We start from the raw sequence: 1,153,433 nt of genomic DNA, 5'->3' as shown, positions 1-1,153,433 counted from the left end.
AGGACATAAGGGCTACACTGGCAGAGATTGAGCTCCCAAGACTGATGGAGGCCCAAAGTGAGCTACTGGATGCGGAAATCACTCCAGAAGAAGTGACAGAGGCGATTAGATCGCTAGCCACCTGCAAGACCCCCGGGAGTGATGGGCTTCCACCAGAATTCTATGAAGCGTATGAAGTGACCCTCACCCCGATACTACACAAGGTGTATATGGAGGCATACGAAAACGGAATCCTACCCAACTCCATGAAAGAAAGAATTATCATCCCTATACTTAAACCCAACAAACCTGTCGACAACTGTGAATCATACCGCCCAATCGCCATGCTAAACTATGACTGCAAGATCCTGACCACAATACTGGCTAAGAGGCTGGCGAGGGTGGTAGGAACCCTGATTCACGAGGACCAGAATGGTTTCGTTCCAGGACGCAATACTACCGCAAACCTGAGGAGGCTCCAGCACATCATGGCAGAGACCTATGATCGGGACGAGGACCTAGCGGTGCTATCGCTAGACGCCATAAAAGCCTTCGATTCCATCTACTGGGAGTGGCTGATCAAAGTACTAAGGGAATTAGGCTTTGGTGAGGGCTTTGTAAAATGGGTCGAGGTACTGTATATTTCACTGGCAGCGAGAGTGAAGACTGGAGGGACAGTGTCCAAAGCCTGGGCGATACAGCAGGGCACGAGGCAAGGATGCCTGCTGTCCCCGATGTTATACATACTGGGCCTGGAGCCAGTAGCCGCCTATTTCAGAAAACAACACTTTGACGCGGGCATTGAGCTGGGCAGTGACCATTCCATAATATCCATGTACACGGATGACGTCCTCCTGTATTTAAATAACCCTCAGCTCAATGCACAAGTTGCGTTGGAAATCCTAGACAACTATGCCCGATACTCTGGGATAACATTTAGCAAGCTAAAGTCGTGTGCGTTTCCACTGGCCAGACTCAGGGGTCTGGATAAGTCCGATCTACCAGATGTCGGGATACAATGGCAATTAGAGAAGTTTAAGTACCTAGGAGTCGATGTGTGTCATACCCCTGCACTCACGCATGAACACAATACTGAAAAAGCAGTGGGTGCCCTCCGCAAATCCATGAACTTTTGGTCGAAGCTACCACGGGCAGTGATGGGCAGAGCGGCAATAGTCAAGATGATAGTTCTCCGCCGTTTTTTATATCACTTCACGAACGTCTGCTTCTACATCAGACCTCCCTTCTTCAGAAAACTGGACTCTCTAATCAAGGACTTCATATGGGGGTCATCCAGACACAAGCTCTCTTTACCTACACTTACGCTCCCGTACAAGGAAGGAGGGATACAACTACCCGATCTGCAAAGGTACTATCTAGCTGCACAGCTCTGCCACGTGACGAAATGGCTCTCCGATGACCCGTCAGCTGAAGTGGGGCTCCTGCGACATGCGACCTCCAAGCTATTCCCCAAAGAAATGCTTTGGAACCCGACGAAACAAACTTCTGAAGTTCCCATGATTGTCACCCTGGGCAGGCAGATATGGGCCAGAACTGGCTTCCTTCAACAATTAAAACATCCCTACAATCCCAACACCCCCATTCTGGTGGATGTATGCAAAACTCAGGCGGACCTAGCGACAGCCAGGAAATGGGAGAGACCCGGAATGTACACATGTGGAGACCTATTTGAAGACGCCATGTTCAGAGAACTTGAATCGCTACAAGCTAATGAAGGCATCTCGAACACCCAATTCCTGTGGTACCACCGCCTCAAGAGGATAGCTAGGGCACAATGGCCTGTCTGGCCAGAGGAACCCCCACCGGACCCCCTCCTCCAGGAAATGTACGACCTAGCAGATGGTTGGAAGCCGGTCTCCCGCTTATACATCAAACTGAACGATAGATCCAATCCAAAAAGCGCATCCCTGAGACAAAAATGGGAAATCGAATTGGGGATCACACTATCTGACAGTGAATGGCAGCGAATATTACTATACCCCAAAGAGGTGTCGAGGAGATTCAAACAAGTTCAACTGAATGTGCTATACAGAACATACATGACCCCATAAGAGTTGCTACCTTTAACAAACAAGCATCTCCGAACTGCCCCTGGTGCGGAAATGATAATGCGGACATGATCCACATGTTCTGGACCTGCACCAAAACGGCGAAATTCTGGTCCATGGTAGAAAGCACCTGCACCAAAGCGGGACTCACAAGATATGAATGGAACCCAAAAGAATGCTTACTGAGAGCCCATCCCAGACTGAGCAAATACAAACACCTGGTCAAACTAATGGACCTAGCCTGCATCCTCGCAAAAATGCTTTGGCATGGGAATAACCAGGGGGCCCGAGACATGGAAGTTGGCTTAAGGACCTGGAAAAGTGGACAGAGGCAGAGACCAGAGCCTGGCAAGATGGAATCAACTCAAGCGATGATAACTCCAATGACACCCTAGAATCATGGAGGGCCCTGGTGCGCGACATCCAATACGCTTCGGATCACAAACCCCCCTGAGTTCTCATCCCTACCAGAGACTTGCCTGGGGTTTACCCCCAAGAATGGACAACCCGGAAACTCAACCCCTGTGACCTTGGGTACACCGACCACCAGCCCCCCTCCCCCTCACCACAACTAAGAACAATACGTTGAGCTATGAAGACTGTGGTAGTTAATTGGTTGTTGTTCGTTTGTTATGTTACCGTTTGATGGTTATTATGTACTTATATAAATGCCAATAAAATACTTTAAAAAAAAATAGCAAACATGGCGCCTGTCCCTAACTGTCCGTCCCACTTGTGTCGCACTTTGAATTACTTTGAGGACCCAAACACTGTCCGTAGGACACTTGGGCAAATGTGCACATTTGATGCTTTGCATTTGCTGTCCAGGGGACTTTCAGTACTGGTGCGGATGTGTTGGGGACGTCATCAGGTGACCGCACCCACGCTGAGCGTGGGGGCTAATTTGCACGGTTGGCGTGCTTCCGCAACAGTACAAAAGAACTTGTAGACACAAGGGAAAGTATTGCAGAGTGTAAACATGTAATTTCACATATCCCAGACAATAGCCGACCTTGGGATTTGCTGTGTAAAATATTTGTACCGCTTTGCAGGGATGAAGACGGTCACGAGGCACACCCCTCCGCCCCTACAAATGGCCACACCAACAAGCGCATCTTCATTGTCCTTCTAGCTGTAGCAGATTGAGGTGTACTGCCTTTACTGCTGTAGTGACCAAAAGGACAGTAATCGGTATGGCTTCCATGGCTGCTGTTGGGTCATTAGCCTCTGCACCACCCTCAAACCCCCCACCACCACCATCTCACCAAGGGCCTTCAGAGAGATATGTGGGAGAGTATGTAGAGAACGAGGAAGAAGAGGAGGTAGAGAATGAAGTGGAGGAACTTCGCACTAGGAGCACTCGGCGGGAGTCGTGGGTGTGGCGGTTGTTTTCCGTGTATGGGAACGTACCAAAAGCACGTGCAAACCTGGTGAAGTGTAACCAGTGCAAGGTGGTGCTGAGCCGCGGGAGATTTTGTGCGTATAGTTTTGGTACGACAACCATGAAGCGACACCTCACTTCGTTCCACAGTGCGTACATTCGCAAGGTGGTGCCATGTGAAGAGCGTAGTCGATTGAGTTCCTCCACAGCATCCTCCGTGTCCGATCCTCCCACCACAAGAAACACTCCTGTGGGGGAGCGCCTCCCTCCAGCTGCCTCACAAGCCATTCGCAAATGCTGTTTACCCTTACCTTTCAAAGGTGACAGTAGTGTGCACGTATTGTGATACAGTACTCTGCAGAGGGGAGAGTTTTCGAAGTACTTTTGAGGCTGCAGTCACAGAGCACCAGAAGATCTCTCCTTACCTAAATAAAGCTCACCCTAAATATTTCTCTGTTCACTTGCCCTTTCTTATCCCCGTGGCTGGTGTCCCTTCCTTACCCTCCTTTGCCTTCTTCCCTTAGTGTGCCGTGTGCTGTTAAGCAATAAACGTAAAAACAACAAAAATTACAGAAAAGGCTCTTTTCAGAGCCGCCTTTCTCAGTATAACAATAGAAATATTAAGTGACGGTCTTAGACCCCCGCGGAGTGCTGAAAAAGTTTGCGGACAGTCGTAGGGGAAAAAGGGAGGGTGTAAGCAGAGCAAACACAATGAAGTGTACGCTGGGAGTAAGTGGCGGCTCTGAAAAGAGCCTTTTGGTGGTGTGCTGAGTGGGTCAAAAAGTGTGGATAGGTGAAAACAGATTGTCACGTAGGTCAGTTTGATTGCAAAAGAGGTGCAATGCATTTTGTACATTGCGAAGAAAAATCTGATTGCCAGCATATGTGAGGTGGACTCCATCTCTGCAGAAAATGGAAGTGCTGTGAAACAAAATGTTATCATTGTGGAAAGAGGACATGCCAACATCTCTTAAAAATGCACACACAGCCTTATTCACATTGCGTCTCGCTTTCTCCATTTGTGGACCAAACGCAGAAGAACGCAGCCATATTTGTCTTTGTGCAATACGGGAGAAAAGTATGTGACAATTTGGAAACATGTCCATGAGCTTTGCGAGTCCTTCCTTCATTGCAAATTGCAAAGAAATTCCAGGTACATGGCCTAAACTGTTTCCTCCACAATGAATGATCAGTATATCTGGAGGACGCTCTGTCAGTAAAGTAACACAGAGAGGTACCAAGCCCAGCCATCTCATGCCACGCACGCCATGCCAGTGCACTTCCGCATGAGGAAATCCGAGATTTGGAGATAAACTGCAGCTTTCTGCATGCACTTTCAACCAATGTATCCATGAGTCTCCCAAAATCCAGATAATCTGTTTTCGGGCATGGAAAGCCTTGGCTCTGTGGTCTCCTGTGAGGGAGAAGACGGTCTTACTAAAGTACGTCGGTCAGAACACACCTACTGAACTTTATGGACCAATCCCTAGCTCTGCTCATTCTCATTTACATGCGTTTCCACCCCTGAATCCCTGTTGGTGATATGTGCTGGCTGCAAACTACCGCCATGTTCACGGACATGTACAGGATCAGAGCGTGACGACGGTAGATTAAATTACTATTCCCCTTTTTCCCCTTTAAGGTAGGCTCTGAAAAGAGCCGTTTTTTTTATTTTTAGCCAGATACCGTACAGACATCTGGTATTTTATGTATTTTTTTGTATATTTTGTCCTTGCTTTACTCTTGCAAACATTACAGAACCTTCTCTAAAGCAAGCCTTACGTTCCAAAAGAACATCGCATTTCCCAACACCATCTCCTTCAAAATAATTGGCATTGCTTGGAGCAATGTTTTTCGTGGCTGCAAAAAACATACCAGCTCGTAGCATGAATGCACGCATGCCCCAATTGATGATACACCTCCCGATGCTTTGATCCGGACAGAAAACAGAAGTGTTGTTCCATTGTACTCTAGGGAGTAAAGCAGAAAAAATTACTTTGGTTGTTGGGAAGATGGTCATGAGTGCTTCAACCAACTGTGCCAAATCTGCCAGCAAAGTACATGAAGTCACGTATACCAAATGGCATGCACCGTAGTGCAAAATTACCAGATGAGGAGTTGTCATTGTACGCATGTCTCTACAAACTTGCAGAATTGCCGCAGCATTGGCATCAGTGTCAGTGCTCAACACCACCTCCACTCCTCGCACATCGAAATGGTGTGCCACATGCCTACTCTCGGCATAGTGTTGTAAGCCATGCACAAAAATGTCTCCAAGCATCAAAACCCTGACCATCTCCACCTCTGCCATCTTCAGGGTGCACACCGTTTTTCGACACAAAAGAGTAATGTGAACATCTGATTGGCTGATGCCTAAGGTCGCCTTCGCATGCAGGATTTGCTGTACACACCCGTATGTGACACATCCTACCAGCGGATAAGCATTGCCTACGTGCGGAACGTAACTCTTACCCAGTCCTTCCACCCTTTCTACAGCGGTACCAAAGCGAGTTCCTCATTGGACACAACCAAGCAGTCGCACAATCATCCACCAATCACAATGAACATCGCTAATTTTAACTCCATCATCAACATTGCGCACTTCAAAATTACTGGCGATGATTGAGAATGGAAGTCGCATAGCATTGCAAAGCACCTACTTCACAAGCTACAGTGCAAGTATTGCGAATTTCTACGTACAGCTCCATGCATGAGTATAGAGTACAGGTATGTATATTTTAATCAGAGAACATGTGGAACCCTTATGATTTAATGTAGACAAAATAATGCCGCTAAATGTCCATAGGGAATACATAACAACGCTCCCCCTTTATATTGCAAGATGTCCGATTAGTCAATCACGAATCGCACGACTGCTTACTGTCTTCCGCATAACCTGTACATACGTTGGAAGCATGGCTATTTAGGGCAGAATTGAATTTTGTATGTGAAAATGTTGGAGTTTTGTACTCTGTACGGCCTATAGTAATGCTACTTGCAATGTGATCGTATGAGAATAGTAAGCGTTCCCGATTGCTAGGGTGACATTTCCTTCTCAGGGTTTCCCAATTTTTCATCATCGTGCATTTAATTTACAAGTAGAAAATGTTTCCCCATCTAGTACTATACCCTATCGCTTACAAACCTCCCTCCTATGCACAGTACACTTTGTAAACAGCAAGTCATTTCCTTACCCTTAAAAGTTTGAGCTATTTTGATGGACTTTCAAGTACCATATTGCAAGTACCATGCAAAGACTGCACAGAGTGAAATGAAATGTACACGTGCACTGGGTTGAAATATAAAAGCTGAATGCTCTGACGAAAGAAGGACAATCAATGTGTGCAGTGTCATCACTGCTGCAAACACACAAAGTAATTGATTTTATTTTTAGAATCGCAGTGAAGACTACTCTCCTGAGAATCAACAGCATCTACACTGCAGATGACATATCCGAAGAAAACTGGTCATCTTGCACAAAAAAGTAAGTACAGTACAACCTTTATATGGTAACTACTCCTCAAAGAGGCTGCGTGGGTTATTGGGTTAGTTTGGGCACCAAAGCAAGCATTGATTTGTAAACCATTCTACCTACAAATATCCATTTATTGAACAAAGAATAACAGGCAGAATAGCTGACAAATCCCTGTGCGTTTGGTACCCAAATAACATACTTAATGCTTAGAAAGTTAGATTGTGCAATGAAGTTGTTGTAGTAATATTTTGGCATTTCGGTTACTAATAATGGTTCTCGTCACAAGTAGGGCACTTTGTACTCTTATCTGAAGTACATTGTAGTAGTATACAAACAGTAAAGTAGCCATACCAAATCATTGCAAGAATTCAATGCACGTTGACACACCATGACAAAGAGCTTCCCCATCTGACTCATGCACACATGCACACTGCACACATACATTGGAAAACAGACCAAAGTTTATATTTATTCTCAACAGAGACCAAAGAATGCCTACCAAAAAGCAGCTCTGTAAAAAGGAACGCAGAAGTAGAGCAAGAAAAAATAATGGTGCCCAATGTAAGCATTCATCTGTTGTAGAGTTAGTAGAGAATGTTGGTATAAACCAGCTAATGCAGTTGGGTAACAAAATAAAGGAAGTCTCAACTAAGGAAACTGTACCTCCTCCATCAAAAAGTGTCACCAAACACAAAAATGTTGTCAAAAAAACGCCTACCAGTACAGCTAACAATGTTCCTAATAATCCTGATAGTGTAAGAAGAACCCATAGTAAAAAAAGTATTTTAGCAAAAATGTTTCATCACAGAGTCCTTCAGAATCTAGTAAGAAAAGGACCGAAATCATCCTTACCCCATAAAACCTACCATAGAAAGTTAATCCTACAAGCTCTCCTGGACAGTGCAATCCTTCTCAAAAGAAAGTAGTTCATATTAGTGTTAAATAAGATGAAAGAAAAACTAAGTACCAAACTACAAAAGAAACTCAGCAATAAACGGATAGTGAACAAAAATAATTTCTTAAATGTTTGTGGTGGTGAATGGAGTCACACAACAACCACAGAGCCATATTTTAATGAAGAAGCATACAAACAAAATCAAACAATCACAATTGCCATCCATAGTAGTGGACAAGGGTATGAGAAAATCAATACTACCATCATGCAACAAGAAACACTGCTTACAAAAGTATCCACTGAAAACTCACAATTACCTCTCGATGCAGCAGAAACACACCGTCCAGTGTACAAATGGCCGTGCACATCAATGTGTGCTATTCCAAGCAAAGCTTTCAAATCTTTACGTCAGTTCCTCAATCAATATGTAAAAGGTAAAGACAAAAGTAAAATGAAAGTGCTGCAAAATATGGATATTTGTCCAGTGCGGAAAGACACAGGACTAAAAGGACATTCTTTAGCCTGCATTTCTGGGCCTATTTGCAAAAGTACCTTCCATGATATCAAAAGAATATCAATGCATCATTCCAATGTAATTAATTTAGCGTATAAAATATACTATGCAAAAAGTCCAACTTCAGAATTAGGCAACTTAAATACCACTCTTCTGCATGGTACACCCAAATACTTACAAGAAGAAATTGACCGTATTCAGAAAAAGTATTTTGGAAGTGAGAGCCACTTACAAAATGCAATAGTTTTAGAACATGGTAGCAACAATTCTGCACATAGCAACCTTCTATTACACAGATACAGAAAAGAAATAGTAAACTTTTAAAGGGTCATCGGCTGAAGTACCAAACCATGTGTGTGTGTGTGTTGCTGCAGAACGTTTTAGAAACGGAACACAATTTGGACATATCAAACAAAATAGAAGACAATGAAGACTCTAAATGGTTTGAATTAGCTCTGTACCTTTTAGCTGAAAACAAATATGAACTAACTGAACGCCTCATATGTTGCAGTTACTGTACTGCAAAATTAGACAACAACCACACTCCTTCACGTGCTATTACAAATAATTTGGAATTGTTTCCATTACCAAAAATCCTGCACCAGCTCAATTTGTATGAGAGCATAATAATTCGAACAGTTCACCAATTTCAAGCAATTATACGCCTTCATCCAAAAACAGCAAAATGACCTTCCTCTGAATTGGTGAAAGGCATTCGTGGCAAAGTAGTTTATTTGCCATTAGATCTAACGGAAAATGTACACACTCTAGGAGTGGAACGTTCAATAGAGCATTCTTTAATAGTCTTGGTAAATGGAGTACCAACAAAGGACAAAAAAATTTGGCAACAATTAGTGGACTTACACAAAGTTAGACAAGCATTGCAATATCTAAAAGACAATAATGAGTACTACAAGTAAATAAATATTGATGAAAGCTTAAGGGAAACAACCGAAATAATTCAAGAGCCATCAGAAACTGGACAATCCGAACTTCTGGATCCAGCTACGGTATCCACTCTGTTGGACCATTACACAATTCATCCATTGCATTCCAATGCGAGCATAGATGATGCACTAGAAACTTAACCAAATGCGACAAACCAAAGGATCACCAATGAGTATTTGGGAAAAAAGTATAGAAGCACGTGCTTTTCCACTGCTATTTCCTACTGGCAAAGGTGGAAGATACGATTATAGACCTACTCAGATTGGGGCATCAGAATACCGCTTATTACGAATGTATTCGAAAGGTCCCAGATTTAGACAAAATGTGGAATACATATTCCAGCTACTCTATGAAAGTGAATTAGCAACACTATGTATGGAGTTGTACACATTCTTAAATCTGGAACCCACTTTCAAAATATGTCAGCTACGCAGTTAATACAAAAAGTACAGGAAAAAGATGAGGTTTTACAATCAAGTATAACAAATTTGTTTGCAAACATGCGTGGTACAAAGGAATACTGGTTCAGACGGGACGGAGACCGCCGACTTGGTTTGCTGCGCTAAGTTGTGCAGAATATGCATGGGAAGATTTACATGGGTTCCTACGCATAGCAAACAGCAACAAAAACAACATAGATATATTAGCACCTGGAGAACTTTGCTCTCTAGATCCAGTTAATGTGTCAATATATTTCCATCGTCGTTTCATTGCCAAGCTACACTTTATTTCTAATAAAACTGTTCCTCCCCCTGGAGAAGTGCAGCACTTCTTTTGGAGAAAAGAATATCAAGCGAGAGGAGCACCACATATTCACATGCTGTTATGGATTAACAGGGTAATTCATAAAAATTCGCACAAAAGTGGCGCACGCGACTGGCGCACCCGTGCGAATGTCTGCAAATCGCGTGCGCTAAAATCGATTTCCGCGCACAGCGTATTCATGGATTTTCGCATCCAAAACCAGCCGTGGCGCAGCGTGGCGCAGCGACCCTGCAGCAACGCTAGTTACACCCCCAAGAACACCCTCGCGCAAGGAAAAGCCTTCAAAATCCCCAAATAATCGCAAAGGGATGCGCTAACCCTGGACCAGTTCACAGGGCTGGCAAACAGCAAATGACAAGCAGGGAACGTGTATTTCAGTGGTTCGTGGGAAGTTCCACACGCGAATGTCCTGTGTACGTGTGCATCAGGGGTGCGTGGGAAGTATCACACACAAAATCAGCAGGGTACGTGTATTTCAGGGGTGCGCGGGAAGTATCACACGCTATTCCAGCAGGGTACATGGATTACAGGGGTGCGCGGGAAGTCCCACACGCGATTTCAGCAGGGTACGTGTATTTCAGGGGTGCGCGGGAAGTCCCACACACGATTGGCCCCGTGCGAGCAGGGTACGTGCATTTCAGGGGTGCACAGGAAGTTCCACACGTGATTGGCCCTGTGCGAGCAGGGTACCTGTATTCCAGGGGTGCGCGGGAAGTTCCACACGCGATTTCAGCAGGGTACGTGTATTTCAGGGGTGCGCGGGAAGTTCCACACGCGATTGGCCCTCTGCGAGCAGGGTACGTGCATTTCAGGGGTGCGCGGGGAGTTCCACACGCGATTGGCCCCGTGCAAGCAGGATACGTGTATTCCAGGGGTGCGCGAGAAGTTCCACACGCAATTTCAGCAGGGTACGTGTATTTCAGGGGTGCGCGGGAAGTTCCACACGCGATTTCAGCAGGGTACATGTATTTCAGGGGTGCGCGGGAAGTTCCACACGCGATTTCAGCAGGGTATGTGTATTTCAGGGGTTCTGGGGAGTACTACACGTGAATTGGCTGTGTGGGTCCTCCCAGGTGTTCGCTATACAACCTCCACGGCCCCTGCATGCAGCCCACACCATGGGGGACTACCCTGCACCCCTGCTCATGTCCCAGAGGCAGCCCATCCACCATGGGCATGCCCCCCAGCCAACCCACATGTCACCTTGCACTACTGATCAACAATGCATGTCTCCCAGCACCCCCACCCCCCAGCAGTCAGGGGCAGCCTCCACCACCCCCACCCCCCAGCAATGCAGGGGCAGCCTCCACCAGGCCCCCACTCATGTCCGCTATTACCACCAGCCCCCAGCAGTGCAGGGGCAGCCTCCACCAGGCCCCCACTCATGTCTCCCACCACCCCCACCCCCATCAGTGCAGGAGCAGCCTCCACCAGGCCCCCACCCATGTCTCCCATCACCCCCACCCCCAAGCCACCAGGGGCAGCCTCCACCAGGCCCCCACTCATGTCTCCCACCACCCCCACCCCCCAGCAGTGCAGGGGCAGCCTTCACCAGGCCCCCACTCATGTCTCCCACCACCCCCACCTCCCAGCAGTGCAGGGGCAGCCTCCACCAGGCCCCCACTCATGTCCAACTCATGTCTCCCACCACCCCCACCCCCCAGCCACCAGGGGCAGCATCCACCAGGCACCCACTCATGACGCCCACCACCCCCACCCCCCAGCAGTTCAGGGGCAGCCACCTCCAGGCCCCCACTCATGTCTTCCACCACCCCCACCCCCCAGCAGTGCAGGGGCAGCCTCCACCAGGCCCCCACCCATGTCTCCCATCACCCCCCACGCCCCAGCCACCAGGGGCAGCCTCCACCAGGCCCCCACTCATGTCTCCCACCACCCCCCAGCCACCAGGGGCATCCTCCACTAGGCCCCCACTCATGTCTCCCACCACCCCCACCCCCCAGCCACCAGGGGCAGCCTCCACCAGGCCCCCACTCATGTCTCCCACCACCCCCACCCCCCAGCAGTGCAGGGGCAGCCTCCACCAGGCCCCCACTCATGTCCCCTATTACCCCCACCCCCAGCAGTGCAGGGGCAGCCTCCACCAGGCCCCCACTCATGTCCAACTCATGTCTCCCACCACCCCCACCCCCCAGCCACCAGGGGCAGCATCCACCAGGCACCCACTCATGTCTCCCACCACCCCCACCCCCCAGCAGTGCAGGGGCAGCCTCCACCAGGCCCCCACTCATGTCTCCCACCACTCCCACCCCCCAGCAGTGCAGCGGCAGCCTCCACCAGGCCCCCACTCATGTCCAACTCATGTCTCCCACCACCCCCACCCCCCAGCCACCAGGGGCAGTCTCCACCAGGCCCCCACCCATGTCCCCTATCACCCCCACCCCCCAGCAGTGCAGGGGCAGCCTCCACCAGGCCCCCACCCATGTCTCCCATCACCCCCACCCCCCAGCCACCGGGGGCAGCCTCCACCAGGCCCTCCCTCATGTCTCCCACCACCCCACCCCCCAGCAGTGCAGGGGCAGCCTCCATCAGGCCCCCACTCATTTCTCCCACCACCCCCACCCCCCAGCAGTGAAGGAGCAGCCTCCACCAGGCCCCCACTCATGTCCAACTCATGTCTCCCACCACCCCCATTCCCCAGCCACCAGGGGCAGCCTCCACCAGGCCCCCACTCATGTCGCCCACCACCCCCACCCCCCAGCAGTGCAGGGGCAGCCTCCACCAGGCCCCCACTCATGTCTCCCACCACCCCCACCCCCCAGCAGTGCAGGGGCAGCCTCCACCAGGCCCCCACCCATGTCTCCCATCACCCCCACCCCCCACCCACCAGGGGCAGCCTCCACCAGGCCCCCACTCATGTCTCCCACCACCCCCACCCCCCAGCCACCAGGGGCAGCCTCCACCAGGCCCCGACTCATGTCTCCCACCACCCCCACCCCCAGCCACCAGGGGCAGCCTCCACCAGGCCCCCACTCATGTCTCCCACCACCCCCACCCCCCCAGCAGTGCAGGGGCAGCCTCCAATAGGCCCCCACTCATGTCCCCTATTACCCCCACGCCCCATCAGTGCAGGGGCAGCCTCCACCAGGCCCCCACTCATGTCTCCCACCACCCCCACCCCCCAGCAGTGTAGGGGCAGCCTCCACCAGGCCCCCACTCATGTCCAACTCATGTCTCCCACCATCTCCACCCCCCAGCCACCAGGGGCAGCCTCCACCAGGCCCCCACCCATGTCCCCTATCACCCCCACCACCCAGCAGTGCAGGGGCAGGCCCCACCAGGCCCCCACTCATGTTCCCTATTACCCCCACCCCCCAGCAATGCAGGGGCAGCCCCCACCAGGCCCCCACTCATGTCCCCTATTACCCCCACCCCCCAGCAGTGCAGGGGCAGCCTCCACCAGGCCCCCACCCATGTCTACCACCACCCCCACCCCCCAGCTGTGCAGGGGCAGCCTCCACCAGGCCCCCACCCATGTCTCCCATCACCCCCACCCCTCAGCCACCAGGGGCAGCCTCCACCAGGCCCACACTCATGTCTCCCACCACCAACATCCCCCGGCCACCAGGGGCAGCCTCCACCAGGCCCCCATTCATGTCTCCCACCACCCCCACCCCCGGCAGTGCAGGGGCAGCCTCCACCAGGCCCCCACTCATGTCTCCCACCACCCCAACCCCCCAGCAGTGCAGGGGCAGCCTCCACCAGGCCCCCACTCATGTCTCCCACCACCCCCACCCCCCAGCAGTGCAGGGGCAGCCTCTACCAGGCCCCCACTCATGTCCAACTCATGTCTCCCACCACCCCCACCCCCCAGCCACCAGGGTCAGCCTCCACCAGGCCCCCACACATGTCCCCTATAACCCCCACCCCCCCAGCAGTGCAGGGGCAGCCTCCACCAGGCCCCCACTCATGTCTCCCACCACCCCACCCTCCAGCAGTGTAGGGGCAGCCTCCACCAGGCCCCCACTCATGTCCAACTCATGTCTCCCACCACCCGCACCCCCCAGCCACCAGGGGCAGCCTCCACCAGGCCCCCACCCATGTCCCCTATCACCCCCACCCCCCAGCAGTGCAGGGGCAGGCCCCACCAGGCCCCCACTCATGTCCCCTATTACCCCCACCCCCCAGCAGTGCAGGGGCAGCCCCCACCATGCCCCCACCATGCCCCCACTCATGTCCCCTATTACCCCCACCCCCCAGCAGTGCAGGGGCAGCCTCCACCAGGCCCCCACCCATGTCTACCACCACCCCCACCCCCCAGCAGTGCAGGGGCAGCCTCCACCAGGCCCCCACCCATGTCTCCCATCACCCCCACCCCCCAGCCACCGGGGGCAGCCTCCACCAGGCCCCCACTCATGTCTCCCACCACCCCCACCCCCCAGCAGTGCAGGGGCAGCCTCCACCAGGCCCCCACTCATGTCTCCCACCACCCCCACCCCCCAGCAGTGCAGGGACAGCCTCCACCAGGCCCCCACTCATGTCCCCTATTACCCCCACCCCCAGCAGTGCAGGGGCAGCCTCCACCAGGCCCCCACTCATGTCTCCCACCACCCCTACCCCCAGCAGTGCAGGGGCAGCCTCCACCAGGCCCCCACTCATGTCCAACTCATGTCTCCCACCACCCCCACCCCCCAGCCACCAGGGGCAGCCTCCACCAGGCCCCCACCCATGTCCCCTATCACCCCCACACCCCAGCAGTGCAGGGGCAGCCTCCACCAGGACCCCACCCATGTCTCCCATCACCCCCACTCCCCAGCCACCAGGGGCAGCCTCCACCAGGCCCCCACTCATGTCTCCCACCACCCCCACCCCCCAGCAGTGCAGGGGCAGCCCCCACCAGGCCCCCACTCATGTCCCCTATTACCCCCACCCCCTAGCAGTGCAGGGGCAGCCTCCACCAGGCTCCCACCCATGTCTACCACCACCCCCACCCCCCAGCAGTGCAGGGGCAGCCTCCACCAGGCCCCCATCCCCCAGACACCAGGGGCAGCCTCCACCAGGCCCCCACTCATGTCTCCCACCACCCCCACCCCCCAGCAGTGCAGGGGCAGCCTCCACCAGGTTCCCACTCATGTCTCCCACCACCCCCACCCCCCAGCAGTGCAGAGGCAGCCTCCACCAGGCCCCCACTCATGTCTCCCACCACCCCCACCCCCCAGCAGTGCAGAGGCAGCCTCCACCAGGCCCCCACCCATGTCCCCTATCAGCCCCACCCCCAGCAGTGCAGGGGCAGCCTCCACCAGGACCCCACCCATGTCTCCCATCACCCCCACCCCCCAGACACCAGGGCAGCCTCCACTAGGCCCCCACTCATGTCCCCTATTACCCCCACCCCCCTGCAGTGCAGGGGCAGCCTCCACCAGGCCCCCACTCATGTCTCCCACCACCCCCACCCCCCACCAGTGCAGGGGCAGCCTCCACCAGACCCCCACTCATGTCCAACTCATGTCTCCCACCACCCCCACCCCCCAGCCACCAGGGGCAGCCTCCACCATGCCCCCACCCATGTCCCCTATCACCCCCACCCCCCAGCAGTGCAGGGGCAGCCTCCACCAGGATCCCACCCATGTCTCCCATCACCCCCACTCCCCAGCCACCAGGGGCAGCCTCCACCAGGCCCCCACTCATGTCTCCCACCACCCCCACCCCCCAGCAGTGCAGGGGCAGCCCCCACCAGGCCCCCACTCATGTCCCCTATTACCCCCACCCCCCAGCAGTGCAGGGCAGCCTCCACCAGGCCCCCACCCATGTCTACCACCACCCCCACCCCCCAGCAGTGCAGGGGCAGCCTCCACCAGGCCCCCACCCATGTCTCCCATCACCCCCACCCCCCAGCCACCAGGGGCAGCCTCCACCAGGCCCCCACTCATGTCTCCCACCACCCCCACCCCCCAGCAGTGCAGGGGCAGCCTCCACCAGGCCCCCACTCATGTCCAACTCATGTCTCCCACCACCCCCACCCCCCAGCCACCAGGGGCAGCCTCCACCAGGCCCCCACCCATGTCCCCTATCACCCCCACCCCCCAGCAGTGCAGGGGCAGCCTCCACCAGGACCCCACCCATGTCTCCCATCACCCCCACTCCACAGCCACCAGGGGCAGCCTCCACCAGGCCCCCACTCATGTCTCCCACCACCCCCACCCCCCAGCAGTGCAGGGGCAGCCCCCACAAGGCCCCCACTCATGTCCCCTATTACCCCCACCCCCCAGCAGTGCAGGGGCAGCCTCCACCAGGCCCCCACCCATGTCTACCACCACCCCCACCCCCCAGCAGTGCAGGGGCAGCCTCCACCAGGCCCTCACCCATGTCTCCCATCACCCCCACCCCCCAGCCACCAGGGGCAGCCTCCACCAGGCCCCCACTCATGTCTCCCACCACCCCCACCCCCCAGCAGTGCAGGGGCAGCCTCCACCAGGCCCCCACGCATGTCCAACTCATGTCTCCCACCACCCCCACCCCTCAGCCACCAGGGGCAGCCTCCACCAGGCCCCCGCCCATGTCCCCTATCAGCCCCACCCCCCAGCAGTGCAGGGGCAGCCTCCACCAGGACCCCACCCATGTCTCCCATCACCCCCACCCCCCAGCCACCAGGGGCAGCCTCCACCAGGCCCCCACTCATGTCCCCTATTACCCCCACCCCCCAACAGTGCAGGGGCAGCCTCCACCAGGCCCCCACTCATGTCTCCCACCACCCCCACCCCCCAGCAGTGCAGGAGCAGCCTCCACCAGGCCCCCACTCATGTCCAACTCATGTCTCCCACCACCCCCACCCCCCAGCCACCAGGGGCAGCCTCCACCAGGCCCCCACTCATGTCGCCCACCACCCCCACCCCCCAGCAGTGCAGGGGCAGCCTCCACCAGGCCCCCACTCATGTCTCCCACCGCCCCCACCCCCCAGCAGTGCAGGGGCAGCCTCCACCAGGCCCCCACCCATGTCTCCCATCGCCCCCACCCCCCAGCCACCAGGGGCAGCCTTCACCAGGCCCCCACTCATGTCTCCCACCACCCCACCCCCCAGCCACCAGGGGCATCCTCCACCAGGCCCCCACTCATGTCTCCCACCACCCCCACCCCCCAGCCACCAGGGGCAGCCTCCACCAGGCCCCCACTCATGTCTCCCACCACCCCACCCCCCACCAGTGCAGGGGCATCCTCCACCAGGCCCCCACTCATGTCCCCTATTGCCCCCACCCCCCAGCAGTGCAGGGGCAGCCTCCACCAGGCCCCACCCATGTCCCCTATCACCCCCACCCCCCAGCAGTGCAGGGGCAGCCTCCACCAGGCCCCCACCCATGTCCAACTCATGTCTCCCACCACCCCCACCCCCCAGCCACCAGGGGCAGCCTCCACCAGGCCCGCACCCATGTCCCCTATCACCCCCACCCCCCAGCAGTGCAGGGGCAGGCCCCACCAGGCCGCCACTCATGTCCCCTATTACTCCCACCCCCCAGCAGTGCAGGGGCAGCCCCCACCAGGCCCCCACTCATGTCCCCTATTACCCCCACCCCCAGCAGTGCAGGGGCAGCCTCCATCAGGCCCCCACCCATGTCTACCACCACCCCCACCCCCCAGCAGCGCAGGGACAGCCTCCACCAGGCCCCCACCCATGTCTCCCATCACCCCCACCCCCCAGCCACCAGGGGCAGCCTCCACCAGGCCCCCACTCATGTCTCCCACCACCCCCACCCCCAGCCACCAGGGGCAGCCTCCACCAGGCCCCCACTCATGTCTCCCACCACCCCCACCCCCCAGCAGTGCAGGGGCAGCCTCCACCAGGCCCCCACTCATGTCTCCCACCACCCCCACCCCCCAGCAGTGCAGGGGCAGCCTCCACCAGGCCCCCACTCATGTCCCCTATTACCCCCACCCCCCAGCAGTGCAGGGGCAGCCTCCACCAGGCCCCCACTCATGTCTCCCACCACCCCCACCCCCCAGCAGTGCAGGGGCAGCCTCCACCAGGCCCCCATTCATGTCCAACTCATGTCTCCCACCACCCCCACCCCCACCCCCCAGCCACCAGGGGCAGCCTCCACCAGGCCCCCACCCATCCACCCATGTCCCCTATCACCCCCACCCCCCAGCAGTTCAGGGGCAGCCTCCACCAGGCCCCCACCCATGTCCAACTCATATCTCCCACCACCCCCACCCCCCAGCCACCAGGGGCAGCCTCCAGCAGGCCCCCACTCATGTCCCCTATCACCCCCAACCCCAGCCACCAGGGGCAGCCTCCACCAGGCCCCCACTCATGTCCCCTATTACCCCCACCCCCCTGCAGTGCAGGGGCAGCCTCCACCAGGCCCCCACTCATGTCCAACTCATGTCCAACTCATGTTCCCCTGCACCCCCACCCCCCAGCACTGTGGGGCACCTGCCAGGAGGCCCCCACTCATGTCCAACTCATGTTCCCCTGCACCCCCACCCCCCAGCACTGTGGGGCACCTGCGAGCAGGCCCCCACTCATGTCCTACTCATGTTCCCCTGCACCCCCACCCCCCAGAACTGTGGGGCACCTGCCAGCAGGCCCCCACTCATGTCCAACTCATGTTCCCCTGCACCCCCACCCCCCAGCACTGCGGGGCACCTGCCAGCAGGCCCCCACTCATGTCCAACTCATGTTCCCCAGCCAACATGTCATCACAATCTAGATCCCTGGTCCCTATGGTCAGCCTCCAAATGCAAAACACCTACCCGAGTATTGCATCCACCCACTCAGAAATGGCAATAACATGATAGAACAGCAATTGCAAGTTTGGAAACGAACACATGTCCCTCACATACACCCAATGGGTGTCAGTGAATCTCAAAACCCATATTATGACATGCATGAAACCAATGAGATGATACTACACATTGAAGTCTGATAAAAAAAATATGTATTAAAGGAAACATGAATTGAATCAAAAATAAACTAACAGAAATGGGAATGTAAAAAAAGTAAAAAGAAGCATGTCCGTGAAAAAATGCAAAACCAAAAATCAGAATCCAAAGGAATGGTGTCCTAAGTCACAGTCCACAAAAGAAAATCCAATGGGAAATTATAATTGAAAGCCATTGCTCCATGGGTACATTGTAAAAAGAAAAGAAAATCCAACAGTGAACTATGTACAGGTGAACAAGCCAGGGTCCATGATCCCAACAAAAGAAATGAAACCTATCTAACAACACTACCTAGTAAAAAATAACTGTATACAAAAATGTGGCCCATTGTCCAAAAGGTCCAAAGAAAATGCAAAAACAAAGGAAACCTAACACTAACTACATAACTATTTACATGGGCAGCGGGCTAGTCCAACGGCTCACTGGATGTTGTCATGGGCCAGGGCATCATCGAACTCCTGTTCAATGGCTTGGAGGCGGGCATGTTCCCTGGCCCCGAGGTTTCACACGGATATAGCAGTGGCCAGCTCCAAATCCCTATGAAGACCATCGAGGCACTCAGCCCGCCTCAGCGCCCTCCGCATGGAGTTCTCCGCCCTGACCATTGTGAGCCGTTCCTCCTCTGCCCGCTGCCGCTCCGCACCTATCTGCTGGCCCAACCGCTCCCACACGGAAGCCACTCCCATTCCAGGGTTCTCCTGCCCTCCGGCCGATGCCTGCACCCCTGATGTTGATGGCCCCGAGCCATGATGCCTCCCACGTCGAGCCTGCCGCTGCCTCTGACGCAACTGCCTGTGCCAGCACGACGGCATCCAGGCTGATGGAATCCACCGACGCCGTCGTGCACGTGCCCTGCCCGATGATGCCGTCACATCCTCCATCTGCTGGGGTCCAGTTGCTGGTGTGTCCACCCCTGCTGGACCTCCGACTCCCGACTGTGGCAGGGATGGGATCCCCACCGAGCCGGCTGCATTGGTCGGGGCAGGTCCACAGGGGGCCCTGGTGGCATCTGGGCCGGAAGACGGCATGGAGAACGACTGGTGTATAGTCTCCACAGAGGAGGAGAGGGTCGCCAGATTGGCCGACACATGTAGGAAACCCCCGACCATGGCCGATCCCAACTGGGCCACGTCGGCACGGTGCTCTCCGTGATGCCGTGCATGCTCCTCCCGGGAAGCACGCACCTCATCACGAATTGCACCTGTGCGCAACGCGGCACCAATCAGGACCTTCTCCATACGGCCAGGGGTCCCCTCGTCCGCAGGTGGAGGTGAGTCAGATGACATGGACATCCCCCCTACCTGCGGACGGGCCTGGGATGTGGCATCCCTGCTGGTGCATGGTGGTACAGTCACAGTGTCAGGGACAGTGACATGCACAGGCCCCTCCACGGCGACCTGTGCTGCCTCCTGCCCCTGCCCCTGGATTGCAACACTTGCACCAGCAGGGATGCCCCCACCAGGCCTCATGTGCGCCTCAGTAGCGGCCTCCTCCTCCTCTGTGAAAACCACCACCTGGATGGCTCAACTCCGTCTTCCGCCGTTGCAAGCCCCTGTGGGGGCTCACCCACCCCTTCTGCTGCAGCCGTGGGGGCAGCCCCGCCGCTTTGCTCCACAGAGCCGTCTCCGCCCTCTTCTTCACGTGGCGCTGTGTAGAGGGAGGACATAGAATACAAGCCACAGGGTACTGTACAATGGTCCCCTAGACAGGAAGCAATAGCAGATGAGTGGCAGTGTCAAAGATCACTTCCATTATGTCCCTCCACAACACATGGCTCAGTGCAGGTAAAACACATGCGGTAACAGGCATGGTGCATGCTATGGACATTAGCATACATGTCCAAGTGATTCTTGAAACATACACTGTTGTTTTGGAACTCACATGCATCATGGGCCATGCCTATCACATGCACACACTTCACCCTAGTTTCATCCATCTGGCCTCGTACACCACAGACACAGTGGATACAAGGATGACTAGGCTGCATCAGTGAACCTGAACATTGCGACAGACATGTGTCATGCATCCCTGCCATTCACAAGTCACAGACACGCATGTCAGACACACAGACATGGACAGCATACATGTACATGGCATCAGCACCCATCCCTCACCCCCACCCATGTCCAGGAACAGAGACTGGCATGCTTTCATGTGGCCATACCGCATAGGGCAACCCATGTTGCATTTGAACACATGCACCAACCGTGTGGTTCACACATTACTGGTCTCACATGCATAACGTCCCTGCACACACATGCATACATGGCCTATGTCACACATACAGGCAAGTATCAGACAACCAGCACACTGCAACATGCCCTGTCTCACACAGCAATGCTTGGCCACTTACCGCTCAACTCCAGACGGGTCTGCCTCTCAAGGATCTGGGCGTGGAGCGCTGAGCCTACGCGTTCCAGGACCCTCATCTGGATGGTACTCATGCGGCCCCGGCCCCCCTCCACGAGGCGCCGGGCCTTCAAGAGGGTCCTGGATCTGCAGTCATCCCAGCGCTTCTTGACATGTTGGTAGTCGCGGACAGCCACCCCCTCCGCGTTGATGGCAGTCACGATGTCCGTCCAGATCCGAGTCCGTCCTTCCTTGTTGGCACGCTTACTTCCGAAGAGGGCATCATACTGCCCCAGGACTTGCTCCACCAGGACACTAACTTCGGTGGCAGTGAAGCTGGTGCCCCTCTGCCTCTCTGGCCAGGGGTTGCCAGTGGTGCCAGATGTTACAGTGCCCGACATGGCAACCCCAGAGGCAGGAGTGGGTGGGCAACTGGGTCCTGGGGCTGGGCTGTGGAGCGATGGTATCCCAGTCGGGAGTCTTCTGTTCCAGCAGGGGTGGACACAGCAAATGGACCCCTGCAGATGGCTGATGTGCAGGCACCAAATGGCAGGGCAAAGTGGCAGCAAGCAGGCAGGCAGGCAGGCAGGCAGCAGCAGATGGCTCGTGGGAGGCTGCTCGGGGCTCTAGGGGGCAGTAATTCGGCCTTTTGGGCAGGCGCGTGGTCTTCCGTGTGCTTACGCGTGGCCAGCTTGATACAGAGTGATTTGGCACGTGAAAATCCTGCACGTCTGCATGTAAATAGAGGAAAGGCCCTTAGCGCGTATGCACGTTAGCACGCATATGCGATTTAATTGGACCAAAGGCCCTTAGCGCGTGAGCGCATCTGTGACGTGACGCGCACGGGTGTTTCCCTCATGACACGTGACTACAGAGCAAACGTGGATTTCCAACAATCGCGTGTGAAACTTCCCACGCACCCCGAAACACACATACCCAGGCTAATCGCGTGTGGAACTTCCCGTGCACCCAGAAACACACGTACCCAGGCTAATCGCGTGTGGAACTTCCCGCGCACCCCGTGTTGGTGATCAGTAGTGCAAGGTGACATGTGGGTTGGCTGGGGGGCATGGCCATGGTGGATGGGTTGCCTGTGGGACATTAGCAGGGGTGCAGGGTAGTCCCCTGTGGTGTGGGCTGTCTGCAGGGGCCGTGGAGGGTGTAGAGGGAACACCTGGGAGGACCCACACGGCCTAGTCACGTGTAGCATTCCGCACCCCGAAGTACACGTACCCAGGCCAATCGCGTGTGGAACTTCCCGCGCACCCTGAAACACACGTACCCAGGCTAATCGTGTGTGGAACTTCCCGCGCACCCCGTAGTACACGTACCCAGGCTAATCGCGTGTGGGACTTCCCGCACACCCTGAAGTACACGTACCCAGGCCAATCGTGTGTGGAACTTCCCGCGCACCCCGAAGTACACGTGCCCAGGCTAATCGCGTGTGGAACTTCCCGTGCACCCCGAAACACACGTACCCAGGCTAATCACGTGTGGGACTTCCCACGCACCCCGAAGTACACGTACCCAATCGCGTGTGGAAATTCCCGCGCACCCCGTAGTACACGTACCCAGGCTAATCGCGTGTGGGACTTCCCGCGCACCCCGAAGTACACATACCTAGGCCAATCGCGTGTGGAACTTCCCGCGCACCCCGAAGTACACATACCCAGGCCAATCGCGTGTGGGACTTCCCGTGCACCCAGGTACACACGCACACACTATTTTTCACACAGCGGGTGTCCGTGTTTGTCGGTACCCCTTTGCACCTCATTTGTCCTAGAGGGCCACTGTATGGACCATTCATCATGGCTGTATATGGGTGCTTTTTGTTATCGCACATTTTGGCGCACATTTTTTTCAGGCGCAGGGACGCTACCGCCTGCTTTCTTGTGGCGTACTTGTTTGGTCCTGTGCGCGTCTTTGACCGTGCGCTGGTGTGCCCTATTCAATTCCATGAATACGGGTTGTAGGCGAGCGTGTGGGCGTTCCGCGCACTTGCCCCCTGTACTTCACCCGTGACGCCCATATTTTCACGCGTTGTTCCCCATTCCGAGTGTTACGCCCCGTGTTCCGCCTACTTTTGTGATGTGCGCCGCGCTATTTGCGATTTCGCAGTGGCCGTAGCGCACGCTGTTGGATGACCTGTGCGCCTGCGTGCGTGGCCATTTTCAGCGCACATCCAATGTTTTTCTCGCGCACGGACTTACATGAATCGATGTGCGCTGGTTTCCCTGCGATTTTCGCACTTGCACTGCGATTTTCGCACTTGCACTGCGATTCACACATTTTGGCACCTCTGCGCGGGAATTTTCGGCGCACATTTATTCCATGAATCGATGTGTAAAGGTGCACCGAAATTTGGGCACGACACTGATAGCACGGTTTTGCAGTTTATCCAAAAATATGTCACATGTGAAATCCCTTCACAAGAGACACATAGTGAGCTGCATGGCAGATTTTACAATTTCAAAGACACAAATGTGGCAAATATTGTCGTTGCAAATACAAAAACAAAGGTAAATACTACACCAAATGACGCTTTCGTTTCCCTAGACCAGTTACAGAAACAGGTGAAGTAAACAACTTCATGTCTTCAGTTCAACATAGTGTTAAAGGTGAATCACCTAAAAACACGTATTACATAAAAAGAAGGGAAGAATCAAAATATATCAATGATTACAATGCAATTGTTGCCCTCTTATGGAATGCAAACATAGAGGTGCAGTACATTGCAGACAATTCAACTGCTGTTGCACGATATGTTACTGCCTACTTAACAAAAGCAGAAAAAACAGAGCTTCAAGACCTCTGGGATGACCTAACATCAGACAGAACATTATCACAGAAATTGTACAGCCTAGGCATAAAAATGCTCTCTCATAGAGAATGTGGGGCCTATGAAGCAGCAGATCGTTTAACCAGCAGTGCTTTGTATGGAAAATCAGACAACATAGTATGGCTCAGTCTTGGTCCTGCAAAATCTAGAAAAAGAGTGCTAAAATCATATGAGGACATAGAAACAATTGCCAAAAATGATCCCAACAGCCAAGACATTCTAAAAAACTATTTACTGGAAACATACTATCCAAACAGGGGTACCACTCTGGAAAGCATGTGTCTATACCACATAGCTCAAAACTTTGCATACAAAAATAATGTGAAACCCGATGAAAGCAAAGGTAGATATAGAGTGACCGATTGTGAAGGGAGCTTAGTGAAACTTACCAAACGAAGCTTAATTAATCATGTAAAATTATCATTAAAAACTCCTCAACAGAAAGAACTATATTACATGTCTCTGTTACAACTTTTCAAACCATGGAGAAAAGAGGAAGACATACTAGATATTTATGACTGCTATGAAGATGCTTTCAGAGCAAATGAAAGCACTATCACTGATGTGAACTTTACGCAGTACAAAACAATGTTACACAATGAGCAGCAACAGGAAGAACTTCAGGCCCAACTAGATAAGGACTCTTCCGATAGTAGTCAACCTTCTGTAACAGGAAGTCAAGAACCACTAGGACAACCACTAATAGCAAATGAGGCTGAAGTAGCTATGGCAGAAGTAGAAAACACAATTTATCAATATCAAGAAGATACAGAAGACTTAACTGTACAACAAGCAAAACTTAACAACGATCAGCGCACCATTTTTGAAGACGTAACAAAACAAATTGTACATGGTGTACAACACGAAAATAAAGAATGTACCTGCCAAAATGACAAACCTATACTGCTGTACGTCATTGGTAAAGCGGGATCAGGGAAAACATTCTTAATCGAAATCATCAGCAAATTCCTTCAACAATTGACAAACAACAAACTGTCAGCTGTTGTAACGGCCCCCACAGGTTTAGCTGCCTACAACATAGGCGGTGTGACTTTACACTGATTACTACTGCTTCCAGTAGAGCATCAAAATAAATTAGACTACTACAAACTTTCTGCAGAAGCTGCCATGGAATTACATAGAGTATTGAAACAAATGAAAATGCTACTAATAGATGAAGTGAGCATGGTCTCCAACCTAATGTTGGCTTTGATTCATCTCAGATTGCAAGAAGTACTTAAAAATAATAATGAAGAACTCTTTGCAGGGAAACACATTATCGTTTTCGGCGATCTTCTACAATTGACACCAGTGAAAGGTGAACCGATTTTTAAAACCTTAGGCCACAAACTCTGCCGGAAAACTGTTGGTAGCATAGGTAATGTTAACCTTTGGCAACATTTCCAATACAGAGAATTAACTGAGAACATTCGGCAATCTGCAGGTCTCACTTATGCCAACATCTTAAAAAGTATTAGAGTTGGTGTATTATCGCAAGAAGCACAAGTTGTATTGAAAAACCGGCATATACATGCACTTTATGGCGATAATACATGTGTAACTGATGTTATGGAACAAATAGCGCACAAAAATGTCAGTTGTATGGCCTTAATGCCAACTCTTGCAAGCCGTTTCATATTCAATGAAAAAGAAAGAAATGCAACCAATAATAGAAATTAGGGCCACAGACAAAGTGGACGTACATGGTATGACAGTACCCATGTGTGAGCAAGCCACAACAAGACTAAATAGTTTAGAAAATTCAATTTCCAACACAGCTTGGTTGGAAAAAATATTGAAATTATCCTTAAATTGTAGAGTAATGCTTAAACGTAACCTTGATGTAGAGCAAGGGCTAGTTAATGGAGCACTGGGCACAGTTGTTGGCTTTCAATCATACCCACGTGATAGCAACATTCATTTTGCAAATATTCACTTTGATAAAGTTTCAGAAGTGAAAAGGAAAGGGGCTCAATTGCTCGATTCTTTCTCTTCAAAGACATGTATCTACGTAGAGAACAATTTTCTCTAACTCTTGCATATGCAGTTACCATTCATAAATCCCATGGTCTTACCCTAGACAAAGCATTGATAGATATAGGAAACACAGTGTTTAAGGAAGGCATGAGCTACGTAGCATTATCACGCTTAAGTACACTTGACGGTCTATTGCTAATAAACTTTGATTCAAGTAAAGTCAAAGCTGATATTCCTTGCATTCTAGAATACAATAGATTGCGTTCACTGTACACCCCTCATCTGAAACAATACCCTGTTCCAGATAAAGTGCAATGTGGTAAAAGAAAAGTAAATGAAACAGAAATGCAACAGAATTCAACAGCAAATTCCCCAAAGCAAAGAAAAGAAGCTAAAGTTTCATCAATTGCTGCAAACATAGAACAACCTGTTAGGGAATGTAAACCAGGGACGTCGGCAAAGATGCAACAGAAAAACCGAAAAATGCACTCAGATGCAGAACTTGCTGGGCCATTCAAATTTGCAAATGAAAGTGGGGTAAGTTGCTATGCAAATGTAGCAATGAATATTCTATTTCAATTGCCACCAATTGTTAACAATATTTACCTTCACAGTACAGACCAATTGTGTTTGCAAATGTTAGTGCTGCATAGAAATGCAACAAGCAATCCTGACAACACACACAGTGTTTATGGAGTAAGGCAACAATTGCACGACTGTGCTGGAATGCTGAGATTCACTATGAACTCACAAGAAGATCCACAAGAATTTCTAATGTACATACTATTAGTAGTGGAAATCAAAAGTATACCTGTAAATGAAATCTTCCAAATTTCGTACATGTGGAAACATACATGCACTCTCTGTAGCAAAGTGATACAGGAAGAAATCCCAAATGAGCGATTTGTGTATGTTTCCATACCAAATTGTGAGAGCATTCCATTTCAGCAACTTGTACAAAATGCAAACAATGGCAGATTATGTAGTATTTGCAATTCAGACAATCGCTCCACCTTACTGATACAATCACATAGTGCTTACATAATACTTATGCTTCTATGTTATAATGCAGATGGCACCAAAAACAACTGCAAACTGACTGGATTCACACACAGTCAGGTGTCACTTGGAAAGAAAACCTTTACAACAGTAGGAATAATCTACCATGCAGGAGTTACAACCAATGCAGGTCACTACACTGCATACATTAAAAAGAATTCTGGATGGTTCGAATGTAATGATAGCACCATTACTCTAAAGCAGAGATTGCCAGCTAACCTAACAAATGCATATTTAATGTTCTTAAAGCCAACATTTTCCAAATAATGTGCACTTCAAGATTGTCAACAAATTATGTGAAAGACAACAAACAGTTAGAATACGCCCTCAGGTATCTAACTACCCAACAGGATGGAAGAATGACACAAATAAATGATTATCACAGATCGTTGGAAACAAATGCACAGGTACAATACGCCTACAGGTATGTAACTGTTGTTAAAAATCGGCAGGAAGGCTACAAACAGAACAGTAATGGGAAAGATGAAGGAAACGGGATATAACAACGCCACAAATGAGTGAGTATCACAAATCTGTAAGAACAAATGCACAGTTAGAATACGCCTACAGGTATCTAACTGTAGTTAAAAATGGGCAGAAAGGCAACAAACATAACATTGATCAGAAAGATGAAGGAAACACTCAAAGGAAACAAGGAAGTAGTTAGTACCATAGGAAAAGACGTTTTTTTTAATTCGACAAGGATTTTCTTTCCCCAGACCCAAGGATTAGAGAAGCAAACACAGAAACTGAGCGCAATGCACAGTACACTGGTTTGTAAACTAAATATGAGGGTAAAAAAAAGGTTAACTGTCTATTATGCAATGTAGTAAATTTACAAAAAATGCAAACACTAACACACCTTTTTCTTTCATCACAGAAATGGAAAAAGTGATACTTCCGCCAAGTAAGATAGCGACTTCAAAAAAGTATGTGGATTCTGAACAAAGTAAGGAGTAAGCATATAGGCAGTCATTTTGTACACATGGGAATGTACATGTCTAATCTATGGTATTAACATGCTGCAGTGACAGTAGGCTGGGCCTTGCGGCTTCGGTGAGTAACCTACCACCTACGCCTTACGACCAAGGTACAAGGAGTATAGTTCCTATTACAACCATCACTGCATATCAAAACCATGGTCCTTGTAAATAAGGTACTTATAAATTTACTTTTCGGACCATCGTCTGCAGCCATGAAGGTAAGACAGTAGGGCGTGAACACAACTAGCGCATTACACCACACCCATATCGACTTGTCACTCCACTGTTTATTACTTCAGTTTTGGGTGCAGGGGCTTTTGCCATGCACCCAAGAGTGCAGGGTCTCCCCATAAGCACCTCAGTGATGTGTCGTAGTGGGGCTTTTTCTGTAGGTGTGGTATCCTTCAGTACCTCTGGCCAGAGGCTTCCCTCCTAGCTGTATGTCCATATATATTACATGGGATGGGTGTGCAGTGGCTTCCTCGTCTAGCACTTACAACTTTGTTGTTGGGTGCATGACTGCATACACTCCTCACAACTTGGCAATCGATACGCAATACTACGGGTGTATCCATGGGTGTGACATGCTGCGGTGGTTGTAGCCAGGGCCTACAGTCTTGGAAGTAAGGCCTTCGGCCTTTGGCCGACGGCCATGCATCCAAGACTGTAGGCCCTGGCCACAACCACTATAGCATACCACACCCATGGCGCCGCACTAATTAATGTAAAAATATCCATATAAAAAACTAATGTAATTACGGCATGTTGTCAATGTCAATGTTCGCTACCACTGCGCATGTCCTTACAACAGTTAGAAGTATCCTGTGCACTGCATACACTGAAATGCTATCGTTATTACAGCCCTCATTTTCTGTGCGTACAAGGTGGCCATAGAAAATACATCATGAAGACGGACCCCCAGAAGAAATGGATTGATCACCCATGTCTTACTGTCTGCACTTTTCCCAACGCTCTAGCACACAGGAAAAGAGTTTTACATATAGAGCATGTGTACGCTGGTTGTTGCTCCGCTTTCAGCGGATCCAAGATGTCGGGCGCATCCAAACAATCTGACGCAGAACACGTCTCGCAGCAGCCAATTGGCAGAGACGTTCCGTGTCCGCGGTCATGACGGCAGCCCCTTAGCCAATCGGTATGTTGTCTGCGGAGCGAACAGGGAAGTGTGATCGCAGAGCGGACATAGATATCACTAATTTCTTTACACCTACTTTTTGGTCATTTTAAAGAAAAGTACTGCAGGGAAGGTCACCTTACAAAAGCACGCTTTCAGGACCAAGGCCCTGCCCCTACCGCAAATTTTGTGAAAATCCGTCCAGCGGTCTGGCCTGTAGCCGTGCACAAAGTTTTTCCCCCATTCAGTCTATGGGAAAAAAAGACGTTTTGGGACCCCCCTATAACTTTTCCCCCACATCACCAAACATCACCAAACTTTGCAAAAAAATTTAGAGTGGGCCACATACTTTTTTTTGCAAAGTTTGGTGAGGATTCGTCCAGGGGGAGCAAAGTTATAAGCCGCCCAAAAAGTGCTCTTCCTATGGAAACAGCAACTTAACCATAACTACATGGCCACGACCGTGGCCATGTAATATATATATATATATATATATATATATATATATATATATATATATATATTCAGAAAGTAGAACACACTGGGCTGCATGATCCATGTGTGAACTGCAACGTGCGGCTACCTACTGAAAAAGGGGGCTGAGGAGCGACCGACAGCTGGCCATGCTGTAAAAAGATTACATGGGAGGAGGCACCCCTCTGATCTGTGTGGGCGACACAGGTTAGGTGGTGGTACCTAGGGGAAACACATGTACAGGAAGATGCATGGTATATTTCCCATTCAAAGATGCCCACTAGTTTTGGCTTGTTTCCAGAGAGCTTCCTTAGAGGCAGCCATCCAAGATGGCTGCCTCCATGGAAGAGCTCAAAGAGTTCTGAGATGGGCAGCAATGGGTGGGATTAGCCATAGGGATTAGCATGGCTAGTGACAGGAACTAGGAGGGGATACATAACAAAACAACACCAAATACACTGTGTATCCCTCCTCAAATGTCATCTCCATTGAAAAGCATTACAGACCCTAATTCAAACCTTATGTTAAAGCTCTTATTTTAATGACAATAGTTGCGGCTTAAAGGTAGCGATTTCAGCACCACCTAATAGCCCAAACTAAAAAGGAGGTAGGAGCTCCCCAAATGCACACAGACCCATCTCATTATTAAATACATCTTTTAAGATATTTGGCAAGTGTTTATTAACCACTTTAGAAACCTGGGTAACTAATAATAACATTATTTCTTCTATCCAGTTAGGATTTCGACCCTACTTAGAGCAGGGCTTGAATCTCTATCTATTGATGGCTCATTCAATATATATATAAAAAAAAAAAGTTTATTTAGCCTTCGTGGACTTGAACAAAGCCTTCGATAAAGTAAATAGGGACCTACTATGGGCTCTGCTCAGATCCATGAAATGCCCCCCAAATATACTGGAAATATTAATACATCTGCATGAAAACAATGAGGCATGTCTAAGCAGCGTGTGGTAGTGGTCACTGCACTCCATGGTTCCCAATAAAATCGGGGATACGCCAGGCATGGCTCGCTTGCTCTTCTCCATTTATATGAATGCATTGAATGATGTTCTGTTAGACTGCAAAGCTGATGTCCCAAAGGTTGGTGAAAATGTAACATTTGTGTTATCTTATGCGACGACACTGTGCCGATCGCTAGGATGCCAAAGTTCTTACAGGCAATGATAAACAGGTGCAATGAGTTTATGAATACTCTAGACATTCAAGTCAACATGAATAAATCACCTTTATTGGTTTGCTCTATAGGGAGGTGGAGGCAGAAAGTTCCAATAATGACCAGCAATGGCTGTTCCATACCTCGAATAAACAAATTTGATTATTTGGGCTTACGTTTCTCAAGCTCCCTATCCACAAAATTACATTGGGGGAAACAAGTGTCCCACATGAGGCAATCAATAGGAGGGATAGATTGCTTCGAAAAAAGTTTACAATATAACCCATTGATCTTATCCTGAAGATTGACTCAATGAAGATAATGTCAATGGTCAAGTGCGGGGTGGCACTCTAGGGCATTGCATGAGCGCAGGAGACCCAAATAGTCAAAAACTTCTTTTTGAACAGATTTTGGGTTTAGCAAAATCAGCCCCAAATTTCACTGTATACAACAATTGGTTCTAAATTATTTACAAGATGTACTGCTGCTGGAAACGGGGCTCTTGTGGATGTTTATATGGGCAAAACCTTGAGCTCTGTTAACTCAACATTATATTAGTAATTTGTTGCGTAAAACAGGGGCCGAGTATGTACCATTTTTTAAACACATCAAACACCTTTTACACAACAGTAACTTTGATGTTATGTTATGTATTGTTATGTTATGTTAGTTGGCATTTATATAGCGCTCTATATATCATTGGTATGACCTCAAAGCGCTGGTAGGTTGAACGCCCTCGGGAACCGTAGTTCTGGTCAGTCGAGAGAAATAATGTCGTAGGGTGCGTGGGTGCACCAGATATGTGTACAGCTGATGTAATTGCCGGGTGGTAGCTGCATCCTAGCGTTAGGTGTGGTGCTGGAGATATCAGTTGGATGTGTGCAGTCTGGTGGGTGGACATCCAGACTGGGCTCTGGCTGTGTTAGGCCTGAAGGACGGATATGTGAGCAACCAGACCGGAATGTGCTCGGCTAGCTGCGTTTTATTAGGGTGATGAGATGTTCAAGGGGTAGTATTCGTATGTGAACAGCTAGGCCGAATAAATCACGGGTATAGCTGTGTTCTAGTTGAATGATGGTGTATAGTGGAGAGTAAGCGTAATAATGTCCTATATTGCATCCCGTCTATGCCGAAATGCAATCTCTTGGGCCTGTACTTTAGGTACATATTGTGGAACACCTCCAAATCTCCTGTGTGACAGAATTCTGTGAGTCCCTTCAGATCTCTTGATAGAGTTTTATGAAACACGATCTTCTCAAGAGCTTTGGGTGGAGTTGAAGATGGAATCAAGCACTTCTTCTTGCGTTCCTGCTCCGTCGACAAAGGTCAATATGCACATTGGTAGAAATGTTGGTTTTCTGTCCAACAGTGAACGTTGAAACAGTGGTGCATTAGTGACCGCCATTTTTCTAGTAGAATTTCCACAGACCCACCACAAGTTTTGGAGCTCCACCAAATATGGTTGCTGAAAAACTGGGACCACTGTTAAATATTTTCAGAACCTTTTTTTCCAGCAGCTGATATTTTTTTATTGATTGATTTAGCAACGTGCCATACATCAAACTGATGGCGAATATTTGGAAACTGCTCTCTCATGGTCTTGGCTATTGAAACATGTCTGTCCATGGCTATGAGGTCAATTTACATTCCCCTCGATTGGAGATCTTCCAGGGATTTGATGAAGCCATGTTTTTCTATGGCCACTGAGGATTTACATTCGGACACCTGCACGACCACCGAACTCACAATTTTTTTAGTTTCCATGTCCTGAAAGTGGTATGTGCAGTACTTTGCTGAAAATCCAGGGCTGTCACACTGTTCATCGCCAGCTAGCCTGAACCGTTTGTCAGAGAATGTCCTTTCAATTGACATTTGTTCAATTTTCCATGCTTCACTAATAGCAGGGAATAAATATTCACGTTGATATTTGTAGTACTGCGTTTTAGAAAGGAACTGGAGTCCCACAAATTGACAGAAACTGGACAACTTATTAAAAGTAGAGCAACTGAAAAGTAAAGCTGCTGCACACAGTAGATTTCCAGCTGGCACTTTGCCCACCATCGGTTGAGGTTTCCATAAAAATTTTGCATGGAGGAGATCACAGGTGGCTTGTATTTTCAAGTTAGTGCCTTGTGATACACGAGTCACATTCACCAAGGGCTTCCTACATACTTCCCTCCTCAATGGATGGACACATTTCAGCATCAGTATAATCTACATCAGGCAGCTGTTGAATACAATGTATTTGGGCTCCTGTATTAGACTCTCGTCCTGCATGATGTGGTTTGTGACTCAACTGTGGTGGACATATTGGCCGAACAAGACGCACTGTAGTTGAGATCTTTGGCAAGTTCCGCTGTCAATTGTGTTGAGGCTTCAGTCTCTGTTATTTCAGCTTGTGTTATTTGACCACGAATCGGAGAAAACATCAATGTCGATTGCTTGTTGGGTGGCCTTTTTTTTTTTGCTGGTGCCAATTGTTTCAAGTGGTTTGCGAGTAATTCAAAAGCATCATCATTATATTCAGTTTCGTCTTCATCTTGTGGAGTTCTCGCATTGGAGCAGTGGTCCAACAACACTTTGCTGGCTTCGCCGGTCGCATTCAATTCATTGTCTGGCCATTGGGCATAAGCATCTCGAGTCTGCTTATTGATTTGAACACGCTGCGCCTAAAATAATAGTTGCTCCATGGTGAAATCAGTTTGGCAAGCAGCATCTCTGGTTTTTGTAGCTGTCTGTGTCATTAAAGTTCGTTTACATCTGGGCCTCTAGGAGATGAGTTGTGAAAATATGTTCAATGTAAAACCAACATACAGTATTTAGCACTTTAGATTTTTAAAAAAGCATGTTATGAAGACACCAGCCCAAAACACTTTTTGTAATCGCAATTGTTTGCTAGTTACCCTTGCTTTCTTGATTTTTTTTGAAACCGTGTTCTTCACTGTAACAACTGCACCAGCAAGTTGGCTCGCCACCTCGGATCCACGTGTCTCCTCTTCTATTTCTCGATCTTGTATACATGCCTAGAATAGAATATTGATTAAAAAAAAGTCAATCGTATTTGAAATCAAATTATTTCCTTGCACACACGGTTTACATAGATACCCTTGTACACTGTGTACGTCATTTAGTCAAAATATACATTTTGAATTGCACCTGATTGATGGCTAGTGTACTCGATCAGAGATCACTGTGCGAAACTCACTGATTGTAACTCAAGCGTTTTGTAAAAGATGCTCGTTTATAATAATGTCACTGTCTAATAGTATCAGATGTACGATATACTTGCTTTCATTCAAGGGAACTGTCATTACGCATACCTCAGGCTCTGGATCAGCTTGAAAGGATGATGTAATTGTAATTGCAGTTGAAGTACCAGCATCACCCTGTAACACAGTACTTGTTTCAGTATGGATGAAAAAAGTGAAATTGAACACACACAATGGGATGCAGACAAAGGTACATATCAATAAAAACCCATAAATGAAACATTATGTAAACAAACGACAGGATACGTAAGCTTTATCATATTGTCTCTAACTAGATGCATAATACATTTCCGGAACTGAATAGCGAAAAACAACTACCTGATACGCGCTCAAAATTGTTGTTGACTCAGGGAAAGACATGGATGCAGAATCTTGCTCCTTCATATTCAGTGCATTGTCATGGAGTTGTAAAGGGAAAATTAGATTTAAATTAGAAATGCTAACCTAAAGAAATTAACATGTAAAGCAACCGATTACGAAAAGATTATGCTTATTTCCAAGGGCACTATGCTATAGTTTTCTGTGCCCATACATTATTTTCTATGATGCTCCTAAAACCAAGGACAGATGTATTGCAAAATGGGGTTTAGTTACAAAGCAATACAATCTTGTAAATATGAAAAGTATTATAAGGGACATTTACACCCAAAACACCAATCCATCCACGTAGTTACCTGTTCAGTACCCCAGGGCCTACAGCTAAATTATGAACCGTGACTCACCTGAGGCAGCGTGTGCATGAATAGAGTTGGAATTGCATTTGGAAGCAATTTACGAGATGTTCTAAGTTGATGCTTCTTTGTGTACTGCGATTGGTCGTACATATTTGTGGTAAAGTGCAGGCTGCAGATGTGGAATCGATCACCCCTCAAGTCCCCCAAGACATCCTGGGCTATACTTTCAAGCTCGTCTGGCGCAAATCCGCAATATCCGACCCATTCTCTTATTAGATCTATATTCCTCGGGAATATCTGTATTATTGTGCCTTTAGGTTTATTATTGGTCTTAGAACGGCAACCGCCAACCATACAGGCAGGCATTCTTGAAAATTCTGTAAAAAAAAGGTCCACATCATTAAAAAATATATTTTGCATAAAAGTGTCAGAAAGATGGAATTATATCATACATTTTTCTATGCAATTTATGTTTTGGTCACCGAAGCAAAACCTGTGTAGCGTAGCCGACTCTATTCTAGGATAACTTTCATACACAATTGATTGATGTGACACAAATTGTAACATTTTACTCGTCCCTTGAATGTACTATCATGCATCAAAAGGAAACATGCTTATAGACACAGTCTGCAAAGGATGCAATTAGATCCCAATTGACACTGAAGATAATTGCTATGTATCGAGAACAGAACAAATTAAACTCAAGTCAATGGTAATGGCAATGAGATGAATGAACATTACACTACTGGGTATGTTCGCTCGAAATAGATAGAAATTTAAAGATCAAGGAGATATGATCAGGTTACCTGCCCTTACCTTGATCAACAAACAGTTAGATTCAGCAAGCAGGGTAGTTAGTAGCAGGAGAACAGGGAGATGTTCACAGGTAGCACAATGACGAGCTGACTTTCAGTGGTCACAGAAGTTCTCAGGTAGCACGTTCACAAGTTGATTTGCAGTGTTCACAGATGTTCTCATGATAAATATCAAGGGGTTTATAAAGAATTAGAAAAGTGGATGTGTTTGTGAATGAGTGACGTGTATATGGCGTGGTCTTATGTGGATAGCAGGAGCGCGGCCTGCTTCAGGGGAGCCCGCCTGGAGACACGGGGTCCGCCTAGGCCATGTGTACAATGGCCCCTGTGCGTAAGATACCTTTGAAGTGTACATGGTGTTTGGCACCTTGGCCGTTTCCACCCTGCCAGCACCCTTGGGAGGGCATGGCCACAGGTGCGAACTGCCATTGATACTGGAGGGTGGATGGAGGGGCAAGAGGCATGCAGAAAAATCCAGGAACACTGCTGAATGGAGACACACTTATGTGGATAGCAGGGGCGTGGTCTGCTTCAGGGGAGCCTGCCTGGAGACACTGGGTCTGGGGAGGCCATGTGTACAATGGCCACTGCGCGTAAGATACCTTTGAAGTGTACATGGTGTTTGGCCCCTTGACTGTGCCCACCCCTGCCAGCCCCCCTTGGGAGGGCACGGCCACAGGTGCTAACAGTCATTGATTCTGGAGGGGTGGATGGAGGGGCATGAGGCATGCAGGAAAGGGCCGGAACACTGCTGAATGGAGACACACTTATGTGGATTGTAGGGGCACGGCCTGCTTCAGGGAAGCCTGCCTGGAGACACTAAGTCTGAGGAGGGCATGTGAACAATGGCCCCTGCGCGTAAAATACCTTTGAAGTGTACATGGTGTGTGGCACCTTGGCCATTCCCACCCTGCCAGCCACCTTGGGAGGGCACAGCCACAGGTGTTAACAGTCATTGATAGGGTAGAGGGGACGGACGGCCAAGAGCCATGCAGGAAAGGGCCGGAACACTGCTGAATGGAGACACACTTATGTGGATTGCAGGGGCACATAAGATACATTTGAAGTCTACATGGTGTGGGGCACCTTGGCCGTTCCCACCCCCGCCAGCCCGCTTTGGCAGCGCACATCCACTGGTGCTGACAGTTTTTGATTCTGGAGTGGCATGAGGCATGCAGAAAAGGGCCGGAACACTGCTGAATGGCGACACACTTGATTCACTAAAAAATGGAAACAACTATTCATAAAAGTTCAGTTGTATTTTATTTTGTTGCTGATTTTCATGGCACAAATGTACTACACATAATAAACTTTGGGTTGCAGCACAGTGTGGGAAAATCCCCTGTACTGACTGCTGTCACTGGGGAATGTGTCTCTAATGGAACCAACGACACAGGCGGGTATTACTCGTCGAACACAGTGTCCAAGCCTCCCATGAAGCCACCATGTAAACGAACGATAGGCCACCAGCCGGTACCACCAGTGAAAGAGAAAGATACAAACTGTTTTTAAATGAACACGATAAGTGTATTAAACCTTAGTTGAAAATGCAATCTTGAATCCAATGGCATTGTTGCCAGTACAAATGTTACTTCATGGATCAATCCACTTGGGCTTTACAGTGTAGACACGTTACAATATTGAATGACTATGCATTCCATTACATTTGGGACACAAAGAAATATTGCTTCATGGTTGTACATGAAATAAACATAAGAAGACCACTATGATTTCCCCAAATTGCGAGTGATGTATAGAACTGCAAGACTACATTCATTTGCCAGTGATAGATCAAAGTTACAACAATATAGGAGACAACCATGAAATGATAGTGGCCTAAGTGACATCACAACTAGAGTACACTTACTTGTTACCTGGATTGCGAGGGCGAACTGTTGCGCAAAGTTCGTGCATAAGCACCATCATAATCCTCAACACGGACTGTGTGAGGCAGGCTGCCCTGAAGTCATGCAGCTCGGTAACGCATTGCGGCCATTTCTCGCCTTCCGATATGTAGGACAAGCATCCAGAGTTTTCTTGGCAGCAGCAGTTCTCCTCCTTGGTTGCCATTAGCGCACACCGATTGCAGGTACACCAGGTGGAAACGTCGTCCATGCGACTAGGCTCAAGCTATTGATCTGTTGATTCGTCCTCCCAACTGTCGTCCGAAGCCCCATCGTTTCCGCATCTTTCTCTTTCGAGTAATTCCGCCTCGGAATACTCCGGCTCGTACTGGTAGGGCTGTATTGTTGCCATTATGGGACAAAATAAAAATAGATAGTAATGGTAGTATCTGTTCTCACGGAATACGAGCAACGAAGGCAGCTGACCAGAGCACAGAAACGAGGCACAGAATACTAAAAAAAAATAGTGAAACGATTGGAAAAGCAAATCTGATGTTGTCTGATGAGAAGCGGTCTGTTTATACTTATTGAGGAAAGAGGCGTCCTGCCATTTCCATGGAGACACGTCATTAGCTGAAGCACAGAAAATGTTGACACAAGACGTGCATTGTTTTTTTTTTTTTTAATCTGTTTTTATTGTTTACATTGTGCCAATAACATAGTTACACACCAAACAAAGTGCAGTTACAACCGCCCCACCCTCCCTCCCCCCAATCCCAACTGTCCGGACCCAAACGTGATACACCACAAGTTCAGCTTTGTGATTGTTGTGAGTCAATTGTGTCGTTGCCAGAGGAGCTTTCTGCATTGGGGTTGAACAATGTAACAGTTAGCTCCACCCATTGTAGGAGGTCATCTGAGGTGTCCTGTCTTTGTTGGCGCTGGGCCATCTCCCAAGCCGCAGTTTCGGCATTCGTCCATTTGCGAAGGTCTTCCCACCATGTTAGCAGGCAGGGGGCCTGCGGGCGCTTCCAGTTCATGGCAATGCGTCTCTTTGCCAGCATGTACATTAGGTCCTTTAGTTTATTGAGTGGTCTGTTCTTCTTACTTTTGGGGTATCTACCAAGGATACATGCTTGTGGCGTGTGGACCTCCAGGGTGATGTTCGCCTCGGCCACCTTAGTTTTGACCTGGGCCCAGAAGGACTGTATGGTGGGGCATCCCCAGAACATGTGTGTCATCACTGCGTGGGATTCGTTGCATTTAGGGCATCCCGTACTCACGGCTCCACTAAATCTGGAAATGATGTCTGGCGTGAGATACGCTCTGTTCGTAATTTAAAATTGGATGAGTTGGAACCTGGCGTTCCTGGATACCTTCTTGTGGTATACCATTATGGCCTCCCATTCTTTGTCTTCAAACTGGGATCCAAGTTCTTGTTCCCACGTTTCCTTGCACTTAAGGCTTTGCTGGGTGACGCTGTCTAGCAATGTGTCATATATTCTGGAGGTCTCGTGACCTCCCTCCGCCGCCCCGAGCAGGCTCTCTATGTTTTCGTGTCCGGTGTTCAAGTTCTCCATCGTGGGCCAGCGTGCTGTTAGTCTCTTGACCACTGCATTGTGTAGTAAGAACTGTCCGGTGTGGATTCCAGTGACTTTGTGTAGCTCTGTGAAATTTAAGATTCCTTGGTCGTCCACCAGGTCGCCCAGGGTGGCAATGCCGCAAGGTTCCCAAGTGTCTCTTATTATCCTTTGGCATCCCGGTCTGTTAGTCATGATGGCAGTTATTGGGATCTGTGGAGAGTAGGGGTCCGGGAGCAATGCGGCCCTGCAGGCCCTTCTCCACATCTGGATACCCAGGAGGATCAGGTACGAGTGAGGTTGTTTGGTTCCGGGTTCAGACCATAGTAGATCTCTGAGGAGCAGTTGCGTGACTCCTGGTTGCAGCAGGCGAGTGTCTGTAGTGGCCTCATCGGCCATCCATTGTATCACATGCTTCAATTGTCCAGAAAGGTAATATAGTTCGAAGTTGGGTACCCTGAGGCCCCCCCTGTCATACGGTCTCTGCATCGTTTCCAGGGCGACTCTGCGCCTTCCATCTTGCCACAAAAACATCCTGCACAGCCTATGTATTCGGTGAAGAATTGTCGTGGTATGTTATATGGTACGTTGGTGAAGAAGTATAGGAGTCTGGGTAACGCCACCATTTTTAGTAGGCCCACTCTGCCCGCCACCGACAGTGGTAGCTTGCTCCAGAATTCCATTGTTCTTGCCAGACCTTCCTTTGCCCTTACTGTATTCAGCACGTGCTCTGTCTTGGGGTCTCTGTGCACCACAATGCCCAGGTACTTAAAGGAGGAGGGTTCCCATTTCAGGGCTAGTTTGGGAAGCTTATCGGTCGCTACTCCGCTCAAGGCGGCTAGGGGGAATAGGCAGGATTTATCATGATTGATCTGGATCCCCGTATATCTGTGGAACCTGTCTAAGGTTTCTAGTATGTAGGGCAGCATGTGTGTAGGGTTGGTTAGGTAGAGGAGCATATCGTCGGCTTACATGGAAATCACATGGTTCACCCCGTCTACCATTATGCCCCCATCTCCATATTCTTGTCTCAGGTATGCTGCCACTGGTTCTATAGCCATGATATACAGCATGGGTGATAGGGGGCAACCTTGCCTGGTTCCTCGAGAAAGTTCCCATTTGTGTGAGAAGGTGTTGTTGGTACGTACTCTGGCCTCCGGGTTGGTGTAGAGGAGTGTGACCCACTTAATGTAGCTAGGCCCTAACCCCAGCTTGGACATGGTAGCCAGGAGCCATTTCCAGCGCACTGAGTCGAACGCTTTGGAGGCGTCCAAGGACGCCACTGCGCATTGCGTCCGTCTGCCTTCGGTGCTATGGATGACATGGTGCAGTCTGCGTAGGTTTTCTGTGATGGTTCTGCCGGGCACATATGCCGTCTGGTCTTGGTGGATCAGTGTCGGGATGACTCTACGTAACCTCATGGCCAGGATTGCCGCGAGAACCTTACTATCTGTGTTTAATAAGGACAGGGGCCTATATGAGCCGCACTCTGCGCCGTCTTTGTCGGGTTTTAAGAGTGGTATAATGGTCGCCTCCCTCATGGTGCTGGGTAGTTGACCTGTATCGTATGCCTCATTGAAGACTTGGGAGAGCAGCGGGGCCAGTTCGTCTTCGTAGGCCTTGTAGAAATCGCCTGGGAGTCCATCCGGGCCCGGTGCCTTCCCAGAGGGAAGCGTTCTAATGACCACTGCAACCTCATCAGGGGTTATTGGCCCTTCCAGGGACTCAGCCACATGTTCCTCAAGGTGTGGTAATCTAATGATGTCCAGTGCATCCTCTATTTCAGTGTCTGTGGGCGGTGGGGAGTCGGTGTAGAGGGCCTGGTAAAACCCGCGAATGTATGGTTTATAGCGGCTTGTGTGTGCGCGTCTATGCCGTTATCGTCGCGTATGCGGCAGATGGGTATTCTGGGGGTTTCCCGCTTGCAAAGCCATGCTAGTAATTTGCCCGGTTTATCACCAAGGGCATGGTTCCTTTCGATGTAGTTGGTGTAGCTGAGTCTCCCGAGGGCCTCCCAGTGTTGTAGGCAGGCCTTCTTCAGCTCGATTATTTTGTGTACGTGGGCAGGGTCAGAGGAGGCTATAGATTCTAGGTGCTTCAGCTCATCTTCGGCGCCAGCCAACTTAGCTGTGATAGATTTTTGGACTCCCCCTGTGATGGCTATCATCTCCCCTCTGATCACTACTTTGTAAGCTTCCCATGCCGTGCGGACGTGCTGGACGCTGTCCATGTTCGTCTGCCAATAGTTTGCCGTGCACTGTCTGATCTGTTCCTGAAATGCCTTATCTAGCAGTGCTTCGCCTCTGAGTCTCCATGTGGGTATGGTGGGTCGGGGTGCCATTATTGTCCAAGAGGTTACTATGGGGGAGTGATCCGACAGTACTCTGGCAAGGTATTGCGTATCTTCAAATGTGTCTAAGTGTTCTTCGCTCACCAGTAAACTGTCAATTCTGGTGTGTACCGCATGTGGGGTGAGTAGAAGGAGTAGACTCTGCCTTCCGGGTGCCGAGTCCTCCAGAGGTCTAGTAAGGCGTATTGATGTAAAAGGGCTTTCAGTATTTTAGCGGGAGGGGAAGGGCGGGTATGTTTGCTGTCTGATCTGTCCATGCGTGGATCAAGGGTGCAATTGTGATCCCCACCTCATATGAACGTGCCGTCTCTGTCCGGACTGAGCCGGGTGTATAACGAACGGAAGAAGACCGTCGCATCGTGGTTAGGGGCATAAGTGTTCACTAGGCAGAATTCTCTGCCTTCAATGGTGCCTCTGAGCAAGGCCATCCTCCCTTCGTTATCGATATTAGTGTATGTTAGGTTGATGGGAATGGAGGGGGCAATCCATATCAGAACTCCCCGTGCATAGTTGGAGTACGTGGTGCCTATCAGGGTTCCTCTCCAACTCTTAGCCAGTGCAGCTAGCTTCTGTGCATTCAGGTGGGTCTCCTGTAATAGGGCAATTCCTATCCTGTGGCGTTTAAGGAAGGTATGGACCCTGTGCTGTTTAATGTAGCTGTTCAGGCCCCTCACGTTCCATGACATGACTTTGACTGTGTTATTCATGGATGTGGTGTATAAGTGGGTATGTGGGTGGGCTGCATTGTGGCGACGCCCTCTGGCCTATCTGTATGCGGTTCAGTGGCTTGTTCTGGCAGGAGCTCCTGCTGTGTCTAGGTCGGAGTGGTGCTGTGTGGTGATCAAGGTGGTCCTGGACTTCCCCTTCAACTAACTGGGACGGGATTCCAACAGGCGGGCTCCCGTCCTTAAGAACAGTGAACTCGGCGATAGCCGTTAACAGAACTAGTCTAGCGGGGTTCCCCCCGTTCTGACATCCCCGTTTCCGCTCCATTAGACCTACGGTCTCTTGGTGCCCTACGGGCGGGTTAGTCACCCAAAGAGATTCGGGGGTGCGGGCCAATCCCTTGGTAGTGTCCGACACCACGCGGTGCCATTCGGTCAGCTCCTAGACACTCATTAGTGCCACAATCTGCAAGGTAATGATGCTGCGCATGCTTCCCAATAAGGAGGTTTCGTTAGGCTTCCCTGGGGGTGCCGATTTCTCGTGTTTTCCGTTGCCTTCCATCTATGTCAGGGATCTGCTCCCTGTCCATCCATTCGTTAATTTCTGCCGGCGATTCGAAGAGGTGCGTCCTATTGTTGTGGATGATCTTTAGTCTGGCCGGGTACAGTAGCATGTATCGCAAGCCTGCATTTTTCAGTCTGGCCTTAATGTGGGCGTATTGAGCTCTACTTCTCTGAACCTGGAGGGTATAGTCCGGGAAGATTGCAATTTTGGCAGTGCCAAATTCTATGCGGCCCCCGTTCCGTGAGTGAGCCAGGATAGTCTCTCTGTCTTTATAATTGAGGACTTTAGCGATTATCGGCCTTGGCGGATTCCCCGGTGGTGGGCGTTTAGTGAGGGATCTGTGCGCCCTCTCGATGGTGAACCCCTGAGACAGTTTGCCAGCTCCGACCCCTTGTAGCAGCAGATTTTCGATGAAGTTCGTAGGGTCATTACCTTCTGTTCCCTCCGGCAGGCCAATGATCCTGATGTTATTGCGGCACGCCCGTCCTTCCGCCTCGTCCGCCCTGTCTTCGAGGTTCTTAACTTTTTGGGCCAGGGCATCTACCTCACTCAAGAGGCGGGTTTTTGCTTCGGTGTTTTCCTTTACCTGGGACTCCAACGCTTCAGTTCTGCCTGCAATGGAGCGCACATCCTGTCTAAGTAGATTTAAGTCGATGGCCACGGCATCTATTTTGCCCTCCATGGTTTTTTGGAGCGCCATGATGGCTTCCAGTAATTGCGAGTTCGTGGGTTCGGGGGGCTCTTCCTCCGAGGCCGCCGGGGCCGCGGCGGCGGCGCCTGGTTTGGGGGTGCCTGTGGCTGCGAATGCCTCCATCGTTGTCTGCTTGTGCTTGTTCCTGGCGCCTTTTGCGGACATCTCTTGTGCAGGCGGGCCTGGGGGTGGAAGTCGAGGCCCGGAGTGTGTACTGTGGCGCCACCCCAGAGCGCGCGGTCTTGCGGTTCAATTCAGTGCGAGTGTGTGCTCCGCGGCCTAAGAAGGGGGACCGGCGGTTGGGTGCAGCCCGTCTCCGGGGTGATGCAGTGGGCTCGATCAGTTGAGCCGAGTGTCCCCCGCAGCCCCACCTCAACTCCGTACCTCGCAGTGTGGTGTCGCCTGCGGGCAGCCGATCCTCGGGTTCCAGGCGTTTCGATGTATGCTCCACGCGCCAGGGAGGCGCACGGAGGCGGGTGCAGTCCCCGGTCAACAGACGGCAGGGTCAGCAGTCCCCGGGCCGCCGGAGCCTGGGGCAATCCTCCTCCCCCGCACTGTTCCTCGGCGCGGTGCGGCGCTCGTATCTTCCGTCGTCAGCAGGCAGCCGCCATTTTAGGCCATGCACTCTCCACCTTCACCACGGCGTATCTCCTCGTTGGAGTTGTGCCCAGGTCTCGGGCCAACGTCGGAAGGACAGCAGGCTGTACTGAGGCGAACTCCGGGTAGCAGGTATAGTTTAATTCAAGTTAGATGCAGATTGTGGGCAGAATGATGGGCGCATCGGCGGAGCTGCAACGAAGCGTGTTATGAAATGGGCGCTACGCGTCTAGTGATCTCAGCCTCAGGGGATATGATTTATTGCTGCCAGGGCAGTTCACCTTAGGGATATGCGGCAAGGGATAAGATTAGCAAAAGATGGCACGCCCTGCTGCCTGATTTCCCATGTGTAAAAATGAGGAAAACTACAGTAAGGTGCATAGGAAATAGTTGTACGATCGATCAACGTATGCTTAAAAACACATGCCAGAACCCTCGGGACAATAATATTTTTGAGCGCACTGTTGCGATAAGTTTACTCACCTTAACTGAACTTCAGCTAAGGTTTTTCCTTGAATACATATATGGCTATAGTAGTTCTCTGTGGGGAGGATCTCACAGGTGCCATTGGCTCTCTGAGGTTAAACTTATACACACCCTTAGCAGTCTGATACCTCAGAACCAAGCACTTCTTGGGACCCCTGTCACCTGATAGCCCTCTTGTCCCATACTCGTGCATTACTTTCTAGTAGTCCCTGCCTATTATTACCTCTAAAAGGGTCTCCCATGCACTCAAGCTCCTGCCAGTGTGTCTCTGCTCCCCTGGCCTCACAGCCCACAAGACTCCACATAAGGGAGTATGAGATTGCAGTCCTTTGAGCGCCAGCTGCAGAGTTATGCATGTAATCTGCAGATCAGAGGCAATAAATGTGTCAATTAGTGATAGCACTGTTATGATATGGTATATTTGAAGTGGCCACTTGTCTGTGGGATGTACCCATGTTTTTTAAGACGTTGCATTTATTTAAGCAAACAATTGTTCTGCTTGTTTTGGGTGTTGTGAATCGCCAGGATAGGCATATCCGTACATATCAACAGACACCTAGTTGCACTTGGAGTTTGTCAGTGGGCATAGATACAGGTGAATTAAAGCTAAATGGAGTGCCCACACTTTCACTCCAAAACTGCCTGCCTTGATCCTCATTTTCTCAACCAAGTTGGCACTGCACTGCCCTTACATAGTCTGGATTACGAAAGTCCTTCTTTTGTTTCCAGAGTGACCATTCCACGCCGTTTAAGAAAGCGACTTTATGCCCCAGTTGCCTGTATTAATGAAATCATATTTGGAATATAATGAAAGTAAATAAAGCTTCTCCAAACATAAATGCAGAGCCGCTACCCTAGAAATTGCATCTAGTGGAACACCTTCAAACAAATGAGAAATACTTGTGAGTAAAGATAGAAAGTGAGATTGGGGCGGAACTGTGGCACCAGCATCTTGAATTTGTCTTGAAGTGACAATGCTAACATATACTGTGGGTATCGGCACCATTGGATTCTTTCATGGATTTACATGCTCATGAATATTTCCTGTCGTCAGGCTGGGAATCCTCAGTATTAAAGCAGTTTAGCTTCAAAGCTTAAAACTGTGTGTTACTTATATAGCCTATTGTTGTCAATATGGGTCATACTTCCCCAGCCAAGCACATTAATCCTCCTTAGCTCCACCCCTAGTGGCCATATTTTGATTTGGAAGCGACTCACCTCATGCAAATAGGTTGCAGAGCACTGCCTGGCCGACACGGGACACCTCCCTGGAATCCCTGTCAACGAAGTAGAATCTTGTGAAAGTGTGAACACACCTCCACGTAGCAAGCCTGCAATAACGAGCAGGGGAACACCACACAGGAACACCGTAGTAGAAGTTATGGCTGTCTGGCATGTGCCCTTGTCCTTCCTGGCAGGGGCCTGTTTGCAAGTCAGTGGCAATGTGAGATACAGCCCGGCAGCCACCTGGAAATGAAAGATTTTGCCTCTGCCAACAGGTCCGAATACAGTTACGATGTCTTTCTGAACTCTTTTGTTCATGCAATATAAAACTTTAAAGCACGCGCAACATCCAGTGAGTGTAAGGCTCTCTCTGCTGGAGAAGTGGGAGCACCAAAGAAAACTGGTCAAATCAAAGGTTCATTCAAGTGGAAAGCTGAGAGAACTTTCGGCATGAAGGAAAGATTTGTGCAGAGCACCACGTTTGATTGGTGAAAAGCCATGTACGGTGGTTTACAGGAGAGGGCTTACAGTTCTCCCACATGCCTGGCAGACATCAAGGTGACCAAGAAAGCAGTCTTCCATGATAGAAACTTCAACAGAGGTCGGTGAAGAGGTTCAAATAGAGGGCCCATACATTTTGAAAGAACAACTTTTAGTTCCCATGCTCAAGCTTTAACAGGAGGAAAAGCCCTGAAGAGTGACTTGAGGAATTCTTTAACCAGCCTGTGGGACCATAGACGGGTCAGCCTGCAGTGCAAGTGTAGCGAGAAATAGCAGCCAAATGTATTTTAATTGATGCTTGTGCTAGTCCTGCTTTTGCCAGTGTCAGGAGATACGGCTAGACTTGCGCATCTTTGATTCAAAGAGGGTTCAGATGTTGTGAGGGACACCAAATGGTAAAACGTTTCCATGTGTGCCTGTAGCACGATAACGTAGAAGGTGCCCTAGCCTGTCCAAGAATATTTCTACACTCTAAAGGTAATGCGAAGTGTCTGAATTCTTGGGATGTAGGAGCCAAGCCCTCAAAGTTAGTGGTGCTGGATCGTGATGCGGTACTGACCCTCCGTCTCTGGTGAGGTCGTCTGACAGGGGCGACAGCTTGATGCAAGGATCGATCAACAGGTGAAGTTGGTCGGAGTACCAAATTTGGCGCAGCCATGCTCGGCGATTAAAATCATCTTGCATTGGCTCCATTTGACTATGTTTAGTACTTGCACTAGAAGAGGATGCAGAGGGAATGTATAGAGGAACTGACCTTCCCATGGGATGGAGAAGGCGCCCCCATACTCCCTTCTTAAGGATACCGGCTGGCAAACGAAGGTCACTTGGAGTTCATAGTGCTTGAGCTTCCTTGGACAGTACTGGAGAGCGGGTACCACCCTGCTTCCAGATATAAAACATGACGGTCATGTTGTGGATGAAGACGTGAACCACCTTGTTCTGAAGTTGCGGTTTAAAGGATTTCAAGGCCCAAAACATTGCTCTGAGTTTCAAGACATTTAATGTGTAGGGCTTTTTCTTCGGGTTGTCACAAGCCTCTGGTGTGGTGTTGGCACATTTGGGCTCCCCATTCCTCCAGAAAAGCATTGTTGGTGACTGTGGCCTGATGAACTGGGAGGCAAAAAGGGATGCCTTGCGTGAGGTGCTCACGATGACGCCAGCACTGGAGAGTTTTGCAGAAAGATGGCATGAGGACAATCTTGTTGTTCCAAGAACGGGACACTTGCTGCCATCGAGCATCGAGGAACTCTTGGCGAGGCCTCATGTGAAGCCTGCAGTGTGGAACTAATGGGATGCAAGAGGACATCATCCCTAGCAGAGGTTTGATGGAGCAGACTGTTGCCACCTGCAATGTGGATAGTTGGTGAATCTTGTGGAGTATGGCTTTGACCCTCTCCTCCGAAGGGGTAGAAAGACATGTCAGGGTGGGTATAGCACCGTGAACCCAGAAACAGAGTGCTCTGCGATGGCGATACACATGACTTCAGAAAGTTGGAGAATCCCTGAGAAGTCAGGCACTGGATGGTTTCCTTGGTGTGCTGAAAGACTAGTGGCAGGGATGGGGCGCATATTAGCCAGTCGTACAAGTATGGATTGACGTAAATGACTGCTTGGCAGAGATGGGCTGCCATTGAGGCTAGGCATTTTGTGAAGTCTCTTGGAGTTGATTTGAGGCCGAAAGGCAGAGCCTTGAGTTGATAATGCTTACATTGTACCACAAATCGAAGGAAAGGCCTGTGCCTGCAATGTATGGGGATGTGAAAGTTTGCATTCTCTAAGTCCATAGAGGAGAGGAAGTCCCCTTGTTCTAGTTGATCGAGAACGTTCTGAAGCATGACCATGCAAAAACTTCTGTGATTTCCGGCAGTTGTTCAGCTGCCTGTGGTCCAGCATGGGTCTCCACCCACTGAACCTTTTTCTCACCAGGAAGTTTCTGGAGGTGCAAAGGCAAGGCTTTTATAGCTCCCTTCTTTAGAAGGGTCTTCACCTCTTGTCTGAGAAGTGGTAGATTTAGTTAACTTTTTTTTATGGGAGGGGCATTTTTCCAGAAACTCGGGGGTGTGTCCCTGCTGAAGGATGTTGAACACCCATTTGTCGGTGGAAATGTTGTGCCATTGATCGACACATTATGACAACCGTCCTCCCACTGGGGTGCTGAAGTGGGGGCGCGGGACCTGCCGCTGCTCAGGCCTGCTTGGGAGTTTGTGTTCTTGAGGACGTTTTGTGTCATTGCTGCGTACCTCTGTATGTTTGTAACCTCCCCCTGTACGCTTCTTGCAAGCTCATGCGGGGCAGCTGGCAATAGGAGGACCTGTGGTCTCTGGAGGTCCTGACGAAATGACCCCTGCCGGAAAGAAAGGACTGCCTTCGCTGCAGCAGAGTGCCTAGGGAAGGTGCACTATCAGTGTCTGCCCTGATGGCCTGGAGTGTCTTGTCCACATTCTTTCCAAAGAGGTCCACTCCATCAAACGGCATATCCACCACATTGGACTGCACCTACGGATGAAAATTGGTGGCCTTCAGCCATACTTGTTTTCTCAGGACTGCTCAGTTACTCATGTGTCGGCGATGTCCAGGGCAACAGTAATGGTGTGATCTGAAGCAGTCTACCCTTCTTGCAACAGAGCCTCATGCCCCTTTATAGGGAGAAAGTCTAAGATGGGACCCATCTTGTACCACAACTCTGTCGTACTGTGAGAGGATTGCCAATGAATTGGCTGCCTTTATGGTTGTGGCAGCGGTGCTAATAACCTGCTTACTCTCCTTGTCCATGCATGGGGAAGAAGGATTGGCTGATCTTTTCTACGCAGCTGCTAACATCACAGATTCAGGGCTAGGCTGGGTGCGAAGAGACATAGGAGCTGGATACAGCACCTTGTATTTCTTCACGAGGCAATCTTTTTTGGGAGGAGCTGAGAAAGGATTCATCACTAATAGAGCATCTTCCCAGATGTCATCCAGCATAAGGATTGCAACGACAGATTTTCTGGAGGCATCCTACCTTTGAAACAGGAAACCTTCTTTCCTCTGTTCTTCAGAAACCAGATCGAATAGCTTTAGGGCATGTGTTAAGAGTGCATGGAAGGAGCATATCTTGTATGGTGGCGAATTCCGGGAGGATAGGTCTGGGGTTTCCCTGTCAGCTGGCACTAGGTCATCATACTCATCCATTGTATGCCTGTCTGGGGACATTTCTGTGTGAGGGCCAGTATCAGTGTATGTAAGGGTAGCCACCAGGATAGACAATTAAGGCGTTTGCTGAGGTGGACGGGCAGAACTAAATCCCCTCATGAAGGCAAAGCTGGAGGACTCCTACTAGTGGAACCTTGAGGGGCCGGAGGAGGGAGACAATTCTGTAATTCCATGACTAAGTTCTGCAATGTAGACAGGATATCTAGAGCAGGTCTCTGGGTGCCGGTGGTGTTCCTAGGGGAACTGTAGGCACTGTAATGGATGGAACTGTAGGCACAGCAGTGGGTGCTGGATGAAGTGGCTGAGGAGGTATCACAAGAATTGGGTCCGTGTGAAGATTCCTATGTGATTCCCCCAGTAATGATCTCCTCCCATGTGGCCAGGGGACGGCAGCCTCTACCTGGTCCTGACCCTGAGGGTGGTACTGTGAGGGAGGATCACATGGGAGGAGGCATCTGTCGAGGGAAGGTGGTGACCCCATCCAGATAGACGCAACATTCTTCCCTTTCTACTGAAGACGTCGTAATTCCTACGTTTTTGATGGCTTGTTGTCACCATAAAAATCTCTCCTGTTGTAAAACCCAGAAATCCCTTCCTGCAAATCACTCTAGTCAAAATATCATCCATACAGCACACATACATAACACACACCTAACATCTCCTCTTTGTAATGTTTTTCTAAATAAAAGTCCTAAACAACATAATTTCAGAAATCCTATGGACTTGAACTCCCATAAAGCCTCAAGTACTGAGATGAGGAGGAAGAAGTAGTTGATGCAGATTGAAAGAAACACAAAGTTGAATACATGGACTGGTTGTTTTTGTGGATCACGAGTGCACAGGACATTTAAAAATGGTATCCGAGATGCAGGCAGAGCCAGAGAGGGAAGCAGTACAGGGAAGGACCGTGCTGGAGGAGAACGAGAGACCAGGCACTTCCAGACAGCAGCTTGCAACCGCGAGAGTCACATACCTGCATGGCGCGAGGCCAGGAGACATGCAGCGGGGGCCTTTGAAGACCATCGGAGCACCGGGAGCAGCAGCACAGCTACCAGAGATAGGGTTGTGCCAAAAGCAGCAGTCTTCGGTCCCAGTCAGGAGCCAGCAGGTGAGCGCAGAGCTGCAAAGAGCGCTAGAGGAAGGACTGCAGTGCAAAGGAGACCATCCCAGAGAGGAAGCTTCCTCGCAGAGACGTGCCATGGGTCGGGAGCGCTGCAAGATACCGGTGAGTCTGCCCAGAGCCATTGGGTACCCCGGGGCATACCGACAGGCATGTAAGCAGGTAAATGAAATAAGAATATTTAACTGCCGACCAAATAAAGAGGCAAACGCAGAACTTGAACAAGCCCCCATGTATGAGATGTCAATGTGGGGAAAGTTGGAACAAGTCATATCTCAAGCAAATAAAGTAGAAAAACAGTGAAGTGATACAACTGTGGTGTACTAAAGGGCAGTGAAACTGAGAAGAAGTCCTGGTGAAAGGAGCACATCAGCCAATGCACATTTGGGGGTAGATACCTGGGAGAGACATATACCAGGAGATCTGCAAGACACCAGAAAGGGATTCCTGGCCTGGCAGGGGACTATACCAGGCAATCCACCCAAAGTATATGGAAATTCGAGACATTGCGGTGAGATACTTGACAGGGGAGTATACCAGGGGATCACAAACACAAGCCCTCGCAGAACAAGGCCATGGTGTTGATCAACGCAGGTGTTTGGTGGCGATGGGGTAGTGGCGCAGATTGTGAGTGCGGATGGCATCACCCTCCTTTCTGCGGCCTCAAGGTAAGAAGTTGTGGGGAATGTTAGTACTGCTACACTCCATGCACCCCTCCTGACCTTGTGCCCCTCTCCCTCTGAACATGCATTTCCCCCTGCAACCAGTCCTTGCCCACCACGCGCTCGCCTCTCCCTGCCTACGTGTGCTCCCTCACAACTTTGGCTGCGTGCGCCCCCTCGCAACTTAGGCTGCGTGCGCTCCCTCGCAACTTGGGCCGCGTGCGCTCTCTGCTACTCAGGCCACATGCGCTCTCTGCCACTCAGGCCATATGTGCTCTCTGCCACTCAGGCCACGTGCACTCCCTCGCATCAGGCCATGCCACAACCTAGGCCGTGTGCGCTCCAATGCTACTCAGGCTGTGTGGGCTGCCTCGCATCAGGCAGTGCCACATCTTAGGCTGCGTGCGCTCCCTCGCCACCTGTCTACGCTTCCCCTCCCAGCGTTTTTCCCTACCTTCCTCTTGCATTTTTCGCCCCTTCGTTCTCTGACCTATTGTATTGTCACCCCCTTGTGCTGTGTTTCCCTGGTCATTCCATGTTTTGTTTTCTCTACTGTACCTTTGCATTGCCTACATTCCTCTACTTCTAGGTTCAGTAGTTGTGTGATGTGTCTTTGTTGGGCTTGGTTTCTGTACTGTGCCTTTGTTGGGTTGATTTTCTGTACTGTACTTTGACACAGCCGCTGTTTTTTCTCTACTGTATTGACATTGTGTTGTACTCTACTGTATTGGCATTCCATTGCATTGCCTGCATTCTTTACTTCTAGGTTTCCTTGCTTGTGTATTGCGTTTTTTGTTTGGGTTCTGAATTACATCTGATTTCGTGGGTCCAGTGTTTCTTGTTCTGTGCTGCACTCCCCTCTCTGTTGTGTGTCCCCCCTTGTGCTTTCCTCCTTTCTTCCACCAGCATTACCTCCCTCCCTGCTTGGGCTTCCCTCTCCCTCCCTCTCTCTTTCTGCCTGCACACTCTATGGTGCTCTCTGTCTCCCCTATCTTCTCTAACTGCTATTCTATTGACTATCATATCCCTCTCACTCAGTCTGGCAGGAAGAAGCTCAAAAGGGACATTCTGGTCTCCAACCCAGGCCTCCATATTGCTGATACCTATACCAATGCTTCCTCCAGACAGACCCTTACCGACATCCTCTTTGTCGTTCCCTCTCCAGGCCTATGGACCCCCCATATGGTCTCTGTTCTCTCTCCCTTTTCCTCATCTCCCATGAATGGCGGCACCCGGTGGGAGACCCTCATGGCCCCCTTCTACTCCTCTAAGACCATCATTAATGTCTACTTAAATGGATGTGCTTCCAGTCAGATGTAATGTTGGAACATGTTGGCAAAGCATCCCTTGGCACAGGAGTAGAGACACCCTTGGCTTGAAATCCTCCTTATGGCTTCTTTGGGGTCCCTAGAAGCACACTTATAGATGTACGAGGCTCCAATTGTCTTGAAATGGGTTTAGAAGAGGGGGCACTCGAGAGCCTGAGCAAGATGGCAGCTGCCTAACAAGACTTTTGAGGGTGTGAAGCATACGCGCTGTTTTCAGACCATTAGGGCTCTACAAAGAAGCATGAAACTTTAGTCGATCGCGTACGCTGGTTTTAGCACTGGATGATGTGCAGTGATCCTGCACTGCACTTCAAGGGGAGCGAGTTAAACAATGTAAACTGCTATATGTGGTGTCAGGACCATGGTGACTGAAGAGAACGTTCTGTCGGAGAGTGGCCCAGACCGGCTGGGGACCATTGGGTGGGGCATTGCCAGCCTGCTATGGCCTTCTCGACCACAGGGCCTGAATGCCACAATATCTGGAGTACCATCTGATAGAGCGCCCCAAAAACATGCTGTGATCTGGCAATGCCAGGGGAGATTCTGTTGAAGGACCGCTGGCTGCTCGCCATGTTTTCACTGCAGAATGTTAAAGGGAAGAGACAAATACATCCCTGTGATGGAGAAAGGTTTCCTCCACACAAACTCAATGCCACAGAAAGCTTAGTACAGGATTAAGGACTTGCAAAACAATTAACCATTTGTCAAGGCTCAAGTTGTGTGTTCTTGAGTTCTTTATTGTTGGCCCTTTGTGATTAGACGTGTTTCGGCACGTTCATGTGCCTTTTTCAAATCATATCCTTTTCTTCCGTAAATTAGTCTCACTCCGTGTTTCCTTGTCGGTTCTGTGGCGCATTGAGTTTGTGTGGAGGAAAGCTTTCCTTATCTTCACACAGAGTTGAGGGACTCTGTGTCTCCGTTTGCTTTTCCACACACATGCAACACCTGGTTTGAATTGTAAACAAGTTGATATCTCTAAAAGGTTCCTCAGCCAAAGACACATTCCTGTGATGTTTTGTGAGGCGGCCGTGGCATAAGCAGAGCCCACCAGTGATTGGGCAAGGTGACTCTCGCCCCCAAACTGTATAATGTGACTGTTGCTAACAGGGATGTAATGCACATACTACCTTCAGTGCAGTGATCTTAGGTACCCTGCTGGGATACAATCACTCTGCCGCAAATGTTGTATAGCAATTCTTATGACCCTGAATATGCACAGCTTTGCCCCCAGTTATGCCCGTTAACTTCGGGCTCAGACACAATGGATGTGACACAGAGTGAAGATCGTCATACAAGATGGCTGAACCCCAGCAGGTTGGACAGATGCTCAACTAAGATTGATACCTCAACGCAGCCAGGCGATATCGTCGGAAATGAAGACCATCAATCAGCGTGCACACAGGAGACAAACATTACTGTGCAAGATATAATGAAAGATGAGAGATATCAATAATCACATCAATGTGCACGTGTAACTCACATCGTAAAATTAACTTATAAGTACCGCAGGGGACAATCAGGAGGCTTTGTCGATATAGCAGTACTCTGCGATTATGAAAATACAACAGCTAGGTGCGCGGATCGATGACCAGGAAAATCGCTGCAGATGGAATAATATACAGCTAGTCAGAGTCCCCAAAAATATGGAGGGTGCAGATTTGGAAGGCTTCTTACATTCAATGTGGCAGGAATACCTGTGCATCAGTAACCCATGCAATTACATGATCAAAAGCCCAACAAAGGGAAATGGCCGAAGATAATAACAGTAAGTTTTTTGATTTTCAAACATAACTTGACAATTATAAAGGCCTACCGGACAAAGGGATTGGGCCTAAAAGAGGGTTCCCAGATAAGCATTGATGGCTTTTCTATGAAAGTATCCAAACGGGCGTAGTCTTCGAGGCCCTTAAGGGATCGGATCACTGGCATTTGAAATTTACTTCAACATGGTGCTTCTTACACCAACAACAATGGGACATGTTCGAATCCCCTGATGCGGCTTGCCAAATCCTACGGCAATCTGATTTGGTGGCAGCAGATCAGATCCTGGATATAGGGGACCAACCCTCCAGAGTAGGCACACACACAAAAGCGAGAAATTGATTACCCCTCTCTATGCCGATAGCATCGAGATTGGTGGTGCTTTTACACACTAATCATATTGACATACGTACATATATGATCAATTCACTTAATAAAGACCTGAACGAGATCAAGCATAACATCATAGAACCACACAGATATCTCATACACGACTATTTTATTAATTGTTCACAATGGGTAAAAAATTAGAGAACAATACAACATCATTTCATTTTTTTGTCATAGTTAACAATTGCTAAAAAACCTTTTCATCAAAAAGACGACTCAGGTTGTACAGGGGTAGGTATCACTATATATAGTTCAGTACGAACAAATTATTTGTATCACAAAAAGACTCCTGTTATTCGTGGTCTTGTCAGATCGTCGACATGTTTCGACCTCAGCTTACATTGGACGCTATCTCTAGTGTCCTTTCTAACATAGATATAAGGGCCTTCTTTAGGACAAAATATTTCTTCAACTTAGTAGTTTACTCTTGCATAACCCATTAGTTGGTGTTCGAAAAACGTACTCTATAAATAACGACATAAAAACACAATTACATACTATAGTGGTCCATGAGTGCTTAATTCATATTACTGGGTCTTAACAGCCTGCATAAATAGTGAAGCCAATCTTATAACTATCCTTCTACATACTACACAGTATAATCATTGCACATAAATAATAAAATCAAAACAGCACCAATCTCTTACTTACAACTGCTATCTGCATGAGAACATCTACTACCGGCATGAGAACATCTACTACCGGCCATCTTTGACCGGCAAGGCGCATTTCTTTAAGCGGGATGCCCATATATGTTAGCGATAATTATTTGGTTCCTTCAGTGTAGTCAGAGGTTGCCCTTTTTTTTCTACAAGGCAAGGAATAATCATTATACTTCAAAGTATGTATACTTCTCCTTATATCACTCTTAGCAACAACCTTCTGTCATGATTCTGTCCTTAAACTTAAAATTTAAAAGAATGTTTTTTTTAAACCACGGCTAAAAGTGTGCACATAACTCAAGCTGGGTCTACAGGGTTTTTTTATAGGAAAAAGAAGACACCGGTGCAATTGGGCTAGGTCGTATGTCACCTCAATTGTAAATGAAATGGACCATATTATTGAGCATAGAATGATCAATAAGAAGACATATATTAATATGGCCCTTGGATTTGGGGACACATTCACAATTGAGGGAGCAGCGTAGCTATCAAAGCTCTAACGTGATGCCGCTATGTCCGAGCACAGTACTACTCACTGGCGGGGTATGACAGGGATTACCATCTCATGAAGTTCCATGTAGATTGCTCTGGGGATGGGGAAATTGATGGGAGATTTGTACAGTTATTGAATAGTGATACTATGACCGCAACTAGTACGCTGAAAACGCAGGGAGAACCCACACTCTGGGCTAGGGTATTACCACAACAATGTACACTGAAAGAATATCCAGAGGACTAAATGTAATAAATCAGTATCAAAAATATTTATTTGACTTGATACAAAAATGTATGAATGACAATTAATCATGTATGAATCATCACTGAGGATAACAATTAAAGGTAAAATCACATTTAAAACAATGTAGATGACATTACTCATTTCTACAATACACAATTGAATCATCCATTCAACAGACATCCTCACACAAACATACACATAAAAGTGTTTTCACATAGATTTTGGATGCTATTCAAATGAAAACATGAAAGAGTACATGATATTCAACAGATTTTAAATATGTCATCATACTTTGGAATTTGTATACTACATAAAAATATACATAATGTACATTACTAACAACCAAAAATAAAAAGTAAAATACTGAAAAAAATACAAACAACTAAGACTATTCATGCACATGAACAAATGAAAAATCAATTAAAGATCTCACATGCCAGGATACACCTATGGCATTAATGCAGTACCCCAAATGTCTAAGTGTCTACAGGTTAGTGAAATCAGAAAGAAAGCCGTGCCCTGTGATAGTGGAACACTAACACGGGGTTGGCCGACGCAACATTGCACCAAAATGTACGTGAACGCATATGTGTTTATGTTTGTATGGCTGGGGGCGTTTTGCTTCACCAGCCTTGCATAGCTCATTGGAAATGCTGGCTCAGGCACTGCATGTCTGCATGTGCGATACGGAGAGAGCAACCTGGAGCATTTCAGCACCCACACACAGGCCCCTGAAGAAGGTGTGGGGGGAGGGGGGTGTGTGTGTGTGTGAGAGAGAGAGAGAGAGAGAGAGAGAGATAGAGAGAGAGAGAGATAGAGAGAGAGAGAGAGAGAGAGAGAGAGAGAGAGAGAGAGAGAGAGAGAGAGAGAGAGAGAGAGAGAGAGAGATGGTATTATCTATCATAGATGTCCAGTCAAAAATACCATGCTTTCCCCCTTGCCCCTCCACCCCCAGTGCCAATTGTTTGGCTTTTTACCCATTTTTCTTTTTAAGTATGCTCTAAAATGCAACATTTTAACCCAAAATTTAAAAGAATTCACATGCCATTTGTTGGGAAACATTTATGCCCCTCCACTTAAAAAATGCAACAGCTCCCACTGGCCCTCGGACTGTGTTGGGACGGGGTGGGGGGGAGCCAAGGGACTTTGGTGGGAGCAGGATGGGCAGGAGCACTGGGATAGTGGTGGGAGCAGGATGGGGAGAGCCCAGGGTCGGTGATGGAGTGGGGTGTGCCCAAGGTGCTGTGTAGGAATGGGATGAGGAAGCCCAGTGTCTGTGATGGGAGCAGGTGGGGGAGACCTGAGACTATACTGGGAGTAGGGTGCAGTGACGGCGCACAATAGTTCATACCCATTTGTACATACTGTCCATTTGCATTTTGGGGGGGGCGCCCGGCCTGCCCATATTTTGCTCTAGACACTGTGATAGACCCAGGGGGCAGTTATCTTGTGGTTAAGGGTACACTTTTCGGACAGGGGCTCACCTTGATAAACATATATGGGCCTACGAAGGACAACCCTGGGTTCTTTACATATGTGCTAATGAGAAGGGCCAATTGACATTTGTGGGCGGGATCTCAATCTTACGCTCTCACCGACACGCGATAACCACTCTGTAGTGACTACTCCCCAATATATGCTGTAGAAAACTATAACCCTGCTGACTCTGATGATGAACCTTCAGTTGACAGATTCGTGGAAGGCATTTCACCCGCTTCCTCAGGACTTCACCTTTTTATTCCACCATCGGAGCTATACCCGATTAGATTATTGGATTCCCTCAAATACCATGTTACGTATGGTTGATCAATGCGATATCCTCCCATGGATGTTATCGGACCATGTCCCAGTGATTTTAAAGGTTGACGTTCTGTCGGAACTCCAACAAGCTCCACCCTGGCGACTCAACCTAGCCACATTAAACATTTACTATAACAGACAGACATTTTTTGGGCAGTAAATCTGACAGATACATTTAATTTGCTGCAATGCCTACAAAGCCTGTCGATGGGGGCAATGCATATTACAGTGGGTGTTTAAACTAAAATATTGAAAAGCACAAGAATCAAGCCTAATAGCTGAATTGCATGAGACAGAGCAGGTACTTAAAAAGTCTACAGACTCCTCTCCTACCGAAATTTGGCAAATTAAGGTCTGATATTAGATAGGTTACCACTGCACGTGCGCACAAATATTTTTCTAAATGGGCCCAAGTCTTCTATGAGGGTTTCTGGGGTGTTAAGCCTCTTAGATCTCTAGCCCCATCGCTGAAATGCCGGCAGCAAGCTCTGCTGTTCCAACAGATTAGTCATAAATCTGGTGAAATGTTGACCACAAATAATCGTTTTGCAGAATACTTTCTTGAGCTATACGCACCCCCAACCAATACTTCAGACGACTCAATACGTACCTTTTCATAATATGATCCCTAAAGGTTACTGCCGTGGAGCGGATACCACTATGCTCCAATCACAGAGGCAGACTAATCAGGGCCATATCTGGACTGGCTGCCGGGAAGGCATCGGGCCAGATGGTCTATAACAGACATACTTCTGTCCCATTTCTGCTCTATACAGGGACACACCGGGGATGTCCATTATCCCCACTCTTGTACGCACTGGCTATTGGCCATCCGATTTAGGAATGAGGTGACAATTAAGGGCATTGTCCGTGCCGGGACAGAGCACCGCATATCCTTATACGCGGACAATGTCCTACTATTTATCAGCATTTGGCCAGCAAATCTCATACGTATAACTGACGTATAAGATGAGTTTGACCTGACAGCAAGATATAAAATCAATTGCGACAAATTGGAGGTGCTACCACTGAGGACAGATATACCATGGGTTCCGGACTGAGTCACACTGTTCAAGATCCACATAACAGATGATTAAGTACTTGGGGGTACATGTAAGCATAACCTTGAGGATCTGGATCCAAATAATTATTCCCCCCTCCATATTGGCTAAAATTAAGAGGGATTTTATCAGACTCAATAGTAATATGTTACAGGCAATCAAGAAAGGCAGAGGGCTGGCTCTCCCCTCTTGGAAAGCCTACTTCTTATCAGCGCAAGCACGTTGGGTTAAAAGATGGTTCAATTATGACACATTTCATTGTCATGTAACGGAAATTGCTCAATTGCAATCCTACTTGTAACATTCTGCGATGTGCAGAACTAGAATATAGAACGTGGAATAGAGAATGGGCACAGGAGAGAATGTTGAAAGGTCGGTTGAAAGTCAGCAGAGAGTGCTGCAAGAAGGAGCCAGTGGGGCGCTTCAGAATTACTTAATAAAGAGACGTTTTTATAACGTACCTGTAACTTATTTCTCCAGCATTGGTATCTTTCATAGATTCACATGCTTGAATATTCCCCATCATCAGACTGGGAATCCTCTGTAATTTAAAATAATTATATATAAATGTTTTCCTCATAGGAAAAAAGCAATTCAAATTGCCATTATGCCTGAAAAGGCACTCACTTGTGTAGTCCCTCCACCTCCTTTAGTCCTTTGTGACCGTAACAAATGTGGTGACAGGGCTTAAGCTCTACCCCAGACAGCCATCTTCATATTATGAGCCATAGAGACTGCAATACCATGATTGACAGGCTTAGGAGCAGCCTCCCAGGGGATGTGGGCGGGGCATGTGAATCTATGAAAGATATAAATGCTGGAGAAATACCGTTACAGGTAAGTAACAAAGACTTCTCCAGCATTGGACCTTTCATCGATGCACATGCTTGAATACAATACCAACCAGTGAAGCATGCCGTGCCCTTGTAAAACACAGTTGAGGTTTTTAGCCTCATCATTAAGCAGAGCACTTTAACTCTTAAGCATGCTACATAACCATGGAAGGGAAGGAGGGTAGAAATAGAATGCTCCTACCTTATGAAAACAGGTGGCGGAGGACTGGCTGTCCAACCTCTAACTCTCTTTTGGTGTCTTCTGCTTAGCGGAAATGCTTGGCAAACGTACCAGGTAGCTGCTCTACATAAATCCTTTATGGCAACTTGCACTTGAAACGCTGCCTTTTTTCTGGTGAAGTGGGCATTTGGTGGGCCAGGGAGTGGTTCGCCTCCGGATTGGTGGTAGTGGTTGATGCAATTTGCCATCCGGCGTGAAAGGCCTTGCTTTTATAGGCACTGTCCTTTAGTGTGGCCTGAGAATGCCACAAAGAGTCTGGGAGATGCACGAAAATCTTTTGTTCGTTGAAGGTACAACTTCAGCGCCTGTGAGAGATCCAAGGAGTGAAGGGTGCACTCAGCTGCTGACATGTGGTTGCTGAAAAAAATAGGGTGCACTCCGCTGCTGAAGTGTGGTTGCTGAAAAACATAGGGTGCACTCCGCTGCTGACGTGTGGTTGCTGAAAAACATAGGGAGTACTATTCATCTCAGAGACCACTTTAAGGATGAATTTGGGATGCAGTCTGAGAATTACGCGATCCTTTTGAAAGATTGTGAAAGGCAGATCTGTAGAGATGGCCTGAAACTCAGCAATTCGCCTCGCTGACATTATGGCTACTAAGAAAGCGACCTTCGAGGATAAGAAACCTAAATCATATCTATGAATGGGTTCATACGTTGCTGTGATTAATCTGGACAACGCTGTATTCCGACTCCGAGAGGGTACCGGGTTATGCAACGTAGGAAAAGTACATACCAAAAATCTTGATAGCTGGGTCAGAAACTAGCACATTCTGATGTGGTTTTGTGGTGTAAGCTGATATGTATGGTGGAGAGATATACTCTGATGGATGATTGAGATAATCTGCTCTTGGTCAGGTGTACTATGTAGGGTAACACTTGGTTTATAGATACTGTTAGTGGTTCCAGCTATGATGTTGCACACCATGCAGTGAAACATGCCCACTTTTTGGTGCAAGTGGATTGCGCTCTGGAAGCTCTGATAACCTCCCAGCATTCTGCAGGCAGTGTCAAGTTGTAAAATTGCAAAACCAGCCTTGATATGGAGTGGACCAGGCGAGTAATAGGAGATTCTAGAAGTTAGTAGAGATCTAATCCTGTAGGTGCTGCCTACCCGTGTGTTTAGCAGCTCCCAGGGCTGTCGAGAGCTTGAAACAGAACACAAAGAAAAATTCCAAACACTGTTTGATAGGCACTCCACAATGAGTCTTTTATTTGTTGTATTTTTTTTAAATAAATTTAGCTCTTGTGCTTATCCAAAGAGAAAAATACAATAGTTATTGCCCTCTACACGTGTTTCCCCACTTATATTCAGTGGTTCATCAGGAGGTGATTGTAAATGTTTGGCTGTTGTGAACAGGAAAAAGAGGAAAAAAAGAAAAAGAAGAGAGAGAGGATTCAAATTCAATGTTATAAAAAAAGAAGAAGTATTGCATCTTCTCAGTTGATATCTTTGCAGTTACAAAGGTACTTTAGGATACTGCTCATTAAGATAACTTGACCGAGTGAGCATTTAAACAGTTTAAATAAATCCCATATTGCATATTTTTCAACAATGTATACTGTTCTTAAAATTGGGTTTATGATGCTCTTCAATCAAAGAGTAATTAAGAAATGCAGACTCTAAGTGTTTAGACAGTGTTATTTTAGAGGGAAGAATTCTTACTTTCTCAGCAATGAATTAAGTACTTCTTGGTTGTCAATGGGATGAACATTTTCCGTGTTGTTGTTTATATAGATGTATCTTATAGTAAGCTGGAGTGTTCCTTCATAACTTGTCATTGGCAGTCCCTTAAAGTTTTTTTAAAAGAAAAAGACTGATTTAGAATGATTGGGAATTGTCCATCATTAGTTTCACAAAAATATTACTATTGTGAAAGAGCTAGAGCTTCTGTAAGCAAACCGTGCCTGAAAAGTCCTACCTGGATTTCTCCTTGAGCTCGATTACACTGGATTCTATTCTGGAACTGGAACTGCTCGTTTTTAGTAATCTAATATGGCCGCTATTTAAATGCGGAGAATGACATTGTGATGTTATACGTGAGGTCACGTGATCGTGTAATGAACGTGATCTCGTTAGCCACTCCATATTGGAATGGTTTTTCGGGCCGTATCTGAATTAGCAAATGCTAATTATTTGGCGGTGATGTCTTAAAATGCATAAATGTCCCGTGATCACGTTTGGCACTCCATAGAAGAAATGGTTTAAGGAGCCGTTATTGACCACCTCTCGGGCGAAATATTTCATTAACCAATGTCACGTGATTGCGTGATTTGCGCAATCTTGTTTACCCCTCCTTATTGGAATGGAGTCATTGCCATGACATGTGCAGCTTACAATGGGTGAGAGCTACGATTGAAAAGGTGTCTAATATTTAATGATGGAAGTGAACCAAAAAACGGGACAGGTTAAAGTTATTAATTCCTTATTGCATAAAATGTTGGACTTTAAATTTAAAACGGCCGGCTAATTCTAAATTTGGAATACCATATCACTGTGAAGTCTGCCTGTGGGTGTAATTCATTAAGTCATGTGATGATCGTTATCCCTGAAGTGAAGAAGAGGTGTGTCATACCTTACATTAAGGAGAGCATAAAAAGGATAAAACCTTTATATTGATAATAAATAATAATGCACATTTCTGTAATTTCAAAAATGATGGTTAAACATTCACTGTACAGTCAGGATAAACATAATTGGATATGTATGGATATCTGAAAGAGAAAATGATTATACAACATAAACTATAAAAAATGGCAAAGTTCATGGTCTGCATTCAGACCAGTATTGGTGCTGTCCATACAAAAAATCCAGTGTGCTTCCCTTTTGCGTAATTGTTTTTCCCTGTCGCCTCCTCTGTTTGAGAGGGTTACTTGTTCTATACCAAAACATCTGATCATGGAGATGTCTTCAGGTCTATGTTTCTCAAGGAAATGTTTGCTCAAGGGATACCTTATGTCACGTAATTTTATTGTCCGAATATGTTCATAAATTCTTGTCTTGAGAGGTCTGATGGTACTTCCAATGTAAGTTTTAGCACATGTACACTTGATGGCATACACTATGAATTTGGAGTTGCAATTGAGGAAATCTTTTATTTTGAAGGTTGACCCGTCTGCTTTTAAACATTCCTTGAGTCCATTTGTTGCACATGTTGCATGTTCCGCATTTGTAGAAGCTTTGTAAGCTTGCTGTTGACCATAGCTGGTGTTTCCCTTTAGTTTTCTGATGCTCAACAAAATGGGATGGACATAAAATGTTTTTCAGATTTGGTGCCTTTCTGTAGGGGAAGCATGGAGATGTGGGTAGATATGGTCTCAAATCCTGATCTGTGGTCAGTATGTTCCAATGTTTGTTGAGAATTTTCCTCAGAGAGGTTGCCTCTGTATTATAGGTTGTGATGAATCTTAAGGTTGGTTTGCTCGCATTGCCTGTTGTATTTTGTTGTCGAGATTTGTAGTTCAAAAGATGCATTCTATTGCGTGCTTGACTTTTATTCATTGCCATCATTAACAGATCCCTTTTGTAGCCTCTTTTCAGAAATTTGTTTTGGGCAGCTTTCTGATGTTTTAACATTTCATGATTTTCTGTACAGTTCCGTTTAATTCTTAGGAACTCCCCATAAGGGATATTGTTTTTGACATGAGGAGGATGATGATGACTTGCTGCGTGCAGGATGCTATTTCCTGCAGTTGGTTTTGTGTATAGAGTTGAGTTTATCTTGTTATTGCAGATATATAATTCTAAATCCAGGAAATGGATTTTGGTGACACTTTTTTCCATCGTTAGTTGTAAATTGTACTGATAGTTGTTTAGGAAGTGGTGGTATTCACTAAGTGATTGTTTGTCGCCTTTCCATATAACTAAAATGTCGTCTATGAATCTTCTCCAATAGACAATCTGATTTAATTCACAGAAAGATTGATGCTGCCATGCATGATGTAATTCAAATGCACCCATATATAAGTTTGCATTAGGGGTGCAAATTTGGCCCCTATTGCTGTTCCTCTTTTTTGCTTATAAATATCTCCATTGAATAGAAAGATGTTGTTGATGAGGGTAAAATTTAACATTTCTAGAATAATTTCATTTTGGTTTTTGTATGATATAGATATTGTATCTAAAAACTCTTTGGTTGTTTCCATTCCTTTTTGGTGGAGAATGCTGGTGTATAGACTGGTCACGTCAAAGGTTACCAATCTCAAATTTTGTTCCCATTCTATAAGTTCCAACTGGTTGATGACGTCAGTTGTGTCTTTGATGAAGGAGGCGAGGTTGGCTGCCAAAGCTTGCAAGTGTTTGTCAATATATGAAGAGATTTATGCAATGCAATAAGGAATTAATAACTTTAACATGTCCCGTTTTTTGGTTCACTTGGTTCACTTCCATCATTAAATATTAGACACCTTTTCACTCGTAACTCTCACCCATTATAAGCTGCGCATGTCATGGCAATGACTCCATTCCAATAAGGAGGGGCAAACAAGATTGCGCAAATCACGCGTTCATGTGACATTGGTTAATGAAATATTTCATCCGAGAGGTGGTCAATAATGGCCCCTTAAACCATTTTTTCTATGCAGTGCCAAACGTGATCACGGGACATTTATGCATTTTAAGACATCACCGCCAAATAATTAGCATTTGCTAATTCAGATACGGCCCGAAAAACCATTCCAATATGGAGTGGTTAACGAGATCACGTTCATTACGTGATCACGTGACCTCACGTATGACGTCACAATGTCATTCTCCGCATTTAAATAGCCATATTAGATTACTAAAAATGAACAGTTCCAGTTCCAGAATAGAATCCAGTGTAATCGAGCTCAAGGAGAAATCCAGGTAGGACTTTTCAGGCACGGTTTGCTTACAGAAGCTCTAGCTCTTTCACAATAGTAATATTTTTGTGAAACTAAAGATGGACAATTCCCAATCATTCTAAATCAGTCTTTTTCTCTTAAAAAAACTTTAAGGGACTGCCAATGACAAGTTATGAAGGAACACTCCAGCTTACTATACGATACATCTATATAAACAACAACACGGAAAATGGTCATCCCATTGACAACCAAGAAGTACTTAATTAATTGCTGAGAAAGTAAGAATTCTTCCCTCTAAAATATCACTGTCTAAACACTTAGAGTCTGCATTTCTTAATTACTCTTTGATTGAGGAGCATCATAAACTCAATTTTAAGAATAGTATACATTGTTGACAAATATGCAGTATGGGATTTATTTAAACTGTTTAAATGCTCACTGGGTCAAGTTATCTTAATGAGCAGTATCCTAAAGTACCTTTGTAACTGCAAAGATATCAACTGAGAAGATGCAATACTTCTTCTTTTTTATAACACTTAATCCTCTCTCTCTCTTCTTTTTCTTTTTTTTCTTCTTTTTCCTGTTCACAACAGCCAAACATTTACAATCACCTCCTGATGAACCACTGAATATAAGTGGGGAAACACGTGTAGTGGACAACAACTATTGTTTTTTTTCTCTTTGGATAAGCACAAGAGCTACATTTATTTTTTTTTAAATACAACAAATAAAAGACTCATTGTGGAGCACCTATCAAACAGTTTTTGGAATTTTTCTTTGGGCAGTGTCAAGTTGGCCCGTTTTCGCTGTTCAGGAACCAGTCCTTGTAGGACAGGCTGGTTGGATCGTGATGGAGAATCCTGCTGTTCTGTTGAGTCAACATGCGCTGGGGCGGCCTGAGGTGAATGGGCACCTACTGAGACCTTCACAGGAGTGTTGAATACCAAACTTGTCAGACACAATCCAGCGCTATGAGGATCATTTGGCACGGTTGCTGCTTCATCATCAGAAGAATTTGCGCTATCAATGGCGTTGGGGGGAACACATAGAGGAACCTCCCTGTTGAATTCAGGGAAAAGGCGTCCCCCAGGGATTGGTTTTCTGGGTACCTGTAGGCAAAGCAAGGTGTTGCTGTTGGTTGCAAATAAATCGATTCATTGCTTGCCCCATTTGCCGAAGAGTCTATCCAACTCCTTGTTGTCCGAGTCCCATTTGTGGGACGGTGAATAATGTCTGCTGAGTTTGTCTGCTAGGACATTGTCCTTCCCTGGCAAATGTTCTGCCCTAACTTGAACTCTGAGTTTGAGTGCCCAACTCCACAGTTTCTGCACTTCTGCCGACAGAATTGCCAACCTTGTGCCTCAGTGTTTGTTGGTGTAGTCACTAGAGGCTGTATTGTCTGTCTGGACTGTGGCCACTTGACCCATCAGCACCGGCTGGAAAGATTTCATGAATTGTCGAGAAACAGCCCTAACATTGCAGTTATCCTTTCAGATGATGGGCGCACTCTCGAGATGCAAGTATTCAACTCCCCTCTGAAGAAGAGGGTGGTTTGAGCCAGTACCGGCAATGATTTAGGTGTGTTGGTACAAAACCCTAGAAATTCCAGCATTGATGTTGTCTGTGCAACTGCTGCAACCCTCCCCCCCTTGTGAATTTGCCTTTATTAGCCAGTCGTCTAATTATGGGAACACTTCTGTCCCTGATCACCTAAGGTGTACCTTGCGGCCGATTTAAGGCAGAAAGGGAGCACACAGAACTGAAAATGTGCTTACCCCACAGAGAACCTGAGATACCATCTGTGCGCTGAGTGGACCCGAATGTGGAAGTAAGCATATTCCAGATCTAGGGTCGTCAGGAGGTCATTCTTGTTTAACCATGGGAGCACCTGTTGAAGAGACGTCATCTTGAATTTTAAGCGTCTGATGAATTTAAGCCCCATTTGATATTGGGCGCCATTGTCCGTTTTTCTTATTGATGAGAAAGAACTGAGAACAGAACCATTTTCCTCTCTGGTTTTGTTGGAAAAGTTATATGGCCACCTTCTGTAGATGTTTGTCCACTTCTACTTTTAGATGCTTCAGCAGATGGACCCTTTGAAGTTGCAGAGGTAGAGAAGGTGGACACCCCAAAAATTTGAATGTGGGTCCTGTTTGCACCACCTGTAACACCCACCTGTCAGATGTTATTTTTTGCGAATGGTCTAAGTTTGGGTTTATTCGCCATGCCACATGGATGCAATGTGGGTGGCGGGGAGATCGCTTGTCAATTGTTCTTAGCCTGGGCCCTTGCTTGGCCCAACCCCCGGCTGTCTCTATGAGTGTGGTATCAAGTTGTCGACTGTTGGTACCTGTTGCCAGTTTGGGACGCGGTCACGGATCGTTAGGTGTTGAAATATCTGTTATACCTTCTGTAGCTCGTAGTGGCGCCACAAAAGGGACGGCAGTCTTTGTCTTCATCTCTCAGCAATCATAATCAGACCTGGCGAGATTGACACCTCCGCCTGCAGGAGTTGTGATCACCCGGTATGGAAACAACGGTGGCAGTGGGTTTACCGGCACCATTGTTTCCATACCGGGTGAGTTGTAATGAGGCCCAGTATCCGGCGTTGAAGTACCCTCATGGGAGTCATGTTTTCCTTGTTTCTCAATAATGTAGGTGTCCCAGTCATCGGTACCTTGATCCAGTGTATCCCTGGGAAGTTAGCCGGCAAAATGGCTCAGCAGGTTAAACTCTCGTTGATGTGATCTGTGTTTGATCTGCAAGTTGCAGGTTCAAACCCGGCATGGTTGACTCAGGCTTTTATCCTTCCGATGTCGATAAAGTGAGTAACATTTTCCATTGGGTAATAATATATGTAAATATGCACTATATTAAAATCGAAATATTATAAGTTCCCCTTCCTCTGGCTCATCATCTGGCGTATCTGTATTGCAGAAGTCCCTATATGGGTCATCCCTAGGGTCTGTGTCATTCGGATCCTCTTTCCAGTCAGTGAAAGGGGCTGCAGTGTCCCGGATCCTTTGGAACTGTGATGACCTTGGCGATGCACATTCTAACGACCGGTCTTAGTAGCCTGCCCGTGGTGTAGGAAAACACTTCCGCTTTTGAGGCTTACTAGCAGTGGTGACCTGTCTCAAGGTGCTGGTGGTGATCTGCTCTGAGATGATCAGTGCTTTTGCAGCTTACTCAGCAGTGGTGATCAGTCTCGAGGTGCTGATGGTGATCTGCTCCAAGATGATCGGTGTGGAGAGGTATAATGCATGTGTCGAGGAGATGTGCCTCGCCGTGATGACTCTGCACCCACTGTTGCAGGGGATCTACTCCTGTGTTTCCTTGCCTCTCTTCTTGGTGGTGGTGAGATGTTTCCTTGTCTTGAAGTTGATGGTGCTCTAGGTCGAGCGCTCTGCCGTGGAATTCTTCTATGATCCTGTGTATGGACTGCATGGTGCAGGGTGCAGGGTCAAAGTAATCTAAGTGTGCTCTGTGCTGAGTTGCCAAGGTGGGCTTTGTGCTTTTATTGAATGTATGGGTGGTGCAACCCCTTCCGCAGTATCGGAAAACTCTTCCTGGAGGATGTATGGGAGTTTGCCTATTGCCCTGATCAGAGTCAGTCTTCCGGCTGTTCCCAGGATGCCTAATATTGCTGTGTTTTTCTCCTGTCTCTGTCTACCTGCCATGGACAGAGAAGATCTTCCGTCATTGACTATGGACGGTTTACACTGTAATGTAGACTTTCTGCTATAGACAGTGATTTTCCAGTTGACGGGCAGTTCGTGGATGATCTCAATGTATTGGTTTTCATGGAGAGAACATCCGTCGAGAGTGTTCCGTTGGACGGTTCCATTGGGTACGACTTTGTGGATGAAAAGTCTGTCACGGAGATCTGCTGACTACAGTACTCAAGATGGAGGATTGTGCTCAAACCCAGGCCAAAATGGTAGCCTACCTCAGCAGTGATCTAAAATAAAATGTTGAGGGCAAGTTGGAAGTTCTCACTATTCTAAACTGCCTCATCAATAAATCTAATGAAGACTGGATGTGTATACTTGATATCCTCCTCAGAGGCCTTTTCCTTGAAAAGGACAAGAAACCTTTGAAGACGATATCCCCGGGAAGAATCTGCTGCAGGACTCTATTTACTTGTGGGAGCGCATCGCTTAGGAGAGCATTCAGATCTAATGAGTTTACGAAGTTCAAATGTTAAAAGTTGAAAGCAAGCGTCCCCAAAAGGCAGTACCCTCGCCACAATGAGAGGAAATGAAGGACACACCCCAGGAGGGAATGAGACAAAAGACCAAGTGCGGTTGATATAAAGGGTTTTTTATCTAATCAATATAGGGCATGCAAAGGACTCTCCAAGCTCAGAGAGCGCTCTGTCTGACAATAGCAAAGACAGTCATATTTATTACAAAACCATGTCACATAAACCTACACACTATAGGGGGCACAAAGTCTCAGGGATTGGGTGGTGTCGACTAACTATAGGTGAGGCAGTGATGAGCTGCTCCAGGATTGGTGGACATCCGCGTGGTGCCAACTTGGGGTGGATGGGTCAGCTGGGCTCATCGGGGTGGAGCTGCCAGGCCAGGCGCGGTCAGTGTTGATGATTGATGGCTGCATTACCCTTCGCCCTTGTGGCCACACACACACATACACTCATCCTTTAGACAATTCCGGTTGTCCTGTAAATCCTACAATATGTTACTCTGAGAAATAATAAGACACCGGAGAAACAACATGCAATCTGAAGCTTCACCAATACATCAGTGCACTGTTACTTTTGACTTGTTGACCGGGTGTCATAAACTTGGATGTCTGGTCTGAGGGCACAAGGTGAGCTGCCTTGTCACTCCGTTCTGTTAGATGTAGTGAAGAATTGCTTTATGATATGTTAGTACATGGTTGAATACCTATCTCCAAGGCCCATTAACTTAGGGTGAACTGGGGTACTACTGGATCAATGAGGGTGCACCTCTGGCCCTTCGAGGCGGTGGGGTTTAGGACCAGGTTGTAAATACTTCATTTGGCTGACCATGGCAGCCTCGGGCATGGGGGAGGTGAATACTTGAAGCGGTCCAGCAGAATGAGGGGAGGTGAAGCCGTGCTGCTCGCGCACCAGCGAGCTCTGGCGGGCCTTGGCGGGAGGAGGGGGAAGATGGCCTTGCGGTTCTGCACAATTATCTGCCTGCGCTTCACAATATACCATGCGAGGGGATAATTAGTAAAGTTAGTAACATTAGAATGATTAGACATTTCTATTGTTTATACATTCATATACTTCTTCAACATACCTGAGAGTCTGGCAGTGTCACATATACTGCATAACATTGGTTAAACACTTATTGGTAATTCATAAAATGACAGATGAATAACATATGGATAACACGTGAGGTAGCATCAGGTTGGGTTTTGTACTCGGGAGCATGGAAGCAATACGTTCATATATGATTGTGCATGCACATTCTTGTACGCAACACTTAAACCTGTTCAACTGTACAACACTCAAGTATTTTTGGTAATGCTTTTTCGCCTCCCGTGTACATTAGCAGCAATCGCTAGTTAGCACTAGGTGAGCTCTATCAGGCCCTTTCATTGAGTTTTCAAGGCACATTGTGTTTTACAACGGGCTCGGGTCGTCCTTGCTTTACCAGCACTATGAGCTTCATCCCTTTTCCCCATACCCATGTTATAGTTTTTGCAAAACAACTCTGTGTATTATTAGGCTTTGATATGCAGTTAATACTTCAGGTGGGGGGACACGGGCAGGGGTTCATACAAGGAGGTCATCGACACCATATTTTAAATGTTAAGGGTTAACTGCCAGGCCGGGGTGTGTTCAATTGGGATGATCTTTGTTATTTTCCAGACTTGAGCCATGAGTCGGGTCACTTCAGGGACAGTGATGTACTGCGGAAGGTAAATGATACAGTGTTTGTTCTGATACTCGTTCGTGTCTGGTTGCTCGTGAGAACGGGCCTTCAGCGGATCTGCCCTGAGGTGGAGGCGCAGGGGAAGTGCCTGGCTCCCTGTGCGCAGTGAGCGGGGGCAAAGCTGCAGCTTTCGCAGACAGGCAGTTTCATTAGGGCTTTGGTCATTTCTATCTAAGATGGAGTCCCTATGCTTTCAAAATGGTGTTCATAGTATGTTACAGTACACACCGATTGGCCCTGTGTGTCACTCAGCAGCCACCCTGCCGCCTGAGCACAGGTGCATGGGGGGCTACTGACAAGCCACGAACTTCACGGGGGTGGGGCATGTCAGGGAGGGGGTCCCATAGACCTGTCCTCCCATACATTTCCCCCCTTTCATTACTTAAGTAACGAATACTGTAACTCGCCCAACCTCTGGCACTCTTTCTCGTTTGCAACACCCTTATCCCATGCTGGTGTGCCTTTTATTGCCATCCAGGCTCTACACCCCCCCCCGAAGGCTCTCCCCCTCCTAGCTTATTCATCTGGTGTACAGGTCATATATATACATCCCCCATCTCCTTCCAAATCCACCCATACCTCTGTATACCATTCCCGTTCGTGGGGCTCCTTTATTGTAGTATGATATAACCTATCTACTATGTCCCCATCATAGTATAAGGGCACCATTCTATACTTTGGCTCTGGGTCCTCACCTGTTTGTACTTGGGCTTCTTGTCTTATCTGTGCCATTCCTCTAGAGTTGCCCATTGTCACCATCATCATTGCGCCATTTGGCACTGCATTTGCACAGCATCAAAGACCCAACTGGCACACACAATAAATCAGGAGTAAAAACACCACGATGGGCATCAGCATTTTGACCGTTCGTCCCAGCCAGGATGGTACCCACGAAAAAAGGTTGTCGAACCACGTGCTGTCAGTCGTTCCGCCTTCGCTCTTCATTCGTTCCCCCAGGTTGTGTACTGCTGTGATAACGTGTGATAACGTTCCATTGTCTGCGTCTTCAGAAGGCACGAATGTGCAACACGCTCTCCCGATTATTCAGAAAACACCTCCATCGCCGTTAACAGGTCCAGGACATACCTGTTTCTGCATGGTCATTAGCCATAGGGCTCTTAGCTCCACCTTGATCACATTGAACCCTTCTTCAGTGTCGTTAGTCAGTTGGATCAACTCCCAGCGCGTGATCTGGAGCCATTTTGCATTGGCTCGCACCTGGATACTAGGGACGAGGGAAGCGAAGAACGTTTCTGTAGAATTGAACAGCGAGTACTTGTCTGGGATCTGTGCCAACAGCTCTGAGGAGGCTTTGGATATGTAGTTGGATGATCTCTGTTGCCTTGATAGCACATCTTGCACATTGTCTGGGGACAGGGCATACAATTGTGGCTCTTCTGTTGGCTGTGTTTTTTGATCACGATGGGCCACTGGCACTCCCTTTCTTCCTGTGATGTGGCTCTCAGGAATTACCACCAATGCTGAGTGCAGCGTTGCCAAAGAACATGTGCCCCTCTAGGATTGTGGGAGGTTCAAGTATGCCTGTTTACCGCAGACCCAGTAAGTGTCCATAAGTGCTGCTGTTCCTTTCTTCATGTCTGGGATAATGAGTGTTCGGTTGCAGTTCTTATTTGCACCCATGTTAGTTTTTCCTTCGCCATGGAAGCATAGTTCATATGAAATTTCTCTTTGCAGTTCAAATGGTTTTTCTATGGCAGTCACCCAGGTTAGTTTTGTGATGTGTTCCTTCCAGACTGGTGTGCAGGTTTTCTCAATCCACTGCAGCTTTTCTGCCGTCAATCCTCGCAGTGCTTCAGCCTTGCACGATATTACTTCATCTTTCCATTTATTGTCCAAAAATAATATCCCTTTGATCACGAAAAAAGGTTCTTTCAAACATATAACTCCTTTTGCTCTTGAGTAGCAGGTTTTCTCGTTTTGCAACATTTCAAAAGATACTTCGTGTGCCTGGTAGGTGTTCTTAATTCTGCACAGTGAGATGGAGGACACACTTTGCATCTGTAAGAGGCAGCTCTTTAGGCAGCAGGACCTTAGGTGTACCTGAGGGTTACCAGTCAATTGGTCGAAAACATTTGGTCGACAGGACAACTGGTCGACACCATTTGGTCGAATGCCAAATGGTCGAATTTTTTTTTTTTTTTTTTTTTACCCTTTTTTTGGTTTTTTTTGGGGGGGTCCCCCCCCCCAACCCCCTTTTTTTCTTTTTTTTTCCCCACACGAAAACCCACAAAACACATATATAAAAAAAAAAAAAAAAATTCGACCATTTGGCATTCCACCAAATGGTGTCGACCAAATTGCAGTCGACCAGTTTGCTGTCGACCAATTGACTGGGCACCGTACCTGAGGCGTGGGGAATCATGGAACAGACATAACAACTCTCGTTGGTTGACTGCTTTGCAGTGGAGCTCATGTCTGCGTACAATTTATTTGACTGGTGTGGGTGCCTAGGGTCCTCAATTGTGTCTAGGCCCAGGCCAGAATATTTATCATATTTTTTCCTTCCCACCTCCCTCCTTCTCCTACTGCTTTTAAGGTAACCCCTTGCTTCTTGTGCCATCGTCCCCATTGTCCCTGCGCCCCCCTTTTCCCATTCCTCATATAGTGCCGAAAACCTCTCTGCCATTTCTTCATTCTCTTCCTTCCTACGCACAGGTGTTCTAGTTTCTGCGGTCGGGGCCACTTCTAGTGTGGGCATTGTGTCATACAACCACGATATGACAGAAGGGTTACGATCATTTAGGCCATACACATTATATTCTGAGGCATTCGAGTTTGCAGCTGGGCTTGTGGTCGAGCCGTTGGTGGTGTCATTTGGATGCTGTACGTGTATAGGGTCAGTATCATAGCCCCATATGAGCTGGAATCCATCCCATATTAAATAGGCCCCCTCCTTAATCATTCTGGTACCAATTCCCCTGTCAGTTCCATTCTTTCCCCCCTCATTCATCTCGATAGAGATGAATGTTAGGAACCAGTAGGTGACAAGGCCAAATATCATGGCAAAAAATAAAACAGCACATACAAACAGGCCACATTCATACTAATATCTCCGTAAATCAAATACATTGTTTTCATGTCTAACTGCCCTAATGTTATTCGTTGTGGGCTGACCGTTCGTTGCCATGGTTATTCCTATATGTTAAAACATAAAAGTGCATTAAGCACACTCAACAGTTAAAATCATCATTTTACTATATACTGAAGATGGGGTAGAAGGAGAGGAAGACAAGGAGGGAGAGAGAGGCAGTGAGAAAGACATTCCATATTTACAGTTCAATCTTATTTACATTTTCTCTTTGGTACAGACATAATTATGCATTAATGTACTTTTCTTGTTGTCATTTGTTACCCTGTACCCATGTATAACATAGCGGTTTAGTTTTTTATTTTTTATTAATGTGAGACGTCTGCTGTTGTTTGTACTTCTTCCTCTTGTTCCTCTCTTACACTGTCATAGGCTTTTCGTAGGTCTGTCAAATGTATCCAATTTCTCAGGCCCTTCACTTTTACTGCTGAGGTGTGCAGTATATCACCTCATATGGGCCATGGAATCTTGGGGCATTCCACCTACGTACAAAACTCCTAACATATAACATGTCGCCTGGCATTAATTGACCTTGTGGGTTTTCTTCTACAAACTGAACTGTCTCATTTCCTTCTTCTCATGTGAATGGTGGTGCAAGCTGTCTTGATATCATGCGGGCTGCTCTAGTGAGATTTGTCAAATAGTCATTAAATTCTTCACCTAGTATTGTGGCGCTTTTATGGGCATCTGAATGTCTGCGGAGTGGAGAGTGTGCTGTGTGCATACCTCTTCCAGTCACAATCTCGTGCGGTGACAATTGGTGGTCCTTGCTGGGCTGATTTCTCAGCTCGAACAAAGCCAGAGGCAGACAATGCACCCAGTTCTTTTTAAGGGAAAAACATAGTTTTGACAATCTCCCTTTTAGGAGGCCGTTGATTTTCTCGACCATCCCGTTGCTTTAAATCGAGCACAGTTTATGCTTAATTCCCAGTAGAGCTGTTACTTCTTTGAAAAGTTAATTGACAAAATGTGTGCCATTATCCAAGCGAATTACATCGCAAATTATATATTAATACTTCCCTCACTAAGAATTTTGCAGCACATTTGGCATCTGGGCGTGCACAGGGCACTGCCTCAACCCATCTGGAGAATGGACAAACTACCACTATCATGTACCGTGCCCCATTGCACCTCTCTCCCATATCTGCATAGTCTATATGCAGCTCTCAGAAGGGCCCTACAGGTTTGGGTATTGTTCCTCGCAGTGCCCTTAAGGTCATTCCTGAGTTGTATATTTGACATGTTGTACATTCCATTGCCAACTTTGATATGTGTTCTTGGAGGCCTGGCACAAACCAGTCCTCCTGTATCTCTGCTGCAATATGCTGCTTTGCATTGTGCGCTGGGAAATGCAGTTGTTGGAAGGCTATTTCTAAGAGTTTGAGTGGCATTACCACTTTCCCTGTGTTGTTCTGATGCCACAAGAGATCTGTCTGGCTACATCCTCTCTTTTCCCACAGCCCTTTCTCTTCCTCACCTGCTCCTTCTTGCAATTCTAGTATCTGTGACACAGGCATAATGTTGTAGCCATCTGGGAGATCTTCCCCTACTCGTTGGTGAATTAGGTACTCACCTGCTCGTTCTTTCACTAAATAAGAGGCTTCCTTGGCTGCAGCCTCTGCTGCTGCGTTTCCCAAAGAGATGACATCTGTGTTGGATATATGGGCCTGGCACTTCACTACAGCTACCATGGTGGGCTCCTTCAAGGCCTTAATGATTTCCTTTAGGAGTTCGGCATGTTGTACTGGTGACCCATCTGCTCTGTGGAACCCTCTCTGTCCCCATCTTGCCAGCCCCCCGTGTACTGTAGTGGTCATGTAAGCTGAGTCTGTGTAAATGGTGACTGCACACCCTTTTGCTGCATGTAATGCTTTAATGAGTGCTATGAGTTCTGCGGCCTGGGCCGAGTAATGGGATGGCAGGCGATGCTGCACTATCACTTCGTACTCACCTTCTTCCATCCTTACAACAGCTACCCCCACGTGCTTCTCACCGGTGTCTGGGTTTATTGATGCAGACCCATCTATGAAGAAAACCTCTCCTTCGTTTAGAGCGTTTTCACTCACAACAGTGCTTTCTCCTTCTTCTCCCTTATAAGTACTACAGTCGTGTGCCTGCATGTCTTCCATTGTGCATGGTTCTGTAATTAATCTTGCTGGCTTTACTGTTTTACATCGAACTACGTGGATGTTTGCACTGGACAATATTATCTCATAGGCGGTTGCTCTTTGTGTTGTCAGTGTGCTTTTTGATCTTTCCAATATGGCAAACAGTGAATGTTCCACAAATAGTGTCACAGAGCATCCCATCACTATTGTTGCACTTTTTTCAATGGCGAATGCTGCAGCTGCGAGAGATTGTTCGCAAGCGAAGTGTCCCTGCATTACTGCGTCTAGTGTGCCACTGTAGTAGGCTAGGGGCTTGTGTCCTAAGGACGTTTTTTGTGCCAGTACTGCAGTCATGAGGATCTCTTTGCAGAGGGAGAACAGGTAAAACTCCCATTCATAATCTGGGTTTGTGAGCACGGGTGCGCTCGAGGTGAGTTCCTTGAGCGATGTAAATGCGTCACTTGACTCTGCGGACCATTGTAATGCTGTGTTTTCTCATTATGCCTCCTTGAGTGCCTGAGGTAATGGTCTCGTGTATGCTGCATAATCTAGTATCCATGCTCGGCAGTAATTGCACATGCCAAGAAATGTTTGCATTTCTTTCACTGTGTTTGGCCTTCTTACATCTGTGATGGCAGCTACTCTGTCCAGTTTTATTTTCTTGCCATCCTGCGAGATTAGTTGTCCCAAATACAACACTTCCAGCTGGCAGTACTGCAGTTGTCCCCTGTCGACCTTGTAGCCTTTGTGGGCCAGCAATGTCAAGAGGGCAATAGAGTCTTTTCTGCATTCTTCCTCATTCTTTGGGCAGATGAGTAGATCATCTACGTATTGAATAATCGTGCTCTCTGCTGTCATGTTCCCTAGATCTTCATGTAGGATGCGGTTAAATATGCTAGGGCTTTCGCAGTAGCCCTCGGGTAGCCTGCAATGTTCGTATCTCTTTCCCCCCAATGTGAATGCCGTTAGGTATCTGCACTCTTCTGCCAGTGGGCTGGAGAAGAAAGCATTTTTCAAATCCACTACTGTGAAATGCGATGCATTCTTTGGGATGCTGCACAGTATGGATGTTGGGTTAGGGACCAGAGGGAATTCTTTTTGGATGACATCATTGAGAGGGCGTAGGTCTTGGATCATCCTCCACGCCCCACCTTTTGCTTTTTTGATCCGGTAAATGCAAGAATTACATGGTGAATTCGAGGGCACTATTATTCCTTGGGCTATTAATGCACTTATTGTTTCTTTTATTCCCTCCTCTGCTTCTTGGGACAGGGGGTATTGCTTCACCCTTGGTAAGATAGCTCCAGGTTTGAGTTTTATTTTAACTGGTGTAACGTGATGCAACAATCCCACATCATGGGGGCCTGTGGTCGACAAATTAGTGGGCACTGCTTTCATGTCATCATCAAAAAAGGAAGGAGGTGCTCCTACCACTGCCATTAGTTGTACTGGCACTTGTCTTTCTTGTATCATGATGTCACATGGTATGGCTATTTCCATTATTATCTCACCATCACTTTCTGAGTCTGAAAAAAGGTCTTCCTCTGACAGATCGTGCAATGCAATGTCAGCATTGATGCACAGTACCGTGCGCCACTCACAGCCATGTATGTCCATTGCAATGACGGCTATTCTTTTGGCTGAGACCTGAACTGCATGCAAATCTAAGGACATCACTGTCCCAGGCACAATCTCTGGACGCTCCATTGGTCGTAAGATAAACTCTGCGGGAACTCGCCACTCTAGATTTTTCAACTCTGGGACCACCCGTGCCAATGTTTCTAGCCCTTGGATAAATTCATCAGGATCTACCGGAATGCCTCATACTTCTGGTGCTGTCGCTCGTGCATGCACCACCAGCATTATGAGCATGGGGCAGATCCCTGGAGTTGAGGAAACTATCCCTCTCTCCTTGAAGGAGATAGTCATATTAAGCTTACTGGGGAGGTCCCTACCCAGCAAGTTAATTGGAGACTGTTCATAGTACAGTAGCAGTGCCCTCACTGTCTTACCCCCCACGGTGACATCTAAATCCTCTGTATAAGGAACTTCGACAACAGCCCCAGAGAACCCCTGCGTCTCCAATTTATGATTAGATAACGGGAACCGGCCTTCACGTAAACATGATTTTTCAGCTCCTGAGTCCACCATAAATATGAACTGTTTATTCCCTATCTCCGCCCCTATCAATGGTTCCTCTGCTACATTGTAGGTCGTAGATAGTACAGGACATGCAAGTGCTCTCTGTGGGCTGTCCTTTGCCGGATGTCTCGTGTACCCTCCGGGGCTGAAGACATTACCCGATACCACTGCCACTCCACCGTACGGTGCAGGTGTGCCGTTAGCCGTTGTGGCGAAAGGGTTGTTCTGTGTGTATCGCATGTGTTTGCGGCTCTGTGGGTGCTGTTGTGCATCACGCGGCTGTTCTCTTCGTTGCTCCACAAACCCCTGCTCTTGTTGCCCTTGTGCCCCTCCCATGGGTAGTCCGTAGGGGCTTCCTTGGTGTGGGTGCCCATAAGGTTGATCCTCCGGGTATATGTTATTTGGTTGGCTCCTGCATTCCCGTGAGAAGTGTCCCCACCTACCACAATTCCAACAGTTCCCTTGTCCCCCTCTAGGACACTGCCCTCCATAGCCGCTATTCCCCCCCATATCCTTGACCACCCCCTTTGCGCCCTCTGTACCCACCTCGTCCTCAGCGGGGGGCCCACACTTGCCACTGCGGTCCTCCATACTGCTCCTGTCCATTCCACTGTGCCTGCCCGTTGCCGGCCCAATTTGCTGCCATCCTCCCCTGTACCGCTACCAGTCCCTCCTGCTCCTCCCCCTCCCTGTCCCTGTCTTGGGGGAGTGCTGCTACAGCAGCCGCGACCTTCACTAGCTTCGTTTGTACTAACTTCGCTTAGTCTGCCAACCTTTTTTGTGAAATTTCTTTCTCTCTTTCCTTTATTCTTTTGCAGTGGTGCACTATTATGCTTTGAATCTCTGGCCACCCTTTCACTTCAATCCCTGCTATTTTTCAAGTGCTTTCTGTACCTCTTTTGGGAGCCCTCTCTTAATTATAAAGTAAAATAGGGATGTTGACTGGTCCCAGGGCGTACCCGTCTCAGCTCTCCACATCTCCTGCACCCGAAAAATGAAATTCATGGCATCTTCCCCATCATTCATGGTGCATTGCATCACTGACTGTAAGGGCCTCATTACGACCCAGGCGGTAAGTTACCGCCTGGGTCGTACCTTTACCACCATGGCGTAAACTATGTTTACGCCATGGTGGTTGGCGGACTTACCGCCCCATTCCGAGGTGAGTGGGGCGGTAAGTCCCCATTAACCCATTTACCCTTCCCCATTCCCATTTTTGCCCCATAGGGCATAATGGGAGTGGGGAAGGCGTTAATTACGCCACCGTAAATTACGGTGGCGTAATTAACAACAAGGTCCCTAAGCGCCATGGATTTTAACACCTGCTAAAAGCAGGTGTTAAAACCTCCATGGCGCTAAGGGACCTCGGGATCAGGCGATAAGGGTCGGCGCTGTTTACGCCGCCGTAAACCCCTTACCGCCTGGGTCCTAATGAGGCCCTAAGTCTGGTGTATCCGGAAATGTTTCCCTCAATACACCCCATACTCTTGCACGCACTGTATTAAAAGATGCTCCGTCATGGTGATCACAATCTAATGTTATTCCTGGGAAACCAGCTTTTGCCCACACCCTGTCTGCCTGGTCACCCACTGCCGATTCCAGCAAGCTTTTAACATCACCAACTGCTAATGGCACTCCCGCGGTATGCTTCTCAAATGCATATATCCACTTACTTGCTCCTCCTGATAGCGGGGGTAAGGACTTCAACAGATTGGCTTTGTCCATTTGGGCCCATGGTATGTAATTTGTCCTCCCACCTCCCCTGTGTATCAATGGGAGTTGTAGTTTGCTCTTTATCATTTTGCCTGTACTCACCTTCACTCCTTTTCTCCCTAACTTGGCCATTCTTCCCATTCTATTCCTTAATCTTCTTGTCCATTCCTCTTCCATGCTTCTCCCCGGGGGTGTCTCGCCTCCTCTCCCTGATCTACCCCCTTTCGCCACCCTCAACCTTCCACTTTCCTGTTCCTCATCCTCCATATCACACCACAGTTCTTCCTTAACTCCGGCAGCCATTCCCTCTTCACCTGTGTTTTCTTCCTCTTCCTGTGGCCCCAATTCTATTATTCGTGTTGGTTCCTCCTGAATTCTGAATAGTATTTCCCCTTTTTTCCACCCTTCTTCAGATGACCTGTCGAGTGTTGGTGCCCTAGGTGTTTGTTCTGTTCTTGCGACAATTGTTCGACTCTCCTCGCATATATCTCTTATTCTAGATAACTCATCTCTAGCTATTGAGAGCCTGGAGTCTAGGTCATCTGTTAACTTTTCGATATCTACTGCTGGGGTGCTTACCTGTCCACGCTGTCTGGGGCACTCATAAGGTGGGGGGGCAGTTGGTCGAGGGGTGGCTGTGGGGGCTGCGGTAGGCACGTATGTGGGATCACTATATCCTTCTGCTGGCACTGGTTTGTTTAGGAGGGGGTACAGTCGGGTTACTTCTATTGACCCTTCCTTTTCTGTGCTCCCGCTGTCATTCTCATGTGCCGCTAAGGGAGTGTTAGTGGTGGTGGGCTGATCGGGTGCTGTGTCTTTCTTTTTGAGTAGAGGCACCTTTTCGTACAGCCCTCATAAATCTAGTATCTCCCTCCTATTATGAAATTGCTTCCCCTTGTATTTTATGAATATGCATTTGGCTACCATATCCAAAACACTCTTGTCAAATGACCCCCCTTTGTGACCACACCTGGGGTAACCCTTCTCTTTTTAATTCCGTGACCCACTGGTCATGGTATTTGTTTATACGCTCTGCATAACCAGGCAGATTTTTGCAAATGTGGGCCAGGGGTGTTTCCGCCCCCATGCTCGTTGTTCACCTTCCTGTGTTCATTGTGGATCTCGCTGAAGTTCATGTGCATTTATCTCTTATCTCCAACAACTTTGTTTGGTCCTCTTTCTCTCTTTTTTTTCCGCAAAGTTGCTATTCTAGGAACTCAACGGGTCACACTTACAATGACCATATCACATAACTGCTGAAAACACTAACTTAACACCACTTCTTGTACAATGCAATTCTTTAAAACATAACGCGCTTAGCATATGCAACATGGATCCGACATTAAACAGACTTTTTAACATACAACACATAACAATTACCCTCCTCCCCTGTTTCCTTGCCGTGTAATATTTCCCCGACAAGATCTCCTAGCCCACTACTTGTCCCTACACCTTTACGAGTTAAGACACCTTCCCTAGTTTTGAGGTACCCAGAATAGAATGAAAAAGAAAGGAAAGCAGTTTCTAATGTATACACCGTGTTTCCCTATTCTCAGGCACCTTTATTTTATTCTCCACTGTTCAGCTATTTCCCAGCACTAGTCGAGATAGCACTACGCGGCGCCGTCTTCTACCCCCTTACAGAGCTAGGTTCCCGTCTTTATCTTCCCGTACTTCACCTTATTGTCCTAATGGCCATATGCAGAGAAAGAAAATAGCATTAATAGAAAAGTACCCGTTAACTGACCTCGTACAATCTGGATCCCTCCCCTCCACCTTTTATAATCACTCGCACTTAATACTCACGTGCCCGTCTTGATTCGAGATTCTCCAGACTGGGTCCGTCCAGGTGGCGCTGCCACACTCTCAATGGCCGCCCCCCGGCTTCGGCGATCAGCACTAAAGTTTTTTTTTGGAGCGGGACCAGTACCCTTTGGCCTACTGCGTGCGCACGTCTACGCATAGCAATTGCTGTAGGCAGGCAGCTCACTTGAGCGGGCGCACCGTGCGTCTCCACTGCCGCCCAGAATTTCTCGTGTCAGAGGGGACGATGAAAGAATCAATCACGCCTTCGGGGTCACCACTGAAAGCAAGCGTCCCCAAAAGGCAGTACCCTCCCCACAATTAGAGGCAATGAAGGACACACCCTAGGAGGGAATGAGACCAAAGACCAAGTGCGGGTGATGTAAAGGGTTTTTTATCTAATCAATATAGGGCATGCAAAGGACTCTGCAAGCTCAGAGAGCGCTCTGTCTGATAATAGCAAAGAGTCATATTTATTGCAAAACCACATCAAAAAATCCTACACGCTATAGGGGGCACAAAGTCTCAGGGATTGGGTGGTGTCGGCTAACTATAGGTGAGGCAGTGATGAGCCGCTCCAGGATTGGTGGAAATCCGCGTGGTGCCAACGTAGGGTGGATGGGTCAGCTGGGCTCATCGGGGTGGAGCTGCCAGGCCAGGTGCGGTCAGTGTTGATGAATGATGGCTGCATTAGCCTTCGCCCTTGTGGCCACACACACACATACACTCATCCTTTAGACGATTCCGGTTGTCCTGTAAATCCTACAATATGTTACTCTAAGAAATAATAGGAGACCGGAGAAACAACATGTAATCTGAAGCTTCACCAATACATCAGTGCACTGTTAATTTGGACTTGTTGACCCGGTGTCATAAACCTGGGTGTCTGGTCTGAGGGCACAAGGTGAGCTGCCTTGTCACTCTGTTCTGTTAGATGTAGTGAAGAATTGCTTTATGATATGTTAGTACAGGGTTGAATACCTATCTCCAAGGCCCATTAACTTGGGGGTGAACTGGGGTACTACTGGATCAATGAGGGTGCACCTCTGGCCCTTCGAGGCAGTGGGGTTTAGGACCAGGTTGTAAATACTTAATTTGGCCGACCATGGCGGCCTCGGGCATGGGGGAGGTGAATACTTGAAGTGGGTCCAGCAGAATGAGGGGAGGTGAAGCCGTGCTGCCCGCGCACCAGCGAGCCCTGGCGGGCCTTGGCGGGAGGAGGGGGAAGATGGCCTTGTGGTTCTGCACAATTCTCTGTGCCTGCGCTGCACAATATACCATGCCAGGGGATAATTAGTAAAGTTAGTAACGTTAGAATGATTATTTGTTTGTACATTCATATACTTCTTCAACATAGCTATGAGAGTCTGGCAGTGTCACATATATTGCATAACATTAGTTAAACACTTATTGGTAATTCATAAAATGACAGATGAATAACATATGGATAACACGTGAGGTAGCATCAGGTTGGGTTTTGTACTCGGGAGCATGGAAGCATATATGATTGTGCATGCACATTCTTGTTCGCAACACTTAAACCTGTTCAACTGTACAACACTCAAGTATTTTTGGTAATGCTTTTTCGCCTCCCGTGTACATTAGCAGCAATCGCTAGTTAGCACTAGGTGAGCTCTATCAGGCCCTTTCATCGAGTTTTCAAGGCACATTGGGCCTCATTACGAGTTATGCCGGTAAGGGAAAAATGATGCCGGTATGTAAATACCGGCATCATTTAACGTTCCGTAGCATTCTGACCCACAAACCCGGTATTAATGGCACCGTTATTTACGGTGCCGCTAATAGCGGCATAGGCACGTACGCGCGCCTCCTCAGGTGGTAAATACCAGCATGCCGGTAATAGGGGGGATCACAACCCACGCAAACATGCAAATACCGGCATCGCGAACACGGTAATAACGGGCTGCATGGTCACAGGTGGAGTCAAAGGAGGCTGTGCCAGTATGAACTGAGCACACCCACACCCCACAACCCCCCCCACAGGTGTAGGCAATGCAGAGTGGCCCAGTACAAAAGGAGCACACCTACACACCACACCCCTTCCTACACCAAAATGCTACCACTAGCATTTGCAATCATGGCGCAGGAGGACATGCCTATACTGCTACAACTACAGCAACAACAGCAACAACAACAACAACTACAGCAGCAAGAACAGGCAGCACAGAGGAGACGCAGGAGGAGAAGGAGGGTGAGACAGGCACAGCAATTACCACCAGCGCAACCACCAGCGCCTCGTAGGCAGCCACCAATCCCTCACACCAGACCCAGCCCATTCAACCTAACCCCTGAGCAGATCCACACCCTGTAGCGGTTGGACCGTGACACCATCACCACCATAGTGGACATGATACACAACGACATTGCCAGCCACATACAAAGACGCACTGCCATCCCCCCACTACTGAAGGTGGTATCTGTGCTACACTTCCTGGCCAGAGGCACCTACCAACACACAGTGGGCCAGCTACATGGCATTTCACAACCACTATTCTCACGCATGCTGAACCAAGTGCTGGATGCCCTCCTGAAGCACGCAAGCACCCACATATCCCTACCACGGACTGGCCAGGAGATAGCCGAAACCAAAGTAGGCTTCCATGCACTGGCCGGCATGCCCAATTGTGTTGGTGCCATCGACTGCACCCATGTGGAATTGGTAGTCCCCCATGCCATAGAGGCGGTGTACCACAATCACAAGCAATACCACTCCATCAATGTGCAAATGGTATGTGACTCCAGCAAAATCATCACCCATTGCTGCGCCAGATTTCCTGGATCCACACATGATGCCATGGTACTGCACAACTCCACGCTACCCCGTCACATGGAGCGACATGCTGGACCACTTGCCTGGCTGCTCGGTGAGTTGCACAACAGGCCCATGGCCATGCTGTGGGGTACTCATGTGTGCGGATGCAGAAGGGGGGGGATAGTACACCTGGGTGGGAAAGGGGAGGGATAGTTTACCAGGGTGGAAAATGGGGGGGGTAGTTTACCAGGGTGGGAAAGGGGGGGTTAAAAGTACACCTCGGTGGCAATAGCCAGTGAGTGGAGAATGAATGCAGAGCTAAACACTCCTCACCTGATACAGCCAAACGGAAAATGACACATCACTGGGCCACATATCACAAATAATGCAAATGGATGACAACAAGTAAGAGGCACAACCGGGGCACCATGGTGATGGCAAGCAATGCATGACTGAATAGGATGGCAACTGTGCCAATGTGGCCAGTGTGACCATGCAAAGTAAAGAGTACACAGTATGAATTGGAGGCTAAACATTGTTGCACTGCCACAGCACATCTGCCTCAGCATGCATGATTACACCCTGCATCATCTATTCAACCCCATCCAGTGTTCCACACCTCTTTCCAGTATACATCCCATATAGGTGACTATTTGGTACATGTACAGGGACATGTGCATGCTCACACCTAATAGCTGCTGCCATGACCGTGCTCCCTGAAGGTGTCAGTTCAGAGTGACACACACCTATTTGTATCTGCTTGCAGGTGATGGAGGATATCCCTTGAGGCCGTGGCTACTTACCCCTGTGTGGAACCCGCAGAACAGCCATGAAGAGGAGTACAATCGTGTGCACACTCGTACCCGTGTCGTGATTGAGCAGACCTTTGGCCTGTTGAAGGTGCGGTTCCGCTGCCTAAGCAGGTCTGGTGGGGCACTCCCATATAGGCCTGAGAAGGTGGCAAAGATCACCATGGCCTGTGTCATGCTACACAACATGTGCGTCCGAAGGAATGTACCACTGCCACCTGACATTGACATGCATGGCCCCGGTGTGGATGAAGGGGATGGAGACGGAGGCGAAGGAGCCCCCCTGCCAGTACGTGATGCACGGGACGGCCATGCTGTAAGCCAAGCACTAATTGACGAATACTTTTAAGACACAGGGACCATGAATGACTTTTGTCAGTCAGACACTGGGCCAATGTGAAAATGTGAAAATGCACAAGGGGAATGTTGTACCTGAACACCGTAACACATTAAATGGATGCACACCAAAAATGACAATGTCCAGCCATGGATTGTTCTCCAGAAAACTTGTGTATTATATGAAAGTGCAAAACTGTGCCCACTCCCCCCTCCCACGATCCCCCAAAAAATTCCCTCACCCACCCCACAGACCCCAGTGAACAGCCCAGCAAACTCCCTCACCCACCCCACAGACCCCAGTGAACAGCCTAACAAACTCCCTCACCCACCCCACAGATCCCAGATGTCCCCATGTGTGCAACAAACAGTGTTGCCTTCAACAATCCTACTCCTCACATTTCTTCCATTTTTCAAAAAGTCACTTTTTGGCGACTTTCAGGTCTGGTGGTGCCATGGCCATGCACCGTGGACTCCTGCGCGTTAAGCGCACGGGGCTTGATTGGACAGAGGTGGAAGGTGTTGACGTGGTCGAGGTGTCAATTGTCAATCCTCTGTCAGACCCATGGTGTGGCTGCTGCACATGCCTGATGTTGGCTAGTAGGGCCTCGGTCAGTACCCCATGCACTGCCTGAATGCAGACGTGGACACCTCCACGGCTGCTGTATTTGCGGCAATGGCCGTGGCTATGGCCTTCATGGCCTCATTACCGGCAACGACCTGTTGCCGCATTATCTGCAGCATCTCGTCTTGACGGGCCTCCACCCTTGCCAGACGGACCTCAAAGGGGGTTTCTGTCGCAGGTGTACCGGTGGAGGGCTGGGTGGTGGAGGGCTGGGTGGCGGAGGGCTGGTTGGTGGCAGGCACCTGCGTGGGGCCCTCGTCCTGGGCACTGTCGTCCTCAAATATGCCGATGTCCGAGTTCCCTAGGTCGGAGTCATGGAGACATGGGTCATCCAGGTTCTCTGTCTCCGCAGGGGGGGAGGGTGGGGCCAATGGGTGTTGGGCTGGGCGATCCCGAAAAATCTTCGGCCTCTTCAACCACCTCTGTGGACAGGACATCCGTGGTGGCCGGCGGTACAGCTGGCACTGTCGCAGCAGGTGCCCCCTGCAGAGATGATGCCTTGCGTGGCACACTGGGAGTGGTCACAGGAAATTTTTTGGAGGAGGGGGTTGCGGTGTCCCTGGTCCCCTTGCTTGCACTGGATGTGCCTGACCCCCTGTCCTAGGTTCCACCTTCCTCATCGGTGCCTGGAGGATAGAAGAGATGCAGGTCATCAGTGAGATTGCCAAATGACAGCTGTGATTTGTGGCAGTGTTATATCTTGATACATTCAGGCATGATTTAATTTCTGTTGTGTGGCATTTGGTGTACTGAGGGGACATGTTGGCAATGATTGCATGGCTGGTGGCAATGGATTGTCTAGGTGTGGGGGGGGACATGGGCATGGATGGGTTTACAGATTTCACGCAGCATGCGTGTGGTGCAGGGGGTGGCAATCAATATTCTGTTGGTGAGTTGATGTTGCTTTGGGTATGGGAATTGCCTTGCCTATTCTGACTCCCACCTCACTTGTGTCACATCATGTTTTGTTATAGGTGGATGTGATGGTTCACTCAACTTCCTCTGTTGTAGTAGCTGCCCCGTACTCCTGCTCTCCAATTGTCATGATCATTGCTTCCAAGGAGTCAGGAACAGCCCAACGTCCTTGGAAGCAGGCCCCTAACCAATATCTTAGGCACCAGCCGGTCCCCACTGGGACCTTTTGGACCTTGTCCTGGCGCCGGTGGCACCAGGCTCATCAAAGCCATCGGTCCCGGCACTGGAAGCGCCGGGTTCATAATATGTATGAAAATGCTTGGGTGGACTTACCTGCAGCAGACCATGCTGCTTACTTACCAGCCACATAGGAATCCTCTGTGAACAGGAACTACTTTCTTACCTGGGTGGGGCAAGCTCCACTCCCTGGATACAACACGGGAACTCTTCTGGAACTGGAACTCTTTTCTTACCTAGGAGGGGCCGTGGAGGAAGACGCCTCATCACTCCAAGGCTATTTAAACCACACCCGATTGAACAAACGTGCTTCGTGTTATTCTGCATCTGCAGCAGAACGCTCACCGAGTCTGTTCCAGCCTTTCTTCCTTCCGATCCTGAACCTGCAAGAACAATACTTACCACTCCTGTATCCAGTATTCAGCAGCACCTGCAAAGACAAGAAACAACAGGTTAGCACGGCAACCTTTACACGCAGCGCTTTCCTCACCTGATCCATCGGCAGCGAACATTTCTTCACGCTGCACCTCCGCCTGTGAAGACAAAAGCATTGTTATTACTTACCGGCACTCCGCGAATTCCGGTTTTCTTCAACGCTGCAACCCAGCATCTGAAAGACAAAAGAAGAGACATTAGACAGGTATTTACTCACGTCCATCGCGCTCGCCACAATAGAACGCCTGCAAATACTCTGGCGTTTTCCAGCATCTCTTCAGCACGAACTCACAGCTGCAAGGGAAAAGAGACAGTTAGAGCGCTTGCATTTACTTACGCATTTCCAAGCGCGTCATTCCAAGGCTCTGGCTCCAACTTAGGCTCTCTTCACACCATCTCCTATCTCAAGAGCCCTGCAAGATAAATAGGAAAAAGCATTATACAGAGTCCTGTTCTATATTAACGTGCCCACGCACCTAAAGACTATAAGGACTAAAAAGGTGTCCGGAAACTCACCGCTCGTGCAGTTAACGACGGCAGCGATCCTCTGATGTCAAGAGGCCTATGTTTCACCAGTGAAGGAACTGGCAACGGCACCCTGCACCAGACGCAGATGGAGAGTCCAGCATTCACCTATCTAAGGTGAGCACGTTGACCTGGGGGGCTCTACGGAGAAGCTAGGAAGAGAGAGAGAGAGAGAGGGACATTCAACAACCCAGATCATTAACCCCCATATTCTTTCACCTGCAGAAATCTCACTTTTCGAGTTCGACACACAGTGCGAAGAGGTTCGGCCCCAGAAGCAAATCGAGTCCTGCACATCACTTTTCGGGTCACAGACACCTTCCTGCCAAGACCAGCGCCTCCGTGGGAATCAGGTGAGCGTTACAGAACGCGAAGCCCACCGCAAAACTCCTACCCAGGCGCAATGGAAACCTCAGACACTGATCAATTAGCCCAGTTGCTTGGGGAACTAAGAGCAGAAGTACATGCAGCTCGTCAGGAAACAAACTCTCTAAGAAGAGAGCTGATAATTTCCAAGGAGCGAACAGAGGACCTCGCTAGGCAATTGCTACAAACGCAGGCAGGACAGACACCTTTGCCCGCTCCAGGAGGAAGTTATCCTTCTGCATCATCCTTAAATCCAGTGCAAATCAATCTACCCGGCAATGTGCCCTTGGCTCCGCCCGAACGCTTTTCTGGTGACCCAAAGAAATTTGCAGTGTTCATTAACCAGTGCCGCCTACACTTCTTATGTCGACCAGCTGCCTTCCCAACAGATCAGACCAAGGTGGCTTTCGTGCTTTCTTATCTCAGTGGCAGCGCCGCAGATTGGTCGATCCCTTTAGTCATTCAGGATGATCCGGTTCTGCATGTTTTCCAGGCCTTCCAGTCCAGCATGGAGAAACTGTTCGCAAGACATGCACAAGGGCAGGCCTTGGACAATGAACTTCTTTCGTTACGACAGGGTAATCAAGACCTCTTGACTTATATAGCCTCATTCAACAGACTTATAGTGGAAACTCAATGGCCTGAGGATAAGAGAGTAACGCTCTTCTACAGAGGCCTGCGTGGAGAGCTCAAGGATGTGTTAGCTCAAGTTGTGAATCCTCCACAAGAATGCTCAGACTATATTGACTTAGTTGTCCAATTGGACCACAGATTACAGAACAGGAAGGCTGATCGTTCCAAATTTGATACCCGAATGTTTTCTAAACCACAGACCTCTACTATGGGAGCTGACACAGTGGAACCCATGCAAATAGGGGGCATGAAAGGACCTTTAACCCAAAAGTAGCGGGAAAGAAGAAGACAGCTGCAATTATGCCTCTATTGCGGAAACTCGGGGCACTTTCTTCAAGACTGTCCAGTGAAACCAGCTAAGAAGGCTGTAGGAGCCGCAGATACCTGTACCGCAAATTCTGAGCAGGGAAACGACCTAGCCCGACAAGTGTAGAGGTCCTCTTGCCGAGCGTTAAAATCTGTCCCGTGACCTCGCATTTCGTGGTGCCTATGGTCCTCATTAGTCCTGAACGTCCGGATCGTTTGCATGCGATTGAAGCTTACATCGACAGCGGAGCAATCGGTAATTATGTGGACCGTGAAATGGTATCAAGGATGAATCTACCTCTTGTCCCTAAGGCAGTAAAAGACGTCATTACTACAGTGGATGGCACGGAGATAGCCTCCGGACCAGTGACGCACGCCACCCAAGAAGTGACGTTAGTGAGCCAAGATGGGCACCGGGAGAAAATGGTGTTCGATGTGATCAAGGCCCCTCAGTTCCAGATCATTCTGGGAATCCCTTGGTTAGAGAAGCACAATCCTCAGATCGATTGGCGAGCAAAGACGGTTCAGTTTCCAGAATGTTTTACCACTTGTTATCCTCGGCCTGATGTTTCACTGGCGGCAATCTCTTCTGAGGTTCCCAAATTACCTCCCGAATACCAGGAATTCCAAGACGTCTTTCGGAAGGACCAAGCTAACACCCTGCCTCCTCAAAGCTCTTACGACTGTCAAATAGATCTGATACCCGGAACAACTCCTCCTTGCAGTAGGATTTATGCCCTCACCGAGCCAGAGAATCTTCACCTCAGACAATATCTGGACCAATACCTAGCTAACGGGTTTATCCGTCCATCAAAATCTCCAGCTTCCTCGGCTTTGTTCTTCGTTCCGAAAAAGGAAGGAGACCTTAGGACTTGTATAGATTACCGCGCCCTGAATCAAATCACCGTTAAAAACAGATACTTGTTACCTTTGATCCCTGAACTCCTGGACCAAGTCAAAGACGCATGTATATATACAAAGTTGGATCTCAGAGGAGCCTACCATTTGGTACGAATAAAAGAGGGCGGTGAATGGAAGACGGCCTTCCGCACCTAGTATGCGCTGTTTGAATATCAAGTTATGCCCTTTGGACTTTGCAACGCTCCTGCCGCCTTCCAGTATTTTATGAATGATGTCCTTAGAGAACTCATTGATTTGTGTGTTGTTGTCTACATTGATGACATCCTCGTCTATTCATCATCTGAAGAAGAACATCGGAAACACGTTAGAGAGGTCCTCGAGAGATTACGTCAACATAACCTTTTTGCTAAGTTCGAAAAATGCGTTTTCAACGTAACTGAAGTTGAGTTCCTGGGATTCATATTGTCACCTAACGGAGTCCATATGGATTCAAAGAAAGTCGATGCAATCATCAAGTGGCCTTCACCAACCTCTGTAAAAGGAGTTCAAAGCATGTTAGGCTTCGATAACTTTTACCGCAGATTCATCCCTGAATTCTCTCGAATAGTCCAGCCCATCACCGCTCTGTTAAAGAAAAACAAACGTTTTGAGTGGTCTACCAAGGCAGAACAAGCTTTTCAGGACTTAAAGACTAAATTCATTTCTGCACCTGTTCTAAAACATCCTCGCCCAGAACTCCCCTACATCGTAGAAACAGATGCTTCTAGTCTTGGTATGGGGGCAGTTTTATCACAAAGGGATCCGGTCACACACCAATTACATCCTGTAGCCTTTTGGTCCCGCAAATTCTCGGCTCCCGAGATCAACTATTCAATTACAGACAAGGAACTTTTAGCTATCAGATCGGCCTTTAAAGCCTGGCGGCATTATCTTTTGGGAGCCAGACACACAGTCACTGTAATGACTGATCACCGCAATTTACAGTATCTGAAGACAGCCAAAGCTCAGTCTTCCAGGCAGCTTCGCTGGGCTCTGTTTTTGGCTGAGTTTGACTTTATAATTACTTATCGACCAGGCAGTAAAAATGGAAAAGCAGATGCCCTCTCCCGGATGGGAATAGATGAACATTTGACCAATCCAGAACCAATACCCATAATCCCAGAACAAAGGATTTTGGGCTTGGTCAGCGCTCAATCCTTTGAAGACATTAAGACTACAGTCAAATCACTTTTAACTCCGGCCGACTTACAGGACTGGCAATTAAAGGGAAAAGAATTCTCAGTGGATCGAGACCTACCATATTTCCGAGGACGATTGTACTTGCCCAGTGAGAAAATACAAAAACAGGTAATCTCCTGTTATCACGATTCACTAATGGAGGGTCACCCTGGCATAACCAAAACCATGGAAAAGGTCAAAAGACATTTCTGGTGGCCATCATGGAAGAAGGATATTAGAGACTTTGTAATCTCCTGCGGTGTGTGTGCCCAGAATAAGAGTCAGAAGGAGAAACCAGCCGGTCTCTTACACCCACTAGACATCCCTCCCTGTCCATGGCATACCCTGTCCATGGATTTCATCACGGACTTACCTCCATGCTCAGGGCATAATACCATTTTAGTAGTCGTGGATCTATTCTCCAAGATGGCTCACTTCATTCCCCTGAAGGGCCTACCTTCAGCTTCAGTATTGGCCCGAGAATTCTTAGAAAACATCGTTCGGTTACAGGGTTTCCCCTCGGTTTTGGTCTCCGATAGGGGAAGTCAATTCATCTCCCACTTTTGGCGAAGTTGCTGTCGTTTAGCCCAAATTGATGTGAGACTTTCTACCAGTCACCATCCCCAAACTGACGGACAAACCGAGAGGACAAATCAAACTCTAGAGCAATATCTACGTTGCATGCTCCAACAAACTGAAAACCCTTGGAAGGACATTCTTTGGATCGCTGAATACGCCTATAACAATTCGACTCATTCTGGAACCGGGAAGACTCCCTTCTTCCTATTATACGGACACCATCCTAGAACCTCTAACCCGGATCCTCCCCAAGAATTCGAAACACCTGCTGTGGATCACTTGCACTGGGAGATCACTCGTGCTTTTAAGGAAGCCACTGCCCATCTGCAAAGAGCTAAAGCTCAATTTAAGAAAGGAGCAGATCAGCACCGTAAAGAGGCCCCTCACTACGCAGTGGGAGATCAGGTCTGGTTATCCACTAAGCACCTACCTCTAAAAGGACCCCGCACTTTCATCCCGAGATACCTTGGACCCTATCCTATCTCTGCCATAATTAATCCGGTGGCTGTTAAATTGGAATTGCCTTCGCATATGAAAATACATCCAGTATTCCATGTCTCCTTACTAAAACCAGTGCAACCAGGAACCCGATTGACCGAACTCCCGGAACCTGTTTTAGTAGATGGAGAACTTGAGTTCGAAGTAAAGAACATCCTAGACTCCAAAATCTCCAAATCTAAATTATATTACCTGGTTGATTGGAAAGGATACGGCCCCCAGGAAAGGTCTTGGGAACCCTCAGAGCATGTCCACGCACCTCGTCTGGTCAAGAAATTCCATTTGAATCACCCCGACAAGCCAAAACCCCCGGAGAAGACACGCTTGGGAGGGGCCTTGAGGGAGGGGTGCTGTCATGATCACTGCTTCCAAGGAGTCAGGAACAGCCCAACGTCCTTGGAAGCAGGCCCCTAACCGTTATCTTAGGCACCAGCCGGTCCCCACTGGGACCTTTTGGACCTTGTCCTGGCGCCGGTGGCACCAGGCTCATCAAAGCCATCGGTCCCGGCACTGGAAGCGCCGGGCACATAATATGTATGAAGATGCTTGGGTGGACTTACCTGCAGCAGACCATGCTGCTTACTTACCAGCTACATAGGAATCCTCTGTGAACAGGAACTACTTTCTTACCTGGGTGGGGCAAGCTCCACTCCCTGGATACAACACGGGAACTCTTCTGGAACTGGAACTCTTTTCTTACCTAGGCGGGGCCGTGGAGGAAGACGCCTCATCACTCCAAGGCTATTTAAACCACACCCGATTGAACAAACGTGCTTCGCGTTATTCTGCATCTGCAGCAGAACGCTCACCGAGTCTGTTCCAGCCTTTCTTCCTTCCGATCCTGAACCTGCAAGAACAATACTTACCACTCCTGTATCCAGTATTCAGCAGCACCTGCAAAGACAAGAAACAACAGGTTAGCACGGCAACCTTTACACGCAGCGCTTTCCTCACCTGATCCATCGGCAGCGAACATTTCTTCACGCTGCACCTCCGCCTGTGAAGACAAAAGCATTGTTATTACTTACCGGCACTCCGCGAATTCCGGATTTCTTCAACGCTGCAACCCAGCATCTGAAAGACAAAAGAAGAGACATTAGACAGGTATTTACTCACGTCCATCGCGCTCGCCACAATAGAACGCCTGCAAATACGCTGGCGTTTTCCAGCATCTCTTCAGCACGAACTCACAGATGCAAGGGAAAAGAGACAGTTAGAGCGCTTGCATTTACTTACGCATTTCCAAGCGCTTCATTCCAAGGCTCTGGCTCCAACTTCGGCTCTCTTCACACCATCTCCTATCTCAAGAGCCCTGCAAGATAAATAGGAAAAAGCATTATACAGAGTCCTGTTCTATATTAACGTGCCCACGCACCTAAAGACTATAAGGACTAAAAAAGTGTCCGGAAACTCACCGCTCGTGCAGTTAACGACGGCAGCGATCCTCTGATGTCAAGAGGCCTATGTTTCACCAGTGAAGGAACTGGCAACGGCACCCTGCACCAGACGCAAATGGAGAGTCCAGCATTCACCTATCTAAGGTGAGCCCGTTGACCTGAGGGCTCTACGGAGAAGCTAGGAAGAGAGAGAGAGAGAGGGACATTCAACAACCCAGATCATTAACCCCCATATTCTTTCACCTGCAGAAATCTCACTCTTCGAGTTCGACACACAGTGCGAAGAGGTTCGGCCCCAGAAGCAAATCGAGTCCTGCACATCACTTTTCGGGTCACAGACACCTTCCTGCCAAGACCAGCGCCTCCGTGGGAATCAGGTGAGCGTTACACCAATCCCCTTGATGGATTCTGGATCGATGAATCCACTTGCAATCTCCTCCCATGTGGTGAGCTTAACAGGGGAGTGTGTGCCACCGCCTGTCGCCATTGCGGCCCTCCGGTTCTCCGCAAGGATCTTCCGCACACGGAGGCGGAGGTCGTCCCAGCGCTTTCTGCAATCCCGGACACTCCTTGGGGTAACCCCCACTGCTGTTACCCTCTGCACAACCTCCTGCCACACCTGTTTTTTATGCGTTTGGGCCGCATGCTTCAGGTCCGTGCTTCGGATAATGTCAGCATGCTGTTGTAGGGTGTCCGCTAGCATTGTCAATTCTGCATCTGAGAAGCGCTGCTTCCTCTTCCTTTGTTTGCTTTGTTTGCTTTTTCTGGTGGCCTTTGACATCCTGGTTCTGTTTTGGCACTCAACAACACGGGTTTAGTGGTAGTAATGAGGATGGCAATGGATTGTGTTTTTAAAGATGGCCGCCGGCCCATTTCCCGTTCCTGCGCGATGACGTAATTTCCGGGTCTGTTTTTTGCGAACACGGTAATACCATGGTGGTATTACCGTGCCGGTATTTACGGGTTAGTGCGAGGCGGTAGCGCAATGGGCGGGCACCGCGATGCAGGTATAGGGGGCTTGGAGGCCCTTTACCGGCATGGCGGTGTTGCCACTACCGGCATGGGGGAACGCGCATGCTCGCGCACTCGTAATGGCCCGCTATTAGCGGGTTCATACGTGCACGGACCCGCTCATTCCGGCATGCCGGTAATGAACACGGTTTTACCGGCATACTCGAAATGAGGCCCATTGTGTTTTACAACGGGGTGGGGTCATCGTTGCTTTACCAGCACTATGAACTTCATCCCTTTTCCCCATACCCATGTTATAGTTTTTGCAAAACAACTCTGTGTATTATTAGGCTTTGATATGCAGTATGCAGTTAATACTTCAGGTGGGGGGAAACGGGCAGGGGTTCATACAAGGACGTCATTGACACCATATTTTAAATGTTAATGGTTACCTGCCAGGCCGGGGTCTGTTCAATTGGGATGATCTCTGTTATTTTCCAGACTTGAGCCATGAGTCGGGTCACTTCGGGGACAGTGATGTACTGCGGAAGGTAAATGATACAGTGTTTGTTCTGATACTCGTTGTGTCTGGTTACTCGTGGGAACGGGCCTTCAGCGGATCTGCCATGAGGTGGAGGCGCAGGGGGAAGTGCCTGGCTCTCTGCGCGCAGTGAGCAGGGGCAAAGCTGCAGCTTTTGCAGACAGGCTGTTTCATTAGGGCTTTGGTCATTTCTATCTAAGATGGAGTCCCTATGCTTTCAAAATGGCGTTCATAATATGTTACAGTACACACCAATTGGCCCTGTGTGTCGCTCAGCAGCCACCCTGACGCATGAGCACAGGTGCATGGGGGCTTCTGACGAGCCACAAACTTCACAGGGGTGGGGCATGTCGGGGAGGGGGTCCCATAGACCTGTCCTCCCATACAAAGTTCTTAGAGTTTCATTTTAAGCCTCTTTTAGTAAAGAAACAGTCTAATTAATTGTGTAAAGGTCATAATAAGGTTCAACTGTTATAATTGGAACTGTTTGCCCAGCTGCCGCTGCACATATAAAATCAAGTTATTCACCTGAGAGCTTTGCGCTTGCCGCGCAACGTTCAGAGTCACAGATGTGACTTAAGGGCATCTGTCATTAAGCAGGGTGCGTGTGTGGACTTATATTTAAGTGCAAATCGGAACTGCTAGTGTAGCTGCAGCTCCGCTAGTAAAAGTGAGAGAAGTTCAATTAAATGTAATACTTCTTGCCGCGCAGAGTTCAGGGTTGCAGAAGTGACCGAAAAAAGCCTCAATCAATTACCTGGTAGTAGTGGAGAGTTTCTCCGGTTAGGGGTAATCTGCAAACTTCAGGTGTGCAATATTAGAAGACGGTTTCCTCTGAGGCCGTGATGTGTGCAGAGAAGTGCCGTCAGCCATTTTCTTTACCGATCCTGGTAGTTGTAGTTTAGTGATGCGCATAAAATGGTGGTTCAGAGTTGGAAAAAGCCTAAAGGAAAGTAATTTGACTAGTGGATGGCAAAATACTGAAGTAGGTTTAAGTTAGTTACCTGTAACTATTGTTCTCCAGCATGGGTCTGGCATGGATTCACATGCTCATGAATATTACCCGTCATCAGGCTGAGAATCCTCAGTAAAAGATAAACCAGTTTCACTTTCATTTTAAAACTGTATTTCTCCTCTAAACCAACCACTGTTCTCTGGTTCATACTGCCCCCATCCAATGACAGTCCTCTTCCTAAGCTCCATTCCTGGTGGCCATCTTCAGATTTGGTAAGCACATAAAGTGGCAGTATGAACCAAGAAGAGTCACAGAGGGGAAGGCAGGAGGTTTCCATGCTAGACCCATGCTTGAAAACAATAGTTACAGGTAAGTAACTTAAACCTTCTGCAGCATTGGGTCTGGCATGTATTCACATGCTCATGAATAACGATTACACAGCAGTACACATACACAACCACGGGAGGTGGCAAGGCTCAACAGAAGCAATAAACACTCACCTCTGGATTCACCTCAAACAAACAGGTTGTGTAGCACTGCTTGGCCGACTCTGCACTCCTCCCTGGAATCCCTGTTGATGCAGTAGAACCTCACGAACGTGTGTGTGGACCTACACATCGCAGCCCTGCAGATGTCGAGCAGGGGCACACCAGAGAGAAACTCTGTCAACTCTGTCATTCTGCAGGGCACACTCTTGATGCCCTGATCTCCTCTGACCTTCCCCTCTCTGTCCCTCTCTCCACTCCTCTCTCCTGGAGTGATCACTTTCTCCTCTCCTCCCACCTCGCCCTCCCTACCCCACAGGCAAAGCCACCCCCATCACTGCCACCTTCCTTCTCGGTCATCCGACCCATGAAGCGCGTGTCAGTTGAGGCTTTCGCTGCCACCTTCTTGCCCCCTCCTCCTCCTTCGGCTGACTCCCACCCTGACACAGTCCTCTCCACTCTCCACTCTGCTATATCTGATACTCTTGATATCCTTGCCCCTGTTATGAGAATCCACCTGAAGCCCAAAGCCAAATGTAACTCCTGGTATGACTGGGATCTCGTCACCCTTAAACCCAAGTGCAGGGTGGCAGAGAGGAAATGGCGTGCTTCATGTTCATCCTCTGACAAACTGGCCTGTCGCCTGCTCCAAAGGCAATACCGGCTCTCCGTTCTCACCAAGAAGAGAGCCCTTATCCAAGCCCGCATCTCTGCGGCATCTAACAATTCGGCCGAACTCTTTAAAATCTGCAAGGAGCTGGCCAACCCTGCTGCAGTCTCTACCTCTCCTGTCCCCTCCCAGGCCCTCTGCACGGCACTGGCCTCTCACTTCATTTCAAAAACTCAGGACATCCTGTCCTCACTCTCCTCCTATAACCTCCCCCCCTCTATTCCCTGCCCTTCCTCTGGCTCTTCTGCAGCCACCCCTCCTCTCTCCTTCTCTTCCTTTCCCCTTTTTTCTGCTGACGAGGTTTCAAGACAAGTCCGAACTATGAAAGTCTCGTCAAAACAGGTCCACCCCTGTTCCTCCAAAACTATCAAGGACCACATTGACTCCTTGGCTCCTGCCCTTGCTGACTTCTGCAATCACTCCTTCGCCTCTGGAGTCTTCCCATCCCCTCTCAAGCACTCCCTTGTGCACCCCCTTCTTAAGAAACCCTCTTCCGACCCTTCCTGCCCAGCTAACTATCGCCCAATCTCTATCACTCCCTTCCTGGGCAAGCTCCTAGAGAACTGGCCATCTCCCAGCTTAATCTCCATGCTGAATGTGTTGGTAGTCTTCATGACCATCAGTCTGGCTTCAGAGCTGCCAGAAGCACGGAAACTGCTCTCCTGAACATCCGTGAGGACCTGCTCTCGAACCTTGACTCTAACATTCCATGTGTTCTCATTTTGCTTGATCTCTCTTCTGCCTTTGATACTGTCAACCATACCATCCTGCTCAACCGTCTCTGTGATAACCTCGGTATCACTGGTCAGGCTCTGACGTGGGTGACCTCTTTCCTCTCAAATCGACCCTCCCAGGTCCAACTGGGGTCTTTCCTCTCTGACATCTTCTTCTCTACCTGTGGTGTCCCCCAGGGATCTAACCTCTCTCCCTGGCTATTCAACCAGTATCTGGCACTTCTTGCCCACCACATCGCCGCTCTCTGCCCCTACTTTCAGTGCTATGCGGATGATACCCAACTCATTTTCAGGCTATCCTCGGCCTCCTCTTCTCCTTCCCTCATCTCTGACTGTCTTTCTGCTATCCAGGAATGGTGTGCCGCCAAAGACCTCTGCCTTAATGCCAGTAAGACTGAGATTCTACTCATCGGCACTCCCACTCCCTCCTTCCCTGCTGCTCTCTGGCCGGCCTCTGTGGGCCCTCTTCCTGCTCCTACCTGCAAGGCAAAAAACCTTGGGGTCATCTTCGACTCCACACTCTCCTTCTCTCCTCACATATCCGACGTATCTAAGAAGTCACACTACCAGCTACACCTCCTCAGAGGTATCCTTCCTTTCCTCTCCTTCCCCCAGAAGCTCACTGTCTCTAGAGCCCTGGTTCTCTCTAAGCTGGACTACTGTAACAGCCTCTATCTTAATCTGCCCGCCTCTACTCTCCGCCCTTTGCAACTCATCCAGAACAGGACTGCAAGACTTGTCCTTGGCCTCAAGCCCAGGGACCATATCTCTCCAGGACTGAAATCACTACACTGGCTCCCAGTGACTGCGAGGATCAAGTTCAAAACCCTCTGCATTGTCCACAAGGCCGTCTGGGGCCTGGGGCCAAAATACCTTCAACTCTCTCTTCCTAAATATCTTCCTTCTCGAGCTCTTCGCTCGTCCGCCTCCAACTCCCTCAGGGTCAGCCGCTTCTCCAAACAATGAGTTGGGGGCAGATCTCTTTCCACTGCAGGGGCCTCCCTCTGGAACAGCCTTCCTACCTCCCTGAAACTTGAGGAGAACCACCTCCGGTTCCGGAAGCACCTCAAAACCTTCCTCTTTGCCTCCGCTTTCTCTCCCCCTCTCCCCTGCTAATACTACTGAAACTGCACTGAATCTGCAACTGGGCCATTCACCGTTCTCGGCCCAGCCACTCTCCCCTGCACTGCCTCCACGGCAACCCCTGCACTACGGGACTGTGTCTGTATCCATACATCCCCCCTTCCCAGCACTTGTCTGCACTTACCTCGCACTTGCCACCAGCTGGCCCTTGTTATTTATCCTGTATGCTGTATGCTAATAACCCTGTACTGCACTTTCCCTCTCCCTTTCCCCCATGCACTTTTCCCTTCCCCTCTACCCTTGCACTTGCACGATCTGAATGACACCAGGCTTAGTAAGATCGTTGTCTGTCTCCCCTTGATCCCCCCCCTGCCTCGTCGCGCCTTGAAACACTTGTGTATAGGCGCGTTACAAATGCCTTATCATATCATATCATATCATTGCCGCAATGGCTCTGGTGGAGTGGGTTCTCGGCCGGCCTGGCAGCAGCCGCTAGCTAGTTTATAACAGTGCATGATGCAGCCGGAGAGCCACTTGCAGATAGATGGAAGCCTTCGACAAGGCCTTTCCTTGATTACAGGTCCAAAGTTGACCAACAACTGAGAAGTCTTCTGAAAATTCTTTGTACGTGCCACGTAGAACTTCAAGGCACGAGCAACGCCCAGCGAATCCAAGGCTTGTTACGGCTGCAACAGTGGATTTGGTAAGAAGACTGGTAACAACAAAGGTTCATTGAGGTGGAATTCCGACAGCACCTTTGGCATAAAGGTTGGGTGTGTACTCAGTACCGCCTTTGAAGCGTGGAAAGACAAGTAAGACTGCCTGCAAAACAGAGCCTGAATCTCCCTGACCCGCCGGCCGAGGTGATAGCCACAAGGAAAGCCATTTTCCACGAGAGAAACTTGAGTGGGGCCTAATGCATAGGTTCGAAGGGCGCTCCCATGAGTTTAGTCAGCACAACATTAAGTTCACAAGCCGGGGCAGGGGCCTTCACTGGGGGGAAAGTCCTGAAGAGACCATTGAGGAACTCCTTGACGAGCCTGTGAGACCACACAGAAGGTCTACCTGGGAACCTGGTGTACATGGGTATGGCAGCGACATGCACCTTGATAGAGGCGTGAGCCAGTCCCGCTTTGGCCAAAGAAAGCAAGTGTGGTAGAGGTTGTAGAGCCGTGACAAGCAGATGGGTAATGTTCTAAATCCGGCACCACACGAAGAAGCGTTTCCATTTATGGCCATAGCACTTCAACGTTGATGAGGCCCTGGCACTGATGCCCTTGAATTCTGCAGGTAAAGCAGAACCTCCAAACTCTGGGGCTGCAGGAGACATGGCCTCAGGTTCAGGGACTCTCGGTCGTGATGCAGAATCACCCCCGCCCCCTTCTCTTGCGATCTGGGCACATCGGCAGCTGGGATGGATGGGGCCATTGACAGATGTAGATGGTCCTGATACCAGATGTGCCTCGGCCACACTGGGGCGACGAGTATCATCCTGCAGTGGCACTGTCTGAGTGTGTTGATCACATGTAAGAGGAGTGCGAACAGCAGGAAGCTGTAAAAGAACCGTCCCTCCCACGGGAACAAATGATGCATGCTCCTCAGTTGAGGGAACCAGATGGCAAACGTCTGGCACTTCGTTGTTCACCGCTGTCACAAAGAAGTCGATCTGGGGCTGGCCCCATTTGCCAAACAGAAAATTCATCTTGTCCTGGCAAAGTTCACACTCATGACAAGAACGCAGTACCCTGCTGAGGGAGTCAGCAATGGTGTTCTTGACTCCCGCTAGGGGGAAACGGAACAAGGAACATGTCTTGAAATTGGCCCAGCGCCCCAGGTCCTGGGCCTCCTTGGAAAGCGCTGGTAAGCAGGTCCGCCCCTTGTTTCCGAATCTAGAACATGGTGGTGGTGTTTTCTGCGAGGATCCTCACAACCTTATGGGAGAAAAGAATACGGCCCAATGTTCCAGGACATTGTTGTGTAGGTCCCTCTCCTCCGGTTGCCAGAGGCCTCTGGCGTGCAACTGTCCAGTGTGGGCTCCCCATCCCTCGTCCGTGGTGACTGTCTCCAAGGTGGAACCTGAAACGGAGCTCCCTGAACAAGATGTGGCCGTATGCCCCACCACTGAACCACCCAACGGAACCCCTTGTTGAACGAGATTATGTCCGCAAAATTCCCTGACACCTGCATCCACCTCGCATCCAGGAACTCCTGAAGAGGTCTCATGTGAAGTCTGTACAGGCGAACGAGGCTGATGCAAGAGGACATCATGGCCAACAGCAACTTGATGGACTGAACTGTCACTGTATGCACCAACGACAAGTGCTGTACCCTTGCCCTTTATGGCTCTCACCCTCTCCTCCAAGGGTGACGCAAAGCACGTCACTGTGTTGAGTTGGGCCCCTAGAAACAGCACGTCCTAAAATGGAGTCAGGCAATACTTTGGATAGTTTATGGAGAACCCCAACTCCATCTGCAGATGTACTGTCTTCGATTTGTGTTCGCCCACCAAAGCTCCGGAACGCACCAGTCAGTCGTCCAGGTAGAGGTATAATTGTAAATTTGTAAAGCGCTTATACACAAGTGAGGTGCTTCAAAGTACTTCAAGGCGGGAAGGCAACAAGGCAATACAGTTGTCATTCTTATGCCTTGAAGATTATAAATGATCTAAGAAAAATAACTAGCATATTAGGCCAGAGGCATTTCTACTAGTGCAAATGCATGACAGGAAGGAATGAGAGAAGGGGGGGGGGGAGAGGATAAGAGCATACAATCAATTAACTACTGTACTAGGCCTGGCAACATTTCAGATTGATTGGTGGTTGGTCATCACGAATGCGCCTATGCACGAGTATTTCAGGCACAACCAAGCTACGAAGGGGAGACAGAGGGAGGACAGGACAAACAAACTTGCTAGGCCTAGTACATTCAAGGTCGTGCAAGTGCGCAATAAGGATGGGCGAGGGAGGGGGAGGGGGACAAGTGTGCCCAGTCCAGCAGGGGACTGGGGTAACTACAGAGTGGTTGCCCCTCTCATGGAATGTATTCCGAGGGCAGTATTGCCAAGCAGAGTGCCGCGGCCCAGAGGCAAGTGCAGGACTGGCGGGGGAGCCTGGGAACTGTGATGCTCTGGAGGTGCACCAGCTGACCAGTCAACGAACTGAGCAAGCTGGGGAAGAGAAAGAAGGAGGGAAGAAGGAAAGAAAAAGAAGAAGAGAAGAGGAAGGTCTTGAGGAGTTTCCAGAACTTAAGGAGGTCCGGCTCACAATGGTTAGATGCAGGGAGGCTGTTCAAGAGGATAAGGATCTACACTCAAATCTCTCTTTCGAAAAACGGCTCACCCGCACAGAGTTGGAGGAGGCCGATCGGAGGGCTCTAGAAGTAGAGTATTTAGGAACAAAGCATTGTATATAGTAAGGGCCCCAGGGCCAGGAAGACGTGTGGTCTATGCAGAGGGACTTGAACTTGATCCTGGCAGCCACGGGGAGCCAGTGGAGGGATTTCAGCACCAGAGAGATGCAGTCCCTGGGCTTGAGGCCAAGTATAACTCTTGTGGTTCTGTTCTGGATAAGTTGAAGAGGTCGGAGAGTAGAAGTAGGAAGATTGATAAAGAGACTGTTGCAGTAGTCCAGTCTGGAGAGAACCAGGGCTCTGGAGACGGTGAACCTATGGGGGAAGGTGAGAAAAGGTAGAATACCTCTGAGGAGGTGCAGCGGATAGTGGGACATTTTGGAGATGTCCGAGATGTGAGAAGGGAAGGAGAGAGTAGAGTCGAAGATGACCCCCAGATTTTTTGCCTCACTGGTGGGTGAGTGCGCAGGACCAAGAGAGGCCGGCCAGAGTGAAAGTGGTAAAGCGGCAGCAGGGGTCCCAATGAGGACGATCTCTGTCTTACTGGCATTAAGGCGGAGATCATTAGCAGCACACCAGGACTGAATTGCGGTCAGACAGTCAGGAATGAGCGAGTGAGAGCGAAGTGCCACCACCAGGGCCAGGCATTTTGTAAACATCCTCATGGCAGAATTCAGGCTGAAAGGCAGAGACCTGAACTGGTAATGCTGACCTTGAACTACGAACCATAGGAACTTGCAGTGTTTCTTGTGAATGGCGATGTGGAAGTATGCTTCCTTCACATCAACAATGTCAGAAAATCTCCTTGCTCCAGATGGCCGAGAAAGTATTGCAACGTGACCATCTATAACCTTTGGGACTTCAAGCACTTGTTGAGACGACTAAGATCTAGGATCGACCTCCACCCCTCTGTGTTCTTTCGAACCAGAATGTATCTGGAGTAAACTCTGGAGCCCCGGAGACGCTTGGGGATGGGTTCTATTGCCCCTTTCTGTAACATGGCCCGCACCTCCTGCAGAAGTTGTGGTCTGTGTTGTTCTTGTTGCTGAATCAGCGGGATACGAGGACATCTGCATTGGAACACCAAGGTGTGCCCCTGTCTGAGAGCGTCCAGCACCCATCTGTCCATGGTGATCTTCTCCCACATGCCGATAAACTTCGCCAGCCGGTCTCCCACCGGGGTGCCTAGGTGGGGGCCCGATGCCACAGCCGGTTCAGGCCTGCTTGGGGGTCAGAGCTCTGCGCTGCGGGCTACGTCGCTGCTGTCCTCTGCTGCCTTGAGAGCGACTCCTGTACGCTTAAGAGGAGGAGCGTGGGGGCTGTCGGTACAGTGCATTATATCCTTTTGAGGATCTTCCTGGTTTTTCTTCCACATGTCGGCCAGGAAGGGAACAGACATGATTGTCTTTCTTATTGACTTGCGCCGTTGGTATAAGAAGCCTCCTGTCTTGGTCCCCTAAGGGGTTAACTGAAACAGTTCTCAGGACCTTGATATGAGGGAGGCCCTATGGGGCTCGTCCGCATGCAGTCTCCCAGTCGGTCGCAATGATGTAGTCGTCCTCGTCGGTGCCCGTGTCAGCAGTGTCTGTGTCCATGTGCGGATCCAGGCCTCTGAGTGGGGTCTTTTCACAACGAGGTGGTGGTGGTGATGGTGACGACCAGTGCCCCTTTGGCTTTTCTCTTTCATAGGGCAAGCTTAGACTTGGGGTATGCAGGGTCGTTAGAATATCCAGCAACACGTCCCTAGGTCTAGGGGTGAATGGAACCAGCGGAGTAGGGTCTGGGCTGCCGCGCCTCGTCTTACAAGCAGAAGACCCCTTGTGATCCATGTAGCAGTTCTCCTGCAGGTCATTGTCCTTCGTCTGCACTCAAACAGATCTGCTCCTGTCTGTCTGGGACATCCCCCTGGCCTGCGTACCGGGGGAGCTCCACCGGAGGGACCGTCTCTCTCTCTCCTTCTCAGGAGGCTGCTTGGTCTGTGCAGTTGCTGGGTCCTTCCCTGACCCCGGAGTGGCGCTGCCTTCATCGCTGCTTCCGCAGCAGTATCTCGCCTAGGGGGTAAGGATGCTCGTGGAGGGGCCACTACCACCTTAACATACCCACTTTCCTTTAGCGCTATTGCAGTGTTCATCATTGACTTTGTCAATGATGAGCTGGTTGCCGCTTTTGTCGATGGTGCAGTCGTTAACTCTGTTGACCTGGCATGCTGAGAAGGTCTTTACCAGCTTCGACGAGTCCTCAGCAGACTTGTCCTTCATTGGCTTATCCTTGGACTCACTGGGCCTCATTACGGATGTTTCGGTAAGGCAGCAACGGCACCGGTAGTGCTACCGGCACCGTTGTTACCTCGCCGCATCATTCTGAGTAGGCTCGCGGGTGCCGCTCTGGAACGCCTGGTCTGACCAGGTGTGCAGAGTGGCACCTGCGAGCAGTACCGGATGGCAGCAACGGCCCCGTTATTAACAGGGCCGTTGTTGCCATCCTCCCCATTCCCATTGAGCCCTATGCCGGGTCCGGTGAAAGGGAATTACCGGGCCCTCCAAGGTCAGAATGGCCCGGTAAATCCCCTTTTGTGGGACCCGGACCCAGGTTTGGGGGTAGCCATGCCCTCCAAACTCGTAATGAGGCCCACTGAGTTTTGCCAGGTTTGGGGGCTTCCTTTCTGAAGAGGACCCTTTATATGGTAGGCTCACCATAGACGCTGATGGTGATGACGATTGCCTTTTGCCCTACTCGAGACCTGCATTAGCGGTGAACCTAGTGTCGCGGAGTTTGGCCTTCTCTTGGACCCCCGCGAGCGGGATATCCTCAAAGGATCTCGACCTTATCCCGGAGGGAGTTCACTCCTCAGACCGGCCGGTACTAGATGAGGCTTGACTCTGCCCCACGGCAGAGTTAGTGGCCTTGCTTGACTTGAGCCTGCCTAACAGACTGCTGTAGCAGTCTTTTTTTTCTTCAAGAAACCACGGCACACCTCGCATCCCTCCTCACTGTGGTCCGGATGCAGCCAATATAAGCATTTAAGATGCCGATCTTCCACAAAGACGTTCCTTAGTCCACACTTCCCACAGAGTTTTTAGAGGCTGCAACTTTCCTTCTTCTCTTCACTCATGGTTGAAAGGTACAAAATAGGCCAGAGGTCGGGGCTTCTTGAAACTTCGATAACAATCCAACGGTGGATGAAGATCCTCGCTGGTAGCAAATCCCAGCTGCCGGCCTCTGTCCTTCGTTGAAGATAATTAAGCAAAAATCGGTCAAAATTCGAACTATTTTGGATAAAAATCCCAAAAAACACGAAATTAGCTCAGAGAGCAACTTGAGGACTCCCAACGCTGACGCATGTGGTAAAAATCTGAAGATGGCTTCCAAAGGAGGGCCTTAGGGAGAGGACTGTCGTTGGCTAGGGGCAGTATGACCCAGAGGACAGTGATTGGTTTAGAGGAGTAATACAGTTTGTAAAGTGAAAGTGAAACAGGGAATATTCATGAGCATGTGAATCCATGCCAGATCCCATGCTGTAGAAATCAAAATTTCTTTTCAAGCTTCTTATGAACGAGCACTGCATAGGATCTTAATCCTTTGGGCTATGGACAGAAGGTCCACAGGTAAATTCCGAGTAAGGAAAAGGGATTCTGATTTTTAGGTTGTTATTGAATGTTATGTAATAACACATTTAATTCCTGTGCAGGGTGCTAAGGCAAGAAGTCGGAAGAGCTCCTGTCTCGGTTGTTATTTTTTCCAATTCCCCTTATCCCAGGACGATCTGTACCGCACTGTGAATGCGGTCAGTGGGCACAGAGCAGTCAGAGAGGGACTGTGGGGTTCAGCAGCTCCCACAGAAGCCGTGAAATTTGGACCATGACAGTAAAATCTGAAGATCGTTACCTGGGATGGAGCTTAAGGCCTGCCACCTGATTGGTTCGGTTCATAAAGGACCAAAGGAGGTGGAGGGACTACACAAACGAGTGCCTATTCAAGTATGATTGCAATCTGAATTGCTTTTTTCCTATGAGGATAAAATGTATATATATTTATTTTAATCAGCGAGGATTGCAAGTCTGATGGGAATATTCAAGCCAATGAAAGATCCAATGCTGAAGAAGTCCACTTACCATTGAAGCCAGCCACATTATTTCGCTTCTCTCCACAAGAATTTATTGCCCTACTGCCTGCTAAAATTTTGAGACGCATAAAAGCAAATCTCATCATACAGTTTACAATACTACACTAGAATCGCATGCATAAACTCACTAGGAGTGATATAAACTGTGTTCCACCCTGGTGTATGCCAAGAGTTCTCCTGAAAACTCGTACAGAGCTGAGGATGAAATTTCACTGGGAAGATTGGCAGAACGCACTAATCATGGATTTATATGTGGGGCACACAAACCTATACCATTCTAGAAGCCGGGAGAGTGCTGGACTTGCCTTGACTGATTGACTGGTCCATAGGGCACAGATATCCCTGATTGATTTGATCACAGAAGACACACAAACACGAGAACAATTGTTATGCAAGCCTGAAATTGCTCAAGACGTCACCAGTTACTTACGATTAATCCACAACTATCTAGTGATTAACTCAGTTTTAACAACACAATGGTCAGAAGATCTGGCGACTCAGATAGTGGGGATATCCATTTGTTCTTTTCACTGATTGATATTTCCTGCAACCTAAGTGATAGGGAAAATCAAGTCAAATTGATTCAACGATTTTACTACACTCCAACCAGGCTCTATGCGGTGGAACTAGGAGAAGCATGGTGCTGGAGGGGATGTGGGCAGAGGGAGACCATGGGTAATCTGATTTGGTTTTACCCTAAAATCAACAATTCTTGGAGGATGTATTTAAATTTTTTTCAAGGTGTCACGCGTCCAGGCCTCCACGCCAGTTCTCGCACCGATGCCCATGCTCTTTGGGGTGGAGGTAGAAGAGTGGCATGACGAGGTTCTGTGTAGGAAACTATTGAACATTATGCTGGTCACAGCCGTAAGGCTATGCTGGTCACAGCCGTACGGCTATCCTGGTCAAATGGAAACCAGTAGACCAACTGAATCGAGAAATGTGGGAGGGACTACGGACACGGATGCGCTCCTTTGAACTACAGGCCTAAAGGAACCGCCACGGTTCGCCAAGATCTGACCGGCTATGGGAATTGTTTTAACACAAATAGACCTGCCACTATAAACCCTGATGCAGATACCTGGCACTACCACTCGTGTAGGTAGGTCTAAGGAGGGAAGGGGAACTGCTGCATAAAGCGGTCATGTTGGGGTAGGGATCTGCCGATTGTTCAGTCCTAGGTAAAGAATTTGGTGGTGTACGACCTACATTCAGAACCCAAAAGAGAGGGGCTTATGAAGCAATGATTGCACTCAAATGGCAATAAGCCATGATACTCATTGCCTAAATGACCCATGACATAACATCCTGGACATTGGTTTGATTTTATTGTGATATTTTCTTTTTTGTTTCTTCCTTGGATGCTCGGATGTGGGGGAAGGATCTTGATGCAGGCATACTGGCTGTATCGAAGAAATACCATGTGTAAACGCAATGCCCTGACTGTATCCCATGCATACGTTTGTTTCAATTTTAAAAAATGTATATCAAAATCAAGATGGGTTTAACATTGCTTCTCCAGAAATCATGCATCTATTTGTGCCACTTTTGTTGGCGATCGAGACCCTGTATGTCAAACCATGGCAAGCCAGGGCATTAGTACAAAGTGCCCATCAGTTGAATGGCAATCTGAGCTAGCACACATGTTAAGATTGGGATACTAATAAAGATGGATTTTTATTTTTTAGTTCCAGGGTCGAGTTGGGCCTCTTTCTACATCTGGTTTGGTCCAGCAACCCCCCCTTTTGCCCTTACAGCATTTTGGTTTTTGTACTTCCTGGCCGCCCCCTTCCCTGCCCACCCAGCACAGCTCCCGCCCACCTCCCATCTGATTGGCTGCCCAAAACTCCCAATATTCAAGAAGCGCTGTAGAGGAGGGCAAAGTGCTAGGCATCCATTTTGAGTAGAGAGGCTATCCCAAGAGTAATATAATAAGGGCGTTCAAAAGAGCATTGAATAAAAACCGCAATGCGTTATTGGAATACCGTCAGAAAGATGAGAAAAATGACTGCATCGTGTTTGGGAGCACATTTAATGCAATGTCCAACCAGGTCAAAAGAATAGTCATTAAAAATGGGCAAATTCTGTCAAAAGGAACTAAGCCGATTGATGCACCATTCTGTGCATTTAAAAGGAACCAAAATGTAAAAGAGTTAATATCTACGAATGACATATGAATTTAGCAGCAGATAGCTGACCCTAACGGAAACATGGGGTTTGAATAGAAAAATGGACCACAGTGCCTGCGGAAACTGTAAATGTTATAATTCCACAGCCAGAACCACAGTAGTTGACATTGGTCTAGATACCCCATGGCAACAACGTCATTTCACTAACTGTAATACCCTGAGGGTTATTTATGTGATCTGGTGTCCCTGTGGCAAGATGTATATTGGTAAAACTGAACGGCCAATCAAAATTAATATTGGCGAAGACAAGAGTTGCATTAGAAATAGAATATTGACAGCCCCCATGGTAGGGCATTTCTTGATGGTTGGGCACATGTGTGACGATTTGAAGGGGTCTGTACGGATTAAACTTTACCAAATTCACAATAAACAACATGATAAACGTAGACTAACCAAAGAGGAAATGTGTATGATATTTCGAACGAATAGCCTTGTGATTGGGATGAACAAAAATATTGATTGGCATAACTTGCAATAAGCTTGTCACACAAAATTGTGATACGGTGCATTAGGTCAATCTTTCTCAATAGTTACTGCTCCAAAAAGCCCCCTTTATACACTGTTGATATGTGTATAATATTTGTAAGAGGTTTATTCTGAGGATTGTATACAAGATTAGTAAGAACTATACTAACAAACCACCAGATAAATGAGTGGCGAATACCATATATAAACTGTCAAACAACAGTGCCGTTTTGTTCTCTAAACATGGCCGCCATTGGTAACGTTTGAATCCATGGAGACGCGCTTTAGTTGTTGGTTGTATGCGTCTAGTACAACTGAGACGACGCACGAGACCGTTGGTGCTAACAAGCAGAACCGAGGAAAGTGCTGTGGGTGTCTCGTCCAGATACTGATGATGTGAGTACTAATGTATTTCACTGCATATCGTGCGTGAATAGGCTGCGATTAAGCCGTGTTGTGGCATACATACTATCCGCTCTTCTATTAAGCCGTTAATAATGCATCTCCTGAATCGTTTGTCTTTTGCTCCTGCCCCATGTTTATAATCCCAATTGATGAACAGTGTTAAAGAAAACCACTGCCGCAACTCTGCAATTGTATGCTAGGTTAAATGATCGTCCTCGCCGATCGTGCGAGTGAATGAACATGCGCACAACACGTTAAAAAGTAAGAATATCTATTGTGTATTCTCGTGTTTACAATGCAATACATTTTACACTCCGTTAGAAAGTTGCTACGTTTACAGTATGAATCATGAGACTAAATAATGTGATGTTAATCTAATCTTGGTACACATTACCCGATGAGCACTGCAATTTTAAATTGTGTTGCAGGTCGCGTGTTATGTACACGAGTCAAAGTGATTGCATAGGACATCAAGATGCCTGCCCTTGAGCACCCACCGTCCCCTATGGCTAGTATCCTGCTCCGGACTCTGCTTACAAGTAAGTAAGGGGTGCAGGGTTAGCAACCTTAAAGGATGGTTATTGATTGCCGACTTTCAGTTACTAACGCCTGGCCCATATCCTTATGTCTCCACAGGGAGGAAGCTTTGAGGACGATTTAGATGCTCAAATCCATACCTATTGCAATAAAATACAATGGGTGAGTGAGTTTTTGTAGTATGTTACGTCAGAGGAAGACTGGGATGTGACGCACTACCTCGATTAATTAAAGATGGATCAATAACAACGATTAATAAGTTGCTCTTGTTTATGTTCACGCTACAGGACATCACAAATTAATAAAGAGTGAGACACTTCATTTCTAGATATTCGTGACAGAAATCAATATGAAAATCCCCTGAAGAATTTCCTACATTTTGCACATAAAAGTTGTATTGGAGTGAAACATGTTGGGATACTATGAGCATTATTGAGCATGCTTTATGAATTCGAGCACTTTAGCTGCTGTGTAATTGATTAAAGTTTTTAACAATTTAACTGCTTTTTGAGTATTGTTAAGTGTATGGTTTTGTAGTTTTGTTTACCATGTCATTGAATGTGTAGATATGTGTCACAAGGATGTTAAGTACCAATAGGGAATTTATTTACCAGTGCTTTATTCATGTTTTTAACACTGCATTGAAATAAAATATTTTTGTATTTTTATACGAATATGGGTAAATAGAATTTTTTCCCTTATAATTATTTCTGATGTGATCTCTTGTAAGTAAGTGAATTATAGTATCTGGTCCTTTTTTGCGTTCGATAAGGTTGTAACCAGGGTTGACCGGACTGCTACTATCCCTGGAGTTCCCCCTTTTGTAATCAAATTGCGCTGTAATCTCCAGCACAGCCTCCCAACTCGACCATTTTAGTTCCAAGACAGAGTTGGGCATCTTCGGCATAAAAGCAGGGTGCGTCCGTAGCACCACCCTCGATTTGTGGAAAGTCAGGTATGGCTGTTTGCAGGACAGGGCCTGGATCTCACCTACCCTCCTGGCTGACGTGATGGCCACAAGTAAAGCCTGTTTCCAAGAGAGGAACGAGAGGGGCCTGATGCATAGGCTCACAAGAGGCCCCCATGAGCCTCGTCAGCACCACGTTGAGTTCCCACGCCGGTGCAGGAGCCTTCAATGGTGGGAAATATTGAAAAAGTCCTTTGAGGAACTCGTTGACGAGCCAATGAGACCAAAGTGACGATCTTCCTGGAGACCTGGTATAGCAGGAGATAGCCGCCAGTTGAACCTTGATAGAAGCGTGTGCCAGATCGGCCTTGGCCAAGGAGAGAACCTGCAGGGCCGTGAGCCTCAACGGGGTAATCCTCTGCGACTGGCACCATGTAGCAAAGTGCTTCCACTTGTGACAGTAGCACTTCAAATTCGACGATGCCCTGGCCTTGGTGAGGATCTTTCTGAAGTCCGCAGTCAACTCGTATCCACCAAACTCTAGGGCTTCAGGAGCCAAGCCTTCAGGTTCAACGACCCAGGGTCATGATGCAGGATAGTGCCTCCTTCTCTGGTGAGCAGATCTGTAACTACCGGCAGCTTGACCATAGGTGACGAAGAGAGACTGAGAAGGTCTGGATACCAAATCTGCTCCGGCCATGATGGGCTGATGAGTATAATCCTGTATCAGCACTGTTTGAGTGTATGGATGACTTGTAGCAGGAGAGGCAACGGGGGAAACTTGTACAGAAACATGCCTCTCCACAGGAAGGAGAACGCATCCCTCATGCTCCTTGGTTGGTGTAATCTGCTGGCAAACGCCTGGCATTTGGAGTATGCCACCAGTCTATCTGGGGCCTGCCCCACTTGACAAAGATGCGGTCCACCTGGTCCTGCCGGAGTTGGCACTCATGGCAGGAGCACAACTCCCTGCTGAGGGAGTACACAATGGCGTTCTTGACTCCCGCTAGGTGAAGAGGAACAAGAAACATCTCTGACCGACGGCCCAGCGCCACAAGTCCTGTGCTTCCTTGGAGAGCGCTGGGGATTGAGTGCCCCCCTGTTTCCTAGTGTAGATCATTGTGGTGGTGTTGTCCAAGAAGATCCTCACCACCTTGGCCTTCAGAGAAGGACGGAACGACTTGAGGACCCAGAACACTGCTCGTAGCTCCGGGACATTAAAATAGAGGTTCTTCTCCTCCTGTAGCCACAGGCTTCTGGCATGTAGACGTCAGGTGTGGGCTCCCCAGCCCTCCAGAGAAGAGTCTCTGGTGACTGTCTCCTGGTATGGAGGGGTTTGAAACCCTGTGCCCTGGGCATTGTTGGAGCGGAAGCCCTACAACCTTATCGCCCGAGGGAACTCCTCGTTGAGCAGAATCTTATCCGCAAAGCTTCCGTACAACTGTATCCAGCGAGCATCCATGAACTCCTGAAGAAGTCGCATCTGCAACCTGCAGAGCCGCTGAGGTAGATGCAGGGCGACATCATGCTGAGCAATGACTTGATGGTTTGCACCGTGGCGGTCTTCATCGACACCAGCCGCTGCACCTTCCCATGAATGACCGATATCCTCTCCTCCGAGGGCAACACCAAGCAGGACACCATATTGAGTCTGGCTCCTAGGAACAGCACGTTCTGTTGATGGAGAAACCCAGATCGTCAGCAGCTGGACGGTCACCTCTGTGTCTCCAACTGGCAAATCCTGCGTGTGGGCCCAGATGAGCCAGTCATTGAGGTACGGGTTACATGTATCCCCCATAGACGCAGATGGGCCCCCACCAGTGCCAGGCATTTCATGAACACTCTGGGGGCTGACTTCAAGTTGAAGTGTAGGGCCTTGAACGGATAGTGCGGTCCCTGTACAACGAAGTGTAGACACTTTCGGTGTTTCCTGTGAATGGGGACGTGGAAGTAGGCCTTCTCCAGGTCCACCGACGTCAAGAAATCCGTTTTTTCCAGTTGGCTGAGCACGTGCTGCAACGTGACCATCCTGAATTTCTGAGAGTGGGCCTCCAGCCACCCGTCTTTTTTCTGACCAAAAAGTATCTGGAATCGACTCCAGAGCCTTGCAGTCGTTGGGGGGACTAGCTCTGTCAACCCTTTTTGCAGGATGGCCCGTACCTCCTCCAAGAGCTGAGGGATGTGCTGCTCCTAATGGGCCATGGGAGGGATCTGCATACACTTGCACTGAAACTCTAGGGTATGTCCTTGGGCGAGAGCGTCCAGCACCCATCTGTCGGTGGTGATCTTTCCCCACTCGCTGACGAACCTCGTCAGCCGGCCTCCCACCAGCGTGCAGGTGCAGGGGCCCGACGTCCTGGTCAGTTCAGGCTTGCTTCAGCGCCGGCGTCCTGCCTTGCGGGTGACGGTGGCACTGTCCTCCTCCACCGTAGGCCTGGGAACAGGCTCTGTAGGTTGCCTGAGTCCAAGATCTGCAAGGCTGGCGGTATGATGAGGAGAAAACTTTGGACAACTTGCTTGACTTTCCTCTGGAGGAGCGAAAAAAAGAGCAGTGCTGCTGGAGTGTGCCCAGTGAACGGGGCGTGTCCGTATCTGCTTTGACTACCTTCCCAAAAAGGTTATCCTCATCTAAAAGGCATGTCCAGCACCTTCATCTGGACCTCCTGGCAGAAATGTGTGGCCTTCATTCAGCCGTGGCGATGAAGGCAGACACTGTTCCCTATCTGTTGGAACCCAGTGTCTGCAACGTCCAGCACCACACTGATGGCGTGATCTAACGCCACCTCCTCCTCCTGGAAGTGAGCGATTGCCTCCATCCTCTTGTCATAGGGGAGGAACTCCAAAATCTGATCCAGCTTGGAGCACAGCTCCCTGTCGTACCTGGCTAGGATCGCCAGTGCGTTGGCCGCCTTGATGGTGGACGCCACAGTGTAAATCACCTTCCTTACCATGGCATCCATTTTGGGACTGCAGACAACAAGGATGGGATAAACTACCGTTTCTTCGCGGCCGCCAAAACCACTGAATCCAGCAATGGTTGTGACCTCAGGCACTTGGGTGCGGATTCCGGAACCCAGTACTTCTTCTCCAGCCTATCCTGTTTGGCTGGAGCCGTGCAAGGGTTCTTCAAGAGGGCGAGAAGGGATCTTTAAGAGGGCGAGGCCCTCCTCCCACATGTCGTCCGGAAGGGCCATCACCATGATTGTCTTCTTCTTTGCCTCACGCCCCTGGTACAAGAAACCCTCCTTGGTTTCTTCGGGCATAAGCTGGAACAGCTTGGAGGCTCTGTCGATCATGGAATGAAATGACCCCACCTCATCCGGTGGGGACGCACTAGGCTGTGGAGACACGCCACCCACTGCGACGATGCCGTTGTCCATCGTCGCCATGGCCATATCCGTCCCAGTTTGCTGGGGGAGAGACGGCCCAACGCGGATCAGGATGCTGAAATGGGGGGCGTCAGATCATGCCTCCTCCTCGCTAGTGGCTGATCGGGGTCTGGGACCATTGGGATTGGGCCTTGTGGCATCCTCTTCTGAATCTCCGACACCAAGGTGTGGAGGGTTGACAATGTCCAGAGAAACATCCCTCTATTGAGCTGGCGTGATCGGAACACTAGGCCCTGCGCCTTCACCGTCCTCCTCTTCAACGTCCTTGTGGACCATGTGCAACAATAGATCGGGCTCATTGAACAATTCCAGCCTCAGCTCAGATGATGACGCTAGAATACGCCTACGCCAGGCAGTGCGTTTTAACACCACTGGGACACACCCGAGCAACCAAGGACCAGGCCCTAATAACAACCTTTTTTTAGGTCCACTAGGAAACCAGCGCAGCAGACCGAGATGGCAAACCTTCTCGCCACGAATCACCCGCAGCCGAGGACAGGGCTTCCAACAGCCAACGTTTCCTTGGTCATGAACCTATCTACCCACGCTCTAACAACAGCAGAAATGCGAATCCTTCATAAGGGCCTTTCCTTCGTACCTACAGCTTGATACAATCCCTTCCAAACCCGGATCGAAATCACCCAACTACTAAGAAAAATAAGACTAAAACAGTTCTTCCAAGAGAAAACTGAGCAAGAAAATTTACAATTTACAGATCTACGTCCCGCATCGCAATTTTTTCCACCTTCTGAGAGCAATACAGCAGAATGCATAACATTCGAACAGGCCCTCATGAAAAAACTGGAAAAATTAGAAACGAATCCTCACTCCGTACACAACAACTGCAGCAAGGAACAACTGGAGGCATTGAGAGCACTATCAAAAAATGACAGTATAACGATCAAACCCGCAAACAAGGGGGGTGCCATAGTGATCATGAACACCCCGGATTACCAGCACATGGTCCACTCCCTTGTGGATGATGCAAAAAGCTACAGACCACTACCAGCTGACCCTACCCCACTGTTGAAATCATTGATTGCACCCATTGTGGAAGAAGCATTAATTGAAGGACACATCAATAACAAAGAGGCAGCTTTCTTCACACTAAGTCACCCTAGACTCCCGGCATTCTATGCACTACCAAAAGTGCATAAGGGGACAACACCCCTCGCCAGGATGACCAATAGTATCTGGTATAAATTCGATACTTGATCCCTTGTCCTAATACATTGACCGCTTCCTCAAGGAAGAAATACCCAAGATGACATCCTACGTGAAAGACTCTACAGCCATCTTGAATCTACTAACCACACTACCCTTTGACTTGACACTATGGATATATAGGCACTTTATACTAATATCCCACAAGCAGAAACGGTTGAAATGGTCAGACGACGACTCATCAATGACCAACGACTCTCACAAGCCCATGCCGGTTTCATCACACATTTGGCTGAAATTGCTTTGACCCGCAATTACTTTCTATACGAAGAAACCTTTTTTCAACAAATATCTGGTACAGCTATGGGGGCCACCTTTGCCCTGAGTCTGACAAACTTGTATGTTGAATACTTCGAAACTGAACATATCCATGCCAGAACCAACCCTCATTTGGCCCAGATCATCATGTCGAAGAGATACATTGATGACGTGTTTCTCATCTTCCAAGGCACAGCAGAAGAACTAACTACATTCCATCAATGGCTTAACACCTGCAATATCTACTTAAAATTCAGTATGGATACCAGCAAAACAGAAACACACGTCTTAGATCTCCACATTACGGCACAAGATGGAATACTGTTTTGCAAAATATACAAAAAAGACACGGACAGGAACTCATTACTACAATACAACAGCTACCATCCAAAGGCACTCAGGGACAATGTGTCCTTTGACCAGTTCCTGAGATATCGCAGGACATGTACATTGACGAAGGATTACAGTATGCAAGCAGGAGCCCTGAAAAGACAGCTAAAAAACAGGGGCTACCCTAAACAAATCATCAATGACGCCTATAAACTAGCCAAAAATATACCTAGGGAAATTACCTTCCAACAGCATCCAAAGAAATCGAAAAGAGAAGGAATAACAGCAGTTCTGGGCTACTCACCACTTTTCAATTCATTGAAGAAAGAAATTAAAAGACTGTGGCCAATTCTCAATACAGGAACCAGCTCCTTGACCATGCCCTCTTTTGTAATTAAAAGGCAAAAAAACATAAAGACTGCTTGGTACACACCCTAAAAGAAACCAATACGACAGCCGGGGATGCGACCATCTGGGGCACAAACAAACCCATGGGCCACACTCTGTGTGGAGGATGTACCATGTGCGCCCAAACCACCCGAAGTACAAGCATTGAAATAGGATAAAAAAAAAACATGGGAACAGAGGAACCTCACTAATTGCAAAAGCAAAGGGGTCATATACATCATCAACTGCCCCTGCGAGCTACGATACGTGGGCATTACAGTGAGAGAAGTGAGAAAAAGACTCATTGAACATAAATCCTGTATCCGAAAAAGCAGACTCACAGCCCCCCTGGTGAGCCATTTCCAAATGCATGGACATACCCAGAATGAGTTCAAATGGACGATTCTGAAGAAGGTGAGACCACCACGAAGAGGAGGAAACTTTGCTGAAATTTTGCTAAGGCGGGAACAGCTTTGGATTTTCCGCCTTAACACAGTCCAAAATGGCCTAAATGAAGAGATTCAGTGGCTTGAGCTTGCACTGATGAAATAATACATCAAAGGGGAAGCAACCGTATACATTCCAACCATTCTATCCACCCGCATCAGAATAGAGGATGAAGTTACCAATGGCGCTTATATGTGAGCTTGGAATCATCAAAATTACGCTCAAAAGACTACATTTACCACCCCAATGTATAAAAACTGCTGGTACAGCGTAACATCATATATAGATGTCATGTTTTATGTGCCATGTTTTTTCATAAGTACACACAACCATGATTAGCTCTGCTAATAATTGTGAAAATAGCTGTAACACATAAGAAATGCCTCAAAAACAAATACGTTAGAGCTACCTTCAGGTAGCACTTAATTCGCCTGCGAGCATTCCAGCTCCTCTCCAAGATGGCCAGCAAAAAACGTATGACATAGAAACAGAAGATGGCCCTTTAAAAGCCATCATTAGGTTGCCTAGCAACTGTTTTTGTTGTGCCGGCACAGGAGCGCGAGTGAGCCGGCGTCCCTTGGATTTTAAGGCTGGGATCTCCCGCATTAATGGTAAGAAGTTTGCATCCGCAATATCTTGTACCTTACCTAGGTCCAGTGTACGGCAGCATAGAAGTATGCCTATACAATGAAACATAGATAAGTACAGCAGTGCGCGTAATATAAGTATTTTTGTATGATCGACTTTGAACGAAAAGGGCTGCCCTCAATGAATGTGTAAGCAGCATTCATAGAACTCAAGCATATGAACAAAACTATGCTTCGTGCTCGTTTTGCTATTAATGCGCCCGACCCAGAATATGCTGAGGTTCAAACGCGGAGCGCAGAACGGGCTTGTATACTACACACAGAGACCGAAGAGTGCGATAAACTCACCTGAAACCATTAAGTGATAAGCCCTACTGTGGGCATATTCTTAATTAAATACCACTGCAGATGACAACCATACCCATCGAGCATGTACTATATGGCAGTAAATACAAGCGAAGATGCCGTTTTTTCTGCACAACCCCATGACCGAGATATGGTGTTCTGATTAATGCCGGAATGCCAGCCATTTGGTTTCTCAATAGCTGACAACTAAGAATGATGTTCTGTTTGTACTAATAGCTAGTCGTCTGGCATGTGAATCGAATAATCACAGACATTACCACACCATGAATAAATACTGGGGGAAACCATCAACACAATGGTGACCCAAAATGATGACACAATACCCGAATCATGGGACCTTAGGGGAAACAATGACTAATACTTAACTTTCCACCTCTAGGGAACCCATGATTGAAACCAAATCTCCTGGATCTCTTGCAACAACCAGAGACTGGGACCCAACAACACCACCCAGACATAAGGCAGAGAAGTCTGGGTCCAAGGTAACCGTACAGCATCCTTATACTTATTTACAGTTGGGATTGAAGTAGTTGTACCATATACCTTTTGACAAAGCGTCTAAATAGGGTTGAGGTGCTCAAGGCTGCAGATAGAGCCTAAAATAAGAATGAAAAGGTTGTTACGGTATTGTGAAAGTAATATAAACTCATGCAATCTAGCATATACAAGAAATTGAATACCTACCGGACCTAGACCAAAACCACTTTAAATAATTTTCCCTAGGTGGATGTGGTGATCACCGCCACATCAATTGGATAAGACGCTCTGATCCAGACGATGTGAATTACTGGTCCTGAGGATGACACACGCTGGAAAGTCGAAACCGGTCGACCACCTGGGTGGACGATATCCCTGAACTCATATGGGATACGGGACAAAATCAGTGTCACTGTAGTGGAGAACAGATTTTCTCCGACCTCCACTAACTAACAAATTTATTTAAAGAATCAGGATCCATTAGTGGTGTATAGAGGATACATATATCTTTTAATATATCCTATATTTTTTAAGATTTTGTTTTTTAAAACGGTTTTTGGGCTTTCCATAACCGAGCAACTGATCTACAATATATTGCTAACACACTTCCTGGAAGGTCAATAAAATAATACAAGGCCCAGTGGCCTATCAAAAAAGTTCCTCCTAGAAATGTTAACACTACTAAAGTAGATACTATTCTGCTTATTAAATCAAGAACTATACTTAGTGAAGAAACATTGCAGACTTGGGGACAGCTCTCCTTATCTTTCCCTATTAGATAGGCGGTTCACCACCTCCTACCTAGGGACAGAAACTCGACACAGGGAAAGGGTGTTCTATCTAGGGACTGATAAGATAACACATTTAGTGAAAAAAGAATTATGCTCATAAAAAGTTCTCTCCTTAAAGTGTTCCTGTTTGATATATTAAAGTTCCAGCGGTCAGCACAAATGTTAAATTGTGTTAAAAGGGGTGGCCTGAGAATCGATATGGTGACACATGGGGAAGGTGACATCTTGCTATAGTACTTAACCGTTTGGTCCAATTGCATTTCACTAACATGTGTAACACTATATGACATACACTAGCCAAATGGCATTTCTGGGAAAACGTTGAGAAAGAGAACATGCCAAATTGCAAGTGCTTCAATGATTTCTGAATGTTGTGCTTTATGGTATAAAACAGCACATTCAAATGTCAGCTAATTTTAATCAGACTTATTCCACTGTTAGGTTTGATTTGTGCTTGCCCGGCTGTAATAAACAGTGTTGCTTCTTGCCCTGTGTGTGCTCCTTTTGGAGTACATGTTTATGGTGTAATCAGAGGACCCCGAGTACAAGGCAATGGGCAGCTCCAACCCATGCTCGTCTGGGACAACAGACACCAAATACCTACAGCAGCTGTGTGGTGTGGGTGGGGAGTAGCCATTATTGTACTCCAGTAAAACCCTGCCACTCTCACTACCTACCATACACCTATATGCACCTAACCTAATTACATAAATGATACTCATCAAACTCCCAAAACAATGTTTTCTTAGGTGTTTGTTCGTAAATGTGCCAAAGTTAAACCCATATGTTTTCCATTGCTGTGCCAAAGTTAAATCTAGGTGTGCTCCATTGCAGTGCTGAAGTTTATTCTGGGTGGTTTCCACTGCTGTGCCAAAGTTAAATCTAGGTGTTCTCCACTGCTCTAGCAAAATTAAGCCTAGGTGGTTGTTAGGGAGAATTCTCTGTTAAGGCTAATTTCCCAAACCCAGTGAGTCCCCCAGCAGCTTTGCTGGATTTATGGGGTTTATTTTTTTCTCCTGCTAAGAGTGAGACTCTTTTTCTCCCACTCTTAGGCATGATTTGAGAGTGTCCTTTGACTATGTAATGTGTTGTATGGGCTATGGGCTATGTATGCTCGCTGGATACAGTTGTACGGAAGCTTTGCGGATAAGATTCTGCTCAACGAGGAGTTCCCTCGGACGATAAGGTTGTAGGGCTTCCGCTCCAACAATGCCCAGGGCACAGGGTTTCAAACCGCTCCATACCAGGAGACAGTTACCAGAGACTCTTCTCTGGAGGGCTGGGGAGCCCACACCTGACATCTACATGCCAGAAGCCTATGGCTACAGGAGGAGAAGAACCTCCATTTTAATGTCCCAGAGCTACGAGCAGTGTTCTGGGTCCTCAAGTCGTTCCGTCCGTCTCTGAAGGCCAAGGTGGTGAGGATCTTCTCGGACAACACCACCACAATGTTTACTCCATAGGGCTTAATGTGTTTTTGGTAAGTATGTTACACAGCACCCTCAGTGCAGTAACACAGGGGTGTCATAGTGACCCCCAAACATAGACTCCATACCCTGGGACTGACTACTGTCTCCCAGGGCATGTAAAGTCACCATTGGCTTTACTAGTCTTAAATTGTGAACAGAACCAGAACAAACCATCATATTGTGGAAGTACTGGAAGGGGTAATTTGATTGCCCCTGGGTCGCTTTTCCAAGGGGGCACGGTGCAGTCCCCCCTTGTCGAGTTTCTGGCTGGTGGCAGTGGATACCACACAAAATATTCTACCGGAATATTTCTTATGGGATTTTCCCATTCATTTTAAACGCACCACTTTTTGGTGCAATGTTAAAGCTACCGCCGCTTTATTTATTTAATATTTAATTCACGGTTGGGTCTTTTTGCCAGAACTTGGTTTTAAAATGGCATTTGTGTTCACCTCTGAAGCTCTAACCCAAGTCGAGCCCTTTGTTCCACTTTTTGGCGGGCTTCTACACAGAAGCCCTCCAAAAGGTGCCACTCTGTCTGGGGTCTACAGGATGTGTGGGAGGGGGAATAGGCACCCTGGACTGAGTTGCCTTGGCAACTCAAGTCGCACTCTTGTGTGATTGGCCCAGTGGTGAGCCGCCCGGCTCACCACTTAGCAGGTTTGAGTGAGGGGGTTTTGCTGCATAAAAGCAGGGCTTTGGGGACTGGAACTTCAGAAGTTGCCACAGGACCTAAAGAATTCCATAGAGGGGAAAAGCTGAGCCATCTACAACGATGACACCACCGGTGGAGCCCTGCTGTACGAACTCACCACTTCCCACACAGAGGAGATCTTCTTCCAGGAGAGTCTTCTTCCCTTTGAGCTGGTAGGACCATCCAGTTCGCCTTTTTTTCGCCTTCCTGCATTGTCTCGTGGTCGAATCGCCCGTGCCAAGCACCCCGGCGGCCGGCTAGCCACGCTTCACCACTACCGCGAATAAAAGGATCGTACCTTTTAATCGGGAACTCCGCAGCTGGTTTCTTCCCTGGCAGTGCAACGACTTCCAGCCTTCCTCCACGTCGAGATCATCTCTTCCCCTGGACGAAGCCACTACTTGCACCCGCTGCCAGGAACAATTGCCACGGCTGGAGTTTTCTCGCCATTTAAGGTACTGTGTCCGCCTGGCCTCCCTTTAAACGGTTAGCACAAGGTGTCCGTAAATCCTTGCCTTTCCAACTGGGTTGGCCTCCAGACCTTCTAACTAACTTTTCTGAACTGGTCCAACCTCTTTTGAACTTGTCCTGCAAAGACGTTTTAAGTGCATTCCCACTGTGAGATCTTGGGCACATTCCGCCTTAGTCTCTCCAAGAGTAGGCCTTGCCTATGAACTTTTAGCTCTACAGTACACCCTGCCTTTTCTGACTTCTTGTGGGCTCTTAAAAGTGTTGGTACTGTGATAGTTTCCTGCTCTGCCTTTTCTCTCCCTTTTTAACAAATTATTCGAGTGCCATCTACGGTTACACGCTCACCTCTGTTTTGCTAAATAAGTGGTGTCTTAACCTAGACTTGTCGAATATTTAATTAGGGAGGTGTATATACTTATAGTGACTGTGTTTGCACTTGCTTGATATATTAGTGCCAGTGTATTTTCATAAAGTGTGTTTTAAATAAATAACTCTATACTTTTAATACCAAAGCTCTGGTCAGTGTTTGCTTGTGCTACTGTATTTTCTGCCCTATTGTGTATACTCTATATACTGCCTAACTCTTCTTGAGAGAAGTCTGACTGCTCAGCCACAGCTACCAGGTAAATCTGGGTGGTGCAGACTGCTACCAATTGGGTTTACTGCTTACTCCTGTAGTCTTAAACTTTTTGCAGTGGCCCCTAAAGAAACTGCACAGGTGTCTGCCTAACAGTGGTTTTCAACTGCTTCGCCCAAGTTGAATCAGAGTGTCTTGCCATTACTGTGCTAAAGTAAAATCTAGGTATGCTCCATTGCTGTGCCAAAGCGTATTCTAGGCGGTTTCCCATCACAACGCCTAAGTCACATCTAGGTGTTTTCCTGAGTTAAACTTAGGTGTGCTATTTTCCAGGGCCAACGTTACATCTAGGTGTTTTCACATTGCTCTACCAAAGTTGATTCTAGGCGATTTTCCATTGCTATGCCAAAGTTGATTCTGTGTAATTTTCCATTGCTGTACCAAGTTTATTCTAGTTTTCACTCCTCGCCCTGCCATGCCAGCCCTGGATTTACCACAACCTACCCCCCACTTCCCAACACCTCTCAATGTTCTCCCCTCTCTCTCTGCACCCACCCCCCTGACCCTCATGCAGCCAACATTTCACCATTAAAGAGACCGGCAACTCACTGGGATGCCACTCTCCAGAACCCCTTCAGTATTCACCAGCCCCCTCCTCACACAACTCAAGTCAAACTTCACTCAGACCCCTCCCGCCCACAACCCCACAGTACTAAGGCAGCTTGCTGGCGTGTGACCCTCCCAAACCCCATCTTTGCACCCCAGTGTACATCTCACTATAAACCAGCCACCCCTGCCAGTGGCAATGGTGCATCACCCCATAGCTTCCACCTCTGCCCTCCCGCACACAATTCACACTTTCCCTCCCTCACCACAGCAGCACAAGCCGCCTGGACTACACAGCAGTCGACATACCTTCATACTCTAGCACACTCGCGTGTCCCTCAAGAGCCCCACAAATCGCACAGTCATTACTCATTGTAGATGGACACATTGCTCGCCCCTTACTATTCTACACCAACTTCCCCACCCACCCCAACCCTGTCCTTGCCTTTTTCACCTCCCTTCCAAAACAACATCCCTAAACTTTCCTACAGAACTTCCCACCTTGCACCCACACATCCCTGAACCCTCTCCCACCCAACCCTCTGCCCCTCCCAAAGACGATCATACATCAGAATACTTACACTTTCCTGCATTCTTATCAACACCAGATTGGTCGCCAAAAACACAGTTCAACCTCAGCCACTGAAAACCCAGACATTCCATTATCACTGAAACCTGGTTCACTGATTTCAACCCCCATCGCACACAAGGTCTTCCCACCCAGCTACTCCCTGCTAGTACATAACAGGCACAGCAGAGCAGGGGGAATAGCAATCCTCCACAAACGACTTTCAGCAATATGTTATGTTATAGTATTTGTATTTATTTATTTGTATTGCGCGCCTGGCCAGGGGGCAGGGCTGGACTGGGAACTAAAAGAGGCCCTGGAAATAATTACTGGGGACCAAAAGAGGCCCTGGAAATAAAGTTCAAAGTGGCCCCATATGACACATTTTCAGCACGCCCAATGCTTTTCCTATGAGAAAATGTGGAAATGCCACAGAAAAGAGGCCCAGGGTGCAGAGGCCCACCGGGAAATCTCCAGAGTTCCCTATAGGCCAGTCCACCCCTGCCAGGGGGCATCTGGGCGCATTCTTTTTAAGGAAGTACATCAGTTACATCAGTTACATAGGAAAGTACATAAGTTAACAAGTAAAGCAGAATAGACAAGTGCAAGAGTTACCAGAGAATGCAGCACTTGCAATGGTACAGTATGCGCCTGGCCAGGAGGCCGCTGGGCACAATTTCTTAAAAAGGTGCAAACATTTACTGGAAGGTACATATATTACAAGTCTTACAGCAGTTACAGGTAAATGGCAAATTACGAGGATGTATATAACAACAGTTTGGGTGGAATAGGTACCTGCTAGCGAGGGTACATGATTTTTGCAGAGTGTACACGAGCTAGAGGTATAGTCAAGGCCAGGTACTGACCATATAGTGATGCACTAGATAAGATGCGGGAGATAGGAGGTACTGGTGTTGAGTAGAGGAAAAGGTGTGTAGAAGAGGAAGCATTTGCATTTGTATAGCACCTTATGTACCATTGGCTGTGGGTTGAACACGCCCTCAGGGACTCTGGTCCATATCAGTTGAGAGATTGGTGTAGTAAATAGTGCTTGTGTGCAATTCGTATTTGAGCAGCCATAGTGGTTTGCGCAGGTTGGCTGCAATCTAAGATAAGTGTAGTGTGGTGGATGTCAGGGATCAGTGTAGTGTGTGCAGCAAGGAGGGTGGTTTCTGAGTCTGCATTCTGGCTGCCGTGGGGCATGTGTAAGAGATTTGTGCAGCTATGCAGAATTGGTCGAGGGGTGTAGCTGGGTTCTATTGTTTGTTGATGTAAAGTGGAGAGTTAGCATATCGGTAGGAATGAGTGCTTGCGGTTATCAGTGGGTGGCGCCCTTGCTTGTGATGTTTTCAGAGCTCAGTGCTCTGGCCGTGTCTGCACTGGTGGTAGTGGATTTCAGTGAGAGGTAAAATGATCGGAGGGTATGTTGTGTTATCTGGGTCCAACCGTCCTATACCAGATACTTTGTACAAACTTGGAGGGCCCATTTTCCGGGTCCCTGGAGGGATATTAAGCTGGGATACTGGGTGCTTCTTGGTTTATTATATGATTTTCCAGAGGGTTGTAGCCAAGCTTAGTTGCTTTTGTGCCACCGGGGCTGGGTTATAGGTTATTCATTGGTAGCCAGGGTACACCTTTCATATACCACCAACTATGCTTTGGTGGTTTAGGTAAATAGTGCAGCTTGCAACTAGATAGGCCAGAAATCCTTGGTCTATAGGCAGATTTCCGTGCCCCGATTTACTGCTATTCCATCCGGGCTGAGGCAATTAATGAATTGGTCAGCCGTCTTCCGTGGCTCTCCTGTTATGTTTCAGGTTATCGCTGATTTTCATGTGACTTAGGTCATTGGGGGATTGTTTTATGGCCTTGGATGTACTCACGGATTTGGAAGAGCCATGTTTTCACCGCTTTACAGAAGGCCATGTAGTCCTGGTTGTTTCGAATACAGTGGGGTAGAAAATTCCATAGAGTTGGTGCCAAGGTCGAGTAGGCTGACCATTGACATAGTAGAAGTCAATCTGTTGGGGAAGGAGAGGTAATGGAAGATGAGTCTCAACTGTCTGAGTTGGTAGTGACAGGATTTGGATACATTATTATCTGGTAGGACAAGGTTAGGCACGAGTCCAATGTGCAGCTGTCAGGTCCCTGGGAAGTTACCAAGGTTACCAGTTTCATTTCTTTGTGAGATGATATTAATTATTATTTTTAGGATCAGTGAAGTTTCTTGGAAGTGTTTGGGCCTTAACTGTAGTTTTCTTCAGAATGCTGGTGGGAGCCCAAGCCAAGATGGAGGAAGGGATCAGGAATCCTGATTGGTGGATGGGTAAACAAAGTACTTAAGCAAAGATTCTAAACTGCCTTTCATTTGAGTATCCATGCATGTTGGTCTTGTTTTTTGTTGCTCCCAAGTTTAGGCCTAGGTTCTCAAGAAGAATCATTTGGACTTAAATAAACAAAAAATACTTGAACTGCGTTCTGGAGAGGAAGGTTTCCAAGAGAGAAAGAAGGTTCTACATTAATCCTGAGAAGAGTCATAACAAGCTAAGTACTTGAGTGTGAAACATGATTGAATTCTGCTCTGCTTCAATGATAAACTGTGTTTAGGTAACTTCTGAGGAAGGTTCCTGTTTCCTGAGCAGTTGCATTTCTGACTTTTGAGCACGTGTGGGCGCGTGTCATTTCTGAAAAGAGAGTCGCTTGAATGCTCTTTTACGTTGTTTTGCTTTCCTTGTTAGGCGCCCTCTAGCGGTTGCTACAGTGGCGTGGAGGTCCACAGCGGCAGCATGTATTGTTTTGAACTTTTCAGAAGCGGAACACCCAGACCGCGAGTTTCCTGCAGCGGTGAGTCGCCAGAGGTGAGACAAGAGATCTTGGCTGTCTCGATCACCAATAAGGTAAGCGTTTTTTCATCTTCCTGCTTGCACTGGTATTTGGATTTCATTAATTTAATTTCGGGTAGCGCGGCGACAGAGCAGAGAAACTGACTATGTTGCATTCAAAATTAATCAGCTGAAAATTAGCACGGAGCGCAGCAACTCTGGGAAGCTGTTGTCAGAGGCAGCAGCTAACTTGGTGTCAGGTTGCCTTTATTCAGGTTTCCTTTATTTTCCTTTAATTATTCCCCTTTATTTGAGGATTGTAGATTATTTCTTTGTGGATTAGAAGTTTTCTACTGTGGTTGGTTTGGCCTTGACTTTTCAATACAGATTCCTGGTTCTGGCCCAAGGTAAGCCCAATAGAAGATTTGATTGGCTAGTGAGGACTGCAGGACAACAATGAACATTCTAAACTGTCACTCTCTGCCTTTCATCGTCGTAACCCCAGCTGAGAGGACGTGTTAGTAGCTGCTCCTGCTGAAGTCTTGGGCCTAGTGGATTTGAATTTACAAATCCTGGCAGTCGAGCGGCTACTTATTCAGGGTTTTTCAGGAGATGTATCCAGGTTTACAGGAGAGTTTCGAAAGTTCTTTGGAAAACCATTCTAAAGCTAAGTGACTTTATTTGGATATGTAAATCTGTTGCTCAGATTCATTAGTGACATTTTGAGAAAGTAAAAGTAAATTCAAGAGTAGAACTGTGATGTCATACTGCTAAACAGTCAGCACCTAATCCTTAAACGCGTGTGAGCAACGAAAGACTGTTACGTGAATCATTTTAGCGCGTGTTTTCTAAGCGCGTGCGTGCGACAAGAGACTGCTACGTGAAATCATTAGCGCGTGTGTTTTTAGCATGTGTGCGCGAGCGACGAAAAACTGTTACGTGAATTCTTTAGCACATGTGTTCATAGCGCGTGTGCGCGAGCGACGAAAGACTGCTACGTGAATTCTTCAGCGCGTGTGTTCATAGTGCGTGTGCGCAAGCAACGAAAGACTGCTACGTGTGTTCTTAGCGCGTGTTCGCGAGCGACGAAAGACAGCTATGTGTGTTCTTCTGCGCGTGTGTTCTTCAGTGCGTGTGAATGTTTGTGCGTGTGCGCGAAAAGGTTTCTACGGATTTTTGGTCAAGTGTGCGCGTTCTTCAAGAGACAATGTACTTTATTTTCGCGTGTGCTGGTTTTAAATTCAATTTAAAAGAAAGAAGAACAGGATTCATTTAAGCCAATCATAACTGGAACATTATACAGTTTAAAAGGCAAAAGTTAAGGTTCTTAAGGTTGCTTAACACAAAGGAGTTGCTGTTATTTTCAAGACTTTCAGGTAGAAAGATATTATCAGCAATTTCTCCAATCTTCTCTAAGATTCTTAAAGAGAAGAACCATGTATGATTCTTTATATTTTAGTTAAGGATATAGAGTTTTCAAAACCCAAAGTTTAAATAAGTAATTTGAGGATTTGTGTTTGTTTATGTATTCACTGCAGGTTCTGCATCAGCTAGTCTAGATGTCGCCAGCCTGGTGTTTCTTATGTTATCCATTTCCCCCTTTCCCTTTGGGGTGTAGTTAACAGAGCCGAGTATAATCTGGTTCTGAGGATTACATTTCAGGGGGATTGTCTGGGGTTCAGCAGCTTCCGCGGATACAGGATTTCTCTCAGCCTGACACTTGGACACTTCTAATATCATATCATTTTTTGTGGACGCAAGGTGCGCGAAATTACATGAGCAGAAGAAGTTTCCTTTTCAAAATATTCATTTCCTGATGCTGAATTCACGCTCTGACGTGAGAACTTAATTTCAGCAACTCTTTCCTCACAGAGTTTCTGATTGGAGCAACACTTACTGAAACTGTGAGACAATTGAGAAACTGAACATTCCTGCCACTATCAATTGAGCACTTGTCTGTGTCCGGGGAATTTAAAAGTTGTTTGAAAGGTTTTAATTCTGTGTCAGCAAAGGTGCTCATCTTTATGAGTTTGAATCCGATTTTCTTGAACTCCATTCTCTAATGCATTTCGGATTAGGTGCACCTTACTTCCCTCCTGGAGGAGATTCAATTCAGTGCTGGAACTATACCAGAAAATGTTTTCAGCCTACAAACATTAAGGGGTGCATGTAGATGTCCAAGGTGTTAGACTGACTAGTAATAAGTTTCTATTCACGTTACACAAGTTAGCTGGGAATTTAAGGTGTAAAAATAAAGTCAAAGTAAACCAAGCTCACAATCCTCTAGGCATTAGCAAAGGGGGTTGCCAGGTAAGTTTTCACAGTGTAATTTAGTATGAAGTTGAAGTAAAAGTTGTGAAGGTGAATTTAAGGGTATGATTAACCTTGAATGATACTCTCATCCATGCAGATGCCGGAAGGAAGTCGAAGATCCTGTGTCTGAGTTTGTTATTTTCTCCACTTTCCCTTTCCCCCCGGGGTGTCACAAGCTCAACCGAATTTTTGGTTAGTTGAGTGAGCCACGCCAACGTGGGTCTGTGGGACTCTGCAGCTCCTACGTTGACAAGAAGCAAAGGTAATGACAGAATGAAAGGCCCAAGTAGATAACTTCACCTAAGCTGCTGAGACCCTCACCGAATGGCCACTATAGAAGACTTGGGAAATTTGATTAAGGAGTTGAGGGAGGAGATGAGAGCGGCTGTAAATGAGAACGCTCTCTTAAATAAGAAGGTAGAAGAAATGAGTTTAAAGGTAACTCACTTACAAGAGATTACGGAGAAAAGATTATCAGGACGAGAGTGGATCTAATTCAGGAACCCCCAGTTTTAGAGAAGGAAGGGTCAGAGGAGAGAGTTGAGTTTGTGCCGGGAGCTGTAGGTGGGTTGAGACCTTTTATTATGCCAGTGCATCTAGCTCCTCCAGAACGTTTTGCAGGGGAGCTGTCAGAACTCTGTAGGATTCCTGATTGGAGTTCTGTTCCAGCAGTTGAACCCGTTGTGTAGCCGACGAGTTCTTTCTGCCTTTGTACCCCTCAGGGATGTAGAAACAATTGCCTGAGGAGTTAATTGACCTAAAGATGGATGGACACCACAGGATACAATTGACCTGCAAAGGAAGGTCAGGATTAGTACCAAGGTAAACACATAAACAACTAACCATAGGAAATCAAAGGATAAATACCTTGGTTAGCAAACAAGATTCCAATATAAGGTCAATGTTCCAGAGCTGAGTAACAGGTGTATCCTATGAAATGGATAACGGTAGGTGGATTGAGTAAACCAAGAAAATCAGCAGTATGGCACAATAAGACAAACAAACCACAATTCTTACCATAGGACCAAGGAAGGTACTGCAGGATGAATGAAGCCGGGATGGGAAGTTGGAGAGAACGACCTACCCTCAGATGTACAGTCAGGGTACTGATGAGATGATGAAAAGTTCCCAGGAAGAGTCAGAGTTCCAGCGAAGCAATGATCCACCTGGCACCCGCCGGCACGAGGACGCCTAGCAATGTTCCCAGGAATAGTCCAAGTCCAACGAAGCAATGATCCACCTGACACCCGCCGGCACTAGGACACCTAACAAGTACCTGAATGGAGTCTGGACACTGGCGGTAGGAGAGTCACCAGGTAAGTTTGTGCGGTTGAAGAAAGAGCCGTGCGCTGGACGAGTAGAATGGTCAAGGGTTCCGTGTCGGTTTCCTTGGAGACAGCAGAAGTACAAAATCAGCAGGAATAGCGGGTCGTATTTGGTCCGATGTCGGCAACTGGGTTTCTGAAAGCAAACAGACAAGGCCAAGGCAAGAGAGTTCCGTGGAGTGTAGCCGGGTCAGTAAATCAAGAGAGTAGTTGAAACAAGGTAGCAATGGCCGTAGAACACAAATTCAGAAGCAAGGAACAAATGAAAAGGCGGGGCATAAGTAGGAGACGTACATCACGTGATACAGTGAACAAGGCTTAACGTGTGAATACACGTGACTGCAAGAACATGGAAGGAGCGCATCTCCAAGGTAACTTCCAACGATGTATTTTTACTACACGGCGACTTTTCGTAGAGACAGAAGTACTTGGGCGTAACACATGGTGAGTGTAAACGAGATCGGAGACCATGGATAGGAGACTTAGTCCGTAACCGGGTCTCACTCTTACGTGGCTTTCGGTAACTGGACCGTTTCCTGACAGGAGCCTAGAAGGTTTCAAAAATGTTTCACTCAGTGTGAATTACACTTTTTAAGCAGGCCAGAGATGTTTACCTCAGATACATCTAAAATACCTTTTATGTTATCTTATCTTTCAGGGGAGGCTGCAAGTTGGGCTGGGTTGTTGGTGAAGCAGAAGGACCTGGCATTGCATGATTTCAGGAGTTTTAAGGAAGATTTTAGTAAATAATTTGATAAATGACAGGTAAGTAAATCATTTGATAAATGACAGTTATCTTTGCCGGCAGATGGCGAGTTGCTTGAACTAAGACAGGGAAACCGGGATCTTGTGAGCTCTATTACACAGTTTAAGACTTTAGTGGTGGAGCGTCAAAGGCCTGAAAAAAAGAGAGCATCTTTATTTTATCGAGGATTGAGGGAGGAATTAAAGGATGCTTTATCAGTGGTAGTTAATAGACCTACATCCTGTGAGGCGTTAATGGACTTGGTGTTGCAATTGGAATATCGTCAAAATGAAAGGAGGCTGGAGCGCAGGAGAGAGTTAGGCAATGGTAAATCTAATTCTAGAATAGATAGACCTCGGCTGGAGTTTGTTAAAGATTTTAGGACTAAGGTATCTGAGGTTTCAGGAAGTTCTGGAAGGCTAAGAGGGCCTCTTTCAAAGGAGGAAAAGGAAAAAAGACGTGCCAACAATCTGTTTATATTGTAGGAGGAGTGGACATTTCTTTGGAAATTGCCCTTATACCCCGAAAAGATTTCAATCATCTGAGAACAAGACACATCAAGTGGCCAACACTCTTCAGGCAGCAGTCCCACATATAACTATAAATGTATCCTTATTCTACGAAAAGAAACTAGTGGGTAGTGGTCCTGTGGTTATTGATTCTGAAGCCACTTGGAATTTTATGGATTGGGGGGTGATAAGAGGTTTAGGTATTCCTTTGGTTAAGAAGGGTTTGGTTGAGCAGGTTAGTTCTGTGGATGGCTCAGAGTTAACGTCCGGACCCATTACTCATGAGACTTCACCTCTGGTAATGGTTATGGCAGGGGATCATGGGGAGGAGCCGGTTTTCAAAATCATAGATGGACCACAGTTAAGGATCATCCTGGGAATGCCCAGGCTCACCTTTCACAATCCATTGACAGATGGGGATGGCGAGTGATTGAGCAAAGCTCAGAATTTTGTAAGGAACACTGTGCTAAGTCTCAACCTCTGGACTGTTCTCAGTTTCAAGAAGATTCAGTTGTTAAAAGGTTGGAGCCCTTTTGCAGTCACACACAATTGGGGCCGTAGTGGGGGAGTTGCCCAAGTGCTATAAGGAATTTAGTGATGTTTTTGATGAAGTGGTGGCAGGGAGTCTTTCTCCGCATAGACCCTTCGATTGTAAGATTGAGTTGGAACCTGGTGCCAATTTACCCTGTAGTAGAGTTTATGCTTTTACTGAAAAGGAGAATGATTATCTTAAAGAGTATTTGTCTGAAAATGTGGTTACGGGATTTATTAGGAATTCACAGTCCCCGGTCGCATCCCCTTTATTTTTCATCCAGAAGAAGGAGGGTTCACTTAGGACCTCTATTGACTGCCGCGCTCTTAATAAAGTGACCATCAAGAATCGGTACCCACTCCCATTGATTTCGGTAATGCTGGACCAAATTCAGGGGACAGAGATCTTCTCCAAATTGGACCTTCGGGGAGCTTATCATCTTGTTCGAGTGAGGGAAGGTGACGAATGGAAGACTGCTTTCAAGACTCGGCACGGATTGTTTGATTACCTGGTGATGCCCTTCGGTCTTTGTAACGCCCCAGCAGCATTTCAATACTTCATAAATGAAGTTCTTTGTGAATTCTTGGACATTTTTGTTGTCGTCTACATCAATGTCATTCTGATTTACTTGCAGAACTTGGAACAATATCAGAATCATGTGAAGCTAGTACTTGAGAAGTTGAGGGAGAACCATTTGTTTGATAAATTGGAAAAGAGCCAGTTTCATACTAAGTCAGTGGAATTTCTTGGATTTGTGATTTCTCCAAGGGGTCTGGAAACGGATTTGAGGAAGATTCAGGCTGTAAAGGATTGGCCATCTCCAACAAGAGTGAAGGAGGTACAGAGTTTCCTTGGATTTGCCAATTTCTATTGAAGATTTATTGATGGCTTCTTGCGGATCATAACTCCGATTACTAAACTTCTCAGGAAGGGAGAAAGATTCAATTGCAGTACTGAGGCTGAAGCGTTCCAATCTTTTAAGGATCGTTTCACTTCTGGTCCAATTTTGCTTCACCAAAACCCTTCCAAGCCATTTTTGGTAGAGGCTGATGCCTCAAATCTAGCCATGGAGCTGTGCTATCACAAAGATATGGGATCACTGGGCAATTGCATCCGGCAGCATTTTTCTCTCAAACATTTTCTTCGTCTGAGGTTAATTACACTATCATGGATCGGGAACTCTTGGCTATTAAATCTGCTTTTGAAGAATGGTGTCATTACCTTAAGGGAGCAGACACACAGTGACCGTTCTGACTGACCATCGCAATTTACTATTTTTGAAGTCGGCAAAGACATTAACACCTAGACAGTTGAGATGGTCTTTGTTCTTTGCCGATTATGATTTTGTGGTAACTTTCAAACCTGGCAGATAAAACGGGAAGGCTGACGCCTTGTCTCACCAATTCCCTGGGAGTGAACAAGAAAGGGAGTTTGTTCAACAGCCGTTGATCCCATCAGAACGTTTAATCGTAGCTGGAACTTTTGATGAAGGTACTCCTTCAGAGGAAATACAAGCTTGCATGACTCCAGAACAGATGGAAAGGTGGGTGTGAAAGGATCCGGTCAGAAAGATCAAGAATGGGTTGCCCTTTTTTGATTACAGACTTTATTTACCCTCTGAAAAACTTTGTGAAAGAGTCTTAATAGACTGTCATGAATCTTTGTTGTCTGGGCATCCGGGGTTTAGGATGACTAGAATTAATTAGGAGGAATTTCTGGTGGCATACTATGAGAGTGGATACTTTGAACTTCGTTAAGACATGTGAGGTCTGTGCACGAGCTAAGTCCCAAGTGGGTAAACTGTTAGGTCTATTGGAGCCTCTCCCTATTCCACCACATCCCTAGCATAAGATTTCCATGGACTTTATTGTAGATCTCCCAAGAGACTAGGGTTATTCTGCTATTCTAGTGGTTGTTGATTTACTTACTAAGGAGGGACATTTCATTCCCATTAAAGGGGGGGGGGTTTCTGCAGAAAAACTGGCACAAAGTTTCTCTCAGGGGATAGTCCGGTTACATGGATTACAGAGACAGGTGATTTCCGATAGAGGCTCCAAGTTAGTGTCTAGGTTCTGGAGGGCTTTCTGCAAGAGTTTGGGGGTGGAGATAAAGTTAACATCTGGGTATCATCCTGAGAGCAATGGACAAGTAGAACAAGTTAAGAGTTGGAAAAATATTAAAGGTGCTATCAAAACCAGGCTATTTGTCTGACTCCGAAAGAGCCTGTACCTGTTACCCGACTGTTTAGCCTGAATTTTAAGCATGATGCAACACCGGGGACAGGATTTGCCTGAGTTTGTCCTGTTTCTAAATGTCTAACTAATTATTATTTGTTGTAACTAAGAAACTCTGTGTTGGGCTGCTCTCCCTGTAACCCTTAATCAAGCCTTCTTCCATTCACCTGTAACAGCGCCTCGATGCCTCTGGGCTGTAATGCACGCTACAAATCAAAATTAATAAAATAAATAAATGTACAGGCTGGAGACAGTTGGGTGGATCTCATTTGGGTTGCTGAGTTTGCCTATAACAATTCAATAAAATATTCTACTTCCATGTCTCCATTCTTTTATAGTCAAGGTTTTCATCCCAGTTTTTTAAAGGAACAGGTTGGGGAAGAAGTTGACAGTCCAGCGGTTGAGATTAGACTACAGGCTATGAAAGAAAATTTGCAAAGGGCTGTTAAGGCTCTTCAAGTGAATAAGGCAAATTACAAGCGTTTTGCTGATTTAAAGTGTAAAGCTGGTCCCGTTTTTCAAGTAGGGGATAAAGTCTGGTTGTCCACTAAATACTTGAGAATTAAAGGTAAGAACAAGTTCAGTCCATGTTTTATTGGACCTTTTGTTGTAGAAGCTGTGATAAACCCGGTAGCTGTTAGACTAAGGTTAACCATTAACCTTAAGGTACACCCTACTTTTCATGTAAGTCTGTTAAAACCTTTCCTAGCTGGGACTAGATTAGGTACTCCTCCCAGACCAGTAATTGTTGATGATCAGTCTGTGGAGTTTGAGGTTAAAGCGATCCTAGACTCTAGGAGAAGTAGAGGGCGATTACAGTACTTAATCGATTGGAAGGGGTTTGGACCAGAAGAACGTTTCTGGGAGTTGGCTAGTGATGTTCATGCTCCAATTTTGGTCTCGAGGTTTCACAAGAAAAATCCTTTCAAGGCACCCCCGTGTCAAACTGGATATTAAATTATGCCTCCTATTGTAACGATTGTATGTATATTGTCCTACGCCAAGTTGCTTAAAACTGTACGCGAATAACTCTCTACGGTGAGGTCTTGAACTTAGAAATTGATGTAGGCCGCCATCTTGAATCAAACCGCCATTTTAGGTTCTCTTGCTGTGTTAAAGTCACCCTGTACATCAAAATGGTGGACAATGCCATTCCGAATAGAATCTAGATCGATATGACCTCCTTACACCTAATGTATAACTTGCCTACAGGCCACTTGTTAGGGTCGTGAACTGAGACCTTGTCCTACTGTTGACCTGCATGTAAATGGATTACCTGTATCAACGGAACTGATCTATGCGTATACTGATGTATGTATTAGAAGATTGACCTGGCAGAGACCCTAGACCAGTAATACATTCATGGAATGGTTAACCCGCGAAGGGGTTGGACAACAGGCTGAAGAAATGTATAAAAGCCTGAATGTCCCAATGTACAGTCTCTCACTGAATACATCGAACCCTGTTGAAGTTCGTTGTGTTGTACTGAGGGCCGATAGCTATCTGATCTGTCATTTGACTTTGTCATTGCTTGACCTTAAAATAAAGTACTTTGTATGTTCCTTTGTAACCGGTGTTTGGTGTGTTTCCTTTGGGTTTCCCGGCCTCATATTATTTTCCTCTTTTCACAGTTGGCGGCCGAATAGGGACCCTCAAGATTGATGCCGGACCATTGAAGGTTGACGCATGCTATCGGACCAGGATCGGTGTGATACTATGGGCCCGACTGAATGAGACGCGACACCTCTATAGTGCTGCACGATCCGATCCTTGGACGATAGCCGTGCGGTCTGAGACGGCATCTTGACGAGGGTCCACTTTTTGAGGCAGGCAGATTTGCCGAAATCACCAAACACAAGGTAAAATTTGTTAGGTAAGTTCTTTGATAAACCGTACGGTCCTCCTTAGGTTTGGTCAGGTGAGTCGTGACCCGACTCTTAATTTAACCCTGACTATTTGAATTTGGCGTATTGTATCTGCAGACACAATTATTGACCAGGTAACACCAAGTTTTTGAGAAATGTCTGGTAAATTGTCTAGCTGCTTTAGGGCATTATTCCGCAGCGATCGACAATCTTTGGAATTTAGCTGCCCGGCGCCACAGGAGGGGTCGCCGGCCTTTACTATGTATGGTAAACATGGCATTGGAAGTGTAGTATTTAATGATATTTGGCACAGACAAACCAGACATGCCTCCGAACTTCAGTGGCCAATCAATGGTAGGTTTGAGATCCCTCGTATTGAATACTTAGAGTCGGTCTTGCTAAAGAAAAAGGCCAGACCCGCAGCATTTGATGTTCTACAGCATTGGAAAAAAGAAGCGTTGCAGCAGCTTAATAGTAGGGAAAAACATGCGCGCCGTCATAAAACGAACGCTGAAAAGGCGTTGTTATGTGATCAGGACAAACAGTCTGAGTCAGTTAGGAATATGGATAGGGCTTTCTCACTCGGTATTCAGAAAATCTATCCTTCTAAAGACCTTCATGTTTCTGACGAGTTTCTCGACAAACTGTTAAACGAGCGGAGGCCTGGTGCCTCTGCACCACCTCCGTATGATCCTCTTCCTGTTGCTTTGCCTCTTCCTGCTGTTATTCCTGCTCTCCCTGCTCAACCTGTTGCTCCTATTCTTACGGCTGTTGTTCCTCCGCCTGCTCTACTACCTCTTCCCATTGCACCAGTAATAACACCTCCATTGAATCTGCCTGCACCTCCACTCCCGAGTGGTTCTGTACCGACTATAGTTGATCGGGGTGCGGGGTCGAAGGTTGTTACTCGTAATACTGTCCCTACAGATAAAAAGCGGGATTTGTTTGCATGGGCTAAGCATTGTATGGAGAGAGATGATCGAGCTAAAGTTTTTGCCACACTGTCTAATATGGATAATTTTCCTGAGAAAAATGTTTTTATTGAAGGTTTAGGGATTCATTTATGCGTAATGTGGAGTAAATTAAATAATGTGGATCCCCCACAGGGGCTGAGGGATCTGAATACTTTAGCACTATCAAGAGATACTGTGGAGAATGTACATGAGCATGTCGAGAGGTTGTTTGAGTATAGTTATTGTTATTGTTATTTTGCATTTGTATAGCGCCTTATATACCATTGGTATGGTCTGAAGGCGCTGGTAGGTTGAACGCCCTTGGGAACCGAAGTTCGGGTCAGTGGAGAGATTAGAGAGAGTCCAAAAGTGCGTGTGCGCACCAGGTATGTGTGCAGCTGGTGCGGAATTCCTGTGGTAGCTGCATCTTAGCGGTAGGTGTGGTGGTTGAGGGATCAGGAGTATGTGTTCAGTCTGGCCGGAATTATCCAGACCGAGTGTGGCGGCGTTAGGCCTGAGGAGAACGCCTGGCTGGGGGTGTGAAACCAGCGATGTTTACTTAGAGTGATGGGGGGAGAGCGGCAGATGTTGATATGAGAACAGTTATACCGAATGGTGTCATAGTATCTCTGTGTTCTAGTTGAATGGTGGTGTAAGGAGAGAGTAAGCGTGGGGTGTGATATGAAGTATGTTCTTTCAAAGGTTCCTTGCATTCCATAGCAAAATAAGCATGTCACGCAATTCTGAGATGTCTCTCATCTGCTCTATGCACTATTCATCCACTCAGCGTACTCATCCGTACAGCATACTCATACGCTCTATATATCCACCCAGCCCATACACTCATTTGTTCCATGCGCTCATCCGCTCCACAGTCTCATCTGCCACTCATCAGCTACGCACTCAACCGCTCCACAGGCTCGACAGGCTCATCAGCCACTCATCATTTCCTCAATCATCCGTTCCCCACACTCGTCCGCGTACACTCGTCCGCTCTATGTACTCGTTCACCCTCCACACACCCGTTCGCTCTCCACACACCCGTTCGCTCTCCACACACCCGTTCGCTCTCCACACACCCGTTCGCTCTCCAAACACTCGTTCGCTCTCCACACACTCGTGCGCTCTCCACACACTCGTGCGCTCTCCACACACGCGTGCGCTCTCCACACACTCGTTCGCTCTCCACACACTCGTTCGCCCTCCACACACTTGTTCGCTCTCCACACACTCGTTCGCGCTCTCCCCACTCGTTCGCTCTCCCCACTCGTTCGCTCTCCCCACTCGTTCGCTCTCCACACTCGTTCGCTCTCCACACTCGTTCACTCTCCACACTTAGCCGCTCTCCACACTCAGCCGCTCTCCACACTCAGCCGCTCTCCACACTCAGCCGCTCTCCACACTCAGCCACTCACATCACTCAGCCACTCTCCTCACTCAGCCACTCCCCTCACTCAGCCGCTCCCCTCACTCAGCCACTCCCCTCTCTCCTCCGCTCTCCAAACTCCTCCGTGCGTCACGCTCCTCCGCTCTCCATGATCCTCTGATCTGCACGCTCTTCCGCTCTCCACGCTCCTCCCCTCTCTGCACTCAACCGTTCTCTACACTCATGTGCTCTCCACATTCATCCGTCTTCTACGTTTAAATGCTCTTCATATTCGTACGCTCTTTACACTCAACCGACCTCCACACCCATCCGCTCTCGACACTCATCCGCTCTCGACACTCATCTGCCCTTCATACTCATACGCTCTACACTCATCCGCTCTCTACATTCATCCGCTGTCTACACTCATCCGCTCTCCAGACTCATCTGCTCTCGACTCACCCACTCTCCACATTCGTCCTCTCTCCACATTCATCTACTCTCCACATTCAGACGCTCTCACATGTCTCCGCTCTCCACGCGCCTCTGTTCTCCACGCTTCTCCGCTCTCAGCGCTCTTCCACTCTCCACGTTCCTCCGCTCTTTACACACAGCCGCTCTCCATACTCAACCGCTCTCTACATTCAGCTGCTCTTCACACTCATCCGTCCTCCACATTCATTTGCTCTTATTATTCAACCGCTCTCCACACTCAACCGTCCTCCAGACTCATCCGCCAAACAGCATTCATCCTCCACACATCTACACTCATCAATACTCATCCACACTCATCCTTACTCATTCGCTCTTCCCACTCATCCGGTCATGGTCTCCACACTCATCCGCTCTCCACATTCATCCGCTCTCCACGCTCATCCGCTTTTCACGCTCATCCGCTCTCCACACTCTCTACATTCCTATTATCTAGTGATTTATTCCTATTGTCCACTTCACTGTTTAGATCTACATTACTCGTTTTAGTTCTGTTTGTCATTGTAGGTTACAATCTGGTTAGTTTAGTTGTAAATTTATTTATTTATACTTTTTTTTCTTTTTTCTTCTTTAGGTGGTTTGCTGGGTCGGTGTTATTGTGATGATGCTAGTTTGGAACCGGTTGGTTTTAGGGAAAGAGACAGGTTTTCAGTAGTTTGCGGAAGGCCGTTAAGTCCTCAGTTAGGCGGATGTGGGGCGGGAGCGAGTTCCACAGGGTTGGGGCAAGGGCTGAGAATGATGCTCCGCCTAACCTGACTGAGTTTGTCTTAGGAATTACTAAGAGGCTGGCTGAGCTTGATCTAAGGGTGCGAGTGGGGTCATAAGGTATTAGCTTTTCTTGAAGATATTGCGGTCCAGTTTTATGTAGTGCTCGATGGGTGAGGCATAAGGTTTTGAAAGCCACCCTACGGGCTACTGGAAGCCAGTGCAGTGTCTTGAGGGCTGGGGATACGTGGTCTCTTGGACCGAGCGCAAGTAGCACTTTGGACGCCGCGTTTGGTGCTCTTTGTAGTTTATTCAGTTGGTAGGCATGAATTCCGAGGTATAGGGGGTTACCGTAGTCCAGTCGTGATATGACGATTGATTGGACCGCGGAGACTCTGTTGGGAAATGAGAGATATGGAAAGATGCGCCTAAGGTTTTTGAGGTGGTAGTGGCAGGACTTTGAGACGTTGTTGACTTGGCGCGAGAGTGTTAGGTCAGAGTCTAGGGTGCATCCAAGATTTTTCACTGTGTTGGAGGGTGTCGGACAGTTTCCCATGGCGGGTGGCCAGGGTAGTGGGTGTGGAAGAAGATCTGAGTTGCCGCAAACCATGATTTCTGTTTTGGAGGGGTTTAACAAGAGGTGGCTTTGAGTCATCCAGCGTTCTATGTTAAGGAGGCTGGATGCCAGGTCAGGTCGGGAGTTGGGTTTCGCGTTCAAGAATTTTAGAATTAGTTGAGTGTCGTCAGCGTAATTGTAACACAGGATGTTGTGTGCACAAATTATTGGTGGGAGGGTGATCAGGTAGAGATTGAACAGGAGGGCGGATAGACATGCCCCTTGTGGGACTCCTGTGTCGACTGGTCGGGCTTGGGAGGAAAAGTTGGAGAGTGTCGTTATTTGGTGCCTGTCTTTGAGGAATGAAGCTATCCATTTAAGGGCGGTTCCACGTATTCCTAGGGAGTGGAGGCGGTCAAGGAGTATTGAGTGATTGATTGTGTCAAAGGCGGCCGACAGGTCGAGAAGGATTAGTGCGGCGCATCCTGCGGAGTCAGCAGTCATTTTAAGGTTATCCCAGATCGAGGTTAGGGTGGTTTCAGTTCCATGACAAGTTCTGAATCCTGATTGGGCGGGGTCTAGGAGATTGTTGGCTTCAACAAAGGCATTTAGTTGGGAGTAGGCGGTTCGGTCAATGAGTTTGGCAAGGAACCTAGTGTTTGAGAAGGGGTGGTATTTTTTGGGCTCGAGAGGGTCGAGCGAAGGTTTTTAATTAGAGGTTTGACGTGCACCAATTTGAATGCGTCTGGAAAGATACCGGAAGAAAGGGAGGAATTTATGATAGATCTTGCGTGTTCTCCTGCGCAGGTGGAGGCAAAGATTTCTTTAAGGGTTGTGGCTGGGCAAGGGTCCAATGGTGATCCCGATGGTTTGTGGGCAGATAGGAGTTTGAGAAATTGTTCTGGTGATATTGGACTGAAGGATTCGAATGTTGGTTGCGTAGAGGGCGCAGCTGATGGGCTGGCCGGTACGGGCTGAGGATTGCCTGGTGGCTGTAGGAGAGCCAGATTGGTGGTTAGAGTTTTTGTACTTTCAATAGCCGTAGAGTAAAAGTGGAGGGAGAGTGAGTCACACAGTGATTGCGACGCGGTCGGGATGGTTGTGTTACAAGCCAGATTGGTGAATTCGGAGATAATTTTGTGAAGTTCTTTGCTTGGGTTTTTGCACTTTATGATCCGGGAGTTGTAGTGGGCTTTTTTTGCTTTCCGGTTTTCGGCTTTGTACCGATACAGGTGTCGGGCCAAGGTGGTCCTGCTCTCATGGGTTTTCACTTTATTCCATTTGCGTCCTAGGTATTTGTATTGTCGTTTAGTGGTCTTCAACTCGGGAGTGAACCATCTGGGGAAAAGGCCACAGCGGGTTGATGGTTTGCACGAGGGGGTGAGCCGCATCAGAGATGTGTTGAGCCATGAATCAAAGGCCTCAGGGGTTAGTTGGTGGTTGAGACGGCAGGTAGGTGGTGGAGACTGGAGGAGTGCCTCGGCTAGGTCCGGGGTGATTATTAGTTTCTTCCAGCATTTGGGTATATTCGGAGGTTCCGATACGAGTACGGGAAGGGGTTCAGGCGAGTGGATGGTGAACAAGAGAATGAAGTGATCGGACCAGATGATAGGGGTGGGCGGCATTAGATGAATCAGGGTGTTGGAGCTAAAGATGGCATCAAGAGTGTGTCCTTTATAGTGAGTCGGGCCGTTTATGTGGGGTTGGAGATTAATTGCATCTAAACCGTCAACCAGGGAGTATGTCATAGAGTTGGTGGGGATGTCGAGCCATATGTTGAAGTCTCCGAGAAGGGTGAGGTTGGGATGGTTTAGTTGGAGGGTGGCAATAGAATCGCAAAGGTTGTTTGCGAAGTGTCTATCGTAGCCAGGGGGCCTGTAGATTATTAGGAAGCTGTGTGAGAGCAACGGGGATAGAGATAGTTTAACGAGGAGAGATTCGCAGGATGGAATGGAGGGTTGGTTGTCGATGAATGAGGCGCGGAAGAGAGATTTGAAGACGAGTGCTACCCCTCCTCCCCTGGACGGACGGCTCAGTGGGATGAGGGAGTAGTCAGGGGGAAAGGCTTCATTAGCGATTGGGCCGAAGTCGTCAGAGAACCAGGTTTCAGTGATGAAAACTAGGTCTGGTTTGGTAGAGGCGAGGAGGTCAAAGATGGAATGTCTGTTTTTTGCTACAGATCGGGCGTTAAATAGGATGCAGTTCACTTCGGCAGCCAAGGATGGTCTCGGTGCTGGAGCGGGACGGGGCAGTGGTGGAGAGAGTTGAGGGAGGGGGTAGGGTGGGTGATGATAGAAGGGAATAGTGGGCGAGCAGAGAGATTGGTAGGCTTCGGGTGGGGTTGGGAGGCTGCGTGTGATAGGATGATCGATTTTGGGTTGGGGGATTTGAAGGTGGGGTGTTGGCGGTTAGGAGTTTCAGTTGCAGTTGATGAGAAATCGAGGGAGAGGGGTTTCAGGCACGGAAAAACCACAGGGGAAGGAGGGGATTGCGGGATAGAGGTGGTGGGTCGAGACAGGGGAGGCGAGGAGTGCTGAGAGATTGAGGATGACCAGGAATGTTTCCTCTTTAGTTTCTTTGCTGCGACTGGTGTGTGAGAGAGAGTAGGGGGGTCGGAGGGTGAGAGGGAGGTAGCTTCGGTTCTTGCTAGGGCTAGGCGTGCAGTTTTTAGGGAGGGGAAAGGGTGTGGTTGGGGGGGAGGGTGGCATGGGTATGAGGGGAGGGCGGGAGGGGAGTGATTGCAGGGTGGGGTGTGCCAGGTATGATAGTGAGGGGAGCGGGTATGGGTAATGCTGGTGGGTCGGGGGTGGGGTTCAGGGGACGAGTGGTCTTAGGGTGAGTGGCTCGCCATCGTGCCCCCCTGGCTTGGTGTTTGGAGAGGAGAGTGGCAGGGAGTGCGAAGGAGGGTGGGGAGGTTTGGGAGGAGGGGGACGGGAGGGAAGGCAGATCGGGGAGTGGGAGTGGTCCACAGGGGTCATTTCTGACTGACTCTGGTGGAGTGGGTGCACTCATGATTAGTGCGAGCTTTTAGGTTGATTTAGGAGGGCTTTCTGATTATAGTTCTAAGATCGGTGGTGACACGCATTTAGGCACACTTCAAGGTCCAACTGCTCAAAGATGATACTAGATTATTGGTGTTTTCCTAGTTAGAATTGTAGACAGAGATGATTTTAGTTTATTGGGTACACTTCTAAGTTCACCTGTACACAGGGAAGATATTCGGTCAGCCTCTAGATTCAATTTGCTTAGAGGGGGTATTAGAATCATTAGTCACGGTTTTAGATTCTATGTTACACAGCTATACTGTTAGTTATACTAGTAGGATTGAATAGGGCACGGTAGTGGTGGACTTCTTTCAATTCATCTTTTTTCAGGGAGGGTGTTAGGGCACGGTAGTGGTGGATTCTTTCAATTCACCTTTATATAGGGGGGTGTTAGGCAATCAACTTTGTAGATTATTAGTCACCGTTTTAGGTTCTACATTACACAGCCATACTGTTAGTTATTTCTAAATCTGAGTTTCACAGAGAGGCTGTTGAGCGCACTTCTAAATTCACAATTAGCCTATTGGGTACATTTCTAATTTTAACTTTTCACAGAGAGTCTATTGGGCACATTTCTGAATGCAACTTCTAAATGCACTTCTTAATTCAATTTTCCACAGGGAGACTATTGGGCATACTTCTAATGCAACTTCTAAATGTACTTCTTAATTCAACTTTCCACAGGTAGGCTATTGGGTGCAGTTCTAGATGCAACTTTTAAATGAGCTTCTTAATTCAACATTTCACAGGGAATCTATTGGGCACACTTCTAATGCAACTTCTAGGTGCACTTCTTGATTCAGCTTTTCACAGGGAGACTATTGGGCACACTTCTAATGCAACTTCTAGATGTACTTCTTAATTCAACTTTCCACAGAGAGGCTATTGGGCACAGTTCTAGATTCGGCGAGGCTATTGGGCACACTTCAATGCAATTTCTAAATGCACTTCTTAATTCAACTTTTTTCAGAGAGGCTATTGTGCACTTTTCCAAAAGCAGCTTCTAAAAGAACTTCTTAATTCAACTTTCACAGAGAGGCTATTGGGCGCACTTCTAATGTATTTCTAAATTCGACATTCACAGAGAGGCTATTGGGCATACTTCTAAATGCGCTTCTAAATTTGACTTTTTACTGATAGGCACTTGGGCACACTTCTATATTCACAGAGAGGCTATTGGGCACACTTCTAGATTCAACTTTCACACGGAGGCAATTAGGCACACTTCTAAATTCATAAAGAGCCTATTGGTACACTTCTAAATTTAACTTTTCACAGAGAGTCTATTGGGCACACTTCTAAATGCAGCTTCTAAATGTACTTCTTAATTCAACTTTTCACAGGGAGGCTATTGGGCGCGCTTCTAGTGCAGCTTCTAAATGGCTTCTTAATTCAACTTTCCACTGAGAGGCTAATGGGCACACTTCTAAGTTCACAGAGGGGCTATTGGGCACACTTTCTAAATGCAATTCTAAATTGAACTTTTCTGAGAGGTTATTGGGCACACTTCTAAATGCACTTCTAAATTCAACTTTTCTGAGAGGCTATTGGGCGCACTTCTAAATGCACTTCTAGATTCAACTTAAAACAGAGAGGCAATTGGGCACACTTCTAAATTCACAGAGGGGCTATTGGGTCCACTTTCTAAATGCAGCTTCTAAATGCACTTCTGAATTCAACTTTCAACAGAGAAGCTATTGGGCACACTTCTAAATGCAGCTTCAAATGCAGTTCTAAAAATCACAGAGAGGCAATTGGGCACACTTCTAAATGCAGCTTCAAATGCAGTTCTAAAAATCACAGAGAGGCAACTGGGCACACTTCTAGAGTCACAGAGAGGCAATTGGGCACACTTCTAAATGCAGCTTCTAAATACACTTCTAAATTCAACTTTACTGAGAGGCTATTGGGCACACTTCTAAATGCAGCTTCAAACGTAGTTCTAAAATCACAGAGAGGCAATTGGGCACACTTTTAAATGCAGCTTCTAAATGCACTTCTAAATTCAACTTTTCACAGAGAGGCAATTGGGCACACTTCTAGAGTCACAGAGAGGCAATTGGGCACACTTCTAAAAGCAGCTTCAAATGCACTTCTAAATTCAACTTTTCACAGGGAGGCAATTGGGCACACTTCTAGAGTCACAGAGAGGCAATAGGGCACACTTCTAGAGTCACAGAGGCAATTTGGGCACACTTCTAAATGCAGCTTCAAATGCAGTTCTAAAATCACAGAGAGGCAGTTGAGCACATTTCTAAATGCAGCTTTTAAATTCAACTTTCTACAAGAGGCTATTGGGCACATTTCTAGATGCACTTCTGAATTCAACTTTCTACAGAGAGGCTATTGGGCACACTTCTAAATGCAGCTTCAAATGTAGTTCTAAAATCACAGAGAGGCAATTGGGCACACTTCTAAATGCAGCTTCTAAATGCACTTATGAATTTAACTTTTCACAGAGAGGCAATTGGGCACACTTCTAGAGTCACAGAGAGGCAATTGGGCACACTTCTAAAAGCAGCTTCAAATGCACTTCTAAATTCAACTTTCTACAGAGAGGCTATTGGGCACACTTCTAATGCACTTCAAATTCAATTTTTCACAGAGGGGCTATTGGGCACACTTCTAAATGCAATTGGCCGTAATTTCCACATGTAAAGGACTGAGTTTCTGAATGCAATTATAGTGAGTTTACAGTGGTGATGCTTTGCTTAGATGAGTGGTAGGGTAGTATGGCCTGAAGTAGTTGCTTCTGGCCCCGCCCTTGCCCCACTTACTTGTTGTTGGTTTCTTGCTTCTCCTGCGGATACCTGCAGATACGACCTGGGGTCGTCACTGTGGGAGCCGTCCTTTGCCTCAGGGTCCTTAGCCGATGGGGCTGCCGGGCAGGGGGCTGCCCCGGGGGGTTGGCTATGAATGGAGGTCCTCTTGACTGGACCAATGGGAGCGGGTGGGTGGGAACGGGAGGCGGGAGAGAGTTGGAGAAGTTACGGAATGAGGATGACGAAGAGGAGAGTATGTATGTACAGAAACGATTTCTTCCGTGTCGTAAATGGGCATCTGAGGAAGCACAAATTTGTACAAAAGATGCGATTAGATGGATTTCAGATTTATCGATAACTCTGGTTGAGGTATATGACACATATAGTCAATATACGCTACAAATGCAGAGGAAGGTGATTCAGGTAATGGTAGAGTACCTGCAGGATGAATGTGTGAGGAAGAAGTTTAGTTGTCCCACAGAGTTACTGGGTATTTATAAGAGACCTTTTTCACTCGACACTTCTACGACTGCTTTAGCACTCGACTTAGCTCTGTTGCTTAGTAAGCGTTCGGAGTTGCCTACATCTCAGTTGCCTATGAGAGAGGTACCTCCGACATTTGTCCCAAAAATTGCGATTGCCGCTAGTGCTGCAGCAGGTGTAGCTGCTGTGGACATTCCTGCACATTATATATCGCAGTTTGTTCACGTCCCGTTTTCCCGACAGGAAGTGAACACTATTAGGCAATCTATTCCCGATATTAGGAAAAATCCGACAGGATTCTATAAAGAGATAGAGTCCGTCTTGCAGTCCTCAGTGTTCACCCTAGGCGATATTGACTTGTTATTCCCTGTACTCCTGCCCGTAGATTTGTGGAAGCAGGTTAGAACAATAGATGATGCAACTGGGTTGGGAGATACGTGGGCTAATATAACTAGGCTTGATGGGGAAAGGCCAGCTGGTGAGAGACCGCCTCAGGTGATACTCACTTTGCCTGACAGAATCATTGCGAAATTAAAAACTATAATTCCCGAAAAAAGAATTATTTGGGACAAGCTTACGGCCTGTGTCCAAGGAAAGTCTGAGGGTGCCACTGAGTTCTTTAATCGGTTCGAACAAGTATTCTCGGCCTTTAGTGGACAGCATTTAGGTACAGAATCTGGGAAAAGGTTATTTGTAGACAAATTTGTGCGTCGATTGCTGCCTGACATACAGTCACAGATTATGTCTTCCGAGAGCGCTTGGCAGGCGAAATCCCAATCAGAAGTACTGCACATGGCTCAGTACTACGAGAACCATGTCAATAATGAAAAAGAGAGTAGAAAAGAGAAAAGGAGACTTAAAGACTAAAGTATTGTTACAACAAATTGTTAGAGGCCCCAGAGGGGGTAGTTTGCAGATTAGAGGTCAGTATGTTCCACAAGGGAATGTGCCCTTGGGTCCTGTGAACATTAACCAGTGTGCCTATTGTCGCCAGGAGGGTCATTGGTGTGCACAATGCCCCGTCCTTCGACAGAGGTCGAATAACACATTTGGGAGTATGGGTAGACGACCCAGAGGTCGCCCCGGGGTGGGGGGCCCTGGTAGAGGTCAGTTCTCACAGGATCCTCAGCAATCTTTTTCACAGGACAATCAGACCTTGAGTGTGGATACTAGAAACATATTCGATCACCCTTCTGCTGCTTACCTTTCTGAGGAGCTTCCTTCTGATGATATTCTGTTTCGTTAGGATTGCCCGGAGCAGGGTTTGGAACCTACACCTATTCCCGTTAGTCAGAAAGGTCCCTACGTTGAAATGGTAGTGGGAAATAGAAAACATCAGTTCTTGATAGACACTGGAGTACAGAAGTGCTCCATTGATCATTCTCGGGTTCCAAACATTCCACTGTCAGGGCAAACCAATGTCTCCGTAGGGTTTTCTGGCACACCAGTCATTTGTCCGGTTTCTTCGCCGGTACCTATTTCTTTGGGTCCCTTTACGGACCATTGTCCATTTCTTTTGACTTCAAATTGTGGAGAGAATTTGTTGGGGTTGAATCTGTTGAAGGAATTAAATGCGGTAATTAATTGTTCATCTGATGGAGTGCGTTTGACGATTTCACCACAGCGGTTTTCTGTTTCACAATTTTTGACTAGACCTTTGCCACCAGAATTCAGTAATGTCCCGGAGTGGTTGTGGGCGGCTGACGACAATGATGTCGGTGTTCTACAGATTGAGCCTGTTAGAATAGTCTTGAAACATGGTATTAAGCTGCCACGTATTCCGCAGTATAAGATCTCGGTTGAAGGTGAGCGAGCTTTGAAGAGCATTGTTTCCGATTTTGTGCATCGTGGCGTGATTGAGGAGATTACAGGAAGTTTGTGCAATAGTCCAATCCTACCCATGTACAAAAAAGGCGATAATGCTATTCCGTTTCGTTTTATAATTGATTTGTGTGCCATCAATAGAGTTGTCGCTCCACAATTTCCAATTGTGCCTGATGTGATGACGATATTAACTATGATTCCAGCTACGGCTACTTACTTTAGTGTTGTGGACCTGAAGAATGCTTTCTTCAGTATTCCTATACACAAGGACAGTAGATATTTTTTCACGTTCACCTTAGGGGGACGCTCGTTCACATTTACTCGTGCACCTCAAGGTTACACTGAGACCTAGCATTTATAGTAGGGCCTTGAAAGAACAGCTTGATACTCTTGAATTACCCCCTACTTGTATGCTGCTTCAGTACGTTGACGACTTACTTTTAGCAGCAGATTCTGAGAGCTCATTGTCCAAGTTGGTCACCCCCTTATTTACAAGTCCAATACGGGCAGTAGCAGTGGCAGGCATCGTAGTCTTCGGATGGAAACCCCAATGTTCGTTGCTGGCGACCCCCCGGTCGCGCGGCTTCTTAGTCCTTCCCCAACCCTAGCCGACAGACCCCTCTTTCTCAAAATTTGGGCAAAAGCAAGCCCTTGATGATCCTTTCCTTCTTTTGAAAGCACAGTTGAACCGTGCCGTAGGTCTATCTTCTCCGCCGAAGATTATATCTGGTGGTTCCCGGTTCTGAGAGCTCTTGTAAAGAGGGCACTGTATTTTTGCTCATCCATCTAGCTAAGCATGGTCACAAAGCTTCACTTAAAAAGTTTAAATATTGTTGCCAGGAGGTTGCCTATTTAGGCTACCTCCTGTCAAAGTAGGGAAGAAGATTGACACCTGAAAGAATAAAACACATTTCTGGCATGTCTGTCCCAAGTACACAGAAGGAAGTCAGAGCCTTAATAGGTATGGCCTCTTACTGTAGGTTATGGATCCCAAACTTTTCACTAGTGATAAAGCCGATGTTGGCTTTGACAAAGAAGGGCATTTCTTCGCCATTGCCATGGAAATTGGAACATCAACAATCATTTGAGCTTCTCAAGACTGCATTATGCTCTGCACCGGTTTTGGGTACACCAAATTACAACAAAGCCTTTGTGTTGTTTGTGCATGAATGTGCTTTGGCTGTATTAACGCAGGAACATGGAGGGAAGAATAGGCCGTGCGGTTACTACTCTTCCGCCCTTGATCCTGTCGCATGCGCTTTGCCAAGATGTTTGCGAGCTGTCGCTGCTGCTGCCGCGTCTGTAAAACAGAGTGAAGGAATGGTCCTAGGCCATGATCTAACCCTGATGGTGCCTCACTCTGTAGATGTTCTATTGAACAAAACTCAAACGCAACACCTCACTTCCGCACGATTGACGAGATATGAATTAATTTTGTTTGCTCCCCATATACAAATTAGGAGGTGTTGTGTTCTTAATCCGGCTGAACTTCTACCTTTCCCGCAAAATACTGTTTGCGGTGATGACGAGTCACATGACTACCTATATGCTACTGAACAAGAAACGAAGGGCAGAATTGATCTTAAGGACACTCCTTTGGATAATGTGGAAGGGGAGCTATTTTGTGATGGCTCCTGTTTCAAACTTCCGGATGGTACATCCACAGCTGCATATGCAATCACTACATTAAGCACCGTTGTAGAGACCAAGCGAATTACACATAACTCCGTGTAGGCCGCAGAGATTATAGCCTTAACCCGAGCTTGTGAGCTTTCCGAAGGGCTAACGGTGAATATATATATACTGACAGTCAGTATGCTTTTGGGGTGGCTCACAACTCTGGGAGACTTTGGTCAGAGAGAGGGTTTCTAACTTCACATGGGACCAAGATTCAGCATGGCCCCCTGATTGTACAATTGCTCTCGGCGCTCGCGCTCCCTAGTCAGTTAGCGATCATGAAATGCGCAGCCCATTGAAAGATCACAGACGATGTAGGAAAAGGGAATGCTTGCGCTGATCAGATAGCCAGACAAACTGCCACAGATCTTTGCACAGAAATGTATGCTCTAAGAGAAACTAGGGATGTCTATGTAATGGACGAGGATATTGGGTCTGTGCGGGATATCCAAGCTGATGCCACAATGGAAGAATCTAATAAATGGGCTGAAGGCTTGGGGAAATTAGATGATGACAGGTGTTGGGTGGACGCAGTGGAAGGGAAATGGTTACTTCCTAATGCCTACATAGTCATGATGGTCACTATGGCACACGGTCCCACACATGTGTGTGCTCAACAGATTACGAAACTGTTAGAGAAAGTCTGGGTAAATGATAAGATTTCGAAAAATTGCTCAGCGTTATGTCCAGAATTGCATGATTTGCCTACAGCACAATGTGGGGAAGGGCACGGTAACTCCAAGGGGTAGCTTTGGGCCTCCTTCTGTCCCGTTTGAAGTGATTCATTTTGATGTTATTGAGATGGAGCGGTGCAATAGTTTAAAATATGTCCTTTTGGTCATTTGTGCCTTCAGTAAATGGGTTGAGGCTTTCCCTGTCAAAGATGCTACAGCCATGACCACTGCAAAAGTTATGATAAAGGAGTACTTCCCGTGGTTTGGGTTGCCAAGAGTCATTTGGTCGGACAATGGTCCACATTTTGTTGCTGCTGTAATTTTACAGATATGTACGGCACTACATATTGATAAGCGATTTCATTCGGCTAGACATCCTCAAAGTGCCGGGTTGGTAGAGAGACATAACGGTATCCTAAAGAACAAACTCGCCAAGACGTGTGCCTTTACCAAACTAAAATGGCCGGACACCTTACCGATCGTATTATTAGCCATGCGCACTACCCCTCAAACTAAGACTGGGCTTTCTCCATTTGAGGTGGTGATGGGGAGGCCTGCCAATATTTGGGGTCTTCCGAAACCTAAAGCACTGAGAAATGTTGAGAATGTATTGCTTTCAGACTACTGTAACCAGTTGACTAAAAATCTGTATTTCATTTATCATCAGGTACGATCAGCTTTACCTGTACGTTATGAGGGCCCAGGACACAACATCCGGCCTGGAAGCTGGGTCCTGGTGAGAGCATACGAGCGGTCTTCTTGCCTCGTGCATCGCTGGCGGGGACCATTCCAGGTCTTGTTGGTCACCCAAACGGCAGTGCGGGTGGCTGGAAAGAAGAACTGATACATGCAACCCATGTCAAGAAACTTCCTCACCCGACGCTGCATGTTACAGAAGAAACAGAACCCCTCGCTAACGCTGCAATCGATGATCCTGAAGCAGCAAATAGCACTGTGAGTGAGTCGGAGAATCTCTCTGAGCCCGTGGGGCTTGGGGAACCATCCATTTTGTCTCCACACTCTTTGGAAAAGTCATTTCTGGAAACCATTGCTTCGAATTCTGCAACTTCCATTGCCTCTGATACGTTGCTTCCCTCAGGGAGTGACGTTACCTTATTTCCGGATCAAACAGTACCGGGAACCACCAGATATAATCTTCGGCGGAGAAGATAGACCTACGGCACGGTTCGACTGTGCTTTCAAAAGAAGGAAAGGATCATCAAGGGCTTGCTTTTGCCCAAATTTTGAGAAAGAGGGGTCTGTCGGCTAGGGTTGGGGAAGGACTAAGAAGCCGCGCGACCGGGGGGTCGCCAGCAACGAACATTGGGGTTTCCATCCGAAGACTACGATGCCTGCCACTGCTACTGCCCGTATTGGACTTGTAAATAAGGGGGTGACCAACTTGGACAATGAACAATGTGCCTGGGCCCACGAAAACGTATTGCTGTATTTTGATGATAATAATTGGGATGTTTATAGTAACTGCTTTAGGATTCTGGTATGTCGAGGAGATTTATCCTCTAGAGCCTCTTTTGCCAACTGAAATTGTACCTACTGTTTTTACTCCTTTTGTACATTTGCATACTCTGTCACCCAGGGACTCTCAGCATAGACAGAAGTATCACAATAATACTATGATGTTGATTATGAATTCGACACATGCCATTTTTAACAAAACCAATTGTTGGGTCTCTTCACATTTACCGCAACATGGGGATAAGGGGCTAGGTTGGTATATCCATCCCTTACCTTTGACGACTGCTTGTTATGCCTCTCTTAGAGCACTGTTCTTTGGCCGTTGGAATGATAGCATCTCAGGGAACTTTGATGGAACTAATTTGAATAATTTTGAAAAACGTGTTCTGAATCCCCTGGGATGCTCGCTTTTCACAAATAGGAGCAAACTCAACGTTGCTTCAATTAGGCCTTCTGATAGACTATCCCGTCCTTTCCAATCTTTAGTTTCCTTTAAAATGGCTCCGATAGGCAATAAGGATGCCGTGCCTCCTTCTTACACTGTTAACCATAGCCCTGATTCAGTTTCTTTCTGCATACAGAGGAATGGTACCCGGACAATGGGAGATTTTAAAGGCTGTGCCAATGTTGCAAATTTGACTGGGGAAAACAGACCCTTGTATGTAGGCGAACCTGTCTATTTGCGCTTGCGGTAATGTAGCATTTCCATGGTTGCCCAGGGATTGGCAGGAAACCTGTTATTTAGGGATCCGGTTACCTGGGGTATTCATAGCAAGCACTTTGGAAGTTTCAAAGGCTCGTCCACGGCGGGACGAGAATGGTGATACCCCCGCACAAGTGATGGGAGATATAGCGAAATCAGTTGTGCCATTTTGGGGGCAGATAGCAAATTCTGAAGACATCAGGAGACTAGCAAGATTACTGGAGAGAACCATCAACCGGACCACAGATATACTCTATAACATGACATTAGAACAGAAAGCGATAAGATTAGTAGCACTCCAGAACCGGATGGCATTAGATGTCATTCTGGCTGAACGTGGTGGAGTATGTAAATTAGTGGGGTCCGCTTGCTGTGTTTTCGTGCCACACTCCTCCCCAACCATTTTCAAAGCAATTCAGAATCTGCACGTCCTTAGCTCAGAAGTACATGTTCCCGAGGGTCACTGGAATCTTAGTGCTTGGTTTTGGGATCTCTTGCGATCTTGGGGTTGGAAGGAACTTTCAGTTTTGTTGATCATTTTGGGAGTTCTGCTATTCCTTTGTTGTTGTAGCCAATGCCTGCCTAGTATATGTTCGATGCTAGGGGGATGTTGTGCTCAGGCGATAGGTACGATAGGACAAAAGGTATATGCCCCGGATAAAACTTCCAAAGAGTGTGTTAAGAGAGATCTTAGTGAACGACCTGATGGCCATAGATATCTCTGATGGCGATTCAGGGTGTATGGACGATGACGTATGGAGTTACTTGCAAGGAGATCAGAAGTAGTCTTTGCACTTGGCATAGGCCAAAAGGAGGGTTTGTCAAACTGGATATTAAATTATGCTTCCTATTGTAACGATTGTATGTATATTGGCCTATGCCAAGTTGCTTAAAACTGTATGCGAATAACTCTCTACGGCAAGGTCTTGACCTTAGAAATTGATGTAGGCGCCATCTTGAATCAAAACGCCATTTTAGGTTCTCTTGCTGTGTAAAAGTCACCCTGTACATCAAAATGGTGGACATGCCATTCCGAATAGAATCTAGATCGACATGACCTCCGTACAGCTAATGTATAACTTGCCTACAGGCCACTTGTTAGGGTCGTGAACTGAGACCTTGTCCTACTGTTGACCTGCATGTAAATGGATTACCTGTATCAACGGAACTGATCTATGCGCATACTGATGTATGTTTTAGAAGATTGACCTGGCAGAGACCCTAGACCAGTAATACATTCATGGAATGGTTAACCCGCGAAGGGGTTGGACAACAGGCTGGAGAAATGTATAAAAGCCTGAATGTCCCAATGTACAGTCTCTCACTGAATACATCGAACCCGTTGAAGTTCGTTGTGTTGTACTGAGGGCCGATAGCTATCTGATCTGTCATTTGACTTTGTCATTGCTTGACCTTAAAATAAAGTACTTTGTATGTTCCTTTGTAACCGGTGTTTGGTGTGTTTCCTTTGGGTTTCCCGGCCTCATATTATTTTCCTCTTTTCACACCCGGGGGGAGGTCTTGAAGAGGGGGTACTGTCAGGTCCCGGGGGAAGTTACCAAGGTTACCAGTTTAATTTCTTTGTGAGATATTATTTTTAGGATCAGTAAAGTTTCTTAGAAGTGTTTGGGCCTTTAGTTTTCTTCAGAATGCTGTGTGAGCCCAAGCCAAAATGGAGACAGGGATCAGGAATCCTGATTGGTGAATGGGTAAACAGGACTTAAGCAAAGATTCGAAACGGCCTTTCATTTGAGTATCCATGCATGTTGGTCTTGTTTTTTGTTGCTCCCAGGTTTAGGCCTATGTTCTCAAGAAGAATCATTTGAACTTAAAGAAACAAATATTACTTGAACTGTGTTCTGGAGAGGAAGGTTTCCAAGAGAGAAAGAAGGTTCTACATTAATCCTGAGAAGAGTCATAACAAGCTAAATACTTGAGTGTGAAACATGATTGAATTCTGCTCTGCTTCAAAGATAGACTGTGTTTAGGTCACTTCTGAGGAAAGTCCCTGTTTCCCGAGGAGTTGCATTTCTGACTTTCGAGCGCGTGTGGGTGTGTGTCATTTCTGAAAAGATCGCTTGAATGCTCTTGCGTTGTTTTGTTTTCCTTGTTAACACCCTCTGTCGGTTGCTGCAGTCGTGTGGAAGTCTGCAGCGGTGGCGCGTATTGTTTAGAACTTTTCGGAAGCGGAACACCCAAACCGCGAGTTTCCTGCAGCGGTGAGTTGCCAGAGGTGAGACAAGAGATCTTGGCAGTCACAATCGCCAATAAGGTAAGCGTTTTTTCGTCTTCCTGCTTGCGCTGGTATTTGGATTTGATTCATTTAATTTCTGGTAGCGTGGCGACAGAGCAGAGAAACTGGCTATGTCGCATTCGAAATTAATCAGCTGAACATTAGCGCAAAGACTGTGGGAAGCTGTTGTCAGAGGCAGCAGCTAACTTGGCAACTTCCAATATATAATTTTTGGTGGACGCAAGGGGCGCGAAATTACATGAGCAGAAGAAGTTTCCTTTTCAAGATATTCATTTGCTGATGCTAAATTCACTCTCTGACGTGAGAATTTAATTTCGGGAACTCTTTCCTCACTGAGTTTGATTGGAGCAACACCTACTGAAACTGTGAGACAATTGCGAAACTGAACATTCCTGCCACTATCAATTGAGCACTTGTCTGTGTCTGGGGAATTTAAAAGTTATTTGAAAGGTTTTAATTCTGTGTCGGCAAAGGTGCTCATTTTATGAGTTTGAATACGATTTTCTTGAACTCCATTCTCTAATGCATTTCGGATTAGGAGCTCCTGGAGGAGATTCAATTCTGTGCTGGAACTATTTCAGAACATTTTTTTCAGTCTACAAATATTAGGGGCGCTAGACTGACTAGTAGTAAGTTTCTATTCACGTTACACAAGTGAGCTTGGAATTTAAGGTGTAAAAAGAAAGTCAAAGTAAACAAAGCTCACAATCCTCTAGGCAGTAGCAGAAGCGTTTCCAGGTACATTTTCACAGTGTAATTTAGTATGATGGTGAAGTAAAAGTTGGGAATGTGAATTTAAGGGTAAGATTAACCTTGAATGATACTCTCATCCATGCAGAAAGGATTCGAAGATCCTGAGTCTGAGTTTGTTATTTTCTCCACTTCCCCTTTCCCCCCAGGGTGCCACAAGCTCAACTGGATTTTTGGTTAGTTGAGTGCGCCACGCCAAGGTGGGTCTGTGGTAATCAGCAGCTCCTGCATTGACAAGAAGCAAAGGTCATGACAGCAGCCAAGGTTTCTGACTGCGATGGAGGTGGGGCTGGGGGTGGGGGGGTGAGTGCCAAGGGAGGTAGGCCATGGGAGTGGTTGCAGGAATAGAGCTGTGTTGCCGCATACCATGATCTTCATTTTCCCTGGGTTGAGAAGGTGGGTTTGTAGTCATCCATCGGTCTATCGCAGAGGCAAGATACCATGTTCAAGTCGTGATTGGAGCCCACCTTTGGGATTCTGTCTTGAAAAGGGGAAAATCTTCCTCGGGACCAGCCCTTGAGAGCAAAAATTACCCAATTCAGCCCAAAATACAGGTTCTATCGTGCTGAGCAGTGAACGCATGCTAGTGACAAATGACACCTTCAAAATGTTTACCATTTATTAGACAAAAGCATAAACAGTAAAATTTAGCAGCACTTTGGGATTCAAGTTAGAGAAGATTACAAAACACAAAACTTAGAGAAATACAAAATATAGAGAAACATAGAACTTAGAGAAACAGAGAAACACAGTCTTACGCCCCTTCAATCAGCGCTGGCAGACCCTGGCCCTCATAAGCTAGCTTTTGCCAGCCCCGCTCAGATGACAGCGCTGCAGGGTGCCGACAGAGCATCAGGTTCCGGACACTCAATCTTGCTTGAACCAAGTCCACGGATAGATCTCCCACCTGATCCATGTGGGCATGCATTTTTGTAATCTCGTGCTGTCAGTCACCATGACGCACAGTTCCAGAACTTTCCCTGTGCAAAATATAGGCTTGCTCATGGAAAAACCCAACTCTGTGAATTTCCACTGTGCTCCTTTCTGTGCCCCTCCCTGCTTGCAGCCCATCTGCGCGAAAGCTCAGGAATGTCTTATCAGTGCCTTCCCAGAGAAAGAGGATTTGTTTACATAGCCATGCAGAGCAACAGAAAGGCAGAATATTCTAACAGAAGCCAAGATGAATTAACCCCATGTAAGCAAGCTATACCAGGCCTGCACTCATAGTTTAGTGTCCATAGCACTTAGGATTGGCTATCTAAACACTATATAGGTGCCATAATGCTCCAAACACTCCAATAATGTCTCTATTAGCTACAGAACTAGGGCCTTCGCCCTGACTGTCTATCTACAATGCATAAGGTGACCTGCCACCCCTACTAGGCCTGCATATTCCTTGTAGCTCACTACTGCGTAATGGAGGTGCTACAACAGATTACTGTCAGCATTACTTTCAGCATTTAGCACATACTTTGAATAAACTATTGGCTTTCAGCGGCTAATGCTGTCATCTAAAGCCCTGATTGGCAATTTGGCACTTTGTATATCACGACATTCCACCCCTTTTCAAAGTGTGGGCGACAATGCTGGCTAATACCCATCAACATAGTATGTAGTGCAGTGATAAATGAGGTGGTTAAAGACCTTGGGGCTTTGCAAGAGGTTTAAGCAAACTATCTTCTAGCGGTTAGTCAGCGTGGCATACAAGGTTAATAAAAACACTACCTAAACAAAAATGTACACAAAGTGAATAGGGACATTTACCCTAGCCAAAACCTGGCCTACACAAAAATACCTAAAAAATTATCATATAACTGATTGCCGGTTAAAAAGCAGCATGCAGTTAGAATATCAAAGCAATCCGGGGTAGTCTAATCTACAATGCACTATTGCATTTATGTATGGTTACCAATTCTGAACCTGGCATCCTTCCACTCTAAGGGCCTACCCCTTCCCCCTGATCCCAGGGGATTCAAACATGACTATGGGCGGTGTGATTAGACACTTCCCCCATGTTAGTAGAACCCAACCAAAAACCATCTAATTTCATGAGCAAGGTGAACCCATGGGCACCAGGTTATCTAAATAAAAACAATTCTACTATTTTGCATTAAAGCAAGGCATGTGTTACTCATGTAATCAAAAGCAATCGGTTTAATCCATATGTTTGCTGGTAACTGTAGCTCTGTGTGCCAGTGGGTTGAGGATGGTCGCCTCCACTCGGAGTGAAAAGCCAACACCTGCTGATTTAACAATATTTGCCATAAAATGCATCGTGTGTATTTAGCAGTCTTGTTGACCTGCCCTATGGCAGAAAAATGTCTTCATAGCTAAAGTTTTTGCCATTTCCATTGGTTGCCAATACTTGTAGCAGGGTTGTGCAGGGTAGGGCTTATCAATGGGCCCCACTAGGCCAGAGGTTTTGTAGCAGAGCTGGCATCAGAACCCATAGTGGCTAGCTTATTGTGCACAGTTTCTATGTCAAAATCGTTTAAAGCTCCTGTTACCCCCCCCCCCGTGATAAATCTATGTCTAAGTGTATCACTGTAATGATAGAGGTGTGCATTACCAGCCTACAATTTAAATGTAGTCTAACTACTGGAAAATCTAGCATTTTCACAGTTTCTACCTTGTGTGACTTCATATACAATATCAGTTTTTAGATACAAACACCATACTACCATCCGGCAGTGGCTGTTTCATTGTACAATTGTGTGAAATGCATTTAGTCAAGTTATAGTCCATAAAATCTTGGCGAGAACACTCGCTGCAATTCTTTGGTCAGAAAAAACATGAAACATCAAACAAATTGTTGGATCCATTCACTGAAACATTTGGGCCTAGGATTTCATAAGCACCAGTCATATGAGTCCGTGACAAAAGATGCCCGACAATGTGCCAGGCCAGTACGTTAGCAATTCCATGTGGATACTCATTCGTAGTGCTTTTCTAATGAATTACTCTAAATGTCTACAATGAAAATGTGACTCCTTGCATCAGTGTGCTGGAGACAGCCGTCCCCATAAAAACATGAAACGTGTGCACACAATGTGTCATAAAATCAAATATCAAGTCAGTCTTGGTTTCATTTACCCGCCTTAAGGCTGGCTGTAAAAGTATCCAGTGTTTCAAAGGTTACCATCTCAATTTAGAGCTCATATACTTGGCAGCATTACTACAAATTAGGAACCTTAACCTACGCATAGCTAACTTTGGTGTGCGCACTCATTTTATCTCAAAAATATTACGGTCCTGCTTGCATAATCCTGCTGCCTTAACAATTCATAAATCATTTTCCTGCCTACGTGCAATGTAGTAGTTTAAAAAAAAAAGCAAAGCATCTCTGGTTAAAGCAATTCAGTTGGAAGAGCAAAACATTTCGCTTTTTCAGATTCATCTCAAAAATGCATTTAAAAACCATTTTTCAATGTGTTAGCAGTCAAGTGCTGCGTCACACAGCTGTTTGTGGTGCATGAGGTCACAGTCCACAACCCATTGTCCACAGTCCTTTAAACAAGGAAGGCAAAACATATCAAATGGGTTATTTCCAGCAACTGAATCATTTGAATGTGAAGCATCAACTGTTTGATAACTAGCCAAGTCTGCACCGTGCCAGTTCAGCAAAGGTTATTACTCTGTTGGACACTTCTCGCAGGTTGGAGAACTAATGTCCTCACGCGTCACGCACGTTAGCAGCATTGAGTGCAGTGCAGGACAGGTTCAAAGTTGACTCGCAGTGATTCGCTTTCTCTGAGAATGCGGCTGCTTGACTGATCAGTGTCACCCTCAAATTGCACACATCTACCCCAATCATGGCACGCAACTGTCTTGCTTTATTTTGCCTTGGCAAAATACAAACAGAAATGTTAGCATTTCATCAAAAGTACAATATCATTGCTATCCACCCCTTCCCTTAACACCACCCACACTTTCAGAAGTCTCATCAGGTAACTACACACTATCATTGCTACCACAATTATTGGTCACCCTTCTTTGTGTTACTGGGGATTATTTACACTCAACCATACGGGGTGTAGTTGCCTAATCACAAACTCATTTGTGCAATGCGATCATTGTTGGTCCATGGTACTTCAGACTGATCTGTGATTGTACAAAAGCCATATAATAAGTACCCAGGTCGCACTTCTCAATGGATCAATGTTTTTCTTTGTCAACAAAGCGATCACGAATGCCAGGCGCCAACTTGCTTCCAGTGTTTCATGATCTTGATTTAGGTTGCCCCCTGGCATCACTCCATATTTCATAGGTAAAGTCCTTCAGTCCAATACCACCTGCAGTTGCACAAGCAGCTTTGTTTATTTTTCTCCATACAGCTAGCGTCTTTCAAGCCTCTGGTTTTCCACTTGTCATTTTCCCAAAGGGTGTCTGCTGATTTCTTGGGCCACCCCTTTGAGCGCGAAAGTCTAAGTCAGTTACTTTAGTTGCTTCAACAAATCATTCATTCTTGCACTAAGCCGTGAGGCTTCTGCATCATGGCTAATGTGCAGTGTTCATGCTATACTCCAAAGCCCCGCTCTGCATGTTGTCTCTTGCAAAACGGCTACCTTTGTCAGTTTTGCTTCCATCTGGAACGCCATAATGTCTTTGTCAGTTACTCCAGCCCTGGCAATGTAGCTTGCATTTTTGCCAGTTGTGTATTTTCACTTCTCAAAGCGCCTAGAGGTTTCTTCTCCAGTGCACAGCGCTTTACTTCAGTTCACATCACATGGAGCACTGGGATGCAGCTTGCACGGCAATGTCTCTTCACTTCACATCACATGGGGCACGGGGATGCAGCTTGCACGGCAATGTCTCTTGAAATGGGCAGCTGTCTTTTCTTAGCCCATTCACAGATGCAGTTTCCCCAAATGTTCAGATGTGCGATGCGCCCAGCCTGCCATCTGCATGCAGCATTTCTTTTCCTTCCAGTGTTGATACTGGGCAAATTCTTTACTTCTGATCAGCTCTGTTATTGCATGCCAGTGGCAGAAAGCGCCTAGAGGTTTCTTCTCCAGTGCACAGCGCTTTACTTCAGTTCACATCACATGGAGCACTGGGATGCAGCTTGCACGGCAATGTCTCTTCACTTCACATCACATCACATGGGGCACGGGGGTGCAGCTTGCACGGCAATGTCTCTTGAAATGGGCAGCTGTCTTTTCTTAGCCCATTCACAGATGCAGTTTCCCCAAATGTTCAGATGCGCGATGCGCCCAGCCTGCCATCTGCATGCAGCATTTCTTTTCCTTCCAGTGTTGATACTGGGCAAATTCTTTACTTCTGATCAGCTCTGTTATTGCATGCCAGTGTCAGAAAGCATGCGTACATCAGCATGTGTAAGGTAGATTGCGCTCTTTTTCATCTCCTCACTCACAGCAATTATTGCCTTCAGTTCAGTTTCAGCATTCTTCAATTCCACCCCCTCCTCTTTCTTTGCTGACACTGACGGTGTCTCTCACAGGGGATGGAATGCAGGAATGTCATTGTTTATCCTTCCTGTGCAGATGGCAGCGTCATACACACGCGGCAAGCTTGTCTCTTTGCCTATAACTCATAAACTGGGGCGGCTTCAATGGAAGGCACTCGTTTCAGACAGTTCTTCCAGATTAACTGTTTTCTGCACTGCTTCAGCAACTCAAAAAAGCTCCTATATCTGCCAGCTTCTGTAAACACCATTTTACGGAACAGGGGCGCAGCATTCTTTGCTTTTCTCACTTCTTCCTCCCATAGCCATTTTACGCGACCAGCCCATGACAGGAATTTCTGTGCAATTCATATCTTCAAGGCACAAGCTCTGCACAGCAACATCATTGTAGATAACAATTTCCAGTTCAAAATTATCAGTTTTCATCATGGGGCCCAGTGTGATGTAATTCGGCAAAGCTGCAAAGCGTCTTTTAGCCTGTTTAAAGGCAGGCTGTTGCTCTAGGTCCCATGTAAAATCATGTTCCTTTCTGGTGACTTTGTAGTTTGGCTTCACAAACTCACTCCAATGCAATGTGCGATCTTTCAAAAGAGCCCGCAACCCACTGAATCTTTTTATTGTCTTATCACACACAGATTTTTCATTCTGTTGTACAATTGCCAGAATGTAACCACTTATTTCAGTGCATTTAAAACATGTCATGTGTAGTGCAGCTCCCTGCACGTTTTCTGCAAGAGCAACCCACACTCTATCTTGCTTGTGGGCTGTTAATGTGTCAACATTTTTCACCATGTATCACAATCAGCTTGTCCTTGTCTTGTGTAAAACATACATCCCTTCATAGCAACAGTACTTTTGCCATTGGCAACAATCCCATGGCATAGTGTGGGAACAGTCAAAAATACTCTAGGGGCAATTTAGAAAATATAAATTGTCTTTTCCCCCAAACCATTGCAAACTGATTCTGCAATTCCAAATCAATACACAAAAATCGAAAATCCAAATACCATTCTTTTTTTAAGTGAGTCTCTCACCCATTGTAAGCATGGCACAGCTAAAATGCAATGTAGCCATTTTAGTGTGTTTCCTTAAACAGAATGCACCACCAGTACATGGAATTTACAGTTGCCAAAAAACAAACCGTTTAGGCTCTCAACACAGATGTTACTCTTTCTCCTAAACTCCGCTCATTCCCACGTTATCTTCAGGAATGTCAACACTTCAAAAACATACATTTAAAAAGCGAACCTTCGCCTCCTTACATTACAGCCCCCACTCGCTAGCACACTGGGGCTGGATCTCAATGTTTAAATCACTATTCACAATTTGCATGTCAAATACTTGCAACTATTTTCCTGCCCTCATGACAAAATAGAGTGAGAACTCTGTCTCACTTTGCAATCCAAATTACAACTTTAAACGGGGAAACCGCATGAAAAAATTATTTCCTAATTAAACATAAATCTTTCTTCACCATTCATCGGAGAGCTTTAAACATAGCCATTTCTCGCTTGTTTATCGCCTTGTGCTCCCTAGCTCCGTTCCCAAGCAGTAAGTCAGCCACGACTGATTTACTGAAGGGGAAAGACTTAACCACACATGCTATCGGCCGCGGCAAGCCGACACAAAAGTGCTGTCTATTTGACGTCTCAGAGCTGCAGTGAGACCACCAAGGAAATGCGACAGCCTGCTCCTCAATCTGCACTGTGTTCTCTCACACAATTTGTCATTTCACAGCAAGGCACTGCTCTGCACAAATCCCAAGCTGCCACCAAATGTCATGAAAAGGGGAAAATCTTCCTCGGGACCAGCCCTTGAGAGCAAAAATTACCCAATTCAGCCCAAAATACAGGTTCTATCGTGCTGAGCAGTGAACTCATGCTAGTGACAAATGACACCTTCAAAATGTTTACCATTTATTAGACAAAAGCATAAACAGTAATATTTAGCAGCACTTTGGGATTCAAGTTAGAGAAGATTACAAAACACAAAACTTAGAGAAATACAAAATATAGAGAAACATAGAACTTAGAGAAACAGAGAAACACAGTCTTACGCCCCTTCAATCAGCGCTGGGAGACCCTGGCCCTCATAAGCTAGCTGTTGCCAGCCCCGCTCAGATATCAACGCTGCAGGGTGCCGACAGAGCATCAGGTTCCGGACACTCGATCTTGCTCGAACCAAGTCCACGGATCGATCTCCCACCTGATCCATGTGGGCATGCATTTTTGTAATCTCATGCTGTCAGTCACCATGACGCACAGTTCCAGAACTTTCCCTGTGCAAAATATAGGCTTGCTCATGGAAAAACCCAACTCTGTGAATTTCCACTGTGCTCCTTTCTGTGCCCCTCCCTGCTTGGAGCCCATCTGCGCGAAAGCTCAGGAATGTCTTATCAGTGCCTTCCCAGAGAAAGAGGATTTGTTTACATAGCCATGCAGAGCTACAGAAAGGCAGAATATTCTAACAGAAGCCAAGATGAATTAACCCCATGTAAGCAAGCTATACCAGGCCTGCACTCATAGTTTAGTATCATAGCGCTTAAGATTGGCTATCTAAGCGCTATATAGGTGCCATAATGCTCCAAACACTCCAATAATGTCTCTATTAGCTACAGAACTAGGACCTTCGCCCTGCCTATCTACAATGCATTATGTGACCTGCCACCCCTACTAGGCCTGCATATTCCTTGTAGCTCACTACTGCGTAATGGAGGTGCTACAACAGATTACTGTCAGCATTACTTTCAGCATTTAGCACATACTTAGAATAAACTATTGGCTTTCAGCGGCTAATGCTGTCATCTAAAGCCCTGATTGGCACTTTGTATATCACAACAGATTCTTAGGATAATTTGGGTTCAGCATAATTGTAGCAGGTGAGGTTGGGTGAGCGGATGATCCCTGGCAGCGGGGTCAGGTACAGGTTGAAGAGGAGCAAGGAGAGGCAAGTGCCCTGGGATACTCCTATGTTTACTGGGTGAGCTGATGAGTTAAAGCAGCATTAAGGGTGGCAGTCCTGTCCTGACTGTTCTGTAGAAGTAATGGGAGAGGGGAGTTGCAGAGCACTTGCATGTGCCTGGTAGGGCCAGTGGTGCAAGAGGGATTTACAAATTCTGAGGTGATCCCGTGGAGCTCTTTACTACTGCTGTGGCAGTTTAGGATTCTTTTATCATAGTAGGTTTTTTTTGCCTTTCAGATCTCGGATTTGCAGATATGGTGATGGTGGGCCAACAGGGATTTGCTTAAGGTCGGTTTTGTTTTTCCCATGCCATGCAACTGTAACCAAGCAAGCTCACCAACAGCGCCGCAATGCCACCCAGCCGTTGTGTGCTTTATAAATTCAAATAATTGTGGTTTTTGTTGCTCACCATTTGCATTCGAGGGAACGGTTATGGGTTTTTGCGTGAACCATTTGGAGATTGGTCCTTTGCAGGCCAGGGCAGGGCAAGAGGTGGAGGGAGGAGTGAGTTGAGCCAAGAGTCAAAGGATTCAACCGGTAGAGGTCTATCTGTGGTTGAGAGCGATTGTAGCAAGGCTTCAGCCAGGTCAGGTATTACTTTGAACATGTTCTAGCATTTGTGTTCATTAGTTGAGACCGGGTGGACAATGGCTGGTGGGGTTGGTTTGTTGATAGAGAAGGGTAGAGCAGAGTGTTCTGTCCAGATGAGGGGTTTGGGGCTGGACAGTGAGAAAAGGTCAGAGGAGCTGAAGATAGCATCATGGGTGTAGCCTCCAGTGTGGGTGAGACCGGTGGTATGGCCAGAGGTTCGGTGCCTTTAGGCTGTCGACCATAGGTTGGGTCATGGAGTTGTTGGGTATATCAAGCCAGATGTTGAAGTCTCCCAGTAGGGAGAGTGAAGGATGGTTGATCAGAATGGTAGCTAGTGAGTCAGAGATTGTTGGCAAAATGTCTGTCATATCCTGGTGGCCTGTAGATGAGTAGGAATCTGAGAATGCAGGCAGCAGGAAGAGTCTAATCAGAAGGGATTTGCGGTTAGCTGTGCATGGCTGGGTTTCAGTGACACACGGATATGTAGGGTTTGTGGAGGATGGCTATTCCTCCACCTCTGGTGGCTCTGTTGTGGGGGATGTGGGTGCAACTAGTTTAAAATCATCTCTGAACCATGTTTCAGTGAAGCTGAGATCAGGGTTGTCAGTTGATAGGTCAAAGATGCTGTGACAGTTTCTGGCTACGGAGCGGGCATTGAATAAGAGGCAGGTGACTTGGTTGGTGGGGGTGGTTCTAATGGTATTCAGATGGGGTGGTTGTGCAGGCAGTGGTTGCGTCTGCTGAGGACACACCAGGTATTTGTGGGATGTGTGGAAATGGTGAGGTGAGGCATGTTTGTGATGGTGGGTGTGTCTTTACAGGGTTAAGGAGTTAGTGGGGGGGCGCGTAGTACTGTGGGATATTTTGATCCACTCAGCTGTGCTATACTACATCACTTGGCTGCATTGGTGCAAGAAACAGCAAAATGGCCGTGCTGACTCCTGTACGCGCCAAGATCTCTAAACTGTGTTTTTGCAACAACCAGAAAATGGCTGCATCACCCTGCCACACACATTTCAGGTGGGGTGGAACAGAGTACTCACTGCAGGAATGTGCCAGTGTGCTCTACAACATGTAACGTCGAGAGAAAGAGGCAGCACTACTGTGCTGAAAATCCAAAACGCCTCTTTATAATGACATCTTTTCAACTTCAAAGTTCTGTTTAGCGCTGGGAACTGGGCCTCATTTGAATGATAGCTCCTGTCCAAAGTATCTTTGTAGAATCAACCAGGGACTGTGTTTTCATTTTACACGGGAAACGCGGCTAAAACTTTGCAAGTGTATATAAAGAATCAGCCGTAAGAGAAAGGCTCTAAATAGATGCATGTTAAATGTATCCATGTTGCAAATAACTCCAGCACTCAAGAAAAGAGCTATAGCTGCAGAAAGTGTATATTTGCTGGAGATGAAAACCAAATTTAAAGAAATAGTGAAATGTGCTTTTTGCTGAATGAAGAGGGAACATCGCCTATTTAAAAGTACATTGTTGTGTAAAGGCATGCTTATTTAGAAATGTAAAAGGATTTGTTGCTGGGAAAAGTACTCATATAAACTGTTTTGATTCCATAGGTTTAGGTTAAGATGTAAAATGAGAAAATCAAAGCTAAAACCCAGGCTAAGTTGACAAACTATATTTAAAAAAACCTGCTCTGCCAGTGCTAGCCCTGAGAAAGGGTGACACCTCAAACTTCTGGCACAGGAAACCTCCAATTGCTAGCTTGGAGGCCTTTGAATACCAGGACAAAGGGGACTTCCCAGTCGCATCAGACATTCGTCTTTGCTCCAGGCTGGGCCAATAACAGGCTGAGACTATCAGTCAAAAGAGAGGCCCCTCATCCTGCTTCAAAGGAATTGACATTTGCTTGCAGATGAAAGAAAAAAAAAGATTAAGTGACATTTGGTTTGAAAAGCCTATTTTGGAACTGAACTTTAAATACATTTAACTTTGCAGCAAGAATCAGAAAAAATATGAAAAGTGCGTAATTCTAAATCTTACTGTATGCTCTTCCTTTGAAAACTTGGTAGAAAATAAGGAACAGAAGTTATAAAGAATGACCAATTGCACGGAAAGTATGCATGTTGCGAACATAACCTTTTGTACACATCCCAGGGGTAAATGCGCATCTATGTACAGTGGGACATTTTAGGCCAAATCTTTCATGGTTAAAATTGCCAAAATGTAGCAGAAAAGTAAACAAGGTCCCATAGACTTAGGTTTTGGATTGAAATATGACGCACAAAATATGTAACGTGTATCTGATTTTCTCAGGTCATAACTGCATAAATATGTATTTGTGGTCAAATTTGATTTTGGTTCTAGGAGCTAGGGGAGGTTTCTAGTAACCCCATAAACATGACATCCTTTTCTATGATCCAATCAGCGAAGAGCAAGGCAGAAATTATGCTCTTGCCCAATCCTAGCATTATGGGTGTGGGTAGTAAGCCTGCCCCTGCCATATATTGTAGTGTTATCATTTGGCATGATAAATAAGGGAACCCGACAACACACACTGATTCCTGACTTTCTTCCCGATTTCCGGCGTGGCGTCTTGTTCCAGATTTCTTCATCCTGCTTGATCCTGATTCCAGATTGCTTTGCAAAGCCAAGGCCTATGCATTCCTGAACCCCTTTTCAGCTAGGCCTCAAAATCTAAATAAATCCCAAAAACCCAAGGGAAGCATCCTGATCCAGCCTGGCGTGCTACTACTAGATGCATGCCTGCTCCAAACTCACCATCCCACTGATCTCCAGTATCCAGTAACCAGAAGGGCCAGTCCGGTGACCAGAACGGCCCAGCTGATCCTGTTCCGCCAGATTTGTCCAGCTGTCCTTAAACCCGATCCGTGTGATGACCAGAACCCTGGACGGTTCAAAATCCTAAATTAAAGTGGACTGTAAGTATTAATAGGAATCATAGAAAAGCATACCTTGCCCTATCCCAATCTCTAAACCATACTATCCTTACCTTAATAACTTGTAACATTGTCAGAATCCTTATTGCAATCCAGTTCTTGATTTATCTTGCTAAGCGCCATTTCTTTAGTCATTTTTATCTTGTGTAAATTCCAAACCATCAATCCTATTTAGAATGATCCGACTGGTTCCGCTGGAGCAGGCGCTGGGGAATTTGGTGTTGAAGTCATGAATCAACTCCAGAGCTTACTGTGCCTCCCCGGTATTTTAGCTGGAATGCTCTAATCTTGAATAAAATTATAGTAAATATGGTCTTGTCCAAACTGTTTTCACTACCCGATTTTTCTAAAAACGCCTATTCAACATTGCATATCTCAATAGCTAGAGACTTCATTTCAACCCTGGATTATACCCAAGACCTATAGCTACACCCCAACCCAAAAACCGCACGATTTCAGTGTATTTCACCAGTTTTTCTTAAAAACCGTTTGGTTAATTTTAGCCAGAAATCACCCTTTGCAAAGTTTTACATGTGTGATTTTTATTCTGAATTATTTTCAACCTTCCATTCAAATTTTTGCTCAAACTACAGCTCATGATTGTTAGTATCTTTCCAATGTTGCTCCCATAGAAATGTGTACCGATTTAAGGATTTTTGCACACATTCATTGTTTTACATAGCCATTTCTGAATGTCATTTTAAACCGTGTAAGATTTTAAATCCGTTTTCTCTCTTGGTTGGGGAGGAAAAGTTGGATTCAAATTCTGTTCCCTGTTCCTTATTCCCCGATTGCCTGCTGCTTATTCAGAATTGCTCATTTGTGGGTTAGGAATATTGCAGGGGGAAATCCGTGCTCTCTTTCTAAACAAGCCAAAAGTGTTCTCTTCTCAGTTTAGGATTTTGTGTTGCTAAAGAGTGAATTGAAGTGCCTTACATACCTTATCTGTTATGGTCACCACATTGGTGATTGCTGCTCCCTATTAAAAATGGTTTGATTTGAATTTTAAATAAATATTAACTTTACCAACCAGCCTGATTCCTGGTCCATCGTCACCTGAGGTATTTTGAGAAGGGGTCAGAAATGAGTGGTAAATCACTCAGAATATTGAACCTATTTACAATAAAATAAGCCGTTCGGTTTGCGCTGCGTACTAGGCTGAGACCAGGGTTTATCGCCTGATTGAAATACTTAACAGTACTCTCCCTGAAAGAGATTGATAAGATTTGAGGGGAGGGATTGAGGGGTTCCAGCAGTGGAGGGAAGTGGGCGCGGATAGTGATTTACAAGGTGGAGGGTTCTATGGGGAAGTTGCGATAGGAGTGGTAAGGGGGTTGTGTAAGGAGCGCCAACATGCTCCTCTGGCTTGGGAGTTGGATCTAGAGCAGTGTGGGATACTTGGTGTTGAAAGCAGCAGGTCTGGAGTTTTGGGGGGTGGCAGGTCAAATTTGTCCAGGTAATTTGGAGGTTGCGATTGGAGCGCTTTTCCCATGCACTTACGCGTTCTCAATGTCACTGGGCCTAGTAAATCTGTTGTGTTCTCCCTGTTCCCCTCCCTTGCCTCGTTACGCTCTGAAACACTTGTGTATGAGCGCAATACAAATAAACCTTATTTATAGATCACTTTCTCTTTACATAGTTTTTATTACGTTTAGATCCATTATTTGCAATCTTTCAGTGAAGTTTCCTAAAGGTTGGTATGGGCCTCAACTTAGGTGTTCAGAATGCGGGTGGTTTCCGAGGCCAAGATGGAGGAAAGGAACAGGAGTCATGATTCGTGGATGGGAGAACAAAGGACGAGGCAAAAAAATTCTAAACTGCCTTTCCTTTTAGTTTCCATGTATGCAGGCCATGTTTTTGTTTGCTCCAGTTTTTGGGCCTAGGTTCTCCAGAGAAATCACCAGTACCTTGAAGAAGCAAGTCCAGTTTCAACATACGATACAACTGCATAGAAGAGAAAGATTGGATTGTCATTCTTTCTTATATACAAAACTTTACTTTGGATGAAACAAACAGTAAGGCATTGTGGGTCTTTGGGGGTCAAAGGGGTTGACTAGACGCTGCGCGTGTTGGCTGAGCTGAGAGAATCTACCAGAAACACGTTTTTTGACTTAGCTTGCTAGACGGCTTCCTTTTTTCATCGCATCTGTGAAATGAGAGAAGTCCACTGCTGCGTCGCGTTCGTCTGAGACAATGAAGGTGAGGATTCCCATCTGCGTAATCGACAACTGCTTCAATTCCTGGGGTGAGGAAATCCATTCCAGGTTTCCATTCTATTTAAAGTAAGCGTTGCGCTTTTTTCCAGCGGTTTTAAATTCCTTTCATGCTATGCTTTCGGAGTGCGCAGGGACGAGGACGTAAAATTGACTGCTACTATTCATGTTTTTTCATATTTTAAAGCACTGTGTGTGCGCGCCGACAGTGGGGTACTGCAGTCAATTGCAGTTCAATGAATTAACTTTTCTAAAAGCACAGTGTGCAAGGCAACGAGAGGATGTTCTGAATAGCATGCAGCAGTGTGGACACTATTTTCCCAGAGCAAACAAACTAATGTGTGCCTTATAAGAACCCTTTTGTTCAGTGACCCTAAAGTAGTTAAGTGCTGATCAGAATACAGCTTTTATTTTTTTCTGTTTAAAGTTATGGTATGCAGGAGTCATATCTTCTCTTTCCTAAAAAGGACCTTTTAACATACACCTGAACTACTTGCCTTCTGGGAATAAAAGGTAAACACTTCAATTCAGAGTAAAGATAATGTTGAAGTTTTGAGTTGATCTCTAGGTCCAATTTAAGAAAAACTGGGAACCTATGGTTTCATGAGTTAAGATGAACAAGAATATTAATGCACTAAGCTGTTGTAGAGTTGGTAACTGAACGTTTATTTGGGGGAAATATTAAGAGGGGAATTGAAGAGTAAAGCTAACATTGTATGAATCTCATCAATGCAGATACCAGGAGGAGGTTGGAGATCCAGTGTCTGAGGTTATTTTATCCACTTCCCCCCTGGGGTGTCACGAGCTCAGCTGGTATATAAGTTAGTTGAGTGCGGTACACCTTGGCGGGTCTGTGGGGCTCAGCAACTCTTGCGATGTTCCAAAGGAAAGACTTGACAGTGTGAAAGACTTGTCAGTGGGAAATCACTTAGGATATATGTTAGATGGGAATGTGGAGTATAGCTGGGGACGGCTAAATTTGAGACTCAATTTGTGGGCAGAGTAGTGAATGGGGGCTCAGTAGCGAGCACCACAAGACCTTAATTTTTGGTTAAGAGTAGGGGGATGCTGCAACACCTAGATAAGAGACATTAAGAGTGGAGGCGGCGACCTAGACATGAGACATCTGGAGGGGGAACAGAAGGTGTTACAGCACCTGAATTTTGGACAACTAAGAAGGGGCACAGTAGTGGATGCAGCTACACCTAGATTTCAGATAGTGAAACACCTAAAACGTGGTCACAGTAGTGAATTCAACAGCTAAATCCGATACCTGTATAGCGAGAGAACACCTAAAATGGGGGCACATTTCACCGTCTGGTTTGATGTTTCTGCCAACCACATGACCCCGCTATCTGACCAAGAATCTGGAAGCTCTCCCACCCCGACCCAAATTGCAGGACACATCCTCAATGCACATCATGCCTAGTCGCCCCACTACCATCTGGCCTCCGCCCCATCACTAAAAGCGGTGCCTCAAGGAGCCTCCTCTTCAACATCTACCCAAACCCACTTATAACTTTACCTGCTACGATTACAGACACCCAGATCATTTTCAAAATTCCTAAGACTCCAGCATCCCCACTTCCAGACCTTGCCCCTCGGATAGCTGCCCTTGGAGGACTACCACAACCACTGAATCCTCAATCTGGGCAAATAAAATCCTAATATGCAGCAAAACTGCTCCAATTCACAAACCTTTAACATGGCCAAAAGACCTGGGAGCCCCACCTGCATTACAAAATATTGGATGCACCATGGACACAGACCTCTCCAAACAACTCTAACCAGAGCCTGCCACTTTCACATTTGCATGCCTAAAACAAGTCTTTCCCCATCTTCAATGTCTCCCGCAATACTGCCCATCATCTCTTACCCAGACTATGCATCGCGGCATCCCAACACACCAGCTCAGGCAACTTCAACAAATCCAAAACTCAGCAGAAAGACTACTGCCCAGAGAACATATCACCCCAGCCATCAGAGTACTACACTGGCTCCCTATTAGCCTAAAAACGCCCTTCAAAGTAATTCACACCAAGCCCTCTAGGATACAGGACCAGCGTTACTACAGAATAAAATCATCCACTACCCCCTTCCCCACCCAATTGGGCTCCGCTCATGGCTATTCCCCTTTAACAGTCCGCCAGAGTGGGCCAATTCCCAATCCGAGCACAGAACAGCACCAGGAAGCGATGGCCTTTTTTGCAGCGTCCCAGGCCGTGTAGCACCTGGCAGCAGCCATTAGGCAGCCCGGCCCACTTTGCACAGGAAAATTGTAATGGAGGCATTGTCATGGCTCGCGCCAGACGACCAGGTGGTTTATTTACGTGCATTATTCTGGGAAGGCTGCAAGATCTCACTGGCAGGGCTTCAGGGATAGGCAAGTATTGCGCATAGTTGAACCCTTAAGGATGGGTCGTCCATGGTAAAGGCTCCAAGACTGGCCATGCTATTCACCTAGAAGGAGCGTGCAAGTATAACCCGTGCTCCTCTAGTTAATTAGTTGAAGCAGCAGCAAGAATTGACAAGCAAATAATTGATTGGGTGCATAAATCACCACAGAATCTGCTCGGTACGTTTAACACCACTCTGGTGGACACTGGCCGCAGGCATGGCTATACACACATCAGAATACAGCAAGAAATAACAAAATGTGGCCGTGCTGGTCACAATTCTCTGCCTAGTTACACCAGACTACGCCTCAACACCTGACATCAGTATGCAGGGAAGACCTATGACAAATTCAGGGATGCTGAACATCTAGCGAGGCTAGCACTCACACCATCTTCCAACCTCTTGAGTTGCTCTCCAACGGAGCCTGGGCAACCCCACTAAGCCTTATCAGGCCAAACGCAGACACATCTTACTCTGTGACCTCCCAACACACTTCAGCCCTGAAGGCGTTCCCACCAGCGCATTGAGACTAATATGGTAAACAGCGCTATATCGATGACAATACAACCAATAGCCTGCCAGTGCATACTCAATACAAAGTAGGTGCTTCATGAGTATTAATGAATCAATGCAGCAAAGGTTAGGCTGGGACTGTCAGTGATGATTATGTACTGTTAACAAAAGGCAGGCGAGAATTGCATCCAAGCAGTGCTGCATGCATATGGACATCATGGATCCAATTTTTTGGTATAAGGTTGGAGAGGAACCCTTTTCAACTAATTCCCAACGACTTGCAACAAAACCATGAACCAAAATTTTATTCCAACAATCTGCACATTCAACAATTCTAGAATGTATACTTTCTTCTTAACAGAATGTTCAAATCTATCAACACGGTATTAGCATAATTCTTTCCTTGACATGAGTGGGGGGAAAAGGAGCCGGAACAAAAGTCTCCTGCCCCCGAAAGTCTGCAACCCAAGGAACAGAGGGCGGATAGGAGAAATAAAGAACCCAAAAAGGCCCATTTTATGGAAGAGGTTAGTGGCCCCCAATTTGAAGGGGAATGATCCTTAGAGGATTCTGGGAAAAATATCTTCTTCAGGGACGGGGGAACTCCTCCCAAAGAAAAATGGGTCCCAAGGGATCCTAATGAAGACTGGGGGGATGTGGGGACGGAGTCAGAATTGCCCATTATTGAACTCCAGAATGATAATCTAGGAAACCACACTGTCCTAATCTATCCTGGTGACTGCCTCCAAAAGGGGGGGCGGCCCAGAATCAGAAAAGGGGAGCCCAAAACTCCCTAAATATCCAACTGCCACATTTTTCTTGCAGATCCCCAAGCTCCCACAGAGAATCATGCCAAAATGACCCCTGTGTCAGGGTCAAGAAATTGACCAACCAACTTGCCAAACATGCACATTATCTTTGCCCCCTTGAGGAGAAGGGGGAAGATTTTATGCCCCGGTCCAAGTACAAGGGCAGTGTACAGTGTCGGCACTGGTGGACACTGGATCCCAAGCAACTCTTCTGTCAAAGTGGGCCTTTGCTCAGCTGAATTCAGGAAGGGGGAGAGATACCAGATTCCTTTCACCCCTTTTCCTGGACAACTTCAGAACTTCGATGGGAATTAAATTCCTGTCGAGGGGACTGCGGATCTGGTCATTAAAATTGGGCTACACAAGGTGAAACAGCTGGTCAGTCGTGACCCCGGAGGGCACACCCTTACTACTGGGGAATGACAACCTGCGAAGGTTGTCCTCCCCTACCCCCCCTGTGTAAACAGGGTCCTCTGGACCCAGACTATCTGGCCAATAAAATTAAAACAGTGACAACCATGTTAGTTTAAATGGCACATGCCACATGCTTGAACAAAAACATGATCATATTGACTTCCATTTTCAAAACCACCAAATCCCTGACGTGACGGTAATTGCTGTAGGACAACAAACTGGTGATAGGAACCACTCTCCATTTCTGAAAATCAACCTTCCTTCCAGTTTCAAGTGGCATTCCACACTGGAAGGAAATACTCTGAAATTCTATACCAATTCACAATCGGAAAATCCCAACTCCATAGTCAAGAGTGATAAGAAACCAGCTCGAAGTTTACCGGACATAGAGAACAGTTATTCATCCCTATTCAGTTAAATGAGGGGAAGGAATCTGTTCTCGCCCGAGTGTGCGTGAACAACGGTAAGAGCTTCATCAGCGAAGCCATGTTCCGAAAACTCTCAAAAGATCCAGCCATTCCCACATTTAAATTGATAACTGGGAAATGGACCCAGAAACTCCCAATTCTAAACATCTCCTGCCTAGCAGGTGTATGCTAAAAATTTCTATAGGCAACAAAAGCATAGTACATAATTGTTGGTTCTGCGGCATTCTATTTAGGCAGTGACATTCTCAATCGCTTTGCCATTAATTTAGACCTGATAAATTACAAATCCTGGTCCCCATTAGGGGATAATCCCATGGACTTTGATGATTCAGAAAAAGCATTTCGGTCAGCCCAATTGCTGCCGTATGCAGTTGAAGTTCAAGTTGGAGAGGAAATCACCATCCCAACACGGACACGACTATTCCCACATGAATTAAAAATTAAAAGGACACTGCAAAATCCTGATGCATATGTTCACCTCATCGCCCATCTCCAACAGCAAGGGTTGTGGGTTAAACCCAACACCATTAGTCAATGTAGAACACAACACCATTCCAATATTGATGGATAACAGCGATCTTAGGAGTATCACTCTGGGCGCAGGCACCATTATTGGAATGGCGGTTGATGACTGACATTTTTCCACAGATTTAGGTAATGAACTGGCAGGACCTCGACCAATACCTGAAGGGATGTCTTGTGTGTGCACAATTTCAGCCATCACTCACACATTGAGCTCCCCTCCAGAAGAGGGGGATGACACTGCCCTAGTCAGATTTACAAATAGATTCCATCGGGCCGTGATTCACCCCTCTAGGGGGAAGTCAATGTCAACTGTAACATGCTTGTTTACTAAATGGGTGGAATGTCTCCCGGCCCCAATTCGCAAGGCAGAAACAGCAGCTGCCCTGATGATCAATCACATCTTCTCGCGTTCTGGACTACCCCCAAAGGATTGAGTCAGACTGAGGTAGTCACTTCAACAGCAAAGTGATGACAAAGATGTGGGCGATACTTGGGGTAAAAAGGAAACTACACATTGCATACCACCCGTCCTCTAGTGTTGTAATAAAACCATTGTGAGCATACTAAAAAGTTTGTGGCAGACTATGGGCCAAGTTTGGATCTGAGATTACCACTGGTCCTGATGGTCCTCCTCAGATCTACCCCTTCTTCTGTAACTAAGATGTCTCCATTTGAGCTGATGACTGAACGAAGGATGGTGCTACCCAGCATCTGTTCTATAGAAGACGAGAGCAGACATTAATAAATGCCTCCACAACAGTATGTTGAAAATCTGAGAAAACACCTTCAACATGCTTTTGCGTATGCTCAGCGAAATTTAGAAAGTTCTGCAGACAGCATGAAGACCCACTAGGATCTAAAAACAACCAAATAGGAATACCAAGTAGAAGAGAGGGTCTACTTGTACAATTTCCAAAGGAATCAGACCAAAGAGCGAAAATGTTTGCCTAGCTGGCAGGGACTTTTGAAATTGTGGACAAAATGTCACCAGTCGCCTACAGAATCCGCATCCCCAAGGGTGATTTGACAGAAGAGAAGTGGGTCCACATCAATCAGCTAAAGAGTTGCCACCCCAGGCACACTTTGCAGCCAATAGAGGAGTCTACAGAAAACCCAGTGGGGAATACTTCTGAAGCATAGGAATATTCAAGGTTTACTGACTGCATGTATATCCCACTGCTGAAATCCCGATTGGAGGACAGTAAGTGGGGAAAATTGTCGTAACTGGTTTGTGTTCTCTTTTATAGTTCCGTACTGGTTGTACTGTCCTTACCAGGGAGGACCTCCTTGAGGACCCGGAAAGGAGAAACCCAAGGAAACCCAGGGTGTCGCTCCACACCAGAAAAGAAAAGCTGAGAAGGCTGGGGGTATTGTTCCACATTCCAACCAGAGGCAGTGAGGAGAGGGTGTCACATCGTTCACTGATGGAAGGGCTCATACCTGACTGAATCTGCTTTTTCAAGAAAATAAAATCCCACATGCCCGACTGGAATCCCAGACGAAGTCGGGGGGAGGGGAGGACATCTGTGGGATATTTTGACCCACTCAACTGTGCTACACATCAAGAAACAGCAAAATGGGCGTGCTGACTCCTGTGGGCACCAAGATCTCTAAACAGCGTTTTTGCAACAACCAGAAAATGGCTGCACCACCCTGCCACACACATTTCAGGTGGGGTGGAACAGTACTCACTGCAGGAATGTGCCAGTGTGCTCTGCAACATGTAACATGAGTGGAGTGAAAGAGGCAGCATTACTGTGCTGAAAATCCCAAAAGCCTCTTTAAAATGACATCTTTTCAACTTCAAAGTTCTGTTTGCCGCTAAATCCATCCATTTCTCATGAACCATTGCGATGAAAAAGGCCCTGCAATGCCCAGGATCATCCATTGTGTCTCAGAAGAACCGGGCCTCATTTGAATGACAGCTCCTGTCAAAAGTATCTTTGTAGAATCAACCAGGGATTGTTTTCATTTTACACGGGGAAACGCGGCTAAAACTTTGCAAGTGTATCTAAAGAATCAGATGTAAGAGAGACTCTAAATAGATGCACGTCAAATGTATCCATGCTGCAAATAACTCCAGCACTCAAGAAAAGAGCTATAGCTGCAGAAAGTGTGTATTTGCTGGCTATGAAAACCGAATTTAAAGAAATAGTGAAATGTGCTTTTTCGTGAAGAGGGGAAATCGCCCATTTAAAAGTACATTGTTGTGTAAAGGCATGCTTATTAAGAAATGTAAAAGGATTTGTTGCTGGGAAAAGTACTCCTATAAACGTTTTTGATTGCATAGGTTTAAGTTAAGATGTAAAATGAGAACATCAAAGCTAAAACCCAGGCTAAGTTGACAAACTGTATTTAAAAAAACCTGCTCTGCCAGTGCTAGCCCTGAGAAAGGGTGACACCTCAAACTTCTGGCACAGGAAACCTCCAATTGCTAGCTTGGAGGCCTTTGAATACCAGGACAAGGGGGACTTCCCAGTCGCAGACATTCGTCTTTGCTCCAGGCTGGGCCAATAGCAGGCTGAGACTGTCAAAAGAGAGGCCCCTCATCCTGCTTCAAAGGAATTGACATTTGCTTGCAGTTGAAAGAAAAAAAAAAGATTAAGTGACATTTGATTTGAAAAGCCTATTTTGGAACTGAACTTTAAATACATTTAACTTTGCAGCAAGAATCAGAAAAAATATGAAAAGTGCGTAATTCTAAATCTAACTGTATGCTCTTCCTTTGAAAACTTGGAAGAAAATAAGGAACAGAAGTTATAAAGAATGACCGATTGCACGGAAAGTATGCATGTTGCAAACATAACCTTTTGTACACATCCCAGGGGTAAATGCGCATTTATGTACAGTGGGACATTTTAGGCCAAATCTTTCATGGTTAAAATTGCCAAAATGTAGCAGAAATGTAAAACAAGGTCCCATAGACTTAGGTTTTGGATTGAAATATGACGCACAAAATATGTAACATATGTATCTGATTTACTCAGGTCATAACTGCATAAATATGTATTTGTGGTAAAATTTGATTTTGGTTCTAGGAGCTAGTGGAGGTTTGTAGTAACCCCATAAACATGACATCCTTTTCTATGATCCAATCAGCGAAGAGCAAGGCGGAAATTATGCTCTTGCCCAATCCTAGCATTATGGGTGAGGGTAGTAAACCTGCCCCTGCCATGTATTGTGGTGATGTCATTTGGTATGATCAATAAGGGAACCCGACAACACACACGGATTCCTGACTTTCTTCCCGATTTCCTGCGTGGCGTCTTGTTCGATTTCTTCATCCTGCTTGATCCTGATTCCAGATTGCTTTGCAAAGCCAAGGCCTATGCATTGCTGAACCCCTTTTCAGCTAGGCCTCAATCTAAAAAAATCCCTAAAACTCAAGGGAAGCATCCTGATCCAACCTGGCTTGCTACTACTAGATGCATGTCTGCTCCAAACTCACCATCCCACTGATCTCCAGCATCCAGTAACCAGAAGGGCCAGTCCAGTGACCAGAACGGCTCAGCTGATCCTGTTCCGCCAGATTTGTCCAGCTGTCCTTCGACCCGATCCGTGCGATGACCAGAACCCTGGACTGTCCAAAATCCTAAATTAAAGTGGACTGTAAGTATTAATAGGAATCGTAGAAAAGCATACCTTGCCCTATCCCAATCTCTAAACCATCATATCCTTACCTTAAAAACTTGTAGCATTTGTCAGAATCCTTATTGCAGCCCAGTTCTTGATTTATCTTGCTAAGCACCATTTCTTTAGTCATGTTTATCTTGTGTAAATTCCAAACTATCAATCCTATTTAGAGTGATCCGACTGGTTCCGCCGGAGCAGGCGCTGGGGAATTTGGTGTTGAAGTCATGAATCAACTTCAGAGCTTACTGTGCCTCTCTGCTATTCTAGCCGGAATGCTCCAATCTTGAGTAAAATTATAGTAAATATGGTCTTGTCCAAACATTGCATATCTCAATAGCTAGAGACTTCATTTCAACCCTGGATTATACCCAAGACCTATAGCTACACCCCAACCCAAAAACTGCACGAAATCAGTGTATTTCACCAGTTTTTCTTAAAAACTGTCTGGTTAATTTTAGGCAGAAATCACCCTTTTGCAAAGTTTTACATGTGTGATTTTTATTCTGAATTATTTCAACCTTCCATTCAAATTTTTGCTCAAACTACAACTCATGATTGTTAGTATCTTTCCAATGTTGCTCCCATAGAAATGTGTACTGATTTAAGGATTTTTGCACACATTCATTGTTTTACACAGCCATTTCCGAATGTCATTTTAAACAGTGTAACAATTTCAAATCCGTTTTTTCTCTTGTTTGGGGAGGGAAAGTTGGATTCAAATTCTGTTCCCTGTTCCTTATTCCCCGATTGCCTGCTGCTTATTCAGAATTGCTCATTTGTGGATTGAGGAATATTGCAGGGGGAAATCCGTGCTCTCTTTCTAAACAAGCCAACTCTTCTCAGTTTTGGATTTTGTGTTGCTAAAGAGGGAAGTGCCTTACATACCTTATCTGTTATGGTCACCAAATTGGTGATTGCTGCTCCCTATTAAAAATTGTTTGATTTGAATTTTAAATAAATATCAACTTTACCAATCAGCCTGATTCCTGGTCCATCATGACCCGAGGTATTTTGAGAAGGGGCGAGAAATGAGTGGTAAATCACTCCGAATATTGAACCTATAATAAAATAAGCTGTTCGGTTGTGCGCTGCGTACTAGGCTGAGACCAGGGTTTATCGCCTAACAGTACCCCCCCTGAAAGAGATTGATAAGATTTGAGGGGAGGGAATTGAGGGGTTCCAGCAGTGGAGGGAAGTGGGCGTGGATAGTGATGGTGGAGGGTTCTATGGGGAAGTTGCAATAGGAGTGGTAAGGGGGTTGTGTAAGGAGCACCAACATGCTCCTCTGGCTTGGGAGTTGGATCTAGAGCAGTGTGGGATACTTGGGTGTTGAAAGCAGCAGGTCTGGAGTTTTTGGGGTGGCAGGTCATATTTGTCCAGGTAATTTGGATGTTGCGATTGGAGCGCTTTTCCCATGCACTTACGCGTTCTCAATGTCACTGGCCCTAGTAAATCTGTTGTGTTCTCCCTGTTCCCCTCCCTTGCCTCGTTACTCTGACACACTTGTGTATGAGCGCAATACAAATAAACCTTATTGATAGATCACTTTCTCTTTACATAGTTTATTACTTTTGGATCCATTGTTTGCAATCTTTCAGTGAAGTTTCCTAAAGGTTGGTATGGGCCTCAATTTAGGTGTTCTAAACTGCCTTTCCTTTTAGTTTCCATGTATGCAGGCCATGTTTTTGTTTGCTCCAGAGAAATCACCAGTACCTTGAAGAAGCTAGTCCAGTTTCAACATACAATACAATTGCATAGAAGAGAAAGATTGGATTGTCATTCCCTTATATACAAAACTTTACTTTGGAAGAAACAAACAGTAAGGCATTGTGGGTCAAAGGGGTTGACTAGACGCTGCGCGTGTTGGCTGAGCTGAATCTCCCAGAAACACGTTTTTTACTTAGCTTGCTAGACGGCTTCCTTTTTTTCGTCGCATCTGTGAAATGAGAGAAGTCCGCTGCTGCATCGCGCTCGTGAGACAATGGAGGTGAGGATTCCCATCTGCTTAATCGACAACTGCTTCATTTCCTGGGGTGAGGAAATCCATTCCGGGTTTCCATTCTATTTAAAGTAAGCGTTGCACTTTTTTCCAGCGGTTTTAAATTCCTTTCATGCTATGCTTTCGGAGTGTGCAGGGACAAGGACGTAAAATTGACTGCTACTATTCATGTTTTTTCATATTTTAAAGCACGGTGTGTGCGCGCAGACAGTGGGGTACTGCAGTCTTGCAGTTCAATGAATTAACTTTTCTAAAAGCAGTGTGCAAGGCAACGAGAGGATGTTCTGAATAGCATGCAGCAGTGTGGACACCATTTTCCCAGAGCAAAAAAACTAGTGTGTGCCTTATAAGAACCCTTTTGTTCAGTGACCCTAAAGTAGTTCAGTGCTGATCAGAATCCAGCTTTTATTTTTTTCTGTTTAAAGTTATGGTATGCAGGAGTCGTATCTTCTCTTTCCTAAAAAGGATCTTTTAACATACACCTGAACTACTTGCCTTCTTGGAATAAAAGGTAAACACTTCAATTCAGAGTAAAGATAATTTTGAAGTTTTGAGTTGATCTCTAGGTCCAATTTAAGAAAAACTGGGAACCTATGGTTTCATGAGTTAAGATGAAGAATATTAATGCACAAACCTGTTGTAGAGTTGGTAACTGAACGTTTATTTGGGGGAAATATTAAAATGGGAATTGAAGAGTAAAGCTAACATTGTATGAATCTCATCAATGCAGATACCAGGAGGAGGTTGGAGATCCAGTGTCTGAGGTTATTTTATCCACTTCCCCCCTGGGGTGTCACAAGCTCAGCTGGTATATACTAAGAAGGGGCACAGTAGTGGATGCCGCTACATCTAGATTTCAGATAGTGAAACACCTAAAACGTGGTCACAGTAGTGAATTCAACAGCTAAATCCGATACCTGTATAGCGAGAGAACACCTAAAATGGGGGGCACATTTCACTGTCTGGTTTGATGTTTCTGCCAACCACATGACCCCGCTATCTGACCAAGAATCTGGAAGCCCTCCCACCCCGACCCAAATTGCAAGGCACATCCTCAATGCACATCATGCCTAGTCGCCCCACTACTATCTGGCCTCCGCCCCATCATAAAAAAACGGTGCCTCAAGGAGCCTCCTCTTCAACATCTACCCAAACCCACTCATAACTTTACCTGCTACGATTAGACACCCAGATCATTTTCAAAATTCCTAAGACTCCAGCATCCCCACTTCCAGACTTGCCCCTCGGATAGCTGCTCTTGGATGACTACCACAACCACTGAATCCTCAATCTGGGCAAATAAAATCCTAATATGCAGCAAAACTGCATCCAATTCCCAAACCTTTAAACATGGCCAAAAGACCTGGGAGCCCCACCTGCATTACAAAATATTGGATGCACCATGGACACAGACCTCTCCAAACTAACCAGAGCCTGCCACTTTCACTTTGCCTAAAACAAGTCTTTCCCCATCTTCAATATCTCCAGCAATACTGCCCATCATCTCTTGCCCAGACTATGCATCACGGCATCCCAACACACCAGCTCAGGCAACTTCAACAAATCCAAAACTCAGCAGAAAGACTACTGCCCAGAGAACATATCACCCCAGCCATCAGAGTACTACACTGGCTCCCTATTAGCCTAAAAACGCCCTTCAAAGTAATGTGCTTCACACCAAGCCCTCTAGGATACAGGACCAGCGTTACTACAGAAGAAAATCATCTACTACCCCCTTCCCCACCCAATTGGGCTCCGCTCATGGCTATTCCCCTTCAACAGTCCGCCAGAATGGGCCAATTCCCAATCCAGGCACAGAACAGCACCAGGAAGCGATGGACCTTTTTTGCGGCGTCCCAGGCCGTGTAGCACCTGGCAGCAGCCATTAGGCAGCCCGGCCCACTTTGCACAGGAAAATTGTAATGAGGCATTGTCATGGCTCGCGCCAGATGACCAGGTGGTTTATTTACGTGCATTATTCTGGGAAGGCTGCAAGATCTCACTGGAAGGGCTTCAGGGATAGGCAAGTATTGCGCATAGTTGAACCCTAAAGGATGGGTCTTCCATGGTAAAGGCTCCAAGACTGGCCATGCTATTCATCACCTAGAAAGAGCATGCAAGTATAACCCGTGCCCCTCTAGTTAATTAGTTGAAGCAGCAGCAAATAATTGATTGGGCGCACAAATCACCACAGCATCTGCTCGGTACGTTTAACACCACTCTGATGGACACTGGGCGCAGGCATGGCTATACACACATCAGAATACAGCAAGAAATAAAATGTGGTCGTGCTGGTCACAATTCTCTGCCTACTTACACCAGACTATGCCTCAACACCTGACATCAGTATGCAGGGAAGACTACGACAAATTCAGGGACGCTGAACACCTAGCGAGGCTAGCACTCATGCCATATTCCAACCTCTTGGGTTGCTCTCCAACGGAGCCTGGGCAACCCTGCTAAGCCTTATCAGGCCAAACGCAGACACATCTTACTCTGTGACCTCCCAACACACTTCAGCCCTGAAGGCGTTCCCACCAGCGCATTGAGACTAATATGGTAAACAGCGCTATATCTATGACAATACAACCAATAGCCTGCCAGTGCGTACTCAATACAAAGTAGGTGCTTCATGAGTATGAGTATGAAGGTTAGGCTGGGACTGTCGGTGATGATTATGTACTGTTAACAAAAGGCAGGCGAGAATTGCATGGTATAAGGTTGGAGAGGAACCCTTTTCAACTGATTCCCAACGACTCTTGCAACAAAACCATGAACCAAAATTTTATTCCAACAATCTGCACATTCAACAATTCTAGAATGTATACTTTTTTTCTTAACAGTATGTTCAAATCTATCAACACGGTATTAGCATAATTCTTTCCTTGACATGAGTGGGGGGAAAAAAGGAGCACAAACTTACTAATTGCCTTTATACAAGACAAAGTATCCTGAATCGCAGACTATTCACATATTACCAAGGTATATGCAGGCGGTGCAAGAAAAGAAAAGTTTAAAAAAAAATACAAGCAAGAAATTGTTATCAAAAGACATTTAATACATACTGCTTAGAGGACAACATCTAAAACAGCGAGGCATACCTGCAATTCCCATCTTCCCCTCCCACCCGCCTTCAAGACATGCTTGCCACTGCGCAAGTTAAAAAAAAGAAAATCAGTTCAATTTCCACTGTCAACAGATCTTGACCTAGATCTCTGGTTATCAACAGAAGCAGGGGACCGAGATCTAGATCGTTGGTGATCTTCAGATGCTGGCGATTTTGATCTCGATTTTGATCTACTTAAAGACCGTTTTTGTATGTTTTCTGGTGCAGGTGATCCACTTGCAGAGCGGGATTTGCTACGATTGCTCCTTTTGCTGTGGGTGCTCCTATTGCTGCGGCTACGACTCCTGCTACGGGACCTTGTGTAAGATTTACGGCTCCTGGAGCGAGAACGGCTACGAGACCTAGAAGAGCTCCTGCTGCGAGAACGGGACCGGCTTCTTGACCTGCACAGAAAATGAAGTTACAAAAAAAATATATAACTTGCTATGGAAATCCTGCATGACACCCTCTAGTACAGAACTAATGCTCCATCCAAGCGATCTACTTGGACAAGAATTTTTTTTTTTTTTTTTTTTAAAAGAAAATTAATCGTGCATATTAGGGAAAATATAAGATTTCACCATTGTGATGGTTTGTGAACAAGATGCTTCTCAAAATCCCCCATCTAATGGTGGCCTGACCAGACAATACTTGTTATTTAGCTCTCCAAAGAGCATCCGTCATAGATTTACATGCACATTTAGGTCCCAATTGCTACACAATTCTCAGTCGACAACACTCCTAATTTACATTCAGATGTGTGGTATGAAAACAACCAGAATTAAGATTTACACAAGTCTCTGAAAGCAAACTCCCAAGCAGAACCAGATTAAGTGGTGGCCAAGCTGTATAACCTGTCACCACCTAATAAAATTGCTTGTGGGTCCCTACAGAGCGGTGCGTTAACAAACAGAAGCACTGAACCCGATACTAACTGTCCAAGGGGACATTTGCAGTTGAAACTAGCCGCCATGTTCAGTGAATTTTAGAAGCTACACAGACATGGGTGTCAACGTGTAGCAGAGTTGGGATGTGTGTCTAGTTCTTATTGTTAAGTCACGGGGGGTGTATATATATGGTTTATATTGACATTTCGAATGCCTCCCCCCAGCCTCCCCCCCGAAACAGCCTTTTATTTTATTTACATGTTTTTAATACTAACTAAACCGAGAAAAATATTTTAAAAAACACATTCTGAATTTTTTCGCCCCGGCAAATTTTCGGAGAAAAAGGCATTCAAAAATGTGCATTCAACAATTTAACTGGATATATATAGATTGCATTTAGATTGGGCCAACAGGAATTGTACATGTATCAAGGTGACACCCCCGTGTATTATTTTCCACTTCTTAGCTCAATTATATACAATATGTATGAGGAATATTATTTGATAAGTATAAATTTGAAATAGATCAAAAGTATATACATCTGTTCCTAAGGTTATATGGTAGGACCTATTGTCCTACGTACATTTTTTAACTTATTTGTGTGCCTTTCCATGGATTTGTTCATTTAAATAATGGCTACACCCAAGTACGTACGGGCCGTGCCTTTGACAAATATAAAAACATTAAAGTGGTACATTTACAGGACTCCCCATTTTGAGTTGAATACAGCACACTGGGCCACGCCTACATGCCGTGTCAGAACTTGACAGATGGCCAAGAAAATTTGGAAATAAGTGAATATATTCCTGACCAATTCATCCATAGCGCAGCACCCTGGTTGCAGGTACCACACATCAAAATGGAACAATTTTGTACTTTGGTCTGGATGATACCCGCTTGCTTGTGTATGCGTCACCACAATAATCATGCAACCCCCAAACCCTTTATGTGCAACCCCTCGAGGTGGGAGCACAGAATGATAGCAACCCTTAAGTGAAGCAAGATTGGTCTACCACGATGAGCTGGGAATTTTGGAAAAGGTATGCAGCTTTCAAGTCTCATCACCTCTTTAAAATTAGGTGGGGGTGGGGGAGAGAGATCCTGTAATGTGGTCATTTTAAACTTGTTTGCTGTAAACGCTTGTTCACAGGGAGTTCGGGCCAACACTGGCCTCATTGTTACCTTGTTTGGGCACAAGTAAATGCACTCAGCAGAAATTAGTTAGCACAAGTAAATGCACTCACCCGATCTCTGGGAACTAATCAAATTGCCCTTTGCAACAAAATGGATGCACCGGCAACCTGATGGTGTGGCAGTAGATTGCAGTTTCCCCAAAGAGATTGATGCCCACACTGCCCCCTCCCCCTTAGGCCAGCCTTGGTTGCACCTTAAGACTGTTTGGATGTTGAGAATTGTTTTGTTCAGCGGTCGCTCAGAATCAATCTTTTTTTAAATGGGAGTGGACATGTAAAGGAGCATGGGCTACATAACTGAACACATGGGCCATTTACAGGTACACACCCAAGTTGACGCCCTTTCAAATACAAACACACAAGATGTAACACTATACACCAACCACTGAGGAAAATAATCTATCGTATGAGCTTGCGTGGACACTTTTACAAATGCTGCATACGTCAATTTCACTACTTGGCTATCCAGACCAAAATATATATATAAAGAAATACATCTATATGGATTATCCAACAGGGCTCATTAAAGGCATGCTTGTGAGGTCTTTTACCACATTGTTGAGGAAAATTAACATTGCATAGGGACAGCACATTTTGGAAATATTTCCCTTTAGCATTTCCATGCGACAGTCATTCCGAGGTGCTTTTGTTTTGCTCAAATCTATGCGCACCTTCCTTTACCCAGTTTAAGGATAATCGGTCATGCAGATCAAACAAATTCCATCATACGAACAAATCAAACTCTGAATTGTGCATTACGTGCAATTTACCCGATGTAGGATTTTGTTAAGGGAGCTGGTTAGAAACCAGGCCAGCAACTATACACAAACAGCTTCCAGATAAATGACTTGGTGACTGAGCATCAGAAATCTAGACATCAAGTTTGCTCTATAGTGAGGAACAAAAGCCGACCCTTGCACTACTGTCCCATCTCTTACCCGCAGATTGCTAGTGAAAGTTTTTACAACTTCGTTCAAGAGGTGATTTGAGGCCCATGCCAGGCTGTCTTTGCCACATTCAGACATCTTCACCTTTGACTGCAGCCTGAATCCCACTTAATGCTTTCCTCAATAGTAAGCACAAAATGAGCTACTGGGTGCTTCAAAACTGCAAAGCCAAGTAAAAATCAGTACAAGCAAATGTAAAACAATGACAATACCTGCTGCTCTTTTTGTTGCCTTCTATTAGCTTGATTTTTCTCCCATTAATTTCTTTTCCAGAGAGTTTCTCAATAGCATTTTTTAAGTCACTGTACGATGCAAATTCAACCACCCTAGAGGGAAAAATAAATAAATACGTTCAGTACATTTATGGACTTTGTAAACTGAAAAAGAAAGTGTGCAACGCAGGAACTTTATAACACCACTGACAATTCCAAAATGTAAACTGGCAGTTACCATAACAGATCAAAGAAAAAATACCCAGTTTGCCAGGTACCATGCTAGATTGTCCTGTCTGGATGTCTTACCACCATGCTGTTGGAAGGCTATTGTGGTGGAAATATAAATCAATAATTCTACAATCATATGGATGCTGGAAAGCACCAGGTCTATAAAAAGTAGTTTTTTTAAAGCCAGGCCTCAGTTTGCACAAACCAAATGGACAATGGACTCTAGGTGCAAATGGTGTGCTGTGTATCTGGAGAACAGAGTCTACCTCTGTATTTGAGGCCCTAAAAATAGGAATGGGAGGGTGCAGTGCCCCCCGACCCCTTCCAATGTAGCTTCAAGGCCTAGAGCAGCCACACACCTTGCAAAGGCCCTGTGTGCATGTGTGTACTTTTGGCAGGTGGCATCAGTGTATGCCAACAGGTTCAATTGAGAGCAATGCTGTTCAACTTGCCAAAATAAACCCCAGTAACAGAAGCAAGCGTCTTAGTCTACTTCTATGACCAAATGCACCCTTTTGACAATGGCAAGGCGGATGTGGAGAGCAGCGATGAAACCCACGAGGAGCAGCAGGGCGATGAGCCGGAGGACGCCACACCACTGCCACCACTCCCGTTGCAACCACCACAGCAACCGCCGCCACCACCAGTGGACATGACAGCAGACATCCTACAGGCACCGCACACCTTGTGCTCGCAACCGCCGCCACCACCACCAGTGGACATGACAGCAGACATCCTACAGGCACTGCACACCTTGTGCTCAGATCCGGACAAGGATGCCCATGTCGCCGGCGGGAGATCACGAGGCACCGGGACCGTCAGGGGAGGGCCCCCCCGTCAAGAGGAGGAGTTAACCCTCCACCTCCTTGCCATCATTCGCCGCCATCCCCTCCTCCGAGGGACGATACGGAACCAGAAACAGCAACGACCGAGTGGACCTCCCGTCTCCAGTGCCCCACCGCCCGACGAGTTCGGCTCCCTCTAAAGCCTCAGAAATGTTCCAACTGGCTCCTGAGGAAAAGGAAGGCTTCCTGAACCAGAGCCGGGAGGAAGACCGTGCTTTCGATACCTCTAATGGACGGCATTTGGGACTGTCCCTTATGAATAACCAGTCTTGGCCCCGCAAAGCGGGACCGGTATGAGAAGTACAGAGTGCCGGACTCTGCACCCAAGTGTCTCAGATCCCAGCCTTCCCCGGACACGGTGGCGGCGAGGAAGAAATCTTTGAGATCTTCCTGGTAGACGCCCCCCCCCCCCGGATGGCGAGGGAAAGAAGCTGTGACAACCAAGGCAGCCAATGTCCTAGCCATCGTGGCCAGTTATGACAAGGAGCCATGGTTCAAGATCTCCCCCCTCCTGGACTTTCTCCCAATAAGAGAGCGGAAGCGCTGGAGATCCTGCAGGAAGGTGAGGTGGCATCGGACCATGCCATCACGGTGGCCACGGACATCGCCAACACAGGATTCCACCAGATGGGCAACAGCGTTTGCCTTTGTCGGCAGGGTTGGTTGAGGGCCACTAGCTTCCGCCAGGATGTACAGTCAAGGGTGTGGGACATGCCCTTTGACGGGGACAATTCGGCAAGACTGCGAGTCTCTTCAGGCCATCAAGGCGGACAAATAGATGGCTCCAGCAGTGACGGCCGTCCTTTCGGGCCTCCAAAGTACGTACCAGGGTTCCTCCAAAGGTTTCGGGGGTGGCTCATCCTGTCGTAAACCGGCCCGCTCTTCGGACCAGGAAGCCTACAGGGGCCGCAGCAAGTCTGGAGGTGGTCATGGGAACCCGAGACCGGTTGGTGGATTCTGCGGGCAAATTTCTGGCATTTGGAGTTCACCACTGCTGCAAACGGATCGATCTGGGGCCTGGCCCACTTAAGGAAGATGAGGTCCACACGGTCCTGAAGTTCCCACTCGTTGCATGAGCACGACTCAGAGGGAGTCTGCGCAGTGGTTCTTGACTCCCGCCGGTTAAGTGGATGAGTAACCTTGACGGCCCAGTGCCACAGGGCCTTGAAACACTTGTATAGGCGCGTTAAATATATCACAAATCTTTGGAGCGCGCCAGGGATTGAGTGCCCCCCCCCCCCCCTTTCCTGATGTACAACATTGTGGTGGTGTTGTCCACAAAGATGCTCACCACATTTGCCCTCCAGGGATAAAAGGAATGACTAGGGGGCCCAGAACACTGCCCCCAGCTCCAGGATATTGATGTGAAGCTCCTTCTCCGCCTGCCACAGTCCTCTGGACACCTGAACCCAGCGAGCGTCCAGGACCTCCTGAAGAGGTCGCATCAGGTAGGTGCAAGACAACATTATGCCAAGCATTAACTTCATGGTCTGCAGCACGGTGGCGGTCTTTAGTGACAAAAGTCACTGCACCCCCCCCCCAGAATGGCCGCTACCCTCTCCAAGGGAAACGCTAGGCAGGAGACTATGGAGTCCGACTCCTAGGACAGCACGTTCTGCGATGGTGTCAAGCAGGACTTCGGATAATTGATGGAGGACCCCATCCGATGGACGGTCGTGTCCGTGTGTCCCATGGCAAACTCTGAAAAACTGGCCCGGTTGAGCCAGTTGGCGAGGTATGGGTAAATGTGCATCCCCATAGATGCAGATTGGACCGTGAAGATGGTGAACCGCCTCCGTCCTTCATGTCATTGAGCAGCGAGTTGGCAGCCTTGATGGTAGACGCTTCAGTGTAAATAACCTTACTCCCCATGGCGTCCTATTTCTTCCCCTCGCTGTCCGGAGGAACGGAGGATGACTAGGAAGGGTTTGGCAATTTCTTCCCGACGGTGATGGTTACAACTGCTGACACCTGGGAGCGGACTACGGGACCGGTACTTTTCTCCAGCCTATCGCGCTTGGCCGGGACCATGCAAGGATTCTCCAGAAGGGCCAGGCCTTCCTCCCACACATCATGCAGGAGGGGGGCCCGCCATGATGATCTTCCTCTTGGCATCACGCCCCAGTAAAGGAAGCCCTCCGTCCTAGCTTCGGCAGGTGGAAGCGGAAACGTTTGGAGGCATTGGAGACGATGGAATGAAACGACCCCACCCCATCTGGAGGGGACGCTACTGGTTGCAGAGATCTGCCTGCGTGACGATATTCTGTCGATGGGCACCTGGTGCTGGGGTGTTGGAGGATGCTTCCTCTTTTTAGCCGGCGGCTGATCTGGGGCCGCCGGGAGAGGGGCCTGCAGCATCCTTTACAGGATTTCTGACACTGTAGGACCGAAAGATGTCCAGGGATAGCTCTCGGCTGAGATGGTATTGTCAGAACCAAGGCCCACCCACAGTCGTCCTCGTGGACTGTGTGCAGGTACTCTGTTCGTCTGATGACCAAACTTCCATGGCCTGGAATACAGCCTGTGGCTGGCCCAGACAGCATTCTCCTCGGTATGCCAACAGGATTTGCCACCGCCCCAGTTCAGGCCTCGGTGACATCATGTGCGCAGTAGAGGCTACCTTCACAGGGTCAGTCCCTTGGGCCTTCCAAGAGAGCAGCCGTCATCAGCTCAATGCGAATATTTCTCCTGCGCCGCATGGGCCTTCTTAAGTCGGCTGCCTTTTCCTCTGCCCTGGGCTGCTCTAGTTTCTCCCGGAGGTTAGCCAGGTTGGACGATTTCCTCTTTGAAGAGCTCGATCGCTGGCTGGCGATGGAGGCAGTCGGTGACGTTGATCGCGCCCGGGCCATCGTGGGACACGCTTTCACAGCTACCGATGGAACTGGACAGTGTTTGGCCTTGTCTTGGGCACCCACGGAAAGCATTGTCGTTAAACCACGCCACCATTCTACTGCGTCGATCCTTCAGCGTTTTTTTGGGAGAAGCCAAGGCAAATCTCGCATTCTTTGTGGTAATAGAAGGCGTCTTCCACAAACACGTTCCGTACCTAGTCTGAATCTTGTTTCTCCTCAGTCATGGTCGGAGGGGCAGAGTAGGCCCAATGGCGTCCTGGAAACTGACGATCCTTGCCTTGAGGGCAAACTGTAGAAGTAGCTCACAGAGCAAACTCAAGGACTCCAACACTTGAAACGTGCGGTAAAAATCTGATGGCTGCCAGAGGAGGGGCTTAGAGAGAGGACTGTCATTGGCTGGGGCAGTTTGACCCACAGTACAGTGATTGGTTTAGAGGAGAAATACAGTAAGTGAAACTTCTTTTACAGAGAATTCCCAACCTGACAGGGAATGTTCATGAGCATGTGAATGCACGCAAGACCCCCATGCTGGATAAACTCTCTAAACGCCCTTAATTTCCACAACATAAAGGCTATATGAAAACTTGGGTCAATTTGACCAGGGTACCGCTTGCTTTGGGGGACCAACACCAACCCAGTTACAGTGCGCTTGATAACAAGGTTCAAAATGCTTTTGCTCTTTTGGCTTTTAATGTCTTCAGATACTTTCCGAGTATTTTTTTCATTAGACCAATGACGATGCATAGGGCGTGCTTTTGTTTTTTTCCTTCTCTTGCTTCCCTCAATTTTCTGTTTCCATTGTTTCTTTTATTACATAATTTTTATCCATGTTTGGTACCACTTCAAAAAGTGTTTTTTTTCTTACCTCGTTCGTACAATATTGTCCGATTGTCATTATTTGCGAAACAAATTTGTGACATGATAATTTTATTAGACAGTAACTAAGTGGTATTGTAACAAGTCTTGCCTTGAAAAAGACCAAATGTGGTCGAAACGTGTTGGCAAAGATTGGCAAAAATTAAACAACTGTGATCAAAACTATTTGCATCTCAAACCTAACAGATTTGACAGCGCATCTTTGGAACAAGAAGTTTGTTTTGTATACTTGATATCAACACAGGAATCCGTTTAGGGTGGCTGGAGGTACTAGCTTGAATCTGATACAGGGTAGCCATGCATGACCCATCGCTGCAACATGGCTATCTCCCCGTTACCATCCTGACAGATGGATGCTATTTGGCCCGATAGAGCAATTGATGGCGCTTTAATGGCTACAGCATGTCCTCAACTGGCTCCAATGAGCCGGTCCTGTCTCAACAGCAGGCTTCTTGTGTTTGCTGCAAGTAGGGTGTAGGCCCTGTCTGAGTCGATAAGTCCAATCCTTTGTGCTCTTATTTGCAAGAACCTTACAGTTGGCGATAGGTCACGGTCACTAAGGCATTGAGATTACTCTTGAGCACATTTGCATGGCCCTCTCAAACTGGTTTGCAGTGCCAGTTGACAATTGGTCATGCAATGTGGGAGCTCGTCCCATATTGAAGATGTAGTCCAGGTAGGCATGTGCTACTGCACGGGGACAAGTTCAGTGTCCGGTTCATACTGATGCCGGAGACTTGTTTTTGATGGAGTGCAACGTCCCAAACACTGACGGCAGTTAAACCCAAAAAGAGGGGTGGGAGAAGACTGATACACATAGTAAACAGTGTCATGTTACTTTGGACAACTGGTAACATGCACCAACCACTCTAGTTAAAGCAAGTTCTTTCAACAAAAAAAAAAAATGCACTAGTGCTACATACATCTCTCAAGGTTGGTTTATTACAAAATAAAGTGTCCAAGGGAGAGGCAGAGATATCCCAGAGGCTACCACCAATAAAACCTACACCTTCCTCTAGCTCAAAACTTTAGTGAGATCGAGCAGCCATAAAGTACAAAACAGGTTAATGTGCAGCATACAAAAAGGCTTACCCTTCATTTAACGTTGGTCTGTGCGCGTCTGCAAAAGTAACTTCACCGGCTTGCCTCATGAAATCCTTCAGATCCTAATAATTGTATCAAGCACAAGAAACTTTGATTAGGCACATGAAGTAAAACTATACATGACTTAAAAATTAAGCGGGGTGGGGGGTCGTCTAGTTTCTGAAGACTAGTGGATGTCATTGTAATAGAATTGGGGCGGATAACTACAACAGGGCACGAAATAAGAGAAAAAATATATTTGTGAAATGTGAATATTTATGGCGTTACAAAATATCTACGTTTAACTCTTTACCAACAATTAAAAAGGGCTATGTTTTACAGTAATTATTTTGTGCCCCATGTTAAAAATAGGATTTACTTTACCTTTATTATATCGCCCTAGACTATTCAAGCAGCAATAAAGCACTTGGAGATAGTTGCAATACATGCCCGACTGGCTCTTCGCCACCCAAGTGTCGAACACTACCCAAAGATGGCCTTTAATCGCACGACCTGCCCATTTGGAAGACTAACGATGATGGCCATTTTCTACTTGAGAAGTTACCAGGGACCACTTTACTGCGATCAGGATTCCAACGACCACCCAATTTCGTATCTTTCGACAGGATCGCTTATTCGGAATCTTTACAGAAGGAACAGCTTTCAACTTAAGATTCAGACCTCTTTATCAACTCTCAGGGGGCCGCTGCAACCTGGCACTTCACAAGTGCTCCGATATTGTCAAGACCATCAACGATCTAGGAGTGGCCAAATGACACGGTAGGAGCTGACTGGCAAATTCAACCCGGCCAACCAATAGTGATCAAGACAGAGCGATTAGGATAACCCACAGGCAGTCCTCGTCACGAGGCCAACGACACACAGAAAGGCTGGCAAATAAAGGGTTTAATATTTGGTTAAAATTGATAATAAACAATGAGAAAAAACCCTTACCCAAACATTTCATGCAATTTTTATTTAACTACAACACATCAATGTTCACAAATCTAATTTATGTGACTAAAATGGTATAATAAAATACAAATTCTAAAGTTAACTACAATTACTGTAGACGATAATTACATTATTAAAAACAGAAAAAAGGAAAAACTAAATTTTGAACAAACCTGCCAGCTAACTCTGGAAGACAAGTTTTCTACAATAAGGCGATTTTCAGTCCTTACAGGTGGAGCATTTCTGAAAGAGAAACCCATGGTTTGCATTCTTATGTGGACTAAGGACTACTAAGCTATCAGCAATGTTTCTTAAGTGCACTTCACTGGTTAGGACACACAATGGCCTCCAGTTGTCTAGATTTTACCTCAGGAATACATTTATAAAATTGTATGTGCACATACCCGCCTTGTATTGTTAAGCAATTTAATTAGGTTTAAGTCTAACCATTGATCGAATATCCAGGCTGTCTAGTGACAAGAAATGGGAACTTTATACAGCTGGATCCAGCATCCCTGGAACTACATAACTATTTCCAAGTACCCATACAGGAACAGAGACTGCTCATTTCATTCTGTAGAAAGAAAGAAAGCATGCTCCAGCACAATAAAACGTGGTTGTGTATTAATTGATTGTGGTTTGTCATGCCAGCACTTACCTCCTATCACCCCTTGGGCGGCCACTGCTTCTACTAAAACGATCACCATATCTTCCACCTCCGCCGCCGCCTCCTCCTCCTCCTCCTCTTCCACCTCTCATTCCACCTCCACCACCCCTGGAGCGAGCTCTAGCATGTTCAATTGTAACCCTAGAATTAAAATAGCAGCGTTAAAATAGCAGCCCATTATCTACATCATTTCGATTCCACCTTGCATTGCTTACCTATTAACTGTTCATGCATCAATCACCCTTAGAAAGGACCTCAGTCTTGGGTGGAAGGACCACCACCATTCTCTCAAAAAGGTTAATCACCAAAAGGCAACAGGTTATGTTACTTGGCATTTATATAGTGCTCTATATCATTAGTATGACCTCAAAACACTGGTAGGTTGAACGCCCTTGGGAACTGTAGTTCTGATCAGGAGAGGTGTAGAGTTGTAGGGTGCGTGGGTGCACAGCTGATGTAATTGTCTGACAGTAGCTGCATCCTAGCCTTAGGTGTGATCAGTTGAATGTGTGCAGCCTGGTGTGCGGGCACCCAGACTGGGCTCTGGCTGCGTACAGCCAGAAAGACGCGTATGAGCAACAGGCCGGAATGTGCTCGGCTAGCTGTGTTTTATTAGGGTAATGAGGTGTTCATGGAGTCATTCATATGTGAACAGCTAGGCCGAATTAGTATGGGGTATAACTGTGTTCTAGTTGTATGATGGTGTATAGTAGAGTGTAAGCATAGTGATGTAATAAAATGGTTATTTTGAAATGAGAGCAAGCAGGTGGACAAGGTGGCGGGAATGCAGCGACACAAGGATATATAGGGACAGGGTGTAGCAGGAAAGCAGGGTGGCATGTTAACGTTTACATTCGCTTGCTATTTAGATGTGATTCAGGATAATCGCAACTCCTCCCAAGTGTGGGCATGCTAACATTTGTAGTTCTATCTAGAATCGACTTGGACCAATGTTCACGACTTCATCTAAGCATGGCACAAGCCACCATTTACATGCTCATCTAAGTGTGGCACATGCCATCATTCACAGTTCCATCTACGTGTGGGAGACGTTATTTACAATTCTATCCAAGTGAGGATATGCTACCGTAATTCAATCTAAGTGTAGCACATTCTACCATTAACAATGCTATCTAAGTGTGGTGCACGTTCTCATTCATAATTCCATATAATTGTTTACATGTGCTGTCATTTACAGTTCTATGCAAGTGCTGGATAAGTTAGCAATCATAATTCTATCTAGATAAGGCACATGCTAGCATTCACAACATGCAAATGACTTGTAGTATGGACCTCCGATAGAGGGTCTACGTACATGGGTATTAAATGTTACAGTGCATTATGCAACACCATCTTGGGAAAGAGGAGTGCTGCAATTTAGATCGCAGATATGGGAAGTTATACTGGGGCTGGCAGAACAAGGCAGGTGGTGGTTATTTGTAGGTTTTTGAGGCCAAAACATGAATTCTCTCCAGCATTGGCATATTTTCTCACTGGGACAGACCTTTGCAGCAAAACCAAAGCTTGCATAGGCTTCGTTTCCCCAATAGGTGGGCTGGCCCAATTACTTTCCAAGCCAAAACAGTCCAGACACCCTTTGTTACCAGACCCCCAACTTTTAAGATAATCAGTACCCACTTCATGGATCTGCCCCGGGCAACCATGCAAGAGGCAAAGGGCAGCACCCCAGAGTTTGTCCCCGACGACGGATGATGCACCCTACAGCTACAACTAAGGTGAGATGCGTGGTGAAGGCAGCCATTACGGTTCTCAGTTAAAACCCTGCAGTAACATCACCATACTATAACACTGTAGATTACATGCTTAACGCCCTAGATATCCAGAGGGAGCCATCCGTGGCTGTATCTAGGGGTAGAAACCTATTGCACACTCGATTGGCGGAGGTATGAAATGTGTGAGCTTGTATGGGGTCCACAATAATCGCACACATCAAAGCAGTCAAGGAACACACTTTGACAAACGGTACAGCGACCAATGGGTAATACCACACAATATAAAAAGATATATACAACTATTGGAGTAGGGCAAAATACATATCAAACCCCTGAAAAGAAGGTACAAATTAGTACTAGCACTACAGATAGTATTAGCACTTCAAATACACAGAGAATCACCCCTATCTTCAGAAGGCCAGCCCCAAGTTGTCTGGGGCCTTAAAGTTCAGTTAAGTTTCCACATTGAGACTTGCAGGTCAGTTGAAGGTCTGAGGTAGCTTTTCCTGCAGTCAGCCTCAGCCCTTGAGCCCCAGGGGTTGCAGGTTTGAGCAGATCTTTGGTCATTGTCCAATGCTGGTGGCAAGGACTCAGTGGAGGAATGCAGCTTAACTATGCAGAGCCCTTGCAGGCCAGAAATGGACACAGGTAAGCATGGCAACACAAAGCAGACTTTCCATCCTATTTCAGGCCCACTTGATGCTAGGACCGAGAAATGTTGCAGAGTTAAGTCCCATAGGACAAGCTGAAGGTCCCCAACAACTCTGAATAGTGTCTGCAGCACGGTAGCCCAAACTTAGAGCTGGCCAGCCACAGAGGGTCCCATGTTTCCACCACTCCAAGTCACCAAGCCTTCAGCCGACAGGTCCACGATCTCCTTGCAAGTCTTGGCTCAGTGTCCTCCAGGATCTCTGTAGCGTGTGTGCAAGGGTCACACACAAACACCAGCAGTGGTCGTCCAATCAGGACCACTGGTAACAAAACAGACAGTCCAGCCCACACAAATAGCCCTCGAGTAGCCTGCCAAAAGCCCCCGTATTTTTCTGGCCCGTGGCAAGATGACCAAAGTAAAAGCAAAAAAATCTAGTAGCATGGCAAGTTTTAACACTAGCCACAGTTAACCAAAAGAGGCTAAAATGGTAAGGCTTAAACAAAATGCACCAAAAAATGGTAACCAGCCATTGCTGCTTCCAGCTTGTCCATTTTGCACACCGAGAGTTAGCAAAATCCTGTTTTTGTCTAGGCCAAAACAAGAAGGTGTCCCGCATCGTACAAGGATATAAAGTTACTACAAGTGATAAGTTACTAAAAGTAGAAACAAAGCAACTAAACCAATCACGATCCAAATGCACCTTTGCCACTCCGGTGGTGATGTGTGCGCGGTACAAATATCTTTTAACAAGTCACCTCCCCTCGGACTGATTTCAGCTAACAGGGTGGTCACGAAGTGACTGGCGCCAGTGGCGGCCCACCTGTGTCTACATGTGTGCCCATATCTCGACGACTGGCTCATCCGCGGCAAGTGCAAGAAGTGGCCATCCAACACACAGGACTGTCTGCTGACGCGCTATTCCTGGGGGCCAGGCACAACACGGGTCTCCTGTCTGGCAGACCCCTCAGAAGATATGGCCATGGCTGTTGGCACTGAAGAATGCAGTCGCAGCTCAGCATGATGTTGCTGTGCATTTACCTGATCCGACACTGGAAGTTCAGCAGCTTCGCAGACAAGATTTCCGTTGAGCGATAAGTTGGCGGGCGTGGATTTTCAGAGCTGCCCAAGAGACCATCACCACAGACGCTGCACTGGAGGGCTGGGGAGCACACTGGACGTCTACACGCCAGAGGCCTCTGGCTACTGGGGGAAGGGATCTCCACATCAATGTCCCTCAAAGGCAAGGTGGTGAGGGTCTTCGCAGACAATAAAACCATGAGGAACCAGGTGAGAAACCAGATGCCCAGCGCTCTCCAGAGAGGCGCAGGACTTGCGGTACTAGGCATGTTCATCATTTCTTTCCACCTGCCAGGGGTCAAGAATAGCATTGCCGACTTCCTCGGCAGGGAGCTGCCTCTTGCCACGAGTGGGAGCTTCGACAGGAACAAGTGGACTGCCTCTTCCGCATTATGGGGCAGGCCCGAGATCGCAATGAATACCAAATGCCAGAAATGCCCCAGCAGGTTCTACCAGCTGAGGAGCATGGGGGATGGGTTTTCCTTCCCGTGGGGGGGGGGGGGGGGGGGGGAATGTTCCTGTACGAGTTTCCTGTTGCCTCTCCTGCTGCAAATCATTCACATTGCAGACGCAGGATGGTCCTCGTCACCCCAGTGTGGCCAAGGCAGATTTGGTACCCAAGCCTTCTCAGCCTGTCAACGTCACCTCCAGTCAAGCTGCCAGTGGTTTTGGACCTCACCAGATAAGGAGGTGCAATCCTGCATCACGATCCAGTATCACTGAACCCCGAAGGCTTGGGTCCTACAGCTGTAGACTTCTGAGGGTACGAGTTGCCCGCGGACTGCAGGGAGGTCCTTGCCAGGGCGTCGTTGACTTGCTACAGACACTAGTCGAAGCATTTTGCTACATGGTGTCGGTTGCAGAAGATCAACCCTCTGAGGGTCACGGCCATGCAGATTCTTCCGTACTTGTCGTCCTTTGCCAAGGAGTGGGATGGCGCACGCCTCTATCAGGGTGCATCTTGCGGCTATCTCCTGCTACACCAGGTGTCCAGGACGGCGTTCTTTCTGGTCCCACTGTCTCGTCAAGGAGTTCCTCAAGGGGATTGTTCCAGCTGGTAAAGGCTCCTGCCCTGGCGTGGGCACCCAATGTGGCGCTGGCGAGGCTCTTGGGGTCTCCCTTCGAGCCCATGCATCAGGCCCCTCAAGTCGTGGAAGGCGGCTTTTCTCGTGACCATGACCTCTGCCAGGAGGGTAGGTGAGATCGAGGCCCTTCCAGCAAACAGCTGTATCTGACTCCACGACACAAGGGTTGTGGTGCGGGCTCACCCCTCCCTTCATGCCAAAGGTTGTCGAAATTCCACCCCAACAAGCCTTTTTACCAAAACATGTCGCCGGCTGAAAGGATTGCACTCGCTGATGTGGCTCGTGTGCTGAAGTACTATGCGGCATGCGCGACAACCCTAGTTCTGCAACCTGCTAGTTGCATTCAGCTATGCAGCTGGTGCCCAACCCATTCTATCCCTTTTGCTTATACCAAGAGAGCCGCAAACTAAAATATTCCACCTAGCCCAGTTCTTTTGCCTGCTACGCCATCTATTCTGCCTAAGCTATCCCTTTCCTCTAAATAGACAAGCCCCCTTGATGTCCAGTGACAGTTAACCCAGTCTGTACATCTACTGCACTATCATAACACTGTAGTTCTTGGATTACAATTGTATATTCAGTGGGAGAGTTGGCGAAACTGTTTTCAGTGTGTCCCTTCATGCACATTTTACTCACACTCTTATGGCTCGCAAAGTCTATTCAGCCACTAAGTGGAGTACTTTCTACAAAGGACATATACAATTTGCTGGGGATTTTTGAAACTTGCATCGAACATTTACTTTGTTTGCAGTAAAAGTTACTGTGCATGGCTGGCAGCAGTCTGCCAAACAAACAGTGCTCGTGTTGACATGCACCATTTTACAGAAAGCGCATTTACATTTGTCATCCGTTGAATGCATTTCTTGGTGCACGAAGGTAAACTAGGCCAAGTAGAAACTTTGCAGGTCCTGGGCTGACCCATGTCTTACTTCAGTAGCGCCCAAAAAATGCTCCATTATTTAAGTCTTCATTACAAATTACTTTTGGTGGCATTACGATATTAGTACATCGCCAGTCAAATGTGTTTTGAAGCCCTCCAGATGCATATAACCGCCTAATTCAGAATAATTGATTGCGAGTGATCACAGTCCTAAACCAAAACTTCAACAGTGCCCCAAGTTACATTGGGTGAGGTAGCAAAAGTAAACCCAACATTCATTTTTATTTACCTTTCACTACAGAGCTCTTTTCCATCCAGTTCATAGACTGCATCATCTGCATCTCTTGGGTCATCAAATTCCTAGCAAATCACAAAGATATTGGTTAGGTCCCACCAAATAGTGTCTCCACTGCATTCACTGTACAGACACAAAGCAATTATTTGGAACCATCATCTCAGATTTCAAGCCAGGTGAGTCAGCCGAGATGCTATGTAATTAGCACACAAATATATGCAGAATGTTGGGAGGGAAACTGGCTCAGCACAGAGTTTCTAAAGGTTGCACTAGGGGGAATTGTACACATAAAAAAAGCACAGCACCAACGCAGGTATCTTGGATACGCTTTGAATACCCCACTAGTCAGGCTGTTTAACGCAGCAGGTCAAAACGTACAGCCTATTGTCAGGGCATTGGTCCTGCAGCCAATGTGGCTTGTAACCCACAATGTATACAAAATAAGCCAATAAAAAGTCATTAAAAATACAAATACCAGTTTAGGTATAGTAGCTACAGCTCATTTAACTCCCTCTAGCATCGAATCTCTCAGATCCAAAGGCGTTAGCACTACCCAGACGTCATTTTCATGGCTGGGCATGAGAACTCTAGATTTCGAGCCATTTCGCCCTACCCGCAGTTTCTCATGTCACGGGGCAAAACAGGTCGAGAAAAAAAGAAAAAAAAAAACACAGGGGCTGCTACACGGTGCAAAAAACCAACCTGGCCCGAAACCTTTTTTCTCAAACAGCGAGAATGCTCGGATTACTTACCGGTAATCTTCATTACTGAGTCCTACTCTTCCTCGTCACAGTACTTACTTCGTGAGGCCCCTTGCCTCTGACACCTCTGACACAGGACCTTCTATTTCTTGGAATTCCTATAACTCCTCCCCCACATCCACGTCACTCAGTTTCATATTGCCAAGCCAGAGCATGGGACCTTCAACGCAGGGAGGGTGAGGAGGGTCGGCAGTACTGTGACGAGGAAGAGTAGGACTAGGAGTAATGAAGACCAGTAAGTAATCGGAGCATTACCTCCACGTCCACTCTTCCTCGTCCCAGTACTTACTTCATGAGGTATACCAAAGCAGCAACGGGGAAAATGCCCCAATGAGAGACAGAGCTAAAGTGCAGCAAACACACCCACAATAACTCAATTCACATCCCACAGACAAAACTCCAACCACGAAGGACCCAACTTCCCCACCATCCAAGTGACCATCAGAGTCCCCCAAAATCAATTTCATGGAGGCCAACTGAGAGCGAAGCCTGGGGGAAAACAGGCCCCAGTCAAAAGCCCTTCTGGAAGAATCAAAGGATAGCACGCAGGGGAGGGTTCCCAGACCGCCCATACCAGTCTCGGAAATGGCCCCAATGCCTGCCGAACACCTTCAGAGTGGAGGGTCCAAGAGCATCCATTATGTACTCAACTACAGGATCTGAGAACCCCTGAGATATCAACCAAGACTGAGCAATAGCCACACTGCCCATTACATCCAGTGGAATTCCAACCGCAGATCCCCTTGAAGGGGACACGGCCACCTCAGAACCAGCCAAGGTTCCTAGGACCGAAGCTCCAACAGAGAGGGGAGCCAACTCCGGCGGGACCAGAAATGAGCCAACAACACAGTCACCCGGGACACTGATGCGCCAAACCACCCGGGGCAGAAGGGGTAGACGGAAAGGCATAAAGGAAAACCCCAAGGCCACTGTACAGTGAGGGCGTCCATCCCCCAACCCCCCCGGCCTGAAACCGAGAGCAGAAGAGGGGAACTTCTGCTGAGGCCGGGGATGCAAACAGGTCTAGAACAGGGGACCCTAATCTGACACATTTCACCGCAAAGACCTGGGCCAACAGGACCAGTTCCGCCGAGGAGTGAAAACCGGCGTCTGAGAAGATCCGCTCGAACATTGGTGGCCTCACGTATCAGAAGGGTGGACAGAGACACCAGATGAGATTTCTCCCAGGTGCCTATCAGCGCTGCCAGAGCATTCAAGGAGCGGCCGGGACCCCGTTTGCAGTTGACATATGCCAAGGCCGTCGTATTATCCGATCGGATCAAAACTGCTGACCGTCCAGCAACTCCTTGTAGTACACCAGAGCTTGGACAATGGCACAACTCTTGCCAATTGGATGATCGCCGGCTCTCCCCAGGTCTCACAACCCTTGAGCTGAGAGGACCCCCGATGTAGACCCCTACTGCTGGCATCGGTAGTAAGAGAGGCCACAGGAGGATGGACCATGCACCTCAGCTTGTAGACCTGAAACCCCCCCGCCACCACAGCAGGGAGACTCACAGCGCTGGGGACACTGAAAACACAACTACGAAAGCCGAGACATCGGAAGCCAGTGGGAGAGAGTATAAGACACCAGGGGACGTAGCCGAAGACGGGCTCAAGGAACCGGAAAACATGCAAGACACCACGTGCCCATGTAACTACATCAACAGGCGAGCCGAAACACACTGCCTTCTGAGAACCCAGACCAGCCAGCAAGCGCCACCCCCCCCTGCACAACATCCAGAGTATGCTCTCCCCAGACGTCCGACCAAGTAGTGCAGGGTCTTGAGACCCATAAGCAGTTGACACATCCTAGAAGGCATAGGGAACAGGAACACCCGCAAGTAGAAAACTTGACCCTGAACAGGGAGAGGAACGGGCAAGACGGTAACCCACAACAATCGTTCGGAGAGAACGGATCCCATGGCCAACTACTTGGACCGTGAGCTGGGTACCAAAGTCCTAACCATGCAAACCTGGACAGGAAGAGACAAGAACTGCAACTGATACCCCCCTCCGGAAGGAGCCCATTACCCAGGAAGCCGAACTCCACAGGTGCCCTACACCTCCGGAGAAGATAGAGACGGGGAGCCCGGGGAAACCGCCAGTCAGTGCACTTGCACCAGAGGAAAAACACAGGGCGTTGAAGCATGCCTGCGCCACAATATAACAGCATGCTGGTCAGCCCACAATCAAAAGGAAGATACAGGACACAGACCATGGCCCCCGCAGCCGACAGGAGCAACCAGGCTGGCGTCAAAAGGGCAGAGTACTATCACAAAGCGGGGCAAAACAATCCATCCCGGATAGCAGACATGAAAGGTAACCCCCCACACCCGGGGTATTCCTACACTGGAAAAACCCACTGAAGTGACATCCCCCTCCACAGCACCAGGGGCTCAGAGAACCCCTCTAATCACAGACATGTGCCACCATGCGCCATATCACTTCCCACAAGTCTGAGAGGAGGCGTGAAAGCAACACGTCGGCACCGGAGGACCTAGGCCCTAAAAGAAGAGACACTGGGAAACCTCTGAATGGCCATTACTTCCATGATGCGTTTTCTATAATTCTATGCCGGACAATCATCTCCTTTGACCTTCCCTCATGCAGTTCAGGGGAAGAGGACAGGACAAGGAGTCTGCGTTCATAGCTAGCACAGACCCAAACACACCACTAACTCGCCACATTACTGAGAGGTGGCTTGAGCACTGTATCCAGTAGCTGGTAGTCCCAAGCTCCAAATCGTTCCTATGCGCCGGTCTAGGAAGGATGAAGGGCCGAGTCAGCACCGCAGAGACTTGAACCCGAAGTGTAGACTATGCCAGGCCGGTACCCTTCCGGCAGCTTGCAGACGTGTCCAAATCTGCACCATTTTCACAGGCTGCACGCAAAAAATGCTGCCAACATCCAGTGCACCCTGGGCTCCGTGCATGCTGGCCTACATTTGAAAATCAAAATCCTGAGATGTATGCCCCGCCCACAGCCACACAAGACTCCGCCCATTTGCACACGGCTCCGCTCACACGCCCCGACCACCTGTCAAAAAGGTAAACTCAGTTGGTGTAGCCTTCAGTTTGCTTACGATAGCATTGAAAATAATTAATTCAATGCTATAGTAAGCACAATGAATGCGGCGCTGCGGTCGAAATAGTGCTTTCAATCCATGTCATTGGATGGAAAGCACTAGTATTGCTGCGGCGGCGCCCTCAGTGTGCTTACTATAGCATTGAATGAATGATTTTCAGTGCTATGTAAGCAAAATGAAAGCGGCGCTACGCCGAAATAATGCTTTCAATCCTTGTCATTGCATTGAAAGCAGTATTATTTCGGCAGCGTCGCCTTCATTTTGCTTGCTATAGCATTGAATTAATTAAAAAGTGGCACCGCCGCCGTAATAGTGCTTTCAATCCAATTACATGGATTGAAAGCACTATTATAGTGGTGCAGGCAGTGGGCACGAACATTTCGCGCCGTTTCCGGTCCCGTCATATTCGGGACCGGCAGCCAATCAGGTGGAGAATATGACAGGACCCGGAAGAATCTCAAAATTCAAGGAACTTTTCCGGAGACCCGGAGAAATGCTTGAAACTCTGGAGTCTCCGGAAAATTCCGGAGGTTGGGCAGGTATGGCTCTGTGCGAGGAGCGGGTGGTATGTGACATGCCTGTGACAGAACAGTGCCCCCGCACTTTCAAAGACTCTCTGCCACTGTCGCCCCACAAGCAGAGAGGCCTCAAAACAAAAAGGGAAGGCTAGCCCATACTGCCAAGTGCTTGCCATCATTTCCAATAAAGATGTGTACACAGAGCATGAGGAAAAAGTCTGTCGAATCAAGGTGGCCAAAACAGGAGGAGGGGGAAAAACATCAAGCCCAGTCCATCCCCTCTCCTTACCTTCCCCGGGCCATGCAGGACCTGAGACACAATGCTCACGCTGCGGTCCTGGGCCCAGCAAAGAACCGAGCGAGGCAATCCCGCTGAACTGTGACACCAATCCCTGCAGGTGGCCCAGGAGCAGTGCTGCACCTGAGGGAGCCGAGGGCCGCGCCACACAGCCCCCCCCCACCCCAGTGCCCAACACCGGGAAGAAAAAGTCCAACCAAAATTAAACTGAGTGACGTGGCGGAGGAGTTATAGGAATTAAAACAGAAGGTCCTTCGTTGGAGGCAGGGGCCCCATTAAGTACTGTGACGAGCAAGAGTGGACGTGTAGGTAATGGACTCCCGACAAGCAAGAAATGTGCCGAATACATGAGCATTGACAGCATAAACTGACAGACCTTGGAGGGAGGCGGTACGTATTTTAAAGATACTAGCGTCATTTAGATGCTACGGCTACAGTAAAATATATGTAGGAGTGGCACCAGAGGTCAGGGACTCAACAGCAAGTAGCACTGTCTGACACTTAAGGCCCCATTCCCAAAGGGGGTGGGTGCAGTATGCTTACGTGCGTTCATTGTATGCATCAACCGGCATGTATTACTTACCACAAAGCCAAAGCCTCTTTTCAAATCAATGTCCCGTATTCGCCCATAGCCTTTGAAAAAACGCTCGACGTCCTTTTCCCTCGCAGCTGGATTCAAGCGACCAATAAACACTCTGCACCCACTCATGGCGCTGGAGAGAAAGGAGGAAAACAGGACAACATTCGATCAAAAAACCTCCATGAAATCTAGTTCCGCGGTGCATGCATAACGCTCAGAACACATGCATGCATAACGCTCAGAACACATGGTCACACTGGATGGGCGGGCTTACACCTTTTTGCGTCGACGTTTGCATTTATGGCAACATTCGGCGCCATAATCTCACGCACCCGTGGCAATAAAAAAAAAAAAAAAAACAGGCACACGCTAGGATGGTTAAATCCCCCTAAAATACATTCTCACACGGACGATCAGCCATACATTCTCAAAGGGTGGTTCCCATTTTGACTAGGTCAAATTAGACCGTGTGCGTTGAGTGTAAACAAGACTATCGCGAAAAAAGTTAAGTAGAAACAGCTTTGTATTTTTAACCAAGGAAATGAAATATACCTCTTGCAATTGGAAATTTAAGATGGCCACCAAAGTGAGGGTAAAAAAATTACAAACAGTTATAACTGCATAGAACTTAATTCTAGCCTGAGATCGCAACAATCCCACCTAGAATTTAAGGCGACATTCCCACCTCCAATCGACTGCCCTTTGCGGTTTCAACGTAGGCCTGTGTGTGTGAACGGGGACAACTGCTGACAAAATGGCGGCCGATGCCACTCGAGTGAACAAAAAACGGCGTTCGCCGCATGGCGAGCAAACACGGTGACCCACCCCATCCTTCCGATCACTCGCACTCGGTGCACAGTCGGTCCCAGGGGGACTCTCACGTCCGAAGACCGCCGTAGGAGCCACTAATCAAAGCACAGTACTTCCGAACCTAATAGACCACTCTCTTTACAGAGCGAGCCCCCCTAAATCCCCTGTAGAGGCGAGAGAACCTCCACTGACTCAGTTCTCGTACGATTGCAACCCCTTCAGCGCCTGAAACACCATTTGTTCTATAGGCGCCTTGGTCAATAAATAAAATAACCCACCGATCCTGCATTACGAGTTCCTACACCCGTTTACGAACAGCGTGCAAATTGATATTTTACAAACGCTCCATATGAGCCCACCTGCTTATACATGCTTCAATACCAAAACGGCTACAGTAAATGTACAAAACCGGAATTTCGATTCCAACCCGTGCAGTTTTTTTTTGTAAATATATATAGACACATACCAACGGCTTAGCGTACAAGGGATCTCTGGCTATAGATGCACGCTCGCATTTTGAGGTACCAAACAATGTGTTTATTTACCTGTGTTGTAGAAATTCCAATGTTTTCTCTTCGGAGACCAACGTCAGTTACCTCCCAAACGACTGGCAGCAGTTAATGACGCAGTGGAAATTCAACAGCCGCAGAAAATGGAAGCCTCAGTTGTGATGTAACTTCCGGTTTGCAACTGCAAGCTCGCGAGACGTGACAGCAAGCAACGTCTCACGTTTTTGGGAAGCAGATGTGAATGTCGGATAAAGTCGCCATCTTAGAGCGAATGGCTACCAATGTGCTTACCTGTAGGTTTTTGTGAAGTAGATGCGGGATTAAGTGGGGTTCGGTAAAAGAAACTGTCGCCAATTTTAGAGCGATTGGCTGGCAATGTTCGTACCCGTAGGTTGGCAGAAAATATCAATGCGGACCTCTTTAAAAGACTTTATTTTAGGTTAGATTGTGTGTTTTTTTCTTTTAGGAGAATGTTTATTCAGGGCCATTGTTCCCATACGTGCATGCAGTGTTTTGGGTTAATTAGGTTAAAAAATCTCGTGGGGGCAGTGACCTCTCAAAAATAGCCAAGGAACTGAAAGGTGGCTGCATATTTAAAGAAGTGGCTTGAGGGACCTAGTCGAGTTGTTGCACTCGACGCGGAATGGAGCAACAGCTACTTAGCCGAGTTCACTCTGATTACACTAACCCTGCTGCTTTCTTAGACCCATTGTGTCTACGGGCCTGCAATGCGCTCTGCTGTGAAGCTAGTCCTTTTGTGTAGGGTATGTCCTTTGGTTTGGGTTTCCCAGAATAGCTCCTGCCGAAGGACTGTCTTGCAAGAGATGTTAGCTCTGCTTACAAAAGAGCAAACGAAAGGAAACTCACTGGCTCAGCTGTTCGGCTGGTTGCATCCAAGACAGCCAATCTAGGGAGAATGCACGCGGCCTGTGCTGGGATCACAGGGCTGACATATGTAAGATACTAGTCCTGCATATACTTTAACATAAAGGTGATGCCCCTATCAGACACAACTTCTTTAGGGAAGCAAACCCTAGTAAATAAGCCAAGTAATATTTACTAGCAACTGACTTGGTAGTCACAGTCTTCAATGGGATGGCCTCAGGATACCTGGTGGGATGGTCGACCAGCACCAGGATAAACCTATTGCCTGAGGATGTTTGGGGGTCAAGGGGACTAACAATGTCAATCCCTACTCTCTCAAATGGTACCCCCACAACTGGGAGTGGTACCAATGGAGCTTGGATTGTTTAGCCACTATTACCAGATAACCGGCAGGTGGCACAACTCCTGCAGTGACTTTCTACTTGCACCCCCGTCTTTGCCCAGTAGAAATGCATTGATAACCTTTGCTTGGTTCTCTTGATACCAAGGTGAACAACAAGGGGCACTTCATGTGCCAGCTTTAGAAGGAAGGGTCTTACAGCAAGGGGAACCACCAACCTATGATCTACTTCTGTAGGCTCACTGTAGTGGAGCCCACCTTCCCAATAAATCCTATGCTTCCCAGGAGGTTCACCCTCAAGCTGGGAGCAGGCCTGTCTCCTTAGGCCTTCCAGAGATGGGCACTCACGTTGGCCCTTACTGAATTCCTCCCCGTCAGGGCCACCTTCTACTTACAAGTCTTTTAGTTCAGGATGGTCACTTGAATCAAATACTTCAGATTACACCTCTACCTCGTCAGGTCCTGGTGTTTGACCAACTACCTCCACTTCAGTGGTAGGTGAGTTAGAGGAAATATTCTCTTTCCCTCTTTTGTCTTTTTTGACTCCTTTAGCCTTGGGTTTCCCCTTTCACTTGGGCACTGCAGTGGTCTTGGCCTGTGCTGCCCTTGTTTGAGACCTTGTGCGGGGTCTTTCTGCTGTATCTCCCACAAGCCCTAAGGCTCTGAGATCATTTCCCAGCAAGACCTTTCCTGGGACATCTCTCTGAATGCTCACTGGGATCCTGACTACTGTACCATTTAAAGTAAGATTTACAGGTATCACTGGGAACTCGAGAGGTGGACCATGAGCCAACTTAGTGGGCATCAGAGGAGCTTTGGCAACTTCCTCTGGGTCTACCAAGGTAGAATCCACTACAGTTCGACTGCACCCACTATCCCTAAGAGCAGGAGTATCTACTTCATTGATCAGCACACTGTCTTTAAAGTAGTGCTTGGTATTGTCTAGAATCCTAGCATAAGCCTCTGAGACTTTGGGCTCCCAGGAACCCAGGGAAACTAAAACTACCTCAGAATCTATCCCACTGGGGAAGGAATCTGAGGAGAAGGATGCCCCTGTAATCTCTTCTTCCTCATAGGAGGAGAAAACCAGATTAGCAGAGTGGAACCCCAAGGTTTTGACCTTACATCTGGGGTCCCCCTTCACATGGTCACTTGCTCCACAAGCCACACAAGATCCACTGGGTCTGTTGACATAGGGAGGCTTACTGTAACGAGAGTTCTGTTTTGGAGGATAAGCCCCACTACCCTGTGTGTTCTCTTGTGACTTACCCTTATTTTTCTTTTTGTGGCCCTTCTGGGGGGAAGTTTTGCCAGGTCCCCCACCCTCCTTATCTTTGGGCCTTTTCCCCTCCTCCTGCTTACCAGGATGAGTCTTGTCCTTATGGGACACTCTATGTGACACCCACAAATCTGCTGCAATGGCCAGCATCTTAGGATCTAACTACTCTGAATCTGCCAAATGCTGCTTAAGATCAGGGGAACAAGATGCAAAAATGTGTTCAAGCATGACAAGACATATCATAGCCTCAAAGGTGGAGAAATCGTTCGTCGGAAGCGGCTGCCTTTGAATGGCAGTGCGGCTTGATGACGGTGTATGTGTGAGTGTGCGTTCGGAAGGTTCTTTCCTCTAACGCCTCCAGTGGATCAGCGTTGCTGCCGACAGAGAAAGGGGCCAAGGCTTCACGTAGGCGGTTAACGTGGGAGACGCCGGCAGACGCTGGCAGACAATTCCACGGGCTCGGCACCTCTACAACACGCCAGTTGTGGAAGGGATTTGTGGCTGGCTCACTGGTGTGCGAGGGCCTCCAGGACCGGCTTTCAGGAGCGGAGGTGAAGTAGAGTGGGGCAGCGGCTTGGTGTTTCCTCCCTCCCCTGCATTACCTGCATTTTGGTGTTTCCTCCCTTCCCTGTATTACCTGCATTACCTGCTTTTTGCCAAATATAAGTACTGGCGTACTGGTGCATTGGCAGTGACGGAATTGAGACTAGGTGTCCCATTTCCTTATTTTCCCCTATAGACCTGCTGGGCACCTAGCTGCCACGGCCCCTGGCTGTGACTGCGGGCATATTTGCCTTTGAGCAACCAGGGTGTGGCATACTCCTGTATTTGTATTTATCCCTACAGGCTTACTGGTCTCCTGTTCGCCCTGAAACCTGGTTGTAACTGTGGGATTACTAACCTTGGAGCAATCAGGTCTTGCACTTGGTAAATGGTGTGATTCCTCTGACTCTTGGGAACTCAGTTGTGAGGGTCGGTGAGTGAAGTCATTCACCAGTAGGCGCCTCACTTAAGTGTGTGGAAGCGCAATACCTGTAACAAGTGGGGCTACTAGCCTTAATAGGTGGTCCGTACTTGGACTACGGCTGGTGCTTTGCTGATAGCACGGTTTGCAAAGGTGCCAGCAGGGCCCAGTTGGGGGTGTGCTATTACCCTTATACTTGGGAGTGCACTGGGGTGTGGCTGTGAGCGCACTCTAACGCAATAAACTGATTCAGAATGCCGTCAGGGAAAAAAACCTGCATAAAGTAATTATAATCTGCGTAAGACAAGGAAGCAACTAGAGGCAGATGTCCTGCAGAATAAGGAGACAGGCGTCCTTAAGGATAACAAGAAGAAGTATGGCAAGAAGACTGCCCTCCCTGGACAAGGAGCAATTACTGGCTTCTTTCCCCCGATTCCCATACCGGAAATTAATTCCACGATCATCGAGGAATCGGTACCGCCGGATGTTGGTGGAGGAGACCCTATGAGTTCCTCAAACTACGACAATATCGACAACAATTTGTTGTTAAAACTATGCCTGAGCATACAGAGAGGGATGACTCCACAGATTCCCAGGCTGTCTGGAGACATCGGCTTGACACAGGCTGGAAAATAATCCATTGGCCTCACCTGTTAGCGCTCAGGTTCATTCATTTCCTACAAGTAGATTGTCTGCCTCCCCTAATATGGTAATGGTCTCTATAGAAGATGCGCCGGACACTGAGGAAGAAGATTTCACCTCTTCGTTCCCGGGGGCAAATGAAATAGCAGAGATCCAATCTTCAGTGGCTTCCCTACAATTTGCCCTAAAGATATTGCTCCAAATGACAGAGCGCATTTTAGCAAACACTAACTCACTGACTACGGTCCGAGTACACGCAAATGCTGAGGAAGTTGAAGCAGAAGTTGATCTCTCTGAAGCCATTGTTATTGCAGAGGAGATTAATAATATTCAAGATATAGCAGAGGAGTTCAATAACATTCAAAACAATGAAGCCTCTGTAATTATGGACCAGAGTAAGGTGGTCTTTTACTCCCGAAAACAGCGTAAAATGGCGAGGAAGGCCCATAAGACCATGAAAACCATCACGCCGGTCGGGATAGAGGGAGTACCAGCGTTAGTTGGCAATCACTCAAAGAAAGCCAACAAAAAGGGCGGCAAGAGTCAAGAAAAAGAATAGCTCTGGAGAGGGTTGTTTGACCAGCTGGCTGATCACCGATCAAGATAAGAAGAAAGAGCGGCCCGAAGAGGTGGATCGACTAGGGAGAAATGAACAGAGGGTAGAGGAAGGACGGATACCCACCACAGAAGAAATGGAAGAACAGGTAGCAGAGTGGGAGCAATTTGAGAGAGAAGTTCCAATTGAAGAAGAAAGACAAGCTTTGAGCCCAGAGAAATCTTCCCTTCCACTGCATACCACTAACAGTGTCAGTAATCCACCAATGAAATTGGGAAAGGTTGGGACTGATTTCTCAGACACTAGGATTTGTCAGATTAAGAACCTTTATAAAGACGGTAAACGTAGATGGCTGTCCCCCTCTGAGTTCCTGATCAGATTGCACTCTGTACCTGAATTACGTGTTTTCACGTCCGATGACTTCCAGTTTGTGGAGCCATTGAAAGGTCCGAATCCCTGTGTCTCCGCTCTCCATTGTAAATTTATATCGACTGCCCAGGTGATCAGGACATTTCGGGATGAATTGTGGGCAGTGGATGTTGAAATCGACGCAGATTTGGAGGAAACTGACCCCAGTTTTGAATATGAGGATGTAAACGGTCCAGCAAAAGCAGTGGACTCTCCCATTGTTCCCAAGGGAAAGAAGGTTGAAGTGGCAGATGTCCAACTTGTGTTAAAATGGCTGGTGGAATCCCTACCGGAAGTGCTAACTAAGCATTGAAATTGATCATTACTATCCTGGAACTGCAGAGGGTTTGCATACCTTTTGTCCTCTGAGGGTTCATTAGATTTTGTTAGAAAACACAGTCTCATTTGTCTTCAAGAGACTTGGACAATGGACACCCTGTTGCTAGATGGCTATGTGAACTATCAATCATTTGCTAAACGGGGTGATAAAGGGAGACCATTTGGAGGGCTGTTGATAGGGGTGGCTAGCTTTTTGACTTCAAGACGGATTTTTTGTAATCTAGAGAGTAATCTGATGGCAGTAGAGGTTATATATGGTCCCAAGGGAAAAGGGGAAACATTATTGCTGGTAAATCTATATAATCCTCCCCAAACATTGCAAAGTGAGGTACTGCAAGAAGCTCTCCATGATCTATTAGCCTCTTGGTCAATTAGTTATGGAAACACCTCAGTAGTTGATGTGGGTGATTTTAACTGCCACATGGCTGGTGAGGGAGGGAGTTATCCACAGAATCCAAAGTTAAGGGAGAAACGCTTACTGACTCATACCAAAATTGATAAGGTGGGGCCGGGATGGCTACACATGTTTGAAGAATGGGATTTAGAAATGTTGAAAGGCTATACTTTGAGTGATCATCCTGGTAGGCATACGTGGTCCAATGGGTCTTCGTTTAGTACACTAGATTATATATTCATGTGTCCAGAAATGCTACTGGGTGTTGAGGATATGATAGTCACTCCAAATAATTGGAGTGACCATTCAGCACTCTAGTGTGTGTTTAGAGTTCCACAGGGAGTCCCTGAGAAAAGTAATTTGGGCACAGTATGTGTTGACAAAGCAGGAACAAGTATAAGGTGGTCCGCCAAGAATATAAATCAAGCGCTGACGCTCTTGCGATTGAGAAATGGCTGTATCTATCAGATTTTAAAAGCATGTCTATTAATCTTATAGAAAATTGTGTTCTTTTTATTGTGTTTGTCTTGTGTTGTGTGTTTGTGTTTATTTATTTATTTATTTTTTCTCTCTTGTTGTCCTCTGATTTTTTGCTAGGTATTTCAAATTAGGTTTGTTGCGATTAGTAGAGATAATTGATAGGTTTTTCTTATTTATTTATTCTGTACTATTTGTATCAATTTGTATAAGGCTTTTTTCGTTTTATTTGTCATTTTCTTGTTATCATAATTGTTGTTTTGGAATGATATGTATTTCTTTTGATAAATCTTTAAATAAAGTTGTCAAAAAAAATCTTATAGAAAATTGGATTACTGTGTTTTCTAGCATGCATGCAACTGCCCCTACACGGCAGATGATTAGACCTGAAGGCGAGATACTCCCTTTTAATAAAAAGATCAGAGACTCTAAGAGAGATCTTAGAAGGGACCTCCGAGTCTGTAAGAAGAAGTTGGGCCGCGTAGAGGAGCTAGGGGTGGCCGTTAGGAAAATCAAAAATAAATATAGATCGTATATTAAGAACATACGATTTGTGGGAAGAATACAGGCCCATCAGAAATTAGTACAAACCTTCTGCGCTAAAAATACTCGCAGCATTTGGTCTCTGCTAGGTGAAGCTAGGGTGACTCTTAAGGGTCAACTGGTTAATCCTATAAATGCAGTAGAATGGGAAATATTCTTGGGGAATCGAAATGCCATTACATTGACTGAGGAGAGTTATCCTCCAATAGCTATAATACCGACTACACCTTTTGATATATCTTACACGGGCATAATCAGTAAAATAAATACTCTAAAATCCTCTAGGTCTCTGGGACCCAATGGTCTGGCTAACATAGTAATCAAAAGTCAGCCCGAATTCTGGGCCGGTCTACTGGCCATACTGTTTGAAAAAATCATGGCGCAGGGGAAGATCCCTAGTTCTTGGCAGACTGCCATGTTGATCCCTGTCTTTCAAAAAGGAAATCGGCTCGACCCGAATAATTATAGATTACTGTCTATGTTAGATACGACAGGTAAATTATTTGCGTCCCTGCTACTTAATGAGATACAGATATGGTGTAGTGAAAAAGGAGAACCCGCACCCCCCCTGGGACCAGCCCTTAGTGCAAATAAATCACTCCTAATCACCTTCCCACACAAGTAAGTTTATGCAAAAAGCACGATGAACTCAGTCTGGAAGAAAGCCAATCACACAGAATATATGATGCTTGCATTTATTATCTACAGTGTCTAATGAGAACTAAGCAGCATTTTACAATAATATGGGAATGAACGTGCAAGCTGTATAATGCCAATTGTCAGTCACAGATGAATATGCAATTATTTTGTCTTACGCTCCTATAAAATGTAGATGAAGGTACAATCAGATCACACCCGGGACCCTCGCCGCTACAGGTGCCCGGCATTCCTCGAGAGAGGAGGGGAGGACTGGCCAAGCCCTCACAGTCCTACACCAGAGCGGGGGCGTGATGCTAGGAGTCTCGGCCCAGATAGTGCACAGCTGGTCCTCCAGGCACTGTTCCTCTTCGTGCTCGCGTCTCACCAACAGCCCAGGATGAGTCCCTGCCTCATTGGCCCAGGTATAGTTCTCTTATTAGGGGCTGCACGTCAGTCATTATGACGTACCAGCTCTTCGAGAAGCTTCTAGACTCACCCTTCCGGGCAGTAAACATGTTTTCACCTGGAAAGTTACAAGATTGGAAACAGCCAGTCTTGGCTCCCAGGCTTCGTGCACGTTGTTTTGGGAAGGCCTGACATTCCTGCCTTATCAATGCACCTGACTCGCAGAGCGAAGACGAGCAAAGCTGTGCCCGGCTCCCAAGGGCTGTGCAGAGCCTCTAACAAATGCTAGATGTTTATATCTTCAGGAAGGGCCTTCGCAGTTAACCCCTTACAAGCATGCGGGCTCACCCAGTTTGAGAGGCCTGGTTGATTTCAGCATTTTCCTCCACGCTTTGAATAAGCTCTAATACACACAAGATAGCTCAGTAGGTTAGTGCAAGTGCAGGTTACTGCAAGCGCCTAGAAGCTTATCATGACATATGGGTAGACAAGTCTAACATTTTGCCTAAATTTCAATGCGGCTTCAGAAGAGGCTATTCAACTTCCCATAAACTTATGGTCATGAATTTACTGAGATTTAAGGCCCGTAGAAGGGAGGAACTGCCATTGCATGCTCTATACATTGATTTTAAAGCGGCCTTTGACTCCGTCCCTAGAGAAAGATTATGGTCTAAATAACCACCCTGGGTTGTCACCCTGGGTTGTTCTGTGGGCCTTTTGTAGGCCGTTTGTATTACCTTAGACTGCTCCACTTTAACACCTCAGTTAGGTTGAAATTAGCTGAAGAGGGGCACCTGACTAGAAAAGTGCAGCAGAACAGGGGGGTTAAACAGGGTTGCGTTACCGCCCCTCTGGTGTATAACCTATATGTACATAACATTCCTGTGGCTATAGATGCTGCTAACAATTGTCCTCCAAAAATTGGGGAGGCGGCATGTTCTGTCTTGGCATATGCAGATGATTTGGTCATTTTTGATCATACCATCAGCGGACTGCGTAGATCTGCCATTGCTCTTTGGGAATATGCCTCTTGTAATGGTCTTACCATTAACTTGGATAAAACCAAGGTGCTGAGATTTACCAGTAAAAGAGTCTCTCGGGTCTATCTCATGGTGGGCAATGTCAAGATCTCTTACGCGCCATTATATCGCTATTTGGGAATAGATTTTGAGCCCAGTGGTGAATATGTGGCGTGTAAACAAGCCCGCGCAGCGCAATTAACAGCTTTAATTGTCAGTTTCACAAACAAGCAGGGGTGCTTCATGTTATGGGCACGGCCCAACTTTATATGCAAGTATTCAACCCGATGATGACCTATGGCCTAGATGCACTTTTTGACATAGATCTTGGATGCCTACAGGTCATCGAGGGGAAATTTTGGCGACGTGTCCTCGGTTTAGCACCGGAAGTCCCTCTGGCCATTATACGCCTGGAATTGGGAGTGCCCTCGCTGTATGCTACTATCATGAAAAAGAGACTAGGGTTTTTCCTGAAGATGTGTAGTGGAACAGATAACCCTCTACTAACAACAGTATATCAGGAATTATGTAAGAAACAGAACCCCTGCTCTCCGCTTCCAAAAATGTCAAAACATCTAGCTGATATTGGCTGGGCCTGGCGTGGAGGGGTGTACTCAACTCTGGTACAGAATGCACTGAATAAGCGTGTTGATATGTGCGATTGGTTAGAAAACTTTGCCCACCTCAACACACTGAAAAGTTACCCGTTTGTACAGTGTAGGCCATATTCCTTCATGAAACCACAGGCTTATCTCAATCTTTGCCCCTCTAATAGGTTGCAACACTTTATACTGCTACTCAGGATTGACCAGCTTCCAACTTTAATGGTCACGGGCAGAAGAGAGCACATCCCAAGGGACCAACGGATTTGTAGGGTATGTAAAGCTGATAACGAACTAGAAACAGCTAGACATTTACTAACCCAATGTGGTGGCTTGACAGATATAATCCATCAGCATATTGGGTTGTATACCCATGACTTGTCAATCAATGACGTAACCTTTTGGCACCACTGCATCAATTCCGAGAGCATACAGACGTTAACGGCCTTTTATAACATCTGGCTAAGGATTGAAGAGACTTTGGGTATCAAGATTTGAATAGCATCCGGAAAACAATGTGTGACGTAGTATCCTATAGCCTCGTGCTTATGCCATATGTAGTGATAAATTATGGTTTTAACTGCCAATTGTATTGAGGTTGAATATATTTCTGCCCGTACTCACATGGATTTATCTTCAGCAGATCAATTGGTGATGCTCAGTGTCCTGATGTGCTGTTGATCAGCATTGTTAATCATTGCTTTTTATGTTTATTCTCTGTGCTCATTTATCTGCATGCCCATTTGTACAAACACGATGGAATAATAATTTGGGTGTGTTTGTTGATTACTCATCTTCATGACTACTATTCTTCATTTTATATGCCCATATTTTTACTTCTCTTCTTTTCTCGGTATCTGATTTTTCCATTATTATAAATGTTATATTGGAATGTGATATGTATCTCTTAGGTTTGCTGATATTTTAGGTTTGCTGATTAACTTAATTTTTAAAAAAACATTTTAGGATCTACTTTTAAGATCTTGTGTATGTTGTTTTAAGCTATTTGTTTTTAGGTACGTTCTACCATATGTACATGTTTAAATTTAGATTATGTGTAAAGTGTATTAATGTAAACTGTATCACATTAAATAAATTATTATTATTAAAGGTGGAGACCGTATAGCCTTCAACCCAGCCAGTCAAGTTTTTTAAAGAATCAGTCACATATGACACCCAAGTACTTCCTTTCTTTTTATACTCTCTGAACCTTTTCAGGTATTGGGCAGGAGTCTCCCCAAACTTCAAAATGAGAGTTTGCTTTAACATTGCAAAATCAGCTCTTTCAGCTTTTGACATCTCCATAATAGCACTGCAGCCAGAATGTGGTAGTCTGCTGAGCAGCCATGCAATCTTATCAGCATGTACAACCTCCTGAACTTCACATGCATACTCAAATGCATTCAACCAGTCCATAATGTAATTCTTCTCATCATACACACTGAGCAGACCTTTAGGAAATCTTGGATGAGAGGAGGACCCAGACCCATGTCCAGATCCCTTGGATCCATTTGAAGCTTGAAGCTTGGCCAATTCCAACTGGTGATCCCTGTCTTTCTGTTTTTCTGCCTCGTCTACTTTTAGCTTAGCCATGTGAAATTCAAGCTCCTCCTGCCTAAACAGCAGCTCATGTTTCTTGAATTCCAGCATGGCCTCAGCATCAGAGCTTGCAGAGGAAACATTAGACAATATATCATCCATATCCTCATGGGCACCATGAACAAGGGCAACGACAGAACTGTCAGTTCTGCCAGTGGGAGCAGCCCCACCTTCTTCTGCACTTTCATCAGAAGCTATGGCACCGAGTTGCAACTCTTGCCAGTCCATGATTCTTTGGATCAAACCATGCTCTTTAATTAATCCCAGTTAGGATTCCTCGACCACTGCTGTCTTGATGTCTCCATTGCAGACCTGTCCCGTCTCCTGTCTTGTCTTTTTATTGTTTGTCCTCGTCTTCACGTATGCGCCCAATGCTTGCGAGCAGTCGGTGCAATATGAATAAATAAATAAAGAAATAAATAATTTCCAATTTTGTTCCTTGAGCAGGTAAACCTCTCTCAGTACACATCTCCCTCAATGTTTCTGATATAGAAGCATTTAAGGTTATAAAGGTACTTGTTTCCATTATATTGGATAGGTCTATGGCCTTTTACAGTTATCACTACAAAGTCACTGTGTGTCCTGGATAGGAATAACTTGAAATGCCTTCACTAATGTGCAACACTTGATACCTTCAGTCCTATCCCACCGCTGTACACCAATTTGTTAAGATGGATTTCGGAACTCTGACCTGGTGGGCAGAGGTTCAGAAGGCCAGCCTAGTTTCCTGGAACAGGGTAACCTTCTGGACAAACCAGACCAATCAAGGTAGCTTGGTGGCGTTCAAGACCAGGTCACAGGAGGGGTGAGGGTGACTGAAAGACCTCAATGAGCATGCAGAGTAAAGGACACTTACAAATCACTCCCAATCAGGTGTAGATATATTAAAAATACATATACACTTATTTCAAGGCCTTTGAGTTTCAAACACACAAATCAAATCATAGTAATACTTATTAGACCAACATAATCCTATCTAACTACATATACAAGGCCAATGGTGTCTAAAAGGTTAATGCACGAAATGGGTCCACAACCTAAAAGGGAAGGAAACAGACAGTGCAAATAGTCTTTAGTCCCTTCTCCATCCAACACACTCCTAACTAAGAGGCAGTCCAATCCCTAAGAAGAGGGGAGCCTAATGCTCAAATGTACATGCAATGTAAGCACATGTGGTAGTTCAAATGGGCAAAACGGGGTCTCTTCAAGGGTCTGTAGCAACTCAGGAAGGTGGCTGAGGCGATGAAGAATGGGTTCCCACTATTCGAGGAGGGTCTCCACTTGAGGGCTGAGTCGATTCCAAGAGTTGGGAATAGTTTGCTAGTTTGCACTAACAGTGGAAAAGAGAGGGGCCCCCAGGGGCCACTTGTGCGTAAAAATGGATGGAGGCGCTAGGGACCACCGGCTAGGGTTGCGATTACTCACTGACCCCCGGCACACTCCGGACCAAACTTCGGCAGTCGAGTCCACTTCGGTTGCAAGTTCAAGTGCGGCAATTTGGCGGCTCTGCGGCTTTCAGCGACAAAGACACAGCGATGATTCCCAAACGGGACAGTGGAGATTTATCCACTCCTGGTGGATGGACCAGGCCAGTTTCACTGCAGCAGGCTTCAGGGGCAAGAGAAGCACAAATACAGCGCACCTGCAAAGGTCGCCACCATGGCTGGGCGACACGGTAACCGCGTATGCTCCGGTTCTGGCGCACTCGTCTCACTTCAGACCTGGGAACGCCAAGTGTACGAAATTCGGTGTGAGGGTGCCGTGAACACAGAGCTAGCTATATACTAAATTTCGAGGGCCTCCTCGAAACGGCGGCGGAGACAGAGCAAAGGTCCTGCGTACGCTGGTCAGCCCACTGCTGGGCCCAGGGACACTTCCGAGAAGGCTTACTTGCAGGTTTTGATGAAGGTGCCGAAAATAGTTGGTCCCACTATCCCAATGGATCGAAGCGTCTTCGCAGACTTTCTAGGGCGACCAGATGCAGAGGTGTCCCACGGGACGACAGCAAGCTCAGGGTGCCAAACCTTCCAGCGGGTCACCAGCGGTTCCTCGACTCAGCTCCTTAGCTCCAAGATATTTGGATCCTATCCTTCGTTCAGTGAGAACTCCAGAGATCGACATGGTATGGGTGTTAAGGGGCTTCTCTTATCCAGAATCTCCTTCGTGGCAAAACGAAGAGGACCGAATGGGAGATATGCTCACATACAGGCATACCATACATGGACCAATCACGGACCACGGTGGTCACAGGCTTTCACAGCACTCCAGACTCTCTGGCACCCAGGATGTGTATTGGGTACAGATACCCCAGCCCACATCCTGGAGGCAAACACACAAGGCATGCAGAAGCCTGCGAAAGCTTGGCGTTTTGTTGCAGGAAAAATGCATGCCCAAATAAGGACTGACCCAGGTCGGCTCGACCTGGGGAAGGCGAAGGGGCAAGATGGCCAAAAGACAGGACAAAGAACCTTGTGGCATTACCATTTTGGAGCCAGGCCACCTATTCGTGTCAAACAAGGTAATCGCGGTTTGCCTGGTAGGAAAGGGTTAAAATTACATGAAAAGATAAGCTGCTACCAGCCCTGTCTGACACATCTGCACATCTCCTAAAAAATCCTTCAAGAGTATCTAGGGCCTTTGGAAATGACTAAGAGACCCAAGTGTACTGTACTGGATGGTACATTGTACACTTGTTACATGTTGCAGAAAAGTTGCAACATTGGAATGGACTAAAGAAAACAAAGTCTCTCAGTACTGACTGTCTTAAGGGCATGTCAGTTTCTCCATGAAAAGTGAGCAAAAGCCCAGAGGAGTGCAGCAGAAGGCTGGGCTGTCACGACCCGTGACCCAGAACCCCACTGGCATGGTCACATGCCAGATAGGGTCAGGACTCAGGGTTCATTTGGGACCCCAAGAGCCTTGCATTATCATCATAGACTCTCCTGGAGTCAGTCCTGGCGCCTTTGGCGCCAGGCTCATGTTCAGATTGGGACTTTACTTTGAAGGGACTTGAAGGGACTACTTTTCCTGTGAAGGCCTGCAGCCAACATGGAGGCACCCATACAGTCTAGTTCCTAGGAACCAGAGTGCGGTGCAGTGTTTTAGGGTGTGGTAGCCTGGACTACTTTACCTGGACTACTTTACAGAAGGCTATATAAACCGCACCCAAGCTACAGAACATACTTCACGTTATTCTGCAGCCAGCAGCGTGACGCTCATCGTGTTCAGAGACCAGCACCCAGCGATCCTTGAATAGCGGACCTGCAGAGAAGACAAAAGAACATCATTAGCAGTCTCTGCTTACCTGCAACTTTCCATCCGTCGATTCCTGCTGCTCGCGGTCTTCCATTCAGTTGACAGAATCATCAGGACACCACGCTCGCACCGGAACGAAGCACCCGGAGGGAGAGAGAAAGAAGGACAACGTTAAACAGGTTACTCACGGCATTCACGGCAGTAATCACAAAATCCTCACCTGGCTGGGCATTTCTTGGCTGGTTTCGCTCCGGAAATCTTCACACGCCCAGAAAGACCATCGCGACCTGATAAGGATTAAAGAATAAAGGTTAGCAAGAGAAGACATTACCGCGCTGCACCTCGCGCTTAAACCTACCATCCATCATATGCTCCTGCGTCCATCATCCTGGCAGGAGCCTGATCCAAGTAGCGCACCCATCGAACCTCCGTGCACCTAAGGGGAAAACACATTATTAGCAAGAAAGGAAAGCAAGGACATTTAAAGACTGCTATAACCAGACTTACCTCCTTAAAGACACTTGAAGGGATTAGCACCAATGAAGTTAACACGGTCGCTTCAACCCGCAGAAGACTACGCGCCCCTGCACAGATGGCAGGATGGAGAGCACGCCAGACATCATAACAAGGTCGAGTCCGGGGGGCTGGTGGGAGGAAAGGAAGTATGTTCCTAAATCCAGTCCTCCTGTGTTTTCAGGCCCGACCGCCACTGAAGGCATTGTCCAGAATTGGGAACGTCCAGGGTGAATCCAGCAACAAGGGCATAAGGGTGTCCCCATGGATACCAGGTGAGCGTAACAGCTGTGCTCCCCTGGTAAAGTCAGACTATGGTGTTAAACAGCAGCAAAAGAGTTGGGGGGTACACAACTGGAGGGAAAATTACACATAAATGGAAATCTTTCCTAACATTGGGATCAAATTATATCATGGCATTTGTTTGCAATTAGGAAAACTGCTCAGGCCTCAACAAGATTTTCCCTGCTCAAACTCCTTCATGGACGAGAACCCTGGGATGTCCTGGATATGGTTAGAAACATAGGAAGAGAGAGAAGAAGCTTTGTTTCCACTCTCCTAGACTGCAAATAGGCTAAAAGAACACATGACGGCTGTTAGATCTTTAATACAGACTCACATGGTTAAAGCACGGGAAAAACAAAAGACCTTCTATGATAAAAAGGTGTCTCTAAGATCCTTTGTCCATAGGGCAAAAGGTGCTGGTATTATCACTGTAGGGGAGGCATGGTATCACAAGTATGACACTGACACAATGCATACAATTTGTAAAACCTTTATTGAAATGGTTGGGACTGGAAAAACTCCTACTTTGCCCTTTACTAAAATGGGAGTAGTCTCGACCATCAAATAATAAATAACGCAGTCCTAGTGGAGTCCGTCAAATCAAAATGGCCTATGCTAACAAAACCTTTCTCCTGTACAAAAAGTGTATAAAGGAGAAATGTATGCAAAGGAAAAATCAGTGTTCAAAAGAATAAATGTGGTTGAACTAGCTCTCCTCCCCATGTTAGACCTCACACAGTAAGGCTGTCCCTGTAGGCAGGATGACACACTCGGGCTCGGCTTTCAACACAATAAACAGTTCGAAACCGTGGATCGAGGCCCGCCTGGCCTTCCACGCTAAAGTCTCTTTTCCTGACTTCCAAGTAATGTTGCAACAATAAGTTCACGTAGGTCCCCCTCTGTCGGGCTTAGTCCCTTCACAACAAAGTTTACGTCAGTCCCCCTCTGTCAGGCTCAGACCTTTCATGACAACGTTCAACAAAACTTGCAAGGGGTCTTCCTCTGTCAGGCTCGGACCACTTTCCGATGTCAAAGACTTTTGAATGTGTGAGAAGGATGTGCTGGTGGTTTACTGCAGAGAAGGGACTCACTGCAGGAACCACGTACCGAAAAAGCCAATACGGTGGCAATGGTGCGCTTGTCCGGGTGCACACCGAGCTAATTCAGCAGAGCCAATGAAGAAGAAGCAACGCTGAAGGCAACCGTTAAGCCAAGAGAAAGTCAAAGGGTTACTGAGTTGCTAGCGTACTGATACCATTACTTAGAGGTGAATCGAAAGGAAAGTAACGAGAACCAAGGGAATCCTGTAGCTATTCAAGAATGCAATGTAAATAAATGGGAAGGGCGATGGTTGAGAAAGGTATACCGCTTCATGAAAACAAAGCAAGAAAGCAATTGGGAATCCATTAAACAGATGGAAGTATTTGTCAAGCAAATTGTAAATGAAGCAATAAGGTTACACCTTAAGAAACAGGTAGTTGTGTAGTAAAGTACTGGCAGGGGAGTATACCAGGTGATGATAAGTTAAATTGTTTCATATGCAAAGTCCTGGCAGGGGAGTTACCAGGTGAAGAAAAAAGTTTAATATGCAAAGTCCTGGCAGAGGAGTATACCAGGTGAAGCAAAGGTGTATGAAATAGTGTATACATTGTTAAAAGAAAACGCAATATATGAACTGTGAAGTGATGAGAGAAGGAGTTAAAGAAAAGCAATAACATTTTGAAGTGTAAACTGTGAACACAGTGCTGAAAAAGACGGCCCTGAGAAGAAAGGTGTTTTTGACACTGGGAGTAAAGAGAAACCTTGGGAAGGGAGCAAGTCCCACAAGCTACATGAACGCTCTGTGGGGTGAGAAAAGTCCTCTTGGAAACTTGGTGGTTCCTTTTGAAATTGCATGTTTAATGCAAAGAGCTCAGCAAAGGTGGATATTTCTAGAACTGTGAACTTTGTCCATGAAGAAAACCTTTTGTGTGATTTTGAACTTTTGTTTTCAACTTTGAGCTCTTTCAAATACTCAAAGACAAGGAATATTACCATTTGCCCCTTATAGTTGTTTTAGAGTGTGAGGGCCAGAATAGGATTACGGACACAGGACTTACTTTATTTGGACATCTTGACAGTGATGGACTCATTAGCTTTTGGTTGAGGCAGGGAAATTCCTCATAGATTAGGGACAGTGAGGTATTTTCCAACCCTTTTTCATTTAAATAAAAGTTTGTAGCCAATAACATGTCTCCTCTGTGTCTGTGTCTCATTCCTGGCTCCTCACAAAGGGCAGAGATAAATATAAGATAGACAGGAATTAACTGATACTAAACATTGGGCCTCATTACGAGTCCGGCGGTAGCCGTGCCGGCAAAACCGGCAGGCTGCCGCCAGACCGGTAATAACATGCCGCCTCTGTGATTGCCGGAATCACCGGGGCATTACAATCCCGGTGACCCGGTAATTCCGGGGGGGAATTCTCTAAATCCCCATTCCCATGGAGTCCCATAGGACTCCATGGGGATGGGGACCATCGAAACACCGGTTCCGTCTATGACAGAGACGGTGTTTCCATGTCTGCCTGCAGGCGGGTGGTGTTGCTTCCACCAGGTCAGACCTGGCGGGAGTGACACCTCCCGCCTGCAGGACTCGGAATCAGCTGGTCTGGAAACAACAGTGGCAGCGCATTTACTGCCACTGTTGTTTCCGGACCGGCTGACTCATAATGAGGCCCATTGTGTATTGTTTGTTCAACAGGTCAGAGAAGCAGAAGCAAGGTGAACTTGTGTTGTTTGTTATTTTATCCACTTTCCCCTCTACCTTTGGGTTGTCCTGTACCCAGTAGTTACTAAACCTCCTGGTGTGGAGCACTACTAGGGGAACAGTGGGGTTCAGCAGCTCCCACAGAGAGGAAAAGGTACAGACCTGAGTGATTGAAAGACACAAGATAGATTCCCGCCTTAGATGCTATGGACCCTACTGGATTGTCCTTGTATGCTTTCCCAAACTGACGCGGGCCCCGCACCTGTCATCCTTCCCCCCACCACCCAGAAGCCAGGTCCTAAACCTGGCATCCTGCCTCCCCTCCACCAGAACCCAGGCCCCATACCTGGAATTCTGCCTCTGTACCACCAGAACCCAGGCCCCATACCTGGCATCCTGCCTTGTTACAGCCAGAGCTCAGACCCCTTTCCTGGCATCCTTCTACCCACACAATGCAGAACCCAGGCCCCCGGCATCCTGCCTCCCCTGAGACCAGACCCCATACCTGGCATCCTTTCATCCCCACCACCCAGAGCCCAGGCCCCATACCTGGCATTCTGCATCTCAACCACCAGAGCCCAGGCCCCATACCTGGTATCCTGGCTCCCTGCCACCAGAGCCCAGGCCTCATGCCTCCTCAACAACCAGAGGCCAGAATGCAAGCCCCATACCTGGCATCTTGCCTCTTCAACACCAGAGCCCAAGTTCCATACCTGGCATCCTTCCCTCCAACACTTAGAACCCAGGCACCATACCTTGCATCCCACCTCCCCTCCACCAGAGCGCAAGCCCCATACCTGGCATCCTTCCCACCCCCCACCACCAGAGTGCAAACCTCATAACTGGCATCCCACTCCCATCTCCCACCACCACAGCCCAAGCCCCATACATGGCTCCTCATACCTGCCCCCTCAACAGCCTCCCCTGAGCCCAGACCCCATACCTGGCATCCTTTCATCCCCACCACCCAGAGCCCAGGCCCCATACCTGCCATTCTGCATCTCAACCACCAGAGCCCAGGCTCTATACCTGGCATCCTGCCATCCCACCAGCATTGTGTGGGCGGAGCAAGCACGCCTCGTACACACGAGCGAGTGGTTTGCACTTGCGGGCACGGCAAGGGAGCGGCCCCCACCTTGTGAAGGCGGGGCTGCCTTCAGCCGTATAAGCAAATCAAAGAGCTCAGTGCTCTCCTCTAGGAGCCCCCACCCTCGGGGGGCATGGCCTAAGTAAGAAAGCTCAAGGTAGCAGATAAATTACAAAGACAGGACAGCGGAGATCTCTCAAAACGTTTGTCTTTCCTGATCCCCATGACAATGGTCACAGGCACGCAACCAGAGCCCCTTGCAGCATGTGAGGTAACAAGACTCTCGCCATGTGCGGTACCGGCGGCACTAATGAGTCATCCAACCGGGCCGGGCTGTGCAAACAAGATGTTGCATCTCTCATGTGTTATCATGTAGAGGTGGGAGTGGCAGTAGTGTGTGCAGCCCTTACTGTAACTAGCAGTTGCTTGTGGCGTGGCTGGAGTAGGGCATGGAACTCTCCTCCTTCCTGCTGAAATAGGGGATAAAGAGTGGCGGGTGCTATGTGCACATATTAACAAGTTACTGGCATCGGACCAATTACACAAGGTATGCCTGCCTCCTCCCTGTTTCATCTATGAATGTTTACTGACTTATTTATCAACCTATATGTATTGTCAGCATTCCCTGCTCTCCCCTCTTCACACCAGTACAACTTATCTGCTCTATGAATATAGCAACATAACCTGACATCTGGGCTGTTTGTAGGAATCTGCCGTGGTTATGCTGCGTAGTACAGCAGGGCTCAAATGTGAAAAAAAGGCAAAGTAATGTGGGGACAGTTTGGGTCTCCTATTCACCTCCTGATTGGCCTGCCAGTGAACCAACATTGGTACCCTCTGAAAACCGGCAAGCACCCAGTTTGAAGATGCCCTCAGCTCTGGCTCCAGAGTGGCAAATAGCTGTGTCACTCAGCTGGTCCTAATGATCTATGAGACTCGGTATAGTGTAGTTGTGCTGTATTCTGCTTCTCTCATGTGTGCATAGCTCCCCGGATGCCCTTCTGGAATCTGCTATTGCGGTGCACATGGTTCCAGACGGCCTGAGGGCAGGTTAGTTCAAAGTATGAATGTCCGGTAAAATTGATTCATGACATGCTCTGAGTGGTTTTGGAGGCCACACCATATTGTCAGCTTTATCTGCATTGATAGACAATTAAGTATGCGGACTGCAGCTGATACTTTAAAATCAATGGCTTCATCACGAGATCTTACAACTATGCGGCCTGCACTCTTCATGGAAATAAATGTTCCATTAGAATATACAATGGATGTGAAAAGTAAGTAAGGGATTCCAATGAGTCTGTTGTCTGATGGCTGAGATATGGGTCCATCCTCAACGTAGCAGTGTCCATGACTACTGCAGAATGCTAAATAATTTTGTGCTCGACTTGCTGCCTGCACTTTAGATGAAAAAGCATTACATGAATATGTGTCTACAAGCCCCAGCATGCACCATACTGTTGGCTAGAAAATCTGAATTGGCTTGAACATCCAGACATGCATGGAGTAATTAGCAGCCAGGCTTAGTGGGTCATGCATGCAAGATAGCTCACCAACTAGGCACCAAAGTCAACTGGGTGAGAGGCTTCAATAATGGTATGGACAGCTTGACATCAGCACAGACTGTCGAATGGTGATTAGTATTCCTTCATTTAATTCGGGAGCGCCCTGTGGCAGGATGTTTTGCTTTATTGCCTGGCGGATTGAATCAAAGGACTTGTCCCGTTGAGAAATACCAGGTCAACCAACCTGGCTTCTTCTATATCCCTCACTGTGATAGATGTGACGTCTTATATATGTTATTCAAGTCCCATTAAATGGGGGTAGAGGGTATATGTGGATATTCTTAACAAGGCCACTCAAACTATAAAGTGGAATGCTCATGATAGTTTGATGGGATCTAATACAGGCCCCAAAATGCATTGAACCTGCCCTGTAAACCTGAAGACCAGACCACCCGTAGTAACACAGGTCACAATGAATGGATCGTCACATTATGTCAACTGGTGCAGAAAAGCCAGGCAGATAACATGCTGCCCCGCTTTCTTAATTTGAACATTCTTAGTACTTTGGGTCTGGGATTTATCTAACTGTGGAATGCACCGAGTTAAGAAACTGGTCAACATTTTTCTAGACGCCAATTCACACAGGCCTTTTGGTTTCTTCTGGGATTGCTTGATTGTTCTTAAGGGCTGGTCTGGAGCTGACCCATGCATGCTAGACTGGAAATGATTTGATTATGGGAATCAGTCATTGTATGGAACAACATGCTTTTGACAGACATTCCAAATAAACCTTTCATTCATTCTTTAAATTCAGTATACGCATTCTCTGATCAACAATTCACTGTTTAATTCGGGCACCATTATATCTGGGCAGTTGTTTGCCTTCCCTTTTTTGATTAGTTTGCCATGTGGTGGTCGACTCTAGACTGGTCCACTTTTGATAAGATATATACATGTTTGTTAGGAGAACAATGCACTGTATATTTTATCCAATTGCCTTCCTCGCAATGGTTATTGAATTTGTGTTATACTGTCTAATATATGATGAGTGGTTGTATGGGGGGGTTCTCTCTGTTTCTGTGAGAGCTAGCAACAAATGATTTGAGAATATGGTGGTATTTTGGTTGTTTACAATTGGCAGATTGTTTGTGGGGCCTTTTACGGTTTGGTCTTGCAAGATATATTGGTTGAGATTAATTTCTATAGTTGGTAATCTGTTGCAGACTGCCTGACCTTGGGTTAGTTGAGTTATTAGGTTGGATAGGGTATTTGTGTTGTTAAGGAATATAATGTTTGGGTTGGGCACCATAATGGAATGGAGTGCTAGCTGGAGCCATTATATGTGATATTTAATGTGGCTTGATAGGGGTTTTTGTAGGGTTATTGCTTTTTATGACATGCCTTGAATTAGTTGTTTCCGTGTTAGTGAATGCTATGTGCCATGGGGATGTGATTTTTGGGATTATACTGAGGAATTGGATGGGGCGAAAGATGTCTAATTGATGTGTCTAAGGATGGATGTGTTATCGTGTGGTGGATTGTTATAGAATGATAGTTTCTTGGATTGGGCTTAGTTGGTGGGGAAGGGTTGGGGAGGTATGGGTTGGATGAGATCTTGATAAAGTAGGCCAATTCTACAGTACTTTGGTATAGTGGGTGTGTAGTCTATGAGTGTGTTATATGTAGGTTAGATGTGGTGGTGCTGGATGATAAAGGGATATCAGATTTTGAATTTATTAGTATGACTTAAGGGTTTTTATGGTATTACAATTTTGGGGTGAAGGAATTGGGAATTTGTTTGTTGATCAAGATTCAATGAGTTGTTAGGTGATTGGTCTTATATATTATGGTGGTAGGTTCTGCGGCTTTAGTTATAATTACATTTGAGTTTACTTGGGTTGTTATGGCTTAAAGTAGGGTAGGAGATTTGTTCATAGGTTGTATAAATTGGCCTAGGATGTCTGGTAAGTATAGTTCTGAATAGATGTTGGTATGTATATCATTTTACTTATTATAAGCCTGATGGTGGTTGGGCTTCTGGTACTGGTAGATATGTGTGTTTTGTGTGTCTTGTGTTGTCTTTCGTGAGTTTTTGGGTGGGGTTTTCTTTCTTTATCACAAATCTTTCTTTTTCTTTTTTTACTTTTCATGTTCTTAGGTTGGAAATTTTCATTTCTCATCCACAAATGTATTTTGTAAAACATATCTGTGTCAATAGATGGGATTGTAATTGTGTAAAATGCAGGTGATTCTAGTGGTGAGTTATTGACCATTTAAACTTTGTTTCGTGGAATGTCAGAGGTATTCGGATGTGTGTTTAAAAGAAGGAAGGTTTTGGCACGATATGGAGGAGTAAAGGGGATATTGTGTTTCTTCAGGAGACTCATTTGAATGAGCAAATTGGTGATTATTTGTCTACTCATAAATACCCGCAGGTGGTATCGAATTATTATGATACCAAATCTAGGGGGGTTAGTGTATTGTTCAGGAGGGGTCTGTCTGTCAAAATTGAGAAAACAGTAAAGGATCAAGAAGGTCATATTCTTCTCATTGATATATTACATAATGGAAATAAACTTACTGTGGGGACAGTGTATGCTCCATGTGCTCCAGATATGGGCTTTTTCAGGAAATTAGATGATCTTATGGAGGGAGAGACGGTTATCTTAGGTGGAGATTTTATGATGGATGGATAGTGAACTAGACAGAAAGTCAGATTGTAGGTATAATAATGGGAGATTAGGTGAAGAGTTAAAACATTTTGCTTTTAAATATGATCTTGTTGATATTTGGAGGGTCCATCATCTAAGAGATAGGGAATATTCATTTTATTCGCCGGTTCATAATTCGTATTCTCAGATTGTTTTATTTTTTATTAGTGATAAAATAGTTGATCAGACGGTTAGTTCTAGTATTGGGGAGAGATGTATTTCTGATCATGCGCTAATAGATCTGAAAGTCAATTTACAGGATATTCATAAAAAGAATAGGAGCTGGAGAATGCAAGCCAATTCCCTTAATGACCTGCTAATTAATGAGGGATTAGATGACTTTATTCAGAAATATTTTGAAGAAAATAATGGATCGGCTGATGTTAAGTTTGTGTGGGACTGCTTTAAAGCTGTTTTACGGGGTGAATTGATTTGTAGAACTTCCCATGCTAAAAAGAGAAACAAAGTAAAGATTGAAAGGTTAGAGAAGGAGATTGTGGATTTACAAAGGAGTTGTGCGCAAGTAGGAAAGAATTGCATGAAACATAAATCGAACAAATTGGAAGAGAAGTTAAAGATGCTTTTGCAGTCACAAGCGGGGAAGAGTTTGTTTTATACAAAACAGTGCTTTTGGGAATTTGGAGACACAAATGGTAGACTTTTGGCAAATAAGCTTAATGGTCTGGTGGCAGACAAGTGTATTTCATCTATTGAAAATGATGAAGGTGAAGTATTTCATAGGAGTGAAGATATTTGTGAAGAGTTTAGACTATTTTATAAAGAGTTGTATAAGGAGCAATTACATCCTACTGAAACGGATTTACAGTCTTTTTTTGATAAAGTTCACCTTTTAGGACTTCGGGATGACAAAAAATTGATTCTTGATTCTATGATAGATGTGGCTGAGGTTACTAATGCAATATTGCAATTGAAAGATGGAAAATCGCCAGGGCAGGATGGGATTGTTTCGGAATTTTATTTAAAAAAATGGAGCAAATGTCACCTATTTTATGTGTTCCCTTTAATGAATTTTTAGAGTCGGGAACAGTATGTAAATCAATGACGGATGTGATGATTATTGTCATTCCTAAGCCTGATAAAGATCACAGAAAGTGCAGTAATTATAGACCTATTTCACTGTTGAATGTGGATTTCAAGATTTTTACAAAAATATGGGCAAATAGGATTATGGTTAATATGAGAGATCTAGTGGATGAGTCTCAAGTGGGTTTTATCCCAGGTAGATATGGATATGATAATATCAGGACTGTTTTAAATGTCATTGGAATGCATCATAATAAAAAATCAAAGGGGGTGATTGGGTTTTTTGATGCACATTATTAAAAATGGGATTTGGACCAACCTTTATGAAAATGATTAAGTGTATTCATTATGAGGTTAAAGCAAGGGTGACTGTGAATGGTTTAATGTCGGAGTCTTTTTCTTTGTCCAGGGGCACGAGACAAGGGTGCCCCATGTCGCCTTTTTTGTTTGATTTAGCACTTGAACCGTTGGCAGCTTATATTAGGAAATGTGGAGAAATCAAAGGTTTATGTGTTGGAGGTGTGGAAGTTAAAGTTTTGTCTTATGCGGATGATATGTTGGTCCTGCTATCTAACCCTGAACAATGTGGATTGGTCCTGAAACAGATGTTTGAGGAAGTGGGTGAAATTTCTGGTCATAAGATAAACTGGATTTGACTGAGATATTCCCACTCTCTAAAGAGTGTATTAGGGATATTCTGAAGATATGGAAATGCAAATGGTCCCCTGAGTATGTTAAATATCTTGGTATATATCTCATTGGTGATTTGAAGAAAATTATGCAATATAATATTGATAAACTCATGGATAAAATTGTGTATCCAATAAGAAGATGGGAGAGACTTCATTTATTATTATGGGCATAGATAAATGCGATAAAGATGATTTTATTACCAAAAGTGTTATATGTAATTCAGTCGATTCCATTATTAATTTCCAAAAAGCAGATTTTGCAAATTGATAACATTTTTCAATGTTTCTTGTGGGGGTTGGGTAAAAGACCGCGGATTCCAAGATTTATGTTGATGCAAAGTGTGGAAGAAGGAGGTTTTGGATATCCTGACTTATATAAGTACTATAAGGCGTTTCAGCTCAAGAAGGGAACTTATTATTATACGAATGATGACTTCATAGGTGCTATCTGGCTGCGCATGGAGAGAGGGGTTTGCAATCCGTATCGTTTAAATAGCCTTTATACCATGGGCAATATGTCAGTCAGTAGATTAAAGTTAAAGTCTATAGTGGCAACCAGGCAGACCTTGCGGGGGTGGTTTGGAGAGAATAGTCAGCTATATGGCTTTAGCGAAGATGCTTCTCTTTGGCATAATGAGGTATTACAATTAAACAATAGATGTTTTATTTGGCAGAATTGGGTTCGGAAGGGGGTTTTGACACAGGGTGATATATTAGATGGTGATCATCTTTTGTCATTTGGGGACATACAGAGGAAATTTGGGTTGCATCAAAGAGAAAGACAAAAATATGAAGAACTGAACTCCCTGATTCATCTCAGGAAAGGTATGATTGGTAATTCGTTAGGAACCAATCCCGCATTGTGTCAATTGCTTACGGGACAGGAATATTCTGTGCGTACATACATGAATTTTATGCAATTGGAAAATAAACATGTTGTGGCATGGGATAAATCGAGAACGGTGTGGTCGGATGATCTAAATATGAATTTTACAGACAGGGAATGGAAGGATATTCTTAGAGTAAGTGCCAATGTGGGTACGGATTTGAACTTGCGTCTGATTAGACAGAAAGTAGTGGGCAAGGTGTACTGGACACCAGTTAGAATGTATAAACTGGGGTTACAAACTGATACTTTATGTTGGGGATGTGGAAAGGATATTGGTACCCTTATGCACCTTCTCTGGGATTGCTCAAGAGTTTGGAATTTTTGGACTTATGTGATTGATAGGATTGATCTAATTTTGGATGTAGTTTTACAGAGATCAGGTGGGAACATTATCTTATTTCTACATCGAGGTAGGTGTAGGCGTTCTTTGAAATATAGTAATTGGATAAATAAGGCTTAATTGGTGGCCATGAGACTGATCCTTCGAGTTTGGAAAATTAGGAAGAAGCCTACGGTTGAAGACTGGTTAGTTGATTTACGCACCTTATCGAATTTTTGAAAAGCTCTCATTTAGAGTGAAAGACAAAGAAGAGGTGTACAATCTATTTTGGGGTCCATTCAATGCCTTGTATGATTGACTGTATAGGCTGGGGATTAGTGTGAGGAGTGGGTAGAAATAATAATTTTATTTATTTATTTATTTCTTTTCTCTCTCTCTCTTCTTATCTTCTATGTAATTCACTGTTATACTTTTTGGGGGGTTGGGTCTGGTGTCTGTGTGTTGTTGGTGATTGTGTGTGCATCATAAGTTGGATGTTTTTATTGACTGTTGTATTTTGCTCTTTTATTGTTTGCATAAATTAAAAAAGTTTCTTAGTATGTCAGCGGGATTACTGATTATGCTGTTTGTTTATTGACATGTAATTTAGTTGAATGATTTTAACTTGTGTTGTCTTGTTTACTATTCCTTTCTGTATTTGATTATTCTGTGATTTTATTTGTTGACATACTAATAAAAAGATTTATAAAAAAATAAAATAAAAAAAGAGAGACACAGACTCAAAAGTAACAGTTTCAAAATCCTTTTTAATAAAGTTCCGGGGTTGGTGTAATACCTAACTGGCCCTAACTCTAAAGGGATTGTTCCCTCAACGGATGTTTCTAAGGGCCGTTGATGTCTGAAAGTCCAAAACCAAAATCTATCTGTGTCTAAACCTATGCTTGCCCTCACTCTTTGACAAAATGTAATACAAAGTCTTCTTAAAGGAAAAATAGTGGTTCAAAAAGAAATATACACCAAGGCTGGTTTCAGGTAGTCTTACCAATAGGTGTAGTTCTGTCAGTTCAAAAATAATTAAACTCAAAAGGGTTGCCCTCGGTACCTTCCACGTAGGGCTCCTGCAGCAAGTCGATACAGTTCACAATGTCTCTGGGTCTCTTGAGGTTCCCTTCCCCAAGCTAAGACTCCTCTGGTTCCAAACCAAAATACACAGTTCTTGTCAGGCCTTCAGTGTTCCCTTCCCCAAGTCTAGGCCTCTCTTTACAAAGTTCAATAATGTCTCTTATACAGTTCTTGTTAGGCCTCTCAGGGTTTCCTTCCCAAAGCCTAAACCTATCTTTACAAAGTTCTCCTTGTGAAGATGTACCTTTCACTGTACAGTTTTTACATGGGGGTAGTATTAAATACTTTCAAAAACGCTAGATTCGTTGCTCCTCTCAGGCGCGACCACTCTGACCTCTAACCCATCTCCTTATTCTCTGTACCTTTCCTCTGGTACCTTTTCCCTTCTGTGCCTCTTTCACTCTGTTCTTTTCCACTTCACCGTACCTCCAGCACACCTTCCTTTCTATTGTGCACGCTTGCACCTTCTTTTCATCTTTCTGTGCCTTTTGCACCCTGCTCTTGTCTTTATCATGCTCCTGGCACACTCTGTTCCTTTAGTTGTGCACTCATGCACCTTCCTTTCTCTTTGTCATGACTCTTGCACTTTCCCTTTTCAACCCTCTTTTCCTGCTTTCGGTTCACTTGCACCCTCCCTTTGCTTGGTTGCTCACACCCTCTTTCCTGTTTCGGGTCGCTTGCACCCTCTCTTTTTCCTTATATTCACTTTTTTCTTATCTCTCTTTACTTCTGTTCCACGAGCAGATCTTTCTTTATGCTTGCCCTCTTGCTTTTCGCTCTCTTTACTTTCTCTCTTGCCTTCTGCTTTCTTCGAGGCGATGTACTCTCCCTGGTTTCCCGCAGAAAACATTGGGGAATGCCATAGTAAGGTTGTTCATATCTTCTTGTTTCTGTCTAGATAGTTCTTGGGGAGTAATCTTAGAGTTGTCTATCTCCTCCGGTACCAAACAAGACAATATCGAGGAGGCGGAAGGGAAGCGGAAGCATTTTCTTTCCACTCTTTTAGGAGATTTACGTGGTAAAGGTAGGTGTTTTTCTTTCTATCAGGTTGGGCTATTTTATAGGTACAGGTTCCTGTTTGCTCTAGCACCTCATATGGCCCATGCCACTTTGAGACATGTTTATTTTCAGAGGTAGGTAAGAGGACTAATACCTTCTAATGGAGGTAACGGTGAGAGCATTAAGGAAAACTGGATGCCCGCGCTGATCTTGCTCATAGAAGCTTTTTGTGTCCTGCTGCCATTAACTGGGTTCCTGTGGGATAATGCTCAAGGTGTCCAGTATTGTGAAGTAACGAGGATAGGAAGAACCGTGTTTGTTGTGGCGCTGATCTTGAATATTGTCACCAGTTAAGATAGTACGTCAGGCACGAATAAATGATGAGTCTTGCTACTTCAGTTTGAATGAAGTGTTATTTTATTGGCATCAGGTTGCCAAATCTTAGAGCACTTCTAGTGCGAAATCACATGAAAAAGTGCAGACACGATTTTCGGCCATAGGGTCTTTGTCAAGGCTGTGTTATAATAGCGTGGTGAGTTGGACACTTTAGTGGTGTGGTGAGTGGCAAAAGCCATGAGTAGTAACATGTGTCGTGGCCGTGTGTATTGCCAGGTGACATAGTTGCATAAGTGGAATAATTAACCAATGGAGTAATTTAAGGTACAAGTGATAGTGACAGGATAATACATGATATAGTTGAAACAATATGCAAGTACATTTGAAATAGCGAAAATGCCCCTTGTCATGAACATGGAGATGGTAACGGAGGATGCACCAAGGGGTGGGGGAGGGAGAAAAAGACAGGAAAGAGTTGTCATTAGATGTGGTTAGCCTGATGGGCAATGTCGTATTAAAGGGATAAGGGCATGTTCTTACCAGGTGATGGGTTTTGCTGCTATAGATTACCAAAATGAATGGATGCTGGATAGCAACTGTAGAAAGGGGAAAGAAAAGTAATGTTGTTGGGGGTGCGAAGGTCTCGCCTTGCGCATTGTTGCTAGCGCATGAATTAAACGGGTTGGCGGTGAGTCCATAAGTGCAGGGCTGCCCTTTAGATAGGAGTTTCATGGTAGGGGGTGGGGCGTCCTGCATGCATGATGTAGCTTCTCCAACTATGTTGGGGTGGCATGTCCGAGTGGCATGGTTGTGAGCCGGCTCATGGAGCTTGTGATGCAGCTTTCTGGATAGAAAGAGGGAATGGTGCCTGTTTGCAGGGTCAGCTGTGCATAATGCCAAGAATAGGGTGCGCAAGAGAGTCGATGAGGCATGTGTGGGCTAGGTGTGTCCTAGTTGTGTGCAATAAGTTAGGTCAGCTTGTTTAGTTGGTAATGCCAGAAGTGGCCATAAATGCTGGGTATAATAGGGCAGAGTAGGCAGTCATTCCGCCTTTTGATGTTATGTTATGTTATGTTATGTTAAAAGGTACTTATATAGCGCACCGTCACCAACAGAATTGGTCCCCAGGTGCTCTGGCGGATCTGTAAACAGGAAGGACGGGTAGGGTTAGTCGGGAGGAGGGGAGCAGGAGAGTTGGAGAAGTGATGTGCTGCTGGCAGCTTCAGCTCGGTATACACCGAGTGCTGGGCTTTGGTGCTAGTATCGGATCAGGCGAGACCTCGAGTGCTGTAGGTGATGTTTATGTGTTGTTGATGCAGTGTGGTAAAGTGCAAGCGGATTTCTGGGAGAGAGATGGTTGTGTGGCTTTGTGTGGTTTAAGTATGCAGAAGATTGAGGGTTGGGTTAGTGGGGTCTGTGTCATGATTCAGGTACTTCTGATTCCGTTAGAGTTGTATCCCTGTGGGTTGGGTTGATGCTGGTTCCTCATGGGCCGACTCGCTTTGTTGGTGCTGCGCTGACCCCACTGTATCATAGTGAGTATTGTTTGGATTGATAGGTGCGTCTGAACCTTTCTTCGGGTGTGGGACTGGGTTGGTAATATCTCTATTCTCTTGTTATCTATTGTGACAATGGTCATTTGAGGTTTTGAATGGTTCAGAGTCGGAGTGGTGTTGATGTGGCGTTCTAGTGCTTCCGTCATGGTGAGCCTGTGTATTCAGTCATTAGTTTCCTCCTGTCATGACTGCCTTTCCGTTGGTTCTTTGGTTTCTGTGGGGTGAACATCCTTGGGGATGTTGTTAAGTGGTAGTTTTTTGTGTGATGGGGCATTATGCTTCCCGCTGTGTATTAGGTGGACAGTGTGTAATGATGAAACATTCTGTTTCTCACCCACTGGATTGGGGCTCGTGGTGTAGCGCTTCCTTCCCCTCTCTGTCTGTTGTCCTTAGGTCTGTTGGGAATAGCTATGGTTTAAGGTCATGGTCCTCTTGATGATTCGTCCTAGTGTTTCTGTCTTTGTCTTGCTATGTATACGGTCTTTGGTCGTATTGCAGCTGTCTCCCGGTTAGTCGTTTAGTATGTCGTGGGATATTTTTCTGAGGGTTTTTCTCATTGATTGCTTGGTATGGATCCGGGTCTCTCTCTACGTTCATAGATGTTTTAGTTGTGTGCGTGCCCCTGTGGCTGGTCTTTCTAGTTGCGACATGAAAAGCCAGGTTTTGAGTAGTTTCCTGAATAGTAGGTGGTTTCTTGTGTTACGTATGTACTTTGGAAGGTTGTTCCACATTTTCGGGGCTTGGTGAGAGAAGGAGGATCCTCCAAGTTTTCTTTTGTTGTAGGGTTTCGGTTCCAGGCAGATGTCAATGCTTGATCTGAGCGTTCTTGTTGGTTGATGTAGACGCGGTTTGTCTCTCAGGAACTGAGCGCCTTCGTTGTGTACCACTCTGTGCGTGATGCACATTGTTTTGAATTTTATTAGTTATTTTATTGGTAGCCAATGTAGTGTTTTCAGCGCTGGTGTGGTGTGTTCTATTCGGGGTAGTTTCAGAAGCAGTCTGGCTGCCGCGTTTTGAATGCGTTGTAGTTTTTTTTAAAGTCGTTCCGGCATGCCTAAGTATAGGCTGTTGGCGTAGTCTACTCGGGACAAAACTAGGGCGATGATGGTGGTTGTTTTTTTGGCGAACGATAGGAATCGTAGGATCCTCTTTGCCGCTGCCAGGAGGAAGAAGCTTTTCTTGAGAAGGGCGTTTACTTGTGGCTCTAGCATGAGATTAGTGTCCATCAGGACCCCCAGGTTGTTTACAATCGGCGAGGGTGCTGGGGTTGTTCCGAGTTCCCTTGGCCAAGGGATGAAGTGGTTTTCTCCTCCATTTTTTGTGACGATCATTATTTCTGTTTTGCCTGGGTTGATTTTGAGGCAGTTGGAGTTCATCCAGAGGAATACATCGCGGAGGCAGTTTTCTAGCGCTGAGTTTATTTCCGGGTTGTCTTGTATTTTGAAGATTATTTGTGTATCATTGGCGTAGTTGTAGCAGGTGAAGCTGTGGCTTTTGATGATTCTGATAAGTAGACACAGGTAGATGTTGAATAGTAGCGGGGAGAAGGAGGATCCTTGTGGTACTCCACAAGTGGAATCTCTCAGGCTAGATTTGAAGGGTTTCATCCATATGGTTTCCGTTCTGTTTGTTAGGAAAGATTTGATCCATAGTAAGGCGGTGTCTGTTATTCCCAGTCCTTCTAATCTCATTATGAGGGTGTCGTGGTTAACTGTGTCGAATGCTGCTGATAGGTCTAGGAGTACCAAGGCAGTGCTGTTGTCCGAGCCTGCGTTCATTTTTAGATCGTCCCATATTGAGAGTAGAGCTGATTCTGTTCCTCTCATTGGTCTGAAGCCAACTTGTGCTTGGTCTAGTAGGCCGTGCTCTTCTATGAAGTCTTGGGTCATTATGTGTATGTAAGTTTCGAGCAGTTTGGCTGTGTACGGGATGCTGGAGATGGGTCTGTAGTTGGACAGGTCCTCTACGTTTCCCGCTGTATCTTTGAGTAGTGGCCTGATGTATGCAGTTTTGAAGGCTTGTGGCACTTTCCCAGTTGCGATGGAAAGGTTGAGGGCGTTCCTGTGATATTCCAGGGGCGTTCCCTGTTTAAAAATCGATTTGTATATATCTGGTGGGCATGGGTCTTCAGGAGACCCCGAGTTATTGCTTTCATTCACCAGTTTGACGAATGTCTCCACTGATATTTCTGGAAAGCCTTGTAGTTTGTTTGGGTGTTCCTCCTGGGTGTTGGTGGGGCTCCTGGTCAGATCAGGCAGTCTGCTTTGTATGGTTTGATGGATTGCTGGTGATTTTGTTTTTGAAGTGGTCAGCAAGGTCATTGCATAGTTTCATGGACGAAGTTGGTGTGTTGTTACATCCCTGAGGGTTTTTGATTTCATTTATGATTTTGAAGAGTTCTTTTTGGGTGTTTGGTGCTTCGAAGATTCGGTTGTCGTAGTGTTTCCTCTTTGATTTTTGTATTTCCTTTTTGTATGCAAGGTTGTGTTGTAGGAATTTCAGTTTTTTCGCATCGTCGTATTGTTTTCTCCAATCAAGTTCTAGTCTTTGGTTTTTCCTTTTCATGGTGCTAAGTAGTGGGGTGGACCATTTTGCCATTGCCCGTTTATGAGAAGGAGTGAAGGGTTTTTCTTTGGCGATGTTGTCTATAGTAGTTATAATCCAGGAATGCAGCAGGGCTACTTTTTTGTCCAGGTCATCTTCTTCCATCAGTGTTTGGTGTGGTTTGTTAAACTCCAGGAGCTCAATTAAGTTGGAGTTTTTGATGGTTCTCCAATTTCTTTTCATGGTGTTCGGTGCGGTTAATTGGTCATTTTGATTACGAAGGCGATGATGAGATGGTCGCTCTAGGGTATTTGCTGTGGTGAAGAGTAGTTTGTTTATGAAGATTGCATCAAATGTGTGCCCTGCCGAGTGGGTTGCTCCTCTGACTAGTTGTTGCAGATTCATTGCTGCTAGTTGGCTGGTTAGCAATTTTTGTATGGTCGTCTTCAAACCAGATGTTGAAATCTCCGAGGACTATCAGGTGATTGTGTTTGATGGCTAGGACGGTGATTGCTTCTGTGAAGGCGTCTACAAAGGTTGCATCGTAGGTTGGTGGTCTATATATTATGAATTTCAGATTTGTTTTGGGGCTTACTCTTAGACGTATGATTAGGGATTAGCATTTATCAATGTTTAGTGGGTCTTCCAATTTAATATCCAGGTGTTCCTTGTGAATGATTGCCAGCCCCATCGCTTTTGGTTTTTCTGTTTGCTTGGACGCATTTGAAGTATTCAGGTAGGCAGTTGTTGAGGGTGATCTTGTAGTTGTCGTCTAGCCATGTTTCTGTTACAAACAGGATGTCGATCCCTCTGTCGCAGAGCAGATCGTATATTTAGGTGGCATGTTTGGACATTGACCTTGCATTGATGAGGTTGCAGTGGATCTTTTTGGTGTGGTTTTGCTTGTTAGTTATTCCTTGTTTTGGGTTGTGGTTGTTTGGTTGCAGTGCATCGTTATTGGCGTTGATTGGGGGTGGATGAGGATCAGCGAAGGCTGCATCTTCATTGTAGGGTGGCGGATGAGGATCAGCAAAGGCTGCATCTTCATTGACGCGGTCTGCTAGATTGAAAGCTTGGCTGTTCAATGGCGGTGCTTCTCTATTTATGCCGGTTAGGCGAAGGTCGGTGAAGGCTTCTTCTTCGTTGAATTGGTCAGTTAGGTTGATGTTTGGGTTGTTGGATCTTCATTGTTTTGTCTGGTGTGGCGTGGGTGTTGAGGGTGTCCTTCTGTTCTTGTGATGTATGGGGTGATGCGGTCAGAGTTTATCCACACTTTTCTTGGGTGCTCCCGACTTTTTCCTGGTTGTATCGGGCTGTTCTTTGTGTGTCTTGATGTTTCTGTGTCGTTGGGGTATCCTAGTTCAGGGGTTAGATGATAGAAAGGACCCAAGTTGGACCTGGGAGGGTCGATCAGAGAGGGAAGAGGCCAGAGCCTGATCAGTGATACCCAGGTTTTCACGGAGACGGTTGAGCAGAATGGTATGGTTGACCGTGTCAAAGGCAGAAGAGAGATCGAGGAGGATGAGGACAGAGGGAATGAAGGTTGGAGAGCAGTTTCTGTGCTTCTGGCAGCTCTGAAGCCAGACTGGTGGTCATGGAGACAGCCAACAGTATTGGAATGAAGGTTAAGCTGAGAGATGGACAACTTTTCCAGGAGTTTGCCCAGAAAGGGAGTAATGGAAATTGGGCGATAGTTAGCTGGACAAGAAGGATCAGTTGTGGGTTTATTGAGAAGAGGATGCGCAAGGGAGTGCTTCAGAGGGCAGGGGAAGGATCCTGAGGCAAAGGAGTGGTTGCAAAAATCAGCAAGGGCCAGAGCGAGGGTGTCAATGTGTTCCTTGATGGTTTTAGAGGAACAGGGATGAACCTGTTTTGACGATGCTTTCATAGATCAGACTTGTCTAGCGACCTCGTCAGGGGAGAAAAGAGGAAAGGACGAGAAGGATGGTGGGGGGGTGGCTAAAGGAGGGTCAGCAAGCACAGATGGAGAGGGGAGAGGAGGGGTGGGGGTGGAGAGGGTGGACAGTATGTCCTGGGTTTTTTAAATGAAGTGAGAGGCAAGGGCATTGCAAAGAGCCTGGGAGGCAACAGGAGGGGTAGAGACTGCAGCAGGGTTGGCCAGCTCCTTGCAGATTTTAAAGAGTTTGGTCGAGTTGTTAGATGCCGCAGAGACACAATGTCTTGAATGTCTACTCTCTTTTTGGTTTAGTTGGAGGGCGAGTTTAGTTGGGTCTGCTGGGGTGGGTGGAGTAAAAAAATAATTTTTAACGCAGAGGTTTCTAAATTATAGTTTATATATGTGAATTTGCATATGCCAGTTTTTTGTTAAATATTGCTGCCCTCTCACTTGTGTCGTGTTTTATCCCAGCCAACGCCCTGGGCTGCATTTGGGCAGCATTTGGTTGTTGTGGGCTTTGTTTGAGGGCCTGGTAGGGATGCACAGCCCTGCTGCCTATGCGCTGTGGGAAAGGCAGTGTTTGAAAGGGCCCCCAGGGTGGTCACGGAGCTGTGCGGGCTGCGGTTGCAGCAGGAGCCAGCATGTCTTTCCCGGGGGCTGGGCTGGAGCGTGGTGCGCCACCAGGGGGCAGTGTGATGCGCGACTGCACGGCGTGTACTGGGAAAGACCCAAAAAGACCAAGAAAAACAAACAAATGAGAGAGGTGACCGAATTTTGGCAGAACGAAATTACGTACGTACAATCCTTACAGACTCGAAAGCCAGCACTCCTCCGCCATTCCTCCCTACAGCACACCAAAGCCATCACTGTTATACCATTCCCTCCGACAGCACACCAAAGTCAGCACTCTTACACCATTCCTGACAGCTCTCCAAAGTGAGTGATCCTACACATTTCCCTACATCTGAAAGCCAGTGCACTCCTAAAGCTGTGAGCTTGCCCATTCGCTTCAGGTCTGCAAAGCCAGGTCTCCAGCACCACGTTCTACTGGTGCAGTACAGCCTGCATCCCTACACTGTCCTCTACAGCGCTCCTGAGCCATTACCCATAGCTCCACCACAGCCAACACTCCTTCACCATCGTAAACAGTGCCCAGGTCTTCACAGTCAGAGAATATACGCAATAATCAACAGCTCACAGTGCTCCTTAAACATTTTCTGCAGCCCTCTAGCATAAGGGGGGAGCTGGGGGTTACGCGCAAGCATTTCCCCCAGGGCTATTTTGGGCTCTGCACAAGCAGGCATGCGCATAGCGCGCCCCTTTCCTGTATATAAATGGGGTCTGGGAATGTTCGGGAGCAAGCAACGATTGGCGGAATAGCGTTTGTCAGTCACTGCTCCCTGTTGTATCCGCTCTGCGTTCCGCTACGCGGTGACGCAGGGCGTCTCAATAAAAGCCCCGTCCCCGCGGATGGTAGGTAGTTCCAGGACAAAGCATCAGCAATGTGTGGGTGTGTTTTTATTCAGCTCCTGCTGGAGCTACGCCACAGCGGCCTACTCAAGCGGCCTCCAACGTTCTGACCCCGGCCGCCACAACGCTGGGCCAGAACGTAACACTGGCGACGAGGATGGGATAAAACCCAGGGCACGTGCGCAACGCATCGTCAGCTGTGTGCCGTAGCAGCGACGCACACAATTTTTGGACACCCGGTGGGGGGGGCACACAAAACCCCCCCGCCCAAAAAAATAAAAAATAAAAATAATTTTCTCTCTTCTCATCACACTCCCGTTTTGCTGAACGGAGATCCTATTTCCACAAAATCGACCACTGACATCTAGGGGTCAGCTGCAACACACTGCATGTTGCTGGAAAGCACCAGACAAGCGGCAAGTACGTGTGACCACAGCAACCAGCCCTTTTAAGCATCTGGGACAAGGCAACAGACCCATTCAAGGCCAGCCCGTCAATTCACCAGCAGAAGGGACTGCAGTTTTTCCTGCATCTACGCACCAAGGTGAGGAGAAAATCCCTGTTAGGGGGAGAGGGAGGCCCTACCATGGCAACCGGCACGTCCACCCCCAGGCCCGGCACGCCATCTAGAATTGCTGCAAATTTGTCGGTGTCAACACCACAAGCCCGCCCACAAGGTGGCGCATCCATAATGATACAGCCATTTGACCTATACACGGATCCATCGTCAGTTGGCCCCCGATGGCAACTATGGATTTAAAAATTTGAAATGGCAATGTATTGTATTGTATTGTATTGTATTGTATTTTGTTTTTGTATAGCGCCGGTAGCCCGAGGGCATCAGGGCGCTTGTACATAAAACACCGGTACTACAAGACGAACAAAACATATGAGACAGACGATGGGAACAGTACTAACCAAGATCTCATGTAAAAAGGTGTGTCTTCAACATCTTCCTAAAAGCAAAGTGATTAACTTCGGACCTAAGGATTTCGGGGACGCTGTTCCACAGTTTAGGAGCTAGCACAAGAAAGGATCTGCCCAGCCCTGTTTTTAGCTTGAACCTGGGCACATGCAGGAGGCATTTGCCGCCCGAGCGTAGGTTTCTGCTGGGGTTGTAGGGCACTATGTGTGTCTTCAAGTAAGCAGGCGCTGTGCCATAAAGGCACTTGTGTACCAGGCAGAGAGTTTTGAACTTGATACGTTCTTCTACTCTAAGCCAGTGCAGAGCACGCCTCTCTTCGGTAACATGGTCTTTTCTTTTCAAATTTTTTACTAATCTAACCGCATTGTTCTGGATCACCTGACAACTGGATAGATCCCTAGTTGCGGCCCCCAGCAACAGGACGTTACCATAGTCGAGCCGTGAAAGGATGATGGCTCTGGCTATCGTTGCCCTGTTTACATCATTGAGTAGTGGTGTGATTGCTTTCATAAGCCTGAGATAGTAAGCTGAGTTTTTTTGGAGAAAGTTAGTCTGGGCGTGAGAGTCAACAACTGAATCGACCATCATACCCAGAGTCTTCACCTTAGGAACCACCTGGATAATGGCGTTTTTTATTTGAAAAGAGCTGTACTCTGCCCCTAGATTTTCCAACTGACGACTGGAGCCAAACAACATCAATTCGGTTTTCGAGTCGTTCAGGCACATCCAATTTGCCTGCATCCAGTCGTCTATTAACTTGTAAGCCTTGGAGAGCACTTCACTATCCGTGGCATGATCCCTACCCCCCAACTCCAATATGAGTTGGGTGTCATCTGCATAATTGGTAAATGACACTCCGGCTTTCACCAGAAGGCTCACAAAGTGCGCATGTAAATATTGAAAAGCATTGGGGATAAGCTGGCCCCTTGAGGCACTCCAAACATGATGTCACATGGGACGGAGAAACTGCTACCCCAATGTACTCTTGCTTGACGGTTGGAGAGAAAGGATAGGAGCCAGTCGATGGCTCTCTCCGAGCAGCCAACATTCTCCCCTAGCGCCTTGATGAGAAGGTGGTGATCCACCAAGTCAAACGCTGCGCTAAGGTCTAAGAGCATAAGCATCCCCAATTTGTTATCGTCCAGCATAGTCAGCATCTGATTCTGCAAGCCTAGCATAGCGGTTTCAGTGCTGTGGGATGCTCTAAAGCCGGATTGTTGCTGGTGCAGAAGCCCCTGGTTCTCAACAAAGTGTTGGAGTTGCTGTGTGGCTACCTTGTCCAACAATTTGAGAACAAAATTCGAGTTAGTTATGGGACGAAGGTTAGCGGGATCCTTGGGATCTAGTCCCGCTTTTTTAACAAGTGGGGTGATGGTGACTCTCTTCAGGTCTTTAGGCACCAAGCCCTCGTGAAATGAGGCGTTAACTATTCTCCGGAGGATGGGGGCAAATATATCCTTGTGTTTAAGAATGATGCTAGGGGGCAGAATATTTTCTGCGCAAGTAGAGGGTTTCATATTGTTCATCACCTCAAGCATATCTGCTTCGGAAATAGGGTCAAATTTAAAGAGTTGTTCTCTGACAGGTGTGTTTCCTTCGGAGAGGCAGATCTTCTGATTAGAAGAAGTTCTGGCCTTAATAATATTTTGTCTCGCCTTTTCCGTTTTGGCTTGGAATGCGTTAAGCACCATATTACAGTCCTCCTCAGATGGCGTAAACGGGGGAGTTAGAGATGTGGGTTTTTCTATACTCTTCAAGATATTGAAGAGTTTGCTTGTATTGTTATCGGCATGCTCAATTTCCTTGTTGAAGAAATTGGCCTTGGCTGACTTAATTTTCTCTTTATATACCCTATCCTTCCTTTTCCAACTCTCTTTACTATCCGCCGATTTATCTGTGATCCATTTTCTTTCCAGATTCCGTTTTTCCTTCTTCAATAGAAGAAGCTCTGATGTGAACCATTTTTGGTTGTTACTAATCCTTCTAGTTAGTTTGGTGGTGAGCGGCGCCACGGTTTCAACTAACTCGTGTAAGTGTCTGTTGTATTTGTCAAGCAATTCGGCACATGAATCCTGATCCTGAAAGGAGCACAGAATGTAAAGACATAACTACTGCCAGGAAAATGAGATCGCACCTGTTGTTAAATGTGGGGGATGAAGTGCTGCGTATTTTCAACTCGCTAACCATTGATGATGGCCAGGACATTTACCAGCAAGCAAAGGATACCCTGACGGCCCATTTTCTCCCACAACTCATTCCTGATTATGAAACTTTTATATTTTGTACCACAATCCAAGCGGAAGAGGAGACCCTAGATGCATACCATACCCGACTCAGAAAGTTGGCTATCTCCTGCGAGTTTACGGACACTGAGAAAGAAATTAGGAGACAGCTAATTAATGGCATCCAATCGGAGAAACTGAGAAGGATGGTGCTGAGTGAAAGAGGCATTTCGTTAACACGCATTCTTCAACTCGGTCGGCAGAGAGAGCTAGCAGGCGCCAGGGCAGCCCACATGGGCACGCCACTTCAAAAACTACAGCCTGCCCTCACCACGGCTATGGTAGCCCAGTCACCAATCGACAATCGACAAGAGATGAGGGTGGTGGAAACTACGCGTATGCCAGATGGCAGCCACGAATCCCAGGGCCCATGGAGTGTGGATGGTGTGGTGGTTTTCAACATGGACGGCAAAACTGCCCGGCACAAGGGACTACATGCGGCGCATGTGGCAGGAAGGACCACTATGCCAAAGTGTGCCGTTCTTCAGGAGCCCCACTGCCAACAACACGAAATGCCCATGAGAAAGGTGGGAGCAAGAAAAAGAAACAAGCTACTGCCCGGCGAGTGGAGACAACAAATTCCTCGACTGAGGAAGAAGGGGATGACACGACCGGGGCCCAACAGGAGCCTGTCAAGGAACAGTGGAAAAAGGGGAGAAAAATCTACCTGGTGCCAGCCCTTAATAATACACATGCCACGCCAAGGAAAGGCCTCAGGAGGCGCAAGTGCCAAGTCACTATCCAAAATCAGCAAATTTGGATGACTATCGACACGGGGGCATCCGTAAATGTAATGCCCATGAGCACATTCCAGGCGTTGCAACCACAACCAAACCTCAAAGACACGGACACGTTGTTGTTCGCATATGGATGCAAGAAATCCGCACCACTATCAGCCACGGCAAAAACAGGCTACCATCCAAGATCTACGTGGTCAATGCGGGCATCAAATGCCTCCTGAGTGGTGATGCGGCAGAAGATTTGGGGCTGGTGAGCTTCATCTGCGAAGTAAAGGACCCACAACAAGTTGAGAAGCTCCTAGGAAAATACCCCAACCTGTTGAGAGGAATAGGATGCCTAAAAGGAAATTCGATCAGACTCCACATAGAAGAGTCGGTCCAGCCAAAAGCCGTAAGACACAGGAGGACCCCATTCCACATGCACGAACAAGTGGAAAAAGAACTGAGAGCGTTGGAGAAGGCTGGCATAATAGAAGAAGTAACAGGACCAACTCCATGGGTCTCCCCGATGGTCGTCACAAAAAAACCAAAACAGCCGGGGAAGGTCCGAATCTGTATAGACATGCGGCTACCTAACGCCGCCATCAAGCGGGAACGCCACATTACGCCAACACTGGATGAAATTGTGGCTGACCTCAAAGGGTCAAAAATATTCTCCAAAGTGGACCTAAAAGCAGGTTATCATCAGCTGAAACTACATAGGGAATCCCGATACATAACAATTTTCTCAACACACATTGGGCTGCGAAGATACAAGCGCCTGAGCTTTGGGATTTCCTCAGCTGCCAAAGTTTTTCAACAGACTATTCAAGAGGTCATATGGGACATACCAGGCGTCCTAAATGTGAGCGTCGACATTTTAATCCATGCCGTTGACAGAGAGGAACACATGAAGAGGCTGCACATGCTCCTTGGCAGCCTAGAAGGAGCAGGATTAACCATCCACAAAGAGAAATGTGAATTCCTCAAAACAGAGATATCGTTTTTTGGCTACATGTTCAGCAACACCGGCATCTCACCGGACCCCCAGAAGGTCGCAGACATCCAGGCCGCAAGCCCCCCACCACGCCAACGGAAGTGCGCAGCTTCTTGGGGATGGCCACGTACTGTGGGAGGTTCATCCGGAATCTGGCCACACTGTCAGAACCCTTGAGAGAGCTCACCAAGGCCATTGCAAAATGGGAATGGGGGCCGGTGTGTCAGGAAGCTTTTGAAAACATCAAGGAGTCACTGTCAACGGACACCAAAATGGCATACTACGACACAATGCTCCCCACGGAACTATATGTGGATGCCAACCCAGTGGGCCTAGGGGCCATCCTCACACATGTGACGAAAGAGGGGGTGCAAAGGCCTATCGCATACCCATCACGGGCCCTCCCGATGACAGAGCAACAATATTCTCACATTGAGATGGAGGCGATAGCCGTATTGTGGGGGTGTCGCCACTTCCATCTCTACCTGTATGGCAGAAGGTTCACAACATATACAGATCACAAACCGTTACTGCCCATATTCATGGGCACCTCCTCCCACCCACCTGCCAGAATTGCCAAATGGCTATTACACCTCCAACAATACAATTTTGAACTGGCTTATCGACTAGGAAGCGGAAATCCGCAGATTTCCTCTCAAGACATCCTCGAGAGGTGACTACACAGGAGGTCCAAGTAGCAGAAGAGACAGAGGAACATATCTGCCAGGTAGTGTGTGCCATGAGACCAAAGGCCGTCAGCATTGACGAAATAGCAGAAGAAACACGCAAAGACCTGTGTTGCAACCTGGTGAAGAACACCATTATGTCAGGAGAATGGAAGTCATTCATGAAGAACACCCACAACAAAACAACGGAAGCAAAGGCGTTCCTAACGGGAATGTTCACCATACGGCAAGATCTATCCCTCACGGAACCGGGGTTAATACTCAGAGGCGATCGAATCATCATCCCATTGAGCCTCCAGGAAAGAATAGTGGCGTTAGCCCACGAAGGCCATCAAGGTATAGCACAGACAAAAGCTTGCATCCGGTATAGAGTGTGGTTCCCACAGATAGATGAGAAGGTCGAGAGACTCATCAACGCCTGTCTACCATCCCAGATCACCGGAGCACCACCAGACCCAGAGCCGATTCAGTCAGCAGCGCGAGGACTTGGCAGATGGGACGCAATAAGCATCGATTTTTGCAAACTGCAAGAAGGCCTCTACCTCCTAGTGGCCATTGACGACCACTCCCGATACCCCGAAATCGAGATTGTAGACTCCACGGCAGCGGAAGTGGTCATTCCTGCGATTGAGAAAATGTTTGCGACGCATGGATTGCCCACAAGAATCAAGAGTGATAATGGCCCCCATTCCAAGGGGAGGAGTTCAAACAATACCTGCAAGAACTAACCATACGTTACCACATCATGCCAAGATGGCCACAGGCGAATGGGGATATAGAACGTTTTATGAGAACACTAAATAAAGTCCTGAGGGTATCAAGAGCAAATGCGAGTCCGTGGAAAATTGACCTATACCGTTTTCTGCGAAACTATAGGGTCACACCTCACAGCACGACTGGCGTACCACCAGCAGACCTAATGTTTGGCACTGTCATAAAGTCTTCCATACCACACCATCCCAGCAGAAACCAGGACAGGATTGATAATGAACGAACTGAAAGATGGAGAACGGGAGCCAATGCGCACATGAGCACCGAGAGAAGGTCAAAACCATCATATCATCAGGTGGGTGACCAAGTGGTCATGCTGCGAAACCCTACGAAATCCAGGCTGGACTCTTGCTATGGGACCACCCCATGGACCATTAGTGAGAGACAAGGAACCATGATAACTGCCCGAAGAGGACACCGACAAGTGACGCGAAATACGTTGTGGTTCAAAGCTGTGCCACGAAACCTATGGACTGACGGGGAATGCCCCCAAGAAGATGACAACCATCTCCCGGACGACGGAGAACCCGAGCACCTGCACGGAGAAGAAGTAGATGACAGAACGTGGGAGCTGTGGATTGAACCTGAAATGGGTGAGCCGGACACTGAAGGTGAGACACCAATGAGACAGTGGGGCCCAGCTCCAGGGGTGGGAGGTATGGTCTGAGAAGCACCACCCAGCCGCCAGCTCGGCTCAAAGACTATGGCCCTCATTACGACCCTTGCGGAAATCGACCGACCGGACCGCCATAGCGTAAATAGCGTTTCCGCCATTGCACGACGGAGCAAAGTGCGGCTCATTCCGACCCATCGGGCACGAGCACCACGCCATGGCGGAAGTGCAAAGTCCGCGATGGCGGAAATGTCCCCAAAACGCCCCTCACCGCCGTCGTACGGCGACCTAGGTGCAATACCGCCACCGGACATAGCGGTCACCGCAAAGAGCGGCAATCGGAAAATACGGTGACCGTAAATATACGGAAACGGAAGCAAAAACATGGTCCCGGAACGGGAAACAGCACGCCGTACACCTATAAAAGCAGAACATTCACACAACCATTAAAAATACTACCCTGAGAGACATCCCAACCCGACATCCACCCTAGTGAAACCAAAACAATGGGAAAAGTAGCGAAAAAAGCGTGCGACCGCAAGCGGCAGGTCCACTTCTCACGTGAGGAACTCACGGTGCTCACAGAGACCCTCCAGGAGAATGCTGCCGTCGTCTTCTCGACGCAAATGACCAGGACGGCACTTGCGAACAAGAAGGCCATATGGGCCCTGGTGGCACAGCGGGTAAGTGCGGTGGGGACCGCACCCCGCAACCCACAGCAATGCAGAAAGCGATGGGACGACCTGCGGATCCGCGTCCGTAGCATACTTTCTGCCAACCGAAACATTGCCACAGCTACCGGGGGAGGATCGGAATCACCCATCAAGCTGACCCCCTGGGAAGAAATCTGTGCCTCCACCATTGGAATGGAGACCATAGAGGGAGTCGGAGGGATGGAGAAAGGAGTGCAGACATCCGAAGAATCAGGTAGGTGGCCCAAATAAAACTATGCTAAAACCACAATGTCCAATCATGTGAAGTACCATGTGTCCACATAGTGCAACAGAAACACATGTCCAGGAGAACGTCCACTTACATTGGCCTGATAGCGGACATTAAAAGTCAAATTAAATAAATAAATAATTAAAATTCCTAAAAACACCCTCTACACGTGCAGCAGGCACCCCCTAACTGCAGGCTGCAATACAACTGCACCCTCAATCCACACAAAAATGAAACTACCTCCAAGGCCCTGACCCAAATCACCCTCAGGTACCACCCCAATGCATGTGATACATTGCCATTCCAATTTCCACAGACCCATTAATAACGCTCGCCCTCCTTTACTCCACCACAGGGTCCGATTCAAACGACGAGCTCCAGGACACCCCTACCAGCACACCTGCAAAGAGGGCCAAGACCAACGGCCAAAGACCCTCCACCTCAGCTGCACGCATCAAGACACGGCTGCAGCACAAATCAAGTGGCAGCACACAGGAGGGGACTCCAACAGGCACCCCAGCAGCCAGCATGGCCACAACACCACCACCACCACAGGCCCCCCCAATGGATGCCACAGAAGGCACTGCTTCTGGTGGCAGCAGCACCATAGGTGACACTGCATTAATGGCAGCATGCTCCGACACAGAAAACGGTGATGTCGATGTACGATCCATCCATGACCTGTCTCAATCCCCCTGTTTGTTTCATCCCGTACAACATGAGGATACCACGCAGGGGCACTCACAAGACGACGACTGGCCATCCCCCACAAGCCCTGTGTCAAGGCAACATGAGGTGATCAGCCCCTCTGTGACACCACCGCAAATGGCCATGGCCCAGCAGAGGCAACAGTCCCTCGACCAGGTGATCGAGCAACAGCAGCAACAGGCCACGCTCCTCAAGGAGCATGCTGATGAATGTGGGGGTACCAAGGCAGCCATAGAAACATGTACAGAGACACTAAGGGCAGAAATGGAGAGAAGCACCGAGAGCCTGAGAGAACAAATGGAGAGAAGCACCGAGAGCCTGAGAGTACAAATGGAGAGAAGCACCGAGAGCCTGAGGGGGGAACTGCATGCGACGTCCAAAGACGTATGTGCTGAACTTGCCGCTGTGCGCCGTGTGCTCACTGAGCTCTCACAAACCCTTAGGGACATGCATGGACGTGAGCAGGCAGAGACATCATCCGTTGCAAGTTCCGTCCAGGGCAGCCCCCAACGTAGATCTGGGAGGAACCTGCGCTCCACAGGCAGGGGTGCCCCTGATACCCGGAGAGGGGGCTTGCAATAGCGACTGCCCACTGACAATGAGCATCTTTGGACACTGGTGTTCGGGGGGGAGGTAGGAGGGTGGAGGGGGTGTGTTGGGCTTACTTGGGTGGCGGGTCGATGGGGTGTGTAACACAATTTCACATATGCTATAAACATTTCACAATCATCCAATGAGATGTGTGGACATTGATCTTTGTGTACGAGGCCATCATAGGCGTACAGTCCATATTGTGCATGTTCCAGACACACACAGTGCCACAACTCCCGTGTCCATGTATCAACCACCAGGCGTGAGTGCTAGAAGCATGAATCTATGATAATCTGACGAATGTCACGGCCCTCCTGTGCCTCGCGGACTCCTTCAGGTTCTGCCACATCCCCACCCACATCATGACCATATTCTGGTGCTTGCAGTTCTGCGTCAGGGGGCATCGGCACATTTCTACGTATGCACATGTTGTGTAGCATGACACATGCCATGACCATTTTAGCAACCTTCTCATGGCGGTACAGGAGTGCCCCGCCAGACCTGCTGAGGCAGCGGAAACGACCCTTCAGTAGGCCGAATGCCTGTTCTATGACTGCACGGGTACCTGAGTGGGCATGGTTGTAGTCCTCCTCATGCTGGTCCTGTGGGTTCCGGAGTGGTGTAAGGAGCCATCTCTTCAGTGGATACCCGGCATCACCTGTATGTGGACAATAAAGGATGTTTGAGGAATGACATTGCTACGTAAGCACCCCCCCCCCTTCCTGGCAGGTCATTGCCGCATCACATACCCCACATTATCATGCATGAAATGAGACTCACCGAGTAGCCAGGATCTGTTCCCTGCATGTCGCTCCATGTAGCGTGGTATTGTAGAGTTCCGTAAGACCATGGAATCATGGGTTGATCCAGGAAATCGGGCACAACAATGTGTTATGATCCCGTTTTAGTCACACACCATTTGTACATTAAGAGAATGATATTGTTTTCGGTTGCGGTACTGGGCCTCCATGGCATGTGGGACAACCAATTCCACATGGGTGCAGTCGATGGCACCAATGCAACCCGGTATGCCGGCAAGTGCATGGAATCCCACTTTTGTGTTGGTAATTTCCTGCTCCGAGCGTGGTAGAGAGATGTAGTCGTCTGCGTGCTTCAGGAGGGCATCGAGCACTTGCAATAGTGTCCGTGAGAACAGTGGCTGTGATATGCCATGCAACTGTCCGACTGTGTGCTGGTAGGTGCCTGTGGCCAGGAAGTGGAGTACAGACACCACCTTCAGTAGGGGTGGGATGGCGGTTGGGCTATCTATCATGCTGACAAGGTCAGCGTGTGTCATGTCCACAATGGCGGTTATGGTGTCCCGGTCCAAACGGTAGAGGGTGTGGATCTGCTCATCAGTGAGGTTGAACGGATGTGCTCGGAGGCGTGGGATTGCGGCCTGCCTGCTTGGTGGTAGTGGCTGTGCTGGTGGGCCTTGCTGGCCCTGCCTTGCCCTCCTCCTCCTCCTGCGTCTCCTCTGTGCGGCCGGTTGTTGTAGTAGTTGGTGTTCGTCTTCTTCTTGAAGTTGGAGTACTTGCAGTGCTATCAGGTCCCCCAGGGCCAACATCGCAAGTCCTGCCGGCAGCATTTTGGAGTGGGTGTGGTTGTGGGAGGGGGTTGGGTGTGCAATTTATGTGTTTCCAAGCTGTATAGCCTCCACCTGTGGTGATTCATTCCACCTGTGCAAGCTGCAATCCCCTTTGGGCGAGCACGTCCCGCACACAACGCTGCAAATCGACGCATGGCATCTTGCTATTACAATCATGTATTTCATCCCGATGGCAGTGAGATATCGCTTCATATGTTAATTCTGCTATGCTCCCATTGTTTCACATACTATATTCGCTGTCGGGAACAAACTTGTGAAGGGTCAGTGGAATGTAGTACTCGATTAACGGTGGACCCTCATGCAGCTCTGTACCGCGGTTCACCGACGGGCGGGGCGTCCCATTTGTGAGTGTAGCCAGTTGCCATTTTCACACACAGCCGCACTAGATGGATTAATTTGTGATTTCAAGCGGCCACAGATGCCTTTTCGACGTGATGTTGCAAATGAGGAATTCGAAGGACGGCGCTTTCGCTTTTCAGCTAGCGGCGAGGAGATGCCCACAGGTCTGACTGCGAATATAACGTTCTATAGTTCAATGTCCTTGGGACAGGGGCCATGGCGAGGATGCAATGATTGATATGAATAGTATGGGATGCGCAATAGCGAAGTGGGCGATAAGGCCGGACAATCCCAATTACATGTTGCTTCACAACACTGGAATTACGGGCTGGGGCACAGTGGATTTTGCAGGCTGCATTACGCACAGACTCAATGGAAGTTTCACATGTCATGTGAGTATGGAAGCAGGCGTTTGTGATAGTGTTTTCACCTCGATATAGATAGTTATGATTCGCTAGTGGTTTTTGGTTGGTGATGATCCTTTGGAGTGGGCTAGCATGCATATGGCTGTGGATTTGGTGTGATCATTGAAGTGAGTAATTCAAATGTAGTTCTGATGGCCATACTATTCTTTTTCATTTCGTTTGGGTGACAGGTATCTCCTCCCCTTTTGCCACTGCCATCTGTATGCCACTCCTGCAGATGGATTTTACTCCCGACACCTGCTGCTTCGTGTTAATCAGTGGAGCAGCATTACGATTTTATGGGACGATCGCCAATGGGCCACATGCCCTTACGCAGTACTAGTGGCTAGGAGCAACATTTCGGCCTTTCAGCTGGACTAGTGCCTCCCTATTGGGACGGCCCTGCGGGTCGAGGCGCTTCCATGTTGCCTTTTCGTACGAGAATGTAGCCCCTGTGTGCCATGAGGGTACAGGGCGTCACACAAGAAGTAGCTGGTCATTTATTGCGGATGCAGCCCACAATGGTGAAATGTATTTTGGAGTTCATGGCCTGATGGCTGTATGGGCTTGGTGAATTTGTTGTGCATTTATTTCTATTCTGATATGAACCGTGTAGCGTTCTTCTTTGCAGGTGATGTGTCATATTCCTATTTGGGGAGCGATGTATTGTGAGGAGATCTGCATTGGGTTCCAGCTTCGGAGTATAGTTGCGTGGTACTGTGCTGGGCGCGTTTGCCTACGAAGCCCAGTGAGGTCAGGGATGAGGGCTGCCAATGTGACTGTTTTGGTGATGTGATGCTCAGGGGCGGGGGAATGGCTTTTGTGTAACAGATGCCGGTCAGCCAGTTGGATTGGTGGTATGATGTGATTATCAGAATATGGCTGGTCACAGGTGCCTGTGTCTGCGTGCGTTTCTTGGAGGGAGACTGAGGTCATGTCCATTTGTGTGGCTTCTGTATTCGTGCCATCTGTGCCCTGCAGCTTCCATTGGCCCCTCTTGAGATTCATTTGTTCGTTGGCAGGCATGGATGACTTGTACATTTCACTGGTTGCATTGTGTGGCTTCATTGCACCTACGGGGAGTTGTACAATGTGGCCAGGGAGCGGTGTACAGGCACTCAGTAGGGCCGTTTACGGTTGGTTCGCGATGCCGTACTTCTCACCATGGCGGAATGGTACTTTCCGCCGTGCTTGATGGCGTTAGGTGCATGTCCGCTGGGGTCAGAATTCGCGTACCGTTGCGCCATGGTGGTAATTGCGGTTTGGCATGGCGCGCGCGCGCGTACTTGGTGCAGTTAGCGTTGGCGTTCACTGCGGTGTCGCTAATGGCATCGTACTTTGCGGTGACGGGTCATAATCGCACCGAGCGCTATTCGATGGCGGTATTGCATTTCCGCCATCGTTTTTCGATTTCCGCCAGGGTCGTAATGAGGGCCTATGTGTGGTAGTCAGCCCCTGAGGACTAGAGTAAAGGGAGGTACCCTGTGTGTAATTTTGAAGTATTTGCAAATACGCATGACATGTTTTGACAATGTTTGTTTATTTAAAATAAAGGAGGAATGTTGTATCCGCCCTGCGTCTCGCTACGCGGTGACGCAGGGCGTCTCAGTAAAAGCCCCGCCCCCGCAGATGGGAGGCAGTTCCGGGGCAAAGCATCAGCAACGTGTAGGTGTGTTTTTATTCAGCTCCTGCTGGAGCTACGCCACAGCGGCCGACTCACACGGCCTCCAACTTTCTGTCCCCGGCCTCCACAACGCTGGGCCAGAACGTAACACTCCTGTTCCTTCCCTGTCTGTGTGGGGCCTTTCAGTGTTAGGGCAGTGAGGGTGCCACGTGGGGGTGAGTTTAGTTGGAGGGCGAGTTAGTTGGGTCTGCTGTGCTGGGTAGAGTAAAAAAAAAAATGTAAATGCAGAGGTTTCAAAATTATAGTTTATATATGTGAATTTGCATATGGCGGTTTTTTGTTAAATATTGCTGCCCTCTCACTTGTGTCGTGTTTTATCCAAGCCAACACCCTGGGCTGCATTTGGGACGCATTTGGTTGTTGTGGGTTTCGTTTGAGGGCCCGGGTTTGAGGGCCCGGTAGGGATGCGCAGCCCTGCTGCCTATGCGCTGTGGCAAGGGCAGTGTTTGAAAGGGCCCCCAGGGTGGTCACGGTTGCAGCAGGAGCCAGCATGTCACACAAGGTGTGCCGCCCACTGGTAAGTAAGGTGGTGGGTGGGCCAGGGGATAGTCTGAAATGTTCGGGTGAGAGAAAACCGAAAGCTATTTTTGGTAAAATAACTTTCAGTCTTTTTTCCTTCGAACATTTCAGCTTTGGTTTAATCACAGTAAATCGTGTATTGCAGGCTCTGTGTTTGGAGAGCTGCAGGAGCCATAGCTGGAATCGGGTGCACAATAAGGAATTAACGTTATTATCTAAACGTTGAAATAGGAGATAATCTTCTTATGAGCATTCCAGTGAGTTAATAGGGCAGCCATCTGAGGGAAAGGTGGTTTGGCTTTGTGTGGGGCTCCTGTTTCTCAGGGTGCCAGGACACCTTTGGGGAATGTAGGGAGTTGTTTATAGGGGCCTGTTTTTCCACCTGGTCGTGGGTTTTTCTACACAGTTTTGTTGGGGGATTGGTGATTGTTCAACATCTTTCCAGATTAAGTACTTCATGCACTGATCTGCATTACGTTAGTGCATTTACATTGTGTTAGCACTGCCTTATGAGCAAGTACCCTATGTCCTGATTTGCATTTACTGCTGTTGCCTATTGCACGCCTGATCTATCAAACTGTGGGTGTTTACTATCCATTAAGATTATTTACTCTGATTTACATTACTCTAGTGCACTCACATTGTGTTAACAGTGCTTTATGATCAAGTACTTTTTATTCAGATCCGCATTACTCTAGTGCATTTATATTGTGTCTGTTTTGCTATCATCACTTACCTTTGCGTACTGGGACACTGCTATCAACCTACGCTCTCCCTAGACCATCATCTCACAATGCACTGGCTCCACCAAATGTACCTTTCACATCTCCTAGTCATCACCTCCACATTAACCAGACAGTTCACTACCTCTATCACATGTCTCAGCATTAGGCACACATTTGCGGTACACTCAATTCAGACACCCTCTCACCCGCTACGAGCTCCTCAGCCTCAGCACTGCATTATTCTACCTTCTCACACAGCATATACCCACGCCACTAAACTCGGTCTCACTTTGCCTTGTATTAACCCTTATCTAAACGACCCAGCCTTGTGGCTCAAACACTTTGCAACTAAACCCACCCCCAACCAACCATGCACATTCTCTATGAGGAACGCAAGATTGGGCTCTAGATCATGCCACACAACTTCACACACACACTTTCCTCCTAAGACCAAACCACCTCCGCTCCAAGATACTGACTTGCCAGAACCCAACGGTGATACAGGCACCACGCCCTCCGCCACCTGAGCAACTAGCTACCCCACCACTGCAGTCTCACAGATTAAAGGCGCTCTGATTAATGCCAGGTCTATTTCAGCACACACCCTGGACATAGCCGACTTTATCATAAAGGAAGACCTGGACATCCTAGCTATTACGGAAACCTGGTTACACGCAACTGCAGGTCCCACACTGTCACTGGCAATACCTGACAATTATGATATTATCAGATGCGATCGAGACGCTAACCATTCCAAGGGTGGAGGCATTGCGTTTATCTTTAAAAAATCCATTGAACTTAGAGCAACCCCCAATTCACAGATCCCCTCTGCTGAGTTACTCTCAGTCAAACTGCCACTATCACCTAACGAAACTGCCACAGTGCACCTTATTGACAGACCACCAGGACCTATCTGTACATTTATAGAGGACATATCATCTCTCCTAGCTGCCAATACTAAGCCCAAGTCTCAAATTATATTACTTGGAGACTTTAATCTAGGCTACCTTGGCCCTAATGACCACAACGCCTCTGACTTGGCTAACTCCTTAACGGACCTAGGCTTCACCCACCATATCCAAGAACCCACACACAACAAAGGGAGAACCCTTGACTGGCTTACTGATCTGAACTGTGCCATTGGTAAAGTAACTGTGGCACCTTGTATCTGGTATGACCACTACAAGATTACCTTTGCTATCCAAGCCAACTCCTCTATCCAGAAACCTAACATCGGAGCAGCTATACATACCCGCAACAAGAAGGACATAACGAAGGAAAAATTGCTCCCTCACATCCTCCCCCTTCTCAACAACACCACAGCTTTCTGCTCTGACCCCACAGTCCTAGTAGACATTTACAACCAATCTATACTAAAAGCACTGGACGCCATCGCCGCACTCAAATTACACAAATCTAAGCCCCATGCGCACCTCAACTCATGGTTTACACCTCACCTACGTAATTTACGGAAAACTAAAAGAAATGCTGAGGCACACTGGAAAGGGCTTCCAACTGAAGCCAACAAAAACACCCTGATCATTGCTTCATCCAATTACAAAGAAGCAATTCTCTTAGCAAAAAGAGAGATCTATAACAAACGCATCTTGCAAGCTCAATCCACCACCAAAGAGCTTTTCTGAATTCTAAAAGAGCTCGAATCGCTCATTACCCCAACTAACAAGTGCAACACCGATGCCTTATGGTCTAACAATATCCAAAAAGCACTCCCTGATAAAATCTCTACCTTACAAACCAAAATCAAAAACAAAAAAAGTAGTCTGCTACCAGACCTACCAGCTAATTCCTTTGCTAATAAACCACCAGCACCTAATCATCCCTTCAAACCTTTCTGTGTCTCTCCTTTAAATATCCAGGAAGTAGAAAACATCATTAACAAGATTAAACCCTCCAACTGTCAAGGCGACTCCTGCCCTGCCCCTATCAACAAGGAGGCAGCCCATGACCTTGCCCCTTTCATCACCACATTTATTAACTCCTCATTCAAATCCAGTATTGTCCCAGACAATCTGAAAGACGCGTGGGTCATCCCTTTAATCATAAACCAAACCTCGATCCGAGTAACCCCTCAATCTACAGACCCATCACCACAGTGCCATTTCTCGTGAAAATTCTTGACTGCGCTGCCTATCTACAAATTCAGGCCTATCTTGAAGATAACAAACTCCTGGGTCTTCGTCAATCAGGCTTCCGACCAAGACACGGGACGGAAACTGCTTTGATCGACTTAAAAATGCAAATTGAGGACCTAAAAGACAAGGGCAAACTGGCACACCTTCTTCTGCTTGACCTCTCAGCAGCTTTTGATTTGGTCAACCACCAAATTCATTGCCATCACCTCAAAATTGCTTCCCACTTCTCAGAAGATGCCACCTCATGGATTAGATCCTTCCTGGCGAACAGAATGATGAGGGTCTTCTCACCATCTGCTACCGCAGAGCCCTCTCCACAAGGGTCATGTGTTTCTCCCACATTATACAATGTATTTACAAAGCCGCTCTTTGATATTCTGGACTCAGATACTGACCCAGTTACTGATCCCTATCACTAGTGACCATGCAACCGACTCAAAAGCGCTTAATGATGTCTATACCATCATTGAAACCTGGATGGCGCATCATGGGCTCTGCTTGAACAATGATAAGACTGAGTTACTTATCCTAGGTTCACAAACTAGATTAAATAACCTCGACACACTATTCCAATCGTTCATCATTGATGGGAACACCATTGAGGTGTCCAATGTTACCAAAACCCTCGGTATCTATCTAAACTCCATCGACAAACTAACGCAGTGGCTTCTGCAGCAGCTTACACATGCAAGCTGATAACAAGCTGATAAGCCCTTTCTTACAACTAATAACTGTATCATCCTGGCCAGAACACTCATCTTGTCAAAGATCAACTATTGTAATGCGCTTTACCTTGGGACAAGCCAAAGAAACATTAACAAACTTCAGGTTGCCCAGAACAATACCATTAGGGCTGCTCTGAACTTCCCTAGGATATTACATATCTCAGACACTAGACAGAGCCTTCATTGGCTATCGGTCGCCCACAGAATTTCAAACACTAATGATCACCCACAAGTGTCAAGCTAACCTTGACCCCAATACCTGACCAACCGCTTCACCATACACACTGCCCTTCGACCATTGAGATCCACTTCTACTCGCTGTCCATTCCAAGATTTAAGCTACAAAACAGCAGGAGGAACCAGTTTCCGTGTCCTTGCGGCCAAACTCTGGAACACCCTCCCCATCCAACTAAGACAGGAGCCTTCCTTCCCTGCCTTCAAAAGCAAAACAAAAAAATGGCTCTCTGAGCAGGACACAGCAGCATCCCGCTAATAATGCTCATCTGTCTATGACCTGTATCTTTGCCCAATGTATTCTTGAGTACCTGCACTTTTGCTGTAACAAATGTACCAGCTAATATTTGTAACATTTGTAACATGTAAGAAATAAGTTGTATTGTAACCTTTACCTTGTAAGAAATGCGTCCAGATGCCTCCGGGCCAGGTGCGCAATATAAATAAATAAACTAAACTAATGTAATATGGCTCATGTATAACAAGGATTGGTTTGACTGATACAAATATGTAAAGGAAAGCGGTTCTCGCTTGTTACAAGAAACCAGACTGTGTCTGTTTATTTAACTAGGGACACTGGTGTAGCTGTCTCCCATATGGGTGGACCTTCCCTTGGTCCTTACCAGGGTCCATCCACCTTTCCCCCTGGGTAGTCCTGGCATGCACATATGTGCAGTGAGATGTCAGACTCCATTGCTCAGGTCTCCTACAGGTTGCTGTACACTCATACATTTATAGAAATCAAACAAACAGGGGAGAGGCACCTTACACTTTTGGAGGCACTGCTGAGATCCTAGGGGGTATCACACCATTAGGCACTTGGTTTAAAATATTAAGTGACATTTACACATAGTCAAAATGGCACATGAATATGTGTTACACTGGATACAAACTGAAGGACTCAGCCCCGAGGTCTGTTTCATCCTAGGCGAGGTCCAGGTGCACATTACAACAGATGAGGTATTAGCTATGACTGGTCCTTTAGAATCCATCACTGGCAAAGTAAAGAGTGTGGGCACATACTTGGGCAAGATGCCAAATGTTATATGCTACGTTATGGTGGAGTTTCTATAACAGGCAAGACCTTGCCCACAGAAATCCAAGGTGGGGATCCTGTGGTTACCAGCCCTGTGTGGCAGTTAGACACCTGGCCTGGCATACCCCTCTGTGCAGAAGCTACTACACCCACCAAGGATGTCATTGTCATTGCTGCTGCGGTGGCTGAAGCTGTTAGAGTAACTATGGAGCGACAATCACAGTCTCTCTTGGTTGGTGAACATGGAGCATACACCCGGCTGCAGCCCTTTTCAGGTGAAAAACCTATGCCCAAAGGGGAAGAGGGGTACGAAGTATGGGCCGACCTCGCTCAACTTATGCTACATGACTGGAAAGTGTCAGATCAGGAAAAGAGGAGGCGAGTGATAGAGGCTTTGTGAGGACCAACCCTACATATGGTACAGTCCCTGCGCACACTGAATCCTGATCCAACGTCCCTACAAGTGATGGGCACACTGGAAGGAGCATTTGGCACTACTGAACCCGGGGAAGATTTCATGATGAGGTTCCAGGCCACCTCTCTGAAGCTGGGGGAGAAATTATCTGAGTTCCTGGTGAGGATTGAACACATTTTGCGCTTGGCACACCATAGAGGAGGAGTAGAGACTTCCCAATTGAACAGGTGTCATTTGAAGCAGATACTTAGAATAAGGATGCTGACATACCCATCCTCCAAATGTGACTGGTGAGAAACTAGACACCTCTCCATCCTATGAAGATCTTCTTATGTCAATACGAGCTCTGGAAGAAGAAACCAGCGATGTTAATGTTCAGAGTCATCCTGTGCAAAGGAAAATCCCATCTCCCAACTCTGCCATTGCTCAACAGAAACAGATTGAGGAGTTGCAACAACTGGTAAGAAAACTGCAGACACAGCTGCTACCCAGGGACAACCTGAATGCATATCAGCAGCGAGGTACAGACGTCTTTCCCTCAGCACGTGAAAGAGAACACCAGGCATTTAGGCGAGCTCAAGAGCCTCAAGACTATTTTATCCAATCATCTGCACCCTTGCCACCAAGGAGATTTACCATCGATGTGGGGGTGACAGCCATTCAACTCGTCTGTGTGACCAAGACTATGCCAGGGTGGCTGCCTGATTTTCTGCACTAAAGCCCACTTCAGCTCGAGCCTTGTCGGGAAATGCACAGGAGGTTGTAGCAGAGGAGCAGCTAGAACTTCAAACCCAGGAGTAAGCTCCACTGTGCATAACTCCTGCATATCCATGAGGACACAAAATCCCGACTTACTAACTCCCAAGCACCAACTTAAGGCCCAGGAAGGTCCCACAGCTGACCACCTCTGTCTCGTCCATGAGATCTGCAACTCAAAACCGATGTCATCAGCGGCTTGCAACAGACTACGAACTCATGCTCATTCTCCAAACGGCATTCCTGCAGCCTAATTGGACCCCCCCATGACAATCCCAGTTGAAGGGTGAAGGACTACCACACTACTGGACAGTGGCTCACAGGTCACCATTGTCTATGAACCATACTATCGCCAACATATGGCACATCTGCCCTTAGAACCCCTGGAGGGGCTAAATCTGATGGGGGTTGGAGATGCGGCCTGCCGATATCTGGGTTGCATCTGTGTGAAGATCCACCTAGATCAAGAGGTGGACGGAGTAAGCACCACTTTGACCGCCCTGGCACTAGTGTGTACCACCAATATCCAGAGGTACCCCTGGTCATGGGCACCAACTCTGCCCTGTTTGGTACACTAGCCAAGATGTGTAGGGAGATGGCAGGTCCGCAGTTTGCACATTCTTTGATGATGCACCCAGCATGCCAACAGGTCTACCTTAAGAAAAGGATGGAGAAGGCGGCGCAACCCGATGGGCCCGTGGGAGGCGTGACCACCACTAATGACAGTCAACTTGACATACTACCCGGTCAGATAGTCATGGTGCCTCGTCATGTACATCTCCAGGATCAAAACTGTGGTCGGAGATTGGTGATGGAGGCTCCTGAAGGCAAAGAACTGCCTGGATGCCTGATGTCCAACGCACGGTTTTCAGTGATACCCGCCCAGGCGTGATCCACATTAGAGTCCCTATCACTAATGTCATGGATAAAACTGTGCATTTACCCGGAGGCCTGTTGCAGTCAACACTCCTCGAATGCTCCTTAACTGTGGTTCCGTCCCGTTAAGTCGCGCTACTGTTCTTTGTCTCTTACGCTTCTTGGTACTCTGATTTCTGGACTGCTTTACGGACTCCCTTCTGCGCTCCTCCTCTGCTTTCTGATGCCTGGCTCCTCCCCTGGATGGTCTTCCCGGTTGCTGAACTTGGCATCGTCCCCGACACTGTATCTGTGAATACCTTTGTGTGAACTGCTGTTTCGTTCACTCTCCTGGTCTGCTCTGCGTTCTGACACTGTGATTGGTGCGCCTGAATACTCACTTGGCCATCACTGCGAGCAGTTTCTCCCTGCTCCGTCTGTCTCTGTCACACGCTGCTGAATCGCACTCACACCCTGGACCCTTGTCTGCATGCACTATTTCCGTGTTCCTTAGTTCCTCTCCCACTTCCTGGTTCCGCTTGGACGCTTTGCAGCTGGATATTCACATGCACCATTCTACCCTTATACTGGTGACAACCGGACGCTCTGCTGATCAACTTTGTTGTCACCCTCCATATTCCACAGGTGGATTCATTTGGTTGGACGCTCTGCTGCTCACATTGGATTGTTTTAGACACTTTTTAGTTGCGCCCTCGTGCCATTCGGGTTAGGTTTGTTGGGACTGTTTCTTCACTGGATACACAACACTTTGGAACTACCTACCCCCTCAGACCACAACGCCCTCACAATCAAGTAGGTTCTCCGCTATGTCACCTTGCACTGCAGGTAAGAGTTGGGTTGCAGCATAGGGGGTTGCGGTTGTCTTCTTTTGTTTGGTACTCTGGTTTTGACCCTGTGACCTTGCCTTTTTCCCTTAGCTCTGTTGCTGCTCCTGACTTTTCACTCAAGCCCCTGGCCTGTCAGCTGTATTACCTGTCCTGCAGGCTGCGATCTTGGGGGGAAGGTTTTATCTGTCTTCGATCCACGTGCTACGATCGAACCAACTAAGGGTAGAGAAACTGAGCAGGCTCACTTCTTTATCGCTCCAGTGGTTCATGACAGATTAAGGAGCCTAAATAGCTATCAGTATGGATCCTGGGGCAGACCCAATGGCCGCATTACTGCAAGCCTTTTCTGCCCTACGTACTGATATGGCGTCTGCCCATGCAACGCTTCACCAGCGCATGGATGTATTACAGAGCTTTGTGCAGCCCCTCCCTCCTGATGAGGAATTTGGGGATGCTGTGGCTGCCGCCGCATCCCCTCCCGTTCCACAACCACAACCACCTGCTCCAACGCCTGTTGTTCTCCCTGGCCCTTTTCCATTAGCCCCGCCGGAACGTTTTCTAGGCGGTCCTAAAAACTACCAGACACTCGCAAACCAGTGTCGTTTGCATTTCCTTTGCTGACCTCTGGCCTTCCCTGATGCCACCACGAAAGCGGCATTTGTGTTGTCACACTTGGGCGGCCCAGCAGCCGCTTGGGCCAACCCTCTTCTGGAGGCTAATGACCCTGCTTTATACGACTTCGACACCCTTATACGGGCAATGAATGCCGTATTTGATGCTCGATATGAGGCACAAGCATCTGACCTGGAGTTCCTTGCTATTACTCGGGACACAAGATCTCTTGCAGTACCTTGCTCGATTCAATCAATTGGCAGCCAAAACCACATGGCCCAAAAAAAGAAGGCTGCAGTATTCTATAAAGCGCTTTCAGAAGAACTAAAGGATGCCTTATCGGTGGTGCCTTCTATTCCATCCGGGTTTCCGGAATTGATGGATCTGGTCCTACAGGTGGACGCTCGACTTAGGCAACAACGGGGTGAACGGAGAACCCTCGACATGCGCCCCTCAAAGAATGAATCTCCTTCTGCGACCCCATCAGGAGATACAGAACCCATGCAAATCGGGGCTATCAGGGGCCCGTTAACCAAGGCTGAGAGAGAGAAAGGTGTATGGCAAACAACCTATGCCTATATCGTGGTCAGTCAGGCCATTTCATATGTGTATGTCCGAAAAGGCCACTGAAGGCGGCGGGAAATGCCAAGACTCGTCCTTGAACCGGACCGGAAGGATGAGTCCATTTACGGATGTTTCGGAGGGTTCTTGCCTGTCTTCTCACATCTATCTGCCTATGTGTTTCTCCACCACAACCGAGGTAGCTTTCTCTTGCACGGTCATGATAGATTCTGATGCCAGTGGCAATTACATGGACATCCAGTTGGCCAAACAACACGGGTTACCCATATTCCCTAAGCCCCGACCTGAAGAGGTACAGGTTGTGGATGGCTCCTGTTTGGTTTCTGGATATGTCACTGAAAGCGCATATCTCATCAAGATGTCCACTTCAGAGGGACACTCTGAATGGATCTCATTTGACCTCATATCAGCTCCACAATTCTGGGTTATTCTTGGGCTGTCTTGATTAAAAACACATAACCCCACTATCGATTGGGTTCAACAAACGGCCCGCTTTTCTTCTGACTACTGTGCTAATCAGTGCCTTCAGGACCGTATTGTGGCTGTGTTTTTACCCTGTCTAGCTATGGTAACAAACGTCCCATCAATAAACGTCACGTTACAATCACCTGCTTCTGAGTTGCCCCCTGAATACTTGAGTTATGCGGACGTGTTTCACAAAGGTCTCTCTGAAAAATTACCTCCTCATTGGAGTTACGATTGTCCCATCGATCTGGTGCCTGGAGCTGTCGTCCCTCATGGCCGTATTTATTCCCTCACTCAAAAAGAGGAGGTACATTGTGGGAATATGTGGAGAAAGCGTTGCAATTGGGCCATATCCGTCCTTCTCGTTCCCCTGCAGCCTCTCCAATATTTTTCGTACCAAAGAAAGAGGGGGATCTGCGTCCTTGTGTGGATTGTAGGGCTCTTAATAAAATAACCATAAAGAACCAATATCCACTGCCTCTTATTAGGGAGCTTTTGGACAAGCTATCCTCCTCCACAGTGTTTACTAAGCTCGATTTGAGGGGGGCATACAATCTTGTGAGAGTCTGAAAAGGCGACAAATGGAAGACCCCGTTCAAAACCAAATTCGGTCTATTTGAATACTGCGTCGTGCCTTTCGGGCTATGCAGTGCCCCGGCCACTTTTCAACATTTTGTCAATGACATATTTCATGACATGTTGGATTGTTACCTAATGATATATCTGGATGATATCCTGATATTTTCTGAGAACCTCCAGAAACATGTGCAACATGTCAGCTCGGTTCTACAGCGTGTTCGCGACCACTCCCTGTTCGCCAAACTGGAGAAGTGTGTTTTCCACACTTCTTCAGTCGAATTCCTGGGGTTTCACCTTTCTGCCAGAGGGGTGCACATGTGTTCCTCTAAGGTGCAAGCGGTGTTGGATTGGCCTGTCCCAACTTCGGTAAAAGCCTTGCAATCGTTTCTGGGCTTCACAAACGTTTACCGTCGCTTCATAGCCTCCTTCTCTGAAATCGTCGCCCCTCTCAGCTGTCTCACTAGCCCATCTGTTCTGTTTTGTTGGGACCAAACCACACAGGTGGCTTTTCAGATGCTGAATGAGGCGTTCACCACCGCTCCAGACCTGCAGCACCCAACCCTGCTCTTCCTTTCATTGTGGAAGCCGATGCCTCCGCTGTAGCGCTTGGGACTATCTTATCTCAGGTGTGCCTTTCTACGTGTTGATTGCACCCGGTGGCCTATTACTCTTGGTCCCTCACCAAAGCAGAACGTAACTACACTATCACGGAAAGGGAGCTGCATGCAATTCGGGCTGTGTTTAAGGAATGGAGACATCATCTCCTATGAGCACGGCACCCCGATGCTGTCTATTCGGACCATCCTAACTTACAGACGCTGTCGCATGTCAAGTGTAGCAATGCGAGACAGATCCGTTGGCATCTGTTCTTTACGTTATTCGATTTCACGGTCGCATAGCGTCCTGGCCCATTGAATGGCAAGGCCGATGCGTTATCTCGCCTTGGCACGGATCTAGACACTCCCAAACCACAACCGGCTATACTACGCTCTGGTTCAGTGATTTGTGTTTATTCTGTGTCTTCTTCTCTTCTGAATCGCCTGCGACAATGGGTAAAGGACCAACCCTATCTCCTGGACGATTTAGGTGTCAACCTTGTTTCGGGTCTCCCGTACGTACAAGGGAAATTGTACTTACCTGATAACCACTCCAGAACTATTGCTTTGGAATGGTTTCATGATCCCCCACTAGCTGCGCATCCCGTGCGGGCTAAAACCTATGACCTCTTACAGTGTTGGTGTTGGTGGCCTGGTATGAAGGAAGAAGCTAACCAATATGTGTCTTGATGTGCTACCTGCATACAATGCAAAAGTCATCCAGGGAAACTGGTAGGTCTCTTAATGACAATTCCCTTGCCTCCTCGACCCTGGCACACTGTGTCCCTTGACTTTGTGACAGAACTAGCTCTGGTCAGGAATATGTCAGCCATCCTTGTGGTAGTAAATGTCTTCACCAAGATGGCACGCTTCATACCATGTTGTGGCATACCCACCGCCACTCAGTTGGCAGCTTTGTTCTTTGATCACATTGTCCAATACTTCGGACTTCCTACAATAATGAATGATCTCTGACCGCGGTCCACAATTTACATCACGCTGTTGGCATGCGTTGACCGACTCCTTGGGTATTGACGCGCGTCTTTCATCAGCATACCACCCACAGACCGACGGTCAAATGGAACGCACCAATGCCACTATGGAACAGTTCCTACGTTGCCTGTGTTTACAGCACCAGTCTAATTGGTAATCAGTCCTGGGTGCTGCTGAATTTGTTTATAACAACTTTAGGCATTCCTTGATAGGTTGCTCACCGTTCTATGCTATGTATGGACAAAACCCTAGAACCCTTCCGCTTGTCCTGCCATCCCTGGAACAGGTACCCACAGCCAAGCTGCTACGGGTTTCCCTGGTATCGATCCGTTTGTCGGTCGTTAACCATCTGCACACAGCCCAATCCTGGGCCAAAGCACAGGCCGACAAGCATCATTCTCCGGCCCCTCTCTATCAACCTGGTGACCGTGTTTGGCTTTCTACGAAACAGTTGCCCATCCGAGGCAAGCGTAAATTACTGCCCCTTTACGTAGGACTGTATAGGGTTTTGAAAGCATTAATCCTGTTGCTGACCGATTGGACATCTCGCCACAATGGCGGATTCCTCAGTCTTCCATACCTCATTGCTCCGCCCCTGTGTACCTAGTACCCGGCTTCCTTCTACTCCTGCCCCGATCAGGGTCCAGGGCGAGGATGAGTACGAGGTCCAGACTATTCTCGATACCCGGCTTTGCAGGGGTGTACGGTATTACCTGGTGGACTGGAAGGGCTGCGGTCCGGAAGAGAGTTCCTGGGAACCTGCCTCTAACTTGCACACTCCCCGTCTCTTGCGTTTGTTTTGGTCTAAATGCCTCTGTGGTGTCCGGCGTGGAGTTCCTTTGCGGGGGGGGGGGGTACTGTCATGACCCGGACTGCCATCCCAGTATCCCAATGCCCTGCTAGCAGTACCTGGAGATTGCCTTGGCGTCTCTTACAACGCTGACACCAGAGGCACTACCATTCCTAGCGTCCTAGGAGCGGGCACAGTCACGTGATTCAAACACAACGTGATTCCCGTTGCTTGCATCGGAAGGCTATATGAAGTTGCAGACAACATTCCTCGAGTGCTCCTTAACTGTGGTTCCGTCCCGTTAAGTCGCACTACTGTTCTTTGTCTCTTATGATTCTTGGTACTCTGATTTTTTAACTGCTTTACGGACTCCCTTCTGCGCTCCTCCTCTGCTTTCCGACGCCCGGCTCCTCCCCTGCATGGTCTTCCCGGTTACTGAACTTGGCATCGTCCCCGTCACTGTCTGTGTGAATACCTTTGTGTGAACTGCTGTTTCGTTCACTCTCCTGGTCTTCTCCACGTTCTGACACTGATTGGTGTGCCTGAATACTTACTTGGCCATCACTGCGAGCAGTTTCTCCCTGCTCTGTCTGTCTCTGGCACACGCTGCTGAATCATACTCACACCCTGGACCCTTGTCTGCATACACTATTTCTGTGTTCCTTAGTTCCTCTCCCACTTCCTGGTGCCGCTTGGATGCTTTGCAGCTGGATATTCAGGTGCACCATTCTTCCCTTACACTGGTGAAAACCGGACACTCTGCTGATCAACTCTGTTGTCACCCTCCATATTCCACAGGTGGATTCATTTGGTTGGACGCTCTGCTGCTCACAGTGGATTGTTTTGGACACTTTTTAGTTGCGCCCTCGTGCCATTCGGGTTAGGTTTGTTGGGACTGTTTCTTCACTGGTTACAAAACACTTTGGAACTACCTACCCCCTCAGACCACAACGCCCTCACAATCAAGTAAGTTCTCCGCTATGTCACCTTGCACTGCAGGTAAGAGTTGGGTTGCATAGGGCGTTGCGGTTGTCTTCCGTTGTTTGGTACTCTGGTTTTGACCTTGTGACCATGCTTTTTTCCCTTAGCTCTGTTGCGGCTCCTGACTTTTCACCCAAGCCCCTGGCCTGTCACGTGTATTACCTGTCCTAAGGCTGCGCTCTTGGGGGGAAGGTTTTTTCTGTCTTCGATCCACGTGCTACGATCGAACCAACTAAGGGGTCGATTCATGGAATTAATGTGCGCCGAAAATTCCCGCGCAGAGGTGCCAAAACGTGCGAATCGCATGAAAAGTGCGAAAATCGCTGTGCAAGTGCGAAAATCGCAGGAAAACCAGCGCACAGCGATTCATGGAAGTCCGTGCGCAAGAAAAACATTGGATGTGCGCTAAAAATGTGCGCCGCGCACACCGGCGCACAGGTCATCCAACAGCGTGCGCCACGGCCACTGCGAAATCGCACATAGCGCGGCGCACATCACAAAAGTAGGCGGAACACGGGGCGTAACACTCGGAATGGGGAACAACGCGTGAAAAAATGGGCGTCACGGGGGAAGTACAGGAGGCAAGTGCGCGGAACGCCCACACGCTCACCTACAACCCGTATTCATGGAATCGAATAGGGCAAACCAGCGCACGGTCAAAGACGCGCACAGGGCCAAACAAGTACGCCACAAGAAAGCAGGCGGTAGCGCCCCTGCGACTGAAAAAAATGTGCGCCAAAATGTGCGCTAACAAAAAGCACCCATATACAGCCATGATGAATGGCCCATACAGTGGCCCTCTAAGACAAATGAGGTGCAAAGGGGCCCTGACAAACACGGACACCCGCTGTGTGAAAAATAGCGTGTGCACGTGTTCCTGGGTGCGCGGCAAGTTCCACACGCGATTAGCCTGGGTACGTGTACTTCGGGGTGCGCGGGAAGTTCCACACGCGATTGGCCTGGGTAGGTGGGGGTGCATGGGAAGTTCCACATGTGATTGGCCTGGGTACGTGTACTACGGGGTGCGTGGGAAGTTCCACACGCGATTGGCCTGGCTAGGTGGGGGTGCGCGGGAAGTTCCACACGCAATTGGCCATGGTACGTGTATTCCGATGTGCGCGGAAGATTCACACGCGATTTCTGCAGGGTACGTGTATTTCGGTGGTGCCGGGGAATGCTACACGTGATTTGACCATGTGGGTCCCCCCAGGTGTTCCCTCTACACCCTCCACCCATCACCAACACATGTCTCCCACCACCTCCACCCCCCAGCCACCAGGGGCAGCCTCCACCAGGCCCCCACTCATGTCCCCTATTACCCCCACCCACCAGCACCCAGGGGCAGCCTCCACCAGGCCCCCACTCATGTCTCCCACCACCCCCACCCCACAGCCACCAGGGGCAGCCTCCACCAGGCCCCCACTCATGTCTCCCACCACCCCCACCCCCCAGCAGTGCAGGGGCAGCCTCCACCAGGCCCCCACTCATGTCTCCCACCACCCCCACCCCCCAGCCACCAGGGGCAGCCTCCACCAGGCCCCCACTCATGTCTCTCACAACCCCCACCCCCCAGCCACCAGGGGCAGCCTCCACCAGGCCCCCACTCATGTCTCCCACCACCCCCACACCCCAGCAGTGCAGGGGCAGCCTCCACCAGGCCCCCACTCATGTCTCCCACCACCCCCACCCCCCAGCCACCAGGGGCAGCCTCCACCAGGCCCCCACTCATGTCTCCCACCACCCCCACCCCCCAGCCACCAGGGGCAGCCTCCACCAGGCCCCCACTCATGTCTCCCACCACCCCCACCCCCCAGCAGTGCAGGGGCAGCCTCCACCAGCCCCCCACTCATTTCTCGCACCACCCCCACCCCGCAGCCACCAGGGGCAGCCTCCACCAGGCCCCCACTCATGTCCCCTATTACCCCCACCCCCCGCAGTACAGGGGCAGCCTCCACCAGGCCCCCACTCATGTCTACCACCACCCCCGCCCCCCAGCCACCAGGGGCAGCCTCCACCAGGCCCCCACTCATGTCTCCCACCACCCCCACCCCCCAGCCACCAGGGGCAGACTCCACCAGGCCCCCACTCATGTCTCCCACCACCCCCACCCCCCCAGCCACCAGGGGCAGCCTCCACCAGGCCCCCACTCATGTCCAACTCATGTCTCCCACCACCCTCACCCCCCAGCCACCAGGGGGAGCCTCCACCAGGCCCCACTCATGTCTCCCACCACCCCCACCCCCCAGCCACCAGGGGCAGCCTCCACCAGGCCCCCACTCATGTCTCCCACCACCCCTACCCCCCAGCCACCAGGGGCAGCCTCCACCAGGCCCCCACTCATGTCTCCCACCACTCCCCAGCCACTAGGGGCAGCCTCCACCAGGCCCCCACTCATGTCTCCCACCACCCCCACCCCCCAGCAGTGCAGGGGCAGCCTCCACCAGGCCCCCACTCATGTCTCCCACCACCCCCATCCCCGAGCCACCAGGGGCAGCCTCCACCAGGCCCCCACCCATGTCTCCCACCACCCCCACCCCCCAGCCACCAGGGGCAGCCTCCACCAGGCCCCCACACATGTCTCCCACCACCCCCACCCCCCAGCAGTGCAGGGGCAGCCTCCACCAGGCCCCCACTCATGTCTCCCACCACCCCCACCCCCCAGCCACCAGGGGCAGCCTCCATCAGGCCCCCACTCATGTCTCCCACCACCCCAACCCCCCAACCACCAGGGGCAGCCTCCACCAGGCCCCCACTCATGTCCCCCACCACCCCCACCCCCCAGCCGTGCAATTTGCCTGGGTATGTGTACTTCGGGGTGCGCGGGAAGTTCCACATGCGATTAGCCTGGGTACGTGTACTACGGGGTGCGCGGGAAGTTCCACACGTTATTGTACGTGTACTTCGGGGTGCGTGGGAAGTCCCACACGCGATTGGCCTGTGTACGTGTACTTCGGGGTGCGCGTGAACTTCCACACGCGATTGGGCCTGTGAGAGTGGGTTACATGTATTCCAGGGGTGCACTCACCGGACAATGCCTCGTAATCTGCCACTTCTCCCACGCCTTGGATCTGATCCTCCGTGACGTAGGTCCCAGCAACCTGCTCATGTGGAGTGAGTTCTATGTCGTCTGCTGGAGACCCACCTCCAGTCACTAGAGTTGCGGCATGACTTGAGGCCAGATTACTGTTTGCCCTGCTCTTCAGGTCATTCCAGCGCTTGTAGCATTCATTAGCTGTGCGCCTCACGATTCCAAGGGCACTTATGATGTCTGCAATGGTCTGCCAGTGTGCCTGACGTTGTGCAGGTGTGGTCTTGGATCCTGCAACAATCACCATTTCGCGGTCATGTGCGGACACATACTCTACAAGTGCATTCAGTTCGGCCTCATTGAAGCTGGGCTTCCTTGACGGGCCGGACTGTGTAGCCGTGTCTGGGGCATCAGCCTCTACTGGACGAGCACTCTTCCTCTTCCGCTTGGAAGGTGGTGGGGATCCAGAGTGTCCTGCGCCGCTCTGGATACTAGGGGCAGGAGCGTGGGATTGCACACTCAGCATGGGAGTTGGTGCAGGCATTATCTCAAGTGTGATGGTGTCAGGGGGAATGTCAGCATGATGGACTTGGACCGACACTGTCCTGGATGGGTGTGTGAGAGGTGGGGTGGATGGAGCCGCAGCTGCCCCTGCAGCCTCCCCAGCCTGCCTACGCGGGGCAGCAGATGACCTAGCTGCCCCTGATCCACGTGGCCTGATGACACCAACGTTCACCGGCGCACGTGGCCTAGACCTGCTGACCTGGAAGTCAGCCATGGAGTCACCCTGTGCCAGGCCTGGTTCCACAGTGGGCTGGTCCAACAAGGGCTGAGCATGGATGGTGTCAGCCACGGTAACCTCAACCAGGGAGTGGGGGGCATGGGTGTCCCTGACTGCTCCTCCACACATGGGGGGCTAGGGGCACCCTGCAAGTCACGGCCACGACCCCTACCGGATCCACCATGGCCACCACTTGGGGCTCGGCCACCTTTGCCACCCTTACGGCTTGTTCGCCTCCCAGCCATGGCACTGATGTTATTGTGCGTATGGGAGTCGATGTGAACTATTGTCCTGGGCAATTGTGGGTCAAAGGGGTTGGGTACCAGATGGTAATTGTACCCTAGTGCTCTAGCAAGGCTGTATGTCACCCCTGGGGAAAGATGACGGGTCACGCAACGCACAGGCACCCCAAAAAAGCGAAGTAAGGTGCACGCAACCCGTCCTAGACCACGTGCGTGGAAAAATAAACCTGCACTACGCTGTGGCACCCAGGAACACAAGAATGAATGTATGCGTGTCACACGCAGCCTAGAATGACCTCTGAAGGGGTACGCGACACACGGAGCAAGCACAGACGTTAGATACGTGCGCGACTCACCGTCCGCCAGGAACAAAAGCGTGAAAAATATGCGCGTGTGCGCGTTGGCAACACCCCCGCCAAAAGAAGAATTGTACGCTGTCTGAGGAGACAGGACAACAGTAGTAGGGAAGCTGTTTGAGGAAACAGGCCCAGGAAAAAGAGGAAAAGAGAAAAAGCTGTCAGAGGTAACAGGGAGTACGAACTGGAAACGCCGTGAAGTAAATCGCGTGTGAACCGACAAGAAGTACAGATTTCACCCACTCGCTCTCTACGAAAAGCACGCACAAGCAAATGGTGTTCTACACGTACCTTTTATACACACGTCACAGACGCGCATACGCAATGAGGCCATTTCCACCAATTATGCGCTTTGACACTCGGACGTGTATCTCTTCATTTTTACACACGCCATTCTCTACGGCCATGCGCGTGACGTCACAGCTGCACATGGTGGCCTTTGGGCCAATGAAATCGCATATTCGAGCACACGTGGTAAAACTGCACGTCCGAGTGTCATCCCGTGTAATCGGAGGGAAGTGAGCGTACACGCGATTGGCCTGGGTACGTGTATTTCTGGGGTGCGCAGGAAGTTACACACGCGATTGGTGGAAATCCACATGTGCTCTGTCATCACGTGTAATGAGGGAAACACCCGCGCGCCTCACGTCACAGACGCGCTCACGCGCTAAGGGCCTTTGGTCCAATGAAACCGGATATGCGTGCTGACGTGCATACGCGCTAAGGGCCTTTCCTCGATTTACACGCAGACGTGCAGGATTTTCACGTGCCAAATCACTCCGTATCAATCTGGCCACGCGTAAGCACACGGAAGACCATGCTCCTGCCCAGAAGGCCGAACTACTGCCCCCCAGAGCCCCGAGCACGCTCCCACCTGCCATCTGCTGCTGCCTGACTGCCTGCTGCCCACGTGCCCTGCCATTTGCTGCCTGCACATCAGCCAGGGGTGCTGTTGCTGTGACCACCCCTGCTGGAACCGAAGACTCCCGACTGGGATTTCATCGCTCCACAACCCAGCCCCAGGACCCAGTTGCCCACCCACTCCTGCCTCTGGGGTTGTCATGTCGGGGCAAACACTATCTGAGACCACTGACAACCCCCGGCCAGAGAGGCAGAGGGGCACCAGCTTCAGTGCCACCGAAGTTGGTGTCCTGGTGGAGCAAGTCCTGGGGCAGTATGATGCCCTCTTCGGAAGTTCCCGCGCCGACAAGGAAGGATGGACTCGGATCTGGACTGACATCGTGACTGCCATCAACGCGGAGGGGGTGCTAGTCCACGACTTTCAACATGTCAAGAAGCGATGGGAGGACTTCAGGTCCAGGACCCTGAACAAGGCCCGGCGCCTCTTGAAGGCAGCGGGTGCCAAGGGGCGCCGGGGCCACTTGTCGGAAGAACAGTTGAGGGTCCTGGAACGCATATCCCCAGCGCTCCACGTCCAGGTCCTTGAGAGGCAGACCCGTCTGGAGTCGAGCGGTAAGTGTACATGCATCCTGATTGTGAGCTGTGCGTGTGGTGATTTTTCAGTAGTGTGCAGGTTGCACATCTGTTTGTATGGGGTCGAGTATGGGTGGGGGTGTACAGGGCCATGGGGCTAACACATGCGAGGGCTGGAATGTGTGAGACATGGATGGTGCTTGTGTGTGTAGGCTTGCATGCCAAATGCAGTTGTGTGGGCACACATGTTTGGATGAATGTGTATGTAAGTAGACATGTCCGTGATGTCACGCATGTATGTTGTTTTCAGCTGCATGTATCAGCACTGTGTACATGTGCATGTGTGTGTATTTGACAAGGGTGCAACAGTGATGCAACATGGATGCATGTGACAGTGGTATGTGGAAGCCTGATGGGCAGATGTGACATGGATGCCCATCTGAACACTGCGACACTTGGCAGAGGTGTACACATGCATGCAAGTGTGGTGGTGTGTGTACATGTGTGGTGCACTTCCTGTGTTGCATGTGATGTCTGGCTCACCTTTGCCTGCTCATGCTGTTGTATGTGTATGGATGGTGCTGGCAGTTGCGATATGGCTGTGGTATGGCTCATGTGTGCGAGTTGAAATGACATGTGTGTTGGGGATTGTGATGACATGTCTGAGGTTTGCCAATGCCACTCATGTACAACTGTCATGTGTGTATGTGTCCATTGTACAGTGCCCTGATGCCTGTGTTTTATTTCTCCCTGTCTGCAGCGTCAACTGATGAAGAGGGCGGAGAAGGTGCTGTGGAGCACAGCGGCGGGGATCCCACCGCCAGCCGGAGACGCAAGGCCTGGGTCCCCTCCCATGTTGTCATCTCGTCGGGGAGTGAGGAGTCCGGTGCCGCGACCCAGGCCGCAGCTGCCGGGGGGAGGCCCAAGAGGCGGAGGTTGGAGTTGGACTCCTCGGCAGCAGAAGGGGCAGCTGGGACCCCACAGGGCCCAACGGGGGAAGATGGCACGGAGTCATCCAGGTTGGTGGGGGGTTTGGTGGAGGAGGAGGCCTTGCAAGCAACAGAGACGGGGTCTGGAGGTGGGGATCCCGCTGTCATGATCCCTGCTTCCAAGGGGTCAGGACTTGCCTCACATCCTTGGAAGCAGGCCCATAACCTTGATCCTGGGTACCAGCCAGTCCCTATCGGGACCTTTTGGACCTTGTCCTGGCGCCAGTGGCACCAGGCTCATAAAGATGACCGGTCCCGGCGCTGGAAGCGGCGGGCTCATAATGCTTAAGAGTGCTTGGGTGGACCTACCTGCAGCAGACCATGCTGCTTACTTACCAGCTCGATGGTCTTCTGATCCTTCTCTGCCTGGAACTACTTTTCCTGTCTGGGTGGGGCAGGAGCCACTCCCTGGAATCAGAACACAGGAACTCTTTTCTTACCTGGGCGAGGCTGTGGAAGAAGACGCCTAAGCACTACAGAAGGCTATTTAAACCACACCCGATTAATGAAACGTGCTTCGCGTTATTCTGCATCTGCAGCAGGACGCTCACCGTGTCAGCTCCAGTCTTCCTGAGATTCTTCAGCTCCAGTTCCTGTGAAAACGAATTCCTTACCTGCTAGAGATCCGATCCTCAGCGGCACCTGCCAAGACAAAACAACAGGTTAGCAGAATTCAATTCGAGAGCAGCGCTCTTACTTACCAAATACGGCGGCATCTTCCAAAGCCTTCCGCCGCTTTCTTCGGCTCCCCATCGACATCTGCAAAGAAAAGGACTTGATTAAGCATTGCATTCTTGAATTGCTTACCTGCGCTCCGCACGTTCTGAACTTCAAGAAGCGCTGCATGCCGGCATCTGCAAAACAAAGGGAGACATTTTAAGGCGCATTCTAAACCAGCCATAAACTTTCTACTTACGCGCTCGCACGTTCGCCGGCATCCATCTAGCAGCGCTCTCTGCATCCACGATCTGCAAGGACAAGAGAGACATTAAGGCATGCTTTTGAAACAAACAGCAGTCATTTTACTTACGTGCACCGCGCTTCATCTTCTTCGTACATACGCGCTTGCACGATCCTGGGCACTTATTCATCAGCGTCCATTGCACCTAAACCTGCAGGACAAAGAGAGACATTAGAAAGGGTGACAGCAACCGGTCTTCTTTCCTACTCACCTGCTCACCGCATCATTCCTCTACAATTTCAATCTTGACACCCTGAGACTGAGCAAGGGACTAAATTAAGGGTGCTCCAATAGCTATCAAGAAACCGCTCGTGCGGTAAACGGCGGTATCTTCCAACATCAACCTCTGCAATCAAGAGGATTGTCAGTGAACCAGTGAAGTAACTGGTACTTGCGCCCCTGCAAAGACGCAGGATGGAGAGCCCGGCCTTAATATATCTAAGGTGAGCAAGCCACGCCCTTGGTTCGAATAAGAGGACTGAGGAAGGAGAAGTTCAGTCAATCCAGTTCCTAAATCCTTGTTCTTCCGTCTGCAGACACCTCACTCTACACGTCCGGTACATCGTGAGAAGGGGACCAGCCCTAGGAGAAGGCCGAGATCTACGAGTCACACTAGAAGACACGGCGACAGCTCAGTCCAGCCCAGCGCCTCCGTGGAAATCAGGTGAGCGTTACAGAACGCGAAGCCCACCACAAATCCTCCACCCAGGCGCAATGGAAACCTCAGATACTGACCAACTAGCCCAGTTGCTAGGGGAATTAAGAGCAGAAGTACTAGCAGCGCGCCAGGAAACTAACGCCCTAAGGAGGGAGCTAATTGTGTCCAAAGAGCGCACAGATGATCTTGCTAGACAGTTGTTACAAACGCAGGCGGGGCAAACACCGCTGCCGACCCCAGGGGGGGGTAATATCCCAGCGACCTCCACTAATCCTGTACAAATTAATCTACCTGGAAATGTGCCTTTGGCTCCACCCGAACGCTTCTCAGGCGATCCCAAAAGGTTTGCAGTGTTCATCAATCAATGTCGTCTGCACTTCCTGTGTAGGCCAGCTGCATTTCCCACTGATCAGGCCAAAGTGGCCTTCGTACTTTCATATCTAAGTGGCAGTGCTGCAGACTGGTCAATTCCCCTGGTAACCCAGGATGACCCGATTCTTCGTAATTTTCAGGCCTTCCAGTCCAGTATGGAAAGACTATTTGCCAGACACTCTCAGGGACAGGCCTTAGATAACGAACTCCTCTCTTTACGACAAGGTAATCAGGATCTTCTGGCATATATTGCATCATTTAACAGACTGGTAGTTGAAGCCAGATGGCCCGAGGATAAAAGGATTACGCTGTTTTATAGGGGGTTGCGTGGAGAACTCAAAGATGTCCTGGCCCAAGTAGTAAATCCTCCGCAAGATTGTTCTGAATATATTGACCTGGTGGTTCAACTGGATCACAGGTTACAGAATAGGAAGGCTGATCGCTCCAGATTCGAAGCTCGGGTTTTTTCAAGACCACAGAGTTCCGCCAAAGGAGTCGATACCGTAGAACCCATGCAAATAGGAGTCGTGAAAGGGCCATTAACACAAAAGGAACGAGAAAGAAGAAGACAGCTGCAATTGTGCCTCTATTGTGGGAATTCAGGACATTTTCTTCGTGAATGCCCGGTGAAACCTGCTAAGAAGACCGTGGGAGCTTCCGACAAAAGCATCGAAAAGCCAGAATCGGGAAACGACCTCGCCCGACAAGTGTAGAGGTCCGCTTGCCGAGCGTTAAAACCAGTTCTTTGACCTCGCATTTCATCGTGACCATGGTCCTAATAAGCCCCGAGAAGCCAGATCGTTTGCATGCCATCAAGGCATACATTGACAGTGGAGCAATCAGCAATTATGTGGATCGCGAGATGGCATCCAGGATGAATCTACCTCTCTGTCCTAAAATGGTTAAAGACGTTATTACCACAGTGGATGGTACGGAAATAGCTTCCGGACCAGTTACCCATACCAGCGAGGGAGTGACGTTAGTAAGCCAAAATGGACATCGTGAGGAGATCGTGTTTGATGTGATCAAGGCCCCTCAGTTTCAAATTATCCTGGGGATCCCTTGGTTAGAAAAACACAATCCTCAAATTGATTGGCGAGCAAAGACGATTCAGTTTCCGGAATGTGCCTCCACTTGTTATCTGAAGTCCGACATTAAGCTGGCAGCAATTACATCCGAGGGTCCCCAACTGCCTCCTGAATATCTAGAGTTCCAAGATGTCTTCCAGAAAGAACAAGCCAACTCCCTACCCCCGCACAGGTCATACGACTGTCAGATAGACCTGGTACCTGGGTCCACTCCTCCATGTAGTAGGATCTATGCTCTCACCGAACCAGAAAATCTCCACCTTAGGCAGTATTTGGACCAATACCTGGCCAATGGATTTATTCGTCCTTCTAAGTCTCCAGCCTCTTCAGCTCTGTTCTTCGTTCCGAAAAAGGAAGGGGATCTCAGAACATGTATCGATTATCGCGCCCTGATTCAGATTACAGTCAAGAACAGATATCTTTTGCCATTGATCCCTGAACTTCTAGACCAAGTCAAGAATGCTCGCATTTATACGAAGTTGGATCTCAGAGGAGCTTACCACTTGGTCCGAATAAAAGAGGGCGACGAATGGAAGACGGCCTTCCGCACCAAGTATGGATTATTTGAGTATCAAGTAATGCCCTTTGGACTATGTAACGCCCCGGCCGCCTTCCAGTACTTCATGAATTACGTCCTCAGAGAACTAATTGACGTGTGTACAGTTGTCTACATCGACGATATCCTTATATATTCGTCCTCTGAGGCCGATCACCGGAAACACGTCAGGGCAGTTCTTGAGAGGCTTCGCCAACATAAACTCTTTGCCAAGCTTGAGAAGTGCGTTTTCCATGTCACGAGGTCGAATTTCTGGGATTCATTCTGTCACCAAATGGAGTCCACATGGATTCAAGAAAGGTAGACGCTATCATTAAGTGGCCATCACCAACGTCGGTGAAAGGAGTCCAAAGCATGTTGGGTTTCGCCAATTTCTACCGTAGATTCATTCCAGAATTCTCCCGAATAGTCCAGCCCATTACTGCCCTTCTAAGGAAAAACAAACGCTTTGTGTGGTCTACCGAGGCGGAGCAAGCCTTCCAAGAGTTAAAAGCCAAGTTTATCTCTGCTCCTGTTTTGAGACATCCCCGCCCAGAGCTTCCTTACATCGTAGAAACCGACGCCTCCAGTCTTGCGATGGGTGCAGTCCTATCGCAAAGAGATCCAGAAACAAACCAGTTACACCCCGTGGCATTTTGGTCCCGCAAATTCTCGGCTCCTGAAATCAACTACACCATTACCGATAAGGAACTTCTGGCTATTAAGTCCACCTTCAAGGCCTGGCGACACTATTTTCTGGGTGCCAGACACACAGTCACAGTGATTACAGACCACCGCAACTTAGAATACCTAAAGACAGCTAAAGCTCAATCCTCCAGACAACTCCGCTGGGCACTATTTTTTGCAGAGTTTGACTTCGTCATTACCTACCGACCAGGCAACAAGCACGGTAAAGCTGATGCTCTTTCCCGGATGGGAGTGGAAGAGCACATGGTCAATCCTGAACCCGTACCTATTATTCCCGAACAAAGAAACCTAGGTCTAATCGGCACACAATCCATCGAAGAAGTTGAAGCCAAAGTTAAACAACTTGTAACTCCAGCAGACATACAGAATTGGCATCTTCAGGCAAAAGACTTCACGGTGAAGAACGACCTATTGTACTTCCAAGAACGGTTATATCTACCCTGTGCTAGTTTACAGAATCAAGTCATCTCTTGTTATCACGACTCCCTAATGGAGGGGCACCCCGGTATGGCCAAGACCTTGGAAAAGATCAAGCGTCACTTCTGGTGGCCGTCTTGGAGAAAGGATATCAGAGACTTTGTAATGTCCTGTGGAGTGTGCGCTCAAAATAAAAGTCAAAAGGAGAAACCAGCAGGCCTCTTACGCCCACTTGACATCCCACCTCGTCCCTGGCATACTCTCTCCATGGATTTCATCACCGACTTACCTTCATGTTCCGGATATAATACGATCTTAGTAATCGTGGACCTATTCTCCAAGATGGCGCACTTCATCCCACTGAAAGTCTACCTTCAGCAGCAATCCTGGCCCGGGAGTTTCTCGAAAACATCGTTCGGTTGCACGGCTTTCCTTCAGTTTTAATCTCGGATAGAGGAAGTCAATTTGTCTCCCACTTTTGGCAGAGTTGCTGTCGGTTGGCTCAAATTGATGTAAGGCTTTCAACCAGTCACCACCCCCAAACCGACGGACAGACCGAGAGGACCAATCAAACTTTGGAACAGTACTTACGCTGCATGCTGCAACAAACAGAAAGAACTTGGAAGGACATCCTTTCGATAGCCGAGTACGCTTACAATAATTCAGTCCACTCTGGAACCGGAAAAACCCCGTTTTTTCTTTTATATGGTAGTCATCCTCGAACCTCTAATCTGGATCCACCTCAGGATCTAGGGACACCAGCAGTAGACCACCTGCATTCTGCAATCACCCAAGCTTTTAAGGAAGCCACTTCTCATCTGCAAAGGGCTAAGGAACAATACAAGAAAGGAGCAGACCAACATCGGAAGGAGGCCCCTCAATATCAAGTAGGAGATCAAGTCTGGTTATCCACCAAACATTTACCCCTAAAAGGACCGCGCACCTTCAACCCAAGATACCTGGGACCCTACTCAATCACTACCATAATAAACCCAGTGGCAGTCAAGTTGGACTTGCCCCCTCATATGAAAATGCACCCAGTCTTCCATGTCTCGCTACTAAAACCTGTGCAGCCAGAGACCCGATTGACTAAATCTCCAGAATCTATCCTAGTTGATGGAGAACTCGAGTTTGAAATCAAAAACATCTTAGATTCCAAAATCTCCAAATCAAGGCTATACTACCTGATTGACTGGAAAGGTTATGGCCCCCAGGAAAGGTCTTGGGAACCTGCAGAACATGTCCACGCACCTCGTTTAGTCAAGAAATTTCATCGAACATTTCCTAACAAACCAAGACCCCCGGAGAAGTCAAGCTTGGGAGGGGCCTTCAGGGGGGGTGCTGTCATGATCCCTGCTTCCAAGGGGTCAGGACTTGCCTCACATCCTTGGAAGCAGGCCCATAACCTTGATCCTGGGTACCAGCCAGTCCCTATCGGGACCTTTTGGACCTTGTCCTGGCGCCAGTGGCACCAGGCTCATAAAGATGACCGGTCCCGGCGCTGGAAGCGCCGGGCTCATAATGCTTAAGAGTGCTTGGGTGGACCTACCTGCAGCAGACCATGCTGCTTACTTACCAGCTCGATGGTCTTCTGATCCTTCTCTGCCTGGAACTACTTTTCCTGTCTGGGTGGGGCAGGAGCCACTCCCTGGAATCAGAACACAGGAACTCTTTTCTTACCTGGGCGAGGCTGTGGAAGAAGACGCCTAAGCACTACAGAAGGCTATTTAAACCACAACCGATTAATGAAACGTGCTTCGCGTTATTCTGCATCTGCAGCAGGACGCTCACCGTGTCAGCTCCAGTCTTCCTGAGATTCTTCAGCTCCAGTTCCTGTGAAAACGAATTCCTTACCTGCTAGAGATCCGATCCTCAGCTGCACCTGCCAAGACAAAACAACAGGTTAGCAGAATTCAATTCGAGAGCAGCGCTCTTACTTACCAAATACGGCAGCATCTTCCAAAGCCTTCCGCCGCTTTCTTCGGCTCCCCATCGACATCTGCAAAGAAAAGGACTTGATTAAGCATTGCATTCTTGAATTGCTTACCTGCGCTCCGCACGTTCTGAACTTCAAGAAGCGCTGCATGCCGGCATCGGCAAAACAAAGGGAGACATTTTAAGGCGCATTCTAAACCAACCATAAACTTTCTACTTACGCACTCGCACGTTCGCCGGCATCCATCTAGCAACGCTCTCTGCATCCACGATCTGCAAGGACAAAAGAGACATTAAGGCGTGCTTTTGAAACAAACAGCAGTCATTTTACTTACGTGCACCGCGCTTCATCTTCTTCGTACATACGCGCTTGCACGATCCTGGGCACTTATTCATCAGCGTCCATTGCACCTAAACCTGCAGGACAAAGAGAGACATTAGAAAGGGTGACAGCAACCGGTCATCTTTCCTACTCACCTGCTAGCTGCATCATTCCTCTACAATTTCAATCTTGACACCCTGAGACTGAGCAAGGGACTAAATTAAGGGTGCTCCAATAACTATCAAGAAACCGCTCGTGCGGTAAACGGCGGTATCTTCCAACATCAACCTCTGCAATCAAGAGGATTGTCAGTGAACCAGTGAAGTAACTGGTACTTGCGCCCCTGCAAAGACGCAGGATGGAGAGCCCGGCCTTTATATATCTAAGGTGAGCAAGCCACGCCCTTGGTTCGAATAAGAGGACTGAGGAAAGAGAAGTTCAGTCAATCCAGTTCCTAAATCCTTGTTCTTCCGTCTGCAGACACCTCACTCTACACGTCCGGTACATCGTGAGAAGGGGACCAGCCCTAGGAGAAGGCCGAGATCTACGAGTCACACTAGAAGACACGGCGACAGCTCAGTCCAGCCCAGCGCCTCCGTGGAAATCAGGTGAGCGTTACACCCACTGGTGCTAGTGGTGCAGTGCAGGACCAGGGACAGGAGGCAGCACAGGCTGCCGCGGAGGTGCCTGTGTGCAATCCTGTCCCTGATCCTGTCCCTGCATCATCTTGCACCAGCAGGGATGCCTACGTCCAGACCCGTTTTCAGGCAGGGGATGAGCTCACGACAACTGGCCTTCCTCTGCCTGCGGACGTGGCTATCCGGGTCCGGGTTGAGCCTGTTCTGAGTGGTGTGGCGTTGCGTCAACGGGCCATGCGAGGTGACCTGCAGTCTTTTCATGAGGCGACTGCATGTCATCTCGAATGGCTCGTTGACCACGTCAGCCTGCTGGGACAGGTCACCCAGGCCGGATTCCTCCGTATGATGGGGCTTGCTACGACCCCCTCCTCAACTGAACCCCCTACACGCCAGTTGTCCTCCGTGCCATCTTCCCACCCATCAGTCACCTGGGTGCCCTGTGGAGCTGCCTCTGACGGTGCGGCCAGGCTGGTGGAGGAGGCATCCCTGCCACAGTCGGGAGTCGGACGTCCAGCAGGGGTGGCCACATCAACGACTGCACCCGAGCCGGCGGAGGATGTGCAGGCAGCAGGAGGCAGTGCACGGGCAGAGGCACAGCAGCAGCAGCAACGTGGTGGGAGCCATGAAGGCTCGGGGCCTTCAACTTCGGAGGGGCAGGCATCGGCCGGAGGGCAGGAGGACCCAGGACAGAGAGTGTCTTCCGTGTGGCAGCGGTTGGGCCACGCCATAGATGCGGAGCGGCAGCGGGCGGAAGAGGCACGGCTCACAATGGTCAGGGCGGAGAACTCCATGCGGAGGGCCCTGAGGCGGGCCGAGTGCCTCGAGGCAATCCGCAGGGGTTTGGAGGTAGACACGTCGACGGCCCTGCGGACCCTCGGGGCCATGGAGGAGGACCGCCTCCGGGACATTGAGCAGGAGTTCGATGATGCCCTGGCCCGGGACATCCACAAGTGAGCCGTCAAACTAGCCTGCTGCCCTTGTACATAGTTATGTAGGTAGTGTTAGGTTTCTTTTTTTTAGGATTTATTTTGGACCTTTCGGACATTGGCCACATTTTTGTATATAGTTTATTTTATTAGTCAGTGTAGTTAGATAGGTTTCCTTTCTTTTGTTGGGATAATGGACCCTGGCTTGTTCGTATGTACATAGTTCACTGTTGGATTGTATTTTTCTTTCACATTTTAACCATGGAGCAATGGCTTTCTATTTTATTTCCCATTGGATTTTGTTTTCTGGACAGTGAGTTTGGACACCATTACTTTGGATTTTGATATTTGGTTTTGCTTTTTTTCACGGACATGCTTCTTTTCATTTTTGTACATTCCCATTTCTGTTTCTTTATTTTTGATTCTATTTATGTTTCCTTCAATACATATTTTTTTTATCAAACTTCAATGTGTAGTATCATCTCATTGGTTTAATGCATATCATGATATGGCTTTTGAGATTCACTGACACCCATTGGGTGTATGTGAGGGAAATGTGTTTGTTTCGGAACTTGCAATTGGTGTTCTGTCATGTAATTGCCAATTATGAGTGGGTGGATGCAATACTCGGGTGGGTGTTTTGCATTTGGAGGCTGACCTTAGGGACCAGGGATCTAGATTGTGATGACATGTTGGCTGGGGAACATGAGTTGGACATGGGGGGGGGCCTGCTGGCAGGTGCCCCACAGTGCTGGGGGTGGGGGTGCAGGGGGACATGAGTTGGACATGAGTGGGGGCCTGCTGGCAGGTGCCACACAGTGCTGGGGGGTGGGGGTGCAGGGGTACATGAGTTGGACATGAGTGGGGGCCTGCTGGCAGGTGCCCCACAGTGCTGGGGGGTGGGGGTGGTGGGAGACATGGGTGGGGGCCTGGTGGAGGCTGCCCCTGCATTGCTGGAGGGTGGGGGTGGTGGTAGACATGAGTGGGGGGCCTGGTGGAGGCTGCCCCTGGTGGCTGGGGGGTGGGGGTGGTGGTAGACATGGGTGGGGGCCTGGTGGAGGGTGCCCCTGACTGCTGGGGGATAGGGGGTGGTGGGAGACATGGGTGGGGGCCTGGTGGAGGCTGCCCCTGCACTGCTGGGGGGTGGGGGTGGTGGTAGACATGGGTGGGGGCCTGGTGGAGGGTGCCCCTGAATGCTGGGGGGTAGGGGGTGGTGGGAGACATGGGTGGGGGCCTGGTGGAGGCTGCCCCTGCACTGCTGGGGGGTGGGGGTGCAGGGGGACATGAGTGGGGGCCTGGTGGAGGCTGCCCCTGCACTGCTGGGGGTTGGGAGTGCATGGGGACATGAGTGGGGGCCTGGTGGAGGCTGCCCTGCACTGCTGGGGGGTGGGGGTGGTGGGAGACATGAGTGGGGGCCTGGTGGAGGCTGCCCCTGGTGGCTGGGGGGTGGGGGTGGTGGTAGACATGGGTGGGGGCCTGGTGGAGGGTGCCCCTGACTGCTGGGGGGTAGGGGGTGGTGGGAGACATGGGTGGGGGCCTTTTGGAGGCTGCCCCTGCACTGCTGGGGGGTGGGGGTGCAGGGGGACATGAGTGGGGGCCTGTTGGAGGTTGCCCCTGGTGGCTGGGGGGCAGGGGTGGTGGTAGACATGAGTGGGGGCCTGGTGAAGGCTGCCCCTGCACTGCTGGGGGGTGGGGGTGCAGGGGGACATGAGTGGGGGCCTGGTGGAGGCTGCCCCTGCACTGCTGGGGGGTTGGGGTGCAGGGGGACATGAGTGGGGGCCTGGTGGAGGCTGCCCCTGCACTGCTGGGGGGTGGGGGCGGTGGGAGACATGGGTGGGGGCCTGGTGGAGGCTGCCCCTGGTGGCTGGGGGGTGGGGGTGGTGGTAGACATGGGTGGGGGTCTGGTGGAGGGTGCCCCTGACTGCTGGGGGGTAGGGGGTGGTGGGAGACATGGGTGGGGGCCTGGTGGAGGCTGGGCCTGCACTGCTGGGGGGTGCAGGGGTACATGAGTTGGACATGAGTGGGGGCCTGCTGGCAGGTGCCCCACAGTGCTGGTGGGGGGGGGGTGGTGGTGGTAGACATGGGTGGGGGCCTGGTGGAGGCTGCCCCTGCACTGCTGGGGGGTGGTGGTGCAGGGGGACATGAGTGGGGGCCTGGTGGAGGCTACCCCTGCACTGCCGGGGGGGGGGTGGTGGAAGACATGAGTGGGGGCCTGGTGGAGGCTGCCCCTGGTGGCTGGGGGGTGGGGGTGGTGGTAGACATGGGTGGGGGCCTGGTGGAGGCTGCCCCTGCACTGCTGGGGGGTGGGGGTGGTGGGAGACATGAGTGGGGGCCTGGTGGAGGCTGCCCCTGGTGGCTGGGGGGTGGGGGTGGTAGTAGACATGAGTGGGGGCCTGGTGGAGGCTGCCCCTGCACTGCTGGGGGGTGGGGGTGATGGGAGACATGAGTGGGGGCCTGGTGGAGGCTGCCCCTGGTGGCTGGGGGTGGGGGTGGTGGTAGACATGGGTGGGGGCCTGGTGGAGGCTGCCCCTGCACTGCTGGGGGGTGGTGGTGCAGGGGGACATGAGTGGGGGCCTGGTGGAGGCTACCCCTGCACTGCTGGGGGGTGGGGGTGGTGGAAGACATGAGTGGGGGCCTGGTGGAGGCTGCCCCTGGTGGCTGGGGGGTGGGGGTGGTGGTAGACATGGGTGGGGGCCTGGTGGAGGCTGCCCCTGCACTGCTGGGGGGTGGGGGTGGTGGGAGACATGAGTGGGGGCCTGGTGGAGGCTGCCCCTGGTGGCTGGGGGGTGGGGGTGGTAGTAGACATGAGTGGGGGCCTGGTGGAGGCTGCCCCTCCACTGCTGGGGGGTGGGGGTGGTGGGAGACATGCATTGTTGATCAGTAGTGCAAGGTGACATGTGGGTTGGCTGGGGGGCATGCCCATGGTGGATGGGCTGCCTGCGGGACATGAGCAGGGGTGCAGGGTAGTCCCCTGTGGTGTGAGCTGCCTGCAGGGGCCGTGGAGGTTGTAGAGCGAACACCTGGGAGGACCCACACGGCCAATTCACGTGTAGTACTCCCCAGAACCCCTGAAATACACGTACCCTGCTGAAATCACGTGTGGATCTTCCCGCGCACCCCTGCAATACACGTACCCTGCTGAAATTGCGTGTGGAACTTCCCGCGCACCCCTGGAATACACGTACCCTGCTCGCACGGGGCCAATCACGTGTGGAACTTCCCGCGCACCCCTGAAATACACGTACCCTGATGGAATCGCGTGTGGAACTTCCCACGCACCCCTGAACTACACGTACCCTGCTGAAATCGCGTGTGGAACTTCCCGCGCACCCCTGAAATACACGTACACTCCTGATATCGCGTGTGGAACTTCCCGCGCACCCCTGCAATACACGTACCCTGCTGAAATCGCGTCTGGAACTTCCCGCGCACCCCTAGAATACACGTACCCTGCTCGCATGGGGCCAATCGCGTGTGGAACTTCCCGCGCACCCCTGAAATACACGTACCCTGCTCGCACGGGGCCAATCGCGTGTGGAACTTCCCGCGAACCCCTGAAATACACGTACCCTGCTGAAATCGCGTGTGGAACTTCCCGCGCACCCCTGGAATACACGTACCCTGCTCGCACGGGGCCAATCGCGTGTGGAACTTTCTGCGCACCCCTGAAATACACGTACCCTGATGGAATCGCGTGTGGAACTTCCCGCGCACCCCTGGAATACACGTACCCTGCTCGCACGGGGCCAATCGCGTGTGGAACTTCCCGCCCACCCCTGAAATACACGTACCCTGATGGAATCGCGTGTGGAACTTCCCGCGCACCCCTGAACTACACATACCCTGCTGAAATCGCGTGTGGAACTTCCCGCGCACCCCTGAAATACACGTACCCTGATGGAATCGCGTGTGGAACTTCCCGCGCACCCTTGCAATACACGTACCCTGCTGAAACCGCATGTGGAACTTCCCGCGCACCCCTGAAATACATGTACCCTGATGGAATCGCGTGTGGAACTTCCCGCGCACCCCTGAACTACACGTACCCTGCTGAAATCGCGTGTGGAACTTCCTGCGCACCCCTGAAATACACGTACCCTGCTCGCACAGGGCCAATCGCGTGTGGAACTTCCCGCGCACCCCTGAAATACACGTACCCTGATGGAATCACGTGTGGAACTTCCCGCGCACACCTGAAATACACGTACCCTGCTGAAATCGCATGTGGAACTTCCCGCGCACCCCTGAAATACATGTACCCTGCTGATTTTGCGTGTGGAACTTCCCGCGCACCCCTGATGCACACGTACACAGAACAATCACGTGTGGAACTTCCCGCGAACCACTGAAATACACGTTCCCCGCTTGGCGTTTGCTGTTTGCCAGCCCTGTGAACTGGTCCAGGGTTAGCGCAGCCCTTTGCGATTATTTGGGGATTTTGAAGGCTTTTCCTTGCGCGAGGGCGTTCTTGGGGGCGTAACTGGCGCTGCTGCAGGGTCGCTGAGCCACGCTGCGCCACGGCTGGTTTTGGATGCGAAAATCCATGAATACGCTGTGCGCGGAAATCGATTTTAGCGCACGCGGCTGGCGCAGACATCCGCACGGGCATGCTGTGCGCCAGCCGCGTGCGCCACTTTTGTGCAAATTTCTATGAATTACCCTGTAAGGGTAGAGAAACTGAGCAGGCTTACTTCTGTATCGCTCCAGTGGTTCACAACACAGACGACTGGAACCAGAAGCTTACATCCTCCCTTGGATGTGGGTAAGATAAACTTTGGGGAATCCCCCTTATCGCAACGCGAGAAGAATCCCCTACGGGACCAACTTGCACTGATGGCAGATGTATTTTCAACCAGTGACTGGGATTTGGGTGAAGCCAAGGGAGTGCAGCACTGCATCCGCCTGAACGATACCACCCCTTTTAGAGAAAGATTGTGAAGGTCGGCACCTGCGGATGTGGAGGATGTCCAGCATCATCTTGAAGAATTGCTGCATGCAGGCATAATCCAGGAGTCAAGAAGCCCTTATGCCTCCCCCATAGTGGTGGCGCGAAAGAAGAATCAGGATGTGTGGCTGTGCATCGACTACAGGCGGCTGCACAGCAGAACTGTGCCAGACCAATATTCCACTCATCGAGTGGATGAGGCTCTCGAATGCCTGGCCGGGAGTCAGTGGTTTTCTGTATTAGATCACCGAAGTGGGTACTACTAGATCCCCATGTTACCCGAGGATCAGGAGCAGATGGCTTTCATCTGCTCATTAGGATTCTACCAGTTCTACATTTCAACGTTTGATGGAACGAACCATGGGGGATATGAACCTACTTGAGGTGATGGTCTACCTAGACGATGTGATCGTGTTTGGACGGACCCTGGAAGAACATCACCAGAGGTTACTGAAACTTCTAGATCGTCTCCAGCAGCAGGGGTTGAAAGTATCTCTAGAAAAATGCCAGTTTTTCCGCACCAGTGTGAAGTATATTGGCCATGTAGTGTCAGCGGAAGGAATGAGAGTGGATCCCGCCAAGATGGAAGCCCTTGAGACTTGGCCACGGCTGCAGAACCTGCGAGAGTTGAGAAGTTTCCTTGGGTTCTGCATTTATTACAGACGGTTTGTGCCAGGTTTCGCCAGAAAAGCTCGACCGCTCACAGACTTGGCCAAGAGTTGTCCAGCACCACAGAAGACGGCGACTGGCAAGGGAAAGCAGTCTACACCCCGGTATCAACCCAAAGAAAACATTGGTCTGCGATGGAGTGAGAAGTGTGAACAAGCCTTTACCCAGTAAAAAAAACGCTTATGGAAGCACCGGTACTGGCATATTCTGATCCCCATCTGCCCGACATTCTACACGTGTGTGCCAACTCTGATGGGTTGGGTGTCGTACTCTTATCAAGAGCAACAGGGAACTGTTCGTCCCTTGGCGTTTGCCAGCCGGCGGCTTAACCCCTCTGAATTAAACTACCCCACCCACAAGCTGGAGTTTTTGGCCCTGAAATGGGCAGTTTCAGAAAAACTGCATGACTATCTGTATGGAGCTACGTTCACCGTCAGGACAGATAACAATCCACTAACATACATCTTCAAGTCTGCCAAATTGACGCCACTGGCCATCGATGGTTGGCAGCGTTGTCCATGTACAATTTCCAGTTGGAATATCGTCCTGTAATCAACAACACAGATGCCGATGCCCTGTCCCGAAGACCCCACACTGATGATCGCTCCAAGCCCCTCCCTATTGAGATGGTTTTGGTGTCAGCAATCAAAGCCATTTTTCAAAAAAGGAACTTGTCAGACCATGGAACCAGCATGTTGTATCGACTGTCTAGGAGGGACTGAGAAAGGGGTCCCCGTGAGCTATTGTGACGTGACCAGTCTAATGGCTCCTGAACTGCCGCACCTGAATCAGGTGGACCTGAGACAAAAGCAGCTGCAAGACCTGGAGCTACGGGAAGTACTGCAAAGAACACAGTGCCAGAGGGCCACCGGAAAAGAGAAACCTGCCCAATCTCCAGATATATCGCAAAGAATGGAAATCGTTAGTGACGAAAGGAGGAGTACTGCACAAGGAGAGTCAAATCCAAGGGCGTACGATACACCACCTTGTGTTGCCCCACTCCTTACGTCCGCTGGCCCTCCGTGCTCTGCATGACCAGCATGGGCATCTAGGGAGTGAACGGACATTGGTGTTGGTACGAACTTGGTTATACTGGCCTCGCCTAGGCCAAGAAGTGGAAGAGTATTGCCACACCTGTGCCCGATGCACTGCCTGAAAGACCCTCAGTCATCTGGCAGCAGCACTCCAGCATCTGCAGAGCTATGGACCAAAGTTTGTTTGGATTTCCTGAGCCTTGAAACTGACAACGGAGGGATTTAGAATATCTTGGTAGTGACAGATCATTTCACTCGATATGCCCAAGCATATCCCACCAGAGATCAGAAGGCGATTATCATAGCAAAAGTACTCTGGGACAAGTTCTTTGTGCATTATGGCTGGCCTGCTTGTCTACATTCCGATCAGGGAAGAGACTTTGAATCCAAACTCATCAAAGAACTCATGCAGTTAATTGGGGTAAAGAAAACCAGAACCTCTCCTTACCAACCACAAGGGGATGTCCAAGCCAAACGCTTCAATTGTACACTGTTGGGTATGCTGGAGACACTGAGTGCCAAAGAAAAGCTGAAGTGGAGCCAACATGTGTCCACCCTGGTCCATGCTTACAACTGTACTAGAAATGACAGCACAGGATTCACCCCGTATCAGCTAATGTTCGGACGGGATGCCCGGTTACCCATAGACTTGAGCTTCGTTGTCTCCTCTGATGGGACAGGGGTAGAAAACTACTGCAAGTACTGCAAGTATGTGAGGGACCTTCAATATCAATTGTGCAAAGCTTTTCAATTAGCGCAAGCCACTGCAGAACTTAATGTACAACTGAACAAGAAGAGGTATGATGAGAAGGTCCGGTTCCACAACCTGCAACCTGGGGATCGGGTGCTCATTAGGAGTTTAGGAAAGAAAGGGCGAAACAAGCTGGCAGACTGATGGGAATCGCAGCCCTATTTGATTGAGCGACAGCTGACAGGGTTGCCTGTGTTCAGACTGAGAAGGGTGCCTGTGTTCAGACTGAGAAGGGAGGGCCCCCCCAAGGGATGTGAAGACCCTCCACCCCCCCCCCCCCCCAGGGATGTGAAGACCCTCCACAGGAATCATTTCCTGCCCATAGGAGATAGTGTGGAAATGGATCAAGTGGTTGCTGAAGTTCCTTTTTCCCCCACTAAGAGGAGCACCAGAAGTTTTCCACCGGAGTCCTTCCAAGGGGAAATTTCACCACCTGCAGGCCCATGTACTGTACTGTCTGTAGCCTCCAAGTCAAGAGAGCCGAGAAATAAAGAGGAACAAGAGTTTCCAACTACTGAAGTAGCCCAAAGGCCCTCAGACATTTTGGTCAACCCAGACGAAGAGGAAGGGGATGAAAGTACTGAAGGTCTAGCCATAGGCTGCTTGCATAGCACTGAAAACTCAACTCCTGGTCCAGCCGAACAGTCTGAGACCCAAAGGGAAGAATCTGGGTCTCGGAACTCCGGCATGTGCTCCCCAGCACAAGAGGAAAACATGCCAAGGTCAGAGGCTGTGACTAGGGATAGACCGTCTGCATCAATAGACTTTCAAAGAACAGCGTCTGAGGATCCTTCGGAGGTCATTAATGAGCTCTGGGGATCTCAACGAGAGATCAGTCCGGTCAGAATATTGAGCTACGATGCACCTGGAGACCAAATTGAAACTATCAGAAGGGGACTACCTGTTCACACTATGGCATATACAGAATTGTATAATAATGAACCATTGGGTTGTTTTGAACAATGGTGGATTGTGCCATTGTTATGGAGTGAAAAATGTCATATTGTATGCACTTCGGGAGCAGAGAACGACGGGGGAGGGGTTGAGTGTAAACCCGCATTTCCTGTGCGATTTCTGTGAGCATGGGATATGTATCACGTTGTTATGGCTGTCATGTTTGTTTACACTCTCGTATCATTGTACGTTCATACAAAGGTTTTTTTGGGCGCGCAGAGAGTGTGTAGAACGTTGATGGTAGGCTTTACCAGCAGGTGGAGCGGGGTTGTCTGTGAGGTGATTTCATCTCAGAACTGTTGCGGGCCACCCTGCTGGCGGATACAGTTGGATAGTCCCCGTGGAGGATAAGTGGCCGGAGGGGATCGGTAGAGGCAGAGCAGGGGAGAGGCGAATGAAGACTGGAGTTTGAGTCTGCCACTTAGGGCATCCCGGCCCTCTGGTGTCCAGTGACTGTCCCTCCCATTAGGCTGTCCGCCTGGCGGAAGCTAGTGTCTCACCCCCACCCAGGGTCGAGGGAGTGTGCCCGGGCGCCGTAATTAAGGGCGCACTTGGCAGGTGTTTCAACCGGCATGCCACCGCTACCCAGAGAGAGAGAGCGGGGCGGTGTGAGCTCTGAGAATCTTGAGTCAGGTAGGAAAGGCAAACACTAACAACGGGCTCCCGAGCCCTGCGTCAGCCGCCTGCCAGCTAGCATGTGGGCCGTGGAGTGCCTGGACAGATGATAATGTTCTCCCCTCCTGTTCCAGAGGGATGCTGAGAGGCATGTACGTTAACCTGCACTCCGAAGAAAGTGGTTTCCCCCAACTTTCGGATATGCTGTGAAGAAGGTGCTGTGGTACACCGAGTGGGTTGGTCCACCCTGATACTTGAAGGATCCCTCTCATTTGCTCATGTGGCCAGTCGTAGACCCAAGCTGGTGTAGTGGGGGTTGATCCGGGTTTCTGATGACATATTAGCCATGAGGGGTGCAGTGATTTGACACGCCCGTAGTTTGTACACTTCACCCTCTCTGGGGGCAGAACTTGACAATTCCCTCTGGGATGGTTTTTCCGAGGGGGCCTTCCCGAACGCTGTGCTGAGGAGGGGTTACGGCCCGGTAGCTTGGCTGGGGAGCTTGACGTAATGTGGTGTGAGTGTGGTACCTCCCAGTGGTAGTATGCAGCTACCTGTGTGAAAGGGGGAGTTGGTCCAATCAAGTCGAAGATTTATTCAACACATATGAATGTGCACGATCTCATGTGACCTACATGATATATTTGAATATTTATTTACTAAAGGTGAATGCTCACTTTCCTATGTGACTTACAGGATATATTTGAATATTTATTTACCAAAGGGTAATGCACACTTTCCCAGGTGACCACTCTGGTGTATACAAAGATGTATTCAACCAATGTGAAGGCATACGTTCTCATGTGACCTACATGATATATTTGAATATTTATTTACTAAAGGTGAATGCACACTTTCCCATGTGACTTACAGGATATATTTGAATATTTATTTACCAAAGGTTAATGCGCACTTTCCCATGTGAGTTACAGGATATATTTGAATATTTATTTACCAAATGTTAATGCGCACTTTCCCCATGTGACTTACAGGATATATTTGAATATTTATTTACCAAAGGTTAATGCACACTTTCCCATGTGACTTACATGATATACTTGAATATTTATTTCCGAAAGGTGAATGCTCACTTTCCCATGTGACTTACAGGATATATCTGAATATTTATTTACCAAAGGTTAATGCACAATTTCCTAGGTGATCATTCTGGTGTATACGAAGATTTATTCAACCAATGTGAAGGCACACATTCTCATGTGACCTACATGATATATTTGAATATTTATTTACTAAAGGTGAATGCTCACTTTCCTATGTGACTTACAGGATATATTTGAATATTTATTTACCAAAGGTTAATGCACACTTTCCCAGGTGACCACTCTGGTGTATACAAAGATTTATTCAACCAATGTGAAGGCATACGTTCTCATGTGACCTACATGAGAAATTTGAATATTTATTTACTAAAGGCGAATGCAGACTTTCCCATGTGACTTACAGGATATATTTGAATATTTATTTACCAAAGGTTAATGCGCACTTTCCCATGTGAGTTACAGGATATATTTTTAATATTTATTTACCAAAGGTTAATGCGCACTTTCCCCATGTGACTTACAGGATATATTTGAATATTTATTTACCAAAGGTTAATGCACACTTTCCCATGTGACTTACATGATATATTTGAATATTTATTTCCGAAAGGTGAATGCTCACTTTCCCATGTGACTTACAGGATATATCTGAATATTTATTTACCAAAGGTTAATGCACAATTTCCTAGGTGATCATTCTGGTGTATACGAAGATTTATTCAACCAATCTGAAGGCACACATTCTCATGTGACCTACATGATATATTTGAATATTTATTTACTAAAGGTGAATGTGCACTTTCCCATGTGACTTACAGGATATATTTGAATATTTATTTACCAAAGGTTAATGCGCACTTTCCCATGAGACTTACATGATATATTTGAACATTTATTTACTAAAGGTGAATGCTCACTTTCCCATGTGACTTACGTGATAAATTTGAATATTTATTTACTAAAGGTGAATGCTCATTTTCTCATGTGACCACTCTGGTGTATACAAAGCTTTATTCAACCAATGTGAATGCGCACGTTCCCATGTGACTTACATGATATATTTGAATATTTATTTATCAAAGGTGAATGTGCACTTTTTCTCAGGTGACTTCAGTGTTACATATGTGTATATTTAGTTAACAAGGTGATTGCGCACGTTCTCAGGGGACCTCTGTGAGGTACATGAAAATTAATTGAAAAAAGGTGTATGCACAAATTCACAGGTGCAAGCACTTAAATATATGAAGTTATTCAACAAATGGGAATGAATTGTGTCCCAAGGGCCCCACAGGACCCACTGAGAAAAACCTAAGGCAGAAAATGTGTAATTAATGATAACGAAAGTGATGAAATGAAAACTGTTGAACATTGTTACTTTCCTCTATTGTCTGAGAGAGCCTCAGTTAGGAGCTCAGTAATGTAATATGGCTCATTTGTAACAAGGATTGGTTTGACTGATACAAATGGTTATAGGTGAAAGTATCGAAAACAAAAGGATTGAATGCCTTTTTTTCGACACCAAAAGTGCCGAAAAAAAAGTTTCGAAGGCTTTTTTATTTTATTTTATTTTTTATGGGGGGGTTCCCCCCAACCCCCTGTTTTCCTTTATAAAAAACACTTTTTTACGGACACTAAACCAAAAAACATATAAATAAATATTAAAGCATTCGATTCTTTTTTTTCAACCCTTTTGGATTCGAATAAAAGGGCATTTGATCCTTTTTTTTCGATCTTTTGACTGGACACGGATACAAATATATAAAGGAAAGCGGTTCTCGCTTGTTACAAGAAACCGGACTGTGTCTGTTTATTTAACTAGGGACACTGGTGTAGCTGTCTCCCATATGGGCAGACCTTCCCTTGGTCCTTAACAGGGTCCATCCACCTTTCCCCCCTGGGTACTCTTGGCATGCACATGTGTGCATTGAGGTGTCAGACTCCGTTGTTCAGGTATCCTACATGTTGCTGTCCACTCATACATATATAGAAATTAAATAAACGGGAGAGGCACCTTACACAAATATTGGCAGTCAAGAGGGGTCTGAGCCAGGCCGAGGGAGATCCAGGGGTGAAGCTATCATCCAAACTTTAAGTGAGAAAAGAACTGAAATATAATTGTGAAATATGATACATGAGGGGTCAGCGCCCGGAAGAGAGGGACCCAGGGGTGAAGCCATCATCCCACGTGAACTGTGGTAAACAATTGAGAGGGGTCAGCGCCCAGAAGAGGGGGACCCTGGGGTGAACCCCTCACCCAGCGAACATTGGAAACTGAACTTCATTCGGTTGTTAAAGGAACTTTTGTTTTTATTAGTTGAAGACCTCAGGTCCTCGGAGGCAAGAGACTTTCAAAGGACTTGGCCATCGACGGTCCTGAGAACAGCCATTGGAACTGTCGTCTCGTGCTGGAGGAGCCTGAGACTGTACTGTGCTCCAAGCTCTCATCCTACCCCGTGCTCAAAATGTGGGGAAGGGAGACCCAAGCTACCACATCCTGACATATTATTTGAGAACACTTCTTTCTTTTCTTGAAAACTATCCCACACCCTTTTTTGTATTAGTTGTAAGGTTTGGGAATAGGTTTCTTAGTATATGCCTTTTTATTTGACACAATGCCACTAGGACGGCCTTAATTTTCATTTGATGGTCAACGCTTGCTTCCATCTTAGTTTTAAGTTTAGAACAGGCGTTTCTCCAACCTGCATACAGAATTCATTGTTCAATAAACACACTTGAACTGTGATCACTTGTGTCTGTCTTACCTGTTAACCACCATGAGTTTCTCACAGCGGGTAATGCTTTGACATAGTCACGTGTTAACTTAGAGAGGGAGGACAGAGCGGCTAGTACTCCTTTCAAGCGTACATCCTCCCAGTGGGTGGGTGGTGCTGTGGGATAGTCCTGAGTGGGCTCTGGGTGCTGCATCATTTTGAGAAGCATTGTGTTAATTGGGGGAAATGTGTCGGCATTGGAGAACATATGTCCGACTTCTCGATAGCACAAGGTTTAGATTATTGAGGAGATTGAAATAGTAGTCTGATGGTGGCTTTCGTGCGCAGCACGGTCCTAGGGCAGTTGTGAGGGCTAAACAATATTGCAGGGGGAGGACCAGGCTTACCTGTATGGCCAGGGAGGCCTCTGGAACGTAGATGTGCTGTTGCAGTGATCTTTTGACCTCGGCCGCCATTTTGAATTGTATTAAATAGATATCTAATTGCTGATTGGATGTCAGTCTGTTGAGTCCTGTGCTCTGATTGGTGGCCGGGCTGGCCATTGAGTTTCAAGTAAATGCAGAACCGGGTGTGTGGAGTGCTGATTAACTTGTTAAAATTATGGGGTGAAAAGCACATATTTACAGTAACTGTCACGCCCCCATCCACATCTACAAGCCCTCCTATTGCATCCCGGCAGAATCATTGTACACAACAAGGCATCACACGCACCATTGCACATTCTCGCCTTCAGGTTTGCCGACAGGGGGCTGGCCGAACTCTGCGACGCTGGGGTATGCATCGCTCTCCATTCCAGCATTGGCGGTTGCCGTGGAGACGCGCCATAAGCATTCCGCGTCTCCGCTGCCGACGCTTGGACGTTCTTCCTCCACGCGTCCAATCGCGTGTACGCCAATCACGGGTGTGAGTCACGTGATCACTGGAGCGAGCATTCAAAAGTGACGCGCGAACTTCCATCCACGCTTCACAGTTGTTCTTGGTTGGACTACGGACGCTGCTCTTGTATCTCGCATGGATCTGCTTCTTCCTGGTTTTGACCTCAGATATTCCCACGGACTGCCTCTTGGATTTCCCTTGTTTGGTACCTTGTCTTGAACTGCTCCCCCTGGACCCGACCTTGGCTTTTCTCCTGGACTGCAATTGGATTATCCTTTGGTTTGAACTCTTTGCATCACGTGATTCGTTTGCCTCACAGTACCAGGTTCCGCATCAAGTGTTGATTCCGTCCATCAAACGTTTGCCAGGCTTCAACCTTGTCGTCAACCCTGTCGGCCCCTCAGACAGACACCTACATCACATTCCAGACCACCACTCAGGGTAAGCTCCTTATAGGTAAACATTTAGGATTGTGCACAGGGTGTAATGGTTATCTAACCCACGTGTTTGCCTTACAGTGGTCAGGGGAAACATCTTCCGGCATTTCCTGCTTCTGGTTGACGACATTCAACACCTGTGGTCTCAAGGGCTGCTCGGACAGTATAATTACTGTTTGTTCGAGTGGAACTTGGGGACAGAGGTATCATCGCCTACACGACCATCAAGTCTTGACAGACTGTGAAGCCACTTCTGGTCGTTCAGGCGATGGAATCCGCTGCCGGGGATCCCGTGGCTGCTCTAATGCAAGCGGTTGCAACTCTTAGAACGGAAGTGGCGGCTGCCACAACCGCTATTCATCATCGCTTAGACACCATCCAGAGCAACCGCAACCCATTACCGCCAGATGCCGAATTTGGGGATCCAGCACCACCTACCCCGGGGCCCTCTGCACCACCCACACCACCTACTCCTGTGGTATTGCCCTCTCAGTTTCCTTTGGCACCCCCTGAGAAGTTCCAGGGGGACCCCAGAAAATACCGTACCTTTATCAATCAATGTAAGCTTCATTTCCTTTGTCGGCCTTTAGTCTTCCATGATTCCACCACGAAAGCCGCCTTTCTGCTCTCCCATTTGTCCGGGGTTGCCGCTACTTGGGCTAATCCTTTCCTTGAAAACAATCACCCAGCCCTTTATGATTTCGACCTCCTGGTGAGTGAGTTGGCAAAAATATTTGACACCAGGTATAAAACCCAGTCCCGGGACCTGGAGCTGCTAGAGCTATCCCAAGGCAGACAGTCTTTGATAGAATACATCACACATTTCAACCAGTTGTCAGCTGAAACCTCATGGCCAGAAAACAAGAAAGCCGTGGTGTTCTACAAAGGCTTATGTAACGCTATGAAGGACGCTCTTTCTGTTGTACCTTCCCTCCCTGACATCTATTCCGATCTGGTAGACCTAGCCCTACAAGTAGACGCTCGGAAGTCTGAACGCCGGATGGAGTCGGGCCTTTCTGTGAAATCCTTGTCCTCTACCCCAGAAGGTGCTGGGGAGCCCATGCAAATAGGGGGTCTCTGAAGTCCTATTACCCAAAACGAAAGAGAGCGTCGAAGAACCGACAATGCATGCTTCTATTGTGGTCTCAGTGGCCATTTTGTCAAGGAGTGCCCTCGACGTCCAAAGAACAAGGCTTCGGGTTTTCAGAAAGCTCGCCCTTGAGTACGGGGGACAAGGCGAGCTCGGTTGTTAACCCCGGGGTTCCTTCATTCGGTCCAATAAGACCAGTAATCGTTCAAGCGGTTCTTCAACCGGCTAAAGAGCGTTCACATGAAGTCCACATTGTCATAGATTCAGGAGCTACTGGTTGCTTCATCGACATATCATTGGCCAAGTCACTGAACCTTCCTTTAGTGACCAAGATACATGCCGAACCGGTCCAGACAGTGGATGGGTCCTCCCTCGTATCCGGTCCGATCAAGCAACAAACCACCCTAATGGACGTGACCATCCAGGGCAACCATAAGGAACAACTGTCCTTTGATCTGATATCCACACCTCAGTTCGGGATAATCTTGGGTCTTCCCTGGTTGAAAAAACGTAACCCTCTAATCGATTGGGGTACTGGTCAGGTTTTTTTTGAATCTGAGGTATGCCAACACTTTTGTCTACTTGACGACGGGGTTTTCATCAGTCCCGCAAGGGCACTCGGGGGGCTACGCATAGAGGTTGAGAATCCTCCTGAAGGGGCACACACAGTGGGAGCCACTATGTCAGGGATACCCCCGGAATACCATGATTTTCATTCGGTTTTTCGACAAAGCCTCTGCCGAAGCACTACCGCCCCACAGACCTTATGATTGTCCCATTGATCTGATCGATGGGGCAACGCTTCCCAAGGGGCGCATATATTCGCTGTCACCATCAGAAGAAATAGCCCTGAAGGAATACATAGATCATGCTCTGCAATTAGGTCATATCAGGCCTTCTTCATCCCCTGTAGCCAGTCCCATATTCTTCGTTCCGAAGAAGGAGGGGGACCTCCGTCCATGTATAGATTAGAGACGTCTGAATGCGGTCACTATAAAATACCGCTACCCTCTCCCACTCATATCGACCTTGCTAGACAAGTTGACCAATGCTACTGTATATACCAAGTTGGATCTACGGGGAGCATACAATCTGGTCCGTATGCGTTCTGGTGACGAGTGGAAAACGGCATTCTGCTCCCGTCAGGGGTTGTATGAGTATATGGTGATGCCTTTTGGCCTTTGCAATGCCCCTGCCACTTTTCAACGGTTCGTAAACGACATATTCAATGATGTTCTGGACATATATGTGGTAGTATATCTAGATGACATACTAATCTTTTCCCAGACTATGGCCGAGCATGTCCTTCATGTTAGGGAAGTACTCACACGACTTAGGCAACATTCCTTATATGCCAACCCTGAGAAATGCCTATTTCACACAGCTGAAGTCGAATTCCTGGGGTTTCATGTATCCCCTGGAGGGCTGACTATGAACCAATCCAAGGTCCAAGCTATCATAGACTGGCCGATCCCTGTCACTGTGAAACAACTGCAGTCTTTTTTGGGGTTTGCTAACTTTTATCGGAGATTCATTGCGAATTTCTCTTCCATTGTGGCACCCCTAACCGCATTGACAAGTCCCGCGGTGTTGTTTGACTGGACCTCTAAACATCAGGTAGCCTTTGATACCCTCAAAACCTCGTTCACCACGGCTCCTGTCCTGCAACACCCGGACCCAGAACTCCCGTATGTTGTGGAAGCAGATGCCTCCTCGTTTGCTTTGGGGGGCATTCTGTCCCAATCATGTCCTTCCACCGGAGCACTACACCCGGTGGCCTACCATTCCAGGAAATTCACACCGACCGAGACACACTATACGGTCACCGAAAAAGAGCTCCTAGCTATCAGGGATGCTTTGCTGGTATGGAGACATCATCTCCTGGGAGCAAAGCACCAAACTACTGTCTACACTGACCACAAAAATCTACAGGACCTAGCGTCAATGAAATGTGTTAACAGTAGACAAGTTTGTTGGCACCTTTTCTTTTCTGCCTATGATTTCGTTGTCAAGCATAGACCTGGGACGATCCATGGAAAAGCCGACGCCTTGTCTCGTTCACCAGGGGGGGTGCCCCTTCCTTCTTATCCTGAAATGCTTCTAGGCGAAGGCCATGTAGTGTGTGCTTGCACACCACCCCCACCTATGTTGACTGCTATTCGGCAATGGGTTGCACAACGTCCCCAGATACTAGCCGACTGGGATCCTGACATACAAGACGGCTTGCCTTTTGTTCAAGGGAAGCTATTCCTACCCACCACTGATACACGTAACCAGGCTTTGGAGTGGTCCCATAATGCTCTCATCAATGGTCACCCAGGTCAACGACGAACCCTGGAATTGCTGAAACGCTGGTGCTGGTGGCCATCGATGCGATGAGATGTGGAGTCTTATGTCAACACTTGCTCTATATGCGCACAGTGCAAAACACAGAGAGGCCATCCATTGGGATTACTACAGCCCCTGCCTATACCCCCAAAACCTTGGCATACGGTGTCCATGGATTTGATAACTGATTTACCACGTATTCGAGGTTTTGACACAGTTTGGGTAGTAGTGGACTCATATACCAAAATGGCCCGCTTTATACCATCTAAAGGTATCCCCACCGCTCCTTCTTTGGCTCAAATGTTCTTCAGGTCTGTTTTCTGTATGTTCGGTCTGCCATGTGTCATTGTGTCAGACCGTGGAACACAGTTCACGTCACGTTTCTGGGTGGCCCTTACCAAACTGCTGGGTATTGACGCACGTTTCTCGTCGGCTTACCATCCCGAAAGCGATGGTCAGACCGAAAGAGTAAACCAGGCCCTGGAACAGTACCTACGTTGTTTAGCCTTGCAATTTCAACACACCTGGCTTGATTCTCTACATTATGCAGAATTTGCCTACAACAACACCATGCATTCATCCACGGGGTTCTCTCCTTTTTACTCACTCTATGGCCAACATCCACGTACTTTCCCTTTTTCTGATTCTGACTTTTCCCTACAGACCGGGAATCCAGCGGCAAATGACTGTGCCCGGGATCTCGCTTCTGTACATGCTCATACCCTTGTCCATCTCCGAGAAGCACAAGAGTTGATGCGGACAGCCGCTAACAAAAGGAGAAAGGAGGCCCCTTCATACTCACCGGGCGATCGGGTGTGGTTGTCTACACTCACCTGCGCATACCGGGTTCGCGTAAACTACTACCCCGTTTCGTCGGCCCATATAGGGTCTCCAAGGTCCTGAATCCGGTTGCTTACCGTCTTGCTGTCCCCACTTCGTGGAGGCTGCACCCTGTTTTTCACACGTCCCTTCTCAAGCCCTGCCCTGATGCCACTCGCATATCATCCACTCCCGGTCCTGTTCCGTTGGCCTCCCAGGAGGAATATGAGGTTAGCGCTGTTTTGGGATCCCGGGTTGTCAGGGGGCAGTTGCAGTACCTGGTTGATTGGTTAGGCTATGGTCCGGAGGAAAGGTCCTGGGTTCCGTCTCCTGACGTCCATGCTCCATTGTTGGTGGCTCGGTTCCACAGGGAGAACCCTTCATGCCCACGGGGTTGTGGGCCTTTGAGGGGGGGCTCTGTCACGCCCCCATCCACATCCACAAGCCCTCCTATTGCATCCCGGCAGAATCATTGTACACAACAAGGCATCACACGCACCATTGCACATTCTCGCCTTCATGTTTGCCGACAGGGGGCTGGCCGAACTCTGCGACGCTGGGGTATGCATCGCTCGCCATTCCTGCATTGGCGGTTGCCGTGGAGACGCGCCATAAGCATTCCGCGTCTCCGCTGCCGACGCTTGGACGTTCTTCCTCCACGCGTCCAATCGCGTGTACGCCAATCACGGGTGTGAGTCACGTGATCACTGGAGCGAGCATTCAAAAGTGACGCGCGAACTTCCATCCACGCTTCACAGCTGTTCTTGGTTGGACTACGGACGCTGCTCTTGTATCTCGCATGGATCTGCTTCTTCCTGGTTTTGACCTCGGATATTCCCACGGACTGCCTCTTGGATTTCCCTTGTTTGGTACCTTGTCTTGAACTGCTTCCCCTGGACCCGACCTTGGCTTTTCTCCTGGACTGCAATTGGATTATCCTTTGGTTTGAACTCTTTGCATCACGTGATTCGTTTGCCTCACAGTACCAGGTTCCGCATCAAGTGTTGATTCCGTCCATCAAACGTTTGCCAGGCTTCAACCTTGTCGTCAACCCTGTCGGCCCCTCAGACAGACACCTACATCACATTCCAGACCACCACTCAGGGTAAGCTCCTTATAGGTAAACACTTAGGATTGTGCACAGGGTGTAATGGTTATCTAACCCACGTGTTTGCCTTACAGTGGTCAGGGGAAACATCTTCCGGCATTTCCTGCTTCTGGTTGACGACATTCAACACCTGTGGTCTCAAGGGCTGCTCGGACAGTATAATTACTGTTTGTTCGAGTGGAACTTGGGGACAGAGGTATCATCGCCTACACGACCATCAAGTCTTGACAGTAACAGGAGTGTTCTATCATTGCGGTGGGTCCAGAGAGTGGGGGTTTAGGGGCAACATGTACACTGTTGAGCCAATTGAGGTGTGCAATGGGATGCAGGGGTAAATTCGAGCGTGTCTGCCCTACCCCTATGGGGCATCATGTTGATGTGGGTTTGTAAGTGCAAACTAAGGGGCGGGATTGAAGCAGTTTAATAGCCTGTGTTGCTAGTGTAAGTAAGGCACCATGTTTACTCCAGTTGCGACGTAGTTGAAAGTGTTGGGCACTTCGTGGAGGCCTCTTCAGGGATTGAAGTCATTTGTGTGCCTGTGGCGCTCGACACTGTGCATTTGGACATTCAAACCTGTGTACTCCGCCAAGGATGTAGTTAATTAAGGTTGCAAATTAACAAGGGGGGTCCTGGGAGTCTCTCTGCCAGACATTAGACCTGGTTACGAGAGACCTACCCAGAGTCATAAGCTCACTATCTTTCACAGAGAAGAAATATCCCAAACATATCAGTCTTTGTCCTGCCCTGGGGCAGTCCAGCACCGAAATGCTAAGCAATTCTCCTCTGAACAAGAGTACCAACAGAAACCCCCAGACACGTGTTTCGGTCTGGTTGGACCTCATCAGTAGGGTGGATCTGTGCCTCTCTAAGAATAGTGAGCAAGGGGTCCACGTCTGGATTCCCCTAGTAACTAAGGGTGAGACCCAAAGTTACTCAAATATGCAAATCAACAAGGGGGGTCCTGGGAGTCCCTCTGCCAGACATTAGTCCTGGTTACGAGAGACTTACCCAGAGTCTTTAGCTCACTGTCTTTCACAGAGAAGAAATATCCCAAACATATCAGTCTTTGTCCTGCCCTGGGGCAGTCCAGCACCGAAATGCTAAGCAATTCTCCTCTGAACAAGAGTACCAACAGAAACCCCAGACACGTGTTTCGGTCTGGTTGGACCTCATCAGTAGGGTGGATCTGTGCCTCTCTAAGAATAGTGAGCAAGGGGTCCACGTCTGGATTCCCCTAGTAACTAAGGGTGAGACCCAAAGTTACTTAAATATGCAAATCAACAAGGGGGGTCCTGGGAGTCCCTCTGCCAGACATTAGTCCTGGTTACGAGAGACTTACCCAGAGTCTTTAGCTCACTATCTTTCACAGAGAAGAAATATCCCAAACATATCAGTCTTTGTCCTGCCCTGGGGCAGTCCAGCACCGAAATGCTAAGCAATTCTCCTCTGAACAAGAGTACCAACAGAAACCCCAGACACGTGTTTCGGTCTGGTTGGACCTCATCAGTAGGGCGGATCTGTGCCTCTCTAAGAATAGTGAGCAAGGGGTCCACGTCTGGATTCCCCTAGTAACTAAGGGTGAGACCCAAAGTTACTTAAATATGCAAATTAACAAGGGGGGTCCTGGGAGTCCCTCTGCCAGACATTAGTCCTGGTTACGAGAGACTTACCCAGAGTCTTTAGCTCACTATCTTTCACAGAGAAGAAATATCCCAAACATATCAGTCTTTGTCCTGCCCTGGGCAGTCCAGCACCGAAATGCTAAGCAATTCTCCTCTGAACAAGAGTACCAACAGAAACCCCAGACACGTGTTTCGGTCTGGTTGGACCTCATCAGTAGGGTGGATCTGTGCCTCTCTAAGAATAGTGCATCTGTGCCTCTCTAAGAATAGTGAGCAAGCGGTCCACGTCTGGATTCCCCTAGTAACTAAGGGTGAGACCCAAAGTTACTTAAATATGCAAATTAACAAGGGGGGTCCTGGGAGTCCCTCTGCCAGACATTAGTCCTGGTTACGAGAGACTTACCCAGAGTCTTTAGCTCACTATCTTTCACAGAGAAGAAATTTGTTAATTAAGGTTGGGCAATTCATGGTAAGGCAGGGCCAATGAAGATCAGCCCGTGGAAGGGAGTTGTGAGGACTGCTAAAAAGCTGTAGTTAGGACCGTGACGGGAGGGTGAAATGCCATGTGTGCAGTACATATATGCGTTTTAGCGGGGGGACAAAAATTGTGAGGGTGTTCTGGCTAGAAGGCATATGTCAGGCACAGTGCAGGGAGAAAGGGGGGCAAGGCAAGTAAGGTAAACTAGTGTGTGACATTTGTATGTCTGGTCATGGGGTTGACGACGAATACTGTTCACAAATTCAGAGAAACAATTCAGAGAAAAACATTTAGTTTGTGATAAGAGTTGAGGCCTTTGCTAACACTTCTCTATTTCCAGATGAGCTTTGCCTCGTGTTGACGGAGTCTGAGCTCCTTGTCTCCTCCTCTGGAATCACATTTGATAAGTTCCAGTCCCACAAATCTGATGTCCTCTTTCTTTTCAAATTGATGATTTTCCTGCCGGTGTAATGCCAATGGATATCTGGCGTCCTGTGAGTTTAGGAGGCTCAGGTGTTTTCTGATCCTGGTTCTTAGTTCTCTGATAGTGCTTCCGATATATACTTCAAATTACAGGTGCAAATGATCACATATATGATATATTTAGACTTGCAATTGATAAATTGAGTGATTCTGTGACATTGAGTTTCGCTAAAGTAGATAGACTTAGCATTCAAAGCATGTGGACACATGGTGCATGTTCCACATTTGTGGAAGCCAGCAGATTTTGTAGAAGTGAGCCTTATTTAAGTTATTTGCTTCACGGGGTGCCATGTAAAATGGGCCTTACTGTTGGCGCTTTGGTGTATGAGAGTTGGAGCCTGGCGGGTATCCATTTTTGGATATCAGTATCAATGTTTAATAGGTGCCAGTGCCTGTTGAGGATTCTCTGCACCTGGTGACTATCTTGGTGATACCTTGTAACATATCTAATGGCATCTTCCTTTTGTTCGGTCTTGGCTTTGGGAGTGAGTAGTGTCTTCCTGGCCCTATTGGTGGCCATTTCGATTGCTGATTCAATAGACGTCTATGTGTATACGCTGTCGGTAAATCTGTATTGCAATAAATTTCCTTCAGCTTTCAATGCCTGATTTGTGCTGCAATTTCTCTTGGCTCTAATGAATTCCCCCTTGGGAATATTTTCTATCACCGATTTGCGGTGGCAGCTTGTTGCGAACAAGACTGAGTTGACTTCAGTGGTAGTGTGTAGTCCAGTGTCATTCACCGTGATTTTAATGTCCAGAAAATCAATGGTGCAATCACTATGTGTCCCCGTCAGTTTGATCCCAAATTTGTTATTGTTAAGGTATTCCTTATAGGTCTCAAATTGTTCTGATGTATCTGTCCAGATCATCAAAACATCTGTGGTGTATCTGTGTGATTTATGTATCAAGTTGTTAAAGTAGGGATTGGAAAAAGGCATGGACCTGTTCGTAATGGTTCATGAATAGGCTTGCCATGGCTGTGGCATATGTCGCACTCATCGCAATGCCCTATGTCTGTCTGTACTATGCCTCATTGAAGATAAACACATTATTCATTAGGGAGAACTCCAATTGCTCTTTGGTCATTTCTAAGTGGGAATTGAGAGATGCAGAGGCTTTGGCATATGTGTGATCTATGGCTTCAAGAGTCAAAGGATGGTCAATGGCAGTGTAGAGTGCTTTAACGTCCAGGGCCACCAACAAATATTCAGGTTTCAGATCACATCCTGTAGGATAAGTAATGTGTGCATGGTGTCCCTGAGGTAAGTCAGTATTTTGGGGACTTCAGTGACAATTACATTGTTAATATATTTAGCAATTGGTCCCATTACCCAACCAATGACGCTTACAATGGGTCTTCCTTCTGGTACTGTTTCAAATGTCTTGTGTATTTTAGGGAGAAAATAGATAGTTGGCATTCTTGGATGGTCGATCTTGAGAAATTTGTATTCATCATCCGTTAGTAGTCCATGTTTATACCATTTGATGATAAATTCTTTGGCTTGTCTCACAAAGGTGTTGCTCGGGTTGGTTATTAGAGCTTCATAGCATCCTGGAGTTGCCACGTGTGTTGTTACCATCGTGATGTAGTCTGGTCTTTATAGTATTACTATATTTCCACCTTTGTCACTTCTTTGATGATTATTGTTGTGTTGAGCCTTAGTTTCTTCAATGCTCGTGATTCCTCTGTTGTGAGGTTACAGTGTCTTCTTCCTTGTTTATGTCTCATGTTGTCCTCTAGGGTGTGTACGTCTAGGGTGACAGCTTGGTGGAAAATGTCAATCGCATTGTCCCCTTGTATGTTTGGAGTTAACCTGGTTATTTTCTTTAGTTCAAATATGTTCAGGTTATGCTCTTCAATGTCCAGGTCTTTTAGAATGCCCTTTTTTGAGTGTATCATGTAATCTTCCTCATTTTCCAAATTGATGAGCAGGTTTGTAAGCTCTAAATTCTCCATTCTGATATGGCTGATTGTTGCATTCACCTTTCTCCCTGCATTCCATATAACTTTCTTTTCAAATCATTTCTTGAGTTTCAGTTTCCTCTTGTACTTAAAGAGCTCAATGTGGGCGTCTATGCGGTCGGCTGATGCACTGGGTGCAAACGATAGTCTGTTGTTGAGCATGCTAATTTCTGTAGGGGTGAGGTGGTAGCTAGAAAGATTGAGAACCTGATTTAGCGCTTCTGTTCGCTTTGTTGCAATTGCGTTTGGGATCTTGTAAATCTTAGTGCGCCTTTGGATTCTGATGTTGTTCTTCTGGCATCCACCTCTCTTGCCTCTCTTGTGTCTCTTCTTGCTACTATGATTTAGACTAATGGGTCCTGGAAACGTACAGGAAGTTGGGCATCTTGTACCTTTTTTGTACCTCTTGATTTGATGTAAAAAATGGTATTCTTTAGTTCAGTTAATATTCGTCTCCACTGTGAATTCTTCAGATGGTCTTGTTGCTCTTGGCGTTGTCTCAATTTCTGTAGGATCTGTTTCACTGTCAAAAGTAGAGCTAGCTGGCGAGCTGTTCAGTGTGCTTTCTCGAGATGTGTTCTTGTAGTGGTCATCACATTATAACTGGAAGGTGAACACTCTATTATCTCTGGAATTTATTTTGCATTTCCTTAGTTTAACCTCGTGTTGATGTCTCTTGAGTATCTCATACATTGTTTCATTTTTTATTTTTTATTTTCCTATTTTATTTAATTTTATTTGTGTATCAGTCAGAATTTGACTTTTCACAAAATACAAATATATCCAATACAGTACAAACAAAATAAAGACATAAAATTAAAAAAAACAAATTACACATAAATAAAAAACCTATAAATTAAATGAAGAGCACTAAAAAGAAAAAAACATAAAACTAAATTTCAATCATACATAAGACAAAACTTCTCGATGTCTTAAAATTCGACCACATTAATTTACATATCACCATTTAACAGATATAATAGCCCATACCTGTACCTAATTTATTTTAAATTGACAGCTATAACCATTCAGCATACTATACATAATTCAATTTCCTTTAAGAACCTCAACACCTCCAATGTCAGACATGTCACATTGTTTTATAGTTTCTGTCCTTAGTACTCGTTGGTGCGTTGCTTTCTTCAATTTCCTGTTTGATGCTGTCTATTTCTATTACCAGTCTCTTGTGCTCTCTGTCAGCATGTTCTATAAGGAGCTCAAGCATGACCTTGGAGCCTGTTATAAGATGTTCTTCCCATTTTGCAGCAAGATCCGCATCTTCTGGTTTATTGGAATCTGAAAAGATGATTATCTTTAGTCCACAACGTATTGTATCCTGCTATAGGTATGTTTGGAGAGTAAATCTCTCCCAAAATGTGTTAATTTCCTTGGTGCAGTATCGTTCCAATTTTACACATTTTTGACGGAGATTCTCCGATGCATTGGGTCTTGGTGGGAAGGCATGTATAGTCGAGCCTCTGGGCGTGAAAAGACATTTAATGTCGTCCTTTCCTGAAAGTAGGTAGTCAGCCATGTTGGGCAGTAGTGATCTTGAGCGGCAGCGATTCTATTCTGGGGTTTATAATGGAGGTAATGGTGAGAGCATTAAGGAAAAATGGATCCCTGTGCTGATCTTCCTCATAGAAGCTGTTTGTGTCCTGCTGCCATTAACTGGGTTCCTGTGGGACAATGCTCAAGGTGTCCCGTATTGTGAAGTAAAGAGGATAGGAAGAACCTTGTTTGTTGTGGCGCTGAACTTGAATATTGTCACCAGTTAAGATAGTATGTCAGGCACGAATAAATGATGAGTCTTGCTACTTTAGTTTGTATGAAGTGTTACTTTATTGGCATCAGGTTGCCAAAATCTTAGAGCACTTCTAGTGCCAAATCACATGAAAAGTGTAGACATGTGTTACAATTGCGTGATCAGTTTGACATTTTAGTGGTCTGGTGAGTGGCAAAAGCCGCGAGTAGTGTCATGACAGTGTGCATTGCCAGGTGACATAGTTGCATAAGTGGAAAAATGTACCAATGGAGTAATGTACGGCACAAGCGATATTGACAGGATAATACATGGAATAGTTGAAACAATAAGCAAGCACATTTGACATAGTGAAAAAGGCCCATGTTACGGACACAGAGATGGTAACGGAAGATGCAGCAAGGGGTGAGGGAGGGAGAAAAAGACAGGAAAGAGTTGTCGTTAGATGTGGTTAGGATGATGGGCATTGTCGTATTGAAAGAATAAGGGCATGTTCTTAGCAGGTGATGGTTTTTCTGGTATAGATTACCAAAATGAATGGATGTTGGATAGCAAATGTAGAACGGAGAAAGAAAAGTCATGTTGTTGGGGGTGCTAAGATCTCGCCTTGTGCACTGTTGCTAGTGTATGAATTAAACTGGTTGGCAGTGAATCTGTAAGTGCAGGGGGCCCTTTAGATAGCAGTTGCATGGTAGGGGGGTGGGGCATCCTGCATGCATGATGCAGCTTCCCTAACTATGTTGGGGTGGCGTGTCCGAGGGGCATGGATGTGAGCCGGTTCATGGAGCTTGTGATGCAGCTTTCTGGATAGAATGAGGGAATGGTGCATAGTTTCAGGGTCGGCTGTGAATAATGCAAAGAATAGGGTGCGCAAGAGAGCCGATAAGGCATGTGTGGGCTAGGTGTGTCCTAGTTGTGTGCAATAAGCTAGGTCAGTCTGTTTAGTTGGTAATGCCAGGAGGGGCCATAAATGCTGGGTGTAATAGGGCAGAGTATGCAGTAATTGCATGCATATGATGTGCAGTATTTGCATGAATTGCACGTGTTAACTTAGTGAGGGAGGACAGCATGGGTGGTACTCCTTTCAAACATACATTCTCCCAGTGGGCGGTTACTGCTGTGAGATAGTCCTGTGTTAACTTAGTGAGGGAGGACAGTGCGGCTAGTACTCCTTTCAACTGTAAATTCTCCCAGTAGTTGGGTGGTGCTGTGGGATAGTCCCAAGTTGGGGTTGGGCACGGCATCACGTTGAGAAGCATTGTGTTAGTGGGGGGAATGTGCCAGCATTGGAGAACCTATGTTCGGATTCTCGATAGTGTGATGTTAAGATTATTGAGGAGATTGAAATATTGGCCTAGGTGTGGATGCTGGTCGCGGCAGCTTTCATGCACGGTGTGGTCCCTGGGCATTTGTGAGGGCTAAACAACATTGCAGGGGGAGGACAAGGCTTACCTTTATGGCCAGCGATGCCTCTGGAACGTAGATGTACGGTTGCTGTGATCTTTCAATCCCGGCTGCCATCTTGGATTGTATTAAATAGATATCTAATTGCTGATTGGACGTCAGTCTGTTGAGTCATGTGCTCTGATTGGAGGCTGGGCTGGCCATTGAGTTTGAAGTAAATGCAGTGTGTGGAGTGCTGATTAATTTGTTACAATTACGGGGTGAAAAGCACCTATTTACAATAACGCAAGTGTTCTATCTTTGGCTCTAATATTTTAGCAAGACTCATCATTTATTTGTTGCTAGCATACTACTTTAACTGGTGACAATATTCAAGTTCAGCGCCACAATAACAAGGTTCTTCCTATCCCCTTGACTAATACCTTTTGTCCAACTGAAAAAGATCTTAAATTCACCTTCTTATCATAGGTGAACTTCTGTTGGGCTTGAGCTTTCTCCATGTGAGTGTAGACTAGACTTCGGACGGGTTTCATGTGCTCTCGCAATCGGGTAGCTGTTATTGAGAGGGGAATAGGTGCCTCTTGTCTCTCTTCCCAGGTCTCCCAGATCATGTCTAAGACATCTCTTGGTTCTCTACCATAAAGTAATTCAAAAGGAGGATGTCTGAGAGCTCTTTCTTACTTCACATAGGGCTCATGGGATCATGCAACCCATTCCTTCCCATCCTCATCTACCAATTTTCTCAAAATAATTTTAAGGGTTTTGTTAAATATCTCTACCAATCCGTCTGTTTGGAGGTGGTAAACTGAGGTTCTTAAGGTGGTAATATGTAGTAATTCCTTGACTTCCCCCATGAGTTTATTCATGAAATTGGATCCCTGATCCATTAGGATTGCCTTGGGGAAACCAACCCTAGAAAAGAATGGTAGTAGGTGTTTTAAAATTTGCTAGGTTGGGTTGTTCCGCATGGGGAAAGCCTCGGGGTAGCGGGTAGCGCAATCAACGATTACGAGAACATATTTGTTACCCAGTCTGTAGGTTTCCAACGGTTCAATGATATCCATCCCAATTTGGCAGAAAGGGACTTCTATTATTGGTAAGGGGCTTAGAGGGGCAGGTAAGGGAATATGTGCGCTGGCTATCTGGCATATTTCACGTCTAAATGAAACTCATTATGTCAGCATGGCTACCTGGCCAGTAGAATTACCCATTGATGTGAGCTTGGGTTTTAGATTGTCCTTAATGAACCCCCTGTCAAATGAGAATGTGCAATTTCTAGCACGATCTTGTGATGGGTTTTGGTTATTACTAACTGAGTTTTACTTAGGCCTTCTCCGAAGGTTTCCTTTCTATATAATAATTCCTGTTTTAGGAAGAAAAAGGGGCTGCCCTTTTCTGGTCCTTGTCCCTCAGGAATCACTTGTAAGAAAGCCTCTGCGAGTGCTGGATGATTTTGTCGGGCGAAGGCTAGATCGGGAAGGCTATAGGTTCTGCTTCCCTCTTTGCCTCAGTTATGGGTGTTTCAGCAGCCTCTCCAAACATTAGCTCCCCCTCTCAGTTTCCTCTGGTTCACTTTGTTCTTTAAAACAGGGAAATAGAGCCTTCCCAAGAACTCCCTGTGCAATTGTGTCCCCACAGTGTATTTCAAATGGAGTTTTGCCATGGTCCTGTAGGGGAATCTTTATGTCTCCTCCCGAAAGTCTGAATCTATGATGCCTGCCAGGATATCTAGACCAAACTTTCATGCCAGGGCAGATTTTGGGGCCAATCTTGTATAACAACCTGCAGGGGCTATTAGGACTAAGTCCACAGAAATCATCCCTCTTTTCCCAGGAGGGATAGTGGCTTCTCTGCTGCTACAAATATTAAAGCCTATGGATTTTTTTGTGGCGGTCGAGGGGTCTGAGGCTCTGTGACTACATTTTTTTAATTTTAGGGTCCCCCAATTTGTCTCAATTGAGTCAGATCCCACTCTTGACAGCATATGTAGGGAAGGCATGGTATCACAAGTATTTACACTGACACAATGGATACAATTTGTAAAACCTTTATTAAAAATGTTGGGGTTGGAGAAACTCCTATTTTGCACTATAACTAAGATGGGAGTAGTCTCGACCATCAAACGATTAACAAAACAGTCCTAGTGAAGTCCGTCAAATCAAAATGGCCAATGCTAACAAAACATAATGCCTGCCCTATCTTTTGTATGAAAAGTGTAAAAAGGAGAAATGTATGCAAAAGGAAAAATCAGTGTTCAAATGATAATGTGGCTGAACCAGCTCTCCTCCCCACGTTAGGACTCACAGAGTAAGGCAATCCTTCTAGGCATCATGACACAATCTGGCTTGGTTTCTAACACAATACACAGTTCAAAACCATGGATCGAGGCCCGCCTGGCCTTTCACGTTAAAGTCTCTTTCTCTGACTTCCAAAATAATGTTTTATACAAAATGTTCACAAAGATCCCACACTGCCAGGCTCAGACCTTTCTCTGCACAGTTCTCGTAGGTCCCCCTCTGTCGGGCTCAGACCTCTCACAATAAAGTTCAACACAAAGTTGCAAGGGGGCTCCCTTCCCCAAGCTTATTCTACTTCGGGTCTCCCTCAATCGGGTTTGGACCACTTTCGGATGTTGAAGTCTTTGGAATGTGTGTGGTTTTCTTTACAGACCACTGCAGGACCACTTCGACTCAACGTTCACTGTTCTACTTTCACTCTTCCCTTATCTAGGAATCAATTTTCTTTATTTAACCTTTGCTGTTTGTTCGCCTTTTAGCTTCAAACAATGTACCATTCTCAGAGACTTTCGAATGGGCCACTTTCTTTCACCAGACCACTCTGTTACTTAGTATCTCTGATCTCACAGCTGCATTTTACTTAAGGTAATTCACAGGTCTGCCTTTCTTCGTGTCTCATTCACACACGTGCAGCCTTCACTTGTGATATAATGTTGCTACTTCATTCACTTTTACACACACTGGCTTCTCAGGTCACTTGCTAACTCGCCGGCTGTGTGTGCTTCTTTCTTGTTTTGCAATTTAAATTTTTTAGAGTGAAGGTAGTACCGCAGGCTTGGCTTCACCTCCCCAACTCTGCCGTTCAGCCGGGAGGGTCACTGGCGTCCTTGAAACACAATGCAATCTTCATTTGTGGGATCTAGCCTTCACCACATGTCTTTCGCAGTCTGTCAGAGGCAACAACTTCCAATAAGGAAGCCTTGGGGTTTCGGCGCGCTGCTCTTGTCCCTTGGTCCGTTGCTCTGCTCCAGTAGGCGTGCCTTCATCCCAGAAGTTCTGCTCGTACTCGTGTTCCGCCTTGCTCAGAGTGTGTCTTTAGGTGTTGCCTTTTATTTGTGTGAGGAGAGCTAACTGGTATCAGGTGTATGCACTTAGTGTAAAGTGCCTGACTTTTCCTGACCTGATTAACAGGATATGTCCAGTACAATGTGAGAGATTTAGTCTGGTTAATCTCAGTCACCCTCTTCCTCAGCCAAGTGTTTGTGCAAAAGGGGTGATGGGATTTGGGATTTCCGAAAACCCTAAAAAAAAAGATGGGATAGATTAACAAAAAAGTGGGGAAATTCGCATCTCACCATTGGCTGTCTCACCCCCACTCCCCGATGACCCCTAACACAGGTGATCCTCCCCCAATGGTCCACCCCCAGGGTCTGTATCCAAAGCCGATGGCCGTACCCTGGCCACCTTATAGAGAGAGATCCCTGGGGACTACCGGGTGAGACACCCTCTGGTTTCTCACATAGGGAACACCCTTGATCTCATTTTGGCCCATTCTCTGCTAGTTCCTACTTTCCCATGTCTATATATAATCTGGTCTGACCATATGGTTGTCCGCTTTTCTATTAATATGTCCCCTATCAGACAGCAAGGCTCGAGAGCTCCGTGATGATCCTGAAAGAAGATTGATAAAGCTGGCTAGATTTGCTGCACAACACGGCTAAAAGGCAACGAGCAGGTGGCAGAGTGTCCGGGGAATGGCTGTGGAACCTCCCATTGTGAACCGGAGGACACAACGGGCAAAACAGGAACGAAGAAGTTCCTCACCGCCAAATACAAGATGGCGAGCGCATGCTGCGCGGCATACCGAGGAGAACCCTCGCAGTGAAGAAGCCGACAGCAGCCCGGCTGGGATAAGAGGCATATGGCACACAGCTAGCTAGACACCCGCATCACTAGCGGTGTCTGGAGAACATGCCTGGAATGGAGGACCAACAATGGGACCTGGGTGGCCCGAGAGGTACCCAGACCGCCCAGTGGGTGCAAAACAGCGCAGAGCGCCTGAGAACTGCTGGCCAAGGTGCAGAGCATCGGACGCCTGGAGGGAGACCTAGCACTGGGGGAGCAGCTCGGAAGCGGCCCATGGGAACTGGAGGAGAGGGCAAATGCTCACCAGCGTGGATAACGCCTTGGGCGGTCCTGGGGCCGGAGGCGCAGCGGAGGAGACCAGGAGAGTTGAGGTCCCTCCCCCACAACCATGTGGGGAGCAACAGCAGCCCGAAGTAACTCCTACGGCAACTGACACCAGCCCCCCTGGGGGAGGGAGCGGAACATCGTCCGCCTGGCCAGCAATGCAAATGGGTGACACTGCACCCACTTGCTAACACGCAGTGGGGGCAGACATGACGGGAAGCCGCCAGGAGCTGCGACAAGACCAGGGGGGAGCCTGCACCCGCCTGCCCATACCACAACAGTGACAACGCCCGCAGCCCCGCACGGGGGCAGACTGCAAGCCCACTCCCGCGGGCCAACACAGTGACTGGAGGGTGGGCGAAGGAGCTGAGGGGACCCGCAGAAGCAGACCAGGCCCACAAGAAGGTGAGTGGTGCAGTAACAGATGGATGCAGGTGGACAACGCGGGCTACAGGCCCACCACGAAGAGCACACAACACCCTAAGGATCCCAGGTACACCTGGCTACAGGGGGGGGGGCATAATCCGCCGCATCATTACACTGGCACAGACGCTGCCCAAAAGCTAATCAGGATCCACTGGATTGGGCCGAGAGCAGACCGCTAGAGTAGTGCTGGGCTCTCTGGCCCATTCAGGAAGGGCAGAAGATACAATACCAGGGCACCTGTTAAATCCACCGGCCGGGGAGCGCGTACTTTGCACAGAGCGCCCAGAGGTTCGTGCGAGCACTCCGGACATAGGGTGGACCCCCTCTCCACACCACCGGAGCAGACAGAGGAGACAATCCCGCCCAGAGGGGGGGCACACATCAACACAGCCCACTACACGGACGGGGCGCTCGAAATAAAGGCTGCAGGGGGAGCTAGCCGAGGGAAAGCGAGGAATCTCACCTCCGAACAACAGACAGAATAAGCACATGCAACAAGTTTTAAAAATAAGAAGCTTTGTACGTGGAAGGGTGCAATCCATTGTCCCCCCCGGTGGTTGTGCATACAACCCTGCACAACACGGACCGCAAAGCGGTTGAGGCATGCGACGCAGGGCCACTAGATGACCGCACCAAGACAAAGGGAAGATAGTTGCCTACGGACACTAGTTGAGGTAAGCAACAACAACAAGTGCACATATAAAAGTTCATACGTGGGAGAGCACAATCTCGGTGTCCGCTCGAGCCAACTGACCTGCACCTGCACAGCTGGGCCTGACGGATACAGGACAACAGCACCCAGCGGGCATGTACCCCTTGTGAGGAGGCAGTAACTAGCCAAACAAGCACGAGAGAGGGGGGAACCCCCTTGTCCCGGGTGGCGCAGCTACGACGGGGGACACTCAGATACATATAGCAAACAAGACACGAAGCAAACCCCAAGGAGACCCCAAAGAAGGGCAGACAGACCGTACGAGGGCATAAGACCCGGACCTCCTGGGTTCACGAGGAAGTAAAGAGGGAGAATAAATCCCAGTCTGGGCCGGCAGCAGTAAACCCACGCCACGAACTTCCGCAGGAGACCACATAACAGTGAAGGGGTACCTTCAGACTCCTACGTGATAGCACCACCTGGGGAGGCGGGCCTCGCTCCAGGTGCCAAGGAGGTGACAGGGGCTCCTATTACACCAAGGGGAGAAGAATGCCAGACAAATCAAAGGGCGGAAGAGGCAAACAGACCAGCATGGAATCTTTTGCCAAGAAGCATGACAAAAGCCAACCCACCTCGTCGGACACAAGCATGGCCGCGACTAGTTCTGAACATCAGGAAGGAGGTTGAGGGGAAGGCCCCATACTAGAAGCTATAGCGGCCCTGAAGGCATCCCTGGAAAACAAACTGAACGGGTTATGGTCAATATAGGCCTCCTGCAGCAGGATGTACGGACCCTGGCGGACCGAGTGAGTACGCCGGAACAGCAGGTATAGACCAATACCACCGACATTGTCACTACCCAATCCCAAATGTTAGATGTATTACAACAGATAAAGATCCTCGAGCACAGGGTGGAAGATGCAGAGGGGAGGGCTCGAAGAAATAATGTCTGGATCGTTAGACTACTGGAGGGGGAGGAAGGAGGAGACCCCATGAACTATGTGGAAAACCTGTTTCTGCAAGAGATCGGGGCAGGGATGCTGTCCCAGGGCTTTGCGGTGGAGAGAGCCCATAGGGCCTTGACCAGGAAACCTCAACCGGGAGCACCCCCACGACCAATGATCGCTAAGATCATGAACTTTAAAGACCAGGAGAAAATACTGACATTCTCAAGGGAAGGGGGGGGGTGATAACTAGGAACTCTGCAGGATTGCAATTTACCTGGATTATACAGCCCTGGTCTAGAGACAACGGGCCTGCTTTGGACCAACTAAAGAACCACTCAGAGCAGCGAATGTACGCTACATGCTGCTATACCCTGCCAAACTGAAGATGACACGAGAAGGCAGATCGCTACGTCTTCGAAATGATGGAGGAGGGCCATGCATGGATGGACCAACAGGGCATCCCTCAACAGAGAGACAGAAATGGAAACAACAAAGGGAACCTACCAAAGTGACAATGTCCGCAGACTCACCACCGGAAAAGAACATCAAGGCATCATCGATATGATGCAAGCCAGATGCAACATAAATAAAGGTGCGACAAGCTTTGGTCCTGCCGCAGAAGACGACGGGACACGAAACCCCACAGAGTTCTACCCGTTCAGATACCAGTTATAAGGCATCACGCTGCGGCGGGACTGCCCAACCTAGGGAGGGCAGTGCAAGAGAAGAAGCAGTGCCTGAGTGGGGGGAAGGAGGCTGGGTGTTTGTTTACAGTTTATGTTTATCGTTTGGGACAAGGCACAAGAAGGGGAGAGCACTTTACATTGACAAGATGTCACAGAAGCGCAAAAAACAATATGTGTGAAAGGGTGAGAAGATGGAGGCCGTGCATTACACCGCCCAGAACTGGACATTTTGTAGGAGCGACATGGCATGAGGAGGGCAAAGACACCTGGGGAATGACCACGGAAGCAAGAGCGATGCAGGAGAGCCAAAATAGGCCCACGGGAACGGAAGGGCCCAGACAAGACACAGTGATATGGGCTTGGAAGAAATCATAATAGCTACCTGGATAGTCCGTGGGCTGAATGCCTATGTTAAGAGGTTGAGGGTGCACACCTGGCTCAACAAATCAAGAGTTAAAATAGCGATGCCGCAAGAAACCCTCTTAACGAGACTCAAACAGTCCTAGATAGCGACCAAGTGGGGCGGACAAATGTTCAGCTCAACCTATTCCACCTATGCCAGAGGAGCGTTAACGTGGATTGCCCCGGGGGTCCCATTCCAGCTGTTAACACAAGAACAGGACAGAGAGGGCAGGTGGGTGTTGGTGCACGGGATGCTGGAAAATAAGGAGGTGTGCCTGGTTAACACATACGCCCCAAACCAGGATGCAAAAACGTTCTTTCAGAAACTGGCATAACAGCTGGCCCCATACAGAGAGGCAGCATTAATTAAGGCATGAGATTTCAATTGTGCATTTGGACCCGCTCCTAGATCAATCGGACGATAAATATAAGAACCCAGCCGCGCTGGCGAAAGAGCTGCACATTTTTTTTGGAGCAGCTACAACTGGAGGCCGTCTGGCGGAAGCTGCATGCAGATAAGAGGAGATACTCCTACTATAGCGCCCCACACGGTACATTCTCACGTATAGATTACCGCTTTACTAGCTGCGAGACACTAGAGGAATTCACTAGTGCGCATCTCAGAGCAAGAACACTTTCAGACCATAGCCCAGTGACAGCAACATGGGCGTACACGTATAGGAAGGCCACAATACCAACCTGGAGATTAAGAAGAGAGAGACTGCTAAAGGGGGAGGTCCAAGGGCACCTCCAAGATACAACAGATGATTACTTTGAACACAACACAGGGAGCATAGACAGATCGGCAACAGAGTGGGACACCTTTAAGGTAGTAGTCAGGGGTGCAGCAATTGGGAAGATAGTGGGACTTAAAGGGAGGGTACTGACAGAACTTAGAGGGATTGAACGGAAGATAGAGAGGATGGAATCGCAGGTGAGCACACTGGGGGAGGAACCACTGGAACTTGTATACCTTAGTATACAGAGCAAAGCAACCTGGGAGAAACTGGGGAACCTAAATTATGCAAAATACACTCAAAGACTACATGCTGAAGGGGATAAACCAGGGAGGCTCTTCGCTTAGCTAACCAAACCAGAGGTTAGGAAACTCCCGATCAAGGCGATCAAAAATAATGCTGGGAGGAGGTGAGGACTCAGGAGGGGATAAACCAAGTATTTTTACAACTCTACGAGGCCCTATACTCGAGCACGTGGGAAGCGCATAGCTCAGATATTGCGGATGCCCTAGACCAGATTGATCTCCCAAGGTTAGATGCAGAACAGGCACAGATGCTTGAGGCCCCCTTAACGGCAGAAGAACTGGAAGCAGTAATAGACAGCCTCCCAACATCTAAGACCCCAGGACCCGACGGGCTACCCGGATAATTTTATAAAGCGTACAAGACCACTTTAGCCCCCAAATTACGTGAGGTGTATCAGGAAGCATTTGAAATGGGCCAGTTACCAGACAGCATGTGAGAAACCTTAATCATACCCATCCTAAAACTGGGTAAAACCCCCATAAAATACGGCTCTTATAGGCCTGTCTCATTGATAAATCAGGACTGTAAAATCCTAACAACGGCCCTAGCCAATAGACTCAAAAGAATTATACACACGCTCGTGCACCCAGACCAGACGGGCTATGTCCCGGGGCGCAACACCATGTGGAACCTGAGGAGGCTACACAACGTGCTGGATCAAACCAAGGATAAACTGGGCGAATGTGAAATAGCCTCGTTAGACGCGGTTAAGGCCTTCGATTCCGTGAATTGGAATTGCGTGTTCAGGGTGCTGGCCCACTTTGAGGTGGGTGAGGACTTTCGTAGATGGATCAGGTTACTGTATAAAGACCCTGAGACCAGAGTTAAGATGGGGAGGCATATCTCGGAAGCATGGACGATACATAGGGGCACGAAACAGAGCTGACTGCCATCCCCAATGCTCTATATATCGGCTTTGGAACCCTTAGCGGTCTTCCTGCGAGCAGAATATGCAAACACAGGGATATGCATAGACAATGTCACACACCTAGTGTCACTATACGCCAATGATATGCTTTTGTTCATCACTGACCCTCGCGAGAACCTTCAAGACCTGCTGGAGGCAATAGACGCATAAACCAGACTATCAGGCATCTCCATAAATAGAGAGAAATCCATCATATACCCCCTTGCGGAACTCAGATAGGTTCCCATAGAGCAGTTGCCAGGCCTAGACCTCACGTGGGCACCACGCACCTTCCGATATCTGGCTATACACATACATCACAAGCCTATAGACACACACACTACCAACACGCAGGCGGCCCTAGAATAAACAATGAAGTCCATGGAGTTCTGGAGGACATTGCCATTGGGGATGATAGGGAGGGCAGCCCTGCTGAAAATGACGGTCCTGCCCCGTCTGTTATATTACTTTACAAATATACCCCAAAATATACCTGTGACATTTTTCCAGAAATTGAACACGATAGCACAGGAATTCCTGTGAGGTGGTGGGTGGAACAGACTGGCTCTACACGCCCTACAAAGGGACTACCTGTCCAGGGGAATCAAGATGCCGGACTATGAGAGATACTATCTGTCAGGGCAGCTGCAATTTGTGGTCCGATGGTTGGGGGACGAACAGTCCATAGACTCACTACTATTCCAACCAGCAATGCAGAACTGCTACTTACGAGAACTCATCTGGATGGGAAACCCCTGGACCAAGGGCCTGTCTACCCTGCCCAGACTGGGGCTAACGCTATGCAAGAGGGCGTGGAAGATTCAGGGAACCCAAGACCCATGCTCCTTGCAGATTCCCCTGGTGGGACTCGCGGGCACCAGACAGAAGCTCTGGCTGCATATTGGACACACTGGGAAGCTAAAGGAGTGGCACAGGTGGGAGACATGTGGAAGGAGGGAAAATAGGTGGACTTCAACACCCTTACAGAAGAAAACGGAATACACAAAGGACAGTTAATGCTGCACAATAGCATGCTCCAAACTATCAAGAAGAGGTGGCCGGACCTCACCGGAGAGGAGGAACTACAGGTAGACCTAGATAAGTGGTATGAAATCTCAGAAGGAGGACACACGACATCAAAGCTTTATGAACAGCTTATGACGACCAATAACACCAAGGAACTGAAGGTGCGAGGCCAATGGGAGTCGGAACTTCAGAGGCCCTTTACGGATCAAGAATGTTTAAGGGTCCCGAGATATACGAAAATGGTCTGAGAAATGCAAGATTCCAGCCGACATAGCTCTATGGTACCCACAGAGTTTATCTCACTCCAAAAAGATTATCCAAGATGGGGAACAAAGACACTCGAACCTGCGCCAGATGTGCCGCAGAAAAGGCAGACATGCTCCACATGTTCTCGGCATGCCCAGTAATACAGACATTTTGGGAAGGCATCAAGGCATTGGCGGTTGCACATGCCACAATGGACACCAGAAAACGACTTGTCAGGTGTATTCCCAAGGGGTGGCAAACAAAGGATACATATTGCCAAGATGAAAGACTTGATGTGTGTCTTGGCGAAACGCTGGATCGCTATGGCATGGAAGACCGATACAGGGCCCAGAATAGAAGCGTGGTGGGCCAACATGAATCCCTGGGCATGGGAAGAGACATCAGTATGGACCAGCACAGTACAGAGAAGGTCAAGAGAAAGTAGTGACAAGTTACTGGATTGGAACACACTCCTACAGGACATGCTGGGATCCAGAGCAGACAGGGACACTGAGGATCCTGATGGGTCGGATAGTGTGGTGGGGAACCCGATGGACCGAGAGGAAAGCCCAATGTAAGCGTCTAACTAGCCGTGGGTGTCATCAGAACATCAGTTCACAGGACTGGGCGAACAGACATGCAGCTGGAAAATGGACACCCGGGAATGCATTACTCGGCCCAAGCAGCGGAGCTCATAGTGCTCATTAAAGCGATGTGGGCATCGCAGGGGTGCCACATCACCATCTATTCCGACTCGGCATACGTCATGACAACAGTGCATGCCAGTCTGTCGTGGTGGAAAAGGAGGGGTTTCTAAAGAGCGGACGGTTCCCCAGTTCAACATGCTGCATTGCTAGACATATTAATCTCTGCGTTGTCCCAACCATCTGTAGTGGCGGTCATTAAGTGCACCGCCCATACCAATAACACAGACAAAATTTCACTGGAAAAATGTGCTGCATCAGCTTATCTCCCGGTACCCACACTGGCGCAATACATTGTGACCATGCCTCCAAATAATCAGCAGAGCACCCCATATGCAGCCGTGCCTATTGCACAGCTTATTGAATTGCAAGGAAAAGCACCAAATGAAGAGAACGATTTATGGATACAAAGAGGGTGCAAACAATCTCCAACTGATTTGTTGTGGAGACAGGAGTGCACTGGTAAAGCAATCATGCCTCAGGAGCTGTTAATAATAGCTTTAAATCAACTTCACCACCCCTACCACAGCTCAAAGCAACATATTGCAGCTGACATACAGGAGTATTGGTTTGTGCCCATATTCGGGAGCACCTCATGAACATGATCATACACTGCAACACTTGTCAATGTTTCAGCACATGCATGACACTCCGAACCTTACGGGGCACTCCGTGAGCTACACATAGGCTGGGGGAGAGATGTAATGGGTCCCGATACTTGATTGTTGTGGTCTGACCTTTTTCACAGTGAGACGTAGCAGGACTTGTGCACACCCAGATGCCAAATGGGCAGCCACATTTCTTGTGTATGAGGTCTTCCCTGATGGGGTATGTGCAATGTGTTATGGTCCGATGACAGCACACATTTCTTTAATGAGCTCTTTAAAGAGATCACAGCACTACTTGGCATTAAGCACCGGATGTCTTTAGTTTATCACCCCGAGGCCAATGGCGTTGTAGAGAGGATCAATGGCCTCCTCAAGAGCAAACAATCTAAGCTTTGCACCATGTTGAAAAAGAACTGGGTGCATTGCTTACCCTTGGCCCGCTTCATTTTATGCACACAACCCAGCAAGGTCCATTATTTATCACCCCATGAGGTGGTTACTGGTCGGCGCATGAGTACGCCCATACCCCCTGTCAGGAGGGCATCAGATGCCCATACGGTGTCAGCAGTTTTAGGTAAAGAATTTAAGGAGTGTTTGACAACCCTAACAGGTGCAATTAAATGTGTCTGCCGACAGATTGCACCGCCCCGAACAGAGGACATATTGGACCATGCTAACACAACAGCAACAGGCTCTGTGCCCGCCCAACTGCTGCTGCCTGCAGAACTCATCTACGTAAGGAGTTTTGTTCAGAAATGTAATAACCTAAGATTTCATGGCCCCTACGAAGTGGTGTTTTCGACTCAGCTCGCTGTAAAAGTGAAATGGCTTCGATATTGGATAAACCTTCCTGATGTCTGTAGGGCGTCCCCAAACATTACGCAATCACCTTTAAGCAGTGGCCTTCAAACCTATTAGGCTTGTGTGCCCCAGAGCAAAATGTGGGCAGGCCGGGCCCCCCAAAATGCCAAATGGACAGTAGGTCCAAATGGCTATGAACTATCACATGCCGTCACCGCACCTTACTCAAAGTATAGTTCCTGGGCTCCCCCACCTGCTCCCATCACTGTCTCTGGGCCCTTTCATCCCACTCCTACCCAGTCCCTGGGCTCTCCCCACCCCACCATAGACCCTGAGACCTCCCCAACATGCTCCCACCACTATCCCATGGTTACCGCCTATCCTGCTCTCATCACAGTCCCGGGGCTCCCACACCCGGCTCCCAGCACAGGCCCAGGGCCAGTGGTGGCTGGTGAATTTTTTAAGTGAAAGGGCATAAATATTTCCCCCAGAAATGCCCTAGCGATCAAGCGTAGCAAGGGTGCCTGAATCAATCAAGGGTGTTCCGGGGGTGTTCCCCCTGGGATTTCTTTTTTTAAATGGGTTAGAATGTTGCATTTGACAGCACACTTAAAAAAAAAATGGGTTAAAAGCCAAACAGTTTGCAATTGGCGCTGGGGGGTGGGAGGCAAGGGGGAGGGATTCAAGGGGCAAGCATTATATTTTTTACTGCCCATCTATGATAGATGTCCAGTAAAAAGCTACCATCCCTGTCCCCTGGGCCCCACAGTGCCTAACACAATCAACATGATTAGGTGTGTATGCACGGCACTGGGGAGACCAGGGGGAAAGCATGGTATTTTTGACTCGACATCTATGATAGATGTCCAGTAACAAAAATACCATCCCTCTCCCATGGGCTCTATAACGCCTCAGAAGGAGATTTTGGTAGGTGGGTAGGGGGATTGTGCAACACAGGCATTTTTAAAATGCCTTTGCTGTACAACCCTCGCCCCCCACTTGCCAAAAAGCCAACACACACACGCACCCATCACCATACACTCACTCATAACACAAGCATACACCCATCCATACACATATGTACACAGAGATAAATTAACATAAACTTACCTTCTGCCCCGGTCCTGAAGATTCCTCCCCAGCGCTCCAGCTCCTGCATCCTGAACAGCAATCGGGAAGCAAGAACTTCCTGGGATGCAAGGGCTAGGGGTGGGTACTGAAACGCCTCGCTCCAGACTGTTCTGTTCTTATGTGCAAGGAGGCGCAGGAGCTTCCCCTTGCACATACAGACATAAAGTTCCCCAGCCAGCATTTCTATTGAGCTATGGAAGGTTGGGGAAGCAAAATGGCACCAGCCTTGCATGGCTCAGTCAGCATGTGTGGCTGGGGAACTGAACTGTCAAAGGGAAACTTGCATCTCTGTATCAAACCAATCGGTCTGCTGAGACGGTACAAATAAAAGGCCTTTCAATATTCTGGAGACCTGGGCCGGAGAAAGTTCTATTTTGGCCAGGTTGAATATTGGCGTAATCTAGGAGTCGTTTATTGCTGGAAGGACCTCTGTGTCTTATTCATCTCCTCCCTGTTCCGTATTGTTATGTCCATGGTGGAGGCCCCCAGTTGTCTCCACTGAATACTCCTCTTCCTAAAAAAGGGAGTGACGGAGTTAGGTAATTCCTAAATGTGGGTTGTTGGTTACACCTAGTGAAAGTGACCCACCTTCTTCTTCCAGAGGGTCTCTGTTGTGTCGATGAAGGTCCTTGTCTGTTCAGGGTTTCCAAGTAGTTGTCCACTGTGTAGGCATATATGTGCTCTAATTTGGATTCACAAATATCCTTTGCCAGTTTTTTGTCTTTTTAGATATAGTTGCAGATATAAAATCATCAAAGAATTTGTCAATATCTCGCAGTTGGCTGCGTGTTGGTTAATAATGTATTTGAGAGGATTTTTTCTTCCTCTAAGCCTAGATCTCTCTGTATCCCTACACTCACTGTTTGGCCCGTAGTAATTGTTAGGACCATCAATTTGCGACTACACCTTGTAGCTATGTGACTGACATTTTTGGTATATTTTTTGTCAGCTAGGAACAAACAAGGTTTGTTTCTAATTATTAGGCCTGCTGGTATAATATTGGCCTTTAGGTATTCATGTAAAACGTGCCTGTGGAGTTCTGTCCTGAAGTTTTTCTTTTTCAATTTAAAAATTCATCGCTCATACTAGAACTGGAAATCATTTGGTTAGTGCTGGAGGGGTCAAACAATGAGGGCACCCTGATCACCTCTGAGATTTGCAGTTCAATAGTACTCCGAGTTGCATTTCCTGCCATACTGCCTTGAGCACCCCCTCCCTATTTTAGGGTAAGTCCAGCAGGGTGACCAAATGGCTTCTTAACATTATAGGATTGTTTCTGATATGATACTAAAATGCGCATTCATGTGTTTACAGGGTCGTTGAACATGCCCTGAGGAAGGCAATCTGATCACCACTTTCAACTGCTGAAACGTGTAACACTTGGGGATTTCCCCTTACACCACTGTGATGTCACACACACGTTGGCAGACCCTACATAGAGAACACAATTCCAGAAACTAAAAACAGAGTATTTAAGACATCCTAGGTGATGAATAGACAATTGAGTGATTAGGTAGGACAATAATTTTTTATTGCAAATAATAATGGTTACATGTGATGATAACAAAAGAAAAACCAAATAATTGGATCATTTGGTCATATTTCTCTGGACGGAATTGTTGAGAAATAAGTAAACAAGTACGTTTGTACCTTATCATTCACGATTGAGTTGTTTTTCCATTCTTTGGGTGGTAGCGGTGCGCGGTACAAATCAACATAACATGACATAACGTATCATTCCTCGCCTCTCCTTATCTATTTTTGCACCATTTCGGCATGAAGGGATTCTTACTGAGACTAAGGCTATTCCACCTTTTGGGTGTTGTATTTTCTTGAGCCTATCTGTCCAAGGTACTATTCATTGGTACAATGTCATTTAATGATTGATCTATGTTGTATGATTATATATTTGTCTTAAATAGATTGTTTACATAAATATGGCTTCTAGTTCAACTTTTCAATAACTATCCTAAACATGTGTGTTTTTTGCTTTGTTTGTGCCTAGGATTGTCATACCAGAAAAGCATTGAGCGGGATATCAGATACAGATACCTGATTTTACTGAATTAGATAGTAAATAAGTAAAATAAGAATGTCCAATGGTGGAACCTTTTTTGTTATATAGATATATTACCCCAGCCACCATTGTTAGTAGGGGTTTAACTAGTCAGTTTGTTTTAAACTTTGCATTCTGTGTAAAGTTTTACCCTACCTTCCCAGCCCTCTTCATCCTATGGTAGTATCTTCCCTTACATGTGGTTCTTTAGATAGCTTTAATGCGCCTTTCTTGGGGCAACCAGTTTTTTTGCTCCAGCACTTAAAAATCCTGCAAAATACGGCAACCAGGCTGACAACTGGTGCCGGCCGGTTCTCCTCGGCATCTACCATCTTGCATTTGCTACATTGGCTGCCTGTGGCTAAGTAGATAAAGTTTAAGTCCCTCTGCCTTGTCCACCGTGCAGTCTATAAAACAGGGCCTCAACATCTGCAGGCAACATTTTGACAGTATGTTTCTGTGAAGAATGCTGCAGATCCCTCACCAAAACCCTGCCTAAAGTCTCCTCCCAGGTGGCGAGGAGAGGGCACACGCTTCCTGATCCCAATCCTGGGGGTGGTCCCAATCCTGGGGGTGTTGTACTGTGGGAGGATCACCTGTGTGGAGACAGGGACCAGGGTAGGGAGGAAAATCTGTGGGATGAGACACCGTATTTTTCCCCTGAAAGGGATTCTCTTACCATCATGCCAGAAGAGGTTGTGGCTTATTCTCATTCTAATATCTTTCAGCCTCCTGTTAAAACTAAAATGGTAAAGTCTAAGGCTATGACATCTAAACCTATTACATCAAAAGAACAAATACTTTTTATCCCTAAAATCAAATAATATCAAATGTGCATTAATAGGAATAATGGAAATGTTGCCTTACCTACATCTTCTGCCTCTAATAAGGTGAAAACCGCAATCCCTCTTTTGAAAATACTAAGGGAATTAAATCTTCCCATAATTCTGTACAAGAAGTTAAAAAAAGCTAATTTCACTAAAATGAACTGCATGTCCCAGAAACCCACAGGGACTGACACAAAGAAGAGAGCTGCAGAGGCATGTAGAAGTAAAGGACACACAAGCAGACCTAACAGTCTTTGCCAGGGTCAAGCAGTTAGCCATAAGTGCCTGCTCCTGACAAATGAATTGCCCCACCTAAGGAGCAGAAAAGGCTGCAGCAGGAGGGGGAAGACAGATGGAGCTGGAGCAGGAACCGGAAGGCTGATAGTAGTAGCAGAAGGAGAAGAGCATGATGTAGAGAAGGAGCCATGTACCCCCACCTCAACCACTTCTCCCATATTGCCTACATGTTGGGAACCGGAGTGTGAGACACGTGCGGTACCAGTGAAAATACTGATACCGAGGAGAATCCTGGAGGCAAGGTTCCCATTGAGAAAGCCATACCTGCATACACGACAGTATGATGGCCATTTGAATGAAATCCCAGAAGAAGCAGGACCAATTAATGAAAGAGCAGATTGGTGACGTCACATGAAGCAGGCTGACGTACATAGACATACATAGAAGAGATGCAGAGACAAGAGAACAAAGATATTCTATAAGACATCAAGAAAGTATCAAAGATAAGTGACATCTTGGGATCAAGATGAAGAAACGTATGCTACAGAAACGATGAAGATATCAAGTTATTTTACACGTGTACAGATGCAAAAGAAATGCAAGCAGACAAAGTATTCTTGAAGAATGGATGTTTCCACTACGTATTATAGCAGAGCTGGACTACAAAAGGAATGCCTCTTTTCCAGTGTGTCACAGTTGAACAAGCAATTGAATTACATAAGATTCTCAGAGAGGCATTGCTGGACGACCCCCAAGAAGCCAAGGTCTTATCAGGCTGGGGTGAGCAGCATTGGATACAAATTGTGTGAAAGAACGAAACTCCTGTTCAGAAGACATGGACAAAAACAAGGAAGACGTCAGAGGTCTATTAGAAAATAGTATTTTAAATACACTAGAGCTCGATTTTGTGGTCTTCAGTCACGTGGAAGGATGAAGTTGGATGAACATGGCGACCACACCTACGCATGAGGGCAGAGCGTGCCTTCACTCCACTGAATTTTCCCGAGCAAAAGAACACTCCCAAGGACAAGTTCAAAGCATTAAATGACGTCAGACCACTGAGGTGATGATAGATGAATATGCTAATTGGTGGGAAGCTATGGTTAAAACAAGCTCACCAGCACCTGGAAGACCAGCCTGTGTGCTGCTAACGTAGGTGGAAAAGTACTGACAGAGGTTAGAGTGTCAACCAATGGGACGTCGTGTATTTAGTGAAGTTCATAGTGACCTGTTTAAGGGGATGGCTTAGTTTCCCCAACTGATGTTAAGAAACCTAACACTTTTCTTTTCACTCTCCAGACTAGTATGGATCGTATGCTTAGATGTTCCTTAAGAACCTATCACAATAGCCACTAGGTTTTTGAAGTTTGCCACGTAGAATGATGTTAGGAAATACGTAGGTTGACATCATCAATGATGATTTTTTGCTATAAACGAATGCATTGAGAGACCTTACATTGAGATGTCCATAGATGTCCGTTGTACTCCCTGTTTTAGATAATTGATATTAAAAGTTACCTTATTCCAACTACCTGAGTCGTTTCGATTATTGATGTTTGAGTAACTTCTGCATCCCCATCCATCTCAAGGGTATTGCTACCTCGTCTTAAAGGGCTGGGGTCCACCAGTTCAATGAGGTTGGCAGTTCATGAGGAAGTGCGTTCAATTAAGGGAAGCCGGGGCAGGAGTAAAGCAGATTTCACCTGAAAGTCCTGCGAGAGTCCTGTGTTCGCAAACCCTCCTTTGTCGTGGCTGCACTGAGAGTGACGTGTCGAGGTTGAAAGTCTTCCTAGGTGCGCCTAGTGACTGTGAATGCAGAGGCACAACCGTGCTGCAACCCGAGGCTCATTTACTGAAGCAAGACGAGGGACAGAGGAGTGAAGTAGACTCCCAGTGGTTAAGACCAGACCGAAGTCGCCTGTGCTGCCAAGGGGTGTGTGTCCCAAGAGCACCTAAAGTAGTAGCAGAGCCCGAAGAGGTCGGAAAGTGGAAGCAGCCCGCAAGCACAGTGTTCCTGGAGCCGGTGAGTGAAGCGTTGTATGCAGGTTCACTTTGGAAACCTTGTCAGTAACTGTTACCAGCTTAATAATATCTTGCGTAAGCGTGGGAGCGAGTAGAAGTTGTTCATCACTGTGAGTAGGCCGGCTAACAATGAGAATGTATTACATGAACTAATGCAATTGAGAGTGCTCGCCTATAAAATAAGTCTTTCATTTTCCATTTTTGAACAGTTGAAACGTTGCTGGAGTGGTCGCGTCTCTAATTACGATGGGGAACGCTTTCCAGATCACTCAGAAACCTAAAGCTGACTTTCACAATTTGCTACAAGGTATATTCCATCAAAGAGCGGTCCAGTGTGGACAATTGTGATTCTTTAAAGTTAAAAATCCTACTCGAAAAGTGGTCACATGTACCTTAATCTGTTTCTATGTTGAAGATCCTTGTAACATTCAGAACAAGTATTTTAAGAGTATAGAAGTTGTTAAAGTGAAGAGAAGAGCAAGCAGTGCCCCAGCCAGTAGGCAAAACGGTTCCATGTAATAATGTCCCCTCAGAAATATCGGCATGCAAAAATATCGCAGAAAAATGGCCGTTTTTTGTGGGGACATTATTGCATGGAACATGCGGGGGACACCCCCGCAACCCCCAACCCTTTTTTTGTTTTGGCTGCCCCTGTCCCTATATATATGGTCACCCATATAATATCGCCACAACCTTTTCCCGGCGATATTATATATGGCGACCATATATATGGGGGTAAGATTACCTGATACCGGCAAAACCTTCCTATAGTGAAACCAGCCCTGTTAAGAATTATTCACCTGCATTCTGAGAGTTTTGAATGTGTTAAAAGTCCAGGGTCCTCTGATAAGAGTGTGACATTGTTATCCCAAGCTGGCAGTGTGGTAATACAGCATTCATAGCTACTGGAACCATGAAGGTCTGAATGAAGCTGGAGAAGGGAGCCAAGTGCTTTTAAGAAGATTAATTCAACAATCTATAATGCTGAGACTGTTAAAGTTCAAAGAAGAGCAGGCTGGAAGCAGAGGCAGATTACATTGGTGGTAATAAGACAGCCAGAAGAGGCATAGAGGCTGCCCTTTCATAGCCGAGGAAATAAGAGGGCCATACCTACCTGTGGAGGTTGAAGAGTATTGTCTTTAAACACTGTATGATTCTAAAGTATCAAGTTGGAGTAGACCTAACTGAACTGTGGTTGTATATTACGGTCAGTGGGGGTCATTACGAGGTTGGAGGTAAGAGATTACCGGCACTGGTAAGGGTGCCGATGCCGGTAATCCCTTACCTCCATATTCCGAGTTCCCTTTGCGGGTCCTTCCTTACCTCCTGCTTTTAGCAGGAGTTAAGTACGGAACCCGCAAAGGTACCTCGGAGGTAATTACGGTACCGTAATTTACGGTGCCATAATTACCTCCTTCCCCATTCCCATTGAGCCCTATGGGGCAGAAATGGGAAAGGGGAAGGGCAAAAGTGAATGGGGAATTACCGGTCCCTCCAACCCTGGAATGGACCGGTAATTACTCCATTCACCATGCCGGATTTGGGACGGTTTCGGATGCAACCATGGAGCTAATTACTCCATGGTTAGCTCCAAACCCGGAATGAGGCCCGGTGCGTTTTACCCTAAAGCTGATCGAAGTTAGTGGTATCTGTAGCAAAGGGGTCTTCTCCCATAGTAATAGTTGTAGAAGGGGGTTGTTCAGAGAAAAGCAACGCCCTAGGAAGAAGCATCCCGACAAGTATACTAAAGACACTGCAAAGTCAAGAATACCAAGGAAGCTGTTGAAGCAGATGTTGTTTCCTTGTTTTGTGTACTGTTGCAAACCAATCCTGGAAGAAGGATATCCAGGATTAACACTGGTGCTGTTATTTTAGCTGAAATTGGAAGGGGAACCTTTCAACAGAAGGCTAAAGAACTGTTACCAGTGGAATTTTATTTCGGTGTACTTTTATTTTTGTTTTGAAACTTACAAGAACTGGTTCAAGACTTGACTTTCCTTTTGAACATTTTGAAGAAATTGACTTTGGCCAATCCCGGGCAAGAGATCTGCCCAGGACAGGTGAAGGTCATCCAAATCACTGGTTGTTGGTTATTCTGTTATGTATATTGTTTATGTTTTATCTTGAAAGTTCTGCTGTTTGATGTGAGGGCCAGTTTTCTTGATGCTACGAGTCACTGCCTTAGACCTTAAATTAGGTAGGCAACTCCCTGATACAGTAGATTTAGTGAGGTTTAATTTGCATGTTTTACTTTTAATAAAATGTTTATTTTGAATAAAAACACAAGCAGTTGTCTGCTTCACATTACTGACCCCCTAGCAGTTCCCTCTCGCTTTTTGCGCTCTTCTACTGCTCTGCGGATTCTTGTCCCTCGTTCAGACTTTCACATGTGGGAGGGCGCTCATTCTCCGTGGTAGTGGCTCAATTATGGAACTCCTGCCTACTTACACTTTGGGAGATTGTCGATCACATGGCTTTTCAACGTGCCCTTAAGACCTTTCTTTTCTCGGTTTGAGTTCTCTTCTCTTTTTTGGCCTGCACTGTCCTACCCCTTTTAGCACCATGATGGATTAGCTGGCGAAGGTTAAGCTCTACAAATGGAGATAACTTAACCTAACGTGTCGTTTTCCTAAACATCAAATGAAATAGAAATAAATACAAGTCCCATCATACACAGGGTGGGGGGGAAAGAACTGGATGGCTTTCTCATGCCTGGCCACTGGAAACTTGATAGTTCTGATAGTTTACTTGCAAAATATACATAACTCAAATTAAAGTAACCTTACAATATGTAAATCCTTAGTGAAACATGTTCAGCCAAAAGAACATTATTGGACATATATTAGAAGTTGCAGAATGCAAAAGAATGCAAGCCTGATAAAAGCCTTCCTTTTACACAAAACGACTTTGCTGCCTTTAAGAATCACTCAGAAAATTGTAGTAAATTCAATAGGATAATGATTAAATGTGTCACAAACCTCCAGCTTGTTGTGCAACCTTTTAAGAATATTTAACTATCCTTATGAAGCAATCCAATTTGTCCATGTTAAAGTAGTAGACTTAATTACTAACTTTGAAAAAGTAAGCTTTCTTGTGTTTGTTTGTTTGTTTGTTTGTTTATTTGGTAATGCGCGCCAAACCCTTAGGTAGCTGGGCTCACAGGTACAAGGATACTTAAGGCTTAGTTACACAATGGAGTAAACACAGTAAAGGCAACAAGGACAACGCAGTTGAGTACAGTGATATGGTACAGTAGGTTACATACAAAGGCACGTACATAGGTATATATGCAGAGTCTCCAGGGATCAAATGTCATTAGCTGGCAGCCAGCTTAGAGTATTGCGCCTAAAGCTGAGGTAAGACTGCTCGGTTCTGAGGGCTAAGGGTAGTGCGTTCCAGGATTGCGCGGCTTTCACCGGGAAGCTACTACCTCCATCTTTTGTTAACTTAAATCTAGGTATCTCTAGGCAGTGGGAGTTGGAATATCTTGCAAGTGTACTCTCACGTACTAGGTAAGCCAGCAGTTAGGTGCCTTTCAGATATAATACAGAACCCATCAGATAAGACTGGTAGGGATGCAGCAGACCTGTCAACAAGCTTTGATCAGCTGCCAGATGTAATGCTAGGGAACGCGCTGAGCAAAGTGAGACCTGGGTGGTCGCTGCCTTAGCCGCGGTGCACAACAGGCCACTAGAGGACCCTGCCCCCAAGTAGTTGGGGACAGCAGAGGGACATAGGGGGGCGTCAGGTAACAGGAAGGGGAAGGAGTGAGGGGACTCGCAGTGGGAAAGGATAGAAAATGGGTAAGAGGGTAAGGAATGGGGCTGGCCCAACCCACACAAGAGGTTTATAAGCGCAGCACTCTCGGGAAGCACCCTCTTTGTCAGGACTTATAGCAGAGGACAACAGATGTTTTATTTTCAAAGTGCGGCCAGGAGGTAAGTGTTGGGGGGGGGGGCAGGGAACGGGTCTGTTCCTTGTAGTGTTGGCTCTTAAAGCCCTTTGTTTAACGCCCTCCCCCCTCTTACCTTGCGTTTGGGCGTTTCGGTTTGTGTCTTTCTCTGGGATAGAGACAGTCCTGCGTGTGAAATTAAACACACAAAAAAACAGGCCGTAAATCCTTCCATATAGTAAAATGTCCATGATGTGTGGGTCGCTGTGGCAGAAAGTGAGTAAATAAATACATGATGTGGTTTAGTCCGTTGTGTCCCTGGAATGCTTTCCGTGCCGCGCAGGGGTCTGTGTATGTGGTAATTAATTATGTGTCCCTCTGCTTGTAGCAGAACACGGGTATCAGGTGTGAGGTTGAGACAAAGTAAAGTAAGTCGGCTCTTGCAGGGAGCTGGGGTTCTCCTGTCCATTAGCTTTGACCTGGACAGCTTCGAGGTGTTGGCACTTGTGTATTGGTGTTTTGTGGATCCGTTCACATGTGCATCGGTCCTCTCTCGTGGGAAGTTTACAAGTGTTGCCATTGCTTAGAAGTTCCAGTGAGGCAGTCCCTTTAAAAGTGTAGAGCGTCTGCGATAAAGAGAGCATGTCAAAATGAATTTCTCCCCCAGTGCTGGGTTTGCTGATGTGTCGAGTGGCCTAGTTTGTGCTGTTGCAGCTATGGGCTTTGCTGCAAAATCAACAAGCCCACTTTAAGCAGACTTGGCAACACTCCCATGGCAGGTCTTCGCCTGTCCCTGGGGAGGCCCAATATTTTGCAGGGGAGGCCAGTGCCCCTCCCCACTCCCTGGCCCTACCCTAGCGACGTCACTGAGTATCGGTTCAGGAGTGGCCTGTTTGACACCCCCATGACAGAGCGTCCCCCGTGCCATGCAGCCCCCCAGCCTACAAGCGATAATGAAGTTGACCAACGTGAAAAACTGATGCCATCGTGCCTGGCCAGCGATGGTGCATTTCACAGAGGCTAGTGTCTGTAAGTTCTGGTGGTCGAAACCCAAGACCACTTGATGTTTGGCCCCATGCAGGCGGTGTTTCCATTTCTGGAAGCCCATGGCACAGCCCCGTAGGGGCTAGCAGCGCTAAGGCATAACAGGGCGGAGGGGGTGAGCACCCCTCACCACCTCAAAAGCAAGGCAGAGGCAGGAAATAGGAAGTGGGGCCATAAACATGGCCCCTATAACTAGAGCCCATGCAGGGGAACAGTCTATTTTCACACCTGCTCCGCCAGCAGCAGGTCACCGTTATTGTTCTATGGCAGCGTTGGCCACAGCTTCTTGGTGGCGATATAACAAAATTCCCTGAATCAATCAGTTTGTCGCACCCCCAAAAGTGAACTCACCAGCAGAGCGCGGATGCTCGTCGTGCTCCAAAGGAAGAAGCTCACGGCGAGGACCAGCTGTGCAACCGGCAGGTCGGGCATCCCGCTGGGAGCAGCAAAGTGGCTAGCAAGCAAGGATCAGGGGCAGGAACGCTGGTGCAGCCCTGCAGTGTGCGATGGAGCTGAGGTGAAGCGACTCGGGTCACCTGCGGCATGCTGGAGCTCTGAGCAGCACCGCCACAGAAGCAGGTGGTCAGGCGAGGTGTGGTAAGTTTGGACCCAACCCCGCCCACTGCGCCGATAGTCCCGCAAAGACCATGGAAACTGAAGCGGGCAGATAAGCATTTGCGCAGCGAGTAGCCACCGCGAACGGTGAGCAGACACGTGGGTGCAATTAGAGGAAAGCACCAAAAGTCCAAAAGTGTGGTGGCCATTTTGGGATTGGCTGCTAAACTGGCCCAGGATACATGGGAAGCGGAAAGCATAGAAGGACAATAAAGCGGGTGGCCTTCTTGGAAGGGGCTGGAGAGCTGGCCCAGCATACATGGGAATCTGAAAGAAAGGAAGCAACTGGCCGCAGGGGGTTTGAGTGGTGGCCATTTTGGGATGCGAAGAAAAAAAACCAAATCCTTTTGCAATCAGGGAGTGCAAAAAAACTTTTCACGAGGACTTGGATCGCTGGAAGGGAAAAGCAACCACAAAGGCTGGGGTTTCCTTTCATCCTCACCACCGATGTTCCTCATCACAGTACTTTAAAAAACAAAAGTGGGGGAAAGTTAGGGAGAATTCTCATTTACGGCTAATTTCCCTTACCTAGTGAGTCCCTCAGCAGCTTTGCTGGATTTCTGGGGTTTATTTATTCCACCTGGTAAAGAGTGTGAACCTTTTTCCCACTCTTACATGTGTTTTGCCATGTGTATTTCAACTGTTTGTGTGATCTTGGGCTCTGGAGCCACACCACTCCATGAGCCCCACTTTTTGTGTGTGTTACACAGCACCTTCGGTGCAGTGACACAGGGTTGTCTCTAAGACTTCCCCCTGACTCCATTTTTCTGGGGCTGACTACTGTCCCCCAGAAATAGGTAAAGTTGCCATTTACTTTATGTAGTCATTTAAACTGCAGACCCAGTACACCCCATCTTACATGGAGTACTGGAAAGGGTTAATTCCTACTCCTTTTTGCCTGCGCCTCTTGGAGATTTGTTTCGCTCCCTTAAACTAAGACTCGGCTGGTGGCAGTGGTACCTAACCTATCTTTTCTACTGCGATTATATTATATAAACGTGGTACTGTTTTAGGCTATTGTATTAGCCTCAAACTTAAACCCGCATGACCAAATACTTTTTAATTTGGCTCTGGTCGGGTTTTATCGCCATTTCTTTTTGTTAAAATCCTTCTTGTGTTTTACTTTGCGCGGCAAACCAGGTTTGCCTTCTTTGTTCGCCGACCTTTGGCGGGCTTCTGTCCAGAAGCCCTCCTTTGGCGTCTGGGTGTCTAGGTGGGCTGAATGTGAGGGAGGGGTGTAGTCACCCCCTGCACAGGGTCTTCTTGGAGATCCAATTCGCACTTTGTCTTGATTGGCTGAGGTGGTTGTCCGGGCCGGACAACCCCCCTGCTGAGTGATTGACATCCAGGCTGTGTGAATGGGGAATTTTGGCATAAAAGGCAGGACTCTTGGGCTGGAAGTCAGAGTCACCACTGGAACTGCAAGGAACTGAAGAGAAGCAGAGAAGAAGATGGCTGCTGCAACTCCTGAGTCCCGGTGAAACCCTGCTGCAGTCCTGAGCTATCTACCCTTCAACGACAAGAGAAGATCCAGTCTGAAGTCTTCTTCCCTTGAGCCTTCTGGGATCAACCAGCTCACCTTCTTCAGCCAGAGGATCCTCTTCTTGGTCGAAATCGCTGCACTCAGCTGTAGTGGTCCGGATAGCCATCTGAAGAGCCTCTCCTGTTTTAAAGGAGCGCACTTTTTATTCACCGTTGCTTTGCTGCTGCTGGCCTCATCCCTGGGTAGTGTCGTAAATCTCACCCCGTCTCACCTGTGATCGGGATCTCCCTTGTTCGGCCGCAGGACTCTTCCTGTGGATGGTTCGGGTCTTGAATAGGCTCGCCCGAGCCTCGTCAGGTTGCGGGACGCGTTCAGAGTTCCGGGAAGTTCGTGGTTCCAGGGTATCCAGGATAGCGATGAACGAGTAAGTAGGGGGGGAAATCCAGGAACAGGATAAAGGGCAAGGAAGGAAGTAAGAGGATCAAAGGAAACCAATGTAGAGTGTAAACACACGTCGGGTGACTACCGAAGATAGCGTTGAGACGCGCGGACCCGCAGGGGCGTGACCAATTTATAGTATGTGCCACGACGTGAAAGCTAGTGCGTAGCACGAAGCTTGGTACGGCCATGTTGGGAGGAACAAGGAGTACAAGCCCTTCGTGACAATGGCCATGAGGTCCAGAAGGGGCAATTTCGCCGGGTCATGACAGGTAGTGCAGATCGATCCAGATGTCCTCCTTCTTGTCCCCATGACTGAAGCTCCAGGAACCGTGAGTCTGCAGGAACTACCAGGAACAACTGCCGTGGCACCAGCTTTTCTTCGAACGAATAAGGTACTGTGTCCGACTTCGAGGAACTAGGGTGAACCCTTTTCTCCTCACCAAAGGCTTGTCCTTATCTTCCTTCCCTCTTATAACTTTTGCCTCCCTTTTGACAATATCTAAGTACTCCTGGCAATCTCAAATCGTGAACTGTTCCAACCTTGTGATCCTCGACAACAGGACCCCTGTCCCATTGAAACTGGCACAGGCCTATTGACTTTTATCTACCTTTCAGAAAGTATCCTCTGATTCTATCTGCCTTGACAAAAGTATTGCCTATGATTTTTATCCCCTATTTTCTTGTGTTAATTCATGTGCTAAGGGTGTTTGACTTCTGTAACATTTCTTCTTGCGGTTATGCCTTTCTTTAGTAAGACCGAACTGTCATTACTGTCAAAAAGTGATTGCGTATTAACCCACGATAACGTCTTTGTTTCACAACACCGGTCCATCAAATCCAATGTACTTACCTTGAATTGAACTGCACAGGGGGAATTGGTTGTGTGTAGTATATTTGAAATATGGTTTTAATTTAATAGAAGTGAAGTGTTTTATGATCAGATGGTTTAAAAATAAATGTACTTATATTTTTTAACCAGAAACCTTGAGTCAGTGTTTGCTTGAGTCACAGTAATTGTAGAGTCAATTTATGATGCCTGCTCTCCTGAGCTTACACAGCACTTGGCTGATTCAAAGGGGATAGATCCTAAGAAATTAGCTAAGGCTGCTGACCTGTGGGTTGCCAACAGGGCTACTCCCAAGGATTCTGGGGCAACTCAGAAAAAGGATGAGGGAAAGCAGCCAAAGAAAGATAACAAGGACAATTCCAATAATTCCATTCCAAAAGAGGGCCCCAAACAGAACCAGGGTAAGCCACAAGGGAAACTGAATCAGGCTAGTGTACCATCTGTTGCTAAACCAGGTGGAGGTCAGAGTAAGCCTCCTTTCAATAGGACATTTGGTAAATGTTTTGTTTGTGAAGCTACTGCCCATGTGAAAGGGGATCCCAGATGTAAGGGTAAACCTTCAGGGTTCCACACTGTCTCCTTAACCTTCTCCCAGGTGGAAGAAGTACCTATGACAAGTGGGAACTTTCAATTACTGGCTGATGAACCCATGAGAGTCTCAGCTAGTGTTTCTTTAGTGTCCTTGGGTCTTTGGGAACAACATAACTTAGATGTCTATAACTCAATCCCAGATAATACTAAAGAGTATTATAAAGATAGTGTTCTTGTGAATGGTCAGGAGACCCCTGCCATCAGAGACACTGGAGCCAGCATAACTGTGGTTGATGAATGTTTTTTCAAGGTAGAGGATGTTGCTAAGGCACCCAAACACCCAACCAAGTTAGCTGGAGGCCCTGTGCAAATGGTTCCCCAGTTACTAGCTCTGCAATGACATGACTGTCAGAATATCTGTTAGTGTGCAGAGTGACGCACCTGGGAGAGTCCTATTGGGTAATGACCTGAAAACTCTTGGAGTTGTGTCTAGTACCCCCAGGCCTCCCAGTAAAAGGAAGCAGGAGCTCACAAGGTCTGCTAGGGAGAGAACCTTGAGAGGCTCTCCTGGGGACTTGATAGAAGAAGCTATCACCCCAAGTCCACAGGACTTACTTACTGCTATTGCAAGACAAAAAGAGACAAAGAGGAAACCCAAGTCTACCAGCAAGAAAATTGCAAGCACCCCTGTGCCCACCAGGACACCACCAAGACTGTCCAAAGTCACACCTGTGACTCCTCCACCAGCTGAGGCTGAGTGTGAGGTTCAACCCTGTATGGTTCAACCAGATACTGAGGACTCAGATCTGGGAGAAGATCTTACTCTGGTTGGAGATCTTGACCCTGTTGAACATCCTGGGCTGCAGTCTTTACTGGTAGAACGTGGACCCAACAGGGCAGACTTCAGCAGAGGACAAAGAGAGTGTCCTACTCTTGAAGGTCTTCGCCTACAGGCAGCTTCTCAGCTCGATGGGGAAGAGCCTGGGAAGTATAGGTTGCACTGGGAAGATGGCCTCTTCTACAGTGAACCGACTGAGTCAACCCCTGGGGACTGCAAAAGACTTGTAGTGCCTCTAGTGAACCGACTCCAGTTCCTACACTTAGCCCACGAGATACCTTTGCCTGGTCACTTAAGTTTTAAGAAGACCAAGGAAAGGCTCTCTCTTTACTTCTATTGGCCTAAGATGGGTTCAGAAGTAGACAAGTTCTGTAGGAGCTGTCACGCTTGCCAAACCTCTGGCAAGAGTGGAGCCAAGAATGTGGCACCCTTGGTGCCTCTCCCAGTGGTGGGAGTCCCTTTTGAGAGGGTCAGGATTGACATTGTTGGTCCTCTTGATCCTCCCACATCTTCAGGTAACAGGTTTATCCTGGTTGTAGTAGACCATGCTACTAGGTATCCTGAAGCAATACCTATGAGAACTGTTACGGCTCCGGCTGTGGCTAAGTCCCTACTTGGTATTTTTACCAGAGTAGGTTTTCCTAAGGAAGTGATATCTGACAGGGGATCAAATTATATGTCCCACTAAATGCAAGCCATGTGGAAAACCTGTGGAGTCACTTACAAGTTCTCTACTGCCTACCACCCACAAACCAATGGATGGTGGAGAGGGTTAACAGAACTATGAAGAGCATGAAAGGTGCTTTAGAAGAACCCCTTAAAAGAAAGTGGGACCTTCTACTGCCATGCCTTCTCTTTGCATATAGAGAAGTCCATCAGGAGGGAGTAGGTTACAGTCCCTTCGAACTTCTCTATGGCCATCCAGTCAGAGGTCCATTGGCCCTGGTTAAGGAGGGGTTGGAGAGTGCTCCTTCCCCAAGCCAGTCAGAGTGACTGACTATGTGATAGGTCTCCAGAGGAGAATTTCACACATGATGGCAGAGGCAAGTGACAACTTGAGGGCTGGTCAAGCTCTGGTCAAACATTGGCATGACCAGAAGGCTAACATGGTTGAGTTTACTCAAGACCAGCTTGTTCTTGTTGTGGTACCCACAAGGCAGAGGGCCTTGCAAGACAAATGGATATGACCCTTCAAAGTTGTGGGCTTACCTTGAGATGAGAAAGTGGAAGGAGTTAATCTCTCTTTCAGTCTAGCATCTGACCAGCAGGATGAGTGCAAATTACTGTTAAATCTTTTTGCCTCCCTGTTCTCACTTTCACCAGGCTTGACCCCTTTGGGCCAGCATGATATCCTCACTGGTGACTGTTTGCTTGTGAAAAGCAGGGGGTACAGAATGTCAGACAATGTCAGAACCCACATAAGGAATGAGGTCAACAAGATGCTTGATCTCGGGGTTATAGAACCCTCTACTAGTCCATGGTCTAGCCCAGTTGTGCTTGTACCAAAGGCAGGATCCAAGGAGTTGAGATTCTGTGTGGACTATAGAGCTCTAAATGCAGTCACGACTGATGCCCATCCTTTACCTAGGAAAGATAAGCTTGTGGATAAACTTGGTGCAGCCATGTACCTCAGCACATATGACCTAACCTCAGGCTATTGGCAAATAGCCCTGACAGACCATGCCAAGGAGAAAACTGCATTCTCCACCCCAGCTGGCCTCTACCAATTTAAGGTAATGCATTTTGGACTAAAGAATGCACCTGCTACAATTCAGAGGATGGTCAATCAAGTTCTGAATGGGATGGAGGACTTCAGCATGGCATACTTGGATGACATTGCAGTGTTCAGCCCTACATGGAAAGAACATATTTATCACCTAGGATATGTTTTGCAGGCTCTTGAGCAGGCCCATCTGACCATAAAGGCAAGTAAATGTCAAATTGGTCAGAGCAAAGTGGTCTACCTTGGACATGAGGTAGGAGGAGGTGAAATAAGGCCATTGCCTAGCAAAGTACACGCTGTACAAAACTGGGCCACCCCTACTACTCAAACCCAAGTGAGAGCCTTCCTAGGTCTCACTGGGTACTACAGGAACTTCATAGAGAACTATGGGACCATAGCTTCTCCCTTGAATGTTATCTCCTCTCCCAAATTCCCTAAACAGTTCAAGTGGAATGAAGAGTGCACTCAAGCCTTTGAAGGCCTGAAGAAAGCCCTTTGTCAAGTTCCAGTCCTAAGAGCTCCTGGCTACCACCAACCCTTCATTGTACAAACTGATGCTTCAAATGCAGGTATAGGTGCAGTCCTTAGTCAACTGGATGAGAAAGGTAGGGAACATCCCATTTGTTTCATCAGCAGGAAGTTAAAGGATCCCGAGACAAGGTGGGCAACAATAGAACGTGAATGTTTTGCTATTGTGTGGGCACTGAAGAAGTTTAGACCATACTTGTATGGATTTACTTTCATTATTCAGACTGACCACCAACCCTTGAGATGGCAGATGCAAATGAAAGGGGAAAACCCTAAACTACTAAGATGGTCAATCTGCCTGCAAGGGTTTGATTTTACCATTGAGCACAGAGCAGGAAGTCACCACCAAAATGCTGATGGTCTCTCTAGGATGTTTATAACTGACTAGAGGTATGAGATCCATCCAGGAGTGGATTCAATCCTCCTGTCCCTTAGTCTGCGGGGGGGGGGCGAGTGTTAGGGAGAATTTTCATTTATGGCTAATTTCCCTTACCTAGTGAGTCCCTCAGCAGCTTTGCTGGATTTCTGGGGTTTATTTTTTCCACCTGGTAAAGAGTGTGAACTTTTTTCCCACTCTTACATGTGTTTTGCCATGTGTATTTCAACTGTTTGTGTGATCTTGGGCTCTGGAGCCACACCACTCCATGAGCCCCACTTTTTGTGTGTGTTACACAGCACCTTCGGTGCAGTGACACTGGGTTGTCTCTAAGACTTCACCCTGACTACATTTTTCTGGGGCTGACTACTGTCCCCCAGAAAATGGTAAAGTTGCCATTTACTTTATGTAGTCATTTAAACTGCAGACCCAGTACATCCGCTCTTACATGGAGTACTGGAAAGGGTTAATTCCTACTCCTTTTTGTCTGCACCTCTTGGAGCTTTGTTTCGCTCCCTTAACACTAACACTTGGCTGGTGGCAGTGGTACCTACCCTGTCTTTTCTACCGCCATTATATTATATAAACGTGGTACTGTTTTAGGCTATTGTATTAGACTTGAACTTAAACCTGCATGACCAAATACTTTTTAATTTGGCTCTGGTCGGGTTTTATCGCCATTTCTTTTTGTTAAAATCCTTCTTGTGTTTTCCTTTGCACGGCAAACCAGGTTTGCCTTCTTTGTTCGCCGACCTTTGGCGGGCTTCTGTCCAGAAGCCCTCCTTTGGTGTCTGGGTGTCTAGATGGGCTGAATGTGAGGGAGGGGTGTAGTCACCCCCTGCAAAGGGTCTCCTTGGAGAACCAAGTCGCACTTTGTCTTGATTGGCTGAGGTGGTTGCCCGGGCCGGACAACCACCTTCCCTTGAGCCTGGTGGGATCAGCCAGCTCACCTTCTTCAGCCAGAGGATCCTCTTCTTGGTCGAAATCGCTGCACACAGCTGTAGTGGTCCGGATAGCCATCTGAAGAGCCTCTCCTGTTTTAAATGAGTGCACCTTTTATTCACTGTTGCTTTGCTGCTGCTGGCCTCATCCCTGGGTAGTGCAGATCGCTCCAGACGTCATACTTCTTGTCCCCACGACTGAAGCTCCACGAACCGTGAGTCTGCAGGAACTACAAGGAACAACTGCCGTGGCACCAGCTTTTCTTCGAACGAATAAGGTACTGTGTCCGACTTCGAGGAACTAGGCTGAACCCTTTTCTCCTCACCAAAGGCTTGTCCTTATCTTCCTTCCCTCTTATTACTTTTGCCTCACTTTTAACTAAGTACTCCGGGCAATCTCGAATCGTGAACTGTTCTAACCTTGTGATCCTCGTGAACAGGTCCCCTGTCCCATTGACACTGGAGCAGGCCTATTGACTTTTATCTACGTTTTAGAAAGTATCCTCTGATTCTACCTGCCTTGACAAAAGTATTGCCTATGATTTTTATCCCCTATTATCTTGTGTTAATTCATGTGCTAAGGGTGTTTGACCTCGGTAACATTTCTTCTCGCGGGTACGCCTTTCTTTAGTAAGACCGAACTGTCATTACTGTCAAAAAGTGATCGCGTATTAATCTACGATAACGTCTTTGTTTCACAACACCGGTCCGTCAAATCCAATGAACTTACCTTGAATTGAACAGCAAAAGGGGAATTGGTTGTGTGTAGTATATTTGAAATATGGTTTTAATTTAATATAAGTGAAGTGTTTTATGAACAGATGGTTTAAAAATAAAAGTACTTATATTTTTTAACCAGAAACCTTGAGTCAGTGTTTGCTTGAGTCACAGTAATTGTAGTCCTTTGTGTAATCTCTACTACTGCTCATTTCCTCTTGAGATAAGTCTGGCTGCTCCGCTACTGCTACCACTCTAAGTGTGTAATACAGGCTTGTACCAAAGGTGAAATTGTACTACCACCTGTAGTCTTAATCATGTGTAGTGGTCCCTAAGGGCACTGCCCAGGATTCTGCCTAACAGGGACAGGGAAAGAATAAGCAACAGTGGGGAACGATACACACAATTGCCTCTTCACCCACTGTAAGGAGCTCATGGTGCCAACAGTAAAGACAAACACAGATTATCACAGTTCAAGGGTGTTTATTAAACTGCATAAATGGGTTGGAAAAATGCCTAATCTAAACCTAAATCTAAAATGGGAGCAAGCTACGACCATGAAATAATAATAAGGCAGCCCTAGTGGCAAATAAAAAAGGGCCTATACTTAAAGAAAAAACTATTGCCAATCCTTACAACTAAGTTACAAAATAGCGTTGGATAATGTTCTCAAGAAAAGAAAGAAGTGTTCACCAAATGATAAGTCAGGATGGTATGGCTGGGTCTCCCTTCCCCACGTTTTTAGTACAGGATAAGGCAGGACCTTTGAGCACAGCACACTCCTGGGCCTCGCCAACATGAGGTTACAGTTTGGTTCCAAAATATCAGGGCCTACTGTGGCCAAGTGTCTTTCACACAAAGTATCTTGCTTCCGAGGACCTGATGTGCCATAAACAATAAACAAAACTTTCCTTCAATAACTCTTCATGGGGCGATTACTCTTCGCCTCATGATCCCCCTCTGCCGGATGTTCACTGTGGACTTCCCATAATCAGGTACACTCATGTCGGCACAGCGCTCACTGGTGTATTCCTATTCACTTTGATTCGCAGGCATCCCTCAGCCAGGTTCACGTTTGCCAAATACACAGTTCACTTTGCCTTATCAATATGTGGGAATCACTCTCCTTAGCTTTCTCCTTCGCATCCCTCCGTCGGGTTCACATAGCCATTCTAACACAATTCATGATTGGCTCATTCTCATCAGAAAGTGGGGGTTCCCTTCCCATAGCTTTCTTTAGGTACCCCTATGTCGGGTTCACACTTGCCTCAGTTCACAAAACAGTCCCTTCAGACCACTTAGGTTCCCTTCTTAGCCAAGTTCAGGTCTCAGCCCCCAGTCAGGCTTTCCTTAAAGCCTCAGCCAGGCCACATACAATTCTGTTAATGCACTTCACTTTGCTTTCCTTCTTGTCAATGTGTCAGAGACTTTCGATTGTATGAGGGGTTTGACTCAACCCTTGTATGACCCCTCTGACTCATCACACCGGCCTCTCCTAGGACCTCATGGTCCTTGTTATTTCAACCAAAGGTGACCAGCCAGAGTCCTTCGAATGAGCGCCCACGTGGCGCATGACCACTCTGCAGCTGGTCCTTTAGCGGACCATCTTTCAAAACACACACAAGTCCTTTGTTCACAAGTTCATACAATGTTACCGTTTGCAAACTTGGGCTCAACACAGTGCGGTTTGCTATCCGCTCTCTCTGACTCACCGGCTGTTCTGAACCCGTTGGCTTGTCTTGCCTCTGGAGTCAAGGACGGCACCACAGTAGCAAGCGTTCCTCCCCGCCTGGGTTATCAATGCAGGAGGCCCCTTTGCACCGTTGACATCTGTTCCACCACATGCCAGCTGTAAATACCGGTTTTATGATTCTTTCCACAGAGGCTGCACTTCCCTCCTTGTCGTCTTCTCCGATCTCACTGCCTTTCTTCTCCGTTTGAGCTGCCGGTCCAGAATAGCTGCTCCCTCGTGCGTTTGGCCTTGCTCCAAGTGTGCTTTTGTGCTCTGCCTTTTATCCCTGTGGGGAAAGGAAAGGGCTGTCAGGTGTGTGTAGTTTTTGTCAATTGCCTGACTCTGCCTGTCCTTGTGTTGGGACATGTCAGGTAAACGGCTCGGGTGTTAGCTCGTTATTTGTCACTATGTAGAAAAGTGTTTGTATAGGAAAAGTGGGCGGGGGGTAGAACTTCTGCATATCCTACGGGGTAGGATGAGAAAAAGGCATTATAGGGAAGGGGGTACCGTGTCTCACCCATTGGCCTCCTACCTCCACTCCCCGAGGACCCCCATCCAGGTGATCCTACTGCACTGGTCCACCCCAGGAACTGGATCCAATAGCGATGGCCGTGTCCTGGCCACCTGGATGACAGATTCCCGGGGACTAGTAAGTGAGACACCTTCAGGTTTCTCACACCACCTTCCTCGACATAGCAAGGAAAAGGAAGAATGGAAAGTCCAGAGGAATTAGCCGACCAGCAGAGGAGAATTCGAGCAGCCGCAAGAGACAGAGGCATGGACTGGCACATAGCGCAGGCTACAGCAAAGGAAGAGAAAGGGCAGGAGGCAGTGATAGTGCTGGAGGATACCGAGGGGGAGAACTACGTGCCGGACACCCCACCGGAGAGTGGGCGGCCAGAGCATAAGGAGAAGGAGAGTGAGACATTGGGTAAATACTCTGAAGCGTCAGAGAGAATGGACGCCGCTCTAAAAAGGAAAGGCATGGAAGTGGAAAAACGGCCCACCAGCAGCCAAGACACTGTAAAGAGCCAAGAAGGCCTTGTGGAAGGCTGCAAAAGCTAATGGCGAGATGCAATCTCTTAAGCAGAAGCAGCAGGCAAATGACAGGTCTAACAAGCCACTAGGGGCCTTGACGGCGGCGGCAGACCAGGACACATTGGGAGAGAGGATCGCAAAGATGGTAGAGATGTATGTAGAAAGAGCGCTAAAAAGTTTGAATGACAGCAGGTGGGTCAAGAATGGGAATGCTTGCAGGGATAAATATGGGTTGCAGGCTGGAGCAAATGTGGAAGGGTGCACGAGCGCAGCGCTGGGGGAGAGAATAGGCCGAAATAGGGGAAAATGATGTAGCCATTGCGTATGGGGGAGTGCAGGCGAGGTGCGTGGCAGCACCCAGTCAGACACCGCAAGACAGGGGCGCAGTTCCCAACTAAGCGGGTGAGATCAATCAGGAAAGGAGGTAGCCGGTCCCCCACCAGAGGGCTTTCCTAGAGAAGCATGGAGGCTTTAAAAGAGGGCCATCCAATGGGCAGAAAGAATAGTAGACATGCACGCAGGAGGGGCTCACGGTGCACACCCATGACCACAAGTGCTGCAGGCTTAGTATAGCACATGCCCTTGGAAATCAAGGAGAAAATGTGGAGCAAGTTGTTCATCGACATATTTACTTTGCTCGGGCTAGAGCAGTTTGGGCTGGACATAGTAAAGGAGGCCAAGAAGGAGGAAGACAGGAGGGATAGCAGGAAGAGAGTGAGGAAGGAAAGGAACATCATGAATTGGCTCTATGCCTTCAGGAGGTACACCTCCATCATGGTAGAGAAGTTCCCGAGGGACACTGCTGCGCTCCTCACATATGAGCAGTGCATCCACGAAGCCCATGAGGAGTATGGGGGTGACGCCTGGCTCGAGTACGATGAGGGATTCAGGTTGAAAATACAGATGTTTCCAAGCATGAACTGGGGTGATGAGGATGTGTCAGGGTACATCCATAAGGTGATAGCTAGTAACGGGTGCAAGGTCTTGCCAGTGTGGGAGCAGTAGCAACCGGGTGAGAGGAAATACCAGAGCTGGTGGGGCAGGTCCTACCAGGGTAATGATAGAGGAAGGCGGCCCTTTCAGGTGGGGGTGGTGCCTGGTCCAGGGACAGCGGATCGGGAAGGGACACCAGCTGCTGGAAGTTGGAGATGGGGAACTGCACTTGGGGGGAAAACTGCAAGTTCAGGCAAGCATGCAGCAAATGTGGCAGAGAGCACACGCCCACCCAGTGTGGAAATGAAGAGCAGTAGGTCCCCAAGCAGAAGGAGCACACAAAGCAGAAGGGAGGGGGTACCTAGCATGGAAGTAATAGCCCTAACCCCCATTAAACTTGAGACACTGTGGCTGCTGCTGAATTCCAATCTTGACAAGGTAGCAGCCGCTATGCTTTTAAGGGGTTTATCAAAGGGTTTAAGGATACCTAGTATCAACGTGCACAGCGGAGTGGTCCCAAGAAACCCAAAGTCAGCAACTGTCAATCCAGAGATAGTGGAGTTGAAACTCAATAAGGAGGTAAAGCTAGGGAGAACAGAGGGGCCATTCACGAGCCCCCATTCAAAGAATGTGTGTGTCCGCCTTAGGCGGTGGTCCCCAAGAAAGAAGAGGGGCAATTCAGGGTGATACAACATCTCTCCTACCTAAAGGGAGCATCTGTGAAGAGTGGGCTAGATTCGGACCAGTGTTTGGTGGGATATGTACCTCCTTTGACGAGGTACTAGACCTGGCGAAGGAGGCAGGCAGAGGGGCTCTGCTGGCAAAGGCGGACATTGAGTCAGCATTCCGGCTGTTGCCAGTCCACCCTGAAAGCTTTAGATTGCTGGGGCTCCAGTTCCAGGACAAGGTCTACTTTGACAAGTGCATGCCTATGGGCTGCGCTATATCCTGTCACTATTTCGAGCTGGGCAGCACTTTTCTTGAGTGGGCAGTTAGAAGTAGGCGCGCTGGGGCGAGAGTGGCACATTACCTGGAAGTTTTCATATTTGTAGGAAGGAGCGGCGAGGAAGGTTGTGGTGTTGTGCTATGGGCTTTCGAGCAACTGACCGAGCAGTTGGGTGTCCTGCTAGCCGGGGAGAAAACTGTTAGGCCAACCACAAACCTGACTTTCCTGGGTATCGAGATTGACATCATCGAGGGACTCTGCAGGTTACCAGCATTGAAAATAGAGCAGTTCAGGGAGGTTGTCCAAAATTTGGGAAGAAAAGAGAAAGCAACCCTAGTGGAGTTGTAGAAGCTGGTGGGGCAGCTCAACTTTGCAGGCAGGGTGATCTCAGCGGGCAGGGTTTTAGCAAGAGGATGGCCCTAAAGACAGCAGGGCTGGTGCAGGATCACCACTACGTGCATCTGGGCACAGGGGTGAAGAGAGACCTCCAAGTGTGGGACAGCTTCCTCCAGGAGAGGTTGGTTGATATGAAGATCACATTGTGGTGCGACAACCAGGCAGTCGTGCAGGTAGAGAATAGTGGCACAGCTAGCTGCCCGTTAGTGCTTGCCCTGCTAAGGTTTTTAACACTGACATGGCTGAGACTGAACACAGCGGTGTGGGCGAGGCATATCCCAGGCGTGAATAACAGCATAGCTGACGGTTTGTCTTGTTTACAGTGGCAGAGATTCAGGCAGCTCGCTCCAGGTGCAGAAGAGGAGTTGTCAGTGGCACCGCAGTGGCTCTGGGGTATAGTGTGGAGGTTCTAAGGACACTTGTGGGCAATTCTCTGGCCCCAGGTACATTGCAACGGTACAAGGGGCATTGGATGAGCTTTCCGGTGATAGCAAAGCCCAATAGGTCAATTGGGGAGCGGGATGTGTTGAAGTTCATAACAGGGGCCTGCATGGCCAGCAGAAACAGGGCATGGGCGCCACCACCTTAGCTGCAGTGGTATTCTTCACCAGGACCAGACGGGAGGCCAACACCACTAAGAGCGAGGTCACAAAGGCAGCTATGAAGGGCTGGGGGAGGATGGAAGGGAGTTGGATCACAGGCGACACATCACCATCCTAGATCTGACAGGCATAATGAGCGAGGTCGCGGTTGTATGCAAAGAAGGTTATGAGACCAGCCTCTTCAGAGCAGCTTTCTATTTGGCATTCTTTGGGGCTTTTAGGGCTAGCGAGCTGGCAGCGGCAAGCAAAGCAGGTGATAGCCTGGGCGGCATCAGGGAGGCTGATGTGGATCTGCGGAAGAAATAAGTGCCATTTTGCTGAGCAGGTAAAAGACAGACCAGGCTGGGAAGGGCAAATGGGTCTGGCTGCGCTTCATAAGAGAGGGCAGCTGCTGCCCAGTATGTCTGCTAAGACTTTTCCTGGCGGCAAGGCCCAGGAGCGCAACAAATATGTTCGTACACACGGATGGCCTGCCGCTGACAATCTTTCAGCTCAGGGCAGTGTTGGGCATGGTATTAAAGAGAGTGGGCAGGGACTGGAAGGCAGTACGGCACCCACTCTTTCAGAATGGGAGCAGCCGCCACGGCAGTGGGAGCAGCCGCCACGGCAGTGGGAGCAGGGGCCAGCATTCTGGGGATTAAGGAGATCAGGCGTTGGAAATCAGGGGCTTGTAAAAAATACATCAGAACTGACAGAATGTAGAGCTAGCCACTGATGGTCTGTAAATATTTCTCGTACCCCATGCTAGGGGATGGCACGCAAGACAGAAAGGTAGCATGGGTGATTGGCCACTCATTCATAGCAAGAGTGGTGGAGTGGTCGAACATCAGGAGGAATCGAAGAGACAGGCCCTTGAGCAATAAGGACATTCTCTGGTTTGGTAAGAAAGGAATGAGATGGGAGGGGCTGGAGGAGACAGTGGCAGCATTATTGGAGGAGAGGGACCCCCCGACATATTGATTATGCACCTAGGAGGGAATGGCCTGGCCCAATTGGAGAGAGGTGTCCTGGTGCACGAATCCATGTCATTGGATTGAAAGCAGCATTATTTCGCCGCTGCTTACAATAGCATTGAATTCATAATTTTCAGTGCTATAGTAAGCAAAATGAAGGCGGTACCGCCGCCGCCGTAATAATCTTCCTTGTCTCTTCATATTCTCTTCATGCCTGGTGTATAACATTGTACATATTGTTCACCATTATTAGTGGTCTAGGCAAAATGCCTCTAACGTGGACTAAAAGTATAATACTAGCAATACACAACAGGGAGATCACAAGATGTCGGGTTACTGTATATTATTAGCCATGCTAGATGCATCAGCTAAAGTATTTGACAGAATTGTTGGCTGAAATTTGACAGGTGGGTTGGGCGTGTGGGCGGAGCCATGTGCAAATGGGCGGAGTCTTGTGTGGGCGGGGCATACATCTCAGGAATTTTGATTTTCAAATGTAGGCAGGTATGTGTGCAGAGTGTTATGTGTGAGGCAATATAGGGGTGATGCAAAACCAGAGCAGTGGTAAAAGCAGTCCTCGGTCTTTCAAATGCTTCTTGCGCCTTTGAAGACCAACAGAGAGGGAATGCAGGGGCCCAGAAACACCAGAAGACACACGGAGCTGCATGGCTCGCACAGGCAGTTTGAGACACGCTGCTCAGAAGCATCCATACAGGAGCGTTAAGAAGCGGAGAACGGATGCGTTTTACTTCTGCGTCTCGCTGGACATATGATCGTTCAGAGGTTGTGCTTTCTGTCTCCCACTGCGACCACTGAGCCACCAGGGTAAGGCGACCAGATTACATTTAAAAAAAAAAAAACAGGATAGGGCAACTAACACAAAAATAGGACTAACTTTCGACAGTTGCTGTCTGGGCGCGCTACACTTTGTAGCGGTTGAGGCGAACTGGAGAAGGGGGTTTAAGTGTTACTGTTTGAATAAGCACATATTATAATTAATTTATCAGAAACTACCACTATCTTATGTTGCAAAATTGAGCATTTCTTCTGTGCGATTCCTGCCTGACGGGCTATGAAGACCTACTACCAAAAACGAGGACAACTGCAGTTTCCAATGCGAACATAATCTTGAGAAAGGGGGACAGAGCACCCAATTCCGGGACAGTCCTGGCAAAACTAGGAGGTCTGGTCACCCTGCACCAGGATAGCTCATCCTGCACCAGGATAGACACCAGTAGAGTCTCCAGATCTGTGATTCCGTGCGGTGTGTAACACCCACTCCAGCTCCAAACTGAAACATAAACTCTGCAATTTGCATACATTCCATTTTCTGTGACATGCAAGACAACATTATCCATTCCGTTCTCGAGAAGCTAGTCCAGTAGTGGTTTAAATTTGCATCCTGGGACTTGTAGTCCTGGGTTCATTACGCATAGCTCCAGGACTACAAATCCCTGAATGGCAAGTTAAAACCAGCACTGGACTAGCATCTCCAAATGGAATGGCTGATGTTGGCATGTATGCTGTGGCAGCGTGCGCTTCTTTTGGCAGGTGTAATAGCCGAGAAGTCGCAGACTGAGCCCTCCTCGGTGCTCCAGACCGTCCTTTCGTGGGCCTGCAGCACAGGATCAGTGTCTCAAGTTACCTTGTGATGCCACCCACTGAAGGCCCTACCTACCCCGCAGGAGACCGTCGCAACACATACACTGAGCCAGGCCCCAGATAGCCATAAGACTATATGAATTATAACCCATCACAGAGACAGGAAGACCTCCAGAGTAGCATGCTGATCTGGAGCTCGTGTGCCAGATCTTTAAAACTAGTCAAAAACTAAGAAAACTTCAGCAGTCAGCACTTTGCGAAGGGTGGTCCATCCTCTTTGAAAGCAGCAGGTGTACATGCTGTGGAAAGTGACCAGATCCACTCTCTGTGAAGGTGCGTTCCTTCCATCGCACCTTTACCTGTGCCCTTGAAGTAAAAGCCAAGAGCTTCAGTGAAGGACACCATGATAAGTTGAACACATTAGATTGCCTTGAGTTTCTGCGCCTTTTCCTTTTTTGCTTCCCCTGGGATTTTCCGGCAATCATCCCCGCCACCAGTCAAGATCCGGGTTCTTCGGATAATGGGTTCACCCCTTACAGAAAAACATGCTTTTAGATTCAGCCACAGAAGAGACCATGAGATGAAGACATTTTGTAACACTGTGTGTGCTGTCGTGTTCCCCAAGGGTCCATCTTGTTCCCAATATAATGTAATCTCGGTATGGTGGAGATTACCCAGAATTTTGTCAAATCTTCTTCATCCTTAGGGTCCACAATAACTGAGGATATTCGCCAAAAAAAGTCAGCAATGGCTACAATTGTCGACCCTAATCTAAGGAGCTTTGTTTTGGATCCAAGAAACATTTTCATCACAAATGTGGACAAACCCCAGGGAATTTGAATCCAGGGAGGCAATGAAGAATAAAATCTTGTCGTGGTTCAATCAAAAGGTGGGACCCAATCGGGTCAGAACTCAAGACCTGAAAGTCCTTTGGAGAATACAACTTAATAATTGGAGCGCCTCTGAAAATTCTGACTGTATCATTGTTGGGTGCAGTCTAAGCAGCCTACCCATGTTTCTGAACAGAATCTCAATCCTGCATGTAAATGTTTCTGCCACTGAGCTTAGAATCGTCCTGAACTGATTTGTCTATCTCCCCGGAAGTTGGCTGTATAGTGTATTTTTATCTTACTTGTATTCCTTCCTTTTTAGTTTCAATGTTATTCATTATTGATTGTGTGCTAAGTTTCTCAGCTATTTATTGTTTTGTAATTGTTTGTATGTCGGCGCCCTTAAGCCTTAGGGTCAGTTTAGCGTGGTATAAATACAATTCCATTCAATGGTACTACTCTGGGATTTGGTGGTGGCGTGCCATTGCATCGCCATTCATCAGTTTTCTGACGACAGAAAATGTAATAATCCAAAAACAGAGTTCCATGCAGTTGGGGATAATGTACCATCATTAAATGTCTCTGCTAAAACATTAGGATTTATTATGAATAGTCTATTCCTTCAAATTATCTTGTGCTTATCACGTGTTGGGCGGTATCCCAGCAGTAATTCAGCCATTACCGTTACCGCCAAGGTATGTGGCAGGATTAGCGCAGTATCACAACGTGTCCTGAACACGCATACCCCTACGACGGTAACAGTAATTCTGCCTGGGGCAATCAGCGCTGAAACAGGTCACCCCTGCTGTAAATCCGCAGACACCCGGTGGAATTACTCTTACCGCCGGCCGATCGGCACTATTAGTGCCAGCGCAATTAGCGCTGGTGGAAATAGCGTCATCACCAAAACAGGAAGCTTTTTTTTATTTTTTATTTTTTATTAATTGTTTGGTTAATAAATCAACCTTTCAATATCACACATAATCAACAACAAATAGAAAAAAACATGTTATAAATATTACATCAGACATTTCATCGTTTCAATACATCAAATTACACAAAAGAAAGCAACTTTTAAATTTTTACAATTTAGAGTCTAAAACGTCTTAGAAGTCATAACAATTCAAACATAATTCATATATATACCGGTCCTATGCAATTTCTGTCTCTAAATTCTTACAAAGTTTCCGCACTCGCAAGATCCACAATTTGGAACGTATGCGGGAGAACAAGTAAGCTCGGAATTTTTATCATGGAACAAATTATTGGATCGATTTAGATCACGTTAGTCTGTGGGTTCAGTTGTCTATAGATTTAATTCTAAGAGAAATTGCACAGTAGCTATACGGACAGCTTGCAGAGGAGAAGAAAATATTCTATGCCAGAGTACATCTATAGTTCACAGATTATAATTCTCATATACTCTTTTAAAGTATTTACAGCGTAGCTCCTTCAATGAGGAGCAAGCAACTATTAGATGTTTTAGATTTTCCTCACAATCTGGCAGTTGACAAAACCGGCAAATATTCTGCTGTTTCTTTAGTTGTCCTCTTCTACATAAAATGTCTTTAGTGGGACATAGGTTGAGTCTAAACCTGAGGTAATAATTTCTAAAGTGAGATGAAGGAAATTTAAGTAAGTAAGATGCTATAGTTCTCATTTTTTCAATCCAAAACGTTGGCTGCTATAGTCTTTGTAATGTGAGCAGTGATCTAAGGTACAAATCCAATCGTGCTGATATAATTTCTTCTGAGCACGATCAGGATTTGTTATTAGCAAGTCGATTGTTATATCAGCATCTACTAACAAATTAGTAACAACATTTCTCCACTTGGTTGGAAAAGGATGGGTAGATTTCAACATATAAATGGCCAATATGTGAGATAAATCAATACAATTTATGAACAACAAAAAATTCCTCATTAGCGAACATAATTTCCAAGCATAAAACACAAACATAGAAAATGCTCCTAAATCATAACGTATCAAGGGCCCAGGAGTTGAATTTGGTAGCTTGAACACTAGACGCCAAAATTTGCCCTCTAATCGATCCCAAAACACCCGTTCCCTTGGATGTTTTGTTTCAGAACCATACGTGAGAATTGGTAAAACTTTTTGTGCATAATATAAGAGGACCGGGGAGCATGTGAATTTGCCATATTTGTATAAGAGGACTTTAGCTTGGCAAGTTAGCGTTTGCAATTTTTGTTTTATGTCCAGAACATAAGGAATGTCAAGCCTCAAATTGTTAATAATCACTCCTAAGTACTTATATTGTGGGGTGATACAAATGAGCTCTTCCTGAAAGGTCCAGATGGACGATTTCAGCGGGCGACATTTTCTATTACCACATTGCATAATATGAGTTTTGGTTAAGTTAATTGACATGTGATTTTCTTGAACGTAATGCGAAAGTCCTTTTATTAACCGTTGTAGACCAGATGGAGTTTTGGAAATTAAAATGAGATCATCATATAAAATCCATGCAATTTGATGTGGCCCTAATTTCGGAGCATCTGAATTGATGTCGATAAAGTTCTTGCCCATGTCTAAGATAAACAAGTTAAAAATAGGGCCGCCAGAAACAGCCTTGTTTGAGACCCCGTGCTGTCAGTATTTTCGAGGTTAATTGCACAGCTAAAGAGATTCTGATCTGGATTGCAGTGTCTGAATGTAAAAGTGCAATCAATTTAATTAGTGAGCTAGGGCAGCCCATTTTAATCAGTTTGTTAATTAAAAGTTGTCTATCAATTGAGTGAAAAGCCTCTCTAAAATCAACGAATGCTAAAAACAGGGGTTGATTTTGATATTCACACAAGGCTTTTATGGAATTGATTGCAGTAATGTTTATAGCTGTTCCTTTGCCTGCAACAAAGCCAGTTTGAAAAACATCGGCATTACCAGAAGTTTCAATCCAAGCCCGCAAGTCTCGCAGGATTAGATGAGCAAAAATCTTGCCCGGTGTATCAAGGAGGGCAATTGGTCTATAATTTGAGGGGTTTTGTCTATTACCCTTCTTGAACACCGGGATAATAATAGAGAGAGACCAGGATGTGGGTAATTTCTGTGTGTGTATAATTAAGGTGTAAAGTTGATATAAAATCTTTGCCCATACTTCCGGGGCTTGCTTCATCATGTGATTGGAGATTCCGCCAGGGCCAGGGGCACGGGAACGACTAGATTTATTAATATAATATAAAATGTCTGTTACTGGAAAATTTAAACTAAAAACTCCTTGATAAGACTGGCTATACAGAGGACTTGAATCATCTGAGCAAGCATATCATTTTTTGTAATGCTCGATCCATTGGGCCTCTGATACATCGTTAATTTGTAAAGAAATCTGAGATTTAGCATTAGTCTTTTTGATTAGGGCCCATATTTGAGCCGAATTTTTGGTTCCCATTTTTTGGAGCATACATTCACCGTCCCTTTGATAGAGACTAGCTCGGTGGGCCTTCATCCAATTTTTATGTCTTGTTTTCAGTGACTTAAGAGCTTGCCATTTCTCTTGACTAGAAAGAGCCAAGACAACCTTCTTTTCACGTCTGAACCAGGACTTTTGTCTCTGTACTTCAGGATCAAAAGTATGTAATGGAGAGTGAATTACCTTCACTTTGTTTGAAGTACCAAATGTATGTAATAGTTCACTATACTCAAGTATATTATTGTTGCCTGAATTCATCTCATACACAGTTGACCTTTCAAAGACTCTGGCAAATGTCACTAGATTCTCTTCAGTCCGATGTAATCTATTCATTCCATTGTTTATAGACAAGGGCTGAAAAGTATTGTATGTCTCAATTTTTTCCGATTCGGCCATGATTTGCCATTTCAAATTCAAAATGTTATGGTCACTATCCTTGGAAGGGATCACACAGAACAGTTTAACATCCAAGAATAGTTCCTGATTCACATAAATGAAATCAATAATGGCACCAAGGCGGCCTCTTTTCCAAGTGTTCTGCGGTGATATATCACCTGGACAAGAGCCATTTAACATAATCAAATTTTTTGAGTCAATGAAAGAGTTCCAAGAGGTCAGTCTGCTATCAATACTTTTAGAAAGAGAGTCCAAGCAGTGCAAATTTATATCTCCCGCCAGTATAACGTGAAGGTAGATGGGGAGTTTAATAATCTCTGTCCATATATCTTCCAAATCCTTCAGAAATGCGTTAGTGGTCATTGGAACTGGATTCCAATATAAATGTATTATCGCACCAAACAGGAAGCTTGCTGTGGCCATCTTGAAAAACACAATCCACCCAGAATACCCCACTTCCTGTAGCCATCCAGGCCCACAAGTGACAGGAAACATGTCTCAAGAGAGGACCAGATGGAAGTCACCCAAACACCGGCTTTGGAATCCAAAATTAAGTGATGGCGAGTTCCAAGTCCTCACTGATCAGTGGTAGGCCATTGCAAGGAATTGTATGGGTCCCACCAGATGAAAACATATGGGCAGCGGAAGACTGGAATCTGGCTATCAATTAACTAGAAGGTGACAGCCGTCGGCATGTTACCCCAGGATTTGGAGGACTAATGTAAATGGTAGAATGACCTCTGGGTCAGAGTGAAGGCCTCCTCTCCCAACACAGGCAGGAGGCTATGGCCACAGGAGGTGCAGCCTGGAACCCCTTGCCCTCACCCCATGGGAGGAGAAGGTGAGCACCATCCTCGACATGGAGGGGATTGAGGGAGTTGGCGGAGGGGAGTCGGATGCCACCAGCCAAGAGGCAAGAGGTGAGTCATCCCCTCCATGTGCAGTGCAAAAGGCCAACCTAACACCAACTGGCACCAGGGACAGGGACAAAGGCCAGCACCATGCCTGGGTGGTCAGGGTGACAGGCTGGGGTGCCACATTAGCGGCACGCCAGCCTGGGGTGAGACCTCGAAGTGCACCCCTTAGCTGGTGTGGAGTACGAAGGTGTGGCATGCGCCCTATCAAAGTTTAATGCAGCCCACTCCCCTGATGGTGCTGACCGTGCCAGCAGGATTGTGGGGTGCAAATAAGCACAAAACAGCGCAGCTGTTAAACAAGCATGTGCCGGGCCATGTAAGTCTGACTCATGCTTGTATGGCAGTTGAGCCGCATGGCAGTGTAGGACTCCCTGCGCCTGCATGGGAGCAGTGAGTCAATCACCAAACCAAATTGAGCCCCACTGCTGGCTCTCCACCAGCATCCCATAGAGCCTTGGCAGTGGCCTGGACGATGCAACAAAAATCAGCTACCCCAGATGTGTTGTGCCAGGGGAGTGGGTGGGGGGGCAAGATCACATACAATCACCCCAAGTGCTGCCAAAGTTAAGGCCGGGCCTGGATGCCAAAACATGTCCATAAGAGTATGCCACAAAATGCATGTCCATGCAGAGCCACTTGCAGGCATGGTCGACCCTGCCAGCTGCATCTGAATGGACAGCACGCCTTGACAGCACAAGGGCCAAAGAGCACCTGGCCATAGGTCAGACACACTCAGCTACGAACATACCCACCCTGTGGTCACATGCAATGGCCCATGTACAACCATACCCTTCTGGCCACATGGGTGGGATGTCAATCCGATGAATAGCATGTGTGACTTGCAAGCCAACCCACGGGAATGCACAATGCCTGACAGCATGTAATTTGTCCCCCCACAGGCTCACAGCCAGCTCAGGGTGAGGCAGAGGATAATGAGGATGAAGGCCCATTGATGACCGGGGCCTCCAGGGCATCAACATCTACCACAACCCCTAAAGGGACATCTGACGGGACAGGCAGGTGCAAGGGAAAACCTGTCTCACCAGGTCCCACCAAAACCAGACCTACTGGTGCCAGCGCAGGTCCTGCATCCACCCCACATGTCTTGGGAATTGCAACAGCAAATGCACCGCAACAGCCAGCCACAGTGCCTGTGATGGGTGACACACAACCTACCTGACAGCCACAGGGCTCCCAAACATCACCTGGCCATGGCAGCATGCAACCTGGCCAGCAGGCCCAGTCAGCAGAGGGAGACTCGGACAATCCCTCCTATGGGTCGCCCTGTTTCAGCCCAAGCTCACTCCATAGCCCACAACCCATTCCCCAGCCCACATAGAACCACAACATCATGCTACGACTGGAAGCTATGGAAAGGCACCAGGTTGAAATGGTGGCAATCGTGAATACTCACTCCCTGTAACTCCACACAATCCGGGACTGCCTCTAGGGTGCCACAGGCCAGATTGTGCAGAGCATGGCGCAAAGCCGGGCATAGACAGCTGTTCAAACTGCTGCCCTAACAGTCTACAGGCAGTGCATAAGGGAGCTGACGGAAGGCATCTCTGCCTTTGCCGAGGCCATTCAACAAAGCATGGAACTAACTATGCAATACATCCGGAGGCCAGGGTCAGTTCCATCAAGTTCAGCAACACCAAATTAGGGTTCCTTGCTGAGCACCCCAAGGTGCCGTTCAGGGCACATTCTGGTCACACAGCCGCTGGGGGAAGCCCAGAAGGGGAAATGGGGGAAGCCCAGAAGGGGAAGAGGCCATGTAAGTGACTCTGTCCTTGTTGTTAGGCACAGTGGGTGTGTTGGGGTGGTGTTCAAGATAGTGTGCTGGGATGGTGTTATGGGGTGTGGGAGGGGGATAGTGTGTTGGGGTGGTGTTGTGGGATGGGATGGAGGATAGTGTGTTGGGGTGGTGTTGTGAGGTGGGGCAGGGGGGACAGTGTGTGCACTACCACATTAAACGTTTGTTCATCTGATTCAATGCCAGTACTTTCCTCATTGTGTTCATGTATCTTTGGATTGTGTGAGTATATGCAGTCGTGCATGTCATGTGAATAGTTTGTTCATCAGAAGAAATTGTCCATCAGTTCATGGTGGATCACTTGTCCTGCTCTGACGTCATATTGACAAATGCGCACAGACACACCTGCCACATGAAATTTCTCTTCATCCTCAGGGGACGGCATGTCCGCATCAGGAAGAAGGGCATTCCTCTGGAGGCAGACATTGTGGAGCATGGCACACACCAGCACCATTTTCCCAACCTTCCCAGGGCTATACATGAGTGCCCCTTCGGTACGGTCCATGCAGCGGAAACAGGCTTTCAGGAGGCCAAAGGTCCACACAATTCAGACCCTGGTCCTGCTATGTGCGTAATTGTAGGCCAACTCCTGTGGTGTCTGTGGATCCCGCACAGGTGTCATGAGCCATGGCAGCTGGGGTATCCGGAGTCTCCTGCAAGCAGAAAGGTCAGAGGCGTCAGTCACAGTGTATTGTGTGGGTGTTGCCATTCACTGCATCATGGCGACGGGCATCATGTGCATGCATATGGGCCTTCAATGCAAGGCATGTTTTGATTTGACTTCATGTGCATGTTGTAACTAGTGGTTTATGCATTGTAATGTTCCCACTTGCACCCTGTTCTCTGACACCAGATTTAATTTCCAGGGTGTATAGTTGTCGTGGCAAGATCACGTGGTGGCTGTTTTGTGCCTGTGTGTTGTTCTTGTGCATGTGCCCTGATGGATGGCTACTTGGGCCTCCGTTGGTTTCTGGTGGCAGTGGATCTTCATTGATGGCGGTGTATACCTAGGTACGTGACTGTGGAAGTGGCATGGTCACTGGTGTAGGTTGTCATGTGGCACGTTATGAAACATTGATTATGGATCTGTCATGTTGCTTTGTGGTACATGTATTCATGTGTGTGTGTTGGTAGTCTTTGCTGTTGATGTGCATCTGCGTATTTATACAGGTACGTCCGGCATGTACTCTTCTGTGGGGTGTATGATGTAATAAGTGCGGGAAGAGGGCATGTCCGCATGTACATTGCCTTGTCAGGACATGCATTCTGCTGTTGTGCCCATGCAATCCCCCAACCCCCAAATATGATTGGCTGCATTGCAACACCTTCACGCATTGTGTGATGTCACTTTTACTCACCCACTATCCACGTCTGTTGTCTTCTGTGCCTCCCCATGTATCCAGGCAGTGTACCTTTGCGTAGGACCATGACATTGTGGGTGGAACCAGGGTAGCGGGACAACAGTGTGTAATGTACAGGTCGGGATCGCAGGTCACCTAAATGTTCAGTGAGTGGTAGTGCTTCCTGTTGCGGTACACTGCTTTGTGTGTCTGGGGGGCCACCAACGCCACATGGGTGCAGTCCAGGGCTGTGATGACATTTTGCATGTGTGCCTTCATGTGTGCACCTGTGCTGGGGTGGTGGGCAGTGAGATGTACTGTGAAACACGGTGCAGAAGGGCTTCCAACACCTGGACTAGCACAGCACTAAATGTTGGCTGTGCCATGCCGTGTAGCATGGCCACGGAGTGCTGGAAGGTGCCAGTTCCTAGAAATTGCAGGACGGACGCTAGCTTTAGCAGCGAGGGCACAGCAGTTCTGATGTTTATCCTGCTTTCTATGTCACCCTGGGTTGTGGTGAGCAGCTCACTTAAGTTCTCCCTGTTGAGGTGGTACAGGGTTGCCAGCTGACTGTCTTTGAGGGTTCAGGGAGAAGACCTGACCCTGGGTATGGCCGCTCGCCTTAATTGGTGTCTCCTCCTCCTCCTCTCTGCATCCTATGCCCTCGGCTGGTTTTCCTACCTATGCAGTTCCAGACGCAGCATGAGCAGCTGCATGTCCAATCTTACAATGGCTAGTGGCAGCATGGTGTTGGGAACTGTGTTTGGGGAAGGCGTGCGCCTTATGTAGCCCTCTTGAGTGGATTGGGTTCACCTGTGCCTTCATTTGTGCCACCTGTATGCATTTACCTACATCTGGAGGCTGGAAGTAACTGCGCTGTGTTTCCGGTGGTATTAGCGCCGCATTTGGCGCTAATTCCGCCATCTCAGGACTTGTGATGTGACAGTAATATGGCTTTGCTGTATCAGCGCTAATTCCGCCGGCACAATTCCGCTGGCTGTAACTGCACCGGCTGTAATTCTGCCGGCTGTATTACAGTCAGCGGAATTTGCACCGACTCATGATTCGGCAGAGCTGCAATTGCGTTGGTAAATCCGTTACAGCCAGTTACTGCCAGGGTCGTGATGAGGCCCCTTGTCTCCACAAAATGCAACTAGTGAATTATTGAATATCTCTTCTTCGTAAGATCAAGCCTTTTGTGCCTCCTGACTGCTTTCATTCTATGGTTACAACCGTTGGTGCTAACTCTGGTGAACGGTGGAAGTGCCTTATTGGCAGTGTACCATCTTAAGCCCTCTCAAAGGGGCATTTCACTTGGCTGAAAAACTAATCGTCCAAGCCAGAAAATGTGACACTATCCAAAACCAATTCTCTTAAAACTCTGTTGTTTGACGTTTAATGCTGTTCGTTTAGGTAGGCCTGCTCATCTTGATTCACATGTGATAGGAAGAGATACAAATTCCTGAAATCAGGAAAAATGTGTCCTGAAAATTAGGAAAGTATAGAAAGGCCAGGCAAAAAAAAAAAAAAGCTTTTTTGCTGCTTGGCTGTTGCTTCTAGAACAGTCCTTCTTCTTCGTTATGTTCAACCCATTCCTTAATTGTGTTTCGAAAAAAATGACGAAGAAGACACATCTTTTTGCAACATGAATAGATTTTCCTGCAGGGACGAAATAAGTTTAGGCTTTTATAAGTTTTGCGTCCTAATAATTTATGTTTTAGGATGTGTGTGTTTTTGTATGCACTGTATTTGTGTTGTGTGTTATTACTCTTATCGTTATAAAGCAGGCTGTCAATCCTCTGTGATCAGGTTCGCGTTACATTTATTTATTTATTTTACATTTGTACAGAGCTTAAACAAAACAAAAGACATCAATGATAGACAGTTGACCCCAGTGGTATGTGCTCAGAAGAGTTTATGTGAAGAGCCAGGTTTTCAGGGCTTTGCATAATGCCCAGTGGGATTTTCTAAACATACATTTAGAAAATGTAATAAATACCATGGAGACATCCCTCGTCATCTGTGTGGTTTCATGGTGCCTATGTGTTGTTCAGAGTAACTTCTTTTGTGCATGGATAACATTTTAGCACCCTGGTTGGGGGCGCAAGCCAATCAGGGACCTCGAAACGCGGGCTGAATTTTTTGTTATAAGCCCGCATTCCGAACTCCCCCACGGCTGTCTGCCCCTCGGCCTGCACTTCCCTCGGGCCCTTAACTTGGGCGGAGGGTCGTTACCGAGAGGGTCGGCCCACCACCTCGGGGCATATTGCCTCAATATACAATTTACTCTCCCACCCTTGGTAAATCCAGGCAGCAGACACAAATATTTCAAGCTATCTACTCCTACATTGAGGCCCTATAAGCTCAGAACTCAAAGTCTCGCAGCTGTCAGAAATAACAGGAGCAGATTTGAGGGGGAAATTGCCATCTACTACGCCATGGTCCTGAGCGCCTTACAAAAGTCTGCCTTTATCCTAATGGGCACTATGCTTATGCATGTTAGTGCGAGGCATGTGCCTGCTCTGTGCTGCCTCTTGCATTCCACAGAAAGAGAAATGTGCAGGCCTGTGTTTTTCAAATCTTTCAGAGACCTTTGAGAGGGTGCAGGAGGAGCAGACTGACACACAGGTTGCACAGTGATGTGTACAGATGTTTATTCAAGGTCAAAATAAAGAGAATAACTACCTCCCCTATATCTGAGGGGTTTTGCGGCCTCAACTAAAGGGCTAATGAGTCTGTAAGGATGTCTTAGTAACTTAAAGAGTCCACTGTCCTGTGTCAAAAGGTCTCCATCTCTGTCCCTTCCACTTATAACTAAACTAAACTGTTGTACCAAAGTTCTTGGTCCAGGAGAATGACTTCCTGCTCCTGGTCTAGGTGGCACAGTTCTGGTTGAAAGTTCTCCACCAGCAGGGAATGATTCCCTTGTTCTAGTTTTATTACTTCACAAACAAACAAAAGGGTTGCAAGTCCTCTAACACTCTGGTCAGAAGGTTCATTACTTTGTATCCCAGGGGCAATGACTCCCTTCCCCTGGATCACTGGTTTGATACTAGCAATTGCAAGCAGAATGACCCCTGCTCCTGACCTTCTTTAGCTTTGTTTTCCCAGTTCACAACACCAGAGGGAATGACTCCCTTACCCCAGCCTTTCTCAGCACAGTTCATAACACAAAGCATAAAGCAAAGAACCGATTGCGATGAGGGTCCCATACCCAGGTTTCTCTTCTTTGCCAAGTACTACGTTGCAGGGAATGGTTTGCAATCTCCTTTTCTTGTGGGTGCAGGTCCCAGACCTGTACTTTATTGTGACCTGTGTCTGGCAGATCTGCTCCATTCTCCTGCCACGAGAAAACGGACTTGCACGTTCTCCTCCCGTCCGCTGTTAACGAGCAACCACTGTGCCAAGGAGAATGACTCCTGAGGCACTCCCTATAATGGTTATCTTCAGTAGTGGTATTCAACCAACCACTGTACCGAAATAGATGACTCATGAGGCACTCTCTATTATGGTCATCTTCAGTAGTGGTATGCAACCAACCACTGTGGCCAGGAAGATGACTCCTGAGGCACTCTCTATTATGGTTCTCTCCAGTAGTGGTATGCGACCAACCACTTTGCAGAGGAAGATGACTCCTGAGGCACTCTCTTGCTTCTTTCACTATTGTTTTCACACCCGGATTCCACCCGGATTTTCTCATTCTCCTGTTACCTCTTTCTCAGGAGCTCTTTGCCGGTTCTTTATGGGTCTGCAGGCCTTGATTTGCGCTGTCTTTTTCCGTTCGGTGCGCTCAAGCGTGTATCTGCTGCAGGATGTGGCTGGCAGTCACAGCGTTCTTCTCTGACCATTCGTTCCACCCGCTTTGGGATCCGCCTCCGCCTTCCAGTACCCAGCTCTGCTCTGTAGTTGTTCCATGCCACCAGACCAAAGATTCCCTCCCCCTTCCAGCCTCCAGACTTGAGGAGTGGGTTGCTCGCAACGTCCTTGGCATCCTTTCCTTGAACCTCCTGGGCTGGACTGCCTTTCCTGCTGGTTTTCTGCCTCTCTTAATGTAGTCCCTTGTCTATGTTTATACTGGCTGGTTGCCAAAGGTTGGCATTCTTTTTAAGTCCCTTTTCAATGTCTTTGGCCCTTCAATCTTTATTCCTCTACACCAGCGGTGCACAACTGATTTTGACAGAGGGCCGAAAGTACCTTACATGATGGCTATAGTGGGCCGAAAAAGTTAATGTGGGTGGGGCGGCAGGCGCGGCGTGGTATGGCAGGAGGATTTTTCAACCCCCAATTTTTATTAAACACATCGAAAAAGAATACGTTTTTGAGGTGTAACGATTTTTATTTGTATTTCAAACTTACATTTTGTACTACACATTTTCCATTGTTATAATTTATTTCTATTTAGTTATTGCATATTGTCTGTTTAATTAAATAATATATATTTTATATTGGACATTCCGTTATTTTGGACTGCTATACTTTGCTGTTTGGGTTGCCAAAGAGGAGTATGGCCTTCGTTGAGTCAGGTTTCCACAGAAAGCAAAGGATGTACATCTCCTAACTGTGCCTGTTTTAGCTTTATTATTGGGTTCTCTCTTGGATTGCGACACTATGCCCCATGGCCCTCACCCCCCAACCAAACACTATGCCCCATGGCCCCCAACCAAACACTATGCCCCATGGCCCCCACCCCTCAACCAAACACTATGCCCCATGGCTCCCACCCCTCAACCAAACACTATGCCCCATGGCCTCCACTCCCCAACCAAACACTATGCCCCATGGCCCCCACTCCCCAACCAAACACCATGCCCCATGACACCCACACCTCAAGCAAACACTATGTGTCACACTCCACCCCTTGTCTCACCTGTTTGTCCTTTGTTGTCTTCTTTTTTTGAGGTCTTTCTTTGTTCCTGGACGTTCGGGACTTGTACAGGTAAGGGCGGGTATCCTCCGCCTCCAGTGTGAAGACCGAACACCAGTCCCGGAGACATGGTAGGCGTTCAGAATTCCAGGAAGGTAAGAGAAGCAGCGGTCAATGTCCGGGATGGATCTAGGAACTAGGAAGGAGTCGCAATGCTCGCAGAGAGCAGGGGACTGAGAGTGAGCACGGGAGGATTGGACAAGGGCCCGGGAAGGGAGAGGTACGAGCGGCCCTCAGACGGGAGCGCAAGGGCAACACAATAGCACACCAGGAAGGAATTTGGAGCCGATGAATATCGGAGAAGTAGCATGGAAAAAAGGGAGGTAGTTAGGAACACACTTGCTGAGTACTAGGAAGGGTAGCGTTGAGCTGCACAGAGCCGCTGGGGCGTGTCTGTCTTCTAGGAAGCAACAAGTCTTGCGTAAACACTAGACTGCAGTGTTTCTGTGGTGTCGGCCATGCTGGTAGGATAGCAGATACAACGTTGCGGTGCACAATGGACCATGAAGTCCAAAAGGGGCGGAAACGGCGATTCATGACACCATGCCCCATGGTCTCCACCCCTCAACCAAACACTATGCCCCATGGCCCTCACCCCAAGCAACCATACAGTCACGAACCCCTCACCCAACCCCCACCTCAGCACACAAACTCACAAGCATACACCAATACACTATGCACCCATACAGACCCGAACCCCCCCCCCAACTCAGGACACAAACTCAAAAGCATACACCATGCACCCATACAAACCCAAACCCCCACCACCTAACTCAGCACACAAACTCACAAGCATACACCAATACACTATGCACCCATACAGACCCGAACCCTTCACCCCAGCACACAAACTCACAAGCATACACCAATACACTATGCATCCATACAGACCTGAACCCCCCCACCCCCACATCTCAACATACACTGCACATACACACAAAAACAACACACTGATAGACCGACACCCCCCAACCCACATCTCAACATACACTGCAAAGACATACAAATACAAACACCCATTCAGACTCGACACCCCCATCTCAACATAAACTGCACAGACATACAAACACCCATACAGACCCGACACACACCCCACCTCCGCATCTTAACATACACTGCACAGACATACAAATACAAACACCCATACAGACCCGACACACCCCCCACCTCCCATTGCAACATTCACTGCACAGACATACAAATACAAACACCCATACAGACTCGACACCCCCCACCCCCATCGCAACATTCACTGCACAGACAAACAAATACAAACACCCATACAGACTCGACACCCCCCGCCCCCATCGCAACATTCACTACACAGACAAACAAATACAAACACCCATACAGACTCGACACCCCAATCCCCCATCGCAACATTCACTGCACAGACAAACAAATACAAACAGCCATACAGACTCGACACCCCCCACCCCCCCATCGCAACATTCACTGCACAGACAAACAAATACAAACACCCATACAGACCCGACACCCCCCAGCCCTCCATCTCAACATACACTGCACAGACATACAAATACAAACACCCATACAGACCCGACACCCCCCCCAATCGCAACATTCACTGCATAGACATACAAATACAAACACACATACAGACCCGACACACACCCCACCCCCCCATCTTAACATCCACTGCACAAACATACAAATACAAACACCCATACAGACCAGACACACACCCCAGCCCCCCGCATCTCAACATACATACAAAAACAAAAAACACAGTCAGGACAGACCTGAGACACACAGACAAACATACAGCCCCCCTCCCCACCCCACCCCATCCCACCCCATGTACTTACCAGACGTGCTGGAACGCTGGCGAGGCTTCTGGCACTATGGCTGGCGTAGGTGTGGCAAGGCTGAAATGCCTTCCGGCATCAATCCTTACTGGCCACGCCAGCCGTATTGCTGGCACTCCATTGGTGCAGCACACACGCACTACGTGGCTCGTATAAGTGACTTGGTGGGTGTGCACTGAACCAATGAGGCCAGTGTTTTGTCCGACCCGGAAGACAACAAAGACTTTCCTAATGGAGGGCAGCCGATGCTGCTTGCGGGCCGCCCTCCATTAGGAAAGTCTTTGTTCCTCGCGGACTGGACAAAATGGCATGGCGGGCTGCAACTGGCCTGCGGGCCGTAAGTTGTGCACCTGTGCTCTACGCCTTCTCCTCGTCCCAGTACTTCTATCATTACTCTCCCCTGGGTAGTCCATGTTCTTCCTCATCTTAGTGGAAGCCAAGTCTATGGACCTACATAGGTACATGGGTTGGTTAGGTATATGACTGGGGTTTGCAAAGTGGGGAGGTGTATAGGGTGTTGGGTGAGGGGTATTAAACTGTGTCTTCCTTAGATGTTCGTCCTTGTCCCTAGAGGGGGAGTATCCTCCCGCTGAGTACCACCCCCTGGGGTACTATCTAGTAGTGGTCTCATCTTCCTGATCTCAAGGAAAGGGGCTCCCCCTCAGGGAGAAGTGACAACATCCAAAGATTTTTCACATACCCTTACCCTTATGGTGGTGGCTTCCCCCATCTGAGTTTTCCTGCCATAGCCAAACTAGGTTGTTACTGCGGAAGCCCCCTTCCTCTCAGGTATCTATGGGTGAATAGGCACTGGTGTTATTAATATCCAAAATTAGATTTCCAAAGCCTGGAAAGTCTGTGTCTATTATAGTTTCTTCAGGTACAGCTGAATTCATAGTTTCTCTTCTTCCTCTTATGTGGATAGCGACTGGGGGTCTGGGGTAGACTTCTTGATCCCCATAGACACACCTAATTCTAACAGGTCTACACGGTTGGAGTTTGGTCAGTATAAACTAGGTCGGCTCTTACCCCTGCCTGTTTACTTCCTGAATCTATTACGGCAGAAACTGGCGTTCCGTTAACCCTAATAGATTCATGGGTCTGAAAAGGAGCGGATGGACTACTTAGTCTCACAGAGGCCATTATATTAAGCTGAATGTAGCCTTATCTTTCTAATAATAAAAAGCCAGATGCATGTTTGTCTGATGCAGTCATACGCAGTAGAGACTGCGCGAACGCACAGAATGCGCCGCTACAGTGGTCCAATTTGCATAGCTTCGCCAGTTGTCACCGCTAGAGGGAGCTGTTGCTTTGGGATTTAGAGTAGTCCTACTGTGTTAATGGACACCTTCACTTTTCCCAGTGTGCCCGGGCGGTTTCTCTAGTTTAAAAAACAATATTTAACCAAAGTGACATCAGGCCTTGGGGGTGTACAGTTCTAAATTGAAACATGTTTGTTTATTTTCAATTGGATTGCAATTTGTATTCCACAATCTTTGGTTGTAGACATTCTGGCAAGAAATCATTTGGAGGCCAACCTTCGATAGTTAGAAATATACCTTTCAATTTGTAGACTGCTAGCACATTTGCAGCAGTTTTTCCAAGATTTACACTACTTACTAAAAACATTAACTGGAACGGCTTTTAAAAATGTAGCCCCATTGCTGCTAAGATGCTGCTGGCATGCCTATTACTGATGCCCAGCAGCAAATGTACATGGGGTGTCTTATGTATGGATGTTTTTAAATTCAAGTATACACTCAATGGCAGGCCCATCTGTATACAACCCGACCAACACAAGTTTGTAAACACAGAGCTTTCTCTGAATGTGAGACTGTTTAGCCGATCTGACTGTTCATTATTCTTTTTTTAATTTATTTTAACATTTGTATAGCACGCCAAGTCCTTGGGCATTAAAGGTGCTGCTTGTTAAAAACCAGGTACACATAGCAGAACCAGAATATATACAAAAAAAAAAAATTCACAACCACTGCAAAGCCCTCCCTAACCAAAAGACTAACCCTCTCACACGAGCTAAGCGTAGCGATCCCCATCACGCCCAATTCGTCTTTAGAGACACTACCGAATCCGAGGTCCTTGATTTCATCAAACACCTCAAACCATCACTCTGCAAAGGAGACATATGCCCCCCCAGAATTATTAAGGAATGTGCTAACGACCTCGCCCCTCTGGTTACTGCCTTCATTAATACTTCATTCAGAATAGGCTCTGTACCTAACAGTCTCAAAGAAGCATGGGTACGCCCCCTTCTAAAAAAGACCACATTAGACCCAGCTCAGCCCAACAACTACAGGCCTTTAACGACAGTGCCGTTCCTTCTGAAATCTTGGATAAGGCAGCTCACAACCAGATCCAACTATACATAGAATCCAATTCCATACTGGGTAAAAGACAATCTGGTTTCCGTGTAGGGCATGGAACAGAATCCGCCCTACTAGACCTAGAAAATCAAATCTCCCAGATTATGGACAAAGGTAAACCTGCCCTGCTCCTCCTTCTCAATCTATCGGCAGCATTTGATCTGGTTGATCATAAAACCCTAACAACCCATCTCACTCAGGTAGCCTATTTCTCTAAACAAGCAGCATCTTGGATTACGTCCTTCTTGGAAGGCAGAGCCATGAAGGGTTTTCTCCAATCTAGCAAACGCCGACCCTACAATCATAAACTGCAGAGTACCCCAAGGCTCATGTTCAGCCCCCACCCTCTATAACCTCTTCACTAAATCCCTCTTTGACCTACTTGACTCAATGGGTATAGCATATACCAATTATGCTGACGATACCCAAGTACTCCTACCACTATCTGGCTCCTATCACCAAGACGCCACTGCCTTACACGATATCTATGCTACAATCCAAGCATGGATGGCTGTCAACAGCCTATGTCTTAACGGAGATAATACTGAAATCCTGATCCTCGGGCAGAAAACCATAATAACAAAGCTAAGTCCCCAATACGCCAACTTTAACACAGATAATTCCACCATCACTGTATCCTCCTCTGTCAAGACTCTAGCTGTCCACATCAATGCGAACCTATCTATGAACAAACAAGTTAGCGCCATAGCTTCCGCGTCAGCTTATAGCACCAGACTTATAAATGCCATTATACCCTACCTATCCGCACCCAAATGCCTTGCAATAGCCCGAGCAACAATAGGCGCCAAACTCGATTATTGCAATGCTCTTTTGGCTGGCACCTCCTCCAAAAACATACACAGATTACAAACCACACAAAACAATGCACTACGAGCCGCTATGAGCATCCCCAGAAGAGACCATATATCTCAAGCCAGAAAAGCAGTGCGGTGGCTCCAGGTCAAAGACTGTCAAAGACTGCATTATACTCACTATCACGCACAGATGCATCAACAGCACAGCTCTGACATATCTAGCAGAAGCTATGTCAAGAACCGCCTCGACACGCCCTACCAGAACTCAGTTTATTTTCTTAATTAATATAGTGTGTTATAGTTTACAAAAGAAACTTTTCACACTAACATAATTAAAATGAAGTTCTAAAAAGTTCATATTTTTAAAAATACAATTCATAAACAAAGAGAGCATAAAACAGGAAATCTTAGATAATTTCCTTCTTCATAGTAAACTTGTAAACATGATTCCAAATTATTCCAACTGAAAAAAAATCTATTAATGAAAGTACAGTCAAAGGAAAAAGATTATAACGAATTATAAAATGCTATTACTACTCAAGATTAAAAGAAAGAAATTCTCATTCTACACCATTTTCATGGCACTTCATTTTCAACATAAATTGTTCTTTGATTTTGAATAAAAGTCTAGCCAATGCACACATGAAAGCAATATAAGGATTATTCATACATTTATACCATAGCATTTCACGCGACAGAGTTGAGTTCCCAACATTTTTGTCTCCCAGACATGCAATTTTTTCTTTGTCAAAGTGTTTACAGAAAATGACCAGATGTTTAATATTTTCACTTTGAGAAGCTATCTCGCAAAAGCGACGTATATCCGAATCAAAATGAATCCATTGACTGATGCGCTCTTTTGAATGTAGTTGGTTCATACGAAAACGCATGTAAATTTCTCAGACTTTGATGTCAGGGAAACATTCCATATACATCAGCTTAGGAGCCCTTTTATGCGAATGTAAGGCAAACTCTTTATACAACTTGTATGTACCAATTTTGTCATGTGCATCAACCCAGTCCATTTGATACCTACCAGAACTCAGTACACTAACCAGTTACACATCTCACGCATCCGGAGAACTACAGCCGGAGGGCTAGGCTTCTCATACATTGCACCTAAACTATGGAACACACTCCCTGCCCCCCTCAGAGCTGAATCAGCCATCTCTGCTTTCCGTAAAAATCTCAAGACCACTCTCATGAACCAACGCTGTTAGCACATCCACTGTTCCCAATATGCATAGTGTAATATAAATGTAATATAAATAGAATGTAATCTATGTACATATATGTTATCTTATCTCTACATTCACATGACAAATGTACAAGTATTTTATACAAATATGCTCACGCTATGTAACAAATGTCACGTGATATTTTCTGTAACTAAGCATGTTTCTGTAACAAGTGCCACGATGCCTCTGGGCTGCTGTGCGCTATATAAATACGAATAAAGCAAACAGTGATACATTGACATACATGAGAACGAGTTGCAGCAGTGATCGATACTGTCAGAACCTTCCCCTAGAATCCACCAGGTTAATACGTCTCGTCTTGTCGCCGAGGAATTCTTCCTACAAATGTATCGGTCTAGCTTGGTCAATATAACACAAGCAGAACAACAAATTAGTGGAAAGACAGAATGCAGATGGAGACACGGGAACCACCAACCAGGAACACTGGATTTGGAACACCGTTGTTTTGACTGCAAGAAAAGCAGGTTATTAATATACAGTATTGACAAAGCTAATTAGTATCCTTGGTATGAGTAACACACTGACCTGATACAAGATCGGAATAACAAGGTACAACAGTAGAATTGGAAGCAGGTCAGTGATTCGTCTGCAGAAAAAGATGATTGGAAATATAAGTACAGAATGACCACGAATCAGATAGAATACAGGCACAAGGGAGAGAGAGTCTTATCATGCCATTCTCCTGTCGAGGTGTAGGATGAGTTTGTGATGAGTGCTGATGAACATGAAACCGGGTCCAAGGCTAGCCCGACGGCACGAGGACGCCTACTGTTCCACCTACCCCGACGGCACACGGACGCCTCAGGAAATCAGAAAGTAGTCCGAAATCGAAGCCGAGGTCCAAAGGGTGCGGGCAGGGCTGATACAAAAGTCTTCAAACACAGTTCCAAAAGCAGTCGGAGTCAATAACAGGATACTCCAAGAGAATAGAGAAGGAAGGTAAAGAGGGAAGTGGGGAACAGGAATAAGGAACAAGGAATCAAGCAAGAGTCCAAGAACGAAGCAAAACTCCACCAAACAAATTCAGAAGCACCGGCACTGTAGAGGGGAGGGGCTTATATGGCATGGAAGCGTGTTGATGTTCTGCGCTGCCCCGTGTGGGTCACATGATGTCATAGAGGTCACCAGCGTTGCCAAGCCAATCTCTAGGTACCTGGCTGCAGTGGTGTCGCTAGAGGGGGGACTGGGCGGGCCAGGGCCCCCCCTTGTGAAACCCTGTCCCCCCCCTTGTGCCCCCCTACCTAAGACGAGCAGTGACCATGTTCTCCCCCTACTTTTGACTGTGGCCCCCCTACCTTTGTCTTTGGCCCCCTCTGTGCCCCTCCTAAATTTTATTCCTGGTGACGCCACTGCCTGGCTGTGATTGTATTGTCGAACGTAGGAGTCTCTGTTTATTCACCACAGGCGCACCATGAGAAAGGTACACAACACGAGACAAACACTTTCTTCCTTTCTTGACCCGCAGGCGGGACCTGACAGATACAGGAGAATGGTGGTAAAAGTGAGTTGCTCTTCATTGCTTGTTACTCTGCCTCAGGGGGTGGGGCACAGTAGGAGGCAGGGCTAGGTGAATGGTATAGTTTTTTATGATTTCCTGAAGGACCAGTAGGACTGTTCGGCCCTGAGGGTGGGAGGGAGTAGGTTCCATTGTTTGGCTGCAAATGTTGGGAAGCTGGATCCTCCAGCTTTTTGCCGTTTGAATTTAGGTTGGGTAATGCGGTGGATGTAGGCTGCTCTAATTGGTCTCAAAGAATTTGCTTTGGTGATGGTTTGGGATAAGTAAGGAGGGCAGCTTTAGATATGCATCTGTGCATGATAGAGAGGGTTTTGAAGATGATCCGTTCACGAATCAGGAGCCAGTGGCAAGTTTTCTTGCTGCAGTGATGTGGTCAGCTCTAGGGATGTTTAGCGCAGCTCTAAAAGCATTTTTCTGAATGTTGGAGTCTGTGGTACCTGCAAAAAAGGCATTGCAGTAGTCAAGTCTGGGCCCTATGGTGGCATGGGCTATAGTCATGCAGCTGTCTGAGGAGAGGAAAGGTCTAGCAGCATTGAGTAGTTTGGTCGTGTAGGCAGCGCTGGAGGCGATGGCACCCACTTGTCGTATTAGTGATAGTGACACATTCCGATATACACAGAGTTTTTTAACTACCGGGGAGACCGGGATTGTTACTTTGTCGATGTTAAATGAGGAGTATTGGGGGCTTAGCTTTTTGATTACTGAGGGTGGGGCCTACTATGAGAAGCGCAGTCTTCTCATCATTAAGGCATAGTCAGTGCGTGGCCATCCAAGATTGGATTGTCAGGTATACGGAGTTGAGAGAGGCACAATCTTCTTGGTTATTTCCAGAGAGGAGGAGTAAGAACTGCATTTCATCAGCAGAGTCCAGGAGAGTGAATAGGGGCTTTGTGAATATGTTATATAAGGTGGGTGATGCACAGGATCCTTGTGGGACTCGGCGCTCCACTTTCTTGTCCGAATCCATTTACAGGAGCGCCAAAAATCTGTGAGATTCCCCTTAGCAAATGGAAACCAATGACAGGCGATGCAAAGGCTTTGTATACGGTAGCCCCTGAACAGTGCAGTAATCTCAGAGGTCAAAGACCCCAGCCATCAGATTAAACTCCGGAGGCCGAACATAAGCCACACTCGGCAGCACGGTCAGAATGGGGGAATACAATTCGGTCTAGTAACATTTAAAAAGTGTCACACAGCTGAAAAATGACAATTCATTCCATTTGAGACAGGCTGAGTAGTACCCAAAGGGGGCTATTTTGATAAAATATGTTACAAATTTTAAATAGTATGTATGTGTTCAGTATAAATGGTCAAAACTACTAGCAGCGCTGTTATGTAATGCATTATAGTTCCCCACTTTAGCCAATAAATGTGGCCCACATTACCATGTTGGGGTTGAGCTTTAGGCATTGCCCTATTTCAGGGTTCGGCACCCTTTGACTCGCCAGATGTTTTGCACTACAAATCCTATTATCCCTGCCCATTGACTATGCTTTTATGGGACGATGGGAGTAATGGCCCAAAACATCTGGAGAGCCAAACGTTGCAGTTTGGGCTTTTGAGATTTGTTTACTACAATTCCCATTGTCCCATGTGTGTCAAATCTGGACAATTCGTCCCTTCTCCCCAGAGGGGAGCTACCTCTTTGAGGATAGAGAAGAGGGCCAGGTTTGGGATCAGGGGGGCCCAATTACCATTTTGTGTGGGTGTATGAGTACCCTAAAAAAAAGTGCTGGCATTAATCCAGATTTCCCAGATCCGTGATCCGGACAAAAATACCTTTGCATCGCTCTATTAAAAAACAGTACAGAGCAAAAGAGAAACATGGAGAATAGTGTTGCAACATCAATCTACCTACCTTCCTTTGCCATCTGTTTTCCCCTTTCTATTATATCCACTTCTCCAGTTCTCCTTCACCTTTCATCCCCCAGTCACCTTCCATCAGCTCCCTCTGACCACCATTCCCATTGACCTCTGCTCCCACCTTCCCCAAAAACACCCACCATGTCTTTCTTGGCCTGGCTCAGGAGAATCAAGGGTGATGCTTCCTTCGCCTCTGCAAGGACTGAGCAGCCAGGTCCCAAGTCTTTGTTCCATCTCAGACGGTGTGCGCTCAACAATGCCACCCTGAACACTGTGGCTACTCCCAGCAGGCCCCGAAAGAGGTAATTGTGGTCCCGCCATCCTGTAAAAGACAGCCCCCCCTCCACGATACTGTAGGAAGGAATAGGACATCTTGTTTCTTACAAAATGACATTTGAAAGTATAACATTTTATTTTTCTGTTGCATTTTCTGAAGAACATTTTAATTGAGTTGAGTGCACAAGGGAGTGCTAATATGAAGGAGAGAGAGCAAGGGTTGAGGGTGGGGGGAAGTGGGATCACGAGGCAGACAGTGCAGGTTGAGGAGTTTCCAGCTTCCTGGTATTGCTCCTGGTGGGTATGCAGTGATAAAATCGCGGCAAACATGTCACCTATACAAAAAATAGTGGCAAAAATGCTGTGGTTTGACCGAGTAAAGGTGAACCCCGTTATACCATTTAAGGGGAGTGGGATTGCGGGGGTGTCCCCTGCTCCCCTTAAATTGTATAATGGGTCCGAGGGTTGCGGGGGTGTCCCCCGCATCTTTACATGGATTGCGGCGGCAAAACCACTGCATTTTTGCCGCAATATTTTGTAACCACAGCAATTTTTGCTGCGATTTTAACACATGGAACCTCCTGGTGGGGCTTGGCAGGGAGGAGATATACTCGCTCCCCTGTCATGCCTTTGTATATCATTGTCTGGTACATACTGTTTACATACTGGTTATAAAATATGCAACTGTCCATGATGGCTTTTTGTTTGATGTGTTTACTTTGATTTCCTATCGAATTTCACAATTTTGTTCCATACATGTGGCCTGATATTTTCAAAGAAAGGCGTGTGTGTGTTCTTGGCAGGTCCTTGCACATGCGCTGCACATTTATTAAACCGCGGGTGAGACTTTTTTGAAATAGCTTATACTGTGAACTGAATGACTTCTAGAGGCACCTAATTGTGACAGGTAAGGGACAGTGATATTAAATGATTTGCCCAGTATCACAAGCGGTAAAGCGGTAAAGCCAAAATTTGAGACTAGCTTGAAATTTAGATACTTGACCACGTATCCTCCAAGCTAAAGTTGGTACAAATATGTGTTTAGAAGTTTGGTTTTGACTACCTAAAATAATACTAAATTTTATATAATTACTTTAGAAAGTCACATGATAAACCAACATTACAATTTCATCATTGTAGAAAAGTGTTGATGAAAAAGAGTAAGGGAGTCATTTTAGTTTTAAATCCCAAATTGCACCACTCCTGTTTGCAGTTTTTATGCAAAAGGGGCCCGCCATGCAATTGTAATTGTTCCCATCAAGCACTGGTAAAGTAAAACATGAAACACTGGTAAATATTGCCTTTGATCCTCACTTTTTCACTATGTGTCTGGAAAAGTGTACATCCCTCCCACAATTAACAATTGTGGGAGCCATCCACAATGGTTTCTTTTGGAATCTGCCTGCTTTTAACAGCAAATCATTTCCATTTCTGTCACTACCTAAACAACCAGCACCCAGGATGTACATCATACTTTCCGAACAAGACCCACAAAACACATGATGTATTCTCTTTGCATGCAAACTTTGTTAAGTTATTCAAATAGCATGAGGTTATCAATTCAGTACTTACCAGTTTGAATCATGAAAGGTTCTGGCAGCGTAGACTAGGCTTTCACACAAACAATTCTATTGAGGTCTGAAGCCCACTGGTAAGTACGCGTGAGAATAAGATCAGAAACAAGTCCATACTTGCCATCCTAGCCTTGTCATTTTCATGTAGGGCCTTGTTGGAGCAGGCCAGTGAGGTGCAGCTGTATTCCCTAGGCATAGCAATCAAGGCACCCACATCTGGGCATATGCACTTTCACTTATGGAAACAAACTGAAATCAACATGCATTGGCAACGCCAACAGCTTCAGATTTCGATTAGGCATGGATAGTGTAAGGAAGACAGTAAGACAGACACAAGTGACCACAGTTCAAGGGTGTTTATTGAACTTCAATTGGGTTCGAAAAACTCCTATCTAATCCTAAATCTAAAGATGGGAGCAATGTATGACCATCAAATAATAACGCAATCCTGGTGGCGTCTTGTCAAAATACAAGGGCCTATACTAATAAACCTATTGCCAATCCTTACCTCTAAATACAAGGTTGGTGCTAGTCATGGCGCTATTAGCGCCATGACTAGACCCAATACCGGTACCGTGTCCGCCATGGTTCGATGGGGACTTACCGGTCTAGTCCGACCTTTACGGCACCGGTAAGTCCCCATTAAATATGTCAATCCCCATTCCCATGAGCCCCCATAGGGCTCAATGGGAATGGGGAGGGTGCTAATAATGGTACCGTAAATTACGGTACCGTTATTAGCTCTGAAGTCCCTTTGCGGTTCCCATCCATAACGCCTGGTTAAAGCAGGCATTAAGGACGGGGCCGCAAAGGGACCTCGGAATAGGGCACAAAGGGATTACCGGCACCGGTCTCCTTACTGGTACCGGTAATCACTCTGCGCCCAGTGTGGGAAAACAATGTTATGCAAAAGAAAAGTGCTCAAGAAATTATATGTCAGGATATTCAAGAGGTTGGCTTCCCTTCCCCACGTTTTCAGCATGGGACAAGGAGGTACACTCGAGCTTAGCACAGTTTCTGGCTTCTCTGGCACGAGGGTGCAGTTCCAAACTTCAACATCATGGCCTTCTATGCCAAAGTCTCTTTGCCATTCAAAGTCTCTTCCTCCAGAGGGCCCAATGAAAAATAAACAATAAAGTTCCTTTCCTTTTTATATTTCACATAAACACACTTTTCTTAGGTGATTTACTATTCACCTCGGATTCCCCTCAGATCCACTTTAACACAATGTTCTCAGGATTTTCAAGTATCCAATTTCTTGGGTGATTCACTGTTCACCCTGGATCTCTCTCTGCCAGGCTCACATCTGCTTTGACACAAAACCTTTAACCGGTCTCCCTCTGCCAGGCTTGGACCAATTTTTCTACTGTAACAAAAATCTTGCTTTAACCCACAGCTTGCAATTGATCTCCCTCTGCCGGGCTCGGATCATCTTTATCTGCTTTGTCATAAATATTCATTACTAAATCAATATCGATGACGTTCGATTGTGTGCAGGATTGTGAACTGTCGCAGGACCACTTCGATTCACAATACTTTGCCACCGCTTTCACTTTTGTCAACTCTCAGCTGGATACCTTACAGAGACCTTCGATTGAGCACACACGCGGTGCCGGACCACTCTGTCAAAGGTATTGTATCTTGGTTTCAAAGTTTAATCACTCATGTGCAGTTCAACTTTACTCACGTTGGTTATCACACGTGTTTCCTACAATTTTCATTCTAGCGCACACCATACAATGTTGCCGATTGCAACCTTGGCTTCAACACAGAGCGGTCTTGTATCGGTCTCCCCAACTCACCGGCTGTGTTCATCTCACTGATGCTGCTTTGTTGTTGGAGCCAAGGACAGTACCACGGCAGATGGCGATTCTCCCCACCTTGATTAATGACGCGAGAGGGCCCCGGGTACCTCCAAGACACAATGCAGGATTCCTCAGCCGGGTTTCCGGGTCTTATGCTTTCTATTCTCGAGACTTCATGAAAGTAATAGTTCCTTGTCGGAAAGGTCAAGGGAACATCCCTCCTTGCAATCCTCTTCTATTTCGGCGTCTTTCTCTTCTTGTTAAACTGCCCCATTAGAACGTCTGTTTCCTCATGTGCTTTGTCTCGCTCAAAGTGTGCTCTCGTGCTTCGCCTTTTATCTATGTAGGAAGTGTAATGGAAGTAAGGTGGGTGTGATGGTCGGCAATTGCCTGACCATGCCTGACCACTGTATTGGGACACCTGAGATTTACGGCTCAGGTGTTAGTCCGTTTTCTCTCATAGCGGGCTGTCTGTGAGAAAGTGTTTGCGTTGTAAAGGGAGGGGATTTGAGTCCTAAATATCTTACCTGGTAGGATAGGGTAAGGATTTTACAGGTAAGGGGATACCGCATCTCACCATCTGGTGTCCCACTGCCCGAAGTCCCCTCAACCAGGTGATCCTCCCGCACTGGTCCACCGCCAGGAACTGGATCCTAAATCGATGGCCATGTCCTGGCCACCGGGAAGATAGATCCCTGGGGACTAGTGGGTGAGACACCTTCTGGTTTCTCACAATAGGTATTTGCCAGGCACTGCCATAAGGGTACCAGCTGGCCATAAGATGGGAACAGCTGGGAAACTGTCAGAGTACCTTGGCATATGATGGGCTGCTGTGCGCTGTATAAATGTTAATAAATAAATAAATAAATAAATGTCATTGCCTAGCAAATGTCTGTCTAATACCTATACACAAGCCAACACTCCTGGCTTTGCGATTGCTTGTTGTACACAGGACTCCAGTCCAAAGAATAGAGGCATTGACAGAGCTATTGCTTATAAAATCAACTTTTTCTCTCACACCAGGAGTTCATTTACAGAGGCAATTAAGTAATTAAACACTCAAAAGAATTCTTAGATATAAAACTGGCAGGTCCTATTCAACACAAAGATTGATGTTATTTTGTAATAGAGCTTGCTCAAAGAGTTCCCAAAGGGTACGTTTTGGCAGTGAGGGGCAGGTCTTTGGTAGTAATGCCGTAGGCATTCACATAGCCATGGCTAGTCTTTGGGTGGGTAAATGACCAAGCACGCCCATAGGATGTGTGTTTCTCCTCACATCCTGTCACAGGCTATATGTGTTCTGCTGCAAGAGTTCTGGCTTACACGTAGTTGGCAAAACTAAAAAAGGATCGATGTAAGCCTCAGAATCAATCATATCCACCAGCATTGCTCTGGGCAGCCTTCCATAACATTGTCTGCAAATCAGCCTTGGCCCTGCCACTAATGTGAGCAACCCATCCCAAACTATTAGACTGCTAGACCACACGGCCTAAAAATGGCTGTGGTGGCTTGTGTCCCATTGCAGAAGGTACCAGTGCCTAGCAATTAAGACTGAACTGCACCTTTTGGTGGCAGAACCAAGAGTCATTTGCTAATGGCTTGTCCCCCTCTGTAATGGCACAGACATACTAAAGAATTATGGCATAGAATGTTCTGCAGAGCAATGATAGTTGTAATGTTTAATTGAAATCCTTGTATCTATCACTTTTTGATTGTACCCCCTCACCCACCTCCAGAATAACATTTTTGTTACTACCAACCTTATTTTTTCACTTATACTTAAATTGTTAATGCAGCAGGATATATATTTTCAATGTAATATGTAAGGGCCCCCAGTCGATTGATACACCCTCTGCAGAGATTTGTGTGCAAGCGACATCATGTGTCATGTATTGTTTGATATAGCATTTTATTAAAGGAATGGTGCGGTCAGAAATATTATTGTCCCTATGGTTCGGCCATGTGTTTTTAACCATAAGCCGATCAATCGTACAAACATTTCCTATGCACCTTACTGCAGTTTTCGTCTTTTGAACACAAGCGAAATCAAGCAGCAGGGTGCGGCCATCTTGTGATAATCTTATCACTTGCCGCATCGCCCTGGGTGACCTGCCTTTGTGGCACTAAATCATATCCCCCGCTCCTGAGCCTGACATCACCAAATCATTGATAATCCCCGCCTCTCTCCGTGACGTTACTGAGCAGCATAGCCAAACGCGCCCAGTCGTCACCTACGCGACTTGATGCAGAATCTGGAAAACAACACACATCGTCTCACAGCACAGCGCGTCACAATTAGGAATATGAATCTGTACTTTAAAAGGAAAGAGCAAGACTGTACAATTGGTAAATTACACATACAGTATCGTACAATTTACATTAAAAAAAAGCATATAATGAAGGCCTCAGCACAAAACAATTGCTAAAAATATAAAGTTTTTATGACTAACCTCATTTTTCTTTCTTTTCATTGAAACCTTCTTTACTCTAACATCACCATCAGCAAGCTGGTGCACCGACTTGGATCTGCATGCCTCCCGTTCAATATACCGATCTTGTATACATCCCTAGAAAAGAGTATGCATTTAAAATAAGTCATTTGCATTACACATAAAATTAGACCGACTTTCTTTCATTAGAGGGTACTGTCAGTACGCATACCTCTGGCTCTGGATCAACTACAAAGTCTGGCTCCAGATCGACTACAAGGATGATGTGATTGTAGAGGACGCTCCAGCAACTTACATGTTGCATTAGTATGGATTAAAATACTTACTACTTGCATTAGTATGGATTAAAATATTGAAAACTGAACACACACTTTGGAAAGACGACAAAGGTACATATCAATAGCAAACCACGAATGAAACATTGTGTAAACAAATGACACGATACGTAAATATGATCAGATTATCTCATTCGATGTAACTGTCAGTACGCATACATCTGGCTCTGGATCAACTACAAGGGATGATGTAATTGTAGTGGACGCTTTAGCATCTCCCTGAAACACAGTACTTTCATTAATAAGGATGAAAATATTGGAAATTGAAAACACACTTTGAAAAGACGACAAAGGTACATATCAATAGCAAACTACGAATGAAACATTTCATAATAGAATTACACGATACGTAAATATGATTCCATTATCTCAAATTCCATGCATAAAACAAGTCTGGAATGGAATAGCTAAGTAAGATTACCTGATACGCGCTCGAAGTGGTTGATGACGACAGGCAAGACATGGATGTTAAATCTTGTTGCTTCATATTCGGTGGATAGTCATGGAGTAGTAAAGGGAAAGTATTATTTGATTTAGAAATGCTAATATTAAAAAATGGCATGTAAGGAGACTGAATACGAGAAAATTATGCTTATGTAAATGCATAATATAGCATAGTTATCTGTGCCCATAAATCAATTTTCAATGAGGGTTCTAAAAACAAGGACTGATGTTTAGAAAAATGGTCATTATTTAAAAAGCTATATAATCTTATAAATATCGAAAGTATTATAAGTGACATTTACACCTAAAATACCAATCAATCCATTTGGTTACCTGCACACTACCGCAAGGCCTAAAGCTAAATCTGGAAGCTTGACTCACCTGTGGCGGCATGTGAACGAATAAAGTCGGAATAGCGTTTGGGAGCAATTTTCGAGTCGTTCTCAGTTGATTCTTCTTTGTGTGCAAGGATGTGTCGTACATATTTGGGGTAAAGTGTAGGCTGCAGATGCAGTATCGATCACCCCGCTTGTCCTCCAAGACTTTTTTGACTCTACTTTCAAGCTCTGCCGGTGGATATCCGCAATATCTGACCCATTCTCTTATTCGATCTACAATCTTAGGGAATACATGCATTGTAGTGCCTTCAGATTTGTCATGGGTCTTCGAAGGGCAACCGAAAATCGAACATGCAGGCATTGTTGTAAATTCTGCAAAATAAAGGTCAACATTATTCGAAATTTATTTTGCATAAAAATGTGAGAAAGAAGGAATTAGACCATACATTGTTCAATTGGGCACCACAGCAAAACCAGTGCAGCGTGGGCGGCTGTATTATAGGATAACTTTCACAAACAATTCATTGATGTGATGAAAATCAGAACATGTTACTCGTCCCTTGAATGTACTATCGTGCATGAAAAGGAAACATGCTTATATTATAGACACGGTCCTCGAAGGATGCAATTCGATGCCAATTGACACTGATGAAAATTGATATATCGATAACATAACAAATGAAACGCAAGTCAATAGCAATGAGACCAATGAACATAGCACTACTGAGTACATTACTTCGAAATAGATAGAAATTTACAAATGAAGGAGATATGATTAGGATACATGCCCTTACCTTGACCAACAAACAGATTCAGCAAGCGGAGTAGTTAGTGGCAGGAGAACAGGGAGATGTTCACAGGTAGCACACTGACGAGTTGACTCGAAGCGGTTGCATAAGTTCACAGATAGCACGACGACAAGCAGATTAGCATCGGTCACCGGGGTTCTCAGGTAGCACGTTCACGAGTTGACTTGCAGTGCTCAAAGATGTTCTCATGATAAATATCAAGTGGTTTATAAAGAATTACAAAAAGGGGTGTGTTTGTGAATGAATGATGTATATATGTCGTGTTATTATGTGGATTGCAGGGGCACGGCCTGCTTCAAGGGGAGCCTGCCTGGAGACACGGGGTCTGAGGAGGCCTTGTGAACAATGACCCCTGCGCGAAAGATAGCTTTGAAGTGTACATGGTCTTTGGCACCTTGGCCGTTCGCGCCCCTGACAGCACCCCTTGGCAGCGCACACCCACTGGTGCGAACTGCCTTTGATAGTGGAGGGGGGATGGATGGGCCTGGGGCCTGCAGACAAGGCACCGGAACACTGCTGAATGGAGACACACTTGAGTCACTTAAAAACTGAAACAACCATTGATAAAAAATATGTTGTGTTTTATTTTGTTTCTTATTTTGATGGCACAAAACTACTACACATTGTAAAGGTCTGGTTGCAGCAAAGCGAGGGAAAATCCCCTGTACTGACCGCTGTCACTGGGGAAAGTTTCTCTAATGGCACCAACGACACAGGCGGGTATTACTCGTTGAACGCGGTGCCCAAGCCTCCCATGAAGCCACCATGTAAAAGAACGATAGGCCACCAGCCGGTACCACCTGTGAAAGAGAAAGATACAAACTGTTTTTAAATGACCAAGATAAGTGTATTAAACCTTAGTTGTCAATGACAATTCTTGTATCCAATGGCATTTTTGCCAGAACAAATGCACAATATTGATCGACTTTTATACGACTATTACTAGAGAATTGCAAGACTAAATTTATATGACAATGATATATTGAAGTTACGAGAATATAGGAGACAACCATGAAATAGTAGTGGCCTAACTGACATCACAACCAGAGTATACTTACTCGTTACTTGGATTACGAGGGCGAACTGTTGCGTGAAGTTTGTGCATAAGCACCATCAAAATCCTCAACACTGACCGTGTGAGGCAGGCTGCCCTGAAGTCTGGCAGCTCGGTAACGCATTGCGGCCGTGTCCCGCCTTCCGATATGTAGGACAAGCATCCAGAGTTTTCTGGGCAGCAGCAGTTCTCCTCCTCGGTTGGCATTAGCGCGCAACGATTGCAGGTACACCAGGTGGAAACACCGTCCATGCGACTAGGCCCAGGCTCTTCATCTGTTGAATCGTCCTCCCAACTGTCGTCCGAAGCCCCATCGTTTCTGCATCTTTCTCTTTCCAGTAATTCCTCCTCGTCGGAATACTCAGGCTCGTTCTGGTAGGGCATTATTGTTGCCATTGTGTGGTAAGCAAACGAAAATAATTTATAGCGTTGGTACTGGTATCTGTTCACACAGGCTACAAGCAACAAAGGTAGCTGACCAAAGCACAGAAACGAGTCACAGAATACTCAAAGAAATACAGTGAGAGGAATGGAATAGAAAATCTGCTGTTTTGTGTAGTGAAACAGTCTGTTTATACTTATTGAGGAAAGAGGCATTAGCTGAAGCGCAGAGAATGTTGATACGAGACGTGCTTTGGCATTGTGAAATGGGCGGTACGCGTCTAGAGTTGTCAGGCTCAGGGGCGGGGGATATGATTTAGTGCCGCAAAGGCAGGTCACCCAGGGCGATGCAACAAGTGATAAGATTATCATAAGATGGCCGCGCCCTGCTGCCTGATTTCGCTTGTGTTCAAGAGACGAAAACTCCGGTAAGGTGCATAGGAAATGTTTGTACGATCGATCGACTTATGGTTAAAAACACATGGCCGAACCATAGGGACAATAATATTTCTGACCGCACCATTCCTTTAAGCATGATGTGAAAAATGCTTTATTCACACAAAAAAGAATCATACTTTAAATTACAGAAACCAAATTTGTGATTTTAGGATTGAGAAAATAGTTGTAGGAAGTGTGTACTACCTCACTTAAAGGTGTGAATGACCCTTCATCTCCCTGGTCGTTTCTGCTTTCATGGCTGTCAGGCATAGATCATTGTCCAGGGCAAGCAAACAAATCCTGGTCGGGCTCCTGCAGTGTAGCCTCTCAGAATGCTAATCTCTCAGAGGTTCCTGCTGCACGTTTAGAGTGAAATGCCCCCACCCCCACTCTCATGCCCTCACGACAGCATCCTGGAGGGGCAGGGTTGCGCCAAGGCACGGAGCCAGCAGTGGCATGGGAAAAGTGACACATGCTAGCTGGAGGCTGAAGGCAGGCGTTCTGACAGAGCAGGGGGCTCTGGTCAGTAGAGGGATGGAGACAGAAAGTCAACCATCTTCAGTGGTGGCGTGATGACTGGAGAACAGTGGTGGACCTAGTGACCAGCACCTGACATGAAGACCAGAGGAAGGAAAGGAGCCTGGGTCCCCTAGCTCCACAAAGGAAGTGCCTTTGCCGGCAAGACGAGTCCCAACAGGGAAGCAGATGCCTCCAAAGTGTGGGCACCAATGAGGGCCATGAACTTTGGTTTCCAAGATTGCCGAAACCGAAAAAGGCACGAGAACAGGCACATGACCTATGTAGAAAGGAGTGAAAGAGATATGAACATTATATATCATGGCTAGTGAAGCTGCCAATAGTACTAGAGCCAGAGAGAACCAAACAGGCACACACCCTATGTACAAAGGAGTGAAAGGGATACATGTGCTTTATGCCAAAGCTGGGAAAGTCAACAAAGATACAAGGAACTGATAAAGTCGGACGGGCATACGTCCTACGTGACACGGATTGAAAGGAGTATTAACCTGAAATACCTGAGCGGACAGACATCCTATGTTTATTCATTTCAATAAGAAACAATACAACAACCAAAGCGCCCAGAAATGTGGGCAGTTCCAGTGCCACAAAGGTGGGATACAGAGAAGTGTGGTTAAAGTGACCCTGGAGGGATTTGAACACTTGGAATCTGAGAAAAGTAAAATAAGAGGATAATGAGGGGGAAGAGAAAACAATGCAAAGGATATTTGTATTTTTAACCAACAAACTCTATAAGAAGATTGTGAAACAGGTGTCATTATATTCTAAAGGAACTTTGAGACTGAGTCAACTATCAGTTAGCCCATGCAGAATCCCACACAGAGGCTATTGTGCAAGCCTCCTGTTTTCCTTTATTTGGCCCATGCAGAATCCCACACAGAGGCTATTGTGCAAGCCTCCCGTTTTCCTTTATTTGGCCCATGCAGAATCCCACACAGAGGCTATTGTGCAAGCCTCCCGTTTTCCTTTATTTGGCCCATGCAGAATCCCACACAGAGGCTATTGTGCAAGCCTCCCGTTTTCCTTTATTTGGCCCATGCAGAATCCCACACCGAGGCTATTGTGCAAGCCTCCCGTTTTCCTTTATTTGGCCCATGCAGAATCCCACACAGAGGCTATTGTGCAAGCCTCCCGTTTTCCTTTATTTGGCCCATGCAGAATCCCACACAGAGGCTATTGTGCAAGCCTCCCGTTTTCCTTTATTTGGCCCATGCAGAATCTCACACAGAGGCTATTGTGCAAGCCTCCCGTTTTCCTTTATTTGGCCCATGCAGAATCTCACACCGAGGCTATTGTGCAAGCCTCCCGTTTTCCTTTATTTGGCCCATGCAGAATCTCACACCGAGGCTATTGTGCAAGCCTCCCGTTTTCCTTTATTTGGCCCATGCAGAATCCCACACAGAGGCTATTGTGCAAGCCTCCCGTTTTCCTTTATTTGGCCCATGCAGAATCCCACACAGAGGCTATTGTGCAAGCCTCCCGTTCAGGGGAGTTGCTAGGTCTGGAAAAGACCTGGGGCTAAGCTGATGTCAGAACTGTTGGGACTGGGGGCTAGCTAGTCTTTTGGCTGTAGCTCCTGAGATTCTATCCGGGGCTTCAGCCAAAAGATCAGGGGCTATAGCCCCCTTAGCCCCCCCCTAGCAACGCCCCTGCTCCCGTTTTCCTTTATTTGGCCCATGCAGAATCCCACACAGAGGCTATTGTGCAAGCCTACCGTTTTCCTTTATTTGGCCCATGCAGAATCCCAAACAGAGGCTATTGTGCAAGCCTACCGTTTTCCTTTATTTGGCCCATGCAGAATCCTACACCGAGGCTATTGTGGAAGCCTCCCGTTTTCCTTTATTTGGCCGATGCAGAATCCCACACCGAGGCTATTGTGCAAGCCTCCCGTTTTCCTTTATTTGGCCCATGCAGAATCTCACACCGAGGCTATTGTGCAAGCCTCCCGTTTTCCTTTATTTGGCCCATGCAGAATCCCACACAGAGGCTATTGTGCAAGCCTCCCGTTTTCCTTTATTTGGCCCATGCAGAATCCCACACAGAGGCTATTGTGCAAGCCTCCCGTTCAGGGGAGTTGCTAGGTCTGGAAAAGACCTGGGGCTAAGCTGATGTCAGAACTGTTGGGACTGGGGGCTAGCTAGTCTTTTGGCTGTAGCTCCTGAGATTCTATCCGGGGCTTCAGCCAAAAGATCAGGGGCTATAGCCCCCTTAGCCCCCCCTAGCAACGCCCCTGCTCCCGTTTTCCTTTATTTGGCCCATGCAGAATCCCACACAGAGGCTATTGTGCAAGCCTCCCATTTTCCTTTATTTGGCCCATGCAGAATCCCACACAGAGGCTATTGTGCAAGCCTACCGTTTTCCTTTATTTGGCCCATGCAGAATCCCACACAGAGGCTATTGTGCAAGCCTACCGTTTTCCTTTATTTGGCCCATGCAGAATCCCACACCGAGGCTATTGTGCAAGCCTGCCGTATTTCTCTAAGGATTTTTAGATGTGTCTGAGTGGTGTACCCTCCCTCCCCATCCTTGTCCTTCCCCTGGCCCCTCCCCCGCACTTCTTGATACTGCACTTGCACGAGCCGAATTTCACAAGGCCTAGTTGCACTGTTACTGTTGTTTTTTCTCCTCTGTCACCCCTCACCCTCCACCCCCTTTTTTGTCTTGTGGTGCCTGGAAACACTTTCCACTGTATAGGCACCATACCAATGCTCAATAAATAAAAAATTAAATACCTTATTATGATGTGTGTACATTTCAGGTCAGAGCTATGAAATGACGTATCGTTGAATGCCAAACATCGGGATGAGGAGGAGAAAGAAGGAGAGGGCGGGCGGCTCTTGATAATTTGCCAGGTCCAGGGATGTGGGAATAAAGATTGCTGGCCTGGAGACGGGAGAGGTTGTTTTCCCTGGTTCCGGCACTGCACTGATTTTGTTACCATTGGAACACTTGACTTTCCCGGTAATTTGGTCTGTTTTGATCACACCATAAGACAATCCTGCAGTAAAGGAACTTTACTCTGTAGGCCTCAAATCCAAACCCGGGCATTAATTCCTTCTTTAGGCATGCAACTCCACTAAGATATATGTATGAAATCTAAGTGTGTGCTCCTGGGCACATCATTTTATCTCACTATGCCTCAGCTGCCAAAATTAGGGGTTCCTAGAAGTGATTCGGTTCACACTGTCCGCTACTCCAAAAAGGCCTCACTCCTGATACTGCCCCAAATATAATAATAGTGATGGCTCATTTATTGGACATCACAAAGGGGTCATATTCGATTCCCAGCGCCTTATTTTCCTGATTTAGCCTGCAGAGAGCAAAAGGGGAGGGTAAAAAGGCGGCATGTACGCTGCCCTTCTGCACTCCGCTGTGGAAAGGAAATAAACGCTGCCTGCCATGTTCGCATGGCAGGCAGCGTTTACAACGGATGCCTATGGAGTCTGCCGGCGGACGCCATAGGAATACCCAGCATTTGCGTCGGCATGAAAATCCTGGCGCACCGGAAACGTAACGTTCCATCTCTCCTCTCTGCCCTACAAACCAATGGAAAGGGGGCGTGATGCGAATGGAAGGCATAAGAGCCGTACGCAAGGCTTTTATGCCTCCCTCTCGCGTGTCTTACGCCTGCAAGCTTCTTTTAGTGTAACTTCCCAAGACTGCCTAAAGCATCAAAAACTGATTCGGTGGTGATGTCAGCACATATGCAAATGAAGTGGTCCCCATCAATATTTTGCCACCCATAGCCCCGCAAATCCAAGGGCCGCCGCGCCGACAGCACATTATAGAACTTACAGACAAGCGCCTGCACCCAAACTGGCAACGTGGTGGATGCCCCCTCAGCCCAGCGCCGCTGATCACGAGTGGAAAGCGCAAACTCAGCGTGCACCTTTACCAGGTATTTTTTGGAAAGTTTAGCACTGTATTTTCTAGAACCGGCTTTAAGGGGGGCATAGACGTGTTGGGACAATCTCGTGCCTTTAGAGGAGCTTTATTGCAGGGCGTCGCGTTGCAGTTTACCTCTAAAAGAAGAAACGCCATCTGATCGCCATTGTCATGAAAAATGCTTCAGTGTTCCAAGGCAGATCTTACTTATTGGTTATCATATACCGCCATCGTGTGGTCATTTTAATTTTCCTTCCCTTTTATTTTCTTCAAAATAATATAATCGTTTAGTGCTCTCTGCCTTGATCTTCTTATTCCGGTCTTCTCTACCGAGATAGCGATGAAGTGGCATCAAATAGCATTGTTCCTAAGTACACTAAATTACTCTGAATCCAAGCAGACGTCCAAGGCCAAATGATAATATGTTATTGTATAGCACTTACGCTTAAGCTCTTTTTATAGAGCAAATATGCATGCAATATCACCCAACCTGTGTTGGTACTCATTTATCGACCTAAGAAAAATGAAAGGCTTTTTGAAAAAAAGAAATGTGGAAAAAAAGATATTTTTTTTCATTTCTTTTCCTGCAAACTAGCCCAGGCATGGCCAGAAACCGGCCCCCACTCCCCAGAGACGATTTCGGCCTGGCCACGGCCGGAAAGGCTGAGGGGCCAATCCAACCCTGTTCAGGTCCTCCAGCATCTTGTGGCATGGAAGTGAACATTTTGCAGCAGAAAAAAGCACTTTTGTGGCATAAAAGCACATTTTGCAGCATAAAATTGTATTTGTTGAAGCATTTTTGCGGCACACTTTTCATTGGCTGGAGCGTGTAAGATTGGCAGGTTGTAAAAAAGAGACAGTTGGCCTCCTTACACGTTTGGTGGTATCTCAGCGGTAAATCCGCTGCGACACCACTACATGGAATTACTGTTACCACGACTTGGTCAGGCGGTATCATCACCGATTACTAGTGGTGATGGTGTTAGTCCCCATTAATTGGAGTCCATAGGAATCCATGGGGGATTTCGGTGGAATTACTGTTGGCGGTAATTCTGCTGAAATTGCTGTTTTTTTGGCAGAAAGGTGGCAGATTTACCTCCAGCTATTAGCTGTGGGTGAATCCTCCACTTCTCTGCCAAACTCGTAGTTGGGCGGGGCGGTAAAGCAGCGGTAACGGTATTACAGTCTCTTTTTTACTGCACTGCCCAGTGTGTGAGGCTACAAGAGAGCCGGTTGTCTTTATTTGCATATTTTGTATCAATTTAACATGAAGAGTCCCCCATGTCCCTAGTTTGACAGAACAGTTTTTGTTCAGCTCACATTTCTTTTAGTTTCATGTGCGTGCCTATTTAATATGAATCACTTTATGGATCAATATCTGGTGTAATGGTGAAAATATTTCCTTCTATGTTCTCCAATCTCCCAAGCACCCACACACCCCCCTCTCCAAAACCCCTCACACTCACCAATTCCTGATCGCAATTTACACTTCCAAACCACTCACACTGCCAGTCATGCACACAGTAAAGTGCTCTGTCACACTGCCAGCTCACAACCTAGCTCCCCAGTCCCTGCCACACCCCAAATCATGTTCCAATATCACACCATATGCTCCCCGGTTCCTCCAGTCTTTCACTCTTTCTCGCTCCTTTTGCATCTCGCATCCTTTCTCCCATTGGTTCGCACTCTTCCCCCATCCGATCTCCCACTCTGCAGTTTGCTGCCGCTTTCTGGCAAACCGCTCCCTCTCTGCTTTCTGGCCTGCTCATCCACCTCTGGCCCACCGCTCCCCTCTGCTCTCTTGTACATCCATTCTCACTTAGACCCACTGCTCTTTGTCTCTGCTTTCGTGCCCATCAATCCCCATCCAGTCCATCACCCCCTCTCCTTTCGCCCTCATATCTTGACAATCTTTTTTTTAAAATGTACAGTTTGAGCCAGTTCGTCAACAAATGGGCCATCTAAAAACAGAGCACAGGATGTGCTGTTTTTATAGGCCCCTTGTTTGGAAATGAGCAGGTCACCTTATTCTCAAAGGTGACCTGCGCTTTTGCAGGGAGCTGAGCTGTAGCGCGAAGGATGCGCTGGCCAATCGCCTTGAATACATTAGTGTCGGGAGCCCTCTCCCCTGAATAATGTTGTACATGCTCTCAGTGCATGCCACCGTGATGGACCCTTTTTTGCACCGAGAGCCTGCCAGGGTATTGCGTTGCGCAGAGGGGTGCGTATTGCAAGAAACTGTCAAGCACAACACCCCCCCGCCCCCCATGTGCTTATTCCAAGCAGGCACATGCAGTATTGCGGTTGGGTTAGGTTTCTGCTTATTTAAAATCACCTCCTGTTTGTGAATTCGGGATATGCTTTTAAATGCACAGAAATATCCCCTGATTTGTGCAAATGCGCAAAGAGGTGAAAAAGGCCATCTGAATGTGCGCCTATCAGATGCGCACATTCAGATGTCATTTATGGATTGGGCTGTTCCTTTTTTGGCACAAGTGATGAGATGTACTAGCGCGTTTCATTAGTTGAAACAAATGTTTTCAGAACCCAGCCCTTTGTGTCTTTTTTTTTAAATAAAAAGGCAATTTATGCCAAAATGGCCGTTTTCGTAGGTGTTTTTAAAAAACAGACATAAAATAAAAAAAGCAATTTGTCGCGGTATCGCACATAGCTGAAGGGTGTAGTTAGTTCATAGAATCAAAGAGCAGCCACAACTGAACCAGGAGTTTTTAATATCTGATTATCACAAAAATAACAGGAGGATAATTGTTAACAAATTATTCCTATAGCTAGGTCCCTAGCGATAATCTTGTTAGCCCTGTGTTTCTGAACCTCTTATGGAGTCGGTGCCAGCCCTAGTTTTTGCTGATGTGCCGACTGCAAATGGTATGTGGAGGTCCTGGCCCTTTCCTCTCTCACTACTTTCCTAATCTTTAAAAGTGAGTGCACACTCCTTGGGGGTCGGTATATATATTCAATGTTGCCGCCTCCATTCTGTGTGTCTTAGAATAAAAAACAAATATTTTAAGAAAACCATAAATCAAAGAACATGGTTAAAGCAAGCTAGTTCTCTCTTTGCCTAATAGGGGGGGGGTTAGAGGTAAGTAGCAGTGATAATCTTTTCTTGTATGCGAGCCCCTTCATATATATATGTGGGGTATCGGGGTCTGGCTTATCAGGCCAGTACTACTTAAATGATAGTCAACCAGTTTCAGCTGGATCCTTTAATGGCCGCTTTCTTCAGGACGAATACTTCTAATTTGGGTATTCTCTATGTGGTCTTCAAATCTTTGCAGATTATGAGGATATTTTCAGGTATCCAGAGGGCTTGTGGGTACAATCCCTGAAACCTAAGAGGTAAAAACAAGAAAGACAAAGTGGAACAGGCATCAGTCTTTCATGTACTTCTGTAATGGGCAGTCTCTCTATGGAATCCAGAAATATTCTGAATTACCTGTGTTTTGTGCGGAACTGTCTGATCTTTCTCTTTTTCCACTTAAAATACTTAAGAAGATTCAGCCGGAGATCTCTCTTGCAGGAATCTACAAATAAATAATTAAATGAATAGTGGATACTAGTGTCCAGTTCTTGTACTTAATTACATTCAGGACCTATCAGGCAACACTGACAGATTCTTCACCCGTTTGTTCTGCATCGTTTCTTTAAATAGAAGGACAGGATCAGGTTCGCTGTCATGTGTTCATGATTCCCTGGAGTTAGTTCCTGTGGATTAAACAATGAGGTCAATCCGGTGTTTCTCGAAAGCCTCCACCATTATCAACAATATTGCCCTGAAAAGCACCATTGCCATCATTTAATCACCAAAATCTGATCTTCCTTTAATCATCAAGATCTGTGCATCCTCGTGTGTTACTGGCAGGGTTCGAGATGTTTAGCCTAATATTCGCACCATTTAAAAAAAAAAAAAAAATGGTTCAGGTATTGGAATGCTTCAGGCCTTTCACTGAATGAACATCCCGGGTCGCAGTATGCCCATTATTTTCTTTTTTCTCTACCCACCTTCGTTCATTTAGCCTTTTATTTGCACCATTTTTAAAATAAATAAATGGTTCAGGCATTAAGATGCATCAGGCATTTGACTGAATAAAACATCCCAGGTCGCAGTGTGCCCGTTATTTTCTTTTTTCTCTACCCACCTTCATTTGTTTAGAAAGGGAGTCCCCGCATTAGCAAGATGTTGGGGGTTGTTACTAGAACGGCAACTGTGCCGTATGTTCTAAATATCCCTGATCTCTTACTGACACTCTTCCGCAAAGTATGTACAGATCGCAGGGTGCGGAACACTCGTTTGCATGTAAGAGACCGAACTTCGCATCTCGCGCTCACCTTAAATGTGTGTCCGGTCCGTCTTCGCTTACGTCCGATGGTTGCTGAAGGTGCCATCTTGGAAGGCTGCCTCTAAATACAAAGTCACAGTGCTCAATTGATCGCTAGCGTTGTAGTCATCACGCGATTGTCTGTATTGCTTTGTGAACCTCTTAAAATGAGCGTTTCAAATACTAAAAAAGAATCCATGTTTGTGCACACTTTTCTTTTTTGTGTTACTATTTTAGTTTTTGGTTTTAATTTTAGTTGTACTCGGCACGTTCCTCACGGAGTTGTGGGAATTGAAGTCCCATATATACAACGTTCTTTTTTATATATATATGAAATGGCGAAGATGGAACAATTCCCACCTTAGGTTGTTGTGTACCGTAAACTGTGTCAATTCTTCCAAAACAAGGCACCATGGTGAACGAAGTGTCCATGGGGCAGATTCTGCATATATATCTCGAGCCACATGAAATATTGGGCGTAAAGGCAACGCTATACGGCAATCTGTTGTTTTATATATCCATTTACAGAGCACGTGGTGTCCCAGGTACATTCTAGATTTTAGAATCTCTGTACTTGACTGATTCTTAAGTAGTGCGGCCCAATTTTCTTATATTGTTCTGGTGCTGTTTTACTGGACTGCCAAGGATTGCCAGCACATCTCTTCGTTGAGTCCAAGTATGTGACTACGTAGTCTAAAGATCCATTGTTGTTCTTTCTTAGCAGGAGAGCTGGAATAATTCCCCCTCTTTTAGATATTCTGACTTTCTCCAGTATTGTCCACCTACGGTCGTTCTCTGTGTGGTTTTTGTCGATATAATGTTCCCCCAAAGGAGCAGTTCTTTTTTTGGTTCTAATATTGGACCTGTGTTCCCCGATCTGTATTTTGATCGCTCTCGTTGTCATTCCGATGTATTTTTTGTTACAAGGACATTGTATAATATAGACCACACTGGTGGTGTTGCAATTCGTAAAACTCCTCTGTTCCCAGGGGTATTGCCAGCCTATGTCTACAGATGTAGTTCTTTGGGTAAATTTACAGACTATGCAATTACCACAGGGTGTGTGTTCCTGCGGTCTTGGTGCATTCAATAGTGTGGTTGTCTCACTTGGATTTGTCACATCTTTATATGTGTGTAATAAAGAATCCCTTAGATTTTTTCTCCTTCTTATTGCAAATAAGGGGGCTGGTAAGTTATTGCCTTCTATATTTAATAGATGCCAGGCATTTCGGATTTCTTTCTTCAGGCGGTTAGTCACTGGCGAATGACTGAACACTGCTGTGATCATGTTTTCATCTCTCTTTCTCTTGCCATGTTGGTTGAGAGTTATTTCCCACGGTATGTTCCTTGCCCTCTTTTTCGCTTGCTTTATTATTCTGTTGGGATAGTTTCTTTCCTTCAAGTTGTTTGTCAATCTTTCTGCTTGTGTATCATATTCCATTCTTGAGGTGCAGTTCCTCCTGAACAGGAGAAACTGCCCGAAAGGTAGATTTTCTTTTAACGATCTTTGGTGGAAACTCGTGTAATCCGGAAGGGAATTTCTATCTGTGGGTTTCTGGAATACTGTGGTTTCGAAAGTCTGTCCTGACCTGGTGATTTTCAGATCAAGGAAGGTAGCTTCCGTTTTGCTGGCCTCATGTGTACATTTTAGGAAAGGGTTGAGAGAATTAATCCATTCAATGAATACATTCAAAGTGGTTCTGTCCCCATCAAACAATAATAGTATGTCATCGATGTAACGACGATAACTCAGAATGTTATTGGTGTAAGGATTGGTGGCAGGGTATATATGCTGCTCCTCAAAATCTGCAACATATAGATTGGCCAAATGAGGGGCAAAGGTCGCGCCCATTGCTGTTCCGGCTATTTGTTCATAATAGCAGTCTTCATTCAAGAAATAATTTTTAGTTAGGGCTATTTCTGCTAGTTGCATTATTAATGAGATTGGAGTATCCAGAGTTTTTGTTTGCAATGTTTTCTCGATTACTTTGAGAGTTTCTCTCTGGGGGATCTTAGAATATAAAGACTCAATATCCATGGTCACAATGTAGACATCTAGGTTTTCTAGTATGAGCCTATCCAGATGGACCAGGACTGCCGTGATGTCTTTTGTGTGCGACCGCATTTTGCTGACCTCTTCTTTCAAAAAGAAGTCAGCAAATTGTGACAGTGGCTCTAATATAGAGCCAATTCCCGATACTATTGGGTGTCCAGGTGTTGGGGAAGTCCCTTTATGAATTTTAGGGAGGGCATAAAAAGCAGGTCGCCTTGGATGTTGTGGACTCAAAAAGGCCGCTTCTTTGGCGCTGATATGGCCTTCCGCTTCTGCTTCCTCAATTATAGGATTAATCATATTCCTTAGTGTCTCTGTGGGGTCACTTCCAAGTTTCTGATAGGTGGCCCGATCTTCTATCAGGGTGTTAACCATCTTGTCATAGTCTCCTTTATTCATGATGACGATAGCTCCCCCCTTATCTGGCGGTTTTATGATTATGTCCCCATTGGTCTATAGTTCTTTTAGGGCTGTATTTTCAAGTTTTGTCATATTATAAAAACTATTGAGTTTTTCTTCTGGTTCAATTTCCTCTAGTTTTTTTAGAATCATTTTTTCAAAGGTTTGAGACTCCACTGTTATAGCATGTGGGGGCGGATAATAGGAAGATTTATTATGTAGCCCCGTTACATCAGATGTTCCTTCATAGGTATTCTGGGAGAAATATTGTTTCAGCCGGATCTTTCTCATTAATTGAGTAATCTCAATCCTGGTCTGGAAAGCATCATGTGGAGAAGTAGGGATGAAAGAGAGGCCTTTCTGTAACACTCTTAAATGGTTTGTCGATAATGCAAAAGTTGAGAGATTAACAACCAAACAACCAAAGACTCTTTCTCTGGTTTTTCGGGATCTGTTCTCATTCTTGGGGGGGCGTACTGTGGGTATGCATTCTGTTGGTACCACCCTCTCACTCTGTTCCTGGTGACTCTGGGTGATTGTTTTTGCCACCAGCCTCTGGCTCTGCCGCGTCCTCTTGGAGCCTGAATACCCACAGTTTTTCCGCCTCTATTTTGTTGTTGGTCTTCAAACTGGACATTGTTGTTAGTTCTGCCTGTGTCTTCATCCGAACTCCCACTCGAGAAATTCCAGTTCCCTGGTCTTGGTCTATTCCTTTGCTGGTATTGTCTACCTCTCATGGGTCCTGTATTAGGCATATTGGCACTTTTTTCTTGCTCCTCATAGTAGGAATCCGTGGTATACGGATATTTCTTTTCGTGGGAGTATGCAGCAATGTCCTTTTGAGTTTGATCACTTTTTTGTTGAGGTTCAGATCTTTAAACTCTTTGATTGTTGCGTCCAGAGTTGCCATGCTTTTCAGGTATTCTCCTACAATCATTCTGGTTGTTATGGCATCTTGTTTAGTAATTATTTCGTTCATTAATCTCTCAGATACTGTTTTTGCCGTATTAATGATCAGTATGATCCAATCCCTTGTACATTTGTTTGAAATAAAGCTCCAGTCTTTTCTGAATTTTAATTCTTCCAAGAAAATTCTGGGTTCTATTCGTATAATCAGTCCATTTGGGGCTATATGTGCCCGAAGGTACTCGGTCATAATCGCACCATGACGTTCTGTTCTAATTAACTTCTTTCGTAACGCCTCTAGTTCATTCCAGTCATCACCTTTTGTTGCTATAGCGGCTTGTTGCTCTATACCTAATATAGAGGGATTAGCTAGAATCCCCTCTATCAGCTCCTCAGCAAAGGCCAAATAAGTGGTCTCAGCCATTGTTCCTGTGTGTGTTGTCTCTTATTCCTGTTTGTTCAGAAGTACTCACCTCTATTGTCCACGTCTCTTCTTGTTCATTATATTTTGTTTTAAAGTGTCCCACTGGTACACTGACTCACAGGTTTTGACGCCGCCAGAAGATCAAGTAACTACAAAAGGAGTCGATAGGTGGTCGCCTCCTGTTCTTTACCAAAATCGTATTATCACAAAAATAACAGGAGGATGATTGTTAACAAATTATTCCTATAGCTAGGTCCCTAGCGATAATCTTGTTAGCCCTGTGTTTCTGAACCTCTTATGGAGTCGGTGCCAGCCCTAGTTTTTGCTGATGTGCCGACTGCAAATGATATGTGGAGGTCCTGGCCCTTTCCTCTCTCACTACTTTCCTAATCTTTAAAAGTGAGTGCACACTCCTTGGGGGTCGGTATATATAATTAAGGTTGCCGCCTCCATTCTGTATGTCTTATAACAAAAAACAAATATTTTAAGAAAACCATAAATCAAAGAACATGGTTAAAGCAAGCTAGTTCTCTCTTCGCCTAATAGGGGGGGGGGGGTTAGAGGTAAGTAGCAGTGATAATCTTTTCTTGTATGCGAGCCCCTTCATATATATATGTGGGGTATCGGGGTCTGGCTTATCAGGGCAGTACTACTTAAATGATAGTCAACCAGTTTCAGCAGGATCCTTTAATGGCCGCTTTCTTCAGGACGAATACTTCTAATTTGGGCAAGCTAATTTTCTCTTCGCCTAATAGGAGGATAGAGGTAAGTAGCAGTGATAATCTTTTCTTGTATGCGAGCCCCTTCATATATAGTCCCCAGGAAAAGAGGGAGAGGGTGGTACCAACAGAATGCATACCCACAGTACGCCCCCCAAGAATGAGAACAGATCCCGAAAAACCAGAGAAAGAGTCTTTGGTTGTTAATCTCTCAACTTTTGCATTATCGACAACCCATTTAAGAGTGTTACAGAAAGGCCTCTCTTTCGTCCCTACTTCTCCACATGATCCTTTCCAGACCAGGATTGAGATTACTCAATTAATGAGAAAGATCCGGCTGAAACAATATTTCTCCCAGAATACCTATGAAGGAACATCTGATGTAACGGGGCTACATAATAAATCTACCTATTATCCACCCCCACATGCTATAACAGTGGAGTCTCAAACTTTTGAAAAAATGATTCTAAAAAAACTAGAGGAAATTGAAGCAGAAGAAAAACTCAATAGTTTTCATAATATGACAAAACTTGAAAATACAGCCCTAAAAGAACTACAGCCCAATGGGGACATAATAATAAAACCGCCAGATAAGGGGGGAGCTATCGTCATCATGAATAAAGGTGACTATGACAAGATGGTTAACACCCTGCTAGAAGATCGGCTACCTATCAGAAACTTGGAAGTGACCCCACACAGAGACTAACGAATATGATTAATCCTATAATTGAGGAAGCAGAAGCGGAAGTCCATATCAGCGCCAAAGAAGCGGCCTTTTTGAGTCCACAACATCCAAGGCGACCTGCTTTTTATGCTCTCCCTAAAATTCATAAAGGGACTTCCCCAACACCTGGACGCCCAATAGTATCGGGAATTGGCTCTATATTAGAGCCACTGTCACAATTTGCTGACTTCTTTTTGAAAGAAGAGGTCAGCAAAATGCGGTCGTACACAAAAGACACCACGGCAGTCCTGGTCCATCTGGATAGCCTCATACTAGAAAACCTAGACGTCTACATTGAGACCATGGATATTGAGTCTTTATATTCTAAGATCCCCCAGAGAGAAACTCTCAACGTAATCGAGAAAATATTGCAAACAAAAACTCTGGATACTCCAATCTCATTAATAATGCAACTAGCAGAAATAGCCCTAAATAAAAATTATTTCTTGAATGAAGACTGCTATTATGAACAAATAGCCAGAACAGCAATGGGCGCGATCTTTGCACCCCATTTGGCCAATCTATATGTTGCAGATTTTGAGGAGTAGCATATATACCCTGCCACCAATCCTTACACCAATAACATTCTGAGTTATCGTTGTTACATCGATGACATACTATTATTGTTTGATGGGGACAGAACCACTTTGAATGGATTCATTGAATGGATTAATTCTCTCAACCCTTTCCTAAAATGTACACATGAGGCCAGCAAAACGGAAGCTACCTTCCTTGATCTGAAAATCACCAGGTCAGGCCAGACATTCGAAACCACAGTATTCCAGAAACCCACGGAGAGAAATTCCCTTCTGGATTACACGAGTTTCCACTAAAGAGCGTTAAAAGAAAATCTACCTTTTGGGCAGTTTCTCCAGTTCAGGAGGAACTGCACCTCAAGAATGGAATATGATATACAAGCAGAAAGATTGACAAACAACTTAAAGGAAAGAAACTATCCCAACAGAATAATAAAGCAAGCGAAAAAGAGGGAAAGGAACATACCACAGGAAATAACTCTCAACCAACATGGCAAGAGAAAGAGAGATGAAAACATGATCACAGCAGTGTTCAGTCATTTGCCAGTGACTAACCACCTGAAAAAAGAAATCCGAAAAGCCTGGCATCTATTAAATATAGAAGGCAATAACTTACCGGCCCCCTTATTTGCAATAAGAAGGAGAAAAAATCGAAGGGATTCTTTGATACACACATATAAAGATGTGACAAATCCAAGTGAGACAACCACACTATGGAATGCACCAAGACCGGAGGGACACACACCCTGTGGTAATTGCGTAGTCTGTAAATTTACCCAAAGAACTACATCTGTAGACATAGGCTGGCAATACCCCTGGGAACAGAGGAGTTTTACGAATTGCAACACCACCAATGTGGTCTATATGATACAATGTCCTTGTAACAAAAAATACATCGGAATGACAACGAGAGCGATCAAAATACTGATTGGTGAACACAGGTCCAATATTAGAACCAAAAAAAGAACTGCCCCTTTGGTGGAACATTATATCAACAAAAACCACACAGAGAACGACCTTAGGTGGACAATACTGGAGAAAGTCAGAATATCTAAAAGAGGGGGAAATATTTCAGCTCTCCTGCTAAGAAGAGAACAACAATGGATCTTTAGACTACGTAGTCACATACTTGGACTCAACGAAGAGATGTGCTGGCAATCCTTGGCAGTCCAGTAAAACAGCGCCAGAACAATATAAGAAAATTGGGCCGCACTACTTAAGAATCAGTCAAGTACAGAGATTTTAAAATCTAGAATGTACCTGGGACACCATGTGCTCTGTAAATGTATATATAAAACAACAGATTGCCATATAGCGTTGCCTTTACGCCCAATATTCCATGTGGCTCGAGGTATATATGCAGAATCTGCACCATGGACACTTCGTTCACCATGGTGCCTTGTTTTGGAAGAATTGACACAGTTTATTGTTCCATCTTCGCCATTTCATATATATATAAAAAAGAACGTTGTATATATGGGACTTCAATTCCCACAACTCCGCGAGGAACGTGCCGAGTACAACTAAAATGAAAACCCAAAACTAAAATAGTAACACAAAAAAGAAACGTGTGCACAAACATGGATGCTTATTTAGTATTTGAAACGCTCATTTTAAGAAGTTCACGAAGCAATACAGACAATCGCGTGATGACTACAATGCTAGCGATCACGTGAGCACTGTGACGTTGTATTTAGAGGCAGCCTTCCAAGATGGCGCCTTCAGCAACCATCGGACGTAAGCTAAGACGGACCGGACACACATTTAAGGTGAGCGCGAGATGCGAAGTTCGGTCTCTTACATACAAACGAGTGTTACGCACCCTGCGATCTGTACATACTTTGCGGAAGAGTGTCAGTAAGAGATCAGGGATATTTAGAACATAAGGCACAGTTGCCGTTCTAGTAACAACCCCCAACATCTTGCTAATGTGGAGACTCCCTTTCTAAACAAACAAAGGTGGGTAGAGAAAAAACAAAACAATGGGCGCACTGCGACCTGGGATGTTTTATTCAGTCAAATGCCTGATGCATCTTAATGCCTGAACCATTTATTAATTTTAAAAATGGTGCGAACAAAAGGCTAAATGAACGAAGGCGGGTAGAGAAAAAAGAAAATAACGGGCATACTGCGACCCGGGATGTTCATTCAGTGAAAGGCCTGATGCATTCCAATGCCTGACCATTTATTTATTTTTAAAAAATGGTGCGAATATTAGGCTAAACATCTCGAACCCTGCCAGTAACACACGAGGATGTACAGATCTTGGTGATTAAAGGAATCACAGATTTTGGTGATTAAATGATGGCAATGGTCCTTTTCAGGGCAATATTGGTGATAATGGTGGAGGCTTTCGAGAAACACCGGATTGACCTCATTGTTTAATCCACAGGAACTAACTCCAGGGAATCATGAGCACATGACAGCGAACCTGATCCTGTCCTTCTATTTAAAGAAACGATGCAGAACAAACGGGTGAAGAATCTGTCAGTGTTGCCTGATAGGTCCTGAATGTAATTAAGTACAAGAACTGGACACTAGTATTCACTATTCATTTAATTATTAATTTGTAGATTCCTGCAAGAGAGATCTCCGGCTGAATCTTCTTAAGTATTTTTAAGTGGAAAAAGAGAAAGATCAGACGGTTGTGCACAAAACACAGGTAATTCAGAATATTTCTGGATTCCATAGAGAGACTGTCCATTACATAAGTACATGAAAGACTGATGCCTGTTCCACTTTGTCTTTCTTGTTTTTACCTCTTAGGTTTCAGGGATTTTACCCACAAGCCCTCTGGATACCTGAAAATATCCTCATGATCTGCAAAGATTTGAAGACCACATAGAGAATACCCAAATTAGAAGTATTCGTCCTGAAGAAAGCGGCCATTAAAGGATCCTGCTGAAACCGGTTGACTATCATTTAAGTAGTACTGGCCTGATAAGCCAGACCCTGATACCCCACATATATATATAAAGGGGCTCGCATACAAGAAAAGATTATCAATGCTACTTACCTCTATCCCCCTATTAGGCGAAGAGAGAACTAGCTTGCTTTAACCATATTCTTTGATTTTGTTTTTTGTTATAAGACACACAGAATGGAGGCGGCAACATTAAATATATATACCGACCCCCAAGGAGTGTGCACTCACTTTTAAAGATTAGGAAAGTAGTGAGAGAGGAAAGGGCCAGGACCTCCACATACCATTTGCAGTCGGCACATCAGCAAAAACTAGGGCTGGCACCGACTCCATAAGAGGTTCAGAAACACAGGGCTAACAAGATTATCGCTAGGGACCTAGCTATAGGAATAATTTGTTAACAATCATCTTCCTGTTATTTTTGTGATAATACGATTTTGGTAAAGAACAGGAGGCGACCACCTATCGACTCCTTTTGTAGTTTTTGATAACTGTTCTGAACTACTTTTGAAGAGCACCAGGTATGTTCTGTGAGGGCAGGGGACTTCAGCTCACCCCTTGTTCTTAATTTCTCCGCATAGTACCAACGGCACCAAGTGATAAAGGCATTAACCAAACAGCTGTGCCCAGGGTAGGTAATTGGCCGAAAGAAAGCAGAGCAGAGCTCTGGCAAAGTATGTCTTGCTGGAGGTCCTGAGGCCTAGGGCTACCCCAGGAAACTGCCTGCGCTGTTCCCAAGCTGAGCTTTCAGCAACGGGCAGCCAGCACTTCAGAAGACTAGGCGTGGGAGACTTAAAGTGTGCACAATATTAAAAGCGCCAAAGCCTCACATTTCACTCAGAAGCTGCCCTAATATGTCTTGCAATTTACAAACAGATTTTTGTTAGGGTGAGTTTTGTGACAATGAAAAGCGTAGAGCCCGACTTCAATTACTCACTCAAAGGGTTCCTTGCTAAATCACAAGCAGCAACATATTTCAGACATAAAATGATGGCCATGCATTTGCTCACAAAATGCCCTTTGCTTTTATGCAAATCTCCATTCTCCGGTTCCATGAGGTCATAGGAGTTTCTTGACCTGGCCTGGGCTACGCCCCTAGGCCAAGCTCTCTTCCCCCTGTAAAAGCAAAAGGAAATATCGAGGCTAAGTACCCAAAAAGGAAATACACCAAACACGGGCTTATAAAGATTCACAGATCTTTATTCTAAAAACTGTACAGTTTACAAAGAAACAAAGTATCAGATAGCTATCTGGCCCTCAGTACATCACAGCAAATACCAGCCCTTTTGGTGTGAGAAGTGAGTGATACTGGACATCTTAGCAGTTGCACATTTTTTACATTTCCAATCATAATGTCCAGCCCCTCTACAGGTTAATGATACTCGGTCTAGGGTTCGTGTCGAGTTCACTTTTGACTTAACCAACTATATGCATGTGGATCATCTTCAGTTTGCATATGAACAAGTTACAATGGCAGCAGTGTATTCTCGGATTTAACAATAAGCCTTAACACATGTCCTATACAATGTAGTTCAGCTAGTGTCCATTTTCAGTATTTAGACACAATTGTAGTTGATGTATGTCCGCGGATCGGACTTGTTGGCGCAGATAATCCTCTGTCTACAAGTCAGGCATGGGACAAGGTCTCTTTACTTAACCCAAACATTCGGCCAACGGACAGTTTATACATTAACTCACGTACAAAGTTCAGGACAGCTCAGTTACAAGCGGGAAACACTGTCCACCATTTTAGAACACAGAATCACTTTAGAATAGAAATCAAAATGGCGGATTGGACCTAAAATGGCGGCGAAATCGATCTAAGATTGGAACTTTGCAACGCGGTTTTCTTCGCAGAGCGACTGGGCTTATGCCAATATATACAATAAAGGAGGCACAATATGATATCCTGTTTAACAAACCCTCCTTTTGGCCTAAGCCAAGCGCTAAACTACTTCTAGTCACTTTAGTAACTCCACGTCTCAATGTCCATACATCCTGCACCACTATCGGAGATATCAATTGCCATGAGGTCAGATATTGAGATTTCCTTAAACATGAATTCATCAAATATCTTCTCTGGGGCGTATACCTTGTTTCCTAATGTATCCATCGCTTGTGCACAACATCCTCCTAGCATCGAACATACACTATGAAGACACTGTATACAACAACAGAAAAACACCAGAATAGCTAAAATAATCAGCAAGACCGAAAGTAGCTTCCATCCCCAAGATCGCAAGAAGTCCCAGAACCAAGCGCTAAGATCCCAGTTTCCCTCGGGAACATGCACTTCTGAACTGAGAACATGCAGATTTTGTATTGCCCTAAAGATAGTTAGGGAGGAATCTGGCAGGAAAACACAGCAAGCGGACCCCACTAATTTACATACCCCACCACGCTCAGCCAGGATGACATCTAATGCCATCCGGTTCTGAAGTGCCACTAACCTTATTGCTTTCTGTTCTAAAATCATATTATAGAGTATGTCAGTGGTCCGGTTGATGGTCCTCTCCAGTACTCTCACTAGTCTTCTGATATCTTCAGTATTTGCCCCCAAAATGGCACAAAGGATTTAGCTACATCGCCCAGAACTTGTGCTGAAGTATTGCCATTCTCACCCCGCCGTGGACGAGTCTTTGAAATTTCTACAGTGCTAGCAATGAATACCCCAGGTAACAGAATCCCTAAATAACAGGTTCCCTACCAATCCGTGGGTAACCATGGAAATGCTACATTACCGCAAACAAAGTAGACAGATTCACCTACATGCAAAGGTCTGTCCTCACTAGTCAAATTCGCAATGGTGGCGCAACCCTTGAAATCACCCATTGATTGAGTACCATTCCTCTGTATGCAGAAAGAAACTGAATCGGGGCTGTGGTTAACAGTGTAAGAAGGGGGAGTGGCATCCTTATTGCCTAAAGGAGCCATCTTGAAAGAGATCAAAGATTGAAAAGGACAGGACAGTCTATCAGAAGACCTTATAGAAGCAACATTAGGCTTGCTCCTATTCGCAAAGAGTGAGCATCCCAGGGGCGTTAGAACACGTTTCTCAAAATCATTCAAGTTAGTTCCATCAAAGTTCCCCGAGATGCTATCGTTCCATCGGCCAAAGAACAGTGCCCTTAGAGAAGCATAGCAGGCAGTTGTCAAAGGTAAAGGATGAATATACCAACCTAGCCCCTTATCACTGTGTTGCGGTAAATGTGAGCAGACCGAACAATTGGACTTATTAAAAATGGCATGTGTAGCATTCATAATGAGTAATAAAGTATTATTATGGTAATTCTGTCTGTGCTGAGAGTCTCTAGGAGATAGAGTGTGGAGATGCACAAAAGGCGTAGAAACAGTGGGTACATTTTCAGTGGGTAACAAAATTTCAAGCGGATGTACTTCTTCCAAATACCAGAATCCTAAAGCAATGACTATTGTAAAACCAGTTAACATCATCACAAGACAACAATATGTTTGCGGGGCCCACGCATTCGATTGTTCATTTTCACGACCGGTCACATAGTCTCTTATCTGTTCCGTACGAGTGGGATCGGTTGCAGGCATTGTTTCTTCAAATGAATTCACCAAAGTTAGTTTGCTGGTGATCTCCAGATCGAGCGTCATCTTAGTCCTTTCACAAACCCTAGCCAACAGAATCCCCTTATGTACAAAAGATCGGGCCAAAGAGACAAGCCCTTCGATGACTTTCCTTGATGGCACAGCCGAACCGTGCAGTAAGTCTACTTCCTCGGACACAGATCGTACCTTGCGATCCCTGGTTCTCAGTGATCTGTGAACAACGTGTCGTTACTTCCTGATGGAAGCGGTGAGTTCAAAGCAGGATTTGACACAAGATTCAGAACAAATTTTGAAAACGGAACTGTTGGAGAGTGTGGAGATGAAGTGGCTGTTCCCCAGGCCCCACGTGCTCAGGGAGAGTCTCTGATGTACTCTTGATGCTGTTTGATGCTTCGTGATCGCTGATTACGATATTGGTGAGGGGTTCTGTGTCTTCTGTAGCGTGTGGCAAAGGGAAAGGAATGCTCTTGATGTGAGACACGTGGATCCAGTTCTTCCTGCCCTCCACTCGCACTGCTGTCTGTGTGACCAGGAGAACTTGGTGGGGGCTCCGCCAACGAGGTGCGAGGCAAGAAGATCGTTCAAACGACTTGGTGAGGACCCAGTCCCCCGGCCGTATGCTGTGACCTGGGCCCTCATAATTAACAGATAAAGCCTCTCTCACCTGGTGATAAATCAAATACAGATTTTTAGTTAACTGTCCACAAACGTCAGAAAGAAGTACATTTTCAACTTCGCGTAGAGAACGAGGCTTCGATAAATTCCAAATGTTAGCTGGCCTACCCATGACCACCTCAAATGGAGAGAGCCCAGTCTTAGTTTGAGGGGTCGTTCTCATAGATAATAACATGATCGGTAAGGCGTCTGGCCATTTCAGTTTGGTGCCGGCACACATCGTAGCGAGCTTGTTCTTGATGATGCCGTTGTGTCTTTCTACTAAACCAGCACTCTGAGCGTGTCTAGCCGAATGGAACCATTTATCAATCTGTAATCCCGCGCATATCTGCAGAATTACAGCAGCGATACAATATGGACCATTGTCCGACCAGATGACTCTTGGCAGACCAAACCTAGGAAAATATTCCTTCAGCATGGTCTTCACCGCTGTCATAGCTGTGGCATCTTTGACAGGAAAAGCTTCAACCCATTTGCTAAAAGCGCAGATAACAACTAGTACATATTTGTAGTTATTACAACACTCCATTTCAATGAAATCAAAGTGAATTACCCCAAAGGGGACAGAAGGTGGACCAAAACGACCCGTAGGAGTCTATGTGCCCTTTCCCACATTATGCTGCAAACAAATCATACACCCTTGGACAAAGCGCTCGACTACCTTATGGATTTTATCATTTACCCACACATTTTGCAACATTTTGGTGACTTTTCGTGCACAAATATGGGTGGGACCATGAGCCATAACAACCATCATTGTAATATACGCGTCAGGCAGTAACCATTCCCTTTCTACTTTGTCCACCCAACACCCATCATCATCCAATTTTGCCAAACCCTCTGCCCATTTCTTAGATTCCTCTAACGTGGCATCTGCTTGAATGTTTTTCACAGATTCAATACCCTCATCCAAAGTACAGGCATTTGTGGCTTCCCTTGAAGTATACATTTCTGAAGAGAGATCGGTGGCAGTCTGTTTGGCTATCTGATCATCGAAAGCGTTCCCTTTTCCTACATTATCTATAATCTTCTGATGTGCTGCACATTTTATAATTGCTAGCTGAGTAGGGAGTGCAAGCGCTGAGAGTAACCGTACTATCAAGGAGCCATACTGGATTTTAGTGCCATGTGAGGTCAAGAAACCTTGTTCTGCCCAAAGTCTGCCGAAGTTGTGAACCACCCCAAAAGCATACTGACTGTTAGTATATATATTTACGGTAAGCCCTTCGGAAAGTTCACAAGCTCGGGTCAATGCTATAATCTCTGCGGCCTGCACGCAGTTATGCGTGATTCTTTTGGTCTCCACGACCGTGCTCAATGTGGTGATTGCATAAGCAGCTGTGGATGTACCATCCGGGAGTTTGAAACAGGAGCCATTGCAAAATAGCTCCCCTTGTGTGTTATTCAAAGGAGTATCTTTTAGATCGATTCTACCTTTTGCCTCTTGCTCTGTGGTGTAAAGGCAGTCATGTGGCTCTTCGTCACTACAAGCAGTAACTTGCGGGAAAGGTAAAAGTTAAGCCGGATTAAGGACACAACACCTCTTTATTTGGATGTGCGGTGCAAACAAGATCCATTTGTATCTTGTTAATCGTGCGGAGGTGAGGTGTTGCGTTTGTGTTCTGTTTAATAGAACATCTACAGAGTAAGGTACCATCAGGGTTAAAGCATGGCCTAGGACCATTCCCACGCTCTGTTTAACGGACGCAGCAGCAGCAGCGACAGCACTCAAACATCTTGGCAAAGCGCATGCAACAGGATCAAGGGCGAAAGAAAAGTAGCTGCACGGCCTATTCTTCCCTCCATGTTCCTGCGTTAATACAGCCAAAGCACATCCAGGTCATCCTGGCCTAAGCCCCGCCTACCTGGTGCCTTCCCGGTTGCTGCTCTTTTTCACCACTTAGCAAGCCCCGCCCACCTGGTGCCTTACTGCTTGCTGCTCTTTTTCCTACTTAAGGAGCCCTCCAGCCTGTTTTCCTTTGCAGCTGGGGAGCAGGTGTAAGTGGATCTAGGTCACCTGGCCTAAGCCCCGCCCACCTGTTGCCTTCCCGCTCTTTTTCACCACTTAGCAAGCCCCGCCCACCTGGTGGCTTCCCGCTTGCTGCTCTTTTCCCTACTTAAGGATTTCTGCAATTGTATTTGCTCTCCCCTCTTGCTTCTCCACTCTTTTTGACTGCTTACTCTCTGTTCTCTCCTCCCCTCCCACTTTTCCTATCTCCTCCCCTCCTCCCCTTACTTTATTCTTTGCACTTACTCTATCAGAATTGTCCCTGGACCTAGTATGATAGCAACCTCGTCTGTTGCTCCCCCATCCCCTTACTGTCCCCCCTCCCTCCAGCACTATCTGAAACGTTGTCAGGCCTAGTATGATAGTCGCTTGTTTTGTTCCTCCCGTCCCTTTCTGCACCCCTCTCCCTCACCTTTTGTTTTCCTCCGGCTATACTAGAAATGTCATCAGGCCTAGTACAATAGTCGCCTGTCTGTTTCCATTTCCTTCCCACCCTGCCTCCCTTCGTTATCTATGTCTTAGCACTTGCACTATCTGAAATGTCATCAGGCCGAGTACGATAGTTAATTTCACATCCTTACTGTTCATGGCCTGTAAGAATGTTGTTGTATTTTCCCTTGTTCCCTCGCTTGCCATGAAGCGCTTTGAAACACATTGTGTATAGGCGCTATATAAATAAACTATCATATCATATAAACTATCATATCATATCATATCATATCATCACATTCATGCACATACAACACAAAGGCCTTTTTATAGTTTGGTGTGCCCAAAACTGGTGCCGAGCACAATGCAGTCTTGAGCAGATCAACTGCTTGCTGGTGTTCCAAGTTCCACAGCAATGGCGAAGAAATGCCCTTCTTCGTCAAAGCCAACATTGGTTTAATCACTAAGGAGAAGTTCGGGATCCACTGCCTACAGTAAGAAGCCATTCCTATCAAGGCCCTGACTTCCTTCTGTTAATTTGGGACAGACATGCTAGAAATGATTTTTATCCTCTCAGGCGTCAACCTTCTTCCCTCCTTTGACAGGAGATAGCCTAAATAGGCGACCTCCTGTCGACAATACTGAAACTTTTTAAGCAAAGCTTTGTGTCCATGTCGTGCTAGGTGGATAAGCAACAACACAGTGCCCTCATTACAAGCGCTTTCTGAGTCAGCAGCTAAGAGTAGATCGTCTACATACTGAAGCAGTGTACAAGTAGTGGCAACTCGAGTGTGTCGAGCTGCTCTTTCAAAGCCCTACTGTAGATGCTAGGACTCTACGTGTAACCTTGCGGTGCACAGGTAAAGGTAAACAAGCGTCCCCCTAAGGTGAACGCGAACAAGTATCTACTGTCTTTATGTATAGGAATACTAAAGAAGGCGTTCTTTAGATCCACAACACTAAAGTGAGTAGCTGAAGCCGGAATCATAGTTAATATTGTCGTCACATCAGGCACAATGGGAAATTGTGGAGCAACGATCTTATTGATGGCACGTAAATCAATAATGAAACGGAAAGGAATTGCATTATCGCCTTTTTTGTACACAGGCAAAATTGGACTATTGCACAAACTTCCTGCAATTTCCTCAATTACCCCACGATGCACAAAATCGGAGACTATGAATTTCAAAGCTTGCTCACTATCGACCGAGATCTTATACTGGGGAATACGTGGTAACTTCACTCCATGTCTCAAAATAATCTTAACGGGCTCAATTTGCAAAACACCGACATCATTGTTGTCAATTGCCCACAAACACTCCGGAACATCACTGAATTCCAGCGGCAAATGTCTGGTCAAGAACTGAGAGACAGAAAGTTGCTGTGGTGAAATCGTCAAACGCACTCCATCAGAAGAACAATGAATTACCGCATTTAATTCCTTCAACAGATTCAACCCCAACAAATTCTCTCTGCAATTTGTAGTCAAAAGGAATGGACAGTGGTCCGTAAATGGACCCAAAGTAATAGGTACCGATGAAGAAACCGGACAGACTACTGGCGTGCCAGAAATCCCTACAGAAACATTGGATTGCCCTGACAGTGGAATGTTTGGAACCCGTTAATGGTCAATGGAACACTTCTGTGCCCCTGTATCTGTCAAGAATAGGTGTTTCCTACTTCCCACTATCATCTCAACGTACGGACCTTTCTGATTAACGGGAATAGGCGTTGGTTCCAAACCCTGCTTCGGGCAATCCTAGCGAAACAGAATGTTGTCAAAAGGAAGTTCTTCAGAGAGGTAAGCAGCAGAAGGATGATCGAAAATGTTTTTATTATCCACACTTGGTGCCTGATTGTCCTGTGAAAAAGGCTGCTGTGAATCCTGTGAAAACTGACTTCTACCAGGACCCCCACACCCCAGGGCGGCCTCTGGATCGTCTACCCATATTACCAAATGCATTATTCGACCTTTGCTGGAGGATCGGGCATTGTGCACGCCAATGACCCTCTTGTCTGCAATAAGCACATTGGTTTATGTTTACAGGACCCAATGGCGCATTTCCCTGTGGAACATACTGACCCCTAAATTGCAAATTACCCCCTGTAGGGCCTCTAACAATTTGCTGCAGTAAAACATTTGTTATTAAGTCTCCTTTTCTCTTTTCAACTCTTTCTTTTTCGTTATTGACACGGTTCTTATAGTACTAAGCCACATGCAATACTTCTGACTGAGACTTCGCTTGCCAAGCACTCTCGGAGGACATCATTTGTGACTGGATGTCAGGCAGCAATCCACGCACAAATTTGTCCATGAATAGTCATTTCCCAGACTCTGTGCTTAGGTCTTGTCCACTGAAATCCGAGAATACTTGTTCGAACCGATTGAAGAACTCTGTAGCACCCTCAGACTTTCCTTGGACACAGGCAGTAAGCTTGTCCCAAATAATCCTTCTTTCAGGAATTATAGCTTTCAATTTTGTAACTATTCTATCAGGCAAGGTCAGTATTACCTTTTGGTGGTCTCTCGCCAGCTGGCCTTTCTCTACCGAGTCTAATCATATTATCCCATGTATCTCCTAACCCTGGTACATCATCTACAGTCCTAATCTGCTTCCACAAGTCAATAGGCAGGAGTACGGGAAATAACAGATCAATATTGCTTAAGGTAAATACTGAGGATTGTAAGACAGATTCTATCTCTTTGTAGAATCCTGTCGGATTCTTCCCAATATCTGGAATAGATTGTTTAATGGTGTTCACTTCCTGTCTCGAGAACGGGACGTGAACGAACTGTGACACATAATGTGCAGGAATATCTCGAGCAGGTGTACCTGCTTCAGCATCAGCGGGAATCTCAACTTTTAGGACAAATGTTGGAGGAACCTCTCTCAAAGGCAACTGAGAAGTAGGCAACTCCGAACACTTATTAAGCAACAAAGCTAGATCGAGCGCTAAAGCAGCTGAAGAAGTGTCAAACGAAAAAGCTCTCTTATAAATATCCAATAATTCTGCAGGACAACAAGTCTTTCTCTTTATACATTCATCCTGCAGGTACTCTACCATTACCTGTATCACTTTCCTCTGCATTTCTGGCGTATACTGACTATACGTGTCATATACTTCAACGGGAGTTATTGACGTGTCTGAAATCCACCTAATCGCATCTTTTGTACAAATTTGTGTTTCCTGATTTATCGACTTGCGACAAGGAAAGAACCGTTTCTGCACTAACATAGCGTCCAATCTATCACCATCTATATCTTCATTCTGCAACCTTTCCAACTCCCTTCTATACTCAAAAACCCTCTCGACGTGCTCATGTACTTTTTCCGCAGTATCTCTAGAAAATGCTAAAGTATTCAGATCCCTTAACCCTTGTGAGAGATCTATATCATTTAGCCTGTTCCACATTATACATAATTCCTAATCCTTCAATAAATACGTTTTTCTCAGGAAAATTGTCTAAGTTATAGAGTGTGGCAAAAACATCAGCTTGTTCACCCTTCTCCATGCAATGTCTAGCCCATGCAGTCAATTCATGCTTTCTCTCTGGAGATACAGTATTATGAGTTATAACCCTCGATCCCGCTCCCCGATCAACTACAAGCGGTACAGAACCACTTGGAAGAGGAAACAGAGGTGCTATCACTGGTACAGCAGGCAAACCCACCAGACCTGTAACAGCAGGCAAAGGTGGAAGAGCAGGTGGAGGAGCGACGACAAGAGGAGGAACAACAGCTGGAAGAGGAGGAACATTAAGAGGAGCAATAGGAGGAGCAGGAGTAGCTACGGGAGGAGGAATAACAGCAGGAAGAGGCAAAACAGCAGGAAGAGGAACATACGGAGGTGGCGCAGTGGCACCAGGCCTTCGTTCATTTAGAATTTTGTCAATCAGCTCATCAGATACATGAAAGTCTTTAGAAGGATACATTTTCTGGATACCAAGTAAAAAAGCCCTGTCCATATTCCTTACTGACTCAGATTGTTTATTTTGATCATATAGCAACGCTTTGTCAGCGTTCGTCATATGACGGCACGCATGTTTTTCCCTACTCTTAAGTTGCTGCATGGCTTCTTTCTTCCAATTCTGTAATACATCAAATGCTGCAGGTCTGGCCTTTTTCTTTAATAATATGGATTCTAAGTATTCAATACGACGTATTTCAATACTACCATTGATTGGCCACTGAGGTTCGGAAGCATGTCTAGTTAGTCTGTGCCAAATATCATTAAACACTATACTACCAATGCCGTGCTTACAGTACATAGTACATGCCGGCGACCCCTCCATTGGTGCCGGTCGGCCAAATTCCAAGGATTGTCTGTCACTGCGGAATAACGCCCTGAAGCAGGCAGACAATTTCCCAGGCACATCAGAATACTGGTGTTACCTGGTCAATAATTGTACTCGCGAGTGCAATAGGCCAAAACTAAATATCAGGATACTTAAGAATCGGGTCAGGACTCACCTGATCAAATCCTAAGGAGGTCCGATCAGATTTCAGAGAACTAACAAAGGTCCCACGTGGTTGGTGATTTCGGCAAATCTGCCCGCCTCGATATATGGACCCTCGTCAAGATGCCATCTCGGACCGCGGGCTCACCGTCCAGGGATCGGGTCGTGCAGCTCTTCTGAGGTGTCGCGTCCCATCCAAGAAGGGGCCCCCTTTTGTCACCGTCTGATCCCGGTCCGATAGCCACGTCAACCTTCAACGAGATGGCATCGATCTTGAGGGCCCCTATTCGGGCGCCATCTGTAAAAGCAAAAGGAAATATCGAGGCTTGAGTACCCAAAAAGGAAATACACCAAACACAGGCTTATAAAGATTCACAGATCTTTATTATAAAAACTGTACAGTTTACAAAGAAACAAAGTATCAGATAGCTATCTGGCCCTCAGTACATCGCAGCGAATACCAGCCCTTTCGGTGTGAGAAGTGAGTGGTACTGGACGTCTAAACAGCTGCACATTTTATACAATTCCAATCATAATGTCCAGCCCCAGCCCCTCTACAGGTTAATGATACTCGGTCTAGGGTTCGTGCCGAGTTCACTTCTGACTTAACCAACTATATGCATGTGGATCATCTTCAGTTTGCATATGAACAAGTTACAATGGCAACAGTGTATTCTTGGATTTAACAATAAGCCTTAACACATGTCCTATACAATGTAGTTCAGCTAGTGTCCATGTTCAGTATTTAGACAGCATTGTACTTGATGTATGTCTGCAGATCGGACTTGTTGGCGCAGATAATCCTCTGTCTACAAGTCAGGCATGGGACAAGGTCTCTTTACTTAACCCAAACATTCGGCCAAGGGACAGTTTATACATTAACTCGCGTACAAAGTTCAGGACAGCTCAGTTACAAGCGGGAAACACTGTCCACCATTTTAGAACACAGAATCACTTTAGAATAGAAATCAAAATGGTGGATGGACCTAAAATGGCGGCGAAATCGATCTAAGATTGGAACTTTGCAACGCGGTTTTCTTCGCAGAGCGACTGGGCTTAGGCCAATATGTAAAATAAAGGAGGCACGATATGATATCCCGTTTGACACCCCTACAACCTCTCCTCCTCCACTTCCTCACAAGGGAGAGGGTGTTCCCTGAGTCATATGTTTCCATTTTCAGCACTGGCTGTCCCATCTCTTGGTTCTAGGTTCCTTTGAAGGCTGCGTCTCAATCTTAGAGTAAGTCTCCAGAAGTATGGTGGCCAGCTCCTTCCTCCCCAACAGGGTAAAGGGAAGGACATTTTGCAGCATCTCCCTGGTAAGCGGAATTACATTTTCAGTTACTTTGAGGTTCCCGCCCTCCAGGTTCAGACTGGGCTAAAGGACATAGGCAAAGCCCAAAGGACTGTCTCATCTGCGGCGCCTGGAAACATTGCACGCTGTGTTGGCACGCTGCCATAAAAATGTGAAATAAAGAAATAAATAAACAAATAAATACATCTGGTTTATGTGGGACACGTTTGTTGGACAATGTGGCACCGTTTAAGGAGTGGATGCACTATGCAGCCGGAAGGTTTGATCAATGTTTTTGACCAGATGTGCATTAAACTACCCCATTTGGCACATTCGAACTCAAAATGAAATGAAATCCTACCCAATCTGAGGCTACTACCTTTGGTAATAAGTCAACTTGTTTGAATAGAGCACATTGGCCAGTAGCCCTACGGGATACCCCGAACCACATTTTGCAGATCAGAAATGTAAGGGACCTTCAGCTCCTCCTAAATTAAAGGGATGGTTAAACACTGAATGCTCAAAGGCCAGGCGTCACCATCTCACACTAGTCAAACATCCTGATACTCCCAGAGCATATATGAAAGGGCCATTATTGTCAGAAAGAAAGAACAAGATCATCAGGCACTTAACAGAGGCCGCCGCACTAAAAGACTCAAAGACGTTTTGGGAAATTGTATCTTCAAGGCCAAGTTACCTTCAAGTACCACGTGGCCTAGAAACCGCCATTGAAGATACTAAGTGGGCAAACCATTTTTTCTCCTTTTATAATTCAGAGCTCCTTACACCTAAGGACGATCTGTACGAGCACCTTACACCTAAGGACGATCTGTGCATGATTGCCCATTTAGATATTACCCACACGATATCAAATGATTTACCCGACCCCCACCCACACACAATCATAATTGTGTTATTGGGGGTAATTGAAGCAGTAAACAAGTAAAAGCTGGGTCAAAGTCCCAGTGCCTTTTTTGACCATATGCTATAATGCTACGATCAGTCATCCGAATTTCCCAGACTCCTGGAGAAAAGCAATAATACAACCAGTATTCGGGAATGGGAGGAGAGAAAATGCAGGGGCTTATAGGCACATATCACTCCTATATTCTCATTTTGAAAATGTTGGGCGGGTGATCTTGGCAAAACTAGAATCTTGGGATTCAGAGAATAACATCTTGGCGGACATCCAGTTGGGTTTTCGCCAGGGACTTGTCACGAGCAAGCAATCACAGCATCTATATTTGATCATAGCACATTCGATTGATATTAAACAGGAACCCATATTCCTGGCATTCGTGGATCTCAGCACCGCCTTTCTGTGGGTCTTGGAGTGAGGCATGGATGTGTTCTTGCCCTGCTCCTACTTTCATTGTATATTGATGGCCTTCTCAATGTCTTATTGGAGACGGGTGCTGATGCCCCTAAAACCGGCAATCGCTTTTTGCCGGCTTTGGTGTATGCCGACACAGTGACCATGGCAAGATCCCCCTTGCGCCTTGCATCAACTCATCACACCATGCGCCACATTTATGAACACTTTAGATTTAAAGATGAATGCAAAAAAATCAGCATTATTGCTTGTCAAGCTTGCAAAAGAGTCATTAAACGTCCAACAATTCTTACCAACAACTCAAAAATTCCGTGTGTATCGGAATTCGATTATTTGTGTGTCTGATTTACCTCGCGGCTGAATGGTAAAGTTCATGTATCGAAACAATGTGTTAAAACGCAATAAAACATTGGAAGAATATTTAGATTTATGAAAACTTGTAAGGCCGAACCTGTGAACAGGACCCTGGAAGTTTATAAATCTAAATCTTTGGCTGTTGCAAGATTTGGGCTGAATTTAAGGGAAATCACAGAGCTTACCCCGCTTTAAGTAATTGAAAATAACTTCTAAAAGAAAATGTTAGACCTACCTCAATCATCACCGAACTGCGCAGCGCCCTGCAAAACTAAATATACCTTACCTTGAAGATGGGCTTCCCGTAGAACCAGTTTATCACTGGATAGGACTATGGTGCAAAGATAAGGCAACTCTGTCCCACGTTCTCATCAACGCCCTTTCAGCAAAACTTTGCTACGAGGGGATCCCATGGATTTGGTACATATAAAATGTGTTTTCAAGAATAAATGCACTGAATCTCTTGACACATCCTATTGAGGCAATGAATGTTAAGAAAACAAAGCAACCCCTTTAGCTTTTTTATTCAAGCTCAGAGAGAGACCAATGCTAAGGGGACCATCTAACTGCACCTATACAATATTGTCAACCAATCGCATTCAGGGTTTCCTGACCTGGAGCAACTATCAGCAAGACAGGTGTTTCATCGAGAGAGGGAGGCTAAAGTGCAGTCCCCTAAAAACCATCACAGTTGCATTGTCAGGCCACGACGGAGCGCCTAATTGCCCATCATGCAAAGCACTATTGAGGATGTATAGCACTTTTTATTCATTTGCCCGGTGTACGCTACCATCAGGAGGAACACCCTAAGAACAATTCTTAGGGAGTCGGGCATCAACCAATGTCGCCCAGCGCTTTCTCCTCTACTGATGGTGGAACACCTGGCATTTGCTGGGTTTATTCACTTATTTGTGACGTGCTCTTAAAATGAGACAGCTGTAAACTTGCCGACTGATACCATCCTCTTAAGTGTCACACATTATTGTTAAATGACGAGTTCTGCTTCAACAAAGAGTTATATTTTTATCCCTCCCTTTTATTCTCTGTAATTAGTTTTCTATGCATTGTTTTTATCTGTGATTATTTACTTTGTGTGTTATAATTGTATTAATTACAGTCGCATAAACATGTTTTTATTGAAAGCTATAGAATGAACTATAGAACTACTGAATTGCTCAACGTGTGTCGCAGTGTCATAATATTACTTCCTAGACCAGCGTTCTGAAACCTTTAGCTCTCCAGATGTTTTGGACTACAACTCCCATGCTCCCTGCCCATGAACTATGGCATCCAGGGCTGTTGGGAGTTGTAGTCCAAAAACATCTGGAGGGCCAAAGGTTGCCATCCCCTGCCCTAGTCAAACGAAGACTGAATTGAGGAAAGTTGAAATCCACATGCAATAAAGTAGTCGTCAAATATTCACTCACCTTTGTAACTACTAACTTATAAAGCCCACAGTCATAAAATGAGTGCACCAATGGGGCAAGTGGAATAGACAATGGAAATGGCAAACACGGAAGTCAGCTCCTGCACATAATACGAACATAATCCTCAAACCCTCATCATAGAGTCAAAGCACATTTACAGACTGAACACCTCCTGAAACAAACGCCCAGAATGTGAGGACAAACACATAATGAACTGAGTGAGTGAATGAATGAGTGAGCAAGTGGGGCCATTCTTGTAGCACACAGTGTGAGGCAGGTTGCCTCTCGAATACAATACACCAGAAATTAAGAGTAAAAGAAGAGTTGTAATTCCTCACTGCATTGGCTATTCTGCAACAAGTGTCACTGGAGACTCTCTGGGCATATGTCAGCAAAGCAAATATTATAGTACCTCATTCTTCTAGAAATATATACGCCACCTATGTGGCCTTATGTGACATTGCCACGTTTCCTATGTTAATCGCTGCTATTGACAGCGCACACTTGGGCATCAGAAAACATCTCAATGAGGCATACATCTTGCACAACTGGAAAGGGTAAACCAGCCCCAAAGTACAAGTAGTGATTGCATACCTATGGGTCACCACCTACTCCAAATGTTTCTCTGGATCAAGGCATGACACTTGTATGTTGGAGGCCGGCGGGGCATGCCACTTGTATGTTGGAGGCCAGCGGGGCATGCCACTTGTATGTTGGAGGCCGGCGGGGCATGCCACTTGTATGTTGGAGGCCAGCGGGGCATGCCACTTGTATGTTGGAGGCCGGCGGGGCATGCCACTTGTATGCTGGAGGCCGGCGGGGCATGCCACTTGTATGTTGGAGGCCGGCGGGGCATGCCACTTGTATGCTGGAGGCTGGCGGGGCATGACACTTGTATGTTGGAGGCCAGCGGGGCATGACACTTGTATGTTGGAGGCCAGCGGGGCATGACACTTGTATGTTGGAGGCCAGCGGGGCATGTCACTTGTATGTTGGAGGCCAGCGGGGCATGACACTTGTATGTTGGAGGCCAGCGGGGCATGACACTTGTATGTTGGAGGCCGGCGGGACATGTCATATAGCCGAGTTGGCACCGGAAAGAGTCCAAAGAAGATCAGAAGTAAAAATGCTAAAATTCCTTTTTGGGGACAAATTCTCATATGAAGTGTCAGGACTGTATTTGTCAACTGATCCACTAGCTCAAGGGTCTCCTTCAGCTTGTCTTCTGTTGATGGTGGGATAGGACCACCTCATATCCTTCCTGCAGCTGCTGAAGATATTGCGGTGTCTCCTTCAGGAGCCGTGGATGCAGCACAGGTTTCTCTTACACCGGCAGACAGCGGCCATTGAGGTGGCCTGCACCAGCTTCCACAGAGGAGCTCAAAAGACCTCATCACCTTCCTTTCCTAGGATCCTTATTTCTTCCCTCTGAACAATCCCTCTACTCCTCCTCTGGACCTGCTTCTGCTCCAGGTCATGCCACGTGCTCGTTTTCTGCTAAGGTGACTTTAACCCCTTCTGCCCCATGCCTCACCGTAGCCCCTGATTTGGTTTCAGCTGGCCCTCTTGCTCTTTTCTGCTCTCGATAGCTACCGCCTTGCTTGCTCTTTGTACATTCTCCTGTTTCCCAAACTTCTCCTGATGTCTTAGTCCTGCCACCTCCCGATGTCTTCCTTCTGCTACCTCTTCTCTCCCCCTTGTCTCCAGCCTCAACCACACTCTCCTGTTTCTCTCTCAACTCTTTTCACCACTTCCTTCCAGAATCTCCAACCCAATCAACACTCTTGCTGCAACTTTATGCAAATGCCCATGCTCCCCTGCCGGGGTGCCCTAATATATTGTAGTGTCTCCTGGCCTGCATGCGTGCGTATCCTTATTCGTTCTGCCGGGGGATTGTTGCTGTGGAATTGCTTACCCCCTAACAGGTTTAGTGTACAGCTTAGCATCTAAACAGAGAGGCCGCTCCACAATGGATTTAGGAAACTGGTCCGCCATTTTGTTTTTCTTGCCTCTGTGAGTCTGCTTATGTTCACGGGCATCCGCAGACTGCGGCTGAGCCACATCTGCAGCGGGACCCAGGTACATTTTGTTAGTGCTTTCGAGTTTGTATGAGAGGTTCTGCTGATGTCGGGACCTGTAGTTTGTTAGTTTAATTTAATTGTATTGTTCATTTGTAATGCGCCTATACACGTGGTTTTATCAAGAGGCAACAAGGCAAGAGGTGGGGGGAGGGTGAACGATCCTACTAGGCCTTGTACATTCAGACCGTGCAAGTGCAGGTATTTATAAAGCGATTAATACCCAAGGTCGATTTTTAAGCATAGAGCCGGGATTCGAACCACTGTTGCTCAGCGTGGTCTTTCTTCCAAGACCCGAGCTTTGCCACTGAGTTATCCTCCCTTCACAAGGGAAGGATCTGGGTTGGGGATTGCACTGTCCTTTAAGAGGTCCACGTGTCCAAACATGGCACTTAAGCGCCCTCCCCCTATCGCCCATGGAGGCATCATACAATCGTGCTTGATCACCTAACTAGAAGTTCGCATGTGGCCGTGGACTTTGTCACATATCTCCCCCTCTTTTCTCAGACAGAACTGAGGTTCTGACAAAGGGGATCTACTTAAGAAATCCACATTTACTTGGATTTTATGCTCCCTTTGGATACAGAAAAAGAATTGGACTTTTGAGCCACCTTATGAGCATGGAGCTGATGTCCTAGGTCCTGGATAAGCAAGTGAGTGGTGCATGGTCTGTGGCTAAGTTGAATTTTCGGTCTGTCAGATTGTACTTGATGACCTCTATGGCCCACCTAATAGTGAGGCACTCAAGTTCACTAGTGCCGTAGATGATCTTGCTGGGATGGAGCTTGCAAGTAATGACGAGACTTGACCTTCTATCCTGTTTCAGACCTGAGAAAGTACTGCTCTTAAACCCACTCAGGAGGCATTTGTTTGAATGATATACAGATAATTGAAGTTGGCCAGACCAACCAGGATATGGGAGAGCTCATGTATATTGTGGTTAGGCTTGAATGGGCAGAATTGCGGTTCAATGCCAAAATCACAGAACTTGAGCAAAGGCAGGTCAAAGGGGAAGGGAGACCAATGGAGTTGGAGACGACTGTAGATAAACTGACCCAAGACTTAGCCAATACAAATGTCAGGATTTCAGAACAAGAAAAGTATCGGAGGAGGAACAACCTACAAATATTGGGAATTCCTGAGGTTTGCAAGCACGGGAAACCCACAGAGTGCATTAAAACTATATTGGCAACCTTGTTGAACCTCCTCCGGGGGACATTTCCTGTCACTGGAAAGGGCCCACAGATCACTAGTCCTAACACCCTCAAATTGGCTGTGACCAGGGGCACTGGTTGTTAAATTCCTACACTTCCAGGGGAAGGAAATTATTTTGAGGGCTGCAAGGGAGAAAAGGAGAGTGCTATGGAAAGGGCTGAATTCAATTATGTTCTTCAATGACCTGAGCAAAGATCTAACAGAGAAGTAGAAACTCTTCATTCCCTCCAGAAAAGTTGCAAGAGAGAATAAGTTGTAATAATTCATGTCGTTCCCTGCTACTTTCAAGATTAAAATATAGGGCGTGACCCACAGCTTTACAGACCCATGGAGGTCTATGTAGTGTATGTTATACTTTGAAGAAATTGAATAATCAAAACCCTTCAAGGACAGCATGAAACACATATTTTCTTTACCTCCACATTCATATGTATTGGAATGACTACATTTATTTTACATAGAGCTCTTGATATTTTCTTCATTAAATATGCTGAATATCTGGGTCACGAGATGACGTGGGTAGTGTAACAACCATTACAAACAGTTGCTGTCCTCCATGGGAGATGCGCCCTGCTGTGGTCCGATGTCATCACTGAGCCCAGAAGATAACAAAACCGTCTCGGGCAGTCCTGAAGCAGGGGACACCTATGCTGGCCCGCATCCGGCGTTATAAGAGACGAGGACGGTGTGCACAAATGTTTCTGTGAGACTGCCGAGGATGTTTGGGTGTCTACAGAAGAAAGAAAAAAATGTACTCCCCTCCTTGTGGTCTTCCAGGGGCAGGAGGGGGGCACTGCAGTGTGGACCCTTTGTGACTCGACCAGAATGAGGAGCGTAGAACCGCCGTCTTCTGATTCCCATTGGCCACTGGTGAAGGGAAGAAAGTAACATTCACAGAAAGGTTTTAAATAATCATAGAAGGGGACACTCCCAGGATCGATGTAAGAGATTCAGCCATACAAGACACTACCTTTGGCCATCAAATATCATGTCCTGGGAGCTCCCTCTGATACCCACAGGCCTTGCTTGATCGACTAGGCCACACATAGGAAATCATATTGGGCCAATTAGGGGAAGATCGATCATTCGCATTCCATAAGGGGGAAACTATGCTGGGGGGATCTTAACAGCGGGGTGAGCTATAGGGTAAAGGAGCTAAAGAACTGATAGAGCTGGGGTGTTCATGTTTGCAACATCCTTAGTGACACTGAAAGGCAGAAGAGAAGGATGCAATGTGAAGGGAGATCCTGGACTGGAATTGTATTTTCTCATGAGAGCTGTTGTAGATGTGGGAATGGGGAAATAAAGTGGTTGCATGATGGCTTGTTGGGAAAAAGGGAGAACTATGGGATGATGGGCTGGGAATGGCATATTGACATTTGTAGGGGTGGGAGGAGGGAACAGGGCCTGGGGAGGTGCAGACACAGCCCAAAAAACGGAGTTCAGGATTCAGCAAATCTTTTATTTGACTATGTACTACTATACGTTTCATTTGTGGTCTGCGGGTTGCCTAGCCAGAAGGCTGACGCACAGAAGGTTGCGTACCGAAGCATGACATGCAGTAAGTACATGGTTCTTCTGGGTACGCCGCCTGTAGACCATTGGAGAAGACAGCAGGGGATGCAGCAGGTAAGTGAAAAGGGGCGAGTATAGGTTGGTGGCGGGCCTGAACAGACGGAGGCAGGGATTGGGGAACCTCTCCAAAAAGGACCAGGGGAATGGGGCAGGGAAAAAAGACAAACCTTGCAGCGGCAGCCTTCACGAGCTGGATTCTGCAAAGTAAGCCTTTTCTTCCCGGTCTTTCGAGCCCGATCTGAACTTTTATGAAGTAACTATGAAACTGACATGGCTCTTTATTCTTGTTTGTCTCACGATTCTATATGCATGCCCTTTTGTGTCTAGTTGTGTTTTTGGATGGGCGGTGGAAACATATGTATGGATCATGTTGGATAAAATGGTAGCTTGGCTGGACCTAAGAGTTTGTGTTTTTGGATGGTAGGTGGAAACATATGTATGGGTCATGTTGGATAAATTGGTAGCTTGGATGGACCTAAGAGAAAATGGGTAAGATGCTGAAAGTGGCAAGTTGGCAGGACATACATTCCCATAGGAAGAGGAATAGGATTTGGACTGCATGGAGAAGGAGAAACACACCTATTAGAAGAGGACTTGAGATTCATCAGCGAGGGTTGTTCTAGTAGAGAGTTTTCCATCTCTTTTCAAGTGTAGGGGGGGGTCTCAATTCTTGTAAAAAAGGTTCTCTGATGTGAGGTTGCAAAGAGATATAGAAATAATGAAGGGAGGTGAATCCTGATTCCCAGCCTGATTGTAGGGGAATACTACATAATAGGCAACATCTAGGACCCAAATAGCGGGCACAGTTTTGTTTTGATGAATTAATAAAAGACATCGAACACATGAATATGCACAAAATTGTACTGGGTTTAGATTGTAATATTACACTTGAGCCAGATATGGACAGGTCAGGGGAAAAAGGAATAAAGATATAAACTACAATAAAGGTTTTAGGAAAATGGTATATGGACGGGATCTTGTAGATATCTTGCATACTTTACACCCCAAAGCCCGGACGTACACCTTTTACTCAAACACACATCATAGCTAGTTGAGGATAGTCTTATCACAGTCTGTGGGAGGGTTTAGTGTGCAAGGTCAGTAATGCAGACATTGTGGATAATTGTATGTGGTCAGACCATGCTATGGTCTCTATGGAACCCACTCTGGAGAATTTAGGAGCTAATAATCGATGATCTTGGAGGCGCAATATTTCTCTCCTGCTGAATGGCCACAAAGTAAGCAGCCTAGGGATCAATATGAAACCAAATACCCAGAGAGGTTCCCCTTTGAAGTCTAAACAAATCTGGGCGAACATACAGTGCTGGTGTTATGCCTAGTATTCAATTAGGTTTAGTGAAGTGGCTAAAAACACTCTCGAATTGCAGTGACCCCCCCTCCCCCCCCCCAAGAGCATCAAGGACATATGCAAGTGTCAAAGCTATCAACCTGTCTCCTTGCTCAAATGTGACTTAAAGATTGCGACCAAAACTATGTCTAATAGACTGTTGGAGATGATACCCAAACGTGTTCATTATAGCCAAATGGGCTTCATTAAAGGAAGAAAGGGGTGTCAAACATTAGGGTCCTTCTTGACTTGCTGGAACAACACAACAACTCTACTGAGGTGAACATGGCTGTCAGTTTGGGCAGGGAGAAAGCCTCTGATAGGTTATGCCTGGAATTCCTAGAGAAATGCCTGATGAAGTGTGGCTTTGCAGAGCGCTTTCTAGGTTTTGTGAAAACGGTACCTAACAAACAAAGGCACGCATTGTGGATAATGGCATGATGTCAATTGTTTTTAGAGTGTATAGTGGGACTCGGCAAGGATGTCCGTAGTCCCCGCCCCTGTATGATTTATCACTGGAACCGCTTTCAGTCGCTATTCATGGGCATACAGATATTTGGGGAATTTCGTTCAGGATCGATACCTGCAAAATACTCACGTCTGCTGATGATGTCCTGTTGCCCTTCAGCGATCCAGATGGACCAATTCCAGAAGTCCTGCATGAATTAGAAACATTAGGGAGGATGTCTGATCAAAAACTGAATGTAGAAAAAAAAGAGGTGATGCCGATCACTGAAACAAGCTATAAGGACCATCTGGAAAGCTGCGTTGTCCGCTGGTATGAAGATAACTTTAAGTATCTGGGAATAGGGATAGATAGGAATGTGAGACATTTTTTAGGTGATAACCCAAATAAGATAATGGAATCGGTGACAGCCAACATTAACAGGTGATTGAAACTGAACATTTGCTTTTCATTATATTATTATTATTATTATTATTGTGCTATTTGTTGAGCACAGAGCTAGCTTTGAGAGGCAACAGAGCGCTTTACGGAGGTATACAATAATACAGATGCATAATGGAGTGCTTTACAGAGGTAACAACAGAATAGCTATACAGCGGGCAGGTGGGATACAGAGGGGCACAGAGGAGGGGTACAGCTGTACCGGGTGGTGGGGAGTAGAGGGGTGGGTGGTCTCTAGCGAGTCAGATGGCACAAGAGGAGATGTGATGGCCTAGGTGTTGAGGCAAAGAGACTACTTGAAGAGGTGTGTCTTGAGTTCTTTTCTGAATTGTAGGAGAATTGTAGGAGCGTGGGGGCATGTCTGATGCTGATGGGAAGGAGGTGCCATAGTCTTGGCGCGTAGGCAGAGAAGGCTTATTTTCCTTTCCTTTTTGCAGCAGTTTATCTGAAGTCTGCACGTGTCCTGGCTTCTGGTGATGCGCTATCTGTCGGAGATTCTGAGTTTCTCTGCAAGGTAGCTGGGTGACTTGAGGGTGACTACCTTATAGATGATGCATTAAGACTTGAAGGTGATTCGTGCATGCAGTGGGAGTCTTTGAAGGTCGATGAGGGCCGGGATGATGTGGTCGTACCTGCGTAGACACTTGATGAGGAATGCGGCCACGTGTAGCACACTTCTCACGGCCACAAGGGAAGATGATAGGAGGCCTTCGAGGAGTGCATTGCTTCATCCATCTTGGATAGGACCAGTGCTGGAACGGTGGATCTAAAGCTGTCCGGAGGAAGGAAGGGCTCGACTTTCCGCAGGAGGGGGAGCTGATAGCACGCAGATTGAGTGTCTTGAAGGAGAAGTGTTTGTCGATGTGGAACACGAGGGACAGGAGGTGAGCCCATGTCTGAATTCCTTAGAGTTCATGGTTGATAGCCATGTCTGTATGTCTGGGTATTCGGTGTTGTTGGTGAGGAGTAGGAATTCGGTTTTGGAGGGGTTGAGCTTCAGGTATGCACTGGACATCCTAGACTGGATCAGCGAGAGGCAAGTTTTGAGGCTGTGGATGTCCTTGATGGAGTTGAACTTGAGGTATAGCTGTGTGTCGTCAGCTGATTGGTGGATGTGAATGTTGTGTGTGGTTAGGAGGGCTCCCAGCAGCTCCACATGTATAGACTAAAGACCACTGGGGAGAGGATGGAACCATGTGGCACTGCACAGGTAACGGGTAGCATTGGTGACCTAGAGGAATCCATCTGAGCAAACTGCTGGAGGTTGGCGAGGTAGGACATGAACCAGCGTCGGTTGATAATCCCTGTGCGCCGATGTAGAGTGTCCGTAAGCGCCTGGTGGTCTGCTGTGTCAAAAGCACCCGAGAGGTTGAGTAGAATCAGGAGGCAGGGGTGGCCACTATCAAGGATGTTGAGGGTGTCGTCAAACACCTGTATGGTTTCTGTCTCTGTGATGCATTTGGGTCTGAACCTGGATTTGTAGGTTTGAAGGTGATTGTTGGTGTTGATGTGTTGCTGCAGTTTTGTGGCTACTGCTTTCTCGATGCTCTTACTGAGGAAGGGAAGATGAGTGATGGGGCGATAGTTACCTAGGTTGTCGGGATCCAGGGCAGGTTTCTTTAGTAGAGGGAGGATGTCTCCTCTTTTTAGGGTCGATGGGAAAGTGCTTTGAGTTAGGGGGCTGTTGATGAGCTCCAGGTAGGGAAGGAGAGCTTCTGCAGGGAGGGTCTTGAGGATGTATGCTGGGAAGATATCGTCTGCATACAATGTTGCTTTGAGGGCGGCCAGGGTTTTGACCAGGTCCGCTGTCGAGTGTCTAGAATGTTGTCAAGGGTGTGGAGATTTGCTTTGGGGTAAGGCAAATATTATTAAGTTGAATGTGTTACAGAGAATTATGTTAGTCTTTAGATGTATCCCGTATAAGGCCACCAAGAGAGTTCTGAATATGCTCTATAAAGAAATGTCCTGTTCCTATGAGGATTCTCAGGAAGAGCTTGCTTCTTGTGGGAACTACGTAAGAGGTGTTGTAAAAAAGGAGGCTTTGGATTTCTGGACATGGAAAAATAGGATGAGGCTTGCATCCTGAATCAGCTTTCAGAAGCTTTGGGAAATAATGAGAAGGTGACTTTGAAGACCATTGAGTGGGTTGTCTGAAACCTTTATCATTTGGGAAGTTATTTAACCCAAACATGTTTCATTGGTGTCACTCACATAGCCTCATTTTAAACTGGGCAGTGCATTAAATGGAGGCATCCAAGTGAGGCATCATGCTTTTACGCATCCATTTAATGCTCCAGACCATTTCCGTGCATTGACAAGATGGGTGGGGGCATGGAGCAGAGATAGGATCTCATGCTGAATTCCTCCATCTTGCATGAGAACTTCATTTTAAGTTTGCATGAGATTTTCATGCAGGTGTAAAACAAATCGACTCCTATGTAATCCACCTCGCTTTGCACTTGCACAATACCAGGTGGATTCCATTAGAATCTATTAGTAAACACCATTTTCAAAGCATCATTTGAAGGCAGTGTTTACTTGTTTACGAGATGGAAGACTAAGGGTGAGTTTGCCTCACTTTTGCTACTTGCTTTTCCCCTTCAGGTCGTAAGCATTTACAATTACACGCAAGGACCCCACAGTACGTAAATGATAATGTTGGTGGACTCCTGCATGCAATTCACATTAGTTTAGAAATGAATCCTTAAAGTCTCTATGGTTCTTTCTCCAAAGGTCTGTCAGCTTGTTGTTGGTGAGATCCAACTGATTCTGATCCTCTCTGCAGCTCGTGAAGATGTTGCTGTGCCTCTGCTATACAGCTGCTTTTTCTCTTCAAATGACAGATGGAGCCAACTGGAATTGCCTACCACAGTTTCCAGAGAGTAGTGTATGAGGGCCTTATGTCCTCCCTTTCCTAGGATCCTGATTGATTCCTCTGCACAACCTCGGTACTCCTCCTTTGGTCTTTGTCCTCCTCGACACAATGCCAAGTGCTTGTTCCTCCTCTTCCCTGGGGTTAACCCCTTCTAATCAAGGGCTCATCCCTACCGCCTATCTTCGACTAAGCATGCCCTCTTGCTGCTTCCCACTCTCACAAGCTAACACACCGCCTTTTGTGCTTTCTTTGGGTTTCCAACCTCCACCTGATGTGTTTGCTCTACCGGCTCCGGATCTTCTCCTCTGACCATGTCCTAGTACCTCCTGTGGTATCCCTCCTACTACCTCCTGTCTTCCTCCTACCACCTCCTGGTGTATCTATCCTACCACCTCTTGACACCTCTTATCCTCTTCTTTTCTACAGCCACTTCTGCCCTCTCCTCTCCCATCTCCTTCCACCGCCTTCTTTCCGGAATTGCCAGCATGTTACACTTGGCGCCCGCTACCTTATCCAAAAGCACACACCTCCCTTTCCTCTGATGTCCCTTTTATATTCTAGGGGGTCTTTTGCTTGTTCCAGTCTTAGTGTTAAGGCCTTCATATGTGGATCCTTATTAGTGCTCCTGGGCGATTGGCTGTTGTGGCATTGCTATCCCCCCTCAGGTGTATCATGTACCTTAGCATGTAATATGAGTGTCGACTGGACTGTGGCTATAAGAAGCCAGTCTGCCATCTTAGTTTTCACATGTCTGTGTGAGTTTTTGCATGTGCTCGGTGACCGCGGTCTGCAGCAGAGCCTTCATCTGCAGCGGGAGTGGCAGTAATCGTTCTGAGTGCTTTAGAGTTGTTTTGCTTGTTTCTGGTGAAGTCTGGGCCTGCATAATGTTGAGGCTGGACTGGGAAGGTGGCACACTGGGCTGCATGCAGTTCTCCTGGCATGCCCCTCAAAGGGCCACTAGCACTTTTGCACAGCATATGTCAGACTCCCACCCCGTGGCAAAGGCTAAGTGCTGGCGACTAGGGTATCCTCCCCCATATAATCCCTAGGCCCATCTTCTACTGGCTTGGGGAGATCCCTAGTTCCCTTGGTCACCCCACAATAAGTTCCCAGAATAATTGGTACTTCATAACAGGCATTAAGGTGCATGTGGAAAGATAGGTACAAGAACTGTGTCCTATCAGGCAAATGAACCTACCACAACAAGTGTCTAGCTGTAGCAGACTCTATTCCCCCCACCCCAACAGCTGGGGGCTCAGATCACAAGTGCCCCCCCCCCCCACCACCAGACACTTGTGTTGTGAGCTTACTCCGCCTCCATCTTCTCCCACTGCTAACAGACAATACTGTTTTAAGGCATTGCTTATAGCATCAGTCACCAGCCGCACCTGCCTCAACGGACAAGTCAGAATTGCTTTTAGATTCTTTTATTTTATCCTTAACTAGCTATACACATTAAACATCAATTGTCACAATGTGATAATCAAAAACATCCCCCCCAAACGGCCCAATGAAGGTTGTTGGCTCTGGTCTCTTTCTTTCACCTTCTCCGACTGCCGGGCACCCAGAGGGGAGTCAGGTTCTCAAAGCAGTTTTTTGGGAGATGCGACAGTCACCCAAAGACAGAGTTCTCCTCAGGGGGCAGGATAACATCTCCATGCCACCTTGCCAGAGGCTGATTTCCCAAAGTTCAAACAAAAGAAGAGTCTCTCCCTCCAGAACAAACGGACAGTCATGGCCTTACAAATTTGTGGGGCTGCTTTTAAAGTTCACAAGGTTTTGGGAAAAACCCATTGAGTCTGTAGCCAATGTCTCCGATTCGCTTCTTGCTGCTCTCTCTGGTGATAGTGGGATAGAACCGCCTCTGTTTCCATCATGCATTCCACGTAGGCCCCCTGGGTCTTTAACGTAAGCTATACGTGTGAATGTAGTTTCTCATGCACGTGGAGATGGATCTAACTGGGCATGCCTTCACCATTACCCGAAGGTGATGTCATGAGAGCCTTGGCCCTCCTGGTCTTAGGGTCTTGACATTTTCCCTTTTAACACTGGTTCCTCTCTGCCTCTGTTCCTGTTCCCCTTTGACACTACTCCATGTGTTTGTTCGTCCTCCCTCCTTGGGTTCAACCACTTCTGATTGGAACCCCCTCTGACAAAGGATGACGTCGACAGTGACTGCTGTACCTTGGCGCCCAGCAGAGCCCCTACTTCCCAACCGCTCCAAGGGACAGCCGGTACCCTCACTGAATTGGCCCTCGAATTACTGCATTACTGCGCGCCATAGTCCTGCACCAGATGCAAACCTTTCTGTGGCCGGCCAACTCTTTACTCCGCCTCCCGACATCTGACACCTCCAACAACATACTGGATGCCGGTTCATCTTCGACAAATGCAGGACCCGGCACCCCGTTCGTCATGCTAAAGAGTTGACTACAAGTTCCAGGAGCCTGCTTGATAAGCACAACTGTGCTCTTTCACAACAATCTCTCGGATCCTCTGCGGTGGGGGCTCTGTCAAAGTGGCCGTCCACCAACTCCTGCTCCCGTGTTGCCCTATATTCTGCTGGCTCAAGACTCTCTCCTGGCAAATGGGAACTACAGAGTCCATGGCCGCTGCCAATCTGCCCCTGCAGCTTCACCATGACAGCATCACACTCCTGCCTTGCTGTAAGAACTTCTCCCCAGCCCCCCTTAATACTTTCAGCCTTCCCACTGTCTCAGCCTTCAGCTTCCCGTGGATTCGGAGATCTCACCACCTAAAAGATGTATCTTGGACCCGGAGGATGGCAGGAATCACTCAGGTAAGACTCCGGACCCAAGTAGCTAAAAATGAAAGGCTTCTTTAATGTTGCAGGTTACAGTTACAGTTAGAAAGATAAGACAAGAGAAACAGGTAGTTACATCTCTCTGCTCAGGGCTCGCATTCTGAAGGCCCTAACCAACATCCCAGGAACCCTGAGGTCCCTCCGGGTTCCACATTCCATTCATTATATCAGCTGATGTACACTCACACCCTACTAGATAGAATCCAAACCACTACACTCACCCCAACCTCTGCCTTGGCCCAGGCACACCCTCTAAACCCTTGCTGGACTTGCTATTTCAACTCCCTTTAAATTCTCTTGGGGTCTCATTCCCACCTCCTGATAATCTCTCCTAACCTCCTTCTGATACACCTCAGCCCCAATCTCTCCGGCTATTTCCTGACCTGCTCCTCAACTTTAACCTCCTCTTGTTGGTGTTTATTGACTTCCTCCTTAACTCCAACCCCCTCCTTCACTGCAACCTGCTGGTTAACTCAAACCTTCTTCTTAAGATGTTCCTACTCCCCCCCTTCTTGGCTCCAACCTTCTCTCTGCCGCACACTCCTTGTTATCGCCTATCTGTCTCGTCGGCTTGGTCCAAACACCTGCCACCACCTCCGCCCACACTACTTCCTCTCTAAGTGGACCTTTTTTTAGTCTGCTGACCCCTCCTCTTTGGTCTATCTTGGGCATGGTCAGGTGTCTCATGTGACTGTCACCTGCCTGCTGCTGGGCATTGAGTAGTGGTGCCCATGGGCAGAGGCGTGTCCAGGGAGGAGCCTGGGGTGGCACGTGCTACCTCCTGGAATCTGATTGGCCACCCCAGGGGTCACCCCATTATCCTTATCCTGTGTGTGTGTGTGTGCTCGTACTTCATGCCACCACCGCTGCATAAGTCAGTGCCCCACTTGGGCCATCCCAGTCAAAAGAGTCTGGACACGCCACTGCCCAGGGAATCCTCACCATTCCTCTCCGGGGTCCATATTCCGCTGGATTGGGAAGGCCACCACTCATTAGAGTCACTGCACTTGACCCCCCCGCCCCGTGGAGTTAGACAGTGTACTTCATCACACATCATGCAAAAGCCCCACAAGAAGAGAGAAGTAGAGATACAAAAGGGCCCGCGTGTACCCCAGGGGCGCCATCAAGAGAACTATTGGCATCGGGAAACAATGCTACGTGTGTTTGCCAAAGCCACCCTGTTGAAGACTGGCAACCTACTGCAAGGCTGCCTCCATTTTTCTTTTTGTATTAATTGTGTTTTATAAAATGAACACATACAACGAGTCATTCAAAAGGGCATATTGAGGAACAGTAAGTCAAGAATAGTGGTAATGGGGTCAGGAAGGAAAGTTATAAACAGAATAAATAACTAGAGAAAAAAAGTACATCAGGGTGGATGAAGAGAATACCTGCCATCCATTTGGAGATATCTGTCATCATTAACAGAATGTTACATTCTTTGCAAGGCCTTCAAACCTACCGCAAACACCACTCGACAACAACACACCAGCAATGGGGGAAAGCAGAGCAGGGCATAGACAGGACTTACTTCGGACAGGTAGACATGCTGCTTGCTTTCGCAAAGAAGCACAGCCCCATCGAACATTGCAGTGTCGTGGAAGGGCAAGCAACCGTGACCAACAGAAAAACACCAGAGGCGTCGCCGCAAACAGACCCAGGTACCAAGTAGCGACAGGCGCGCCTACCTACCAAATGGCAGACTTCTGGCAACCACACAGAACGGGAGACTTTGCTGCCGGTACGGCTGATTAGAGAATAGGTCTCTGGAGTGGCACACGCCGACACAGATAAACAAGCTAAGTGTTACCTCACAGCACCACAATCCGGTTGCTTGTCAACAAAATGGAGGCGTGGGCGAAAGCACATCATTATGTCATTACAGCGACATGTTGTTGAGCTGACGTGTCAAAGGGAAACGGCTGAGCGTTAGTGCAGTCAAACGCAGTGTTTGTCATGCCTTCTCTGACTCGCTGTGCAGACATTCTCAGGAAATGTAAATGACACGGCATGCTGTGGAGCAGTCTGACATGTAAATCCAAGTTCAGGCGTAGCGAACATGGCACCCGCTGTCACCATCTTACATGCTGACCTTGACGTGCATCATACAGGGAGGATTAATGCTGCATTTCTGCAAATGCCTCCCGCTGGTGCACATAATGCTTCACAATTAAGAGTGCATTGGAATTGAAAAATAATGCTGCTTGCTGAAATACCATCCAATCTACACATAAAACACACAGGCACACTCCTACATAACAGTCACATAGAAACAACCCAAGCGTTGGACCTTGCCCATACGGATACAATAATAAGCCGGAGCACGCAGCCAGCCATCTGCAAGCCAACACACACAGACATCAGTTTCTCCTGGATCTGGACCTATCCTATCACTCTTCCCTCACTAACCAACCCCTTCCTCTTTCTTGCAGAGCCACGCGAGCGCCTGGAGACTGCCCTTGAGTGGTAGCGGTGTGCCGTATAAATCAACATAACATAACATGTTCATATTAACATTTTGCATGACGTTTACAACTCTTTCATTCTCTGCTGACCTGCATACAGGCGGAGGTAACTGTGGCTCACTCAGCCCGCCACGCCTGGCATGCTGTGCAACAAGGAAACTGTACCGTACACAGAAGCATTGGATACTCGACTAGTGGTAGTGAAGCCTTTGCATTAATGGTCTTGAGTGACATGCGCTTGTTCAGTGGTTTTCACACTGTTGGGGCCTGAATGGTGTCCACGGGGGTCTAAACAAAAAGGGGTAGTCCCCAAACGAACCATTTAAGGATCTGCTATTGCAGACCACACACTGAATGGAAAAGGTGGCTTAATGGATTGTGTCAAACCAAGGTTATCATTTTTTTTTGCCTGTTCACTTTAAGTCAGTTTAATTTGCAAGGGTGATATAGTCTATCAATGCTAAGGGCAACTAGCGCTGAGGTCCCTGCAGTACTTTGCATGCAAATCACAGGCACAGTACACACCATGCAACCCCATACACATTTGTCAGATATGTCAAAGAAACTTTGCAATCTCTGTCCACGTGTCCCACTGTACTATGGAAAGCGTGGGATGAACTCAATCGGCAGGTCACCACAGTTTCACAGGTGGTAGATTTTGCATGATAGACTGCATGATGGCAAAGTGTCATTGGGCTCAGGAAACACACGAGAACAATCAGGCGGAATAGAAGAGTGTGTTAGCGGGACCCTGCCATGCACTAGAGGTATAAGTGAATCATATATTGTGATACAATGCAATGCATTGCGTTATCTTGAAGTACCTATTTCATCTATGTATTTTAGTACATATATTACATGACCAAATTGCTGAGGGTGGATCTGGGGACCCCACAGTTGTTGGGGGAATCATAAGGACCAATAACAAGTGAGGAACCATCATAAGAGAATACATTGAAACAGCTTTTTCCTTTGAAATAAAAATTCCATTGGCCATCACATTAGCCAAACTCAGCCTAGGCATTTATGTGTTGGACCTTATTACAGATTTGGTGGTAATGTGGAGAATTACTGCCACGCTGGATAGCTGTTACAGCCATTTCGTCCCATGGGGCTACCACGGGATTACAAGTGGTAAGACTCCATGGGGCTCCATGGGATTTTCAGCATAATTGCCACCTGCTGTAATTCTGCCGAGATCTTTCCTTAAAGTGGCGGATTTACCTCTGGCATAATGCTGGAGGAATACACTCAATTTTAAGGTCAAACCTGTAGTTCAGTGGTGCGGTAAAAACTGTCTTTATTCCGTTGCTACCAAAAAAGTGACAGTAGCAGAATTATCACCCTTTTTTACCGCTCCACCAAACTTGTAATGAGGCCGTATCACCCTCATTCTGAGTAAGGCCGTGTGATGAAAAATAGTTGGTTAACGAATTACTGCCACTCTGACTGTACTGCCAAATTATAAGCAGGACAAAATCAGCAGTAATTCCTCCAGTGATAAATCCATTGGTGGAATTAGTGCCAGATGAACTACCACCAAAACCAGTGTTAATTGCTATAGTGCTGATTCAACCAGTGGCATTAGCGGCAATAAATAAAACAGTAAATTCACCATATTACAAGGTGAAATACTGCCATAATAATGCCAAAACAGGCAGGAATTCCTCTCAGTGCAGTTACCGCTACCTCAGAGGTGGAGGTAAATGCATGCAGGTGATTAGAATTGCGCTCTGATGCATCAAATTGCATCCAGAAGTGTTTTTAAGTCCAACATCGTTCACAAAACCTACTTTGAAGCAAAATGCAGCCCCTAGCCGACATGGATTACGGGATCCACAGTTTGCTGTTGAACATTTGGATGCATAGACATTCAGTGCAGCAGCTGCCAATGATACAGACCCAGCAAAGTTAGAGGAGCCGTGTAAGGAGGTGCCAACCCTTACCCTGCGTCAGACCCTCCGCCTGTACAATGACCAATGAGCAGATGTTGAAAAGAGAGAGGCGAGAGTGCACAGCTTCTTTTACTGGTAATTACTTTTCTTTCTAGTAGTTTATGATCTTCTGATTTTGTTTATTAGTGGGGTGCAGCCCACTATCATGTGCTACCGTGTAGGGCACAGAAAATGAACATTGAGAAAGAGGAGACCTAGGCAATTGTGCCTTCGGTGTGGGCCGCACACCCCAAATACCCACTTTGGGTTAATCAATTTCTCTTTGTTTCTGAATGAATTCAAAAGTCCAACTTCAGTGATGATTCAAATGTATAGTCTTATTTAATGTTCAAAATAATATATTTATTAAGTCCATAAAAATATTATGCTTAATTGGTTAAACTTCACCAAAAAAGCTAATGCTCTCTATTGAGGCAAAACAGAAAACCCATCCGGCTAATGCATTTCGGAGTATATCCTTCCTCAGAGCCTGCGAGTAACAGACGCCGTTCGTAGGAGACTGAGCAGGACACTGCTCGTTGCACTCCAGGTAGTGCCAAATAGACGAATTCAACACGCGAACAGTACGCGTTATTGTATACTTGGCTTACAGCACGGTAATAACCTGGCTCTGAGGAAGGATATACTCCGAATGATTAACCCAAAGTGGGTATTTGGGGTGTGCGGCCCACAACGAAGGCACAATTGCCTAGGTCTCCTCTTTCTCAATGAGCAGATGTTCACACTCTATCTGAAAGGGACACCGTATGAATGCTGCTCACCCTCATACAAGTAGATCTCAAGAGTGGGATCAGCATCAGGTTTGCCACCCCACCCCTGCTAAAAATGGTGGATGTCCTGCACTTCCTAGCAATAGGCACCATTCAGGACACCGTTGGAATGCTACATGACAAGTCCCAGTCAACGTTCTCAAAGGTGTTGGTACAGGTGCTTGATGCACTAATGCGATATGCGCCGAATCACATAACAATGCCCACCACGCAAGCTAGGTGCATGCCACCAAGCCATGTTTCTATGCAACAGGCTACTTCCCTAATGTGAGTGCTGCACTGGAGTGTACTCATGCGTTGGCCCCACCCCCGGCCCAGGAGGAAATCTACCACAACAGAAAGCAGCACCATTCGGTGAATTTGCAAATGACGTGTGATGCCAGGCTGACCATGAGCCAATGCTTGGCCCATTTCCGAGATTCCACCTGGGACACCATGGTCATAGGGAACTGCACTCTCCCAGGATGGTTCTATGTTCTTAGATCACCAGCTTTTTGTTGCTGAATATTTTCATCTGAAAAAACATCACATTTATTTATTTTTTATTTGGGGGGGTTTCCCCCCAACTCCCTACGCTTTTATCTCGTCCCTTTTCCCAACACACCCCTATCCCTTATATCCCCTTACCCACATCCCCCATATTTTCCGATTCGTTTGTTTGCCAAACGATTTCAGCAAAAACCTCCACGAAAAAAAGCCTGGCGATGTAACCATGTCGTACCCCCAGGATAAATGGACTCCCACAGGGAACAGAGTACATGGGGTAAGCAGAAGGATTGACAATACTATGCACACATGGAGCAAAGAATGGTAAGGGGATAACTTGGGAGGGGGCACAGGAGTACAGCCATACACGTCATGCATGGCCAAACCGTTGTCAGTACAAGATGCATGTGAGTCAAATAATGCAGGCCTACATGAACCAGAGCTCCCTAAGCTATGCAGTAAATATACCGTTGCAGAGGAGCAAGTGGACAAATTCTCTGTAGTCACTGCCCACTTACCCGTACCCTATTGGAATGACAGACGAGGAGCCACAATTGGGAACCCATGCACAAGTTTATGGGACATGTCCATACCACGTCGATTATGTGAAAGACGATATGCCCTCAGGCAGCCATTCAGAAGATACCCTCACGTTGAAACAGTAGAGGAAAGTTACCAAGAAGGATGTGCTTTGCCGAGTTGCCGCAATGCAGCCATGAATAAAATGGTGCGCAACATGGATGTACATTAAACAAAGTCTAATGACAGCAGAAGAATGTCCCAAAGAAGATATATTGATCTATGCTGGAATGATATGAAAATGCTTAAGAACAGCAATGTAACTGAAGCACTAATAAAAATATGTGCTCCATGATGTAGTATGTATAAACACAGAGAAGAATGAAGTGACCCACTGGCCAATAACTGTAAATACGCTGAAACGCAAGGTAGAAAGAATACATAGAAGCTTTTTTATGAGAGCGATATACTCAACTTTTAGGATGAACATTAGAAGAAGATGGATGATGACTTATGTCAATCAACCCAGGTACCTCTAAATACGAGCCCAGGATCTTAACATGGAAAGATGATGATGAAGCTGTTTTCCCTTGTGAAATAAAGGATTACATTGGCTTGTAACCAAGGATGCTATCTTGAGAGATGGAGGAAAAGCACAAAGGGAGTCTACAAGCACACCAGGTGCAAGGACATATTTCCCAAAGATAAGGAGGAACAAGAACATTTACTGACAATTAAAAGGGCAGGAAGTTAACATGGGATAGAGTGAGCAAGTATCTAAAGGCCAAGAGGAGCAACTGCATCCAAAATAATTGATTCAAATGGTGTTTAAAGCACCGTCGATATGGACAATTTCATGGTCTTGTAACACGTGAAGAAGAGCTCGCAAACAAGGGCTATTCATTAAGTCCGAAGCTAAGATAATAATGTGCCTACACTCCTACGAATGTCCTGAGACAGTGTAGATGGGCAAGGACACCCTTCAAACAGAAGATACTGGCATGAGGCCTACCGACGAGCGAGGGTAGACTAATTGGGGAAAGGAGGGGAACACTGACGTGTCTCCAAGCACCTGGGTTTCGTTTCTATGTTGCTGCTAGCAAGCTGAATGTCCAAGGTTGGAGTTGGGTTGCTAACCAATTAGAGTCGCCTGCCATGCACTTTTACATACAATGTTGCAAACTATTATTCTGCTGCCACATTCTCTGCTATGACGAGTGTCTTACACCACGTGTATGGAAGTAGCACTGGGTGTGTCTTACAGATAAAAGACCGCCGATTAGGGACTAGCATGCGTATATTCTATAGGTAGACATATTCCCCTAATCCAAACCCACCCTTCTATAGGTTTTTGCAACTTGCCACTTAGGATGACATCATAGATGATGCATCTAGTATTATAAAAACTAAGTATGATCGAAAAGACGTGATCCTGCATGAATCGACTTGCTGAGTGTTTATTCGCCCTGCTTTACTTCTTTGAGATTAAAGCAGTATTTTTCCATCTCTTTGAAGTCTGTGTGGTTATTCGGTCTGAGATATTTCATTGGTTATTCCATGTAGCACACAGATGTTTCAAGGTGCTAGAGCACACCATCGCCAATATCACCCTCTGCCCCAGTCACAGTGTGACAGAAGTGTGCATGAAAATCGGGTACGCAGGATGCAATGAAGTGTGCACCACTCTCCCGGACAATAATTACTAGACTGTAACAAAGAGAAAAGCATACAAACGACAATACCACCCAACAATGCACAAGATGAGTACCACTGAATAGCAGCAACAGGCCAGGCATTTTGAATTGAGTAACTGCAATGTTGCATTGGGGATAGTGAAGCAAGAATGTGGCCAACTCATTCACCATGCAGCAGGATTAACAGCACTCCTAGCCCATTACCCATTTTAAGCCCCCGACAACCATAATGCCATGCAGTGGAACCCTCCCTGTATACCTGATAATGTACCTGATTAAAAGGACAGCCCTAGAGCATGCAGCAATGAAGACTGCCGACATACTAAACACTCCCATCATTAAATACTGCACTTAGCCATTACAGGTGACTCTGGCCATCAGAAGCTGCCATGGCAGATGGTACCATCAGAAACCCTGCCATGCCACAGGAGGCGAGGCACACATACGGATGGGGATACCCCCGCAACCCTCCATACTCCCCCCAACATTAATTATTTACTTTACCCCATCCCCCACATATATATTCTGAGAAATGGGGTTCAAAAACAAATAAGAATGTCGGCATTTTCGGCCAGCGCAGTAAACCCGGCGTAGTAATAGTATGATTCCATTCACAGGCCACCTCGGGGAGAATGGGACGAAGGAAGGGATGGACGCATCATCCGATGGGAGCTCATCGAAAACACATCAATGACTATTAAGAAATGACCACTGGATTCTTTTGGTGGAATGCTAACACTTTTATTGTACAAAGACATACCCATGCCCACCGACCATCCTCATTCCCAACACCCATCTCCACCCACTAACCTCATCCCCACCCACCACCCTCAACCCCAGCACCCATGCCCATCCCACCCCTGCCCTCAGAACCGATGACTGTGCTACGTCCGTCCCTACATTCAACTGCGCTTGCGATGACCTGGCGCAGGCGGTGTGGAGCCAGTCACTATGCACAGGGATCTCTGTACTGGAGTGTTGGGGATGGAACCCTCTATCATAGTGGCAGGGATGGAGCTGGCTTGGTCTCCCCTCATGTGCTGCAGTGGGAGAGCAATGGCTCTCAGGACTGTCTCATTTCTGGTGACATGGCTCCTGTCAGCTCTTGCACCCTCTGCCCAACCCAGCAATGCGCCTACTCCGCCTCTCCCTTGAATTGGCCACCGCCTCAATTCCCCCTGCACGGCATCGCTCATGGCCTGCCAATGGCCTAGTTGTTCCTCTGCAATCCTCTCCTGCCACTGCACCACCACATTCCGTTTCTCCCATATTGTTTTTAAGGTAATCTGGGGGTACCAGTAATGATAGGTTGGGGGCTCTGCTCCCCCCTTGATCAATGTGCACTACGCACTGACCTGTCATCGCCATCAGTTGCGGAATCCAAGTTCTGATGATGGTGCCACTGCAGTGCGCAGCCGCTGGATAAGGGTTAGGGATTGCTGGGGAAAGGGGACAGGATGGGAGGGAGAGATGAGTCTGGTGGGTGAATGTCCCTGCTGACCGCGAGCGGCACACTTGCCATGGTGGGGGAAACAGGTGCAGACTGTGCGGAGACTGAGGTGGCTGCGGGCGCAGTGGTTGCATGTGCAACTTCCATTTGCTGGACTCTAGTGGTGTTGGCTTCAGCAACTGTGTGCATGATGTCTGTGGTGGGGATGGTGCTGGTGGTCAGCAGTACAGGCTCTATAGATGCAACTGTGGTGGGCACACAGGCAAGGAGACAGCTATGGAGGACTCGCCTATGGATGTGTGGTGAATAGGAGATCCCCGCCTTGCTTCCTTAGCTGTGCAGCCAGAGGATGCCACTGGCGTGGATGTGGCAGATGCTATAGTGGATGTACTTGGCTCCTCATCTCCTGCTTAGCTGCCTTGAGTGCATCTTGGGAGAGATGTGACATGCTGTCACTTGACATGTACCTCCCAGTGGTTCCATGTCACTTCACCGCCAGTAATTACTTTGTGGCAATTTACCACAAAAGTAATTACTTCGAAAATGTTCATTGAATTATTTTTTATTTGGAGGGGTTCCTACCTTATACCTCCTTCATTACTGCCCCTACCCCAAACCCCCACCACCTTTGTCCCCCTACCAACACATGCCTATTTTTTTTAATGACATTTCAAAGTAATTACTTTTTGGTAAATTACCACAAACTAATTACTGTCTGCAAAACAACGGGATACCCTCACAGTAATGACTATTCCATAGATTCAGGCTCATTGTTAGTGGCTGGATGTCACTCATGTTGGTAAAGGGTGTTGAAATTACACATAAGCTATCTGTGAGTGGCATCCTGGCCTGAATGCATGCAAGGATGTTTACAGTGTTGCTGTGGTATGATGCTGGGTTCCAAGTTTGTGTTTAATAAACAGGTGAGCCTGGCAGTCTTTTGCCAGGGTCTTGGTCTTTGTCTACGCAGTGCATGTGGACACTTTGCAGACCACATGTGGGTCTTGGGAATGTTAGGCCAGTGAGGTTTCTTGGCACTTGTCATGTTGTGCCTCCTGATTTATGTTCCATTTTGTATTGCCCTTGTGGAAGCTGCTTATTGGCAACACCATCTGTATGTCTGACAGACATTATGGTGGCAGTATGGTATGATGTAGGTTGTGCAGCATATGGCTGTCTGCCCAGATGTGCAAGTCATGGGAAATCAGGTTTTTGGTTCACCTGTGAGAGAGTCGAGCTATAGTTACTGGGGGGCTACTGGGGATCTCATGGACACCCCGGGTCAAATAACACACCATGTGAAATATCACTTTGAGACATTTTGTGACATTATTTGCTCAGGTCGCAGGATTGGTGGTGAACATTGCACATGTGCAACCGTGGCCATAGTGTCTGCTGGAGTATAGGCAGTGTATGGCTGCCAGTTGTATAGGGGTTATGTTATTGGCAAATGGTTATACATTTACTCACTGGTGTCTGCTTGAGTTCCAGGTTCATTCTCGGTCACACCTAAATCCTCCAGCGCAGCCATGTGGAAGATGGAGCTGACTGTCTCCTCCCATGGCATGAGTTTACGGGGCTCAACTGTGCCTCCTCAAGTGGCTGCTGTTTCCCTGTAGTGTTGTGCCAGCGGGGAGTGGACTCTGTCTTTGAGGTAATTCCAACTGTTTTGTATGTCTTCGATATATCAGGGCACCGTCCCTTTTGACTTTTTCCCCTGTCATGTTCGCACCCTCTTTCACCATTGGCTGGCAGCAGGAAGTGGGTCATTTTCAACTGACTGATTTATTAAAGATGGCCACCGTGCAGCTTCCCCTTTCCTTCATGATGCTATTTCCACATGCCGCTAATTCTGCTGATTGTTGGTGCAATTAACGTAACCACAGGTTTGCGGTAATGGTAATTCTGGCAAATATTGGCAGAATTAGCACTTGGTGGCAGATTTTCCGTTACCGACAGGCCGATTTGTACATGAGCTCAGAATATGGGGGTACTTCCGCCAGAGACATACGTGGTAACAGTAATTCTGCCTGGAGGAATTAGGGCCATTCTTCCTGCCAGCCTATGTGTTTGTGAGTGTGTGTATAACTGACAAGGTTATGCCAGGGTTTATTGGTTGCAGTGCAGGATAGCTAAAGACCATTGTGTCACCGCAGTTGGTGCGGGAGGAGGTGTTAGGCAGGAGCAAGCTGGAACCTAGCCGTCTGAGAGATGGTGAGATGGAGCGTAAAGAAACTGAAATCACCTTTACTGTAAGTCCACTTTCTATCTGCTGGGTCCACAAGGGCCAGGCCTGAGGAAGTGCAGCTTTGCACAGCCCCTTAGTATGGAAGGTAAAATCAAACTGGATCCCAGGCATTCCCACTCGAAGCCACAGGTGTAGACTACTGGAAAGGGGTTGTCCAAATCCGGACCCTGAGGGCCGGGATCCCGGCGGGTTTTCATGATATCCCTCATTAATATTCACGAGGAAACATTTGCATACATTTAGAATCATTGTATGCAAATGTATCTCATGCAAATTAATGAGGGGTGCCCTGAAAATCTGATATGGATTCGGCCCTCGAGGCCTGGAGGTGGACAACGCTGCTGGTACTGGGCCCTGAACAAAAGCAAGGACACAGGTCACTGAAAGAAGGCTGACTCCCTGGATGGAATTGGGAAGTATGACATCTACTGGAATTACATCAGTTCATATGGAGTCAATAAGATGAAGCAGCACTTAGAACATTCAGTGAATGGCTCTGTCTCCTCTGGCATCATTGATTGCCTGTAATCTCAGGCACTCTAAATACTTGATAAACTTACTTAAGTTTTCACTGCAATGTAGGGTGTATGGGAAACACCTGGTAGCGGCGTCATCAGTAAAGCCCTCCTGCAAATAGCTTGCGGAATTCTCCCTTGTTCCTTGGAGAAAACACGAGGGACTCCCTCGAGATATAAACACTAGATGTCCCATAGGTGAGGGCAGAAAGTGCTGCACACATATGTTATTTTGAGCAGACCAAATAGGGCACCTTTTCTTGTACATACGTCTTATTGCGCTGATGTGCCGCGACACCGATAGCGCGTTGACTTCTCACCTCAGTCTTTAGGCAACTGTTTTGAGCAAAGTTGGCATTAAACCTCTTCAGTCCCCATTGCATTGTATTGAAGTCCAAATTAGCAAATGTTTACATTCCAAAAAGGGTGCAAATACTATATATATACCCAAGAAACCATATGATGCCGGGGCAGCTGGTGGCCCTGGCAGCACAGCGTTTTCTAGATGACGGAGCACATCATATCATGCTGTATTTATAGGACAGAGCAGACATGGCAGGTGGTGTGAATTTTGGGCTCAATGCATCATTTTCCATCATTGTCCTGAAGACAGTGGCCCAGTTAATACACTTCGGTTCATTTGTCAGCGATGACACCACCGTTCCTCTCAAGGGAAGGCCTGCCATGGGCTGTTTCCTATGGCAACAGAAACAGGACGAGGATGTGCCGATTCTGGTCTTGCTCATCGCAAACAATTTGCAATCGGCAAAGATTCGGCATTTTTACTTCTTGTGTTTTCTCAAAAGGGGCCAATTGCAGACTAATTTCTTTATTGTTATTTGCCATTGTCTGTTATATGATTTTCTTGAGCTCATTTCGAAATGTTCATTTTAGACCCCATTTTGCTAATAGTATTTTGTGTTTTGCAAAATTAAAAGTTATATTGCTCATAGATCACGTTCTAGAAAAAAAGTATTTTGTATTCTTTAACTTACAAAAAGCTCTAGAATAATATGGCTGAAAGCTAAGCCGCTTGAGGGAAAGGCACATAAGCCGGAGTCGTGTGACAGGGGCAGAGGCAGCTTTTTGGTGATGTGATGGGGGAGTGAGTAGCTGCTGAGCGGGAAAACAGCATTCCGAATGATTCAAGGTCTTGTCAGCTGATGCATATTTTTGGTGGCGAGGCATTCATGTTCCCCCAAATTAACATGAGGAACCAAGTATAGCCAGGGAGCCCTAAGAAATAAAGGGATGTCCGGGGGAGGGGGCATTGTTAAAATAATGGGTTGAAATGGTGCCTTTTACAGAAAACATTCACAATAAAAGGCATAAAAAGCCATATAATTAAGCAATATGACCCGAGCGGCGGGGGCATTACCGACTCAGGTAATGCCCCGGGCCTTCGTTAAGGTCCTCACTTCGCTCGGACCTATAACTATGGGCCCCGGGGCATTACCTGAGTCGGTAATGCCCCTGCCGCGCGGGTCATATTGCTATTAGTATCCCGGCCCGCATTATGTGCATGACCGGGCCACTAAAAGCATTTTTTTCTGTTCCGAAACATTGCAGCGTTTTGGGACAGAGAAAAAAAATAAATAAACGACCAAGAAAATGGCCGCCATGTAAAGGGAAAACAGAGTCCGTTTGCCCTTTCCATGGCGGCCATCGGGAGCGGACGCGCTGGGAACACAAGGGTTACCAGCGCGTCCGCTCCCGAAAAAGAAAAAGAAAAAGAAGCAGAAGATAAGTGGCGTTGGGAGGGAGGGAAAAAAAACAAACGTACCTGCGTCCCCGGTGGGGGACGATGGAAGCTTCCAGCCGTGTGGAGGTGTGGAGCGGGGATGGCCCCGCTCCGAGTCTCCACACTGCTGGAGGCTGCTATTGTCCCCCACCGGGGACGCAGGAGCAAGCAGGTAAGTGAGGTGGGGAGGGCAGGGAGGAGGGAGGGAAGGGAAGAAAAAAAAAAAGCTTACCTGAGTCCCTGGCGGGACACAAAGGCAGCCTCTCAGCCGTGGGGAGGCTCGGAGCAGGGATGGCCCCACTTCGAGCCACCTCATTGGCTGAGAGGCTGCCATGCCCCCCGCCGAAGACAAGGCGTCTGGAATCCCAGCCGAGAATCGAAGGATTCTCGGCCGGGTAAGGACCCGGCGAGAGCCAATCAAAATGCGTGTTGCATTCTGGTTGACTCTCGCCGGGTACTAATTTACAATCCACTCTTTAGGGTAGTACATACACAAATCCAATTGATGCCAAGTCACCAACAGTAGAGAGAGAATTTGACAGAATGTTCTGCAATATTTGCCAATGTCACTGTAAAACACTTTCATGATGCCTTTCTCACGCTATACACCAGAATTGCCATTGTAAAACACGTTTCCGTTGCTGCACCCTCATTTTTTGTTAGCATTGCCATTGTAAATCACTTTCATGATGCTGTGCACAACACTATATCTCCCTTCTGCCCCTGTAAATCTCTTGCATGATGCTGCACCCTCAATATACGCACATTGCAACAGTAAATCACTTTCATGGTGCTGCACCTGCAATATAGGCCAGCATTCTCACTATGAATTACTTTAACGTAATTGTGCCCACAAAGAATACCCGCACTGACACTGTAAATCACTTTCATGATGCTGCCCCCACAATACAGGCCAGTATCCCCACTGTAAATCACCTTGATGTTGTTGTGCCACAATATATGCAAGCATTGGCACTGAAAATCACTTTCATAATATTGCACCAACTAGATATGCAAGCATTCCCAACATTGATCACTTTCCTGATGTTGTGCCAGGGATGTCATTTAGGGGTCGCCAGAGGTCACAGGAGCGACCTCTGACGATTGGCTAGCGACCTCTGCCAATCTCTTGCGACCCCTGAGGGGGTGTGGCCAAAGCACGGTGCCGCATGTGGGTTCCTATATTTTGCGGCTGCAGCATGTGTTGTGTGCTTCATTGCTGGTTCTCTCTCGGAAGCAGCTACTGCCGCTTCAAAGCTGGAGATGACAACAACAAAGCCCATGCTGCTGGTGCAGCCCAGGCAGGCCGCTCTGCCAATCGGTGAGAGCGCATTTGCATTGGCTGCTGGCAGGTGGGGGAGGGGCGGCGGCTGCAGTGCTAAAGCGTACCCGAGATTGTCTGCAGGCTATATTGATAGTGATCATCATTCACCTGCCCGAGCCCCCTTCGCCCGCAGAGGCAGACCAAAGGTTGCACTGGGTCACAGGCTTTGGAAAGGCATGCACGTCACAGCAGCGGGCCCCACTCCATCTGAGCACAAAGTCAGCCCCTGTGGGCCACAAGGGCTGTAAACTAATACCCATTAATAGTCTCGGGAGAACTTGTTAAAATTTGTAATATAGCCAGAGTTGGACTGGCACTATCGCCCGTGACCAACAACCTTGAGGACCTGGGGGGGGCGGTTTTTATTCAAGCCACCCTGGGCCGTTTTTTTTGCTGTTGTACTTGAAAATAAAAAAATGTGCAGCCTGCAGGCAGCATAAAAGCAAGGTAACAACGTGTGTTTACACGTTGTTACCTTGCTTTGATTGAATTCTTTCAAATTTCAACATCATGCTTCTTCAGCTTCATTCATTTGGGCCGCGACCACTGTCTGGGGGGGGGGTGGCAGCTCCCTGCCACAGCGCAGGCTCTGCCCCAGGGAAATAATTGCCGGGCATTTCGGGGCCCGGCCGGTGTGGCACCAGTCAGCCTGGGCCAGGCGCACGTGCGTGCGAGCGGGCATTTAGGTAGCACTTTTGTCAGTTGTCTCGAAACAATTGACAAAAAGTGCTACCTTTGCTATCTATGCTTATGCTGCCTGCCTTAGTTGCAGCTTATTGCTAAATGCTAATGTTGTGTTGCTAAATGTAACACAGAAACCGCCAGGCCGGCCCGGGCTAATGCTGGGTGGCCGGGGGCCCGGGGGCGGGGGACTGGCTGGGCCGCATTGCATAACAATTCATCAAAGACTCGTCACATGAGTTGAAAAGAAGGTTCGGAGGAGGGGGAGGGAGGGGTAGGAGGAAACGGAGGGAAAGGTGAGAGAAAGGTAGTTTTTGCTTTCAACTTTGCAGGAAGTACAACAAATTTGTTGCACTTGCATGCAAAGTTGAAAGCAACTTGTTGCCTGGCCAGGCCCCTGGCGCTAGGTGGGGTCGGGCGTCGGGGTCCGCTGGGTAAGGGAAGGATAAACAATACAAATGATTATGCAGGCAGCAGAGTCCCGCCACAGGCCCACTCCACGCCGCCAGCCGCCAAGAGGTCAGAGGAAGCGGATGAGGGTTAATTCCATGATGTACTGATGTCACTCACGTGTGAGGTGTGAGCCGAGGAGGTAGGAGACTAGGAGGAATATATGGGCCTCTTGCTCAATGATGGGCACCATGAATTTTGCACAGTCGAGGACAGTCAGAGTCACATCACACAGTGTGTCCACCGTCCGAGGCACAGAGGCAGCATTGTACACTGCAACAACAGCAGGCAGTGTGATGGCACTCACTGGGCCTGGGTGGGCACTGCAAGGCAGGCAGTCTGTGATGTGCGGAACGAGGTGCAGCCCAGGCAGGGCACCGCAGCAGCACAGGCCAGCAGGCAGCAACAGCAGAGACTGAGTGACCGTGAGAATGAGTGACCGCATGACCGTCATGGCACCTGATGCAGTGCTGCCTGTGATCTGATCTATCATCTATCTTCGGATTCTTTCTGGACCAGGGACGGGACCACACACGACAACAAGTACGTTTTCTAGGTCGGAGCCTCAGGCTGGCCTGCCTGCAGCCTCCCTCCTCAAGGCAATAATGCTGCCTGCCGCCTGCGATGAAAGGCTCGAACTTCAGGGTGGTGTTTAGTGAAGAGACAGCAACACTCAATGCGTCAGGGCAATGCATGCTTCAGAGATTGAGTGCAGGGCAGTGCTAAACATCAAAGGGATCTAGGTCACACAGTTGTATAATTGAATGGGCTTCTTCCATGATCCAGAGGCCGGGCATGGGAGGGGGCTATTGGGAGAGTGACCCCAGGCTCCCAAGTCCCGTACTGCACTTGGTATTATGACAACTGCCTTGGGTAATGCTTGGTAACTGTCATCAGGCTGAAGGATATAGCAATGTTGGATTCAAAGGCAGCTGTGTCCCTGTACCATGTGCAGGGGCCAGCAATGCTGGGTACGGACACAGGCTACAGACGCTGGGCAATGCAAGGTAGCAATGCAGCTGTCCTCAGACACAAGGATATGGCAATGCAGGATGCTAAGGCAGCTGTCTCTCTGTACCATGTGTGGGGCAATGCTGGGTACGGACACAGGCTACAGACGCAGGGCAATGCAAGGTAGCAATGCAGCTGTCCTCAGACACAAGGATATGGCAATGCAGGATGCTAAGGCAGCTGTCTCTCTGTACCATGTGCGGGGCAATGCTGGGTACGGACACAGGCTACAGACGCAGGGCAATGCAAGGTAGCAATGCAGCTGTCCTCAGACACAAGGATATGGCAATGCAGGATGCTAAAGCAGCTGTCTCTCTGTACCATGTGCGGGGCAATGCTGGGTACAGACACAGGCTACAGACGCAGGGCAATGCAAGGTAGCAATGCAGCTGCCTCAGACACAAGGATATGGCAATGCAGGAAGCTAAGGCAGCTGTCTCTCTGTACCATGTGCGGGGCAATGCTGGGTACGGACACAGGCTACAGACGCAGGGCAATGCAAGGTAGCAATGCAGCTGTCCTCAGACACAAGGATATGGCAATGCAGGATGCTAAGGCAGCTGTCTCTCTGTACCATGTGCGGGGCAATGCTGGGTACGGACACAGGCTACCGATGAGGGCAGTGCAAGGTGGCAATGCAGCTGTTCTCAGGCTCAAGTATATGGCAGTGTAGGAAGCTGAGGAAAGTGTCTTCCTGTTCCAGGTGCAAGGCAATGCTGGGTACTGTGATAGGTGTCCTCTGGCTCTAGGTGCAGACGGCTCCGATGAGGGGATTATATGTGCATATTTGCCTTCCTCACCGTGTGTCTGCATGTATGTGGACACAAGCCTTAAACATTGAGTTAATATGTGCATTATTGCAAAAGGTTGCCCATTGAGCAAATTCCATGCATTTCTGCAGCGTTGTTCGCACTGGGGAAATGTGCATTACTGCAGCATTGTGGGTGTCTGCTAACATGTGTATTACTGTGATATTGTGCAGCATATAAAGTGATTACAGGTGAGATGGCAACTCCAGTCACATATACAGACTGAGCTGCAACTTGCTGACATTTTAGGTGTTTTATTATACTGGCTTTGGTGTTTTCATGTGCTATGGGTTTTGTGCAAACATGCATTGACATTTGGATCTTTTCACACCCTCCAAAGAGAATTGCTGTGGTATGTCTTCTGCACTCTCCAGCTCACTTCATGGCAAAAAAAGGTCACTTAAAAGAAGAGCGCGTTTCAGACCATTATAATATTCAGACATCTTGGCAATAAAAGTCTCAATAAGAAAACCCAGCCCTAACATTGGGATCTATTATACTCAGCTGATATGGGGCAATTGCATGTATTAACATTAGGGTTTCTGTGTGCACAGAGGGTCCTGCTCACGCCTTGTGCCTGGGGTACGTGGTTTGCGGTAAGTGGTCTTTCCCCGCCCGATCCTGGCATTGAATTAATTTGAGTTATCCCCCCGCTCCATTTTGGGGACTACATGCTATTGTGTACTGATATGAGTAACCGTTCATACATGCTCACTCATAAATTGTACACTCACACATTGCACATTTGCATTTTTGCACACTCGCATATTTGCACACAGGCACGCGCTATTGCACACTTACACATTTGAGCACTCACGCAATTGAACACTCACATTCACACGCTTTCAATAGTACCCTAGATTAAATATTGCCCCGCTGTATGAATTGTTTGCCCTACTTTAACAATGTATCTTGCTTTGAATGTTATGCGCTAATATAATAATGGGGCGGTAATTCCCCATTCACCATTTGCCCTTCCCCATTCCCATTTTTGCCCCATAGGGCATAATGGGGATGGGGAAGGCGCTAATTACGGCACCTTAAATTACGGTGCCGTAATTAGCACCAAGGTCGCTTAGCGCCTCTGACTTTAACGCCTGCAAAAAGCAGGCGTTAAACTGTGAATCAGGCGTTAAGGGTTAACGGCGCCGACGGTGCCGTTAAACCCTTAACGCCTGACTTGTAATGAGGGCCTAGGTGTTTAAGTGTTTCTTTTTCACTCTTCACCCTGCATAATCTGCACTCAGTATTTACTGTGCCGTCCTTTCCACGTATGGCCAATATTTCCAAGGTGGGATGTAGATCTAGACTAAATGTCATGAATCTAGATCTAATCCAGGTGCTCAGACATTTTATCAAATATTTTGGTAGGACATTATAGGGCCTGCCAACAGTAATTTCATGATGGCAGAATTTAACCCTACTCGCTTTTTCTTGGGTCCAGATCCAATCCTGTCTCCAGAGTTTGATCTTTATTGAATTCGGATTAGTTTGTAAGTGATCCTCATTCGTGCCCAAGTGTGTTAGGACTTCGCTGCATGCTGCTCTCCAGTCTTGTAGGTCTTTGTCCCGCCCTCTCACCATTCCCTCCTTTAATGCTCCAAAACATCTTACTGGGACATCCAAAATGCAGTTATGGAATAGGTTCAAGTTCTTCCAAATAATCTGATCAGGCCTAGTTCTTGTCTTATCACTGATGCTGGCATACCTTGGTTAGCCAACGTCTGCATTTTAGATCTCAGCACTTGGTGTATTTCTCTCAGGGGCGTACTTATGCAGGTCTGCAGGTATATGAATGATGTCACTTCCGTTAACCATACGTTCTCTATATGCCATGCTCCATTACGTGGCTTCCTTCCCCTTGCTGATTGGAACGTGAGGACCCTTGATTTGCTCATGTTGACTTTCAGGCCGTTCTCTTGTATGTATGAGTTCAGGGCATTTAGTTGTCATTGTAATCCCACCAGGGTTTGGTCTATTAGGACCAAATCTTCCGCGTACATCAGGTGGTCAATAGCAGTCACGGCGATATTAGGAGGAAACTCCTAATTTTTTTCAGTGCAGCTGTGAGGTCCGACAGGAAACGGTTGAACATTGATGGAGCCAATGGCCAACCCTGTTTTAAACCTCTGTTTGTTGTTATTGAGCAGGGCAGGGTGCCCCTTGGTCCATTTTTATCTGTAGTTCCGTACCTGTGTGCAGGTCTTTAATTGCTTTCAATATGTCCCAGGGGCAACCCCATTTGGCCCACCTATTCCATAGCATGTTTAGATGTATTAAATTGAATGCCTGTGATAGGTCGATGAAGGCCAGATACATCTTCTTATGATGGCAAATGGACCGCTTTTTCAGCAGGTTGAGTATGAACACATTCAATGATGTATTCATACCTCTTACGAAGCCTGACTGCCATTTGTCCATCTGCTCTGATGATAGTGTCCACGCATCTAAGCTGCTAAAACCAACTTGGCAAAAATGTTCCTCATCACATCCAGGATACCCATACTTTTTGCCCAGAGTTCCGGTTCCTCTTTAAGGATGGCATTAGTCAGGCCAACAGGACCTGGAGCTCTTGATCTCCTGGCTTTTTTAATGAGGGTGTAGATGTCTTCTTCCTTAGTATGGAAAGTCCACTCTAGTCCACCACTAAGGGTCACAATAGGCACGCTGTCTTCTGGCTCGTTAAAGACTTTCAAAAAGTGGGGTATCCATACCTCTTGCTCTACTGCATTAAATTGCAGAGCGACTCTTCTGGGATTTATTGAGTTTAGGAGTTTCCAGACTTCCCTGGCTTGTTTTTTGGAGATGTTTTGTATTTGTATGTAGCGTCTTCTTGAATCATTTATTTATGTATATAGTTTTTATGCAGCTTTTGTAGGTTAATTTCCTTGCTTTGATCAGGGCAGTTGATGTCATAAGGTTTCCTGCTCTGATCCTTTTTATGTCCAGTCTCATTTCTTTCCTCTCAACAACCAGGTCTCATTGATATGAATGTTTGTGCTGGAAATCACTCTTTTGGCCCACCTTCCTCTTTTCAACGAAGGTCATCAGTCGCTTTGGGTACTCCAAAATCCAGCCTTTATCTCCATTCTTTTTATGTGGAAATTCCTCAATGTCATCGGTCAATTTCTTGATTCTCGCTGCATTGTTGTTTTGTCAATTGTGTCCTTGGTTGATTACCACTGGGCCGGTATAGTGTTTTTTATGAGGGTGAGGGGCTCTGATACAGGATAGCTTAATTATATTATGGTCACTCAAGAGCACGGATTACTTCAAGGGAAACCACTCATGGGAGGAGATTTCCGGACACAAAGAAATAATCGAGAACCTTTAGGGAACCTCCCCACTTCCAAGTATGGTGGGCTGCGATGTCTCCCCTAGTTTTCCCATTTATCAGGTGTAGGTTACCGGGCTCCAATTCTTCTGTCCATAGCCTGCCTTTGGCCGATGCTGTGGTCTTGTGCCTGGTTCATCGAAGCCTACAGCAAGATGTTCTTCCAGTGTTTCCATGTTGAAATCCACACCTATACCGATCGGTGGGTCTGGTAACAGAACCATTAGGTTGTCGAACAGTGGCATAATCCCCTTGATGAATGCAGAATTATCTATCCCCACTGAATTCCAACAAACATTTCATAGTATCAACCATTCAAGCTTATCGGTCCTTATCCCCAAAGTTTTAATCAAGGTTACTTAGGTGAATTGGTTTATGTTCCAAGTTTCTGATACACTGTATTGATTCGTGTTTTTTACATGCGTTGAGTCCCGATGTTGGTCTTCCCTTCTGGCCTTTTGTGGCAGGGTTTAGTAGGGTGATAAATCCGTCAAGAACGGGTGGGGCTCTCAGCCAGGTTTCCTGGAGGCAGACTGGGTCATGGTCATCCCACCTAAGTTCTTCTTTGTCAAATAGATGACCAAACCCCCTGGTATTCCAGCATCCAATCACCCAGTCTGTCGGTAAGGGAGTGGAGGGTGGCTAGGCTCTCCTTTTCTTTTACTACCAGTGCTTCTACCATCCAGCGCCATGATTCCATCTTGTCCCCACTTGGAGTCCCATTCTGATGAGTGGTGACTCTCCTTTCCGCTAGAGCGGAGTTGTCCACATATGTAGGAGAGACATCACACCGCCCTCCCTGTCAGCTCCTTTTCTCTTTAATGATTGCTTTTGGGGTAGTTTCCCTTTTGGCTTTGCTTTCATTTATCGCTCTTCCGAGTGGAATCTGGTTGGCTTTTCTATTTTGGGAGCACCCTTTTGTTACCCCGTTTGTACTTGGTGCCGTTGTTTCCGATAGGGTATAACCCATAGCAGAAATATGTGATGCTTTCTCAAATATGACATCTCTAGTTCACATTCCAAATGTATCACGACTTTATCCAGACTTTCCTTGCTCGGGTTGGCCACTCTAGCAATGTTGTCTGTTGTTATCAATCTTCATTTTGGAATCCGATGGAGCATTTTCAAGATGTTTGCTCTATTCAAGGTCAGGCCATCATTTGTCTGGGCGATCTGTTCAAGATTAAGGGTTAGGTCCCAGATGTCACTTTTTCCGTGTCGTTTTTCCCCTTTAATTGGGCTCTCACAATTCTAATTCCCTCCTGCTGGTTAGCAATGTTAATTACGAATGGAGGAGAATACATTTGGTCCACTGATAGTGAAGGATTGGCCCTGCAGCTTCTGTCTGACTGACCAAGGCTCAATGAGGCTTCAGTCAAAGCCAGGGCTAAGCGCTTCTGTTCCAAAGTTCTAAACCCATCCCTATCCGGACGGTCTGGGTTCAGTGGAGTTACCGTCGCGGCCAAGGCTAGACGCTTCTGTTCCAAGGTTCTGAACCCATCCAGATCCATCATGACAAACAGACTTGAGTCTCTTTTTTTTACGTAGGCCCTGGACTACTCAAGCCTTCTCTGTGAGTTTCATCTGTTATGCACGAGACCGTATCAGGGATGTCCTCCCTTTCTGACTCAACCGAGTGAGTGGAGTAACCTAACATCCGATCCATAAGCTCTTCCTCGCCCAAGGAGACTTCTACATGTTTTTTGGGGGAAGACTTTGGCACTTCAGACATCTTCCCTTTATCTTCCTGGGATTTCCGCTCCAAGGAGTAGTTAGGGAGCATTAATTTCTTGAAGAATTGACGTGAACTATTGGACTTGCCATTAGCGTGTTTTGCATGTCCTTTGTGAGTTTTGGTTGGCTTGTCTCCCAGGCTTTGTGTGTTTTCTTTTAAGCCCTTTTTTTGGTTCTTCAGTTTTACAAATAGAGGGTAGTCTTTGGAGGATTTATATGGAAGAGCAACTAGAGGAGCCCTTCAAGTCGGGGGTTGGGCAGCATCTTTATCTGAAGCCTTGGCGAGCTCTGCCTGTTCTACTAAGCCTTTTTTCATCATCACTCAAGGTGTCAACCTTAGGGTCGACTACCGGTTGTATGGTGTCAATTCTGACTTCAGGACCTGCAATAGCCCCCCGCTCCACTTCCTTGTTTGTAACCTTGGGCGCACTTTTTAGTTGACAAATTTCATTTCTTGTTTCTGGGCCCTCTGTACCCTTTTTGCTGACTCTGTTGTATGTTCCTGGCCCCCACCTGTCTGGAGGATTAGAAGCCGACTTTGACCAGGATCGAGACTGTACTCGCTCCATTGAGCCATCTGTGCTTCAATTTCCTTTTTGATGAAGCACGTGTCTCAACCTTTTTTCCTCGATAATCAGGTCTAATATATGATGTAGCATGTTCATTGTATCTTCTTTATTCGTGTCCAGTTTTCCTTAGACCGCTGTGATGAATCCTTCCATGAATATCATTTTGGAGTGCAGCATAGCAATTACGGTAGTTTGATCCTTTAAATGATCATCAATTGACTCATAAAGGTTCATGAAAGGGGCCAATCCCAATGATAGTGCGGCCATAGTACTGGCATTGATTGATGAGTCGTCATTGGCCTTGCTATGTTTACGCTTCCGTTTTCTTATCCCTCTTTCTTCCACAGCCATAGTCAAGCTCGAATCAGTGTTTAGGTCCAGCGATGGGGGATCGGCCGACACAAGCTCCTTGTCTGATGTTTCGGAGACTGACTCAATCCGGTGCCTCTTTCTGCAGTTTTGCCCTCTTTTAGTTTGTGTTGAAGAGCACTCTCCAGATCTCACAGGGGCGCCAGTGTGCGGCATTGTCAGCGTTCCTTCTTGTTTTCTCCCTGCCGGTGAGGAGCATCTCCCTTTATAGTTGGTTTGGCCAAGGCAGAGGGCGCCACCAGGTTGTTTCCCGTAATGGGCAGGCTTCCCCCGGGGGCTAGAGTGTTGGGCAAGATATCTGAATCACTTTGCCCACTTGATTCTAGGAGCATGTTTGTGACAGTACTTCCATGGGTAATATCTCTATTTTGCACGTCTAATCCGGAGCTACCACTGGCTTCCATCACACTTCTTTACAGGAGGTTCCAGTTTGCGAATAGCGTAGAGTCTTCAACTTCCACTGGACCCCTGCTCTTGGTAGGGCCAGACTTTGGACAAATATTTCTGTGCCTTGGGGCCAGAGTTCCTGGGCCCTGCTCTTGGTAGGGCCAGACTTTGGACAAACATTTCCGTGCCTTGGGGCCAGAGTTCCTGGGCCCTGCTCTTGGTAGGGCCAGACTTTGGACAAACATTTCCATGCCTTTGGGCCAGAGCACCTGGACCCTGCTCTTGGTAGGGCCAGACTTTGGACAAACATTTCCATGCCTTGGGGCCAGAGTTCCTGGACCCTGCTCTTGGTAGGGCCAGACCTTGGACAAACATGGACCCTGCTCTTGGTAGGGCCAGACTTTGGGCAAACATTTCCGTGCCTTGGGGCCAGAGTTCCTGGACCCTGCTCTTGGTAGGGCCAGACTTTAAACAAACATTTCTGTGCCTTGTGGCCAGAGTTCCTGTAGTGGAATCTCGTCTAATTTGGAGGGTTGGTTATTCCCAAAGCAAATGGTTTCCATTGAGAGGGTCCTTTGCAAAAAGTTGTTTTTTTTTAACTTTGTAGGGTTGCCCAATGGGGCTCTCTGAGTTGGGATCAAAGTTAAAGAAGGTGCCAAGGACCTGACTGTCCAAGCTGAAGGCACACTCCCTGTAGTTGAGGGCATTCGCATTTCAGATGGTTGTGACCCCAGGCCTGTAGTTGAACTTGGGGCCATGAGAGGTGTACTTGGGTGGGGGGCCTTTTGCCTGCTGGGCAAGCCCACGTTGGGCATTATTTCCCGTGCTGCTGAGTCTGCAGAGATGTTGAGCTTTGTGGCCAACATTTCAGGGTTATGCGACTCTGTGGCCCTCATTTCAGTGGTACAATGCTGGGGCCTGCACTTCAGGGGCCCCACTGCTGTCCAACTGAGCTCCCGGTCAGGTTATACACTTTGCCACATTTGCAGTGTTTATTTCCTTGTTGAAACCCCCCATCCCCTGCTGCAACAGTTGAAGGATTTCCATAGCCCCCACACTTGGATCCCTTAATTCCGCCCCCAAAGTCTTGGCCGACCTCACGGCTTGAGTCGTCGCTTTGGGCACACACTTGGCAGCTGTACGTGCTGTTGGGTGTAAGGGGTGTCAGCGGGGGTTGTGCTATATTTTTCCAGATATGAGGCTGTGGAGGCAGTAACAAGGATTGTCGGCATGAGGACCGATGGCACAGCACAGTTTTGGCAGCCCAGTGTATTGCAGTGTGTAATACTGGAAGGCTGGCGCAATTGTGTTTTGGTGGTCACATTGCTGCAATTCAAAGGTATACAACTTTCCAAGTCCATCTCCCCAGTCGGCGCACTCACCTCTTCCGGTGAAGGATTCCTCTCCGGGTCTCCCAACTGCAGTTCACTGGAAATGGAATAGTCTCTAATTTCCATCACGTCTTGGTTGATCAATTGACTTAAATTGAGGGGGTGGAGGGGCAGTTAGAGCCCAGTAGAGCCTGGTAAAGTAGTTAAGTAGTGACTACTTAACCCCCCCCCCCAGGATCTTTAAAACGTGCCTGCAAGAACTCAAACCACAAACCAATTTATTGTTAAATGTTCTTTACTTATCTCCAGTCGGGGCATGGAGGGGCAGCAGGAAACATCATGCCGCGGCAGACCACGGAAGAGACACATGATGGGTCATGGCCAGGTATCTCCGTTCTCTTGCAAAGCCACTTGTCGCGCTGCTGTAGCCAGCATCACTTGCATTTCTCCATTATGCTCAGCCTTATCAGATGCTCATTTGTTTTGGGTAAAATGGAAGCGCAGAGCCATGTTCCAAGCCAGTGGCTCCTGGGGGCAACTCCGGACATGATGAAGAGCCTTACTGGCCCAAGCTCTGGCACCAGGGCATGGACTCGGTACAAAAAGAGGTCCTGGAAATAATGTTCACAGTGGCCCCATATTACACATTTTCAACAAGCCCAATGCTATTCCTAGGGAATCATTTAGAAATACCACATAAAAGTAGCCCAGGGTGCTGAGGCCTACCGGGAAATCTCCCGAGTTCCGCATAGGCCAGTCCACGACACTGTCATGTGGGCTAGGGATCAAGGAGCCCAAGGGGGGCGTGAGCCTCGTGCGTGGGGCATTGGACCTGATCAGTGTGGCTGCCTCGCGTCTGGGACCAGGTTTCACCTGGACTGCACTATTACTGTGGGCTGTTTGGCATTGCTGAAAAGGTGAGGCAAATTGTATATAATTGTGAACCGAGGTGCTGCCAAAAGAACATAATGTCATGTCTCCTTCAACAAGACTGGTATGGAACCATAAGCATAAAAGGATTTGCCTTCAGCGATAATGACTGCAAAGCCTGGCTTTCCCTTGAGAAAGTACACGCGCAAATCACCCTCAACAAGGCGATAAAGGGAGCTGAATAGAAAGGGGCTGGAACGTGATAGAGCCCCATGTAAGAGGCTGAGACCTTAATGGCGGCTGGGAGGCAGGAGTGGAAACGCTCTCCGTTATGGCCTCCCCAAAAATAATTAACACAGGATCCCACAGCGCCTCCCATCCATTCTCAGTCCCTGTTATAGTGCCAGCAATATGCCCCTTGAGAAACACCGTGTTTACATAGGGATTACGGGTGTACACAATGTTACAATACTGTTCACAATGTCATCCCACAAGCAGAGGAGGCATGCCTGCCTAACCTCCGAAATTTTTCAGGAGACTCCGCAATTTTAAGCATTTCTCCGGGTCTCGGAAAAGTTCCTTGAATCTCAGGAATTTTGAGATTCTTTCCGGTCCCGTCATATTCTCCACCTTATTGGCTGCCGCCGGTAGCCAATCAGGTGGAGAATATGACGGACCGGAAACGGCGCGAAATGTTCGTGCCACACTTCCTGCACCACTATAATAATAGTGCTTTCAATCCATGTCATTGGATTGAAAGCAGCATTATTTCTGCTGCGGCGCCGCCTTCATTTTGCTTACTATGGCATTGAATTAATGATTTTCAGTGCTATGGTAAGCAAACTGAAGGCGGCGGCGCCACAATAATAGTGCTTTAAATCCAATGACAAGGCTTCAAAGCACTATTATACTATTATTTCGGCAGCGGCGCCTCCTTCATTTTGCCTACTATAGCATTGAATGAATTATTTTCAATGCTATAGTAAGCAAACTGAAGGCTACAACAACTGAGTTGACCTTTTTGACAGGTGGGCGGGGTGTGTTGGCAGAGCCGTGTGTAAATGGGTGGAGTCTTGTGTGGCTGTGGGCGGGGCATACATCTCAGGAATTTTGATTTTCAAATGTAGGCAGGTATGAGAGGAGGTAATGACGTGAGCAAGCCTGTGCCTACATAGTGGACTGTGAACTTCACCTTGCTTCAAAAGCACATAGAGCATTGCAGTGGCCTGGAACACAAACGCTTGGCACAGGCAGAGATGAGATTGCACATACAGGACAGAGGCAGCCACAGTGGAATCAGGCGGCCGCCATGAGAGGGCTGCCTGATTTCAAAATGGTGGCCCCACTATCTGCAACATAAGCACTGAAGTCACAGGGCACCCAGCGATCCTCAGCACCAAATGGGTGGATTGCAGAGTCAAGCCTATCTGATCAATTTCCAAGTCTGAGAAATGAGCCTGCACAGGCGTCCACTCTTAGATCATCATTAACGCAAGTAGACGCCGCCGAGAGCATGACATTTGCTGACATTTGGGAAGGGTGAGGGAGTTTAGAGACGAGGTGACAAAGCACAGCGGGAGAGTTTGTGAGCCGGGGAAAGGAGGCAAGGGGGGGGGAGGAAGGAGTCAGTGGGAGGCAAGACCATGATGAGGAAAATGCAGGGAAAAGGAGCTGTACAAGGGGATAACCAGGCAGAAGAAGGAAGGAGGCAAGTATAGGAAAGAAGAGTTGGAGGTGTTGGAGAGATCGAAGACCATCAGTGCTGGAGGAAGGATGAAGTCAGCAGAAGAAGGTGGTAGGCAGTGAGGTCCAGCAAAAACAAAGAGGTGATGGCTGGAAGGTTTAGAATTAATCTTAACCACTGGCAATGCTCTGGGCAACCCTCCAGACCACCGTTCTTCACCTGCCAAGCCATTACAGAAGGGAAAAACCATATGCAAATCAGGCTTGGCCCCACCCCAAAAGGGGCAGTCCAGCCCGAACTGCTAGGCCACATCCTTTCTGCACGAGACCACAAGCATCCCCAAACATGTTTCGCCCTTGTTGGGGCTCATCAGTGAGGAGTAGCTTGGGTCTCTAGGCCCAGCAGGCACGGGACCCAAGTCTGGGCATACCCGTCCCACTCGGGGTGACATAGCAAAAACAAAGAGGTGATGGCTGGAAGGTTTAGAATTAATCTTAACCACTGGCAATGCTCTGGGCAACCCTCCAGACCACTGTTCTTCACCTGCCAAGCCATTACAGAAGGGAAAAACCATATGCAAATCAGGCTTGGCCCCACCTCAAAAGGGGCAGTCCAGCCCGAACTGCTAGGCCACATCCTTTCTGCACGAGACCACAAGCATCCCCAAACATGTTTCGCCCTTGTTGGGGCTCATCAGTGAGGAGTAGCTTGGGTCTCTAGGCCCAGCAGGCACGGGACCCAAGTCTGGGCATACCCGTCCCACTCGGGGTGACATAGCAAAAACAAAGAGGTGATGGCTGGAAGGTTTAGAATTAATCTTAACCACTGGCAATGCTCTGGGCAACCCTCCAGACCACCGTTCTTCACCTGCCAAGCCATCACAGAAGGGAAAAACCATATGCAAATCAGGCTTGGCCCCACCCCAAAAGGGGCAGTCCAGCCCGAACTGCTAGGCCCCAAACATGTTTCGCCCTTGTTGGGGCTCATCAGTGAGGAGTAGCTTGGGTCTCTAGGCCCAGCAGGCACGGGACCCAAGTCTGGGCATACCCGTCCCACTCGGGGTGACATAGCAAAAACAAAGAGGTGATGGCTGGAAGGTTTAGAATGAATCTTAACCACTGGCAATGCTCTGGGCAACCCTCCAGACCACCGTTCTTCACCTGCCAAGCCATTACAGAAGTTCGGGCTGGGCTGCTACCTTCGGTGGCGGCGGCTGCTGACTGATTTGCACATGGCTGGTCCCCTTTTGCAATGGCGCAGACGGGCTAAAAAACGGTGGTGTGGAAGGTTGGCCCAGAGCAATTGCCAGTGGTTTAGATTCATTCGAAACCTTCCACCCATCACTTTTGTGGTCAGTTTGTTTCTCCTTGTGAGGTCCAGACAGAACACCCAGCATTGGCAAAGACAGCCAAAGTGTGGAAGGGATGGAAGTTGAAACCAGTGAGGCCCAAGTTTGGAAAAGCCAGGGTACCAGTGACAGGACAGTGCAAAGCTTTGTGCTCTGTGGGTCGGTTGGGGTACACGCCTGCAGACCCCAGAGTAGCTGGATGATCAGAGATCAGAGGCAGGCTAGTCGGAAGCCATAATCAGGATCTAATGGAACTGGCATATGGCATGATAAGGACACTTGCCTACAGAAGAGAAGAGACAGAGAGGAAATAAACAGGCTAGCTGGGAGACATCATTTAGATCTTGTGCGACTGGCAAGTACAACAAAGAGGATAAAGAATATTGGCCCTATGACCATAAGTCATAGACCGTCCCTAACGAACATAAGCCCAGTGAGTTTCATGGAGGTCTGGCTCATGGTGTTGAAAGCTCTTGAGATATATGAACCTGTCGTGCACTTCTGTAAAGACAAACCTGGCAGAAACACTGGCAACATCACCCAGCCAAAGATCAGCTCAGCACATGTGACTTTTACCTTGTCGAAAATGGGGAGGAGGGGGAGAGGATGACAATGGCCTGAAAAGACACCTGACGCTGACAGGGAAGAAATCAAGTGTCATATGTAACTGAGAACAACCATCAAATATTGACCTCATCCACCGATGAGTTTCAGGACCGGCGAAACCAAGCAAACTGTGGGAGACAGTTTTTTGCTTCAGGTTCTCAGGAACCAAGACCCAGACCACTATTGTTATGCTTGAGGGTCTCAGGAATCAAACCCCAGAGAACTGTGAGAGACTTGGTTTTGCTTCCAGAATAAGTTAATCCTGACCACTATTTGTTGTAGAATGGTTGCGCTCACGGTAACGACCATGGTAGACTGGCCTAGAGCTTTATGGACATTCCCTGCACTTGTTTAGATCTCCTTCTGCCCCTACTCAGGAAACCCATCTGAATATGATTTTTCCCCTTACTACAACTCAAGAAACCTTATTTGTTCAAAACTGAATCTCGGCTCAAGTCCTCTGTTTGTCCGCACTGTGTGACTGTGTCCAATGTGAAGATTTTAACATTCGTGGTCGTCTTCTTGTCAGTGTTTTTATAATTTGATATGTTGCTATTTGAACCATTTTATTCTGTAAAGCAATGCTCATGGCCTACACAAGGGTTACAATATCTGCAAATAAAATAAATACAATTGTCATAAATGGCATAAGAATCTCTTCAACTCTCAGCTGCAGTTGAAGGGATTTCATTAACGATTTCATGGGCACTATCTTTCATTTTTTGCAGCACTTTGTCTCTACCACCGGGTCCCTGACCGAAGTTAGTATATACAGATGGTTGACCCCTACTGTCTAATTCTATCTTATTCTAGCAATGATGACCTACCAGGTTTTGCCTTCTCTACCTAAACTTCCAAGGCACTTCCTAACTTTCCCAGCTATAACAAGTTGTTAGTGCTCTACCGGGAGAGTAGGTAATGTGCCTTACAGACACTTGGTTGGATTCAGTTCCCCATCTATCATGCTCATACTCTTCTCTCCCTCACCTAAGCCTCCCTCTCTCCATGCCCTCTCACACTCCTCCCACCAAACGTCTGTCCCTTCAATGTCTTGCACTCCTTTGAGGCCTCACCGCCCACCATTGATCACACTCCTCCACACTACTACTCCCTCGTCCACACTACCATTCCCCTTCCACACTTCTACTCTGTCCTCCACACTACTACTCCCTCCATCACTCTACTACTCCCTCCTCCACACTACTACTCCATCCCCCACACTACTACTCCCTCCACCACACTACTATGCCCTCCTCCACACTACTACTCCCTCCACCACACTACTATGCCCTCCTCCACACTACTACACCCTCCGCCCTACATTTTCTGCTCAGCTACTCATCTTTCACACTGTGTATCATGCCTGCGCCACAGGCGCTCTCATTGTCAACCATCATGGACTAATTGTTATTCATTCATCTTCATAATACTCTTTGAACAACCCCTATTCACACTTTGGTCCTTAATTCCCATTTGCGCAGCATTGGTACTATATAATTCAACTAACTACATGTACTATAATGCACCTTTCTACAGCTATCAATTCCTGGCCATTCCCATTCAAAAGTATTGGAACCACAATCCCCAGAAACCCGAGTGATCAGTGCTGTTTCCACTTCCTCAGGACCAGAGAGGGAGGAGGCAGATTGCCTACAGGTGTGCTGCTCCAGGTGCTGCCAATTAGCCTGCCTCAGTACAGGCCAGGGCTGTATTTAAGCAGCTGCCTGAAGGAGCTCAGTCTGTTGCATCAAGAGTCCTTCCAGCCCCTTTTTGCCTTTTGACTCGAATTTGTATCCTGTTCCTGCTTTATCCTGCCTTTGATCCAGTGCCCTTTCCGGGCTCCCTGCCTTGCAGCCGATCACGCTCCGCTGCCTTCTACCTACAGCCCTTTTCCTCTGGGCTTCCTGCCTTGCAGCCTACTACAGTCCTCTGCAGCCCTCTACAGTCAGCGGCCCAGCTCCTCTCGGCTCACTCCTTGCTGCCCTGCTCTTCTGGGCTCCTTGCCTTGCAGCCTGCTTCACTCCACTGCCTTCAGCCCTTGTCCTCTGGGCTCCTTGCCTTGCAGCCTGCTTCACTCTGCTGCCTAAAGCCCTTGTCCTCTGGGCTCCCTGCATTGCAGCCTGCTTCACTCCGCTGCCTACAGCCCTTGTCCTCTGGGCCCCCTGCCTTGCAGCTTGCTACACTCCTCTGCCTTCAGCCCTTGTCCTCTGGGTTCCTTGCCTACAGCCCTAGTCCTCTGGGCTCCCTGCCTTGCAGCCCTGCTCCCTTGGGCTCGCTCTTTGCTGTCCTGCTCCTCTGGACTCTCTGTCTGCCGTCTACTACAGCTCTCTGCCCTGCTCCTCTGGGCTCCCTGCCTTGCAGCCTACTACAGTCCTCTGCAGTCCACAATAGTTTACCTGCACCTTATGCCATCCGTTACTGCAGCCCTGCTTCCCTGTTTGCAGCCCCCCTGTTTCCTGGCTGCTGCTCCCTTGCTCTCTTCCTTGTTTGCAACCCCCTGTTCTTGATCCCTGTCCTTCTCTTCCTTGAGTCCTCTGTCCTTCCCTTAGGTTACCCATTTCAGTTATACTGCTTTTCCTTCATTTCCTTTGCTAGATTGCTCATTGACTTCCTTTTCCCTGGATATTTCTGTTCTTGTCTTCTCTTGTATCGTATGTAGATCCCTTTGTACAGAGCTTGACTGTTGGTTTCCGGCAGGCAACCTCTGCCCCTTCCCTTGTCGCGTTTCAGTGTTACAGACACCCACTGCTGTTGTTCCCAGCCATGAGCATACAGCGTGGGCCTCTGTAATAGCAATCTGTGCAGAAGGCTGGAGTTTCCTAAGGTCCGTGGAACACTCTTTCCCATTTCTGCATACAGCCCAAGAGGGAATCCAGTTTGTTTGTACCTTTTTATTTCCTGCTACTCTTGCCTACTCTTAGTTCTTGTTGAGCTTCCTGCTGTGTGTGTGCTTATCTGTCACCTTACATCAGCACAGCCACCCAAACCTTACCTGGGTGCCCTGTGCCACTCTTGACAGAGTACCATCCTTGACACTGTGGTCCTTAGCCAATACCTCACCTGCTCCTGAAAATACCCCTACACTCTCCCACTCCTTCCTTCCTCCTCCTGTTCCTTTGGTCATACTCCTACGCCTCCTCTGACCTCACTCGAATATCACACACTTCCTGCTGCCTCCTTATATCCCACCCTTCTCTGCTCGTATTGGCCTGCTATCCGTAGACAATTTGGGTCTGTCTTCCCCACCCGGGGTGTGTTGAAAAAGGAAAAGTAATGCGTAGCAGGAGAAGCCCTGCCCACCTTTTCCATGCAGGTATGCCGCCAAACAACAGTGGCAGCCCAGGAAGGCACATGTTTGTGTTTGTGTTCCAGGGACCAATTCTGGGTGTCCCTGAGGCAGGTACAATGGGGAAGGGTCTTTGGTGTTTACCTTTCTGTCTCTGATGGACTGGGGATTGTCTGAGTTTTTGTGCATGTTTGCCTAATTGCCCCTAATGCACTGCAAGGCCCTTCTGCTAGCCGCATACAAAAGCGGCTTCTCTCTGCAGTTCTCTCTCCTCGCTGGAGCTCACCTGTTGCGTAGGACCACATAGGTGCAGTGGCTTTCCTTTCCCTTTGTGGGTTTCTGCATAGTTGATCACTGGTGTGGCTGGGTGACAGTCACGTTTCTCTCTTCTTTGCATACATGTAGGGAGCTGGTTCAGGATTCAGACTTGGATGCTTCTTCTTAGTAACTGGCTTGAATGACCTGTCTCTGCAAGAAACACAGGCAAGTATCTTGTATTGGTGGCACGGCTTGCATCAGAGGTGTACTGCTGAGAAACATGCTAGCACCGAGGGATGGAGCGGGAATTGGGCCTCTGTCAACTGCCCTTGTTGACTTCAGGGATAGAACTGGCTCTGGATTTCCCCCCTGGCAAGCTTCTCACCCCCGCTGAGAGGGGATCCTGTCCCCTCTTAACAAGGCCAGGGCACTTGCCTTGTCACAAAGTATACATTAAATTCATGTTCTGGCAGTTGCATTGTATACAGCTTTCCCATGACCATTGGCACATCCATGTGCCTGAGTGTTATCATCCAAGTCACTTTTTTGGAGGACATCATACTTACCAGGCAGGCAAGGGGACAAGGTGCCTCATTTCGATTTTATGCAGGATGTACCACTAAAAAATGAATGCATCTTCTTTCATTCATTTGTACCCCAAATTAATGCTCTCTATGCATCTGATTGGTTGTATGTCATTACTGTAGAGCAGCAGCTGCATGCCTCTGCAGGAGATCTTGCCCCCTGCCTCCTATATGTTGGAAGTCAGAGACTGCGCCATGTTTGACACCAGCAGTTGTGCCGATTCCGCAGTCAGTGTTTGAGAAAAGGTATCCGCTGAGAAAACTCTGTCGAACATATCCTTGAAGAGAGAACAATCTGAGGGAGAAACTCCCTGAAGGAATATGAAAAAGAGTGAAAGAGGAACCGGTGGCGTCACAAGAGACGAGCGTGACGCGCTAAGCATACTGGCTGAAGAGAATGTATGGATCTTGCGGAAACTGATGATGAAGTTAAGAATTGAGCAAACTTTCATATGCAAAAAAACAATTGCATGCATGCAAAGTGCTATAGAAATGCAACCGTTCAATGATTGTACAGACGCTGCAATGCAAGTAGACTAAGTGATCATAGAAGCTGGCTATACGTAATGAATAGACTGTAAGCGAAGCCGCCATATATAGAAGCTGGACATCGGTGTCATGAATTTTAGTAAGCTGAAACCCATGAAGAGGAAAGGCAGAGAATTCTGTTGCAGCATGAATAAGCTGAGATTGTGGAAGAGACTGGCAGGGCTGTCTAGCCTGGCATCAAAACAGAAGTCGCCAAGGTCGGTTATCTATTCTTCAAAGCAATAAACATTAGAAGGATGAATCATCCCTTATCGAGGGGCAAATAAAGAACACCAAGAGTGCCAAGTTTTATTCATATAAGACATTTAAATGCTGCAGAATAGACCAGGATAATGTTCTCTTGTCACGTGAGCTGGGGATGGAAATAGAGTTGAGCTTGGAGTCCTAAAACAATGATAGTGAAACCCTGCACTCCCTTATATTCCCACAGACAAGGATACGTTGCAAGGCCAAGTTCAAAGACAATCTTCATGGCAGAATGCATGGGTGATGAGAGATTTTGGGCTAATTGGGTGGGGAGGTAAAGTCAAATCCCCCCCCTGGCACTTGGGTATGAGATTATGTGCTAAGTGAACTGAATGTTCCAGACATGGCACAATCGTGCCAGCCAATTGTAGAGTGCCGTATAATGAAGGACCTTATAGTTTGAGAGCCAATGATATACTGTGTACTTAATAGTGTTGAAGATTACATGTTTTAGAGGTAGGCATAAGTTGTCCACCTGACAGTAGACAACCAATCACAATCCCAGCCCTTATAGAAAGTATACTTAGATGTTGCCCTTGAAACAATCACAACTCCATGTAGGTTGTTCTTTTATGCCACTTTGCATGGCATCACATATGATGTATTTTTTGTATGAAAGAACATTTTCATGAGAAATGGGCTGAGAGCTCAAGCGAACGTCCGTTGATGTCCGTTGTAACTTCCTGTTTTAGAAAATTGTTATTAAAACAGCACCTTTGCCATCTTCCTGAGTTAGTTTGATTATTTGGTGTCAGAGTTATTCTGCATCCCCATCCATTGCATGCACGATACCCAAAGGGCCTTACTCTCACGTGCTAGCACCGACGATGGTTCAAGATCCAAACTAGTTTGTCTCCAGAGTTCTGGACGATCGAGGATCCTCTGCCATTAGCCGGAAGATCGCAGGGTTTCCTGTGGAGAGCAGCCTATAGAAATAAACTTGCAAGAAGAACCAAGACTGTGGGCAGGTCCGCCTTTGATGTAATCCCTGCCCGGTTTCCACGAGCGCTCTGCGGACAGAAGTCGATTAACAAACGAATGGTGAATAGACTAAGGGGAATGGCAAATTAAGGGTATGGGGTTGTGATAATTTTTGAGTAACTGGAAATATTGTGTGATGAGAAAATAGCGCCTCGAGTCGTAGCCCAAGGGAGCTCAGAAGGAGACGTCTCAAACTCCAGTGGGAGTAGAGTGAAATATATAATGCGTAAACAGGTTTACATGAGGTGAAGTCACAAAACCTGTACAATTAAGAAAAGGCGAGAGAGAAAAAGGTGATCACAGTGTTTATTGATGTGTAAAGTCGACTAGTGTGTATGTTTTGTTTGTTGAGTAAAAATATCGAAGAGCGATAGAAGTTGTGAAGTAATTGAGAAAAAAGTTCAGGAACAATAGCGATCAAACCTAGTGAAGAGGTTGGTACCAATCCAAAGGTAGAGATAGCTAATTAAGAAATTAGAGGTTTGAGCGGCAATTGATGGTGTACGCTCATATTTGTTGTTTTAATGGCGTTGAAAAGTGGTGATTTAAACAAAAGTATAAAGGTTATTTTATCAGTCTGGTAAGTATTGACGGTCAATTGAGACTTGTCATTATGGGAGACACTCCTCTTATGCACTTATGTAAGACATTACCAAAGCACATGTCCAAGCTCAAACAATATAGAGCGGAATGGGTGAAAGGCACAGCAGATAAAATGTTTATGCCGTGGCCACAAGGAGGACCATTGTCAAAAGCGGTGTTGCAATTCATGATGACATACTTGCATGCTGCGTACACGTGGAAGAAATTAGAGAAAAGATTAGCGATCCTAGAGCTCTGGAAAATGTACCAGGAAGGAAGGCAAGATCCGCCACCTGAGGACTGAATGCTTAGTCAGAGTAAGGAGGAAGTTGTTGAGCCCTCAACTACCCTTACCATCCCTGAAGCAAAAGGCAGTAGTACAGAAGAAGTTGGATTGTATCCTTTAAAAGAGTTGAAAGTGGCAATGGGGTATAGTAATCCGATATACAAACCGCCAGCTTATAGCAGCGATGATAGTCCTGAGGAGAATAAGAAAAAAGAACAGATCGATAAGATCATACAAGACAAAGAAGAAAGGAAGGAGCGGTCAAATATGTCGACAGAAATAGAAAGGGAGATTAAGAGATGGTAAGGAGAGAAGGATAAAGCTGACGAGATAGCGCTCATGCAGAACAAATGGATGGGTGGACAGATATTACTTAAAATTGATGGGAAAAGCATCAAGGAAGTTAGGCAAAGAGAAGATAAGGATTAGCAAGATAGAAGAGACAAGGAACGAGAGAAGAGATTGAAAGAAGACGAGCATAAAAGAAAGAACAGGGAGCGACGAGAATAGATGTATCAGGAGGAGCAAGAGAAAAGAAGAATGGGCAGAAGAGCAAAGAAAGAATGACAATAGACAGAGAGCAAAACAAGATAGGGATAGAAGAGAAAGAAAGAGAGAAGATGAGGAAGCACAAAAAATGAAGAGACAAACGAATACAGAGACAAAGGGAAAAAGAGGAAAGAAGAGGAGTGGTATGGAGAGAAGAACAAAGGCTAGAGGAAGAAAGAATTAGAAGAGATGCGAGAAAGCGAAGAGAATTAGATGAAGAAATAGAACGAAGAAGGAGCCAGCCAGGTCTTGATGCCACTCTCATATGTAAGGAACCAGAAGGGCCGAGACCAGAAATACGATGAGATAGAGTAGAAGAGTTCCTTCAAATAAAGGAAGCAAAGTCAGGGGCATCTAGTGTAATATTGGAAGAAGAAAACTTTGATGCCGTGAGTATCGGAGAAATAATCGATAAGGCCTATCAAGAATTAAAGTAAGGCAGCAAGTACGAAATTCAAAGGAGGAGGGATCCATCCCTAGCATTTCAATCATGAAGGCGAAGATGAAAATCTGTTCTGCCACGGACGTAGAGCATTGTCCATAAGCAGACTGAACTTAGACAACGGTGAGGAGGATGTCAGTCACACTAGATGGGACAAGACATATCAGACAAGGAAAGATAATCCAGTCTTGGGGTAGAAGGAGGCAGCGCGCGCACCCCCGAAGGAAGTCTGCAGATAGATAAAGAAGTAAGATGGGCGATCTAGAGCAACCTAAGGATAGGACACCAGATCCCATAGCATATCAAGAGCGTCCCCGAGGACAATCGTATAGTCAGAAGGGAGAATCACCACCATATGTGAGCAGATTATGGTCACTACCGACAAGGAGACGGACAAGGACGATCGTCCCTGCCATGGATAGACTAATGATGGGAGCCGATTCTGGGTTGGGGATTACAAAGTTTCCCTTATTGGAAAAAGGGGGAGCAAGACCACAGTACATTCCCTGGCCGCAGATGGACAAGGATAATTTAAGATTTAAGCTCCTGAGTTTGACTTTGGGCGCTGAGAAATGGATATACGAATTAGAAAAAATGACAGGAGGAAACACGGTGGTCATAGGGGACATAAAGTGTCTCCTTGCAGCTATTCTTGGGGAAAGGGCTGATGACATATGGATGAGTGCAGGGTATTCATGTGTGACAGCAGAAAACACAGCGCATGAAGGAGTGCCGTTTAATAATTGCAGAGCAGACGTCTGGAGAGCTCTCAGGGTACAGTACCCCGATACATCAGATATGGGTGCAAATTTGTCACAGAAGATGAAGGAAGATGAAGACCCTATTGCTTACATTCAGGATATCCAAGAGAAATGGCAACTTGAAACTCACGAGCCATGGGAAAAAACAATGGCATTATTTTACCACATTTTATGTCAGGGGTTGCCTGAGCCAGTACAGAAAAAAATACTGGTGAGTCCAGACTACCCCACCCTTTGACACATTGAGGTACGGATAGGGATCAACAGTTGGACAGGAATATAGATTGCTCTGTCTTTCTTGATAACGTAGTAGTAAAAAACTGGTAAAACAAAATGTAAAACAAAATGTATTCACAATTCAACAGTACACCAATATTAAAACAACACATACAATTGTGTATAACAGCATTGCTGGTGAGTTCAGTCTTAATTTTATCAAATAAAGTAGAAAACGGCAACGAGATGGTGAGGTTAGTAATTTAAAGTTACTTGTTGTGCTGTATTGATTGTCAGCACACTTCGAAAGTCGACACGTTACCTGTTTCTGGCACGGGATGTTTCAGCCTGGTATCAGTTTGAATGTGTGAGCTGTCCTCCATGCTTGCTTCAGGACAGTTTTGCTGAACGCGATGCGATATTGTTCTGAACTCGTTTGGAGGTGGGGAATGTCCTCCAGCCTATGATTAATTCTTGTGTCCTGGGATAATTTCATCAGGAACTGTCATTAATGCAGTATTCTATTTCATTTGTCTCAATTTCAATGCTGAATACGTGATAATACACGCACAAAATAGTGGCTTGCATGTAACTGTGCTGGTCAATCACTTTTCTGGCTAAATGTGCTGGCTCAGTGAACAGAGTGTCCTTGTGCTGCCTGCCGACAGAGGTCGAAGTGGGCAGGAGCAGTCGGGAGCGGTGCTCCTATACTTTTTATTTTTCAGTTTCACCGTTCCTATACTTTTATTTTAAAAAGCAACCGTTCCAGAACGGTTTAGTTTTAAAATAAAAGTGTAGGAAGAAGTTGAAGCTTGCACTTCAGTGCACTGCACTGAACATTCCCTTAAATAATAGGTGTGTTTGTTTGGGGGTTTGGACTGTGTGTGGGAGGGGCGCAGCGATGGGGTTTGTGGGGATTGGGGCAGACCGGCAGGGAACATAGCTCCACTACTTCTTTTCGTACACTTCGACCACTGCCTGCCGATCAGACGCGTCTGGTAGCTCGAAGTTGGAGAATGCTGTTTCGGCTCTGTGCATGCATGTGCTGGGGGAGTGGAGCCAGTACAGAGACAGATGAAGAAACAAGTCGGGATGGAAGCAAAACCATGGGCTAAGATAGAGCTGATGATAGTGCATCACTGTCGGTTGTGACAGGAGAAAAATAAGAAGAAAGATGATACTAGGAAAATTGAGGAAGCCAAGTTAGTTCAGAAAACAACTGTCAAAATTTGCCATAGAATTTGCCTTAGAAGGGGAAGTGAGTGCAACACAAGCGAGTAATCAGCACCTGATGTACCAAAGTGGATATGGGTTTGTGCCGCAATGCAGGGGTATGAGCTATGGAGCTATGGAGGAGGAAGAGGTGGATTCCAAAATAATCAAAGTGGGTTTCAGAATGCACAGAATGAGAATCAGAGTACTCAGGGAGGATATAACCAAGGGGGACTTGTCAGAAGGGCAACATCTTATCCTCCACGATATAGTACACAGACGAGATAATGGATAGCCCAATATCAGACATTTCATCAGACACAAGCGCTTGCGCATACAGCAGGTACAGCAACAAGAGGGAGTGCACATGAATCCACCACAAGGGCAGTTGCAACAAGCCCCTATGCCGACACAGCAGTATGCAAACATGGCACAAGTGCTGAAATCCAGAATAGGAGGTGTCACTGTCGTAGGAGGAAATCCTTTCACAGGGATGGGGATGAGCCTGTACCCTCAATAGGACAGCTCACAAGGGGACTTGATGTGTTCAGTACTATCTGTGACACCAGACCCCCAAGAGGAACCAAGAGTTGATGTGACAATAGGGGGCACATCTTTTTCTTTTCTAGTAGACACTTGAGCTATTTGTTCATGTATACGAGAGGGAAAATATCCAATGTCGGGAATTACCATGAATGCTCAAGGGTTCTCTGGAGCTATGAGTCGAGTTCTTTTTACTAATTAATTACCAGTCTCTATAGGAGAGTGTGACATGTCTGTTCCTTTGTTGTATTTACGACAGACTCTAGTTAACATTTTGGAAAGAGATTTGATGACAAAACTTAACATGATGATTTCATTTACTGATCAAGGGATAGTGTGCTGCACTCCAGGTATACACTATTTAAACGTAGGAGAATTTATACTGGCATTCACAGGACAAGTGGCTCTGCAAGGTGTTCCAGTGGAACCAGAGATTTGTCTGTATGGGGTGAGCAGGCTGAGTGGGAAAGATTGTAAGGCTACCTGACGAGTTTTTATTTAGACCACAAATACCCATGGACGAAGAGGGGAGAAAGAGTATCCCTATAGAATTAGAGCAACCATAGTACAAAGGGAAATGGCAATGCTCAAAGGACTGGATGATGAGGGTAGACCATGGAGAACAGTAATAGCTCTCGAGGAAGGGTACAGATTGACTGACATAACTGATGACGACATGTTCAGGGAAGACCGAACAGATGATGAAGTGGTGTTCCTTATGAGCATCACATACTGGATAAGAATAGAGAAAAGGTAAGTCCCAGAGCGGATGGCAATAATGTGGCAGGGTCCGGCATTTTTTCAGAAAGACTTGGAGAAGGTGCCAAGCGTTCTTTGGACCACAGGCCCTTATTAAATAGGTTTATTAAAGGGAATAGGGGAAGTCAAAATAAAGCTTAAACCAGGAGCTGATGAAGGTATATTTCAGACCATCTCTGCACTGATGAAACAAGGGATTCTCGTGCCATCGGAAACGTCGTGTAATATCGCGGTGTATCCGATCAAAAAATCTAAAGGAGGGTCGTGGAGATTTATACAAGATATGAGACTGATTAACCAGATTGTAGATGCAGAGTTTCATTTAGTTCCTAATCTGTCGATGATACTATGCAGTATCCCAGTGGAAGCCCGATATTTCACAGTGATCGATTTGAAAGATGTGTTTTTCTCGATCCTGTTACACTAAGATTCACAAGACTTGACTTCTTTTTTTTTTTTTTTTTTTTTATTTGATTTAATTGTATAATACAATTTTTACAAAATAAGAATGTAATCCTCCCATTCACTTGTTCGAAGATCACTAACAGAACGGCGTGAGGTCTTATTTTAACCTGGGTTATAGTCACACGTAGTTCACACTCCAATTCTACACCAGGATCATGCACAGGGACCGCGACCCCCACAAAAGTGGGGGTTAAGAACACCCAGTTGGCTATCCTGCCCATCCATGACTGCGGTCAGGTAAGCAGGCCAATCTCTTGGAAGAACCCTACCACTGCAATCACCCATGTAGTCTTTTCCCCACTTATGAGCCGGCGCCACCATTCCTCTTCCTCGTAGGCGTATAGGTTTTTGAACAAATGTCCGAGGTGTCTCTGGCGGGGGCCTGTGACGCCTAAGCAGTTGAGCAGGAGGTGTCTTGTGGTTTCCGCCATCTCTACCTTCGTGCAGAATCTACATGCTTCGTCCGGGGCCAGTTTTCTACGAAATAGGACTTCCCTTGTGTGAACAATGTTAAGGCGGATTCTTAAGAAATTCATCCTAAGTTTAGAGTTCGGTCCTCTTAATAAGTAAGGTTTAAGTTCATTTACTTTGGACAGCTGTGGAATAGGATCTGTAAACAGCTTTGAGGCGGCAGCTTTTTCCAAGGTGTTAATCCAGTCTTGATTTAATAATCGAAATTTCGCCTTGGACGGGTTATTAATTAGTTCATCTTTAGAACTTCCAGCATTCTCTAAGATTGATTCGATCTTTATCATCCAACTTGTGAGCATTTTACATGATCCAGACAGTATTTCATACTGGATTTCTTTCATAATCCCTGCAGGGTTTGGGAGTAGGCACTTTCGAAATAACATTGCTTCATTACGGGAGACAATAGAGGTCAAAGATTGTAGGGAAAGTTCCCTTCTTATTATCACCATTGGTAGCGAGTCAGGAAGGTTAAGAACCTTTCTCCAGTAGCAGCCTTCCACTTTTAGCCAGAACGATGTTGGCAGATTCGGTAGGGCTTCTGCTCCATATGTAAGTGTTGGAATCACTTTGGCCTTGTAGAAGGTTATCACAGGGGTCATGGTGAATTTTCCATATTTTTTCAATATTGCCTGAGATTGAGAGGCGAGAAGTCTCGCCTTAGTCATGATGTTCTCCTGCATTAGTTTTTCCTTGCGGTTCTTGCTGATAGTCACTCCCAGGTATTTAAAGCTGTCTACCAATTCAATTTTGGTGTTATTTACCGCCCATGTGAATTTCTCTGACTTCCTTTCATTTCCTCCCAAAGACATGATTTTGGTCTTTTCCAAATTCATCAGGAGGTTATTCTCTTTGAGGTAAGAGTCAAGGTTATTTATCTGTCTTTGGAGGCCGATGGGAGTTACATCAAAGAGGATTATGTCGTCCGCGTAAAGCAGTCGTGAAATTTTGCTAGCTCCCAATGTCGGTGGAAATGTCCGGACTCTAGCTTCATACTCTTTGAAGTCGGCCGTGTATGCGTTATACAGGGCGGGAGCTAAGGGGCATCCCTGCTTTACCCCTCTTACTGTCTTCATCCAGGTGGACAGAAGACCTTGGTTGTTGAGTCGGACACATATTGTGGTATCTGTGTATAAGGCCTTTATGGGTTCCAGTATCCTTGGGGGGCAGGCGTGGTGCTGTAGTTTATCCCATAATCGTTGCCTATCTACCCGGTCAAACGCCTGGACCAGGTCGATGAATGCCATATAGATCTTGGGGCTGCCTTCGAATACCTTGGCTTTTAGTGTGCTCACTGCCAAAACATTAGCCAGGGTGCCGACGTTTTTCACAAACCCCGCTTGGAAGGGATCTGACAGACCAGTCGCCGAGATCCAGTTCCTAAAGTTGTCCAGGATTAAGGCCCCAAAGAGCTTTCCTATGGAGTCTAGAAGAGCGATCGGCCGGTAGTGTGCAGGGTTGTCTTTACATCCTTTTTTAAAAATAGGGACCAAAATCGCTTTCTTCCAGGATGATGGAATGGTCGAGAGACTAATACAGTTTAAAAAAACTTCCTGGATGAAAGGGGCCCAAAATTCCGATTTGTTCTTTATATCGAAATTGGTTATACCATCGGGTCCTGCCGCTCTGGATCCGTTAAGCTGAGTAATTTTCCCTTTAATTGTGTTCAGATCCGTTGGAATATCCCACAGTTCTCCAGAACTAGGTATCCGGTTCTCTATAACCTTATCCCGGAGTCCATATAGGTTTTCAAAGTGAGATATCCAGGCTTTTTCACCAATTGTGTTTTGTAGTGCCTGGTTTGCTAATTGGGAGTTGCCTTTAATCAGTGACCAGAAGTCGCGTACCTTTTGGCCACTAATAGCCTTCAGCATGTTTTCCGCGTCTGCCTGGTACCTATTTGCCTTGGTTGATATCAGCCAAACTTTGTAGGCTTTTCCTGCAGTAGCGGCTTCGACCTTCTTACTAGGTGACATAGTTTTTGCTGCCACCCGTTGAAGCTTTCTGACCTCCTTTCTTCGGGTAACTAATTGTTCGTTATATGTGTGAAGTGGGGCTTTAGATCCGTATTGTAGCACTTGTTTTTTTTTCCTGTGATAGACTGTGAGTAGGGGGAGATATTCGATCCTGCTTGGTGGACTTAGCTGCTTAATCAGCTTGTGTTCCTTATATTGGTTGGTTATTTTGGAAATAACTACTTCTGACAGTCTCAGTCTTATCCCGCTTTGGTTTACTAACAGATCCTGTGCGCCGTGCTCCTCCTTTCTTCTCCTTGACTCCCACGAGAAAGTTAGTAGATTATGGTCGCTGTGCTGTGTTCTTATAGTTGTAAGGGGTGAGCACAGCGGCAGGAAGCTCTTGGACACCTGGATGTAATCAATTGTTGCTGTTTGGTTTCCTCTTTCCCAAGTTGGGATGTCTTCAGTTTGCTTATCGGCCCTTTGCCCCAGGATGTGCATCTCTCTTGTGTCAAGGAGGTTGTGCCACATGCTGTTTCTGTCTTGGGGTTCTTTGGAGTCGAGAGTTAGGTCTGTATTCAAATCTCCGGCAATGATCACATCGCTCGAGGTAGATGTTATTAGGAAGTCATCTATTAGGCTCTCAATTTGTGCGAGAAAAGTGTCATTGTTCACTCGCTTTGGGTTCCAGTATACGTTAATCAGCAGGATTTCTGATTTATAATTGCGGTCTGCAGGGCCTTTCGGCCTTTCCCACTCCAGAAGCGTTGCCAAAAAAAATTCTGATGCCACGAGTGTTTTGGACAATGATAGTCCAGAACCCGCTCTTAGGGCCGTAATGAGGCCAGATCTAGGCCTGCCTCTCTCCTCTCTAAGGGCGGGTGAGTGTGCCATTTGAAAGCCGTCCAGCGTTGGTGGCTCCATTAGCCACGTTTCCTGCAAACATAAAACGTCAAAGCTCCCCAAGTTGACATCTGAGGAGACCGTTAGATGGTTGAAGCCTCTGGTGTTCCATGATCCCAGTTTCAATGATGTCTCCGGGACTTCTGTAGAGATCGATACTTTCTCAGAGGAGCCACCGAAGAGGGCGTCTAGTGGCTACTTGTTATTGTTTCTCCTTCCTTCCCCAACAGGGTAAGTTTTCCCCGAAAGACTACTGTCTAGTTGCGGTATATCCTCGGCTTGCTCCACACGTTGAAAAATTCTTGGGGTGGGGTTTCGCGTCGAGAATGGAACCCGGGCGGGGCTTCTCTGCCCACTCCTTCTCCTTTCTGTGTCGCGTCGATTGGTCAGATTGTTAAGCGCTCTCTGAGAGCGTTTTTCATCATGTTTGCTGAACGTTTCGGGCCTTGTAGGGGTTTTGTAAGGCACCGAGTCTTGGTCGTGATCTTGATGTCTGGGTCGATGGAAGGACCGCTCCCAGAGAGGCGAGTTTGCTCTATTGCCCTCCTTAGCATTTAGCAAGTCAAAGCCCAAGTTATATAGTCTCTCTCTTGCTTTCCAGATTTGATCTTGAATGTAGTTCGATCCAATATGTAGGTACGAACTGTCAGATCTTCCATTAGGGTTCGGTTCCAAAATATTTATGTCTTTTGTGACATCGATATGAGATAACCGACTCTTCTGGAATAATTCGAGTAGTGCCTTTCGATTTAGTGTCCATCTATCCTGTCTTTCTTGCGTTCTTTGGAGTTTAAATGTTCTTGTCATCATTTTTCTTTGCCCGAGCAGAGGTGGGCTGTAAAGGCGAGTAGATCTGCCCTCCCGCCGACCTGTACCCGACAAGGTGTGGACTCTGGATCTATAATGACGATTGGGTTTATCTGGGGAAGGGCTTCTGTACTTTCTACTCTCTATTTGGGTCCAGGGATTTTTCGCCCCGGGGGAGCTGCGGCTTTGATGTAGGTTTCGGGGGTGGGCTACCAGTTGGTTTCTCCCATGGGGTCTCTTGCCCAGCGCTGGGCCTGGATTCTTGCTTACTCTTCTCAGGGGCAGAGTGGTTTTTGCCGCAGCCCGCGGAGAAGTCGAAGGAGAGTCAAGAAGCAAGGCCTTTGATTTTGGTTCGTCCTTATCTCCGTTATCACGAGTTTCCGTTTTTTTTCTTTTTTGGGCCAACGCTTGGGGAATTTCTGATTCTGATTCCTCAACCGTGTAAATGCTCATATTCAGTAGATCAATTGAGCTGCTGGAGCCCTCTCGCGATCTTTCTAGACTCCGAGAGGTCGACCGCGTCTTGTCCGCGGGTTTTAATTTGAAGACTTGACGATTTTGAGTTGGTGGGGTAGTTTTTCCTTCGTTCCTCAAGACCTTGTTCTCAGGTTTAGCCTTTTGTGTGGGGTCTAGCTGAGACTTGTTTTTTAGAGCTTTCTTCCCCTTAGCGATAGGGTTGCTTTGACCTTTGTGTTGGAAAATTTCGAAGGTGGATGGAATTTTCATTGTGGAGAAGTCTATTGGTTTCACACATGATTGAATTATTGCGTTTTTTGGAAGGGAGAATGCCACTGATCCATTTTTCTTTCCTGATTTACTGGCTGAACGACTCAGGGACTGGCCGTCCTTAATGATATTTTCCGGCTGGTCAGCAGATTTTGCCGGAGAACGGAGTCTCTCTGTCAGCCGGTTCCCCTCCTCACTGTCCCCTACCTCCTCACGTCCTTGGGTCGTCACCATAGGTTCGTTCATCCCAGGTCGCTCTATAGTTTGTGTCCCTTGGGTGTTTGTTTGCCAGTTTGCCAAGCTTAAGTTGGGAGTGACTGATTTTTCAACGGGTCTTGAACGGATCTCAGCAATCGAGATTTCCTTGTCATCTCCTTTATGATGTAAGTGTGCAGTGATAAAGCCCTCTAGAAAGGTCAGTTTGGTGTGCATGTGTGCAATCAGAGTAGTTTGATCTTTTAAAGTGTCACTGATTGCTTCATATAGTTTCCCAAACGGGGCCAATGCAATGGTGACCGAGGACAGCATAGGCATGAGATCCTCTTTTTTCAGGGGTATTTCTTGTACTTCACTGGGGGGATTTTCTCCTTGCCATCTAGGAGCCAACTGAGGGCCCAGATCTTTGGGGTGTCTCGAGCTTGTATCGTTTGGGGGAACATCCCCTTCTGTGAGTGCTTCAGGACTAATCGCTATGAGATGAGGAAATAGTGAAGCGGGTGCATTGGGCGAAATAGGAGGGCCCATTTCCGGGGCTGGGGGCAGATGTAGCTCTTCTGTTGGGGTTTCCAACGTGCCCAAGCCCACTCCTTTCATCCTCGTATCGAATACGTTGTCAGTAGGTAGGGTCACCCTTCTAGGGGTGTCACTTCCCACTGGTATTGTCTTGACGTTTAACTGAGTTATGACCAGCTCTTTGTTCAACCAGTCACTAGGTGCAGGAGCGGAGCCAGGTACTGGGCTGCCCTTCCCGGTTACTGCATTTGTGCCCATACTAATTGGATTCTGGGTCTGGTTCCATTGAGTCGGCAGGTGTGATGAGTTATTAGCCACTTTCTCTGGCAAAAGAGTCATCTCAGGGGGAGGGTTCAAGTGTAGAAAGTGCATTGCTCTGTCTTCCACTATGGCCAGCAGTTCTGCATCTGAAATATCATGCCGTATTGTATCTTCCGTTCGTACTTTTTTCCCAAAAAATTCTTTCAGAGTTGGTTTTGATTTTAGACCTTGAAAAGTGGAGAGTTTTTTCCCCCCCACCTGCCCTCTTTTATATGGGGGTTTAGCCCTTACCGCTCTGCGAGAGGATATTTTATGACTGCCTCCCACCATTTTCGGCGAGATGCCGATTCTCTGGTCGGCATTTGTTGCTATGCCCGTCGCGTCTGATCCGCTTGGTGGAGCGAAGTTCAATGAGGGTGTGGGGGGGTCGTTTCCACCGGTGTTCGACGCTAGAGTGGTCAGCCTCGAGGGGGAAGCGCAGATTTGGGCGTCCCCATCTTCTGCGGCAGATCCCATTATCTCCCGCACCTCTTTTTCTGCCTCGCCCCCCTTACCCGCGAATTTGCCCAATACATGGGTAGCTGATAGTAGGACACCTGAGTCTGGGGGTGTTCTCAGCTCCTCCTCACCCTCTGTGTTGTGTATCATGACCACTATCCGCTTCTCCTGGGGTGCGGAGGGAAGTGACTCCGTGGTGCCCCCTGGACTTAGTACTTTCACCCCAGGGGAGTCTATAAGTTGAGGCAGGTGCCAGGATCCCGTCACCCTCGTCTCCTGTGCGGGCGAGTTAGGGTGCTCAGGGCGTACTCCTTCCGCTCCTTCGGCGCACAGAGGGGCTATCACCTGGTTTGTTATTCTTCCACACACGATTTCTCGGCCCTGAGCTGTGAGGGTGGGTGATGTAACTGGAGGTGTAGGGGGGGGGCACAGGACACATCAATGTTACTGTAGCATCTTGAAGATTTTCTAAGCCTCGTCCCGCCATTGGCGCTGTTATAGCCAGGCAACCCTCCACACTATGAGATTCAATCGGAAGAAACCTAAAGTCACTTACTTCGTTCGTCTCAGTATGCCGAATGGAGTTTACCTGTGCTTCTTTTCCCGCATGTTTTATTCGGGAAATCCGCTGCAATCTCAGGGTTGCCAGTTGCTCTACACTTTCTGGCGAGGTTGCGCTGTCCTTGTTGTTACACGGTGGCGGGCGAGGTTTGCCGTTTCTTAACACGCGCTTGTCCTGGTCCTCCGCCCCAGATTTCCGCTTTGCGGGCTCCTCTATGGCTGCCATCCGCCGGGCTTGAGGGGCGATGGGTCGATCTGCACACAAGGTGCGTTCGTTGCAGGCTCGTCAGGCGGTCACGCGGGCCCGCGGACTGCTGACTGCCCTTGTCAGTCCCTTCGCGGTCCGCTTCGCGGAGGGCTGGATGTTTGTAGAATGGAGGGCTCGGGACACGCCTCTGAGCACACGCCTCCAACAGTAGAAACAGTAGATACTGAAAAGGTACTCGAACACCAGCACAGCGTGCTGGTACTGCTGACTGCCCTTGTCAGACTTCTTTTACATTCCGCCAAACTCGACTGAAACATACTTGTTTGCCCCAGGGCTACTGTGAGTCTCCACCAATCTTTAACAGAGCCCTACAGATGGATCGAGGCAATATTGATCTTAAGAGTGCGGTGATACAGTACATAGATGACATTTTAATTTGTAGCACCACAGAAGATGAGTGCAGACAGGATTCTATTCAGTTGATGACTATTCTAGCAAACAAGGGATATAAAGTAGAGAAAGAGAAATTGCAATATTGCCAAGAAGAGGTGTTATACATAGGGCAGCTGATTTCACATGAAGGAAAGAAAGTGACACCTAAAAGGGCTGAGACGATTATGAAAACCTTGAAGCCAAATACTGTGAAACAGATGCAACAGTTCTTGGGGCTATGGAACTATGTTAGAGCCTGTGTGTTTGATTACAGTTCATACACAAGTCCTCTTTTGCAAGCTTTGAAAAAAGCACAAGCGTATAACGTAATAATAGAATGGACTGAGGACAGGGAGTAAGGGTTTGAGGAGTTGAAAAAAGCAATTTGAACAGCCCCTGTTTTAGGCATTCCCAATTATACTGAGGAATTTTATTTGTTTTCGCACACAAATGGGACAGTCATGACAGCAGTGCCTAAACAGAGAACTACATTGGGGTACAAGCCTTTAGCGTATTACAGTGGGATTTTAGACCCAGTTATGAAAGGACACTTTCCTTGCGAACAGTCATTGGCAGCTGCACATTCGCAATTGAGAAGTCTACAAGTATTGTTATGGGCTGCTCTATGACTCTCTTTGCGGAGCATGCTCTGTTTGCCATTTTAGAGAAACCCAAAGGCACATTGACATCACAAAGAGCTTCAGTTTATGAGGTAATGATTTTGAATGCGACCATTAATATTGTAATATGTAAAATAGGGAATCCTGCCACGTTTATAGCTGAGCCAATAACAGAAGGCGATCAGGTGCATGACTGGGCTAATTATGTTGAATTCTATGATGATATACCCCGTGTGAAGGAGAATGTTTCGTCTGGAGGGGAAATTCTCTTTATTGATGGTTCTTAGAAAATTGATCAGACTAGTGGGGAAAGGCATTCAGGTGCAGCGGTAGTGAAACACAGATTAAATGGATCATTTGAGGTTGTAGCAAGTACAAGGCTACCATCTCACTTTTCAGCGCAAGCAGCAGAAGTAGTAGCGCTTATTGTCAGGCTCGAGAAACATGAAGGGCAGGAAGTGACAGTGTACAGTGACTCCGCCTACGTGATGTCAACCATACACACAGGGTAAGCACATTGGAAAAGGAGGGGCTTCTTCCGTGCGGATGGCACTCCAGTGCAGCACGCATCCCTATTGGACAGACTCTTTAAGGCACTACAACTCCCAGTAGCCATAGCTGTCATTAAATGTGCAGCACACACTAAGCGAACAGATTTTATCTCTTGTGGGAACAAAGCCACAGATGAAGAAGCCAAAAGAGTTGTATATTGCCCAGATATTTCGAGTTTTGATACTCCAAGTATTAAGGAAAAAGTAGTTACAACCATGTTAATGCAAGAATGGTTTAATAAATTATCAATAATTCAACTAATGGAGATTCAAGGGAGCGCACCACATGAAGAGCAGGAATTATGGAAGCAACGGGGGTGTTCTTTATCCCCACAGAAGCATTATGGCAAGAGGATAGCACTGGAAAGCCGGCGATGCCAGCAGCATTATTAAAGGTTGTGCTTGAACAGCTGCATTACCCCACGCATGTAACTAGGGAGAGTCTTGCTGCTACAATTGCAGAAGACTGGTTCATTCCGAATTTGTTGGAACACGTACTATTTATGGTAAACTGCACCGTGTGTCAAATGTTTACTGCTGGGCATACACTGAGAACAATTAGAGGGGTAATACCTCGACCGAATGGCCGGTTTCAGCATTTACATATTGACTATATCCTGATGCCACTTGTGCAGTGAAGTTTTTAGTGCGCAAAGTCTTCCCGAGATGGGGTGTGTGTGAAGTACTGAGATCTGATAATGGGCCACATTTTTTTAATGAGGTATTTGAACAGATAGAGCTTATATTGAATATTAAACACACGTTTTCTTCTGCTTATCACCCGCAAGCGAACAGGATATGTGAGAGACTCAAAGGCCTCCTTAAAGAAAGGATGGCCATGATTAACTTGACATTGAATAAGGGATGGCTTTATTGCCTACCCCTAGCGTTATATGCACTTTGGAATGAGTCAGGATCACACCATCACCTCACCCCTCATGAACTGGTGACAGGGTGACGTTTGAGAAAACCCCTTATACCTCCGTCTAGGAGTAGAAGTGATGCCCAGAGTGTAGCTAAAACTTTAGGTGATGAATTGCATGACTATTTGACATGTATGACCTCTAGCATCTCTCATTTCTAATCAAGTCAAGTGTCAGGGATGTATGTCTCAGTACACAGAAGAAGACAATTCAACAACCAACCCAGAAAAATTACTATCGGCACCTAGGTTATATTTTGGAGACCTAGTGATTTTTAAAAACTTTACCAGAAAGTGGCATGAGCTCCGATTTAATGGTCCCTTTTGTGTTGACAATATAACCCCTTCCACTGTAAAAGTCCAAGGGAGACGAGCTTGGCTTCACTTAGGGGATGTAAAGGCCTATAAAAGTGAGACCCGCCCTCCCACAGTTGCAGACTCAGAAGCAAGACAAGAAGAATTTCAGCATGTGCAGACTCGATCAATGACAAAGAAGAAGGACGATAAAGCAATGACCAGCGAAGGATGCAGATTTAGCTTGGACTAAAATTCAGGTGATACTCCTTATAGATATTTTAGCAGGAGCACAAAGACGTGCAATTAATTTTAGTAGGTCAGAAATGAACTTTAGAAACACATTGACGCATCAAAGTTATGCCTAAATATCAGTTCTTGATCAGAAATCGAAAACAAGATCAGTATCCGGATTCATTTTGTGCTGCATACCTGTTCTGAGCAGTTAAACATATGGTACTTACCGATAGTGATGCTCGTTAGCTTGTACTTTCTGTTTTTGTATTTATACTTCAAGCTTATCCTGCTCTTGTCAGAGGAGACGTTGATATTCACGCTTTTTTACAGGATCCTAAAAATGGCCCTGTGATCAGAAGGCTCCTCGTTGCGATAATCGAGCAAATTTTACAGTTGCAACTGCAAAGAGATTTGATGATTGTATTAAAAATGAGACCTGCGGAAGCTGGTACAGTTCTAAAGAATGAACAAGTCGTAGAAGAACCAGGATGGCGCAAAAGGTGGACGCCTATGTTTTTGTGCATGATATATGCCTGTACGATCACTCTTTTTGTCCTTCTGTTTCTCATGTTCCACAGTCTCTATCATATTACTACTCCTCCTGAGGCAGAGGTCCTTATGGTTCACCCCACTATGAGAACTGCTTTTGATTTGCTTTGTGATCATTACACATACGTTTCATATGGGAGATATAAGAGAAATGCAGAGAAAGATAGTGAGGGGATACATACCTATCTAGATAAGGCAGCACACTTGGGTAATAACATGTGGTATCAGCACATGAGAAAGGTGTGAGAGAAAATATCTAAGGAGAGTTGCTATGTCTGTGCTCTCATACCCTGTGCCATGAATACAGTGGGAACTTTCATCTCTAGATAAGTTCCAGAACACGGTGCCAGATGCCTCATTCATCTTGCAGCATGTATGACCAGGGGACAATTTCAAGGAAGTTGGGCCACTTTGAAATGGAGATCGAAATGGTCATTTCCGTTCCAGGATGACTATATCCAGACTTCATAGATGGAAAAAGAACCCGGATGGGAGAGCAGGATGCTTGTGTATCCTGCAGCAGGACAGGAAGAGGTAATTGTTGGAGACATGAAGAGAATGAATTGCCCTGATATGAAAGAAACAGCTGGATCACCTGGATTTTGGGAACAAACTCAAGTCTTAGTCTATGGACGAGTGAAATCCAAGAAGGGATAGGAAAGAGGACTGATGTCCTGTGCAGATCTACTGAAGTCAGAATATGTGAAAGTGGTACAGAGAGCAAATGATGGGAGTTTGAAGTTATGGGCTAAACCTGCCAAACTGCTGACATGGGTAGAAGATGAATCAGGTCCAATGGTTGTGATTCCATTGGCGAATGCGACACTGTGCTTCCGAAGAGAAGGAAAGAAGCATGTGGGAGATAACATAGGCTGCAAAACTACAGTTGATGTTTCCGGAATGGGAGCAGGGACAGCCATCCTGATGGATCGAAATTGGGCTTGTGGGACTAGGGCCTACATGAAGCTGCCCAAAGATTGGGGAGAAACGTGCTTCTTGGTGCTCATTTATGTTTCAGCATTAGTGATTCCTCAGAGTGACCTGAACATTGGAGAATTTCCAAAAGTGGATGCCCATTTGAGAAAGAGAAGATTGCTTGAATTTTTCAATCGAACCAGAAGAGAAAATTAATTCTCCGCAAAATCAATAGCGGTATATGACGCCATTCCGCATGAGCACAGGTTATTCAGCAAGACTGCTTCAATATTACGACTATAATCATGCCTGGGATCCAGACGATGGCCAATGCCAAGTGGTTGCAGATTACAAGATGGGAGCTTCTCCAGACGATCAACACCACCATAAAGGGATTCAATGGTATCAAAGAAGAATTGAGGGCCATATGACTAATGGCCATACAAAACAGATATGTCCTTGACATGATCACAGCAATAGAAGGAGGAGTTAGCGCCAAAATTGGGCCATCGTGCTGCACATTCACACCTTTTCATGATGAGGAGAATGCGACCTTCACAGATGCCATAAGATTGCTGACAAACCTGCATAACAAGATTGAAGATGAGATGAGGACATTGTAGATGACAGTTGGTTTGCGTCCATATTCTTCTGGATTCCACAGTGGATGGCGAATATCCTCAAGTTTCTTGGAGCAATATTGGTCATGGTAATGTATAGATTCTGTGTGATCAGGATAATAATTGCCCAATGTAAGAAGACAGCAAAGAAGGCAGTAGGAATGTAGATCATGATCGATGTCGAATCAGGGTTTGGACCCAAGGAATTGACTGATGAATATGTTAGAAAATATATAGAGACCAGCATCGTAGCACCTGAAGGAACAACATTCCTGTACCCAAAGAACCATAAGAAGTATACGGGGCAATGGGTCTATTGTAATCCGAATGGACAGTGCAACTACATGACCTGGAGTGTGGATGAACATGTTAAATCAGCTGGCACCGTGAGGGGGGTGATGAAGATCTGGACTCCGAAGAAGCATTTCTTCAAGAGAAAAAATCAAGATGTGGAAACCGGTGAAGAAGTGGTTGATGACTCGACAGAGGGGGAAATGTAGAGGAGCAGTTGCATGCCTCTGCACCAAATCACGCCCCCTACCACCTGTATGTTGGAAGCCTAAGATTGTGCCATGCTTGACACCAGCATTTGTGACCATACCGTATCCATTGAGAAAACCATATCAAATGTACCCCTGAAGAGATGACAATCTGAGGGAGGAGCTCCCTGAAGGAATATGAAAATGAGTGAAAGAGGAGCTGGTGACGTCACAGAAAGCGAACGTGACGCCCTGAGAATACTGGCTGAAGAGAAGGAATGGATCGTATAGAAAATGATGACGAAGTTAAGAATCAAGTAAACCTTTATACGTGAAGAGAAGATTGTGTGTGTGCAAAGCACTGCAGAACATGCAAGCCGTTCAATAACTGTACAGATGCTGTAACGCAAGTAGACTAAGTGATCATAGAAGCTGGCTACATGTAGGGAATAGACTGCAGGCGAAGCCGCCATTGTATAGAAGCTGGACATCAGTGTCATATATTTAGTAAGCCCGGACCCATGGAGAGAAAGGCTGATAGCTGTGTTGCAGCAAGAACTAGCTGAGACTGTGAACACGAATGGCGAGGCTGTCTGGCCTGGTGTCAAGGTTGAAAGCAGCCAAGACTGGTTATCTATTCTCGAAGGTGGTGAATGTGAGAAACTGAATCATCCCTTGTTAAGGTGCAATGAAAGAACACCATACGTGCCAGGTTTTATTCATTTAAGACATTTAAATGCTGCAAAATAGACCAAAATCGTGGTGTCCTGTCACGTGAGCCAAAGATGGAAATAGAGGTGAGCATGGAGTTCTAGCATTACGATATTTAAAGACTGTACTCCCGTATATTTCCCAGAGACAAGGATACTTTGCAAGGCCAAGTTCAAAGACAATCTTCATGGCAGAAGGCATGGGTGATCAAAGATGATAGGCTAATTGGGTGGGAGGTACAGTGAAATCCATCTCCTGGCACCTGGGTCTGAGCTTACGTGCTGCTAAGTGGGCTGAATGTTCCAGAATGGCACGAGCGTGCCAACCAATTGTAGAGGACTGTATAACAAAGGGCTTTATAGTTTGAGAGCCAATGATATACCGTGTACTTAATAGTGTTGAAGATAACATGTTTTAGAGGAAAAATGAGTTGTCCACCTGACAGTAGATAACCATCACAATTCCACCTCTTATAGAAAGTATACTTAGATGTTCCCCTTGAACCAATCACAACCCCTAATAGGTTTTTCTTATTTGCCAATAGTATGACGTCACGTCTGGCATATTTTTTGTATAAAAGAACATTTTTATGAGAAATGTGCTGAGAGCTCGAGCGAACGTCTGTTGATGTCTGTTGTAAATCGCTGTTTTAGATAATTGTTGATAAAACAGCACCTTTGCCATCTTCCTGAGTTGGTTCGATTATTTGGTGTCAGAGTTATTCTACATCCCCATCCATTGCATGCACAATACCCAAATGGCTTTACGCTCATTAGGTTTGAAATGTATGCTTTGTAAGAATGCCATGGAATGTGTTGGGCACTGGAGAAATACCCAACATTGTGCTGGCCCTTTTCTAACTCTGTTGTTATGATGAAGCTTCCCTAGTTCCTTAAGGCCGTTTGTTCAACCCCTTCCCTGATCTAATACTAAATAAAGTACACATTGGCCCACAGACCTTTTAGTGTCCCTTGTATCATTGCTCCATCTCGCTACAATTGGAAAAGCCATCAATCCGTGCCAGTATGCATCACTGCAGTTATCACAAAATTCCCCAGTGCTTCATTCAACACTGGAGATGTGTCACAGAAACTCAACCATCCGTCCATTACTCTTCTGCTAAAACACCCTAATAGAGCCTCCATCAGCTCCTGCTTCCCTTGGTCAGTCAAGCATAACACTCTTAGAAATACAGAAGACTCATTCTTCAGTGTTTTCACAGCCGTCGAGGAAGCTGAAATACAGGCCAATATCATGCCTTCTCTGCATGCTGAATATTTCAGAATCTAAAGTGACAGCGTCCCATATTTGCAGTTGAGAAGTGGAGAGCGAGAAGGGCTCCTGGATTGACAGTGCAGGGAACGTGGGTTGGATTGTGAATAACCAGCATTGAAGAGGCAGAAGGTGAACACTAGGTAGGGAGAGGGCCTTTCCTGGATTTGACAACTAAATCCAAGATGGTGGTCCACCATTGATGCCTTCCGCCACTGAATCATGGCCCAATAATTAGCAATTAGAGGTTCTGAGGTGTGCCTGAGGAAAAGGAGAGGCTGAACCACCTGAACCAATTCCCGGGCACAATCTTGAGTCTTTACATGTGCACTTGCTGAAACACTTAGTAACTCTGATTGCCTAAGCACAGAGTGCACAGAGTACTAAACTGTGTCAGGACTTCAGGTTTGGAGTGGGAGTTCTTTTTTTTAGATAAACAGAGATTGTGAGTCAGAGTGACACAAGGAAAAGAGAGCAAGGAAAGCAATGTTTACGAGGAGGGCAAGATCACACGGAAGTGGGGAGAGGTTAGGAGGAAGGAAGGTAAAAGGAAATTATCTGGAGGAAAGAGGAAGGAAATCGAACCAAGGACAGTCTAAGAAATATCATCATTAATGGGAAGAGGAAGGCAGGAATAGGGAAAGGGAGGCATTGCAGAAGGGAGAGACAAGAAGGGTGAGGCAAGCTGAAGAGAGGAGGGAGGAAAAGAACAGGAGAGAGAGTGTGATCAGGAGGAGATGGGGAGAAGAAAGAGGTGGACAGTGAGGTCCAAACCAGCAGCTCAGCCATGATCAAGCCAGGAGACCAAATGGCTGAGAAGGAGTTGGGTGGTGGAGACCAGAGTCAGTGGGATCTGAGTAGGAAAGGGGTGAACGTACCAGGCCTTTCACAGTTTTAAGTCTTGTTGACGTGGTGTGAGACCTGGCATGGCCGAAGCCTAAACACGGTTGAAGGAGATTTGGTGGACTTTGCAGGCCCACCAAGGAGACTAAAAAACAGTTGCCTAGTAATACAGAACCAGTGACTGCTAACCCGGAAGCTCTGTTGAGGCCCGCAGGTGACCTAGATGTTCAGCCTGGGTTGGGAAGTCCAATGAAAAGAAAACCTTTGTTAGGCTCCTACGAGAGCAAGCCCAAAGAAGACACAATGTAATGAGACATCACCCCCCCCCACCCTTGGCAGAGGCTGTAATGATGATACCCTGAAAATTACCCAAGACTGACGAGGAGGAAATCAATGGTCACCTCACTCCGAGAATAATCAACTTCATCATCCTCTGTGACGAGGCAATCCTTAGGGACACAGACACATGAAGGAACTGTGAGTAACCTGCTTTAATGGACAGCTCACCTATTAACACTTATTGAACTTAGTGTGGCAACCCTGACAGTGACTGGCAAGACCCTTGTGAACCATTCCCTGCAAGCATTAATCACAGAAACATGTCCTATCTTGGATTTTCACGTTTGCACCATTGCTGATGTATACAATGTAATAAAACATGGCTTGTTACTCCAAGTCCTCTGTTGATCCTCAGAGCTGTGACAGTTCCCACCTGAAACAATATGTTTTCAGTGGACTAAAAAGCAGGCTTTTATCCCAGACCAGGGATAGCGATGGCCCTCATGGGCATCATCGATTCATTTTTTACCTCCGGAGACCAGGACCAAGCCTGGCACTGATTCTCATTGGCCTTTCTGCAGCCCTGGATACCGTGGACTGCAGAATACTTCTTAGCCATGAGCCATCGACATACAGTTTTAGGCATTTGCGTAACTGTCCTGCTCTTTACCATTCCTTTCGTACACACCACACTCAGTGGGTTAAACTTGACCCCTATCTCGCCAAGTACCCCAAAGTTACCTGCAGTTTACCTAAATGTTCATCTTTATCTTTGATACAACTCAATGTTTACATGGCTCCACTCAGGAAAGCCCTAATAGCTACCAAATCGGCTATCAGATGTATGCTGAGTGATATTCAGCTTCATATAACATTATCTGAAGCCTAGAGCAAATGCCTCCAAGTCAAATTAAGCTGACCCATGTCAAGCATTGAATGGAAACTGTTTCTGCCTCACACACATCTCAAACATCCGGCTTGCTGCTTCATTGTGAAAACCCCCCACTTTGCCGTTTGGCTGTCCTTCTTCAACGGGTCCTCCATCATACCATCTAACGTGGGCCAACACTTTAGTTTTAGCTTCAAGGCGAAGCTTCCACCTACATCTCCGTCAAGGAACACTCGCACTTCTGAATCTCAAGTGATCACCGTTGTCCTTGCTGTGGTACTTTCTTGCTTTGGCGGTTGATGATTGCATACATGGAGGCTTCCAGCCAAATCTATAGCAACGTTCGAACAAGTCCAAACCACTTCATCAGGATGTTGAACTTGTGTGATCACACGGCATCCACTCCCAAATGTGTGCAATGCCTGCCAATAAAGCAGACGGTGGAATTGAATACTCTTTGGGCCTCATGATAAGTTTGGTGGTATTCCACCGGTAAATCCGGTGGGATACCACCAAACAGAAAGACTGTAACCCCCACTTGGTGTGCCGGAATTACCGGCAGATTACAAGTGGTGGCAGGGGTACCTTAATCCTCATTCCATAAAGTGCTACGCGACTCCATTGGGGAATTGCCAGTATTAGCAGAACTGGTAATACCAGTGCCAGTAATGCCGGCTGTTTTTTGCTGGTGGGGTACCTGACTTATCTCCAGCTCTTGGAGGTAAGTCAGGTACCCCAAAAGTCAGGCCACCCCAACAGAAAACTTGTGACATACTTCTAATGAGGCCCTTTGTCTTACTCATACAGCCTGATATCGCCACGCTCACATCAAAAGAAACAGTTTCATCCCTACTGATTGACTAGACACCTATGCTCGGCCTCTCAGACTATCTACAATTAGAAGAAGATACAAATGTATCAGTGGCTTAATATTACACACCCTGGCTCATCCCTTTTTAACACAGTCCCCATTCTCCAGAAAATTCCAGAAAGGATCTAAAATAGCTCGCTTCTGGGAAGCGTTTGAAGAGTGTTAGGCTCAGCACTCTTCAATACAGTTGTCCCACTTGACACTCCTCCCACCCCACCCATTCCACTTCCCCAGAGCAATCTGAAGCAGCCTAAAGCAGTATGCACAGTATACAAAAATGAATAAAGTAAACTTATTTCACAATAAACAATAGCTGGCTGAGGGCAGAATTGAACCACTGTGCACTGGCAAGCGAAAGGAACATAGCACATGCCGCTCACTGTGGCCACCCCATGTCCCACTGATGGGCGATCATGCGGCCACTTGACATAAGGTGCGATCGGATGGCCAGGGCCAGGCAGTCACCCAAGGACAGGAAGGGGCCACCCTGATCTAGACTTTGGATCAAGATGTTCCTGGCTACTGTTTTCTGCCCTCAAGAATAGCCCCCTCCACTACTTGCCTCCTGAATGACCAGTGAACCCAGACAGAGCAAGTTTTGACGCGCTAGACGACACAGTGGCACAAACAGCAGACGTCATGTGTTACTAGGGATCGTATATTTATGTTATATCCCAAACAAAAAAAATCCTCCAAATTAATTTCACAGTTTATAAAATCCAGATCATAAGGCCCAGCAAGAAACCTGCTAAAATGGCCTGTGAAAGGCCGAATTTACGGTTCCTAGTTATAGTTTCGACAGTCAAAGTTTCGAATGCCAAAAGTTCCGACACAAAAGTGGCAAAAAAAAGTTTCGATTTTTTTTTGGAGGGTCTCCCCCCCAAACCTGCGTTTTAAAAAAAAACAAAACACTTCTTTTACAATACCAAATAAAAAAAACACTTTAATATAAAATTAAAATTCAAAACTTTTTTTTTCCGCCACTTTTGTGTCGGAACTTTTGGCATTCGAAACTATTGTTTCGAAACTTTGACTGGGCACCGAATTTACAGGTCTAGTTGTGAGTCCAAGCCTACAAAACACAAAGAAGTCTCTAGGGCAGAAATGGTTCATGCTTATGACGGTAAACAGAATGGTCGGTCCTTCGACCCACACGTCGGTGGTCGGATCGGGCTTCAGCAACCTATTGTCATATTTATTTGGTGTCTTACAATTAAAGTATTATGTAGATTTGTTGGTAAACTCCATGCCCTCAACCCTCTCCGCAAAACCAGGATGGGGATTTTAAATATAAAAACCTCTCGGGACAGGGGGGTGGCCCAAGTGACCATTTCCAGGATAGTCCCGGCAAAACTGGGACATCTGGTCACCCTATGCATTGAAAATGTTCATGCAAGATATTCTCATTGCAGGGAGCACTAACCAAGTCAACACATTCACTAAAAAACAACATCTTCTTATATCTAATTTTTCATGTAGTTATATTTTGAAATCACCATTTGCTCCAGGTGGGGGGGGGGAGAATTGTGCAGGGGAGGGAAGTGTCCACTGAAGAATAAAGGTCCAAAAGGAGCTTAATCGCCCGATGAAAGTAATTTGACATGTGGGTTCAGGTAAACCTTCTTAAGCTGAAGGTAGCTAGCCAAGGGGCCAAGATGGATCTTCTAGCTTGAACGACTGCACCCCAAGGGCTTAAATGCAAACATCTTACAGATCTCTACATACATGTACCTGGCATTGTGTAAACAATCCTGAGCGCAGAAGGGAGTTTATAGTGGGAAAGACAGCGATGAACAAAATGAAAGACAAGACCAACCATGATGATTTTTGAGGCATGAAGGCAACAGAAACATAAAAGCAGGCTTTATTTCGAAGTAGCACATAATGGACCGGGCCTTACAGGTCTCCGGCTCACTTATGAAAAGCAAAGTTGCAATGGAAATGAGAATGAAAGTAGACAATCTGCCTTGAATAGCCTAGCGTATGTGTTCACAATATCCAAGTAATTCAAACTGAAGTCACTGTTGTAAAAGAATTACATGTATGTCATGAATGTATGTCATACATGTATGTCATGCACAATCTCTGACCATGAAAACCAATTGCAGTTTCACGTATTTTAAACTTTAAGAAAAGAAAAAGCACTCTTGATATGGTCAATTTATGCAAAGACAGCAAAGAACAGACATGTGTGTGCTTTTTTCCTCCTCTTCGCCATGCAGGGACCTCTTTCCTACTCTCACCCAACTGTTTCAGGACCCGCTACTCCAGATTCTTAAATGTGGCCATCCGTAGAAGGAACCAAAGCATCGACATATGTTTTACAGTAGAATACCACTGCTTGAATGTTTCTTTATTGATTTGTAGAGTGTACTTGGTACTAGACGTGTGTTTGTGTGGGGGTATGTGAGGTTTTTCTAACTGGCTACCCACATCGCTTGCTGCACCTTGTACATTGTAGACACACAACACATCGCCTTTTAATCACATTCTATTCAACACAGGAAAAAGGAGGGGCTTATTGGTGCCACAACCAGAAAAGTAAAAACTCCCTGTTGCATGCGCTACTTGTGGCCATTTCCCCCTTAGGAAGACCCCTTACTTGACCGCAACTAGTATGTCAACAACACACAACACATTTCAAGACAGGTTAAACCTGTGAACAGCATTTCTCTGAAGTCAAATCAGATCCCCCTGGATTGTTCCCTTCAGGAAGCTGCTAAAAAAATGGGTTTCTCACATTTATTGCAGGACAGCTCATTTCAAGTGCAAATGCAGACCTCAACATTCCCTTCCCAAAAGAACAGAAGATAACCTCACTTGGCTTCCAATAGCGAGCCAGGCATTGCTAAGGGCAAGAGTGCAATGCTCTGCAAGGCAACATGTATTGCTCATCCATCCTTACTTCTTATGTGATTCTGACGAGATTTCAGGCATGTCGATCTAAATGACCATTCAAATCCAGTCGAGCTTACAGAATGACACGCATCTGCAAAAGGTTCTCCATTGAAATTCTTTACACGTTCAAGTATCTCTCTTCATATTCTACGTGGGTGCACAGAGCACATGACTGGACTTTAATATCCACTTCTCTCATCACCAGGGAGAATTCACTGGAAATACTCCATGACTGCTACCGTTCGGCTATTCCCCATGGATTCTCCTCATGATGCTCACAGCCAGGTGGCGGCAGATCAGGGGTTCTCCCCACACATGCAATGATCCTCAGGAAAGAGGCCGTGACAATCACCACAATCGTGCTCCTGGCTGATGCACCTGGCTCCTGGTTCAGTGCACCGTGCCCCACCCCACACACCACTCCAAAAGGACTAATTGTGAGAGTTAATGAAGGCTTACAATTTGTTGTTTCAGTGGTTTGCAGCAGGTATGTGGTGGCATACGAGGTGCCTGGAAATAGCAAGGGAAATACCAAGGGGATCTGGCGATTACATTCAGGGTAGAATCGTAAGCCATCTGTAGTGGGCAGACCCACATGCCATTTTCTAGGATGTTAGCATAAGTGTGGCAATAACACACGCATAACTTCAACTCCACAGAGCCCTATGCATTGGCGTGTCCAGGAAGTGGCCTGGCGTGGCACGTGCTACCCCAGGAATCTGATTGGCCACCCCATTATCCTAAACTATGATCATCATGTGTGTGTGCGCTCGTCCTTCATGCCACACCTGCATAAATCAGTGCCCCACTTGGGCCACCCCAGTCAAAAGAGTCTGGACACGCCACTGCCCCTGTGTTGCCATTTTTCATTGTATTGTGAACATGTAACTTTTTGCTTCGGTACATATTTCAATCATGTTTCATGGAGTGATCGTGTGATACAAATAAGTCTTTATTCCTTCATTGCTTCACTGAAACACTGTAACAGCACAGGCGGCAAGAGATATGCAGTGTGCTCGCCCCACGGACCCCCACACTGCATAGTAGGCAAATTCTTCAGTACAGTGATAGTGTTTGCAACATCTTGGCGGTGTTTGAATGATGGTCATCATTCTGTGCTTACTCTCAATTGGGTGCAAAAAGGTACAACGTCCTTTCATCGTGGGGTGTTTTTTCGCGGGGTTTTTTACAGTGAATTTTCTAACAAAGAAACTCATCAAATATTTTTTGGTGGGGTTAGAAAATTATATATATGGGATGTGGGTGTTTGATGAACACCAGAAGGTAATGTGAGTTTGGGGGGAGTTTGGGGGACAGACCCCCCCCAAAAATAAATGAAAAAAAATTCGATGGTTTTTTTCGTAAAAAAATTTGCGGTAAAAAAAATTTGAAAAAACATCCCACGATGAAATGACATGGTACCAGAAGAAATATCTTGCAGACATTCCTAAGCAGGGATCTCTGGGGATTGATTTGTCACAGGTGCACCACTTTGATGAAACGCGCATACCAAGTCGCTAAAAGAAAGTGAGGCCTGGGACAGCTAGACAAACCAGAGGGAAAGTGAGGCCTGGGACAGCTCGACAAACCAGAGGGAAAGTGAGGCCTGGGACAGCTAGACAAACCAGAGGGAAAGTGAGGCCTGGGATAGCTCGACAAACCAGAGGGAAAGTGAGGCCTGGGACAGCTAGACATACCAGAGGGAAAGTGAGGCCTGGGACAGCTCGACAAACCAGAGGGAAAGTGAGGCCTTGGACAGCTAGACAAACCAGAGGGAAAGTGAGGCCTGGGACAGCTCGACAAACCAGAGGGAAAGTGAGGCCTGGGACAGCTAGACATACCAGAGGGAAAGTGAGGCCTGGGACAGCTCGACAAACCAGAGGGAACTACAATGTGAGGAGCATTTGCAAGAAACAGGCAGGGTCATGTTCAGAGGAACATAGGAGGATCCACCGTTTATTAAAGAAGCCAATTGATGCAGACAGTTGGGTAATGCAGAACTCATGTATCGGGGTACACATTAAGAGCACTTCAAGTACCCGAGGCAGGCGTTAACAGGCAAAGCTTACCACCTGAGAAGTTTCTACAGGACCTTTCTCCGTCTGATGGACACTTTGTAAGAAAATAAATATATATATATTTATCGAGATATATATTTTAATGAAGACTATATAAGTTATTCTTGTCACTCATCACAGATTGTAAAACTCCTCTTTTTTTTTGCTGAAGTCTCATCTCTTCTCGGCCAACTTGTCCCCTTCTTAGAATGAAGTCTGTAGTCGGGCCATATGAGCAATACAAGCCCGGCTCATTCTGGACTCTGAAGTGGTGAGAAAAGCATACGGGATGCAAAGAATGTACGTTACACCATACACCCAGAAACGAGACACAGGCGTGTGGGTGTTTACATCCAGACAGACGCGGGCACCTGTGTGATACACACTGCACATCCGGAGGGCGGACATCAGCCACACGTGTAACACACTTGACATCCAGATAAAGAGACACACCCGCACATGTGTGGCAAACTCAACATATTCAGAGAGTGGTAGGGGGGAGAAGGGGAACATGCAACCACACGTGATCCACAGTGAATCCTGCAGGGGACTAACAGTGGCACGTGGGGTGCACTGTACACCCGGAGAGAGAGAACCACACGAGTTATTCCCCCGATAGATGAACAGCCACGTGTGTGAGACATTGTACAGTATTGCACACCTACACAATCACATGTCATCTACTGTACATCAGGAGTACGATAGCGTCTACTACCTCTTGTGATCATCAGTACAGTCTGCCCGTAGGCCACTCCTACTTCCATCTCTATCTCTTTATAGCTGTGGTCCATAGTTGCCTGCTAACATGTGTGTGTGTGTTTTTTATTAATGAAATGACTCACACGTTAAACCCTATGCAGCACCTAAGCCTTACCCCAAAGAAAATAAATCATCATAAAATATGTTTATATAAATAAGAATGACTATAATTTGTATGTTGCAATTCTTGATGAGTGATGTAAAGCTAGCTTGAAACACACACATTTGTATTTTAATCAATTAAGTGGCATTTTTTAAAAAAAATGAATTATATTGAGAGCGTGTTCTGGTTCTTCAGTAGAGCATGGCCGGCAAGAAGACCGGGGCGTTTTAGCAATGAGAGCGTGTGTAGCCAGTCTTAGAAAAAGGTGCCGCGCATGAGCAGGGTGCGCCGGCCAAAATGGCCGACGTAGTGCACTTTTAGAAAAAACAGGGTGTTGTCATTTGGTGCAATAGAAATGTCTCGTTGCAAAAGTATTTCACTTGCCAGAGATATGGTCCTAGTCAAATGCCTTATTAAAATGTGTGACACTTGTCCATCTCCACTTGGGACACAATGCCTAGACATTTTGGGGAGGGCCCAAGTCAAAGCCCACCTCAATCCCATCAGTTTGCTAAATAACCCTTACTTTACTCAATACAATGTAAGACTCTCCAGTGGACCTCTTTCGAAGCGCCACAAACCGATCGTGTAACAACATGTAGTGACTGTAATGAACTTGCCCAGTGCTTGCAGGATGTTAGAGGACATAAGATGGCGAAACATCACTGCTTAGGCACAGAAAGCATTGATGTGTACCTTTTGTAATGTACCTAAAATTCCATACTCCAAACACACAGAATATGTTGAATTACAGGATTTCAGTTTTCCCAGGCAAATTTGGGAGAATTTCTTCATGCGCCAACCTTTAAAAAAAAAGAGAATTATTAGAAATCCTGTGTGTGTGTTTTCAATTAAAATGAGAAAGTGTTCACATTTCATACTTCTTAAATAAACTAATAATGAGGCCTGATTATGTTAATGAGCATTCAGGTTTTCTTGTTTCTTTGTTTTAAATGAAGTCGGCTGTAGCAGTCGAAAGCCTTATCTGTTATTAATATTGTACATTGTCAAAAAATGCACCAAAGATACGGAGGAGAACTGAAAGAAGAAGCGCGCCCAAAATACGCTGATGTGGCTTTATTTTGGTGACTGGTTCCGTTGGGGCTTGTAAATACTTTTGCTTTGTTTGTTTCTTCTATAAAAAATGTATTTTGCCCTCCTTAAAGCCTGGTAGTTCTTCCCGCCAGTGAAATGTGGCATCTGACGGACCGTTGTTATTTCCGGCGTGAGGAGACTTTGAGGCCTAGAGTCCATTGAGGTAACAGAGGAGCGACCTCGCTGTGACCTCAGAAGCCTTTGATGTAGCAGTAAGCCTCGAGCGTGGAAAACATGATGTAGAGGAGCCACAGGCCCACAAAGAGCAAAGTCGTGGCGAGCCGGCAGCCCCGCGGACCGCCGAGCTCCCCACCATAACGAGGTCTCCTCCTGTATAGCAGGACGGCGATGCAGACGAAAGCAAATATGGTGAAGAGAGTGACGGAGAAGGCCAGCGTGCCGGCGGAAACGTGGAACTCTTCTCCCTTGTAGGCCCAGTAGATCGCCGCCACCGACCAGGCAAGTCCGATGCCCAGGAAGACGTTGACAGCATTGCTACCCGTTACGTTGCCAATTGAAGCATCTGCGTAAACATCCTGAGTTGCAGCCACTTTGCTGGCAAATGTATCTATGGAGCGAGACAAAAAAAGATATAAATCAACACACTGATGCCAAAAGCTGGAACTTTCATGTGGGTCTGTGAATTTATTCTTCTCTGTCATGCATTGACGAGAGCAATTCAGAAGGTTTTCATTTTATATTTCATGTTCTTTTTCCTTGTGAGACATGTCATGTGCAGTGACAAAACTTGAGTTAAGACAGAGTTAAGATGATCAGATTCATCGCAACAACAAAAAAGACATTAGTGAGAAGGGAACAGAACCTTAACTAAAAGCCTCCCCCACCCACCAAATTGTCACCCATGATGTCATTTGGGTATTACCCAAATTGTTCGTTTACAATTGTTCGAATGAACAATTGACCGAATTTAAAGGGTCACAATTGACCTTTTCACAATTGACCGAATCTCTCTCTATATATATATATATAGGGGTGTTGGGGTTTTGGGGGGTTTGGCATTGGGTGGGGGGTTGTGGGGGGTTTCCCCCACATATATGGTACAATTGACCTTCACAATTCGGTCAATTGTGAAAAGGTCAATTGTCATTCGAACAGTTGTAAAACAAACAATTCGTATACAACCGTCATTTGTGGTCCCTGCTCTGATCACATGATGTGCTCATTAACCCTTTAAGTTCACTGCCCTTAGTGTGTGTCTGTGCATGTGTGTGGGCTCGCACGCACACACGCACGTGCGCACATGCACACACACGGCTCTGAAGTGAAAGGGTTAATGAGCACACGAGGTCACAGCAGGGACCAACAATGAGGTGAAGTGACTAATTTCCTAATTTCCACAGCAAAGCATTGAAGTCCCAGAAGTGAAAGGGTTAGCCAAACATTGGGATGTCTGCACAATCACAAAGATTTTCGCATCCCTAGATGGTACTACCTGGTGTTCATTGGGTTGTCACTAGATTCTGGCGTGATTTTGTAGCAACAGCAAGGCCCACTGTGCTGCAGATGCTAGCCACGCTGGTTAGCATCTGCAACAGCCTCCATCACCTGTGATGCTATCAATGCTGACATCTGTGCTCTTGTGTGTGTGTAATGGGCGGAGGGTACACGCATCTCTTGCATGGCATGCTCTGCCAAACAGGGGTGCTGCAATGAAGAGGAGGACTGGAGGGGCAATGACGGCTTGTGGCAAGCTTAGGGGTTCCTGGAGGAAGACTGGCTGAGTCAGAGTAGGACTGAAAGGAAAAGCACCACAACTCAAAGAGTCGGTGGCCAACAGCAAGAGAGCAAAGGAACCCAGCAAGCTGGCCAGGGAGAGGGTAGACTCTGCTACAGCCTACATAGTTTAAGAGAGGGTATGAAGGCACATCTGAATGAGGCAAGTCAGAGATACCACCTACTAGAAGCGGGCACAAAATGGGAAGAGGACCCGATCACATGATCAGAATAAGGGGGTCATTTTCGAAATCTTCGGAGCATACAAATAAAACATACAAGCAAACCGTAAACTCCTTAGGCTCTGCTTTTACCCTCCAGTTTTTTTTTAATGCTATTTGGAGGTGGAGTGGGGGCATTCATACTTTACCTTCCAATAGCACCATGGCTTTCTACCAACATGCATGTTCATGCTGGTGGTAAACCAATGGATGGCATCTACCTGACTTTATGACCTGGTACAAGCAGGCGGATTCCATACAAATCCATCGGAAATACTACCTGCCCAGTGCAATTTGAGGCAGCATCTACACGGTTTCTAAAATGGATTAGAAAAGTGAAGAGGAAAGGCAATTTCACTTGTGGTTTACTCTTTGCATTTCCAATAGGCTTTGGAAATGACCAAAATTGCAGTGAGTGGACCTTTCCAGTTAAACACAAATGGACATGGTCTCCCCCAGTGCAATTACAGTATTATGACCCCAAAGTATTGATGAAAAATCCAAGGAACGAGAAGTCATTCTATCAGAGGGACTAAGAAGTCGGTATCGGCAGAAATGATCGAATACAAAAACACCTAATGAGAAATTACCGAATTTTTTTGGTCGAACTCGTTAGGGATTTGTGTTAATTTTGATTAAAAATAGATGGGGGTGTGGGATAAGGTGATAAGTTAAGGTAGGGGGGAGTGGAGGGTACGCGGGTAGCCCCCCCCCACATTATTAAAAAATAATTGATGAAAATAAATTCAGTAATTTCTCAGTAGGTCATTTCTTTTCGATCATTTCACGGTAATCCTTCTGAGTCTAGCTGGAAGAGAAAAGGGCAGCAGGAGCTGTGACAACATGATTACTGCTCTGCAGGAGTACAGGGACGAGTAGTGGCTAACTGCCTACTCAGCCTCACACTACTACTAAACCAGCGGGGATCCCAATCATAAAAGTGAAACAGGCACAGCACATCAGGTATACCTCATTTGCCTCCTTTGGTAGAGCGCCAGCCAATGGAAGGCTATGATCTTCAGGAGGGGTGTGAGCTGATAATAGGAGCAAACTAAACAGATTCATTACAATGTTTTCAAAATAAAAATAAATACAAATATAAACTTGTATTCAAACAATTAAATTCAATCAACTGGTTAGAAACCACTAGAAAAATCTGCCCCTGCAAATGAAACACATAAAATGCAGACTTTTGTGAAAGGGCCCTTTGGGTAGACGAGCAGAGTGTTCAGGCAATACATTGGGCCTCATTCCGAGCATGGCGGTAAGGGATAGCGGCCACCGCTAACGAGAGCGGTGGCGGTAATCCCTTACCGCCATACTCCGAGTTCCCTTCGCGCCATGGTGGTTTTAACACCTGCTTTTAGCAGGTGTTAAAAACCATGGCGCTAAGGGACCTTGATGTAAATTACGCCACCGTAATTTACGGTGGCGTAATTGACGCCTTCCCCACTCCCATTATGCCCTATGGGGCAAGAATGGGAATGGGGAAGGGTAAATGGGGATTGGGGAATTACCGCCCCGCCAACCTTGGAATGGGGCGGTAATTCCGCCATCCACCAAGGCGATGCCGGTCCGGGTACGGCGTCAACCAAGGCGTAAATAGCGCCATTGGTTAGCGCCGTACTCGGAATGAGGCCCATTGGCAACAATGTCCCTGTTCAAATATATGGGCCTCATTACACGGTACGCGGTGGACCAAGGTGCTAATAGCACCTTGGTCCATGCCGGTAAAATACTGGCACCGCCTTGGTGGAAAGGGGAATTACCGCCCTATTCCAAGGTTGGCGGGGCGGTATTTCCCCCTTCCACCATTGCCCTTCCCCATTCCCATTTTTGCCCCATAGGGCATAATGGGAATGGAGAAGGTGCTAATTACGGTACCGCAAATTTGCGGTGCCGTAATTAGCACCAAGGTCCCTTAGCGGGTTGGTTTTTAACGCCTGCTAAAAGCAGGCGTTAAAGTACCAACCCGCTAAGGGACCTCGCAGTAAGGCGGTAAGGGTTAACGGTCAATGGTACCCTTACCGGTGACCGTTAACCCTTACCGCCTTCCGTGTAATGAGGCCCTATGTCTTAGAAGAAAAAGGTAGAGAAGGGGGACTTAAAAGCCACCATGTTTCGATAAAATGGACCAGGGGGACACAGCCTCTTCAAATACCTTATGGTTTTCTCTTCAGGGCTTAACAGCGCTGAGCCAGGCTTTTTGGCATTGAACCGGTAGGCTCAACGCTTCTAGCGCTGGACTGGTGTTGAGTCGGTGTAGGCTTAAGGTAGAATACTCTGGGGATGAAAGTTGATGTCAGGTCGGCAGCGATGGGCGACTCGGTGGCCATGGGTGCAGAGTCTAGCCTTCATCGGTGAGCAGGCTTGGCTGGCTAAACATGGCACCAGGGTACTGCAGCTGCATCGGCTAGAAGCTTGAAGAAGCTGTTGAACAAGCAGCAGTGTCGAGTTGAGACAGCAGAGCCTCATCGGTGAGCGAAACTCAGAGAAGTGGATGTGATTGAGCATCGAGATTGGGGAAATGACTCTGGTGGTTCCTGTGTAGCGGCATAGATGGCTTTGAAGGTGCTTAAACTGTTGCCAATGAGTCTCAGATATGCGGAGAGAGACAGGGATCACTTCCTTGGATTTGTGGTTTCTGAGAGACATGGTCGTGGGCTTTAGGAGCAAGGTAAGTCCTTCCGTTTTGGACTATTGCTCCAGAAAGATGGCTGGAACCTATAGGGGTGCCATCACCTCCAGTAAATGGTCCTGGTTCCAGTGCCACAGCTAGTAGGGAAGCCTTGGTCCACAAAAGTTCTCCCCCACTGTTTCCTGGGGATGGTTAGTGGACAAAGCTGAACTCTACCTTGGATGACTTCTACCTTTGCCTTCCTGACAGAGAACTTTGGGATAGACTGTATTCCCGACAGAGGTCCAGATACATTGTTGTTTTTCTTCTGAGAGGGAGAGGATTTCTTCTCCTTATAAAAGCAAAATATCAAAAGGGATTGGCCCAAAAAAAAGCCTGATGTAAGGCGTCCAATCCAGGCTGTTGGAACAAATGCCCCTTGCCTTGTGACATCACATGACAGAAACACAGTTTCCAAGAAAGCTACCCTTTTTGTTGCACTTCTAGTTAGAGACCAAACGTGACACAAAGAGAGGTGGTACCATCTTTTTGAACATATATAAAGAATGGTAATGGTCAGTCGAATAATACACTATTAAATTTATTCACATAAACATATATATAAAACAGGCAAAGAAATCTTGGTTGTGAAGCACAAGAGAGGAAATTAAAAATGTAAACAACATAAACCCTATTGTTCCTTACACAATTTCGTGTTAATCGTCTCAAACACTTTTACTTTCAACAGGCAAAGGTGATGTTAGTAACCAATGAGTGACTTTTCGCAATTTCGCTTTTAGCAACACAAAAGCCCTCAAATAAACAGTGTCGGCAGTAAAATATGTTTCTGGCCTTGTTAATATACTATCAACTTTAGTGGATGAATCAAATTTTGGTGATAGTTCGAGGCTGTCTTCAGGACAACTGACCCCTCTGGAGTCAGCGTATGAGGATTTTCAGGTTTGTGAGTACTAGGCACACCTATCTAAAAATAAATAAATAGGAGACTTTAACAACTGACCACATAATACACATCTATTTTGATCCAATCTTTGTCCAATATGTTCAACCAACACTTCTATTTCCAGGTGCACAACCTTTCATTTAATTAAGTAATTTGTTAATTCTATTGTGAACCATTTCTTTCGTATTGTCTTACTCTGTAGATATAGGGAACTCTCCTTTAAAAGACCCTTATTACCAATAATCTACCAGAGAGTTAGAGGCCATTTTGTTTGTTTAATATGCAGGGACATTCAGCTATTTCCTTTAATGTGCACAGTAGAGCAGATGGCATTGCCATTGTGCTCTTAGATTACTCATTTCTATTTAGTACCATCTAGTTGGATCATTCTGACACTAGCCCATATGTGTCCAAAACTGTTTAGACATTGTTGCACAATATTTATACCTTGTTCGAGAAATATTAGATGTCGTCAAGGAGATGTTCGGACTTTCACAAATGTTAGTCTCTTTCTAACTTCATGAGTTATTGTACGTTCAGCCCTGTGTAAACACCCATAGTCCGGCCGGTGTTTGTAATTATTTTCATTGATAGAGAAAAAATATGTCCAATTACGCATCTGTATAATCAAGCAGGATGCGTTAAACAACTAATCTTTTTCTTACAGAGGAAAGCAGTAAACACTTGTTGTGGAGTCACTGCCCTTCTGCCCTCACGGGCCGTCTTCATGAAAGTGACGCTATTGGCACGTCTAGATGGACGTCCGTCTCGTTCGGCAGCTTTATATAATGCACATCACAGACCTGTGGAATGACCATTATTCATGATCGTTTTTGTTCACAGGACCAAATAAAAATAAAAATAAATAGGGGGCTGAGCAAAGCACCTGTCTGCGCAAGCAGGGAGACCTTCTGATTTTATCTCGTCTCCAACGCGTTGACCAGCGACAGTCAAAACCTTTCTGCACTCGCAAGCGTCTTGACGAAAATGACGCTGTGAAAGCAAATACATAGCCAGTTCATTAAATGGCATTGTAAAAGAGCGTATAACTAGGGAAAGATTATCTTTCAACCGGGGACGAACCACTTACTTAGCGTTCTTCATCCCGTTGACAGGAACCTTTTTGCAGCTGCTCCTTGTGTCAACAATGTTTGCACTGTGACGGTAATGATCACCTGATATTTACCAATACGTGCTGGGGCCTGTTTACGTACATAACGGGCTGTGCAAGTAATTGACGCCATATTGGATGTCCTAATGCCTAGTGTAGTCAAGGCGTATATTGTGTCAATGATGACTTATATTTTTTTGTATTTATCCTGACAATATCGGGAAAAAAAGGAAAAGGGTGTGCATATAAAATAAGCAACGCAACAGATTATTGTTCAATGTTGATTAACAACTTAGTCTGTTGGATGCATGTATAGCCAAACAGATCAATGCAAAAAGAGGAAATAATTCCTCGAAATGTTATGTCCAATACCCAATGTGCTCCCTTTCTATCATGGAGAGCGGAATACATATTGCCACGTATATATTTGCAAAAGAGAGACGGTGCTCTATCAAACTGTCTCTGAAAGATTAATACAGGACCGGATCAACACCATGACTGCTCATGAATATTTGCGATACACCACGCTTTTCAACGCTGACCAATGGCCCACATCTGCCAGCCCCTATATTAGGGATACAGCTCAGGATTTCTAGGATAGTAACATTTATTTGTGTATAAACAGATTCCATTCAATGTACAGGTTAAGCCCATGATTAATGGAATTAAGTGAAGAAATCCACTTTTGTTCGAGCTTCTGTAAACTCCGGTCACGATCACCACCTCTTGGGTGTGGGGCAAGTGTCTGCGAGATGCACCAGAAAATGTCTTCATGTGTATGCTGTGCTTTTTTTAAATGTTCAACAAGTGTTTTATAAGCTATACCATTTTTAACACATGAGCGATGTTCGCCAATCCTCTGGCGGACTGGCCTTTTTGTTTTCCCAATGCAGCAAAGGCCACACGGGCATTTGATACAGTAAATCGCCCATTTCGTGGCTCAATTGGTGAACGATTTTAGTTGCCATTTTCTTCCATTGAGATCATTTTCTTTCAGATTGCTGGCGAGATTGCAGACCGAACAATACCCACACTTGAAATGTCTTATCACGGGTGGGAGATGCCAGAGAGTATTGTATATCTGAGTGTTGGGCTTAGATTGTGGATATGTATGGACTAGCTTGTCTCTGAGGTTGAGCATACGTTTACATGCAAAACGTGGGGGAACAATCTTAAAACTCTGTTTTAATCATGTTCCAATACTTAAGTATCGATTTTCTTAGATCATTCCTTATTGGCAAAAAAAGAAATATGCATCTTGCACGTTTCGTCAAGACGCTTGCGAGTGCAGAAAGGTTTTGACTGTCGCTGATCACCGCGTTGGAGACGAGATAAAATCAGAAGGTCTCCCTGCTTGCGCAGACAGGCGCGTTGCTCAGCCCCCTATTTATTTTTATTTTTGTTTGGTCCTGTGAACAAAAGCGATCATGAATAATGGTCTGACTGTGGGGTCGTTCCACAGGTCTGTGACGTGCATTGTATAACGCTGCGGAACGAGCCAGACGTCCATCTAGACGTGCCGATAGCATCACTTTCACAAAGACGCCCATGAGGTAGAAGGGCAGTGGCTCCACAACTAATGGCCACTGCTTTCCTCTGTAAGAAAAAGATTTGTTGTTTAACGCATCCTGATTGATTATACAGGTGCGTAATTGGACATATTTTTTCTCTATCAATGCAAATAATTACAAACACCGGCCGGACTATGGGCGTTTACACAGGGCTGAACGTACAATAACTCATGAAGTTAGAAGAGACTAACATTTGTGAAAGTCCGAACATTTCCTTGACGGCATCTAATATTTCTCGAACAAGGTATAAATATTGTGCAACAATGTCTAAACAGTTTTGGACACATATGGGCTAGTTTCAGAATGATCCAACTAGATGGTACTAAATAGAAATGAGTAATCTAAGAGCACAATGGCAATGCCATCTGCTCTACTGTGCACATTAAAGGAAATAGCTGAATGTCCCTGCATGTTAGACAAACAAAATGGCCTCTATCTCTCTGGTAGATTATTGGTAATAAGGTTCTTTTAAAGGGGAGTTCCCTATACCTACAGAGTAAGACAATACGAAAGAAATGGTTCACAATAGAATTAACAAATTATTTAATTAAACGAAAGGTTGTGCACTTGAAAATAGAAGTTTTAGTTGAACATATTGGACAAAGATTGGATCAAAACAGATCTGTATTATGTGGTCAGTCGTTAAAGTCTCCTATTTATTTGTTTTTAGATACGTGTGCCTAGTACTCACAAACCCGAGAATCCTCATACGCTGATTCCAGCGAGGGGTCAGTTGTCCTGAAGACAGCCTTGAACTACCACCAAAATTTGATTAATCCACTAAAGTTGATAGTATATTAACAGGGCCAGAAACATATTTTACTGTGAACACAGTTTATTTGAGGGCTTTTGTGTTGCTAAAAGCGAAATCACAAAAAGTCACTCATTGGTTACTAACATCACCTTGGCCTGTTAAAAGTAAAAGTGATTGAGAACTTTTGTGTGTACACTTCTGACATCACATTCAGAGCGTCTTGACTGCTGGAAATGGTGGTCAGGAATGGTTAAAGAGCACCAATAGAAATCAAGATGGCGGAACCCTTCTTTGAGCACACCTCTCCTTCTTGGCTACTATTTTCCATACCTGCTGACTTCAAAGGGACTCCAGCGATCCACAGTCCTAGTTTTGAGAGTAACTTTGTTATGTCAGTGCTGCTTTCGATGCACTAGGTCTCAGGAGACTTCCTGGGGGATTCTCCGGCACCATGGGAGGAAGGTGTTGGCTTTCCCCTGGGGGAATCAAAGAGACAGCATCCTGCCCATTGTTTCACACTAGCTCAAGTGAGACCAGACACCAATAAACATCAGTACTGTAATAGACGGGCCCTTCTAACAGAGCTGACACTAGTGTGATATCAAAGTGCTTTAGCTGTATAATTGTGTGCTCATAGTAGACTGTGCGGTTACCAGACATTTGGTCGAAAAAAATTGGTCGACCAGACAAATGGTCGAACCAATTTGGTCGAAAACCAAATGGTCGAATTTTTTTTATTTTTTATTTTAACCCTTTTTTTATTTTTTTGGGAGGGCCCCCCCCGAACCCCCTTTTTTTCTCTAAAAACCCATTTTTTTACAAAACGAAAACCCAAAAAATAAATATATAAATAAAAAAAAATTCAACCATTTGGTTTTCGACCAAATTGCGTCGACCAAATGTCATTCGACCAGTTTTCAGTCGACCAAATGACTGGACACCGACTGCGCACCTTCTTCCAACAACACAACCTGGATGAGGAAACTGATAGAGATGACACCGGTCTGCACCAACCTTCGACCTTTACCCCAACTGATGGCCAGATTCCACACGATCTCCTCACATTCGAGAGATGCGTACTGGAGGACCTAGATCGTCTTAAAACTGGTACTTTAAGAACGAAACATAATCTTGGTACAGCAGAGAGACAGGCTTTGATATCACTACAGAGCAACAAAAAGATCGTCATTAAACCCTCTGACAAAGGAGGAGGCTTGGTGATAATGAGCAACACCCAATATCAAGATATGGTGTTGCAACTTCTCAATGATAGAGACAGTTACAGGATCCTTCGCAAAGACCCTACGAAGGACCTCTGTCAGGAAATAAGCAATGCAGTCGCTTTTGCACAAGAACGAGACTGGATCTCTGACAAGGAGGCAGCTTTCCTGACCAAACCCTCAGGGAGAACACCATGCTTTTATGCCCTACCGAAGATACATAAGGATCCCCGTAATCCACCTGGCCGCCCGATTGTATCTGGTTGTGGCTCAATTCTGGAGCCCCTGTGCAAGTTTGTAGATCATTTCCTTCAACCCATCAGTACACAAACACATACGTATTTGAAAGACACTACGCATACCATCTCTGTATTTGAGGGCCTCACATTTGACCCGCAGGGTCAATTTCTGGCCACAATGGACATTAAGTCTTTGTACACAAATATCCCCCAAACGGATGCAATCGAGTGTGCCTGTGAATGGATGTCTGCCGACCCCACTACCCACAAGACTCCGATCAATTTTGTCCTAGAATTAATGGAGATCGCTCTTTACAAAAACTTTTTTACTTTTGATGGCACAATATATCTCCAGACTAAAGGCACGGCCATGGGTGCGGCATTCGCACCAAGCCTGGCGATATTGTATATGGCCAAATTTGAAAATGACCACATCTTCTCTAACCAGAATCAATGGCAGGCGCAAATTACCAAGTGGCATCGCTATATAGACGATGTGATATTTATTTGGACTGGCACTGCGCTTGACCTGATGGCTTTCTGGACATGGCTTAATACCCGCAATAGGGACATTCAATTTACCATTGAGAATTTACCAATTTACCATTGAGAATAACAACTCAGAGATTAATTTTCTGGACCTTACGATCAGACACAAGGAGAGTACATTACTATGTGACCTTTTCCGGAAACCTATGGACAGGAACACCCTCCTTCACTACACCAGCAACCATCCAGCACACACAAGAGACAATTTACCTTATGGGCAATTCCTCCATATCCGGAGGAACTGTACCTCGATTGTAGACTACAAACGTCACTCGGAAGACCTCGCTGCCCGTCTGCGAGCTAGAGGCTACCCCAAGAAACAACTGGCACAGGCCATGAAACGAGCCCGGTACACTAATCGGGACACTCTTATTCATCCAATACGAGAAGACCAGTCAATCGAGACCCGTATAACTTGCACGGTCACGTTTGGTGCACACACGGCACAATTGAAACAAATCATTAAGAAACATTGGCATATAGCACGCCTGAACCTGCCGGATGAACAACTTCTGAGGTTCGCTTTCAAACGTGCTAAAAATATTAAAGAGCACCTGGTGCATTCCCTCTACCAACCGGATACTAAATGCGGCAGTTCCCGCACACTTCGACCCCTACAAGGTCATCACCCTTGCGGCAGCTGTGTCGCGTGTAAATTTACAAAGAAAATAAAGTCCTTCTCCATTGGTACACGACAATGGACTCTAAAAGATTTGTCCAATTGCAAAAGTTCAAATGTGATCTATTGCATTGAGTGTCCATGCAGCCTTAGATACATCGGCCAAACAACCAGGGCTGTCAACATGCGGATCTCAGAACACCGCTCCAAAATTAGATGTAAGAACTTGACAGCCCTCCTGGTGGAGCACTACCTGATGATGAACCACACCCCCAATGATATTTTGTGGTGGGTGGTGGAAAAAGTGACAGGCGGGGCGGACACACAACATAGCCTGCTCAAAAAAGAATCCAGATGGATCCACCGCTTGGACACATACCACCATGGCCTGAATGAGATTTTTCAGCCATGTATCTAAACACAAAACTCCATGATTAGCCTGTTGTATGCCACCTGACCATGCCTCCTCCTAGGCATTTCAACACACAACCCCCACCTACACCCGGTGGTCCTACAGCAACATATGTGCACCTGTGACCCTTCTTGGGCCTCCCCAGCACTTATGGATATGCATGTGAGTATTTTTCTCACAACTCCTTCCCACAGCGCGGGGAATATGATACCGCTACCCTGGCCTTCCCGTGTCCCCCCCCCTTCTTTTTCTGCCCCAACCCCCCCCCCGTTCACCCCCTCCCCATTTTACCTCCCCCTTTCCCCTCCCACTCCTACCCCCCACTCCTACCCCCCAGAGCTCCCCACCTGATTCTCACCTGCACACACTTTGTGGGATGAGTCCCGACTGCTCCATTAGCAGCCCTGCAGTGGCACACTCTACATGTCGCTGCCAGTTCCCATGGTTACAAGCAGTAACACAACCGGGAATGCGCGGGTTCACCCATGCCTGCGAGGGATTGGCCAGAGCGACGGAGCCCATGGTTACAAGCAGTAACACTACTGAGAATGCGCGCGTCCACCCGTGCCTGCAAGGGATTGGCCAGAGCGACGGAGCCTCAGGCCACGCGCACGCACGGTTGCCACAGACGCCGCATTTTCCCTATAACGGCAACTAGCACCCGCGCTTTCACTTTCACTGTTCACCCGCGGCTGCTTTCTTTCCAGCCAGACGGGGAGTGTAACCGCACGCGACTGGACCTTTGTGAGCCGATACGCGAGGTAAGCTTTCTGTTAGCAATTACAGAATGCCTGCTCGTCTACTTACACACACTGGGTGTGCAATTTGATGTACCCCTAGATCATCACTACTTTCTCTCTGCACTCACGGCCACGAGGGTTTCCTTCATCAACACACTAGGGGCTCAAGAGGGAGGCCTCTACTCCCTCCCTCTCCCAGCTGTGCACGATGTCACCAACGGCACTAACCTTTATAGCTAGTCACCACCCAAGTGCATGCCAGCAGACATCACCCCGTACTCCGCTCTAAGGTCCCACATATGGATCACGCATGCATCACATATGCCTTACCTCCAATGACCAGGTATGTGGCACCCTACCTCACCTTGGGCTGCTCTTTCTTTTCCATTGCCTAGGGTTCCCCCGAGGACCACTCGCAGCGACCACACCTGTCGCTGATGAAGAATCTCTGCGCCACCATCCCCTTCCCACCAACCACCAAGTGAACTTTCACTTGTCCACCTGAAGGTACCGCTGTTTTGCATTTTTTCTCTTCCCTGCATTGACATTTGTTCACAAGCCAATGCAGCCAGTAGTGAGTTTCATCCAACACCCATAGTAACTCCATATCTTCATTTTTGTCCCCTGTGCAGCACAACGCTTTATCCAACAACTACTGCCCTGGGTCAACTCATTTTACAACAGGACCTACTCAAGTATCTTCCCTTGCCCAGCCCCATTTTTTGCCCTCGGGTGATTCGGATACCGAGGTTTTGGGACTACAGCACCTGCAGGTAAGCCGCCGCCTTGCTGTATGAGAGACCACATTTTCTGTAATATATGCCAAATGATCATTGGCATCTTTGTAAAATTTCTCACTTAAGCTATCTATACCCACTGCAGGGTCGCCCCTACGGAGCCCTGATGAAGGCGGACGCTACATTAATGCACTTCCGCCGAAACGTGTCCACCCGGGAACTGCTACATTCATCTGTTCCCGTCTGAATCAGACCCTGTTTATTCAGTCTCTGTCACGTTGCCCACCAAGATATCTTATTCTCCATAGGACCCTGGAAACACAATATGCTGGAAAGTAATATCCGATTAATCAACTTTCCATTTACTAGGTTACCCATAAAGGAATTTCTAACCTTGTTTTTTTCACAAAGGACCTGTGTGTCCACTTCAATTGGTTTACAAGTATTGCAAGAAAATAGAAAATAAACTTCTGCTTAAGACTGATCTGTATATTGACAATACAGTACTCCTTGTTCACCTTGTTGTAAATACTGTAATTTTGTTTTTTGTTATGAATTTTTATTGATGGTATTATATGTTGTCTTAACCTGTCATTTACGTATGTTGCACATTTTTCAACATTTGTTCTCAACTTTTATGTATTAAATACTTGTCTGTACAACTAGCAAATAAACCTTTTGCTTTCTACTCTCTGGTTTGCTTTAGCTTAGTGAGAAGGCAATACACCTTTGACCTTAGGTTTGGATCTATCATTCAAAAGACCAACCTATATATAAATCTGTGGGCAGGACCACCCTCCTGCACCTGTGAAGTTCTATAGCCTTGAGCTTGTCCACTAGGAAGGGTACCCCCCCTCTTTTTCACATAGTAGTCACCATGCCACGACCAGGCATAGTTTACATTGAAATATTTCCATGCCTCCAGACTGACTAAGGCACACAATTATTAAGGTTGGAAAGAGAGGTGCAGAAGATTAAAAAGCCTCCTCTGCATGCAGAAACTTTGTGTTACAGCAGCTGTCAGGAATGCACTTTTGACATTTGAACGTGCCCGGTAGCACTGCAGGGCTGGGGCTAGTGTGTCTGCAAGTCATGTCAAAAAAGGAAGATGTTTGCACTATCATTTTTGCACAGAGCCTTTGTGAAAGGGGGTGTCTGATTATTAGACCTCCCTTTCAGCAATGGAATTACCAGCATCATTGTATTTAATTCAAATAAAAAAAGTGAGTTTTATTTACACCCTCATAGATGGCAATCCGTTACAGTAATCACATGCTGAGCTGAACCTGAATAAATACAAGCAGGTTCTAGAATGAAGTTGGACAAAGCTATTAACTAGGGTATTCCAAAGTCAGACGATGTCTTCTGAGGAAGAACCTCAAAAAGAAGTCAGCAAAGAATGTGGAATGTTGTGCCCTAATACATTCCTAATTATCGCCTTCTAGTTGAACCACTGACCTTACATTTTGAACCCCATCCAAGTCTGGTTTACTAGATTCAGAATAAGGACACTAATCCTGTCTGTATGATTGCACGTCGCCATTTTGTTGTAGCTACACATTTGCCAAACCGGTGACCCAACCAACATTGATTCAGGCTCTTCCACCAGTTCGAATGCAACCTCTGCAAACAACACCAGTTGAGGTGTATTCTTTAAAATGCCTTCCATCACAGTCCTTTTAGGGGAAGGAGGACCTCTTGTATCTAGCGACTACCCAGATGAGGTAGTCAGTCGGTGGATAGCTTCATTCCCCTTGCCTCCATTTTCCGAACATTGTCTGTTCCTGGGTCTAAAATGAAGGGCTTAAGATGTGGCCATGCAGATAGACATTAAGGCTGGTATACCCGCCTCTCTGAATCCATTGCTTTTGAATTGGACGATTGATGCCTTTACTGTATCAGAAACAGTGATTGGCACAGGCCGAGAACGTAGCACCCAAGATGAGGTAATGCAGTTAGACATTGATGCTAGAATTTTAGCTACTTTGATTTATGGTTCTTAAAGTGGATGAGTGACGCACCGCTGCATGACAAGCAAACGCCTGGAGCCCCACATCGTCCTCCAATGGATCCATCGCACGAATCTACTTTCGATCCCCTAGACCTTCCTGACAGTGTCCCCTTGATGCCTTGGTGTAAGACCTTTCTTGTACTTCTCCCCTCTGATTCCTGTAATCTTGCACCAAACTCCCTCTTGTACGGGACTAGGAGTCAGTAGAGTTGGAGGGTGGACATTTCATTGTACTCGAACATTCTATGTTGTGATTGCCAGGGCTGTAATGTCTCCCGCCCTAAAGAAAGCTCAGTCTCAGCAATAGAACACCAATCAGAATTATCTTGCCATGCGCAGTCCTAGAATCCCTGGCCTGCGAGCAGACACAGCTATGCTAAAGTTGTTATCAAATATTTCCTTGTGAGGAATACTACTAGTGCACCTGTTGTGGCTGAAAGTATTTACACTTAATCCCACCCCTTGTTAACACACCAACATGTTTCTTAATGGGTCCATGTGATCATTGTTTTATTAAAATGTATTTTTGAATGTAAGGGCCTCATTATGAGTCCGGCGGTAGTCGTGCCGGTAAAAACTGCACGGCTACTGCTGGCGTCATTTTTCTTCCGACGCCCAGAAATGGGGACTTACCAGAGCATTACAGCCCCGGCGGTCCCGGTAATTGCCCATTGCCGGGGTGCTAGAAAATATTACTCCCCATTCCCATTCGAGTCCCACTGGACTCAATGGGAATGGGGAGAACGGATGCACCGGCACCATTTTTGAATGGTGCCGGTGCATCCGTCAATGTCTGCGAGCGGGTGCCTTTCCACCCGCCAGGTCAGACCTGGCGGGCGGAAAGACACCCGCCTGCAGACTTAGTAGTTTTCCGGTCCGGAAACAACGCTACCGGTAAGCTTACTGGCAACATCGTTTCCCGACTGGCAACCTCATAATGACCAATGTTTGTTTCTGAATAATTATGTATTTTATTAATTGCTTTTGCAATGTTTTCATAATAATTACTTTTGGATTTCATTTTGATTCTCACTCATTTTTAATTTCTATCCTTTTTTAAGTACTTTTCTGCTGCTTGGCATTCCTTTATTTGTTGTTGTTTTAAGTTGGTGGTGAGACCCCCCTGAACTTCACGGCTTTCCCCCTCACTCTTTCAAAACGTACTCATGATTCAATGAAAGGAGACATTTCTGAGGAAGATGTTTTTAAAAAAATATTTTAGCAAAATATTTCCTGAGAGCGATTATTAGAAAACACCTTTCACATGTGAAGGTCACAACCCACGCATGAGCTTCGACCTTTAGTGGTTGCAGTGCTTTGGTGGAAAAGGTACCTGCCCCTTAAGCTGTACACGAAAGACAAGCTACCAGAACAGTGCACGTGACCTTGGGAAAGCAAAGGTTTTATAAATAATGTACATCAGAACTGAATGCATTTCCTTAGTGGAGAGACAATGAAGCAGCCACGTGGAGTTCCCTAGAGGGATGTGATAAGAATGAATCTCAGTTGTTTCGTAACCCGAAGAAGCATTTGGACAAGTAGTTCTACACACCTGTATACAAAACAGCCTGAACGCATGCCGTAATCACCTTCCCACCCACCCATCTTCCGTTCCCCCAACACTTGGCAATAGAAGGAAGCCAGATATCAGAGAAAGGTCAATGGGATATCAGAGAAAGGTCAATGGGGGTCATTACGAGGTGGGCAGTAAGGGATTACGGCACCGGTAAGGGCACTGGTGCCAGTAATCCCTTACCGCCCTACTACAAGTTCCCTTAGCGGGTCCCTTCCTTAACGCCTGGTTTAACGAGGCGTTATGGAAGGGACCAGTTAAGGGACTTCAGAGCTAATAACGGGGCGCTATTAGCGGGCCCGTTATTAGCTCCATCCCCATTCCCATTGAGCATTATGGGGGCTCAAATGGGAATGGGGAATGGTTCCCGGAATGGGGATTTACCGGGTCCTCCAAGGTCAGAATGACCCGGTATCTCTGACAGAGTGCGTCCACCCGCCCATCACTTTCAGAAGTCCAAATAGTACATGATTGTTTGACCAAACTAGCAGGCAAGCTTTTTAAAGAAAGGGATGGGGCCCTCAGGGGACTTACGGCCTCACTTGCAGGTGTTTATTAAAGCTATATGCACAGCACGCAGCACACAGTTCCAAATTGTTTTTTTTTAAATGATCCCAGGATCTAAAATGATCATAGTTAATACAGGTAAGTATTTTCCTTTTTAAATCCCTGTTGTGGAAAAAGTCAAACGCTATACATAGCTAAGATGTATAATTATAATGTTTAAGAAAAGATATGCTGTATGGGTAAGATGACGTTGACAGCACATAAGACATCGGTTATATATTTGAATATGCAGGCCCTGCTCCTTGCTTACTTTCAAATATATGTAACGGCCACGCAGACTGCCAACCCCCAGTAGTGAAACAGGACACACAAATATATTACAAATGGAAAACCCTACAATAGAAATTAATGTTTTATTGAGCAATGTACTCTTAGGATAGAGCTCGCTAATTGCAGGATTCACTTTTTTGATTGTTTGACAATATATTTCTTTTTTTTGTTTTTTTGTTTCGTGGATCTATCACATGATTCTTTTCATTGTCATAAACAGTAACAAAAAACCCCTATAAAATAAAGCAGATATATGTGGAAGAAAGACTTGTCTTCATCTGTAATTTGATGGTTATGCTGGCCTTATGCATTTCACAAAAACTGCAACCTGATATCAGCACTCACCTGGAACGGAAGTGCCAAATGCAACAAACACAACAGCAGTCACCGAATCTTTAAGGCCTATCGTACAGCCAAAGTGGGATGCAAGGTCTCCTATGATGGCGGTGAGGATGCCGATGATCATAATGGACACGACAAAGCAAGCCCATCCATTCCAGTACTCCGTAGGGGGGACGCAGGCAAAGAGCACCTTCCAGAAGACCGTCAAGAAGTGCATGACATAGTCGAAGCAAGATGGCAGCCGTTCTTCTCCCGATTCATCCTCATCTTCGTCTCCTGATGCAAGAAAAATGACAGAGAAGGGAGCAGTAGTCAGAAACTGAACAGAATCCTATGCACCCAAGAGCATTGGAAAGGAAAACGCAGAACATTATACATGACAAGCGGATCTCTGGAAAATAGATTCAGGCGGAATCCTGTACTGTATCGTGATTTACATTTCGAAAAGACGGAAGGCATTTTGACCAAAGAAATTGAATACAATGCACTACATTTTTGGGTCAAAATGTTTTGAAGGTTCCACTTGAAATACAATTGTTAAAACCTTCTTTACCTTTGGGTGAAAGACCTACAGGAAGGACATGTCTAAATAACAATAAAAGGACTATTGTGTAAAAGACATACAATTAGTATGGACACATTTTTGCAACTGTTATTCATAGCTACATTTGTAGTCTGCAAGTGCACAACTTTTTTGCATCCTGCATTGGAAAAGTTCAAACTCACAGTACCGATAGATCCTCCACCCCAAGAACTCATACAAATATTCCTAAAATGAAATACACTGTTAAGACAAATATCAAGTATTACTGCGGAGGGTTCTATAAAAGTTTGCCATTGGCTTTGGAGGTACAAGACTTGATTCTTAGTTCCTGTTAGAGATTTTTTATGCACAGGCCAGTCTGAGGGAGACCATAGCTCATAATTCTGCCTCCTTGTGGTTTGTAGGACTACCGCCCATTAATCCTTCCTGGATCCATTATTTCAATGCATGACACTGCAAAGGTCACCCTTAACTCACACTTCACCACTACTTCAAAACAGTTCATTAAAACATCTATGCCATTAATGATCTGCAACCTGAGACTCTGCAGACGTTTCATACTAGAACTCTCATGATCCCTCACAATTGACTATGCTGTGTAGGGCTGATGGGACCTGTAGTCCAAAACATTAGGAGAGCAGAATGTTGCAGACTCCTGCTTAGGTAAAGTGAATCTTGTGAAGCAGTGGAGTGGTGTGAGTTAAGTTGTCTCTGTAGTATGATGAACGTTGTATTAGGGAATTAGTTAATTTGTGCTAAGTATTGGTTTCGTCACAGTGGAATCCCGACAGTTTGTAGAATTTACATTTTGCCAACTGTGCACTGAGTGTTTGTTCCCTAATGTTGGCATTCGCAACATTTGTAAACTTAACCTGTTACAGTTAGTTACTTAATTCATAGTAAAACAACATGAAAACTCTTTGGTTAATTCCCGCCTTTTCTTTTGAGTGTTTAACGTCTGCGTTTGTGTCTGTATGACTGGATATGTCCAGGTATTGATGATTGGCATTTGTGTGGACATCTCCCTATCTATATCAGTTTATTTATTCATTTGCATTTTTATAGCGCTCACACAGCCCAGGGGCATCGAGGCACTGCTGTGGTTGTCTTAGTAGCATATTTATAGTGTGGTTAAATACCCAGAGGTTTCTAAGCACGGACCCGGGGATCGAACCTGTGTTGTTTCGTGTCATCTTGCTTCCAAGGCGAGCACGTTGCCACTGAGCTATCCTCCCGGGACAATGTCTGGAGGTATTGGGTGGGTGTCTCACATGTACCCATGTCACCACATGCAATCGCCATCTGTTTCAATGCTCGTAAGGTTGGACATGCCAATCAATGTTGACGTATAAACAATGCGGCCAAATGAACAAGTACAAACTAAGTCTGTCACATCCCAAATGGAACCTTAACTCACACTACACCCATGCTCCTCAAGACCCATTTTAAGTACAGCATAGATGTAAAGCTCCTGATGCATACATTATATGCCAGGCACTGAGTCTTCATATTATGGAATTGACTATTTTCTTTATTTTGACAGTAGCAAGAAAAAGTCACTTCAGATACTCCAAAATTATATTTTCTGGAACTACCCGTCCCACAATTCCATAATTTCCGGACCCCAGATACAGGGGTGGCTATTTTGCTATAGTCCTATATAAGGTGTCTCCTCTTTGAGTCAGTCTTCTTTTCCTTCTGCTGTTGCTACTATAGTGATCAATATTTGCTTTTCTTTTTATCTTCAAGATAAATCAATGTATTTTTTCTAGGTTTGCGTTAAATGGTGTATTTGAACACTTCATCTCATTGTAATCGGTTCAAGGTGCAAGTTCTGGACATAGACCACACAGCTCCAGCTCTCCCTTCTCCAGCGTGGCATACAGAGAGCGCGAGAGAGAGGGAGATAAAGAGTGTGAGAGAGAGAGAAAGAGCGAGAGAGAGAAAAAGAGAAAGAGAGAGAGTGAGAGAAAGAGCACGAGATAAAGAGAAAAAGAAAGAAAGAGCAAGAGAGAGAAAGAGTGAAAGTGAGAAAGAAAGACAGAAAGAAAGACAGAGAAAAAGACAGAGAGAGAAAAACAGAGAACGAGAAAGAGTGAAAGAGAGATGGAGAGAAAGCGAGAGAGAAGGCGAGAGAGAGAATGTTATTGAGAGAGAAACAGAGAGAGAGAGAAAGAGGGAGAGGTGTAGAGAGAGAGAGAGAGAGAGAGAGAGAGAGAGAGAGAGAGTTCTGAATTTTGGGCATAAGTTGCACGTGTATAGGAGCGAACAATAATTACTATGGGCTTACCGGTGAAGTAGACTCTAGTTCAAACAGACATGTATTTCACATTCAAATCATTACTTACATTTGCATGATGAAACAATCCTTTTAGACCTCTCAAACTATGCAGGGTAGTTTACAAGCCTAAACTGAAGCTAGCCTTCCTATTGGAGAGTGGGGCCCAATGGGTATCCAATCGGCTGGAGGAAGGCGGATTCAATGGCAACAGAGATAGAGGTAGAGCTCATTAACGTCAGCAGCTACATCTGACTCATGGGGGCAGAAGAGGAAACTTGACCTTCTCAGGAGAATTTTGAAGAGGAGGGAGCAGAGGCATTGCTAGGGAGAGCTGGGGGTTGGGGGGGCGGGGGTTATAGCCCGGGTCTTTTGGTTGTAGCTCTTGATAGAATCGTAGGGGCTACAACCAAAAGGCTAGCCAGCCCCGATCCCGACATTAATGTAGCCCCAGATCTTTTCCTGACCTAGCAACACACCTGGGCAAGACTTTGCTTCCTTTATAAAGGATTCCATCTATTGGACCATAGGTAAAAATATTTCAGCCACTGTTTTTGGCTTCTTAAAAGAGACAGGAAAAGACTCAGACCCCTTTTATTGAGGCCATCACCAAATTATCGCAGTGGCAAAAAAGTACTGGTGATCGGGGTGCACATCCCAGCGAGAAAGTATCAAAAAAGTGGAAACACCAGGATTGCACCAAGGATGGGTGTAGTGTCTTTGCCTCAGAGCCCTATCACTCTAAGGGACTGATGACAGTTGATCTGCCAACAGGAGGACTATGCCACTCTGGACCCGTTGGTTGCGAGAAGAGGCGGACGGTCAAGAGGGCAAGGAAACCTCCAGCTCTAGAATCGGCAGATGGTACAGGCAATGGGGACTCTACAATATGATGCCTTGGCGGGACCGCTTGGTATGGATTACTAAGCAGCACACATTCCCAGCACCCGTGGAGTTTAGGATTCTAGGGGAATGTTAATGTTTGATCCTAAATAAGTTATAAGACTCAACTGCACTGGGTGGCAACCTCTTCCCTGGTGGCCCAATGTATTCGGGAATGTATTGCTGCAAAATTAGACATAACAGCTATGGGACATATGAGATATGTGTGTCCTAGATCTTCCGATACAGGAACATACATGAATACTCTGGCAGTAGACAGTTCAATGTTGAAATCTGGCAAGGATTTTAACAGGAAAAAAACCTTGGTGCTAGGAATCGAACGACTGGTCAGACCTCCAGATCATCATGTTCCTTCACAGCATCTAGGGTTTGTGGAGTATGTACCTCCTTTAGACCCCCAACAGGCTTTCTTTCTGCAGCATGGACAATTTGGTGGTATCCCCAAGAGAAGAGCCAATGCTTGAAGATTCTACAGTGAGTAGCAGGGTCCCTATTTTCCCACTAAGGTTTGGGTGCGCATTCATCCCTTTCTTCACAACTGGCTACACACCACTTCAGATCCCTGGGAGTTACAAACAGCACACAGGATTCACATAAAGTTTCATTCCGCTCCCAGGTGAATGAAACATCCAAGAGGAATTCACTTTCCCGACTTGGAATACGGGTTATAGTGCAGAAAATACAAGGGATATTGCAGAAAGGGTCAATGCAATGGACACGCTTTGCCCCAGAAGCTTTCCTGAGGAATCTGCTCTTGCGAAGAAAATAAACGAGGGATTCCATCCAGTGATACATCTGAGGGAGTTAAATATTTCTCTGGTCTATTGCCACTTCAAAATGGAGCCACTTTACCTCCTCCAGGAACTCCTGCCACCTGGACCCTGTATGGTCTGTCTGGACCTGAAGGATCACAATCATCAGAAAAAGGAGGGGAAAGGACCAGATGATGTGATGAAACTCAATCCCAATATGGCATCTGACCCAAACATACTATACTTTGCTCCAAGATTCAAAGGCCTAACCCATGACTGGTTGTGCCTCCTGCCTATCAGCCTTCTAGAGTCACACCCTGATCTGATTGCACCTACCATGATCGACACTATCCTATCCCCTCTGTCCTAAATTCCAAATAACAGGCTGACCCTTGTGTACTTTTCTTTTTCTTTAATTCCCTTTTCTTTAGTTCCACTGACACCTGCTCTACTCAAGACAATGTACTATTAAACCCTGAACACTGCAATATGCGGGCGGTTCAACATATGTCATGCATGTCCTTATGAAAAAATCTACAAATCCGTTAAAATAAATGTCAGGGTTGGCCTCCCCCTAACTGGAAAATGTGGGGATATTTTGTTAAAAGATACACAACTCAGTAAGCAAAGAAAGAAATACTGGTTTTGGTCGATGCCCATTCCTTATCACATAGGTGCTTCCATTGCACACTCATAGTGCGAAAACCGCTGGATGAATTTCCACCAGGAGAAAAAGGTTGGGCACAATGCATCATAAATAATTCCCGGTTTGGTGTAAATCCGCCCAGTAGTTTTAAAAATGATTGAGAAGAGTGTGCCCCAGGTCCAAAAAAAGTATATATCTGCCATGGTGCACTGCAGCACTGAGATAACCTGGCACCCAGCTTCCTATTGCCTTGGGGCATCCAGACAAAACCTAGCACCCTTTTAGGGGCAGTGGGTCCTCATATGTTGCACCCCCCAAAGCAGCTTACTTGTTTTCTTTCCAATTACAGTTCCATTTTCTTCAACACGCGCAAGTCCGTCTCCAGGTCCGCTTAAAAGACCAGCCCGTGGGCAATGTTGCAAAGTTCCGCTGCATGCTTCAGGTAAGTTGCTTAATAGTTCCTTTATCCCAGTTACTCTTAAGATACAGGAGAGGAACCCACTGGCTCCCACCAATCATGCTACATGTCAACTGCCCGGGTTGGAACCCCCGCACACAAGCATTCCCTCACTCATACATAAACATTCTCAGCATCCAACATTCTCTCTGACTCCATGCATTTCAGACTAGCTTGCAACCAACCATCCATCAAAGCACTTCACAAGAATCAGGTACACAGAAAGGCATAGATAAGAAAAGAATGTAATCGCAGAGGGGCTATGGCTATTTAAGCTGTAATGTTCTAATGTTTTTCAAAGGCTTAATTTCATCTCTGCCTAAGGAAGTGGTCAGGACTATGAAAGCTTGCAAATACATTATTTATTAAGCCTATTTAAGGCATCGAATTGTTGGCAATAATCGTCATATATTTAAGATAAATTCAATTTGCATTTTCTTTGCCCAAAATTCTATTGGTAACAACTTTTGACTCGTTAGGCATATTTGCAACATAGTCAACAAAAATAAATGTCCGGGTCGGCCTCCGCCAAACTGGAGAATTTGGAGGCAATTCGTTGAAAGGTTTAAAAAAAGCAAAGTAAAAATAAATACTGGTTTTCGTCAACACCCATTCCTTTTCACATAGAGAAATAGGTACCACCATTGCACACTTAAAGTGCAAAAACCGCTTGACGGATTTCCACCATGAGAAACAAGTTGGGTACAAAGCATCATGGTTTTTTTGTTTGATGTAAATCCGTCCAGTCGTTTTAAAAATGACTGAAAAGAGTGTGCCCCTGGCCCAAAACAATGTAGATATCTCCCATGATGCATTGCAGCACTGAGATTTTTCCGAAATGAGAAGCCGCCATTTTTGTTCTCAATGGTTCCTGTGGTTATCCTGTGGGAAGCCAAAAAATGATGTTCAGAGGAAGAAACGGGGAGGATTTACATCAGGGTAGGGGTGGAAAGGGTAAAAAATGACCAACTGATTAGTTGGGCACTTTGGGGAGGGCACGTTTTGAGTCAGATTGGTTTTTGCCTTACTGTGGAAATCACGTGGGATTCCCACCCGATTTCCACCAGAACATTGCAAGACACGTTCAGAAGAAGGTGTGTCACAGGAGAGAGTATGGGAAAGGGGGAAAATAGGAAGCATACCATGGGTATTTACATAGTCTGACAGGAGGTGAGTGGACCTAAAAAGGCAGAGGGGTACACAGGTAGAGTGGTTGTGAGGATAGGGAAGACTTATTCATTTTCAAGCGTTTTTCCATTACGGTAATCTGCGAATGCTGCGTTACTGACAGAATTATAACTGTGGCAATACAAAGCTCCATCTTGTTATATTTCCGCAGGAAATGCTTGGAGGAAAATACAGAGGAAATGAAACTAGGAGGAAAAAAGGGGACGCATGGACCATGGCTAGTGGCCCATCCTCTTTTAGCCTGAAAGTTGCAACTAGGGCAGTGGCCAAGGTCAGAGTCCACAGTCGGTAGTTTATTTATTAGCGAGCAGGATAATGTGAACAGCCTAACGCCATGGCCATTGGGCCACAGTTTTTTATCCTAAATTCTGCAGAGTGGACTGTGACCTTAGTTGAATATCATGGCCAGAGGACCTTCTTATTTGTTAGTGATGGGGTATGCGGCCATGGAGGTAGGCTGTGGCCATTGGTCATGTCTTGAGGCCATGGCTAGTGGGTCACCGTCTTTCATCCTAATAGTTGCAGAGTGGACAGTGACCAGGGGGATCTAGTTATTTACTAGTGAGGAGGATATGAGACAAATAGTTTTATTCTAAATACTTCAGAATGAACAGTAGCCAATGTTGAAGGTCAGGGCCAGTGGTCCCTAGAGAGGATATAGTATGACGTTCAGTGAAAAACCTTTAGGAAAGACAGAGTTGAGATGATCCAATTCATCACAACAAAACCCATGAAATTCAGCAGATCTGGGAAGCGATGACAAACTTAACTCAGATTCATCCCTGTAGATGTCACCCATGATGTCATTTTGATCTCATTGTTGATCCCGGCTGTGATCCCATGTATGTGCTCGTGGGCTGAGCAACGGTGGTGACTGAGTTCATATTGTTGTCACTTTCCACATCCGCCGAATTTCGTGGGTTTAGTTGCAATGAATTGGATCATCTTAACTCTGCCTTTACTAGTGTTTATTCACTTAATATACATATTCATAATCATTTATGATAAGATACAAAGTTACAACCTATGGGGCATTTTAGAATTGAATGATATCCTTAGGGATGGTTTATCTGCATATTCTGTATTTTCTTTCTAAACCATTTCCAAACCACCTACTATAGGTAACATAATCTTTCCTAAGTAGTGAACAACAAAAACAAACAAATAGCACCAGGTTCATAATTATTTGCATTGGAGCAAATCAGGAGATGCCCTTGGAATCTCAGGTGTTCTCCCGCTGCCTCATACCTGATGCACACAGCATACATCTAAAGGACACCCAGAGCTGCCTGGAGCATCCACGTGATTCCCTTGGGAGCATATTTGTGAATCGCATTTGTACATGGGCAACTCATGTAGGCTTTAGGCAGCTCCCGTTTTAAGTTTTAGACTTTATGAATGAGGTGCAAGGTAGCAGGAGCAAATCTAAGACAGGACATCCGAGTTGCTCCAGTGAAAATATGTATAAATGGCCCCATATTAATAGATGGGTGAAAGGTCCAGGGGACTACAATTATGTGGTAGATGTGTAATCTACGAATATGCAGATCACACGAAATGACATGACACCATTTTCATATAAACAATACATCTAATGGAAATAAGAGAAATGCTTAATTGCACATCATGCTGTGCAGGATATAATCAGATGTGCAGCTGTGGATAATCCTATATTCGATCCACTATACCCATAGCAAATAAGAAGATTAAAGTGCACATTGAACCCATCAGGATTGTAGATGTGGATTGCCCTATTGCCTTATTTTTCAGAGATAAACAAAACTCCTCAATGATGTGTCTTAGTAGATGCATAATTGTCAACCTTTTTGTATTGCAGTGTCCCTGTGATGGCATAAGATTGTGTAGTAGTATAACTACAGCATCTACTTTCAGTTTTAGCTAGTGAGGAGGCATTCGTCCTACAGAGTTTTGCTCTTTAGAGACTGAAACATTGTGCCGGTAATTGACTGGTCATTGACACTAGAATCTCTGTGCCCAGTGTGAAGAGAAGTGGGGGCGGAAAGAATTAACTTGGCATTATTCTGAATGTTTGCAATAGTGGAAGGTAAAGGTGACCGCGTAGAACCATGCTCAGTCTGTTTGGTAAAATGATAGCTGTTGTTGAATTGGAAGGGCACACAGAGGTGTGCGTTACCATTTGGACAGCAGAGGGCAACCTAACATTGACAAATTGCATCAGCTGAGTACGGAAACGCACCTAGGCATTTTCTATATGTAGATGTTTAACAGACTATATGATGCACTGTTGTGCATTTTAAAATACAGCTGTTAGCATGAAGATGTGCATGCCCTGTATTATTTTGCAAAAGGTGACATTTGGGAAATGGAGTCAATTCATATGATGAAACTCGAATAACAACTCGTCCGCAAAGAGCGGCACGCAAACAATCCTTCTCTTGTCACGCGCCCATCCTTTGGAACTCGAACCGAGTATCTGCTCTGAATGGCCCTTACAATTCTTCAGTTTTGCAAATCTTTCAAAACGTGTTTTTTTCAAGAACACCGAACCAACGACTAATACCAATGGATGTACATACCGAAGCAGAGACCGTGGGCCTCATTACGAGTATGGAGGTAGTCATGCCCTTAATAAGGGGATGGCTGCCTCCATACTGGGTTCCAGTACCGGGTTCCTTCAATGAGGAATTACCGGGTCATTCCAACCTTGAAGGACCCGGTAATTCCTCATTGAAAAAACCCATCCCTATTCCCATTTGAGCCCCCATAGGGTTCAAATGGGAATGGAGAGGAAGCTAATAACGGGCCCGTTAATAACAGGCCCGTTTTTAGCTCCCTAGTTCCTTTGCAGGATCCGCTAAGGACGTCTGGTCTGACCAGACGTTCTGAGCGGGTCCCGCAAGGGAACCTCGTAATAGGGCGTCCCGTAATGAACGGTGCCGGTCCTGTACCGCACCCTTCAATACGGAGGCACCTTGGTCGTAATGAGTCCCCGTAACTAATAGTACTGCACTACTGTTAAGATGCCAGCACATACGCTGGCTACCCTTCAATACGGGAGCGCCTTGGTCGTAATGAGTCCCCGTAACTCATAGTACTGCGCTACTGTTAAGATGCCAGCACATACGCTGACGACCCATAACCTGTACAGCGCTCTGATTCTCTCAAGCTAGGACCTCGATTTAAACAATAAAATCAAATAAAATAAAATAACACTTTTGTAGTTTATTTGAAGATATACAGATCTGTTTGTGTTTCTCTTTGAAAATATGTAACTAAATGCATATGTATGCTGTGAATGTTTAGCTACCTTTACGCTCCAATCCTACTATACTTGAATATTCACGTTGTTGCAGCAAGAGAAATTATTATTTTTATATTACTGGTAAAACTGGGCGCAATATTTAGATGACCATAAAAAGCCACTGTTCAGTAAGGCTCCAATTGAGGTACTTTTAATATCGCAAAATTGTGTCTGACATCAGATTTTATTCTAGTGATACTAAAACCATAAATAGCCATCACTTTTTTTTTTGTTCGCTCTATTCTGGCTCACAATATGTGGAATTATACATAGGTGACTATCAACGACAGAGAAATATTCCACTGAGCGGTTCGGGGTCCCATCTGATAGACAATGACAGTGAAAATTGAGCTGTCTGTCAGGTGACTGAAAACCCTGAGGGAAACTATTTCCCACCAGTTGATGGTCAGTCATGAATAATTCTACGTTGCACACGCTTTCAAATGATGAATTGCGGCAGCTTCCTACCATGATAGGAGATTATAGCCCTCATTCCTAGGTTGGTGCTAGTCATGGCGCTATTAGCGCCATGACTAGCACCAATACTGGTATCGCCTCGCCACTGACGTGGTGGTATGGGGACTTATCGGTCTATTCCGACCATTGCGGGACCGGTAAGTCCCCATTTGAAAAGCCATTCCCCATTCCCATTTGAGCCTCCATGGGGCTCAATGGGAAGGCGCCAATAACGGTACTGCAAAATGTGGTACCGTTATTGACCCCGGTATCCCTTTGCGGGTCCGGTCCATAACGCCTGGTAAAACCAGGCATTAAGGGAAGGACCCGAAAAGGGACCTCGGAATAGGGTGCAAAGGGATTACCGGCACCGGTGTCATTACCAGTGCCCGGTATCCCTTTGCGCCCAGGTCGTAATGACCCCCTATTTCTTGGTTTGAATCTGTGTTTGCATTGGTAGCGACGGGCAGTGTGTGGGAAGGGGTGGAGTCAGTAGGGAAGTGATGCAGAGAATTTTTTGGGTGGCTTCGGTGTAGAGGAAATGAGGGGTACAGTCTGTGCTGCTTTCTTTTTGGAGACATTCTTTACGCGTTCAATCGAGCGTCCGAGTAAGTCTTTACGCTGAGGTCAAATAGCAGTGAGGGTCAGCACGTTGGAGGTGGTGATATGACTGCAGAGGATCCTCTGTGGCGATACCACTGCCGGCAGTTGCACATTTCTGCAATGATTATAGTACATAACTGGATTCAGTGAGTACCAATTTCGAATGGGTAATAATGTATGTAAATATGTTCTATGCAAAGCCCTTTGTTTTAAAACACGAAATAAATAAAATACAACAAACCTGTTTTTTCATGTTTAAATTGAATAGTAAAGAAACCTTTTTGTGGGGAACCCCAAATTGCAACACTATTGAAGCCCTATATTTAGCAATCCCAATCAAGAGCTGCAGGCCTGATGTTTTAGTATTTGCAAAGAATCTACTTATCTTTACATACTTTGCAGATGCGTAGAGTGACAGGTGCTCACTCCAAAATGCAAATTAAAAGAAAACATTTTTTTCTAGGTGACTTTTCAGGCCCCACAATGTCTGGAAAAATGGACGGGTGCTACCTAAGGACCCCTAATGGCCGCCACTGCCTGCTGCACATTGATCTCCAAGACATTTTGGAGGACGCACAGAAACACTTTTTTCCTCTGCAAAATTGACTACTAGGCAATTATATGAACTTTGGAACCTGTATATTTGCCCTGTTTGAAGTAGTTTAATATTGACATGCACATGAATGATTTTGTAGGAACTCACTGGTCCCTTTCCGTCTGGTCCAATCTCTTTTCGTTCACCTGTCCATTAGGTGGTGTGAGAAACCTGAGGGTATTCTCATTCCTACTCTTCCGGGATCCTCTGCGCAGGTGGTCAGGGAAAGGGCATCGCTATTGAATCCTGACCCTGGGAGCAAAGAAGCGAGGGAGGATCACCTGGGTGGAGGGTCCTTGAGGATTGGGAGTTGGGTGCCCTCGGGTGAGACATGGTTTCCCCCTTTCCCTGTTGACAATCAACCTAACCCTCCCCCAGCCTTCATGGGCTATTATAAGCCAGTTCCCCTCAATTTTCCACATGTAAAACTTGACAGCACTGGGACGAAGAAGAGACCACGAAGAGCAGTGAAGATTACACATTTTCACCACTTTGGTACTGGGACGAGGAAGATGCCTACTAAGAGTAGTCAGGGTCAGGCATGTCCCTTTGATTGTGGTCAGGCAGGGCTAATTGGATATCCACACCTGCAGCCTATCAAGGGGCTGCAGGTGTATAAATTGAGATCAACCAGACACAGGGAGGGAGAAGGAGCGCGACACGGGGTGCAACGTCTGAGGAGGTAGCCGTGGTGGGACTGGAGCTGCTCGAGCCAAGATGCCAGCAATGAACCCAGTGGACTTGGGGGACCCAAAGTAGGTGGGACATGTGATTTTTTCAAAGCCTGGGAGCCTTCCTAGACCAGAGCGAGCAGCAGGAGCTGCTGTGGAGCCGGAGCAGAGAGGAACCTGCCTCCGTGCCAACAGAGGCACTGAAGCTGCAGGTGTGCGGAGAGAGGCACAAGGCAGGTGAGCTGGTCTTGCGCCGGTAAAGCACAGAAGACCGGTGAGTGTCGGGAGGGCAGAGAGGCTCTGGGGCACTCCAACAGAACCGTGAGGTAACATCGGTCTGTAATATGGCAACAAATATGTAGTTATTGAATATGGAACTAAAGAGAAACTTAAATTTGAACAATTAAATGCTCATTAAATACTGAACTAAAGAGAAATTTAACTTTACACAATTAAATGCTCATTGAATACCGAACTAAAGGGAGACTTAAACATTGAAACCAAAAGGTGTTTATTGAATATCGAACTGAACAGAACTTTAAATCTGAAAAATAAAAGTGCACATCGAACACTGAACGAAATTGAGCACATGTTGCACAACGATGTAATTCAAACATCAAAGTCAAGAGTATTAAAAGCAGAAAAGAGTCAGTGAAACTTTATGAGTGACTGCAATGCCACAAGGCCACAGCTTGGCAGGAGGTGGTTGACACATGGTGGCAGGGCCACAAGGATAATAAGATGATGCCAGAGAAGTGCAAGAATACCCACAAAGCCAAGAGGCCACTTAAAGGAACAAAGTGAAGGTGACTTGGTGCACAGGAGCAAGTGCCAAGGAACCTGTGTGTGTGTGCTGAGGAATCCCAGTCCCAGGGCCCTGGTTGCGCGACCTGTAGTTGGTGGACCGGGCGGTCTATCAACTGCGTCTAGACCAGAGAGCCCTGCATGGTGATATATAAGGACACTGAGAAACAGCCTAAAGAAACCACTGCATACAAACTGGCGAAGTGGGCCAGAAAGAAGGTTAGGTTGACCTGGTGTTTTGTAACGCGCTTAGAAACCAATCGCTGGTATTAAGCTTGTTATGAAAGAACAATTATAATTATAATTAGAATTAAGACGTCTTGGGGAAGGGAACCCTGAGGCTTCAAGGAACCACACTTGTTGTCTTGAGAAAAGAGTCTCAAGACCCCTTTTGCGTTTGGATTGTGTTACTTGAAACTTGGGGAAGGGAACCGCAAGGGTTGGTTCTGAACTATATCGGCTTGAACTGGGAAAAGGTCAACTTTGAGACTATCATGAAACTTTCTTGTGCTTGGGGAAGGAAGGGGAGCTGTAAGTCAGATGTGAGCTGGAAAAAGCTTGGAACATTGAGTTGAACACTATTTCCTTTGACATCCCTACACATTGGTTAATTGTAATTGTGAGGGCAAGGATAGGTTTTGGACATGGACAGACTTTTAAGTTGAACCCTTTGACTTTCCTTAGGTTCGTTCAGGTAGGGACATCCCACCATAGCATAGGGCAAGTTAGGCCTTCTACCATCCTGACATTTAAGTAATACATATCTTTTATTTGAACTTTAAGTCTGTTGTCTGTGTCATACTTAATGATGCCTTCACAGTGGCTAAAAAATACTTGCTGTTAAGATGCACAAAATGACAATATTTAACAAAGGCCTCCACTCACCTGCACTGACAGTGATTGCTTCCAAAAACTGATCCCTCCAGGAGTGCGTCCCTACTACCAAAGCAAGGTTTGTCTTCTTAATCAATTTGTCCACCGTGCTCTGCAAATAAACAACAAAAGCACATTTATTAGGAACAGAAAAACAATTGCTAATAAACTCAAGCGTGAAAGTAAACACAGGCATGAGCTATGCAAGAACAAAAGGAAAGCAGAAAGGCACTGGCCCCTTCACAGAAAAAAGGAGCCCTGTAGAAGATGACAGAGCAGCAGGGTTGGACTGGAACATAAAATTATCTTGGGCACCAATGAAAAAGTGGCCCACAGTTGCAAATGGCTCGTCAGTCTTTTTGTGACACTCTTTGCGTAGTACCCAAGGGGGAGTTTTTTGATAAAATGTGATGCAAATTGTGCATTAAAAAAAATATGTATTCAGCAAAACTACTAGCCGCATAGTGAAGTAACTTATCAAACTGGTCCACCCAGTTTGCCCAAAAAAAAACTGTCCCACAACAGCATTTTGCATTTTTGGTTCACCCCTCGGCCTAGTGCCCTATAGAGCAGGCCGAGCCTGCAGAGCAAGTTACGAAAGGGAATTTAATGGAATACATTTTAGGATATTAAAGGGGCCTATTGGTTGGCGGCTACGTCACTAAACCGAAATTGAAAATCCACTTCATTAACTTTTTAAATCAAAATGTTCTTTTGTTTTTCACTTGTGAACTTTCTTTCAGTTATCAAGCTGACATGTGTATATTAGGAAATCATACCAAAGGAATTCAGCCTTGAGAAAGCATACAAATTAGTGCGAAACATGTGTCGGCTGTTCTGCAATGAATTGTTTTGGTATTACCCAAATTTACCTTTTACAACTGACCTTTGTCCTAATTGACCTAATTATAGTGGTCCTAATTGACCTTCTGCACAATTGTCCTTTATATTATTTTAGTTATTTTATGTATGTATTGGGTTGGTTTTGGATTACAAATAAGGGGATTGGTTGGGGGTTGCAGGGGTTTTTGGATTGGGTGGAGGGTTGTGGGGGGTTTCCCGCAGCATATATGTCCTAATTGACCTTTTAAATTAGGTCAATTCTCCCGAGGTCAATTCTCCCAAGGTCAATTGTGAAAAGGTCAATTAGTATACATCCTTTGGTTTAGCAAAGAAAGACATCACGTAATCATTATCAAAGAAAGATGGGATCCTGTTATATGGGTGTTGGCATGGCTATTGTAAATATATTGTACCCTTCAATCTATACAGTCAAACATGTTTATTTTGAGTGGCTTTGTAGAAAAGTCTGACCCACCAACAACCTCGCATTTTAATCACTCTCGCTCGCCACATGCTAAATGTACACGCCAACTCAAATGTCTGGAGAAAACTCTCTCCCTCGTTCTAAACAATTGAAAACTCTAAAGCTCTCGCTCACCAACCAACCAAGACCCTGGTAACTCAAACACTTGAAGACTCCTCGCTGGAAACATAATGCCTCTGCTGGACGAATCAAGACTCACTGAGAAAACATACCCACACAGACACGCGTTGCTCCTGGTTCTACAGACACCAACAGTTAAGCACAACTCCTTGACTTTTCTGTATCCCCCCTAAGCAACAGCCCCGCACACACTTTCACTTTCAGATCCATGAGAGTACTGGAGACCATGGAAATGGTAGCAGCGTGCAGTATACATTTCAAACCCATAGCATAATCTATGGGCCTATGCGTGACACTCTGACCTCTGAGTACATTCCTGATGGAGAAGTGTTGAATGCTTTGCGGCCTGAAGGTGATCTTGTTCGAAGCCCCAATGTACGGTCCTTTACAATAGTCAGATTGTCCATGACGATGCCACAGACAAAGGTAGCTCCATGGTCTTTCCTTCAGAAATGTTGGATTGTGGGGGAAATCCTTAGTGAGTTTACTGATTTAGGACACTATAGAGCAGGGTTGTCGAACTCTGGCCCTCGAGGACTGGAATCCTGGCGGGTTTTCACGATTTCCCTCATTAATATTTATGAGGAAAATGTGCATACATTTAGAATCATTGCATGAAAATTTATCTCATGAATATTACTGAGGGATATCCTGAAAACCTGACCTGGACAACCCTGCTATAGAGAAACGTTATTAATGAGGCATCTTACACATTTTACTTTTGCTTGGTTGGTTGGTTGGGTTGAATGTTATCACATTTGAATTGCTTAGAAAAAACAGATAGGTTGGAAATAGCAAGAGTATAATTTGAATGAAGGGAATAATTACATTGAGGGCATTCCAGAATTGCTGGCAACTTAAGAAAACATATTGGGATTTTTATGTATACATTTAGAAAAATGTTATAATTTTCACATTAAGTTCATCGTTCAGATGTAATTGTGTCCCTTGTAGGGCCCCTTGTGCTAATATATGAGTACGCCTGCACCTTCCCAAATTGAAATTATTACTTCACGTAAGCTAGTTGCATAAGAGGGGCTATAAATGTGTCCAATTGATGAGGTTTTTTGCCAAAAAGATATCTTGCGAATACACCATAAGAACACTTTAAAATTTCAGGTTATTTATTTTTGTTCAACTCGTATCCAACCATGGAGAGCTCTAGCGTGGAAAGTACAAATTTACTTCACATGCGTTTCAGCCACTCCTCTTCCAGGCAGGAAAAAAGTGGAACTGGAACACAAAGCAGCAGAGGAACATGGACGAAAGGCTTGCATACGTCATATAGATAAGTGGATATAACTGGCATCTCATAAACCTTCTGGAAGCACCACAGAAGGGAATTATACAGGCATCTGCTTCCTCCCCTCCTTTACGGTCAAGTTTGCCAAACCTGGTGGAGATACTTACCTTGAATTCATACGACTCCTCGATGATGACTTCCAGCTTTGGGTGCTCGCCCAGGATTGGTTTGCCCATTTCTGCAATTCTCTTGGCTTCTTCCTCTTCCATGGACAGTTTCCTTTCGGACACCTCTGAAAAAAGCAATACATTAATGTGCGGTTCGATCCCACGGAGTAGATGCTGCATGACCAATACTGAGGATTTTTTTTAAGATGTACAACTCTTTCTTTGGTGCACAGTCAACTCAATACCTTTTAGTAGTTCCTAAACCCACCTGCGCTCAATCTCGCTTCCGTTCCTTTTCACTAGAATTGTTCATGCAAAATTAACTTCCATGTGTCTCAGACATGACGGATTTCAAGGTCTCAAAACAACATTTTCACAACCGAGATGATAAATATGGTATGATTGGTGGTATTTTTGAAGTACACTACTGCCATTTTACAGGACCTTGTGGCGCAGACACTGAGGAAGATAGCTGAAGCCCAAAGGGAGTTAAGCACAGTTGTTCTGGGTCTAAGCGCATCCGATGTGCACTCAAAGGTTCAGACTGTGACAAATCAACTTCCGGGGCACCAGTGTTCCAGGGATGAATATCGGTTTCTAAACCATCGATCAGCCCCACACCTCTAGTACACCACAAGGCATCCGAACAGATTAGAAACACAAGTAAATTATACACCTCCTTGTCCAATTTTGGTAACGTGGATGGAACGACAGGCTTATCTCTGCAAAGTTGTCGATCGTTGGTTAGTTGCAGCAGAGCGAAAATACAATTATTACCCAATGATAAAAGGGACTATCCAATCAAGGGTGTATACAAAAATCTATTTTATTATTATTACAGAAGACAATTCTAGCACAGTACAAAATACAACCCACCTTGTAAAGGAACACAGAGGACAGACAGTTTCACGAAGGAAAGGGATGCACTCTGGATACTGACAGGAGGGTAGTCGGTAAAGCAATCAGTCTTAAATGTTCAAGGTTATTTGGTTTCAGCCTCAAGGGAGCAAGGGGTTGTAAATGTCACTTGAGGCCTTCGGAGAAGGACCAGGGGGACAGAACCACAATGTACGTGGTGCATGAGATGATCTTGATACTTGACAGCATCGAGATGGTTCCAGGACACTTTGCAGCTTCTGTGACAGAGTTCAAGACAGAGACAGCTGCGGTTATCAGGCGGCAAGCAGTGTGGCAAACAAGGCTGGACGAACCGCTGCAGGCTGGCCTACATGGTGGTTCATGGTCGAGAATCATTGTCTCTGTGCTGGTTGGAGGATCTGGAATGCTGGTCGAGGCGACTCGGATGGCTTTAGTGACTGCAGCGTGACAGCAGTCAGTGGTGCAGCCGGTCGCGGTTCGAGGGCTCGACTGGTCCGAAAATGTCCTTAAAAGATGGACACTGATTGATGCTTGTTGTGATACTTCTCCGAGCTTCTTCGCAGGGCTTGTGTTGTCCTTTAAGGTGGACGGCCAAAAGTTGAGGATGGTGTTTGCAGGCATGGCTTTGTCCCTTGTTCAGAGACTCTCTTGCACTTCCCGCATAGGAAGCTTGCAGGCAGAACCTAGCAGGGCATGCTGTGGGCTGGCTGGGTACCGGTTCTGGAGCTGCTGGACTGGTCCTCTGAGCCCGGTATCTCCCTCTGTTCCCAGGGAGATTTTTAGGGGAGGGGTATTGCTTCCACCTTGGAAATCCTGGCCTTTCTTCACTGGTAGAAGATGTTAGGCAGACTGTACCTTCATCCAGGGTCCAAATGAGTCCTTCTTGTTACTCCTTGCAAAGTCTTCAGATGATCTGCTAAGCGAGGGGCACAGCCCTTTTTTAATACCAAATGGGCCCCAGTGATTGGTACTGGCTAAGCCTACTTTAAGGAACCAATCCTGGGTCCCCACCACCAATCTTCTGTTATGTGTGAGGTCAGGACCAGAGTGCTTTGCTACAGGAAAGGTAAGGGGTGACACCATGTACTCCTAAGTCCGAAACACTCAGGTTGAAGCACTTGCCAATCCCTGGGTTTGGAAGGATAAACATTTTAAAAATAAACCTACTACCCAGGTTATTATATCACTCCAAAGCCCTCCCTCTTCAGTGTCCAGAGAGAAAAAGAGAAACTAGAGAGAGCATTTTATTAACTTTATATGGAAATAGAATAGCATGCAAGATAATGATTGCACCCCTGAAAAGGTGTGGGGTAGGCTGCCCAAAAATAGCCTATTACTATATAACTGCTCAGTTGTGGATCTCCAGTGAGTGGGCCAAAATTAACCACTCGCAGTCTGAAGAGCACGTATCCGGAAGCCCGGTGACAAATGTCCGTGCACAAAAGCACGCCGTGCTGTGTCCCAGGCTTCCGTGTACACGCTCTGCAGAGCACCGAAGGAACCGGGAAGTCGCCGGCTGGAGGCCAGAGCCCACAGCAGGAAGTGCGGGAGAGGGCGAGAGCAGGTGGAGGTGGGCGGAGAATGCCACAAAGCAGCCATTAGGGGGAGACCCCATTTCCTTTAAAAAAAAGAAACCTATAAAGAAGTCTGTTGGGTGGAGGAAAGAGCAAAGAGACTAAATCCCTTTACTCTTTTTATTGCCGAGCAGATGATGGGATACAGAAGAAGAGGCTGAGGTGGGCAGCATGTGTAGAGCTGCCTTGGGTTGGAGGCCGCTGATGTTGGGGCACAAAAGCATAGAAGGTCGAGGATATATTTCTCTCCTTCCTTTTCTATCCATGCTTCTAGGGGGTATTGTTTATCCTCAAATGTGATGCCATCTTCATCTTCTTGATTCTCTTCTTCCTCCCCTCCAGTCTGGTTTCAGTCCTGCTCACTCTAGAACCTGCCCTCTTGCAGGTGTCTGAGGTCTTTCCGCACATCATAATAAGCTTTCTTCTGTACTGCTTTTACTTGACTTATCTATGGCTTTGACACTGTTGATCACCCCACTTTACTTTCCTGTCTCTCCTCTTTGGGCATCTCTGGCCTCTCTCTTTCCATGTTTAAATCTTACCTTTCTGAATGCTGTATCCTGGGCTGTCCATCTCCCCCCTTTCCTCTCCCCTCCACATTCACTCTTGTATGGTGTCCCCCAAAGTTCGGGCCTTGGTCCTCTTTTGCTCTCATTGTATACTACACCCCTTTCCTCTCTCATCTCTCCTTTCAACATGTCATGCCATTTCGATGCCAACAACTCCCAAATCTGTTTCTCTTTCTCTGAGTTCTCTGACGTTCTTCATTCTCAAGTTTCTGCCTGTCTTTCTTCAAACCAATCTTGGATGAGCTCTCACTTCATTCATCTTAACCCGTCTAAAACATAAGTCCTCTTCTTTCCTCCCCTCTCCCCAATCCCCTCGCTACTCCTTATGCCGCACAGAATCTCGCATTCTCTTTCACTTTTCCCTTCCCTAGTCCTTGCACATTTCCTTTACTGCCCGTAATTGTCGCTTTCTTCTCTTCAATCTTCGTTGTGCTCGTCCTTTTCTTTCTTTTCACACCACTAAACTTCTTATCTCCGCCTTAATTTTCTCCCGTATTGACTATTGTTCTCTCGTGATTGGACTCGCTGCATCTCGTCCTACCCCCTAAGTTCTATTTTTAACTCTGCTATCCATCTACTCTTTGGTCTATCTCCCCGTTCCTCTCTTCTTGCAGCTTCTATTTTACCATTTGAATCCCGTCTTACGTTTCCCTTTCTTTGCATTGTGTTTAAATGTCTTCATGGTCTTACGCCACCTTATCTGGCTTCTCTTATCTTTCTATTAGAGTACTCGGCCTTCACACTCCCAATCTACCCATCATCCAGTTGTCCCTGAACCCCCTTGTGCTTCCTCTCGCTTTCGCTCTTTTTCTCTTCTTGCTGCACTTCATGAGAATTCTCTTCCTCTTACTATTCGTTCTCCCATCTATCATATTTTCCGCACTCATCCCACTTGCTGTCCTCATTGTCCCCCTCATAATCAAATTATGTTTTTTGTCAATCCTGCTCTGCAATTTTGTACTGTTCCCTTTATTTTTGTAAAGGTGCTTTGGTGAAAGCGTGTTATAAATTCAATAAAAAGCAAAAATACAAACCCAATACCAAGGCCCAGGGAAGTTACGCAGCGGCTCGGAGGAATTGCACAAGAGGCGGGAAAGGAACACAAGCTTACACCAGCATTCAAGCAGGCGTTCCGAGCCTCCTGATTAGCTGGCACCCATCCCCCGGGTGCTAACGAGTAAGTGCACTGCAAGAAATGAGCATAAGCGGCTTTTGCTCATTGACATGACGAAGAGTGAACCAAATATTGTGAGTCGGCGTAGAGTCTGCACGGGTGGCAATGTTGCTAGCCTTAATCAATTCACATCATCATGAGAAGCAGGAGTGGACATGGAACCAAAAGTGGCCCTGAAAATGTAAGTGGCCCCTTATTACACTGCGAGAGTGCATGTAGAGAGCAAGGCAGTGTTTCTAAGTAGGATGTGGTTCTCCGCGCAACAGAAATGGTTCCAAATAGTGCATTTTAAAGCACATTTGTCCCTATATGGAGATTAAGAAGAAGTGAAACATGTTTCAACGAGATATTTGGACTGAGCTGAGATAGAAGGAAGGGCATGGGGACTCTGGGAAAGAGGATAAGGGGAGCAGAAATCCAGGGAACTCATGATGATAGAGGCTCTTGGTATTGAGGCCCATCAGGAAAACTCCAGGGTTCCCTATAGATCAGTCCACCACTGATCAGAATTGGACACATCAATGAGGAGACATCATTAATTGATAGAGAGACTTCGGTAGCATGGATAAGCTTGCCTCCTTCTTCTAACCTCCTTGGTGGATGCATTTCGGTGCCGACAGTCTCCAGTTTCCCAGAAGCTCACGGCCCTGTACCCGGTGATTGCAGGAGGTGACAGTGGATGACGCCCACATAAGAGCCATCAATGCCCTCGCCACCAAACGTGAGAGACAAAGCAAGGAGGAAGCAAAGACAATACTTCAGTCTCGACGGCAGTTGAATGAAAGGTATGGTATGATAAGTCATTTAAAACGCGCCTGTACACAGGTGTTTCTAGGCGCAACACTTACTTAAAAATCACTTATTTTATCCTTTTTGGTTTTTGCATACTTGCTTTGAGGCTCTGGGAGTTTGTGCTTGTGCTTTACAGTCATTATCAATATCACATTGTTGCAATACTTGTGAGATACATTTTTCAATGCTGTTTGATCCATCATACATGTGTCATGGCCAACAGGGCAATCCTATCCTTAGTCAAATACTTTGGCCCATGGAAATTAAAGTGGTTCCCCCAAGTATTCGATTGCACTGCTCCTGATAATTGTACCCAGCATGTGCACAACACTAGCCCTGGAATAGTGCCAGGCAATGGAAACTCTAATTTCCATATGTGACAAGTAGTTCTTAGAATGCACCTTCTTGCAATGGGTCACCCCTCCTGGGAGAATGGTATCTCCCAGGAGCTCGTGGCAGTACCCCTGTGACTATACTCAATAAAAGGAATGGGCGGTCTCCCGCTCATTTACTCTTTGTTTATGCAACCACGATGTGCTGTGTCTTTATTGAGCAGCACCATGCTGGTGCTGCGTAGCTGACTGAGGGCCTGCCCTGCCAGGCCCTCCATCGTGACAGTGCCCCTGCTGGGCAACGCTGTCTATCATGGCTGTCTGCCATGCCAGTAGAGCCCCTGCTGGGCAACTCTACCATGTGAAGGCTGGTGCCCCTGCTGGGCAACACCAGTGTTATTTGCTGTAGCAGGCCTGGGTGCCCCAGGCCATGGAGGAGCCCTTGTGTTCACGGGCTGACCAGGTGCCCCTGGTCCGGAGCTGTCTGCTGGGTGCCCCCCAGCCGAGATGTCATGTTGGGTGATCCCGACATAAGCAGGGTGATCCCTGCCTGTAGTTCTGCTGCGTGACCACAGCCCATGGTCTGCTGGGTGCCCCCAGCATGTCGGCTGGGTGCCCCCAGCCCAGGTCCGCCTGACCTGGGTGACCCCAGGCCAGGACATAACACTTCTCTTTGTACATGGGGAGGGAGCAGGAAGTGTGAGGCATGTCGGAGGGAGTGGAAGGTGTTGGCTGAGGTTCACAAAGGAAAGAGGAATAGTGAAATGGATTGTAGACCAGAAAAGAAGCGCAGAAGGAAGAAATGAAGAAGAAATTAGAGGGAGGTGAGGAACAATCAAGTAAGGGACTACGGCATACAAGGGCTGCTGACAAAGGTGACTTTAAAAATGGCATCAGAAGGAAAGAACATAACAGCCAGGTGCTTGAGAGGCAAAGGGGGCCTCTTCAGAGCTGCTAAACCTGGAGTCCAAGTAACAAGCCTGTGTCAGACCACACCGGATATCAGGTGCTCCGGATCAGATGGGAGCCGGGAGAATTCTGTAATTGACAGATATGGATCCAGACCTCCGCATTCTGAATTCCAATGTCAGACAGCTTCTGCAGTCTTAGCAACTCTCTGCTATGTAAAGAGCAACCAAGGAAACATTTGTTGGTGGCACGCTCACTTTTCCAAGCCTTAGTTTCAAATTAGTTTAATCTAAGTCTCACTGGATTACATGTTGTGTTTGATCTTTGCATGTAAATACAAAGGCAGCATTACTGTGGTTTCACTGTCAGGCTGTACTCAGCAATGCCTCTCATGTCTCCCAGTGTGATATTCACTCCGCCCCATAGTCATGCTTGCGGCTGTCTTTGTCTCTTTTAAGCCCTGATCTTTTTAGATGGTATTGTCTATTGAAGGTGCTCTTAAACCCATTCCGTGTTGCAGATGCAAAGCCTTGGGTACCCATTACATCAGAGGACTCCATGTTATAACGTGCCTGCCTCTACCATTACTTCCTAAAGGTGGAGCAGTTTCCATGGGAACCTGAACAAGTCCCGAAGGAAACTAGAAGAAGCCCTTCAGATCCACGCCTTGATCAGGGAAATCAATGACATCACAGACCAGATGAGCGAGAAGGTAAAGCTGCCGGCACCATGAAGTAGAGTGCAAGGGTCTTTGGATTCTTTGTATAGGATGGGATAACATTAAGTGTTCTAAAACAAGAGGGATTTTATCTATATATATATATGTTTGTGAAAGTATGTTTGTATGTTCGGTGTTGGCTCTGACCCCATAACAGTTGGTGGGCTGAAATGTTGGCACACGGTCAGTATACCAGTCTGGGGTTTACTGGCGATAGTGAAATCTGACCAACCCCACCCATTTTCCCTGCACGGGGCTGGGTCCAGCCCTGTGCTTTCAAGGCGAATTTGGGAGATTGCCGATTTTGCGACTTTTCCAATAATAGGAAGTTAGGACACAAGGTCGGCATACCAGTCTGGGGTGTACTGACCATACTGACATTTGACCAACCCCACCCATTCGCCCTGCACAGGGGTGGAGCTGGGTCCGGCCCTGTGCTATCAGTATAGGCAATTTCGGGAGATTGCTGATTTTGCGATTTTTCAAAAATAGGAAGTTATGACACAATAAACCATACACAAGGCTATAGCAGACCCCCACATGCATGTCAGCTACAGAGCTGTGCCACAACGTGTGGTACCGCTAGTCTCACTACAAATGTACAATAGTATCGATCCAACAGCTTATGCTAATGAAGTCACCTTTATCGTAGCCGACTTCACTTTAAAGTAGTGTACTTCCGTCATTAGGGAGGCATGAATCTTTCTTGCCAACATTGCAGGCTCACTCAAACATGTTAGGACAGTTTTTCTGAAGTCCAACTAAGAGCTTAGTAAAACCATTCAGCTGAGGCAGTACACAACTGCACTCTTAGTATAAGGCTGTACCACCTGACTTCATGGTAGCATTGACAGAGCACCCAGGCTTATCTTAGGAGGGAGAGAGGGCTGGAGAATCAAATTAAATTGTAATAGAAATGGTCCAAAGAAACACGGAAACACTATGTATTGTACAAATAAATGGTTTATTTAAATAGACGCAGGCCCAGATAAATCTTGGTGGTAATAAGTACTATCACAGATCATATAAACACATTATAGAAAAACACAACACTGTGCTTGAAGGTTCACATACCAAAGCATATAACCTACTTTGGAACACCTAACAGGAGTTCTTGGGAACTCAAACCAATAGTTACTTTTTAGATTACTTTCAGTAATATAAGGGTAGTGGACGCTAGCAGTTGTACTGTGGTGCTCAGAAATGAATCACATAGTAATATCAACAGGACAATATATTTTTCTGATCTAGTGAAACACAGATGCTAGGAACAGTATAAACCTATCATTCCATTTCAGGATAAGACAGCTATTTTAGGGGAGTTGGACCTTGGGGTGTAATATTCAATCACAGTTGCTTTTCAGTTTACAGACTAATGGAAGCAATAACTTAAACTCATTTTAGAATAACAGTTATTCTCAAGGTAGTTATTCTCAAGGTAAGTAAAATCTATACACTTTTCTTTTTACAGAACCTATAAGCACCTTAAAGGCAAGTATAAACCTAAGACTGTTTTTCTGTCTGTCTACAACCGACCAGGGAAAGCAAACCCCAGTGTTACACTTTATGAATGACTCAACGTTATTCTAGGTAGGTGAAACCTAATGCAGACTTATTCTGAACAGACTAATGGCAGGTCAGGTGAAGCCAGACCCAGTTGGGGACACTCATACATTTATCCTAACAAGAATAGTGAAGTGAAACCAACAGCATTATTTTTGGGAAGAGGCACAACCAAATCACAGGTGAGTAATATAACCTTATATCTACTTTCTGTTAGAATGGAGAAAGAAGTTACATATACTTTTCAGAATGGCACAACATGCCCATGGTAAGTAAAACAACCTTTAATATACTTTTCAGAATGGCAGAACCTTTCTAAGGTAAGTAAAACCATACATATACATTTCAGAATGGCAGAACCTTTCTAAGGTAAGTAAAACCTTACATATACATTTCAGAATGGCAGAACATTTCTAAGGTAAGTAATACTATTTGTAACTGTTCACGCTCAGAGTTACAGTTACCAACCAACTTCTTTTGCAAGTAAGTAACTTTTAAACACACATTCTCTTTTCTAGGCAAAAGGCCCACTCTTTAGAAGTATTTCCCTTACTCTTGGAGCATGAGTGTTCTTAGTGGCAGAAGGGGGATCACTAGGGTCTACTGTCCAACAGGCAGGTCAGCATAGGTTCCTAAAGAGCAAAAGTCAGAGTTCCTAAGGAAGACTATTAGAACAAGTAGGTTCTTTACTTTAGAGTTAGTTGAGGGTCCAGGGGCTTCAGAGAAGACACCCTAGGAGGAGTCCAGCAGGGCCCTGGGTGCACTGGACGAGAGGAATCCCAATCACAGAAAACACCCCGAGATTACACAGAAATCACAAGAGACTTAAGGTAAGTAAATACCCAAGCCAGCACAGTACCTCAGCACAGAAGATGAGTTTGAAGCAGGAGGACTTCAGGATCTGCAGTCGAAAGCCCGGTCATTGAATTCCTTCTTAAAGAAGACAGAAGACAGGACACTTGGAGGACTTTTGCAGCAAGGATCATGAGGAAGGCTCTAGGCAAGGTTTTCCTCACAGCTGGACGTGGCTCTGTGGATTTGCTGTCTTCTACATGTGCACAGAAGAAGACAGAATATGGGAATCGAGAAAAATGTGTAGGATGTTGTGGATTAAGAACTCTGGAGGGATGCCAACATTTGAATTCTTGCATTCAAGTACAAGCTAAGCCAGGGAGAGTAGGGGGCAGTATGAGTTCTGGAGGAGAGGTTCAGAGTGTGAGATTTACAAGGGACATTACCTGAGCTGGATTGCTCTAAATGATACCCCCTGCTATCAGAGGAAGACATAATGGGGAGTCGGATGTATCTCCAGCTGCAGTGGATTAATACAGAAGAAGAGATGAGAGGCTAAGCTGACAAATGGTCACGTGAACTAGGGAAAGGTTCCGCACAGGAGGTGGCCAAGGAGATTCTGAATTTCAACTTTGAGACCTTTTTTAGACCAGTTGTTAGTCTATATTCAGTAGAGAGTGATCTCCCAGAAATGTTGCCTGCCCGGATGTTTAGATGTGTTTGACGGATGACAGCTATTTCTGGTGGTGCAACAATGCAGAAGGTCACTTAATTCATGTCTTTTGGCATCGATGGCTGGTTAGGAAGTTATGGAAGAGGGTTGTGAGTGGGGTTAATTGACATGCCATGAAATGGTTTGCAGAGAGTTTGGAGTAATGTACGAGGGAAATGTATGAATACCGATACTCCTTGCCTCCCTTTTCCTTTCTCCGGTTACGTGTTGCGTGCCCCCTTTCCACTCCACACTGTTGTCTCTCCTGTGTCCTGCTTTGAGGATCCTTATATATAACAAGGCATCTAACTGATTACGCTGACACGTAAGGCCATACTGTAACTGTCAGTACACTGTATTGGAATCCATAGCTTGCACATCTATGTTTTTCTCTGGTGCTTTATTCTATACAAATTAAATAAATAATGTATTTCAAAAATATGGAATGCCTCTGAAACAGCATGTGGAACTTCTCAAGAGAGAGAGCCTCCCTGGATTGCTACTTCTCCTTTATTGTAGTTGGTTATTTCTGACGCGCTTAACACCCAGGGGTTTCTAAGCGAGGACCCAGGGATCGAACCTGTGTTGTTCCGCGTTGTCTTGCTTCCAAAGCGAGTACGTTGGCCCTCAGCTATCCTGCCAAGACCTTAATACAGATCTCCCACAGTGATCTTGCTTCTCCTGATTTGGACCATCTGCATTGGTCTTCCTACATAGGTCAGTGCCCGACCCTTCACTGCGGGGTGGGGGAAGGAGCACCCACAGTGGTTTGGGTCCCGGTTATCAAATCTCTGTCCAGGTGTTGCATATCTCACAAGTCGCCCCAAAAGATAGTAACAACAGTCGGACTCGGTCTGTGAAATTCCAGAGACTGGATGCGACCTGCTTGAAAGAGATGCCTTGTAAAATAAGGTAAGGAAATCCTAACAAATAGTGACATAAATTCAAAGCAGGGAATTGGCCTGACCTCATTTAGGAGATCGTAAAGGCTGTAAACAGGAGAATCGAGGGCTATCGGTTCTGAAGAGTGGTGCTCACCTCTGCCGCAGACTGTGCTTTATGCACCCCTAGTCTCCTAGTGTTAAAGCTCTTTCCCTTAAAGCAGAGCGTAAGACTTTAATTGTGTGGGTTGTCTATTATTGAATCTACTGAGATGTATGACTAATGTTTGAGGGGGTATTGCCCACACCTGCCACATCTGCCATATAGCCTTTCTCCATGCAATGGTATGATATGATATGTCATTTATAACGTACCTGTATGCAAGTGTTTCTAGGGGAAGCACGGTAGCTCTTGGAAGACCATACAAAGCAATGTGCAAAATATCCACATGTAGAGGGGCAGACATTGATGCCAAACGGGTATCAGGTAATATTGTCCCCGTATATAATTTCACCATACATATAGTCGCTGGAAAAAGTCATAGGCGACATTATATTTGGGGACAAAATAACAGCGACATTCTTGCATGGCGAGATGTTTGCGGGGACATTATCACATGGAACCGCCCAAGGGTACTCTGTTGGGCCTGGGCTATGATGCTTCTCCTGTTCAACTGTTCCGCAATGCAGGTAGCACCTTGATACTGTATAACAGTGTCACATTGATAGTGATGAAAAGGGAAATCTTAACCCGTGGATGGGACATAACTAAGATAATCACTTTGAACCTACCATGTAAGAAAGAAGTGAATGTCTAGGCACTATGCGGCCAATTTAAAAAGAATTTACTCTGAGGATCTCTGACTTACTTCTAGTGAGTCAGGACTTGCCTCTAGCAAAACAAGTGTAAGTCATAGTAACCCATAGCAACAAGTTTTTGAATTGACCCTAAAGGCCCACAATCTGATGGAGAAGCAAAAGTGGTGCCTGGGACGAAATGACTATTGCTTTGCAAGAGTACAGGGATGAGTTGTCCATGAAACTCCTACTGAGTTCAATACTATTACCAAACTAGCATTGATCCCAATGATAAAGGTGAAACAGGCAGAAACCGACAGGCGTACCTCCTTCACCTCTTTTGGTAACGTGGGCTTAGGGCAGGCTGCACTCTTCAGGAGTGGTGTGAGCTAGCAAATAAGCATCCAAATAGCTACAGTACTGTGATACCAAAATAAAAGAAGGTCTAATGAAGGTTCTATGACATACAGGAGACTTTAATTAAAGTAAAAATACAAGTAACCTACCCCTGTAAGAGAAGAAACGGAATATGCAGACTTTAAGATGAAAGAGGCACTCTGGGTATGATGGCGGGGGTAACAGGCAATCTTTTCTGCATCAATGTTCTCGTTCAATGAACATGTCTTTAAAAAAGTAAGGAGTGCAGTGTTACATATCAAAAGGCCCCTCTAAGGCAAGCCAGCTGGATAGATCCACTACAAATACCCTTTAGGCTTGTTTTCCACCCTCAACTGTGTCAAGATCGGCTTTGATGTGCTTTTCCACCGTTTGGGGCAGCATTGAGATGGGTTTAGTCGGGCTGCAAAGTGAGTCGAGTCAGTGTGCAAGGGGAGGGAAACCACTGCATCAAGCCAGGTTATAGGGCTTCCATCCAGCCTGGATAAGCAGTGTTTGAGACAGGGTGAATCAATGGCTTCTATTGCGTGCAGTCAAGTGGCGCCAGATAATTGCATCTACTGGGTCAAGCGTTTGAGACATTTACATTTTTTTTTAAAGCACTCACACAGCCCACAAGCATCGAGGTGCTGTTACAAATGGTTTGTTTTGTAGTTGAGTAATTGTTTTTCCTCTTAGTTACGTATTTATAACACGCTTAAACACCGGACCCAGGGATCGAACCTGTGTTGCTTCGTGTCATCTTGCTTTCAAAGCACTGCACGTTGCCTCTGTGCTATCCTCGCGAGACAGGTGAGAGGGTTGTTTTCAGCACCCCAAGTTGGTGTGGAGATGAATTGAAGAGTGGTTTAGAGTGGCTAAAAGTGTGCAGAGTGACAAAGACAGCTCCGGTGTTCCTGCAAGCTTGAGATGACTAAAAAAGGATTGATTCAGCGTAGAAGAATGGATCAAATCGAGAACCAAAGCCCAAAGCTGTTCATTTGCTTCTTGGTTGCCGGGGCCCATTCTAGAGTTTACAGGGATAAGGTGAATCCTTGTCTGCCCTTTCCAGCCAGGATGTTTGCCATGGAGCCCTGGCAGGGGCTCTCACCTCCAGTGAGCAGGATTCTGTGTGTAGTGTTCAGGCAGCAGGTAGACCTTCCATGCCAAATGAACCTCTGGTGTGGGTGATGGGAAGATATTGCTCCTTCCTTGGAGGTCTCGAGCTTCCCCTCTATGCCAGCGGTCCTTCCTTGAGAAGACTGCACCCCGATACGAGTTCCAGCAAAAAACGTTATCTGATGTACAAAGGTGATTCCATTAAAGGGGTAGTGTCCTTATATAGTCAATTTGGCACAGCCGATTTGTCAATTTCAAGCCTTCAGTAAGGGTGTAATCCTGGTGGCTGTAATCAGTAACTTTTCCTGATGATGTGAGAACCAGAGTTCTTTGTCTTCAGGAAGGGTAGAGGGAACACAGAACGTTTGGGAGCACTGGGAGATTCCAAAATGGTAGGACCTTGCTCTGGCTTGCAACCATACTCCTAGGATATTCTGACACCTCCACCTCACCAGTCTCCCTCTATAAGAGACTTTGGAGTAATTACCACCCTGCTGTGACTTACCTTCTGCTGACAGAGCCTGTCCTTTGGAGAATGGGTTGCCTTTCTACCCCTAGGGGTAGATCGGATCCTGTTTTCCTGGAAGGTGACACATCTTCCCAGATAGAAGAAAGGTTTTGTTGGGGCTGAAACCAAATGGTTTCTATTTGGTGAAACTAATTTTAAGCCATCGGGACGCACACACACTGAAAGGGAATGAGTCCATAAAAACGAAGCTGAAATAAAATTACACCGAAGGGTTTTGGCAAATATAATAATAGATTTCCAGAGGCGGAATTGCCAGTATGCTTTTGTGCTACAAAAATCAAAAAAGCTCGGGATTGCCTACATGCACAGATGGCATTCTGTCACAGTGCTTTCTAGGAAGAGAAAAGGGAATTTGAATACAAGTCTGACTTTATTTGTACACAGTGTGAGTGGCTTATAAGAAAAGGAATAATGGCTCAGTTGTGGTTGGTGCTACACTGGAATCTAGCCCACTATTTGTAACATTCTGATTGGCTCAGCAAATCAGGAATAGGAATTCTGTGCAAGGGGCAATGCTAGCCATTATGTCCGCTTAGCTCTCCTACATGGCCCTTGCTTCGCTGAGGGCCATTAAGGAAGCAGGATCATGCTCAGCATTAAGTCAGCTTCCAGGCACCTAATAGCTAGTATTGCCCCTAACCTCGGGTGCTAACGCTTAATAAGGGCACTGTGGGTGAAAGATATCACAATGAAGCAACATGAAGTTATCAATGGACATCATCTTTATTCAAATACTGAAAATATAAGGTTAATGTATCAATTGTCATAATCTTTATTCAAATACTGAAAAGATGAGGTCAATGTCAATAGCAATTAATTAGGGAGCAAGGTTAATGGCTCAGAGTGATTCATTCATTATGTCTAATTTGATGCGTCTCAAAATGATTCACCGCTTCACGGAGTGCGATTAGGATTGTAAAGCCAGTTCGTGAAGCAGAATATTTTCAAGCCGTTGACAAGTGCGTGGAGTGTTTTTAGTCGTGTGGAGGGGCTCCAGCATGGAGTTCCATTGTGGGGCTCTCAGGAAGGATAAGACGCTATGGCTTATCCTCAAGTAGTTTGCGGATGGGATTGGATTTTTAATAACGGAGCTGCGGTGCAGCACAATTGGCTGATGTGGGTGACTGTCAGAAACACTGATGGAAGGTAGACCAAGCCAGCCCTAGGGATGGCACGCTGCACTCTACCTGGAACCCAATGGAGGTCCCTACCCCCACCCCCACCACCCTAGGTTTTGGCAAGGGAACTCGCCTGACCAACCACGCAGCAGAGGTCTGGAATGTTTGGACTTTTTCAGATGGTCCTTGGGTGGGTAAGATGTCTATTGACCGATTTGGGCCCCTTTCAAAATGGACATTTCTCTGCCTCTGTTCTGGGATGGATTTAGGGGACGTCAGTGGGATGTGAGACTACTTTGCGGTGTGAAGCGAACGGATAGCATTTATTTGCCAGAACATACGGCTATGCTCTAGTCCTTCATTTGAGGGAGTTGATCTTGACGTTGACTATGGCGGTATTGGGAACCAGGGTGGCAACGAATCCTGTTCGGAGTGGGGGAATCGGAAAGTGTTCATTTTTTACCCGGTTTTAATCCTTATATAGGGCACTATATCCATAAAGTGACTGAACAATTTATTTTAGGTAAAGTAGCAATCAATGCCCCCTTGCTTGAGCTTATTGCAGTTGTAACCAACATTTCGCCCTACAACGTTTAATAGTGCGTCTTCATGTTTGTTCACAAACTTCACTGTACAGGATCCAGTTTAGTGAAAACAAGACATTCTTACTTTGTAACTTATTATTGGCCAGGTGATGCACCATAGCCAATCAGATGGCTACGGTTGTGGGCATTAACTGCTGGAATTGTCCGTATTCAAAGTCTTCGCCTTGTTTAAGGGCACTCTGCTTTAAGTGCACTCTGTTCTAAGGTGTTTTACAGGTGCCATCTGCGTTGACAGAAAGGAAGGACTAAGGATGATCTGAACGAGTGTGACGCAAGATGATACCACAGGAAAGGTCATCGAGGGAAACAAGAGTGAGAGTGATATTCTTGCTGAATTCATGTGATTAGGAAGATACTTCATGTTTTCTTTTTACCCAGGTGTGGAGAAGCAGATAGATGTTATGTTACTAGCTAGCTAGAAAAAAGAACAATAATCTTTAATAGCAGCTTTCCCAAGGATTTAGGGTTAACACAACTGGAAACCTTATATGATCGGAAGTTTCTTAAAATTTTATCGCGAGATTAGCAATACTGAGGGTGTCTTATGTTCGAATGCTGCTGCATCCGAATTCACAATGTTCGCCACTGGCGTATCGTTTCGGCTGGTGGCGATTATGGAGTAATGGTGGATCCTACTTGCCTTCTGCAGGGTCAGGGTGTTCAATTGAGCATTTCATTTTTAAACTTGTAAGATTTGAAATACCTTTCCAAGCAGGACTGTTTTGTAAGTATTGGGCTGGAGCGGGAAAAGATTGAGATCATAATTTATTATGATTGATAACATTCTCACAGTGAAAGAGAGGGTCCAATGGCCAATTCTTACTAGATGCTAAATCAGGTCTCACAGGGAGGCCTTGGAGATGATCTATCAAGCAGAGAGTGCACATTATACAGGGCCGAGCTTTACCACAGAGGCCCCTAATTTAAAGGCTCAAGCAGAAGTAAAGTAAGATAGACAGTGCATGTGCACTTTGATATTGATGTCTTTTCAACAGTGCCACAGCGTTCCATTTATTGAGCTCAAATGCTCTTTATCTGTCATTTCTCAGACGCGTGTGGAATGTGCAGGAGGCTCCATGATTTGGTGTTCTGATGATCCAGTAAACATGATCCCAAATCCCACTGCCATTTGTAATTTGTCTGTTTTTAATTTCTGCATTGAAGAATGGCTTTGTGCAAAGTTTATCTTCGTGTTCTTGTTTTTCAGGTAGAGCACGTGTAAATATCCAGGTCGCACCTACAGTGAGGGCACGACCTCCCAGCCAGTCTAGTGAGTGACCTGCCGAGGCTATGAGGTGGCTCATCCATTTCTGTCTTCTTGGGCCCAGAAACCAGGGCGTTGTGAGGGGTTAACCTTCTGGAATGTATTGCTTTTGTGCACATTACATTATCTATAACTATGGTAGTGAGGATGGAGCGATCAGATTGCCAGGTGTGATGCGAGACTAAGTCGGGAGCTGAATGAATGGGCACTATATGGTATAAAATAATCAGGAAGTTGAAAGGGTTGCAAGAACGTGGTCGATGCTGGATGGAGCAAAGATGGACAGATGGATGTTAACCAGTGGTGTACCGAGCAGAGGGGCAGGGGCGGCAAGACAGCCAGACTGGGGCATTTGGCAGGGGAGGATGCTGAGAACGGTGCTCCTGCTCAGCACCCTCATTGTCATGCCACTGAGCATTACAATGTGAGCCATTAGACATTAATAGGAGGGACAGGGGACCATTAGCAGGGACCTTTGTCTCTTGAGAAATGTGAATGGGGGAGATCAGAACTGAGAAGGGTGCAGAATGTTGAATACTTTATGAAATAATGACTATGGGTTCAAAACCCAAGGGGGGTTTGTTAGGCTCACATTAATCTGCATGATGCTATTGTGACTTTACATGCTTGATGGGGAGAATAAAACTAAAGCCATTCTCTTATTGCTCAACTTATTTCTATGACAATGAGTGTAGGTATCCGCAGAAGAATTTGAATGAAAGAAAAGCGAGGCAGAAAAGGCCAAATTATTTTATTCGAATCTTTTGACTTTTTAGCAATAAGGGATGGGGAGTGGGGTAAGGGGATATATTAGGGCAGGGGGAATGTTGGGGATATATTAGGGCATGGGGAATGTTGGGGTGGGCTGCCAGGGTGTCCCCTCACATTTCAAGTCAAAAATTTGAATTAAAGAAATTCAGCATTTTGTGCCTCCTTTTTTTCTATTCGATCTTTTCATTGACAACCTATAGTGTATAGTTAGTTTATTATGAAAGGCTAGTTTATTATGTAATGTGGTTTGCTTCCAAGGCATTGCTATAAAGTATTATTTAAGCACATGAAATGCAAAGCAAATCCTTACTAAATATCTATATCAACTAAACCTGGTAAGATGTGTTCAGTGCTTTGCAAGTGATTCACTTCATAGTTAATGTTAATATATCATGCTGTTATAAAATTAACTACTGACTATAGTGCAATTTAGGTATTTGGCAGTACACAGTTATTTGCCACTTGCTTACTTATGGCAATTATTCTGAAGTCACTTCCATGGTGCCTCCAAGTATCAACGACTGATGATGCTCCTTGCAATGTTCTTTTCTGTGAAGTCACTTCTGGTGCAATCCATTGCAAATGTGGAGGTTTGCATGTATTTTGCCTCTCCGAGCCCGGGCAGAGCTCTAATAGATGCATTTCCTGCATCTGCAATGATCCTGCAGTTTTTTTTCTTATGTGTACGTGTTGCAATGCCATTCTCCACTAATGCTCTAATGTTACCAGAAAGTTGATTGGTTAGGGGTGGGGGAGGGGGGCGCGAATGAGACCATATGGAATCACACACGCAGCATTTGGGGGAAAAGTAGCAGGACTTTTTTGTGGCTCGCCGCTCCCCCCCCCCCCACTCTTGCAATGCATACTCCCCTGAGGTTACCATCAGTTTGCACACTGGGATGGTATATGGAGCTATGAAGAGTGTTTTCGTTAGATTATACAAGTGGTCTTTAGAAGTTAGTCAGTGGTATAAAATGATATGACTATCTGTAGCGCCTGCATATCATAAACTGATCTAGCAACCTCTCTCTCACCATCTTTCTACTCTTTCTTTCTCTCTTTCTTTCAAACCCTCTGACTCTGTCTTTCTCTTTCTTTATCTCTCTGACAGCACAGACGGTAGGTGCAAACACAGAATGAAAGGCACAATGATAGCAGCAGCAATAGAGGCATCCCCTGAGATGGGCACTGGCCTGGTATGTGTAGAAATACTTTGTCATTGCGTGTGTCCTGCAGGAATGTCATCATCACACAGAGGGCTTGTTGTCCGTATGGGTGAAGAGTGAGGGGGACTGTCATGCGTCCTTCACGGAAGTTGTGGAACTTTTGGCGACACCATTGATTGTTCCGTTACGTTTTCATCCGCCCTTCCTGAACGGTCTAATTGTTTTTCCAAGATGGCTGCTGCACTGTTATCCTGCTGTCAGTGCAGCCTCTGAACACATTGCACCTTTGTTTCCACATAGACTAAAGATAGTGGGCCTCATTACAACTCAGGCGGTAAGGGGTTTACGGCAGCGTTAACAGCGCCGACCCTTACCGCCTGATTACGAGGTCCCCTAGCGCCATGGTGCTTTTAACACCTGCTTTTAGCAGGTGTTAAAATCCATGGCGCTAAGGGACCATGGAGTTAATTACGCCACCGTAATTTACGGTGGCGTAATTAACGCCTTCCCCACTCCCATTATGCCCTATGGGGCAAAAATGGGAATGGGGAAGGGTAAATGGGGATTGGGGACTTACCGCCCCGCCTAGGTCGGAATGGGGCGGTAAGTCCGCCAACCACCATGGCGTAAACGTAGTTTACGCCATGGTGGTAAAGTCACGGCCCAGGCGGTAACTTACCGCCTGGGTCGTAATGAGGCCCAGTGTGTTTTCTCTCTTTGAGCTAATGCTCCGCTGCCTTTTGCCATCTTATGGCTTCATTCTGTTGCCGGACGTCCCTTCGTCCGAAGCCTGTCTGCTCCCCCTCTCTTTTCCTTGGCTCTCTGTTTTTTCTCCATTTGCTTCCCTGCTTGTTTCTTGGCTTCCTACCTGTCTCCGGGTCTCGCTCCAGATCCCAGTTGTCTTCCTCCCTGATTCTCGGTATATCTCCTGGATTTCCCCTGCTTCCTTGTCTCCATCTCTCTCCCAGTTTCGCCTCCTTTCTGGCGGCTTCCCCCTAAGGTTCTCCCTTCGTCAGTTCTTGTGGTCCTTTCTCGCAGCATTCTGACTGCTGTTTACCTTTAACGGGTCTAGCCGTCGGCGCTCCGCTATCCTTCATAGGTCCTCACTCCACTGTAGAGCTTTGGACTCTCATACCAAACGGAGCCAACCTTCTAAGGACGCCTTACCGTCATTATTCCGGACTACCATTCATCCAGGGCCCGGACCAATCAGGGTTTTTTCAGCCAGGAGGCTTTTTCCCTGCTGAGGGATCCCCGCTGTCAGGGGTTTTGACATCCAGACAAAGTGGCATCCAGAGGAGCTTGCCCCTATTTACACAAAAAGAAGGCAAAGAAGAAGACGGAAAAGTAAGGAACACACAGGACAGTTCCACAAAAGAGCAAGGTGAGCAGGAAGGTAGGGAAGAATCCCCTGAGTCTGATAGGGGAGCGCGTAGGTTCTCTGGGAGGTGCTGAGCTTTTGACAGGGACTTTCATTATTTATTTGACCTCACTTTTTGAATTGGCTAGCTTTACAAAGTGACAACATTAATTCGTAGCAATCTCTTATATTCCATATTGCAGCCATAGTACGAATGTTACACTTGTCTGCTTGAGATAAGCACACGATGAAAACCTAGAAAAATCATTTATATAATTTTCTGATAGAAATTCATCATTCCAAGGTGGACAGTCTGTTACACACCTTTTATACTCTTTCGAAATACTCTTATGAGAAAGAAGAAGTGGGTAAATAGCACCATTGAGGGTTCCTGGGTGCTTTGCATGAAAGCAAAGAACATTTAGGGAACATACGAATGACCATAGCTCTTTCCATTTGACAATTATGTCTTTGATAACTGGATGGTATGCTTGAATCACTAAGTTTATTATGCACACCGGCTTAGTGCTGATTTCATTTTTCACAAATCTCATCCTAATATTGAAGTGTTTGTCACCATGAACCATATATACCCATTCAGACAGCTTCAGGATTTGGATGTGTGGATGGAACAGCTGCAATACCTCTCATTGGGATGGGTTCCCAGAGCAGTCGTGCTTCTTGGTTCTGGAGATAATATTTATAATCCCCAAAATTGGCAGCCTGGCACAATTTTAGAAGTGGATAGGCTTAGAGGGGGAGCCGGGTCTAAGAGTAAGGACAACTGTGTGTATTGGTTGAGCCGATGCCCAGTCTCTAATATACAGACGTCTTTAGATGTAGGCTATAGAACATAACAATAGTTTTAGATACTGTCAATATAAAGCAGATACTTTAACAATGTATCATGAAATAACAACAATATGTGGTAAGGGATTTCAGTAAAGGTTTGGAGAGGCTAGGCAGATCTGATAATATTAAAGCAATAACCGGGGGGCACCACCTTTTCTAGACCCAGCAGCCAAGGTATATGCCCGAGCACAGCAAAGGGACTTCACAAGGTCCACAGTGCCGATGCCAGGGGGTAAAGCCTCCTCCACCCAGGATGCTTTAAAGCGTTTAGTACTCTCGGATCATTGACGTACAGCGGGTATTCGTGGGCATACTAGTGGTTTATGTAGCATGGGCTGGTTAAGGGTTAAGGCCGATATGCACTGGAAGCGATATTGGGACTTGAAACTGAGGAAGGAGTCCGGTGCCGGCGCCAGATGGGCTTGCTGGTAGGCTCTTTGAGGCGGCAGAGCAGTGCAGTGGGACATGCTAGGAGAATTGGAGGGCAGAGAGAGGCCAGCATCGCTGGATGACATGGAGAACAGGTTGGAGGAAGCCACCACAGTGCATTGGAGGTGGGTGAAATGGCGAGCGACACTGGAAAAGCAACCTTTACCTATCGGTATGCATAATGCCACCCGCTAGGTAGAGCTCAGAGTTTCACCAACGAAGCGCCACTTCACCGATCAGTGTACTCATTCAGGAAGGATAAAGAACCTATGGATTGGCATGCTCAAGGTGTTCTTGGATTTTCATTTTGGAAGATGTTGGCCACCAGGATTTTCTTGTTTTGGCCATGAAGTAGTGCAGAGCTTTACATTTCAAAGCAAATCAACGCATAAAGAGGGCAAGTGTGTTGTAAGAAAGGTTGTATATACAGAGAGAGCCTCCACCACTGTGGGGGTATACGCTCAAATATAGACTGTCCGATAATATGGGCAGACTCGGTGATAGCATCAGTAAGTGGAGGGCTCCCTTTTTTTGGGGGAGGAGCTCTTAGTAATGTCTTACATTTGGATGGTAGTCTCACGTTTTAGGAGATATACAAAGCATGAGTAAGAGGGATATCAATGTGAAACCCAGGGCTGGACTGGGAACTAAAAGAGGCCCTGGAAATAATTACTGGGGACCAAAAGAGGCCCTGGAAATAAAGACACATTTTCAGCAAGCCCAATGCTTTTCCTATGAGAAAATTTGGAAATACCACAGAAAAGATGCCCAGGGTGCAGAGGCCCACCGGTAAATCTCCAGAGTTCCCTACAGGCCAGTCCACACCTGGTGAAACCTAATCATGCCACATGCATCTAAAGAAGACCAGAGGAAGAGACTACTGGAAGAAATGTAATATGCGAAGTGTGGAGACGCATGGGTGTCTCTAGGGACAGATGGATGATGGAGCTTCCTGGAAATTTGTAGAGATTATGTTTAGAATGTTGGTAAATTCTTTAAGATGGGAATGAACTTCCTTTAAGTACCTATACAAAAAAAGCACATGAGAATAGTATTAGGATTGGGGACATCGTTCCGCGAGAGTTTTTGTCACAGCATTTGTGCTCTTTGATATGATATGATATGGCATTTATAACGCGCCTGTACACCAGTGTTTCTAGGTGTGTTTAAGGCAATGGGCCTCATTACACGGACGGCGGTAAGGGTTAACGGTCACCGTTAATGGCAACGGTGACCGTTAACCCTTACCGCCGTACTACGAGGTCCCTTTGCGGGTTGGAGGAATTAACGCCTGCTTCTTGCAGGCGTTAAGTACCAACCCGCTAAGGGACCTCGGAGCTAATTACGGCACCGCAAAATTGCGGTGCCGTAATTAGCGCCTTCCCCATTCCCATAGAGCCCTATGGGGCAGAAATGGGAATGGGGAAGGGCAATGGCGGAAAGGGGATTTACCGCCCCTCCAACCTTGGAATGGGGCGGTAAATCCCCTTTCCGCCAAGGCGGTGCCGGTAATTTACCGGCATGGTCCAGGGTGCTAATAGCACCCTGGATTACCGCCTTCCGTGTAATGAGGCCCAATGTTTCTGTTCCGCAGCCTCAGGATCATGACGGATGCTCTTTGCCAATCTCACCCCACTCTCGGCCCTCAAAGTCACCTTTGTCCCCAAAACACACCTATCAATCCCCCTTCCAGGCATTTGTCCTCCTCTCTAATGCGCGAGCGCCTGAGCGCGACCACTGCACGTCTTTTCGCTGATTATCCTGTGCTCACCAAATTGTTTCCTTTCTTTGGAAGGGGAATGGATTGTGTTTTGTTCCAATTCATGGGGGCCATACCCGTAACCCCAGCTTTTTGTTTTGCAATCAGTATTTTGGGGTTTTCCTCTTTGCCTTGGACTGAGACTCTGGCCGCTCCCCTGTTCTCTGCATAGACCAGTGTCTCTCCTTCAGATTTTTGGAGGGGAACGGGCCCCATCAACGATGAACACAGAGATTTGTGAATAGATGTCCACTTACCTAATACCAAAGTTACCAAATTAATAGCTCAGCATGCAAGATGTAAAGAGGAAAGGTGATGGTAATAGGAAATGAAAGACTTCATTACTAAAAATTGGAATTCTGAAATAGGGAAGATATACTACAAATGTGAATTTGCTTCCCAGCAGAATTCATGTGAGTAAGCAGACCCAGTCTCAGCTGTCGAGTCATACTGGCTGGGCCGGAACACCTGCTGAGAGGCCACAGCTGCCTTGAATACGGCTTCCTCGGTCATGTTTGCCAGTCTGAACATTTGCAACCAAATCAGTGTGAATCCTCCTGAATGACTCCCCCTTCCTCCCCAACTGCGTAGCAGGCCCCCCACACCTCCAGGCAGGAAATGTATATACACTATTTGGTGGCATGCTGATTACAAGCTCGACTGGTGCCTAAAAGTGATTGAATACAACATTGAACGGGATATTTCTAGAAACTGTCTACACACTTCTAAAGATCTGACCAGAGCACATTTCTGGGACACTCTTTAATATTTTTAGCAATCCTACAGATAAGGGGTGAATCAGCCACTCTTACTCCCTAAAAATCAGCAAATGCTCCCAAAAAATGAAAATAGGGAGTAAAAATACCCCCAACAAGAAATAGGAAACAGACATGTAGTATCCTGCGCCCCTGATTTCACCCTCAGAGCTGCATGGACATGTTTGGACCAGAAGTGCACATAGTGCAACAGGAAGAAACTACTATTATAACTTCCCGATCGGAAGAGGTTAACATGAAATTTTTAATGTGCATGTATTACTAGGTGCAAAGAAATAATTATTACAGAAACATTTCCGGTTTCCATCTAAAACATGATGTTTTAACTCGCCTGTACAATACTCTCATTGGGAATTCCACTTACATTTTCACTCCCTAAAATAATCAGTTTACTCCCAACTTCAAACAATGGGGAGTAAGATCCTCCCACTTCCAAATCTCATCTTGAGCACTGATTATTAGGATCAGTGGCTGCACAGTGTCCACTGCCAGAGATACCAACCAACTCCAGGGAGCCTGAGGACATCTCCACACAAGCCACTTGCCTCAAGCGAACCAATACCAAGATGTTGACCCAAATGCTCCCCAATCGTGACGTGGCCACGGCCACACCGGGTGGATGCTTCATGTTGGCCACCAGGCAATCCACTACCCTACCCACACTAACATTCTCAACCTCCACACTAGAACACACAATGGGCCTCTTTCGCGGCTCAGTGTACTGTGAATTGAAAGTGTAAATGTCCTTCCTAGGACTTTTGCTCTTTCAATTTGCAGTGCGCCTCATTTTCATCAATATTTATGGTGGAGAGGAGGGGCAGAATGCAACTTGAATTTGCGCCGCTTCCCATCCTCTCTGCCAAACAAATGCCTTATGGAGCATAACCCAGGCAGACTCCATAGGGTTGCATTGTGAATGATGGCAGGAAATGCGCACATGGCAGGCAGCGTTTAATTGTAACTGTAAATGCTGTCTGCCATGCAAGCAGGTTTATTTTGTATCATTTGGAGTTTCTCAGTTTGTTAGCTAGGAAGGGTTGCATACATCGTCCTGAGTATATTTAGCCAGTCAGTTTCTCCTTACATTATTGCATTGATTTAGAGGGTGAGGAAGACCTGTTTCGGACAGAAGCACAGTGTTTTTCACTGTTTGAAATAGTGCAAATGAGACACTGATCAATGGAGCCAAGAGAAAACAAGTGGGGCAAGCGGTCTGCCTTCAACCCAGAGGATCTCTTCTTGGAGTCATTTAGGTAAAGGAAACTCTCCGTTCTCCACAACATTCATGTTCCAAGCAAAAGTGATGATAGCAGGTCTTCCAATCCTGTTTACGCTGATATAACTAAGGGCTGTCTGCTCATATTTGTAATGGGCGATCATTGGTCTTTAGGAACTCCTGATGTTGGCGTCCAATTTCCGTATGCAATATCTTGCTTGGGGAGGGGATGGTCACGCTTCATCAGAAGTTTAAAGGATACTTCAGATCACAGCTTGCTTCTTGTGCAAAGTGGTCCCGATTGCATGCTTGAATGTCACGTGAAGTATATCCTGGAGCAAGGAGGCATTCATAATCTGGGTGAAGTGTGTCAGTAGTTGGCAGGAAAAGAGCCCCCACTTGGTCCGTGTGGCACAGATGGAAACAGGTTGCTGTGCATTATGTTACTTCATCTCCAAGATGGCGCTGGTTTACTCCACAGTTTGTCACTGCACACAGCGTTTCAGCTGATTCCATGATGGCTCCTCACATGCAGGACGTGTTCAGCACAGAACACTGTGGGACCTGATATAGGCAGGCAGCAGCAACGGTAAGTTCATTGTATTGCTTCTTTCTTGAGTACTGATGCTGCCCACTTCCCAATGTTTCTCCCATTCTAGCCTCCTGTCTTGGCTCTTCTTCTCTCTTTCTCCCATTCCTGTACCTCTTTCTGCTCTGTTCCTGGCTTCATACTTGTCTCTGTGTGTACCCAATATAGGTAACATACAAAACCCCCACAGAAGATCCAAAATAAGGTCAGTCTATCGCTCCGATCTGGGGCAGACCCAATCATGTGAATTTAAGAAAAGAGATAGATACATCTCATTCTCAACGAGTATCTCATATCTGGTAAATGACCCTTTTCTTATCCCACTGTAAGTCCTGAATAAATTGACCCAATAGACCTTGAAAGTAAAAAATCCAAATTCTATTTATTTTGTCAATATGACATATAACAACTTATAAAAACTTAACACCCAACAATACACAAAGCAGTTCATATATCCATACAATAAAATTACAAATCAATAACAATACGTACACAATAAACAATTCATAAAACACAATTTTTCAAAACTAATAACTCAATCCAAATAATGTGTCACAATTCCCAACATGTTTCTGTTCATCACACCACATTGGTAGAACATTCATCAGGGGATGTCTTTTAAACATTAGGTTGTTTTCCAAAACTTTGTGCTTTGGGTGACTTTCACATAAAAACTCATTGCAGTATAAACAACACTAAAGGGATCAAATAAAAGATACCATATCACCAAATTGATTCCAAATGCTAATATTGCATCTATATACACCGTCATACTTATCTCTGACACTAAATGTCGATCCTGCGGCAATTGTACCTGTTTTCGGCTTTGCCTTCTCCGCTCCCTGCAAAGTCCTTATCTCCGCCGCAGAGGAGTATTGTATTTGGAACTGATTTAAGTCATCTCTCCCTTCCTGCATTTCATCAAGGGTTTTCTTCCCTCTGAGGGTTTCCCTGGGTTAACATGACTCGCTGTTGCCATTGAGGGGTTTGATATTCATAGGGATCACTTTACCAGCTTCAATCACAGTCTAGACCACAGATGCTATTCTAGTGTTTACTATATTCGACAGTAGTGTTGAGAACCATGATTTGATCTATGTATCGGCAAATGGTGAACCTGTATTCAAGGCAATTTAATCCAGTTGTCGTATCTACACTACCATGTTTAGACCTAATGGTGTAGAGTAGGTTGATGGATGGGGTGAATTGTATTGGGGCAATGTTATGGAACGTTGAAGCTTTTGAACTGAAGAAGTCTATGAGGTCTTTGCAAAGTTAGTTGAAAGCTACAGGAGAGTTTTTCAAGATAAATTCCTGCTAGGCTTTGAAAAGCTCAGATGATGAATTGAAAACCTCCTGGATCCAATGGCCGGATAAAGATTGTTTTTGTTGTTGTTGGTTTTAAGGCACAGTGGCAACCCTCATATATATCTTGCAACATCCTTTGTCTTGACTGAGACTAATTTTAGCACCATGAGATAGATATGATTAGACATAATCTGATGGACTTTGGCAAAAGAGAGGAAGAAATTTATATATAGTGTAGTTAGAGGTGATCTGGTCCAGTAGTTAGTATGCTGACCGTGGAACCTGGATACCCAGGTTTTTATCAGCACTGAAAAAATCTTGCAATTCTGCACAAACCATTGAATGGCTCTGTGACTAAAATGAAAAATATATTTAAGAAAATGTGCGAAACGCATCTGTACAGGCTGCTGTGTAATATTGGCCCTATTACATCTTTCCACTCACTCTTCACTTCCCATCAGACCCGGGTTCCAATAATGTAGCCTTAACCAGATCTCACACCAAAAATTCTTATGTGCACAACCCCTTATCTTTTAAGATTCTCCTGCAACAATAAAGGATCCCTGCAAAGATCTCAGCTTCTGCCTTGTGGGAAAAAATACTTTAAAAATAGTCAGTGTGTATCTTATATGGAACACTAGTCTGAACACTCTGTGGTCTTACACACCTCTTCATAAAGTGCATTTCCAAGAAGCTGATGACTTTGAAAAATGATGTCTAATCGCATTGGATCATGTTTCCAACTAAGCACTGGGACAATGTGCATTAACATTACATACCAAGAAGAAACCCCAAAAGTAGTGGAAAAAAGAGGAGAGGTTTTAGTAAATCCATAATGCAGTCAACAGATCATGTATAAGCATGATACAAGTTTAGAGTAGGGAAAAGGAGGTCATCACACTAGAGAGGGATTCTGGGTTTATCTTATCCAATGACTTTACATTTATAAAACAGCCAAGACAATTTTCTGGAGCTAACAGCCTGCATTGGGTCTAATAGAAATAGAAATAAAAGAATAGTTATTAAGCGCAACTTCTTACCAGTGAAACCAGTTTCATTTTGCTACATTAATACAAATACAAAACGTATATTATGTTTAAAACATGATCAACATGAAATTACATTAAACCACAAAAACAGTTCCTTTCTGCTCCCAACCCAGCCGTATTCTATCAGAGATTTAAGGAATACTAAAAAGAAGATAACAAATGATATTTAGTCTAGTCTTAAAGGTTGGCATGTTAGCACAGTTATGGATGTGGATTAGTAACCCAATCCAAAGGCGAAAGCCCCTGTGCTGATCATTGTATCTCTGAAGCTTTTTTTTAGCATAATTGGCTTCCCGCAGTAGATCTTTCTCCCTTGATCTAAGCACACGAGCGGGAACATAAGGCTTTACACATGCAGCCAAATATGTAGGCGTCAGTCTCGGAGTAATTTTCCAGATCAGAGTGAAAACTCTGATTTGAATGAGGACTTCAATTTTCTGTCGATACAATAAGGCACAGGCTTCGGAGATGTGCTCGGACTGTACACTTTTGCACTGGCTGAGATTTCGCTGTACATTTCGTTGCTATATCCGGATAGATAGCTGCACAGTATTGAATTCTGGAAAGGACAAATGCTTGAACTAGAGTCTTCCCGTGCCTCAGATCTAGGAAGTAGTCACATCTACTTAATATTGTAAAGGTGAGTGGGCACTCTAAGCTACAGCATCCATCTGGGAAGCAACAGACAATTTACTGTTCTTCAGCACTCCCACATTTCTAACTACTTCAACTGGGGTAGGGGGAGTGCCTAAACTAGAGGGCCCCAGAAATGGCATGGGGTCCTCCCCCTGGCCACCTACTAACAGGATTTCCATTCCCCCCCATTAAGCCTAAAACAATTGTCCTATGTCCGTCTCTATATCACTCCCAAGCACTCTCCTACTTTCCTACCTGTCACTTGACTGTTAAGTAGGTCTACGAAAACTTTGCATCGGAATGGGGTGCGTACCCCCGTTGCTTTCCATATTTTGCACCAGGCAAGTGCTGTGATGCTTGCTGGATCGAAGCAACAGTCGTCGGTGAATACATCAGGGAAGACCAGTGACCGCACGTCTCTGTCACCCATCGGGTGCCTTTGTAGCAATTTGTGAGAAGGGGATGGGTCATCACCAAAGCAAAGTGCCGCAAATTGTGCCTGTGCAGCTATCCAGTAAAGTTTAAAGTTGGGGGCAGCGCACCCTCCCCTGTCAAATGGTTGTGTTAATTTGTCTCACTTCAGCCACACAGCTCCGGAATGCCATATGAATTTGCAGATTTCACCCTCTAGCTCTTGAAAGAAGGATCGCCAGGGCCACAGCAGTATATTAAGGAAAAAATATAAAAGTTTAGGGAGGAATGTCATTTTAAGTAGCGCAATCCTGCCAGCTATCGTGATGGGGAGTTGGGCCTAGCTCGCGAGTTTAGCTTGCAATTGAGCCACATACGTGCTATAATTACAGTTATGCAGCATGGGGCCATGCCTAGCCACCGTCAGTCCCAGGCAGCGCATGGTTGTTGGAGCCCACTAGAATCCCTGTAGATCAACAGGGGGGGTAGTCGTGTCTGTAAGTGGAAAGAGTTCGGATTTGCTATAATTCAACCGAAGGCCCAAAATCTCTCCGAACTTTAGGATATCTTCCATGATGGGCTTTAAGCGCTCTTGTGGGTTCCGAATGTATACTAACGTGTCATCCGCGTATAAGGAGATTATCTTTGGTTCACCCGCCATCCAGACCTTGAGGTGTCTGTGTTTGAGTCTTATCAAATCTGCCATCACAATGGCAATAATTAGGGGTGACAAGGGACAGCCCTGATGGGTGCCCCGCCCTATCTCAAATTGCGAGGAGAGTAGCCCGTTCGTGTTGACCCTGGCCATTGGAGTCGTATAAAGGAGGCAAAGGGCCTCGACGAATCCCGATCCAAACCGACATTTTAACAGTACGGTATGCATGAACCGCCAAGACACAGAATTAAATGCCTTCTGGTTTCCAATGTGGCTGCCACCATGTGGACGTTGGAGTCTATCTGCGCCAGTATATTAAAGAGTCCGCAGAGGTTAAGTGCTGTGGATCTGCCCGGGATGAAACCCGATTGATCAGGGCGAATAATATATGGCATCACCGGCATCAGGCGTCTAGGCAATATCTTCGCAAATATTTTCACATCAGTATTAATTAAGGACAGGGAGCGGTATAAACCGCACTGATCCGCTGACTTAACCTGTTCCAACAAAATCGTGATGACTGCCTCACGCATAGTGCTTGGAAGTGACTGGGACACAAGGGATTAACTCCAGACTTGGAGAAGTTGTGGAGCGAGGATTTCCCTATAGCGCTTGAGGAATTCAGCGGTTAGGCCATCTGTGCCAGGGGCCTTCCCGATGGAAGGTGGTCAATTGCCTGTGTAATGTCAGCTATTGCGATTGCGAGATCTAACAGGTCCTTAGTGTTTGCGATATCTGGCTGAGAGGAAGTGTATCAAGGAACTCATCAATCACTAATTGTGCACATGTGTCGATATTAGTGTAGAGGTCTTGGTTAAACCTAGTGAAGACACCATTGATGGCCGCGGGTGTGTGTACCGGGTCGCCCGAGGCATCGCAAATGAGTTGGATACAACCTCTGCCACTGTCCTGCCGTACCATACGAGTCAGCAGTTTGCCCGGTCTCTCCCCTTCCTCATACTTCCTGGCTGCCATAGGAGCGTTAAAGAATTTTACTTTACGCTCCACTTGGTTCTAAAGGTATCAATTGTTTCTTTAATCTGCGTTAGTCTGGTGGTGGGGTTGTTGCCAGTCAGTTCTTGCTCTAGTTCACATAACCTATCCTCACATTGTGCTATACTATGGCGAATTGTCTTAAGGACACCAAACTCAGCTGACATGGCGATCCCATGGATGTAAACCTTAAAGGCTTCCCAAAATGATTTATATGAGGGCACATAGCCAATGTTCTTTTCAAAGAACAAATGTACATGTTCATCCATGGTGGCTGCAAACTCAGCATCCTGTAAGGCCAGGGGTTTAAAACGCCAGTTACTGCGGAGCTTGGAAAGCATCAGCAGTGTCAGGGACATGCTAACAGGTGAATGGTCAGAACAGGTGCTAAGGAACATGGTGACGTCTTTAACCCCTCCAAGTAATGAGTTAGAAATGATCCACATATCAATACGGGAGAGCGAGTCGTGGACAGTGGAATAAAAAGTGTAAGAAAGGTCTGTGTGTAGTGCTCATCAAGCGTCCACGACTTCCAGGGAACTCATACCTTCCTTGATAGTACAGGCAGCTCGAGTGAGGGATCTAAGAGTGTGGGAGGACCGGTCCAATTCCAGATTCAGGATGGTGTTGAAATCTCCCCCCGAAAGAATAGGGACCATGGGATACCGAGCGCGCTCCTGCAGTACATCTGTGTAAAATTGAGGATCATCAACATTGGGCCCATAAATATTCAGCAACAGTATTTCCCTGCCTGCATGGGTCCCGTACACCAACCCATATCTACCCAGTAAGTCTACTTTTTTTATGGCTGCACTGGAAAGAGAGAAATCTATGCACCAGTGTCATAACTCCCCTCGACTGCAATGAGTAGGATGTGTAAAAGCGGTTCCTACCCCAGTTCTTGGCGAATCCCTCGCAGGTTGCTTAGAGGGCATGTGTTTCTTGTAAATACAGGATTTGGGCCTAATGCCTTTTGACATACAAGTGTATTGTCCGTCGCTTAATTGGGTTACCCAGACCCCGTACATCCCAAATATGGCAGGTTATGTCACCCATATGGAAGCAAGGTGATTAACATTTTTACCCCTGTGGTGTGTAGGCCTGACCACTCTCCCACTTCCAACCCTCCCTCGCCACCCTCCACATCATTATTCGTAAGTGTCATGCATGTCAAGTGCAATTTTAACAACCCCAACAATCCCTCACCACCCCCCACCCTCATCCCCTTGAAAACATGGAAGATGCAGTCCCTCTGTCACGATGCCCGCTCCCGGGGAGCCGGCTCAGGCCCTGCGTCCCCGAAAGCGGACATCAAGTCCCCGGCGAAGGTCCCAGCGACCCCTTATAGGGGCCCTTTGGACAGCGTCCTGGCGCCTATGGCGCCAGGCTCATAGAAAACGTCAGTCCTGGCGCCATAGGCGCCAGGCTCATTATGAACGTGTTTGGGTGCACTTACCTGATGCAGACCATGCTGCAGAACCCCGGCCTCCTTGAGGCCTGAAAGGAACTACTTTACCTGTGGGACTCATATACCACCCGGGCGTGGTCGGGGAAGGATACATACCTGATTGGAGGAAGGACACATTCTAGGAACTTCTTCCAAGGCTATTTAAACCACACCCAATCAGCCACACGTGCTTCGCGTTGTTCTGCATCTAGCAGCTGGACGCTCACCGTGTCTGCTCCTGCATCTTGACTTCTGCCACACCTGCCAGCATCCTGAATCACCTGCAAAGGAAGGGAACAAAGAGAACAGAAGAAGGAAAAGGCCTCACCTGCTAAATCTGCATCCCAGAGACATTTCGCCGACAATCCTGAAAAGGAAGACATTTCTTTTTAAAAGCACATCGCATCGATCGCTGCAGCGCCGCATTCTACTCACCTTTACAGGGCGCCTCCATGTTCAGCAGCGACCATCCGGATTCGCAGTCGCGCCCCCGCGCCTAGGGAGAAAAAGACAAGAACAAAGGTGAGAGAAAGAAGGGAAAAGGGAAGCTAAAACTCCATGTCAAGACTTACCTGTTGGGTCATTCCCTTTTCATTTCGGGTCCGCGCCGCATCAGGCATTTTCGAACCCCGGCCCCTAAGGGGAAAAAGACATCAGCGTTAATGAGTGAATGAAAAGACATTACCAAAACACTCATTAAAGACTTACCTGATTTCCACAAGGATTTCGCCGCTCACCTCGGGTCGGTGCCTGTTCCCCGGCATTCCGTACCCCGGCCCCTATGGGGAAAAAGACACTAGCATTAGAACATTAATGCATGGACACAAGGGGAACCACTTATAGAAAAACTTACCTGGAAGCCAAGCAAGTTTGGTTCTCACCCATCCGAAAATCCAGTGACGTAACTGGATACCAACGCGCCCCTGCATCAGAAGCAGGATGGAGAGCTCGTCCTTCCAGACCCTAAGAAGGATACTTCTGCGAGTCAGACAAGCCAGATCTGGGGCCCGGTCCAGTCCGTCTTCCGAACCCTGCGCATCACCTTAGACGAGGTCACAGCAGCGCGAACCAGGCCAGCGCCCCCGTGGGAGTCAGGTGAGCGTTACACCCTCATGCCCCGCCCCAATTTATTCATGCAACATTACATGGGGGAAGCCGGCACTCAGCCCCACCCGGGCCAACACAGGACTTAAACATAGGTAGAAGGATAAGTATTCATATGCTACTTATGAAACTGCCCCCAGTGCGGGTAAAATCAGCTGATCAGCTGAAATCAAGCAGGTAGAGGGGAGAGTACTCCCAACATCCCCAAGGTATCAACTCAACGGTAGAAAAATGTATCTGTTTGTCACGTGTACAGAGAAGGTTAAAACGCCTCCACAAGGATCTCTCTCGGGTTCATACGCTCAGTGTTCAAGGTGCTGGGAGGGCTTCATCCACAAACTTTATGGCCTCGCCAGGCAAGGTAAAGAAGGACGTTTTATCACTCCACCCTATGTGCAGTTTCGTCGGACACAACATTGCATATTTCAAGTTGCTGTCTCTGAGTTGTTTCTTGACCGCCAAGAAGGACTTCCTCTCCTGTTGGACAGCCATCGAGAAGTCGGAGCTAAATATGTATTCTGTTCGACCCCACCATCAGGTCCACCTGGTCACGGGCTAAATGGAGGAGGGTGTCCCGGTCACGGTAGTTGAGGATGTGGGTGATGATGGGCCTCGGGGGTGCTCTGGGTTTAGGGCTTGCTGCCAGGGATCTGTGGGCTTGCTCAGTTGCAAATTGCAGTGATAATGTCGGGTTTCCGAGAAGTGGAAGTAGAGTGGCCTCAATCCATTGTCCTAGTGATGTTTCGGTGTTGCTCTCAGGGAACCGATAATGAGAACATTGTTGCAGCGAGAGCGTGATTCCAAGTCATCGTTCTTCTTCTCCACTTGCAATACTCGTCTAGATAGCGTAGTGAGTTAATTTCTCATAGCAGACATGTCGTCCTCCACAGCGCCCACTCTAGACTCAGCCTCCGTTAACCATTGATCTGTCTCGTCGATGTGTGTCTTTATGGAGTCTATCGTCAAGTTTGCTATGAACCTTGGCAAATCCCTCCTGCATACATGCCAACCATCTTTGGTTTCTGTAAGCTCCATTGGTAGTGCCGCTCTTTCATATCTAGAGACACTCCACTGGTAGTCGATGACTTGGGAGTCGATTTGGTGTACTGATTCATAGATCGTTGATGGTTCTTGGCACTCCCTTTAGTCATATTGGAGTGAGCCCAGTGGCACAGTTTGTGGATTGGTAGCGTCTCCAGTATGTCGAACAGCGAGGGCAGGCACTCACAGAACCACAGTAGTATCAGGAGATGGATTTCCTACTGCGCCCCAAGTTCCGTCAATGAGGCCCAATGTAGCACTACAGGCAATGGTCCAAAGTAGTGGGGTCTCCCTCAGGTTGTGTCGAGCTCCAGCACTGGCTAGCGCAGGTTTGGGCCTGGCCTGTGCCTGCTAATGTAGGCTTAACAAATAAGTCAGATGGTCTCTCCGTAGGGGATCAAGACAACAGAGCCATCCCCAAACCTGTACCAAGGCTAATGGCTTATATGGTATAGGATCTCAGGCAAGCAGCTTGTTCCACCCTCAGTCCAGCTCCAGCAGCTATGCAATAAAGGTAGGTTGATGGTTGGGGTCAAGCGGCCACCTTAAGACTCGAGTTGCCAGGTATCTTAGGCTGGGTGCAAGATGGCTCTGCACAGCCAGCGAGGGACAGTCAATCAGTTAGCAAAATGGCAACTCCCGCCCTTGTCCAGTTGGGGGAGTTGTGGTGGTCCCAGTGTCAGGGTGCACCTACCTCATTGGGTCCCAGCAATCTGGAAAGTGCCCCTTTGAGAAGTGGCCTCATGAGGTGCAGTTCTCTGTCTGTGTCTCCAGGCGCAGTGGTGCATTACTTCCAAGCCTCAGTATGGGCTGCAAAGCATTCCAATCCAATGGAGTGTGGTGAGGGACAAAGTATGGGCTGTTAGGTGCATCAATCAAATGGAGCGTACTGAACAAGCTCCTCTGGTCCCAAGTGCAGTCGCCAGGGCCCTCTGGCATGAAGCAAACAAGGTTGCCTCAATGAGGCCTCTAGCTGCTGGTCGGGCGGGATGTGGCTGTAGTGTAGAGGGATCCCCGTCGCAGTGGGTGTATGTCTATTGCAGCAGCTGCTGCGGAGAGCAATCACGGTGTTCAGTGGTCCCACGGGGGGACATGGAGTCAAAGAACTGCTGCACTCTGGTACTTGAGAGAGAGACACTGGATCCCAACAGATCAAGGCCACCGGCCGCTGCTATGCCATGGGTGGAGCCAGATTCTGTGTGTTCAACGTCCCTCACCACCGTAAGAATGCGGATATCTCATTCTCCGCGCTGCAGGCTCTGATCAAGACCCAAGAAAGGTTGATGTGCTTCCGTCAGTGTATGAGGGTCATCTCACGCTCAGGGGCAAAGGAACATCGAGCTAATGAAGACTAGTTTTGCCGGAATCGGCCTTGGGTGTGGGAGCTCTAACGAGGAGCTGCCATCTTGGTCATTGTGCAACAGAGCCCCGTCTGAACCTACTACTAACACTTACACTACAACTACAACCAAAACTAATATTGTCCAACAGTAAGTTCTTTCTTCAGGGAAATTACTCCTTCTCCTGGCTTATGGGTAGCATTCCCTCAATGTTATCTTGTAAAGACAATGCCATGGGGAATGACTCCCTTCCCCTGGCCTGCAGCAATCTCACAGAAAATTATCTCTCCAGGAGAATTACTCACTTCTCCTGGTGTATGTAGGATGTTCCCAAAAATGTCCTCTTGAACAGAAATGCCGGGGGAATGACTCCCTCCTCCTGGCTGGTAACTCCAGCACTTTGTACAGTCACTTTTTCTACCAGGAAAATGACTCCCTTCTCTTGGTATCGATCGGAACACTCCAATGCCAGGGGAAATGACTCCCTAGCCTTGGTGCCGCTTCAGCATAGTTTGACTAACTTTGATTTTCCCACCAGGAGAAAGGTTCTCTTCTACTGGTGTTTGAGATTTATTTTCTCACTTAGGTTTTGCCTTGGCACTTTTTCACAGAATCAGCAAAGTTTCAAGTCTTACTTATCTCATGGTCCCATCCCCTCCTCTGGTGGTCAGTGGGCTTACCTATGCCACCGATACGAGGAGAATGTCCTTGGATGCCCTATTCTCTTTTATTGGGGGCTTCGGACCCTTCTTTGCTGGTTATAAAACATACCTTTCCTACGTACAGTACAGCCTGGGGATGGCACTTGAACTAGCAGATGTAAGACAGAACTTGATGGTGGGATGTGCACTAGTAATAGAAGGAATTTGTCTGGAGAAATTGTAAATGCATGGTACTACTTTCTTGCAGGACTAACGAATAATAACTCAATATTAACTGGAGCCTATGGCATCATCGGTATGAATATGGCCAGACCATATTAACCTGGTCGTCCATGTCCATTTTAAGTACGTATACATCTGTCTGTCAATGACCAATGTTTGCCACGCCACGACAAAAAAATCCATAAGTATTACCACTGCCGTCATATGTGTGACGGGTATCACAAATGTAGAAAATAATTTGCTCTACAGACATGGAGTCACCACCGCCCTTTAGGAACAGCAATGTATACACTTAAATAGGTGTTTACATACATCCTTGCAATCACAGTAAGCTGTATTGGGAAGATGTTCTGGAAAGCCTTCTGGCACTATGCTGCTTTCAGCATCCTCATTAGCACCTTCACTTCTATAGTCCATTAGCACCTCAAATGGAGGTTTATTATCACCATGCCATCATTAGCAATTCATTAACACCCTGAACTGCACAGGGAAAAGATTCCTTACATGACACTAGCCATCCCCTTTCCTTCAGAAGCAACATTTAATTGTGTTCCACTTTTATGCTTACAAAAAGAGATATGTCTGATTTCTAGGTATTTCAATTATATGCCTGGAGACTGCCCCTGGGTGGTAGCGGTGCGCGGTATAAATCAACATAGCATAACATAAAATAACATAACATAACATATGCAAGCAGGAATACAAAAAAGACTGATTTCAGCAATATGGGATTGGCCTCTGTGCTCTTATCACTGCCACTAGACCTTCTGATAGAACGTCATTGTTTGTAGCAACTTGCTCCCAGACCAGGCATCAGATAAATGACATGCTAATATGTTAGGTTTTTCATACAATTTCAATCTCCTAAATGCCCAATGCATACTTTTGTAAGAGAATTTACTCGATTTTTGGGTCATTTGCAACAATCAGGACTCAATCTGTAATTGTTAGCATTTTAGTAGATGTCAATTTGATCAGGTCTCTGATCCAATTGGACAATGGATAACCTCACCCTCATTCCATGACATCACAGCCCTCATTCCAGTGGGTACAAATGTCAGACGCACAAACAAAATCAGGTGCTTATCACATCTTCTTTTTTTTTTTTTTTTTTTTTATTTTTCATTCAGTTTTTACAAACTTTTTGAAAACTTTTTTTTTTTTCTTTTTTAAGCACTTACTTCTTACAAAATCGCAAAACACTTTTTAAAATGTAGCAATTGCCTCTAAAAGCAAGAGTGTACATTGCAACTGGAAGACATTTTTCCCCTTTACTTGTCTCGCCTACACATTGATGTCTCTATGTTCTGGCGATTTTTCTAGTTCTCTTTTCGTTCTGTACGCTTTGTGCCTTCCGTTTTCAGAACTCTGAATGTAGAATTGATGACTTCCTTGATCCGTGTCTCCACTGGTCGTCTAATCATTCGTTTGTGGTTAATTTGTCCTTATCGTGTGGAGAGATTTCCTCTAGCCGCATTTGCATTTGGTCGAGGAATCGCATCATTGAGAACAGCAGGGATTTACTTTCTCCGATGTGGAGGTGTGTCCACCATTCCTCCATACCATATGACAAGACTCGACATCTCTCTTTCTTTAAGCATATTTCTCGTTGAACTTTGAGTTCAGGACAGTGCAGGACTAGGTGCTTTAGGTTTTCGTCTTCTTCTGCGCATAACCTGCATTTTGAATTTCTTGCCGCGATCTTCCTTCGATTTATTAGGATCTCTTTCGTTTCATAGATGTTTAAGCGAAATTTCAAGTATAGTCTTCGCAGTCGTTTGCATGGTGATAGCATTAGGTATTTCGCTATTGTGTTACGTCTTTTTGCTTCCGGTGGAGTATTTAGCATACTTTTGTGCGAAGCTCTTTTTTCGTAGGTTTCTATCCAGTCCCTGTCTAGTAGTTTTCGTTTTACTAGCTCTGGATTCTGCCATAGGGTGTCTTCATCTGAACCCAACTGCGCCAAGATTTCTTTACATTGGTGTTTCCACTCCCCTAATGCTGATTTTCGTTGTCCTTTGTCTTCGGTCAGGAATTTGGCGGGGGGTAAGTTTGCTGCTTCATGGGTTTTTCTGAATAGCGCTAATTTGTTCCAGGTGATTCTCGCGTTAAGAGTGGAGAGACCCATCTCAAACAGTACGCACGCTGTAGGTGTACTTAGTGGGATCTGGAGAATCTTTTTCCAGAAGATGCTTTCACAACGGGCCCATATTTTGTGGTCGCACCCGAACATGTTCTCGGCACCATACGTGAGAATTGGGCATACTTTACTTTGGTAAAATCTTCTTACCGCTTCATAGGAGAATTTGCCATATTTTTGCTGTAGAATGGTGCCTTGTGCTGTTAATAATTTGCAGCTGTTTAAGAGCTTTTTTGTCATTGGGGTGTCATTTATACTCGAGTTGATTATTGTCCCCAAGTATCTTGTGTGTGGCACTTTGTTTAATTTGTTTGTTCCTATGGACCATGTTGTTTTTTTTTTATTTGTGAGTCTTCCCTTTTGGTTTTCCAATACTAGGATCTCCGATTTAGCCACATTAATCTCAAGGCCTAACTCTTCAACAAAGGTTCTTAGAGCTGTGAGTTTTCTTTGAAGCCCTATGGGAGTCTGGTCTATAATTACCATGTCATCCGCATACATGATGTGGTTTATTGGGACTCCGTTTATGAGTGGCGGGAATGCGACCACTGAAGATAATGCTGTTCCAACTTCCGATATGTAGAAGTTAAACAGGGTCGCTCCTAGCGGGCACCCTTGTTTCACGCCCCTCTCTGTTGGTATAGGGTTGGTGAGATTTCCTTCACGATCTAATCTCACCTGTATATAGGTGTCAGAGTATAGATCTTTGATGGCATGGATGAGGCTCGCATTACATCCTCTTTCTTTAAGTTTTTCCCATAGGATTTCTCTATCCACACCGTCAAATGCATTCGCCATGTCGATAAAGGCGAGATATATTTTTCTTCCTGATTTTATGGCGTCAATTTTTAACAGGTTCAGTATCAGCAAGTTTATACTACAGCCTGTACCTTTGACAAAGCCTGACTGGCGTTCGTCATATACTTTGTTTTGTTGGATCCACTTAGTCAACTGGGCTAATAACATCGATGCGAACACTTTTCCCACAACATCGAGTAGGGCTATTGGGCGATAGTTGGCGGGGTCAGTACGAGCGCCCTTCTTGTAAATTGGAACTATAATCCCAGCTTTCCATGTCCCTGGGATTTTTCCTTCTTTTTTTATTGCTTTGAACAGTGTATAACAAAAATTTGACCATTCGTCGATGTTTTCTTTTAGGTCTGCATTTGACAGGCCATCAGGTCCCGCCGCACGGGAATTGTTACATCTTTTGATGGTCGCTCGGATTTCATCTTTTTCCATCTCAATTTCCCACCGCTGTCTAGTGCCTTCAATTGATGTCTCTGATGTTTTTCTCCTTTGAAATAACGTTGTGTAGTGTTTTACCCACTCTTTTTCTTGCACCATGCTTGCTAGCAGTGCCTTGTCGGAGTTCTGTGTGTTATTAATAATGTCCCAAAATCCTCTGGTGTTCTTTCGATTTAGTGCCATCAGCATTGACTCTGCATCTCTTTGTTCTGCTATTACTCTACGTTGTTTGTTCCAATTATTGTACTTGTTTTTCGCCTTTTTTATCTGAGTTTCCATGTCGGTTGCCTGATGTGCCCTGCATTTCCGTATTAGTTTCCTTAATTCTCTTTTTTTTCGTGCGACTTCCGGATCAAACTGATGCTTTCTGTGTTCTAGTCTCAACGACAACGTTTTCTTTTTGACTTTGTAAATTTCAAGCAATTGTTGGTATTCTGTTGCCGTCGGAAGATTCTGTTCGTGCGATCTCCCTACTAGTTCGGTGATTGCCTCAATATCGCGTCGTTTCAAGCGCAATCTGTTTCGGCCAGGCACCACAGAAGGATCTTGTCTCCATTGCTTCCGCTCCTCAGAGATGTTCTTGTTCCATTCAGCTACTACTATGTTGTGATCGCTGTGGTTAGTCAAGACTACCTGAAAGGAGTTGATTTCCTGGAATATGTTGTCAGAGACAAAGATGTAGTCTAGTATTGATTTTTGTGTTCCTCGTTTCCAGGTTGGTTTAGCTGGGGTGTCACCATTTATCGCTCCATTCAGCATTACTAGGTTTCTTAGGGACATTTCGTTGAGCCAACGTTCGCAGTTTGTTTTTTCTCTATGATTTACTAATACCTTAACTTTCGCGGTCTCAATCAGCTTCATATTGAGATCTCCACACAGTATTAGTAGTGCGTTTGGGTCGCCTTCTAGTGTGCTGTCGATTGCATCTAAGATGTCATCCTCAAATTGTCGATGTGAATTCGCTGTTGTGTTCCAGTACATATTTAAAACATAGATTGTCTGGTTATTAGTTTTTGACGAACACACTGCTTCAATACTAGTTTTTTGTAAGTGGGATGATAGATTCCACGTTTCTTTAATTCTCATACCTCTTTTCCTTTTAATTAGAGTTAGTTGTCCTGACATTGGGCGACCTTTTCCATTGCTGATCGCCGGATTGAAAGCTATTTCATAGCCTTCTATGTAAGGTATACAAGATAGCCATGTTTCTTGCATACAGACAATGTCGGCATTTCTCAAGGCCTCTGGTGTTGAATTCAGTAGGTGGTTAAACCCCCTCGTGTTCCAGGAGGTTATTACCAGTTTTCCCTTTTGGCATTAGCTCATAGGTGCCTCATTTAAGGATTTTGCTATCCATCTCCATGATTGGGAGTCTTCTTCAGTGATCAGTGTGTTTTTGCATCTTGTCCTCTTTGGATCCTGGAAGTTCACCACTGTTATTCTGATTTTTTTCTGCTTTATCTCTTCCAGCGAGGGTTGTATGCCGCTACCTTCCTCGTTTTCTTCAGTTTTGTTTTCCTGTGCTTCATTTGCTATGTTTTTCTCCTGTTGGCTTTTCATTTGCGCTTCTTTTTTGGTTGTCAGCTGAGCACCTTTTTCATTTTCATTGTCACATTTGTTTCCTCCTAGTGCATTGTCAACCTCATACACTTGATAGCCAGCGTTCAACAATTGTCTCTCACCCGTCATTATCCGTTCGGCAACTTTTTTCTCAGCAATATGAAGCAATACAAATTTCTGGTTTGAGTCTGCTATGATTTCCACCCTATCAATTTGTGGACTCTTTAGAGTTCTTAACGTCGGGATCTTTTGGAATATCTGCAGTATCGAGTATCTGTTTAAAGCGGGGTCGCTCTGTTTGTGGTCAATTTTTTCTACTAGTATTCTGTATCGTGTGGAGTTCTCCTCTTTCTGCGATTTCCAACTGTGCTCGATTGCTTTATCTGTTTTTTTTTGGTTTTTCGGCAATAGTACTGTAATTGGTTGTAATTCACTCTTCTTTTGGCACTTCGTGTCTTTAAATGTTGGATTAGGTGATGCCCCACATGGTTTACTCGCCACAAACGTTTTTTTTTGTTGTTGTGTGCTCCTTTTACGTTTCTCCTCCAACGTGCAGAAATGTTTGCCGTTTTCCTCTTTGGGCTCTTTGTTCTTTAATATTGTATCTACTTTTTTTGGGGTCACCGGCCATTGGAAGACTCTTTTGCCTACTTTCCCTGTCGCTCCCTCTTGTTCGGGTTCTGTAGGTGTCTTACATGTCAAAGTTGGCTCTCCTCTCCTTTTGTCTTGTTGGATTATCGGTTCACACTCGTCAATTGTCTCACTAGCGTTGTTTTCATCGACTTCTTCATCAGCCTGTAAACTGTAGGTTGACATGTTTAATAGATTTTCGTCGTCTTCGCTTTCCTCCTCGATCGTCACTGGTGTTTTTGTTTTTCTTTCGTCTTTGGTTTTCTCAATCTGTCTAGTCTTACCTTTAGGTAGTTCTTCTATGGCCGTTATTGTACTGGCCTCACTCGAGTCTGGGCTGCTTTTTTTGTTATTCGTACCCGTTGGCTCAGTGTTGTTTACTGTAATGGTTAGCGCTTTGATGTTTCGGAAGAAGTTTGCAGCGCTTCGTAAGTTTTTGGCTTTCTGCCCTTGCTGATTTTTGGATTTCTTTTTCTGATTGCTCTGCTTTAAAATGGCAGGATTATTTTTAAGACTTAAGCTGGATCTCTTTTTTGAATTTCTAGGCTCAAAGATGTCGAACCATTCCACTTCGTTCTTCTTTTCAGCTATGGCGTTGACTTTGTTATTTGACGACGTCTGTCTCATTTCTTTTCCTTTCGTGTTCGTCCTTGCGTTGTCTACAGCTACACTCTGACACCCTTCTTCCTCGTTTTCAGTCTGTATAGTCTCAATTATATCCATTTCTTGGGGCCTCTTTTTTTTTGTTGGAGTTTTGAGGGAGATTTCGTTCATATTTTTGCCTCCATCTTTACTCTCTTTGGTGGGTTCCTTTTTCTTATTGTTTTTCTCTATGTTGCCTCTTTCGCTTACTCCATCTATAGGATCCTTTGTCTTTTTTGATTTCTCTGGGCTGTCATTCATCACACTTGGTGTTTCCAAGTCCGTCACCGAGCAACTGCTTTTGTGCTTCATTGTTCTTGTCGGTGCAGATTTTAATTTTGTTGTTTCCTCATTTGTCAGCGCTGTGACATTGCTGTCAATTGTGGTCGTATCATGTGTTATGTCTGGGTTCAATTGGATTTTTGCTGGGAGTCGGTTCTCGTTTGCCTCTGCTCTATGTTCACGATCTTTTTGTAATAGAGTCAGGGCTTGTTTCGTCACTTCTGCCAAGAGTCTTTTGTCTTCGATTGTTGCTTTTACGGACTCTCTTAGCGCTGTTAGAGATATGTCATTGCCTCTTCTAGTTTCCACGACTTGTGCCGTCATGTCCGTCAAATCTATTTCGAGCTTTACAATTTTTGAGTTCAGCAGGGCGACTAATGTTGTTTGGTCGCGAAGGCTCTCATTTAGATTTTCATAGAGTTTCAGCAGCGGAGCTACCGCTATCGTCGTCGCGGACATTAAGACGGGGCTCAGCCTTCCAATTATCGTCTCGACCAGTGTTGTGACTTCATCCGAAGTGTGCGTAGCCATCGGAGTTGTCTCATGCTGTTGTCTTTTCTTTTTTGAATGGAGACACTCTACTTCGCCTTCCGACTCAGGTGGTACTTGGCTCTGTATTTGTTCCCTTACTCTATTTGGTGTAGGGGTCAGACTCCGTCTCGTGTTACTTTTAAATCTTTTATGTCCGCCTTCGAGTTCTAGATCAGAGCTTAGTTTTCTTCTGCATCTTTTTTGTGATACTGCGATCTCTTCGTTTCTAGATTCGAAGGAGGGAGTATTTGCTTCTAGTGTCATCACGTCGTGTAGGCTCTTTTCCTTCGATCTTTGCCACTCTGCTTGTGGAGTTGTTCTTCCACATGAGTGTGTTTCTGAGTTCCTTCGTCGTTTCGCTAGATTGGAATTCATTTCTACTAGGCCTCTCAGCACCTGGTCAGCGAGCTCTATTGAGTCCCTTCTACGTGGTGTCTCGGCAGCTCTTTCCGTTATAAGTCTTTCTTTCCATCTCGCGTCGCACGCCTTCATCTCCGTGGGATCTCCTTCGGTTGTAGCGATACTATTTTCTTCGCTTAACTTCGATGTACTTTTTTCGCTGTTTCCTAAAGCGTGATCCTTTTCCTTTTCAGTTTGTGAATTTGAAGCTTTGCAATCTTTGTTATGCATGGTGCCACTCTTGTCCATGCCAGTAGCTTTAAAGAAGAGCCAGTGTGTGTTGGTTTAAGTGTGGCCTCGTAAGGACCATCCGCGCAATCTGATGGGGACACGCTTTGTTTTCTCGCACCCGCCGTAGATATCTCGTTTGTTAAATCGAGCGTTTCTGCTGCTCTCTCTTCTGCTGGCACACGAGTTATTTCCTTCAGATCTTTCTTCTGCTTGTTGACTAGTAAATCTTGTTTCGTTGGGTCCGCACTCCCCTTTACTTTATCGGGATGGGCACTGCTGCTAGTCTGGACGTCCATGTGTATAAGATTCAGGATGGCTTTCATGGACCTTCCTCTCTCTGTCCTTGTTGTATGTCTTTCACTCATGGATCTGGTACGTTGAATTCTAACATTAGATGTTGTCGCAACAGGGTCGGCATGTATCATAGCAGTACAGATCTTCAGTCTCTCCTCGCCCCCCATCATTCTCTCCTCTTCCAATTGTGTTTGTGTCACGTCTCTTTCAGATCTCATCGTGTCCTTAGTTTCTTCAGTTTGTATTGAAGCATTGGGGGAGGCGAGGGGAGTCTGTGCTTTTGTGTCTCCTCCCCGTCCTTCGCTTTCATGTATCCAATCCTCCAGGCAACTGGTGTCCCCCTCCACTGAGTCGTCGTCATCCTCTTGGTATTCTGATTCGCTTATTCCTTCACAGTCGCAGTCACTAACAGTGCTCGACTCTTCGATGGTTAAGATTGAGACATTGCCCTCTCGGGTTAATGGTGAGTCGTCATTCCTCTCATTTCTTGATCTCAACGGATCAGCGGGGTGGTGCATTGAGAGTGTGCTTGATACATGAAAAACTTCTGCTCTCATTCCTCTCACTCTTTTCTCTTCTCTCCCGTCGGTTGCTGGCTTCCCATGCATCGCTGTTAGGGTGGTGTGAACACCCTCCATCGGCGGATTTCGCATTACTCTCTCTCGTTTTGCGTTTGCTCGCGTATTCGGGGGGGTTGTGTCCCCCGTTCTCATCCTTATTGCTTCTGACTCGGTCCTGTCGCGCAAGGGGCAAGGGGCACACTTTGCGCACTTCGAGTCCTTCGAGTCCTTTTATCTGGGCTCACTCGTAGCGACTCAGGGTAGAGTTACTGATAAATGGAAGAGGAGGACTAGGGGGGGAGGGCTCGCACGCGCAGCTGTTCTTACCCGTTCGATTCGTTTGCGCCTCCTTCCTCCTTCTACGGGCGAGATTTTCCGAGCCTCGCCGGTCCTCCACGGACCTCCAGGGAACACAGGAAACACTCTGTCCACTCCGCTCCGCTCCGCTTCGTTTTCCTGGGGGATTATGACTGCAAGCTCCTCCTCACCAGTATGGCAATGAACGACAGACTTCTCCACACAGGAAACACTCTGTCCACTCCGCTCCGCTCCGCTTCGTTCCTTATCACATCTTCTTTTAGGGATCAGTCCTAAAATGCGCCTCTTTGGAGATCCAGTCAGGCCTGGACCAGATTAGCTTGGATCAGATTATGTTTCATTCATGTTCTGTTTTTGGTTTGGGCAATTAGAAGTGTAATTAGTTTTACTTTGGGGTAGGAAACAGTGGAAAACATTCTGTCGTTTATTTAGCCTTAACCTTACATATTTCAGAAGGAGAGTTTCCCAATGCATCATGGTGGAGATGGAACTGAACAGTGATTGGTGGAAAGGTGCTCTTCAAGGTTTCACAGGCATTCTAAACTGCCTTTCATTGTCCCAATTCAATCAGAATAGTGCTGTGTAAGTAAAGCTCCAGGTTAGGCCCAATTCAGAAACTTTCCAGAAGATTTATCCAGCAAGATTATCCTGAAAATTCAGCACAGCGTGGGACAAGAAAACCTGACATCCTGGTGGGAGCGCTGCATTTCTTTGGGCAATCAAAGCTTGTATTTTGAAAATTAATTTGAGACGAGACTTCCATGTATTTACAGTTCGTTTCTAGGTGTATAAGTATTTAGTTAAGTTTTTAGTGATTTCTCCAATAATTGTTCAAGACTGCAAGGGAGCGCTTCCGCTCTCATTTTTCAGTTTAAGAAAAGCGTTTGTTTTGACTTCATAAGCTATTGACTGTGTGCGCATGCGTGCTAATGCTCAGAAGCACAGCACTCAAGTAACTGTTAAAAAAAAAGGCAAGGGAGCATTTCAGCTTCGTTCTTCACGTCAAGAAAGGATTTGTTTAATTTCTTAAGCCATTGACTGTGCACGCTTGGGTGTTAATGTCCAGAAACATAAGACTGATTGATTTAGGTTGAGCATGCGTGCTGCTTCTATTGAATAGTTATGTTTAACGACGACGGTTGCGCAGTATCGCGCCTGATCAAGAATAGTGTTCCTTTCTTGTGACTTGAAAAGAAGCCTGTTGAAGAGTAGCGTTTCTCGAATCGTGCATGCGCGAATATAAATAGCATTTTTTTCTTTGTTCCGCTTGCATCCAAGGATTTCTGGAACAAGTAGAACACTATTAACAATGGTAAGAGACTATCTTAAAGTTGTAGTTAATCCCAAGCAAGAGTGACAGAAAGGTTAACTAAACTAACTTCATAAGAGAAATACCAAGGAAGGAAATACATCTTTACTGTGAACTCAATTTTTATTTTTAAAGAGAAGGTTGTCAGTAAGCTGCAACTACAGTTAAGAGAGACAGTTCAGCAATCAAAAAGATTTAGAAAACCAACATCCTATTGGGAAATTAGTCCTCCCAGCTCTTCAAGGAGGAAAGCAGCCACAGCTTTCATTTTAGGGAGGTGGAGGAGTTTTGAAGGGGATAAGAGTGTATGAAACAAATGTAACATTGTTTGTTTTCTCATTTTCTGCAGATGTCCATTTCACATGAAGAAGGGAATCTGTTGTTTATTATTTTCTCCACTTCCCGTTTCCCTTGAGGATGTTTGGTTTCAACTGTGTATACTACCAGTTGTTGATCAGCCATCTTGAGGGGTCTGTGGGGTTCAGCAGCGCCTCCGGACAAGATCATTCAGGACCGGACAATCCACCACTTTCCAATCCCGGCAATGCTTGTCATAAACCTTGTTCCATAACTCGAGTAATCCAGGACAAACTAAAAGCCAGGATCATATTCAATACTGCATGTATCACCAACAAAGCAGTCTCAAACGGAACACCAACTTACTTGGCGGCCATACTCCACACCTCTGGAGGCTCTTGCACCTCATATAGCAAACCATCAAAAGGGTGGAGTGTAAGATAGCCTGTAGAAAGAGGACTCTCCTGCCTTGCCCTGGTCATCTGGAAGTCAATCCTGGCAGTGGCGCCAAATGCCCTCATCATCCTCCAGTTCTGCAAAACCCTAAAAAATGTGGCTCTTTCAAAAATACCTGCCGGCCGGATAAAACTCTCGCCCTTCACCAACGGTACTGCACGACTGTGAAAAATGCCATGTATAATGCTGGCTCCCTCCTGCTGCTCTCGGGCTAGGATCATGCTATCAGCAATCATATTAATTAAACCCCATGTGGAATAATCCAGCACCTGTGTCAACTCATTGAAGGCAAAGTCTGAAGATGGAAAACCCAGTCTAGAGGTAATCGCTGTTGTGTGGTTAACCTACGTGAATGGTGTTGTACTGTCCCCGACCCATGTGAATGGCATTCTCTCTGCCATTGCTGCTCCCTTATTGCTAGTGGTGATGGAGAAGAGGCTGAGGCCTCAGGATATATCACTTTATCACAGAGATGCAGTAGATGTCCAGGCAAGAGCAAAGTTTAAATGCTTCACATAGGTTCAGTGCACTTAGGATAGAGGTGCACAGGGAATGGCGAGGTCAACCGGTGAGTCATTGCTCCTGTATTCTGGTGACAGTGGCGCAGCTTTCCGCAGTGAAGATCAGTTGAGAAGATTTCTTGTACTTCAAGGAATACAACACACCCATCGCTGGTTTCACTATACAGCTGCAGGATTCTGGTGCCGCCAGCCGCAGATAGTCTCAGTTCCTACGGGTCACGACTCCCAGCAGTCAGGTCAAACCCCTGACCGGGGCTGTCAAGCAATGAAAGTAGTACTGTTTGAGACTTCATTTCCGCTGCTTCTGAAAGGGAGATGAGCATGGGTCAGAGTTTCAGCCTGGAAGACTGGACGTGCAGTTGTTAAAGGTGCCAGGCGCAGCGTTGCATTTAGGTGGCCTCAGCAAGTTATGAGACTTCTTCAACATGGTTCCTTCAATCCATTTTTGGACAGTCATCTTCGTCGATATGTTCTGATAAGGCAATGCAACAGGCCCAACACATGCATGGGGGAAAACCAATCAGTGGTGGCCCCCACGTTCAACATTTCCCAGCTTTTGAAGGGAAAATGCCCGGGCTGTAGATTCACCACACTGGCCAGAGCTGGTCTCTGAATTCACCGCACCTACTGGAAATCCCAGACAGGCAGGCCTTGGCAGTATATTTCACTACCCCACACATCTTGTACAAACATGCCCTGCATTTTTAAAAGACGGTTTGCTGGTAAGCCTCCCGCAGGAGACAGCCCTGCTCTGCTCCCTGAATTGGATCAAAGAGGCTGCCATTAACCAGGAAAGGGGCGGGGGGGGGGTCATTCTCATTACGTTATATGAGGGGACTTGCCTAAGGGGTTCAGAGTTACATGGTAGGATGCTACACAGGTGTGTGGGTGCCCCTCTACTGAGAACAAACATGTGTCAAATACCCTGATCTATGGAATTCCTTCCACTCGGGAAGGTCTACAACCACGTTTTAGCTCCCTGCACCCTTCACAGAAGAGAAATATCCATTTGCATATCAGTGTTTGTCCCACCCACAAGGGCAGTCCAACGCCGAAATGCTATGGCAATTCTCCTCTAAACAAGAGTACCATCAGCAACCCCAGACACGTGTTTCCAGAAGAAGGGGAACGGGTACCTCTAGCTACACAGAGAGGGGAGAGCGCTCCACATGAAACAGAGGGAGGAACAGGTTGCTCCCGCAACACAGTGGGGAGAGGACACATCAGGCAACATATGAATGTGGTGGACACAGAGGGGGAGAATGTCCCTGAAAGAACGCAGGGGGAAGAGTAGACACCACAGGCAACACAAGAGGAAGAGCGGGCACTGCCGGCAACATGAGTGGAAGAGCAGGTAATGTCGGCACCACAAGTGGCAGAGTGGAATACACTGGCAATACTAAGGGGAGATTGGCCCAAGAATCAAAAATAGAATATAGAATCAAGGCAGGTTTAAACCCCTTTTCCTCAACATTTTTCTTCCCCTTGCTAGTGTTCTCTATAGAAATTGCCCCTTCACTCTCTACCCACCTTCTTTGTCATTTCCTTCCTTCGTTTTCCTTGTCTCTTCTTCTGCTTTTAATCTCCAGTTGTTGCTTTCACCAGAGACTTTGCTGGACGGTGTTGGACCACCATACTCTTCTTAGATAACTAAGATCCTTCACTCTCTGTCCCTGCCCAGTCCCTCCTACTCCCAAACTTACCTTTGGTTGTGGCCTTCTCTTTCATCATCAAACCCCTCATCTCTCCTCCGCCAACTCCACAGCTTCCTTAATCTCTTCCTCCCCTGCCCCTCTGATGTCTATCACTCCCGGCTGTTGCTAGATCTTTCCATGCTCCCAGATCTGTCTTCAGACAGCAGCAGCCATTTACCTGATGGTGTCAGCAATCAGGTAAACCTGCTCTGGAAGCTATTATCGGTCCTCCACTGACTAAGATAAGAAACTTTCTCTTGTCTGGGAAGAGACTGCGACCCTGAAGATGTTCAAATTTAGTGGCCAACTGCTTGGAAACATAAAGGAACATTCCTACACCTAATTGGCTGTAATCTCACAAACCTCACCTTTGTTTTCACTTCTCTTACAATTGAGGGGAGTCCAGTGTGGGTTGCCTTCCTGTAGTCTCTCATCAAAGACCCAATTTCTGCCCCAAGGAACATAGCTGCATGCAAAATATTAATGAGAAATGTTGCTCTACCACTGACCCTTCCAGTCGGTGCATCAAGGAAATAACTGGCACTGTTGGCACTGTGGTTGAGTTGGGTGACTTATTGGTTTGACCCTAGGCACTTTCATTGTAGTTAAGGAGAGAATCAACATGACTCCACTGCTACCTAAAGGCATATCGAATCAGAAATTTTCTAACATAAAGGACATCTCAGAAATTTCACAGACATGTATTACCTTGCCTGTGAAACCTTTCTAGGTAGTTGCAATATAAAGAATCTTGGCTGAAAGTACACATTTCCAAACGGTGTAATGGTTATAGTCTTGCTTTGAAATTCAATATTTGAAAAGTGTCTTTTGCAGTGTCATTATTTTAAAGTTTTAATGTGTACACAGGCCTCCCTTACCATCACTAGAGTTATTTGATTAGGCCAAGACTATGTAAAACTGATAAATGGTTCAGTAGCTTGTTAAATGGTACCGTAGCGAGTTACATTCCTTAAAAGTCCTTGAGTGGGTGGTCGTCGACCAGATCAATAGGTACATTGAGGATAAAACAGGGCTGGTAATGGACCACCAACCCGTGTCTTGTACGCCCCCCCCCCCCAAGTGTGGTTCATCCAGAGTGCAAAGAAATGCTTTTTCAGGAGACAGGATCCAGGTGTATTGCATAAACCCAATCTCCAGTTAAAAAAAAATCAAGATGGCCACCACCATAGTAAATAGAAAAGGGACTTAGTATGGCGGCGGGGGCCCATGGGTGGACCCGAGAGCTTGGACTGGAGCACAATGCTCTGGTCCAGCAGGTAAGTGGAGACAGAGCGAGGGGGTTGGGGAAGGGTGCAGGATTTCTTGCAAGGGTTAGGAGAGGGTGGGGGTGTCGTGAGGCAACAGGGAAAGGCTCTCTGTTGCCTCTCCACAATTAAAATCTTGCATTTTTCCAAGCCTGCCATGAATGGTATAGCACAGGTGTCTGCAGCCTGCGCCCTTCAGATGTTTTGGGCGGCGACTCCAATGATCCCACAATATTGACAATGGTCAATAGGGCAGCACCGCCGGAGACAGAAGCAGAGAAGCCCTCCAAAAGGTTCAATACATCAGACCAAGTGGCAGCATACCAGTGCATCGAGCTGGCGAGGGAACCAGTGGGTCCATCGGTCAGGGAAACCAGAGCGGCAGAGTTTAGGCAAGAGGAGGCTTCGTCCGCACTGCGCCTAAGAACTAAAAGCTCTATCCCCGGCCCTTTAAACCATTCACAGCCAATCCAGAAGAACATGGTTTTTACAATGTGAGTGGAAGACCATCAGCTCATTCCTGTACTTGAAGCCTGTGATGTGGATTCCTTCGCAGCCCTTGCGGTTCTTTCTTCTAACTCTGGTGTGCGCAATCATGTAACTGTCCTGTTCACTGGCGAGGAACACAATCTAGGCTCTTAGGGCACATGGTTATATCGAGATGTGGCAAGAATACCATGTGTTCCCATCTGTGTACAGGGGTAATTACCAGATAAGGGAGACTATTGAACGCTGCTCACCACATATTGCCGGTGACGGAAAAACATCTGCCAAAATAGCCAGAATAGAGGCCAGAAGACTTTAAAGAAATCAAGGACAATCCCAAAGCCTTGTGCAGCCAAGTTAGGAATCCTGGGAAGAAATAGGGAGACCACAGAGCGCAGAACCCAAAGGACTGGTGAACCGAACTGGAGAACTAATTTCCTTTCAGTTGTGCCATGAAATGAAATGAAAGGCACAAATGAAAGGAAATTACTTCTCCAGTTCGGTTCACCAGAGGGAAGGGGAAAGATCCAGAGGCAAAGGAGAGGTTGCAGAAAATGGCAAGGGGCAGAGCAAGGGTATCAATGTGGTCTTTAATGGTTTTAGATGTACAGGGATGCTCCAAAACAGGGATGGACCTGTTTGGAGGAGCAAGGGTCAGAGCTCCCCCAGACGTTTGCCTACCACGCCACCTTCGTGACACCATATAAAACACAACACTACTTTATTACACCACCCGCCTTTATGCTCCAAAACTGGAAAGATATAGGTCTTAGATTGAGTAACAAATACTGTATAAACCTAACACGACCACTAAAATAGATCCGAGTGAACGAGGTGGGCGAGTGAGAACGCTGTCCTCTCCATTTGTAGGCTAATGCAGTGCAAACTGCCAAGCCCTACGTTTTATTTGGAACAGAGCAAGTGTGACACTTGCCAAGTCTTAGAAACTAAATACATCACAGCCTTTGATGGTGGATTGGCAAACTTTGGTCAATTGCTTATTGAATGGTAAATTGTTCTATTCCCTTACCCCAGCGCTCCGCCGACATTCCCACTCTACCACTTCCGTGCAGAGTCGGCCATTTTTTAGTAAGGTTGGCCGCTCGTGCACCAGAATGTGTTGCTTGTAGTTCGTTTTTTAAAATGTTTTATTCAAGGACGCTACATCACTTGGGGGCTCCATGTTAGTTGGTGCGCCCGGAGTGGCCGCACTCGAGGGAGAGAGGCAGAGGCGTTGCTAGGGGCGAGGTGAGGGGATTATAGCCCCTGGTCTTTTGGTTGTAGCACCGGATAGATGCTCAGTGGCTACAAGCAAAAGGCTATAGCTAGCCTCGAGTCCCGCCAATCCCGCCATTAGCTAAGCCCCTGATCTTTTCCAGACCTAACAACACCCCTGGAGAGAGGCACGTGGCTTACTGACTGACAGTCCCTGCCCAGCTTGGCACTAGTCACAAAAAAGAAAATGTATGCACATGAGAGCAGAACGTCTTGTCCTCCCAATCCCAAATAAACACACACTGTGAGGCTCAGGCTGAGAGCCATTGTCATGCAAGGCCACACGCAGCGTCCTGGACCGGGCTGCCTGCAGCCTCTTAAAGACCTGCAAGTCCTCCTTTCTGTTATAGCCAGCACGCCATTTGCACGTGCGTGTGGAGGCATTTTCCATATGAAAGACCCTTCGGAGGCTTGTTACCTAGCAAACAGGTAAACACTTACAGGGTACTTAAAGCAACACTTTCAAAGTTTTGTCATGATGGAAAAAAAGGGTTGCTTTATATGGATAGGCAAATAATAACCCCATGCAGGAACTTTGTGACAAATGTCATTTAAGAGACATTGCTACAGTGGTGAAAAAAAGGGATATTTTTCAGGCTTGTATAAGTTTTCGTCCATTGACTTTGTTTTCTATTCAGGATGTGGAAAATAAAGATACAATATTATTTTGGTTCAACATATTTTCTCCAAGGATTTTCATATTGTAAAGGTGCTTTAATCGGAGATGTGTGCATTTTGCACATTAACTATCATATGTCTGAAATTTCCCGTGGGCATGCAGTCCTGTGTTTTCCCTTTGGATTCTGGGACTTGAAGTTTTTTCTTTCCCATTTGAAATATAAGAAAACTACAAGTACCAAAATTCCAAGCAAAAGCAGGACTGGATAACCGCCTCATGCATTGCCATTGGAAACCTGATAGTTCTGCTCTATAAGACAGTATTGTTGTAGTCTGTGAAACACAAAATGTAAATATTTGTGCCAGGTGGAGCTTGGGATGTGTGTGTTCAAGAGATTAAACTGTAGCATGGGTTAAAATCCCAGCTTCACTGTATGACCAACGTGTGTTTTCCTGGCCCAGTAATATAATCCCATCTTGTAGAGAGGACAGCCCTAAGCAGAGACAGCAAGGGTACGACCCCACAGGAGAGTGAGTGGAACTCCATGCTAGGCCCTGTTCTACTGGGTCTTGTATAGCACACAGCCCACCATTTTCACTGTTTCTTGGTGAGGCATAGGGATAATTTAGGAGCAGCACAAGGTTGCTTTGCAAGAATGTTGATGTGTCATATATGAGAATACGGGGCTCTCTGGGTTTGTACATTTTATTTATTCTGTGAGTTTTCTGGAGCAGTAGCTAATGAGAGCTCCAGGGTGGTGACGTAACTTGTTTGTGTGATCCTGGCGTCTGCTTGAGTGGGGTTTGCGGAGTGTTTAGGATTGAGTTTGTGCATCTGTGGTGTGCTAGTGTACTATTTAGGGCGATTTAGTGTGGACACATGCCTTCTGGTGGCGTGCATTCCATGTGCAACCTGTGTTGCTTCTGTGGGGGTGCTGTGTTTAGAGATGTGTTGTTGATTAGGGTGGGATATAGAACGACTTGCAGGTGCTGTCTGTCACCATACCTCGCACAGCCCACCTAATAAATGAGAACAACGTTTTTCACATCGGCAACATCACAGTTGGTCACATTGATTTGCTTACATCAAGGCCTTTTAAAGCTGTATGTAATTCTAGACTAACTCTTGCTAAATCAGGTGACATGGCCAGAAAATGTAGGGCTGATGCGTTCTAGTCAGTTTCCCAGGACATGGCTTATGGCTGCTCACTGACTCTTCAGACACTCGAATCGTAGCACCACATACATGCCAACATGCTCCACTGCAGCAACGAGTCCAGCCCAGGTTTATAATCTGGAAACCAGTCGCAGATTGCAAAGTTAAAACCAGAACGGAACTAGCACCTCCCAAATGGAATGAGGCATGTTGGCAAGTACAGAAGTACCACGTATTACATGGGTAATAGTATAATGTAAATGGATGTGGACCAGCTGACAGTGGTTTAACATCCCAGGTTCACTGTTAAGCCAAAGTGTGTGATCCTGGGCAAATAATGTCCTCTCTTTTATTAAAAGAGGAATGGCCTCAGCAGAACCAACATTAATGTTCTTCCCCTTTTGCTGCCAGTCACCAAAGTGGCCTGGGCTGTCCAGAGTACTGCACCACGGGAGACTGAGTGAAAATCTTTCCTGTGTCCTGTTATGCTATGCTATTGAATCTTGTAGAGCAGAGTCTATTATTTTCACGCTTTCGTGGACTTCCTGGATCAGCCGGAAGCGGGGCATGGGACTAATTTAGGAGTAGGAAAGGTTGCTTTCTTGCAATGTTTATGTGTACAGATTTCAAAAGATAGGGTGCTCTGTGGTGTGTACATTTATCTATATTTTGGCAATTATCTGGAGCAGTGGTTAATGTGTGCTCCATGTTGGTAAAGTAAATTGGTGTTTAAGGAGTGTGGAGAGTTGTGTTGCTTTACCTGTGGCGCGCTGCTGCGCAGTTTAGGGACATTTAGTACAGACACGAGTCTTCGGGTGGTATGCACCCCGTTATGTAACCTTTGTTGTTTCAGTCGGGGAGTTGTGTATAGAGATGTTTGCAGATGGTTACTTTCACCATGGGTTTCTATGTAATGCCATGCTGTATTTTTATACTGTCTTTGCAGTTTTATTTTCCCACTCTAAACAGTTCAGAATGGAAAGTGTGGTGGGTCAAAATGCCTGGGCAGACCCAGCATCTCATAATGTACAGGGTAAAGCCTGAGATCGCTCTTAACCATCCTGTGAGAAAAATAAATGTTCTCTTAGTCGTCGTGTGATGCATGCATGCAGCTTGTTGTTACAAATGTTATGGATACATTTAAATGCCCGCCACCAACAACAAATCAAGCAACAGCAACTCCACTAGTTTTGGCATTTTCATTTACCGGCCTCAGGTAGCAAAGAGAGAGCGCAAAAGGGAAAAGTAAGTTGTGAGAGGGGATACAGGGGAGCGAGAGGGTGGGAACAGAGAATGATGGCACGGGAAAAGAAAGATGCCAATGAGAGAGGGTGACAAAGAGAGTGGGGAGGTGGGAGGGTACAAGTGAGGGTAAGGATGGGAGAGAGCAAAGATGAAAGAAAAATGAAGGGGCACAAGTGAAGCGAAAGCCAGAGGCAATGTGCTCAGGGTGCACGAGGGGATGCTTGAAAAGGTGCCAGTGATGGCTGGTAAGCAAGACTGAGAGTGGAAACAAGGAGGAGAGTGTGGGTGCATTGAGAAAAAGTGAGAGGTTGAGGAAAAGAGAGTAGTTGCTTGGGAATATGAATATATGCCAGGTCACTAACAGCACAGAGTATCATTTTGCATCACATTTTCAGGCCCTCTGTGTTCAATGGAAAATTCATTTTAGGACTAACTGTGCCCAAACATATTCCACTGCCACTGTAAAACATTTCATTTGGTGGATATGCCCATTATTTTTAGCATGATTCTTTAAAAACATTTTCATGCTGCCAGTACAGTATTGCCACTGTAAGAACACCTGATCGTGCTGGCTGGTCTTGACATATGCCACTTTTAGCACGGTACAAATGTTCATGCTTGCTGTGGAAGGTATATGCCTGCATTGACACTATACGAATACATTTTCATGCTTGGTATGGGTTCCAATATTGATTGATTGATATTTTTTTTCTATCGCGCTCATACACAAGTGTTTCAGAGCGCGATATATATGCCAATTATGGCACTGTATAAACACACTTTCATGTTGGTTGCCTAAAATAAGGCCGTATGCCACTGTGACAACATTTTCATGTCGCATGTGTGCAATTTATGGTAGCCCTACACAATCAAAATAAATAATATTATAATATATAATATTATAAATATTAATATTTATGCTGACTGTGCCAAATGTACCCTAGTATGCCACTATAAAATAAAACTATGCCGTGGGTGCATCCACCGGCAAACATGCACACATGTTCACTTATTTCAAATATACATAATGGGTCTCACACAAGCACACACATCAGCATTGACAATAAAAACGGTTTGTTTTCTTTTTTAGTACCCGGCGAGAGTCAAGCAGAATGCAACACGCATTCTGATTGGCTCTCGCCGGGTCCTTACCCGGCCGAGAATCGAAGGATTCTCGGCCGGGACTCCAGCTGCCTTGTCCTCGGCGGGGATGGCTCCGAGCCTCCCCACGGCTGAGAGGCTGCCTCTGCCCCCCGCTGGGGACTTGGGTAAGCTTTTTTTTTTTTCCTTCCTTTTCTCCTACCTACCCCACCCCACTTACCTTCTTACTCCTGCGTCCCTGGTGGGGGATGATGGCAGCCTCCAGCAGTGTGGAGACTCCGCGCCTCCACACAGCTGGAGGCTTCTATCGTCCCCTGGCAGGGACAAAGGTACGTTTTTGTTTTTTTTTTCTCCCCCTTCCCCGCCCTCCCAACCCCACTTACCTTCTGCTTCTTTTTTTTCGGGAGCGGACGCGCTGGGAACACTTGTGTTCCCAGCGCGTCCGCTCCCGAAGGCCGCCATGGAAAGAGATAACGGACTCCCATTTTCCCTTTCCCGGCGGCCATTTTCTTGGTCGTTTTTTTTTTTTTTTCTGTCCCGAAACGCCGCGGCTTTTCGGGACAGAAAAAAATGCTTTTAGTGCCCCGGTCACGCATATAATGCGGGCCGGGGTACTAAAAGCAATATGACCCTCACGGCGGGGGCATTAGCGACTCAGGTAATGCCCCGCGGCCTTCGTTAAGGGGCCCCAGGGCATTACCCGAGTCGGTAATGCCCCCGCCGCTCGGGTCATATTGCTTAATTAAACGTAACTTTCCATGCAGTGACAGTCCTCTCTCCCTCTGGTCCGGACTCTGGTGCTCCAGACCCTTTGGGAGCACGAAGGCAGCATCAGCATGTGCAAGGCCCAGAGAGGGGGATAACATCCAAACACCATGAAGATGTGAGTGCCCCTGTGTCTCAAAGCACAAATGCCTGTTTGGGATGGAGATGTGTCCAGGGCACTTTGGCACCCGCGATGGTCCTCCAGAGGACACTGGTAGTGACGATGAGCTGCCATCCGCATAGTCCTCTCTCTTTGGAGCCTGACATGAAATTAATCCCAATACGGCTAGGTGACTTCAAATTGTTCAGCTACATTTTGTAAGCATTTTTGCCTTTCTTCAGTTTTTTATTTTACTACATTTTTCCTGAGTTCTTAAATTAAGATTTTAGTTTTTGCTGCATAGGACATGTAGTACAGAGATTCAAGGCCAGATACATTGCAAGGTGTCATGAGTAGTCCTTAAAAAAGGTGTTATTAATAAGGGTTCGGGAAATGCAGAGCCTGGTGAAACAATGAGTGTTTGATTGATATCACAGTGCCCCCTACTGGACAATTCTCTAAACAGTGCACTGAAATGATGGGATTATGGGCAATCTCGGACCATAATGACAAAACACATTCCCCGTCCCTCCTTTTATCCCACTTTCCCATTAGACCATCACAAACTTAGGGGTGCCTAGAATTACATGGCAGAGGCATCCTGCCAATGACATTTGTAAATTTGTAATGTCTAAGATCCATTTTTGTTTTACTTCTGTATTAATAAAATCCAATAATATTTACATGACATCTTTTGTGAAATCATATGATATAAATATTTCATTACATCTTACAAAGTTTTTTTCGAGGCACAATGACTCTATTGAGGTAATTGATTTAACCAGGCTATGTATGGACTGAACAGACATAGGGTCTGATTCATGGAATTTTTGTGTGCGCTGAAAAGTAACTTTGCACACTTTTCAGTGCGCAAAAATCCATTCACTGATTCATGGATCGGACTTTGCGTACATTTCCGGGACTCTGCGTCGGTTTGTCAACGTGTTTACGCGCAGTTGAACGCTTTGCGCAATACTCCATGCAAAGTGTGGGACGGGCCTAAACAAAGAAATAAATAGGGGGCGAAACATGCATATTCCCCATTCTCCCGCCAAAACGAAGAAGAACAAGGAATAACGTGGGCGTCTTAAGGGAACGGGCCACGAAAAGAAATCGCACACCCAGTCGAGCGCAGACCAACCCGTATTCATGGATTTGAATGGGAAAAGCCACACGCACCCCTTCTGTACTCACCGCCACATGAATGGAGGCGTAAAGCACTATGTGCGGAGGATCCAAAAAGCAAAGGTAACCTAAACATAGCAATTTGGGGGAGACGGCACGTAGTTGAGGTGCCGGTTGGTGTTAGGGGTGATCGTATGCAGATTAACGGGGTTCTGCCTTGAATTAAAGGGGTTCGTACGCAGGTTAACTGGGCGCTAACTTCAGTTACAAGAAATGGTATGCAGATTATCGGGTGCAGTTTTGGGTTATGGGGGTTCGTACGCAGTGTAGCTGGGGTGCTGCCTTGGTTGTGGGGGGACAGCCTGCAGTATTACCAGGCTGCTTGATGGTAGGAATACGGTAGGTGCAAAGGTTGGTATATGTGTCTGGTTTTGGTTTGCTTGATGGCATGTCATGGGCGTTCTGGGCACTACTCTATTTTCTTTGCATCTAGGTCAGTGGTCTTCAAAATCTATAGGCCTCGGCCCCTCCCTGAGCAAAATGTGGGCAGGCCGGGCCGCCCCAAAAATACCAAATGGACAGTAAGTCCAAATGGCTACGAACTATTGTGCGCTGTGGCCACACCCTACTCCCAGTATAGTCCCTGGGCTCCCCCACATGCTCCCATCACAGTCTGTGGGCTCCTTCATCCAACTCCTGCCCAGGCCTTGGGCACTCCCCACACCACCACAGACCCTGGGCTCTCCCCCACCCCTGCTCCCACCACTATCCCATGGTTCCCGCCCATCCTGCTCCCACCACAGTCCCTGGGCTCCCCCACCCTGCCCCTGCCCCCAGCACAGTCCCAGGGCCAGTTGCGACTGGTGAATTTTTTAAGTGAAGGGGCATAAATATGTCCCCCAGATATGCCCTAGTGACCTAGCATAGCGAGGGAGCCTAAACCAATCAAGGGAGTTTGGGGGTCCCCCCCCCGTGGTTTAAAAATAAAATAATGGGTTAAAATGTTGCATTTTAGCATACTTTAAAAAGACATCAGTAAAAAAAGAAATAGTTTGCAATTGGTGCTGGGGGGCCAGAGGGCAGGGATTATCGTTTTTACTGGACATCTATGATAGATGTCCATTAAGGATACCATCCCTGTCCCCTGGCCCCACAGTGCCTAACACAATCAACATGATCATGTGTGTATTCAAGGCGCTTGGGGGCCCAGAGGGAAAGCATAGTATTTTTGACTGGACATCTACGGTAGATGTCCAGTAAGTAAATACCAACCCTGTCCCCTGGGCTCCACAGCGCCTCAGAAGGAGAGCTGATTTTGGCAGGTGGGTAGGGGAATTGTGCAACAAAGGCATTTTTAAATGCCCCCACTCGCCAAAACCAGCTCAACTGACCAAAACAAACACACACACAGCAATCACTCTATCAGTCACATGAGCACCCATAACCATACACTCACTCATAACACAAGCATACACACATTCATACACATTAAAATACAAAATAAATTAACATAAACATACCTTCTGCCCCTGTCCTGAAGTTTCCTCACCAACGCTCCAGCTCCTGCATCATGCCTGCAGGGCCCTGCATGTGGGTGCTGAAACGCCTTGCTGCAGGTTGTTCTGTCTGCATGTGCAAGGAGGTGCAGGAGCTCCCCCTCGCACATACAGACGTGCAATTTCCCAGCGAGCATTTCCAATGAGCTATACAAGGCTGTCGAAGCAAAACCGCCCCCAGCCTTGCATGGCTCAGTGAGCATGTGCGGCTGGGAACTGAACTGTCAAAGGGAAACAGTGTTTCCCTTTGACAGTTCAGCCAGCCCAGGAGCACTCATGCCACTGGAAAAAGCAGCTGAGGGAGTGTTCAGTGTTTCACTGGGCTGGCTTCTCGGCTCTTCCATTATGGGCGAGGGGGCCACTTGGTCAACGCCCCTTCGCCCATTATGGATGAGCCGCTAGGCTCGGACTGGACTAGCAATAGAGCAAAGCCTGAACCAAAAACTAAAAATGCTAGTGTGGGCCAGTTTTTTTTGGATCAAAATTTGCCACTTCTGGCCAATGTGGGCCAGTTTGATGAGTTACTGCACTATGCAGCTAGTAGTTTTGAGCATTCCTGCTGAATAAATATTCTTTAATTATCACACTTTGCTTACATGTTAACAAAAAACACCCTCTTGGGTACTATTCAAACAGTCTGTCACTAAAGAAATGAATTGCCATTTGCAACCGTGGGCCACTTTTTCATTGGTGCCCGAGACAGTTTTATGCTCCAATCCGACCCTGTGAGCCACCCCTGCCCATTTCCTCCATTTAAAAAAAAACATTATTTTAAAGAATTTCAGGCCGAGATCTTGCGCCCCCCAGAGGGAGAGGGAGAGGTGGCGTGCCCCACAGTTTGAAAACCTCTGGCCTAGGGTTACTTTGCGGTTAGAATTCCATGAATACACTGAACGTGCAAAACATACTTTTGTGTGCAGGTAGGCGCAAAGTTGTTTTACGCACAAAGTACTTTGCAGGAACTTTGGTACACATGCACCATTCCAATGTAATACGGTCTTGGTGATGGTTTTGCTGCAATGTTTATGCAACAACAAAAGCACGACACCAGAGGCGCTGCTAGGGGGGGGCTAAGGGGGCTATAGCCCCTGGTCTTTTGGTTGTAGCCCCGGATAGAATCTCAGAGCCTACAACCAAAAGGCTAGCTAGCCCCGAGTCCTGACAGTTCCAACATTAGCATAGCCCCGGGTCTTTTCCAGACCTAGCAACACCCCTGCACGAGACACACACCATTAGAAAGGGCGGCCTATCACCATGCCGATGGCCACCACAGAGGGATGGAGAGTTCCAGACAAAAAGGGGTTCTGGCCTCCCCCTGCATCCATAGCTTTCTGGCCTGGGCCTCGAGGATGGGAGGGTCGCTACCTGCTGTGGGAACCCCAGTGAGAAACACAACCCGAGTTCCGGGTTCTGGCAGCATGCACGGAATCTTCCATCCAGTGATTCCCAGGGGGAGGCTGGATTTATGCAGATGGCGGACGGTTAGGAAAAGGCAGTAGCAGGACGCAGAACTCCGTTGGGGGTCGCGCTACCATGTTGGTCACCGCATTGGAATCTGGATGAAAGAATCAGACCCGTGACCCGGAAGCAGTCGGGCTCTTTCTGGGGAATGTTCTGGAACATACAGAATGCATCCGACAGGCTTCTAGCAGTGGCAGCGGACACTGGAAAGGCAATTCCCTTGTATTTTAAGTTATTATTTTTATTATTTCATCATGCATGTTTTGCTTGCTATAAAAGACCAAACAGGCCAACATTAAATTGCCATAATCAGGATATATATTGGTCTTTGTTACCCATATTACTTTGCATATCAAATACATTGGTTTACATTTAATACATATTGGATGTGCGTTTCCGTGTACAAGAATGATACATACAAGCCATATTGAACTGTATGCACTGTATTGGTTCCCAGTATCACTATGTAGGCTAATGCATTATGGGAAAGCATATCAGTACAGTGGGTTGAGTGAGAAAGCATATGGTTCAAGGAAAAGGATTTGTACGCAAAAGAGTTCTGCACTCTATGTACTGTTTTCTATCAACAACACACCTCTGTGCCCCTTCAGTGCTTTGAATAATGTACACATATACTAGCGTCTTCGAAGGGTGTTTATGATATAGGATGGAGTGCTTGCAGCCTGCACCTCTCCAGATGTTTGGACTCCGACTCCCATGATTCCCCCGCAGTGACTCTGCTGGCTAGGGCCAATGGGAATTGTAGTAAAAGTATCTGTAAAGCCAAAGGTTGCAGAAGCCTGATCTAGTATAAAGAGAGCAATGGCATTCAGGTCACAGTGTAGCCACGAAGCGGGTCTTACCTTGTGTTAGCAGGAGGGCTGTTAGGAAAGGAAAGAAGAGAAGGAAAGAGTTAAAGCTTCTACTTGGATGAGCGTCAGAGCATTGCACACACTTTTAATAAGCAAGGAACTTGATTTAGCGCCATGTTAGGTTACACAAGCTAAGTGAAAGTTTGAGAACTTGCCAAGTAACACAATTGCTTAGAGGGAGGAGGGGAAGAGAGGAGGGTTGCAGGGGCGGGGAGGCGGGCATGGAGGAGGGGGTAAATGCTTTGCATGGTTTGGGTCAGAATGCGCAGAGAGAATTTCCTACCCATCCATACACAGTCTTGAGCCTTGATGTACGGTTTACAACAGACAGATCTCTGACACTTCGCAGATGTTCCAAGTCCTCTTTTTATTTCCTGTGCCCTATTCCTAATTCTGATTTTTTTGCTCTTTAAAATGATCCCCACCCAGAGAAGCAACTGTGAGAACACATCTTTCTGTTCGCAAGATTATGGGCTTCAGTATGAGTTTACCGGTAAACTCACCGGCACCCTTGTTTCCGGATCGGCAAACTTGGAGCCTACCGGCCGTGGCCGCTGTGCCCGACAGATCTGACCCTGCCGGGTGCAGTGGCCATGGAAGGCCGACTGCTCACGGAAGCACTGTTAGAAACGGTCCCGGTGGGACTTAAAATTTGCTGGCGCCTGATTTCCCGGGCCGCCGGACTCATAATGAGCCAGTGGCACCGGGAAGTCAGATGCAGGTAAATTATTACGGGTCTGTCGGCAATCATACGGTAGCACCGGCAGGGTTACTGCCGGACCCGTAATGAGGCCCATCTTTCAGTTTGACTGTATTAAGACTTGGGCTCATAGATTTGCAATTTGCCTCAGTACAGTAAAGACATGTGTTCTGCTGCATCACTTGCTGTGATTGGTCCTTGACACTATGAGCCTGATTCATGGAACCTTTCCCGCAGTGTAAAGTGACTTGGCACTGGTGCACTGCCAACAAACACCCTGATTCACAGAGCAGTGCAAGAAAAAGTTTTTTTCATTCAAAAATACACTTTGCACCACTCTATGCATCAGGGTGCTTGTTGTCAGTGCAAGGTCACTTTGCACCAGTGCAAAGCCACTTTGCACCAGTGCTACTAATTCCATGAATCGGGCCCTATGTTATTTGGGGACGAGTCACACAAGTCTTTTTCCCTTTGCACATGGACTTTTGCAGGAATGTGTGAACCTGAATTGATAAAAGGCCTGTAATAGTGTGTGTCATAGATGCACCATTCTGAATTCCTTTTTCTACCAGTGAACAATAGATCAACGCTGGGCCTGGGGTGAGAGGTGCATGGAGGGGGTCGATGCGGGAGAGGATCGGTCCTGCATTTGTGAATGCATCCGGTATTCACAGCAGAGATGCACTCACAAATGTTAGCAAGCCCCTTGCCATTCTGCTGCACCTCTTTGAAACCGGAGCAGAGGAATGGCCAATGCACCCAAGTGGAAATCACTGACCCTTCTGTGCATTGCTTGCAGCTTGGAAAAGCAGCAGCACAAGCTGATCCTGCCCATTGTACAGTTCCTACCCATTTGATACCACTCGACGTTTATGTTTTGAAATTTTGCAACTTAGTATTCTGCTTCTTCTCAAACTTTATTTAGAAAATAAAATTCCATAAAAGTTGTACAACCCACTACATAATAACAGAACAAATGCACTAAAACGAGATTAACATTCCAAAACAGGTCTCAGTATTAAAACAAGACAGCTCTCGGTACAAGGTTATAGCACTATCCTCATGGCAAATTCTCTTTTCTTCCATGCACGCGATAAATACGTAGAGACTGCAAAGATAATAGCAACAGATTGTGCATTTTTACATAGATGTTCTGCAGCAAGGACCGTCGTCATAGCTCTGCTGTTCATGCATGTTTTTAGAACTCTCCTTCTTATATAGTGAGGGCAGATTAAAGGTCATGCTGTAGGGTTTCCCTCACAGCAAGGTAGAAAGGACATAGAGGGGAATTTTGACCGTCTCACTTGGCTTCGCTTGTAGCAAGGGGTACATTTCCAAGGCACATCATTATAAATAGAGTGTGCTTCAAAGGATCTTCTATAAGATATACGTACTCCCCCATCATAAAAGTATCTTTACACAGCGGATACTCATAGCCCATGGATAGGTTTAAGCGCTTTGTGACACATTTGCCCCATACATTGTGGGTATAAGTATCCACAATCATTGCTGTCTCTGATACATCAATAGTCTCAGGGCTAGTCCAAAGCTCTTGCAAGTCCAGCATGTATGATATGATATGATGTTTATAACACGCTTAATACCCAGAGGTTTCTAAGCGCGGACCCGGGGATCGAACTAGTGTTGCTCCGTGTCGTCTGGCTTCCAAGGCGATCACGTTGCCGGTGAGCTATCGTCCCGGTTCTATGCGATGTCCTTCCTATGCCAAAGCCACCCAAGAGAACGTACATTGTTATGTAAGAACACATCTTTCAAAGCATCTTGAAACTTCACATGGAACTCACCCGACCAAGTACGCACCCATAATGGGATCGGCTTAAGGGCAACCAGATCGAGAATACATAAAAGGACTTATTCCATGTGCACAGGGTTTTCGGGGGAGCTACCCGGAAGCCATAATAGCCTTTTCAGGGAGTCATTTTCTGCTACAGCAAGAGAATTAGCCTTATTTGAGCCCCAGATTTCTGCCCCATATAGAGCAGCAGCCAACACCTGGACTTTATAGATTTCCACAGATGGAGGAAGAGAGTTGCACTTCGCTCTTTGGGCGATGGCCAAGATGCCATTACATTTTCTCCCCATACCCACATCCACCCTTGACACATGGCTTTTCCATTTCCCATCATTGGAAAACCAAACACCCAAAATTGTTGACTTCTTCAATCTGTGCCCCATTAATGTCAAGTACCATATGGGACCAGCGACCCCGATTTCTGCCACACCTCATACATTTCGTTTTAGAGGTGTTCACTTCCATGCCTTTTAATTCGCAAGAACTAAAGTGGCTAGCCTGTTTTTTCAGTCCCATTGTGGTACGGGAGAGGAGTACACAATCGTCAGCGAAGAAAAACATTCCAATGTTCTCTCCTGCTAGCACTGGAGCATCCAATGTATCCTTTTGGAAATCAGCTAGCACTCCATCCAACAATCCATTGAACAGTAGAGGCGCTAGCGTGCACTCTTGCTTTAACCCAAAAGCATGAGTAGTCTCACCGCCTAGGGCCGTTCCGGCTCTGGCTGACGAGTCGCCCCAGAGCTCCACGAGTGCTTGCAACCCAAATCCAACAGAACCCCTGTAACAAATAGGGGCTCCCACGGAGCAAACCTTGGGCTACTGTTGAGGGCAGCCTTTAAATCGACACAATAGAAGGTAAACGCTACCCTTGTTTAACGTCACACATTTGTATTGTCAAGCGCCTAGATGCCTCTGGGTTATGTGCGCTATACAAATGACAAAATAAATAAATAAATACTGGGCTGCGCTCGAAGCATGGGAGAGCTGTGACCTCCTGATAGCTGCTCAAGCCCATCAGCCATGTGACCGGAGGGAGCCAATAAACAGCCAGTGAAGAGTACACAGAAAAATGCCAAGAGCAGCTTCAAATGTCTCAAAAGAGTCATTCTGTGACTAGAGAAGAGCAATAAAGTTCACCTCATTAGAAGCGATGGCCATGACTAAAGTACTTCATATAAACTAAGCACGCGAAGCAAAGCGAACATTAGTCTTTGAGACCTCAGGAATCTGGGACTCTCCATTAAATTGTCAGCAGAGGCAACATCTTGCAACCTAAGGCACACCGAATGCTCACCCTTTAGCAAATCACAATGCCAGAAACACACAAAAGGAGAGAATAATGACACATTGCTGAGGCAGATGTATGTTCCTAAACATGTATTGTTATGTCATTACAGGGATAATACCCCCAGGGGTGTTGTTAGGTCTGGAAAAGATCCGGGGCTACACTAATGTCAGGACTTTCAGGACTCGGGTCTAGCTAGCCTTTTGGTTGTAGCCCCTGAGCTTCTATCCAGGGCTACAGCCCAAAGATCCGGGGCTATATCCCCCTCAGCCCCCACACTAGCAACGCCTCTGCATGCATCGCTGCCATTCGCATGGTCTCCATTTACTGTGGCGGGTCAGAGAGAGAGGGGTTTGGGTTCGAGAAGAGAGGGAGAATGCAAGATGGCTCTGCCTCTGTGTCGATGCATAAAGTGCGGACGTACCCGAGTACTCTGTGTGTGGGTCTGCTTCTAGGTGGTCTGTGTCAAGTAGAGCAGTGGTGGTAAAGCGCTTGCCACCAGATCCTCTGGCCCACAGCTCCTGCGATCCCTCCAACTTGACTGTGCCGGCCGGAGCTGATGCAAGCTGCAGTCCAAAACCTCTGGAGGGCCACAGGTTTCCCATCACTGGCATAGATACATCTATGCCCAGAAGGAAGCCTTCTGTGCCCATGGTGCTTAAGGCACATTTGCTGGGCGCGGTGTGTAAGCTGGTTATAGAGTTCTATTGTTTGCTGTCTGTAGGAAGAGATTTTTGAAATGCTGTGTACGAGTGGCATCGTTGGTCTGGGTATAGTGTGAGTCCCCATGAAGAATACTGCTAGTGTTGGGGCGAATAAGTCATACCATGGGTACACACTATAATACAAATAGTTTCTGCTTCACTAGATGTCCCCAAAGAGACAGCTGTGAGCCCCAAACTAAAGAGGGGAGCAAGGCGTGTGCTTTTGTGTGTGGGTCTGGTTTGACTACAGAGTGAGCCAGCCTGCCCCATGGCTGTGTGGCAGAACAATCACACTCCTTACTGATTAGAAGAGGGGCCCCAAGCAGGGGTGGACTGGGAAGCAAAAGGGACCCTGGAAATAATTTTCAAAGTGGGCCCATGTTACACATTTTCAGCAAGCTCAAGCTTTTTCTTGTGGGGAAAATGTGGAAGTACCACCCAAAAGAGGCCCTGGTGCAAAGGCCTATGGGGAAATCTCCAGAGGTCCCTATTGGCCAGTCCACCCCTGGTCCCAAGCAATTGCAGCAAACCTAGAATCGCTGCTTCACATTCCTCCCTCTGGCCAGGGGATTTGTAGGCTTCGGGATACCTCTGTCATCTGGAACTTAATGGCTTCCCCTTGTCTGTAAGAGCATCCCTGTTCTTACAGTGTAGTCGACTGACGTGTTCCGACAGACGTTGGGCTTTTCTTTGTCTGTTGCTAATAAGGCTCTCAGGCCCATTCTCGGTCATCAATTTCCGAGACATGTGATCTCTTTTTACTATTATCAAACTCATGCACCTGGCCCCGCACTGCTGCCATGTCCCACAGCCGCTCCCTCAGCTTTACTTAGCCGGCCTACAGGGAACCAATATGAGGGGGCACCCATTGCACTCACCCAGGTGGTGTGTTTAGCTTCTCCTCCAAGATCAAGCTAAAGGATGGGCAGGACTCTGAATGCACAGGTCCCGTGACCGCGCAGGCGGCTCGGAGTGGCCCCATGGGCGGATGGAGCAATCATTCCCAAGCATTGGAGGGCCAGAGATACCTTCTCTGCACCTCTCATGGTGGAGACGACCATCAAGATGCCCCCCAGCACCTGCATTGACTAGGACATGTGAAGGCAGTGGCGCATTCTAATGACGTGACATCTGTTCACATGTCACAGCCTATCAGAGAATAGCATGCCCCCATTCAAAGCTGCACGCTTGCATTAGCGTTAACCCCTTCACTTCCAGCTGTGTGTGCATCAGAAACAGTTTTCTACAAAAAAGCTTCTTGGAACCCACTGGACTAAGGTGTTTTCAACCTGCAGCTCTGCAGATGTTTTGGACTAGAACTCCCATGATCCCTGGCCATTGACTATGCTGGCTTGGGCTGATGGTAGTTGTATTGCAAAGCATCTGGAGATCCAAAGGTTGCAGACCCCCGGCTAAGAATGACTTTTTTTCTTTTGCTAGCTTTCTTTATTAAACAGAACGTTCTCTCCATCTGTACATGTGACAAGCCCATCATCCACAGACAGCAGGTCTGGCTTGTGTCATGTCATATCTGGAAAATGATAAAACTAGCCTACATGTGGCGCTGATGCACAAAGACCAAGCAATGCTGGGAGTAGCTGCCAAGATAGTAACACTGCCTAGGAAATTGAAGCACATTACCAGTGCTGCGCAACCATGATTGCCAGTCAATGAAACATTATATACAGTTTATGATATATTGGTTTGGTTTAGGTATGTTTGACCGAATGCAAATTACTTACGGAAATGCGATCGAATACTATACTGCATGGCTTTCCGCAATAACAAATATTATTTGTTTAACCCCCCACTCCCATCCCCCGCTTATCTGTTCAACTTCAGCCCTGCTGCATCAGATCCGTCCTTCTAACGCAGGGCGGATCCTACGCTGCAGGGTCCTTTTTTCTTCTTTTTCCCCCGGTCTCCCGCAACCCATCTAGGCTAATACATACCAAACATGGGGAGCGGAGGGCACCCCTGCAACCCCTGCTCCCCATGTTCGGTATGTATTAGCCTAATTGTTCGTTTTTTTTCCCTCCGATCGAATGATACTGACCACATTCGGTCAAATGTATCATTTGATCAAAAACCCAAACAATTATGCTTAATACCATTGGTTTTTGAGGTAATTCATAGATTAAAATGACAATAGATCCAGTCAAAAAATATAAGCTTGTGTGTCCAGGCATCCAGGCATCAGGGCCATAGATCATGTGGAACTAAAATGTATGTTAAAAAGAGCCCACAGGCTGAGGTGTAAGCTTAAGTACACATCACATCACATCACACATCAAGTGTGAGCCCTAACTGCAGAACCCTAATGTACAGAATGACCAAACAACTAACAAAATGTCAGGCATCAAATCCTATTCTATCAGAAAAGGCCAGGACTCAAGTAAAGCTTCAAAGCCCAAAGGCTACGACTCTATCAAGGCTTCCAGCATCTAAGGCACCGACTCTAGTAAAACTTCTAGGACTAAGGCCAGAACGTTATCAAAGTTTCCAGCACCATAGTCCCCTCCAGCATCAAAGGTCAGGACTCAAGCAAAGCTTCGAGGATCTGAAGCAAAGAGTTAGTTATGTTTCCAGGAGCAAGGGTCAAAACTCTAGAACAGTTTCAAAGACCAAAGGCATGGACTTGAACAAAGCTTCCAGGACCAAAGGACAGGGCTCTATAAAGCTTCCAGGGCTGAAGATCAGGACTCTAGCAAAGCTCCCAGGACAGAAGTCAGAATTTAAGAAAAGCTTCCAGGAGCAAATTCCAGGAATCTAGCAAGACCATTCCAGCAGCAAATACCACGACTCAAGCAAAGCATCACCTTAAAGCCCAAGAATCTATCAAGGCTTCCAGTATATAAGGCAACGAGTTATAAATGTTTCCAGGACCTAAGGGCAGGACTCTATAAAGCTTCCAGGAGCAAAGATCATGACTCTAGCAAAGCTCCCAAGACTGAAAGCCAGAACTCTAGTAAAGCTTCCAGGATCAAATACCTGGACTGTAGCATAAGTTCCATGACCAACATGCCAGGACTTTATAAAAGACCACAAGACTGAAGGTCGGGACGCTAGCAAAACTTCCAGGCCCAAAAGCAAGGCCTCTATCAAAGCTTCCAGCACCAAAGGCCAGGGCTCAAGCAAAGCAACCAGATGCACAACCTTGAGGACCTAGGGCCAGAACTCCAGCAAAGCTTCTAGGATCAAACACTAGGACTTACTAAAGTGTTTCTGGTACAAAGGTGAGAACTCTAACCAAAGCTTCCAGTATCAAAGTCATGGACTCTAACAAACCGTCCATTACCGCAATTCCAGGACTCTTATCAACCTTTCCAGGAATGAAGGTATGAACTCTAGCAAAGCTTCTGGGATCAAAGTCCTGGACTCTAGCAAAGCTTGCAGAACCAAAGGACAGAACCTTCACAAAGATTCCATTGAAAAAAGGCCAGGATTCCAGGCTCAAATGTAACACCCACGACCAAAGATAAATCTCACAACTTGTGACCCTCTTTTGTCACAGAGTAACATTTTTGAAGCTCATCATCTAAATCTGCTTCTGGGACCACTGGCCATTATGCATGTACCCCTGTGGGGGTACATGCAAGAGAAGGAGAATTAAGGTCGAGAATTAAGGTCTCAGGACATACTGGGCCTAATTACGAGTTTGGAGGTAGCCATGGTGCTATTAGCGCCATGGCTGCCTCCAAACTCGGGTCCGGGTTCCTTGAATGAGGAATTACCAGGTCATTCCAACCTTGAAGGACCCGGTAATTCCTCATTCAAAAAACCCATCCCCTTTCCCATTTGAGCCCCCATAGGGCTCAATGGGAATGGGGAGGGAGCTAATAACGGGCCTGTTATTAACAGGCTCCTGGTCCCCTTGCAGGACCCACAAAGGATATCTGGTCTGACCAGACGTTCAGAGCGGGTCCCGCAAGGGAACCTCGTAATAGGGCGGAATGGGTTTACCCGCACCGGCACCATTACCAGTGCCATTAAACCCATTCCGCCCACCCTGTAATGAGGTACATTTCCTCTAATAAGGGCAGTTTCTCAAAACACACTAAAGTAATATGAAGCCAGTGCAATACCCCCTGGACTCATTGAGGCCATTGTAAATTTAGTTATGCATTAATTAGAACACAAGTGGCTCCCACGGCCCTGCCAGGCATTGCCCTCTGTATGCCTTCCCTTACTAGCTTCCATGGAAGGAAAGGCCTATAAAACGTACTTGGTTTCATGGCAGAGTCAAGAATTGGGCCTATACACATTGACCAGTCTACGAATCTTCAGGGATAGTAATACTATATAACGATAGAACATAATCCCATGTAAATACTATTCTCTACAAGTCAACAAATCTGAGCTCGTCTTCTTTCCTTGCCAATATTATTCCACAGTTGTACCAGGCCCAATACACTTCCTTCAACGGGGCAGCCTGTCATTACTCTGCCTCGTGCACAAGGAAGGTTGTCATCAACAGCAAGCTCCATTGGTATGCAGTGATTCTGTGGAATCACAAAGTAACCAATCCAATAACAACAAATCCAAAATAACGAATTCCAAAATAACAAACTTGAGAAAAAACTAAAAATGGGGTTTGGAATGGGAATAGTGGTTTTGGGGGTGGGGGACAAGTATTAGGGACAATAAAGGGGAGCTTTTAGGGGGGAACCCCCAAAAACAACAGAAAAGGAATTTGTTATTTTGGTGTTAGCTATTTTGGTATTAGTGGTAATTGGATGAGTTATTTTGTGATTCCACATAATCACATGTAACAGCTCCATTAGGATATACAAATTGGCAACATTGACAATAATGGACTCTGCCATGAAACCAAAGGCATTTCCCATTCACTACCCTCCATAATGTCTGTTTATTTTCAATGGATGTATGCAGTGTGTGACTGATTACATGCGAGTGGCTGGAGTGTGGAGAGGGGCGTAGCCTCTACATTGGCCAGCTGAGATCTTGATCCAGATAAAGTACCAATTCTGCCCTAAATGTTTGTATTTATGCATGAGTTTGGCATTGCCCAGCTGTATTTATTCTACAAATTGTCTTGAAAGCCAAGTGTGGTGAGGTGAAGTTGGGGTATAGCTGTAGTAACAGAATCACCCGTTCAAGCATAGTCCATCACATGGTGAAAATAACATGTGCAATGCTGGCCCACAGGGATGTCAACACACCACACTGCCAGGGTGTAGTAGACGCATGTTACCACATGGCCATTGACTTTAATGTGGAGTCCATGGATGGCCATTCACACATTAGACTGGGCATATACATTTTGTATATAAGCACATGACTATTGCCATGTTGGACAGCACAGGGAAATGGCCTTACTGATCTAAAATTAATGCATGTAACATGAATAAAATAAAACGATGCAATCAGATGAAAACAACTGCTTTTCTTACCAACTACATATTAATTATAAGCCAGGGTGTATCTACATATGCCCAGACATCCAATGCCAGAAAAAGATATACTTCACCCATAGACAGCCTCACGTGCTCAAGTATATACTTCTCATGGCCAGACCCAATCTTGTGTTTTCAGTCCCAGCCATTGGTGTCCAGTGTGGTCTGACATGCAGTGACGAATTGCGGAATCCAGTCACTTCTGCCCAGGGGGGAGCCTTTCCCCGTGAGGCTGGGGAGGTGAGCCCACTACGCGATAGCCTCCCTAGGGGTAGAGGCAAGCTGGACCTCACCAGGAGAGACTTCCCCCTTGGAGACAAGGAATCCCATTCCGAGGAAGAACTCCCTAGCCTACCTTTAACCCATCAATAATAACCTCTGCTGGAAGAAAGCAGGAAGAGCGAGCTGATATGCATTATTGCCTCTAGAACCACTAAGTAAACCTGCGAAGGAGTACTTCTCTGGTACTGAGACGAAGAAAACCACTGGAGTAATATTGATCACAATCAGAAGAAAGAGAAAGGACTTTCATGTTGCACTGGTAAAGTTCCACAGCAGCACCATAAATCAGACAGGAGGAGTCCTGAGAGAGGGAAGCCATGGAGTTTCAAATCAGCTGTGCAAGCAAAGCTGATGGAGTCTGCAATGCACGACTCCCAAGCAGGGGAGGGAGCTGGTGTGCAAACCTTAACCTGTGGCAACCGAGAGAGAGGGAAACCAAAGGACTGGAATGGTTGGTTTTGGTAGTGGTAGGGTCAGCTTAGATTAGTTTTGGACAGTGTACAGATCTTCCTTTTGCACTTACTGACAACTGACGAGCACCCTAGTTAGCTTTGTTAGGTAGGGAAAGCCCATAGATTAGGGAAAGTTAGGTGTTTCCTCTTTTCTTTTGAATGAAGTATAAGCATTCAATGGAAGATTCTAGTCTGTTTCCTTCTTCTGACCCTACACAATGCCTAGCAACTGTCGTCTTATGCCACCTGCAGCTTCATGAAGCCAGCTATCATATTCAACACATATCCTCATAGGCCATGGGGCAATCATCATAAGCTCACGAACAACATGTAATACCCAGCCTCACATGTCTAGGTGCGTCGATCGTATGCAAGTGAAGATTCATATGTACTACTTTCATGTTAGGACACAATCATCAAATGCGTTTGTATAACTAACACTAGCCAACGCAAATGTGTCCATACCCATCCTCATGAGGTTCTATGTTCTTTTGCCCCCAGGTCTCTTTTAATGTAATCTTTTATGAAAACATTACATCAAAAAAACTCATTAAAATTGTTTTTTATATGGGGGGTTCCTCCAAAATCTCCCCTACTCCTTATATACCTTTATACCCCAATATTTATCAATTTTTTTTGTAGTAATTGTTTCAGAAAAAATTACATTGAAAAGAAACTCTTTGCAAAAAGACTGTATACTCCTCATGGGATCAGGGATTGGTGTGAATTGACCGTGGCATAATTGTTCATGGCAGAATTGACCAGAGTCAATTTCGCCGTGAACCCAATTTTGCAGCAGGCAAAATCATACCAATCCATGCCTCCTCCCCCAATACATCCCCACCCTCCCCCCACTTACCTTTCAGCGTCTGCTTTCCATCTGACCATGCAGCGTCAATTCGGTCCCTGTAACATGGGTCAGAACGGACGCAAGTTCTCCGCTTCCAATGTCCTGGAAACGGGGGTCACTCCCGCAACACCTGTTCCCATTACAGCGAGCAAGGGGGCAGGGGGATACCCCACAACTCCTGTTCACCTTGTTGGTTATAATGGAACCGTATCACCGAGTTGACCGAATGTTTGGTGGTACGATCATTTCGTACAGCCTTAATTCGGTCAACAGGCCCATACAGTAAAAAGATTTCGCTTGAAATTGGCCAATTCTGGGCTCAGTTCATACATCCTCATGTGTCAGGGTATTGCCATTGCATGTTCAATGCAGCCTCAGATGCCCAGTCATTATATGCCAGATATAGCCATCATATGCCCAAACACAGCCAGACACATCCTGTGCCAGGTGAACTATAGGACAAGCCCCTATGGCCCAACTTTCTGTGACATTTCATTTCCTGCCGTCATAGGCAAATGCCATATTCAAGACAAAGCCTTACATGTCCAAACAAAAGCATCATATGCTTAGGTACAACTATGTATGTCAAGCTTCATGTTTCGATGGCCAATAAAGTGACCCCCATATCTGTTGAAACCTTCCCCAGTGTGGGGAAAAGAAGGACATATATGAGGATGTGATATAACGAAATATATATATATATATATATATATATATATATATATATATATATATATATATATATATATTTTAATTTGCCAGTATTATACAGCAGCGTATAACAGCTTTTTAACAGAATGACAACAAACACAATCAACTCACCAAAACAGTCAATAAAATGATGGTCCAAGAAGACCAGTAGTATCACGGTATGTCCCAGGAGGATAGCTCAGCGGCAACGTGTTCGCCTTGGAAGCAAGACGACATGAGGCAACATAGGTTCAAATCCCGGGTCCGCGCTTAGAAACCGCTGGGTATTTAAGCACGTTATAAATACGCAGCTAAGACAAAAAAATACAATTACACAACTAAAAAACAAACAATTCCTGTAACAGCGCCTTGATGCCCGCGGGCTCGCTTTAAAAATGCTAATAAATATCACAGATAAACAAGTTATTAACGGACTAAGTGAGAGAGGTCTCCATACAAACAACCTTTTTCCAAAGTGGCGGCTTTAAACCTGGGGTAAGACCAGCACTCGCAGGCGGCTGGAAGCAAGTTCAGCCACCTGTTTGCCGTTGAAAGAATGCATTGAAAAGCACAATGAGGCATGTAAGCAACCTTAGACCTTTGAGGATCATACAATTCCAGGAGCCAGCCTCGGCATTACCTAGTCACCAATATATGCCTAAAAGAGTGAGCTGTATTCTTGCCCTACAGCGAAAGATTCTGAGTTCCAGAAAGATGAATTCAACCGGTATGCGCAATGGTAATCGAAACATCCTCTTTGGAAGGAGGGATTTGAGTCTTGCCACTCCCTTCTCGGTGCCAAGGTGCAGTCCTATAGCGCCATACATGATAATGGAGCTAACCTTAGCTATGTATAGCTGAGACAAAATGTCAAGAGAATAGTTGCCCGCCGGAGTGAGCCATTTTTCTGAGTTACGACCATCTGGGAGCACCTATGTTTGACTTGGATGAGATGGAGGTCGCCACGAAGGCCCTCATCAAAATGGATTCCAAGGTATTGATAAACATTTACCACCTCCAGTCTAACCCCTTCCAGATGCCAAGGGACCGTGGTCTTGTGGCGTCCAGGAGGATGGAATACCATGATCTTGGTCTTTTTAATATTGACCACAAGATCCAGGGAGTCCTAGTATCTCCTCAATACATCAAGGGAGGCTTGGAGACCCGTCGGACGGAGGTAAAGCGGGCTGATATCGCCCACATAGCCCAGCAATTGGAGGGTGAGGTCCCCCAATTCAGGAGGAATAGAGATGGAGTTAGCCAAGGCAAGACCCATGTCTGCTAAGTATAAAATAAACCGGAGGGGGCAAGAATACAACCCTGCTTCAGACCGCGGACCGTCGGGATCCAAGCGGAAGTGGTACCAGACTGGTCTACTCAGACCTTTACCATAGTTTCGGTATGAATTGAGACTCTCCGATCCAAAGGAAAAGGCAATTTAATGAGGAGCCCCAGCAAGCAGGGTCTTTTTTTTAGGACACCACTACAGATACCGTCAGGGCCAGGTGCTCGCGATGACCTACTACTAACAATAATCTTGGTGATGTTGGCAGGGCAATGAATGTAAGACCATCTGCTCCGGGTGTGAGCACAGACATTTGCGGCAGAGGTATCTCCCCCCAACATTTCAGTCACATGGTCAACCCATGCCGATTCGGTGGTGCCCGACAAGTCACGCTCACGGTGTTCACCCGATTTAACGCAATATATAAATAAGTAGCAATGGCGGCCTGGAGAAAAAAAGCATGAGAGAAAAACACACGTCAGGTTTGCGATAATAGTCACTCTGTGGAGAGTTTGTTCCATCTTGTGGTGCAGTGTAAGGCGCTGTGCACAGTGTGACCAAACTATTTTTGGGAATCAATGGAAGTGTAATAGGTGTGGAATTATAAGTGAGAATTATTTTACTGCTGGAAATTATATTAGACAATTGTTTCATGGTTTTTCATTACAGATGGAAAATATGTGATATACAAAGCAGCACTGGGTGCATTCAGGCTCGGACTAGTCTACAGGGCAATAGGGCAATTCCCAAACCAAAATCGCAAAAGGCTAGTATGGGTCAGTTTTTGTTGGCTAAAGTGGGCCACTTTTTTGGCCAATGTGGGCCAGTCTGATGAGTTGCTTCATGATGCGGCTAGTTGTTTTGACCATTGTTGCTGAATACATTTTCTCTAAATTGCACAATTTGCATTGTATTTGCATGTTATCAAAACACTCCCCCTTGGGTACTGTTCAAACAGTCTGTCACAAAAGGAATGAATTTGTAATTGTGGGTCACTTTTTCATTGGTGCCCGAGATAATTTATGCTCCAGTCAGACTCTGGGTGCATTGGGCGATGGTGTGAATCGAACATCAGAAGAATAAAAGCAATAATGAAAAACCTAAGCACCTCCCAAAAGGCAATAATAACACAAGACAAGAAGGTCAAAAGGCAGAGGAGCAAAAGTGCTTTTAGCGTTCAGTGACACCAGGAAATAGACATCGGAACTCTATGGACGGTCCACAAAATGATAGATACCATGGCATTGTGCCGGTCCCACGATTTGCTATTTTGCCTGCATGCAGGCTCGTGTCACCTTATTTATACATGTTCCCTCTGCAATAACCACACCGATGCTGATGACATTTGTCATGGTTCTTCCAATTCTCAAAAGAAGAATTGTTCCAATAATTGCAGCCTGTTTGGCGAGCACTGTTTCCGTTCTGCAGTCCTGCAAAGGATTGTCGACAGACGCGGTCTTGAATAGCGCGCGCTATTGCCTGGTTGCGGGAAGAGCAGGGCAATAAGCCACGCGCATGAGAATTGTACTTCTGTGAATGCAGAGTGTTATTCATTGGCCGGAAGAGTTCTCAGAGGACATGCCATTGTTCACACTGGCAAGTCACCTTGGATCGCCTGTCGCTGCTACCTATAAATAGGGTATACTTGAGTTCTAGTCTGTGTGGGAAGCCAGGCGGGCAAGCACGCGAGCTACAGTCTGGCCCATACTTCACGTCATAATATACATCTTTATGTATATGACGGGTGAACGCGCCGACCTCCAGACGGGAAATGGCGGGCGCCGCCCTTAGTGGGGATACCCACCCAGCTGACACAAGGGGGAAATGAAGGAAGGACAAGGTGGTGGCCCCCCATCTATGGGAGGGGCGGTGGCAGAAGCACATCACGGGGGGCTACGGAGGGAGTGGGAGCAGGACCAGGAGAGGGCGGGCTATATAAGGCCTCTGACCTCATTGATGTGCCCTGTTGGTCCTGCTCCCCTGCCCAGCCTAGAGGAAACCCACCCACCTGTCCCACTGCTGACCCATGGTCATGCTACTGTCTTGAAGTGAGTTGTTTTTTTCTCTTCAAGAGCACCCAGTGGATATTACATTGTGATCCCGAGAACGAGCACTGACAGATCCCAAAGGGGACTGCGCAGCCAATAGCTTAGAAGTATCGGCACCCAGGAGTACTAGACTCAGGGGAGGCCCTGAAAAGGAGGAGGGGTTAGGGTGCTTGGGAGTCCTTGCAACTCCAAACACGGGGGGAATGGGGAAGGTAAGGGACAATGGAAACTGGGGGAAGTGAGGGGAAGTTGTGGGGGAACGAGAAGAATGTGGTTACAGGAAGGATTGGGTCAAAGAAGAATTTGGGGAATGGATGAGGAGGGAGGGTAAGGAAGGAATTGTGTAAGGAAAGAAGTGGGGGAAGGAGAAGTATCTGGATGAATGTGAAGAGTGGCGGTCAAAAAGGCATCTGGGGTAAAGGTTGTCAGGTCTGGAAGGATTTAGGCGGTTGGGAAAAAACTTGCTGGGGGATGATGGTAAAGAACCGTGGGGGGATGGTCAGGCAACTTGGGGAATAGATAGAACTGAGTATGGAAAACAAGGGCCAGCAAAAATGGAATAAAACAAAAGGGGGGGGGCAGAAGCACTGGCAGAGGAAGAAGAGACTCGGGAATGAAGGGGAGTGAGACGGGGGAAGGGGCCTGGGTGGGGGGGAGAAAGAAAGGATTTGGAATTAGAACGAAAGTAAGAGAACAATGAAGAAGGGTAAAATGGGGAAGAAAGAAACTAAGAAATAGAATTAGAATATTAGAATGTTAGATAGAACAAATGAATAGAAACATGGAATTGAAGAAAATCTTATGAACACTAAGCAATGGAATTAGAATGTTAGAATGTTAGAACAATTGAATAGAAATGGAATGAAAGAAAAGCACATGAATTGAAAAATGAAATAAAGAAGTAAAGAAAAACAAAAGTAAAAAGTAAACAAAGAAATTTCCATGGGTAGAGAGGGAATGTTTATGGAGGGACGGGCCTGCCCGGCAGGGTCCTGTGGACACTGACGGAGGGGTGGGAGGTGCTTAAGAAGCCACACCCAGTATAGAATAATCCTGAGGTGTGATGGAGAAACAGATCACCTGTAAGATAACTCCTTGCTTGATGCAATAAAGCTTGCTGCAGCATTTGTGACTTTCACCTTTGAAAACTGGCCCTGCCTCTTTATTTCGGGGAATCCTCGGGAGGTCTTTGCAGGGTGGGGGATGGTAGTAGGCTGAATGTGGTGATGGATGCTACAACCATGGGTGCAGTTGTGGGATGTCCCCGCTATGGGGGAAGTACACACATTATTCCCCTGAGTTCTTCGGTATGAGGTTGGTCTCCAGTGGGAGAGGATGGCACTTGCTGCTTCGTTCCCTCTGAAACTGCAGCAGAAAAACATTCACTTTTTTGTAGGCCAACAACAGTTCCTTACTGCCACAAAACAAATAATGTTCACTCACCTTTTTCAAGATTTCATATTCCCAATATTTGCTTTATATTGGAGAAGTGTTTCACAACGTTTTACTCTTTCATCGAAATTCGGAATGTTTTAACCAACAATTATTTTTTTCTGACCTTATGTTTAAAGGGTTCTATTGCAGGATTAGAGTCCAAAAAGAGAGCTTAGCAAACCTATTTAAGTATTTTTACATAACATTAACTTAACGAGAAATCTGACTGTTAACATTCTTAAAAAAACAATTAATGAGCACTCAATAAACAGAAGTCCCCATTCGAAAAGAATATTTCCTTGACCCCAAAAAACGTTTGTCAGACTAACAGAATCCCATTTTTTCAAGGCAACTTTGTTGAGAAATGATAGGTGCACACAGAAACACTATGCGCCTCATTACGAGGTATGTGGTAAGGGGTTAACAGCGCCGGTAAAGGTGTCGGAGCAGTTAACCCCTTACCGCTCCATTACGAGGTGTCCTTAGCGGGTCCCGCGAGGAGACCAGGATGCTAACAACAGGCCCGTTGTTAGCATGCTCCCCATTCCCATTGAGCCCTATGGGGGCTCGAATGGGAATGGGGATGTGCCGGGTCTGGGTTCCTTGAATGAGGAATTACTGGGCCCTCCAAGGTCAGAATGGGCCGGTAATTCTTCATTCAAGGAACACGGACCTGGTACCCGGTAAGGGGGTAGCCATGCCGCTGATGGCGGCATGGTTACCTCCTTGCTCGTAATGAGGCCCTATGTTTCTCATATACACCGTATTTCTTTTAAAACACTCAATTTTCTTTTAACCGAGCAGGAAATCCTGGCCAAAAACACATTTTGTCACAGTCAGAAAAGCGCTTTGCGCATCCGTATTACAGGCAAACCATTTTGGCCATCCCAGGTCTCTCCTTAGTATCATGAGTGCTGCCACAGGCTGATGGTGAAGATGGCTCCTCAAACCACCCCACTGGCACAGTTACATTCCGGCCCTTTGCATTTGCCCTTCACCTGACTGTAAGAGGAGTGGATCTGGGGAGGAGCCGCTGCTGCTGGTAGCCCAGCTCAATATGGCTGGAAATGGCTTTACATGGCTTTTCAGGCCTCGCCTCCCCATAGGTGGCCGTGGTGCCAGGAGCCTTGTGTGGCACTGTATGTCTGGTGTTAGCACCTTCAAGGCCCCTCAAGGTATCCAGAAGGAGGTTGGGGACAGGACTGAGGCATTGTGTGGGAAGGATGACCTTACACACGATGAATATGCCGGCATAATCAATTCACATTTCAATACCTGGGCATTTGTGGCTGCCCTTCACATGTGATGGGTGGCCTGGTTGAGCAATGATACTGATGACACGTGAATTGTGTTTTCAAGGCAGATATGCTGCTTATAAACAACAAGGTAAGGCTGTATAAACACCTATCAGACCTAAAATAACTATAATAATAACAAGGGAGCTTGTGTGTACCAATGCCGGAACAGGACAACTCTGGTGATGTGCTTTCAGGTTCCAATTCCTCCAGGGAGTGTTTCTCAAATTATATAGTCTCCGAAAGACTGATCAGTATGTCCTCGTGCCCTCCAGGGACCCCTAACCACACACAAAGTTCAATGAGTGGTAAACAAAAAAATTTTTCTCCAATCTAACCGTGGCAAGCCCTTAGCCATCTCTTCTACTCTACAACACAACAATTCCAAGGAATGACCAAGAAGCATTGAAGATCCCTACTCACTGGCTTGACTTACCAGTAGTCCCCCGCTTTCAGCCATCTTTCAGACCGCTCACATTCCTGCCATTGCGGGTATTCTATCAGATTTCTCAGCGTTCACCAGCTCCAAATGGCTTTATTCACCGGCTCCAACTGCCTTCTTGAAGTCCAGGATGTCTCCGTCTATCTCCTTGGCTCTGGCTCATAAGGAGTTAGGAACTCTGACTGAGGCTTAGGTGGCATCTCTATCTCTTTTCTTGACTTTGGGTCAGCTCAAACCAAACCAGGACACCAGTTCCAACTAGTTCTTCCCCACAGTCCTGACCGAGATCCTGAGGGCTCATGTTTGCTTCAGATCAGCTCCACCTGACCTCCTCCGACCAACCCCAACTGATGAGCTCTGTTATTGGCACTACTCCCAAACTTTAGGGGCCTTTTCAGGAAGTCAATATCATGGTACCCTCCTGCCAGGGGTATTCTCCACAATGCTTCATGGATCCCTCCCTTTATTCCTTTTCTCTTACTCAGTGGTCCCATTCTGGCTTCTCTGGTCCCATGTTCAGAGCCTAGGCCTCCCCACTCCAGCTGCTGGTTTCCCTGTGTATCCCAGGAACAGGATTCTGCATCCCTGCTTCTTCCCGGGTTTAAAACACCATGTGAGAATTCCCAACCTCCTAAATAGTCTGTGACTGGGATTTAGCTTTCTCAGCCAGCCTAGGATTGGTTTCTGGACGAGGTGTTCTAGTATTTGCTAATTTACCGGTAGCCTGAATTTGAATTCTAATCATTTTGGATCCCCAATTCATTTAGGGGGCATGCGATTTACTGGCTACTCCTGAGCCTATAACTGTGGTCCGGAGGGTTGACGCCATCTTGGAATTCCATTAAACCCTGTGCGGTTTGCAATGGCATTCCATCTCGTGCTGGGAATGTGGTGTTTGCCATACTCACTGTTGCTTTGATACCTGAACGCTGGGTCTCTATGTATTCAGGTGAGAATTCTGCTTGCATGCATCATGGGACCTAAGAAGTCGGCATAAAGGCGTTTGTGGATTTCCGTTGTAAGATGTTTTCCCTGAGTCAAAGGATGTCAGCTTGGTCAGTTTCCTTTTCACATTTCCCTAGTGATTCAACCTATTTGGGAAACCAGAGTTTCTAACTGCCTTGTAATTGAATAGGTCGTTACACTTGTCAGGTGGAATGGACTTTCCTGAGGCCACTGGGACTGGTAGTCCAAGCTTCTCTCTTTAGGGTTTGACCAATGTAGCTGGGCCATGCGTGTTCCACACCTCTGAAAGGGTGACAAGCCACGGGGATCCCACTCCATCCACTCGAGGATGTACCTCGGGTAGTGGCCCATTTGGTAGAGGCTTGCTGCCTTCCCATGGGTGGCAGCTCCTGGATGTGTGAGGCTGTGCCTTTCATATGTTGAATACACTAGGACTATTAGGCACTGGCTAGAATTACAAAGGAGTGCTGGGGATCGAAGACTGTGCTTAGTATATGATAACAGAACCTAACCACATGAGGTTATAGCTCCAATATGGTGACGCTACAAGGCATACGAGCCGTAGAGTGCAATTCGATGGACAATACAAGGCATACGAGCCATAGAGTGCAATACGATGGACGATACAAGGCATACGAGCCGCAGAGTGCAGTACGATGGACGATACAAGGCATACGAGTCGTAGAGTGCAGTACGATGGACGATACAAGGCACACGAGCCGTAGAGTGCAGTACGAGGGCAGGGCTGAGGCATTGGAGTCTCGAATTTGCACATGATCGCAGAACATGGAAAAGTGAGGCTATCACGTATGGCGGCTGTACCAGACCTATGAGGCATTACCAGGATCACAGTGGTAGTACTGGTGCCATGAAATGATGGCATCAACTGGACATATGAGAGAGTACTTGACATATAATGCTTTAGCAAACATGTGAGATTATAGCTGCCACCGTATGGCAGTGCCCACATACGGGAGACTACCTTTTGCATACTATGTGTGGTTTTATTTTGTATATGGTGACTATACCTGGCATGTGAGGCCATAAGTGGTACACACAGGCAGCACTTGGCCATACAAGGCCTTACCGGTGAATCAAGGCTGTGTCTCTGGCATGAGATGGTGCACACTTGGCACAGCATGACCCCATCCATCACAATCAAGGCAGAAGTCGTGTTAACATACAGTTGTTAACCTGAATAATCTTTTGTGTGCAGTAGTAGGTAGTGCGCACTTTATAAAAAATGTTAGGCTTACTTAATTGTATGCAACCGTGATGCCACTGCATGAGTCCTATCAGGGTCAAGGTTCATGTGGCACCACTTCCGGGGACGTCATTGGAGTCAAATATCACTTCCTATGATGTCATAGGGCACGTGATCTCACTTGCACTACCCCCAGGCTTTGATAGGGTATAGTGACAACTCTGTGTGCCACCCCAGCAGAGAATTATTTAGTCAAATAATCCAGGCAGAATGAGAAAGATCAGAAATTGATCTTTTTACATTGACAGAATCACACAGTATAATGTACATGTGTATCAAACTTTCAACCTGTATAATAATCCTCACAGGAATAACTAAAAGTGAATTTTCAGAATGTCTTCATCAGTATCTAAGGAGGGAAGAAGGAAGAAGGTGGCTGACAAGTTAATTATTTTCTTATGGAAGTTTACATTTTTGGATCCGATTTCCCAGAATCCACACCAACAATAGTATTTAATTTAGGAGTGTCCTTGGTGGGAATGATTAAAAAACATGTTGTTGTCAATATTAAGCAAAGAACAGATCAATCGTGAGCAGAGAAGGCTATCTGGATTTCTAGCAGTTAATTGCAGGGGCAGGTGCCAAAGCAAAGACTTGCAGCTACTGCAAGAGAACACATGAGTGATGGTATGGCCCAGTGGAGTAACTTTGATGAAAGTTTTGGCGGGGACATGACATCGAAAAGAAAAGGGCACCTGAAAAATGAGAGGGACAAAATGGTGTGCCACAAATGTTGGGGGGAGGGAAACACCCTTCTCCGCCCTTTATTTACACCCATGGGATGGCCACCTTTCAACCAGCTGGTACGAAGGTGCTGAATCTGAACACGACACCATTTGCACTACCCCTACCCACCGGCACAGAAGCATCAACAGCATTTTACCCCAGAAAGGTGCCATTCGGAGCAGAGACAGATCGGATTTAACAGACACAAGAAGGTAAACTCGCGAGTGCCGGCATCAGTTTCCCAAAATATCACATTTTTGTGGGATATTTTATTCTTTTCTGATTCGTAAATTGGGGCAAATGAAAAGTGCAATTAAACCAGAAGAATGGCAAGGAGGATAATCAAGAGTGGGATATCAGATGGAGGTCGGGAGGATAATCACGAGTGGGATATCAGATGGAGGACGGGCAGGATAATTACGAGTGGAATATCAGATGGAGGACGGGCAGGATAATCACAAGTGGAATATTAGATGGAGGACGGGAGGATAATCACAAGTGGGATATCAGAGGGAGGATGGGCAGGATAATCACGAGTGGGATATCAGAGAGAGGACGGGAGGAAAATCATGAGTGGGATATCAGGGGGAGGAGGGGAGGATAATCACGAGTGGGATATCAGAGGGAGGATGGGAGGATAATCACAAGTGGGATATCAGAGGAAGGACGGGAGGATAATCACGAGTGGGTTATCAGAGGGAGGGCAGGAGGATAATCAATAGTGGGATATCAGAGGGAGGATGGGGTTGCAAAAGACATTACATTGGATGACAAAAGTAATTGGAATGTAACCACTTAATATTTAAAGAAATGGCAGGCCCTTTAGGCGCATCATGAATTATCCTGTATATACATAGCCCTTTATAGTACACCAACATAAACTATTAAATATATGGGCAGTGTACAGCCAATCTTTATTTTGGATTTCATCTCTTAGATAATGCATAGTTTAGGGCCATTTTAATTTTTGTTGCATATCAATGTCCATAGAGGGACAAATATCTATTTATAAGGTCATACTAGGGGTATACACTTTTTCTGATTGTATGCGAAAGGCTCAGCTAACTCAATATACAGCATGAGAAGGTTTATGGACATGTACACACTTCGATCTCCCGAGACATATATCCTGCCTTCACCGCTGGCAAGAAGCCGAGGACATTGATGTGAACATTTTGCCAATTTCCTCTGTAGTCAAGGTTAGAAGGAAAAAGTAATCATTGATAGTGCCGGGCCTGGGCTGCAGACACTGAGTGTTGTTTAGCTCAATGATTTCAAACTTCAAGTCCATGAGGGTCTTTCTACAATGTGGCCACAGACTCCACATTTCTGACTGGGAAGATCATAAAGATCCGAGGAGGGTATCCGGCCATCTCTGAGATATGATTTTCAAAAACCTCTTCATTGTGTGAATTTTAGTACAATATGCTCTACTATATAGATTAATGTTTTAACATAATATAACATTATACTTTGTAAAGTGAGGTCAGCATAACAGCATACTGGTACTGATAAATAGTGGCAGACAACATGGAAGTTTGCGTTGTTTTTCAAATGCCATGGTATTGTTGTCAAGTTTTGAGTATATATAGAAAATGTCATATGACTCGACATTGAAGACCATTGTAATATATAACAGATTTCTAAAGAAATGTAAGGATAAACTTGCAAGGATACACTTTCTGAGAGGGTTTTTATTTTAATTAAAAAACGATTTTTGATTGATGTTTTAAGTTGGTAATACAATTATGGTTTATGAAAAAACGGATCTTTCCAACCCTTCAAATGACTGAGTAACGCTGTGTCTTTTCCTTCAGATTGGTTGGGCTACAGCAACCTGCACCCCACAATGTGTAGTTTACACTACTCAATGACCAGTTAAGTCACCTCCCTACTCTAACTACTAACTTCCCTTCAATGACACTCACAACATTATTAATTTCCTTATTGCTACGGATTAACTTCTTATATTTAAATTCTTTACCTTGAACACTCAAGTGGACTAATCGTTCATTGTACTGGGGGCCTGGATTTTCCTCACTCTGCCGATCTATTATGGCAGGTTAATCCTGGAAGACCTTGCCCCTAGTGAATCTTTGAGAGACCTAGTAGGGCAATAATGAGGCCCCATCACTAATTGCAAGAGCCTGAATCTTATTCTGAGCAGATCCAAAGCATCAATAGACCAAAAGTCAACTTTCCTTTTAAGGGAAAGTATTTCTCATCACTTGACGATGGTGGCATTTGTTAAGATACAGCTGCAGCTCCACGTGATACATCAAAGGTATTTGCTAGAGTGTGTGGGAGCCGCAGTGAGCTGGGTGGAGAAGTGTCAGAATAACCCAGGAGAGGCTGACCCAGAGAATACCCCACAAAGGGATCAATACAACCAGAGAAACATAATCCCTGGAGGGCCAAATAGCCCACAGGGGGGTTGACCCAGAGAATAACCCATGAGGGGCTAAAGTAAACAAGAGAAAGACAAGGCCACGAGGGCTGAATAGCCCACGAGAGGCTGACCGCAAGAATATCCCACAAATTGGTTAATACAACCAGAGAAAAAACAATCCCTGGAGGGCCGAGTAGCCCACAGGGGGGGTTGACCCAGAGAATAACCCATGAGGGGCTAAAGTAAACAAGAGAAAGACAAGGCCTCAAGGGCCGAATAGCCCACGAGAGGCTGACTGAGAGAATATCCCACAAATTGGTTAATACAACCAGAGAAACACAATCCCTGGAGGGCTGAATAGCCCACAGGGGGGTTGACCCAGAGAATAACCCACGAGGGGCTGAAGTAAACCAGAGAAAGACAAGGCCTTGAGGGCCGAATAGCCGACGAGAGGCTTACTGAGAGAATATCCCACAAAGGGGGGAAGGCAAGCAGAGAAACATAAGGCATTGAGGGCAGAATAGCCCGCATGGGCTCACCCAAAGAATACTCCCTGAGCGGGTGAATACAAGCAGAGGAACATACACTTTAAGAGGCTAAAGAACCCAAAGTGGGCTGAACGCTGAAATACCTCACAAGGAGGTAAACACCATACACTAACCAGAAAGCCCGAAAAGCCAGGCAGCCTATACTAGGCTGGAGAATCGAATAATCCTAAGAGAGCGATTCAAGACACAACAAGAATAATCAAGCTACTGAGCATCCACCGAAAAACAGTACAAACTGTAATTCATTGTGTTGCCAAGCAAGGAATACATTTGGGAAACCCATCCTTCCTCCCAGAAATGATTTAGAAATGTTAACTATATCAACAGACGGTAGCCGAGGAGGAGAGAGAAAGAACTAAAGACACAACAGTGTGGGGGTCAGAAACCAGCCAGCAGAAGCCAAGTGTAGTTGGGCTAAATTACCTGCGAAGAATTTATGTTATTTAGGTCATTGGTGGTAGGAAGAGCACAGGAAAGAATAGGTTTGGATGGTGGAAGGCATTTTTGTGAAACATCTGACGAGCACTGATTTATTGTCTTCTTTTTAAGCTTACGGAACATCTTCATCACCGTTGTTTGCAGGAATAGAATAGGAATTCCTTTGTATCTTTAATAAAATTGTAAATTGAACCATGTCCTCTGGAGCGTCTCCTATGACTGACTTAACAGCATTCATTGTACACAGTATTTACCAAGCATCCCCAACCTTGTTTATAGTAACTAATTTGCACATTGGAAGCACAGGAGACACCAGTACAAGCCAGGCAGCACAAGGGTGGGTCATGGGAGGAATACTAACATCCAAGATGGCAGACAGGCCAGTTATAGGCTTGGTCCAAGCCCTTGAGCCCAACTCAGCCCCAGCAGGAGGCAGTGGAGAAAGCTAAGATGTTGCAGGAGGAAGGTGTCACATCAGAAGGGAGGAGTGGACAACATGAGGAGGTGGTGAAAGCTAAGGGGAGACAGAGGAGATAGCAACATCAGAAGGAGGGTGCTTTCAAGAGAAGGTTATAACATCTGGAGACGGAAGTTAAAGTCAAGAATGGTTGTGAGAGTCAGGGAACAGGAGGCAAATGTTGAACTCAAATGGGAGGAGAAACTGACATCAGAGGTCAGAATAGACACAGAGGAGGTTGCATCAGGGGGTTACAGTGGTATGGAGGATGTGGGGGAAACAGCATTATGAAGATAGAGGTGGTGGTAAAGGGGATACAGAGAACATTTAAAGTGTGCCACAATGGGGGAGAAGGAGATACTGAGGAGGAGTAAAGGTCCAGAGGAGGAGGAAATTAGAAGCAGCAACAGTGGGCAGAGAGACCATGGCAGACTAGGTGGTACCATCCCAAGAGGTGGAAGCAGAGATAACAACATCAGGTGGTGAAGGAAAACCAAAGGGAAGAGTAAGGACCATCTTTTTGTTTTCCAGAGCAAGAAAGTCTTGGCGGCCACGTCTGCGCTAAGCAGGGCCAGATGGTGGGAGGAGGAAGTATTGAGAGATCCGAAAGGTGGGGAAGACGAAATCAGGAGGAAGCCTAGCCAAGGCCAAACGCAGGGACTCCCTGCCGCTAGCTCTGTCTTATGGCTGTGATAATGGACCTGCCTACTGATAATGTATTATGGCAGAGTGAGTAATGGAGTACGGGACCCAGGAAAGCCTGCATTTAGATGATGCATAGAAACAGAGGTTGGGTCTACTTAGAGCCTAAAAAGCCATAGCAGAGTGATTCAACCCTGCTGGGACTGTAAGCACTGGGACAAGTGAGTCAGAAGCTGGGAAGGCCTAGTGACTCTCAACCGGTGGCAGACACATTAGACAAGAGGAGTGGCTCTGAGGGAAAGGAGCCAATCCCATTTAGAGAACACCATGTTGGCCTTTGTTTTGTTTGGGAAGAGCATATTTTCATTTGAGATGAGCATGTGTGCAACATATCCTCAAACAAAAGATAGTGAACTACAGCACACAGTTTTCACGTCCTTCTTTCTCCCATCCAGAACCCTGTGACACTACACAAACATGTGGAAATACATGTGTTGGGTGCACCACTTACGTGTTCTGAATTACAGTGCTTTCATGAGTAACAGGCTCCCTATTGTGCTCAGGCATTCCTGTAATATCTGGGTGGTAGATTGACGCAGACTGGTGAGTGGAAGGTAAAGTGGGATGCAACTATTTTGCAGTATCTTCACATTGGGCCTCATTACGACCCTGGCGGAAATGGAAAAATGATGGCGGAAATGCAATACCGCCATCGAACACCGCTCGTTGCGATTATGACCCGTCACCGTAAAGTACGATGCCATTAGCGACACCGCAGTGAACGGCAACGCTAACTGCACCAAGTACGCGCACGCGCGCCTTGCAAAACCGGAATCACCGCCATGGCGCAACGGTACGCGAATTCTGACCCTAGCGGACATGTACTGAACGCCATCAAGCACGTCGTAAAGTACCATTCCGCCATGGCGAGAAATACGGCATCGTGAACCAACCGTAAATGGCCCACTGAGTGCCTGTACTCCACTCCCTGGCCACATTGCACAACTCCTGGCAGGCGCAATGTACTCACACTATGCAACCAGTGAAATCTACAATTCACCCATGCATGCCAACGTAGAAATGCATGCAGGGGCTCAAAGCGCCCCGTGAGTGGGCATCCATGTACGGCATGTCACCATAGCCGTACTGATGCAGCACAGGCATGTGAAGGTACAATACATCAAAATGAAAATCAAGAACACATGACACAAAACAACAGTAGTCCCCCATCGCTTGCCACCAGCGCAAGGCAACATCCAAAACAGCATCCTGAGGGGGATTGCACCAGCCCTGTACTCTTGCCAGTAAACAAACCAACCATCAGCAGAAGCATGTACCACACAAGTTGGCAGAGTGACTGAGCAGCCAGGCTCATCCCAAGAGGGGCCGATGGGAGCTGCAGGGCACAGATGGCATGAATACAGAAGCTATTCCAATGGACATGACCCCAGTCCCCCTCCAACAAACGCACGCAAACACAGGCACCTGTGACCAGCCACATTCTGAACATCCCATCATTCCACCAATCGACCTGGCTGACAGGCACCAGTCGGCCAAAAGCCAATCCCCCGCCCCTGAACAGCACATCATGTAAACAGTCACAATGGCAGCCCCTATCCGTGACCATACTGTGCTACGTAGGCAAACGCGGCCAGTACTGTACCACACAACTCAACTCAGAAGGCGGAACACAATGCAGATCATCTCGCAATACATACCGCCACAAATCGAAAATCGCCACATCACCTGCAAAGAATAACGCAACACGACAAATATCGGAATACAATTTAAATGCACATCCAAATGACAAAGGCCCCACAGCAATTTGCAAAATAACACCAAAACATCCATCATCACCGAGGGCTGCATCTGCAATAATTGACCAGCTTCCACTTGTGTGACGCCCTGTACCATCATGGCACACAGGGCCTACATCAACGTTCCAAAAGGCAACATGGAAGCGGCAAGAACCGCAGGTCCGTCCCATGAGGCAGGCACTAGTCGAGCTGAAAGGCCGAAATGTTGCACCTAGCCACCAGTACAGCGTAAGGGCATGTGGCCCATTGGCGATCGTCCCATAAGATCGAAATGGTGCTCCACTGATTCACCCGAAGCTGCAGGTGTCGAGAGTAAAACCCATCTGGAGGAGTGGCGTAGAGATGGCATCTGCAATAGGGCAGGAGATACCTGTCACCCAAATGAAACACAAATTAACCGATTGCATTACGGGACTCATGATGCATTACAATCTTCATTCAACACACCAAATCCACACCCATATGCATGCTAGCCCACTCCAAAGGAATATACAGACCCCTAAATCAGTATCGATTCATAACGAAATCAATCGAGGTAAATACACCATTGGCAACGTCGGTTACTGTGCATGCGTCCGTCAAGATAGAACCCATGACATGGGATTAGTAACGTGCCTAGACACAAGTGTATGAAGGCGCGTCGAGACAGGGAGGATCCGACAAGGGCAGATAGACGTAAGTCCCACTATGGCAGCCTTGCATCACATAGCGCAGGGGAAGGGGAGTGATTCAAAAAACCCATGTACATGGCAGACCCTAAACGGAATCATCTGTCCATGCATCCATTCATCATTCCCTCATCCCGCAATGAAAACGCATGAATATTCACTCACATAATATGTGAAACTTCCATCGCGTCTGTGCGTAATGCAGTCTGCAAAAACCACTGTGCTCCTGGCCGGATCTGTAGTGTTGTGAAGCAAGATGGATTTGGGAACGTCCTGCCTTATCGTCCACTACGCTATTGCGCATCCCATTCAATTCATATCATTCATTGCTTGCTCGTTATGGGCCATGTCCCAAGGACATTCTACAATAGAACGTTACATTTCCAGCCAGACCTGTGGGCGTATCCTCGCCGCTACTTCAAAACCAAAAATGCTGGCCTTCGAATTCCTCACTTGCAACATTACGTCGAAAAGGCTTCTGTGAACGCTTGCATTCACAATTACATCAATGTAGTGCGGCTGTGTGTCATAATGCTAACTGGCTGCAATCACAAATGGGACGCCACGCCCGTCGGTGAAGTACGTTACTGTGCTGCATGAGGGTCGGCCATCGATCGAGCCCTACATACCACTGACTCTTCACAGGTATGTAAGCGGCTGCAATCATAGCATGTGTAACAATGGGAGCATAGCATGAAAATCAGTCAAAGTACATCACACTGCCATCGGGATTTGATACATGATTCCAATCCCAAGATGCCATGCGGCCAAATGCAGCCTTACGTGCGGGACGTGCTCGGCCAGAAGGGATTGCATCTGCCACAGATTCATTCAATCAGCACAGGTGGAGGCCATACAGGCCGACAGCACATATATAGCAGACCCAAACCCCTCCCACAACCACTCCCACTCCAAAATGCTACCGGCAGGACTAGCGATGTTGGGCCTGGGGGACCAGATAGCACTGCAAGTGCTACAACTACAAGAAGACGACGAACAACAACAGGTACAACAACCGGGCGCACAGGGGAGACGGAGGAGAAGGAGGAGGAGGAGGGCAAGGCAGGGTCAGCAAGGCCCACAAGCACTGCCACTACCACCACGCAGGCGGCCCGCAATCCCACGCCTCCGAGCTGATCCGTTCAACCTCACTGCTGAGCAGATCCACACCCTCTACCGTTTGGACCGGGACACCATAATCGCCATTGTGGACATGACACATGCTGACCTCGTGAGCATGATAGATAGCCCAACCGCCATCCCACCCCTACTGAAGGTGGTGTCTGTACTCCACTTCCTGGCCACAGGCACCTACCAGCACACAGTGGGACAGTTGCATGGCATTTCACAGCCACTGTTCTCACGGACACTCTTCCAAGTGCACGATGCCCTCCTGAAGCACGCCGACGACCACATCACACTACCACGCACGTACCAGGAGATTACCAACGCAAAAGTGGGATTCCATGCACTTGGCGGCATCCCGGGTTGCATTGGTGCCATCGACTGCACCCATGTTGAATTGGTTGTCCCACATGCCATGGAGGTCCAGTACCGCAACCGGAAACAATTTCATTCAATCAATGTGCAAATGGTGTGTGACTCCAACAAGATCTTTACGCATTGTTGTGCCAGATTTCCAGGATCTACCCATGATTCTATGGTCCTGAGGAACACAAGAATACCACGCTACATGGAGCGACATGCAGGGCACAGATCCTGGCTACTCGGTGAGTCTCATTCCATGCATGACATCGTGGCCCATTTGATGCGTCAATGACCTTGCAGGAGGGGGGGGGGGCTACTTAGCACTATCATTCCACTGACACCCTTTATTCGTCTCATACAGGTGATGCCGGGTATCCACTGAAGAGATGGCTCCTTACACCAATCCGGAACCCACAGAACGAGCATGAGGAGGACTACAACCATGCCCACTCACGTACCCGTGTGGTCATTGAACAGGCATTCGGCCTACTGAAGGCTCGTTTCCGCAGCCTCAGCAGGTCTGGCGGGGCACTCATGTACAGCCATGAGAAGGTTTCTAAGATGGTCATGGCATGTGTCATGCTGCACAACATGTGCATACGTAGGAATGTGCCCATGCCCCCTGACGCTGTACTGCATGCACCTGAAGATGATGATGATGATGAGGGTGGGGATGTGGAGGCACCTCAAGGAGTCCATGAGGCACAGGATGCACGTGCAATCCGACAGAGCATCATAGATGCATGCTTCTAGCAACCACGCATGGTGCCTATTACACGGAAAGGGGACCTGTGGCACTGTGTGTGTGTAGTACAGGCACATTGTGGACTGTACGCCTATGAAGGCCTCGTACGCAAATATCAATGTCCACACATGTCATTGGATGATAATGAGGTGCTGTATTGTTAATGTGATTTGATTTATACACCCTATGGACCCGCCACCCAGTGAAGCCCAAAACACCCCCTCCACCCTACTACCTCCCCCCCCAACACCAGTGTCCAAATATGCATGCTGTCCGTGGGTAGACGCTATTGCAAGCCCCCTCTACGGGTATCAGGGGCACCCCTGCCCGTGGAGCGCAGGTTCCTGCCAGATCTGCGTTGGGGGCTGCCCTGGACGGAACTTGCCACGGATGATGTCTCTGCCTGCTCGCGTCCATGCATGTCTCTGAGGGTTTGTGAGAGCTCCGAGAGCACACGGCGCACAGCAGCAAGTTCAGCACAAACGTCTTTGGACGTCGCATGCAGTTCCCCCCTCAGGCTCTCGGTGCTTTTCTCCATTTGTGCTCTCAGGCTCTCGGTGCTTTTCTCCATTTGTGCTCTCAGGCTCTCGGTGCTTCTCTCCATTTCTCCCCTGAGGCTCTCACTACTTTTCTCTATTTGTGCCCTGAGTGTCTCGGTGGATGTTTCCATGGCTGCCCTGGAACCCCCGCATTCATTTGCATGGTCCTTGAGTATCGTGGACACTTCCTGCTGTTGCTCGATCAGCAGGTCGAGGGACTGTTGCCTCTGCTGGGCCATGGACATTTGCGGTGGTGTGACAGGGGGGCTGCTCAACACATGTTGCCTTGGCACAGGACTTGTGGGGGTTGGCCAGTCGTCGTCTTCAGGGTGCCCCTGCGTGGTTTCGTCATGGTGTAGGGGATGGAACATGCAGGGGGATTGGGAAAGGTCATGGATGGTACCTACGTCGCCAGCACTGTTTTCCGTGTCGGAGCATGCTGGCATGACAGCTGTGTCACCTATGGTGCTGCTACCACCAGAGGCAGTGCCATCAGATACGTTCTTTGGGGGGACCTGTGGTGCTGGGGTTGTGGACTTGCTGGCTGCTGGGGTGCCTGTTGCAGTCCCCTCCAGTGTGCTGCCACTTGATTCCTGCTGCTGCCGTGTCTTGATCCTTGCACCTGAGGTGGAGGCTCTTGGGACGTTGGTCCTGGCCCTCTTTGCAGGCGTGCTGGTAGGGGTGTCCTGCAGCTCGTCGTTGGTATCGGACCCTGTGGTGGAGTAAAGAGGGGCGAGCGTTAGTTATGGGTCTGTCGGATTTGGAATGGCAACGTATCAAATGCATTGGGGTGGTACATGAGGCTGATTTGGGACTGGGCCTTGGAGGTGGTCTCATTTTCGTGTGGATTGAGGATGCATTCATTTGGCTGCCTGCAGTTAGGGGGTGCATGCTGCACATGTAGGGGTTGTTTATGGCATCTTGATTGATTTGTTTATTCATTCTGACTTTTAGAGGGCGCTGTCAGGGCAAAGTATGTATTGCACTATGGGGTCACATGGTACTGCACATGTTCGTGTTTTGTGGATTTCGCATTGTTTCTCTTGGCCAACCTACCTGATTCTCCGGATGTCGGCACTCCTTTCTCCATCCCTCCGACTCCCTCTATGCTCTCCATTCCTATGGTGGAGGCGCAGATATCCTCCCAGGGGGTCAACTTGATGGGCGACTCTGAACCCCCCCCGGTAGCTGTGGCGATGTTCCTGTTCGCAGAAAGTATGCTGCGTACGCGGATCCGCAGGTCGTCCCACCGCTTGCGACATTGCTGTGGCGTGCGGGGTGTTGTCCCCACCGCACTTACGCGCTGTGCCACCAGGGCCCATATGGCCTTCTTGTTGGCAAGGGCCGTCCTGGTCATTTGACTGGAGAAGACGACGGCGGCATTTTCCTGGAGGGTCTCGGTGAGCACGGTCAGTTCCTCTCGGGAGAAGTGTACCTGCCGCTTGCGATCACACGCTTTCTTGGCTACCTTTCCCATATTTATTTTTTTAACTGGGGTTGCTAACGGGTTGGGATGTGTGTCAGGGTCGGATTTTTAATGGTTGTGTTGGGATTCGGATTTTATAGTTGTGCGGCGTGCTGTTTCCCGTTCCGGCCACATGCTTTTACTTCCGTTTCCGTATATTTACGGTGCCCGTAATTTGCGGTGCCCGCTCGTTACGGTGACCGCTCATTACGGTGACCGCTAAGATGGGTGGCGGTATTGCACCTGGTGCAGCGTACGGCGGCGGTAAGGGCCGTTTTGGGGTCATTTCCGCCATCGCAGCCTTTCGGATTCCGCCATGGCGTAATGCTCGTGCCCGATGGGTCGTAATTAGCCGCACTTTGCTCCTTCGTGCAATGGCGGAAACGCTATTTACGCTGTTGCGGTCCGGTCAGTCACTTTCCGCCAGGGTCGTAATGAGGCCCATTGTGTCAGTTTCAAGGCAGGTTGCCCCAGACATGGGCAAATATGAGCCATGCGATGAAGTCCCACCTAGGAGGCATGGGGAGGGGGGTTTTGAGATCCTAAGGGCCATTGTGAGCCTCACACCGAGCCTCACACTGTGTGATGTGCCCCCTGGAGATTTTACTTGAGGGATCCCTCAGAGCCGTACTAACAGCCAGGCACCAAAACCAGCTCAACTCAGTGGCCCTGCGCCCCTCTAGAAGAGAACCTGGTCAATATGTCATTGGGTTAGAGTGGCATTGCTAGCCTACTAAACCTGTAACCCCTGGTGGGCTAGCACTGCTTTTTGTATTATATGTATGTATCTGCAACTATGCCATAAGTTCAAGCACCCAGTTACCTCAGGGTTAGGTTCGCGTTAAAAATAAATAAACTGAACTAAACTAAACTAAACTAAACTAAACTAAACTAAACTAAACTAAACTAAACTAAACAGGGTCTGTGGACAGATCAATGGCTTCCATAGTTACCATTAACATAAGTGAGTGGCTTGTATGCCTGACCAAGACGCCATTGGCTTATCCACCTCCATAGAAGACGTTGAGAGAGGGCTGCAGGGAGGACCATTCACGAACCTGAAACTGCTGAAATCTGCTTCTTAGCAGTTTGAAGTGCACAGTGGGCCATGAACAAGCCAGCTCAGAACCAGGCTACTGCAATCTTGGGACTGTATGGACCAAAGATGGCGGCAGCATCATTTAAGCCTCTGCCTGCAGAGCTACAATAAATAATACAAATAGGATTGATGGTGAATGGAGGACAAACTGCTCCTGAGAGACATGCAGGAGATACGTGAGGAGCGGTAAGGAAGAATTAGACCCAGTCAATCCCACAGGCCCAGACTAATCATGACAAGTCAAACCAATTAGAATTCAGGGAAGTGCAAAGGGCATAAGCACCACCCAGCTTTTGGGGGAGATATGATGGCTCTCTGAGGAGTTGGTGTGTGAGAAGAAAGAGGAGGTCATAAAGAATTAGGAGGATCAGGAGGTGAGGCAAGTAGGGCAAGGTTGAAGAAGGAGAAGGGAATGGAGGAGGGAAGAAGATTTGGAAAAGAAGAGAGAGGAGGGGAGATATGCAAAGGCCAACGGATGGACAGGTAGAGGTTGGAAAAGGAGGCGAGAAAACAGCAGGAGAAAACATTTAATTCCTTTTATTTTTGAATTCTTTTAATGCGCTAGCTCGCCCATAGGCCTCACAGCGCACAAGAAAACAGACAATATTAAGTAAGTTATGGAAGGCGGATGGTGATTGAGATCAGTAAAAAATTTGTCAGGGTTAAGACTGAACAAAAGAGTCTTAACACCCTTCTTGAAGTTTGGCAGGGAATTCACCTGCCTAAAATGGAGCGGCAATTTGTTCCAAGAGGCAGGGGCTTGGACATCAAACATAGTCTTGGCTGTACCATTTTCAGAGAATCATAAGAGCGAAGACAACTACCAGGTGGAAGGGAGGTAAGACTATCTGCCAGATACTGTGGGGCCTCACTGTTACGGCACCTGAAAGTTAGAGATAGCATCTTGTGTGTGACACAGTATTTAATGGGAAGCCAGCAAAGATCTCTTCTGGTCTTACTCTCAGTAACATGGTCTCTGCTTGAAAGGCCAAATACAGCTATAACTGTGCCGATCTGTGCAAGATGGAGTGCTTGGAGATTTGCTTTTGAAGTGCCTGCCAACAGACTATTGCAATAAGCAAAGCACAAGTTAATTAGGGCTGTGGCAGGTAAAGATCTATTTTTTAAGGAGGTATAAGGACGGATATAATTAAATAATTTAGTGACATATCCACAAGAGGCTCTAACATGGGCAACATGAGATTTCATAGAGAAATCAGCATCGAGGGTGATGCCCAATGTCTTTACACTCTTGGCTACAATAATTTGGTTTCCTGCTTGAAGAAAGCTTTCGTAGTCTGTACCTAGTTTTTTTAATCTTGTTTCCTGCAGCTATAATTAAGAGTTTTGTTTTATCGGCATTCAGGGCCAAGGAGTTGGCAATCATCCACTATTGAATGGACTTGCAGATTAAATTGGCAACATTAGAGTCCTTGATGTAACAGCCGGACAGATCTAATATGACCTGGTTGTCCTCGGCGTAATTACTGTATTGGACACCCAGGTCATCCAGAAGTGCGAGAGGGGGCATGGTGTAAATGTTAAAAAACATGGGCGAGATGCACGATCCCTTTTGTCGGGGGGAAATTCTCCCGAGGTCGGCTGGGCCGTCCGCGGACCTCCGGGCAGGGAGGCCCCAACTCCTCCCGTGTATCCCAAAAAATGAGTATGAGGCACACGCAAGAAGCAAGGTGATTCTGCTGTTTATTAAACAAAACGGCAGGGATGGGTCAAGGATCGTACGCGTCCGTCCTGACACTCTCTCTCAATTCGTGGGGCTCGCAGGCCCTTTTTACCTTAGTATGACGCGCTACTTGCGTCACCTGGGAAAGTTAGCAAAAAAACCTATCGCCACTCTGGATTGGTTCCTCGAGTGGTAGGGTTAGTATAGCATACGTATAGAGAACGCTGTTAGTGGTTGAGGGTCAGTCAGGTGGTATACTTGGGTTGTCCCTTCAATTAGATACATGAAAATTGTTACATGAAGACCCCTGAGGATTGGCTAATGTTAATGGCGTCAGTGATAAGAGCCCCATGTTCTGATTGGTCCACTCGCGAGCCCCCCAGTCTGGGACCATCGCTGTTCCCAGCTTGCGGTGCACCTGTCATTTGCAACAATTTATAACTATGGGTATGTGCAGACAATGCGAGGATTTGTTCATATGCTGGAGGGCAGACTACTCCCACCGCCGCAGATGTCCATTGAGTCGCTTAATTGTTGCTGCCTGTGTCTCAAAACGTGGGATCCAGGCGCCTCCCTCCTCCTGGGCCTGGCACCCTGTCAGGTTCGGCTTGTGGCATGCGAGTTTGCAACATTGTGCCCTTGACTGTCTGCTCTTGCCGGGCTCATTCTGCAGGGTCAGCAATTGTACTCTTGCTCGTTCAATGTTCATGGAGGCTCTTGCTTGCGGCCTACTTGGGCCTGGTGCGTAGGTGGGGATGTTTGATGCACGGCGCTTTAGGTTATGGTATCATAATGCTTTATCCCCAGTATCATGTCTTCGTTATATTTCTCATTGCAATGCATGGGGTAGGAGAAGCGTCAGCAAGCATTTTAGATGAGTTTGTTGTGCGTCTTGCGTTTCTGCATTTTGAAAAACCTATGTGAAAAAAAATAATAAAGATGCGCGTCGGCGGATGTGTCCGTCACCTACGTCATAGCACTGAATATGTTCTTCGTGTGGATTGGTGTGGGAGTGTCCAGTGTGCATGTTTGCACGGGTGTGCTGACCGTTGGCTAGGTCGTTATGGCATCTCTAAATATGTGTTCATTTACTGTTGAATGGTTCAGTCGAGTTCATCCATGCCGCAGGTGTCGGCATGGGTAGGGCAGGCTGGTGGGCAGGCTGGTGGGCAGGCTGGTGGGCACATCCGTATGTTCCTGTACCAGGGTATTTGGTCGTCTGGTAGATAGGCAAACTCCTCTCGTGGTGGGTGTCTGGGCCACAATCCTCTAAGCCAGGGGTGTGAGGGGATTGGTGGGAGCCTTTTGTTCCATTCTCCCACTTCAGTCCCCCCTCTGGTCGACTTGTCGACCACACACATATCTTTTTCCTTATCTCCTCTTACTCTCCATATTTTGGTTCCTCCTCCCAAATGTCCATAGTGGTTGACATGGTCTTCAAATGACCAATACATATATACACAGGTTCCTCCAGGTGTGCAGTATACCCATTTCCCTATGTAGCTCCTTGGGTTTTCGAGCTTCACAGATGGTGGGTCCAGGTGGTTGGTGATGATCTGTTTGCACAGTTTTTCTCTCTCTTTTATTATTGTGCCTGTGTGCTGGCCATCATCTGCCGGCATCAAGGGGTGCATACCAACTATTTCGATCATTTCGTCTGTGGTGCGTGCCTTCCGGGCCTTCCAAAATCTTATTATGATCAGTGCAGCTCCAGCCAGTATTATGCATCCAACTATAATCTTCAGTCCGTCTGACAGCCAAGATGGCATCCATGACCATAACATTGAAAACCAGCTGTCATCCTTCTTCACTCCTTTACTTTCATCCATCATTTTGGAGTGCATCTGGGCCAGTTGTGATACTGCTTCTGTCAGTGTACCATTGTCAGCATCGTTAGCAGGAATGAATGTGCAGCATGATTGTCCTATCTTTGCGCAAACTCCTCCTTCCATTGCTGTAAGGAGATCCAATACATATCTGTTCTGTAGTGCTACCATCCTCACTGCTAGCAGTTCCTCTTTTATTGCGTTGAATCCATTTACTGTAGAATTAATTGTCATCATTAGCTCTCATCTAGTTATCTGGAGCCATTTTGCGTTTGCGTAAGCTTGTAGTCCCGGATGTATTATTGACGAGAAGAACATTGCTGCTCTGCTGAATAGTCTGTGTTCTGGTGGGATTGAAGTGAGTACTGTTTCCGACCTTCCCCAGAGGTAATTTCCTGTCAGAGGTTCTCCTTGTCTTTTCTTTCTATTCAGGACATTGTTGTTGTTGTTGTCTTCGTTCTCTGGCCCCTTCTGAGGTTTTACAGATCTCTTCTTCCTCTTGTTTCCTTCATCCATTTTAGGGAAGTTCGCCACGTTCACATTTTTCTGGGGCACCACTAGTGATGGTACATTAATGTGTACCATTGTGCATATACCATTCCACAGAGGGGGCAGTGTGTGGTATACCTTGTCTCCGCAGGCCCAGTAATGGTCCATTAATACTGCTGTTCCTGCTCCCCCCTCAGGTAACTCCATCACGTTTGCACAGTTGGTGTTGTATCCCACGTCCACTTCTCCTCTATGTTGGTAGCATACCTTAGGTGCAGACAGCGGCAGTATGGTTATTGGGTCTTCATCCTTCTCTATCCACGTTAGCATGGGTACGTACTTGACCCAAATCGTCCAACATCTGTTATTGTGTTCATTAATAGTTGTAATATTTTCTCTTGTTACCATGTTTCTGCCAACCACTCCTATGTCCCATTTGTTGTCCATGTACACCTTCCCTGTTATTGTTACCAGTGGTCTTTCCCAACATCCTTGTTTACCAGGAACTTCAGTGGCGTACCAGTCACATGGTAGGTATTGTAGTGTTACTTTCTTTGTTTCTCCCTTTTCAGGGCCACTTGTCATGTATCTGAATGCTTCAGCATGCAAACTGGTCTTGTGGTAACTCAAGTAAGTCTTGAGGAAGTTGTTTTCGTATGGATATGTGTCTCGCGTTTTCCATACCAGGTTCACCACCGTCCCTTGAAATCTCCCTTTCGTTTGGAACAGTGCCAAGTATACTATACATCGTGCTGTCTTTTCATCTATTTCCGTGGCAACGAATGTTCGAGAAGCGCTCATGGCATATGGGATCAATGAGCAGACGTAGCAGCTGTCTTCTGTTGTCTGCTTACCTATTTGGGTCATGTGTTGGTACCACATGTTGTTCGAGACGTGTGCTGAATCTGTTTTGTAGTTGTCAATACCTTTATTATATGAGTATGTGCTGCGTTTAACTCTATTTCCCTTATGTGGAATCTTGCTAGTACCACCTGACGTAAGACCTGTTGCAGCCGTGGGTGGGGGTATATTAGGTTTGGGTACAGCCAAAATATTGATAGCATAACTTTTCTGCCATACAGAGGCAGCCAAAAACCCAGTGATCATCAAAATCCCTATCATCTTTATTACAGAGGCTAGTCTCACCGGCATTTTGCTCTTACCTTGCTGCAGTCCGGCAGCTTATTCTTGCGACGTTAAAGTTGCCCGCCTGAAAATTCTCAATATGCTTGTTATTAGTGTTAGTTGTTGTTTTCAAGCTCTCCCTATCAAGTAGTCGTTCAGTGCCCAGGCGAAGAGCTGTTCCCACGCCAATCTAAGCGATCTGTCTCTTAGGGCAGGCAAATGTTGGTGAAGATGGGGCATCGATTGTTCTATGGCCAAGATAAATGCTGTGTAGTAGACACGTACCCTCCTTCTTTTCAGGTACTTTGGCCTTTTTATGTGATAGACAAATTGGTGTGATAGCTCTTCAGGGTAGTTATCGTCTGAGGGTAGCATCTACTCCTGGGCAATGAACTTTGTTAGTTATCTGTTTTCTTAGCAATACAATAATACGCAGTACCTGCATGTGCGAGGAAGAAAAAAGAGAACATTCAAGTGTTTACATGTGTATATGTGCAAGACAATGTCCTTCAATTAGGTGGTTACTGTAGTGGGTAGGGGGTCGATGGGCAGAGGGTTTGGGGCTCAACTGGTGGAAGTCTCTTTACTCTTTGATTGTGTGACCATGGGGTGGGCGGTATGGGTATTACCAGTTTCTATTTCAGTAGTTGTCTCTGGGGAATCTGGGGGGTGGCAGGGTATGGAGACACTTAGGTCGTCAGCCGTGGTATAAGTCTCTTCCTCTGTGGGTGATGCTGTTGCTGTTCTTCCAATGGCCCTGTCGGTGACGCTAGGGCGGGTCTGGAGTTTGCAGATCTTTACGTCGTGTAGGTGATTCCAAGCACGTTTGTCCTGCAACTTTACTGCTCTCGTAGATACCTCCTCTACCAGGTGGGGGCCAGTGAAGCGTGGGCTGTTCCACTTTCTATTGAAATTGCGGAGTAGCACGTGGTCACCTTTAGTAATTTTGCACAGTTTTTCCTTTTCCAATTCTTTATCCGCGTCTTCTTGTTGATCACTCTTAGACCCGCCCCGCGTGCGCTCAAGCTGTTGAGACACAAACACTACACTAGTAATCAAAGAAGACACACATTGGTACATTTCATCACCAAGAACAGTTGCAGTGTTTTCATAGTCTGTGAATGCCCTTGATGTTGGCGTTAGAGGAAGGCGCATTTGTCGTCCGGTCACCACCTCATGAGGAGTGAGGTGGTGGTCGGAGCCTGGTCTATTCCTCAGCTCAAATAGAGCTAGTGGAAGGCAATACAACCAACTCTTCTTTGTTGTTTGCTGTATCTTTGCAATTGCCTCCTTCAGTAGGCCATTCAGGCGTTCGCATATACCGTTGGCCTGAGGGTGATATGCACATGCAAATTTATGCTTGATGTTCAGTAAGGATGTGATGTGCTGGAACATTTCATTAGCGAAATGCGGGCCATTATCCGACCGCAGTACCTCGCACACTCCCCACCTGGGGAAAACCTCCCTTACTAGAAATTTAGCTGCTCTAAATGCATCTGGATGCGAGCAGGGTCCTGCCTTAATCCACCTGGAGAATGGGCATACTACTACAATCATATACCTATTTCCTTGACATACGTTGATCATATCAACATAGTCAATATGGATGTGCAGGAAGGGTCCCTCTGGCCGGGGTATAGTACCTTTTATTACTTTCAGCGTGTGACCGGCCGTAAACTGTTGACATGTGAGACAATTGCTGATAAAATTTGTCACATGGGAATTTAACTCGGGACAGAACCAATCTTCCCTAATACGTGCTGCAATAACTTCCTTGCCTGTGTGGGCTGGGTGATGGAGTTGGCTCAGGGCGGTGTTCAATAGTGCCAATGGCATTACCATCTTTCCAGTGTTACCCTGGCGCCATAGTGCGTCAGTTGGTGACATTGTACATCCTCTTTTTACCCATATTTCTTTTTCTGCCATTGGTGCAGCCGCTTGTAACTCCATTATCTGTGTGGCTGGGAGATGGGTGTACCCTTCTCTTATCAACATCTCTTTAGCTATCCCCCTCCCTCTCCCTCTCTCTGACTCTGGGGGGTTCCATATCTCACCAAAATATGCAGCATACTTCGCATGTGCGTCTGCTGCTGCATTTCCTTTTGAGATATGATCTTCTCCATTAGTGTGTGCGGTACATTTGACCAAAGCTAATTCTTGGGGGTCATTTATTACTTCAATTAGTTCAGCCAATAAGAGAGCATGTTGCACTGGGGTGCCGTCAGCTCTCCTAAACCCTCTTCTCCTCCATTTGGACAATCCTGAGTGGACAGTAGACGTGACATATGCGCTGTCAGAATATATAGTAACTCTTTTGTCAAGGCTTTCCTTCAACGCCAAGATCAGTGCAACCAATTCTGCTGCTTGAGCAGAGTAATGTTGTGGTAATTGTACGCATTTCACCGCCGCACACACCAATTCCTCTGTCATTTTTACCACTGCTGCCCCAGTTCTCCTTATCCCATCACTTTGGTCTATTGTAGATGACCCATCAATGAACAAGAGCTCTCCTCCATCTAGTGCGTCCTCTTCAACTTTTCTAGTACATGAGTACATTTCAGTAGTCTGTGTACAATCATGTGCATAGTCTCCTTCCTCAATTACTTCCGCTATAAACCTTGCAGGATTAACTGTGCTGCATCTAACAATTGATAATCCTGGTCTAGATAAGATGATCTCATAACCTGACGCCCTCTGCGTGGTTAGTGTGGACTTAGGCTTGTTCAATATTGCAAATAGTGCATGTTCCACAAATAGTGTGGTTGGGCACCCCATTGTGATTGCTGATGCTTTCTCTACCGCAAAGGCAGCTGCAGCAAGACCTTGTTCGCAAGGGAAATGTCCTAACATCACAGGATCCAAGTGACCACTCTAAAATGCTACTGGTAACCCATGCTTGTTTTTTGAGCCAACACTGCTTTCATTACTGCTGAGTTGCAATGTGAAAATATAAAGAATTGTCGTTCATAATCTGGGGTGGCCAGTACCAGAGCAGTTGATATTGCATCTTTCAGTTCATCAAAGGCCTCTTTCATTTCCATTGTCCACCCCAATTTTTTCTCTCCCCTTTGTTAGCTTCTTTTAATGCCTCAAGTAGGGGTCCTATGTATGAGCTGTAATCAAATACCCATGCTCTACAGTAGTTGCACAGTCCCAGGAACTGCTGCAGTTCCCTCACTGTTTGGGGCAACAGCGTTTTTGATATGGCCTGTGCTCTTTGTGGTGCAATCTTTCTTCCGTATTGGGATATGAGCTGACCAATGTATAGTACCTGTTCCTGACAGTACTGTAACTTTTCTTTGTCTACCTTGTAACCCTTTTCAGCCAATATTGTCAGCATCTTCAATGAGTCCTCTCTGCATCTTTTTTCGCTTGTGCTGCAAATTATTATGTCATCAACATACTGTAACACTGTGCTTTCCACTTCAATGTTACCCAAGTCCATCTGTATTACTCTGTTGAAAATTGAGGGTGACTCGCAGTACCCTTGTGGCAATCTGGTGTGTTTCCATTTTGTGTTTCTGTACGTGAAGCTTGTTAGATCTTGTGAGTCTGGGTGCAGGGGTATTGAGAAAAAGGCATTTTTGAGGTCAATCACTGTAAATCGTGATGCCTCTGCTGGAATGCCACACAATATTGTGGCCGGGTTTGCTGCTATGGGGTATTCTACTTCCACTATTTTGTTCAAGGGCCTGAGGTCCTGGATGAAACGCCAAGACCCTCCTTTAGCTTTGCGCACTGGGTATACAGCTGTGTTACATGGTGATTCTGATGGTACCAATATGCCATTATTTATAAGGGCCGTTATTGTTTCATATATGCCCTCATCTGCCTCTTTTGATAGTGGGTATTGCTTCACTCTAGGGAGTATTGCACCTTTTTTCAATTTTATTCTTACTCCCCCTATACTTTTTATGCACCCTAGGTCATAGGGACTAGTAGTCCATAATGATGTTGGTACTTTTGCCATATCCTCCTCAAAGAAGGGAACTGGGGTGGATGTGGGTGCTTCAAGTGCCATTGCAATTTTCTGTGCCACTTGTTTGTATGTCACTCTTAGCCATATTTCTACACTCATCATAAATACCATTTCACCTTCTTCCTTTTCTTCTGAGAAGAGCTCCCCGTCTGACACCTGGGTGAGCCTGCATCCCTCTGCTAGGGCTATCACTGCCCTCCATGCTCTTCCTTCTCTGTCTTGGGCATGTACTGCGATATAATCAGCAGTTGCTATAATGCTCTCTTTGCTTACTGAAATCACCTTTCCTTCTGGTTCATTGGCTGGTGTTTCTGGTCTAAACAAATAGGATGTTGGCCTCCTCCAGATCTTTCCTTTAATTCCTGGAATCCATGCAAATGCCATGTCTGTTCCGTACTGGAACAGTTCACCATCTACTGGCTCAGCCCTAATCACTACCTGTCCACAGTATGCTTGCATAATTTGTCGTGCAGTGAACATGTTTATTCCTGGAGTGGAGCAAATTATGCCGTCCTCCGTAAAGGAGATCGTCATATTCAACCTGCTCATTATGTCTCTTCCCAATATGTTTACTGGCGAGGCCCTAGAATATAAAAGTGAGACTGACATGTCATAATCCCCTATTGATAAGGGAATGTTATCAGTAAAGGGAACCAACCCCCTAGCCCCAGAGAATCCTTGGGTGTTCATGGCTTCACCTGACATCTTAAATTTACCTTCCCTTATGCAAGACCGGGTTACCCCGGTGTCAACAAGGAATGATAATTTTTTGTCACCTATCGTTACCTCTATGCATGGTTCCTCCGCACTATTAGGTGTTACCGACAGGATGGGACACACCAAGGCCGTCTGTGGGCTGTCCTATTGTGGGTATAATGATTGACCACTTCCTGTGTAAGGGTTGTGTCCCAGGACCGTCACCCTTCCTAGTTGTGTTTGCTGTAGTTGTGTATTGGTAGAGGTTATGTTATGGTCTTGAATTTGGGCAGGTTGCTGTACTTGCTGCACTTGGGGTTGTTGTGTTATCGCTACCTGTTGTTGTGGCAGTGAATATGCCTGTGGCTGTTGTTGTGTTACTAGTTGTTGCTGCACATTTCCCGGTTGCAGTGCCTGCTGTTGTTGGATGTCCTGCTGTTCCCTTGTAGGCCCTTGTTGTCCCTGTTCTCCCCATGATGGTGTGCCTGGTCTCACTCTACATGTGCGTGACATGTGCCCTACTAATCCACAAATCCAACATACCGGTGGTTCCCTGTTCTGCCATGGAAAGCTTCCTGAATTGTCCTGGTATACTGGTTGCCCGGTGGGGTAGAAATTTCTGAATCCTCCCCCTTGCTGTTGTGTGTTATAGCCGTATCCCCTCCCCCTCATCATACCTCCCCTCCCCTGTTGTAATTATAATATCCAGCTCCTGGCGTTGAGTATCCTCCTCCCATGTTAGTCGTGTATGGTTGGGGTGGTGGCAGCTGTTGTGCTACAATCTGTGATGATTGTATTTGGGAGGGATCTTGTGCAGCCGCTACTTGTGTGGGGTTTTGAGTCATTGTAGCAGGTGTAGTTATTAGTGCACCTTCCATCGTGTATTTAGTAAGTTTTTTCTGTACCAATTTAGCCTCTTCCGCTTTTCTATCTTCTTCCTTTTGTTTCATCTTTTCTTGCCATGTCCTACAATGATGTACTATCGTCAGTTGTATTTCTGGCCATGCTTTTGCTTCCATCCCCACTACCTTCTTCAGTTGTTTCTGAACTGCTTCTGGGAGCCCTTGTATTAGTATATGATAGAATATTGCTGGTGTTTTGCCCCATTGTTCTCTAGTTTCCATACGCCACTTCTCTTGAATTTCCTGGATATAATCAACAGGATCTTCGTTGTCACGCATCTTGCGTGAGGTAATTGCTCCTATGTCTGATGTGTCTGGGTACTGTACCCTCAGCGCTTGCCATAATGCATGTCTGCAGTTTGCGAATGGTGCCCCATCGTGTGATGTGTTTGTTATTGTGACCCCGGGGAAGCCTGCTCTCTTCCAGATGTCATCTGCTGCATCCCCCAATATTGATATTTGAAGGCCCTTTACATCCCCCACTGCCAGTTTCTGTCCTGCGGTGTGTTTTTCCATTTCATATATCCATTTTCCCACACCTCCACTTAATGATGGGAGCCTGCACTTTATATTTTCCTTGTCTGCATGCTTCCAAGGGACGTATTGTGGTCTAACCCCTCCCCTCTCCAGAAGTGGCATTAAGTTGTGTCCTGTTTGACCCCCTGGGTTCCACAAAATCGAGTCTGTGCACCCCTCCTCTTCTTCCGTGTCTTCTACATCGTCAATTGGTTCCATATTTCCCCTGCTCGTAACTGTTTCTCCTCCATCTCTTCCCCTTCTTTTATCATTTCCTTTATTTAATGTGGGCGTGTGTATACGTTCTCCCTGCCTGCGTCCAGGGAGGTCTCTAAGCCTGCCTGCATAGGGTGTCAGTTCGTGGGGGAAGGGTGCGAGTTTAGGTGGCATGTTGCACGTAATGAGAGTGAGGTAGTGGAGCATGTTGGACGGGATGGTGAGGGTGTAGCTGCATGTGTCTGCCTTTCCGCCATTCCTTGCTCTTCCTCCTCACTTCCCTCCAGTTCTTACTTTCTCCTGCAGATCCATGGTGATTCTCTATTTGTCCGGGTGATGTATAATTTATCTAAGCTTTCCCTTTCACTATTTCTTCCTTCCTTCTCCATTCCTTCTCCTTCCTCACTGCAAAAGTCATCCAGTAATGGCAACCCCCAATCTGTCTTTTTCCCCCTAAACATTACTGTTTTTAAGTCTATTAGATCCGTTCCTCCCTTTTCTTCTTTACCAATTGCTCCCCTTTGTGCTGATGTTGTTGCTACTTCTGTGTCTCTGTATACATACCTCCTTACTTCACTCTCCCCTTTCCTATCTTCTCTTTCCCCTTCATTTTTCTCCGCTATTTCTCTACCAATTTCCTCTCTTTTCTTTTTCAATTCCTCCATTACTTCACTACTCATCTTTTCCATTATCCTTTCTTCTTCTTTCTTCCTTTCCCATCTCGCTCTTTCCCGCTCTAATATATCCTCTATCATCCTCCCTTCTTCGTATTTCCTTGTCGTTTCTGATAGTAATCTCCTCTTCCATATTTCCATTTCTTTTTCTTTCTCTTCTTCCTCTCTTTTCTTGTCATGCAGTGCTGCTCTGGATACCCTTTCTGCTACTTCCTTCACCCTTTCGGCTTCTCTCTTTTGCTCCTCAGTTCGTTCCCTCATTTTTTCCAACTCATTCTTGCTTTCTTTCCTTTCCCGTGCTCTCTCTCTTTCCTCTCTCTCGAGCTGCTTGATCAGTGCATTCTGCTCATCCCTTAATTCTGCTAATCGTTCCTCCAAAATCTCTTCCTTTTGTCGCAACAGCTCTTCCCCCTTTCTTTTCCCCTCTTCCCCTTTCATTTCACTCTTCCTGGTATTATCCTCGTCCATTTTCCTTACTGCCTCCTTCTCGTCTCTTGTTAATGAACCTCGTAATTTCAATAGTACCTGCGCAGCTACCCACTCATCATGCCCTATTTCCGCGACCTGCTCTTCGCCAGTCCTCCCCTCCCCTGCGGGCATCTTCGTACGAGCTGATCCCGTCGTACTAGTCTGCTCCCCTCCCGTGTGGCCACCTGTAGCTGTATATGGTGGCGGGCTGTATGCCGGGTTCGAGTACCCCTCAGCCGCCCTTAATTGTACTATTTCTCGTAGTTCTGTTAAAGGATATAACCCCCTTCCTCCTTTTTCACTACCTTCGCCTGGGGCATATCGTCGCTCTGTTCCTTTTTTATTTCCTTTTCGTTTAGGTTGTTACTCTTTTCTCCCCCCTCTTGTCCGTTCCCCGTGTTCTGTGTGCCTTCACTCTCTTTTTCCCCATTCTCTCCTTCCTCCTTAATCTTCATCTCTTCCGTTGTTTCCCCCATAATGAACATTCCGTTTGGTCCTGGTCGGGACCCTTGGAACATCCTCCATAAGTTAAACACCTCCACGTGGTGTGTCAACTTCTTCCCCTTGTATGTGTTATGCAGATGGGTTAATAGTGAATGTTGGGTATGGATCGAAACTGCCATTAGGCGGCCATGGTGTCGTCATTTTTTTGTCCGTCCCCTGTGTCCATTCTATGCTGTATTTGATCAGTTTCTCCCTATGGGGTGACAGGGTTTTACATATGTGCTGTAGCGGGGTAGTGAGGGTGTTCCCCCACCCTCCCGATCCTGTCCCGTATGACATAGTAGCACTTCACTTGTTATCCTACCCCTATCTGGTAGCGGTTATCTTGCTAACAGTGTACGCTATACAATCTTAGATCTTTACCTGGCCCCGTAATTTTGGGGACTTGCGATTGACCGCTAAGGAAAAATAGTAAAATATAGCATTTGCATTTGTATACTCTTTTCTTTCTTTTCTTCCTTTACTGAACACCTTTACGGCCCCCTGCGGCCGAGGCGCACGTAGCCCCCTGCGGCTGCGTGCCCTGTGTGACTTTCTTATACAGCCGTCCCACTTTCTTTTACCACCCCCTCCTCTTTCTTCACTTGCCGTGGCCGGCATTCTCCGTGCGCAGCCACGTCCCCCTTTTCACCCTCCCCCGATCTACTCGTTACCGTTTATCTCCGTCTCCACTCCCTTACCATAATTCTCTTCCCCGCCACTCTCCAAAAGAAAAAAAATGCCTTGTGTTCGAGATATCCTATGAAAGCCCCACTGGTGACGTCACCGATCTCCTCCAAAACTACTGGTAAGTTCTTCACATGTTTTTAAAAGTTCAAAAATACGCTTGTAATCTACCCCCGTTAACCCCACAGCTGTCTTCCTGTCACGCCTGGAACAAGGTAATCAACAATATAATCGGACGGCGCACGCTGCGTCGCCTCGCGTGTGATACGCCCCTCGACAGGAGGGCTTAACCAGCCAATTATCTTCCGTATTAGGCAACCAGCTAGCTACCGCCTACAGGAAACGTCATCTATCTATCGAGTTTCCTGCTCGATCAATAGGGATCCTCATCTACTCATTGATCAATAATCACCAAATCGTAGGAAACCGCACACACACACACCCTTACACGTGGTCGCGACCTAGGCCAATCAGTGTCTACGAGCGGCCGCACGTGATGTTTCGTGCTCCGCCTCCTCTTCTTCCGTAACATAGCGGACTGCTCTCGCACTTGTCCAGCTACCATTCACTTCACCGTCAACATTAATTTATCAAACTTTCGCCGCGCACCTGTGTAACACCTCCCGCCTCCCGTATTCTATTCCTCCCCCTCCCTCACAATTTCACATTGCTTGTTGGGCGTGGCATACTCACCAGGTTCTCTTGATGCGGGGCCGCTCGACTGCGTGCAACCCTCCAAGCGGCTCGCCACCTCCCCTCGTCTGGACCACGTCTGGACACTCGCCAACCGCGGGCGGGATACTTCTCAACCGGCTCCCGAAGGCCAATATCCGGATTGCACTGTCCGGTCGTCTCGCAGTTCCGCGATGGTCCTGTAGTCCTCAAAAGGGGGCAGCGGCAGAGGGGGCCGCGCCGCCGGGCCTCCTCGCAACGGGAGCACTCGGAAAAATAAAATAAAAGCAGATCTTAAACAGATCTCAGCAGTGCCAACTTGTCGGGGGGAAATTCTCCCAGAGTCGGCTGGGCCGTCCGCGGACCTCCGGGCAGGGAGGCCCCAACTCCTCCCGTGTATCCCAAAAAATGAGTATGAGGCACACGCAAGAAGCAAGGTGATTCTGCTGTTTATTAAACAAAACGGCAGGGATGGGTCAAGGATCGTACGCGTCCGTCCTGACACTCTCTCTCAATTCGTGGGGCTCGCAGGCCCTTTTTACCTTAGTATGACACGCTACTTGCGTCACCTGGGAAAGTTAGCAAAAAAACCTATCGCCACTCTGGATTGGTTCCTCGAGTGGTAGGGTTAGTATAGCATACGTATAGAGAACGCTGTTAGTGGTTGAGGGTCAGTCAGGTGGCATACATGGGTTGTCCCTTCAATTAGATACATGAAACTTGTTACATGAAGACCCCTGAGGATTGGCTAATGTTAATGGCGTCAGTGATAAGAGCCCCATGTTCTGATTGGTCCACTCGCGAGCCCCCCAGTCTGGGACCATCGCTGTTCCCAGCTCGCGGTGCACCTGTCATTTGCAACAATGTATAACTATGGGTATGTGCAGACAATGCGAGGATTTGTTCATATGCTGGAGGGCAGACTACTCCCACCGCCGCAGATGTCCATTGAGTCGCTTAATTGTTGCTGCCTGTGTCTCAAAACGTGGGATCCAGGCGCCTCCCTCCTCCTGGGCCTGGCACCCTGTCAGGTTCGGCTTGGTCACGTGAGGAGAGACCGTGGTTGAGGCAGAATTCTGCACATTTAATATTGCATTTTCCACTATGTGCCTGGCTTAGTTTGCAGGTGTGACCTTGGCTTCGGCTTGTGGCATGCGAGTTTGCAACATTGTGCCCTTGACTGTCTGCTCTTGCCGGGCTCATTCTGCAGGGTCAGCAATTGTACTCTTGCTCGTTCAATGTTCATGGAGGCTCTTGCTTGCGGCCTACTTGGGCCTGGTGCATAGGTGGGGATGTTTGATGCACGGCGCTTTAGGTTATGGTATCATATTGCTTTATCCCCAGTATCATGTCTTCGTTATATTTCTCATTGCAATGCATGGGGTAGGAGAAGCGTCAGCAAGCATTTTAGATGAGTTTGTTGTGCGTCTTGTGTTTCTGCATTTTGAAAAACCTATGTGAAAAAAAATAATAAAGATGCGCGTCAGTGGGTGTGTCCGTCTCCTACGTCATAGCACTGAATATGTTCTTCGTGTGGATTGGTGTGGGAGTGTCCAGTGTGCATGTTTGCCACGGTGTGCTGACCGCTGGCTAGGTCGTCATGGCATCTCTAACGATGTGTTCATTTACTGTTGAATGGTTCAATCGAGTTCATCCATGCCGCAGGTGTCGGCATGGGCAGGGCAAGCTGGTGGGCAGGCTGGTGGGCAGGCTGGTGGGCACATCGGTATGTTCCTGTCCCAGGGTATTTGGTCGTCTGGTAGATAGGCAAACTCCTCTCGTGGCGGGTGTCTGGGCCGCGACCCTCTGGGCCAGGGGTGTGAGGGGATTGGTGGGAGCCTTTTGTTCCATTCTCCCACTTCACTTTGGTACCCCAGAGGTGGCAGATGTAGGAACAGAGCTGGCATTGTCAGAAGCCACGCTCGCATTCCTGGGTCAGAGGAAGGAAGAGATCCACTGAGGAGCCATGAGAGAAGAGTGTGCCTGTTTGGCTAATCTAGCAACTAGCAGGGAGTGATCTACTAAGCCGAACGTGGCAGACAGGTCAAGCAGCATGAGAAGGGCAGGCTTGCCTTTATCACCCATGCTGGCAATGTTAGATTTCAAATCCTGCAGTGCGGTCTCCGTCGCATGCTTAGATCTGAAACCAGACTGTCTAGGATTCAATAGATTACTACTTTCTATGAAATCCTGGAGTTGGACATAGGTGACACGATCCAGAATTTTAAGTAAAATGGCACGTTTGTGATGTGCCGATAGTGTTTCGCTGTGTAAGGTTCAAGATTACTCTTTTTCAAGAGGGGTACAATGCACGTTTCCTTAAGAACCAAGGGTACGTTTGCTTCCATGAAAGAAAGAATAACAAGTTTAGTCACCCAGGGGGCAAGGGTATCAATGCAGGCCTTAAAAGTGCTGGACAGACTGCTCTCTCCTGAACGCTATGTTAGATCATGTTAGCTGTATTTGTTGAGCGTGCGTTCACCCGAGGGCATTATGGCGCTAAAAGGAGGTGAGGAGTAGTTCCAGGGTGCCTTTATTAGAAAAGCAGGGTCTTTAATTTCCACCTGAAGGTAAAGTGGCCGGTAGTCTCCCGCAGGGGCAGAGGCAGGTTGTTCCATACTTTTGCGGCAGCAATCAAAAAGGCGCAACCTCCTTTGCGGGCTAGCCTGAAGCGAGGCACCACCACCCGTAGGGCAGCTTGTGATCGAATGGGCACAAGTAGGCAGGTAACGGGAGAACTTAGCTTGCAAAAATTCAGCTCCCGCACCATAAAAGGCTATGTGCAGTAGGCACACAGACTTAAACCTAATCCGATGAGCAACGGGGAGCCAGTGTAGTTGACTCAGTAGAGGGGGTATATGAGCACCAAACAGAGGACGGATGATGGATCTGGCCGCGGCATTTTTAAGCAGTTGCAGCCGACCAATTAGATAGCCAGGTTGAGCCAGATAGAGTGAGTTACAGTAATCCAGAACACTCAGGACCAAGGCAGCAACTACCGAACAAGAGGTAGATTTCATGCCTGCAACGATTATACAGATTTGGTCCTCAGAGCAGGGCTTAAAATCAAAAAGAGCTTGTGCTGGGTCCTTATTAATGGAAGGTACTGAAGGATGAGGGGAGCAAGGAGGGTTTGTAATCAGCTTATGGCATTGATTTTGCTGAGCAGCTATAGATTGTGGACGGCCAATGTTTTTGTGATTACTTTCGTCATCAATCAGTTGGCACCAGTCCAAGTCTTTGTGTAGTGTAGTTTCAGTAGGAGGTTTACCTTTAAACTCTTTAACAATTGAGAAAAGCTTGCCCGTATTGGATTTTGCAAGCAACATCCTGTTGGTGAAACTATGCGATTTGGCACCGATCAGGGTCTGTTTTAAGTTTTTTAATGATTGTTTGTAGAGGAAATGAGAAAGAGTAGAGGGGCTCCTCCGCCTATCCTTCTCAGCTTTACATTTTATGCGACGTAAGGCATTAATTGAGTCATCAAACCAGATTTTCTTGCCAGTTTTGGCTTTAACCAATGCATTCTTTTTGGGTGCGAGATTGGTGAAGCCATTACTCAGATCCCAGTTTTGGACAGAAGACAGAAATAGGAGGGAGGAGCAGAAGCCATCTGGGGGCAGAGACATGGAGACCATATGGGAGGGAACACCTAAGCATTTTAGCGGTGAGATCAGTGATGGAGTAAACCAGAGACTGTGGTGACCTCATTGCTAGAGAGAATCTGCGCCTGTGGTGGACTCGTAGCCCCAGAAGATCGGAGCCTGTGCTGGGCTCTTTGCTAAGGTGACCCAGAACCTGTGGTAGGATCACTGCTGAACGAAATCCTCCAAAGTAAGGGGCTTCTTGTTACGGAGACCCCGATCCTGTGATGGGTCCTTGCTTAAGTGCACCAGAGCCTGTGTTGGGCTCTATGCTGGAGGGATCTAGAGACTGTGCTAGTCTCTTTGCTAAAGAAAACTATATCCTGTGGTGGACAAATTACTAAAGATAACCAGAGCTTGAGGTAAGCTCTTTTCTGGAGAGAGCTGTAGCCTGTGATTGGGTCATGGCATGCTGTTCTTTACTGGGGGGGGGGCGGGGGAGGGGACAATACATACTGCCACCCAGAAATTAGACTCACAGGGAAAAACAGATTTCTGTCAACTGTAGAATACGACCAAAAGGGAAACTCCTATTTTGCGACTTCCATCACTGCCTCTAAAGAAGTGTGCTTGGGCACTATAAACTCCTTGTATCTTTAAGTAGATCTTGGACTTCACCAAGGGTGGTCTTGTCCTTAGGTAAAGACTCTTGGAATTGGACATTAGGACCACAAAGGGCAGCCTTGTTCCACAGATCTTTTTTTTAAATCAATACTGCCACTATTTAACCTTGACTTCTCCCTTTACCTGTTCCTCCAATCCCCATCTCATGAGAAAGAACAAAGAAAGGAGGAGTCGTCAGGTCAGCCTCATGTATGACCTTCACATGTTCAGCATGATACATTTTCATATTCCTTTACACTGTAGCGTTAACTGCTGAAGTCTGTGGTGAATTCAGTGTTAACGGCCCCCTGTTCTAACCTTTTTCCCCCAAGCCTCAGAGAAGGCTGAAGGCCATAACCACCAAGGTCCGCCCAAGTGAAAATGTAGTTAAGGCTAGAAGTACCTCAGGCCAATGTCTGGGGTGTTAATATGTCTTCTTACATTTTTTTTAATGGAGGACCAGATTCCTGTGTCTCGTGCATGCCAATTTCCCATAATAAACTAAAGCAAAAAGGGATGTTGTTCCTTGTCTATTTCCAGGGCGGCAGATGAGTGAACAGGACGAGGAGCCGGAGCGTAAGGAAGCAGCAGGCAGATAAGATGAGTAATAGGGTGGTTCTGGGCTTGTGGGAAAGTGGGTGGTAAGTGTGGTTTGTAGGGGACGGTGGGTCACGGGCAAGGGGGACAGGGGACCTGGGACACCGGCAGCAGAAGCAACGAATCTTGCAGATCTTTTACATTACAAAATCCACGAACCCTCACCATTTGCTAGGTTGTCTGGGGCAGAGGACAGCTGTAGTCTGAAACATCTGGAGAGCCCAAAACTGCAGAATCCTGGTCTAGGATGAAGAAGAACCTTATTGCAGCATGCATTTGGACTGCATCGATATATAGAGCTGCGGTGCATTCGAGGAGGATGTATTCAGATGTACATGTACCTGCTTGGAGACATAATCTATATGCATAAACTATCCTGTGTCTGCAATGTTGGCAGCATGGGACCTGCATTGGTTTGACAGGTTTCAAACAATTTGCAGACTTGTTTGACATTCCATGCATGCTGATACAATCCTTTTGATTATCACCACTTTAAACTGGACTCCACCTGGTTACCCCCGAATTCTAATAATGGTTCTTACATTTTGTCCGGCATCCTTTCCATAATGTTCTTAATTCTAATTTTACTGCAATCCTCACACTGGTGAAATTTGAGGAACTCATTTTTACTTGCTGCAAGATGTGTTTTCGGGTTACCAAGGCACCTACCATCTGTTCCCCCAACACCACTTTATTTTGAAACCCTTAAGTCTGGCAATGAGTGCTTGAAGCTTCTGCTTCATAGTTTTCAGTGATTTCTCAAATTTGTCATATCCCTTGTAGAGGCCACGAGCCTCTATTGAGGCCATCAGAAACTCTTCACCCCTCATGAGGTACATGCCATGCGTCACACCCAGCACTGTCGCAGAGATCATTGGGATCCGCATTGCAATCCTGGGCACTGTGGGGTTCAGGGGAGTCTGGCGTGCTGGATCATTATCGCGGCCTTGGGCATTGGGGTGATCCTGGTGGCCAGGTGCATGGTGCTTGTGATTGCGTTCCAGCAGGACGGCGTGCACAACTCCCTGGGCTTCCACGCTGTTCTAGCAATATTTCTTGGGGTGTCGCATGGGATTGGGGTGTAGGATAAATAGCCCACTCCAAGATGTCCATCGTGCTGACCTATTGCCTTTTCTTTAGGTACTGAGCTGAAGCATTCTTCTAATCCAAGATGGTTGCTGGCTTTTGTCCTTCCTCTTGGTAGATGGTTTGAAAGAATGAAACAGCAGGTAGTGTCAGGATGGAGGTGTGTTAGAAGGCTTTCAGCCACCATGGCTGCTGCCAGATTCCTCGCTGCTTGCTTTTTGCTTGCTGGATTGAAGTTTGGCTTAGATCCCAACTATAGCTCTGGGTGGTAAGCTTAGTGCTTTTTCCCCTCCGAGGAGTTCTGCTGCAGTAAGTCCCATGCATTGCTCTGCTGCATCCGGTGTCATGGTGGCTTTCGTGGCAGGGACAACCGTGTCTTCAGACTAAGAAGGTAGGGGTGGGGTGCTTGCTTGCCTGACCTGACAGTCGAATGCTCTGACAGAAAAATTGTCCTCTCTTTTGTCTCCGCCAGCTCTAGAGTCCTGGCATATTTTTATGATGGCTTTAAAGTAAGAAAGTGCAGTGTTTCAGCAAGATGCTTTGGAGAGAAGAATATATAAACATGTGCCTCTGCATAGGGTTTGGGTAGAATCTGAAAGGAACTCATCAGATTGGGAAGGGTGCATCTGCATAGGATTTGGGTAGAATCTGAAAGAAACTCATCATCTTGGGAAGGGTGAATCTGCATAGGGTTTGGGTGGAATGTGAAAGGAACTCATCAGTTTGGGATGGGTGAATCTGCATAGGGTTTGGGTAGAATGTAAAAGGAACTTATCAGATTGGGAAGGGTGCATCTGCATAGGGTTTGGGTAGAATCTAAAAGGAACTCATCAGATTGGGAAGGGTGAATCTGCATACGGTTTGGGTAGAATCTAAAAGGAACTCAGATTGGGAAGGCTGAATCTTCATAGGGTTTAGGTAGAATGTGAAAGGAACTCATCAGATTGGGAATGGTGCATCTGCATAGGGTTTGGGTAGAATGTGAAAGGAACTCATCAGATTGGAAAGGGTGCATCTGCATAGGGCTTGGGTAGAATCTGAAAGGAACTCATCAGATTGGAAGGGGTGCATCTGCATAGGGTTTGGGTAGAATGTGAAAGGAACTCATCCAATTGTAAAGGGTGCATCTGCATAGGGTTTGGGTAGAATGTGAAAGGAACTCATCAGATTGGGAAGGGTGAATCTGCATAGGGTTTGGGTAGTAATTGAAAGGAACTCATCAGATTGGGAAGGGCAGACATTGATATTAAACAGAAGCACGGAGAGCGGGATCTGGGAAACATCACAAATTAGTAGAGTCAATGGAGATTCAAAAGGCCCCCCTGGGGTGGGTTGAGAGTGAGGGGAAGGAAAGCTGTGGAACCAGGCAAGGGAGCTGCACGGAACACACGCATAAGGCATTAGAGGAGGATGTGATGTTTCACCACATTGAAAAGCCAGGAATAAACATCAGAGAAAGTCATTCCTCATTGCCAGCCTTCTGTGGAGCATCTAGCTTACTTTCGCCAAATGCATTTTGGCCGAATGCATTTTCGCGGGGGTTTATATTTTTCGGCTGCAAAATGCAGATGGTAAGTGAGGTTAAGATATATATTGGGGTGGGGGTTACTAAGGTGGAGTGCGGAGGGACTCCCCCGCGTTGGGCTGCAAAAAAACAGCATTCAGCAAAAATGAATGTGACAAAGGTTCGTAGAACCCTGTGGAACGCCGTGGACTGAACCAGGATTCATGTCTCACAAGAAGCGAGATTCTGCAGGATCTTCTGGTTGAGAAATGGCAAAATGATGCAGGATTTGGAGCGTTTACGATTGTCTGTGAAGGTTAAGTGGAGCTATAGGAGTGGACCACCCCCCCCCCCCCCAACCTCTTCTCCCATATCTTGTGTGCTTAGATGTCCATCAGATACATGATTTGACACCAAATTACATTTGGCCAAATAATCAGGTGCCCCTTTAAAGTTTTATAAAAGGTATAACTGGTGCTTATTTTTTTTACAATTCCAGAACGTCTACCACCATCTGACAAGCTCTCAATCTGGTGTATTGATATAGTTGATTAGAACATTAATCTGAAACATACACACACACACACACTCCCCCCACCCCCCTATACACAGATCGCTGTTACTTCGGAATCACTTTGCGCAGTACTGCTGGTCTAATGCTCGTGACTCGGTAATGACAATCCATTTTTTAAACCATTGCCTACTTTTCCACCCCTTTTTTAAATCTTCTCTTGCTCTCCTGTAGACCAGTGCTTCAGTGTCTTGACCCATTTTTGTTGCTAATGTCTTTAAGAAGCTTCTGATAACACCATGCCAAAACTAAGGAATACTAATTTTCTTTTACATGAAGAACTTCTCCACCTAGAATGGTTGCCTCGCTGTCCTCTGAACCGCAGTGATCAATCATACGGCTGTCAACCATTCCCTTCATGCCGCTGTCAAGTCTTGTACAGCACCTCTGAAAGCCTCGCCCAATTTGTGGACCCTCCGGACTATTTGTACAGTTCTCCAGCCTCCAAGTCACACAAGGACAATCTGTCTCTTCACGCTCTCTGCAACATTTATCCTGACATTGCCGTCCTTCATTGTCACACCACTCAATATGCCGTTTCACCCGGCGTACCTCCAGAGTCCGTCTTCTCTAATCATCCACGCTGCTGACTTCTCCTTCCCTGGTCACACCTTCACGGAGTGACAGAACTCTCACTGTGTTCAGCCATTTGCCCGGCCCGACCTGACATCGCCACAATTTCTGTGGCCTTCGAGGTGAGAGGAGCCCCCACTCAAAACACTGCATTGGGCGTTCAGCCCAACCGTTAACAGCACCATGGTCAATCCAGCCGGTTAGCCCCACGCTAAAACGAGACTGCAGTCAACAGCAGCAACGCTCCCACTCAGCCTTCGGAGCAATCAATGTGCCTGCTCACGATCTCACATGGAGGCAATCTGCTGCCAAAACGGCGGCGCTAGCATCCTCTCAGGCAACAGCCAGCACTTGTGCCCTGCGTGGTGAGTTGATCTGGGGGCGGCGGTCAGGCTACTCTACTGCACCCCCCTCAGCAGTCCCGGCACCTCCGGTCCGTTGACCGTCATCACCAATGTTGTAATCCCCTTAGATGCTATGATGGCAGTGACATGAAGAAGGGTCAGGCAGATGACGTGGCACAGGTAAGTATTGTAAAGGTCTTCTTTATTGCCTCTTCGGACCACCGGTACTCACCACCCAGGCTGGTTAGTGTGATGCTGGAAATGCATCGGAGGGACAGGGCCTCCGAGTCCTTGTCCTTTATTGCTTTATCATGTGTGTTCTGTCTTGTTTTCCAAGCAGGAGTTAATGTGGGACTCCTGGCGGTGCAGCTCTTCCTCATTTTGGTTTGGTAAACAGCCCCTTGGGATATCCTGGAGTACGACCCTGTACGCCTAGTGCATGTTTTTGGGCACCTGTGTGTGGCCCACAGAGCAGGGTATGGGCTGGTGGCAGCTCTGTGCTGAATTGACCGTGCCCTGCTTATCCTCCATTTTGGGATGCCCAGGCCTTGTCATTGGAATCAGTGAATTCCTGATAGGAAACAAGATGGCCCCTGTGGCCTCTTGCTTTCTATCGCCTGTTACCTTACTTTCCTGAAGTCCCAGGAATTCCTGACTCTGTCCCTTCCCCCTGACTGGCTGTTGGGTGGAAGTTCCATAAATGGTAGTGTGGGGAAGTCCAGGCCAGACCGGCTGGAGCCTTCCCAATGACTGTATGTAGTGGGTACACCCGTGGGGTGGGACCTGGGTGAATGGAGTGTGTGACGAATACGCATTTCATGTTGTGGGTGTCTAGTATCTGGTGTTTGACACAATTATGAGACAGCCCTGCCCGAAACTGGTATGAAGGCTGTGTGGAGTGCTGAATGGCAGAGTGCTTGTCCAAATCCACATTCCGTGTTGTGATGTCTGGATGGAGAAGAATGGCCTGAATGCACTGTGAGCCTGATTGGCTGCCTGACTGCCTGAATGCCCTTCTGAATGATTGGTTGCCTGAGTGTGACCCAGCAGAGTGAATGGGATGATCAACAGTATATCTGGGGGCCTTTCACTGATGGAAATCGTTCAGAAGCTGAAGTTGATACTTGATGCTTACTCTCGAAGCTGAGCCGGAAGAAGAAGGTGAACCTCTGTTCCCTTCAACGTAGTCTGAAAGCTGCTGTGCCTTCAAGAAACTGATCCAAGAGAGGATCTGGCTAGGAGACCTCTTCCTGGGCTACGATAGAACATCATGCACCAGCTGATCTTTGCTAAAGCTCCCTGGACGTCAGACCCTCGAAAGGCTGCCGGCCTTAAAACAGGGACCGCCGCGGAATCATGAAGAGAAGCGCCCGGACATTGAAGTCCATCACCGTCGACGACCGCCGTCACCGACCGGAAACGCAATGCTCCTTTACCTAAGAACATTGAAACAAGGACTTCCTTTCTCATACTCGTCGACCAATTTCATCATGCTGGAGAAAGTCAAGGCCGCCGACGATCGAGGAGAATCCACTGGTGGGTTTCCCACCAACCGAAGACCGCAGAGACGCTGACGACTCAATGCCCTTGCTGGGCTTAAGTTCTTCATTTTAAGTTCTTCATTGACTACTTGTGGCAACAAACACTTGTCGTCGAGGTGCACCGCACGCCTCAGCTTGCAGGACGTTTTCGATCGATCGTCACCGAGCACCGCAAGAACCGAAGCTGCTGCTGCAACGGCAGTGGTCACCCTTTTTCTTCACCGACTCTTGATGACCCATGGCTCCTGCCTGAAAGGGAGTGCAGTCAAGAAGAGCCCACCGACGACTCACCGAAGAACTCCCCGAAACCAGGTACTTTGGGTTTGTGTAACCTTTTAGAAGGGCTCAAGACTATATTGAGCATAATTGCATTGGGCTTGTCAATACACTTTATTTACAGGTTGCACAGATGGGGGGATCTTCGCACTGAACTGGCTCTAGGTAACAGGAGTCAGTATCCTGCCATTGCTTGATTTAACTTGCATTCTTTCTGTGGTCTATTGTTGATTCATCTTACCATCTGATTCGTATGTTATTGGGGCTGTTAGCTGTGGTTGCATTTTAAAGGAATCCATAGTTAAGAGTGGTACCACGTAGACCTGTATATATTTGCCATTATAGTATTGCCAGAGTACAAAGAGTGTTATCGTGATTGTGTATATAACGTGAACCTTATTTATATAAAGACTGTGTTTTCACTAACATAGTGTGTGGACATTCCTTTGTGGGTGCTTGGGGACTACACTGTACTTAAGAAGCAGCCCGCATCACCTCCTGAGAGCTTAAGCCTTGATTGCTCGACATTAGCTACTGCATAGAGAATCTTGGCTGGGGTGCTCTGTGCCTCTCCTCTGCCATGTAGAGAGCAGGAGTACAGACGCCCTCCTCCGATGCTTTTCAGTTACCTCCAACTGCTACCACTGGAACTGTACACCACAAGAACCCACCATCATTCAATCTGTGACATAGATGTGACTTCACCTCCTAACTACTGCCCCCTGCAGACTACTTTTAATAGCGTGGCACCTAAACCGCCCCTTTCACTCTAGGAATAAATATTTCATTCTTGATCCTGCTTTCATAGAACAACCACCTTTCATCATTACATTGGCTGCATTCTTTGCAATTTCCAAGTGAGAACCTTGTAACTCTGCAATGTTACCATCTATTGTCCCTCCATCAGCAGTGTCTCTAGTTAATAATTATGATAATTGTTAATATTATTTGCAAACTTCCACAATAATACTGTGCTTTTCTCTGCTGGGAATGTCTGCCCACATAGATGATCAAGATTATTATAGCAGTGATTTACATATCACTCTTTGAGATTTGTGACACTCCTCTACCTTGGAAGACTCAACTTGATGCACTGGAGTCTTTTACCTCAAAGTGGCATAGCACTGCCCATTTAAGGAGGACGATCCTCCTCTTCTCTTGGTTTGCATTATTTTCCTTTTACTGCTAGTTATGCCAAGTAGCAGATGCCCAAGGACCGATATTAGTAGGGAGGGTTTTTTCTCTTTCTCTTTATATGCTCCTCCTGCAGAGCAGAACTGGCAAGGCAGTTCAATGTTAAATTGGGGCTGTCCTGATGTATCTTGTAATTGTAGAGTCTAGTGTTCAGCAAAACTGACTTTCCTTTGCAGTTTGAGACCCAGACTCTGGGAAAAGTAGCATTGGCAATGGGACGGCATTGCTTTTTATATAGGACAGGATTGGGCAAACCGCATTAAATCTTTCCCTTGTGCATGGCCTCCATTTTGTAGGTGTTGACATTGAGTGGAAGAGCTTCTTAAAGTCTGTGTACTTGCCAATGTCACCCTGTCACAAATCTTCCACCCAGCATATGCGAGAGTGGATATCAGGAGAAGCCCGAAAAGCGAAAAAACCATGATAAAACGTGATAAATTTAGAAATGTCTCAGCTTCACCCAAGCCCATAACCATTATTTCATGAAGCATGCAAATCTTGACGACAACTGAATTACTGAGTATAAATCTGATTTTTTATAATGATCACATTTGCTATTTCAAAAATCAGTCTTGTACTCGGTTTAAAGTGGCATTAACTGTGGACTCTGCTTACTCCCTAAACTTGTGTCACTGTGAGTACAGAGATTGTAGAAACGATCAATGTAATTCGAACAGAGGTCAATGCAAGAAGGGTAATGACTAAAATCTCACTTTTTGCTCTAGCCTCCCGGCTTGGAATTGTGTTCAATCTATTGAAGTGGGCCCCTTTTTTCTATGCTGGAGTCGGTGAAACCCAGCATTTATGCAGATGATATTGTTCTACAACAATCATCAAACCTCTTCCGATTGATAAACTTGAGCTGTATTGGGCCATTATTAATTGCTCACTTTCGGAGAGGCGTTTACTAGTCGCTTGGTCTGATTGCCCCGCTTAAGAACATTGCGGTGGATATATTCCTATTTTGAGAAATTCGGCCCATTACTAATTTGCCTTTTTTTTAGGGAAGAGAATTGAGTAGTGTCACGGGGGCGAAGGAATTTCCAGCTCATGCCGCATAATTGTCAGACCCCTTTCTGGGGTTAATTTTATAGGGGTTTCTACTGCTAATAATGTTCTCCTCATATTTTGGTGGTGCTGTGCGCTTACCCTCGTGCCTGATGGGACACATTTTCCAGTGGAATGTACTATGCGCCTTTCCTTGAAGGGGTGACCAGAGATTATGTGAAAGGTTCCCTGGCCGGAGAGGTTCGCTATTTGCTCTGTCCTGTCTCTGGTAAACCTGTTTGGGGGATTGTGAGCGAGCTTGTGGCTAGCTAGTCCGCTCCCAGGTGCAAGATTAGCATGTGCTATGTTGTGGTTCACAGACTGCAGACCTGTAGTCCCAATGCATTGTTCCAAATCAACCATGTTCTTCCCCCCTCCCTTGAACCTTGACCCTATAGGTCTTTCCTTGCTCATCTTTTGGGGAGTTTCCCTTGTGCTACCTGCCTCCAGCTTTAGCCCCTGCTACCCCATTCTTGCCTTGTCCCGGAGCTCAAAGAACATGCCTGGCCTGTGCCAGTTTGTGACCTTATCACAGAGGGCAGTAGCAGCCAGTTGCAAGGCGACATTAATACGTGGGACCTGATTCCATGAGTCAGGCTTTCGCCCTAGGCACGTAGCACCTAGTCTGCTAGTCCTCAGGGAGTAGATGACTTAATCCAGATTACGGATGACCTACTTCCTCCCTGTTGGATTTGTTGGATGTCAGTTGAATTTGATACTGCAAAACATGGAACACTCCATTCTTTCAGGGCGATATCAATACCACATTTACCAACAATTGCATCAAGATAGAACAACACTCTGTTAGAACGTTTTGTCATTTGGGATGCTGCCCATTGGCCTGATGGCTTCTCTGCCAGTTTTCCTATGTGCCAAGTAGGTGAAGGCGACTTGGAGCCGTGAAGAGCAGAGCAAAGGAGGGGATCACTGACCTTGTAGGGCAAAACCCTGTTCCAATTTAGGCACAGCCTTGGTTTTCCAGGGATGCAGGCTGGGCATACCGCATTGGCGTGCCGTGTGACAGAGACACACTAAATGCGGCCATATATACTCACTTAATGTTTATTAGATTGACTCACAAAACCTATACTATGTTGCCTTAGTTGTGATTGTTGAACAATATGGATGAACAACTATACCCATTGGCGTCCTCTTTCCAATTAGGTAGAGAGCGCCTGCTGGGGATCAGAATTACATCACACATATTTGGAAAACCAAGGCTGTGCCTGAATTGGAACAGGGAACAGAGAAGCCATCAGGCCAATGGGCAGCATCCCAAATAACAAAATGGCAAACCCCAAAGCCATACTTGCGGTTGGGGGCTAAGGGCCCTACCAGCCCAGTGTCAGTCAATGACTGCCTCCGCCACGAGGGACGGTCCTCAGACGCCCTTTGTAGGTCCAGAATATCTACCAGTACACCTTCATAAATTGGCGCGCATACCTACATAATATCAGGCTGTGGCATGCACTCCTCAGTGCCACCAAAAAATGGGCACACGTCTGTATGTGCAGCAGAGAACAGCACTCTATGTGTAATGCTGGTGTCCACATCAGTGAGATCCCCCCCCCCACCTGCATCTGTTCTCTGGAAAATGTTTAATAGGTCCTGACCGGTCTGACACCCATCCTTTACAGGTTGTAGAGTAGCTTTATTAACCAGCTGCCTCCACACAATGACCTTCATTCTGAATATGGCAGAGGGAGAAGAAAGGCACGAAAAAGCCTTCTGTGCTTTTTACCACGTGAACCCCCTTCAGATGAGGATTCGCTGCACGGCAGTTGAGCCCCACATGCTGGCTGTCCGAACCCCAGGGCCTTTGCAGAGTTTCCTCACCGTGCAGGGAATAGTCAGGCCAGTCGTGGCATCATCATTGTGATCTCGTTCCGATCAGCTTGACTGATTTCTACTTCTTTCTATTCTTATTTTTTTTTTACTACTACGTATACTTACTATATTATGTTTGAAATACCTGAAATAGATTTACCTGAATCAGGTACTTTCCCTGCAATTAGGTATTGCACTTGCTAATGCATGAAGTTCAAACCATTTGTGTAACGTGACATATTTGTATTTTACATTTTCTACGTTGATAAGTACTACAAATGAATGTGCCACACATAATCATATCATATCTGTAGGCATGATTTCGGTGGACTGAAGCTGCTTTTCCTGCGGCTGGATTCTGTTATGTTATGTTATGTTATGTTATGTTACTGGGCATTTGTATAACACCTGTCACCATTGGTTTGATTTCAATGCGCTCTGGGAATAACGCACACAGGGACCGTAGTCCAAGTCAGTGGAGAAAGTAGGGCACTGAACAGTGCGTGTGTGCACTCTGTATGTGTGCAGCTAGGCTGAATTTCCCGTGGTGGGTAGCTGCATTCTAATGCTAGAAGTAGTGTCAATGTTGTGTGAGACCAGTCGTATGTGTGCCGCTAGGCCGAATTGTCTTGGGGGTAGCTGCATTCTAGCAGAGGTGGTGCTTGTATATGAGATTATGTGTGCAGCTAGACCGAATGAATAGTGGAGGTTCACTGTATTCAATTGATTTATGGTGTAGAGGCGAGAGTCAGTATATCGGTAGGTATGTGCGAGTATCTGTGCAGTTGGAAGAGGCCCCCTGTTCCTGATTGTGCTGACCGAATTAACTTTTCTCCCTTTTATAAAGGTTTGGTGCTTTGGTTCTTCAGGAACCTCTGGGTGATACGACGCCCTTTCATCGTCAGTTTTTTTTCAACAGGTTTTTTTGCAGAAATATTTTGCTGAAAAAACCCATCAACAAATATAGGGGCATTGTGGGAACTGGCATATAAAGGGTTAAGCGATAGAGGAGAGGAAGGTTTGGAGATGGGATGCCCGAAAAAATAAAAAATAAAAATGTTAGATGGGTTTTTTCAGTGAAAATATTTCATTAAGAAACGTGTCAAAAAATATCTGTCGATGAAATGGCATAGAACCCTCTGGGTCTAGGATGGACTCAATTCAGTTTTACAAAGCATGGCCGGGAGGATAGCTCAGCGGCAACATGTTGCCTTGGAAGCAAGTCGACAGGAAGCAGCACAGGTTCGATCCCCGGGTCCGCGCTTAGAAACCTCTGGGTGTTTAAACGCGTTATAAATACGCAACTAAGACCTACTCCTGTAGCAGTGCCTCGCTGCCCGCTTTAAAAATGCAAATAACATGTTTGTCACGGTTGCCAATGTTGCAGTTCTCGGGCATGCGCACACGGCAGAGATCTGGAGTGACACACCACATGCAGGTGGTGAAAAGCAAGAAAAACAGTGCATTCCTGGGTACTCAGGCCTTTTAATGCACAGATGCATTTCCATCTGTACACCCTTGAGATGACTCAAACTGAGGGTGAAAGGGGTGACTAAACAGACGAGAGGGGTCTATGTGAGGTAGTCTGACAATTGCACAGTGCAACTGAACATGCGCGTGAAAGGGGAAATACACCAATGTAGTTATGCAAAGGACAGTCAGGGGACGTACTAGCCCCTGCAGCGGGCGCTCGAGGGACGTCCCACATAGCGTGGGCGCTCCTCTGGCAGACCCCCCCTCCCCCTCCCACAGGTGAGGCTACTCCCCCTTCCGCTGTGTCACGGTGGGGGGACATGTTCCAAACACGGGGGCGGGGGGGCAGCCTTCAACGTGAGTGGCTGGGACACCCACAGAGGACTTTACGAGCCGTATCGCGTTTCCCAACAGCACACGGGCTGCTTGCTTCAGCTTATTACAGATGCAAGTGCTACGGAACCACACCTTGTGGGCGACCGATCCAAGAACAGATGGCAACACTAAATAGCCAAATATTGTAACCATGGGGGCTGGTTTCCGGAACGGAACTTCTTAATTAGCGAGGAAGTTGAAGGGACCATGAAATGCCCTTGCCACACGATCGCCCCTAATCGTCCATCACGTGACATCCATGTGTCGCAGGCCCCCTTTAGTTCCCGTGCAACTTGTTGCATCTGTGGCCCAGAGGCCATGTGCTTGGCTCGCGCTGTTACTGTACTTGAATTTCCCAGATGGCACATTCTTTGAATTCGTTCTCCTAATGGACTCGGGAGGAAACCCCGGCTTCAAAGGTCCCGAATTAACTTCAGCAGCGAGGAGGACGCATCCCGGTGCGTGCAGTGCCCGCGGAACTGGGCGATTCAGCGATTCTGGCATTGCCCGTGACCTATTCAGACGCGAGGGGACGCGGTGTGGCGGCGACCGGCTGCAGCACGTCCTGCACAGCTGCCGCTGTCAATCACCTGGGAGGCCCTTGCAAAAGCTCGCGCACCGGGAACTTCATTTGCCTGTATTTTCACTTTGCTAAACAGGTTCTGAAGATGGGGCTATTAACAAGAGTCAGAAAGCACCATCTAACCCTATGAAAACAACTCCCTGAGCTATTTATCTTTTCCAGCATTATATCAAAGTAAAGAATCTCTCACAAAAATGTCAAGTGATTTGAATGTTTTTTATTGACATGGTCCTTTTTCTATTTTCCCGCGCAAATAACATACTGAAGATACACCATTAGCACACTTGGCGGTGTGTCAACCAACCAATCAGATTGCTCCAAAGCAGGGCTGAATCTCAAAATCCAAACCTTGGTTCGGAGCAGCCTGTGCACTAGATCCACCCGCCAACCACCTTCCTTTCCTCTCCCCATCGCTATCCCCATCAGCTCTGTCCCCGGGCCGAACGTATCTCTTGTTGTTGCCGTGTCACAACGCTGCACCGCTCCTCACCTCCTGCCCTAACTGCCAATAAAGCGGTAGAGGGGCTCCGCATGGCGCCCCACCCTTTATTTCCAATGGCGGCCATGTTAGTTGAGGATGGCTTTGGCAGGAACAAAGGGTTGCACGCTTGCAAAGCCTGTTATTTCTGTCAATTTCCTTGCTCTGCGCTACGGGTTTGCCTAGGGGTGTTCTTGGCAATAGTAACTCGAACCACAGGCTTAAATAGTCAGTAAAGCATTGGCCCTGGGCCATTATTGGCCGTTGAACCTGTGGAATGGGTTATGATTGCTTTATTGAATTAAAATCACATAGGCAAATTATTTGTACATTTACAATATCTTACATGACTCCTATGAAGGCTTCAATATAAGGAAATGGATGGGACACTGTGGATGACGTGTCTCAAAGTTTTATAAGAGCTAGTCTAACAAAACGTATTGGGCCTCAATGTGAATATGGTTAAATGTTAAAGGTATTTGTATTGCGCACCGTCATCAACGGAGTTGATCCCCAGGCACTCTGGCAGATCTGTAAACAAGAAGGGGGCAGGGTTGGTTTGTGGGGAGGAGAGGGAGTAGGAGAGTGAGAGAGGTGATGTGCTGTTGGCGGCTTCAGTTCGGTATGCACCGTGCGCTGAGCCTTCGTGTAAGTATTGGAAAAGGGCGAGACCATGTGTGCTGTTGGTGCTGTGCTGTTGGTGCTGTTTATGTGTTGTTGGTTTGCTGTTGAAGCGGTGTGGTAAGGTGCATGCGGTTTGCTGGGCGAGAGTTAGTTGTGTTCATTTTCGGGTGAGTTAGGTATGTAGAGATTTGAAGGTAGGGTTAGTGAGGTGGGGATCCTAGTTGTGGCACATCTTGTTCGATTTAATTTGTATTACCATGTGTGGGATTAGTTGCTGTTATACTTTCTTGATGGTCTGACTATTGTGGGTGTTAGCGCGGTGCACTCCCTATTGTATACTAATGAGCTTTCTATAACGGGATTGGGTGTCCCCTATTCGCTTGCTATCTATGTGGAATATGTGTGCTGGAGCTTGGGTGAGGTACAGGGCAAGGATGCTATAGTTGTCTCCTCCAAGTGCTTCCGTCTTGGTCTGCCTATGTATTCAGTCTTTGGTGTCCTCCTCTCATGGCTGTCTCTCATTATGTGGTTTGGTATGTCGTGGAGTGTGTTCCTTAGATTCTGTATGTAGTTGGTTGCTAGGTGTGGACCGGGATCGGTATCTTCATTCTTCATTGTTTTTGCTATGTTTGCGCAGGTGTGGGTGGTCTTCTAGTTACGCAGTGAAGAGCCAGGATTTGATCAGTTTCCTGAACAGTAGGTGGTATGATGATATGGTGGTAACAGTAAAAACCTGTGGCATCTTAAATAGTTCCTGTTTTTAAAATAGCACCTAAATATGATTTGGTATTGCATGGGATATTCACGGCATAGGACATATAACAAGTGCAGTTTACGTTACATATTGGTTATTTATCAAATGCAGTAGTTTATGTGTACCTACCACATGCAATAAATATCCCATGATATCCCAACCCCTAAGAAGGTTGGAGTTTGAAAATAGGGGCTTTGTAAAATTCCACAATCTTTTGCTGTCACCACAATACTCCTAATGGGATTCTTCGAGATAAACAGGATTGCGGCATATTCTTGACCTCCCTCCATGCTCGATGGATTGGCATTTAAACAAATCACTTCGGTTTCGTTCATGTCATCTGAGCCATCAAGTTGGTCTCAGAAATTCTGAAAGGTGTGAAAAGTACACAGGATGTGAATATTGCATAATGTACAACAGAACCTAGAGAGCGATATCTCAAAGAGGACGGGTGCGCACGAGATCAGAGTGTGCCTATAATCTCTTGCACCCAGTGTGGTGACCTATGTATCCGGGAATCTGCACAAGGCTTCCCTCTGGTGTTTGTCGGGTTTTCGGGGGGCTGAAGGACTGCAGAGGCTCCCAGGGGATTGAACACAAGCATCCAAACCCCATCCTAAAGGTCCCTGATGTTGCCACATCACAGAAAATGCTTCGCTCACCGCTCACTGCTGCAGTGTCGGTGCCGGCTTCAAGTCTCACGTGTGATTTTCGCATGAGTGGCTGCATGGCACAAGGCTCAGGTGGGCAGTAATCGTCAGTATATCTGTTTTCTTACTGGTGGTGGGGGTAGTGGTGAGGTTTGCTTGAGCGTGATCTGTTCTGCTGCTGCTTTCTCAGTTCAAACAGAACCATTCAATTGCTGGGATCCCCCCTGATCATTCCAGGTGGTCTGACTGTACCTTTGGAGATCATTTAACTGAGCCTGTGAGATATTGGAAACTTTATCGCTAAAGAGAGCGTACAAAGACTGAACAAAGGGGGTCATTTAAAGATGGATGACTGTTGTGCAGCTGGGGTGATCACCAAAGATAGAGTATCTGCAAGGGTTTTACATGATTGCTCTACTTTTATAAAGCCAGCTCCTTTCCCCCGGTACCCATGTCCACCCCGAGCTGCAGGTTCCAGTGGGTGGGAGAGAATACCAGTCTGAAAGATGTTGGAGGTGCTGACTAGCCGGGATGTCTACCTCCAGGCCTCGAGGGCTGGATCCATGATGGGTTTTCAGGATACCCCTCATTAATATTCATGAGGCAAATTTGCCTACAATGATTCTAAATGTATGCACATTTTTTCTCATGAATATTAATGAGCGATTTCCTGAAAACCAGTCAGGATTCTGGGCCTCCAGGCCTGGAGTTGGACAACTCTAGAAGGAGAACTTTGCAGCTCCCGGGGCTATTTGATTCCTGGAGCTTGGCTGGCAGGGAGCTGAGTAAATAGTGGGACCGGAGTCTGCCTCCTGAGTCTTCTTCAGTGTGAGTACAGATCCATCTTTGTGGACCCTACATAGAACAGATTTTGAGGATGAGGATGGGAGGGCAGGGCCCCTGGTTAGCTTCCCTTTATGAAGCTCTTGGATAAGGAAGGCTATGAGAAATTAGCTGAAGCATATGTCGAAATGTACTGTTATTCGACATTTGAACCCGCATTAAAATACTGCATGCCTCACACCAACAAGTAGTGCAGTGTTGCATTCATGTACTCTTTTTAAAGGAATATAACTATATGTATGTCCTGTCGCTAATACTGCTAGTTTTTTTGTTGTTATTGTTTCTATAATTGCGCTAAGTACTTACTAACAACCTTCACAGGTGATTACTCAGCAGAGGAGCGCGATCAGCAATGGCTCCATGTTGCTGAGCCAGGAGGTGAAGTGTGTGGATGGACGGGGCCCATGCCACCTGGGCGCACCCGAGCTTCACCAGTACCGGCAGCATATGTTCAGAAGTGATAAGCAAGGCCAGTACTGGCCCAGGTTCCATCCCCAGTCAGTCGCACACCTGCACTGCTTTCCTGGCAACCCTCGCACTTGGGGACTGTTTTCTGTATCTCTACAGTCCCACTACCAGCACTTGACACCTGATGTCTGCACTCACCCTTGCACTTGCCACCGCTGGCCATACTTTTACCTATTGTTTGTTTATTTATCCCATGTACCGCACTGTCCCCCCGCACTTTCCTCCTTCTCCCTTCCCATGCACTTGCGTGATCTGAATGGCACCCGGCCTAGTGAAGTCGTTGTCTGTCTTCCTTTGTTCCCCCTGCCTTGCCGTGCCTTGACACACTTGTGTATAATAAATGCCATATCATATCATACTGTCTGCATCCATCAGCAAGAAGTGTCCGGCTGGGAGGCGGGCCTACCTTTTCTGCTTTGAGGGCATTATTAAGCAGAGACAGAGTAAAGTGAGTAACCCACAGGAGCACAGTGGCAAGCGATTTCGAGGGCGTAAAGAGGCTCTGTCACCGTCCCTAATGGAGGAATGTCAAGAGAAAGAGGACCGGAAGAGGAAGAAGTGAGTAAACCACAGGAATGCAGCGGTGCAGGGCGCTATGGAGAGCGTAAAGAGACTCTCTTGCCATCCCTGATGGAGGTTTGCAAACAGAAGAGGACCAAGGGAGGAAGGATTGCACCGGCACCAGAGCGGTATTAACTATAACAGAAATGTGAACCTCTGAGCAGGACTATTCAAGCACCACCATTGCTCACTGCAACTGTGTATGCGTGCAAGTTTGTTATGTTAGATTTCTATGTTGGTTTATTTTTTTAGGTGCCTGTGTTAGTTCTTGATATGCTTTGTCAAGAAACTAACAGAGTTAGTAACACAGGTGCTATTGCTATGTCTAATGTACCCGGCCCTCCCCAGTTCATGTTGACTATTCCTTCCAGGTCGACGCTTGGTCTACCTGGAAGGAAGTCTATAAGCATTACCTACTAGCAGTTCCTGGCCTCTCATACCGCATGGAGAGAAAGAAGGCCCTACTGATGCACTTACTGGGTTTTGAGGGACACAGACTATTTAAAAGCCTTCCAGAATTGCACATAGGTGCTAGAAATGGGGAGGAGGCTGGTGGAGGGAAATCCAATTCCAGGCCTTCGGTCCCAGAAACCTGACAGGCTTTCAGAATATCCTCCATTAATATTCATGAGCAAAAATGAGGATGCATTTAAAATCAGTATATGCAAATTTAGATCATGAATATTAATGAGCGGTATCCTAAAAATCCCAAATGGAGCCGACCCTCAAGGCCTGGAGTTGGACAACCTCCATATCAGACCATTCCAAAATAACTGGATTTGCATCATCATGAGAATCAGCACAATTCTAGAGAGATTTTACTGTGGCAGTATAAAGCAAAAGCTTGGAGGATCTGTGGAGGAATTTATGACCGGCCTCATGGGCGAGGCCAAAACATGTAACTACTCCCATTGTTATGAAGAACATGTCAGGGATCAATTCATGATGAAAATTAGATACTGAGATCCCAGGATTAGAAAAGAAATTTGGAGCAAGGGGTAGCTCACCTTCAAGGAGGTTGCAAACATTGGCCAATGTTGGAACATGTTTTCATGCGTGTGAAAGAACTGGGGAAACGTGACAATGAGCAAAGAAGAGCGAAGCCAGTAGGTAAGGGGTCATATATGCAGAGAGACAGCAGGGAGAGAAAGTACAGGGCAAGATCCCAAGGAGACCCAGTACAGAAAGCAGGCAAAGTGCTGCGGAAGACGGTAGGGCAGTTGGACAGACGCATATGGATGAGCGTGTGCCACTTAGGTGTTTCAGGAGTGGTAGCAGTTTCCACTTGGCCAGTGTCAAACAGTGCCCCGGGTGGAAAGTAGAATGCAGAAACTGCAGCAGGAAAGGACATTTTTCTTATTGTTGTAGGAATTATACCTAGAAATTGCCAATGAGGAAAATGACATGTTGGTGGGGGACTTTAGAGAGGAAGAGGAGGCTGTGTGATCAGTGAGTAAGGTCGGAATCAATAGACCCAGGGAAAGTAATCTACATGGGGCAGATTCACAAAAATGTGTGCAAATGAAAGGACTGCACTCATTTCATTTGTGCTATTTTTAGAAATGCGCAGGTCATCTTCTTCTCAAAGATGACTCGCGCAGTTCAGGAGGGGTTGGACAGTGGTGCAAATATCTTTTGTCCAGCCATTTGCATACATTAGTGTTGTGAGCGCGCTTCCGACATTCTGTATGATGGCCTCGTAGCATCCACGTGGTTGGTGGGAGTGCATTTTACCAAGACGCGCCGTTAAAGGGCCCATCTTGGTGAAATGACAAATTCTGTTCATGGGATGGAAATGCTAGTGTGACAGTCGCGGCACATCTCCTCCTTTGGGGCAAAAAAAAGTTTGAGAATCTGCTCCCATGCCTTTAATGAAGTCAGTGCGAGACTGGCCTGCATGCTAATGGAGTCAGGGTCAGGATATAGAATGTTCGACAGTAAGTCGTGGCGGAGCATGTTTGTTAGCTGTGCTTTCGAATTGGAATGAGTATATGCCATTGCCTATCCCATCATAACAAAGGTGTACACTGCTCCCATCGGCTTCAAAGTTGAGCTGACACAAGAATTCAATAATCTCCTCTCTCCAGTGGTCGAAGTGTACAAAAAGAAGTAGTGGAACTATGTTCCCTGCTGGCCTGCCCCCACGCCCCACAAATCCTATCCCCACTTCCCCATCACACACAATACAAACCCCCAAACACTTGCACCTGTTGTTTAAGGGAACGTTCTGTGCAGAACACTGAAAGTGCACGTTTCAACTTTTTCCTATACTTTCATTTTAAAACGAAACCATTCCGGAACAGTTTCTTTTTAAAATAAAAGTATAGGAGCTGTAACACGTAATTAAAAAAAGTAGAGGAGCACCGCTCCCGACCGCTCCTGCTCACTTCGACCACTGCCTCTCTCAGGACATTCAACTGGTAGAAGTCTCTGAATGGGTTCCCCCAAAAGTGGTAGTACGGAAGCCCACAGGACAGATAAGGATGTGTGTAGACAGACTTGTGGGGCGGTTATTTAGTCAGTCAGTGTTGACAGATTTCGGTTGCCAAACATTGAAGAGATGGTTGCCCTCACCAACAAGTCACATTTTATCAGCTTGCTGGAACATTCGTCCAAATACCAACCAATCAAAATGCATTCCAGGTGTCAGGACATCACAGCATTCATCACACCAGAAGGTACCTTTTAATTTTAAGAGGATTCCTTTTGGCCTGGTTTCGGCTGCTGATGTATTTTAGAGGTGTATGCACACATTAGTGTGTTCATGTCAGTTAGCTCCAGGCTCAGTCAGATTTTCCAGAGCAAATAGCGGGAGAGAGAAACCTTGGTTTTCCTCGATGCTTAAAGCAGGGAGGAACAAACTGAGGCAGCAGGAACAGAGATGGAGGGAAAACGATGACCCTAAACTTTAAAAAAATGCAACTGCGTAATTATAAAATAAATACTGCAGCACTTTAAATGTTCATAGTGTTCTGGGCGTATATTCTCCAGCTCCAATATTGCACGGGAGCGATTTAAAAAACTCTTGGAGCTTTGTTTGGCAACTGCTCTTAATTCTTGCATCTCAAGCTCTCTGTGACAATGTGGCCCAGTATTATCTTTTAGAAAAAATACTTAAAATTAAGAGCGAGCCGACTCTGATCTGTCAGCTAATATCAGCGTTGTTACACAAAGTAGGTGGTTGGCTGTTCCTTTCACTTCTTTTCGCCTATCTCTCTTCCTTTACTATCAGAGATTATGGCTTCCCGATGACTTACTGGCCCTCTACAGGAATGCCGCTCAGCCAGGAATATTAAAAAGGTTAACGCTTTGGTAGTCTTGGATCTCTGCCAGATGATCAACAGCTCTTTGGGATCAGGTATAGCTCCAGAACATTTGAGGATAGCTGCAGTCACACCTGGGCTTAAAAAGCTTGCTTTACGTCTTGGCAATGGTGCTAATTGTTGACCCTTTTCCTTGCTTCTGTGCCCTAGCAAACCTATGGAGGCAACATCTCAACGACAATCTTTTACGGAAGAGAACAGGATGATGCCCAAACTGGGTTCTGCCCTGGACAAAGTACTGAGCTGGTGGTAGTGGCTACAATGGGTGATATTTCACATCTGGTGGACAATCGTGAGAGGGGGCCCCTGATTTTGTTAGACCGCACTGCGGCTTTCGACACCGTCAACCGTTCTATTTGACTAAACCGGCTTTATACATTTGGTATCAGAGATGAAGCCGTTGCTTGCCTTTCTTTTTTGCTTGCAGATAGATATCAATCAGTAACACTTCCTCTGTTTGAATCTTCCAAAGTGCACATTTCTTGTGGCGGACCACAAGGTTCTACCCTTAGTCCATTGATGGTTAACCTTTATACAGGACCTTTAGCAGGTGTACTCACATAATTTCAGGCTACATTGTATATCTATGCTTATGATACCCAGCAGATTGATTATTTATGGATCTCAGAGAGGATGCCGGCAGACCGCTTCAAAGGATGTTTGGAACAAGTCAGCCTCCAGCTGAATTCTAAGTCTGAAATTGAATGCTGAGAAAACTGTGATTTTGTTATGTTCAACCCCTTCTTCCCATCCACAACTTAATTCCTTGCGTGCTGTCACTTTCGCATCTCCGGCCTTCAATCTGTAGTCAGAGGAATCCTGACCAAATGCACTTGGGACTTTTTCTGCCCCGTCTCAGAAAGTTCAGGATCTGGGGGTCTGGCTGGACACTTTGCTTTCCCTGGATCACCAGTACTTGACAGCAGTACCTAACACGAGTACACCACAATGTGGTCTCCAGCACTTGTTTTTTCACTTGCAAACCTTAAAACCAGTTGTAGATTATTTTGGTTTCCTGCATAAAATTCAGTTATTAGACTCATTCATAGCCAGTTATCTTGATTTTTGCAATGCCGCTTACTTGGGTCTGCCCAAAATCATCCTACATAAGCGACAGATTGTTCAGAATGCCGCAGCATCTTTTGCGCTCTACTACCGCTGGTCTGCTTGCTGTGCCCAAGTTTAGACTCATCAGATGAGGTGGTCATGTATTTTCAGTTCTTCCTGTCAAACTATGGAATGCCCTGCCTTGTCATCTCCAATTTACGGAGAGCCCCCTAGAGTTCCGGCGGATGTCTTGTGTCCACTTCAGTATCCTGTTAGTTCTACTGATGATGTTGATGCTTTAGTGACCATCTTCAGTGCCAAGGTGCCTTTTGAAGGTGATAGTACATACTCTAGAGGTTTTCCATATCATAGCTCTATACTATACCACTTGGAGGTCTGGAAGGCATCACAATTTTTCAGGATGACATCTTGGTGTTTGGTGAAAGTGTAAAGGAATGTGATAGCCACCTGTAAGGTGTATTGTGAATACTTAGAGAGGTTGGATTAATGCTTAAGAAAGAACGCTGGTGGTTCGTGGATGGTGAGTTGGAATATTTAGCGCATAAGTTGAGTGGTAGTTGGTAGAAACCCAAAAATTCTCTGGTTTCAGGCGATCAAGGAGATGACGAGCACCCCAGAAGCCAAGAGTGTCTGGCTTTTCACAGGTTGGTAGAGTTCTACGTGAAGTATGTACCTAATTTGCAGACAGGACCAGGGTGATTAGAGGTTTGAGCAAGAAAGGTACTGAATTTGTCTGGTGCAAGAAGATTGAGGCTACATTTCGAGATGTCGGAGCTTGCATAATGAAGGCTCCTGCCTTAGCCACCTTTGATACCTTTTGCCCCACTGCCATCATGACTGATTCCGAGACACTGATTCAGGGGTAGTGTTATGGCAAGAACAGGAGGGGGTAATAAGCCTGGTGGTTTTTGCTTTGTGTACCGATAGGGGCAGAACATAGATACTTGGTTGTACAGATAGAAGTTTCACACATTCCTGAGGGGAGAGGTTTGTTATTAAAACTGATCACATGCCTTTGGTTGCTATACTCATAGGAAAGGGCCTTGATGCATCGTCAAGAAGGATAACATGGTGGCTACCAACTATGAAGGGATGGATTAGACTTCACTGTGAACCATATCCCTGTCAAGGAGGATGTCATAGCAGATGTACTTTCCCGTACGGCTACGGTCGGGGAAGAGGAAGGTGAGGAAAACAAGAGGATGTTGTTGGAGGAGTTGTTTTAGCCATACCAGGAAGTGTTATTAGCAGGGAAGAGTGGCACAAGGGCATGGGCAATGATCCAGTTGTAAGGGATGGAGCCGGGAGTGTGCAAGGTGGTTGGAAGTATGAAGAACTTCCCGACTGCATTAAAACGTTTTGGAAAGTTAAGGCAAGTTGAGAGTTGTGGAAGGATTATTGTGTACAGGCACCAAATGAATCCCACCACTGAGAGTAAGGTCTAGGATTTTGAAGTTGTGCCATGAAGGGCATTTTGGCATTACTAAAACAAAGGGGATGCTCAAGGATGACTGTTGGTGGCCTGGCATAGATGGTAATCTTGTGAGCATGGTCAGAGAGTGTTTGCCTTGATAAGGCAACCATGGTGTGCCCTTCCCTATTGTTGAACTTAGAACTCCCGGAGATGCCCTGGGACTATGTTGCCCTGGATGTTCTTGGACGCCAGGTGAAGATAGAGGGTAAAGCAAATGTGTACTGACCCTTATGGACCTCTAATCAAAATGGGTGGGTACCAAGGCTGCCTCTCAAGCTGCAATTCATTCGGTGGTTAGGTTCTTGGAAGAAACCTTTCAAAGAGAGGGTTACCCAAGGAAACTGTTGATGGACAATGGTGAAAGATTTACGTAAAGACAGATGGTTGTGCACTAGCATCAAATAGGGGTAGAGCAACATAAGACCTCACTGTATCATCCTGGAACAAATGGGGTGGTAGAGAGCTTGAAACCCATGCTTACGTGAAGCATTTGTGAAACAAAAGCCAATGCTGAAGCAGAAGTATCGAAGTCTCAGTGTTCCACTTTGCTCCACACTCCACTCTGGGCTTCAATCCATTCGAGGTCTTGCAGAGGAGGAAATTGAACACTCTGATATGTTTAGCATGGTTAGTGAGAGCTAGGTATGTGGAATAGGATAAGAAGGGTTTGCGGGTGAATGTGGAGAAAAGGAGGGAGAGGATGAAAGAGAGATTTGAGAGATGTGTCTGCCAGAGATTGCAACTTCAGTCCTGGTTGAGATTTATAAACAAACTGGTCTGTGAGGAAGGGAGTGATGAGGTTCTGTGCACTGCAGAGTGTGGAATGAGTTTTGAAAGATGCTGTTGTCACCCAGGATGGTCGGTGTTGAAACAAGGGCAGGATGAACATTGGGAATCATCCATGGCCGGGCAAGATATTGGAGAGGATCGTTACATCCCAATTGCAGGAATATGTAGAGAGGGAATTATTACTGGATCCTCTCCAGTCTGGTTTCCGGTCAGGGTTTGTCACAGAGACTTTGTTAATGGCCGTGTGGGACAACTTCCTGGAGTTGGCAGACAAAGGAGAACTCTCCTTATTGGTTATGTTGGATCTCTCTGCTGCGTTTGATACAGTGGATCACTGCATCTTACTCAGTCACCTTAGAGAGACTGGAAACATCTCCAACCAAGCCATTAAATGGTTTGATTCTTTCCTTTCATATCAGCAGCAACAGGTTATATTGGGAGGGTTAAATTCGGATCCTCTTCCTCAGGATTGTGGGGTCTGTCAGGGATCCTCACTATACCCCCGTCTTTTTAATCTATACTTGTGCCCTCTGATGGATATACTGAGGAGGCACAAGGTCAACTTCCACTCCTCTGCGGATGGCACCCAGGTGTTCATCAAAATAGGGAACCTGGACAAGGCTTTTCGAAAGGGTCGAACGATGTTTGGAGGAAGTCAGTGGATGGATGTCCTTTAACTGGCTTCAACTTAATGCCAGCAAAACAGAAGTAGCACTGTTTTGGCCCAAACATCATCTTGTCAATAGAAGGCGCCCACGCCCACGCCCACCAAGCTTCCTGGGCTCAGACTTACTATTTTCCCCCAAAATAAAAAGTCTAGGCTGCATTTGGCAGGAAAATCTGGGGAGTGACGCTCAGGTGAGCTCCAAGGTTCAGTCAGTATTGGGTACCTAAGGCCTCCTGCAACAGGCTCTTACGTTCGTTCCAGCAGAGAACCATGCAGTGGTGGTTGGAGCCTTGGTGAACTCCCGACTTGACTACTGCAATGGCCTTCTTGCAGGTATCCCACTAACACAAATCCACCGTCTGCAAAAAGAAAATAATGCTGCAGTGAACTTAATGTTTAGAGAAGGGAAGCCCTTTCCGATTTCAAGCTTACAGCAATCTTTACTTTGGCTCACCGTAAAGGACAGAATTGACTTCAAAATCCTGTGCTTAGTTTTTAAATGTGCCAACAATCTGGCTCCACCATACTTATCCCAAAGAATGTGGAGTTATCAATCAACCTGTTGCTGGAAATTCTCCTCTCGAACTGTGTGTCTAGGAAGGGCACCGCAGATTTGGAGCGTATGGGCCAAAATTGTGGAACAGTCTCCCCCTGGAGATTCGTGCTCTAAAATCTCTTTTTCAATTCCACAAGGCCCTAAAACCCCACGTGTTCAAGTAATTGGACGGGTGGGAACTACTGTTTCAGATCGGCTTTTCCGATTGGATGGACTCCTCTATAGCAAGTGTTTTGTTTCTTTCCTTGATGCTTTCAATTTCTTCCCAACTGCGCCTAGATATGATTTAGTTTGTTAAGTGTGCTATATAAATGTATCAAATCAAATCAAATAGTGCCCTTGAAGGAAGAAACAAAAAAAGGGGAAATGTTCCCCCCGCCCCTCTTCTCCCACCAGAGCTGTGCCAGGTTGTTCCTTGAGAGCCTCTCTCTTTCTGCTGGCTGGGTTATGGGAACGGAAAGGTGTTACATGATTACTTCACTTCCATACATTAAGTTGCTTTCTCCTGTTTGCCATCCCCCTCCCCCCAAGCACCTTGGAGAGTTGCTGCTTCTAGCTGCAGAATAGCATTCATGGCTGAAGGCTGCCTAGTGGGAACTGTGCAGCTCCTGGGGCCTATTGGAATCCTGTATCTTGCCTGGCAAGAAGTGGAGTAAAAAGTAACCAGTGGGAATGAAGACTGCCCCCAGAGGATGAGCGTCAGGCAGACCCATGCGGGTAGAGCAGCACTAAACCCCCCTCCCCCACCCCAAGCCTTTGGCATTTGCACACACATGCTCAGGATCTCACATGACCAAGGAGGGAAGGGGGGTGGATAGTTCCTGACTTCTTCATCCTTGAGACCATCCCCAGAAGTCCATCCTGTGGCATCACTGCCAGCTATGTAAGAAAGATGGGGCAGTGGGGAAGGGGTTGGCTCTTTGACCCCAGAGTCAACCCTTGAACCCAAGACCCAACATAATACCCACATTCCATATTACATGACAGGATTCAGTAGTATCTGAAAGCCTGCATCCCAGTTGCCTTCTGGGACATGAACACAGAGCCTACAGCCGGCTTTAGGATGCTAGCAGTGGAGGAGCCGGGAGTTGCCATATGGTTTGTGCCAAAGAAAACCATTCTATGGGGCACCCATGGATGCCCAGGGAGATTCCAGAAGCACACAGTTTCAGCCAGGGCCACAGCCAAAGTAATGCTGACCATACGAAGAGGAGGTCACACGGGTTGCAAAGGTAGGCCAACAACGCCGCATCCCATGACACTCGGGGCAATGCAAAGGCATACAGTAGCATACCTGCGACTTACCTGCCTCTGAGTGTCCTGGGTGATAGATGCAGGGGGCCAGCTGGGTGAGCATTCATACATGGGCACAGTAGTCGGTTTGTAAACCAGAATGTAGGCTAAGCACACCGGTCTTGCGGTCTACACAGAACTCTGCCAACTTTAGCAGCCTTAGTGCCCTCAGTCTGGCTTTGCATCGAAGGCCACCCGCATGCACCCACATTCTCAACCCACACCTTGCTGCGGAGTCCCCCATCACTCCAGTGAACACCTGTGAACATATGTGCCCTTCTCATCCTCTATATAACATCTATGGCACTCAGCCAACCATCACTAATTCCAGATCCTTGCCTACTGGGGCAGACTTTTCTGCCACCCTCTTCATGAGCCTCGAAGAGGTTCTGCGCCGCTTCTTAGTTTCCTGCGCGGGCTTCTATCCTTTCAAGAGGACTTCTGTCGCTCCAAGGTGACTGCCCCTTCTTGTTCGCCATTTGTGCCCATGCCAATATGCCTCTCCCATTATCGAGAACTTCGAAACCCACCGCTTCCCTGCACGCCGTGCCCGTGCGGAATTTAAGCCCCCACGCAGACCTTTTTGGCCCAGCAGAATTCTTCCACCGCCCTGAACTTGCAGAACCTTTCCTTTGTGCTCACAGTGAATCTTCTGCCCATGTAGCCCACATGCCGGGCCTATGTTTGAGCAAACGCGCAGGTGCACCGGCCATAGGCTGGTCAAGCTTCAGACAATTCTCCTGTTTTCCCCATTCATAATGCGTTTGGCAATATTGTTTTTTGCCAAACCCTCTATTGCCCAACGCCGATGTTTGTCCCCTTTCTGGTGTTCTCCAGAACTCTTTATATTGTGTCCAATTCTGATGTTTTGTCTAATTATTGTGCTTTGAGCAAAACGAGCTGTGACCAGTCTCATGTTCTACTCATTTTTGCCCACTCTGATGTTTTTGTCTCTGCATTAGGTTTGCCCACTTCAAACTTTACACCATATATTGAGCACATAGCCAGCCCAGTTTGTGTAATTTAGAGCTTGTGTGAGCTGTCACTCATTTGAATTTTTGCCTCCCCCTTTTTATCCTGAAATTCCCTTTTCTTTTCTGTGCCTAAACCACTTTACTGTGGGAGTGGGAGGAGACTAGCATCATTTTCTATGGAAATTCAGGACGAACAGACACGCCCTTAGCAATTAACACACAGGACAACGAGGCCAACAAACCTGCTGAAATAAAAACTAAGAAACTGTGAAATGCGCCCATGCTTAATATCAGACATGTGTTACTAAGTCACGGATTGCGATTAAACACTCTTTGTAATATTGTTCAGGGGTAATCGCAGGAGCAGGGCTCACCTCTGCAGTTTTCACTTTGTATCCAAAATGCTACAGATGCAAAGACACTCCCACATAATGTAGGCCACTCTGAAAGGGTGGATTCAAAAGGGAGTTTTACATATGATTCACGTGAGATCATGCGAGGGTCGTTAAGCAGGCCATCATAATTTGAGTTTAGAGGGAGAGAAAAGACCAATAAAATTATTATATGTTACAAAAAGTGTAAATTAAATATTCCCATTGGAATGGCTATATGGAATGGGTGAAAGGTTAAATACGAGGATTTCTAGGACTATGGGGAAGACCAACGATGGACCGAACTGCAAAATTACTACTCCAAGCTAGGCCCACGCTAAAAAAATAACATAATGATAATAATAATAATACAAATAATTGAAGCTCCCTGTACCTAGACCTGCACAGTTAGCTGGGTACTCCAGTTTTCCACCACACTGATCCCCAGAGAACCGCTGTTGCTTGAGCTTGCTCTGCCCACAGGGTATCCCTATCCCCTTTTCTAGTTTCCTTCCCTGAGTGGGTCGTGGGAGATGTTCATGTTCACTCTTGGTTCCCCTGCTGCTTTCTTTTACTGGGATGTGGGAGGTAATGGAGTTGCTCCTGTTTTGCCTGTCCTGCTTCCTTCGCTCCTTGTTGCTTACTTGTAAGGCTCCCGGTTTTATGGTATTTATTTTTCTGCCATTTCGGTCTGTATTTATCCATATTTATTTGTTGTCCTTTTTTTGGGTATAGGACGAAATTACGGAGTTAAAATTACTGACCCCACCAAAAGACCTAAAAAGCATAGCACCAAAAGTTCTCACTAATAAAAGTTCGAACCTTTAGTGGTATGTATGTTTTGGTGGGGTTGGTAAAAAAAAAAAAAAGAAATTAAAAGGCTGCAGGGGTGTCCCTCACAACACCCCGCCCACCATACTTTACAGTATAGTGAGTGGGGGTTGCAGGGGACACCCCCTCAGCTGTCCCGGAAAAGAAAACAGACCTTTTAAATGCAGTCATTTCCGTCGCAGGAAAATTAGCCGCGGATAAATCACCCCGATCCTTTTTTCTGTGTATTTGTCCATATTTATTATTTGTGATATCAAAAAATAATTTGTAACCAGCATTTTTTTAAAATGCATATTTCACAACATAACAGCAACGGTTGCTCCTGCAATTGCTGCTTTCTCAAGATATTTGCTGTCAGCAATGTGAAGAACTTTAACGTTATTTTGTTATACATTATTCATGCTGCCAGTCTGTAATGTGATTGGCCTGCGATGTATGATTGACAGCCTAGGGAACCAAGCAGATAGATCTGTTTTTCTGTTTTTTCCATTTCTATATTTAAATAGAGAAAGAAAGCCGATTGATTTCCGTCTGTAATTATGTGTAAAAATCAGTAAAAACGAAAAACTGGAAGCATTATATAATTGGTGTGATGTGCCTTTCTGCAGCTTTATGGTTGCTAATCCTTTCCTTTCAGTCCTGTAAATACTATCCCCCTGTGCGTCCTTGTATAGCATTGCCATAAGCTACGTTTTCCTCCCATTGTTGTTTCTCATGTTCATGTTCATCAGCAGATTCTGTGGGCGTCGCTTCCAGTGGGCGTCGCTTCCAACCCACGTGTTTGTTTTCTCCTTTTGCGCATTGTCTTTAAGTTCCTTTACATAGTATTATTAAAGTCCTCGGCCCGTGCACCCTGGCATTCATGGTGCACATCGTGTATACAAGGGGTCTGCAACCTTTAGCTCTCCAGATGTTTCGGACTACAATTCCCATGATATCTGGCTATTCACTTTGATGTCTAAGAACAATGAGAGTTGTAGGCCCAAATCTCTTGAGAGCCAAAGGTTGCAGCCCCCTGGTGTATGCTATCTCTGAAGAGCTTGCCAAGCTTTGGGAGTCTCACAAAGAGTGTTAAATCCACAGTCCTTTTAGTGTATCTGTAGAAGCCTCCTTAATCTGCAGAACCTGAGAGCGTATGTGGTGTTGTTTCCTGAATGCATGTTGCTGATGAGCGGTAACCCCTTTTATGATCTTGGCCATATTTACCTTGACAATATCCTCTCAGTGATGCCCATTGCATTTGCAGGAACATCTAGCTCTATATAAACCCCTCTAAGAAACATGCTGGATAATGCTATGTAGAAAGGGTCTGGAAAGGGGGAAATATGGGGCTTGCTGGTCAGGGTGATAGCAAGACACGTCTCAACCACCAGTTTTGGCTACATTATACATGTATTGCTGTCTGCCCCAGGGCCTATCTTTAAAACCCTACAGAGGCTGTTTAATGACTATATGGAATGAAATCCTCTACTTGGATTAATTGGTATTAGGTTGTTTGAACAAATCTATGAGCCCTGACCTTTTCCCTTTTTTTCTATGTACAATTATTTTACGAATGAATGCTGACTATACTCGTGTTGTTGACTGTGAACTATTTGTATTCTGTTTTTATGGTGTGTTGTCTGTGCTCACTGCAGACCCAAAGCAAATGGCAAATCTATCAAAAACTGCAATATCCTCTTGTTATTTTTTTCAGAATTCATTCATACAGACTTTAAAGCATTTAATCATATTTTATTAGCACATGGAGATTGTTATAGACCTCCTCTTACCCAATCAGAATGTTCATAGTGCAGTCAATAACTACTGGAATTGACTGCGTTCCGAACATTCTGTCTTTAAAAGCAAGCAGGGAAGCAACAATGTGATTTACAGGCAAGATTTATTTTAGCAAACTTTATTATAGAGAAACAGGGTGGTTCACAGGTTTAAAAGGTCACAATCCTACCTTATTTTGTGTCCTAACCATGCATTGCATAGGCTCATGTTGTGCTTACACATTAATTGACTCCCACCGCTATCTGGGCTCACAAATGAAATTGTCGTTGGATGCCAGAAATTGCTGTATTTGTAAATGTCATGGTATGTTGGAAACATCTAAACATTTGTTTACAGAGTGCACGATCTTGAGTACTATCTATATGTGCGCTTATGAGAACTTCGTCAATGACTATGGTTATATAAAATCGGACGACTTCTGGAACTATTGTCTGATCCCCCCCTTAGTCTCCATGCAACTTGCCCTTCTTAGCGTCTGGAAGCAAATAGTAAAATGAATGGGCACCGGAACAAATTTAAATTTATTTGGTTGTTGATGGCAATGATGTACACAATTATGCTAGTTGTTTTCTTATACCTATCAGCCTAAGAATTTGTAGATGAATATTGGAATATTGGCATATGGTCCTTTTGCCCACATCTAATTCAATCAGCAGGTCTCTTATATTCTTGATGGTTACATCATTCATTTATTTGCATATTTGCACATGATTTCAGTGTAGTATCAGTGAAGCATGGAGATTGTATAGCTGGGTTTACAGAAAAGCTGAATATGTTCAAGTATCCATTCATTTTCGTATCTGTATCCACCTGTATCTATTTGCATATATGCTGACTCACTAAAATTGCACCTTACCTCATTTATTTGTCTTCCAGATATATGTTAGAGGAGTTTTAATATTCATAATAGGTAGTTTTTTAAACTACTTTAGGATGTTATTTCTCGTTATATTATTGTTCAAGATTCTAAATTGACAGTGAGGATATTTTATGATCTTATGATGTGATCTGTATTCCTGTTGTCGAAATTTGTATATTCTTACAAAGTGTTGTCTTCTGTGTAGATGATTTGGAAACATTAATTTTGACTAATTACACTAAATAAATGTATAATTATAGAGGAACAGTTTACATGACACCAAATGCACGATCATGGTAAACATGTTCCAATTTAAACAAGTTTGCATTTAAAATGTTTAATTTATGAGGACAACCATATTATTTCAATATTGCCAAGTATTACCACATTTAATTTACTAACTCTGTTGCCTTCTTACTATACCCCGTATTAAAGTAACATTGTTAACTTCACCACCAAAACTCAGAAATATGTATTGCTACTACCAAGATGTTTTAATAGCCTTATGGACCTTGGTAGGGTCATTATTGTTTGGATAATGCCCCTTACCTCAACGTATTGCCCTCGGCATCGCCTCGAGCCATAACCTCTTGGGGGGTCATTATTCTGCAATAATGACACCTCCATCTATCTATAAGGCTATATTATGCTCTAGGTCAGGGGTCCAAAACATGCGGCTCTCCAGATATTTAGAACTATGTCTTCCATCATTTCTCAGCATTGACTATGCTGGCGCAGGATAATGGGAGTTGTATTCCAAGACGTCTGGAGAGCCCAAGCTTGTGATACCTCTGGAGAGATGTTTAAATAAAGGCAATGCTGCATTATTTAACCAGAAGTGTGCTTTCTCATTTTTAAAGCCACGATGTGGTTAGAGTGCCAATTCTCAAACAAACAAGTAATCAGCTCTTTTCACAATCCTCTTTATGCTAATAACACGGCCACTTTATGACTTTGCCTCCAACTTTCTTTATTGATGTCTTATTATCAATCTGATCGATGTGCACGGCTCATGTGCCAGGCGAATCAAGGGTGGATAATGATTTATAAAGAGATTGAACAAAGTTGCTGGATATAGAATTTGATAACCTGGATAAAAGGACTTGATAACGTAGTAACCTCTTTTTCAGATTTTTGTTGAGAACAGTTCGATAACAGGTGTGATATATGTACCGTTTCATTCGCAATTACCTGAACTTATATTAGAAATTGGTAAGTGGTCAAGAGAAAGAAAGCCAGAAAGTTGAGATGTGAGTAACCCAACCGAGATTATTCCATATTTATGAATTGCCCACAACGCCCCATAGATTCATTCAGAACCTTTCAGAACCAGCAATTAAGGGAGAAGCAGGATAGAATTGTCGTGAATTCAACCTTTCGCATGAAAGAAGCCTCAAGAATGTATAAAGATCGGTAACCGAAGCTGCGTCCCCTCTCTGTGTGATGTTACCCCAGTGTGGCAAGGCACAGGAGTAAATGACATAAATGGCATTTCAAAATGTCCAGCTGGCCGCGGTTACTCGTCCCAACCAGGGTCAGATGAAAGAGAAGACAACAGCTGGACTCAACGTTTGGAAAGAGTTACTGAAGTCTGTGCAGCCAATAAAGAGATCCACACAAGATGGACGAAAGATTCCTACCAATCCGCGTTCAGTGAGTCGGGATAACAATGAAACAGAGGCAATGCAAGAGAGAGAATGGCAAGGAGAAAGGGGCTAGAAGGGCACAGAGGAAATGGAGTCAGTTACGCTGGTCTGACTAAAGCTCCATGAACATGCAGTGGTGCCAGGAACATGGAGACTGATGATACACACTTATGCCTCTCCCAAAGAATGTCGAGAGTGAAAGAGGTAACGGGTCATCACCAGGAAGCATTTGCCGATGCCGCCAAGATGTCAGGAGGCGAGAGAAGCCTCTGTGCAAGCATTTGCTGACCATGACAAAGCCATGGGTGATGGAAGCCACAGTCAAAAGGTTTATTGACATAGATAATGCCAGGAGACGATGAGGGTAGACACCGTGAAACAAACGCACAAGACGAATAGCAGAGCATTCAGCCTGAGGGGTGATGGTAGCCTAGAAACATGTGAAACCCTGACCTAGAACGGTAAGGAAACCTTAAACCTGAGGGGTTAAGATACCCAGAGAACACATACATCTGACGCATTTGAAATTCTAGTCCTGGGGCGGAAGGATCTTTACAAATCACGGTTGTAGATACACTGAGAACAATGAGGCCATTTCTTAAAACAATGACGTTAGGCACAGGATAGAGTTCAACAAGTTCTTTAAAAGCAAGGCATATAATCTGATCTACAAAACTCAACTTTGTCTGTTGATTAGCCAAAGTTTCCGTAGGAACTGCTACTTCAAGTTTCCACAAGCAGTGCTCCTTCTGTTAGTTTCTCAGTTGGTTGTAGACATTTTTATTTCAAGTTCCAGTTCACAGCATTTGTCCCTTGAGTGACTTTTACAATTGGCTCTAGGAACTTTCTCTCCAATGTCCAGTATGGCGTGTTATTCTTTTCAGTCATCTTTCCAATTGGCTCTTGGAACTTTGCTTCCATGCACTAGTTCTCCTTTTTTATCAGTCTCCCAGAGCTCTGGCCTTCAATTTACAACACGCAGATGGTTTCTATTTGATCTTTTTCTCAATGGCTCTAGGAATTTGGTCTTCATGCTCTGCCATGCGCCGGCTTTCCTTTGGATCCCTTTCTTGGTGGATTTGCCATTCAAGGCCCAGCAGGGAGCTTCTCTCCTTTCAATGTGTTTCTCAATGACTCCATGAACTTGACCTTCAAGCCCCAGTATGCAGTATTTTCTTCTTTATTTTTTTATTATACAAATGGTTTATTACAAACCTTATAAAACTGCACAGATTAACGTAAACATAAGAAGTATGTTTTTGTTGCTGTACCCATTACACAATTTTCAGTTTCTTTAAAAATGGAATCGTACTAAATAAAACTGATGTAGGCCTAACCATTAATACAAAAGGCCACAATTATTCATCACTTATAACGTCAGAGTAAACAAATCGAGTCAAGTGCTCTTTTCTTTGGTTCCTGCAAATAGGTACACTCTGTAACCAGATGTCTTAATGTTTCCTATTGATCACCACAAAACCGAGATGTAGCGCTATCCCTCATGCCTCATATGGATAACATGTCAGCCGTATAATTCAGATTATATCGGAATCTCAGAAAGGTGTCTCTAAAAGCTATGTCTGGACATTGAGTTATGTAATTCATAAGGCAACCCTTTTTTTGGATTCTCTGTAAATGTCACTATACGACTGATATTCTGTTCTCTTTTCAGAAGTTAAAACCCAATCACTGCCCAACCATTTTTTTTCCACCTGTTTGGGATTTGCCACCAGGGCTTCACAAGTCACGTCATGTTTCTCAAAAATGTAGGTGCAATTTTCCTTGAAGGAGGAAATCAGTCCTCCATGAAGATCAAGTGAACACCCTCCCATCAATGCATAGAGGGAGTTCCCTTTAACAGTCAGTAGTTTGTGAAAAACCATCAATGATCTCAATTCCACCCCAGCAGTCATTGAGTTCAATCCCAGTTCATAACACATCATTTAGGTAGACATAAGGGCAATTACAACGCCTTTCTCCAGATCACACCCTCCAATCTATTCAGGTCCAGTTTCTCATGTGTTGATGTAATCTCAAGACAATGCAATAGAGCCGGAATGACCCTGCCCTTGAAAACGTATATCAGCGGGGTCAAAGTGAATCGAAAAAAGCTTCCTACACATGATGAACATTTGTGATGCAAACTGGTTACCTTTTGCCCATAGCATTTTTGCTGCCTTAGCGGACTCTGATGGCCTAAGCAAATGAAATCCCATGTATCTAACTATGGGGAGCACCACCAAAGTGGAGGAATTCATAGTCCATCTGCATGGTGTTGCACTAAATGTCCTACCTTTGTTGCACAGCATACAAGACTTACACGGATTAACATTCAGAAGGTTTTCTGCCATGCATTCCCTTAGGCGTTTCAGGATTCTCTGCAGGCCTGTAGGGTTCTGTCTAGGAGCACTAGGTTATCCGCATGCGACGCCCAAAATCAGCACTCCCCTTTTATGCAGTATTTCTCCCATCAAAAATGTCTTAATGGCACTGGGGCGTTGGCCTTCCTGTTGCAGCAATCGTCGTTTCTCCTTTCACTTTCTATATCAAAGACTCTCTGAGGTTTTCCTCCAAATTCTAGCATGAAATGCTGCGCCTTCAATCATGTTCTCAATGGCTGTGGGCAGTTTTCCAACAAGTCCAATATGCCAGCGTTTCTTCTTTCAAGCACGTTCACATTCCATTCACAATTTGGTTTTCTATTGTTTGCCTTGGATAGCTCTTGGCTATTCATTGACCTTCTACTCATTTCTCTCTCTCCACACAGGTGGGTGTCTATAGGCCTCTGGTGGGTATTAGTTCTGCTTCCCACTTCCTTTGTGTCTATCTGTTTGGTTTCTTGTGTTCTCTGCTGAGGTGATGCCGCCTCTGATGGTCCTGCATGCTCCCAGTGGCTGACATCCCTCGTCTACTTCCTGTTCCATTCGCCTTTCACCTGTGTACACTTCTTTTCTATTGTCAGCGCGTGCTGCTTGTCTTGTTCTCGCTACTGCTTATGGGTATTGTGCCCCATATATCCATTGACTCTCCACTGCTTGGCTTGCCTTCTTGGACCCACAACCTCTTTCCCACACGTAGGCACCAACAGGACTGTAAGTCTCACTTGTGTCTCCTTTTCTCTGTCCACAGGTTCCATCACGTGATCATGGCCAGTGAGGAAAGACTTATAACCGTCTTTGCTTGTTGTCACAGAGGGGACATCACCATAACACTTATACATGAAACCCGTAGCCAGAGGGGTAAATTATTCTTAAACTTGAGTGCTGAAGAAGCCCAGAGAACACTTACACTTGGGACAGGCAAATCCTCAACCAGGCAATGACAAAACTATGATTCCGAGGGGTGAAGAAACCCTAATAAAACATACAGAAATGATGTGCGAAGATCTGAACCAGAGGGGTAAAAAAACTGTGAATGGAGGAGGGATCAAATCCCAAAAGCACTAACAGATTTGTTCAAATACCATTGAAATGGAAAGGCAACACAATCAAAAACCTGGGGTGTGGGGGTTGAAGAAATCCGGTCGGTGGTTCCATGTGAATGTGTCATAATTATAATGTCAGCGGCGAAAAGGTCCCCACATTTTATTTACATATTGTAGCTCTCAATCACCACCAACCCTGCCATTTACACAGTGCTCTTCACCCTCCTCTGTAGGCAGGGAAGGTATTGCCACTGGTGGAGTTTTTTTATGGCTGGCCTTCTAACACTGATAGTGTGGCTGAGAGCATGTGACCCTCAGAAGTGCTGGTTATTGAGGTGACACACTTGACCTTGAGAACGGAAAGAGTTACCTGACCGGCCCACTGAGAGGTGGGAAGAAAATCAGAGATTTATGGACAGTAGAGACTATGTAAACCTGTGTCGGAAGTAATGGCTTCCGATAGCCCATTGCTTCAGAGCTGGATATCTCATAAAACTGCTTAGAAGCCGGAATCCAGTCAATCTCCCTAGGCTGGAAAGGGTTCCCTGTGTTAGACCATCAAGAAAGGGGGGCACCCAAAAACATAAGGAGCTTATGAATGGCAGGGAAGTCAGCTGAGGGGGCAATGTGTTTGCCTTGGAAGCAAGACAATGTAGAGCAGCAGAGGTTCGAATCCAGATCCCGCTCTCCGATGTTAAGCGCGTTATAAAAGATGAATTCATTATTCATTTGTATTAATGGCATGAACCTGAAACACTAAAGGGAAGACTTGGGACCAGAGTGTGAGGCATGGCAAGATTAAGAGCAAAGGCATTAAGACTCCACTAGAAAGAACTCTTTAGAAAGATTTGTGAGTTTGGTAAATTAATTTTAAAGAAAATAAAGCTCATCGATGAGTAATTAAGCCCTGACCAAAGTTGGAGCCAAGTATATTAATTTTATTCTATTTTTGTTTATTTGGGTTTTCATTTTATCTACATTATTTTGTTTATATTTGCTGACATTGTTTTTTAACATAGCGACTGTAATGAACATAAAATGTATTCCCAGTTCCAGGAAATGGATCAAGTCCCAGAATGAGAAAGGGATCTGTTTGGGGGAACAGTAGGTTATGCTATTGTGCCATTCAAACACACATCAAGCTTCTGATCACCAATACAAAGAGCTACAAAGAACTTGATGCCTTGTCCCCTGCGATTTGGCGTTCCGTTTCGAACGCAAAGGGGGCAGTGTATCCCCCATCACCTCTTGGGTTCTGACTGGTTTAGCAGAGAAAGTGCATTCACGGGGTAAACCCAGAGCAAGACATTGGGCTATGTGCAGGAGTGGATTGGCCTATAGGGAACTCTAGAGATATCCAGCTAGGCCTGTGGTCCAGGGGCCTCTTTTGGTGCCCAGAGCAAGACATTGAGCTATCTGCCAGACTGAAGCACGACAAGTAACAGCGCATGCTTCCTCGAGGTTTGGTGGAAGGGGTGGGGGGGGGGGGCCGAGATACTCCAGAAGAGGGAACAATGACTTAACGATGGACACACTTTTCTCCAGCAAGAATCAACTGATTCCCAATCACTGAGCTTCCATTTCCCATTTTCCCATTAACAAATCACGTGGTCCTCTTTTGAAGGTCACAATCGAGCTGCCTAAGCTATGTGCCTTTAACTCATACTGTGACAGCAAAGGCCCCACTATTAATGTTGTTAAAACAAAAGGGATAATTCTAAGGAGGGTAATCAGACAGGAAATAGTTGCTATAATTATCTGGGCATCAGACTGCAGAAGGTTTGGCTCCTGGGCCCAATACATTGGGCAAAGCCAGCCTTCTCAAATATTTCAGTGGTCCTGCAACCAATTTGCAGGTGGTAATTTGCATCTGGTGTGGAGGTATGTCAGGCTAAGATCTACTAGCTTCCAGCTACATATCAGAACTTTGGTGTTGCAAACTGTTTTCACCTCTCTTTGCACAGGGGAATAAATTAATACGTTGCTTGTGAGACTCCCATCACGCAGCCCTGGTGAGCAGCCTACGTCCAGAGCTGTGTGGTAAGGGCCTCAACCAACCGGTGGCACTGTGCAGTCTTAAATACTGAGCCAACGCGTGTGCATATCCAGAGGCAGTGGACTATTGTGTGGTCCTTAAGACATCATTTCAAGGGTCATCTTTCCTCACACCAAGTCTTGGAGCTGGGAATCCAATTTCTAAGTGAGCGCGAGACACCAAAACTTTGACGGACCAGGTTTGAATACCGGATGTTTGGATAATTCTGACATGGGTAAAGCTTCCATTTTCTGCAGGCAATACCTTTGGCGGGGTGCTGGAGGTATTTCATCAAATTTGCAGCCAAACTAGGAATATGGGGGTGTGGTAAAAATGAAGGTAAATCCATGACTACCATTTTGTACGACTGCTGACATTCCTGTGATGAGGTTCACATCTTGACACACCCAGATAACCCTGCAGTGTTTGGGGTTGTCCAATGTGGGATTTTGAAGAGAGACTTAGAGGACTTTTTCAGTGCCACACTCTGATCCAGCAACACATTAACTAGATCGGTGATGGAGCGGGTGGTCCACAGTGAGATCTAAACTTTGAATGCTGCTGGTACAGGATCTCCTGGAAAAGAGGACGGATGTGCCTGCGATATGAGACGATATACATCCGTGCTTCTTTTCCATCTAAGGAGCGAATTTTGTGGGCCACAGTTTAATAGCAATGGTTTCAGTGACTGCCAATGAGTTCATTGGGATTGTATTAGTGCCAGTGAGGTTCTTGGAGATACAATAATGTTCTAATAACTCATTCATTCTTGCAACAACCAGATTTGTAATGGAGATTTAAAATACAAATTGTTATAATGCTTAATTTTCTGAGATTATTCACGTAAGGTACCGTAAGGCTGATGTTTGGCCATTGTTATTATGTGTAGATTTGGTGAATTGTGTTGTGCTTTCGTTTGCTTTGTTTGAAAGGCTCACTTGTAAGGTGAAATGTTTGAATTTCAAGCTGTAACACCAAATAAAAAATTACAAAAAAGTAAAAATAAAATAAAAACAATATAACAATACAAAAATATAAAAATATAAAATATGTTTTTCTATGGATAAAAATATCTAGCTCGTTCTTGCAAATGAAGGAGGAAGAGTCCCTGGGTTTTTTCTTACTCCTTTCTTTACGTATTGAAGACTGTGATACAGACAATAAATGACAGCAGCAAGCAAGAGATGGTCGTCATGGAATTGTGGCCGGCACGTGGCATGGTGGCCGCACTCTGTCAATCACATCTTAGCTTGCTGTGGACGACCATCATTTCAGGCAAGGACCACACGTGCAAGAAGAACCATTGATGGAGGAAATGTACACAACGACTAAAAGCGGAAAGCAAAGTTGTGTCTTTCTCCCCTTTAACTTCAGGTATTTTTGCCCGCATTCCCCAAAACAAGGTTAAAACCCTTGGAGTGGCTTTGCAGCTCACACGTCTGTGCTTGTAGCCATGTCATGCTTTATCACGTGCTCAATGCATGTGTTGAACATGTTTAATTCTGCTCCCATAGGCAGCTAATACTTGGCTATGTCACCCCGAGTCTGCTCTTTCATGCTGACCATGTGCCAAGCGTCCTATTTCTAGAGAGCAAACACCATTATTTATTTATTTCTTTTCATGTATGTAGTGGCGGTCACAGCCCGCGGGCACCTAGCGGCTAGTTGCAATGTAGATTTAGGCATGCCTTATATCGGTACAACACAAAACGACCACGACATTAATTTCTATATATGAGTTGTCAATTGAAAACCTACATCAACATTATCCCGACATTGTCAACTAACTGGAATGTTGATGTGAGGTGAGGACTCCAAAAGACATTGGCAATTGAACATGGAGTGTGAGAAATACACTTCTGTCTCTACAAGGACCGACCCTCCCACTTCCCCTCACACATCTGCCATGCAAGCAAACCAATGTAACCTCCCACTGCCTTCCACTACTGCTCTTGAGACCAAACAGTTAAGGCACACTTCTGAATGTGCATATGTTTTGCCCAACCCCATTTTTTCCTGTTGTTAGGTTCACATGTTTGTTCTAAATGCAACCATTTTGTACCTAAAAAATGCAAAATTCAGAATCATTCCCCAATACTGCCGATGCCAAGTCAGGTTTGTCATCAAGCTTAGCTTTAACACGTCGCCTCTGGACAAAACAGGGACCGGTCGCAGGTGTTTTTAGATTCCTGCAAGTCTACTCAAGGACTATCAAGAAGAAAGGTCTGATGCTTGGTCCTTAGAGGAAAGGACAATAACAATGGGTTCTGGTGTGAGAGAGACTGAAGATGGTTGCTGCGCTGTGGCGGAGCAAGGAGAGGGTTGGAGGGGGCTATCCCCCTCCCCGAGCACCTTTCAAATCCCAATGCACACACCTGTCACTTGCACAGTAGTGAACTCATACTGACAGGTGCCCCATGAGGAGCTCTTCCCCGCCGCTGGCACCGAAACCTGCCTCCGCCACTGTCACTGCATGCATGCTTCCACAGTCAAATGAATCATAGAATTGTCTTGAAACCTCACATTGTTATTGGGGCGGGCGAAGCTGGGAGGGTTCGTAGGGGTCTCCAGCATTTGAAACGCGTTGACTAGGGGATTTCCTCTAAAACTATCCTCAAGGTTTAAGAGATATCTTGGGGAAATTGGATAATCAGATGTTGGCCACTGCAAGGGGGTTGAAGGGTGCTAATTGGGCTTTGAGGATGATCCCTGCATAAGTGGTACACACGACCTCCTGCAGAAGTCAGTATCCCCCGTTTGTGATGGCTTGTTGTGATTAATTATACAAATCCCTTCTGTTGTAAAAAACCTCAAACCCCTTCCTGCAAAACACTTTAGGCAGAATACGATTCATGCCTCATATGCACATAACACACACCTAACATCTCCTTCCTCTAATGTTTTTGGTTTAAACAGAAATCCTAAACAATGTCCTTTTAGAGGTCCCAGAAATTCTATGGACTCCAACTCCCACAAAGCCTCAAGTACTGAGACGAGGAAGCGGAAGAAGGAGTTAATGTGGATTGAAGGAAACACAAAGCTAAACATGCTGACTAGTTGTTGTAATGAAGCCCGGGTGCGCGGGCAATTGGAAAATGGTGTCTGCATTCAGAGATCCAGAGAAGAAGGAAGCAGATCCAAGGGAGAAAACAGCAGCACAGGAGCAAACCGTGCTGGAGAAGGCAGACACTTCCATCCTGCCACATGCAAGCATTAGCTACCGACGTGGCGCAATGCCAAATGAGACACAGCAGGCACCATGGCGAGCCGTCGGAGAGCCGGCAGCAGCAGAAGAGATACCGAGTACGCGGACATGCCGAGAAGCAGCAGTCTTGCCGGCAGGTGAACGCAGAGCTGGTCGGAGAGCTGGGAGAAGGTCTGCAGAGCAAGAAATGACAGCCCAGAGAGGAAGCTTCACCGTAGCTACGTGTCACGGGTTGGGGACACTGTCAGACACCGGTGAGTCTGCCCAGAGGCATTGGGGATGCTAGGGTGTACCGACAGGCATGTGAGCAATTAAGAAACTGTTTAAATACCGATTAAGTAAAATACAAAGACAGAACTTGCACAAATCCTCATATATGAGATGTCAATGTGGGGAAAGCTGGAGCAAGGATTTCCATGGGCAAATGAATACTATTGAAGAAGTTAATAGACAGAACTTGAACAAGTCTCCACAACTGTGCTATATTAAAAGACAGTGAACTTAAAGAAGAAGTCCTGGTGAAAGAAGCACATCAGGCAGTGAACATTTGGGGGGAAGATACCAGGCACAGAAACAGACCAGAGAACCTGACAGGGGAGTTCACCAGGCAATCCATTTGAAATATACGGAAGAATAACAATGTGTAGCAGGATACCTGGAAGGGGAGTATACCAGGGGACATAAGAACAAGAAGAGAGGAAGACCTTGTGGTCAAAACACCAGGCAAGTTGAAGTTGAAAAAGAACATTAGAATTGTGGGAGGATACCTGGAAAGAGAGTATACTAGGGAATCTGATGACCCTACTAAAGGATTCCTGGCAGAGGAGTATACCAGTAAGTCCACTAAAGCCATAGAAAGAAACATATTTACTTTTGAAAAACACATGGTAAAAAAAATATAGAAGAGACTCTAGTAAAACGAGCAAGTGGACATTGTGAAATTGAACAGAGACCGTTGAAATCTAAATATCTGGTGGAAGGGAATAAGCAAGGACCTAAAGAGCTCAGAGGAGGACTTCTGATGGCCAAGTACATCAGGTGGTCCATTAAGATATCAAAGAGGTTAAAGAGACATTTTCGTCATCCTTAAGAAGCTGCTGTTGTTGGAATAAGACACCTTTGCCACCCTACTGAAGATATCCAGGAGGAAGGGAACCACCCTCTGGGTTCAAGGATTTCTCTATGGAAAATATTATGGCTTTTCTGATTTATCTACTTGCTTTAACTGTGAACACTTTTGGACAAACATCAGTCAGCAACATTTTCCTTACACCTTCAGTTGTGCTTTTTTAGTGTGAGGGTCAGATTAGTGTGTTTTGGACACAAGGACAGTTTATATGGTTTTGAGGACGAGACACAGACTGATCTTTAGTTTTAGTTTGCTAGGCCTGGAAACTCTCTTTAGGATTGGGACAGAGAGGCCTTTATCCAACCTTTGTATTTTAGCAAACATGTCTAACAGTAAAAAGATTACAACTATGTGTCTGCCTCTCATTTCGGACCCCGCACATCATGCAGTGAAATGCATTTCAGAGCTGGGTGGTCCGCTTTGGCAGTGACCCTTCTGTATAACAGTCGATCATATGTGTGCCCACGTGGCAGCGGTCGCCCATTTGTGTTCCTTTTATCTGCTGAGAGAGAAGTATAGCTGCATATCTTGATCGACACATGAGAATATCTGCCCTGGTTGCACTGGTGATCTCCAAATTGGATTGTGCCAATGGCCTGCACTTGGGGCTTCCTGCCTTTGGGTTGAAGATGCCAATGATTGCAAAATGTGGCACCCACTTTAGGGAATTTTCATCGGCTCAAAGTATCATAGAGAATCCAATTTAAGGCACCTTGTGTTACTATAAAGACATCTTTCAACAAGGATCCCAGTTCCTCCAGGAGAAAGTTGTATTTTACATCTCTTTTGCAACTGAGATCTGTCAACCAGCCACTAGCGGTAATGCCGAAACGTAAAAACGTCACATTCGGGCATCAGGACTTTCCTATATTTGTCTCTGCGGCTGTGGGATTCCTTGCTTTTGACCTTGAAGAAACTACAATACTTTAGGACCCTTGAGCGAGATACCGCTTTGCTGCCTTCTCCAATGAATCCCACTGATTGTTCCAGGGTCCCCTCACAGTTTACCATTGCACCCATTAATTCCTGGATGCTAAGGAGCCACTGGTTTGCATAAGTGTGTGCTATAAAAACTGCACCATAATGTAACATGTTTTATACAGAGCCCAGTCTCTATGCATGGGGTCCCTGATAGCTTGTTACTGTGCTGGAAAAGTTGCCGGCATCCATATTGCTACCGCCTTGTTTCTGCATCCTTGGCACAACTCTGCAATGATCAGTCTTATATATTGGGCATCTTTTCATGCCAGATTTGACATATTTCTCCCTACTAATAGATTCCCTGGTGCACAATTTTATTTCATGCTGAGTCGGCTGTTACTTTATATGCGTGAATGCATGTACTGCAGAAAGTGTTTGAACTGAATGTCTTAATATTCATTCTGGTCACAAATATGAACAAAGTATATCATTTGAAGATTGTTAAATATGACATGATAGGTTATTTATAATGCGCTTAATACCCAGAGGTTTCTAAGTGCAGACCCGGGGAACGAACCTGTGTTCCGGCGTGTCGTCTTGCTTCCAAGGCGCGTACGTTGCCTGTGAGGTATCCTCCCGAGACTACCAAGCTTTACATTATTTTCTTTTAATCGATTTTGGAATATTTTGGAATATTTTACTTTAAAACGGATCATAGGGGCTCATGAGTTCCCCAGTCTGGGAAAGAATGCTGGTAATTTTGGCACTGGCATTTTTCTGGATCGCGGAAACACAAGTTTGCCATTGGGGGCAGTAAACTACGGGCAGGACGGACCTTCCGGGTGTTCAGGCCCTTGGCAGAAAATAAATGCCGGAAATCACTGGCGCGGTACTACTGGTGCTGGTAATTCCAGCAATCCCATAGAATGAGAATTTACCAGCCTCCTTGCTGCCCATAATATCCCAGTAATACCGGGATATCGGGCAGCGGAAACAGTAAGGCACTTCTGCTGGTATCCCGCCAGAATTACCGACGGGATACCGGCAAAACTGTAATGAGGGCTATAGTTTAGGGGTAGGAGGGTGGCTAGTTTTCTGCCCCACTGCCAGGACCGTCTCCTGGCCACCACAGTTCAGCAGTAATACGAGAAGATCGTCAGCACCACAAGGCTGGGAAAATAGCAGCAGTGTGCTTCTCAAACCCCCAAAACCCTAACACAACATTGCAGCAAATTGCATTTTTCCCCTTCTATTTTGCTGGATACAACCTGCTGGGGTAGGTCAACTTCTTTAGGTCAAACAAAATTCTTTGTGGCAACGGAGTGTATGAAATAACATTTCACATACCTTGATTTCTTGAAGCTGGGCGAAGCAGTGACAATGCAAAAAAAATTCGATATTTAATTACAGGAGAAAGCAGATTACCACCGGCTTCAAAATGGCCGCTGGTGAATGCTTAACCACTGGAAGGTGAGAGCATTAACGGTGGTGGGAAGTGTATTAACACTGGTTATCCCATTTTAGAAGAAAATTATGTTTACAAATGGTGGTAGTTACTACCGGAAATAAGATCTGGTGTAAGCTAGACTTAAACGCGGCAAAACAAAACTAGCTGCCACTACCTACGGTGTACATCAGGTGGGGACCCTATAATATTTGAAGGAGCAGTGAGTATGTCAGGAGTGCTATCTCTATACATGGCATTGGTGCATGCTATGGCTGACAGTATATAATTTAGCAGCGGTGGTGCATTTTTACCCCTGTGGTATTTCTTTGACTCAAGAATCATACACATGTGTGTACTGTCAGTGGTGTATTTCATCAAAGGTGGTAACTATTGCTGGTAGTACTCACTCCAACGATGATATCATAACCCCAGTAGTGATGTATAGTTGGAATACTTCTTTGCTGTAACTGGACCCTGGTAGTTTTGGTTCTGGTTACACATAATGGTGTGGCACAACCCCGTGTACTCCTTACTCAGCAGCACTCGGATTGTTTATGTCAACAGTGGAGGCCCTCTGATGCATGCTACGCTCACAGAAGCTAGTTCAGCAATTTAAATCAAGGTTAACATTGATTTCAAACGTAGTCACTGATAGTAACAGCCACCCACATGTTTTGGTATGGTATGGCACACTGCATCGTGCACACAAGGGGAACTCTAGTTCTGCTGTATTTCAGATATGTGTTCTGCAGCTGATAAAAAGAGGCAGATATGGGGATGAGGATAACACACAGATTGTTAAGGTTTTCCCAGAAGGGACTAGCTAAGAAATTGCTATGATGTGTAAATGGAGCTGGCTACATAACCAGGCGCCTTTTACGCAAATACTGTGTTCATGGTATAATTGATGTCCTGACTTTCACAGACAAAAAGAGGTTTTGCGCCAAATTGTTGGAACCAAACAATATTATGACTCTTTCCCAAAAACATTTAAGGGCCCTCGATGGTGTAAATCTTATGGATGAATATCCTTAATCAATACCAATGACAAAAACCTAAGCAACCATCTTATCTAATTCTCTCAAACACATTCTCAACTACATAATCCAACCAGGACAAGGTTTACTCCAAACCAATCAATGACCAGTATACAATGATGGAGATTACTCAGCATTTTAATTTGATTACGACAAAAACATTTGATTGTAGTCTTGTTTCTTGTTTTTCTGCCCTACAGTGGACATTCGTGAAGCATTCCACCCCATGTAGAATACCTATATCAGTCAACTGTTGCTTTCCTTTTCATCAATCGGGACTAGGGGCAGCCGTAGAGAGCAAGTCTGGGCAGAGGTGACTTCTGTCCACTTTGCCGTTCTCATGGCATGTACACAGCAACCCAGATAGGCAAATTATAGATGGCCTCCATAGTTCATTTTGATTGGCTACTCAAATGGATTATACAATACCCAGGCACTACTGGCCTTCATTACGAGTTCGGTGCTACCGGTGGGTTGCCACCAAACTCGTAACACCGTTCTGCCACCTGATATCCTGGTGCCACTGGGACATTGTAAGTCCCGGCCGCCCGGTTTGACAGGCTGCGGAAAGTGTAAGTCCCCATTCCTGTAGAATCCCATAGGACTCTGTGTCTTTGGGGACACGGAAGCACCAGCACCGTTGCTAATGGTGCCTGTGCTTCCGCGAAAACCATTCCTGCAGGGGCCGGTGCCACTGGCAGTTGAGACCTGCCAGGAGCAACTGCCCCGGCAAGCATAGCTGCTGTCTGGCGGTCTGGAAAGGGTGCCGGTACCTTGCTACCGGCACCCTTATTTCTGGACCGCCACACTTGGAATGAGGGTCACTACTCTCTACTACGAGAAATGTCATCTTAACATCCGAAAAAGCAAAAATAGTTTAAAGCTCAAGTCTCCCTAACGTGATTGGTTATTTTCATCCAAAGGTTTCTACTTCCTAAAATACCCTCCTTGTTTCATCATATTCCATGAATTCGGCTGAACTGTTTCTTTGCCAAACTATGTTTGCGAGATGCATTTCGGCAATAAGAATCTAAGAAATTCCTTTGAAAACTTTGCCAATCTATGCTTTTTTCTGTGCAGCTGGACAACATCCAATACCTAATATTCTCAAATGGATTAAGTAAGAAAAGCATCCGACACCCCAATGTTTCCTTAGACCCACAATTAATGTATGTATCAATATCCCCATCCAAATGTCTAAAAGAAAATCAGTTTAGAAATTCCCAATCCCCTCCGCTCCACCACTGCGTTTGTTCAATTTAGTAATCTCCATGCATTGATGTTTCCCAACTTGCAATTGTAAATGGTTATTTATAACGCGCTTAATACCAAGAGGTTTCTTATGGGTGCTTAAGGGCGCTTGTTTTATTGACACCCGAGAGAGGAGAGGTTCATGGGGCTTGCCATGATCGAAACTTGGGACTGTCAGGTTGCACAGATATCTCCAAAAAATACATGCATTAGGACATGGAGTGACCTCGCCCTTGCCTGTCAGGTGGCTGTGAAGGGAGCCTTCAGAAGTTCCAGAAAGACCCCCTGGAAGATATCAGGAGAGAGGCCGCTGGTGGCTATAGGAGCGAGGGGAGTACCTCAATATCAGGGTTTTCCTTAGTAAAGCACTACATAGCAGCCGCCTGGATGGAGGCTGTGGCAGAATCCGGGGACTTGCAATTCATGGAAAGGTGTGTGCCTGGCAGTATTACATAGGCATGGCCAAGGCCTTCGGTCGCAGAACTGGAAACTGCTGGGTGCTTGTGATCAGAAGAATGAAGCCAGAAGGCATAGTTCAAGTCATACTGTTGAGCTGGTTTTGCAGTGCAGCGTGTCAACAGAATGGCAGAAGATGGCTATAGGAAAGAAAGACTACATGAAAGCACAGTGACCGTAAAATGGCTGCTTTTTGTTTGCAGTAGAAACTCTCATCTGACAGATGCAATACTTTTAAGTACTTCCAGTTTCAGCTGCAAATAAACAGGGAGGAATATTGTACTTTGCAAAGTAGAAACCTACTACTGCTGAGAGGTCTCTCTCTGGGTTTTGGCGGAGGTCTGCTAAAACCTGCACTGCTGTTGCTGAGTTATTGAATTTCAACAAGCTAGGATTTGAGTACTTGCTGAGATTTACAAAGCCGCCTGCTTTTGGTTAGGGTCAACTAAATGGCCATCCGGCTGCTGGTTGGTGGCCAATACGATCAAATACTCAATGAAGGCATCGTAGGACCATCACAAATTTATGAATGCACTGCAGGTACTCCCAACAATTATTCTGTATGAACACTAGATATGTGCAATTGATTCTAGATCCAATGAGAAATTCTCTAGTGTTTACTTTATATTAAGTAAATTGGAATCAAGGCCTCAGCACCCGTGGTAAATTCTCTTCCAGCTGGTGTTATCTATCTGGTGAGCTTCCTGTTCTCATTGTTCAGGCTATGTGAGCCTCACATCATAGGAGGGTCTAGTGGCAACATTAAAAAAAGTCACGCAATCACTACTAATTAAAATATTTATGGAATAATCCTGAGCTCCATGAAATAGACAGCACGTTGACTATGACAAGGGTAAACTCTAACTGATCTTTTAACTTTTTATTGTAACCTTGTCAATCCTTCACCAATATCGATAGCACACTGCAAGCTCAGCTACCAAATCTTCTCTTCTTTACTATTTGTTCTTTGACAATAAAATAAACCTCATAAAATGGACTCACATGATTGAAGAGATCATTCACACAGAGGAATTCACCCCAAAGCACTGATCTCAATCCTACAAAGTAATAACAAAACAGCACATCTTTGTACATGAGCTGATCATTTGTACCATGGGTTCTTGCTGGTCTCTAGGTGAAGGGGAGGTGTTGCTGGTTCAATAGGACAGGTATGATGCAATCCTATATGGCAATTCAAAAGATAAGCAAGAGTAGGGGCCGGCACGAGGAAACCCCTTTACCTTTGCCCTAGAAGCTCTGATTTGGACTCGGGAGTTGGTGGAGTCTTGCGGTCTGATGATCGTTGGGGGGCATGTGGCGGTTACCTTTGCTGCAGCTGGGCGCTTGTAAATCTGACATATTGCTTTGAATGGCATTCCGTCCTCAGCGTGCTCACACTGTAAGCTTCTCGGGTCCATTACCATTGTGCATTCCCGCCTTCATGGTCCCTGTCATTTAAAGAGCACCAAGGTCCGGGGTGGGCTCCAGCACGTCAGGATGGATGGTGGCACTCAATACCAGCAGTGTGCCCCTTACCTGGGGGAACAGGTGGCGAAGCTGGCTCCTGGTTGGTGCTTAGGTGAATTTTAGCTGTCAGGCGTTTGTTTGTTTGTTTATTTATTTGTAATGCGCGCCAGACCCAAGGGTATCAGGGTGCAGGAAATACAAGAACACTTTCAGGCGTGAGCCACACAGTTGATGCAGTGGGCTTCCCAGCCCTCCGACGCAGCTGCTTGGTTATGTTCTTGCAATGGCTTGCAGCATGTTGACAGCCATCCTCTGGAATAGTACTCCAGTACTCTCCTCATGGCACAAGGGTATTCTTTCTCACGGCTCCACCCTCCTTGTATTGCTCCGAATTTGCATAAGGCAGGATTTTCTTGACATGAAAAGGATATGTACGCTGTACTCATTCTGTCTCAGCATAGCCAAAGTCTTCTCTCTGGTACTGTTCATCACCATGTACAGACCATGTTTCCTGTCCTTTGGCCTCTTTCAGAATGTTCGTCTATTGTTTCCCTGGAGCCAGCTTTGTTCTTTGCCTCCCGATTGTTCAATCAGAGTGTTTTTTGTGTGCAAACAACCTGTCTTTCTTCAATATGCTTCTCTTTTCCATGCCATTGCTTAGTTTTTCTGCATGCGTGTGACGGAGAAGGCTAAGCAATCCCAAATTTGAGCAGAAAGGTGAATTTCAGCATATTCCGCTTGTCCCGCCATAGGACATGCCCACTACGAGAATGTGGCCCTTGGGAATTGGCAAAGTGGGACATGGTGAGCTCCATGGCCAACCTAACACTCTTCCAGATGCCAGTGTCCCTCGTGAGCCAATCCGTAGAGTCATGAGAGATTGGCGAGAGAATTGCCAACAGAACCAGTAGAAGTCCTCTAGCTTGTGGTCATTTTGATGCATTAATTTGAGGAGAAGACAGTGCCACAACAGAGTGGAGAAATGCAACACAGGGCAAAGAAAGGAACTAGAGAAACAATTAGCAGGAAGTTGAGCCAGGGATTGGCCATTCAAGGTTGGGAATGTGTCTGTGTCCTTATGGAGCCTCAAAGAAAAGCAGGACCGGATGACGGAAGAGCTTAAGGTCCCTTCTACTGTAGGCATTTTAAAACAAACCATTAAGTGACAATATAGCATTTTTGTCCTAAAATTGGGCATTAGTGAACACAATTGGGCCAATTGGAATGTTTACAAAAACACACCATCTGAGCAACCACCACCTCATGGGGTGTTCACGTGATTTGAGGTAAATTTTCTGAAGGTTAGCAGCAATTGCAGTACAATAAATTAGCTCGCCCGAAGGTGGCCTTGGTATGTTGTCTTTGCTGGAGAATTCATCTGGTCTTCTGTCCACCGAAGGAGAGTCATTTGCATGAAAGGAACTATTACCTCTCACTCCTTCTCCAGAAAGTAGAAGTCACCTTCACGCAAGCCTCAGAGGAAGAGGGATAAAAGTACTCCATGGAACGGACGGGCTACTGCAGAGGAAACCTTCGAAGATGGTCTTTTCACACAGCGATTTGTAGGTGATTTCTTGGGAGTAAATAGAGCAAGGAAGGGTGGGCTGTGCTCCTCAGGGACTTTGATAGCCCGAGACAGGAGACTAAGCCAATATGGCACAACCGTCACACGTTGCCAGCAAGAGGACACCAAAATCTGCCATTCTGCAAAAGAAACCTGCGTTTTACTGGAGGGCCATGAGCCATAAGCTCGCGCGGAAGGCTACAGTGCTGGGGGTAGATGCAGGAGGATGCTGGGCTCATGTCAGTGCAGATTAGGCCGAATGAAGCATCAATGCAGGCACAGAAGAAAGGGATGCTTGACCAGGAGGAGAGTACAGAGACGGTATCGTACTTATGATTCTCTGGAACCCGTAGACGTGCCTGCGCGCAGTCACTGCCCCTGTCATAAGATACCTTCTCTTGAACTGTATGCTTTGGAAAATACAAAAAGCAAATTCCAATTTAGTCAGGAATTTCTTTGATTCACTAGGAGATTAAACCATATTTTTTTTATATTAAACTATTATCTTTGGATCTTGTTGAGCACTCTTGTTTAGGTGCAATTTAAATAGCACTTAATGTTATTTACTTGTTTTTATACATGTATTTGTATACTTTATGTGAAATACACCAACGCTGGTGTGCTTTATTAAGTACTAGAAAAGAGTACCCGTACTCTGCACTGGTTCTGTAGACAGACATGCTAACACTGGTATCAATTGTTGAAAATCATGATCGTGTAGGTCGCTGTGCCGAGTCGCTTATCACTTGATGTGCTTTCCGCTCTGAACTAAACTGCACTGACAAAGGGTGCGTGTGGCTGGCTGACATACCGCAGAGCAGACGTGGAGGGGAGGCGAGAGTTGGCGTGCTGCAGAATACTCAGAGCTTCTGTGCGCTCACACCACCTGTTGCCTCACCATGGCGCGGTGCCGCGCATTGCAGAGTGTTGTGGTGCAAATATCTTGGAAACGGTACGTCCTAGGGCCTTGAAACATGGTTTTGTTCCTTGCGTCGAGATGCTTAAAATGAGCTTTGTGCGGTCCTTCTACGACCAAATTGATGTTTCGACAATTTCAGGCAACCAACTCAGGTGTGAAGAGGCTAAATCCGGGGCAAGGGCTGATGGGAGCTGCGGGTCAAACTATCATGGGAGCCAAATGTTCATGATCCCTCATCATTGACTAGCCCAGCTAGGGCTGATGGGAGCTGCGGGTCAAACTATCATGGAAGCCAAATGTTCATGATCCCTCATCATTGACTAGCCCAGATAGGGCTGATGGGAGCTGCGGGTCAAACTATATGGGAGCCAAAGGTCGGCGATCCCTGCCCTGAATCAAGGCTTTCGATATTAGGGGAAAGTTACAGAGTGTGAATTACATTACATTGTTTTTTCAACTGCTACTAAAGGTTTGCAAGGTGTACAAGATAACCCATCACATCTGGTGGTACATCGAATGCATTCTATGTCACACACCAATCCTGTGTTGCTTTGGTCTTGGTTAATGTAATACAATGCGTAGTGCAGCATTTCCATAGTGTAGGATGCTGTAAGTTTCTAACTTGTGTACATCCAGTTGATGAGGCGCTTCCCCTTCCTAGGAGGGACGCTGTGTGCATGGGTTATGAATTACCCCTGTCCCTCTCACCATCACACTCCCCTATAAAATGTTCAACAACTACTCTGAACTTAGTCCTCACATGCAAACTGTGCCCTCAGCTACGAGGCACTGGAGTCATTTTCAGTACTTCTTGCATCCCCTTCCTAAGACGGATGCTGGGTGCATGGTTTAGGAATTACCCCATCCCTCCCACCAATAGACCATCGTACCACCTACAAAACATTCAACGACCACTGTGATCTTGCCTGCCCCACGTTCAAATGGTCAACCGGTCTAGGTAGATCCCTCAGGGTCAAAGCGGCCGAAATGTGGAACAGACTACCAAAACCAATCAGATTAGAGAGCAATCACCTGGCATTTAGGAAAGCTTTGAAGACAGCCATTTTGAAATAAATCAGAATACCCAGTTTATGTAACACCCCCAGGTGTCCCGTCTTAACTATATGTTGTCCTTGTCTAAATGTAAGCGCCCCAATGCCTGCAGGCTTCGGCGCAATTAATGCACATAAATAAATAAATAAATACTTTACCATCAACAACGTGGTGCTGGTGGAGTTTTCAATAGGATGTGAATTACCGTCTCACACCAATGCACTCTACTGGAGAGAAACTGTCTGGCACTTATGGCTCGCGGAGAAAGCAGGCCTTTAAATGATACTGCTCTCCAATTTATAAAGATATTTCTGAAGTCAGCACCATATGCGTGTGGCCCGCCTAAAATAGGAAAGATCTAATTAACTGACACACTCAAAGCAATCTATAAATGTATATTTTGTTCTTGGAATCAGGGCACTCAATTACCTAATTCGCCTTCGCTGTTTCCTGGAGACCACCTCAAACATACCGATTTAGGCTTGTTCCCAAGTGCGCTCTTGAACGCGCTTGCTTTCCCAAGTGCGCTCTTGAATGCGCTTGCTTTCCCAAATGCGCTCTTGAACGCGCTTGCTTGTATAGCTGATACCAAAGGTATTGGACTGAAAAGAGGCTTTGTGCAAGCCAGTGAAGTTGTCTTTGGAAATGAATGGGCACCTAAACTAGCCATGTTCACTGAAGGAAAATATATCATAATATGGCTCCTATTGTGACAAAAAGAATATGCATAGGTCCACGTTCACATATTTCCGCCTATAGAACAAAATACAATGTAGGGTCCCCAAATGGTGCAACACATATACATATCAGCAGCAACATCTTAACTGTAGCAGGTGGGACATTATATACTGAAGTCCATCAACATTGACAAGTTAAGACCATCACTCTGCCACCATTGCATTGCCCATCAGTTGACTTTTCAAATCCAAGTCATACAGTCAAATGTCATTATTCAACATAGATTTTGCAAAAACAGCGAGGGGAGAGGAGGAAAATGAATTTAGGATGTGAGCGGAGTAAGGAAGCCATGCAACATATTAATCGAATAGGTGTTTTTTGGGGTTTTCGGGGGAGATTAGGAGGGTGGAAGCAATGATGTTGAAAAAAAAGGAAATTCATTAATGAACGGGAAACAAGGGCTGAGTAACTGCACAGAATGCAAGGAGGGTCGCAATAGGCTAAAAGGCAAAGATGACCGAAACAGGGTGAGAGCGGGAATACACAGGAGGGAAAACAAGTAATCAGTTTTGCCAAAACAGGGGTTGGGTGAGAGGAAAATGAAAACTAAAAAACAGAAAGCTGTTATGTTTTTGTTTTTTCTGAATTAAGGGTCTCACACCTGATATTCCGCGTTTCATCCATTTCGGTTCACCAAGGGCAATGAAGAAATTCTCTTGCCTCTCGTATTCCTCCTCATCTATTATTTTAACCCTTATGGTTTTCCTGTAGGAACATAAGAGAGACAATGGTGTACAGTGGGTTTGTCATGGACTCAGGACGTCGTAACATGCAGCCCCGCTCCCGTTGTCTGGTACATCAGTCGTTGCTGATTCAGATGCGTAGGGGGGAAGAAAAAGCGATAAACAGGGGGTGGAGGAAAGGAGGGATCAGGGCAGAAAAATCGGTGTTTGGACCTGGATGAAACTCATAGTAACATCTTGAGGAAACCATGAGGGGTGTTGTGGGCAGATATCCGGTTCTCATGAGCATCATTGAAAAGGAACAGAAAGTTAGGTCAAACAAGAGGCACACAATTCGTTACTTTGCTGGGTCATTGGTTGTCACTTTCTGATGACTTGTCGGTCTTCGCAAAGGATCAAGCAACATTTGGAAGGGGAAGAGAAAGACGAGGCAGGTTGACGCTACTTTTCACGAGATGTTTTAGCAGCGACTACACCGATTGTACATCCCAAACATATACTTGCACATCAGACCAGAAAAAAAACATATGGCGGCCCTGATCATGCTTTGGGCATGGGCCAGTAGCATGTTATGAAAATGGAACAATTCTTCTCAGTAGGATTGGGTTGTGGTACAATTTCTACTGGGGGATTTTCCCAAGCCTGAAGTAAACATTGACTTCAAGGTCAGTGGCACGCAGCTTTACAGCTAATCATTTATTGCAAGATTGACCCACCCAACTGGTAGTAATCCTACCAAGTCATCAATGCATTCCCCCCTAGTTGACACCATCTGTTTCAGAATAACACCAGCTACCAACACCTTTTCTGTTGTGCTTTAGGGAAGGGTCAGACAGCACCCTAGCAGAATGTGCAGGTTGCCACAGGTCTCAAGTGGCCCAGGAGATGCAGTGTGGGCAAGAAGTGGGTGCTTGGCAAGAGATGGGGATAGTTATTATTTATTTCATCTTATTGATTTTTAATAACGCATCAAATACCATACCTGAGTTTTATTTCTAAGCGCGGATCCAGGATTTGAACCTTTGTTGCTCTGCATCATCTTGCTTCCAAGACCAGCGCATTGCCCCTGTGCTATCCTCCGTTCACGAGGAATGAGGACATTTCATCCAATGTCTCATTAGATGAAATTAAACCTTCCTTCATATGTGGTGGACACATACGAGTGATTGAGTGGTCCCTGAAGGCCTCTTCCTCACTGAGGAAACCCCACACAATGTTGGTTACATCTTTTATTGTACCTGGGAAACCCATTCTGGGAGTCTGCCTTGGGAAAGCCTGTCTTTTAGGACAGCATCCAGGATATGAAGGTGCTGCCAACATGTAGAACGTTGATATGCCACAGAAGATATTTAAATTAATGACGAAATGTGTGGCGCGAGTACGGTTGCGCAGGTGTGATTACATGATTGCGCTATGTATGAATTTGAATCGGAGCAGATTCATGTTATTGTAAGTTTCGTTGTCGGTGTCGGTGTCTGATGTCAGGTCTTATGTGGCATTCCTTTTCTTTCTATGATTTACTCTACCAATTAGATTGTGTGCATGAGTTTGGTTGCACTGTATTCTACAATGAATGCTGTCTTGCTGCTCATGTCCTAATGCGAGTTATTCAATCTGAACAAACATTATGTATGAAAAGACATTCCGTGTTATTTATTGGAAATCCCCCTGAGCAGCGTGCCACTCCATTCTGTTTAGCTTGTCTGTACCATTGCATAAGGAGACCGGCCATGTGCAAATCAACCTTGACTCTGTCACCAGAAATGACCGAATACCCAAAAAGCGAGGAAGAAATGAGCTTATTTTTTTGGCAGATTTCTTTCTGATATTTCGGTATATCTTTATTAAAATATAGGTGTGGGGTGGGTTAGGGTATTAGTTAAGGTAAGGAGTTGAGGGGGGTGAGGGTGCGGGGTTGTCTCCCCCCGCATTATTTTTTTTTAAAGTAGGAATTTTGGTTTTTCGACCCAAAAAATTGAGTCATTTCTCAATTCATTTTTTAAAATGTTGTTAATTCATGGTAATACACCAAAGGGCGCGGTACAACTCGATTTCCTAGGGCTTCTGCAGCAGAAATGGGAATGGCAGCAAAGCATATGCAGTCCCAATCCAACATGGAAGGCGAAGATTTGCAAATCCCGACAATGATGATTCCCAAACATTCAAAGCCTGGAGGCGCGATGGGACAGCGGGGAGCAAACTGTAAAATCACCCTCTTGTTTCTTGGAACTGAAGGTATTGCAGCAAACAATGTCATGATCATCTGGGGCTGGGGGCTTGAAACAACCATGGAAGACTACTGGTGCAATAGGGGTGCAGACCGCATTCTCCGAGGATACCTCGTGCTCTATGAATGGGCCCAGAACCTCCAAATGCTGAAAAGGGTGCCGAGTGCCAACAATGGCAGGCCTCATTGCTCTGAAGGACCCTGAAGTAAAAGATAACAGACAATTGGGTCTCACTCTAGATAAAAAAGAATGAATACAATGGAACTGCCAATTTAATATATGACATCCTTATGGTGGTGCGGCTCTACACCCCTGCGTTCTTTTAACGCTCATAGTTGTGTTTGTTGAAAAGTCCCTTAGTCTCTTGCTTGCGTTAGATCTATTGTCCGAAGAGGCACCCAAAATGCACACCCAAACAGCGTGCATTTTCTTCCCACTTGAGGAGTATAGGGTTCTGATGGCAGTCCCTTATAATTTCTAAAATGGCGGCACTTGCTGTGTCAGCAAAGTTTGACGTTGGACATATTTCAGATTATTGCATGTTGCTCCTATTGGTGATTGAAGAGGAGGCATCTTCCAATAATCTGGTCATTTTGGTGTGCATGCAGATATTTGATTGGTCAGCTGATTGTCATATACTGGAGAGGCTGACAACATCATTTGCTCACGAATTTGAAATGATTGGAATGTGTTTACAGAGTTAGCGCGACAAAGGTGACATGATTCTCCTTGTGCTTTCTAAGGGTCTGATATATAGTACAGTGCCTGGGCAATCGACCTTTCCACCTTTAGAGACATGTCCACATATGTTACTATCATTGGACTACCAGTGGACCCACTATGGAGACTTGACGTTTTAAATGGTTGTGTCCAAAACTGTTAAGAACCTGGGTTCTTAACCTGGGGTGGGGTTATTCCCCACTAGGCAAAGGTTACATCCTTCCTGGATAAAGAGTTTTTAAGTCAAACAGTAGAAATGTCCATAATGTCTGCACATGTGGGTGATACAAAATGCTGGTAAGCGTGGAAAGAGCCCCTCCATTCGTCTTCTTTCAGTGCCCCCACCTGGACACCTATGTCAGTCAATGGCATATTACCCAATTTCCCAGGGCATCTGCTTGACCCCACTCCCAGCCTTATCCTCCACCACAGATTTTGTAGGCCCTGCCATAGGCTAAACAATTGCACTCTCTTTGCATTCATCCGATAACTGTTCTGCCTTAGCCTTTCCCAAAAGTGGTTGGAGAATCCTTTATTTCACCCTTTCCACCCCATAACATCCCACAGCTGTCTCTTTCCGGCTCTGCATCATTCAGCCTTGTAATGATGTCTTCAACCTAGAGGACGAATAAGGCTAGTGCCCGTAGGATAGCAGTGTGTCGGGTCAGCAACCAGACCTCACGATATCATTACAAAGCTGGGAGCGCCACTCGGCGGACGGGGAGTGGCGCCTCACAGTCGCTATGCTTTGCCATGGACAGTAGAGGGAAGCAGACTCTGAAGCAGAGTGCCCACCACCCAAATACCAGACACCCACACTGACATCAGGACTGCTTCCAAAGTAGGAGCGGGGAAGAGAGACAGGGAAGGAGCTGGCAAGGCAGTTATAGTTGCGGCCAGCAGAGTCCTTAAAGTACCCACGACACCACCTCTCCCGGTGGTCATGGCCGGTTGTATGTTTAACATTGAGGGGCCTCCTTTCCCCATGGCTACCAAAAGATGGGCCACTTGGGACTACATTATGCCATATATGAGCTTGCAGGCAACCGGATCCATGTGAATACTGCGCCGAGTTTACTGCGCCGGACGTAAATGAGGACTCTTTTTTACCTTCTTTTCACAGCATATATAAGCGGGGGAGACCCCCAGAGCCCTACCTACCCCTCCAACATTATTTACTGTCCCACATATATATGCTGAGAAAGGTGGATCGAAAGAAAAAGTCCTAATTTTCGGCTGGTGCAGTAAACTCTGCGCAGTAATGGTATGATCCCCAGGGCCTTCCATCGGTATTGCCATGACAAACCTTTGCACCATTTGGAATCCATCTTGCTGTAACTCTACTGCCATCTCATTGGGAAGCTGGGGCAGCCTTCTTGCTTTTTGGCAGTCAGGCAGTGGTCAGACGGTAAAGTTACAGACCAGTGTAGACAAAGCAGTGGCCTTCACGGCAAACAGTAGGACTATTGCAATATTTCGGTCATGCACACAGCACCACACCAAACTGAGCTGCCAACACACTCTCCCTCTCTTCATGCTGAGTCTAATAAGTCCGTTTATTAAAAGCAACACCATTTGTTTTAGAAAAAGAATTTTCGGGTCTATTAGGTCCCCTTGATTTTTTTTTTCACTGAACGGCATTTTCCGAATTTTCTTTCATCGATTTCTCCAACATTTTTTACAGCAAAAATCATAGGAGGAACCCACCACCCCCATTGCATGCCGCCCTCCACCCCCCACTTTATATCCCATACCCAAACTTACTACATGGCACAAAATGGCAATCAATAAAACGGAGAAAAGAAAATTCGAGAAATTGCTATACGGCAAAAGCAAGGACCATCCGAATTTGCTAATCAATTTAATCTCCAGAATCTACTATCACGTACGTTTGTAGTTACACAATAAAAAGATGATTTGAGGTATGGTTGTCACTAAGTAAAAGTAAGGTGGGCACTTTGATTGCACTTTTGAGCACTTAGAAGGATGAAAACACTGCGGGGACGCTGTCAAGGATCTGCGCTGCGACCCTGGGGCTGCACTCATCTGGCAGCCTGTATTGTAAGCCGGCCACGCTATTTAGCAGCGGAAAGCCTGTGAATGCGGGAACCACCCGGTAAACAAGCGGGTCAAGCCTCCTACAGAGCAAGGGCTACGGGCTGTGAAGAAGGTCGCGGAGTGGAACCCATCGGCAGGCATTATAGGGTCGTTTTCATGCTCCCCCCAACCCCATTCAGCAGGTTGTATGGCACGAGACACTCTTGCGGCGAGAAAACATTTCCTGGCACGGACGCAATCCTCGTACAATAGCACTACAGAGCTTCTAGGAGCTGTACAGCGGGTACGATGTCCTTTCATCGCCAGGCATTTCTACGCCTGCAAGTTAAACGTGTACGAAATAACGCAAACGTTCATCGAATATTTTTTGCGGGGTGGGAAAGGGCAGATAAGTAGTTGGGGGGGGTCGGGTATAGTTAAAAATAGGTGCAGGAGGGTAGTTTGGGGGGGGGGCATCCCCATAAAAATAAAATACATCTTTTTCGTTATTTCATACATATTTAAACTGCAGGCGTAGAAATGCCTGCCGATGGAACGACATGGAGCCATACAGTGACATGTGTTAGTGTGTGTGTGTATGTGTTATTTCAGTGAATAGGCATATATCTGCCACCGCAGTAGCCACCACCTCTGCATGCAGTGCACAGCTTTGTCTAGCAAGAAATCACCATGCAGTCCCACAGGACAAGAGCTGTCCTAAGGCAGAGGCCCCAAGGCAGCCGAAATGTCAGCCCCCCCCCCTCGCAAATCATGTCCTAATACATTTTTAATTTTCTGCACCGCTTTATTTTGATCCGTTGTCACGGGGCCCCTAAAAGGAGTGGGGCCCACAGGCCGGTGCCTACTTGGCCTAATGGATAATCCGGCACTGGACAAGAGGCTCCCAGGCTTGGAGCCAGGAACTTGGCCCCCATCCGATTGCGATGAAGCAGTGTCATTACTTGACTGCATCTCGGCTCTGCCCCGAATGGGAAACTGCGATTATTTAGGGGCTACCATGATGAGAGACAGCCATTGGCTGACACAGAATTTAGCTTTGGCACGTAGCTGGGTCTTTAGTACTTCTCAGTGAGTTACAAATATTGCTAAAGATGCCACCTTTCCTTCAGCTGTTTCGTTTTGGCTCATAGGGGGTGCTTTAAAGTGCCCTTATTTTTTTTAGCTCACAGATAACACTCTGACTGCACCGAGTGTGGCTGCTTAGTTTTGACTCACAGGGGTGTTGTATGGTGCTCCGCCGTAGGAAGGCGTATCAAAAATGAATAATGTTTCACTGAATGCGACACAGTTATTGGGATAGACACGGGAGTGATAGTGTAAATTATTTCAAGATAAATAATGTAGGCTAGTACTGACAATGGGAAATACATTTTAATTGACTAGGCTACTGTCATTGGATGAGGAAGTATCATTAGTCAAGGCATTACTGGCACTGGACAAGGCACTGCCAATGGATGAGGCACTTTCTTCAGAGCAGGTCCTAAAAGAGGATTGGCCAGTCTCACTTGATGTGGAAATTATATGATATGGCATTTATAATGCGCCTATACACAAGTGTTTCAAGGCGCGACGAGGCAGGGGGGGGGACAGGGAGAAGACCGAGACGAGCGGTCCTACTAGGTCAGGCGACATTGAGATTGCGCAATCTAATGGCAATGACACTGCATGAACCACTGTCGTTGGCGGAACACTGTCATTGGATGAGATACTCCAATTAAAAAAGAAGGCACTGGAGGAGCCAATGACCTTGGACAGCTCACCTTTGCTGCACGAGGCACTATCATAGAGGGCAGGCAGTGACACTGGTTTCGATAAAGCATTTAATGAGGAACTGTCATCTGATTGGCCACTGGTGGTTTATAGGGCACTCCTACTGTAATAATGCACCACCGCCACTGGATAGGGCAATGCTACTGGATGGGGCGCTGTCATTTGTTGATACCGTGTGTCTGCCAGATCACAATCATTAGACAGTACACTGCGATCAGATAGAATCTGTTACTAAATTGCCGATGATCACTGGATGAAGAAACGTCCCTGTATGCAGTCAATGCAGCAAGCACTCAGATAGGAAAGTGTGGACGGGTGACACCGCCACTGGATGGAGCACAGTCTTTGGGCAATGCACTTTTACTGGGTGGGCACTGTCACTGAATAAAGGCCACTCCTTTTACATGGCACTGTTACTGTGAGGGGCACTTCTGAGGGAGACAGTGCTTTCAGTGAGGAAGGGGGGATGCGACTCTACACCACTTCACCCGAGCAGGAGCGGCCTCATGCTCAGGTGTCTGGCAGATATATCCCCTGGCAAGTGGGGCTCAGCCATTCATTCCTTTAAGAAGAGTGCAGTGAGAAGGAACTAAATGCGATTAATTGCATCGCTTGCACGTATCTGAATGGTCTACAGAGCGCGCAACTCTCCCAGCAAGGGAACCCCAGTGAAGGACATCCTTTCATTGCCAGGCTATTATGCATGTCTATGCAAATAGGACGAGCAGGCTTGGCCGCCGCACTTAAGAGGTGTAAGCAATAGAAATACAACTCTCAACATACTCTACGATGGGGCTCAATCGCGGTGGGATAGTGTGGCCCCCGGGCAGTGGGTTTCTGTGGCCCACGTGTGGGATGCAGGGGGTTCACAGAGGGGAAGCTGAATGTGAGCATCACAGAGGCCATTTTAAAAAGTATGCAAAAGCATGCCCACCCGGAAGACGTTGCATGCGTCCACACATGTTTGTGTGCATCGCATCCTGCACCCAGAAAATAAGGGACGAGCACAAACATATGTGAAGATTCCATTGGATTGCATCCCCAGTAGCCACTGGTCCTCCACCAGTCTGTTGGATCATGGCGGCCAATTCACAAAGTAGTTTCTACGAGGGACTCAGACTTACCCCTGAGTTGAGCCTGGGAGTCAGAGTTACTCGTAGTAACTTATTTCTGAATTGGACTCCTAGTGCTTAGATTGAGGAAATGCACTGATTTAATAGCCAACATTTCCTCTTCCCAAAGATGGGACTGCAAGTGCAGTTTTGTTGTTTATTTCACTGCCTAGCTTAATTGTGTCCCATACCACCAGACCATTTAACGCCCATAACCCTCCCCGACAGTGCACACTTAGGAAACACACCCTACCCACCGACAGAAATGACAGACTGAGCCAGAGAGCACCCTAGCGTATCCAGAGAAGAAAAAACCAAGATTACTGCGCCTGCACAACACAGCATAGAGGACCAACTACCCTACTACATCTGCACCTTGAACTGAAAAATGGCCCCACCCAGAAAAAGACGCAGAGAAAGAGAGCAAGATTGTGCAACAAAGGACGCGAACACACAACACCAACAGAAAAGAAGCAGCCTCATTGGCAGGAAAACACGCCTAACGCGGTCATAACCAGAACAAACTATGTAAAAGAAAAATCCTTATACCTCACACCTTACCTCGCGACAACCACGGAACATTGACACCTCAACACGGAAACCTCGAGTCATGCAAAGAATTTCCCGAAACGCCTGGAAAAAAGACGGGAGCACTCAACAAGAGAGTGGGATGACTCCAACCCCATTACCCCTTACATCACAAGAACAGAGGGGCACCATCGATTTCCCCAACATCCCACACAACACGACGAAGCCCTGACAACCAACAATGCTACCTTCAACCTAACAATCGGACTCAATGAAGAAGAAGCCATCGCTGATCTTCAACCAAGCATCATCATAGCAGAAGCACCACGATTGATTAGCCCTGCTATCAACCTATTGGACCGCTGCAATGAAGAAGCAGCTGTCGCTGTTCTTCATCCTACCAACATCAATACAGAAACACCACGACCGGACAACTACAAACTTGAACAACAAATAACCACAAAAGAAAACCACACCCGGAGAAGCCACTGTAACTTAATAAACGCAAGATCAACGTCCAAACATTCAACCGAAATATACGACCTTCTATCAGAAGGAGGCATAGACATCCTATTTGTAATCCAAACATGGCTAGACGACAACTACAAGATCACCCTCAACAACTGCCTACCTGAAAACTTCAAATGCATCCAAGCAAACAGGAAATCCAAAAGAGGGGTGGGGGGTCTAGTGGTCATCTACAAGGAGCAACTGGCCATCAAAATGGAAGATCCACTAAAAATCGATAAATGTGAATCCTTAATACAACGGCTATCAGTAAACCCCAAATCAAACCTGGAATTCATACTGATATACAGGCCGCCAACCTACGATGCGACTTTCATAGTCACCTTCACGGAAGCAATCCCGATCCTAGCCATCAAGTACAACCATCTGATCATCCTCAGAGATTTCAACATCTGGTTCGACGAAGAAACCACAACCACACAAAAATCCTTAACCGCCCAACTAGCAGCCATGAACCTACAACAATTAGTCAAAGGAGAAACACACTCAGCAGGGCACACACTTGATGCAATCTTCGCCAACAGGGATCTCATCACCAAGGCACCCCCAATTCAAATACTCTGGAGCAACCACCTCACCATTCCATTCATAATCACAACGGCCGCTCCAACAAAGAAGCAAGAAAAACCACCGATCATGATGAAAAGAAATTGGAGAACCATAAAAAAACTCTGACCTAACCGAGCTCCTGGAACTCAGCAAACCACAAGCGACAACCATGGAAGAAGATGACTTAGACAAAAAAGTTGCCCTGCTCCATACATGGATCGCAAAAACCCTAGATGACATCACCAAAGAAAAGCCCTTCACCCCATCACATAAGAAAACCACAGCAAAATGGTTCACCCCACTACTCAGCGCCATGAATGAAAAAAACAAAAACTAGAATCTGAATGGAGGACCAACAACACCACTGCTAACACATTGAAATTCCTACAACAGATCCGCTCATATAAAAAGGAAATACAAAAAGCGGAGAAGAAACACTACGACAACCGAATCTTCAAAGCACCGAACACCCAAAAAGAACTCTTAAAAATCATAAACGAAATAAAAAACCCACTGGGTTGCAACAAAACACCAATTCCATCGATGAAACTATGCGATGACCTAGGAGACCACTTCAAAAACAAAATAACTTCCATCCAACACACCATACAAAGCAGACCAAGCGATCACACCTCAAACTCCACTGACACCGATGAGGAACATCCAAACAAGCTACGAAGCTTCCCAGAAATATCAGTGGAGACTTTTGTCAAACTGGTAAACTAAAGCAACAAATCAGGGTCTCCTGAAGACTCCTGCCCCCAGGACATATACAAAACAATTCTCAAACAAGGAACCCCATGGAATACCATAGGAATCTCCTCAACGTCTCAATCTCAACAGGTAAAGTACCACAGGCCTTCAAATCAGCTTACACCAAGCCGCTACTCAAAGACACAACAGGAAACGTAGAGGACTTATCCAACTACAGACCCATTTCAAACATACCTTACATAGCCAAACTGCTAGAAATGTACGTCTACAAAATAACCCAAAATAACCCAAGAATTCATAGAAGAGCACTGCCTACTATACCAGGCACAAGTTGGTTTCAGACCAATGAGAGGAACAGAATCAGCTCTCCTCTCAATATGGGACGACCTAAAAATGAACGCAGACTCGGACAACAGTACCGCCCTGATTCTCCTTGATCTATCCGCAGCTTTCGACAGTGTCAACCAGGACATCATCATAAAGAGATTAGAAGGACTAGGAATAACAGACACCGGCCTACTATGGATCAAATCCTTCCTAACAAACAGAACCAAAACCGTATGGATGAAAACTTTTAAGTCCAAACCTAGAGATTCCACGTGCGGAGTACCACAAGGATCATCTTTCTCCCTGCTTCTATTCAACATCTAAAGTACCTATTAATCAGACTCATCAAAAAACACAGCCTCACATCCTACAACTACGCCGACGATACTCAAATAATCTTCAACATACAAGACACTCGAGAAGAAAACACCACACTAGAGAATTGCCTTTGTGATATATTCAACTGGAAAAACCTCAACCACCTCAAAATCAACCCAGGCAAAACAGAGATAACAATTGTTTCAAAAAAGGGAGGAGACATCAGCTACATCCCCTGGCCAAGAGAGCTCGGCACCTCACCAGCACTATCATCAATTGTAAAAAACCTAGGGGTCCTGATGGATAACAACCTCACTCTAGAGCCACAAGTAAACGCTCTACTCAAAAAATGTTTCTTCCTCCTGCGAGCGTCAAAAAGGATCCTTCCGTTCCTGTCGTTCACCAACAAAACACCATCATCGCTCTGATCATGTCCAGAGTAGATTACGTCAATAGCCTATACCTGGGCATGCCCGAACGACTTCTAAAAAAACTACAACACATACAAAATGCAGCAGCCAGACTCCTCCTCAAGCTACCCAGAAGAGAACACATCACACCCACACTAAAAATACTACACTGGCTACCTATAAAACAGCGAATAAAGTTAAAATCCATGTGCATCACTCACAGAGCAATACACAAACAAGGCGCAGAATTCCTAAGCGATAAACTACGCCTACATCAACCGACAAGAACACTGAGATCAAGAACCGGCATCCACCTGGAACCAAAACCCTACAACAGAAGAAAACTCAGAGGTTCCTCTTTCTCTCACCAGGCACCAAAAATCTGGAATGACCTACCTAAAAATATACAGAACACAACAAACCACCTAGCATTCAGGAAACTCCTCAAATCATGGCTCTTCACAACGTAACTACAACAGCGATGCACAAGATTGCCCACCCCGTTAAACAATGATGAATAAAAACACCAACCTCGGTCACTCCCAAAATGGACATACACAGAACCCAAAGAATGGACCCCACGACAGACCATAAGATGTTATGGGAAATAGCCACAACAGGAGGTCACTATAGACTGATCACTTACCGAGACACAAGCCCTTAAATGACTCATCCACTGCCTCCCGGCCGTACCATATCCAAACTCCCTGCAGACAGATTTAAACAGAAAGTATGTAAGAGGAGACCACAACACCTGCACCAACACCCAAGGAGAAGAATAGACACCCAACCCACATTAATCAATCCATCAGAATTAGAACACCTACAGAGCTCGCTAGAATAGAACGGTGAGCGCATCGCACCAACTAAAAGCCAACCCACAACACTCACTCCATTAGAATTAGAACACTTACAGAGCATGTTAGAACAGCACAGGTAGCGCCTCACACAAACCTAAAACCCTGCCAGGCGTAACCCCTTAGCCCATCCTGATGAGATTGGGAGGATTAGCGAGCGCCACACTCGGACAGAGTTCTGTATGTTAGAATATTAAACTTCATATAACACACTAACAAAAAACTCAGCATTTCTGCAGACTTATCTCACTCACAAATCTTACACAACCATCTCTCGCACAACAACCCGCACGCACTTCACAACACCGCAACAACACATAAGCCGCACAAACAGCACACAGGAACTGACATCGATCCGATACTCGCACCAAAGCTCAGCACCTGGTGTATACCGAGTTGAAGCTGCCAACAGAACACCACTCCTCTCACTATCCTACTCATGCTTCACCTACTAACCCATCCCACCTTCTCACTTGCAGATCTGCCAGAGTGCCTGGGGACCAACTCTGTTGTGATGGTGCGCGGTACAAATTCCTTTAACATTTAACATATATTTCTTTCAATGTTGGCCTTCTGCTTGCATTAGATTCGTTCAACGAATCCACAAGTCCCGCCATGGTCTGAATTCATTGCTCACCCACAGATGCAAGGCCAGTGTTGCCTCCATGACGTTAGAGACTCGATATTGCGCTCAAACGGTACTCAAAGGGTATTTGTGGCTTGGCTGGCCTAAAGTCTTTATCAAAAATGTGCTAATTAATCCAATTGCAAGTACTGTGCATCACCTATTGATAATCCTACCGCTTTTATTGATCCTATTGCCATGTGTTTACCCGCTACTGATAATCCTACCACTTTTTCTTCATCCTATTGCCATTTGTTTACCCCCGACTGATAATCCTACCACTTTTTCTTCATCATATTGCCATGTATTTATTCCCTACTGATAATCCAACCACTTTGTCATGATCCTATTGCCATGTGTTTACTCCCTACTGATAATCCTACCAATATTTTTTGATCCTATTGCCATGTGTTTGCTCCCTACTGATAATCCTACCACTTTTTCCTGATCCTATTGCCATGTGGTTACTCCCTACTGATAATCCTACCACTTTTTCTTGATCCTATTGCCATGTGGTTGCTCCCTACTGATAATCCTACCACTTTTTCTTGATCCAGTTGCCATGTGATTACTCCCTACTGATAATCTGACCACTTCTTCCAGACGTCTAGAGATGGTGGGTCTGCAAGAAGAGCTTTGATCTGCCATCTTCTGGAGGTGGAGGTTCTCTCCTATATACCGATAAACACATCTAATTGCCTAACCCATACATAGATATCTTCTCTGATGCCTTCAGATGAAGACTCACAGTAGACACTGCTTTTTGCAAGGGTTGCACTTTCTTGGGAATCTGTTCTTGGCATGTAATTAGGAGGACTGAGGACCTTCCGTGCAACTGCCTGTATACACATCTGCGATGTGCATTACATGGGGGCAGAAACAAGGTGTCTAGGACTAGACAGAAATGGCGACAAGATAGGAGTTAGAAATTGTGATGAAAAGAAGATAGTGGCTTTCATGCCATCAAATGTATGCACCTTATCACGCATGTCCCCAAATACTCTTGTGGGGCATTGGCGACTTTCCAGAAGTACATATCTGCATTTTGATTCGCTTTGGGCAGTTTCCCTGTCATTGTATAGCACGTGTGTTTAAATAAAACCATTTCAGTGAGCTACATGCCAATGAATATTCAACTGACAGCCAATACATGTTACTGAAATTACAAACAAACAGAATATATATATATAATCTAATATACTCACTGGCATTATTGTTTGAATATTAAGTACTATTTTATTTTAAAATTATTATTTAAATGCTAATTTATTTTTTAATGTTTACTATTATTACAAAGCCAGAAGGGAGTTATAGGGTGCAAGGAAATTGGATATCACGTTGAAATATCTCACTATAACATCTGCACAGGGTGGGAAGAAGTGGCAGGCGGTGGTAGCATGCAAAACGGGTGTACAAGATCTTTCACCACCTCCCCCCAATGTACAATGCTTTAGTAGAGAGCTGTGGGAGATAGTTGTCTTGAATTCCTTGTATCTCATAACAAAGGAATCAGAATTTCGGTCAAATGCAGCTTGATGAAAATTCATAGATCCTGAATTGCTTTTAGAGGACAAAATGCAATGCGTTAGAATTGTGTTCGGCACTGCTTCGAAGAAAAGATAGAGATCCACTTTGCTTAATGAGTTAAGCACCCAAGGGGCCCATGGGTGTCCAAATAAGAAATCGGGGAATTTCAAGCCAACCCATTGCAGCAAAAATTTAACATTGTCAATACAGATGTGATCATTTGCTCTGAAAACAGAGAGCTTTCTATGTGATGCCCAAAATGGTACAACGTCTTTTCATCGACAGCTATTTTTTAGACAGGTTTTCTAGTGAAAAATGTTTGCCGAAAAAAACCCATTGAAACATATAGGATGTGGGGTGGGAAAGGGCATGTAAAGGGTTGGGGGTTGGGAATAGTAAAACAAATGATAGAGGAGAGGAGAGTTGGGGGGAAACCCTCACAAATAAAACAATTGTTTCGATTTTATTTTCCAGTGAAACAGTTTCATTAAAAAACCCATCGAAAAATTAGTTGTCAATAAAACGACATGGCACCACCCAAAATATGCCCCGAAGCAAAAGCGCTGGCACCAAATATCCCATATGTTGGCACAAATTCAGACCAGTCATGAAGGCGTGAGTTTGCATCTCACTCTGCTAAATTTCTACTCAATTTTTCAATTTCCAAAGCAGTTTCACAGCAAGCTTCCTTTGTCTTTGAAAACAAGGGGCCTTCTCAAAGATGGTACCCTACCTTACTCCCAATGGACATGTGCATACTTGAACTCTGCGAGTGCAGGAAGGAAAGAACCAGAAGACAGGCCTTCTCTGTCTACGACCCAAGACTCCGGAACTTCCTCCCCGTCAACATCAGACTCGCCCCCTCGCTTTCACAGTTTGGGAAGGAGCTCAATACACTCTTCATCAAGGAATGGCTACTCCCTAACACTCAGTCCACACACCCTCCTCTCCCCACTGTTTGTTCACCTAGTTGCTTGTTGACCCCTTGCTGACAAATTGCCCTCCTTCCTCCTCCACTGTTGTTCGCTCCCCACTCCCTTGTTTCTCTGCTTCCCTCGCCATGTTGTTCTACCTATAATTGCAAAGCACTCTGTTGCTTCTCGAAGCTAGGTCCGGGCTCAATAAATACCCTACTTATAATAATAATAATACTCCCAAGTTAATCCTGGAGAAGTTTATTCGATTCACCAAGTAGCTACTATAAGTGCCTTTGACTTACTCTTGGCCTACTCTTAGTAAGTTTAGGAGTAAGTCAGAGTTACTCATAGGAATGGCCTTATTCGGGTTTAAGTGAGAGTAACTCAGAGTAACCTCTTTTTGAATCAGCCCCAACATTGGGCTAACCCAATGTCACGTCTGGATGTTACTAATATTTCTGACTGCAGTGGCTTTCGCTTTGAGTTTCCTGGGCTCCCCCGACCCGGGAGCCCGGAAAACATAGAAAGAAAAATGCAGCATTTACAAACACAAAAACGCTGTATTTCTGACTGCCGCGGCTTTTCGCTTTTAGCCTCCTTGTCTCCCCCAACCGGGGGGAGCTCTGGAGACTCAAAGCGAAAGCCATGCAGTCAGAAATACAACGTTGTTGTATTTATGATTTCCGTGGTCGGCAATCACAAATACAACAATGTTGTATTTAGAATTGCTGCGCCTTTGCTTTTTGCCTTTCATTTTACATTTTCTGTGCTTCCCTGGGCTTGGGAAGGGCCGACAATGTAAAATGAAAGTGAAGGCAGTCTCCTCCATGTACAGCTCTGCCCTGGCTGCAGTAAGCAAAAGCTCCCAGTAGGGGGCGTTTGCTGCTTGTTCAGTGCCGCCAGGGCAGAGCCTAACATGAGCTGAGGAGGCTGCCTGAAATGGTAAAATGGATGCTCCCACGTAAATGCTTTGAGCCTCGTTTGCTCAAATGTTTACATAGGAACTTTCTTTAAAATTATGTTTAATGCATGTTTTTGATTATTGCCCATCTTTTGGGACAATAATATTTTTGAGCGCACTATTCCTTTAAGTGGACGGGGAAGGAGAAATCGCACATGGCATGCAAGGAATATGCATCCAAAAAGCACTCTGTTTGATAGGTTCATTGGCATGGTGTCTTAAAATGTGAAAGAGGTCCTAAGGTGTAGGGTGAGTCAGAGGAGTGTAATGCATGCAGTTCTCTCCGCTGCATGATGAATCGTAGTACAACAGACTTGTGGCTTCAATGCCCTAATTCAGCAGTCCTACATCAGTAAAGTCATCAGGAAAGGGAGGGCAAGGGGACCAGATGCTTATCTTTGGGTTTCTTTCTTTCTCTTGACTTTATTTTTCTTTGATTCTATTGATAATAGGCCAAGGACCTCAATGTATCTTCAAAATGGAAGCTAGTTTAATCCATCTCAGGTTGTCCTGTTGAACTCGTCATGGTAATAATAGCTGCTTTTGTTTTTATGTTGTTGTTTCCCGTCTTATTTGCTTGTTTTCAGGTGACAAGTTTCCAAAATGCTTGTTGGCCACAGGACACTTAATAAACAAACAAATTACTTATTCAATCAAAAATCAAAGTGAAACAAGCATGTGGCTGAAATAGCCCAGATCAAGAAGAGCTTGAAGATGTGACGTCAGACGGGTGAGTCGGGTAGAAGAGTTTCTTTTGTCTGGTTTAACATGCAAGCACACAGGTGTAGTGTAAGGCATGAAATTAACACAACTGCAATGTGAAATGTATCATTCAACAGAACAGTATCAATGATGCCTTGAAGTCTCAATGTATCAGGAAGTAGAGAAGGAGACTCGTTGTGGTCCGGGACTGGACTGGCGGATCCACGTTGCAGGAACAGCAGTGACGCTCGCAGTGTTATTAAGCGCTCCATGATGGTGAAAATGATTCCATGCCTACAAGCATGCAAAATTAAAGGAGCTCTTGCAAGACACACAATAAGCAGGAACATATAGAGCACCTGGATCTGTAATGGCAATACTGAATATAAACCTTAATACCACAGTAATGTGAAAATGGTTTCATTTGTTAAGAGCCCTGAGGAAGAGCACAAGGCTTGAAACACGTGTCAGCTCAGTGGACTAACATTAAATCAGAAGATGGTTCCCATTGCCATTTTATTATTGTTGCAACTAAGAATTGTAAGAGGGTTGGGCGTGCAAGGCATGGGTTAGCACATTTGGCCATGTGCGGTGAAGCAATATTAATACTTAGCCAGAGGGTTTTGTTTTGAGTTGTCCTCTTGGTATGGCACAGCTACAAATGCCATGGACATAGACAACAGACTACCGGTCTTTAGTTTAAAAACGTAACGTTTAATACTCCAAAGTTTCATAATGTAATCGCAAAAATGTAACGACTGAGAATACACCTTTTTGTATTCCTTGCATCGCTATGACTTTAAGTCCGAAAACGTACGTTTGAAATGGTTGTCTTGGTGCATTTCACGTTACAAATTTAGGTTTGACGTGTTTTCCTGATATCAAACTGTCCCATCGCCCCCTCAGCTTCTACGTTATTTCCCTCACTTCCTTTTTCCTGCAGACCCTTTCCCTTCCTTTCCTAGAATCTGTGGCCTTCTGCCTTGTTAAAAAAAAGTTTTCCTATTAATATTGAAATCAGGTGCTCCTGTTTCCCTTTGGCAAACACCTGACCACATCCTACCGGTTATTTTTAATCTAGTTTATTCTCTCTCGTTTGGTTTTCAAAATGTTGCGTTTTCAAACTTCCTTCTTAAATGTAACACCAAACACAGAATAAGGAAACATTTTCTAAAATATAGTAGAGGAAAATGTCCCTACGGTGTGAAAAACATCCAACATGACAATAGTTTACTTAAGGAGACTGGACAGTGCGGCAGTCAGTATAACAATAATTACAAATTGCAGGAACCAGGCAAATATTATTTTAACTGTGGAACAATTCATAATGTGGGGGAAAGAGTGTGTTTTTATTAAAAGCATATTAGTTCAATGAGATTTTATGTCACTGCACAGGTTTCATCTCCTGTGCTTCTACTGGCTAGGGCCCATTGTGATGTCCTGTGCTTCGATTCTTCTACTGGCTAGAGCCCATCGTCATGTCCTGTGCTTTGATTCTTCTACTGGCTAGGGCCCATCGTCATCTCCTGTGCTTCAAGTCTTCTACTGGCTAGGGCCCATCATCATGTCCTGTGCTTCGACTCTTCTACTGGCTAGGACCCATCGTCATGTCTTGTGCTTTAATTCTTCTACTGGCTAGGGCCCATCGTCATCTCCTGTGCTTCGAGTCTTCTACTGGTTAGGGCCCATCATCATGTCCTGTGCTTCAATTCTTTTACTGGCTAGGTCCCATCATCATCTTCTGTGATTAGAGTCTTCTACTGGCTAGGGCCCATCATCATGTCCTGTGCTTCGATTCTTCCACTGGTTAGGGCCCATTATCATCTCCTGTGCTTTGAGTCTTCTACTGGTTAAGGCCCATCGTCATCTCCTGTGCTTCAAGTCTTCTACTGGCTAGGGCCCATCATCATGTCCTGTGCTTTCATTCTTCTACTGGCTAGGGCACATAGTCATCTCCTGTGCTTCCAGTCTTCTACTGGCTAGGGCCCATCATCATCTCCTGTGCTTCGAGTCTTCTACTGGTTAGGGCCCATTGTCATCTCCTGTGCTTCGAGCCTTCTACTGGCTAGGGCCCATCTTCATCTCGTGTGCTTCGAGTCTTCTACTGGTAAGGGCCCATCGTCATCTCCTGTGCTTCGAGTCTTCTACTGGTTAGGGCCCATCGTCATCTCCTGTGCTTCTAGTCTTCTAATGGTTAGGGTCCATTACCATCTCCTGGGCTTTGAGTCTTCTACTGGCTAGGGCCCAACATCATCTCCTGTGCTTCGAGTCTTCTACTGGTTAGGGCCCATCGTCATCTCCTGTGCTTCGAGCCATCTACTGGTTAGGGTCCATCATCATCGCCTGTGCTTCGAGTCTTCTACTGGTTCGGGCCCATCATCATCTCCTGTGCTTCGAGCCTTCTACTAGTTATGGCCCATTGTTATCTCCTATGCTTCGATTCTACTGGTTAGGGCCCATCATCATTTCCTGTGCTTCGATTCTCACGGCTAGGGCCCATCATTATTTCTTGTGCTCCGATTCTACTGGTTAGGGTCCATCATCATCTCCTGTTCTTCGATTTTACTGGTTAGGGCCCATCATCATCTCCTGTGCTTCGATTCTAATGGTTAGGTTCCATTATCATTTGTGCTTCGATTCTACTGGTTAGGGCCTATCGTCCGTCATCTCCTGTGCTTTGATTTTACTGGTTAGGGCCCATCACCATCTGTGCTTCAATTCTACTGGTTAGGGCCCATCGCGATCTCCTGTGCTTTGATTCTACTGGTTAGGGCCCATCGTCATCTCCTGTGCTTCGATTCTTCAACTGGTTGGGGCCCATCGTCATCTCCTGTGCTTCGCATCTTCTACTAGTTAGGGCCCATCGTCATCTCCTGTGCTTCGATTCTACTGGTTAGGGTCCATCGTCATCTGTGCTTTGATTCTACTGGTTAGGGCCTATTGTCATCTCCTGTGCTTTGATACTACTGCTTAGGCACCAATGTCATCTCCTGTGATTCGATTCTACTGGTTAGGACCCATCATCATCTTCTGTGCTTTGAGTCTTCTACTGGTTAGGGCCCATCGACATCTCCTGTGCTTCGAGCATTCTACTGGTTACGGCCCATCATCATCTCCTGTGCTTCGAGTCTTCTACTGGTTAGAGCCCATCGTCATCTCCTGTGCTTCAAGCCTTCTACTGGTTATGGCCCATTGTCATCTCCTATGCTTCGATTCTACTGGTTAGGGCCCATCATCATTTCCTATGCATCGATTCTAACGGCTAGGGCCCATCGTCATCTCCTGTGCTTCGATTCTAATGGTTAGAGTCCATTATCATGTGTGCTTCGATTCTACTGGTTGGGACCCAACGTCATCTCCTGTGCTTTGATTCTACTGGTTAGGGCCCATCGCCATCTGTGCTACGATTCTACTTGTTAAGGCCCATTGTGATCTCCTGTGCTTTGATTCTTCAACTGGTTAGGGCCCATCGTCCTCTCCTGTGCTTCGAGTCTTCAACTGGTTAGGGCCCATTGTCATCTCCTGTGCTTCAAGTCTTCTACTAGTTAGGGCCCATCATCATCTCCTGTGCTTCGATTCTACTGGTTAGGGTCCATCGTCATCTGTGCTTCGATTCTACTGGTTAGGGCCTATCGTCATCTCCTGTGCTTTGATACTACTGCTTAGGCACCAATGTCATCTCCTGTGATTCGATTCTACTGGTTAGGACCCATAGTCATCTCCTGTGCTTTGATTCTAATGGTTAGGGCCTATCGTCATCTCCTGTGCTTTGATTCTTCAACTGGTTAGGGCCCATCGCCATCTCCTGTGCTTCGAGTCTTCTACTGGTTACAGCCCATCATCATCTCCTGTGCTTCGATTCTACTGGTTAGGGTCCATCGTCATCTGTGCTTCGATTCTACTGGTTAGGGCCTATCGTCATCTCCTGTGCTTTGATACTACTGCTTAGGGACCAATGTCATCTCCTGTGATTCGATTTTACTGGTTAGGACCCATCGTCATCTCCTGTGCTTTGATTCTAATGGTTAGGGCCTATCGTCATCTCCTGTGCTTTGATTCTTCAACTGGTTAGGGCCCATCGCCACCTCCTGTGCTTCGAGTCTTCTACTGGTTACTGCCCATCATCATCTCCTGTGCTTCGATTCTACTGGTTATGGCCCATCCTCATCTCCTGTGCTTCGATTCTATTGGTCAGGGCCCATAGTCATCTCCTGTGCCTTGACTCAACTGGTTAGGGACCAATGTCATCTCCTATGGTTCGATTCTACTGGTTAGGGAGCATCGTTCTCTCCTGTGCTTAGAAACAACTGATTAGGGACTGTTGTGCAGTGAGAAGATTTTCTTAAAATTGGGTCAGATGCCAGGAGAATGGTACATCGCACAGCAGGGCCTTAATCTAGGTGTAGGATAGACCTATTATCAAAGAACCAACTAGACGAGATAACATCTGTAGGTAAAATGTAAACTGAAATGTTTCTGCGAATGAAGAAATGTTATGGGCCTGATTTATAAAAGTGTTTTTCAATCGGAAAACCCCATTGATAAACACTTTGTAAATGATACTACTCCTTGCATGAGAGTAGGGCCGCTGCGTGATACCATGGCGAGATGCCTAGCTTTCAATGTCCAGATTAGTGTTGGGTAACATCTTATATACCAAACCTTCGGGGTCATCAAATGGATATAAGAACGATCACGTGACAGCCACGGTTTCTAAGGTAGGAAATAAATTAAGAGAATAAGGTGGCCCCATGTTGGTGCAGTATTCTTGCCAGGGCCGCATTAGAAGCTGCGGAGCCCAGGTGGCAAAACAAACAGGTGGTGCCCCTTCCCTCATCCCGTGCACCCCTGGTCATGCTGGAAGGGGTGGGGGAGCACCACATTTTTCAATAGGCATTGCAGGCACCCTGATATTATTAAATGTGCTCCGACCGCGAGAGTGGAGCACATTTAATTTCAATAGGGCACTTGCCGTGCCTTCTCCCACCACGCCAGCTCAGGAGAGCCCCTGAAAGACTCCCCCGAGTTGGCGTGGCGGGGGGCTAATGGCAGGGGTCCTACCCTAAGGCTGGCACTGATTCTCGCACAATGTATGCACCTACATATGCACCAGGGCATGTTTCGGAACATTCAGTGTTAACTTTGCCTTTTATAAATGAAATGAAAGAAGGACTAATAGTGAAGGACACTGCCTCTGCTGCACAAATAACTCCAAAGCTATTAACAATAGAAAGGTCAACTGAATTCCCAACGTTTGGTCATATTGTCTGTGCATAACTCGGTTGGCTGGCCCCGGCTCATCACATGCACAAGATATTATGCCTGTGCATAGTAGAGATTTGCAAGCTCCAACCAATAACAAGCAGCTTTATTGTGTCTGTGTATGGCGCAGATTGGCAGGCGCCAGCCAATCATATGCACAGATATTATGTATGTGCATAGAGTAGATTGGCAGGCGCCAGCCAATCATATGCACAGATATTATGTATGTGCATAGAGTAGATTGGCAGGCCCCAGCCGATCACATGCGCAGATATTATGCAACACAACATGTGTTTCATCCACCCACAAGCTGTCAATCAATGTTACCTTAAGGATGAGAGCAGTACAATAACTAAAGGAAGATTCTAACATTTCCAGTATGGACACATTTCTGAAGGGTTAAATCTTCACCTCTCTTTTATAGTACCCATTGAAGTGAGAATAATTTAACTAAAAGCCATAGAACCATTTGTCGTGGGCAAATATATAATTGAACGACTTATGGATCAAAATGCCAATTCCATTAAAAAAATTGTGATTCAAACTAATCATAAGAAAAACATCAAAAATGAAGTGTGTATAATTTATAGAAATAAGACGGAACATGAATTTCTCAGTGCCTTCCGTTAATGAAAGGACAACCTTTGAGACCCTCTCATCATTTGTTCTGCCCCTCAGTCCCATCAATCAAACTGGCTCCACCCACAATCATACCCATCTGACCTTCCTCCCATATCAATCTGCAAATGCCATCTTCCTGTGGGAACCATCTCATTCGTAATTTAATTTCCCAACATGAATGGGATGATATCCGTAGTCCACCTAATGTTCTCCTTTTACCCTCTTCTACTCCCACCTCTTGCCCACTGATTTGATTTAAAAGAAAACAAAAAACACGTTTTGCATTATAATTAACAACATACAACTTGCCTGCAATGGCAGAGTCCTGCGATTAGATTAACATCTATCTCTCTGCTTTATTGTCGTTTTATGTCCCATCTCACCCCTTATGATCACAGAACACATTTCTTCCAGCGGTTCCCAAACGTCCCTGTGCTTCTTCTCGTTTAAGTTCTTTTGCTCTCCTGGCTCCCGTCCTCTCTCACTTCGTTCTGCCTCATCTCTTCGTATCTTTCAATCAAAGCTCAAAACTCATCTCTTATCTTCTCTCGTCTCTTAATTCTCTGGCTTCCCCCTCGTCTGTTGTTACCTATGTTTATATTTGATCATGATTGTACTGATTTTGATATACTTTGTTCAGCGCCTTTGGTGACAGGCCCTCTATAAATAGGATACAATGAAAATGAAATTAAATGAACAGGATGAAATGGTCAAACATTGTTGAAATTGACACTTTGTATTCACATAAAACCAAGTGACAAATAGTGCTTTTCCTATTATCTGGTCTGGACACTGGGAAAGTTTGTATTATTCTAGCTTTGCAGCTGGTATAAAGTGTATCATTAATTACCGAAGTAGGTCAGGCTGCCCAGAATCCCGCGTGCCCAAACCGCCCTCGTCTGCAAAATCAAATGGGTTAACAGCCACCTCTTAAAAGCCCATTGGCGCCATGTGGTCGGATCGTGCATTCACAGCAGTGTCAATATTGCAGTTGGCGAAGCAAAGCAAATTATAGGGTAGGAAAAAATAAGGAGGCAAGGAAAGAAGAGGAGAGGAGGAAAGAGGAAGAGAAGAGGAGAGAAGTGTTAGCATTAGTCTGGAGCAGCAGGTACTACACCTTTCTGAAAACTCATATCCACCATGTGGGGCTCCATCAGCTCAAGGAAGAAATTCTTGTTTTTCTCATACTCCTCGTCATCAATAATTTTGATGTGAACAGTTTTGCTGTGGATGGAAAAACAATGTGTCACAAGGAGAGGGAAAGGATGGATCAAAGACAGGAAGGGCAGGGAGCGGGAGATGGAGGAAAAGGTCATTGTTAACTCCCAACACTATCCATGGTTCAATTTCACCCTGGTGCTCCCGGTCCAGTCATCAGACGGAGCCCCGTGATGGGCCCGCTGTTAGTCTATAGTCACATGTCTTTCAGGTGTGGAAATCTGTTAACAGTGATACGTTCAAATCTCCCATTAACATAGACCATGCACTCAGCACTAGAACCCGACTATGATAGCACCTTTACCTGTATGCAGGAAAGCAGCCGGCCCCATAGGGCTTACGTTCACCTAGATATTGCCAATCAAATCCAATTGCACCCTCCACCATCGCCCCATTGTCTCTACGACTGGCTCCAGGCTGTGAGCCCACTTCACGCCCTTTCTCCTGCAGTTCTTGCCCCATATTCTATACTACTTGCAATCTTTGGAATGCCGTGCCAACCAATAGCCATCCATCCTCACCACTCGGCCTCTTTGAAAAACTTCATGAAACTCAACCATCCTGCATTGCCTCCAACCTTTCGTGCTACCACCAACTGCAAATGCAACCGTTAGACTTAACCTCCAACTGCAAATGCAACCCTTAGGCATAGACTCCAACTGCTAACGCAGCCCTTAGGCTTATCCTCCAACTGCTAACGCAGCCCTTAGGCTTATCCTTCAACCGCTAATGCAGCCCTTAGGCATAGACTCCAACTTCTAATGCCACCCTTAAGCATATCCTCCAACTACTAATGCAACCATTAGGCATAGCCTCCAGCAACTGATGAGGATCTTCACATAGCCTCCAACTACTAATTCAACCCTTAGGCATAGCTTCCAACTATTAATGCAACCCTTAGGCTTATCCTCCAACTGCTAATGCAACCCTTAGGCATAGCCTCCAACAACTGATGCAGATCTTCGGCATAGCCTCCAATTACTAATGCAACCCTTAGGCATAGCTTCAAACTACTACTGCAACCCTTAGGCATAGCCACCAACTGCTGAAGCAACCCTTAGACATAGCCCCCAGCTTCTAATGCAAGCCCTAGGCACAACCTCCATCAATCCTTAGGCGTATTCATCAACCGCTGATGCAGCATAGTGTTCACCCTCTAACATGCTGCTTCTGCATAGCCTCCAACCCTTAATATTACACTCACTCCACCCTTGCCAAAGCCTGTACTAACACTATTACCCTCAACTCCTCTCCCACCCTAGTAGACCCTGTTGTTGCATGACCAGATGTTGCTGTTTTAATGCCAGTGGCAAAAATGCCAGATGTGACATTCCCCCGTAACCCTCCTTAGCAGGGTATAATAGGCAGGTATGAAGATGGTGGGGGGCAGGGGAAGAGTACGTTTGGTAACCCGTGTAAAAAAGAAATAAAAATAGGAACGCCACGGTCAGTGCTTTTGCCACCAACATTAAAAATAACACATCGATCCGAACTTGCACTACCACTAGCACGCGTACGCCGCCACAATTACCACTGCCTCGACTACCACTCTCCTACACCCACTCCACAGCTCCACTACCACTCTCCTACACCCACTCCACAGCTCCCATGGCCCCCAATATCAACGTACGTGCTGGCCCCACAGCCTCTACTACTACTCTCTAGCCAGCCTCCGCTACACCCCTACAACAGCCCCCGTAACCACTGTGGAGAGGGCTGGCAGGCCCCTCCAGATTTTCCAAAGCCTGCTTTGCAAATGTAGTCCTCATCTACCATAGCCACCAGACGCGGCATCTTATGGCTTGCAGTGCGATGATCCTATGGCTTGTGCCGTAAGCGGTTGTTTCTGAAGTAATGTGACTCACCTCAGGAAAATTGAAATAATTGTGCGATTATTCATTTAATATTTTTTTTTCTTTACTATACTATTTATCACTCTTCCTTCTTTTTTTGAATAATGAGATGATTCGGTTGTAGTTATCCATATTAATTGTATATTTTGTATGTTCTATTTCTCTTTGAGTTCTGAAGAAATGTAAATACATGTTTTGTTATATTTGAAAGGATGAATTTATTATCCAACCAAATAAAAAAATGTAAATTAAAAGAAAAAGCGGTCCAAATCTACCACCTTTTACCAACTATTCCTGGATCTGCTCTTTTTTAAGCAATTGTTGTGCTTCTATGGCTTGTGGGTTGTATTTCTGTGAAGCAGCAGCATTGTGTAGCTAGCGCTACAGTTCTAAGCACAGATGCATATCGACAAATTGTGAACAAAAATGATATTAGTTGCACTTTCTTTAAAAAAAGAAAATATTTTATTTAAATGATACTTGCTTTCGATTGGGTGCCTAAGCATAAGCAACTTTGCATACCCTACGTATATTGGGTCATGTTAGCATTAATGGGGTGGGGCGCTTCTGCACCTGTACAGAATGCTTAGATGTCAGTAAAAGAAATGAGCATATAAGCAGGCATGTGGACCTCTTCCGGGCCACACAGGATATGGTAACCCTCCCCATGGCCCCACCTAACAGAGCTGCGTGGGCTGCACTTTGCATCGAAAGGCGACTTACAGGGAATTTTTAGATGGTTCAGCTCAGGTAATGCACCTTCTTACCTGCCAGGCCTCAGAGCAGGACCTTTAAGGTCTTAAGATGCTTCAGAAATACTGCTGATGTCACTTCCTGTGAGGCTATGTCCCTGGCCCCTGCTCAGTTCAGCACACTGGGCATCAGAGAAAGGGTGCCCCTTCAAATGAAACATTACTAGCCCTTAAAGGTGTGGACAGGCATGGTGTTGCCCTACAGAGGCATGGGGCTGCCCACTCACCTTGAAACCTTGACACCCCGTGGCACATGGCACATTGCCACCACTAACCTCGGGGCCTGAAAGAAATGTGCAAAGGCAACCTTGTCACCTAAGCCATGCGGCCCCAACGGCATAGGGGGGTATCAGGTGACCTTAAACTTCTCCCGTAACGGGGGTCACTAAGTTTGCAAAGGGCACCCATTGGTGTTCAGGTCACCGTTTCCTAGAGGCTTTTTTTTCATCTAACCATTGTATGCATTTTGGTGTTTGTAACACAGTTGCAGCTGAGTTGTCGGTAAGAGTGTATTTTATCCGGTGCCACCGGATCTGTGGCAAAGACACTATACCCATGGAATGGTAATATAATATAGGGAGCGCATCAAAGAGTTGAAGTCTTATGCCATACATTAAGAAAGAGAGAATCTTCCATCTCCCAAGATGGCCAATCACGTCCTCCTACTCTGGAGCATCTTGCCCCAAAGACTTTTAAATAGAAGGATGCAGATATGAATGGACCAATCATTGAAGGACGGGTTCTTCCCATCCGCATTAAACCAGAGGAGAGTCTTGCCTACTTGAGATCATGTTTGCTATGTCAATTGAGCTAGTTTGGTAAATGTTCACTTCATCAGGACCCTTGTATGCTTTCCAGTTTACTTGCTGATTTGTACATAGAGCTCTGGGAGCATTTGCAAACACAAAGGGGCTTCTCCAGCTTTGCATCCCACTCTGCTCCGGGAACGAATAAGACATCATTTAGGAAGCTCAGAGATCATTTAAAATGAGGTATTCAAAGTTTTGGTTATTTTGAATGCACCGTCTATTCCCTTCTGCCATGATCATTTACGTAGGGGGAGCATAGTTCTCTTTAAGGTTCAGATGCTGGAACCCCTGGTCTGTTCTATTGGCACAAGACATTTTCTGTTCATTCTTATGTAATGGCAGGTATTGATACTCAGACCACAGGGAGGGAGAGTCAGGGTATTAGTTATTAGAAAGCTGGCAAGCAGATTAGAGCCATTTTGTAATGTATTATTTTATGAAGGTTTTCGAAAAGCAGATGAACAAGAGCCTATGGAAAAGTAATGCAGAAACAAACCTCTCTTGCATGTGTTTTGCTTGCAGACTGATGGTCACAATATGGCCGCTATTCAGACCCACCTTTTCCTGGATCGCTAAATGATCTGACTGGAGTTATTCAGCCACAAATGGTCTGGCGACACGACAACAAATACAGAGACAACCCAAAGAATCTAAAGATGAAGTATTGAATGCACACCTGCACCCATGTTCTACATGGACTTCATTACGTTGAAAAGAATAATGAGCGCATCCTTTCGGAGACAATGTCCTGAAGGTGGATTGGGCATGTCAAAATATGGTATGATCCTACAATGTTCATCCGTCACCCTCTTGTCCATTGCTCTAGGACACAACTTTTAGAGACACTGGGAGCGGCTTGAAGAAAAGAAACCAGCAAATGTCTGAGTAATCATCAGATGAGGGCATTCTCAAATTGGCTATGTTTTCTATTCGATATATAATAAACTTAAAATGATGTGGTTTATCTTCAGCTCTCCTCTCTGGATGAAAAAGACACCCAAGTGTACCTGTCGTTATCCATATAGCCTGATAATGACACTCAGGACTCAGGTTATTCCAGCCTGCATCAGAATCATGATTTTTACCTGCCTTCCCTTCTATCTCACTACCAACCCATCGCCTCTTCCCTTGCAGAGCTCGGTGTAACTAAGCTGCCAAAATGGCAGAGGTGCGAAATACAAGCCCCATTTTCATTACATTACATTACTCACTTTCTGGTTGTTTATGTCTTACTTGTGTAAAAGCTATACAGAATATGAGGGAACATGTTTCTTTGAGCTATAGAATTTATTAGATTAGAATTGATCACAAATAGTATTCAAAGATGGGCGCCGTGCATCACAGGAACATGCAACTTAACCCATAAATAGGGGAAGCAGGGATTGTTTTCTTAAATTTATATCATTAATCCTGAAAAGGCTAAGTCATGGTCAAAGCCTGTCTGTGTTATTGTGCATATCACACCTGTCCCCCCCTGGAATAGTGGTCATGCTTATAATACATTTTCCTGTAAAGATACGCTATATATGTAAACCACTGCCCAAAGGAGGGATGAATATCTCTTGTTGCCTTATACTGTGGCCTATGGTGTGAGACATTTAAGCTATCCACACTGCAAACTAAAACATTCAAGGAACTCAGGGAATGTCTTGGAGATCTTCGGTAAATGTTCTTGTGCCCTGTACCCGAACGTGGTAGGGAATTGTATTAGGTCGCACACCACGTAAGGCATCTTAAGGCTCTTTAAAGTGCCACACTCAGTTTAAGAGATAAAAGTAATGTTCTAGAACCACAGCAGCCCCTACTAGCACATTGTCACACTTAGAACCGACCCAAGTGTGGATCTTGCTAGATTAGTGAGTGCGTCCTGTGCATGAGGGGGGAATACACACCAAGACATACAATAAAGAGGACAACAAACACACATAAAAACAGAAGCAAACCACCCAGCAAAGACAAGGATGCCGTGTTGAGAAAAGAAAAAGCAAGACTGGAATTCATGTTTGTGTTAGAAGTGGGACCCCTCTTTGAGCTTATGAGGTCCTGTCATGATATATCCATTATAACATTGGTCAGATGTCACAGTTCCAATCACCATCTCCCTTCCACGCTTTGACATTGGATTTCTCTGCCAAATGTTCTGATATGAAAACAAATCATATTAAATCAACAGGCCATCACAAAACGGGCTGTCATGGGTCGTGAGATACTTCTCCCCTTGTAAGAAGATATCCAAGTTGACGGTTGAGTTGGTCAAAGCGGAATAATGGAGCCACACTTTTGTATTTTGTTTGTAGAAGAATTGTGTGGAACCCAGGGGTCGTACTGTTAAGATTCCTCTCTGTTGTTTAGGGTACAGTTATTGACCCTTCTCGATCCATCGTTAACCAGTTAAGTGGAACAAGTCCCTGTCTTTATGCCAAAGACATCTAGACTTCATATTCGGACCCCTTTGAGATAATACGGCTATGTGGGTTTTGTTTTTGCTTCACGTCCTTTGCTTCAATCTGACTTCCAAAGTAAAGACTCCACCGAGACTGCACTCGTTCATGTCTCCAACTTTCTCTGTAATACTCACCACTCCAAACTATACTCATGCTTTTGGATCTTTCTGCTGCTGTTGACACTTTCGACTACTCCTCCCTCTTCTTGATGCTGCAGGACCTATGGTTTCACAAATCTGCTCTTGCTTAGATAGCCTCCTACCTTGAGGGTCGATCCTTTAAAATCTCTCGGAACTCACACATATCTAACAGCATTCACCAAGAATCAATCCTTGGACCTCTACGCCTCATCTTCTATACCTCTGCCGTAGGAAGACTTATCTCACCCTTTGGCTTCCACTATCATCTTTTTGCTGATGACACGCTAATATTTTTCTTTTTTCCCTCCTGCACTCCAGCCATCTTGGAACAGATCACCAACTGTCTCACGCCCTCATAAACTGGCTCACCACTTTTTCTTGTCTTTGTGCTGTTGTAGAGGTGCCCTTCTTAGGAATGGCTCCACCATCTGTAAATGTGTTATTGTAAGTCACTTTGGATCGAAATCGATATACCTTTTCTTTAAATATATACAAATTGCAAATATTATTACATGTACTAATACTTCTTATATATTAATCTAGCACCCTATAGAAAACATAGTGCTCCAAGTAGCTCCTAATGGGTGTTATTATTACACAATTTAACGACACTCATTTAGCACTCATTTTAGCACTCATTTTAGAAACTGTGGAAGAATCACAGACAGAGTGCTCCCTCCCGCTGGGATCCAATCCACTGTCCATCAGCTTACACACAGATCCCTTCAGTGGCTGCATTGGTCAACAGACCTAGCGCAACCATGGATAGACCCACTGTTCCACATATCACAGCGTAGCAGGGTAAGACGGACTGTGCTGCTAATTAATTACAATGGAGGCCCAAGCAGCCCTCCCGGGGATGCTGGACCCATTATGCTAAGAACGCTATGAACACTGGACAAGGTAGACCTTTTCCATCTGTAATGTCGGGTGCAGACTTACATATTTGCTGCAATTGGGTTGCACTTTCTTTAGTCAAATGCTAAACCCAGGATTAGAAATGACATCTACTGTCCTTTTTCAAAGTCAAGAGCGTGCCCGCATGGTCACATCCCCCCACAATTACTGTGAACATTAAATGCTCAGTTTCACGCTTGACTGTTCTGTACAGGTGAACTGTTAAAGCCCCTGTGATGAATAAAATGACACATCCCAGGTGGTATTAGGGTAATGAGGAAATTGAAAGATAGAAGCATGCGCAGTTGGGCCGCATGCACCAAGCCAATTTCACTCGGAAGCAGCACCCAACTTTGCTCATGAGCAGCAGTTCACGCATGAGTGCTGTCTTTCATTGATGTCATATTATTGATTTATTTTTTTAAAGCGCTCACACAGCCCGTGGGCATCAAGGTGGTGTTACAGGAATTGTTTTTTGTTTTTTTTTAGATGCGTAATTGTTTTGTCTTAGTTGTGTATTTATAACACGCTTAAATACCCAGAGGTTTCTAAGGCCGGACCCGGGGATCGAACTTTTGCTGTTTCCTGTCATCTTGCTTCCAAGGCGAGCACGTTGCCGCTGAGCTATCCTCCCGGGACACATTTTGTAGTATTCAGTTGTGGGCTGGCGAGCACTTGAGACAGGTTTGTGGTCGGTGTGTTGTGTTGTGCGAGCCACAAACGGATTATTATACCATCCTCATAGTAGCTATCCCTTCATGTAAGTCAATAATCGACCATATCTGTCCGCTCCGTTGATTAAGAGTTCCTTAAAAAGTGGTTTAAAAAGTATTATCACACTATGCAAAGTGATTTGTGCTGCTTTGCTCCCGCTTCTAAGAGCTGTAATCTGTGTTATTATGATCCAGTTTACTAGCACTCAGTGTATAAACCCCGTAAGGATGAAGGGCTGAGGCGGCCCGGTCGGCTTTGAACCCCTCTATCTTGCAGCCCGAATAAAAATGTCGGAGCCAAATGCTCAACTCTCTGAGCCATTTTAATAATCGTAAAAGTATAAAATAGAAACTATGGAGCAGAGTCTGAAAATCTTACCATAAATTTAAAAAGTGCTGAGGAAGAACTTTTTCTCTGTTCCAGTAGTCGAAAGAAAGCATCTTATTCTCAAAGCTGACCTGCACATTTCAGTGGAGCTGGAGCAGAGGATCGACAAGAAGCACTGCCCTGCCCTGTTGCACATATTCAGACACTAATGCATGACTGGCTCCTGCAGCCACACAAGCACTGAAAGCGCATTTCACAGTGACTGGAGCTTTAAAGGCCTGTTACAGTGGAATGTTTTTTAAAAAAAGGCATTTCTACCACCATTTTGGAGATAGGAATGCAGGCGTGGCAGCAGTGGTTCAAACCGTTGCTGTCAGGCTTATAAAAATACAGGATAGGGTCTGGAATGACCTTGTCATGTCTTTCAAATTTCTCTGTGCCTATTCCAAAGAAGTGTTTCTTTTCTGCGTCTTCCAATGCGTACCCCTTTCTGAATTCATAGTGCACATCGGAAGGAGGGGAAGCACTCCCGTATTTAGGCAAACGTGAAAAGAGGGTGGAAAAGTACATCTTTTTTTGGCGCAATTGCTTATGCCAAAAAAATGAGAGTATCAGACCCTAGGTCTTCAGTGATTCCAAAATGCTAACAAGTGCTCAAGGTTCTGGTCAGGGCTGGATGGAGATGTGTCTCAGCTCGTGGGGACCCATTTCAACATGATGTTTGGGGCCCTCCTTGCCCTACAGATGGGAAAGACTTTCTGAGGCACTCCTGGGGGTGCTAAAATTATAAGTGAATCAAAGGAAGGCATAGAGAGGTAAACAGCCGCAGATCATCTTGGGACAGCCAGCCGGCGTGGAGCTGAAACATAAAATTCCCACTGATAAGCTATGCAGATGCAACTGGAGTAAAAGGGCAAGTAGGGGATACGAGTATTGCTGGGTACTACACACGGCCCTAAGAACATTACTGGATACTGCAAGAGGCCAGAGGGAGGTGACAGCCCAAGGGCACCAGCAAAGGCAGCCTTTACCTGTGCACAACAAATCACACATTTAATGTCCTGGTTTAAAAAGTTGTGCCATAAGACTACCAACATGGGGGCAGCTGCTGGGGGTCCACCTGAGCCTTGAGGCTCATTTTAACTGAAAGAGTTGAAAGGCCCTGACCCTGTTCCCAAGTCTTATTACCCACATGTAATAATTTGTTTCAAAAGCAATGCAGATAAGCTGCCTCTATTTTGTATAACACAAGCAATGCTGAGGAAATCTGAAAAAATGTGCAATTCACGCAGTCTTTTGGTGCACAAAAATTTCCTCCCAGCATTAAACTGGCAAGTTCTCCAAAAAAACTAAAAAAAAAAAAAGGCACACATGGCTAAGGTGACCAGACGTCCCGGTTTTCCTGGACAGTCCGGGGAAATCACCCTCGAGTGGTTACAGTTATTAAAATTGTAATTTTTCTTCACTACACTTTCAGAATTTTGAAGTTGGAGGATTGGCTCAAACCACCAACCTTTCAGGTACAAGTCACAACACTTACTGACTGTGCCACAGAGACTGGCTTGGAAATGGTTGTACAGCAAGCCATGTTATATTAACCGCAGAATTACCAGAAAGTACTGTTTGCTGTCCCTGCTTTCTGCCTTCAAGCTCGACTGTTTACTTCTGGTGCTTTTTCATGCAAGGCTGCCGGATTGCGTAAGGATCGTTCGCAGGAGGAATTCTTTCACTGCGACACCGGCGTGTTACTACAGCTTTACGAGAAGTAAGGAATTGACTGTTCAACCAAACATTGAACATTGAAAGACTTTGAAAGACTTTTCCTCTTGTCACCATATTCCAACCTTCAATCTGCCCCTTATAGAGTGTCCTTTCCTTGTGTTCTTAAGTCTTTGGCTGCCTCTAAACCCGCCCCCTAAATCCGAGGCTGTGCGGGATAAATACAGCTGCGCCTGCGCATTCACGCGCGCACCGCGGAAGTACCAGAAAGTACTGTTTGCGGTGCGCGGCGAAGCGTCGGGTCGATACTTTTAGAGCCCTGAGCCCAGGTTAAGGACCCAACCTATTACTCAAGTAAGCTTCGACCTCATACTAACTATCTTCTGAAATTTTGAGGTCGTAGGAAAAGGAACCACTCCCGAGGTGTACAAACGTGCATCCTTCCTGACAAACCATGAGGCATATTTATACTCTAAGAACAGGAATGCCTTTGCTTTCTAATGTTTGGAGGGCTGCGCGTGCGAGAGATAATACAGAAATGTCTGAAAATAACTCTTGCACCATTACAACAAATAATACTGCTCCCGCCTGCTCCACACCCAAAATAGCATCTGGGAGCCGAAAGCGAGGCAGCAAAAAGGACTCTATTATTAATTCCTCTGACATTCGCACCTTTTGTTTTCCATCTGCACCTATTGCGACCTGTACTAATTCTCAAACATCTTTACCCACTGTCATCACAATTGGTGATCAGTTGGATAACAATGGTGCTGAAGCTGTAATCACCCCGATACAATTACAAGATGCTGCGGAAGATGTGATAGAAATTACAGCATGTGACATTTCTCTATCAGATAGCACTGTACTTAGAGGGGTATTAAGACCACACACTAGTGTTGCCATGGGCAATTGCTCCGCCTTCCCTTCTGCATCACACAACACTGTGCCTGTGACTATTGATTTAGTCAACTCTCAGACTGAACTATCCAACCATGTCTTAGCAGAGAAACTTTAATTCTCGCCTAACATCTCTGAAATCACCCACCAGAATCAATGTGTGTCATCATCATCCTTTTTAAATCCTACACCTCGTAGGCAAGATGACTCAGACTTCCATCAGATGCGTGAGGGGGTGTCTAAAACAGTGATTATGTCTTGTGAAGCTATGCAAACAACCATGAACATTTTGTTGAAACTATTTAATACTTTGAATGACAAGATAAAAATCCAAACTGACTTACTTAATTCGGTAGTAACCTGGCAAACCAAACGTGATGTTGCATTATCGTTGCATGATGCCACAGTTATTACCCAATCTAACACATCAAAACAGAAAAAAATGGTTGATTCTGCTACATCAACTGAAAATGTGACTAATGATTATCTTAGCACTGATCCTAATTCATGTACCCCAGTGCTTCCATGCTTTTCAAATATCATTGTTGAACAAGTTGCCAATGTCCCGACCAATCCAGTTATACTGGAAAAACAGGGAAATAAGAACCCTACAGATACAGCTAACAATGAAGTTTATACAATCTTTTCAATAAAAGTCCATATCGCTAAGCAACCAAGATCAAAAAAAGTATCCAACGTAGTGACAAAAAAATCCAAAAACATCAAGAGCACCAAACAGTCAATGACTTCCGCTTCCAAGCAGTTTATAAAACGACTTAACGTACCAAGTTCAAGCTCTCAATTAGCCTCGTCGGCTGTTGCAAAAAAAATCTATTGCTGATACAAGCCCGCAAACAACAACCAAATGCTATCTTCCTCTCCACTCAAAAAGTGTTGTCACATGAACCGTTGGATGAAATGATTGAGGTGGTGAATTCTCATGCAAATACGCATAAAGAAACACCATCAAAAACAATCACTCATCCACCAATATCTGAACAGCCTGCTCACCTGTCAAATTATGTAAAAGAAAGTACAGCCTCACGATGGGAGGAGATTAGAAAAGCAGTTGATGCTTACATGGCCCAATGCTCAGCTCAGAGAGACCTTATAGTTCCTGTATCCACAGGCAATTCCTCCTTGTCCTCTAATCTGTGTGTGTGCCAAAGCAGTAGTGATGAATCAAGTAAGTGTGACTCAAGAAATTACAAAAGTATGCCAGCCAACTTGAATAAAACATCTTGTGTAGGCTCGCATATCATTGGTAATGCACAACTGATGAATCATAAGGAAGGTCAAGAGGCAGAAATAGCCCAAATGATAAAATCATTGCTTCCTATCAAAACCAATGCTGAAACAGGTAAACCTCCATCGATACTTCTTAAGAAAAATACGCCAACATCCCAGGACAAATCACAATTTAAAACCAATTATCACAATTTGGGTTCATTGCTCCTGAGTTGTTGTCCTAAACCATATCCTCAATACACTCTAAACCGCCAAAGCATTCTGAAATTATTCTTTGATATTGATTCCTTGAATGACATCATCAGTTCGGACATAGAACAAGTTGAATTTATAGCTTTGAATCAACGAAGTACTGTTAGACTATGGTTTCGATCTAGAGTGATCAAAAATCTGGTATGGCAAGCAAAAGAAGTCCTATTCTCAATGGGTTTCTTAGTCATGTGTGAATCACAAGATGACACTATGTCAAATCCACCTACAAAAGAAGGCCCCAAAAAATGTCACTTGGTGCCTTAGCAATGTCAATCAAGATGCTGAATGTGATACAAATCAAAAATGCCAATGTCAATGTGATATAACTAAAAATTAGCTAGAGCAAAAGGATGTGAAAGATGCAATATCCCTTGTTTCCTGGAAAACATGTGGATATAGTCACTTACTTGGAAACAAGGCTAATGTACTCTCTGACCACAATATCATAATGCTACAGGAAACATGGATCACGAACTCTATACTATCGGACAACTATGAATTACATGCCACTTTGGCCCTTAAAGGCCCCAGAGGCCGTCCCATGTGTGGCCTTCTCACCGCCACCAAAATTAGTGCAAACATTTCAATCATACAGAAATATTCTCCAAATTATTATACTCAATTAACCATCGTGTCAAGTAATTCCATCCTTTACACTCTAGTTAATCTTTACTGGAACCCACTGAGAACTGAGGAATCAGTGTTTATTACACATGTGTCAACTCTGTTAGACTATATCACCTCTGTGCCCAAAATAGCGCATTCCATTATAGCGGGCGATTTTAATCTCCACTGTCTAACAAAGTTGAAAGTCACTGAACAAAAGAGGAGAGTCTTACGTAACCATTTAATGAAATCAAGAGGTTTCAATATGATGAATGGATCTAGTCCGAAAGATTATCCTCCTCAGAACACCTGGTCTCAAAGAGGTGCCAGTGGAATAATCAATTACATTTACATAAGTTATTCACTTTCCTCATACTCCTCTGAATTTAAAATCGAACAAACGAGGAATTGTGATCACAATATGCTTTGTTTACAATGGTTTATTCCTCAATGACAATTATTGGCCAATAAAACAAAATGGGGTCACTCCGTAATGACAAATAACAGTGTTAACAGAGTACGATGGACTGCAGATATTATTGCTCAATTTGGTATAATGCTAGAAGCAGCCTTTGATAGTGCTCCCATAAATACAGTCTCTAGTTCTGTCTATCATGAAATACTGCAAAAAATGAGTCAAGTATATACTAGGCAAAAACAACATATGCCTCGAAATCGTGTGTTTGATCCCAAAATTAAGGAAAGAAAAGCACTTTTCAGAAAGGAAAAGAGGCAGGCGATGCTTCTACCAATCTGCACCCGATACCTAAAGCTCAAGCTTCTAAAAACAAATTACAAAAATTGGATTCGACACCACAAAGCACAAATGCTACAAGTGGATGGAGAACATATGCTCAAACTCATAAAAGATAAGAACAATGCACGCATATGGAAAGTGATAAATGAGTCAACCTCGTCTCAACAATTTTTCAAACAAATCCAACATGCCTCAGAAGCCACATGGGTGGATTACTTTCAGAAAATCCTTGCCTCACCCAATCAGGATGATAATGTACATACTAGAACTAAGACCTTTCCATTTCATCTTGACATTGACAAAACAGACATATTATATTATATCCAAACAATTAGCGCATCAAGAGCCCCAGGGCCCGATGGCCTGTCTAACTATATATTTAAACAACATCCGGAATTATGGACTAACATTCTTTTCTCCATATTCCAGCAAATTAATCACTCTCAAACTTTTCCTTGCTCCTGGAAACACTCCATTAAAGTTCCTCTTTATAAAAAAGGCAATCGAGAGAAACCTGATAGCTACAGGCCAATTGCATTGCTCGATGCGCCAGGAAAAATCTATACAAGAATTGTGTTGAAAGAATTGAACTCATGGATGAATTTAGACAATATGCGTGATCCATTCCAAACTGGGTTTGTATCTGGGCTCGGCAAACAACCCCAAATATGATAATTCTCAACATGTTAAGAGCAAAATATATCAACCAAAACCAAAATCTTTATATGGCATTTGTTGATTTCCACAGTGCCTTTGACTCTGTCGATCGGAGCTTACTGTTCTCCAAACTAAGAAAATACGGTTGTCCTCTTTCATTACAACGAATAATAGAAGAGCTTCATTCCAACACAACAGTCCAAATTAGATTAACTATAGAAGGACTGTTATCCAAGAAGGTCAACTTGGAAATAGGTGTTAAACAAGGCAGTATTTTAGCCTCAGCACTCTTCAATCTATTCTTATTAGATCTGGGGATTGAATTTGAAAATGCGGAAAGTGACGCACCTAAATTAGGAACCCAAAAAATTAGATGGATCCTTTACGCAGATGATTTGGTGCTTGTCTCACAGACCCCTAGAGGCATTCAGAAACTACTTCAATGTCTAGAGAACTACAGCAGAGTAAACGATCTAATAATCAATACGGAAAAAACTCAGGTGGTTATCTGCCAAAAAGAACAAATAAAAGAAAGATACTAAACGATGCAAATGGACATTAAACAAGCAAAATCTCTGCGTAGTCACTAACTATAAATATCTAGGTCTTTACTTCTCTGGCAGCTCGGAGCCTCTATTGAAAACATCGATTTTAAGGGCCAAAATTATATCATTGGCTTCTCAAGCTTCTATCTTAATGCGTAAATATGGGAAATTTACAACAAATCACATAGTACTGTTCTATAAACAAAAAGTAATCCATATAATGTCGTATGGGACCGACTCTGAATTACCTCATCCAAGAAACTACTGGGACAGGTATGAAGGTTTATTTTGGAAATCTGTCTTCAAACTTCCAAATTGTACACCAACTGCTCTGCTGAGACTTGAAATGGGCACCTGTTGAATTTACTGTCATGTAATGTGGAAAATGTGTTGCTTCTTTAGGAAGTGCTTGGTGGGTGCCTCTGAGAAAAATGTGTTGAACACCATTGCACATTACCTTTTAACATCCACTGATAATTTCCCAAAAGTGTGGTACATATGTGTACTAGAAACTCTAACTGAAGCTAATATCTCTCTACAATTGTTAATCCTAAATCCTTCCAAAGCCAAGAAAACACTGTTTCGTTATGATTGGATTGTAACCCAAGACTTGTGCAAAAAACTGGTTGATTTTTCCTCCTTAATCTTTCTTCCAAAAAAAATGGGTATAATGGAGAAATATCTCCAAAAATGTCCTTCTCACTTTGTGAGATTACAAATGACAAGAACGCGTTTAAATCTCCATCCTACCTATGAAATTTTGGCCAGAAGGGATAATGAACTGAAGCAAAGTAAATGCTGTCGGTTTTGCAAAAACAACACGCTAATTGAGTCTCTTATGCATTTAGTAGTGTGCTGTCCAGCTTTGGAAACATTACGGCAAGCATATTTTAAAAATCTGCTGCAGCTTTATTGCTCTCATACTGAGGAAGAAATTTGGGGGCTTTTGATCAACAGTGAGCGCTCAGCAATACACATTGCCTTGGTCAAATTTTTATCTACCATTCTTTATTAATATGATTGCCAAAAGTATAAAGAAGTCCTACTTTTAAGCTATGAAACAAGTGTAATTTAAAACTGTGAAATGATGAATTGTAATATAATAATTGTATTAAGAGTATGTATATTTATTTTTTGTACTAAAAATGTGAAAGGCTGAATTGCAGCCAAAGAAAATAAATAAATAAAACATTAATTAGTGCAAGCGCCTGTTTTGAATTAACATGCCAAGATTCACAGACAAAACTGCACAAATGAGATCTTATACAGTTTATAGAAAGGAGAAGTGCTGGAAATACGATTGGGTGGTGGTTGTGAGGGCGTGTTGGGGGTAGGGGGGTAATTAGTGGGCTGTGATGGGGTAGTCCTTCTTTTATGTTGTTAGTCATCCAGGTTTATCGTTTTGGCAATCTGGTCACCCTGCACATGGCGGGCGATGTCAAAAGGAGATGTTCAGAAACTCTACTCCGGGTCGGCAATGTTTCCAAAATGGAAACAGCAAAGAATGCGAGTTGAAGTTGAGACCTTCACCTAATCACTTATGCAGTTGTTTCCGCATTTCGCTTGGTGCTCACCAGACCTGCCTACATTTGTTGAAGAGAAACGTAGGGCATGACGTCACCGACGCGCAGCATGCTTTTTGACAAGACCCGCCCCCATTTTTTTACAAAAAAATCCCCAAACCCAACGTCAAATGACGTCAATATGAGAGGGATTCCGCTCAATAATGTCTCTCCACTGACACCTGCATGTGATTGGCCACTAGCTTTCTATTTGTAGCCGATCACATCGAGGTGTGGGCGAAGTTGCTCAGACTTCCGAAAATCCCAGAGACCCCAGGCTCTTCCCTGGAGACCCAGAGAAGAGCGTATCTCCGGGATCCGGAGACTAGGCAGGTCTGGTGCTCACTTATATCCCAGTCAGGGCAGCGCATCCTCACCCGCCATTTTATGTCTTAAAAAGTAGTCGGAAGAGTAGAGTGTTGACCAGACGGAAAGTACAACTTGGTCGCTTTGAGCTTAAAACTATCAATATGCTGTTGCCAGATGAAGACGTCATCTCTAAAAGCTGCCATGGTGTTTATTGCTATAAAAAAGGCTGACCATTGTATAGTTTACAGATAAATAAGGTTATGTTCTCTATAGACAGTTTTTCATCTGAAGGCGTGCTCACTCGTGCAGGTAGAATGCAGGGGGTGGGAGGGGGTGGAAGGGTACAGTACAGAGCTGCTCACGCAGTAGCTGTGGAACTGGACTAGCAATGCTCTGGGATAAGATGAGGAAAGGTCATTGAGGTAATGTGAGAGCTTCTAATACATACCACAAAGTATATTTACTATGTAAAGCACAGACAACAAGGTCAGACAATGGAAACATGAAAACATTGATGAGGCTAAAAACTGTATGTTGCATTGTCCTAGAGCAGGGGTCTTCAAACTACGGCTCTCTGGATATTTTGGACTATAACCCCTACCATGATCCCCCAGCATTGACTATGTGGACTGCGTCTGTGTAGCTGCCAAGTTTCCCAGTACCAATGCGGAATCTTTAAGCCAGTTCTTTGAGGGTTTTTTTGCACTGCATGCTTGGATTGGGAGGGCCACCCTTGCAATGGTAAAGACAAAACTACAAATTCCAGCATGCAATTGGAAGCAAGAAACAGGATTGGAGGCAGGAGGTGTCATTCGTGGAACTGGGAAACCTGGCAGGGAGGCGGCTGATGGGAGTTGAAGTCCAAATCATCTGGAGACCCAAAGGTTGCAGACACCTCTCCCAGAGAGACACAAATATCAGTGCTGCTTGTCTGCCACACACGCCCATCACAATGCCTGGCTCCTAAAACCCTTTCCTTATTCCTTGTTCTCATTAGCCCTCTTGCTTCTCCAGTGTACTCTTTTAATATGCTGCTAATTTCTCAATTTCTTGCGCTTCGAATCTCCCCTGCTTTTAAAGCAATTCATCTCAACACCACCAGTGCCCGTTGCCCAATCCCTGCACATCACGCTAGCAAATCTCCAGTTTCCCTCCTCCTAGCATAGCACGGCTGACTTGAATAAAATCCTGGGGGTTTTACGAATAAGTGATCATCACTTTTCCTAAGGAGTGGGAGATAGGGTCTTCTATAGGCCTTGCGACGTCATAACCAGGAAATGCAAGCATTTCTAGTTTTTCTATATTTTGGGTTGGTTACCATTTAAACTGGTTCTTTGGAGAGTGTTCGAGTTTGACTCTTGAAGCTTCCCCCAGGCCACCCAGAAGATGCCCCTCAGAGATACCGCTGAGAAACTGATGAGTGGGGTAACCCACCTTTAGACTTGGGTTGCGCGGCCTTTAGAGACCTTGGATGGAATGTTCCCTGTGAGTGATGAAATAGCGGGGTTGGGATTCCGGCCCCTCGTGGTTGGAAGATGGGTCAGTTGGTGAAGGAGTGAGGTAACAGGCTGTGCTGGAAGGGGTCTGGTCGAAGCCAGGTATCTTAATTAACTGGTGTAATAGACTTTCCAGTGTGTGGAAGTCTCTTCATATCAATTGGCCACGAGGACAGGATAAGCTGGAATCCCAGCCTGGTTAACCTTGGTGTATGTCTGCAGGCGGAGGAGAAGGCTCTACTCAATTTATTTTATTTTATTTATTTATTTGCATTTTAAAGCGCTCAAATAGCCCGCAGGCATCAAGGCGTTGTTATAGGAATTCTTTGGTTTTTTTTAGTTGCATAGTTGTTTGTCTTAGTTGTGTATTTATAACGCGCTTCAATGCCCAGAGGTTTCTAAGCGCAGACCCGGGGTTCGAACCTGTGTTGCTTCATGTCATCTTGCTTCCAAGGCGAGCACGTTGCCGCTCAGCTATCCCCCCGGGACCGATCCAGTGGACCATTCTTGACCACAAATAGCCCCAGTATGACCAATCTCAAGGACAGGGGTCTGTTGCCTGCTGATTTCCGCAGGTGGTTGCAGGTGGACTGACTGAGCTGTAGCGTGGTGGATGACCATGGTGGCATGCGCCTGGAGAAGGGTCATCCGCAGGCCAGTGAGGTTCATCCCATGAGGGTGGGCATTGCTGCTGGTGAGGGTCTAGGAATATAAGGCCCCAAGCAGAAATGCATGCTGTGATGAAGGTGAGTGGGAGGAGGCTGCATACCTTGAGCTGCATCGCAAGTGGACGCAGCATTGTGCTCCAGCGATAATATTGCTACCAGCTCACAAAAACTCCTCTACCAAAAGGTAGCCTCTGCCGGAAGTGTTAGGGCTCCATTACTAGTTTGGCCTTATTACCCATGGTTATACTGCCAAACTTGGTTACTGTTATCGCATGCAGTAAATATACAGCAACGGGAAGGGTCTGCATGGTTTGGAGTCATGCAGATCCTTCAGTTTTTCCCAATTTTGGAGTTCCGTAAGACTCAAGGTGGCTTATTACAAGTATGGCGGTGCGGCAAAAAAATGTGCGATAACAAAATTACTGCCACTTATCCCGCACCGCCATACTACCCGTATGGCCTTCTAGTGGGGGATTTACCTCCAGCATCATGCTGGAGGTAAATACTCCTGCCGCAAATCGTCAAAATCGCCAGAATTACTATGGCGGTAATTCTGCCAAAAATGCCCCAAGAGTGCAAGGGACACTCAAAAAAGGGGATTCATTCTGCCACCGCCACTTGTAATCCAGCTGTAATTCCACTAGACCAAGTGCCGGTAACGGTAATTCCGTTGGGCAGTATTCCAGCGGATTTACCGTCAGAATACCACCAAACTCGTAATGAGGCACAATGTGTAACACAGAACATAGTAACACGTTTTATGTGGAGGAAATTTCCTCCACACAAAAACATTGGCTTTGGAAGAGTTCCAGCTGTGCAGCTCATGATTTGGCAGAGGGGTAAAAGAGAAGGTGGTGTTGTAAATATGTGGGGCCTGATCACATGTTTGGCAGTCCACTGGAAATACCACTAAACAGCAATACCATTCCCACATGCAATAAGCGTGCAATGATTTTAAGGGTTCGGCATGATTTCGGGTCATGCGGACCCTGGTGCTTTATTATGACAGCATGTGGTAATTCCTGAATGACGTATTTACCGCAGGTGGAAATGCTTCTGCGTGCAGGTAATGACTTCCAGACAAAAGCAGGCATAAAAAAAGAGTTTTGGTAACAAACTCTTAATGCTTTGAGTGGTAAAACATTAGTTATTCTAAATTACCAGCTGTATTACCACAACCAGCTAGACTTGTAACCAGGCCCTGGAGGTTTTACCACTACCACCAAACTTGTAATGCGGCCGTACGTGCTTACTGCGTGCACGCAAGCTAAAATCACACTACAAAATCGCTAGTTTGGGGTGTTATGTTTTAGGGTGTATTTTGAGGGCCGATTGAAGGTTTTAGCGAGGCACTTAGGCAGGTTTTGCAGGAGCAGAAATGTTGATTGTCCGGTGGGTCAAAGCACAGTAGTGTGATTTGGTTACCATCTTCTGTTGCAAGGCTGGCTGCTGCGCTCTGCAGGCTCTCAGGTCCATCTCAGAGTAACACTTGGGCCCTTACATTTAAGGAGTTCCTCTAATCCGCTCAAATTAAGAAAGAGACGTGTAATCGTAGAAGCTGGCTTTAAATCCTGAGTTCACCTGACGCTCAAAGCGCATCACTCTGGCTGAGGGGATGCTCACACTCATGACGTCACATCTTAGCAGAGGAATTTAGCATTTGCTGTAGGCTGCATAGGGCTACATTACACAGTAGGACCGAGGTGGTCCATGCCGGTAAAATACCGGCACCGCCTTGGAGGAAAGGGGAATTACCGCCCTATTCCAAGGTTGGCGGGGCGGTAATTCCCCCTTCCCCCACTGCCCTTCCCCATTCCCATTTTTGCCCCATAGGGCTCTATGGGAATGGGGAAGGTGCTAATTACGGTGCCGCAAATTGCGGTACCGTAATTAGCACCCTGGTCCCTTTGCGGGTTGGTCTTTAACGCCCAGGCGTTAAAGTACCAACCCGCAAAGGGACCTCGTAGTAAGGCGATAAGGGTTTACCGGTACCGGTGCCCTTACCGGTACCGGTAAACCCTTACCACCGTCCTTGTAATGAGGCCGATAGTGTCATAACTGAATGCTGTGAACATCATTATTTTCAGTACCACTCTCTGGGGTGCTCCTTGCCTAATGGGAATTAACTCCCCAGGTGCAACTGCCTTTTGTCAAGTACTGGGTACAAGGAAGCAACATTCTGCAACCCGCAGCTGAGTCATGAGTGGCCAGAGTGGCTGGGCGAATGACAGGAAAACGCTACATAAGACTAGGTAAGTTCTAAGTGATATCTTGGTGGTCAAACATGAGAGTGTAGTAGGTATGTGCGCCTTACTCTCCAGGGCCAAGGAAATAAATACATGCGACAACTGCTGGTGGTACACATGGCATACCTATGGAAGTCCGCTGAGGGGGGGGGGGTCATTGGATGAGCCTGCAGTGAAATAGAACAAGTACAAGATCACTAATAAATAACTTGTGCTTATACAGCACAAAATAGGAGTTGGCTTCTATTGACTTTAAGGTAGGTAATACTGTAACCTAAGTCAATGTTACTCCAAGAATGTTCTCTGGAAAGATGAGGGATTGAGTTAGTCCTTCTGGGATGCTGGGATTCCACCCTGTGAAACGGAATGTACTTCTACATCTCTGCTACAAAAGCCCTAGTACACATCCCAATCACCACCCAGCCAGGCTGCTTTACCACCAAAAGATCGTACCATAAATATAACTTTGCCATCTATGTTGCTAAACGATTCCGATTGTTCCAAGCCTTACATCATGGCGCACCCGCCCCATTTAGAGATTACTGCTGAAAATGACTGCAAACTATGTTTTGGATTCTATGTCGTTTCACCGACAGTAGATTTTTCGATGGATTTTTTGCTGTAAAAATCCATCGAAAAAACAAATAGCATTATTATTCTTTTTATTTGGGGGTCCTCCCAGACCCCCATTTTCTTATGTTATGAACCCCACCAGACCCCCTACCTACCCCTTACTCTACCCCATATATATTTTGATGATTCTTTTTGATGGATGTTTTCGGGGGACATACCATGATTTGTCTTTAAAATCTCTCTGATCCTGTTGTTCCTCTGGGGTATGTCACTTCCCTCTTGTTTCCTCCCAAGTGCTCCAGGCAGGAGTTACCGTCACTGCGAGCAGCATTTCTCAGCTTCACCCGGCTCACCAATTCTGGGTAGTATCAGCGCGCCAGTGTTATTCTGAGAAATGATGTGCTTTCATTCCAAGAGCTTCTGGAAACAGATCAGGAAGGCGAGCTGAAGACTGAACAAATGGGGGGATCACAATACTTCACATTTAACAATTTAATCTGGCCTCGTGCACCTCATAAACGGTCAATAAGTAATGTTAGGACTTATGCCTTCCCATCCCTAACCTGTATCACCTGCCTGCATCCCCTCTCTTCATCTCCTTCCAAGTGTACTGTACCTTTAAAAACTTCTGCTTCTAATTCAGGGGTCTGCAACCTTTGGCTCGCCAGATGTTTCAGACTACAATTCCCATGATTCTTAACCACTGACTATGCTGGCTAGGGCAGTTGGGCTAAAGGTTGACGGCCCGTGTTCTAATTGTATCCATAGCATCGTACCCTATTACTATATCACCTTGTACAGCTAATAAATAATAATAATTTAGCATTTATATAGTGTTACGAACCCTCGGATATCTGAGCGCTGCTTAGTATTACCCACGGTGTGTGGTGCTCATTTATCGACCTTGGAAGGATGAAAGGCTGAGTTTGGCCCTGCCGGGATTCGAACCTGCGTCAGCAGGCTCTGCACAGATGTCAAAGCGGCATGGTCTCAGTTGCTTGGCAGCTAGGGTTGGGCTATATACAAAAAGGCAAATATATTAAATTTTATTGGTATAGCAGGAGAAAGAACGTGTCCTTTGCAACCCAGTATCTTTGCAATTATGAAGGCAATTATTTACGTCTGCAAAGTACCACTTCATCCACGTCTCACACGCCGCGACCTATAATGACACATGATAGCCTGACTAAATAGCGGGGACTCCTTGAAACGCAGAGCGTTAAGTATATCACAGTGGACTGGAAAATCCTGAGAAATGAAACTAGTGCAGAGCCGCAGGGCTGACGAGGGGCGTGCCTGCGTCACTGCGGCGTAGGGAACGACCTGGGGTTGGCGGCTGTCAATCCACGCCCACGTCTCTAGGCCGCCATCGCGCAGTCTCCTGCAATGGAGGCCCAAGTCTCCCAGCGGCCGGCCGGCGCTGGGCTTAGGCATTCCACTAAAGGCATGGATAGGGGAAGGCTATTTTTAGCACTCTTTTCTTTGGAAATTCGGCTGTTGCTATGGAAATGTTGTTGAGACAGAGAAGGGAAGGAGGTGGAATCGGAAGGATTTGCATTATAACCTGAGCATGTAAGGTTAGCAACTAATGGGGACATCACCCAAGTTCCTATGCACCAGCTTATTTATATGGTATTGAAGGCACTAGCACGCGACATGCGCGTGCACGCCCCCCTGATTAGAGTTCTGTTCAGCATCTGAAAAGGGCAATACTTTTTCCATTTTTGAGGCGCCCTGTCTTATTTTTGAGGATAAACACTGTAATTTTCCCAAAGTTAGCAAGGTTCTCTTCAGAAGTCAGTGGGCCAATTGCTGAAGATGGCGACTAGATACAATGAAGGCGTGGATCACTGTCCACACAAGCACCTCTGCAGAGTCTCTGCCTTTGGGGTGTCAACGCTTAGTGTTGGGCTTAGGGGTCTTGAGGCTTTCAAGGTAAAGTCAACAAGTTCCTTCAAATAAGGGTTTCCCCAGGCCTCTATCAGGAACCAAATGGTGGTGTGGGAAGGAGCCTGATTTGCATATGGTCTTTCACCTTTCTGTAATGGCTTGGTAGGTGAGGAACAATGGTCTGGAGGGTTGCCCAGAGCGATGCCAGAGGTTCAGATTGATTCAAAACCTTGCAGCCATCAACTCTTTTGTTTTGCTTTGTCACCCTGAGTGGGACAGGTATGCCCAGACGTGGGTCCTTTAGTCTGCTGGGCCTAGAGACCCAAGCTACTCCTAACTGATGAGGCCCAACAAGACTGAAACATGTCTGGGGATGCTTGTGGTCTCAGGACTTAAGAGCCCTGTGGAGTGCTAGAAGATGTAGTTTCTAGGAACTACAGTGGGCAGGAAGCTAAGAAAAATAGAATGAGCAGAATACGCTCTCCCTCTTGCTGCAATCGCTAACGTGCCTGAAGTATGAGAGGCAGCAATATGATATTAATAGCAGAATGTGCGACAGCTTGCAATTTACGAAAAAGTTGTATCAGGCAAATATCGAATCTGGATTTTTTTTCAGATTTTGCACAGGTCACACAACTGTCAGCACACAAACAATTCACACCAAACAGAAAATCTGGATATGGTCTAGCAGTATTTCTCAGCAATTAGACTACAAGATAAAAGTGTCATCTGCACACAAAATCATTCTAACATGCACCACACAGAGCACATCCCCAACTAGACCAGCCAGGCAAGATCCTCTATACATGCCGGCAAAAAATTGGCACCTCCTCCAACGCGCCGGCGCTGACACGTCAGCGATGGCCTAAACAACCCTGGGAGCATCTCTTCTCATGCTACATATTTACACTTATTCCATATTCTGTTGGTCTGCGAAAGGGAATTGTGCTCATATCTTCTCCCACTGCATCTTTCCACTATTCTTTCACAACCATGTTCTCACACTGAAAAAGTTCCAGTATTTATATTATATCACGGAAAGTGTCGGAGGCGGCTGCAAGATGAGTTAGTGCAGTGCGGCTTGACGCGCTTTTTGGTCCTTTCCTCTAGTGGCTCAAGAGAGATGACCTATGAGCTACGAGCTACGAGAAAGTTTGTTCCTCTGTCCTGTGTCCTAAGCTCGGAGCAGTGGGAAAACAAAAATCGGAAGAGTGCACATTGGATAATTCTACTGACCCGCAAAGCTGCCGAACTGAGCTGCGCCGGTGACAGTCCCGGCCTGGCCCACGATCAAGACCACAGTAGTGAGTGCATCCTGCATCCTGTATCCCGCCAGGGGTAAGGCAGCTTGTCTGGTAGCTTGTTGGGGGTCCTTGCCAGGGCTGTGTTAAAAACCCTGGATGTTGGTGCGGCACTTGCAGCTCTGTGAACCCCTGTACCTCCCTCTATTGTGGAGAGAGCAATGTGCAGAGTGCAGTGCAGTGTGAGTGTACTGCGAGCACATAAGTCTGACAGGTGGGTGGTAGATTTGTGGTGAGTCTCCTTCCGTTTCCCTCTATTGTGAAACAGGTGCTAGTTTCCTCTGACAATATGGACAGCACTTCAACAGCACCTTGACTGCTCCTTAACTGCACCTTGGATCCTGTTTTCTACCGTGGAGGAAAATCGATACCTACGAAATTCACATTTAAGTAGACAAGAGCATGATAGGTTTGGGAGATCTCCCGCCCCAAAGTCAGCGGTGCCAGTGGTGGATATCAGAAAAGGCCAGAGGCTACCAAAGGAGTGGTTGGAGGTAAGTGGGCACACTTTGCTTCGTTCTAAAGTTCTACACGTAGTGCCCCACAGATTCTGGAAGAATCCCCTGACATGGTTGTTATGATCCGTGCTAGCCCTGGAACCGCCTTAGTAACTCCACCTTCCCCCATTATGACTGCTTGCCCCTTCTTTCGCTCTTAACACCTTGCAGTCTAACTTAACACACTCCTCTGTAAGCGTTGCCATGTCTAGCAAGTCTGAAAGTGTGGTGAGCTTAATGAAGTTGGAGCCAATTTTCCAAATAAAAGACAGAGTGAAAGATAAACCCCAAGATGGTAAAAGTATTTTTTAAAGCAAGAGACCCAACAAAGACAACGCCAACAGTCCAAACAGCTTCAACAGGTCCCCTAGCTCTAACAGCACCAGCGTCAGCGCAACCCCTGGTGTTGGGGGAGTGGAAGGGGAGCCTGATCAGACCCCTTTGGCAGTAACAATGGCAGCGATAGCTGAGTGGTCTGTTCCTGAGTCTCACGCTAAGCTTGCTATCGAGGGCCAGTGTAGAGTTAAGGTGCAGGTACACCTCAGCCAAGATGCCCAGGGGGTAACTGCACTTGGCAGGCTCACAAACATAGTATTCACAATGCCCATGAACCTGAATACGAGGATCAATGGCGGCAGTCTGATCAGGAACCTTGAGAATGGATGGCCTAAAGTAGGCAAGGACGCATATTAAGAACCACATGACAAAGCATGTAACGAGAAGCCCCAAGAGGCCAAAAAGAGATTAAAAAAAGGCAGCGTATTGATCATCTGAATCCGCCAGTTGACCCTCCAGGAATGAATACATGTCAGTGTGAGGCAATAGATATACAGAAGGACAATCTTGGGGTGGGAGGGTGAACCTCATAGATGGCGTTGGGTCCACAAGGACGGATCAATGGAAGGACGGCGATCATGAACTAACACACATGGATATTTTGGAAGGCGTGGACGTGGATTTTGTAAGAGACTCTGCGAGAGACCCTGTGAGAGATACAGGGTTTAAGCAGGTGAATGGGACAGTCACACTGACCAACAGAGTTGAAAATCAGCCGGAGGCCATGAAAAGCCTGACAGAGAGAACCTGACACTGCTCCTGACAGAGAGAACCTGACACGGCTCCTGACAGAGAGAACCTGACACTGCTCCAATCCACAATAGGAACACCACAATTACCTGTTTATATCGTGCCAGAATTTTGCAAGTTAATAACCAATGTTAACATATACGTAGTCAGAAAATCATATGGGTGCTGCACTTTCGCAATCCACCTTAACTTCACAGACTTGGTTACATCCATTAGTAGAACGGGAGTGATAGGACAGTGGAAGCCGATCCCTAACTAGGACACATTATGCCACTCCGTGTTCTCATTCAATCCCACAAGGTGACATTTGGTCAGGAAGATCAATTTTTACTTTAAATTTAGCAATTTTGTATTGATGTCTGCTTGTGATCTTCCTTTAACCTTTTTGAGGATCGCCCACTGAAAATCAGTGGGAGTGAGACCTTGTTCCATGAAATGCATAACCAGGGGAGCTTGTCAATCTTATCTTTGATACAGCTACTGTGTTCTATCATTCTTGTTTTACATTTTCTGTTGGTTTTGCCAATGTAGTAATGCTGGCAGGGGCACGTGATAAGATATATCACATTGTCTGAGTTGCAGTTTAAGTGGTCCTTAATTACCCAATCATGTGTTAACCCAATGTTCACAGATAGCGTTTTCTTAGTAAGAGGACACATCACACAATTACTGCACGCGTTATGCCCTATCACACACGGTAGACCCCACAAGTTCCTTTGTTGAGGTTCTATGTTCCTGCATGTGCCATGACCGAATTCCTAATAATTGAGCTTTTCTTTAAAGCAACCAAAGGTGTTGTAAGAGATTTGTAGTCGTTACGTTCTTCCAGTTCTTGTTTGTGATGCCTTTAATCTTGCAAGACATATTGCTAAGCGTACTGACAAACACCCACTTGTTATCGCCTTTAATCCTTTCTTTCACTGGATTTATATTCAAGCAAAGAGCCTCTGTGGTTATTGAATGCTCTTTTGGCTGATCTTTTAACCAGTTTGTATGAATGCCCATGATCTACTAGTTTGTCAATCTGTTTGCCTCCATTTTGTAGGATTCTTTGGTGCTACTGTTGCGCTTGTGGCGCTAAAACTGCTCAAAAGGCAGATTACCCCTTACATGTTGGGCATGATGACTTCCATAATGCACTAACACATTCTTATCTGTGTCTTTCGTAAATACTTTGACCAATAAACGTCCCTGTTCGTGATATATGGAAATGTCTAGGTAATTGACCTCCACATGACTCATAGTGGCAGTGAATTTGAGATACCTGTTTTGGCTGTTTTGGACACACTCTTTATAATCAGTGTGGACCTGTAATTACAGAGACACTGCATACATGGATTAACTACTGATGGAATCCAGTTCTATGGGAACTGGGGTTGGTACTATGCCACAGGTCTCAGTTTCAGGTTCAAGGGCGATTCTTCAAGTTGATGCACTGCTCGTCATATCCAAGTCCTCCGCAAACATAAGGGTAGGTCCTCGTTCGGAGTGGGTATCTGGCGGGATCCACCCTTTTGTAGCTCGCACCCACAAGGAAGCAGCTGGTTGACGTCAACCCCTTCCAGCTTCTAAACTTTGAGGTAAAGGAGGCAGTGAGATAAACAGTAATCTAAACCGCTAAAAGTGCAGTCTCCATCGTGGTAGCACACATTTAACAAGCATTAGCAATGCCAACAGTTTGAGCTTTTGCGTAGGCATGGGAAAGGCACTGCCGTTGTGGTATTAACTGCCCATTAATGGTAGCAGGTTAGGAATTGGTACGAGTAACAGGGCATCTAATAGCAGTGCCTGGCAAATGCCTAATACTTATACACAAGCCAAAACTGTTGGCTTTGACAATGCTTATTTTTAACAGGATTTCAGTGAAGGACATGCAAAGTGCTTATAATTCGATTGGCTGAAGGCAGACCTGGTTAAGACATTTTTATTACTATAGTTGCCTGTTTATAACACTAATAGTCATTTACTCTAAAAAGACTTCTTTGAAAGAACACTGGTAGGCAAGACGAGTGTAAAGTTTGATGATGAGTCAGGACTAAAGCGAGCTCAGTTTCCATGAAGCAGTTGTTTTGGCTGCACAAGGGCAGGAACTGGGTAGGAATGGCCATAGGGATTAGCATGGCTATGGGCAGTCAATGGGTGGGCAAATAACCACACACCCACAACCTTTATGACCATCATCATATACCGCTTCTGTACTCTAATTTAATAGTTTTGGCTAATAGTTGGAGTAAGCGCCACCGAATAGCGAAACAAACCATGCAAACAAGTATTGTTTTTCCCTTTAATAGGAGTGCTCTTTATTCCGAGATAAAATGCTACTTGTAAATAAGCTGTTATATGAGTGATTGCCATGCAGAATCTGCAAGAGCAGCGATTGATACCCAAGGAAGTGCTAATACGCCGCCATCTAGTCATTGTGTCATATTTACCCCATACAGGGTTGTTATAATGCCACGTGTGAAAAATATGGCATTCATATGGGTTAAAATGCCTCCTTAGAATACTCCTATTAGGTCACATAAAATATGTCTCACAAAACAAAAGAGAAGGGATGCTCTAGCACACAGGTCTGCAACCTGTCCCTCTCCAAATATTTTGGACTAGGATTCCCGTGATACCTCACCATCGACTATGCTGACAAGGGCTGATGGGAGATGTAGTTCAAAACATCCAGCGTGTGAAAAGTTGCAGACTGCCGCCCTAGCGCTTCCACTTCGCTTGTATCCCAAAAAGAGCCCTTGTAGGCTCTCATGCTCACCCTCTTTGATCATGAGGTTCCACGTTGGGGAAGGGGGGGCCACATTTCAGGGCGTCTCATTGTAAGTATAGGGACTTTTGCACAGAAGGCCTTTCCCGAGGAGGATGAGGGGGGCCCGGACCCCGGAGTACCCGCGTACTCGGTACCCATGGTGCTGGCTACTACTTACAGTAACGCTCTTAAGCCCACCGCGTAATGCTACTGGAATAGGCATAATGACGCACTAGGGGACTCATATTAAGTGTCAATTACACAGAAATGACCTTAGTCGCTTTCACTTGTGTGTTCGCGGGCCCATCTGGGGAATGTTGATTATTTCCTGGTGGGGGCGTAAAGGAAGGCCCGGGAATCAGAGCGGCCCTTCCTTCCCACCTCTTTTTGTGCACCCACCAGAAAACAAGCGGTAATGCCGGCTGCCATGCATGTGCACTGCAGCCAGCATTACGATGAATCCCTATGCATTCAGCATGATTATTATTGGTGTAAACTGAAGCCATAATCCAAAGGGATTCAATCTTCTTCTCCTGCATGAAAATCAGATTTGGGTGGAGACGCTAGTGTGTTTTCTGCACGCAGCAGCGGTAAATGACAGAATAGACTTTACACCCTCCCCGCTCGCCAATAACAGGCGGAGTGGTTGTGAATTACGCAACTGGGCCATTTGCCGCCGGAAGCAAAATGAGACCCTAAGGGCATGATTCACAGCGCGTTTTTCAATGGGATTTTACCCATTGAAAAACGCGCTGTGAATCAGGCCTTAGGTGTGGTAACTTGACTGCCTTATGATGTAATGCAAACATGTGAGGGTGAAAAACCTGTTCTGATCTCTTCGGAGTTGTATGACGTATATATGCACCATTTCAACAGTCTAAGCTTTCAAGTAAGAACTGTCCCCCCCCCATTATCTGCTTCTTTCTGACCCCAACTGATACCCCCTATTCTTATCGCTCAGATAATTTCCTGTCTAATATTTAATAGTAATTTACTCATCACCTTAACCCTCCTGCATTCTGCGCACAGTTCTTTAGTCGCAGATCGTCCCCTGCCTCTGCGTTTGCACACCCCTCCCCAGTTGGTGCACCCAGTGGGAAGTGAACGTGCGGCAGATTGGCGCTATTTCCTGCTGCTTTCTCTATGGGTATTTATTCAGTCAGTTTCTGCCATTTCACACATCCCCTGTTAGGGACCGATTCTGGGGTTCCTGTAAATATAGGCTTTGCTGTCGTAAACGTTCACGAAGCAGAGCGGGCCAGACTGTGTGCTCTGCTTAAGGTAGTGTGGAAAGCCAACATTCCCCCCTCTATTCTCCAGCACAAACATTCTGAGATGGTTGAAAGGATTGGAGAGAATCTGTCATGGTTTACAGCTGCAAAAGCTCATACAATCTGTCTTTGTGGGGTAGGGTGTGCACTAGTGTCACTGCAAGCATTTCACAAAAGTCTGTCACCTTCCTGATCTGTACGAGTGTCGTTGAGCTAAAAGTGGTGTAGCCATCTGGGAATGTCCAGCTTACACAGGAAAGACTGGTACAATATATGTAAAGGGTATATTGTAGGTGCCATATTTTAATTCCTTTTTTTAGGTTTTCTATTAGGTGGTTCTACACCGTCACATATAAACAAAATGATTGCATTAGAGTACAACTAGGGAGAAATGGCAAGTGCGGAAGGGCACAAACCTTGTAGGCGTTGTTTGGTTATTTACCCACTCATTGACTGACCATGGCCATGCTAATTGCTATGGCCATTCCCACCCATTTCCTGCCCCTTCCAGCCCAAAACACATCCTACTTTGATCCCTTTGAGCTCTCTCTATCAAGTCTTACCATCAGATTTTGTTCTCAAAGGGACTTTTTCAAAGTAGTCTTCTGCAAGTTAATTAATCGGGGCTGTTAATTCACTACTGGTGTAATAAAAATGCCTTAACCAGGTCTGCCTTCAGCTACTTGATTTAAAAGCACTATACGTGTACTTCACTGAAGTCCTGTTAAAAAGAAACATTGGCAAAGTCAACAGTTTTGGCTAGTGTATAAGTATTAGTCATTTGCCAGGCACTGCTAATTGTATGGCCACGTATTCACTCCATACCACTGTGGCAGTTCCTGGCAAATGTCTTTCTCATGCCTACACAAAAGCCAAAACTGTTGGCTTTGCTAATGCTTGTTTTTAATGCAAGAGAAGTGCTCTGTAAGGCGAATTCCCTCCTAGCACATGCCCTGCATTCCTAATGGTCAATAGGGCTTTTGCCAGGCCGTAAATCAGTGACATTCCAGAGTCAGGGATTTGATGTCAGTAGGCCACATTCTTTCTGTCACAGAATGTGGGTTTTTAGGAAAAGTGTTCTTCCTCCATGGAAGAACACTTTCCAATTTTCCATGGGTCTCTGAACTGGGCCCTTAACCAATTCAGGACATCTGTGTGGAGCCACTAGTCTGATGGCAACATTGTAGTAGCCAATAATGTGCTGACAATGGTGCAAACAGTTTCTTACTGGGCTTTGCATGTGGAATTTAATGACTATTTATTTAAAGGCAGTATTGACTTTTGTTATTTTACTGCACTTTGAGAATTTTAGTCCACATTTTGTAAATAGAATTGGTGCAGATATTTCAGCATTTCAAAAAAACATTGAACAAATCCCAAATTCACAGTGCCTATGTACCCCACAAGTGCAGCAAACGAATTACCTATGAAATGACTGCATACACGACAGGGCTAGCATGCAATGTTTGCTTCCTCCAGCCCGATGCTGTCATGTTGCATGCATTTAATGTGTGTGTAAAAGGCAGTGTGTGGCTTGTCTTGGTAGTTCTCTGGGCCTTATTGGGAGATTTCCTGTATTACCTCTGGTTATACTGCCAAACGGAAATACCATTCACTGCAGGCGGTATGCATGTGGTAAAGGGATGGGTCTGCATGATTTAGAGTCACGTGGACCCTTCAGTTATTCCCCAATTTGGAGAACCAGAGGACTCAATGTGGATTGGTTGCGATTGCATGATCGCATAATCTTACACAGTTTGTCGGCAGATGGTCGAAAGAACTTTCTTATCCATCATGAACTAGTAGTGCATTTACATTGCCAACCCATAGGAATGCTTCCCATGGTATAAACAGAACCTCCACAACTTCTTAGGTTTTGCTCTTTCAAACAGGAGAAAGACTGGCCCTAGGCATGGGCAGGTGGATATCAATCATTGGGGTGGGGCCAAGCCTGATTTGCATATGGTCTTTCCCCTTCTGTAATGGCTTGGCAGGCAAAGAACGGTGGTCTGGAGGGTTGCCCAGAGCATTGCCAGTGGTTAAGATTAATTCTAAACCTTCCAGCCATCACCTTTTTGTTTTTGCTTTGTCACCCTGAGTGGGACAGGTATGCCCAGACGTGGGTCCCGTGCCTGCTGGGCCTAGAGACACAAGCTACTCCTCACTGATGAGCCCCAACAAAGGCGAAACATGTTTGGGGATGCTTGAGGTCTCGTGCAGAAGGGGTGTGGCCTAGCAGTTCGGGCTGGACTGCCCCTTTTGGGGTGGGGCCAAGCCTGATTTGCATATGGTCTTTCCCCTTCTGTAATGGCTTGGCAGGCGAAGAACAGTGAACTGTGCAGGTTGAGGGGTTTCCGGCCTCCTGGTATCACTGGGGTGTGGCAGGGAGGAGAGGGCCTTGCTCTCCTGCCTTGCCCCTGTACATCATTGTTTGGTACATACTGGTTATAATATGCAATTGTCCATGATGACTTTTTGTTTGATCTGTTTACTTTGGTTTGCTATTGAATAACACAATTTTATTCAATAAATGCAGCCTGATATTTTTATAGAAATATGTGTGTGTGTGTGTGCGTTCTTGGTGGGTTCCAATGCCTGTGTGAGTGGGGTGTTTGGAATAACTAATAATGCAAAATGAATCACTTCTAGGGCCACCTAATTTTACCAGGTACGACATGGTGGAATTAAATGATATGTACAGGATCATAAACTGTGGTTGAGTGGTAAAGCCAAAATTTGAGCGTAGCCTGAAATTTAGATACTTGACCATGCATCTTCCAAGCTCAACTTGGTACAAATATGTTTTGAATACCTACAATAATACTTAATCTTATACAGATTACTTTAAAAATGCACAAGTCAAATGATAAATCAATCTGACAATGTATTCATCATTCTAGAAACTTGTTGATGAAAAGAGTAAGAGGGGCATTTTGTTTTGAATCCTAAATTGCACAGGAAGGGACCACTCCTGCTTGCACTTTTTTGCAAAAGGGGAAATTCATTAATTGTAATAGTTTCAACCAAGTACTGGAAAAGTAAAGTGTAAAACACAGGCGAAAATCGACTTTGCTCTTTACATTTCCTCTACGTGTCTGGGAAGTGTAAATCATTTCCACAATGAATGATTGTGCGAGCCAACCACAAGGGATTCCTTTGGAATCTACCTGCTTTTACCAGGTGTAAATGTCAGACAGACCCCAGAGGAATACATTGGTTTTCTGGCAACATATAAATAAATGCTGGTGGAAAACCAATCTGATTTGGAAGGGGGGCCTCTGGTCTCCAACCTCACCTGCCAAATCATACAATATCCTGCAGGTCATAAAAAGTGGCAATAAATGCATATATCACTACTTCTTGCACTCTGCTTCGCTTGGAAAATGACTCCCTATGATTGTAGCTTTGTTTTCCCCATCAGGAATGGAAGCATATAGGCTCCAGCATAGACATTAATGAGAATTTACAAAAAATCTCATACAGAGACAAAGTGAAATGAAATGCATGACAAGATAATTGTTTCACACCGTTTGTTCTGTACCCTAATCACCCAAAAATCACACTTAAATAGCTTGTTAAAACCCTATATGATTTAAAGAAAAAAGTGCCACGGCAGTGGTCACTACCTGTTACCTTTTCTCATCTCTAATTACTTTCTGTTAATCACTTCCTGTTGTCCTTTTGACGTTTATTTACATTCTGTTTTCTTTTAGCTAATTGGTTTATGACAAATTGATTGCTTGTTTGCATAGTGCAAAAGCTTTTATTTTGCCTCTGAGACACGTTAGAAAGATATGACCTCATTGGGCAGACCTGTGCAGCCCTGGCTGTTTGTATTTGGGGGAAAGAGGCAGAGCAGGGGGACACAGGCATTTGTCGCAGGTCCAAATGTTAAATCCACCTCTGATTGCACTCTTTCGGAAATATTTAAATACTGCTTTTTAGTTTTAAAAGATGTACACCTTTTATACTTTGCACGCAACAATTTAGGAAATGCTCTTCTCTCGTGTTATTTTAAAGGTGCTCTTTAAGGATTTACGGTACAGCCTAAACACCCAGCACCCAGGATTTACATTATACTTTTCAAACAAGACCCACAATGCACATGATGTATTCTGTTGGAATGTAAACTCTGTTAAGTTACCCAAACAGTATGAGCTTTCCAAGTTGGTACTTAGTTTGAATCATGAAACATTCTGGCAGACTAGCCTAAGCTTCCCCGGAGACAAAGATACATTCTATTTAGGTTGAAGTCCCAATTTTAAGTAGGAATGAGAAGATCTGAAACCGGTCCATACTTGCCAGCCTAGCCTTATCATATTCAGGTAGGGCCTTGTTGGACCAACTCAGTGAGGTGCAGCTTGATTACCTAAGCGTAGCAAGCAAGGCACTCACATCTGGGCATATACATGTTCACTTCGGGAGACAAACTGAAACCAATATGCATTGACAAAGCAAACAGCTTGTGCTTTTGATCAGGCATGGATAGGCATTAGCCAGGCACTACCATAAGGGTACCCCCTGGCCATACGATGGGAACAGCAGGAAAATGGTGCGAGAACCAGGGTCTATCATGTCATTGCCTTGCAAATGTCTAATACCTATGCACAAGCAAAAACACTTGGCTTTGTAATTGCTTTTTTAAAACAGTGCTTCAGGCAGAGGCATTGACAAAGATATTGCTTATAAAATCAACTGGCTGAAGACCCACATTATTCATTTTTTTTAATCATACCAGGAGCTCATTTGCAGTGGCAATTAAGTAATTAAACACTAAAAGAATGCTTAGATATAACACAGGCAGGACCTAAATAGCAACACGTTTGGTGTTACTTTGTGATAGAGCTTGCTCAAAGAGTTCCAGAAAGGTTACGTTTTGGTGGCGAGAGGCAGGTAGTTGATGGTAATGCAATGGGTTCTAACATAGCCATGGCTAGTTGTTGGGTGGGCAAATGACCAAATGTGTGTTTCTCCTTACATGTTATCTCCATCCTATCTGTGTTCTACTGCATGAGTTCTGTCTTGAACCTAATAGGAAAAAGTCTGAATCAAGTATAATAACCACTGGCATTGCACTGGCCAGCCTTCTTTACCATTGTTTGCAAATCAGCCTTGGCCCATTCACTAATGCTAGAAGCCCTTCCCACACTGCTAGACAACAAGGCCTAAAAATGCATGTGCTTGCTGTGTTCTAGTGCTTAGGGGACATGGCCTAACAATTGAGATTGGACTGCACCTTTTGGTTGCAGCACCGAGAGTCATTTGCTAATGGCTTGTCCCCTTCTGTAATGGCACAGAAATAGTACAGAATTATGGCATGGAATGTTGCGCACAGTAACGGTAGTGGTAATGTTTAATTCAAAGCCTGGCATCTATCACTTTTTATTTTACTACACTCCAGAATTACATTTGTGTTACTATCAACCTTATCTTTTTACTTATACTCAAGTACTTAATGCAGCAGAATAAATACTTTGAATGTAATGTGTAAGTCCCCCAGTCAGATGATGCCTGTTCTGCAGAAATCTGTGTTCATGCAACATCATCTGGCATTTATTGTTCGATATAGTTAACCATTTTATTAAGCATGATGCGAAAAACTAAATTACAGAAGGCAAAACTGTGATTTTAGGTTTGAGAAAAGTTTTGTAGGGAGCAAGCTTGAGTAAGTATGCTACCTCACTCATAGGTGTGAATGGCCCTCCATCTCCCTGGTCATGTCATGGCTGTGGGGCAGGGGCGTTGCTAGGGGGGGGGCTAATGGGGCTATAGCCCCTGATCTTTTGGTTGTCGCCCCGGATAGAATCTCAGGAGCTGCAGCCAAAAGACTAGCTAGCCCCCAGTCCCAACAGTTCCGACATCAGCTTAGCCCCGGGTCTTTTCCAGACCTAGCAACTCCCCTGCTGTAGGGCATACATTGTCAGGGCATGAGAACAAATCATGGCCGACCTCCTGCAGGTCAGCATCTCAGAATTATATCTATGAGGTCGCTGCTGCATGTGTAGAGTGAAATCCACCCCGCCCCCCTATTCTCTCAGGTCCCACTGGCATGGCCTACTCTCTAGGGGGGCCAGAGGGTGGCCTTGGGGGAGCATGGCCCCTCTGACCCCCTGCTAGAGCCGGGCCTGACTTGAGTTGACTAAAGCAACAGGTGATGGCTGGGAGGTTTTGAATCAATCACAACCACTGTCACGGCTCTGGCATTTGCACAGTTGAATCTGCCAGTCGATGTGCCATGCCGAAGGTTTGTCCAAAGATGCTTGACGGTTGTCCTTGAAAGGCTGCAACATGTCTGCAAAGTCATCTGCATACTGTGGCAGGTTTTGTGGAGATCCGTGGGCATGTTGTTTGAGAAGATGTTGACGATCCACGGTTTGATCCCTGTGGCAGGCCGGTTTATAGTGATAATTCCGAAAACAATGTCGAAAGTCATTATTTCGAGAGAAAAAAAAGTCGAATTCTTTTTTCAATACGTTTTTTTTTCGAAATGGGGGGTTCCCCCCCCACCCAACCCCCTTTTTTAATTTTTTTTTTGTTTTGCTCATTTTTTTTTTACTCCCGGACCCCAAAATAAATATATAATTTAAAAAAACGGAATTCGAAAAACATTTTTTCAACATTTTTTTTTCGACATTTTTGTCATTCGACATTATTTTTTCGAAATTATGACTGACCACCGTGGCAGGCCTGCTTGGGTAGGGCGTGTTGTTGAGAACACTGGCCAACATGGCCACATCAAAGGAGCGATCGCCCAAGTAACTTGCAATACAGTTCACCAAATAGATAGTAGTACATTGTGAAGGTTTCTCCAAACCCCCAGTAAACGCACATTGCCAGTTTTCACAATGCTTGGGTACATATACATTGCCAGTTTTCACAATGCTTGGGTACATATACATTGCCAGTTTTCACAATGCTTGGGTACACATACAGTGCCAGTTTGCTCAATGCTTGGGTACATATATATTGCCAGTTTTCACAATGCTTGGGTACATATACAGTGCCAGTTTGCTCAATGCTTGGGTACATATATATTGCCGGTTTTCAACATGTTTGGGTACATATACATTGCCAGTTTGCCAGTTCGCTCAATGCTTGGATGCATGTACATTGCCAGTTTGCATCATTTCCCAGGAACCATCCATTGCTGGCAGCGGTACTGAGCTTGTTTTTCATTTCCCACAGTGATGCATTAAGGACTGATTGCCTGTTTGACAAGGACCCAGCAAGAACACAGCGCCACTGTCTTCATAGTGTAAAAACACACTTTACACAATGCCGCAGTAAGTCCACAGTGCCAGTTTCAATAATGCCTCAGTGATCTACATCGTTGTTCACTTTGCATTCATTGATATTTTTTGCACAGTGACCCCATAAGGAATGCATGCACAGTTACCGCGTTGGCGCACATGCACAGACGTTCTCACACACTCTCAAGCATGATCAAAGGCAGACACATACGGAAAGACTCACACACAACACACATACCTACACACACACACACACACACACACACAGATGCACCTACCCCGTGGCAACCACAGATAGAAACATGTACACAGACACACACACGCACACGCACACGGGCACAAAGGCACTGCAATACAAACACACACGCCGCAACCCCACCCTGACTGAAGATGCAGGGGAAGGGCGACCCAGGTTTGCTGCGCCGCTGCTACCAGGGCAAGAGGCGGGCAGACGCAGGTGGGTCACGTGTCAGGTTTTAGCTTCTCTGGCGCACCTCAAGAAGTATATGGTGATGTTGCAATAGTTTATCACATGCACGTCTCATGGGATGTGCTATGAATATATGGCGTAAACTGTCAACCACAGGCAGCAAAAGCTTTGCCTACAACACCCCAGTAGCAGTGCTTTCTCTCGCTGTTTGCAATTAGTAGCCGTTCTCCGCGGCTGCCTGCCAGGACTCAATGGATCCCTGGTGACCAGCGCCTATATGCTTCTCTCTGGACCCCGGGGTGGCGGCACCAAGGCAAGGCGGCTGAAGCAACTTCCACGGGCAGAGAATATGCAGCATCCCCTTACACCGCCACGCTCTGCTTCCTGCTCTGAGTTTCTCCCACTAGCATTTGGCTCCTACTGTGACCATTTCTCCTACCGCGGTCTCTGCCTACTCCCTAGGGGGGGAGGGACACAAGGTCACCGTTAGTCTCTGGCACGTCTTGTTTGAGGGGGGGCCAGAGGGTTTTAAACTATGCCCTGGCATAGAATACAGCAAGGAGTTGTTGTTTGGTGTTCAGGGACGGTGTCAGGGCCTTTCAAGTTTTTCAGTTGAAAGGGGCCTCGAGCCTGCAACTGTCCCCGTGTTGTCAGTCAACAGTCGTAATACACAGCAATATATTCCTTTCTATATTACTTTTGTTCTAGGGCTTCAAATGTGCACTTTGCAGCGCTTGCCTTATTAGCTGCGTTTGCTGGACCCCTTCCCGCCGTCACTTCCCTCGGGGTATACAGATTTGTTATCACCTCCTTGCCTTTTAACGTTGGTTCCCCCACATCAGCCACTTGCTGACAAAGAAGGATGTATAGCTTTTCAGTGGGCATTTAGCGATTTAGGTCCCTGCTGGCTGGACGTCTTGTGATAAGCAGTCTCTATTAACCCCTGCTTGTATTTATTTTTCTCCATTATAATGTATGCACCCCCCAACTTTTTTCTGCTCTAAGGCAGTGCCCCTCCCAACTACCATGTTGAAAATGCCCCCCCCTCACATCTTCAGCAGGGTCAGGTTGTATTCTTCGGCTGCAGCACCTGCAGTTGCTGTTCTGGAGTCCTGCTCATGCATGGGGGGTGGGGAGGAGGGGAGGTGCCCTTTTAGTCCATTGCTTCTGACTGAACACTGTAAGGACACATGCAGAGTGCCATCAAAATGTGATTGCTCCCATATTTGGAGCGCATCCGCTCCCCTACATAACAGGAGCTCCCTTTTAACAGCCTAAAACCTTGCTAATTACCCCTATAAAATGATGCATCCTAACATACTGATCACTCTGATGGAACTTAATGTCTCGGGATGATAGCTCAGGGGCAACGTGCTCACCTTGGAAGCAGAACAGCACGGAGCAACACAGGTTCGATCCCGGGTAAAACCTCTGGGTATTAAGCACGTTATAAATAACCTATCATATCATATCATGGCCAAATCGATTCTACCTTCATTATGCAGTCAAAAAAACACGCTGGCTATTGTTTTGTATCTGCTTCCCTGTGTACTTAACCTACTCACCTGAAATCCCTTTGGAGTGTTAATGACCCCCCGCCCTTGGGTAGATAGTAGCCTTCTCCCTGCTCTGGCCTAAAATCCGACATCATGATCCTGAGTTCTGCCCTGGAGGTTCATCAGTCAAGGCCAGACAGACCCAAATGGGAAGGGGACTCACCTCATCGAGTAGATATTTCCCCTCCCCCTCTGCTCTCGACTTCGTCAGTGGTGCAGGCGGAAACATACTACATTTAAATTATATTTTACATAGTGATAGCCAAAGAGGGCTTTAAGTGGGCTGGGGCTAGCTGTGGCGAGCCCTGTTTTTGAGCTGGTGCTCGGCCAGGGTCCCTTGAGCCGGTGCTCGGCCAGGGTCCCCTGAACCCCAACTACCGATTTCTTTTTTTTATTTTATTTGAGCGCATTTGGCTATAAATAAAAGCTTTTGCACTATGCAAACAAGCAATCAATTTGTCATAAACCAATTAGCTAAAAGAAAACAGAATGTAAATAAACGTCAAAAGGCAGGTAAAAAAAGAAAGGTTATTAAACATTTCATACTCAATCTGTACATGAATAAATATCCCAAATCCAGTGTCCACACTGAGAAAAATATACAATGCAAGGATTGTTTTAAAAAGAAAACAGTCAACATGTCCTAAGCTGCAACATGAAAAAGTGCATTCTTTATTCAGATAAATAAAATTCCAGAAAAGTTAATCAAAATTTGTTTACATTAAAATGCACCTATATAAATCCTAAAAAATATCAAAATGTCCAATAAATTGATATATGCTGTAAGATACATGAAACCAATACAATCAACATAACACACATTTTCTGCATATACGATGCTTAACAATTTCGTAAAAAACAGTGGGCCTCTTTACGACTTCGGCGGTAGCCATGTCGCTATTGGCGGCATGGCTGCCGCCGAAATCGGGTCCGGCTTCCCAGAATGGGGAATTACCAGGCCATTCCGAGTTCGGAAGGCCCGGTAATTACTCCCTCCAGGAACCCGGGCCCGGACCTTCCCCATTCCCATCTGAGCCCACATAGGGCTCAATGGGAATGGGAGAGGCTGCAAACAACGGGCCGATTAAGAGCGGCCCGTTGTTTGCTCCCTCTTCCCCTCGCGGGACCCGGTGTGGACACCTGGTGTGACCAGGCGTTACATACAGGGTCCCGCGAGGGGAGCTTGAAATGAGGCGGAACGGGTTTAACGGGTCCGCCTCCTTTAGTGGAGCCTGTTAACCCGTTCCGCCTCAGTCGTAATGAGGCCCTGTGTAGAGAAACAAAAATGAGTTCTCTGTAGACTTTTTCTTTTCCCATAGTTTACAGGATTTTCTTATAAACAAGGATAATATCGAAGCTTTATAAAATGATGTATAGAAGGTATCAACTCTCAAAATCCTGTGTTGTTTTTTACTTTAACAACAGCCTGCACTGTTCATTTTGATAAAAGGGCATTCCAGCTACTTTAAAAAGCAGGATAAACTACAATGGGTTAAGTTACAAAGTAAAATACTTTTCTGACACTAAAAACCACCAACCTACCTTTTTGGTGGGAATACACCGCCCCACTATTTAGGCTACACCCCATCTTAGAAACTCTGCTTGATTTCTCATCCCACTTGAAGCACGATAGCCCAAGGTGTACCTACTATCTCTGTGTTAGTTACACATTTTTCACCCACCTGCATGACTGCTGACACGTGATAGTGCAGCAAACCATGTTTGATGCTTTCAAACCTGCGGGAAACGTTATAATCCTAGCCTGCGTATATACCAACATGTTTTATTTTGAACGCAAATGCCTGTTGCACCTTATGCATGGGATCTACTGAGATGAGATAGTGGGCCTCATTCCGGGTTTGGAGCTAACCATGGAGTAATTAGCTCCATGGTTGCCTCCGAAACCGTCCCAAATCCGCCCTGGTGAATGGAGTAATTACCGGTCCATTCCAGGGTTGGAGGGACCGGTTATTCCCCATTCACCTTTTGCCCTTCCCCATTCCCATTTCTGCCCCATAGGGCTCAATGGGAATGGGGAAGGAGGTAATTACGGCACCGTAAATTACGGTACCGTAATTACCTCCGAGGTACCTTTGCAGGTCCCGTACTTAACTCCTGCTAAAAGCAGGAGGTAAGGAAGGACTCGCAAAGGGAACTCGGAATACGGAGGTAAGGGATTACCGGCATTGGCACCCTTACCGGTGCCGGTAATCCCTTACCTCCAACCTCGTAATGACCCCCAAAGTCAGGCGCTGCTGAAAAATATCGGCTTCACGGTCGTCAAGCGACACCGTGGCCCATTACTAGGCAAATAGGATGGCGCAGCGCAAATCATATTTCTTTGCATTGCGCCACTTTTAAAGACACTTTTGCGAGTGGCCGAAATTAATCTAAAGGGCCTAATTCACAGAATGTTTAGCGCGGAGTAAAGTGACTTTGCACTGCAAAAATACACTTTGTACAGGGCCTAATTCACAGAGGGCAGCAACGTGACTTTGCACTGTAAAAGTATTCTTTGCACTGTTCTAAATCGTCCCAATCCAGAACAAAATGCACTGTGTCTGCTCAGACCTAGTGCTTTTTTTGTGAATTAGTACCCAGCGAGGGACAATGAGCTTGATAAGAATGACAAGGCTCGCAATCACCGCTGCAACTCTGGGTTCTTTCGCCACTGGCCATCATGGAAGTGTAGTCCCTTCTCCCTGTTCCATGGCGGCAATTTCATATATTATTTTTTAACATAACATTCAATGGCCGCCATGGAAAGGGAGAAGGGACCACGTACCGCAGCACCGTTTCTCGACTTGAGAAATAGTGCAATTAGTACCCTGGTACAACGTGACGGGGTACTAATGGCAATATGACCCTCAGAAGGGGCATTACCGGTCGGTTAATGCCCATGGGGCTCCATTAAAGCCCTTGCTTTGTTTGGGCTTCTAACTATGGCCCGGGGGCATTACCTCACCAGTTATGCCCCAGGGACATTACCCGGCCGGTTATGGCACCCGGGGCATTTCCCGACCGGTAATGCCCCCACCTCCATGGGTCATATTGCCTAATTAGGCCCACTTAGCATGGTGCAAAAAGTACTTTTGGAGTGGAAAGTCACTTTGCTCCGCTCTGCGAATTAGATCTGGTGCAAAGTGTATTTTTTGTAGTTCAAAGTCACTTTGTTCCACGCTAAACATTCTGTGAATTAGGCCCAAAGTGTCCTGAAGTGTCCCAAAGTGTCCTGAAGAAGTGCAGCAGAAACAGAGTGCGAATGCTACATGAAAAATCTGTCCCTGAGAAAGAAAGAGTGGGGCATGAACAGGAAACACAGGGTTGTGAAATTACAAGATTTACACGTCCCCACTTTAGGGTATTCCCCAAGTTCCACTGAGTAAGGAAACATGCAATCGGAGACAGAGAATTCCAATGTTACCTATTCTATTGTGAAGGTTGAGTTCTGGGAAAATAAATCAGACAAGTAGTAAAAGGCTGATCACCTACGTGACTGATTTGCTGCAGTATCTCGTGGTTACGCCGGTGGGAACGCGGCACCGGCGCAAAGAGTTGGAGACCAGCATTAATTCATCCGCGACATTTCAGAGAGAGAGAGATGTGGGAGTTGTGAGGCATGTCACTATGTATTAGAACATCCCACAGGGCTCTCAGCCTACAAAGATTAATAGCAAGAACAAATGCAGATTTCTGTTTACTGTTTTCCGCGTAAAAAAAAACTCCAAAAAAACATCTACGATGGGAACGTATTGAAAGACGGTTCCCCAAGGACACAATCTTTTTTTTTGGGTTTGAGCACAATTACATACTGAGTAATTGCTAGGACCGTCGAAGTCCAGCGAAAACAACTTTCATGATAAACAACCGTAGAGGTTCACTATGGCCACTTCTATAAAAACGTGCTGCGCCTCACATCGGGACATGTTACCGTGTCTTTGGGCAAGAGAGAGGCTACCGTGTCATGTAGTTTTAAAAGTTCTAATTCCATAGGAAAACTGTGCTATGATATTCAGTCACACACACACCGCAAAACCTCATCGAATTGTAGTATGGCCTTCATTGGACCTTCTGAAATGGGACATTTCCAGAGGCCCTCAATTGAAGTCTTTCTATGGGCCACATTCGACGACAACTTCTCTAGACTATGGGCCCGATTCATGGAATTATTTGCATAGTTCAAAGTGACTTTGGACTGCTGAAAAGTGACGCTGCCCTGCCGACACAAACCCTGATTCACGGAACTGTGCAACGTGTATTTTTGCAGGGCAAAGTCAGTGCCAAGTCATTTTGTACTGCACAAATGTCTTTGTACTGACTTTCATGGAATAAAGGTGAAAGTGAAATATCCAGTTCCTGTGGCGCGCTAAAGGCAGGCCCGTCTATGCCCGTCCGTGCTCCGGCCGGGGTGTGGATGGATTGTGTCTCGACTCCTTCAAAAAGTGTCCTTTATACCAGGGCGGCCCTCTGTGGCCTTGCTCCTGATTTAGTTGCCTGGCCCAAGGGCTGGAGGCATGACCAAGCCACATCCTGGCTGGCCTCCGTTCCCGGGGAAGCTACCCCCCTATGGGCTGCTGTGTAATACCCGCTCCATGGCCTGACATAAGCTAGACATCTTTGGCTTGCTCTCCACACAAGACCCAGATCTGTTCTGTGTCACGGATAGTGGCTATCGGAGGCATCAGCCCCAGATCTCAATCAGGCCATCCCAGGGGCGTACTCTATTGTTCCGCCAGATTGGAACACCACCCACCCAGCTGATAGTGTTGCATTGATTCGTAAATCTAATCGTCAATGTTCTATCATTCCATGTGACCACTCTATAAAAATTAAGTCTCTTTCAGCCCGACTGGTGTTGTCTCCTAACATGACTATGTGTTCTAGTTATTTATCGCCCCTCCTACACATGATCTCTCCTTTTCAGTTACTTTTGCAGATTTGGTGGATGATTTGCTGTTAAAGTATCCAGGCATTTTCATATTTGGAGAATTTAATCTCCATGTGGTTGACCAGACTGATACTCATGCGGCCAATTTGGTGAGCACCATGGCCGACCTACACTGTACCCAATTCTGTGCAGGCCTGATGCATATATTTAGCATACACTGGATCTTATTTTTGCGGAGGCTGGAAGTCTGATGGTGGATACGACCCTCACTGTTGAATGGACAGACCATTATTTGGTCCCTTTTTCCTGCCTTATTCCTTCGATCTCTGGATATCGGAGACACGCCTATTTAGCATCACGTCACGGAAGCGTGTTGACTTCGACACACTTTTAGCCACTATAAGGGAACAATATGACCACGCCAATTCGGCACCTCATTTGGATTTGCTCCAGTCTCACGCCGCTGTGGATATTTTGGCCCTTGAAAATAAGCTGATAAAGCCAACTAGGCTATTGGCTCCATGGTGTTCCCCACGTTTAGGCAATCTTAAATTACAATATAAGCAGGTCGAACGTCTGTGGTGGCGAGGCTACTGTGAAGAGGATAGAGTGGCCCTTATGGTGGCTCACATCCATTATCATAAGGCTATTGATATGATAGGTTATTTATAACATGCTTAATACCCAGAGGTTTCTACTGCACGGACCCGGGGATCGAACCTGTGTTGCTCCGTGTCGTCGTGCTTCTAAGGCGAGCACGTGGCCCCTGAGATATCCTCCCGAGACTATTGGGGAAGCTAAGACTAGCTATTTCTCAGGCCGTATTTTGGCTGCGAAAAATCAGTCTAGGGAACATTTTGCTGTTATATGAGAATTGTTAGGCTCAGAGAATGTGGGTCAACCTATTTCAGCTTCTCAAGACCTATAGAACTCGCTTTCACTGTTTTTTAATGACAAAATAACTAAGTTTCTGAATTCTGTTGCCCTTAGTGTTCTGGAGCGGCCTATTGATCTGTTCCAAGAAGGGAGGGTAATTGTGGGCAGTGCTCCCTTTCTTGAATTCTCCCCGGGAACAGAGGATCAGATTCTGACAATTGTTTCATCAATGAAGTCCCCCTCTCCTTCCGAGCCCATCCCGTTAAAAATGATAAAAAAGCCTGGCACTGGGTTTATGCCACTGCTGACTGTGGCTTTGAACCGCTCCTTGAGAGGGGGGGGGGGGTAATTTCTCAACACCTTAAGTGGGCAGTAGTATCTCCTATCCTGAAAAAGCCAATGCTAGAAGCTGCAGATCCGGCCAACTTTCGCCAAATTGTTCTCCTGAGGTTTCTGATGAAGACCTTTGAAGCAATCGTTAGCCCACAGCTTAGAGACTTTCTCCAGCACAAGAATATTCTGGACTCATTTCAGTTTGGGTTTAGACCATCTATCGGAACGGGGTCAGTGCAGGTTTCTGTTATTGATGATTTGTCCATAATTGTGGATCAGGGCAGAGTTGGTCTGTTGATCCTGCTTGACCTCTCAGCGGCATTTAACACAGTTGACCATCTTATTTTGTGTCACCACCCTGAGGAGATTGAGATTGGAGGGTGGGTTCTTGCCTGGTTTAGAGTCTTCCTTGATAATCATTCAAAGGTGCTCTCTCTGATATGATATGGCATTTATAACGCGCCTATACACAAGTGTTTCCCCCATTTTACGTCTGCACCACCTGAACTGACTTGCGGTGTCCCCAGGGGTCGGCGATCTCCCCTCTGCTCTTTAATATTTATGTTCTCCCACTCGCTAGACTTATTCGTAACGGGTGGGAGCCATTTTTGCGCCTATGCAGCGGACACGCAGCTGATTCTGAGAATCGACCGAGAGCAGGACTGTGAGACCGAGAAACTTCATTGATGACATAGACAGGAGGATGAATGCCAATTGGCCTAGTCTCAAAGCTGGTAAAACTGAAGTCATGGGGCGTTCAGCCTAGGCTCAGGCTATGTGGACTGCTGACTACTGGCCTTCTTCACTTGGCCCTTTGCTGGTCCCAGTGTCAGCTGTTAAGAACTTGGGGTTTAATGTGGCATTGTCCCTCTTGCTGGCTCCGCAGGTAGCCGCTAGGTGTAGTTCAGGGCATCTTAAATTGAAGATCTCGCAGAAAATTTGCCAGTTCATCCCAGTGGACCTTCGTGGTCTTGTAGTCTCAGTGACTATCGCTGGGACCCTAGACTACTGCAATTCCACGCTGCTTTCTCAGCCCAAATATTTGATTCAGCGTCTGCACGTATTTTAGAGTTCTGCAGCTTGTTCAGCTACTGATCATCCTATATTTTCTCATGTATCCCCAGTGCTTCGGATCCTCCACTGGCTTCCTGTGGAGGTGCAAATTAAGTTTAAGTACATGTGTATTGTCCATCGGGTATGCTATGGGAAGGTGCTCTTTACCTTCAGAAGAAATGTATCAAGTACACTCCCTCCAGGAACCTTCGCTCATATAATTATTTACTGCTGATGGTTCCCCGTTTTTCCAGAGCTACTATTGGAGGCAGAGCCTTCTCAGTGGCTGCTTCTCAGCTGTGGAACTCGCTGTCTCTTTCTTTACGTGCAACCAGTGACCAGCTTGCCTTTAGAAAGGCCCTGAAAACCTTTTTCATTCAACGAGAACACTTGATTCTTCTTCGCAGGCTATTGTTGCTACTCTGACTGACCCCCTTGGGAGGGTCTTGTCCCCCCAGTCCCAAGAAACCTTTCTGTCTTAGCCATGCTTTACTTTACAAATTCATAAATAAATAAATACACCTTATAAAGTCACAATGATTAATGCTATTGTGTTATCCAGGTTTGATGGTGGAATCGTCAGAATGGGTGCAGAATTTAGAAACTCGTCTTCGCATGGTCAAGGAAAGAGAACACATGTTGCACGTGTTGATTCTGTGTGCTCGTTATTGTCTTCCTCCAGTGCGCAAGAGGAGACACTTTCAGATACAGCACTCATCATGTGAATGGTCATATTTGTAGGTTTCAGATGGAAAGATCCAACCAGTTGATAAAGAGTCGGGGAAGTATCAATGATTGCCACTTTAGTTCTACCACAGTAAGCAGTGGTGCCATAATCTAACATGCTCTGATCTCATAATGGTCTGCTAGATAGTTGATCTTGCAAAGCCCCTTCAAGGCGAGCATCAGGAATACAACTATTTTTCTGTGGATTACCACCCAAACAAGACAGAAGGTCCATTTGGAGCTCCAACCATGGTAAGATGTTGCTGTGCAGGTTATGGCCCTCATTGGGCGGGACAAACCAGTTAGGCCCTTGCGGTGTGCTCCTAAGCATTGGGATGCAAAAGGCAAATGGTACCCAACAGTGGAGATGGGGTATAAACTGTAAGACTACCAGCTGTGGCACTGACTAAGGGTATATGTTACGCTATATTGATTTATACTGCACACCGCTACCATTTGTATGGTCTCCATGCGCTCACGTGGCTTGGTAAGAAGTGGGTGGGGGTGGTTAGTTAGGTAACAGGGATAGGATAGAGGTTGTGCTCTTCTGTTGATGTTTGCAGAACCAGGAGAAACTGGCGTCTGTGCGTGTCAGCGTTCTGAGTGTGCTTTCATTGTGTGCACTGGCCTGTTGTAACTAGAGGGTTGAGGTACAGTGTCTGGGTTGTTTGTGGTTGTTTGTTCTTTTGGTGAATGTGTGGTTTGTGTGTTTTTGTGGGTAGTGTGGCTGGCCCTTTGGGCGTGTGTGGAACTTGGGAGGTATGCAACACGGGGGCAGGAGCAGGGTGGTTAGTAAAGTGGCAAACCTCAGAGCACAGCTAGCTTGCAACAAAGTGGCAAGATTCCAAGGGCAGCAGGATTCAAAAAGTGGCATACGTCAGAAGGCAGCAGCAGGGTTTAGAAACAGTGGCAAGATTCAAGGGGCAGCAGTGCCCTATTTATAATACACAGAAAGGAAGGGACCCCTACTCACACAGGAACTGGGGTATCTAGCTACTTACAACAAAAGGGGTGCTCTTGTTGGACCAAGTTCGTTTTTATTTTAAACAATTGATTAACAGAGCAAATCGAATGAACTCAATGCCTTGGTATCATAAACATAGAATGAACTAATCCACTCATGATCCCTTTATTGCTACTTTCAATAAGAACTAATCATCTCGTCATGTGATAGTATTGGATCATGTAACATTCATAAATTAATTTCATCAATATTTATATTTCATCATTCAATTGGCATAGTGAGGAAGACAGCATATTGGACGTGTGCAAATATCCCAATCATACCCCTATGTGCCATACAGGTGAAGTTAGTGAATACGTTCTAGAACCAATGGTGGCCGTGAGCATAAAACAACCACGGGCACCAGGGGTCGTGCAAATAGTATGGGTATGATTGCGATATTGGCACCAGTCAAATATGCGGTCAGTACCCTTTTTAACCTAGTGCAGCTGAATTTAAGCACAGTGACTATACTAAAAACAATCAATAACCGTGGCAAACTAGAATATGCACCTAGATTCAATTCTGTGGCTTTACTCAAATATGCGCCTACATTTCGCACACTGCCTATGCTAAAAAATGCACCTTGATTCAATAAAGTAGCCATGCTCAAATACGCACCTAAATTCCATACAGTGGCTCTACTAAAAATGCAACAACATTCAATGCAGTGGCTATACACAGATAAGCACCTAGATTCAATACAGTGGCTATACTCAAATATTCACCTAGATTTAATAAAGTGGCTATATTCAAATATGCACCTATATTCAATGCAGTGGCTATACTCAATATGCACCTAGATTCTATGGGCCTCATTACACGGATGGCGGTAAGGATTTACCGGTACCAGTAAAATACCGGTACCGGTAAATCCTTACCGCCTTACTACGAGGTCCCTTTGCGGGTTGGGGGATTTAACGCCTGCTTTTTGCAGGCGTTAAAAACCAACCCGCAAAGGGACCGAGGGAGCTAATTACGGTACCGCAATTTGCGATACCGTAATTAGCGCCTTCCCCATTCCCATTGAGCCCTATGGGGCAAAAATGGGAATGGGGAAGGGCAATGGGGGAAGGGGGAATTACCGCCCCGCCAACCTTGGAATGGGGCGGTAATTCCCCTTTCCGCCAAGGCGGTGCCGGTATTTTACCGGCATGAACCATGGCGCTAATAGCGCCATGGTTCTCTGCCATCCGTGTAATGAGGCCCTATGACTGGCTTTACTCAAATATGTTCCTAGATTTAATACAGTAGCTATATTCAAAGATACACCTAGATTCAATAGATTGGCTATACTCATAACACACATAAATACAATACACTGTCTGTACTCAAATACGCACCTAGATTAAATACAGTGGCTATACTCAAATATGTACCTAGATTTAATACAGTGGTGATACTCATAACACACATAAATACAATACACTGGTTGTACTCAAATATGCCCCTAGATTAAATACAGTGGCTATATTCAAATATGCACCTAGATTCAATTGTATAGTGAAATGAACCACATTGACCTGTTTTACGGCTGTCATCATCCAGAAGGACTACTTTGCGTAATCATACACAGCCGGACCCCTGACTAACCAGAAGTGCAAAAAACGGAGCCTGTATTTTTTGTAACAAGAATCCCATTGCTTAATCCATTAGCGGGCAAAGTGCTTGCCTCTTCAATGTGGCCAGGGTGCAGCTTGCAGGCTTGAATCCTGCGGCAGGGCCGACTTAGACTTTCATCCTTTTGAGATCGCTAAATTGAGGACCATGAAATGGGATAGTAATAACACGTATTATTACAGTACTTAAAAGTGTGAGGAATCCACCATTAAGTGATATATAAGAGCACACATTATTATGAAAGGCACAATATTATTATTATTATTGTGAAAATAGTACTAGTCTACAAGTGTCCTCAGATTAAACTGAGATATATTTGTCATGTACTTGGGAAAGTGGGCTGAATCTTCTCTGCTAAGAGGTGGGCATTTTGGAATTGTATTACAACCTTGCTTCATAAAAAAAACACATGGAAATCAAATTACATGAAGATGAGACCTGTCTTTCAGAGGGACCTAGATTCAGAAATTCCTCGATTAACTTAGTTTGGACAGTTTCACTAGACTCTACCTGGCACTCAGTGGCCGGGCATCACCTTAATGACATATGGGTACTTCCAGTTCTCTGTCAATCATCCTCATGGCAACGCTCCATTTACAGTGGCCTATAAGAACTTGGTTCACCTCCTATCAAAGCCAGGCAGTGGCGGCATTTTCCACGCGTTGGGAACATCTGACCACTACACAGGAAAACAACTCATAAACGCGCGTGAGCACGCATCAGCGGAAAAAGGTAAAGAAAGAGCCCAAGAAAATTATATGTAAATAAGAAAAAGAGACACATTGTTTCTGTCCAATGGCAGTTTATCTGTTGGAACTAAAAGAAAACCCCCTAACTTCTGTAAGTGAAGAAAGGTCTTCCCGGCCTCCCTACCCTCCATTCCCGTCCCCGTATGGACACTATGCTCGTTCCACAGCTGACCATGCGACTCTGGCCAAGGTTCTGGACAGCCTTGGGGCAACACATACATGTGCGACACCTATAAGAGGATGGACTCCCGACTCCATTTTGTACGGTTACCGACTCCATTTTGTACTGGTTCTAGTAGGCCTCGCAGAAGCGCCGGCCTGCAGGCCTGCACCTCTCCCCCGGGGGCTGCGCACAGTTAGCCAGCCACACCCCCTCCTCCTCCCCTGTGCCGTCTTTGCAACAAGCCTGTTCTCAAGGAAGCCGAGTGTAAAAAGTAACACTTCGAACACTGTATCTTTCGTCCAATACTGAGGACTCAAATGTGTGATAACAAGTGATAGTACTGGAGTACCAATCCTCTTGCCAGCGCCACCAACAAACAAAGTTTTTGTCAACCCACCCACTTCTCCTCAAACCTCCTGGGAACCTTGGAGTTTGGTTCCCTGACAAAACTATGTGCTAGGCTGCAGGCCCAACTTTGAACACAGACGAGCACAGGGGACCTTGCTGTCCCAACACCAAACTCCTCACCCCTTGCAAAGGGATAAGAACAACCATTCAACACACCAAGAGGTGGTTTTAACCCCACAAGAGGCCAATGGTGGGGTAAGGGTAAGAAAAGACAACTGAGATATGTAAACCCTCCACTTTATGTTAGTACAGACAACAATGGCCTGGGTGAGGGTACATCGACAAAATACTGAGTTTCTTTAGATAGGACATCACAGAAGGAGGATGGAGAGGTCAAAGCGAAGGGTCCATACCCCAGACACTCAGTGAAAACGTAATCCAAGATATCCAAGGAATGTTGACAATTCGAAAAGTTGACTGAAGCATGATAAGAGAGGCAGAACATAACAATGATTTGCGGAGGGTGCAGAAATATGTGGGCTGGTCTAAGACGTGTATCAACCTTTTAGTCCACCACTAACATGGTAAATCCAGAGATAGAAACCTTTGAAAAACGAGTGGTTAGAGACTTAGCAGGAGCAGAACAATCTCACAATATACATTACTACAAAATGACAAAACGAGCACAGCAGGATTTGAGAAATCTAGCCTTTAATGCAGGCATTGTGTATAAAGCCCGCAGTTACGGGTGAGGGAGATGCAATTCCGGACCAGCCTTTCCTCTAGCATGTGCTTGCACGCCAGGGTATCTCCAAGTTTACTCCTGGGTCTCCCTGCCACTGCTAATACTGGATGGCAGCTTCCTGGGATAGGACAGATTTTAGACATGGAGGATGCTCCGTGTTGCATTTCCTCTTTCTGGAGAATGGAGCTCAGCAGATCAATGTAACCTCAATGCCACAGCAGAGGACCAAATGCAGATACAACCTAAAGTATTGATATTCCATTGACATGTGGTTTGTCTCATAAAGCGCACAGCCTCCGCTGTTAGTGTTTTCATCGCTGCTCAGACTGATCAATAGACAGATGCACATTCGTGTGTGCGGGCTGACTGAGCGAACATAGTTCACGGTCTCTGTCGGCTGGAGCTCGCAGCAACAGTAGCAAGGAAGTGGAGGCAGAATGACTTGTTAACTGCCTCTGTGGCGTACAGTAATGGACAGAAGGACCAATACAAACCCTTGCTGTTCCTCCATTCCCACCGTGCATCAACAGTTGCCTGTAATGGTGGCGGAGACCCACGTGTATAGGTGCGCGCAACTGTGAGTGATCTAAGGCTGGTGTGTGGGAGAAGGAGGGGCTAGAGTTCATTGGCTCCATCACCCAGATCAAACCATGATGAGAATAAAACATGATAAACACAAATACATCATGAATGAACAAGTACAGTTCTGGATACATTTGACTTGTGTTGGGTAGGTATCCCTGGGTTTCCACAAAGCAAATTTGTTGTAATTTACTTTGGGGAAATTACTTCGAAAACACATTTAAATGTTCATATGTTTGGGGGGTAAGATGTAAAAGGGGGAGAGGTGGAGGTTGAAGTGGAGGGGAAGGGAGTTTGGGGCGACCCCCAAAAAAACATTTTGTAGTATTCTAAGTAATTTCATTGAAGTAAACTGCATCGAAGTAATTTATTTCGTTGAAATGTATTTATTTATTTATTTATTTATTTATTTGTTTTGATCATACACCATAGCCTGCAGGCATCAAGGGGCACATCAACACAGGACATTAAGGAAAAGACGGGATGCTGCACAGGATCAGGTCTCAGAATCCATTACTCAAATAAAAGAGTTTTTAGGTGTTTTCGGAATGCCAACAGGTGTTTTTCCTGTCGTAGGTCTATGGGTAAAGTGTTCCAGGCACCAGCTTCTTGGACTGGGAATGATCGCTTGACCTTTCCCCTCACTCTTTTAGTTTTTGGGTTAACTAAGTGCTGAGTGTTACTTGAGCGCAGGGGCCACATGGTTCATATAACTTGAGGCTATGTTTGAGGTAAGAGGGTGAATTTCCATAGAGGCACTTGTGGGTCAAGGAGATAACTTTAAAGTGTATTCTCTCAGCCACTGGCAGCCAGTGCAGTTCTTTCCTAGTGCTGAAGATATGTTCTCTTCTCGTAGTACCACAAACAATCCTGACTGCCCCATTTTGGATCACCTGGAGGTTATGGATGCAGTCTTTGTTGCCACGAATCAGAAGGGCATCACAATAATCAAGTCTGGGCATGATGATGGCCCTGACCAGGGTTTCAGAGATCTTGGGTGTCATAAATGGTTTGATTTGCCTCAGCACTCTCAAATGGTACTGGGATCTCTTGACGGCCCTGCCTACATGTGCTTCAGCCCCAAGGGAGGCCTCTAGGCAGACACCAATGGTCTTAACCTTGTCCAATAAAAGCATACAACTGCCTTTGATATTCAGTTTTACGTATTTGGGATCCAATTTTGCCCTGGCATGCGTAGATCCCATGAGTTCAGCTTTAGCACTGTTTAGGCACATCCAGTTTTGTGATATTCAGTTCTTAACCGACTCATATATGATGGTTAACCTATCTGACTCTGTGATGTAATTGCCGCTTAACTCCACCAGGAGTTGAATATCGTCTGTATAGTTTGTAAACTGTATCCCCATATTAGTCAGGTAGTCGCAGAGGGGTCTGACGTAAATGTTAAACAGAGCTGGGGACAGGCAGGCACCCGGCGGTACTCCACAGTGTATTTGCTCTGGTTCTGAAGTGGCATTACCCCAACACATGCTAGACTTTCTGTTGCTCAAGAATGAGCAGATCCAGTCCGTGGCCTCGCTTGAGCAATTTCCGGTGGTTGTTAGTGTCTCCACCAGGTGTTTGTGATCTACCAAGTCGAACACTGCTGCCAGGTCTAACAATATCAGCAGCCCTGTCTTGCCTCTGTCCAAGGTGTCAAACTAGAGTGTTTGGAGATCCAACAGGGCACTTTCTGTCCCATGGTTTGCCTGTGAGCCTGATTGTCGAGGATGGAGGATATCCGAGCATTCTAGGTGTTGCAGTAGCTAGGTGGCAGCAATTTTGTCTACAATCTTCAAGACAACGGGGGTGATGGTAATAGGCCATAGATTGCCTGCTTGTTTAGGGTTGAAGGCAGGTTTTTTTTTCTGGCAGTGGGGTTACTACACCTTCTTTAATGGGGTCGGGGACCAACCTGTGTCTATGGAACCGTTGGGTATTGGAAGGAGCAAAATCTTTTCTGGTTAGCAATAACTTTGTGACCCTGAAAACATGTTATGTGGGATTTATATAGAGCACCTCTGCGATTTACACAACCTTGTGGTGCTGACAAACATTTCATGCAATCTCTGTTTTCCAGAGCAGAAGGGGCCAGTCCTGGCACATACTTGAGAGTAGGGAAGGTGCTGGTGTTGGCAAGGGGTCAGAGTTTAATGAGGTGATGAGCGTATGTCTGTGTGACGTCCTGTCTCCAGGGACGTCATTTGGGGGTCACCAGAGGCCACAACTGCGACCTCTGGGGTCTCCCTTGCGACCTCTAAAAAAAAGAAAAATGTTCTTCGTTTTGTTTTTGTTTTTTTTTTGGTTTTTATTTGCAATGCACACTCCTGGGCTGTGGCCAGCACCATGTGGCTCTTTACTTCTGGGGTGGCTGGCTTTCTTGTTCAGGCCCCTTAAAAAAGAAGAAGAAAAAGACTAGGAGTGCCACAAGACTAACACTTTCAGCACTGACCCTAAATAAGAAAGAATAGGAATAACACATAATGTGTCTTTCTGGAATTCTATACAATAATTGCCAGACTCATTAAAGGTTTATTTCAGGCACACTTCAGGGGGCTAGTCACTGATTTAGTATGTTCTTAAATGGCTCAACTCAGCCTTTCATCCTTCTGAGGTCGATAAATGAGTACCAACACAAGTTGGGTGATATTGGGTGTATATTTTTTCTATATAAAGTGTTTAAGCGTAAGTGCTATATAATAACACATCATTTGGTCATGGACGTATGCTTGCCTTCACAGTAATTTGGTAATATGGGCCTATACACACTGATATTAACGATACATATGGTGATCCATTCTTGTATGAAATGTACATCACATTATAGTGATATCATACCCATATTTTTTGTAGTGTACAATGCTATGTGATGCTCCTTTCTGTTTTGTCAACGGGTGAAAGGTTGCGTTCCATTGCTTCCCGCGATAGCACTTCAGGGTGGGTGTCAAACTACATCACTTCCTGTGACGTCATCAGGGGGTCATGGGTCGTGTGATGTCACTTCCGCTACCCCTGGCATTGTGGTGAAATGACATCCCTGCCTGTCTTGCGGTGTCAGATATGAGGCAAACATACCTTGGCAGGACTCCACAGCTTTTCAAAGGACAGTGATGGTGTGCCTATGGTGTCAGCGTCAGAGGTTGATGGGGGAAGAGAGGGGAATGGGTGGGAAACCTGTGACACTAATTGATTGTATAATATAAGACACTGAGCAGAGTAGTGGCCATTTGGCACACCGATATTATTTGCAAAGAAGTAGTAACTTTGCATGCAGAGTGAATTCCAAAGTGGTCAGATAAAGCAGGCTGTCGCTTACCGGTACCTGACAGAATAGCACATTCAGTGATTGTGGCGTGTTTATGTGGCATTATTGCCACACGTGAGGTCGCATGGTGTTGTAGTTGGAATTTCTGTGTGGTGTCCTTTCACTACAATTCATACCCCGGCAGAGTGTGACCCGAGCAAGCACGACAGCGTCTTCCACTGAATATTATGCAGATGCTAAAGCATTGTTCTGAGTAGTGGCTGTCCTGTAACTGCTCTGCATCTTGAGAGATGGTCATATTAAAGAAGATACAATAAATAATGGGCACGTTCTCTTTATTTGTTTCATGAAGACCTTTATGCATCATCGTGGTTGCTTCCGTGCGCCTTCTTCACCATGTTTCCTGATGCGAGGGTCTCCACTTGCAGTCAATCACTGAACACTTGTGTATAGGCGCCTTATAAATGCCATATCATATCATATCAATCCTTTTGGTCGCAATAGAATCTTGAGTTGTCACTCAAAGCATGCTGGTGACAATGGCCATATGGGTTCTGTTACTTCCTCGAAAGATGGCCAGTGGTAGAGTGTGCGAGATGGTCGCGGCATGTATAGTGGGAGAGTCCTAACTCAGTGGGGGTAGCAGGCAAAACATTGCTTGAAGAGCAACAGTTTCAGGTCCTTCCAGGACTCTTGGTGGCTCTTGTTCCAGAGGTTGGCAGCTAAATTGTTCCAGAACATGGGCCCATCCACCGTACACCCTCTTTTGCTGAGGCTGCAGAATGGTACGGATGAGGGAAAACTCATGAAAACAATGTATCTGTGGAATTGACAGCATTTGCACTATTTGGAACAGGTTATTTTCATGGAGGTGGTGCCAGGGTAGACATTCCGCTCCCTGAGCATTACTGCTCATCCAGGGAACAGGCATGCATTGACGCCGCCATTAGTATTCTGGTTCCATTTCAGATCTAGGGACCTCTACAGACTCTGCCTGCTTTCAACATGTGCTAATAGCAAGCAGAGTCTAATAGCAAGCAGAGTCTAATAGCAAGCAGAGTCTGCCGGGATCCATTCTAATGGCAGGCCGCCATGTTTTGACATTACTGGTGTCCACTGAGAGCATAGTGGGTTCTCCGAATGATGCGATATGGGGCACAGGAACCAGACGTTCCTGTCCCGCACTATGCAGTGACTCAACGGAACCCCTGAGAATGAGCCTGCACCAAGAAAGCAGTCATGGTACTAGTCTTCCCAAGATATTTCATCCTTTCTGCAACCAAGAGGATTTAATGATTGTTCAGGGCTTGAGTGCTAAACAATAGTGGGGAGGGGGGACTCTGGCATAGGGGAGTGACGTCACGGGCAGTGAAGGTAAATTGAAAGACATTTGCATATTTAATTATAAGATGTCATTTCTAACTCAAAGTCCACAGGGCAAATAAGCATTCCCCAAATGAAATTTCTTAAAAACATTGCTTGCTGAAAAGAAAAGGTGCTTTATGCATATTTCTAAATTATTCAGTCTACTCTTATTGCAAATAATGCCAGTACATTTCTCCGGACTTAAGTGCTTTCAGCCAATTTCACCATTGTGTTTTTATATATCTTCTTCAGTTTGTGTCATTATTTTTTCTATTGTTTTTGCATCAATTATTTAGTGAAAACATTGTATTGTTCATACCATTTTCAAAATACATAGATATCCATTCACAGTGGGCCTCATTAGAACCCTGGCGCTCCCGGATTGAAGGGGGCCGGTACGGGACCGGCCCCCTTCAATTCGGGAGCGCCGATTACGAGCTTCCCATCGCGGGACCGGATCACACGCCTGGTAAAACCAGGTGTGCTTTCCGGGTCCCGCGAGGGGAAGAGGGGGGAGGCAATAACGGGCAAGTTGTACTCTGCCCGTTATTACCTCCTTCCCCATTCCCATTGAGCCCTATGGGGGCTCAAGTGGGAATGGGGAAGGGTTCCTGCATGGAGGACTTACCGAGTCCTGCTATCTTGGAGTAACCCGGTAAGTCCCCATTGCAGGAACCTGGTAATGGAGCCCGGAACGGGGGCAGCCATGGAGCTGATAGCTCCATGGCTACTGCCATTCTCGTAATGAAGCCCAGTATCTCCAATTAATTTGGCAGTTTTCTTGTCATACTTTTATATTCAATCATAATTTTCAAACATTCTGCCACACAAAAAACAAAAATGGTCTATAAAATAAAAATGAAAAATACAATTCTCAAAAATAGCACGTGTTTCTTAAAATGTGTAAGAAAACGTGTCCTTTACAGTAAGATGTCAATATGAGTGTTTCACAACGACCTGCTAAGAGATTCTTGTGGCCTTGCAGCTAACTTTCTTGCCTCACATCCGGGCTCGAATCCCAGATACAGTGCTGTGTTATCAAGTGGAACATGTTTAGTCTCTTTCAAACCGAACATTGAGTGGAGTTCACCAGAGCCCTGGTGATGGCCCACTTTGACTATTGCAATATGTTATATCCATGCCTTCAAAAATATTCCTAAACAGACTACAGAGAGTCCAGGACCCGGTCGACAGACTTTCTACAGAGAGTCCAGGACCCGGTCGACAGACTTTGCCTAAACATGCTGAAACCGGGACACATAAACCAGCCCCGAAACACTCCACTGGCTGCCTGTGAATCAGATTCAAACCTCTTTGCTTTGTTGACAAATAGTACTGATGTAAGGGCCCAAGATACCCCCAAGAAACAAGCCTTCACCATATTCCAACTAGATCGCTATGGTCCTTCAGCTCAAACCTGCTCCAATGGTGCTGCTTCAAATGCCTCAAAAACGGAGGCAGGCCATTGGTTGTCCTGGGCCTTAGACTCTGGTGGGCACTTAAACCTGAGCTGAGTGCAGAATATTGTCATCTTTGCTGCAAAGAAGGAGGATGAGTGCATGAAATCCTTCCAAAACATCAAAGTGCATCAAAGGACCTTAATGTCAAGGAAAGTAAAATCATTGGGGACAAATCGTTTTTATGAAATCAATGAACTCACAATGATCAACGTTTGTGTCGCCTGGGTTGGCAGGCAAAGCGTAGTGGATCTGCACTCAGGATGCTGAGCTTCTGACACCTCAGTCTGAAGATTGTAACAGCAGATGCTCCTGTTTGCCCGGGTAAGGGAAAGATCCATTACACACAGTCCCAGTGCAATAATGCATGCCATTACTGATGTTCACTAACACAGCGTCAGCTGCAACAGGCTAGTGAAGAGACGGCCGAGCAGTCAAGGCTAAAATTACTTCCTGGGATGGCACGGGGAGGAATGCGTCAATGGATATGGGCTATCTATTACTTCCGTTGTCTGAAATATTTTGGTAAAGGGATTCCATTGATGGGTGAGATAATTCTTGACAAGTGCAAACACAGTGCCCTAAAAATATGCGGTACTTGCCATCTCATTTCTAATTGCGGCTGACATGTAACGCGCAATGTGTGCATTTGTTTCTTGTTATTCGACGATTGATCTATCTAAAAGAAAACTAAGTGCACCTCCACACTCTCTCCACTGTGTGGCGCTAGTGGCAAAGTGCACTGTCTATGAGCAAGGTTTAGCAGTACCCAACATGTTGCATTATTTACTGCCCTACAGAGTATATTATGTTCGCTTGCATGAGCTTGAAGACTAGAGCATTGGGAGAGTAGAGGAAAGCAGGGGCGTTGCTGGGGGGGGGGCTAAGGGGGCTATAGCCCCTGATCTTTTGGTTGTAGCCCCGGATAGAATCTCAGGAGCGACAGCCAAAAGACTAGCTAGCCCCCAGTCCCAACAGTTCCGACATCAGCGTTGCTCCGGGTCTTTTCCAGACCTAGCAACTCCCCTGGAGCAAAGTACAGAGACTGTTAAATAGGGGATCGGGACTGTGAGTGAGGCTCGAAACCTCTATGTTAGTATTATATTTATTTAATGTAAATTGTTATAACATGAAATGGCCTACAATTGAAACACACTGTTTGATTGAATTGCACAACTTTGTTTACAAACAGATTGTCCAAATACAAAATGAAACAAAATAAATAAATAAAGGGATCCATTACACAAAAGTACTAAAAAGGAGCAGCCGTGGGAGCTGGGCTTGAACCTCCCTGCCAGAGGTCTACTTTTGTGCCTGTTTTTTATTTTTCTGACCACCTACTACTTTGGTTGTGATTATGCAACACCATTATTGAACACTCACAGCATTTCTTTGGTGATATAGCAAGAGACTTCCCTAACCCCCCTGCGCCCACTGCTGCATGGATTAGTCCTGTGATGAAGCAATATCAACAGCACACACAATAGAAAACTCAGCAAACATAGAAGGTTGGGGTTACTTCAATTCCTGCTAGGAACCTGGGGTTAGCAGCTACAATTCAGAAAGGAATAGCAACACTAACAGTGCCAGCATGGGAAGATAATGAGGGCCGAGGCTCTATCTACAAAGACTCCTTGTTCTAGTCTGGATTGTTTTTTCTAAGACCAGGACAGCCTCAGGATAGAGTATCCATAATGCTCCACGACCTCTCAACTAAGGTTATAGCACCCAGCACACTTTTATCTCTCAGTCCCAGGGATATAGTACCCAGCACACTTCTTGGGCTGGCAGGCCCAGAGATATAGCACCCAGCATGCTTCCATCCCTCAGTCTCAGGGATATAGCACCCACCATGCTCCTTGACCTCTCAATCCCAAGGTTGTAGCACCCAGCACACTTCTTTAAGTGGCAGGGCCAGGCATATAGCACTTAGCATGCTCCTTGACCTCTCAATACCAGGAATATAGTGCCCAGCACACTTGTATCTCTCAGTCCCAGGGATATAGAACCCAGCACACTTCTTGGGCTGCCAGGCCCAGGGATATAGCATCCAGCATTCTCCCATCTCTCAGTCCCAGGGACATAGCACCCATCATGCTCCTTGAGCTCTCATCCCAGGTATATGGCACCCAGCACACTTCTTGGGTTGGCAGGCCCGGGGATATAGCACCCAGCATGCTCCTTGACCTCTCAATCACAAGGATATAGTGCCCAACACACTTCTTGGGCAACCATGCCCAGGGATATAGCACCCAGCATGCTTCCATCTGTCAATCACAGGGATATAGCACCCAGCACACTTTCACCTCTCAGACTTGGTGTGCTGCTTTGCCCATATATTTTCACCCTGTGGTCGCAGATCGACCTCCTGAAGTTAGATATGTGAAGGGGCACTCTGGTACCTTACACTTGCCTAAGGGGACCACCTTACCTGCATAACACCCCTCCCCCCCCCACCCATTACCAGGATATTATCTCTGGCTTAGGCTTACCAGAAAGTAATTATTTCCCCTTTCCTCAGTCTGAAATAAAGTCCTCTGAAGGCTAACAGGAGATGTGTTCTCCCTTTTCTCTGGTTCCTACTGCCTGAGATAGCGCCCTCAGTAGGTGGGTGCTTTTTGTCCTCCACGTTTTCTCAAGCAGCACAGTGGTAGCCTGCAGGAAGTTGCTGTTCTTTCTCTTTCTGGATCTCTCGTAACACAATCTCCTTCCAGGATCACTGTCCTAACTGTGCCATTTTCTGCATTCCCCAGAGCTTTTATACGTGGCTTGGAATCACTCTGAATGATCAATAATGCCCTGATTGCTCACTCTGTAAATTCATGGTAAGTTCAAAAGTGGGAGTATTGGGGACCGCAACAACAGTGCAGCAAAAAGCTATTTTGCTTCTCCTAGTTCCCCCAACCATCCTCCCTGGAACCCCGCAGACGTTGTGTTCCAGAGCGTCCATCCTGTAGGGCTCTAGATCCACATCTACAACATCTCCTCCACATAAGAGATTAAAGAACAAGAGGGACAACTAAAATCATCACCAATACGGGAAGAATAAAGCATAAAGGGGAGAGAGGAAAAACCGGGATGCAGAGAAAGGATAGAGAAAATAATAGGAAATAACTACTTCTGACATCACCTTGTATTAATTATAGTGGAAAACATGACTCTGTAGACGTGTTCATAGACATGTTCAGTAATATATATAGTCTTGTCTCTGATGGGGAACTACCCTTCCAGATCTACTGGATAGGGATACCCCACTGTTAGATGGCCCAACACTACCGCCACCTGAACTGCTTGCACACCAAATGTTATGTTCAGAGGAGACGGGTGCAGTGACGTCATTCGGGGTCATTGCGACAAATGCATAATTAGGAGCATGAACTACATCATCAGTCGACCACTTTGTGTCATCCTTCAGTTTAACACCTTTCCATCCAAAATCTTCTACTTGTTGTTCTCCGTTCTTGATAAACCTTTCAATAATACCCTTTGAGGATTCCTAATTTTGACCCAATCACCTTTCTGAAATGATGGACTACATGGTTCTTTGGTTTTGTCATAATGTTTTTTGTATCTGTGGTGACTTTCCTGGACCCTTTTCAGAATTTCTCCTGTGTCTATTTTCCTTGTATGATTTTTCTCATCCAAAATGAGTTCAGTCTATTGCATGACACTCTTCCTGTCATCATTACAAATGGCTCAACACCAGTGACAGAATGGGGAGTCATTCTATAAGAAATGAGCGTCCCTTTCAACATTTCTCTCCACAGCAAGGTATTTGCCAATGCCAACTGAATAGTATTCTTGATGACACCATCCATGCACTGGACAAGACCATTCTCCATGGGATGATAGAGTCAGATATGTCTGACTAATGCACCTTCCTCCTTGAAAAACGCGCATCTCTTCTGATACAAAGAGTACCCCATTTTCCATCACGATTTCCTCTGGGACTCCCTCTCTGTTGAACACTGACTCCAATAATTGGATAACTTTCCCAGTTGTGATAGTGTTTTCCACAACTCCCCATTCCACCCATTTGGATGTATAATCCACAAGACCAATGATGGATATTTAATAGTTTCCTTGTATCACAAATTTACCAATAATGTCAATTGCTAGTTTGCACCAACCATTCTCACGTATCTTTATTGGCGTAAGCAGAGATGCATGCGGTTTCCTAGACTTGTCGCTGTTGGCGCAACCCTGACATGTCCTCACTAAATCTTCTGGCTCTTTCATCATACTTGGCCACCAATATTTCACTCTTAAATGTTGTTTGGTAAGGTTTTTAGCCAAGTGGCTTTCATGAGCAAGTTGTAGAATTCTATTTCGAAGTCACACATGAGGGATCAAACACTCTCCTCTGAGCAGGCATCCACAGTTCTCACGTATCTCATCACACACTTGTGCGTAACTTTGGAATTTGTTTTTTTCATCTTTCCATCCCTCTTGGATCATGTGTTGAAGCCATGACATCTCCTCATCCCTCTTTACACCCCCCTCTCCTACTGGCTGAACTTTTGCTGAAATGCATTCCTCTACCTCTTCTTCCTGTTCCTCTTTGCATGCATCATCCTACGCCAAACTCGACAAATATTATACCACAACATTTGCATTACCGGAAATGGATATTACTTTGACATTGTATTGCATTGTTTCCTCTAACTACCTGTTAATCCTTGGTGAAGTTGAAAGTGACCTGGAAGAACAAATTATATGACAAGAGGTTTGTGGTCAGTGTTGATCTTTATCGGTAAGCCCCAAATCAGAGTCTTGAAGTGCCGAAGGGCCCAATATATTCCTAATGCTTCTCTCTCAATCGTTGAATAATTGCGCTCTGCTTTGTCCAATACTCTGAATGCGATGGTCACATCCTTTCCATCTTGGGTCTGTTTCAGTATACATCCCAGACCCATGTTGCTTGCATCTACTGCGAGAATATTGACTGCTGTGGGAGAAAACATTTTGAGGGTAGGGGCTTCCATTATTCCCTCCTTAATATCTGTCAATTTTATTTGGCACTGTTCTGTCCATTGAAAAGGCACATGTTTCTTCATTAAGGCTCTTACATTTCCTGCTTTGCTTGCAAAGTTTGGAACAAACTTCGAGTAATATGCTGCCACTCTCAGAAATTATCACAATTGATCTTTAGATATTGTCTCTACCAGCTCTGCTTTGGGTTTGATCCCGCTCTGCATGATAACATGGCCCAAATACGTTACTTCAGTCACTTTGATTTACACTTTTCAAGCTTCAAAGTAAGTCCTCTGTTACGGATTGTTTGCAGGACGCCTAACAATTTTGCATCGTGTTCTTCTACAGACATTGCTGCAATTAGTATATTGTCCTGGAAATAATATACACTGTCTAATCCCCCAAATAACTGTTGCATCAGTCTTTCAAAAACAGCTGCTGCAGATGCCAACCCGAAACGGCATGCATCTAAACCTGAACACCCCCGGTGGTGTCACAAAAAAAAGTGAAATGTCTTGATTTTTCTTCCAAGACAATCTGATGGTACACCGATGATAAATCAAGAGTTGTGAATACTTTTGCAGGTTTCGTTGTTAATAGCATTTCATTTATGTTGGGAAGTGGGTGTCTGTCAATTCATAGCTGGCATTTAGGTCTCTTAAATCCACACACATCCTAATGCTGTTATCTGGCTTCTGAACAATGACATTAGGGGCCAACCATTTGGAAGATTCAATAGGTTAAATGATGTCTTTGCTGCACAATCTTTCTAGTTCGTTCTGCAGAGCATCCTTCATTCCAACAGTTATGCTGCACACTTTGTGCACATTTGGTCTTGCAACCTTCTTCAATATTGTTTGAGTTTCCCCACTGTGTTGGTAAACACATATGGGAACATTTCCATTACAGTTTCTTTGGAGGAGGTATTGTGTTCAGTAACACTCAAAATGGGTTTGGGTTCTCCCGGAAGTATTTTGATGCATAATGTGGATTGTTCTTGCCACCCGGCTATGGAGGATCCATTTTTTGCTACGTATAGTTTGCAGTACACACATTAAACTTTAGATGAATCCATTGTTAGCCAAGGATAGTGGTGGGGCTTTTGCCATAGCCAACTGCTGTGATGATTGTTGATTTGAGCTTCCTTGGATCCTCACCGAGTTTGTTGGTATAGGTATCACTGTCTGCATTGTATAAGGAGAACCTGTATCTATCAAAATGTTTAACGTGTGTCCATTTATTTCCAAATGTTCCCACGGACCGTTCTTAAAGTTGCTGTTTACAGACAAGATGTAGTCTGGCCTATCTTCATCTTGAATGATAGTGATTAAACTATTTAGTCCACCAATTTCTTCTTAGTCTTTGATGGCACCCTTCTTTACATATTTCCCCCAGGAATGTCTACAAGGCCTAATATAGTACCCCACTAAACCGCATTTGAAACATTCAGCGGTACTGGTGGGACAATCCTTCTCGCCATCAATATGTCTGTTGTGACTGCATCAAAACATCTGGATGTAGGGAAGTTGTTTAGTCTGTTTGAGTTTTCCTACAAGTTTGTCTTCACTCTTATGGGTGTTGACTCTTCCTGGCCAGTGCCACATCAATCTTCTCTCCATCAGTTTCTGTAACGGGCTGTATTTTATCTGTCAGGAGCTTACATTCGTTCTGTTGAACTGCTTTTATGCACTTATTTCCCAACTCTGTTGTCCTGGCAATCTCTATGGCTTGATCGAGGGGAGGGTCTTTTGCTTGCCATAGCCGTTGTTAGGTGTGTGGATCCACAGTATATAGCATGAGTTGGGTCCTTATATATTCGCCAGCTACGCCTGTGAATTTACAGGTTGCAATGAAGCCTAAAGCAGCAATGTAACTATCCACTGAGTCTCCCTTGTTTTGTTTCCTTATAAAGAAATAATATAATTCCAGCAACACATTAATCTTATTGCCGAAGTGTCGTTCCAATTTGGCCACGGCTATTTCAAATTTCTTAGATGATACGGAAGCAGAATCCCCAGAGCCTTTCTATAAAATGACATCTGGGATGTTGCGGAAAATGCATAGACCTTCACTCCCAAGACAATTCAAGAGAGACGCCACTCTCAGGTCATCACTGAATTGTGCCCCTCCAATTGATCGTAGATATACTTGAAAAGAGTCTGACAATTTTTCACAAGGTGTTGGGGGTTCGCCTTGCAGTGGCAAGAAAAGGGCAGGGGGGTGATATGTTCTGCATTTCTCACTGTCGCTGCCTATTCCATTTTTCTTTTATTTTGTGGATATGTAGGTTGATCTGATTGAGTCACTTGTGACATTGTGCTTGTCCCATTAGTCCATGTCAGTATTTACCACCTTGTCTTGTGAAGACGGCTTTAATCTCTTTTGTTTACCTTTTGTATTATCACTTAGTATGCGTTTCCTTTATTGCATTGTTGTACTTCAAATACACCATCACAATGCCTGTCTGACAGCCACTGGAATTCTATTTCTGTATTGCCTGATGTTCTTTTTTACTGTCACAATGGGCCTTATTATAAGGCTGGCGGCCAAAGTATGATCGGTGCCGGTAAGACACTGGCACTGTTCATACCGGGCCGCCGCATTATGAGTTCTGCTTGCAGGTTCCTGACAGCCCACCAGGTCTTACCTGGTGGGTGGTGAGGCACTCGCAAGCAGAACTTGTGATTGCACCGGCACCATAATCAACGGTGCCGGTGCAACCATGCTCCCCACCCCCATTCTGCCCTATAGGGCAGAATGGGCATCGGGAGCCCCGGCATTACCGCCACCCGCGTATGGGCAATTACCGGCCCACTCATCTCGTAATGCGCCGGTTATTGACCAATCGCGGGAGGCGGTGCCGGTAGCGAGCATGGCGGTAGCGGTGCCTGCCATACAGGCATGGCTACCGCCATGCTCATAATGAGGCCCAATGTCTTTTTGTCAGCCACTGTTTGACCTCATAATAGGCTCTTCATTAGCCTGGACGTAACCCATGTTCTGCGTTTGTGTGAGGTCTTTTCCTCTAGGCAGAAGCAGCTCACAAGGGCAGAGAGCTACTCAGAAGTTGAGCCTGTGGGACTTCTTTACAATCCCTCATTAATCCCTCCATATAGGGCACGATGGCCTCCTACCTTCTGGCTTCACTGCTGCTCCTTTCCGCGGCAAGCAGCGGCAGGCATCATCCAAGCAGAACCACATGGCCAGTTCACCTCGCAGACCACGCCTTGAGCTCCACACGGCAAAGGAACTGTCGCAGTCCCCTTCTTCACCTCCTCATCGCCAATATATGTGGTGGACATATGGCACAGACACATGATAAGTTCAAAAGTGTGTTTATTGGGGACCGCAACAGCAGCGCGCAGACATCTCTTTTCCTTATACTAGTTCGCAAAACAGTCCTCCCTGGAACCCCGCAGATGTCCTGATCCAGAGCTTCCACAGAGTAGGGCTCTGGAACCACATCTATGACTTGGCTGCTTATTCTGGTGGAACTGGAGAACACCCATCCTTTAAGAACCATTGAGCCTCCTCAAACCCTGCAGATTGGCAGGTGACTCACTTAGGGTACTACAAATTAGAGAGGCAGTGTTGGTGGTGAGGAGTGTGAGCTGATTATGACTACCACAGACATTGTGGTGGTCAAGGGAACAGTAGACAAGGAAAAACAGGAAATATGTGTGGAAAGATGCAGTGATGACCACAGAAGTGAACACAGAAGTGGTTCCTATGTAATTTCTTTGTGGGCTTTAGGGCTTTTGGGACATATAAGTTTTGCTTAAAAGGTAGAGTAATTAACTTTTGTAGAGTTTGATACTGTGTGACATTAAGTGCCTTTCCCAATTGTTGCTCTGATAAATATTGCTGTGTTCTTTTTGATGATACTTTGTTTCTGTTGCCCTGGTAACAGGCCAGATCCTTGTCACACAGCAGAATGAACACCAAGAACTCCTCCTCGATTCGCTTCACTGTGACTGTGCTTATCCTATCTGGCTCAACAGACTATCATCTCTGCTGTGCCCTACTCACGCTTAATGCCTGCTTCAATTTGGCAGCACTGGGGGAAGCCTACAGGAGCTCATCTTACTACCCTCCCAGGGATGCTAACACCATGTTTCCAGACTCTGAAGCAGTACTTCATTTGTGGCGGTGTTTGCTAGGGCTGAGCCCTACAACTTATTTCTGAGCACCAGAAATAATTGCCTAAAACAGTTCAATCATAGCGTGGTATTTGGCAATTGTATTTTATAACTGTCAGTCAGGCTTAGTCACAAAATATGAAACAATGATGTGAGTTACACTGGCACTGCTGTTTTAGTTATCAAATTTCATAATTAAGACTCATCCAAAAGATGACAGTGGTGGGTGCTCATTCTGGCCATTCCAGCCCAGTACGTTAATCCACTTACCTAATATTAGTACTGCTCTGCTAATATAAGGGGCAGCACTGCTACAGCAAGGTGTTTGGTGGCATGTGGTATGCGATCAGCCAGGGTACCAGTTGTAAATCCCTAGCTCAGTGGGCAGGTGTGCACACACATATGCATGTGCCAGTGTAAGAATGACACAAGGTTTGCTGCAACGCTGCAGGGTGTTCTTAAGATGGGCACTTACCCTTTTTCTTGTGGCATGCAGCAATCATGGAGTGGACCAATACGCTGGTCCATGTCAGGGCGCCAACTCACTTAGTCTTATATAGATACTGGTACATAACTGTGATCAGTGTTGCACAGTGGCCAGTGACACAGAAACAACCACAAAAGGACAGTCACCAGCTAGTCGCATCACTAGAGGGGCAAGGCCAAGGAAAATGTGACTGCCAAGGAGGAGTGCCAGTGCTGACTGCCAAGCTATAGGAAAAGATCTTGCTGAGGTGTTTGACAGGCAAGTTCATCATTTCTGAATGATTTGTCTACATTTGTCCAAACTGACCCTCCAAAGTGCAATTGGGCCCATTCCTATCCTCCACCTCACTCTCTACCTGTGGTTTCCCTCGGGGCTCTATCCTATCACCATGGCTCTTCAATATCTACCTTGTCCCTCGCACTTGATCTCCACCTTCTCTCCGCACATCCAGTGCTATGCTTAGGACACGCAGCTCTCCTCTAAGCTCCCTTCTGCCTCCTCTCCTTCCTCGCTCATACCTGACTGCCTGACTGATATTCAGGCATGGTGCTCTGCTAATAATCTCTGCCTTAATGCCAGTAAGGCAGAGAGCCTTCTCATTGGGACAATTGCTCCCTGTTTCTGTCCCACTCTCTGGTCACCATCCTTGGGTCCCCTCCCCTCCCCTTCTTGTGAGGCAAAAAACCTTGGGGTCATCTTTGACTGCTCTCCCGCCTTCTCCCCACACATGATGGACCTTGGCAAGAAGTCCAACTTTCAGCTTCACCTCCTCAGAGGCATTCTCCCTTTCCTCACATTCCCAAAGAAGATCAGTGTCCACAGAGATCTGGTTCTCTCTAGGCTGGATACTGCAACAGCCTCTTACTCAATCTGCCTCTTTCTTCCTTTCACTCTCTTCAACTAATCCAGAATATGGCTGCAAGACTTAACCTGGCCTGAAGCCCAAGGACTGCATCTCTCCAGCCCTAAAATCTCTCCACTGGCTCCCGGTGACCACAAGGATCAAATTCAAGACCTGCTGCATCATCCACAAGGCTGTCTGGGGCCTGGGACCTCTCTAAATCCAGATTTCTCTCCCTTAATACCTCCCTGCTAGAGTTCTTCGGTCCTCTAGCTCCAACACTCTACTGGTCAGACGCTCTTCAAGCATAGAGTGGGAGGCATTCCTTTTCCTTGGCAGGGGTCTCCCTCTGGAATGCCCTCCCTGCACCCCTCAGACTTGAGTTGGATCTTCTTAAGTCCCGGAAACTTCTCAAGACTTTTCTCTTCTCTTCCTCCTTCCATCACCCCCTCCTGTGCTAATCTCCCTCTGCCGATGAGACTGGTGCCTGGTCCCTTATGAGTATTACAGGGGCCTGGCCCTCCTTGACCAGTCTTCGGCAGCATCCTTAACAGCACTTGCCTTCGGGCACACTTCCCGGACTAGCCTGAGTCTGGTACACCCCCTCCACAGCACTTGTCCTCCCTATCCCACTTTCCCCCAGCACTTGCCCTTTGTGGCTCCCCTCAGTACTTTCTCATCCCCTGGGCTCCAGTTCCCCCCCCCCTTTGGCCTCCCCCATCAATGCCCATTCCCCTACTTCCACCCTCCCCTGCACTTCTTCGTCTTTGCACTTGCACGGTAAGAATGTCACAAAGCCTAGTACGACCGTTACTGCTTTATCTTTTCCCTATTCCCCCAGCCCCTTTTTGTCTTGTGGCACCTGGAAACACTTGTGCATAGGCGCCATACAAATGTCCAATAAATAAATAAATGTGTGTCGCCCGCGTGCTTGAAAATGTTTTAGCCCTGGCACTTATTTATTTACAAACTAAGCCCTGCTCTTGAGATGCAGCATACGCTCCTCAGACCTAGTCCCTGGTACCTTGTACAACCAAAAAGCCAATGGGCCAACTGGTGAAGTGGCGTCAGCTACAGAGCCCCAAGGAAGCGTGGATATCTTGGAGACTGCATGGCTTCGCCCCACCCACCCCCAACATAAGTGAATGTATTGCAACACTAAAGACTCACGTATATATTCAACTGTTACATTACTTCCTTTGTAGCAAAGTAATCACAAACATTTACAACTAGAAGCAAAAACCTCGAATAACCGGTCTGCCTAAAACCCTCTGACATTTCTAGAATGTGCCTCTCTTTTTGGTGCTCCATGGCAGATAGCTAGTTCTCTATCTATGTCTATTATTACGACCATGGATGTGCATTGTGAAAAAGCCGGTTGTTCGTAATACAGGCAATGGCCACCCAGCAAACTCTTTGGAGTTCTAAAGGCAGAGCGCTGCTGCTCCGCTGCAGCATTTCATTATTTACTCTTTAGGGCCGAGAGGATAGCTCAGGGGCAACACGCTTGTCTTGGAAGCAAGACGGCGCAGAGCATTACGGGTATTGGTCTCGCTGGTCTCCGGGATAAAGCACAATATAAAAAGCTCTGTTTATTGGCTACTCTGTGGGGGCACGCTTCTGCTACAATAGAAAAATAACATTCCAAAGGCGGCCATTTCCTTCTTTCCTCTCAGTGAGAAAAACATGTGTGTGCTCTGAATTCCTCATTGGAAGGAAAAATGCACCTGAGACAAGGGCCCTTCTGCTAATTGCTTTAAAGCCCACCGTAGCAGGCTATATCGGTAGCTAAAGTACCTAAGGCTTCTTGGTTTATATCTTTTAACAGCTGGTGTAAACGACACTGGCGGGCTTTAAAAATGCTAAAAAAAGTTTTAACAAATTGTTGTCAATATTGGTGTTTTCGCTGAAGCCTGCTTGGAAGAGTTAATGCATACAGTTATTTTAGGGGCTATACTTGCCTTTATTGTCTCCAGTATAGGAATTTGGCTAGAACAAGATGGAGCGGAGGTCCTCCAGATATTGACTTGTCGAAGTGCTGCTACTTCCCGAGGCCAAGAGGTTTGCCCAGGAAAATCCCAGATCTGTTACCAAGATGAGTATCAAACACAAGCAGATCGCGCTTAAGAAGACTTGGCACTGTGACTCCACATTGGTATACATGTTTTGCAATTTACAGACTTGTTTGTTTGGGTGAGTATTGTGACCAATGAAAAGAGCAGAGTCCAACTTCCGTTACTCGCTCAAAAGAGTTTCTTGTTGAATCTATCACAGATGGTTTTCACATTCAAAATTATGGGCATTCTCATGTTCCCAAAATGATCTTTGTTTTCATGCAAATTGCCAGGCTTGGGATCCATGAGGAGATACTCTGTGCACTTGGGGCCATGACCTCAGCCCCACCCCCTCTCTGGCCTCACTATCCCCTTTCCCCAAGGGGGAGAGGGTTCCCAGAGTAAATGTTTTCCATTTCCAGCACTGATTGTCACTTATTTATTCTTCTGTCGCACGGCGTCCCAGTTTACGTTCCCATTGACAAGGAGAGGGAGCAGCTTGCCTCCTGCTGCCCAGAATGGGGCATTCTGGGTAATGCACTCACACGTTGCTTTGAACAAACTCTGCCATGGGGATGCCCACAGGGGCAGACAGTGACAGAATGATTTCTCATCTACTTCAAGCAGTTAATTCCTAAATGCATTTAATTATTTAAAGAAAGTCAAAACTCTTTTATTATTTTCCATTCAGTCAATTCTGTCCACATTTCAGCCCAAAACCTGCACTCGGTACTAACAAAGACATTTCACAGTTCAATTGGATTTTCCTTCAGCCCAAAATGGGGAGAAATACATTAATTCAATCAGTATTTAGAAAAAAAAGTTCTTTAAATTCCTAAAGGCCAATGTAACAATATCCCCTATTAATGTAAACAAATATTTTTTCCAGTAGGAAATTGGCGCTTGACATATAAAATTGCATACAAATATTCTTTACAGAATCCGATAGAAGGCACTATCCTCAACTCATTCCCGACTAAGCCACTTCTTCAGGATGATAACAATTCAAAAGAATAGTTTTTAAATATTCAATGAATCTATCTTTCACAATTGGATATGAGAAGGGTGGGTAGTATTCAGTGCACCAACCCTCGGTGTAATAGTCCTAGAGAGTTAAATTCTCTTTTTTTATTTCTTTTTTTGAGAATCTATCAAACCTGGAAGCAGAACCCAGCATTCACCGGTATCCACTAGTCAATCAGTAAGTCAAGTAAATACAGTGGGTATGTTAGGTTACGTGCCCCTAGCCAGTGGGTAAAAGTAGAGACTCTACAAATAAAGTTTAAACGTAAGTACATTTATTGGTTTTTCAAAAAAACAAAAGTAAGTTTTGAATAGTTAGAAAAGTCCCAACATGCTCCAGTCAGTGAATTCTGGAATGGGATTACTTGTTTTGACCGTCAAGGCCACCTCATTGAGTGTATGGGCAATATACGCTCAGGTACAGATAATCTGTGATTCTTAATAATCAATTGGTGGTTCTCGGTCTTAGCTGAAAATCCATCTTGATTTTTTTTGTTACACCATGTGTCACTAAGATGCGCTATATTCACAGGTCTTTTGCTGCTAGCCTACAAGTTTCAGCATGCAAATTATTAAGAAACTACTAAAATTCTTCCACAGACACAAAGTGAAATACAATGCATAACAAGGCCATTGTGTCGCACCGCTTGCAGCTTGTACAGTACCCTGATTCCTTTCACTCAACAATCCCACTGAAATCACATATTAAAACCTTGTATAATGCTAAGAATAAAAGTGCAGTAGCAATGGTGACTGCCAGTTACCTATTGCATCACTCCTCCCTTCCTCTTGTAAATGGTCCGATGGTGTTACATAGACATGGCCTCAGGGAGTGGGCACATGCAGCCCGGGCTCTTTGTCTTTGATGCGAGAGGGGCAGAGCAGGGGAGGCCCGAGGAGGGCACCTGTCCCTTGCCCGATTGTTATACATGTGCAGAGGTACTCTAATTCAATGCGTAAAGGAGGGTCTACATGCTTCCAGGATGTGCTCCTTTAGACACCTTACAACAAAATCCCATGTTTTAACCAAGTACTTTAAGGTGTTTATAACTTGTTGGTGCACATCTTGAAACGTTGATGGCATTGGGGTTAAGGATTTAGTAAAGTCTCACCGTACACCCTAACAGCGGCTGCTACCTGCAGAAACTAGCAACGCCCGCAGATCTTGCAACAAATTGGGTTGACAAATTTGAGTACACTGGTGTACATCCCTTGAATGCTGCTAAATAGTGTATGTCAATGTATGCGTATGCTCGACTTGCATATTTGATACGATTTCTAGCTTTGCACTGAACCTTATATTATGCCTATAAACCAACTAAGGATGTATACGTGTTTTTTTTCCTGTAACCAATTTCTTAAGCTCAAGCGCCTAGATACCTCTGGGTTTTGCACGCAATATAAATGTTCAAATAAATAAATACATAAAGTACCTGAAAACAAAGGCAGGGAGCCATGCCCATAAGCTGTGTCCCCCTCCTCATTGGCATCCCCCCCAGCTGTACTCTAATGCACTGGCTTCGGCTTACAGGTGGCGATGTATATCCTAATTGGCTTGCACAATCATGTGAGTGCCCGACTACGGTGGTGATTTGGAGAAGTGCACAAGCATATTAAAATATAATAACCTTACCATCCTCTTGTGAAAATGACATGTGTGTGCTAGTAATTATGTTTCAGGAAGCAATTCGGCAGTTATGTGTTTCACCTGTGTTTCTTAACATATTTCAACATTTAAACCCTGGCCGAATTCAAGCCAGTGGTATGTGTTGTGGCAGTTGATAATAGGAGGGTGCGACGTTAATACATCGACAGTGTTTTTTAAATTAGTTTTTTTAACTACAGTTTTTTGGTCAAGAAACTCATTGAAAAATTTGGGGGTTACGGGGCTATAAGGGCAGAAGGGTGGAGAATAGGGAGTATATAATAGAGGAGGGGGGACTTGGGGAGGGAACCCTACAAAAATAACTAACACAATTTTCGATGAGATTCTTCAGCAAAAATCTGTCAGCAAAAAAAACACTGGTGATGTAGACACCTAGAACCAAAAGGAGTACATCCTCTGGGAGTATTTGTGATGTTGAAGGAAATAATTGACTGCAGAATATGTGCCTTTGTGTGTTTATTATGATCTAGATAAGATTGTGCATGTTTTTTTTATCAAATTACATTTGTCCCAAAATGATTGTGCTGCTGAACATTGCCCCCAAAGTAAGGGGACTTTAAGAAAAATAAGTTTTGTAATAATTACATCTTGGATTGAACAATTTTGGAGAATGTCAAAAAGGGCCCAAATGAAAATAAAATTGTAAAGAAAAAGTACAGACTCCCCATTTCTCAATTCCTTTGTAAATAACCAAGTCCTCCTCTTCCACCTTTCTTTTTCAATTTTTCTTTTCTCACAGCATCCTCTCTCACCATTTCTGCTCCAAACTAAACTTCTACTCTCGCCCCACATCCCTTCTCAGTACATAACATTTCAATGCAAATTAGTGTAATTGCACCATTTTTTGTTTTTATTGTAAATTACTGTATTTTGTTAATTTAATTTGAAAATGTTGTTTACAGTGATTTTTTGTTAATTTCTATATAAACTATTTGATGAGAACCTTTCTGTACATACCAGTGGCCAGTGGAAGAAAGAATTCTCTATCGTCAGTGGCTAATGTTACTGGAACTTTTGGACCTGAGACAAGCATTAACACAACTGACTGTATGAAAATGTCAACATTTGATTTTCATATTTTTCTAAAACAAAGGAGGACATTTTTCAAAGGGTTTATGGAAGAATCTCCTTTCTGCAGTGGGACAAGCGTAACAAGTTATTTGATGGTTTCAGGGGAAGCCATGTTTATATTTTATTTGCACACAAAAAACATAGAAAGTTCTGTTTTACTCTTGAGTCTTTCTGTGTTTTTTATTTTTTTTGCAGCTGGAATTTCAGGCGAGAAATCACTGTTCTGTGCGCAAAAGATGTTTTCAGTGCCGCGTTCAAGGACAAAAGAGCGATTCAGTGGTGTTGCCTCAATTATGCGCGCCTCCTCTCAAAAGGGCAGAACTTCAAAATACACGTGCATTATCTAAGATTGCTGCACCACACACATAATAACAATATACCCACAATTTACGTAGAGTGCAATCTTCATGTTTCTGCACCATTAGTTTCAACTTTCACATCAGCGAAGTGGTTTTATGGCCGAACCAGTCTAATATGTTAACTGCCGTTGGCTCATTTTAAGGGCCGGTCATGGGGAAATATCCGGGTGGGGTGGAGAATGGTGGGAGATTAGGAGGCCAGATGAAATGAGAGGATCAAGTTTAAAAGAAAAACTGACGGGGGAGCCCTTAAAAAGTAGTCATTTAAAATGCATAAAGAGTACCGTTCCTCTAGTTGGCTTTCCAAGACAAGGGCGTCATTACCTAAATCGGTTAGGATGCTGAATTCGTCACGTGATCTGTATTTGACCAATTAGGTGCATCCTCCCGCCACACATTCCAAGTGCCACCAAAGAAGTGCCACTCCCAAGACGTTTTTCATAACTTCTACGTGAAAAAGCCATGGATTCTAGGATGGCCAAGTGACTCCTTGGAGTAGTGCGCATGGGTAATTGCCACCAATCAAGTCATCCATTTCTATTAAAGGATAGCCTGAACCTAAAATGAGGTTGATGGCAGTGTTGTTTTATTTATTTATTTTATTATTTAAAGCGTGCGCCTAGCTCGAGAGCAGCTGAGCGCTGTGCAGCCGCCATTTGGGCTGGCATCTTTTAACATAGCACAGTACTGTGAGGTCCGAGCGTCAGTATGTGCGTCCATTGGAATTAGCCCCTGGTCAGGTGTTGTTTCATGTTTTGAGACATTTGTGAAATTGGAGAATTGTGGGTGCATTCTGAGCTGACACCGGAATCGAGTTCCAGAGTGTATGTGCATGACAAGAGAAGGATTGTTTGCAGGTCCTCTCCAGTATACAAAAATAAGTAGCAGAACTATGTTCCCTGCTGGCCTGTCCCCACTCCCAAAAACCCCATTCAAATGGTGCCTCTCATGCGCCATACAAACCCCTAAACAAATGCGTGTGCTGTTTAAGGGAGTGCACAGAAGTGCACATTTCAACTTCTTCCTACGCTTTTATTTTAAAACAAAACCATTCCGGTATGGGTTCTTTTTCAAATAAAAGTATAGGAACAGTAAAACGTAATTTTAAAAAGTCGAGGAGCACCGCTCTCAGCCGCTCCCACCCACTTCGACCACTGGTCTTCTCTTTGCGGATGAGTTGTGATTCAAGCCGGTTGGTCGATTTGCTTCTCGGTCAGCATGTGCTGCCAAAAATGTGGAGTGTAGCCACCAGGTACGCTGGTGTGCTGCTCGTGACTTCTTTGTAGATGCTATGTGTGTTAAGTGGAATGATGTGTGGTGTGCATCTTGACAAGTGAGGAAGTGGTTTCCAGAATGCATGGCCATTAACTCTTAAAAGGAAGGGCTCAGATGTTATATTTAGCTCACCCCTGGCTGCCCGTTGCGGGTGGATCGAATGAAGAGGCATACGTCGTGTTGCTGCAAGGACATTATTTAAGACTGGTCGTGAGAATGACTAGGGTTATGATTTTTTGCTAAGACTTTTTGCAAGGCTGGTAGAAAGTAGTGTTTGATTTTATATGTATGTTTTTTTTTTCTTATGTTTGAGTATGTAACATTTATAACATTTTAGGAAGATATCTGATTCAGTGAATTTACAATATTGAAAGGTATTAGTATAGTTTATGGTAAAGTTGTTTTTTTAAAACTGCCCACCAATATAATGTTAAAATTACAATGTTAATATTTGAACAATCATTTCATTTGAGGATGCAGCTTTTCATCTGTTAGCAGCAGAGGGGTCATGGCAAACGGGGACTGAAAAATTCCTGATGCAAGCCTAACAGGTCTGGAATATCTGACCGGAATCTCCACCCACGATTCCTTCCTATTCTGCAAGATTTAAATAAGAAGTAAAGCGGCACAGAAAAAGTGGGTAGAAACACTCCTAGCTCTGATTATTACATATTTGTATAGTGGTCGTGCTGTTGGAAATGAGCATAGGGTAGGTGGCAGCTGGCGATTTCTTTAATTGGAGCGGCATACATCCTTCCACCAAGTATGCAGGAGCTACTGAGCACAACGAGGTGGCCCAAACCAACCATGCGAGGTTCAGAGGGGTTCTTCTCTTGAGAAAATCTGAAGCGTAATCGGTTAAACATCTGTATTTTACAGTACACTTTCTGTGAAATATTGAGTAAAAGGTTACAGACTTTGCAGTTGGTTGTACAGGGTAAGTCATGAAAAAATACAATAGAGGAAAGTCACAAACAGAGCACAGGAGCATGTTCATGATGCATTTTCCAATAATACATGCCAGTATAAAAAAGATTGGCATGCTGGCTGTGGCCATACATGTCCATGCTGACTGCACAAATATATATGCCAGTATCCCATATAAAACATGCTCATGTTTACTTTGTGTATAATGCCGATAATGATGCTATAAGAAAACATGTCCACGCTGGCTCTGCCAATGTATGCCACTATCCCTAAATAAGAACATAGTCATACTGAATTTACCAGCAAAAATGTCATGCCATAGTGAGAAAATATGTCCAGTCTGACTGCACAAATCGAGGCCACTATGCAAGTAATAAAACTCATCATGCTGGCTTTGCCAAGGATGCCCAGGAAAAATGCGATGACATGTATAGACCAGCTGCACCAGTATAAGCCACTTTTTCCATGTAAGAACACTCATAATGTTGGCTTTAGCATAGATGCCCATTAACAAATTCCATGGCTTATTAAGAAAATATGTCCAGACTGGCTGCAACAATGTAGGGTCACAATTTCCATGTAAGAACTGTCACCATGCTGGCTTTACCCTTGACCCCAGTAAACTATGCTATGCCACAGTAGGACAAATATATACATATTGGCTGCACCAATGTAGGCCAATCTAGCCACGTAATATTGCTTATTATGTTTGCTTTACACTTGATGCCTAGTAAAAATGCCATGCCACTGTAGAAAAATACATTCAGGCTGGCTGCACCAATGTAGGCCAGCCTATCCAAGTAATAAGACTTATCATGTTTTCTTCAATGTTGATGCACAGTAAATGAATGCCATGCCACAGAAGGAAAATATATCCAAACTGGCTGCACAAATGTAGGCCATTCTAGCCATGTAATAACATTTATGTTTACTTTAAACTTGATTTGCAATAAGAAAATCCCATATTACAGTAAGTAAGCATGCCCAGACTGGCTGTACCAATGTGCTCTGGGGTATTAGAACTGTCAAAGGGAAGTAATGTTTCCCTGTGCAGTTTATGGTCAAAACAGGAGCACTCCCTTAACTGCTGGTTGCATCTGAGTGAGCTCTGTCAAAACAGGAGCACTGCCTTAGCTGCTGGTTGTTTTCACTCGGCTGGCTTGGCTCATCCATAATAGGTAATGGGCTGGTGGCCCATTGCTCTTTAAGTTTGAGTCGCCCTTGCATAGGCGGCTACACCAAGTAATAAAAGCAGCTAAGCTTATTCACATAATAGGGCTTATGCATAATCTGCAATGCACTCAGTGTTGAAGACGAACCTCTTTCAGATAAACGTATCGCCACACACATCTATCATTGATGCATGTTATATTATGTGAGAACCCCGAAGGAATACCTAATGGGCTCATCTCAACCTTATGCAAAATGCAAATACGAAAGGTTGAACACTTTAAATAGTGCAAAGCTGATCTATGAAGATACACATAAAATATAAGATGGCAATAGTCTGAATATGAATATATATTAATTTCCTGGTTTCCAAATGAAGTAAAGGAGCCATGAAAAGCTAAATCTAAATAATGGCTATATCAATACAATTATTATCTTTATTCGTTTTTTTGAAATTGCTACATTTGCACAGTGATGACGTGCTCAAGTTGGTGCAAAGGTGGGCGGGGAGGGGCAATGGCGCTCACCACCCCATGCCTCCTGTGCGTGAAATATGCTTAAGTGATGACTCAACAGAGGGCATCTTTTTTTCCCTTCTGTGTGCCCTCTTTTTTGGCTACAGTAGTGAAAGGCGCACAAACAACTTGTGAAGCCACCAAACAGTAGCCTATTTCTAGTCGAGCTCAGGAAAAACGCACGTACACTGGTTGTAGGAAACGCACCATGGGAGCTCACTGCAAGTTGGCGACATTAGCTGAGCTAATACCGTCGAACACATTTACTGTTACAGCCAGAGGTCAGGGTAATTTGGGACCTGATTAAGGGTGTGTGTCACTCCCTGTTTTGAAGTCGCATAGGACTTCATTGGGGAGTGGTGATACTATCACGTGCAGTAAGTAGCACCATACCTCCATTGTGTGCGGAGGTAGTAGGGCCAATCACAACAGGGCTGTTTTTGGGTTGCAAAGTCCAAGATCAGGCGGAGTGGAACTACCGCCTGTTTTAACATTAACAGCATACTCGTGAAGAGATAATGGCGAGGGAGACCTAAGTGCAGGTATGAGTTCAGGGCCAGTTCCAGGCCAAGGCATTAGCACCCGGACGAGTAGCTGGTGACGCAGTAAAATGAAGCACGCCCAGGACGCCATTAATCGACGCACTGGCCCACGTGACTTCCTTGTTCAGGTGCAGCCGCCACGCTGCTGTCCAGGTCGGGAGAGTTGAACGCGTTTTTGAAGCGGGCCTTCCTACCTACCGTCTCTCTTCCTTCCATCTAGCATTATGTAACCGCTGAGAACTAAAAATAAAACTTGCTGCAGAGGTAAAGCCCAAGCTGAGAAAAATGCAAATTTAATGGGGTTTCCATGGTGACACACTTGATTTTGCAGAGAGAGGGGGGTGTGTGTGTCTTGGGAGAGAGGGATCCTGCTTGGCTGAAGGAGAATTTGCAAGAAACCTACACGGTGGGTGGAAGCCCCGCCCCCACCCTCGGCACGCAGCTATGAGATGTTGCACGCGAGAAGAATCCAGAAACTGCCTAAACGGTGTGGGATTCCCCCAACAGTACCCGAACAATTGGTTCCTTTTAATACAATGCTGGGCGTCGCTTTAAAAGCGTTCTTAACGGTGGAGAAGTGCCCCCTCAATTGCTTTGTATCCCCCCGCCCCCATCGCCTACCTGCACCTAATCTTTATTTCTAGAGATGCCCCCACCCCCTCGTGTACTGTCTATGACGTGTGAAGGATTACCTATGGAACGTTTGTACATATATGCAATACCTGCACCCTAAAGCAGATTTGTGGTGCTATGTGGTATCCAACATACCTCCCACATAATCACAAAGGGCCTCATTACCACTCCGGCAAGAGCCAGGCCGGTAAAACTGTCAGGCTACGCCGGAGTTGTGATTTTTTTCTGGCGCCAGGCTCCACAGAAACACTGGAGGATTACGACCCCGGTGTTCCTGGAAGTCAGGCGCCGTAAAAATGTAAATCCCCATTCCCATAGGACTCAATAGGAACGGGGATGATGGAAGCACCGGCACCGTTAGTTACGGTGCCGGGGCTTGCACTCGGAGTGTACCGGTCCGGTAACAACAGTGCGGGTAAGATTAGGTTGTTACCGGACCGGCATGCTCGTAATGAGGCCCATTATATTTTAGGGGGGGGGGTGTATTTGATATAGCTCGGCGGTATCCCTAGAGAGTGGGGCACAGCAGCACTTTATATAAAGAAATGCTTTGCCGTTGTAGAACCTTGAACACGTGGTTTGAGGCAGCAGAATGACAGGTGGTGGTATTGCCATATTTACAAACGAGGTCAAAGGAGATGAATTGATTCGTCTAAGATCACATGACTTTTTCAGCAACACCTGGCCAAGGACTAATCCCAATAGATATATACATACGGCCCAACGTACAGACGTGTAACTCGCAGTACTGCTCTACTGTTAAAAGATGCCAGTCAGTACCCTGGCTACCCATATCCCATGCAGGGCTCCGCTGGAGCTAGTTCTGTGCTTTAAACAATAAAAAAAATAAAAACATAGAAATAATGACTTGATGACGTGCCATTGCCAGGACGAGAACCTAGGTCTCCATATTCCAAGTTCAGCTATCTTCCTTTCCATAACATTGGAGGCAAGTGTTTTCTTCCTGCGGTGTCCAATTCCCAACAGCTATGCCAAGTCCAAAGCAATGCACCAGAGGTTGTTTTCTGGTATAAAACGTATACAACTCCACACACACACAATGCATCCTATTACGGCAACTTGCATGCTCCGAGGATTTGTAGAAAAGGGACATACTCTTGTGCCATTTTTAAACACAAGAAAGAATAGGTTGGAAAAAAAAACTAGAATAGCTCCCCAACCAACACACATCCCCACACCAGTAGATTTGAATTCTTGATGGACTGTTTCCAAGAAGGAAGATACTTTAGAGACATAGACACTCATCAAGAGTGTGGCAGAAATCTGACAGTAAACCCGCAGAATTATCACCAAATGTATTTACCGTTACTGCCACTCAGTCCTGTGGCATTACCACAGAATTACGAGTGGTGGTAAGGCAGTGTAAATCGCCATTTTAGAGTCCTTATGACTCTGATGGCGATTTCCAATTGATTTACTGAAAGCGGTAATGCCAAGTATTATATCCACTGAGTTTTGGTGGTAAAGTGAAGGTTTTTTCTGCCAGTAAAATGCTACAGGTACGTCCTTCACTTATCTCCAAACCTGTAGTATGGCAGTGCGTTAATGCAGCGGTAAAGTGCTAGTAACAGAATTACTGCCCTTTTTACTGCACAGCCACACTTGCAAAGAGGGCCACAGTCCTGACCATGCTTGCACTGTGCATCTCTGGCCTGCCCGCGTCATTGCAGGCGAAAACCCTGCAGCAGATGGCTTCCATAGGTTTCATAAATATGCTCTAATCCTGCCAGTACATGTTAATTTGACTGAACAGTGGTTACTCCCCTAGTTTTCCTGACTGAGATCAAGGGGTAATGGCAGCACAGAATCTTGAATGGCCCCGACCACAGGGCAGTGCCATCAGAGTCTGCCGAGAAGAATCAAAACCCTGGTTATAGTGTGGATGCACGGCACGGTTAACAGTGAGTCGCCAATTCCAGTGAGTCATATATATATTCAAGAAGGAGTTTGGAGAATTGAACAGTTCCACCTTAGGGGGTAGAGAGCAACAGACTGAAGTTAAAGATCCCCTCAGGAGATAAATCCCCCTTGAAAGACCCTCAGCGAGGAGATCCTCTAGGCCTCTGCCCAACCAGAGAGGCCACCTACACCAGGTTGACGAGGATTGCCCAAGAGTTTGATGTAGGAGGCCGAGCTCAGTGAACATCCATGCCTGACTTTTCCCTCCTACAGTCCACACTTGAGAGGATGTGTCTCATGATGCATAGGGGGTCCGCAGCAGAGCACTGGTCGAGCTGCCCAGGAGAGGCGGTTTACGCCCAATTTGCAATCATTAGGTTCAAGAAGGAAGATACTTTAGAGACTCACCAAGAGTGTGGCAGTAATCTGCCAGTAAACCCGCAGAATTACCGTTACTGTCACTCAGTCCTGTGGCATTACCACAGAATTACGAGTGGTGGTAAGGCAGTGTAAATCGCCATTTTAGAGTCCTTATGACTCTGATGGCGATTTCCAATTGATTTACTGAAAGCGCTAATACCAAGTATTGTATCCACCAAGTTTTGGTGGTAAAGTGAAGGGCAATTTCCCTCATGCATCTCAGTAGGCAGCCAAATTAGGGCTGGTGACAGACCGGCCGTGTTAGCCTTATTAACACCGCACCTTGCGTGAATATGTTTCATCTCTAGGGGTGGGATCTTGCTAAAAGGGCACTATTCCCTTCTGCTCGAAATGGACACAGTGCTAATGGGCAATTATCAGGATGTGGTTAAACTACACTCATTAACTTGGACTATACCAATATCTTTATAATGGAACTCGCTCCATTTAGAAAATGGCTGACGACACTGGGAGCTACTATTTATTTTATTTATTTATTTAATTTATTTATTTTGCACAAAAGACGAGAGCCCGTGGGCATGGGGGCGCTAAACAATAGAAACATACATAAAACAGAAAAAAAGACGCAGCCAGGGGATAAAACTGGTTACTAGATCAAGAAATTAGCAGAACAGTGCTGTCTTCAGGCCCTTCTTGAAAACAGAAAAAGATCAGCATGCTCCGAGATTGAGAGGAAGCTCATTCCAGAGACTTGAGCTGCGTGAGGGAATGACCCTCTTGTCACGCAGGAGTGTTTGGAACATCGCATCACCAAAAGGGAGGTGTTGTTAGAACGCAAGCTCCTGTGTGCAGGCAGCCAATGCAGATGTTGGGCTAGATTTTCTGGGCCCAAGCCTTAGAGGCATCGGCGAGTTATACAATGCACACGGTACAGGATGCGGCTATTCATTGGTAAACAATGCAAAGCCCTTCTGGCTAGGGAGACACGGCATTGTTCTGAACCACCTGAAGTCAGAAAAGTTCTCCTTTGGTTACCCCCAGGTATATGATCTATGAACTAGCTTCAAAATGTCACACCCTAGACAAATAATTTCAGATGAACCCATCACAAATGACTTTCCTAGTTCTCTGCCTTTTCACTTTCTTAGGGAACATATCATGGCCAAAAACGAAGTCAAATGTTCCATAGCAGGGGCCACTACAATATATCACGGGTGCACAAATGCATTGAGGACACGCGTAAACACTGTTTGTGCATGCAAAAGAGCATTAGCGTTAGTGCAAATGTGTACTACCGCTAATGCATGGGCCGAGAGGTGCCAACTTACATACATTGCAGCAGTACAAACCTACAACAGGCCCAGGAATACATCTTCGCGATAAGGCTATACAACTATATTTAAAAGCAAGGTTTTAAAAATCTTTACACCAGATAGGTGCGCGCGTAAGAGCCCATGTGTGAATTGCGCTTGGTGCATATTTATGCTTTTTTCAATGTGCACTGCTATATGTGCAAATGCAAACATTCCTTTGTGAATCTGAGCCTAGGTGTTCACAATTCAACTGTGGCAAATGCAGCCGCATTACAGAATAAGTATCTCCTGAGGTGGGCAGTAATTATTCCCCCTCGGTCAGGAGTCTGCAATCTGTGGCTCTCCACATGATGTGGACTACAACTGCCATGATCCTTCACCATTGACTATGCTGGCTAAGGTTTAGGGGATTTGTAGTCCCTAACATCTGAAGAGCCATAAATTGCAGACCTGTGCCCTTTCTGGTAAAGCCGGCGCTAATTGGTGCTACATGAAGTAATCCCACTTTGCCAGGTTGGGTGAGCAATGGGCTGAGCAGCCCATTTTATCGCCTGACGGGACATCGTAGCTTGGCGGACCCTTGGAGTGCTTGGCAGAAAGGCTTCAGTCTGGAAAGGGGGTCATGTGCAACTCTCTGTTGGGGAGAGGGCTTAAATGGCCCCTCATCAGCAAAAAGGTCTCCACATGCACTCCCAGACATGTCACAGGTGTCTGATAGACACATGGGTGCACCTTCAAAATCGATTCACTTTTAGATCTGCAATGAGCTGGCCCAGAACGTGGACAGGTATTATTTATTTATTTTTCATTTTTAAAACACTCACACAGCCGTGGGCTTCGAGGCGCTGTTATATTAGTTTCTTTTGTTTTTGTTGTGTAATTGTTTTTTTTTGTGTCTTTGTTGAGTATTTATAAAGTGCTTAAATACCCAGAGGTTTCTAAGCGCGGACCCGGGGATCGAAGCTGTGTTGCTTCGTGTCGTCTTGTTTCGAAGGCGAACATGTTGCCACTGAGCTATCCTCCCGGGACCGTTACTGACGGTTCTGTAGGACCGAACCAGCATTCGGATCCAGGTCAGAATTAAAAAGTGATAGACCTCCCTGAGAATCTAGCCCATCACACTCACTCTGGCAGTACTGGGCTGAGGCTACCGCCAGCAAGCACCATGCTGTCAGAGTGAACCTTTAGCCAGTAACACCGTGATTCGGTAATGGGCAGTCATTGACTGACTGGTAGCATCCATGCTACTGGTGAGTGCTTTACTATCACTCATTTCTCTTGTGCAGAATGTTTGGTTGAGTGCTGGCAGAGATCAGTACACAGCAAGGGGCATCAGCCCTGATCGCCTGACGAAACTGTTCGTTGCACGGACAGGCACATTTCCAAACGGGGCCTGCTGTCGGAGCAAGTTGGAGTGAGTTTTGAGGCGGCTCTCAGACTTCAAACCAACCTTCTAAGGGAGGTGAAATTAGGGACTGGGGTTTCAATATCTCAAGCAGCTCCTTCTCTGAAGCAAAGCGTGGATGCCTCCCATGAACCTTCAGTGAGTGGAGTGTCCACTCTGCACCCTGACTGATCTTTGTGGCCTCATTACAAGTTGGGTGGTATTCCGGTGGTAAATCTGCCAGAATATTGCCCAACGGAATTACCGTTACTGCCACTTTGTCCGGCTGATTTACAAAAGGTGGTGGCAGCGTTGGTCCCTATTAATTTGGAGGCCATAGGACTCCATGGGGGAGTTCAGTGGAATTACAGCTAGTGGAATCACTGTCACAGTAATTCTGCCGATTTTGCCGATTTTTCAGCGGAAAGTGGGAGGATTGACTTCCAGCATGATGCCGGAGGTAAATCCCCCACTCCAGGGCAAAACTTGTAGTGTGGCGAAATTGGGAAAAGTGGCGGTAATTCCGTTAGCGCCACTTTTTTCCTGCACCTCCATACTCGCAATGAGGCCCATTTGTACCTATCTGAGAAAAAGAGAGAGAATATGGTTGCATGTGAGTGTGTGATAGAGAAAGAGAGAGAGAGTGAGAAATAGAAAGAAAAAGAGAGAGAGACAGAGAGAGAGTGTTTGACAATGACAGTGAGCAAGTAGAATGAGAGCTGTCTGCAGAGGTGAGTGGCAGGAATGTGAGCAGAAAGCTCACGTTGTTTTGTCTCGTTATGCCTTCTTGTGTATTGCTGTGACTCCTAATGCCTTGCTATGCCATGTTCTGCCTTGCTATACATGCACTGACTGTTTGTGCCCCCAATATCCGGCTCCCCATTCTGCTTTCTACCTTATAGTATTCTGCACCCTAAGTTGTTCCCTTGTGACTTTGATCTCCGGTGTCCCGGTGATTTTGCTCCCATGCATCCCACTTCAGTTCCACTTCTTCCACTGTGATTTTGCCCACTAGAATTTGTGTGTAACTGTTATGCTGCCCCCGCGACCACTGTCATTTTGCCCCACTGTGTTTTTCTGATGGGGGTCCCAGTAAAATGCTGCCCCCCTGAGGTTTTGCTCCAAAGTGCCCCACTCTAATTTTACCCTGCTGTGATTTAGCTCTTCGGCGCCCTGCGCTTGTGCGATCTGAAAGACACAAGGCCTAGTAAGATCGTTGTTTCATCCTCCCAGTGTTTCCCGCTCCTTGTCTTGCCTAGAAACACTTGTGTACAGGCGCGTTATAAATGCCATATCATATCACTGTAATTGTTCTCCGCTGTTTTTTTCTCCCCAGCTGCCCTGATGAAATTCTGGTTCTGGATTTCTGTATGGCAAGGGTTGGTAACCTGTTGCTCACCAAGTGTGTTGTACTATGTCTCCCATAATCTATCACCATCGAATATTCTTTCTTGGACTGATGGGAGATGCAGTCTGCAAAAGCAAAGGATGCAGACCCCTGCCCTGCAGGTATTCTCCCTGGGAGCAATTCCATTGTTGACTGAGTACCCTCTGTTGGTTTCCCCCGTCTGCCTACCCACAATGTGATTTAAGACCAATCACTGCACACTGTTCATGGCTGCCAACAATAGCCCAGTTGAGGGTGGCTCAGGACTTCTGTCTCACAATTATCCTAAGGGAGTTGAACCTCTATGAGGATGTTGGCACAGACTCACTGATGGTTGCCCCAAGTGCCCATTGAGGTCTCCATTGACTGTTCCCGGCAATAACACACAATACGAATACCAACTGAGCCACACACACCTGGCACAGCACAACCTCTCCCAACAGACGTCAAACATCAGAGTGCAACACCGCACCAACCAACTGAAATATCACAGACCCGAACCAGGAAACATTGCACTACAGGTGCACGCGGCTCATCGCTAGATGCAGGTGCCTTACGTGTTCTCGACACGAACCACGTACAAACAGACCCACACAGTACTCACGCACTTCAAACTGCATGAATCAACACAACAGCAACTCTATCTGGCATCTTCTCTCTTTCCCCACTACCCACATCCAAGCCCCCGCTCTTTCAGATCCACCAGTGTGCCAATGCACTATGCAAAGGGCACAGAAGTGTAGTATAAAATCCTAAAACCTATCTTAAGACTCCATCAGCCTCATTACGAGGAAGGTGGTAGGGGGTTAACACGGCCGGCAGAGCTGCCGGCCCCGTTAATCCCCTACCGCCTCATTATGAGGTCTCCTCGCGGGACCCTCTAAGGACGCCTGTGTCCTTAGCGGGTACCGCGACCAGACCAGGATGCAATTAATGGGCCCGTTGTTTGCATCCTCCCCATTCCCATGGGAATGGGGATCTACCGGGTCTCCGGGTTCCCTGAATGGGGAAATACTGGGCCCTCCAAGGTCGAAATGGCCTGGTATTTCCCCATTCAGGGAACCCAGACCCGGTACCCAGAGCAGGGGTAGCCATGCCACAAAAAGCAGCATGGTTACCTCCATTCTCGTAATGAGGCCCCATTTCTTTAATGAGGCCGAATGTACGTTGATGAGCATTGGAATTGCAGCACCCTTCCTGTTAACCTTCCAATGTATAACCCCCCAGGGCGCCTTTTGCCCCCGCCACGCCAGCTCGGAGGAGTCTTTAAAGGGCTCTCCCGAGCTGGCGTTGTGGGAGAAGGCGCAGCAGGTGGCCTTTTACTGTAAATTGTACATGCGGCAGGGGGGTGCATTTAAATGCGCCCCTCTGCCGTGGGCACTTTTCACAAGAAAAGGCACCATTAGCCGCACACCACGCCAACTCCGGGGAGTCTTTCAAGGGCTCCCCCGAGCTGGCATGGTGGCAGAAGGTGTGGCAGGCGCCTCATTGCCATTGAATGAACCCGCAGCGGCGGGCTCATTCAATGGCAATGGGGTGCTAACGCGCCCTATTTAACTTAACCTCCTCGCCAAAGCAAGGAGGTTAAAAAAGAAAAAATAAAGTGGTGCTGTGGGCGAGGGGGGGGGGTGCCAATTCGCCCAGGGCGCTGCTGCCCTTAAGGCCGGCCCTGCTCGGATCCACTCACACAAATGATGTCACCAATATTCCACACACACTCACACACACCAAGTAATGGTGTATTGGGGACAAAACTGACTGCCTCATTTTTGGCTGTGGTCATGGCAGTTTCCCGTCATTTTTGAGTGTATATAAAAATATGACCAATATCTTAGCAGTGTCCAGTATTAGCACTGTGCTGAATTAACTAAGCCCTCTAAAATGCTTGCGTCCTATGCCTTGGGCTCTGTTGTTTTTTTTTGGGCCCGGTCCCAGCGCTATAAAAAAAAATATAATAAAAAAAATTCCACACACACGGATTTAGTATCACTAATTGTGCCACCAAAATGCTCCAATATAACACACACACATACTCACGCCACAGATCCATCTACACACATAAATGATGACAATAAGATTCCAGTATGAAAAGCATTCGTCAACTTTGCCAAACAGAAGCTTCTCCTCCAAATGGCCTAATGCCACAGCGAGCACTTTCCATAGTGCACTTGGTTTGGCATAGGGTAGTGATCCGGGCAGAGGGAAAGCTATCCTCCTGCTTGTGTAATAAGTCTGCCCCCGGTGGAAGGCTGCCGACCCCCTCTTCAGCTGCCGCACGCTACGCTTGGTGCAGAGAACTCCATTAAAGAAACTAGAAGCCAGTGTGACAAGCCGCACGCCACAGCCACGCTGGGCAACTAGCGCGCAAGAGAGCACCGCCTGCAGGCTGCAGAGTTCAATTCATCTTGTGAGCCAAGTCGGTAATTTAGTTCACAGTGGTTAACTGCCCCTTCGAAAAAACAAAGATCCTGGAAGCCACAAGTACCGGCTCAGGGCGGTCTGCTGACGCGCAATGCTGCATCATTGACTCCTCAAAAGCAGGCTCCACGTGGACACTTAGGCAGGGGAACTCAAACCGACTTTAAACGAGAAACAGAACCCTGCGCAACTGTTAAGTGTGTGCCATTATTAATGGCCACTTATATTTAATATATTATATTGTATTTATTTATTTATATACAGGAGTAGCAATGCTCTTTTGATCACAAAAGAACGTACAATAGATAAGAACTCAGATTTGACGGGAAGCGTGAGCTTCTTATAATGGGGTGAGTTGGAGGGAGATTCTGACCAGGTTGTTGAGGGGAGTAAATGGAACAGCCACCCGGGACAATATATCAGTGGACATACATAAAGGACAACCAACACTGGACATTTTTAAGTGCAGGTAGGCGGAACCATCAGCTGTGCTCAGGGTGTGACCATGATGAGGGAAGCGCTAGAGTGGAGGCAGAGGAAGTGAGGGACAGAGGCAGGTTAGAGGCGAGGGAAAAATGTTAGCTAGAGGGCAGATGAGAGATATGTTAAGAGGGTAACTCGGAGACGAGGAGGTAGGGTTTTTAGTTTGGTTTATACTTTACTATTGATGCATTAAACTCTGCCAAATCCAACCCCCTCTTTCTCTCTCTTGCTCCCTCTTGCTCTCTCTCTCTCTTCCGCTCTCTCTCTCTCTCTATATATATATCTCTAAGAAAACAACTTTAATTACAAGAGAATTAAGGCGAGCCGATTTATCACAACAAAACACTTGAAATTCAGCAGATGTGGGAAGTGATGACGATCTTAACTTGGCGCCCCCTACTCCGTCCTTTACAAAGCCCATGAGCACATACATGATATTGCAGAAGAGATTCACAATGACATACAAAATGACATCATGGGGGACATCTAAGGAGAACACTGAGTTATAATGGTTCTCACTTCCCACACCTGCAGAATTTCAAGGGTTTTGTTGCGATTAATCTGCTCACCTAACTCCCCCTTGACGAAAGTCTTTTCACTGAATTTCAAAGCTTGTGTTTTTCTATAGTTTATATACATATATATTCACTGAAAAAAGGATGTTATTGTTAAATTGGACTAATAAAAACCTATGAAATTCAAAGAAAAAACTTTGTTAAACGGACGTTATGGTTCCAAGTAAAACCGAAAAACCCCTGAAATTCGCCAGTTATGGTAAGCTAAGCAACCATAACTCGCACCACCACTGCGCACTGCTAAGACTAACACCCATGACATCAAAGATGTCAAATCACATTACCAAGCATGATCATTTTTAAACAAAATATTATAGAAGGGTGTTATGCAAAATGGGAATGATTTTAGCTTCATTCTCTCCATCATGCAGGGAAGTATATAAGAACCAGCATGCCAATCAATGTGATTTGACACATTAATCTGGGTTTGTCATTTGTGTTTTAAAGCTTTAAATACTTCTAAAACAATGGCTTGTGACATTTTCATTTATAAATGTGCATAAAAACCTTTGACTTTTACCAAAAAGCAAACCGTTTTTTGTGTCAAACAAGCAGACCTTAAAATATGCTTGCCTGAGGCCTGCAACATATGGTCTGCTCTCTTCCGTCATCTACCAACCCTTCCACCCAAATGGCCTACATAAGAAGAAAGATCAAGTAATGGGCTAAACGATACGAGCAGCATGCAAGAAGGCCAACCTCAAACAAGACAGCACAGTAATGTAAAATATATTAGCTAATTTGACCAGGATCATTATATCATCTGCTGGCAAATCCAGGATACAAACATGAACGCTGTCGTACCGTAGTCTTGAATTTGGATATTTATTCACCTCTTGGACTAACAGTTTATGCTATCGTTGGAGACGATTGCCTAGGTTTTACAACATCCCATCTGAACAAACCAATTTCTCGACCTTCACCATACGGATGATATGTTAGTTTTTATAGCAACCCCTATCTGGTGCAGGTACATGGCTGATAATAGCAGAGGTTGTTGTGCAAAACCAAGTACATACAGGCAGGTTTATAAACTTCAGACATAGGAAAGGCTCAACCTGCCGTGCTGGAATGTGATATTCTAATTTTGCATATGAACACAACTCTGCAATGGGTGCTTCACACAATGAGCTAACTACTGAACCATTGCGGTACTCAATTTATCACTATGCATTTCACCATTGCCTATTGCACATGATCAACATAATTCCCACAAGAAGGAAAGAATGCTACAGAGTTCTGCCATAAGAAACACACAAACTATGTATACCACAGTGAACACAGAAAGCAATACATGATGAATTGATAAAAGCAGAATGCACTTGCCAAAACAGAAAGGCAATGGGTTTAGACCCTCAGCAGCACCCATAAAATATCCTGACATGTGCTATTTAAGACTGGTGAACAATGGAATCTTACTTCCTCAGATCAGCTAGCCTTGTGGGGGCCCCCTCCAAGGTGGGGTCACTGGGCAAGTGCCCCTTTTGCCCTCCCATAAAGACGTCTGTGGGATATGGTAGTAAATATTGGTTACAATGTCGTTTCATCGCCAGGCTTTCAAATGTCTGCCTTTTAAACGTGGAGAAAATAATGAAAAAGCTCATTGAATTTTTTCGGGGGGGTTAAAAAGGGCAGGGAAGGGGTTGGGGGGTCGGGAAGAGAAGTAAATAGGTGTGGGAGGTGAGGTTTGGGGAGGGGCGTTAGAAAGGCTGACGATGAAAGAACATAGAACCTAAAAAATGATGTAGGAGCAGAGTTACCTACCCGAGCAAGAGGGCTAAAGCCACATGTTACAGCTGAGGATGCAAGACTAGAAATACTCCATTTTGTGAACTGTAACATGCCCACTAATCATAAAACATTCACCGACTGATAGACCGGGAGAAGGGGTGAAACAGGGGTGCCAATGGGGGCTTAAGTGTTTTGGTCGAAGGCCAATGCACTGAATATTTTTTACTGCATTTGTTTTGCCCTTTCTTTTTACCGTAAATAGGTAAGTGGTGGGTTGGGGATAGGAATCTGTAATGGGGAGAAGAAGGTAGGAGGAGGGGATCTCCCCCTGCGTTTTGCAGTAAAAGATGTGGCGAGAGAATACAGTAAAAAGCAATACGATGAGTTGAAATTCTGCCAATTTATACGGATACGGCTGTGGGCGGCATTGACCCGTCCTTCTGGCAGGGATATGGATACGGCTGTGGGTGGCATTGACCCGTCCTTCTGGCAGGGAACCTTCCTTGCTTATGTGCTTCATGATTTTTTGCCAGCAAGTGCAAATGTCAGGATCAGCCCTTCTGTGCCTTCCAAATCCCACGTGAAGGACTTATTCCTGGAACCTGCGGGAGGACTCGTCGGCGACCATCTGACTCACCAGCGTGCGCCTGCAGTTCCTTCTCTCCATCCAGCTTTGATATACCACTATCTCCTGGCCAGAGAGATCCAAAATCCCTGATCCATGCTCTCCTCTTTCACCATCACTGAGGTTGATTGTGAGTTTGGCAGCTTTGCTTCCATCTCCTTCTCATTTTCAGGCTGTCACTGCACTCAGATAATACACCAGATGCAACAATTGTGGCTGCCAATTGAGCTCTGCGTCATTCTGTGAGCAACTCAGATGGCTGTTGCCAACCCGCGTCCTCTAGAACATTTGCCAAGCAATAAGTACTACGGGGGACTGCTGACCATTTCACCTTCCGTCGACTACTGAAAATGACATCATTAAAATCTCCTTTCACTTAGCCAGCACCATGTTGCCTTTGGGCGTACGTGTGCTAAATAAATTCGGTTAACATAACATAAGTCTGATGTTGGTGATGCATCTATATTGTTTCCTCATTCTCAGTCGAGATTAACATAAAAGTAACCCAAATATCCTTAAGGGTCATGGTATACAGTTGGGCCTTGTCAAAAGATGCTGTCATCATTGACGTAATGTTAACACATATACCTTTCTACAATGGAGGGACAGATTATTTACTAATGAGGCCTAGAAAGGGGTAAGAACAAGCAAAGGAAGGAGCATGGGATCCAAGAAGTGAAACAAAAACATTTGCGCCACAGGATCAAGCAGGGTGACTGCCTGAGTTACACGGATTATGTAGTATTAGGATTAGACCAGAAAACGAAGGAGGTACTCCACACCGTCCATGCATGTGGGTTTCAAGAAGATCTAGAGTAAGGAAGTAGATGAGGAAATGGAAAGATGTTTGGTATGCCAGAGTATGCGAGATGTCAGATGAGGAGCTTCACAGGTGAACTGCTTTAGGGTCTTTTTTTGTATTTTGATTTCAGGGAATTCAATAGACGTGACCTACCTTTATATGCAATGAATATGTCACAAAAGCCATTACGAAAAGAATGCATACATATTAAGGCATATGTTTTACAAACGCTGCCTTCATTCTAGAAGCAAGTCTTCCAGCCGCAAGCAACAGGTTCATGAGAAAATATACAAGTATTATGATCTCTGTGACGTAAGCGAAGGCTTCAAAAAAAGCCTCTGCAGCAGGGTCTCTGCAGGTAAACTGCAAAGGTTAACCAGTCACTACAAAAATTAAGTTAGAAAACCCAGAAAGTAAGGTAAAGGAAGGACATGTCTAATATTTGGCAGTTTCCCCCCAAAACTAATCATTCTGTCCCAGGGACAGTTACTGACTGCAACACCACCTATTTTATTTTATACAAATCTTCACGTGTGCAGGAACATGAATGAGCAAGTGCACTTTGTGCAATCAGTTAGTCAGTCAGTTAGTCAGTCAATAACTTTATTGAGCCATAAAAGTATTTCACAACAAATATAGGGCATTGTAAATAAAATAAACGATACACATTTCATTCATACTGAAGTTAAGTTAGATTAAATAAAATGTCCATAGGGCCCCATTCTATTCCGGAATGGGCACAATTCATAGCATAGTATTCTTGGCTTGGGTTGGGGAGGGGGACGGGCACATCAATGCACCATTTGCTGCAGGGATTTGGGCCCAAAGGCATCACCCAGAATCCTATTCCCATTTGCTCCTGAAACCACAGGCCTTTGTGACATGTTTTCATGGGGCGGTCACAGTCTTGCCCAGAGAGTAGGCACTGAGTTCTATTGCGCTGTTCGCTGGAGGGTGGCATCTCCTGACAAAACTCAATAGGCCTCCGACCACACTTAACTTTCTAAAGTCAATTCTAACAGAATCGAAGCCATTTCCCCACTGTTGGCAGATTCTGGTGCAACTTGCATAAAAGTGTTTCCCTGGGTTTGTGAAGGGTGGGGCCAATTTGGGGACCTTGTGTAGCTATATTGACCCCCCTGGGCAGGACACTTATGCCTTGCTGGGTTTGGCAGTGTAAATAGATGGAGCATGGCGGGTCCTGCTTTTGCCATGAGTACACCATCTGCCTACCAACCGGGCGTCTGCTTAGGTGGGAGATGGTTGGGGTGTTGTGGATTTGGGATGGAACAATGGCCGCTTGATGTTATTGGGAGCAATGTCCCTTTACCACCTGCAGCACTTCTGAATGTGGCACTTGCTCTGCTTCTGCTAGCGTGCCCCTTTCCACTCTGTGTGGCGCTAATATTGCTATTGGGGTGGGGAAGGGGGTTCAGGAAAGGTGGGTATAGCTGTCACTGATTGTTAGGCGATCCTCTGCACACCAGGCCACGACACGTCAGAACACTGCCCACATTCCCCCAACACCTCCTCCCAAGCTTCGAGGCTCAAGTGATTCGGTGAACCCACAGAACCGAAAACTCCGTACCAGTGTACGGGCTCGATTGCAACCTTTTCTGCATTGGCAACTGCCTTGGAGAACGTATAGCAGAAAGGGCGGCCTCACGTCCTCACGCCAGTCACGTGATACACTACGGCGTTCCCCATGTGATCTTGGTGGACGTCACATGATCCAGAGAAGTCACATGACCCAGGGGCGATCAGTATAAAGTACTGAGAGACAGAACGCTCATTGCTTCTCAGCTGGCTTCGGACACTGTTTGGCGTTACAACTTGCTCCTTGTTTACCTTGACCACGGAAATCTATCACGGACTCCCTCGGACACCCCTTGGTACTTTTGCTTGGAACTCTTTACCTGTTGCCGGATATTTGGACTGCACCTCGACTTGTCTTTGGATCATCCCTTGGTACCTTGCTGATCTTCTACGCCTTTTCCCTACTGGGGATTCAAGTCCAGCCCTGACTCCCACAGGTGGCTACTCTTCATCCACGCTGAACCTGCGGTTCTACCATTCCAGGGACCGCCGCATCTAATGAGCCTCGAACCTCCCTACTAGGTCACCTGGGTCTCCATTACACCAGATAGGTAAGACACTTTAGTTACTTGTTTTCCTTATTGTATTGTGCTTGCCTGGTGCTTAACCTCATTCCCTCTTGACAGCAGCATCGGTGTTCCTAGAGGCTCCGTGGATCCGAGAAGACATCTCTCACCTGTGGCCTCAAAGGTCGTACAGCGGGTTTCTATTTAGTTCCCCTGTGCGTCACTTGGGGACGGAGGTCTCATCGGTCTACACGACACTCAAGTCAGAACAGACTGAGAAGCCGTATAGTCGTGTCAGACGATGCAGGGATCCACGGATGAACCCATAGCTGCTTTGGTTCAGGCAATTACAATATTAAGGGCAGATATGGCCGCCGCAAACGCTGTGATCCATCAAAGGTTAGATTCCATACAAAGCGTTCAACATTCCCTTCCTGCAGACCCTGAGTTTGGCGATGCCAGCTCCTCCACTACGCCCTCTCCCGTTATTGCTCCTGTAGTCCCAACTCCGATGATACTTCCAACCCCTTCCCCCCTAGCTGCTCCTGAACGCTATCAAGGGGATCCCAAGAAGTTCAGAACCTTTATTAATCAGTGCAAGTTACATTTCCTATGCAGACCTTTGGCTTTTTCCACCACCACTGCTAAAGCTGCCTTCGCCCTTTCCCATTTGGCCGGAACAGCAGCCGCTTGGGCTAATCCCCTGTTAGAGAACAACAGCCCAGTTCTCTACGACTTTGATTTGCTGGTCCTAGAAATGGCCCGAGTATTCGATACCCGACACAAAGTACAGTCTAGGGATTTGGAGTTGTTGGAATTGACTCAGGGTAAAAGGTCTCTGATAGATTACATCACCCGATTCAATCAGCTAGTTGCGGAAACATCATGGCCAGAAAACAAGAGGGCGGTGGTTTTCTATAGGGGGTTGAGTAACACCATGAAAGATGCACTAGCAGTGATCCCTTCTATGCCTACTCAGTACCAGGAATTGGTTGATCTGGTCTTGCAGGTAGATGCACGACGATCGGAGCGTAGAGCTGAATTGGGGGCCACTTCCTCTCCCACTCTTGTTGGCACTCCTGCTTCCAGTACCGAAGAACCTATGCAAGTGGGAGGGTTACGTAGTCCTATTACAACATCTGAGAGAGAACGTAGAAGGGTGGATAATGCATGCTTTTATTGTGGTACCACTGGACATTTCGTGAAAGAGTGTCCTCGACGGCCCAGGAAGAGTCAGGTTTTTCGGACGGCTCGACCTTAGAACCGGAGAACAGGTCGAGTGTTCCGTCATCTTCTCCGGGTACCTCCCTTGCCTTTACTCGTGTTCAACCCATTTCTGTAAAGGCTACTCTATGTCCCTCTACAGGCCTTCTTCATGCAGTCAATATCATTATTGATTCAGGTGCCACTGGTAATTACATAGATATTGATTTGGCCCATTCCCTCAACCTACCTTTAGTGGTGAAAACACGACCAGAACATGTCCAAGCCGTGGACGGCTCTGCACTGGTTTCTGGTCCTGTCAAACAGCAAACCGCACCCCTCTTGTTAACCATACAAGAAGTACACACCGAAACCCTGAGTTTTGATTTGATCACCACACCCCAATTCGGCATCATCCTAGGGATTCCATGGTTACATGAACATAATCCGTTGATCAATTGGCAGTCAGGTACTGTAGTCTTTGAGTCTGATATCTGTCAGAATTATTGTCTTCCGGTCCATCAAGCCCCTGACACACCTTCCCGGGCTTTGGGGGCCTTAGCCCAACTCGCACTGACTGTCGACGATCCGGAGCTTGTGCATACACATACTGTTGGGGGGTTGGTATCTGGGATTCCGCCAGAATACAGAGAATTCGAGTCAGTGTTCGACCGGGGCTCGTCTGAAGTACTCCCTCCACACAGACCATATGACTGCCCAATCGAACTGCTTCCCGATTCCAATATTCCTTCGGGCAGGATCTATTCTTTGTCCCCTTCGGAGGAACTGGCATTGAAAGACTATGTACAGAACGCCCTGCGACTAGGACACATCCGCCCCTCCACTTCACCCGCGGCAAGTCCTATCTTCTTTGTACCTAAGAAGGAGGGGGATTTACGCCCTTGTGTAGATTATCGGCGTCTTAACGCTATCACTAAAAAGGATAGGTATCCCATCCCGTTAATCACTCCACTTCTAGACCATTTAACACACGCTTCCGTTTTCACTAAGCTCGACCTACGCGGCGCATACAACTTAGTACGCGTCCGCGAGGGAGACGAGTGGAAGACCGCTTTCTGCACTCGGTATGGCTTGTACGAATATCTGGTCATGCCCTTTGGCCTATGTAACGCCCCGGCCACTTTCCAACGATTCATGAACGACATATTCAGGGATATATTGGATGTATATATGGTTGTGTACTTGGACGATATCCTAATCTTTTCTCGTGACCTTGATGAACACGTGATTCATGTCCGAGAAATATTGACCCGTTTGAGAGAACATTCCTTGTTTGCCAAACCTGAGAAATGTCAGTTCCATAAGACAACTGTCGAGTTTTTGGGTTTTCACATCACCCCTGGGGCGTTATCCATGAATGAATCTAAGGTCAAAGCAGTATTAGATTGGCCAGTACCTCGTACACTCAAATCCTTGCAGGCTTTTTTAGGGTTCGCCAACTTTTACAGACGTTTCATTTCTTCCTTTTCCACCATTGTAGCCCCGCTTACAGCCCTGACTAGTCCTCAGGTATCTTATCAATGGCAGAGAGAACAGCAGGAGGCTTTTGAGGCTTTGAAAACCGCCTTTACTACCGCACCGGTACTCCAACATCCTAATCCTGATCTTCCGTTCATAGTTGAGGCGGATGCCTCTTCCTTTGCCCTCGGTGCGGTATTATCACAAACATGTCCAAATACAGGCAAATTACATCCAGTTGCATATCATTCCCGTAAGTTTTCCAGTACTGAGTCTCATTATACCGTCACGGAGAAAGAACTCTTGGCTGTCATGGATGCTTTCCGTGTCTGGCGTCATCATCTTCTGGGGGCTAGACATCCCGTCACGGTATACTCCGATCATCGGAACCTACAGGATCTGGCTTCTTTGAAATGCATCAATAGCAGACAGGTCCGATGGCATCTTTTCTTTTCCGCCTTTGATTTCCATATCATGCACCGTCCTGGCACTTCACATGGGAAGGCGGATGCCTTGTCACGTTCTCCGGGTGGGGTCCAGTTGCCTACATTCCCCGACACTGTTCTCGGTAAAAGCCATGTGATTTGTCTCTGTACACCCTCATTGTCACTATTAGATTCGGTCCGGTCCTGGACTAGCAATCATTCTGACCAGTTGCGAGAATGGGATCCTGTATATTCTGATGGTCTACCTTTCGTACATGAACGCCTGTTTCTTCCTACACCTGATACACGTAACCTAGCCCTTGAGTGGTCTCATGACGCTCCCTTTAATGCCCATCCCGGACAAGAGCGCACTTTAGATCTTCTCAAGCGTTGGTGTTGGTGGCCTTCTATGAAGCGCGATGTAGAGTGTTATGTCAGATCTTGTGCGGTATGTGCTCAGGCTAAACATCAAAGGGGTCGACCGGTTGGATTGTTGCTTCCACTCCCGGTACCTCCCAGGCCCTGGCATACGTTAACAATGGATTTCGTTACCGATCTCCCCAAGTCCAAAGGCTTTGACACCGTCTGGGTAGTGGTGGACACGTTCACTAAAATGGCCCGTTTTGTTCCTTGTAGGGGTATCCCTTCGGCCCCTGTCTTGGCGGACTTGTTTTTTGAACATGTGTTTATGTTATTCGGCCTCCCTTCGGTCATTGTTTCCGATCGAGGTTCACAGTTCACCTCTCGGTTTTGGAGGTCCTTGACGAAACTGTTGGGCATCGATACGAGGTATTCTTCGGCCTATCATCCGGAGACCGATGGCCAGACCGAAAGGACGAATCAATCGATGGAACAATACCTTCGTTGCCTCATATTGCAACATCAGTCCTCTTGGTTGGCCGTTTTGCGGCTTGCGGAGTTCGCGTATAACAACGCGGCTCATTCAGCTACTGGTTATTCTCCTTTTTACGCCCTCTATGGTCAACATCCCAAGGTTTTGCCGGTCCCTGATGCCTCTGGTTCTTTGAATCCTGCGGCCACGACATGTCTTAGGGATCTTTCGGCTATTCATGCAAGTACAGTGGTTCATCTCACTGAAGCAAAGGCCTCCATGAAGGCCCGTGCGGATGGCAAGCGTCGTGCTGCTCCCCCTCTGGTGGTGGGTTCTAGGGTCTGGTTATCTTCCCGGCATCTTCGACTGGTGGGTTGCCGGAAGTTGCTGCCTCGCTTTGTCGGTCCGTATGTGATCTCACAGGTTGTTAATCCGGTGGCTTTCCGTTTAGTACTCCCCAGCTCTTGGCGTATCCATCCTGTGTTTCATGTCTCCCTCCTCAAACCCTGTCCCGACTCAGTCCGTCTTCGTACCCCGGTTGCGCCGGTGTCCTTGACCTCTCCTGATGTTTTTGAGGTGTCGGCCATTTTGGGTTCTAGGTGGTTTAGGGGTAGACTCCAGTATCTGGTGGATTGGATGGGTTACGGCCCGGAGGAGCGTTCGTGGGTTTCCGCGTCTGATTTGAACGCCCCGCGGTTGGTTGCCCGCTTCCATAGGGATCATCCGTCCTGCCCACGGGGTCGTGGGCCGTTGGGGGGGGGCTATGTTAGGCGATCCTCTGCACACCAGGCCACGACACGTCAGAACACTGCCCACATTCCCCCAACACCTCCTCCCAAGCTTCGAGGCTCAAGTGATTCGGTGAACCCACAGAACCGAAAACTCCGTACCAGTGTACGGGCTCGATTGCAACCTTTTCTGCATTGGCAACTGCCTTGGAGAACGTATAGCAGAAAGGGCGGCCTCACGTCCTCACGCCAGTCACGTGATACACTACGGCGTTCCCCATGTGATCTTGGTGGACGTCACATGATCCAGAGAAGTCACGTGACCCAGGGGCGATCAGTATAAAGTACTGAGAGACAGAACGCTCATTGCTTCTCAGCTGGCTTCGGACACTGTTTGGCGTTACAACTTGCTCCTTGTTTACCTTGACCACGGAAATCTATCACGGACTCCCTCGGACACCCCTTGGTACTTTTGCTTGGAACTCTTTACCTGTTGCCGGATATTTGGACTGCACCTCGACTTGTCTTTGGATCATCCCTTGGTACCTTGCTGATCTTCTACGCCTTTTCCCTACTGGGGATTCAAGTCCAGCCCTGACTCCCACAGGTGGCTACTCTTCATCCACGCTGAACCTGCGGTTCTACCATTCCAGGGACCGCCGCATCTAATGAGCCTCGAACCTCCCTACTAGGTCACCTGGGTCTCCATTACACCAGATAGGTAAGACACTTTAGTTACTTGTTTTCCTTATTGTATTGTGCTTGCCTGGTGCTTAACCTCATTCCCTCTTGACAGCAGCATCGGTGTTCCTAGAGGCTCCGTGGATCCGAGAAGACATCTCTCACCTGTGGCCTCAAAGGTCGTACAGCGGGTTTCTATTTAGTTCCCCTGTGCGTCACTTGGGGACGGAGGTCTCATCGGTCTACACGACACTCAAGTCAGAACACTGATATATTTAGGGCTCTTTCACCCCCCTCTAGGCTTTTTGGTGGCCCCCCCTTGTCCAATGTCTTCCCAATCACTTCAAACAAGGATAAGACTAGGTTCTTTCACGTCAACAGTCGGATAGTACAATGTCGCATTTGCACTCTTTGATCGCTGGGCCCCCCTTGTCACTCTGATCAGGGGTACACTTTGCAACTTGCTCGATGCAGACTAATGGCTGGAGAGCAATGTTTCCCATCTGAACTCACTAAATTCCCCTGCTGATATGACCTGCATCTGCTCAATCACGTTTCCCCTGTTCTTTCCACCCATCGGTGCCCCATCCTGAGGGCACTGTTGGCAGAGGATACTGATGATAGGCAGAAGAATCTCTTTGCTGCTGGCTGTCATTGGAGGGGTTGTGCTGGCCGTGTTTGGTGTGATTACACCCCCCACGTTTGGTTCAACAGTCTTGGGGGGTCTCTGAGGGTTGGTGGTCAACCAGCTAGCAGTGACTGAAGGTAGAGACTACATGGGCTATAAGGGTCGCTATGGTGACCTTGGTTGTGTTGCTTGCATGATCATCAGAGCTCCCTGTGACCGCACACAGATCGAGCCCGGCAGTAGTTGAGGGCAGGCTGCAGCGAGGCCCCCCGGGTGATAACTGGTTAGCAATGTACTCGGTCCAGTCATCAGCAGCTGGTAGCCGAGGCTGCATACAGTATCAGTGCCTTTAATGGGTGAGCAGAGAACATTGTCAGCTTTGATGTCTGCCTTGTGCAATATTCCCCCCGCCCCCCACTCCAGCCAGGGGACCAGGTTTGCCGGGTCATTAAATGAGCCGGGAATCTGATGGATTTAACTGATCGGGGTATAAGCCTCCATAAAATGTTGCGGGGCTGCTAGATTCAGTTATGGCAACACACAGTCGAAGTAATGGAGGGGTACTGGTGGACTTTCCCTTTTCACAGTGAGCATTTTCCATTTAGGAGCGGGTGCAGCTACTACAGGTTTCCCAGGTGATGAGACGGCGGCTAAACTGGCTAGGGGTAAGGTCATTCTTTTTAGATTTGCCAGCAGGTATGCAAGTTCGTTTACAAGTTGGGGCCAAAAGTATGCCTACGGTATTTAAGACTACGAACGTGCTGCCCCACCCCCCATGCTTTGCTTCTCACCTTTTCACCTGATCCTATGCTTCATCGCAATCACAACTATCTCTGCTTTCTTCAGCCATGGTGCATCTCAAAGAATTCTTGGCAGCCATCTCTGAATAGGTGCTTCACTGGTAGCTTATCCAGCTGCTCCTGCAAGGAGCTCCTGAACTGTGCAGTTACAGCTGGCCGCCTTCCACCCCACAGGTGCTGAACACCCTGCGGGACCGAACACCCGCGCCCTTGCTCCAGCAGGCTTCACCCTGGTGTGCCCGGTGCTGAAGACTTGAGTGCAGGGGGCGTGGTCAACAGCAGCGGCAACAGCAGTCCCTGTGTGGTGTTGCGTCCCTGGGCCAAAAACAAGAGAACACCCACACCCTTGCTCCTGCGGGCTTCACCCTGGTGCGCCCAGTGCTGAAGATTTGAGTGCCGGGGGCGTGATCAACAGCAGCGGCAGCAGCAGCAGCCCCTGTGTGGTGCGCCCCCTGGGCCAAAAACAAGAGAACACCCACACCCTTGCTCCCGCGGGCTTTAGGTATAATAATACCTAGCCCACAGGGTAAGCTTTCTGGATGTACATCATCCCCACCAAAAGTATTTACACTTAAAAATATACATATATATTTGTATATAAGGTTTGCTGCCAGGGTCTTGCGGCTTCATAACGCTGTGAACAGCATGTTACTGTTATCTACAAATGCATGGGCTTTGGCAAATAAATTGCTTTTCTAAAAAGAAAATCGAAAATAAATCTTAGAACTTATTTGTAAAGAGTTTCTTGTCCTCCTTCACCAAATACTTTTTAGCACTTGGACCCACCGCCTGCATCATCTCACTTCCCAGCAGCTTCCCTGATCCCCCAAAGCTCACTTTTGGCAGCCTTCTGTCATCTCTGCTCCCCCTGGCTCTTCCTCACATATTCTATGTGTTACAAAATAAGTAATACTGAGTCCTGAAACTGAAGGTTCATTCTGACATTGTCTTTATTTCTTTATTTAATTTTAAGTTGATATAACAGGCACCCGCGGTGCGTCACAGTCACACACGTGGGGAGCAGGAAGAAGGGAAGACAATGACACTCAGAGCCTTGCAATATTGAGGTCAGGTAAGTGCAGGCAGGTACACGCAGACCCCCTGAAGGCCACCAACAATTTCCCAGTAAACGACAAAGAGTAGTGTCTCACAAGGGCAAAGATAATATCGTAAACACCAACACATTTAATCACACAAGTGTATACAAAATCTAACAAAAGACAAGCAATTCAAAAAGCACTTAAATAGTTCACAGTACGAGTGTTTAATACATAAAGCTCAAAGAAAGATAGTGGGCTAGGATAACCCCCTAAATGACAAAAAAAACATAATAGTCAAAACACAAACACTACATAAGAATACAAGATGCTGAAACTCAAGGGAACTTAATAAATCATAGCCCCTTGGAACGTTTAAACAATACAGAAAAGCAAAGGTACAACAAATACAAAAATGCTTAACACCAAGTAGTACCATATTGCATAGAACAATGATCACATAGGACCATACACTACACACATGGTCTAATGACAAAACTTTGGTAGTGGCCAGTGGTCAACTAGAGGGTGAAAAAAGCGAAATATAAAAAGTATACATTGGTTTTCACAATACATGAAAGATATCTTCCCTATCACTAGTTTCGACGGTACATACAACTTTATTTTTCAACTTAAACGGTCTTCTTCAGGACCTAACGGGCCTACGCTACACCTCCCTTCATTGTTTGACGCAGATTGCTGTCTCAAATGGGTCTTCATTAGGTGCCTCCTGATAGGCTCAATGTTCAAGAATTGTAATTGAAATGGGTTATTTATAACCTACTTAATACCCAAAGGTTTCTAAGCGCGGACCCGGGGATCGGACCTGTGTTGTTCCGCATCGTCTTGCTTCCAAGACGAGCACGTTTCCCCTCAGCTATACTCCCATGACTAAATTACGAATTAAGACAAGAGCGGACTCCCTTACATTGTCATTTGGTTGATTCTACAACCTTAGTTAAGATGGAGGGGAAGGAATCGCCTCTCGTTTTGGAAACGAGACACAAATTGTCTAATGGATCCATTAAATATTGCAGGGCCAGTAGGTTCCTAGTCCAAAACTGGAATCTTAAGCCACCTTCTTAGATTGAGAATAAGGTGGGCACTGGGGTGCCCAAAAAGGTGAGAGTCCCAATATATGGTGGTGAATTCGGATTTTTGAACTGTGTTATTCGCCAGCTTGTGTCACTGCATAGGAGCAGGACCTCCTCTGAGTACTGGGTAGCCTCCTGTCAGCGTCTCCTTTGCGCAGGGTCAATTTCCCAGACTGCGGCAGGCCTGCGTAAGTGCAAAGCCGAAGGCCTAGATGCAGTAGGGTCACACACTAAACAGCGGTGTCAACAAGTGCACAGCCATAGACCATAAAAAAGAGCCGGGTAAAGGCCATCAAAAAGAGGGCCTAAGTGACAGAACAACACAACCTGACACTGCCGCAACAGGTTGAATCTCATATGGGCAGTGGTCAGAGCCCAGAACACAAATGCATAGCACATAAAAGTGACCGCAATGAAGCTCATGGACTTGTGGATGACCGGGATGTGGGACAGAGTCCAGTAGTGGTCAAAAAGCCCCATAAGATTTGCAACGCTCTAATAATCAATGTAGATCCTGGAGATGGGGGCCTTCTGCTCTTCCCTCAAGCTCAGGTGACTTATCTCATTCCTGAGGTAGCTCAGGAGGGAGATCCATAAGCACACTCCGGGCGGACCCCAGGGGCCTGTCCCTGAACCTGATTCTCTTGGAGCGGTGAACAACAAAGGGGGATTTGGGGTGAGCGCCAGGAGACAAGCTTTTCTCAGATCCTGGGAAAAGGACACCCGAGTGGAAACGTGCTGTTACGCAGAACTGCCATCAAGAGGGCTAGGGGCCATGGTGTATTTAATGGTGAAGGCTGGACAGGGGAGAACATGTTGCGCAGATGCCTCCTTGGTTGTCAGCAGGGCAGACTGGCATGAAAAGGGTGGCAGGAGTTTCTGCAGTGACAGAGGTAAGAGGCGGGATTAGCATGTTCTGGATGGAAGCTTGGATGACAACGATTTTACAAATAAGGTTTCCATGCTAGAAATGTAACCTCTGACCTCATGGTTGCACTCAGATTTCTGCAGTAGGAGTGTCAATCAGCTCTGTGGTCTACAGCCACGTTTCAGTGGGAAGCTCAGGGTTTCAGGAGGGATAGCTCAGGGGCAACCGTTTGTTTTGGAAGAAACGTGAGGCAGAGCAACACAAGTTCGAATCCCAGGTCCGGGTTTAGATACCTCCTCGGTATTAAGCGCGTCATAAGAAAACAATTACAAAATGATAATTATAAAGACCAGCATCTCCCTCATTCTTGGTTTAGCAAAGTGCTTCCTATCCAGGCCACTGAGTCATCACCTCATGTCCACTGAAGAAAAGCATGAGTACTTACCCATAGACGCCGGTTATTTTAACAACAGTTCAATAAAAATTCATACATTATTTACAAATAAAGGGCTGCCAGTGGTGTAACAGACAACCCTGCACCACTGTAGGGCAGGAAACACCATTATTCAGGTGCTCCCACACTGGCTTAGACCTGTGGTGGGAGGCAGGACTGGTAGGGCCCATCAAAAATTTTGGAAGCCTCCCACCCCCTCATTTTGTGACATGCCACTGAATTCCCAGAACAAAACCATCTTTCTAAGGCCGCCCTCAGTGAACCACAATAGTCACAGGATCAATTGCACTTTAGTATTGTAACCTCACAACTGATTATGACACTTTAATATATTGTATATACACTCCCTACATATATTGTGTAGGGATGAGACAGGTGGGTGTAGATTTGCTTGATCCTCATAACTATAGGTTTTGTCTATGCTAGATATTACTGGAAAACTGTTTGCCTCTTTACTGTTGAGTGAAATCCAGAAGTGGGCTGATGAAGCTAATTTCCTGTGTAAATTCCAGAGCGGATTTCGAAGGTGATATTCTACGATCCACAATTTGATAATTAAAGATATTTTGCGTACCAGAGCAAGCATTAAGGGACAGCCTCCTATGTATGCATTATATATCGACTTTAAGGCAGCGTTCGACACCATTCCTAGAGAACGGTTATGGGTAAAACTTGAAAGTATGGGTTGCCCTGAAAGGCTACTGTACTACCTTAGACTTCTTCACTTCAACACCTCAGTCCGTCTTAAATTAGACCAGGAAGGACATTTGACTAGTAGTGTTTTGCAGAACAGAGGGGTGAAGCAGGGGTGTGTTACGGCCCCGTTAGTATATAACTTGTATGTTCATGATATTCCAATAGTCTTAGCTGCTGTGGAAAATTGTCCTCCTAAAGTAGGAGAATCCCCTTGTGTGGTCCTTGCTTATGCAGACGACCTGGTAATATTAGATAATACCATAAGTGGATTACGAAGGTCGGCCATAGCCTTATGGGAGTATGCCAGTAATAATGGCTTGACCATTAATTTAGAGAAAACGAAAGTGTTAAGATATACTCATAAAAAAGTATCCCGGGTCAACCTGGTGGTGGGTAACACTACCATTCTCTATGCACCGTCTTATCGCTATTTAGGGGTAGAATTCGAACCCCACGGGGATTACAAATCTTGTAGACAAATACGCACTATCAGAGCTGCCCAAATTACGGCTTTAATGGCCAATTTCACTCGTAAACAGGGTGGATTTACGATATGGGCAACACGTCAACTGTACATCCAAGTATTTATCCCTACGATTACCTATGGACTGGAGGCGTTGTTAACTTTTGATTTAAACTGGCTACAAATCATTTAAGGCAAATTTTGGAGACGGATCTTGGGGCTGCCCCCTGGAGTGCCTATGGCCATTATAAGACTGGAAGTAGGACTCACCTCCCTAAAAGCTGTGGTGTTAAAAAAGAGAGCGGTCTTCTTTTTAAAAATGATGAATACTACCTCCAATACCCTTTTATCTGCTGTGCACCAGGAATTAAATAAAAAATACATTAGGGATAGATTATATGCACCCATGATGAAATACCTAGCGGAGATAGGTTGGAATCATACAGGAACTAGCATTACAAAACCTGTTATTAATGCATTGAGTAAGAAAGTTGATTTGTGGGACTGGCTCGAGAATTTTGCTCACTTAAGCACATTGAAAAACTATAATTTTGTCCAAAACAGAATGTATACTTTTATGCAGCCACAGAACTATTTGAACCTCTGCCCAGCTAAAAATCTTAGAAGATTTATCATCCTACTGAGAATGGAACAATTACCAACCATGATGAATCTTGGGAGTAGATCTAAGATGCCTATCCAAGATCGTATTTGCCGGCTTTGCAGACAAATGGACAAACTAGAGACAGCCAGACATCTATTAACGGATTGTCATGAAATGAACAATATGATCCATTTGTTGTTGGGTAAATATGTGCATAACCTGGAATCTCTGAAAGAGCTATCCTTCTGGTGCTATTGTATTAACTCAGGGAATATGTGTCTACTAATTGCCCTTTATAATGTATGTCTTAAGGCTGAAACCAAGATTGAATTGGGTGAGAGAGATATTGGCGAGCAGGAGCTGAACCTGAATAGAGCCGAAGATGATAGTCGACTGAGTGATAAAGCTTGAGCGGTGATGGGAATTATGATCGGAGGTAGGATGTGTATTTAAGTGATAAGCTAGTAGAGTTCAGACTTCTTGATTTGTTGGTTGGCTCTATTACTCCTCATTTTAAGCTGTATGTCTTCTTAAAGTGATTTATTGTAATTGTAATTATGGAATTACTGCCATATATATTGTATAATTGTGTGAGTTATTGTATATATATTTATATATATATATTTTTTTATATGTGTAAAGTTTGAGTTTTCTCTGACTAAATCACATTAAATAAATAAATAAATTATTTGAATTTGTTTTATTTATTTACATTTATAAAGCGCACAGAACTGTCCTTGGGCATCGTGGCGCTGTTCCAGTAGGCTTACTTAGTTGCGAGAGGAGTACAGAGTAATGACAATGAAGACAATAATAACAGTGATGTGGTTTTGACTTCTTTGGATCTCTCGGGATTCCCATTGTTTCAGGATCACTCAGGATCCTTGGTTTCTCAGGGTATCATCACCCCTCGGGTTCAAAGATTCAGCCCCTTTCACCAACCAAACCTCAAACACGGTGTTTCTGGTTCACCCTATCAAATGTTTTTTCTGAACTGTTGGTGAGACAAATGAAAGAAAACTAGGGCTTGCATTGTCCAAAGGCAGAACACTTAAATCCAATTAGGTTTTTAGAATGACCACCACATTTTCAGATGGACCACTTGGAAATTCATCATATGTAGATGTTCTTTGGACATATTCGTAAAGAATTGAGAAACTCTAGAAGAACCATCCACCACGTCTTAAATGACAGAGATAAGGTGCCAATCTCAAACGGGCGCAAATTGCAATAGACTTGATCTTAAGGGCGTTCAGGCTTCCCTAAGGTTTGTGAATCTTCTCTTTTTAATTATCTAAATCACAGAATTTGTGGGGAACGTTTGATTTTCAGCCAACACTCGTTGCGAGTGAACTGTTTGGATTCTGCATGTACTCAATGAACGATATAACTAGAAATGGTCCTAAAGGCAAAATCACAGACATTGGGCCTCATTACGAGGTAGGAGGTAGTCATGGTGCTATTAGCACCATGGCTACCCCCTTACCACATACCGGGTCCGGGTTCTCGGAATGGGTACTTACCGGGTCATTCCAACCTTGGAGGACCCGGTTAGTCCCCCTTCTGAGAACCATTCCCCATTCCCATTTGAGCCCTTATAGGGCTCAATGGGAATGGGGAAGGAGCTAATAACGGTACCGCAATTTGGGGTACCATTATTAGCTCTGAAGTCCCTTAGCGGGTCCCACCTTTAACACCTGGTCAGACCAGGCGTTAAGGAAGGGACCCACTAAGGGACCTCAGAATATGGAGGTAAGGGATTACCGGCACCCTTACCGGTGCCGGTAATCCCTTACCTCCTACCTCGTAATGAGGCCCATTGTGCTTTTGCAGAAATATTAGTTTTTTTAAAAAAATGTTACAGAGTTAGTTTCCAGCAATGAATCCTCTTTTAGTGTGATAGCTTTAAATGAACAGAATATTACAGTCACCACTTAATCCTCAATATCTTGTTTTTAATTCTCAAATTTGATTTGGATAATTTTTTTCATTACAGTTGTACCTCAAGTTAAACAAGAAAACTTACCTGCTCTACATTTTCAACTCTTTTTGAGCCACTGCAACCCTCCAGTATGTGTTTGTTCTTGTACCGGGGCACCCGCCAGGTACCCCGAGTCAGACCTACATGCTTCTCACTGGCTGGCTCGAGCGCTATAACATTTCCCTAAGATCTTGGCACTGGCACCCCGAGAAATTCCTAAGTTGCCTGTCCTGGTTCCTACAGAGGCACAACAAGGCTTGGTAGTGCAAACAGTTCTTCAAATCTTTACATCCTGTCTCAGTGGACAATCCTTTGTGAGAAATGGTGACCTGCCAGCATAGCAACATCCTGCTTACAATTTGCCTATTCATGTCTTTGAAGTGCTCCTAACGGTCTGGCCATATTCCAACCTGTCCCACTTTCCACGCGTAAGTATGTTGAGACTTGCCAGTGGTTAACACGTGGGCGTGTGGAAAATGCTAGACCGGCTACGATGTGTAGACCAGCGATGTGCATACTGGGCAACAAACGTGTGCAGATCTGCATTGCACACATTTGCGCAGGTCTGCACGTGCGGGCACGGACTGGCCTATGTGGCATATTGACAATGCATGGAGGGCCACCCAGGAAGCTAATGGCGAGTGGTTTGGTTGACCAACATGGACCAGTTTGATGGAAAAGTACACTGTGCATCAGGTAATTTTGAGCGATGCTACTCTCCAACCTTTTTTTAAAAGATGCACAATTTAACACGATTTTTTCCAAAAATGTACCCCAAAGTACTAGTTAAGCAGTTTGCATTAAAAAAAAAACACACACAAATGGCATCCACATTTTTGTAGTGCTCTGACACACTTGTTTGTCCGAGTCCAATTCTGTGCATATATGCAAGCAATATCGCACTGGATACAATCAATAAGTATATAGGTATTGGCAAAATAAAGTCAAGGGCTGGGCAGCTCTCTCGTGAATAAATATGTAGTATTTATGATTACCTGCACGATGTTTGCCCCCCACCCACTCAAATCTTTAAGCATTTTCCATTCTCCATTCCGGAAAGGTCCCAAAGTTAAATTAAACTTAATCCCAGGCTAGCGCTGTAGGTCAGCAAATTCATTAAGTCATCAAGATTCTCCTGTGCTGGTAGCGTGGCCGAGCACAAGGCTTTTTTTCAGAAGAGTGGAGAGCACAGTGATACATGTAATATAATTAAAAAGAAACAAAGGTACATGATGAAAATAAGGCTAGTCTACATTTAAAAAGAAAAGGTGATCATTAACTGGAGGTGCCTTTAGGAACGGGGTGGGATTTTTTTAGCAAAAGGCGGGGGTGGAGAAAAATAGTAGACTAAACTAGACGATGCAGGTAAATGCTGATAGCATAATAATAGTTCAACATACTCGAGGGCCATTAGTGTCCTAAAAGAATCAAAAGGCTGTCTTAGAGTCTTACAGAGGCAAGAACTTCTTTTCCGAGAGCATGCCACAAGCGTGACAGTCTGAGATCAAAACAGTGTAACATCGTTGCTGACACTAACGCTTTGAACAAGGTCTAGCTGGTCATTCAGGCGTGGATGGCTCAACACGAGTTGTGCCTTAATGATGATAAGACCGAGCTCCTCATCTTGGGTTCCCACTACCGACTTAAGAAACTCGACCCCGCTTTCAAAACTTTCACCATCGACGGCAATATCATCAAGGTCTCAAATGACACTAAAACGTTCGGCATTTACCTCGACTCCACTCAATCACTCGTAAGGCAAACTAATGCGGTTAGCTCCGCTTCTGCCTAGATATGTAAACTCATTACTGCCTGCCGCCCCTTCCTCACTAAAGCAAATTGCATCATCCTAGCGAGAACCCTCATCATGTCCAAGATCGACTATTGTAATGCACTCTACTTAGGTACAAGTCAACATAATCTAAACAAATTACAGGTCATACAGAATAATGCCATCAGGCCGGCTCTCAACTTCCCCAGGGGCAGCACATTTCAGACACATATGCAATTTACACTGGCTTTCAGTATGTCAAAGAATTTCGTTGAAAGCACTGGCCCCCACACATAAATGCCTAAACAACCAGGCGCCTACCTACCTGGCAGGCCGCTTAACACCTCACACTTCACACCGACCGCTCAGATCGGCACAAACCAATTGCCCTTTTTTGCCCAGATTCAAACTACAGAAAGCGGGTGGGTCCAGCTTCCCTACACTAGCTTCCAAACTATGGAACACCATGCCCAACGTGCTGAGATCTGAACCCTCATTCCACTCTTTGAAATTCAAGACCAAATTGTGGTTAGCAGCCTCTGTCAATAGCCCGACTGCTTAGTCTGCGCCAGCGTTTGCTACTACACCTATGACAACCTGCTCCTGTATATACTCTGCACTTTCTTGTACAATCAAATATGCATATATATCTCATGTTTTTCATTTACCACGCTGTGTATTTTGTAATTATTATGATCATGATGTATTATACCTGTGTAACTGTTAACTGTATCACATGCCTGTCATCTACCTCACTGTATATCTTGTAATTGTTATTATCATTGTGTATTATATCCGTGTACCTTAACTGTATCACATGCCTGTAACCTAAAACAAAGCGCCCAGTGCCTGTGGGCCTGGCACGCTCTATAAATAAAGAAAATACAAATATAAGTTGTTTGGAAAAGTCGGCAGGACTATTTGTAACGAAATATTTCCCGACTGGGAATTTGATAGATTTTCTTTATTTTAGAATAAGATATGGTGGTATGGCAGGCTTTTACAGTGGCACCACTCTTCAATGTTGTAGCCACAGAGTGTTAGCAAAGGAGGTCGCTGCCAACCCAGACACATCGACATCCTCTCCGAGTTAATCACAAGACTTTCACCGGGTCATGCTATTTGCAGGGAGGCGCAATGATTCATGAAACCTTATCTGCCAATTTTAACACCACCCCCCTTCCAATGGGGACTGCGGATGGTGCGAGCGGTCAATGAAGTATGGCTTCTGTGCGTGCAATGTGTTTATGTGTATACATTGTATGTATGTTTGTTTTTTGGTAGGCTTGGAGTTGTCTGAATGCTGTATGAATGCATGGGTGAGTGAGAGGGTGCATGTTGTATGAATGCATGTGAAATAGAGCTGCTTTCCTACGTTTCTGCAAGGGGAGCGTGCCGCTAAATTTGGGGGGTCAGGGAGAGCTGCTGACAGTCTTGTTTTCTTTACCCTTGATGCATAATGAACAATTCAAGGTGGCATAACATTTGTTACTATTCAACAAGGGTTGAGCTAACATAAGTGTAATCATGTGCTACACTGACTTAATTTGGGGGTGCCAGTCTGCATATACTAAAGGGCAATTCCTGTTTGGACCAGTTTGGACCGGGAGGACGCAGCTCCAGAACCCCTGCTCCTCTAACATCAGGTAATCTCCTTTGAATATGCGTTTAACCCCTATCTCCCAACAGCAGATCCCTAAAATCACCAGTCATCACAAACCATGCTGCTCACCAGCAATTTCACTGGCGTCACCATAGACCTAATCAGCATTCCATCATCCATAACTACAAGAAAGCTGATGCTCGCCAATGTCCACTCAGCAACCAATCGTGCAGCAGACATCGCCAACCGCATGACTACACATGACTACACATGACTTGGACACCATCATCTTCATTACCGAGACCTGGATCACATCCAGCTCCACCTACATCCTAGATGTCCTCGGCCCGAATGGCTACAGAATTCTACAATGACACCGTCTAAACAAGATCGGTGGAGGCCTGGCCATCATTCCCAGGGCATCATAGCCATGCACCCAACTAGATGTCACCACCATTGGCTCGTTTGAAAACCTTTCCTGCCCCTTCCTGCTCTACCCAATGGACAAAGTCATTTTTCACCTCATCTACAGACCACCCAAACCCAACATCTCCTTAATCTAAGACTCACGGATTTGGTCACCACCATGTCTCTCGTGCATGCCAAAAACATCTTCCTTGGCAACTTCAACATCCCTGGCAACCCAGCAACCAAGTCAATGAAAGAAGATCTCCATTGCCTACTCTGAGCCTCATGCAGCAAATGAAAGACCCAACTCACAACAAAGTTAATATCCTCTACCAGATCATCACCGCCCTGCTCATCTTCCATCACAGATCTCCTATCTGGACTGGTCAGACCCTCTGGCAATCCCTTTTGACATTCGTCACACCACAGCACTCAAGCAAACCCATCAGAAACCCTGCAAACAAGCCTTCAGATCATTCAAGATCTTCTCAGGGGGGGCTCTCACGGAAGACCTTGCCAAACTCCCTTTCACATAGGCTGATTTACCTCTGATGAGCCAGGACTGTGACTAGCTCCTTTAAAAACTCAACAGCGCCCTCACAAACAACATCAACCATCATGCCCCATTGAAACAATGCACCTTCAAGTCTAAACCTTCCACACCCTTGTACACTAAAGAACTCAACTTCAACAAAAAAAAAACATCAGAAAACAAGAGAAGCCTTGGCGACAAACCAGCAGCGCATCCAACCTCGCCATGCTCATGGAACTCTGTGCTACACGCAGACAACTGATCACCACTGCCAATGCCAACTACTACCAAAACACCATAGCCAAAGCCAACAATGAAAGCAGAGCCCTCTTCAAAGCCATCAAGCACGGCATCAACCCTCTGCCCGACCCACCCATACCGCACTCCATCAAGAAATCCACCACCATCAACTTTGTCTTCATCAATAAGATCAGCATGATCCGTCAACACAAACACCAACACTACAACGGAAAGCACACTACACATCCCATCTCGCAAAATCACAACTAACTGGACACCCTTTAAGACACTCACTATGGATGAGCTCACTGCCATTCTAGCATCCCTCAAAGCTACATCGTATGCTGATGACATCCTCCCTGCCTATGTACTCAAGACACTTGTGACTTGACTTGCACTCCTCCCTTACCTGACAATCATCAACAGCTCCCTAACTCAAGGCACCTTCCTCTCGATGCTCAAGACCAGACAAATCCTCCTGCTTCTCAAGAAACCAACACAGAACCCTGACGACCTCAGAAACTACCACCTCATCACGCCTCTTCACTTCCTAGGTATAATCCTTGAGAAAGCAGTAGCTATGCATCTTCTCCAACACATCAAAGCCAACAATCTCCTTCAGTCCTACTAATCTGGCTTCAAACCCATATGCAGCCAGAAATGGCTATCAACAAGCTAATAGACAATGCCCTCAATATCCTTGATGTTAGCCATCCTTGCCTCCTGGTTCTCCTTTACCTCTCAGCAGCATTTGACACAGTAGACCAACAGACACTCACTGACAATCTACATCACCACATGGGGATCAGCTAGATCACCTTCAGCTGGTTTAAATCATACCTTGCTAATCAACACCAGTTTGTACAAATGTATTCCTCCAGATCATTAACTCTACCCATGTCCTGTGGAGTCCCGCATGGATCCATCCTCTCGCCTGTGATCTTCAATCTTTACATGGAACCGCTTGGAACCCTTATTGCTCCACACAACATCCACATCCACCAATATGCAGATGACATGCAGATATACCTCAAGATATCCTCCATTGAAGATACCCATATACTCAAAACCTGTCTCTCATTAACCCAATCATGGACGTCCAGTGCTTACTTGAAGATCAACCCCTCCAAGGCTGAATTCCTACTGCTGACTAGATACACGAAACACCCTGACATCCAGACATGACTCTCTACTATGTATCTTGAGGGATTCACACCCCAGTAGGCCACCTGCACCAAGTCCCTTGTGTTGGGCATCCTCAGAAACCTCTTATTCAAACAGCACAAAGCAAGAAAGACATAAACGGCTTGGTACCAACTTCCTCTTCGGCGAAACATCAAGCCAGTCATCTCAGAAAACAACTTCAGATCTGCCCTCCAGGCCTTGGTCATCTCCCACCTGGAAGGTGGCAATGCCCTCTTGGAAGGCCTTCCGATGACCACCCTGGCTCCCCTGAGATGTGTCATGCATGCCACAGCACCACTCATCAAAGGACTCCGCAAATCTGACCACATCACCTTGACCCTCATCGAATTGCACTGGCTCCTGCTGCAAGCCTGTTTCATCTTCAAATCCAGCTGCACAATCTACATGGCTGTCACCCTGAAGTCCACAAGCTACCTCACTGGGAAACTCAGCATCTCCAGAGTCCTGTGATCCACCAGATGTAAGGACGTGCAGACTTGAACTCCGCTGATGCAGGAAGGAAAATACCAGAAGACAGCCCTTCTCTGTCTATGCCCCAAGACTGTGGAACCATCTCCCCATCAACATCCAACTCGCCCCCTCTCTTCTACTGTTTGGGAAGGAGTTCAAGACCCTCCTCTTCAAGGAATGGCTCCATACACCATCCACTCCCCACAATACCTGAGACTGGGTGATCTGATCCACACTGTTTCTCCCCTGGTTACTTGTGGACACCGTTGCTGACAATTGCCCTCCCTTCCCTTTTGTTAGATCCCGACTCCCTTGTTTCTCTGCTCCCTAATCTTGTTCGTAACCCTATGGTTGTAAAGTGCTCTGTTACTTCCCTTAACTAGGTTTTGCGCTCAATAAATATCCTATTAATAATAATAATACCCTAATAATAATTACTGTGGCATGGCATATTTTACTGGGCATTAAGGTTAACGCAAAAATAAGTGTTATTACATGGATAAACTAGCTAACATTGGTGGTGTCAGTCTACATATACCTTCTTACTGTTTTATGGCAATTTTTTCTGGGCATCAAGGGTAAGGCAAACATGATGAGTTTTATTACGTGGCTAGACTGGCCTACATTTGTGGCCCCAGTCTGGCTATATAGTCCTACTGTGACATGGCATTTTTTAATGTGCATCTAGGGTAAAGCAAACATGATTAGTGTTATTATATGGCTAGACTGTCCTACTTTGGTGGTGCCAGTCTGCATATACTTTCTTACTGTAGCATGGCATTCTGTGATAGGCATCAAGGGTAAAGCACACATGATAAGTGTTTTTACATTGCTAGTCTAGCTACATTGGTGGCATCAGTCTGCATATACTTTCTTACTGTGGCATTGCATTTTTTACTGGGCATCAAAGGTAAAGCAAACATGATCATTCTTATGTGGTTAGGCTGGCCTACATTGGTACACCCACTGTGGTTATATTTTCTTAGTGTGGCATGGCATTTTTACTGTCTGGCAAAGCCAACACAAGTACGTTTGTATGGTAATATTGGCATATATTGGTACAGCCTGCATGGACATGTATGGGTGCAGCCAGCATGTTTTTATGCTGGCATATATTATGGACAAAGACATTATCAAAATGTGCTGGAAAATTCTCCTGTGCGCTCTTGGTGATTTGCATCCATTGGATATTTCAATATGCTACCATATAGAAACAATTGCAAACTGTGGCATGTTAGCCAATTTCTCATAGAAAGTGTGCTGTCAAATGCACCATTTTCACCCAAGAGCACTACATCTGCTGACCCATTTCTGCTTGAGCATGTGGAACACTCTGGCTTTGGGAATGGGGGGTGATTGTCTAGGCCTGAGACCAGGGTCTGGTCCGGCCCATATTGCTTTAATTTTAACCCCCACAATCAAGGTTTTTTTTGGGATGATGCTTGCTGCTCCTTTCATTGCCAACACTGCATTGGCAAGGAGAATGCAGAGGAATTACACCCACTTCCCAATGTCACTCCTTTTATCAGCCTCAGAAGAATGAAATGCTTTGCAGGATCTTCTGGCTAGAGACCTATGACCTCGTGTTTCCACACAGATTGCTGCAGCACTGAATAATCCAACTCAGGTACCTTACACATTTTATTAAAATGATCAAGTCTGTGGGATTGCCTTCTTATGCGCATGTAAAAAGCATGCAAGTTGGCACAGCCGATATGACATTGCTGGCAGGAAGTGGCGTGTCATCAAGACCAAGCAGTGGCAATGCCAAACGTTTTGGCTTTTGTGTAGGCATGGGAGAGGCATTTGCATGGGAGAGGCATTTGACAGCCACTGCCGTAGTTGTATTAACTGGCCATTGATGGTAGCAGCTGCAAAATAGTGCAAGCACCCGGGTATTTAATAGCAGTGCCTGGCAAATGCCTAATACCTATACACAAGCCATAGATATTGGCTTTGCCAGTGCTGGTTTTTAACAGGACTTCAATGAAGGACATGCATAGTGCTTATAAACTGAGTGGATGAAGGCAGATCTGATAAAGCCATTTTTATTACACCAGTAGCATGTTTAGAGCTACAATTAATTAATTGACTCTCAGAAGACATCTTTGAAAAAACACTGGCAGGCACTTCGAGCAGAGATTTTGATGGTAAGTCTTGATAAAGCTCTCTCAAAGCGATTCAACGAGGATGTGTTTTAACCAGGAAGGGGCAGGAAGTGGGTGGGAATGGCCACAGGGATTAGCATAGCCATAGGCAGTTAATGCGTGGGTAAATAATCAAAGAACACCTTTAAATTGTGTCCCTCCTGATATGCCATTTCTACCTAGCTGTACTCTAATGCAATAGTGTTGGCTTATAGGTGGCAGCCAAAACTAAAAACAAACCCTAGCCAGAGCCTTGGCCTTGCACACAGGCACATACTTGTGATGTCACTTTGATACGCTTCCCATTATGCCGGTTTTCAGCATGTAATATCTGGTTATGTAATGTCCTGTGATGTCACGTCCCCTGTAACCTCCCTGACGTCACTGGGATCAAAGGATGTGCATTAAAGCGTTCACCACTCACTTGGAAAATCTAAAATTTGGTAGCCCCTGTATTTTGAATTCATGAATTATATCAACTGGACTATGGTAAATATAGCTAGCAATTCTCTGGAGGCTTTTGGGTTGGGTCGAAGTGATGAGGGTGAGGCTAATCAGTGTTGCGTGATGGCGTTGGACCTTTACGTGGTGCCATGGGAGGCATTGCTAGGGGGCGCTGAGGGGGCTATAGCCCCGGGTCTTTTGGTTGTAGCCCCGGATAGAAGCTCAGGGCCTACAACCAAAAGGCTAGCTAGCCCCGAGTTCCGACATTAGCATAGCCCCGGATCCTTTCCAGACCTAACAACATCCACACCTGCATTATTAGTTTCCCAGGATGCAGCTGAACTGCTGTATCAGAAAAGCAAGCCCAGTGCCCTTTTGTGTCTTACTTTTGAAAGCTCATTCCACTGTAGTTAATGATCCCAGCTACAACATCACATTTCTTGCCAGAATTTAATATTGAATTACAAGCAGTAGTGTTGGCTGACATCCAGGGACGTGGACCTAAAACTTAATTTTCCCCGGCACCAGCTGGCCTATCAGGCTTCCGTAGCACACGGGCTATCTTATAAACAGAACACTTAATGTCATACAAGGTACACGTCCTGTAATTCACTTCCTGCTCCATTTAGCGGAGCAGGCAGCCACCACACAACCTGTTAATCTGGAAAGGGCTTTTCATATTAATTACAACCTGAGCCCTTCAGATCATTAATCATATCCTCTGGCATATTTCATGCCGGGAACACTAGGCTGTAGGGAACACACTCTGAGCAGTGATGAATTATAGATTGATGGAGCAGCCACTCAGGTGCTGTCTCCATGCACTACAATGGATGAACTTGCAAAGGGAATGCCCCTGGACTGTTATGGGGAGAACAAGGAATGCGTCTATGGGGGCCATTACGAGTTTGGAGGTAGCCATGGTGCTATTAGCACCATGGCTGCCTCCAAAGTCGTGTCCGGGTCTGGGTTCTCTGAATGGGGATTTACCGGGTCATTCCAACCTTGGAGGACCTGGTAAGTCCCCATTCAAAAGACCCTTCCCCATTCCCATTCGAGCCCCCATAGGGCTCAATGGGAATGGGGAGGGAGCTAATAACGGGCCCGTAAAATTACAGGCCCGTTATTAGCTCCCTGGTGGGACCCGCTAAGGGACCTCGGAATGCAGCAGTAAGAGGTTAACGGCACCGGCATCCTTAACGGTGCCGTTAACCCCTTACCGCTACACTCGTAATGAGGCCCTATAAATCCATGTTACATTTATTTAGTTATGTACTTATTTTATGAACAGGGCAGCCGAGTTTCCCCATGCCACGCTTCGATAGGCCATCCAGTCTGGGAATAATTCTTTGCATTGTGGGACTTGTAGTTTTGCTTTCTCCATTTTGATTTCAGGATTATGGCGCTTTGCGGCCACACCAATGGCACTTGGCACCATACAAATGCCATATTACATTACGAATCCTAGAATGAAAAGAAAAAACACAAGACTGGATGACCTACTGGTGCATGGCACGGGGAAGCTTGGCAGCGGTAAATGCATCTACCGGGCAAATGAATCACGAGTGCCCAGAGTGAACATAGGATGGGGATTAGAAAACAAGTGCCTACATTTGTAAACCTTTGCATGGACCTAACAAAGACAGAGTGGCCGGATGAACCCATGCCACCGGGACAGCAGATCTCCAGCATTTAACAAGTTAAAAGAAAGCTTCGATACAGGAAATTCATTTATATTACACTCAAAATCATTCATATCAAAAGATACATCAACATCAAGGCCATCAAGAAAACCACTTTGAGGGTGGTCTAACGCCCATGTCAGTTTGGGGCCAGTCACATCCTGTTTGTTATTGGGATTTTTTGCATTTTATTTCCCCTCTCTACAGTAGCGTGAACTGGCTTTTCTGGCTTGAGGGCCCGAGTATGCCATTGCTGGCAAGCATTTCATTGGACAGCCTGCCTGAGCTGCACTGGGGGACCCTCTACCTTGGGGGGCAGTGTGGTTTCTAGTGATTGTGGAACAGGGCTGGACTCCATGCTAGGAGACAGTGAGCGACACTTGGCAGGACCAATGCCTGAAGGAGAGCCTGATTGAAGTTGGTAGTTGGGGCCCGCAATTAGGAGCTTGAGGGGCAGGTGACTGGTGTCTGAGGTGAGCAGACTGGCAGCAGACTGGCTAGTGGCTTCCCCACTGTGGAGGTTCCTTGGGATCTCCTCCCCAGTTGGGGAGGGTACCCAAAAGGTACAATGACAGATATTTCTGGAATTGAGTGGCCACCCTTGCCTGGGGTAAGCTGGGCACTCATTAGGTGCTAGCCTTTTTGGAGCCTAAAGGGTGCCAGGAAACGGCCAGTTAGGAATTGAGGGACTGGCTGCAGGAACTGTTAAGAAGTGGGTATACTCAGAAACGAGGGCGATGGTCCATCAGCACATGTCTTATGCGGGTGAAAGGTCAGAACTCCCTTAAGCACGCCCTAGTGTTATGCACGGTTTCTCAGCCCTATCATGGTCATTATTTATTTCAAGCTCTGCTAAAGTGTGAGGCTCCATCCACCCTCATAATCCCTGAAAGGATGGATTCAGAGCTGATCTATCAGTGTCCTTTGATGTTTCCGTGTCCCCCTTCCTTGTGAGCGCCCTGCCCTCCCATCCTTTTCCGTCCCTCTTCCTCTCTTACCCTCCTGCAGTTTTGTTGGTATGGTTCACTGCTGTACAAGCAGCAGGTTGTTCAGTAAACTGAGCTGTCTCCCCAAAGATATCTGGGTTCAACCTACTGACACCTGTTAACCAGGAAAGCTCAGGAAGTGATAGGAGATGGGTGGTGTGTATATATATATCTGTTATTCCCAGAGGAGCCAAGCAACTGCCTAAGAAGGCCCTAGTCGCCACAACACCCCAAGGAACCCCATGGTTTTCTTTTGCCAGGGCCCAATGACTGATCATGGCTGTATTCTCAGCAGGAAACCTACGCACTGAAGTCCACGCTGACCTGGAAGTGACTTCAGGGTCACAAATGTATCCCTACTACATAACTGGCTGTTCGTGAACATTTAAGGCTGAAGGACCCTTCATTACAAACCTCTAGGAGTGCCTATGCTTACATTGCTTGCTTACAGCCTAAAATACTCCCTCCCCACTATTAGAGCTGTGAAGCGACCTTACTGTGGTATAAAGCGCTATGCAGGCAAGAAGAGTGTCATACCCTTGTGTGGTGACGGACATGAAACGCATGCAGCCCCCTCTGTCGGAAGTCTAAGCTGCCCGCGACTGCAGTCTCCCACAGTATATTCCATTATATCACCAGAATAGTGCATGATCTCCTGCTATTGCACCTGTCCTGAACTATGTGGCCATGCCAGCATGTTGCCCTGTGAGATGGGATATCTTTCCATCCTTTCAAAATGTAGAAAGGGTAGAAGAACAACCTTTTACCATTCCTCTGGTCCATTTCGTTTTCAAGGTCGGCTTGGGCCTTCCGGTTTCAGTGGACTGTTTGAGTGAAGCCACTTTCTTCAGGGCCACTATTACAGCACGCTATTGTGTGCTGTACCAACTTTAAGTGCAGCAGTGCTTTTTTCATAATTGCTGTACCCCACCTCTAATGGAAAGGAACGGGGTGTGGGGTTTGGGGAAAGACACAAAAATATTCTTACTATTGGCTTCTGTGTCTTTGATGTTCTTCAGGTAGGATAGAAATACTTAGTTCTTACCCTAATCATGTCGTCCCAAAAGTTATCGGTCCGTGTAGGACAGAGCAACTGTCGATTACTTCTTCTCGGACGCCATTAGTTGGACGTTCCAGAATTAATCATTAGGGATTCAAGAACAATGCCATGAATCTCCAGGGGGTTTTGAGCAATCTCACATCTCTCTCTTATTATTACTATTACATTAACAGTGCTTGATTATATGTGTGAGTCGCAGTTTGTATTTTGTAAGCGAAGCTCTTTTCGAACATATCAGTGCGCCAGGCGACAAGGAAAAGAGAAGCCCAGATGGTTGGGGCAGTCCCTGTTTTTCCGTGTGAAGACTTTTTCACAATTACGCGGTTGTCTGGGTTCAGGTAAGACAACCTTTCCATGGCGGCCATTGAAATTAATGAAAAAAATAACTAACAAAATGGCCGACATGGAAAGCGGAGAAGGAACTACAAATAGTCCCATCTCCCTTTCCATGGCGGCTAATCGCGTGCCAGAGATGTGCTGGGAACCTTCCTGTTCCCGGCACCAGTGAGGGACAGTGCAGCAGAAGGTAAGTGGGGGTGAGGGAGCCCCTTAAATATGTGGAAAAGTGGGGTGGGTGGAAGTAGGCGCAGGGAGTGCACTTACCTCATTCCCGGCGTGGGAAGATGGCGGCCTACCGCTCCCGTAAGGCTTGAAGCGGGGTCTTTCCCTGTGTGGTAAGGACCCCATTCCAAGCCTCCTCGTTGACTGGGAGGCCGCCACACCCACCTACATGGGTACTAATATTTAAAGGGGCTGTAGACATAGGGCCGTATACAAAAACTTTGCACCAGTGTAATTGCAAGAAGTTGGCTAAAAATTTACCTAGTGCAAAACAGGAATTTTTCAATGTATTTTAGCACCAGGGCCATGTTTGCCCTAGTTGTAACCCTTTCTCCTGGTACAAAAATGCATTGAATATAATTATTTTTTGCACTATGGAAATTTTAGCCCTAGCGCCAATTGCACTTTCCCTGATGCAAAGTTTCTGTAATTCTTTACCTAGTGACCAAGTACTTCAACGAAAGCCGACCCGACTTCAGGCATATTTTGACTAACTTGTGCAAGAATTGCTCCCCATCACATATGCACCAGAGTTGGGACATATGTGTACCCTACTATTATGAGTTCCCGAGCCAGTAAGGAGGTGGCTTGAAAGGAACAGGCTAATACTCTATTTAATGAAACTTTAAAGACTGGAAAAAATAAGAACGGCATTGCAGCGGTAAAAAAAAGACAACAACGAAATTCCGTAATCAAAGAACTTGAAAAAACATCAAAGAAAAGAAGTCAGCAAGTGGTGGGAGGAACATAGATGTGGGGAGAATCCCCTGTGGTGTCAGGGTCCTTACAACTCCTTCATTTGAAGAACAAGATACTGAGATGCTACGTGAGTGGGGCGATGCAGCAAATGGTTGCTCTAATACTTTTCTAAAACTACTGATCAAGTATGCTGGCAGTGACCGGAGTACGATCCTCTCAAAAATGGCACAGACTGAAGAAAAAGTCAAACAGGTACAAGAAAGTGAGGAGGGAAAGAAAGCAAAGTCCACTATGCATATAAGCTTAAAAGCCCATGAAGAAGAAATCAAACTAAGGAAACAGCAGACATTTTTAAGAGCCAAAGACGATTACGAGAATGGTCAGGTGTATAAATATGCCCACAGATTTGACTATTTGAGACAGCAAACGAAAGCAGGATACTCAATCTAATTAGGCGGCAATGAGAGTGAGATTCCATCAACCTCTGAATCAGATGTCACAGACAGCGAAAATGAAGAACCCTTTGTATGTTTAAATTTATTAGAGGAACGCGTTTGCTCTGCCAGAATTGCAGAGCCAACAAACAAACGAGGAGAAAATGTAAAAGGCCCATTGCTCCAAAAGATAGTGACCGGTGGGCTAAATAATTCCAAAAAGGTGCTAGTGCTATGCCCGTTCATAGCAAAAGTGCAATCGGCAGGAGCCATACTCTTTGCACTGAATAAGGCGCCAGGTGTTGTAAACTCAATTAAAAGGGTACACCCCTGGCATCATCAATTCTGATTGACCCGATTTACGTACTATGCTGTGCAAGACCTGCATGTTATATAAAGTGCAAAGTGTTATAAGCAACAAAGCGCTGTAAAATCAATAATAGGGGATGAACCCCTACTGGCATGTGACCTTGTACTGGCCGATGAGTCCAATAATCAGCTTAGAGTGTTGTGCTGCACTAATGCATGCTTGTAGGCAATATGCAAAATGCTGCAAACTCAATTGTATGGGATGAATCCCTGGCAGCTACTGAACCCAAGCTGAGCCAAGGTCTCACTTAGCAATTGGAGGTGCTTGATGCTGTGAGTAAATGCTATCAAAGGCCATGCATATGATTAGTGCACCTGCCGGGTAAAGTGCAAGGTGCTACCAGCTTGGCAGATGAGTCATGGCGATTACAAGTCTTACGCGTATTGGAGAAAGTGGGTGTCGCATGTGTGGTGCGACCGCCTGACAATGGACCACCAATGCTAGCTGCAAATGAACTCTAGGTATTAATCAGTTGACAATGTGCTTTAACCTAAACTAATCAGTGATAATCACAACCCAACCAAATGACCATATCACACACATATTCCCAACTCGCCTAAGTGAGAAATATGCACATAATAACAATATAATCTAAAAGGAACACATAGAAAGAAAAAAGAAGTAAGAAAAGGTAAATACAATGTATTAAATGCCGAGAAAGAAGGAAACATAGCTTTACCACCTATCAATATATTCTACAATGTTCATACAATGTTTCTGAAAACCTTTTGTGTCTATCCCTAAACACCTGTTCAGAGACGATGCTGTTGTAGCCTATTCCATGGGAACCCATACTCATGTATACATTAGGCCAATTTCATTAAAGTTTGGGACTAAAGCAAATATGTCAAAATGAGTATACTATTGTATAAATATTCTTATCCTAGAAAGGGTTAGAGGTCTTTGTCGATGTTGTGTCCTATTGGATTTTTTGTTTCAAAATCTATGATGTACCGTTTCTCTTACTGACAAAGTAGATGTGCTTTATCCCACCCTCTAGGTCCTGGTTCAATTTTATGGATGCCAAAAAAAATGTAAACCCTCGGGATTGCCTCTGTGGAGTTCTGCAAAGTGTTTGGCCATAGGATAAGCAGCATCATTGTTGTTGATTGCTCTTATATGTTGCAAGATACAGACCTTTAACTTATATTTAGTACTCCCGATGTAGCACTTGTTACAAGGGCATCTAAGAACATAGACCACAAAGACTCACAAGTGATCTTACTGTTAATCTTCATTGGATGGCCTAGTACAGGGTGTCTATATGTTGCACAGTTGTACGCGTACTTAGATATCTTATATCTGGTACATTTGAAAAACATGGTCCGCAATTTCTTAGCCACTTACTTGGTTTACTACCATCATCATTTTGCATAAAACTACTAACCAGGGTGTCTCTAAAAGAACTTGGTAGATTTATATGTCACTTATGACTCTTAATTGCCATATATCATTTAAATGCGTGGTTTGTGAATAATATTAACATGATCATAGTCTACAAATGAACAAAATGTGCCTTTTTACACTCTTACTGGCATTACACATGTCTTTACCCAGCCCCCTTCCATAGGAACACCGCTACTACTTCAGGCATCACTGTATGCAATTGTGTTGCAGATAGAAGCCATTTTGAAAATTCCCAGCATGCTTCACTGCAGCCTTGTCAGTGAATTGTCAGAGTGAGTTAAGTATGCACTGGTGCTATGGAATGAACTTAAGCTAATGAGTATACAAGTGTTTCACTAGGGATGTGTGGGACACACATGGCAGATTCATATGCCCTAAAGACGGATAAACCAAGCTGATACATTGATACGTACAGCCCGCACGCATCTCATGCAGCTTAAAGCAAACACACCCACTACCTGCATCCACATGAATACATTCCCTATGCCACAAACATACCCAGAAAGACACACATGACCGATAACACATACTGTTCATAAATGTACACACACACATACTTTACTTATAAAAAGGAAGCTAGAAAACAATGTAGACGCCAAGCCGCCTATTGCACTCATCCCAGCACACATGGTCAAACTATGTGCACCCATTTGGCCCCATTAATCATGAGCGTTGTCAATGCTTTGTTTCTTACCAATAAAGTTCCACCCAACATCAAGTCAGCATGGATCACCCCACTACTTAAAAAAACCTACTCTTGACCCCTCCATCCCAACCAACTATCGGCCAATCACCACAGTCCCCTTTCTCCTCAAGATACTGGATCACATGGCACACATCCAAGTACAGTAGTTCCCAGTGCTTAACCACCTGCTTGGAAGGAGGGAATCAGGTTTCCGTCCAAAGCATAGTACAGAAACGGCCTTATTAGATCTCAAAAACCAAATGGAGCTCATCAGTGACTCAGGATACCTAGGCATACTCCTGCTACTGGACTTATCCGCTGCATTTGATCTAGTCGACCACGGCACGCTCTGTCAGCATTTTAGGCAGCATTTTCACTTCTTGCCTGATGCCACTGGCTGCATACACTCTTTCCTCAGTGAGCAAACCACTAGAGTATTCATTGGTGAAGTTGCGGTTGACACTATCCCGGCACTGCTGGGGGTACCCCAGGGCTCCTGCCTCTCACCCATGCTTTACAATACGTACATCAAACCCCTCTTTGACACAATGGATTCTTTGGGTGTCATCTACACCAACTTTGCCGATGACAGCTAAATACGCATCCCCATCTCAGGCAACTGCTCCCAAGACACAAAACTCGGTTTACAGTACTATTCAAAACTGGATGGCTACACGCAACCTTTGCATGAATGATGAGAAAACTGAGCTGTTATTTGTCGGCCCCACTTTCAACTAAATCACCTAGATCTGTCCTTCCCCTCCATCTGCATAGATGGCATCACCATCCCAGTCCTGAAACAGGTAAAAACCTTGGGAGTACACCTTGTGGCACATCTAACAATGTAAAACATATAAACGCACTACTATCAGCCACGGCCTATATCTCACGACTCATCTCACTGAAGAGACAATTCCTGACTCCGACTGATAGCTTCACACTCGCACATGCTCTCATCCTATCCAACTGGATTACTGCAACATGCTCCCCAAAGGCACCTCTGGCGCTAAACTAGCCAAACTACAACTTCTGCAGAATAAAGCACTACGTGCTACACTTGGGCTCAAATAATCATACCTCTGCCATCAGCCGAGAGGTACATTGGCTGCCAGTGAAAGCATGCATCGAGTTCAAAACTCTATCCCTGGCAGACATATGTATCCACAAAAAAGCACCCACTTACCTCAGTGACATACTCACACAGAAACCTGGAGGTAGAGTCCTTAGATCCAATGCCAGTATCTCCCTGGTCATCCCTCGTTGAGGAGTAAAAAAGCAGGTGGTTGTAGATTCAGGATTACTGCTCCCACCCTCTGGAACACCCTCCCGATAAACATCAGAAATGAGCAAACATACACTCTTTTAAAAAACCTTTCAAAACATGGCAATTCAATAAGTACGAATGACGACTAATGCCATGTGGGTAACCAATGCTATATATGTAACAAAGACTGTGATACCCCAGGGCTTGGGTGTTATATGAATGCTATAAATAAATAAAATAAATAAATACTAGACATCTCTGCCACTTTCAACACTTTCAGCCACATAATTCTGCTAAAATGATTGGAGGACATGAGATCAAAAAAGAAACCGCTTTAGGTAGGATGACGTCAATCCTCACCGACAGGATTGAAACAACACACATGGTAACTTTCGGTAATGTCCCTCCAGACATTCCTTGCTCGCTTACAACATTTAACGGATATGTCGCGCACTTCCTGGAACGTATCCAGAAATCATGCGTTGCATATTTCAACTATGCAGATGAAACCCAAGTAATGTATAATCTTAGGCACAACTCTACAACAAATAAACTAGATTAGAATTCAAGCCTTGTGCACGTTGACACATGGATGACAATCAACCAACAATAACCTAACCCAAACTGATCCTATGATTTGCAGCACCACCATTTTGAGCCCCACATCAATACCTTAGCCAAAAGAAATAGGAAATTGTTCTCTGTCTATGTAAATGGTAAAGAACCTTGGGCCATGGGTGGACCGCGCCCTCTCTCTGGAAAATCAGGTGAAAGCCTTCATAAGGAGCTGATTCTTTCAACACTGAATAATCAGGTGCATTGTGCCTTATCGGACCTTTACGCAAAGAACCATGCCAGTGATTGCACTAGTACTTCCAAGACAGGACTATGCTATCAGCCTCTACCTGGGTCTCAGAAATAACTTAATAGCCAGACAACAAAGCCATGAACACATCACTCCAGCCCTCCAAACATTCCAGTGGCTCCTGATTAAATGGAGAAGGGGAATTCAACAAGAAACTTCTTGAACTAAAAGAAGATGGTACAGCCAACTACTACTTATCCAAAGTCCAAGAACCTCAGCATATCCAGGCTGATTTTCATCATCGATCCGCAGTCTAAAAGGAGTTCGCGTTTGTTTAAATAACATTTCGGATAGAGACGAAACTGGACACACCTTTTTAGAAAGAAGAGCTCAGTTGTAGGAGATCGGCTGCAATTTCACTATTTGGCGGTGGCCTGATTAAATGGAACATGCCCATGATAATGTACCATTGCAGATCCTTACGTTTGGTTTAAGCCGAACAACCATATAAAAGGACACCAAGAGGTCTTTGAATCTAAGTATCATTGATTGTATTTAAGTATCATTTATAAACCTAATAAATACACATAAATACAAATTATTGCATAATCAATGTTTGTTGTTGAGCGGTGGTCCTGATCCAGTCTGGAATCAGTGTAACATACACATTTAGAGCCTTGCATGTGATCATGAGGAGTTAGCATGGTTTATTTTGCAAGCCTACCAAATGCTGAGGAAAATCATTGACGAGAATTGTTCCCGGATAACCTTCATCTGCTTGGAAGAGGAGGTCTTTCAAGATTATAATTATGCTTTTCAGAGCTTGGGCTGCTCGCTTCAAACCAGGCAATAATGGATATAACGGATGGGAGCGGGGGACCAATGGCATTTTAAAGTCCTTTCAAATGAAGACTGGCTATAAAGAAAATATGGAGGAGTTCATCAAACAAGCTCTTTTTAAATAGAGGGCTCGGGTAACTATCCCTGCTTTCATGGAACGGCACCACTTTAAAATAATACAAAACCATGTAATATACAATTTCCCTTGAAACAAGCACTTTTTTGGAAGAATTTGTCACTCCTCAAATTTCTCTTTCTTTTAACAGGATGTTTATTAGCTGCTTCGTGCTTAGGGCAGGTGTCTTCTTTTGTAAAGTATATGCTAACGAAGCACTGTCTCATTGCTTTTTTATGGCCATTGTGGACAAGTCATTAAGCCAAGGTGACACAATCTTACACTGGAAAGATTACACAACAGGAGATGGCAGAGATTCTTCAGGAGATAAAACACCATACAATAGACCATGCAGTTACACAGTGTGGTCGTCCCCAGGGCAGTGAGGAAATGAGCCTTCCCATTTTCATCCTATCAGGCTGCAAACTCACTTCCATTCAATCACAGGTCTTGCCAAAAGGTTTGGTTTTTGTCACCACCAGCCCAACGGATTGGTTTTTGGTTGAGGTGGAACTCAAGAGGCTTTTTAGGAAGATTAGACTTAAGTCTTTTTGTAGTGATCATGGACCTCCTGAACGACAAGAAGACACAGGGCTTCATATGCCATCTACATGTATCCGTTTCGATAATCAAATCCCCAGGGACATAGTCCTATTTGAAAAATGTAGTCTTAATGGGCTTAATCATCTGAGATCTTCAAAACAACACACTAGGCACAACCTATCAACTCTGAAAGGGAGGCACTTCTATACCTTTCCGTTGATTCTAGACTTGTTATAAAACCTGCGGATAAACGTGGTGGATATGTTGTTTCAATACCAGACAATGTGATGACATGGTTGTGGAATTGTTGAATGACACTGAACGCTATCAAACCCTTAGAAGGGACCCCACTCCTGATATTAAACAAGACATTGTTGAAACAAATCAGTATGGAGTTCAGAGAGGGTGGATCACTAAGGAAGAGTTTGAGTTTTTGAACCATTTCAATCTGAGAGTCTCCTCTTTTTATTCTTTACCTAAAATGCATAAAAACCCACCAGGAGAGCCTATAGTGACAGGTTGTGGCTCCATTTTGGAGCCACTCTATACATTTGTGAATTTCCATCAACCGATTAGTCCGCAAACACCCACACACATTAAATACACCATTGTAATCATCAAACAGTTCAAGGGCACAGAGATTGACATTAATGTAAGCCTATTGGTTACAATGGACATTAAATCATTATATACGGACATCCCACAGGACCAAGCCATTGAATGAATCAGGGAACACTTTACACATGGTAGTCTTCAACACCATGTCCCCTATGAATTTATAATTTAACTCATGACCATAGCCCTACTTAGGAATTTCTTTAAATATGCCAATCAATTCTTCCTACAGATCGGAGGCATGTCGATGGGAGCAGCCTTCGCACCAAGCCTCACTGTTTTGTTCATGGCCTCATTTGACGTGCCCTCTTACTCGAGGAGGCTTGGTGGATTCCCTGCTTGAACACACATATATCGGGACTTAACAAAGCACTACCTTCACTTTTGTAGGCTGAGTACAGTCAGGGACTTTCAGGTGCCATGTTTCTTTTTTTGGCATTTCTTGCCTCCATGCTGGCACATTACCTTGTGTTGGACTCATTTGTGGCCCTCTCATGTCCCACTGTGCCAGCAGTACATTACTGACCATATTTACTAATTAGGACTTGACTGCCGTTCCAATGGGGCGGTGCCTTACACCACAAGCCGACTGCCTTTTTAGACAGGCACCTTCTATCACGGTTTGTTTGGGACACTTATAAGTGCTATTTGAAGTGTCACCTTCCTCCTGCTAAACTGTACTACATTCCTGCTTTTTACCACTCTTTTGGTCAACCATTCCATGACCATCTGCTATAATGTTCATAGGCCCATAAGGGGCCCAGAGTCACTCCAAGATGGCAGCCAGGCACTCCGTTCCAGTGATAGAAGATTCTCATGCGGTGTGTGCCCCTCACGTCTTCCACGCGTAGTCATATGACTATCGAAGCCGCTTCACTGTTTGCCTGACTCGCTCGTAATTTTTTTTGGGCATCCCATGAGCCCGTTTCTGTAGCATTATGCTTTTCTGCCCCATATCTGGCAACTTGTTGGGCAAGCTTGCAAGCATTGTATGCCTTCACATTTATGCTTTTCTTCTTGTTCGTGTAAGTGCTGGGACACTGACTGGTTCCCCTATCTTTTGTCTCTTTGTGTAGCTATTGGTGTGTAATCATCAAACTACCTGATATGCTATTTGGCACGAGCACGCCACTGGAGCCTTCAATCTTTCGGCAAAGGCAGCGCACGCTTTCTTGCGGCGATGTGTGCGTTATATCACACGCTTTGATATTTCCTTTTTTTTATTCGACAATATTTGGATTATTTGAAGGTGAACGGCAGCTACTCTAGCGCCTCGATAGGGATCCTAAGTGCAATTAACATATCACCATATATTGTATGTTGTGGTCTTCTTTTATCAATTTAAGGCTGCCTTGCGCTGTTGCTAGTGTCGCATGCTAGTGAAGTTTACGGAGAGTTACCCCTTGCTCCATATGGTAAATGCCAAAAAGGAGCTGGTGGGATTTAAACCCATATATTCATGCGTGCATAACCCTACCAAAACCAAGTCAATTAGATTTGCAACCATGACTGGCCCTGATTGAAAAAGGCATTAATTTGCCGAAACACGTGTCTCACAAAGGGTAACCCACTTATTAAACTAATAAATATTAAAATGCACCAAAACTCAAATACCAGTACCGCTTGAAATTACTTTGTGGCACTGCACTAACAAGTGAAGTAGGAGGATCTACCTCCTTTTTGGCAACATATCACCATAGTTCATCACTCACACAATAAGACTTATCAATGAATTGATAGGGTAAGTCCTTTGCTTTCTCTGCCTGCGCTATTGGGTGTCCTTCTTACTCGGGACATTTGTCCTCACACTCTTTGGTGAAATAGTTATTCCATTTAGAGGGCATTGGTGTTGCAGCACTTGGTGGTTTCTTATTGTATCTTTGTGGAGGGTTGTTTGAAATTGTGTTGACTTCTGCATTGTTAGCAGTATTTTAAAAGGAGTTCATATATGTTTATTCCCAGGGCGCATCTGTCCGGTCCTGAAGAAGGTGGAGTCACTTGTTCAACCCGCCAAAACGTATGGCCCACTAAGCTAGCGGCGTATGTGTCTGCAAGGCCCTAGAGGTCTACTGGATTACCTTAATACATACGTAGACCCTGGTTTGAAGGGCCCCCTTAAGCAGTTACAGTGATTCTCTGGTGGCAATGCTGCCAGGGTGCACATGAGACACCCGGTGGTTTAATTGTCATCATTTGTTTTTTCATGACTTTAATTTTTTGGAAAACAACTGTGATGTCCCTTTGAGTTTGAGTTTTATCTACCTGTTTGTTGGCATGAAATCATTGTGAGTGTTTTCATTAATTAAAACATATTTTGACTTGTGCTAGATTGAACAATATGTTTTTTCCTAGACTTTTTGTCTAGCTTCCTCTTCATTTCTGGAGAATGTTCTGGGTGCTGATTTTGACATCACAAATAATGCGGTTTTGATTGATTCATGACACACAGCACCACACAAAATGAATGTTGAAAATGTGTATGTATTCATCAATTATTGCTGGTGGGATAATGTCTTTGTTACATTACACAACAGGGGGATCAATGTTCGGAAAAACATTCACGATACACATTGAACAGGCCTTTATTCTTCTAGTGCTTTTAAAATAAACAAATATTTGCTTTTGAGGTCAAGGTCAAGATTGACTAGAATGACTAAATACATTGTGCAATCCTTTCATCTGTGCAAGGAGGCTTTGCACTACTTCTGCCTGCCTGCCTGCCTGCTTGCATGTCATAATGTCACATCCCTTTATATTTCTATCATTCCATAGGACAGGAGAACATGAATTCTGGACAGCCCTCTGGTGCAACGCTGTCTACCTGCTGCACCACAGAAAATATGATCACATCTCTACAGGGGACCTGACCCAGACCGCTAAAATGTTTTCTCAAGAAGACTATCAATCATTGGAAGACTATTAATCATTGGAAGACAATATTTATGTTGCTTTACTTTGCCTTAATCACTAAACTCTATTTGTCCTGATGAAGGCCATAAGATTAGTGTCCGATAGATGGGCCGAAATATATGTCGACATTTCACATGGACTGCAACAACGTAAATTGTCACTCCAAGACCACTGCCTAACACCAGTTTGTTCTTAACACCTCTGCCACATGAACAAGTTGTTTCTACAAAATTCAAAGTTGCACCACATGCCAGTTAACAACAACAACCTCTCCCTTACACAGCTCCACAAACTGTCACCAGATATACATGTTCCTTACTGGATATTTTATAATAGTTCATGCCAAGTGTTAACATAGATTTAACATATATACTTTGCTACAACTTTGCTAGAATTTGTACAAATACATTTTGTTAAATAACATTGCAAAATACATACCTGTTAACAGTATGAAGGTGTTCCCATACCTAATGACACGACCCAAACATCTTGCCAGGTAAACATCATGACTAAGATTTCTTATTCAAGCATCCTCTGATTACTCCACCTTGTTGAGTCACTGGGCCTCATTACAAGTCTGGTGGTAACCCTTCCGGTGCTGCAATATTTACCGGCAGGTGGCTTGCCGGAATCACCGGGGGATTACGACCCCGGAGTTCCGGGAAGTCAGTCACCGGTAAATGTTAATCCCCATTCCCATTTCAGTCCCATAGGACTCAAATGGGAATGGGGACTACGGAAGCACCAGCACCATTAAGACAGGGTCAGGCAGAACAGCACCCGCCCGCAGACTCGTAGTGTGCCGGTCCGGTAACAACGGTGCCGGTAGCCTTACTGGCCCGGCACACTTGTAATGAGGCCCCCTGAAATGAAATATTAGTGATGCAGTGAATTTGCTTCTATCAACCCACACCTACTGATGGAACTGGGACACATTTTAGTGGACTGGAATGAGGGTGAATGCTGGCTTCCCTCAGTGAGACGTCAAGAACACGCAGCGCAAACACCAGAGGCAGGAGTGGGTGGTTGCGAGGCAGCCCCTGACACCTCCTCGCGGTACGAGGTTCATTCACCCCCCCTTTTTTTTGCATCACTGTTTGCCGGAAAAAAACATCGAAAACTATGGGTGGTGTGGGGGGTGCATATAAGGGGTAGCGTGGGGTGGGGTATAGGGATACATGATAGGGGGGTGGGGGTTGGGTGGACTCATTGAGTTCAGCGCATACCTCTGGCATCTGTAATTGAAAAGGCATTTACCGTCAGCCCGTTAACACCCCAGTAGTCTCCCATTGGTGAAGCTCGCGCGAGTTGGACACTGAGTATTGTGTACGCTCCTGGGTCTCCAGACCCTGAACTATGTGCAGCCTACAATCACAGGTGGGCAAGGCCTGGCCAGCACTTCATCTTTCACAGTTGAACCAAGTGAGTACCATTCACCGGGGTAATACTAACACCTGTTATTACAGTGCTTCGAAGTGGAAGAAACCCGGCACTAAGCGCTATAATGTCAGCTGCTTCTGAATATGCGCAGATCGGTATCTTGGCAAGAGACTGAGAGGATGTGCTCTGTTGCTGGGCTGCGACTTCGTGCAGGTGTTGCACTGGTTCCTCGCCACAAGTCTAAAAGGCCTTTTTTCTAATGATATCGCCCAATAAGAACTCTTCTCCTCATGCCTAAAATAAAAACGCTTGATGTTCGGATCTCCCGTCATCCTCGCTGTGCTTAAAATAGAACGGAGAACGTGCACACCAGGAAGGAAGCCTTCCCGTGCGCTTCAGAGAGCTTCCAAGCTTGCACTTTAATTTTTGTCGCCATCACCTGAGTGCAGCGTGAACGTTCTGAGTGCGTGTGTGTCTATCTGCGTGCGTGCCCTTGAATCTTGATGTCTTGTGTCTGTATGTATGTGTGCGCATGTATATGTGTGGCTCTGCTTATGGGTGTGTGTTTTTGTTTATGTCTGGAAGTGATGGTGCAGTGCATAAGTCTGGGGGGCTGGGGGTGTGTGTGTGTGTGAGAGAGAGAGATAATAATGCCAATGACGTGTTATTTATATAGCTCCTTAATCCAAGGCGCTTTTACAGAGCACATTTTTACATACAATATCACCCTGGATGTGCCTATGTATGTTTGTCATTTTCCTAGTATGCATGTCTGTGTGAATGACGTCGACTTGTTTGTGGCTTTGTGGGTCCCTATGTATACCTGCAATGTGTTTAAGTAACTCTGTGCATTTATATTTATGTGTATGTGTGTGTTTATGCCTTTGTCTGTATGTTCTTTTTGGGTTTCTCTATATTTGTGCAGGTATGTACAGTATGCACCTGTTCTGTGTGAAGGTGTATTTCTGAGAGTCTGACTTTTTCTGTGTGCGCATGCCTCTGTTTGTATGTGTGCGTGTGTGTGTGGCCCTGCTAGTTTCTCTGTTTGTGCAGGCTTGCATGTATGCCTGCAGGTGTGTTTCGGAGTACCTGTCAGCTTTTGTGAGTGTGCATGTCTATGTGTGTTTGTGTCTTTGTCTCTGTGCATGTTTCTGCATGAGCGGCTCGCATATATGTGTCTGTCTGTGTTTGGGTTTGTTTGTGTTTGCCCGTGACTGTCTCTGTGCATGTTTCTGAATGTGCGGCTCGGGTGTATGTGTCTGCGTGTGGGTTTGTTTCTGTTTGCCTGTCAGTGTCTCTGTGCATGTGTCTGCATGAGCGGCTCGCATATATGTGTGGGTTTGTTTGCTTGTGATTGTCTGTGTGCATGTTTCTGCATGAGCGGCTCAGGTGTATGTGCCTGGGGTTGTTTGTGTTTACCTGTGCCTGTCTCTGTGCATGTTTCTGCATGAGCAGCTCGGGTGTATGTGTCTGCGTGTGGGTTTGTTTCTGTTTGCCTGTCAGTGTCTCTGTGCATGTGTCTGCATGAGCGGCTCGCATATGTGTGTGGGTTTGTTTGCCTGTGATTGTCTGTGTGCATGTTTCTGCATGAGCGGCTCAGGTGTATGTGCCTGGGGTTGTTTGTGTTTACCTGTGCCTGTCTCTGTGCATGTTTCTGCATGAGCAGCTCGGGTGTATGTGTCTGTGTGTGGGGTTGTTTCTGTTTGCCTGTCAGTGTCTCTGTGCATGTGTCTGCATGAGCGGCTCGCATATGTGTGTGGGTTTGTTTGCTTGTGATTGTCTGTGTGCATGTTTCTGCATGAGCGGCTCAGGTGTATGTGCCTGGGGTTGTTTGTGTTTACCTGTGCCTGTCTCTGTGCATGTTTCTGCATGAGCAGCTCGGGTGTATGTGTCTGTGTGTGGGGTTGTTTATGTTTGCCTGCGAGTGTCTCCCTGCATGTGTGACTGCTTTAATATGTGTGGATGTATGCGTCTGGCATGCATGCAAATGTTGGGTGGAATCAAAAGAGGAACCAGAAGCAAGGTTGCACAATAAAACAGAAACAGATGTCTCTGCCCATGAACTAATTAAACCAGGTATTATTACAGAAACACCCAGAAAGACAACCAAGATACAGAATTGTAGCTGGGTGGCATCAAAAGCAGAGACGTTTTCCAACAAGGAATTTCAAATAAAATCACAGACAAGGTGCATGTTTCACTCTTAGCGGTGCACTCATAATGACCATGTCTTCAGAAAACACACATTGTATTATACAAAATTGTACCACATGCTTTTTGAAGGTAGACAGGCCGCACTTTATTACAACGTTTCTCAGAAATTATGACGGGGACTACACCCATTTCACATCCACCTTAATCGGTTACCATGACCTGGAGCCTAGCATCCCGGCAGACCCACCAGCCTACTGTTTGGCCTATTAGCGTTCTGAGCTGTTCCATGGTTAATTGCAGGATGTAAATGTCAATGTCCAACCGGACAGTCCAACGCCCAACCCTATGGGCAACCTGAGAGGACACGGTCCTCGCCTGCTTGGCCAGTTGGATAAAGGTGAACCCCTCAAACCACAACCCGGGCAGCAAAATCATAGTTTATCTTGTTCAACATTTGGTCATGGTCCAAAATTTTTCATAATCTCACTGTGCAGGTCCCCATCAACAGCACCAAAATGCGACATGCACATAACACACAATTACACACAAATCATCAAACGATAATTATGGAAATTGAATCCCCAGATGATGGCTCAATCAAGACAGCTGCCGCAAAGGGTTGTATGGGCGGGAAACCAACTTCTGTGCAGTGCAGGCAGTGGGAAAAAGAAACTGGAGCCACGGCTTGGCCCCCTAGTATGGGACGGACACTGGATGCCAGCGATCCCCACCTTCCTCTGCTGTGTCCCCTCACATTGTTGCCCCCGCAAGTTCCTGCTTGAACGGAACAAAGGCCACGCCATGGCCCCTGAGGCAGCCCCTAATGGTGCTGCCCTGGTAGGACCCTGGCAGCGCCTCCAGAACCACTTACCGCTCACAACGTTACGTTGTATGTGGCACTACCAATCGCCCACGCCCTGAGCTTTCTCCATTCACTAGAAGTACAGCGGAGGTGCTAGTCATGGGCGAACCATAGGCAAGGCAAAGAAAGACTGGTGTACTGCCAACTTCCCCAACCTCACTCATATTACTCAGGCACAACCTCTTCGCCTTCCTCGTGTGTCTTCTACCCCTCACTGAAAAATGCAAAATAACAGTCAAACTACAATGTCATAATCCCTAACCACTGTAACCACCTTCCCCAGAAATCACGCTTGGCATTCTGTCAGCCTACCAGCCCTCCTACTATCTATCCCTCCAAACCAAAAAAAACACTGTAGCCTCCTATCAACCCTCCCTGCTTTCGTTTATCCCTGCAGGCGCAGCGCTGCTTCTTGACAGTGCAGGAGAGGAAGACCTACCACCTTGGCACAATGCGCAGCACTAAAGTGACGAGCATAGTATGATATGATAGGTTATTTATAACGCGCTTAATACCCAGAGGTTTCTAAGCGCAGACCTGGGGGATAGAACCTGTGGTGCTCCGTGTCGTCTTGTTTCCAAGGCAAGCACGTTGCCCCTGAGCTATCCACCCGAGATCAAGGGCTGCACTGCTCCTACTCTGTGAGAGAACAGCACAGCTCTCGGCAGTAGGCCTATCAGACTGACAAGCCCAGCACAGAACATGGCACAGCAGGAGCAGTGCCACACTCAGCTTGCCACAGTGATAGGCCGACTGACGAGCATGTGCAGGTCCGAGAGAAGGCCCCGAAGCCTCTCTTGCTTCTTCTCAGATCTGAGGATAAGGAGAGGTGACAGGAAGTTTCCGTGCTGCAGTGTCGGAAGACTGGATTTCCATGTATTATTGTTCAGAGGTGTGATCGTATAACAGTGGAGCTGAACATTTTGAACCTGAACGGAGGATAGCACAGGGGCAATGTGCTGGTTTTGGAAGCAATACCACTCAGAGCAACAGAGGTTCAAATCCCAGATCAGCGCTTAGAAACTGAACTCAGGTATTAAGCATGCTATAAAAAAACAAATAAATACATATTTTTTTTTGCATGAGGGCTTCCACAGAAAAACATATGCAATCATGTTATTCTAGTACTAGGTTTGTCAAATTGTCATATTACAAGCTATGATTTATGGCCAAAATGAAAAGACATAGGCTTTCTTCGGGTTCAATATTTCATATACACCCTATGAGCAGGTCCCCTGCCTAAATTTGAGGACATCCAGTGGAGGGACCAAGGGGTCAGGAGGCCTCCCAGGGCAGATCTATCCGATTACTGTGGCAAAATCACAGCCAATCCCGAAAATGTCAATTTGTCCCCAAAATGTTTGCACTTTTTCTCGCAAAAAGATGTGGGGGGAGACCCCTGCAATCTCCCCACATGTCTCAAGCTTAATTAATACCCCTCCCCCACTTACCATCTATTTTTGCGCGATAAATTGGCTACATTTGATGAAAAAACCTACATTTTCAGATTTGCAGTGATTGCATTTGATACTTCGGAATGATACCCCCAGAGACAGTGGAGGATGTGCACAGTAGTGGTCTAGGGAGGATCCCCTGGTCACCCACACTTAGCCACCAACCTAAAGCAGAGGATACCACATTAGATTCTTTAAGGACACTAGGCCTCATTGCAAGCCTGGCGTCCGTGAACAAGGGTGCCAGTAGCAGCGTACCAGACTACAAGCATAACTGCAGGGGCCCTTACCCCCAGCAGGTCTGACCTGCCGGGGGAACCAGCCCCTGCAGGCATGGTTTTCACGGAAGCACCGGCACTGTTAGCAACGGGGAATGGGGACTTGCACTTTCCGCCGCCTGACATCCCGGGCCACTGGGACTTGCAATGTCCCGGTGAAACCGGCTGGGATATCAGGCAGCGGAATGGTGTTATGAGTTCGGCAGCAGGTTACCACCAAACTCGCAGAGAGGCCCACAGTCACTTTAAGGGCGACATCTCCTACATCTATGGAGTTCAAACAATAAGGAATGAGTAAGACAGAGCTCGCGCCAGCTACAAAGAGAAGCACTTCATCTATTCTTGGAGCTTAAAAACATGCAAACACCGCTCCTTTAAGAGAACAGAATTCTGTAGTCGAAGGAAATCTTGTAGCAAAGGAATGAATACCCTGTGGCCCCAGTAGTGAGCACCCAGCCAGACGTAAGAGGTGCATGACATTTTTTACAGGGCTTGCTTGAGGAGGCTGCTCAAAATCAGAGGAACATTGCATTTTCTTACGGCACTCACTTAAGTGAGTTTGCTCAGACACATCTTCTTATGACACTCATGCAGTCGTCTGCTCAAACTTCAGAGACACGCTCCACTATTCTCTAAGAATTGTACAGCGCATCCACTTCAGAAACAGACCACATGTTTGTTTCGCCGCAGCGCAAACACAGGCAGAGAAAAAGCGCGACATTCAAAAGTGCTTTTCCTCGGCTCGCCATCAGGTGGCTATCCTGCGGAGCTTGAACCCAGGCTGCAAGCCACTGACAGACAAAAGGAATGCCTTGGTAAGCCCGGAGAAGCAGCCTCCTCACAACCGGGGAACATAAAGTGGAAGATGGCAGATCAGCCTTTTAAAGACTTTGTCCTGCACCAAAAAGGTGGAGCAAACACAGGTGAATTATTAAGTAAGTACAGCCCCTCACTTATTCACATCCACAGGTGTAGACCATCATAAGATGCCCGACCCCAGGGGAGGTGTCAGAGAGATATATGTAGGCTCAAACCTCCACTTAGACAATGTGGGTGTTTGGCGTAGGAGCTAGCAATGTGAGTTCAGAGTGAGTAGGAAAGTGAGGTTCGAGGAAGGAGGAGGGTGAAGGCATGAGGGGGAGGTAAGTCATCAGGCGGAGGCTTCTGGGAGACATTAAGAAGAAGCTGGTTAGTAATCTCAGCAGGAGGATGTTTGGAAACATCAGGAGGGCATTAGGTTAAGATACCAGATGTCGGTTTGTTTTAGACATCAGAAGTCGTTGTGTTACGGTATCCACAGGAAGTTGCTCAGAGATATCAGGAGGTGATTGGCTGGAGATATCAGATCAAAGTCAGCTTATGGTATCAGGCAGAGGTTGTTCATAGATGTCAGGAGGAGGTTGGGTTGAGACATCAGGAGAATGTTAGCTTATGGTATCAGGCAGAGGTTGCTCATAGATGTCAGGAGGAGGTTGGGTTGAGACATCAGGAGAAAGTTAGCTTATGGTATCAGGCAGAGGTTGCTCATAGATGTCAGGAGGAGGTTGGGTTGAGACATCAGGAGAAAGTTAGCTTATGGTATCAGGCAGAGGTTGCTCATAGATGTCAGGAGGAGGTTGGGCTTGAGACATCAGGAGAAAGTTAGATTCTGGTATCAGGCAGAGGTTGCTCATAGATGTCAGGGGGAGGTTGGGTTGAGACATCAGGATAATGTTAGCTTGTGTTATCAGGCAGAGGTTGCTCATAGCAGTCAGGAGGAGGTTGGGTTGAGACATCAGGAGAAAGTTAGCTTCTGGTATCAGGCAGAGGTTGCTCATAGAAGTCAGGAGGAGGTTGGGTTGAGACATCAGGAGAAAGTTAGCTTCTGGTATCAGGCAGAGGTTGCTCATAGATGTCAGGAGGAGGTTGGGCTTGAGACATCAGGAGAAAGTTAGCTGATGGTATCAGGCAGAGGTTGCTCATAGATGTCAGGGGGAGGTTGGGTTGAGACATCAGGAGAATGTTAGCTTGTGTTATCAGGCAGAGGTTGCTCATAGCAGTCAGGAGGAGGTTGGGTTGAGACATCAGGAGAAAGTTAGCTTCTGGTATCAGGCAGAGGTTGCTCATAGCTGTCAGGAGGAGGTTGGGTTGAGAGCCCAGGAGCATGCAGTTGGTAAACATCAAGAGGAAGCACAGGTGGACAGCAAGGACTTTCTTAGCAAGATCAGGATGGCATGCGAGGACACGGTTAGCCCAAGGCAGGGGTCAAGGGTAAGGGTACGACATCTTTTCATCGCAGGATGACATTTGACTGGGTTTTTGCTGTGGGTTTTATAACGATAAAACTCATCAAAATGTTTGGGGGGGGTTAGAAGAAAATAAATATATGAGGTGTGGGTGTACGGGAATAGATACAAAATTAAAGGGGATGGTGGATTGAGGGGAAAACCCCCTAAAAAATAAAAACAATACAAATTTGATTCGTTTTTTTCGTTATAATATCCGCAGAAAAAAGTCTGCAAAATGTCATCCTGCAATGAAATGACATGGAACCAGGAGTAAGACCCCAGTCTGAAGAGGTCAAGCCCATGGTAGGAGGTGAAATGCGCAAGTTATGTTATGTTATTTAACTTGTAGTGCAACCCAGGGGCATGGTGGCATATGGGTGCACAAAAACGAACTGAAAAAGCATACAACATACTTAAATGTAGACGAGATGGCTCCCAGTCAGAAGGCCAATATATGACTCACCTAAGAAACGACCCTACCTGAATATTTAGGTCTTAAGTTTCTTCTTAAAGATTTCTCTAGACTCAGTCCCCCTGAGATCAGGAGGAATCCAATTCCATGTCATTGGGCTTCTGCAAAGAAGGCACTTTTGCTAAGCACGGTCAGTTTGGTCCTGGGTACCATCAATAGATTGGTGTTATTAGATCTTAAGCATCTTACCTGAGGTGTTCTCTTTAGAGTTTCTGTAAGGTATGTCGGGCTGTTCCCTGCTAGACATTTGTGTGTAAAGGTCAGTAGGCGGAAGGATCTTCTAGCTTCTATAGGAAGCCAAAGAAGAATTCTTCTAGCGCCTGACACATGGGCTCTTCTCTTTAGCTCTTCAACAGCTCTGACCCCAAATGTCTTCTAGCGCCTGACACATGGGCTCTTCTCTTTAGCTCTTCAACAGCTCTGACCCCAGATGTCTTCTAGCACCTGACACATGGGCTCTTCTCTTTAGCTCTTCAACAGCTCTGACCCCACTAGTCTGGATTGTCTACCGCCTGGCAAAATCCTCTTTGCAGATACCGACTAACAGACTACTAAAATAGTCCATTTATGTGCTTATGACGGCTCAAGAGACTGTGACGCAACCTTTTCTGGATAGAAACGGCCGTATCTGGGACAAGAGTCTAATATGATAGGCAGAAGCAGAGACCCGGCTATTAACTTCGAGCCGCATATTTAGCATATCATCCAGGAATACCCCCAAAGATTTTACTTTTCGTTGGGTATCCTTCTTGCATCCTGCCAACTGAAAGTGTTGGCATACTGCGTTCAGTTTATGTATCCTGGTCGGAGAGCCTACTACCATCAGCTCATTAAGTGCAAGACCACTCTGAATCATCCAGGTCGCGATCAATGTTTATACTTAATTGATTATCTTTACATCCTCAGTGTATACTCCGAGAGGGGGATCATGCATTGCATGTCATCCGTGTAATTTGCAGAGCTTGATAGAGTGGGACAGTAAAGATATTATACAGGGATGGGGAGAGACAAGCCCCTGGAGGGACCCCATATTGCAGTCATTCAGGGGTTTCTTCTGCGCTGCTGCTGCTGTATACTCTTAGCTGTCTATCTTCCAGACAGGATTTGACCTAAGCTGCTGCACCCTTAGGGAAGCTTGCTACCTTTGGAAGTCTGTCTATCAATAGCGGATGATCTACCAAATCGAATGCTGCCGAGAGGTCCAACAACATAATACCATTTGACCATTATCGATTGATTATAGCATTGAGGATTTAAAATCTAGCAATGCTGTCTTCGTCCCATAACCCGCCCTGAAACCAGATTGCCATTTATACAGGATGTCATTTTTTTACCAGGTGTTCTAGGACTTGCTCATACGCCACTCGATCGAGTATCTTTAACAGGAAAGGTGTGTTGGCAAAAGATCTATCATTTGCTCGGACCAAGGGGTCAAGCTTGTTTTTTTTTCAAAAGTTTAGTGATCCATGCATTGTTTAGCCCCGTAGGCACAAGATTCTCTTGAAATTATAATTTGGCAAATTTAGTAATAGTCCCCATCAAAGACAGAAGCCACTGTGATGGCTGGGCATACATCGCCTTTGCAAGTCGTTGCTTTCAGTTTCCTACTAATAACAGACATCTCTTTTTTTTGCGAAATAGTTCTGAAATTAAAAGTGTTTATTCTGTCAGCCTGGGGGGCCTGCGCAATTATATTAGCTACGTTCGCCCGCCGTTTTGCAGGATTAAGTGTTTCTATATTTAGGTTGATATTATCCTCAATTTTCAGGAGTTTATTAAACCTAGTTTTTTGGATTGTGGTACCATGCCGCGTCTTTGATATGACCGTCCATATCTTTCCCACAGGGATTCTCTTATTCCGTCAAGATTTTAAATAATTCATGTAAGTCCTGTTCAGCCTTTGCATTTCTAGTATCATACATTAATTTCTTTGTTTCTATAAAGTCCATTTTGCATTGTGTAGCTGTCCTTGTGCATGCTACCGTATTATATGTAGATTCAGAAGATTTCCAGATCCTAAACCATTTACGTTTCTCTGATTTTGAGCTCTGCAATTCTGGTGAATTCCATGTGTTCCCTTTTTCACATTGCAGATACGCGTTGGGTATTCAATGGAGCAATTCTATTAACGGCTTTAGTTGTAGTTTCTAGATATAGTCCAGCTGTGCTACATTCCAGGCTTGTGGTGCAATAGAAACTTCCAAATCTTCAGGGGTGAGTCTACGTTAGTTCCTGGAAGTAACCCATGTGCTCTTCTTCCCTGTGTGCCTTGCTTTTTTAGGTAGCACTAGGTCGAATTCAATGAAAAAGTGCTCCGACCCGGGCATGTGCTCAAGAGAAGCAGCGTCAGAGCAGGTATAGATTGGTGAAAAAGAGAGAAGGGGTCAGGACTCGAAGGGAGGGATGTGACATTGACCCTCTTAAGACCCATCTCTGGGGAAAAAAGGCAAGTGGCCTCAGCTGCCTCAGAAGGGAAGTTGAAGAACAAAACAGAGAGACCCCAAGAGGACTTGTGAAGAAGAGTGTGTCAAGCCTTTAAATCCCAAACTGAGAACTGAGGAGAAAGACCCAGAGTAGACCACAGAAGAAGGGTGCAGGCACCCCTTAAACCAAGACTGAGAACTAATGCGAGAAAAGTCCAGTGAAGCCCATTGAAGCAGGATGAAGGAAGCTTTGAAGCTGGGGCTGCAAATCAGGAGAGGGGAAGACCCTAAAAAGAACAGAGAGAAGGGTGTGGGAAACCCTTAAAGCTTGAGTTTGGGAATACAGGGAGAGATCCTGAGCACAAATGGGACGGAGGGTACGGGGAAACCCTTAAAGCTTGAGTTTGGGGACACAGGGAGAGATCTGAGCAGAAATGGGACGAAGGGTACGGGAAACCCTTAAAGCTTGAGTTTGGGGACACAGGGAGAGATTTGAGCAGAAATGGGACAAAGGGTACCGGAAACCCTTAAAGCTTGAGTTTGGGGACACAGGGAGCGATCTGAGCAGAAATGGGATGGAGGGTACGGGGAAACCCTTAAAGCTTGAGTTTGGGGACACAGGGAGCGATCTGAGCAGAAATGGGACAAAGGGTGCAGGGACCCCTTGAAGCCCAAACCTATACCACCATACGGGGTGCCCTGTAGGTATCCCAGGGCACGAGAAGGCTCATTTAGTTAACTTTGCTTTACATCTGGTTGCTTTGGCCAGGCTGCCGTATATTCCTGTCTTGGCCTGGTCGCTGATCCTTGCAACCTTGGAAAGGTAAGATGATGGCCTAGTCTATCACTGACCTCCATCCAAACTTCTACTGATCCTAGTCTGTGTGTCCTTGCGGGAGAACGAAAGGGGCTCTGAATTCTACAAATGACCTCTCTAGATCTGTCTTCTTTTGTGATTTCTTGATAACTACGTTTATTGTGTGGCTCTCTGACGGGTAAAGTGCATTTTGAAAATCCAGCGAGATCACTGTGTACCCGCATCTACGGTATGATGGAGGTGGCATCCCTGCCACTTTGATAGTTTTTGGCCACCAACATAGCCTTGCCAGGTTCTACTTAACTGCCTTTCACAGACAGCTCAGACCTTCAGACTTTAGTAGTTTTAAGATATTTAAAACTTGTAAATAAAGTTTAAACATAACGTTTAAACCAAACTTAGAAGAGAAAAAATCAAATCCTGAAACGGCTTAGGGGTACGTCGATAGATAAGTATGGCCAAAACAATTGCAAAGAATGAGAATGTGGGTGGTGAGCGGGAGTTGGAGAGAGGGAGGTCCATGGTGGGTGATCACCATGGGAACAGTGAGTGTGGGTATTCACTCAGGGGAATTAAAGGTGATACGCATGCCATCAGCCCAAAAATAACACAGATTTTTTTTATATATATATATACACAAAACAAGCATTGGCAAATCCATTAAGCCTGGCTTGTAAATGCAAAGCCCAAAAGGCCAAACAGGTTTATCCTCTACATGTGAAAAGTCAGGCCTGTAGGCTTTACCAATGCTTGCTGTTATTTATTTGACTGCGAAGGATATTCCCATTTCTTCCATGTCATAATATCAATCAGATTTCCAGGCTCGCTGTTAGTACTGCAGTCTTATGCTTGTGTCAAAGTACCTGTCCCAACTCCTATCAAACATACCTTAGCAATCAGCCAGGTCTCATTGGAATCAGGTGATAATGTCGCCATGAAAAAAGTCGTCAGGTTAAAAAAATGCATTCATGGTGCACCCTCCAGGCTATCAAACACTTTCCCCAAATATTCTAGGACTGGAGGTAATAATATATAATCATACCCCTCCTAGAATATTCGGGGAAAGAATTTTGGTAGCCAGGAAAAAGTCGCCAGAACCTGACGACTTTTTCACAGCAACATGATTACATGGAACCGTCTCATGTCCATTACCAGGAATGCGTGGTTACATTAGATGCTGCAGTTTAACGTCATAACACACAGCGAAAATGCACAAAGATTATAAACATTATGATGGCCCGGACACACACATGTAAACAATAGCAGTGTCAGGGGCCTCCTAGCATTAGCTATTATAGTTAAGCTGCATTGGGTCAGTGAAAGTCACTCACTAGCTGATCATTGTGTATTGGGGTCCTCGCTATTCTGTGCTTTAACCTTACCAAAAGCGGCAGACATAGCCACATGAAAGGCAAGTTCCAATAACAAATAAGTGGCAAAACCACCAATGTACACAGAGGCATACAAACAATAATGGAAAAACTGTGTAATGCACCACAAATGTGAACAATAATAACACAAAGTAGCATCAAAAGAAGCTCTTAAAAGCAGAATTTGACAACTATCTTAGACAGTTGAACTCGCCTATACAAAATTCAGTAACAAAGCTTTCACAATGATGCACCATTTTTGCATCATGCCACAGCTGATTGACACCACGGCCCATCTACAGTTATCAGCAAGAACTCTGGCAGAGAGCTAAGGCTCCCTCCAGCCAGACCTAAAAACAAAGAGGATAACAATATTTTTTAATATCTAGGTAAAAAAACGAATTCTAATTTACAGGAAAGAGATTTAGTTAATCAATAAGAAATAGTTGCGATTGAAGTGATCTTTATTTAGGTAACCAATATTTTCAAGCAGTGTACTATAGACAACTTGCGGATATGAGATAAAACAGCTGGGACACTTGGTCCTCGCTCTTGGATCCAAGGCACCCAGTTCAGGCTGCTTGCACGTGGAATCATGATCACGTATCCACCTGATTCAGCAGTCGCTGCTACGTGATGCTTGCACATGTATTCATGATCATGTGCCCACCTGATTCAGCAGTCGCTGCTACGTGATGCTTGCGCATGGATTCATGATCATGTGCCCACCTGATTCAGCAGTCGCTGCTACGTGATGCTTGCGGGTGGATTCATGATCACGTATCCACCTGATTCAGCAGTCGCTGCTACGTGATGCTTGCGCATGGATTCATGATCATGTAGTCGCTGCTACGTGATGCTTGCGCATGGATTCATGGTCATGTAGTCGCTGCTACGTGATGCTTGCGGATGGATTCATGATCATGTAGTCGCTGCTATGTGATGCTTGCGCTTGGATTCATGATCATGTGCCCACCTGATTCAGCAGTCGCTGCTACGTGATGCTTGCACGTGGAATCATGATCACGTATCCACCTGATTCAGCAGTCGCTGCTACGTGATGCTTTCACATGGATTCATGATCATGTGCCCACCTGATTCAGCAGTCGCTGCTATGTGATGCTTGCGGGTGGATTCATGATCATGTGCCCACCTGATTCAGCAGTCGCTGCTACCTGATGCTTGTGGGTGGATTCATGATCATGTGCCCACCTGATTCAGCAGTCGCTGCTATGTGATGCTTGCGGGTGGATTCATGATCACGTATCCACCTGATTCAGCAGTCGCTGCTACGTGATGCTTGCGGGTGGATTCATGATCACGTATCCACCTGATTCAGCAGTCGCTGCTACGTGATGCTTGCGCATGGATTCATGATCATGTAGTCGCTGCTACGTAATGCTTGCGCATGGATTCATGGTCCTGTAGTCGCTGCTACGTGATGCTTGCGGGTGGATTCATGATCATGTAGTCGCTGCTATGTGATGCGTGCGCTTGGATTCATGATCATGTGCCCACCTGATTCAGCAGTCGCTGCTACGTGATGCTTGCGGGTGGATTCATGATCATGTATCCACCTGATTCAGCAGACGCTGCTACGTGATGCTTGCGCGTGGATTCATGATCATGTAGTCGCTGCTCCGTGATGCTTGCGCGTGGATTCATGATCATGTGCCCACCTGATTCAGCAGTCGCTGCTGCGGGATGCCAATGATCCAGAGTGAGACATATGGGAGGAGCCAACAGTGACAAACAGTGCAAAGCTTTTGTACCTTTGGCTTATAATTATAAAATTTAAATATTGTGGTTTCAAAATACCTTAGTTCGGTTTGGTTATGCCAGACGCAGAAGGACCATCCTCTGGGCACCATATTAATCTTATGAGTGATGAAATTGAATTAATTTTTAATTATATTTGCTAACGTGTAATTAGCGGTGGCTTGCGCCCCGCCCGGCTCGGATACCTGCGTGCTCCGGCGTCGGGGTCCTCGGGTGCCGCCGGAGCCTCTGGTGGCCCATCGTCTTCCACCGGCACTCCCGTACTCGGGTCGGGATCATCCCTGACGGCTGCTCCAGGGGTTGCAGGTTCTATGCGCTTGATGAACGAAACATTTCTGGTCACAGTCCCTCTTGCATTGGCGGCTGTGACCATCGACCCTTTGACGTGGGTCACGCCCAATGGTTGTGGTTCATATGGCAGTGATAGCTTCCCCTCCGGCTTCCTGTTGCGCACCAGCACGGTGCCCGCTATTGCGATCGCCCTCTCGGGTAGTCTCGGCCGTGTGGTCTCTTTCTCATTCAGAGTGGCCCTCGCTGTGCGCACTTTGCTGTTGTCGATCTCTCCTGGTGGTCTCCCTTCAACTTCGGGTAGTAGGCCTCCTCCTCCTTCCTGGAGCGTGTAGCAGCGTCCATTTTCGCCCCTCTTGCCTCCGCCAGTTCATACGCTCTCCCCATGTCCAGAATTTGCTGCAGAGTCAGTCCAGGCTCTCCTAGCACTTGTCTCCTCAGTTTCCCTGAGCAGCAACCTTGCAGCAGTTGGTTATGAACCATTTCTTCCTCGTTGACCCATCTGCAGGAGCTCGCTAGTTGTCTCAGACGAGCGCAAAACTGGTCCAATGATTCCTCTTCCAATTGTTTCTCAGCGCCCATGACAAACCTGTCAAAGTCAACATTCGCCATAGGAAGGAAGTGGTCACGGAAGGCTTGCTTAACCGCATCATAATTTGCTGCTGGAATGTTGAGAGTGTCATATATGCGTTGAACCTCGGTCCCTGCAGAATAGACCATGATGGCAATCTTCGCCTCATCTTCCGTTTCCCCCGAGGGTCTAAAAAACATTTCCAGCTTCTTGACCCATGTGATCCACTTCGGCCCTAACTTGGATGGTGGGCCCGTGGTATCAAATTCAGGCATAGGAGCTAGAGTACTGTGCATTCTGCGAGGTATTGGGGTGACAGCATTTTCTTCTTCCTCTCCTTCTTCCCCCATTGTGTACTCACAGTGATCCTTGTCTGGTAGGATTCGAGGTAACTGGTGACCTTCAGAGTGCTCTCACACCCTCTTTCTTGTCCTTACCACAACCCTGTGGTGTCTGGGCTGTGGTGGTTCCAAAAATTGCTCTGGAGCAGTGTAGGAGGCAGATGGCGCACAAGCACCCTCTCGGGCCGCAACCACTGCACTCCGCGTGTAGAGAAGAGAAAAAGAAAATGGCCCCCGGCCGTGCGCCTGGGTCTGTGTGCATCCGATCGATACACACGCAGCAGCGTTCCTTCACGCCGATGTCGTCGGAGCGGAGGATGGCTCCGTGTCCGCCCTCGTTGCCAGTGTTATGGGCCTTAGGGCGTGCCGGGGCCTCGCTCGCACACACACACGCATGCATGCAGGCACACACAGAGAGAACGCCGGAGACGTGTGTCTGCTCCGGTCGCCGGCGCGAACTGCCGGCGCACCGCCTTTAATATTATCTGCGCATGCGCGAGCCTCGATGCGGCGCACGCAATGCGTATACAATCAGAATTGCTACGCAACAATTATCAATATTATTATATATGAAATATGTTGTTATTGTTTGTATGATGTTATTTAACCTTTGATATTGATGTGTTTATGAGCTATGTATTTTTATATGCATATGTTTATGAATGTTTATATACATGTTATTGTTTTTATGATATTATTTTAACCTTTGATATTGATGTGTATATGCGCTATGTATTTTTATTTATTTAATATTTATAGGTTTATGAATGTTTATATACATATTAATATATGTTGTTATTGTTACTGTTATAAAGATTGTTAAATATCTAATTTTAAAACAAGTATAAGTGAAAAGGTTATATATAAACTAAATCGCATTAAATATAATGAAACAATAATCTCATATGATGTTTAGAATCATTGGACAGGGGGAATAATTTGTATGTCAGACACTTTCCTGTGCCAATTGGGTTGGCGGCTGCTGCAGGCTTCTGTATTCCGCAATGGCCCTCTACAGCCCGATAAGATCCCTTTGCCGGCAATGTTGGGCTCCAGCCATGCATAGATCTAATCGGCTTAACGTTAGATAGCGATCGCCGCTCTCTGATATCAGCACAGGCTTGTGAAGTTAACTGTTCAGAAATGGGTGCTGTCTACATGTGATAAAAGAAGGCGCTACAGGGAAAGCTGTGCTGGCAGCACTGCTTTGGAAACAGCTCAGTCCCTGTTAATTCTCTTGGTATTTCCAGAGCAGAGCATGGCACTGCTCTACGGTACGCGAAACACTGTCAAGCTGTGTTTGGCTGTTCAGAGTAAAGGAGGGGTGCTCAGGCACCCCATTCTCTTTCAGATGCAACTATTGATGCTAAGGCTTTGTATGAGTACAGCAGGATCCAGTGGGGGTGTCGCCAGTGCAAACGTGGGAGGACTGGGGTTTAGAACAGTGAATAATATCAGTACTAGGATAGGCTGGGAAGGCTGTTTAGGAATTATTTGCGTTTGAGAGGAAATGGCAGATTTGTCAACATGCTGAGCGGTCAATTACAAAGTCAGCCCTACTGACAGCTGTCAGGATGTAGCAGCCTTTCCGAAATCACCTGATTTTACAGGCTGGTTCAGTTGCAGCAAAGTCTGGCTCGCTGCAAGAATTTGAGAATAAGCAGTGTTTCTGAAATGTGACCATTTCCCTACAGGCTGGCTGGAGGCCTACTGCCGGCCTTCAAGATGCAGTGGCCTTTCTGAAATGGACTGATTTCCCTACAGGCTGTGTGCTGTAACAAAGACAGGACTACTGCTGGTCTGAAGGATGCAGCCACTTTTCTGAAAAGTGCCTATTTTCCTACAGGCTGGGTGGGCTGTAATAAGGTCCGACGTACTGCCAGCCTTCAGGATGCAGTGGCCTTTCACAATCCCATCTGTGCGGCCTGTAACTGGGCCAGGCCCACTCCCTTCCTTCAAGATGCACCCTTGTTTCTGACGCCCCTAAAAGATGGACAGATAAGTTACAAAAACCACTGCTGACCGACAGTCAACAGCATCCTCTCAGAAAAGTGCCGATTTCCCAACAGGCTAGATAGCCTATAACAAAGCCAGGCATGTCCCCGCATGTGATTCTGCACTCCTTTCTGTTTCGTATTTTATGATTTGTGACACGATGTCGCTCATGGGATGTATTTGGACTAAGTGGATCTTGGTCAAAATTCCAGTAGACTTGATGTAAAAGCACACTTTAGCCAGACTCATTAAGCCTTTATATTTAATACAATAATTAACTTTTCTACCAACTAATGCGAATTAAAATAGTGATACTGTTGTTATTTCGAAGAATCATTGTGGTAATTTACTTTGACAAAATTCCTCATGGCGGTAAAATAAGGTATGTTTATAGTTAAGGGTAATGGGTAAGGGGGAATGGGCAGGGGAGGCGCGGGACTGGGTTGGGTGCATGGGGGAACCCCCCCCCCCCCCCAAATCCCCATTAAAAGAAAAAGGAAAAATCTAAAAAATACCGCAAGGTAACTTCAGTGAAGTAAATTTACACTTCGGGGAAACAAAATAGAAGCGATTATAATGTGGGAGACGTGTGTTCCGCTATATCTGCAGCACAATGTGAATACAACCCACAGCGAGTCATGATGACATTGAAGATCCTTGCCTCCAATGGGAAACTCAAGAGGGTTTTCTCTGATAGTTACCCGTACACTGCAATCACAATGGGCACTGGGAGCAGGCTGTGTGTGCTGAAACTAGCTCCTGGGACTCTGTTGTCCACAGTGAGCCTCACTTGTAAAGTACCAGAGGAATTATAAATTGAACCAGTCCTGATCATAATTGCCAGCATGATCCATTCCAGTCTGTAGGTGCTTGTCCAGTCCTGTTTTTTTTTGTATTCTGGGAATTGTAGTTTCAGTTTTATAACGGGAAAAATTGAACTACAGAGCCCAGAATGCAAAGAAAAATCCCAGGACTGGATAAGCACCTACAAAATGGAATGGATCATGTTGGCAACTATGGTCCTGCCGGTCAATCTTCAAATCAGGAAGCTCAATTGAAGAACTCTCTGTTGTGGTACCAACCAATCAGCAACCGGGCTATGTGCTCCCTGCAACTCAGACCCCTCATTACCTTACAGTAATGCAAGAGACAAACATCTGCCCATCATATATGCATTACTGTCAAATGTGTGAGCTTGCTTGTGGCCTAGACGTGCACACGTGGATACACTGTATGAATCATGCTGGATGTACACCAGCCTGAAGGAGGAACTGCAAATGAGGTGAGGTCTGACAGCATAGACTGGCAAAGGCACATGAGAACCACTTTGGGCCCAGCCTGTGCTGGAGAACATTGTCAGACACATTAGACTAAGGGCCCGGGAGGGAAGGAAAGGAACACCCCATCCCAGTATCTGAATGGGGATTTAAATCTTCCCTGGAGCACAGCTGTGGAAAAGACTTTAACAATGAACTAAAACCTACGTTGACCAACACAGCTAGTACTGCTTACCTGACATTGCTTGAGCCCTAGAGCCTGACTTTGAATGGCCGAGTCAAAGGGTTTTAAGTGTGTCCATTGTGCACTAATCATGTAAACTAGAACTTGGAACTTCACAATCTGCTAATATCATGCCAGAAAGAGTGCTCACGTGCCAAGGACGCGTATGCGCGTCCTTTTTTGCACAGACTTGCATAGACTCGTGGGGCTGACAAACATTCATGGCAGATAAAGCAAAGGCCAAGTCATCTTTTCAGATATTTCCTTATAGGTGCTGTTTATGTGACACCCAGTGAAGCGAGAACTATTGGTATGAAGAGTGGTAGGTGGCCAATGCGTGAAGCGCATCCACCTACGTGACCTGCCATTGCTCCCTCCTTTGCTATGTGATTTACTGAAACGTGAACATCCTGTGTGGGCCTCGGCTGCAATTCGTTCTCTCTGCTGTCAATTTGATGGAAAGAGTCCCAGATGTCTGAGACTTGACATAGCTGTGTTTGAGGGACTCTATTTATTTATTTATTTTTGGTTTGAAGTGTGATCCTGCAAGAACGTCAATGCATTCTATAACTAGTAATGGTGTTAACTCTATTGATCTCCTTAAGTCACGGCATGACGTTTATTCTGGTACTTCGGGCTGCTACTGATGTGCGAGAGTCAATGCCGATCGATACACTTTACCAGTGTTGCTTTTACTTTATTGAAATGCTGCAGCCATAGGCCAAATGACTTGCGTGGGGCTTTATGGAGACTGTTTACTATTGCAGGGCCTGGAACACTAGGTCCAGGGGGCGGTTTGCAATATCAGGCTGAACACTGATCAGAGAAGTCAGACTGGGACTGGGTGCATGGAACTGGGACTTCTGCCATTATGATAACATTGTGTTGCGAAGTTAAAGTTAATATAGGGGGTCGGGGGGACCCGGTGGTGGGGAGGAACAGGAGTTAGAGGGAGAGGTGAGGTGGAAATCCCAATGAGTGCAGATTGGGAAGGGCCAGCTGTCTGCCAGCCGGTGAGATTCTAGGTGAGATGGATGCTGGGGTGTTGTGTTGTGCTATGGTCCCTAGTTGTGTTTATACCTCGAGTACTAATAAGAGTCATCCTGCGTGGATAGAGGGGTGGCAGATAAGAGTGGTGAGTCTTTGGTGGGCACTACATGAACAGCCGCTGGGGTTGTCTTCGATGCTTAAGGTAGTGTAAGATGGAAGCGGGGAGACTTGGTAGGGTAGTGGGAGGGAAGGTTGGTTAGTCAGCTCCATGTTGCGGTGGTAGGCTCCTAGGCATCATGTCAAATCCAGGGGGACCCAGGATCCTCCAGGTGTCCTTGCGGCTACCGTCAAGTGTTGTGTCCTATCTTATAGTGGTGCAGTTGTGCTTCGTTACATTTCTCATTGAAGTGCCACTATCACCAATCGCACTGAGCATCGGATACTGGTGATGGCATCTCACTGATGGGCACATTGTTGGTGGGCGTACCATGTGTGTCAAGAAAGTGATGGGTGGAAGGTTTTGAATACATCTGAACCCCTGGCACTGCTCTCTGCAACCTTCCACACCACCATTTCTTAGCCCGTCTGCGCCTTTGCAAAAGGCGTTCGGCCATATGCAAATCAGTCAGGTACTGCCACCTGCTGAGCAAGCAGTCACATATCTTTCATGCACATGCAGTCTTGTTTTAGGTTTCTGAGGTTTATATTGGGAAAGAGGTGGTAAATCTGATTCATGTCAGTGCCAATACTATTCTAGACGCATGTGTGTGTGTGTATATATTGACCATAGAATAAGCAGCACCAAAAAGCATTCATGTGCATTTGTTGGCAACTGGAGTTCATGCCTGGAGGAGGATGGGAGACTAGGATGTACTTGAATGTTGTCAGGGATCCTGTCTTTTTAATCTATCGTATGTAGTGATATTGTAGCTGTCTCTGCATGAGTTAGCGCTCGGATGACGTAAACACGTCAAGTGGTCTGGTACTCCTGTATGTAGAGATATCTAGGTGCACTGTTCCAGAGGTTCTAGAGGTTGGAAGCCTTCAGGTTTCGGGGGATAGGTGAGGACAAGTTAGGCTGTCTGATTATTGACGTGTGACATGTTAGTTGGGATTTACAGTGGTGTGTTTAGTTGCCCCACTTGTTCACTAAGAAGTGCCAGTTCTTTCAAACCTATATGTTTTTGTTCCCAGTTGTTTGGGGTTTGTGGTACCATTGGGAGATGGGCAAGATATATAGTTCATGATGTCATAAGGTTCATGGCCTGATTTGAGGGATGTTATCCTTGGTGAGTGGTATTGGGGTATTAATCATAGAACATGTTAGTGGGACTACTATCTATATCATTGTGGAATTACCCTGATGAAGACCTTGAATACGTCGAAACACGTGTTGGCTGTTTATGGCCAATACATTTCAGACTATCAAATATCAACAATGCCAATAACACAACGACTAGACCAGATTGCGACCCATGCACTTTTAGAAATTACAAAAACAATTGAGTTTGTCTGCAAAAATCTAGCAAACATGCAAATATATCTTCAGCCGAAGAAAAACTGACTTGCACTTCGGCAGACATTTTGAATTTTGCGTGGGTTGGATGAAAAGCTCACAGAGAACAAGTACATGAAAAACAGGGTGCTTTCAGATTGATATAAAATGGTTAACTTGCAACGGGAAACTTCTTCAACAATATTATTGCTTTCCAGTAAATTTGCAACTACCTAGACCTGCAGAATGGCACCTATGGTGGTACTGCTAAAATAGCCGCTAACGTCAACACAGCAGGATATTAATGGCCTAAAGGAAGTGAGGCAGTGAACTTTTTAGTATGGGACACATTGGGAACTGAACCCTTCTACGCAGTGCAGTGAATTTAGGGTGCAAACGATGTCATGCCGCAAGCAGCCGAAACGCATGCAGCATCCTTCTGTGAACCAAGGAGAGTAAATGAGACACGTGACTGGTGGTGGCACAGACGGCATGACTGTGCAGCGCATGGTCTTGTGGAGAAAGCAAAGACGGCGCTAATTTGTCGTTGGTTGCCATGTTGATTTCATCGTGGAAAGCATGGGCGAGGACAAACACTGCAGTCCAAAAAAAAGCAATGCAACAGGCTAATTTATGGGGGTGTTCGCCAGGGTTCAGCCCTGACACTTATTTTTGAGCCCAGCACTTATTGTCTCAGACTCACTTTAATTATGAAGTGGTGGTAGTCAGTGCACCCATCAACCACAATGAGCAGGTGCAAGCTGCAGTGTAACCCCAAAGATGTCGACACTGTGTGGAGCGGCTATGGGTGGTGGCAGCAGTGGTGGGGAACTGCCACCCGCAGTGTCACAGGAGTGCTAGAAAATCTGTGGGCCCTGGTACTTTTTTTTTTTTACAAACTAAGCACTGCTGGACTGGAATACTGAGGTAGAGTCACCTTTAGTATGAACGGGTGTGTGGGGAAAATGCAATGGCTTTTGGAAGGAAAGGATGAACGTTCAGGCATGCATCTGGCAAGATGAAGAGGAACTGGGGAGAATGGCGTGGAAGAAGAACACAGATGTCAGAAATTAGGAAACTCCTCTACTGAAGGACTCTATCAACCCTTCCCCTTCTCCGGCACTACCACCACCACTGCTGATCATGAGAATGGACTTCCGAAGCTGGACATGTCAGATGCTGTGCATCTCGCACATCTGTCATATTTCAGAGAAGGGTGGAGCCAGCCATAGGCGTGGCCTGGGGTGGCACGTGCTCCCCCTGCAATCTGATTGGCCACCCCACGTGCCACCCCATTATCCTAAACTATGACCATTATGTGTGTGTGCGCTCGTACTTCATGCCACCCCTGCATAAGTCAGCGCCCCACTTGGGCCAACCCCTGTTAAAAGAGTCTGGGCACGCCACTGGAGCCAACCTCAAAATTCTGGGAGTAAGAAGGGGCGGGAGGGCAGTTTTAAAATGGTGGTCTCGAGTGGGGCCATGAGTGAATACCCCTGAAAAAAGCGATGCACAGGGGTCAGTGTAGATGTGTTACTTATGCTGTGAATCAAACACAGCACCTTCTCAAAGTGATGTGAGGTGAGTACAGGTCCCAGATTAGCAAGTAACCCTGTATCAGGATCTCACCGGCACAAAGCAGCGGTAGGTGCATTATTCCATTGTGCTGTCAACATTCCGCCCCCTCTTCTGCGGTCAGGGGGATGAATTTCTAGCACTCAGCCTTTGGCCCATAAGATCCACGTTTCAACCCAATTCTGAAGATATTTATTTTCACAAGGAGAGACTGAGGAGTGAGACATCGTAAAGTTGAGAGTAGAGCAGTCAAGTATTTGGCTTCTTCGTGGGGGGTGTATTGATTTGAGCCGGGGAGGCTTCTGCCATCTGCCGCTGCTGCTGCCGCTGCTGCTGCTGCCTGTTCATGACATCTTACGCTGAAACCCTGCTCTAACAGATGAGAGGTTTCCCGGGGTCGTGTTGCAGCTCTTTGGCTATTGGCACTTTGCATTAATATGTCCGACTAGCCCTCAGGCACATCCCTCTAGCCCCTTGTGCCGGTGCTAGTCCAGGCTATGCACTTCTCCATGTCTTCACCATCCGGTCTACTCAGGTTCAAAGCGGCGGCTTCAGGCTACGCCAGTCACCTTTGCTGGGAAGCCGAAGGTGTGCAGCAAGGCCCACCCTGGATGGAGGCACCGCCCCGGACCTGGCAGGTAAGCATAGTGTCATGTGTAGAGCAAATGCAATTCGTTGTGTAAAGTGTGGCATATAGAGAAAATGTGAATACGGTCAACCACTCAAAAAGGCCACTCACCAGGCCCCCTCGATGTTGTATGACTTTTAGATCCTCCCCTATTTGCATGGTAATTTGCATAATATCAGTAGGGCCATGTCCTGTTTCAAAGGTTTAGGTCAGGGGCCCACCATATTTGGCTCTCCAGATGTTTTGGACTGCAACTCCCATCATCCCTCGCCTTCATTTTCAATGACGAGGTATCATGGGAGTCGTAGTCCAAAACATCTGGAGAGCCACAGGTCGCAGACACCTGATCTAGCTATACCACCGTTCGTTAGCGTGGTCCGCTACTGCTAATATGTGGCACTAAAGCGTTTTTAAATCACTTTGCACGTGACTTTCAGAAAACCCTTTCTCGGTTGACATAGGAACGTGGATCGTGGCAGTAGCTAACTTCTGTCCTTCGAGGAGCGGCGCACCACGAGTGCCTTAAGGATAGGGGCACAGAAGCAAAGTGCTATACAGACTTGTAGAAGAACCTGACCACCAATCCTACTCCTACGATTCTTTGGAATTTGCCAGCTGTGACCAGCGTGGTAAGAAGCAACCTTGCAGAAACCATTGCAAAGCCATGTCTTCCTGTGACGTCAAGATAGCCCAGTGCCAGACCCATACCGGGCCTGTGAGCTCTCTGTGACCAATCTGCAATAACAGGTTTCAATTCCAGCAGGGCCCACCCAGCCCTTCATCCTTCTGACGTCATTACATTGAGTAGCATTCAAACTGGGTAACAATCGCACTTATTGGTACAGCCTTGGGCAGCTGGAGGAGTCCCGTATGATGTGTCCTGTGAACAGGTTTTATGGGTGAAAACAGTATTGCAGTTTCAACTATGAAAAAATGGAGTAGCCACTGGAGTTGCCTGAAAAAACTGATGATTCATCAAATTAGTTACAATATCGTGTTTTGTTTCTATTTTATTTTAATGCATTGATTTACATCGGGGGTCTGCAACCTTTGGCTCCCCAGATGTTTTAGACTACAACTCCCATCATCCCTAGCCAGCATATTCAATAGTGAGGACTCATGGTCTTAGGCCAAAACATCTGACGAGCCCCAGGTTGCAGAACCCTGGTTTACACCATCTGCATACAGTGCACAAGACTGTGACATCCCCAAGCTTCTTCCTTCACCCGCCCACCGGTCAATCTCAATCACAATGTGCATGTCAATTTCATCGTAAATTGATACAATCTCCATGTGAGCCCCCAACGTGACAACACACAAGATCATCCAGGCACCACCTATGCTGAGAAACAACCGTACACACCACACTGGATAGACCCAACGACAGACCTCCAACACCAGACCTTCACCTGCCAGATCACCTCACTAACCATACCCGGCAAACACCCAATCTTGCCACACTCCGCGAGCGGTGCAAACAAACACAATTCACTTGGCATTCCCTTTGAAACCTCACACACAATGGCAATCATGCAGACAAAAACACCCAAAACCCATCTACAATACAAGAAACTCTCGAGAACAGCCAGTCTTACAATCCCGACACATAGCATCGAAGACGCCGTACACACCACAACTGCCAGGAAACACAAGGATGTTCAGTAAGGTCTGAAGACCCGAGTCAACCTGCGTGAAACCTACAACCAGCAAATCTCAATGTACCAAGACATTTAATGTCATTCTTCCCGGACAGCGGGACTAAGCCATCAGCCCCATGATACCTTGCAAACAGCAGACACTGCTTTCTTATGCAAGCCTCATAAACTAAGATAGGTTTCCTAGAATGCGCACCAAAAATCCAAGACAACTCAATGCCACCTGCTAACGCCATTCTACGGTCAAATGATTGCCATTGCCAATCTAAGGTCTTACCATTATTATTGCCAATGAATCATGAGATAATTCGCATTTCCAAACTAAGGCCAAAACATTATTATTGGCAGCCTGCAGTGATTTTATAATTATTGTCCATCCGACGTCAAATTATGGTCTTTGACAAATGATGTCAAAACATAATTCTTGCCAATTTAATGTCATATCATTGTTATTGTCACTCTAAGATCAAATAAAGCTCCATCGATCAATCTTCACCTAAATTACGATTAGGGTAATGAGGGCTACCCCCTGCGTATGTGCTTCGTTTTCTGTTTCCTGGACCAGAAGGACATACCACCTGGTGAAATAGCGATTTGCTGAATCTCTGGCTCACGATGGATCGATGTGGTTATCTGCGCGTCCGCGAGACGTTCATCACCTCGCCACACGACGAAGCTTTCACTTTGTGGCAAACAGCATTATCGTCATGGGATTGAATCTCCGCGGGCTTCGGGGTAATTAATACGCCTTTCCACAGGGGCACATTACAGGCTTTCACTGGATAGCAGATTATCAGGCTGCATTCTGAGCCCGGAGGCTCCCCAATCTGCTCCACTATGCCACAATAGAGTCTGTATTGGGGAAACCCCCCCTCTTTTCCTTTAACTTGCAATAGCATTGGGTATCAATGATATGATATGATACCTCATTTATAACGCGCCTGTACACAACTGTTTCTAGCCGCGATGGAGGACAGTAATTGGGCCTTGCCTGATGAATAATCGTTAACCAATGAATAATTGATATATAAAGACTAGGCTTGCTTTTTTCCGTGAACTGAACGCTTACTCCGAAAGAGGACAGCTCCTTCCTTGTGTGGCTGACACTGTATTGAAATGGCCGCTTTTTTGGGATTGTCCGAATTGGTCTAAACTTTTGCATCCGTAATGGACCAAAATAATTGGAAGTAAATTTGGTAAATCTTAACTTCGGTTGACCTTTTTGGATTTTACATTATATTCCAAGGACATTCAATGAGTTTCCTAAATTTGCATGGGTATGTACAATTAAGAGAATTAACTTTTCATATACACGAATGTACGTTTGTGTTATTAAAATTGAGTATACAAAAGAACCTTCATTACAGATGATCACGATCACGGTAATGACATTTTCAAGAGCATTATAGCGCACCTCTATCCTGTTCGTTAAATACAGGGTCCCATGCTATAAGGATAAGCCAAATGTGCGGGCCAGTAACACTATTCTGCGGTCTTATAGGCCTGGGTGGGGGCCTCCGAGGCTATTGGAGCGTTCTGTCACGTGCTGGTAGAATATTCCAGGGGCTTTCAAATATCCTCAGAACTCCCTGCGGCTTTCCTCTTCCTCAACCTGTGGTGGCAGCGTGTAACTGAATGACACATGGCGGCGTGCGCGGGCCCTCCAGTAGCTGTCATTCATTTACAAGTGTGAGAGTCGCGGGGGGGCAGGTGCAGGGGCGGGGGGTACTCCTCTTGCCAAACCCTTCCGCCTCCAGGACGGTGCGGCAAGCGCTGAAGGAGAGGCAGAGGGTGGGCAAGTGAATTTCCATAATGGCCGCGACATATGGAAACGCATGCACAGCGTGGACAGAATGCGGTTTATTGTTTAATGCTGCCGTTTTCCATTTTGATTGGAAAATGTTATGGTTTTAAAATGGCATTTAAAGAATCCCTGAACGCAGAAGGGCCAAACAGTGGTGGGGAAAATGTAGAAGGGTCCTTCTCTGTCAGGTTTGAGAAATACTAGCGGCAGTTCGCTAAAATTGTGCACGGTTTTATTAGTGCACGGCTTGTGGGAGCCAGCCAATCAGCTTCTTGGACTGGCAGGATGAATCAGCCGATATCCACCGACATACCAGGATTAACTGAGAGATAGCCATGAAAGGAGGACACACTAAAGACTGAACCCATAGGCTGACCAAGACGGGAGTACTAGGACGACTCATCAATAGCACCCGGGCCCTGAACCATACCTAGTGCCAACAGACCAAGGTCACAATAGATAACAAGGGAACAGGGAAATCCCACCCTCTGCTCCCACAACAGAAGGATAGAAAGGAGACACACCTAATCACATTATACAATGCTCATCAGAACACAGCTGGGACCGCGCTGCACCGTCACACACTACAGTCAGGGAGCCAATAAGAAATCAGCAACAACCCCACCCAGAGGAATTCAACCCAATTTAGAACCAGGATACTGAACCCACTAACCCCACTTTCAACTCTCTGCATACCCAACCCACCGAAAACTCACACAACCATCTCTCACCCAACAATCCACACGCACTTTACCACACTGCATCAACAACATACAACAACTCATAAACAGCATCAACAGCACACGAGGTCTCGTCCAGTGCGATACTTGCACCAAAGCTCAGCGCACGGTGTATACCGAACTGAAGCCGCCAACAGCACACCACTTCTCCCACTCTCCTACTCTCTCTCCACCCGACTAACCCACCCGCCCTCCTTTTTGTTTACAGATCTGCCAGAGCGCCTGGGGACCAATTCCGTTGGTGACTGTGTACTATATAAATACCTTTAACATAACATATTGCTCTGCTCCCAAGCTCTGCCATCTGCTGTTCCCAACTTTGTCCACATCGCCCCCTCTGCTAATGCCCCCCCTCCATTCCCACTTTCTTATGCCCTCTAAACCCTCTTGTTGCTGCTGAATCTGCCATCCCATCTTCCTTCCCGCCAGGGGAGAATGCAGCATTGCAAGAGGTGAGGGTAGGGGGGCTAACCACGAAAAAAGTCCTGCTGCTTTCCACACCAAATGCACCTTGGAAAATGAAGGCTAAACTGACACAATCGTCCCTGCTCCAATAAGATGATTTGACTCCGTACCCTGCAACATTGAGACAAGAGTGGGACATGGAGCTGTGTGCTCCTGCTCTGCATCTGACTCTGCCCCTTATTGGGCCTGCAGTCAAATCAACGGTCTGGAGTGGGACACAGAGCGTGTTCCTGCTATGCCCCCTGTTGTGCATGGAGGGACCAGAGCAGGAGCATACGGCCACACTGCTGTCCATGTCCTGCTCCAGACCGCTGCTCTACAGCAGCCAGATGGAGCAGGAGCACATGGCAACACTGCTGTCCCAGACAGGATGCCCAGAATAAAAGGCATGCCACAGTAAGAAAGAGCTAGACTGGCTACCCCCAAATACCAGTCTAGCCAAGAAATAGCACATACCATACATGCTAACCTCCTAACGTGCATACGGGTTGCACCAACAGAAGTAGCTTCACGGAAAAGGACATTACAAGGAGCATAATCAGTCTTTGATACTTGGAGGCACCATGGAAGTGACTTTAGAATAAGTTGCCATAAGTAAGCCAAGTGGCAAATAATGCTGTGGTGCAAAATACCTAAATTGTACTATTATTATACATGGTAATATAGTTATTAGGTTTTATTTTTTTTTTATAATAGCACGATATATTAACATAAGCTATAAAGTGAATTACTTATGGAGTTGCAGATAAGAAACAGTGTGATTAAATAATATGCCCAGGATCACACACTTTGGTTAAATGGTGAAACCGGGATGTGGACAATTTCAGCAACTGTATACATCTTCACAGGTTTAGTTGATATAGATATTAAGGTTTTGCTTTGCATTTCATGTCCTTAAATAGTACTTTACTTATAGCAATGCCTTGGAAGCAAACCACATTACATTAAAAAAACTAACCTTTCATAATAAACTAACTTTACACTATATACATCATCATAGAAATATGTTGAGCAATCAAGAATGGCTTTAGTTGTATTCTCAAGAATGGGCAAAAAGATCAAACTAAGATACCACGCTACCTGCCTTACAGAAAACGCAACATACTGCATCAAAGGCCCATGTGGCATTTATTATGTAGGAGAAACGGGAAGGAAGATTTGTGTAAGAATGAATGAACACAAATCATGTATTTGGAAAAAGAATGTGTCATCTGCAATTGCAAGCCATTTCCACAAAAAGGGCCACAGCATTGAGCACATTAAATTTCAGGTATTATAGGTCATTGAAATACTAGACCGGAAACAAGATATGAAAAGAAGGAGAGCCCAACGTGAAGCCTACTGGATCGACCGACTTGACTCACTTGTTCCCAATAGAATGAATGAAGAATGGGACTTGAACTGCTTTCTGTGATCATCTAGTGAAGTGACTCACTGTTAAGTGACCCTACCTATGACTGTTCTCTTCTACATTTATAAATGATTTGGTTGTAGCTCCACTTTCACACACCATACATTTTCACATCATAACTAGAGATTAATGAGCATGTAATTTTTATGAAAATACCACCCGATGTTACCAAGGCTCAGGGATTTACAAGAGTGGCCAAACATTGTTGTTCAGTATAACTGATCAGCTAGCAAAGTATGAGAGTGTTCATCCCGATAGATGTCACAGTATAGTCACAGTATAGTGATAAATTACAACACTGTCCACTCACAATGTGCATTTGAAGAACTTAAGTTGATGAATATTGCTAAGTGCATTAGGAGATTTAATTTGAGAGTAAAGGTAAGAGCTGAGAAGTAGAGCGACACAGCTTAAATGCATATTCTGCTATGGGATAGGCTCCCCATTAGATATTGAACACTTTAATTATCTTTTGAAAATGAGCATTATATAACGTGATATGGAGAAGCATACAGATATTCAACAGAAAAAACGTCTCTCAACAGCTAGGCAGTATGTATTCATTAACTTTAACAACAAAGAAGTGTTTATTTACAGACATTTGCATTTAGAATACTAAGATGTACAACTTTTAAGTATGGCCGACATTGTCGATCCTAACCGAATGAATACGGTCAGCCATTTTGGCTTGCCGAAGCACTATCACCTTGACAACCGTAAGTTTACATTAGCAGCAACAGCCTCATGGAACCATAGTTACACTCACAGAGCAGTGTTTCATGCCTGAATGCACAAGATAAGACAACGCATTAGCATATAGTGGTAAGTGGAACCTTCACTATTCCCTTTAGATACAATGCACATGAGACAAACGCCAGATTCATTATCAATTTGTTTCCACAGCATTTCACCGTACTGCCACCTTGTGTATTTCAACCGAAGAAAGCTCTGTTATTTACCAATGGCATCTCCACACACGGAGCATGTTGTACACACCTCAGGATTAGGACACGCGATATCAGAATGCTGTTTTCACATATCTTTATCGATTTGAGCCACCCATAGGCGTCAGTCCATACCTGATTATTTTACAATTGCCTGAAGCGCATGACACATCGGAAGCAGTATTTAGTCTCGATATCACTATCACACGCACGGTTAAGGAAGAAAAGAGTACATAAACGTTTATGACTAATGGTGGTACAGCTGGTAGTTTAAGATCACAATGAAAATACGTATGAAGAGAGATTTATGAATTTGAACACAGCTGTATCATATATTGTTTGATCATTTTCTCTAGGTTCTCTATTTGTTGTCATTTGTTTTTTATGTTGGTACGTCCTATGGCCGGATGCATGCTCAATACTTCAAATAATGGCACCTATGTTTGCAATAACATTGAATACATATAATTGCTTACTCCACATGCAATGTTCAAACATATATTTTTGCTATGTACTGTAAACTACATGGATACATGTTGGAATGTATATGCAAATCTCTGGGATTGCGACTAGAATTGTGTGTGGTGAATACGGAATTGTGGTTTTCTGAGACCCGATTTGCGTCGTATTTCTAATGTGTTGCCACGAATATGACTTATGATTATGTATCACAGTGGGGTTTGATCCAACTGTGATTGCAAATGTTAAAAGGCTGTATATCAATTATATGAGGATTATGGGCCCTGATGAAGGACGATGTCTAGTCTGAAATGCATTGGCATTGTCTGCATCTGCATTCAATCCTTACTAATAAAATATCATAGGAAACCTGTAAATTAAAAACAATCAATCTTTTTCTATACAAGAAATTTCATGGAGGAATCACAATAGAATCTGAATTGTTGAAATATTTACCGCAACCATAGAGTGGAAATCAGGGTGTGCAGCTCACACCAAATTTAATCAGCCTAGGTCTCTTTATATCTCTTATCTTTCTGCGTGCCCTGCACGGAGGCACGAGTCGATGGGTCTGCACACCACTCGCAGAGATTATAGATCGAAGGCAGTTGTCTTTAAGAAATTTAAAATGCTAGCATAACTAAACAAGCGGTGCCAGCTCACAACACTTACAATTTAGTTGTATTCTCCCCATCCTGCATGCAAAGTTACAGTAGCATCTTGAAGATGAATGTGGGCCTAACAAATCTCCCTTGGGGTTTAAAGCCATAAAACCTAATTCACAAAAGCATTTTATAATGGCACAATCCCATAGGAAAGTGCTCTGTGAATCAGGCCCATAGTCTTTATTTTATAAAGCATGCAGCATTATGTCGCGGGAGGATAGCTCACGGGCAACGTGCTCGCCTTGGAAGCAAGACAACATGGAGCAACACAGGTTTGATAACCTATCAAATCATTATGCACCCTTCTCACTTTTGATCACCCACATTCCCATTTCTTAAGGGACACAGTACATGCTAATAGAACCCCCTCCCTCCCATTAGTGCCTAATGGCTCCCATTGTAGTGCTCTGTTGACACAGAGCAATGTGTCAGTTCCCTGGGAGAGCCGCTCTGCTGCCCTCAGCTCCAAAGACCCACACAGGGACAGGTGTCCTGTTGCCAGGACAAAGAGGGTGCTGAGCAGGAACACTGTGCTCGTGCTCGGCACCCTCATTGTCCCGGTCTGGCTCTTAAAAGAGCCACTGGGGGGCAAGCAGCCGACCCCCTGCCCATCCACTCGGTAAACCACTGCTTCCTGCAGTCCTATGTAAATTGAGAAAGATCTTGCACCAGAGGCCATCTCATGTCATCGTGGTGTCCATCTTGTGTTGGCATTAGATCCCTTTGTTAAAAGGCTTCCCAATCACGTGTGCGCTTTCATCAAATAGAACTCTTTTCTTTCCAGCTAAAAACGCTTTTAGCGCTTTGGTGATGCTGGGCGGTAACAGTGTTAATGGCTGCCGAGTGTGCATCCTTCACAAAACAGCTATAAGCCCTTATGGAGGCCATCCTTTTCTCGGGGTTGCCAGCTCTAGGGAGCTTGCTCCTAACATCATCTATGTCCCGTCACAGCCAATAGCAACATGAGTGGGGCGCTAGCCAATCAGAAGCTCAGAACATGGGCTTGTATTTATTAGTATAAGCCTGTGTTCTGTGCCTGCGCCGACTACCCTCTCTCTCGTCATGCCCCGCCACGCATTAGCACACCTGCGAAGATCACATGCAGGTGCGAAGAGTGTGCTTGAATAAAAAAAAAAAAGAAATCTTACAAATGCTGCCTGATACCCCAGTGTATGTCTAAACTCTATTTTCCTTGTTGATGATGTAATGGTCATCAACATGGAAAATTGACTTTACAAATGGATCGCAGCGCTCCAGAAAGGATGGTGGTTTTTCTAGCTGCACTGAAAAGGCTGAGGTGACTTAAAACAGAAGGATGTACATTATCGAAAGAGCACTATGAATACTAAGGGAGGCTATTACCAAATAGAACGAGAAGTATGAATACAGAGGGAGTCAAGTAGCAATTAGAAAGAGCAATATTAATAACGAGGGAGGCAATTCACAAATAGAAAGACCAGTATGAATGCCCAGGGAGGCAATTACCCATTAGAAAGAGAAGTATGAATGCTGAGGGAGGCAAATGCCAAATAAAAAGAGCAGAATGAATACTGAGGGAGACAAGAAGCAAATAGGGCAGCATAAATACTAAGGGAGACAATTCCCAAATAGAAAAAGAAGTATGACTACTGAAAGAGTCAATAAGCAAATAGAAAGGGAGTAATTTAGCAAACTGAAATAGCAGTATAAATACTGAGGAATGCAATTACCAAATAGAAAAAGCAGTACGAATTCTGAGGGAGTCAATTAGCAAATAGAAAGAGCAGTAGGAATAGTGAGGGGGTCAATTGCCAAATAGAAACGGTGTCACTAATCAAATAGAAAGGGCAGTATGAATAATGAGGGAGTCAATAATCAAATAGAAAGGGCAGTATGAATAATGAGGGAGTCAATAATCAAATAGAAAGGGCAGTATGAATACTGAGGGAGTCAATAATCAAATAGAAAGGGCAGTATGAATAATGAGGGAGGCAATAATCAAATAGAAAGGGCAGTATGAATAATGAGGGAGGCAATTAGAAAACAGAATGAGCAGTTTTGACTACCCAGGGAGGCAATTACCAAATAGAAAGATTAGTATTAATACTGAGGGAGGAACTTACCAAATAGAAAGGATAGTATGATTACTGCGGAAGGCAATTCCCAAATAGAAAGGCCTCTATGACTACTGAAGCGAGTCAATTAGCCAATAGACAGAACAGTGTGAATAATGAGGGAGGCAATTAGAGAATAGGAAGAGCAGGTATCAATACGAGGAGTTTTTTGCCATTGTCTCTGCAATGTGTGTCTCACGTGTGACAGCTTGTACATCAGTACATTTTTACGCCGCTGCTGGTATCGGTTTAGCTGCAGGGAATGATGCCAGCAGCATAGAACGAGGTGCTGCTCTACCGACAGTATTTTAGGAACCAGTGGTATTTACTTTCATTGCAATTTTCTAGTGGTAGTAGTAAGTAATTACATTCCTGCCGAGATTCCCACCCAGTGGAGGAGTATTCTCCACTGAGCGACGCTTTGCTTATTATAGTTTTTTTTCAGTGTTCAGGGCAGTGCAGGAAATGGAAAAAATGTATTGGTGGGGCGGGCAGTGGGAAGAGGGGGCAGACCCGAGAGGCATGGCCCCAGGCCAGGTCATGCAACACAGTATCCCTTCACAGAACCGAAGCCTTGTGATTTGCATAAAAGCAAAGAGCATTATGGGAACATAGGCATGACCACAATTTCACATTTAAAGCATTTCTGACGGTGATTCAGCAAGAAACCCGTTTGAGTAGGTGATGGAAGTTGGACTCTGCTCTCTCCGTTAGTCACAAAATGTTTGCAAATTGCAAGACCTATGCACCACTTTGGACAGCTGCTAAACAGTATGTTTCTGCAGTCAGTCTCCTGCACAGAGTCTTCTGAGGCACGGGCTGCGGGAACTCTAAATGAATGGAATTTCTTTTGTATTTGTACACTTTGACTGGCTGCCACATCACTATTCTACACCGACTACAAAGTAACCTGGATGAGGCAAACCACTTGCAGGTTTATCAGTGGATGTATACATAAGCAGGTCAAGTTAAGCAGCACTCCCCAACATGAGGCAAGCGCTCACTTCGCAAGTGCAAATGTTACAGAGCTCAGAAGAGAGAGAAATCTGCCATTAAGCGCTGTATTTTTATATATATATATATATATATATATATATATCACTGGGCCTGCGGTAGCGTCACAGTAATTATGGTTAAGTTGCTAAACCCATAGTAAGAGCACTTTTTGGGCGGCTTTTAACTTTGCTCCCCGTGGACGAATCCTCACCTAACTTTGCAAAAAAAAAAGTATATGGCCTACTCTGAATGTTTTTTGCCAAGTTTGGTGAGGTTTTGTCAAGGGGGGCAAAGTTGTAAGGGGGGTCCCAAAATATTATTTCTTTCCATAGACATAATGAGAAAAAACTTTGCTCACGCCTACAGCCCAAACCGCTGGATGGATTTTCACCAAATGGGCGGCAGGAGTGGTGGCTTGGTCCCGAAAGCGTGCTTTTGTTAGTTTGGTGTAAATCGGTCCAGTAGTTTTCTTTAAAATGACCAAAATGAAGTACAAAAAATTGTGATATCTGTGTCCTGTCTGCAGACCCATTTCCCTGTTCGGTCCCCGGACAGGACTCTGATTGGCTTAAAGGGCAATGTGGTGTCCGCGGACATCGGACGCACCCACTGATTGAATGGTGAAAAACATGAAGTGCGTCAGATTTTTGGAGACACCTGCCATCTTTGATTCCCAAAATATTTTTTTTTCCATAGACAGTCCAGATGTTCGCGAACAGTCCTGTGAATTTCGCGGACAACTCCCGGACAACTCCGCATTACAGGGTTGGTGAAAAGCAGTTCTTGGATGGCTTATAACATTGGCGCCACTTAAATAAACTGCATGACATTTTGCACTCATATTCTTGACCTGATTCCGAATGAGTCTGCAACATTTGGTGGGATTCTGTCAAGAGGGGGCGAAATTCAAGGTCCCAAAATAATATAAAGGCTTATAAATTAGGTGTCATTTGACAAATCTACACTTAAATTTGGGAACTGATAATAGATCTAGGTATAAATGCTTTCGTGAAGTTTGGTGGGATTTTGTAAAGAGGGGGCAAAATTAGATCGGGGGGGCCCAAATTATTTTAAAGGCTTATAAATGGGGCACCATTTGACAAATCTACACAAAGGTGTGCAAAAACATTATAAATCTAGATATACATGTTTTTGCAATGTTTGGTGGGATTTTGTCAAGAGGGGCAAAATTAGACGGGGTATTATTGTAAAGGCTTATAAATGTGGTGCAATTTGACGAATCTACACAAAAGTCTGCAAAAATATTTTAGATCTAGATATAAATGTTTTCATAAAGTCTGAATGGATTTGTCAAATGGGGGCTAGGTTATATGACGATTGTATGTGCATACATTTGACACTTTTGAAAAATAAAACATGGGTGGATTTCCAGCAAACTTGTGCAAGGAACATTGGCAAGAATCTGAAAGCATGGTTTTGCAAATGTGTTTTATTTTTGAACAAGTGTCATAATGTAGGTACAAAAAATAGTGATATACCTTTTTGGTGACTGAGGTATAGCCGGTAGCCATGGGCAGTGGCCAGATTGTCCAGATCATGGAATAAGGTCATGATCCGGACAATCTGGCTACTGGCCATGACCACGAGGGACAACACATTGGGTTAAAGTGGCCATGTCTACCTGGGACCGGCTTTGTGGTAAAGTTGTTCAAAATTGGGATAGGTTTGAAAGGGAAGAAAAATGAGCTTGTAGTAATATGGTCATAGGGTCTCTCTTCACCTTCTGCAGGCAACCATGGAAAGCAAAGAGGGGCCCTGTATGTAACCCCACCTTCCCTTTGATGGTGGCCATCTTGGAAAAGGATTTTCCTTCCTGAACGCCACAATATTTCCATTAGCATAACATAAAATGCAAATGGAAATGTTGGAAAATCTTATTGAGTCTATGTACTTTACTGAGAAATGTAAAGTAGATGGAGTCTATACTTTTTTTTGTTCTATTATTTTACTGTGAACAGTGGTTCGTAAAGGAACATTTCTTTTGTTGTATTCGAATGTATTTTGTTTTTTGGCAGGAGAGCTTGGAACGAAAGGTGGGGAGGGAAATGAGGGAAGAGGCACCAAACACTAATATGGAGGGACAGGTGGACAGGGGGAAATGTTGCGCGTGTGTTATTTTGAAGCTAGGGGGCAGTGTTTCTCATGCTCCTTGATTACAGCTTCAAAAGCACTTCGAAAGTGCTTCCCTCTGCAGAATGTTTTGTTGTAGTATGTACAGAGGACTGTTGTCTTCGAAAGAAATAGATCAAGAGCCTCTTTTGTTGCTTGCAAGGTAGCTGGTGGGATTTTGTGTCCGCCTCCTGCTCCAAAGGCAATACAGACTCTCCATCCAATTGAAGCAGACAGTCCATATCTAATCCTGCATCTCTGCAGCCACTAAAAACTCTGGCGAACTGTTTAAAATCTGCAAGGAACTCGCCAATCCTACTGCAGTCTCCACTTCCCCACTGCCATCCCTGTCCCTCTGTACTTCGCTGACCTCCCACTTCCTAACCAAAACTCAGGACATTCTGTCCTCACTCTCTTCTACTCCCCTTTCGCCCCCCTATCTCTCAGGCCTCCTTTGGCCCCCCCTCTCCCCTTTGCTTCTATTCTCCTCTTACTCACCTATAGCAGTGGATGAGGTCTCTAGACAAGTGCTCTCTATGAAAGTCTCCTCCAGAACTATCAAGTGTAGAGGAGGTCCCAGACATGGCCTGCACCCCTGCCCCTCATTTCGAGGTGCCAGGAGCATACTGGCCAAGGTATGTGACGTATGAGGATCAAATGAACCAACAGAGAGCTGCACTGGGACTCTGCCCAGTGTACATCAGAAGAGCCATACCTGTTGAAGCGCCCATAACCAGACAGCCCTGGGCAGCACGGTACCCTATCAGACAGCCGTACCAGCCGCTGAGACGAAACGAAGAGTACCTACAGACGGTCCATGAAGAGACCCAAAGAGCCTTAATGGAAGGCCAGTGGAAATGACACAAGGGCCTGGACAGACTCACGAATGAACGAAAACAGCTATCGAAGATAGCACGCCAGTGAGAGTAGATATGAAAATAGATGTAATGGACACAGGAAAGAGACGATGTTAAAACGTAAGGAAACGTTGCTATGAGACAAGATGGAAGTAACCAACCAATTAAACGCATGTAAATAGGCTTGGAACGCAAGAAGCTAAGAAAACGATACTGCTTGTAATGCTTAGCAGAAGAATAGAGCGGCAAGTGCCAACCATATCTACCTCAATAAGGCACGCTATACAAGTGCGACTCCATTTTGTATAAACAGAAGTATGCCCAGGCGGCCAGAGGCCTAACAGGCCAGGTTTCATATCCCAGCCAAAGCCAGGAGAAGGAGCAGAATCGAAACTCAACAAAGAGCAGCTCATGCCTGGGAAATCGAGGTCAACCAGAGAAAGGGAGGAGAGCGTCAGCTAACAGGAATCGAAACTTCAGAGCATACCAGCCTGCCCCGTGAAGGTCAAGATAAGGGAGGCCCATGCAGGTGGCAGGGCCAAAGCAGAATTAAATACACTAAAAGCTGGAAACTGAAGCAGATTCATGGTGAACTAACACGTGACCAGCCAGACACGAAGAGGTACCACCGCCTGATGTCATCCAGAACCTGAGGATGCCATAACTTTTCCTGATAAGAGGCTACAGTTTCGAGGCCATACCCAGCCAACTAATTGACACATAGCCCTAAAGGTACTGATTGATGGAAGGGAGGCAGGGTGAATCTTGGGACACCAGGCACCTGGGTGTCCATTCTGCATGCTGCTAATTAAAATGGGGATTTATGTCTAGGGGTGTAACCTGCCCAATCACAATGGACCATGTAATCTAGGGTCCTATAGATAGTAGAACCAATAGGACGTCGTACTTGTAGTGACGTCTATCACGTGTGATGTAGAGGGAGGGGCGTAGACGCCCACCCGATAAGAGTTATCCAATCTGCATGCTCTATTACCATATACAGATATAGCACCTATACTTAAGTTACCTTTCCTAACCAATAGAATTGCATGACGAGTTTTTGTAGAGTTAGACGTCAATGATGACGAGTTTTATGCATAAAAGTTGCTGTTCAACTGAAGTTCGAGGAAGTTGGAGCGAGACAGGTGATCGCAACGATGCTGATTTCCGATTGTTTCACTGTTTGATGTACATGTCATTAAACAGACTTCCCTTTGCCAAATTACTGAGTCCTCTTTATTGAGTCGGTGCAGCTACCGACAGCTACCTTGTCTTAAAGGTACTAGAGGGTGAGCACTGGCCTGTGGGCCCGTCAGTGAGTATCCCGCCCTCTTGTACACAAGGACAACATTGCATCCCTTGCGCATCTCTGGTCGATTTCTGTAATCACTACTTTGCCACTGGCTCCTTTCTGCTACCCCTAAAGCACTCCCTTGTGCATCCTCTCCACAAAAAGCCCTCTGCCGGCCGCTCTTGCCCTGCTAACTTCCGCCCTATCTCCATTAACCCCTTCCTGGGAAAACTCCTGGAGAAGCTGGTCATCTCCCAACTGATCCACCACACTGAATATGTTGGTAGTCTCCACAACCACCAGTCTGGCTTCAGAGCAGCCAGATGCACGAAAACTGCTCTATTGAACACCTGAAAAGACCTGCTCTCAAATCATTATCCCAACTCTCCTTCCATTCTTATCCTTCTGGATCTTTCCTCTGCCTTCAACTCGGTCAATCATGCCACCCTAAAAAATTGGCACTGTGACACCCTTGGCATCACGGGTCTGGCACTGGACTGGTTGACCTCCTCCTCTCTGACCATCCTTCCCAGGTTCAACTGGGCCCTTTTCTTTCCCCAATCACTCTCTCCACTCACTGCAGTGTCCCTCAAGGCTCTATCCTCTCGCTGTGGCTTTTCAACATCTACCTTGCCCCTTTGGCCCACCTGATCTCCTACTTCTCTCCTCACTTTCAGATGACACTCAGCTCTCCATCAAGCTTCCCTCTACTGCCTCCTCTTCCTACTCTCTCATCCCTGACTGTCTGACTGCTATCTAGTCATGGTGTGCTTCCAATGATCTCTGCCTTAATGCCAGTAAGACTGAGATCCTTCTCATTGGGACCCCAGCTCCCATGTTCCCTCCCACCTTCTTGTTGCCCTCTATGGGTACCCCCCGTGAGGCAAAGAAACTTGGTGTCATCTTTAATTCCTCTCTCTCTCTCTGCTTCTCTCCTCACATCTAAGACCTTGCCAAGAAGGCCCACTATCAGCTGCACCTCCTCAGAGGAATTCTCCCTTTCCTCACTTTTCCCCAGAAATTCAATGTCTCCAGAGATCTGGTTGTCTCTAGGCTGGCCAGCTGCAGCAGTCTCTTCCTCAATCTTCCTTTATCCTCCCTTTGCCCCTTCAACTAATAAAGAATAGGACTGCGAGACGTATGCTTGGCCTCAAGCCCAGAGACTGCATCTCTCTAGCCCTCATCTCTCTCCATTGGCTCACGGATGCTGCTAGGATGAAATTCAAGACCCTCTGCATCATGCACAAGGCTTTCTGGGGCCTGGGATGCCACCATATCCAACTCTCTCTCGCTAAATACCTCCCTGCAAGAGCCCTTCGGTCTGCTAGCTTCAACTCTCTGCAGAACAGACGCTTCTCTAAGCAGGGAATGGGGGTAAGTCCCTCTCTTCGGCAGGAGCATCGATCTGGAATGGTCTCCCTGCCCTTCTCAGGCTTGCGACGTATCGCTTTAAGTTCCAGAAGCTCCTCAAGACCCTCCTTTTCTCCTCTTCCTTCCCTCTCCCCCTCCCCTGCTAACTCCTCCCTCTGCCGCAGTAACTGGCTGCCTGGTTCCCTCTGAGTTGTACAGTGCTGCAGACCCCCCTGCCCAGTCCTCCCCCTTCCTCACACTTAGCACTGCAAACCCTTGTACTTACCTTCCTGTTCTCCCCTGAGCACTGAGCACTTGCACCTGCTCCTCCTTACCCTGCTTTTCCCTTCCTACCCTAGCACTTCGCTTATTGCACAGACCTGCACTGCCCCACCCCACTCCCTCACACGTTTTGTTCTGCACTTGCACAATATGACCGTTATTGTATCTTTCTCCTCTGTTCCCCCCTCCCCTTTTTTGTGATGCCTTGAAAAACCCTTTGTTGTGTAGGCGCCTTACAAATATCCAATAAATAAATAAAAAAGTAACTATGCCTTGAAGGTCCAACCTGTAATGAGGTGGTATTTACAAAATTAGAGGTATTTCAAAGACCACTTGCCTCATTATGAGTTTGGTGGTAATTTGGCAGTAAATCCACCAAATTACCACCAAACTCATTTACCATTACTGCCATTCATTCCTGTAGGTTTAACACAGTGTTTCAAGTGGTGGAACAGTGGTATTAATCCCCATTTTTGGCGTCCATAGGACTCAATGGGGATTTTGGTGGAATTCCCACAAGTGGTAATTCCGCTGCGTTAATTCTCTTGATTTTTTGCCTTGAAGTGGAGGATTTAGCTCACAGTGCCCTAAAAATTGTGATAATTCCACACAAAAGTGGCAGTAACAGAATTACAACCAACTTTTGTATCACAACCACAAACTTGTAATGAGGCCCGTGGTATTTTGAAGTGTTACGACGCTACCTGTAAGGAGGTGCGTAATGAGGAGTTTGTTCAGGAGAAGGATGCAATCCCCCATTAAAGGTTGCAGTCCTTCAGCAGCTGGCATGCAGTCACACACCCAAGTAAACTAACATCAAATAACCAAACACAGGCAAAAGTCTGATAGCCAAAACCACCCACAACTACGCATGCGCAGCTTAATCCGCTTCAATGTTATGAGGTGGGTGTGAATGGCTAGGCAAAGCGAGGGTATGCATAGACAAAGAGTGCACCTTATATCGACGAGCCGCCCCATTGAAACCATGATCTGAAGGTCAGAGTAACACACAAACATTTAATTACTAAATAACTATGCTTTATGCAAAATTCACAAGTCAGCGATTGAACTGAAACCCTATTTTTGTCAGCTCGGCACTGAGGGCCCGCCATCACTGGCCTGCCATGATTTCTTAAAGGCGCTGTGCTTACTACTTCTGTAGCAGATTTTTGGGTGTTCTGCGAGCGACAACACATAGAGCATCAGCCGCAACCAGCAAAGTAGTCAATGGTTCAAGATCATGGGAGTTGTAGTCCAAAACATCTGGAGAGCCACAGGTTGCAGACCCCTGATGTAGAGTGTGGCAACACTCCAATCTCGCTTTGATAGTACAACTCGAGCAACGTTTGCCAAATTGCTTGCACACTTGTGCGCTATAAATAAAATATCATATCATATATCATATCTCACATTCCCATGGTTTAGGATGGCTACGAAAAGAGTTGCAACATAATCTGGTGGTGCATACATTAAGAGGGGTCAAACACTGATCCAAGAAACGTATTTCACAAAAGAGTAGTATTCTCTATGCTGTTGGCTAGTGAGGTGTGTTATAGCATGCCTTTCTCTTTCCACCGATCCAAAGTGCTTAGTAAACTGCTGCCTTATTTCAAACTGCCTTTTCAGACCAAACTCCTTGAGAAAGTGATTAGCGGCCAACTACAAGACAAGAGTAAGACACAGAAGCTATGACAGGACCCCCAGTCAGGCTTCAGAAAATCAAAAATCAGGAAAACCACCCTACTGTACATGGAAGAAAGCTTCCAAAAGCAGTGGACCTAAACAAATCTACGGCACTTGCCCTGCTGGACCCAGTGATCGAAGTGAGCGGGAACAGTCATCAGTCGTGTTCCACTACTTTCATTTCTATCTGTTTACCATTGCACTACTTTTTATGACCATATTCACCATTCTATATAGAGGATTTCTCATTCATGTTGCTGTGCAAGTGTAAAGTTGTAATGGGAGCCTTAATTACTAGTCACTTAGCTATTGCAATGACCCGGCCGCAGCAACCTGTCGCATGTTGCACTAGGCTTCCACCTACCCTCTCCCCTGCTGAGACCACAGTTCTACTACTTTGTTCTGTACACTTCTAATACTGGCTGAACCTCACAGCTGCAATGCCACTGTAGACCTCAGTTTAAGTATGAAGTAAGACATGGGCATCTCCTGCTTGGCACTGGAATGGCTGCCCTGCTTCAAAACAAATGGAACCAGGCATCTATGAACAGAGAGCTATCAAAACCCCAAACCCTAACTATGGAATCCCTCAGGCTCAGCCCACCTGCTTTTCAATGGCTACATCTACATGAAGCCCTTTGCCGCCCCCCCTCAAAACCTCTGTGTCCCAATTCAACTTTACACTGATGTCACCTAGCTTTGATCCATGTTAACAGCAACATTGTCAATCGCTCGAACCTGACCGGTCCTATATCGTCCTGTGCCTAAATGGGAGCAAGATGGATATTCTGTTTTGTGGCACAACCAAAATGAAGCATCTGCCACCATCTTGGAATCCGTGGAGAAGAATGCAGGTGTGATCTTTGACACAGACCTTACTTTTGGACCTCAGAACAATGTGAGAGTAAAATGGTGCACATGACCAGTTCAACCAATCACAGAAAGTCCTGATGTTCTAGGATTTACCACTCCAAGTAGAGGTAGTGCAGGCAATGGTCTTGCCCAGTCTAGATTACTATAGAGGCCTGAGCGTGAAGCCATCCCAACCCACCCTTGGGCATCTATAACTGGTCCAAAGCCGAGATGCAAGAAAGGTTCATGGTTTTATGAGAAGGGATCACATCTGGCCAGGACTGAAAAACCTCCATTGGCTCCCCATAGAGCAGAGGAACCAATCCAAGCATTGGCAGTCAGGGGGCCGCAGCCCCTAAATGTTGAAATAGATAAGGCTGCAGTTTTAAGGCTGCCTCCTGTACTCAGGTCTGTAGGGGGCACAGCCTACAGAGAAGCCAGAAAAAGTGCACCGAGAGCCACAGGTAAGTGGAGAGGGGGGTGGTCAGGGAACTGGTGGCTAGCCACGCAGCAGAGGGGGATGTTGGAGAGGGCCCCAACCAAAGAGGCTAGGAAAGGTCTGGGGACAAAAAGGCCATCCTTGCGGATACAGTGTTCTCGGCCTGGAATCCACAAGGACGGCCTTTTGTTACCAGGCTTTAGAACCAGAACCAACTCAGGCTTTACAGTCCAACAAGCCTTTGGGCCTAGGGGGCCTGGGTATGTGACTGGGCAACTCAACAGGTATAACCCAAGGGCAAGTCTGAGATCATACACTCCAGCCTCCTCCAGATACTCAGTGCAAATGTAAGGACAGGGGTGAGACCAGGCTTCAAAAACTCAGGACCTGGAATAACCAATCCTCTGATCCAAGACCGCTTCCAGTGCAAGCAGAGACCATACATTTCCATGATTAAGAAAGCCTACCCAACATGATCCTGATCCCCTACGATGCCTGCGACATGAGGACACCCAACACCCATGCTGGGGGGGGGGTGGCACCTGCCATCAGCACATACCCCATCAGGAGCTCACCTGCTCCTGACTGCATTTTGCCTTCCATGAGCCTCAGCACTTCAGACCCTCCATGTGAGCCTGCCAGCTCAGCCACCACCACCTCTCTCAGTGAGGATGGAGGCTGACCCTTCAACAGACAATCTTCCCTGGAGACACCCCTTGGGGTCTCCCTCTTCTGCACTTCTGTTCCAGCAGCCTGGATCCACAGCACTGCAGCGTAAGGGCTCAGTTAAATGTGTATCCATCCACCATACCCCCTTTCCTGCTGCGCACAACACTCAGATGATGCTGAAGTACTCCTAGGAGCAAGGGTTGTGCATGGATATTATGAAAGGCCAAAGGTAAGCTTCTTTATATGGCTTGAAGCCATCAAAAATAACCTTGCCAATGAAATTGCTCAGGAACAAGGCAACCACCTGGCCCCTCACCACCGACATCTCTGCCACCTCCAAGAGAAAGGAAGGTGTAATTAAGAGGTCAAGGGGTGAACGAGGCCAAGAGATCTATGGGAATCAAGGGCACCGGTGTGCATTGATCCAAAGCTTTCAAGAGGTCACACCGCAGAGACACCCACTAGGGCACTTGTTATCTGTCAACCCAGTAGGAACCCAACTGAATGTCCTGACAGAATGGGATGCTACTCCACAATCCTCTGCAGATGTTAAGTAGACATTTTCTTTGGAGGTGCAGGGGTACCTTGAAATTGGCCAGTAATTAGGATGCTGGTGAGCATTAGGGGATATCATTGAGATCAGCTGAGAGACCAGCCTTGCTCTGAAGTAAGGAATAAGAGATGCGGTAAGAGAGGCATAGACAAGATCAGCGTCCAGGAGAGCGAGCAGCGGGAGCGGCTCCCTGATGATGTAGCTACGGAAGACTTACCTGGACAGCAAGATGCCTCCATCCCATGCATAATCTACTGAAATGAGAACCACCAGTCAATCCCCTGAAAGGTGAAAAGGGCTTTCACTCCCGCTTTCCGGGGTGGACATGGCGGGTAATGGCCCACCAGCCTGAGCCTAGGCAGGCCCGAGCGAAGTGAGGGCCTCGGCGTTGGCCGGAGGCCGTTGCTGGTCATGCCCACCCCCCACAGCAGGTGTGAAAGCCATTCACACCTCAGGCATTCTCTGGGATGCAAATAGTTGAATTATTTTCCCCAGTAGATTGGCTGCGCATGCAATAGCCATATCCAAAGAAAATAAAATGGCCTCCGCCATAGGGAAAAGGGACTAAGTCCTTTTGCCATTCATATGGCAGCCAGGAGTGGGAGAAGCACCAGGACCGAGGCAAAAAGCTCTGGTCCAGCAGGTATGTGGGGACGGAGGGGGTGAGCAAGGGGTATGGTTTGTTTTAGGGGGGTGGTGAGGCAACCCGGGAGAGGATCTCAACATTAAAAACAAAAAAGATGGCGCCACCCGGGCAAGGGGCTCGGGTGGCTGGGAACAGCGGGCAGAGAATTTGTATTCTCCTCTGCTGTTCCTGCCACTTTATTGGCTGAGTGTCCTCTTCCCCGGGTGCTGATATACTTACTATCTGACCTTAGAAGGTTCTGACAGCTCTTACATATAGGTCTGTAAACACATCGGCCCTCATTACGACCCTGGCGGAGGTCCATGGTGCAATTTGCACCATGGACCATGGCGCAGAGCTGCCAACTCCGCCATGGGGGTTGGCGGACTTACCGCCCCATTCCGACCTTGGCGGGGCGGTAAGTCCCCAATCCCCATTTACCCTTCCCCATTCCCATTTTTGCCCCATAGGGTTTAATGGGAGTGGGGAAGGCGTTAATTACGCCACAGTAGAATACGGTGGCGTAATTAACGAGGGGACCCGTAGCGCCATGGATTTTTCCGCCCGGAAAATCCGGGCGTAAAAATCACCATGGCGCTACGGAAAGTCCTAATCTGGCGGAGAGGTACGCCATGCATTACGCTGGCGTAAACCCCTCTCCGCCAGGGTCGTAATGAGGGCCATCCTATGATGTATATCTGCTACTTCAACAGATTTATCAGACACGATCATGATATTTCTGTAGCAGTTATAAAATGAACAATTTAGATTGCACAGAAAAAAACAATCTGAAAAAGATCTTTATTTTCATTTCTCGCCAAAGTAAGTTGCGTTGCATCGGAAGCAGCCTATTGATGGCCTGCTTCCCCTTCAGGACTTTCTCTAGGCCAGGGAGGGTGCGGTTAAATCAATCAACCAGAGGTGGCCAACTCGTGGTTCTTCAGATGTATTGGCCTCTGACCCCCATAATTCCTCATCATTGAACAAACTGGGTAGGGTTTATGGGAATTGTAGGCCAACACATCTGGGGAGCAGCAAGTAGTCTATCCATTTGGGCCATGTTCAAACTGCCTCAGCATAGAGGTGGCCCTTGATTGGATATATTTCCATAGTAACGGACCTGCTACTGTTCAAGTAGCTTTAAGCCTTTCTACAGAAGGGACGACCTAAATATTCATGAAATTGGACAATATGAAAAGTTTCTCAAACAGGGAGCAACTAAGTGAATCGCTGTCCTGGAGTGAAGCTCGAATGATCTGGTACCGGGTACTAGGACGGATAACCTATGCTGTTCCCGGAGGAATGTCAGGACGATTTCTTAAGTACGTCGTTTCTAGAAGGTATAAAGTGGGGTGTATATAATGCGACTCTTGCTGGTTTCTTCGCTTAATGGGGAAAGTCTAGAGCTCCCTGCAGCCACAAAAAATGCAAAATGCGCAAACTTGCTTGCCGGTACCACAATCTAATCCCGCGTGGGAATTCCTTTAAACGTACAGGTCTGGAGAGTTTCTTGGTTCTTTTCCAGAAACTCCTCTGCTCTACAGAGTGATTCAGAGACTGAGGCGGTCCAATACGAGAATGACTCCATGAGCCTCCTTTGGCCTCATGCGTAGGGCCATGGAGTTCTCGTCTGTAACCATAGCCACATTCGACGCTTCCGTGCGCGTCTCTTACCGCCTACCGCTGAGCATGAATGCATGGCTCCTGCGCACCTGCTAGGCCCATGTAAATCCCTGTAAAGACAGCTACGATGAGGTGCAAGGACACTCATGAAAACCTTGTGTGCCTTTAAGTGAAAGAGGTTCTGCCTTTTCTGAGTACACAGGGGGGCGAATGCCACAACATTTCAAAAGGAAACTGTATTAAGGTATAATTTGCGTCTCCTAATCATAGCCTATAGACAACCTCATTTTCAGGAATCCTTTTTCACCATTTCAATGAGCAAGGATATTTTTAGGACTGATGATGTATGCAATACGACCATAGGAATTGAATATTATTCTGGCAAAACATTGGGGCCCCCTTTTGAGCTGTTGCCTAACTCTGATTCGTGGCATCTTCCTTGGACGGTGACCTTCCCATGGTCCATAATGTCCACCAGGAAGGTGAGCAAGATACGGGCAGGAGTGTTCCATTCCTGTTACACAATAATGTCGTACCCCAAAAAATAAAGGTCTAGATCTCAGCTCTTACTGGGGGTCAATAGTGCAGTGCCCCCAACTGGTCTTGGTGATTGTTTATGGCCCTGCAGCCTGCATAATACAGTGCGCTATCAGTCTCATTGCTGATCGCATTGTTTTTGTGTCAGTCATAATGTTACCATTTGAAGCTTGTTTCTGTGTACACCTTTGCTTCGTGAGGTCCAAGAATATGGGTACTGTGCTAAGCTGAAAGGCCAGAAAGGAAGTCGCCTGATTCTTGTTAGCAATACACTTCAGACTAAAGCTCATATTATGCTCAAACTTCACTTAATTACACATCACATATTAGGAGAGTGGAGTGGAGCAGACTGAGCTATAGAGGTGGTGATGAGAAGAGTTAATCACTATAGAAGCAGTCAGTATAGGGATTATCCACACCGCACACACCAAAAGCCATTCTCGACCGGCCTCATTACAAGTTGGCCGATGCGGAATTAACGTGCTGGTATTGACGTATACCGGCATGTTTCTGCACCGGCCAATACGCTGCCCGGTGGGGTGGATGAGCTGGAGGTAATCCCCCCACCCTACTGGTAAAAATCGCCAATAATACAAGAACCTGGAATACCGGCAAAGTCCCCCATGGAGTCCTATGGGACGGCAGGGAATGGTGAACAACGCTGCATGCCGGCACTCGTAGTCCGGTGGTAATACCGCCAGACCGAACGTTAATTCCATTTGTCGGTATCCTGGCGAATTTACTGCCAGGATAGCTGTAATGTTATAATGAGGCCCTATGTGTCTAGGCACAGAGAGTGGAAAATTCCTTCCCCTAAAACGTGCTAGAAAACAGTCCCAAAAAATGTTAGAGCTATAAAATGTATGAATAAGTTGCTTTCATTGAGGAAAAGGGATAGAGTGAGCGCGGTGGCGGCAGCGTTGAGATCTGGCCAGGACCAGAAGAAGGAAACCAGCTGGCCTAATGACAAGGCTATTAAGGATGTCTCAGCTGTGAACCCTGTCTTCTCCTGGCATTTTGCTTTTGTGACAGCTCTCAAATGTAAGTGCTCGCGCTGCCGAACAAGACCTAATAAAGCTCCATGTGCTAGCACTCTTGCTCCGCCGGCGCGTCCGCCGGCGGGCGCGCTCCATCAGGGCTCTTGCAGGTGATGCCGGGTGCGAGGTTTCTGTCCTCCAGGTAGGACTGACCTGGTCTCCACGATTCTGCTGCTCTCTGCAGCCTATTTCGGGAGACAGGAAATCGGTCCTCTTCATGCAAGACCTGTTTTCTCAATTTTATGCCTCCATGCGCACGGTGCAGCGAATACAGCCATCGGGGAGGAAACAGGTGGTCCCCGATGTACAATATTCATTTTCTCAGGGATGAAAGGCAGGAACAGAAAGCAAATTAAAAACAAATTAAATCCAGACAAATCATCATCTCTGTTGTGGAAGCGCAACAAGCTTTATGTCTTTTGAGCTCATAAAAAAAGAGCATTTTCGGGTTCTCGTCGACGTAACTACAGGGGTGGGTGTCCATGGAATTGCACCAGCCACTTGGGAAATCACTCTGGTTCATTTCCTAACCACCTGAAATCATCACTGCATTTGGACCCTTAAAATTCCATCCAGCCGTTAATCCTCAAGCGATGACTTGGAGATCAATAGCCGCCCCCAGGCAGCTATTCCCCTCCTTAAGCCAGCAAATCTAGCATGGAGAGAGGTTTGCCACCTCCTCCACCCTGTTCCACCATCGGTCTGCAGCCGGCGTAGCTACCGAACAAGACTGTGCAGTTGGCCATGGAGCAACAGACAACAGCATCCTGGATACTCCTAGCACCCCCTTACAGACAGAGGTGTCACTAGGGAGGTCTGGGGCAGGGGACGGCTATAGCCCTAGCTCTTTTGGTTGTAGCCCTGGATAGAAGCTCAAGGGCTACACGCATTTGCTGTACATCTAAGCAAGTATGGTGTCAAAATAAATACAATAGCTGTGTAACTTCCCACAGACCAGGCAGCATGAGTTTGGTACTCAACACAGACAAGACACTCCTAAGAGTCAATAGGGAACCGATGAGGTAAGCCTTGACTACAGATCCTCACAATAAAGTATCAAGATTATCAAGCCCACACTACTCCTTACGGGAATCAGGATAGTGTTTGGTCTCTTTTACTGGTGGGACGATACCGTGTTGAGTGTGAACAAGAATTCAGGATTCTAGAGATGAAACAAGGTAATGTATTCCTAAGTCCAATCAACATAGTGATTATACAAGTATTTCAAGACCCAAAGGTGCTTAGTGTGGACTCAAAATTAATAAAATACAGTTTGTAAATGATAACCTAGTCTAACGCTAGTCAGTGGTAGTTTACATACATACATTGAAGAGATAGAAAGACCATGAGCCTCATTAGACCTGTGGCGGTCCGGAAATAAGGGTGCTGGTCGCACCATACTGACATCTTTCCGGACCACCACAGTACAGCTCTGCGGGTGCAACGGCACCCGCCACCGCAGTTTTCACAGAAGCACTGGCAACGTTAGCAACGGTGCCGGTGCTTCAGTCTCCCCACTCCCATGGCGTCCTAAGGGGCTCCATGGGAATACAAAACAACATTTTCCGGCGTCTGACTTCCTGATCCGCCGGGACTGGTAATGTCCTGGTGGCACCGGGAAGTCAGGCGCCGGTAAAGTTTTATGAATCTGGCGGGTTACCGCCAGACTCGTAATGAGGCGCCATGCCTTTCGGCATACAACTTGCTCGCTTTTGAAACATGTTTTCTAAGACTATAGCATATCATTGAGAGGTACCGGATTTATTCCACATATGAATAATCGCTTAAGACGCTAATGATCGTGGACATTCAAAGTATTATTGCTTTTTGATTTTTCTGTAGCCATCAACACTTGCTTAGGTAACGTTTCCCTAAATAGCCCTGAGAAGGAATAAGCAAAATATAAAAACAATAGATAGACTAACACATATACGAATAAATAAATAAATAAATAAATAAATAAATAACATATCCGCCTGTACTCCCAATACACTCTATCAAAGGTTATTTTTTTATCCTATAAATGGCAGAAGACACTGATAGCATTTCAGTCCATAGTTTTCACCCACCACTCTGCTTATCCCATCAGTGACACCATTCCCTGCAAACAGGGATTCAGCTAATCCTGTTTTAACCAACATCTGCTGGCAGCTCAGTCACCCATATCATGGAACTAATCAGTGAGCCATTATTTATGTGTGTGTAGGTAACACAGGTACCTGTTTAAGTGACTACAAGTACACAGGTCTGTTTGTGTGTGCACTTGTTCAAGCATGCTTGATTACATGCTAAGCTACATACATTATTGTATGTATCTGGACATGCATGTGTGTGGGGTGGGGGATGTCTAAACACTGCAACTGTAGCCAGCATTAAAAAATGCTGGTCTTGTGGCAGAGCACACTGCTCCCTCACACCATATAGGAAATATGCATACAGTTAATTCCCTAGAATAATAATTGCGCCCAATATTATGAAATCAAATCGTTCAACCTTGAGGAATACATACAGATGTTAAAATGTAGAGCCCCATCACGAGTATGGCGGTGCGGTAGCAAAAGAGTGGTACCAGATCTTTGTACTAGAACCATGGAGTAAAAATCTCCACCACTTGGATTGTACCAATGATTTTTCTTAGCTCACTGAACTAAATCTCAGCATGAAACCAAAAGAATACCCTGACAAATGGTTCCCCTTCCCCCCTCCATCAGACATAGCAGTTACAGATCCCTCAATTTACATGTTTATCCCATAATGGATTAGGCTACACTTTTGTGCACTGCATACATTCATAGACAACTGACACAACATGCAGAAATGCCAATCACAGTGGAGACAGGCACCACACGCTACCAATTAAAAATTCAAATAGTGAATACATTAGGTGCTTCCATCGCATTGTTTCCACATAATGAAGTGCCTGCTCGAGGACTGGGAATGCTGGCTTTCGCCAGTTACCACAACTCTAAGGGATGAAGCAGGCCCCACTACCTCGTGTCATACTGAACCTCATTAAGGGTCCCTCTCCGGTATCCCAGGGCCAAAATCCGGACACATTAAATTGTGGAACCATTGTCTCCCATTACTGCCAGTGCCTTACCATGAACAGCCTCAAAGGAACTCCTCAGCCTGTTCTGGTAAGGCATAAACCAATATATATATATATATTCAATGAACAAAACTTTGTTAAAGGGACGTTATGGTTAAGTTGCACTAATAAAAACCTATGAAATTCAATGGAAAAACATTGTTACAGGGATGTTACAGTTATAGGTAAAACCGAAAAACCTCAGAAATTCGCCAGTTATGGTAAGCTAAGCGACCATAACTCGCATCACCACCATGCACTGCAAGGACCAACACCGCAGGCCATGTATTATATATATATATATATATATATATATATATATATATATAGAGAGAGAGAGAGAGAGAGAGAGAGAGAGAGAGAGAGAGAGAGAGAGAGAGAGAGAGAGAGAGAGAGAGAGAATTATAATATGTCATCAATTTGGGCTTTATCTGGACTAAAGCGCTATATAAACCTAATAAAAATACAAAAATACAAAATGCAAATCTGTACACTCAACTATTTATTTGACGTGTTCACAGTCTTTGCTATACATCAGTGACTCCTCTTCCTCCAAAAACATGATGTACTTTTCAACCTCTGTGCTCGACTCGTAATTTCATACTAATATCACATTTTCACGTAGCGCTTCATGACAGATTCTTCCCCTTCTAAGTGCAGTCATTATTTTCCATTGTAATGGTACCCAATGTATCGACCTAAGAAGGAGCATGGGCTGAGGCTGTGAACCGGTGACTTCAAGGCCCACACAGATACTGAATCCAGCAATTTAGGGCCTGATTCATGGAAGTGTTTTATAATGGCGCAATCCCATAGGAAAGCGTTCCATGAATCAGGCCCTAAATTGGGCCACTGACTAAAAGACTTCCCTTTCCTTATCAGCAAGTATGTTGCCAGCAGGCAGAAATGATGTCTGCCAGCGGGGCATCACCTTTCAGGCCTACATAAAAGGAGGAGCCAATGCCCACCGAACATTATACAGGGCAGGGCACCGCTTCATAGCAAAGAGATGAAAGACGAGGAGTTGTGAAGATATTAAATAAAAACGTACACCTTTCTGCAGCACACTTCCAACTCATTCCATTCGGCCAGCAGAGGCAGCCACTGGCGACTAGATAACTGTCCCATGGCAGAAGCATCAACCCCCCTACTGATGGAAACACAGGCCCCTGCGAAAGCCGAAGGAGGAGCTCCCAGTTTACATGGCCTTATCATCCTGGCTGGTGCCATGGTAGCCCGTGCCACGGCTCCAGCCAAGAGGATACATGAAAAAGGACCTAGAAAGGGAATTACGGCATCACTGAGAGTCAGGCCAGAGGCGTGTCGGGGAGAAATGTCTGAGCACAGGATCTGCCACTATGCAGAACGGTGCTCCAGTTCTTAGGCAATCTGGTAGGCCCACTAAGTCATGCCTCGGTCTACCCCGTCATAGGCCATCCGGTAGCCGACTCGGCCACGCCTCCATACAGGTGACCACGTCAAAGAGGCTATCTGGGAGACGCACCGGGCCACGCCTCCAATGAATATACCCCTGGGAGACCCACTGGGCCACGCCTCAGTCTACCCCATCATAGGCCATCTGGTAGACCCACTGGGCCACGCCTCTAATCAGGTGACCACGTCATAGAGGCTATCTGGGAGACGCACATGTCCACGCCTCCAATCAGATGACCCCGTCATAGAGGCTATCGGAGAAGCACACTGGGACACGCCTCCAGTGAATCTACTGGGAGACCGACTGGACCACGCCTCTAGTCAGGTGACCCTGTCATAGAGGCTATCTGGGAGATGCACTGGGCCACGCCTCCAGTCAGGTGACCCCGTCATAGAGGCTTTCTGGTAGACCCACTAAGCTACGCCTCGGTCTACCCCATCATAGGCCATCTGGTATCCCACTGGGCCACGCCTCCAATCAGGTGACCACATCATAGAGACAATCTGGGAGATGCACTGTGCCACGCCTCCAGTGAATCTACCCCAGTGAGACCGACTGGACCACGCCTCCAGTCAGGTGACCCCGTCATAGAGGCTATCTGGGAGATGCACTGGGCCAAACCTCCAGCCAGGTGACCCCGTCATAGAGGTTATCTGGGAGATGCCCTTGGCCACACCTCCAGTGAATCTACCCCTGGGAGACCGATTGGACCATGCCTCCAGCCAGGTGACCCCATCATAGAGGCTATCTGGGAGATGCACTGGGCCACGCCTCCAGTCACGTGACCCCGTCAAATAAGCTATCTGGGAGACACCCTAGGTCCACGCCTCCAGTGGACCTAACTCATTGATTGTTTGTATGGATTTGGGGGATGTTCCCCCAGAGCCTCCCCTTCCCTATTATCTAGTCCTTATTCCCCACCACCTACCACTTATATCCCCTTACTTGCCCCCCAAATATTTTCCGATGAGATTTTTCAGCTGATCGTTTTCAGCAAAAAACTTGAATGACCAAAAGTCTTGTACACTGCCCAAGAATCTCTATTGGATTAGTACATGGTATGTAGGCTGTCCCATCCTGTACCGCACAGATGAGGATTTGCAAAGGAATTATCGGATTGGAAAGGGTCCCTACTCATGCCTCTTTCTTGGTGTTAGTTATAAGGGTGATCCGAATAGACTTCTGTTGACAGATCATAAATAAAAACGAAAGGGATATAGAGCTTCTAGTCCCAGACGATGGTCGTGGGTACGTGACGACTCTAAACTCATGAAGATCCGAGATCAGAATCACTGGGGAAGATTGTCTTCCCATCTTTCAAGCGATCAAATGGATTAGGTCGCACTTTCCCAGTAAAAGCTACCCAAACATGCAACGGATTGCCAAAGGCAGTCAGACTAGAGAGCAGCTATCTAGCCTTTAGGAAAGTGCTGAAGACAGGCATCTTTAAATAACTAGAGGAGATCCACAAGACCGGTAAATAGCAGCCAATTGTCTCGTTTAACAGTATGTTGTCTTTGGTCTAAATGTATGCGCTGTGATGCCTGCGGGCTTTGGCGCAATATAAATAAATAAATAAATGGAAAGGGGTGCGTCTCGGGTGCCCTATCTGAAGAACAGTGCCTCTGGTAGAGACAGACGTCACAGTCTCTGCATGTATTGTGGTGCTAGAGGCCCTTTATTGGGAAGTGCACCATAGCACTCTCTAAAGGATGGAAATGATGGCTTCAAGTCCTAGGAGAGACACATATCAGACAGTCAACTAGTGGCACCGTCCTATATCACTCCCTATCATCGGTCGCCACTGGCATCTCTGAGATTTCCATAATTCGAGATATGCGTCATCTTGCTTAATTCACTAGAGGAATAAATAACAGTCCCAGCATTGATTGACTGTGGAACAGATGATCTCTTCATGGATGAGGCCAGGGGCATGAGCGCACAATTTTCAGACGGGCCATGGCTCACCCTATTGATAGGGTAGATGGGCAACCATTAATTTCCACACCAGCTACTGAACATGATTATTAACGGTAATGATCTGCTATGGGGAAGACACCACCTTCAATTGAATAAAGGCAACCTATTTCCCTATAATTCCTGGTTTGCCCTTGTTACGTTGATATAACCTCTATACGAATTGCACAGTCCATGCACTGTTCCTTGGCTCAGAATTCTGCGTACAACGCTGTCTTCCTGATTCATCATCTGCTACAAATCAAACATCGTGGGTTGCCTTTGACAAAACACCTGTTATTCACGTCAAGAGGATACCTCCAGATAATCATGAATATTTAGCCGTCTTTTCTGAGGAACAAGAAAGAGTTATGTCCCCACTGTCCTGGAGATTGTTCAGTTGACCTGGGACCATATTCCACAGTGCCGTTTGAACACATGTACACACCCTAGCAGGTGGCATTGCAGCAATGCATTTAGATACATTATAGAATTGACTAATCACTGTATCAAAGTCCCCTTGAGAACTCTCACCCTTTTTTGTCCTAAAGAAAGATGCCCTCGAATTGCAGCAGTGCCTCGCGTATCATGGAACAAGATTACAGTTAAAGACAATTGTCATCTACCTTAGAATTTTGATATCTTAGAAGTGCTTAGAGGAGGAAAAAGTATTTACCAAACTTGACCTCTGAGGCACCTACCACCTCATCAGAATCAAAACCAGGGATCCGGTGAAGATAGTGTTTCAAGCACCCTTTGGCCATAATGGATATAGAGCGATGCTCTTTGGTGTGGCCAATTTACCCACAGTCTTGCAATGATTTATGGACCACATATTTGCTGACTAACTATTATGCTTAGTTATTGCTTATGTGGATGGCAGTGAGATATTCTCAAGGACTCCAGAAGAACATACAAATCATGGTGGCTTCAAGTCCACAAATTACTTGCCAAATAGAAAAATGTGACTTTGGTATGTCCTCATTTCCCTACTTAGGATTTCTATTTTCAGGCAAGGGTGTTTGAATGGACTCACGGAAAAGTCACCACTCTCTTAAACTGTCACACACCCAAGAGTTCTAAGGATGGAAGGATCCCTTGGTCTGATTAATTTCTATAGAAAGTTTCTACCAAACTGCTCTCGTCTGAGTATTTTCATCACCACTCGTCTCAAAAAGAACCACACATTAATTTGTTCCTGGAAAGCAGAAGGAGCATTTTGTTTATCTGAATAATGCATTTAATAAGGCACTCATCCATTGCCAACTGACACTTCTCTGGGCCTCATCACGAGTTAAGCGGTATTTCGTCTGTAATACCGGCCAACTGTAATAATGTTAGCGTCCACCGGTGTGGTAATACCGTTACCGCAACATGTAAGGGCTCAGCCCAACTCGTCATGAGGCACTTTGTCTTTTATAGCTGATGCTGACGGTGGCCAGACATTTCGTCGAAAAAAAATCGTCGACAGGACATTTGGTCGAAACCATTTGGTAGAAAACCAAATGGTCGAATTATTATATTTTTTTATTTTCACTTTTTTTTTGGGAGGCGGGGTTTTGGGGGGGTCCCCCCATCCCCCTTTTTTTCTAAAAAAAACCTTTTTTTACCTAAACTACAACATAAAAAATATATATATAAATAAATAAAAATTCGACCATTTGGTTTTCGTCCAAATTACGTCGACCAAATGTCTTCCGACGAAATGTCTTTCGACGAAATGTCCGGACACCGATGCTGACTCAATAGATCAAGTAATTGGTACTATCTTTAACCAGAAGTAAGAATATCAGAAGAACTCCCAGTCGCCTACCTTCAAAGAACCTACCTGACTGATAGTGAAAAAAACATTCTCGCCTAGAAAAGGAACTAGTCGCCATCAAAATGTCCTGCCTTTAATGGAGACACCTACTCCTAGCTGCCTGCTGCCCAGTCAAGATGCGAACAGATGATTGCAATGTACAAGTTCTACAGCATTTTGAATATTGAAACAGCAGTCAAGCCTGCTGCGTTAATTATTTTCCACAATATGATTTTGTGTTGATCTATATCCGAGGGACTACTAACACTGTTGCTGGGGCCCTTTCATGTCGACACTTCGAGACAGATGGTCTCCTGAGGGCACCAGAGGAGATTTCCAAAAACAGGACTCTTATTTGCAATGTAACCACCTTTTTTAATCGAGTGCAACAAGTTATTTCTAATTCTCCAAACTCTGATCCCTTAAGCAAACCATGGACACTCTAACCGCATGAAGGATTCCATTTTTTAGTATGCCATCTGTACAATCTTGTGAAGAAATTGAATTGCAGGAACAAGTATTAAAATTGTGCCACCATGATCCTGCGACCGGTCATAGTGTATAACAGCTACCAAGCAGGCCATCTGTAGATATTTTTGATGGCTATCTCTTGCTTCAGATGCGTATGACTATACTTGCAGTATCTGCATGCAGGATAAGGTGCCCATGCAGTGACCTCTCAGAAAATTGTTACAGCCTGAATTACGAACAGCTCCATAGCAAATGATGTTACAGTCAATTTACCACATTCAAATGCATACATTATTAAGGTTAATATTAACACTCTTCATAAGATACCACATTTCTCTCTTTTACCAAAATTACCAACCGCACAGAGGTGGCCTGGGTATTTTTTATCAGACACGTTTAGACCCAGTGGGTTACCTTCTAACATAATGGTACCAGGTACCGAATGCAATCACAATATGTAGCACAAATCTAGCCTTCTCCCTGCACTTTTTTAGCTATAAAAAGGGATCACTCATCAGGATTCTATCCTCAAAGCAATGGACAAACAGAAAGATTGAATCAGATGCCAGAGTAGTACCCCCAATGTTTCATCTCTGCACCTCAGGACACTTGTATTTCTTTCCTAGCTCCCACATAATTCTCCAATAAAAACACCACACATTCTTCCATAGCAACCCGCCATTTGTAGTGCCACTACAGTTTCTGTCCTAAGGTATACCCCACACTGCCTCCTCTGAAGAATGTTACCTTCTCCACACTATGATCCAAAGGACACAGTAGGAAGTGCACAAAAAACCTCAAGATCTCTTGGCCAAGGGCTGCAAGTTCCATGTATTTAAGAAGTGAAGCCTCAGTTACAATGGGGGTGACCAAGTATGGTTGTCTTCAAGGCACATGCCTGCCCACTTGGTTCCATCCAAGTTATCACCTAAATAATTCAGCCCTTTCATCCATCCTATTGTAATCAGTTACACTTGTGATCCGCATAGAAACTGATTCATCCTGCATTCCATGCGTCTCTTCTAAAGAAATATTGTATTGTATTTGGTTATATATATAGCGCTCTATCCCCATTTGTATGGCCTCAATGCGATTTGTGGTTGGAACCCCCTTGGGGACCGTAGTCAATGTGGAGGAGGTTCTAAGAGTTTTAGATTAAGAGATGTTCTTGTGCATTTTTGCTGGTTTAGGACTTAGGTGGCTGGCTAGGCTCCACTAAGCAACCCAAAAATCAGGTACGTGAGTGGGCGCTGTTAATGGTATGCGATAGACTGCTATTGTTGAAGATTCGATGTGTGGCCAGCTATACCGAATTTTCTTTTCGTTGGTAGTCTCTGTATGCTAGTGGTAGAGGTGTTGAGGTATGTCAGGTGTTTCAGTGTGGATGTCTATGTGTGCTGCTAGACCGGATGGGCATAGCCATAGCTGCATTGTACGGTATATGGATGTTTGGCCGTGCCTGTGTCCACAGATGTGCTTAAAAGGTATATGTACTGTATGCGTTGACGTAGTTCAGCTGCAGCGTCCTTTGTCCAGTGTGGATGGCATGGTTTCATTATTTGTGGTCTTTCTGGTGCGAAAGTCTGGGTGGCGAGGGCGGGTGAGGTTTACTGCAGTGTGCCACAGCGAATGCTGCTGGCTTCCCTGGTGTATTTGACCGGTAGGGGTGTTGTTACGCTTAGGGAGATTGTTTGTCAGGTGTGTCGATGCTGATGCTGTCGTAAGGTTAATTGTGGAGTGCCTCCGCGAATGCTGCTGTCTTTCATGCAGTATTTATCGGGTGGGAGTGATGTTGTGCATGGGGCGCGTTTGTCTAGGTGAGCCGCTGCGAATGCTGCCGGCATCAATTCTGTATTTGGTGTATAGGGATGTTGGGCTCAGCGGTGTAATTTAGAGAGCGGGAGGAGTTCAGGGGGAGTTGCGAAGAGCCAGGTTTTTAGGGCCTGTCTGAATTTCAGGTGATTTTCAGTGTTGCAAATGTGTAGGGGTAGGGAGTTCCAGATAATTGTCCACCCCGCCTGGAGGAGTTGTGGGGTGGGACCACTAGGTGATATGCTGTGCGAGATCCGAGGTTCCTTGAGGGCTGGTATGGGAGGATTTTGTCTTGAAGGAATTCCGGGCCGATGTTATGGATGGCGCAGTGGGTAATACACATGGCCCTAAAGATAGTGAGTCGATCAATCGGGAGCCAATGGGGGACTTTTAGTGGGACATTTCTCAAGATGACAGCAACTAACTCCCCCATCATGTGTGATGACATTTCCGAAAAATCCAGATGCGGCGCGCAAATGAAGACACTGACACATGTCTAACTGCAACTGCCGAGTGGGAGACCGCTCGCCACCTTTATTAGTGCGGGCCACGTGTGAAGACACGTGGCCCGGACATGTGGCAGTTCCACGAGCCAGTGCTGACGTCACAACAGTATGCCTCGGCCCACAGCAAACACGTCACAGCTTTTCAAAGAGGGCTACGGCTCCCGCTTCTTCTAGGTGCCTTGGCAGGGTTAATCTATTTTTCTTTTTTACTATTCTGATAAATTATAAATCACAGCCATAAATGATTTGGAGACCAAAGGAATTATGCTTCCTACTTCTTTAACAGGAACCAAGATCATTTTCTGGCTCATGTTGAGTGCCAGCAGAACCATTATTATGATTTCACATACACCGTTTGGAAACGACACGCTGGGATGCCTAATTTGCATATGTGCTGCCATCACCGGAAGTGATATGGCAGTAAGTGATAGCCATCTTTTAAACTGGAGGGCATCACAGAAACCAATAGGCAAGTGCCTTTGTGATGCACAATATCTGCATTGCCATTAGGAATATTGTATTTGGAGCAACGCCACTGATTGTTTAAACATATCAAGGTTTTATAGGATTGAGTTGAAAAGTAGAGAAATCACATGCTAAACCAAACAGACCAAAATACAAATCCTTATACAAGCAAGTAAGCAATGGGAATGATTGTGGTTTTATTTTTCCAGTTGGGTTGGGGAAAGAATTGTTGGCCTTAAAAATCTCCTATGATTTACAACTATGCTTCCTACATGACACTCCTCAGAAAAAGCATGTTGATATGATTACCTGCTTGTAGTCATTGTTTGACAAAGGCGTCCGGATTGTTACTATTCACCGTCTAGTTCTATAAAACAAATCATTTTGTGCATGACAAAAAGCACTTATCATTGAAATAAAGTAGGTGTTTTAAAAAGCAGGGTTTGGCTTGTTTGTCTTGAGAAATTGTCTTGCGAAATGGCACAGATTTGAGTAAATAATGAGTACTGTTTGGGGCTTTCACATGCAAATGCTTCCCTTGCTTATCCTAGCCCACTTACTATGGGGGCAAATTGAATTTAACCCTGCCCTGCAGTCTGTGTCACATTTCTTTGTTTTCACAAGGACATTTAAACGTAGCTTCAGGGCCTGGCAGGGAGTTGAGGTCATTTGGCAGGGCCTGGCAGGGAGTTGAGGTCATTTGGCAGGGGCTTGCAGGGTGTTGGGGCAGGAAGAAAAGATTGTGGCGGGAAGCACCCCTTCCACGCTCTGCATTCGAGGCGAGGAAAAGAAGCTATGCAGCTGCTGTCGGCTGGGCCCTCTTTGGAGAGGGGCCCTATGCGACCGCACAGACTGCCCATGGCTAGGGCTGACCCTGGGTGCCAGCCAACAAATGTTGGTGCTTGTGCCTCTGTTGCTAAAACACAAGTTTATGATTCTGTTTGAAATCTCCTACAAACCCAGCAAACAGCCCCTTTCATTCAGATTTTCAAGTGGTGAAGCTGATCAGACCCTTTAAGTTGTTCTACACCTCAAGAACATGGCTGAATAATCCACCTGTGCTCAAGGAAATGTATGGCAATGGTTTGGATTGCGGATTTCAAAGTCCTTTTAGTTTTGGCTCCTCGAGGTGGTACCTGCCAGCTGTATGATGCCAAACAATATTGGTATGCAAAGTATATTTGGGATTGGCACGTTTTCCAGGATTTGTCTCGGGATACAGATACGCCAATGGCATGACTAGTGTCACATGGCTTTGTTGCATATATTCTAGTCACATTAAGATGATTCAAAACAGCTGCCAGCATCTACTAAACTCACCAATATCTAAATCCTTGTCGTTACCATTTTAAATGATTTATAACAAATATGTATGCCTGAAAAAAACAGATGCAAGGTACTCATTGCCAAACTCCTTGTGGTGCAATACAAAAAAATAAATGTACATTTTAGCAGCTCCTGGTGTAATAAAAACTCCTTAACCAAGTGCGCCTCCAGACACTTGCTTTCTGAGCATCTCAGTTCCATCCTGGATTTAAGAAACAAAGCTTAAGTCAATTATTTCCCTTTTGTGGGGAAAAGGTAAAAGACTCACTGTGACGTGTTATTCATTTCACTTGCATGGTTTAGACAAAATTGCAATAGTTAAAGGTTGTAATTTTAAAGGTTTGCCGATAGAAAATCCATAGCTGTTGGCTTTGCAATGCTTGTTTGAATCAGCTGCCACAGGGCGTTATGCAGCTGCCCGATAAAGACAGTCCTACAGCCACAACTTGGCCCTATTACACACACACCTTACCCACTCAGTGATGCACTCACTCACACATTCGCCACACCCCAAGCTATCAATGTGTGCCAATTACTATGAATGAAGGTTACATCCGATTCCATAATAAATGTATGGTGATTATAACGCTGCTTTTTCATGTACACGTTTGCACTGCAGTCTCTGTCACTCTCACTTCAAAATTAAGTTTAAAACGACACAGGAGCTCATCAGAAACTTCCAAAAAATCAGCTAAGCAGATCTATTCTCAGACGACTGCTTCTACTGCAGGGACGTGCATCTAAAACGCTCAGCAGAAAGGCGATCTCCCCAGGCAGATGCCTCTGTCACTTGTAGCGGCAGGAAGGTGACAGCACCGTGTGATGTTTCATCTTTATTGGGTTTGGAGGGTGCTGGCGTCCATAATATTCTGTAAACCTGTTCCAGAGGGCACAAGTCCCCTTCTGCCATGCCGTAATGGGGTGCAAGGATCTCTAGGCCGGTGGGCAAATTCAAGATTGGTTTTAGAAGGTGCAAAACTAACATTTGAGTAACTTTGCTGAAAATGTTGGGAGGGACATGACATCTGAAGGAAATGCCAGGTGATGGGGGCAAAATGGTGTGCCACAAACACCCTTGTCCCCCCCCCCCCCCCGAAATGACACCCATGAAAACCGGCATACTGCACAGGTGCCACCTAGAAGTATCTCACAACTGGGGCTTTGTGAGTCAGCCTAAAAACGTTTTTAAAAGTGGGGCATGTGTGGGGCCATGAGTGATCACCCAACACCACATACCACTCTGACTGCCTGCATGCTCACAATCAGTTGCTGACAGGTTTGTGAGCACTCAAGTCCAGAAAAAGCTCAGGCGAGCACACCCAAACTGGAAGAGAAATCTTCAGCCAAAAAAAGTAAACAAGGATGGAAAGGACAAAGGTCCGACCCAATCCTCTTCAAAGTCAGCCCCCAAAACAATGAAGGGAAATCCCAAAACTTTAGTTCAGCTGTACACACTGAAAAGAACACCGCAGGCATCCCTAACACTTGGACACCCAGCGTTCTCATCACCCAAAGGTTGTTTTGTGTGTAAGGAGCTGGCCCATAGGAAAGGGGATCCTGCTTGCAAGGGCTTATCCAAGCAAGCCATAGTGAATGTTGGACTCATGGAAGAGGCCATCTTTAGTGTTGGCCTCCTAGAGGAGAACTTCCCACTAGGCCAAGGAGTGGCCAAATGTGGATTGGTTACACTGAGTGGGAGCAAAACCGGGTCTCCAGATGAGATCCCAGTTCTTAATAATACTCAACTCTATTTCGAACATGTGTATATCAATGGACACAAAACTTCTGCGGTCCAACACACGGCGGCTAGCCTCACTGCTGTCACCCGGCAGTGCATACAGCCAGGCCAGTATATAGATGGGCCTGATTGTAGCGTCAGTGGGTGTGACGGAAAGAGTAAGTTCCCCTTGGTGATAGTAGAGTTCATTGCTGTGTAGCGGTGAAAGACTCCATCCCAGTCACATGTCTGTTTGGTAATGATCTTCCTGATCCCGAAATAATCGCAGCGGCTACACAATCGAGGGCCAAAGAGAACACCAGATTGAATGCTCTGAAAGCCTTAGTACCTGGAGTGCTTCCAGAGGGCTTGTTGAAAGGACCGGCATGGCCGGTAACCCGTAGTCCAGTTCCACAGGTAGCATGGGAATCAATGACTTCAGAGTTGCCTGGCGCAGAGCAGAAACCTGAGGTGGAGAACCAGGTGGGTGCAGATCTTAAGGGCCTGCCCAAGCTGGATGAATTTGCATCAGCTGGGGGCCCAGATAAGACTGACTTCTTTGAAGCCCAGAAAGAGTGTCCCACTCTGGCGGAGGAGCAGGCTAAGGGTGTTGACTGTGGCCTGTTCAAAGTGTATTTGCAAAGGTAGCGGGCGCCCCTCTCTCGAAAGAACAGACTTGATAACCTGTTCAGTGGTTATTAACCACTTGAGAGTTCGCAGCCACTGCTTTTACTCACTGTGCCTTTCACAGATGGGAAATATCCATTTGCATATCAGTCTTTGTCCTGCCCAGGGGCAGTCCAGCACCGAAATGCAATGGCAATTCCAACCTGAACGAGAGAACCACCAGCAACCCCATACACGTGTTTCACCCTTGTTGGGGATCATCAGTGAGGTGAAGCTGATGCCTATTTAAGCACAGTGAGAGGGAGACCACGTCTGGTTGCCCCCAGGAGACCTAGGGTTACCAATCCCAGGTTCCTTGAAAAATAGTTTTGCAAAGGTAGCGGGCGCCCCTCTCTCGAAAGAACAGACTTGATAACCTGTTCAGTGGTTATTAACCACTTGAGAGTTCACAGCCACTGCTTTTACTCACTGTGCCTTTCACAGATGGGAAATATCCATTTGCATATCAGTCTCCTGTTCAAAGTGTACTGGGAGGATGGACTCCTATACAGTGAGCCAAAAGACTCTGAGGGGGCGAGGGCACCAGAAGATTGGTGATTCCCCAGTGCCACAGAAAGTTCCTTTTGGATTTAGCTCACCAAATTCCTTTAGTGGGTCACTTGGGAGTGACTAAGACATCGGACCGGTTGTCTGGGCACTTTCACTGGCCACAATTTAGCATAAAGTGTAAGGAATTAATCTGGTCATACCCGACTTTTCAAACTTCTGGCAAGTCAGGTAACTCCGGAACAGATACATCTTGGTGGTGGTGGTGGTAGACCACGCCACAAGGTACCCCGAGGCTGTCCCTCTGAGGAGCATCAACGACCAGTGGTGGGAAGGCTGAAGTACGTTTTTGTGTGGACTACAGGGGGCTCACTTCTGTCACGAAGATAGATGCTCACCCCATTCCTCGGGCAGATGAGCTCATTGACAAGCTCGGCGCTGCCAAGTACATGAGTACCTTTGACCTCAGGGCAGGGTATTGGCAGGGCAGCTTGACAGATGGACGAGAGAGAGAGAGGTCAGCATTTCCAACTCTGGAAGGACATTATCAGTTCACTGTGATGACCTTCGGATTGTAGAATGCCCCTGTCACTTTTCAGCGGATGGTTAACCCGGTTTTGTCAGGTCTGGAAATCTTCAGTATCGCATATTTAGACAACATTGCTGTCTTCAGCCACACTTGGGAGGATCACTTATCCCACCTGAAACAAGTGCTTCAGGTGCTGCAGAAGGCAGGTCCGACTATCAAAGCCACAAAGTGCTAGATAATGCTGGGCCCCGTGACTTATCTAGGTCACCTGGTCATTGGAGGTAAGAAACAGCCCCTTGAAATGAAGGAACAAGCTGTGAAGGATTGGGATACCCCCACCACACAGACACAGGTGTGAGTCTTTCTAGGTCTCACCGCGTACTACCAGTCGTTCATCAAGGGGTATGGGACCATTGCCATGCCCCTGAATGATGTAACTTCCAAGAAGGTGATGACGGAAGTAAATTGGACCCTCGTCTGTCAAACCTCCTTTCAGGATTTAAAGGATGGATTGTGCAGGGCCCCAGTTCTGAAAGTGACAGACTATTGTCAGCAGTTCATTATCCAGAGATATGCCTGTGATTTTGGGATTGGAGCAGTGTTAGCACAGCTGAACTCTCAAGGGGGTACAGCAACCTGTTGCCTACATTAGCAGGTGATTCACAAAAAGGGAAAGGCACTGGGCTCCCATTGAAAAAGACGTTTGCACGGTCATGTGGGCCATAAAGAAGCTGAAACCCTACATCTTTGGGTCGCACTTTACGATCCAGACAGACCCCCGGCCGATTCAATGGTCAATGGCCATGCAAGGGGAGAAACCTAAGCTTCTGTGTTGTGCCATATCCATACAGGGATTAGATCTGGACATCCAGCACAAGCCAGGTGCCCAGCATGGAAATGCAGATGGGTTCAGCTGGTACTTTCACCTTGATGACGTACCAGACCCTCAGAAGTGTGGTGGTTCACATGTTGAGGCTGAGGGGCATGTGAGGAATTCAACTATCCGCACGGTGGGAGTGCGCTCGCCTAGGCTTTTTTGAAATTTTAAATGAAATTAAATGATGGTAGATCAACCTCCCGAAAATGTGTGGGGCTAATCTGCAAACATTTTCCTATGCTCACTGCACGACATACACATAGACCTGTGTACTCTGGGTATACACAGCCTACAGGCACCTTCCCCTCTGTCATATTTCGTTGGAATATGACAGCCAAGAGTACATCAAGGCATCTCAGAAGGGGAAAGGCAAAACCTTCCTCCTGCCATGGCCAGCCTAATTAACTAACAAAGGCTTCATGGATCTGCCCTTTCCTTTGTTAGCTTTTGGTGGCAGCCTTGCATACTATTCAGAGTTAATTCAAACAGGCCCATGGTAGGCCTGGTCGCAGGATTAATAAAGGACATGAAAACCCCATAAACATTGGATATGCACTGTGTCAACCTAAAGCCAGCTCCCGTTTTCTCAGTATGAAGGGCAGTGACCTGTCATGTCTGGAACTATGTATTTACAGTAGTCATCCCAGCAGAGGGACCCCATTCATGTATGTGGTTTGGCGGAGACCAAAAGTCTGGTCCTGCTGCAGCATCAAGGTAGACCTGCCACTTAAATCAGGAACCACAGAGAGCTCAATAAACTAGAGAGACCCTTTAATCCACAAAGTCAGGAAGATGTGTGGCACTTAGTATTACTTGTTTTCACCCCTTTACCTTTTCTGTTGCAAAGCTCTCTGGCTATGACCTCACGCATTCAGGAGATTGTTGGTGGGGCCCCAGGATTGGTTCATTAAGGTAGGCTTAGTCTACACCAATCACTGTGGCCCATTTGGCTTTAAAAGAGGGTTTAGACCTTCTTTTGGGCAGATCATCTGAAGACTTCACAAGGAGTAACAAGAAGAACTCATTTGGACCCTGGATGAAGGTACAGTCTGCCTTACAGCTTCCGCCAGTGAAGGAAGGCCAGGATTTCCAGAGAGGGAAGCAAGATCCCTCAACCAAACAACTCCCAGGTAACAGAGAGATATACTGAATCCAGTGGACCCTCCAGCAGCTCCAGAACAGGTACCCAGCCAGCACACAGCGTGCCCTGCTTGGCTCTGCAGCAAGCTTTCTAGGTGGGAAGTGCAAAGAGTCTCTGAACCAAACTTCAGACAAGGCAGTTGCCTGCAACACTCTCCTCAGGTTTGGGCCATCCACCTTAAAGGACGACACAAGCCCAGTGAAGAAGCTAGGAGGAGTGCATCGACAAGCATCAACCAGTGTCCACCTTAAAGAACAGATTTCGACCCAGTCGAACCTCTCGAGCTGCAACCAACTGCACTGCTGACTGTTGTCACGCTGCAGTTGCTAATGTCGTCCGAGAGATGCCTCGACCTGTGCTTCACACCCGATGAACAGCCCTGAAACAACGATTCCTGACCCCAAGCCACAGTGTAGGCCAGCCTGCAGCCGTCCGTCCAGCCTCGCTTGCCGAACTGCCTGCCACCTGCTGATACCCACAGCTGTCTCCCATCTTGAACTCTGTTGCAGGAGCTGCAAAGCTCCCTGAAACCGACTCGACCCAGTCGAGCACCAAGAACCTCTACAAGCACAAGGTATATTGTTATTGTTCATTTATTTATATTCAGTAATAAAACGTTTACAAATTACAATTATCAATTAAAATTAAAATACACACACTATAATCTCATAATCAATTGACAACATCATATCACAGAAACACTTACATACAAATTCAATTGATAACATTGTTAAAATAGAACAATGATAATTGCAAATTTAATTTCAACATCTAATTTCAACATCTAATATCTTCTTTTACTTTTTAAACTCAACGTAAACCAAGAGAGTACGTCATCTCCACTTCAATTAAACTTATATCAGCGCCACTACACATTACAATTCATCCATATACTCACATCAAGAATTCATATAATTTGTTATACAATTCCATTCATCTTAATATAATAAATAATTAATTAATAAAACTAAAACTGAAAAATTGAAAAATAATTCCTGTTTACATACATAAAATCACCCTAGTAAAAACCTGTAGCATACTTGTGTGTGTCCCCACCCTCCACATACAGCAGCCTCAGCACCCCAAGTTAACCAAGAGAGAACACTTTAGGCTTTCTGAATTCAGGCAGTAGGATCAAAAATGATCTGTTTGTATGTACATTAACGAAACACCCAAGAATCTCTACAACAGCAGGTGCCAGTCTGAGACACTCCGTAAACAGATGTCTCATGGATTCCAGTATACTCTCACTGTTACATACCCGGCATGTACGTTCTTTAGCAGCAATATTAAAGCGAGGACCTAGGTACCTTGGTACATTGTGGTTCTGTCCCCCTGGTCCTTTTCCGAAGGTCCCTAGTGTCATCTTACGACCCATTGCCCCCTTTGTGTTGAAGCCAAGTATCCTTGAACTACTACGATTAATTACTATACCTTCTACCCTCCTGTCAGTATCCAGAGTACATCCCTTTTCCTTCTTGAAAACTTTCTGTCCTCTGCATTCCTTTACAGGGTGGGTTGTATTTTGTAGTGTGCTAGAACTGTCTGTTGTGATAATAATAAAGTAGATATTGGTATACAACCTTGACTGGACGGTCCCTTTCATTATTGGGTAATAATAGTATTTTCGCTGTGTTGCAACTAACCAACGATCCACGACCTTGCAAAGATAAACCTGCCTTTTCCGTCCACGTTAGCAAAATTGGACAAGGAGGTTTATAATTTGCTTGTGCTTCTAATCTGTTTGGATCCCTTATGGTGTACTAGAGGTGTGGGGCTGATTGATGGTTAAGAAACCAATATTCATCCTTGGACCACTGGCGCCCAGGAAGTTGATTCGTCACCCTCCCCTTCCTACGAGACCAGGAGGCTGAATATCTACTACGCCTTCCTGTGGCCCATTAAATGCATCTTTCACCCTAATTGAGATGCTATTTCTTTTCACACAGAGATACTAATCATTGGGAGGTCTGAGCCGCTAAAAGCTGAGCCCAGCAGTTAAGCCTCTGGCTTCATCATGAGGGATGCATTGACATGGTCAGGGCAGGCTTCTGTCCTCCGCCACTGTACACTTACTGCTGCTGCCTGTTAGTGATTCTTCAAAGACGTATCCCGTTGTTTTACCGACAGGAATTATTTCAAAGTAATTCCTTTATTAAAACTCATCAAATTATATAAATGGCTGGGGCTAAGGGGTTAAAAGGGGTGGGGGGGGCTTGGGTAGAGATACTAGCATCAGGAAAGGTGGGGATCCTGGGGGAAAAACCCCAAATAAAAATGCAAAAATTGGTTGAGTTATTTTTAAAGGAAAAACTACATGGAGCCATTGAAACATAAACACTCTGCTCTCAGATGTGAGAAATATGACAGGCTCATTCTGTAGCGCCCCTTTCCATTCAGCGCCCTGAGCTGAGCCGAACAGAAGAGTGAAGTGTCTTCTGCCTTCAGCATCCTCAATCTGAAGGGGCTGAAGCCCTCACAAGACAGAGGCTGGTGCTGAGACTGGTGGCACAAATTATTTCAGTGGGAGAACTTCCCAATGATTTATGGTGACCTCGCGGCATGCCACACCAGGGCATTGTCAATCATTCTCAGTCCTAGCGCGAACAGACTCTTGTGTGTATGCAAATTATTTGTTATAAAATCTATGAAAGGACTGTGATGATGAACACCAATCATACTCTTTCATAGTTTAGTATCAAAGTGGTACTGGCCAGGGACGTCATTTCACCAAAATGCAGGAGTAGCGGAAGTGACATCACATGACTCTTGAACTCTGATGACATCACAGGAAGTGGTCATTTGATTCCACCCGAAAGTGACATCACAGAAAGCGATAGAACACAACTGTTTACCCCTTGACAAAAGAGGAAGTGGCATCACATAGCATTGTTTCTAAGTACACTACGAAAAATATGGTTACAATATCACTGTAACGTGATATACATTTCGTACAAGAATGGATCACCATATATATCGGCAGAAAAAAACATGCGATAATTGCAACTTGCGAAAATCAAAATACATAGTCCGAAATGGATGCTTATTCTACTCTAAATGCTTTTTGGAGGATTTTGTCTGTATTGTGAATTTGAGGTGTTTAGGAACAAACTAAATCAGTGACTCACCGCATGAAGCGGACATTAAATATACCTTTAATGAGTCTAGCAATTATTGTTTAGAATTCCAGAAAGACAAATTATTTGTTATTCCTATTGTGTTTTATTTAAGGTCATTACTCAAAGTGTTACACTTGTGGAACCCTCTGATTTTTTTTAAGAAGCCTGAACAAGAAAGTCAGCCTCTCTAGAAAGAAAGAGGCACATGGCATTGGCCACAGCGCAGGAGCTTCAAATTGTACCAAAAAAAAGAAATACTTTTTTTTTAGGGGTAGCAAGGGAGACCACTGGGGTAGCAAGGGAGACCACAGGGGTCGTAAGAGCGACCCCTGGCGAACCCTACATGACGGCCCTGGTACTGGCTGGCAGTGAGCTGTGGCAACGCAAATGTTCACCATCCTGGAGCACTTACCCGTTGTAATTCGGACCGTTGGCCCTGGCCATTCTGGTCAGCCCCCCACCCTTTGCTACTGATCAGCAGAAGCACATGCACTCAGGACCTTTGCACCGTTCCCATTAAGAGGATGCCCAAAATGTTTTCCCTCTAAGAGGTTACCCAGAGATCTCAGAAAATCATTGCTCATTGAGTGTCGTTGAGCGGCACTGGTTGAGGACTAGGCTGCTCCTTGCAATGAGAGCACTTATGATTACTAGGAAACTGTTGCAACACAGGGGACTAGCCTTTATGGACAATGGGCAATGGGCAATTTTATAAGTCTTGGCCCTTTGAAAGGCATTAGGTCCTCAGCATGAGCATCACACCTAACATGTTGGTCCCGGTGGATAGACTTTCAGAGGTACGGGTTTGTCAGGAAGTCTCCGTATTTGATAATGCATCAATACGCTGATGTATCGTTACTCAAAGCAGAGTTTTTTTTTTTTAAATTTCTTTATTGGTTTTACAACATCAGAACAATCAATCATTAATCAGTGCAATATTCGTAGGCCTGAACAGCAGGTCTTAACTATCCCAACTATCCCGTCCCTCCCCCCCCCCACCGAGACCCCATTGGAACTCTCAAGAGGAAAGCGTCTCAGGCTCATATCTCGTCAGGGCCACTTGGACTGTTCGGGGTGCTATCCAGTGACACTGGGTGGAGTAATGGCATCGTTAAAGCCACCCATCGGTTCAAATCTGCGCTAGAGTCCAGTCTCTGTGTTTGGATTGCCGTTTCCCAAGCCGCCGTCTCAGCAGCTATCCATTTTTTGAGGTCATTCCACCAGAGGGCCCTGTTCGGTCCCCTTGCACTCTTCCAGCTCATGGCGATACGTCTTTTCGCTGTTATATATGCCAAGTCCTTGAGTTTATTTAGGGGCTTGTTCTTGCTGGTCCGTCGGTAGCTTCCCAATATGCAGGCTGCCGGCTCATCGGTCACCAGCTCGATCTCAGCGGTCCCCATTTTTTCCCTTACGCCGCTCCAGAACTGCTGAACTATCGGGCAGCTCCAGAACATGTGGGTCATTCCCGCCCTAGGCTCATGGCATTTGGGGCATGTTTGAATTGTGGCTCCCTTGAAGTTCGATATAACTTCAGGCGTGAGGTAGGCTCTGTTGGTGACATATAGTTGTATGAGTTGGAGGCGGGCATTCCTAGAGATTGCCTTGTGGTAGTGTGTTATTTTCCCCCATGATTTGTCCTCAAATTCGATCCCCAATTCGCTCTCCCATCTACTCTTGCTTTTCAATACGTCATTTGTCGTGCTCTGCAGGAGAGTTTCGTATATTCTGGAGGTTTCATGGCCTCCTTCAGCAGCGTTTAGCAACAGTTCGATAGCCTCGTTTTCCTGAAACCGATTGGCGGCCTCCGGCCATCTTTCCTTCAGGGCTGTCATTACTGCTCCATATAGCAGGAACTGGCCCGGTGGCAGGCCAGTGGATTCGCAGAGGTCGCCGAAAGCCACAAATTCTTGCTCTTGGATGAGGTCCCCAAGCACTGCTACACCATATGGTTCCCACAGCGTGCGTGTGTCCACGTGACCCCATGAGGATTTCGCCATGACAGCTGCGATGGGGATCTGTGGGGAATACGGGTCCGCTGCCCCTATTGCCTTGCAGGCCCTTCTCCAAAGCTGAGTCCCAAGTTTGATCAGGTAAGGGAGGCGTTGCGTGTTTCCCCATCTAACCCAGAGTAGGTCCCTGAGTAGCAGTCTCGGCAGGGCTGGCTGGAGGAGTCTAGTGTCAGCAGTGGTCTCATCTGCCATCCAGTGCATTACGTGCCTTAGTTGGCTAGCCAGGAAGTACAGCTCAAAGTTGGGGATTTTTAGTCCCCCCTTCTCGTAAGGCCTCTGGAGAATGTCTAGTGCCACCCTGTGCCTGCCGCCCTGCCACAGAAATCCCCTGCAGAGCTTGGACAGATCTCTAAAGAAGGTAGAGGGGATGTTAAAGGGTACATTGGTAAAGCAGTGCAGTAGGCGTGGGAGCGCCACCATCTTGAGGAGGCCCGCTCGCCCGGCCATTGAAAGTGGGAGCTTCCCCCAGAACCCCATGGATTTCTCTAGCGCGTCCTTTGCCCTAACCGTATTAAGAATGTGTTCAGTGTTTGGGTGGCGATGGATGGTGATCCCCAGGTATCTAAAGGACGTGGCTTGCCATTGGAGGGCTAGCGGAGGCAGGGAGCCGTACCCCTCACTGTGGAGAGCAGCTAGGGGGTAGAGACAGGACTTGTCTTTATTTATCTGTATGCCCGTAAGTGTGTGGAAGCAGTCTAGTGTCTCTAGGATGTAGGGCAGGCGGAGCTCGGGATCATGCAGGTAGAGCAGCATATCATCTGCGTACATAGAAATAAGGTGTGATACCCCATCTAGCTTGATGCCTCCGTCCCCGTACTCCTGGCGGAGGTACGCGGCCACCGGTTCTGCGGCTATGATGTAGAGCATGGGGGACAGGGGGCATCCTTGCCGTGTACCTCTGTGAAGGGGCCATTTACCGGAGTAGGTCCTGTTAGTACGGACCCTGGCAGTGGGGCGAGTGTAGAGCAATTGGGTCCATTTAAGGAAGGCAGGTCCAACCCCCATCTTGACCATGGTGGCGTACAACCAATCCCATCTGATCGAATCAAAGGCCTTAGTGGCGTCGAGTGATGCCACAGCGTACTTCTGGGGCTTCCCTTCGGTGCCATGTATGATGTGGTGCAATCTACGTAAATTTTCGGTGATGGAGCGTCCTGGCACGTATCCCGTCTGGTCCTGGTGGATCAGGAGGGGGAGTGCTCTGCGCAATCTGCTTGCTAATAGTGCCGCGAGTATTTTGCTATCGACATTTAGCATAGAGAGCGGTCTATACGCTCCACACTCCGTCCCATCTTTGCCAGGCTTTAGTATAGGAATTATTATTGCCTCGCTCATAGAATCCGGGAGGGAGCCCCGCTCAAAGGCCTCGTTGTATACCTGTGCGAGCAAGGGGGCGATGGTCTCCTCGTATGTCTTATAAAATTCCCCGGGAAGGCCGTCCATACCCGGCGTTTTACCCGAGGGTAGTGTTCTGATTATAGCCTTCACCTCGTCAGGTGTAATGGGGTCGTCTAGGGCTTCCGTCATCTGTGGATCTAATCTGGGCAATTGTATGCAGTCTAGGGCGTCTTCGATTCCGGTGGCCGACGAAAGGGGGGTCTGGGAGTAGAGGTCACGATAAAACTCGGAGAAAACCTCATTGATCTCTACCTGTGTGTGCGCAGTGCCGCCATCAGGTTTCCGCACGTGACAGATAGGGGCGCTGGGGGTCTCTCTTTTATATAGCCAGGCAAGGAGTTTGCCAGGTTTGTCTCCTAGGGCGTGTGACCTTTCAACGTGCTTAGTGTAGCTCAGTTTCCCGAGTGTCTCCCAGTGGGTCAGACAGGCCTGTCGCAGTTGAATCATTTCTCGCAGGCTCTCGGGGGTTACGTCCGCTTTGCTTTCTAGCTCGCCCAGTTTCCCCTCTGCCTCCGCCAGGGAGTTCGCGACAGTTCTCTGGGCTCCCCCCACTGCCATCAGCATGTCCCCTCTCATGACCACCTTATATGCCTCCCACGCGGTACCAATGCTGTCTACGCTACCCAGGTTAACCCGCCAGTATTCATCTGTGCTGTTCTGTATATGGTCCCGGAAGGCTACATCTAGCAGGGCCTCAGCTCGTAGTCTCCACGTGGGAACCGGGGGTCTAGGCGGGTGCATCTCCCATGTGACCATTAAGGGGGAGTGGTCCGACAGGACCCTAGGCAGGTACTGTGCATCGCTGAAAGTGGCCTGCCACTCGCAACTTACCATCATGTAGTCCAGCCTAGTGTAGACTTTGTGTGGTGGGGAGTAGAAAGAGTACTCACGCTTCTCCGGGCCCAGCTCCCTCCACAGGTCGCAGAGCGAGAGTTGAGTCATTAGCTTAAGCAACACTTTGGCTGGGGGGGACGGGCGGGAGTGTTTGGCATCAGATCTGTCCCTGAGCGGGTCGAGGGTGCAGTTGTGGTCCCCACCCCAGATCACCGTGGAGTTTGCGTGAGGGCCTAGTCTGGTGTATAGGGAGTGGAAGAAGGGGGTGGCATCATGGTTTGGGGCATAGGTGCTAACCAGGCACAGCTCCCTCCCCTCCACCGTACCCCGCACCAGGGCCATCCTACCTTCATCATCCGTCTTGGTGTCCGTTATCCTGAAGGGGACGGTCGGGTCTATCCATATCAAAACCCCCCTTGCGTATGAAGAGTAGGAGGATCCAATCAGGGTCCCTCGCCATGTCTTGGCCAGGGCTTTTAGTTTCTCCTCTGTTAAATGTGTTTCCTGGATCATGGCAATCCTGACTTTACAGCGCCTTAAGTATGTGTGTATTCTGCGTTGTTTCACGTAACTGTTCATGCCTCTGACGTTCCACGTCATTATTTTAATCGTTCCGGCCATGAGCATGGTTGGGTCCAATGTTCCCCCACTGTCTCGGGCGGGGGGTTTAGTTGGCAATGTATCTGTGATAAGGATGTCCTGGGGTCTCGGCGTTTCCCTTTCAAAGTCCCAACGTGGGTGCAACTCCTCCGCAATTCCCTCCCCCCCAATAAACTTCCCAAACAAAAAACTGGTCTAACGGAGGGAACCCCGTCATGACTGTCCCGTTTCCGCTCCTTAGGACCAAACATGGTCGTCGGGTGCCCTACGGGCGGGTAAACGTACCCAAAAAGAGGAATAGAACTCCAGGGGGTTGAGGGAGCTGGTGCTTCGGTGTTCCGCGTGGTATGATCCGTTCAGTTGCTTGTAGGGCGCGATTCCGTGTCGTTGTGCATCTGTGGAAGAGCTCTTTTCGTTATAGTTACGATGGGTGGTTCAGTTCTGCTTACGTCTCTTATCTTCGATGTCTGGCAGTTGTTGCTCGTCCATCCAGTCACGAGCGAGTGCCGGGGTGTCGAACAGGAGGGCCCTGTTGTTGTGTAGTACCTTTAGCCTGGAGGGGTACAGGAGCATGTATTTCACCCCGGCCGCTTTCAATCTAGCCTTAGTGTATATGAACTGGGCCCTGTTCATCTGTACTTGGAACGTGTAATCCGGGTAGATCGCAATCTTGGCCGAGTTCCTCTGGATCTGTCCTCCCGAGCGCGAGAAGGCCAGGATGACCTCGCGGTCTCTGTAATTTAGCACCTTCGCTATCATGGGCCTGGGTGGGGCGCCCGGTGGCGGTTTCTTAGCGAGTGATCTGTGGGCCCTCTCTATGGTGAATCCCTGTGAAAGTTTCCCCGCTCCGATCTCTTGTAGCAGGAGATTTTCTACGTAGTCGGTGGGGTCTGAGCCCTCTATGCCTTCAGGTAGGCCTAGCAGCCGGATGTTATTTCGGCGGGCCCTCCCTTCGGCCTCCTCCGCTCTGTCTTCCAGATTCTTAACTCTCTGCCGTAGGCCGTCTACATCGTGTAGGAGTTGGGCCTTTGCTTCAGTATTTTCTCGTACCTGGGTCTCCAACGTCTCGGTCCTGTCCGCTAGCGCACGGACGTCTTGGCGCAGGAGCCCCAGGTCGATGGCCACGGCATCTATCTTGTTCACTATCGTTGCTTGGAATGAAGCGATGGCCTCCATGAGTTGGGTATTGCTGGGTTCGGTCGGCGCCGCGGCGGGGCCCGGGTCCTTATTAGCCGTTGTTGCTTCGGGGCACCCAGGGGCTGGGTGGTCGTTAGCCGCATACACATCCAGGGTGGTCTGTCGCTGTTTAGATTTGGCTCCCCTGCCCGTAGATCTGTCCAGGCTGGCCATGTTTACAGGTCCCCGGCGGGAGGGCCGCGCGCCTGTGTTTTCCCCTCGTCTCAGCGGGCGGGCCCGGTTCACTCTCCAGTCCCCGTCGGACCCCACCGCGGGGCCACTATATATGCCCTCGCAGGGACCGTCTCGAACCCGGTGAGGCCTCCTTCGATCTTCCTCCGGAGCCTCTTCTCTCTCACTTGCGATGGGGGCGCGGATCTCCAGGCCAGCGCGGGGCTCCACGGGCTTAGTAGGATGCGGCCGCCATCTTGGTCTCAGATTACGCCGTTGTTCGCAAGCCGCGTTTAGGTCTTTTAGGGCCGCGATTTCCTTGTATGAGAAGTCCAAGGGCCTCCTGCAGGCTTCCACCACTCCTTCGATGTTTCTGCGGGCTCAAGTGTTGCTTAAGTGTCCCGTAAAGCAGCTTATCGATGTCCTTCGAGCGGAGCTCACCAGAGACGCGTCCACTCTACATGGCGGTTAGCCACGCCCCCTCAAAGCAGAGTTGACCATCATTGGTGCAGCGCAACCCACAGTGATGTCAACCAGCATCATTACATGTGGTCCCAAAGCATATGAGACTATGGAAGCAACATCACACAGAAAAGGAGATGCTCTACCTTTCAGTCCTTTAAGGTGTTAACCATCTGCGCAGCTTTCCAGCGAGGTGTGACTATCTGTTTGACGGTCCTATGGCTCTAGGCTGCCATGTCACAAGAATGGACTTGGAACGGTGAACAAGACTTCATTCAAAAGCAGCATGGCGGTTCCAGAATGAAGCGACACGTTACAGCTGGGGCATGAAAGGGGGGGAAAGGTGCATTCTTGCCAGGTTAGCGGAGCTAAACATTATACTCAAAGAGGGCATAGCGTACCCTGGATGTGTTCATTACTGGCCATGGATACTCTGGGTACTCACATTAGGAGGACGGCCAAGGACAGTATAATAAGGTAGGTTCCTGGAGGCAGCAGGTAAGTTCATGAGCTTCTTTATTAAGTTACAGGAGGAATCAGGTAACATCAGGACATTAGTTAGGAGCACGAGAACAAAAGGTAGGTTCCTGGAGGCAGCAGGTAAGTTCATGAGCTTCTTTATTAAGTTACAGGAGGAATCCGGTAACATCAGGACATTAGTTAGGAGCACGAGAACAAAGCCCACTGGCTTCCACCGCCCAGGCTACACAGTTTCAACTGCCTGGGGTAGAACACACAGTCAAGCACAAACATTCCCTGCTATCAAAGAACATTCACTCATGACATCACACCACGCATACAGGAAGGGAGACAGGATATAACGCACCTGCCTTCGTTCAACATACCACAGAGGAAAACAAGCATGCCGAAGGGAGTAAGACACAACAGGCACCCTATTGGAATGTTGCATACATTGCAGAACAGGTTACCATACCAATTACCTAAAAGTCACATTGGTCTGTGGATTGAGCAACACTGCCCATGTTTCTCTCTCTCGTCGATCACTTCATTGGCTGGCAGTTGAGGATCGCATTAAGTTTAAGGTGGCAGGTCTGGTGTCCAAGTGGTTGAATAATTTGACACCGGACTATCTGATTAGTCACTGCCAGCCTTCTAGATGTCTACGTTCACAGGATCAATTATTTTTGATCATCCCTCCGTCTACTTTTGTGTCAAGGGGGGACAGAAGATTAGCAGCGCTTGGCCAAAGACTCTGGAATAGCATCCCTAGAGAAATTAGGACTCTTGACTCACTTTCTCAGTTTCGCAAGGCCCTAAAAAGATTTGTTTAAATTTGAAAAGAAAATCATGTTTGTGCCTGCTACGCACCCTGTCTGGTTCTGAGGATGGGACCTAAGTTCGTCATGCAATCTTGTTTTGGTTCTCTTTGGTGTCATCCGCACCATTATACGGTTTGGTCCGTTCCGAGCACGATATACATTTCTCAAAATCTCAAATCTCAATCTCAATGCTGAGGGTCTCTTCAGTCAGTCATTGAGCATGGTAGGAATGGCTCACCTGGCACTGCAATGGGCGTGGATAAAGTAAGAGATCACCTGGATTAATTTATAACCAATCCGAGATTAACAAACAGAAGAAGATTGCTTCCGGTGCCAGCATCCTTGCTTGCTTGCTGGTCTGTTATGGCACTGTGACGAGGAAGGCAGGGGGAAAGACCGAGATGTTAGAAAACATTTAGATCCTTTTGCGTTGAGCGCTTATGATGCTTCCGTTCACTCATGCTTGGATGCTTTCATCGCTGCTGGTGGCAAGCGGAGAAGCCAGATGGCATCACGACGGGGATGCTCACATCAAGTTGGAAACAAAGACGGTTTTGTGTCTTTAATATAAAAATATAGGTTGGGGAGCCAGCGATTTTGTAGGTAGTGCTGAAACAGAGGGTAAGTTTGGCTCAAAGCACCAAGCTGAGGACAATCCGCCACATGACACATGACATAAGGTGTCCTACATCCACGCTTCCACCCCATCACACACAACCTAATCCTGGTGTCCGGCCTACCTACCCACAACCCACACAACAACAAAAACACACCCCTGGTATTTCAGCCTCTCCAACCTCCCATCCCTGCAACAACAAAAAACATGCCTGGTGTAGTGCGTCCTCAGCTCAGTACACAAAACACATCCCTGGTGTCCTTCTACCCAGCCCCACATCCCAAAACCAAGGCTTGGCGTGCTTTTTCTATCTCCAGAACACAAAGCTCATTCTTGGTGTCCTGCTTTCCGAGCCCACGCAGACATTATACCTGGTGTCCTCCCTCCCCATACCCACAACACAAAAGAAGCTCACCCGGAGCCCTGTTTGCATCCTGTCCGGAAGCCTGGACACATACTGGAGCACTGTGATTGTCTCCCAGAGGGTCATTTGACTGATAGGATGTTTGTTTGTGTTTTGCTGCATCTTGCTTCCCCAGATGACTTTGTGAACCATCGGAGGGTCCCACCTGCACAATAGAGCTTCCTGGCCCTACAAAACCCAGGATGTTGCCTGCACCCTGGCTGGAAGTCTGGAAACAATCTGGAGCACTGTGACTGGCTCCCAGAGGGACATGGACTTGGTGTTGTTTTTCATTTTTTCCACCATTGATTCATTCATTTTCATCATTTGTATAGCGCCTTTCACCACACGTGTGGTCCCAACGTGCTGTAGGTTGAAGGCCCTTGGAAGGATCAAAGTCCAGAATGTGGGAAAATAGGAGGCGTAACATGTGTGTGTGTGTTTGTATGCAGCCGTTAAAGGTTATGAGGGGTGGCCAAGTCCTGGCTAGCTGTCCATGTCTATTGGTACGTGGAGGTATGTTGGGGCTCGGGGTGGAGTGTGTGCAAGAGGATAGATATAATGTGTGAAAAAATAGCTGCATTCTTATGGTGCGCTGTTGTGAAAAGTGTTTTCCCGCGTACCCTAGGAGATTCATCTAGGTGCAAAAACACTGCATTCCCTCAACATCCATGCAAGTTCAATACATTGCTCACCATTGGTGTTCATTCTGGAGCAATTTACTGTCCCAACCCGGTCCGTCTAAGTGCAGTACACTGCCCACCCTCAAATACTTAAAATATGATACATCGCCCACGTCCAACCCATCTAAATGCCACTCATTGTCCACCCCCAGATTCATCCAGGTGCAGCTCATTGTCCACCCTCAAGGTCTGTCCAAGTGCAATGCGTTGCCTACCCTCGAAGCCTTTAAAGTGCAATACCTGGCCCACTCTCCGAGTTCTTCCAAGCTAGAGATGCTGGAGGCACCCTTGACTTCTCTGGGCACCCTACCCTGGCTGCACTGTTGGAAGGGGCGACAGTGGCTCAGGGGAAGAGAATGAGTAAAGGATGAAAGCAGGCTCAGGAGATAAAGGTGGCGAAGTAAAGTAGCTGAATGGAAGGGCGGGAGCGCGGCGGCCGCCGAGATGGGGTGCCAACCACTGGCCCGTGCGTGTGTGTGTGTGTGTGTGTGTGTGTGGGAGTTGCGCGGGTGTCAGCTTGCGGTAGCCAGGTTTTGAAGGCCTTCCTGAAGGCGAGGTAGCCCTCTATCAGTCGGAGAGAGTGCCAGACAGTGGGTGCTATCACGGAGAAGGAGGAGCACTTCAATGACTCAGAGGGAATTCAGGCAGGACTTTCTTGTCCCTGTGCTTTTTCTAACTGTCACTGTGCACTTATGACTCCCTTTGACCAACAATACCCTGCTCGCACATTCACACCTTCCCATCCTCAACCCTGGATCACCTCAAAGATTCAGACCCTCATAACAAATATGCACTGTGACCTACCATGTTGGTGTAAATTACGGACCACTACCCTACTCCTAGCCTACAAAACTCCCTTTGCTTCTCCCACCTCTGGACTGTACTCTGCCAAATCCACCTACTTCACAAACCTGATCTCCTGCCTTCGTAATCGCCCCACAAACGTTCATCCTCCTCCAATCTTTGCTCACACCTCCCAAGCCAATATCCATCCACTCCTCCCTTTCTGCTAACGAATTTGGTCACTACTTTTCCTCTAAAATCTCAAAATAATGTGTGACATTTTCACAAGCGTTATCTACCCTCCCCAATCCTCCTTCAGTCCACCACCTCTCCCTGAACCTCTTTCACTCTCGCCGACTTCTCCTCTGCCTCTTCTTTTGAATTAGTACCCATCCTTCACGGCGCCAACCCATCCGGGATGCGCTCATTCAGATGCTCATTTTCATCCCTTTGCGCATTTGCGCAAATCAGGGGACATTTCTCTGCAGTAACAAATATATCCCGAATTCACAAATAGGATGTGCTTTTAAGTGCACAGAAATGAAGGTCATCCCTCTGCACATGTGTGGAATGGACGCAAGAGGAGATGCAAATTGTGAGGGTCATTTCTGACCCAGTCATGCATTTTTTGTTAAGTGTGACAGCCACAGTTTAAACCACAGCTGCCCCACTTGCCTTTCCATTCCCAAACGGGGATGCAGCAATGGCCCGTTTCTGTGAAATGGGGTGCTGGGAGCCAGTCATACATTAGTGTTGGGAATGCACTCCTGGCACTAATGTATGCAAGTGCGATTGACATTTCATCTTTGCGCTACTTTCCAGACCCTCCTGAAATGTGCAGGTCACCGTTGAGAATAAGGGGTTTTGTACATTTCTGAAATTAGTACAAATTAGAAAGGTGCATTCTCTGCACGTTTTCCATTTGTGCTCATTTTTGAGATTCTGCCCCGATGTGTTCAGAGCAGAAGGTGGCTTATGCGCAGAAAAAGGTCTCAACAAAAGGAATGGAGGCAAAACGCTGAATGAAATCAAAAAGGCCAAGACACAGAGAAGAAGGAGTGGCAAGTAAGAGTAAAGCTGGAGACCATGTATAGCTACTGTGGGCTTTCCATCGCATGTCCCAGCACGCTTTGAAGGGGCTCCTCATGCACAATCTGGGTGCCACAAAGCGGCCCTCGTTCACTTCTCAGATGCCCGACAAAGGCTTGCGGCATGGGGGGCAGAGGAAGGGGTCATTAACAATCAACCATCCTTCCCTGCCATGGAAACGCAGCTTTGCAAATTAACAGGACAGTGATGTACGCTATTAGGACCTCTTGGGGGAAATTAGCCTCGGCTGCCCTGTTAAAAGATAGGTGCTTACATGCCATCATTATCCATTGAGTTTGGGGTGTGGGGGGGATGATAGTCCAGTCCTGGTTTTAACTTTGCATCCTGGGACTTGTAGTTGTGGATTTCACCTTTGTAAATCCAGGACTACAAGTCCCAGAATGCAAAGTTAAAACTATGCCTGGACTGGCGGCTCCCGAATGGATAATGTTTGCATCTATGTAGGTGCGGTGGGGTGATTGTGTCTGCACTGCTTCGAAGATGGATTTTGAAGCCTGAGATGGGTTATTTGTCTCAAGCAATGTTCCTCTGCCCCACCCTTCTTCTCCCTTCGATCCCCCATACTCAGTCATTCCCAACCCTCAATTGAAACCCCTACCAGAGTCCTTCCTTTCCTTCCACCTCAAAAAGCTGTGATTTACAAAAGTTCTCAAGACTAAAGAAAACGCAGTGAAAGAATATACATTTAAACAGCACCATTAGTGTGTCATTGCCCCCTCGGTGTGCAGCTTTATGTAGCCTCCCCTTCCCTTCACCCGCTATTCGCACCTCTGAAGGGATATGCCCATGACTATAGCCACTGATGTGCCCCTCCCATTACATGCAAACACCTTTGTGCCTACTCAAGCACCCCAGCATCTACAGTAATAGGCTTCATTCGCAAGCACTTTATTGAAATAACAGGGCTTCGCCTGGACTTGCGAGATAACACAGCTTTGTTTGACACAGGTTTGTCAACACTGAGCATCGGTTTGAGTCTCCAGCAGGGGAGATGTTCATTTTTTTTTTAAGTGACCTTTACTAACTTCCTTGAACAGTGCTCCAGGTGACGTAAAGTAAGGGAACTATGACTGATTTCCCTGAGAAGTAAGGGAACGTCGTACCCTTTAGTTCCCTCCCACTTTGACCTCTGTTATGTTATGTTATGTTGTTATCGGATTTCTAGAGCGCACGTTCACCAGAGGCATCATGGCGCTAGCCGCTTGAGCATGTTACAAGGGAACTAGAAAAGGTAGGTTTTAAGATGGCGACGGAATAGCAGATAGTCCCCCATGGTGCGAAGGGCAACAGGCAAGGCGTTCCATGCTCTGGCAGCGGCCACTGAGCAAGCCCGGCTGTCAACGCGGGAAAGTCTGATGCGGGTCACCGCCACTACACAGGCTGACTGGGAGCGCAGGCAGCAAGATGGCACGTACAGTAAGAATTTCTTTTGAAGATATTCTGCCCCTGTGCCAGAAAAGGCACGATGGACAAGACAGAGTGACTTAAACAAGACCTGCTGCTCCACTGGAAGCCAGTGGAGTTATCTGAGTAAGGGGGTCATGTGTGCCCTATACGAGGGGCGCAGCACAGCCCTGGCGGCTGCATTCTGCAGAAGTTGAAGACATTAAGGAACCGCGGCTGGGCTAGGTATAGTGAGTTGCAGTAGTCTACTGCACTCAGCACAAGAGCAGCTACAACAGGTGCCTGAAACTTTTCCTGGATGTAGGGGAGCACCTTGCGTAGGATGCAAAGTTTGAATTGGCCACCTTTACAGACAGCAGCAACTTTCTCATTCATCGACAGGGAAGAAGTAATTTGCACCCCCAGGTTCCGGACTCTGCCAATGTGAGAAGTCTTTGATCATAAGCAGGTCAGCAGCATGTCCGCAAGTCACGCAGACAGGCAGAGGAAATGCAGAGGAAAGCTGTAGCGACGCGAAAGCTCTACAAGATAAACACCTGCCTCCAACACTGGTACTCACTCTTCAGAACACAGGATCAAATCCCTGCTCTTTTGGAGGCGAGGGGAGTTGAGGCCTGTGTTTTAGCCATGCATACGGCCGATCTGGAAATAAGGTGCCAGTAACAAAGTGTACCGCCACCTTTCCGGACAGACAAACTCCAAGCCTGCAGGTAGGGCCTGTGATCCACCAGCAGGCCTGACCTGCTGGGACATCAGGCCCCATAACAGCAGACAATTGCCGCAATAAGCAGTACCGGTATTATTGGTGCCGGTGATTGCAGCATCCCCATCCCATGGAGTCCTATGGGACCTATGGCACTCCATGGGAATGGGGATTTACCGGAGTCTCTGCCACCCGTAATATCCTGGTAATACCGGGATATCAGGCGTCAGAGACGGTAAGGTCGTCCCGGCGGGAATACGGGGGGACTTGTAATGGGTCCCGTAGCTCAAGCCTTCAGTTTGACTCGGACTGACCCAAGTCTCACCTGCCTCCTCCAGCTCTTTAGAAAGTTATGGTGCAGTAATAAAATGGGACATTACTTGCAGTGCTGGTTAATCGACAGGCTTGTTTCATCACCAAGAATTGGGTTCATATAGAAAATACATTCCTTTGATAGTTATTAATTGCTTGAATGCCTACCACAATTATGCATATAAGCATTAGTGCAGGCAGATCTCCCGAAGAAAAAATACCATTTGAAGCACCTGCTCCACCCACTTTCAAACACTTGATTTTGTTGGGGAGGGGCAAGCGAACTTCTGGAGGGATGCCCAAGAGGACCAGTGCTAGCTCTGGCTGGACCCATGGCTCATACCCTTTGAGAGATGGTTGGTTTCCATAATGATCACATGCTTTCACCAGCCAATACACATGGGATAAATGTGGGCAGGGTTTTAACTTTGCATTCTGGGACTTGTTGTCCTGGATTTATACATGATCCTCCCACCCTATGCGTTGAGCCGGCAGAAGAGAGGAAGTTGGCAGATAGTGGCAAAGATCAGAGCAGCAAAGTATTATTAGGTGATGTATATATATATATATATATACATATATATATATATATATATATATATATTTCGACTATGGTTCAGAAGTCTGCAACCTGTGGCTCTCCAGATGTTTTGGACTACGACTCCAATGAACCTTCACCATTGGCTATGCTGGCTACGTACGACTCGAATGAACCTTCATCATTGGCTTTGCTGGCTACTTACGACTCGAATGAACCTTCACCATTGGCTATGCTGGCTACGGCAGATGGGAGTTGCCATCCAAACATCTGTGTGTGGCCTCTATTGTGTGAGTTCTGTTGTGGCGGGAAGGGTCATTGGGTCCCCTCCCGGCGTTACAGTCAGAAGGGTTTGGAAAGGAGGCTGATGGCTCAGAGCGTGGATTGGAGGGAAGACATTGTTTGCAAACCTGACGCTGCGGGTTGGCCATTCCGCATGAGACCTGGCTGGCGGTTCAGGTGGCGAGGAATACAGTGGTAACATGGCACCACTAGACAGATGCTAGCCGAGTGCTCTCAGTGTGAACCGTGCTACTCATGCGCTTGCTGTTGAAAGGGACGTCCTGGAAGGTAAACAGGCACACCTTTTCTGCACAGTATCAATTATCTGCCAGCGTGAGGCAGCAACGCACTGACAATCCACACCAAAATCCTTCAGGAAAATCATCTATTTCTAGATACCTGCCCTCTTCTTTCAATTATTGAAAGATGTTAGCAGGAGGTGGAGTGGGGTTGAGGACTGCTGTTCTGGAGTGTAGTGCTCAGACCCGGCAATAGGCCGTTATTTTATTTATTCAAAACTAGTCCCGACTGGGTTTGAACATCGTACGAGGTCCCGCGGTGATCAGCTCGAATGCAGTGATCAGTCAGCCGGGACTAGTTACTATCCAGTACAACTATTACCTTTGACACAAGCCCTCTCTAACCAGAACCAAGATATTGACGTTACTGCCTTGAGAAAAACCTTAAGGTTGAAACACGTGTTGGCACCAGTAAAACCCTAAGCAAATGCTTTTTGTCAATTACATGGATTAACCGTGACATATCGATATCGAGAAGTGGAACAGAATGTGTGATACATGGATTGAAATAAAACAACAAGGATTGTTAACACTTACCAAGTGTGTCAATGTACAGTTATTCTACTAAAGGTATCACCTTGCCAGGGCCACAGTCTGAGCACCAGATCTCAAGCACCCAACCTAATATCACATTAAAGTGTCCTGCTGAGATCCAAATACAGGTGGCAGGCAAACATCAGAGACAACCGACAGAGGCACTTTAGCCGATGAAGATACAGCACGGGCATCCACAGTTCCCACTAGCTCCAACACCCACAGGACCAGAAAACAAGCCTTCTCTGCCTACACCCCAAGACTATGGAACCTCCTCCCCATCAACATCCGACTCACCCCCGCGCTCCTACAATTCAGACAAAAACTCAAGACCCTCCTCAACACCTAAGCTATCACGTCGCCCCTCGCACTACCTGACTCGCTAGAAGCCGCCCGTCGCTCTCCAACCCGCAGCCCGGTACAACTGTACCCCTCCTCTGTATCCCACGCCCGACTGTATATCTGTTCTGTTGTTACCTCTGAAAAGCGCTCCGTTATGCTCGAGTAATGTTGTAGACCTCTGTAAAGCGCTCCAGTGCATCTCGAAGCCAGGTCTGCACTCAATAAATACAATGATAATAAAATTAATACAAGGAGCCATGGATTTCCTTCAAAAGAACGGAGGGGTGTAGAATGCTCTTTGACCTACTTGAAGTTCGTTTTTATATTTTAATATTGTTATATTAGTGGATTGTTTTTTTTACAGCCGATTAATTACATTTAACACACCGTTTAAAAAAGATTCGATTCCCTTTCATGCCTCAGCATGGTCTGTTGTGTCACTCTTGGAGTTAGTTATATGGGCCACACATCTTTGAAAGGTTCCTCACCTACCTGCAATCCATCGGCCTGACAAGACACTTCTCACGCGCAGCTCCCAAACAGTGTTTAACGACTCGTTAAGGCCCCCTTGAGTTCTGGCCCTACTTAATGCACGGAAGTTGTGCCTAGCAGAACACTCCCTATAGCAAGACATGCCAAAGTACTTCTGTATGGCGGCAGATAGTTTCAAAGGAGCAAAGTCACAACAGATGTCATGGCCGTGGTTTATTTATTTATTATTTATTTATAGCACGCACCAGACCCGTGGGCAGCAGGGCGCGAGGACAGGGTTACTTTAGGCTTACATGTTACATAGTAGCATTGGTACAATTTATAATATACAGGCGGCAAATATAAAGACATTAGGTTGATATACAGTTATCGTTGCAATGGATTGCAAAGAACAGAGGATGCTGGGGCAGGGTGGGGCTGGCGGTGGGAGCACACGGCTGAACAGCCGACCACTGCGCCGTGACAGTCAAGGCATCCCAGGCGGCGGCGGCCAGGCGCAGCCCCGCGCTGCAGCACTTCAGGCTTCAATTGAGACGGTGCAGTAGAGAGCGCCTCGGCCCTGTTGCCATGCCAACGGAAGCATGTTGCGGTGACTGCACAGACAGTGCAGTCGCCCCCCCCCCCCCATCGCCGAGCAGTGCCTCTTGTTTGCCTGCAAGGAAACAGCAAAGACATGCAGTTTGCACGGTGAGTGGGGTGCACACTGGACGCCGAATGGCTGCACACATTCAATCCATGATGAGCACACACGAAACCTGACCCCAACGTACAAGGCGCCTGTAACGTCCACTTTAAAAATACAAAAATGCCTAAAGAGCAGCTTTAGGCCTCACACTGCTTCCCCACACACTACTTGCAACTGGCAGACAACTGTTCATTAAGTGAAATTACCCTGAGTCATCAATAATCACAGGTGGTTTATGAAGCGAGGCTGGCGGGCCCCTTTTATTGACGTCACTTAGTTGTGAACGTTTCCTTCCCGGAGCACTGAGGTTATGATGCGCTCAAAGCTCCAGCCGTTTTCAAGTTTAACCCGTGAGTAGCATTTTTCCTAAACGCTAAACTTGTAGAATCGCATTCATGCTAACTTAACCATTCCATTCGATAGAGGCTATCCAGTCCTGGTATTAACTTTGTATTCTGGGACTGGACTAGCGTCTCCCGATTTAATGCATAATGTTTACATGTATAGTCCTACACACGTCCCCACCCCTCCCCTTTACATACTGATTTCTGAAGCTAACTTTCAACCAGATACCACCCACCAAATTGATTTATGTACAGCGCCTCGTTCTAAAATAAAAACATGTTCTCCATAAGGCGCTATAGGGCTTGTTTGGCCGAGAGCCGTTCACTTTCCTCATGGGAGAATGAAACAGGCGAGGCTGATGATGGGAAGGAAGGAAGGAAGCTGGCTAATGGCAATAGCTAAGAGCCCAGGACCAAGTGTTTCAGAGTCACTGTGAATGTGACATGACCTTATCTCAGGGCCCAGCAACATCCGGGTCGCTAGGCTGCTTGCACTACAATTCCCATGAAGCCTAGCCAGCATAGTCAATGGAGATGGATCATGGTAGCATTTGTCCAAAACACCTGCAGACCCGCAAGTTGCAGACCCTTCGCTCACGCTATTTCCCGGCTCCAGAAAAGATGTTGAACTGGGAGTATTTTAAGCCTCATTGTCTAGGGAGTGAAAACGTATTTCCACTTTGTGTTTTTTGAGGCTAGTAGAATATGTCTTAACTCTATCCTCGTGTAACACATATTCAGTGGCGGCGCCAGGAATCACATTTAGGGGGGGCACAGAGGGGCCAAAGATAAAAGTAAGGGGGGGCACAGACAAAAGTAGGGGGAGAACATAGTCACTGCTCGTCTTAGGTAGGGTGGCACAAGGGGAGGCACAGGGTTTCACAGGGGACCCCGCCCCCCTAGCCCCCCCAGCGCATATTCCTTTGTCCCACATAATTCGTGCAAATTAAAGGATGTATTTTAATGTTCACGTTCCTCTTCAGACGAGGTACTAACAGCAGAGCACCTTTGATCGGAGCTCCTTCCCGTGACACTGCACTGCTAGCACCACTGATCTGAGCTCCTTCCTGTGACACTGCACTGCTAGCACCACTGATCTGAGCTCCTTCCTGTGGCACTGCACTGCTAGCACCACTGATCTGAGCTCCTTCCTGTGGCACTGCACTGCTAGCACCACTGATCTGAGCTCCTTCCTGTGGCACTATACTACTAGGAACACCGATTTAAGATCCTTCCTGTGACACTGCACTGCTAGGACCACTGACCTGAGCTCCATCCTGTGACACTATACTGCTAGGAACACTGATTTAAGATCCTTCCTGTGACACTGCACTGCTAGCACAACTGATCTGAGCTCCTTCCTGTGACACTGCACTGCTAGCACCACTAATCTGAGCTCCTTCCTGTGACACTATACTGCTAGGAACACTGATTTAAGATCCTTCCTGTGACACTTCACTGCTAGGACCACTGATCCGAGCTCCTTCCTGTGACACTGTACTGCTAGGAACACTGATTTAAGATCCTTCCTGTGACATTGGACTGCTAGGACCACTGGTCCGAGCTCCTTCATGTGACACAGCATTCTGGGACCACTGATCCAAGCTCCTTCTTGTGACACTGCACTGCTGAGACCACTGACCCGAGCTCCTTCCCGTGACACTGCACTGCTGGGACCACTGATGCGAGCTCCTTCCTGTGATACTGCACTGCTGGGACCACTGATCCGAGCTCCTTCCTGTGATACTGCACTGCTGGGACCACTGATCAGAGCTCCTTCCTGTGACACTGCACTGCTGGAACCACTGATCTGAGCTCTTTGCTGTGACACTGCACTGCTGGGACCACTGATCCAAGCACCTTACTGCAACACAGCACTGCTAGAACCACCGATCTGAGCTCCTTCCCGTGACACTGCACTGATGGGACCACTGATCTGAGCTCCTTCTTGCGACACTACACTGCTAGGAACACTGATCCGAGCTCCTTCCTGTGGCACAGCATTCTGGGACTACCGATTCAAGCTCCTTCCTGTGACACAGCACTGCTGGGACCACTGATCCGAGCTCCTTCCGGTGACACTGCACTGCTGGGACCACTGATCCGAGCTCCTTCCTTTGACACTGCACTGCTAGGACCACTGATCCGAGCTCCTTCCTGTGACACAGCTTTCTGGGACCACTGATCCAAGCTCCTTCTTGGGACACTGCACTGCTGGGACCACTGATCTGAGCTCTTTGCTGTGACAGTGCACTTCTGGGACCACTGATCTGAGTGCCTTCCTGTGGCTCTGTACAGCTGGGACCACTGATCTAAGCGCCTTCCTGTGACACTGCTCTGCTTTAACCACTGATCAGGCACCTTACTACAACACTGCACTGCTAGGACCACTGATCTGAGCTCCTTCCTGTGACACTGCACTGCCAGGAACACTGATCTGAGCTCCTTACGGCAACACTGCACTGATGGGACCACTGATCTGAGCTTCTTCCTGTGACACTGCACTAATGGGACCACATATCTGAGTTCCTTCCTGTGACAATGCACTGCTGCAACCACTGATCTGAGCTCCTTCCTGTGACGCTCTACTGCTGGGACCACTGATCCGAGCTCCTTCCTTTGACACTGCACTGCTGGGACCACTGTTCTGAGCTACTTCCTGTGACACTGCACTGCTAGGACCAATGATCCGAGCTCCTTCTTGTACCACTGCACTGCTAGGAACACTGATCTGAGTTCCTTCTAGCGACACAGCATTGCTGGAACCACTGATCCAAGCTCCTTCCTGTGACGCTGATCAGACAATATCCGCAGAGTGGGGCGTGGGGGCGTGGCTGCAAGCAGGGCCAAGCTCCTATCTGTTTATTTCAATTTTTTTTATTTTATGTATAGAGTGTGCCAAGCCCTCAGGCATCAAGGCGCTAGTTACATTCATTAACACAACTTCATTGTTTCCCATTATATGCTGGGAGTATTTTTACTCCTTACTTTTATGGCAGTATTTGCCTGATTTAGAGAGTGAAGTACTCAAACTGAGCGCTACAAAGCGCATCTGTAGCGCTACATTAATGTTGTCATCTCACTTCGTTGAAAAAGAAATAACAGCAAAGGGGTCGCAATATTGGCTAACTGGTTTCACATGTAAAACAAAATGATGGTTCCAGAGTGGAGGCAACATAGTCCAAATGGGCCCCAGAAAGTTGCCAACTGGACGACTACCATTTGGCTGTGTTATGGATGTGCATGGAAGGGTTTCCAGTCAATATATCTAAAGCATTACAGAGTGGACCATAATACCGAAAAACACTGCAAACATGAATTAAATAAATAAAGGGTAGTGGGGTAAAGGGGTTCAAATGGGTCGGGATGGGGTTGGGGTGGCATTATAAGGGTAAAAACACAAGGGACTTCGGGGGGCCCCACCGCAAATAGAAAAAAGAAAACAATTTAGTGTTTTTTGGTATTGTGTCCACAATTAAATTTACCCCTCTGTAAGCGTGGTCGGTAAGATCTCATATAACCCATAGGAGTAGCGTGCAGTTGCTCAGCATATGGGTCTGTACGGATCGTAACAACATGTGCATTAGCTGGCCCCCTAGTGTGTGCGGGGCACACCCGGGTGCTTCCCTTTGCTTAGCGCCACTTTCACTGTCATCGGTGGCACGTCTAGGTAAGGAGCTCTGAAAGAGGGGTGCTCTCACACTAGGGCTTCCATGCCCAAATGTGTCCTGTCAAGGGACGCCCTGGTGAATTTCCTCTCACAAATGCCTCTTTCTGGCGGGAACGTATGGCCGAATAGGAAATGAATGCACCTATTGTGTGGGTGTGCAGCCTGAAGCCCTTCAGGTGGTTTGAACTATTATTACCATGATCCCTCACCATTGGCTATGCTGGAGGGGCGTGATGGGAGCTGTAGTTCAAAACATCCGCAGAGCTGAAGGTTGCAGACCACTGGATTATTGCTTTTTAGAGAGTAACCCCAATCTTAGTATAAAATAGTGAATCTGGTAGCCTTGCCAGGTGCGGCGTAGCCTGCTGACGGGGTGGAAGAGGCATCAGGGTAAAGCACCTACCAAAACACTAAAGAGGTTTTCAAAAGATCCCATGGCTATGGTATGGTAGAGGTGGGCGGAATGAGCATTGATCAGTGCAGGCATTCGCTCCCACAGGGCCCGCCCTGTCAAAGGCACCAGGGCTGCCCTCAAGCCGCGGCCGCCTCAACAGGGAGAAGGCATTTAACCAGCTGACATTGGCATAACTAGAGGGATTGCCAGACTCTACGTGGATCTATGCCCACAAGATGGAGTCCTGAGGAATAGAGCACCAGGTCTCCGAATTCACCTGTGTTCCTCCAGGGAGCTGCCGAGTTCAACCCTGTAATGATACAAGCTATAATTCTCGAAACGTTGAAGCAGGCCTCCCAGCCAGTTTCCTGCTTTGCCTGTGTGCTTCAGCTAGGTTTGCCTCTGTCTGCCGTTTCTTATTTGTGTACAGCCCTCCTGTTTCATTTTCTGTAGCGCTGCTCAGGATGAACCAGCGCGTCACTTGTTCCTGCAGTCCCTCGCGCAGCCGCGCCGTCCCTCTTTCCCTCGCAGCTCCAGCTTGCCTTCCTTTGGCCTGCAGTACTACTCTTGATATATTAACAGCGCTAGCGATGTTGTTATAAACACCCGTCCGGTGGATAGCTTCCCTAACTATCATGTGTCCCGTCGAATACATGTTGCAGTCCTTCTAATCAGTTTCCAAATAGGTTTCATTGTGGTGTATACAGTGGCGTAGCACAACATTTGGGGCCCCCCACTGCGAGCCATGCTGACGGAGCCCCCCCCATCTCGGCAACAAATCACAGGTTGTGCCACACTCTGGGCCGGCCTAGATTACCACGCTTGGGCAGGACGCGCGAACGTGCTGCTGCAGGGGTATGCCGCACACTGCACTAGGAGAAAGATACGTGCGTTAATTCTTTAGACAGCACACTTCCTGAGAAAAATTGGCTAAAAAGACAGAGGCTTTTCAATTGTTTCGTAGGGTAACCCCAATCTAAAAATCCAATACATGCAAGTCACCAACAGTGCACAGGAACATGAATGCTTTAATTAATTTAGTGGTTTGCTATTAAAAAAGCCAAGGCACTATGGATAAAACATGTCCATCTGGCTGCATGATTTAGACCAGTCTAGACACGAAATGACATATTACATTAAAGCATGCCAGGCCACATTTAAGACATACCTAGACTGCTTGTAACAAAATGCCAGTCAAAGCAATAACACTTATCAATTGTTGTTTTATCACAGATGCCCAACAAAAATATACAATGTCACTGTCAAAAATGACTTGACTGGCTGCACCCAAATGCCAGTCTAGCCAGGCAATTACACTTAGCATCACTGTTTTATCAGAGATGCCCAGTTTAAAAAAGTCAAACTAAACAAAAACTAAAAAAATGACTAGCCTGGCTGCACAAAAAAGCCTCTCTAGCCACTAATACCACATATCATGCCTGCGTAGCCGGGACATGGATGGCCATTATGATTTGGCCACACTTTCACCATACAGGCACACCCAGGCAGCCACCCATGCATTTAAGTGTGCATCCTTTCACCATACAGGCACACCCAGGCAGCCACCCATGCATTTAAGTGTGCATCCTTTCACCATACAGGCACACCCAGGCAGCCACCCATGCATTTAAGTGTGCATCCTTTCACCATACAGGCACACCCAGGCAGCCACCCATGCATTTAAGTGTGCATCCTTTCACCATACAGGCACACCCAGGCAGCCACCCATATATATAAGTGTACATCCTTTCACCATACAGGCACACCCAGGCAGCCACCCATATATATATAAGTGTACATCCTTTCACCATACAGGCACACCCAGGCAGCCACCCATATATATAAGTGTACATCCTTTCACCATACAGGCACACCCAGGCAGCCACCCATATATATAAGTGTACATCCTTTCACCATACAGGCACACCCAGGCAGCCACCCATATATATAAGTGTACATCCTTTCACCATACAGGCACACCCAGGCAGCCACCCGTATATATAAGTGTACATCCTTTCACCATACAGGCACACCCAGGCAGCCACCCATATATATAAGTGTACATCCTTTCACCATACAGGCACACCCAGGCAGCCACCCGTATATATAAGTGTAAATCCTTTCACCATACAGGCACACCCAGGCAGCCACCCATATATATAAGTGTACATCCTTTCACCACACAGGCACACTCAGGCAGCCACCCATATATATGTGTACATCCTTTCACCACACAGGCACACCTAGGCAGCCACCCATATATATAGGTGTACATCCTTTCACCACACAGGCACACCCAGGCAGCCACCCATATATATATAAGTGTACATCCTTTCACCACACAGGCACACCCAGGCAGCCACCCATATATATAAGTGTACATCCTTTCACCATACAGGCACACCCAGGCAGCCACCCATATATATAAGTGTACAACCTTTCACCATACAGGCACACCCAGGCAGCCACCCATATATATAAGTGTACATCCTTTCACCATACAGGCACACCCAGGCAGCCACCCATATATATAGGTGTACATCCTTTCACCATACAGGCACACCCAGGCAGCCACCCATATATATAAGTGTACATCCTTTCACCATACAGGCACACCCAGGCAGCCACCCATATATATAAGTGTACATCCTTTAACCATACAGGCACACCCAGGCAGCCACCCATATATATAAGTGTACATCCTTTCACCATACAGGCACACCCAGGCAGCCACCCATATATATAAGTGTACATCCTTTCACCATACAGGCACACCCAGGCAGCCACCCATATATATAAGTGTACATCCTTTCACCATACAGGCACACGCAGGCAGCCACCCATATATATAAGTGTACATCCTTTCACCATACAGGCACAGCCAGGCAGCCACCCATATATATAAGTGTACATCCTTTCACCATACAGGCACACCCAGGCAGCCACCCATATATATATAAGTGTGCATCCTTTCACCATACAGGCACACCCAGGCAGCCACCCATATATATAAGTGTGCATCCTTTCACCATATGTGCAACCTTTCACCATACTGTTACGCTCACTTGGTCTCTGTGGAGGCGTTGGGGCACGGTTGCAGCCCTCCCTGAGGTGAGGTCTCTCGGGTCCGACTTCACCCTCTGTGCTTATGTGGTGACTGATGGTAATAGGTGATGCTGCTCAGGACTGCTCCTACGTGGAGAATAGGGGGCGTGAGTATGGCAGCTTGTGTGCCTGATCCCCTTGCAGACCCCTTCTCCCAAACCATGGTAGCTGTGGGATTCGCTGTCCCTGGAAAGCTCACCTGTTGATTCGTTTTGGCGAGCACTCCGTCCTGCTGCTTCTGGCAGGGGCGCTTTTCTGATCTGGACCGAGTTCCTTCACTGGTCCCTTGCATGTGGTAGTCCAGTCCTGCTGCGACTAAGCCACTATACTTCAGGTAAGTGTTCCTGTGTGCCTTTGTCTTTCCTCCTCGGTTTTTGTTGTATTGTAAAGTTCGTTGTCTTGTATTGTTCTTTGCTCTTTGCTTTCTTACCTTGCAGGTGATGTTGCTGGCCTGACAGAAGCTGCGGAGCTCGAGGCGACAGACGAAGGGAATGAGGAACAAAGCTGCAGGGGTACAGTAGCTGGTAAATTGTTAACTAGGGGGCGCGCTGGGTTCAAATGCGGTGTGGCCCTAGGACGGATGTTCCAACCTTGTCTTTCTTCTTCTTCACAGGGTCCGAGTTCATGGATGCGGAGTGCGGTGCTGCGGCATCGGGATCAAGATCACTGGATTTTAGGAGAGGAGTCTTCAGATGAAGCGATGAAACACCGGTTTCCTGGAGGTGGGTATGCAGGAGAACATTTGGTTTCAAATGTAAGTAAACTAGTCCAAGCGGTGGTGAGCGTCACGTTGCACGCGAGTGCACAGTAGCTTGAAGCAACGGCCTTAAGGATGGAGCAGCTAATAAAGCTGAGCTTCTGAAGCCACGCCCACCATGTTAAGCCTGCCTGCCACACCCTATGAGTCAGCACATGAAGACCAGGCATAGGGAGCCACACCCAATGAGTCAGCACATGAGGATGTTCTCTGGAATAAAGGCTTTCAGTACAGGAAAGTTCTTGTAAAATAAAAGCACTCCTGCACTGAAATAACGTAAAAGCACTACTGCACTGAAATAAAGTGTTCCTGCTAACATTTCTGTATGAGCCTGGACTGAGTCCAGCCAGGGCCCCTGTGTTTATAGGTCCCAAAGGGACATAAGTGAGTCAAGTGGCCCATTGCCCCATCACTAGATGGTGTGGGTTTTGTGTTCTGGGGCTTGTGGCCATGACACATACACTCACACACGTATGGGTACACACCCATACATTGAAGTGTGTACCCTTTCATGTACAGGCACACCCAGGCAGCCACCCATAAATGTAAGTGTGCACCCTATCACCATACAGGGGCACACACATACATACAGACAGCCACCCATACATTTAAGTGTGCACCCTTTCACCATACACTCACACAGGCAGAAACCCATACATCATGCACTCACTCATTCATGCACATTACGATCATTACTATATATATATATATATATAATGACAAAACTTTGTTAAAGGGACATTATGGTTAAGTGGCACTACTAAAAACCTATGAACTTCAGTGACAACTTTGTTAAAGGGCCGTTATGGTCCCAAGTAAAATCAAAAAACCCCTGAAATTCACCAGATAAGCAACCATAACTCGAGCCACCACCGTGCACTGCTAAGACTAACACCCAGGACATCAAACATGACATCACAAATGTCATTGATGACATCACTGATGACATCACATGTACATTTACTTTTCATGAAAAGTCTGTACAAGGAATTCTTATTGTAATGTTAATAAAAAAAAAGTGTCAAGGATCATTGGACTAAATATCATGAGGTGCGTAGTGCATTAAGTAATGCATTAATCCCAATAGCATTGCATTATGGCGTTTTTTTCCGATATACTAAGGTACACACGTAGTAACATAGGCATAGTGTGCAGCAGACATGACGGAGATGCAATATTAATAATCTTGCCAAGTTAAATACTAAAATTATAAATGCTTTCTTATTAGAGTTTTGTATACTGTGAAACATTTAATAAGTACCTAATAAAACCCACATACTACATTATTGCATTATTGCACACAAAACACAAACGGACAACAACACATACAAATATTAGCATATACAGGGAAAGTGAAGTAAACAAACAAAAACAGCAGTATTACCCGACAATCTTTATAACCTAACTGATTATCTTCATGCACAGAAATGATTGCTCTGCTTCAAAGCTACTACTTCCCTATGTATAACTATCACATATTGTGACTAGACACTAAGGAAAGTAGTGTAAGTGCAATGTGTACATATATGAGCATTTCCAGGGAAAGTACAGTAAAAAAAAAACAGCAGACCTATAAAAAAAAGTGTTGATAACCTTACTAATCATCTTCATACATAGAAAGCATTGCTGTCTACCAAGTTTATGGTTTCCCCTATGTATATGTTTCATATGCTGTGAGTGGTCCCTAAGTGAATTACTGTAAGAAAATATTTGAAGTAGAAGTCTACAAATATAGTACTTTTAAAAATTTTAGTTCCTGACTGTTACTGGCCTAGATATATCAGTAAAGGAAACAAGAGTGAGCCAGACATGTAAATGTCATCAGTGATGTCATCAATGACATTTGTGATGACATCTTTGATGTCCTGGGTGTTAGTCTTAGCAGTGCACCGTGGTGGTGCGAGTTATGGTTGCTTCGCTTACCATAACTAGCGAATTTCAGGGGGTTTTCGGTTTTACTTGGAACCATAATGTCTCTTTAACAAAGTTTTTTTCACTGAATTTCATAGGTTTTTAGTAGCGCAACGTAACCATAACGTCCCTTTAACAAAGTTTATTCATTGAATTTCATAGGTTTTTATTAGTGCAACTTAACCATAACGTCTACGAACATCTGACTTCATTACGGACCTTCCGGACAGTGGCACATGACCATATGCTGGCGCGCTGCATGATGACGTGTCCGAGAACCCGTCAGCACTTCACGATAAGATCTGACCTTCGCAGACAGTTCGGAACTGCATTTTCTACTGATCTAGGAGCTCCAACACCTATTCCTACTCATCCATTAATAATCTAGTACACAGTACATACTTTTAGCAAAACTGTTATTTATCTTAAAATGGAATCAGCTAATGCCATCCCTCCTCCCCAAGAAACACCACCACTGCTGTAATCAAGGAGCATGAGAAACACTGCCCCCTACCTTAGAAATAACACACATGCAACATTTTCCCCTGTTCACCTGACCCTCCATATTAGTGTTTGCTGCCTCTTCCGTTATTTCCCTCCCCACCTTTCGTTCTAAGCTCTCCTGCCGAAAAAGAAATGCATCCAAAAACAAAAAAAGAAATGTTCCTTTAGAAACCACCTTTCACAGTTAAAAATAGAACTAAAAAAAAACATATAGACTCCATCTACTTTATATTTCTCAGTAAAGTACGTAGACTCAATAAGATTTTCCAACATTTCCATTTGCATTTTGTGTTATGCTAATGGAAATATTGTGGCGTTTATTCCCCGTTCCAGGGATGGAACGGTGGATACCGGCCTGGCAGCCCAAGTTATCAGCCCAAGTGAAGCGAGGGTGGATAACGAGGTCTCGGACCATTATCCCCCCATTCCAGCCCTTGTAATGGGGGATGAATGCTATTAGAACCCTAGGTTCCCAAAGTGGGAACCCGGGGTGCTAAAAAAAGGATTTTTCTTCCTACACTGCGACGCTTGCAGAGTCCCGGTGTAGGAAGGAAAATCCTTATTGCAAACCTTTGTGTAGATTTGTCAAATGGCACCACATTTATAAGCCTTTGCAATATTTTGTGACCCCCCTCTAATTTTTCCCCCTCTTGATAAAATCCCACCAAACTTCGCAAAATCATTTATATCTAGATCTATTATCAGTTTGTCAAATTGCACCTCATTTGTAAACCTTTACATTATATTGGAACCTCCCCTCTAATTTTGCCCCCCCTTGACAAAATCCCACCAAACTTTGCAAACTCATTTGGAATCAGGTCGGGAATATAACTGCAGAATTTCATGCAGTTCCATTGAGTGGTGCCAAAGTTATATGCCATCCAAAAACTGCTCCCAAACATCTGAAGTGTCCCCGAACTTCTCAGGACTGTTGGCGGACTTTCGCCGAAAAAACACCAATTGTTATGCTTCGTTCAGCCATATCCCATCCCATCCTCATCACCCCTCGCCTCCCCAGAGATTATTTGATAAGTTTGACAAGTGCAATGTTGTGTTTTTTAATATGTTTTTACCGCGATGTCCACGGACACCGGCCGCTGTCCGCGAATCCAAGATGGCGGGCATTTCCAAAAATCTGACGCACTTCACGCTTTTCACCATCCAATCAGCGGACACATCTGATGTCCATGGACACCACGTTGCCCTCTAAGCCAATCAGTGTCCTGTCCGCGGAGCTAACAGGGAAGTGTGTCCGCGGAGCGGACATAGATATCACACATTTTTTAGACCCACTTTCTGGTCGTTTTAAAAAAAAAAGGTACTGGATGGATTTTCACCAAATTTACAAAAGCACGCTTTCGGGACCAAGCTGCCGCTCCTGCCACAAATTTGGTGAAAATCCGTCCAGCGGTTTGGGCTGTAGGCGTGAGCAAACGTTTTTTCTCCATTCAGTCTATGGGGAAAAAAAGAAATTTTGGGACCACTCCCCCTCCTTGCTCCCTCTGGACCAAACCTCAGCTAACTTTGCAGAAAAAATCAGAGTGGGACATATACGTCTTTTGCAAAGTTTGGTAAGGATTCGTCCAGGGGGAGCAAAGTTATAAGCCGCCCAAAAAGTGCTCTTCCTTTGGGTTTAGCAACTTAACCATAACTACATGGCCGCCCCCACAAGCCATGTAATATATGTATATACTTACATGCACACACACACATTTAAAGAAAACACATTTTCTTTCCTTTAATCCATTGGTCCAGGGAACAAGGCCTTCAGCTCCCCGCAACAGCCAGGAATGCTTGTTCCCATCACCTGCAGAAGGTCTGGAGGCCTCCATATCATGGGGTAGAGGGGAGCCCTATAACCTCAAAAACAAATGGTTCCTTTTTGAAGTCACTCTGACTTCATAAAAAAATTATTTCCGTTACGGTGGTCATAGGGCTGGCCCTACTCCATGACATGGAGACCTCCAACCTGGAGGCTTCCATCATGTCATGGGGCCCCGGCCATTCTGTTATGCTGTTACAGAAATTATTTTGTAATGAAGGCAGTGACTTCAAAAATAAATTGTTTCTTTTTGTAGTCACTCTGCTTTACTGTCACAGCAGAGAGAAGTATGCCCAGCTCCTTAAATCAGAGAATCATGCCACTCTCATGATACCAGAGAGAATCAAGCCCAGCTCTTCACAGCAGAGAGAGAAGCATGCCCAGCTCTTCGCATGGAGGGAAGCATGCACAACTCTTCACAGCAGAGAGAAGCATGCACAACTCTTCACAGCAGAGAGAAGCATGCCCAGCTCTTCACAGCAGAGAGAAGCATGCCCAGCTCTTCACAGCAGAGAGAATCATGCCCAGCACTTCACAGCAGAGAGAATCATGCCCAGCTCTTCACAGCAGAGAGAGAAACATGCCCAGCTCTTCACAGCAGAGAGAAGCATGCCCAGCTCTTCCCAGCAGAGAGAATCATGCCTAGCTCTTCACAGCAGACAGAAGCATGCCCAGCTCTTCCCAGCAGAGAGAATCATGCCCAGCTCTTCAAAGCAGAGAGAATCACGCCCAGCTCTTCACAGCAGAGAGAGAAACATGCCCACCTCTTGACAGCGGTGAGATGCATGCCCAGCTTATGACAGTGGAGAAAAGCATGCCCAGCTATTGACAGCGGAGAAAAGCATGCCCAGCTCTTGACAGCAGAGAGAAGCATGCCTAGCTCTTCACAGTGGAGAGATGCATGCCCATCTCTTGACGGAGAGAAGCATGCCCAGCTCTTAACAGCAGAGAGAAGCATGCCTAGCTCTTGACAGCGGAGAGAAGCATGCCTAGCTCTTGACAGCGGAGAGAAGCATGCTCCACTCTTGACAGCGGAGGGAAGCATGCCCAGCTCTTGACAGCAGAGAGAAGCATGCCTAGCTCTTCACAGTGGAGAGATGCATGCCCATCTCTTGACAGCGGAAGGAAGCATGCCCAGCTCTTGACTGCGGAGAGAAGCATGCCTAGCTCTTGACTGCGGAGAGAAGCATGCTCAGCTCTTGACAGCGGAGGGAAGCATGCCCAGCTCTTGACAGCGGAGGGAAGCATGCCCAGCTCTTGACAGCGGAGAGAAGCATGCTCCGCTCTTGACAGCGGAGGGAAGCATGCCCACCTCTTGACAGCAGAGAGAAGCATGCCTAGCTCTTCACAGTGGAGAGATGCATGCCCATCTCTTGACAGCGGAGGGAAGCATGCCCAGCTCTTCACAGCGGAGAGATGCATGCCCAGGACTTGACAGCAGAGAGAAGCATGGCCAGCTCTTCACAGCAGAGAGAAGCTTGCCCAGGTCCCACACAGCAGAGAGACATATACCCAGCGCTTCACAGCAGAGAGAATCATGCCAAGCCCTTCACAGCAGAGAGAATCATGGCCAGCTCTTCACAGCAGAGAGAAGCTTGCCCAGGTCCCACACAGCAGAGAGACATATACCCAGCGCTTCACAGCAGAGAGAATCATGCCAAGCCCTTCACAGCAGAGAGAATCCTGCCAAGCACTTCACAGCAGAGAGAATCCTGCCCTGCTCTTCACAGCAGAGATAATCATTCCCTGCTCTTTGCAGCAGAGATAATCATGCCCAGCTCTTCACAGCAGAGATAACCATGCCCTGCTCCTCACAGCAGAGAGAATCATGCCCTGCTCTTTGCAGCAGAGAGAATCATGCCCTGCTCTTTGCAGCAGAGATAATCATGCCCAGCTCTTCGCTGCAGAGATAATCATGCCCTGCTCTTTGCAGCAGAGATAATCATGCCCAGCTCTTCGCTGCAGAGATAATCATGCCCTGCTCTTTGCAGCAGAGATAATCATGCCCTGCTCTTTGCAGCAGAGATAATCATGCCTAGCTCTTCACAGCAGAGATAATCATGCCCTGCTCTTTGCAGCAGAGATCATCATGCCCAGCTCTTCACAGCAGAGAGAGATATAATCATGCCCAGCTCTTCACAGCAGAGAGAATCATGCCCAGCTCTTCACAGCAGAGATAATCATGCCCACCTCTTTGCAGCAGAGAGAAGCATGCCCAGCTCTTTCCAGCAGCAAGAGAGAGAAGCATGCCCAGCCCTTCACAGCAGAGAGAGATATAATCATGCCCAGCTCTTCACAGCAGAGAGAGATATAATCATGCCCAGCTCTTCACAGCAGAGATAATCATGCCCTGCTCTTCACAGCAGAGAGAGATATAATCATGCCCAGCTCTTCACAGCAGAGAGAAGCATGCCCAGCTCTTCACAGCAGAGATAATCATGCCCTGCTCTTCCCAGCAGAGAGAAGCATGCCCAGCTCTTCCCAGCAGCGACAGAGAGAAGCATGCCCAGCCCTTCACAGCAGAGAGAATCATGCCCGGCCATTTATGGCAGAGAGAATCATTGTATTATATGCATATTAGGTAATACCTGGCATTTTAACTGTATCAATAGTGTTTTTAATGTAAACCACTCTTGGTGACATTTTTATAAATATATATTTTGTGTACCCCAAGTGGCGTCAAGCTCTTCTCATTAATCTACACACAGTGCCTGCGATCTGTTTGAGTTTGTCCAGGAAGCACTGACCTTTCGCATTGGGAAGTATGCTCCCAGCCATTGGCCAAGAGGTCCTCTTTTGCCATGTGAATTTGGGGTCTATCCAATCAAGACAGACGGATGCCGGAGTGAGGTCACTTTATTCACCAATCGAATGCCGAGTATGCTGAAGGGGTAAGATCGAGTGCATGACCAAGTGAACAGGCATGGATGATGCCGCCTTGCTATGGCGGGTACTTCCCTCTCCTCTGCATGCCATGTACAGCCACAAAATAAAACAAAAGCGGTGATGGCTGGGCGGTTTAGAATTAATCATAACCTCTGGCATCTCCCTGAGCAACCCTCTAGACCATCGTTCATCAGCCTTCCAGTCATTACAGAAAGGAGAAAGACCATATGCAAATCAGGCTTGGTACCACCCCCAAAGTGGCGGCCCAACCCGCTGGCCGTCAAGGATCCTCTACCCGGCTCCTCAGAGAAAGTACACCCTGCATACTATGTCCCAGACTTCTGAGGAGCTCACACAGTGCACAAAGCACTGCATTCCTGAGCGCAATGCCGCAAGGAAGCAATGCATCAGGAACACATGCTTGCAGCTTCTAACGACCCCTGCCTCTCGACTGAAATACCCCGTGCTGATCCCTTCCAGGAAGCCATTTATTTCAGGGCCCCTCCAGCATAACTGCTCCCGGACAAACCAACCCGTCACTCCGAAATAAGGATTAAAATACTTTGGCTGTTCTGCAGTCCAGTGATACAGCGGGTGTCAAACTACAGCTCACAAAAAGGGTTCCCTGCCCGCTCAGCATTTTCCCTATCCCTGGCATCGACTTTCGCTCCTTGGGGTCCGATGGACGCATGAGCTCTGCACGGACAGTTTAGGAATGTACCCAAGTGTAGCAAAGATGGGCATTTCTTGAGGCCAATCCGACAAGTCCTCTTTAGGCACAGGGTGGGGATGTTCGGCGGGGCACAGGGCGCTGGTGGGCACTCATCCAGCGAAGAGCTGGATTGTTGGGAAGGTCGGTGCTTTAAGTGGGGTAAGAAATTGAGGGGGGGCCTCGTCTGGGGGTGTGGCTTTCATTGTGGGCGTGGCCTAGAAGTGCACAAATCATAGTAAGGTATGATATGATATGACATGGCACTTATAACGCGCCTATACACAAGGTGCGCAAACAAATATAGAAATGTATGTGAGCATTTATATGTTTGTATGCGTACTACTATGGTTTGTGTACTTTTCAAGCTTTATAAACGTAGCAATGTTACATATTTCTATGTTTATAAAAGGTGGCTTGAAAAGTACACAAACCATAGTAAGGTTAGCACACTTGTGTGCTAACCTTACTATGGTTTGTGTACTTTTCAAGCCACCTTTCATAAACATAGACATTTGTAACATATTTCTATGTTTCTAAAAGATGGCTTGACATGTAAACAATTCAAGGCATCTTTTATAAATCGTTGATGACGGACCAAACCATAGGTGGCTTTGTCCGTCGACAAAGCTTTATAAAAGATGCCTTGAATTGTGTACGTTTCAAGCCGTCTTTTATAAACATAGAAATATTTCTACGTTTATAAAAGATGGCTTGAAACGTACACAAGTCGAGGCATCTTTTATAAAGCTTTGCCAACGGAGATAGACGCCTCGGGCTCTGTGATCTATCTGCTCTGAGCAGAGATCACAGAGCCCGAGGCGCCTTTCACCCTCTGCGAACCCGCGGGCTCCATGATCTAATCTGCATATTAGATCACGGAGCCCGCGGGTTCGCGAGGGTCAGTGACCCGGGGAGGGCAAACATAGGGACAGTAACTTCCTCTGATGACCTGATGAGGGGTCATCAGAGGAAGTTATACTGACTGACAGAAGTGCGGCCAGCCTCAGCATCGCTGTGGCTGGCTGGCACTTCTGTCAGCTTGCCCGACATAATGACGGGCGCATCTCCCGTTCGGTTGCGGTCGCAGTGGGATAATGCTTCCGCCAATGTTGTGTGGGACAGGGGCCCCGGCAGGGCCCCGGCTCATCCCCACTTTCTGGAGACTGCTGGGGCCCGAACCCGGCAGGCCCCGGCCCACTTAAAGTACTGGGGAAGGTCCTTTTAGTGGGCGCACAATGTGCAGTGCTTTCATGCTTTCAAGCTTTCGGTGTGCTGTGAATTCTATTACTGATATGAGCTCTCGGAAGACAGCCGTGCAGTCTGCAACCACACACAGGCCCGCGAGACAGACACATGCGCACATGAACACCCACACACATTTTATTTTATTTTGTATTTATAGAGGGCACCGAGGCGCTATGAGGGAACGTAAGCAGGCTTGATTCAGGGTTACAAGAATGCGGCCCAACAGAAATCACTGTGTACAGTGTGCTTATTTACAATTACCTAGATACCAGACGAAAATAATGCAGCAACAGATAGAACAAGTGGATTGTCAGACATGTACATCATTTTTCATCCATTGCGTAAACATCACACCCATGTGCACGCCAAGTGCAAATCTAATGAACCTTGGTAGGCGGCTGCATGCCAGTTTTGAGACCAGTTATGTTTGGAACCTGACAAAGCGCAAAACTGAATTTCTTTCAGACACCGTTTTTTGTTTTGGGAAGTTCTTTAATGGGGGGTTCCACCTCCTGTGCGCTGCGCCTCTGCTCACCCCCTCACGCCCCCCACGCCCCACCCTGATTGTATCCTTCCTTTACTTACCTTCCCATGCCAATCAAGCTTTTGCAGGGAAGGTATGGACATGTGTCACCAATGGGTCCAGAAAATGGCCGCCTCACTTTTTGGTCCTTTACCTGAGTGCAGTCGTGCAGGAAGTATGGATGTTCGTATGTATTCTTCTATGAATGGGGCTTCCTATAGCTCAACGCTGGGAAGCAACCGAGTGCTGAAAAAGGTGGGGCGTGTTCATAGGAGGTATAGGGGGTCAGGTGTGGGAGAGTTAAGCCTCCATGATCAGTGTCTGATGAAGTAGAGCAGTGTATAGGCAAGCGGAATGAGCTACCCTGATGCGTGTTGCAATGTCGTTCCAAAGTATTGGAGCATGCAGAGAGAAGTCCTATTTTTGTGTTTTCTACCTTCTTGCATTTATCGGTTTCCAGCCTGGCCTTGCCAAGGCTTCTTCTGTTGCACTGACCGCTGGAGGTGGTGAGCTTCTCTGCAAGGCAGGAGGGTGACTTGGTGGTTGGTTCCTTCGGTGTGATGCAGGCTACCATGAAGAAGATGAAGGCCCGTGGGCGCAGCCAATGCTGTTGCTTGGGAACGGGCGTGATCTGCTCATGGTGTCTTGAATCTGAAAGTATCCTTACAATGGAAGGGGGAGGAGATGATTTTGATACTATACCAAGGAAGTTATCCGAAGAGGTGCTATAACAACCAAATAAGCAAGTGTTTACCCTGATTAGCTGGAATACCCGAGGCAACAGTCACCTGACAAACTCCTCAAACCATAATTTGCACCAATGTGACATCATTCTTTTACAGGAGACGTGGCTCGTAGGAATGCCGTATGCAACGATTTTACAATCATATGTGCCCCTGCTATAAAGAAGAAAAGAGGACGACCAATGGCTGGTCTGTTGGCCGCTGCTAAAACTTTCTCTGGATGCAAAATTGAATTATGGGAACAACCTAACGATAATATTCAGCTAATCAAAAGATATATATACAGGTGGAAACGCTTGCAGTGATAAACATATACTGGAATCATCTAACAATTGAAACCAACCAATATTTCGAAATAATTGAGAAGTTGATGGATATGATTTCTACAGACTCTACCATCCACGCAACCATCATTGCAGGAGACCTGAACATTCAATGCTTAGATAAGAAAAAGGGAAATCAAACCGCCAAAACCTCCTAGATGGAAGCAACTAATGAAGGCAAGAGCTTTCTTATAGCAAACGGCACCATTGAAACTGATATACCTGCCGCAACTACATGGAAGAGGAATAATCAGAGAAGTATTATAGATTACATATATTTGGATCACAGGATGCTAACCAATGTTGAATTATTTAAGGTCATAAACCAAGACACTAGTGACCACAAACAACTGATGCTGAAATGGTCATTGCCTCATAGCCTTGTATTCAATATACGAGAGAAATACACCCAGAGAGTTTTGGTAACAAATGGGCGAAATCGCCTTCAGTGGTCACTCGACCAGGTGAACGGCTTATATAAAAAGTTAAGGAACGATTCAGGAAGTAGAAACATGGGTGAGTGTGACTATGTAAAGACTTTACAAGTATTTAAACAAGTGCCCAGGATAAAAACCAGACCAGATTTTAAGAAGCAGCATATTTTCAATAGTGGAACCCATAACCAGAAAAGACACCTTCGTAGAGAAAGAAGACATGCTCAACTACTGCCATTGGGCCTCATCACGACTTTGGCGGTAACCCTTAAATCCGGCGGTAGCGCTATTACCGCCGGATTTAAGGGTCCGCCGAATCAGGGCTTCGGCGGATTTCGCCCCAGCTCTGGGCTGGGGGGGAAATCCGCCGAAAATTTGCGCTATTACCGCCGGCGGGAAATCCGCCAGCGGTATTAGCGCGAAGATTCCCCATTGAGCCCAATGGGGAATGGGGCATTCCCGAATGGGCTCAGTGGGGAATGGGGACTTACATTACCGCCGAACTCGGGATCCGGCGCTATTAGCACCGGGGAGTTCGGCGGTAGGTTTAATACAGCCCGCGCTAATAGCGTTACCGTTACCGCCCAAGTCGTGATGAGGCCCATTGTCAGAAAAAAACTGTATTGATAAAAAAGCTAAAGTTAAAATATAAGAATTGGATTACCTGCAGGAAATCTCTGTTATATCAAAAGGACAGCTAAGTCCTGTTGGAAGCTGTAATGAAAATAAATTCGAAGGAGATATGGGAGTTGCTAAATTTTTATAATCAAAAGGTGCACATGTCGATACAACTAGCCGATACAACTTAATGCTGTACCTGAAGCCTGCTGGAAAGCACATTTCTCTAAGTTATATGCATCTGTAGAAGACGACCAATTTCGATCTAATAAGGCAAAGAATCTCATAGACGCATTTCTTTTTGAACTTCAAGACATCAAATCTTTGATTTTCAAATAAAGTAATTCCTGAGCCCCCCGGTCCAGATGGACTATCGAACTTCACACTTAAGCAGAATCCTGATGTATGGGCTGGCGTGATTTTCGAAATCATCACAAAAGTGCTTACTACTCAAATTGTTCTGAAGACATGGTGGAAATCCATTATCATTCCGGTATTTAAAAAAGGCAATAGGCAAGAACTCAACAACTATAGGCCTATAGCCATACTGGATGTGCCTGGGAAATTATTTGCGAGTTTGATCATGAGGGACCTTAACAAATCTCTGTGAGAAAAAGATCTATTCGACCCTTACCAGACAGGATTCAGAAAAGGGATGGGTACCGCAGTTAATTTAATGACCATAATAGCCATACAATCACACATGTCCGACACTAAGCAAGCGTGATACATGGCATATGTTGACTTTAAAGCAGCTTTTGATTCTATGTCACAGAATAAGTTGTTGAACAAATTAAAGAAAGTCCGCTGGCCTGAACATCTGCTATTTTACATTCACCAATTGCATCAGAATACAACGATTCAAATTCGATTAACCCAAGAAGGTCACTTAACAGAATCGATCACGACAAACCGTGGTTTGAAGCAAGGCTGCCTGATGGCAGCTGCACTGTTCCATTTTTTCATCTCCATCATGATAAAAGAACCAGAGAACACAAGAGCTGAGCGTGCACCGTTTAGGTACGGCTAGAATAGTGGCATTGATTTTGATATCTGAAACGCCAGTTGGGTTGCAAAATGTACTCATCACTTTAGAAAAATATTACCGAAGAAATTATTTGGTGATAAATGTCCAGAAAACTAAAATTCTATGTATACACCCGACTAAGAGATTAAGGAAAAAGAAAACTACCAAATGGTCTCTGGATACTAAACCGTTGGAGGTCGTGGACGTTTACAAGTACTTGGGAGTAAACATCCGCAACTGTAGCAAAGATCAAACCTATCATGATGACATTCAAGCTAAAGTAAATCATGACAATAACCCAAATTAAAATTATTCTATACAAATATGGAAAGTTTTCAATTAAATCAGCAATCATTTTTTACCTACAAAAACCAGTTCCAATAGTTCTGTATGGTTCAGAGACGAAGCTGGTTAGCAAGGATCTGTGGCTCAAAATTGAAAGTTGCTACTGGAAGTCCATTTCAAATCTACCTAACTCGGTCCCAATGGCACAGCTGCGTTATGAACTGGGCTTACCTTCATTATATGGAATGTACAAAAGTAAACACTGCTCGATGCATAGGAAGTTTTCTGGATCCTGCGCATCTACCATCTGCACTTCCTATGCTTTCGCACAGACCTGGAGGAAAACTATCAAGCAGACCTTAGAAGGAGCAGGTAGTGCAGAAGAAATACTACTTTCTAATCCAACTCGTGCAAAAATGAAGATTTTTCTGTGTGACTGGATAATAACAATGGCTAAGGCGAAGGCATATACATGCGGACATAGGGCAATATTTATTGATAAGAAGATGAAAGTAACTGTAAGTTATCTGCCTAAAGCACCCAGTGCAGATTATAGATGGACCATCCTACAATTTTGATTGACTATTCTTTACACCAGAGAAATAAAAACACGACGGAAACAAATAAAACTTGAAGAGAGTACTTGTAGATTTAACTTCAGTTGGACCCAAGTAGAAACTCTGCAACATCCGCTATCTGAGTGTTCAAGTCAGGTAGACAAGAGAATTCAATATTTTAGGCATTTGTTTGAAAATTGCTTAATATTACCTTCACAGGAACTATGGCACTTGATACTTTTGACAAGAGACAAGAGGATTCAGATGGCTGTTGTAAAATGTGTTTTTTTTCTCAAATTGACAGAGTTGAGCTGTTTAAAGAATGTTTAAGTTAAGATATACTTAAATGTAAATGATTGTGTAAAGGTTTCTCACGAAACCAAAAACAAATAATAAAAAAATATATAAAAATACTATACCAATTTAGGTTCAGAATGGCACCAACATTATATAATTTAATGGCTGTGAGTTGAGCATCTTCTGACTACATCTCCTAGTCCACTGAACAGTCCGGAGTTGTGGACCTAGAATTCGACTTGTGTGGAGATGTAGTCGTGGAGATGAGGACTGTGTTTGCCCATCATCTGGCTCCATGCACAAGTATATGATCATGTTCCAGCTGAAGAATTAGACCCTACACTTTATGCTATGCAGACATGGTGTATTGCAGCAGTAGTGGAGCCAGGAAGTGGGGTGGAGGTGGTCGCCCATTATGGACCCTTTACCACATCCCGGTGGGCTGCCATTACTGCCTCCCTAGCACTGCCAGCTACAACTGTTCTACTCGCATTTGTGAATACGTGCAGGCCATATACCTCAGAAAGGTGCTCTACATGCCATGTTTGTTTGCAAAATGCAATGCTTGCCTTCAGTCTCCAAAATTGGTGTCATGACCTGCGTTCTAGGATGATGGCAGCAATGTCTGCAGTGTGAGAGTTTCTGTAGGTGAGCATTGGATATGTTTTTACATCCCATGCCGCAGACGTAGCATCGTGAGCCGTCAGCAGCACATGCTGTAGTGACAAGGCGGTGCGAACAGCAGCACTGTCGATCCCCACTGTCACTCCACCGCCCCTGTGGTGCCAGGCCCTACGTCGTGCAGCCTCTGTCACTTTCTGGTGTGGTCCAGGCCAGTCAGAGACAAACATAATGTGTGCATGGCAAGATGGCATATTTGTTTGCAGACACCTGCCTTGTTTTATGGTGGCAGTACTAGTATATGTTATGAGATTCATCATAAAAATGTGTTATAGTGGTGATGCTGGCATATATTTGGGCACAGGCAGCATGAAATCCTTTAGAGGGCCATTTTGGCATACATTGTAGACCATGACATCATGAATATGTGAGGAGATTGAGAACCGTTGTGGATTTGATTTATGTGCTGTGCACTCTTGACCACTCTTATATTACATACGTCACAGTTACAAATATTGAAGTGGAATATGACAAAACCGGCAGCGGCCCTGCCTCACCCCCCAGCTTATCCACCCAAGCTGGAAATAGTAACAGAGAAGAGATTGCTGGTGGGTGGAAGGGATGCGCTCAAGTAACACTAGTAATCAGAATTGTATTTTATCAAAATGTAGAAATGTCCACAAATATATTGTCATGAAGGGTGAAGTTTAATCAGCAAATCGTACAGCCGACACGTGTTTCGACCAACGGGTCATTTTCAAGGCTGTATAGATTCCACAATACACGTAAATCAGTACAGTTTTCACAAACAAACAAAATTGCAATTCCAAGAAACACAAGAGGTTATAGTCATTGTATATACAGCATGAAAAATAAATGAATACCATAAATTGCCAAATATTGTGCAAGTACAGGCATCAAAAAGAAAAAAGAGCAAAACATACCACGTTTCGGTAGCAGTCGGGAAGGTTCAAGATAATGTTGATCATAAAAATGAAGGGAGGTATAAGATAAACCATATTAGGGTTGGGGACCACTGAGGAATTTCACATTTTGTCTAAAACCGAATGACACCACACAAATGGTCAGTGAGGTTGAACCTCCCTGAACCTCCCTTCAATTTTATGATCAACAATATCTTCGACCTTCCCGACTGCTACCGAAACATGGTATGTTTTGCTCTTTTTTCTTTTCCTTTCTTTTCTTTTTATGCCTGTACTCCACGGCTGCAGTTTTCACAAGAGTAGAGAGCGATTAACTGTGTCAAACGCTGCTGTCAGATCAACCAAGGCTACCTAGACTGGATTGCCACCCTTAGACCAGGCAAGATGTTATATGCATTTTAGAAGCATGCCATTGAGAGGGGTTCCCACACCTTTACGGAATCTTGTCTGCCATTTACTAAGAATTCCCTTACTCGTAGCCCATCACTCAAGATGCTCAAGCAAAAGTGATGCAAATACCTTAAAGTCTGCATCTAGCAATGCTATTGGGTGATAATTACAAGCTTTAATGCTTGACTCCATGTTGGTGGAAAGCTTTCCGTCCTTACTATGTCTATGAATTCTGTTGTGAATACTTCTGACCAAAGATTTGAGTTGGATTGAAATAAGATCTTCGACAGCTTGTTGCGACCCAGGAAGTACTTAAGCCATGAATGACCTTCTGAAGGACTTCTGGGTTGATTTCTATTTCCCCAGCCCTCCCCAGGAGGTGTTCGCCAGGACAAAATCCTTGATGGAGAATTCCACTGGTGCATATAGTGCTTAGAAGTGGGCAACCCAGTCTGCTTCAAGGACAGCATTTACCAATCTCCCTGTCTGCAGTTCCATTTGCTCATTAATTAGAGCCCAAAATAATTTAGAGTTTTTATTGACTAGAGCAGCCAACATCGATTCTGAGTCCAGGTGTATTGTTAAAGCTCTTGAGGCTCGCTGCCAGCTTTTATAAGACTGCCGTACTCTTTTCTCAAGAATCAGCTTCTCACTTAGAATTGTGTTGGGATCGCACTTAATCTCCCGTACTTGGGCTCTAAGTTCTTTCCTCTGAGTGTCAAGAGCTGTATTATATGCATGTTGGTGGATCCAAAGTGCCAGCATCCATTGCTTCTTTACTAAGGCAGTTGAAATTACCATTGCAAGGACATCATACCTTCCTCCGCAGATTTATCAACCAAAGAGACAGCTACATAGTTATCGACCGGCCTTGCCCGATTAAAGGTCCATACAATATGATTACCCTGTGTATTAGATGCTGGGGTGATTCTGGGTATTTTTGCCACCAAGTTGTTGGGACTTATTGGGTTATCAAAGTGTTCTATTAGCTTTGCATGGTCACTTGCACTCAATCCCTCTACGGTGAACTGAACACCATGATCATGTGTCCACTTGTCCAAATAGATATAGTCCAATGTTGACTTGGAAGTTCCGTTGGACTAGGTGGAGCGAGGGGGGCTATCCCGTCTGACTGTTCCATTGACAATCAGCAATCACAGGCCTAAAAGGCATTCATTCTACAGCTGTTAGTTTATGCCCAAACATAGGAATGGAAAACCCCCAGATGCAGCACTTCTTGTCCATCAGGCAATCCAAATTTAGATCTCCACCCAAGAGAATATGACAGTTAGGCTTATGGTCGTACCAATTCAGTATGAAAGATGATGTTAGGTCTAGTGCCTCGATAAACTGGCACGTATCCTGGCACGTATCCTGGCACGTATCCTGATGCCAATAGATATTCACAAGGAGAATTTTGAGGTCCGCCTGGCTGCCCACTCTAATGTGAGTCGCCATTGCTCCAAAGAGGATTGTTGAGTTACCTATCATTGATATGTTTGGATCTGATTTTATCATTGTCATTAGTCCTCCATACGGGCGCCCACACTTCCCTTGGCGTGCAGGTTGAGACAGAGTTAAATAGCCATCAAACGAGGGTTTGAACATAAGTGCAGAGCAGCTGAGTGGAAGTGGCAGGCTTTGAGCACATCCTCTAACAAATTGGCCTGCCGCCTTCTCCAAAGGAAATACAGACTATCCGTCTGCTCGAAGAAGAGGGTCTATATCCAAGCCGCATCTCTGGGGCCACTGACATCATGGCTGAACTTGTGCAAGGAACTCGCCAATCCGTCTGCAGTCTCCATTTCTCCTCTGCCTTCCCTGGTGCTCTGCACTTCACTGGCCTCTCACTTCATTACTAAAGCTCAGGACATACTGTCCTCACTCTCCTCTACACTACACCCTTTACCCTCACCTGCTCTAAGGCCTTCTTTGGCCCCACTCCCCTCTTCCCTCCTACTCTCCTCTTTCTCTCCCATATCACCTGATGAGGTTTCTAGACAAGTTTGCTCTATGAAAGTCTCATTCAAACGGATGCTCCCCTGCTCCTCCAGAACTATCAAGGACAACATTGTCTCCCTTGCTCCAGCCTTGGCTTACTTCTGCAATCACTCCTTTGCCACTGGATCCTACCCGTTACTCCTCAAGCACTCCCCTGTGCACCCTCACCTCATAATTCCTTCTGCCGACCCTTCCTGTCTGACTAACTACCGCCCTATCTCCATTAACCCCTTCCTGGGCAAACTCTTGGAGAAGCGGGCCATCTCCCAGCGTATCCACCACACTGAATCTTTTGGTTGTCTCCACAACCACCAGTCCTGGTTCAGAGCTGCAGGAGGCCTGGAAACTGTCCTCCTAAACACCCGTGAAGAATTGCTCGCTAATCTCAATTCCAACTTTCCTTTTGTTCTCATCCTTCTTGACCTTTTCTCTGCCTTTGATACGGTCAATCATGCCACCCTTATAAATCGGCTCTGTGATACCCTTGGCATCACAGACCTGGCTCTGGACTCGCTGACCTCCTTCTTCTCTGACCGACATTCCCAGGTTCAACTGGACCCTTTTCTCTCCTCCATCTCACCCTCTACCTGTGGTGCCCCTCAGGGCTATTTCCTCTCACCTTGGTTTTTCAACATCTACCTTGCCCCCCTACCCATTTGATCACCGCCTTCTCTCCTAACTTCCAGTGTTATGCGGACGACACGCAACTCTCCTTCAAGTTTCCCTCCTCGGCCTCCTCCTCTTCCTCTCTCATTTCTGACTGTCTATCTGCTATTCAGGCATGGTTCACTGCTAACAATCTCTGCCTTAATGCCCGTGAGACTGAGATCCTTCTCATTGGGACCCCAGCCTCCTCCTTCCCTCCGACATTCTGGCTGCCCTCCATGAGCCCCCTCCTCTCACCCTCCTGTGAAGCACAAAACCATGGTGTCATCTTCAACTCCTCTCTCCCCTTCTCCCCTCACATCACAGACCTTGCCAAGAAGGCCCACTTTCAGCTGCATCTCCTCAGAGACATTCTCCTTTTCCTCATCTTCCCCCGGACACTCTTGTCCTCTCCAGGCTGGACTAATGCAACAGCCTCTTCCTCAACCTGCCTAACTCTTCCCTGTTCCCCCTTCAACTAATCCAGAATAGGATTGTGAGACTTATCCTTGGTCTCAAGCCCAGGGACCGCATTTCTCCAGTGCTAAAATCTCTCCAGTGGCTCCCGGTTGCTGCGAGGATCAAGTTCAAAACCCTCTGTATCATGCACAAGACTTGTTGGAGCCTGGGACCTCACTACAACCAACTCTTTCTCCCTAAATACCTCCCTGCTAGAGTTCTTTGTTCTTCTAGCTCTAACTCTCTGCAAGTCAGACTCTTCTCCAAGAGTCGGGTAGATCTCTATCTTTGGCAGGATCCTCCCTCTGGAAAGGCCTCCTTGCTCCTCTCCGTCTTGAACCGGATCTCCTTAAGTTTCCAGAAGCTTCTCAAGACCTTCTTTTTCTCTTCCTCCTTCTCCCTCCCACTCCTCTGCTAGTTCCACCTGCCTCTATGTCTGGGTGCCTGTATCCCTCATGAGCCTTACTGGGGCCAGGCCCTCCCTCGACCAGTCTCCCCCTCACACCTCTACTAGCACTTACCCAACTAGCCTACCCAGTCTGGTCCACCCCTCCTCCCTTGCACTAGGTGACCCCTTCCCTTGTTCCCTGAATCATTTCCCTCCTGGGCCTCCCTTAGCACTTGCCCAGCCCCTTGGAGCCCACTCCCATTCACTTCTCCCTCCTCTCTCTCCCTGCTCCCTCCTCCCCTCTCCCTGCACTTCCTGTTATTGCACTTGCACGATCCAAATGTCACAAGGTCTAGTAGGACCGTTACTGTTATTTTCTCCTTTGTACCCCCCTCCCCCTTGTCTTGTGGCGCCTGGAAATGCTTTTTGATGTATAGGCGCCATACAAATGTTCAATAAATAAAATCAAAAATAAATGTGTAAAAACTGGACACATGATAAAGTAACAACACATTCTGTGACTGAAGTGCACAATAATGTAGCTGATCAAACCTCTGACAAACATGAAATAAATGGGAAACTAATCCTGCCCAGTAGCTCATCTCAAAATGCACAAGCCACAACTAAGGAACCAAATGAATAAATACAGCATAATGCATTAAGCTGGTGTGAAACGTGCAGATGAACATTATTAGGTCATGGTATACTAGTCTTGCCTCTCACAACCAACACATTATTTGCATAGTTTGAATTCATGCGGGCAGCATCACACTGTGCATATCTTTTTGTAAGAAAAGCATCCCCATGTGTGACCAATAAATAATTCACATTTTATAAAGGTACAGGCCACATTATATAGTGCATATTACAATACGGTATGCTGGTAAACCTGTATGACCAGGGCAGGGTTTGACATCCTAAAAACAAAATACATTCATTTTCTGTATTTAATGCTCATTCCATTGCATTATGTCTGGCAATCCCTGAGGTCTTACTTCTTTGTAGTGACCTTAGCGCAGCAACACCTGTGCTTGCCTTCTCATCATCCAGGTAGACTGCCACTATGTTTAGTTTCTCATGTAGGCCTCATATTTACCTTTGTAAAGCACCCCGCTGCTCCATAGGCAGGGTTGCCCTGTATACCTACCCCACATACATACTTAGGGACAACAGCACCTTATGTCCATCTCTGTTTTATTACTTGTATTTATTTTATTCCAAAGAATGTTAGATCCTCATTACTATTGGTAGTTTTGTATTTCTACAAATTAGCACCCGGGGTGGGGGGAGCAACCAGTCATTTGCTTGGATCGCGGGCTGAATCCCACGATCCAAGCCCACGTTCCAAGGAACCTGATGGCTGCTTCCTCCACCCGCCTTCTTCCCTACACCCTCCCTTCCAATTTCCCACCCCTCCTACTCCCAGCCCCACTTACCTGGTTACTTCAGCAGCAGGAGCGGCCGCCGATGCTGACGCTCTGTGTCTCTTCTGGCTGCCATGGAAATGGAAGAGGGGCTCTGTATGGTGCCCTGCCGTCATGATCCATGGCCGCTATCTTAATGCCATCCCGTTCATTGAAACAAAATACTTTGCTCTGGGCACCCCAGGTTTCCGGATTGCAAACCCAGGTGCTAGTAGCCATAAGCACACATTCCACGGTCTAGACCGGGTGGTAATGGCACCGGGACCCTCGTTAAAGGCCTCTGCAGGGGTGCTTATGTCTTAATTAGCACCTGGAGCTGGTGCGGCAGCCAATCAGGTTGCTCGGAATGTGGGCTTAATATCACGATACAAGCCCGCTTTCCGAGTAACCTCACTGCTGCTCACATCCTTCCACCATCTTCCATCCCTCTCCACTGAGTCCCTGCTGCTTTCTCCCCTCCATTCCCGCCTTCCCATTAGGTGTTGCTGCGCTGCCATCCCTCTCCTCACAAAGGCTCTGAGCTGTCATGGAAATGGAAGAGGGGCTCTGGAGTCCTGCCATCCATTTCCATGGCGGCCATTTTGGGTATTTGCTTGAAACAATGGCTTGCCCCGAGCATGCCAGACGTTCTTTCAAAGAAATACATTTCTGTCAGCACCACGGGACATAAACCCGGGGTCCTAATAGCAATATGATCTGTCCTAAGGGTGTCACCAACAGGTAATGATGCCAGGGCCTGGCGTTAGAGCCCTCACTTCACATAGGCCTGTAAATTGGGCCTAGGCTGTTCAGTGAAACCCACGTGCGGGTGTTATTGCTCAAGTATGTCACTGCAGGCTCTCGGATCTCCTTATTTGTATTGCCTGCTAAGTGTTCCAAATCCTTCTTTTAAATTGGCATGTATATGTTCCTCCAGAGTATTACGCCTCGTTTAGGAGGCATCTTCCGAAGGTTAGGAGCTCAGAGGGAGGTGCACAAAAATGGAGCTATTTTGAATACAAACCCCTTTTAGGACTGACTCACAGTTGGAAATCTGACTAGGTCAGACCAAAGGAGGCGAAGGGATGTACGAAGGAATTGACATACCTCAGTGGAACAAACATGTCACAAGAGCACCCAATAAACCTTGGTTGCAATGCACAGCATATTGTTTAACTGAAGCACGCGTGATCACAGAGGTGTTGCTAGGGTTGGGGTGGGGGTGTGAGGGGGCTATAGCCGCGGGTCTTTTCATTGTAGTCCTGGATAGAAGCTCAGGAGCTACAAGGAAAAGGCTAGCTAGCCCCGAGTCCCTACAGTCCCGACATTAGCGTAGCCCTGGATCTTTTCCCAGGGTGATCGTTAAAACAGAGATCTGTTTGGGGACTTTTGAGGCGACCGCGTAGATGTGGGCTCTGGGGCAGGATTTGTCCCATAGCCCTTAGATCGACAAGAGGTTTGCTGTAGGATTGTTGCCTCTGTATGCCAGTGTCCCATTTGTTGCAGTGCTTGCAAACTTTCTAGATTAACTTGAAGGACAGAGCATCTGTGTTTAACAAGCCCATCAAATCCACTTTAACTCAGACATATAATAGAATGTTGCAAGCATAGGAATATGTTGCATTCCAGGACTAGATGCAGGGGGGTCACCAGCATTGACTGTCATAAATGGAGCTCCCCCTTTATGAAAGCCCCCACTCCAATCACTGGAGGGATCATTTGAGAAATTGGAATGCACTCTGTACACATGGAAGTGTACAACCTACTCAGACACCGGGATGGATTGGTAACCATTGCAGGCCTAAATGCCAGCGGAAGTTTAATGGCCTGCAGCCTCCGGGTTTGTCCACTAATTGGTGATAGAAGTGTACCAAAAAAGTAGTGAAACTGCGACTCCAGCTGGGGACAGAGTAGGAAGGAAAGCGGAAACGTGCAGCACATTTTGCAAGGGTTGCAGGCGTGCTGGGGACAGCCAATTGAGTTGAAATAGATTTCAGTTTAGCTGTAAATGATATCCGGTGGTAAAATTGAGAAGTGTGCTTAAACGCCAAAAAGAACAGTTCCGTAATGGTGAAAATGGTTGCAAAAAGTAGTGGAGCTGTAAACAGTAAAATATAAAAGTAGTGGAACACCGCTCCCGACCGTTCCCGCCCACTTCGACCACTGGCCCTAATACAGGAGGGTCGGGAGGCGGGAGCCAGAAATGGTGGAAGAAGGAAATGAAAAAAAAAGGGTACAGTTGGGGTGCCCACCTGTAAAACAAATAAAAAAAAAATCTATATTTTTAAAACTCAAATCTCGAAGCTGGCGTTTGCCGCCGATATGGAAGGACCTGCATCTAAACCCCTGTGCGTTGCTAAATGCATTCATACTAAGTTGCCTTTTAAAAAAAGATCCACCTCCCCCAGTGCCTCCCTTTTCATGATTAAATCCGTGGGTCCTTATTTTTGGGATCCCCGCCTGCTCGGAGGGGGCAGCCTGTCACTTATAGCAAATGATAATGATGTGTTATTCACATAGCGCCTTAATCGGAAGGATGAAAGGCTGAGTTGGCCTTGCCGGGATTGGAACCTGCGACCTGCAGATCACGCTCAGATCGCAGCAGCGAGCGCTCAACCCGCTGAGCTATCTTACCAGCAAATCCGTCTTAACCAAAATACAATCACAGGCGTAGTGTCATGGCTTCCCAAGATTTGGGTAATGCTTCCATGGCCATGCTGTGCAGAAGTGGAATGGAAGGCATGCCTTCAACTCTGGATCCAACCAGTTCAGAGCACCACATGCAGCATTTCCTTTCACTCCTGGTTGGGAATGAGGCTAGACCTGGTGAAGGAGCTCATGTACCACTGATCCGTAACGTGAATGGCAGGCGTAAAAGCCTGTAACGCCTTCCATTCATAAAACAGCTCATTTACGCTCATGCGTATGGCCGAGAGGACGGGCGGAACGCAACTTGCGTTTACGCCACCTCCCTTCCCCGCCGCCGTACCAGTGCTCGTGCATTTGCGACGGCATGGATTTGGTTTAACTGTAGTTGTGAGCACAACTTGACGTGCAAGCATGGCAAGTGGCGCTCACAATGAAAAATAAACGCTGCTTGGCATGCGAGCATGCCAGGCAGCGTTCACTCACTTTGCATGTCGGAGTGCAAAAGTGCAGGGAAAAGGCAGCGCACACGTGTGAACACCCCCTTTTGCCCTGCACTTTTACACTCCCACATGCAATTGATGGAAATGTGGTGGCGGGGAGCCATTTATGATGCAGTGCAAATGTAACAGCTCCCTGCCGTCAAATTATGACTTTTTATAACATGAGCTCCTAAATGTTTAATTCTCATTGATGAGGTCACTATGTCTGCCAGGTCACATGGGCTGAGTGTGTGTTCTTCACCCTAGCTCCAAGCATTACTGACACAAAGGTGCGATGCCAGAGAGCATGTCTTTCAGACATAAAGGTGCGATGCCAGAGAGCTAAAGGTGCGATGCCAGAGAGCATGTCCTTCAGACATAAAGGTGCGATGCCAGAGAGCATGTCCTTCAGACATAAAGGTGCGATGCCAGAGAGCATGTCCTTCAGCTTATTGTATACCAGCACTCTAGAAGGGCGGCCATCTTTGCTTCGCCGTGCTGAATTGCTATGGTTTTGCCCGACATTATGGTCAGGTCCTTTACTTGCAGTGGTAGTTGGAATGCTGGAGAGGAGCGGGAACGAAGTGAAGGCAAGTATCTAAACTCTATTGGCTACTTCTGAGATATGTCTGGTGAGGGCACTATGGGACCACTGAGCAGGAAACTAAGGAGCTCATCACCGATCGCCCGCTCTAATCTTGCTCCGCTCATCGATGTTTCTTCCGGTTCGTGAAGCGGCTCGCGCATGTACACAGCCAGGGGAGGAATTGGGCTGGAACAAGGAGGATCTGAGTGCTGGCAAGATGTCTCTTTCCATAGTGCCTCAAGGTCCTAACCCTCCACCCTCTAGATAGCTATCCCAGCAGTCAGCAAGTTCTGCTCCTATGCCTGCCTATGTCAATATGAACAACATTTGATGGTGTGATTGATTAATCCACAAGCTCTGTGAGAAACAGCACAAACCTTCCATCCTTAGCACGGTCTAAATGAATATATATATATATATATATATATGTTTTGTGATTTCAAGACATTTTTCTGTTAGGGTAAGCAATGTAATCGCTATCACAGGGAGATCCTGCAGTAAGTGGATAAGGGAAAAAGGAAGAGATGCCCCCACACTTTACCCCGATCCTGGAGTAAGTGGATACGGGAAAAGGGAAGAGTTGCCACCACACTTGCCCCAATCCTGGAGTAAGTGGATGAGGGAAAAAGGAAGAGTTGCCACCACACTTGCCCCGATCCTGGAGTAAGTGGATAAGGGAAAAGGGAAGAGTTGCCACCACACATGCCTGATCCAGAACCCAGCACACCTCAAAGCCTCACATGCCCACCAGTGGCTCACCCAGCCTACAAACCCCTGGCAGAGTGTGGGGAGAGAAGCAAACTAATGCATCAAAAAACTCTGCGTGGGAAACAGGCCACCAGCCTTGCACCTCCATGTACCATATCACTTTGTAGGAGAAGACTTACAAATGACATCAATTTGCTCACAAACAACAGCACTCCATTCAGCATGCCAGATAAGTGCATCACATCGCCACCACTGCATCCCTAATTAAACCGTCCCGGTGGGTGGATGGCTAGTGAGAATATGGCAAGCCACTTTCAAAGCACTTCCGAGTGTCAGGAAAACTGAGCGACCACCAATAGATTCCAGTGACCCGCTCACAAACGACATGCATGACATCAGCTTGATCAGCCTCACCCCCATGGTAGGGTGGGGAGAGAAGCAAACCTAAACCCCCAACAACATTCCAAACATTTGCGCATGAGATAAACCCAAACGGTGTGGCCCTGTGCTTCCAATAGCTCAGCATAAGGTGGACGGGCACTCTAAAAGAGTACAGAGAAAATGTGAGAATTTCAGGGAATTCTATCAGTGAAAATGCAGGACTCAACACAATGGTTTCTTCCTATGGCAGGGTTAGGCGCCACTGTGAGCCAAAACTAAAAAGGATGACCTCTTTCTAATCTAATAAAGCACCTGCCTATGTTTATTACCACCCTGAATGGACAACAAAGAAACACATTATGTAACAAGCGACTTATAGGGTTTTTGTTATTATATGCAACATAACTTGCTTAAGGTCATGTGACCGTATTCCCTTGCATTTTGTCCTATCCCTTGTAATTGTTTCTAGGTGCTGGGTAAGTGGGGTCGGGGGGCAGGGGTGAAATCAAAGCTGGGGAAAAGGGCACAAATGTTTCTTTCATTGCAAAGTCGGTATTGATATATTCATGTATGAGGACCGCAATGATGTACTGATCTCCGCAGAATGATATTCAAGTCTGCATTTAACACCTAGAAAGCACTCTCAAACGGAACACCAACATACTTGGCGGCTAAACTCCACGCCTCTGGAGGCTCTCGCACCTCATGTTGCAAAACTATCAAAAGGTTGGAGTCAAAGCTATCCCGCAAAGAGAAGACTTGCAAGCAGTCCTTCTCCTGCCACGCCCGATCAGCTGAAACTCAATCCCGGCAGAGGCGCCAAATGCCGCCACCATCCTCCAGTTCCACAAAACACTAAAACCGTGGCTCTTTCAATGATACCTGAAGGACGAATAAAACTCACATTTCCAACCCCATGTTGTAAAGCGCTCATCTGCTCTCAAGCGAGGTTTGCTCTACAATCAACAAAAATAAAAAATACAAACAAAATATGATGAGGTAATGGTAGTTGATATTCTTTTGCAGAAGCTATAGTACTATTGTATGACATTTACTGTGCTATTTTAAAAAGAAAAAGATATGAACATTAAAAAATAACATATTTTTCTGATTTTAGAGAGATTGTTCGATTAATTGCACTGCTATTTTTTCTGCCTAAGAATTTCCACTAACGGAATCCTACGCGATTTCCTAAACTTTGCAAAACAAGCAGGCTACAAGAATTGCATGTCTGAAATATCTGTGTCTGGATACTGGCGGAAACAGCTATATTGTGAAACAAATGCACCAGTGCTGACATCTGACCAAGTGCTTTGGTAATCATTTGGGCAAATGCAATAATGATATCGGACGGCGCAAACAGAGTTTGTTACTGTCTGCATTATCTAAAATATCTGCACAAGCAAAAAACGGAATATGACCTTTTTGTACTATATTTGCTTCATAACATGAAATGAATTGTGTTTACAGCCTACCTTTTCTTGTTAGACAGCAAACAGAGTAAATAAAGATGGCTGCTTTATTTTGCCCTGGTGTAAACATTTTTAGATAAAAATGGCTAAACCGGTTTGCTCCATTCCGTATTATCTAAGCAGCAAAACTGGTGCTGTATCATTTGCTCCATTTTTTTGCACAAGGGCAACGCTTTAATGATCAGCCCCCAAAAGAGGCATCTTGACACATGGATTCAATAAATCTGATTTACACGGTAAGCGCGACCGCCAGTGCCACCCGCTATTGTGCTTCATTTTACTGCTGAAAGGGCCGCAACTGACGACATGGCCCTTTCTGTAATATTGCGTCACTACCAGTCTGCTACACATTAGCCAGGGGGTAGTCTCTTTTTACACTGGGGCATTTCAAATCCAAATTAATGAATTCCTGTTGTGCATTTGGCGATCCTCCAAAGAACAGCCCTCGGTGGCACACTACCAGAGACGCGCTGAATGAGCACTACTTGTGTGAGGGCAGTTTTAGTGCGCCCCGGGGGTGGGGGGACTTTATAAAAACGGATGGAATGTCCAACGAACCCTTCAGAGCTCTGCCCATCCATTAAGCTTCCGGAATTGTTGGTCACGTGAAAAGGGGATCGGAAATTCTGAAATCCGACATGTTGGTCCTAGTCCTCTTCCCCTCCTCCTATATCCACGTCTCCATCCACCTCCATCCAAAAATAAAATCCCAGAAGGGTAGTATTTACTTTTGCAAACCAAGAAACTGGTTAAATATTATTTTTCAACTCTACTAATAAGTATTCTGCAATTAATGATTACCATAACTAACCTTTGCTTTTACTTTAAGAAACTAATACAAAATTGTTGAGTGACAGGAAAAAACAGGTTATCAAATTGTGATAGGGTAATCGAGACAGATAAAAAATAGAAATTCAAAGACGATGGATTGTAAGTGCAATCAAGTGGAGTCATTTGACAGAGCCTCTTAATCTGGCTAATTTGCATATGTTATCCGCAAACACAAACCTGTATAAAACAGTGTATTAGGAAATAACAGAGATGTATGCATAGTCTTATTTGTTCATTGTTTAGACAATGATATAGCTGTGATGGTCTCCGGTTAAAGGATCGAATACAAAAGGATCGAATGCAAAAGGTGAGAGTCAATAGGATTGAAAACAAAAGGATTGAATTTTTTTTAAAATTATGTATACTTTTTTGGGTTTTCGTTTAGATGAAAAAAAATAGTTTTTTACCACAAACCTTTTGTTTTCAGTCCTTTTGATTCGACCCTTTTGTCATTCGATCCTTTGGATTCAATACTTTGACCTATAACCAGCTGTGATTACTGCAGGCTGTACACAGGTGTACCATATCCAATCACACACTGTGAGTGCTGAGGATGTCAACATGAAAACCACATGCTCGGGTGTGTGTGTGTGCTTGTCTGTGTGTGTGTGTCTGTGTACGTCTATATACAGACAGGGAAATGATTGAGACAGTTATGAAGAAAAAGAGAGAGAGGGGGAGGAAATGCAGGAGAGAGAGCATGTATACAAGACAAATTACTGTGCACTATGTTTCAATGAGATTTACGTGACCACCTCATTGGTGGACATCGGTCACTACAAATTCAGCTACTACTACTGATATGATATGATTTTTATTTGTATTGCGCTCAGTGCTTTAAGTGGGGTAAGAAAGTGAGGGGGGGCCCTCGTTTGGGGGCGTGGCATCCGCTGTGGGCGTGGCCTAAAAGTGCACAAATCATAGTAGGGTGCGCAAACAAATAGATAAATGTAGTAGAGCATTTATATATTTGTATGCATACTAGTATGGTTTGTGTATTTTTGAAGCCTTCTTTTATAAACATAGCAATGTTGCATATTTCTATGTTTATAAAAGGTGGCTTGAAAGTGTACAAACCATAGTAAATTACGCACACTTGTGTGCTTACCATACTATGGTTTGTGTACTTTTCAAGCCACCTTTTATAAACATAGACATTTGTAACATATTTCTATGTTCATAAAAGACGGCTTGAAACGTACAAGCCATCTTTTATAAAGCGTTGAGGACGGACAAAACCCAAGGTGGTTTTGTCCGTCCACAAAGCTTTATAAAAAATGCCTTGAATTGTGTACGTTTCAAGCCGTCTGTTATAAACGTAGAAATATTTCTACGTTTATAAAAGATGGCTTGAAATGTACACATTTCAAGGCATCTTTTATAAAGATTTGCCAAAGGAGACAGGCACCTCGGGCTCAGTGATCGCTGCTCTGAGCAGAGATCACAGAGCCCGAGGCGTCTTTCACCCTCTGGGAACCCGCGGGCTGCGTGATATAATCTACATATTAGATCATAGAGCCTGCAGGTTCACAGAGGCCGAGGGTCAGTGACCTGGCGAGGGCAAACAAAGGAACTGTAACTTCCCTGATGACCCCTCAGATGGGGGGTCATCAGGGAAGTTACAGTGACTGACAGAAGTGCCAGCCAGCCTCAGCTACGCTGTGGCTGGCTGGCACTTCTGTCCACTTGCCTAACGTTACACTGGCGGGCACATCTCCCGTCGCGGCTGCGGCCGTGACGGGATAATGCGTCCTGCCATGGCGTGGTGGGACGGGGGGCCCGGCAGGGCCCCGGCTCAGCCCCACTTTTTGGAGACTGGCGGGGCCCGGCCCCGGCAGGCCCCGGTCCACTTAAAGCACTGATTGCGCTCATAAACAAGTGTTTCGGAGCGCGAAACTACTGCTTCTAAAAATGACAATAAAAACAGATGTCACCATGAGTGATTTATAAAGGACACCAGAATGCTGAGATGGCTTGTAGGGCCTTAGCACACTACTTGAGTGCTCAAGGCAATCAGGGAGAGCCAAATTCTGGCTTCATGTAATGGTGAAAGCCTGCATCCTGCGCATGCCCACTGACACCAGTACTGCAGGGATATGTTCCCAGGAGCAACGCAGAGGCACCCTGGCCTCTCCCACCCTTCGCCCTTCCATGCTACACTTTTCACGCACCTCACTCTTCCATACCATTTCCCTGCGACATGTACACTTACATTTTTACCCGCTCCCTCTCCTTCCCCAGTTAGGCCACAATGGAAATGGAAAAGGTGCTCTCGTCTGGACTCCTTTTCCATTTTCCCTGGTGGCCATCTTACATTGGGCCTTCCTTTTCGCCTCTGAATGATTGCTTGCTTGCATGCAATATTGGGCCTCATTACGACCCAGGCACTAATGGGTTAACGGCGCCGTAAAAGGCTGCAGCGCTGTTAACCTATTAGCGCCTAATTACGAGGTCCCTTTGCGGGACCCGACCTTAACGGCTGGTGTAGACCAGCTCTTAAAGTAGGGACCCGCAAAGGGACCTTGGTGCTAATTATGGTGCCGCAATTTGCAGCACCGTACTTAGCGCCTTCCCCATTCCCATTGAGCCTATAAGGCAAAAATGGGAATGGGGAAGGGCCATGGAGGAAGGGGGAATTACAGCCCCGCCAACCTTATAATGGGGTGGTAATTCCCCCTTTCTCCATGGCGGAGTCGGTAACTTACCGGCATGGACCATGGTGCTAATAGCACCATGGTCTTCCGCCAGGGTCGTAATGAGGCCCATTGTCTTCGAATTTTGCCATCGGCTGTCTGCTGCTTGAGGGCCGTGGTTATAGCAAGAATGCCTGAAGTGGCCAGCTGTATGGGTAGTAACGGCCCACCACCCTCATTTTTGCTTATAGATGTCTGGCAATCAGTTTGCTATTGATTTTGCCTTTTGGTAATTCACTGGTGTACCAGGTTTGCCAACTGCCGCATATTTTTTGCGGGACTGTCCCGTTTTGGAGGACTTAGTCCCGTGCCAGACAAGTGAAAGTCCTGTCGCCTTTCATTTAGCAGTCTCAACCCAGGCCTCCTTTTTGTGCCTAGAGATCGCGCCGCTCTTCCGGTTATGCTGTTACGCTCTGACACCAGACTTTATTACAATGCTAATGCTTCTGGAGTGATGATGCTCATGTTGACAGTTTTAAAATGGGGCCATCACCTCCCAAGGACAAACCATTAGCATTGTATTTATTTAAGCCGGGGGGGGGGGGAATAGAGGGTAAACAGCCATTCACCAAATGTTTAAATAACAATTGGAAGCAGGCCAAAGGTGGCTGATGCTGTGACTTCATCAGCACCTTGTGGGCAAATGTCCCATAGAATGATTTCAGAAAGTTGGCCATTCTAAGGTGGACTCTTGAGTCATCAATTTAGGGATTGATAAGGAAGTTGGGTGCACCAATGTTGCCAAGACGACAGGGAAGATAGTTATAGAAAAGGAATGATGCTAAAGGGAGTGTTGATCGATAAAAGGCAACGCTATAAGAAAGGAAAGCTGATATCTTTTAAAACCCCAAACCATGAAAACATATCTATCTGTCTATCTATATGACTGCTATCTTTCTATCTCTCTATTCATCAATCTATCTATCAATCTTTCTATCTACACCTATCTAGCCATGCTTGTATACTATACATCTGCCTATCTATCCATCGATCTGTTTATCTATCTATCTATCTATTTATTTATGTATACTATTCAGCTATCTGTCTATCTATCTATCTATCCATCAATCTGTTTATCTATCTATCTATTTATCTATGTATACTATTCAGCTATCTATCTATCTATCTATCTATCTATCTATCTATCTATCTATCTATCTGCTATATAGCCACTATGTAGAGTATCTATCTATCTATCTCTATCTATATCAATATTTATCTAGCCGTCTATGTAGAGTATATATCTATTTACCTATGTTTCTTACAAATGTGAATAAATAAATATATCAATATCTATCTAACCATCTATTTATAGTATCTATCTGTCTATCTATCTATATCAATATCCATCTAGCCATCTATGTAGAGTATCTATCTATATCAATATCCATCTAGCCATCTATGTAGAGTATCTATCAATCTGTGTACTTCTACCTATTTATTGATCTTACTGACATCTATCTGCAGATCTGTCTCACCAACAGTGAAACTCAGAATCATCGTGATTACTGGCCATTTGACGCATTGCATAGTTTTGTGACTCAACTACCATATTGCAAAGCGACCTTTGGCTTCTGTTGCTGCGCGGGTATTTATTTGTTCCCAAATGAATGCTTTTAAAAGCGAGAATCCAACCTCCTAGAGTTTCGCTAAAGAGCAGAGGCTATACCGCGAAGGGAAATTAATCCATTGGCCTGGGTAGCACGCGGAATTGATGACCGTGGCTGAACACATAAGCCATTGGGGGTACATTCGTGGGTGCTCGCTTTTAGGGTGCTAATCCAGATTAATGTCAGCTGTCCTCTTTCTTTCTGGATCCTTAAGGCACATGCTTGAGATAGTCAAGTAGAATGGCCCCGTTTAAGGAATACAGGATGAACAAGGTGTCCACGTGTAGCTCCTAACCTCTGTAGCTTCCTCTAGTCGCTGTGCTACCTCACTTTCACTCTTTCGCTCTCGCCTAAAATGTCACTTTCCTTCTCTTAACTTTGAATTCTTTTCTCATGGGACCGCTCCTTTCGTATTTTCTTGATGTTTCTACCATGTGTTCCTTATGCTCAGAACTCTGGGTAAAGTGCATTCATTGCAAGTACAAAACAATAAAGAGAAGTGAGCGGCCTTTCTTCTCTTGCCTTTTGAAATCATTACCTTTTCAATTAGTATTAATGAATTCACAGTAGGTCGTCTCTTTGTTCTTTACTCCTCTAAAACAATTATGCAGAGCCCTGCCGTTCCCGCACAGCCTCCATTTTGAAAAGTCATTTTATTAAACTCTATAAGCTTTCTGTCGTAATTCAGTTCATTCCTGTGCATTTTGTCCTCATTTACTTAACTTTGCTGTGTCTTGTTTGTCAACATGATCTTGACCTCAACACTTAAACTGTTGTCTTAAAAACACACTATAGCAAAAGCTTTGGTATCTGACACTTTTGTATCCGGGAAGCTCTATTGACCGCCAGCTGACAATTCCTAGAATAGAAGCGTGCTCAGCTCTCTTAATGAGCGGAATCAGAGAAGAGGGTGGGGTTGGAAAGGAGGTTAAAAAATGTAGGCCAATCAGGTGGCTGAAAACAATGCTCTGTGTGTCGCACGTGTCCGTGTCTGGGATGCTCTCCGGCCAGGAAAATCAGTCAGGTGGCATGAACTCTTCAGCCACCTGATTGGCTGGAATCCGTCGTATTCAAGAACAATCAAAGAACAATCAAAAACTCCTTTTAGGTTCCCGCCTATTAGTGGCAAAAAAGGAGCAGGATTCTGGGAATGTGACTCCGCAGAGTGAGGGGAAGCAGGAGCATAACCAGACGAGCCCATTCTGTCCACAAAAGTCGTCCCAGTCTCAATATTACACGGGCCTCTTATCAGCGAGCCGGCACTTTCATTAGCACATACCATTAGGTGAAGCCCTTTTCCCAGCATCACCATCTTTGACCTTTCAGAACATAACCCCTATGGGCCTGTGCAAGGGCTGCAGGTGTTCTTGACGGGTGGCACCACATCCGCCACAGCCTGATACTCGTGCTGCATTAAAAATAACACTGGGCAGGACAGCATTACTTATGCAGCCTAGAAAATGGCAACACAATGAAGCAGCTTCAACTTCCTGACACTCAATAAGCTCCTCTTAAGGTTGTGGCTGTTTGCTGATTCCCTGCTTCTGGTGCTCAGGAAATTGGAGTATTTGATACCGACACTTATGGAGATTCTGTCTGAGTTTCATCAATAGAATAAATTGGTCTAAATCCAAGATATTGCCACTAACGCCGTCCTGTGATAGAAATCTTATGACTTCTTATGGTTTCAAATGATGTGCAGATAAAATGAGATATTTAGGAATTTGGCTGACACCTAACATCATGGAATATGCAAATGAAAATTTGAGGGTTGTCTGTTCTGATTTTAATGTTCATTTGGAGCTATGGGGATTGCTGAATCTCTCGCTGTGGGAAAAAGTTAATGCTTTGAAGATGACTGTGGCTCCAAAGATCAATTATGTGTTCAGTATGCTTCCTGTGATGATTAATCCCAGATATTGGAAGGAATTGGATATACTGATACAAGAATTCATGTGGGACCATAAACAACCCGAGCTGAAGCTGTGGAAATTGCAACTTCCACTAGAGAAGGGTGGGTTAGGAGTTCCCAACTTTAGGTCTTACCATCTGTCATTCATGTCGCATCTTTTTGTGCCTTTTCTTAAGAATGATTCAGAAGAATGGGCGGAGGCTGAGGCTAGTTGCAGCGGACCTCTTTCGCCTAGAGCAATTTTATCGATGGCTTCTGGTCCTAGTAGCGTCAAGAAGTCGATGACTGAATTATTTAGAGTTTTGTGGAGGAAGTTGTGTGAGTTGTTGAAGATGAATACTTTGTTGGACACAGGTTCTTCGGTATGGATGAATCCTGGAATCGGGATTAATGGTAAATCTATCCTCTGGGCGGAATAAGGTGGGTCTCTGATCTTTTCAAAGATGGGAAGTGGCTATCGGCCAGAGAGCTACAGGAAAAATTGAATATTATGAATTATTCAGTAAGTGATTATCGAAGGCTCAGGAAAGCTGTGGGATTGATGGAATTGGAATGTGGGCTGGATGTAGATCTTTTCACAAATAACCTCACTCCAGGTGAGGGAGGATTGGCCAGCAGAATTTATCATCAAATAGTAGCAGAGTACAAAGGAAATGATTGTCTGAAGGATGATTGGAGTGGTCACATTGGTTGTGAGATCTCGACTGTGCAATGGTCGAATATTTGCCAGAATGTTAAACTCTGCTCGCTTAGTCTCGGTGAAAGATCACGCCAGATCAAAATTCTAAATAGGATTTACTGGACGCCAGAGCGATTGTGGACAAGAGGTTTGACTGATACTAGTGGCTGCTGGGCATGTGTTCATGAAATGGGGACTCTGGAGCATATGCTAGGGGATTGCTCGAGGGTGAGAGGTTTTTGGGCTTAGTTTGTTGCTCTATGTGAGGAAGTGCTTGTGGAAAGAATTGACTTTGACTTAGAAACGTTGGTGTTGGGATGTGATGAGCTTCTAGATGATTTGACTACAAGTCAGAAGAAATGTCTGTTCCGTGATGTGATGATTGGTAAAAAGCTGATTTTGACAAGTTGGAAATCCACATTCCCTGAATTCCATGAATTGGCGGATATTGAGAAAGTTATTTATGAAAGGGAAAGGGAATTATCACTGTTTGAGAAGGTTTGGGGGAGATTTTTATCGCTATACTAGACTCTGAAACTTTTAATGTATATACTTGGCTTGAAGGGTGGGATGGTGGGTGGGGGAGGGAGAGAGGGAACTGTTAGATTTTAGGCAATTTGATGTATGAATTGATTGACTACTAATATGTATTAATTGTGATTGTGGTGGTATCAAATTATTCTTGTATATATGTACATTGTGTGTATTTCGAAAAGAATAAATAAATATTCAACCTAAAAAACAAAAAAAAATAAAAAAATAAGCTCCTCTCCACTTTATTTTTTAGACCAAACTTCGCTCCATTTTGAATTGTAAGAATGAAAACAGGGTGGCTCTGGGTAATTGCGCTAGCCTAAAATGTAATATTCTCTTAGCAAAGATAAGTTAAAAGACTTCAATTCTTAAACAATTTGAATCAACACAAGTATCTTGATGTGCTTGGTAAAATGCGATTTAATTCCTTATGCATCAACAGTTCAGCCTTTCAGCCTACACGTGTTTCGACAAAACTGTCTTTGTCAAGGCAAGGTTGTTTCTTATTAAATACCTTATCGATAGGGCTAAAGAGTCTTGTAAATAATATGAATCATTGTCACAGTTTGGACAGTTCAAATCATGAAACATTTCAACATAGTTAGGCAAAAAGGGTCAAATATTCAAGGCACAGTGGCTGTGTTGCAGTATATAACCCTAATGGGGGGTGATACTGCCATGAACCTCTTGTGGTCATTTTGAATTGCACCCAACATTTCATGAATCAGCTTATCAAGCATAAACTTATGTCATGGCGCAAGTGTACCATAAAGCGTGCCAAGGCACTTATCCTTGCATGGGGCACCCACGACAGAGAGCCTTGATGTGGCCTGTTAGACTAAAGGAACTCAAGACAAACATATGATTGTTCAGGCATAAATCACAATATCACAGAACTAGAAAAAGACCACGGCAAGGGTCTGCAACCCACATCTCTCTGGAGTTGTTGCACCATGACACCATAATCCATCACCATTCACTATGTTGGATAGGGCCCAGAGTTGCACATCCCTGAAAGATATCTCTGCACTTAGGGTGCCTGGTGGGTCTTAATCTTCCGCACTATAATCAGCAGAAACAAAAGAAGTGATGAAGGCCTTCGTGTCACAAGGCTCCAACACATTTAACCTAATCACTCAGCTTTTTTTGTCAAAAATAAATTAGTGTATTCATATATCAAAGGTCTAAAATTTTGTTCAATGTGGTGTGCATATTTCAACAGGCAATACATGGACGGTTAAACGTATTACGCAGGTAGATATCTGCTCACCTCAACATACACAAAAAACCTAAGTGTTCAACATAAATCCCAGACAAAAGGGATCAAACATGCATGTATACAATGCAGAGAAACCCCTGGCACATCAGTGGACACCTAAAGTCTTGCTAGTCCTTTTTTTCTCTTGACCTGCCCCTTGTTTGCAGTGTCTTGATTGCTTCTCACAAGATCCCTGAGAAAGACAGCATAGGGACCGGCAGCCCGTTGCATGGCTTGCTAGTTATTAGCTATACCGTTCATTCAACCTATGACTGCAATCATTGCCAGCTATCATGCTGATGGCAGTGACAGGGGGCAGCATGGCATTAGTGACTACATGTGCAGCACGCTTGCTGATATTGAAGGTTCCCCCTCGTTTTCAATGTCACCAATCATAGATTGCCAGCACATCAACATCATAGGTTCCCAGCAGGCCTTTATGACATTGACATTGATCAGGTACTTAGTTACTCAGGTACTTGGGTGCAAAGAACGCATCTATACACGCCTTCTCTAACTCTACTGTGTAGAGACGGGTACTTGCATAAGGGTTTGTTCCATCTCGAACACTTAACATAGTATTTAGAATGTCAACATAGACATTATCTAAACCTATCAAAGTCTATTTCTACTCGATTGCCCTTCAACATTTCCCCACTGAGAACACCTGTAGCTACTTAGTTAATGAGATAATGCATTTTCTCTTAATCAGTAGCCTTTTCAGTATGGATATTGGAAAAATGACCGGATGACTCCAGGCCATCAGGAAAACTTTCTCCCAGTCCAGGGATTTGTTCCCTTTCTCTATTAATTGCATTCTGGAAGTCATGGGCCACTTCCACTGGACATAATGAACTAAAGTAAAACTAGAGCAAAAGGAAAGTCAAGGACTGGAGTATGGAACCAATGGTGACATCGAGTCATCTGGTAGCCTTAGTGGGTACACATGGACGACGGAAGAAAACAAAGGAGAAGATGAGCATAGAAACAAACACAACAGCAAACCATCCAGCCCACAATAGAACAGGACATTTGGACATAAACCAGAAAAGAAACAACAAATACCACATGGAAAAACATACGGTCCAAACACCTTTGCCTGCTTTTGCAGGAAGGTTGGGTCCTGAGGAAGGACTTATTTTCATATGTTTTGGCTATATGTTGGAGTTGTAGTCTCAGTACCTTTAGAACCAATGAACTTTGTAATGGAAAATGAACACTTAGCCATTAGAGGTAATCTCCCGCTTTATGTGGCTTATAATTTGGGAGTTGCTGTGTGTTCCGAATTTCAGTCTAGATGTAAGAAATTAACTCATCCCCATTTTCTGGGCCGAGTGAGAGAGGGAAAGCGGGAGCAGGGGTCCCAATGAGAAGGACCTCAGTCTTACTGGCATTAAGGCACAGATTGTTGGAGACGCACCACTCCTGAATCGCATATAGACAATCAGGAATGAGCGAGAGAGGAAAGGAGGCTGAGGGGAGCCTGAAAGAGAGCTGATTGTCATCCGCATAACACTAAAGTTAGGGCAGAAGGTAGAGATGAGGTGGGCCAAAGGGGCCCAAGAAGACATTTAAGAGCAAGGATGAGAGGATAGAGCCATGTGGAACACCACATGTGGAGAGTGAGGTTGTGGAGAGAAAGGACCCAAGTTGGACCTGGGAGGGTCGGTCCAGGAGAAAGGTCAACCACTCCAGGGCCTGATCCATGAAGCCCAGGTTCTCATGGAGTTGTTTGATTAGGATGGCGTGATTGATCAGGCCAGGTCAAAAGCAGAGGAAAGATCAAGGAGGATGAGGACAGAAGTAAGGGTAGAATCGATATTAGTGAGCAGATCTTCACGGGTGTTAAGGAGAGCAGTTTCCATGCCTCTGGCTGCTCTGAAGCCAGACAGATCGGAATGGAGACACCCAACAGATTCGGTGTGGAGAGTAAGCTGGGAGACGGCAAGCTTTGCCAGGAGTTTGCCCAGGAAATGAGTGATAGAAATCAGGTGGTAGTTTGTCAGACTGGAAGGATCGGCAGAAGGATTTGTCAGGAGGGGGTGCAAAAGGGAGAGATTTAGGGGAGAGGGAAAACTTCCACTGGCAAAAGAGTGATTGCAGAAATCGGCCAGGGCTGGAGCAAGGGTGTCAATGTGGTCCTTGATGGTTCTGGAGGAGCAGGGAGCACCTGTTTGGATGACACTAATAGTTAGGTTTTATACCCTCAGTTGTCCAGCTTTTTGAAAGTATACAAAGTCTTCCAAAAAAAATGATGTCCACATCCCGGTGTCACTGTAATCCAGTTCACTGAAACTTCCTCCACAATACTCAATAGATACTTCCACTAGAGCGCAAAATCACTACGAAAATATGGAAGCCAAAAGACGAGGTGGAATAGGTCATTTAATATAGGTGGAATAGTTGGGTTTAATATCTCTCCCCGTTTATATGAGGTACGTTTCAGTATTGTTACTATAGTTCCTAGAAGGTATGAAATTCCTTTTTACATTGTCATATACGATTACAAATGCAGATGTGTACAGGGACACAATGCAGCATGCTACAATCAAATACAAAAATGCAACTAGACATTATTATCCTTACAGTTCGCTTTACACAGAAGATACACAGTGTGGGAAGTGGCAAAAGTGGGATCTGAATTGCACTGCCTGGGACAATTGGATCTGTGGGAATACGGCAGAAAATAATTCCTGAATGCCAAAATGTCAACAAAAAAAAATCTTTTTGTACCTTTCAGCACAATTATAAGGGGGTGGGGGGAACCCCAGCACCCCCATACTCCCCGCAAATGATATATTACCCACACCCAACCCCCACATATAATTGCAGTGAAATGTGCAGTAAAATCTTCTGAAGTTTGGGATTTGGGATTTTGGGCAGCTAAATTATAGGACGATATCGGGCAATTCGCTAGGTAATGTAGTGACTGGAGCTCTGTGTGTTTAGTACTCACAAAGGATATCTGTTAACAACCTACAGCTCCAAAAACAGCCATCCGGGGTTTCAGGCTTCACGGTAGATGAATTGGGTAAAAATAACATCCGAAATTACAGCTCGTCCTGAAGCTGGATATAAAGCATGATACTGGTGTTCATGACATTGGACCACATCTCTGGTTTGCGATTTGAAATCCTACCTTGAAGCCCACGTTGCTGTAAATGCACAGTTCAAAGGGACCCCAGGAATATTTGCTCTTGCCTCTTGCAGCCAATCAGGGCACAGGGCTACCTGAAGGTAAAGGCACATACGTTTGAAGCAGGTAAGTGAATAGAGCTTCTCACCACCTCCCATGGAACCCCTTCCAGCAAGTAATTCCTCTGACAGGTGGACACGGTAGCCCTGGATAGAAGCTCAGGGGCTACAACCAAAAGGCTAGCCATCCCCGAGTCCCGACAGTCCTGACGTAAGCGTAGGTCCGGATCTTTCCCAAACCTAGCAACACCCCTGCTTCTCCCTTCTAATCTAATTCTATCTCATCCATTAGTCTTCTCTTTCAACTCTCCCCTTCCCCCACTCGCACTTCTAACCCGGCCCTTGTTTCTCTCCACTAGCATCTTTTCCCCTCGAGTCTTTCCTTCCACTATCTCTGCATCGTTTAATGGTGCATTGAAGGCATGGCTCCTCCATATCCCTCAACACTCTGTACTCCCCGTTTTGCGTGCTTCCTTCCAAGTCCCTCTCTCAGTTCCCTGACTCCTCCTCGTCCCAGTTCTCAATCAAGTTTCCGGTGATTTTCACCCCTAGCTCGTAAACTCTGGAACTCCCTTGCTTCCCTTGTGTGCACTGCTCCCTCACTTTCACTCTTTCCTAAGTCTCAAGTAACTCTGTGCAGTCAATAATCTAAGCCTCAAGTAACACCTCTAGTAAATAGTCCATCTCAAGTGACACCAACAGCCAATAACCTAACTCTCAATGACCACTATACTCAAAAGCCTAACAGTACACAGTATCACTGACTCCTCCCAACAACAACCATAGTCTCAAGTGACCCCTATGGTTACTAACCAAAGTCTGAAGTAACTCCTTCCATCACTGACTAAAGACTCAAGTAATACCTATGGTCATTAACCTAAGTCCTGTTGTCCCCTATGGCCGAGTCTAGAAGAACCCTTCCATCAATACCCTAAGTCTCAATTAACTCATAGGTTTAATAGCTTAATTCTCAATGCCCCCCCCCCCAACCACTGGTCAAAAACCCACACCTCAATGGCCCGTACCATCAATAACCTAACCTATATGTAAATCCTACAGTTAATAATATAAGTCTTACTTGACATCTACGATCTAAGGTCAATAACCAAGTCTCAAATGATCCATGTGGTTAATTATTGAAGAATTATAGGACCTCTACTTTGAGTAATAGTAAAATAATGCACTTGGATATGGACAAAAATGGCATTCTACAAACAGCTGGCTCCCTCCTCTGGCACGAAGAGCTCTTCCTCACGACAGAGTTTGACAAGAGTCGGTTACCGAGCATGGATGATGCACGTGTAAGTGTAACAGATGTTTCTCTCTTGATCTGCATCATGCCATCGGTTGATCAGTTGGCAGTGCCCCGGGAATCTTGATCTCACAAGCCAAGGAAACTACGCCTGTCCTAAGTGCAGGTCTGGTAGGTCTTCAATGACTTCTTATGTACATTAGAGGGAAAAACTATGCCCTCAGCACTTAAGTGATAGCTCAAAAGCGATTAGGACTGATTGAAAGTGCCCATTGGGACCACCTACCACTTTTTGAATGTTTGCGGGGGCAGGGCAGCCATTGTCTCGGAAGGATAGCTCAGGGGCAGCGTGCACCCCTTGGAAACCAAACGACATTGAGCAACACAGGTTCGATCCCCGGGTCCGCGCTTAGAAACCTTTGAGTATTGAGCGTGTTATATAAATAACCAATCATCATTCACCACAATAAGTGACTGCAGGCACTTTGCTGCCTGCTGCTTGTTGATGGTCAGCTGTAAAATTGACAGTGTTGTGAGAGGGGTGGATGCAGGGAAAGCAGCGCCCTTTCCCGTTTAACAAGCAGGATGTGTGCACTGATGTGCAGTTTCTGTACTTAGAAGCAATACTGGGGATAGCTGGCTGCCAAACAGTTCACTGGTTCTTCTGGCAATTAACATTACACCGCCTCTGGTGTTTCTTGGCAGGGTGATTTTCCACCTGCACCAACGTTTGATATTAGTTCCTTAATATATTGTTGGGTTGAGTAGTTTTCCAAGTGTACTCATCCTTCCAAGAGAGCGCGTAATCGCTATGCAGTGGAGTTCTGCATTATACGTGGGCAGCTTTCCAAGAGTTGCATTCTGGCCGGGCAGGCCAAAGCTGACAATCAGACGTCACCTCAGTGCATTCTGGCCCGGCTCGTGGAGGGAAAGTCGTTTGAAGGGCTTCCCAGTGCACGGTAAGGCTCGCAGCATGGCTGCACATACTCTGCTTCAAGTTGGTTCTGTTTCTGAAGCAGGGCACTTGTTTACTTCCGGTGCCACAGCCGGTCTTATTTGCGAGCAGGCTCAGTCTCGTGGAGTAGGCTGGCATGAGAAACCAGGGTCGGCATCAGGGCCTGTCAGTCATTTCAGTTGCCCCATGTTCAGGGTCTTATTCCACAGAAACAAATTCCTTTATCTTGGGATGTTAAGCGTATGTAGAGCGCATGCTAAAGGTTGTCTTTGCTGGTGCCCTCATGCCATCACCTTCCTCTTGCAGTCTCAAGCAACATTCTTAGCACCTCCTGGCCTTTTTATTCAGGTTTCCCCAACATTAAAACCCTGCTGTCAGAGAGGGATTAATGGCTTTTATGGGGATATTTTGGCCCTGATTCATGAGAATATTTGCATGTAAACGGGGATTTGCGCGCCATTCTGCCCGCAAATCCCTGTTTGTCGAATGGGGATTTGCGGGCAGAACGGCACGCAAATCCCTGTTTTACACGTAAATAATTCCATGAATCAGGGCCTTAGTGTTTCAGCCTCCTGCTGGCTGCCTGTCCTGTGATAATCTGCAGCTATTGAAGAACATGTGGCATTCTTTTGACTTTATTATTAATTAAACACCCACATGTGCCTCTGACTTAGGGTTTTTAAAACAAAAACCCGGGACGGGCCAATGAAATAGACGTAGGACTAAAGTAACACTTTAGTCCTACTCCTATGTCGCTGGCCCGTTGCAGGGCAGGGGATGGGGTGTGCTAACAGGCACACTCCTCTCATTGTGTCAGATTCACCAGGTGAGTAACCTCCTTTCCCAACCTCCTCCTCACCTGAACCTTCTGAGATGTTGTCCTTGGTTTCTGTGGTGGGTCTTCTCTTAGCTTTCTTGTCTTCGGCAGGCAACTGCCTTTGGGATGTCTTCTTCTTCTTATCGCATAAATAAGGCCTGGCTCCCTCAGAGGCCACCTTGACAGGGAAGGAACACCTGCCCAAGGGGAACCCCAAGGAGCCAAACCTCCAATGGCAGGGAAAAAGCCGAAAAGGCACAAAAAACCCTGGTAGGATGTATTTCTTCCTTGAGATGGATAGTCAAAGACTGTAGATAAATTGTCTTTACTGAGCAACTTCCGGTGTTGATGCGGAAAACGGTATAAGGAAGCTTGGACTTCGATAGGAGTCTGAAGAAGGGAATATATACAGAAACAGTTCCCACTTACCGAGAGCTCTGGCAGAACCCAGAGAGTGAAGGTACCCAAGTCGTGATCGCGGATGCCTAAAATAAACAACTCCGCGACCACGAACAAGACTGGAGTGCCGCGGCGCTGTGAAATGAAAAGGGAAACAGTGCCGCGGTCAGGGAAAGAAAACAGAAACAATACCGCTGCAACAACACCGAGTAAGTGCGAAATACAGAACGAGCGGACAGGACAGAAAAGAAGTAACGAAGGAAGGCAGAAACCGGAACACAGGCGAGAAGGGAGAGAATACAAGATATGAAGGGCAGAGTGAACGGAGGGAAGAAAAGCCAAAGGCTAAGCGGGAAACTCTAAGAAGAACTGTGGAAGGACGATCCGTAGCTCGCAGCGCTGAAGAGTCTGAAGGAAACACAGATACAACGCGCCGGAAAGGGGGCGTGGTTGTGTCTTATAGTCCAGCGACGCCATGTTGGGTGAGGACTAGACCGAAGTATACTATTATTAGAGACGCCATGAGCTCCACAGCTTCCATGGACGAATCCTGACAGTATACCCCTTTCCCTTCGGGGGCCCTCCGGGATTCCCTGGGTGGAGGCGGTGGAAATGTTGAATGAGCCTAGGAGCATGGAGATGACCTCTAGGTTCCCACGTTCTCTCTTCCGGAGGATAACCCTTCCAGTGTACCAGATATTGAAGTCTTCCCTTACGCTATCGTGAGTCCACCAGATAAGCTACCTCATACTCCTCTTGAACAGGTGGGTGTAAAGGGTTTTTGTTAGACAGCCTTCGTGCATACGGGTCCGTCTGGTATTCTTTGAGCAAAGAGGTATGGAAGACTGGATGCACCCTTTGGAGTCTGTCCGGTAGTTTAAGTCTGTAAGCAACCGGGTTAATCTGTGCGAGAACGGAGAAAGGCCCTGTATATCGTGGTGCAAATTTGCCAGATTGGCCCATTTTGGCAAAAACCTTGTGGACAACCAGACTAACTGGTTGGGCTTCCAGGCCGGATTACTACTTCTCCTCCGGTCTGCCCACTTCTTGTGCATCTGTCTGCTGGACTCCAGTGCCCTTTTGGCAGTCTTCTGAACTTCTAGGAGTTCCACCAACAGGCTATCAATAGCAGGTGTCCTGGTGGAAGGCATACCTAACCATGGCAAGGGGTTAGGATGGTACCCGTAAGTACAGAGGAATGGGCTCATTCGGATGGATGTATGAAGAGCATTGTTATAGGCGAATTCCGGCTGAGGGAGAAAGGATACCCATTCTTCTTGCTTATTAGAGCAAAAACATCGAAGGTACTGTTCAAGGGTGGAGTTTAGCCTCTCGGTCTGACCATTGCTCTGCGGATGGTAACCCGATGACAATGCTCTGTCGATGCCTAGCTGTTGGTATAAGGTGGTCCAGAATCTAGAGGTGTATTGGGATCCTCTGTCAGAGACTATAGTCCTAGGCAGGCCATGTAGTCTGACAATGTCCCTTAGGAATACTGCTGCCATCTCTGGAGCCGATGGTAGATGGGGTAAGGCTGAAAAATGTGCCAGTTTGCTAAAGGAATCGATAGTTACCATGATGGTATTCATTCCCTTTGAGAGGGGTAGCTCCACGATAAAGTCTGTGGAGATATGTTCCCAAGACCTTCCTGGTACTTTTGGCAGTTGTAGCAAGCCAATCGGTCTCCCTGTAGGACTTTTGCTACTGGCACACACCGGGCACGAAGAGACATATTTGTCTACGTCCTTGCAGATAGTGGGCCACCAAAATTGTCGACATATGAGATCCCGTGTCTTGCGTATGCCAGGATGACCCGACAACTGAGAGTCATGGCACAACTTGAGTATCTGGCTCTGCAGGGTCTTAGAAGGGATATAGAGAGCTTTCCCTAGGTAGTACAAACCGTTCGGGTCTTGAATGACTGACCGGGGCAGTGCTTCTTCCTCTTTATATTGCTCCATAAGTTCATGCAAGAAAGGGATCACGGTGGACACTCCCAGTGCCTTAGAGAGCAGTAATTCATGACCCTGGATCTTGGTGGGTTCTTCACCTTGGCTCCGGGATAGGGCATCAGCAACATGATTTTCGGTACCAGGTATGTAGGTAAGACAAAAATCGAACTGTAAGAAATAATATGCCCAGCGGGAATGGCGGGAATTGGTGCATTCCATTTGTTGGAGTACCTTTAAATTCCTGTGGTCAGTGCGAATAAGGAACTTATGGTTTGCCCCTTGTAGTAAATGGCGCCATTCTTGACATGCCAGCTTCATGGCCAATAGTTCCTTTTCGAGGACTGAGTAGTTCTGCTCACTGCTAGACAACGTTTTTGAATAGTAGGCAACTGGATGTTCCAGTCCGTCCTCTGCCTCTTGTAATAGCACTGCTCCTACTGCTCCAGCTGAGGCATCGGTCTCACGGACAAAGGGTCGGTTCTGATCTGGCTGGACTAGAATAGGGGCTGTAGAGAAATGTTCCTTTAAACGCTTGAAGGCCTCCCTCTGGTCTTGATCAAATGAAAACTTGACGCCCTTCTTGAGCAAATGAGTGATGGGTTGTACTAGCTAGGAAAAATTTGGAATGAATTGTCTATAAAAGTTCACCAACCCTAGGAATCTCTGTATCTCCTTGACATTTTGGGGTTCTTTGCAGTCTTGGATAGCACGTATCTTACTTGAGTCCATCTGTACTCCTGCCGCAGAGAGAATAAAGCCCAGATAAGATACTGACCTGGCTTCAAAAGTACACTTCTCTGGCTTGACTAATAGTTGGTTGGCCTGTAAACGGGATAATACTTCCTTGACCTGATCCCTGTGTTCTGGAAGGCTGCGTGAGTACACCAAAATGTCATCCAAGTAAACCACTACTGACACAAACAATAAGTCTGAAAATATCCTGTCCATAAACCGCTGGAATATGGCGGGACCGTTCACAAGCCCGAACGGCATCACCTTATATTCGAAGAGACCTAAAGGTGTCCGAAATGCAGTCTTCCACTCATCACCCTTACGGATCCTCAAAAGATGATAAGCTCCTCTGAGGTCCAATTTGGTATAGAATTGTGCTCCTTGAACTGCTTCCAGAACGTCCCTTATCAAGGGCATGGGGTAGCGGTCTCTAACCGTTCCCTGATTAAGCCCCCGGTAATCTATGCAGGGTCTGAGTTCTGCTGAGTCCTTTTTAGGTATAAAGAACAGTGAAGCTCCGCAAGATGACCTGGATTCTTGGATCAGTCCGTTCTGGAGGTGAGCGTCTAGGTAATCTCTTAAAGCCTTCTTTTCAGGCAAAGACAAAGGGTACATCCGACCAAACGGAACTTGAGAGGAAGGCTCGATGTTGATGGCGCAATCTTCCGACCTGTGGGGAGGAAGTACTCTTGGCAATATATCCTTGAAGACTTCAGCGTATTCCTGGCACTGGAGTGGGATAGAAGATACTGTCTTCTTTATTGGATTACTAAACACTTCTACTCCAATCTGGAGTTTAGGGACCTCCATGCAATGTACTTGACAATAATCCGAATCAAAACACACCTTGTTTGTGTACCAGTCAATTGAAGGGTTGTGCCTTCGAAGCCAGGGAATTCCGATGACCAACGGAAAGTGTGCCGCCTTAATCATATCAAATACCATGTCTTCTGTATGCTGTTCCATCTTCATCCGTAAGGGAACGGACTCCTTGACTATGGGCCCTGAGGACAGAGGAGTACCGTCCACTCCTTCCACTGGAATGGGTTTATTCTTGAGGCGCTCGGGCACCTTGTTCTTCCTGGCCCAGTCTATGTCAATAAAATTCCCTGCGGCCCCGCAGTCCAGCATGGCCAACACCTCGATGGGCTCAGGACTCGTTATCCAGAGTTGGACCTTGAATACCATGAGTCTATTGTCTTCGCCCCCTGTTATTGGTCTTGTAATGAAGCAAGGGCTGTAGCTGGTTCCCCCGACACCTCCCTTGCATAGGTTCGTGGGCTGGAGTTTTCCTTTCGACGAGGTGGTACTTCTGGACAGTTGCGAAGTAGATGCTTAGAAGAGCCACAGTACATACACAGTCCTGCTTCGCGGCGTCTTCTTCGTTCTTCTGGAGTTGGAGGCCCCCTGGTTGTTCCGATCTGCATGGGTGCATCCCCTCCGGTGTTTTCTCGGGAAGGTTGGGAAAGAGGTGTGGTAGTCAGTGGACGAGGTCTTTTCCTTTCTTTTCGTCGTTCGTTAAGACGGAATTCAATCTGTAAGGCTATAGTAGTGAGTTCCTGAAAAGACGACGGGCGAGCAATCCGAGCCAGCTCGTCCTTGATATCCTCATGAAGACCTCTTCGGAATATAGTCTGTTTGGCAGAGTCCGGCCAGTCTGCCTTTGTGGCAAGCCGGATAAAACAGGATAAGTAGGTTTGGACATCTGTAGTGCCCTGTATCACATCCAAAATGGCCTCAAAAGAAGTGTACAGGACCTCCGGCCGATCTAATCTCTCCTTGAGCGGTCGTAATCATGTAGCGCAAGGTCATTATTTGTGACCAACGGAGTGGCCCAAGCCAGGGCGTTACCAATCAGGTTAGCTATGATGAATCCCACTCTGGACCAGGCTGTCTGGTAGGCGTAGGGACGGAATGCGAAATACACCTGGCAGGCATCCAAGAACTCCTTGAGACCTCCAGGATGCCCATCATATTTCCCAAACGACAGGGCCATAGGGGGTAGATCTCCCCGGTCATCTCTTTGCAGGACTACCTGCTGTCTTAAAGCTACATTCTCTGCTTTCAATGCCTGTACTTCAACCGTAAGGTTCTGCATCGCTACCACCAACTCCTGATACTGCTCCAAGGACGCCATGGGGGTTGTATACTGTCAGATTCACCAGGTGAGTAACCTCCTTTCCCAACCTCCTCCTCACCTGAACCTTCTGAGATGTTGTCCTTGGTTTCTGTGGTCGGTCTTCTCTTAGCTTTCTTGTCTTCGGCAGGCAACTGCCTTTGGGATGTCTTCTTCTTCTTATCGCGTAATAAGGCCTGGCTCCCTCAGAGGCCACCTTGACAGGGAAGGAACACCTGCCCAAGGGGAACCCCAAGGAGCCAAACCTCCAATGGCAGGGAAAAAGCCGAAAAGGCACAAAAAACCCTGGTAGGATGTATTTCTTCCTTGAGATGGATAGTCAAAGACTGTAGATAAATTGTCTTTACTGAGCAACTTCCGGTGTTGATGCGGAAAACGGTATAAGGAAGCTTGGACTTCGATAGGAGTCTGCAGAAGGGAATATATACAGAAACAGTTCCCACTTACCGAGAGCTCTGGCAGAACCCAGAGAGTGAAGGTACCCAAGTCGTGATCGCGGATGCCTAAAATAAACAGCTCCGCGACCACGAACAAGACGGGAGTGCCGCGGCGCTGTGAAATGAAAAGGGAAACAGTGCCGCGGTCAGGGAAAGAAAACAGAAACAATACCGCTGCAACAACACCGAGTAAGTGCGAAATACAGAACGAGCGGACAGGACAGAAAAGAAGTAACGAAGGAAGGCAAAAACCGGAACACAGGCGAGAAGGGAGAGAATACAAGATATGAAGGGCAGAGTGAACGGAGGGAAGAAAAGCCAAAGGCTAAGCGGGAAACTCTAAGAAAAACTGTGGAAGGACGATCCGTAGCTCGCAGCGTTGAGGAGTCTGAAGGAAACACAGATACAATGCACCGGAAAGGGGGCGTGGTTGTGTCTTATAGTCCAGCGACGCCATGTTGGGTGAGGACTAGACCGAAGTATACTATTATTAGAGACGCCATGAGCTCCACAGCTTCCATGGACGAATCCTGACACATTGGAGGGGAGCGCCGGGGAGGAGAAAGGGGAGGAAATGGCGGCATGAAAAGCATTTCACGCCCCCACTCGCACAGGAAGAGTTGCGCCGGGACCCGACTTTGGGATTTCGAAATCGGGTCCCGGCAAAAAAAGGGACCATAGTCAAAACCCCGTACGGGGTTTGTAAAATAAAAAACCTCCCGGGATGTCGGGTGATTTCCCCAGACTGTCCCGGGAAAACCCGGACGTCTGGTCACCCTACTCTGACTGTTTCTCCCAACTGTAAGGCAAAGTGGGCCACAAGCATCATGTTGAAATGAGCCTTCACCAGCCCTGACACATTTTCAGCCAACCCTGTCCAGAGCCGCTGTAGAAGGTTCCAGAGACGTGTCCTAAAAAAGGGGAACCAGTGACTCTCCCTGAACTGCAAACTTCTTGACAAAGCTTTACATATACCAAATAGTATTAACCCTATGTGTGGTGGTGACACGAGTGAGAGAATGGGAGAGTGGGAGAATGAGTGATTGTCTGGATGAGTGAGTGGGATTGAGTGTCTGAGTGAGCGAGTTCCTGGATGAGTGATTGAGCGCGGGTGTGAGTGGGTGTGAGTGAGTGGCTGTGTGGGTGAATGAAGGAGGGAGTGACCGAGATGGTGAGTGACTACATAAGTAGCTGATTGATTGGCTTAATATCTGAGTGATTACATGAGTGTGTGCTAAGTGACTGAATGTATTAGTGACTGAATGAAGGAGTGACCGAGTGAGTTGGCGAATGACTGAATAAGCAAATGATTAAGTGAGTGAATATGTGAGTGGCTGCATGAGTGAGTGTTGAGTTACGGAGAGACTGGGTTATTGAGTGGCAGAATGACTGAATGAGTGACTTAATGACTGAGTGAGGGAGTGGATGAGCAAGTGAGTGACTCAATAGTGCAGTACAACAACAAAGGCAGGGTGGCCTGCAGCCAAGCGTTTGTGGTTTCCACATGCTTAATTTTTTATTCTCCAGTGTGTTATGAATTAAAGGCAATACTGCTCTGCCCAAGAAGTGTGGGCACAGAACACGTCATAGTGGCCAATGTTGAATAGGAAGTCTTTTGAAATAATACCTATCTCAGAAATGGCCAGTGAACAGCTGCCACTAGTCCAAGTGTTCCACACACAGGCCCTCATCCGGCATGGTGAAAATGGGTGCATGGCGTTTGGGTGCCCATTGTGTGGCGGCCGCATTGCCTCATGACTCACGATCACTGTGAGCAGCCAGGTGGACGACCTGAGCAGCAAATCGCGAGGGGAAACGCTGCCCTTGGATCAGAAAATTGTAAAGAAAAGGCCCGTAGGAGGGAACGTGACAGAATGGAGCGTTCTGTAGGAGGGCACGTGACAGAATGGAGCGTTCTGTAGGGGGGAACGTGACAGAATGGAGCGTTCTGTAGGAGGGCACGTGACAGAATGGAGCGTTCTGTAGGGGGGAACGTGACAGAATGGAGCGTTCTGTAGGAGGGCACGTGACAGAATGGAGTGTTCTGTAGGGGGGAACGTGACAGAATGGAGCGTTCTGTAGGAGGGCACGTGACAGAATGGAGCGTTCTGTAGGGGGGAACGTGACAGAATGGAGCGTTTTGTAGGAGGGCACGTGACAGAATGGAGCGTTCTGTAGGGGGAACGTGACAGAATGGAGCGTTCTGTAGGAGGGCACGTGACAGAATGGAGCGTTCTGTAGGGGGGAACGTGACAGAATGGAGCGTTCTGTAGGGGGAACGTGACATAATGGAGCGTTCTGTAGGAGGGCACATGACAGAATGGAGCGTTCTGTAGGAGGGCACGTGACAGAATGGAGCATTCTGTAGGAGGGCACGTGACAGAATGGAGAGTTCTGTAGGGGGGAACGTGACAGAATGGAGCGATCCATAGGAGGGCACATATGAGGGCACGTAACAGAATAGAGCGATCCATAGGGGTCACATATGAGGACACGTGACAGAATGGAGCGATCCGTAGGAGGGCACGTGACAGAATGGAGTGATCCATAGGAGGGCACATATGAGGGCACGTGACAGAATGGAGCGATCCGTAGGAGGGCACGACACAGAATGGAGCGATCCGTAGGAGGGCACGTGACAGAATGGAGTGATCCATAGGAGGGCATATATGAGGGCACGTGACATAATGGAGCGATCCGTAGGAAGGCATGTGACAGAATGGAGCGATCCATAGGAGGGCACATGAGGGCAAGTGACAGAATAGAGCGATCCGTAGGCGGGCACGTGACACAATTGAGCGATCAGCTGATTTCACGTGTTTGGTAGGTGTTTGGGTTTGAAATAGGTGGCCTTTGGTAAGCTGTAGGTTTTGACGGTTCGGAGCGTGAAGTAGGCTTGCAGCTAAAGTCTGTTGTCAAGGGAGCCGGATTAAAAGTTACTGTACCAGAGTGCCAGCTGCCTATACCTTCTTCAGGACGACTAGATAAAATGACAGAAACTAACATTTAGGAGTTCCAGTCACCTTCCATTTCCAGACACACCGCGTACCGGGGCCCCAGCTTGAACCCATGTGGCTCGTGACAAGAGCCGGATCTACGATAAGGCAATGTAAGGCAGCTTCATAGGGCACAGTGGACAGGGGGCAACAAGACTGGCCCTACTAACAGGAAATCAAACAAGGGAGCGGAGAGGAAGCATGGCTTTTCATCCAAAGCGGCATAAAGTCGCTGCCTGAACATGCGCGTGATGCACTATTCTTTCGGGCAGAACTCTAGCGGAACATGAGGAAGATTCAGATTGCCGGTGGTTTTGGTGGTTAAAGTAGAATTTTGGCCTTGGGGACGGGCAAGCAACATTCATGGTAAAATGAACTGGCGTGCCCTGCATCTGGCCTACTTTCCTGCCAATAACGCCCACATTGCTTTGTCGCGGACGGGTGGGTCGCTTCTCACAGGCAACCCAACCGTGTGATGAACCCACATCCATGCCGGCCTCAGCTCAATCTCTCAAAACTAGAAGCCCTTCACGGCTGAAACGCTGCACATGGAATACCACTGGCACCCTTGTGCCAAGTCCACCACATTATCAGAATTCAGGAGATGCAACCACCTGGCAGGAGCAGCCAACCCAAGTTTGCATCTATTTCATTTACACTCAGTCCCATTTCAATTTCCTCCCGGGGAGCTGACAGTCATGGGATTACCCACTTTTGCCGAATGGCAATTTCACCAAATTCATTTTTGCAGCATATTTTGCCACTTGTTTTTACCACAACCTAGTAGATGGCAAGTTGGGGTAAGGTATCTAGCAATGGGCAGTGGGGGTGGAGCGGGGGTACGGGGTCTCTCCCCCCCCCCACCCTGTTTGTGCTAAAAAAAAAAATCGGCCATAAGAAATTAAATTTTGCTAAATTGCTATTCATCAAAAAGAAATCAGCTAACATCCATCGATCCCACTAAGTAGCTAATTATCCCAGCTATAAAACCAAAGTTTCAAAGATTTTGTGGAGTATTGCTAATGAAAACAATTTGAAATGGTGATGGGCGTTAATAGGACAAACCAAAAAACACAATGCCGACAGTAAATTTCAGATCTGTTGAATCAATTTATAAAGAGTTTTTAAATGCAAGTTACTGGTGAGCAAAGTAGCAATTTACTCATGAAAAACTTACTCCAAACGTACAATTTACATTTGTAAGTGACTAAGAAAAGGATAAAGGTCTTTTGGTTTCCTCCAGAAGCAGCAAATGTGGGTGTGCCAAGAGGTGCATTGGCGAGTTGTGGGTGTTTCGACGAAGTGTCTGAATGAGGAAACGGTATACACCTGAACATTATAACTTATTGTGTATTCACAAAACTTCTAAATTGTCTTATAAATTTTGCGAAAAGACCTAATTTACACCTGAAACTTCCATGGGTGAGTGTTGGAAGTGAGGTTAGAAAGTGAAGGAAAAGGTATGTCGCAGCACGTGATGTCTGGAGGAAGAAGGTATTTGAAGAGGAAACATATTTTGGGTCAAGAGAAAAAACGTATAGAAATATATTTTTGTAAAATTGTAATAGTTTTCTTCTCTCACATATAGTTAATTACCAGGATGGAGTTACTCCGCATTGGTTCACCCATTTTGGGTATACGTGTTTTTTTCAGAAGCGACACATTCGACCTCTAAGGTGGCAGCAAGTAACAGAATGCAGTCTTTATAGCGACTATTTTATGCAGAATGAGTATATATCGAATATCTTATAATGAAAAAGGGTTACAGCTTGTGGGGAAAGGATTGGGTGGGTATTTAGGGGTGGGAAACAGGGGTTTGGGGGGGGTGACCTAAAAAATAAGTGCATTCTTCATAAAGATTTTCGTTATAAAAGTTTCGATATCTAATCATTCTTTTTCAAATATTTCGATATAAAGACATGTAGCCCAAGTAACAGCTGCGATTTTTTCTGTGACTGCTGCTTTGAGGTGTATTTTAGGAGCACAGTGTAGAGTAACTGACACCTGCAGTAATTGACACCAAGTGTGTCATTGTGAATCAGCTGCTGAGAATCTGAGATCAAAGTGTTATTTTCCACTGTAAACACAAAGTTTTATTTTATTTCGGGAGGTGTGCCAGCATCGTGGCTGATTCCCCAAAAGGGCTGAGGATTGAAAGGGTCGGAGATAAAACAAAGGGGAGACACACAAGGCAGGAAGAAAAGGACCTTGCGCAGTATTAAAGTTATGACTCATCAGACCTTGGGATGTAATTTACAAACACTGGCATCAATTACTGAAGAACGCAGAGGGTTCTACTTACACAGTTTCATCATTCTTGAACTCCAACTCGCCGTAAGTGTCCTCAAAATCTTCCCCGCCACCTTTGGCTGTTCCTTCCACTGTCCTAAAGGGGACTATAACTGTCCCCCGTGCCCCGGATGTCCTGAGAACTTTGACCTCCATCACACCAATGCTTTCGCTCGCATGTATGACATCGCACTCAAAAGTAAAAATTCCAGCATGGTCATCATCCAAGATAGTCACTGTGGCAACACACGGTGAGACCAAAATGGCTTTGGCATGATGCAAGTTGTTGTGGTCCAAGCCATCGTAGGTCTCGGCTACTCGCACGTTATTTAGCCGCACAAAGAAGTGTTCATCCTCTTCAAATATATCGTCGTCGATGACGCCGACAGAGAACTCCTTTTGGGTTTCTCCTGATTTGAACACCACCATTCCTTCGGTAAACTCGTAATCTGCCCCAGCATTGGCAGAGCCATCCTCAGTTTTGTAGTCCACATAAACTGTCTTGGATATGTCACCACCTTTGCGGTGCACAGTCAATAGGACGGCGCCGCAGTTTTCAAGACACTGGTAAGAGCAGGGATCAAAGAAGATCTTGGAGACAAACTCTTCTGGCTGATCGGACTGCACATCCTGTAAGCTCAGGCTCTTCTTTGCCTGCTCGGCTGCATGTTTTTTCAGGATGTTTCCAGCACCAGTCATCATTCTGGTGGCCTGGATTCGATAAAATGCTCGACTCTTTTGCTGGTGCGAGAGGGCATAGTAGTTGGCCATCTCCACAAGCTGATCCAAGTCCTTCTCCGGATGCTTTTGTTTCAAGTCTTTGAGGATTCTGATCATTTCTCTTCGAGACTCATCCACCTCTTTCCCTTCCATATTCACCAGACTCCCATCGAGGAAGTGTGAGTTCATCATTTTGCCATCCATCTCAATCCCCTTGGGGTGCTCGCCTTCTGTCTCTATCATTATCCCTCTGTGTTTGTCCGTCCGGTACTTCTTGTGCATGTACTTGTAGAAGAGCAGTCTCCGATCCGCCACCCAAGCCAAGAAAACACAAACAGGGAAAAAGAACAGGGTCAGGAGACCTTCCCACACTTGGACGATCCCAGGAGAGAAGACAGCCAGGATCATGTACAACCATATGTAAGCAAAGATGCTCCACGCTGCTGTGACAAAGAACACTCTAAGATGCTTGATCTTCCTGGCTTCCCCGTCAGGAATCACGTACACGCAAATTGCCAGAATGATGAACATATTGAAGGCCGCACTTCCAACAATGGTGGACGGGCCCAGATCTCCGGCTACAAATCCATGGCCGCAGACCTCAATCAAAGAGAGAAGAATCTCCGGTGCAGATGAGCCAAGAGCCATTAGGGTCAGGTTGGACACTGTTTCGTTCCAGACCCGAATGGTTGTTGTGGTGGTCTCTCCGTTGGGCTTTTTCATGGTGATCTCTCTCTCCTGTGATGTGATGACCTCTATCGAAGCCATGAAACGGTCTGCAATGATGGAGACCCCAAGGAACATGTATATCATTGCCACAAAGTACACAATAACCCTGGCAATTTTGTCCCCCAGCGATGGGTTCTCGGGGTACCATATTGGCAGTATAACACCTGCTTTGCATTCGTACGTTCCAGTACAGGTGCGGTTTTGTTCTGTGCTCGGATGGTCTCCAGTCGCACCGGCATCTACGTACAAACCTTGCAAAAACAGGACGAAGGTAACCAGGCCGAAATGGAGGAAGGCCGATGGAAGAGGCTGCAACCGTAACCACGCCATACAAAGGTGTATTGGACACGTTGCCTGTAGTTGCAATGATTGTCGTCACTGAGACTAAAATCTGAAAAAGATAGAGAAAAACAAGTTGAATTGAAAAATGTACAAACTTACGTAAAAACAAGACATATATGAATCGTTTCAAACTTTAACTGGGCTTAGTTGATGCTAAAGTCACTGCGATCTTCAGGAGAAACAAACATGCATTCATTTAGCAGCCAAATGGACGTCATTTCCTTATTACGCACTTGCACTTTATGCACTTGCACTTTACAGCCTGATCAGATCCGACTGCTCAACCACAAATAAGCTAGTTTAAGTAGGCTCTTGCTGCCTGAAATCCATCTATATCTGCCATGTTATCCACAAAGCATATTCAATAATAAAGGGGGTCTGTCAATGTGGGTTCCCCAGATGTGTTGGACTCCCATGAGCTCTCGCCAGCATAGTCCATGACGAGAGATCTTGGAATTCCTAAACATCTGGAGAGCCACGGGTTTCAGGCTTCACATATGAAATCATTGGAAGCTGGACAGGCTATAAAGGGAAACTCCAGCCAAAATGGTCTTTTTAGGTTCTCACACATTTTTTTTATTTGTGTATTTTGGAAAAGGCTACTTGCTGCAAAGTGACCGATGACAGATCACCATATTAATGCAAAATATTGCATGTATTTTATGGGCATTTTGCTGTATTGTACAGATGTGGTGACTTTGCTGGAAGTAATTTGATGGGAGATTGTACAATTCAAATTTATTTTTTTAGGATGAAATTAAACTGCAATTAAGTTTTCTTTGAGTTTAACTATGCCCCAGTTTTTATTGTATTTGTTTTCGGTACCAGAAAGGAGAGACTTGTGGTTTACAAAAAGTTTCTAACAAGAACTACACTCCTCTTTAATGGGCTTGGGCAGGACTTGCTGCTTAAGTGATGTGGGTGACAATCCCCTTCAAAAAGGTTAATACTTGTTCTAGAATTTCTAGTCTGGGGTAACATGGCACAGAAAATGGGACAAACAGAGAAAAGCCACTATTGGGGTACACAGGAGGACACAACAGGCATAGAAGATAAATGGGCAGAGCCTCTGTTAATGACCAGACTAAAACCAATATTTAGAGTTGATAATTAACTGAATAATAGCACATGAGGAAATCACTGGCCACCTGCATGCACACATGAGCATAGAGTGTGAAAGGAGCCTGTCCCTTATGGTCTGTGAAGACGATTCATCTATAGCCGTGTCCTGCCTCCCCTGCAGTAAGTACATGGTACTTAGCGGAGACCTCCTGTAGGCGACAATCAATTACAGGCTCCTGCTCTAATCTCATAATGGCACCTGCTGTTCACCCTTCTGGCAGCATCAAAAGGGATGACTCCCTTTGCAGAAAATCCCTTCCTGCTGGCGTGCCTTGAGTCTGATGAAGAGTCAGGGGTGAGTTTTTTTTTGTGGCTATCAATGTTGTTGGGTGTCCTTGTCATCGAGTCTCCGCATGTGGGGGAGAGGAGGAGGAGCAAGAAACAATGTAACCTCTTGAAGGGGAAATGACGCTTATGAAAACAAAGTAGAAATAATAGCTACTCACTTCCTCCTTCAGTCAACTTTTTAAAAAAGGTGTTAGAAAAACAACAAACCAAAAAAACAACCTGATTAGCTCCACCTGGCCGTTACCATAGGCACCACAATGAGAGAGGCATTGGAAGTGGCATTACACGACCTATGACCCCATGAACCGCTAGGTGGCTCGGGCGCAATCCAGACGTCAGGCAGGCTCTCTCAGAACGAGCTGGTGCTGACACCCAGTGCTGGAAATGGGATTTGGGTTGTCTTACCGAAGTCCAAATAATCGCAACAGAAATGACTGTAGTGGATCATAGTGCCACCGGCTGGCCCCTCCCCCCAATTACTTACCTTTTCCTCAGCCGCCGCCGCCTCACTTGTACCCCTACAACGTCAGTTCTGTCCCTCTAACGTGGGTCGGAGCTGACACTGCAGGGTCCCTTTTTCATTTTTGTTCCTCTTTTTTTTTTTTCTCTGCTTCCAATGTCAAGGAAGCCGGGGGACACCCCTGCAACCCCCAAATACCATAATACTGGACATGGGGAGAGGGGAGCAGCATTTGGTATTTTGGGCATCGATTTTTTTTTTTTTTTGTACTGGCTAAATTCGGCCAAATGGTCAATTTTAAAAAAAACTTTTTGAGTGTTTTCTGGAAATGGTCCAGATTTTCCCAGATCCAGCAAAACATTTCTCCCCCTGAGTTCGGATCTAGGAAATTCCTTTGCAAACTGCCAGTGAACACACCGGAGCAATGGTCATTGTGTTCGGACTGTTTTATACAATGTCCGCAGGATTTGAATACCAGTCGCTAGTAATTAGGATTGGCTCTGCAGGACATTTGAAAACACAGCTCTTTAGGGTTCAAAGATGTGCACCTGGATACCTTTCCAGCAACATTATAGAAAGCACTCCACTCTTAGCTTATGTTCAAGGAGTTCATGATAAATCTTCTGGTAATGATTCGTTTTTTATGTATAGTACTTTCGGCCAAAGTGCTGTACATAAAACATATTTACCTACAATTATCACCCAAGCAAAGTTGGTACTGATTTATCAACCTCAGAAAGATAAAAGGCTGACATGGCCTTGCTGGGATTTGAACCTGCGACCTGCTGATCACACACAGATCATAGCAACCAGCTGAGCTACTTATCGGCTATGTTTGTGAGGTGGGTATTCCCCCTCACCCACTGTCGCTGGTGGGATCCCACATAAAATCATTTCCAGCACTGTTCCCCGGACCCTGTGATCATTTATCCAGACTCACAAGATGGTCTCAAGGACCCTCACCACGTTAGTCCACACTGCGCCCCCTTGTGCCCCCTGATCGTCCACAGTGCAACTAGGAACCAGGCTGGATACTTGGCTATCATCATCCATCTAACTCTACGTTGATGATACGCCCTTGATACTGAACCACGGCCAACAACCTGAGACTAATCGTCACCTATTGCAATGTCTTAGATTCATTCAAGACTAGATGAAGACGAACACATGTATAAATGCATTTATTTGTTTATTGTTTTGTAGGGTGCCAACTCATGGGAATACAGTATTCAAGTGTAGTAATAAGGGATACAAAGAGGTAAATCAAACCTGATGGTCTCAGAATTGGGAAAGTCGAGGTCAGAGTTGAGAAAGTGAGATAGCGACGCATAGGATAGACAACATGATATGACGCACCAGGAGATGGGAGGAAGGAGTACGAGACAGGTGATCTTAGGTGATGCATCAGAACAGCATATAGCACATGTATTATGAGGTGCAACGAAAGTAATTGGCCAATGGTATTGGAGACTGGTCAGGATATGGTCAAGACCTGAGGTGATCTCATCCAATACTGAGGCATCTGATAGACTATCAGCAACAGATACAAGAAGTAGGAGGGTGAGAGACAATGTGCAAGTCAGATATCCTTCATCACAGCATACAATATAATTGGTTATTTGTAACATGCTTAATACCCAGAGGTTTCTAAGCGTGGACTCAGGAATCGAACCTGTGTTGCTCCATGTCGTCTTGCTTTCAAGGCAAGCACATTGCCCCTGAGCTATCCTCCCGAGACAAGCCAATTCAGAGCTAACAGAGATCATGCAGGATCCCATAGTGGGATAAGTGCTGGTATAAAGTGCTATGGCCAGGGGTAAGGGCAAGTTGGGTCAAATGGGCAGAACAGTTGGGATAAGGGCCCTAACAATGAAAGGGGGCGAGTCACTGGTACACCTACATTCGCTTTTCGAAGGTTTTAAGAGATGTCTTTAATCGCTTGAGGCTAGGTTCATTTTTTAGGCGGTGGGGTAGATTGCGCCAACGAAATGTGCCTAGTACCGGTTAGGATCTGCTCCCACATCTGGCTCTTTTAAAGCAAGGCAGGTCTTGATATCAGTTAAATCGAAGGGATATTTTAGGTTCATGTTTGAGTTGAGGTATTTTGGACTTAGTCTCGCTTGTATGCGGCAGCTGAGGTAGAGGCTGCCACTGCTCCGGGATTGTCTTGTAAATGTACCCATCTTGTTCTCTCCGATGCTTGCACAGTGCCCCATTGCTCCCGAGCGAGGCTTGCGCTATATGCAAAATACAAGTGTCTATGTCTGACCCTTTTTTCCACAGGCTGCCAACTGGGAGATCGCAGGCCAGAGGGATGTGGTCCATAAGTTTGAGAATTAGTACACATTTGGTAGCCTTCCTTTGGATCACCTGTAACCATTGAAGCCCATATTTATTCGGGTCAAGTTACAAAAATCTCAAAGTGATGGAATCAGGGCTCTTTTGACATCGATGTATTGAGATGTATCTACGTAGGGGAACATCTTCCTGAGTAGGTGTAATTGGAAAAGGGATTTATTTTACAAAGTATCGATTTGTCTTACTTTTATAATGTCAGGGAATTAACTATCCCTGAAGTGTATCTATTTTACTTTAATTCTATTATATTTTAGTTAAATGTTTGTATATTTGATAGATGAAGGGCAACAATACTTGTGCTGCTTGAGTCTGTACATCCTATCATGAAATTCTTTTAAAACTGATGTTATTTCTATGACTATATCAAAAATCAATCAAAAAATTATGTTCGTGTATTGAAAAGTTGTTTCAACAGCTAAATCAATTAAAAAAAAAATATATATACAATTGAAAAACAGCTTGTTATCAAAAATGACAATCAGATTCTTAACCTGTTCACCGAGGGATGGGCTTGAGTCATCAAAGGGGCCATTTGAAAGGCAACGCAGTTCAGTTTGGAATACCACAGAATAGGAGTTTGGTTGTTCAGGCACTGAGGCAGAGATCCTTGTCTACAGCCCAATCCTGTATTTTTCACAGCTAAAGAGGACCTGGGTATCATCTGCATACAGCCAGAATAAATGGGTGTATGGATTATAAATATGAAGCGGAAATATTGTACCTTTCAGGTACCTCACATTGGGTAGGAAAGTTTGAAGATTTGAATTTACCTTGGTTCACCCCACAGGTGCACTCATTTGGGCAATTAGCCATTCATCCAGGGACAATACGGTGAATGCCCATCTGTTATTTCAGTCTTTGCCGGATGATGTGAGGATTGACCATGTCAAATGCTGAGAAGAGGTCAAGTAATATAAGACCTGCAAAAGTATTGCTGACCAGGTATTTTAGTTGTTCCTCTTTCATGAAGAGCAGGCTAGTCTCAGTGCTGCTTTTTTAGGGTGAAACCCAGATTGTTTGGCATGTAGGACAAGATTTAATTCACTGTGGGTAATGAGTTAATCAGTCGTGATTTGTTTTCTCAATTTTCACGAGGGCAGTGCTATTGGAAATTGGGTTGTAGTTATCGGCTAGGTTATGTGGCCACATTGTTTTGTTTGAGGAGCGAGAGTGATGCTTATAGTCCTGATGTCCGGTGAGATGGTCTCAGTGCAAAGGCCGTAGTTACAGAACTCAATGATAGGGTATGAAAGGGAGACTATGTGGTCATTGAGGAGGGAGTGTGGCATGGTTCACGCTGTTCCTTGGATGACTTAAGTTTTCTAGTGAGCTTGGGCAAATCTTCTGTGTAAGTCTCCTTGAATTTGAGGTACGCTGATGGTGCGAAGGACGTGATTCTCTCCAAATTGTTAAATCTATTCTGCCGTTTAAGATCACTGAGGATTTTTTGGTATGTGATCCTGGAATGTCTCCGCTAAATAGACTGCCAGTTCCTTTAATGATTTAGGGAAGTTTCTACTCTGGTGAGGGTTGGGGGATCACTTTAACATGTATGCTTTACTGAGGGCCCTTTTAGAAGACTGGCCTGGTGGTAACCCTGTTATGAACCAAGCTGGCCAATTTATCTTTAGGGGATTGTGATTCCCTCCATGAGCATTCCAAAGCCCTTTTGCATAGACGTCCCTTCTCCAGGCGCCTCTGCAAAGGTCTAATCTGATATGATATGATATGATATTTTATTTATATTGCGCTCATACACAGGTGTTTCAGAGTGCAACCAAGCAAAGGGAAGGGAACAAGGGAGACATAAAAACAAACGATCTTACTAGGCCCAGTGACATTAAGAACGCGCAAGTGCATAGAAAAGGGAAAAGGAGGAAAGTGCGAGGAAAGGGGAGAAGTGGACAGTGCAGCACAAGGAGAGAGCAGAATAAATAGTAAGTGCAATAAATAAATAAATAAATGCAATAAATAAATTAATACCGGCAGTGGCAATTACGTGGTTTGTCAGATAGGGTATATCTGATAAGTGCAGAAGAAAAAATGGGGGACTGTATGGGTACAGATACAGATCCCAGTGCAAGGGGTGGCTCGGAGGCAGTGCAGGAGGGTAAGCAGGTACCTGGGCCCGAATTAAAAAGGGTGGCCAGGATTATGGTGCATAGGAAGAAAAGAACAGAGCAGCAGGGGAGAATAGGGGCAATGGCAGAAGCAAAGAGGAAGGTCTTAAGGTGCTTCCGGAGCCAGAGATGGTTCTCCTGAAGTTTCAAGGTCGCAGGGAGGCTGTTCCAAAGGGAGGCCCCGCCGAAGACAGAGATCTACCCCCAGCTCATTTCTTAGAAAAACGAGTGACCCTGAGAGAGTTAGAAGTAGGCGAGCGAAGGGCTTGAGAGGGGAAGTATCTACGGAGGGATAGTTGAAGGTATTTCGGACCCATGCCCCAGAAAGCCTTGGGGACAATACAGAGGGTTTTAAATGTAATCCTTGCATCCAATGGGAGCCAATGAAGGGATTTCAGAGCTGGAGAGATACAATCCCAGGGCTTGAGACCAAGGACAAGTCTTGCAGTCCTGTTATGGATAAGTTGCAAAGGGCGGGGAGCAGAGGCAGGCAGGTAGATTAAGAAAGAGGCTGTTGCAGTAGTCCAACCTCATAAGAACCAGAGCTAGGGAGACCACGAGCTTCTGGGGGAAGGAGAGGAAAGGCAGAGTACCTCTAAGGAGGTTCAGTAGGAGGTTTGACTTTTTAAAGACATCAGAGATGTGTGCGGAGAAGGAAGGTTTGTAGTCAAAGATGACCCTGGGATTTTTAGCATTGCAGGTCAGGTTAGGAGGGGGGCCAAGGGAGGCTGGCCAGAGAGTGAGGATAAAGGATGGTGAAGGTGTACCAATGAGGAGGATCTTAGTCTTGTTGGCATTTAGACAGTGATCATTGGCAGCGCACCAATTTTGGATGGCGATTAGGCAGTCGGAGATGAGGGAAGGGAGAGGAGGTGTCTGAGGGAAGCCTGAAAATGAGTCGAGTGTCATCAGCATAGCACTGGAAGTTAGAGCCGAACATGGAAATGCAGTAGGCGAGAGTAGACAGGTATTGGTTGAAAAGCCAGGGCAAGAGGTTAGACCCCTGGGGAACACCGCAGGTAGAGAGGGAGATAGAGGAAAGGAAAGCACCAAGTTGTACCTGGGAAGGGCGTTCAGAGACAATGGGCATGATCTGTTAGATCCCAGACGCATGATAGAGCTGTTCAATGGGATTTCCGTCCGTTCTCTCACCTGAACTCCAGCCCTCCGCTCCTCGTCTCACATGAGTGTCATTACCTTATCCCTCCCCCATGACAGTCCCATGCAAGCAAATGCCAAATAATACAGGGTACAAAAGTAACCCTAGCTCTGTCACTACTTCCAAAACAATTCTAGTACTTGCTACCAAATTTGTATTACACCAGTCATGCTACACCATACCTTTGTGTCACCTTAGCTTAACTAATACATAAACCTCCCAACTCTGCACAATGTTTACAAGTAGAAGCATACTTTAGCACTGGCATCTCAATCATTTACACACGCCTTCTCATCTTATCAAAGTACACTCTCTATCTGCTTATTAATGCAAGCATTGGCAATGCCAACAATTTGGGATTTTGTATAGGGATGGGAAAGGCACTTGCCATGCACTGCCGTAGTGGTATTAACTGGGCATTGGTGGTAGCCAGTGCAAAATGGTGTGTGTACCGGGGCATCTAATAGCACTGCCTGGCACATGCCCAATACTTGTACACAAGCCAAAACTGTTGGCTTTGCCAATGCTTGTTTTTAAAAGTACTTAAGTGAAGGACATGCATAGTGCTTATAAATCAAGTGGCTGGCGGCAGACCTGGTTAAGACATTTATATTACACCAGTAGCTCATTTACAACTCCAAATATGTTGCTAACTCTCAGAAGACTGCTTTGAAAAAACACTGGCAGGCACTTCGAGCACAACGTTTGATAGTCATTCTTGATAACGATAGCTCAAATAGATTCCCGGAGGATGTGTAATGGGCGAGGAGGGGCAGGAAGTGAGTGGGATTGGCCATAGGGATTAGCATGGCCATGGGCAGTCAATAGTTGGACAAATAACCAAGCACCTACAAGCTTTGTGTCCCTCCTCATATGCCATTTCTTCCTACTTGTAAGCTAATGCAATAGTTTGGGCTTATTGGTGGCTCTTAAGTTATTATCGTTTGTCCTTTCTCCTGGACATTGGACACCCTATAAAAACAAAGCATAATTTTACAGCCCATGGGGTGGATAAGCGAGGCAGAGGAGTCTGAGAGACGCGTCTACTCATTAGTACAAGACCGAAGGCGTTGGGGTGATAAGAACACCTCTCTCAAGTAGAACTCTGGGTGGTTCAGCTATTTCAATATTCTTTTGCATTGCTGCCCATCATTCCCATGATATTCTGATGTTCGGTGTATGGCAGTGTGATCTTACCACCAGGCTCGGACTGGCCCATGGGGCAATAGGCACATGGTCGATCCAAAAACAGAAAATGCCGCTGTGGGCCAGTTTAATGAGTTATCTCACTCTGTGGCTAGTATTTTTGACCAGGGTTGCTGAGTAAATATTCTTTACAATGTGTGATTTGCATCACATTTTATTTAAAAACTCCCCCTTGGGTTTGTTTGTTTGTTCATTCATTTGTAATGCGCACCAGACCCAAAGGTATACTATTCAAACAATGTCACAAAGGAATGAATTGCCATTTGCAACGGGGGGCCACTTTTTTGTGACCGAGACATCGCCCTGTCCACACGTCGAAAGGGGACAACGCTCCACACACGCGGCTCAGCTGCGTACTTCTCGCTTCGGCCTTTTTATGTGAAAGGGCATTTTCTTTGGGAAGGGAAATCGATCCACAGCAATTCTCTTCTACCTGCACCATGAGTCACTGAGGACCGTCTTGCTTTCTGGCAAAGAATTCGAATGTGCCCGCCTAGAGCTAGACATTAGTGTAATTTGATTACCGTAAATCACGTATCGGTGACCTTGAAGTGTCTAAAACCAGGCAATACAAGTACTCCAACCAGAATCAAAATAGAGGGAATAGGGAAGAAGGCTTTGGAACTGTGGATGCCTTCTCCCTATTCATATCTGGAAATAAAAATACATGTGAAATGCTGTCGATGGTGTGAGCCTATCACGCGTGGAGGTAGGCACAGCGATAGAACACCGGTGGAGCAGCGTCCGGATATCGCCTAGTGGTGTGATGGCAAGATGTTATTTATCAATTTTCCTTAACAAAGCCCTTTTCTACTCTTTGTCGAATCAACCTAACAAGGTGGCAAAGACAATGTGAACACAATTATTACGGATCTGACTTAAGTGGTGTATTTTACTTGTACACCTATAAAGTGTAACTAACTGCCCAATACCATCTGTTAATACAGGTTTTGAATGAAGAGAAAATCTCCAATAGGAAGAATTTCTGAAAAAGTATAGTAATACCTCCATGAAGAAGCCACTCAGGCTGCGAAACGTGTCCTGGATGTTGAACTGTGGGGAGGCCGGTCATTTCAACGCTGCTGAAAAGAAGAATGTTTTCCATTAGAACCTCAGCCGTCGTCGTCTCTTTGCAGTGTGTATTGATTAAGCATCGCCTGGAACCCAACTGCAAGACGCGAAGGTGGGATTGCTTCTCGCAGAGCGGTGTGCCTCTCTTGTTAGAATGGACACATCCTTCTTAGCATGTGCGGTCGTGGCAGCAATCACTGAGTTGTGAGTTGCCCAGCGGACGGTTTGACCAGCTTTACATTTGCCTGATAGCTAATGCTCATCAATTTTCGTCCTTAGATGTCCTAACAGCTAAAAAATCAAAGCTAAAATAATAGGCTCAGACCAGGCTCTAGATCTTTCATCAGCACCCAGAAGAGTCCTAGCCATCATGCATATCACTCCCTTGAAGGTGGGAACATACTTCATATCTAGAGGCCCACTGTTGTACAACATGGTGGGTTACTTCGCCAGGTGCTCTTGCAGTGCTTCCAAGCCTTTCCGAGTCCAAAAAGAAAACAAAATGGCCCCCTTTCCCCTTAGCACTGAGTGTGCATTGCTTGTCAGGACGCTGGTATGCCATCTTGTCATGCCGACTCCTTGTAAAGCATTGATGCCATGCAAAGAGCACAATTGTATTACGTGTAGTCCATTTCCATTGCAACATTCTTGATAGCTATTACTCTTGCACTCACTGAGGCCGCTAGCCCAGTGAACTCCCAGATCGGTTCCCAAGCCCTCATGTGCAAGGAGCCCATGTTTCAGAAGTCTCATACAAGATTGAATGCAGAAACAGCCAAAGCCTTGCATCCGGTTTGGCTTTCCAAATAGGTATATATATCTTGCAATCTACAGACATTATTTTGTTAGGGTGAGTTCTGCGACCAATGAACAGAGCAAAGTCCAACATCCATTTACTCACTGAAAATGGTTTCTTGCTGAATCATAATCAAAGACATATTTAACATTTTTAATTTTGTGCATTCTTATGTTCCCAAAATGCTCTTTGTTTTTATGCAAATCACCAGGCGTGTGTTCCATGAAGAGATACTGTAATGTGTGACCTGACCTGTGGCCACGCCCCACGGCACCAACCCTCTCCCCATCCCCTCCTCTCAGCCCCGCCCCCTAGGAAGAGAGGATTCCCAAAGTGAATGTTTTCCTTTTCCAGCAATGCAGACAACCAGAATGTCTCCTCCTTGTTACCCTTCCCCATTGCCAACTTTTCATTTATTAGATTATCTACGTCTCCCCTTCCTATTGCCCTCTTTCTTCACTCTGCTAACCTCTTCGCTCCTTATTTCCGTGCCACCAAACATCCTATTTACCTTCTCCTTTCTCTGCTTCTCACCACTCCTCTCTATACTGTCCTCATACCCCTTCCAAAATCTCTTTGTCCTCTACTCCGCTGACTGCCACCCCATGTCCCATACTTCCAGCCGCCCCTTCTTCCCATCCCAAAGAGACATTGGGGGTCATTACGAGTTTGGAGGTAGCCATGGTGCTATTAGCGCCATGGCTGCCTCCAAACCCGGGTCCGGGTCCGGTCTCACTGAATGAGGATTTACCGGGTCATTCCAACCTTGGAGGACCCAGTAAGTCCCCATTCAGTAAACCATTCCCCATTTCCATTTCAGCCCCCATAGGGATGAATGTGCTCCAAGGTCCCTTAACGGGTCCCACTAAGAACGGCTGGACAGACCAGCCGTTCCTGCTGGGACCTGCTAAGGGACCTCGGAATATGGCGGTAGGGGCTTAACGGCACCGCCATCCTTAACGGTGCCGTTAAGCCCCTACCGCCATATTCGTAATGACCCCCATTATCATTCATTCAACACACCTGGCAAGATTCAGCAAACAAAAATGCAAGACCCCTCAACCCTCTATTTTACTTTTGAAGAATGAAGAATATGTTTGACAATTTCACACTCTATACCTGACTAGAGAATTCATGCCGCTCCATTTCCAATGGGCAGTCCCTGAAGAGGTTGGCACCAACAAAACATGGAGTGACACACTCTGCAACCGAGTAGTTTCAATGTGATTTCTTACAGACACGTTTTAGGGTCCCCTTGACTCTCCCTCTGGTGTTAAATGCTGAAAAAAGGACATAAGGTGGAAGCGCTCCATGTGTTCTTACTGGACAGTGTGCACAAGCCGGCAATGCTGGTGGCCATGCTCCGCGATCAATGTGTCTGTGCATAATCTATGACCACACCCATCGTGTGCTCTCGGTTTCTTCATTGTATCCTGGACACTGAAAACACCAACAGTGCAGGCAGGGCATGTCCATGGCTATGAAGAGAGGACACTGAGCCTGGGGCATTGTCCTCGGCCATTATCCAGGCACTGTGTAATAATGAGCAGTTCCCACAGTGCACGGCCTGTAACAATGCTCAGTGGACGCTCTGCTGGGAGCATTGCGTTCGGCCATGCCCTGGGCATGGCGCACAAAACAACAATCTACCCAAGGGATGGGATTTGGCCACTGAAGACAGCAACTATGTTTGCTAGGCATAGCTTGTGGCCATGCCCAGAGGATTATATGCTCGGGGTAGGATCTTTAGCCATGCCCCATATGCCCTCCTTGAAGGCCTCCCGTCCTCCCTTGTGCTCCTGAGAAGTGTCTTACACACGACTGCATGCCTCATGCCTCATTAATGGTCTATGCAGATACAACCACATCACCCCGGCCCTCACCGACCTTCACTGGCTCCCACTGCACGCACACATCACCTTCACGTCTTGCTGCATCATCTATAAGGCAGTCGGCCTCAAGTTACCCAGCTACCTCACAGAGAAACTTAGCATCTCCTTCAGACGTCGCACCACCAGAAGCCTGGACACGTGCAGACTTGAAATCAGCTGCTGCAAAGAGGAAAGGAGCAGAAAACAAACCTTTGCTGCCTACGCCCCCAAGAATATGGAACCTTCTCACCATCAGCTTCAGACTCACCCCCACGCTCCTACAATTCAGAAAAGAACTCAAGATCTACATCTTCAAGGAGTCTCTCCTCCTCAACGGTATGCAGTAATAAAATTGCAGCAAAACTGTCGCCTGTGCAAAAAAGCGCGGCAAAAATGCTGTGGTTTGACCAGGTAAAGGTGTACCCCGTTATACCATTTAAGGGGAGCAGGGTTTGCAGGGGTGTCCCCTGCTGCCCTTAAATGGTATAATGGGTCTGGGGGTTGCAGGCGTGTCCCCCGCATCCTTTACTCTGTACCCTACCTTCACTGTATATCTGGTCTGTTGTTACCTCTGAAAAGCACTCCGTTATGCATCAGTACTGGTGTATACCTCTGTAAAGCGCTCTGTTGCATCTCGAAGCTAGGTCTACGCTCATTAAATACAATAATAATAATAATGATAATAATGGCACAGGAGGGTGGGCATAGCAACAGTACCTGGCAGCCATGACATACAGCAATGTCCATCAGGAGCATTCCAAATAGAACCAGTGCAAAGTGTGAATGGTGTAGAGCCGTGCTCAGAAGACACTGTGCCCAAGGGAGGGCCTTCAGCAATGGCCCAGATAATGTAAACATGCATGTAGTGCCAGCTGGACAAGGCCTTTGGCCATGTCCACTAGTCACTGTGCTATGGGCACACTAAGCACACCTGCCAACTTCTTGTACCATTTTTGTAATAATCTGTTTTGTTGTTTGGCGTTAGACTGTACGTATGTGACATTGATTGGGATATCGTTACGCCCCCGCCACCCCCACCCCATAGCATTGCCCAAATGAAGAAGATCTTGCAAAACATTGCAACAGTAACCACAATTGGATTCATATTCTTTGGTGGAAAGTTTCATGCACTTCCTTCCACTGATGGCAAGGTTAACGAGGAAACATTTTTTGAGCGCCCCCTCTCCCTTTGTATTGCTTTGCCCCACAAGAACTTTACATAACTGTTTAAGGTTTACTGACTATGCATTTGGGACCCTTTCATGCATTTTGTTCCACGGTGGCTATCGTTACAAGTGCAAGATCTGAATCCAAGATGGCCGCATTGCACACCGCTTTCCTCCTGACTTCAGCCAATCATATTTCTGGATCCTTATCAGTTGGCTCAAGGAACTGCTCAGTGGTCCCAAAATAACTCTTTATCTTCCCCCTCCCCCTTATCCCACTGGATGGATTTTCATTGAAGTAAGTGAAGATGGCAAGTTGGCTCAGATGCCAGCTTCTCAAAAATATTGTGTGAAATTCCATCGAGCGGGATGACGTCATCTATCCAGGAAGTAAACATCAAAATAGGAAGTCAACCTTCACTACCTCACCTGTCTCTCACCCAGAAATATGGCTATCACGAGGAAAGGCCAATATCCAGGACACTTCCATTTCGCTTAGTCAAGAATTGCATGACTAAACTCCTGTTAACAGCGCTCAACTTCCAAGGTCGGTTCCGCTTGCATTTTGGAGTGGGCATGTAAAACATGCATCACTAATTCTGCATGCAGACTGGAGTCAGTTCTGTTATGACCCGAACTCAGATTGGCACAGCAGCAGGCAGAAAAAAAAGCATTCTACAGTGTCACATTGTTTGTTATTCGCCAAATAGAAGAGATGCCTTTTTAGAATCCTAATGCAGGTCTGGAAAACTCAAAGAAACTGCAAAGAGCCAATGATACAGATGCTGGACAATAGGCACGGTTTAAGGTTACTGCTTTACAATGCGTGTGCAAGAGGTTTCAAAAACGTCCATCCAAAGCGCATCTCGTGCATGCTAAAAGCAGTAAATGCACCCAGTCAATTTACCAAAAATAATTCAGAGTGGTACATTTCACCAAAGACCATAATACCGAAAAACACAGAAAATATTAAATAAATATAAAAAGGGTAGTAGGGTAAGGGGTAAGAGAAATAGACATGTGCTTGCACTTCTTTGCGCCAAAATAGATTAATAAAAACTTCCAAACAGCCGTTATTTCTGAAGTGAATAATTTTTTGTTTATTTGTTTGATTTTTAAGGGTTCATTTTTAGCCCCTCTTGGATGACACGTGTTTCAGCGAAGGAACCCGACGCTTGAAGCGAGAACAACATAATTTGTAGATGGGATTGAACCCAGAAATTTAAAAATACATGACAAGCCAAGAAAATTACTTACCAGTGGGTGAACCGCAAGCTCATAAAAAAGGCCCGGATTTGAGAAAGGCGCACTATGTATGCCGAAATACGTGTCATCCAAGAGGGGCTAAAAATGAACCTTTAAAAATTGTAGAAGAAATCACTTTTTATGTATGCACGCATGTTCATATATAGGCATGTGTGCATGCATACAAGGTGTTGTCTGTCTTTGCAGGTGCATACATGTGAATGTATTAGTGGGTGCATGTGTGTAAGTGTATGGATGAGTGCAGCATTATGTATGTGTATGCATATGTGAGGGAAGTGCATGTGTATTGTGTGTGCAGGCCCGAGAGGAAGTACAATGATTGTGGAGGGAAGGTGTGGGGGAGGGGAAAATGAGACAAAGGTAGTGAAACCTGGGAGCCAATATGGACATGTCTTCTTAAAGTGCTGTGTTGTTCGTATATTTTATTTATTTATTGTTCACTTATAATGCACTTATACAGCAAGTAAAATACCGTTTCAAAGCACCCACGGGGCAAAGGGAGGGTAAAAGGGAGTGAAACACATTTAAAAAAACAAAACATTTAAAAAGCAGTAGAGGAAAAAGGAAAAAAGGACACACCTATTATGCCTTGTGAGTTTTCAGAATGTGCAAGTGCAGCAAGGAAGAGGGCAGAGAGGGTAAGTGCTGGGGTGTCCGAGCTCGTGGATGAGCCACAGATGGAGTGCGTATGGTGAGTGCTACACAGCCAGGAGCCACATTAGGTGTGAGTGCAAAATGTCCAAGACAGAGAGTGTGCCAAGGCAAATGCTGTGGGTGGACAGGAGCTGGGGCAAATGGGTGTGGGAGGTCAGTGGTCCGAGGATGCATAAAGGCTCAGGACACCAATCACATCAACTGTCAGCTTAACAGAGGAGAGAAAAAGGGAAGGCGAAGGTAAAGAGGAAAGTCTTGAGGAGCTTTCAGAATTTAAGAAAGTCCTGCTCAAGACACGGAGGGAGAAGGGAGGCTGTTCCATAGGAGGGAGCCAGCTGAGGAAAGCGATCGACTACCTACCCTCTGTTTAGCAAAATGCTTAACTCACAAAGAGTTTGTGCCAGAGGAACGTAGTGGTCTAGAAGGAGAGTATTTAGTAAGATAAAGTTGAAGATAGTGAGGTCCCTGAGTCCAGACAGCCTTGTGGATGATGCAGAGGGATTCAAACGTATTCTGTGCAGCAACCGGGAGCCAGTAAAGACTTTAGGTCAGGCGAGATGCAGTCCCTGGGGTTAAGGCCAAGGATAAGTCTTGCTGCCCTACTCTGGATTAGCTGGAAGGGTCACAGAATGGAAGAAGGTAGATTCAGGAGGAGGCTATTGCAATACTGAAGCCTGGACTGAACCAGGGCTTGGGTAACATTGAGCCTCTGTGGAAAAGTGAGAAAATGTCCTGGTTGGGGGGAGGGGGGGGGGGGAGGAGAGAAGAGAGAGAGAGAGAGAGAGAGAGAGAGAGAGAGAGAGAGAGAGAGAGACAGAGACAGAGACAGAGACAGAGACAGAGAGAGAGAGACCTGTTCTGAGAAGAGTTTGCAGCACACACTTTTTGCTCACTGTACCTTTCACAAAAGGGAAATATTCATTTGCATATCAGCCTTTGTCCCGCCCACATGGGCAGTCCAGCACCGAAATGCTATGGCAATTCCTCTCTGAACAAGAGTACCACCAGCAACCCCATACACGTGTTTCAGCCTTGTTGGGCCTCATCAGTGAGGTGAAGCTGATCCTCTCTGAGCACAGTGAGCAGGGAGACCACATCTGGTTGCCCCCAGGTAACGTGGTCTCCCTGCTCACTGTGCTCAGAGAGGTACAGCTTCACCTACTGCTGGTACTCTTGTTCAGAGAGGAATTGCCATAGCATTTCGGTGCTGGACTGCCCATGTGGGTGGGACAAAGACTGATATGCAAATGGGTATTTACCATCTGTGAAAGGTACATTGAGCAAAAAGCGTGTGCTGCAAACTCTCACCTCAGAACAGGTTATCATGCCATGTTCTCTCTGGAGAGGAGCGCCTGCTACCTTTTGTGAAATACTTCTATACATTGGTATTAATGCATTATAGCCAAAATAAGTGTGCTCTTGAGTGGGTAAATAGACATATATTGGTGCAGCCATAATGAAGATGTTTTCTTCCAGTGACAGGACTGCCCTTTTGGGTAAAGCCAACATGAAAGTATTCTTACAAGGGGATACTGGCATACATTAGTGCAGCAAGCAGTGGCATTATTTCTAATATGGGCATTAGTGCTTTAAATGTGAAACCATAACAAGTGTGTTCTTACTTGGGGATACTGGCATATATTGGTGCAGCCTGCATGAGGATGTTTCCTTGCATTAAGATTATTGGCATTTTGAGCAAAGCCAACATGAGGGTTATCTTATGTGGCAAAATGGACATATGTTGCCATAGTCAGCATGGAAATGCCTTCTTACACAGGCAAAAGACTGGCATATATTGTGGGAAAAGGCATCAACCAAATGCATTGGAAATACTCATGTGTACCACTGCTGACCCAGAATATGGATTTTTCCATACATTGCCCAACAAACCATTTGTAAATAGTATGGCATTTTACCCTTGTAAAATGCACAATTTTATCTTATTGTTTAAAACATAAATTCAGAAGGAGAGTCCCCAGGAATCCCCTTTGATTAGTCAGGTCCCCGCCACTACGTTCGGTCACTTGCACACATTTGTGGGAAGTAATTACTCCCCTCCAATGAACGATTTACCTGCCGCCATTGTTCCATTGTCTAGATTCAATGTGGCAAATGTAGCATTTGTGTTTTTCTTACAAATGTCAATATCCATCATTGACTGCTGGATGCCAGGAATCTGCCGCGCTGCCACCAGGTAATGCAGGTCGGGTATACTGGCGCCGACAAAGGACTGCCGTTTGGGATCCATAACTTGCTCCACGTTTGTCCCCAATCAGATCCGTTTCATGCAGCGTTCCTGTTATTAGCTCAGACAGTTCCTGTGATTAGCTCACAAATGTCTGTCCAACTCAGTCCCCAAGTATTTATCCAACAAATTCGCCACAAACCAATCAAACAGACCTACACGTTCAACTTATTCCCATTTTCTCACTATCCCTAGATTCAAGCTACAGAAAGCTGGGGGCAGTAGCTTCCTGGTGGTAGCAGCCAAACACTGGAACGCTCTGCCATCCTCACTAAGATCAGAATCTTCCTTTTGGTCCTTCCACAAAAGTTTGAAAACTTGACTCTCACACAAGATCTGTTAAAGTAATTTTCCATTACAGTAATCCTAACTTTACGTATAACTCTGAACAGAAAACTGTAACCTATTAATCATTTTGTTGTTCCTTTGTAAGTACCTTTTCTTTACTGTCAAGAACCAGCACCCAGATGCCTTAGGGTTCGGTACACTTTACATGTGTCAATATAAATAAATAAATAAATAAATGAATGCCGTGGCCTGGCAAGGACACTGGATGACAGCAGGCTTCCTCCCCGTATTCTTTACATGGAAGCCTGATTAAGCAGTGGACGACTGCTGCGGCACCTTGCAAAATCCAAAATAAAGAAATACATGCATTGTCTGAGGTCCCAAGATTGAGGTGGTTTCCTTAATGTCCTTTTGTACCTGCCCGGGCCTCAAAGCCAGCCATACTCTACAAGTGCTTAATCTAAAATCATTACCAAACCTTGAGCCATGAAACAGTATCTAATGCACTAGTGAATCTTGTATGTTCCCTCTCTAGCCTGCAGGGGCCTCTGAATTCCTGACTGGTTACCTTTCGTGTCCATTAAGTATTTTCCAGCTTTGAACCTCCACTGCTAAGAGCATTTCGTCCCCTTCCTCCGCCTTTCAGCACTATACTAGGTTATGCTGACTCTCGATGCACTCCTTTCTTAATATATCGTATGTCTTGCATTTCCCTTTTCTCCAAAGCACCTCTTTGAAATCTCTGTTAGTGCAGTCATTGCTTGCAGCTTTTCTGCCTGTGCTCTGTTGGCAGCCATGACTGCTTGTGCTGCATTGAAAGCAAAACTTGCTTGGTTCCACCAAGGCCTCAATGGGTTTTCCATGTGCCTAATCCATATGGTGTTCTCAGGCCCAAATGTATGCTTTGACTTTCCTTGCTCTTTGTTGCTTTGTGTGATTTTCTGCTTGTGATTTTTCCGGGTGGGATTTTTTGCTCATGTGATCCACATAAATCACCCAAGAATCCTGGGAAGACCACACTGTTGGAGCAAGCCTTTGTCTGTGCTCTGCCTTTCCTTGCTCATTGTTGCTTTGTGTGATTTTCTGCTTGGGATTTTCCACTAGGGTTTTTTTGCTCATGTGATTCACATAAATCACCCAAGAATCCTGGGAAGACCACACTGTTGAAGCAAGCCTTTGTCTGTAGGCTTCAATAACTGGAACTCAGACTCAGGGGCCTCCACCAAGGGCACACACCCATCCAACTGGGTGTGGGTCCATTCTAAGTGGCTTAACCCGAGGAGAAGAAAATGTCCAGGATCTTTGTGGAGCCTGAGCTGCTAGGTGTGTTACTCTCCTTAGAACATCCACCAAATTATCAAGAATACTTGCCTGGAAATCACCTGGAAAACATGAGTCCATCAGTAACCCTAAGCGATGGTTGTATGTTCTCATGCTTGTGCTATACACAACTCCTTCACAATTACACAAATATCACCCCCGCTATGAACACAGCCATAGTTTTTCAGTGATTGACCCCCAGCTCTGGAACGGCCTCTGATCAGACATCAGATGCAGTCCATGTCTCCTGCCAGATTGAAAAGCCATGTCTTCGACCAGTGGTAAAGCTAGGGAGAGGGGTGTGGTCATCCCCAGACTAGGTTCCTCTGAGATGCATCACTGTTTCAATCCACAAAGTAATAAAATGGCATTCTTCAGGGCCCCATCTGGAGCCCTCTATACCCTCCTGCAACCGAAACATTCCCACTGTCCCACGCTCCTTCTTATCCATGCTCCTCCAGCATTCCTTTACGCCCAGTCCTACGGTGGCCATGCAGCTGCATGCGCTAGATCGCCGCTGCCGCGCAGCGTCAGCAGCGCACTCGCTGGTGCCCCATCATTTCTCATGTCACTAGATCTGTAAGACTCAACGCCTGCGCAGAGAGGCAGTTCAGTTGGCGCACACACGATATAAATAATGTTGATACACGTACATGGGGAACGATCAAGGCGCCCAGACCCTTCCACGCTACCTTCTTGCGCAACCACTCTTACCACTGCCGTAACTCACACCCCACCTCAACATACACCCACACAGTTGGAGGAATCCTGTATCCCACAGCAGAAATTCTGACCACAAAATCAACAGCGACAGGCGAAACCTGCCTGTCTATAGGGATTAGATACATAATCCGACAGCCGCAATATCACTGGCTCGACCTCGCGAGCCAATCAGAACAAAGCCTGCTCCCTGACGAGGAAAAAAGAAAGTGGGGGGAGCCAATGAGTCTTCCGCTGGAGCAAAATATGTAGCGGCACATTGATAAATAAGCTGATGCCCATTTTGCTCCCCCTCAAGGCAAACCGCGCAAATGCCACATCTGTGCTCCCAGTGAAATGCGGGAAAACGTGTTACATCTATTTAAAGATGTTCTCATGGAAAATGCGCACGCTGGAAGTGATCCGAGAGCTTTCAGGTAGCCCTTCGGTGCCGGATGCTCTGCGCCAGTCGTGCTCTGCGGCTTCTCTGTCATTTTCTGTTAGCGTGATTTGCTAAAATATGACTCCCCAAACAGCTCTGCGCAGACGGCCTTGAAGTGCGGGGTACAGGCCTGGTGCAAGGCTGGCCTTTTAGCGCTCATGAGAAATGGCAAGTGTCTGAGCGGTGAGGCATAACGTACCGAGCCGTGTATAACACCAGAGTCACGTGTTGGCAGGAGCTGTGGGCACAGCAAAGGCGGCGGAGGCGTACTATGTATGCGACCAATCGGCGCTCCTCCAAGCGATGCAACGCGGCTCTAACATAGTGCGTGCACGCAGAGACAGGACGCATAGAACAGTGGGGCGAGATGTTTAGAACCTACTACCGTCTAAGGGCGTACATATTCAAATAAACATTGACAAAGACAACAGGTCCTGTTTTTTCTATATTGAAATTAGTTTACAGTCTATTCACAAAGCTCTTTACAGGAGTATGTATGTCGTACTCCTGGAAGTAGTAGAATTTACCCCAGAGGGAGTTATTACAGATTGTTTTTATTTATTTATTTATTTATGTGCTTCGTTTTATCAAAACCTTTCACAACACAACATTCCATACATTTATGATATTTACATTTAGTCCTTAAAAAAACACAATATATAAGCCTTACAAAGAGATTCACAAAAGAACTCCCGAGTGGCACGCAATTAAACTTGTCTATTGGGACACATTTTGGCGTAAATTACACACGCACATTTGTCTGTTTTATGCACAGGTAATTTATTCCAGGAACAGTAAATCAAGGCGCTGTTATAAGAGTGTTTATTTTTTTTTAGTTGCGTAATTTTTTTTTTTTTGTCTTAGTTGCGTATTTACAATTTAAATACCCAGAGGTTTCTAAGCGCGGACCCAGGATCGAACCTGTGTTGCTTCGTGTCATCTTGCTTCCAAGGCGAGCACATTGCCGCTGAGCTATCCTCCCGAGACGACGACAAACAGTGTAACATTTTGTGTAGTAACCCACAATGTCAAAGTTGTCTCAGAAACCATGATGATCACACTTAAGGACCTGATTCACAGAACGTTTCCCTATGGGATTGTGCCATTAGAAAATGCTTCTGTGAATCAGGCCTGCACGTGGACATTCTATGTGTGCTGTGAAAGTGAATGGCAGTGCACATCTGCATGGGCAGAGTAAGAGGTGGAGGGTGGGGGCGGGAGTGTGGGGGCCGGGTATGCCGTAAAACATATTTTGGAATGAAATAAAAAAGTGTACAAAATGTTTTGGAAAAAGAAAAAAAAATCCCTGTCTGGCATGTAGTAAATTACTCAGGAAAGATGTGCTCCGTGTTATGTTATGTTGAATGTTCTCACACCGCGCACTGTCACCACCTGCGTGGTCCCCTGGCGCTCTAGCGGATCTGTAAGGCTGGAGGGTAAGGGAAGGTGTAAGCACGGCTCAGAGGGAGAAAGAGCAATGGATGTGATGGATGGATATGATGTGCTGTTGGCAGCTTCAGTACGGTTTACACTGTCCGCTGTGCGTGCATGTGTTTTTTGTTTGGTAGCCGCCACGTGCTGTTGTGCGAGGCTACGTGTGGTTTGCTTTGTTGTTGATGTCAAACCATCAATTTGTGGTGCCAGTGGGACTTTTTATGAATGTAACTTACACAAATGTAATGAGAGCAGTAACAACTGATTTCTTTGTGAATATAGGACTATCCAGGCCTAGCAGTAACTTACGCTTGGGATCATTTACAACAACGACGGGATTTGTTTGAGAATTAGGCGACTAAGCGCAATGTGCACAGCTTTTGCCATAATGAGTTTTGACGGCTTCATTGGGGTCCCAAAGAACTTTGAGGCCAATTCCGAAAGGAGTTACTCAGACTTGCCCTTGACTGAAACGTGGCTAAGGATTTTCAATTCACAAAAAAGTTACTATGAGTAACTCCGACTTACTCCTCACTTACTCCTAGAAAGTCATTGTGTCAGGAGTAAGTCAGAGTTACTCAAACTTCATTGTGGATCAAAAGGCCCTCTCCAGGTTTACACTAGCGATACTTTATTACTCACAGTAACTTGTGTTTATAAGTTGTGATCTTCTGGAAGTCTGCAGACCAAGGCGGCTCAATTTGATGCTGTTAAAGCATTATCAAGAGCCTCACCAGGGCTGCGCCGCTCGTTGTCACGCTTTACAATAGGCAGGTCAACATGTGAATAGGAGTGAACCGTTTGGTGAAACATGGAGGGACATAGAGCAAGGATGAAGACAAGGGTCTGACATACATATACCAGATAAAGGCGGCCATGTGCTATTATGGATAAGTAGTAAACATTACACATGTCACCATTCAGTGCCTGGATGTGGGCTAACCACAGTAGGGCTAGGCTTGGGTCCATGTGAGTTAGGTACAAGGATGCGTGATGTCTGGTCCGTGGCAAGTAAGTGAGATTTTATCAGCGTTTTGAACAGTTCAAGTGAACCAGTGAGTAGGTATTTGGTAACAAGTGCACCTCATACTCTGTTTTAAGGTAATATGAACACTATTCCAGTGCATCAAGAACTCACCACCCAGCCTACCTCACACCTGGCCCCGATGCTAGAGCACTTTCAGGGGATTGCATCTGTTTGTGAGATGTTGATGTTGTATTGTGTGACGTTTTCCTCCTGTGCCTCGGGCTGTCTCCCACACACATTGAAGCCCACCAGGCTATCCTCCTCCGTCCTGTCACCCATGAGGATCCTTCAAAAAGACCCTTGGTATACCTGCCGGCTCCCCATGCAAAGCAGGAGCCGTCTTGTGTTTTTAGTTAATGAAATTACCAAATGGGAATGTCCAGCGGTATTTCAATCACTACCAGATGAGCCTGAATGTGTTCTCCCTTGATTCGTTGCTGGAGAGTTCGCTCCATGTGGTTCTATGTTCGTAGTTTGCCAGGTTGCTTTTCCCTGATTTCTTTGCGGAATACATTTGGCTGAAAAACTCATCTCATTTTGTATTTTTTTATTTGGGTGGTTCCGCCCCCAAGCACCCCTTCCCTATTATCTAGTACCTATTCCCCACGACCCCTGCACCTTATATCCCCTTACTCTCCCTGCCCATATTTTTCAATGAGTTTTTTCAGCTGAAAATGTTTGCCAAAAAACTCAGTGAAAAAAAGGCAGGTGATCTACCTTCCACGTCAGAAAAACCAATGGTCATCGTAGAGCGTTGTTGGTGCCTTTCCAGAACTGCTGAGCGTATCTTCCTTGTTACGATGGACCGGAAACCTTTCTCTCAACAGTGCACTGGTGCAGTTTCCGAAGAGCTGTCACAAACAATCTTTTATTCTGGAGGGAAGCCTGGGCATTCACCAATTAATACACTGAGATTTTAGCTGTGTCATTACTATCAACCAAAACAAAAAAAAGAGGGGATTACTGGAAAGTTTAGAATGAATCGTAACCTCTGGCATTGCTCTGGGCAACCCTCCAGACCATCGTTCTTCACCTGCCGATCCATTACAGAATGGGAAAGACCTTATGCAAATCTGGCTTGGTCCCACCCCAAAAGGGGCAGTCCAGCCCAAACTGCTAGGTCACATCCCTTCTGCTCGAGACCACAAGCATCCCCAAACATGTTTCAGCCTTGTTGGGCCTCATCAGTGAGGAGTAGCTGGGGTCTCTAGGCCTAGCATGCAGGGGACCCGCGTCTGGGCATAGCCGTCCCACTCGGGGTGACTATAGCAAAACAAAAGGGGTGATGGCTGGAAAGTTAAGAATCAAATCTAAACCTCTGGCATTGCTCTGGACAACCCACCAGACCCTAGTTTTTGCCTGCCAAGCCATTACAGAAGGGGAAAGACCATATGCAAATCAGGCTTGGTCCCACCCCAAAAGGGGCAGTCCAGCCCAAACTGCTAGGTCACATCCCTTCTGCACGAGACCACAAGCATCCTCAGACATGTTTCAGCCTCATTGGGCAGTATCAGTGAGGAGTAGCTTGGGTCTCACGGACCAGCAGGCACGGGACCCACGTCTGGGCATACCTGTCCCATTCGGGGTGACAAAGCAAAAACAAAGAGGTGATGGCTGGAAAGTTTAGAATTACTATCAACCATTCAGCCAACATCTCTAAGGGGCGATGTTCCACACCTCGACAGTGTCATTTCTCAGGGTTCAAGTTGACTCGGTTTCTGTTCTCCTTCCTTCTAGACAATCGGGCAGGAGCTGTCCAGCCAGGTAAATTTGCACTCTGTGTGGTTTGCTGTTAACCCATTGTGAGACAGAGTTAATTGGCTTCTGCTGATTTAGAAAAGGGTTTAATGAGCTGCATGGGTGGATGATGGGCAGTAATATCACTCAGCTTAGGAGGAAATCAGCAGCTTGCATCTCTGCACCTCAGCCGCATCCAACCCAATTGCTCCTCATCTAAATGAGACTTCTTGCCCTGTGCTACTTCCCATCAATTCTCCAAGATTCCCTTCCTGAGTGCCAGGTGACTGATAGGATTGTTATCATGTCAGCTCCTGTCACCTGCACAAACGTTACCAGCACCCAACCCAATAACTCCTTGGGCCTGATTCAAATGTATTTTTGTTTGCACTGCAGAAATTCACTTTGCACTGTTCCATGAATCAGGGTGGAGCAGTGCAAAGTGTATTTATGCAGTTCAAAGTGACTTTGCATGGGAAACATACACTTTGCAGTGTTCCATGAACCAGGCCCCTTGCATTCTCAGTGTGAGTACTGCCCTGCATCCCTTCCAATGAATTTCCTGATCTTCTCTACTCTTACTTTTAAGACTTTCTCGACCGATAGTCCCTCCTCTAATGCTAAACGGGAAAAGGTCTAACTGAGAGGAAGCACCTGTGCAGTACAGAGGGCGTCATTTGCATTGGTTGAAGTGGGCGCGGTTGGTAGCGCTGCTCTTCTTCTACATTTTTAAATTACGTTTTACCGTTTCTATACTTTTATTTTAAGAAGAAACCGTTCTGGGATGGTTTCGTTTTCAAATAAATGTGTAGGAAGAAGTTCAAACTTGCACTTTAGTGCACTGCACGAAACGTTCCCTTAAAGAGCAGGGGCATGTGTTTGGGGGTTTGTATTGTGCATGGGAGGGGGTGTGGCGATGGGGTTTGTGGAGAGTGGGGGCAGGTCAGCAAGGAACATGGTTCCACTACTTCAACCTCTGGTCATTTGATTTAATTATGGGCATGTGGTGCGACAGGACAGATTGCAGTCTCAGAGACGCTGTCTCGATGGTGGCTGGAATGACCCTGTGGGGTCTTTCATAGGAGAGTCTGACCAAAGCATAGGTCCTACAAGGAAATGATCCCCAGACTTGTCAGTGCCTGAAATAGTCCCAACACATTATGATGCAGTACTGAACTCCCTGCTCCATGGAACAGCACACCAGAAGATTACTTTGCCAAGCAGAAACACCTGCTAGCCCCTGTCAATAAAGGATACAAGTTCTAATCCCACACCTGAATTCACGCAGGTGTGCCACACAGAGGTCTTGCGAGGGGGCTTTAGGGGGCTATGGGCCGGGTCTTCTGGTTGCAGCCATGGATAGATGTTCAGGGGCTACACCTCAAAGGCCAGCCAGCCCCGAGTCCCGACATTAGAGTAGCCCCGGATCTTTTCCAGACCTAGCAACACCCCTGGCACTGCCACCTATCTTGCTCACCTCTAATGAGTGAAGGCACATCTCCCACTGGTGTTGGGTCATCTTACCCCAGCATGGAGTTTCACAGTCCTGATACCACAGAATTACTATGAAAATGGGGGGCGGATGGAGTGCTGCCTTGTGGGGAGACAGACAAAAAAGAAAGGAAGAGGGCATCACGCAAGGTGCAGATGGGATACCAGGAACACCGATACACCCAGAAAATAATGGCATGCTATGATGATCCTGATGTGGTCACCCAGGATGCACAACATTCCCAGGGCACTCTGATGAGTATTGAGAGGTGTATTTGGATGGTTCCACACTCAAAGTCCAAGAAATGTTGGTGTGCAATTGGTCATGTTTATTTAGAAAGGTAATGATATGGTCATGTTTATTTATAAAGCGCCTAGACACGGGCAGTGTTTCAAAGTGCTCGAAGTTGCTAATCTTGGGGATGATTATAAACGTGTATGCCCTATTATATGTGTACTATGGGGATTTGATGGTTTTGTACTGTACAATTTCTTAATATATGATGAAATACATTTTTTAAATATTGATTTGTATAATAGACATATTTTATAATGTACCATCATAGTCAAGACCCATTGTCCATGTCTTAAAATCGCGGCAAAAATGACTGTGTATACAAAATGTTGCGGCAAAAATTCTGTGGTTTTGCCGCCACAATCATGTAAAATATGCGGGGGATACCCCCGCAACTTCTGGACCCATTATACCATTTAAAGGGAGCGAGGGACACCCCCGCAACTCCCGCTTCCCTTAAATGGTATAATGGGGTACACCTTTACCGGTTCAAACCATGGCATTTTTGCCACGATTTTATTTACCAGCGAAATTTTTTCCACGATTTTATTACCTGATAGCGTCTATTCAAGCCAGGAGGTCAGAGATTTCATTTCAGCCTTCCTTTTTCATATGAAATGTTAAAAAAAATCCCAGGGGCCAGTGGTGCTTTCCAGTAGCCACACCCTAAAAGCAGATGACAGCACCTCCCCCACAAGCGGTGCTGGCAACAAGGGAGCATGGGCTTCCCCAACTCACAATTATAGGCCCAATGAAATGGCACCCACGTTCACATCCAATGCAGATACCGCATTCTCTTCTGTATGCCTGTGGGCCGAAGCTGTTTATCAGGAATGGAAGGTAGAATGCATTCCCTGAGAATGGGGTGGCAGGGCAGGAGTCTCAAGAATCCGAAAAGGACCGCCAAGCCATTGGCAGGAAGCAGTGAACCAAGAAGCCAGGAGCTGAAAAGCAGGCACTTACATCAAGCAGTGATCACCCACAGAACCCCCCTCTTCAGGCACCCACAGAGACCTGCCGTACGCACTGCACAGCTATTTTGATATCAGCAACCCATCTAATATGTTTGGCATAGTTCTACCACGCGGTCCCCTGTGACATGATATGATTAATACCCAGAGGTTCCTAAGCGCTACCCTGGGGATGGAACCTGTGTTGCTCCGTGTCCTCTTGTTTCCAAGGCGAACATGTTGCCCCTGAGCCATCCTCCCGAGAAACTAGCCTCAAATGTCGATGAACAAACAGGGTGAATGGGCAGGTAGTCTGTGTACCAGAGCATCACCAGTGAAGAGGTCAACATTTTGCGATAAAGATTATCGATAGATCTTCTTCCCTGGGGTTAATCGCTCGGAAGCTACCGGTCGATGAGGAGACCCTATGCAGGGCATCTGGAGAAGCTGGCTGGGACTAGGCTCCTTTCATCTTCTGTATCAGCGCTATCCTTATTCTCTTTCATTCAGCATACCCTAGCCCTATTCCTTCACCTGTCTTTTTCTAAAAGCATGTCAATAAATCATAGAGAGGAGATGGCCTGTCTCGGACCACATCACTCACAATATCAGAAGCTCCTCCCCGTCAATGCCAGACTCACCCCATCGCTTCTAGATTTCATGACAGAATTCAAGACACTCCTTGTGGTAGGAATTGATCCTCCCCATCACCTAGGTCCACACACCCTCCACTCCCCACCTAACCTGACAGTCTGCCATGCGCCACTCCTGTTCCCTCCCCAGGTTGCTTGGAGATCCGTTGCTGCCAAATTTCCCCCTTTTCCCATTCTCCGTTGGTAGCTCCCGGCTCCCTTGTATTGATCCCTTGCTAATGGCTTCCCTCGCAGTGGGCGTCCCCTTATGACTTATAAAGTGCTCTGTTGCTTCCTGAAGTTAGGTCCATGTTCAATAAATACTCCAGTAGTAATGATAATAATAATAATAATAATAATAAAAATAATACTAATAATAATAAAAGTTAAAGGATAATAGCATGAGCAATACTAATGCACAGAACAAATCTTCCAGGAAAAAAGTATGTCAAAAAAGGAAGGTTACCAACAATATGGCAAAAGGCAGGAATTTATATAGAGCAAATTCATTTCATGTACCTGGACATTTTACAAATCATGCATATAATAACTAAACACAGCAAAAGGCAAGAAGCAACACTAAAATAAGAAAGACCCCACACATTTACATAATCAAAAATTCTAATTCAGAATGCCCATACCACAGTTAGTTGAGCTCCTGTTCACACGAAATAAGTTCACAAGCTGGCATTCAATGAATTACTTTATTCATTCTAGTAGCTGGTCACTTCACAAATAAAACCCTGAGGGCGGATCCACAAGGAGAAGGGGCACGGAGAGGTTAGGGAGCTCTTCTATACACCAATTGGTTGGTCACTAAGCACAAGCCAACTTTCAGTACCTCAACACCTAGTCATCACGGCGCCCCTCGCGCCAACTGACTGGTTAGACGCCACCCACCTCTCTTCTCACGGCCACCCGGTACAGCTGTACGACTCCTCTGAGCCCCTCTGTATTCTACTTTCCGCAGATTAGTTTTGAACGGAGGATAGCTCAGGAGCAACACGCTGGTCTTGGAAGCAAGACCACACAGAGCAACAGAGGTTCGAATCCCGGATCCGCGTATTAGGCGCGTTATTAAAAAACAATAAAATAAACAACATATATCTCTTCTGTTGTTACCTCTGAAAAGCGCACCGTTCTGCATCTGTACTGTTGTATACCTCTGTAAAGCGCTATGTTATGCATCTGTATTGTTACCTCTGAAAAGCGCTATGTTATGCATCTGTATTGTTACCTCTGAAAAGCGCACCGTTCTGCATCTGTATTGTTGTATACCTCTGAAGAGCGCACCCTTCTGCATCTGTATTGTTACCTCTGAAAAGCGCTATGTTATGCATCTGTATTGTTGTTACCTCTGAAAAGCACACCATTCTGCATCTGTATTGTTGTATACCTCTGAAAAGTGCACCGTTCTGCATCTGTATTGTTGTATACCTCTGTAAAGCGCTATGTTATGCATCTGTATTGTTACCTCTGAAAAGCGCTATGTTATGCATCTGTATTGTTGTTACCTCTGAAAAGCGCACCGTTCTGCATCTGTATTGTTGTATACCTCTGAAAAGTGCACCGTTCTGCATCTGTACTGTTGTATACCTCTGTAAAGCGCTATGTTATGCATCTGTATTGTTACCTCTGAAAAGCGCTATGTTATGCATCTGTATTGTTGTTACCTCTGAAAAGCGCACCGTTCTGCATCTGTATTGTTGTATATCTCTGAAAAGTGCACCGTTCTGCATCTGTACTGTTGTTTACCTCTGTAAAGCGCTATGTTATGCATCTGTATTATTACCTCTGAAAAGCGCTATGTTATGCATCTGTATTGTTGTTACCTCTGAAAAGCGCACCGTTCTGCATCTGTATTGTTGTATACCTCTGAAAAGCGCACCGTTCTGCATCTGTATTGTTGTATACCTCTGTAAAGCGCTATGTTATGCATCTGTATTGTTGTATACCTCTGTAAAGCGCTATGTTATGCATCTGTATTGTTGTATACCTCTGTAAACCGCTCAGTTGCTTCTAAAAGCTGGGTCCACGCTCAATCAATACCATAATAATAATAATAATTAATAATAAATAGAAGTATGGCCCATGCCTGTGCTTTAGTGGCTTGTAATGCTCTATTGACTCCTCGCTCTTGCACCTAGATCATTGCAACACCAGGAACACCAAGGGCCACTCTGTATCCTAACTCCAAGTCTTGGCCATTACCGAATGAAAGTCATACCCTTTGCGGCTTCATCAGGTAACATATGAAATATTGCAGCATTAACGGCCCCAGTGCTCTGCCGCGAGAAGAGCCACTGCGGGCATAAACCAGAAATCATGTCTGCAGACCGTTTGTACTAATGGCAATAAAAAAAGCTGTACCATTGTTTTAAAATGTATAAACTCTATGTATCAATGGCCCCACGTAAATGTACAAAGTCTGTGTAGCAATGGCCCCACGTAAATGTACAAAGTCTGTGTAGCAATGGCCCCACGTAAATGTACAAAGTCTGTGTAGCAATGGCCCCACGTAAATGTACAAAGTCTGTGTAGCAATGGCCCCACGTGATCTTCAGCAATGGACTGGTTTCAAGTTGCGGGTTGCATTTCAACAAACCACAGAGCAAGTGGTTTCCATGTTTGAATCAGAGTTTGGCCAGGGCAACTGATCTCAGTTTTGCCCACTTTCGATTGGGATGGTCTTCCGCATGACGGCTCTTGGTGAATGTAACCGACGTGCCTTTGAAAATGTATGTGGGGTCCAGCAGGATCGATGTAACAACCCGCGCAGTCCAATTCCCATCACTGACATAATGCATGGAACGGACCCGACTTTCTCCCACTGCACCATTTGAAGGGATACTTCCAGATCTCCTTCCCGTTGAAGTCCATTCCCATTGGATCAATGGGCCACACAGTCTCTTAACGTCCTATAATTGAATGACGCTCCAAGACCGGACCCGGTGGCAAGATGTACCCCCGTTCAAATTTGGAGGAGTGCACACATCAGCCTCTATGAGTTCCCTGACTCCTCAGCAATTACTACCGTGACTACTGAGAAAAAGTGCCTCTCAGGGAGAAATGCAAGACATCTTAGAGATACAAAATAAGACCAAGAGCACCAGTGATAACAAACAAAAAAAGCAAAAATGGCCACTGGGCTCTTTTCTGCTCTCTAGATTTTCACTTCTTTAAAAACATCTTTTTCCCCACTCAGGAAAATAAACCATATCACAGTGAGCCCATATGCCTGGGGTGCAAAGCCACCTGGGAGGAGCCCATATGCCTGGGGTGCAAAGCCACCCGGGAGGAGCCCATATGCCTGAGGTGCAAAGCCACCTGGGAGGAGCCCATACGCCTGGGGTGCAAAGCCACCTGGGAGGAGCCCATATGCCTGGGGTGCAAAGCCACCTGGGAGGAGCCCATATGCCTGGGGTACAAAGCCACCTGGGAGGAGCCCATATGCCTGGGGTGCAAAGCCACCTGGGAGGAGCCCATATGCCACCTGGGAGGAGCCCATATGCCTGGGGTGCAAAGCCACCTGGGAGGAGCCCATATGCCTGGGGTGCAAAGCCACCCGGGAGGAGCCCATACGCCTGGGGTGCAAAGCCACCCGGGAGGAGCCCATACGCCTGGGGTGCAAAGCCACCCGGGAGGAGCCCATACGCCTGGGGTGCAAAGCCACCCGGGAGGAGCCCATACGCCTGGGGTGCAAAGCCACCCGGGAGGAGCCCATACGCCTGGGGTGCAAAGCCACCTGGGAGGAGCCCATACGCCTGGGGTGCAAAGCCACCCGGGAGGAGCCCATACGCCTGAGGTGCAAAGCCACCCGGGAGGAGCCCATACGCCTGGGGTGCAAAGCCACCCGGGAGGAGCCCATATGCCTGGGGTGCAAAGCCACCCGGGAGGAGCCCATATGCCTGGGGTGCAAAGCCACCCGGGAGGAGCCCATACGCCTGGGGTGCAAAGCCACCCGGGAGGAGCCCATACGCCTGGGGTGCAAAGCCACCCGGGAGGAGCCCATACGCCTGGGGTGCAAAGCCACCTGGGAGGAGCCCATACGCCTGGGGTACAAAGCCACCTGGGAGGAGCCCATGCGCCTGGGGTACAAAGCCACCTGGGAAGAGCCCATGCGCCTGGGGTAAAAGGCCACCTGGGAGGAGCCCATGCGCCTGGGGTAAAAAGCCACCTGGGAGGAGCCCATACGCCTGGGGTGCAAAGCCACCCGGGAGGAGCCCATACGCCTGGGGTGCAAAGCCACCCGGGAGGAGCCCATACGCCTGGGGTGCAAAGCCACCCGGGAGGAGCCCATACGCCTGGGGTGCAAAGCCACCCGGGAGGAGCCCATACGCCTGGGGTGCAAAGCCACCCGGGAGGAGCCCATACGCCTGGGGTGCAAAGCCACCCGGGAGGAGCCCATACGCCTGGGGTGCAAAGCCACCCGGGAGGAGCCCATACGCCTGGGGTGCAAAGGCCACCCGGGAGGAGCCCATGCGCCTGGGGTAAAAAGCCACCCGGGAGGAGCCCATGCGCCTGGGGTGCAAAGCCACCTGGGAGGAGCCCATGCGCCTGGGGTAAAAAGCCACCTGGGAGGAGCCCATACGCCTGGGGTGCAAAGCCACCTGGGAGGAGCCCATACGCCTGGGGTGCAAAGCCACCTGGGAGGAGCCCATACGCCTGGGGTGCAAAGCCACCTGGGAGGAGCCCATACGCCTGGGGTGCAAAGCCACCTGGGAGGAGCCCATACGCCTGGGGTGCAAAGCCACCTGGGAGGAGCCCATACGCCTGGGGTGCAAAGCCACCTGGGAGGAGCCCATACGCCTGGGGTGCAAAGCCACCTGGGAGGAGCCCATACGCCTTAGGTGCAAAGCCACCTGGGAGGAGCCCATACGCCTGGGGTGCAAAGCCACCTGGGAGGAGCCCATACGCCTGGGGTGCAAAGCCACCTGGGAGGAGCCCATACGCCTGGGGTGCAAAGCCACCTGGGAGGAGCCCATACGCCTGAGGTGCAAAGCCACCTGGGAGGAGCCCATACGCCTGGGGTGCAAAGCCACCTGGGAGGAGCCCATACGCCTGGGGTGCAAAGCCACCTGGGAGGAGCCCATACGCCTGGGGTGCAAAGCCACCTGGGAGGAGCCCATACGCCTGGGGTGCAAAGCCACCTGGGAGGAGCCCATACGCCTGAGGTGCAAAGCCACCTGGGAGGAGCCCATATGCCTGGGGTGCAAAGCCACCTGGGAGGAGCCCATATGCCTGGGGTGCAAAGCCACCTGGGAGGAGCCCATGCGCCTGGGGTAAAAAGCCACCTGGGAGGAGCCCATACGCCTGGGGTACAAAGCCACCTGGGAGGAGCCCATACGCCTGGGGTACAAAGCCACCTGGGAGGAGCCCATACGCCTGGGGTACAAAGCCACCTGGGAAGAGCCCATACGCCTGGGGTAAAAGGCCACCTGGGAGGAGCCCATACGCCTGGGGTACAAAGCCACCTGGGAGGAGCCCATATGCCTGGGGTACAAAGCCACCTGGGAGGAGCCCATATGCCTGAGGTGCAAAGCCACCTGGGAGGAGCCCATATGCCTGGGGTGCAAAGCCACCTGGGAGGAGCCCATACGCCTGGGGTACAAAGCCACCTGGGAAGAGCCCATACGCCTGGGGTAAAAGGCCACCTGGGAGGAGCCCATATGCCTGGGGTAAAAAGCCACCTGGGAGGAGCCCATACGCCTGGGGTACAAAGCCACCTGGGAGGAGCCCATGCGCCTGGGGTAAAAAGCCACCTGGGAGGAGCCCATACGCCTGGGGTACAAAGCCACCTGGGAAGAGCCCATACGCCTGGGGTAAAAGGCCACCTGGGAGGAGCCCATATGCCTGGGGTAAAAAGCCACCTGGGAGGAGCCCATACGCCTGGTGTACAAAGCCACCTGGGAGTTTGACTGGAGCAAATGCAGTCCCATTGGGCTCAAGGTCTTTTGATCGTTTTCCACCCACGGCCCATAGCGGTGTGCATGGCTCGATTTAGTCTACGAATTCGCCACATTGTGTAAAGAAGTTATTCGACTGCTAAGAGCATCTTGCTCCATGTCATCTTACTGTGCCCACGTCTGTAAGGGGCCGGCTCCGTATTATTTGAAATGTATGCTTTGTTGTGAAAACATTTATGGCATTAATCCGAAATAAAGTTACGATATTGCTATCGCACATCCTTTTATTCCAGTCCTTCCCCTCCATGAGCTACTGCCAGGCTCTGCTTTTTCTTTTTTTCCTTCCCCAAACTCTTGAAAAGTTCTTCTTCCTACCTCTTCGGCTGTTATTCAAAGCCATTCTCCCTTCTCACCTGTCCGCTCCGGTTAGCATCGCTAGTACACGAACGCGACAGCGCGATTACCTATTCATGAGTTCTTTGCCCGCTCATGTCACGATTCACTCTCCTCTATTTTGAGCACTCCCTGACCTTCCGCGTGCCTTTGACTCAATGGCGGATCTCCCCATGCTTTTAACTCGCTTACCTGCCAGTTACCGACACTCTGCGCCACAGGGTTGGTATGGAGTTTAATCCAAGATATTTGCAGTTTACGTGCCCAGGCTTTGTCACTTTTACAGAGAAAACAAGTACGTGGCCGGAGCAGAGGAAAGCTGGAAACACTGCTCAGTTCTCAGGACGCGCAATGGTGCAGTGGAAGAGTTGCTGAGTTGCTGCCCAGTGACTATCCTAGTGTTTTGCACAGAGTCACCGTAGATCCCAATAGTTCATTTGTAGTGGCTCACACTTTTCTTTTTAGCCATTGTGCCCCCCCTCTTGACTAGTAATACACAAATGTCCCATTGTTTACAGCTTGACCTCAACCAGTCTTTCAAACATCAAGGACAAGCTTGAAATTGGACAGAGGTAACAATGTTTTTGTAACTAGACCTATGTCTCAGCTACTTACCACCCTGGTTAAAAGCGCCCTTTCAAATGAATTCCAAGTAGCAATTGAGGTACTTTCAGGTCACATGGTCGTTCTGGCCTGCCCTAGTGATAATTTCTTTTAAGATCATGCAGTAGTTCTTATTATCTCTCGTAAACATGATCTTACGGGTTACACAATGAATCCCGTCTTCTCTGGGTAACATGTCCTATTAGATCAGACAATGGTGCCACTCTCCTCTGGCGAACATGCTCTTTAAGGTTACACACTAGATGTGCTCTTCGTTGGTGAGCATGTCATATCAGATCAGACAGTGGTTCCACCCTTCTCCGGAGAACATGCTCGATCTGAACCACGTGGCCAATATGACAGGGATCTGCAAAGGGTAGTGAGGCTCAAGTTGCTCATTACTAGAAAGCCAACATAACTACATCTGAGTGATGTATTTACAAGGCGGTCAGCCAAACTATCCGCCCTACATGGCAACGGAGAGGGTGGCTCTGTACCACTGTGCTGGTCACATGACCACTGATGCCCATCGGCAGGCGGCTGTGGGAAGGCAACACTGGATGAAGTGGCGTTCCTGGGAGAACCAATCAGACAATAAGTTCTTGAGCTCTGTGGAGGTGGCCAGCATCCAAGTATCTACTACACAATTTGCAAAGGTCATTATCCAAGAGGTGTCATGTGAATGTCCCCTTTCCCACCAGCTGCAGGGTGTCTCGTGTTCCGTTCTCAATGGTGCTGACCAATGGCAGTGTATTAAAGTTCCGGCGGTCAGCACACATGTTACTTCTGTGATAACAAGTTGTTCCGGGGTGGGGTGTGAATAAATGTGGCACCACATGGGGAGGCATTATAATGGGAAACTGTTCAATTGTTTGCTTCAATTACGCTTCACTAATCAACGTAAGCTTTGAGTAGGTGATGTCCACAAACCAATGAAATCTCTGGGAAACATAGAAAAAGTGAATCCTCCAACTTTCACGTGTTTCGATGGATTTCCAATCATTGTATTTCTTGGTATAAAACTACTGTGCGTATTCCATTCAGATGTCAGCCTTTCGATCAGAGTCTATCCACTGTTCTGTTTGATTTGTGCTCAATTAGCTGTAATAAACAGCGTTGTTTCTTGCCCGGTGTTTGCGCCACTTTTTGAGTGCATGGTTTTTTACTATGCTCCAATTGGTGGACCCCTGACTACAATAATATCCAACCAGAAGAAAACCAATCACCAGAAGAAAATGGCAACCAATACCTCCCTCTATTTCACAGGTAAACAGGGAAGTTAACTTTGAATAGACAAACCTGTTAATAAAGGGAACTAAAAACTGCATTAAAAGAAGAAGCAGATTAACGTAGTCTGGTAAACAAGCTGTCGGAGTCGACAGGGAGGCAAGTAAATGGTATAAAGAAAGCGTCAGGCCATTTGTAATTCCTGGATCAATATTTTTCATCTGCCTACAAATCAATATTTTAAACAGACCATTCAAATAGGAGTTTTTAGTACAAATCTAAGCAGCTCTGAGTTAACCATGAAAAGGCCATAAAAGCGATTGGATCTGTTGCCATAACCTCTACGTGGTGGGACTTCCTAAAAATCAATAGCCTATTGACTCAAACTGTAGGGTTGGCAAGTATAAATCAATGGCGCGTGTAGGTGTTGCCCTAACTTTAATCCAAAATGAATTCCATATAAATCCCAGTAACATAACATAACATAGCACCCCAGGTAAGCTTCTGGAAGCGCGTACAGTTTCTAAACAAAGGCCAAATACCTTGAAAAAGCATGTCAACATGCTGAAAACATGCCCCGTTAATCTGCCCATTTTCACTCATAGAAATTGACTAAATTATGGGAAAAGCAGATGCACTTTGTTTAACTTTATGTCGAATGCAGCAATTGAAATAAAAACAGGAAACTGATTACACACCACAGGGAATGACTAATCGTTCTGGCTTGAAATAAGGATGGGACCTGCTCTCAACATTGACCGTTCTGCGCAGGTGGATTTGGGTGATGAACTCTTCTTCCACATGATGTATGCGAAAGCATTTTGCAGAGTGCTAAAACCACATGAGGGAAGCTTAGTAGCAGAAAGCACAAGCTCAGCTCAAGTCATTGAGAATAATACATGTGTGGACCAGGCAGATGCGATGTCCCCCATTCCTGTCCGGAGCAAGACCGGCACGGAAGTATGGTGATTGGGACTCTGATCCCTCATCCCCTATTCTAAACCTACATGTTCCTTATAGAAAGTTGAAGGGCTCCAAGGAGCCCTTTGTTTACAAATGCTACCCTAGTGACAACATTGTATTTGTTCCTGTCTCCACCAGGAAGTCTAAATAGCAGGCCCTATTTTTAGGTTTCTTTTAAGTAATGCACTGTGTTACTAATGTTGTATAATACCAGAAGAATAACCCAACAGGTTGACCAATATGATGTAATAATTGGCAACTGAATGATACAACACAGCTAAAGTATAGTTGTGTGCCGTTAACAGACTAAACGCACTGTTCAAATGTACGGTTTCTTTTCTTTTGAATTGTTGGTACATTTCCTAAGATCACTTCTGTCTATTGCACTGTATGAAAAAACAGAGTGATTACCTGTCTCCACTAAAACATGGATTGTTACTCATACCTGCATTTAATATTTGTAATAATTGCACCCTTGTTCTAGCAAATACACCAAGCGGATGACAAGGTTGATTCCACTACTCAATAACTTTTTGACATGTTATGTAAACTTGTTCATATCCACATTGAGTTACCAATGTCTAAAAACATGGGACCTAATTAATAAAGGTCAGTTTAACTGTGTTCTTTTTCCAGGCTTTGGATCTGTACTTTCCTCCAACCAACGATACATACTTATAGAGATGTATGATAATGTTAATATGGAGATGTGTTGAAACTGTAACTACAACGATTTATTGTAGTTAAAATGTTCAAGGACAGGACCACCCCCCTGTACTAAATTTTGACCTAGCCTTATGTCCTGCCCAGCCATAGGCTATCCCTTATGTTACAGAAAATCACCAGGAAGTCAACAGAACTCTCCATTTGCCTCAAATATGTATGTTCTGACATTCTCCGGACTCGAGGAGGGGGAATGACTGTGTGTTATCCCACTGGACATGTTTTCTGGACAAAGGCAACCTTTTTCCATTGTCTTAACAAGACGGAGCTCGCGTTAAGCATAGCAAGGGAACAGACATTTCAACTGATCAGCTGCAATCCCATGACGGCTCTGTTCTGTCTGGAGCACAATGCATTGTGTTTATTGCAGCAAACCTACAGCGTTGGAATATGGAGTAACCATGTCAATTGCAAGAGACCCACGCGAGGCGTCTCCTGTGGTGCCCATAGAGTTCATGAAACTGCTGACAATCTAGTGCCCACCAGTCTCAAGCTGTTACAACTTGTAAACGTGATCCTATAAAAGATACCTGCACCGCAAGCGCAGCGCTTGCACTTCTCCAAAAAAAAAGACCAAAAAGGCTGCTGCCTCAGGGACTAACTGCGCAGAGAGAGGGTGCACCCCATGTGCGGGAGGATAGCTCAGGGACAACACGCTCTCCTTGGAAGCAAGATGACGCGGAGCAACGCGTGTTCGATCCCAGGTCAGAAACCTCTGGGTATTAAGTGCATTATAAATAACCAATAATAAAATGATACCTATATACATTATTATATGTGCCTTGTGCTGTTTCCACAGAGACTGCACATACACATTACTGGGAAGTGGTTCTGAAGACAGCGGGACACACTCCCCCACTGAAGAACCAGATTTTCAAAGACCTTTCAGACTCAGACCGCTATACTGGCAGGATCTGATCCATATATAAACCCTCACGCTGAAGGATGACCGACTATCACCCGTCTGCTTGAGGGTGAATTGCAGAACGCCAACTTCCCACTTAAGTTAAACTTAGAATACCTAAGTAAATGCTACTGTGTTCATGATTATGATCGGTCATTTATAACGCGCTTAATACCGGGAGATTTGTAAGAGCGGACCCGAGGATCGAATCCGTGTTGCTCTGCGTCGTCTTGCTTCCAAGGAGAGCGCGTTGCCCCTGAGCTATCCTCCCGAGACCAATCCATAAGTGTTCTCCATGAAGTTCAGCAGGTATTGATAAATGATGTGCCGATAGAAACAAAAGAGGCATTATAGAAAGTCAGTCCTTGGTGGAGATCGAAAGCAAAGCCTGAGCTGGAGATCACCATTCAGATGGCGAAGTAGAGGAGGACACTTCAGCCCCACTCCTAAACTCAAATTCCCCCTGATGATTGATCTCCTTTCATGGGGGCGTTTTTCTCCCATGTAGTCACTGTCTAGGGATCCCACAGAGTAGCCTGAAGACATTAGGTATTAGACAAAAAGACACACTACTGTAGACACACTACACTATGGGTCACGGTTGGGTGCCCGTGATCCATTCGGAACAGGAAAGAGATGTGACCAACTGCATAGCAACAGCGAAGATTCTCTGGCCTATGCAAAGCCACTGTTGAGACCTGAACTCTACAGCCTGGTTCATTGTAAACCTCAGTGGGCTTGTTAGCAGTTCACCCTGGCACAAGAGGATCTTCCCAACAAGCTATGCCTGGTTTAATGTAAACCTCAGTGGGCTTGTTAGCAGTTCACCCTGGCACAAGCGGATCTTCCCAACAAGCTATGCCTGGTTTAACCTAAACCTCAGTTCACCCTGGCACAAGCGGATCTTCCCAACAAGCTATGCCTGGTTTAATGTGATCCTCAGTGGGCTTCTTAGCAGCTCACCCTGGCCTAAGAGGATCTTCCCAACAAGATATGCCTGGTTCAACATAAACCTCATTGGGCTTCTTAGCAGGTCACCCTGGCACAAGCAGATCTCCCAAACAAGCTATGCCTGGTTCAACATAAACCTCAGTGGGCTTCTTAGCAGCTCACCCTGGCACAAGAGGATCTTCCCAACAAGATATGTCTGGTTTAACCTAAATCTCAGTGGGCTTCTTAGCAGCTCACCTTGGCACAAAAGGATCTTCCCAACAAGCTATGTCTGGTTTAACGTAAACCTCATTGGGCTTCTTAGCAGCTCACCCTGGCACAAGCGGATCTTCCCAACAAGCTATGCCTGGTTCAACCTAAACCTCAGTGGGCTTGTTAGCAGTTCACCTCAGTTGGCGTGTTAACAGCCACTTCGTGAAAGAGGGGTGCATGTGTTCCTCTCAAACAATCTAAACTTGTTTTGACTGCAAACCTCAGCTGGTCTGTTAGCAGAAACTTTCTGAAAGAAGTGTTGAGCTGCTGCTTTTAAACGAACTACATCTCTTTTAAAGGTGAACCGCATTTGGTCTATTAACAGGCCAGTTCATGAAAGAAGGGTGCCAGCAGCATGGGTGCCATTAAGGAACTGCTGGAGGGAGCAGCTGATAACCCTGGCATGGCCAAGGCCTCTGCCACCTCTAGAGTCGATAACCCCGATGCATTGTAAACGTCAATTATGTCTAGGCTTTGATCAGCATGAATTGCAGGTGTAGAGCTGCTCAATACAAAAATGCCAAGGAAGCATTGCTTTTCTTAAACTCAGAAACCCTTTGTGTGCATTTATATAAGTGCTGCATAATGGTATTCAAATGTTCTATACACTAATGTAATGTGCACCTATATATTTTTTGTTTTTTTAGCCTACAGCACCTGATATTCCCAGGCGGTCTCCCATCCAGGTACTAACTAGGCCCAACACTGCTTAGCTTCCGAGATCAGACGAGATCGGGTGCATTCAGTGTGGTGTGCTCCTATATGCACCGTATTTAAAGGGCTGTTGTTGGATTTGCCAATTAACATCTATGGATACAGAGGACTGCAGGTCATGATCGACTGAGTGTCTGAATTTACAGAATCCATATCAAAATACGGAGCCTTTACTTAGCAATACCTCTCAGTCCATTTTGCTATACGTGACTTTGCAACCTGGTTGTTTAATACATTCGAGCTTGCTAATGGATGCCTTTGCACGCAGTGGTACTATCTGGAACTATCTGGCATGTGCTTGCTGTGGCAGCAGGGAAGGATACATGGCATTTGTACCTGCGCGTGGTATGCAATGGCCAGTTCTGCGACTGTAACACTCTTATGTGCATATGGAGACTGTAGGGCCTCATCAGGAGTTGGGGGCGGAGTGGTAAAAATGTTGGGGTAGCACTATTACCCCTGCATTACCACTCCACTTAAACCCTGGAGGCGAATGCTCCAGCTTACCCCCCATATTTGGTGATATTACTGCGGTGCAATTACGCGCGGTATTTGCAGCAAAAATGCCCCATTGAGTCCTGTGTACTCAACAAAATGGGGACTTACCGCGCCATTGCAACTTGTGATCCGGCGCTAATAGTGCCAGACCAAGTTGCGGTAAGGCTAATTGTGTTGTATCCCGGCAAATTTACCACTAGGATACCACCCAGTCGTAATGAGGCCCCATGTCTAGCATATGTGGCCTTACCTGGAAATGATGGCAGTAAATAGACATTTGTGACTGCACTCAAAACATGATGGCGGCCCCTGGGCCAATGAGGCTGTACCTTGCATTTGAGGACTACACGAGACCAATGGGGCATTAGCTGGCATAGGATAGTGTTACTTGGGCATTGAGGCTGCCCTTGGCATATCATTATAATTGGTTATTTATAACACGCTTAATACCGTAGAGGTTTCTAAGCTCGGACCCAGAATTCGAACCTGTGTTGTTCTGCGAGCGCAGTGCCACTGAGCTATACTACTCGTGCATGTAAGCGCAGTAGTTGTACCTGTGTAGCTGCACTTTGTATATGATGTCTATACCTGGCTTAAGACACGTTACTGAGCATACAGTGATAGCACTCTGGAATAGGAGGTGGCATAAGATGGCTACCTGGGGTAAGATGTAAACATTTCGGCCTTTATAGACGCACTTGTCATTTAATGGCACCGATGAGCAGGTGACGCTATGGCTATGTCCGGTTTGTGAGGAAGCAACTGGTCATGTGAGGCTCTAGTGGCATGGTTCAGGTAGTGCCTCCGGAGTATGATGAATTGCTTTGTGTGGCTACTCCACTACTGCACTTCAGCAACACGCCAGTTTGCATATGCCTAATAAAAGCCACCAGGTCAAAGGCCTATTGACATCACTTCCTTTGACAACTTTGTAGTCAATCGGTTATATGATGCCACCTCATGTGTTGTCATTGAGTATATAATGTCACTTCTGCTACCCCTGGCATTTTGGCGATTTGATGTCCTTGACAAGCAGACACAAGAGAAGGACACACGTGGTGCTTTACAACAATCTAAATCTATTTTATTGCGAACCTCAGCTAGTTTATTAATAACAGCCCCTACCTGGATTAAAGGCACCGTTCCCTGAGAGTGGGACAGCAGCATTGTTTTCTGAATGTGTTTAACTGTGAACCTCAGTTCGTTTTTTCAACAGTCCACTTTCTGAAAGAAGGTTCACAGCTCTCGTCAAATCAGGACAGAAAGTGAGATTTCAAACACTTGGCTTGCTAAGAGTTCACTTCCTGGCAGTCATTTTATTTGGAGGGCTTGCTTAAAGTTCACTTATTGGCTGACATTGTATCTGGAGAGCTTGCTAAGAGTTCACTTCCTGGCTGTAATTTTACCTGGAGGGCTTGCTAAGAGTTTATCTCCTGGCTGTCATTTTATCTGGAGGTCTTGCTTAGAAGAGTTCACTTCCTATCTGTCATTTTACCTGGAGGGCTTGCTAAGAGTTCACTTCATGGTTGCCATTTTTGTTACCTGGTCTTTTCCCAGCATGCACCTCAATTTCCCAAAGGCTTCTTTTGGAATAAATGAAGCACCCGATAACGAAAATGTGATCTTCATAGATACCTGCTCTAAAAAATCTCCTTGCAAAGAAACACACCTTGGCTTACCTCAGCCACCAGGTAAGTCTACCCTCAATAAACCCTGTCTCTCTTAAACCGTAAACGTAAGTCTTGGCCTTGAAGCCCTTAATCATTTGCCTTCACAGGCTTTGTTTGGTCTGTTTCCTAAGCCAATTCCTGTTTGAGGGGAAGCAGGGTTCTGAAGCGGGCTGCCCTAGTGAGTGGGCCTGAATTTGTGGTTTGTGCACCCTCATTACTGTCCCCCATAAGCAACTCAATATTTGATACCGTTTTCTATTGACGCTAACATTAGGTCCATATTTACACTTTTTTTTGCATGGGAAAACTGAAGGCCATATCTGCTGTATTTGGGAATTTCTTGGAGGACTGAGAGCATAGCCAAAAAGGGCCAACGCTGTTCAACTCTGTGTTGTTTAGGGCAGAGATAATGCCCTGTTTTTGTATCAATGTGCAGAAAAATGGATTTACCTGCATGAAAGAAATAATTTGTAAGAAAGATGATGAGTTGATTTGATCTCTTTCCCATGCATGGAACTCTGTCATCCTAATATAGCAAGCTTATGCAACGGATGCTGCGGCCTTACTTCCCTTTTTAGGTCTTGCAAGAGAGAGCTTCCTCTCTTCTAGACCTTTTCCACGCGTAGATTCGGGGGATCCAGCTGCCCCGCCAAGCCAGTGATTGCTTCCTGCTGAAATAGCAATTCCAGCTGTGGCCATTGTATAAGGGCCAGTGGAGCTTCGTGAAAGATGTTTTTTCAAAAGCATGTTTTCTTTTCCTGCTGCTTGGTACATTAATGTGGTTTCCAATTTAGTATTGCATTACATTGTGTTTGTGTTATTGTTGCCCATGGATGCCTCTGTTCATGTTGTGGAGCTGCATGCAACTAGGTTCCTAATCTATAATGGCCACTAATTGTAAATGATGAGTAATTTCTTTATTTCCAACATAGTGACTTGGTTCAACAACGCCTGCAGTGCTTTGCAGAGCTCCATGTACAGTACAGCTCACTTTTCCCTCCTCTGCTTGTGCTAGCACCACAGCATGATGTTCTAGCGTTGCTCTTCCTAGTTATGTTGCCAGATCGCTGGGACCCACATATGTTCCTTTTCACCGGCATCAGCTTTCCCGAAGTCCCTGGTGCACGCTCTGGGCCCCAGGTCTTCCATGATTGCTTTGCTGACGGTTTCCATCACTCCCTGCCTGGACCTATGCATCTTTTAGTCTTTCTGATGCAGACCATGCAGTCATAAGCTGAGAGTGGAGTGGTGTCAAGGTCACTGTGTAAAGTTAAGGAAGGTTTTTTAAAAAGTATGCTTGTCTGTGTTCAATGTTATGCTGTTTCTGTGTGTGTTAGCGTTTGGGTGCATGTGTGTTTGTGTGCATGTTTGTGTTTATGAAAGTGCTGAAATGAATGTGTGCACTTGTGAGTGAGAAAGTCTATATTTATGTGTGCATGTGTCAGTGAGTGACTGAGCACCTGAGTGGGTTTTGGGGTGTGCGAGCTTGGCAATTGCATGAATGGATGTTATTTTGTCAGAGTGGGGTGGAGAGCTTGGAGGGAGGCACCAGCAGTATGAAGAATGTTTTGTGTAGTGGGATTCTGACATAAATATGGGCACAGCAGGCATATGGGTGTGTTTTACAGGGCAATGCTGGGATTTATGGCGACTACTGGTATCATGAGCTTTTACTATTGTGTGACATGCTGGCATATACTTGGACACCGCCAGAATGGGTGTGTGCTTTGCAGGACATGCTGGCTTACATATTGTGGATAGACTTATCATGAGCATACCATTTACAGTGGCATGTTGGAATATATTTGGCACAATCGGCATATGCACATTTTTTACAGGGCCAGGGTCTCATTTATTGTGGACAGAGGCATCATTAATGTGCACCTTACTGTAGCATGATGGAATATATTGCGTCACCATCGTGTACGTTTTTTACAGTGGGAATGCTAGCAGATGTTGTGGGGGCCACACCATGAAAGTGTTTTAAGTGGGAATGCTAAGATATGTTGTGGTTAAAGCATCATGAGTGTCTTGCAGTGATTATGCTGAAATATATATTATTGGGCAAAGGCATCATGAACATTTTGGAAAATAAAATCCTTCACTGTCATTTTGGTGACTCGCCATCTATTTGGCATAAATAGTGTATACCAACGAACCATCATGAAAGTATTTACAGCAGTGATAATTGCATATATGTTTGCAAAGGAATCTTGAAAAATATTTGTACAGAGTCATGTTGGCATATATTGTGGGTACCATCATGAAAGTGTTTTCTGAGACAATTCTGGCATATATTTTGGTACAGGGGAAATGATATGGGTTTACACAGCCATGCTGGCATACACTATTGATAGAAGCCATCATGTACATATTCCTGACGGTGGCTATGCATGCATATATTGTGGGCACCATTGTAAAACCATTTTTTACTGTGACAATGCCGACATATATTGTAGGCAAAACAACAAGAAAGTGTTTTACAGTAGCACTGCTGGCATATATTGTTGGCTGCATGTCCATCCCATACACATCCAACCACTTGTGGCATGCCCGATACACAACCCCCTATGCTCCCCCACAGACCATCCTCATGTTCTCCTCCACACAAGGCACACCAGGACTGTGCAGATTGTCTCTTTGCCCCCACCCAACAACAACCCTGTTTGTCTTTCTCCTTGCTGCCACACAACTCTACTGCTTTTCCCACTACTACACCCCCTTACCAACTGCAAAACCTAATCTCTGCAACAAATCCAATGCCCATCAAAACCCAATGGGGCTGTCATATGCAGCACAACACACCTACACACCCAACCAATCAGATGAATTCACATAATCAAATCCTACACCCATCTAAACAATTACACTCATCAACACTTTCATTCATCTTCCAGCCACACAACGAAACTCATCATCCAATTTTCTATCATCCCTAAACAAACACTAACATCTATAAAAGAAAGGCAGACCTTTTGGATTTGCCAATGTGTGTCTCTTCATCTTATTTCTTTATTTTTTATTTGTAGCATGCCGAAAACCCGCGGGCATCAGGGCGCACATTTGCACATAGGACAACAGAAAGAAAACAGGACATGAGCGGATCAGATCAATGTCGTTTTAGACGGCTAAAGTCCTATGCAAATAGCATGGTTTTCAGGTATTTCTTAAAAGATGAGATGATGGGTACCGACCTCAAGGCTGGAGGGAGGTCATTCCAGAGTTTAGAGGCACAGTTGACAAATGATCTGCCCAGTCCTTTTGATTTCTTACAGGATGGGCGGATAACAAGGTTGGTATCGGAAGAGGTTAAAGACGGTAAGCAGGCATACCATGAGGTCGATGATTTCAGATAGCTGGGCACCTTACCATATACGCATTTATGGAGCAAGGTTGCTGCTTTAAACTGGCACCTAGCCGTAACCGGTAGCCAGTGGAGTTCCCGTCGGAGATCAGATACATGGCTCCTTCTCGGGACGTTCTTAACAATTCGTACATCGTCATTTTGGATGGTTTGTAGGCATTGGAGGATTGTCTTATCCACACCAACAAGGAAGGCATTATAATAGGCATTATAATAATCTATTCTGGATAGAATAGTGGCTCCAGCAAGGGTGGCTGAGTTTCCTTAATTTAGGTAGGGGCGGATATTCCTAAGAAGTTTGAGTTGGTATGCACAGCTCCTGGAGACTAGGTTGACATGAGCTTCAGCACTTACAGCTCTGTCAGTTTGAACACTGAGCTTCTTGACTTTTTTACTGATGGGAATAGAGTAGTCTTGGATGGAAAACAACTGGTAAGAGTCGGAGAGTTTAAGCCGAGCTTGGGCTGATCCAAAAATGAGCAACTAAGTCTTGCCTTTGTTGAGACACATCCAGTTGTTCATCATCCACATGTCGATTTGATCATATATATTTTGAAGAGAGAGGCTGTCAGAAGAATAGTCCCCAGAAAGCTCCATAACCAGCTGAGTGTCATCAGCGTAGTTAGTCCAGAACACTCCTATATTTTCCAGGAGAGTGCAAAGGGAGAGACAATAAAGGTTAAACAATATAGGGGACATGCATGCTCCTTGAGGGGCCCCACAGGTAGAGGCCATGGAATCAGAGGAAGCATTGTCCCAGCAGACTTTCGATCTTCTACCCTTCAGGAAGGACACTATCCATTTGCCTGCCGGGACTGAGAAGTGACAGGTGTCAGTAAGAATCTGGATGAGTCTTTCATGATCGAGCAAGTCAAACGCTGCTGATAGGTCTTAATGTAGTACGAAGGGTGTCCTATGGATGTTGCAATGGGGGCCTTACCTTGCAATGGTCTTTTAACTATATGCCATACCATGTTAAGCAATTTAATGTAAATAAGTGTTTCGACTGCACCAAATAACCATTTCATTGGTCTTGCAAGAGAGTTTCGTATTGTGCCCCCGCCTGGGGTATCCAGACCATGGTCTGCACGGGAGAGGAAAAGGGGGGCATGGAAGAGGGTAGTAAAGCGGCAACATCAGGCGTTAAGGAGATAATCTAGGAGAAGTTCTGAAAGGAGTCGTGTTTGTGATTGGTTGGATGCATCTTGACTCATGTAGCCAACACTTCTCTGAGGGTGGTTTCTTAGTACTCAGTGGGTGGTACTTGGAGTAGGTTATTGTTTGTGTGACGGGATGTACAAACCATGTACATTGTCAAACCATTCCCTGGGAACTTCCTTCACATATACGTATTTTGGAATGATTGCTTGCGTGGGAAAGAACATTTCAACAAGAAACACGTCCATCTCTAGAATAAAGTACGATCTACTTACTTATTAATGCCATTTCTCCCAATATGGTGCTCTCAGTGTGTCGGCAGCTTTTATGAATAATCTGGCATGTCGGGTGCAGACCTGCAGGGGTGGACTGGCCCAAAGGGAACTTTGTGTGGTATTTCCAAATGTTCTCATAGGAAAAGGGTTGGACTTGCTGAAAATGTGTCATATGGGGCCACTTTGAAAATAAGTTCCAGGGCCTCTTTTGTTCCCCAATAATTATTTCCAGGGCCTCTTAAGGTCCCAGTCCACCCCTGCAGACCTGTATCTTTTTGAAACAAGTTCTGGCAAAGGAAGTAGCTCTACCATTGTAAATGTAGAGTCAAGATTGTTTTGTTTAAGGACCCTTTTCTGACCATGTGGTGCATGCTGGCCAATTAGAATGTTGGAATTCTGCGTACTGCTAACAAGAGGTTGCCAAGAATGTCCACTTCCGTCTCACTGGCTGCACCAAGCATTCTGTCCCTCACCACTGTTTTCCACTCACTGCACTGTCCACCGCCGCCTCCACTTCTCGCAGATGCTTCACTGCCCAATGCTCACTTGCAGTCTCCTCAGTCCACTCACTCCTCCGCCGCCATGACAGGGCACCCACGCCCCACTCTTCCATATCCCTCAGTGTGCCAGTTATGCCTTCACATCTTCTCTGGCCTATGTGCACAGTGTTGTGTGTGTCTCTGTGACAATGCCGCACTGTGTGCCTGATGCAGGACCCCAACGTGCCTCCCTGCTCCCACAACTGCCAAAAACCTTAACACCCGCGGGGGCACAAATCCTGAGCTCTTACTTCCCTAAGTTAGGCTTTCCAGGCACCTAGAGGCTGGGATGCCTGCCCCAAAATCTGCTGAGGCTTAATTAGCATCCTTTTGAGAACATTAGCTGGGGCAGAGACAGTCAGGATGGAGCAAATCTCTGTACTGGAATTTCTACGTCCCAGTTGCCTGGCTCAGCCAAAGTTCTCGTTCGCCCCTTCTGTTCACTGCCTGAACCAGTGGGATGTTTTGCAGGGCTCACCCGCTTCCCTCTTTCGGTGTCGCCCTCTTTGCCTAGCGGATGCTGAGAAAGGCTGGTGGGTGTTCCTTTTCACCCCTGCTTCCTGACGTACTTCAGTGCGCGGGCCGGCCTATGCCGCTGCATGCTGCTTACTTTTGTGGCGGTGCCCCAAAATGCTTCCACGCCTCCTTAGCAAGCATGCTGCAAACTCCATTGATTTCTATGGCTTTAATTCACTACCCACCAGATTTTCTAAAATCCTAAGAACCAACGAGGAGCAGGAATCCTGGCTAATATGTCCCCTCAGCCCCCTTGATGGCACTTGCTTCACTCAGAACCATTAGGTCAGGCTTTCAGGGTACCTAAAGTCCAGGATATCTACCCCCTTTGGGCAATAATGCCTAAATAATGTGAGGAAGATTACCAAGCTCCCAGTTTGCCCTGCAGCCTTATTTTCCCCTATAATTTCTCTGACCAGCACCTAACATGAATGCCCAAGAAATCAATTGCCTCATTTGCATACCCACAACACCACGCTGCTGGGACTAGAGATTTCTGCCTTCTTCCTGTAATGCGTGCCACATGTTCATACAAGATTGATGACAAAGAGTGAAGTGGATAGGGTTAGTCGGATGTACAGTGGTGTGAGAACAAACAGTCACCCTAACTTTGACATGTTTCATAATTATTACTTTGTATTGTATACCAATTGGTTCTACTATAAAAAAAAATGTCCACAGAAATAAACTGATGAACATTATCACACATTGCTTTAATAACTGCCATGGGTTTTCCCCGCCCAGTGCCAAGGCCTTTTTTGGTGATTTTGGTATTTCGCCATTCAATGCCTTCTAAAGTTTTCTGTTTCATCAACAAAAGGGATGCACCCCTCACGTCTTCAGAAGCATTGTTACACTTAGTGGAAACCATTACACCAGGGGTGCACCTGTTTTGCTGATGGGCCAAATCTACTACACAAGCCTTCTATTGTGGGACAAACTATCTAGCATATGGTCTGGGGGTATTGTTCCCTGGAAACTTTTTAAACTAGAAAAAGAGGCATTTTGAAGAGTACGGCTATTAACCTTATTTATTTATTTATTGCATTTATAAAGCACACACACGTCCTCAGGCATTAGGCGCTACAATCCAGTTACATGAGGCCCATTGGCTGGGAAAGTTCTTAGTTCAAGATTAGACAGTGGTACATAAGGATTGGCAGGTACGAAGAGTAGGTGTTTAAGCATATTGGTACAGATAAGGCAAGGTTTATCCATATATTACAGAGATAGTACAGTGACCGTGCTCGATATTTACAGTTTAACATTTGGTCTACATTGTACAAAAGTGTAACTATTTGGTAGGTTTCATAGACACATAATGAAAACATGTGTTACTGTAGTTCACAGAATATTTACCTGAGACCTATGGCTAGCAGAGCATGACTGCTATTGGCACGACTCACAAACACAGAGCTTATTCCTGGCGAGTAACTATTTGCAAGTGCAGAAATCTGCTTTGTACGTTTTCGGAAAGCAGAAAGATTTCAGGTGCAGCTATGGGCATTGCAGGCCATTTTAAGTTACAGCCTGAGGTGAGGGAAGAGGCAGATACAGCGACAGCTACTTGCCTCCATCTGGCGTGCAAGCCCCGAGTCCTGAGCCTGCCCCAAGCAACAACTCTCTCAGAGCCGGGGGCGCGGGGAGTGGTACAGGATGGGCCCTCCCTGCAGAAATGGGTTATTGGGACTAGTGGGTCATGCTGAGACGGACATACAAGCAGCAAAATGGTTGTCTGGGGTCTCAGGTAATAAAATTGCGGCAAAAATGATGCTGGTAAAAAAAATTGTGGTTTGACCGGGTAAAGGTGTACCCCATTATACCATTAATGGGTCCGGGGGTTGCAGGGGTGCCCCCCGCATCCTTTACATGATTGTGGCAGCAAAACCACAGCATTTGTGCCATGATATTTTGTATGCACAGCCATTTTTGCTGCGATTTTAAGACATGGAACCATTGTCTGGATAGTTTTGTGTGTTATGTTTCATAAGAGAGCGTAGGAGCTCAGCATATAGTTGATTGCTTACGTTCAGAAAGCTGCTTTAAATTATATGTTGACCCTCCATTGCTCTTTGCGTCCATCCCTCTGGTGTAGCAACACCAGTGCTCTGGAGGTACTGTTTACCATAAAGTTCTCAATGGATCTGCTCTGTATGAACACTCTGCTAGCAGGAAACACTAAAGGACTCAAACGGATTGGCCGGTGGCAATTCAGGTGCTAGTCATCTAAAGAGGACACTCTGCTGCACGTGTGCAAGGCAACATCCTGTTGATCCAGGTGCCCAAGACATGCACGGGAGCTAGTGCTATAAAGGCCTAGAAAAACACATTTACCGAGATGGGAGTCCATCTTATTGGGGGAACTAGCACAGGGTGATAAAATGGCAAAATTGGGAAATAGGTGTAGGATAGACAAACCAAGGCATTGGGTCCCAACCTGGACAGAATGTTCCACACATTTGGGATTAGAGCGGGTTCTTGTCTTTTGTTGGTTTTTCGTTACAAGGCTCTCTTGGCCAATTCAGGTTGGGTTGTAGTGTGCCTGTAACCCCCCTTCTTTCTCCCACTCTGCGGCATCCCGGATTCATCCCCTTTGACACTCTCTGCAACAGTCTCAAACTTGTTTCCTGGTCAGATCTCTCTCAAGCTTTAGGGGGTTCCCCCCAACCTTCTTTTTTTCTCTACCAGTCTCTGAGGTTTATGGCTTTCCATCACCCTCTTTCCTCTCCGTCCACCATTCGGCTTAAGCTCCTGGTTCAGACTTGGAGAAGGAAGTGCTCTCGGAGGTGATGGGGTGTTGCTTTCAAATTCGGTGTAACCTGCGGTAGCTTCTTTAGGAGCATTAGATAGAGTGAAGTGCCTGAACTATCCTTTGCTTTCAAAGTGACCCAAAGATGTTGCTTGGCCCCAGGGCTTCGAGGATGCTCGAAAGGAGTGGCTCTTTTATCCTTCCTGATCCAGGTTGTCTCTTGGATGTGGCATAAAGGGCTATCATTATTGTGGTGTTCTCTGTGACTACCCACACCTTGCCTTGTGGAAGGGTCCGCATGGGGTGCCCATGTGCTCCTAACCATGTTTCCCAGGTGCATTGTCCTCTAGCTTGGGGGGGTGGGGGGGTTACCTAGAAGTCACCAAAAACAGATGGGGGACTTTGTCAGAAGGTTCGTCATGGAAATGAACACAAAATAGTTTGGTTCCATGGCCCGAACCGCGCATTAAAAAGCCCTTTCCTCTGTCATACATGTACATTTTGCAAAACAAAATACAGCTCATCACATGATGAACACCTTCAAAGAAACGAGCATGCCCGTTTAGTTTCAAAATAAGCCCTCCCAGTTGCACACCTGCACTGCCTTCTGGCAACCCTGCACTTGGGGCTGTATCTGTAACCCTACAGTCTCCCTACCTGTACTTTTCATCACTTATTGTTCTGCACTTAACCTTGCACTGCCACCTACTGGCTGCACTTCATGTTTCTTTATGTTTAGATCCTATGTCCTGCACTTGCCCCTCCTCCCCTTCCCTCTCCACTTTTCCCCTTTCCTCTCCTCTGCACTTGCACAATCTCAGTGTCACTGGGCCTAGTAAGATCGGTGCCTTGCCCCCCCCCCTCTTGTTTCCCCTCCCCTGCCTCGTCACGGTTTGAAACACTTGTCTATGGGCACGCTATAAATAAGGTTCTGAGTTTGTAGTAGGAGGGCTTGGCTTAAGACACCCATCTTCTTGAACAGCTTGTGTTTTGGGGTTTCATGCCAGCATTGCTTTCCTCCAAGCCAGCTGGCGCAAGATGTTGGGCTTGTGCTCATCGGATCACTCCACAAGCATCAAGAAAAGGTCCTCAGCTGGGACACATGAACCTCAACAAATCCCATGGGCCAGTGGTGCCAGATAGCCATTCATGAGAAATGCCAGCATGCAGCATAAAGAAAGAAAGTGGACTGTAACTGAAAGCGTACCTCGGAAAGAAAGTCAAAGAATGTCCTCCAGCTTAGCAAAGGAAGTCTTCATTTGTATGACAATCTGGGGGAGGGATTAATCGTAGCCACACATGATGAGATAAGTGTGCAATCCTCCAAGATATTTTAAAAATAAAATAAATATCATGCAGTTCCCCCTAGATCGCGTTTGCGAAGGTCTCAATCAGAAAACGGGTAAAGGTGTGTGGGACACAAATGTGGTCATGGCGGTGGGCTGGGGGGGAGGGCATTAAATGGCATACCAAATATGTATAAAGAGTGTTTGATATAAAGGGACTGTTCAGGCTCCAGTTACCTCACTCAGGGGGAGACGCCGAGACAGAATAGCTTTGCAATTGCGATTACATAGTGGAGCCCAGATATAACTCACCGCAGTAACTGTACAGCTATATAGTGCCTCAGCACATGTTTAAGGAATTCCAAGCCTCCGATGAAGAGCATTGCAGCTCGAAACACGTGTCAGGCTGTTTGGATACAAATTAAAACCAAGCTTAACTTTGTATCCAGAATTGTGTTGTTGTGCGCAGACTATGAAGCACACCGCCCCTCTTCACTACCAAATATGTAGCCCACACACCAAAATTGCAATTTGTAACTTTTCGTAACACATTGAGTATTAGCTGGGGGCATATTTGTTTGATGAAATGTTGAAATATGTGGACAAGCGTGCATTTTATAGCACATTTGGGCAGTAACAATGGCTAAGATTGCCAGCTTCACAGTACACTCAGTAATTAAAGTGGTTTGTATCTGGGTATCATTAGTTGGTTGACCTGAGCGGCTCTGGTAGGTCTGTTAGATTGGTTCTTAGTTTAAGTATTTGGGGGCTTTATTCGCAAGGCACTTGTGGGTTATTGATAATGTTTTGAAGGCGATTCTGTTCTTCACTGGAAGCCAGTGAACCTTTTGCCTGGCAGAAGTAATGTGGTTAACTTTAGGAATGTGGAGTGCTGCTCTCAATGCGTTGTTCTGTAGCACTTGTAGTTTGTTTAGATTACGGCTACTAGTGCCGATGTATAAGGCATTGCAGTAGTCCAATATATGCCCACAAGTCTTGATTAAAACCTAACCACATAGAGAACTTGTAGAGTAAGGGTCTGATTCTGAAAGAGTTGCACTGGAGCAACCAGGTAATACCCAAGAGCATCGCAGATTGGCCCCTGTGACCCCTGCACCTGATTAAGAAAGAAATCCTGGAACTGGAGCAAATCTGGAGATGACTGGAGCATCTGTGAGAAGCACTTGAGCACATTTTCCAATTTGCACAAGAGCCTCTCGAAGAAGCTTCCGGCATCTCCAAATGTACTCCCGTTTTAGGCTTTTGTGAATAAAGTATATAGTGGCCGGCGTAAAGCTTAGCTGCTCACAGGCATCTTTTTTTGTAATTGTAATTGGTTATTTATAACGCGCTTAATACCCAGCGGTTTCTAAGCGTGGACCCGGGGATCGAACCTGTGTTGCTCCGTGTCCTCTTGCTTCCAAGGCGAGCACGATGCCCCTGAGCTATCCTCCCGAGACCTCCCGAGGCTCTAATGCAAATCTTTTAGAATCGAGCCCTATGTGTCTTGAACACTTTGGTCTTTTAAGTGCTGTGGCTGTAGAGGCCAATTCCTGATCCAGTGCCAGTTGACGATGCCTTACGCATGGTCCAACCAAGCTCCATGCTGCACTTCCAGCCAGTGCACTTAAAATTCTGTTGGTGGCGTGGGTGCGGTAGGGGTGATAAAGAATTATAAACCCAAGAAGATGCTTCAACCAATGCAATATAGATTAAGACCACAGTGTTAACTTTGCTTGCTGCAGGGCATCTACCATTTGGTATGAGTCCTAAAATGAGAGACTTAAAGAGACAGAAGTCCGGACAAGTCACTTTACGCTGCTGTCTGCAGTGGCCACATGCCTCATCATCCTGCTGTGCTTGGTGTAAAGGACTATTCGTCTTGTGTCTGCACCAATCTGTAACACATAGATTTTAGGTGCTTGTGAGGCCCTATGCTTGTCCGCTGCGTGGTGTTTGTGGCAAAGTCCGGACAAGTCACTTTACCCTGCTGTCTGCAGCGGCCACGTGCCTCATCATCCTGCTGTGCTTTGGTGTAAAGGACTATTCGTCTTGTGTCTGCACCAATCTGTAACACCTAGAGTTGAGGTGCTTGTGAGGCTCTGTGCTCGTCAGCTGTGTGGTGTTTGTGTTTGCTAGGCATCATCCAGCAATGCACTCGGCACGTCCCCAGCCACACTTTGATCCTGCTTCTCGGCTACCACACCCGGCCCTCGAGGAAGCCGCGGCAAAGTCCGGACAAGTCACTTTACCCTGCTGTCTGCAGCTGTCCACTGTGGTTTCACGGCAAATTACTTCATATGTATGTCGCATACCGCCTGCCTGTTCTCCCCACCACCTTCGGCGAAATCATTTCCCGTCGTTCGGATCATCATTGAGGTACTGTTTCTATTCTACATGACCATATCAATACCTGTTTGCCTTCTGATAACGCTCACTCAAACTGCCGATCAACATATCCATGTACATATCCCAACCTCATCTATCCACAACTTACTGACAGCTTCACTGCCATTGACCTCAGCTTATGGAACGCAAGGTCTCTTTGCAATACGACTTCTGCAGTATTGGACCTTTTTTATGTTTCGGTTTCATTTCTTTTGTATTACTGAAACTTGGATTCTTCCACACAATTCAACTGTAGCTGCCTCCCTTACCTCTTCTTTGTCTTCTTTTGCCCATGTCCCCCGAGCCAACGGTCGCAGCGGTGGCGTTGGTCTACTCTATCGTTCCACTTACCTATCTATTCCTTCTTGTGTGCCTATACTGGATTATTCTTCCTTTGAGTTCATTTATAAGATTTTTACTGCCCCAAATTGCCATCTCCTTTCTTATTATCTACCGTCTACCTGGCCCACTTGGGTCATTTTGTGAGGACCTTGACCACCTTACTCCACTTGTTTTACTTGGAGATTTTAATCTTCATCTCTCTTAAACTCATTTAGCTTCTCCCTTTCTTTCTATTCTTGACTCGCACCTACTTTCCCCACTCCTACTCATACCTCTGGCTCTACTCTTGATTTGATTTTTATCTCGACTTCACTGCCTCATCTGTATCTGCTCTACCGGTTTACTTATCTGATCGTTCTCTACTCTCTGCATCTCTTCTCCCACTTACATCTCTTAGTTCCCCTGCTTTCTCCTCATCCAATACGTTGTTCAGACGCGATCTACGTAACTTTAATTCCTCGCTCTTCTATGATACTTGTATAAGTTCTCTTCCATCTCTTACAAATTGTTCTACTCTTACAGCGGACAAAGCCACGACCACCCTTTCTTCATCTCTTGTTTCAAGACTTGATCAACTCTATCCTCTTTCTCCTTTTCAGCCTACCCGCAGACCTGCCCAACCTTGGCTTTCCTCTCATCTTTGTTCTATGCGCCATCTCGTTCGTCGTCTAGAAAGGCGCTGGCGCAAACTCCGATCTCCTGCTAATCACTCTACTTATTTCTCTTATCATGCTCTTTATGATGACTGTATCAACTCTGCCAAATGCACTTATTTCTTTGATCTTCTCCATATTCAATATGCTCATCCCCGGTGGCTTTTTCAAACTTTAACTCGGCTTCTCTCCCCCCCATGCATGATCCTTCTATTAACTCATCTCTATCAGCATCTGATTTTGCAAATGTTTTCTTTTCTAAAGTTAATTCCCTACGCCAGGATATTCTATCCTCACCCTCTTATAACTCTTCTCCTTTACTTTATCCTACTCCTTCTAACTTCATCTCTAATTTTGTTCCTGTCTCAGATCTGATGTGGCACTCATGTTGGCCAAAGCTCACCCTATTGCCGCCCTTACTGATTCTTTTCCTTCTTTGCTTATTCCTAAAATCTACCCGCTCTTTGTACCATTTCCTCTTTCTTTTTTCAATACCTGTCTTTCTTCTTCCACTTTCCCTTCTTGCTCCTATAATTTCTTCTTTCTATTTTTCTCGTCCTTCACTCTTGATATTCATCTCACTCTTTCAACATGTCTTTCTGCCATCAAATCTTGGATGGCCTCCCATTTCCTTACTTTAAATGGAGGAAAGACTGAGGTCTTATTCTTTCCTGCTAACACTCTTCCCCCACATCTGTCATGCGCCGGTCCTGGAGGTTGTGGCATCGCTGGAGATACACGTAATCTACAGCTTCTGCTGCGGTCTAGACTACCACCAAGATGGCTACCGCCTCTATAATGGTGGGAGGGGCCACCTGTGCCTCGCGTTGTATCTGTTTCTCTAGGAGACACGCTGCAGGATTCCTTTTTCCGAGTTCCAGTGCTACTCTTTTGCCTTCCCTGTGTTTTGCTTAGCCTTCAAGTCTCATCACTTCGTTCATTCCTCCAGTTCCATTCTGTACCTCTCTGCGCTCTTCACAGCAACTCTGTTGTACTCCTTCTGTTACCTTCGGTCCTATTCTGCCATCTATCTGTTTCTCTTCTTATTCCTTCTTACTTTGTACTTCCATGCCCTGCGTGCGCCCCGTTATCCACTTACCTGCTCGTCTTTTCCTATTTCCTGCCTTTCTACATTTGCCTGTTATTCGGCTTTCATTTGGTTCGGACGCTTCGCCTGAGATCCTTCACCAGACTACTACTCTTTTGATACTTGTCTCCTTTCACTGCACCTCGCGGTCTACCAGTTCTATTACAAGTCACAGCACGGCTTGCCTCGCTTTAGGTGTTTCCGATCACAAGATTCTTTAACTTTGTGACGATCTGTGGGATTCATCATCTGTAGGGAATCTTTAGTAAACACTTGCTTTCGGGTGACACTATCTTTCTTACTGCAGGGTACTCTGTTGTCTGTTTTTCTTATTTTCTCCAATCCTATTATTATTCTGTTAGGGTTTCTCTGATACCCTTTTTCACCAAACGTGCCTTTCCACTCAGTGAGGTGGAAACCGTACCTTACCCAGTTCTGTTAACTTTCTATGGACTGTGTGAACTGCTACAATCTTCCGTTTAGTCCCATGAAGGAAAGAGAAAGAGGACTTTCAAACTAATGAGCCAACCTTCTATGGACTGTGTGAATTGCTGCAAACTACTGCTCCTTCTTAAGAAGGAATGAAAAGACTTTCAACCGCCTTTGCTTGTCAAGCCACTCTACCAGGGTTTTTTGTGCCATAGCGGCTTTTTCCCTGTTATTTTGGAGCTTGCTCCTTGGAGTCCCACTGGGCTTGTGCTGACCTCCAGGCCAAGGAGGATTCTGATGGAGCTCGCCCTTATTTACATCAAAAGTAAGAAAGAAAGACCAAGGAGCCTAGGAGGATCCGCAAGAAGAAGGACTCAGAGACTCTAGACAGCTCCATCGAAGTATCAGGTGAGGAGAAAGTACGGGAGGGATCTTTGGAGCGTGACAACATTGCCCTCCTCTGTCTATTTATTTTCCTCCCTCCATTCTATCTATCTCTCCCACTGCATGTAACCTTGGTCTTCATTTCAATTCTAACCTTTCCTTTGCCTATCATATTTCTCTCACATCTGGCTCCTATCATTTTCATCTCTATACCATTAGCAGAGTTTGTTCCTTTCTCAGCTTTCATGCTACAAATATTCTAATCCCTTCACTTATCTTTTCTCGCTTATTTTATTGTTCTGTCACGCTTTTTGGCCTTCCTTGTTCACATCTCGCTCCTCTCAAATCAATGTATCACTCTTCTATTCGCTTACTTTGTCTTCTTTCCTATCGGCACTCAATCTCTCCATCTCTTGTTTCACTTGGTTGGCTATCCTTCCATTCCTAACCTAAATTTCACTATCTTTGTTTAGTCTTCGAATCTCTCCACAGGCTCGCCCCTGACTATATTGCTTCTCTTCTCTCTTTTTACACTCCTTCTCGCTCTCTTTGCTGTTCCTGTCTTTTCAGGCTGAATGTCCCCCGCACCCTCTGTGCTCAATCCCGCTTTCGTTCTTTTCAGCTCCTTGCTCCTCTTCATTGGAACATGTTTCCCTTGTCTCTCCGCTCCATTACTCTCTGTTCCGTTGTTCCCTGAAAACTCACCTGCTTCATTGTCCTTGATTGCCTGTTACCAGAAGTGTCTGAATGTTGACATGCACTACTGATCATTATTCTGTACCGTTGTGCCTTTCTATGTAAAGCGCTTTGGACAAAGGCGCTATATAAAGTACAATAAAAATACAAATACAGGCACGTCTTAGTCAAAAGCACGGCCTACCGGCCATGTATCCTAGGAACCGCCTCTGTCCTCCCATTCTTAGAAGTCGGTAGGATAATAAGCCTTGTGGAGACTTTGCAATACAGCAACCAAGGCTACAAGGCCAGCACAGTTTAAAAAGCACATATCTGGAGAGGAAAAAAGATACCGTCAATTTTCCAAAGATTTTCCTTTTAAGTTGCACTGGGAATGTAAGCCTCGGTTGAAGCCTGTTGCATTTTTATATGAATTGCAAAAGGCAACTGATGGGTTCCTAAAGGAGGAAGAGAGTTGGTGTCTCCAACGGGCAGGCTTCATGCTGTAGATTTCCCTGGAAAGATTTTACTTATCTGTAAGAAAGCATTCTACAATGCTGTTTTTTTAAAGGTGTGGGCTCGGCCAGGTGCATAGTCCCCTTTCAGGTGTGTAAATGGTTTCATAATGTCGTGTAAGACTCCAGCAAGGAATCGGTTTCACCACCAGCAATGCACTGATCGATTTAGATCAGGGATCTGCCGCTTGGTGCTCTGCAGTCGTTTGGGCAATGACTCCCATGGTCCCTCACCATTGACTTTGCTGGCTAGGGATGCTGGGAGTTGTAGTCCAAAACATCTGGTGTTGAAAAGGTTGCAGAACAATGCTATACATTCTTTATATGGATTTTGATGTAAGCAGCATCTAATGATTTGCTAAGTTGCTTTTGTCAGGCCCATACACTTTTTTCTTATAGGGCTGAGAAAGAGCTGGACAAAAGGCACCAGTCATAGTGTAGATGGGTAATGGCTAAGAACAAGACAATAAACAGCTTTATTTGAGGATTTCAAAAGCCCTGGAGCCGGCATTTGCAGGATGTTCTTCATCCGGGATTGCAATTAAGAACAGAATTTCATATTACTTTTGCATAGAACAATTAGCAAAATGCACGATGTGCTAATGCTTATTAATTAAAGCAGCAGGCCCGATTCTCTGAGGATTAAATGTTCGGAGCCGCACACTGCGGCACACAGCCCGGGGCGCGCACGGCTCTGAGAGTGAACCGCTGGCAAAGCGAGCACCGGGCTAGGCCATCCATGCCCACACATGGCTCAGAACATTTAGGAAAAAATTGGCCACCGCGCGCCCAATCAAGAACAGACTATTGCATCAACACCGCTCCATAATCCACAAACAATACCATATGGACTGAGACCAAGACAGGCGTTCATTAAAATATCAGATGCATTCGTAGGGAGACGCGTGGCGCATCCATAATCAGATCACGATTCCATAATCAAATCAAGGTTCTTATAAACGAATGTTCTCAATTACAGGCCGCTCCATGCCAACACGGCCGGGGCATTTTCACGTGACGCTTCCCCTTGGGGGGGTTGTATCGATTATTTATTTATTTGCAAAGATTATATGGCGCTTTTATCCAAAGAGCTTCACAGGATTCAAAGACAACGGTACAATGCAAAGAGAAAATCGGGAGCATGGTCCACAAGCCCACGAGCACCTGAAGGGTGCGACGTTTTTTGAACTGTGAAAGATTAGAACAAGAACGGAGCTGAAGAGGGAGTGAGTCCCAAAGAAAAGTAGGCAAAAGTGGTGATGCACGGAACCTGGAAGAAGGAGGCTACAGAACAGAGAGTTGAAGATGAGAAGCAGAGCGTCAATTTCTTGAAGGAGGGTATAAAGAAACCAAAGAACATAAGTAAGGGCATGCTAGGGCATAGATACACCTGAAAACTACAGATAAAATGTGAAACTTAAAAATGTTGCTTAGTCGGAAGCCAGTGAAGCCGGTGCCATTGGAGGGATGTGCTGCCAAATCCCATTAAATGGTGGTTCATGACTTAACCCAAATCGGTTGGGAGTGGCTTAGATGATTGTAACCAAAGCAACACACAGACATGACAACCAGCAGTACTGGGGCCCCACTGAGCTGCCTCTCGACAAGCAACTGAAGTCCTGACCTTAGACATCTTCTCCCTAAACTTCCTGCGGGGTTCACATCCTTTACCCAATAAAAGTATCCAACATGCTCTACGCGGCCTGCTAGGTTTAGAGTTTGATACGGCGAAAGGCTTATTGATGTACACCTAGACGTAGACCCACTCATGCGCTGTGTTGTGTGGATCCCACATGGCATATCCCTATTTTCTGGGGTCTCTAGAAGCAATGAGATAAGATTCTCTTAGGCTTGAGTTGAGGGCACCAAAGAGTCTAGGGTGATCTCGTTGAATGCAGCCTTGCGAGCGGCATGTAATGTGGAGCTGGTTTTTGTTAGCACCGTTGCTCCGGCAGTGGTTATCCACGATCCACAGAGTTTTGAATGATCACTGACTCCACTACGAGCCAAGGAAAGGCTGTTTTAATGTGATCACTTCTCTGGGGTTTCAAGCCCACCCTGGCTGGCTGGTTGTGTAGACTTGGAAGTTTGTCAATGAAGTCCCAGTCACATCAGATTTCGGTAATCCAATCACAACATCTCCAGCACCCTCATAAAACCAACCAGATTGCCAGATTGAGGGAATGCGAGGATTTCCAGGGCATGGACAAATGTAGGTTGACCCCAACATGTATGGGATGGATTTCTAAAGAACAAAGCAAGCTTGGAGGCAACAGAGCACTGTTCACAGGGGGTGGGCCCAGGGATTTACACATGGAGTGCAGGGGGAGCAGAAGATCTGGATTGAGTAGGAGGAGCAGGGGTTGGGGTGTCCTACTGAGGGGGGACATCATTGACCTATGTCCCTGAAGTCCCCCCTCATCAGTGAGACACCACTGATCTAAGAATAATGGGTGCAGGTAAGCTCTCTGCACTGAAAATGAGTCTCGGGATGTTTGCCTTCCGCAATGCAGCTGGGACCCTCCCTGCATATGTTGGTTATTCTAATGAAGGGGTAGCCAAACCGCTACCCTCCAGATGTTTTGGCCTTCATCTACATCATCCCCAGTTGGCATAGTCAGTGGTGAGGGCACAATGGCAGGTTGGCTACTCCTGGTTTTATGGGAGTAATTTGGATCAGCCATTCCCTTTACTATGGTCCTAGTGATGGTTCTGTTCAGGCAGGAGAAGCTGTCTAGAATCCAATGGCAAATGGGGGCTAGACACCTAGTGATGGTTGCCTGGCTCCTCTACTCTCTCCCCAGTGCATTGTGGGTCAAGGACATTCATTCCGAAGTGCACACAATGCTGGTCTAACTCCAGTGAGTGCTTGTAGCTATACTGAACGCAGCAATAGGCGTGAAAGGGCGGGCCCCTGTGGCACTCTACATGACAATCTGCACAACACCTCTGGAACCTTACACTATTTACAAGAGTGGTTGGAAGTGGCTGCAAACTGACCGTAAGAGGCTATATAAAACTCTTTAATAAATCAATCCTAAATCCTTCTGCCGACCCTATGCATACCTTGTGGCTGCAGGTGAGGAGGGAGCATATACTGGATAGCTTTTATGTGCTTTCATACCATATATTAAGGTGTGTGGTCAAACGCCTGGTGAAATGATGACAAACAGACTCCAAGGGAGGAGCAAAATCACCTGAAAGCTATGTATTCTAACCTTTGCGAATGTCAAGTCTTGAAACACCATCTGCTATAAAGGCACACTATAAATACTAAATGAATAAATACATACATACAATACAATACAATATGTCGTAACAGCTTGAAATAGGATGTCACTCCCTAAACAAAATTTGAATCCCCCAATGACAATGCTTGTCTTCCCACCTTGCTAATCTGTTTAAGACAGGATGGCCAAGTTAGTGACGATGGAGAATTTATAGTGAGCCTTGGTTTACCTAGTAAACTAAGGATCGCCATTTATTCCCAATCACATCCAGATTCAATCCACATTGATCCAATGGCTGCCTCTCAGGTCACGTATCAGTGTTTGAAGTACGCAGAATGGTTCGGGGTCTAAGCATGTGGGAATCGCCCGCTCAAGTTGATTTTGTACTTCTATATCAAGGAATGCAATAAAATCTGTTATAAAAGTGTACATGTGTATCACAAATAGAGTGACCGCGGAATGAGTGAGATCATTTTTACACCATGCACTGCACGCTAAATTACCCCATGGCGCTGCTGGAGAGTTAGCCATTACTTTAGTAAGCACATGTTTAAGGCAGTGGTGGAGGCAGCTTTTGTTTCTGGAGGGTGGGTAGCTCTTGAGGGGACACCAGCATTGTAAATAATTCACGGTCAGTGGAGGCTGGTTTATATTTTCAGTGAAGGAGCATTAACATCCCCTTTGAATCAGTAGGAGCCACCGAACATTGCAAAGGTGCCCTAAGCAACATGGAGGGAGTCCAGGGATATTCTCTTTCGAGAGAACAATGTAGATAATGTTTTATTTGGTGAAAGTTTTTATTTGAAACAACAGGTATACCAGGCATATGATAGATGCAACAAATGCTTTAAGGCATATCACATATATATAGAGTGTGCATTAGAGAATAAATATCTGTTAAATGTAAGCCAAGTATAAATATGCTATTATTGTATGAAGGAATGTATAACCTTTGATAAGGCTGTAAGTAAAAACAAACCGAACGACATACAAGTACAGTACAATGAAGAGAAGACAAGACATGCAGAATCATACATGAAATAGTTATGCTCAAAAGATAGTAATGGGGATTCATGTTAGATGGAAAGCTGAGAAAGGACTGCCATTTGAACTGATGTTTAAGTAGTGGACCAGGAGAGAAGGCATTACAACTTTCCATCCTGTGGATATTACAAATAGAATTCCACCATATTTTGTAATGGATATGGTGTGAATTTTTCCAGTTGGCAGTGAGAGTTTGGATTGCAATCAACATAAAAAGATCAAACAGATAGCAGGTATTCTTATCGATGGTTTCTTGTATAAATGAGTTACCAAAAATAAGAAATTCAAAACAAAAATCTTCTTGAAGGTTAAAAATACATTTGATAGTATTCCCTACGGAGTTCCAAAATGGTTTGACATGCTGACATTCCATAAACATATGTTTAAAAGAGCCCCGAGAATGTAGGCAGCTCCAACATCTGTCATTGGGAGCTATTTTGCTATTGAAGAGTGATACAGGGGTGATGAATGCTCCATGATGAAAAAGGAACATTTGGAGCAAGCTGGCTGAAGAGGTGACCTTGGAGATATTCTTCCATTGTGGGGGCCAGCGTAGTTGGTTATCAGGTAGCATGAAGTCTTGCTGCCAATCAATGTGGAGGTCTTCAGCTATTTGAGAGGTTGTTGTTTCGACCAGGGTTTTGTAAAACATTGAGGCGGTAATGTCAGAGTTTAGCAATTGTAGTAGTCTTTGCGGTTCTATGTTCTTTCGATCACCAGGCTTTTTTTACTGAGTTTTTGTTGACATATTTGGGCAAAAAAAACTCATCAAAATTTAGTTTTTATATATGTGGGGGTCCCCCCCAAGCTCTCCTTCTCTATTTTGTAGTCACTATACCCGACATCCCTCTACCACTTATATGCCCTTACCCACCGACCCCCAATATTTTTCAATAGGTTTTTCGGCAAACAATTTCATAAAAGAACGCTGCGAAAAAAAAGCCTGCCGATGTAATAACATCTTACCGTCTTTGCACGTTAGGAACATTAGAATTATACATTCAAACCTCATCGTTTTCCACAATTGCATAGGTAATATTCAAATACTGCTGCAAAAAAGAGATAGGAATATGGAACTTAGTGGCAAATTCATTAAAAGTGATTAAACACATCGTCGAAAAAACTGAATAAAAATCTTAATACCCCTGGAGAGCCATGGTTTACAACAAATAGATGTTCCCTTAATTTTTATTAAATGATTAAACCAGATAAATGGAGAGGTGAACAAGGAAGGTTTTGAAATAGAGGGGAACATATATAATCTAAGGAAATAGGCAGATTGGCGAATACAGGGGTATTTTGTTAATTAGTTTTTTCTATTGTAGAGGTAAAAATCAGCTAAGGTTATAGGGGAAAGCATAGTTCTTTCTAAGTGTACCCAGTTAGGCGCATTGCTTGATTCTTTGTGGATAAACCATAGCTGCGTTTGCCCGAGAACAAAAGCCATGTGGTCTTTTTTCAAATCAGGGAATCCTACTCTACCATGTGCATGAACTTTTTTTAATTGACCAAGAGAGATTCTATGTATTTATTTTCCCCATAGGAATTTAGCTAGGCAGGAATCTGTGGATTTAAGCAAGGAGGGGCAAAGAGGAGTTGGCAACATATGAAGTAGAAAGAGAATAATGGGGGAAATCATAATTTTAACAGATTCCAGGTGAACCCACCTGGCGAGGTAAAGGGGAGACCAAGAGGTTGTTAGTTCAGTAATTCTTGTTAGTAGGACTATGGAATTCTGCTTGCAGATGTCTTTATTGGATGCAGATACATGAATATCCAAGTATTTAAAGCCTTTGGGAAACCATTTCATGCCTAAGGTTTGGGTGTGATATTTTGTACAATGCACATTGAGGGGTAGAATCTCAGACTTGTCAATGTTTAACTTATAACAAGATGCTATTGAGAACGTTGAGATAATATCCAATAGGCGTTGAGCACTCGTCTTCAGATCCTTCAACAGTAAGAGTACATCATCTGCATATGCCACAGATTTGACATGTAAATGCCCTGAAACGATGGGGGTGGAGAGCCAATAGAAACAAGGCGCGCCCAGACCTGCTCTGGTGGAAGAAATCAAAGAAGATTCAATGCATTGACCCATTAGATGTTGCGATTCTTTTCAAGTAGGTGGTCTTGAAGTGTCCATATCGTCCCTTGTGTGCGATTGAATGCAGTGTCTCAGATCCGTTGGGTTCTGAAAAGTAGAGGTATGCCCATTCAGGGTGACTTTGAGAATAGCTGGATGGATAATGACATATCTCACATTTAGTGGTCTCAAGGCGGGTTTAAAAGTGAGAAGTTTATTTTTTTATTGCCACAGTAACATTGGAGACATCTTGTGAAATAAATATTTTCTTGCCTTCCCAAGACAGCTGCTTTATTTGTTTCACTTTATCCATTATAAGAGTAACATGAGTGTAATCCAAAAGGACCAGAATGAGAGTTCATGGTGAGCCTGTAGAGTTTCGGACTGCATTGGTTGGTCCAACACAATGGATGGTCTCTTTGGATATTGAGATGAATTGAGGCAGGCAAGTCAAGGAGCTGAGGTAAGAAGGAATATAAGAATGAAATCGGATTATCCTTTTCTATTCCTTCTGGAAGACCAACAATGCATATATTATTTCTCCTGTTTCTGTTCTTGAGATTCTCAGTCTGTTTTTGTAGAGATTTAACAGTGGATTCCAGTGTTACTACTCTATTAGCGATATATCCACAGCGTCACTAATGCGCCTTTCTACCTCATTCGTCCGAGATTGAAATATAGACCACCTATTGTTCAGCTGCTGCATTTTAGCATTAATATCCTCCATAAACGGTTTCAGAGCTCTTATCTCTGACAGAATAGTTTGCATGATGGTGGCTAAAATGTCTTCTTTTGGTGTGGGGGAGTCACTTTTCTGCCTTTTGAGGGTAGTAGGTGAAGGCAAAGATATTTTTGGTCTGTCCCTTTTTGGATGACATAATGAACAAAGTTGGCGTACATACGGGCATGATATTATGGATCTTTTTACTTAAAAGTTGCAGAAGGTGTCATTCACCTGCAAGCACACCCGTATATAGTACTTGAAATAAAGCAATTCTGCTAATTGTGCTTGAAATAGTGCTTGGAGTACTATAGTGAGAAGTATGGAGCACACATTTGATGGAAATGCTTTTTAAAAGAAAATAAATTGAGCTATGTAAACAATAATTTCTTTCAAAAAAGTAGTCTGGGAGCAGGCATACCCTCTAACAGAAAAGAGTTTGAACAATTAAATCCTTAAAAGGAAGATACATCTCTTCATATATTGTTATAAGCGAGCAAACATTAGCAACTGGGGTCTGTTTATAAAATTGGGACGTGTTGTGAGAGAATCTAGTTACCAGCCTGAGGCATGCCTCCCACGCAGCAGTGTCTGGGAAGCTGACAGGAGACGCTGGCTGTCAAGTCACGGGATTACACGGCTGCAAGCCTGTCCCACACACGGCTCCAGGCGGGTCAACAAGGCTAAACGAAACCATCCGGTGACGAACCATGGACCACCAGGAAGTCTCACAGTAAGTGGAGGAGACGACGCTGTACGTTATTGAAGGGTCATAAGGATATATAATAACAAATTAAGCCACCGGAGCGGAGCACCGAAGACTAGGCAGCCATTACAGGTGGCACCAAGCCACACCCCCTTAAATAATGGTTTGACATGGTGCATTTGACATCAAAATAGGTAAGAAGTAATATCATATATAACTGGCTCCCTAAGGTAACACATGAAAAAAATCCAATAGATGCCAGTCACCAACAGTACACAGGAACATTTTACTACATTTTCAATGCCTGTGCTGAGAATGCTTGCAAGCATAGATTTGTAAATCACTTTCATGAAGTTGTGCCCACTGCATTGTCAGCATGTAACACATTTGTGGTGCTGTTCCCACAATATATGCCAGCATTCCCGCTGTAAACAACTATAATTAAGATGCACCATTACAGTTATAGCATTGGCACTGTATATCACTTTCATGATACTGCATTCCCAATATATATCAGCATCCATACTGAAAATCACTTTAAAGTCATTCCCACAATACATGCCAGTATTGCCCCTGTAACGGTATTCCCACAACATATGACAGCATTGCCAATATACAAAATTCCCAATGTAAATTACTTTGATGTGGCTCCCCTCTCCTGGCAAACACACACCCACAGTCTGTCCCCCCTCTCAATCACACATGCACTCATGTATGCGTATGCATACACACTCGCATATATACTTACAAACATACACATTGACTCAGACATGCACACACATTCAAACTGCATACAACCCCCCCACACACACAGAATTACATTACATCCAAACACGTAGACATACTAACACTTATTTTTGTCAAACCCAATTTTAAATGCAGGAGTCTTCTCTCGGGCTGGACAGCAGAAACAAATTGATTTTGCATTAGTTAGCACCTTCACTTAAACCCCCAGAGCACGTCTAACACACATTTAGGTGGGCAGCAGCACTCCAGAAAAAACACTCACAGTGGGGTGTTCAGTTTAGTTGCCAAGCAACCGGTGCTCCTTCTGCGTTTGGCACTTGTATGTACCGCTCACTCTGGCACATGTATATTTTAGAAAAAGGAATTAGATGTTGCTTGACCAATAGCCTGCCCTGTGGGGGGCAGGTGACATGCCAGGCATGGTCAGGGCCATTGGATTAAGGGCCTGCTGTCAGAGTAATGCTAACTTTCTGGGCAAAGCAGGACCTCTGAAATATTTCACAACTGCTTCCTGCTAAAAATAAACTCAGTGGGAGAACGGTTCAGATGGCTTTGCCGTGGAAGTTGTCAAATCAGGTGCATGATTAAAGGAAATAGCTGTATGCTATACCTAGAAGTATTTGGTCTGCTCCCACTTTTGGGGGTGAACTGGTCAATGAGTGTCTGTGTGGCATGATAACACAGTGATATGATATGTTATTTATAACGCGCTTAATACCCAGAGGTTTCTAAGCGTAGACCCGGGGATCGAACCTGTGGTGCTCCGTGTCGACTTGCTTCCAAGGCGGGAACGTTGCCCCTGAGCTATCCTCCCGAGAGTGGGAGATGAATACGTTCCTGAGTCTGGCTTTGCAGGATCTATCATTGGCATTACATTTCATGAACCATCATGTGCTGCTGCACATAATTCAATCTGTGTGCTGTGAAATGACGCTGGTGAATGAGTGCTTACCATTTGAAATTACAGCTGCACAACAGGGGGAGGAAATGGGGAGGAATGCTTTGGTATTACACTCATTTCTCTAAAAATTGCTTTCTTATTTAACAATTTATCTGATGCCCCTTACCAAATGTATGCGCACCAACCTACTTTAGTATTCCTATAGTTTCTCAAAGATGGTGGCTTGGCAGAACGCTGTGGGATCAGGCTCCTTCGGGAATTAGCAGCGCAGGCTTTGCGAAGGCTATTGGATTCAGCTCCTTCTAAAATTAGTAGTTGGTAAATAACTTGTCACGTGAGCACTGCGTACCTGGTCTTCCTGATGTGTATCTTGAAAGAGTAGCCAGACTGTAAAGCAGTGTCGTGAGTGCGTAATGTGGGTTACCAACCCAACGCCTCCTGGTGAATACAGGCAGGCACTGGATTAACTCCCAACGCCACAGGACGGCACTTCCCTGATTTTCGTGGCATCAGGACAGTCCAAGCACTGTCAGGGAAGGCTGCAATGTAAGTCCAAGAAATGTTTGAGGTCAGGATACCAGCTTCTAAAGTAGGTACTGCCAATAGATCTGGTCCGGAAGAAGAGGAACCCCAGGAGAGACCCAGAGACAGATAGGACTAGGTAGCACACAGAGGCACAACAGGCAAAGACAAGGAGCGGAACCCTAGGAGGAGGAACCAATGAGGTGAGTGCAGAAAGGAAACAAGAGAACAGCCTGGGCCTGAGCGAGGTATACAGGGCAAGAGGAAGGGAACCAGGCAGCAGGTAAGTTACAGAGTGTCAGGATTAGTCAGGCGAGTACAAAGGCAGCGAATATGGCAAGGGAAATGTGCACTAAATCACACAGTGAATAGCTTCGAATTAAACTATGTGCACACAGGAACAACGACTCATGTATGCTAAAACCCAGGAGTGCAAATAGAGTGTGACAACAAAACCAATATATGAAAAGGGATGTGGGGTAAGCACCTGACCGCGAGGAAAGTCGGCAAGCGCCTTACCCCCAATTGCTGTTACAGGTACTGACAGCGCTAAACCCACGTGGAGGGCAAGCAATGACAGGATCTGTGAACTAACACTCTTGATGGTATTAAATAAGGGAACTAAAGAACTGTACTCACGAGGACGAGATAAACCTCTTGAATGTCAGCTAGCCCACGAATCCTGTTGATGAAACTGGGACCCCGAAAGGCTAGAACAGCAATGGGAGGAAAACTAAATACCTAAGTTGGAATAGTGATTACAAATTAGTGAGGAAAACATAAGCATTCACACAGGAGCTAGCTACAACCGCACACCACACCTAATAATCAAATGGGAAATAAATGCAGAAGTGCAATGGAAAACATGGAATGGATCCCAATAGAAAGTAAGGATCAGGAGCAGGGAAAAACGAAATAACCAATGCAAACCTCTCCCTACCCCTCCAAGGAAAAGACAGGAAGCTAATCTAAGAGGAAGGCTAAGGCATACGGGTTTACAGCAGCAAAGGACAGAGTCAAAGAAATATAGAACAAAGACAAACTGGGCTGCATCTAAAAGGGGAAAGCACTGAGAAATGCTGCCTGCAAACAGAGGAAGACAAAAAGGGAATCAAGGGAGCAGAAATCAATTAGCGCATGAATCCGAGATTCAGGGCGGAGGAACAAGAAAACAGGAACTAGGAACTAGGTACAAAGGCAAGGAACAAGGGACTAGTCACAACAGGAACACTGCAAACGATGACCAGCGCTGGACTGAAGTAAGACTGAGGCTTTTAAAGCTGCTTAACGAGCACACGCCTCAGGTGTGCTGATTACTGCACCTGCAGCCACAGCTGTTGCCTATCCTCCACCCAACCTTGTCCTGCAAGGGTGGAGGTGGAGCAGTGGGCCAGGCATACTGGGAAGCATAGTCATTTGGTTAAAGAAGCATGCTGGCTGCCAAAAACCTGGAATGGATCCGGAAGGGAAGTAGCTTGGAAAATAGGGATTTAGCGCTCCCAATTCATCACAGCACTGTAGCATAAGGTTCGGAGGAAAGGTCCAGTAGGGAATAAACCCCAAATCATGCCCCCAAGTGGTGGGAATGGGAGCGAAGGGAGCGAGTCGTGACACAGAGCGGGAAGCCCAAGGGGAGAACATATAAAATCAGCCGGTTCCCTGAAGGGAGTGATGAAGATCTGGACTCCGAAGAAGCACTTTTTCAAGAGGAGGTACCAAAATAGGGAGACTGGAAAAGATGTGGTCGATCACTCGACCAGAGGGGGGAGTGTTGAAGGGCAGCCACATGCCTCTGCAGGAAGTCCCGCCCCCCTACTACCTATATGCTGGGAGCCTGAAATTGTGCCGTGTTTGACACCAGCAGTTGTGACCATTCCGCGGTGATTATTCGAGAAAAGGTATCCAATGAGAAAGCCATATCAAATGTATTCCCGAAGAGAAGACAATGTAATAGAGGAGCTCCCCCGAGGAATATGATATGAAAATGAGAGAAAGAGGAGCTGGTGACATCACAAGAGATGAGCGTGACATGCTGAGAAGATAGGCTGAAGAAAAGATGCATGGATCTTACAGAAACTGATGACGAAATAAAGAATCAAGTGAACGTTCATATGAGAAAAGAAGATTCCACATGTGAGAAGCACTTCAGAAAATGCAAGCCGTTCAATAACTGTAGAGATGCATCAACGCAAGTAGATCAAGTAATCTTAGAAGCTGGCTATAAGTAGTGAATAGACTGCAGGCGATCAGGGGTGTTGCTAGGTCTGGAAAAGATCTGGGGCTATGCTAATGTCAGGACTGTCCGGACTCGGAGCTAGCTAGCCTTTTGGTTATAACCCCCGAGCGTCTAACCGGGGCTACAACCAAAAGACCTAGGCTATAGCCCCTTTAGCCCCCCACTAGCAGCGCCGCTGCAGGTGATTACGCTATTGTGTAGAAGCTGGACACTGGTGTTACAAATTTAGTAAGTTCACACCCATGGTGAAGAAAGACCGAAAGCTGTGTAGCAACAAAGAATAAGCAGAGATCGTGGAAGAAGCTGGAAGGGCTGTCTGGCCTGATGTCAAGGATGTAGCAGCCAAGACTGGTTATCTATTCTTAAAGGCAGTGAACGTCAGATGCTGAATCATCACTTGTTAATGTGCAAGGAAAGAACACTATGAGTGCCAAGTTTTCTTCATTTAAAACAATTAAATGCTGCAAAATGGGCCGAATTGTGGTCTCCCGTCACGTGAGTCAAGGATAAAAATAGTGTTGGGCATACAGTTGTAGAACTATGATAGCGCATGCTCACACTCCCTTCTATTCCGAGAGATGAGAATACACTGCACGGGCCAATTTCAAAGGCAATCTTCATGGCAGAAGGCATGGGTGATGAGAGACATTGGGCTAATTGGGTGGGGAGGTAAAGTCACGTGCTGCTAGTGAGCCGAATGTTCCAGACTGGTGCAGGCGTGCCAACCAATTGTAGAGGGTCATATAACGAAGGGCCCTATAGTTTGAGAGCCAATGATATACTGTGTACTTAATAATGATGAAGATGACTTGCACTAGAGGTGGGCATACGTTGTCCACCTAACAGTAGATATCCAATCACAACCCAACCCCTTCTAGAAAGTGTAATTAGATGTTTCCCTTGAGCTTATCACAATACCTCTTAGGTTTTTCTTAGTTTGCCATGTAGTATGACATCACGTATGATGAATGTTTACTATATAAGTGTGATTTTTTTATGAAATGCTTCGAGAAAGCTTGTGTGACGTACACTGTCACTCCGTTGTAGACAATTGATATTAAAACAGAAATACCTTTGCCATCTTCCTGAGTTGGTTAGATTATTTGGTGTCCCATCCATTGAATGCGTGCTCGCCAAAGGGCTCTTACGCTCAATGGCAAGCGTTCTGTGTGGGAAGGTGATCAAAGGTAATATCCGCGTGCTAGTACATAGGTGAAGAGACATTTCTTTAATACTGTGTTTACTTGAGGTTCCAGTGTTAGGTCGTTGTCCATCAAAATTTGTGAATTCTTTACTTCTTTGGAGGCTTTTCGTCTGGTTCCCATTTCAGTAGGCCATGGTATTTTCGGTTGTATAGAGAAGTTGTTGGGCGTGGTCATGATTTCAGTTTTGTCCTTTTGTTGCTCATCCATGCATTGATTGGTCATAGGTATTTGGTACAGGTTTGGTGTATTTCCTTGCTGGTGTCGATTGTGTCGAGGTTTTGGGTATCATCTGCATAGCTGCAGCTGGTGAGCCAGTGTCACTTGATGAGTTTCATGAGTGGGGTCATGCAAATGTTAGCGAGTAGTGGTGAGAGGGTTGAACCTTGAGGAATCCCACTGGTGAGTTCACAATATTCACTGCACACATTTTTAGTGCAGAAAACACATTGCAAAGAAATTTGCAAGCAATATATATTTGTCATAAAAGGACAGGTAGTGTTTTGCAAGGGCAATAATGGTTTATGGGGTTCTTGGGAATTAAAGTAGTATTTCAGAGGGTGACACCCACATTTTGCTGCTGCATGGAAAAACTGAGACCATTTAAAAAGAAAGTGTCCACTGCACACATTTGAGCAGTAAAAACACACGAGCTCCATGGGCAATCTCATGGCAACTCAGAATCCTAGAATCTGCCCCTGAGAATAAATACCACCTAGTGACACTGAGACCCTTGTCATCACCTAAACTCAGAACTGAAGATGTAAGTGCGGTCCATGTTTCTGCGCGTGAAGCAATCACTTTCCTGACCTGACCTGCAACAAGCTCATTGAAGCCCAACAGCAGCTGATCCTGGTGCCCGGGAATAGCTTCTCAGTGCCTTATGATTGACAGGCGTGTTGTGAAGTCAGCTGATAAATTGGGGCGCACACAGTCCATCAAGCAAAGAAAATGCAGGGAAGCTAGCAGGCATGCGTTGATCTGGTCTCACTGCAGGGCCAGCACCCAGATCTTCCCAGGTATTGCTGATGCTTACAGGATAATAATAACGTGTGTTCTTAAATAGCGCCTTAAAAGCGCTTCATGCCGAATTCATCCCACTTCTAAGCACCGTAGGAACAAGTGTTATTATTAAACATTTTATAATGGTACTCAGTGTGTTGACCTCGGAAGACTGAAGGGCTGACTCGACCTGGCTGCAGAATTAGAATTTACAACTCTGAGGCGAGCACTTAACTTATGAGCTATGCTGCGGATCACAGATATATTGACAGTATAAACACATGCTGTTGCCCCAAGCAAGATTCAAAGCAGCATGGACCATAAATGGCCTGCCAAGTTACATTTTGCTTACATTCCTGGACTGTGAAACAGACATTTTGCAAGCATGGTGACCTTTGTCCGGAGCAAGCAGTTCAAGGTGACTTCATATTGTCAGGGGCGCTCTTATGCTAGCCTGCCGAAAATGTGCATTTCCCAGTATTCGATCTAAGGGATTCAGAACATGCACCGAAAACCTGGTGTTGCATTTTCGTTCATTCAAACAAATTCACATTTTATAATATAAGCAAAGTATTTTTTAGCAGGAGCATATGTAGTATATTTCAATGGCAATCTCCCAAGAAACGAATCCAAAAACAAGGACGAAAATAGGGAATTTTTAAGGTCGACTTTTTCGATTTGTTTGCACCTTTTCAAACAATAAATAGGGGGTTGGGCTAGGCTAAAAAAAAAAAGTGGGGGTGGGTAGTGGGCAGGGGGGCACAAGGGGTTCCCATCCACATAAAAAAGAAAAAAGTACAAAAAAAACAAGAACATATTTTTGAAATTCTACCAAACACAATTCTATGTTTTGGTCCTCGCTGGTTATCTTTCGGCATTTCAACGTAGAACCTATTTCGACATGCTACAATGTGAATGTATCTCAGCTGCTTGCTCAATATAAAAGACACCAAAGCTCCTGCCCTCCAGATCCTAAAAAGCAAACTACATGTGAACTTAAATGGCAACCAATGCTCAGGAGAGCCAGGAAGAGGGTATTAACAGGCGAATGAAAAAATAGAGAATTAAATGTTAAAGAAACATAAACAACGAAATAATATCGATATTATTTTGTTTGTTTTTGTCTTACCCCACCCCCACATACTTTAAAAAAAAAATCTGTATTTTTTTGTTGTTTCTTATTCGTTTAATTTATTTTTATTCTCTATTTTGTATTAGGTTTAATCACTGGATACCAAGGAATCCCACTAAGAAGGTTACAATAAGTTGAAGTGAGTATTCATAAATGACAAGAGTAAGATGAATGAGTACTGATGTGGAAGTGGGTATTAAATGAACTTGCTGTAACAGGATTGCATATCAGTCATGGAAGTGGATAATGAATGTTGCCCAGAGTGAGAGGATTGATACCGATCGTGGAATTTCATATCAAATGATTCCAGAGTAAGAGGATTAAGTGCCTGTCATGTAAGTGGATATTAAATAATGCCCGTAATAAAAGGACTGAGTACCAATAATGGAAGTGGATATTAAATAATGCCTGGAAACGAAGGCTTGAGGAGCCATGGTGGCAGTGGATACTAAATAATACCCATAGGAAGATGATTGAGTACCAATAAAGTAAGTCAACATTAAATAATACCCGGAATTGCCCGGAATAAGAGAATTGAGTACAGAGTGTGGAAGTGGATGTTAAATGATCCCCAGTGTAAGAGGACTGCATGCGCGTCATCAAAGTGGATCATTAATGTTGCCCAGAGTGAGAGGATTGACACCGATCATGAAATTTCATATCAAATGATTCCCAGAGTGAGACGATTAAGTGCCTGTCATGTAAGTGGATATGAAATAATGCCCGTGATAATAGGATTTAGTACCATTTATGGAAGTGGATATGAAATAATGCCTGGAATCAAAGGATTGAGGACCCCTGGTGAGAGTGGGTACTTAATAATGCCCATAGGAAGAGGATTGAATACCGATCACAGAAGGGGGCTTAAATAATTCCCAGAATAACCGTATTGCATGTTAATCAGAGAAGCAGGTGTTAAATTATGTCTGCATGTAATTAGATGACTTATCAACGATCATGGCCAGAGTAAGAAGAATAGATACCAGTTGTGGAAGAGGCCATTTAATAATGCCCAGAGTGAGAGGACTAGGTACCAGTCATGGAAGTGGATAGCAAATGATGTCTGGAATTAGAGGGTTGAGTAGTGATTTTTTAGGTCCCTCATCAACTTTCTTGGTTCTCCTGCCTCTCCCCCTACCACTCTCCCTGTCCCCCTCTCTGACCGGAGTACCAAAAGCATGTACTCCATCTCAGAAATCCTTCAAAAGCAGAGAACATCTCCAGCTGGCAACTCTTAACGCCCGCTCAGTCAACAAACGCTCCTCTGACAAAAGTGGATCAAAAGTGGTTGCTGTGGTGCTGGAGGTTGAGCTGTGCAGTATTTATTCCATTGCTACTGACCAAAGTAGGGGCTACTAGACTGGACTCTGCAGCTTACCTATAAAGATCCGACTGCAGCGTGGAGCGCGGCACAGACAAAAGTGGATCAAAAGGGGTTACTGTGGTTGCTGGTGTCCTGGAGTAGCTGGAGGCTCCCTGCGATACTGACGAACACTTGCTGCATTCTGTGAGTATCTCCACAACAGATAAGCCATCCACGCTCACTCGCACAGGAAGAATTAACTGTAGGTGGCTGCTGAGTGTTTGGGGTGGAGTGTTTGTGCAGTTGCCTGCCTGTAACAGAAAACTCAGTAAGTGCTAATTCAAAAGTGATTACAGCAGTAAAGGCGTGCTGAGGTCGCTGAATTTCCGCGGGTACGGATTGTTTCCTCAGCCACTTGCCCCGCAACGGATAATCTGGCAACTGTTATTTATACAGGAATAGCAATAGTAGAGACGAGCGGCTCAAGAATGTGCAGATCTGTTTTTGTCTGCTTGTGTGACATTTAAAGTTATTATGCCCTATTAAGGGACTGTGTTTAACACAGAACTGTGGAGTGTATTTTCAAAGGGTTGTGTTTTCAGAGTGCCGGCGCAAACGGGGTGACTGTTGGTCGTTAAGGCCTTTGAAACCCGGCTATTGGTAATAAAGAAAAAGAGGGGAGGAGACGAAGCTGTATTAATTCAACAAAATCCCAAACTGAGGTTCTGGACTTCTACTGCCCTTCACGTGGAGTCACTGCGGGCCTTTTGGGCTTTTGAACCCCGGTCTACTAACCCTGATGTGCTGTTGAGGCAGAGTGGCTACTTTGTTAAATTAGAAGCCTTTTGGAGTCTACGGTAATACATTGTGCCTTTGGTTCAAATGGGGGTAACATTGAGAAGCATGGGTTTGACTGCAGAGCCCGCTTCAACTTTACAAAATAACAATAACCCCATGGAAATCCAGGAAAGGGAGAGGGATCAAACCTGAAACAGATGAATGACCCCCCTCTCCCCAGTTGGGTCCGGCAGGGACCCTTCTGGATGAGAGTGAAGAAACAGACAAAGTTTCAAATACACGGCTGAACATGGCAACTGAAGATCATGAGCCTGTAGCACTTTTAGCCAAATTTTGACCAACAGTGAAGGAAATATAGGAAGTATAGTGAGTGGTGATATGATGCAGGGGGAATGCTTGGTTTCTGATGTGTCTATTTTGGCGCCAGCAATTTCCCATGAGTTGGGGAAACGTGTGAGGTTGTCTTTGGACTTTAAGACCAACCAACGATCCATCCCAGAATCCCCTTCTCCAGATTTGGGCCTTATGGAAAAATTGGTGTACCAACCAATAGAAAGAGAGTTATAAAAAATGGATGTTGCCTGCTCTCCCTTCCAGACGACCCCTATGACAGATCAAAATGTATATGAGTGGGTTCCAAATAATGACCAAACAAGGGTGAACCTGGGTGGGAGTGTTGGGGTTGAGTCCTTCCCTGAGACCAGGCTCCAAGGGTCGTGGGCCAGGCTGGCACCGGTGGGGATTCGCCAACAGTGGTTGTAGAGTGTCCTTCCCAATTCTTGCCCGGCTTCTTGATTCCATGGACAGAGGGTACGACTCCCTCAACTTTGAAATACGTAATCTTAGACAGATTTTGAGAGAATTGGTTGGAAAGGTCCGTTTCTTGGAGGGTTACATCATTGCTACTACCAACCAAAATGCAATGCTCGCTAAAAAGGAAGTATCTGATGTGGAGGTTGAGCCCCAGGGAGGCTCTTTGATAGATAAGGAGGTGGTGATGGAGTTAGCCTACCCCCTGGGGTGACAACTGATCGGTGTCAGCAAATGGAGATTACGATAGAGGACCCGATCCCACCAGTTTCCATTCTGGGGATGGACCCTGATTTAGCTAACGTAATTGCATGTAGCATCCCTAAGCAGCCAGTGCAGCCAACCAGAGGAGCCCCGATTAAAGAAAAGTTGGTGGCAAAAAAGAAAAAGCAAAATAATGGTAAATTACCACCTAAACAAAACAATAGGGGATCCCGTAAATCCTTGGATAAATTAAGAGTAGAGGCTGACAAGCAAATGGCAGCAGTAAGGGCAGATCTTGAGCTAAAGAAAAGAGACTTCTTTTTTTATTATTATTATTTGTTTAATCAATAAGAGATTTTTACAAAGAGACTTCTTTAAGTGCAAGAAAGCTCAGGGAGCCAAGGAGCTTGTGAGGGACCAATTGCACGGGTTGTGCACTGGAGCACAAGACAATGGCCCACATGCTACCAAGCCATCGGATGACAGTCCATCCTTTGGTTTAAGCAACATTTCAGTTTACCCGACAATGGGGGGGACTCTGGATAAGGCAGGGAGTGAAGAGGATCAGGTTACCTCGGTAAAAACAGACCAAATAATCGTGCAAGGGGGAAGGAAAGTTTGTGTTTTAAGGGACTCTGTCCCGACACCGTTGTTGGGTCAGTCGCCACTTAAGCTAGTGGAGGTGGTTAAGGATAAAATGTTGGCATGGGTGGTGGAAGAAATGGAGAAACTGTTTGCAATATTTTCAAGACCGGTCCTAGTGGTTGATCATGCTCGGGCTCAGGAGAGTCGGGATGTTCTCTGTGAAATACCTGTGACTCTGTCTCGTATAGTAGAAGAACAGAGTTCAGGTATTACAACAAGCAAAGAATTGCTGGTGGACACTGCCTCTTCCTTTCATCCTAATAACAACGGTTAGTAAACTTTATTTAAGGTCACACATTATCAAAAACTCTATTTTGGCCAAAAATGAGTGCTTCGTGTCACTGGGATTTGAAGTGGTTGATGTAGGGACCTCAATCATTTCTAGGTTATCCCTGAGTCAGCAGGGAATGGAAGGCAAAGATGGTGGGTCGTACTTTGCCCAACAGGTTGAAGCTAGCAATCCATGGGGGTGTAGTCAAAAGGCCCCAAGAAATTATGTAAATAATGGTTGGAAACAAGTCCAAGAGATGAGGGTTGAGGGGGGAGCAAGGACAGGTCACGAATCCTGATTGTCAAACTGGGTAGTGGCATCCTGGAATGGCTTCAAAAACATAATGAATAATAAGGATTTGTTTGTATCCTTTGACATAATTTGCCTGCAGGAAACCTTGCTGCTGGATATACCGATTATGGAGGTGTTTGATGCAGTGCATAGTGAAGCATTGCGAGGTGTAAGAGGGAGGACTTACGGTGGCATTCTGACAGCAATAAAGTGGAACCAGGGTTTGGCTATCCATAAAATGGACTCTGGTAGGAGGGATAGGTTGGTATCCTTGTTGGAATGGCAGGTGCCTGGTGAAGGGGCTCTTAGTAAATGCCTTGTGGTAAAGGTTTACTTGAATCCCAAAAAGAAGCTGATGGAGGAAGCCTTGCTGCCCTCTCTTTTGCTTTCCTGGGGGGATTTACCTGAAGAAAGAGCCTCATCAATTGTTTTATGTGATTCTAATGCAGAATGCCTGGATGACTCTTGGTATCTGGCACAAAACAGGTTAATAACATCTAGGGAAGCACAAGATAGGGGTAAGAGGGTTTGTCAAGACTTAGAGCAATGGGACCTTTCATTGCTTAATGGTCAATTTCCAGGGGACATACCGCTGAGGTTTACATGGCATAATGGCCTTTGGAAGACTACCGTAGATTATATTTTTCTGTCGGCTGACCTCTTTCAGAAGGGTGGCCGTCTCTCAGTGGAATAACTATAGTTAAGCAACCACTCACTGATGTCTTGTGAAATTGCTTTGCCCCTGAAAAATCTAGTCAAAAATATACCCCTTGTTGTGGAGATAAACCCAAGAAACCATGTAGTTAAATGGTCCCCAAAGATTGCAAGGGCTTTTGAAAATGAGATTGGGGGTTATTCGCTAAAGTGATAAGTCCTCTTCGCTCCACAGAAAAGTTCTCCACTTGTATAATATCGGTATTAGGTGGTCTCATGACGGGAAGAAACTTGGCCAAGAGGGCAGTGATGGTGGGGGTAACCACGGATTTGACGCCCAGGTTCAGGAACAGAAAAAACAAATGCGTCTTGAGATAAAGAGGATGCAGAAGGAGAATCCCCGGGATGTTTTGACGACATTCGCATGGCAAAGAAGAGATACAGGAATTGGTTAAAGGGTCGCACATTTCTAATGAGTACCAACAATGACGAAAACATTTTGTCTTGTACTCTGGATAATAATGCGGGTAGGTTTTGGCAATTAATAAAGCCACAAGGGAGGGATCGGTTTTTGCAAACCCAGGCGATATCAGAGGCGCTCTGGGTCTGGGTAAAGCATTTTACTAATCTCTAGGTAAAGCCTGGGTTAAAACAGGACACTGTGCTACCACAATCCTTTTGGGAAGGGGGCTCTGTTCTGGAATCTCGACGACATTGCTCACTTGATAAAAGTGAGCAAGAAATCAAATTCTCCTGGGCCCGATGGCTTTTCCAATTTGGCCCTCAAATCTAATGTGCTTTTATGGTGTCAATTACTGTCCTGTCTGTTTGAGAGTATTTTGCTTTAAAGGGAGTTCCCTGAAACTTGGTCTGCAGTGCTCATAGTCCTGATTTTTAAAGGTGGGGACAGGTCATAGCCATTGTTCTACAGACCAATATCATTGTTGGATGTATCTAATACAATTTTTGGAAAAATGATTTTAAAGGAATTGCAAAGTTGGGCCAGTAACGCTGATTGACCGGCCCTATTCCAGACGGGTTTCAGGAAGGGCATGGGTAGCTCCTTGAACAGTTCTGTTTTGGCATTGCTTTCTGGCCAGGCAAAGGCTCAAGGAAATCCAGTATACCTGTCTTTTCTGGATGTTAGCGAGGCCTTCGAGCATGTTAATAGAGCGGTTTTATGGAAGAGCTTATACGATAATGGATGCCTTCTACCACTGATAAGGATTTTGAAGGCTCTGCATTTGAGCACAAAGTTTAAAGTCAGATTAGATGCCCACATATCTTACACGTGTTGGGTAGAAACAAATCAGGGTTTGTGCCAGGGTTGTGTCCTGGCGCCTTTCCTCTTTTGTCTCTATATTAAGGGTATAATAGCTTGTTGAACCCTAGTAATCCCCCGAGGTGAGGGGAGGTCGAAGTACAGCACTTAATGTACGCAGATGACATTCTCATCTATGACATGACTCCAATTGGTCTACAGAGAGCTCTCCATGTGGTGAAGGATTTATTGGATAATTTGGACCGCTCAAAAAACATAGAAAAATCAAAAGTATTGGTGTTGAATTGGGGGAAGTTCAAATGGAGAAATGTTTCATGGAATTTGAGGGGATGACATAAATACAAGTACTTGGGGTCATTTGTATATGATAAAAAGGGTGGAATAGACCCGGCAGTTGACCTCAAAGCAAAGTTTATAGCAGCGACAAGCCAGCTTCTACAGTTTGATTGCAAATTTGGCAGATTTTCACTGCTGCCGGCATTGAAACTGTTCAAGCAGCAAATTGTCCCAAAATTGATTTTTGGGGCCCAAATCTGGGATGAAGCAATCTCCTGGTCAGGATAGGAAGCAAAACTCTGGAGACGGGTCCTACCACTACCGCCCTCAGTGCCACTGGCGGGGATACTGTATGAACTAGGGCAGCTCCCTATCCAGACATTAATTGACTGGGGCAAGCTGCACATTTTGTCAAGTATTTTGTCCCCAGCTGCTGCCTCCCTTTATATGAGTCTTAATGATGCTTGGCACAAAGGTTCCTGTAAGGTGTTGATGGAATGGGGGCCGATTGTGTGCAAATGCTGGTGAAAATAGAGGCCTCAACACAAGACCTTATTAGGCCCCACACAGAGTGAAACAGAAACTTTTTAGATATGTGTGGATTCATCTGAGAGATGAGTTGATGAATTATCAGTGTTTTGGTGATCATTTTGTGTGCATGACAAATAACTACCACACTGCTGCTGCATATTTGAGGAAGCACCCGCCAAGACTCTTTAGGACGTAAATGCTGAGACTAAAGCTAAAACTATTGCCGACTATGGAAGTTCTGGGCAGCCGGACAAATATGCCCAGGGAACAGAGAATGTGTCAGCACTGCACCCAAGAAGTATAGACTTTAAAACATCTATATGTGCAATGCCCGGCTTTGTGTGTCCTAAGGGGCTGCATTATTCAATTGACCAATAAAACAACGGAGGAGGACTTGTGGATTAAAATTTTAAACACTAATGAAATTTCACTTTCCATAAGGTTTTTAGAGCTCTTAAAGGCAATTTTAACGGTGTTTTAAAGGTAATTATAGTATGTTACGTACTGGATTTTAAATGTTGTTTAAAGCTGTGACCATGAATTTTAAGATGTTCTTGTTTGATGTGATGAATTTTAGTTATGTAGGGAATTTCTGTGTAAAATAATGTGTGTGAAATCTTTAATGGAATTGTTGAATTTGCATTGTGAGTGTGTAAAAAGTTCAAATCTGTACTGAAACACACAATAAATAAATAACTATGCTGACATCTGCCTCCTCCTTCAAGACAATGACCTCGACATTCTCGCTCTTACCGAGACATGGTTCAATGCCAGCTCAGTCACTGCTTTTAACTGCCTCCTCACTGACAGCTTCAAGATCATTTCCGCCTGAACCTCACCGTGCTGGCCGTGGGATTGCCCTAATCTTCCCAGAGTGGGCGCCTTCCTACATCTTAACCACGCAGCTCTACTCTTCCTTAAGCCTGGTATGCAAGGTGGTCATCTCTCCCTCCTCCACCCTGACAATTGCTACCATTTACCAGCCTCCAGGCGCTACCTCCGTGTTCCACTCTGAATGGGCTGATTTCTGCTCCTCCTAACTTTCTAACTCCTCCAATCTGCTTCTCTTGGGTGACTTCAACATCTAACTGAACTCCCCTAGCACAGCATCCTCTCTTTCACTGACCTCTGCACCTCACTATCCCTTTCTATTATCCCCCCTGGACAAACCCACTCTGCTGGACACACTCTGGACAACCTCTTACACTCTGAACTCCCTCTCTCATTGCCTCTGGTCACCCCTCTCTCTTGGTCAGACCACTCTCTTGTCTCCTTCCACCTGCGTCCCTTTGGCCCTCTGACCGCACACCCCAAAAGCCCTGCCAACATCATTCACGAACATCCACCCAATCAAAGGAGTTTCAGCTGCTGCCTTCACTTCCACCTGTATCCGCCTTACCCCCTAACTCTGACTCTACCACTGACACTGCACTCAGCAACTTCCACTTGGTCATCACCAACACTCTTGACATTGTTACCCAGTCATGCAGATCCGCCAGAAATCCGCCTGTAAGTGTAACACCTGGTACGATTCCGAACTTGCAGCCCTGAAACGAAAGTGCACGGCGGCGGAACGGAAGTGGCAAACATCAGGCTCACCCTCTAACAAACTGGCATGCCGCCTGCTCCAAAGGCAATACAGACTCTCCATCCGTGCCAAGAAAAGGGCCCACATTCAGGCACGGTATCTGGTGCATCCAACAACACGGCTCAACTTTCCAAAATCTGCCGGGAACTAGCCAACCCTACTGCAATCTCCTCCACCCCTCTACTTTGCCACGGCCTCTGCAACAAACTGGCCAGACAAAGCAAGAATCTTGAGATTTTTTTAAAAATGTAGCTTATTTTAAATGCAAGCCCAACAGCACAAAAGCAAGCCTCACTCACCTCCTTCCCCATTCTCAGCCTTCGCGCCGTGTCACACCTGAAGATACCAGAGTTGTCTTCTTCATGAAGGTCTCTTTCAAACAGGATTCCCCTTGCTCATTCAGAACCATCAAAGACAACATTGGCTCTCTTGCCCCTGCACTCGCTGATCTGTGCAACCACTCTTTGCCACAGGATCTTTCCCCTTCCTCTCAAGCACTCCCTTGTGTGCCCCCTCCTTAAAAAAAAATCAACAGACCCTACCTGCCCAGCCAACTAGCACCCTATTTCCATCACCCCCTTCCTGGAGAAACTTCTAGAGGAGTTGGCCTTATCCCAACTGAACTCTAACACTGAACTTGTTGGTGGTCTCCATGATGATCAACCTGGATTCTGAGCATCTGGAGGCATGGAAACTGCTCTTATAAAACACCCGTGAAGAACTGCTTGCATCTCTAGATTCCAACTCCCCGGCTGTCCTCACCCTACTCGATCTCTCCTCTGCCTTTCACACAGTCAACCACTCCATCCTCCTACAAAGGCTCTACGATATCCTTGGGATCTCGGAACGGGCACTGGACTGGCTGACCTCTTTCCTATCTGACCGATCTTCCCAAGTCATCTTGGGCACTTTCTCCTCGCCTACTTTCTTCACCACTTGTGGCATTCCCCAGGGTTCTATCCTCTCTCCTTGGCTCTAACACATCTACCTCACACAGATGGCACTCCTCATCTGCTCCCTTCTTCCTCAACTTCCAGTGTTACGCAGATGACACACAACTCTTTTTCAAACATTCTGCTGACCTTCTTGCACCTTCCATCATCCCTGACTGCCTATTTGCCATGCAGGCCTGGTGCACATCCAATGATCTCTGCCTCAATGCCAGCAAAACTGAGATCCTTCCCATTGGGACCCTGCTCCCGCCTTCTGCTCTTCACTCTGGCCTTCGTCCATGGGATCTTCCCCTTCTCCTTCTTCTGAAGCCAGAAACCTTGGAGTCATCTTCAACTCCTCTGTCTTCTTCCTCCCCCACACTCAGGGCATTGCCAAGAAGTCTCACTTTCAGCTCTTCCTTCACAAAGGAATTGTACCTTTTCTCACTTTCTTCCAAAAGCTCAATGTTACCTGAGCCCTGGTTCTCTCCAGGCTTAACTATTGCAATAGCCTCCTACTGAATCTACCTTCTTCCACTCTGCATCCCCTCCAGCTAAACCAGCATAGGGCAGCAAGACTTATCCTTGGCCTCAAGCCAGGGACTGTATCTCTCCTGCCCTAAAAAGTCTCCACTGGGACCCGGTTGCTTGACAGATTAAATTCAAATCCCTCTGTATCATCCACAAGGGTTTCAGGGGTCTGGGACCACACTATCTGCAACTCTCTCTTTCTAAATATTCCCCTTCTAGACCCCTGCACTCCTCTGGCGCCAACTCTTTGAGTGTAAAGCTTTTTGCTAAACAGAGGAAAGGAGGTCGATCGCTTTCCTCAGCTGGCTCCCCCCTATGGAACAGCCTCCCCTGCCCTCTGCATCTTGCGCAGGACTTCCTTAAATTCCATAAACTCCTCAAGACTTTCTCTTTACCTCCTCCTTCCCCCTTTTCTCCTCTGCTAATCACACAATTGCTTTAATTGGGTACCAGGGCTCTTATGCATCCTCAGGCCCTGACCTCCCACAGTCAATCACCCCCAGCTTCTGTCTACCTCAGAACTTGCCTCGGCACACCCTCTGTCCTGGAGGCTTGCAATTATCTTACCATGCACTTCCCCTGTTGCTCACCCATGAGCTCGAGCACCCCAGCACCTACTCCCACTGCCCCGTCCCTTCTGCACCTGCATATTCTGAATACTCACAAGGTAAAGTAGATTCCTCATTTCATTTTCTCCTCCACTGTATTGAATATCTTTCTGTTTATTAATATCTCTAAATCCCATGTCCCCTCCCTGTTGCCCTGTGGGTGCTTTGAAACTGAATTTACTTGCTGTATAAGCGCCTAACAAGCGAACAACAAAAACATAAATAAATGAAGTGGGCATTAAATAATGCCAGGAGCAAAAGGATTAAGTACTGATCATGGGAGTGAATAATAAATAATACCTGGAGTAAGAGGACTGCATACCGTTCACATATATGAAATATTTTTTTTCTGAATAAAGGCTGGGTACCGATCATGGATGTGGATATGAAATAATGCCCAAAATAGGAGGACTGTGTCCCAAGCCCTGCCCTTGCTGCTTCATCCCGGCTTGTTTTCTGCAATCCCTCTGCCCCTTTTGCAATAATAAGCATTGAGCTAAATCTGCGTGCAAGTGAAGGACTACTGCAACCAGCTCTTACGGCTCTTACGCTGTAAAGGGGTTTATAGTGATAATTTCGAATTCCATTATAAAATGTCTATTTTTGTTTGATTTTTGTTCGAAATGGGGGGGTCCCCCAGCCCCCCTTTTTTGTATTTCTTTTTGTTTTACCCCTTTTTTTTACTTGCGGAACCCAAAAAAAATGTAAATAAAAAAATAAAACATTCCAAAAAAAAAGTTTGACATTTTTTTCTCGACATTATGATTTTCGACATAATGTTTTCGACTTTTTCACTGCATACCCTGTAAAGGCATTGCTCCACCTGCATCAAAGCAATATGGGAAATGGATGTGCCGGCATGCTGGGTAGTGATGGCAATTCAGGCCACACATGGAGATGAGGAGCCTCAGCATCCGACTTTCACAATCAAAAATAGTGGCAAAAACTCAAGCTCAGTTGCGCTTTAACTCTGTGGAAGATTCACTATGAGGCAAGCTGCATGGCAGCCATGTGACATTGGAATGTTAGAAAGAAAAGCCTGAGACCAACAGTATTGAACAACATCAACAAAAACGACATGCAAAGATCCAGGGATGTAGGAGCCATTCCCATTCCCGAACACAGAAAGAGGATCGCTCCATAAAAGTGAGGAGGAAGTGAGGGGGGCGCTCTTGAGCTAAGAGTAAATCTCTGGAACCAAACTCCAGTCTGGCAACCCCAGCCATCAATACAAATGATCAGACTGAGGATGGCCAGTTTAACAACTTCTGTCTGCTATCCCCTCCTCCTTTAAATCCTCTCCAATGAGAGGCAGATATTATGCTCTAAATCCCCCCCTCCCTCAAGTCCTATACAATGGGAGGCACAGGTTTTGCTCTAAATCCCTCCTGGCTCAGATCTAATTCAATTGTCTGCCCATTGCACATGCTTTGAAACTCTCTTCCACAATATCTCCATAACACCTCCAAAATCACATCTAATCCTTTTAAGATTGCTTCTTGTGCAATTTTTGCTAACTCACCCAGTGCCTCGCGTCTTCATTTATTTAGATAAAATAATTCATCCAAACCTACCTCTTCAGATGCTGACAAGGAGAAGCTTCACAGATGGTGAGGGGGATTTAAAATTGGGCAACGCAGAAGTCAACACCCCAAAAATCCTCTAAGGAACTAAAGGGCCTCCAGGACACATAGATGCAACCCACGTTTAATCCAGACGAAACACCCACTAAGGAACTGTAGGCGACATTGATGCAAACCATGTTTAATCGAGACAAAAAACCCATTAAGGAATTATAAGGGACATGGATGCATGCCATGTTTAATCCAGACAAAAACCCATTAAGGAATTATAAGGGACATGGATGCACGCCATGTTTAATCCAGACAAAATGCCCACTAACGAATTATAAGGGATATGGATGCAAACCTGGTCTGGCCAGGCGTACAGAGCGGGACCCGCTGCAGAACTCTTAATGTGGCGGCCTGCAATGAAAGGTGCCGGTCCCTTACCGGCACTGTTCATTCCGTGGCCGCCACAGTCGGAATGAGGCCCATTGACTTCTAAGACCTAAAAGAATGTTGCTGTTGGGCTTGCATTTAAAATAAGCTACATTTTTTTAAAAATCTCAAGATTCTTGCTTTGGCTCCATTGTGCTAAGACAACACATACAAAAAGCTTTGCAGATGAGTAGAGTAAGATCTGATAGTGGTATTTTAAGGCCCCCACAAGTCAGAAGTTCCCCCTATTGTTGCTGTGAGGACTAAAGGCACAGGGCGAGTACAAGCTAATAAATGAAGCTCACAAGATGGCCGACAGACCTGTGCTTACATGGTACTGGGAGAGCTTTTAGGGCATTGTGCCTACATAAACACTGCAGCCTTTCTTATGGAGCGAGCATGACACATCACTAAGGGCATGTAGAGGCAACCGGTAGCAGGGCTGGCATGCACATGTACAGAGAAAAGTCCTCTGGGTAGGTGCCCTAAATTCAAATACCGGCACAGCAATCGGTTGGTGAACCCCAAAAAAAGAAGAGTAGACAGGACTGGAGGGGGTCTTCCCTTGTGTGTGTAGAACCGCAAAAGAATTGCCCAAAAAAACAAGTCAGATGGGCGAACCCCCACAAAAACAGAGCACATGAAATGGCCCGAAAAACCCATAGAAGCCATCACAGTGTTAAAGCCATTCAACCCAGGAAAAGCAAAGACAACTTTGCAAAAAGCCAGTAATCCTTCAGCCTTATTCAAGCCCTCTCAGTGCTTTATTTGTTGGGGGGCTTGCAAGGGATCAGCCCCGGCACTTATTTCTGAGCCCCAGCACTTATTCCTGAGCATGATAATGTTGTGGTGCTTTGGATACTTTATATTTTAATTTTCAGTCAGTCATAGTAACATACCAATCAAAAACAGTGTGCACTGGCCAGGGTCTCTACATCCTGGGCTGGCTCATTGTTATTCCCAAACCTGATGACCCAGGATGGCAGGGCAGGACTATTTATCAATTTTCATGAAAAACGATGAGGTGTAAGGTGGCAACCCTGGGCACTGATGCTGGCCATGTCCACACACTGCTCCACTCAGCCTGCAGGACATTGTTGCAAATTCTCTAGCATACTGACCTGCAGGATGGGTTGACAACACCAGGACAGTCACCAGTCAACAGAACCAACACGGGCAAAGTCAGTGAAAAAACACATATAGAACAGGAGAGGCAGTCATGAGTGTCAACATATACAAGATGACCTTGATGCAGTGTTTGACAGGCAACTCATCAGTTCAGTAATGATTTTGGCTACATTCGTCCATCAATTTACCATAGGATAAAAGCATTGTTGCTCTTTTTCCTGTGGTTAGGTGGTTAACATGCTCCAGTTGACACCAATAGGATTAGAGCAACATTTTAACTATGATGTTTTTAAAGGAACACTTAAACATTTATTTTATTTGAAGACACAATTAATATGTTATGTTGATTTTACCCTCAATGAACCAACGGGAGTTGAAGCTTTAACCCCAAATATATTGACACTGTATGGAGCAGCCGTGTGACACTGTATGGAGCAACAGTGGGTGGTGTCAACAGAGGACAGGGAGCTGCCCCTCCCCCATGCAAGAAAGTATTTTCCCCCTGGCACTTATTTCCTTACAAATTAAGCACTGAGCCCCTTTCCTGAGAATCGCTGCGGAGTGGCGTGACCGCCTCACGTGCTGGTGTCCCGTATTCCCTGGGGATTCGCCTGATTATCCAGACTAAATGGATGAGGATCAGAAACTGTCCGCACTCAAGCAGAGCCCCTCGGGAAGAAGCCCTTTGCATGGTTCCTTTCCAATGATTTCTCACAAGTGCATGGTAGGGAGCAAAGGAAGGCAAATCCCTCTGTTTCATCTGTTCTTTCCCACTGCCGGCATGATCCTACTCCGCCCACATCACCAGCCTGCCTGCAAGCAAATTCTACAGCCAAACATAGCTTCAGGAATTGTTTTTAATGGGGACTGCACCATTTTTGCGCAGGTGCAGGACCTCACCCAGGATACTGCACGTTCATGAGTCATCATCAGGGCTCAAGTCGAGGGTACACACGGGTGGACGGAGTCCGCCCACTTTTTTCAGAAGTCCCCCCACTTTTTTCAGAGTGGGGAAATGCTAATTTCTTCTGACACCGCATTCAATTGGTATGTTAATGAGTCCCTCCCACTTTTTTTTTTTGGACTTATCCCCTGGTCATCATGATTGTCTGGTCTAGCGTTCTGGAACCACAAAAGGAATTACGCGAAACCGAATAGTTAAATAACTTGCCGCTGACGGGTTACGGGAACCATAATGGCTTGGTCTCCTTAGGGAAAACTTGAAGGAGACAAAACTAATAAGTTCATTTTTTTTTACTAAAACAAAAAATATGTCATTGCAATGTAATGGATGTGGTCTACTTGAGTTTCAGTCAACCTTTCAAAACAGATCACTCCGAACATTCACAGCCAGGGCGCCAGCTTGTGGATGGCATCCATCTCGAATCAAACATTAAAAATGCTGCTTCCACCATTGACAACCCTACCAACAACTGCCACTGTCACCGCCGTTGGATCAACAAGCAGCCACCATTTTAGAACAGGAAGTGGTAATCTCTGCTATCTTGTTGATATTATGGGCAGGTAGAGTGGTTGATGTGTTCATATTGGAGAACCTACTTTCCTGCAAGTATACCAACCTCGAGGCTGCTATTAGCAGCCCTGTGTTGGTGGTCCTAACCGTACTGTACATTTAGGTGCCTCTGCTTCTCATCTGGCACAGCTCAATCACACCTGAAATGGGATAGGAAAACCTTCAGAAACGGTGGCAGAAAAGGGGTGGAGGTCGAAATGGGTAGAATCCGTGCCAATATCCATGTCAGAATCGGGCTTAGAGTGCAGAATTTTGGGATTACCATATCCTAGAAAAAGGACAAGGGAGCTCATGATCTACAAATGAGTAATTTGGTAGCAAGGACCCATTACGTTTTGACATACATGTAGGCGGCTCCCCGCTGCCAAATGTTGGTCATTTGTAAGGCAGAGTGCAACAGTGCAGGTCAAAAGACGGTGAATGCCGCCTTTTGCCCTGCACTTTTGCACTCCGCCGTGCAAAGTGAGTAAACGCTGCCTGCCATTCTTGCATGCCAAGGAGCGTTTACTTTTAATTGTGAGCGCCGCTTACCAGGCACTCTCAATTCAAATTAAATGCTGCCTGCTTGCTTGCATAAGCAGTGTTCATAATACCAATAAACACTGTCCAACAAACGAGCATGTCGCGCAGGGTTTAATTGTAAACGTTGCCTGCCAATACGAGCATAATAGTTGCGTTCTGCCCTTCCTTTGTCATACAAATGCATGCAAATGTGGGGTGGCGTAAATGGAAGGCACCAAAGCCTTACTCAAGGCTTTTATGCCTTCCATTCACATTACGGCACAATCAAACATGAGCTGCAGGGTGTACAGTGACAGTCTGAGATACCATAGTTCATCGGAGGGGGGCTCAATGTTCTTAACATGTTAGCAGGAAGGAGAGCGAGATTGGATAGTGGCAGTCTGTAATACCACAGTATGCATCCTCAGTGAGGCCTCTACTTAGTCCAATTTTAGTGGCCACACCACCTGATCCTTATAACAAAGTAAAAAAAGCACAGAGCTGGAGTGCTGCAATGGTGTGCTGCTTGAGGGTCAGGTCATAGAAGGGGTGTTTCAATGTCCTCAGGACGTTGGTGGGGTAGAAGAGCAAGGTTGGACATGATAATGATATTTAGATCAGTTAGGGAATAAACACAGTACAAGAGATACGCTTCACCTAACAGCCGTCCAACACACCGCGCGCGCCGCAGAACAGAAACTAAGACATCTGACATCTCTTCTATCCTAAGGGAATTACACTGGCTACCCATCCCAGCCAGGATACTCTTCAAAACTGCCTGCATCACATCCAAGGCAACTACTGCCTGATCACGAGCCGGCATAGTCACAAAGCGTGCGGGCGCAGGTAGGACGCAGTTGTCTAGGAGCCAGACCATTGTGAGTCTCGAGACTAAGCTGGCACGCAAAGAGAAAACCAGGAGGAGGGCTTCTCTTGCCGCACCCAGCCTACTGGAACACCATCCTGCTGGCAGTCAGCACGGCTCCAACATGCCTGCAGTTCAGAAAGGAACCCAATGCCCGGCTACTCAGAGACTACCAAGTGCTCACATGGGACCTGCTATACCTGGGTATACCACTCCAGCAGTATGGGGTATCTAAGCCACTCTTGACCCTTCACCTTCCACCCATCTCTGTTAACCCCAACATGACATGCACAGCGTTCTCTTGCTCCTGAACTAGATCTACGCTGTGTAAATGCGAATGCAGCCATGAGCTTCACTGTCCAGAGGAGAGTACTTGCTCTCCAAGAGACTCCTAGCGCCGCAAATAATGAACCGAACTTCCATCACGCGTGCTCCTGCGGTCCGAGATCAAGGTCAGAACATATCCCCTGTTGCTATTAAACAGCACCCTCCCCCCCGCACTTTCCCCACGTGCCCAAACCACCTTCACACTTCATTTACACACAAATGGCACTTGTCGCCATTAGCCACCTTTAAGCAAAAGCCAAAGCAAACACCTTGTTTTCCCACAGCCTCTTCTGTAACTGTTCTTTGCTCGTACAGCGTTTATCATTTATGTTTCCATTTTTTTAAATATTTACTTATTCAAATATGTATATGCTGCTCTACTGAGGGTGGGCGGGGGAACTCGGCTTGAGTTCAACAGCCGACGTCAATCAGGGTAGGCTAAGGTGCCATTTTTTCAAGTGGCAACTGGCAAATAAACAGCCCAACGTGATGGTTCACAAGGCGGCACATGTATTAACCGGATTAGCGCGTGTTCCCAAGGGGCAGGATTGGTCGCTCTCTCTCGCGAGGATTCAGTGTGTGATTTCATTGATCCCAAGTCCCAAGGGAGCTCCAGCCCGCATGCAGATGCGTATGCCTCTACTCTGGCTGACTGGCTGTGGTCTGGGGAGATTTTAGGAGATCCGTATGCTATGCGGTCAAAATCTAGAAAGATCCAGCTCCCGCCCACCCTATCTACAGACTTTACTTCCGGTATCCTTGTATCTTTCTTTGAACTACCTATGCCTGGAATAGCAACTTGCTGAAGCAGCGAGAAGCATGCCCAATCCTGCATGAGAGGAAATTAGTTGCTGGTGACAGATTGCCTGATACTGTACATCCGATGTGGTCCACCTCTCTCTCTAATTCACCAAATCTCTGATTAACCCACTCAGTAAGCACTTAAAAATCAAGATGATGCATTCCTTCATAAATACTGCACCTATTTTGACGTTTGTGTTCATCTGCTATTGGCATTGATATGGCTAGTCTTGTGTGAGTGACACAACAGTAAACTACAGAATGTATTTTCTTGTCTCTAACTATAGCTGCTGCATCCACAGATAAAGCATGTGTGTTCTGTGCCTGGTGCCATAAATGTTTAGTGATATAAGTAATTCATTAACATCTACTGTCTTATCACAATGCTTTCCTGATGTCAATAGATACTGTCACATGATACCAATTCACATTATGGGCTTCATTTAAATCAATGCATGGATTGCACATTGTAAACTGGAGGCTGGGGCCCGATTTCTTTATCAGGGGTAGGGGTGTATATGCTTAATTATAATTGGTTATTTATGAAGCAGTAAATACCCAAAGGTTTCTAAGCGCGGACCCGGGGATCGAACCAGTGTTGCTCCACGTCGTCATGCTTCCAAGGTGAGCGCCTTGCCCCAGAGCTATCCTACCAAGACTATTTCTGGGACCGTTTTTGTGTGAGGCGCCTGAATATATCTTTTTTATTCCTGAATCCTACATGCCATCATTATGAGGACTAACCTTTTTTAAGTCAGCAACACACATTTCAGATGCTTGGCTAGCAAAGTGTTTTTGCAAACTGAAACAAGCATTGGCAAGGCCAGTATATTTCAGCGAGCATAAGTTATGTGCGGCCTCAAATGCCCCAATACATGCAATGCATGACTCACAGAAAGAAAAGACAATATGCCAATACAAGTAACACCAACCATTAAGAGTACTTATAGAAATAAAACAGGTACACAGTTCAGACAATGTCAATCAAAACAAAAACTCTGCTGCCAAGCCTCAAACAAATTGGAATCTTTCCATTTAATTGACAACAGAGGTAACCAATTGCAACTAATGCACACACAGAATGCTCACCTCTCAGCAAATCACAAAGCCAGAAACTGGAAAACGAGCGAATCATGACACAGAATTATGCAAGGGTCTATTCATACCCATAGTCCATCAGCCACTGTCCATGCCAACAGTTGTTGCTCAACTAGGTGTTGCTCATGTGCCAAAACCTAAAAAGGGGTAGGTACTATTAACAATGACAACTTCAACCTTATCACACTTCCCTTCATCGTAAATCATCTTTCAACATTGTTGAACCAAATGAGTAAAGATATTTAAAATAAAAACATGAAAGTATTACCTAACAGTGTTTCCCTTGCACATACCCAGATAGTGGCTGAGCCTGCGTTGCCCGCTGTCAATCTGCTTCTTCCAGACTCTTCTGACATGACCTTTTACTCAGTTTTCTTATTGGTGTGTCATTTACTCACCACAGCAGCTCCATAGCAACCATGATGAAAACAAGTTAATTACCTGCAATGTTTGATCTCCCAATATCTACTCTCCCCGCAGCACCCACCTCCGCTTTAATTACCTCAGTTCTGCTCCGGGTTCTTGGAAAAAATGTTATGATCATGATGTTCACATTTCCAGATATGGTCTACTGCCACCAGGCCACTTATGTAGTATAATTATTATATTTTGGCCAACCCTGTTCAGGTATACCTTGAATGAGGGAGACAGGGAGCAAAGCGCCATAGTGGTTTATTGAGGGAGAAGGCGAATGAGAAAAAGTGGGTGAGTAGATGAGTACGTGATTTAACAGATGACAGAGTGAGTGAATGAGAAACATGTATTGATTTTTTTGCATTTATGAAGCATGCACACAGCCCAGGGGCATCGAGCAGCTGATGGTGTAGTGTGCTACTTGAAATTAACAGCATCCAGGCAACCCACCAGGTGCCTCACCATACATATATTGTGCTGTTTGCCCTGCAGGGGGCTCATGTTGGTATTTCAGGAACCGCCCCAAGGGCCCTTCTGTAGGGAGGTCAAAGCAGCCGAGAGATGAAAGAGCGAGGGAGGGCCCTAGTGAGGCCCTATTCAAGAGTCAAAATAAAAAGCCTTGAACTGTCATCGAGAGTTGGTGTGTTCTTGAGCCAATCTGTGACAATATATGCGTGTATGTGTGTATATAAAATTCAGTGAAAAACCTTTACTTGAAGTGGCATTAGGCTCACAGTTTAATGCAACAAAACCTTTGGAATTTGTTTATTTGTTTATTTATTTATTTTTGTGCCAGAGGCCGCAGGCATCACGGCGCTCAAAGAACAGACTTCATAATATCAACGAATCAACACTAGCTTATCTCTGAGCCCCCGTTGTGCAGCTCATCAGCACACTGTTGACATCACTCCACATCACCGATGATATCACATATGACATAATTAGTAGAGTCATCCATTGTAGAGGTGATCACATCTACAAGTGAGAAATATGCGAGAATTTTAAAAAAAATCACCACAGCACCTAAATGAAACACAGTGCATGATGTCACATGCAATGTTTTGTTTCATAGCACATCTACAAATATTTGCCAAGCCTATTGGCCTCTTTAACTCCATAGAACTTCCTCGGACATGGCCTTACCAAAGCACCAAAAGTAGCCATTGTCCCTGGCACGTGGCCACTCTATAGCAGGACGACAGCCACTGGTCATGGCCTGTGGCCACATTGGAGCATGGTCTTGAGCCACGCTTACAGCCCTCATACGAAACTCAAAGTAACCACCGAACTGGCCTGGGCTGGTTACAGTGACCAATTTATCCCCATAGCCGGTCAATGGGCTACTGGCCATGGCTTGTGGTCATGGCTACTAGCCACACTACCCGGTGGGGCAGGCCCTGCCAAGCCACCCACAGTAGTCACTGGGCTGGATGTACAGGTAGGCCCAATGCCACTTTTCTTGCATAACATGTCTGCATGTATTTTACATCTCTGTTAGTATGCACTACAGATACACCTATAGAATATGTGTGTGATATGCCTTGGAAAAGACTAAGAGAATGTGTTACTCTGACTAGTAGTTTACTGTGACTTCCTATGGTATGCTCCTGTTTCCAGTGATGTCATCAATTAGGTAATGCGTGACATCATAGGTGATGTCATCTGTGATGCTATCAGTGTGCTTATGGGCTATACAATGTTGCACTCAGAGATAAGGTGGAGTAGCTTTCTATACTGGACACATTACAAGGGTTTTGCATTACACCATCACCTTCATGGCACTTCCACTATTATTTTTCACTGAATTGCAAGGCTTTTGTTGTGTTGACCCAATTCAACTTAACTGTCTCTTAGATAATGTTTTTCTCTTAATTTCAAGGGTTGTGTTATGCTTTATGCTATATCTCACACCACCTGCAGTCTTTTATTTTCATATCAGTCTGTGGCCCAGTATTTTAACTATTTTAAATCACCACCACAAGCCCATTGCATCCCTGTAGAGAATAGCTTCGCTGGAGACACTTTGTCGTGGAACCTGTGACATTTGGGCACTAGGCACCTCACATCTTAGGGCTGGACTGGTTATTTATTTAGTGATGCATTTACTGTAAGTGAAGCTGCTGTTGAATGTATATATTTGTGTTTATATGCTTTTGTGTGATATTACCTCCTGATCGTTTTATTTCATTGTTTGTTCTTAAAGGCCCAAATCAATAATTATATTTGTATAACTGACTGTCCAAGCTGAATTATTGTTTGTTATTCTATGTGGGCTCATTGGGGCCCCTGCCCACGCACCTGAGACTAAGCCTTGACTGCTCTCCACACTATCTTGACTGGGTTTTGGTTAAATTCTGTCTTCCTGTTTACCATAACTCGGGTGGCCTCTTCAAATTTGCCCACTAGGGTTGGTTTTAGAAATCAATCTTAACACATAAGTGGGTCCTGATGCTGCCCCCGCCCCTGTTCCAGGTTAGTGTCCCCTTCCATGTTTCCTTTCTTCCCCTTCTGTTTTCTTTCGATTTTCTCTCCTTTCCCATCTCCTTTTTCCTTGCTTTGCCTGCAATCCCTCCCCTAGCCTTTCTCCCACCCTTTTACTGCCCCGTTGCTATCTGATTGGCTTCTGGAAGACTCCAATTTAACAGTAGGGCCCGGGGCAGCCTTGCCCGGTAAGCCATGGGCAAAGGGCCAGAGGCAAAGCGCAGCTCCCTATTGAGCAGCTCCACTCCATGTTTGGCCGTGTTTGCCTGGGACGCCTGACGGAGACAACCTACAGTGACAGATAAGGTAAGTGTTGTATGGGCGGGGAGTATAGCCATTACTGTACTCCAGTAAAACCACACCACTTTTATTACCTAAAATATCATAACTACTTGGAATCTAGCCTAATTGTGTAATTTATTTTCACCACACTGCCAAAAATGAATCTAGGTGTTTTTTATTATTTTTATTTCAGTTTATAACACCATTATCACACTGTGTAGATTGCCTGCAGCGGCACCCTGGACAGTCAGTTAGATGTGTTAGGAGTTATCTGTGTACTGCACTTGGCTGTATTCTTGGAGAAGAAAATGTACTGCACTTGGATTGATTGCTGGGTGTAGGAAATGTGACTCACTTAGATGGATTGCTGGGAGTACAAAAGGTGATGCACTTAGATAGATTTTGGGGGGTAAGAAAGGTGATGCGCTTAGATAGATTTTTGGGGGTAGGAAATGTGATGCACTTAGATGATTGTTGGGGGGTAGGAAATGTGATGGACTTGAATTGATTTTGAGGTTAGGAAATGAGTTGCACTTAGATGAATTTTTAGGGGTAGGAAATGTGACTCACTTAGCCAGATTTTTGGGGGTAGGAAATGTGTTGCAGACTGTTAATTGCACCAAGAAGATGTATTAGTATTGCCCCTTCTGTGCTTAAAGATCTGTCAGGATAGCTTGCCACTGCTCCAGGGCCTTGGTACAGGACCTGACAGTTTCTTGATATTAGCTCGCTTATACGCTTACGATACCTGTAAGGAGGACAGCTATGGGGTCGTACCTCGATATGAGGGTAGCCTGGAATTGCAACTAGTAGAAAGCACATGCAGGTTAGCACATTTGTTACACTTAGAGAATTTATGCCTTATAATGTTAGGCCGCCGATGATGCTGAAAGATATAGGTTGGTAACCCTCAATTGCCCTTATAACCGATTAGGCTGGTATCTTTGATATTGCACTTAGTAGACTCCTTTGGTTAGCGTTTGTAGAATTTGGAAGATATGTAGTAAGACTATAAAGTTAACCAATCTATTGCACATAGAGAATCCCATTATCTTAGTTGCTATGGTAGCCTGTCTGTCCCACCTAGAAGATGTTCGAGGACAGCCAGTCGATTGCACTCGGTAGACTTGAGGGCATCCTGTCCATAGTGCTTAGAATAGTCTAGGAAGGTAGCTTGCTTTTCATCCCCACAGTAGATCGGATGACAAAGCGACATCAAAGATAATCTCCATCTGAGTTTACGGTATGTATAAATGCACCAGTTCAGTGGACATCTACCGCAGGCATGGCTTTCTATCCACACACTCTAGAATGCAGCTATGACTATGACAATGTCAGTCTTGCAGGTCACATAACGACTTTGCACTGAAACTCCAAACTTGCCTCAACACCTCTGCCATTAGAATACAGCGACAACCTATGACAAACGTTGGTCTAGCTGGGTACATATCGAGCCTCCTGCACTAGCACTCTGTCATGACCTCCCTCAGCACCTCAGCACCTGTCCACATGCCTGACCTCTTGGATTGATTACTGGTGCCTAGACAGCCCTTCTAAGTCCCAATCTTGCCCAAATGCACATACACATATTAAGCCTCCTCTGAGAATGTTCTCATACCTGGACTTCGGTCCCCGAGGGCGTTCCTACCACAAAGCACTTTGGGCCATACAAATGGGAAAGGGTAATATATAAATGACTACTACAATACAATACAATATTGGAGAACCTTTGCCACATATAATTAAATATTCTCCAGTTTGAGGTATTTTATACATTCACAAGGCATACACTAATTTTCTAAAATTGATCAGCAGAGTTTGATAGTTAAAATGCTATTGATTAGCAAGCAAACCCAGTTGATTAACAATGTTGTACTAATATTTTTAATGTCACCAGAAGTTATTTGTACCTGTGACATAAAATTAGCAACATTCAGTGGTTTTGTGTACTCCTGAAGTAAGACATTAGTGAGATGAGTCCAGCCTTGCAAATTGCAAATTCTTTACAATTCCGCTAGATTTAGTTTACCTATTCGACCTAAGAGGAATGCACTCGACCCATGGCAACAGATGACAACATATTTAAATGTGCTTTCCATAAAATGGTGCACCCACTTTGTTTTGCAAACTGCATGACCCATAGGCCATCCATGCACAGTGAAACTTGTATTTGACATTTAATGCAAACAAAGTAAATATTAAAAACAAGTTTCAAACATCCACATCAAATGGTACTCGCCTTTTATAAAATCTACTTGACTATGTGAGTGGGCAAAAAGACTTTGCAAGACCGGAATGAGTGTCTGTAAAATGTAAAAGATTAGCTGCATGAATTGACACAAACCAATAAATAGATATGATAAAACAATTCAGAAAGCAGTTTGGCCAGCTCTCTCTTGCTGGTGCAAATATAAGTGAGCTCTGGAGACAAACTCCAGTGTATGGTATTGCAGTAGGTCTGTAGATGTTCAAACTGGATGGAACTATTGATCACTACTTTGCGTAAACATCTAGTTAGCTTTGCGTATTCATTAAGTAAGAGGAAAGTAAGTAAGAGACTAAGCAGAGTGGAAGGCATAGCACACAGCAAACTGGGCAAACTAGGTGGAATATTGGAAGTTGTGGGCATCTCCCTTTCCGGGTAGCTGGTATTAAGCAACATGGTAATAAGATAGAATATCAAGGAGGATGGGAGCAGCTCATGGGTTGAGCACCAGTTGCCCAGATGTATGCAACCAGCAGGCTACAGAACTAGGTTTGACATCAAAAGCCTTTGGTCATGTGATATATATATATTTTCAAAAGTGTTCACACGTCAATATAATGCACCTTCCATATAAAAATGAAATGTAGTTGACACTTTGAGATTTAGATACACTAACCTCAACTTCACTGTAAAGCATGGAGACAACACATGGTTTTACAGTAGCAATGCTGTAATTGTGCATTATAACAACAACTTACATATTTAGGAATTGAATTGCAGGACTATCTTTAAAAAAAATAAAGTTAACACATACTGGTCTTTGCCGAACAGGATATAGTTAGCTTAATAAATGTATCATCCCGATTACTTCTGGTTTAAAATTATTTGAAAAAGAAAAAAACTTGATTAGCACTCCCCTACAGGCCCATGGCACTTAAGAGTAGAGAAGAGGATTACTGCTGAACTCTTGCTTCATTGGCCCCTACGAACTAGCATTGAACAGAGAAAAGAGGGTATAGAGAGCCGTGAGCGCAAGGGAGGAATGCATGCTTTCATTGAACAGGGTAACTTAAATAACTAGCTTTGCTACACAAGTGCCATTTTAATTAGCAAACCTACAGAATTGCATAGCAAATTGCTATGCAAGACTGCTTATTTTCTGCCATGCATTCATGTGTTAAAGAGAGAGCGCCAAACAGTGAGGGGCAGCCTGATGAAGGAGTGAAGGAGTAAAGTGAGCAATGAGCATTCACCTGAAAACTTTGTTAACGATAGACTGAACAACTTGTGATGTGAGATCTGGCCTGCTGACTTGCATACAGATGGTGCAGCCAGCAACCTTGCATTTCTATTCCCACTTACCCACTTGATCGTAATGTGTTATACGGGGAAAACAATAACCACTGACAAACCGCTCACCATGCTTTAACTACACCAGCTGCCAAAGTCGGTAGCAATGAAAAACAGCCCAAACACAAGCATCAAGTGCTATTTACAAATGGCACATTTTACACAAACAACTCTTGCATCCTCCTTGCAGTCAGCATTTTAACAATAATGTGGAATGAAGAATTAGTGTACTGCATTTCTGTGTAGTGGGTTTGCAAATGTCAGAGGGACCTTACAAGAAATGTGGCGTTGGAGCTTGTGAAGTGATTCTTGGGAAAGGTTGTTGTTCTTTTTCTTTTAAAACACATGTTCTTTTGAAACAAACTAATGAACGAAGGGGTGTCTTGCTGGGGGTGGATCATCATACTGTGGTCATCATACCACAGGTGCAATATTGGCACCATTGGAAGAGGGTTGCAGAACTGTGTCGGGTGGGGCATGAAGTGACAAGAAGAGCCCGATCATCTCCCACTTGGAGATGCCGCCCTGACACCTCCGAAAGCCGTTCGGCATGCTGCAGGAAGCTTCAGCGCAGGTCTAGGAAAATTCAAGCATTTCAGCTCCATCCTTAAGAAGCTGCACTTGTCAGTCCTTCCAGCCTGCATCATGTGAACAACAACATGTATCACCTACATTGGAGTCACAACCAAAACGCACTCATCCCGGCCCAGAAACTCACCATCCCTGTAGGCCAAGACGCAACCTGAAGCCAGAACATCGCCAGGCTGGAAACAAAGAGGTGCAAGAGTGAAAGTACAAACAGGACAGAGGACTTTAGCTGCTACACACTCTGTCTCTGGAGCGTGTTACCAATGCAGATAAAACGCCTCCCCCTCCAGCCCAACTCAAAAAGTAGATGGGGACTCAACTATTCAAATAACATCTCGCCAATCGTTGATGGCTCAATTCAATCTAATTCTGCCCCTCCGAAGCTCTCACCCCAGCTCCACATATCCATCCTTTGCTATGCCGGCACCCTTACTTGTAACCCTCTGGATGTATCTTCTACGTACAGCGCACTGTTGCTTCCCAGCTAGGTTTGTGCTTTATAAATCACAACCATAAATACAGGGCAGAACATGTTCAAGTATGTCAAAGAACAAGAACATTGGTGTTTCCCCCATGTAAAGGAGAGGGCAGGAAATAAAGGGGGGGATGATAAGTGTCCACAAGTTTTCCCCAACAACACACAGAGGATGGTTTGTCCCTCGTGCAGGCATAGCTGCTTGCCAGATGTTACGTTGTGAGTTTAAAGTACAAGTTGATGTGTGGGTACTCTTTTGTTAAAGTACATGTTGATGTGTGGGTATGTAACACAACGTAACACATGAGTGACTCGGTGACAAAAAAAGCAAATCAAAGGCCATATGGTTGCATGGGGGCCTATCATGAAGTGTGAGAAGTGTGGGAGAGCCCATGCGGGGTTGGGGGAGCATCATATAATTAACAACAGATGGAGAGAACCTGGAGTGGGACCAGCTTAGAGGAGGCCTATAGGAATCTGATGAGCAGTAGAGATCAACAATGTCTTTCTAAGCTTTTTGGATTTAGCCACTTAAAAGAAAGACCTTTCAGCATCCAGGATGGGTGCAGAGAGTTCAGGAGGGGCACAAGGTTTGGGCAAAACAGTGCTGGCAACATTGACTGACTAACATGCAAATATGAAGCCACAATGGGAAGAAAAGAGAGATAAAGCAACTTCCTCATCCCGCTGTCCAGTCATTTGGTCGAAAGACATTTGGTCGAAAGACAAATGGTCGACGGAATTTGGTCGAAAGCCAAATGGTTGATTTTTTAAAATTTATTTATATATATATATTTTTAGGTTTTCGTTTAGGGAAAAAAAGGTTTTTTTAGAAAAAAAAGGGGGTTGGGGGAAAAAAAGAAAAGTGAAAATAGAAAAAAATAATAATTCGACCAAATGGTGTCGATCATTTGTCCTGTCGACCTTTTTTTTTCGACCAAATGACTGGTAACCCCTCATCCCTGTGGAAATCTTCCTAAGTGTTCATTACACTAAGTCGTTATGCTGCTGCGATAGCAGCAAATGCGGCTATTATGCAGGATATTATCTTTTAATCACACCTTTTTGTTTCCTCATGAAGTCCTCAGAAGCGTAACTGAAAAAGCGGGACGAGTAACTGGAGGGAATTTTCCTTTCTGGATCCTCAAGGGCATTGCCAATCCCGGTGGCCTTGAAAAAGAGCGCAGGCTCAATCGTTATTGATTGGGCTGGGATAACTGACGATTGAATGTGAATTGGCGAGATGCAAACGATAGGATTTGATAGCCTCAACAAAGCACCTTAAAGGATAATGCCTCTTAGACATGCATTGAGAGCAAAAGCCTTTCTGTTGGAAGGCCTTACAGATATCGTGAAAAGGGCCTTCTTTTGTTTCAGTGGCCTTACAATCTAACAATACTTGTACTTGATGGCTCTCATGCATCAGGTGGCATGCACACCAGGGAACAGCAAATCGGAGCTGTTGTTCAATCTTTGTGTTATACAGTAGGTCTGTTGCGCGTCTGTTGCGCATCTGTTGCACGTTGGTTGCGCTCCACCCTCTCTTTTATTGCTTTTTCAGACCTTCCAGCAGTGGTTGGCCTTTCATTGAACTCAAAACTGGAATATGCTAAGGTTATTTTGCAGACACCTGAAAAACATCAAATACAGCATCTACTGATCTCCAGGGCCGTTACGTTTTCATCAGTCTCAGCCAGGGGTGTTTCTAGGTCTGGGAAAGATCCAGGGTTATTCTAATGTCGGGACACGAGGCTAGCTAGCCTTTGGGTTGTAGACCCTGAGCTTCTATCTGGGGCTACACCCAAAAGACCTGGCTATAGCCGCCCCAGCCCTCCCGTAGCAACGCCTCTGTTCTCAGCTCTGTGCATTTCTCTCCATTGGCTGTCGGTGCATCAGAGAATCGACTTTAAGATTTACACATGTGTAAATCGACTTGCCCATGCATTTTTAGCAGACAGGATTTATTTTCATCATGCAATCAGAATATTCCGTTCTGCAGATAAAAGCTGTCAGTTGTTCCCTCCTCTCGGTATGGGGTGAAAGGCTTTTTTCTATATTCGGACCACAGCTGTGGAGTTCTTCACCTCTCGATCTTAGAAGCATGACTTCCCTACTGGCATTCCACAAAGCTCTCAAGTCTCGCCTGCTTCTTTTTCATTCCTTCTGGAGACAAGTTTATTAATAAGATCTGCGCCTGAATGTAGTTAATTGTGCTTGCTTGCAAGGTACAAATACACAAATACGAATGCACTTGAAGTATGGCTTGGTGGTTGAGCGCAGTATTTCTATCAAGTAGTTGCCTTTTCTGATCCACTGTTTGCCCCTATATTTCACCTTGTAGTGCAGCGCCATCTTAATAGAGTTGGCTGAGTCCCAGCCCAAATTTGATCCTCACGCCAGTAACCACATATTCACTGGCCTAACAAATCCTGCTCCAACACACAAAACTGATAAATGAAATGTTACAGTACTAACCATCTCGCCAAATATTGTCTGTGCCTGCAACGGGGTAGGCGAACTGCAATGTAATACATTTCCCCTGCAATGCCATGTAGTATTTATCATGTATGTTCAGACAACAGTCTGCAGAGCCTCTAGACAAGCTAAGCACTTTAAGGCCATGGCAATGGCAGATAGGCCTTACACAATATCATATAACATAACCTAACACAAGGGCAAATATGTCAAGGAGAGTCCCGCATAAAGCAGCTTTAGGGATGCATGTAGCATGAAATACAAATACAGTTTAACATATAACTAGTGGCAGCTCATCCATAAGGGGCAATGGTTAGCGGACCTGCCGCTCAGTGTGGGTGAGCCAAGTCAGCCCAGTAAAAACAATGAGCGCTTCCCCCAGCTGCAGAAAGCAACTGAGGGAGTCCTGGGTTGGCTTTAACTGTCAAAGGGAAACACAGTTTCTTTTTGACCGTTTTTGTTCCCAAGCGTGTATGTAAAATGGGTCATGCAAAGCCAGGGACTTTTCACTTCCCCAGCCTTGTATGGCCCATTGGGGATGCAAGCTGGGGAACTGCAGGTCTGAATGTGTGTAGGGGACGCTTTTGCATCTCCCCAGACATTGTGTCATCCAAGGGCATTCATCAGGGAGCCCTCCAGCTACTCTGCGCATGAGCCAGGAAGATCCCCCTGCTTCCTGGTTCCTGTTTAGTGCTACACAGGAGATGGAAGGCCTCCATGGCAGGTCTTGCAAGGGCCAAGGAGAAGAACCCAGGCTGAAGGTAAAGGGGGGAAAAGTGTGTGTGTGTGTGTGTGTGTGTGTATATGTATGTATATAGATATATATATTACATGGCCACGGTAGTGGCCATGTAGTTATGGTTAAGTTGGTGTTTCCATAGGAAGAGCACTTTTTGGCCAGCTTATAACTTCGCTCTCCCTGGACGAATCCTCACCAAACTTTGCAAAAAAAGTATTTGGGTCACTCTGAATTCTTTTGCAAAGTTTGGTGAGGATTCGTCCAGGGGGGGCAAAGTTATAGGGGGGGGTCCCAAAACTTTTTTTTTCCCCATAATGGGAAAAAACTTTGCTCACGCCTACAGCCCAAACCGCTGGACGGATTTACACCAAATTTGTGGCAGGAGCGGCGGATTGGTCCCGAAAGCGTGCTTTGCTTTATTTGGTGTAAATCCGTCCAGTAGTTTTTTAAAAAATGACAAAAATGTAAGTGAAAAAAATTAGTGATATCTGTGTTCACTTCGCGGACACACTTCCCTGTTCGCTCCGCGGACAGGACAGTGATTGGGCAAGCAGCTTGCGTGATGTCCGCGGACATCTGACGTGCTCTCTCATTGGATGCGGTGAAAGCGTGCAGTGCGTCTGGCTTCAGAGACGCCCGTCATCTTTGTTCCTCGCCGCCTGCACGGTAAGTCTTGTGTCTGTCTCCTGTTCCTCCCACCCCCGCTCATGCCCCGTGTGTCCTTCTTGTCCCCGCCACCCCCACTCATGCTCCGTGTCTCCCCTGTTCCTCCAGCCCCCCGCTCACGCTATCGGCTCATGGTGGCCAGCGGAGGGCCGTGGAGCGGGATCTGCCGCCTGCACACGAACGCTGTGTGTCTCTCTCCCTCCCCCCACCCCCCGCTCATGCCCTATTTGTCTCACTCCATTTCCCCCCTCCCCCCGCTCATGCCCCGTGTGTCTCTCTCCCTCCCCCCTCCCCCGCTCATGCCCCGTGTGTCTCTCTCCCTCCCCTCCACCCCCGCTCATGCCCCGTGTGTCTCTCTCCCTTCCCCCACCCCCCGCTCATGCCCCGTGTGTCTCTCTCCCTCCCCCCCACCCCCGCTCATGCCCCGTGTGTCTCTCTCCCTCCCCCCACCCGCGCTCATGCCCCGTGTGTCTCTCTCCCCTTCCCCCCACCCCCTGCTCATGCCCTGTGTGTCTCTCTCCCTCCCCCCCACCGCCGCTCATGCCCTGTGTGTCTCTCTCCCTCCCCTCCACCCCCGCTCATGCCCCGTGTGTCTCTCTCCCTCCCGCCCACCCCTCGCTCATGCCCCGTGTGTCTCTCCCCCTCCCGCCCACCCCCCGCTCATGCCCCGTGTGTGTCTCTCTCCCCTTTCCCCACCCCCCGCTCATGCCCCGTGTGTCTCTCTCCCTCCCCCCATCCCCGCTCATGCCCCGTGTGTCTCTCTCCCTCCCACCCACCCCCTGCTCATGCCCCGTGTGTCTCTCCCCCTACCGCCCACGCCCCGCTCATGCCCCGTGTGTCTCTCTCCCCTTCCCCCCACCCCCCACTCATGCCCCGTGTGTCTCTCCCCATCCCGCCCATCCCCCACTCATGCCCCGTGTGTCTCTCCCCCTCCCGGCCACCCCCCGCTAATGCCCTGTGTGTCTCTCTCCCTCCCCCCCACCCCCACTCATGCCCGTGTGTCTCTCTCCCTCCACTCCACCCCCCGCTCATGCCCCGTGTCTCTCTCCCCTTCCCCCCCACCTCCTGCTCATGCCTCGTGTGTCTCTCTCCCCCACCCCCGCCCCGTGTGTCTTTCCCCCTCCCACCCACCTGCGCTATTGCCCCATGTGTCTTTCCCCCTCCCGCCGAACACCCGCTCTTGCCCCGTGTGTCTCTCCCCCTCCCGCCCACCCCCGCTCATGCCCCGTGTGTCTCTCCCCCTCCTGCTCACCCCCGCTCATGCCCCGTGTCTCTCTCCCTCCCCCCAAACCCACTCATGCCCCGTGTTTCTCTCCCCCTCCCGCCCACCCCCCACTCATGACCTGTGTGTCTCTCCCCCTCCCGCCCACCCCCGCTCATGCCCCGTGTCTCTCTCCCTCCCGCCCACCCCCCGCTCATGCCCCGTGTCTCTCTCTCCCTCCCCCCACCCCCGCTCATGCCCCGTGTGTCTCTCTCCCCTTCCCCCCACCCCCCGCTCATGCCCCGTGTCTGTCTTCTGTTACCCCGCTCATGCCCCGTGTCTGTCTCCTGTTCTCCCCACCCCCGCTCATGCCCCGTATCTGTCTCCTGTTCCCCTCATGTGCCGTGTCTGTCTCCTGTTGCCCCCCACACCTCCTGCTCATGCCCTGTGTCTGTCTCCTGTTCCCCCCACCCCCCGCTCATGCCCCGTGTCTCTCCTGTTGCCCCTCACCCCCCGCTCATGCCCCGTGTCTGTCTCCTGTTGCCCCCCACCCCCGCTCATGCCCCGTGTCTGTCTCCTGTTGCCCCCCACCCCCCGCTCATGCCCCGTGTCTGTCTCTGTTATTCCCCCCAGCCCCCGCTCATGCCCCGTGTCTGTCTCCTGTTCCCCCCACCCCCACTCATGCCCCGTGTCTCTCTCCTGTTGCCCCCCACCCCTCGCTCATGCCATGTGTCTGACTCCTGTACCCTCCCACCCCCCGCTCATGCCCCATGTCTGTCTCCTGTTCCCCCCACCCGCTCATGCCCCGTGTCTCTCTCCTGTTGCCCCCCGCTCATGCCCCGTGTCTGTCTCCTGTTCCCCCACCCGCTCATGCCCTGTGTCTCTCTCCTGTTGCCCCCCACCCCCCGCTCATGCCCCGTGTCTGTCTCCTGTACCCCCACCCCCCCGCTCATGCCCCGTGTCTCTCTCCTGTTGCCCCCACCCCCTGCTCATGCCCCGTGTCTGTCTCCTGTACCCCCCACCCCCTCTCATGCCCCGTGTCTCTCTCCTGTTGCCCCCCACCCCCCCGCTCATGCCCCGTGTCTGTCTTCTGTTCCCCCCACCCCCCGCTCATGCCCCGTGTCTGTCTCCTGTTCCCACCACCCCCCCGCTCATGCCCCGTGTCTGTCTCCTGTTGCCCCCACCATGTCCCGTGTCATGGGTACCGGTGCCGGTAATCCCTTACCACCCTATTCCGAGGTCCCTTAGCAGGTCCCTTCCTTAACGCCTGGTTTTACCAGACGTTATGGAAGGGACCCGTTAAGGGACTTCAGCGCTAATAACGGGACCGCAAATTGCGGTACCGTTATTAGCTCCACCCCATTCCCATTGAGCCCTATGGGGGCCCGAATTGGAATGGGGAATGGTTCCCAGAATGGGGATTTACCGGGTCCTCCAAGGTTGGAATGACCCGGTAAGTCCCTATTTCGGGACCCCGGACCCGGAATGCGGTAAGGGGGTAGCCATGGCGCTAATAGCGCCATGGCTACCACCTACCGCGTAATGAGGCCCACTGTCTTTTTGATCAACAGCAGGATGTGAGTGACTTTGAGTGGTCATCATATTTAAACTTATACTGATTAGGACAGTGGGCCTCAATACGAGTGCTACCAACGAGGTTGCCACCGTACTCGTAAAATTTTACCAGCGCCTGACTTCCCAGTGCCATCGGGAGATTACAAGTCCGGCAGCCCTGGAAGTCAGGCGACGGGAAAATGTAAGTCCCCATTCCCATAGAGTCCAATAGGACTCTATGGGATTGGGGACTCAGAAGCGCCAGCACCATTGCTAATGGTGCCAACGCTTCCGTGAAGGGTCTGCCTACCATGGCCGCTGCGCCCGACAGGGTCAGACCTGCTGGGCGCAGCCGCCACGGCAGGCAGACATGTAGGTTGCCGGTCTGGAAACAAGGGTGCCGGTGAGCTTACCGGCACCCTTGTTTCCAGACCGGCAAACTTATAATGAGGCCCTTTGTCTTCACGATGGACGGCAGCATGTGAGTGGTGACTTTGAGGGGTCACCATATTGTTTTTGGAAGAATTTGTTTTACAATGGTGCCTTAAACCTGGGGTAACCACGCCTCGAACCTCAGCTGAGGTTACATGAGGTCTTCCCCACATCACTGGTGCTCAAAGTCCTCACCGTAATTTTAACTTTGCATTTCAAGACATTCAATTGCCAGAACATTTTTGCGTTAAGGGAATAGAAATGATTTCCATAGGAATAAAAAACTAAATGCATGCGTAATGGCTAACCGAGCACCAAAAACCTTTACAATTGTAGGTTTGGCTGAAGGGACATTGAACACTCTGGCAGAGCTCATGCTTCAGTTGGACCATACGATTGAGTCTGTTGAAAGGCATTGTTGTGGGGGTATCTATGAGGTGTTCTTTCAGGAAGTGGGATTATAAAACAAGCATGATGTGGCTCCATTTAAAGTTGCACCAAGTCATATTATGGGTTCATTGCATAGTGTTTCATAATTGGTGGTTCAATGTGTGTGCATTGTTGAAAGAGTTCTACAGCAGGAAATACAAAAATAACATACATCAAAAACGCATGAATATATCCACCGATGCTATCCATCAATCGATCCACTGATTCAAATTGGAACTCATCATCCATATAACCACTTGCATTTTATATCTGAATGGCACAGCCAATTATTCATTGATCGATCAATGAATTCACTTTAAAAAAATATATAAAGAGATGTAAAAATCAGTAAGTGGAATTAGGACAATGTGCACAAATAAAAAAAAATTGGGATCTTTCAAGTAAAGAATGCATGCTTGTGCAATTCATTCCTGGTGATAAAACCACTTCTACATGCATGATCAGGATGTTTGAAAGCATGCATGCCCCTACTTCGGTGTCACATGAGTGGATTTCCTATCTCCTAAAGTTGATGTGCCGGGAGACCCAAGCTTCACCTCACTGATGATGACCAAAGAGGCTGGAAAATGTCTTTGGTTGCTTGATATCTTTGGTTGATTGTGCCTTTGGATGCTTGCGTCTTTGGTTGCTTGGTGTCTTTGGATGCTTGTGTCTTTGCTTGTTTATTTGGTTACTTGGTGTCTTTGGTTGCTTGTGTCTTTGGTTGCTTGGTGTCTTTGGTTGCTTGTGTCTTTGCTTGATTGTGTTTTTGGTTACTTGATGTCTCATGCAGAGGAGATCTGATCTAGCCATTCAGGCTGGACTGCCCCTTCTGGTGAGCGTCAAAGGCTTTTTTGACTTTGGTCGTATCCCTTCTGCAAAGGCATGACAGGTTGAAAAACTATAGTCTTGAGGGATGCCCAGAGCAGTACCTTTGTTTACAATTCATTCAAAACCTTCCAGTCATCGGTTTTGCATTCAACAAACTTTACAGAAATGATCAGCTGGTTTTGAATCATGCATGCTCCTCTGTAGGTGATTAATGCCCGGATGCCCCATCTCCAGATTTTGAAAGCAGGTATCACAAAATCATTGTCAAACAGGAGATGGGCACGTGACCAGAGCAGCATAGCAGCTCCTGCCACCGATCAGAAATCCAGTGCAGTAAGGCAATTTCTGAGGGAGGTCGCCATTTGCGTGAATCTATGGATTATACCCATGCGCTCCCTACGTATGTGAACGGGCCACTTCATATCACTGTGGCCATGCTGCGTGATTGGTACCCACGTACTGGAAATGACACCGCAGAAAGGACATTGCTCTTGAACCCCCTTTCAGGGGAGTTGCAGCATGTATTGGCTGCATCTTGGGCTCTTCTTTGAGTCCTTGAAGACTGGAAAGCCATTCAATGCTACCTAATTTTCAGAATTTAGTGCGCTAAGTTAATACAATTGTGCAAATCTTACGGCTGGATTATTCCTTTTCAATGTGTTTTATGAATTATTCTTTTTTAGTACAATATTAATGTGATCATTTTATTTTCAAATTATTTCATTTAAATTGTTTACATTTATGGTATGTGGACATGTTGACAAGAACATACATTAACTCGATCATATGCGAGTGCCTTAAAGGGTCTGATTGACTTAATTGTCAATAGGGTGAGGGTGGTGGGCGGCCTGCTGCTTGTAAAGTCAAGCAGCTGGGCTGGTCCCCCAAGATGGCCCACTTGCTTGGATGGGCAGGATTACTGTGCTTTGCGGGTTACCCTCAACATATCATTCTGTGCTGGATTTCTGATTAAAATGATGCCTATCCAGGTTAGAGCTCCAGGCATAAAGATAAACAAAGCACTTCCATGTGGTGAACTTCCAGGTCATAGAAAGTGCTTCCGGTTCATGTAGATTACTTATCGATGGTGTTACAATGTTTCAGGAACGTTTGTGATTGAAATGTGTAAATAAAAGCTTCATGGTTTTAATCGCCACTTGTGTCAACTCCTCATTATCTTGAGCCAGAACTCGCACACATAGGCTTGGCGGGTGACACCCGCCAAAAGCGTGTGAGTTGAGAGCTATAATAAACATAGCATAACATATATAAGGCGTATTTGTGAAGCGCACGTTCACCCCCAAATGGGCATCTTGCCACTAATAACTGATGTTTATTGTTAAGCAACTTAATGAGACTCATTTTATGGATGAAGGATGAAGGGCTGAGTAGATCTGCTGGGATTCGAACCTGTGACCATGAGGTCAAACACACGCTCCTGTAACGGATGCATTAGTTCACTGAGCCACAGACACGGCTTAACAGACCACGTATGCGCAGCACAACCAGTTTTTCTTCTGGCAACATGCGTTCCCCCCCCCCCTTATGCATCCAGAAACGCGGGGGCGTGGGGGATAACGGATATAGAATATTTTGTAATAATACTGTTTGGTAGTTACATGTTTGTTTCACTTGGGTTTATTGCTCAGAGGTCAATATCAACCAGAGCTTCGAAAGCAGTGGAAGAGAAACACTAGTACGTGAACCAGAGTAACATGAGGGGGCAGAAGGAGAAGCAAATCATAGGGCCAGGTATGGTGGCACTTACTTTGACCCCAATAGAAAGTGGGGAAGTGGCTGTGGGATAGGGAGGTATCCCATTGCCAAATAAAGAAGGGGTCCCCGCCACGTCTTGTGCGGCGGTATTCTAAGTGCTGCAAAGTGACATAGAACCAGTTTGTTGCAGCGGATCTGACTTTTGCGCTTTTGCTTTTATATTGTTTGCAGCACTGGCTAAACGCTCTTTTCTTTTGCTTTGTTCACTTAGGAGATAGATATCAACATGTGTACTTCATTCGCTTCCTGCCTTCCTACATTGCTCTGACACACTCTGGGGTCTGGGTTCCTCTTTATAAAACTGCATAACATAAAAAAGTAGGACAGAGTAAAAAAACAAACACAGCGTTTAAAGAAGTACAGAGAAGTTAGGACCTGTCCTTATTACAGAAGATCACAACTGACATCTACGGGGCAAGACCAGTGCTCAGAGACGCACACAGGAAGTCTGGGCTAAAAGTTGGATTTTGCCAGAATAATAGACTTATAAAAAAAAAATGAAGACACGTAGCAAAGAGGTGCTTTTGGTTCATGTTTAAAAGTTGGGGGGGGGCAGTTTTGCAACCTCGATGTGCCCGGAGCTACTCTGAGAGATTTGAAAAAGAGATAGACAACAGGAGAAGTACATCTTTGAACCCTAGTACTGGGGTCTGCAACTTTTGGCACTCCAACTAACATCAGTCCTAGCCAGCAGAGCCAGTGGTCAAGGATGAGAGTCATATGGGCCTCATTACAAGTATGGCATTAAGGCAACGGTGCGGTATCGCTACCGTCACTGTTGCTACCGTACCGCCAAGGTAGGAGTTCTACTCGCGGGTGCCCTTGCAGCCACCAGGTCTGACCTGGTGGCCGTACCGGCACCCGCAAGCAGGACATGATGGTAGCGACGGTGCTGCCGGGCCCGGCAGCCGCGAAAGGGCAATTACCGGGTCCGACTGGCCCGGAATAGCCTGGTAATTGCCCATTCGTGGGTGCCGCACCCAGATGCGAGTTTGGAGGTAGCCTTTCTGGTAAAACCGGCAAGGCTACCTCCAACCTCGTAATGAGGTTTTGAGATATCTTAGTTTTGATTCTGATTTTATTCTTTTTTTCAATTATTTTTTTTTAAATGCAAAATATAAGGTTGGGACATAATTACAGAAACATTAGAACACAAATAGTACCTCCTAGCATCACGCTCCCCCGTTTTTTACACCCACAATATGTTGTTTCAATGTTGATCTTTCCCAAAAAAATTACCACGTGTCTTGTACACTGCGACCACCACCCAACTTTAAAAGTGGGTCATTGTAGAAGGCTACTAGATAATCGACCTCAATTATATAATAGTACCGAATATTTTCTCATCAAAAGTACTGACAAGTGGATTGTTCTTCCAGTATTACGGCAGAACCAGGGCAACCAGGTGTAAAAGTGGGACCCCGACAGCTTTGCTTTCATGTTGAACTTCAAAGTCAAACATCATACCTCAACACAAACCACATCATTGCCTACACTGTCATTAAAAAGCATGGGCCGCCATTACTTGTGTGAATATGAAAAATGTACTCTCCTTTGCCATCCTCAGTGTAGTTGGGTAGGAGAATGAAGCAACCAGTTCTTTTTTTAATGAGATTGTCCTTAACTTTCAAGAGTTTTCACCTCCTAAGCAGTGAGCCCCATTACAAATGATGGATGAGCATTAATTTAAGGTCCATATCACCTTCTTCTTAGTAGCAAAAAGTTAGTAGGGTCAAGCCTGGTTTAACCGCGCTTAAGGAATAATAATAGTGTTGCTTGGTGGCTGCTTGGACAGGTGTGTATAGGTTAAGCCCAAACCTTTTGTCAATGACTGTGAAAATGTTTGTCACACCCTAGTCCATGTGCATGCATATTTTTGTCACTTGTTCATTCATCAAACACTCTGGGTGACATCAATATAAATGAGAAAAGGGACAGACCAAGACGTTATCTTTTTGGTTAGATACCAGTGTAGTATTACTGGACATAAGGGTACAACATAATAAACAATTTGGCATAACAGTCTTAAGCCTCAGATTATAGAATTGCCAGTCAGCTTAAATATGTGCCATAAAATATTAAACCAAAATGGCCATAGAGCCAACAAGTGTTTTGACCGATTGATGGTGTTTTCAAGGCAAATAGGTCATCTACCAGTGAACCGCAGGATTATTATGACAAATATTGTGGGTATATGATTCAATCCTTGAACGAGCGAGTAGCTGCTGTAGACAAAAACTTCCGTCTGTGTACCTGTATGCATAACTTGGAATTAGGATCAGAGGGTTCTGATGTTAGAGGATCCCCGGCCAGTAGCGGCATTCCTCGTGCTTTCGCCAAGTGCTTAGTAGCAGCCTTTAAAAGATTTGCCTGATTCTACCATCAGCGAGTACCACCATAACGGTTCCACCCAAATCACCTTAAGCTCTAGCAGAAGACTACTGACTATGTAAGATACATGGATCTCAAATTGTGCTCAGGAGGGCCCTGAACGTGAGATCGTCACCCTCTCCTGCCCAGAAGCGTTATGTGCGCTTCCCTCATGTTTTCCTCCAGACCTTCAATATTGAGATTCACCCCCACAATATTTTGAGCTGTTAAAAATCTGTGGGAGGATCCCTCGGGCCATCCAAAGTCACCTCCATCAACAATGCCAGTCTACCTTCAATGTTATCCAGGGAAGTCTCTCACTTTGTTACTCTGCCGCTTCAATTGCTCAAAGTATACACCACCCATGTGAGTTTGGTCTTGAGACCATCCACCTTGATATGGAGAGCACTCAACATCAACGTCAAGATCCTGTCCGCTGCTGATGATGCCATTGAACCTGGGTCATCCTCCACCGTGGCCCTTCCAGATTCCTTATACACCTAGACAGAAAGAAATGCAAGCCAAACAGCCATGTTTTGTTTTTTGTGGCCAACACAAAGATTGCACTTCCCTGCCCCTTTGAGGTGGAACGAGGCTCTGCAGAGGGTGAGTGGGCAGGGGGGGAATTGGAAGGAGGAATGGGTTTATGCAGTGGGGTTATCCTAGTCCCCATGACCATTTAGCCACCGCCGCCTCCAGTGTCCAAGTCCCATCTCCAGGTTTCGGGAACTGAGAAGTTTCCCAGGAGCACCTCTCTGTTTATTCCCTCGTGCAGTCATCGTTGCCAGACTGCCATCACCTCGCCGCCATGTATCGCAGACAGGGCACAGGAATCTGCAGTCACCAGCTGCAGACTGTTCCTTCAATTGTGGTATCTTCCAGCACTTCAACCACACCCCATAGCATCTTACTCCTATGACCGTGCAGTGCAGGGCAATCAAAGGGTCAGCGCCTTTTTGAAGATCACAACAGGTGCACGGGGTCCGCGACACCACCGTTGTGCAGATCGCTTACCAGGAAACAAAAGTCAGAATCCAGATTTGTTCACACTCCGCAGTTTCCAGCTTCTTCCTTTGAGATTGGAAGCATAAAAACATAGGCGAGAAGGTTGGGGCTTCGCGGTCCGTTGCGCACTGTTGGAGCTTGTGAGGAAGCTTCTCCTCAGGAACATGGCTAGAAATGCCCGCCCCTCTCCCCAATGATTTTCATTTGATTTAGAGAGTGCAAAAACCCAAGAAGGCCATCATGCTCCTTTCACACCATCAAATAAAATAGGTTTCTTTTTAGGGCCTTTTGAAAGAGTAGTCATTACACTGTAGCTGTGAGGTTATCTGGAAGGTATGTCCACCATTTCAAAGCGACAGAGGAGTATGACTGACCATAAGCCCGGACTTGCCAGGCATTTGGCATAAGAAGATTACAATCAACTGACCTTACAAATGGGATGTACAACTCAATTTAACTCAGAGTCTTTTGTGGGGCCTTCGATTTATGGTTAATGATCTGAGCGTTAAAACTTAGTTCCTGCTATGACGGGTCTCCAATGAACCCTTTATGGACATTGGGTTAATGTGCCCTTGCTTGCGGGTATTTGACATAACTTTGCTGCAGCGTATTGCATTGCCTCCAGTCTTTGGGCGAGGAGTTTGAAAACCCCCCAAAAACAAGGGGCCTCATTGTGAGTATGGCAGTGTGGCAAGAAGTGTTGCTAAAATTGATTACTTACCTCTAAAAACCATCAGATTTACCACGCGGATTCACCACTCATGATAGACAAAAAATCCAGTGGAGTCTTATGGAATCCAGAAATGTTGTGATTGGACATTTCACTGTTTGAGTCATCTGCAGACATTGACAAATTGGCGCCAAACATTACTTCCAGGATGTTGATGGAAGTTTGCTGGGCCATCTCTGTGTTATCAAATGTATGAGTAGGGAGGACTTTAAGGGTCTCTGAATCTCACTGCATGCTTCAGTGATTGGCAACTCAGGTTGAAACTGCATCCATGTAAGGCTCATGCACATCTGTACTTTTACGCCACTCTTTAACCCATGGCGTAGCCACCTCTTGACCACGCTCGGGTGTCACCGGCCTAAGAGTGGAACAGCACTCTCTCAGATAACCACAAGACCACAGAGAGGTTTGACATGTATGTTAATTATGAGCTACAATAAACTCCTGTAGGAGAATACATTCCTGTAGGACTCTACGTGACACAAGGATGGGGTAGAATCATGTTCCTCAAGGCATACCTTGGTAAACCTGCTCAGACATGAGCATGCCTATCCAGACCTTTGCCAGGCTAAGGCTTATAGAGTCTACTTTTAACTCAATTCTCCAGCTTACGGTTGCAGACTCTCTTGCTAACCAGAACCCTCAACATAGAGGTGAGAGGTCGATTTTGACTCAAGCCCTCAACCTAAGGTTCACAAGCTTTATTCCTTACTCAGTCTCTCAACATGGGGGTCAATCCCTTTATTAATGACTCAAACCCCAGAATGTAGGGTCACACACTCTATTCCTGTCTCAATCCCACAAACTTGTGATCATACAATGTGTTCCTGATTCAAACCCGAGCATGAAGAACACACACTCAATTCAGCACTCAACTCAAAAATGACGTGCTCTATTGTGGACTCAAACTCTTAGTCTGTGGGTCATTCTTTTAATTTGTGCATTAAGCCCTGGCGCTGAGGATCTAATGCTCTGTTCAATGCCCTAAACTGAAACTTAAATGTGTTATTCCTGGTTCATCCCATGGAACCGCGTTATAAATGCCATATCATATCATAATAACACAGTCTACCTCTGACTTACCACCTTCCGTAGAGGTCTCAGGATTCATTCTTGACTCAAAGTCCAAACCTGAGGTTAGGACACTCTGTAACTAGTGCAATAATTCAAGGAATGTTTTTTTTCTGTTTTGATACAATAATCTGAGGGTCACCACTCTATTGCTTACTCAGTCAACCAACCGCTCTCCATCCACCAACACTCTCTTCCATACTCATAACCGCAACCTAGGACCCCCACACACTATTCCTGACTAAATTACCAAACCCTAGGGACCACACCCTATTCTGAGGATTGCAACGTCTTTTCCTAACACTGTGCTCCAGACTGGGGCTCACTGGCTCTATTCCTGACTTTATCTCTCGATTGAGGATCAGACCCCCAAATTCTTGCCTTAATCTCCAAACTGGGTGGCCTTGTTCATGTTTCCTAAACTCATTCCCCAAACCCCATGTACTCCACACTATTCCTGACTCAATGCCCATTCTGAAGATCCAACCCCCTGTTCCTGACTCAGTCTTCAACCCAATGGTCACCCCTCCATTCTAGACTCGAGGCCCTATCTGTAGAATCACATGGACTCTTCCACATTCAATCCCTCAGCCTGAGGATCACCAGTTCTATTCCTCTGTTCAGAGGGTGACACACGTTGCCTGATTAGGTTCCTCTTCATGAGAGTCTTTCCTTTATTCCTGACACAATACCCCTATCCGGATGAGGGTCACAAAATGTAGAACTAAATAAATCCATCAATCTGTGGATCACGCAGGTTATTACTGACTTGATTCCTTAAACTCAGTTCCACAAGATCTCTTCTGATTGAATTCCATCAAGAGGATAACACACACTTTTCCAGGTGCAATCCCTCGGTCTGAGGGTCATCCCTTTATTCCTGACTAAATACCCCAACCTGAGGATCACACACCCCTTCCAGAGCCAATCACCGAGTCTGAGGGTCACATACTGTAGATCTAACTAAATCCCCCAATGCGTGCATCACGGAGGTTATTACTGATCCTTAAATTCAGGATCACAAGATTCGTCCTTGACTGTATCACTCAGCCTCAGAGTCACATCTTCTGATCCCTTGACTAGCTCAGTATGCGTCCCTGCAACTCCGGTGCACACAGTGATGCCTGCACAATTCACATCCGAATTAGAGAATGTAATCCTGGCTGATCCCACTAACCAGAGGGTGACAAACTCCATTTTTCACGCAGTACCTCATTTTGAGGGTCAGAGTTAATATTTCTGTCTAAAGTCAAAAAGCTGAGTATTGCAGGTTCTAGTCACAATTCACTCTTTAACATGCGCCACATGTGAAGGTCTCAGAACTTCATCCTACAATGCCTATCACCCAGAAGGTAACGGGTCCTAGTTCACACACACAAACACACACACAGATGTTCAGCTTTCTGAAGTAGATGAAAAAAAATGTATTATCGGATCATTACAAATTAACTTAAAGGTGCTTCAAAAACACTGCATACCAGATGGGCACACATTTGGCCCCAATTCATGGAATTATTGGCTTAGTAATAGGGAAATTTCATGCAAAGCTGCATGCAAAATCCCATTTGTCGATTCATGGAATCAACCGCGCTGCACTTTTTCGTACTTTGCGGGGGACTTCAAACAAGCTCAGCACGTCTCTGCGACCGGTCGAGTCCTTGCGCGAGACACCACAAAAAGCATAGGTGTTGCTTGCAAAGAGAGCAGGGTAGAGAACGGAACTCATTAAATGAGTAAGAACAGGTGAAAATGTGGCCGTTACAAGGGACGGGCCACAGGCAGTCCATCGCATGCCCACTATTGCGCGGGACGATACGTATTCATGGATCCGACCGCGCAACCTCTCGGCAGGGAAATGGCCATGCAAAGCCCTCCGACTATCCACCACCCGAAGGCAGGCATACAGATGCATAGGATTCAATGTGCAGAGGTAAGATCCAGTGTCGGATTCAGGGGTACGTGTATACAGCCGGGGATCCAATCTGACTTAGGGGGACGCGTACACAGTGTAGCGGAGTGCAGGAACGGTTTAAGGGGTTTCGCATGCAGATTTCCGAGTTTTACCCGAGTTACGATAAATCGTACGCATGTTGTCAGGGTGTCGCGCAGTGTCCCAAGGATGCAGGCCTGCTTGCGGGGGACCCCACATGCTATTTTAAGGGTGCACGTATTTGCACCCTGGGAGCATGCAAAGATAGCTGTTTCTGGCTGTTTTTGCTCTACATGCGGGTGCGTCGAGGGCGTTCCGGCCACGACTTGCGTATATGATTATTTTCCGTGAAGAATTCTATGAATATGCAGAGCGCGCCCAAATAATTCTGCACGCAGGCTCGCGTAGAGTCGTTCTCGGCTAGCGGGCTTTGTGGGATCTCTGCGCACTATTCCATGAATCGGGCCCAAAGGGAGAGGGTGACAGGAAAATATGCAATTCTCTTACATGAAAATGTGGACAAAAACCTGGCAGGTGAGGACAGCTAGCAGCACCTGAGACAGGCCTCTGTATGGAAAACCCTGTCCCAGAGGTAGCTGCCCTTCAGTGCCTCCAGGCCTAACGCAGGTGCGCCCCCTGACGCACGGCCCTGCTTGGCCCGCCGCAGAGGAGCCGAGCCCCGTTTGCCCCATTCTCCTGGCGCAGGAGAGCGCCCTGTTCCCCCATGCGCCTGCCCTGCCGCAGGTACTACTACTCTTGCCCTATTTAGGGAAGCGCCTGGCGCAGCGGCAGCTATATTTGACAGCGGAGCAGGAGGTAAACAAGGTCTTATGGAGCCGGGTCGCAGCTGTCCGTGATCAGTCACTGCTGCTGGCCGTTCCACACGGCGGCGGGGGGCATCCCTTCGCCGGCCGGGCGCGCATCTCTGCGCCGCCTGTGCGCGCAGTGTGATACCTGCGCAATTCATATCTGGAGTAGAGAACCCCTCCTGCTAGCCGTGTACAGGCATCGGTAAAAGGGTGTTTTGCTGTGAATAATCTGCACTTTGTAAGCAGCCAGAGCCAAGCGTGATCTCGCCCTGATGGTTTCTCGGTGTGGGTGTGCAGCTTCCCTGCAATGCCACATCCCGCACGAAACCAGGTAACGATCGGGAAACCGTATCTGCGGGTTTCGCGCATTATATTGCACTGTTAGCAGCGACACCCACTCTACCCCCCCGCACCCCCACCTCTTGCATGGCACACCACACGAACACAAAACAATAATCAATTCAGCTGGACACTTTTCAAAGATGGATTGGCCTGCTGGGGATGTAGAGGGAGCGTGCAGCAGGCGCAGGTGTCTGAACGGCTGGGATGGAGTCAGTCACACATCTTAGAATGTGACTGACTGTTCCCTGCCGCTACCAGGCGCAGTTAAGGCGCCGCTCTTCACCATTCCGAGGTTGGGTAACATTAGAATGGGGCATTAACGCCACTTATTACATCGCCTGGAAGAGCGAGTGTCCAGCGCAAAGCGCTGCCTTCAGAGTGATTCTAATAGCATTATTCATATAACATGCCCTGACATCTGTCCAGCGCAGCTCCATCGCAACCCGCCTTTTAAAGGCACCGGACACGGTAAATCGCCCAATCTCCCAGCAGGAGGCCCGGTGCACATCTGAATACCAAACACACTGAGGCGGGAGCATCAATTCACCTGCTGCAAGGTCTGCCAGGTGGGCTGCCCTCCCCTCCCCTCCCCCGCTCACCTCTGCCGGTGCTCCCTCGGGTGTCGCCCCCGGACGGTGCAGGTGCCCCCTCGCGCAGTGCTCCTCGCCTCCTCTGCGGCCGGCGCTCCTCTCGCGTGTCACTCCAGTGTGCCCGCCTGGCTGCTGACACCCTCCCCGTCTCCTCTGCTCTCTCTCTGCAGCTGTCAGGGTGGAGAAGAGGGGCCAGGAGGTGAGGGGTTAAAGGCGACCATCCACCTCGGCCGCCTCTGCCATTCTGCCGCGCCGTGTATCCGGGTGGTGGGGTGGGGGGTTGGGAGTGCGCCGGTGAGGATGAAGGAGAATGGGGCAGCCCCCCTGCCGTGGCTGATATTAAACCCTAGATGGTGGGAGCCATCTCATCTCAGCCGGGCTTTCCCCTGCGTGTGCTCGCCAGGCAGCAGCGCCAGCATTCAGCTGAGCATTGCAAGCATCGCGGGCAGTGCAGGCAGATCTAGGAGGGGGCTGGGGGAAGGGGGGGGGACGCGAGGGGGAGGCGGGATGCACAGTAACTGCTGCAAGAATGCCAAATCCAGCGACCAATCTCCCAGGCCCACAGTGCGAGCCCCGTCATCCCGCAAGGGTGGGCTGCATGCACTGGGGAGGGAGGGGAGGACCACCGAGGCTTCCGCGGGGCTGGGGAATGGGGGCGCTCGTGATATCCCACCTAATGTGTCACTGAAGAAAGTTGCACACACATGTGTTGCCGGGTGCCTGGCCGCTGTCCCTGGCCCGGGCAGAATGCGCACGCTGAGGCGTTTAGCTTCCAAGACCCTTTATTTAGCCGGAAGTACAGTGGAAACCACAATATAACCACACACAGAAGCGGGCACATTGAGGGACGATGAACATGCGCGACATTTTTGCAAAAAAAATGAATTATTCGCGTTAAATTTAACACGATTACCAGTGTGAAACCTAAAGATTAACCATAGAGTACAAACAATGTTGCTGCTGCTAAAATAATTCATGTCAACAATACGTTATTAACAATAATTGCAATAGCCATTTATTTGGACATTTATATAGAACGCTGGACCCGAAGGCATCTGAGTGCTTTCTTACAGCAAATAAGGCTGCAATGGTTACAAAGGATGTACAATAAAGACACAGGCAGGGTAAGAGATTGACAGCAGTGCAATGGCGACAACAAGATAACATACAAATTAGCATGCAGTCTTTAGGTCGTATGTTTATTACATGTATATGTTAACAACGATACTTCAATTTAATGGAAACAAAATGAAATGTTTTTTTTTTAATATTGTCTTCATGCCAGACTCCAACCTCTAAGGTGCAGTGCCAGACTGTGTATCGAACCCGTACCTCTAAGTGCAGTACCAGACTGGGTATCGAACCCGTACCTCTAAGCGCAGTACCAGACTGGGTAGCAAACCCACACCTCTAAACTGCAGTACCAGACTGTGTATCGAACCAGCACCTCTAAGCACAGTATCAGACTGGGTACCGAACCCGTACCTCTAAGCTGCAGTACGTGACTGGGATTCGAACCCATACCTCTAAGCTGCAGTACCAGACTGGCTATCAAACCCACACCTCTAAGCTGCAGTACCAGACTGTGTATCGAACCAGTACCTCTAAGCTGCAGTACCAGACTGGGTATCAAACCCGTACATCTAAGCGGCAGTACCGGACTGGGTATCAAACCCGCACCTCTAAGCTGCAGTACCAGACTGTGTATCGAACCTGCACCTCTAAGCACAGTACCAGACTGTGTATCGAACCTGCACCTCTAAGCACAGTACCAGACTGGGTATTGAACCCGCATCTCTAAGCACAGTACCACACTAGGTATCGAACCTGTACCTCTAAGTACAGTACCAGACTGGGTATCGAACCCATACCTCTAAGCGCAGTACCAGACTGAGTATCAAACCCGTACCTCTAAGCTGAAGTACATAACTGGGTATCAAATCCACACCTCTAAGCACAGTACAGACTGGGTATCAAACCCGTGCCTCTAAGCGCAGTACCAGACTGGGTATCAAACCCGTACCTCTAAGCTGCAGTACCAGATTAGGTATCAAACCCGCACCCCTAAGCACAGTACCAGACTGTGTATCGAACCTGCACCTCTAAGCTGCAGTACCAGACTGGGTATCAAACCTGCACCTCTAAGCTGCAGTACCAGACTGGGTATCAAACCCGTACCTCTAAACACAGTACCAGACTGGGTATCAAACCCGCACCTCTAAGCTGCAGTACCAGACTGGGTATCAAACCTGTACCTCTAAACTGCAGTACCAGACTAGGTATCGAACATCCACCTCTAAGCGCAGTACCAGACTGGGGATCAAACCCACACCTCTAAGCTGCAGTACCAGACTGGGTATCAAACCCGCACCTCTAAGCTGCCGTACCAGACTGGGTATCAAACATACACCTCTAAGCTGCAGTACCAGACTGTGTATCAAACCAGTACCTCTAAGCTGCAGTACCAGACTGGGTATCAAACCCGTACATTTAAGCGGCAGTACCAGACTGGGTATCGAACCCGCACCGCTAAGCTGCAGTACCAGACTATGTATCGAACCTGCACCTCTAAGCACAGTACCAGACTGGGTATTGAACCCGCATCTCTAAGCACAGTACCACACTAGGTATCAAACCTGTACCTCTAAGTACAGTACCAGACTGGGTATTGAACCGATACCTCTAAGCGCAGTACCAGACTGAGTATCAAACCCGTACCTCTAAGCTGAAGTACATAACTGGGTATCAAATCCACACCTCTAAGCACAGTACAGACTGGGTATCGAACCCGTGCCTCTAAGCGCAGTACCAGACTGGGTATCAAACCTGTACCTCTAAGCTGCAGTACCAGATTAGGTATCAAACCCGCACCTCTAAGCACAGTACCAGACTGTGTATCGAACCTGCACCTCTAAGCTGCAGTACCAGACTGGGTATCAAACCCGCACCTCTAAGCTGCAGTACCAGACTGGGTATCAAACCCGTACCTCTAAGCTGCAGTACCAGACTAGGTATTGAACCCGCACCTCTAAGCACAGTACCAGACTGGGTATCGAACATGCACCTCTAAGCTGCAGTACCAGACTGGGTATCAAACCCGCACCTCTAAGCTGCAGTACCAGACTGGGTATCAAACCTGTACCTCTAAACTGCAGTACCAGACTGGGTATCGAACATGCACCTCTAAGCGCAGTACCAGACTGGGGATCAAACCCACACCTCTAAGCTGCAGTACCAGACTCGGTATCAAACCCGCACCTCTAAGCTGCCGTACCAGACTGGGTATCAAACATACACCTCTAAGCTGCAGTACCAGACTGGGTATCGAAAACGCACCTATAAACGCAGTACCAGTCTGGGTATTAACACGCACCTCTAAGCATAGTACCAGACTAGGTATCAAACCTGCACCTCTAAGCTGCAGTCCCAGACTGGGTATCAAACCCATACCTCTAATCTGGAGTATCAGACTGGGTATAAAACCCGCACTTCTAAGCTGCAGTACCAGTCTCGGTCTCGAACTGGACCTCTAAGCTGTAGTACCAGACTGGGTATCGAACCCGCACCTCTAAGCACAGTACCAGACTGGGAATCGAACCCGCACCTCTAAGCTGCAGTACCAGACTGGGTGTCAAAACCGTACCTCTAAGCACAGTACCAGACTGGGTATCAAACCTGTACCTCTAAGCACACTACCAGACTGGGTATCGAACCCACACATCTAAGTTGCAGTACCAGACTGGGTATGGAACCCGCACCTCTAAGCACAGTACCAGACTGGTTATCAAAACTGTACCTCTAAGCGCAGTACCAGACTGGGGATCAAACCCGCACCTCTAAGCTGCAGTACCAGACTGGGTATCAAACCCGTACCTCTAATCTGCAGTACCAGACTGGGTCTCAAACCCGCACTTCTAAGCTGCAGTACCAGTCTTGGTCTTGAACCGGAACTCTAAGCTGCAGTACCAGATTGGGTATCGAACCCGCACCTCTAAGCACAGTACCAGACAGGGTATCAAACCCGCACATCTAAGCTGCAGTATCAGACTGGGTGTCAAACCCGTACCTCTAAGCTGCATTACCAGACTTGGTATTGAACATGCACCTCTAAGTGCAGTACCAGACTGGGTATCAAACCTTCACCTCTAAGCACAGTACCCGACTGGGTATCAAAACCACACCTCTAAGCTGTAGTACCAGACTGGGTATCGAACATGCACCTATAAGCGCAGTACCAGACTGGGTAGTAACACGCACCTCTAAGGGCAGTACCAGACTGGGTATCAAACCTGCACCTCTAAGCTGCAGTCCCAGACTGGGTATCGAACACGTACCTCTTATCTGCAGTACCAAACTGGGTCTCAAACCCGCACCTCTAAGCTGCAGTACCAGACTAGGTATTAAACCCGCACCTCTAAGCGCAGTACCAGACTGGGTATCAAACCCAAACCTCTAAGTGCAGTACCAGACTGGGTATCAAACCTGCACCTCTAAGCTGCAGTAGTAGACTGGGTATCAAACACGCTCCTCTAAGCACAGTACCAGACTGTGTATCGAACCCATAACTCTAAGCGCAGTACCAGACTGGGTCTCGAATCCGCACCTCTAAGCACAGTACCAGACTGGGTATCAAACCCGTACCTGTAAGCACAGTATCAGACTGGGTATCAAATCCACACCTCTAAGCACAGTACCAGACTGGGTATCAAACCTGTACCTCTAAGCGCACTACCAGACTGGGTATCGAACCCACACATCTAAGCTGCAGTACCAGACAGGGTATCGAACCCGCACCTCTAAGCACAGTACCAGACTGGTTATCAAACCTGTACCTCTAAGCGCAGTACCAGACTGGGGATCAAACCCACACCTCTAAGCTGCAGTACCAGACTGGGTATCAAACCGTACCTCTAAGCTGCCGTACCAGACTGGGTATCAAACATGCACCTCTAAGCGCAGTACCAGACTGGGTATCAAAACCGCACATCTAAGCATAGTACCAGACTAGGTATCAAACCTGCACCTCTAAGCTGCAGTCCCAGACTGGGTATCAAACCTGTACCTCTAATCTGCAGTACCAGACTGGGTCTCAAACCCGCACTTCTAAGCTGCAGTACCAGTCTTGGTCTCAAACTGGACCTCTAAGCTGCAGTACCAGACTGGTTATCGAACCGCACCTCTAAGCACAGTACCAGATTGGGTATCAAACCCGTACCTCTAAGCTGCAGAACCACACTGTTTATCAAACCTGTACCTCTAAGCAAAGTACCAGACTGGGTACCAAACTCGCACCTCTAAGTGCAGTGCCAGACTGGGTATCGAACCTGTACCTCCAAGCTGCATTACCAGACTGTGTATCGAACCGTACCTCTAAGCGCAGTGCCAGATTGGGTATCAAACCTGTACCTCTAAGATGAAGTATCAGACTGTGTGTAGAACCTGCACCTCTAAGCTGCATTAGAATTCCGAAATTGGTGCACTCCTACTTCAAAGTGCTGTTTTCGAAAAGTAAACAAACAACTCAATTGAGTTTAAGGTGCGGGGGAGGAACTGAGATCCTGGCACAAGACCTCCACAATTAACAAAAAAGAAAGGAGAAGATTCAAGCTTTGAATCCTCCCGTCCCCTGCACACTATATAGTGTTGAATAAACCAACTACTGTAATCTGAGGATAGAGATTTAAATATAGAAAATAAAGAAAATAATTTTCAACAACAGTAATTTTTGTAAAACACATTTGTGTATATATATTTTTTGTGAAGAATAAATTGCATACAAGAAACAGTGACAATGTTATTGCACAAAGAAGAAATAATTGGAAGAATTGCTGTCAGTAGTCCGTTATTTTCAACTGGCAACGCGTTTCAAGGGAAAATGCCTCTTCTTCGTAGGCCTAAAAACAGACTACAGAGAAATATATGTTTTACAAAGGAACTGTCCAATTTGATAAACCATACATACTAAGTATCTTATACATCGAGTCAATGTTAACAGAGAGATCAAAAACAATTTTTCTACCAAACACTTTTTGGTTTACATGTGTCATGATCTCTGCTTCCAAAAGGTCAGGGTTTTCCCAACTCCCTTGGAAGCAGATCCATAACCCAGGTTCCGAGTGCCAACCAGTCCCAATTGGGACCTTTTGGACCCAGTCCTGGCGCCAGTGGCACCAGGCTTATAAATATGCCCAGTCCCAGCGCTGGAAGCGCCGGGCTCATAATGCTTGGGTGGACTTACCTTCAGCAGACCATGCTGCTTACTTGCCTGCCAGTTGAGCCTCTAATCCTCTTCTGTTTGGAACTACTTTTCCTGTTGGGTGGGGCTGGAGCCACTCCCTAGATTCAGAACACTGGAACTCTTCTGGAAGGCAGGAACTCTTTTCTTACCAGGAACTCTTTTCTTACTTAGGCGTGGCTGTGGAAGGAGACACCTAAGCACTACAGGAGGCTATTTAAACCACACCCGGTGGATGAATCTTGCTTTGCGTTATTCTGCAACCTCTGCAGCAGAACGCTCATCGTGTCTTCTGCATCCGGTCCTGGGCCTAAGGAAAAAGGCTTACCATCCTGAATCCAGTCTTCAGCAACACCTATAAAGACAAGAAAGAACAGGTTAGCATTCCGGCATCTGAAAGGCAAAGGCTTACCATCCTGAATCCAGTCTTCAGCAACACCTATAAAGACAAGAAAGAACAGGTTAGCATTCCGGCATCTGAAAGGCAAAATCTTACCAACTCTTTGCACGCTCCGGAGGCCTTCGGCGCTGCATCCCGCATCTGAAAGACAAAACAAGGTGCGTTTAAAGACATTGGGGAACTTTAATACTCACGTGCCATTACTCCTTTCCACATCTAATCCAGTGGGTATTCCGGCACCCTGCAGCCGCTCTGAACTCGTACCTGCAAAATAAAAAGACAGTTAGAGCGCATCGTGAAGCAGGCAACAAGCGCTTACTTACGTGCTTCCAGGCGCTTCTATTCATCACACGGGCTCCATCTTCAACTCACTTCAGCCTGTCATCCGCCATCGCCGGAACCCTGCAAAACAAGAGACATCATTACTAAAGACTTTAAAGACATTTGAATGACTCGAAACTTACCGTTCGTGCAGTAAACGACGGACAGCAGTCCTCTGAAGTCAAGAGGCCTGCGCTACCTATCCAGTGAAGAAACTGGTTACAGCACCCTGCCCCGAGGCAGATGGAGAGCTCGGCATTCACTTACCTAAGGTGAGAGCGTTAACCTTTGGGGGTCTACAAGAGAGGAGAAGAGGAAAGAGATAGGGACACCCCAATAACCCCAGTTCATTAACCCCATATTTTCTATCTGCAGACATCTTACTCTACACGTCAGGCATACAGTGCACAGAGGTCCAGCCCAAAGAGCCAACCGGGTGCTACACATCACCTTTGAAGATACAGTAGTCGCCCAGTCAAGACCGGCGCCTCTGCGAGAATCAGGTGAGCGTTACAGAACGCAAAGCCTACCGCAAAACTCTCGCCCAGGCGCTATGGAAACCTCGGATACTGACCCCCTAGCCCGGTTACTTGGGGAATTAAGGGCAGAAGTGCATGCAGCTCGTCAGGAAACGAATGCTCTAAGAAGGGAACTAATTATTTCCAAGGAGAGAACAGACAATCTTGCTAGACAAGTGCTACAGTCACAAGCCGGACAGACCCCGTTACCCGCATCAGGGGCAAATCTTCCTTCAACATCCTCTATGAATCCAGTGCAGATCAACCTACCTGGGAATGTACCTCTGGCTCCGCCCGAACGATTTTCTGGTGACCCAAAGAGGTTTGCAGTATTTATCAATCAGTGCCGGTTGCACTTCTTATGCCGGCCAGCAGCCTTTCCAACTGATCAAGCAAAAGTAGCTTTTGTACTTTCGTACCTTAGTGGCAATGCGGCAGACTGGTCGATCCCTCTAGTTAATCAAGATGATCCGGTTCTCCATGATTTTCAAGCCTTTCAGCTTAGTATGGAAAAACTGTTCGCAAGACATTCACAGGGGCAGGCCTTGGACAATGAGCTTCTTTCGTTGCGACAGGGTAATCAAGACCTTTTGGCTTATATTGCATCTTTCAATAGACTAATAGTGGAAACTCAATGGCCTGAGGACAAAAGGATTACGCTGTTTTATAGAGGTCTACGTGGAGAGCTCAAAGACGTTTTAGCCCAAGTAGTGAATCCCCCACAAGACTGTTCGGATTATATAGACTTGGTCGTTCAAATAGATCACAGGCTGCAGAACAGGAAGGCCGATCGTTCCAAGTTTGATGCTCGAGTATTTTCCAAACCGCCAACTCCTTCCAAAGGAGTAGACTCCGGGAAACCCATGCAAATAGGGGGTCTGAAAGGTCCTCTAACACAAAGGGAGCGGGAAAGGAGGAAACAGTTGCAATTATGCCTATATTGCGGAAACTCAGGGCACTTTCTTCGAGACTGTCCGGTGAAACCTGCCAAGAAGGCAGTAGGAGCTGCAGTTACCAAAGTTACAAACTCTGAGCAGGGAAACGACCTCGCCCGACAAGAATAGAGGTCCTCTTGCCGAGCGTGAAAACCAGTTCCGTGACCTCGCATTTCGTGATACCTATGGTCCTCATTAGCCCTGATAATCCGGATCGATTACATGCAATTGAAGCTTACGTCGACAGCGGTGCCATCGGCAATTATGTGGATCATGAAATGGTTTTGAGGATGAATCTAACTCTTTGTCCCAAGGCTATAAAGGACGTCATTACTACGGTGGATGGTACGGAGATAGCCTCCGGGCCAGTAACGCATACCACTCAAGAGGTGACGCTAGTAAGTCAAGATGGACACCATGAGAAGATCGTGTTCGATGTGATCAAGGCCCCTCAGTTTCAGATTATTCTAGGAATACCTTGGTTAGAGAAAAACAATCCTCTGATCGATTGGCGAGCAAGAACGGTCCAGTTTCCAGAATGTGTCTCTACTTGTCACCCTCCACCTGGTGTTGCACTGGCCGCAATTTCTTCAGAGACTCCCCAGTTACCTCCCGAATACCTAGAATACCAAGATGTTTTCCGGAAGGATCAGGCTAACTCTCTACATCCTCATAGGTCTTATGACTGCCAGATAGACCTGATACCTGGATCTACTCCTCCTTGTAGTAGAATTTATGCCCTCACCGAGCCTGAGAACCTTCACCTTCGACAATACCTGGATCAATACCTGGCAAATGGGTTTATTCGTCCTTCCAAGTCCCCTGCTTCTTCAGCTTTGTTCTTCGTTCCAAAAAAGGAAGGAGACCTTAGAACTTGTATCGATTATCGCTCCCTGAACCAGATCACCGTTAAGAATAGATATCCGTTACCTTTGATCCCTGAACTCCTGGACCAAGTCAGAAAAGCATGCATATATACAAAGCTGGATCTTAGAGGAGCTTACCACTTGGTACGAGTAAAAGAGGGCGATGAATGGAAGACGGCCTTCCGCACCAAGTATGGGCTATTTGAATATCAGGTCATGCCCTTCGGACTTTGCAATGCCCCGGCCGCCTTTCAATATTTTATGAACGATGTCCTCAGAGAGCTCATAGATGTATGTGTTGTTGTTTACATCGACGACATCCTCGTTTATTCTTCATCGGAATCTGAACATCGGAAACACGTGAAAATGGTCCTCGAAAGATTGCGTCAACACAAACTTTTCGCTAAGTTGGAAAAATGTGTTTTCAACGTGACTGAAGTTGAATTCTTGGGATTCATATTATCACCTGGCGGAGTGCGTATGGATTCAAAGAAGGTCGATGCAGTTCTCAAATGGCCATCACCATCCTCCGTAAAAGGTGTGCAAAGCATGTTAGGCTTCGCTAACTTTTACCGCAGGTTTATCCCCGAATTCTCTCGAATAGTCCAGCCCATCACTGCCTTGTTAAAGAAAAACAAACGTTTTGAATGGTCTACCGAGGCGGAACAAGCTTTCCAGGATTTGAAGACTAAATTTATCTCTGCACCAATCTTAAAACACCCTCGCCCCGAACTCCCCTACATCGTGGAAACTGATGCTTCAAGCCTTGCCATGGGGGCAGTTCTATCACAAAAGGACCCGGTAACCAATCAGTTGCATCCCGTGGCATTTTGGTAACGCAAATTCTCGCCTCCTGAAATCAATTACACGATTACTGACAAGGAACTTCTGGCTATCAAGTCTGCCTTTAAGGCTTGGCGGCATTATCTGCTGGGGGCCCGACACACCGTTACTGTGATTACGGATCACCGAAACCTGCAATATTTGAAGACCGCAAAAGCCCAATCCTCTAGACAACTCCATTGGGCATTATTCTTTGCCGAGTTTGACTTCATAATTACCTATCGACCTGGTACAAAGAACGGTAAAGCCGATGCCCTTTCTCGGATGGGAGTGGAAGAACACTTGGTCAACCCTAAACCTGTACCAATCATTCCCGAACAAAGAATTCTGGGTGTAATCGCCACAGAATCCATAGAGGAAGTTAAGGATAAAGCCAGGCAACTTGTAACTCCAGCAGACATACAGAATTGGCATCTGCAGGGAAAGGACTTTGCAGTAAAGGACAACTTATTGTATTTCCAAGAACGATTATACCTACCCAGCACAGATTTACAGAAAAAAGTAATCTCTTGTTATCATGACTCTTTAATGGAAGGTCATCCCGGTATACCCAAGACCTCAGAAAAGATCAAGCGCTACTTCTGGTGGCCGTCTTGGAAAAAAGATATCAGAGACTTTATAATGTCCTGTGGAGTATGCGCCCAAAACAAGAGTCAAAAGGAAAGACCAGCAGGCCTCTTACGCCCTATTGACATCCCACCTCGCCCTTGGCATACGCTTTCTATGGACTTCATCACCGATCTACCTCCATGCTCCGGATACAATACGATTCTAGTAATCGTGGACTTATTCTCCAAGATGGCGCATTTCATTCCGCTCAAAGGCTTGCCAACAGCAGCAACTCTGGCCCGAGAATTTCTCGAAAACATCGTCCGACTGCACGGTTTTCCTTCGGTTCTAATTTCGGATCGAGGTAGTCAATTTATTTCTCATTTTTGGCGAAGTTGCTGTCGGTCAGCTCAAATTGATGTGAGACTATCGACCAGTCACCACCCTCAGACCGACGGACAAACCGAGAGGACCAATCAAACTCTGGAACAGTATTTACGCTGCATGCTGCAACAAACTGAAAAAACTTGGAAAGATATCCTTTGGATAGCCGAGTATGCCTACAATAACTCTGTCCATTCGGGAACTGGGAAAACCCCGTTTTTTCTTTTGTACGGCAGTCACCCTCGAACCTCGGAGTTGGATCCCCTCCAAGATCTTGAAACACCAGCAGTAGACTACCTGCATTCTACAATCACCCAAGCCTTTAAGGAAGCTGTTTTTCACCTTCAAAGGGCTAAAGAACAATACAAGAAAGGAGCAGATCAACATCGGAAGGAAGCCCCTCACTATCAAGTAGGGGATCAAGTCTGGTTATCCACCAAATATCTATCTCTAAAAGGGCCACGCACATTCAATCCAAGATACCTTGGTCCCTATTCCATCACTACCATAGTAAACCCAGTAGCGGTCAAGTTGGACTTGCCCCCGCACATGAAGATACATCCGGTCTTCCACGTCTCTCTATTAAAACCAGTGCAACCTCAAACCCGACTAACCAAATCTCCAAAACCTATCCTAGTGGATGGAGAACTCGAGTTTGAAGTCAAAAGCATTCTGGACTCCAAGATCTCCAAATCTAAACTATTCTACCTAATTGACTGGAAAGGCTACGGCCCCCAAGAGAGATCCTGGGAACCTGCTGAATATGTCCACGCTCCTCGCCTAATCAAAAGATTTCACCGAACATTTCCTGACAAGCCAAAACCCCCGGAGAAGCCCGGTTTGGGAGGGGCCTTGAGGGGGGGTACTGTCATGATCTCTGCTTCCAAAAGGTCAGGGTTTTCCCAACTCCCTTGGAAGCAGATCCATAACCCAGGTTCCGAGTGCCAACCAGTCCCAATTGGGACCTTTTGGACCCAGTCCTGGCGCCAGTGGCACCAGGCTTATAAATATGCCCAGTCCCAGCGCTGGAAGCGCCGGGCTCATAATGCTTGGGTGGACTTACCTTCAGCAGACCATGCTGCTTACTTGCCTGCCAGTTGAGCCTCTAATCCTCTTCTGTTTGGAACTACTTTTCCTGTTGGGTGGGGCTGGAGCCACTCCCTAGATTCAGAACACTGGAACTCTTCTGGAAGGCAGGAACTCTTTTCTTACCAGGAACTCTTTTCTTACTTAGGCGTGGCTGTGGAAGGAGACACCTAAGCACTACAGGAGGCTATTTAAACCACACCCGGTGGATGAATCTTGCTTTGCGTTATTCTGCAAACTCTGCAGCAGAACGCTCATCGTGTCTTCTGCATCCGGTCCTGGGCCTAAGGAAAAAGGCTTACCATCCTGAATCCAGTCTTCAGCAACACCTATAAAGACAAGAAAGAACAGGTTAGCATTCCGGCATCTGAAAGGCAAAGGCTTACCATCCTGAATCCAGTCTTCAGCAACACCTATAAAGACAAGAAAGAACAGGTTAGCATTCCGGCATCTGAAAGGCAAAATCTTACCAACTCTTCGCACGCTCCGGAGGCCTTCGGCGCTGCATCCCGCATCTGAAAGACAAAACAAGGTGCGTTTAAAGACATTGGGGAACTTTAATACTCACGTGCCATTACTCCTTTCCACATCTAATCCAGTGGGTATTCCGGCACCCTGCAGCCGCTCCGAACTCGTACCTGCAAAATAAAAAGACAGTTAGAGCGCATCGTGAAGCAGGCAACAAGCGCTTACTTACGTGCTTCCAGGCGCTTCTATTCATCACACGGGCTCCATCTTCAACTCACTTCAGCCTGTCATCCGCCATCGCCGGAACCCTGCAAAACAAGAGACATCATTACTAAAGACTTTAAAGACATTTGAATGACTCGAAACTTACCGTTCGTGCAGTAAACGACGGACAGCAGTCCTCTGAAGTCAAGAGGCCTGCGCTACCTATCCAGTGAAGAAACTGGTTACAGCACCCTGCCCCGAGGCAGATGGAGAGCTCGGCATTCACTTACCTAAGGTGAGAGCGTTAACCTTTGGGGGTCTACAAGAGAGGAGAAGAGGAAAGAGATAGGGACACCCCAATAACCCCAGTTCATTAACCCCATATTTTCTATCTGCAGACATCTTACTCTACACGTCAGGCATACAGTGCACAGAGGTCCAGCCCAAAGAGCCAACCGGGTGCTACACATCACCTTTGAAGATACGGTAGTCGCCCAGTCAAGACCGGCGCCTCTGCGAGAATCAGGTGAGCGTTACAACATGATATAAACAAAAATACTCCTCATATATTTACATTCAGACATGTCCACTGATGTGGTGCCCTAACAAAAGTCAGGTAGATGGGGGTCCCCTGAACACCATTACTGTCCAACCAGAGTACCGACCATGCGGTTAATTAATAATGGAAAAAAAGTTACCTATTAGTGCAGGAATGGAGATGTGTGTCGATTACTGCCACCACAAACTACCACCATAACGGACTACTGACAACAATTCTTCCAATTATTTCTTCTTTGTGCAATAACATTGTCACTGTTTCTTGTATGCAATGTATTCTTCACAAAAAAATATATATACACAAATGTGTTTTACAAAAATTACTGTTGTTGAAAATTATTTTCTTTATTTTCTATATTTAAATCTCTATCCTCAGATTACAGTAGTTGGTTTATCCAACACTATATAGTGTGCAGGGGACGGGAGGATTCAAAGCTTGAATCTTCTTCTTTCTTTTTTCCTCTAAGCTGCATTACCAGACTGGGTATCGAACACGGACCTCTAAGTGCTGTACCAGACTAGGTATTAAACCGGCACCTCTAAGCGCAGTGCCAGACTGTGTATCAAACCCATACCTCTAAGCGCAGTACCAGATTGGGTATCGAGACCGTACCTCTAAGCTGCAGTACTAGACTGGGACTCGAACCTGGATCGCTAAGCTGCATTACCAGACTGGGTATCGAACACACACCTCTAAGCGCAATACCAGACTGGGTATCAAACATGCAACTCTAAGCGCAGTACCAGACTGGTTATCGAGCCCGTACCTCTAAGCTGCAGTAACAGACTGGGTATCGAACCCACACCTCTAAGCACAGTGCCAGACTGGGTATCGAACTGCTAGCGTGCAGTGTAGTCTTGTTTTCCAAGAAGAGCGCATTGGCCATGAACTAACAATCCAGCATTGATAATAATATTATAATATTAAGATGTGATAATGATATAATAATAATATTAATAATACATTGGGGGTCATTACGACCCCAGCGTTAAGGGGTTAAACGGCGCCGTAAAAGGCTGCGGCGCCGTTAACTGCTTAACGCCTTACTACGAGGTCGCTTTGCGGCTCCCGACCTGAACGGCTGGTCTGGACCAGCCGTTAAAGTAGGGACCCGCAAAGGGACCTTGATGGCATTTATGGTACCGCGCCTTAATTGCCGCCTTCCCCATTCCCATTGAGCCCTATGGGGCAAAAATGGGAATGGGGAAGGGCCATGGAGAAAGGGGGAATTACCGCCCCGTCAACCTTGGAATGGGGTGGTAATTCCCCCTTTCTCCATGGCGGACTCCTGCATGGACCATGGTGCTAATAGCACCATGGTTTAGCGCCGGAGTCCTAATGAGGGCCATTGTCTCATCCCAAACTTTACACATTTGCTGCTGTTTATTTTTCTGTTTCATTGTTTAATCCAAACGTAATGTCTGCATGTATTGCGTATTATGTTTTCTTAAGCATTTGCCATACCTACATGATACACCATGGCCAGGGTCGGTGTCCGAGCCTTTCAAGCTTATTAAATGAAAGGGGCCTTGAGCCTCAGGGGGGCTCCCAGCAACTGCTCCCATGTGTGCAACGGATTCTAAGACACGGCACACTCCAGCCAGAGAATTCTACCACTGACACTGAAGCTGGCGCACAATAAAACACGCCCTTTTATTTTTATTTAAACCCTGAATACTTTTTTGAGAAGGCACCTAACCTGTCTCAAACCCACCTTGACAAATACTCTGTTTCGCAATGAAGCATTAACCAGGCCAGTGTGTAAAAATGAAATATTTATTTATTTTTAAAATTCAAATGAAAAATCAGAGCAAAACACATTTTTAGGGCAGCATTCACCAGTGTGGTGATAATATACAGCAAAATGTTATAATACAATTAATTTAACTTTCTGACTTCAGATACATGAACTTCAAATATGAATGGAAGCAAGATCACTTTTTGTCACACTCATAGATGGCACTTATGTTAGGCACTGCCCCTGCAACACTTCCCCAACACCTGCTAACAAACGTCTTTGTGGATAGAAAGCAGTGGCAAGGAGTCAGCAAGAAGAGGGAAAAATCAATTTTTAAATTCAAATTCCACGCACCACTCCAGAATGCAAAATAGCATATGCGGATTGCAGTTGTTACTCTGAGGTCAGTCTACATTTGCGGTCAGATAGATCAGATGGAAATGTGTGTACTATTCTAAAGAGTCAAGGAAACTCTCAAGCTACTGGGCAGGGAACCAAAGCAACATGAACACAGGTGAGAATCGCCTTTGGAAGGAAAATAATGCAACAAAAATCACAGGCGACCAGAATTGCAATTTCTTTTCACTCGAGCTTTAAGAAAGCAAACAGCTAAGGAAATGGACTTAGCAATCAAAATCGGAAATTGTTTTTTGTGATGGAGAACAAAGGTACAGTACAGATAGGATAATGCAGTGGAAGGATGTCTCTTTATGGGGTGAAAGTATGGGTTTCTCTATATGAAATGAAAATTGGATTCTTTAAGGAAAGCAATTACATGGGCAAAAATAGGTATTGATTGTACAATGACAGGTTCTAATGAGACTATATTTTAATGGCTAGCTTATTCAAGAAAGACACTGCACGCAAGGGGGTTAATTTGCAATCTTAACCAGCTCGCGATGCGTAACTCTTTATAGGGGAATTCATTAATTTATCTCAAAAATGGTACTAAGGACTTGCACAGATAACTGAAATGATTAGAAAAGAATTACACTAACAGATACGGACTAAACAGATTATCCCAGGGAAAGGGTGAACACAGGTTATTTGTACTTTGGAAATATGACTAGGGTTTTTTTAATGGGATTTTTATAAGATTTGAACAAGATGCAAATAAAATAGCGGGATATGCAGTTTTTGGGTACTGGGTGATGTGATACTTACAAGATACACTTGAGTTGGGCAATTTGGACAGTCAGCAAGTCCTCTGGACAGTGGGGAATAGGATCTGATCACGGGCAATGTAATCAAGAGATCAGGGTACTGGGTCCGCTGGGCTCTCCTTGTTGGGAACAGCTGGGCAAAGTCTGGTCATTGTGGACAGCGGGGTGAGTCAGGTGGGCAAAAAAGTCTGGTCACTGGATTCTCCTCAAGGGATCAGCAGCCTTTGCTCCTTTCTTCCAGAATTATTGGGATGAAGGTGGTTCTGGATAGGTGGTTCTGCCTGGATCTGGGCCAGTTACCACTGGACCTGGTTTGGGAGTCTTGGAATCTTGCAGGGTGAATTTTGAATGTTGAATCCCCTATGCCTCCGTGTCTACTTCCAGAGTGACATCACAGAATGTTACTATATGGGCGGAAGTATCCTGGACATACCCCTTGAATAGGATAGGCCAGGCTATTAGTGTCACCTCCTCCCTTCGAGGTGATTGGTCCAAGGAAGTGACATCAGTTTAAGTGTGTGCGTTTTATGACTCCATTTGTCTCACAAACCTATTTTTCCCAAAAATGAGTTCTGGACCAAAAACCTCTTATTTGCGCTAGTCACCATTATGAAAATCAGATAGGTAGATCCCATTTTTCACAAGGAATATGCCGGTTCAAACGCCAGTTCTGTGCAATTTTGCTTTTCCCTTGGGCACAATTTTGCTGTTTTAAGGAGAAACAAAACACCTAAAATTCTGCAAATGGCTACATATCTGCATAGTAGCATTTGGTATATTTTCTTCAAGTTTCATATCTGCACCATTTATGATTCACACCGAAATACATTATTACTGCCATTCCACCACATACCAGGAAGACACACATAGTCTTATTTTACTTGTCTAAAAATCACATAAAATACTGGCATAATATTGAATTGTTACTTATTTAGGCTGCAGCAAAAAATGTCTTAATATGAAATGGTCTTCAAATCAAATGGGCTGGATTTGTCCCAAATGTGGGTGGTCTTTCCAACCCCCAGCCCAGCTGTCTTCCCCCCATGTCAGCTTGCACAAGGGTTGCCATGACTCCCCCTTTGAAGTCCTCCAGATTGAACGTAGAGAAACACACACTTCTGAGGCCAACACAGGCTTCCCCCCATCCTTTGTCCTTGAGAGCAGTTCTGCCTGGAAGTCTAGGATAGCCTGTAATTATCACACTTCATGTCCATGGGAACAGAGCACATGCATTGGCAGCATCAATTCATTGGGAAGTGTAAAATGAGTCTTTCTGCAAAACTGGTTTGACAGGAATTCCTGGCCTCAGCCAGGCTGCTTGAAGTCTTTGTGGGGGGAAGAAATCTAATGTACATGGCTTTGCAACTCCCCCACCCCCAAGTACAATAATATTTCCTGTGTGAGCAACAGTAAAATATTTGACATCTACCTTTAAAAGACATATTTCCTGCCTGTCAGAGGAATAAATTCAGACGTGTGTTTATTCCAGTTCATTTTGGGTTTACCAATGCGTTTTTTTTAGCACACAGTTCCTTCAATTAGCCTTCTGAAGGGCTTTTATAGACAGTTTCTGGACATGTAAAGATGTACTGCCAAGCATCTCTTTGACATTGACATAAGAAAAAGAAGCACTGCATTCCTTTTCTCATTTAATGCAGTTTGTGCGTGATGATTAATAGCTGATGAAAACACCGGCCGTATTTCAAAGGAAATCCGAATTGTTTGCCTTTAGAGTAATTTCCCAGTACATCATCTGCTCTGGGAATGTTTTTGACTCACCACCTGCTACTCAGTAGAAGTAAAACATGCCAGGATGTGTTTCCATGAATGGCACAACTTTGTGTTGTTTTAAAATGAAATCAAGAATAAATTGCAAAGCCGTCTTGGATGTCATGTGTGCAGCTTTAGTATTCAGCATGACAGAACAGCCAAATAGATGCCATTGTGAGCAGAAGTCATTTTCTGCTTGAATTAGATGAAAGAAGCAAATGCAGCCATTCTTTGTAGTGGCAGTGTTTAAAGCTTGCCACCCGATGTGCTTAGCAAACAAAAGCACAGCCATTTCTGGGCAACTGCAGAAATGCAGTTTTTGTTGTAGGGAATTTCTGTTTGGGCTGGTAAATGTACCCCACATAAACCCCCCTGCTCTCCCGTGACTTCTTGTTGAGGAAGAGTAGGTCAGAGTGGGGTTCATCTGGTGGAGTTCTTCATCAGGAAGCGACACACCAGGATTTTCCTTCTGTCTTTCGTTGGATGGTATGGAGCAGCACCCCGTTTTCTTCCTTCCCTTTCCAGGTCCCCAGGGAGGTCCTCATAAGTCTAGGAGGGAATGTAGTTAATCATCTAATAGGAGATAGATAAAAACAGTTTTAGTATATTTAACTGGCAGTCTTCCTGGAAGAGTTACAACAGTGGAACAATGCATACAGTTACAATTTTCTGTGGTATTTGAACAATAACATCAAACAAATTACTCAACAAGGCCAGGACATAATTTGACGTGTACACTGTGGTTTCAATTATACATTTCTGCAATAACAATAAAGGAAAGTACTCCTTGTTATAGAGATATACCTATGGACCTACATATTTCCTTCAGTGTTTTTTTTCTTTCCTTTCTTCTCATTCCTCAGATATCTCCTCTGCTTGATTTTCCTTTGGCTCATCAATCAACTGCAAAGTATGGGTTGACAACTTTTTAACTGATTGATGTGGACCCATTCCTCTTCTGACAGCTCTCCTTTGGGGATGCGGATTCGGTAGACGACAGGTGAAATTTTGTCTACAATTTCAAAGGGACTGCGCCAGGAGGGGAGGAATTTCCACTCCTTAGTGTGGTTGCTTTGAAAATTGTACAAGTAGACCCTGTCCC

General features: G+C 46.3%; 2 protein-coding genes and 1 pseudogene across 5 annotated transcripts; all 3 read right to left on the bottom strand.

The window, feature by feature from the left end:
- Positions 1–183,792: 183,792 nt before the first annotated feature.
- On the bottom strand, positions 183,793–208,020 carry SRSF5 (serine and arginine rich splicing factor 5). Its single transcript, XM_069638876.1, has 8 exons — positions 207,198–208,020; positions 205,846–205,975; positions 200,592–200,662; positions 194,867–195,016; positions 194,382–194,451; positions 193,264–193,337; positions 187,368–187,481; positions 183,793–184,532 (listed from the first exon to the last, which is right to left on the bottom strand). Exons 2-8 carry the CDS (start codon positions 205,969–205,971, stop codon positions 184,202–184,204), a joined length of 936 nt encoding a protein of 311 aa, XP_069494977.1. The 5' UTR covers positions 205,972–205,975; positions 207,198–208,020; the 3' UTR covers positions 183,793–184,201.
- Positions 208,021–494,698: 286,678 nt separating this feature from the next.
- On the bottom strand, positions 494,699–1,134,953 carry SLC8A3 (solute carrier family 8 member A3). Of its 4 annotated transcripts, none has more exons than XM_069638871.1 (8): positions 1,134,302–1,134,953; positions 1,012,001–1,013,827; positions 728,371–728,477; positions 597,568–597,585; positions 534,951–535,075; positions 532,106–532,205; positions 518,044–518,316; positions 494,699–500,357 (listed from the first exon to the last, which is right to left on the bottom strand). In XM_069638871.1, exons 2-8 carry the CDS (start codon positions 1,013,764–1,013,766, stop codon positions 499,981–499,983), a joined length of 2,766 nt encoding a protein of 921 aa, XP_069494972.1. In that variant the 5' UTR covers positions 1,013,767–1,013,827; positions 1,134,302–1,134,953; the 3' UTR covers positions 494,699–499,980. The 4 variants fall into 4 exon arrangements, with proteins under 4 accessions (XP_069494972.1, XP_069494973.1, XP_069494974.1 ...); XM_069638872.1 differs by lacking the exon at positions 728,371–728,477 and adding an exon at positions 704,438–704,541 and having other exon boundaries at positions 1,134,302–1,134,951; XM_069638873.1 differs by lacking the exon at positions 597,568–597,585.
- On the bottom strand, positions 1,054,443–1,054,561 carry LOC138527647 (5S ribosomal RNA; annotated as a pseudogene).
- Positions 1,134,954–1,153,433: the final 18,480 nt, after the last annotated feature.

The sequence above is a fragment of the Ambystoma mexicanum genome, chromosome 14 (genome assembly GCF_040938575.1).
Source record: "Ambystoma mexicanum isolate Mex_15411 chromosome 14, UKY_AmexF1_1, whole genome shotgun sequence".
Classification (NCBI taxonomy): Eukaryota; Metazoa; Chordata; class Amphibia; order Caudata; family Ambystomatidae; genus Ambystoma; species Ambystoma mexicanum.
Note: the sequence above shows the minus strand (reverse complement) of the source record. Positions and strands in the feature narration are given on the sequence as shown.

What these genes read in the sequence shown, in the direction of transcription:
- SRSF5 (XM_069638876.1), bottom strand. Translation starts at nt 205,971, where the DNA reads ATGAGTGGGTGCAGAGTGTTTATTGGTCGCTTGAATCCAGCTGCGAGG. An exon ending in CGCCCAAGGGGTGATAGGAG is followed by an intron (nt 194,452 to 194,866) that starts GTAAGTGCTGGC and finishes TTTCTCTTTCAG; the next exon opens with AAATGCTCCACCTGTAAGGA. An exon ending in AGACCAACGTTAAATGAAGG is followed by an intron (nt 187,482 to 193,263) that starts GTAAGCCTTTTT and finishes TTTTCCCTCTAG; the next exon opens with GGTGGTTGAATTTGCATCGT.
- SLC8A3 (XM_069638871.1), bottom strand. Translation starts at nt 1,013,766, where the DNA reads ATGGCGTGGTTACGGTTGCAGCCTCTTCCATCGGCCTTCCTCCATTTC. An exon ending in AGCAATCACTGTCAGTGCAG is followed by an intron (nt 518,317 to 532,105) that starts GTGAGTGGAGGC and finishes TTCTTGCATCAG; the next exon opens with GAGACGAAGATGAGGATGAA. An exon ending in ATTTGGCACTTCCGTTCCAG is followed by an intron (nt 500,358 to 518,043) that starts GTGAGTGCTGAT and finishes CTCGCTCCATAG; the next exon opens with ATACATTTGCCAGCAAAGTG.